Source organism: Ovis aries, chromosome 4, assembly GCF_016772045.2.
Source record: "Ovis aries strain OAR_USU_Benz2616 breed Rambouillet chromosome 4, ARS-UI_Ramb_v3.0, whole genome shotgun sequence".
Taxonomy (NCBI): Eukaryota; Metazoa; Chordata; class Mammalia; order Artiodactyla; family Bovidae; genus Ovis; species Ovis aries.
The window spans coordinates 120,026,431-121,168,194 of NC_056057.1; the positions used below are offsets into that span (position 1 = coordinate 120,026,431).

The window sequence follows — 1,141,764 nt, forward strand, 5'->3', positions numbered from 1 at the left end:
GCTCAGATGTAAAACATTTTCACCGTCTCAGGAAGTTCTGTTGGACAGTGCCTGCTAGCATGGAGCTTTGGGTCAGCAGAGACAAATATTTACATTATCATAACGATGAAAACACTAAACGTCGATGTAATGTGGCTGTGATGCAACTGTCCCAGGGGTCACGTACGGATGTGAGAGCTGGACTGTGAAGAAGGCTGAGCGCCGAAGAACTGATGCTTTTAAGCTGTGGTGTTGGAGAAGACTCTTGAGAGTCCCTTGGACTGCAAGGAGATCCAACCAGTCCATCCTAAAGGAGATCAGCCCTGGGTGTTCATTGGAAGGAATGATGCTGAAGTTGGAACTCCAGTACTCTGGCCACCTAATGTGAAGAGTTGACTCATTGGAAAAGAGTCTGATGCTGGGAGGGATTGGGGGCAGGAGGAGAAGGGGACAACCGAAGATGAGATGGCTGGATGGCATCACGGACTCGATGGACGTGAGTCTGAGTGAACTCCGGGAGTTGGTGATGGACAGGGAGGCCTGGCGTGCTGCGATTCATGGGGTCTCAAAGAGTTGGACACGACTCAGCGACTGAACTGAGCTGAACTGAACTGATGCATCTGTCTGTGGAAGCCGGTGGGGAGGGGTATTAGAGGGTTTAAATCCTCATCTCTGAGGTCGAGTCATCGTGGCATCATGACGTCAGCGTGGTGAAGACCGAATCCAGATTTCGCTGCATATGCTCCTTACACAGAAAGAACCAGAGTGAAAAACTGGAACGTGGCTATCCAGGGAACTGGGGGTAGAGACCTACATTTTTTTTTAAGTTTAGAAATATACCAAAACCTGTGCATATTTAATGCATAATGTCCTCCGATTTCATCTGTGATGTCACACATGACAGGAATTCCTTCTTTCTTTAAAGGCTGAAAAGCATTCCATCATATATGCATATATGTAAAAATACATATATGATAAAAGTGAAAGTCACTCAGGCGCGTCCAACTCTTTGCAACCCCATGGACCATACAATCTGTGGAATTCTCCAGGCCAGAATACTGGAATGGGTAGCCTTTCCCTTCTCTAGGGGATCTTCTCAACCCAGAGATTGAACCTAGCACTCCCACATTGCAGGCGGATTCTTTACCAGCTGAGCCACAAGGGCAGCCCACATATATATGATATTTATAGCTAAAATTTTTAAATGCGTTCACTCACTCTCTTTTCTATAATTATCCCTTGAAATCTTTACAGCTCTATTTGGGTTTTCATCATCTTTGCATGACTGGAAAAGGTCGGTTTTCATTCCAATCCCCAAAAAGGGCAATACCAAAGATTTTCAAACTACCGCACAATTATGCCCATTTCACATGTTAGCAAATCCTTCAAGCTAGGCTTCAACAGTACCTGAGCTGAGAACTTCCAATTGTATAAGCTGGACTTAGAGAAGGCAGAAGAACCAAAGAACAAATTGCCAACATCTGTTGGATCATAGAAAAAGCAAGGGAATTCCAGAAAAACATTTATTTCTGCTTTTTTGACTAGGCTAATGCCTTTGACTGGGTAGATCACAATGAGTGCAACCGTGCGGTAGTTTGAGCATTCTCTGGCATTGCCTTTCTTTGGGATTGGAATGAAAACTAACTTTTCCAGTCCTGTGGCCAATGCTGCCTTTTCCAAATTTGCTGGCATACTGAGTGCATCACTTTAACAGCATCATCTTTTAGGATTTGAAACAGTCAAAGGGAATTCTATCACCTCCACTAGCTTTGTTTGTAATGATGCTTCCTAAGGCCCACTTGACTTCACATTCCAGGATGTCTGGCTCTAGCTGAGTGATCACATCATCACGGTTATCTGGGTCGTGAAGCTCTTTTTCGTACAGTTCTTCTGTGTATTGTTGCCACCTCTTCTTAATATCTTCTGCTTCTGTTAGTCCCTACAATTTCTGTCCTTTATCGAGCCCATCTTTGCATGAAATTTTCCCTTGGTATCTCTAATTTTCTTGAAGAGATCTCTAGTCTTTCCCACTTTATTGTTTTCCTCTATTACTTTGCATTGATCGCTGAGGAAGGCTTTCTTATCTCTCCTTGCTTCTCTCGAGAACTCTGCAAACAGTTGGGTATATCTTTCCCTTTCTCCCTTGCCTTTCACTTCTCTTCTTTTCTCAGCTGTTGGTAAGGCCTCCTCAGACAACCGCTTTGCCTTTCTGCGTTCCTTTTGCTCGGGATGGTTTTGGTCACCGCCTCCTGTAGTGTTACGAACCTCCGTCCATAGTTCTTCAGGCAGTCTGTCAACAAAATCTAGTCCCTTGAATCTATTCGTCACCTCCACTGTATAACCATAAGGGGTTTGATTTAGGTCAGACCTGAATGGACTAATGGTTTTCCCTACTTTCTTCAATTTGAGCCTGAATTGTGCAATAAGGAGCTGATGATCTGAGCCACAGTCAGCTCCACGTTGTATTTTTGCTGACTGTATAGGGCTTCTCCATCTTTGGCTGCAAAGAATTTGATCAGTCTGAGTTTGGTACTGACCATCTTCATGAACAGTATGAAAAAGCTGTTCACCTACTTCCTGGAAAAGTAGTAGCTCTCTGTAGCATCACGAAATTTTGTTGCAGGAAGTGGGACCCCTTCTAGGGCTCAAGAGTGGGCTCTTTTCTAATGCTCGGAAATGAATCGTCCGAGGAAACACACACGTGCTCACAAAGTCAGAGACTTTATTGGGAAGGGGCGCCCAGGCGGAGAGCAGGAGGGGAAGGGAACCCAGGAGAGCTGCTCTGCCACGTGGCTCTCAATCTCGGGTTTCATGATGATGGGAGTATTTCCGGGTTGTCCTTAGCCAATCATTCTGACTCAGGGTCCTTCCTGGTGGTGCACACCCTGTTCAGCCAAGATGGATGCCAGCGAGAAGGATTCTGGGAAGCGGTCGGACACGTGGCATCTCCTTCGACCTTTCCCGAACTCTTCCTGCTGGTGGCGGCTTCTTAGTTCCGTGCTCCTTACCAGGACCTTCTGTCATAAAACAACTCATGGAAATGGTTACCATGGTGCCTGTCCAGGGTGGGTGGTTTCAGGCAGTGTGTTTCTCCTAACAGTTTGAGTGGAACCAAATCTCTGCCATCAAAAACTGGCCTTATATTGAACTATACATTGAGAAATCAACCAGAATAAGTGTTTAATTTCAAAAAAAAAGGGGGGGGGATGTGAATAACGCCTCAGTGAACTTGGGAGTGCAGACAGCTCCTGGAGGTCCTGATTTCATGACCTTCGGAAAGCTATTGATATCCAGAGGTAGAACTGCTGAATTGTCTGGTAGTTCTATTTTTAATTTTCTGAGGAACCTCCTTACTGCTTTCCATGGTGGCTGCACCAACTTACACTCCCACCGACAGTGCATAAGGCTTCCCAATTCTCTACATCCTTACCCACACGGGTTATCATTTTTGCTTTGTTTGTTTTAGTAATAGTGGGTTTAACAGGTATGAGATTAGACCTCACTGTGGTTTTGATTTGCATTTCCCTGGTGATGAAGTGACGTTGAGCACCTGTCCATGCATATGTAAGCCATTTGTATGTCTTCAGAGAAATGACTATCTAGTTCCTTTGCCTATTTTTCAATTGAATTATTTGCTTGTTTGTTATTGAGTTGTTATTGGAGAGACTACTTTTGTTTAGAGCCATGTAGTACTGCTTGATTTTGAAAACGAGGTCTGGGTATCACTTTGATAAAGATTAAATCTACGAACACTCCAAGCTGTACTGTGTGTGGGCGCATAGGACGGGCGGTGGAGCGGAATGGCACGGCTGGGGGAGCGCACAGCTTCCTTAGCAAAGCACCTCGGGGTGGGAGGTGGGCAGGGTAACTGGGAGGCAACATGAGGGCTCCAACAATTGCTGACGTTCTGCTTCTTTAAGGAAAAACAATGTGTGGGCTTTCCTAGCCACCTGGTGGTTAAGACCCTGTGCTTCCACTGCGGGGCTGCGGGTTCAGCCCCTGGTCGGGGAAATTCCATATGGTGCATGGCGCAGCAACCCTCCCACCCCCAACAGGAAAGGAAAAGAGGCGTGAAGCAGAAGTGGGAAACAATTCCTAATCTAGGTGGCGAGGACAGAGGGTGTGTTTGCTATACTCCATGTACTTGTGTTTGAGACATCTCATGAGAAAGATGAGCGAGAACTCCCCCGTGACAGTGGCTCGTCTGCACGTGGCAATGTCATCTGCTCTGTTTCTGCCAGAAGGCATTGCGATGGGCTCCATCACAAATGGGGCCAGAATCCCGTACGTGGGGCCTGCCATAGCTCGTCATCCCACATCAAGGAAGCTGCCAGCGATGGCGAGAGTCGTGCCCGACGGGCTCGGGGGCTGAGTCTACCGGTCTCCCCCAGCCAGAGATGGGGTGGTCCAAGCCCCAGGGAGAACACTGACTACAGTGGGCGAAGACAGACAACCCATGGGGGTTTCTTATTCTTAAAGAAGTTTCCTGGTGGTCCAGTGGCCACGACTGTGAGCTTCCAGCGCAGCGGGCCCGAGTTCAACCCATGTCCAGGGAACTGTATCCTGCGTGCTGCGCCTAAGACCCGGAGTGACCTAATAAATAAGTAAAAATATATTAAAAACAAAAAACCTCTGCAAGCGCTGACAATTCCAGTTTCGTTGTAGCAGAGGATACAGATCAGAACCAGCCGCAGGGAGAGGCAGAGGGTGGGGACGGGCGAGTCCTGGTCTTCAGGGCCGCCTGACCTCCCAGCACCCACGTGTGACGGAGCTCCCGGCTCACCGGTCCTCGCCCCCTGAGGATGTGTGGGCCTTTCCCGGGGCCGGCCCCCCTCATTAGCATAAGTGGGCGGGGTGGTCCGGGTACTTAATGAGGACCCTCCATCACTCAGGAGGGCCTAGAGCTTCCCTCCGAGGGACCGGAAAGACCAGCCAAGGTCCTACTGCCGCAGCTGGCAAAACACGGAGAGTGCCCAGGAGCCAGTGTGAAACCTTCAGAGCTGGTGGAGAAAGGGGAAAAGCGATCGAGCATTCGCCCTCCTTTCCCGTGTTGACTGTAGCGGGTCACCGAGGAGCCTGGCGTGCTGCAGTCCGTGCGGTCGCAAAGAGTTGAAGACAACTGAACAACTCAACAACATCATCACTGCCACCTCTTTCCAGGTCAGTAGCTGAGACTAGGGGTCTAGGAAATCAGGATACAGGACAGATACCCTTGATCGAGAGGACTTACCCTTAGTGTCTGCAGAGAAGCAGAGCCCTGGCCAGGGCAATGCAGTCCGGGGCCCTGGCCGGGCAGCCTGCTCAGCTAGTCCTCAGTCAGTTTTGCTAAACATCCTCCCAGTCCTAAAATGCAAGGAAAAAGGCTCGCTTTGAAACACGACGGAGATAATTTTAGAATAATAAGCAAAGGCGTCGTGATATTAATACGAAGAATGGGAGCTGGAATTTGCATCCATTTGGGTAATTTTCTTGATTTCTCACAGTTCAAATTTTCTAATCTGTAAAATGAGGGGGTTGGACGAGATCCATGACTATCAATCTCTGCTCTATTTAATATCGACCTATTTAATATCTGTGTGTCAGTCTTTGCACCTCAAAAAAACATAAACTATTTTAAAGTAATCACATTTCCTCAGGAGAAATACAATCATAAACCTACTTACCAAATTTAATTTGAAAGACGAGCCACAGGCTCTTGGTTGCTTTCTAGCGCGGTATTTATGCCTCTGCGTTCATTTGTTAGTATCGTCTGTATTTTGTCTAGAAGTGAGCGTAAAACCCAGATACCAGAATATGACTAGCTTGTTATCACAAATTTTCAATTTTAAATCTCTATTGCACATCAATTCTATGTATATTTCTTTTTACAAAGTGTCAGGACTTAGACTCTTCAATAGACTGAATCAGTCACATTTTCAGTCTCAAGAGGAAAATCTCTGTGCCTCTGAGGCCTGGCATCGTGCTTCTCCACTGAATCACAGCCTTGCAGCTACTCTCTGAGAAACTATCCTGGGTGGAAAGGCATCTGAGTCACGCTTTGCTTTCTCATGCCTGCATGCGCTAAGTGACTTCAGGCATGTCAGACTCTGTGCAGTCCTATGGATTGTAGCCTGTGCAGCTCCTCTGTCCGTGGGATTCTCCAGGGAGGAATCCTGGAGTGGGTTGCCGTTCCTTCCTCCAGGGGATCGTCCCAACTCAGGGACTGAACCCGCGTCTCCTGCATTGGCAAGCGGTTTCTTTACCATTAGCGCCACCTAGGAAGCCCCTTTCTCGTGCACACCAGTTTTCATGTTTTCTTTTTGCTGCTCTGATTTTGCCATAAGGGAGAAGTTTGCCTTCACCTTTCAGGTTTTTTCAGCACCTAGCTGTGTCAGTTCAGTTCAGTTCAGTGCAGTCGCTCAGTCGAATCTGACTCTTTGCGACCCCATGGACTACAACACACCAGGCCTCCTTGTCCATCTCCAGCTCCCAGAGCTTACTCAAACTAACATCCATCGAGTCGGTGATGCCATCTAACCAGAGTTGGTGATGCCATCCAACTATCTTATCCTCTGTCGTCCCCATCTCCTCCCGCCTTCAGTCTTTCCCAGCATCAAGATCTTTTCCAATGAGTCAGTTCTTCACATCAGGTGACCAAAGTATTGGAGTTTCAGCTTCAGCATCAGTCCTTCCAATGAATATTCAGGACCGATTTCCTTTAGGATAGACTGGTTGGATCTCCTTGCAGTCCAAGGGACTCTGTCTTCTCCAACACCACAGTTCAAAAGCATCAATTCTTCAGCACACAGCTTTCTTTATATAGTCCAACTCTCACATCCACATGTGACTGCTGGAAAACCATAGCCTTGACTAGGTGGACCTTTGTCAGTAAAGTAATGTCTTTGCTTTTTAATATTCTGTCTAGGTTTGTCATAACTTTTCTTCCAAGGAGCAAGTGTCTTTTAATTTCATGGCTGCAATCACCATCTGCAGTGATTTTGGAGCCCAAGAATATAAAGTCTCTCACTGTTTCCATTGTTTCCCCATCTATTTGCCATGAAGAGATGCGACTGGATGCCATGATTTTTGTTTTTTGAATGTTGGGTTTTAAGCCAACTTTTTCACTCTCCTCTTTCACTTTCATCGACAGGCTCTTTAGTTCCTCTTCACTTTCTGCCATAAGGGTGGTGTCATCTGCATACCTGAGGTTATTAATATTTTTCCTAGCAATCTTGATTCCAACTTGTGCTTCATCCAGTTCGGCATTTCGCAGGATGTACTCTGCATATAAGTTAAATAAGTATAAATAAATGACTCCTTGACCAATTTGGAATCTAGCTGTGTGCTCAAAGGAATTGAAAATAGGGACTCAAACATGCTTGTACACCAACAATCAGAGTATTATTCACACCATCTGGAACATGGAACCAACCCAAGTGTCCACCAACAGATGAGTGAACAAACTCAGTGAAGTCCATCCATACAGAGGAATACCAGCCTTTAAAAGGAAAGAAACCCTGACCCCTGCTACAACATGGATGAACCCTGAGGACATTAGTGAAATGAGCCAGACACGAAGGACAAATATACTCCCGGGAGACTGCACTCAAGATGGGGTCGGGGGAGGGAAGGACTGGGAGTCTGGGATTAGCATGTTAGTTTAGGTGATATACAGGATGGATAAACAACAAGGTCTCACTCTACAGCACAGTGAACTGTATTCGACATCCTGTGATAAACCATTAACGGAAAAGAATATTTTTAAAAAAGGATGAGGGGACATCCCTGGTGGACCAGTGGTTAAGACTCCGCCTTCCAGTGCAGGGATGCAGGCTCAATCCGGGTCAGGAAACTAAGATTCCACATGCTGCAGAGCAACCAAGCCCTCGGGCCGCAGCTGCTGAGCCCGTGTGCTCCGGGACCCGAGGGCCACGACCAGAGAGAAGCCCGGGTGCCGTGATGAGAGAGCCCAGCTGCTGCCACCGAGACCGAGGCAGCCAAAGACGCGTAAAGAGGATGTGTGTGTGTGACTGAGTCACCTCGCTGTACAGCAGCAATTAACACAGCACTGCAAATCAGTCTGCTTCAATCAGAAAATAAAGTTGTGGGGAATGAAAAGGTGAGGCAGCCTCATCCAAGACTCCGCCTTCAAGACGGCGCCTGGCCTGCTTGTCCGCGGGAGGCGTCGGTCCCCTGTAACCTGCGGCTCTGCCACGGGGGGCCTTGGCGACCCTGGAGGAACTGCCTGCCCCAGGGTCAGCCAGTTCCTGGAGAACCTAGACACGTGGCCACCGGTGAGTGCCCTCCACGAACCATCACCACCCTCTCCATCAGGCTCTCCCGGGCTGGGCCACCGCCCACCTGCGCGTACCAGCTTGGGGCCAGTCCCAACAACGAGGGGCCACCCCTCTGCCCTAGACTCACCTGAACTATCCATACCAGCCAGTCCGGTGTCTGCGGAACACCTGTCTCTTCCTGCAGAAACCACAGTAAGTGCTCTAGCCCACGGGTCTCCGACCTCTGGGACCTAACGCCCGACGATCTGACATGGAGCTGATGGAATAAGAATAGAAATAAAATGCACAGTAAATGTACTGCTCCTGAATAGTTCCAGAACCAGGCCCACCCTCGCCCCCGTCTATGGAAAAACTCTTACATGCAACCGTGCCTGGTGCCAAAATGGCTGGGACTGCTGCTCTGGCCACTGCACCCCCACACCTCCTGACCTGCACTGTTCCCTCGGCGCTGCAGCACACCCCCTCCTCCCGGGATTTGTGAGTTCCAGCTGGGCTCTCTGCATCCCTTGCAGACACCCACCTGGTGCCGTTGCAGACCTGCGTGGAGGCATCGTTGGAGGCCGCCCCTCTGGGACCATGTCGGGGGGACAGTGGACTGTGTGGCCAAGCGTCATGGGGAGAGCTCTGAACAAGGTGTCGTTGTCTCTGGGTTTCCTTCCAGGCTCATCACTGCCCAGAAGCTTGGCTCTCAAATAAGCTCTTTGTATCACAAGAGATTTACTACCCTAAGTATATCTGTATCTCAACTTAATGAAAATGTTAAGGATACTTTGATGGTCTTGCGCCAGTGTAATTTTAAATAAAATGTCTTCATTCTTTGGCAGCACACACGGCCCTGATGTTTAACTGTCGGGAGGTACTTAAGTGGAGTGCTCTCTACAATAGTGTCTTTACAACACTAGCTTGTCTTACAGCACTTTTTTTTCCTGCTCAGAGTAAACAAAAAAAAGTTGTATGGAAATCTTTGAGGCAAAGCCTCAATTATGTTGCTAGAAATTGAACCCAGGCTGACTTTAGATTATAAGGTGATATGTTTGAAGGGAAACACCAGATTTTGGAGCATCAGCTGTGCACTGACTGGCTGTCAAATTGCTCAACCCTGAGTATTCACTGGGAGGACTGATGCTGAAGCTCCAATACCTTGGCCACCTGATGCGAAGAGCCAGCTCATTGGAAAGGACCCTGATGCTGGGAAAGATTGAAGGCAGGAGGAGAAGGGTTTGACAGAGGATGAGATGTTTGGATGGCATAGCCAACTTGATGGACATGAGTCTGAGCAAACTCTGGGAGATGGTGAAGGACAGGGAGGCCTCGTGTGCTGCAGTCCACGGGGTCACAGAGAGTTGGACACGACTGAGTAACTGAGCAACAAAGGCTTTGGGGCATCAGCTGTGCGCTGACCGGCCGTCGAATTGCTAACCCCTCCTGTGTCCAGTCTCTGCACTGGTCAAATGGGGAGAATGACTTTTCAGTCACAGGGCTGCTGTGAGAAGTAACTGAGTGAAAGTCTGTGTAGCGTGGAGTATAAGGTCTGATAGAGAGTGAATGCCCAGTAAACAGCAGCTTTTACTTTCCACTGCTGTGTTGATATACTCCTGCACTTGATCACTTTGGGTGACTCTGAACAGAAGTGTAAATCTAGCTAGCTTTCCAAAGCCTGGTTCACTTGGAGATTTGATACCTGAGCTGAGCTTCAGGAAGAGGCCCTCTCCTTGGTGGTGCTGGCAGCTCGTGTCTGTGTAAGGCTGTCTGGAGCTCTCGCAATTTGGCTTCCCACTTCCCCCATGCGGACTGACTGCCAAGCACACTCTTAATTGTCTAACCTTTTTAAACGATTAAAATGATACGATGATAATGCATGAAAATAGTATCAGTAGAATGTCAACAGCATATTAATACTTGCCCTTTCAATGTCGTTTGTTGTGAATTTTTTTTTTTTTGGCCTGTGAACTTAGCAACATACTACCGATGCTTCAGGCTAACGACGATAGTTGGAAACAACTTGGCTTTATCCAGTGTTCTCACGTCACCAAGCACAGGCTTCGAGCCACGGGGACCACACCTTGCTGTCAGCCCAGGGGGCACTTGGTCCCTGTGGCAAATGGAGTCGGTGGGGGTCAACGGCTGACCCAAAGTCATGCAGTCAGAGAGGGCAGAGCTGGAACCTGTGTTGCAGCAGTGCTTGACCATGAAAAAAAAAACCTTAAATCATTTTTTTAATTGAAGTATGTGTGATTTACAAGCTTGTGTTAATTTCTGCTGTATGGCAAACATTCAGCGATCCGTGCACACACACACTAGCTTTTTCGTATTCTTTTCCATTACGGTTTATCACGGGGTATCCAGCGTGGTTCCCCATGGTGTTCACCGGGCGCCTGTTGCTTACCCGCCCCCTATGTGTTAGTCTGCGTCTGCTAATCCCAGCCTCCCAGTCCTTCCCTCCCCTCCCCTGGCAGCCGCAAGTCTGTTCTCTGTGAGTCTATTCACTTATGTCGAATTTTAGACTCCACCCATAAGTGACCTCATGTGATATTTGTCTTCCATGAGCACCTATCTTAAACTTCCTTTGTGCGTTGACAGCAAGCATAGATAGCTATGAACACTGCTTAACCTGTTGTGGACAGTATGAACCTGGTTTTGCTCCAGAATAACAAAGCATCTCTGCAGCGTGCCCGGAAATGATGAGAGCACGGGCCAATTTGTTTTGGACACCGTCTAGTTTTTGGTAAAGAAAAAAATCAGAATTATTCATCTTGTCTGGGAAGATTCCACACGCCGTGGGGCAACTAAGCCTCCGCGCCACAACTAACTACCGGGTCCACGGGCTGCAACTACCAAGCCCGAGTGCCGCAGCTGCTGGCGTCCGTGTGCCTAGAGCCTGTGCTCCACGGCGGGAGAAGCCGCTGCAGTGAGAAGCGCGTGCGCCGCAAGGAAGCGCGGCCGGCCCCCGTTCCCACAGCTAGAGAAAGCCCTTGCGCGGCAACGAAGACCCAGCACAGTGAAATAAATATCAGTTCAGTTCAGGCGCCCAGTGGGGTCCAACTCTTTGCAACCCTATGGACTGCAGCGCGCCACGCCTCCCTGTCCATCACCAGCTCCTGGAGCTTACTCAAACTCATGTCCATTGAGTCGGTGATGCCATCCAGCCATCTCATCCTCTGTCGTCCCCTTCTCCTCCTGCCTTCAATCTTTCCCAGCACCAGGGTCTTTTCCAAGGAGTCAGTTCTTCCCATCAGGTGGCCAAAGTAGTGGTGTTTCAGCTTCAGCATTAGTCCTTCCAATGAATATTCAGGACTGATTTCCTTTAGGATGGACTGGTTGGATCTTCTTACAGTCCAAGGAACTCTCAAGAGTCTTCTCCAACACCACAATTCAAAAGCATCAGGTCTTCAGCACTCAGCTTTCTTTATAGTCCAACTCTTATATCCATACAGGACTACTGGAAAAACCAGAGCTTGGACTAGACGGACCTTTGTTGGCAAAGTAATGTCTCTGCTTTTCAATACGCTATCTAAGTTGGTCATAACTTTTCTTCCAAGGAGCAAGCGTCTTTTAATTTCATGGCTGCAGTCACCATCTGCAGTGATTTTGCAGCCCCCCAAAATAAAGTCTGTCACTGTTTCCCCATCTATTTCCCATGAAGTGATGGGACCAGATGCCATGATCTTCGTTTTCTGAATGTTGAGCTTTAAGCCAACTTTTTACTCTCCTCTTTCACTGTCATCAAGAGGCTCTTTAGTTCTTCTTCACTTTCTGCCAGAAGGGTGGTGTCATCTGCATATCTGAGGTTATTGATGTTTCTCCCAGCACTCTTGATTCCAGCTTGTGCTTCTTCCAGCCCAGCGTTTCTCATGATGTACTCTGCATAGAAGTTAAATAAGCAGGGTGACAATATACAGCCTTGACGTACTCCTTTTCCTATTTGGAACCAGTCTGTTGTTTCATGTCCAGTTCTAACTGTTGCTTCCTGACCTGGATACAGACTACTCAAGAGGCAAGTCAGGTGGTCTGGTATTCCCATCTGTTTCAGAATTTTCCACAGTTTATTGTGATCCATACAGTCAAAGGCTTTGACATAGTCAATAAGCCAGAAGTAGATGTTTTTCTGGAACTCTCTTGCTTTTTCGATGATCTAATGGATCTTGGCAATTTGATCTCTGGTTCCTCTGCCTTTTCTAAATCCAGCTTGAACATCTGGAAGTTCACGTTTCTCGTACTGTTGAAGCCTGGCTTGGAGAATTTTGAGCGTTACTTTACTAGCATGTGAGATGAATGCAATTGTGCAATAGTTTCAGCATTCTTTGGCATTGTCTTTTTTGGGATTGGAATGAAAACTGACTGTTTCCAGTTCTGTGGCTGGAAATACATAGATAAATATATGTATTTTTAAAAGGAGCTTTATGATAAAAAGAAAAAGGGTCACCGTTGACAAATGTCAGTCTGAGAGTGTAGAATCAGCCTTCCTGAGCTCTCTCTACCCAGCACTTGCCTCCCACCCCATGACTCCTGCCGGGCTTGGCTTGACCCGCGCCCTGTCCCTCCACATCCACCACTGGCCTGGACTCCTCTCTCCAGGAGTCCCTGGTCTCTATATCAGGCTGTAATGCATCTCTGAGGCCTGGGAGCATGACTTAGGCCTTGGCTACAGGGCCCCCTGCCTGTGTGGGGCCCTGGCAGGGCATGGGCCTGGGGCCCCTGGGGTTTGGGGCACCGTGCTGAGCCGGGGCCCACCAGGGTGGCATTGCTCACACTGCACATCAGCTGGCTTTTAGCTGCCTGGGGGGAGAGAATGCTCACTGGGGGCCACACAAAGTGTTGGCCCATGCGGGTGGCTGCCGATGATGGTGGGTTTGCCCACAGGTTAATGCCACGTGTCTGGGCCTTTAATATGTGAGACTCTTCACTCGGGCCTGGCTGGAAGGGCATCTTAGCCACCCCACCAGGGCTCTTGGTAGGAGGGCCAGCCAGCGGCTGGCCTGGCTTCAGGTCACGGTGTGGACTGTGTTGAGTGGAGGACAGACAGAGGGAAGAGTTCCTGGGGACCCCACGGCAACTCCCATAGAGGCTTCGGCTCGAGACTGTCAGCTGGATCCAAAGTGGGGGAGCAGGAACCTTCTGCAGCGAGGGGCCACAGGCGGAGGGCCGCCATGCCTCGGAACAGCTTCGGAGCCCCCGTTAGCCAATGTCACAGGCAGAGCTGGGCATCCAGCACCAGGGATACAGGGCTTGGGGAAGCGTGGAAAGATTTGGGGTCTTGGATCCGTGGACTGGGAGAGAAAGGTCCTCCAGCCAGCCTGGTCTTGGCAAAGCGTGACAAGGCAGAACACAGCAGTGTGTGGGTACCACTTTGTGAAAAGCAGCTTTTGCCTAGGTGTTTGAGCAAGCGTCCCACCCCTCCGGGTGGTTGCAGTGCCTTGTAGGAACTGAGAGCTCACGGACGCGGCACATCTGTGAACTTCAAGGATTGTCCACCCGCCTCTTAAACGCCCTTGAGCCCCTGCTGTGGGCCACGCCTCTCGTGATGATTTGCACTCACTTCTGGTTTCCCTTCTGATTTCTTCTTTGATGCTGGGGCTACTTAGAAGCTAATTTCCACATTGGTGAGAGTCCTGTTTTTTTCCTGTCTAGAATCTCTGGTTTCATCCCACTGTGGTCGGAGGACACCGTTTGTAGTTCTGTCCTTTTGCCGAAGGGCCCAGCGTATGCTCCGGGTACCCCTGGGCGGAGCAGGTGCTCTACTGCGGGAAGCGGGCTCGCCCCACAGTCTGGGGGTCAAGTTGCTAAGAGTGGCTTTAGAATCTTCATTCCTTGATCTTTTGTCTAGATGTTCTGGCCAGCGTTCAAAGTGGGTGTCTGAAGCCTACAACTAATATTCTCAAATTGTCAACTTCTCCCTTCATTTCTGTCCGTTTTTTCACATTTTGATTCTTTTGGACTTTTTCACCTCTGGATTTAATCTTGCAAAGAGATTTAATTTTTGTCCTCTAATGTTGCCTGAAATATGATAATGGAAGAGGAGTATGTGTTTAAATTTAGGGCATTTTACTGTTGCCACTGTATTAATCAATGTTACGGACTGCATCCCCCTCACGCTAAATTCATGTGTTGAATCGTAACCTCCAGTGTGATGGTGTTGAGAGGTGATGTTGAGAGGTGTAGCGCCCTCCTGAATGGGGATGAGAGTCCTTGTGAAAGCAACCCCCCCACCCCAGAGCTCCCTGTCCCCTCCCCGACACGAAGACACAGAGGGAAGGCGCCAGTGACCAGCCAGGAGATGAGTCCTCCCGTGACACCAAATCCGCCAGGCCTGATCTGGAACTCCCAGCCTCCAGACTGCGGGAAATAAATTTCCATTTTTTATAAGCCACCCAGTCTGTGGTATTCTATCAAAGCAGCCTGAACAAAGATAATGAAAACTCTTTTTCTGAAAGAAATTCGTCATTAAAATTATTATACACACAGGAAGCATATTAAACATATATCAACACTTTAAAGACAAGCCTGGAAAGACTATGCAGATCGAGAAACAATGTTGCCAGTCACCTCCTTCCACCTCAGGTCTCCTCCCATCGGTAAATATACCATCTCCACTTTGGGACAAAATTTTCTGTATATTTCTTCATTGCTTTATTCATTGGAATTATCTTGGTATTTTATTATCAGAGATTCTGATTGTGACCACTTAACCTCATTGCATGAAGTCTGAGGAATTATACTGGACAGAGCGGGATGGTAAAAGGAGTGAATTTCCAGCCTCGGGTCTACAGCGGCCTTGGTGTTAATTTAACAGATGTTTTCTTGGACCCACTCCAGGGTCACTGGAGCCAGCACATACATAGCTGGAGGAGAGGCTGCGTATCCTCTGGGGACAGCAGGGAACAGACCCCACCAGAGGTAAGCCTGTGGCTCTACAACCCAGCCACATCGCTTTAGGGTGTCTTTCCTGCAGAAAGAACTCATTCCTGTATGCAAGCATGTTCCTGAAGTATAATTTTGACAATGACAAAATGGAGTTAGCCTAAATGCCAACCTACAGGGAAATGGTGAGATAATAAATCACAGCCCGTCCCATCCCCAGGAGGGGCACAACCGTGTAGACCCCTTGATTTTAGCCCAGAAAGACTTTGGACCTCCAGAACCGTAAGACAATATGTTCCTGTTGTTAAAGCCACTAAGTTTATGGTAATTTGTTACAACAATGATAGGAAACTAAGATAGACAATTCAGAAAATTTGAAGAATACCCTTAATTACCAACAAAGCTGAAGTGGAGAACTGAGTTTGATATCCTGGTGAAATGGTCCCCTGCTCTTCATGTGTGGCCTGCACCTTGGAAGAGTTCATTTGGGGCAGAGCCTGCGGCCTCAGAGCAGACTCTCTGAGGACACAGAACGGACATTATCAATATTTTAAATCTTTGTCATCTGACAGGTTCAAAAAAAAGTGACGGTTTATTTATAAAATCTGTACAATTTAAAAATTGATACAATTTGGACATATTTGATGAAGCAAGGATTTCTTGACATATCAGAGTAGCTTAAACATTAACTGGGAAGCCACACTATCATTGACTTTCAAAGTTTTTTGATCCTATTGTGACCTAATTCTCATTTTATATATATATGTTTGTGTGTCTGTCTGTGTACATGGCAGAATTTTTCTAACTAAGATTGAAACCCATTAGAGGGTTGTGAAATGTACTTAATGGTTTGCAGCTAGTATTAAAGAAAGACAACGGAGTAACAGAAAACAGTGCCTCTCGCATGGAAATGGGAGTATCAGATTTCACGATTCTGATTTTACTCGTGTGTATATGAAATGCATATATGTATCTGGCGTGTATGTGATATGTATGTATGTGTGTCTGCGATATCTATTTCTCTGCATATATTATACGTCTGCACGTATGTTTATGCATGTGCACATATGTACCCGTGTACACATTGACGTGCTTGTGACATTTATGTGACAGTGTGTGTGTACATGACGTGCTTTTATGCTGTGCGTGTGCTACGTGCTTGTATCTGTGTGTGTGTGTGATGGTGAAGCGTCTGCCCGCAATGCGGGAGACCCGGGTTCGATCCCTGGGTTGGGAAGATCTCCTGGAGAAGGAAATGGCAACCCACTCCAGTACTCTTGCCTGGAGAATCCCACGGACGGAGGAGCCTGGTAGGCTACAGTCCATGGGGTCGCAAAGAGTCGGACACGACTGAGCGGCTCCACTTTCACTTTCCCATGCGTGTACTAAGTTCGCACATAACTAGGTCATAACGTTTAGTGATGCCCTCTCTAAGGGCGTTAAGTAGTAAAGCTGATCTTTCTCCTCTCCTATCAATCAAGCCTGGTATCTTACGGAAAGCCTGGAGCCGGCTTCCCAGGAAAGTGCACACACGGGATCCGAATCCAGTTTCGGGACGCAGGCGCCCACGAAGCCAGCCCCGGCGCACTGTGCACGCGGGACGCTTCAGCACCCCTCGGACAGCGCCCTCTGCCCGGCGGCACCTGCTGGGGGCGCTCCCTACGCCTGCACCTGCGCCGCGGCGACGCGCCCCGGCCCCGCCCACGGCCGCGCCGCGCCCCGGCCCCGCCCCTCAAGGCCCCGGCCCCGCCCCTCGCCCCTCCCGCCTCAGCGTCCGGCCCCGCGGTTTCTTCCCACGCTCCGCGGCGCCGTCCACACGGGCGCGCGCACGCGAGCCGGGCGCCGGGAGCGGCGCGGAGGCGTCCGTGCCGGGCGCGCGCACGCCGACGGGGCGGTGCACGGCAGCGGCGGCGGCGGCCATCTTTCCTCACAGCGGCTGCTCTGGGTGCGAGTGAGGGGTCCGCGGCCCCCGCTGGCGCTCGGGCTCGGCCGGAGTGGCGGCGAGGCGTGGATGAGGGGAGCGGCGGTGGCCGAGGGCCGCCCCCTGTGTCGCCACCCCCCCCACCCAGGGCAGGCCGAGCGGGCAGCACACCGGCGGGCGCGGGGTCCCTGCCCGGCGCGGCCTCGTCCCCGCCGGGGCGCTCCCCCGGCGCCCGCTCGCCGCCCGCGCTCTCTGGGTCGGGCCCCCAGATGGGATAGGCTTTAAAGATGTTTAGTTTTGAGGGGGACTTCAAAACCAGGCCCAAGGTGTCCCTGGGAGGCGCGAGCCGGAAGGTAAGAGCGGCCTGCGAGCGGCGGCGCCTCGGGGCCGGGCGGGGGCGGGGCGCGTCCGGCCGGGCGGCGGGGTCACCCACCCAGGGTCACACCGGGTCCGGGAGGAAGGCTGATGGGTGCCCGGGCCATGTGCACCGGGATCGCCCTGGAGCTGCGAGGATGCTGAGGGTGGACGGCCCTTCACATTTAGATGGTGTAAAACCCGGGGCCAGGGACACAGTGTTTCTTTCCTTGTTGAGCTTTGGATACTTTTGTCAGCCTTGACATCTGGTGGTGACTGCTTTTATGGAGTTCTCTGTTGTAGGAGGTGAGCAGGATGTACTCGTTCTTGACGACAATCTCTGAAACTGCGGCGTACTCCTCGTCTTTGGCCGTGTGTTTGAATCCAGGAGCATGAAAATTATTCTTTAGCAACCCTCTGGAAACATTTCTGGAGAGACTCTAGAACTTTTTTTCTGTTATGATAGTTGTTTTTGTTGTTAGTCTTGCCCAACCCTTTGTGACCCGATGGACTGCCCCACGCCAGGCTTCCCTGTCCTTCACTATCTCCCCGAGTTTGCTCGGATTCGTGTCCGTTTGAATCGGTGATGCCATCCAACCATCACATCCTCTGTCGTCCCCTTCTCCTCCTGCCTTCAGTCCTTCCCAGCATAAGGGTCTTTTCTAATGAGTCAGCTCTTCGCATCAGTTGGCCAGAGTATTGAGGTTCAGCTTCAGCATCAGTCCTTCCAGTGAACATCCAGGGCTGATTTCTTTGAGGATGGACAGTTATTGTTGAGAGAACAGTTGAGAGTAAGAGTGGACAGACTGGTTACTCTGCTGTCCTCGCTGATGACTGGCATCTGCTGATTGGCTGGAATTGCTGGGAAGCAGCGCAGTGTCAGTGTTGTTTCATTTGCTTGCTTTCCACTACTTCACTGAATCCCTTTTCTGCCTGTTTTAGTTTTATCAGGCTGAAAATAGAGTGTGGTCCTCCCTACTTAGAGTGTTTGGAAAGTTCAACTAAATGTAATTAGTTGTTTACTAAATAGTTTTCTAAAATGGTCTTTAAATGCTTCGTGTATTTTTTTCTTCTATATTAATGTACTGTTTGTTACATTTAGCGACTGGTGACTCTAAAGTGATTGCTCAGTGTAAAGATATCTGTTTTAAATTGTACTGTGAGTGTATGTTGGAGAAGGAAATGGCATCCCACTCCAGTACCCTTGCCTGGGAAATCTCATGGACAGAAGAGTGTGGTAGACTACAGTCCATGGGGTCGCAAAGAGTCGGACACGACTGAGCGACTTTCACTTCACTGTGAGTGTGTGTGGGCTTCCCAGGTGGCATAGTGGTGAAGAATCTGCCTGCTAATGCAGAAGATACAAGAGACTTGGGTTCAGTCTCTGGGTCAGGAAGATCCCCTGGAAAAGGGAATGGCTACACACTCCAGTATTGTTCCCTAGAAAATTCCACAGCCAGAGGAAGCCTGGTGGGCTACAGTCCATGGGGTCATAAAAGAGCCAGGCAAGACAGCGCACACGGGGGCGTGTATGTGATCGTTTCTGAGGGTACAGGATGGGATCCCAGCAGGGAGTTGGGAGAGAAGCGTGTTGATACTTTTCAGGCTTTGGGTTTTGCAAGATGGTGATTGGTTGAATGTAGTTGGCTGCAGAACAGGGTAGAACACGTGTTGAAGTGTGGCAGAGCTGGCATGGGCCGTATTCGGGCTTGGCTGTTCATGACAATTCCAGGTGAAATCAAAGGATTTCTGCCCTTGGAAGGGGCCTTGAAGACCCTGTGGGCCAGAGTTAGTTTTCAGGTGGGATAGAGAGCCACTGGGTGACTGCACAGCCATGTGGCCTGGCTGAAGGTCACCACCTGAAAATCCATGTCCCTTCAGTTCTCTACTACCCTGTGACTTCATTACCGACGAGTGCCCCACAGGTCCTGCTAGGGTGCTGATCCTGTTCTCTCACCAGGTAACACATCTCGTCTCTGAGGAAAATAGTGGTCTGTCAATCAGAATCTCAAGAGGAGATTGTATATCTGGCTTTTCAACTGTGTGAAACAGTTTTTTTTTTTTTCCTTTCCCCTTTTATCCCCCTTTTCATTGAGGTTTAGACTTAACATACAGTCAAGGCACAAGCATTAAGTGTCTGTATCTTAGGCCATGTCTGCCAGAAGCCTGAGGAGGAAATCCTTGTACGAGTGAAGTTGAAGGAAGAGGAGAGGTCAGGGGACCAGGGTTGCAGTCCAGCTTTAGCCAGTCCCGCCGGTAGCTCTGGAGCGCGGCTGGCATCACAGACTTGCCCCTTCTTGTATCACTCAGTCATTGTCTGCAGGCCACCCCTGGCGTGGGTGAGAGTGCAGTTCTGAGAGGTAGCAGTTACTCTCAAGTGGTTGGGGATAGAATCTGGGTGGGGAATTAACTGTAGGTTCTGCTTGAAGGATTTTTACATGTGAACACATCTTGGGTCCCACCATTCCCATCAGATCACTTGCCTAGCGTTCCAGAGGCTGCCTTCTGCACCCTTCCATTCTGAGCCCTCCTATTCAGAGATAGGGAACGTTTCATTCAAGGATGGGCACAACAGTATGGGAACCAAGAAATTCCAGATGTACAAGTTAGATTTAAAAAAGAGGAACCAGAGATCAAATTGCCAACATCTGTTGCATCATATAAAAAGTAAGCGAATTCCAGAAAAACATCTACTGCTTCACTGACTAAGCTAAAGCCTTTGACTGTGTGGATCACAACAAACTGGAAAATTCTTAAAGAGATGGGAATACCAGACCTTCTTACCTGCTTCCTGAGAAACCAGTGCTCAGGTCAGGAAGCAACAGTGAGAACCAGACATGGAACAGTGGACTGCTTCAAAAATTGAGAAAGACGTTTCTCAAGGCTATATATTGTCACCCTTATTTAACTTTTATGCAGAGTACATCATGTGAAATGTCAGACTAAATGAGGTACAAGTTGGAATCGAGATTACCAGGAGAAACATCAACAACCTCAGATATGCAAATAATACCACTCTAATGGCAGAAGGTGAAGAGGAACTAAAGAGCCTCTGTTATCAAGAGGGTAAAAGAGGAGAATGAAAAAGCTGCCTTGAAACTCAGCATTCAAAAAACGAAGATCATGGCATCTGGTCCCATCATTTCATGGCAAATACAAGGGAAAAAATTGGAAACAGTGACAGATTTTATTTTCTAGGCTCCAAAATCACTGTAGATGGTCAGTACAGCCATGAAATTAAAAGATGCTTGCTCCTTAGAGGAAAAGCTAAGACAAACCTAGACAGCGTGTTAAAAAGCAGAAACTTTACTTTGCTGATAAATGTCTATTTGCTAAAGCTATGGTTTTTCCAGTAGTCATGTACAGATGTGAGAATTGGACTGTAAAGAAGGCTGAGCACTGAAGAATTGATGTTTTTGAACTGTGGTGCTGGAGAAGACTCTTGAGAGTCCCTTGGACATCAAGGAGATCAAATGAGTCAACCCGAAAGGAAATCAGCCCTGAACATTCACTGGGAGGACTGATGCTGAAGCTGAAACTCCAGTACTTTGGCCACCTGATGCCAGGAGCCAACTCGCTGATGCTGAGAAAGATTGAGGGCAGGAGGAGAAGGGGATGGCAGAGAATGAGGTGGTTGGATGGCATCACTGACTCGATGGACATGAGTTTGACCAAACTCTGGAAGATAGTGAAAAACAGGAAAGCCTGGCGTGCTGCAGTCCATGGGGTTGGAAAGAGTTAAAATGACTTAGTGACTGAACAACAGCCCAGAGTTATCTCCTGTTTTCACCTTTATTACCACAGAGTAATTCTGCCTGTTGAGCTTCCTGTGCTTGGAACCCCCTCTTTTTGGAGCTGGCTTCTTGTGGCTCAGTGCTCTGAGAGGGGGAGCCCATTGTCTGCTGTTGATGCACTGTCTGAACGCAGCGCAGTTGACCCGTGTTTGCTGTATGAGTCTCCGGGTGGACACCTGCTCTCACGTGCTGGCCACACGTGGCACACGGGCTTAGCTCTGTGCGCTCTGCCCCGTCCCCTCGGACGCAGACCCGCAGCGTCTGAGGGTTTCAGGGGCTCCACTTTTTGCCAGCATTTAGTATTATCGATCCTTTTAATTTGAAAATTCTTCTGTTGTTCTGGTGGGTATGTAGTTTCATTGTTTTGATTTTGTTTCCTAACAACTAAATGAGCACCCACATTTGCTTATTTTCTTTAATTCTCTTTCTCTGCAACTTAAGTCCTTTCTCTTCTTTCTTAAGCTTAGTGGAAACTGAGTAGTTGCCATTTTTTGAGTGAATATAAATTTTCCCTTCAAATTGTATTTATTTGTGAAGGTTCTTTGAAGGATCTGAAACATTGTAAGGAAAAGTTCATGCCCTTCTTGTAATCTTGTTGGGGAGATAAGACTTACCTAGTTAAACCTTAAATAACCATAGAGGGAGTAAATGCCACATTCTGGATTTCCCTTGGAGCTGACTCAGGAAAGGACAGTGTTGGTGGGCTTGGTCTTGAAGGGTGGGTCGAACGAGGGTGGGCGGGAAGCAAGTATTGCAGGTGGGTGGGAGGGTTCGCGTGTGTCAGTGTATGCTGGATTCCTCTGATGCTGAGTCACTCCGGTCTCCACTTAGTATTAACATGACACAGTTTATTGGCAGTTTTTTTCCTTTTCTCAGTAGTGCATAGAAGAATATTTTAGAGGTCATTTGATTATAAGTTTAGAAATCTGCTGTTATTAGCATCTTGCCTTGTTATTCAGTTGCTCAGTCCAGCTCTTTGTGACCCCATGGACTGCAGCATGCCAGGCTTCCTTGTCCTTCATCATCTCCCAGAGTTTGCGCAAACTCATGTCCATCGAGTCGGTGATGCCATCCAACCATCTCATCCTCTATCTATCCCTTCTCCTGCCCTCAAGTCTTTCCCAGCATCAGGGTCTTTTCCAGTGAGTTGGGTCTTGCCATCAGATGGCCAGGGTATTGGAGCTTCAGCTTCAGCATCAGTCCTCCCAGTGAATATTCAGGTTGATCTCCTTTAGGATGGACTGGTTGGATCTCCTTGCAGTCCAAGGGACTGTCGAGTCTTCTCCAACACCACAGTTCAAAAGCATCAATTCTTCGGCGCTCAGCCTTTATGGTCCAATTCTCATATCTGTATAATGGGAGAAATGTGGCTTTGGCTAGATGGACCTTTGCCAGCAAAGTGATGTCTCTGCTTTTTAACATGCTGTCTAGGTTGGTCATAGTTTTTCCTCCAAGGAGCAAGTATGTTTACTTTCATGGCTGCACTGACTGCCTGCAGTGATTTTGGAGCCTAGAAAACAAAGTATGTCACTGTTTCCACTTTTCCCCCTTTTATTTGCCATGAAGTGATGGGACCAGATGCCATGATCTTAGTTTTTTGAATGCTGAGTTTCATGCCAGGTTTTCACGCTCCTGTTTTACCTTTTTGATAAAAGAGGCTCTTTAGTTCCTCTTCACTTTCTGCCATTAGAGTGGTGTCATCTGCATATCTGAGGTTGTTGATGTTTCTCCTGGTGATCTCAGTTCCTGCTTGTGATTCATCCAGCCCAGGATTTCACATGATGTACTCTGCATAGAAGTTAAATAAGCAGGGTGACAATATTGCAGCCTTGACAAAATACTTTCTCAATTTTGGACCAGTTTGTTCCGTTTCTGGTTCTCACTGTTGCTTCTTGACCTGCATACAGACTTCTCAGGAGGCAGGTCAGGTGGTCTGGTATTCCCATCTCTTTAAGAATTTTCCACAGTTTGTTGTGATCCACACAGTCAAAGGCCTTAGTTTAGTCATTGAAGGAGACGTAGATGTTGTTCTGGAATGCCCTTGCCTTGTATATGATCCAGCGGATGTTGGCAATTTGATGTCTGGTTCCTTTACCTTTTCTAAATCCACCTTGTACATCTGAAGGTTCACTACATCTTGCCCGAGTGTGGTTCATTTGCTGCACTGATAAACCAATATCAATACATTAAAGTTGGCTCTTTGTGTTGCCTTAAGTGGGTTCTGACGTGCACAGTGGCGTGCATCCTCCGTTGCAGTGTCGCAGAGCATGGTGTGTTGCCCTGTGCTTCCCCTGTTCATCTCCCTTATCCCGTGCTTTCCCTGCCGCCCCCCCCCCCCCCCAATCTCTGGCCGCCGCTGGTCTTTTTACTGTCACCATCGTTTTGCGCTTCTAGAGTGTTGTGCAGTTGGAATCACACAGTGTGTAGTCTTCAGTTGGCTTCTTTCACTTAGCAGCACGCTTAAATGCATGCAAGCTTCTTCCTTGCCTTTTTGTAAGCTTTGATAGCTTGCTTTTTTTTAAACCTTATTTTCTATTAGCAAACTATTTTATTAGAGCAGTTGTAGGCTTGCAGAAAAAACTGCTGGGAAAGTACAGGGGGTTCTCACACAGTCCCTCTCTGCAACGCCTTTGTTTCCTGTCTCATTTCCGTCTTCTTGTTACATGGTACATTTGCTACAATTGATGGATTAATACTGATACGTTATTTTTAAGTCAGCTTATCAGAGTTCACTCCAGGTGGTGTACATTCTGTGGGTTTTGATCTTTTGAAACTGACTCCTTGAATTTAGGAATTTTCTTCTAAGGTTGTTCCATGTCTTTTGTGGTCTTAATTTTTTTTTTCTGGATGCACTCCACATCATGCAGGACCTTAGTCCCCCAACCAGGGATCGAGCCCTTGCACCTGCATTGGAAGACGGAGGCTTAACCACTGGGCGGCCGGGGAAGTCCCTTTTGTGGCCTGATAGCTTCTTCCCCTCCCCAGTTGTTGAATAATACTCCGTTGTCTGGATGGACCACAGTTCATTTGTCCCTTCACCTTCGGAAGCACATCTTGGTTGCTTCCAAGTTTTAGCATCAGTTGTGAGTAAAGCCGCCATCGACATCCCTGTGCAGGCCCTGCGTGGATATGGTGTTCAGCTCCTTTGGGGGGATATCAAGGAGTGGGATTGCTGGATTGTCTGATAAGATTACATTCAGTTTTGTAATTGACTGAAAAACTGTCTTCCAGAGTGGCTGTGCGTTCGTACCAAGTCACTTCAGGCATGTCCGACTCTTTGCAAAACCATGGACTGTAGCCCGCCAGGCTCCTCTGTCCATGGATTCTCCAGGCAAGAATCCTGGAGTGGGTTGCCATCTTCTTCAGAGTGGCTGTCCCATTTTGCGTTTGCACCAGCAGCGGGGGCTCCTGTTACTCCACGTTCTTACCGACGTTTGGTGTTGGCAGGCTCACATTTGGCCTTTCTGGTGGGTGTGTGGTGGTGCCTCACTACTTTAGTTTGCATTTCCCTGATGACGTGTGACATGGAGCATCTTTTCATAGGTGCTTACTTACCATCTAGCTGCTTTGTTGAGGTCTGTTCAGGTCTTTATTCTATATTTTAATCGGGTTGTTTTCTTACTGTTAAGTTTTAAGAGTTCCTTACATACATTTTTAATGTACTTTTATGTATTTTGTATATGTAAGCTCCTTTTTCAGATATGTCTTTTGCATATATCTTGCCCCGGTTTTTAACTTCTCGTTTTCTTAATACTGTCTTTTGTGGAGCAGGAGTTTTTAATTGCAGTGAAGTCCAGTTTTATCGTTTTTTTTTCTTGCATGCATTGTCTCATGTTGCATCTGAAAAGTCACCCAGGGCTTCCCTGGTGGCTCAGAGGTAAAGAATCTGCCTGTTGATGCAGGAGTCATGGGTTCGATGCCTGTTCTGGGAGGATCCCGCTTGCCTCGGCGCGACTAAGCCCATGAGCCACGACGGTGAGCCTGCGCTCTGTGGCCCGGGACCCACAACTGCTTCCGCGCGGCGCCTGCTGAAGCCTGAGCACCCTAGAGCCCGTGCTCCACGACAGGAGAAGCCGCTGCAGTGGCGGCCCACGCGGGGCAGCTAGAGAGCAGCCCCCGTTTGCCGAAACTAGAGAAAAGCTTGTGAAGCAGCAAAGGGCCAGCGTGGCCAAAAAATAAATAAAATTCTTTTTAAAAAAAAGTCGTGCCAAACAGAATGTCACCGGGCTCTTCTCCTGTGTTAACCTGTAGTAGTTTTATAATTTTGTATTTTACCTTTTTGTCTGTGATCCATTTTGGGTTAATTTTTGTGAACTGTCTTAAGGTCTGTGTCTAGGTTTGTTTTTTTTCTTTTTTCTTTCTTTCTGTTTTGGCATGTGAATATCCAGTTTCAACACGTTTGTTGAAATGCTGTTCTTTCTCCATTGCATTGCCTTTGCTCTCGTCAAAGATCAGTTGGCTCAATTGTGTGTCTGTGTCTGGGCCTGGTATTCTGGTTCATGGATCTGTTTGTCTGTTTGGGGTGTTTTGGTTTATTTTGCTGTTTTTGCCAGTGCCACGTTGTCTTGCTTTCTGGAGCTTTATAGTAAGTCTCAGAGTTGGGTGGTGTCAGTCCTCTGACTTTGTTCACATTTTTCTTCAGCATCGTGTTGGCTTTTTTGAGTCTTTTGCCCTTTCATAGTAACCTTAGAGTCACTTTGTTGATGATCACAAAATAACTTACTGTGCTTTTCTTTCTTCAAAAAAACCATTGTGTCTTAAGTGTATTTGTTGCATCAGGTTTTAAGTTTAAGTATAGTCAGTGAACAACATCACATAAACTGCAGGTGCACAGCAATTCACAGCTGTTAAGGGTCACGCTCCGTTCACGGCGGTTATTGGAGAAGGAATGGCAGCCCACTCCAGTATTCTCGCCTGGAGAATCCCATGGGCCGAGGGGCCTGGCGGCTGCAGTCCAGAGTCAGACACGACTCAGCAACTAAGCTGCAGCCCCCGTGGCCACGTGCAGTATTGGCTGTGTTCTCTGTGTTGTGTGGACTCACTGGGGTTTTGACTGGGATTCTGTTGAATCTGTAAATCAAGAGAGCAGCCCCTGGAGGGGTTGCTTCCCAGGAGATGCTAGTGGGAAAGAATCTGCCTGTCAGTGCAGGAGACACAAAACATGGGTTCAATCCCTGCCTCAGGAAGGCCCCCTGAAGTAGGAAATGGCAACCCACTCCAGTATTCTTGCTTAGGAAACACCATGGACAGAGAGCCTGGCGGGCTGCCGTCCATGGGGTCGCACAGTTGGATATGACTGAGGAGCTGAGCACTGATGTGATTATATGCTTTTTCTTTAGTCTGTTGTTATAATGGATTATACCAAGTGTTTTATTAGGTTGGTGCAAAAGTAATTGCAGTTTTGCATTGTTGAACTTTGCCGTTTGGTATTGGAATGCATTCTTAAGTAAATGTGTCTATGTTATGCATCATTTAAGTCTTACGTTTTTTCACTAACAACTCATTACTTGCAGCCTTATATATATATTAGACTGGGGAAATGATGTTAGGCAAAAAGCAAATTTGAGCGATTTTCTTTTAATTAGAGTTCAAAATACTTCATAAAGCTGCAGAGACAACTCACAACATCAACAATGCGTTTGGCCCAGGAACTGCTAACAGATGCACAGTGCAGCGGTGGGTTTAGTTCTGCAAGAGAACTTGAAGACGCCCAGAGCCCTGAGGGTGCGCGCAGTGGCTGGCCACAGAGGTTGGCAGTGGCCAGCTGAGAGGCTCCTCGGAGCTGGAAGAGCTCGGTAAGTGAGCGCCTCACGGGCTGCATGTGTGCTCAGTCGTGCAGTCGTGTCTGACTCCGCGACCCCGGGGACTGCAGTCCCGCCGGGCTCCTCTGTCCATAGGATTCTCCAGGCAAGAATACTGGAGTGGGTAGCCATGCCCTCCTCCAGGGGATCTTCCCCAGCCAGAGATCAACCCAGGTCTCCTGCATTGCAGGCTGAGTCCTTACTGTCTGAGCCACCAGGGAAGCTCCTCATGAGCTGACTGCACATCAAAAAAATTGTTTTGGAATGTCATCTTCTCTTATTCTGGGCAACAACAAGTAACCATTTCTTGATTGGATTTTGGCTTGCCATGAAAAGGGGATTTTATACGACTAACTAGCGATGACCAGCTCAGTAGTTGGACCAAGAAGAAGCTCCAAAACACTTCCCAAAGCCAGACTTGCACCAGGAGAGGTCATGGTCACTGTTGGGTGGTCTGCTGCCCGACTGATTGACTGCGCCTGTAATGGGTTTGCTGGACTCTGAGTCCTGGCGAAAGCGTCACATCTGAGAAGTCCGCTCAGCAAGTGGATGAGATGCACTGAACGCCGCAGCCGGCTCTGGCCAACAGAAAGGTCCCGACTCTTCTCCCCAGCATGCCTGACCGCCTGCCGCACAAGCAACACTTCAGACGTGGGACGAATTGGGCTGCAGAGTTTTGCCTCATCCACCACACTCACCTGGCCTCTCGCCCACCTGCTCCCACTTCTTCAAACGTCTCAACAACTGTTTGCAGCAAAAATGCTCCCACAACCAGCAGGATGCAGAAAATGCCTTCCAAGAGTTCGTCGAATCCCCAAGCGTGGATTTTTTTGCTACGGAAAATAGTTATTTCTTTTCGGCAAAAATGTGTTGATTGTAATGGTTCCTGTTTTGGTTAATAAAGATGTGTTTGAGCCTAGTTATAACAATTTAAAATGTATGGCCCAAAACTGCAATTACTTTTTCACCAACCTAATAAATGCTGAGCCCGCCCTGCATGCCTAGCGCAAGTCCCGCTTGCTTGTGACAGATACTTCCTCTTACACGTCGTTGCGTTCAGTTTGTAGTGCTTTGTCTGGGGGCTCTTGCGCCTGTGTTCAGGGGAGAACTGTCTGTAGGTTTCACCTCCTGCGATATCTTTTTCTGGTTTGGGTGTTAGGGTGCTGCTGGTTCACAGAGCAGGTTTTACTCTAGAGGTTCCCGAAGCCTGCTACTGGAATTTTAACTTCGCCTTTGCCTAAGTCTGCTGCCGCTGCTAAGTCTCTTCAGTCATATCCGACTCTGTGCGACCCCATAGACGGCAGCCCACCAGACTCCCCCATCCCTGGGATTCTCCAGGCAAGAACACTGGAGTGGGTTGCCATCGTCTTCTCCAATGCAGGAAAGTGAAAAATGAAAGTGAAGTCGCTCAGTCGGACTCTTGGGGACCCCATGGACTGCAGCCCACCAGGCTCCTCCGTCCATGGGATTTTCCAGGCAAGAGTACTGGAGTGGGGTGCCATTGCCCTCTCCGTGCCTAAGTCTAGACTGCTCTTAAGATAGCAAGCTCTCTGACTGGTGAGCTTTATACAGCTGCCCTCTGTTGTATAATTGAAGGTCTTGCCTTAAATATTTTAACTTAAGAGGATGTGCTGTTTTGCTGTGGAACGCTGACACTCGGTGTGTGTGGTGCTCTGCACCCTGTGTGCGTTGCGTTGCGGCATAAGCGGCCTCTTACAGGCCTGACGTCAGGGGAAGCAGGATGGTTTCGGAGATCAGGCTTTAAAATTTGCTGTCAGGACTGGTAATATTACCTCGCCGTTTTTCCCAGTGGCCCCAGTCTGTCCTCTTGAATGTGATTATCTGTAGCCTTCGTGGATGAGACCAGAACTCTGAGTTCCCTGTCGCAGATAAAGTCAGAAGTTCTTGATCTAGTTCTCAGGGAACGTGAGCAGAATGGGAGAGCTGAGACTTTGCTGAACTGTCTTTGGACCTCAGAGGGGGCGGCGAGCAGCAGGCCTGGGGCACAGCGCCCACGGAGGCGCTGACGGAGGGTGCACGGGTGCAGGGCTTAAGGTGGGCTCCGGGGGGCCTTGGTCCTGAGAGCGAGCGCCTCCTGCAGCGTGTCCGGCACCTGCCTCACTTGCCTTCCCTTGTCCTGTCTGACTTTGCACACTTGTGTGCCCTGATTTTCTGGAGTTACAGAGCTAGTTGCCAACTAGGTCTCTTAACTAAGGTAATAAACAAGTCATTTCATAGGACTGTAGAAGAGCCCTCAAAAGAGGTTATTGCAAAAGCAATGAAAAGTTTTCCTCTGTGATTTTCCCTTTTTCTTGTAACTTCATGCGGGCACTTAGGAGTTTGGAAGTTAAGTGTGGTGTTCTTTGCTCACGACTTGTGCTCCGACCACGGCCTCTTCACGCTTTCTGTCTCCTCTGCCATCTGTAAGCACGGAGGCAGGAGCAGGCACTTCTGTCCAGTGTCCCCAGAGTCCATCCTTCACTGCTGGCCAGGCTGAAGACGGGGATACCTGTGCAGGTGTGGGTGGCAGCATGGATTGGCACAGTCTCCCGGGGGCAGTTCAGGGGCAGGCGCCCAGAGCCACAAACAGGCGCCGGCGTAGATGCCTGGGAAAGAAAAGATGACGGCTGTGGCATTGCTTGTGTTATTGAAAAATTCAAAACAGCCTAAATGTCTAACAGAAGAAGAGTTGTTAAACAAATGGTAATGTAACAGGACAGTGGGGTACTATACAGCTGTTTAACGTGATCATGATCTATATTTTTTAATACTTATAACTTATTGATGTCTGTTCATCATCTGCATTAGAATGTCATTTTTAATACAAACTAGCAAAGAGTCAGACACGACTGAGTGACTGAACTGAACTGAGATTGCAGAACATTACTCCGTTTAAATTATGCTCATCTGAACAGTCATGATCTCTTGCTTTACCAGTCTCTTAATTTCCAGTGAATAAAGGTCTAGTTGTCTATTTCTGCATCCTAGTGGCTTCAAGCAGTACAGTTTCACTCTCTGTGGGGCCAGATACCTGAGGGCTGGTGCAGTGGTCTCTCGGAGGCCTAGGTGTTGGAAACCAGGAAACCATTGTTTGGTGTTGGGGGCTCCGTTCCGGGGCTGGCTCATGTCTGCGCCTGGAGGTTGGAGCTGGGTCTTGGTGGCAGATGTCCGTTCCCTGCCCCGTGGACGTCTTCAGGGCTGCTTGAGCGTGCTCCTGACATGGCAGCTGGCTTCCCCAGAGCTAGTGGCACAGGAGAGCAGGGAGAACGTGCGGTGCCTGTTGGGGGGCGTCCTGAGCGTCAGGCATTGTCCCTTCTGTCCTGTTTGATGGTCCAGTCCGAGCTTTAGGTGAAGCCCACCAGTGTGGGGATGTAATAAGGAAGGAAACTGGTGAACTCGGGAACTGACTTAAAAGTCCCTTCCCCTAGGCAAGGCTTCTTGACTGAGCTGTTACCTTATGCTGCTGGAAAACAGGCGTACCTGCAGAGTCTGACCTGAATTGTTAGGAGTTAGCCATCTTTGTCAAAAAAGCCTTAGAAGCAGGAAGGGCTGTCATTTATTTGCACCAGTTTGAATTCACTTAGATCATTTACTTTTTTAACCCAGCCACCCTTGGAGCACAGCGGGGAATACACAGGGGGGTGAGTGACGTGGGAATCTTGACGGTCTCTGGGCGGGCTGGGGGGAGAGGGTGAAGTAGGAGAGGACTGAAGTGTATTTCTGCCTTGGGCAGTCTGGTGCCAGGACGCAAGGCAGAAGCTAGTTCTCCTCCTTTTCGAGTACCTGCCCGCAACCTGCCCTCAAGCCCCGTGCTGGTGCCTTCGGCTCTGTGTGCTGGGCTGGATTCTTGCCCGGTTTCTGATTGAACATTGTTGCCACCAGTGAGAAGCCATGGGCAGAGTTGTCCGACCATGAGAAAGTGTCTGTCACTTACAGACTGTGCGGCTGGCTGGAGACGAGGCTGGGGGGACGGCAGTCGGGCCAGCTCACAAAGGGGGCCCATGAGGAGCTCGTCCCTCAGGGGCGGTGTAGGGCTGAACCCCAGGTGAGAAGCCGCTGTAGTCCGGCAGGGTAGTGGGGGCCTGAGGCAGGTGGCCGGCCCCGAGGGGAGGGCCCCAGTGCTTTGAGCTAGAGTTGATGAGATCTGCAGGGACCAGCGGCAAGCACATCAGGTGTCAGTCTGGGGCGACAGGAGTGGACATGATCCGGGGCGCTGAGGAGCCCCTAGGCCGTGCTCATTGTGAAATGCTTGGGGGTATGCAGTCGGCAGCTTCAGGGAGAGACTGGGAAGTCCGCTCCGTTGGTCCATCAGTAGGTAGTTGAAATTGCATAATGCGCTGGAAAGTGTTCTGCTGAGAAGACGCGTGGGCTCAGGACAAAGCTCCAAGGGACGCCAGCGTTCACAGGAACAGCAGAGAGAGGCTTGCCAGGGCCCCGGGCAGGGCCAGCCGGTATGCGTGTCTGCAAGTGCAGACAGTAGTTCTGACCCAGAGGCGATGGCAGAGCAGAGCTCCTTGGAGAAGTGGGGCTTGTTGGAGGACCTCGGACCTTTGGTACTGGTTTTGTGGTTTTATTTGCTGTAGCTGAGACTCTATCCTGTGCCCTGACCACGAAGCATTCATATTTACTCCCCCAAAACTGAGGGTCCAGTTCAGTCTGTTCTCTGAAATTACATGCTGCAGAGCAACTTAGCCTGTGTGCCCCAGTGCCTGAGCCTCTGCCCTGGGCCTGGGAGCCACAGCTGCTGAAGCCTGTGCAGCGCAACTGGAGAAGAGCCCGTGCGTCAACGAAGGGCCCACACAGCCAAACGCAAATTAAGAGGTTTTTTTAAAATAATTTAAAAAAGATTCGTATTTAAAAAAAATGACCGTGCATGTTCTCTGTATGAGCTGTGTATGAAGTGTTGGTGCTTTACTTTGGGACTTGTAGATTATTTCTCCCCTATTGCGAGCACCATCTTTATAGCCTGTGGTTTATAATTACCTTTGGGATAGATTGCAGGAGGAAGCTGGATTGCTCGGTCCCCGTGTGCATGCCGACTTTGGCGTGTCCCCTGGGCTGCGCAGTCCTGCTGCCTAAGCAGCTGCACGCGCTGGCCACAGAGGGCCGCAGCAGGCAGCCCCAGCCTCCGAGGGCGCTTGCTCTCCGTGGTTTCTGTTTTTTCGCTTGTTCGTGGCTGTAAGCCGGGCTGAATCTCGGGGTCTGTCTCCCTGCTTGCTGTGTGCTCTTGCTTCTTCCTGACTCCCGCTCTGAGGCAGAGACGCTAGCAGCCTGTGGAGGTAGGAATCAGGGCTCAGAGACTCGGGTCATGCAGTGAAAAGCGCGAGGCTCAAGTGCGTGAGCCCTGGTCTGGGTGTTGTGTAGCCTGCGCGTCCAGTGTTGCCTTTGCGTAAGCTTTCCTTTCACTGTTCGGCAAGGTGAAGATCCTGTCTTGCAGGCACCGGAAGGGTGGCTTTAGCAGTCCTGTGTCTTTTTGAGTTGATTTTCTTACGGTAGTTGTAAGAAATGTTCCCTTTAACTTTAGAAGGAACGTTAGTAACCCTAGTGGGTTAGCAGGCAGCACAGCTCATAGCCCGTCTTCACTGTGAAAGGTGAAATTGTAAAAAGGATAATGGGGACTTGACAAGATGCTTATTTCTGTAACCAGCTGTCTGCAACATAGTTCCTCATCTTTTCTGGGCTTCTGTTTCTGAAACTTTGAAATGAGAAAGTCATGATTCTTGATTATGAGATGTTTAGATTATCACTAACCTTCCTTAATTCTGATGATGTTTCCATTTCTAATCTCCAGTCAGTGGCCATCAAAAAAAGTTTCTTTTTTTAAATTAGAAAAAGTTTTAAAAACAGATTATTCCAAAGGGCATATATAATGAAGCTTTCCTCTCGCTAAGATCCCAGACTTGCCCACTATTACCAGCTTCCTCGGTGTTTCCACAGCTAGAGTAAGTGGAGATAAACACGTCCCCCTGACATTTCAGTCACCAGGAGAGCTGCTGTCCTCCTCAGCGCCATGCCTCGGTGGCGCCTCCACAGCAGCACTTGACGGCAGCTTCTCTCCGTGGATGCGTGCGTGATGTCCCACGGCCACTTTTCTGGAGGTTAGATGGACTGTGCAGTCTGTTTCTAGGGCTTTGCTAGTGCAGCTGCCGTAATTACCACAAAGTTCTGGTGTAGGAACAGAAGGTCTTTTGGAATTTACTGTAATGGAATATACACTGTTACATTTTATGAAAGTGGAAGTGAAGTCGCTCGCTCGTGTCCGACTCTTCGACCCATGGACTGTACCCCACCAAGCTCCTCCATCCATGGGATTCTCCAGGCAAGAATACTGGAGTGGGTTGCCATTTCCTTCTCCAGGGGATCTTCCCAACCCAGGGGTCGAACCCAGATCTCCCGCATTGCAGGCAGATGCTTTAACCTCTGAGCTACCAGGGAAGCCCCGTTACATTTTATTGTGGTACTTTAAATGAGCATACATTTAATTTTTAAATCAGCACAAATGCGTTTTTTCTGTGTAGATTTTGAATTGGGACTCATGTTGCATTGTTGGATAAATGTGATTTTCGTAATTTGTCACTCTGTTTTGTTCCAGTTTTAGGAGGTGAAAGTGTTAGCTGCTCAGTCGTGCCCGACTCTTTTCGACCCCATGGACTGTAGCCCGCCAGACTCCTCTGTCCATGGGATTCTCTAGGCAAGAGTACTGGGGTGGGTCGCCATTTCCTTCTCCAGGGGCTCTTCCTGACCCAGGGATCGAACCCAGTCTCCTGCGTTGCAGGCAGATTCTTTACCGTCTGAGCCCCCAGGGAAGCCCTCAGTTTTAAGATATGTGCTGCCAGAGTGAGCTCCTGTGACTGTGTTTTTTGCCCCTTGGACTGTGTTTGCCTGTGTGTGAAGCTGGTTGCCATTGTACTTTTCATAAAGGTTCTTTCTTATAGGTCTATAAAAGAAGGAAAAATCCAGAGATCATAGGTTGTCCATTATTCACAAAACCTCTGCTAATTTTAATTAACTCAAAGTATTTTACTTGAATGTTCTTCAAATTATGTAAAAGTATTAGGATTGTGCATAACTTGAAACAGATGTAAGACTGAGTCTGTTTATATTGGTAAATGGGGTAAATTTCTAGTGGAAAATAGCCCATAGATAAAACAGAAAATCTCACGTTATTTTTTAAAATAAATGTATTAGTAAACATGCTGAAGTTCTTTTTAAGTGGTTAGCAGTCAGTTTGAGTGTTTGTCTTTATGGAAGTTTTCATGTTGTGTAAACTTAGTTTAACCTATAGTCAAATTTTTGAATATGCATTTTTAAAAAATTCTAATGGTTAATGAAACCTACTTTGAACTCTATATGACTTTTTTAAAAAAAGTTCCTTTTGTTACCACTAAATTCATTTGCATGAAGAAAGCGTTTTTTTCCCCTTGAAAAAGCATCTTTATTAATGTATTTGTGAAGTTTGGCCATATTTAATCTTCAGAGAAGATAAGATACTGTGCCTGAAGGTCAAAGGTCAAATAGAGAAGTCTGCTGTGGTTTACTCTTGTTTGCTTATTGATGAATAGGGTTAGTGTCCCTGCTGTGGAGGTGAGAGGGTGGCATTGAAAGCAGCACGTCTTCGTTAGGACAAGAGGGTTAGTCGGTCCCTGTTTCAGTGCCTTTTATAAATCTGGTGTGCAGCTGCTGCTGGGAACCCCTGACTTGTCTAGGCCCGTAGATGCTGAAAGGGAAGAGACACTTTCACGTGCAGTAAGCTGAGACCAGCAACCTGTAAAAGCCAGCCTGCATGTGCTTTTTGGCTGGCACCTCTCTGCTGTCTTCCTCCCAGTCACACATGCCATGAGCTTATTCTTGGCTTTGTTGAGCTGTATTTAAAAGCTTATGTTGTGGAGTAGCTTCGTTAGCGTCTTAGTCTGAAGGAGTGAGAGGTTATTTGTTGTACTTGGATAATAAATCAAACAGGAAAAGATAAGATTCAAATGAAAGAAGCGTCTCCTGGCCTTCCAGCCCTGCTGCTCACCCCTGAGTCTGACTCTTCTAAGGGGCCTTGCAGAGCCGTGTTCTGTACGTGAGTCACAGGGGTGTGCACTCTTTTTGTTTGAACGCATGCTGGAGTGCGCTGAACCCCCTGCTGCACCGCCCACCCCGCCAAGCGCTGTGTCTGGAGGTAGTCAGGTCAGTACAGATGGATCTCCTGCGGTTTAAAGCGGCTCTCCGTAATCCTCCCTGTGTCGAGTGTTCTGAAGTTCTCTAGAGTGTTCTGAAGTTCTCTAGCTGTCATGTAGATAATGGCCATTTAGGTTGTTTTCAACTTTTGCTAATTTAAGCAGTATTGGGTGCCAGTAATGTTTGCAGGCTACATTGCTAGGAGGGTTGATCAAAGTCCGTATACATTGTAAATTTTTATAGTTATTTCTAAACTGCCCTTTAAGGAGAGCACATCAGTGCATGAAAGTAGCTGCTGCCCGTCTTCATCTCAGCTTGTTACCTGAGGGTTAAATTTGCCAGTTAGGTTAAAACCTGCCATTGCATTTTTATTGCTTATTTTCCCTAAAAATGAGTAAAAATGAAGTTCTGTTTAAAATATGTCTTTATTTCCTAATTTTTCTATTTGATTGTTGACATTTTAAAATTATTTTTGAGAGCTTTTACAAATAGCTGGTTTTGCAGTGTTACAAATATTCCCACTGTCACCTTTTTAAACCTTGGATATGATATTTCTCTGTGTATAAAGTTTTAATTTTTATGGGATCGAACATAATTCTTAAATAAGTTAATGACAATCAGTAACAGATTTAATGTGTGGAGTGGTGTTTCTTTCTTGGAGAAAGTCTTCCTTCACACTGAGCGTTTGAAAGCCATCCTCGTTTCACCCGCACGTATTTCACCGCGTGCATGTTTGTAAAGTGCTCTGCATGTGTGCAGGTCTCAGGTCCGTCAGGAGTCTGTCTTGATGTGAAGACGTGGGGATATAATGTCATTTATTCAGGCTTCTCAGCTGTTGCACCACTCTTTACTAATGCGCTTTACTTTCTGGAAGGCTGAATCCCCGTTTTCATTTCTGTCTCTCTGGAGGCCCTGTCCCCGAGCCTTGCCTGCCCCTGCTGGAGCCTGTCGGTGCAGCTCAGTGTTCGTCCCGGGGTGTGGAGTGTTACGTTTCCAGTGGGACATGAGAAAACATTTAAAACCATAATCGTGTTTATTCAACACCCAGTAGAGCAGCTGAGCTAGGAGCTGTGTCTGTTCAGGTGTGGCAGGCAGGCCTGCGCCAGCGTTTGTGCCCGGGGTGGACTGCTCCTTGGGCTAAGGCCCACGGCGCTGGTGTGGGCCCTGAGCCCTGGCTCGCCTGTGCATGGTAGCAGGCTTGCTGGTTTACTCTCTCCGCAGTGTGGTGAAATTTCACTTTCAGAAGCTGATGGTTATTTACTGTTCCAGGCCAGAATACTGGAGTGGGTAGCCATTCCCTTCTCCAGGGGATCTTCCCAACCTAGGGATTGAACCCAGGTCTCCTGCATTGCAGGTGGATTCTTTACCAGCTGAGACAAGGGAAGCCCAAGGATACTGGAGTGGGTAGCCTTTCCCTTCTCCAGGGGATCATCCCAACCCAGGGGTCGAACCAGGGTCTCCTGCATTGCAAGCGGATTCTTTACCAGCTGAGACAAGGGAAGCCCAAGGATACTGGAGTGGGTGGCCTCGGGGTCCTGACTGCAGATTGAGTCGTAGTCTGCGTGCTGAGTAGCATGCCTATGTGCTGGGAGCGCGTCCGTAAGTGTCGTGTGTGCCCGTGGTCTCTCGGGTTGAAGGAGCTCCCTGTTGATGGGTGGAGGGGTAGGGGAGGCGCTGGTCTGCCCTCCTGGGGGAGGTGGCGTTTAAGCCGAGCAGGAGGCGGTGCTGCAGGTGCCAGACACTGAAGCCAGTGGGAGTGAACTGGGGGTAAGAGATTGAAGCCAGTGGGAGTGAACTGGGGGTAAGAGAGGGGCCTAGCCCTTGAACCCTCACCCCCGGGGCATTTAGGTTAACGATGCTGCAACTCACTTGTGAAGTCAACCTGCTGACTGTTTTTCTGACATGTACCTTTTTCTAAAGGTAAAACACGGCTTTAAGTATATTTTCTTGTAGTTTCAACAGCATTTTAAGAAGTCTTGGCTCTTTAGTTGCACCCAAGTCATGAATATACGTTCAATCTGGACAAAGAGAGAAGAAGAAACTACAGCTGCACGCTCACCACTCCTATTCACAAGTAAAGGGGACAGCTAGAGGCGTGGCTGCCTTTTTATCTAGAGCCTTCCCGTAATTCTGAGCGTTTGCTTTAGGTTTTTCCATTCCCCCTCCTCTTCTTAATTGATCAATTAAAAGTAAAATATCTTTCTGACCTTTGCTGTGTGGCAGCTTTAAGGGTTTTTGTCTGAACCCAAGAGGTGACATGCTCTATACTGGGAGATATCTGGAGGGCTCACTTCTTCGGCTGAGAGTTTTGTCAGAGAGACTTGTCTGCACGTTGAGTGTCCCTTCACATATCAGAGTTGGCTCTAATTTGGCTCATTGCTTGCTTACTGACACTATTCTGATGAGCTGTATGTGTTAACAAACTTAAGTTTATTAATTTTTCTAATGATTTATCTGTTAAGACTTTGGACTTTTAATTTTATTTTGGATTAAATTCACAAAATTAAAATACCGTTGCAGTATGGACTGAAACTGTTCTGGGGGGGATTGTCTGTGAGCATCTTTATTTGAAACATGTGACTTTCCCATTTGTTATTTCCATTCCTTCTGCATATCAACTAGCGTTGGTCAGGGTACGGTTTCACTAATATGAAAATAGTCTATTTAAACTCTGGTAACAATGGAAAGTTGAGTTTCCATTGACATTTTTATGGAGATAATCGCACAGTCACATGCTTACGTTCCTGAATGCACGAAAGGGCTGTTGGAAGCCCCGCAGGGAGGTCTTGTGTTGGCTTGGCCTTTTCCCTGGGGGGCTTTTGGTAGAAAACTCCTAGCGTTGTAACGTTAACTTGACGTGTGGCCTGGGGGTGGGGTGGGCTGGGGAAGGGGCCCTCTAACCCCAGACAGTTCGATTGGATGATCTCTAGAACTCTTTTTCGGTCACAGCATTCTGTAATTTTTGCATGAGAGCATTTTAGAATTTGAAATGACACCCTTTGTCTTTTCTCTCTTTTTGTGTTTAGGAAGAAAAGGCTTCTCTTTTACATCGAACTCAGGAAGAAAGAAGAAAGAGGGAGGTAAGCAGTGTGTGCCAGTCCCTGCCGACAAGCCTTTTCCGGAGCATTCAGCTGGGCCCTGCGTTTACTGTTTAATATACGTAGATATGTGTATGTATATGTGCCATAACGCGCTTTTGTATGTATGTTAAACTTCTGAAACCATTCTGGATTTGTTGATTTTATGGCGAGTCATCTAATGTAGATGGGCTAAAAGAATGTAGAAAAGGTGGGCTTAAAAGAGCAGTTTCCAGAGTGGGGGAGGACATAGACTTTCAGTTCAAGCGGTTGCTTGTGGTGTGGCTCTAGAAGGCGCAGGAGGTCTTGGAGCATAATGTTCGCATTTCACCAAGTAGGAGAAGACTCCCTGTGAGGGCAGACTGCTTGTGTGTTTGTGAAGAGGCTGAATACACGAAAGGGGCTCGGGACCTCTTTTGCTCCAGTCTGGTGTACAGTTGATCTTCAGAGACAGCTTCTTAAAATGGCTTTGCCTTGTTGACAGACCATCAGTGTGGTGTCTTATGGCCTGCTTTTCTGGGTGGTTTCTTGGTTTGTTTTTAATAGGTCATGCATCCCTTTAACACATCCATATTGAGAGCTTGTCGTCCGGATAGTGCTCTGCCGGCTGGGTGTGTGGATGGGGTAAGGCAAGACAGTGTTCCTGCGGGGTGTGGACCGCAGGTGTGAGGCAGGGTCCTGCAGCGGGGACCCGGAGGGCCTGCTGTTGGTGTTGAGGGAAGGCGTCTCTGAGCTCGCCAGAGCTGAGTGAATTCCTGGAGGACGGAGCAGGAGCGCTGTGGGCAGCTGGAACTAGAGCCTTCTGGGCCAGGGAGCCGCAGGTGCAAGGACGCTGGGGCAGGCGCTCCCGGCCTCCGGGCTGCTGACGTAGGTCCTGGGCCAGGCGGTGCCTTGTCGGGCGCCTGCCCACACGCTGCAGGGTTAGCCCATCCCTTGGCCTCTACATTGATTCCCGAGTAGATGATGCACCGTAAGATCAACAGACTCAGAATGGTTTCTGGAGTTTAACATACATGCAGATACACGTTATGCCACATGTACATACATAGGGCCTCTCCAGCAGATGCCACGACCCTCCCTCCCCACACTGGGACAACTGCAGCTGTCTCCAGAAATCACCGAATGCTTCCTTGGTGCTGAGGTTGCCCTCCCTTGAGAGTCACTGCCCAAACAAGTAAAGGAGACTGAAAAACAAGGAGATGATACCGTAGCGGGTAGCCGTTCCCTCCTCCAGAGAATCTCCATGACCCAGGGTTCACACCCGAGTCTCCGGCTCCGCAGGGGGCTCTTCACGGGCTGAGCTGCCGGGGTAGCCGGTGCCCTGGCTGCGGCGTCGGCTCTCCTCGGGCGCTCTCAGGCAGCCCTCTCCCCCTGCGGTGCTTCTGCTCCAGCTGCCTCTTCTCCTCCTCCTCGTGGGCTCACCGCACAGATGCAGTGTGGCCTCCACGCTGTGTGAGGACGCGCGCTCCTGTGTGTCCCCCTTTTCTGCATGTTTATCCTTTGAATGTCTGTGCTTTGATTTGGCTAGTCTCTTCTTATCTAACCTCTGATATACAAATGACCTCTGATTATTAAATACGTCCACTGAGTTCTGAATTCTGGTTTTTATTTCAGTTCTAGAATTTTCTTTGATTCTTTTATTTACCAGTTCTCTTGTCTTTTAATTTCTTGAACACAATTTTAAAGATAATGTTTAAACTCCAGTGTTTGGAATTCCTGTGGGTTTGTTTGTGTTGTTTGTCATCTTGATTTTAAATTCTTGTCTTTTGCCTGGTTATTTTGGTTGAATACTGGGCATTGTATGTTCTAACCAGAATGATGCGTTCAGATTCTAGAATGTGACCTCTTCTTCTTTTCGGAGAGCATTGCATTTGTTTCTGGCAGGCAGTAGGAAGCGGGTCAGTAAACCCCCTTTAACCGAGGGAGGGATGAGCTGGTTGCAGGCTGACTTTCAGGCCTTGTGAGGGCTGATCTATTTCCGGGACACCTGCCAGAGAGCTGGAGTGTTACTGAGGCTTCCTCCCTAGTTAACAACTGAATGAACAGAAATGAATGTGTTGAAAATGCCTGGGATGATTTGAGTTTATCATCAAGTATCCTTAGAATCATAGTTGTGAATTGATGCCCAAACGTGGTTCAAGCTCAGGGGTTCCCTCATAACCATCTCAGGCTGAGAAGGCGCACTTGTGTGGCCTGGCTGTGTGGCTGTGTGAGTGTGTGTGCCGCCCACGCTAGTAGGTGGCATTCAGAGAGGCTGGGAGGTGGCGGCGCTGCTCAGACAGAGCGCCGGTTCTCCTGCTGCACCTGCGTTTGCTCTCTGACGCCTATCTTTCGGCCTCCCTAGTCTCTGTGGAGACTTGAGTCTCCGTGTCTTTGGAACAGGAGTGGCGCTCGCCTGGCAGGTTGCTTGGGGGCCCTCAGACAGCGGTAGCTGCAGGGTCGGAGCTGTTGGCGAACCTTGGTTCTGCCCCGTCATTGAGAGCTCTGAAGACAGCCTCAGGTCGATGATGATTGGGGTTTTCTGCTTGGAGATAGAGTGCCCTTTAAAATAAACACTGTGTGTGTCGTCTGTATTTTATTTTAAATACTTAAAAGCTTTTATTTTTATTTTAATTGGAGTCTAATTACTTTACAATATTGTAGTGGTTTTTTGCCATGCATTGACATGAATCAGCCATGGGTGTACATGTGTTCCCCATCCTGAACCCCCCTCGCTCTCCATCCCATCCCTCAGGGTCATCCCAGTTAAAAGCTGCTTTTAAAAAGTCTGATTGTGCTGGCAGAATTGTAAAATAGTTAGCTGTTTTGGAAAACAGTCCAGCAGTTCCTCAAATATTAATTCTGTGCCTGGGTATACACCCAAGAGAAATGAAAACCTGTGTCCCCACAAAAGTTGGTACCTGAGTGTCCGCATGAGCATTACTCATAAGAGCCCGAGAGGAAAGAGCCCAAGTGTCCGCCAGCCGGCGAGTGAGTGAACGGAGAAGACAGCGCAGCGGCCGTCGGAAGGGCGGTCGCCCGGGATGCGCCGTGGCTGAGGCTCGAGCACAGTGCCGACGGCCAGTCAGGCTCAGCCGCTGCTCAGGCTCAGCGGCTGCATGTTGCGCTTCCCTTGTGTGCAGCGTGCAGAGCAGAGTCCCATGGAGACAGAAAGCTGACTAGTGCTTGCCGGGCAGGCTGGCGGGGTGGCCTGGGACAGAGAGTGGGGGGTGGCTGACGGCCAGCGGGTCAGGGGCTCTATGGGGCCGAGCGCTGAAAATGTTCTGAATGCAGACAGTGGGCGTGACTGCACAACTTTGAATACATTAGAAAGTGGTGGATGGCATGTTTCAAAGAGTGGACTTTGTGGTGTGTCGTCTTAACTGGTATGTGTCATTTTCACTGATTCTGACCAGTTGTTCTTCCTCCCTGTGCTATTCAGGAAGAAAGGCGAAGATTGAAAAATGCAATAATTATCCAGTCATTTATTCGAGGCTATAGAGACAGAAAACAGCAAGTAAGTTTGCTTTTAACCTGAGAAGGAATTAGAGAGGCGTGAGAAAGCTTATTTAGCGTTGGATTCTTAGAGGTAGAATTCATTTTATGCGCATTTTTGTGAGAACTTGTTTAATGAAAGTTAATGTTCAGAAAAGAATTCTGTAAAGCAATTATCCTTCAATAAAAAAATGAAAAAAAAAGAGTTAATGTGGATAATAGTATTTTCCCCAACAAGTAGTTTTACTGGTTTAGATGAGTTTTTTGGTGGTTTTCAAATTATAAGATACAAACCTAGGCCAAACCCGGGCTACAGATCACAGTAGAGGAGGTGGTGGTGACCCTGTGGAGGGGGTGTCGCGGTTACTCCCCGGGCTTGACCAGCCGGGGCCTCCACGCGGCGCAGCGCTGGCGGGCGGGCGGTCTGCGCTCCCAGCCGGCCCTGGAGGCCTTGGGCTGCGCGAGCCCTGACGCCGCCTTCTGTCTCGGTCTGTTTCCAGTGTTCCATCCAGAGGAGTGCGTTCGACCGCTGTGCCAGCCTGTCCCAGTCCGGTGGCGCCTTTCCCCTTGCCAGCGGCCCCAACCTTGCCCTCCTGGTGAGGCAGCTTCTGTTTTTTTACAGACAGAGTGAAGACTCGAAGCGCTTGGTGAGTGTGGGCTCTGCTTTCTCCAACCCTCGGGTGCGTGTTTTCCAGCTCTTGATTCACTGTGGGCAGACAACCCCTCCAGCACAGCTCTCCTGTGAACCTCCGCGGTCAGCGGCGCTGGGTTGTCTTTGTGATCCTGTGTTTTCCCTCTTAAAGTTGATACAGATTTTCGGTAGGCTTTTTCATTTTTTTTTAATTAGGGAAACTTCAAGTAGACGGAACTGGGCCGCTCTGCTGTGCACGCGCTGCGTACCGTGGCCCGGAGCCCGCCGCCATCCCTGGGCCACCGCCTTCAGTGTCACAGCCTCAACCCGGGAGCACTTCAGGGCGAGGCTCTGACCTCTAGGGCCTCCCTCTGAAACACCCAGAACATTAACTGAAAACATTTTACAGGTTGTGAGGCTACCAGTGACGAGGAGTGGTGTGTATTAATGGGGGACATCCATGACTGGCTCAGTCTTTTTAAAAAAAGTAGAACTTGTCACTGCATCCAGTTTCCCAGGAAGTAGTAGAGATTCATGTGTAATCATTAGGTTAAATACATACTTATTCTTAGAAACCTTTATTTGTCACAAAAGTTCCAATTTGAAGGGTGAGTCTGCAGTGAAAGGTCAGCCTTCCATGGTCTAGCGACGCGACTGGCAGCACCCTTGTGTGAAACTCAAGTACAGGAGATGGAGGGCGCCTCGCTGCCTGGGTGGGTCTGGTTCTGACACCCATGCTGCTTCCTGTTCTGAGCCGGGAGGGGCCGTGGGAGGAACATTCCGTAGGTCTCAGAGCGGTGAAGGTGGCTGCCTTAGACGCACCTTTTCTTGGCTCTGTCTGAAGCCAATGAGGAGAGGAATGAGAAATGCACCGCAGCAGGGCCTCGGCGCTCTATCGGAGCAGACTGTCCCTCCTTCCCATGCTCGCGGACTGAAGGGCAGCTGTGGGGCTAGAGGGTCAGGAGGGTCGAGTGTCTCTCCAGAGCACCCTTGCCTTTGGAGAGCGGCCCCTGGCTGCCCTGAGGCCCGCTCAGCAGCCCCGCCTGGTTTCTAGGTGTGCAGTGGCCCAGCCCCGTGGCTTACGCAGAGTTAGGGTTAACCAGCTCCTCAGACCGGGCTCATACGGCAAAAACGAGCCAGATGGTTTATTCAGTTTGCAAACACAAATGCAAGAGCAATAAACCAGTCACATCATACGGGGAGGGTAGGTCTCCTGCCCCATCTTCAGCTTCCCTGATTCCTATCTGAAGAGCAGGTGGGACACCACTATTGGGAGTTTATTTAAGGTGCTCCTTACGAAACAGCATATGTGGCTCTCCCTTCCTCACCTGCTCCCTTGACTTAATTTTTATTATTCTGACTAAATATGCTGACTGCTAAAAGGCTGCTTTCTCTTGTGTAGTCTTCCTGAATCACTCTGGAGCTAAGCATCGGGCCACTTTTGTTTCCCCGTCTGTGATCTCCGAGCGTCGGGCGCTCTTCCAGCTGCCGCTTAGCCAGGCGGCGGGCTCGCCCCCCGGGCTCCTCCGCGCCGGGCTCCTCCGCGCCGGGCTCCTCCGCGCCGGGCTCCTCCGCGCCGGGCTCCTCCGCGCCGGGCTCCTCCGCGCCGGGCTCCTCCGCGCCGGGGCGCTCGCTGCGCTGTGGCAGCGGTGCAGGCACCCTGGGACCCCTCACTCTGCTGCTCTTCAGTTTCATACCCTTTCCTGATCGCAGTCCTGTGTGCTTGCTTGGCGTACTCCCTCGTTTTATTAATACACACCTTCAGTTGACTTCCTGAGAAAGGATGCATAGAAGGAAAGTGTATTTAGTAAACTTATTTAGTAAACTTTAGTAAAGTGAATTTAGTAAAAAAAAAAATAAAGGCAGAAAAAAAAGTGAAGCAAAGCAGATATTTAATGTACTTAGAACTTTGGGAATGATGATATTGGTGCATTTCTCGAGAAATTTAAAAACAGTGTCAAAGTCCAGTCCACTCCAGAGATACAGTATACAGCACAGGGCATAAAGCCAGCATTTTACGGTAACTGTGAGTGGAGTATCCCTTTAAGCATTCGAATCCTGTGCTGTGCCCATGAGACATACACAATACCGCGCGCCCCTCACGTGCGCGAGTGTGCTCAGTCACGGCTGACTCTGTGAGGCCCTGTGGGCCGCAGCCCTCCAGGCTCCTCTGTCTGTGGGATGTTCCAGGCAAGGATACTGGAGAGAGTTACCATTTCCTCCTCCAGGAACATCAGTTGTGCCTTAATTAAAAAAAAAAACAAACGCAGTCCAAGAAGTGTTAAAGTGCTTTGAGGGTTTCTTTATGTGGTTGAACCGTAATTACTTGACTGGTGTATTTACAACCTTTTTCTTATAGTTCCTGCAGTTGCCCATTAGATTGTTACAGTGTCTACTACACCTTCTTCAGCTGTTTGTTAATGGGTTAAGAGGTGGGAATACCAGACCACCTGACCTGATAAATCTGTATGCAGGTCAGGAAGCAACAGTCAGAACCAGACATGGAGCTACAGACTGGTTCCAAATTGCAAAAGGAGTTCGTCAGGGCTGCATATTGTCACTCTCCTTATTTAACGTATAATGCTGGGCTGGATGAAGCACAAGGTAGAATCGAGATTGCCGGGAGAAATAGCAGTAACCTCAGATATTGATGCCAGATGACACCACCCTTACAGCAGAAAGCAAAGAACTAAAGATCCTCTTGATGAAAGTGAAAGAGAAGAGTGAAAAAGTTGCCTTAAAACTCAGCATTCAGAAAACGAAGATCATGGCATCTGGTCCCATCACTTCATGGCAAATAGGTGCGGAAACAATGGAAACAGTGAGAGACTTTATTTTGGGGGGCTCTAAAATCACTGCATATGGTGACTGCAGCCATCAAATTAAAAGATGCTTACTACTTGGAAGGAAAATTATGGCCAACCCAGATAGCATATTGAAAAGCAGAGACATTACTCTGCCAACAAAGGTCCATCTAGTTAAGGCTATAGTTTTTCCAGTAGTCATGTATGGATGTAAGAGTTGGACCATAAAGAAAGCTGAGTGCTAAAGAATTGATGCATTTGAATTGTGGTGCTGGAGAAGACTCTTGAGAGTCCCTTGGACTGCAAGGAGGTCCAACCAGTCCATCCTAAAGGAAATCGGTCCTGAATATTCATTGGAAGGACTTCTGCTAAAGCTGAAGCACCAGTCCTTTGGCCCACTGATGCGAAGAACAGACTGATTTGAAAAGACCCTGATACTGGGAAAGATTAAAGGTAGGAGGACAAGCGGGTGACAGAGGATGAGATGGTTGGATGGCATCACCAACTCGGTAGACTTGAGTTTGAGCGAGCTCCGGGAGCTGGTGATGGACAGGGAGGCCTGGTGTGCTGCAGTCCATGGCGTCGCAAGGAGTTGGACACGACTGAGAGACTGAACCAAACTGAACTGAATGGATAGCATGGATGTTAGCATGCTCTACGTGTCAGATAGCGCAGAGAACATCTGTGTCACGCTGATTCCTGAGGAAATAGGGACAGGCAGCTCCAGATGCCTCAAGATGAGCTTCTGTGTAGGCAGATGAGCAGCTGGGCTGGGTCTCAGAGTTCCTTTCCACCAGTTGTGGGCCCACCAGGGAGTTACCGGGCAGAATTCGTGTGCTCAGACTTTGATAGCGTCTCACATTAAGTGAGTTCCGCTGTCAGAGGAGAGACTGAACATGAGAGGCCCGCGTGAAGGGTTCTCTCAATTGTAGCTGTTTCTGTTGATGAACGAGCAGGCAGCAACAAACACATCGCAGAGAAAGTGAGTCCAGGAGGTTCCTTGTTGGGCCTGGTGTTTTCAGTCACTCACGGCAGCGGCGTCCATACTAGAGAGGCTCCTGGGTGGAGCTGGATGGGAGTCTGAGTCTACGCTTGCTGAGCTTGTGGCCCCATCACTGGTCGTGTCCAGGACGGTGGGGGTTCAGGCCATCCCCCCGCAGCTGTGACCTTTTCTCCCCTCAAGCGTACTGCAGTATAATTGACAAGTAAAGCTGTAATATTTTAGTGCACCCTGTGATGGCTTGTATGAACACTGTGGTGGGATTCCTCCCCCTACCTGTGACATACCTCTCACCTGACGTGTTACACACCTGGCCTTTTAGCGGAGGTGGTGGGGCTGTAAGATCGCCTTTTCCACTGGCATTTCACGGGATTGGGGAGGAGAGCATCCACAGAGACAGTGCTGGAAGCTAGAGAAGACGGGTGAGAAGGAACCGCTGTCCTTTGTAATTGAGGATTGAAACTGTGATTCTCGGTGTTTTTATTGTAGGCTGCTAAATTTTGCAAATGAACTTTTCGTTTCGCACTTACGTGAGTTTTCAAGGACTTTCAGTGTTTAGTAATTTAACTACGTGCTGTTGTGCTCTTTTAGGGTGGAAAAGTCAGGGTGTGTGAGTCCTGCTCACTAAAAACTTGACTTAGAAGATTAAGTTCTTAACCACGTTGTGATTACTTTGATTGTGCCCACTAATGGAGGAAATTTGGCATGCTATGCAATTAGAAAACAGTTAACTTTTTACAGACTAACGAGTTGAACGTTTTGCTCTTTCAGATATGGATGTATCAGAACCTGATTAAACACAGTGCTCTGTTTGTCCAGCAGTTGGAAGGATCTGAGAGACTCACATGCTTGTTTCAGATAAAGAGGCTGATGAGCCTCTGTTGCAGGTAAACCCGTTGTCGCCCCAGCGCGGGTGGCGTGGTGGTCTCGTTGTCTAGAAAAACACTGTGTGTGTCAGTGTCTTAGTGGTTTCCCTGTTGTTATTGGATTTTGGGTTTGTTTTTTTTGAGACTGAAATGTTATGTGTATTAGTTTTTACTCCTCTGATCCTCTCTTTAGAAATTAAAATGTAGTTAAGCATACCTTCCAGGGGCTGTTTTCTTCCAGGTGTGGCCTGTAATCGCCCTGTGGGACGTCAGGCATCTGGTTGCTTGGCGAGTGGACAGGCCAGCTGAAAGGCCCGTCTCTGTGCCGATGGTCACTGATCCCAGGCCTCGGGGTCGCTGCCTGTGGGTGAAGGGTCAGGCCTTTCATCAGGCTGTCCTGACCTGCGTCCTGGACTCAGTACAGAGCACACTGAGGCAACATGAGCAGCAGCACTGGAATGAAAAAGCAATTGACATCTTCACCATTTTTCTAAAATTTGATGATGTCTGCACTGTAGCCACCTTTCAAATGATTCTGAGCCTTTAATACACTCTCAGCTACCTTTCTGGAAGCTGCGTGTAGTAAGGTTTATTTAGGGCTCCTATCAGAATGAGGCCTGTTAGCTGACTTTTCCAGATCCTGAGGTGCACTAGAGGCGAAGCGGAAAACCCCCAAAGAGAGAATGTGGACGACTGAGAGTCCCTGGAAATCTTTTTTTTTTTTCCAAACCCCTTTTATTTCTCGAAAAATGTCCTTTGGAAAACACACTGTGTGTGTTGATTCTCTGGAGCAGGGGTCTGTGGACCTTGTCTGTAGATGCCTGCACGGCACAGTGGGGCCTGGGCGCCGTGGCCTCTGTTACACACACGGCTTTTCCCCTGAAGCCCTCAGAGGTGTCAGGCATGCCCTCCCCCAGAGCAGCACAGTCTGGGGCTCTCTTGACCTGGGGATTGTAGTTTGTGGCACTTAATGTGCTTATGAAGGTATTCATCAAGCAAGTAATTTCAGTAGATGATAGATCCAACTGCAGTTTCTGCTCTTTCCCCCAACGTTCTGTCTTGGAAGATTTCTGACGTGAGAAAAGTGTTGGGAAGCCCTTACTCCTGCTCCCGCTCCTGGACTCAGGGTCCATTTGCTGCGTGCGCTCTTCCTCCGTCTGTGCACACACAGTGTGCTGCTTCTCTGACGCGTGTGGAAGGGGGCTGCAGACAGCATGGCGCTTCCCTGCTCCCCTGTACTTGTCCTGGGAAGGCACATTCTGGTAACGGCAATGCTGTTTTCTCCTCTGAGAGAACACATGGTTATTCTCTGGTGTCCTGATCTGCTCCCTATTCAGATTTCCTCAGTTATCTCAAAAGCTTTATCTTCTCTGTTTGTTTTGATGACCCTAGCATCCCTTTGGTTCCTTCTTCTCCTCTGTTTCCTTTCAACAGGGTATCGGGTCTGGAGGAAAGCTTTTCTCCCCTTGTCCGTTTGGGGCTGATGCAGCCTCTGTGGGGGGCGTGGCCCCGTGTGGTGGGGCGTGGTCCTGCGTCGTGCAACGTTTGCCTGCCAGGATCCTGGCCTGCAGTCACTTGACCCTGCAGGTCTCCAGCCACTGCCCAGTGGCGCCCTGTGAAAGTTGCTGGCATGGGGCACACTTGATTCAGTTTAAACGTATATAACCAGACTGCCTCGGAGCAGGGCCTGTGAGGGACCCCGCACCTCACACCACCGCCACGTCCCGAGGCGTGTCTGTGCTCAGAGAGGCCCAGTGCCGCTGAAGACTCCTCTCCACGTTGTGCAGGCCCGCCCTGCCCTCTGTTGTTGGGCGCTGCCTTCCACCTGGGGGTGTTCACGTTTGATGACCTGTGCTGGACCCTGTGTGGTGTCCATGGCTTACTCAGTGCTGGTTTCTCCAGCGGCGGCGTTCCTTCAGTGCTGGCTTGTTGGCTTGCTTGTGGAAAGGACCCTGCCTCCTCCCCGTTTAGGCTCGCCCCGCCTCGTGCTGTCTTTCAGCGCTTGATGGAGGGAGCTCTTCTCAGAAGCCCCCTGCCCCGTCTTCCAAGCCTCCATGTCTCCTAGGACCACGGTACTTTGGGCTCACTTAATACCTCCCCTGCAGGCCCGAGCTTGGGACTGTTTTCTCTGAGGAAGCTGGTTCTCTTAGATGAGGAGTGAAATTTTAACAAAGTAAAATCAAAACAGTAATCTGTTAGAAACGTCAGTTGTTTTATGTTGCCGGCCAGGTGCAGGGCGCTGAATTTCAGGTGTGTAGGCAAGTCACCAGAGAAGGGGCGTGTGCCGCGTTCTCTCAGTCCCCGGGGGGATTCAGGTCCACTGTCTGGAGCAAGAAAAGCGTAGGCCGAGAGCCAGAGGCTGGTCCCTGCTGCGAGAGGAGGGGGAGCCCGGGGTGGAGCAGGAGAGGCCAGGCACGGTGTGGGGCGTGCAGGCGGAATTGGTCGTTGAGTTGGTGATGCTCAGTGTTAAGCAAAGTCAGGACTCGTGTGTGAGCATGTGCCAGTGACTTCACTTAACTGGTTACTCAAGGAGGGAACCAGTAAGATGTTCCAGCTGATTCAGATGAACCTGCCTCAGGGAATTTGTATTCCCCGTCTGACAGAGCCCTCTGCATTGCCAGGAACAGGAGTAATTCGTGTGGCTCTGTGTGGGAAACATTTGCACTGCCGTCAGCTTTCTCCAGGCTCGAGCCTGTCTGCAGAGTTGGGGGCGAGCCTGTGGAAGGCGGGGGTGGAGGGAACCCAGTGACTGAGCTGAGCTGGCCACCAGTCTCCCTCTCCCCTCCTCCCCACTATTTCACAGTCTGGTGACTTTTCCCTGCAGTAAGCCCGTTGGTCCCTGTGATGAGAGCTGTGATGGAGGGTGGGCGCGGGGTCTTGTTGGCTCGGCTGTAAGAGGAATTGAGAAGGGAGAAGAGAGCTGCACACACACAGATGAAGGCCCGGGTGGGAGAGGTGGTGGTGTCTGGAGAGTGACATGCGGAAGCTGACAGCCTGCTTAGTGAGGATCCCGGGGCAGGGAGACGGGCCTGGGGAGCCCGGCCTGAAATGGGCAGAGGCTGTGCGGCTGGAGGGCCTGGGGTCGGGCCTTAGTGCAGCCAGGATGGGTTACTCATTGTCTCAAGAAACAGCCCACGGCAAAGGAGACATGCAGATGTCCAATGAGCACCTGAAACGGCGTTCATGGAAATCGCTTGTCAGACTACAGTAAAGCACGCTGGTCCGGCTGCTAGAACGGCTATACTTTAAAGTGTCAGGACCATGTGAGGTGGGGACGGAGCAGCTGGGGCTCTCAGCCCCGCCTCTCACGTTGATGGTTCCTTGTGATGTCTGGCTGCCATGTGACCTGCAGTTCCTCGCCCGGGATCTTACCAGAAGTGAGGCAGGTCCACAAGGCTGCTTTGAGTGTTCAGACAGCTTTATTTATAACAAGAAAAGACTGGAAATGACGCAGGTCCCCGTCAGCACGTGAACAGATCACTGAACCCGGTGTTTCCGTGCTGTGGAGCAGTCCCGGCAGTAGAGGGGCCGCGTTGTCGGTGTGTGCCGGCTGAGCCCCAGAAGGTCGCTGAGGGGAGGCTCTGGGCGTTGATGTGCACGCTCTGTGTGACTCCTCCTGTGTAGAGCAGGAGAGAGTGCAGACGAGTCTCCAGTGACAGCGCAGCGCGGGGGGATGGGGGGAGGCTTTACTAGGGGCCGAGGGGGAGCGGAGACGCGTCCAGTGTCTGCGAGCGTGTGATGCCAGAACTCACTGTTGTGGTTGCTCAGTCACCCAGTCGTGTCCCAAGCTTTGCAGCCCCACGACTGCAGCATGCCAGGCATCCCTGTCCTTCACCGTCTCCCAGAACTTGCTCACGCTCATGTCCATCGAGTTGGTGATGTCATCCAGCCATCTCATCCTCTCTTCTCCCCCTCTCCTCAATCTTTCCCAGCATCAGAGTCATTTGTAATGAATCAGCTCTTCCCATCAGGTGGCCAAAGTATTGGAGCTTCAGCTTCAGCATCAGTCCTTCCAGTGAATATTCAAGGTTGATTTCACTAAGGATTGACTGGTTTGATCTCTTGGCATTCTGAGGGACTCTCAGGAGTCTTCTCCAGCACCACAGTTTGAAAGCATCAATTCTTCAGTGCTCAGCCTTCTTTATGGTCCAGTTCTCACATCTGTACATGACTGCTGGAGAAACTGTAGCTTTGATTCTGCAGAGCTTTGTTGGGAAAGTAATGTCTCTAGTTTTTAATCTCTAGATTTGTTACAACTTTTCTTCCAAGGAGCAAGTCTCTTAATTTTGTGGCCGCAGTCACTGTCTGTTGTGATTTTTGAGCCCAAGAAAATAAAATTTGCCTCTGTTGCCACTTTTCCCCTATCTGTTTGCCTCAAAGTGATGGGACTGGATGCCATGGTCTTAGTTTTGTTTTGTTTTTTTTTTTTGGTCTTAGTTTTTTTTAATGAACTCACTGTATTGCCTGCTTCAGATGGGTACAAATTATCACACGTAAATTATGTCTCCATAAAGTTGATTTTTAAAGAATACTTTCTCTGAAAATAAAACTTAGTTTTGTAACAGCTAAGTCTTCCTTTCTGCCTGTAATTCTCATAGTGAGATCAGAGTCTTTAGTTAAAATGCTGGGTGACTAAGGACCGGAAGTAGATTAAGCTGTCTTCTTGGGGGATGTTTGGGGCATGAGGAATCTTGAAGGAGGCATGTTGGAAGGAGCTGGTGGGCACTTCTGAGGAGCCCCCCTAGCTGAGCTGGGTTAGATGGAGCACGGGCGGGTCAGGGACGCTCCACGGTCAGAGCCTCCCCACACTGACTTTCCTTGCCTGCTCCCCCTCCCGCCTTGATTGTGCATGCTCCTCTCTCAGCCCGGAGCCAGCGTCCTGTGTGGCTTGTAAGGAGGACTCAAGGTGCGGATGACGCGGTGCTTGGCTGTTTGCTGAGGCCCGTCTGCTTTCGGGGGCGTCGTAGGACTAGGGCAGAGGGGCCCGAGCACTTCCCACGCCTGAGTGAGGAGAGTGTGAGGGCCCCTGGGAGGCACTTGCCGTCTGCGGCCCCTGGGATGCCTTTTCCGCTTTTACAGGTTGCTGCAGAGCTGTAACGATGACAGTCTGAATGTTGCGCTCCCCATGAGGATGCTGGAGGTGTTCTCCTCTGAGGACACTTACTTGCCTGTTTTACAAGATGCCAGCTACGTGGTGTCCATCATTGAACAAATTTTGCACTACATGGTTCAGAATGGTGAGTTGGTGGTGTCAGAACTGAGGGGGGCGCTGTTGTGAGCAGTTGGCAGTGGCTAGGGCACTTTTCAGGGCAGGGACCGCGAGTCTGTGGCTGGGATGGGACCTTTGTGGGTCACAGATTCTAGCATCTCTCCCCTTCTCTACCCACCTCAGAATTTGGAGATGCATCTAATCTCTAACTTTCCCTGGTGCTTGAAAGTGAAGGAAACTAGGTCATCCGAGGTGCAGATACCTGGGCCCGCCGGGCTGGGCTGGGCTGGGCCGGGCCAGGCTGCCATGGCTAAACTTGGTGGCCCGCGTGCTGGGCGCAGTCAGCCTCCAGCACAGCAACATGCCGACCCACCTGGAGAGAGCCTGTCCCGGGAATCAAATGGTTCAGTAGAGAAGAGGAAGATGCTCAGTTTGTTTGAGGTTTCTTATTGACACCCATCTTCAAGCGACTGTGCTGTTGGGTGTCATAACCTCCATCTGAAAGTCCTCTGAGGACGCGTTAGTGACGTTGACAGAAAGATGAGGACGTGCACACGGTTCTTAAGACTTCTCTAACGGTTGAGTACCGTAAAATAAACCTTCTCGAGTTTATTCCAGGGAGTCCCTGGTGGCCTTGTGGTTAGGACTCAGCGCTTTCAGTGCGAGGGGCCCTGGTTCAGCCCCTCGCTGGGGAACTGAGATCCCACGGGCCACACCACGTGGTCAGCAACAGCAGCAAAACTCTGACTTGTTCTCGCAGGTGGGGTATCGCTGCTCCTGGAGTCCAGGAACCCTAACGTTAAAATGGGTGTGTTACTGGTCATAAAAGGAGCTATCAAAAGACATTCCAGGAAGCAGCAGTTACTGATAAAAACATAATTTTGCTTTTGTTTTCTTGATGGACTACTCTAGGTTAAATCTAGCTAATTTAATCCTCAAGATTAAAATTGTAGAAATTAAATTCTTATACATCCAGCCTTACTGCTTGGTTGGTTAAAAAAAAAAAACAACAAGAAACCCTACTTAGTTTGTTGAAAAATTAGGGAAATTACTGAGTTAATTAAAACTAAATTGAAAATTACAGAATTTGATCTTTAAAGAAAAAATTTTAAAGTCCACGGTGTTGATGTATTATTGCATATATAGATATTAAGGCTAAGCATTTCATAAAAAGGTTTTACTTTTGCTTTCTAAAAGTGTGAAGAAGATAGCTAAGGAATATGCATTTTTCTTGAATGTGTGTTGAGCGAGGCAACACTTTGAAGTCTTACACAGAAAGTGCTGCTTCCAGCATCTTCTGTGGCATAGCCGCGTTTCACCTTTTTCGATAAGTTACTTCCTGACACCACTAGTCTATGACATTCTGCCATCCTGTCTCTCCGTCAGTTTGTGTCACCGCGCACCAGGCTGCCTTAACCTGGAGCTTTTCAGGGTCGTGACTCGGCTGCTCCTTGATGCGTGGTTCCTGCTGTCAGTCTGTTCAGTGCGCACATCTGATAGAATAGGGTGACACTCCAGAATTCTTCTTGATATGTTTAACATTTTTTTGATGTATTTCTTTTTTCGGGTTTTTAAAAAATATATATTTAGTATTTTTTGACTGTGGTGGGCTTTCATGGCTGAGCGGCTTTCTCTGGCTGCAGCGAGTGGGGGCTCCTCTCTAGTTACTTGGGTCCTGGGGCCTCTCGTCGCAGTGGCTTCTTTGCTCACGGCTCCCGGGTTCTAGAGCACAGGCTTGGCAGTTGTGGCTCACGGGCTCGGTTGCTCCCTGGCATGTGGGGTCTCTGCAGGCCAGGGATCAAACCTGTGTCTCCTGCATTGGCAGGTGGGTCCTTAACCGCTGGACCACCAGGGAGGGCCCTGTATTCTCAGTCTTACAGCAGAAGAGCTTTCCCTGTCTTGTGAAGTGTTGGCTGGTTAAGCAGTGTCTGTGAGGTTAGGGTTGGGGTGGTCACGGAGCAGGTCTAGTGGTCCCCTGTGGGGATGCCCTGTTCAGCAGCCGAACCTTGGGTGCAGAGTGGGGAGCCCCCGACAAGTGGGGAGTGTGTTTTTGCGTGCTTACAATGGCGAGGTGCTCACAGACTACAGCTGGAGACGTACGTCCTGCCGCAGGAGAGGGCGCAGCCCCGCAGGGCTGGTGGCCCAGGATGTTAGAGGTGGCAGAGGAGCCCTCCCACTGCTTAGGCGGGCCATGCCCGTGTGTCTGCTTCACACAGGTCACCTGTGAAACATGTGAACCCCTCGGTGCCCACACTGTGGTCTCCAGAAGGAGCCGTTCCTTTAAAGGGAACTTGAGTCCCGGGAGGAATGGCTGGGAGATGAGCAGGCGGGGCCCAGACATCTTTTCCCATCAGAAGGCAGACAGGTGCGCCAGAGTCCGGGCCTGGGGTGACAGCCAGGAGCACAGCACTATGGACGGAGTCTGCTCCGGGCCTGCAGTCCTGGGTCAGCGTGATGGTTTCTACAGCCACACAGCGGCGTGGTTACTTGGAGGAGGCCTAGGAGACAGCTTTTGAAAATCCCACTGTGAGCTTTTTACTTGGCTCCTGATTCAGGCAAACTAGTTTAAAAAAAAGTTTAGAGACAGTTGGAGACCTGGTCACTCATCGGTATTTGTGGTAGTAAGAAGTTGTTACAAATTTATTTTAAGATAATAGTGTTCTTTGATGATGTGCTGAAATAGTTGTATCTTGGCCTGGTCCCAGGTGAGAGGTGGTGTAGGTGATTGTGTGTAGTTGATCGTTGTTGGTGCTGAGCAGTGGGTTCCTCGACTTTACACATCACTTCAAGTTACTTGGGAACCAAAAGGTTTACTTGATAAAAACTTGAAGGAAAAACTAACTTGAATTTGGACTTATGGAGATTTATAAAGAGCAGTTAAAAATTGCCAAGTTTGTTTTCCCCTTGTTGTAAAAAAAAAAAAAAGATAGGGGTATTGATATTTTAATACAAATTGATACAACTTATAAATTTTTTTTTTCTTTCAGGGTATTATAGATCTCTCTATTTGTTAATTAACAGCAAGCTTCCATCAAGTATTGAATATTCTGATTTATCTCGAGTTCCTATAGCAAAAATTTTGCTAGAGAATGTTTTAAAACCATTGCACTTTACGTACAACTCCTGTCCAGAAGGTGCAAGGTGAGAATGAAATCAGTTTATTGATTTTGTAATTCCGCAAGATCTGTATCTAACTAACTTTGACACAGGGTGCTGTCTGAAATATGGACTTGAAAGTCAGTTTTGCTTTATTAGTGTGACTCAGTTTAAAGAAAAATATACTTTTTCTATCTGGCCTGCACCCAACATAAATTTATAATTCTGGTGACCTGGTTATTTTCTTGCTTTCTAGTAGCTATCAGAAGATAGAAAAATATAGCAAAGTCTTGTTTTTTTTTTTTTTAATAGGAATAATAGAGCATTAAGTTTAGGGTGCTCTAGTTAATCTGAAAAACTTGACTGACGAAAAGGTTATTTTGTGTGCAGTGATTTTATCAATGATTTTGTGGACAGCGTATTTTGATTTTATTACGAGCTTCCATTTTTCTTCATTAGGCAACAGGTTTTTACAGCCTTCACGAAGGAGGTCCTGACGGCCCCCTTCACGGAGCAGGTCTTCCACTTCGTCATCCCTGCCCTGGCGGACCCACGGGCCGTCTTCCCCTACGAGCCCTTCCTGACCGCACTGCTGTCCCTGGAGGGCAGGCGCCCCGCCACCAGTGGGGGCGCGCCCTGGCTCTTCTACTTCGTCTTAACCGTTGGTGACAATTATTTGGGTATGAAACATAGGGTGTCCCGCTGAGCTCACGTAGAGGCAGCATGCGTAGATGGGAGCAGGGCGGGGCGGGGTGCATGGCCGGGTGTCCCCTTGTCAGCACGGCCTCTGGGGGAGGAGCTCCTCGGAAGAGCAGGTTTGCTTAAGGCCGTGGCCTGGCCAGTGTCCCCGGGCATAGTGTCCGGGCAGGATGAAAAGTCTGATTTAACAGGGCCACACAGGTTAAAACGAGTCTTAGGGTTGGATGGGCCGATCTCTGAGTGCGGGGCTGCTCTCCCCCATCTGTGCTAAGCTGCTGGGCTGCCTGGCATAGCATTTGGGTATCTTATGCTAAAATACTTGAGTGCCCACATCTGCACGCGAAATATTAGAGATGTGATGTGTGTCCTGGTCAGAAATGCCTCTCGGAGTTCAGGAGAAGCGGTCCCCCGCATCTGCCAGTTTCTCACCCCTCCTAACTAACGGTGTGGCTGTCTCACCAAGGCGCGCTCTCCGAGGATGGGCTGCTGGCGCACCTGCGAGTCCTCCAGGCCCTCCTGTCCCAGCTGCCCGTCTCGCCCACCCGCGCCAGCGGCCAGGATGCAGCCAGCGACTCAGACGAAGAGGAGGGGGAGGAGGCCGACAGGCCGGCCAGCGCTCCGGTGAGCCCCCAGCTGTGCGTGTGCACGCCCTGTGCTCCCCAGGCCTCTTCCTTACACCCACGCTCACACGTATGGGCACGCGCAGCTGTGCGTCTGCTTTCTGGTGTAAACCAGGAGTACAGTCTGTCAGTTGAGCTTGCTGTCCAGTTGCTCAGTCGTGGCCGACTCTTCGCAACCCCGTGGACTGCAGCAGGCCAGGGTGCCCTGTCCTTCACCACCTCCCGGAGTGTGCTCAGATTCATGTCCGTTGAGTCGGCGATGACATCTAGCCACTTCATCCTCTGCCACCCCCTTCTCCCTTTGCCTTCAGTCTTGCCCAGAATCAAGGTCTTTTCCAACGCAGAGACGTGCAGTCTTATGTTTGGCCTTTCAGTGCCAAGTAGGGACACCACTCTTCAAGTGAAGCTATTGGTTTAGAAGGTTAAGCTCCTGTTTACAGGAGGAGCACTTACTGTGTGCCAGGCACTATTCCACTCTTTTATTTTTATTTTTAAGAATTTTTAAAAATAACAGCTTGATTGACATACATTTTTCCATAAAATTCACCCTTTTATTTTTTAAAATAAATTCTTACCTGTCTGTTTTTTGTTTGTTTGTTTGTTTGTTTTGCTTCACAGCATGTGGATCTTGTAAGATCTCTTAGTTCCCCACCCAGGAATTGAATCTGTGCCTTCTGCAGTGGAAGTACAGAGTCCTAACCACTGGACCACCAGGAAAGTCCCAGAATGAGCCCACTTAAAGTGACACACTGCTCAGGGACTTTGCAGTGCATGAACATAGCTAGGCATCTGTCCCACTGAGCCTAGACCGTCTTCATCACTCCGCAGAGATGCTCCGGTCAGGCCCTCTCCTGCTTCTCCTCCCCGGCCCCTAAAAGAAAAGCAGGGCAGGTTTCCTCTTAACTGTCTCTTGAACACTGCAGAGCCTCTCTGGTCTTTTTCACAGGTTTTATGGATGGTAACCGTTACGATTCACTTTGAAACTCATTTCATGCACGTTGTCACATTTTATCTCCGCGTTCCCCTTCTCCCTCTTCTTACCTAGCAGTGCTTCCTGTGTGTTTTCAAGGAATAAAAACCTCATGTCACACACGCTGTTTGTCTTACCTGAGTGGTGTAGTCTGCCACTGATGTCTCTTTCTCTTAATTACACAATTGCAGTGCCTTGAGGTGTGGCTGAACTAGGTTTAAGGTTTTTGTTTGTTTGTTTTGTTTAGAATATGTCTCTTTGGTTGGTGCCAAGTCTAGTCCCAGGAAAATGCCCTTGAGAACATGCTGGGGGGAGGGGGAGCAGGGGGTGGAGCAGAAGGGCTCAGAGGCTCCCTTAGCAGAGAGGAAGCCAGCCCAGCAGAGGGATGGGGGCAGCCGGTGTGGCCAGCGCAGGGCTTGTTACAGAGGGCGGATCCGAGGGTTCTGATGGGCGCTGGGGCTCTTGCTACGTCTTGTCACAACTCAGATGCAAAGAAGTGTGAATTGTATGGTCAAAAAAAAGTGAGATCTGATAGATGAAAAGTTGATAAAACTTCTGTTTTCAGAAGACAGTTTGTTCATACTTACCTTCTAGAGACTGTGTGACATTTAAATATTACCTGTGTAGGCACACCTCATTTTATTATATTTCTCAGCTACTCTGCTTTTATACGTTAAAGGTTTTTGTCAGTTCTGTGTTGTCAGATGATAGTGAGCATTTTTAGCAATAAAACATTTTTAAATTAAGGTAGGTGCATTGTTTTATTAGAGATTGCCATCACATTATGCACTTCCTAGGCTACAATAGGGAGAAGGCAATGGCACCCCACTGCAGTGCTCTTGTCTGGAAAATCCCATGGACGGAGGAGACTGGAAGGCTGCAGTCCATGCGGTCGCTGAGGGTCGGACATGACTGAGAGACTTCACTTTCCCTTTCATGCATTGGAGAAGGAAATGGCAACCCACTCCAGTGTTCTTGCCTGGAGAATCCCAGGGACGGGGCAGCCTGGTGGGCTGCCATCTGTGGGGTCGCACAGAGTCAGACATGACTGAAGCGACTCAGCAGCAGCAGCAGGCTACAAGAGAGGGTGAACAGTTTTCACATGCGCTGGTAAGCCAGGAGGTTCATGTGGCTCGCTTTATTCCGGTGCTCGCTTTGCCGTGGTGATCTGGAGCCACGCCTGTGCCATCTCCACCGAGTGCCGCTGCACAGTGTAATTTGTGCCTGAGTGCAAAAGAGGAGAGAGAGAGCTGGCTCAAAACTCAGCATCAGAAAGCGAACATCATGGCACCAGGTCCCATGACTTCATGGGCAAATCGATGGGGAAACAGTGACATTTCATTTTCTTGGGCTCCGACATCACTGCAGACAGTGACTGCAGCCACGAGATTCAGACGCTTGCTCCTTGGAAGAAAAGCCATGGCGAGCATAGCATATCGAAGAGCAGAGACACCAGTCTGTTGATGGGGGTCTGCTAGTCAAAGCTGCTGGTTCTTCAGGGAGTCAGATACAGATGGGAGAGTTAGACCATGAAGAGGGCGGGGTGCTGAAGAGCTGATGCTTTTGAATTGTGATGCTAGAGAAGACTCTTGAGAGTCCCTTGGACTGCAGGGAGATCAAACCAGTTATTCCTAAAGGAAATCAGTCCGGAATCTTCATAGAAAGGACTGATGCTGAAGCTGAAGCCCCAATACTTTGGAAGAGCCGACTCATTTGAGAAGACCCTGATGCTGGGAAAGATTGAGGGCAGGAGGAGAAGGGGACAACAGAGGATGAGAGGGTTGGATGGCATCACTGACTGAATGGACATGAGTTTGCGCAAGCTCTGGGAGATGGTGAAGGACAGGGAGGCCTGACGTGCTGCGGTCCATGTGGTCGCAGAGAGTCGGACACGACTGAGTGACTGAACAGCAGCAGCGACGTGCGGATGCACGCGTGTGAGCTGCGTCTCTCGCAGGGCGTGTCATGTGGCAGAGCGTTACGGATCACACAAGCTGCATCCCTCCAGGCTCCCAAGCAGTGCAGTCAGCAGTGCCCAAACTGCACGTGCAGTCACATTTGTTTCCTCGTGTATGTGTGTGTGCGTGCATACGAGTGTGAGGAGAGTCTGTGTTTCACTAATAGACCAGATAGGTAAGCTCCATTGAGTATTAGCTCAGATTTCAGTCAGTGTATCAGATATTCGAGAGAAGTTGAGATACAAAATGACAGGTTTATGTATGCATTTTGATTTTTTTAACGTTTTTAAATATTTGCTTAAACTGTGGTATCTCAAGTCATCTAAAGTGGACATTTTGCCGGATGATAATCCGTTTTCACACGGGGGCTTCGTCTGGAGCGGTCTGAGCACTGTGGAGTGAGCCCTGCTCTCAGTGTGAGGACCTAGAGCTCGTCAGTCCCCCAGCAGCCGCGCCCACGGCCCTGCTCCGCAGGCACAGAGGGACCCGCAGGGGTGCCCTCGGTCTGCAGGGGACCTGAGGGCCATTCGGTGCACGACTTAGCAGAGACGCTGACGTTGTCCGTCGGGATGCGGGTGGCCTTTAGATAGTGCCTGTCGTGTGTGAGTCGCGCTGAGCTCTGCCGGGACGTGGCTGACCGAACGGTCCCTCTGCCTTTCAGGAGGACGGGCGGCTGTCTGTGCTGTACATCGCCGAGGAGTGTCTGAAGAAGCTGGACACGAAGCAGCAGACCAACACGCTGCTGAGCCTGGTGTGGAGGGACTCGGCCAGCGAGGAGGCCTTCACGCTGATGGCGGCCATCTGCCACACGCTCATGGTGCAGCACCGCGTCCTGGTGCCGCGGGCCAGGCGAGTGCCACACCCCCTGCTGCGTGGGCGCCCCGGGCCTCCCGCCCTGGTGGGGGCTCAGGCCTGCCCGGGGCCCGGTGAGGGAGCCCGCAGAGGCTCGGGCTGTCAGAGTGCCGTGACGGTTTACTTTGGTGCCTGAGGAATCCTTTTGTTCTTCAAAGCAGTGAAGTGAATGTTTGAAGGACAAAGCATGGAAGTTTGAATGTGGCCGGTGGATGTGACGGTAACTTTCAGCTCCCCTGTCCCTGTGCTTTGAGGGACAGCTGAGCAGGTTCCTAGGCTTCGGCAGACATGTGCTCAGGGCAGGACGTGAGAGTGGGCACGGTTGTGGGCGGTCCACCGGGAGCTGAGGTCCTCCCGCTGCAGGCGTGTGGGGGCGTGCGTTCCCGGCGGCCCGGCAGAGCCCCTCTTCTGTGGAGAGCTGTTTCTTTGGCTAGGAGAGCATTCTTTGACACGAACTGCGTGCAGGGAGCACTCGGCCGCAGCGGCCTTGTAAACAGTCGTGCAGCCAGCTAATTAGGTGCGATCTTGGCTCGCTGGTGTTTATTACTGTCTGAGGAAGTGAGGCGGCGTGAGGCAGTGAGCCCTGGGTGAGTTGATTAGCTCACGGTGGGCTGATTGCATCGGAGCAGGATGTGAGATCTGAGGACCTGCAGCCCAAGCAGGCCGCTGGTTTTATTGGAGCTCAGAGTCCATGGCTCTGGGCAGTAATGCCTGGACTTGATGTATCACTGCCCTGGCCTGAGGTTTACTGCAGAACCGCTTCCACGGGGTGTTTAATGGGAGAGGAGCTTTATACGTAGCCTGGGTTTTATGAGTACAGCACCTGTTTCCTCTAAGAAAGTACTCTAGGAATTTTATTTATGGTTTAAATATATTAGGTTCTGAGTATTTAGAGTGTTTTTCATAGCTCGTAAAAGAGCAAAGAGGCTTATTTTCGCTGTTGTAGATGTTAACTGCTTTCAGCTTTTTACGAAGGTATTTAAAAGATGATTAGTCAAGTCTAGGCGAATAACTCTCTCTCAGCTCCTCCCAGGCTCATAGTAGTCCCCCTTATTTTCAGGGGTGGGGTTTGTGGCTTTCGCTTCTGTTTACCATTGATCGTCAGGAACTCTGAAGGAATTTGGAGGCCCTTTCTTCATTGATATGGGAAGGTTTCTAAGATACATGTGTAAGTGAAGAAAAGGTTTCAGAACAGTGAGTAGTAATGTTTTGTGCCTTAAAAGGCGGGAAAGGTAGAATGTGTATCTGCATAAAGAAACCTGGCAGCGCTCACAGGAAATTCACAGACGTGATGAATCACACGTCTGGGCTCCTTGTGGGGGTGGGGGCGAGGGTCGAGGAGGTGGAGAGAGTGGACTTTGAACTGTATACTTTAACAGGGTTTTGGGTTTTGAATTATGTGAATTATTTTAATTTTTAAAGATTAAGTAGTTAACGAATCTCTATCTCCTTTTATGAAAGTCTGTAGATCTTACCATTGAACTTGGAAATCTGAATAAGTTTTTGAATTTAAAAATTGCTCTTCTTTTGGAAAACACATTCACTAACTTTGAATGTGAGCAGGCATTCACTGGTTGTGCTGGGGCTGGGAGAAGGCCGGCTCTCTCCCAGTGTCTCGAGAACTGAGCCTCGTAGGTGGATACTTCGCAGTCATGAGGACAGCGGCTCGCAGGCGCTCAGCTTCGCTCTTGGCCGACTCTCCTCTGGCTTCTTGGGCAGGAGTCTGGTGTTTTACTGGTGGGTTTGTGCTGCTGGGGGCCGTCCACCGTGCAGGAGGGCCCGCTTGCTGCCACCCATCTCCCTGGCAGTCTGCGCGGTGGCGGGACCCTGAGCCCGGCCTCCCCCTCCACCACGTCCCTGTCCTGGGAGCCGGTCTGCGTGCTGCCCAGCAGATGCAGGGCTCGCCTGAGCTCCCTCTCCTCCTGGGCTCCTCCTCCTCGCGGCCTCCTGCAGGCGCGTCGTGGCGTCTGCTTCACTGTCCCTAACCTCGCCCTCTCTTTGCTCCTGGGCTCCTCTCCCTCCCTGCCTTCTGCAGGTGCGTCCTGGCCTCTGCGCCAGTGTTTGTTAGCCTTCGCCCTCTCTTCGTGTTCAGTGTCTTTTTTCCTCTCTGCCTGGTAGATTCTCTGCGGTCTTGTCCACGCAGATGGCTTTCCCAAGCCCCAGACTCGACTTCAGCGCCTCGGCGGGGCCGTCCTCTCCTTTCACAGTGCCTGCGGTGGAGCTCAGCATCTTCCCCAAAACCTGGGGTCACGCTGGGGCCGCGGTGTCCCGAAGGCAGCCACTAATGAATCGTGGCCCCTCCGCTTTCCCCGGCACACCAGCCACGTCGCGGGCGCTCACTGCAGCCCCACGTGGCCGGCTCCTCAGCACAGACGGTCGTGCGGAGCAGTGCTGCCTGGGCGTCTAGGCTGAGACTCGCTCCTGTCTCAGTGATTCCCTGTGTGCCTTCAGTCCCCATGGTGTGTGCGTGCTGTGGGCCTCGTGTCGCGTGTTCCCAGACTGAATTGTCAAAGTACGACCCTCACTATTTCGTTGTCCTGCTTAAACACCTGCCGGTGAATCCTTCTGTTGGGGAAATCTTCCCTTTCCTTTGCTGACTGTGGTGCGGTGTCCTTTCCTAACCCAGCGTTGCTTGCCTCTCCGGCTCCGTTTCTCGCTGTGGAAGGCTGTCCCTGCCCCAGCCTGGCTTTGCTCCTTTCACGTTGTCGCTTTCCTCTGCGCCTCCAGGTGTCCCACGCCCTCCTCTGCCTGCGCTAGCGTCTGTCCAGGGACAGCGGCCGCCCCCCTGCCGCCTCCTGGCTGCCGTGTTGGTCAGAGCCCTGCGGAGGCTGTAGCCTTTCCGGAATCCTCCTGGTTTATATCCTGAGAGCTCACCCGTGACTGCAGCCCCCGGGGGACCTTCCACTTCACTGTAGGGCCTCTTAGAAAGCTGATTTTAAGGGGTTTGGATTTATACTTAAGGTGGGCAGAAGAGCACATTCTTGGGGGCTCTTTTGTTTCATTGACATCTAAAGACTTTGAAATGGCATTTTAAAGATAATGTTTTAAGGATCATGGCCTCCCTGGTAACTCAGATGGTAAAGAATCTGCCTGCAGTTTGGGAGACTTGGGTTCTATCCCTGGGTCGGGAAGATCCCCTGGAGAAGGAGATGGCAACCCACTCCAGTATTCTTGCCTGGAGAATCCCATGAATGGAGGAGCCTGGTGGGCTACAGTCCATGGAGTCGCAGAGAGTCGGACACGACTGAGCGACTGACACTGTAAGGATCAGAAAGGTTGAGGTGACCATTCTCCTTTAGTTTTCTTGTCCATATATCAAATCATAAGCCATTAGAATTCATTATATCCTGTGCTCAGCTCTTCTACCAGAAACTAGAGCAGCCAGCCTGACTCTGTCTCGCGCCCCTAACCACTGGTCCGGGCAGTCGGGCGCAGTGTTGCCCTGTCTGCTCTCTCAACACCACTGATGTGGTCGTGGACACTCCTTAGCTCTTGATTACAGAATCATAGTTTTAATAATTTGAGATAGGATGACTGTGCAGATGACTTCAGAGGAGAATACAAACTCGTGTTTCGTGTACGTCCCAGAAGTAGTCTACACTGTTCATGTTTTTGTAAAGCGATTTTTAGAGGATTTTAGAACCAATACCAACAATGTACCTACAGAGAGAAACAGTTTTTTGGCAGGGACTGTGATTTCATGTGTACATTTATTATCAACGATATTTTCAATATAAATGATAGATTTAAGGAGCTGTTTGATTATTGTTATAATTTGTATTGTTAAAAAGATCACATAAGATTTGTGAGCTTTTTAACATTTCAGTACACAATGATTTTATTGTCTATCTTGAACTCATATTTATAAATGAATTGGCAGCAGTTATTGTTGGAGATATCAAATTAATAAACTAGGCCTGCTTTAGTGAAATTTAGGAATATAATATAGTGAGTTTTGAAACATAATTTTCTAAACATTATTGACACCTCACAGGAAATACAAGTAAACTTGGAAAAGCATACACAAAGCGTATTTAAAAGTTTTTTTAAGTTTTCTTGTAAGAAAAGCAAGGGAAGGGATTATCCAAGAAGTTGTGTAAGGTAACAGTGGTGGTGCTGCAGTTCGAGTCGAGTGGAGGTACACCGCTTCAGTCTGTTCCTCTTGGACGGAAGCTTGAAAGGAGCCTTGCTGTCGGGAAGGGAGCTGCCTGTGTGAGCTGTGCGGCTTTGGTGCTGGGATGCTGACCGAGCGCAGCTGTCTGTCGAAGCCGACCTTCTGCCCTTAGTCCCCGGTTTGTCTGTGAAGGGAAGATGTTTTAGCAGGTTGTCTCGAACTGAAATTCATCTTTAAACTTTTATTACTGTTAAGGAAATTGGAGTTTATTTTTATCTTGCATTATCTCACAGATGAAACTTATATATGTATTTTCGTATTGACTTTGCCAGAAAAGTGCTCCTTTGAGCAGGAAAACACAAAGGCCACGTTTCCACCGGAGGTTGCAGGAGTGGGCTGGCCCTCGGGTGGCTGGCCTGTCGTGTTTCTCTTACCTGTGACGCCTTCACGCACAGAGGAGGTCTCTGAGAACGCCTTGCTGTCGCGACCTTCACTGCCTGTGTGTGAGCAGGAGTCTTCCACTGTGTTCTCTTTTATAACTTAAATTGTCCTTGCAGACAGACTGCTCTGAATTTATGACCTAGGTTGGAAATGTTGCCCTTTACTAATTAACCCATAGCATTGTCTCAGCTAAATAAAGCTTAATGGGTAGTTTTAACTATATCCCAGTGTATGTAAAGCATACGTCACTTCCTCGCCTTTTAGCAGTCAAGCCGAAATAACTTAAAGAAAGAGGTTTAATAATTTGTTTTTATTGCCTATTGAGTGATGAATTTAGAGACTGTTTTCAGAACGTTGACTTGAAGTATAACTTTTGAAATGCATATGTGTATTCCTGTGGAAAGATGTTAATTACAACTTTGGGTGAAAGGCTGTATTAGAGGAGGATGTGTTGAGAGAAGCCACTTTTGTTTACTTCTGTCCAGTGTGTCTGGGTGCTTTACTCCAAGATACTAACTGATCACTTCTGGGGAGATGGGTGAGATGCTGTGGAAGGCCTTGTCTCTCGTGTTGCTGCTGTTAAGAAAAAAGAGGCCGTGCCTCCTTAGAGCAGTCCTTGCTCAGGTCTCTGAGGAGCAAGTGTCAGGACCTATATTAACACCAAGTGAAGACGTCACATCAGTGACGCTACACTACGTAGTCTATTCTTTCACAGAGGCCTCGGTTTCTCGATTAAAGACAAGTAAGGCAAGCAGGACCTTCTTGAACTCTTCTGTTGAAAGTTCATGGTTTTCATAGCTTTGTTCTTATTGTTTTCCGTGGTTTATTTAATTGATCTATTGTCTTCTTACCATTTTTCATTATTCCAGTGATTCTTATTTTTTAATTTCTCAACCGAATGAATTAGTGTGGTGCCGATACCATATGTGAGTGTGTGCTCAGGACAGGTGTAACTCACTTCTGCAGACTCTTCTGTTTTCAAGCTGGAAGAGACCTTAGCCTTGGAGCGGTAGGGTCCCCTCTTCTCTGATGAAAGCGTTGCTCTGGGCCACGTGACACTGGAAGGGTGGTGGGCGGAGTGATCTAACAGAGCCTGTCCAGCCTGAGACCTGCGATTCCAGGTGCACCTCACGGAGCCGTTCGTGCTCTCAGTAGTTTTCAGGTGATCACCTTTTTTTAGCTGGACTTTCTTTCAGCAGCACTGGGTCCTGCTGCTGCGAGAGGGCTCCCTCTGTCTTAGGAGTCTTTGCTGTGGCGCCCGGCTTCTCACTGTGGTGGCTTCTCTTGTGGAGTGCGGGCCCTAGGCCTGCAGGCTCAGGACTGGTAGCCCTCGGGTTTTGTTATGGTATCTTCCCAGACCAGGCAGCAAACCCATGTCCCCTGCGTTGGCGGGTGGATTCTTATCCACTGGACCCCCAGGGAAGCTCAGTGATATGCTTTTAATGTCATTTGGACATCTCAAAATGCACCACGCTAAGACAGGATTGGATTTTAAAAAACCAGTACTCTATAGCCCCTGTTGTATACTTAGAAAATGCTAGTGCTGAGGAATATATCTGATGTCTTTGACTGAATGCAGGAAAATAACCGATTTGAGACTTGAAGAGTGATTTATCTAAACCCTGTTCGTTTCTCTTCCACTACGGGCATTTGAATTAATACACTTTCGGCAAAGTTTGTTCTGCTAAAACACCTTCTCTTATACTCAGAACAATATGCACAGCAACTGGTAACCAGCTCGGTAGAGAATCGTGGATGCACATTGCCTGGTGCTTCTATTTAGATCATCCCATTACTGTGGACGCTGGCCGCGGAGGCCCCAGGGCCGGCGGCCTCACTGCTGAGAGGGCAGCCTCTGCCGGCTCCGTCACAAGCTCGCTTGACAGCTTGGGTCCAACGCCATCTCAGAGGTCTTTTCCACCCTGAGAATACAGTGATTCCGTGTGAAATTCAGCATCACGCAAAAAGTGTGTAAGACGAGATGGATGTACGTTTCCAAAACACGGAATTCTGCTCTCATACTGTTTTCATCCTGAAGTTTGGGTGCCAGGCTCATTCCTCGTGCGTTCTCTAACTCCACCATGAAGGCTTTATCCCTGCAGTTCTGCTCACTGAGCCAGCTTAGTCTTCGCTGTTGGACTTCATGGTTCTTCTGAGATGATTCTAAAGGCAGATCACATCCGTTTCTTAAAACCATGTTTCCCTGCTGTCCTAAACCTTTTGTTAGTGTGATCAGTCTCTTAAGTTTGGAATTTAATTTCTAAGTCCTGCCTGTCTAAAAATGTGACTAGAAATTAAGTCCTATTACAAAAATGCAGTATAGTAAGTAAAACTAATTTAAAATTAGACTTAGGTACCCCCAAAGCGCCTTAGTCTTCTGATTTTGTACAGGAGGGGTGTTTTAAGCCTTTAAAATATATTTTTAGATTTAAATTAATTTTGACGTGTTAGCATTAAAAAACAGATTTACGTGTGTGTGTGTGTGTGTGTGTGTGCGTGTGTGTGTGTGTGTGTGTGTGTGTGTCTTAGAGGCAGGGCCTCACAGTCAGCTGGTAGATGTTGCTGCGTGTTAGTAATATTAGTGACGCAGCCCTGGAGTGCGTTGCTGCACTGTGGTATGTCCTGAGGGGCGGCAGGCGCGGGTGTGCGTGTGAAGGGCACGCCCAGCTCTCTTTGGGGTTGGTCTCGCAGGCGCAGCTCGGGGCCGGCTTAGCGCCACAGCAGTGAGAACAGGCCCCCGGCAGTCAGGGTGCTCGGGCTCCTCTCAGCTGTGGGAGCAGCCCGCCGTGGGGGGGCATTAGGACAGGTATCTTCTCAGTTGCACGTTCTCTTCCGCCTGGCACTTTTCTCTTTTTGAAGAAGTACGTTGAATGACGGTTTGCTAACTCTTCCTTACTTTCCCCATTCCTTTTCAGGCTTCTCTACAGTTTAGCCTTCAATGCCAGGTTTCTGAGACACCTCTGGTTTCTCATATCTTCAATGACAACGCGGATGATAACAGGGTAGGTGTTGCACAGACTGACACATTGAGCTTAAGGACGTGACAAGTGGCCACCAAATAAAGAGCACTGTGAGGAGGAATTTTTAAGCACTGCTTACAGCAAGCTTATTTCACTAGGGAAGAAAGTCTAGATGTCTCAGTTTCACAAAAAGAAAGCATTAATGCCTAATCTGTGTGTATTATTAAGTGTATGGCTTTATCTGAGGGTGAATTTGTTTTACAAATCATAGCTGACCCTCCCTGAGGTCTGGGGATCGAGGCTCAGCGCTGCCGCTGCAGGCAACGCAGATGGGCCCCTGGTCAGGGAGCTGAGGCCCTGATGCTGCTCGGTGTGGCCACACACACAAAATCCCAGTCATTTTTGGGAAACCAGAAACTGGACATTTCTTTGCTCCATATGTCTTTTCTGTGCTTTGGATAGTGAAGATACAGACTTGAAGCAAGTCTACCACCATTACAAACATTAAAACATACAAAATATTGTAAAAATTGGTTTCTAAACCTCTTTGTTGAAATAATTTGATTTTTCATATAAAGTCTTGTGTAACTTGCAGGCTAGAATCTTTAACGTTTGTATTTATTGAATGTGTGTAGTATGTCAGGAATGCATCTGATACTCAGAAATCCTTCATGGTAAGCAGATGGAGGCCCTTGCCATGCTGAATTTCTCTGTGAGGGCTCCGTCCTCTCTGCGGTAGTGTGAGAAGTGTGAACTCAGTTCTCGGAGACTCAGCTTCCCATGCACACTTACCTGCAGTGGTCACTGCCGGAGGTCCCACCTGCAGCCGCCAGCCCGCCTCGCCAGCTGCAGGACAGCCTCTGGCAGGAGGGACCCGAGACGGGAAGCTGCGCTAGAGTCTGGGTGCCTGGCGCTGCGCTCAGTACCACCTGCTGCCCTCCTCCCCTGCTCTGTGGCTGCCGCCCGCGCCGTGCTCTCTGGGTTGGAGCTCATTGGGGTGGAGGGTGGAAGAGTGCCTATGGGTGGGCCCCCGCTGGCCCTGTGCTAGGAAGCCTCAGAGAGGGACTGGCAGGCGCTCGTGGCACAGGCGGAGGTGCTTTCTTGTGATTTTAACGCATCTTTGTGAGTGCGGGTGGTGTGAGTGACGGCGCTGCAGCTGAAGGAGCTCAGGGTGACGAGGTCCTGTACCTCACAGCCCAGCAGTAGAGACGTGGGAGAAGTGGCTTCCCGTCCAGAACATACCTTCTGTATCCTTTCCTTTTTAAATTAAAGTGAGAGGTTTCTGGTTTCTTGATGTGTGCGTATTTCAGCTGCTGGTGGCTGTACCCACCTTGGCGTTGGTGAGCGACAGGTTTGTTTAAGCAAGAGAGCCTGGGGGTCATTGAGGCGCAGGAGGTTATCATCGCCCTGCAGGTGTCTTAGCTTAGCAACAGAACTCCCGTCCTGGCTCTGCCTGCTGACAGCCTGTGTGTTCCTGGCGTTGGTCTCCCGCGGGGGCGGGAGCCATGGTGTGTGCAGATGTTGCCGTCATGCGGTGTTGATTGTATTAAATTATCAGCATTAAAAGTCAGTGAAGTTACACACATTTTTAAAAACTCATTACTTCTTAGACAGCCCATTTGAGAAGGTGTTTCTTTTTGCTCATGTGATTTATTCCAAGTCCCACAAGAAGCTTACAGTGTGTGTTAGTTAACACCTTCCTGGTGTGTGGCTCATCATGTTTGTCATCAGAATAAATGAAGGTGAAGTGCCAGATTCCCCTGAAAACAGCACGAAGGGTGCTTTGAAAGTAGTGTGGCAGCAGGGCTTACACAGCTGGGACTGTGAGCTTTGGCAAGCACGAGGCTCATGGGGAGCCTGTCCGGTGTGGACCCCTGGCCCCCACCTCCCTTGGTCTTGGGGCGCACTGGCTCCTCCCTCATTGGGGCGCAGGTGCAGCTGAGAGGGCCAGAACCCAGCCTGTCACGGGCCTGTGTGGCGAGGCTGGCCTGCTTCATCCTTGTCTTTAGCTCAACGGGGCCTGTTTTGATTACACCCTGCCTGTGTCTTTTCACATTGACTGCAATGGCAGTAGTCCTGCAGTAGTCCTCTTAAAGCTTTTCAAGACAAAAACGCATTCTCTGAAAACTTCTGCAGAAGACGAGAAGCTCCGTCAGTTCAGGGGGCGAGTGCAGTTGCCAAAGAGTTTCCCCTCTGAAGACCCTTGTTCTGAGGGTGCGTGCAGAAGGGAGGGCTGTCTGACTTCTCGTTCATGCTGCTGGTCCAGCCAGCTTTCCCAGTCACAAGTCCGTGTCTTTTCCTTTCATTGTAGTAAATTATGGACTTTTTATTTGCACAAGGAGATCAAACCAGTCAGTCCTAGAAGAAGTCAACCCTGAATATTCATTGGAAAAACTGATACTAAAGTTGAAGCTCTGACTCTTTGGCCACCTGATGCGAAGAGCCAGCTCACTGTGATAGACCCTGACGCTGGGACATTTGAGGGCAGGAGCAGAAGGGGATGACAGAGGATGAGATTGGATGGCATCCCCAGCTCAATGGACATGAGCTTGCCAAGCTCCAGGAGGTAGTGAAGGACAGCGAAGCCTGGTGTGCTGCAGTCCATGAGGTTGGAAAGAGTTGGACACGACTGAGCAACAAGTCTTTGAGATGGGCCTGTTTTCAAAGAAATATTTGAGTCGGTGTTAATGGCAAAAAGAATGGTCAGCAGAGAGTCGAGAGAGAATACTCATGCCCATCCTGGTTGGTTAAGGCCGCAGGCACATAGCTGATCCTTCTTGCCAGTCACCTTTGTCGTTCAGATGAACTGACCTCATGGGAGTTAGAACAAGTGAGCGAATGTTGAACGCTTGCCCCCATCTTGTTTGCGGGAAGCAGTTTAAGAGTTTTCTGCATCCTGGCACGTAGGTGCGTGGCAGGCGGTGAGGATTTCAAGTGCGAGTGTTGTCGACAGGGGCACAGCTAAGCAGCTTAGTCATGCATTCAGACTCAGGACACGCTCTCTCCCCGTGGCAGCTGGTCAGCCCGACTTGCCCCGTGCTCCCCTCGGTGCTGTCTGGCAGCGTCTGCAGTCTCTGTGCTTCTGCAGCTGGTGACGAGGCAGCCGAGAGACAGAAGCCATTAGCCTCGCTCACTCAGCAGAGCAGACGGCGCTACGCCTTGTTTCTTCTGCTGTGCAGACGGCACAGGACTGGGCTTGGTGAGGCTGCTTGGCAGTGAGTGGCGGGGGCCTCCTCTCCCTCAGGGCTTGGGCTTGCTCTGGGCGCGCAGCCTTTTCCTCTCGTCCCCTGTGGGTGGTGAGGGAGGCGACAGGACGGGCGTGCTTGTCCCTCTGCGTGTGTGCTCTCGCTGCACTTCTGCTGTGGGCGGGTGGCTTCCCTCGGCGGGGTGCTCTGCGCTGGGTGCCGCTGCGTGTCTGGGCTGTGTGTGTGCCCAGCCGGGCTCCTGTGCGAGCGCTGGAGCGGGGCTGCTGGACACCTGGCACCAGGTGGCTCCCCCTCGCCCACAGCGAGAGCGGCGCCTCCAGTGGCCTCAACTCCAGCCCCACCGCCCGGGGGATGGTGGCAGCGCCGGCGGGCCCGCCCCTGGAGAACCGCGCCTCGCCTCCTAGATGAGAGTGGCTGCATGGGACTGAGGACGCAGAGGAGGAGGGGTGGGGCAGGTGAGAGCCGGCTGGCCCGCAGGCTGCCGGCCAGGACTGGATGGGTGTGCGCTGGAGACCGGGAAAGCTGTGTGAGCCCGTGTTTGGTGGGGGTGTAGTGTGAGGGCCCCAGCTCTTGGGAGGGAAGGGGGCCGGCCCACCTGGACCTGCCGCAGGCCCGGGGGTCTCCTTCCAGGGAGCGCAGCTGCGGGTCTGGTGAGTGGAGGCGTGGCGCGGGACTGAAGCGGTGCTGGCCTGCAGCGGCGTCTCTGGGTTCGGTAGAGGGCTGCTTCTCGTGTTCCTCTCTACAGCCCTGGACAGACCTTGCCTGAGACCAGAACTGTCTGCCTTTGTAGAGGGGACGGGGGCGGGGTTCAGCGTCAGTAGCAGAGTGTGCGTCCTGAGGAGTGCCGACGCAGAGCCTTACTGCCCTTCAGGGACCCTTGGGGCCTCGGCTCACTCTCAAACAACTAGCTTTATCCGGTGGAAAATCGCAGCAGGGACGTTTCTTTAATTCACGTTATTTATTAACCTGTGTTGTTAGAGTGGCTTTGCCTCCCCTCTGGGTCTTTGAATTGCTAACGTAAATGTTATTTTCCCGGATTGTGTTTGTCTGATGTCATGTCTTAATTTGCTCCCAAACTCAGCCACTGTGTTTTCTTCTCCTTTCTCCCAATTCAAGGTCTGTGGTGCCATTGCTCCAGGTGATATCGAGGGGCTCGCCTATGTCTTTTGAAGATTCGAGTAGAATCATCCCCCTCTTCTACCTATTTAGCTCTTTGTTCAGTCACTCACTGATTTCCATACATGATAACGAATTCTTCGGAGACCCCATAGAAGGTGAGAATTCTGAGCAGTCCATTTGTTGCTGACTTCATGCCGTGTCCATTTTCATAGATGATAGAAAAGTTTTAAGCCTTTTAAGTCTTTGAGTGTGTAAGAAATGGAAGGGGGAGCCCAAATATAATAGAAAATCGGATTGTTTTTCAGTTGTAGGTCAAAGACAATCGTCAATGATGCCTTTTACTTTAGAAGAGCTGGTAGTGTTGTCTCGATGCCTTCGCGATGCGTGCTTAGGGATCATCAAACTGGCATATCCAGAAACAAAGCCAGAAGTTCGAGAAGAGTATATCACCGCCTTTCAAAGTATTGGAGTGACTACCAGTTCTGAAATGCAGCAGTGTATACAGATGGAGCAGAAACGATGGATTCAATTATTTAAGGTAATGAGTGTATGAATATTTTTGTTTACTGAGGTCAAATAACATACAGATTTTATTTTTGGATGACTCATTTTAGAAGACTAGAGATACAGGTTTCTTTCTGGCTTGATTGTTAATTTGAAAAACTTGTAAGAAGAGTCTTTTTCATTTTATATTTGCCTCCTTTTAAAGCCTTGTTTTTACATTGTAAAATATATCTTTTATAACTTGCCCCAAGTACTTTCGATGACAAGGTGATGTATAATTAAAATTTTTTTTTAATTTTTCACTAAAAGATCTCTTACGAGTTTTATTTATTTAATCTTAAGAAATTGATTAACAAAGGTGGAATAAGATCATTAACTTAATGCAAGTTGAATATGAATTATTTTAAAATACCTTCATTTTTAACTGTGCAGAAAGAGAAGTTATGAGTTACTGTGGCTGAAATGTTGGCAAGAAACCACCACCACTGAGAGAATACAACTACTGGGGTAGAAAAAAAGAAAAGGAAAAGGGTGCTTGACTTCCCATGAAATTTCTGCAGCAAACACATCTCGTCAGCTAAATTCGCTCATTATAGGAGTGGGAGCAGAAGAAGCGCATTTTCCAAATTGGTGCTAGATTTACAGTCCGTTCAGTGCCGGCGACCTCTCGCTCCCTAATGTTCAGCTGGAGTCGTCAGCTGTCCCTGCAGGCCTTTTATCACTGCTTTTGTCAAGCGATCTATTTAATTGAAAGAAGTTAATTGAATGAAAATGATCAACTAAGCTTGTATTAATATTGCTAATGGAACTTTCTTCTTGGCCATGTTTGGAGAAAGATGTCAAGCTAGACTTTAGGAAAGGCCCATTAATGCTTGCACTTAACCTGATGGGCTAATTAAGGACTGCTTATTCATCCTGCGAGCCCACGATGGGCTCTGTGTGGCCCGTTCTGCCTGGTTTTACAGCACATTTCACTTCTGAGCACCAGCATTAGGAGCAGTGAGAGTAACTGATAATGTTTTGATTGCACTGAATACAGTACTAATGCATCATTGAATTTATAATATGTGCGGATTGATGTAATACATATTTGCACAATTTATTTTAATTACCTGTCTCTGTATTCCTCAGTAAACTCCTGAGGTCACATGTTGAGCCCTTAATATACCCTTGCTTAAAGACGGAGACTTCCGCATCTTCTGTAAGCTGAGATGAGCTGTGCCACCCGTTTAAGGCTTGTAGCTCTTGTGTGAGCTTCTCCTGGTGTGGCTGCTGATGGTAGCATACGTTTTTCTTTTAAGGGTCTAATTAAACTCTGGGATCTTTGTTAGTGAAACTTTCCTCTGTGCATGTTACCAGGTTTTGTGTGCAGTGTCAGACAGTTCCCTCAGTCTATAGCGCCTGTTCACAGCTCCCTGATTTCATATACCAGGCTTGTCTTTAGCACCCAGAGCCTCCTGAATTTAGTCATGCTGTATCACGACGTTTTTCCCCAGTCCTGCTTTATTTTGCATGAGCATTAAGCGAAAATTTTACAGTGAATTTGTTCTTAGGCCGCAGAATGATTCACTACTAGTTTATTAAGGACTGCAGAGTTTCTGTTTGTTTTAAAAATTAGCGTGAGCATTCACCTTTTCTGAAACAGGATTGTCTTTAGGTTTCAAATTGAGTTATGAAGATCTGAATTTAGAGTAGACTTGTTTGAAGACAAGTTTTTGAATAAGATTCCTCTTCTTTGTAAAGATTTTGTTGCCATTGTTCTGCCTACTGTTGAGCTAAGCCCAGCACCACCCCCCCCAAAAAAAGAAAAAAATCAAGGCATGGTCTTTGAACAGATTCAGCTGATAATTGTTATTTTCTTTTAAGAAAAAATTGTCTTTAATATGAAGTAGAATTTAACTCTGAGTGGTTGCTGTCTCAGACAGTATTCTGAGGACTTAACAGGGACCAGTCCACGCGAGCGGTAGTTCTGTAAGGAAGGCGCTGCAGGTGTGCCCGTTTCACAGATGGGGACGCATGGCCCGGGGCTGGCGGAGCCGGCGTGAGGACCGTGCCGCTCCGCTCCTCTGCCCCTGGGAAGCGTGAAGATGAAGGTTTAGCGCTTCTGTGTGTTTCAGTGTCGCATTCGAGGTGAACAAGTCAAGGAGTCGAATCCACCAAAGAAAGCAGGAGCGTTTTGCAGTAATTGCCTGCCTTCTGCTGACTTTGACAGAGCTGCGTGTGAGGAGACCTGGCTCCTCCAGCCACCAGCCATTTTCATTTTTTAGCTCCTGATGGTCCTCCCAGACCGGTTTCCGAGAGGGACTCTCGGGGCTGGTCACAGAACAGACTTCTAAGTGGATGGAGTCATCCTTCTTTGTCACTGTAGGAACTGAGGTCAGTTCTGAGCCCCGCATTGACACTGCTGAAACAGTTTGTACATTTATCAAATTTATCAGCTTCTCTCCCAGTGTAATTTACAGCGGTAACTGCGTTAGCCCTGGGAGGCAACAGGAAGTCCTGTTTGATGTGCCTTGGTGAGCAGCTGCCAGGCTGCGCTGGCGTTAACCCCAAGGGGGGAAGGTGTGCGGGAACCTGCTTGCTTACTGCACTCATCTGTGCACAGAGGGACTCAGAGAGGAGGGGCTTTCTCCTACCTGGTGGTTGATTTGGATTTTTCAGTGTCAAAAAGACTCATTAAAAAGTGAAAACAGAAAACCACAGCAGTGCCCTAGCTGTGATTGAACCGTGCTACCGTTAACCATCAGTGTTGACCAGTGAGGCAGATCCAGGCTTCCTCTAAAGTGGCCGAGCTGCCTGCTGTGTCTTTCTCTGTCTTTGAAAGTTTTTTCTTGGCTTTGGTTTTGCCTACTCAATAAAGTGGTTACCTTAAGAAGTAATTGTGTAGTGTTTTAAACATGCTAGAGAATACTAATAACTAAAGGCTCTATAAAACTAGGTTAGCCATCGACAACAGGAATCCATATCAGATACTTAATGGCTTTTATAGGCTGGGGTGTCATTAATATCAATTATTTTAAACACCCATGGTGTTTATCCCGGGAACCCTGGCTCTGCCCTGTGCTGGGGAACCATAAATGCAATTGGACAGTCCCTGTTCTTTGAGCATCTCTACATAAGGAAAGAGACTCAGCGGCAAAGCTGAGAGCACACAGGACAGAGACACAACTGCTGGAGTCACTCTGAGCTTAGGGTTACATGGCGAAAAGCATTCTGGCTTCCTATGGGAATGATCTTAGAGCTGGTACTTTACTGGGTTTTCTCATATTTCGTTTTTACATATTCTTCGTTAGGAAATCAAAATCTAAAAAACTCTTTATTATATATTGGCCACATCACACATTTACCCAGTTCAGTTCCGTTCAGTCGCTCAGTCGTGTCTGACTCTTTGCGACCCCGTGAATCACAGCACGCCAGGCCTCCCTGTCCATCACCCACTCCCGGAGTTCACTCAGACTCACGTCCATCGAGTCAGCGATGCCATCCAGCCATCTCATCCTCAGTCGTCCCCTTCTCCTCCTGCCCCCAATCCCTCCCAGCATCAGAGTCTTTTCCAATGAGTCAACTCTTCACATGAGGTGGCCAGAGTACTGGAGTTTCAGCTTTAGCATCAGTCCTTCCAAAGAAATCCCAGGGCTGATCTCCTTTAGAATGAACTGGTTGGATCTCCTTGCAGTCCAAGGGACTCTCAACATCTTCTGCAACACCGCAGTTCAAAAGCATCAATTCTTCGGTGCTCAGCCCTCTTCACAGTCCAGCTCTCACATCATACATGACCACTGGAAAAACCATAGCCTTGACTAGACGGACCTTAGTTGGCAAAGTAATGTCTCTGCTTTTGAATATACTATCTAGGTTGGTCATAACTTTTCTTCCAAGGAGTAAGTGTCTTTTAATTTCATGGCTGCAGTCACCATCTGCAGTGATTTTGGAGCCCAAAAAAATAAAGTCTGACACTGTTTCCTCTGTTTCCCTATCTATTTCCCATGGAGTGATGGGACCGGATGCCATGATCTTCGTTTTCTGAATGTTGAGCTTTAAGCCAGTTAGGTACCCGTAAATGATGTGCCTTGTCCTATGCTTGTTTTAAAGTTTGAAGGTAATCACCTAAGATATCTGATTTTGCCCACTGCGTTTAAGCTCAGAAGATTGATACAGGTGCCTTTCCGGTTGTGGAGCATCGATGCTTTCCTTTGGTTGCGCTAATGAAGCTGAACGTCAGTGATCTCCACTCAGAAATGTCATAGTTGAGCGTTCATAGCTCTAAGTCCTCGTCAGATGTATTCTTTATGTGTGTGAATTTCTTTTATGGTTTAAAATATGTAATGCTTAAGACTATTTCCGTAAGGTCTAGATTTTCTCGCGATCTTGATAGCCAGTCGACTTTCAAATATACAGTAATCTTGTGAAACAGTGCATATTAATTTAAAACCTTGGGCTTGGACAGTTGTCAGGTATGACTTTTATGAGACATCTGTGTGTCTCTAATTGGTTGTCTGCGTGGTCTTTTAACCCCGGGTTTGCGGGTGTCACTGTTTGGCTTCCGGCTATGTGGCTCCTGGACCCCAGCTCCCTAGCTGGGAGTGACCCTGGGGCCCTCAGCAGTGACGCACGGAGTCCTGGCCGCCAGGCCACCAGGGAGTCCCTTTGCTTTCCCTTTAGTGGCATGTCACCAAACGCGCAGCAGTTTAGTGCATTTCTGAATATTTGCTTAGATAATCTCGTTAGTTCTCCAGTATTTATTTAAGGTTCAGCTCCAGCGCAGAAGAGCGCGATGTGGGAGCCAAGTAAACGCGTGGCATAACCACGAAAGGGTGGGTTTACGCTGTGGAAGCCTCCTGAAGCTGTGTGTTGCGCTCACATGTCAGTCATCCTGGTGTTCACTTGTTCGTTGCCTCTGCTCATATTTCTTGACGCACTGGTTCTCGGGTCTCACTGTCTCAGGGTCTCCTCAGGACCAGGTGGCGGCTGTTGCCTGGAGTTAGAGCTGCTGCAGGTGCTGCCTTTTGTGGGTGCTTGTCAGCCGGAGGCTCCAGGCCCGCGTGCAGTTAGTCCCCGTGGGGCAGGCGTTAGTGGCCTCTTACCTCAGTCTGCAGACTTGCACTCCCGTGACTGAAGGCCTGTTTAAATCTAAAATCGTGCCAGTCTTCTGTAGTAGGCATATCTGCACGGGAAATTAGATAAAATTTACTGAGAGGAAAGCTGTCTTTTGAATCTCAACACTGGGTGTCTGTTGGTCCAGTTTAAAATTGTTACGTCAGCTTTCATTGCCTTTGACACTCTTTCGTCACTTCATGTGGTTTTTTAATGGTTACTTCTGTGAGCTTTGGTTTTTCAGTACTAAATACCACTAGCAGCTTGTGGTACTAAAAATGAATGTACAGAAAGGGAGTATGTTTGAAGGTGTTTTGAAATCACAGAATTTGAGTTGTGTCTGACTCTTTGCGACCCCATGGACTGCAGCACGCCAGGCTTCCCTGTCCATCACCATCTCCCGGAGCTTGCTCAAACTCATGTCCATTGAGTTGGTGATGCCATCCAACCATCTCATCCTCTGCCGCCCCCTTCTCCTCCTGCTCTCAATCTTTCCCAGCATCAGGCAGGGTCTTTTCCAGTGAGTTGGCTGTTCGCATCTGGTGGCCAAAGTATTGGAGCTTCAGCTTTAGCATCAGTCCTTCCAATGAATATTCAGGGTTGGTTTCATTTAGGATGGACTGGTTGGGTCTCCTTGCAGTCCAAGGGACTCTCAAGAGTCTCCTCCAACACCACAGTTCAAAAGCATTAGTTCTTCAACCCTCAGCCTTCTTTAGGAGAAGGAAATGGCAACCCACTCCAGTACTCTTGCCTGGCAAATCCCTTGGACAGAGGAGCCTGGTGGGCTGCAGTCCATGAGGTCGCTAGGAGTCAGACACGACTGAGCGACTTCACTTTCACTTTTTACTTTCATGCATTGGAGAAGGAAATGGCAACCCACTCCAGTGTTCTTGCCTGGAGAATCCCAGGGACGGGGGAGCCTGGTGGGCTGCCATCTCTGGGGTTGCACAGAGTCGGACATGACTGAAGCGACTTAGCAGCAGCAGCAGCCTTCTTTATGGTCCAACTTTCACATCCATGCATGACTACTAGAAAAATCATTTCTTTGACTGTATGACTTTGCTGGCAAAGTAATGTCTCTGCTTTTTACTATGCTGTCTAGGTTTGTCATAGCTTTTCTTCCAAGGAGCAAGCGTCTTTTAATTTCATGGCTGCAGTCACTGTCCACAGTGATTTTGGAGCCCAGAAAAATAAAATGTACCACTGTTTCCACTTTTCCCCCCATCTGTTTGCCATGAAGTGATGGGACCAGATGCCATGATCTTCGTTTTTGAATGTTGCGATTTAAGCCAGCTTTTCCGCTCTCCTTTCCTTCTCATCAAGGGGCTCTTTAGTTCCTCGTCACTTTTTGACATTAGAGTGGTATCATCTGCATATCTGAAGTTGTTATTTTTCCCAGCAGTCTTGATTCCAGCTTGTGTTTCATCCAGCCCAGCATTTCACATGATGTACTCTGCATATAAGTTAAATAAGCAGGGTGATAGTATACAGCCTCGATGTACTCCTTTCCCAATTTTGAACAAGTCCATTTTTCCATGTTCAGTTCTAACCATTGCTTCTTGACCTGCATACAGGTTTCTTAGGAGGCAGGCCAGGTGGTCTGGTATTCTCATCTCTTAAGAACATTCTACAGTTGTGATCCACACAGTCAGAGGCTTTAGCGTACTCAGTGAAACAGACATAGATGTTTTTCTGGATTCTCTTTCTCTGATCCAACGGATATTGGCAGTTTGATCTCTGATTCCTCTGCCGTTTTAAAGCGCAGCCTGTCCGTCCGGAAGCTCGCGGCTCGTGCGCTGCTGCGGTCGGCCCTGAAGGGCTCGGAGCGCCACTTTGCTGGCGTATGGGATTCCTCCGTGGCTGAGCAGTAGAGAATCTGCCTGCGATGCAGGGGGCCTGAATTCAGTCCCTGGGTTGAAAGGATCCCCTGGAGAAGGGAATGGTGACCCACTCTAGTATTCTTGCCTGGAGAGTTCCATGGACAGAAGAGCCTAGCAGGCTACAGTCCATGGGGTCACAGAGAGTCAGACAGCACTGAGTGGCTAACACTTTGCTGGCATGTGAGATGAGTGCAATTTTGCGGTAGTTTGACCATTCTTTGGTGCTGCCTTTCTTTGGGATTGGAGTGAAAACTGACCTTTTTCCTGTCCTGTGGCCACTGCGGTGTTTTCCCAGTTTGCTGGCATATTGAGTGCAGCACTTCAGAGCATCATCATCTTCCAGGATTTGAAATAGCTCATCAGGAATTCTATCACCTCCACTAGCTTTGTTCATAGTGATGCTTCTTAGCTAAGGCCCACTTGACTTCACATTCCAGGAAGTCTGGCTCTAGGTAAGTGATCACACCATCGTGGTTATCTGGGTCAATAAGATCTTTTTCGTACAGTTCTTCTGTGTATTCTTGCCACCTCTTCTTAATATCTTCTGCTTCTGTTAGGTCCGTCCTGTTTCTGTCCTTTATTGTATCCATCTTTGAATGAAATGTTCCCTTGGTATCTTTCTATTTTTTTGCATTGTTAAGAAGGCTTGCTGCTTGGAACTCTGCATTCAGATGGGTTCATCTTTTTCTTTCTCCTGTGCCTTTCACTGCTCTTTTCTCAGCTGTTTTTGTGAGGCCTCCTCAGACAACCCGTCTGCCTTGTCGCGTTTGTTTCTCTTGGGGTGATTTTGGTCGCTGCTTCCTGTACAGTGGTGCAGACCTCGTCCGCAGTTCTTCAGGCACTCTGTCTACCAGACCTGGTACCGTGAGTCTGCTTGTCACCTCCCCTGTGTAATCATAGGGGCTGAACTCAGGCCATACCAGAATGACCTAGCGGCTTTCCCTACTTTTTCAGTTTAAGTCTGAATTTTGCCATAAGGAGCTGATGATCTGAGCCACAGTCAACTCCAGGTCTTGTTTTTGCTGACTGTATAGAGCGTCTCCATTTTCATCTCTGAAGACTATAATGAATCTGATTTTGGTAATGATCCTCTGGATCCAGTTAAATTTTCATGATTTCTTAAAATTTGTATTTTTCTCTACAAGTTAGAAAAAATAATTTAAGTAAAGGACAAAAATGTTCTTAGGAGATAGGACATTTCTAAAATATTTTGGGAATTTGTCCACACCTCATATTGCCAAATATAACATAAAAATATGCGTCACCCAGTTAAACTTGAATTTCAGAGAAACAGCAAGCGCATTTTAGATGCAAGTGCATCCTGTGTGATACTTGGGGTACATTTATGCTTCTTAAAACCTGTGTTTGAGACACCCTTTGAATAAAGCTCTGTGTAGAAGACAGCTATGCTAAGAATTGTGTTTGGCATTTGTCTGAGAGTCAGCTCCCCTGGCCGGGCCGCGTCCTCCCTGGCCGGGCCGTGTCCTCTCGCTGGGCCGCGTCCTCCCTGGCCGGGCCGCGTCCTCCTCTTGCCGGGCCGCGTCCTCCCTGGCTAGGCCGTGTCCTCCCGGGCACCTCCGCGTCCCGCTTCCCGTCCGCTTTCGGACGCGCTTTTCCGCAGGGGCTTCTGCCGCCAGCCCTTCCGCTCAGGCCTGGCTCCGCCTGTGCCTTGTCCTTGCTGCCTGCCTTCCATCCCCCACCTCTCTTCCCTCTCGTTCCTAGAAGGCTTTCTGTGTGCACTTTCTCTGGGCTGTGCTAGTCTTCATTGCTGCAGGGCTGTTCTCCAGCCGTGGGGGCGGGGCCTGCTCTCCGGTGGCCGCGCCGCGCCTCTGGTGGCGGTGGCCTCCCCTGTGCGGCGCGGGCTCTCGGGCACGCGGGCTCCAGGCCTGTGACTCCCAGAGCTAGCTTCTCCTAGCATGTGGGATCTTCCTGTTAAGGGATCAAGCCCAGGTCTCCTGCACTGGCCGGCGGAGTCTTGACCACTGAGCCTCCAGGCGAGCCTTCCATCCTCTGTTTTTGAAAGAGGATACAGTGATGCCAGGATAGGACGCTGTGCACTACTCCTGTTTCATCTCTAGAACATGAGAGTATGGGAGGGAGGGAACGCCTGTGCTGAGAGTGCACGCGCTCTCTCACGGTGGTTTAGAGTGAGTCATGGCAGTGGTCCTCTCTGAAGAGCTGGACCACGCTTGCCACCTCCAAAACAGAAACGTCCTCGGCAGGAGAGCTTGGCCGGTCTTGAACACCAGAACGTGGAGGACAGCTTGTCTCCTGGGGTCAGGTAGCCGCGGACGTGAGCACATGACTGCTCTGCGGAGCGCCACCTCCTCGGCTGTGCTGTGCGAAAGTGTCAGGACTCGGAGGGGGTGCAGGGGTGGTGCGTGGGAGCCACAGGTGGACGGGTGCCTTTAAACAAACACATTAACTGTCAGAAGGCACGGCTTTTGTCGACAGCTGTGGGTGGTGGGTGAATTTCAGCACAGTAGCTGTTACAGCTGAGTTTACTTAGAATACTAGTGTGGGTGTGCGAAAGGAGAGAGGCTGTGCCACGCTCATCATGCCTAGGGATCCTGCTTCTGTCCCCACTGTTGGAAGAGCTCCTGCTGGTGTGCTCCGTGTGAACCCCGCTGAGTTTGTCCCGAACCTCAGTGAGCAGAACGTAGCTCACTGAGGTATCCTTTCTCCTCGGAGCAAAACTGAGAGACACCCAGGAGTCAGGTGTGTGAGGTCAGCGGCCGTGCCCTGCTTGTGACCAGCAGTTCGCCAGGTGGAACCGGACACTCAGTCCACTTCGACTGGGCTTAAAATCAGTCTCCCTCAAGCACTGCCTGTGTGTGGCCTAACCCCCGAGCAGGCACCGCAGCCGCTGCTGGAGGACCACAGGCTCTCGCTGCTTACCTGTGCCGCGTTCCTGCTGACTCAGAAAGGACGTTGCCGTAGCATCACAGTAGGCTTTAACATGCTGTGTGGTGGACGTCACAGCAAAATCGGCAGCGTGTGCCCACCAGTGTGAAAGCTGTGTTCTAGAGCTTGAGTGGTTTTTACTGGGGTCGTTTTGTCTGGATGGCTGAGCTGCTCAGGTGTTACTCTTCCTCTTTCCTGGTTATGTGGTCTAGCTGGAGTCTGTGTCATGGAGGCCTGAGATAGCAACCAGGGACCCCTTCTCTCCCACTTTGGTTGGACACAGAATGACATTTCCTAATGCATTGTTCAAATTGTATTTCACTGAATTGGAAGCAGCGTGTACAGAAGCCTGGCGGACTTTCAGAAAACACGGTCAGAGTCACTATGTACACAGTGGTTGCAGGACCCACCCCTGCTCACAAAGGCCGTGGTCTTGTAAAGACCCTTGGGTCTCCCAGTCCGTGTTGGTTCTCCCTTGTTGGCTGCAAACACGTTTCTGCTCCGTGTGCCGCGTCATGTCTTTTGAAGCCCGGCAGGACTGTCAGACGCCTTTGATCGCACATCACAGGATTACCACTGTCGGTCAGTGGGCGCCGGCTGCTTCGCTAGGTAGCCAGTCGTATTCTGTTTCGGGGGGCTCACGGCAGGGTTCTGTTTATGGAGGGGCTGATGTCCCCTGAGGGGACAGCAGTGTGGTCTGGGCTGGGATAGCAGGTGGCGTTGGGCAACCAGAGTGTGCGGGGAGGCTTTCTGGAGGAGGGTCAGCTGGGCTTGTGTAGAATTCGGGGGGAGCCGTAGACGAACTCCAGAGGCTTCCGTCCGGGAGATACTGAAAATGTCTCTGGAAGATGGACAAGGCGCATCTAGGACACTGCCCCCCTCTCCCCACCGGCATCCTCAGATAGAGTGTTTTTCAGAAGAATTAATGTGTTTTAACCTTAGGAGAACTGCTGTACCTGGAGGTGTCTTTTATTATAGCTCAGGTGAGCTTATGCATTTTCACGTTGTGTTTTAAAAATTACTGCCTCCCTTGTAGCTTAAAAAGTCAGCCCTTGCACGTTTGTGTCATTTTCTCTCTTTGTTGGTGGGTCGTTGACCGCTTTGTACATAAGCGCCCTGCTGTGGTCACGGAGCGAGACGCTCTTCCATGAGCGGGCTTGCTGTTGGTCTGGCAGCCCCTCGGGGAGCCGTGCGCGCCTCTGCCTCCGTGGTGTGCGGGCGTCCCCGGGCTGCCTGCGTGACCTGGTCCTGCCCCCTCCCCTGCCCCCAGGTCATCACCAACCTGGTGAAGATGCTGAAGTCCAGGGACACGCGGAGGAGCTTCTGCCCCCCCAATCACTGGCTGTCAGAGCAAGAGGATATCAAAGCAGATAAGGTATTCCTGGAAGATCTTTTACATATTTTTCATTAAACTTATTCTTTCAGCTTGCATCTTTTCTGAGAAGAATAAATCTTTTCAGGTTGTCTATCATGTAATTAATAATTAGGAGTACACTTTTGTTGCCGACTCTTAGATCGCGTAATGGAGCACATAGCAACGTCACTGACTTACACGTGCGTCCTGCGATCGTTGTCAATCCTGATTTGCTTTAAGCCACAAAGTGTATTGGCGTGTAATGGTGTTTTGGGGGGAGCTGAAAAACTTTTGCTTTTATTGTATCAGTATATTTTTAGTATTGATACTTAAAAGAGATGGGACTTACCTATGACTTTCTAAAGGGATAGAAACAATGTGAGTATTATTAAGGTCTAGATGTAAAGTAAATTCAGTAGTGTGGCCTGTTCTGAAATAATGAAAACAGCATTACCCAAGGACTTGGGGTGTTTTCATTTTTGTTTGTCAGGAAAACACATGACTGGATTCATCTCAGAATTTTGGGGCTAGGGGCAGAGAGTGACTGGGTATAGAAGAAGCGTGACTGCAGAAATGGTAAAGAAAAGAAACATCAGGAGTGTTTCAGAAGCGTTGCTTAGTCTGCACGCACGCTGCATCTTTGCATTAAGCTTGTGGCGCCCAGCCCTGCCCATGGCCCAGGCTGAGGAGCTGCGGCCGGTCCTGTAGCGGCGAGGGCCTCGGGCCTGTGGGCCTTTCTGACAGGGGTCAGATGAGGGGACCTGAGAGACAGTGGGTTAGTACTTACCAGCCTTATTTGGCTACGCATTCATACAACTTATTTTAGTCATGAATATTTGGTAATGGTAATAAGCTGCTTGATTTTAAGGGTAATCTGGTTTCTTTGTAAAGCAATCATTGTGTGGTGATTTACTATGTCCAGATATTACATGTTGTTGATTAGAGCAAGTAGAGATTCCCCTGGAGTGTATCTAGGAGAAATAACTGCAGTGTGAAAATGTGAAAGGTGGCCCACGTAGGGGAGAGTATGAGAGCGTCTCCTGGGAAGGAGCAGGCGGGACTGAGCAGTCTGTGGCCCCGCAGGTCACCCAGCTCTACGTCCCAGCGTCCAGGAACGCGTGGCGGTTCCGGCGGATGGGGAGGATTGGGCCCCTGCGGTCCACGCTGGATGGTGAGTGCCCTGCGCCCACGCACCCCATGCCCCGAGCTGGCTGAGCGTGGGCTGTGTGCTGCTGCGCGTGCCCTGCAGGCCACACTGGACGGTGCGTGCCCTGCACCTGCGCGCCCTGTGCCCTGAGCTGGCCGAGCGTGGGCTGTGTGCTGCCACGCACGCCGCAGGTTCCTGGCCTGTGGCCTCTGACCTCAGTCAGCTGAGTCAGGAGTCTCATCTCTGGAAAGCGCCTCGTGACTGGGAGCCAGCCCCCTCCCGCCCCTGGCAGCCCCAGTAGTGCCCCCTGTGCCAGGGTGTCTGGGAGCGCAGCCTGGCAGTGCAGCCCCGCATCTGCAGGGGCGGGCAGGCTCACGGGGCGCCCTCTGGTTGCAGTAGGTCTGGAGTCCCCGCCGCTGTCCGTGTCTGAGGAGAGGCAGCTCGCCATCCTGACCCAGCTGCCCTTTGTGGTTCCGTTTGAGGAGCGGGTGAAGGTACGCTTCCAGTTGGTTCTCTGCAGATTGACTCAGCGGGTTCAGTGTGAAAAAGTAACACCAGTGGGAAGTTTTCTGAAGCCTGTGATTGAATAATGTGTTTTCTCACTAGATTGTAATAGGTGACCATGGTTTATAAAAGCATAACCCAACCAAATACCTCTTGAAAGATGTTTTGTTTCTATTCACCAACTTACTTAGCAAATTTCTGAAAACGGCCTCACTTCTCTACTTACAAAACAGCTTCAAGGGGGTGTTTTTAGGCCTGCCCACTCTTCTCACAGGGTGACCATTTAACACTATTGACACTTCTTCATTAAACCACACACATTAACACAACATTGTGAGTCAAATATATTCCGGTAAAAAGTAAAACAGGAAACCTCACACACGCTTGCACACTCACACGCACAGGGCGTTACATAGCTCCTGAGCGCCCTCTACTGGACTTTCAGCATAAAACCAGCTACTGGGGTTTTCTCACCCTGGGGAGCGCCCTGCCGATAGCAGCATCCGTGTACCCCTTCTCACAGCTGCTCTTCTTCCTGCTCCACCTGGAGTTGTATAGAAGTCTCCAGAAGGAAGTACCGAAAATGCGCCATAGCATGGGATTTTAAAAGTTTGTTGTGAAGTGGGGGAAAAGAGCAATATTACATAAATACTGCACATTTATTGATAAGGCATAACATCAGTATTTGGTATCTTGGCCTTTAAAACCCGTCTCAGAATTTATGCAGATAAAAAACTTTAAGGTTTATGTAACAATTTCTTCTTTTGGTTGCTTGTGTTTATAACAAAATGTTGTTTTCAAGTAACCTTATAATTTCTCCTTTGTTAGATCTTTCAGAGATTGATTTATGCAGATAAGCAAGAAGTTCAAGGAGATGGTCCATTTCTGGATGGAATTAATGTCACAATAAGAAGAAATTATATTTATGAAGATGCTTATGACAAACTTTCCCCTGAAAATGGTACATATCATTCTCTCTGTATGTGTTCATATGACAGGGGGAGGCTGGGGGGGTTATAGGAAAGGGTGATCATTACAAAAATTAGTGTTGATCATCTTATTCTGTGATGACTGTTTAAAACAAATGTACGTCAGATTTGGGGGAATGTATATCTATTATCAAATAATAATTCTAATATTGGCAAATACTTATTGCCACAGAAACCTTTCAGATGTTGTTTTTGTTTTTTTAAGATAAGAAACTCTTCCTGTCCCCAAATATCTATCTTTAAAATTTAGTTGACAAGCTTTAATTATAAAAATGTTGGAGAGCCATATACAGACTGTATTTTGTTTATAACAGTCTATGTAAATATCATAAAATGTAAGCCAAGTTAAATATACTAAAGTAAACACCATTGCAATCCAAATTTCTTGATAGAAAGGTAAGTGTGCTTCAGTGACACTTCTATGAGATGAAAGAATTGCATGATAACGTTGATTTGGACAGCATTCAGGGGTGAACGGCACATTTTTGTCTTATGTTAATCCTTGGTGCTCAGTGTTAACGGGCTTAGTGTTACTAATGTATTTATCAATAGTTCTGTCTTCAGAATTTGGTGTCCATGCTACCACATGAAATCAGTGTTACACCAGTTCAGGTGATGGGGGCTTGTCGGCTGTGGGGTAGCAATTGCCTGTTCTTTTAGGGCAGCAATTTAATTTTCTTCCAGAAAAGCAGAGCCTCTCATTTTGAATACTTTCTCTCTTCCCAGATAAAGAGCTATTTTTGTCATTTTGTAGGAGCAGCAGAGGAAGGCTGGCTTCGCTTGTTCCCTTACTCTGTTCTCGATTTTGTGGGCCGAATTTTTGTTCTACACATAACTTAGTTTTGTTACGTACGCCGTAGCCCTCTAACGTCCAGCACCGCACACTGAGGCGGACTCTGAGCTGCAGTCTGACCGCAGACTGAGTGCCCCACTCTGTGGGTCACTCTCGCCTGGGACGCCATGCTTTCAGAGCTTTCTGTGTGAGCGAGGCAGAGATCAGCTGCTCTGATCCCTAGCGTAGGTGCTTTGGGGAGGAAGCGAGAGCTCACGCTCTGGGCCCTGCGGCTCCTTGGAGACGAGCCCCAGCCGCAGTCGTGCCGTGCCGCGTGTCACTGTGTTGGCAGTCCTCCGTCTGTGTGTCCCGCTTCACTGAGGGCCTCGTGGTCTAAGCCAGGGTCCCCACAGCTAGCGCTCAGTAGGTGTTTGTTGAACTTGTGTTTGAAAACAAGGAAAATGAGCTGTAACAGGGTGTCAAATTGGCCACGGTTGGCAGGGTGTTCAGGGAGGAGCCGAGGTGTGCTTGATGCTTGGAGGCTTCCTGAGACGCAGGACCCGAGGCAGGACTTGGGAACCAGGAGCCCAGTGCCGCGTGAGGGGCCGCAGGGGAGGGCGTGGCTGTCCATGGCAGACCCGCTTCTGTGCTGGTGAACCGGGGCTTCCGTCAGGGGCTCGAATCTCTCTGAGCTCTTCAGCCAAAATGAGAACGTGTGCTTAGCAACAGTTTTCAATTAACTCTAAAACTGTTTCATGGAGAGTACGCTGTTCCTGCTCAATGACACAAGCCCCAGATTCCTAATGACTCCTTAAGCTTGAGAATTACTCAGAAGTTGGCCACACGCCAGCTCTTCAGCTGTGCTTGCTGATAGTCTCACCGAGTCTAAAGAATTTGGAAAAATCATATAATATCTGTATTACAGTGCTTTAAATCTTTAAAGTGTTCTTTAAGTCTGACCCTTATTAGGGAGTTTTAAACCATACATTAAAATTGTTTGACACTTCGCTATGCAGAGTGTGAAATCAAATACCATCTCAGCATGTTTGCTGACGGAAAATGGGCTTGAAGTGCTTTGTTGCCTGGTCATTTACATGTGACCAATTAGTGTGGTTTTTCCATGTGTCATTTAATCACGGGAGCAAATAATGGCCATTCGTTATGGGCTCTCGTATCTCATATCGTCTCAGAACAGTCTTATGAATTGTGGGTTTCGCCTCCTTTGACACGCGAGCTGATGTGGTGGAGCTCAGAGCAGCTGTGTGGTCTCTTTTGCAGTTGGGAGCTCAGCGAGCAGGGTGACGTGTGCATTTCTCTGTGTGGACTGTGGGCGGGAGTGCGCCTGCCCTTGGAGCCCGTGGCTCTGAGAGGGGAGCTGGCGCCCCCCACCACGGCACGCTGCGTGTGGCCCACTGTGCGGGGCGGCGGCTGGAGCCGTGCTGGGCTCCATTCCTGACAGTGCGCCTGCCTGCGGAGCCCGTGGCTCTGAGAGGGGAGCTGGCGCCCCCCACCACGGCACGCTGCGTGTGGCCCACTGTGCGGGGCGGCGGCTGGAGCGGTGCTGGGCTCCGCTCAGGTCCTGAGAGCTCGCTCCCGCCCCTGCATGCTGGTTCGGTTTTGTTTAATGGGCGAGATTTGTTACCTTGTTCTTCTGAAGAGGAAATGATAACGGTGAAATCAAAATCTGGTTGACCCTTGAACAATGCAGGTTTGAACTATGCAGGTCCACTTGGGCAAATTTTTCTTTTCAAGAAATACATTGGCAAACTTTTTGGAAGTGAAGTGAAGTTGCTCAGTCGTGTCCAACTCTTTGCAACCACGTGGGCTGTAGCCTACCAGGCTCCTCTGTCCATGGGATTTTCCAGGCAATAGTCCTGGAGTGGATTGCCATTTCCTTCTCCAGGAACTTTTTGGAGATTTGTGACAATTTCAAAACACTGGCAGGTGAACTACTCAACCTAGAATACTGCAGAAGTTAAGAAAAATTTGTCATGAATGCATGAGACATATGTAGAGGCTAGTCTGTTTTATCACTTGTTGCCAGAAATATGCACAAAATCTATTATAAAAAGTTAAAATGTATCAAAACTTACGGAGACACTCAGAGGACATGTGTGGGGTCCACAGCTGGGAGGGATGGAAACAGGCGCACGGTTGCGGGGGAGCCGGAGCCGTGGGAGCCGCCGGTCTGCAGGGTCAGTCCACCCCCTCGACCAGGGCCGCCTCTGCTTGCTGCTGCCTGAGCCCCGCCTCCGCCTGATCACGCCCTGTGCCAAACAGAGGCCAGTGGAAAGCACCCACTTGCGCATCCCTGTGTCTCCCTCGTGGCTGGCGCAGCCCCGCAAGCCCCACGGAGTGCTGCTCATGGCGCCGGGCGCGCTCCCAGGGCGCAGGAAAGAGGCAGGACGCTCCTGGGAGATGTCCAGCTGTCTGGTCTGTGTCCGCAGCTGTGGGCACCACCCCTGCAAGGCAGAGAACCCAGTGTGAGGACCACTGTCAGGGAAAGGGAGGCGAAGGAAAGGTTTGTGGAGCTGTGGCGGCAGCTACGCAGGCAGGAGAGCCTTGCGCGTCTTGTGGCACCCCGTTTTTGCCTTGGATTGAAGGCGTTGATTCAGGGTTGTCATAAGAAAGGCCTTCCTACAGAATGATCTGAGACAGAGTGAAGTCCACATGCATAATAACGTGTTTTCTTCTACGCCTGCTTTTACTGATTGTTTAATTTCCAGTGACATTGATGTAATTAGAAATTACTAAGCGATTGTGATTTTTATTTTCATAATATTTTAAGTTTACATATTTATATAAAATTCAGATACGTTTTCAGTTAATTTCCTTTTTCTGAAAAATTTTCCAGCTCAAAGTATATCCATATGTTCTGTCAAAGCTTTACATTTACCTGGGTTTAGTCGCTCAGTCGTGCCCAACTCTTGTGACCCTGTGGACTGTCGCCCGCCAGGCTCCTCTGTCCATGGGATTCTCCAGGCAAGAATGCTGGAGTGGGCTGCCAGTTCCTTCTGCACCACTTATCTGACATACCTTAAAATTTATTTTCTCTTATTAGTTGTAAAAAGAAAAAAAAATCACTTAGTAACCATGTTGCTTTAAAAATTGTCAAGCGTTTTTAAGAGAGTCTTAAAATTGTGAAGAGAACCCTAAAATTTGTTTCCAGTTTGTTCAAAATGGCATGTTATGTTGCTATTTCATACCTTATATGACAGCCTGCAGGAAAAGGAAGGTTGACAGAGCCAAAACGGAAAGCAGCGTAGAAAAAGCAGTCTGGCTTTAAAGGTGCCATGAGGACAGGAGAGGCAGTGCCTGGCCCCCACGGGCAGCAGGGCGCTCCCCGCACCATCGGGACGGTCACTGAGGAGAAGGGACAGTTGCCTGAACAGGGCTCCAGCCAGACAGCAATGCGTGTTCTGGGAAAGACTGCCACAAAGGACAGTTACTAAAAGGAGGGTGCGTGAGCAGCAGTGTTGGAGCAGGTCCTGTGCGCGGGCGCTCGCTCACCCCCAGCAGTCCATCCTTTGGTGGGACGGTGCGAGGGCCAGGACCCGAGAGCCCTTTTTCTGGATTGTTCTGTCAACGCCTGGTCCTTACCGTCAGGAAGCACCTGGTGGTTCAGAACGGCCTTCACGGGGGTTCTGACCTCGGGCGGTGCCCGTGGCCGCCAGACCCCGTGAAAGTACAGGAGGGTCTGCTGGCTCACAGAGCATGTCTCTAACGGAACCTCTAGGTCGGGGCCGTGGGGACCTTCCAGACTCTGTACACAACGGTTCTCCAAGGAAAGGCCCGTCAGCAACGTGTCAGAGAACCCGGCAGAGAGAGCATCACGCGAGCTTGGGGGAACCACACCCTTGGAGATGCCACCCTTGCTGGAGAGAGAGCCAAGAACGCACCCGAGCCGGGGCAACCCGTTCCTGCTGGGGAGGCGTCCGGATGCGGCATGTGACTTCACAGGACTTCCGGCTGAGCCGGTCGGGGAAGGCATGGGCGGGGGTGGGGGGCGGGGTGTGGCTGGTGATAGGCACGGGGGCCTCGGAGCAGGCCCCGGGCAGCCAGAGGACTCCACGTGAGGGGAGCTACTGGGCAACGACTGCCTCCGACCCAGGCCTGATGATGAGGAAGAGACGCCAGAGAGGCAGCGGAGCGGGAGACGCACGCAGAGCCCCGGGCAGGGCCTTCTGCTCGTCGAGGACGGCTTCTGACTTGTGTCACGCCCTGGGTCTTCCGGGATACGGGCGCCAAGACTACAGCGAACAGTGGGAGCGGGGTCACCGCTGTAAACACAGGTTCAGAGAAGAGCAGAAACGTTGGGGCAGAAGCTGTGGTGTGTCTCCATCAAGTTAGGCCAAATGGGCCTGCGCCTCCTGTCCCCTCCACCACCTGCCTCTGCCACCCTGTGCAGCAAGACCACCCCTCTCCCTGCTCCCTCCTCCGCCCCACCCAGCCTAATGAGCCTGAAGACGGGAGGGGGCAGGCTTCTCTAGTGACCCACTTCCACTTCATGGTCAAGAATCGTCACGCCGCCCAGTGACACGTTAGCTGCTGTGTGTGTGAGCGCCTTCCTGTTAAAGCCCGCTGTCTGTATGAGAGACTGCAGTGTCTTCATCGTCGTCCTCGTCACCCGAGTGTTGATGCTGCAGACCGTCCTGGTCAGGACTTGCAGGGAAGTGGACAGCCCGTGCTTTCAGAGGCCTAGAGTGAGGGATGCTGACCGTAATAATACCGTGTTAGCTTTCTTCCTGCTTTGACTTGGCCTTCAAAGAGCTATATTACCAAGCACTCTGCCTCTCTCTCTCATGATTGAGGAAACTGCTGATCACCTTGTCGTCACAGGTAAGGGGTTTCTGAAGCAGGGAACCGTGGCGCCAGCCCTGAATGGTGAGCAGAACTGGAGCAGTGTGCGCTGTGAACACTCCTCTGCGCTGTTCCTTAGCGCACCGGCTGGGCGGCTGCAGAGCGTCTTCCCGGAGCTGCTTCATCAGTGCCCGAGTCACCATACCCCTGAACAGATAGGCGTTCCTTTTCCACGTTGTTCAGTCCCTAAGTCGTTTCTGACTGTTTGTGACCCCATGGACTGCAGCACGCCAGGCTTCCCTGTCCCTCACCATCTCCTAGAGTCTGCTCTTCCCTGGTGGCTCAGATGATAAAGAATCTGCCTGCAGTGGCTTTTTTACCCAGGGTTTGATGCCTGGGTCGGGACAATCCCCTGGAGGAGGGCAGCCCACTCCAGTACTTGCCTGGAGAATTCCGTGGACGAGGAGCCTAGAATGCTACAGTCCATAGGGTCGCAAAGAGGTGGACACAACTGAGCAGCTAACGCTTCCTCCCGTTTGCGTGTTGTTTGATGTCGGGTGTTGGTGACACGCACAGCATCTGCGGTGCTGTGTGTCATGTAGACGGTGTCACAGGTGCTGACAGCCGGTGGTGGCTCTTAAAAGCAGATGATGTACACTTGAGCTGGCAGTGAGTGAGCGCAGTGCTGTGAATGTCCTCTCTTGCTTTCGACTTTTGTAATAATGTTTTCCTTTTCTCGCTTACTTCACCGTGAGAGTACATTATGTAGCTTGTATACCATATGAAATGTACTAATTGACCGTTCGTGGTATCAGTGAGAGAGGCACAGTTACACCTGGATTCTCAACTGTGTGGACCCCGACTCCTGCTGAATTGTTCAAGGGTCAGTTTACTTAGGGCCCCCCTCCCAGTCTTACCCCCGTAAGTGGGTGCTTTCAATCAGTCTTTTGAATCCAGTGCCAAGAAGACTAGATTTGATTCTAAAAACACTGTGTTGCTGTGTCTTGTTGTTTACAGAAGTCAGATTTGGGGAGCCACGGGCTCTCAGCTCTCGCCAGAACTGAGAGGCAGCTTCTGTGAAGTCTCTGAGACAGACCCCTCCTCCCCTGCCTGGAGCGTCAGTGCCAGCAGTTAACGGGTGTGCCTTGGTTGGGCGTTTCCCAGTTACACAACGTTTGCTTACACTTAGAACTTGCAGAATATGACGCTGCTAACTGCTGACATTGAGCCTGAGAAGTATTGTATGTGCTAAATGCTCACAGTTCGTCCTTAAGGCTGCGCATGGCAGGTAGATGTGGAGGCTGTGTTGCACCCGCAATCACCTGCTTGGAATTCTCTCTGAGGATGACTGTGTCTGGTAATTGATCAAAACAGATGCAGATAGCATGTCTGTGGAATTGAGTCACCAGTGAACAGCCCCTCATTTAAGTGTAGTTAGGTGTCAAATAGTGTGCGTTAAAGTGCAGCCCTGCCCTGGCCCTGCGTGCTGCGTGTCCTTGGAGGAGTAGTTCACTGTCCCTGTCCTTGGCTTTGTCACAAGGGAATGGGCTGTTCTTAGCCGGAGACGGTTGGGGCATTGGAAGCGGTTCCTGTGTGTGTGTGGTTCCTGGCGTGGGTTCCTGCCCGGGGTAGGAATCAGGTGGCTGTGCGCTCGCCAGGCGCAGCGTTTGTCCTCCCTGGTGGGGTGGGCGGCCCTCCGCGTAGGCGCGGTCAGGGCGCACAGGCTCACACGGCAGGTCCTGGGACCTTAACGCTGGCACTTGCCCATGGCGTGGTGGGGTTCAGTGGAACCTGTGCTGGCGAAGCCCGTCTCCAGGCTGTTTCCTGGAGGCCCCCTGGTGCCTTGAGGTGCTTCGGGCCGGACCTGTGTGAGCGACTGCACACTGCCTTGGCAGTGGCTGCAGAGCAGACCTGCGGCCGGGCCCGCGCCCCCCCCCCCCCTTCCATGCCGGGTGCCTGAAGGGCGCAGCGGGAAGCGAGGCAGGATGCGCCTTTCGGGGTCAGACACCCACCTGCTCCGGGACTGAGCCGGGCAGGGCCTTTGTGACGTGCGGAGCGATCTTTCATGGCCTGTGTCCTGAAGCCCGTAGTGGAAACTGTTGCACTCGCTGCGAGTCTGGGGCCTGGAGTCCTCCTCCTGTGCGCTGCCCTCACGAGGGCCGTGTGCAGGTGTGTCTCGCATGTCAGGCAGGCTTCAGCTTCTCGGGGTTTTTTTAAAATTTAGTCTTGTGGCACATTATATAACCAGAATTTTCCCCGTTCTTCAGCCAAATATTGTTTTAAGTGATGGTGCAGCCTCTGGCGTCCTGACTCTCATGCCATTCACTTCTTTCAGAATGTCTGTGTGACGTTAGCGTCGGGGACTTCTTTGTTGGTGTGTCTCTTTGCATTCCTTGGCGACTTTGTGTGCCCGTATTATCTTTAGGTCCTAACTCTGCCTGCTCCCCTCTATCTAGTGTTTGAGTTTGTTACAATGTTGGGGGGGGGTTCATATTTTCTCCTGAACACCTGCCTCCTGCCCCTGCCCGCTCCATTCTTGATCAGAGTGGAGTCATCCCAGGGAAGCCCTGGTCAGCCTAGCTCATTGTCTCCTCTTAATGTTGCTGGGTGTTTTAAGCCTTGCATTAAAATAGCTTCAGTATTCTTGCTCCCCTCCCCTGACTTCCTGTAATACCAACTTGTTTCATTGCTCTTTAAAAAGATGTTTTCTCCTCACCCCACCCCCTTTTTAACAGAGCCTGACTTGAAAAAGCGGATCCGTGTGCACTTACTGAATGCGCACGGCCTGGACGAAGCCGGCATCGACGGCGGCGGCATTTTCAGAGAGTTTCTAAACGAGCTGCTGAAGTCAGGGTTCAACCCCAACCAGGGGTTCTTTAAGACCACTAACGAAGGGCTTCTGTACCCCAACCCAGCTGCTCAGATGCTTGTGGGCGATGCCTTCGCCAGACATTACTACTTCCTGGGCAGGATGCTCGGAAAGGTAACGTACACTCAGCGTGAATGTGGGTCCCCAGCCGCGGGTGCTGACGTTATGTGCTCCTGTGTGGCTGCTGTCTGACGATCTCTATTCAGAATTACTTATGTAATTTTGATGAACCCCTGAATAGTGTTTTCTTTTATAGCTATATTACATGCATACATAACATTAAAAATTATTGGTGTAGGAGAAGGGGGAGAGGACTGGGGGATGTTGACCCGGGCAGCTACAGTGGCAGCAGCAAAAAATTAAAAAAAAATTTACATGTGTAGGAACTAGAGAACACAGCTGTGAAATTCTGCTTATAAGCCTCACAGTTATTACCTGCGCGCATAGGCAGCGCAGATATTGTGAGTCTTTCCACAGTTGCTCTTGTTGATAACTAGCATTAAAAGTGATTCTTTGAAGGTTCTATGAAGTGTTCAAAGTGCTGTGAGACAGAGGGCCGTAGTTACTCAGCGTGCATTGAATGTTTATGCTGCGTTCCATTTCTTTTGACATGTGGCCCCTTAAGGGTACTGCCATAACGCTGCAGTGGCCAGAATGTAACACCTGATGGTGTGCACCGTCTCGCCAGACATAGCTTACTCTTTGTTGTAGATGAAAGGAAAATTTAATTATATAACCTGTTGGAGACTTCCTATTTAGCGATGCAACTTTGAAAGCACACGTTCCCATTGAAGTCAGGAGCAGGACAGTCACCATCACTAGACTAGACCGGCCCTGGCCTCCATCTGTCCAGGCTGCTGCCCTAGGGTGCCGCAGGCCGGCAGCTTACACCCCGCAGAGGCTGGCTTCTCACAGCCCGGGCCGGCCTCTGGCTCAGGGCACCATGTGTCCTGTTCGGTGCGGCCCCGTACTGGGCCGTGGCCGGGGCCCGGGGAGCTCCGCGGGGCTTCTCTGTAAGGGCGCTGACGCTGTTCATGTGAGCCGCACCCTCATGCCCTAAGCACCAGGGGCTGCGTCTCCCAGCACTGTCACGTCGTGGGGTTGGGGAAATCAGACCATGGCGTGGCCCGCGGATGTGCAGGGCATAGCCCGCAGGTGCTCAGTTTCCGTCTGGTTCTTTTACTTCCCGTTTGAGATGGTGGAGAGGGATGCCTGATGTTTAATTGCCGTCCACCACGTTTTTAGAGACTGCACTGTAACACAGGGACTGGAATCAGTTCATATTCTGAGGTCAAAGGAGTGGCCGGAGGCAGCTCGGAAACTCAGGGCAGCAGACTCCAGCCCCTGACCAGGTCTCCCCCGGTTCCATTGCTTAGGGAACGAGCAAGGCTCCCGCGCTGTGGCGGAGCCGGCTGCTCTCCCCGCGGTGGGAGCGGGTGGGCAGCGCTGGGCTCGGTGCTCTGGGCCCTCTCCCTCGGCGGTCCGTGCGCCGTGCAGTGGGGACACACGGGCCGGGGTCTCCGTGGCAGGAGCTGGCTCCCCGCGCCCTGGCTTGCAGCCTCTGTTCTCAGCAAGTGCTGGGGTGACAGGCGTGCTGGTTTCAGGGAGGCCCTGGGGACGCGCGAGGAGGTGCCCAGGCTCCTGGAGACGCGTGTGAGGGCAGGAAAGTGACGCTGGATTGCTGGGCACGTTTTGGTGTCCTGCGTGTCTGTTTTTTTCTTGTCCTGGTTTTATTGAGATAGAGTTCGCCAGCCATGCAGCTCACCCAGTTGAAAAGCACGGATGAGGGGCTCCAGTGCCAGCGCAGAGTTGCACGGTCACCGCTGTGAGCACAGGGCATTTTCATCACCCGTGTCAACCCTCCCCCTCCAGAAAGAAGCGAGGCAGGCGCCGGCCAGCTTTCGGGAAGCGTGCCGTGTGTCTCCTTTCCGTGCGCTCCTGCGCGTGGCCTCTGAAGTGGCCGCCTCTGCGATTGGCTCGTTTCCCTCAGCCCCTTTTCAAGGGCCGATCTGGTTGTGAGGTGTCAGGACTGTGTTCCTGGTACTGCCAAGTGGTCCTCGGTGCTGTGACAACCGCGTTACGGAATCGTCCCTCAGTCGTGGACCTCAGGGTTGTTCTGGATGATATTTTTAGGGGGCGGCATGATAGAAGTGAGTTCTTTGGGTGCCTCCGGGGGAGGGGGTGGGAGGGTCACAGGTGGGTCGTGTCGGCCTCTCAGCAGGCCTGGCCCCCAAGGGATGAGAGAGGTTCTGGAGAAGGACAGTGGACAGGTGGGCTGGTGTTCCCAGCTGGGGCAGCCGACTTTGGTGAAGTGGCCGTGGATGCAGAACCAGACGGGGGGTGGTGTCGGATCCTGGGAGACCCTGCAGAGCTGACGAGCAAGTGCCACGCCCTCCGGGGACGGACGGCACGCTGCCCTGGCCTGGGCCGGGCTCTGCCCCGTGGGGTCGTTCTGGCAGTGCGGTGGGGCGCACTGGGGCGTCCTGACTGAGCACAGCGGGGAAGGCCACGGAGGAGGGGTCTCTGTCTGGAGGAGAGCGTAGCCTGGAGGAGGCTGAGTGCTGTGTGCGAGGCAGCTGTGGGGTCAGGGAGGTGGGCGCAGGGCAGGCACAGTCCTCCTGGCGGCAGGACACACAGCCTGGGGGACAGACCGGACGGGATGCGTGTCCAGGGTGGGCGGCCCAGGAGCTTTGTCACCCTGAAGTAATTTAGAGACCAGTGTTGCGATGTGCTTTTCTATAAAAGTTAGTCAGAACTATAGTAAATTTCAACTTTATCATTGAATCCCTTTATGCAGCGCATTTGAGGTCTGTTCATGCGGTCCATGCTGTCTCTAGCAGAACTCCGCTCTCCCCCTGGAGCTCCTTGGATGGAGTGGCCCGTTAGAGAAGCACCCTAATTAAACTCGGGGCCTGCAGAGCAGACGATGCTCTTGTGACTTACCAGAAGCCACAGTCCACACTCCGTGAAGCTCTGCCTTTCTGAGGGGCACCGGTCAGTGAGGGAGAGTTTGTTCACTGAGCTGTGCAGCCGTCACCACCAAGATTTCAGAAGAAAGTGGTAAAGAAGGAAACCTCACGTCATTCACAGTTACTCCCCCTTCTGCTCCAGCCCTGCGAGTCCTGGGCCACCCCTCAGCTCCTTTCTGTCTCTGCAGCTTGCCCGCTCTAGACCTCTCCTGTGAGCCGAGTCGCGGGCCCTGTGGCCATTCATGACTGGCTTCCTTGCCTTGGCGTAGTGCTTTCAGGGTTCCTCCACGTGGTGGCGTATTATCCGTGCTTCATTCCTTTCTTTTCTGAACAGGATGTCGTCATGCGAGTAACTGCCACAGTTTATCAGTTTGTTATTTCACGGAGGCTCGGATTTGGCTCTTAGGAGTAATTCTGCTGTGGACATTCATGTGCAAGGCTTTGTGTGGATAGTGTCTGCGTGTGCTGTTGTGTGTGCATGTCTGACCGTCCTGGCGGTCTTGCTGAGTTGGCCACACATGTGCGGGTTTGTTTCGCCCCTGTTCCATTCCTCTCTGTGTCCAGCCTTCTGCCAGGGAGGCCCTGGTGTGATACTGCGTGTGTGTGTGCAGAGGGCGCTGCTCGTGCGCACGCGTGTGTGTGTGTGTCTGCATAGTGGCACTGCTCATGTGCGCGTGTGTGTGTCTGCATAATCGCGCTGCTCACGTGGGAGCCTCCCTAAGGACACATCTGCTGTGAAGCTGCAGATCCAGAGGAGAGCAGACCCTCTTACTCCTCCGTTCCAGAATGTATCAGCTCTGTAAACCAGGTTCCAGGTCCTAAAAGTGAAGTGTGTATAAATGCTGTCTTAATAAAGATCTTGAAATAATAAAGTTTAGACAAAAGCAACAACAAAACTATCGTTGTTTGAGAATGGTACTTAATTTAGTTCCTCATTTTAAAGATTTTACTTGTATACTTTTCTGCAAGGGAATTCCTAAGGGAGCACTAGTTTCTAAAACATTTCTGACTATAAATGGTTAAACTTTGTACCAGCATGTTAAAAATTGTCCATATCTAAGTGAGTGTAGTAGCATAGCACTAATAGTGTGGTATCCGAACATTAAATCTTTAAGAGAAGAAAATTGTCTATTGATTGATTATGATATTTATTGGGTCATAATGTATTTAAATTTTCTTTAATGCATATGTTAGTGATTGTTTACTGTGATGAAGTGCAGTGAGGTCCTCAGGAGCGCTCCTGCATAGGAAGAATTACCTCATGTCACTGGTCACTTCTCGCTAAAAGTTCCATTAGCAGATGATTCCTGCTCTGGTGTGGGTTGTGATTGCATTTTATCGCCTGTAAATCAGACTCTGGACAGGGAATAAATAAACAGTTCAAGGATGTGGTAATGTCATCTTGAACTTTTTTTTTAAACAGATAGAAGCACCTATGTCCATTTAAGCCAATTAAGTTCAGAATATTTATTGAAGGAAATCTTTTATCATATTTGAATTGTACTTGGAAATTTTTTTTTTCCCCTTGCTTTGGAATATTGATTTAATTGGAACAGAATGTCTGTAAATCAGGTTGTTTGATAATATCTTGGTCATATATTTCAAATTTTTAATTAACAGATGTAAAACTTCAGCATACTTTATAATTTTGTACTTGAGTGGAATTCCGTCTACACCTAATGAATCATACGCTGTAGTATTGGCAGTTAACAGTTTATCCTGAGACTTTTGAGAGTTGGGAAAATTATTTTTGTATTTGTTAGAATCCTTTTATAGAATGCTCACTGAATTTGCTGAGGCTTTGAAACTGTCAACTGAGGTGAATACTAGTAATTTAAGTTACTTTGGTCCTTAAATGACAAAGCTTCTGTTGTATAACATCTTGTTTCGAACTCGCCAGCTCATTAAGGGTCAGCATAGTTGAGCTGCTTCATCTGATTGAGCTCTGAAGTTATTGTATCTTTCCTTCAGGCTTTTTTAAACATATCATTCAGCCAATAGTTGATCGTTCTGTGCTAAGCACAAGTCTTCCAATCAAGACTTGCATGTTGAGACTCTCTAATGTTAAGACTCTTTTTATTTAGAGGTCAGCGGATTTCAGAAGCAGGCTTTCTCTGAATCTCCCAGTTAATTAACCGCAGGGATGATTCACCATGCGTTTCCTCTTGTTGACCTTCAACTTTTTTGAGAAACAGAAAAATCAAAGATCATAATTAACAAATATGTAAAACTTATAATTTATTATAAGTGATTACTTATTTGACCCTTATCCCTTCAGAGAATTGTACTGCTTTTATAGCATTCTAATCACAATTTATATTCTTTTCCATTAAAAGCAACGCGTTCCCAAATCTGGAGATTCTTCTTCTTCCTAGTTAAGGTCATAGTTTTCTATATAAGTTTGTTTCTTCAGAATTAAACATGAAGTTAAAATGGTCTTATTGAACAGTAAAAAATGGCAAGTGTATGCCAGAATTCAGTTGATTTCAGTACTTAAAAGTATTATTGAAGTTTTAGCTATTCTGAGATAGTCACCAGAATTCTTTCTGCCCCCGCATAAGCAGATCTTGCTTTCCACTGAGATATCCCTTGTCACATTTTTAAAAATTTTTCTTTATTAAAAAAAAAAAATTTTGGCTGTGCTGGTCTGCAGGGGCTTTCTCCAGTTGCGACATGTGGGGACTGCTCTCGGTTGAGGGGCAGGCCCCTCGCTGCAGCAGCCTCTCTGGCTGTGGACGCGGGCTCCAGGGCTCTGGCAGTGTCCTGGCTGCGGGGCACAGACTCCCTTCTCACATGCTGAAGCCCTCCACACACTAGTTTAGTGCAGGTCAGTGTTACATAGGGCTGTTTTTCTTCTTCTAAGCCATGTTAGATTCTCACCGGGAAAATCAGGAACACAGACTTTGCTGGTGCTGCCTAAAGTGCACAGCGTGTCTTTCCTTGCTCTTTATTTGTGCAGTAAGCACAGTAATTATCTAAAAAATGAATAAAATCCGCCCATTTAAATCCTTCTATGCATTCAAATAGGCACTTTGGGGACTTCCCTGTGGTTCAGTGTGTTAAGACTCCCTGTTCCCAATGCAGGGGGCCTGGGTTCGATCCCTGGTCAGGAATCTAGACCCCACATGCCACAGTGAAGACCCAGCCAAATAAATACATTTTAAAGATGAATGAATAGTCACTGTGAAAAGCGAGCCAGGTGAAGACGTATACTGCTACTCTTGTTCCTCACATCGGGGTAGCTTCTCTGGGAGGCAGCCAGGGGCTGTTGAGCTCCTCCGTGAGGCAGACCAGGCAGGGGCTCCTGGTGCCACCCCGGGGGTCAGAGACAAGGTGAGCAGGCCTCCTGGCCTCTGCTGGTATGGATGGGCACGGGCAGCAGAAACTCAGGCAGGGTATCGTCAGAGGTGCCCAAAGGCTAGGTGGCTCACCCAAAAGTGCGTGTGGCTACGGAAAAGGCCTCCAAGAGTTCTGTGCTGAGGGTGCAGGAGTGAGGGGGGACAGCCCAGGGCTCAAGGCTTCTGCTGTGGAGGGTGACATGTTCAAAACTCAGCTGGAGGGTGATGGCCGCACAGCTCTGTGAATATACCAGTACTGACTTCTCGGCGGGGGAAGGGGACGTGACTTTTCCATCACCTGGTGGGCGGGGGAGCCTGAGCCTGGAGGAGTGGCCAGGAGTGGGCACTTGCTGGGCAGTAGCTGTGTGCCTGGGAGGATTTCCCGATGCCCAGTGAGGAGAGCGGCTTGAAGGCGTGACCTCTCGCCTCCCACCCACCCAGCATCCTCAGAGGTTTTCAGAAGTGAACGGGCTGTTTTCAGAAATAAAGCTGTCAAACCCTTGGTGCAGATTACCTGTTGGAATGATGGAGTAGGTCTCTCCTTGGCTTCCGGGGCTGGTAGGACGCCTCGTCCCCCTAGGTGGTGGGGGGCAGGTCAAACCCGACACACAGCGCCCTCGTCACTGAGGGTCAGGCAGCTGTGTGGACAGAGCTAAAGGAGAGAGCAGTTAGGATTTGAAGCAAATCTCCATGTGTGTAATTTTGACAACCTGAAATGTCTCAGAAAAAATGGTTTTTTGCAAACCAGTTTGTGAATGCAGAATTCCTTCCTGCCGATAGAGGTCCCCGCACACAGCAGGCACTCCCTCGCTGTGTTGCGTGAGTGGGCACCGTCGGTGGGCTAACAGCCAGGAGCACCCCCGCCCTGCAGGAGCCTCAGCCTGAGAGTCCACAGTAGCCCAGTCAGAGAGCACGGCTTTCAGCTCGCCGTCATTTCTTCTGAGATACAACTGCTAAATTAAATAGCATATTAGTATCAGCTTACATCCTTATTTTACATATCTTTAATTTTGTAGACCCCAAGGTTAGCATGATCTGAAATAATTAAAATTATTATCTCCTTGTTCAATTAGAGTGGCCTTAAAACAGGACATCTCTGATATAGTTTTTAGATTAAGTTATAAATGTTCACTTTAGAACTACCTGAAGATTGATAGAGATGCATTTGAAAAGCATTATTTTTTTTATTGATTCTTAATGTAGTAAATTACTGAAGTTATTTGGCAGCAAACAGAACCAGCCTGAGATGCGGCTCACACCGCCCGTCCAGGCAGGGGCACGGTTTGCATTAATTGCATGGCGACTGCACTCACTTATATTAAAAGGCTTCTACCGTAATTAATCCTTTTTATTTCAGATCATTTTGGCACAATTTCTAGCTATAAACACTCATAAAAGACAGACAGTTGAAAAATACGTTACAGGTTTTCTCCATATACCTATTGCTGTGTTTTCCTGACAAGTGGTTATTGATACGCTTCTAGGAACAAGCGTGCAGCGGACTGAGGATTGAGGCCAATATGAAAAATGCTAAGTGGATTATTTTGCATAAAAAATTGGCAGTTTTTGAGGGTGTGTAATTAACCTGTGTTTAGGAAATACCTTGATTTATGCTTACATTTGTATCTCAGTTGCATACATTATGGAAATTTAATTTATAATCCATTTAGCTGATGCAGCCGCAGTTTTTAGTGCTATCATTTATTAGTGCTTGTATATTAAATGCTCTAAAGGCTTAAACCTGCCTCGTGTAAAAAATTATACCTGTGCATTTACATTTTATGAGTCACAGTGGAGTTTCTGTTTAAAATTCAGGTAGCTCTGATGGATTGAGTGGGCTTCCCAAGCTTACTGTTACTAATGCAGGAATGGCAAACAATGACCTTCCATACTCAACACCTGATGATTTACTCTCTTGAGTTTACTCACAGCCTACCGTACAAATGAGGCTTTTCTCGACACCTGGGATCAGTCTTGTCGTCTCTGCAGAATGCTCCTTAGCTTTGACGGCATCATTCATTAGAAGTAATGGGGTTCCTAAGTGGGCCAGGTTAATAGTATTGGCCATCCTTAACTTGAGGCAAAGCCTGGCGTCTCAAAACAGCCCTTCTTCACATCATCAGGAGAGGACCTAAGTGCCGGTTGCCATTTTATTATGCATTCTTTCATTAAGAAAGCCTTTCTTGCCTTTTTTTCAAAACTAATTGAGTAATCATCAGTCTTCAAATCAGAGAAGTGCGGGGACATAGCTGGAGGGGGAGAGGGTGAGCCTAAACTCCAAGTGTGGTGACCACCCTCGGGGAGGTGGAGTCCAGGAGCCCACGCAGTGCCCTCTGGGCGTTCGCCCCTGGGAACGCTCTGTGGGAAGAGCGGCTGTGGTCGCTGAGCTAAGAACGCTGCTTTCTCCCCGTTTGATGGTTGAAAAAACAATCTAAAGAATAACTGTCTTCCTTGATGTCGAAAATTACATGAAACCCAGCTTTGGCGCCTAGTGCCCATGCCCGCGCTCACTGTGCTCCACCCAGAGGAGAGGGCTGGTCACCGGGGTGCTCTGGCCTGCCTGCTACTGCGGGTAGAACTGTGACCCCCAGAAAGACTCACTCAAATTCTGATATCCTGTGCCCGTGAGAGAAAGTGGGAGTGATCGTCGCTCAGTCACTCTGTGACCCCATGGACTGTAGCCCGCCTGGCTTCTGTGTCCATGGAATTGTCCCAGTAAGAATACTGGAGTGGGCAGCTGTTGCCTTCACCCAGGGATCTTCCCAGCCCAGGGACTGAACCCAGGTCTCCTGCATCGCAAGCAGACTCTTCACTGCTGAGCCTCCAGGGAAGCCCTGTCCCTGTGAGTGTGACCTTATTTGGAAAGACGTCTTTGCATATGTGAGCAAGCTCAGCAGAGGTCATCCTGGGTGGAGTGGGTCCCAGGATCCAGTGAGTGGTGTCTGCATCAGAGGCAGGAGGGCAGGGTGGAGGCACAGAGCAGATTGAGGGGGAGCAGCCCTGCAGAGACTGGGGGGCTGGCAGCCCCGCAGCTGGCAGGACCTTCCCAGAGAGCGTGGCCTTCCCAGAGAGCGTGGCCTGCTGACACCTGGGTTCAGACTTTTCCAGACTGTGTTGGGTGAAGCCACTGGTCGGCACACTTACTGCAGCAGCCGCGGGAGGCTGACCCACCTGCAGAGGCTTCACAGGAAAACTTGGCAGGCCCCCGCCACACTCGAGCCCTCAGGCCCCCTGCCGTCTGTTGTAGGGTTCTCTGCATGGGGCGTATGTGTGAACGCCTGCGCTGTGGGCTGGCACGTGGTGGCGCTTGCATCCTCGCCTGCATGGGGAGAGGAGTTGGCTGCCTCAGGCCTGTGGGGGCCGGGCTGGGCTCGGCCGTCTCGGGCCCATGAAGGCCAGGCTGAGCAGCCGGCCTCGCCTGCAGGCAGGGTGAGAGGCGGCCCTGTGAAGTGCTGACCAGTGGCCCCTGCTCTCGCTCGCAGGCCCTCTATGAGAACATGCTGGTGGAGCTGCCCTTCGCTGGCTTCTTCCTGTCCAAGCTGCTGGGGACCAGCGCCGACGTGGACATCCACCACCTGGCGTCCCTAGACCCTGAGGTGTACCGGAACCTGCTCTTCCTCAAGAGCTACGAGGGCGACGTGGAGGAGCTGGGGCTGAACTTCACGGTGGTGAACAACGACCTCGGAGAGGCCCAGGCAAGTGGGGCTGGGGCTCCCGCGCCTGCGCGCACCCTGCAGTGCGCGCTGGCCGGCACACCACCTCGGAGAGGCCCAGGCAGGTGGGGCCGTCACACCTGGGTGTCCCCGTCTGCACACGCGGGCTTCGTGCTGTGGGAGCTTGTGCACATTTCAGCTAGAGACAGGGCAGAGCCAGAGCCCAGGGGACCAGCCGAGTGCCGCCTCAGCTCCCCTCCTGCATGCGGCTGGGAGGCACTGCCGGGGTCCAGCCCCAGTGGGTCCAGGGAATTCGAAGGTGGGGACGGCATCGGCATCCTTAGAAATAACTTATTTAATTACAGACAGAGAGGGATTAGAAAATTAGCAGAGAAAAAGAGGCTGAATAACTTGGTTCACATGGAATACCAATCACCACCTATGTACGCCGCAGGCGTCTTCCTGTCCTCCCGAAGGAGAGGAGGCACTGAGGCCCCCCGGTCCGATCTTAGAAGCCCAGGCAAAATTAATAGGCTTGGTGGGTACCCATGCACCAGATGGGAATTCGGCCAGAAAATAGTAGGAGAGAAAAAGAGGCTGAATAACTTGGTTTACGTGGGATACCAATAAAATTCCAAGACAAGGAATTTGCACCATCCACCTTGGCCCACTGGTGCCACTTGAATATCGGAAGGTGCCCCTCCTTGGGCTCCTTCTCCTATGGAACTTAAAAACCGGGGCAAGTAAGTAGCCTTGGAGGGCACCCACGCTCCAGATGGGAATTCAGCCAGAGAAACGGGGAGCAGAAAAGAACGACATGAGGGAATCAGTCTTTCCGGAAACTGATCCATTTTCTTTATTTTGGGGTTTGCTTATATACGTTTCATTACACATAGGGATGAATACAGAGTCACGTGGGGGTCAGCAGTCCTGACCTTTATCAAAATCAGGTGCTTCACATAAAAAGGTCTTAGGGATTTTACATCACCTTCTGGCTATGAGACCTGCTGACATTTTATGATCCTTTCTTTCTGATAACCAAAAAACTTATTTTTTCCAAGGGTGTTTTTTCTTAAACCAGGCACCACCCTCCAAATAAAGTTGCATTCCTATAGCGTGAGGGTGTAGTGAGTTACAGTCAAGAAAGGAATTTATTTAACCCAAGGTTAACATGATTAATCTTAAAGGTTAATACTTATTTCTCCTATATGCTTAAAGGTTAATACTTATTTCTCCTATATGCTTAAAGGTTAATACTTATATTTCTCCTATATGCTAGTTATATTCATTATAAGGGCAGGGAACATGGAGATTTAGCAGCAAACATCAACCCAACAAATGAAAATCCTTTCACCAATGTTCCCCTTAAGATCTATTTAGTCTTAAGATAGTGATAAAGTTACATTTTTACATAGCAAGGACACAGTGATTTATAACAAAGTACAGTGATCTATTACAAAAGAGAAAATTCATTAACTCAAAAAGTCTAGTATTGCTAACCTTAAAACTACTGTATTTCCTTTTCTCTATTCCAAATACATTGATTAATATATTCCCAGGTGCCTAAGGATATGGAGGCCTGCCGGCAATCATCGACTCAACAATGAGGAAAGCCCTATGCTAATTAAGACTCTCAAAATACTCCAAAACTCTCTGTGCTGTTTATGGTTGAGAGGTAGTAAACAATCATGTGCATAGTGGCAGGAGTGTGGATAATCCTGTCACACAAGCTAGTCTGTCAGCAGAGAGGTTTGACCTAAGACACCCTTGTCCCACCCAGGGCAGGGAATTAGCAGCAATTATTGGCACAACAAATAAAAAACCCTTCACCAATATAATTCCTAACCAACTCACTATACTAATAATTTCCAACTCCCCAAAAGAATTTGCCTTTAGTAAGTCTAAAACATCTCGTGCCTCTCAGATTGGGAGGCTGTCATGCAAAGATGGGCTCAATAAAGGACAGAAATGGTCTGGACCTAACAGAAGCAGAAGATATTAAGAAGAGGTGGCAAGAATACACGGAAGAACTGTACAAAAAAGATCTTCACGACCCAGATAATCACGATGGTGTGATCACTAATCTAGAGCCAGACATCTTGGAATGTGAAGTCAAGTGGGCCTTAGAAAGCATCACTACGAACAAAGCTAGTAGAAGTGATGGAATTCCAGTTGAGCTGTTTCAAATCCTGAAAGATGATGCTATGAAAGTGCTACACTCAATATGCCAGCAAATTTGGAAAACTCAGCAGTGGCCACAGGACTGGAAAAGGTCAGTTTTCATTCCAATTCCAAAGAAAGGCAATGCCAAAGAATGCTCAAACTACCGCACAATTGCACTCATCTCACATGCTAGTAAAGTAATGCTCAAAATTCTCCAAGCCAGGCTTCAGCAATACGTGAACCGTGAACTCCCTGATGTTCAAGCTGGTTTTAGAAAAGGCAGAGGAACCAGAGATCCAATTGCCAACATCTGCTGGATCATGGAAAAAGCAAGAGAGTTCCAGAAAACATCTATTTCTGCTTTATTGACTATGCCAAAGCCTTTGACTGTGTGGATCACAATAAACTGTGGAAAATTCTGAAAGAGACGGGAATACCAGACCACCTGACCTGCCTCTTGAGAAATCTGTATGTAGGTCAGGAAGCAACAGTTAGAACTGGACAGGGAACAACAGACTGGTTCCAAATAGGAAAAGGAGTACGTCAAGGCTGTATATTGTCACCCTGCTTATTTGACTTCTATGCAGAGTACATCATGAGAAATGCTGGGTTGGAAGAAACACAAGCTGGAATCAAGATTGCCGGGAGAAATATCAATCACCTCAAATATGCAAATGACACTACCGTTATGGCAGAAAGTGAAGAGGAGCTAAAAAGCCTCTTGACGAAAGTGAAAGAGGAGAGTGAAAAAGTTGGCTTAAAGCTCAACATTCAGAAAACTAAGATCATGGCTTCTGGTCCCATCACTTCATGGGAAATAGATGGGGAAACAGTAGAAACAGTGTCAGACTTTATTTTGGGGGGCTCCAAAATCACTGCAGATGGTGACTGCAGCCATGAAATTAAAAGACGCTTACTCTTTGAAAGAAAAGTTATGAGCAACCTAGATAGCATATTCAAAAGCAGAGACATTACTTTGCCAACTAAGGTCCGTCTAGTCAAGGCTATGGTTTTTCCAGTGGTCATGTATGGATGTGAGAGTTGGACTGTGAAGAAGGCTGCGCGCCGAAGAATTGATGCTTTTGAAGTGTGGTGTTGGAGAAGACTCTCAAGAGTCCCTTGGACTGCAAGGAGATCCAACCAGTCCGTTCTGAAGGAGATCAACCCAGGGATTTCTTTAGAAGGACTGATGCTAAAGCTGAAGCTCCAGTACTTTGGCCACCTCATGCGAAGAGTTGACTCATTGGAAAAGACTCTGATGCTGGGAGGGATTGGGGGCAGGAGGAGAAGGGGACGACAGAGGATGAGATGGCTGGATGGCGTCACGGACTCGATGGACGTGAGTCTGAGTGAACTCCGGAAGATGGTGATGGACAGGGAGGCCTGGCGTGCTGCGATTCATGGGGTTGCAAAGAGTTGGACACGACTGAGCGACTGAACTGAACCAATCACATGTGGCCGGACGAACCTATACAGGAGGGCTAGATAACCTTCAGAGGAGTCCGTAAGCTAAAACACACTTGTCACGCCCAAAAATTTTTATTGCCTTGGAGCTGCACGTTTACTCCTTCTCCGAGAAAAACGGTTATGGGGGAGAGCCCCCGTAAAGTCAGAGGTGTAGGTGAGAGCATAAAACAGACTCTGGTTTTGGGGTAGATGCTTGGGAACAGGGCGTTTCCTGAGGCTTGATCACAGCTTTGCGTATGCCAAGTCTCCTTCCTCATAACCTTTGCCATGGGCGGCGTTCCTCACGCTGGCTCCCGGCAAGGCACCCTGCCTCTCTGCCTCGTTTCTGGAGCCTCGGGCTCAGGGGTGCTTCTTGGCTCCTCGCCCTGTAAAGTGGCCCTCAGCTGCTGAACCTGTCCATCTGGGTGCTTTTGCTATTTTTACCCGTAAAAAAAAACATACTAGAAATTGAAGCTAAGTTTGGTAATAGCTACTTTACTGAGGTATGATCCATGTACCATAGATTCCACCCTGTACCGTGTGCAGTGAGGGTTAGGGCAGCCAGCCCCACATCCAAATCGTAGGAGACTTTGGCTGCACGGAGGAGACAGTGTGTCCATTGGCAGGCCATGCCTGCCCCGGCCCAGCCGCGCCCTGCTGCTCCCGTCCCCGGGCCCTGTCGTCTGCACAGTCTACACACCTGGGGTCGCGGGGCGTGTGGCCTGTGGCACTTCACTTCCTGGGGGCTACAAGGGCTGGTGCTTCCCCCCCTTTTCCAGTCCAGTGGCGTCCAGAAACGGCATATGGATAGACCACCTTTTCTTCACCAGTTGATCGGCGTCTGAGTTGTTTCCGCTTTTTTGGTTCTTGTGAATAATAACTGCCACGTACGTTCACGTGCTATGCACACACGGAATTATTCTAGTCCATGAGAGCAGGGGCAGTAGTGGAGGCCCAGGGGCCTGGGTTGGCCATGTGGAGCTGCTCGCAGAAGGTGCGGGCAGGACAGAGGGGCTTGGCATGCCGCTCCGTCGTGTTCCCGTGACGCCCAGAACTTCTCAGAGTGCATACGGGCAAACGAGATTGTTTGGTACTATCTCGTTGGATTTCTGAAGTAACCGGTTTGTACGGTAGTCCTCATTGAATCCCTTTATTTCTGGTTGTTTTTAAGTGCCCCTTGCTTCCCTGTGCACTGAGCAGTTAATTCTGGAGAGAATAGGGGACAGCGAGTGACTCTGGAGAAGAAGTGTCACTCACTTCAGATTCAAGACTACGGAGCAGTTAATTCTGGAGAGAATAGGAGACAGCGAGTGACTCTGGAGGAGAAGTGTCACTCACTTCAGATTCAAGACTACGGAGCAGTTACTTCTGGAGAGAATAGGAGACAGCGAGTGACTCTGGAGGAGAAGTGTCACTCACTTCAGATTCAAGACTACGGAGCAGTTAATTCTGGAGAGAATAGGAGACAGCGAGTGACTCTGGAGGAGAAGTGTTACTCACTTCAAATTTAAGACTACAGAGCAAATTCGGCTAACCATAGCATAAAACATAATTTTTTCTCCCTGATTAAAATAATTTCATTTAGCATTTTCTCAGTATCAGTTTCTCTTTTCCTATTTGTTATACTCCATCACCAGTATTCTCATTTTCAGAAATGTTTCCTCCATTTTTCTATTTAATATTAACACTTTATCTGGCAAGAGTTGAAGTGAACTGTGTACATAAAACAGAAGTATATTATAGTGCCAGTTAACATTCTAATGAGAATGGATTGTGATGAATTTCACTATACACAATGTTTAAGAGTAGCTGTGACTTGGTGTCTATTTGGAATTCTAAAATTATCTTAGTGTGTTTATACTTGTAATATGTTTTCAGTCAGATTAAAAGAATTCTAACTCTTCGAAAGTACCCAGCTGTGTGTTTCTCATTCACATTTGGTTCCAGACAAACGCATCTCTTTTGCAGGGAAACTGCATCTTTCCTGTTGCCCTAACGCAGATTGATGAGGCTGATAGTCTTTTTTGCAACTCGTGGTTGGATTTAAACTGTGAAAATAGTGTTAGCTTTAGACTTCATAATTGCTTCTCTAACTTTTTGTTATTACTTGATTTCTAGTCCAGGCTTTCAGAAGTTATCAGCTTTGCCAGCTTAAAAGTAACTGCATATTAAATAGGTCCTAGTGTTCAGTCCAGGCGGCACTGAATGTAAGCTCACCCCCACAGTGCCTGACCCCGGGGTGCAGCACTGACCGTTGATTTTGGCAAAAACGCACACTGAACCCATTTGGATGTTTGTCTCTCTCCTTCCCTGCTTACCTCCACGCTGCTCTTTCTTCCTCTTCTTTGTCACTCAGAAGATACTAGTGAGTGGGTATTGGCCTTGAGCTCGGCAGAGGAGGTGTGTTTTAAATGTGAGAGCACACTCGTTCTCACAAGAGGCAGATACGGTCTGTGTTGTGAGCTCTGTACTGTTTAGCACAGTAGAAGCTCAGCAGGAGTGCTCCTGGAGGGCTGCCTGAAGGAGGCCCGTTATGGGTGATAAGGGGTCACCAGGTCAGTGAGCAGATTTGGACGAGGCTGAAGTTTAGCATCCATGGAGGAGAGTAGGTGATGCTGTAGAGAACCTTTCGAGGCCTCAGGCTTCAGGAACGCTGGACCCACACCTGTTAGGGTAAGAGCCTGACAGGTGTGTTTCAGAGCTGCTAGGATAGGGCTTCCCTGTGGCTCAGATGGTAAAGGATCCATCTGCAGTGCAGGGGACCTGGGTTCAATCCCTAGGTTGGGAAGATCCCCTGGAGAATGAAATGGCAAGCCACTCCAGTATACTTGCCTGGAGAATGCCACAGACAGAAGAGGCTGTGGGGCCCCAAAGAATCGGGCATGACTGCACGGCTGACACTCTCAGGAAAGGGGAAGATGAGAGAGCATCTGGGTGTGCTCTCAGCAGAAGCGGAGGTTCTGGTTCTGTGAGCCTGAGTGTCTGGGCCAGGCAGTTCCAGAACTCAGAGAAACTACGATTTGGTTAAGCAATGAAAGGCCTGATGAGAGGACTTCAACTGTAACGTTCATCTTGCAAGTTAGATTCTGTAGATCAGCATCCGGGACTAAGATTTGATTTGAGTCGGAGAAGAGGTGCACTGGGTGGGATGTTCTGGCACTAGATTGCCCTCCAGCAGCTGCTGGCCCCCGCCTCTCTGCTGTCTGTCTCTAGGGCTGGCGGCCTCAGCCCCTCCTGTGAGTGGAGGCAGGCACGCTTGTCTCTCAGTGACTGGCTCACCTCACTGAGCACAGCGCCTCCAAGGCCGCCGTGATGCACAGCAGGCGTCGGAGCTCCTCGAGCTGACGAGTCTGCCGTTGCTGGGCGCGTTCCTTTTGTTCATCCAGCTGTTGATGGACACGACCTACCGTTGCTGTATAAATACCTGTGGGGGCCCTGTTTTCAGGTATATGGAGTGTGTGCCTAGAAGTGGAATCATTGGGTCATACAAAGGTTCTGACTTTTCCATGTGCTCTTTCTTCTACACTTGTTGTTTTCTGCTTTTTCCCTCTGTTTCTTAAACTGTAGCCCTAGGAGCAGGTGTGAAGTGCTGGGGTGTCACAAACAGTACACAGAGCCCCTCAGGAGAACGGGAGAAGTTTTGTGTCTTTTTCTTTCTTCCTCCCTAGACTTGGAAGTGTTCTGTAGCTAATGTACCATCGTGATGTCTTCTAAAAAGCAAAGCTAAAAGCATGCACAAAGAGTCATACGTCGTCCTGTCTAAACCTTGATATTTCCTAAACGACCGTCTTTGTGGTTTTTGAGTTTTCCATCTCTCTTAGTCTGTAAAGCTCTGTTTCAGAAATAGGTGAGACTGAATCCTAACCAGTGACAAGGAAGTAATGCTTCCCCCTGCCTGCTGAGGTCCAGGCATCTCTGTGAGCTGGCAGGGGTGCTCTGAGACGCGGGGCAGGGGGGGGGCCTCAGAGCCCAGTGTCCCTTGGTTGCTTATCTTCTTCCCTCTCATGGAGCTGAAATCTCAGCCCTGCAAAGTGAAAGGCTTTTGAAGACAGGGTTGATCATGGTCAGAAGAAAATGTCAGCGTGCAGCGTTGCTGCCCCCTGGCCCCACCTAGTGGGTGTCTTGGGCACGAAATGAAAGCTCTGGGCCCTGGGCTGTGTAAGGACCTGTTTGAGGCCTTTGCTGATGGGTGTTCCCCATTTCCCTTCCGAAATAGATGGTCAGGGTGCAGTGTCGCATATGTGAGTGTCCCCTTAAAGTGCCACTGATAATACTGTAATCTGTTAAAAGTGAAAGTGTGAAGATGTTCCAGTTATTCATAGAAATTCCCACTGAGTAAATTATAGATGGTAATGCATAAGAATAATTATACTAAAGAGTCTAATTGGAAAAATTAGAGTCACTGGTAAAGTACTTAATTTGGGGAGAGAGCATATGGATTTCTGTAGAAACATATATAAAAACCTAGTTCTCTGATAGAGGTTTACGTTTATAAAATGTCGTGATTTAAAGATTGGTAGTATGCAAATACTTCATTATGTTAGCAGCTTATGTTAATGAATCTTCCCTTTTAGAATAATGATGTTGCTCTCAAATTTTTTTTCTTTAATCAATATGGCTGCTTGTTAGCCTACTTAAAAAAGAACATGAAATTTCAGATCACTGATTTATACACATATGTCCCTTGAGGACAATGCTCAGGGTTTAAGATAGATCCATAAATAATCATCTGTTCTGTAGAAAAGCATTGAGCTCAAGTCATGAGACCTTGGTTAAAGCCCGGGTTTTGCTGCTTTGCTGTGTGCGCTTGGGCAAGTCGTTGACCCGAGCTCCTCCAGCAGGGGACGGGCGGCCGGGAGGGTGGGGCAAGCGCCAGCGCCGGTGCATTCACGGTGGCCCCTGTCCGTTCGCGGTGGCCCCTGTGCGTTCGCGGTGGCCCCTGTCCGTGCGTGCCTGCGCCTGCATGTGCGTGGCGGCGGCGGTGCGGGCGTGACTGCGCCTGCGCGTCGTGGAGGACGCGGGGTGCAGGCCTCCCAGGCTGCAGGTGCTCCTCAGAGTGGGGCTCCCAAGGGTAGGTGTAACGTGATGCCTTTCAGGTGCAGCAGAGTCACCTCTTCAAAGCTGCAGAAAATGCTGCTGGTAATGGGGCTGGGGGGGCCTCTGTGTTCCAGATCATGGGCACCACCCCCTTTAGTACCTGCCTGCCTGTGATCCAGGCTGTCTTAGCCGTGACCCAGAGTAGCCCGCGCCCACCCGGCGCCTTGTCGGACCTCGCTCTTCTGGTGCTGAGCGCGCAAATCTGGAGCGGTGAAGTGTCGTCAGACCCTGCGGGCGGCCCTGACCACACGTGGCTGTGTAACTTTCCCACAGAGCGTTTAGGTAGAGCTTTGAGCAGGTTCTAAAGTACCTTTTCTGTAAAGCGATACTTTTTTTAAAGGGGCTGGTGGTGGTGAAATGCCCTCTCTCAGAGGGAGTTGGGTTGTTTGCGCTGCTCCTGGAATACAGCGGCTCTGCAGAGGCCCAAGGCGGAGAAGGAAGCCGTGGTGCGGGCAGCGTTGAGCGCTCCTCTGCTCTCCCCCAGGCGCCCCCACTGGCAGCAGCCCCCGGCCCCGTACACCAGGGCTCTGCAGGTCTCCCGCTGTAAGGCAGATGCGTCTCTAGTCGTCTGTGGAGTTTCGTCAGTCAGCTTTACTTGTGTGAGTTCACATAGTCCCAGCCCAAGGTGGATAAGGCACATGTCACCACCTCGTTGATGACAGCGGGCTTTGGGGCAGAGGGACTCCTCGGTGGCATGTACTGAAATGGGGGCAGGGCGCCCGAGTCTGGCTCCTCCCCACTGTACCCCAGGGACGCCCTGTGGGGTCCTGACCCTGCGCTCGACCCGAGAGTGTGTCCCTGTGCAGTGATGCAGAAGCTCTGTCACGTGCCTGCCGGTGCATCAGAGATGGGCTGGCCAGTGTGCCTGATGAAGACCACTGCCCTCTGCATCACATCTGCAGTCCTGTACAGCCACCTGACGGGAAGAGCTGGCTTAGTTGAAAAGACCCTGATGCTGGGAAAGACTGAGGGCAGGAGAAGGGGAGGACAGAGGATGAGATGGCTGGATGGCATCACCGACTCAAAGGCCATGCATGAGTTTGGGTGAACTCCAGAAGCTGGTGATGGACAGGGAGACCTGGCGTGCTGCAGTTCATGGGGTCGCAAAGAGTCGCACACAGCTGAGCGACTGGACTGAGCTGAAGTGAACAGTAGTCATAGAGATCCAGAGGGGCTGTATGCTGCCTGTGCGCCACATCAATTCCTTACGCTGCCTTTTCTCCACAGCGAAGCCCTTCTGACCTTTGCGGATCGTTTGGTTCATATCTTTGCTCTTTGTGATCTCTGATTTTTTTTTGTAACGAAATGCCATGGTTGCATTGTAACCTGGACCCTCAGGACTTTGCAGAAAGCGGGGGTGGTTAGTGAGTGTAGACGCAGAGTAGCATGCCAAGCTCTGGAGGCCCCGTCAGAGGGCTCTTCCTGTCTGTGAGGCCACATGTGCTGGCTACACACTTCTCACTAAAATGCTCATGTGTGGAGCAACACAGTCACATTCCCTTCAAATAAGTGTTTCTTGCTCTTGTTTTGCCCTGTGGCTATACTCGGAGATGTTTCCAACTCTTGTTTTAAATCCACAGGTAGTTGAACTGAAATCTGGTGGGAAGGACATCCCGGTGACCAGCGCCAATCGCATTGCATACATCCACCTGGTGGCCGACTACCGGCTGAACCGGCAGATCCGCCCGCACTGCCTGGCGTTCCGGCAGGGCCTCGCCAACGTGGTGAGCCTGGAGTGGCTGCGGATGTTCGACCAGCAGGAGATCCAGGTCCACTTCTTGTGTTTGGGGACACAGTTGTTTCCTGACATGGAAGTCTTTCTTAAAATCCACCTCAAGTTTTATAATGTGAACTTTTTTTTTAGGTGTTGATTTCTGGTGCACAAGTTCCCATAAGTCTAGAGGACCTAAAATCCTTTACAAACTATTCAGGTATGTTATCACTGCTTGTTTTTTATTCCTGAATATGTTATCCGTGGTCACGTTTCCAAAGTAATTGTAATGTACTTCTTTATATGGGCAGTTTGCTCGCATGGTTTAACACCCGGGCAAGGTGAGGTTACAGTGAAATCCACTTCCTGTTCCTGTTTCCTCCCCTGTCCATTCCTCCCCTGCTTCTGCCCACTGCGAGTACCACTGTGCTTGGCGTCTTTACGTGTTTACACACAAGTGCAGACTCCATGCTTGTTTTCTTTGTGCATGCTATTCTGCATCCTGGTTTTTTTCTCTTCATAGACTATCCTCTTAAGCCGCTGCGTACTGTGCTAAGTCACTTCAGCCTTACCTCTTTGTGACAGTGTGGACCATACTTCACAAGGCTCCTCTGTCCATGGGATTCTCCAGGCAAGAGGAGTGGAGTAGATGGCTGTTTCCTCCTCCAGGAGATCTTCTCCACCCGGGGATCGAGCCTCATTTTCTTAATGTCTTCTGCATTGCCAGGCAGGCTCTTTACCACTAGTGCCACCTGGGAAGCCCTCCTAAGCCTGTGCTTAAGGCCATAGGGTTGTGTCCAGTCTTCTGCTTTGAAAAACAGTGCTAAACCCCCCTCCCCCCTGCAAAAAAAGAGACCACTAACAAAAGTTTGACTTCCCTGGTGGTGAGGTGGAAATAAGAATCTGCCTGCCATTGCAGGGGACATGGGTTCAGTCCCTGAGCTGGGCAGGCCCCACATGCTGTGCAGCAACTTAGCTTGTGCTCCACAACGACCGAGGCCCGTGTGTCACAGCAGGAGAAACCATGGCAGCGGAAACCCCACGCACCAGACCGAGAGCTGCCTCCCTGAGCAGAGGGGCACAGCCCAGCGCCGGCCGCCACGGGGCCACCAGGAAGCCCCCCTGGCTGCATGCTACACGTTTGAGGGCAAGGAAAAGAAAAAGAAAACAGTGCTGCGCTGCTTCAAGCAACTACTCCTATTTTGGTGTCTTTTCCTTAATCATAGTCTGTTGTTCTAGTATTTTCAGGGTTTTTTTGGTAAAAGTCAACAGACTGATTTTTAAATTTATATGAAAGTGTTAAGGACCTAAAGTCTAAATATTTTGTAGGAGCAAAGTTGAAAGACTAACATTGATTTAAAACTTTGTATAGGGGCTTCCAAAGAATGTTCAAACTACCATACAATTGCACTCATCTCACATACTAGCAAAGTAATGCTCAAAATTCTCCAAGCCAGCCTTCAACAGTACGTGAACCGTCAACTTCCAGATGTTCAAGCTGGATTTAGAAAAGACAGAGATCAAATTGCCAACATCTGTTGGATCATAGAAAAAGCAAGAGAGTTCCAGAAAAACATCTGTTTCTGCTTTATTCACTACGCCAAAGCCTTTGACTGTGTGCGTCACAACAAACTGTGGAAAATTCTTAGATGGCAATACCAGACCACCTTGCCTGCCTCCTGAGGAATCTGTGAGCAGGTCAAGAGGCAACAGTTAGAACTGGACGTGAAAAAACAGACGGGTTTCAAATCAGGAAAGAAGTGTGTCAGGGCTGTATATTGTCACTCTGCTTATTTAACTTATATGCAGAGTACATCATGCGAAATGTCGGGCTGGATGAAGCTCAAGCTGGAATCAAGATTGCTGGGAGAAACATCAATAACCTCAGATATACAGATGACACCACCCTTATGGCAGAAAGCAAAGAACTAAAGATCGTCTTAATGAAAGTGAAAGAAGAGAATGAAAAGGTTGGCTTAAAACTCAACAACAGTCAGAAAACTAAAATCACGGCATCCGGTCCCATCACTTCATGGCAAATAGTGGAGAACCAATGGAAACAGTGAGAGATTTTTATCTTTTGGGGCTCCAAAATCACCACAGATGGTGACTGCAGGCATGAAATTAAAAGACGCTTGCTCCTTGAAAGAAAAGCTATGACCAACCTAGACAGCATATTAAAAAGCAGAGACATTACTTTGTGAACACAGGTCCGTCTAGTCAAAGCTATGGGTTCCAGTAGTCACGTATGAATGTGAGAGCTGGCCTATAAAGAAAGTGCCAAAGAATTGATGCTTTTGAGCTGTGGTGTTGGAGAAGACTCTTGAGAGTCCCTTGGACTACAAGGAGGTCCAACCAGTCTATCCTAAAGGAAATCAGTTCTGAATATTCATTGGAAGGACTGATGCTAAAGCTGAAACTCCAGTACTCTGGCCACCTGATGCAAAGAACTGACTCATTGGAAAAGACCCTGATGCTGGGAAAGATTGGAGGCAGGAGGAGAAGGGGACAACAGAGGATGAGATGATTGGATGGCATCACCGACTCAGTGGACATGGGTTTGGGTGAAGTCCGGGAGTTGGTGATGGCCAGGAAGGCCTGGGGAGCTCCAGTCCGTGGGGTCGCAAAGAGTCGGACACGACTGAGCGCCTGAACTGAACTGATGGGGATTCCTTGGTGGCTCAGTAGTAAACAGTCCACCTGCCAGTACAGCGGACAGCCAGTTCAGTCCCTGGTCCAGGAAGATTCCACGTGCTGTGCAGCAACTAACCAACGTGCGCCACAGCTGCCAACGCCTGCACGCCCTGGAGCCCTGCTCTGCAGCGCGAGAGGAGGCCCCACTCTGCGATGAGAGAAAGCCTGTGTGCAGCAGCAAGGACCCAGCACAGACAAAAATGTGGAGCAGTGTTTTTTTAAAGACATCATGGAATTGTCACAGGGATAGGCATACTGGTTGATGGAGAGCAATAGGGAAAGAAACAAATCCTTAGATTTATAGCCAGTGACTTTCAGCAGCTCAGTGGTGCTGGAATGGTGTGCGCTTGGAAAAGAAGCGCTTCGACCTTGACCTCACACAGTGTGCAGAAGTGAGTTCAACAGGATCAGAGGCCTGTAGTTAAAAGCCAGAACTGCAAAACTTCTGGAAGAACATAGGAGGAAGTTCTCGTGCCTTTGGACTAGGCAGAGTTTTTACTTGGACACGAAAAGCATGGTCTAGAAAAAAGAAATGGATAGAAATTTGGACGTCCTCAAAATTAAAGATTTTGTGCTTCAAAAAATACCATCAAAAAAGAGAAAAAACAAACCACAGGTTGAGAGAAAATATTTTCAGATAATGTATCTAATAATGGTTTCTGTTCTTTTGTACACATTATATATCAAGAACTTCTGCAACTTAATAGTAAGATAAATAATTGGTTTTTAAAACATGGGGAAAAAACAAGTGTTTCATTTAAGATGTATACAAATATCTGGTAAGCAAATAAGTGCATGAACACTGTTGGTCATTAAAGAAACGCAGTCAGACTGCAGTGCGGCACTGCCACATACCCACGGAAGCGGCTCCTCAGAAAGGCAGCAGTCCTCAGTGCTGGTATGGGGAGAAATGGGAACTCGTGACTGGCAGCAATGTGAAATGCAGAACTTCTTTGGAAAAGTTGACAGGCTATATAAAAACGTAGAACAACTGGGTTTTTGCATAAGAATGAAGCTGTACCCACAAGTCACACCATATACAAAAGTTAACTAAAAATGGCTCAAGAACCTTAGTGCCTAAAACCATAAAAGTCTTAGGAGAACACAGGGATAGCTCCTCATGGCCTTGGATTTGGCAGTAAGTTCTTAGTACGACATTGGAAGCATGACCAGAGAAAGGAAAGGTGAATAAATGGACCTTCATCAAGACTAGATTTATGCATCAGAGAACATTATTAAGAAGGTGAAAAGACAGCCTTCTGAATGGGAGAGAAACACTTGGAAATCGTGTATCTGGTGAGGGTCTGGTACCCAAAATGCGTAAAGAACCCTTGCAGCTAAATAGGCAGACAGGCTGGTTCAACAACGGGCAAAGGACTTGAGTAGACCTTTGCCAAAGAAGATGCAACCGAAGGCCAGTGTGCTCCAGAAGATGTTCAGCGGACTACCCACTAGGGAAATGAAAACCAGAGCCCAAGGGAGAGGCGCACAGGCCGCAGACGAGTGTTGGTGGGGTGGTGAAGCTGGAGCCCTCATTCGTTGCTGGTGGGAGCGTGAAGTAGCAGCTGTGGAAAACAGTGGTTCCCAGAAAGCTCAGTGTAGAATTACTCTGTAAACCGGCAACTCTGCTCCTAGGTCCTGTACCCAAGGGGATGGAGGCAGGGGCCAAACACCTGTGTTCACGAGACATTGTTCACGAGAGCCAGAAACCGGAAATAACCGCAGTATCTGCTGAGATGATGGATAAGGAAGTGTGCTATAGGCATAGGGTGGGACTGTAACCAAGTCTAAAGGAATTTTGCTCAAGTACACGCTTCAGGGTGGATGAACTCTTGAAAGCATTATGATAGATGAAATGATGACAGGCGCAGAGGATGTATACTGTAGGGCTCACCTTACGTGAAATACCTCAGAGAGGCAAGTTCCTCACTGCTGGACTGGAGTCACCAGGGGCTGGGCAGAGCATGGGCAGTCCTGCCTCGTGGTCGGAGGCGTGTCTGCCTGGGATGATGGGAGTGTTGGGCTGGAGAGGGCATTGGTGGCTGCCCGGCAGTGTGCGTGGGGTCACACAGCTGAAAGTGGCCTAAATGGTAGGTGTTATGGTGTGTCTTTTACCACAACTAATAAAACCTGTCCAGACTCATCTACCCGGAGCCCTCTGTTCTGTTGAGGGCTATCACCCCACCTTTCCTCCAGGGTCACTTTTGAGAAGGCTTTGGAAACGGACCTGTATGTAGACATGTGCTTGCATCTCCCCTTTCGGTAATTACTCATTTGTATTTCTCTAAATTGGAACTCTGATGCTTCTGTCCAGGGAGGTGATGCCTAAGGTCTCGTTGTCCTCCCCACCAGTCCAGCCTTTCCTTGCCCAGAAGTGGTCTTGGCCTGTTTGCATTATCCTGTCTGCACTGATAGCATTTACCTTTAACGGTCTTAACTGTTCCTATTCCAGTAAATAGATTTAAAATATTACCATATTCATTTTGTTGCCAATTAATACACTTAAGATACTTTATCGATGATATTTCTGTAGTATATTAACAGTGAGGGAACAATATATAGCAATTATTTTAGTTTTAGGAAGCACTTAACTAGATTAAAAGTTGTAAGTAGCAGATATTACTCTTCAGAGCATTGGTCTAATTGAGTGCTGGGGTTGGTTGGTATCCATGGTCTGTACCTTGTTGTCAGAAGGATGGGTGATAAATTTACATACCGAGATGTGTTGGTGGAGTGACTTGCTCTATAAAAACCCTGTGAGTCCACCGTTTCTGGGTGCGTGGCTGTTGCGCGAGCCCTGTGTTCCGTGGGGCTTGCTCCCCAGCTGAAGCCGAAGCCCAGCTCCTCGCGGAGCTCTGGAGGCGCCGATCCTGGCAGCACGCTTTCCTGCCAGAGTCCATCTTGCTTGGTCCTCGCTCTGGCTCCAATGCTTTGCCCTTCTGTTCTCTGCATCCTTGCCCATCGCCCCCCAGGACAGGGTCGGCTTTGAGCTGCAAGCCTCTGCCCCTCCCTGGCCCGGCACGACGGAGAGGAGCTGCTCCGGTGCCTTTGGGAGAGCCCCGATTCTGCGCTGACCTTGTTTTTCCTGAAGATGTCTTCCTCTTTGTCCTAGGAGGCTACTCTGCCGAGCACCCCGTGATCAAGGTCTTCTGGAGAGTCGTGGAGGGCTTCACGGACGAGGAGAAGCGCAAACTGCTCAAGTTTGTGACCAGCTGCTCCCGGCCCCCTCTCTTGGGGTTTAAGGTACCCAAGCTCGGGGCCCAGCGGTAGGGAGTGGGGTGGGGGGGCAGTAGGAGCCAAGTGAGCCAGGGCGCACACGTCGTTTTCAGGGAACAGTGGTTACTGCAGCGGTCACAGCACCAGGCTGTTACTTTTCACTGTGTCTATAGCCTCATTAACCCAGTGTTTCAGCTTGGTCACTGAAGGATTAGCTGTTCTCTGTGTACCTGGAGCTGGTCTTATTTGTTTTTTTTCCTGCGTTCACAGTCCTGACGTATTGCTGGGGTGTCGCTGTGACGAGGCTTAAGCGTGAGCAGACGCTGCAGCGGGCAGGCTGACCCTGACGCCCGTCACCCGTCCTGGGGTCTCTGCAGCGCAGGCTGGCCTCCCTTCCCAGCTGAAGAGGACGCGGGCTCCACGTGCTCGTGGGTCTGTTGCCAGGAGTGATAGAGCAGAAGCTGGCCTCCCCTTAGTGCTCTCTGGCACCTCACTTCACGTTCCTCGGTCTTGCTGTGTCGTTGCTGGCAGTTCCCGCTGGTCTCATAAATTGACTGGATACTCTTGTCAGCTGAGACTGGTCATGGGGCAGCGTGGATTTTCCTTACTCATAGTAAGGGAAACGGAGCTAGGGTTGGTGACGAGAAAGACAGTGGTTGTGCATAACGTGACGTAGTGCCGAGTTAGGGGAGCATGCACACTGGCGGTGCTTGTGAGGCTCACAGGTTGACAGTCGTCCTCCAGTAACTCTCCGCCCTCCGGTAACTTTTCATTGATGAGCTCTGTGTTAGTTATTTTACTTTGAAATTACTCACAACGTATAGAAGAGTTGCCACAATTGAACAGAGGACTTCCCAGCCCACGTCGACCGGCTGTTAACGTTGAGTCACATTTGTTTCCTCATTCTGTATTCATTTATTTCTTTTCGGAATCATTTGGGAGTAAGTAGAAAATATCGTGTTTCTGCACATTTTGCTTGCAACACCAGTCTCTCTTAATAACCACAATTAAATTATCAAAGAGTGTGCAGTGATAGATTGAGATTTTCTAACCCTCTGGTTCACAAGTATGAACCTGAGACCAGCAGCTTCAGCATCACCTGAGAACTTGTCACAGGTAAACATTGCCAGGGCTCAGCCAGACCCCCTGAATCAGCTCGAGGAGGGGGCCAGCCGCCTGTTTCCACCTGCCCTCAGGCGTCGAGGGCGCCGGCAGTGCCTCCAGCCCCGCGGCGTCCTCCGTGGACCTCGCGCTTCCTGGTCTGGAGTCAGTCTGAGGCCACACGTTGTGTTTAGCGGCCGGTTGCCTCCAGTCTGTGCTGTCTTCAGCGGTCCAGTCACGTTATCTGAGAATGTCCCTCTGTGCAGTGGAGCAGTCCCACCCTCAGGACACGTGTACTCAAGACAGACGCCCTCACGTGTTCACACAGCATTCACAGAACCGCAGCAGCCCACAGCTGGTCATGGAGAAAGAGAGTGTGGTCTGTCCCGGCAGTGAGCTGTGTTCAGAAATTAAATGGAATGGATTGCTGATAGAGATGCCCCGTGTGTGAACACTGGGAACGCTGTGGTCAGTGAATGGAGTGAGACACAGGAGGTTGTGTGGTTCCTTTTACACAAAACGTCTTTAAAGGGGTGGGAATGGAGAACTTTGGGGGAGAGATGGCAGCATTCTGAAGTTGAATTTAAACTACATTTAAATGAGTAAATATAGTATGTGAATTACACTTTAAAATTTTTTTTAATTGACATTAATAGCTTAATACAGTGTCCCAAAGAGTGTCCCAGAACTAGAGCAGTGGGAACGTCCCTGGTAGTCCAGTGGTTGAGAATCCGCCTTGCAATGCAGGGCCCAAGGGTTCCATCCCAGATTGGGGAGCCAAGGCCCCACGTGCCCGAAGGCAGCTAAGCCCGTGTGCCACAACAAAGGCTCCCGCGTGCTGCTATGACTTAAGGCCTGATGAAGCCAGATGAAATAAAGGACTGGAATGGGGAAATGGAGACATGGGGCGCGAGCTGTGGCAGGGGTGCGGTGATTCTGTCTCCACAGGAGGTGGGGGAGCAGTGGGTAGTAAGGTGAGTGTAAGCGATCATGAGTAATGCTGCTCCGTGGTGCTGGCAGAGCTGAAGTCCCTTCTGTCTTCCAAGTTCTCAGAGGGAGGAAATAAAGCCTGCAAAACAGGACAGCCAGCGCCAACTGCGTTTACCAGGTAGTAGAGCTCGAAGTTAATGTGGACAGCCACAAAGCAGCCAGCGTAGAAATGAGAGCAGGCTGAAGCGCCAGAGCGGTGAGCGCGCAGAGCGGTGAGCACGCAGAGCGGAGACGCAGGTGTTAGACGGCTGAGCGGCCTCACTCTCACTTTTCACTTTGATACACTGGAGAAGGAAATGGCAAGCCATTCCAGTGTTCTTGCCTGGAGCATCCCGGGGACAGAGGAGCCTGGTGGGCTGCCGTCTAAGGGGTCGCACAGAGACACGACTGAAGCAACTTAGCAGCAGCAGCAGCAGCAGGCTTGTAGTGAAGTCTGGAAACCTTGCTGTGTAGGAAGGATGTAAAGAGCGGGAAGAATGCAGATGAAATGTGCCCAGTGGCTCATTTAAATGGAGTTAATAGAAAAGGCTTTCCATCGATCAGAAGTTTTTATTGTCTAGTGATATAAACAGTTACATGAGTTAAATCCTTATAAAGATTTTAGTATGATTAGGTAATTTTTGTCAGCAACATTTATAAGGAGAGACAAAGCATATAGTTTTAGACAAAGCTTATAGTCTTCCAGTTTCAAAAACCACACTAAACCTGGAAGAAAACTGAGTGTGTGGTTTCAAGAAGGGAGATTTAGAGGACCTGCTCCATCAGAGAGCTGAGTGGAAGGCATTTGCTCCGGTAGAAACGGGGAGTCTGGCTTGAAGAGTCTGGATGCTCTGGCCAGTGGAGGAGCCCGTCGGCATGTCAGAGGTGTGGGGTGGGAAAGCTGCGGGAGTTGCATTAGCGTTTCCAGTCCCGAGTAGAATTGCGGTTAAGACTCTCTGGTTGCCTGTTGATGGTCCCGTATGAGCATGATTGAGTTATCATTATACCATGAAAAATAATTTTCTGGAAGCCATGAAATAGTCATCCTATTTCAGGGGTTTTTTCAGTGATCGAAATCATATAAATGTGAGGATAAGCGTTTCCCGGTGCTTTTGACGTCATCCTTAGACTCCAGATTTGGGTAAACCACTGTGATGTGTGTGCTCCCCAGTTTGCTCAGGGTGCCTGCTGGCGGGATGGCAGACTCAGGCTTGCAAGCAGAGAGCGTATCTTGGCTGAAGCACCCTCAGCAGCCAGGGTGGCCACACGTAATCTGGAAGTTAGGCCTCTGCTCATGGCCAGTTTGCTGAGAAGAGCAGCATCTGCTGAAGCTAATTAAAGCTTAATATGCTTAACGAATGTGACTGTTACAGACACAGAAATCACTAAAGTGCCGTAGAAGATTGTTCAGTTGCCATCCGGCCTCGTAATAAATTGATGTTTTCCTCACTCTGAATTAACGCAAATTCCCGTTGTACTCTGCTCACATATGCACAGGGTGGTGCCCTTGACTCAGACTTCAGTGAAGAGCTTCATTTCTTAGGTGCTGAGACTCCTAAGTAGGAAGTTTAATTAGCATTGTGAAGGAAACAGTGAAATGTGGCATCTATCTGCAAAATGCATTTCAGACTTTGCATTGAGCGCCGACTGTGTGTACAGCGATCCTTCTGTCTCACAGATGCGGTGTTTTCAGTATATTCCGGCCTTTGAGGAAATCGTTGCCCTCAACATCTTCAGGGTGCTAAGTAATAAATGTAACAGATATTCTTTCTGTTCCTCTTTTGGTTTTCTACTGAAACATATTTGAAGTGGCAAGTAAAGTATAATTAGAGGAAAGACTGGTTCTAGAGCACATGCTGCCTGCCACAGAGGTCGCTGAGGAGGTGCGGTTTCCATTTGCCAGCGGAGGAGCACAGAGATAGGGCAGAGCCGCGTGTGTGCCGCGCCCACGCTCAGCGCTGGCCGCAGCGTGGCGTGTGTGCCGCGCTCAGCTCGCAGGTGGTGGGGTCCAGCTGAGACGCGCGCTCGGCTGCTCAGGCGCCCGCGGTGTGACCGGTGCCCCGAGGCCGCGGCTGGGCGGGAGCGGCACTCCAGTCTTGCTCTGTCTTCCTCGGCAGTGGTCAGCAGGTGATTTTTTTTACAGTTTGTGTCTTTCCTTGTAGCAGAATTAACGTGTTCATTATAGAAAGTTGAGAGCTGTGGTTGGTTATGACAGAGAACAATGCCTGCAGCTGCCCCGCCTGGCCCCGCTGTGGGCGTCCTGGCGCCAAGGAGCTGGGCCACCCCCTGTGCACGGCCCCTGCCCAGACCATTCTGCACTGGCCTCGAAGCGCCCGTGTTCTGATGTATCCTTTCTTCCTTTCTGAGCTGACTTCTCTGTAAAGAAAGACTATTTTTTCTCATCAGCTCTTAGGTTACCCTGAGGAGTGCTGCTACGGAAAAGATGGAGTAGGTCTGGGCTGGTCCTCATCTACCAGTTATTGAGGGGGACAGCTGGCGTTTTAAGGACAGCTAGTCCATTTTAGTTTTCCTGTCCTTCTGACCCTCTAGCGTTTGCTGTGCTTCCGCCCATGGCACCCCCTCCCTTTGATCTTCCGTGTCCCATCCGCGGCTGGGCGGTGGGCTCTGGGTCTGTAAATAGGTCGCAAGCAGCTGTGGGGGACTTCTTGCTTCCTGATGTGACGGGATGGTGACTCTTGCTTGACATCTGCTGGCCCTTGTCGGGATCACATGTTTTCCAAGAGGCCCTGGTTCCTTTCCTGGAGACCAGGTTGGTAGAGGGCAGGGCTGGGCCCTTGGTGTGCTCGTTGTCACCGGAGGTTACTGTGTCCAGGCCTTCCCAGTGCACAGAGCTAGGACGTGGGCGCTGTCTTCTTGAGAGAAAAATTCATCAACGTTCACACCACTTTTTCCAGCTGACATTCAGGGGTGAGAGGTTTTTATTTCTTTGATTGTATATTTGGATCTCTCTTTACCAGTGATTAATCTTGGCTCCTAATTTTAATAGTTCATCTGCTTGCTCTGGTGAATTAGAGGATCCTACAATAAGTTAAATGTAATTCTCACATAATAGTTACATATAACACTACTGTGATTTCAGAACAACAGTACCGGTAATTTACGGTGACATTTCTGAAAACCATTTAAGATTTCTCCCCCTGCCTTCTTTTTTTGGCCACGCCGCATGGGATCTTGGTTCCCCAATCAGAGTTTGAACCCCCGTCCCCTTCACTGGGAGCTCATGCCTTAACCACTGGCCCACCAGGACGGTCCCTGTGGTTCTAGGGCTCTGGGAACACCGCCCTCTGTAAGTGGGCCCCAGCACCCATCATCCCGTGCTTAGAGGGACCGCCTTTTCTCCTTGACTGACACTGCCGCCGCATCCTGCTCCCGGGTCCCTTTGTGGTTCACTTGGAGAAGGCCCTTCCCATGTTTTCAGCAAAGGGGTTTATTTATGCATTCAGCTCTTTACACTGTACCTTTTAAAATTTTAAACTTATTTTTAAAAGGCAAAAAGATAAACGCTTTAGAGGCCTTTTCACCAGAAGGACTCTGTGCTCCATGTATTCACGCTGCTTCTGTCCTTTTAATGCCTGGAGCCCCGACACGATATTGGGTAGAAATCTGGAGCCAAGTTTGAGGGCAGTGAGAAAGCGGGTGTCCCTGAGGGGACAGACGAGGACAGACGAGAACAGCTGTCGCATCTGTGCGCGTCTGACAGGCTCCCTGCAGGCTGTGCTTGGTGACCGCTCGTGTGCCCGCTGTCTTGCAGGAGCTGTACCCCGCATTCTGCATCCACAACGGGGGCTCCGACCTGGAGCGGCTGCCCACCGCCAGCACCTGCATGAACCTGCTGAAGCTCCCCGAGTTCCAGGATGAGGCACTGCTGCGGAGCAAGCTCCTGTACGCCATCGAGTGCGCCGCGGGCTTCGAGCTGAGCTGACCCGTGGCCGTGGCCCACCCTCTGCGGAGATGGCCTGGCCTCCATGCGCCCCCAGCCAGCAGGGCGCTCGAGCTGGACTCCCAGCTCTCCCAGGTCCCTCTCCGCCACCCCTTCCTGCATTTTTAAGTGATTTATTAAGTTGTGCTCACGTATTTAGATGGACGTTGCTTTTCGAATAACTTAAAATAACAAATGTTACATGCCACGTGGCTAATATAGTAATTTTGCCAAGAAGAGCACAGTTTTAATACTGGTGGCAACTCAGTGAAATTAACCAAAGATGAAGCTTTGGCTGTGCTGCGGATAAGCCCCCCAAGCTGGTGACCTGGCGCCTGGGGAGGGGGCCGCTGCTCCGACCTGGCTCTGGTCTCCAGAGACTCGGGCCTCTGGGAACCGTGGGCCACTGCTTCTCGTGTGGTTGAATTGTTTACAAGCCTCATTGTTAAAACTACAGGCTGGTTTTTTTTTTTCCTGCTGCCTTTTCCCAAAGTGGTTAGGTTGGAAAATAGATAACAATGGTAATATTTTATTTGTGTTTTTTAAGCCATCTCCCCAGATCGGGACTAGCATGCTTGTTTCCAGTCTGCCGCTGACCTGCATTGTGATGGTTTGGACATTCCTGTGTGTGGGTGTGTGTGAGGCGGGTCCTTCACTCTCTTCCTTTCTGTCTCCACCTCGTGCCTGGAGAGCTTTGGGGGTGTGGGGGGAGGGGGGGCTCCGTCCTGCTCCTGGGCGTGTGCGACCCGCGGTGAGCGATGCTTGGGGAGGAGGCCCGCAGCCCCTCCCGAGTCACTTGAACCAAAGTGGCGCTGCGCCTTTGCACTGCGGCCCGGGCCCCGCCCCCTCGGTTCTGGGTTCTGGGTGCTGCGTTGCAGGGGGCGGGCGCCCGGGGCGGGGCGGGGGCGGGGCGGGGCGGTCCTCTGGATTCGGGATTCGGCACTTTATCAGGACCTGGCGAGAGGAGCGTCTGAGAGCGTCGCCGGAGGACGCAGGCGCTGGCCGGTGCTTGCTGTCACTGGAGCTCTGGGCTGACGTGGGGGACGGGCCACAATTAGCAATATCCTTTTAAATGTGGGGGAGCCGAATGACACTTTTAAGACAGTGACCATTATCAAAACAAAATGTATAATTTCTTAATTTGAAGAATAAATTAAGTGTTTAAATGCTATTTGTAGTCTTGATATACAGAAATAAAATAATTAGGGTTTGTCCTTGGTTTTATTTTTTTATTTTAGGTCGTATTATGTTGGATGTTCTATATCTTCTTATTAATTGATTTGTATATTATCATTATTTCAGAAATGGAATATCTGGGACTGAAGAGAAATGGGCAGTTACTCTTACTTGGATTTTCTTCCTCGGCTAATCTGAGCTTATTTATTTATTTGTATGTTCCAATGGCTAAATATTTGCATTAAATTTTTTTCCCAAGTTTGTGTTGGACTCATACCCCAAATCATTGTGATTGGTTCCGTTCTGCCCTAGTAAAACATCAGTTTATCACATTGTTTAAATGTCATCAGTTGAGACAGGGTAATAACAGGCTGTGTTCAGAATCTGGTACACCAGACAGTGACGCCTGGCATCTGAAACGCCCCAAGTGAGGCTTCGAGAAGGCGGACCTGCGGCAGCCCCTCCAGCTCAGGCCCTGGGGAGAGCCAGGCTCGCCAGGGGCCGCTGCCACCTTGCCGGGTCCCGAGGGCTTGGCATCACATTACTGAGAAGCAGCGCTCAAGTCAGGCTCGCCCTTCTCCATCACCCTGTCTGCCGCCTCCGGGCCGTCCTGGCTTCCTGCCTCCTCCTGGTGTGTGTATGCTTGTGCCAGGGAGAACGGGTGCAGGCATGCTGCGACGCAGAAAGATGGAAGCTGAAGGCCTGGAACTGGAGCCTTGCTAGGACTCCGCTGGCGTCTTAGTCACCTGTCCCGAGCTCCTCTGCTCCAGGTCTGAAAGGCTTCCAGTAGCGAAGTGAAGGGTGTCCCGGACCACACAGCCTCATCTGCCACACGGAATAGCAGACGTCCCCGGAGTTTGTCCTGGGAGGAGTTAACATCCACTCCTCAGACAAGGTGAGTCGCTGAGCCCGCTGTGGGCTCCCGAAGGCTCCTTCCCGGCATCGCAGTGGTGGCCAGAGCGGACGGCCGAGGCCGGTGACCAGCAGGCGCAGGTGGGGAGTCAGGAGAGGGCCGAGAGGAAGGAGGCGGGGCTGGCCAGGAGCCCCTGGCGCCCCGGAGAGCTACGGCCCGTCGGAGGCCTCTGCTTCCAGGAAACTCGGCGAGCTCTTAGGTAAGCGGAGGTGCAAAGTACTCAGGCCTTTCTGTAAAACGGGGACAATTAAATACCGGTCTCCCCCGACTAAGACAGACCCTCTTCAGCACCTGTTTTTAGTAACCAAAAGAAATTGAACAAGGATTTGCACTTTTACCAAGAAAAAAGGGAGCAAGGTGAAGATTGGGTTCGCTCAGCCTGCCTTGCAGGGAGCATTTCAGAGGCGGCATCCACCCCGCAGGGAGCGGCCCTGCCCGGCTCCTTCCCCTGGGGCCACACGCAGCATCTCAGGTGGAGCTGCCCTGCTGTGAACCGGGTCCCTGAGCATCTGGGCTTCGTCGGTTTCCCTTGTGCCTCCACGAGCCACACGGCTCCTCCGGCGACTCCTGCTTCCCTTTAGGCCTTTGCAGCTCAGGGAGGGTCTCCGTCGGAGAGCGGGGGACCCTGGGCTTTGTCTTCACAGGAGGGATACACAGCTTTGATGAGGGCTGTAAATAAGCTTGTGATGTCAGCGTTTAGAAACACGATTATAGAACCGTGTTTTAACTTAAGCAGTTTGATGTCACAGGCAGCAGACGTCACCTTTTGCTGTTTGCACCGGCTGTAACGTTGTCACCCTAGGCAACACCATTCCCTTTTCCTCTGCGGCGACAAGCAGAAGAGGCAGCCTTCAGCGCCTCGTTTCTTTGAGTGACCGCACCTCTGGGAGCACGTGGGGCTGCTGTCTGCGTCCCGCCAGCGCCCTCGGGACGGCGGGAGGCTGGGCCCCAGCCCTGGGCGCTGTGTAGGCAGCCAGGAGAAGCGAGGGGCGGGAGACGGGCACACCGGGGCCGGCGCCCGTGAAATGAGTGTGCCGAGACACTGATGCGCTGTTACCTTTCATGGGTCAGATGGAAAGTCGTTTGTCGTGACGTGTCACCTGGAGAAGAGGCTGGCCATGACACATGAGTGTCTGAGGCCCCACGTCCAGACTTCGTGGGCCCGTCCCCCTCCCTCATGCCCGCCCACCACCCAGGGTCCCCCAGGCCTAACCCCCCAAACCCTCGGGGCTGGGCCGTCGTGGGAAGGGTGCAGGTTAGGGCCTGGGGGTGGGGGGCGGCGTGCAGCAGGACGGTCCTTTCAGGGTCCCTGCCAGGAGCTGTGTGGCTTGGGCGTGCCGCCTGGGGCCCAGTGCCCAGGGTTTGGGGGGCATCTCATGGGCTTCCCAGGTGGCACCAGTGGGAAAGAACGCACTTTCCAGTGCAGGACTCAAGAGATGTGTTTGATCCCTGGGTCGGGAAGGTCCCCTGGAGGAGGAGATCGTCGCCCACTCCAGTCTTGTCTGGAGAATCCCGGGGGCTACAGTCCGTGGGGTCGCAGAGTCGGCCGCGGCTGAGCCACCTGGCGTCCATGCACAGACGTTGCACCTGTGTGCCCCGGGAGAGGGGAGCCCACAGCGTGGGCAGGGCCGGGCCACACCTGGGGCTGCTGAGTGCCAGAGTGGGAGCCTCACACGTGCCGCGCTTTGGGGGTGATGCTGGGCACCCGGGACGTGCAGGCAGCACTGCTGCTGTGGTGCCTGGCGGGCACAGGCCTGCCGGGCTGCCTCTCCACCCCTCGGCCCTCCTTTCCTTGGGACCCCACGCCCGCTGAGCTCTCTCCCCATGCGGCCGGCAGGGGGCGCTGAGGCTGCACAGCCAGACGCAGACCTGTGTATGTGCACACTTGTACACACACACACACACACACAGAAGGGGAGGGTTCCTGAGGGGAGGGGGGCCTCCGCCCGGGGGAAGCACGCAGGACTGACGGGACAGACCAGGGCAGCGTCTGGTCTCCCCACACCCACCCCTCTCTGCTCTGTCGACGGGCACCCCCCCCCCCCCCAGCGTGCGCTGGCCCTGCCCTGGCCGCCACTTCACCACATTCGGGACACGATGCCCTCTGGGGCCGCCCAGCCCACCACAGGCAGCCCTGAGCTCGTGGGGTCTTCGTTCCCCATCCAGGGATGGAACCCAAGGCCCCCTGTGGCGGGAGTGCAGAGTGCAGCCACTGGGTCCTCAGGGAAGCCCCGCCCTGGTGCACTTCCGTGTCCTTTCTGCTCTGCCTGCTGGTGGTTTTGGGGTTTAAGTTTTTCCTCAGCCCCTCCCCCTGCTGGGCGTGTTTTCTGGGTCACAGGCCCTCCCTGCTGGCGAGCCCCAGGGCCCAGCGCTCAGGGCGGGCTCCTCAGGGACCCTGCCTTCCCGCCCGACCCCACGTCCCTCCCTCCGTCGTCCGTGGCGATTTTAGCTGCTGCTTTTGTTCAATCAGAGTTGCACGTGCACACAGTACAAAGAGTCCGTTGATTGTTTAATTTGATAAAAATACAAAGAGAATTCCCTGACCCCACCCACGGCTGCCTGAACCCCGCTCTGCACACTGCCTGGCACAGAGGTGGACCCGCAGGACTCGCTTAGGTCTGACGCCAGCTGAGCAGCTAGGACAACTGCCATCGCGACTGCGGGCCACAGCAGCCCGGAAGGCCTTGTCGCCCGTCTCAGCTGGGGGCCTTCCTCCCGAGCCGCTCCTGGATTGCTGGGGCATCTGCATCCCACCCTCATGGTGGTGGGCTGGTCCCCTGAAGGACCGCGGGGTGGGTGTGGAGGGAGGAGGCAACCCTGGGTCCCTCTCAGGTCAAGAAGCTTCCTCGGGGTCAGCTAGGCTAAAGCGTGAAACCTGAGGGCCAGGAGGCAGCCGTGCAGAGACCGCTGGGGGAGGGGGCGTCTGGAGGCAGCTGTTCTGAGCATGCCACACATCTGCAGGGCAGGGGCAAAGCCCAGCACGGAAAGCACCTGCTGGTCGTCCAGGGTCTCCCTGGGGCACGGAGCCGTTTGGTGACGGGCTGGGCAGGGACATCGAGGTCAGCACAGCTGTCGACACTGGTCCGGGGGCAGCTGCCCGGGTCACTCGGGTGACACCCTTGCCAGCCTGGTGGTCGGGCCTCCTCAGCACTGAGGAGCTTGAAGAACATGTTTCCTGCCCGGGTGCCCCCAGGGTGGCGCCTGGAGGCGGCGCTCCTTCAAGGCCCAGCCACAGGGGCCCCCCCAGACCCCCGCGGGCCTCAGGGTCCCTGCCGTCTCGGGCGCTGAGCACCCATGTCACCACCTGCTGCCCCCCTCACCTGTCTCTCCCGCTGCACTCGCGGCTCTGTGTGCCCCCAGGGGACGCCAGCCACCCTCTGGGCACATTCTGGGGCGTCACAGCCGGTGGGGGCAGGAAGACCCTGGCACGAGGTGGGTGGGAGGCCCGATGGCTGTGCCCCGCCCGCTGAGCCCAGACGCCCCCCGGCCCAGGCCCCTTTGAGGAGCGGGCGGCCGAGCAAGTCCGTGGCTCTGGGACACCTGCTCTCGGGCCTCTGCCCTCATCCACCAACCCATACCCTCCCCGGGGGCATCCACGCTCAGTTTCCATGCGCGGGAGGTGCCAGGCTAGGCTGCGGGGTTTGCAGAATACACTTAGTCTCAAGTAACTGAAGACGCAGCTTCAATTATTCACACCATCGGCAGAAGCATTGGTTGCATGAGGTGCTGCCATCTCTGCAAACGCCCAACCCACATGGAGGTGCAGGTGGCCCGCAGGGTGGGGAAGAATGTTGCTTCTCGCACCCTCTGCAGGGGCTTCCAGGCCATGCAGTGCCCGGCGCTGCCTCCCAGGGCTCAGCTACCAGGACACTGACCACAGGCGAGCGGGCAGCATGGAGCACCTGGGTGCCAGGTCCCTGGGCACCAGCCACGTGGGAAGATCACAGCCACCCCCAGAGGTCAAAGCCCCAAGGGAGGTCACGGCACTCCCAGAGGTCACAGCCCCCCAGGGAGGTCACAGCGCCTCCAGAGGTCACGGCCCCCCAGAAAAGTCACAGCCCCCAGAGGTCACAGCCCCCCAGGAAGGTCATGACCTCCCAGAGAGATCACAGCTACCCCCAGAGGTCACAGCCCCCCAGAAAAGTCACAGCCCCCAGAGGTCACAGCTCCCCCAGAGAGGTTATGCCCCCTCCAGAGGTCACAGCCCCACAGGGAGGTCACGACCCTCCAGAGAGGTCACAGCTACCTCCAGAGGTCACGGCCCCCCAGGGAGGTCATGGCTACCACAGGGAGGTCACGGCCCCCTAGGGAGGTCACAGCCGCCCCCAGAGGTCACGGCCCCCCGGGGAGGTCACAGCGGTCCCCAGGCCTGCGAGCTGGCGTCCAGCGGGAAGGGGTCTCGGCTGACAGTGGACAGTGGCCCGCAGCACGGGTGGGATCCCCTCTCCTGGGCCTCCCGGGTGTGCTCTGGCAGCCCGCCCAGGGAGCACAGTGGGGCCACAGGCTGGCGTGGGCAGAGGTGCGGCCAGGGTGACCAGCTCCACCGCCAGCTCCTCCAGGTCACCAGGCATCTTCAGGGCCTCCTCCCGTCACGCTGGGACCTGGGGGAAGGAGGCAGGCCTGCTGGGGCAGAGGACAGACAGCAACTGGATCCAGGTCCAGATGCTGGAACAGGCCGAGCCCAAGGTTGGGGGTCAGGACAGAGGATTCAGGTCAGGTGGACTCTGCCCTCTGCCCAGCCCAGCCCTGGGGGCAAAGGGCCAGAGAGTCTACAAACAAGAAGCGAGGTGGGCACAGCGTGCAAGGACGGGGGTGGTCCCGGGGGAGGGTCGGCCGCTCGTCACCCTTCAGTAGCACGGAGGCCACCAGCTGGGCTGCACCCGGCTGTGGTGCGCCCCATTGTCCTGGGGAGCCAGGTGGGAGCCGAACGCCATCCTCTGAGGTGCCTTGGTGCCCGGGCAGCCTTCTCCCCAGGGCACGATGTGCCCGCTCCAGGGCGCTGTGACGTCTGGGGCCACTCGCCCGGAGCGACCCTCATCCCACCCCCACCGGCGTCCTGATGCCCGGCCTGTGAGCGCTCCTCGAATGTCACCCCAGGCTTCCTAACTCGGTGACGTGAATTCACGCTTGCACACATCCCGTGTGAACACTGGAGACCGCTGTGGGCAGCGTCCGTCGTCCGTCCACGAGCTGTTTTCCTGGCCTTCCCGAGGGGTGTGGGGCCAGTCTGCTCTGGTCCACTGGGAGCAAGCTGCCCTCGCGATCTGCGTGTCCGGGGGATAAACGTGTACTGGGGGCACCAGGCGAAGGGAAGAGCAGGCTCTGGGGTGGTGGGGGGCCGCACTCGGGCCTGCCCCTCAGTGGACCAAGGCCCCCTGCGTGGGTGTCCCCACGGGGGCTGCCCTGGGAGGTCCACTGCCTGAGTGTGCCCTTCGGGCTGCTGACGGCCGCACCCCACGTGAATCAGGGCTGCCCGGCTGGGTGGGGCCCCAGACTCCATGACCTAATGGCGTTGTCTCTAATTGTGGCTGCAGGTCTGCTGGGCACACAGGTGGGCATCGGAGCCCCGCCCAGCCCAGGGGTGGGGGCTGTTGTTCCCAGACTGTTGGCTGCCGCCCCCACCCCCCTCCGGGCCTGGAGTTTGAGCTACCCGTTTGCAGCTGCCCCAGTCTCTCTGATGACGCCTGGTTGGCAGGGCCCTCAGCCAGTCACTCTGCGTCCCAGGGCCTCGCCCTGGGTGTGGTCAGAGTTCTCGAAGCGTGGTCAGATGAACAAGGGCCTGATACAGCTGAGGAGGGCAGGGAGCAATGACCACAGGGAAAGGACCATCCCTGGGTGGGGCGTCCAGCATCCCGAATTCCTGACAGTCTTCATCCCCAAGAGTCCAGGGCGGGAGGTCAGAACACCTGAGAATTTCCATGTGTCTAATGTTGGTTGCTTAAAATGACTGAATCATTTTCCTATGATAGGTTGTGTTGAAAGTTTGAGGGCCTGGGACTTCCCATGGTCCGGTGGTTCGTTAAGGCTCTGGGCTTCAAAGGCAGGGGGCCTGGTGTTCCATCCCTGGTCAGGGGACTAAGATCCCACATGGCACTCAGTGCCCGCTCCCCCTCTCAGGAAAATAAAGTTTGGTGGCTTTTCTGATTCCTTTATGTATTTACTGTTTGGGCTGCCCTAGGTGGCTTGTGGAATCTGAGTTCCCCAACCAGGGACTGAGCCCAGGCCCCCAAGCAGTGAAAGCACCGGGAAGTTCCCTTTGCTATTTTAAAAAGATATGATAATAAATGCACCGTTCTCTATGAGTTAAAACAGCTCTGGCCAACTTGGTAGACTCCCTTTATTGCTCTTAAAATACTTGCAACACTTCTCAGACCCTCTTCATCACTGTGGATGTTTAGAGAGTTCTGTTTAAGGAGGAAAATTAAGTCCGGGACAACGTGATGAAGACCTGGACCCCCACCCCAAGGACGCTGCTCCTCAGCACGTCCCGCAGGGTTTGAACGGAGCGCTGTGCCTGTATGCTGACTGTGCTGGAGTTTGTGGGCAGGAATGACTCACGAGCCTGCAGGCATCTTCCGCCCTGCCAGCGGCTTGCAGGGAGGCTGCATGGACCTCTCCCATGTGATGCAGCCGGTTCCAGAACCTGCCCACACCGCCGTCCCCTTTCCCAGCTGTGACGTGACTCCAGGGGCTTCCCCAGCTGGCAGCGTCTCTGGGTTGATTAGTAAGCTCTAATTCTTCAGGAGAATGATCATCTGTTTTCCCGTCTTACCGATTTCTCCTGGGATTCAAAAATACATGTGAATTTCCTGAGAACTCCTGGAAGGAAGTCCTGCTTCCGGGGAAACAGGACTCAGTCAGGCTTGCCTGGCCACTGGCTGGCTTTCGCAAGTCGGCCAGCAGGTCTCTGAGGCCAGCACCCTGTGGGCAGAGCAGCTTGGGCACAGCCTGGGGGCCGCAGGGGGAGGGGTGGGGGCCGCAAAGGACTCTAGACTGGCCTTTAGGTCCCTCCTGGCTGGGGGCTAACAGTACTTCTCTCGGGAGTAATCAAAAAAGTGGGTGTTGAGACATCTATTTGGCACATGGAAGAAAAGAGACCTTTTTTATAGTTTTTCTGTGTATTCTTGCCATTTCTTAATCTCTTCTGCTTCTGTTAGGTCCTTGCCATTTCTGTCCTTTATTGTACCCAAACTTGCAAAAATTGGTATCTCCAATTTTCCTGAAGCGATCTCTAGTCTTTCTCATTTTATTGTCTTCCTCTATTTCTTTGCACTGATCACTTAGGAAGGCTTTCCTGTCTCTCCTTTTTATTCTCGAACTCTGCATTCAGTTGGGTATATTTTTCCCTTTCTCCCTTGCCTTCCGCTTTTCCTCTTTCCTCAGCCATTTGTAAGGCCTTTCCTTAGCACCTTAAGTCTTTCTTATCTCGTTGAGACACCAGGGCTCCAGAGCCCCACTGCATGTGGGATCTAGTTCCCAGGTCAAGGATCAAACCCAAGTCCCTGTCCTGGAAGGCAGATTCTCAACCACTGGACCAGGGGTGTCCAGCATGTTAGGTCTTAATTTGGGGACAACACTTAACTTTCAAAGTTGACAACAAGGGAGGCCGACCTGTTCCAAGCTTGATGGGGCCTCACGAGGCAGAGGTTTTACAGGGACACATCACTGCGTGCACACACATTTATCCATCGGGGTGTCCAGTTGTAGAAGCCTGAAGACCACCGGCCAGACCAGGAGCAGCAGAGCCTGTCACCCACGGGTCCCTGAGAGTGCCTGGCCCTGGTGTGGGGTCCCCGGCTGCTGTTGTTCAGGTGTTCAGTTATGTCTGACTCGTGGCCACCCCGTGGACTGCAGCCCGCCATGCCTCCCTGTCCATCACCGTCTCCCCGGACGGGGTCACCAACTGAGGCAGGCAGGGGCTCGGGCAGGGCTGACAAAGAGGAAGGAAGCCTGCGATGAGACCCCGCGTCAGAGGGAGTTCACTTCCCTGAGGCAGAGAAAGGGCTTCTTGTTTGCCGCCTCCTCCCCCACACGCCCCGTGGAGGAGGAGAGGGCAGAGCTCACCCAAGTGACCAGGGCAGGCGCTCGGGCTGGCGGAGGGGCCTGAGGTCTCCTCTGAGCTTTGCCCCCAGCGAGTCCCTATCTGTTACCAAGGCGGGGGCTGTCCCAGCACCCGCGTCCCTCCTCAGGAGACGGAAACCCCGGGGGCTAAGCGGTACAAGGACAATTGTAGATTTTTGCTGGGCCACCGCCTGGAGGGGACGTCCGGGAGCCCGGCCCACGGAGCGGTCAGTGCCGGCCGCACGGAGACCCAGAGAGGACGCGGTCCCGGGTCCCAGGACGGCCCCGATGCCACCCGGGGAAGCAGGCCCGTCCCAGCCCCAGGGCGCGGGACAGGCATCCTGAGGGGCCCGCTTGTCCTGCCTGAGGCTCCTCACACGCAGGCCTTTCTCTGGGGATCCGGGGCCTCCTGCCAGGCCCCTCCCGACCCGCTCGCTGGGGGAGAGCCGCTCCTGCGCTCCCGGCCCGGCCCGGCCCTGAAAGGCCGCTCTGTCTCCCTGAGGCAGAGTCGGCGCCTGGACGGCAGCCGGGCGGGAGGGGTGGGAGGTGCTGGGCGGGGTCTGGAGGGGCGGGGTCTGGGGGATGGGCGGGGCGGGAGGGGTCTGGAGGAGGGGCGGGGCGGGCGAGGAGGGGCGGGGCGGGGGCGGGCGAGGAGGGGCGGGGGCGGGCGAGGAGGGGCGGGGGCGGGGCGAGGAGGTGCTGGGCGGGGTCTGGAGGGGCGGGGTCTGGGGGATGGGCGGGGCGGGAGGGGTCTGGAGGAGGGGCGGGGCGGGCGAGGAGGGGCGGGGCGGGGCGAGGAGGGGCGGGGCGGGCGAGGAGGGGCGGGGCGGGCGAGGAGGGGCGGGGCGGGGCGGGCGAGGAGGGGCGGGGCGGGGCGGGGCGGGCGAGGAGGGGCGGGGCGGGGCGGGCGGGGCGGGGCGGGCGAGGAGGGGCGGGGCGGGGCGGGCGAGGAGGGGCGGGGCGGGGCGGGCGAGGAGGGGCGGGGCGGGGCGGGCGAGGAGGGGCGGGGCGGGGCGGGCGAGGAGGGGCGGGGCGGGCGAGGAGGGGCGGGGCGGGCGAGGAGGGGCGGGGGCGGGCGAGGAGGGGCGGGGCGGGGCGTGCCCCCCGCAGAACCGGCCTCGAGTCCACCACGGCCTGACCGGGCTCCCTGCCCACAGTCCTCACCCACCTGAGGCCTCCAAGGCTCCCGGAGGAAATGCAAATATTCCCGGAACCAGGGCGAGCATCCAGGGCAGCCGGTAACCTGGTACACGCCTGTGGCCTGGAGGGCGGCCCGAGGACAGGGTCAGGCGCGCCCTTGGGCGCCCCTGCGTGAGGAGCCGCGCGGGAGGTGCAGGGGAAAGGCCAGGCCCGACCTCCGGCCTCCGGGTGGGCGCGGGCCCCCCGCACCAGGGTCTTAGCCTTGAGGACCGTGCATCCGTCTGTCTGTCCGTCTGTCTGTCCACCCTTCCGTCTGCTCTGGGATGAGGATGCGAGAGGGCCCGCGGGTGCCACTGCCAGGCGCTCAGAGCGGCTGAGTGACAGTCACCTGTCGTACCTGGCGGTCACCTCGCACCTGCTTGGCGCCCACCAGTGTGAGCTCTGCAGCGTCTTGGGGAGGCCTCCTCCCTGGCTGCCCCGCTGGAGGAGAAGGGGAGCCGGCAGGGCCTGTCCTGGGTGGAGAGAGCCCCAGGGGGACAGTCTAAACAGATTCCCGGGGTGTTCAGCCTCAGCGGGGAAGGGAATCCTGACTCTGCCTTGAGGTGAGCCCTGGGACAGACGCTCAGTGAGAGAAGCCAGAGGCGAAGAAAAATATTGTCTGGTTCCACTTGTACGTGGTCCTGGGGTTGTCAGGACCTAGAGACAGACAGAAGGCGGGGCCTGGGGAAGGGGGTAGGGGGGCAGGAGTGTTGTGTTTGATGCAGACGGTTCCGGAAGTCCTGCAGGGATGGTGGCTGCACAGCCGTGTGACCCCGGGACTTCCCTGGGGGTCCTGTGGTAAGACTCCATGCCCCCAGGGTGGGGGGCCCAGGGTTCGATCCCTGATCTGGGAGCTGGGTCCCGCATGACACAGCAAAGACCCAGCACAAAGAAACAACGTGACCCTGAGCTGCGCGCTTAAAGCTGGCGACAGTGGTGAGCTTTATGTTGTGAGCATTTTCACTACAATCCGAAAAAGGAAAGGAATCCAAAAGCGAAGGTAAAAGACACATCAGCAGCCAAGAGATAAGAGCAGAGACAGGTGCAGGGCTGGGGGCAGGGGGCAGGAGGCAGCGCCCGGGGAACCTGCCGGCGCAGGCCTGCCCCTCCCAGCTGGCCTCCCGGGAGGCTCCGTGGGCAGGCGTCTGAGGTTGGCATGGCCCGTAGATAAGGGACAGACAGTGGCTGCCTCGGGGTGGAGGACTCATTCGTGCTGTTTGAATATTTACTGTGGGCCAGTGTTCACATCGTGATTTAAAACATTGGTTTTAAAGGGACGTAAAGCATCCCCAGGTAGTCCAGAGGTCAAGACACCACACTGCCAAAGAGGGCGCAGGTTTGGTCCCTGGTCAGGGAGCTAACAAGTCACATTCCATGTGGCTAAGTAAATAAAAAGGGCTTCCCGGCGGCTCAGCTGGTAAAGAGTCAGCCTGTAATGCAGGAGACCTGGGTTCAATGCCTGGGTGGGGAAGATCCCCTGGAGGAGGACATGGCTACCCACTCCAGTATTCTTGCCTGGAGAATCCCATGGACAGAGGAACCTGGCGGGCTACAGTCTGTGGGGTCGCAGAGAGTCAGACACACCTGAGCGACTAACACTTCCACTTTCACTTTCAAACCAAAGACACACCTAAGGGTAAAGGTTAAGGTGCTGGTTGTTATGCGCAAACCTTTTCTTTGTCCCCAGACCTTCAGTGAAGGGCAACGCGAGCTCCCCATGACCCCGTGTGAGTGTGCAGGGAGCGTGCGTGTACAGGAATGGGAGTGTGCACACGTGTGTGCCAGTGTGTGTGTGTGTGTGTCTGTGGCACCACTGGCTCCAGCAGGCCTGGAGAACCATCCACGGGGCACGGGGCGCTCACACGCCTGTGAGTTGGGCAGCTTCCCCTCACTGTGGCCCCAGAGCCTGGACACACCATGCCGGCTCTGCGGAAGGCTGGGCCTTGGCCGAGGGGCACCGGGCCCCAGGCAGGAAGGGCTGGGAGGCCCGGCCGCAGCTCCGGCCCAGGTGAGCGCTGGGCGAGGCCGGGATCTTCGGGCTTAGCCCTGGGTGTGGACGGCAGGGTGGGGCTGCCCAGTGACCAACCCCAGGGCAGGCCCCAGAAAGCCCCGGGCCTGCATCGGACGGTGGCCAAGGTCCCTGTGGGCGGGAGGGTCAGCCTGTGCCCGCGGCATGGTTGTGCCCGCCGTCAGCAAGTGAACCTGAAAGAAGGCAGGAAGGGGCGCCTGCCTTATCAGGACTGCTGGCCCAGCCTCCCCTGTGCCTGTCTCGGGCCACGTGCCCCCAGGAGCTTCTGGGCACAGTCGGCCGTGACTTCCACTCAAAAGCCCCCCGGAACCTTCTGGAAACGTTCTGATCGTGGTGGAGCTGGGCCAGGTGAGCGCATTGCTCCAAGGGTGCGCTAGCCCTTCCCGGGGCAGGACCTTCATCCCCACCCCCCGGACACAGAAGTGACAGGAGTCCATCTCCTGAGGGGTGTCCGTCCAGCCCCCTCCGTTAGGGTCACCTCTCCAGGTGCAGAAGGCAGAAATGTCGGAGAACCAAAGCTGAGTCACGGATCCCAGCGTAAGCACCCCACCCGAAACTGAAACCTCCCGTCGCTCAGCCGTGTCCGACTCTGCGATCCCGTGGGCTGAGCCCGCCAGGCCCCGCTGTCTGTGGGACTCTCCAGCCCAGAAAACGGGTGGGGTGCCATGCCCTCCTCCAGGGTATCTTCCCAACCCAGCGATCGAACCCGGGTCTCCTGCAAAGCAGGCAGACTGTTTACCATCCGAGCCACCAGGGAAGCCCCATCACCAGACTGAAAACTGTCTCCGCTGCCGTGAGTCCGTCAGCCCTCCCCTCCACCCAGCCCCCATCGTCGCGTCCCAGCCTCATCCGTCAGCTGTCTGTTCGAAGGCCGCCTCTTGGGCATCTGGGTGCAGGTGGGCCACACCGGCTGCAGGACACGGGGCAGACGGAGCCCCTGACCTCACGTGTGGACCCTAAGTCCGCGTTCCACAAGCAGGGTTTAAGTGAGAGCTCTGAAAGATGCCACGAAGGAAGTCTGCGGTCCCAGCCCAGCTGGGCAGAGCCCGAGTCCACTCACCGGACGAGCAGCAGAGCCCACCCCCTGCCCCTGGGTTGCAGTGCAGAAAGCTGCAGTGTTTGCTGCAGCCCACTGAGGAGATGGGGGTTCAAAAGACCCAGACTCCCAGAAGGCCCTTGGGAGGGTTTGAAGGCGATGCCTGGGGTGAGGGTTGTTGCTCGCGCACTCCCTTCCACCTGGCTGGGGGGAGGGGACAGGTTGGTGCTCCAGGAACCTCAGTCATCAACCTTCTGGGGTCCTGTGCTTGTGGTCAGCGGTGGTCACGGTCAGACGCATGCCTCGGGCTGTCACGCAGGTCCCCTGAGGAGTTTCGAGCGCGGCAGAGGAACTCGGTTTCCGGGGATCCTGGCTTCGTAGCAGCCTGCGGAAGTGCTGGCAATCTGGACTCTGGGAAGTGAGGAGCTGGCCGTGGAGTGGCAGGAGGGACGGGGAGGACGGCTGCAGGCCCGGGCAGCCGCTCAGGGGAGGGGCAAGGCCGGGACAGGACGCTGGGTGGCGCTCCCTGGCCTGGCCGGACCTCGACCTCGGGGGAGCCTGGCGGTGAGCAGGGCCCGCTGGCAGAGTGGACTTGGGCATCGGGTGCTGAGCTGCGCTAACCCACCCCAGCCCCGCCCAGGGCCCAGCTGACCTGTCCCCCTCGCTCAGGGCACGGCTGCCGGGCTGGGAGAGTCCACTTCACATGGGGAGTCCCTGGAGGACAGCCGGGCCACCCGCCCCAGGAGCGATCATTAAATCCCCTGTTTAAAGCACTCGCTTTAACTCCCTTGATCCCAGAAGGGCGTGTCCGTGCCCAGAGGCCAGGCGGGAGTGCGAGATGGACGCCTCTCTGCGTCCACGGGCAGCACAGGTGTGCAGAGTCGGTGGACCCCTGCCCCACCCCCCGCCCCCAGCCCTGCCTTTCTCTCGCCCCTTCCGCCCAAGTCTCCTAACAACACCAGAGGACCTGCGATCGCCTTGCGGTTCCCAGGGCCGAGCTGCACAGTCACCCGTGGTGGGGAGCCATCGACGCCCGCCCTGAGGGCGCTGTCTCATCCTAGCTGCGCGTGGCCTCTAAGCTCCCTGACCAGGGTCCCGCCTGTGCCCCCCAGTGCGGAGACTGCGGAGTCTTGACGGCAGGGCCGCCAGGGAAGTCCCTGAGGGCACTATTGCTCTGTCCCCGCCCTGTTGGCGAACTGGGAATCCCCCAGAGATTGCAGAGGGAGTTTCTGTGAGAGCAGAAAGCAAAACTGAAAAGAAGTTCCAGCAGGACTGCTGAGAACGCCCTGGGGCCATTTTCCCTGGGCCGGAGGTCCTTCTCCCAGGCCGGCACCCAGGAAGGGAGAGACTCCCTCGTGACCTGGGTTTGTTTCCGGTTGACCCTTTGAGTCACCTCCTGCTGAGCAAGGGCCACGTGGGGTCTGCCCTTGGTCACATCTCGGCCCCTGGGACCTACAGCAGAACGCTGTCACCCTGCTAAGGCAGTTACAGGGGAGCCTCTGCTCACAGCGAAAGCCAGGCCCCAAGCGGTCACCCGCCCTCAGGCCCAGGGCACCTGACCTCGCCGGAGGCTCGGCCTCCCCAGGGACGTTCCCGCGTCCACCAGCCTGTAATCCCGGTGGCCCAGCGGGGTCATCTGTCCTGAAGCCGCTCCGTCCCCGAGGAAGACAGTCCTGCCTTTCTCTCGCTCAGGGCTCCTTGCTCTGCCTTCCCGCTGCCTAAGACGACGACCCACTCTGTGCGGCCTCCCGCAGAGCCTCCTGCTCACCAGATGGGGTGTGGCCGTCCGCGGAGCGCTTCACAGAGCCCGTTAGGTCTGGAAACTCCCGGGACATCCCCGGGCTCCAGCGGTCACAGCTCCTTGCTTCCACTGCTGGGGCCCAGGCTCCACCCCTGGTCGGGGGACTAGGACCCCCCTCAAAAGAGGACACCCCCCACCTCCGCAAAAAAAAAAAGATCTTCAAATGTATTGGGTCGAACAATAGGTGTTTTAACAATATTTATCTTTGAAGTTGAACACAACAGGTGTCGTCTTCCATTTTCTGACTGTGGGGACCACGTTTGACTCCAAAACCTGACCGGGGCCCCTCCAGCAGCAGCAGCTATGATTTGCTTGCTTATAGACCTTCAGTCTGTCCGTCAGCTGCGCGCGTGTGTCCATCTCGCTTCTCTAGCAGCCATGCTTTCCGCCGACGCCCGGGTCTGGCACGGGTGTGCACCCAGGTCACGCCCGGGTCTGCTGCGTGCGCGATGCCCAGGGTGGCAGCCCACCAGGAGGGGCCCCGCCCTGGGAGGTGCAGCCTCTGCGTTCTGGGGAATTGAACTGTGTCTCCAGAAAGACGTGCTGATGGCCCCGGACTTGTGAATCCTTGCAGACGTGATTACGGTGAGGTTGCACTGGAACAGGGTGTCCTTGTAAGGAGGGGGATTTAGAGCCACAGGGAGAAAGCCCCGAGAGAGGCGGAGACCGCAAGGATCGCTAGACGGACCTTTGTTGGCAAAGTAATGTCTCTGCTTTTTAATATGCTGTCTAGGTTGCTCATAACTTTCCTTCCAAGGAGCAAGCGTCTTTTAATTTCATGGCTGCAGTCACCATCTGCAATGATTTTGGAGCCCCCCTCAAAAAAAGTCAGCCACTGTTTCCCCTGTTTCCCCATCTATTTCCCATGAAGTGATGGGACCAGATGCCATGATCTTCGTTTTCGGAATGTTGAGCTTTCAGCCAACTTTTTCACTCTCCTCTTTCACTTTCATCAAAAGGCTCTTTAGCTCCTCTTCACTTTCTGCCATAAGGGTGGTGTCATCTGCATATCTGAGGTTATTGATATTTCTCCCGGCAATCTTGATTCCAGGTTGTGTTTCTTCAAGTCCAGCGTTTCTCATGATGTACTCTGCATATAAGTTAAATAAGCTGCCACATAACATTGAGCAGAGTTTCCTCTGTGATACACTAGGTCCTTGAAGTGAAGTGAAGTGAATTGAATTGAAGTCGCTCAGTCGTGTCTGACTCTTTGCAACCCTGTGGACTGTAGCCCACCAGGCTCCTTTGTCCATGGGATTCTCCAGGCAAGAATACAGGAGTGGGTTGCCATTTCCTTCTCCAGGGGATCTTCCCAACCCAGGGATCGAACCCGGGTCTCCTGCATTGCAGGCAGACGCTTTATCCTCTGAGCCACCAGGGAAGCCCATAGTAGGTCCTTGTTGGTTATCTATTTTAAATACAGCAGTGTGTATCTGTTCATCCCAAACTCCCTAACCGTCCCATCTCCCCATCCTTCCCCCCAGCAACCGTAACTTAGTTCTCTAAGTGTGTGGGTCTGTTTTTCTTTTATAAGTGAGTTCATCTGTGAGTGTGTGCGCGCATGCTTCAGTCGTGTCTGGCCCTGTTCGACCCCATGGACTGTAGCCCGCCAGGCTCCTCTGTCCATGGAACTCTCCAGGCAGGAACTCTGGAGTGGGGTGCCACGCCCTCTCCAGGGGAGCGTCCTGACCCAGGGATCGAGCCCAGGTCTCTTTTGTCCCCTGCACTGGCAGGCGTGTTCCTCACCCCTGGCACCATCTGGGAGCCCAAGTTCATTTGTACCGCTTTTTTTTTAGATGCCACATCCAAGGGGTGTCATACGATATTTCTCCTTCTCTGTCTGACTTACTTCAGTCAGCGTGACACTCTCTAGGTCTATCCATGTTGCTGCGAATGGCATCACTTCATTCCTTTAACGGCTGAGTAACAGTCCATGGTACAGACGTTCCACGTCTTCCTTATCCAGCCCTCTGCGGATGGTCCTTCTGAGCCCTAGCTATTGTGGACACGGCTGCAGTGAACGCTGGGGTATGCGTGCCTGTCTGAGTCATGGTTTTCTCTGGATATATGCCCGGGAGTGGGATTGCTGGATCATTTTTAGCTCTATTTATTTTTTTTAAGGAACCTCCATGGTGGTTGTCCAACTGGCTGTAAATCAGAGGGCCTCCAAGATGCCCTCCTCGGATTCAATTCGTCTGCTAGGTCAGCTCACAGAGCTGAGGAAGACTCGCTTAACTTCCTGGATTTCCAGCTTACTATATAGGACACAGTCAGGTGAAGACCCCTCGACGGGACGTGGGCACAGGCTTTTCTATCCCTGAGACACACGCTTCCAGCCCCCTTGCTCGCCAACCGGCCTGCCCCTGCCCGGGACTTCTGGGTTTTATGGAGCCTTGCTTCCCAGGATGACTGACTGGCTCCTCAGCCTCTGTGATGGATTCGCACTCACCCACTCTTAGCTCAGGTGGCTGGGACGGGGTGGAAAGTTCCAACCCTGTAACCACTGAGCAGATTCTCCCTGGAACCAGCCCCCACCCCTGGGTGGCATCCAAAAGTTCCCTTGCCCGGTGCATTGTCCAGAAGTGAGGACAAGAGACAGACATTATCCCATCCCTCAGGAAATTCCAAGGGCTTGGGAGCCATGGATGGTGTGGACGGCTGGTCCATAGCCGTCAACTCTCAGCCCACCTCCCCAGAGTCAGCCGGGTGCTGTGGGATTGTGGTTTGTTTCTTTTTACTGCTGGGCGGTGCCCAAGGCTCGTGTGCCAGTGACCTGCTGAAGGGCTGGGCTGCTCCAGTTCACTGCATTTATTTCTGATGAGTCAAGGTGCTGTGAGCCTCTGTGTACAGGTTTCCCGGTGAACAGTTAGCCCTTCTCTCAAACAAACTCCAGGACAGCTTGGTTTTATAATCACTGAGAGCACTGGTGTTTGTTTATTTATTAGAGAAATAGGAAATCACTCAATGACGGGCTGTTATAAATACAGGCGCCATGCCAACTGCCCCTGCCGCGTGTATGGGCCCTGCTGTTCTCTGCTTTCTCTGCTTTACCCTGCTTTGCCGTCATGTGGACGGACCCCTGACCCTGGCAAAGGCTGGGGCTGCTGGGGGTGAATCAGGAGCTGCTTAGAAAAGGATTCGGACAAACTGAGTGGGAAGAGGGAAACCACACAGGCTCTGTCTGGTAGAGTCCTCGGCAGAACAGCTAGAACGTTGCTCATTCATTCTTTACACAGCCCTCCCTGTGCACCCCGACCTCCACGTGCGGAGAACTAGAGCTTGGCTGCCTCCTGTGTGCCTCCCGGCGCTGGGATGGATGTCGGCCGGGGACCCGACTCCTCAGCTGCTCCCTGCCTCCCGGCGCTGGGATGGATGTCGGCCGGGGACCCCGACTCCTCAGCTGCTCCCTGCCGCTCACGCTGCCTCGCCTGGGTGCTCCTCTGACTGTTTGCTCAGCGTCATCCCTGCGGGTCCTTCAACTGAGACCGCACGGCCCTGCCTCCCGCGGGGACAGCGGCTACAGCCCCGGAACCAAATGCAGTCAGACAGATCCCACACGGCCCTGGAGCCAGCGGCGGCTTTCCTACTTTCTTTTCATAAAGGGTTGCAAACTCCGGGAGGTCCTGAAGGCAGGGAAGCCCTGCGGCGCTGCAGTCCGCGGGGTCGCAAAGAGTCGGACACAACTGAGCAACTGAACAGCAACAACGTAAAGGATTGTAAAGAGGCGAAAGGACAGCAGAGACAGCAGAGGCCGCTTGTGGGCCCAGAGGGCTGCAGTGCCGCCCGGCCCTTCCCGGGCACCGGGGTGGCCCCCTTCCCGGGCACCGGGGTGGCCCCCTTCCCGGGCACCGGGGTGGACCCCTTCCCGGCACCGGGGTGGACCCCTTCCCGGACGCCCTGGGGTGGACCCCCTTCCCGGGACACTGGAGTGGCCCCCTTCCGGGCACCAGGGTGGACCCCCTTCCCCGACACTCTGGGTGGACCCCCTTCCCCGACACCCCGGGGTGGACCCCGCCTCCTGCCGGTGGCAGCAGGACTCTCTCACTGCCGTGGAGACACGGGTGGTCCCTTAGGCCGCGGACCAAGGAGCACGGATGCGCCTGAGGAGGTCTGGAATCGCCGAGGTGGGACACGCCCACATCCTAGACAGGGAGGCTGTAACAGAGAGGTGTGTGTCTGAAACAAAGCCAGCTCTAGGACATGTCCTGAGGGGTGAGCAGAACCTCAGCGCAAACAGTGAGACGTCACGCTGCTGAGTGACTCACTGGAAACCCCAGAGCTGGAGCAGCCGAGCAGAGCGCAGGCTGGTGATCGCGGCGGCCGCGCGGGCCGGAAGCCTCTGTCCCCTTTGCTGACGGAACAGGGCTGTGTGGGCGCCTCCCCGCGCCTGGCCGCGAGCACCACAGAGGGCGAGTGTCCCCCGAAGCCCAGGCCTCGGCTCAGCAGGGCTGCTTCCAGCTGGGGCTTGAAGGGCCACTCTGCGCCCTCTCAGCGTGCGTGTGCGGCCCTCTCGGCGTGCGTGTGCGGCTCTCCTCCTTGCAGCCTCCTCACCCTCCCTGGGCCTGTGTCCAAGTTTCCCGTCTGTGAAGGGACACCGCCATGCCGGGTGGGGTCACCCAAGACCCAAGGGGAGCTTCCCTGGGCTCTCAGCAGTAAGGACCCCGCCTGCAGTGCCGGAGACATGGGTTCAATCCCCAGGTTGGGAAGATCCCCTGGAGAAGGGAATGGCAGCCCACTGCAGTGTTCTTGCCTGGAGAGTCCCACGGACAGGGGAGCCTGGCGGGCTACAGAGGTGCAATGGGGTTGCAAAGAGTCAGGCTTGACTTGGCAACTGACAAACCACAGACCCGAGCACCCTAAGGGCTCAGGACCCCGATCACCCCGTGAAGACCTGTCTCCAGATACGGTCCGCTGAAGGCACTGGGGGTCAGGACTCCGGCATGTGACCCTTGGGGACGCAGTTCAGCACCAACACACAGCCTCAGTGGAAATGCTCGGTCTTTGCCTCTGAGGAAAAGTGGGGAGACCTTTGGGGAGATCCCTTTTTGACCACAAAAGAGGAAGTCGGAGAAAGCAGCTTAGTGAGCGCCGATGGGACTGCATCTGAGGAGGCCGGGCTGTCTGGTCCCCTGGTGGGGGACGGGGATGGAGGAGAGAATGAAGGGCAGGGGAGCCCGCTCCTTGTCACCCCAACCCCCCAATTTCTCTGCCCCCACCCCCTAACCCCAACCCCCAACTTCCCTGCCCCACCCCCTAACCCCAACCCCCAACTTCCCTGCCCCCACCCCCTAACCCCAACCCCCAACTTCCCTGCCCCCACCCCCTAACCCCAACCCCCAACTTCCCTGCCCCCACCCCCTAACCCCAACCCCCAACTTCCCTGCCCCCACCCCCTAACCCCAACCCCCAACTTCCCTGCCCCCACCCCCTAACCCCAACCCCCAACTTCCCTGCCCCCCACCCCCTAATCCAAACTCCCAACTTCCCTGCCCCCTGCCCCCAACCCCAACCCCCAACTTCCCTGCCCCCCACCCCCTAACCCCAACCCCCAACTTCCCTGCCCCCACCCCCTAACCCCAACCCCCAACTTCCCTGCCCTCACCCCCTAACCCCCCAGCTTCCCTGCCCCCGCGCCCCTCCTCCCCCTGGTGTTCTAGCCTGGAGAGATAACTGCGGTTCTGGAAACCAAACAGACTCAAGCATAACAACCCAGAGACCACACACTCTGTTTGCTTGGGGTGTGCTCACCCGCGCTGGGGATGACAAGGTTGGGTTCTCAGAAGTCTGGGCCTCTGCTGACCACGTGGGCGCCTGGTGCGCTCGGTGAGCGTCCTGAGCGGTTTCCTGACTCGTCTGCTGGCTGGGTTTTGTCTTCTCCTGTTGACTTGGACTCCTTTTCTTTTTTTTCTGGCCACACTGCACGCACAGCTTGTGGGGTCCCAGTTCCCGGCCACCTCTGGAAGCATGGAGCCCTAACCCCTGGACCCCTGGGGAAGTCCCGACTTCGATCTGTATTTCTGGATTTTAATCTATTTCCCACAATGCAGAAACGCACGTTCACTGTGAAACATGGGCAGCCTGTGCGCCAGGCCGGGACGCGGCTGCATCTCGTGAAAGTGGGGGCTGCGTGCTGGAGCCGTGAGCGTCGGGGCGAATCCCTGATTTCTGCGGCTCCGGCAGCACCAGCATGTGCCTGGCCTGTGCGAAGTGGCCTCTTAGCAGAGCTGGGGGCAGAGGTCGTGCACATCTTTGCTCCTGGCTGGGCAGTGAGCGCACACGGTAGGTTACTGATTCTAACACTTGGTGCTGCTGTGTTGAGTAAAATCCAGATTCAGATCAGATCAGTCCCTCAGTCTTGTCCGACTCTTTGCAACCCCATGAATCCCAGCACGCCAGGCCTCCCTGTCCATCACCAACTTCCGGAGTCCACCCAAACCCATGTCCATCGAGTCGGTGATGCCATCCAGCCATCTCATCCTCTGTCGTCCCCTTCTCCTCCTGCCCCCAATCCCTCCCAGCATCAGGGTCTTTTCCAGTGAGTCAACTCTTCGCATGAGGTGGCCAAAGTACTGGAGTTTCAGCTTCAACATCAGTCCTTCTAATGAACACCCAGGACTGATCTCCTTTAGGGTGGACTGGTTGGATCTCCTTGCAATCCAAGGGACTCTCAAGAGTCTTCTCCAACACCACAGTTCAAAAGCATCAATTCTTCGGCACTCAGCTTTCTTCACAGTCCAACTCTCACATCCATACATGACCACAGGAAAAACCATAGCCTTGAGTAGACAGACCTTTGTTGGCAAAGTAATGTCTCTGCTTTTGAATATGCTATCTAGGTTGGTCATAACTTTCCTTCCAAGGAGTAAGCGTCTTTTAATTTCATGGCTGCAATCACCATCTGCAGTGATTTTGGAGCCCCCCAAAATAAAGTCTGACACTGTTTCCACTGTTTCCCCATCTATTTCCCATGAAGTGATGGGACCAGATGCCATGATCTTCGTTTTCTGAATGTTGAGCTTTAAGCCAACTTTTTCACTCTCCACTTTCACTTTCATCAAGAGGCTTTTTAGTTCCTCTTCACTTTCTGCTAAAAGGGTGGTGTCATCTGCATATCTGAGGTTATTGATATTTCTCCTGGCAATTTTGATTCCAGCTTGTGCTTCCTCCAGCCCAGCGTTTCTCATGATGTACTCTGCATAGAAGTTAAATAAGCAGGGTGACAATATACAGCCATGACGTTCTCCTTTTTCTATTTGGAACCAGTCTGTTGGTCCATGTCCAGTTCTAACTGTTGCGTCCTGACCTGCATACAGGTTTCTTGAGAGGCAGGTGGTCTAGTATTCCCATCTCTTTCAGAATTTTCCACAGTTTGTTGTGATCCACACAGTCAAAGGCTTTGGCGTAGTCAATAAAGCAGAAATAGATGTTTTTCTGGAAACATCTATTAGTTTAAAAGAAAAGGAAGGAAGAGACCCCCTTTACGTGGATCAATCAGAACTGGCAGAGGCAGAGACAGAAAGCAGAGTGTTCTGGGCTGAGAGTGGCGCAGAGGTCCCGGAGTCGGAGTTGCTGCCAGAAAGCCGCACAGCCAGAGGATGTTCAGAGACCGTGAAGAGGGTGAGTTTCATGTATGTGAACTGGGTCTCCATGGAAAATCTAAACCTGAGCCAAACTTGAGAAGGTGATGTGTGTTCGACATCCAGATGCTGTCCCCCCATCAAGGCTGCGGCGGTCCCCAGAGCGCTCGGAGCCCTGGTGCCGCCGAACTCACCGCTGCTGCCCCTCTGCTCAGCGGCGGTGTCTTGCTCCTGGGGGTGGTGGCCCTCCTCTGAGCACTGGGGGAGGTTCGTGCTTGTGTTTATGAGAGGGTCACAGGCTGGAGGGCCGGGGGTCTCCAGACGGAGGGAATAGGCTGCAAGTGTCTCTTCAAGTTCTGTGTTGCTATGACGACACCTGGTTCCACCTGAACTTACCCTTCCTCACACCTTGAGCTAACCAATATGTTTTTCTTATGGAAATGTTTTCCTCAAGCTATGGTAACAAAACGATGTGTTTGCTTTGAAATTTGCCTTTCTTCAAAAGGTTTCCACCAAAGACTAACTTTTGACTGATAATAGCTCAAGAAACCAATGTTCATATCAGTTGTTTTATGGCCGGGGGATGACACAGCTTGTGACATCCTGTCTCAAAAATGCTTTTTGTGGGAGAGGGGCCTGCTGAAACCCTGTCAGCCTTGAGGTGTCTCTCTTAACTGATTAAGAGCTTTCTAACACCTGAAACAGCTTGCTGAAACTAGCATGGGGGCTCACTCCGTCCCCCTTCGGATGTCTATGCCAGAAGCTTTCCCAGTCCCCTTTTATACCTTAATAAAACTTGGCTACACAAAAGCTCTTGAGTGATCAAGCCTGGTCCCTGGTCCTGCAGCTAAATCTTCCTCTTCGGAGGTCGCGAATCCGACACTGTTCCCCGCGAGCTGTCATTTCCAGCCACTTGCATTTCTTCATGACTCACTGGATCCTTGCCCGTGGGGCTCCGGTGCGGAGCCTGGCTTCCACTGCCCGGCACCAGCGTCCTGCTCCAGCTGCCTCGCCGGTGGGCACTCCCCCAGGCTCCTGCCCTTCATCCCGTGGTTGGAACCCACCTTGTTCCCAGGCCCACTTTCCTGAGATGCCCCGGGCCTGGAAGGTGAGGCTGTGACAGCGTTCGTTGGTTTAAGGATTTCCTTGGCCCCCTCACCTTGTTCTGGTGTGTTCCAGAATGCATTTGAGTGTCTTCGAGCCATTCTGTACAAGAAGAGACTTTTCAAACAAGAGCTTCAGACTTTCACAGAATGCTAACAGCTATTCTTTGCAAAGATGTGTAAAAATAGAAATCATTTCAGTTGTGAGACTTCTGGAAAAGATTTAATATTGGTAACATGGAATTTCAAGTGGCCAGTGAAGACTCAGAGCAAGTGGGCGTGGTCACGGGGTGGATGTCTGCAGCCCTCCGGGTCGGTGGGAGTTGGTGGGAGCCGCCTCTGCAGGCTGGGGAGTGAGAGGGCAGGCCGTCCTCGGGCAGAGCGGGGCGCTGCCAGTTCCTTCCGGGAGCCCCTGGTGCCGGCCAGGCTGAAGGTGTCAGAGCAGGTCAGCCGCCCCGGGGTCGCCCCTGCCTTGGGCCAAACAGCGCAGGGCTGCGACCTGGGCCCTCAGCCACCCCCCCAAGGCTGCCTGCCCTCTGGCCTTCTGCAAAACCCTAATATGGAAAAGCTGAATGTGCAAAGGCTGCTGCTGCTGCGAGCCAGGTACCGCCTCTCTGGCTGGAGGGCAGGCTGCTCAAGCTGCGTAATCACTGCAGAGCTGCTCGGTTAAGCCTTCATGAAGCGGGCGAGAGTTTCACCCTGAGGTCCTTCGTCCACGGGCTCAGACTGACTGCGCAGCAGCTCCCCTGAGACAAAGGGAAGAGTCCTTGGTGCTCCAGGTCCACACCCACGTCTCCCGTCCTCCAGCGAACCCTGAAACGCTGGGCCCGGTGTGACCGCGGTCAAGTCTCTACAGGGATTAATATCTAGAAGCCGAAAGGCGGTTTCCCCAGTGGGTGGTCCGGGCGCTAACAGCTCCCTCTAAAGGTGTTGCCAATGCGCTCTTTGGACAGACTTTCCACCGTGAATCGCATTTTACCGAGGTACTAGACGTCAGTTCCATAAGGGCGGGCACTGTGACGCTTCCTGTTGGCATATCAGCTCTTTTCTGGGTATGGTTCACACTGGCATCCGTGAATATGAAAAGGAAGTCCCTGAGTTCAAGTCGATCTTGTAGGGGAGGAAAACCTTTTTTCTCCACCCTCTTATGTTCTGTCCATGAGGCACTGCAAGTCAAACTGACGAAGAGCCAGATTAACAGGAGGGGAAACCCAGAGTTTATTTCCACAGGTGACACACTTGAACACAGCAGAACTCAGTGACGAGTAACTCAGAGGGGCGGTTCAAACTGGGGTTTAAATACCACGTTAATGCGTGAGGCGGAAGGGAAGGCACTTGTGGGAAAACAGACAACTCTGGGGGAAGATAAATGGTTTTCAGGAGAGCAGACAGGAGATCCAGTTGGGGAGGATGTTTCCCTGCACAGGGCGGCGAGCAGTCTTCCCATCTCCTTCGAGGCCACACATCTGCCCTGGGAAAGGAGCTGGATGGGTTTTCTTCTCCCTTCTGCTCAGAAGGAAGTTCCTGGGGGCCTCATTTCCCGGCAGTCACTCCCTCAGTCAGACAGGAAGGTGATGGGCAGGCCTGGAACCTCGTCTGCAGACGCTCCGCTGTCCTGAGTGTCCGACGGGCTCTCTGCTGACTGTGCTGTTCTGCTGTGGCACACCTCCGTCCCCTCCAGTCTCCACCGCGGTGCTAACCGACCCTGGGCCTGGCGGGCCTGCTGACTCACCTCTGCGGAGGCCACCGCGCCTCAGTTAGTCACCCTGCAGAGTGCTTTAAGCAGTGGTTCCCAAAGTGGGGTTCCTGGAAACGTGCCAGAAGCCTACGTTCTCAGGCCTCACCCAGACCTGCCTGAGCAAACTCCGCGGGAGGGGCCAGCAGAGCTGGGCGTCCTCGGCTCTCCAGGTAATCCTAACTGGCTTTAGAGTTTGAGAGCCACCAACAGAATGTGGGAAAATGGCCTGGTACCTGAGGCCAAGAAAATATTCTTAATTTTTAAGAGTAAAATAATCATAACACCAACACCAAAAGTAGTTATTAGTTTTGGAAAGAGTCGGACGCGACGGAGCGACTAATGCTTTTGCTTCACACTTTCACCTCCGTGGACACAGCACCCTTGCATTGTGTCTTCTGCGATTAGAGAGCCGTAAATTATCTCCAGGACAGTGAAAGGTGTGAGTAACTGCTGGGTCAGCTAGTGTGCACAGCCCGCCCTGCGATCACTGCTTCACTGCTGTAGCGAGTGTGCACGGCCAGCCCTGGAATCTCTGCTTCACTCCTGTAGCTGGTGTGCACGGCCCAGCCTGTGATCACCGCTTCACTCCTGTAACTAGTGTGCACGGCCCGGCCTGTGATCACCGCTTCACTCCTGTAACTAGTGTGCACAGCCCGCCCTGTGATCACCGCCTCACTCCTGTAGCTAGTGTGCGCAGCCCGCCCTGTGATCACCGCTTCACTCCTGTAACTAGTGTGCACGGCCCAGCCTGTGATCACCGCCTCACTCCTGTAGCTAGTGTGCGCAGCCCGCCCTGTGATCACCGCTTCACTCCTGTAACTAGTGTGCACGGCCCGGCCTGTGATCACCGCCTCACTCCTGTAGCTGGTGTGCACAGCCCGCCCTGTGATCACCGCCTCACTCCTGTAACTAGTGTGCACAGCCTGGCCTGTGATCACCGCCTCACTCCTGTAGCTGGTGTGCACGGCCCGGCCTGTGATCACCGCCTCACTCCTGTAGCTGGTGTGCACAGCCCGCCCTGTGATCACCGCCTCACTCCTGTAACTAGTGTGCACAGCCTGGCCTGTGATCACCGCCTCACTCCTGTAGCTGGTGTGCACGGCCCGGCCTGTGATCACCGCCTCACTCCTGTAGCTGGTGTGCACAGCCCGCCCTGTGATCACCGCCTCACTCCTGTAACTAGTGTGCACAGCCTGGCCTGTGATCACCGCCTCACTCCTGTAGCTGGTGTGCACGGCCCGGCCTGTGATCACCGCCTCACTCCTGTAGCTGGTGTGCACAGCCCGCCCTGTGATCACCGCCTCACTCCTGTAACTAGTGTGCACGGCCCGGCCTGTGATCACCGCTTCACTCCTGTAACTAGTGTGCACGGCCCGGCCTGTGATCACCGCTTCACTCCTGTAACTAGTGTGCACAGCCTGGCCTGTGATCACCGCCTCACTCCTGTAGCTAGTGTGCGCGGCCCGCCCTGGACTCACCGCCTCACTCCTGTAGAGACCCTTTCCTGTGTTTTCTGACAGCGTGTTGTGATGGTTTAGTTGCTAAGTTGTCTGCTACTCCTTCAAGACCCTGTGGACTGTAGCCTGACAGGCTGCTCTGTCCATGGGATTTCCCAGGCAAGAACACTGGGTGGCTTGTCATCCTTCTCCAGGGGATCTTTCCGACCCAGGGATTGTGCCTGCATCGGCACTGGGTACTTGCTGCTGAGCCTCCAGGGAAGTCCCTTTCTGACAGCTGCTGCTGCTGCTGAGTCGCTTGTCGTGTCCGACTCTGTGCGTCCCCATGGACTGCAGCCCACCAGGCTCCGCCGTCCCCGGTATTCTCCAGACAAGAACACTGGAGTGGGTGGCCATTTCCTTCTCCAGTGCATGAAAGTGAAGTCACTGAGTTGTGTCCAACTCTCAGCGACCACATGGACTGCTAGGATCTCACAAATTTAGAAAGATGGAAACTGAACAGATTATAAGGGGGGAAGCTTAGAAAGAACTGAAATGTCCATCAACAAGAAGACTGAAGGCGGTCCCTTGACCACGGATGACGGGACAGTAACGCCTGTGCTCCTCCCAGGGCGGGCTCCACCACTTAGCCACCCTTTGAGTTCAATCTGCGTGTGTATGTCCATCTCTCCAAGACCCTGTATTCACAATTTGGAAACACAAAAATCTCTACAAAGCACATTTTCCCCCCACAGGTCATTGAGTGTGAAACCTGAAGTAAACTGACCTGAGGCCATTTATAATCGTCAGTGTGAACATTCATCCGTTTTACGGCCAGGAATTCCAGAATGTGGCAACTGAAAAAACACACACAAAAGTTTTGAGTTTGGCTTTGTTGAGGGACCTTACTGAGGACTATAGCCGGGAAACCGTCCTCTCCGATCGCTCTGGGGAACTGCTCCAAAGAGGCCAGGGAGGAGCCAGGAGTTCTGGTGAAAAAAGCTGAACATCCAAACATTGCTGCTAGTCACATAAACCAGCCATTCAGGTCTGTGGCTTCAGTGCTTTGCTGTGTGGGGGGAGATGCAGGAGCCTGGGGCCATTCAAATTAGCCCTGCACGTGTCTCTCAGCTGCACAGGGCCTGCAAGCTGCTTCTCTACGTCCCGAATTCAGCATGCACTGTCCGGGGGTGGAGTGGGGGGCCCGCAGTGGTTGATGGCTGGATGGTGGGTCACATGCTTCTGTCCACAGATACGAGGGACTACGCGGTCCTCGCACTGAATTCCCCCTCCAGGTCAAGGAGAATTCAGAAGTCCAAAGCATGTTTGGCCCCAGGAGTTTTTCAGAAGGGTTTGCGGACCCACCCATGCGCATCGGGGGTAACAGGTGTGGCATTTGAGGCTCTGAGAGGCTGGGAGCGACCTGCCCAGAGCACTCTGTCCGCATGGGTCCGGGTGCATGCTGACTTCACAAGATGCTGCACTGGGCTGGACAGTGTCCCTGGGTTTCATGTCCACCCAGGGCCCCAGGATGGGGCCTTATTCGGAGAAGCGTCTCTGCAGGCATCCTGAGTGAAGGTGAGGTCTTACGGGATGTGGGTGGGGACCCCAAACCCAGTGACTAGTGTTGGGAATGAAAACAGAGAAAAGCGATCAACGGCATTCACATCGCGCCATCGGTCCTTCTCATCACTGGGCTGCAGAACGCTGCTGGTCAGTCAGTCGTGTCCAACTCTGCGCCCACAAGGACTAGCCTCCAGGCTCCTCTGTCTGTGCATTCTCCAGGCACGGACACTGGAGCGGGCTGCCGTGCCCTCCTGCACCAGGCTCCTCTGCCCACGGAGGTCTCCAGGCACGGACACTGGAGTGGGCTGCCGTGCCCTCCTCCACGCACTCGCTGCTGCTCTCCAAATGTGAGGGGGGAGCTGCGCTCACCAAGCTACCCGGGGAGGCCAGCTGGGGTCCTGCAGTTTAGCTCAGCTCTGACGTGATGATCTACCTGGCCCCTCCCAGAAGCCAACCCCAAGTGCAGGCCATCGCCTGGGCCTCTGCCCAGCCCGCTCCACAGCAGAGCCCAAGACCCCTCCTCCAGCCCAGCCGCTGCCAGAGCAGCCTTCGGGAAGCTGGGCAGCAGTTCTTCACTGGATGACCTGCCTCCCTTGAAGAATGCAGGTCAGGGCCAGCCAGCAGGGAGAGAACACAGGCCAGGCTTTGGGGGCACTGAACCCCCTTTCCTCCCGGGGTGCCCCACCCTCCCAGAGCCCCCAGGTGGCCACCGACCCGGAAGCTCTCGGAATCCCTTCAGGTGGCGGTTTTCATGTATGCGTAGCTTCTCTCTGTGGGCCTGCTGGATTAAATGAGTGCCTGCTGGTGATGGAACTGGTGTCCTTGCAGGGGGCTCAGTGGAGCTCCCGTACCACAGTCCTTTATGTCTTGATGTAGAAAATAATTCAACAAGAGAGAAGGTGATTTATTAGAAAAGAACACTAGTGAGGCTCACAAGCCAGCTGGTGAGGGAGTGCGGTGCCCTGAGAACTACTGGGCTCCAGCTTTATAGTCAAAGAACTGGGCAGGGAGAGACTTTGTCTTTCCTGAGTGGATGGCATGCTCCCATCTGCAGTTCCTCCTGCAGGTTGAGCAGGGGAGTTCTCCGGGTCCTGCATGGTCAAGCTAGGTCCACAAATGATTGCTCTCCCCGTGTGCAGAGGACATGTCCTGGGCAGCAGGCGGGCCTCTTGCCCCATTGTTCCATTGTCTGGGGGCAGGTCTGTGTTTATGTTGCCTGGTTTTGTTGCTAAGCTAGGCTGCTTGGTTTTGTGGTTAAGCAAACCTGCTTTCTCGAGTGATCATTAACTCATAGGGTCTGCCGTATTTTCCTGCTACAGTCCCCTAGTGGGATGAGCTGTTTAATCACCTGCTGCTCCCTTTTGCTCTGATCATATCAGAGATGAGCTCCAGCTCCAGCCTGGCCCCCCGCCCAGAGGTCACCAGAGTGGGGCTGAAGTCCAACTCCTAATCACAGAGTTGGTTCCCCTGGCGATGCTCCTCGGGGGGTTCACAAAAGTCACCCCATTCACAGGAGCCCAGGTGTGGTTGAAAGGGGCTTCTTATGAATCTCAAACTATGGCTCAGGAAATCCCCAGGGTCTTAGCGGTCTGTGCCAGACGCAGAGGAAGGCTGCATACATTTGTGTTAAGTCCCAGCACTTGTCACTGGTGCCAGCTGACCGGCAGGGTCGGGGTCCCTCTGCCGTTTCTAAGCTTGGTCCTAACTTTCCTTTCAGCTGCACAGCATGTGGGCCTTCAGCTTCTTGACCGGATCAAACCCTCATTCCAGCATTGAAGGCATGGACTCTTAACCGCTGCACCACCAGGGAGGTTCCCATCCTAACTTTCTTGGGATTCCGGAGTACTTCCTGCTATGTTCATCAGGAGGAGTGGGCAGAAAGGAGAGACCTGGTGCCTGCCCAGGACGCGGCCCGAGGCAGAGGAGAGGGGGGGTCCAGGACGGGGCAGGCCGGGGGCCGGGGCAGGGGGATCTGGGCCCTGCTCCAGGAGGTTGGGGCATCTTAAAGAAAGTGCTGGAAGTCTGCCACCTTACCCTTCACCTCGCCCCACTGGCCAGAGCCGGACTGGGATGCTGTCTCCATTCTCAGTTCAGTTCAGTTCAGTCGCTCAGTCGTGTCCGAGTCTTTGCGACCCCATGAACCGCAGCACGCCAGGCCTCCCTGTCCATCACCAACTCCCGGAGTCCACCCAAACCCATGTCCATCGAGTCGGTGATGCCATCCAACCACCTCACCCTCTGTCGTCCCCTTCTCCTCCTGCCCTCAATCTCTCCCAGCATCAGGGTCTTTTCCAGGGAGTAGTATAATTAAAACAACTTTGGGGGGGAAAAAGAATTAATTCCCATCACTCCAAAATCTTCTCTGATCTTAACAGACGTAAGAAGTTACACTTATTTCACTTTGTTGTAATCAGCATGCAGTTCTAAATGGCCAAGAACCTAGACCCTGAGGCTTAATTCTAGGGAACAAAGTGGGGAAAGTGGAGGCAGGGCAGGGCAGTTTCTACCAGATCTCCCTGGAAACAGTCAGCTGCTGACCCAGCGGGACTGAGGCTTCCACCCCGAGCCCGGGGTCCCTAAGGACCAGGAACCGCCCCCCGGCAGGACAGGGGGCCCACCAGCTGGCGGAGGGCCTCGGCTCTCCCGGGGTGGCTGGAGCGCGCCCGTGCCCCACGGGGACGCTGGCCAACAGCCCCTTCCAGAGGCGGCTGCAGCTCTGGGAGGATTGAAACCCCGGCCAGTTGGATCTGGTTCGTCTGCCTCTATCGTTCTGACCCGCAAATCCTGCTAATACCGGGACTGCTTGCCAAGTGATGAGGGGCTGGAAAGACGAGGGGCGTCCGGCTGCTGTAAGGGCGCCAAGAGCCACGTGGGTGCAGATAGAATGGAAGGAATGTGGGCCGCGGCCAGCGGGCGCCCGGCAACCAGAGACCTGGGCGCGGCCGCGGGCTTGCTCGCCGGTCAGGTCAGGTGAGCGAGACTTCCGGCTCCTGATGCCCGGAGGAAGGGGCCTGGAGCCTGCGGCGAGCCGCCCGCCCCCCGGAAACGGAAACGACCCCAGGAGCAGCGGGACTCCGGCGGGCGGACCACGCAGCCGTCGGGCTTCCCGGCTTCGTGAGCGCCTTCACTCTGGATAAAAAGGTGCAGTTCAGACAGACGAGAGCCCGCCTTACTTTCAGCCCTCGCGGGTGGCTGTCCTGAGCTGACCCCCTCATCTGTTGAGCGGTGTGAGGTTTCCTGGGGTCATCCTGGTGACGGCTGTGGGTCTGAGAGCCGGGCGGTGTCTAAGTGAGGGCGGCTGGCGGGCTCCCAGGCCTGCCTTCTTTCTGGAAAACGCAGGCCCGCGTGGATGGCTAACGCCGCTGATGCTCACTGTGAGACGTCGGCAGGCATGCAGACGCGCCCCTGGTGGGGTCCCTTTGCTGGGCCTTTGGGGCCCAGCTCTCAGAGCCCTGGGGGCTCCTGCAACCCCAGCCTGAGAAGCTTCACCTCTAAGCACCTCTGAGCGGCTGGTGGTCTGCCTGCATCCTCTCCTTCCCACCCCGGAGCACAGTAAGGCCTCTCCTTCCCGGAGGGTGACCGCTGGCCGAGCTGGCTGCTGAGGCAATGTCCCGAGTCCATCAGAGGGTGAACGGGACACAGGACAGGAGCGGGCCGGGGACCCGGGCACTGAGGCACGTCTGTGTGGCCCTCCTCTGCCTGCACAGCACAGGGAACTGCTGGGGGGCAGGGTCACAGAAAGGCAGCCCGCCCCTCAGCGCCAGTATTCCCCAGAGGGCCTCAGTCCCCTGAGCCTGACGCCCCCACCCCCATGGCTGGCAGGACTGTGAGCCTGGAGCCTGCACCCAGGGAGCTCGGAGCCTGCCCTCTGGCTACAGAATTGCCCCTGGCCCCCTAGGTTGCTCTTTGGGCCCCGGGCTGGCCGTCAGCATCCTTCCGGCTGGAGCGAGCCCTCTGGGCCAAGGTTTTCCTGGACCACCATCTCCAGCCTCTGGGTGCAGGAAGGTGTCAGTACGCATTCACCCATCTAGTCCATAAACATTTGCGGAGACCTACTCTGTGCTTCAGACCCTGGAAGGCACTGGGGGTTGGGCATGGGGCTGTGGGTGCTGGCTGGAGGGGTAGCCAGTACTGGGAGGGTTAGGGCTACGGTGATTCTGATGGACGTCCCCAGGGAGGAGAGGCCTGGGAGGGTCTACTTCCAAAGGGCCTGATTTCCAGGGCACGGGGCACAGAAGACACAGGTGCTGGGTGCAGCTGCAGAGAGTGGTCCCCTCGAAGCCGGGGGACTCGGGAACGAGAGGGAGCAGGCCTTCTGTCCAGGCTGGGGAACTGACCCGAGGTGACCCCTGCGTGGGCACCGGCCCCGGGACGTCCCTGCTGCCCCACGTCCACTCCACTCCACGCCAGGCCTCCCTCGGACAGGCTGGGAGTCTTCCTCCTCCTCGACGTCAGAACAAAGTGAGACGCTGTGGATGCAGCTGGGGACTCTGTTGGGGAGGAAACTCTTTCCTTGCTCTTCTAGACTCTGGCCAGTCTAACAGTTAAACTGACATAAGACAGAGTAACAGGAAGAAAGCAACTTCCATCCCTGCGGGGGCCCCATAAAAGCTGAACTGACTCTAGGTACATGCACGCTCATGTCTGACTCTTTGCAACCCATGGACTGTGGCCCTCCAGGCTCCTCTGTCCTGGGGAGTCTCCAGGCAAGAATGCTGTGGTGAGCTGCCACACCCTCCTCCCGGGGACCTTCCCGACCCAGGGATCGAACCTCTGACTCTCATTCTTCTTACTCTTCACCCACAGCATTGACAGGTGGGTTCTTCACCACCAGCGCCGCCTGGGAAGGCCAGGGTGACTCTGGCCCCCTTCAGTTGCACGTTAGATCACGTTCTTGCACGAACGTCTCTTTTCTTACGAGTGATGACGTTCGACACGAGGAAGCTTTCCTTATGAGATCATACGTGCTAAGACAGCTGGAGGCAAAATGTCAGGATGTCTGTAACCCGCGTTCAGATGGCTCAGCAAAAACTGGAAAAGGAAGAAAGACTGAGCTGAGGGGCAGCAGCAGTTGGCGAATGGAGGCGAAGACACCTGTTCATTCGACTGCTTTTTCAATTTTCCCGGAGTTCTGAGAAACTAAGAACTCAGAGTAGGGGGGCAGGGTCTGTGTTGAAGGGACAGTCTGTTAGAGCTGGGGGGTCAGGGGGCTGCCCTGGCTCCATCTTGGGCGGGGGGGGGGGGGGTTCCATTTGCTGGTGGCTATGTGCTGGGGAAGCCCTGTCCTGTGACCATAGTTTCCATTTCAACCCCAGACAGCCCTTTCCAGCTTCATCTGGGCTTCAGAACAGTAGGGTGTGTGAGGGAGGCTCAGGATGGGGGGACGCGGGTCCACCTACGGCTGATTCAACAGAAACCAACCAATCCTGCAAAGCAATTATCCTTCAATTAAAACTAAATAATTTTTTTAAGTCAAATATGTTAAGAGATAAAGTAAAAAAGTAGCGGGGGGAAGTGAGGGGAATATGCCAGCTTACTGGGAACCCGGACACGGTCATCCTGCAGGGATGCTGCTGGAGAGGAGAGGCCGTCCACTAGAGAAGCTTTCAAGGGGTGAGCGAGGACCCATGTGGCTTCAGCTACAGAACCGCGCTCCTTCTCTCTGCTTGTCCTTCTCGGAGTGTAGGAAGTGCCGTGACAGGCGGTGAATCTCCGGGACCGGCAGGTTCCCGCTTCCTCCTCTTCTCAGCTGGGTGCGCTGTGCCCGGGCAGTGGGTCTGAGCTCTAAGAGAGGGCGCCAAGCTGCTCTCACTCCTTTGCAGAGCAAGTGGCGGTCCGCTGGAGGAGGCCTCACTTCCAGGAGTTCTTTCCTGTTCCCAGGCCCCCGAGGCTGCCTCGGGCACCCCTCTGCCTCGTCTCTGAGCCTCAGTTTCGTCCTCTGGAGATCCGAGGGACCTGGTTCTGGGCAGAGTAGTCATGGAGAGGAAAGGCAAAGGGCCGAGCAGGGGCTTTGCATGCTGCGAGCACTGGTGTGAAACCTCCAGCTGCCCAAGCGTGTCTGGTTTGTTGCTTCAGATTTCCTCCAGGGGAGTCTTCCAAAGCGGTGATGCAACCCACCCAGTGGGCAGAACTCGGAGCAGAACTCCAGAGTGGTGGAGGTGGTCCTCAAGCTCAGCCAGGCACTCGGTCCGAACCCTGAGATTCTCCATGAACCAGAGCCAGAGGCCGCTTTCCAGAAGCCATGGTGGGAGTGAACTCTGGGTACGTCCTGGCACCTGGCTGGCCTGCAGGTCATCCGCTCTGCATTTCTTGGCTCACCTGGGAAATAATAAACGTTCTGTATGTGTTGGTTAAATGAAGAGGCCACGTGACAGAGGAAAAGGGACCCGACAGGCTGCACACCCTGGGCCGTGGGACCCCCGCCCCGGTCCTGTCTCCCAGGTGCCCGACCCTCCTCCAGAGAAACCTCATCACGTGCACTCCTCCCAGAAGCCTGATAGTATTGGTTTGCAGCCTGAGTGCCTCCAGGATCACGGTCTGGTTGCCCTGCAGGAGCCCAGTCCTGTGGGGGAAGCTGATGGCTTTGTTTCAGGCTCACCGCCTGCTGCCCAAGTCCAGTCCATGCTGCCCAGGGGCCGGCAGGGATTGGCGAGTGGCTGGCGGTGACTGTTCCGGAGCGAGTGCTGAAGTCTAGCGAGAGGGACGGGGGTGGGGCTGAGCCTTGGACAAAGCCTGTGCTTGCCTACGACCCGCCTGAGAGAGGGCTTCCCTCCCATCTTCTCACTGTGATAAAGCACACTCAGCATGAACTTCACCATGGGGACCCTCTCCAAGGCCACCATCTCCATCACTCACCTTGTAAAGCTGACGCTCTGTCCCCAGTAAACACAGACTCCCCCCACCAGCTCTTGGCCACCCTACCCGCCCCCCCCCCCCCATCTACTTGCTATGAATTTGACAACCTTAGGGACCTCAGGGGCTCTCCCAGTGGGTCAGTGTAAAAAAAAAATCCACCTGCAGTGCAGGAGACTGGAGAGACCTGAGTTCAATCCCTGGGTGGGGAAGACCCCCTGGAGGAGGGCATGGCACCTTCTCCAGTATCCTTGCCTGGAGAATCCCGTGGACAGAGGAGCCTGGCGGGCTGCAGTCCATGGGGTCACAAAGAGTTGGACACGATTGAAGCAACTGAACACACACACACAGGGGCCTCAGTAGGTGGAATCTTAATGGCGTTTATTCTTTGGGGACTGGCTCATCTGCTCAAGGCCTATCCCTGTTGGAGCGAGAGGCAGGCTGTCCTTCCTGTTTAAGGCTGAGTCACACGCCGTTGCGTGGAGGGACCACATTTTGTTTATCCATCATCCATGGAAGGGCACTGGGTTGCTCTACCTCTGGGCCAGTGTGAGTAATGCTAATGAACATGGCATGCAAATGCCTCCTCGAGACCCTGCTCCCATTCTTTTGTGTGTCTACTCAGGAATTAGAACTGCTGGGTCACATGATAGTTCTATTTTTAATTTAAATCATTTTATTTCATCGGCCCCACCGTGCGTGTATGTGGCATCTTGGTTCCCCAACCAGGGACTGAATGTGTGTCTCCTGCAGTGGAACCAGGGAGTCTTAACTACAGGTCTGCCAGGAGAATGTCTCTATTTTTCATTTTTTGAGGAACTAGAATACCGCTTTCCCCAGCAGCTGCTCAGCTGTCCCAGTGGGTGTGAGACCGTGAACAGCGAACAGGGGGCTTCGCCCCAGAGTTGGACTCCTCGGACTCTGGCTTGCCTTTCACTTTCCTAATCGTGCTTTTTTTTTTTTTAATTACTTTTTTTATTGAAGGATAATTGCTTTACAGAATTTTGCTGTTTTCTGTCAAACCTCTACATGAATCAGTCATAGGTATACATACATCCCCTCCCTTTTGAACCTCTCTCCAGTCTCCTGCCCCATCCCACCGCCCTAGGCTGATACAGAGCCCCTGTTTGAGTTTCCTGAGCCACACAGCAAATTCCCGTTGGCGATCCATGTCACATATGGTAATGTAAGTTCCCATGTCACTGTCCCCATGCATCTCGCCCTCTGGCCCCCTCCCCCCAGGTCCGCGAGTCTGTCCTCGGTGTCTGTTTCCCCATTGCTGCCCTGCGGATAAAGTCTTCAGTGCCCTTTTTCTAGATTCTGTATGTGTGCATTAGGATAGGACATGTCTCTCTCTCTTTCTGACTTACTTCACCGTGAATAATAGGTTCTAGAGAAGGCAATGGCACCCCACTCCAGTACTCTTACCTGGCAAATCCCGAGGATGGAGGAGCCTGGCAGGCTTCAGTCCACGGGGCTGCTAAGAGTCCAGCATGACTGAGCGACTTCACTTTCACTTTTCACTTTCATGCATTGGAGAAGGAAATGGCAGCCCACTCCAGTGTTCTTGCCTGGAGAATCCCAGGGACGGGGGAGCCTGGTGGGCTGCCGTCTATGGGGTCGCACAGAGTCGGACACGACTGAAGCGACTTAGCGGCAGCAGCAGCAGGTTCATCCACCTCATCAGAGCTGACTCAAATGTGTTCCTTTTGATGGCCGAGTAATACTCCACTGTGTGTGTGAGCCTCAGCTTTCTTATCCCTTCATCTGTCGATTGGACGTCTAGGTTGCTTCCATGTTCTAGCTGTTGTAAATAGTGCTGCAGTGAACAATGGGATACACGTGTCTCTTTCCATTTTGGTTTCCTCAGGGTATATGCCTAGGAGGGGGATTGCTGGGTCGTATGGTGGTTTTATTCCTAGTTTTTAAGGACTCTCCATACCATCTTCCATAGTGGCTGTATCAGTTTACATTCCCACCAACAGTGCAAGAGTGTTCCCTCTTCTCCACACCCTCTCCAGCATTTATTGTTTGTAGACTTTTTGATGATGGCCATTCTGACCAGTGTGAGGTGATATCTCACTGTAGTTTTGATTTGCATTTCTCTAATAATGAGCAATGTTGAGCATCTTTTCATGTGTTTGTTAGCTGTCTGTGTGTCTTCTAAAAACAGTGGTTCGATGCCACGAAGTAAGTGGTAATGCCTCAGCCATATGCATGCTGTCAGGCCTGAGAGTCCCTTCCATCCTTGTCAAGCGGAATGCTAGCCTTCTCTCCTTTCGTACAACACTGTGCTTTTTGTGAACAAAAGTTTTTGCTTTTAATGAGTCCAGTTTTTCATTTTTTTTCTTTTGTGGTGAATGCTTTTTGTGCCTGTACAAATATTTTCACCCGTGTTTTCTTCTAAAAGTTTTATAGCTTTAGATCGACATTTGGGTCTATGATGTCCTTTTGAAAATTAATTTTTTTTTGGCTGAACTGAGTCTCCGTTGCTGTGCAAGCTTCCTCTAGCTGCAGAGAGCGGACTACTCTCTAGCTTTCTCATCACTTAAATCACGCTAATACGTCATTGTCGCTGGCACGATACTGGCCAGCCAGGTGGGCATCAAGGAAAAGCCACAGTTTTTTATCTTTTTTAAAAGACTGAAGCAACAGGTAACTTACAATGTTTCAGGTGCATAGCAAGTGATTTGGTTACACGTATACATATAGGTGCATAACTCTATTACTTTTGACAGTTATTTTCCATTATAGTTTATTACAAGATATTGAATATGTCTTTCTTCGGGAACAACAGGGAACTAGTGGCAGGGGGCGCTAGTGGTAAGAGCCCGCCTGCCAAAGCAGAGACGCAAGAGACGCAAGAGACGCAAGAGAGACGCAAGAGACGCGGGTTTGATCCCGCGTCGGGAAGATGCCCTGGAGGAGGGCACTGCGACCTACTCCAGTGTTCCTGCCTGGAGAGTCCCATGGACAGAGGCGCCTGGCGGGCTGCAGTCCATGGGCTCACAAAGAGTCGGACATGTTCCTAGGAACTGGATTGCTGGGTCATACGGTGGTTCTAGTGTGTGTGTGTGGTGGGGGGGGGGGGGCTGGGGGGGCATAGGGGGCATATGGAATCTTAGTTCCCTTACCAGGGATCGAACTCCCTGCAGCGGAAGCATGGAGTTCTAACCACTGGACCAGCAGGCAAGTCCCTGTTTCTAGTTTTTTAAGGACCCTCCGCACTGTTCTCCATAGTGGCTGCACCAATTCACACCCCCACTGACAGTGTAGGAGGGCTCCCTTTCCCCACACCCTCTCCAGCCCTTGTTTGTAGACTTTTTGAGCGTTCTGACCTGTGCGGAGACTTTTGGTTGATAACGTTCCTGTCGGCCGTTGAAGGCAGTGTTCTGAGTAGAGAAACATATACGCTAAATATATCTGTGAAGCTGCCCATGTCTCACTCAACACCTGGAGCTTTCACCATACCCTTTATCTGCGACTCTAATCTTCACAGTTCCAGCGCACGCACATGGCACGGCAGTCCCCGTCATTCCTATCTCACCGACAGGGAACCGAGGCGCCTGGCAGAGTCAACGTCACAGCTCGTCAACACTGACGCCTCATTGGGCCTCCTGGGGACGCCAGGCACACAGCTAAGCTCGTGCCTCAAGTGTTGGTGGTCCCAACGGAAGAGCAGCCTTTCTCCTCCTCGGCCCCGGCGCTGGCACTCTGTCCCCTTCCCGCTCAGCCAAGACCACACTGTCCAGAGGTCCGGCAGTGTGGCCGTTTCCAGATACAGACTCCTCCCTGTTCCTTTTCTGTTGAGATGAAGGACCTCTCTATTGCCCGCCCTTTACGATGCTGACTGTATTCTGGAATCCCAAAGCTCCTCACTCACAGCTCTCTGCAATCCATCTGTGTCCTCCTTACCTCCTCCCCTGGGGGGTCCTGTGTCAGATGGGGGGGTTCCACCTCTGACCCCCCTGGTCACTACCCCCTCGACTTCCCATCTGTTTTAAAAGAACGTGGGGTTCCAAGCATCCAGAGTCCTTGAGAATGACTTTAACCTTCGCTTTCCCTCCAGCATCTTCAGTTCCTTTTCTGTCCACGGCCTCTTTAGTTAGAAAGACGCAGGGATGTCTGTCTTTGCAGAAATAAACACAGCAAAGCCAGGTAAACGCCAGGCCTTCCCGTGAGCTTCTCTTTCTTGGTATCTTCTTTCCTTCCTTCTCTCTTGGGGACAAATCCGTCTAACTGCTGCCAGGGTTTCCCACCAAGCACCGGGCTGTAATCCAGTCCCCTAGAATCACTCCAGAAAAGGCCACCGACTTGTGAACCATGACCGGGTCTCAGCTCCTCTCCGTCTTTCCTTATGTGACGATGTTAACTATTTCCTGGGCTCACCCCTACTGCCAGCTTTTAGCTCAGCTGCTCCTTTTCTTCCCATGGCAATGAGGCTCTCAAGCCTTGGTGAGCAGCTCTGACAGGCCTTGGGAGTCCTGGGTCCCGGTGACACCACCTGCTGGGTGTTTCCAGCAGAACTCCAGGGTCCCTTTTCCCCACAGCCGACATCTGCACTGTCTTCACCCACACCAGCTCTTCCTCCTGGTCAGAACCATCACAGCGTGGAACTGAGTTTTCCTTTCCTTCACCCCCACACCTCGTCAGGCACAGGCGCTCGAGACTTCTTTTTCCTCTATAACCCAGAAGCGTTTCCAAGGTTTCACGGTCACCGTTTCCTTTCACTGTCCAGTGAAATAATCTGAGTCTCCTCCTAAAGTGGCTGCAAGGACTGCCCTGGGGGCCCAGTGGATAAGAGCCCACCTGCCGATGCAGGGGACTCGGGTTCGATGCCTGGTCTGGGAAGATCCCACAACAAAGCCCGACTACTGAGCCTGCAGGCCTAGAGCCAGTGCTCCGCCCTCACATCACAACTGCAGAGGAGCCCTGCTCAGAGGAACTAGAGAAAGCCCCTGAGCAGTGACAGAGCCCCGGGCCGGCTACACTCACTCAATCGCTTTAAAAAATGGCTGAAAAAGAGAGTACATCTATTACAATAATAATAACATGGCTGCAAGAAATCCAGATCCTGTCCCCTCCCTGGGCTCCTCTCCCAGGGTCTTCGGGCTGGGATCTGCCCCGTGGTCACCGTCTTTTGAACACAGGCCCGGCCCCTGCTTCTTCCTGAAGATGACTTTTCACACACGAAAAGATAACACCAGGCTGGAAAGGCTGATCCCCATTTCTGCAACCCTGAGATGTCACAGAAGGAGTGAAAACGCTTGGAAACAGCTCATGATTTGGCATCAGTGACCGCAGGTCCCCGGGCTCCCTGATCTGCCATCCCCCCAAGGCGGCCCCTCCCAGCCATCCTCCCAACCGGGCCTCTACTCCCCACCTCCAGCCCTCCCTTCCTGTCCACCTTCTGCAGGTAAAACAGTCACAACTTTTGCAAAGATGCTCTTCTCCACAGTGTCACCACGTCACACAGCCCTCCAATCAGCCTCTCTCTGCTAGACTTCGTTGACACCCGTACATTTGCAGAGCCAAAAAGGAGGTTTCCTTCTGAAATGAGAGGCCTGTTGCCATTCCTACAGTGTGGGACAGCTTTAGTTTTAGAAAGAGTACTAATCAGCCATTCAATCAGCTTCTTGGTGACCCTTGGAAGGATTTCATTTGTCTGGAGTTCTCTCCACCCACACAGGGCTTCAAACATTAACTCCTGTTCTTTCAGAACTCACTTGAGCCGGCCGCTTCTGAATGGAGGCGCAGATGCGGAGAGCTGACCTGTGGACACAGTGGGGGAGGGGGACGGGGGCGAACGGAGCAGGTAGCATCGGCATACGCACACTAGTCTGTGTAGAGTGGATCCTTGATGAGAAGTTGCCCTGTGACCCAGGCAGCCCACTCGGGTGCTCTGTGATGACCTAGAGGGGTGGGGAGGGGTGGGGTGGGGGGAGGCAGCGGGGCTCAAGAGGGAGGGGCTATATGTATAATTGTGGCTGGTTAGAATCTGCCTGCAATGCAGGAGACCTGGGTTCCATCCCCAGGTGGGGAAGCTCCCCTGGAGGAGGGCGTGGCTACTCACTCCAGTGTTCTTGCCTGGAGAATCCCATGGACAGGAGCCTGGCGGGCTACAGTCCTTGGAGTCACAGGGTCGGACATGACTGAACGATGAAGACTTTTTCACTTTCCTTTTGCTTTTTTTGGTTTGTTTTTGATAGGTAAGAAGATTTATTCAGATTCAGAGAGAAGCACTCTCCACAGAGTGTGGGCCATCGCAGAGGGTGAGTGCAGCTTTGCATTTTTGTATGGCAGAAACCAACACAACATTGTAAAAATTAAAAATACAGAGCAAACAAAGACTGGCTTCTTCTGAGGAGTTTTTCTCCATCTGTGCCCAGCCCCACCCCCCACCCCCATCCTGGTTTGAATGTCTCCCCTCTGGGCCCCAGAGCCTGTAAGCTTAGATCCCCGAAGCTCTGGCTTATGGCCCTGTCTTCCTCAACAGATTCAGAGGTCCTCGAGGGGAAGAGTCCTGGTGTACAGCAGGTGTTCAACGTACGCTCACGAGATGGATGAGTGAAAACATACTCACGTTCATCCCACAGCTGTATTCAGTCTCTCACCACTCCACACCACTGTGTGCTATGGAAGACTCGTGATTTCAACTTCATAAAAATGATTTTATTAGTTTTGAAAATAGTAAAATAAAAATATTTTATACCCAACACAAAAGTTAAAACAATGCTTCAAATCAGGAAAAAGAAAGCGAGGGGGCTTCCCTGGTGGTCCAGTGGCCGAGACTCCAAGCTCCCAGAGCACAGGGCCCGGGTTCGATCCCTGATCAAGGAACGAGACCCCACGTGCTGCAACTAAAGATCTGGCGCGTCACAACTAAGGCCCGGCACAGCCAAATAAATATTTTTTTAAAAGGAAAAGAAAAAAGTAATTGGGAATTATGTGAAATACTCTTTGCTGAACATTCTTCCAGTTCTCCGTGTGTTGAACTGGTAGAATATGGCATCCTAGGTATGACTCTTGGGCGTAAAGATTATTTGGCAACTTCCTTTATTTTTGAGAAACTGCAGGAGCAGGAGAAACTGAGAACCGAATCAAACTGTACCCTTTTGCGGGGAAATTTGCATTTATAAGAGAAATCTCCATTTGTGTATGCATCTTCCTCCCTGAGGGGCTTCCCAGGTGGCAGTGGCAGAGTCTGCCTGCAATGCCGGAGACTCCAGTTCCATCTCAGGGTTGGGAAGATCCCTGGAGACGGAAATGGCAACCCACTCCAGTCATTCTTGCCTGAAAGCTCATGGAGAGGAGACTGGCAGGCTACAGTCCATGGGGTCGCAAAGAGAGGGACACGACTGAGAACATACATGTTAATAAAACCTGTATTTATTTTTCTCTTTTGTATTTCATTATAGAGAGTTTCATTATAACCAAGAACTCAAAAGCAAAGACAGAAAATTACATGTGTACGGCCCCCCCCCCCCCACCCACGGCAAATACAATTTTACTAGAAGAGCACTATACCCACTGTCTCAATAATGCAAGTTGGATACATTCGATGTTAGTAAGCATAATTACATTATTATTTTTATGGCTTGCAAAGTATTCCTGATAAGGAACAGATTATCTCCAAAGTCGATATCAGTAACCTTGTATGTTCTTTTTCTTTCATTTTCTGTTCTTGCATTTATTGCCTCAGGGGAAATTATTTACAAATGTTATTCTTCCATCAGAGATGAATTTTTCAGTATAGTAAAAATTGCCAAGCTGTCATTGAGGACCTTCACCTTTGGTTCTTGGACTCGGCAGGCTGCCTGTGTGTGTGTGTGCCGGGTATACAAATTTTCTCCTATCACTTGCACGTTTGGCTGGGGAGAAGTCCATGCCTTTTATCAGTTTCTCAAAGAGACAGAAGTTTCTCGACACAGAAGAGCTATGAATTCCTGAGTTATCACTAAGTGATAACCACAGAGCCCAGGGCAGACAATGAACCTTCCCAGAAAGTCCATATCCCCAATTTACAGATGGGGAGCCAAAGTCACTGTCTCCCTGCTCTTTCTACCAACCTGCAAACTGCAGATTAGTCCTGGCCGCGCTTCCCTTCCCACCAGGTTAACAGCCCGAGGCCCTTCCCCCCACGCGTCTGCAAATGCAAATCCTTGCGGTTCCCTTTTGTAATCTTCCACTGAAGTACCGTCCGGCAGCACCGCCATCTGAGCTAACACTTATTGTACAGTGTCTTTCATCGCTGAAGAGCTTCTCTGTTGTTGTACAGACCGCTTTTCACAGATGGAGTATTGGCTAACGCTCAGGGTGTTTGTCCCCCTGGAATGCCGGGAGGCGCTTTGTTGGTAGCCTTTGGTTTCCTCCTGACACACTTCACTGCATGGACAGATGTTTTAATCCGTATTTTTCCGGAGGAAGACCAAGTTATTCGTGGCTAGCCTACTGGACTCCACGTCTGTTGCTGCTTGTGTGTCCAGGTTAGCTCCCGCTCGCCTCAGGTGGGGGCTCATTAAATGTGAGACGTCGCTCGTCAGCACTGTCACCCCGGAGGGAAAGCAAGCCTGGGGCCTGCAGACAGACAGGGCTGCGTGCGGCGCCGGTACTGAGAGAAATTCCAGCCCCGCCGCGGCTTCTCCGCTTCGTCAGGAGACGCGAACACCCAACACGGCTGAGCCGCCCCGCCCGCGGAGGCTGCTGTAACCTGCCGAAGGAAGGGAGCGAGCATTGACTCAGCGTAAACACATTCTCTGTTGCTAACTGGTCACCTGCTCAGGGCCAGGTAAGTAAGACAGGGAGGACTGAAGAAACACCAGAAATGACTCCAGAGAATCCAGGGCGGGAAGACCAAAACCCACAGCGCCCACGCCTCGGGCCCCAACCGACGCGGATGCGCGCCAGGAACCCGCACGCGGCGCCGCGCGGCTGCGGGCGGCCGGGCCTCGGCTGCGCATGCGCGCTGCGTGCCGCGTCCCGGGCCGCGCAGAATCTTCGGGAAGGCGGGGGGAGGAGGGGGTCGGGGCGGTCGGGGCTTTGCGCACGCGCGGCCTCGGGGCCGGGCGGAAGTGTCGTCGCCGCGCCGCCGCCGCCTGACGCACTTCCTGTTTGTTGTTGGAGAAAGGAGAGAAAGGAAAGCGCGAGGACCGTCGCCGCCTCCGCCACCGCGCCGGAGCCGAGGAGCCCCGGCCGTAGCCCCAGCGCGCCTTCAGCCGCCGGCTCCCGCGTCCTCGGTGAGGGCCGCCAGCGGCCGCGGGGAGGGCCCGGCGGCCCACCTGCCCCGGGCCTCGGCTGCGGCGTGTGGGGCCGGGGGCCGAGGACTCGGGGAAGGGGCCCGAGGGCTGGAGACGGGGTTTGGTGTGGGGCCGGGCCGGCTCGGGCCGCGGGCCCGCGTTGGGGTCGCGTGTCGGGGCGGGCTCCGGCCGTCCCCTCGCCCCCTTCTCCGCTCCTCCCCCTCCCGGCCGCCGCCGCTCCCGGCGGCCCCCTCCTCCCGGCGCCCTGGGGGCCCCGCGCCGGCGGTTGGGGCCGGGCGGGTGCTGGGACCGAGCGGCGGGCTCGGGGTGGAGGAGCCGAGCGGCTGCCGGGGAAGGGGCGAGGGAGCTGCCGCGTGGGAGGCTGAGGGTCTGAGTGTTTGAAGGCCCCGCGGGGACGCCCCTGAGCCCAGGAGGGAGGTGGGTTTGCGGGAGGAGTCGGGGGCCGCGTGTCCGGAACTCCCTGCCTGCTCTTCCGAAGCGTGTGGATGGGATGGTCGAAATGGTTCGGCTTTCAGCTCACCAAAACGGTTCGCTTGGTTTCTGTTCAGGGTGTATGGCAGTTTATATAACTGAAGTTTCTGTCAAGTTTTGCCCAAGTAAGGAAAGAATTGACGCAAGAAGTGGAAATGGCAAGCTTGCGTTGTCTCGCGAAACGTTTTCAGAGTGTTTTGGATCGCCAGTCAAGACGTTTGAATCTCACTGCTAACTCACGAACCACGGAAAGGACACGGCCTTTGTGGAAAGGTCTCCGCACCAACCCGAGGGGGCTGCCTGGCCAGCGTGGGCGCGCCGGCGCCCTCTGTATTCTCAACGTTTTAATTGCAGTTGTGGAATCGTACTAAGACTTTATGGCTAGAATCTTTTAAGGCGACTAATTGATTTAGTGGAAAAGTTAGGCCCACTGCCCAAAAAAGGAAAGAGAAGCTCTTACCATTTGAACTTACTTGTTCGTGTTTTAGTCGCTTTTTTTCTACGAGTTAACCGAATCAGTGTTACCTTGATTTGTGAAAGGCATTTTGTACTTCTTTCCCCAACCTATTTCTAGACTACCGCTCCCCTGATTGTTTCTGGGAAGTTTAGTTCACACTTCTCTTGTTTCCAGTCAGAGACCTCAGCTCCTGTGGGTGTGTTTATGTTAGTCTCTCATTCCTGTCCGGCTCTGCTGCGCTGTGGACTCTAGTCCGCTAGCCTTTTCTGTCAGGGGATTCTCCAGGCAAAAATACTGGAGTGGGTAGCCGTTCCCTTCGCCAGGGGATCTTCCCAGCCCAGGCATCGAACCCAAGTCTTCTGCATCGCAGGCGGATTCTTTACCATCTGAACCATTATGAGTGTCCTTTGTGCGTGCTAAGGAGCTGTGGAATTTGGGGGATTATGCAGAGTGTGAACTTGGGGAGTAAATTGGCTAGGTTAGTCGTTTGTAGGTGTGGATGACTTGAAGTGGGAGGAGAACAAAAGGGGATGAGATGTTGGTTTTACAGATTGGCTTAAGCAGGCTTGGTGTGTAGTGCTGTACAAAACGAGAAAGTTGGGAATTTAAGGGTTTTTCCAAAAATCTGACATGTGTTCAGCACCCTCTTTAAAATATCATTGTTTTAAATTCGTTTTTCTTGACTCGAAAGAGGTAGATTTGAGAATTATTTCTGACTGCAGGAGAGAGACTTACCTGGAGGGCTGGGTGGAGAGTATGGTTTGAGTAATACTCTGGATACTAAGTGGAGGATAGGGAATTGTGGTGTGACTACCTGCAATGAGTGGCAAACAATAGCCTTACTCTTCAGGCAAACCCATTGAAGTTTTAGGTGTTTGATCTCAGGGTAGAACCAGTTTCCCTTGTATTGACTCTATTTTGAACAGCTCCAAACAGAATTGTACTCCTCACCAGCAGTGACGTTTTCCACCTGGACTCAGGTTTGGGGTGGAATGCGTCTGTGCCTTTCATAGTTTTAAAGAAGACACAGTCATTTTCAGTTCGGTTTTTCAGCATCACAGTGTAACCCTCAGCGCGCCAGCTTAGTGATGTAGCGGTCACCTCACGTTCCACCGGGGTGCAGACGCACGTGACTGCCCGTTCAAGGTCAGCTGCTGCTACCTGGGTTAGTGCTTAAGGATGATTAAGTGTCACTCTTGGTGTCTGTTGGTAAGAAGTAAGTGAACGTAGTCAGTCTTTTGATATCTTAACAGAATTTTTAGAAAGCGTGTTTTTGTTTTTGCTTTTTTACTTCCTTGGAAATGATCTAGAATGTAGGCTGGTGTTCTGGGTTATAAACCTGGTTTGCTTAAAATTCGTCCAGGATGCCACCCAGTGGCAAGAGCAGGTTAACTGCGGGCTCATTTGTGATCTAGGGTGGGATCAGTGGCGAGGTTTAAGAAGTGCTTTGGTTTCTCTTGGTGAATAGAATTTAAGAGAACTTCAAACTTAAAAAAAGTGAAATAAACGAAGAAAAGAGAAGGTGGTGAAGGCAAGAATGGTGCACGGAAGGACAGTTTAGAGCCTGATGGAGGGAAGGGGCTTCCTGCATTTGTCAAGAAAAGAAGTTGGTGCTTCTGTCATAGATTATAAGGTGTTTTTCAGACTTTCATTTTTAGGGAGACATACAAAGAACAGTTGACTCCTTTTGTTTCAGTATCCTACTTAATAAGTAAGTGTTGGAGAGTGCTTTAGAGGGCAAGCTTGCGCCTATCCTTTTATTAGAGTAAAATTTTTGCTTTATTTCTGAACTGAAAAAAGGTGAATTTTAAAAATACTTCATTATTAAAGTGAGGGGAGTTTCTGGAAAAAGGACTAAAAGGTTAAATTTTTAAGTGTTGTAGTATATATCAGAGTAGAGAAGGTTCCGTCTAATTTATATTCTAAACCTTACTTCAAAAGCTATACCTCACTTAGGCATAGTTTGGTTTTCTCTGAAAATTGCTAACCTGTTTGTAAGGACGTCTCGATTATTCTAAATAAAAAGCAGCAATCATCGCATTTGGCTGTGAGGCGGTGGCTCTATTTGTGTGTCAGAATACTCCAGGTATTTTAGGGTTCTTAAACTCAGGTGCAAAGATCACATGTCTTTGGAATGGTGATTTCTTACGGCAGCATGTGATTTTGTGTCTCTTGAAATTTTTATCCTACCTTTTTCACCAAGAGGTGGGGAAATGGCAGCCCACAGCGGAGCCTGGCAGGCAACAGTCCGTGGGGTCACAAAGAGTCGGACACGACTGAGTGACTATCACTCACTCTTTCACTGTGTGTGCTGGTGCACTGGGCCCTCCTGTGAGGGCCTTTGGGCAGACCTGGAATTTTCCGTCGTGTGCTTCTGTGACTGTAGAGTTGTCTTGGACCCAGAGTGCTCGGAAAATAGTGGTGGAACTGGATCCTTTTTTCCTGGTTTATCTGTGCCCCTTCTGTGGTTAATAATGGAATCCGGAGGTTAGGGGAGTTTAGAGAACAATATAGCTAGCGTGCAGATTCAGTTCACAAGTACCAGGACTGATGAAATACCAATACGTGCCATGTATTATTTTAATGAAAGGAAGTTAGTCATACCTGTAAGTGTCTAATGGGTGATGATTGCCAGATGAGAGAATGGTCTTGGATCTTGAGTTATAGAGGAAATAAATTTCCTTGTTTGTTTCTGGAATACTTTAAGGCATGTTGAGTAAGAACAAGACACAGAAGATGATGGTTTGTGATAAGGAATGACAGTTGGTCTCTGTCTTCGTCCCCTGCTCTCTGTGCTGCATCCCATTCATCAGATACTGAGATGATGTGGAGGAACTTGTCCACGTCTGCCATCTGCTTCTTTTTAAACTCGCCCCCTTTCCATTAAGCAGTAGTATTGCACAAAATTAGTTCCATGTCACAACATGAATTCAACATTTAAACAACGTGTTTACTTTAAAGTTTCTCCACTTGGAAGTTAGAAGGTAACAAGTATTTTGATTTGCTGCTTTTTTTAAGCTGAACAATAGAGAATGTCTTCAAGAGAAATTGCATAACGTGAAACACTGTGTAATAGGTAGCAGCCTGTGGGGCAAAGCTCTCTGGAAGGAGGAACGTCGATTTTCCCCCTTCAGCTCCATTTCCAACATGGAGTCTCTTGGATTGGAAAGGAGTAAGGAGCATTTTTATTGCAAGCAGTGAGGTTTCTTAGGTGTTAGATGGAGAGATAGCAGAACAGTCTTCTGGGTGGGAAGACGGTTATTTAAAAATTTTTTTGCTGTGCTGTGTGGCATGCGGGATCTTGGTTCCCCAGCCAGGGATCAGACCTGTGCCTCCTGCAGGGGGATTGAGGAGCCCAGGCCACTGGGCTGCCGAGGAATTCTCAAGGTTGTCAGGGTAGCCCAGTTACCCAGTTTTAATTTGCGTGGATGGGCAAGATTTGGGACAGAATAGCCAAAGGACTCAGTGCAGAGATGTCTTTGTCACACCCCGAGCTTGAGGAACGTGGCTCGGGGTCATCGTGTAGAGGCAGGAAGGCCGATGTGTTGGCACAAAAGTTCTTTAGTGTCTATGAGACCATGGGGCCTGTGTAATGACTTGGAAATTCTTCTTTAGAAACTCAGTAGAGACACAGGGTTATAACTTAAAAGGAACTAGTTAAGCAGTTCAAGAAACTTGGCTTTTCAGAGCTGAGTCACAGGGCTTTTCAGAGCTGAGTCACAGGGCACCTCTCCTGGATGGATATTTGTGACTGTCACCTGAGGTGCTTGTTCAGAACCTTGCATATGAATAGTTGAGGAAGACGGAAAGGAAGTGCTTCTCTGAGTGGGCCATTGTAAGTTAAATTCTACACATACATCCTGAGACCGCCACCTGCCCTGCCCGCCCCCCCCCCATGACCGCTGAGATGAGCGACCCAAGCTGAGGAGCGAGAGCCTTTGAAGATTACAGCTCTGTCTCAAGTGTTGGCGACGTTGTGGTGTATGCCCCGTGAGACCTGTACAGTCACTCTCACTGTCAGAAGAAGGGGCGTCCCTGGGAAGCCCTTTCTGAGCTACAAAGGGCTGTAGGGAAGAGTTAGCTGAGGGCCCATCTTGCTCACCGAGGCACAGCATGAATGGAGGAGAAGCCCAGGTGCTCACGGCTGTTGTTGGGCGCGGCAGGGGAGCTGTGTGTGGCCCTGGGAAGGCTCGGCCGCTCGCTGCTGGCATGGGCGCTGCTGTCATCCTTTCCTTTTCTTGTAAAAGGGAAAATCCTCTTCAGATTTCTTGCAATTGTCAAAAACAGGTACTAAATGTGGGTTATTTTTTAAGAATTCTTTTTTTTTTTTTAATTACATACTTGGCTGCACCAGGTCTCAGTTGTGGCATGGGGGATTTAGTGGTGGCGTGCCAACTCCCAGCCGTGACCGTGGGATCCAGTTCCCCAGCCTGGGCCCTGCGTTGGGAGTGTGGAGGCCCAGCCACTGGACCGCCAGGGAAGTTCCATATAGGTCTTTCTTAAAGGTGAAGTGTTGTGGTGAGAGCTCTTGAAAAGCAGGGGACACCTGTGTTACTGAACTGGCCGAGGGGTGAGAGACTGCAACAACTGGACGTTCATTCTGGCGACTCCTCTTTATCAGTTGTGCGCCTCTCCTTCCAGGGTGCCTTGAGACAGTGGCTAATTACCATGTGAACCATGCGTGGTGGTAAGCGCAGACAAGCATCCCTTGTTTCAGCGTTCACTATTCTGGCTTGGATGTGTGCAGCAGTAGTTCAGGCCCAGGCAGACCCTGGTTTATAGTGGCTCCCTGCAGTGCAGGTGCAGCCTTTTTTTCCCTGAGCAAGTCGGTGGTTTGTGACAGCCTCGCGTCCATCAAGTCTATTGGCCCCGTTTTTCTCAAAGCATTTGCTCATTGTGTGACTGTCAGTTTGGTGATTCTCACAGTATTTCAGGGCTTTTCATGATTACGTTAATGATCTGAGATCAGTGATCTCTGATGTCACTGTTGTGATTGTTTCAGGCCCTTCTAAGACCATCGAAGACCCTGTGTTCTGACTGCTTCACCAGCCCCACCCTCTTCCTCCCCCTCCTCAGGCCTCCCTGTTCCCTGAGACACAACAATACTGAAATTAGGCCAGTTAGATCTCTGCAGTGGGCTCTTCAAGTGAAAGGAAGAGTCTCCCTCTCATTTTAAATTAGAAGCCAGGAATGAAGATGTTCACTGACAAAAGGCCTGTGGAAAGCTGGAGCTAGGCCTCTTGTGCCGAATAGCCAGGTTCTGAATGCAAAGAAAAGATTCTTGAAGGAAAGTGCTACTCCAGTGAACACATGAGTGGTGAGAAAGCAAAATCGCCTTACTGCTGTAGTGGAGAAAGTTTTCGTGGTCTGCCAAAGCCCAGGCGTGGCTCTAACTCTTCAGTTGTGTGCAGGCTGACAGAGATGAGGAAGCTGCTGGGAAAGTCTGAAGCTGGCAGAAGCTGGTTCATGAAGTTTGAGGAAAAGCTGTCTGTAACGTCAAGCGCAAGGTGAAGCAGCAGCTGCTGACGTGGAAGCTGCAACGTTATCCAGAAGATCCAGCTCAGATCCCTGGAGAAGGCGGCTGCACGGAGCAGCAGATTTTCAGTGTAGGTGAGTCAGCCTGATGCTGGAAGGAGACACTGTTGGACGCTCACACTAGAGAGAAGTCGGCGCCTGTCTTCAGAGCGTCTGAGGACAGGCGGGCTCTCTGTGAGAGGCTAACGTGGCGCGGGACTTGGAGGTGAAGCCAGTGCTCGGCGGCCATCTGGGAGTCCTGGGGCCCTTGTGAGTTACGCTGAAGCTGCTCTGCCTGCGCTCTGGAACCGAACAGAGCCTGGATGACAGCACAGCTGTCGGCAGCGCGGCTCCCTGGATGTTTCACACCCACTGCTGAGGCCTGCTGCTCGGGTTAAAACATTCTTTCAGAAGTTACTGCTCACTGACCATGACCCAAGAACTCCGGAGATATATAGTGAGATTCATGTTGTTTCGGTCCAGCTAGCACAACCTCCATTCTGCAGCCCATGGGTCAAGGAGTGATTTTAGACTTTCCAGTCTTGTTATTTAAGAAATACACTTTGTAAGGCTATTGGTGCCATAGGCAGTGATTCCTCTGATGAACTGGACAGAGTCAATTGAAAACTCTCAGAGAAGGACTCACCATTCTAGATGCTGTTAAGAATATTTGCACTTCATGGGAAGAGGTTGAAACACCAACTAATTATAATTAATAGGAGTTTGGGATAAGTTGGTTCTGACCTTCATGGATGACTCGGGGGTTCAAGACTCAGTGGAGGAAGTAAGGGCAGATGTGGTGGAGACAGCTGGAGAGCTAGACTTAGAGGTGGACCCTGAAGATGGGACTGGACTGCTGCAGCCCTGCAAGAACCTGTGAGGGGATGAGGGGTTGCTTCTTTAAAAGAATGCGCAAAGAAAGTGGTTTCTTGAGATGGAATCTGCTCCTGTTGAAGATGTTCTGAAGATTGTTGGCTTAACAGCAGATTGAGAATATTACATAAACTTAGTTGAAAAAGCAGTGGCAGTATTTGAGGATTGAGTCCAATTTTGAAAGACATTTGAAAGATGGCATAGGCTGGCTCCAGTCACGGCATGGCCTGGTGGCATAGGCTGGGTCCATAAACTTATTTCTTTACCCACTGTGTCTATAACCTCTCTCCAACACCGTTCATACTTAATTGTGTATGCCTAAGTTTTTTTTTTTAACGTCTGTCTTCTGAACTTGGTAACTTGGTCCCAAAAGTGTCACGATTGTTATTGCGTAGTAAATATACATAAATTTGCTCAGAATTACTTTAGTTTTTACTGAGAATGAATGTGTTGATGGTATAATTGGTACCCAAAAGGTTTTGATCTGTTGAGTCAGTGGGCCAAGATACCCAAGGTGGAGTGTACCAGGCAAGCCGTGGACTTCACTTATCTGGAGAGCCACAGTCGCACAAAGGGAACGGCAGGAGAGAGGACGAGGCTGCAGGCCTGAAAAGGCCGTGGCTTGGCCCAGTTTGTGTTGACCATCAAGTTCCGAGGTTTCCCAGGAGAGCTAACACAGCGCTGACAACTTAGAGAAGGGAAAAACAGTAGTGGGGTCCACTGTGCCTCCTGCAGTGGAAGGGTGGAGAGCTGACCCCTGGACCACCAGGCCATCCCTGGTGTCTGCACTTGAAACGCGTGACAGTCACTCAGGTTACCAGAGACGAATACTAGGGATTGAAGGTGTAGATAAGGAGTACAGTTAACACTGCGGCACGCCATGTGAGCTTCCCCGGTGGCTCTGGTGGCCAAGAGTCAAGCGTGAATCCTGAGTTCTCATCATGAGGAAAAAGTGCTTTTCTGTTTCTTTCATTTTGTGTTTATATGAGATGGTGGTGGTGGTTTAGTTGCTAAGTCACGTCTGACTCTCTTGTGACCCCATGAGCTGTAGCCTGCCAGGCTACAGGCCCCTCTGACCATGGGATTTCCCAGGGAAGAATACTGGAGTGGGTTGCCAGTTCCTTCTCTAGGAGATCTTCCTGACCCAGGGATCAAACCCAAGTCTCCTGCATTGGCGGGCAGGTTCTTTACCGCTGAGCCCCCAGGGAAGCCCCATATGAGATGATAGGTGTTCACTAAACTGATTGTGGTGATCAGCTTGTGATTCTGTACACCTGAAATGTTTATAGTGGTATATGCCAGTTATGTCTCAGTGAAACTGGAAGGAAAAATACACGCCAGATGTTCAGAATCCCTTCTGATCTGTGGGTGTTCCATCAGTTTTGTTCTGGTGTCATTTTGACGTAGTTGTACTTTCTTCTCTTTTTGTCTTATTTTTAACTTTTTATTTTGAAACCACTGTGTATTTATTGGAGAGTTGCGGAGATAATGCAAGAGTTTTCCTGTATGCCTCTTACCGAGCTTTCCTTAGTATAATAACATGTAACCATGGTGTGTTTTTGAAAAATAAAAAATTAGGTTGGTATAGTACTGTTAACTATAGACTTCATTCACATCACACCAGTTTCCTGCCTCACCCCCACCCCCCAACATTCTCTTGCTGCCCCAGATACCAGTCCAGGAGCTCAGACAGTGCTTAGTTATCATTTATTCTTAGTCACTTCCAAGCTGGCACTGCTCCACAGTCTCTCCTTGTTTTTTCCTGACCAGGCCTGCAGTTTTTGCTAGTAGCATCTTTACTCTTGACTGACAACATCTCCTAGGCTCGTCTTGTACCTTTCCTGTTCCAGACCTAGCATTAGCTAGGGCAGCAAAGCGCCATTCCAGGAATCCCCAGTGGAGCCGACCGTGTCCTTTAGAGCTGGTTTTTTCTGGTCTGGACAGCATGTTGTATCTGTTGTGATACTGTTTGCATATTTACAGCTCATCTTGGCTGTGAGAAAAGAGGCTCCCACAGGATTTCAGAAAGGGTGTCTGGTGCCGCCAAAGATGAGAAAAGTGAAGGGGTTTAGGGGTCTACAGTGAACCACACGAAACTGGGTTGGTTTGTTGTGCGTGGGGTGGAGCGGTGTAGAGCGTGGCGAGGGTTTCCAGCCGGGGAGTGGAGTTGTAGGAAGAGGCCAGCTGGGAGTGGGGAGGACAGCGTGAGATGTGGTCATGTTCTATTTGGGGTGTCTTGTCAGACGTCCAAGTGGCTGTGTTGAGAGCCATCTGTCTATTTGTGTCTGAAATGCCAGAGTGAGGCCTATGATTGGGGCTAACAGGAGGGAATCATTGCTCCATAAACGGTAGTTAAATAACAGAGCAGATGAAAGCGCAGGAGTAGGGTGAGAGGGCTCTGAGCCCCCGGCGTTCCCACAGCTGACTGAGGGGAGCAGGCGGGCAGGTGGAATGCAAACTGGGGGCCTGCGAGAAGAAAGCCCACGTGTGCTCGGGCTTGCCAAGTCCGCCAGCCTGAGCCCTGAAAATGTGCCCTGGGGGTTAACGGGGGAAGCGCGTCCTCGTGGCCGTGAAAAAGAGTAAGGTCCAAGTGGTGGACTGGCCGGGTGCTGGCCAGGACTGTGGTGAAGGCGCTTCCTTCCGGGGCAGTCTCCACTGAGAAAGAAAGAGCCCCTGTGGCCGCGTGCCTCTGTCCCCAGGGCTGGTGCTTGTGGAGCTTGTGTGCCCCTCAGCCAGGGCTGGTCCTGAGGGTGGGCGGCTCATCCAGGGGGTGCTGTAGGTGCCAGCAGTGGCCACCTCCGACGGGCATGGAGTCTTCTCCAACACTACAGCTCAGAAGCATCAATTCTTTGGTGCTCAGCTTTCTTTATAGTCCAATTCTCACATCCATACATGACTACCGGAAAAACCATAGCTTTGACTATCCGGACATTTGTTGGCAAAGTAATGTCTCTGCTCTTTAATATGCTGTCTGGGTTGGTCACAGCTTTTCTTCCAAGGAGCAGGTGTCTTTTAATTTTACCATCTGCAGTGATTTTAGAGCCTAAAAAGATAAAGTCTGTCACTGTTTCCATTGTTTCCCCATCTATTTGCCATGAAGTGATGGGACCAGATGCCATGATCTTAGTTTTCTGAATGTTGAGTTTTAAGCCAGGTTTTTCACTTTCCTCACTTTCATCAAGGGCTCTTTAGTTCTTAATTTTCTGCCATAAGGCTGGTATTACCTGTCTATCTGAGGTTATTGATATTTCTCCCAGCGATCTTGATTCCAGCTTGTGCTTCATCCAGCCCAGCATTTCACATGATGTACTACTCTGCATATAAGTTAAATAAACAGGATGACAATATCCAGTCTTGACATAACTCCTTTGCCAGTTTGGAAACAGTCTGTTGTTCCATGTCCAGGTCTAACTGTTGCTTTTTGACTGGCATATAGATTTCTCAGGAGGCAGGTCAGGTGGTCTGGTATTCCCATCTCTTGAAGAATTTTCTACAGTTTGTTGTGATCCACACAGTCAAAGGCTTTCACGTAGTCAGTAAAGCAAAAGGAGATGCTTCTCTGAAATTCTCTTGTTTCTTCAATGATCCAACTGATGTTGGCAATTTCCTCTGCCTTTTCTAAAACCACCTTGAACATCGGGAAGTTCATGGTTCACATTACTGTTGAAGCCCGGCTTGGAGAATTTTGAGCATTACTTTGCTAGTGTGTGAAATGAGCGCGAGAACTAACACCCAAAAAAGACGTGCTTTTCATCATAGGGACTGGAATGCAAAAGTAAGAAGTCAAGAGAACCTGGAGGCACATTTGGCCTTGGAGTACAGAATGAAGCAGGGCAAAGGCTAACAGTTTTGCCAAGAGAAAACACTGGTCATAGCAAACACCCTCTTCCTGCAATACAAGAGAAGACTCTATACATGGACATCACCAGATGGTCAACACTGAAATCAGATAGATCATATTCTTTGCAGCCACAGAATGGAGAAGCTCTATACAGTCAGCAAAAACAAGACCGGGAGCTGACTGTGGCTCAGATCATGAACTCCTTGTTGCCAGATTCAGACTTTAATTGAAGAAAGTAAGGAAAACCACTAGACCATTCAGGTATGACCTAAATCAAATCCTTTACGATTATACACGAAGTGACGAATAAATTCATGGTATTAGATCTGATAGAGTGCCTGAAGAGGTTGGACAGAGGTTCGTGACATTGTACAGGAGGCAGTGAGCAAGACCATCCCCTAGAAAAAGAAATGCAAAACAGGCAAAATGGCTGTCTGAGGAGGCCTTACAAATAGCTGTAGAGAGAAGCTAAAGGCAAAGGAGAAAAGGAAAGATACACCCATTTGAATGTAGCGTTCCAAAGAATAGTGAGGAGAGATAAGAAAGCCTTCCTCAGTGATCAGTGCAAAAGGGGAAAACAACAGAATGGGAAAGACTAGTGATCTTTTCAAGAAAATTAGAGACACCAAGGGAACATTCCATGCAAAGATGGGCTCAATAAAGGACAGAAATGGTATGAACCTAACAGAAGCAGAAGATACTAGGAAGAGGTGGCAAGAATAAACAGAACTATATAATAAAGATCTTTATGGCCCAGTTAATCATGATGATGTGGTCACTCACCTAGAGCCAGACATCCTGGAATGTGAAGTCAAGTGGGCCTTAGGAAGCATCACTATGAACAAAGCTAGTGGAGGTGATGGAATTCCAGCTGAGCTATTTCAAGCCCTAAAAGATGATGTTGGGAAAGTGCTGCACTCAGTATGCCAGCAAATGTGGGAAACGCAGCAGTGGCCACAGGACTGGAAGAGGTCAGTGTTCATTCCAATCCCAAAGGTGGTGCCGAGGAACGCTACAGCCTTTAGAGGGACCTGTATTTTGTGAGTCCTCATCGCAGCCGTTAGTTTCCTGTCCACTAAAACAAGTCCCATCCTGAAAACAGAGCAAAGCTGCCCCCCAATCTCTGGCTCACCATTCTTGGTATAATTAATTCTGTTTCTGGTACTTGAGCTCCTGCTTTCCTGGGCGCTCAGCTGGCTCTTCAGATGTGTGTGCTGGGTTTTTACATAACATTTCTAGGAATTTTGAGTTGGTCAGAGGGGTTTCTGGTTTTGATTCTGCTTTGTCGTCTTATCATTTTCTGCGTGAAGTCCTTGGACTGGTAAGGAGGGCTTTTCCCTGTGTCTTTCTGGCCTTCAGGTAGCAGCCAGCCTCTAAAGTCAAGGAGGGCTGTGCAGGTGGGCGTGCGTGCCTGTGTGCTGAGTCACGGTGCGGCAGGCTTGTGTGTTTCACCGTGAGTTGCTCCCCGGTGTGGAGGAGTGGAAACACAATCCAGCTGTGCACCCTGTGTTGAGAGACTGTGTCCCAGTTGTGGCAGTGTTTATATCTAACCTTAGCAGAACGGGCTCAGGAAGGTTATGGGCTCAGATATTTGTTTACAGTCAGAACATTTCTTCTCAAAATCTGGTCCTAGAATTTGGGGAAAGGCTGCCGAAAGCCTGGCTTCAGTTTAGCGCTCAGTAGCCTGACAGAAGAAGTTGATTTATTGGCTGAAATTGTTCTGTAGGCTTGTGTCGTGTGGGTCTGTTTCGTGTCGGTTGTTGGTCACTGGTTTAGTGAGGTGACTTACCAGTCATGTTGAAGACGGACGCTTGCTGGACTTCACATCTTGAGAGGTGGCAGGTGTGCCGGTCGTGACTGGCATGTGACTCGAGGCCCCATCTTCGTAGAGGAGGTGGAGCGGGGCTCCTGTCCTGTGACTCTCTGCAGGCCCACTCCGAGGCTGCCCTCTCCCTGCGCTGCCAGCAGGGTGGTGCTGTGTGTTCCCACGTCAGATGCTGGAGGCCCAGGAGGCAGTCACAGGGAGAGCCCCGAGTCCGAGCCGGCGGGTGGAATGTGTCTGCGGTTCCTTGTGGCGTCCCCAGGCTGGACACAGGTGTTCGTCAAGTGACTGCAGTCTTACCCAGCACCTGGCATAGGGTGTGAGGAGGGGACAACGCTTTGGTCGGTCTGGACCAGGGACCTGGCAGCTGGTGGGCAGCGGGCCCCAAGGCTGCTGCAGGGTCACCTGTCAGTTTTATTTAGTTGAGGCTATTCTTAGCTTATTTCAAAGCGTTTTTTCCTACATCAGGAAGGGTCTTAGAGTGTAAGACTTGGAAGCGGCTCCCAGATGAGGCTCTGGCCTGACAGGCTGGTGGTTAGTGCCCAGGCGAGGTGACATCTCCTACCTCCTGCTCCGTCTCCCCACCCTGTACCCCCGCTACCAGCCCAGCCTGGGCCGTCTCGTCACTGACCATGGATTTCTGATTGCAGGACTTGTTCCAGCAGCCTGTTAAAACATGGTGGATTACTATGAAGTTCTAGGCGTGCAGAGACACGCCTCGGCCGAGGATATTAAAAAGGCGTAAGTAATCGTGTTCTGAAGGAGTGCATCTGGTCACTGTGGTGTGAGTTTGCACGGCCTGTGGAAACCGAATTGCAGTTTGCGTGCCGTGAGTCTGCTGCGCGCTAGTTGGAATGTTAGGCCCCGGTTGGCAGGTGAGCTTGTGCCCCCTGAGACCTAGGCTCACCTGTCACCCAGGGAGAGGGCCACTTGCTTTCCTCTGGCACTTTATCTTGGGACATGGATTTCATTTTTGCTGGAATTAGATCAAAAGCTCCCCGAAGGTATGAAATCAGCCCAAAGAGCTTTGCTGTTGGACTTGGCAGCGGAGCGGCCCTGGCGCTCACGGGCGCCGCCGCCCCATCCTCAGTGGGCTGCTACCAGCCCCCGTTGTGTGGCCGGCTCGGGCCCGTGGCGGGGTTTGAGCCTGCGCCCCTGTGTCCTCGCTGCAGTCGGTGGCGCGCCTGAGGCGAGTCTCAGGCCGCAGGCAGCCTCAGGGCGCGCTGAGGTCTGTGTAGTTGCCTCGGTGTTAATGTCGAGCAGGACGTGGATGGTGTTTTAGCTATGTCACGGTGGGCCGCGGGAGTTCACACTGTGCCTGGCCACAGCCAGGAGCGGCGCGGTGCAGTGATGGTGCTCTTCTTAAATAAGGTGTGAAAGGCATGAAGACCACCACCAAGAGGGGCGGGCCTGGCTTCTGTGTTCTCCTGCGTTGGTGTGTGTGGGGGGGGGGCGTCACTGGTGCTGCCCCTGGGGGAAGGGCAGGGTGTGCGCCACGCCTGTCTAGTCTCCGCTTAGAGCTTTTGCTTTGGAATGTTTGCTTCATATGATACATTAGGCACCACCCTGGAAGTGGGATGTGATCAGTGCCCTCAACTCCTTTTTAAGATACAGGAAACTGGCACTGAAGTGGCATCCAGATAAAAATCCTGAGAACAAAGAAGAAGCAGAGAGAAAATTCAAGCAAGTAGCTGAGGCGTATGAAGTGTTGTCAGACGGTGAGTGGGGAGCGTGGGGGCTGTGTCCCCGGGTGGGGCCTGCAGAGGAAGGCCTGGCCGAGGGGCTTCGGGGTCGTGAGGGGGGTTTTCTGGGCAGACTGGGTGTCCTGTCCCCGCCAGCCTCCCGATAAGGCCCTGTGAGTGCTGTGTGCCCTGGCCTCTAGGCGTCTCCCGGGCGGCTCTGTAAGTCTGCCTGGCGCCGGAGGCCGCCGGGGCCTCTGGCCCACGTCGCCCTCCTGAGCACCCTGTGCTGAGGTGCTGGCCTCCTGGGAAGGCCCTCCTGAGTTTCGGGAAGTCAGGCGTTGCGCACACTGCTGAGGTGTGGACTCCACAGCTTGTACGCTTCCCTGCCCTGTTAAGAGTTGGGAGCTGAACGGCGCTGGAAGCTCAGGCCTGTTGGTTTAGTTTCATGGGTCGTACAGAGGGTGTTAGCCAGACCTTGGGTTCTTGGTAAGAGAAGCCTTGGGGCAGGGCGAGGACTGTGGAACTTCGTGAGAAAACTGGAAGAGTGCTCACAGCGCCTTGCCGGGAAGCAGCCCTGAGTGACCTGGTGTGACTCTCGGCCGAGGTGCTTGAAAGACTAGACCAGAGGAAGCGGACACCTGCTCTGGTTTAGAAGAAGGCCTCGTCACCTCACTCCATGAGCGTCTGGTGTAGTTGACTATCACTGTCCTGCTTGTGTGCCTGATCAGCACTCCCAGATTTGTGGATCCACAGATCAAGAACATGAGACAATTTGAGAAGTAAATTCAAACGTCAAACGTGATTTTTGGCAGCAGCAGAACCTTTAAAGCTGCCATGAAAATGCTGCCTTTTGTGTGTATTTGTAAGGGGGAGTCTATTCTTCATGCTTCCTTAGGAAGCCTTCAGTTCCAGGAGTTACCGGCACAGACACACAGCTACTGTTCTTAAGGCGCTGATAGCCACCCTGGCTGCGGATAGCTTGCTTCCACACTTGTTTCCCCGTTGCCCCCTTACTTGCCACACACAGTGTGTCTGCAGAGCCTCTGTGTCTGAGCAGGGCTGCACTGTTGCTGCTCTTGTTTGAGAACCATCGCCCGGGCTCAGGCGGGCTGCTGCCTGGCCAGGGACGGCCAGGCTGGGGGCTGGCTCCATGTGGCCCCTCTCTGCCCTCGCCAAGGCCCTGTCCTGCTCCTTGCTGTGCCGTGGGTCTTCTCCCGAGTTGCACTTTGTAGTCAGGTCGATGTCTAGGGGTGGAGTCGCTTTGCAGCTTTGTAGTGGGGTTTTGATGCAGTGCGTGGCACACAGTTAGCAGTAGAGTGAAATAAGGTTTTTTTTTTTTTTTTTTTAAATAAGTCTTTTAAGCTTTACTTAAAAATATTCTGAGGTGTTTTTAAGGGAGTTGTTGCTGTTCAGTCCCTGAGTTGCAGCCGGACTCTTTGGACCCCGGGGGCTGCAGCCGCCAGACTTTGATGCCCTCAAGTGTCACAGTAAGGGGTCCCAGCTCTTCAGAAACAAGTGTGGGCCTTGAGAGCTGTGGGGGGCCTTTCGTTCACAGCTTCAGAAACGCTTTACTGACTTTGAGGGAAGAGAACTTGGTCTTTACTGACTTGTCTTCTTAAATTTATAGCTAAAAAACGGGACATCTATGACAGATACGGCAAAGAAGGATTAAACGGTGGCGGTGGAGGTACGTGTGTGCACACTGGTCTTTCTCCTGGCCTTGTGATGAAAGGAGGTGCCCTGATGATACAGTCTGACTGCGATCCAGTCTGTCAGTCAACAGGAATGCAGTCTGTAGAGCAGGCTGGACTGGGGAGAGGAAGGAGAGACTGATGGCCTGGAAAAGGCCTGTTAAAAATCTTGTACTAGAAAGTACTTACTGGTATACCTTTCGTAGATAGGAAATACCGTAAAACCTTACTATCATACACTGAGTGTACCCTGAGATCAATATTGGAGGTTGTGTCAAAAACATCCTTACTGGATGTTCTATCAAAAAACTAAAGAGCCACCAAAGTGGCTGCCTCTGGTCATGAGGCTTGGACGTGTGTGTTTTGATGGAAAGTGGCGCAGTAACCTGCTGCCCCGCGAGCTCCGTGGTGGGCGTTTGGGCTTGCACACCTCAGACCTCCTGCACATGCCCGAGCAGCTGTTCCACAGCCTGAAATGCTGTGTGTGGCTGGCGCACCCAGAGCGGCGGGAGCCCCCAGTGCGCGGGTGGCTCGAGGGCGGCTCGGGGACCGCTCACGGACATGGACCTGCGCGCGTTTCTTAGCTCCTGGCGCAGGAGACTTTGCTCCTAGCAGGACTTGCGCGAGCTTCGGGTGTATGGAACTCATTCGTTGTTTGGGTCGGGATGCAGGTAGTAATGCGTAGACAGTGTGTGTCAGTGCCTGCCACGCGGGAGGCCCTGACTGAGCTGTGCTTGCTTCTGTAGGTGGAAGTCACTTCGACAGTCCATTTGAGTTTGGCTTCACATTCCGAAACCCAGATGAAGTCTTCAGGGAATTTTTTGGTGGAAGGGACCCATTTTCATTCGACTTCTTCGGTAAGTTCTTCATCTGGGTCGTCATTCACATAACATGTTCATGACTCACGACGACGGATGCACCCTTGCCGTCTCACCACTCTTGTAGCTTGTCCTTGAACTTGCTGTTTGAGCGGTGCACGAGTTTAACTAAACCCTTTTCCCTTCTTCCTGTGGAAGATGCTGTAGAGTTTATACCTTGCACGTTAACATAGTGAGAGTTTGAGTGTGGACTTTACACCTTGCACGGGAACATAATAAAGGTTTGAACGCTTTGTGTCCTTGGCTGTGCGTTTCACCCTAATTAGCTTCCTCTGCAGTGGGAAGGAGGTGGGGCTGCTCCTGGTCGGACAATGAATTCTCTGAATTTCCTGTGTAGGAGTCTGATTGAAAACACTAAGCATCAAGGCAGATGTTGCTCAGAAGACATTTGATTCATAAACTTCTCTTTGTTTTTCTGATTGTGGTGTTAGGACTGTTAAGTTTGCAGTTCTTGGAAAGAAAGGACACCTCTAGAGCAAGGTATCACAAGTGTTTGTCTTTGAGAATAGCTTTGCCGGGAGACCTTGCTGCTCTGGCTGCTCTTCACTGTAGGAGAGCGTTCCCAGCCGCTGGCCTCCGGGTCCTGGTGCCCGATGCGAGGCGGCGTGGCGGGAATGCGTGGCAGGGTCTGGCATTGGCAGTGGGGTGAGCTGGGCCGCCTGCCGTGCGCACCGTGATGCCTGTTGTCTCTGCCCCTGGGTGGGGAGACAGTGCCCTGGGTCTGCTCCTTCACTGCCCGGAGCCTGGTTGAAAAGACAAGACACCTGCTGCAGCCCCTCAGGAGGGCGACAGGAAGAGCAGCTGTGTCTGCAGATAGCACGGGGAGCCGTGGGCCCTGCACATGGCGGGCGTGCCGAGGAGTAAGGCGCTGCTGTGCCCGGTAGGTGTGGCCCTTCCTAGGAGGCAGTCCTTCTGTGACTCCGTGGGGGTTCGAAGAGACTGTGCTCCCTGTTTACTGTGGTGCCGCCTATTTTTTGAGAGAGTGGCTTGTGGAGGAGGGATGTGTATATGCGCTAGTGTACAGAATATAACAATGGAAGCTAAACAGGGGAGTGTGAGGGGTGGGGGAAGAGACTCATCTGTTTTGAAGGCTTTTTTTGCATTAATTACTGCTGCAGGAAACATTGGGAAGGCTCCCTGTAAGTATCATATGAAATTAATTACATTCTTTATTAATTGTCCTTTATAATTGTAGGAAATATTACTGTAAGAAAGACACAGAAGAGTTTTAATGACGTTTCTGCCTTAAGATTACCTTGGTGTCTCATTACAACCTTTAACAAGCTCCCGATGTGTTTTGGGGGAGCGGGGTAGTGTCCGGTGAAACTAGCCAGGAGTCTGGCCACTTGAGCCGGGGATGGAGGGTCCCTCAGGCTGAGGAGGGCAGGGCAGGCCACCGCACCACGCCCGAGGCCGGCCTGCTCACACCAGCTCTGGCACAGGGTGGTTTTTTTAAAAAAAGAGTGTCAGGAAAGAGTCCTCAGTGTGTAATGGTAGCCAGATTGTGTTTTTTCTTGGGGAAAAAGATCTGATGGGTTAAGCTTCCTCACTAAGAATGGTTTTCCCTGAGCAGCTCTTTCCGGAGTGAAGAGGGGCGAGGGTAGTTGGGGCTGGGAGAGTGAATAACGCGGTTTTACCCTTGTGAGCACCGACCTTCACGTCTTCTGAGTTGAGGTTTGTGCACGTGAGGCGGTCTTGATGTGCATGTGACTTGAATCAGAAGAGTTCGGGTTTGCGGGCCGCTGGGTGGAGGTTTCTTCCCCTGGGCTCCGGGTCCGCTGGGGGCCGGGCCCCTCGGCCTCTGCCCGGGGCTGGAGGCGCGAGCTGCACTAGCAGCGCCCTCGTCTCTCGTGGCCCCTGCGGCGGTGACCCTCCTCCAATCCGTTCTTGTAGGTGTTCTAGGCGACTTCCATTTTCAGGCTCTCAGGATTTACACACGGGAACAGAAGCTGCTCCACGGCTACTACATGTATGAAGTGACAGTGCAGCGCGCTGGCGGTACGTTCAGAGCAGGGCCGAGCGGCCGTGGGGCCGAGGTGTGCCGCCTCAGCAGGCGTGGAGGTGATGTTTCCCGGCAGCCACACCAACCCTGTCACGCTGTCCATTTAGAGGAGTGTGTTATTTCTTGTCTTAATTTTCCACACGACCAACTCTTTTCCTCTCTCGTTTTCCAAAAAAAAGTAGCTCAGAGTCTGTTAAAAGACATTCTGAGGTTCACTTTGCATTTATCGGAACATAATACCCCGTGTCTGGTTTCAGATGGCCCAGGTGAAAGGGGAGGGACCTTGAAGCGGAGAGCTGGTGGGAAGGACGGAGTCCTGTACCCGGGGCCACACTCGTTGTGAGGCCCGCCCCCTGTGTGCAGAGGCCGAGGGCCCAGCAGCCAGGGGCCTGGCTTTCAGACAGAGGGGTGCCGGCAGGGCTGTGGGCTGAGCTGACTTCCCCTAGCCCTGGGAGAACCTCCTTTGAAAGCATTCAAGTGTGGGGATCTTGTTACTTTAAATTGGGATGACCCCTTCCTTGGTTTATCATTAAAGGATGGTGCTAGCGAAATGAGGCTCTCAGACGGAAGAGCCGCTGAGCCCTGGAACCCTAGCGGGAGCCACCATGTGGGGAGGCGTCTCTGTGGCCCGGCTCAGGCCGGGAGCTCCCCTGGGCGCACGCACGCTGCCCGGCGGCCCCTCGCGTCCGGCCAGGCAGGCCCGCCCAGCGCCCGGCCCGGCGCTGGAGGGTAGTGAGCCGGTCGTTCTCCCCCCAGGGTTCGAGGAGGCAGCCAGCGAGGAGTTGGAGCCTGAAGAGGAGGCGGTGGCGGAGAGCGCGAGCGAGGAGGACAGTGAGGCGCTGGACGTGGTGTCCAGCGAGGAGCTCGACCTCTTTAGTGACGACGAGCCCAGCGAGGGCGCTAGCCTGGGTGGGGGCGAGCCCCCCAGTGAGGACTTGGAGTTCATCTCCAGTGAGGATGAGGCCAGCCCGGGGGACCCGGAGGAGCTCCTCGAGGAGTGTGAGGAGCTGCTCAGTGAGGACAGCGGGCCCGAGCCCGAGGCCCTGCTGCTGCCCCGCGGCCGGCCCGCTGAGCGGAGCCTCTAGAATAAAGAGTTTCCACCACCCGCGCCTGATGGCTCCCTGCGGCCCCGAGGGAACCGGGGGCTCGGGAGGAGCCTCGGCCCCGAGGCCGGCGGTCTCCCGCTGCTCTGCTCGCCGCAGACGCCTGTGTCTTTGCACGGGGTCTCCTCTGTACGTCTGCGTGTCCCTCCTTACGCGTGTCCCTCCTTATGTGGACAGGGGGCCTGCTTGTCCGCAGTGGCCCTGCCCCCCCCATCGTTGGGGGCCCTGTGCCTCCTGTGGCGTACACAGCCGTCCGCTCGGCTTGGAGGCGGCGTGGTTTGGAAGCAGGCACTGGTGAAGTCGTGCTGCTGAGAGAAGCCGCAAGTGGGAAAGCGTAGCCTGTGGCTGTGGAGGCAGGGCAGGTGTGATGACCCCTCCCAAGGGGGCACTCCCCTGTGGCTCAGTGACTGCGAAGGCCCTGCTGAGCCCCTGTCCCCTCAGGGGAGGGGTGCTGGGCGGGGCTGGCCCGGCCGGCAGTGGCTGGGACCTCCTGCGGGTGGAGCTGGGGGTGGAGCTGCTGTTTCAGGACAGTTCTGTGCGGGTGGGTGCCGGGCGGATGGGCCTCGTGGTCCTACCACCTCCACCCTCGACAGGGGGAGGAAAGGCTTCTGAGAAGGCCACTCTCAGAGTTGTTTTCTGGGTCACGAGAGCAGTGGCTGGGCCCCAGGCTTTGCATGATCTTCCTGGGAATCCAGAGTTGGTTTTGAGACTTTAGTGGCCTTCCCGGCTCCCCCATGGTGGAGCTTCCTGAGCCCATGCAGGAGTCCAGGCTGGACTCCTTCCTCCTGGCGCGGTGGTCCCTGTGGCTGAGGGTGGTGGGCTGTCCTGGCCTTAGGCAGGGGGAGGGCGGCTCCCTCGCAGCTGCTTGGCGAGGGGTAGAGTTGCAGGGGCCCGGCCTCCGTTGCCACTGAAGTAGGGGGTCTGGATCCCTTGCGTGTGCTCGGCACCCTTGGCTTGGATGGCTGTTTGTAACTGCTAGAAGACAGTGTTCCAGCTAGGCCTGTGGCGTAACTAGGAGTCACATTTGTAATGAAGCTGTGTGCACAGCTGGAAGCAGGATGTTCATTTGCCGAGTATTAATCTTGGGCTTGCGGTGCACTGCCAGGTGCCACCCCAATGCCAGGTCAGCCATGGAGAAGCGCCCCAAAGCCCTCCTCCCCGGGGTCCCAGCCGTGTGTCACCCATGGCTGTTTTTGAGTCACTTAGGTTTGTTTATTTCAGATAACTTTTCAAATATGTTGTTTTCTACTTCTGAATGTGCGAGAAGAAAACATTACAAACTTGGAGTTGTTGCGAGGGAGTGCTTTGACCTTAGCTTGTGGCGTTGGGGTCGGTGCAGGTGGGGTGGTCGGCTGGAGTCTGTCTGCTGTCCTGGCTTCTGGGTCACGTGTCCTCTTTCCTCAGGGTTGCTCTGCCTTAGCACCGATACCGTAGTGGATCGTAGTGGAGGGGCCTGTTTTTGTTTGACGTGCTCAGGATGCTTGTTGGAGTTGGTGTGTTTTCCTTTGCTGTGCAGTTGTGTGCGTGTGGCCTGGGGGCTGGGTGGGGAGCTCTGTGAGGACAGGACCTGTGCGCCTTCGCTGGGTGCCTTCCGTCAGGCCCGTGGCTCTGCTCCTGGGGGCACGCATGGCTCTAAACGTCTTCTCGCTTAGCTCTCCCCCTAAGTCTTCTTACGAGAATGTGCTTGTGTGAACATTTGGAACACGTCTGGTGGTGGTTTGTCACAGCGTCCGGTTGGATTGTTTTTTGTCATGAGATTGACATTATTACTTAGGTGTTTGCAAGCGTCACCTTAGTGGACTTGGCTTGGTGTTTCTGAGAAGAGCAGGACTGTGTGAGATTGCAGAGGAGTGCTTCTCCAGGACACCTGGGATAGGGACCCGAAAGAGTTAAGTCTTAGGTAACTTAACAGGCTGGATATGGGCCTGTTTCCGTGTGTCTGTATCCCATGATGCAGTGTTGTTGCGGGAAAGGACCTGGCTGAGCACACGTGCGCTGTGACCAGGGAGGCGGTTCTGACAGGCTTGTAAATTCTGCGTTTAGGGTCTCCCGAGAGACAGACCCAGCAGGGTGTAACTCTCTGTCAGGAGTTCAGTGTGATCATGGGCTTGTTTGATTATGAGGACACACACCTGCCAGATCTGCAGGCCAGTGCCCTGGTCTGACGCTGGAGGCCATCAGGCTGAAGAACCAGCAGTGTTCCAGGTCAGAGACCAGTGGCCGGGAGAAGGCTCTTCTGTTTGTGGGAAGCTTCGGGCTGGTGGTCTGTTCAGCCCTTGCGCGATGGGAAGGGCCCATTCACACGGGGATGCCAGTCTGCTCCACATGGCGGGCTGATCCACAGGTTCCTCTCGTCCGAGAACACCTTCGAGGCGGCCTCTTCACTGGACCCAGAATTTGTCCCCTCGTTGACATCTGCGTGCACCGTCTCCTTCAACCATAACTCATCTCCAGCAGACCGTAGCAAGGTCATAATTGGGCCAGACTTGACGAGGAGCCTGCGTGTCGTGGAGGACACGCTGACCTTTCCCAAGTAGGAGGCGAGGTCGGGCGCCAGCCTCTCCTGGAGGCCCTGCTGAGACTCTGGCAAGGAGCTGCCTTTGCTGTGCTGTGGCAGGGTGTAAGCAGGCAGGAAGACGCAGCTGTGTGAACGGTATGAACACGTGAGCAGCGGGGCCAGAACGCAGCGGCAGGCCGTGGCTCCGGGCAGCTGGGGCCTGCTCTGGACAGGACCTGTGCCCTCTGCCCACAGCAGCAGCTTGGCTGGTGGGGCAGTTCTGGGCGCCATGTGGAGTGACGTTGAACATGGCCTGGGCAGCATGTTCAGTTACGTTACGTCTGATTCAGATTTACTTACAAGATAAACGCAGTTTTTACCCTTTTACCCTCAAAAATAATAACCATACAGACTGAACATAAGAATTTGGAAAACAAGCGAGGTCGAAGGACAGAGCGGGGAACCACCCTTCACCCTTGTCTTGTTGCCGGTTGAAAGCCCACTGTGAATGCTTTTCAGATGTTAGAGTTGTGATGTGTGTTTTTTCTAAAGCTTAAACCTGATGACCCTTCAATAACCTTCATTTAACATGCTCTCCATTTCTATATTGGAAAATTATGTAATTAGGGAATTTTCAGTTTTCACTATAAAAGCTTGGGGGCCCTTTAGTAAGTTATTTCCATGTTTGATGAGTTGATGTCCATGAAGTAGATTGAATTGCTGGATGAGAGGGTCTGTTAATTAACTATTGTATTTAACTTGGAGCCTAAAGGTTGTGAAAGCGTATGGCCTGCTCAGTCACATCCGACTCTTTTCTGACCCCATGAGCTGTAGTCTGCCAGGCTCCTCTGTCCAAAGAAGACTGCAGTGGGTTTCCATTTTCTCCTGCAGAGGATCTTCCCGAGCCAGGGATCAAACCCACGCCTCCTGCATTGGCAGGCAGATTCTTTACACTGAGTCACCTGGGAAGCCCCAAAGCTCACGCCGCCTATTCTCCACACCCGCCGCAGCCTGTGGCGGGAGGTGGGAGTGCTGGTCTCAGCGTGGCTCCTGTTAACACACCATCGTCGTCGTGACTTTCTTAAAAGACCTGTTTTCTAGCGTCACCATGACTTACAGATGAGAGTTTTCATTTTTAGGGTTAACTGTTGTGACTTTAGTATCTGAAATTACACGTTAAAATTCGGTGGCTACTGGAATTGTAAAAATCCATATTTAGGCTGTATAATACAAAAGTGTGCAAGATAAAAGACTTCAAAAATGAAAGAATACAAGAAAACAAAAAAAACGTACCTGAAAAACCCAACTGGCCTTATTCTTATAATGCTACTCAACTGTCTTTTGAAGTAGCTTCTGAACAAGGTGATTTATAATTATGAAAGTTTACTTAGCTTCATGTAAACAAATTAAAACCATTTAATGGTGGTATCAAATGGACCCTGGTTTAAGTTGGCCCCAGTGGTTTTGTGGAGAGTCACGAAGGTTCCAGTTGCTGTATGAGCCTTAAATCATAACTAAACGATTGTCAGCGGTAATGAGAGGAGGCTGCAGGAGGGTGCAGGCTGTGGCTGGCTGTGGCCCCGGGAGCCTGCGGAGACGTGAGGGTCAGGAGTTCTCGCAAGGGCAGTGAGCGTGAGGCTGCTCATGTGGCTCTTCTTGAGAATGCGAACACACCGAGTCCAAGCTGCACTCGCCACAGCTGTGCCTTAACCTGGGCGGTCGTAACATGAGTGTGATTACCTGCCGTCCTCTGACTGGGTGAATGGAAAACGTGTCAGCGTCGCTGTGCAGACCCCGATGAGAATAAGGTGAAAAGTAACTTAATCGAATGCTTGGGTTTTATTTGAACAGAATGAAGTCTCTCTAGAGATCTATAAAGTGTTTTGACTCTGAAGTTTATGATTAGGCTTTGTCTGTGTGCTCCTAACTGGGAATAATCGGGCCGGCAGCCGCGCTTACACAGCTGCTGACAGGAGTGACCTCTTCAGGCTGCGGCTCACGCGGCGGCACGCGCACACGTGCTGTGGAGCGCAGGCCCTGCGGCTCAGGAGCAGCAGCCTCTGGGCTCCGGCCTGTCGACGGCAGCACCTGCCGCCCAGCACTGCCCAGGTCCCGGCTCCCCGTGGAGCTGTGAAGCAGCGTCTGCCTTGGGCCGGTTCCTGTTTGGTCCTCCTCCCTCTCCTGCCTTCTTTCTAGGTCTCTGAAGAAGCCGCCAGGGACCATGCTTTCTAATGCCTGCTTCTTCAGGCCTGCTTTCCTGCACTGTTGACGGCTCTCTTAAGAAAGGCTTGTAGTTTCCCCGCCTGCTTCCCCATCCCCGCTCTGAGCGTTCCTTCAGCTCAGGTCTGCCTCTGGTCACTGCCGGCTACCTGGGGGGTTCCCAGTCATGGTCGCCTGTGCGCGGGGTGTGCTGTGAGCCGCAGTCCCCGCTCGCCTGCATGCTCATGACCGTGTTCTGCTCACTGTTCTCCTGTTCCTTTCGCCACCCAGACGCGTGGACCTCCTGCTTTGGCCACGCCTGCCTGGCTTAGAAATAGGCCGTGCCGGTTCTCTTGCTTCTGTGTCATGGGTTCGTTTCTCTGAACCATCTGTCAGGAGTCCTTGCTTTTATTTCTCAGAGAATTCCCATTTCCTAGAAAAAATACAGCACCGATTGATTTCATAGTGAACTTAATAGGGAACCTCAGTGAGTTTTAAAAGTTTGTCTAATTCATGTTTTCAGTAAGTGCTCATTGATTGGTGACAGCCACCAGAAAGAGCTCCGTGTGGACAGCTTTGCCCCCAGCTCTCTGCTCAGTCTGCGGTGCGTGTTGATGACCCTGAGCTTTATGTTGGGGCACGTTGTGTCCTGGTTTCAGATGAGTCTCGGCAACCGCGGTAAAGCCGCAGGTTAGGGGGATCGCTCTGAAGGCGAGCTGCGCTGGGGAGAAGCTCTGCTCCTGCTGGAACTGTGTCAGGAGGCACCGCCCGCATTCCCTTCGCAGCTCTCCTGTGGAGAAGCACCCTGGGGTCAAGGCTTCACTAAGCACTTCTGTTTCTTTTTAGAAGACCCGTTTGAGGACTTCTTTGGGAATCGAAGGGGCCCCCGTGGAAGCCGGAGCCGAGGCACGGGCTCGTTCTTCTCTGCTTTCAGCGGATTTCCCCCCTTTGGAGGGGGGTTTCCTTCCTTTGATGCAGGTACCACACCCTCAGACTCCCCTGGTGTCTGAGTGGGCGCCCGCGCAGGCTTCTGTCACTCAGGGCACTCTGTAGTGTGCACATGCCTTTTGTGGAGCAGCTTGGGTTTGCCACTGTTTGTGTATATACAGACCTTTGCTTAGTAACCCACATTCCCGCCCACCCCCGCCCTAATGTTCCAAAGAGATGTTATACTTGAGAACCTACTTCAGATCTTCACTGTTAAAGGCCAGTATTTAATGAAATTCTTGGTTAAAAGGAATGAGGTTTTGGGATAAATAACTGGAATAACTCAGATAATCTCATTAAATCCTTTTTAATCTAACCTCCTCAGCAGTTTAAGGAAAAAAAATGTCCTGGGGAGTCCTAGTCGATGGGGTCAGGAGCTAAGGCTGTAGTGGGGCCTGCGTGCGCCATGCCGAGTCTACTGGTGCGGTTTGGCGCGTGGCACTGGAGGCCATCCATCCGCTGGAGTCAGGCACACAGCCTGGCGCAGCCGCATTTCGCGTGGAGAGTTGGAGTCTCAGCTCTTCTCTGGTGCTCGCCCAGCTCCTCTGTCTGTTCTGGGCCTCCCTTGTGTGACTGTCCCACGCTCTGTGGGCAGCACAGGGGACGCGGCTCCCAGACTCTGCTCCTCCGAAGCCAGGGGTCTGTGCCGCCCAGGGCCAGTGCAGCTGTGCCTCCCTCCGGCAGGCCCTCTCCTCAGATGCCACGTGGTGTGCCGGGAGTTAAGGGAGAGTCAGAGAAGAAAGCTGGGCAAGCCTGTCAGAGCATTTCACTTAAGGAGTGTGTGTGGCATGCCGTCCTCCCCTTTAAGGAGCCGTGGGGAGGGCATGTTTCTGCTGTAAGGGGGCATTCAGGATGGGACAGGCAGCGGGCTCCAACAGGCAGAGCAGCCTCAGCCCCAGCCCAGAGTGGACTTGCTTTGTTGTGACTTCTGAGAGTCAGGGTTCATGTCCTAGGTGAACACCTCATAGCTGAGAGTTAGTCCAGGAACTCCAGACCCATACTTCTCCTGATAATTGTGGCATTCTTGCTAAAATTATTTCAGCTTCCTGGCAATTGAGATTTGTATCCCCTGTGGTCACAGTTACAGGGAGCCAGCAGAAGCTTGTTGGGTGTGCCAGTCTGTGGTGGGGTTTGCTCCATCCTGTGAGATGTGTGGGGGCAGGGTGCTGGCCCGTCGGTAGGGGAGGTGGCCGGGCGGCTCCACAGGGGCTTGCGTCTGCTTCCCTGGGCTGGCTGCGCGTGCTGCGCTCATCTCTGACCCCTCTGCTGTCTCTTACAGGGTTCGGTTCCTTCGGCTCACTAGGCCACGGGAGCCTTACGGCGTTCTCCTCCTCCTCGGCCTTCGGCGGCAGTGGGATGGGCAACTACAAGTCCGTATCGACGTCGACGAAAGTGGTGAACGGCAGGAAGATCACCACCAAGAGGTGCGGGCCTGGCGTCTGTGTTCTCAGGCATAGGTGTGGGGGGCATCACCGGTGCCACCCCCGGGAAGGGCAGGGTGTCTGGGCCATCTGGGCCCCCTCCGATCAGAGCTTGTCCTTTGAGATGTCTGCTTCCTGTGGCACATTGGATGTTGCTCCGTCCAGCGTGCAGGGGTGCGTTGGGATGGCAGTGCCTCCGTTGTAGCGCCTTGGCCGCTTCGGCAGCTGCTGCCTGTGCTCAGCCAGAGGCGCCCGCGCTCAGGACGCTGGCTTCCGCCACAGAGTCGCTGGCTTCAGGGGCGCCCGCGGCGGGTCCTCTGAAGGTGCGCGCTCAGGTCCACAGGCAGGCCTGCTCACCTCAGATGACGATCTTAAGGCGTGTGCTATCCCCCTTGCCTCCCCTCCCGCAGGATTGTCGAGAATGGTCAAGAAAGGGTGGAAGTTGAAGAAGACGGCCAGTTGAAGTCCTTGACGATAAATGGTAAGGAGCAGCTGCTGCGCTTGGATAACAAGTAGCTGACGCACGCGCGTAGCAGAACCCTAACTCTGGCACGCGCCATGCGAGGATTAACAGGAACATTTTTTTGAAGATTTCAAACGAACTCGACTTTCAGTATAACTGTACCTAATCTAAAGTATTTATACGCAGCTCGTCGGAGCCCTGTTTGTCATAGACTTTTGAGTTTACTGTTGGGACCACGTAATAGGACCATTTTATTTGTCTTTAAAATTGTTGTAAATCTCTGTATGCACTTTGCTTTTTATTAAACGTAATCCAAGGTGGCCGTGACTCTTTCGTACACTAACACCAGCACGGACTGCTTTTCCATTGTGTTTGAAACGTGAGCCGAGTAGTCTCAGCCTGCTGTGAAGTTAACATTGCCAGGATGACTCTTCCACAAGATAATCTCAGTGTTTTCAGTATTTAGCAGTGACGATGTTAATACGTTGATGGTGATGCATTTCTGGTTTAATGTGCATTGAGGATGTTTTCAGTCGTGCATGAATGCTGGCGACTTAGTAAGTTTTGACAATTGTTTAAATATGTAATGTTAAGCTTAGGTTTAAAAAAGTTAAGCTGGTAAACTGGGTCTTTGTCATTTGCTTTAAAAAAAAAAAAAAAGAAAATAAATGCAAATGTGTTCGGTGCATTCTTTCCCGAGTGGGGCCTGTCCTGTGTGTGTGTGACTCCGCGCCGGGCTCCTGGAGTCCTGCGTTCTGTGTCTGGACCTTATTGACATGTGCTCTTTGATGCATTTGGAGAGTGTCTGAAAACTCCCTTTTGGTGTGGAGTAATGATCAGCAGTTTATTGGACATTTCTTCAGGGAGGGGGAACCAGCTGTCCACATTCCCTTCCTTCCCAGTTCTCTAGGCTGTGTTTGACACCAGCTCGTTGAAAGGTAACGTGCCTAGGACGGTCACGTAATGACGCTGGCGTGGGCGGACATAAAGGGGTTTTCTTTTGTTTTTCCATCAGTGTGATCTGTCATAATTGCCACTGATAACTGGAATTCCAGTCAGAGGGGTATTACACGAGAGCCAGGTGGTCTTCTTACTGCCCTACTCAAGTTTGTTCTGAATCTAAACAGTGTGAGGCCGCTAGAAGAAGCTATTCAAAGAAGCAACGCAGACGTGAATGTGAGCACGAGGAGACCCCTGGGCCCAGGGAGGCGAGGAAAGTGCGGCCGCGCGGCTCCGTCCTAGCATACAGGGCCGGCAAGGTGTGGGCGGTCACGCTGGGAAGCCGCGCTGTGAAGTCCGCCCGGCCGACGGCCTGGCCTGGGGGCAACGGCCTGGCCTGGGGGAACGGCCTGGCCTGGGGGGAATGGCCTGGCCCCGGGGGCGTGCTGCGTCTGTGCTGTCAGCCCAGACGTGGCTGGCCTCAGTCACTCAGGCAGAGGGTCCCGGGACTTGAAATCGGTGTCTGACGGGTGGGATGAACTGCTGAGGAGAACAGGTTCAAGGCCGCCTCGGGACACCAGGTCAGTGAAGAGGAGTCTGGTGCGCCCCTCAGCGGTCCTGGTGCCTGAGAGCGCACCCCTGGGTTGGCCGAGCGCAGGGGGAGAGGGCCGTCTGCCGGCGACAGTCCTCTGGGGGCGCCACCGTCCCCGCTCGGGGAGGCGCTGGTGTTAGCACGACCATGGATAGGCCCATCGGTGACGCGGGCGGAGAGCTCGGCGCGGTGGGGCCTTCTTCCCAGCGCCCTGGGACGCGGGCGGGCGGTTGTCTGCAGCCTTCGGCCCTGTGCTGGGGTGTGGCTGTGTGCGGGCAGGCTGCTGGGTGCGGCGCCGCCAGAGCCCCCGGCCCCGCGGGCAGCGGCTTCTCACTGTCCTCGAGATGCTCCTCCTTGGCTGGTCCCTGCACTCGTGGTTGAAGGTCTTCCTGGAGCTCCGGGGGTCTGCGGGAGGAGACTGGGCCCCGCTCCCTGCTAGGCTGCTGGTGGCCAAGCTCCAGACGGTCTCGTCGCCTGTGCACTCTGCACGTTCGTGGAGCCCTTGGAGCCCAGTCTCAAGGGGACAGCGGTGCTCACGCTGTTTCTCTTTCCTCGTCTTCGCACCCCTTCCCGACGGCGGGTGCCTCTGCCCTGTCATTTCCAGGCTCCAAAGGTTCAGGCTTGCGTTCCGAAGCCCAGCCAGGGTTTCTGTGATCCGGACGATCCCGGTGTTTGCGCCTGCTCCCCTTTCCTCCTCCCGACGGTCCGTGCAGGGCACATTGTGGAGGTCTGCGGAGACAGCTGTAGACCGCCCGTAGCTAGCGCCTGTGCCCCGGGTCTGGTCTGCCGGGGTCTCGGCCACTGTCGTGGGCCGGCGTCGTTCCTCTCGGTTCTCACCCCCTTGTCTGCTGAAGCCTCGCCCTGCCTGCCTGGTCGCCCACCAGCTGTGCTTGGCCTCTGCAGGGGCGGTCTCTCGTCACCAGAATCCAGCAGAGAATCCAGCAGCAACTTTCTGATCAGGTGTTAGTGGTCTTGTTTCTCAGTGGTTAGTCGTCCGGAAGTGGTCAGCCAAGACGGGTGATCACTGCGGTGTCAGGGCGCTTTGGAGCAAGGGTTGCTGAGTGAGTTTGCTCCCTTGTTGCTGTGTGGTCTGAGGTTGGACTGCATGTGTGTGACCCATGGCTTTTTACTTTAAACCCTGGATCCTGCCCCGCCTGAGTGATGCTCGAGGTGGTTGCTGCTTTCAGAGGGGGTGGTTTAGTGGCACAGGTGTAAAGGTGTTGGCCTGAATCATCGGTTCCTTCCTGTCATTCTTGGCTGCGTCCTTTAGTCTGAGGCTTCTGCTTCTAGAACTGCTCATGTGGTGAGTTTCCGTCCTTGTCTCGCACCTTTGAATCTGCTAGTCCTTGCAGTTGTAATGAATTGACTTAGCTAGATGGAGATTTAGTACTGAGCGTAACCAGCAATGAAAATGTGGTAAGACTTTTTTGTTTCCCTGTTTTTGGTGACTAGTCATACTGTCTTGCTACTTATCAGGGTCAGAGAAAGGGAGGTCATGGTAGCTCTTTCTCTGTGAGCAGGAATCTCAGCATCACGGTGATGAGGGGTGTGCAGGACTAGGCCTTGCTGGGACGCGGCAGCGTCGTCCTGCCGGTGAGCGGGGGGACTGGGCCTCGCAAGGCCCGTTGCTTGCTCTCTGCTCACGCTCCGTCCACCCGTCTCACCAGACTGCCCCCCTGGGCCTTGACTGAGGTTTGGACCGGGTGAGGTGTGCGCCTCGTGGAAACCGTGGCTGGACGTCTTCCCCTTTCCCTCTGACGCGGTTCTCAGAGAGCAGAGTCGTGTTCTGCATCCCAGCAGCCGTGGGAGGACAGGGCCCACGAGGGCGGGCTGGCCGTTCCTGCGCTGCCTCCCTGCACCGGCGCTGGGGCGCTGGGCCTGCCCGAGGCGTCTGTCGTGTGGTCAGCAGGGTGCCTGCCCCCCGCAGGGCTCGCCCTGCAGCCCTGGCAGTGGTGCCGTGAGCCGGGCGCCTTGTTCCCCGGGCCTCCCGCCCCCCCGTGACCCCCGCGTCCGGCGTGGGAGGCCTTGATGCCTCCGGGTGTGCCATTCCGGTTCTTTGGACCAGTGCATCGTGGTTGCTGGTGGTTCGGTCTCAGCAGATGCCGCAGCGGATTACGCGTCGGCTGTCTCTCCCCGCAGAGGGCTCATCTGCCCCTGGAGGGGTGCCTGGCCCACGGCCTGCGCCCTCCCTGCCCTCTCCATTGGCCTGGTGTTGCGGGAGGCCCAGGAGCCGGGGGAGCGAGCCCAGGCTGCAGGCCCCCGGTCCCGGGAGTGCTGGAGCGGGTGCGGCGTGGCTTCCCCGCTCCCTGCTCTGCAGGGACCGTGCTGTCTCCTGGGGGTGTGTGCCACCCTGCCCCTGCGGAGCCCCACTCGGGCGGGCGCTCAGCAGTGGGCGGCCTGCCTTGGTGGATGTGCTCAGCCCTCGGCCTTCTGGGGCCTTCCTCGTCCTGCAGCCGCCCCTCCACGCCAGAGCCCCCAGGCTTGAGAGACATCTGCGCATTAGGCTTCTGTTTTTTTTTTTTCAATGATTTGCGGTATGTTGGTGGTTGTGAGGATCAGTACACAGAGCGTTTCAGTTTGCACACAGTTGTTACCAGGTATCGGAACTCTAAAGAGCCATGTGCCTGTGATTCTTTTTTAAGCAGTAATTGCAGGCGACTTCCCAGCTTAAAATGGGGAGTCATAATTCCATTAAAAGGATGTCAAGTACCAGCGCCTTGAGAAGTGGCCAGATTGCTGCGGCCCGAGTCCAGCGGCTGCCCAGAGTACTGCACACGTGCTGTGCCAGTCACGTGTACACGTCGGTGTACCCCGGGTGGACAGCCCAGCACTGTGGAGTGGGGGTCAGCACCGAGGCGCAGGCGGGAGGTGAGGGGTAGAAGTGACTTAGAATAGTCCAGACGCAGGAGCTGTGTGACGTGCCATACGCCATGTACTGGGCTTCCCAGGTGGCTCGGGTTAAGAATCCCCCTGCCGACGCATGGGCCGCAGGAGATGGGAGTTCGATCCCTGGGTGGGGAAGATCCCCTGGAGAAGGAAATGGCCACCCATGCCAGTATTCCTATGTGGAGGGGAGTCCTGTGGACAGTGGAGCCTAGCGGGCTGTGATCCCACCACCTTTGAGATGTTTGCTGACATTCAAAAAGCACTCTTTTCTGCTTGCACCAAAAAATCACCCCACGTGATTTGACCTCTTGAAGAGCATTTACACTTAAAAGTGGAATGAAGTGGACTTGCCTTCTAACTAAAGGTGCTCCTGGAGCTCCTAGAAGGATGGTGCGTTTACCCAGGGGTTGACAGCACACCCCAGCATTGCCTGAGAGGGAGACGGGGCCTCCCGTTGGCATGGCTGCGCCCCTTGCAGGCCAGTGCAGGCAGGCCCTGCCGGCCTTTCCTGCTACTGTCTTCCCACGCTGACGAGCTTTCCCCTCACCGGAGCTGGCAGCCCGAGGCCCTGCCACGTGTGGAGGCGACGCGGAGCCCAGAGCTGGGCGAGAAGAGAGGCGGTCCCTCTGAGTCCTGTGTCTGCGCCCCTTCTCTGGGGGCTGGGTGAGGGGCCCGAGTGCGGCTGACCTGGGCTCGAGTCTGAGGAAGTCGGGGAAGGCTCCTGTGGAGTCCGGGGCCTGGCTACTGGCATCCTGCCACACGGGGTCTGGGTTCCAGTTGATTCTGGAACGGCTGTGGCCCCGCCGGTGCGGCCGGGGCAGCTGTTCCAGCCGTGGTCTGCTGGTGGCCGTGGGCGTCCATTGCGGCCCCCGCCCCAGGATGGTGCTGCCCGGTGAAGCGTGGATGTTCACTTGTTCTTTGACCGTCTGTGTGTCTGTGTGGGGTGGTGTTCCTGTAGGAGAGGTCCCGCTGAACTCGGCGCCTGGACGACGTGGAATAATCGGGCGCAGATGTGTGTGCGTTGAAAGCTGGTAGTCGTTAGGTAACTCCTGCAGGGAGCGGGGGACTCCTCGCGCATGAGATGACGCGGAGCCTCTGCTGGAGGGTGAGCATCGGGCATCCCTGTGTCCCTGTAGCCGTCCTCGGATCTCGGGGCGCCTGTCCCATCGCCGTCTGCTGTCTGCTCACCTTGACGGAGTCCTCCCCCTTGTCAGCTGCCACGCGCTCATCTGACTGGAAACCGTTGTGTCGGGGGGTAGCCTCTGGTTGAGCGGCGTACACACCGCGCGTCTGGACGTTTTGTAGTTTTCTTTCACGTTTTTTCGCTGGTATTTGTCCATGTGTGGCTTTGATTACTTGGAGCGTTGGCATGTGTTGAGATCACGCAGCCTGCTCCCAGATCTCTTGCCAGTGTTGGCACCCCTGAAGCCCTGTGTGGCGCCCCCCACTGGGGGCTCTCGCGTCGTCCTGTCCTCTGGGTCTTCTTGCCACCCAGGTGGCGCTGCCACTGTGGTGCCCGCTGGTGGGGTATTTTGATGAAATGCTTGCGAGTTCCTTGGCACATGTCTGCTAGTCTAGGTAATAGAGGTTTTTAAAAAATATTTAATGGATATCAACACTACACTAGACTCACTCATTCTGAGATTTTTACGTCGCTTAAATGGTGTCTTGAGAAAAGTCAGATTTTGTGGCCGTGGGGCCCTGCAGCAGCCGGCCCTCTGATGGCTTCTGTTGGTCATTGTCTGTGGGGGTGGCCTTCAGTCATCCTGGGGAGGGCCCTGCTTCCTCCTGAGTGCAGACTGAGCTGGGGAGGGCCCAGGCCGCCCCTCAGGTGCTCAGGGGCCCTGGCCATTCACCAGTCCTGCCTGGCCCTGACCCAGCTTCTCTTGGGGCCTCTTCCAGGAGCCAGCCAGCCGTCTCTCTGGGAGGCGGTGTGGGCCTGGGGGCCCTGTGGGGCTTGGGGCTCTGCAGGTGAGGGGAGGGGGCTCTGGGAAAGGGGAGGAGTTCTTCAGGGGACGGGGGCTCTGCAGGGGAGGGGAGGGGGCTCTGCTAGCCGAGTGGGAGGGAAAGGGCCTCAGGCCTGGGGCTCTGCGGGCTGGGGGCTCTGCCAGGGAGGGGGAGGGGGGACTGTGGGGGAGGGGGCTCTGGGCGAGCTGCTGGGCTCTCGCCGGGTGCGCAGGGGCCTGGACGGGGGTCGGGGGCCCTTGGGCGCACCAGCGGGCCCGGCTGGCCTCCACCTTCCTGGTGGCTGTCCCTCGGGGCTCCAGCAGTCCACCCCTGGTGTGTGAGCAGTGGGCCGTGTCTGGAGCAGCCCGAGGCGCATGGACGCCCCTTGTGATGAGCCCTGCAGGCGCTCGGGGGAGGGGGGCGCGCGTGGGGGCTGCCTCAGGGCAGGGTGAGAGCACCGGGCCTCTCCCGAGCGCTGCTGGGGCAGCCGGCCCCCTGGGGCTTCAGCGGCGTGGATGCCCTGCAGCGCTTAGGCTGGGGTGGCAACACGGGAGGCTCTTGCTGTGGCCTTGGCCTCCACACCCAGCCACGTCCCTCCCGTCCTGACTCTTCCCTGCTGCCCCCTGCCTTCTCCGTCTGCCTGTGGTTGAGGCCTGCGCCCCGTGTGCTCTGCCTGTGGTTGAGGACCGCGTTTCGTGTCTCCTGTCCCCAGTCTCCTGGGGTTGGCTCCCTCCTCGCCCCGTGGGTCTGCGTCCCCACCTGGGGCCGGCACTGAGCCCCGTGAGAACGACGCATACCAGGCTCTGCACCCTGGGGTCCCCTCTTGGGCCGCTGGTGCATTTTTGGGTGTTTGAGTAATCGCAGTGTGTGTCAGTGGGATTCCTGATGTGGGGAAGCGTGGGATTAACCCCGCCCACTCCCTCAACAGAGAAGAGCAAAAAGCAGCCGCCATCGAGGCCTGGGGGGATTGTACACATTAGGGAAAAGCGACTGTTTTTACACGAGGAGGTTTGCTTCCGTTTCCAGGTTGTCAGCCGGATCCCTGCCCGTGCTGGGGCTCCATCTGAGGAAAGCCAAGCGTTTGGGGTCCCGGCCGTGTGTGTGGCCGCTGCTGGGACATTCCCCTCATAGCTGCTCGCTGACGCCACCGAGCTTCTGTGCAGGGGCTGCAGGTCGTGGTTTGTGTTGAAGTTTTATCTCGCTTGGAGCCACGGGGCAGGATGGTCTCTGGTGTGTGTGTGTAGTTCCCCAAGTGAAGGGATGCGGAGAGGTAACCCACAGGAGCTCCAATTAGTTCCTGCGCGTTGGCGGTTAGTTCCTGCGCACGGAGAAGGCGAGCAGAAGTGGCACCCAGTCAGCTCTGGGTGGTTGGATTGGATGTGACTGACTGTCCTTCGTGGCGTGCTTTGCGTTTATGTAGTAAGTTGTTGAAACAAGACGCACGGTGAATTCTCATAGGAGAGGAGTGTCTTACAATTAACTGATGGTATTGTATGGAAAGCTCAGAAGCAGCTGTAGGAAGCAGCCCAGAACGTGGCTGGTTTTCAGCAGGTGCTATGTTAGGTGTGGGGGTGGGATGGCGGTGGCCGTCACTGCTGGTTTAAGCTCCTGGAATTTTAGGTCGTGCCGCAGGGGCAGTGCGTGGACTCCGGAGGATTTGGTGCCGTGCCGTGGTGGGTGGGTTGGTGGGGGGCTGTCCCCTGCAGGTGTGGGCTGGCCTGCAGCGGGAGCCTTCAGCAGGGGCACTCTGCGTTCTGTGACCCCTGGCGGACAGCGGGCTTTTTCTAGAGGAGGTTTCTGTTTGGCAAGGAGCAGCCCTGGGCCATTGTTGAATCGTCCACAGCAGGGCTGGGGGTCAGCCTGGGGGTCGCCCCGGGGCCGGGGTTGTGAGTGCAGAGGGGACCCGGGGGAAGGAGAGATGGAGGCTCGCCGTGTGGGGCCCTGGCCCTGAGTGTAGCAGCTGAGCATCGCAGGGCCCAAGGCTGCGACTTAAAGTGCAAGACTCCTGGCTGCAGGCGTTTCCTGGGGTGGGGACACCCTGTCCTTAGGGAAGGCCCTCTGTCGGCCTCCTGGGCAGCGTCTGCCATCGGGGGCTGCAGCCCGGGCACTGTCGCGGTGGCGGGGGCCTCGGGCGGCGTGTCTCTCGCACTGGACTCGCGGCCGGTGCATCTGTCCCGCCCTCCTGCCACCTGAAATCAGGACCCTAAGGGCCTCCAAGGACCGGTGGCCCCATGAGAAACAGGCTCTCCAGCCCAAAACCGAGGGTGGGCTCGGACACCTGCGGCCCGGCAACCTCGAGGCTCCGTGGCGGTCCCGCAGATCCGGCGTCTCAGCAGTGCAGGCACATCCCGGAGTCTGTCTCCAGGCACCAGGCCCCCGTCCAGGCCCTGTGGGCTGAGTGCAGGGGGTGGCCGGTGAACAGTCTTCCCAGGCCTCGCTGAGGCTCGTCCCCTCGCAGCTTGGGGCGCCTCTGCTGCCCTGGGCTTTCCCAGGAAGGAGCCGCATCTGTCCTTGCCCCAGGGGCGCCTTGTTTCCCAGGGGCGCAAGGGCTGGGGGCTGGGCCTGCGGCCACGGCTGTGGGCTGGCTGGCTCCTGACCTGCTCCGCCTTCGAGCAGAGACCTACCCTGGGGCCCTGGCCTCCCACCCTGATGGGGGTGCACGCAGCCCTGGGAGTGGGGACAGGTCTTTCAGGAGGACATGGGTGCCGGGGAGGCTGTGGGCACGAGGCCAGGGCAGCGTGACCCAGAGCCCCAGAGCGGACACGGGCGAGGCCGCCCCAGCTGTCTGAGGCACCTCTGTCTCCAGCGCTGGCCCTGCCTCTGCCAGGAGTGTCCCGTGCCCCCTTGGGGTGGGGCGTCTGGCTCCTGGGCGGGGAGTGGGGGCACTGGCACGTGTGGCCCCGGCGCCCTGAGGGCAGAGCCGTCTCTTCTCTGGACGCTGCTGCCCGGGGAGAGGCTGGAGGCGTCTGGGTCATTGGCTCGGGGCCTGGGCTGGGGGTGCGCATGCCCGTTGCTGGGCGCCTTGCAGGCCCTGCCGTGCACGTTGCGTGGCTGTCGGGGCAGCTCCCGGGCTGGGCCTGGCTGCAGCGCGTGGGGACCCAGCAGAGGCTGGCCATGGCTCTGAGATGCTAACTGGGCCCATGCCCGCTGGTGCTGCTCCTCCTGGGTGCTTGCTTTTGTCTCGAAGCTGTGGGAGGCGCGAGCCCGCCTCACCCGGGCCTGGTCCCAGCTGCGGTCGCAGCCTGGGCCTCGCGGGGCGGGCTTGCCAGTGCTCAGCGTGTGCGTGCGCTCACTCTGGGGAGCGTGTTCTAGCAGCGGTCTGTGTCGCCTGCCGCCGAGCATGGTTTTGAGGATGGTGGTGGTTCCGTCGCTCAGTTCTGTCTGACTCTGCGACCCCGTGGACTGCAGCGCACCAGGCCTCCCTGTGCTTCACTGTCTCAAACTCGTGTCCATCAGATCCATGAGGCCATCCAACCGTCTCATCCTCTTAGCAGGCCCCTTCTCCTGCCCTCAGTCTTCCCCAGCATCAGAGTCCTCAGTGAGTCAGCTCTTCACATCACGTGGCCAGAGTATTGGAGCTTTGACATCAGTCCTTCCAGTGAATATTCAGAACTGACTTCCTTTAGGATGGATTGGTTGGATCTCCGTGTAGTCCAAGGGACTCTCAAGAGTCTTCTCCAACGTCATCAATTCTTGGGCAGTCAGCTTTCTTTATAGTCCAACTTTCACACCTATACATGGACAAACCATAGTTTAATTATTTGGACCTTTGTCAGCAAAGTGATGTCTCTGCTGTCTAATATGCTATCTAGGCTTGTTGTAGCTTTTCTTCCAAGGAACAGCGTCTTTTAATTTCATGGCTGCACTCACTGTCTGTAGTGATTTTGGAGGTCAAGAAAATAGTCTCTCACTGATTCCACTGTTTCCCCATCTGTTTGCCATGAAGTGATGGGATCGGAAGCCATGATCTTAGTTTTCTGAATGTTGAGTTTTAAGCCAGCTTTTTCACTCTCCTCTTTCACTTTTATCAAGAGGCTCTTTAGTTCCTCTGCACTTTCTGTCATCAGGGTGGTGTCATCTGCATATCTGAGGTCATTCCCTGGTATCAACTGGTAAAGAATCGCCTGCAAAGCAGGAGACCTGAGTTCGATCCCTGAGTTGGGAAGATCCCTTGGAGGAGGGCATGGCAACTCTCTCCAGTATTCTGGCCTGGACAGTCCCCATGGACAGAGGATCCTGGTGGGCTACAGTCCATGGGGTCGGAGTGAGTCGGACCCGACTGAGCGACTAAGCACGCAGCCAGCAATCTTGATTTCAGCTAGAGCCTCCTGCAGCCGGGTGTTCCGCGTGATGTCCTCTGCGTCTAAGAGGATGGTGGCCTCATGTTTTATAAACCTGTTAATGCCCATTGTTACTCTGCGTGTAATAGTGGGTTCGTTATGAGCGCTTGCGTGGATACACATGGAAGGATCTCTTTCAGAAAGTACCCAGTGGAACTACTGGGACAAGTTCTCTTTCTCTCAAGCCCCACCCTCCGCCCTGCAGAGGACCCTCTCCTGGTGCCTGACACAGGCGGGATTTTAGGGGAACCTTGTGGGGTCAGCGACGTGATCACGCTGCTCCAGACCCAGGGCCTCGGGGCTCCTGGCGCTGCGGGGGGCCGGCTTGTGCGACGTGAAGAGCCCAGCCGTGCAGGTACCACTGCTTATCAGGGGCTCCCAGAGGCCACGCCCCCTCCGTCATCCCTGGACGATGCCCGGTTCAAAGACCCTGTGGCCTGGTGCTCGTTAGAGAGAGGGCTTCATGGCGGCAGGCAGGAGGCGGGAGGGTGCCAGGAGTCGGCTGTGAGCCAGGGCGGGTGCCGGGTCAGCACAGCACAGCACGGGCCCCTCGCCGAGCTGGGTGTGGCCCGGGGGTGTGGGAGGGGCCACCCCGCGTGAGAGTGCACGAGCTGCCCTTGGTTCCAGCCTCACGGGTGCGTGTGCGCCCTGGTCGGGGGTAGACGGCCGTCTGCATGCCGAGAGGACCCTGGGGCCCAGGAGGGTCCCCCCTTGGCCTACAGTGGGCCCCAGTCTTCGGGGGGATCGCCAGGCCCCGAGCCCCGAGCTCTGTGCTGTGTGCTTTTGTAAAATAAGAGCAGCTGTCGAACTTAAACATGTTTTTCATTTTATTTATATGCCACGGGGCACACGGGATCTTAGTTCCCTAACCAGGGACCGAACCCTCTCCCCCGCAGTGGAGTGGAAGCCTGGCGTCCTGTGTGCCCCACACGGCGGGCCTGGTGTCTCCAGAGAGCTTCGTGCCCAGACAGACGGCAGGTGCAGCCCCGAGGACTGAGGAGGTGCTGGGGCCGGGAGGGGCTCTGCGGCTCCCACGGGGCCCCTGTCTGTGCGCTCGCGCCCCTGGAGCCCTTCCAGAGCAGAGGGGCATCCCGCGCACAGCCTGGTGGGCTGGCCTCACCCTCACACGGACGCGCCGGGGGTTTCCCTGAGCGGGACGGGGCTGGGGGAGCCCCGCCTCTCCTGCACAGCTGATGGGCCCTGGGGTTCTGAGGTGACCCGAGGTGGGTACCGGCAGCAGGCTGACCCCCAGGATGCCCACCCTTCCACATCCAGGCCGTTGTGGGCACGTGGCTGCCCACAGTGAGCCTGTCTAGCACCTGGACACTTGGGCCCCACCTGGCGGCGCGGTGTCCCTGCAAAAGCACGTTGAAGCCCCCGGGAGTGGTCAGCCGGCTGCTTCCTGCCGGGTGGACGGGAGCCCAGTGTGGGCCTGAGGTTGACCCTCGGCGGCAGGGTTGGGCCGCCCACCCTCCCCACTTGCGTCCTGCGGATTGGAGGTCGCGTCACCGTCACGGTCATGTATTAGCTGTGGCTCTGGGGCCCCCTCCCCCGGAGTGTTCCGTGTATTTGGGGGTCATGCCTGTGTCTGTGTGCTGGACCCCACAACCCGTAGGCCCCTGGGAGCTCCCAGCCCTGCTCCGCCTCGCGCCCCTGCACTCACGCACTTTCCTCCCGCAGACGGTCGTGTCCCAGAGGCGCTCTGTTCACGCACACAGCCCGTGTCCCCGTGGTGCTGGTGACCCCTCGGGGGTGGTGAGGCAGCCCTGTGCAGGCGGGGGGCCGGGAGTAAGGGTCACAGCCCGGCTTGCTTCCTCAGCCAGCGCCCCTCGGGGTGGATGTCTGCTGTGAGAGTGGCCAGGGCCCCACGCTGACCACCAGGTACCCCTCCCTGCTGCCAGGCCTGCGTGTGTGTTGCTGGAGGGGACCATGAGGCTGGTGGCGGCCCGCCCCAGGGCGCCTGCCAGGCCTGCAGGGCGGGCAGAGGCTTCGCAGGGCGCGGCGCCCGCTCAGGAGCCCTGGAGGCGCAGGCCCCGGGTCTGGGCTCCCCAGAGTCAGCTGCGCCTGGAGGGTGAGCGCCTGTGCTCCTGGAGGAGGACTCCTTGGCCAGGGCAGGTGTGGGGTTTGGGGAGGAGGCGTGTCTGGAGAGGACAGAGGCGAGGCCCCGCGCCCCAGCACAGCACCGAGCCTGGGGCCTGGGGCCCGGTTACCAGGGCAGAGCAGGGCTTTCATCTCGGGAGCATAGCGGTCATCTTGTCCTCCCCAGGGGGCAGCGGGACTGGAGTGGGGTCTGCGGTGGGCGGGGCAGCTGAGGGGGCACTGGCGTGCATGACCCCATGCCCCCACCACCCGGGGTCCCCATTTCCCACGTTTCTGGGCTGCTGGCAGCGTGCCCTCGCGTAGGGCGCTGTGACTGCAGAGAAGGAAGCCGGAAGTCGCTCGGTGGTGGCTGCCACTTGTTTCTTTCTGGTGTTCCTGGTGTTCGCATCATATGCAGAACTTCCTCCCATTTTCGAAAAGACTGATAGAAACACAACCCCTGAGCGCGGAGGCACGGCCTCGGCCGTTTGTCTGGTGTGACAAGTGACCGAGTGTGCGGGTCCTCGGCTCAGAGCTCCAGCGGCGCTCCGGCCTGCGCGGGGGACGCGGGGAGTCTGCTGCCTCCATCGCGGCAGGGCCCACGGCCGGCCCTGCCCTCTCCCCGGGGCGATGCCCGTGCAGCACGGCCCCGCTGTTGCCCCGGGGCCAACGGGGGGCTTTCGGGATCCTTGAGCCCGGGGCCCGGCGAGGCCCAGCCTGGTCCCCCCTTTCTCTCCGCGAGGCTCAGCTCCGGCCCCGCAGGCGCGAGGACGCGGCCCCGGCCCGGCTCACGCGCGTCTCGCCCTCTGCTTTCAGGTGTGGCCGACGAGGACGCCTTCGCGGAGGAGTGCCTGCGACGAGGCCAGAGCGCGCTGCCCGCCCAGCCCGCCAGCTCCAGCGCCCGCTCGCTGCGGCCGCCGCGGCCCGCGCCCCCGCCCCGGCCGGCAGCGCACGCCGCGGGGGAGGACGAGGACGCGCCGGGCGCCTTCTGCGCAGGTGTGCACCGGGACCCCGCCCCCCGGCCGCCGCGGGGCTCCCGAGGACCGAGACGCCTCCTGTGCTGCTGCGTGCTGGCCTGACGGGTGGGTGGGGGCGGCCGTGCGCGGCCACATTAAACGGGCGCCAGGCTCCCAGCACCGCATGTGTGTGTTGACTTGGCAGAGCCTGCGGGCACAGCCTGCCCCCAGGAGCCCTCCGTCAGCCGCTTGACCCCGCTTCCCGCCCTCGTGCTGATCATGCGCGCGGCCTTGGGGCCCCCTGCCCCTGGGGGCCCTCTCGCTGGGTCCCGGGTGCCGACCTGGCCCCCCCCTCCTCCAGTGGAGGGCTCCTGCCCGGGATCACACGGGCCCTGTCCCGCCCTATTTCAGCTTCTTGACCCGCCGTTATCTTGGGGGGCCCATGGGGGTCTGTGAACTGCGGTCCTCATAGAAGGTTCTGTATCACGTCTGAGGGCACGGCTCTGTGCAGGCTGGACCTGGCTGAGTCTGGAGCCAGGCGTCGGGAATCGATAGTTGGGGTTGTTCCTCAGTTCTCAGCGATCACTTTGGTTCTCAGGGCCGGAAGTCGCCAGGCTGACCACAGCTGGCCACGAGGTGGAGGGACAGGTGGCCCCTCACCCGCCGGGTCGGGATGGCGTCTCAGTGGGGCTGACTGCACCTGGGGCAAGGCAGGGACCTGAAAGGACAGGGCCTGCTGCTTTCTTCTCCTGGAACTTACTGCTGGCAGCTTGGTGCCTGTAGCCCCCCTGGCGCCCCCTCAACGTGGAACAGGTCCAGGGCTGCCCCTGAGGACAGGGCTTGTTGTGTCCGCCCGCTGGACGCTGGGTGTGCTGGGCCCTGAGCCAGGTCCGCAGAGCCCCAGGGATGGCAGATAACCTTCTGGGTGGTCGAGTGAAAGATGGAGGCGGACAGAAGGGCTGGGTGAGTTCGGGACAGGCTTGCTGTGCCTCTTGTGGGCCTGCGGGCATGCTCCCCGGGCTCATTGCCACCTCCTGGCCCTGACGGCACGCAGGCGGGACGTGGTGGGGGACACGGCCATGAGTCCAGCTTCCTGGACACACAGGACTTGATGGGGGTCTCCTGGCTGGAAGGGGTCCCTCTGGTTGGAAGGACCTGCCTCGAGGCGCTTGTTTAGACGTCTGGTCAGGAGGTGGAACCAGGGGCCACAGTGAGGCCCATGCAGCCCGTGGGTAGTGGAGGCCAGGCCCATGCAGGGGAGGACAGTGGCTGCTGCAGGGCGTCTCGGGAGAGGAGGGTTCGGCAGGAAAAGCAAAGTGACTGTGGCCTCGCGCTTGGCCGTGGGTCCCGCCCAGGTGCCTGCAGGTGGGAGGCTGTGGTTGACACCAGCCCTGTTGACACCCGAGTGGGCCCACCCACCTCGGCGTTGATTCTGAGAAGGGGTCCCTGAGCTGGACTGCCCACCGGGTGTTGGGTCTGAGAAGGGGATCCCCGGGTGTTGCCCACCAGGTGTTGGTTCTGAGAAGGGGGTCCCTGAGTGGGCCTGCCCACCAGGTTTTGGTTCTGAGAGAAGGGGTCCCTGAGTGGGCCTGCCCACTGGGTGTTGATTCTGAGAAGGGGTCCCCGAGCAGGCCTGCCCACTGGGTGTTGGTCCTCTGAGAAGGGGTCCCCAGGTGTTGCCCACTGGATGTTGGTTCTGAGAGAAGGGGGGTCCCTGAGCGCCCTGCCCAGCGGGTGTTGGTTGTGAGAAGGGGTCCCTGAGCGCCCTGCCCACTGGGGTGTTGGTTCTGAGAAGGGGTCCCCGAGTGGGTGCAGGGCCTTTGAACAGGCTGGGGCCCCAGTGGTTTCGCTCTGAGATGCACCTGCTGCGTAATATGAAACCCGGGGCCGCTTAGGGGGCCTTCTCAGGCTTGGGGCCATGTGTGCCGGCTCATGGGTCTGCAGTGGCCCTGGTCTGGTTCTGGGCAGGACGTCACAGTCGTCTCTTCTCCCCCATACTCAGCGTCCCTGCCCCCTGCATCCGTGTGGACGCGCCCACAGGCCCTGAGCCGTTTGTGCAGAGCGGCCCTGGGTGCCTGGCTCCAGGTAGAACTCCAGAAGGCGAGTGGTTTGGGCCCTCGTCCTTCTCCCCAGCCTCGGGCAGGCAGGAAGGCGGGACATGGTCACTGCTGGGCTTCTGCCTACAGAGGAACCCCTGGGTGCTTCGGGGTGGGTTGTGGGGCCGGGCGTGGGGCAGTGGGCTCCCGGCGGGCGGGCGGGCGGGCGGGCAGGCACTCGGCCTCTGGGACCCCGGGTGCTGGTGTGAGGGGCTTTCGTTGCCGGGCATTGAGTCAGCTCGTGTTTCTGTTGGGCCTCCGATGCGGAGCAGGTGGCGTTTGCCGAGCGGTGTGTCAGCCGGGGAGGGGATGTTTAGAGCCACGCACTGCCGCCTGCAGCGTCTCACAAGCCTGTCTCCTTAGGATTCAAAGAAGGCGGCAAGAGGAAGAAGCCGAAGCACAGAGAGGAGTCGAAGAAGAAGAAGTCGACCAAGGGCCCCCTCTAGACGGCTGCGGCGGAGCAGCCGAGGGCACTCGCGTGCGGCCCGCCTCCTGCGGGGGGCGCATGGGGCGGGGGGCGCATGGGGCCGGGGGCGGGGGGGGGGGGGGGGGGGGCGGAGCCGCCGGCCGCCCCTGCCCCTCCCGCCGCGCCCGCGCGTCCCCCCTGGCGGCCACGGCCCCCCGCTGCCCGGCACACACGCGGGGTCCCGCCGCCCCGGCCGTGCGTGGCTCGGGCGTGTGTGCATGCTCTGACACGCCCTCTCCTCCTGCCGCTGCGTGTGTGAATCTAGGCTCCGTTTGAGCGCAGGGCGGTGTGAAGGTGATCTCCGACGCCGGGCGACCCCTCCCGGAGCTTCAGGGAGCCAGACCTTCCCCAGGCGACCTGGCCGCTTGAGGGCTGCAGTCACTCTCACGCTGACGGCTTTCATCCCCGTCCTCTGCAAGCAGTCCGCGCTGCACCTCAGCTCGCCCATTTCCTGGACCCGGAGCTGCTCTCCTGGCAGGAAGGCGGGAGTCTACAAGCTTCTGTCCCGCGGGGCCACCTCCGATTCCTAGTGTGGGTCTGGGCTCATCGGGTCCTGAGCACGTGCGCTGAGCTGAGAGCTAGAGCTTCGGCCCCGCTCCTCCAAAGAGCTCCCTGCCTCGGGCGGGGGTCCCCAGCTTTAGGCAGCCGCCCTGGCAGAGCCTTCCTTAACAGCGGCCCCTCGCCCTCCCCCCGGGCGCCGAGGGCTCCGTGAGAAGCTTCCGCGGGGCTCTCACAGGCCAGCGGCTCTTGCCCAGGGGCCCGGGTGTGCGGGGCGGCTCTGTGAGCGTGGGCACCAGGAGCGAGCGTGCCGCGTATGGTTTTCAGGTGACCGTGGAGGGATGTCGTGCGGGGCCCTTGGGGGGTAGAGTGGACGTTGTTTGATGCTTAGTGTGGAAAATGTAACCATGAAAGCGTAACGGATTTTAAGTGCTACCCACGTGAATAAACTAAGCGTTACTGACTGACACTCGACATCGTTTGTGAACCCCAGTTAGGAGTAAACAGAGCAACTCTTCTCCGTCATCTGTCAAGAGGGATCCAGTGAGGTTTTGGGGTCTAGGCCCTGACACGTGTGACCGCAGGGGGAGACGTCCCCACCGAGCATGGGACGGTGAGACAGCGGCCTTGCCGACGCGCGGGAAGCCGGACAGTCCCGTAGGAGTGCGTCCCGGCGGGCCGCGGTTGCGTCCCGGGCGAGGGAGGGGGACACGGCTCGGAGTTGCCCCCGTGAGGACCGGCCCCCTCTCGGCCTCTGACTGGGGTCCAGCTCAGTGGGCCACCCCGCGGAGCGTCCTGCTGCGGGGACCCAGGACGGGGCGGTCATCTGCGAGGCGTCAGCCAGCCGCCGTGCCCGCACGTGCGTCTCCACGCGGCCAGGCCGCGCTTGCGGCTCGGCCCTGCGGTCCCGCCTCCCAGGACTCCGCCCGCGGGCTGCGCCGGGAGGCAGGGGCCCGGGAGGGGGCTGGGCTCACCCCCAGGAGGCCTCCCAGGCACCGCCCCTTCTCCCGTGTTGGGGGCTGAGGACCTCACGGCCGCAGAGGTTTGGAAACGGTCGTTTTGAAAGCGGTGCACTTTCTCAGAAGAGGCTCCGTTGGGCCAGTGTGCCGTCCTCAGTCGGGGCAGCATGGAACCAGGACCCGTCCCCGGAGAAACTTCCAGACTACTGCTGGAGCCTTAAAGACGTGGGCCCCAGTGGCGTTAATAGTCCTGCCTGATGAATGAGGTTTTCTTTTGTAGATCAGCAGAGGGACCTAGGACCCACCCCCACCCCCACCCCCCGCCCCCGCCCCCGCCCCCGCCCCGGACTCAGGGTCCAGGCCACGTCTCTGCTCGCCTAGGGGTCCACACATCCCAGTCCGCAGCGCATCCGGCCTCTGCGGGTGTCGTCCTTGGGGCCTGAAGGTGGCCTGGGACCAGAGTGGGTGAGGACCCCTGGGGGGCTCCCAGCCCAGGCGTGGGGGATGGGCGGGAGCAGGCAGGGGCCTCCGGGCTTGAAAGATGCCCAGTGTGTACCCGCTTCCCATCCTCCCGGACAGGAGCGGATGGCCCCCACCGAGCTGGCAGAGGCGGGGGGTGCTCTGGGGGCCGGGTCCCTCCCTTGCCCCACACCACCCCCCTCCCTAAAGAGGCCCCTCGGAGCTTCCCTGGGCTGGCCCTCCGCTGTGCCTGCCTGGCTGGGGGGACCTGGGGACAGGCCCCTGGGAGTACGGGCTGTCCAGTGAGGCAGCCAGGTGCCCTTGCCACCTTCTCAGCCAGGCCTGAGGTCCCCACCCTTCCGGGACGTGCAGGCCTGTCACCCCGTCGAGAGCAGGGGGCCTACATCTCACCCGGAGGTCGGGGCTGTCATCCCCCACCCACAGGCCCTGCCAAGAGGCCGTGCACCCCCAGACGGCCGATGCCCCACCACGCACGTGGCCCGCTGGCCTGCGACCCTCACCGGGCCGGCAGTGATGGAGCCAGAGGCCTCGGCCAATAACTGGAGACCCTGACAGCCCTGCCTCTACTGCAGAATCAGAGGGGCCTGGCCTGGGACCCTGCCAGGCCACGCCCAGCCCGGGGCTTCACGGGGGGGCTGCTCAACCCGTGTGTCTTGACGAACAGGAGCGAATGGATGAATGGCCGCGTTTGGGAGACCAGGCTGGGGGGCCCGGCTCTGCCTGCAGAGGAGCTGTCAGCGGGCCTTGAGCTGCTTGGAGTTTTGTTCTTTTTAGTCCCGGTGAAATACTGATGTTTGTTCGCTCAGTCGTGTCCGACTCTGCCATCTCATGGACCACAGCACGCCAGGCCTCCCTGTCCGTCACCAACTCCCGGAGCTTGCTCAAACTCATGTCCATCGAGTCGGTGATGCCACCCAACCATCTCGTCCTCTGGCGTTCCCTTCTGCCTTCAGTCTTTCCCAGCATCAGGGTCTTTTCCAAAGAGCAGGCTCTTTCCATCAGGTGGCTGAACTACTAGAGCTTCTCAGCATCAGCCCTTCCGGTGCTGAAGAGCGAATTTACCATATTAGCCAGTTTTCACTGAGTAGCTCAGGACGTTCAGCACCTTTACACGCTGGGCAGACATCGCACCATCCTTCCCAGACGTTCTCGTATTCCTAAAGTGTCCCCAACAGCACGAACCCGCCCCATCCTCCTTCCTGTCTCTGATTCAGGGGCTCCAGGGCCTCCTTTGAGGAGAGGCCCGCAGGGTCTGTGCTCCTGCGACTGGCCTGTGTCCCCGGGCAGGCCCTTCCGGGGGGCTGAGGAACGTCTGTGTCAGGGGACCACGCTTGCCTGTCTATCGGTCCCAGGAGGGCTGGATGCCTGGGTCGCTGTCGCTGAGCTGCAAGCCGCCTGCGTCCTGACGTCTGAGCAGCAGGGCGTCCGTCCTCCGCGGGCGGCTCTGGGCCCACTCTGGGCCCACGTGGCGGCTGGCAGGGGTGTCCTGCCGTCTGGGCGTCGGGGTCCTGACCCGGCCCATCTGGCCGCCCTCCTCCCACGTGCCACCGGCCCTCAGAGTGGGCCCCCCACTTCTGCTGCCCCCACGGCTCGCCCAGACCCCGCTGCCACGCTGGGAGGCCCAGGTTTTCTGTTGGCTTTCCCTGTGCCCAGGGCACCTGGCCGCACCCCTGCCTGCCGCATCCACAGGGGTTGCAGCTGAGTCTGCGGAGTGAGGGTGGGGGTCAGGAGCCGCCCCGTGTTTGGGTGGGGGTCAGGGTCGCATGTGGAAGCGCCATCTCACAGTCGGGGTTTCCGCCCAGCTCAAGGCAACCCTAGGCAGGGGTCACGTGGGCCGGTCAGCAGGTGGGTGCCAGCCCCGGACCTGCTGCTGACGGGCGCCCGGCTCTCAGGTGGACCCCCGCCCTGCTGATGCTCGCCAGAACACGGCTCAGCTGTTCCGTCAACACCACTGGCTTCTTTCCCAGGAGAAGCGGACGGACTCTGTCCACGCCCGGGCCCAGCAGCTCTGACTGCGGCCTGGAGCGGGGGCGGGTTGAGGGTGCGGCTGTGTTCCCTCAGCAGCCAAGGGGAGCGGTGCATCAGGCGACCCTTCGACTTTGTGTCCGGGGCTTCATAGGTTTCGCTTGATCAACAGCATTCCTTTTTAGTGAACAAGCGGAATTCCGTTTTATGGCACAGAAATGACTGTTTTCTCTGGGCGAGTAGCTGTTCACACAGTGACTGGGCAGCCACGGACGACAGTGAGATGGGTCTCTTGTTCCCCGGAAAGGGCACGTGATGTGTGGGTCCGGCCGGGCGGTGGGCTCTGGAGGAAGGGCTAGGGCTGGCCGGAACGCTGGCCGTGCCCCTGGCCCAGAGGCCTGCTTCTGGGTTGGAGGGCTCCTTGCTGTATGATGGGGCCCAGGCGGGAGAGGGCAGGCCCCGGGGTGACCCTGTGTCCACCGGTCAGGCCTCCAAAATGCGGCCTGTCCCTGGGGGTGACCCGCCCGGGCCCTGCCTGTGTCCTGTGCCCCCTGGGACTGAGGGTGGCCGGCCCTTGGGGGCCGTGGAGAAGGACACGGTCTGCCCGCCAGATCCTCTGGCCGAGGCCTGGCGCCGTCTCCTCTCACCTCTGAGTGTTCGCCGCATTCTCTCTGAGCCCTCAGCTGGTTCTGCAGTGGCGGTTTTCCCTGAGGTCCAGCGCGCAGCAAAGGCCTGGCACGCTGTGTGTTTTCCAACGTGTTAATACCAGTACTCAGAATACTGCTCATTCCCTGGCTTCCTCCAAGGACACCCCAGGTGACAGCTAAAAACCAGAGTCCCTTTCTCTGTTTAGTCTCAAATACCCGGACGGCCCAGGGTGCTCTGGGTGACTGAGGGAGGCGTGCATCTAGCGGGGGTCCTCCCAGGACCCGGAGCAGGAGGCTGTGGCCTGTGAGCAGAGGGGCGGCGTGTCTGTGCCGGCCGATGTTGCAGCCCTTCGGGACGCGCTCACGGCTGTTCGAGTGGGACGAGCAGGCCCCGCGGCCTTGCCCGGCTCCCGCCGCGGCCTGGGTGCAAGGGAGTGCAGGCCTTGCTGCCACGCCAGCGGAGTCGGCCCCCGAGGAGGCAGGTGGGTGGAGCCGGGTGGTGAGAACTCGCGGGGAGGAGGGTCTGGGCGAGAGGACGGGGGCCTTGGGGTGGGGGCCAGGGGAGGGCAGCCTCCAGGACAGGCAGAGTCCGCGCGTGGTGCTGCGGCCGGCGGAGCCAGCCTGGCCTGGACATGGCAGGCAGGGGAGAGGGGCTGGGGCCCCTGCCCCCTCCCGCAGCGCCCGCTGTGTGCTGGTGGGCCGGCCCTGGGGGCCGTGTCTGCCCGCGGAGGGCAGGGCGGGCTCACCTGTGAGGGCCCCTCCCCGTGTCACAGGCACCCCTTGAGCTCAGGCCCAAGCTGGACAGAGGGAGCCAGGTCGGGGTGGGGCTGTGGGCGGCGGGGTGGTTCCTCTGCCCACTCACTCTCACCGTGAGCACCCGCTGCTCCAAAGGCGGTGACACCGGTGTCTTCGGTGGCCTTGAGGTCCTCATCGCCTGACACCTTGTGGGTTCTGCCCCCTCCTCCTCGGTGCTCATCCCTGAGGAGCCCGTGAGGGGCTGCTCCCCCACCGTCTCGACCACCCGCGGGCAGCACCACGCAGGCCTGGTGGACGCCTGACGAGAGAGGAGCCTGGAGCGGGGCTTGGGGTGAGGGGCAGCACCAAGAATGCCCGCCGGGCCGAGCAGCCTGGGTGCAGGGCCAGGCCGGGCGCAAGCATTCTGCTGCCTGTGGGCCACAGCTGCCCACCCACCACGCCCCTAGTCCCCCCAGGGCCTGGCGGTGACTGGCATCCTGAGGGAGGCGGGGGCGCTGGGGGGGCCCAGGGGGAGCGGGGGCATGGCTGCCACGGCCTGAGTCACCCCCTGGCCCCATCACCCTGGTCAGTCCGTCACCTGCCAGTCCATTGCCTGCGGCCCCATCTGGGAGATCCTAGCTTAGAATGTGGCTCCCGTGCCATAACACTCCAACATCTCCACTTAAAAAAACCCACATCAAGTATTTCCTGAAAGTTCTCATGAGGCTATGCAGCTTAGAGGGAATTTTTCCTTATCCAAGGTCATCGCAGAGAAAAGTGTGCAAGACGGCTGTGGCGCAATATTTCATATGGCCACAAGAGGGCGCCTCTGTAAAGGAAAACGACTGGGCAGGAGCGCCCCCCCCACCTCTGCCCCAACCAGTGCAGACTGCACATACTTGCACATGCATGCACACACCCCTACACACGCACACACGCACACAGATATCCACACACATGCACGCTTGCGCACACGCACACAGGTGTGAATACATGCACAGGCACGTGCACGCACACACACGCACACCTAGACACGCACACGTGCATACTCGCACACGCATGCACACACACGCACACAGATGTTCGCACATGCACACGCATGCACACATGCATACTTGCACACATATAACTGCACACGTGCACACACCTGCATGCATGCTCACACACCTGCACACACACCTGCGCACACACACCTGCACACACACACCTGCGCACACACACCTGCACACACAGGCATGCACACATATAACTGCACATGTGCACACACACACCTGCACACACACACCTGCACACACACACCTGTGCACACACACACCTGCACACACACCTGCACACACACCTGCGCACACACACACCTGTGCACACACACACCTGCACACACACCTGCACACACACACCTGCACACACACACCTGCACACACACCTGTGCACACACACACCTGCACACACACCTGCACACACACACCTGCACACACACCCGCGCACACACACACCTGCACACACAGGCATGCACACATAAAACTGCACACGTGCACACACACACCTGCACACACACACCTGCACACACACACCTGTGCACACACACACCTGCACACACACCTGCACACACACACCTGCACACACACACCTGTGCACACACACACCTGCACACACACCTGCACACACACACCTGCACACACACACCTGTGCACACACACACCTGCACACACACCTGCACACACACACCTGCACACACACACCTGCGCACACACACACCTGCACACACAGGCATGCACACATAAAACTGCACACGTGCACACACACACGTGCACACACACACACCTGTGCGCACACACACCTGTGCACACACACACCTGCACACAGGTATGCACACATGCAGACACATACCTGCACACACATGCACACACGTGCACACCTAGACACGCACACACGTCCTGCACATACACACATGCACACATATAACACACATGAACACAGGCACACACCATAGAGCAAATCAGTAAATCAGACGCTGTAATAATGTTGAAGTTAATCAAAGCTAAAGTGAGTCCAAGTGGGGGGCCACAGGGTTTCCTGTCCCCTGGTGGAGTATAATTATTTTACTGGAGAGCAGGGAGCTTTCTCATTCAACATTTACCATCTAGTCTCACCGTGTTATAAATAACACATCAAAGGGCTCACAAGAACTCTTCCAAAGGTAAAATTTGGCTCTACCGAAAGTTCTAGATTTTTCCCTACACTCACGCCAAGAACATTTCTACATCTTTTACTCAAATAACATTTGAAAATGGTCATTTCTAGTTTTCTGGGCTAATGGGAAAAAAATAAAATTGGTTGTTAATGTATCTAGCACCTTCTAGCTAAAATAATCCTGTGACCCTCTGCACCCTACACCTGTCCCCTACTAGGGGGCAACAAGGAGAAAACGCCGAGTCTGCCCAAACCTGCACTAGAGCGCGGTCATCGTGGCTGCAGGGGCTGTTCACGTGACCTGGCCCCCAGCATGCCTGCGGGCTGGGAGCACACAGGAGGCGTGTGCCTCTGCGCTTGACCAAAGCTCTCTTGAACTGTTTCTGAAGCCTTTGGTGCAAACACGCAGCTGTTTCATTAATCCGAACTTTTACGACTGATTAGCTGTTTCTCCAGGGTGTGGTATAACATCCTCATACCGAACCCCTCGGTTTTGTGTGTCTCGTCACCTCAGTGCACGGCGTGTCTTGCTCCTGACACTGCGACATCAGAGAGGGTGACACCTGGTGGCCCCGTCCTTGGCTCCCTACCAGGCTGTTCTTGATACCGAGATGGAAAGAAACAAAGCAGAGGGGAAACAGGCAGAGGCCAGGCCCGAGCTGCCCCACTCCTAACCAGGACCCCGCCACCCCCACCCCGCCGCACAGTCCCATGTAAATGCCTGGGAGGACTAGGAAATGCTTGCAGCGCTCGGCAAGCCTGCCATGGCCTCGTCCTCAAAACAACCTCCTGATCCAAACTCGGACGGAGAAGACCCTCCCGGCCACCAGTCAGTCAGGGAAACATCCTTCGGTGAGACTGGCTTCCGGTTTTGTTTTGATGGCTGTGCGGGGTCTTCACTGCGGGGCTCAGCTTTCTCTGGTTGCAGCGCGTGGCTTGATTGCTCTGCGGCACGGAGGAGGTCAGCACCCTGCATTGGAAGGCAGATTCTTGACCCCTGGACCACCAGCGAGGTCCCTAGGCTTCCGTTTTGATGCCAGTCAGCTGATGTATGGCATCAGTTGTTAATAATATCAGACTCCCCTGTGAACTGCAGTCCGATGCGCAGAGGGCTTACTGTCTGCCTTGAAAGCACAGCGTGTGGCAGTGAGGATGGGATTCAGGCATCTTTCTGGATCGTGGTGGCAGCTTTGCTTGATCTGGAGCCTTGAGAGTCTCCTGACTCCACCCTCCCTGCTGAGACTCCAGCCAGACCTTTCTGATCCCGGGGGGTTGGTGGGAGGGGGCCGGGCCGTCACAGCACCCTGTCGTCCAGATTCCAGATGAGGAGGTAGAGGGTGGGCTGGAGACTTCTTCCCTCTGCCCCTGGGCTCTTAAATCTACTTTCTTCTAATCTTCAGCTGCATTGACGGGCCCTTCTCTGTGAGTCCCAGCCGTCTCGAGAGACTATAAAGACAGTCTTATCTGCCAGCTAAACACGTGTCATTAGAGCCAGGCGGCCAGCTCCGTTGCGGGTTCAGAGGCTGTCTGCACATCTCCCAAGCTCTCTTCCTTATATACAGTCTACGTTTGCAGACTTTGATGCGATGTCTGTCGTCCAATCAGAAGCCCAGGCTCCGCCCCCCCCCCAGTGGGTTCCCTGGCAGAACCGAACTCTGTGCACGTGTGTGTCTCCCCTTCATCCTGGCTGTGGACTTGCCAGAACTGACGGCTCTGATCTTGGCACAGGTTATGTTTATCGCAGCCGGCTTAGAAAGAGCTGGAGTTAATTAGGGGATGTCCCAAATGTCAGTCATTCAATGAAAGTGTAAAAAGTAAACTGTGGTCTTTGGCAAGCAAGCATTTCATAAAATAAGATCCCTGGGGTGAAATGGTTCTTGCTCTGAAATATATACTTTTGTTACTACTTTCAGGAACATGGATTAACAATCTATACGTTCTAAATTTGATAGAAATAGTGGTCATTATAGCTGCCCCAGGAAATTCCCCAAGGAATTCATGTCCTAGACATCACCAGAGATGGAGTAGTCATCAAAACGTGGTCATCAGTCAAAATGTGGTGTAGTTAAGGGTGTGTGTGTGTGTGGTTAAGGCTGTGTGTGTGGTTAAGGCTGTGTGTGTGGTTAAGGCTGTGTGTGTGGTTAAGGCTGTGTGTGGTTAAGGGTGTGTGTGGTTAAGGGTGTGTGTGGTTAAGGGTGTGTGTGGTTAAGGCTGTGTGTGTGGTTAAGGCTGTGTGTGTGGTTAAGGGTGTCTGTGGCACCTCCCAGGTGTTCGTCACATTTTAAAAACCATTTATGAAGCGTTGAGAATGATAGATAATGTAGAAACCACTGAAAGCTGAAGTAGATGCAGGGAAAGGGCACCCACTCCAGCACTCTTGCCTGGAGAATCCCATGGACAGAGGAGCCTGGCGGGCTGCAGTCCACGGGGTCGCAGAGAGTCAGACACGACTGAGCGACTAACACGTACACCTTCGCACTTACGTGAGCTGACCCTGGGTGGCCAGTGGCGGGGACGCAGCCTGGGTGCCGGCTGACTCGCCTCTGCCACAGTGGGTGCCAGTGACTCCGGAGATTTCCCAGAATTGAGCATCCTGTCTCCTTCCTAAATGTGGCTCTGATGACACAGAAACACTGTACGTCTTGAGCGTTGATGTTGATCACAGCAAAAAAACTGACAACCGAGTCTGTGGGGAGCACTCACAATTTTCCTTTTCTTTTTTTCCAGTGGTTTTTGCTGAAACCCTTCTTTTTCAGGGTGGAAGGAACTGGTAGGGTGGTCTAAGCAGGGGATGTCTGGAGAAGCCTAGGTGGTCTCGAAGCCTGAAGCCAGGACGCGAGCGTTTGCTGGACGGTGCACGACGTCCAGGGTAGCAGGTGCCTGGAGCCTTTGCAGAGAAACGCGGAGGAGGCTGACGCCCGACGCCCTCCTGGTCGGGGAGTGGGGCTCCGTTCCTGCGGCTCCGTGGAGGCTGTGAAGCCCCGGCTTGCAGCCACCTTTGTGATCAGGCCTGGCTGGTGGGCCCGAGCCGATGGCAGCGGCTGGAATCAGAGCAGAGTCCAGGTTTGTCTGAAGTCCTCGCACTCCTAGGTGGGGACCGGAATCCGGCCAAGTGGTCGCGTGGGGTGAGTGGTCAGGGGAAGCTCTCCGCAGACGATGCGCCGTCGTCACGGGGAAGCGTGGTCCCTGCTGGACGGTCCTGGAGAGCCTCTCGAGACGAAGAGGCAGGATTCGCTGACCCACAGGCCTGGGTTTTCCGCGGCGTCTCTTGTGGCACCATCGCCTGGATGAGAGGTGCTCGCAGCCCCTGCTGGCCCCGAGGTGCCACATGGCGAAACACACGGTCACGGCACGTGACGTGTCCAGCTGCGCGGCTGCGCGGTGGCCACCTGGGAGGACGGCGGGCTGAGGACTCTGTGCTTGGCTGACAGCGCTTGATCCTGGGAACAGCCAGGGGCTCACCAGGGAGCCTGGCGAGTGGAGGGGAGGGCACCACAGGTTGGGCAGCCTCTCGAGGTGGGGCGCGGTGGGGCGTGCTGGGGACTGCTGTGGGGCGTGCTAGGGACATGGTGGTGCATGGTGATGCGCTGCGAGGGTGCGGTGGGGCGTGGTGGGGTGCGGTGGGGGCGTGGTGGGGGCGTGGTGATGCGCTGCGAGGGCGTGGTGGGGCGTGCTGGGGACTGCTGTGGGGCGTGCTAGGGACATGGTGGTGCATGGTGATGCGCTGCGAGGGTGCGGTGGGGCGTGGTGGGGACTGCAGTGGGGGCGTGGTGGGGCGCGGTAGGGGTGCGGTGGGGTGCGGTGGGGCGTGCTGGGGACATGGTGGGGCGTGGTGGGGACTGCGGTGGGGGCGTGGTGGTGCATGGCGATGCGCTGCGAGGGTGCGGTGGGGCGTGGTGGGGCGCGGTGGGGGCGTGGTGGGGCGCGGTGGGGGCGTGGTGGGGGCGTGGTGATGCGCTGCGAGGGTGCGGTGGGGCGTGGTGGGGACTGCAGTGGGGGCGCGGTGGGGCTTGGTGGCGGGGGCCGGTGGGGGTGCGGTGGGGCGCTCAGTGAGAGAGATGGAGAGGTTTAACCCGAGCTGGTCGACGCCGTCACTGGCTCTCCGAGCGGTCCTCGAGGGGGCACCCACAAGGATTGCACCAGCCTCTACACGGGCCACTTGTGCAGGAGGAGTCAGGCGTTAGCCCCACGTGTCCCGGTCGTGGCCCAGACCTTGCGCCACACGTGTGAGCACAGGCAACCAGCCCCCACCCGTCATCCCACCGGGAGACCAGCGCAGCCCTCGCGCTCCAGCCTTCCTAAATCCTAGGATCACGCCCGGCTCCCATGGAACTGCCATCCTGACGAGGGCGGCGTGTGTCCGTCTTGCCAGCTCTCTGTCCTTCCCTCAGTGGCGTCTTGCCCTCGTGAAGTGCTGCCGCCTCGTCCCCATCGCGATGGCCTCTGCCCACGTCCTCCAGCGTGCGAGCGCGTGCTCACACTCACACGTCCGGTGCCCTCACAGGCCTGTGGCTGAGGGAGGCGTTGGGGCGGGGCTGGGCTGTGGGCTCCAGGAGGAGGCCACGGGGCTGTGTGGTCCTGGTCTTGGGGCCGGAGCACAGGAGTCACTTCCTCCCCGACGCGGGCATCTTTTCCCCCAGGCTGCCAGCTCCTCCTGGGGCCCCACAGGGCCCAGCAAGTGGCCCCCACCGCCTGACCTCTCCTCCTGCGTCCGCTCCCCAGGGCCTGTTCCAGGAGCCCCTCAGCCTTCGAGGGGAGCTGCGGTCAGCGGGGTGCAGCCGTAGCCCCTGCCATCTGCTGAGACCCTTTGCCCACTGCCGAGGGTGACCCCGGCTCCGGTGGTCAGTGCTGGACGTCTCTGGGAGTGTTATTCCATCCCCACCACTATTTTCCCGTGTTCAGCCACTGCCAGTGGGCAGCTGCAAATGTCCCCAGGGGTCACTTGGGGGAGATGGGACTCCAGGCATTGCCTGGTGTGGGCACCCAGCCCTGGGGAGGTGAGTGCTGAGCTTTGCGGAGCTGCTGGGAGCCAGGCAGGCTAGGTGCCCCCTGCCCTGGGCCGTCACTCTGTGGGGAAGCGGGGGGCCTGGAGGGGAGGGGGCAGAGGAGGCCGGCCTCTGCCCTGCATGACCACCATTCCAGCCCCTCCAGTTCTCGAGGAACCAAGTGTGGCCGCCATCAGCTGGGTCGGGCGACACTACCGCTGGCCCAGGAGCCCTGGCCTTGCTGTGGTCGTCAGGCTGGGAGCACTCTCCTTCTGCCAGCTTAGAAATCATGATGAGAGAGAGACTGAGAGAGAGAGAGAGACCCTGGTCAGGGGCCTGCCCAGTGGCTCAGGGGCAGAGACCCTCGATGGGCGGACGGTGGGCGGGGCTGGCCCCAACTCCGCGCACATGAGCCGCCCCCACCAAGGGCAGTTGTGGGGTCACCGCGTGACAGGAGGCGCGTCCGACAGAAGTGTGAGTGCCTGGGGGTGCAGCTGAGCCAACAAGTCAGACGGGGGACCCCCAGTGCAACAGGTGACAAAGCTAGTGGCGGTGAGACGCAGAAGAGCCAGACGGGGCGGGAAGAAGCCTCTGCTCCCCGCTTTGCTGATGGGCTGCAGACGTGTCCTCGAGGGCAGCACCTGTGCCCTCCCTGCGTGGACAGGGCGCCCGCACTCAGAGCTCAGGCACGGGTTCCTGGTGTCCCCAGGGCAGAGACGCCTGCTCGGGCAGATTCCTTTCCAGGAGGGCTGTCACCAGCCAGCAGGGACTTCTGGTCCTGGAGGGCCCGTCCCCTTGCCTCCCCTGCCCCCGCCCGCCTGCCACCCCCTTTCCTTGGGTGCTGTCCCCTCACCTGGGCCCCCTGACCCTGCACACAGGGGCAGAGCTAGAAGGAGGCTGTCCTAAGTGTCAGATGCAGGCGCCCTGGGGCCCCAGGGCGGGTCTGTAGCGATAGCTGGACCGGAGCCTCCTGAGGACACGGGCAGGCACGGCCATCCCCTGGGCAGGCTCGAAGACAGGGGCCTGGAGGGCCCCCGGCCCCCTGTGTTGGGGCCCTGACCCGCCACGGGGCCTTCAGGGAGTCACGTGATGAAGGTGAAGAGGAGTCATGAGTGGGATGGGGCCTGGGCCCACAAGATTAGCATCCTCTCAAGGGGAGAGAGATTCCAGGGCGTGCAGGGGCGCGCAACGAGGTGGGGCTGGGAGGGCCGGCTGGCCAGGGCAGAGGCCTGGGCATCTGCGAGCACACGAGCACCCTGGCCCAGGAGCCGCAGGGCCTGTCCTCCCAGCTGTCTGCCCGCAGCGGGCGTGGGCTCCTCGCCAGCTGAGCCGGGAGCGGGGGCTGCGGCTGAGGGCTGGGGAACGTGGTGTGGGGAGCTCCCACTTCAAGCTCTGCTCCATCTGGGTTCTCCTGCTTCTTATGCTGAGGCCTCTGCTCCGGGGAGAGGGGTGGGTTGGAAGGAGAGATCTGAGTATTTTTTAATTACTTAAAATTTTCTTTTTAAAAGCGGATGCCGTTCAATGATTAAATTCCTCTAGATCCTGCTGCTTCCTACACAGAAACTTAGAGACCAAGGGAAGTGTCGGAAAGAAAGCAAGCTCGGCAACAGTGAATTTTCAGTGACTCAGTCCAGTGAGTCCCATCCAGGTGACCCGAGTCAGGCTTCCCCATCGCGTCCCAGCCTCGGGACCCCCTGAACCCGGGAGGGCGGGCACCTGCCCTGGACACACTGTCCTGGCCGCACCATCTGGACCTTTTGCCTTCACACCCAGATCCTGGCTCGAGGAGCTCCCGCTGGGTGGGGGGCCCTTGGGAAAGCAGAAAAAGCACCCCCGGCGGGGGGCGGTACTGGCTGCTCCCAGGTGGGCAGGGCCCTGCTGATGGCTGACCATTCATTTCCGAGTCCGGCCCAGACAGGGGTTCATCGAGTATTTGGCACCAGGGACCTGCCACTGTGTTCACACTGGAGGCGAAAGCAGATGGAATCTTGACGGCCACTCGGTCCAACCTCGGTGCATTCGGGCGGAGGCCCGCCTCTCGGTCGCGGTGCCCAGCCTTTGTGCGGAGCCACCCTCTGTCCCGCTGCGCCTTGTCTGTCCGCGTCTGCCGTCTGCACGCCGCCTTCCTTCTCCACGCCCCTGACCGTGGGCGAGCAGGATGTCAGCGGCGCGGCACGTTGTCCCTGCCTGTAAACCCATCAGTCCCACGGGGCACCACCAAGGCAGCGCGAGTCCCAGAGCCTGAGGCTTCTGGCTGTGTGGCGGGGCCTGGTCCCTGCTGGCTCGGACGGGCCTCTCTCTGGGCACGCGGGGACGCTCGTCTCCAGCGGCATGCGTTCTAGTGGCAGGAGTGGCACTGCCTTGGCTCTTTTTGGGTCCCTTGAAGTTTCATGTGAATGTTAAATCAGTTTCTCATTTTTTAAACTCTATCAATCAGCTGGGATTCTGATCAGAACTGAATCAGATCTGTAGCTGAGTTCGGGGAGAATCGCCATCGTAGTAACACCGTGTCTTCTGACCTGTGATCACGGGATACTTTTATTCAGACCTTTAACTTCCTTCAACAATGTTCTGCAGGCTGCAGGGTGTGGGTTTTGCTTTTTTCGGTTAAACAGATTCCTAATGATCCCCTCCCCCTCTTTTTCGAAGTCCAGGGTGGTCAGAACTCTGTTGGCCCCTCACCTTTTGGAGACTTCTCCCAGACTGGAACTCTGTGTCTTCTAGATGCCTGTGTCCGCACGCTCAGTGCCATCACTAACGCCCCACGGGGACGCAGCCCCAAGGGGACGCAGCGCTTGCTGTCTGTAAGCCTCCCGCACTCGGGGCCTCGTTTGATCGTCACAAAACCCTCTGTGGGGGCACTTTCACCACCGTTGTTTTATAGACGAGGACACTGGAGCCGTTGGGCGGCCTGCTCGACTGTCCACGCTTGACCAGGTCTGGCCTGAAGCTGCCCCTGGTGTCCACCTGCTCTGCTCCAGGCTCCACGCCTGCAGGAGGGAGAGGCGTGGTCACAGCTTAGGCCTCCTCGGCAACTTGTTCTTTACAAAACATCACAACTTGTGACTCTGTCTTGATTCGGTCCCTCTGGCAGGGACCCCCCAACTCTCTGTCTTGTCCCTGATTTTTTATTTAATTTTTTTCCCACTCTTCTTATTTCTGGGTCAGAGACTTTGAGACTCATTCTTGCTTCAAATGGGCTCAGAGCTTCCACCCGGCGTGAGGGATGGGGCGACCAGAGGGGCAGTTGGGGCCCCCACAGTGCGGCAAGGGGCCTGATCACCGTCATCCTTGACCTCTCTTGAACCCTAGCCCCTGCTGCGCCAAGGGCTAAAGGTCACGTTTTCAGCTTCCCTGGCTGGGCTCACCCTGGAGGCTGTCCTGGGCAGCCGTGGGAAGCAGGCCCAGGCTCCGAGCATCGGCTTGTCTCCGGAGGACAGGCTCTGGGGACCCCGACCTTGATGCAGCAGGGCTCCCCCGTGCCCAGGGTGGGCGCTGAGAAAGGGGGAAGAGGGAGGACAAGACCAGGCCCGTCCTGGGCAGCGCGCCCCTCTCTGTGCCTTTGGAGGAGGAAATCAGAGTCTGCATCACCGGGCACACCACGGCCCGTGAGCGGGGTCAGCGAGGGCACGACCCCTCCGAGAGGGGGGACCGTGCCGTCTGACGTCCTCCCCTCCCCTCCTGCGGGAGGAGCTGGGGGGGCCACCACCGACCTCTTGCTCCTCAGAAAGTGGAAGCCAAGGGCATGGAAGGCCGTGTGGGGCGTGAGGGGCCTGTGCTGAGGTTGGAGGTCCTCGCAGGCCTGCGTCCTTCCCACTCCTGCCCTCGGGGCGCGGGACTCCTGCCGCAGCCCCTCTCCCACCCTCGTGGAAGCCCCCCTCTTTGGCCTGTGCTGCTTCCTGGTCCTTCTAAAAGTCCCACCAGCGCCAGAGGCAGCCGTCAACCCTGCCACCAGGCCACAGGCTCTAGAACCTTCGGCTAACGGCATGCCCCGTCACAAAGACCCTGGCTCACGAGGAGCCGGAGAGCAGGGGGGAAGGGGACGAAGGCCACGTTAGCAGTCCATCATGGAGAGCGCTGTTGTGAAAGCGTCAGAACACTCCTTCCTGCTAGGGAGCAGGTTTGTGCACACGTTTCGTCACAAAGTGCGTCCTCATACAGACACAGGTGTGAATCCTGCCTTCCCACTCAACAGTGCGTGTCCTGGACGCTTCTCACGTCATAGCCCTTTCCGGGACGTCACTGAAATAGCCGTGGAGAACCCCCTTCAGAGCTGTTGCAGCGTGCTTGTTCGTGTTTCTTTTTTAATTTTAGTTTTTTAATTGGGAGGCCCAGATTTGATCCCTGGGTTGGGAAGATCCCCTGGAGAAGGGATGGCTACCCACTCCAGTCTTCTTGCCTGGGGAATTCCATGGACAGAGGAGCCTGACGGGCTATGGTCCATGGGGGTGCACAGAGTTGGACACGGCTGACGGACTAACACACACACACACACACACACACACACTTGATTTACAGCGTTGTGTTATACAGCGCCGTGACTCGGGTACTATCACCGTATCTATTTTTTCAGATTCCTTTCCCTCCTAAGTTATTTAAAACTGTGGGGTAGACGTCCCTGCGCGGTACAGCAGCTCCCTGATGGCTGCCTGTTTCATGCACAGCGGTGTGTCTGTGTTAACCCCACACTCCTGGCTTATCCCCACCCCTCTCCCTTTGGTGACCATCAATCTGCTTGTGTCTGAGTCTGTTTTGTGTGTGAGTTCACTCGCGCTTGGTTCTTGTTCAAGCCCAACATGGAAACACTTCGGAATCCGGCTGGCTCTTGTAGAGAGCACTCCCGAGACAGGAGCTGAGCAGTGGACACACGCCCTTCTGCTCGCTCGCCAGCCCAGGGGTTGCCCACCTGAGGCGCGAGAAAGCCAGCAGGGAGAGCAGTGAGCCTGCACGTGAGTGTGTGTGTGCACACAAGTGTGCACGCGCGTGCCTGACATCAGACCCAGGCACACAGCTGGTGACACGGAGGCCTCTGCCTGCTCCTCTCTTGGGGCGGAGGGTCTGGGGACCCCGACATCGCCGTATGTCACAGTCACACAGAGCCCACAGAGGCGGCCCAGTGGGACCCAGAGTCCTCTCGGGTTGGGGCTGCTGGGCGCGGGGGTAGCCAGGCGGGGCCGTGCTGCAGTCGTCGGGCCTGAAGACTGCGGATGAGGGCCGTGCACTGTGCCATGGACGCCCGGTGGGTTTCCATGTGCTGCCACCTGGCGGGAGGAGGCAGTGGTGACGTTGGCCACGAGCCATCCTCAGGGAGAGGCTCGCTCTTCCGGGAGCCAGGCCTTCCCCACCTCTGTCACTACCGAGCGTGTGCAGGCTCTCTGCTCCCCACGGGCCTCTGATGATGAGGGGGGCCACCAGGGAGTTAGGCTGCTGCCCGATCGCCAGGGTCTTTTTTCTTTTTTAGGGAATACATTGTGATAAAGGAGAGTGTGCAAAGGTATTTAAAATAGCAGGCATCTTTTTTGATTCCCATTGCAAGCTTTTATCAGTATGAGAGGAAAAGAAATGTCTTCACTGGAATTCTGTGCTCCCAGCGGCTCTTAAAGCTTGCTTTCCTCAGAAGGTGTCTGCGGGGAATGTGTGCCCCTGAAGGAAGCAGGGGTGGCCAGGAGCATCCTCCCTAGCGGGTGTGCCTTCCAGCCGCACACACCAGGGGATCCTGGGGTGGTCTGAATGAAAGGGCAGATCTGCTACACACGGACTCCCTTCCTGTGCCTAAACGCAGGGCAGAAAAGAGGTGTCCCATTGCTGACACCCCCGCAGTCTCTCGTATTTCCACTGCAGTGACTGCCTCTGGGTGTGTTTGTCTGCTTTTTCTTTTTCAGATTAAAAAGAATTTTTTTTTTTTTGGTCCCATGGCACGTGGGATCTGGGGCTTCCCTGGTGGCGCAGTCTGTAAAGAAACTGCCTGCAATGTGGGAGACCTGGGTTCAGTCCCTGGGTGGGGAAGATCCCCTGGAGAAAGGAAAGGCTACCCACTCCAGTATTCTTGCCTGGGGAATCCCATGGAAAGAGGAGCCTGGTGGGCTGCAGTCCACAGGGTCGCAAAGACACAACTGCGCGACTAGTTCCCTGACCAGAGATTGGACCAGCACACCCTGAATTGGAAGTCCTGAGTCCTAAACCCCTCGACCACAGGGGAGACCCGTGCATTTCTTCCTTAAAGTGCCATGAGCTTTGCAGAGCCCATTTGAGTCTGCAGAGCTCAGTGTGGTTTAAAATCTAAACCATTGGCAAAGGTGACGTTCTCATCTGACTTGATGGAAAACACCCATTTCAACAAGGAAAAAAACCACTGATTTTTCAGAGATGAATATTTTTTTGCAGTAACACTTGAAGAGCCATCAGTATGAACTGAGCCAGGGAATCACCACCTCTCCCGAGCTCTCCTTCCAGAGTGGTTTTGAAGGTGAGCCCCTCTCGCTTTCTGAGGGGCTTCTAGGCTAGACCTGGGCTCGGTGGGGATCCTGCGGGTTCCGCTTTGCTCTTGGCAGCTTGCCCACTCTTGCTAATTTATTCTATTCACCTGAGTTCAGTGCAGGGCAGCGAGTCCCCAGATACGGCTTGGAGCATCCATAAGAAATGTTTCCGTTGCTGCCAGCACCCGAGGCTTCTCTGGTGTCTCCTCGTGGGACGGGCACGCACAGACAACACCGCACGGTAGCACCTCCGAGTGGAAAGAGAGGGTGTCTGAGTGTGCGGAGTGGAAGCTGAGATGCGCAGGACCCGACGCCCAGCGTCCGCGGCAGGGCCCTGAGCGGGCACCGGGCTGGGCCTGTGCTGCCGGCGGGTGCGGGGTTCGCCGGCGGGTGCGGGGTTCGCCGGCGGGTGCGGGGTTCGCCGGCGGTGGGGTGACTTGAGCGGAATCCTTCCCGAGAACCCGCGGGCTACGCGGTGTGAGCTTCGCTGCTCCCCCGCGGGGAGGCGGCTGCGGTGCGGCAGTCGCTGCCGCCGCGAGGGCGTCGTCCTGAGACAAACGCGCCCGCGGCCTGCTCGGCGGCCAGACGCGCACCCGCGCGGTTTGCGGGGCTCCGCAGCCGCCGGGCCCCGGGCGGAGGGGCCCGAGCCGCGGAGGAGCCGCCGCCTCGCGGCCTGCGGCGGGACGAGCGCCCCGGCTTGGGCGTGGCTCCCAGCAGCCGAGGGGCCGAGAGCACGGCTCAGAGGAAGGCGAGCGCGGCCGCGACTGCGGAACGGGGGGCCCCGCGGGGCTGTTCGCACGCGACGACCCCTCGAGCGCCAAGGGGCCCCGCGCAGACCGGCCGTCGGGGGCTGTGTGGCGGGTGAGGGAAGGTGGTGTTTTAAGTCTAGCAACGCGTGCTCTCGCGTCTGCCAGCGGGCACGGCGGCGACCGCGGCTTCGGAAGACCCAGGCCCGGCCCGATGTTAAGCGGCCCTCGTCCTCCCGCCCGAGCCGAGCGCAGCCGAGCCGAGCGGAGCTGAGCGGAGTCAAGCCGAGCCGAGCAGAGTCGAGCCGAGCCGAACCCAGCCGAGCCGAGCCGAGCCGAGCCGAGCCGAGCCGAGCCGAGCCGAGCCGAGCCGAGCCGAGCCGAGCCGAGCCGAGCCGAGCCGAGCCGAGCCGCGCCGCGCCGAGCCGAGCCGCGCCGAGCCGAGCCGAGCCGCTCGCTCCCGAGCAAGAGCCCCTGAATGAAGCGGGTGCAGGCGCGAGGGCGCCACAGGCACGCGTCCCCTCCTCCCGCGGGCAGCGAGCCCGCCCCATTGGCTGCGCCGCGTTGCCAGGACTCTGTTGCTAGGATCTCGCTGCCTCCAGCCCCGGCAGGAAACATGCCATGAATTATGGATGCTTGATTTTCTCGGAGAGGTCTGATCTGTGATGCAGATGAGCTCCGAGTTACCCCTTTTCTTCTGGCTTCTTAAGGGGGAAAAGAAAAAAAAAATCAGAGTTTTAAATCAGAAGCTGCCATTTACGAAGTCCCAGTTGCCACTAGAGGGGCTGGGCCGCCGGCGTTAATTCTTATGCAAAGAGAGGGCCGGGGGTCAGTGTCTGTTATTTGTTCTGGAAAAGCTTGTAGGATTTTTCGCTGAACCTTGTGACCCTTTAGGGGCATGCTTTTTTTGTGTGTGTGATCAGAGACAAAACGGGGTAGAAACACTAGAAGTGGCATTTTCTGAATTTGAGACGCTTTTCCTCCCGGCCCGCGGGGCGGGAGCCAGGCGGGGTTGGGTCCTTGGCTGGCGGATCACCGAGGACCCCTCTCCCACCTCCCGCAGCAGATCCCTCAACCTACACCCCAGAGGCAAAGAAACATTTACCGACAGGCTCCCGGGTCTTTCTTCCTTTCCTGGAGCGTGGACCAGCGTGGCCGCGGTCACGGGACCCTCCCTCCCTGCTGGGGAAGAGTGGCCTAGCCCCCTTTCTGGGGCCCTCCCATCCACAGCAGCTTGTGTTCCTGGGCTGGTCTCAGCACGGTGGTGTCTGCTGCCCCACTGCCTGGCCCGTGGCAGGCAGAGGGGCATGGAGGGCAGAGGGCCAGGCACCCCCCACCTTGTCGCCTCCTCTGGCACTGGGCTCCGAGCAGGCAAATTGGGCAGCGTCTGAGGGCCCAGAGCTTGGTTAACAGCCCAGGAGCTCGGTCCACAGTAAATGCCGGGGGGTTAGAGCTCCTCTTCAGGGCCTGTCCTGCCTGGGGAGGGGAGTCGGCCGTGCGCCCCTGGCTGTGGGCTCCCACGTTCCACCCCCGTTCCCGCGGCTCCCCTAACCCCAGACCCTGCTCTGGAGGCAGGACATGAGGCTCCTGAGGACAGATGGACTCACAGATGTGGCCTCCGCGAGGGAGGAGGTGACCTGTGCCCAGCACTCAACACAAAGAGCCAATTCTCTGAAAAAGCTGTGAAAATACCTGTCATTACCTGCCTGGACCAGCAGGCCGTCTCTCACTACCCGGAGCCCTGCCACTATTACTTGGAAGAAAGAGGAGAGAAAGAACTTTATTTCAGAGGCAGAGGCTTTATTCCAGAGGGACGGGGAAGCGGTTTAGGTGAAAATTGCATTCGTCACTCCCGCATCGCAGCGTTTATTGCGCGAGGCCCGGTTCAGCCCAGGAATTTCTAAGCATTGCAAGACCCCAAAGATGAGAGGAACAGTCGACCGAACTTCCTTCCAGAACGTCGTCTGTTTCTGGAGTCTGAGCCTTTCCATCTTTCTGTTGCGGGGATGGTGGGATTGTGTTGTTTTCAGAATTGCGGCGACGGTTTTCATGAAGAGCCATGAGTCACCCGCTCTTTCCAGGTCACCTGGAGACAGTCACTGGTAACATCGATTGTTTAAGAATTTAAAAGCAGCGAAACAGAAAAGCTTGGAGTCCCTGGCTCTCTCCAGCGTCCACCCGCAGCGGCGGCGGGCAGACAAAGGCGCTCAGTTGGAAGAAGGCGTCAGAGTCTGGGTGCTGGACGCAAGCATCCTTCCTGCCTGAGGCCTCCAGTCTCATCCCTTTGCGGCGCATGTGCGGCCGGCCTGGGCGCCCCACGGGGAGGTGGAGACGGGGCAACGGACAGAGTCGCCAGGGCTCCTGCAGCTGGTGGAACTGCGGGGACGGGCTGATGGCACCCGCGTTGGAGGCCCACGAAGGGCTCCGTTTGGGAGCTTCTGAGGCAGGGTCACAAAGGGTCAGACACGCTGGGGGCGGCTGAGCACGGACGCCCTGCAGACGGGCTCGTAAGAAAACGGTGTCTGAAGAGGGAGGTTTGCTGTTACCCATTTCTTGTCATGAAAACAGTGAGACGAGCCAACACCGAGGAGAATCCACCCAGGATTCAGCCTGCGAGCCAAGAGGTGACACCTCAGCTGAAATGCAGCGAGGCCGGCGCCCCTCCGTTTCTGTGCTAGGCAAAATCTGCACCAGTTCCAGGACCAGTGACTGTTATTAAAACAGCCTGTCCGGTTGACCAGCTCGGAGTGACTGTTGGCGCACGGTTAGTTCTGTGGGCCCTCCAACGTGTCAGGCGCAAGCAGCAGGGTAACTGCTGGGAGGACAGACGGGTCAGGACGAGCATCGCGTCCGCGTCACTGCCCGCGGGAGACGCACAGAGCGCGAGGACAGGCTGGGAACGGCGGGCTCGGGCCTGTGGACCCAACGGCCGAGTGTCGCTTTAGCAGAGCGGATGAGACGCAGGTCAGAAAGGGAGGCGGTGCTGGCCGGCCCCGGGGGAGCCTGCGTCCCGGCCGCTCCTGGTTGAACTGATGAAGCTAAGCCTCCCGGTGACGACCCAGAGCCTTGACAGCTACCCCCCGCCCCGTGGTTCACGGGGACCCCTGCACACCCGGGGACCCGCGGGGCCCAAGCCTGGGCGGGTGTTTCACGTCGAGGAAGGGGGGTCTCTGAGGGTGGAGGGGGTCGGGGTGAGGCCACGGTGCCTAAGCAGCTGGTGGGTCTTGGCCACGGAGACCGGGGTGGGGCGCCTTTGCACCTGGAGAAGATGCTCGCCTGGACGCCTCCGGCCGCATAGCACGGGCTCCAGGCAGGAGGCGAGGCGTGGCCGCCGGTTCCTGCCCCAGCGCCCACAGCGGGCTGACACCTCTGCGCGTGGTTTCAGGAGCCCGCGGCGGACCTGGTGCTCGAAGGTCCCGAGGAGCTGTGGGCGTCCTGCAGGATGTAGGCTGCTGTCTGACCGCGGTGGGCCCAGCCCAGTGCCCTGGGGGCATGGGCCCCGAGATGCGGGTCAGGATCGCAGGAACCGCGGGGGTCCAGTGCTGAAGACAGGCCCCTGCTGATGCCTGGGGGGCACCCCGCGGGGGGCCGGGGCGGCCCTGCTGCTGGAGCAAGCCAGGGCGCCCAGCCTGCGGTCCCGGCGGTGCACCGGCCGACAGACGGGTGCGGTTCGGCCGGAGGGGTGAGAGCACGTGTCTGGGCAGACAGGGTCTCTCCTGTGTCCCTCTGCCCGCTGGCGGAGAGTGGATGAGGTCGGCCTCTCCTGCCTCTTTAAGGCCCGCTCCCCTGTCTCTGGTCTCGGGTGTGTCGATGACTTTCTCTCTCCTGGGAGCTTCCCTGGTCCCCCTCTGCTTCTGCACTTTTGGGGGACTGGACAACACGTGTCCTGAACTCGGGATTTTTATGCCGGTCTTTGCTGCTCAGCACGTGCCTGGTTCAGTCTTTGCATTTCTTTTTTTTTCAAACTGTTTCGTTTTGGACATGTTCCTCTAAACTGCATATATTTTTTAAGCTCCAGCTGGAGAGTCTATTTTAACTGATAATGAAATTCAGTTGCATTTCTGGTGAAAGTGGATGACTTGGGACTTCTCGCTGTAATCCCATTTCGTGTTATTTCTCGGGTTTCTGCCTTTGCTCCTCGCCCCCGTCATGACTTGCTGTTGGGCCGATCAGGTTCTTTATCCCTCCAGGACCCCGTTCTCGTGGAGCCACCTTCACAGAGATAGGACGTCCGATCCCTACACGAGCAGGCATCTTCGGAACATGCAGACCTTGGTCGGCTTCACCTGATGGCTCCGCCCTTCTCCCATACGATTTCCATCTGGCATTTTAATTCCATTTTGTTTACAAGCCTACCCTAAACAGTAGCTGTTTTTTAAAAACTTGTTATTAATTTCTGGCTCTAGCTGCGCGCGGGCTTTCTCTAGCTGTGGTCCGCGGGCTTCTCACTGCGGCGGCTTCTCTTTGCCGTGGGGCACGGGCTTCACCGCCCGAGGCGTGGGGAATCTTCCTGGACCAGGAATCGAACCATGTTCCCTGCCTTTGCAGGCAACTCTCAACCACTGGATGACCAGAGAAGTCCCGCAGACGAGTTACTGAGATCGTCGTTTTTGATAGCCAAGCCTCTCTGAGAGAGCACGCAGGTCTTCACGACGGTTCCCATGGCTTCGGCTTCGGCTTTTCATCGTCTCCTACCAACATGCATCTTTCCTTTGTGTTTCCCCCGTGTTAGATTGTGTTTATTTGCTTGTCTTCTTTCGTTGCGTTTTTGAATCTGGAAACACTGCAAACCCCCGGGACGGTGCTCGTGTGACCTTCCCCTGACCCAATCCTTTGGTTTCACATCCCTCTGTCCTCTCTCTTCCTAGTGTGTGTGTTGACTCAAAGGGACACAGTTTTTTAAACATTGTAAATGAGGCACTTTATTATTTTTATGCTCAACTCTCATTTGTCTTTATTTAAAAATTTTTACTGGACGATAGTTGATTTAAAATGTGTTAGTTTCTGCTGTATAGCGAACTGAACCCGTTGTTAGTCACTCAGTCGTGTCCGACTCTGTGCGACCCCACGGACTGTAGCCCGCCAGGCTCCTCTGTCTATGGGATTCTCCAGGTCAGAATGCTGGAGTGGGTTGCCGTGCCCTCCTCCAGGGGATCTTTCCAACCCAGGGATAGAACCCACACTTCCTGCTTCTCCTGCATTGCAGGCAGGTTCTTTACCCCAGGTACCACCTGGGAAGCAGGGAAGCCCTCACATGCTGGAAAGACACAGCTATTCTTGGTTCCTGCCTGACAGCCATCTGGTTAGGACTGTGAGGGATCTGGCAGTTCACACGCAGTAGGTCCAGAGCTGTACACGTGCAAAGCTGAGCGTGACGTGAATTAATGTCACACGCGCCCTCAGCGGCTGCACACAGCCACTGCATACAACCAGCTCAGGGTTCGTACGTTACGCCCTCTGCAACCACAGACTGGAGCAGAGAGGGCAAGAGCAAGACTCTGGGCCTGCTGGAAGCTTCCTCCGAGCCTAGCACACCCCTGCCGTCTTGAAGGGAGGCTCTGGCAGGAATTCGTCCTGGGTCGTGCTCAGGGTCCCCACCCCTTCCCTCTCCAGGCGGAGCCCGGTGCAGCTGGGGTCAGCCTCGAGGGGGCAGCGTGGGCCCCGCGTGGGCCCAGGGCCTCGGTCCACAGTGGCCTCCCGGGCGCGCTCTCTGCAGCCCTTCCCACCTCATTCCAGGCCCCCTCACGGAGGCTATGCTCTGTGTGCCCCTTTCCCCATGGTTCAGCCTTAGTTTCACTTTTAGGGCCCTTCCCTCAGCTGTTTCTTCCAAACATTCTATTAAAAATTTTATCTCTCCTGTCACAGGAGTTCTTTTGATTCTTTGTTCTGTTCTGTTTAAACAGCATCTTGCTTCCCCCCAGCCCCCGCCCCCCGTGGCTGCAATCTCTTCTCTCACCCCTCTGAACATTCTGATTATATTTTCTATGAGGCTTTCCTCTCCCTGTAGCTTTGTTCCAAAAATAAAGCCCTCAGGAGTGGGCGTGTGCCGGGATCGGAGTCAGGCTCTCGCAGCTGGCTCAGCGGCCTCCGGCCGTCTCCCCACGCGGCCCATCCACCGCTGCCTCCTCGGGAGGCCACGGCCTGCTCAGCGTGTGAGCCTTGCTGCTGGTGTCTGGGTATGCCCACCCACCCACTCTCTGGGTATACCTGTGTACCCAGTGTTAGGATATCCCCGTGTGCCCGCTGTCTGGGTGTCCCCGTGTACCCTGTGTTAGGGTGTCCCCGTGTGCCCGCTGTCTGGGTGTCCCCGTGTGCCTGCTGTCTGGGTGTCCCCGTGTGCCCGCTGTCTGGGTATGCCCATATGTCCACTGTCTGGGTGTCCCCATGTGCCCGCTGTCTGGGTTTCCCCGTGTGCCCGCTGTCTGGGTGTCCCCGTGTGCCCGCTGTCTGGGTGTCTCCGTGTACCCAGTGTTAGGGTGTTCCTGTGTGCCCGCTGTCTGGGTTTCCCCGTGTGCCTGGTGTCTGGGTATGCCCGTGTGCCCGCTGTCTGGGTGTCCCCGTGTGCCTGCTGTCTGGGTGTCCCCGTGTGCCCGCTGTCTGGGTATGCCCGTATGTCCACTGTCTGGGTGTCCCCATGTGCCCGCTGTCTGGGTTTCCCCGTGTGCCCACTGTCTGGGTGTCTCCGTGTACCCAGTGTTAGGGTGTTCCTGTGTGCCCGCTGTCTGGGTTTCCCCGTGTGCCTGGTGTCTGGGTATGCCCGTGTGCCAGCTGTCTGAGTATCCCCATGTACCCAGTGTTAGGGTGTCCTCATGTGCCCGCTGTCTGGGTGTCCACATGTGTAGACTTTGGCAGGTGGCCCCCTTTAGTGAGGCGGGCCCCTGCCCTCAGTTGTTCCTGGGGTCTCAGTCCAGAGACCTCCCCTGTAGCCCTCCCTAGGGTGTGGCTGTCTTGAGCTGGTTGGGGGAGGGTGGCCTCTTAGCTGGGCAGCAGGGGTGGGGGGTGCCGGGGCCCCCCTCCTGAGTGGAGGGCCTGCTGTGAGTGGTTGGAAGGGCTGGCGGGGGTCAGGCCTCTACCAGCCCCTCTGGAATGGTCCCAGCTGAGAGGGGGGCTCCTCAGGGCCACAGCTGTGTGTGTGCATGTCTGCGTGTGCACGTGTGTGTGAGCATGTGCACGTGTGTGAGCGCACGGGTATACGGCCCCACCCTCAGGCTCAGCCTGTCGGTTCTGAAGGGCCCTCCAGCTCTACCGTTCACTGCTGGGCTGGCAGGGGCTCCAGTGAGACCGTGTGTGGCTCCCCCTTGCCCCCAGAGCCACTGCTCCCACAGTCACCCCAACGCATGTCCTGCCGGCTCAGCTCCATCTCAGGGCTGGCTGCCCGGGGGATCCAGTGGGCAGCTCCCCCACACTCCCGCCCCTGCTCTCCAGCCCTTCCCCCAGCCTTCCATCTCAAGGCGTCCAGGGCCTGTGGTTTGAAAACAGCCACACTTGCACCCACCACACGCCTGGACCCACTGTAGACCTTGGCACCCCACACAGACCAGAGCACCCCACACAGACCAGAGCACCCCACACAGACCAGAGCACCCCACACACAGACCAGAGCACCCCACACAGACCAGAGCACCCCACACAGACCAGAGCACCCCACGCAGACCAGAGCACCCCACGCAGACCACAGCACCCCACACAGACCAGAGCACCCCACGCAGACCACAGCACCCCACACAGACCACAGCACCCCACACAGACCAGAGCACCCCACACAGACCAGAGCACCCCACACAGACCAGAGCACCCCACACAGACCAGAGCACCCCACACACAGACCAGAGCACCCCACACAGACCAGAGCACCCCACACAGACCAGAGCACCCCACGCAGACCAGAGCACCCCACGCAGACCACAGCACCCCACGCAGACCAGAGCACCCCACGCAGACCAGAGCACCCCACACACACCACAGCACCCCACTATAGACGACACCCACTATTGACCACAACACCCACTAAAAACCATGACACCCCACTATAGGCCAGACACCCCACTATATAACTGTGGCACTCCCCTAGAAACCACAGCACCCCACTATAGAACCATGGCACCCCACTATAGACCCACAGTTCAGTTCAGTTCAGTTCAGTCGCTCAGTCATGTCCGACTCTTTGCAACCCCATGAATCGCAGCATGCCAGGCTTCCCTGTCCATCACCAACTCCCGGAGTTCACTCAGACTCACGTCCATCGAGTCCGTGATGCCATCCAGCCATCTCATCCTCGGTCGTCCCCTCCTCCTGCTGCCCCCAATCCCTCCCAGCATCAAAGTTTTTTCCAATGAGTCAACCCTTCGCATGAGGTGGCCAAAGTACTGGAGTTTCAGCTTTAGCATCATTCTTTCCAAAGAAATCCCAGGACTGATCTTCAGAATGGACCCACAGCACCCCACTATAGACCATGGCATCCACTATAGGCCACAGCACCCCACTATAGACCACAGCACCCCACTATAGACCACGGCACCCCACTATAGACAAGACACCCCAATATAGACCATGGCACCCCACTATAGACCATGTCACCTCACTATAGATCCACAGAACCCCACTATAAACCCACAGCACCCCACTATAGACCCACGGCACCTCACTATAGACCACAGCACCCCACTATAGACCCACGGCACCTCACTATAGACCATGGCACCCCACTATAGACCATGGCACCCCACTATAGACAGCACCCCACTCTAGACCCACAGCACCTCACTATAGACCATGGCACCCCACTATTGACAGCACCCTACTATAGATCATGGCACCCCACTATAGATCATGGCACCCCACTATAGATCATGGCACCCCACTATAGACCCACGGCACCCCACTATAGACCACGGCACCCCACTATTGACAGCACCCCACTATAGACCATGGCACCCCACTCTAGACCACGGCGCCCGCCATGGCCCTCTGCGCCCACTGCCCCACCGAGGAGTCAGCATCTGCAGTCAGTGCTCCAGTGAGTCAGGCTGGACAAGCAGATCAACTTTGCGGCTTCCAGGAGTTTCTCCTGCCCCTGTGTCCCCTGTTCACCACTCCTCGTGGGTTAGACCCTTAAGAGAGCCCTCGTGGCTGTGCTGCTTGGAGTCCAGGCGCACGTCTCTGCAGAACTCACCCTGGGTGATGTGGAGGGACGTGCGGTTCGGGGCCCAGGGCTGCAGCACCCTGGGACACACTGGGGCGCGGAGCCGAGGGCAGCGCCACGTGGGTGGGGAGGCTCCGCGGCTGGCGTGGCACTTGGTGGTGTGCAGACGGACATGGGGGGTTCCCTGGTGGCTCAGCTGGTAAAGAATCCACCTGCAACGTGGGAGACCCCGGTTTGATTCCTGGGTCGGGAAGACTCCCTGGAGAAGGGATAGGCTACCCACTCCAGTATTCTTGGGCTTCCCTGGTGGCTCAGCTGGTAAAGAATCCACCTGCAACGTGGGAGAGCTGGGTTTGATCCCTGGGTCAGGAAAACCCCCTGGAAGAGGGGATGGCAACCTGGTCCAGTATCCTGGCCTGGAGAATCCCACGGACAGAGGAGCCTGGCCAGATACAGTCCATGGGGTTGCAACTAGCTGCACACGACTGAGCGACTGAGCCCAGCACAGCATGGCTGAGCATGCGTGGGAGGGGAACAGTGGCTTCCGCCCTGGAGACACAGCGCCGCTCTGGGCTTATGCCTGAGGGTGGCGCGGGGAGGGGACCACGTGAGGGGGTCGACGGGAAGGGTTCACATGGGGTCATGGTGGAGTCCCAGGGAGGGGGTCACGGGGAGGGGGTTACACGGGTCACAGGGGGCACAGTGGGGCCTAGAGTCTCTGGGTGGCCCACCCCGAGCTGGAACCTGGGCTCACCTGGATCCTCTGCCGCCCAGCAGTGGAGGCAGGCCTGCCCTTCTGCAGGTTGGCGTGCATGTAGGCGGGGCGCTGCTGCTGCCAGACCACGTCAGCCTGGATCTGAGGTGTTGGGGCCGTGACCCCTTCCTCGGCCGGACCAGACCCGAGCCCTCACGTGTGCACCACCCCACCCTGTCACACGCTCTTGGACTTAGCGGTCAGCTGTTAAGAAGGTATCCATGTTTCCACTAAATTCTGTCCTGTTCTTTAGGGTTTAAACGGCAGTGTTTTCTTTTTCATGAATCTAGAGCCAAGTCCGGAAGGCTGGTGTGCCCCTGCCCCCTTCTCTGGGCAGATTTTCAGACCAGGCGAGTCTGACGACGGATGATTGGCCCACATCCTAGGAGATGCGGGTGGACCCGACTTCACCCCCTTTTAAGCCAAGGTTGCAGGTGTCCCAGGTGGGCGCCCTTCGGGACAGAGTCCCCCGCGTGCCCCGGCGGCGGAGTCACCATCAGGGGCCAGCACAGGGGCCTCCTCTCCTCAGCTTCTCATCTCCCACTTCCCTCCTCAGAGACGGACTGTGGCCACCACTCCACACTGGGTCTGGGAGGAGTCAGGAGGGCAGGCGCCCAACACGGAGCCCAGAGTGCACAGCCCCTCCGATGGGGGTGGGCGTCAGGGTCACGCATGGTGTGGACCCCAGTACTCTCTGCGACATCACGGCTGAGAAAGTCCCACGCGGTTTCAGAGGCTGCAATGTGCAGACACACCATGGAAAAAAATTGGAATTTTTTAGGTGAGAATGTACAACTCAGTTTTGCAGTCAAGACACCTTGGACCTCCCTGGTGGTTCAGATGGCGAAAAATCCACCTGCAGTGTGGGAGGCCTGCGTTCGATCCCCAGTCAGGAAGATCCCCTGGAGGAGGAAATGGCAACCCACTCCAGTATTCTTGCTTGGGGAATTTCATGGACAGAGGAGCCTGCTGGGCTGCAGTCCATGGGGTGGCAGAGAGTCAGCCAGAACGGAAGCGACTGAGCACAGAGCACACACCTTCAAAAGGAGCGCTTAGGCTGAGGCGGGTGTATGGATTCGCGTGCTAATCACAAGTGAAGTTAGTGTTCCCCAAAGCCCTCTCTGTGCAACAGCTGTGGGTGTCGTGCGTGCCCTGGGGTGCGAGCGACCAGCAGGCGGCCGTCCGCGGTCAGGACGGGAGCCTCCCGCAGCCGTGTTCGTGCCTCAGCCTGGCGTGGTCGGAGCGGGTGCAGAGCAGCAGGACAGTGGATCCGATAACGGGGTTAGAACACGGGGGACACCTCTGCCTAGTGAGGTGAATCACAGCCCTGGCCCGAAACCGGGGCGACCGGACGTAAATCAGACTAAGATCACACTTCCCTCTGCGCACAGCCTCGCCCTGGTGGGAGAGCGGCCGCGGCAGAAAAGCCCAGAGTGAGCTCTGCTCCCTCTTCTTTGATGTGACGGTCCCACCCCCGAGGCACTCGGGGCGTTCTGGGTGGGTCTGCGGCAGGTGACGGGAGGCTTTTGTGTTTTGTGCGAGGCTGGCTGTGGTGTGTGTGTGCACGCGTGTGTCCCCAAGTAAGATTTTTTTGAGGCAGGCTGCTGTTTCTCTGAATTCAAATAATAGCCTAATTAATTTTAATATTCGCCTGACTGTGCATCTAAGCCAGTTGCAGGATGTGTCAGAGGAGGAAAATACTAATAGGAATGTGCCAATTTGCAGCTGAAGTAGGGCCGCCTCTAATAGGAGCTGAAGGGCTTTGTATTAACCCCCAACAATGGAGCGAATCAGCCCGCACGCTGATTACTTAGGCAACCCCCAGACACACTCACAGGCCTATTGAAATTCCAATCACTCCCTCCCACTCTTCCCACCTATATAATTGTCAACTGGCCCTTATCATCATTTATTATGCAAAATTGAATTTTTTTGAAGCGTGGAGAATGAAGTAATTTCGTATGCAAACAGTTAAAACTCTCATGTGTATTCCGATTCCGTACATGTTGATAAATTCGCTTATGGTGAGTGACAGTGTGAGATTTTGGGGTCGGGCCGGTCAATCCATGGAAGACACTGATGAAAATGATAAACTAAATGCCAGAAGTGTCCCCGACGCGTCTTGGGATGAACTGTGCAAAATGTCAGTCTCGCCGACGTCTATTAATAACTAAATATGATTGTGCGTGATGAGCAGAGATTTCCATGGTGATTGAAGGAGGGTGTCTTCTGCTCCTTCCAGCTGTCGCTGTTAGAAATTCCTATTGCTTTTTTACTGATAAATGCGTAATGACCTTTAAAGCCCTTTCCCTGTTAAAGCCCCTGTTGTTCGCGACTCTGGAGTGAGCTGGGGTCCGCCTTCCCCTCGCGTTTGGACCGATGTCCTAGCCTTTATCCCTCTTCCCCATATTCGCCACTGCACTCTCCTGGCTGGGCTCCAGGGTGGATGGCCCCGGCGGCGCCTCCTCCTGTCCCCTGGGGCCAGCTGCTCTCAGAGCACGTTGGGACACCATGGAGGGGAGGCCCAACTTGGACTCTCCCGGGGGCAACCTTGAGCCGGCAGCTGCCCAGGCAAGGTGACCACCCAGAGGGCTGGGGCTGGAGAAGCAGGGGTCCTGGGGGAGGGAAGCCGGTGGGAGCTGTCAATCAGAGCATCTCCATGGTTACAGGCCAGGCATTCTGTTATCATCACTCCACGCTTGTGAGCTTTCAGTCTACAGATACCCTGACGGAGCCTCTAAAAATGTTCCCAGTGTGTGCTGGGGACGCAAAGGTGAAGATGAGTCAGGCGGCACCCCCCTGCCCCCTCCAGGACAGCACACGGGGAGCAAGAAAGGCAGCTATGACCCCATGGGCTGCAGCATGCCAGGCCTCCCTGTCCTTCACCATCTCCTGGAGCTGCTCAAATTCATGTCTGTTGAGTCGGTGATGCCATCCAGCCATCTCATCCTCTGTCGTCCCCTTCTCCTCCTGCCCTCAGTCTTTCCCAGCATCAGGGTCTTTTCCAGTGATGCTCTTTTCTCCTGATGCTCTTCGCATCAGGTGGCCAAAGTGTTGGGGCTTCAGCTTCAGCATCAGTCCTTCCAATGAATATTCAGGGTTGACTTCCTTTAGGATTGACCAGTTGGATCTTAGGATGGTGCTTAACTCCTGGAACACCTTTCCTAGGGTGCATCCCAGGCCCAAGTTCTGATGACAGAAAGTAGGGAGTAGATCCTTCAAGACTGTGTGTGATGCTCGATGCTTGTACAGTGAACACTGTTTAACAAAAACAGAAAAACTCACAAAGTCAAACACAACGAAATCCATGAAGGCAAAGTGAATGAGCCAGGACACAGCAGGACCGCAGGCCGGTGGATGGACGGGTGCTTCCTCGTGACGCAGCCTGCTGCCCTCTGGTGTCCCCCAGGCCCAAGGAGGAGAGGTCAGTAAAGCATGGCTAAAGGCAAGTCCCTGTGGCCAGCTGAGGGTAGAATATTGTGCCTCCCCCCCGACTAAGATATATTAAGTCCTGACTCCGTACCTGGAGTTGGGTCTTTGCAGTTATTATTGACAGGAGGGCGCCCTGGAGGAGGTGGCCGGCCCAGCACAGGCATCCACAGTGGAGAGGGAGGCGCAGTCGCGCAGGGAAGGCCCTGACGACAGAGACAGGGGTCGGGCTGATGCTCTGTGAGCCTGGGAGACCTGCGGGCCATAACCACGTGGGCTGAACGGGTGAGAACCTCCCTTTTGGGGGCCGCAGAGGGAACCCAGCCCACCCAACCGGCAGCAGACTTCTGGGCTCCAGAGCTGTGTGGGGTTCAGTGCGCCCCAATACGACCCTTGTTACAGCAGTTTCTCAGCTTCTACGAGGAAGAGGGCTGGTATTCTGAGATGAACTGAGGCGAATCTGCCCTCAGCCTGGGGAATGCTCCGTCTTCCATGAGCATGGGATGCCCTTCCGTTCTTTCAGATCTTCATTTCCCACACTACCACTTTGAAGAGCACACACTTCACATTTCACGTTTCACTTGTTAAGTTTATTCCTAGGCAGTTCATTCTTTTTGATATTATCTTGAATGTAACTGTTTCCATAATTTCATGTTTTAGTTTGTTCACTGAGAGAGGACAGGAATATACTTGCTTTCGTATGCTGACCCGATCACACTATTTCGCTGAACCGCTCTATTAGTCGTGGCAGTTTCTCAGCAGCTCCCTTAGGGCCCACACTCTGCATCGTGTCACCTGTCTGAGGGCAGTTCTGCTTATTCCTTTCCCACTTGGGTGTCTTTTATTTCCTGTTCCTGCCTCGCTGTCCAGGGGAGAGCCCCCAGCAGGTTTACGAGTGGCCGGGTGAGACTGGACATCTGTCTTCATGATCCTACACGGAAATAAGTCATCAGACTTTCACGGTGAAGTGTGACGTTGGCTGTGGGTTTTCCTTCAGATGCCCTTTGTTAGGCTGAGAAATTTCCCTTCTTTTCCTAGCTTGCTGAGTGTTGTTATCACGAAAAGATCATGGGTTTTCAAATGCTTCTTCTGTGTGTGTTGAAACGGTCATGTGTTTCGTTTTGTTTTTTATTCTATCAGTTTGATATATCCCTTTATTGATCTTCTGATTTAAATGACTTGTATTCCTGGGATAAATCCCACCCAGTCCTCATGTATAACTCTCACACGTTGCTGGATTCAGTCTGCGGGGGTTTGTTCAGGGTTTCAGCTCACTTCAGTCTCTCAGTCGTGTCCGACTCTTTGCGACCCCATGGACTGCAGCACACCAGGCCTCCTTGTCCATCACCAACTCCCAGAGCTTGGCTCAAACTCACGGCCATCGAGTCAGTGATGCCATCCAACCCTCTCATCCTCGGTCGTCCCCTTCTCCTCCTGCCTTCAATCTTTCCCAGCATCAGGGTCTTTTCTAATGAGTCGGCTCTTTGCATCAGGTGGCTGAGGTACAAACTGCTTTAGGATTTTGCTAATGGTCGACATGACATTTGCTGGTATCGCCATTGCTGAATCTCGAGTCCTGGGACCGGAGGCAGGAGGTGCACTGGGATGTGCCCTTGAGGTGTGTCATACACCGCTCAGCTGGCGTCTCACTGGCCCGTGGGCCGCTCCTCGCCTCTGCTCTCAGGGGGGCCCCACGGCACTCGTGTCCACAGCTCGCCTGTTTCTGTCCAGTCAGGGCTGGTCCCACGTGGGCTCCCTTCCAGATGCCACCACATCACGGTTCAGAGGGGACAGAGCGGCTGCAGAAACCCTCGGGCTCAGAGCCTCAGGGGTTCTGATGGCAGAGGAGGAGCTACGGGAGTGGGGGCAAAGCTGGCTGGTCCCCCCGGCCTCGGATCCCCCCTGACCTCGGATGGGGGCGGGCAGTCCCGGCTGGTCCCCCCGACCTCGGATGGGGGCGGGCAGGCCCGGCTGGTCCCCCCGACCTCGGATGGGGGCGGGCAGGCCCGGCCGACTGGTCCAGCCTGACCTTGGAGTCCAGTCCGCTGTCCCCTGTGCTCTGCTCACCGGCCGCGGTGGGAGGATGCGGCCACCCAGCGCCACTGTTGCCTGATTTCTTCTCCAGGGTGGGTCCTGCAGAAAGCGGAGAAATGGGGAACATGGGCAGGGCGGTCGGCAGTGGGACAAAGCCCGGGAGGCCCTCCGCCTCTGAGAAGAGCGGCCCCCGGGCTGCTCTGGGCCGGGCCTCGGGCCAGCACGCCTCCCGCCCGCCGGCAGCTCCTCGGCAGCGTGCTCCCGGCTCCGGGTCCCGCGCCGCGCCCTCGGGCGCCGCCCCCGTCGCACCGCCGGTGCGCGCAGGCGCGCGTCCTCGGTGTGCGCGGCTGGCCGTTCCCGGGCGGGCTGGGCCGCAGCCTTCCTCGCCCTCTGCGGCTCCGACCTCCCCGCGGGCTGCGTGCCCCCTCGGCCTCGCCGCAGCCGCGCCGTGTCTGTCCAGCGCCCGCCCTGGGAGGGGCGCAGCGGGACTTTGCTCGCCTTGCTCAGGGCTGCCCAGCCGCGGTGCAGGCGGCGTCTTGCGGGTAAGCGTTCTGATCCGCGCTGAACGAGCGGAGGAGCAAAGTCCGCTGGCGGCCTCCCTCAGCCCCCGCCCCGGAGGCCCCCGCACGGGGATCTCTTTGCAGAGGCCGCGCCCCTCAGCCTTAGTGGGTTTTTCTTTCAGACAGCCCCCCTCCGGTGGAGCAGAGACTCAGAACCTCAGGGTTCCCGACACGGAAGGGCTCTGAGGGCCCCGTCTAGCTCCCCCCTTTACTGGGGTGAATCTGAGCTTGGATGCCCGCTGGGGATGGTTCCCAGGACCCTGCATCCCTCCTGCCCTGCTGGCGTTCCTGACCCCTCTGTGGAAGCCAGCCGCCTGGGTGGACTAGCTCCTCGGAAAACGAGCTCATAGTCGAGGTGGGGGTGCCCAGAACTAGCGTCCTCTGAAGCTTTTTTTCAAAGAATGGATGAGCGACTTCTCACTGCCTTCCCCTGGAATCATGTACAAACCACGGGCGGATTTTGTTTGTATCCAAACCTCCAGAATCAAGAGGAAAGTCTGGCTTCTGAGAACGTCCAGGGTGGACTTGGACCTGGGACTCAATCATTGCCGCACTTTGAGCTGAACACGTTATTTCTTGGTCAAATGAATAGATTTATCATTATGATCCCAGTAAATCGGTCTTTGTGAAGTTTTGATCAAAGCATCCTTCAATCCCTTTGGAATGAGGCGGGACAGAAATAATACCTGTGAAGATGGTGGATGTCGGTGCTGGGGGAGGGAAGGAGCTCGGGGTTTCCATGTCCAGCAGATGTCCACTGGCCGCCTGACCTGTGCAAGGCTCTGAGGGTGCCAGGAAGAACAGAGAGCCCTTCTAGGAGGGCTCGTGGGGTGGGCAGCGAAGGAGACCCCGGGACAGCGCTGCGGTGAGGGAGGCATGAGTGGTCTGCTGGGGAGTGTCACAGCCCATCGGCTGCGATGTCCCCAAACCTGGCCCACCTTTAAGGACCAGCAAGGTTTCATGGAGGGACCAGAGAGGCTGCTGCTGTCATGGGAACGGCCCCGGAAGAAAGTGGGGCCCTGGGCTGCAGGAGTGCAGCGTGGCCAGAGCCCAGTGTGCACTGGGGTGGGGGGGAGGTTGTGAAGGTCCTTGGAAGCATCTTATCCGGGGACGGAGAGCTGCTGCCGTCCGGAGTGACGCTGTCAGATTTGCTGTTGGAAGGATGGAGCCCTGGAGGTGGGCGTGGGTTAGGGGTCAGCCCAGAGGGAGACAGTGGCTGGGGCGGGGGAGGGGCGGGGAAGGTGGGTCTTGTGAACACGGGAAAAGCCACGAGACGGTGGCCCCCAGGGATGGTGCAGACGGAGGGAGGGTCTGGAGGAACAGTGCGGGGGGGAGGGACAGAGAAGAAACTCCAGGAAGACCTTCCCTGGGCTTGGGGTTACTTTGGAGGCACGTGGGGTGGAGGCTTCGAGAGGAGGCGCTCAGTTTTGCCACGCAGATCCGGGGTGTGGTGGTTTCCGGGGGAGAAGCCACGTGTAGAAGCCACATGTAGCTGCAGGTGGGGGCTGGACAGACTCAGACCTCGTGTGTGCAGGGTTTGCAGCTGGTGAGGACTCCTTCCTGGGAAACACGGTCGATGTGGAAACGGGACCGTCATTCCCGGAACCTCCATCCCCGCCCCAGTGCTCCGCCAATGCGGGTGCCCCGTTCAGTGCACAGGCTCCCACACAGGGTTTTATTTGTCCTGGTGACCTAATCAGCAGATGGTAAGTGTCTTTCCCAGAGTGGGACCCGCCCACCTCCCACCAGCCCCTCTGCTGTCACAGGACCGTGCTCAACAAGACTCCTCACGAAAAAGAGGAAGGTGGATCTCCCTACCCCACCCCCAGGAGCTTTCCCGAGACGGGACCCCCGCTTCCGGGAGCCAGGGGTGAACACTCTGCTGTGAGTCTGGGAGCAGCATTTGTCGGTGAAGTAATTTAATCCGTGCTGGCCAGGACAGTACTGCGGCGGAGGGGCTAACTCAGTAGCCATCAAGGTGGTCCCAAGACGGGGTGGGATGTGCAATGGCCTTAGGGCATCAGTGGCTCAGAAGGAGGACAGTGAGGTGGGGATCGCCCTGCCTGGAGGGGGGCTTGCTCTCGGGAGGGACACACCAGCCTTTCTGCTGTGGACACCCGTGTTGCCTCTTCTTTGCAGGATGGCTCAGCCCAGTGAGGCCTCTTTGCTGTGTTGGTGGTCTCTGGTTAGACCCCTTAACAGCTCCCGATACCTCCAGGAGAATTTCTAAGTTGTCGGCCTGATGTGAACCCCGCATGAAGGTTCACGCTCCCATGCGAGCCTGCCGCCTGTTGGAGCTGGCGCCCTGCCCTGCCCTGCGGGTCTGCCCTTGTTCCCGGTCCCCACGTTGGAACAGCAGGGAGCACCCCTGCGGCTGGACTCCCGTGCCTCTGGCAACTTCCTGCCAACCCCCTGCCTTAGTTTTTAGGGCACCTTTGGCCTCTGCCGTCGCCCGCTGAAGGGCAGGTGCTGTGCGCTCCCCCTGCACCCAGGACAACGCGCTGCTCCGAGAAGGTTCTCGCCTACTGTGAGTTGAAAAGACAAGACCGTTTAGTTGCTTGGACGCTTTTCTCTGCTAGAATGAGATGTGTCTTAAGGGGAACCGGCCTGAGGGCGGGCTTGCTTCTACAGATGGTCTCACCAGGAGGAACACGGACAGTGGGCTGCAGTCAGTGGAGTGTAGCCGGTGGGTGCACCTCCCAGAGGGGAGGAAAATGGAGCGAGACCCCGAGACGGAGGCAGATGGGCCGAGCTCGAGGGCGATGCGTGAGGGGCCAGTCCACCCCTTCCTTCAGTTTAGGGAGGTGTGAGTATCTGAGGGGCGGTGGGAGGAGAGGAGGATGGAAGAAGAAAGACCTGGTCTGGGAAGGCAGGCCCGCACCACCCTGGGAGACACAGGCGGAGCTGGGTGCCTCCTCCTCCTGGCGCCGGGGAGGGAGCCCAGGGGGGTGAGCCCCGGGAGGTGAGGGTGGGGGCGGGTATGGGGTGGGAACTCCCAGCTGAAGGCTTATTAGCAGCATCAATCACCGAGGTGTCATTTCCAAGCCCCCTCTCCTCACCTAATATGCTAAACCTGATTTTTGATCACACCCAGAAGCTGGATGAGAGACGCGAGGGCTAATGAGTGCTGGCTGGAGGCTCCCGGCGGGCGGGGGCAGGGCTGGGGAGGGAGTCCTCCAGCTGGGAGAGCCCCCCCGCCACTGTCTGCACCCCTCAGTCCAGCCTGAGCGAGCCACGGGGTTCCTGCCTCTCGGGGTTCCTGCCTCTCCGGCTTCCAGGCGCCTGCTTGGAAAGCACCTTTGCAGCTCAGAAGGGTCCCTGCTCACAGTAAATCCCACCAAGGCTCTCTATACACTCTTGCAGAAATCCAGGGGTGTTCAGCAGGGGGTGGGGGGCGGCGGGAGTGGAAGGGGGCAGCCCTCATCAGTTATCAACTCACAGCCTTGACGTGTGAGCGGTCAGCGCTCGTGTGGCCCTGAGACATCCCGTGAGGCGGGGACGGAGCAGTGAGGCGGGACGGAGCAGCGACCTCTGAACCCCATCCCTTCTGACTCCTGGGAACGCACAGGCCACCCTTGCAGCCGCGCCCACCCCAGCTCGGTGGGGTGTCCTGCCCTGACCAACACCCAATGAAAACTAGCAGGAACACAAGCTGCCCAGAGCATGAGCAATCGCAGGGCTCCTAGACTGAGCTGGAAGGGACCCCCAGCGTCCACGGGCGCCCTCGCAGCGGTGACACGCCGCAGGACAGAGTCCGTGCCGGGCAGAGGGGAGACACGGCCTTGGTGCGCCTGGAAACGGAGGCGCAGCTCGTGGTGCTGGGGTTCCTGGTTTTCTTTTCAGCAGAGGAGCAGTTGTGGTCAGGCTGCTGGTCAGACTTCCGTGTCCCAGGACAGCAGAAGACTCAGGCCCTCGGAAGTTTGATTCTGCACAGGAGCAGATGGGGCCCCGTGAGGAGGACAGGAGCAGGTGTGAGCTCCCCCGCAGGGAGGGCCCCGGGCCCAGTGCCTGGAGCTGGGTGGGTCTGTGCAGCCTCGGCTCTGGCTCTGTCTGCAAGGCCTGGGAGACGGAGTGAGCTGGGTAAGACCGCTTCTGCCACGCCAGCACGCGTACATGGGGCCAGCTGTGAGTGCAGCTGGTGCAGACGTGCTGGGGTGGCCGGCGAGCCAGCAGGTCTCTGCCCTCCTTGGCGCCCAGGCCCCTCCGGCAGCAGGGCACCCAAGGGTAGCTGGCTCAGGCTCTGGCGCAGGCGCGTCTGGGCCAGGCTAGGGGGCTGTGCTTGGTCGCCTCCGTGACGGGGCAGGTGTCCGCCAGCCTCTCTGAGCCCCCACCTCGTGCGGCCTGGGAGAAGCTCAGGGCCCGCTGCGTGGCGGGCCCCGTGTGTGCGGACTGGTGGTCTCCTGGCATCTGGTGGACGGCCTGGCCTCTCCAGAGCACGGCTGGCCCCGGGGCCATCGGGGGACCGCAGACGGGGAAGCCATAGGGTCGGGTCTCCCCCGTCGGCTCGCCCACGTGGCTGCTCTCTCTGCGGGGTCGGCAGCTGACTCTTCTCTGCGGCCGAGTCGTTGACAGGCCAGCCCTCCCCCCGGGGAGCTTCTGCTCTGGGAAAGGGGCCCTAGGACAAGTGGGAAGTCGTCACACGTAGTCCCCTCGTACGGGTTCTGATGTGTTTCTAGAAACTTTCTCCCTCGCTGCCCAGATGCTGCCTGTATTTTAACTCAGGAAGTCAGGCCGTCCCTTCGGGCCCTGCATCCTCGTGTGTGTGTGACGTGTGTGTGCACAGGCATTATGGGGTGTGTGTGTGTGTGCCTGTGTGTGCTCATCGCTCAGTTGCTCAGCCGTGTCCGACTCTTGGCGACCCCATGGACTGTAGCCCCCCAGGCTCCTCTGTCCTGGGATTCTGCAGGCAGGAATACTGGAGTGGGGTGCCAAGCCCTCCTCCAGGGCATCTTCCTGACCCGGGGATCGCACCCCTGTCTCCTGCGTTACAGGCAGATTCTCTATGTCTCAGCCCCCAGGGAAGCCCTAAACCCACTGTGCAACTTAGAAAACCACAGTAGTAATGGTGAGCCATTGTTGCTGCAGAGTCTGCGGGCGAGCTGTGCATCCTAGGCAGGCGGGGAAGCCTTGCCTCTCTCGTGGTGTCTGGCGCTTCGGCAGGAGGACGCTGAGATGCCTTCCCCACATGTCTGGCCAGCAGTGACGGCTGCGGGCCTGGACCCAGCAGGGCGATTGGCAGGTCACGTGCACACGGGCTCCCACGGCCTGCACACGGCGGCCGGGTCTGCGGGTGAGCACGTGGGGCGGAGGAGCGGGTGGAAGTCCCCGGGCTCTGATGACCCCGCCCTAGAGGTCGTGCACTGTGACCCCTGCTGCTTCCTCTTGGTGGAGGACCTGCCGGTCCAGAGGACATGTTCCCTCGCCTTTGTTTCCGTAGCAGCTCAGCTCAGACTGCAAACTGTCCTCCAGTGACGGCTCCTCCCCGTTCAGGTTCATCCCCGGGGGTGGGGCCTCCGCCCCAGTTCAGGCTCATCCTCGGGGGTGGGGCCTCCGCTTGGAGCCCTGGGCTTGCTTCTGCAGGGCTGGCAGGGCTTGGGGCAGAGGTTGAAGGCCCCCGTTCGGATTCCTCCCGCACTGCTCAGAGGCTGTGGTTGCCCTGGATGCCGGGGCCTGCCCTTCGGTAGCGCTGGCTGTCCTGCGGCCCCAGCTCCAGGCCACCCCGAGGGTGACCGCAGGCGCTCCCCCGTGGTGCGCTTCTGCTTGGGGCTGGCCCCTCCAGGGCTCTGCCTGCTGCGCTCCACTCTCACTGCCGCGGGGAGGCTTCATCGCCCAGCATGTGCAGTCACGCCTACAGAAGCACCCACGTGGTGAGGACTCACGTGGCCTCTACAGAAGCAGAGTCCAGTGCCTTCATCTGGAGATGAGGCCCCTGGAGCCCTGGCTCCCCCCCTGGGCCCCCTCGCAGCCGCGCCTCCCTGCCATCCTGAGTCCCGAGGCCTGGTCACACGCGGGCCACCCAGCTTGGGGCGTGTCGCAGCAGCCGGCCGGGGATGGTGCAGTGCGCGACCTGCACCGCTGTCTGGGCGGCCCTGCCCGAGCTGCCGGGCCCCCGAAGCTCCTGCCGGGGTCCAGCCCCCGTGGATCCAGGGTAATTCGAAGGTGGGGACGGAATCGGTGTCCTAGGAAAAAGCTTATTTAATTACAGATAGAGAGAGATTAAAAAATTAGCGGAGAAAAAGAGGCTGAATAACTTGGTTTACGTGGAATACCAATCACCACCTACGTAGGCCACAGGCGTCTTTCTGTTCTCCTGAAGGAGAGGAGGCACTGAGGCCTCCCTGGCCCGATCTTAGAAGCCCAGGCAAAATTAGCAGGCTTGGTGAGTACCCACGTACCAGATGGGAATTCAGCCAGAAAAACGGGGAGCAAGAAAGAACGACATGGGGGAGCCAGTCTTTCCAGAAACTGATCCCATTGCTTTATTTTTCAGGTTTGCTTATATACCTTTTTGTTATACATAGGGATGAATACAAAGTCACGTGGGGGTCAGCAGACCTGACCCTTGTCACAATCAGGTGCTTCATATAAAATTATACAAAGGTCTTAGGGGTTTTACATCATCTTCTGGCCATGAGGCCTGCTGACATTTTATGATCCTTTCTTTCTGATAACCAAAAAACTTATTTTTTCCAAGGGTGTTTTTTCTTAAACCAGGCACCACTCTCTGAAGGTAGCAGATAAAGTTGCAGTCCTATAGGGTGAGGGTGTAGCGAGTTACAACTAAGAAAGTAATTTATTTAACCTAAGGTTAACGTGATTAATCTTAAAGGTTAATACTTATTTCTCCTATATGCTAGTTATATTCATTATAAGGGCAGGGAATATGGAGATTTAGCAGCAAATATTGGCTCAACAAATGAAAAACGCTTCACCAATATAATTTGTAATCAATGTACTATACTAATAATTTTCTAACTTCTCAAAAGAGTCTGTATTTAGAAAGTTTTAAAGCATCTCATGCCTCTCATGGTTGGGAGGCTGTAAACAATCACATGTGGCCGGATAAACTTGTTTAGGCAGGCTAGAGAACCTTCAGAGGAGTTTGTAAGTTGAAACACTTGTCATGCACAGGAATTTTTATTAAATGGAGCTGCAAGTTAACTCCTTCTCTGAGAGAAATGGTGATGGGGGAGAGCCCTCCGTAAAGTCAGAGGTGTAGGTGAGAGCATAAAACAGACTCTGGTTTTGGGGGTAGATGCTCGGGAATGGGGTTTCCTGAGGCTTGATCACGCCTTTGCGTATGCCAAGCCTCCTTCCTCATGACCTTTGCCAAGGGTGTAGTTCCTCACGCTGGCTCCCGGCAAGCTCCCTCCTGCCCCCTTTCCCCCTGAGGCCAACACTGGCTTCTGGCCTGTTGGGGATCTCATCGGTCCCCACTTCTGGGCTGGGGCCTTTCACGCGGCTTTAACCCCCCCACCCCATCCTTACTCCTCTGGAAGTGCTCAGTGTCTGGCCCCCAGGGGCAGAAGCGAGCGTCCTGAGCCGGGCAGCCTGCACACCTGCCCCACCAGCTGGCCATGTGCCCTCAGGCAGGCCCCCCTGTCTGGGGGCTGACCTTCCCTGAGGGCCGGTCACACAGGGACCCCGCACAGCAGCGCCCCACCGCCTGCGCCTGGCGTCCACGGCTCCTGTTCCCGCCTGTCCTCCTCCCCTGAGCACCCCTGGCCGTCACCCTCCCAGGAGCCAGGCCTCCCCCTACACAGCCTCCGTGTATCCAGGGCCTGCGGCTGCCCTGGCTCACCCGAGGACGATGGGAGCTGGGGCCCCGGGCCGCTTGCTGTCCACGCCCTTGAGGGGCCTGGGATTGGGGATGGAGCTGGACCTCCCACTGCTGTCTCAGGGCCCAGCCTGGACACACAGGGGCCCTTCCCACGTGTCCCGTAACCTGTGCACAATCAGGACGGGTGTTTTCTTCCAATAAAGTGGAACACCTACCTCACAGCCCGCGTGGAAGACTGCCGAGTCCAAAAATGTCTGCTGAGCAGGATGTAACTTTAGCCAACAATTCTAAACCACTTATGAAAGGCAACTTGTTCCTAAGCCAAGAGGACACCCTCCCTTTCAGATGAAAAGGGAGATTGCCCTGGACTGATGGTTCCAGAGCCAACCGCCTCCTGGCCGGAGGTTCACCAGTGGCGTCCCCACGCATCCCCAGGCCAGGCGGGCAGCCAGTGCCCTTCACCGTCTGTGCCACCAATGCTTCAGGTTGCTGCCTGCAGGGCCCTGGGGCACACGGGCCACTGGGAGTTCTGGGGAGAAAACCAGAAGTGTGTGTATGTGTGCGTGTGTGTGTGTGTGTGCGTGCGCGTGTGTGTGTGAGACAGAGACACACACAGAGGTCCTGGTCTGTCCCCCCGTGGCAGGTGGCAGAGGCATCATGGGCATCCCAGCACAGCAGTCACCTGACTGCAGCCCCACAAGAGACCCCAGTGATACCTGAGGTTGAGTCTGCTCAGCACCAGAATTGTGAGAGAGAATCAAGTGGCAGTCATCTGAAGCCAGGGAGTGGGATGCTTGTTATGCAGTGAGAGCTGATGGATGCAGAGGTGCTGGTGGGAAGAAGCTCACAGGCAGGTCTGGGAGGTGGGGCTTGGCCCACCTTCTGCTCACAGTCCCTCCCAGGCCTCCCGGCCCAGCCGGGGAGCCCTCTTGCCTCTCTGTCTGGACCCCAGACTCTAGGACCACCCACAGGGCCTCTCTCCCTCCTGGTGAGGCCAGGGCAAGCCTCAGGGTAGGGGCTGCAGACCCGAGCGTCTTCGCACACACGGGCCCTCCCTCCCATCTCCGTCATCCCCACACCCTCCGTGGCCATCTCCAGGCCCAGGGCCCTGCCGCAGGCTGCACACGCTGCGTGCCCAGGACCTGCTGGGACCCGGGTCATCCTGGGGCTGGGAGGTCCGAAGGGAGGAGGGCAGGGTGGAGCTGGCCGCTGTCTTGGTCCAGCAAGGCTCTGACCACAGGCGCCCAGAAACAGCCTCATGGCCAAATGGCTTCTGACCGAACGTTAGAATCAAAGCCAGTCCACGCTGAGGCGGAAGCCAGACGTCTCCACTGCAGGAGGTGCTCCGGACCAGCAACTGCACAGTCATAATTTTATTATTAGGAAGCAAACAGTCAGCATTAAAGTTTAAGGAGTTTGTGTAGCAAAACACGGACTTCTCAGCACACCAGCGACTGGCCCCCGTCCCGCATCGTGTCTGTGATGAGGGGAGGCCTCTGACTCCGTCGGTGGGACGCAGGACTCGTCAGGTCCCTCACACGCTCTTCTTGTCCTCACACAAGCTCTATTTTTCACACTTGAGCCAAAGTTGACATGTCCATGGATGGACTTTTTCCTCTTTGTGAAATTGCAAAGTTAACATTCAGCTTTTCGTTCATTCTCAAAAGCTGGAACGTATTCTCAAGTTAGAATTGTTCTTGATTTTCTGAATGTCGGCAAATCACTGAAGATTCTTGAGCATCATTTGCTTGCGTCTTATGCTTGCACACAGAACAGTTTCATACAAATTGTGAACAGGACACCGTGTGCTCTCAGGTTTTATGCCTCAGGCTGCCGGTCACACTCGTGTGCGTATTTTTTGACCCCCAAAGTGTGACACCTCTGTGAAGCCCCTCTGCCTCTCTGACCGTCCGCAGTGGCCGCAGCGCTGGTCCGTGCTGGCGAGTGCCGCCGCCTCCTGTGGGACGGGCTGTGTGGCGCCGGGTCCCCGCTGGCTCCTCTCCTGTGGTGGCTGAGCTGTGACCCGCATCTCCCTGGGCGGGACGGGCGTGCGGACTGGGAGGCCGGGGTGGCTGGCGGAAAACGGGTGTCTCCCGACCTTGCTAAACGCTTGTGGACTCAGCCTTTACTGTAGATCAAAGAATACACCTCTGATTTCATATTTTTGGTAAAACTGAATTTGAAGCTACTTCTGTCTCCTGCTGAAAATATACTGTTGCTGAAATGGAAGTTTAGTAAGCTGCGCAGAAGGACGCAGTCGTTTCTGGCTTTGGCTGAACACTCGCTAGGCAGGCAAATCTTCTCTTACCGCCAAACCCGATTTCCCTTTGGTTGGCTTCTGAGTCTTTCAGAGCCCCTGATCATGGCTTCCCCATGTTTACGGGAGCCTGGAAACCTTACTTTGGCCACCTGATGTGAAAAACTGACTCATTGGAAAAGATCCTGATGCTTGGAAAGATTGAAGGCGGGAGGACAAGGGGATGACAGATGGTTGGATGGCATCACCGACTCGATGGACATGGGTTTGGGTGAACTCTGGGAGTTGGTGATGGACAGGGAGGCCTGGTATGCTGCAGTCCGTGGGGTCGCAAAGAGTCTGACATGACTGAGTGACCGAACTGAACTGAATTTGAAAAGACCTTTGTCTGTATGACATTTACCCTCCACTTCTCAGCCCCTTCTGGTTTGGGGACAGGACCGGGATGCAGGGTCGACTCTGGGCAAAGAAGTCACTTAAGGACGATCAGCAGACTTGGCGTAGGGCAGGCGGACCAGGTGGTCTCTGGACAGAACCTCTCCGGGTGACGGGTGTTGCCTCTGTTATTTCTGTCTTTTATCTTGTCCCACAATAGAACCAGGAGTGGTTTGCAAAGATGACCGCATGGAGGGGGTGAAGGGGGCAGAGTGCAGCCCAGAGGCGTGCCCCGTCTCTCTTGCCCTCTGCCCCGTGTTCCCCCCAAGCCTGAGGTCAGGCATCTCTCTGGACGTGGATGTTGATGCTCCTGTGATGCTTGTTACAAACCCAGATGCCCAGCTTCTCTCAGTGAGCTGGGCCCTGGATTCTGCCCTCGGCTTCCCCACGGCCCTCATGGCTAGGTGGGACCCCATGGCCTGAGCCTGGGCAGCTGGCGGGACTTGGTGCCACCAGCTTTTGGCCACCTTCCTGTGCCCGTCCAGCTGCTGCTTGGCCTTGTGTGCGGCAGGCCGGGTGCCCTGGCTTTCCACCACCCGAGGGCAGTTGGGTATGTTGTGCACTGCACAAGGGCCCTCGGCTGAGGGGACAAATGGGGGCTGAAACCCAGCCCTGGCCTGTGGGCCAAAGCAGCACACGTGGCTGCAGGGCCAGCAGCTGCTCTGGTGCCCACGAGCCGCCGAGGCCTCAGTGACACCTCCTCCTGGGCGCTAAGCAGCTCGACTGACCACGACGGCCAGTCAGCCCCAGCTGGCGTCCACAGGGGCCCGCCCGCTCTGCCTCACCCCCAGCTCTGTGCCCAGCTTTCTCTGGTGCCTCCCCACCCTCCCCAGCACTGCCCCAGGGCCCCTCCACCGGCCTCTCCTGCTGCTTCTCCACCTCCTCATGCTGATGCACAGGCACACACACAAGCGCATTTGCACACAATCGAGCTCACACGCACACACGAGCTCACGTGCACATGCAAGCACATGTGTGCACACTTGAGCACATGTACACGTATATGAGCACACACAAGTGCACACAATGCACACAGACACGAGCACACGGGCACACACACACATGAGCACACGTGCACACACTCGAGCACACGCACACTCGAGCACACGTGCACATGTATATGAGCACACACACAAGTGCATACAGCACACACAGATAGGAGCACACACATGAGTACATGCAGGCACACACGTGAAAACAAGCACAGGCATGCACATACACACGTGTGCACATGTGCACACACTCAAGCACACATGAGCACACGTGCACACACTCGAGCACATGCACACACTTGAGCACACACGCACATGAGCACACACGCACACGAGCACACGTACACGAGCACACGCACACTCGAGCACATGCGCACATGTATATGAGCACACACAAGTGCACACAATACACACAGATAGGAGCACACACACAAGCACATGCATGCACACGTGAAAACAAGCACAGGCATGCACATACACACGTGTGCACATGTGCACACACTCAAGCACACATGAGCACACATGCACACACTTGAGCACACACACACATGAGCACACATGCACACGAGCACACGCACACTCGAGCACACGCGCACATGTATATGAGCACACACAAGTGCACACAATACACACAGATAGGAGCACACACACAAGCACATGCATGCACACACGTGAAAACAAGCACAGGCATGCACACACACACGTGTGCACATGTGCACACACTCAAGCACACACGAGCACACACATGCTCACCCCCTCTGCTGACCGCATGCCCACCCCCTCCCACCTGCCAACACTGTCTCTCTGTGCCCCTCTGTCCCCAGCAGAACGTCTTCTGTGAGGTCAGCCTCTTAACGGGGGTCTTATAGCTCCTCCAGCAGCCCTTGTTGGGGTGTCCCCACCCCTGCAGAGCCAGCCCTCAGTCCTGGGCCTTCCAGATGCTGAGCCCCCCAAGCCTGGAGGGGCCAGGATCCTTGACCTTCCACTGGGTCCCATTTGCTATGAGACTGCGGGGAGTCTCTGTAACTCTTGACTTTAGGATTTTGGAGTTGACTGAAACAGCCTCGTTTCTCAGTGTTCTGAAAATTTTCATTGTTTTTTAGTGAGAATGTGTTCTGATAATAAATACACATTTGAACTCACAAAATACAATTATCAAATGTGATTAAACAAGGCATTGGCTGCCGACGTGGTGAGAAGGGAGGGGATTCCATGCCCACCACCCACCCTCCTGGCTGTGGCCCCCAGTCGGGGCCTGGCACACAGTGGGCATGGTGGGGGCACCATCTGCCTGCAGGAGGCGGGGGGGGGCAGGGGAGCCCCTGGAAAGGCCCCTGGGGACCCTGCTCAGGGGTGGGCTGTTCCTCCTCTGCAGGGAGTGACCGGTCTGACTGCTTGTGGATCGATTTTTCTGATTTCCATGAAAATGGGAAAGAAAATGAGAGTGTGTGAGGCCCTCAGAGAACCAGAAGGAAGCAGTCTGGCCGCAGATAAGCAGAAAGGGGGCACCCAGTGGCCCCAGAGGAAGCAGCCGGGGCTGATCCCAAGCTCTGTGGCCGAAGCGGGTGAGGGATGGCCTGCCCGGGGCTGGGCAGGAGGCGTGGCTGGGCCCCACCCATGCTGGGGGCGGTGACTATGTCCTTCTTCTAAACCTGGGGACAGACCCAGGGCTCAGGGCTCAGGGCTCAGGGCTCAGGGCTCAGGGCTCAGGGCGGAGGCTGGGTATGAGGGCATCAGAGGCTGTGGCCTCACGAGGGTGCCTCCGCTCCTGGGACAGTTTACAGGAGTGAAGAGAGAGAGCCCCAAACATCCTGCCACCAGGCATATGACAAAGTCGGTCTGCCAGACTCGGGGCCTGATGAAGCAGCGTCTGTGGACGGGAGAAGCTATTTTTAACGACTTGATAAATTATCACTATATTTTAACTATGATTGTGTCAGGTAATGAAGTAGAGACGGGAGGAAATGTTCAAGAAAGATGGGTTTGAATTAGACATTGAGCCAGTCCAAACCCTGAGACGCGTGTGTAAGCTGCTCTTTCAAAGCAGATGCCCCAGGAGGGAGGAGAGAGAGACGCAGACAGGCAGAGGACAGACAAGCAGAGAGAGAGGCCAGCAGAGGGGCTGGACCCAAGGCCGCCCCCAGCCAGGGCGAGGAGAGGAGGGCGAAGAAACCAGGGCGGCTGTTGGAGGCACCCCCCGGCCAGGGTGAGCAGGGGAGGGCGAGCCCAGGGCGGCGCGGAGGCGCCTCTCGCCTCCTTTCGTCCGAGAACTGGCCCCCTCACCGGCGGCCTCTCTGGGGACTCGGCTTTTCTCAGCTGCTGCAGCTGCTGCTAAGTCGCTTCAGTCGTGTCCGACTCTGTGTGACCCCAAAGACGGCAGCGCACCAGGCTCCCCCGTCCCTGGGATTCTCCAGGCAAGAACACTGGAGTGGGTTGCCATTTCCTTCTCAATGCATGAAAGTGAAAAGTGAAAGTGAAGTCGCTCAGTCGTGCCTGATGGACTGCAGCCCACCAGGCTCCTCGGTCTATGGGATTTTCCAGGCAAGGGTACTGGAGTGGGGTGCCATTGCCTTCTCCGCGACTTCTCTCAGAGGTGGAGGCAAACCCACCAGCCCTCAGGGCCCCGACGTGCGCGGGACGGACTCTGGAAACCCAGGTTCCGGACAAGAAGGGGCCGTGCCCGCGAGGGTCCCCACGCGTCCCCACGCCCACCCCGGGCCGAGTCTCCACCGCGCCGGGCTCGGCCTGGGGCCCGGCCATCACGGCCCGGCGGAAGGGCACAGTCCCGGCTCCTGGGAGCACCGTCCGAGCCGACCGCGGCAGCCATCAGCGGCGCTGAGCCGCGGAGACGCGACACGCGCCGTATAGCTCGGCTAAGAAACGGAGCGGCCTAGACGGCGAAGACCAGTCTCCAAGCAAATACCCCAACAAAATGAAAGCCAGCCATTGTTTAGGAACAAAGGTGTAATCAAATTCTAATTTTCTATTCCAATAACCGTCTTTGAATTGATGCCTGTTCTGCTAATTATGAAGGTTTTTTTTTATTAGCGTTCTGCTTGATTAATAAACACACAACACAGACAACACATAATACTGCTGTCACTCCCCCGCGGGGTGACGGTGGGGCTTTCTTGTTCGAATTTGAAAGCAGGAGTGAGAGAGCAGGGAAAAGGTTGGGAGCAGAGGTGAGCAGACCGGCTTCTGAAAGCACGGGTGTCAGTTTTGTAAGAAAAAACTCAAGCTTCCTGAATGTGCCCTCTCCACCTGCACCACCCAATAAATCAGACCAACAGTATCGACTCAACGTGTCTCGTCCTGGCCAGGGGGCCCAGGTGGGCCAGGGTGGGGCAGAGGTTTGTGGGGAGCGTTTTCACCCACGACCCTGCAGAGGGGACGCTGCTCCCAGCCAGAGAGACAGAGCAGCGTGGACAGGGGGTGGACCTGGGTGACCCAGCTGCAGGACCTCAGCGGTGCCAGGCCAAGGTGGCGAATGGACTTGGTGTGGGTGGAGAGGAGGTTGCTGACCCCTGTGACCTGGGTGTCTTAGGGGAGGATGGAGAATTCTCTACAAGCACCAACCCCCAGGGCAGGCTGGGGTGCCTGAAGACACTTGCAGTTAGTTTTTTGGGGGCAGGGCTGGAGAGTGACACCGGGGGAGGGGCAGACTCTTAGAGTCAGGCTGTGGGCTGCTCCAGGGACCCCACGTCATCAAGCAAGGGCTCAGGACTCCTGGGGGAGGCGGCCATTTTTAACAAGGCTGGATTTGCCAGCTGATGCGAGGCTGTCTGCCCCCACCCCGCGCATCTTCTGGGAATTCCAGCGAGCCCGCCCCCACCCCGACACAGACCCTGGGGTTGCTGTCTGGAGAAGCGCTGGGCACGCTGTGGATGGCCTAGTTTATGGCACTTGATAGGTGGGCCCTTCGCTTTCTCTTTGCCAGATCGCATCTAACAGCTTGTGAAAGTCACCGTCATCTCAGGCAGCAGTGACGGTTCAGCCCCGAGGTGTCTCGAAGGTGAGCAGTGAGACGCCCGCCCCTGGCACGCTCCATGCCCAGGGAGACATGGGGGCGTTGGCGAGTGTCAGGACGAATTCGGAGCCTGTGTCGTCCCCAGTGTGCTCTGAGAGCCGCCGAGCCCGTGGAGGGGGGTGGCTTACCCCCAGATCCCCCCTCACAGGCCCCTGCAGAGGACTGGGGGCCAAGGCGGCGTCAGACGCTGCTCTGAGGCCCTCCAGGCGCCCATGTTTCCTGGTGGATCTTGAAGACCAGGGACTGGACCTCCCACTGCACGGCCCACCTCCAGCAGGGTATACACGTGGCGCACACTAATTGGTGGGTATTGTCGGGGAAGAATGCCCTCCTCGTGGTTGGGAGACTCATAGCTTGGGTCCCTGGTGCCAATAGACAAGGAAGGCTCAGTTCAGTTCATTTCAGTCCCTCAGTCACGTCTGACTCTTTGCGACCCCATGGACTGCTGCACGCCAGGCCTCCCTGTCCGTCACCAACTCCCGAAGCCTGCTCAAACTCATGTCTACCAAGTCGGTGATGCCATCCAACCACCTCATCCTTTGTTGTCCCCTTCTCCTCCCTCCTTCAGTCTTTCCCAGCATCAGGGTCTTTTCAAATGAGTCAGTTCTTCCCATCAGGTGGCCAGAGTATTGGAGTTTCAGCTTCAGCATCAGTCCTTCCAATGAGTATTCAGGACTGATTTCCTTTAGGATGGACTGGCTGGATCTCCTTGCAGTCCAAGGGACTCTCAAGAGTCTTCTCCACCTTGATAATAAAACTTCACACACGGCCTGCTGCCGGCTCTGAGTTGGAGCTGGGTGTGGGCAGGGTGCAGAGGGCCCGGCTCTCCCTGCTGAGACGGGACAGAATGTGGACCCTGGATGCAGCCTTGCCACTCCTGCGAGCCTGGGCAACCTCTTCCATCCCTGGTTCAGCGCATGCGTCCTGCCCGCTGCGAGCTGCACGCGTCACGTTGCCGCACGCTCACGGCGTGTCTGCAGCTCCATCCTCCATCCACAGCTCCGCTTCAGCTGCTGCCTCCCTTCTGTCTCATCTGGACTGCCTGTAAAATGAGCCTGGCGTTCACTGGTTTCTGAATGACTGCTCCCCTTGGGTTTCCTTCCAGAGCTTGGTTGGGTCCTTTCTTCTCTCCTTTCAGTCTAATGAGCTATAATTTACACGCACACGGGGTGAGCAAGGTATGTACAGAACGACCGGACACATACATCGTGAAATGATGACTACGATAATTACGGTAAACACCCATCATTTCAAACAGATCCAAAATTAAAGAAATCGAATTGTTTCCTTGTGATGAGAACTCAGGATTTACTCTAAGAACTTTCCTATATAACACAGTGTTAATTATATCTATCATGTTGTAAATCACGTCGCTGGTACTTACTTATCCTGTAACTGGAAGCTTGTGCCTTTGACAGCCCTCATCCAATTCTGCTTCCTCCCACCTCCTGCCTCTGGTAACTACAAATCTCATCTTTTCCCACAACTTTGTTGGTTTTTGAAGTAGTGTTTACCTTCAACACTATGTAAGTTCTTGTTACACAACATGGTTGTTTAATATTTCTGCACGTTTCAGAACCATGGCTGGGATGTCTGGCTACCACGTGTCACTGTGCGAAGATGGTAGGCAGTTCCTGACTTCATCTCATCCCGAGACCCTTCCTTCGTGCCTGGAAGCTCGGCCCCCAGGCTCCCGCACCATCTCTGTCTTCGCCTCGGGCAGCCTGGCCTCTGTTTCTAGGACGCGGCTGCTGCTCTGTCTTGCCTGCTGGTTCTTTTTCAGAGCCCCCTGCTCCCGTTTTGTGCTGTTCTCCTCACTGGCATTTACGGAGTTTAAATCTGCGACTGTCTTCCGGAGTCGCGTCACTGCGCATCATCACAGCGGTGACCTTGGCCTCCTGGGCTCGGTGACGGTTCATCCGGAGCTGAGCCCCACAGGGATGTCTCCTCTGGGGCTTGCATGTGGTCTATCTGAGCCGTTTTGCCTCCGTGAGGTGGAGACCTCAGGGCTTCATCTGCGTCTCATCAGCTTTTCATCCTGTTCACGTTGAGGACGCCCTGTGTCCCCTGCGTGTGGGGAACAAGCCCCGGCCTCTCAGACAGGGTGCCCACCTTCTTCGGGCTGGATGGTGGGGCCGGCCTTTCTGTAGACTTCTCCATGGTCTCGAGGCAGAGGTGTACCACAGCCGGCTCCTGTGGACTTGCAGGAGCAGACTGAAATTTCTGGGAGTGTTACAGGCTGGTTGTTAAATATAGCCACAATTAAAATCAAATTATGTTAACTGACACATTAGATGAAGACATCGGTGATAAACACTCAAAACGCATCCTTCCTGTTTGGACGGCACTTCCCTCCCGCGACTCTAGCAGCTGTCTTCGCAGTTCACCGAGTGAGCTGGCATTAACACCATTCCTGGCGGGTGTGTTTGCAGCCCAGAAATCAGCGAGTCTGGCCAATCGAGACTTTACTGTTGTCTGGGGGATTGCCTAGACCTTAAGCATGGTAGGGGAAGACACTGCGAACGCGGATTAAACTTAAGCACGTGTGGCGTCTGCAGGTGAGAATCTGAAGAGCACGCAGACGTGTGGACACAGTCCTGCAGGCCCCGAGACCGTGACCCAGCTCCACAGAGGAGTCGCTGGCCTGCGGGTGAGCACGTCCCCGCCGCCTCGCCAGGCCGGGTGACAGCGGCCGCTGGCATGTACGGGGGAGCTGCTGACGCGGGACTCCCAGGGCACTGAAGCTGGCTCCTGCAGGCCCGTCAGCTCGGGGGTGCTGACGGCAGGGCGGCTGGCCCCACGTGGACAAGTGGATGTGGTTCCCCAGCCTGAGGGCACACCCTCCGTCTGCATCCCGTCTGTCTTCAGAGCTGGCTCTGCATGACATTTTCAAAGTCCATCCTGCTCAGCACCCGAATACCCTGGATGGAGGGGCCTCTTTAGGCCCCACGCAGACTCACATGCGCGCGTCTCAAGACGTGCCACCCGTTGTCAAGTATGTGTGCATGAATGACAGCGACTCCCATCACATGGACAGCAGAAGTGTGCCAGACCCGGGGCAGGGCCCCGATGAGAAGCGAGCTCAGGGAAGGAAGGGCCCGCAGGGGCGGAGCCTACGGAGCAGAGCTGGGTGCCCTGCAGCTGAGACTGGGGGCTGATTTCCTGAGAAAGGAACACCTGCGTCTGCTCTGGAAGCACAGACGCCCGCGTCTCACCAACGCCCGTGGAGACCGCACAGGCGAGAGCGGGGCGGCGGGTCACAGCGGCAGGGTCGTCCGGCTGGGTCTCACTGCTTCCAGGGGGTCCCGGGCCTGAGAGGCTCCTGGGGCGGCTTGTGTCTCTGTGAGACGGGGAGCCGCCCTCCCCTGGGGGCAGTAAAGATGGGCCACCACTCCTGGACGCTCCCTGGGCAGACACATGCAGTGAAGAGGGGCAGGGACACCAGAGGCGGAGCACGCCCCAACGCTCACCCGAGACTGTTTCATCTCTTTTTAATGACTAGACTCGCAGCCACCCGTGACACTCTGGCCCCCTGTACGCACCCAGCTCCGCAAATAAAGCTAGAACTCAGTATGGAGCTGCATGGGCGCACGGTTTGCTCTGGCATCTGAACGCCCACAGCTTCAGGAAACAGGATGGATGGGACACACAAAAAAAGAACCCAAGAAACTTCTCTCATCCAAATAAAGACCGCTCAGACGTGAAATCAGAAGTTTAATCAGACACAATTAAATATATTTGTATATCTCACACTGAAGAGACATAAAATGTTAGGAGTTACAAGTAGGAATATGCTTCCTATGTTCAGATAAACTAGTTTCCATTAAATGTTTAGATTCCAGGTAGAGAAACAGCTTTGGGAAGGAAATGATCGACATGTTGAAGCAGATACGCACGACAACACCATTTAGAGACACAAACGGTATTTTGGCATCTTTCTCCCCATCCGGTCGGCCACCTCCCCTGTCCCGTGTTGTGAGGCGTGGCATCTGTTTAAGATGCACGGACGGGTGCCACACGGGAAGCAGAGGGCCCAGGGTCACCGGAGCGTCTTACTCCCTAAACCGAGGCAGCGTCACGCAGAGCAGCCGCACAGCCCCCTCCGTGTCCAGCTGTCCTCAGTCTAGTGAAGCGCACTCTTCTGTTTGGGGTGGGGGCGGTAACTTGGGGCCCAAGCGCTGTTTTGGCAAATCTGAAGGGTCGCTAGACGCGTGTCTGTGTGACACGGGGATCTGCCCGAGAGGCCAGGAGCCTGAGCCCCGGAGGGGCCCGTCTGACCCCGCTTCCCAGGTGCCTGGATCCCATTCAGGAAAGAAGCAGGCCACAGCAGGTCTCCCCGCCCTTCCCCCACGGTGTGGGCACTCCTGGTCCTCTCCGGATGCCAGCAGGGCCCAGGCCTTCCTGGGGAGGGCACCACGCAGGCCTGCCCTCCATTTTCATTACCCCTCAGGGAAGCGTTTAGCTGCATCTGAGTGAAATCCAGTATCCCTGCCTGGGCAATCCCGTGGACAGAGGAGCCTGGCGGGCTACAGTCCATGGGGTCGCAAGGAGTCGGACACGACTGAAGTGACAGACACACGTGTAAACCCCTATTTGTAGCTAAAAGCCGTGTCTGGAGGTTGGGGCTCTGCCAGGGCCTTGCCAAGTGTCCCTGTCTGCTGGCTTGGAAGGAGGCACTCTGCGTGGGAACATGTTTGCCCCAGGGTCCCTGGCTGTCCTGGGGGAGTGGAAGTTTGGGAGGGGCTGTCACTGTCCCCCAGCAGTGCTTGGGGGAGGGTGTGCAGCAGCCCAGATCAGATGAGGAGCTGGCACGACTGTGTTTCACGATCCACCCCAAGGCTACAGAATGTCGCCATCACGTCCACCCAGCTGCTGCGGAAGCCGGCGGTTTCTCCCGGTGCACAGTCATAAGGACAAACGCCAAGTATGTCTTCTACCGGGGTGGCCTGGTGGCCCCTCTGGGCCCCGCCCTGCATGGCTGACCCTCCAGAGAGTGACAGGTCACAAACCAGCCCTCTTCTGGGAACCACACTGATGGTGCCGTCCATACGACATGATTGGCAATTAAGAACATGGATGTGTGTTTTAAGGAAAAATAAAGTTTTTTCAAGAAATCGAAAACAGAAGATCTGATTGCCCCCATCATTGCATCTGCCCGTAGACCTCCCTTTATTATTTGGCTGAACAAAAACACACGTTTTAACTGCTAAGCTGCACTGACTGTAGAGTCTTAAGGACTAGATCACTAGGCAGCTGCCGCAGGAGAGGCGGGCACGGCGTCCGTGGGCGCTGACGGGGCCCCGGTCGTGGGCGCCTCCGGCCTCACTGGGGAAAGGCTTTGAGGATGGCGTTCACCTCCTCGGCCACGGCCGTCAGGGCGAACTCGAACTGCTCCTGGAGGGACAGAGGAGGGAGACGTGAGCGGCGCCTTCTGCTGCAGCCGCGGGCTCCGTGTGCCACCCTGCGGAGAGAAGCTGTTTAGGGGGGACGGGAAGAGCTGCAGGCTGCCGCGGGAGGTGGGCAGGGCACGGGTTTGCAGGGGGAGGCCCGGAGCAGACAGCTGCGCCATGTTCATCTCCGCTTGTGTCGCTGGAGAAGCTGCGGTGGACGTGTGACCGGGACAGTGGCTGCCGCAGGCTCCGTGCACCCCCTCCCCCAGCTCCTTCTGACCCCAGCCCCAGCATGGCCCCCAAGGGGTGGGGCTGGACGCAGCCTCCCGTCCCTCTGAGACTCACTGGAAACGGTCACAGTCACGACCCCTTGGGGTTCCCTGGCCTCAGAATGGAAAGGGTGGTACTTGTGCTCTTTGAAAATCCTCCCACCATCCGGCTCAGTCCGACTCACTTCTGTTTGCCAAGAAACCTCGTCTCACCCTCCACTGTGCCAGCTTAGGCATGCGTGTGCCCACGGACACCAGTGTACCTGGGACGGGACACGCTTCTCGTGCAGGCGGAACCTGAAGGCCTGCTGAGCAGAAACTAGGGGCGAGTCCCGGGTGTCGGAACCATCTGCTCCTCCAGAAACGGGGGCTCGGCAGACAGGACAAGCCCACCTGTCCGGCAGGCTTCCCGGGTCCACAACCTGCTCCCGACTCGGCATGCCACACTCGCAGCAGTGTCCCCAGTACTTCCCCGTCACACCAAAGAAGCTATGAAAGAGCAAACCATGCAGACTCCCTCGATAGCAGCTAAGGGGCTCTGATGGAGGAGAGCCCTATCAATGGCTTAGATACTTGATAGCTCCAGTCATCGACAGACTTGAGCCCAATGCCGGGAAGAATGGTAAATTTCCACTTTGCGTGGCTGGTACATAGTAGAAACCTGTGTGCTGTTCTGCGCTCAGTCGCTCAGTCGTGTCCGGCTCTCTGCGACCCCAGGGACTGTAGCCCGCCAAGCTCCTCTGCCCATGGGATTCTCCAGGCAAGCATACTGGAGTGGGTAAACATTCCCTTCTCCAGGGGATCTTCCTGGTCCAGGAATCAAACCCGGGTCTCCTGCACTGCAGGCAGATTCTTTACCATCGCAGCCACCAGGGACGACCTGCCAGGTTCTAGAGCCTCTGCTGGCAGCCACGAGCCTCCCGAAGCACAGTGGGCTCTCCCGGGGACGAGCCTCCAGGCCCACGTGCAGCAGCCGCCTTGGGGCTGGGTCCTGGACAGTGAGCCAACCCTGGATTTCTGGATGAGCAGGCCACCTCCCACGGCACAGGCAGCCCAGCAGGACTGCTCCGCCAGGGCCCCTGGGCCCGAGGGCTGCCTGTCACTGGGATGGCAGGCAGGCGCGGGCAGGGTCCAGCTCTCCCAGGACCCCATCCACTGGAGGAACAGCGAGCACCAGAGGCCCGGCCACTAGGCATGTCCTCTGGTTCCACCCAGAATGGTTTCCTGGCTCTGCACGAAGGAGCTGAGTTGGTTTTGCCTCCATGCTCGGGGCTGACTTTGACCACGTGGAACCAGCCATAGGGGCCCATGAGGCTGTTCTGAGAAACGACCTTCAGGGTCAAAGTGTGCTTGCCGTGCTTACTAGGCACTGGGCTCCTTCTCGCCCGACAGAGCGGGCTGAGTGAAGCCTGTGCTCCCTCCCTCGAGGCTCAGACGCTGCCCTGTCCCGTCTGTGGCATGGAACAGGGCCCAGGAGCTGCTGGCACCCTGTGGGGACAGTAAGACCCCGAGCTGGGATGACAGGGGTCCCAGACCCTCACTACTTGGCACCGGAGCACAGTGCGGCCTGGTCTCCCGGGAGGGCTTTTATGATTTTTAGAACTGAAATCCTCTGCAAGGGCGGCTTTAGTGGAGGCGCTGATGGCACCCGGAGAGTCTGGGCCACGCCAGGAAGGAGAGGACCCCGTGCAGGACGTGCATGTGGGGTGTCTGTGGCTGGACATGGACACTTCTGCAATGCTAAGGGAATGGGCCAGCACGTGGACGTTGGTTCCGGCTCCAAGGAACCCAAGGCTGTCCAGGGATCTTTAGGCTCTGCTCCTTTCGCTGCAAACTTGGCCTTTTCAGTAAGCTACTCAGGGTGCTCAGGGGCCCAACACGGCCCAGGGACACTCTGGTGACCGCCGTCCTAATAACCCCGCAGTGGGGCTGTGGCTGTGGGCTTGGGCGGAACACGCCACACACGTCGCTGGCCTCTGATGGGGAGACCCCACTGTTCCCCCACTACCCCCATCTGGCACACGGAGGGTCCCGGGCCCTGAGGTCCAACCACATCTGCTCAGGCTGGAACGTTGGGGCTGCAGCCGGAGCCGCCCCGACCTCCTGGGATGGGCAGCCCGCATCCAGTCCTGAGTGGAGGTGGTGTGGGAGGCAGCTGGCCAGCCTGCCCCTCGCTCCTTTTGAGAAAACCGCCCCATGCGCCCCGACCCCGAGCCCCAGGCCTGGCCGGTTACCTTAGTCTGGACCATGCCTGGTCGCTGGTCCCGAAGATGCTCCAGGGTGGCGGCAATGTCGATCTCCTTGGCACCTGTAAGACACACGCCGGGCTCAGACGGGCACAGTGCACACGGGGCCGACAGATACACGCCGGGCTCACACGGGCACAGTGCACATGGTGCCCCTTACCCACTGCTGGGGCCTCCAGGCTCAGCGGCCAAATGACGGTGACCGTCACCCTTCAACTGCCTGGCCGGGAGGGGCATTTCGGGGTTCACACAGGAACACAGGGCAAGGCGGCTTTCGTTCGTGTTGGCTCAAGAAAGCTGGGCTGCTGCTGCTAAGTCACTTCAGTTGTGTCCAACTCTGTGTGACCCCATAGACAGCAGCACACCAGGCTCCCCCATCCCTAGGATTCTCCAGGAAAGAACACTGGAGTGGGTTGCCATTTCCTTCTCCAATGCATGAAAGTGAAAAGTGAAACTGAAGTCGCTCAGTTGTGTCTGACTCTCAGCGACCGCATGGACTGCAGCCCACCAGGCTCCTCCGTCCATGGGATCTTCCAGGCAAGAGCACTGGAGTCGGGTGCCATTGCCTTCTAAGAAGAAAGCGGGGATTCAGAAAAAGATGGCGGAGGAATAGGATGGGAAGACCACTTTCTCCCTCACAAATTCCTCAAAAGAACATTTAACGCCGAGCAAACTCCACAAAACAACTTCTGTAGGCTGGCAGAGGACATCAGGCAACCAGAAAAGCAGACCACTGTCTTCAAAAACAGATTTTTAATCTTTGCTCTTAGGTTTTTGTTGTCAATTTTGTACATTTAAAAACCCAAACTTCACTACCCAAGTTCAGCTGAGAGCGAGATTACTGGCTTGACCACTCTCTCCTCCTCTGGACTCTCCTTTTTCTCCACCAGGTGGCCTCTGTCTCTTTTCTCCCCCATCTCTTCTCTATCCAACTCTGTGAATCTCTGTGTGTTCCAGATGGTGGAGAACACCTAAGGAACTGGTTACTGGCAGGATTTGTCTCTCTCCTCATTCCTCTCTCTTATCCTCCTGGCCACCTCTGTCTACTTCCTCCCTCTCCTCTGCCCCGTATAACTCCGTAAATACCTCTGAGCGGTCCAGACTATGGAGTGCACATAAGGAAGTGACTACTGGCTAGCTTGCTCTCTCCTCTTTTGATCTCACCGCATCTTATTCCAGTTACCTCTAACTACCCTCTCCATCTTCTCTTCTCCTTGTAACTCAGTGAACCTCTCTGAGTGTCCCTCAATGTGGAGAACCTTTTCATCTTTAACCTAGATGTTTTATCATCGGTGCTGTATAGATGGAGAAGTCTAGAGGCTACTGTAAAAATAAAACTGAAAACCAGAAGCAGGAGGCTTAAATCCAAAGCCTGAAAACATTAGGGAACTCTTGAATTCAGGGAACATTAAGCAATAGGAGCTCATCAAATGCCTTCATACCTACACTGAAACCAAGCTCCACCCAAGGGCCAACAAGTTCCAGAACAAGACATACCACTCAAATTCTCCAGCAACACAGGAACACTCTCCTGAGCTTCAATATACAGGCAGCTCAAAATTATTCCAAAACCTTTGATGTCTCATAACCCATTACTGGTCACTCCACTGCACTCCAGAGAGAAGAAACCCAGCTCCACCCACCAGAACTCCAACACAAGCCTCCCTAACCAGGAAACCTTGACAAGCCACTGATAGAACCCCACCCACAGTGAGGAAGCTCCATAATAAAGAGAACTCCACAAATTACCAGAATATAAAAAGGCCACCCCAAACGCAGCAATATAACCAAGATGAAGAGACAGAGGAATACTCAGCAGGTAAAGGAACAGGAGAGTTGCCCACCAAACCAAACAAAAGAGGAAGAGGTAGGGAATCTACCGGAGAAGGAATTCCAAATATTGATAGTGAAAATGATCCAAAATCTTGAAATAAAAATGGAATCACAGATAAATAGCCTAGAGACAAGGATTGAGAAGATGCAAGAAAGGTTTAACAAGGACCTAGAAGAAATAAAAAAGAGTCAAAATATAATGAGTAATGCAATAAATGAGATCAGAAACACTCTGGAGGCAACAAATAGTAGAATAACGGAGGCAGAAGATAGGATTAGTGAAATAGAAGATAGAATGGTAGAAATAAATGAATCAGAGAGGAAACAAGAAAAACGAATTAAAAGAAACGAGGACAATCTCAGAGACCTCCAGGACAATATGAAACGCTCCAACATTCGAATTATAGGAGTCCCAGAAGAAGAAGACAGAAAGAAAGATCATGAGAAAATCCTTGAGGAGATAATAGTTGAAAACTTCCCTAAAATGGGGAAGGAAATAATCACCCAAGTCCAAGAAACACAGAGAGTTCCAAATAGGATAAACCCAAGGCGAAACACCCCAAGACACATATTAATCAAATTAACAAAGATCAAACACAAAGGACAAATATTAAAAGCAGCAAGGGAAAAACAACAAATAACACACAAGGGGATTCCCATAAATAACAGCTGACCTTTCAATAGAAACTCTTCAGGCCAGGAGGGAATGGCAAGATATACTTAAAGTGATGAAAGACAATAACCTACAGCCCAGATTACTGTACCCAGCAAGGATCTCATTCAAATACGAAGGAGAAATCAAAAGCTTTACAGACAAGCAAAAGCTGAGAGAATTCAGCACCACCAAACCAGCTCTCCAACAAATACTAAAGGATATTCTCTAGACAGGAAACACGAAAGGGTGTATAAACCCGAACCCAAAACAATAAAGTAAATGGTAACGGGATCATACTTATCAATAATTACCTTAAACGTAAATGGGTTGAATGTCCCAACAAAAGACAAAGACTGGCCGAATGGATGCAAAAACAAGACCCCTCTATATGCTGCTTACAAGAGACCCACCTCAAAACAAGGGACACATACAGACTGAAAGTGAAGGGCTGGAAAAAGATATACCACGCGAATAGAGACCAAAAGAAAGCAGGAGTGGCAATACTCATATCTGATAAAATAGACTTTAAAACAAAGGCTGTGAAAAGAGACAAAGAAGGCCACTACATAATGATCAAAGGATCAATCCAAGAAGAAGATATAACAATTATAAATATATATGCACCCAATATAGGAGCACCACAATATGTAAGACAAATGCTAACAAGTATGAAAGGGGAAATCAACAATAACACAATAATAGTGGGAGACTTTAATACCCCACTCACACCTATGGACAGATCAACTAAACAGAAAATTAACAAAGAAATGCAAACTTTAAATGATACAGTTAGACCTAATTGATATCTATAGGACATTTCACCCCAAAACAATGAACTTCACCTTTTTTTCAAGTGCTCATGGAACCTTCTCCAGGATAGATCACATCCTGGGCCATAAATCTAAACTTGATAAATTCAAAAAAATCGAAATCATTCCAAGCATCTTTTCTGACCATAATGCATTAAGATTAGATCTCAATTACAGGAGAAAAGCTATTAAAAATTCCAACATATGGAGGTTGAACAACACACTTCTGAATAACCAACAAATCACAGAAGAAATCAAAATATGCATAGAAATGAATGAAAATGAAAACACAACAACCCAAAACCTGCAGGACACTATAAAAGCAGTGCTAAGAGGAAAGTTCATAGCAATACAGGCATACCTCAAGAAACAAGAAAAAGCCAAATAAATAACCTAACTCTACAACTAAGGCAACTAGAAAAGGAAGAATTGGAGAACCCCAGAGTTAGTAGAAGGAAAGAAATCTTAAAAATTAGGGCAGAAATAAATGCAAAAGAAACAAAAGAGACCATAGCAAAAATCAACAAAGCCAAAAGCTGGTTCTTTGAAAGGATAAATAAAATTGACAAACCATTAGCCAGACTCATCAAGAAGCAAAGAGAGAAAAATCAAATCAATAAAATTAGAAACGAAAATGGAGAGATCACAACAGACAACACAGAAATACAAAGGACCATAAGAGACTACTATCAGCAGTTGTATGCCAATAAAATGGACAACGTGGAAGAAATGGACAAATTCTTAGAAAAGTACAATTTTCCAAAACTGAACCAGGAAGAAATAGAAAATCTTAACAGACCCATCACAAGCACGGAAATTGAAACTGTAATCAGAAATCTTCCAGCAAACAAAAGCCCAGGTCCAGACGGCTTCACAGCTGAATTCTACCAAAAATTTCGAGAAGAGCTAACACCTATCCTACTCAAGCTCTTCCAGAAAATTGCAGAGGAAGGTAAACTTCCAAACTCATTCTATGAGGCCACCATCACCCTAATACCAAAACCTGAAAAAGATGTCACAAAAAAAGAAAACTACAGGCCAATATCACTGATGAACATAGATGCAAAAATCCTCAACAAAATTCTAGCAATCAGAATCCAACAACACATTAAAAAGATCATACACCATGACCAAGTGGGCTTTATCCCAGGGATGCAAGGATTCTTCAATATCCGCAAATCAATCAATGTAATTCACCACATTAACAAATTGGAAAATAAAAACCATATGATTATCTCAATAGATGCAGAGAAGGCCTTTGACAAAATTCAACATCCATTTATGATAAAAACTCTCCAGAAAGCAGGAATAGAAGGAACATACCTCAACATAATAAAAGCTGTATATGACAAACCCACAGCAAACATTATCCTCAATGGTGAAAAATTGAAAGCATTTCCCCTAAAGTCAGGAACAAGACAAGGGTGTCCACTTTCACCGCTACTATTCAACATAGTTCTGGAAGTTTTGGCCACAGCAATCAGAGCAGAAAAAGAAATAAAAGGAATCCAAATTGGAAAAGAAGAAGTAAAACTCTCACTGTTTGCAGATGACATGATCCTCTACATGGAAAACCCTAAAGACTCCACCAGAAAATTACTAGAGCTCATCAATGAATATAGTAAAGTTGCAGGATATAAAATCAACACACAGAAATCCCTTGCATTCCTATACACTAATAATGAGAAAGTAGAAAAAGAAATTAAGGAAACAATTCCATTCACCATTGCAACGAAAAGAATAAAATACTTAGGAATATATCTACCTAAAGAAACTAAAGACCTATATATAGAAAACTATAAAACACTGATGAAAGAAATCAAAGAGGACACTAATAGATGGAGAAATATACCATGTTCATGGATTGGAAGAATCAATATAGTGAAAATGAGTATACTACCCAAAGCAATTTACAAATTCAATGCAATCCCTATCAAGCTACCAGCCATATTTTTCACAGAACTAGAACAAATAATTTCAAGATTTGTATGGAAATACAAAAAACCTTGAATTGCCAAAGCAATCTTGAGAAATAAGAATGGAACTGGAGGAATCAACTTGCCTGACTTCAGGCTCTACTACAAAGCCACAGTCATCAAAACAGTATGGTACTGGCACAAAGACAGAAATATAGATCAATGGAACAAAATAGAAAGCCCAGAGATAAATCCACACACCTATGGACACCTTATCTTTGACAAAGGAGGCAAGAATATACAATGGGGTAAAGACAATCTCTTTAACAAGTGGTGCTGGGAAAACTGGTCAACCACTTGTAAAAGAATGAAGCTAGATCACTTCCTAACACCGCACACAAAAATAAACTCAAAATGGATTAAAGATCTAAATGTAAGACCAGAAACTATAAAACTCCTAGAGGAGAACATAGGCAAAACACTCTCAGACATAAATCACAGCAGGATCCTCTATGATCCACCTCCCAGAATTCTGGAAATAAAAGCAAAAATAAACAAATGGGATCTATTTAAAATTAAAAGCTTCTGCACAACAAAGGAAAATATAAGCAAGGTGAAAAGACAGCCTTCTGAATAGGAGAAAATAATAGCAAATGAAGCAACTGACAAACAACTAATCTCAAAAATATACAAGCAACTTATGCAGCTCAATTCCAGAAAAATAAACGACCCAATCAAAAAATGGGCCAAAGAACTAAATAGACATTTCTCCAAAGAAGACATACGGATGGCTAACAAACACATGAAAAGATGCTCAACATCACTCACTATCAGAGAAATGCAAATCAAAACCACAATGAGGTACCATTTCACACCAGTCAGAATGGCTGTGATCCAAAAGTCTGCAAGCAATAAATGCTGGAGAGGGTGTGGAGAAAAGGGAACCCTCTTACACTGTTGGTGGGAATGCAAACTAGTACAGCCACTATGGAGAACAGTGTGGAGATTCCTTAAAAAATTGCAAATAGAACTACCTTATGACCCAGCAATCCCACTTCTGGGCATACACACCGAGGAAACCAGAATTGAAAGAGACACATGTACCCCAATGTTCATCGCAGCACTGTTTATAATAGCCAGGACATGGAAACAACCTAGATGTCCATCAGCAGATGAATGGATAAGAAAGCAGTGGTACATATACACAATGGAGTATTACTCAGCCGTTAAAAAGAATTCATTTGAATCAGTTCTGATGAGATGGATGAAACTGGAGCCAATTATACAGAGTGAAGTAAGCCAGAAAGAAAAACACCAATACAGTATACTAACACATATATATGGAATTTAGAAAGATGGCAATGACGACCCTGTATGCAAGACAGGAAAAAAGACACAGATGTGTATAACGGACTTTTGGACTCAGAGGGAGAGGGAGAGGGTGGGATGATTTGGGAGAATGGCATTCTAACATGTATACTATCATGTAAGAATTGAATCGCCAGTCTATGTCTGACGCAGGATACAGCATGCTTGGGGCTGGTGCATGGGGATGACCCACAGAGATGTTATGGGGAGGGAGGTGGGAGGGGGGTTCATGTTTGGGAACACATGTAAGAATTAAAGATTTTAAAATTAAAAAAAATAAAAAACTAAAAACTAAAAACAAAAAAAAAAAAAAAAAGAAAGCTGGGCAGAAGCTTGCATCAGAGGCAGATACACACACCACAGCAAGCCGCGGCCAGGACAGACTAGGTCTTTACTCGGCTTTATTTGGTGGCGTTTCAAGATTTTTATTTTTTCGGCTGTGAGACTTCTAAGATGTCTGTTCCCCGATCAGGGACTGTACCCTGGCCAGGGCAGTGAGGGCACTGTCCCAACCACAAGGCCACCAGGAAGTCCCGGCGGTTTTCAGAGAACAGAGCCTGTGAGCTTTAGCTTCTCCTGCATAGGGGTTTCACTTAGAGAAATGAAAAGGCAGACTAACCTCGTCCACCTTATACCCCTAACGCTGGCTTCTAAAGAGCTGCCTTCTGTTAGAAGCAAGTGTTCCCACCACTAAGGAAGGCTGGGGTGCCTCGTGTGCTCACAGGCGGGTCGGTGCTGTGGCCCAGCGCCCATCAGATGCGTTTCCCCCCTGCCCCGACTCCAGGTGCCCCGGGGGCTGCGGAAACAATACTATTTAAGTTAAAAATGCAATCTCATGAATTATGAATTCCACATATACTCTCGTTTTCCTGTCTTGCCAGGACCTCTGGTAGGTGAACAGTGAACAGGACTGGGTCCCCAGCGCCCAAGCCTCTTACAGGTCAGAGGTGAGAGTCTGCAGTGCGATCTTGCCAGATGTGGGGGCTGGGCGGGTGGCACAGTGGGGTTGGCCGGGACCCACCCACCAGGGTGTCCTGTCAACACTTCCTCTTACGCATCAGGCCGGTTACCACCCCCCGTTCAAAGGAAATCAAGGCTTTGTCTGGGTCTCAGAGCCGGTGATCACTGGACCCAGACGTGGAAGAAACCCTGGGCCGGCCGCCTCCTGGGGCAGCTCTGGCCCCCACGTCCGTCACACCTGCTGCGTGTGGGGTGGATTCATCAGACGGAGACGAGCCCAGTCCTTTACTATGGAAGCCTCAGGGGCCCAGGGCGTCCAGACCTAACCCCTCTCTCTTTTCTCTCAAGTTTGCTCAGGTGCATCTTTGTGCCTCGAAACTGGTTTGGAAGACTTTTCCAGCAGCTGTTTGTGCCCGAAAGGCTGGTCTGACAGGAGGGCCGGCATGCGGTCTCAGACCCCCGTTACTTGGTCGCCCTGAGACGGCTCCCTGCAGGGCTCCATGTGGGGCCACGGGAGGTCCCCTCCCCAGGCTGTGTCAGGGCCACCCTCCAGTCAGCTGCCACGGACAAAATCTCTCCGGCTTTACTGCAGGGATGCTGGGTGAGGAAGCGACAAAGAGGACAGAGAAAGTAGGTCTTTAAAATATGGAATGCCAGGGCACAATGTCTCAGAATCAAGCTTAGCCTGAACCCCAAACTCTGCAGTGGAGGAAATCAAAGGAATGCTTAAAAATGTGTAGCTGGAAACAGACGGAGTGGGTTTATCAGGTGGCTCAGGGCTACCGTCTCCCTGCACGTTAGGGCTGGAGTAGTTAGTCACCTGAGGCGTGCAGGGAGACGTTTTAAGAGCATGCCCATGCAGGACCTCTTCTAGGGGGTGGGGAGGTGTGACCCTGCACCTCGTTCAGTGACCCTGAGCATCCTGGTGGCCTCGTGGTGCAGGAGTGGACAGGCTCGGGGCGGGCGGGGTGGGCAGTGTGTGTCCTTCTAACAGGCTTCACAGAAGGTAAAAGGATTTACTTAAATCCCTCAAGCACGTAGGAAGCTCCCTGGAGCACATTCAGATGGTGTCCTTTCCACAAATCCCATTCTACTGACCACACATTAGAGTCCAGGTGCATAGATGCACGTGGTGCACTGCCCAGGTCGAAAGGCATGTGAAGAGTGACTCTGTGACCCCATGCACTGAAGCAAGCCAGACTCCTCTGTCCTTCACCATCTCCTGGAGCTTGCTCAAACTCATATCCATTGACTCAGTGATGCCGTCCAACCGTCTCATCCTCTGTCGTCGCCTTCTCCTGCCTTCAATCTTTACCAGCATCAGAATCTTTTCCAGTGAGTCAGCTCTTCGCATGAGGTGGCCAAAGTATCGGAGCTTCAGCAACAGTCCTTCCAATGAATATTCAGGTTGATTTCCTTTAGTATTCACTGGTTTGATCTCCTTGCAGTCCAAGGGATTCTCAAGAGTCTTTTCCAGCACCAAAGCTTGAAAGCATCAGTTCTTCAGTGCTCACCCTTCACAGATGCAAATAAAACTCAGACAGAAGACGGGCTAACAACCAATACAGGGGAGGGCACAGTGTGGTTCGGAGGACAGGCTTCCAGTATCTTCTACTGGAGAGAGTCACCACTGTTCAAATGTGAGATGAGTGTATGTAAGTGGTTCCGTGGTCTTTAAGCTGGTGACTCCAAGAATGTGCAGCCGAGGTGGATGCAGCCTGTGGGTGTGGACCCAGCCACATACGAGGTGAGTGTCCAGCCTGACCCATCTCTCCCAGTGCCCACGACCCCACGGGCACGCTGCAGCCTGCAGGCGCAAGGGCTGGCCGGCTGGTCCGGAGAGAGCCTGGCCTGCTGCCATCCCAGGCACCACTCGGTACTCAGGAACAGCTGGGGCTTTGGCTCCCTAAGGCATTCAGGGGCCATCGGCTTGGAGTTCATATATTGGTTAAATGCGTTCTTAAGACAACAGCGGTTTTTTAAGCTTTAGATAGAAGTAGTAACCATTAAATGAAAAACATTTAAAGAGCACTAGTATTAAAGATATTAAAATTGCCTTTTTTTTTTTTTATGATGAGAGAATCAATTCGAAGTGGGAGAAAACCAAGCAAATAGGCCACCGGCGCCTCTTTCCCAGGCCTGCATCGATTTCTCCCAGAGCTGGCCAGCTGGCAGAGGGAGGCGTGGGACTCACGATCTTGGCCACGCTACCTCCTCCCACGTGACCGAGGGGCTGCGGCGCGTGGTCAGGAGCCAGCCTCGTCTCTCCCTTCTGCAGCGCGTCCACGGCGTCCTCGCGGACGTCATGTCAGAAACGGAAATACGTTCTGGTCGGACTTTTACCCAGAAGGCTTTGCGAACCGCACCGCAGGGATGCGATGAATCCTTTTCAGCATGAAAGACACCACGTGTCGAAGGCACAAGACAGAAAGGTCTGAATGTTGCGGGAGGAAGCTGTCTCAACTCCGCCCTCTGGGGGGTACCCAGAAAATGCTCATTGCACCTGAAGGGACCAGGGCCGGGGCGGAGCTGTCCGTGTGCTGAGCTGGGCCCCAAGGTCTGTGCTTGTTGGCTGAGCTCCGTTTTGGAAGGAAGGGCTGGGCAGTGACGGGCAGGGGTCGGCCCCAGCGGCTGTCACCGCAACCAGAGGGCAGCTTTCCTCCCACTCCGGGTGCCTCCAGGTGGGGGTGCCCCCTCCAGACTTCAGCCCCACACTGACGCGTGCGCGCGCGCACACACACACACACACACACACACACACACACACACACAGACGCACGCTCTGTCCCGGGTCTTCTGTGCCAAGCAGTTTCTACCTCATGTTTCTGGATGCTCAGAATCGATGAGAGTTGTCAGAATTACAATTAGGACGATTTTTTGCAGGCTCTCTAGATTAACTGTAATCTCCCTTTCATGAGGTTTCGCTGGGATGGAGACAAACGAGCATCTTGTGCACGGATAACTGGGGACCTCAGAACCCAAATAGCCTAGGTACTTCTCAAGCTTTTAGAAACGAACTCGAAAACATTTTTTTTTTTTTCAGGAGAAACTGGGAGCCTCCACATCGTCATAAAAAACACAAGTAGGACTGTGTGTGTATCGCCCCAGTAAGGTAGCCACCACGTAACACGCCAGGAGGCGCCGGAACTGCGTGACGCGTCCGGCGATGCTCCGTCAAGGCCACCTGTGATGCGGTGCGCACCCCTGGGATCAACGCCCAGACCTGGAGCCTGGCACCTCGGGCCTGCGAGCACTCGGCTGCTGCAGATGCAGGCCATCAGGAAGGAGCGACTGTTACACTCGTAGAGGAAGGGTGGGTGGGAGGGCCAGGAGAAGCTGAGAGTCGCCAGACGCTCGCTCCCTGTTTGGATCATCCCAACCCCGACCCCTGATCACAACTCTAACCCTGCCCCATGATCAGCCCCCCAACCCCGCCCCTGATCACACCAACCAAGTCCCTGACCAACCCAACCCTGGCCCCTGATAAGCCCGCAACCCCAATCCCCCCCATCACCCCTAACCCCGCCCCCTGACCACCCCAACCCCGCCCCAATCACACCCCTAACCCCACCCCCTGACTACCCCAACCCCGCCCCTGACCAACCCAACTCCGCCCCCTGACCAACCCAACCCAGGCCCCTGATAAGCCCCCTAACCTCAACACACTGATCACTCCAACCCAGCCCCGATCACCTCAACCACGACCCCTGATCACAACACTAACCCCACCCCCTGATCACCCCAACCCTGCCCCTGACCAACCCAACCCCGGCCCCTGATAAGCCACCAACCCCAATCCCCTGATCACCCCAACCCTGCCCCCTGACCACCCCAACCCTGCCCCAATAACACCCCTAACCCTGCCCCCTGACCACCCCAACCCCGACCCCTGATCACAACCCTAACCTGTCCCCTGATCAGCCCCCAACCCCGACCCCTGATCACAACCCTAACCTGCCCCCTGATCAGCCCCCCAACTCCACCCCCTGATCACCCCAACCCCAGCCCTGATCACCCCAACCCCACCCCTGATCACCCCAACTCCACCCCTGATCACCCCACCCCACCCCCTGATCACCCCAACCCCGACCCCTGATCGCCCCCAACCCTGCCTGATCATCCCCTAACCCCACCCCTGATCCCCCCCACCACACCCCTACCCTGCAGTCACAGTTGGGCCACACAGGGGCAGAGACCTCTGCCACGGTGACCTCACTACCTCCCAGCACCACGGCCTGAGTGACACAGGAGCTATGCTGGACACACAGGGCCCAGGACACACTCAGCTCCAGAGTGGACGAGTCAGAATTCTGAGGGGACAGCGAGTGGTCATCTGGGCTATGTCTGTGGCTGCAGAGAAGAGGCAGGGGACCCACTGAGTCCCCAATGACACGGAGGCTTCAGGAGCAGGGGTCTCTGAGGGCACCCCCCACCCCACCGGCCCCATCTCCCCCAGGACCTGCATGCGGGGCCCTGGACATGCTCCTGAGTCCCTGCAGGGTCAGAGCATGAGGGCAGAAGTGTGGGGGAGCCAGGCCTCACAGACCCACGGCTGCCCTGACCGGGGAGACCCTTGTTTCCCGTGGACTGTGGGACGAGTGCTCCAGGGGAGCTGGATGCCAAGCGGCCCCCCAACCCCCATCGAAGGCCCTCCTTGTCCCCTGGCCCCCCTCGGCCCCTAGTCTGTTTCCTGTTTAGAAGCTGAGTGTGTGGCCAGCTCGCGGCCTGGCTGGGGGCTGTTCCATTCAGCTTCTCAGCGGACGGCGGCTCCAGACCCCGTTCTAAGGACTCCTCGCGCCTCTTCTCCTGGTGAAAGGAGATGCAGGGGCCCAAGGAGGCCCCAGGGGCGCTGTGAGCTCCTGAGGGCAGCGCGGACATCAGCACTTGTCATAGAACGTTCTACAGGAGTTTTTTTGGGGGTCACTGATGCAAAGTGACCTGGTTCCCGACCCCGCTGCCTGCTCAGAGCACCTTCTTAACACAGTGTTTGGACTGCCACTGTCCAGCGACGGGGTGGCTGTGCTCTGGGACTTCCTGTCACCTGCAAGGGATGAGAGGTCCTTGGCAGGAGCAGAGACAGGCCCTCACTGCCTGGTGAGGAGCTGTGAACTATTGCTGGAAGGGGCCGGGGCATGGCAGTCTTCCTGGGCCCCAGAGGCCTCCAGGGAGATGGTGCGTGGGTCTGGGGAGGCAGCCAGGGTCCGAGTGGCCACAGGGCTCTGCAGGGCACCTGCACAGCAGGGGGACTCTCCTGGCCTCTGAGCTGAAGTGATGCCACTCAACACGGACAGCCAGGCCTGCCAGGGCCAGCAGGACAGGCGGGGACGACGCTCACGAGGACGGGGACAGTCTGGCTTTGGGAGCGAGTGAGAGAACCCAGAGGACAGGCTGGCTGCTGCCTGTCCAGGGAGGAGGCACTCCGGGAGCGACAGCTCTGAACCGGCAGCAGGGCGGGTCCAGCCAGGTTCCTGGCTTCTCACCGGGTGAGCGAGGAGGGAGCAGGAGCCTGGGGGCCGTGTGGGCGGGTCTGACGCCTGAGAGGCACGGGGGAGGGGGTGGGTGGGTGGCCGCACCGGCCAGGAGCCCCCGCTGTAGTCCAAGGGGCTCGGGGCCCCTGCCTGCCCGTCGTCAGGTGGGAGAGAGGGAAGAGCCGTCAGCTGTCCCTGCCCAGGCGTGGTCCTCAGGCTGGAGACCATGTCAGAGGCAAATTGTGGGATACGGTTCACAAAACTATCCAGATCAGATGATGGGCTTGTCAGGAAGTTTCCCAGGAACAGCTGGTTCCATTTTGTCTCATTTCTCTCCGATTAAATTCACTTTGTGTATCATGTCACCCAGGCCTGGGTCACACCCCCAGCCATGCTGCTCCTGGACCCCTACCTGCGGCCCCCCCTCCAACCTGAGTCTCAGCTCCAAATGGAGAGACAGACAAAGAGGTGGGTGCCCATCACCTCACGGGACACAAGTTCTCCATGCAAAAGGAAGACTCTCTTCTCCCTGGTTCTGAATACTTCTCTCAGCCTGAAACTCCAACAAGCTGGAGACAGGGTCTTACCACCGTGAAGCCACGGAGAAGGCAGACCAGTCTGTAGAATCCATCTTCTGCTGGGTCTTCGTGCTTCAGCCAAACATAAAATTGAGACGTTTCTCCCTACGTACCCTGCTCTTTGCAGCCTGCCTCTCCCAATCAGTCCTGCCTGTGGAAGGGTCATCCATGGCTGGGGTCAGCTCAGGCCTCCCTGCAGAGCCCCGTGGGCACAGACCCCTGGGGTCCTGCCCTGCCCCAGCCCTCTTGTCCAGAGGCGCCAAGTCAGTCCTGCCGGGACCAGCTCTATGTGTTTCTTCCCCGTGGCACCAGGCAGACCCGAATCAGCGAGCCAGCGGTTCCAGGGCCCCGTCGTCCGATCTCCGTCTCCCCTCCCTGGTGGAGTTTCTGCCGCAGCTGTAACAGACCAGCTGCCCGCTCCACCCTGTCCCTGGACCACGCAGCCTGGTGGCATCTCTGCTGTGCTGAACCCCCCGCCAGCCACTGGGGCTCAGCCACTTTGCAGCAAGACCAGGGCTCTGCATTGCCCGGCCATCAGGTGCTTCCCAGAAAGTCCCCAAACCTTGGCAATCTGCTTTCTCAGTTTGCAACCAGGTGTCAGAATCGGTGAGCCCTGAGGGCCCTTGGTGCTGTGAGGATGGGCTACAGATGCACAACGGGACTCTGTGACGGGGGCGAGGGGCAAGGTAGACCCCAGCCCTGCACCCCAGGGCCTCAACGGTGCTCAGCACCCCCCTGAGCTGCGGACACCGCCTGTTTCTCTCTGCAGAGTGCAGGCCCCAGGAGGGTGGGCTCGCCTCCCGTTGCTCGCCGTGTAGACCTCCTGCTCAGTTGATAGCAGGGTGGAAAGGCACTTCCGTGCTTCAGCCCCGTTTGCTGAACGGAGGAATAGGACGGCAGCGGTGGCCGAGAGGAGCAGAAGGACCTGAGAGAGGGGAAAGGGGCTGGGGAGCGGCGCCTACCCCACAGTCCGGGCCGGGACCCGGGTCCTGCAGGAAAGAGCTGGCGTGGCCCTGAGCGAGGGTCTCCTGGGGCCACTCTCGCATCCTACCGACCGCCGTGAGCAGAAGAGACCAGTCAAGGGGTCACAGAAGGGGAGATGCAGGGTGAGGGGCCCAGGGAGACAGAGAGACAGCGGTCTGGGCACGCGTGCACGAGCCCCTGGCACGTTCCCTGGAGCAGAGCTATCGCATGGGGCCTCCTGCCTGGAGGCCTCTGCACCGTGCGCGTGGCAGGCCCTGGGCACCTGTGCTATTGGGCGCTCAGCACGTGGCCAGTGTTTCAGTCTCGCCACGTAAGCTGCCGCCTGTGACTGGCGGCTGCTGACTGAGCGGCACAGCTCTGGAGGAGCGCTGGGTTTTAAAGTTCAGGGAGAAATGTCATTTCTCCCAGAATGGGAGGAGGTATTTGCACCACCACGTATCTGATAAGGGGTTGATATCCTCAGTGTATAAAGAACACCCACAGTGCAACAGCCCAGTTAAGAGATGGAAGAAAAGAACCTGAATAGGCATTTCCCCAGAGAACATATCCAAAGGGTCAACACACACAGGAAAAGATGCTCGACATTTCCAGTCTTCAGGAAAATGCAAAGCAAAACCGCAGCGAGACCTCGCGGTGACCAGGACGGCTACTGTCAAAGCCCCAGAGAACGACAGTGTGCAAGCGGGTGTGGGGACGTCGGCCACAGCGCTGCCCTGTGAGCTGCTGCTGGGGGCGGGCACCGGTGCAGCTGCCGCGGAAAACAGCAGTGGGAGCTCCTCGAGAAGTCAGAACAAGACCACATGACCCAGCAATTCCGCTCTGGGTATTTCACCCCAAAGAACTGGGAGCAGAAACCAGGCAGATATTTGCACACCGTGACTGGAATAGTAGTGATCCAATAGCTGAAAGGTGCAGGGAACCTGTGTCCCCAGATGGACGGTGAACAAGGTAAGCATGGTCCGTCCCAGGGGGAACGTTACTCCGGCTCAAACAGGGAGGTGGTCCCGACACCTGATATGGCACGGTGAGCCCCAGGATGTGACGCTCAGAGAGAAGCCAGACACAGAGGGGCACACCCATGTGTTTCCACCCACTCAAGGTCCCTGGAGACGTCGGAGCCACAGAGACAGGGAGCACAGGGGCGGTTATACACCCCCTTGGAAGAGGAGATGTTCACCGATGTCACTGTGTGACGGGGAAGCGGGAAACAGGTGAGCTTGCTGAGGACGGAGCCCGGGGGCTGGACAGACAGCCACGCAGGTGCTGGACATCCACGCACGCTCCGTGCTGAGACCACTTAGAAGTAGCTCCCAGCCGCCGCGAGCTTCCTGGGCGTCTCCGGGTGCACCTGCGGACTTGGGCCCACGCTCTGCGTCATGCGATGAAATCCCAGTCCTGCGGCTCCCACCAAACAGAAGGAACGGCTCCCAGGCTGGCCCGGCCCGCGGACACCCCAGTGGCCGGGGCTCAGGCGGCACAGCCGGCTTCCTAGAGGTGGGGCTCCTGCTGAGCGGCCCTCAGCCAGCGAGGCTGCCACCTCCCGACAACCCAGCCAACGCGATCCTTGGGAAGCCCCCCATCTGTCTGGTGCTCTCCATTCATTTAAAAAATTGTGGCGAAATATGAAAACCCCTGGGCAAAGAGACATCTCGGACAAAAATATAAAAGGCACAGCTTGGAGAGCACCCTGGCTGCGAGGCCAGCGCTGCTGCTCTTTCCTCCGTGAGAGGGGAATGCCACCAAGCCCTGGTTCTACCCGAGACGGTAGCCCTGAGTTAGAAGCGTGTTCGAGGCCACAGGGAAAATACGCAGAAGGATTTTCCGGGGTTTCCTGCTTCCCCAGCAGCTGGCAGAGCAGCAGCACTGGCAGACCCGGCCCTGGGCGGTGGTCCGGCCTGGCCGCTGAGCGCCCCCGCGCCCTCGGGGCCCAGGGCTGGCGCGGGGGCCCGGCTGCAGCAGAGGCCTTCTCCAGCCCTTCTGCGATTCATTTCTTTTAAGCGAAGGAGACGGGAAGAAAGCATTTGTGTCCAGGCCCGCGGCCTTTGATCATTAGACGAGCACAGGCGGCCAGACAAAGGCGCCCCCACTGCCCGGGCGGCACGGCCGGGCCCAGGACAAAACCCTGGTGGCTGCTCGCCGGGGCGGCCCGGGAAAGGGCCCCTCGCCAGCCGAGGAGCCGCCCTGCCCTTTGATCTGCCCCGAGACCGCGGCCAGGCCCCGGGTCAGGGGATGGCTCAGCGTGGGCCCCTTGGGCAGAGGGGAGCAGGTCAGGGGCAGAGTGAGGGCTGACTGATCTCAGAAGGGGCCCAGTGCCCACCCTCCCGGGCCGGTTCCACACGGCTGGGCTCACATTGTTGCCGCCAGCCTGCACTTGCAGTGGAATCCGACAGGACGCGGCAGGCAGACCGGCTGCTGAATGCGGGGGCCCAGCTGGGACGGGGAGTCGCTGCCCCCTGCCCCGGGCTGTGGCTTTGCTCAGCGCCCGGTGCTGTCACACCGGCGAGCTGGACACTGACCCCCTCCAGCACTGCTGGGGCCCGCTCCTCGGGGGGAGCCGGACTCCACGTGGCGGTGTGTGCCCGTGTGGCCACGTGTCACCTGCCCGCACACAAAGATGTCTCCTCAAACGTGTGAGATGACCCACGTTCTCGGAAGGTGTTTGGTTTAGCAGGTGGAGGCACTCTGGGCCTGACAGCGGGGGGGTGGGGGGCAAGGGTGGGAGGAGGCAGGAGTCCCACGGAGACTCTGGGTGTGCAGCAGCCATACGCTTGCAAATGAAGAGCGACCCAGCTGACGAGACAGAGGCACACTAGAGTTAGCTTTGCGGATCTAAGACCAAGCCGCGTCATTGAGAGCCGTGCGCTTGCAGCGGGCTTGCGGGTTCTTTGTCTGCGTGTCTCAGCACTGTGCTGCCTCAGGGCATGAGAAGCAGCCTCTGGTGTATGAGCCGGGCCCACTGTCCCCCGGACCCTGAAGCCGGCAGGGAGCCTGCGGCGGGGGCTGTCTGGGCCCCGGCTGCGCGGAACCCGCCCATGCTCTCTAGTCCCGGGCGTAACACGACGGCCATCATTTCATGTTTATGCAACCATAACCTCTAACCTTGGGCTAGAGGTGCGTTCTGCTTTTCTGCTTTTCTTCTAACCAGGAGAAGATGGAGCAAGAAAGACGCCTGTTTCAGAGTTGCTGGCACTTGTCTGACTATGTATAGAAACCTGTTTCTACAACTGGTGTCTGCTCTTATTGCCAGGCAAAGGGTGAAGGGTGGGTTCCTGGAAGCTAGGCGCCCCAGCTAAGGACACACGTGTACGTGTGTGCCCACGTAGAGGAGATGGTGTTTTCTCAGGCAGGAAGGAGAGTGTGAGACGGCGCCCATCCCAGGGCTTCCTTCCCAAGTCCCCAGAGGCTGAGGACAAGGAGGGGCCCCACAGGTCAGGCTGGGATCTCCCCGCTGACATGTGCCTGGTTCCCCCAGAGGCGGGTCCGAGGGAATCTCCCACTTGGCTCTGGAGCGTGCTGGCCTTGCAGGGGACACCTCACAGGTTTGGCGTGTAGAGCACGCCAGGGAGCCGCTAGCCCCCTCAGTCCCCGCACTCTTGGGGGCTAAACCCCACCCAAGCCCACAAGCTCACCCAGGGTCCGTGCTCAGATCACAGTTCTCTGAGCCCAAGCGCCCAGATGCTGTTACACACAGGGCATCTGAAGGGGGGGTACTTCAGAGACAATCTCCACCAGAGATAAATGGGGGCCCCTGCAGAGGCAGTCTCCACCAGAGAGTCTAGGCTCTGAATTTTGCAAATACAGTTGTAACAACAGGGAGGGTTTAAGGCTCTTCTGAGCCACCGCAGCCCTGGAAGATCAAGATGGCCTTCTCCCCACTTGTGACGTTAACACAGGACGCCGATCGCCCGCTGCGCCCTGAGCCCGGCATGCGACCCTGGGCGGAGGTGGTGACAAGGGAGGGCCCTCAGAAACGAACGTGCCTGCTGCAAACAGCTTCCCTGTGAGTCAGAAGAGGGGCAGCAGGCCAATTTCCCCATGGCTTTCTGCGAGTGCTGCACTGAGGTTGCCATGGCAACACCATCCGGCTGGAGCCTCACAGAGCAGCCCCTACCCGGCTCTTACCTTTGGCCATCTTATTGAGAACCATGTCGATCAGGACGTAGGTGCCACTCCTGCCGGCGCCATCACTGTCAACAGAAGGAGAGAGATGAGGACGCGACAGGCCATGCTGCCCCCACTCCCCAAGTGCCCACGACAGCGTGTGCCCTCGCAGTCCAGGGGGCCCACGGGAGGAGGGGAGGGTGGGCAACTGGAGAGGGAGAGACACAGAGTGGGGCATGGGGGGTCAGGGTGGGAGGGGGAGGGGAGGGAGGGAGGAGGGGGAGGGGAGGAAGAGGAGGGAGGGACGGGAGGAAGGGAAGGGAGGGGGAGGGGAGGAAGGGAAGGGAGGAGGGGGGAGGAAGAGGAGGGAGGGAGGGGAGGAAGGGAAGGGAGGGGGAGGGGAGGAAGGGAAGGGAGGGGGGGGGGGGAAGAGGAGGGAGGGGGGGGGGAAGGGAAGGGAGGGGGAGGGGAGGAGGGAGGAAGGGAACGGAGGGGGAGGGGGGAAGAAGGGAGAGGGGGAAGAGGGGGGGGGGGGGGGGGGGAAGGGGGGGGAGCAGGAGGAGTGGATGCTCTCCCCCGGCCCGCGCTAGCGGCAGTGTGGATTAGCTATTGTGCCTGTGTTGATTTGTTCCTTTCCTCCCTTTTTCTCCCCTCTTTGGTCAAAGATTCAGCAAATTTTGTCAGGGAAAAAGGAAATAAGGAGCTGGCTGGCAGTGTCGGAGCCTGCAGGGGGCTGGCTGCGGGGCAGGAAGGCTGGGTGCAGGCCTCAGGCGGGCCCACCTGACCATCTGCTGCCCTGTGGGGCGCGTCTGCCCCCATCACCTCCTCCAGCCGCCTTGCAGTCTCCCTCAGCCCGGGTGGAAAGTCCTCCTCTGGACGAGGGTTGTGAGAGTTCTGAGACGTGGCTCAGCAGCAGGCAGCAGGAGGAAAGGAAGGCGGCCTTCTGGGGAGCAGCCTGGTGTCCCTCGTGCAGTGCCCTGAGCGGGCTGTCGGCCCAGCAGGCTGTCCCCTGCCCACGGGCACTCCCGGCGGAACCCGCTGACTTGGCAGGGAAGTGTCTCCGCTTCAGGACCTGGGGACCTGCGTGGCCACCGCGTCTGCCGTCTCAGACATGCCGGCCGGCCGGTAGCCCGGGAGCCTGTCGGTTGTCCTTTCACAGCAAAGAGTCACTGGGTTTGGCATCAATGTATTTCTCAAAGGGCAGAAAAAGCCTCAGGTGGAAACAGAACCACCCCGCATAGTGCTGCTGGGTGGGGACACAGCCGTGCTGAGGCCCCCGGCGCCCCAGTGACATGCAGGCTGCTGAAGGCTCCTCCCACACCCGCCTCGGAGCCAGCGCCGACCGGAGCTGCTCCTCGGGCGGGTCAAGGGTGTTCCGGTCCACTTCCTGGGGACCCAAACCACTGTGTACTCCTCCTCCCTCAGACACACACAACACACACTCAGATGCAAGCGTACACACACGCACACACACTCAGACACACGCACACACACTCAGAGCACGCACTCACACGCTCAAAAACACACACTCACTCAGACACACACACACCCCCACAGAGATGCACACTCAATCAGACACACACACAGACAGGTACATGCACTCACACACACACTCAAAAACACTCACATACACACCCACACAGATGTGTGTATGCAGGTACACTCAGACACATTCTCACACACGTGCAGACGCAGGCACACTGAGACACATACTCAGACGCATGCACACACACGCACACACAGCCAGACGGGTGCACACACTCAGAAATGCACACCCAGTCACACGCACAGGCACACACTCAGACGGGAGCATGCACTCTCACACACACTCAGGCAGATGCACACACAGACACACACGGGAGCCTGCACTCACACGCACACTCAGGCAGATGCACACACAGACACACACACGGGTGCCTGCACTCACACGCACACTCAGGCAGATGCACACACAGACACACACACGAGTGCCTGCACTCTCACACGCACTCAGGCAGATGCACACACAGACACACACACGGGAGCCTGCACTCTCACACACACTCAGGCAGATGCACACACAGACACACACACGGGAGCCTGCACACATGCATGCAGACACACACACGCACGCAGGCGCACACATAGACACCCCCCCGACACATGCACACCCAGACACACACGCAGATGGGTGCATGCACTCAGACACACACACCTAGAGCCCACCCAGACGAGTGCACGCACACACACGCACGCGCACACCCTTGACGGAATCGGCGGACTTGGTGCTCGGTCTTTGGAGACCTAGCTCTTCTTCATCCCAGACAGAGGGAACAGTCTGTGAGACATGCTGGAAGCCAGAGCACACTTCTCCACTGGCGCAGGCAGGTGCGGAGCCCACCCTCGGGGGGAGCTCTCTTCCAGGGGCTCTCTCTTCCAGGCTGGGTGTGACCTTCTCAAGGACACGAGCCGCTGAACTTCCACCCAAAGGCCACTCCTTTGATTCCAGGTTCTGTCCCGTCCACCAGTGGCCCCAAGTGCTTGGCACAGGTTCCACATGTCTGTAAAGGGTGCTGGGCTGAGACCCCACCACACAACACACACCATCTCAAGGTGCTTGTGTAGCGGCCCCGGGAGGTTTAACACAAAATAAGCTATTATCCTCTGTTTCCTTAAGAAGCACCAGTTAGATATATTATTAAGCAATTGGGAAGTTGAGCTCCTATATTTAACAGTGTTTACTTTTGAGGCAGTGGACACATGTTAATCCAGGGTGAAGTTGTACTTGCCTGCAGTGGACAATTATTGGACAAGAACGGCCCCTGTAGCACTTGTTTACTTTTCTGAAATAAAGAGAGACACAGAAGTTATGACCATGTGCGAGGCTCCGTGGCAGTCACCAAACAGCCCGAAGCCAAAGCAGACAGACCGTCTTACGGACATTGTTCTGTAATGGCCTGTTTTGACAAAGAAAATCAAAATTACACACACATTTTCCAAGGTTTATTTTTCTTTCCAATATTACATTATTAGACAGAACTTTGGAAACAATTCTTACATTTGTGCAGTTTGCTTTCTCCCTTAATAAGTATGAACTCTGGCCTCGGGTCAGCCGGCCCATTGGCTTGGGCCCCCCTCCCCCGTCCCCTCCCCTCCCCTCCTATTGACTAGTCCACTTGACTTTTGTTGTTGCTGCGTGTCTAGACTCCTCACTGAAATTTTTGAGTTTAGCAATTTACACGCTGGATTTCTTACAGTCCGGACATCATACTAGAATGTGCTATTACCGCGACAGCTCAGAACAGCGACTTAAAGAGCTTTCTTGATCTGTCAGTTTTGCAAAGACATCTAAATTTTGGAGAAACCTCAACTACGTCCAAGACAAGTTTTTCCACTTTTACAAACCTGATTTTATGTAAAACAACTCTTGTGCAGATTTTAGATCAGAGCTTATGCAAATTAACAAGAAGCATGGATTAGGATTTTGCACCCAAGTCCTAAATCAAAACAGCACAGTTTAATATTTACTGTGTAAGCTGAAATTTCTTGTAATTCAAGGAAAGACATACACATGTTTACAAAGTACGTCCAAGTTCTTAGGAAAATCTTCCTAAATGAGGAAAAGCAAACACAGAGCTTCGGTTAACTGGGAGAAGTGTGTGAGCAGGTGTGTGAGACGGGCTCTGAGTGTGAGTTTACACAATTTAAGACGGAAAATAAAATTTTGAAAATTACGACGGTGGAGAAAAACCTCTTACTTCATACCGGAAATGGGAAAATGTCACACTTCTCTGCCAAGGCTTGTCCGCTCAGCAGGGAGATAGCTGAACGTGGACACCAATCAGCGGGTCCTTTTGCCACGCCAGCCTGGGAGGGTGTGGGGCTGGGAGGAAGCCCAGGGTGGCATCTGACGGAGGAGCCGAGGGGTATTCCAGCATCACGCACAATGATGCTGATGCCCAGACATCGGAGCTGGGCTGAGCTCCCACTTATGCTGTGGACTGAACAGAACAGGTGCCTCTAAGGGAGGCTCCACCCTCCTGACCAGCAGGACGGCCGGCAGGCCTGGCCGTGCAGTCCCGGTAAGACGGGCCTGGAGGTGGCCACACCTGGGCCCAGCCCTCCAGCTGCGGGTGAGGACCCGGGCCCACAGGTGGCTCCCCGAGGCCGCGTCATCGCCGCTGTGCAGCGGCTCCCTGCTCGGGCTGGCAGTGGGGCCAAGGCTTGGGCAGAGGGAATGCGGATGGCTCAGAGCTGAGGGCGCACGGGCGTGGGGTCCCCGGAAAGCGCTCTGCCCTCTGAGGATGAACGGGACTGGAAAACAGACCCGCCTGCTCCTCCTTCTAAGCCTCCCTTTCCCGACTCAGGTTGTCAAGGCAACGGGAGCTTTAGCTCCGACAAAACAGATGCCAGACCCCGAGGACGTGCCTCAAGTGTGAGCGGCGGGGAGCCCGCCAGCCCCACGCAGGTCGTGTGTGTGCGTGTGCACAGGCGTGTGTCCAGGCGTGATGCACGCACTGTGTGTGTGTGCAGAGCTGCGAGCTGGGGCGGCTTGCTGCTACAGGCCCGGTGCCTTCAGAGGGCAAGTCATCCTGGACGCCTCTCAGTGTGCACATCTTTAGTGTGTGGACCACCTCGGCTTGGCCCCTCCAGTTATATTTCCTGCCTGAAGGTCCTGCCTGTGTTTCTAAAGGCTAGACCCAACTTTTGGTCAGTCACCCAGTTTTGCTCATTTTTTTTTCTGATGGGACCAAGCACAAATGGGTCCATTAAAAGAGAAATAAACATAACAAGCAGGCAGTCTTCTTTAAACTGTGCTGGTTTGGCCAAGAGCCACAAAAGGAGTCGGCAGGCCAGTGGAGCCTCCTGCACGGCTGGTCAGGCTGCCCTGTGGCAGAAGGCAGTGAGCATCACCTCCCTGGCTAAGAATCGTCGCTGAGACACAGGTTCCTGGCGGCACTGGCTTCCCCGTGCCTGCAGTCCCGGCCTCTCCTGTGGCACCTGTCTAAAGTGTCATTCTTGGACGCGTGTTGTGACCGGCTGGCTTGTGGGGGACCCCAGGGAGGTCTCACTGCAATCTGACATCCACGCCAGCCCTGCCCTGTGCTAACCCTGCTTGTCGACAGCCACGAGCAACTGAGGAGGCGAGCAGTGAGGTCCGGGGTGCTGCTGCGGTGGAGAAGTTTATCACAGAGAACCAGGCACTTGTGTTATTACCACACAGAGCATCACAAAGGGCAAAGCAGAAGCAGCACAGAGTCCACACAGCGTCCATCTGGTCGACCCGAGACAGCGCCGTGGGTTATTCGTGGAGAGGAGCAACACACGGCTGTCTGGCTTACTTTACTGGAACAAATCGTCAGTCAGCAAGAGGTCAAACACCGAGAAAAGTGGCTACCGCGCATACTGGAACAGGAGGAAGTCACCGAGAGAGAACGGTTAGTGATACAAACCGACCCATGGGCCACTGCGCGAGAGGGGACCGCCATGCGACCACCAGCAAGCAAAGGCCAGAGGGCGTGAGAGGCTCAGAAAGGGGGCTTCCCACACTGTCCCTGCAGCACAGTCACAGTTTCCAATGATCACTTTTGTGACTATGCAACTGGGCTCATATTACTAGCTGCAACATCACAAAAATGACACCGGCCACCGCTAATTAGCTGGCAGAGTAAGGGTTGTCCGGTTTACAGAGAGAGAGCAGCATCAGTGAGTGTCAGCGCACACAGCCGCGAGAGAGACAGAGACAGGGAGAGTTCTTCCAGAGCAAGGCCCTCGCCTGTGATGCTAATTATCTCTTAGCGTAGCACTTTCTCTTTAAAGTGTAAATGTGCTCCCTCTGGGCGCCAGAAATATTTAATTACACATCTTGGTCTCTGATGAACGTGCTTGGCCAGAGACGGAATGAGCTGGGCCTATTGCTCAGAGGGGGCCACGCGGCCCGCTGCCCTGCAGTGACCAGCGTCTTCCCAGCCGTCTCCTCTGCCGGACAGAGAGTCACAGAGCAGCGGCCGCGTGGGAGCACCACGTGCCCTGAGCATGTGACGGGACCAAGGCCTGGGGCCGCATGAGCAGCCCCAACCGGCGTTCTCCAGCGAGATGGGCCCGCGGGCCCGTACGCATCTCATTTCCCGAAACCTTCTCGGGCCCTGTCTCCTGGGACTCTGGAGAGGGGGAAGCGGGGGAATCCGATCTGTCTTCCTGACGGACTGCACACACAGAGGGTGGGTTGTGGATTGTCCGACTCCACACACGGATGTGGAGCTGGAAACACGCCCATGTGCACATATGAGCAAGTACCCTGGTCGGAGCGCAGGGGTGGCCGTCTGTGCAGCTGCACCCGTTCTGCCAGTACTGACTGCTTTCTGAAGATTCTATCAGGAAACGGGCTCTAAGCAAGGTTTTTAGAAATAAATTTGTATTAAGAAAATGTAAAAAATGACCAGGCAATTGGGATGGGTGGGGGCGGGGGGCACGTCTGGGTGTGTGCCACGCATCCCCTGCCTCCCTGGGGACGGACTGAGGGTGACGGGTGTGACGCCAAGCAAGTGTCTCTCCGGGAGCTGTTTCACGTGCTATTTGATACAAAGGATTATCTAATAAAAAAAAGAAAACAAGCCCTGATTTGTTTCTCCAAAGTGGACTAAAAGGAAGAGAAGCAGTATCAAAGTAACCTTCAGAATCTGTGCCCCAAATTCAAGAAACCCAGCTTTACACTCGAAACCCCCCGTTGACGACAACAGCAGTCGCCATTCTGACTTCCCAGGAGTGACGTGTCTGTGAACCGTTCAGACACAAGTCAGTTTCTGACCACGTGCAATTCCAGTGCGTTACAGAGTGCTTTGTCTTGACTCTCCAATTTCTCCTTTTGAAGATTTACTGGAAGCCTACTTCCAATCAGAGGCTCCAGGGAGCGTAGAGTACGGTTCTGGGTAGCCCTCAACATCTTCATTTTCTTTCTAGATGTTTAAAACAGTCAGTTTCGAAACTGCACCACAGATACAGGGTTATGTGTGACCCCAAGCCAGGCGTTTTATCCAAGGTCACCCATTAGCTAGTCATCTGGGCCTCATTCTCACCACCATCTCTAAGCAGCCAAGTAGCCAAAACTCTGGGCTGTATTCATCCATACCTTGTGGAATAAGAACCCCAGGAATTCTTCCCTACGTGAAGAATCTTACTGATAACCATGACCACCTTTCCACAATTCTAAGATACCCAGCGTCTCTAGCATCTAACACCTCTAAAGCTACAGACGCCTTACAACCAACATGTGAGTTACCACAGTCTCCCCCCCTTCACTGCAGATAACACGGATGTACCTGTGACATACAAGCATAAGACAGACGGCACGTCCTACAGCAAACAGCCCCTCGGACCCAGACGTCCCCTCTCTCCGCGGGCAACCCGAGTGCGCTACCCCGCTGGCGGGCCGCGGGTCTTACCTGCGGAAATCCAGGAGGGACCTGGTGGAGGAAGGCACCCCCTGGTCATACCAGCTCAGGAAGTGGAACTGAGTCACCGTGCGGGTCTCGTTGGTCTGCAGGTTCTTCAGGTAGAAGCTCCTCACGAGGAAATCCTCGCACCAGATGTGCTCAGAGACCAGATGCACCTGGGTGGGGGGAGCGGACGGGGCGGGGCGGGCAGAGAGCGCGTCGGCTGGGGGCCCGGCTCCCCGAGCATGGAGCCACTTTGTGGGGAGGGGGCTGGGGACCCTGAGGGCAGACTGCATGCGGCAGGCGGGGGGCCTGTCCAGCTTTCCAAGTTCAACACGGTTTATGCAAAAGGTCACTTTGTGCTTCTTTTCCTACATGTCACTCAGGGGCAAAATAGTCAAATTATTGGGAAAAATGCGTTACAATCAGAACGAGGGCACTTTCTGTCTTTTCCAAGCCATATAAATCTCCAAGAAAAATCACCAGGGAAAAATTACACTTTCGGGCGAAAGCTCAAACGGGGCTCTATCCTCACTGGCCTGTCCTAAGAGAGGCCCCACCCAGCTGCAGAAAGCCAAAACCGAAAGGTTCGTATAGACGCTGCCAGGCTCTGAGCGCTGGGAGCCCAGGCGGGGACCCCAAAAGCATGACCAGCTTAGAGGGGAACATCCAGGCAGGCGTCTGAGGTGAACCCTCCTGAGGGACTCTGGTGTTCTGACGAATTTTAATGGGAAGCAAAGTCGAAGGGCACACTCTGTATTGGTTTAACTGCCCAAGGTTATTTACTTCCTTCTTGATGTGGGCAAAAAGCCAGCCAAGGAGACGAGCTGGCCAGCAGGGGACCCGCGAGTCAAAAGGCCGAGTGGGCGCTATGGGCACAGGCCCCGCGAAGGAGCGGGAGCCGGGGCAGGCGGGCGGCGAAGAGCCAGGGTCAGCAGGGGCCGCTTCCCAAAAACAGGCCCCCGTGAGTCCTTTCTTGGGTGCTTTCTGTCCGAATTTGGATTCTTGGAATTTAAAAATGGAAACCACGCCCTTCCTGGCAGAGTTCCTGCAGCACGGCTGTCTGCAGGGTCTGCTGACTGCAGGGCTGGGCAAACCTCCTGGGGCTTCCAGGGACGGCGGCCCGGTGTCTGCCCAGGACGGGCCCGCCCACAGCGTCCACGGCCCCCTGCCCACGGCCCGGCGGGCGCCCTGGGAAGTACCTCGTAGATGTGGTAGAGGCTGGAGCCCTCGTCGGGCCAGTAGTGGCAGCACTGCCGGACGCCGCTCTCCGAGAGGGGGGTCAGCATGACGACGACCACGCAGCCGCTCTCCCACACCATCTGCGGACCGAGAGGCGGTGAGGCGCCGAGCCCTGCCATGCGTGGAGTCAGCGCCCCAGACGCACGGCGCACGCGGCCCCGTCCCTGGGAACCTGGTGAGGCGCCGAGCCCTGCCACGCGCAGAGTCAGTGCCCCAGATGCATGGCGCATGCGGCCCCGTCCCCGGGAAACTGGATCCTTAGGCGGTGAGCTCTGCCTTTGCAGCTGAGTACACGGGCCCAGTCTGCACGTTCCAGGAGACATTGCAAACAGGATGTAGTAAATCTGTTCCACGCCTTAACACCCCTTGGATTCCCTGCTCCGCTCAGCCTCGGGTCCTCCCTGCTGGTCTCTGACGTGCCACAAACAGGCCACCGGGCATCGGGTGCTGGGCCCCAGGCAGGCAGCCTGCTGGCTCGGACACGCCGCTACCCCGAGGGACACGGGGGAAATCACGGGCACGTTTGTATGCTCGTCACCACCGTGGGACCAGAGAAGCAGTCTGCTTTGTGGAGCTGCCATCCCACCCGAAGCCAACTCTGGAAGATTCCTGCCCACGTGCGTTACAGAGAGTATGTGCCCACTTCTATCAAAATACAGCAGCTCTGCCCAAAGGAGAGGGCATCCTGAACTGACGGTCATCCACCACAGCCCCTACACCAGCTCCAGGACGCGCAAGCAAACGGACCCGCATTTGAACACCAGACCCGTGAAGACACACAGGCCCTCGCACTCGACTCCTTTTCAGACACGTGTCAAAGCCAGCGGCCGTGGACTTGGAGCTCAGTCGCTCAACTCACTGACTCTAAGGGATCCCCGAGCAGCCTGAGGACCTGCTGGCACGTTAAGTGCAGGGACAAAGTCTCCGCGTCCCCTGTGCTGGGTTACGCTAACTTCTCAGAAGTCTTTCCAAACAACTGCATCTAGATGTGAAATTGGTATCGGAGCTTCCATTTCTTTAAAGCACAGATTTAACAATCTGATTAAGATATTGTAGTTTATAAAATCCACATAACTCAGATATAAAATGCTTTCTTTTCATGTTCTTGGTACTGAGTTCCCCTTTAAATTATATTCTGAAAATCAGACGTGTGTGCGATGCTGTCTCTTTTAATACTGGTGTCTCTTTTAAATTGGCGGGGGTGGTATCACCCCCACCCCTGTGATAGAAACAGCTAAGATTCTTAAGGCCCCTCATGGTGTATCATCCGCGGTAGAATTTAGTGGGACTTGCTGCAATGTTTACAAAAAAGCCCACACAAACATGAATTACACTCAAGCCCACACGCTCCCCTCTTCTTCAGCGCAAATCCAACAATCAAGGCGGACGCCCTGGTCTAAGCCTTGCCAGCTCCCCGACTGGCCCTAATCGGCCCTTCTTGCTCGCCGCGGTTTAATGTGCCTGGAGAAGGTACAGAAGCTCACTGAAGCCATTAGGAAAATGAGGAGAAACACAGGTTTTATGAGCGTAATAAAAATACAATGATCCGGGCCATAAACTAATCACCGAGGCTCTGCTGTACCCCCGAGTGTGGAATCAGGAAGCCCTCCCCACCGAGGTTCCCTCCGTCCGGGGACGCTCGGGCCTCTCTGAAGGCGTGGTTGAGAGTGAATCCAAAAGAAACAATTTAGACCAACAACTCCAAAAGCACCCCAGGGGATAATACTTCTTTTTAGGTCACTGTGTGGAAGCAGAGAGGGACTGACTAAATCGAAGCTGTCTCACCCGCTCGGGCGCCCACTCCCTGCTCACCTCCCACCGTGGTGCCCTGCTCGCAGGGCTGGACTTCAGGGCACGCCAGGGACTCCACGGTGGGTTTTGGAGGGAACACAGGGTCTGGTGAAAGTCCCGGTCAAGTAGGGTCTGTTTCTGGACAGGAGATCGCACTCTTTCCGGGTCAGTTTCACAGGGTCGTGCCCGGCAAGAGAAAGGCAGGACTTCTGTGCCCAGTCTTTGAGATACCTCCAGCGCTCTCTTCAAGGAAGCAGGCAGCCGCCCGAGTCCTCCCTGACCCTGCTGTGGTCCTCTGAAGCAGCGGCTTTGCTGAGCCAAGGAGCGGATGGTTGATACCAGAAACGGCCCTGTCTATACTTCCCGTTTGGTTAGGGCTCAGACAGCACAGTGTCATCTCCCGGAGCATGCGGCACGTTTACTGGGAACCTAACACAGGTCAGGACATCCCAGGCCACGGCGCGGGGAGCGGGATCGGGCTGTAACAGCTTTCACCAGCAAAAAGTGGGTTCCTTCTCCCAAACAGGAGGCAGGCACTGCCGGTCCTGGGTCAGCGGGAACATGATCTCGGGTGGGGATCCCAAGGACAGGTCCCTCCCGGTGCTGTGCTTGGAGAACCACCAGAAATGCCCCCTTCTCCTGAGTGTCTCCTCAGACGCACGGCACCAGCCGTGGAAGGCCACCCTGAACGCACGCTGTCACCTGGCACGCGGTGGCGGGGAGCGACAGGGCCCCGGCGGCGACAATCACTGCTTCACTAGCGGGCGTGCCACGGGAGTCGGGGCGGCGGCTCAGGGGTCCTGGGCTGCGCTCAGACGCTCAGTCGTGTCTGACTCTGGGTGACTCCATGGACTGGAGCCCACCAGGCCCCTCTGCCCATGGGATTCTCCAGGCAAGAATACCAGAGTGGGCTGCCATTCCCTTCCCCAGGGGACCCTTCCCAACCCAGGGACTGAACCCACACCTACGTCTCCTGCACTGGCAGGCAGGTTCTTAACCAGCAGCCCCACCTCAGGGGTCCTGGGCTGTCATAAAACACACCAGCGACAACCCACACCCCCAGCCCCTCTGTGGCACTCAGAGGCCACCCAGGGAAGGGGCACGTGATGGTAACACAGCTGACACAGCCGAGCACGGGAGCCCGTTCACGGCCATCAGACCTGGGTGCGCGGAGAGGCTAACACGCAGCAGTTCAGACCTCGGGCGCACGTGCTGCGGAACACACACTTTGGCGGCTGTTTCATCCAAACAAGTGAGCTTCCCAGGCGGATCAGCAGTAAAGAGTCTGCCTGCAGTGCGGAGACGCAGGACAGGTGGGTTCAATCCCTGGGTCGGGAAGGTCCCCTGGAGGAGGAAATGGTGACCCACTCCAGTATTCTGGCCTGGAGACGCCCATGATAGAGGGGCCTGGTGAGTCACAGTCCATGGGGTCACAGAGTCAGACACAACTGAGCGACTAGACAGTAACAGCAAGTTTACCAACTGTTGGTTAAAGAAGAGGCGCCGTGCTGCTCTTGGCTATGGGCTGGACTTTGTCCCTGAAATGACACGCTGATGTCGTAACCCCTGCCACCGATGACTGCAGCCTGATTTGCAAAGAGTGTCTCTGAAGATGTCACCAGGATAAGAAGACGAGGTTCCAATGCATCAGGGTGGGGCCTAATTGAGCACAAAGGAGGGAGACGCCAGGTGAACGCAAGGATGACGCTGCAGAGATGCAGCTGGAACACGCGGGCCCTGCGAGCAGGAAGGAGCCTCGTCTCGGTGCTTCAGGGCCAGGAGAACAGCCCTGCCGGCACCAGGGCTGGACTCAGCCTCTGGAATTGAGAGGGAGCATGCTTCTGCAGCTCCTGGCCGCTCCGTTGATGGAAATCTGTCACAGCAGCGCAGGAAATGAACACATTCACCGAGGCCCAGCCTCCATGCCAGCCCCCAGATCGTCCACAGGAGTCGGGAAACGTCCGCTCGAACCTTCTTTTATTCATCGAATTACACCAGATGGAAGGAAACTGTAGATTTTCTTCACCCGAAGTCTTTCTTGAGTACCAAGTGTTTAGCGAAAAAAGAAACTCCTTCGGAGTGCACAAGGCCTGATTAAAGGCAGGCGGTCCGTGTGGACAGGTCAAGCCCGGGGCCACGGGCTCTGTGAGGAGCTCCGGTCCCTCCGGGGCACGCGTCCCCCCTTCCCCGCATGTCCCGTGAAGCCCCTCCACCTTGCTCTGCTCTCGCCTGTGTGGGCACAGCTCTCTTCCACCAGACTGTCAGCTCCTTGAAGACGGCAGCCTGTCCGGCTGCCAGCTCTACTTCCAAGGCGTCTGGCGCCAGGCTTTGTCATAGTTGATGCTTAGCTGAAAACAATAGATACTTTAAAAAGAGACCATTTGACTGCCTCTCTGAAAAGAGAACTCAAAGAAAACGCTATCAAAGGCTGGCCTGGCAGAGTCCTCCCAGGACCTGTTTGGTGCAGACACGTGCCTCTTGAAAGCCCATGTGCTGTTTGCACGCCTGCTGCAGCAGTCGCTACGTGAAGTGGAGACAGCTTTTCTCCAGAGCAGGCCGAATGTGCCCCTCCATCCCTGACGCACGATTCATTTCCGCTGCCAACTTCTTTTCATAGGTGGAGGAGAGATCAGCTTAAGCCTTGCAGTGAGGATGCTGACAAAGAGGTCTGAGAACACATTTTATGTCAATCAGCTGGAACCACGCACTCTGTAATTGACTAAAGAAGAGAACACAGCAGTGTCTGAGCACCTTCTGCAGAGTAGACCCCCAGTCCCTTTCTCGCCCTGTCCAGAGGACGGTCCTGAGAAGTGTGCCCTGAAGTCTTCCCAGCCTCTGGTCTGCTTCAGCCACACAGTCACTGTCCCTGAGTCAAGCTGTGAGTGAGGCAGGTGGCAATCCGGCTAAATGTGAACGAAGGTGATGAAGTCTTCTTATGTCTCCATGCAGGACTCATAACACAAACCCAGGTGGTTTGTTTCTCTGCAAACAAAGCCGTCAGCACGGGCCTCTTTCGCAGATAAAACCCCGAAGTAATGGGAGCAAAGCCAATACTTAATCCTGACCCCCAGGAAGGGCTGAGCAGGGAGGAAGGAGTCTCACAGACATTAAGATTGGACCCAGGGCTTCCCTGTGGTTAACAGTCAGCCTGCCAACCCAGGGGACACGGGATCAATCCCTGGTCCAGAGGACTCCACATGCCACGGGGCCACTAAGCTCGTGCGCCGCAGCTACTGAGCCTGCGCCCTGCAACGAGGGAAGTCGCCACAGTGACGAGCCTGTGCCCCACACTAGAGGGTAGTCCTTGCTCGTCACAACCAGAGAAAGCCTGAGGGAGGCAATGAAGACCCGGAGCATCCAGAAATAAAGAAGCAGATAAATAAATCTTAAAAAGAGTCTGACCTGAGCTCAAGTCAGTCCCGGTGCTGATAAACTGTAGCAGGCCCCTCTGGGTGCTTTCCCACCAGCAGTGTTTGTGCCCAGGCAGGAAGGAGAACCATCTGCATAGAAACACTTGCTCGTTCACTGGAATCTAGCAAGCATCCTTTTGCAAAGACAGAACGGCCTGCTTCTCTTTGAGCAGAGGCGAGGCGGCTCGTGTGTGCTGCTCAAGCATTTCCACAGCGAGGCCACGTGCAAACCAAGCTGCCCATTCACCTGAACCTCACAGCTGCCGCAGAGGTATCTGCCAGGCACTCGACTGTGTGGGAAGTCGCCTGAGCCCGGGCGTGTTGTCACAGAGAAGCGCTTACCGCCCCTGGGCTGTGCTCACGTTTCACACCTAACACACACGTTGGCTTCTTGGGTAAAAGCGCCCTCAAGCTGTCATCGTTTCAAAACCAGGACCTGATGTGGGTGCATCAGATCCGCTTGTGAGAAGGAGGAGGAGAAAGAAGAAAAAGTCAAAGAAAAAAGAATGAAAGGAAGAAGAAGGACGGATGAGGGAACTGATATCACAAATGAACGCAGGGTGTTTTCGGCCGAGGGCCGTAAAAACCAAGGCCCAGGCTGTGCTTTCCACGTGAGCCTGAGCTCCGACCTGCGTGCCTGGTGGCAGGACACACACATAGCCGGGTGCGAGGCGTGCCATGCCCAGCCACACAGGGCACAGCTCCCAAATCCCGCCTTGATGTAAGATGACCTGACAGAAGTTCCCTTTTATCTGCAAACGTTTGTGAACTCATGTGCAGAAAATTCAATCAGAGTGAATGTTTGAAGAAAAACATCCTGGAAAATCTAGGGCCTGTGGTTAAAATGCTTCTGATGTTAAAACACGGAAACAAGAGATCAGGTTTTTCTCAAGAAACTCACTGTCCTCAATTCCTGTAGTCCTTTAATTTAATCAGATAATCCTGCTTATTTAACTTATATGCAGAGTACATCATTCGAAATGCCAGGCTGGATGAAGCACAAGCTGGAATCAAGATTGCCAGGAGAAATATCGATAACCTCAGATACACAGATGACACCACCCTTATGGCAGATAGTGAAGAGGAACTAAGGAGCCTCTGGATGAAAGTGAAAGAGGAGAGTGAAATAGTTGGCTTAAAGCTCAACATTCAGAAAACGAAGATCATGGCATCTGGTCCCATCACTTCATGGGAAATAGATGGGGAAACGATGGAAACAGTGGCAGGCTTTCTTCTCTTGGGCTCCAAAATCACTGCAGATGGTGACTGCAGCCATGAAATTAAAAGATGCTTTCTCCTTGGAAGAAAAGCTATGACCAACCTAGACAGCATATTCAAAAGCAGAGACATTACTTTGCTGACAAAAGTCTGTATAGCTATGGTTTTGTGTATGGATGTGAGACCTGGACCACAAAGAAGGTTGGGACCCAAAGAATGGATGCTTTCAAGTTGTGTTGCTGGAGAAGACTCTTGAGAGTCCCTTGGACTATAAGGAGATCCAACCAGTCAATCCTAAAGGAAATCAGTCCTGAATATTCATCAGACGGACTGAGGTTAAAGCTGAAGCTCCAATACTTTGGCCACCTGATGCAAAGAGCCGACTAACTGGAAAAGACCCTGATGCTGGGGAAAGACTGAAGGCAGGAGAAGGAGACGACAGAGGATGAGATGGTTGGATGGCATCACCGACTCGATGGACATGAGTTTGAACAAACCCTGGGAGATGGTGAAGGACAGGGAAGCCTGGCGTGCTGTAGTCCATGGGGTTGCAAAGAGCGGACATGGCTGAGCAACTGGACAGCCAATTAGATAATGTGCTTTAGAATCAATCAGTCTGTAAGTTAACAGGGCCCCTGAGTCCATTGCTCCACCCACAGCCTCTTAATATTCCAGAACCGGCACCTCTGCAAGCTCCTCTCCCATCGCTCGTTGCCCAGGGCTTGTGTAAGAGGAACAGAGGAAGTGACTGCGTGGGCATCATGGGGGACAGGGACTGGGGACCTCCTCCTACTCTGTGTCCCGCCTCGTAGGACCACCAGAAGCCACAAGCCCCGATGTGTCGTGGTCTCTGAGCCAGTGGGTATGATTTGACCGGGCGTCCTGCAGACTGGGGGGTGCTGGGTGTCTGCAAGGACCACCTCTGGCTGCTCCAGGCTTGGCTCCTGGGGGCTTGGTGGTACTCGCTATAAAGGGGTCACCCTTAGCTGACCTGCCAGAGGTGGGGGCAGGGGCTGCCGCCTTTCGGCTCTCTGTCTGCTGGACCCACCACTGCCCGGGTGCAGCGGTCAGTTGTGGAGCTCCTCACTGCCGTGCTCATCAGAAGCTCCTGAAGGAGAATGCTTAGGTTCTTGGGACCTCCCACAGCCCTCCACTCGGGTCTCTCCTTGTCCATCCTAAGAGCGGCGACTAATGAGAGCTGAGGAGCTTAAGTTCTTCAGTTAAACCAAGCCCCACTGCTTGGAAAAGAAAGTACATTGCCCCAGTGAAGACTTCTAGTAGAATATACTTGCAGAAAGTGGGAAACAGAAAGCAATAGGTGGACTTTTTCTTGGTAAAATGTTAATAAGTGTTCATACTAATTGGGCACCAGCTGAATTCCAGCTGCCTTCAGCACCTGTACCTGGGGGTCGAGGCCCAGCTCCCCAGCCTCTGATTGCATCATCTGAAAGTCACCAAAAAGCCTGTCAAGCAGGGAGGGCAAGGCTGGAAATCCTAGAGTGTCTTCCCTGCCCCTCAGCTCCCGATGAGCAGGGCCGGCCACCAGTCCCAGCCCCGAGAGGCGCCGGGCTGAGCTCAGGCACCGCTCGGCCGGCGGCAGGGTCCACATGCGTGGACAGTGCTCATGCGCCTGAACCAGCTGACCACACTGTGGTCCGAAAATACAGGGGGGACGGCAGACAGGGCTCCTTGGATGGTGGCGAGGGGGCTGGCGGACTGGGGGCCGGAGCAGCTCTAGGACGGGTGGGTGATGCCCGACCGGGCAGCTCAGCGCCGGCAGCCTGTGCCCGGGACTCGTCCTCCCTGCTCACAGCCCCAAGGCGCTGTTCTCTGAGAAAGCTGCCCCCAGGCTCCCAGTTGCCCGGTGCTCATGTGTGAGCCTGGCCCCCGGCAGGTGGCAGGCCTGCCCTTCCCCCCGTGTGGAAACCACAGCCCCCTGAGAAGTCCTCACCCCGATCTAGCCTGGCTCTAGCCTGCACACGTGCACAGCTGGAGGGTGTGGTACACGCCCTCTGTGCCTGGAGAGGACGCACCCTGAGGTCCTCATAGCAGGGGCTGGCCCTGAGCACAGTGTCCCCACCGCCGATGGCCTCTCTCTCCTCTACAGAGACTCACCTGCCCACTCACTGCCCCCTCACTTCACAGCCCGTGGGGCAGGAAGAAGCGCTGTGGACCACAGGGTGGGGTCTGATCATGGGGTCAAGTCTGATCGCAGGGGTCGGGTCTGATTTTGGGGGTGGGGTCTGATCAGGGGGTCGGGACTGACACCTGGGCAGCTGCTGTGGGGGTCGGGCGGGCCGTGCGGGGCCCTGGGCCTCAGTGCTCTGCTGGATCGGGGTCCTGACTCTCTTTTATTCTAGTAAAGTATACGTAACGTAAAAACACCGTCTTGATGGGCTTTGAGTATATAGTTCAAGAGCACTCAGGACATCCACCACCACCGCCCCTAGAGCCCTCCCACCTCCCCAGACTGAGACTCTGTGCCGTCAAACACCAACTCCCTGACCCCCCGACCACTAGCCACCTCCCGTCTTGCAGGAGTGCCTTTGGGGATCACGCACTCGTGATAGCTTCATCCCAGGTCGTCAGGTGAGGTCACATCCCCCTGTGCCTGCCCAGGGTCCAGCATACAGTAAGTGCTCAATTACTGTTGCCTCCCCTTCATGGACTTGGATGCTGGCTGACTTCTCTCAGAGCAGGCACTTCAGGCCCAGGAATACCCGGGCTGTCCTCACATATCAGAACACATTTCTACAGGAAGGTTGTGGGTCTTATGTGCATTTGGTTTTGGAATCAAATTCTTAGAACATGAGGTGTGAATTCAGAGAAAGAATTCTAGTCGCTGGAGGGCGAGTGGCGCTGCGTCCTGGCAGAGCCCGAGGGGGTGCAGGGTCGGGAGGGAAGGGCCTGGCTGGGGCGGGAGACCCCGCCTTGAGGTGACTGCAGTGTGGGCTGCCGCTGAGTCACACCCACGATGTAATGTTCCGGAAGCGCCACACTTGCGTGAAGACAGAGCCTCCTCCAGCCCCTCCTCTGGGTGCCGCCCCTCATCCTGGGCCTGCGGCGCCCACCTTGTGTGCCCCCTGCTGATGGCCCCAGGAGTCTCTGCTTTGCCGGCGTCCTCTGCCCGCCCACCCCCGCTGCCGTCTGGGGCTCCGTGTCCGTTTTCCTCCTTGGCATCCTATTGGGTGGAATAATGTCCCCCAGATCCATGTCCACGGAGCCTGTGAACGCGGCCTCGTTTGGAAGCCAGTGGAGGAACACCCCACTGTGTTCCCCTCCCGGCCTGGGCTCTGCGCTGCCCACACCACCCACACAGCAGGGCCTCTCCTGCAGGACCTCTCACCGCGGACCAGGGCCTCTCACCGCAGACAAACCCCGTGAGATCCTCCGGAGAAGGGCTCAGGGCAGCACCCCAGAGCTCAAGTGAAAGGAAGATGCTTCAATATTTTCTGTTATGGGTGCTGAGTTCCTGTGTCCAACCCTGTCAAAGGCCACGTGTGCTGTGCTTAGTTGCTCAGTCATGTCCAACAATTTGCAACGCATTGGACTGTAGCCCACCTGGCTCCTCTGTCCCTGGGACTCTCCAGGCAAGAATCCTGGAGTGAGTGCTACTTCCTTCTCCAGGGGATCTTTCCGACCACGGATCAAACCACGTCTCCTGTGTCTGGTGCACCGCAGGCAGGTTCTTTACTTGCTGAACTATTGCTGCTGCTGCTGCTGCTGCTGCTGCTGAGTCGCTTCAGTCGTGTCCGACTCTGTGCGACCCCACAGACGGCAGCCCACCAGGCTCCCCCGTCCCTGGGATTCTCCAGGCAAGAACACTGGAGTGGGTTGCCATTTCCTTCTCCAATGCATGAAAGTGAAAAGTGAAAGTGAAGTTGCTCAGTCGTGTCTGACTCCTGGCAACCCCATGGACTGCAGCCTACCAGGCCCCTCTGTCCCTGGGATTCTCCAGGCAGGAGTGCTGGAGTGGGGTGCCAGTGCCTTCTCCGCTGAACTATTGGGGAAGGCATAAATCCAGACATGAACTCTCACTCAGAACATATTGTCTTTCCAACAGAAAACTTCTTATGCTTCAAAGCAGGTTTTATTCTTTAAGGAACTTCCACTTCACCATGGTTTTTGAGAGGCTCTATCTTCTGCAAGAAGTTTAAAGGCAGGCGTTCTTCTCCACGCACTTTCTGTAGAGCCCAAGGCAGTGAAGGGAACCTGGAATTTCGAGCCTGTGGCCTTGGGTGGTTAATCAGGAGCCATGCTTGCTGGATGCCATTTCTAGAATATACACTCTAGAGCCCAATCCAGCCCGTGTGACTGTGCCAAGAAGCAGGTGCTAAGACACCCCCTGTCCGAGGCCAGCACCTCTCCATTGTGTTCTCCCTGCAACCGGACCGGAGGCTTGGTGTGGAGACTGCGCCTCTGGCTCAAGGGCACTGTGGAGACACAGTCAGGGAGGTCCTTTTGCTGCAGGGTGTCTCGGGAGCTGTGATGAGCTGATGGGCCTGTGACGGCCTGGGAGGGCGGCCTAGTGGCCAGTGTCCACTGCCGCCTCGAGGGACCCAGCGCTTCCCGGAGGTTTGGGAGGTGCTGACCGGGGTGCCTCTCACAGTGTCTTGCACTGCATCTCACTCGAATAGTTTTCTCCAGTCGCAGCATTCAGAGATGTTTCCTTTCCATTTCAAGAATGCTCCTTAATATCAGACCTCCATAAAAGCTCTAGGACATCCCACGGTTTACAAATGCTGGCACAATGAATGGCCCCCAACAATGGCAACTGCTCAGAACAAGCAGCAAGAAAAGTATACCATCGGCCCCACGTGCCAACCACGTGAACCGGGGCCGAGTACGAACCGCGAGTCTCGTAGAACGCAAAGTCTAGGGGTCAAAATATACAAACCCCACCACAGGGCCTGCCCCAGGGTAGGTGGTCCACGGATGTAAGCGATGACTGTGTGAGTGTCGACACGGCCTTAGGAACTTGTGCTTCTGTTGGCAAGAGAAGCTTTGCCTACAGGCAGTTGCGACCGGGGCCTGAAGCTGGTAGAAGTGAAACCACCCCTCTGAGGCACTCCTGCACAAACGTGCTGGGATGGCGGGCTGAGGCTGATTGGGAGATGCCGTGACCGTGCAGTTCCGCTGGTCCCTTGTTCTGCCACATGACTCGGGGCTTTCTGTGTTCTTTCTGTCTGAGCACGGAGCCTGGGGGGCAGCAGGAAGGTGACCGAGCACACCCTCCATGGAATTCCAGCAGCGTTCTGCAGGCAGGCTGGGATGGGTGGGCTCATGGCTCAGGGGGACAGCTCTGCGTGGGGTGGGGAGGCCCCTCGGGTCCAGGCCAGAGCCGGCCGCCTGGTCCTCCTGGGGTGCACGACCTCTCAGCAGGTGTGATGAGGAGACTCAGCCCTTGGGGCACAGGAAGTGGGGAACGTGGGCTCTGCCAACTTCAGCGGGTCCCTCTGGGTTAGAGGTGGCACGGCCACCGGACCCCGACAGGCTGGCCCTGTGGCCCTCACGCTGCTCCCGCCCATCACCTGCTGACCTAGAGGCCACACCTCCCTCATCTTGTCCTCAGGGTGCACTCTGCCGGTCCTGGGACGCCCGTGGGCCCGACTCACAGTAGGGCGCTGTTTCAACCGCCAGGCAGTGGCGGGACCCCGTGCGCCCCCAGAGCTCTGCCGCCTGCTGGACGGTGGGCAGGGAGACCAGGATGTGAAGGCGAGGCCCCACTGGCCCCTGGCTCTCCTCTCACTGGCCAGTGTCCCCAGCGCCCGAGCCTGATCCTAGCATGCAGTATTTGCTGGATGAAAAGAGACCAGCCTGGCTTCTCAAATGCATTACTACAAAGAATCCACAAGGAGAGAGACTATAATCTGAGCACCATTTTTTAACCTTCATAAGATTAAAACCATCGATAAGAGACATCTGATGAAAACGCAATAATTTGCGCATGCGTTATTTCATTATATTTCATAAGATAAAGTGACTGGAGCAGCTTAACAAGTAAGAGTCTTTAAGGACTTAATATCTCAAAGGGAAGTTTTCATACTCAAGCTTTGGAAGAGAAGGTTGATCATAAAAACATGAACGAGCTCATATAAATTCTGAAACCAAGGAACGTGTGATGAGCACCTGTAAGCAAATCGGGGTTGGCTTAATTGAATCCACGGCAATGCTGCTGCTGCTGCTGCTGCTAAGTCATGTCAGTCGTGTCTGACTCTGTGCAACCCCATAGACGGCAGCCCACCAGGCTCCCCCGTCCCTGGGATTCTCCAGGCAAGAGTATTGGAGTGGGGTGCCATTGCCTTCTCTGTCCAAGGCATTACTCATGATCAATTTATTAAGCTGTTAGACTCAGAACAAAATTTAATTTAAAAAGAGTCACCTGCCAGAAGTCAGCCACAGTCGAGGGCAGGGGTCCTTGGGTGGCGATGTACGCGGGCTTCCTGGGGTCGTGGTCCATCTGCGGAGACAAGAGCACAGGAGGAAGATGAACTCGGGAAAGGCAGGGCTGGGTAGAGCCGGGACCCTGAGTCCTGCGCTGACAGCCCCCAGGCCCGACACACACCACCTCTGTGGAGGCCAGAAACCCCCGGCCCCTGCCAGGCCTCTCCTGACCTAACATCCCCCAGGATTCTAGAGGGGCCTGGGGGCCAGTGCCTGGAGTTTAGCGGGGCCTGGGGGCTGGTGCCTGGAGTTTAGGGGGGCCTGGGGGCTGGGGCCTGAATTTTAGGGGGGCCTGGGGGCCTGGTGCCTGGAGTTTAGGGGGGCCTAGGGGCTGGGGCCTGAATTTTAGGAGGGCCTAGGGACCTGGTGCCTGGAGTTTAGGTGGGGCCTGGGGACTGGGGCCTGGGGGCTGGTGCTTGGAGTTTAGGGGGGCCTGGTGCCTGGAGTTTACGGGGGCCTGATGTCTGGAGTTTAGGGGGGCCTGGGGACCCTCTGCCTGGAGCCTGGTGATGGGGCTGAACGTGCTTCTGACACGGTAACTGAGCTGCATTAGTAGAGTGGAGGCCAGCCAGAGACCGGACGCCAGGGCATCAGCCAGGTAGGGGCCGCGTGAAGCGGGGCCGAGGGGAGGCAGGGAAGGCACCCAGGTCACCCACGTGGCGACAAGCCCACGATGACTGTGACTGCGGAGGTGTTCCACTGGCGTGCGCGGCCTCGATGGGCACCACTGCCACACACAGGGCTCAAAAGTGATGCGGCTGAGGCTGTCACTGCGGGCACTGGGCTGGGCAGAGGGCGGGCATTGCTTGGACCTGGAGGGGCCCAGCAACAGTGCCTCCTGCCTCTCAGGATGAGGCAAACCCCCTCCCGTGCTGCTGTGCTGCTTTGCACCCCTAAAGGGCCCAGCCGAGCCACTCGGGTCCGAGAGCCAGCCCAGCAGGCACTGGCTGGGGACGGGCCCAGGCTTCCAGCAGCACATTTCATATTCTCTTTCCACCTCGCCAGACAAGGACCGAAAACAAACAAACAAAGGAGAATGCAGCGGTGAGCTTCCTGGCTGTCCGTCTGCCTGCTGGCTCCGAGAGAGGAAGTCTGGCTTAAAAGACCTTCATTAGAACAGTTAATTCCAAGACTAAGCAGGGAAAAAACATGAGAACAAAGCCTGGAGCAGCAAATCGGATTAAATCAGACGGTGTTCTCCCTCTCACGCTGGTGTCCCAAGAGGACAAGGGAGGGGCCGGGAGAGGTGTCAGCAGGACGTCCTCCCTGCCCCGCCTTGGGGACCACAGAGACACCCCCCAGAAGAGAGCAGGCGGGTCTCCGCTGGGTGTCAGGCGACCGCTCACTTATCAGACATACAGCCTCCTTTCTTCTTTCCATCCAGCACTGGTTTTTACTGTTTTGACACCAGGGTTTGAGGAAAGAGTTAAAACACTCCAAATTTAAAGGTACTTGTTAAGAACTCATTTCCCAACATGGCGAAAACAAGAAAGGTGCCACCACGCACGAGTCAACGGTGACACGTGATGATGTCGGCTGGGAGCCCCGGGGCACCTGAAGGCCCCTCCGAGTCTGGGTCTGAGAAGGGCTCGTGTCCCCTTTAACATGCATCCGGTGTCGCCTGCCCGTCAGCACTTTCAGAGCCCACGGCTGTCAGCCTGAAAGGACGCCCCCAGTGCGCCTTATAATTATGTGCACACGAGCGGGAAAGAGCACAGAGAACAGACGCGAGTCACTCCATCAGCACAGCAACGTGACGCTAGCTAAGGGGTGGGGGCAGGAAAGAATGCTTTCTGTGCATCTAATTTAGTGATTCGTAATTAAAACTGGAAATTCACAACAACACACAATATAGGTAAAATTACGTTACTCTTGCTGAAAGCCCCAATTAAAATGTTTCAGTGGGAACGTGCTTGGCAGAAATAAGGAGTTTGGATGTTTAAAATATGCATTTGTTGGGGGTGACAGCTATTTACAGGGACCCTGTCTCTTCCTTGCAAATAGTTCTGCATGAAAAGTATAACACCACCTCCTTTTCAAATGTGCTTTTTTGCCCAAAGCAAGTCAGAGAGCAACGCATTTTAAAATCCTTCTCATGTACAACCCAGCACATTTAGCTGCTTTCCCAGTGAGAAATATGTGATTGAAAGCAAACATCGGATCAGGGTTTCAGGAGGTAAATAAGGCCTCCTGTGGGGAGAGGTCTCCATGTCACTCAGTTGCCATCAACCCGAGCTGGAGATGGGAGGATGTGGGGTTGGGCGCAGGGGGTGCGTGGTGACCCATGTCATTCCCCTCCCCCTTGACTATATCACGTGGCTGCCGCTCGGAAGGCAGTAAATGATCACAGCGCGGCGACCTGTGCCACCAGCTCAGCAGTCGCTCGGAGGACAAGCGCCATCGCCGCATCCCGCGCACGTTCCGTGAGTGTTGCAAAGAGGAGGCCTTGCTCGTACACGGCAGCCTCTGTCCAGTTTTGTGCAGCGGTGACGGAAGGAAAGTAAAGCAAGCATTGAACTGAACGGCAGAAGCCTCAGCACACTGAAGACCTGCAGGGCAGGGTGGGTGCGGTGACTGGAGGGAATCGCCAGCTTCTGGGAACACGACTCCTCGCGCAGGTGCGCTGGCTGCCGCCCCGGCGGCTGGGTGAGGGCGTCTCCACCGGCACTCCTGGGGGGGATGAGCGTCAGCTTCCGCTGACGTCAAGGCTGATCATCCCCCGTCTTCCTCACTTCTCTGTAGCACATTTTCATCTGTATGATCGCTGTGGCCACACAAGGCGCCAGGACCGTGGGCAAAGTCAGGCTCTCTGGCTTCCATCTCAGTGTCTGTAAAATGGGGTGGGAGGGGCTGGAGAGGTGGGATGTGGTCTCTACGGGTCCTTTAGCTCTGAGATTCTGGGATTTTTTTTCAGAAAAAGTAGACCCCCAAAGTTTGGGTTGAGTCTCATGAAGATGCCACCTGGATAACCGACACGGACTTACTGTGTGGCGCAAGGAACTCTGCTCAGTGCTCTGTAATAACCTAAATGGGAAAAGAACTTGAAAAAGAAGAGAGACATCACTTTACCAACAAAGGTCCATCTAGTCAAGGCTGTGGTTTTTCCAGTAGTCATGTATGGATGAGAGAGTTGGACTCTAAAGAAAGCTGAGCACCGAAGAATTCATGCTTTTGACCTGTGGTGTGGAGAAGACTCTAGAGAGTCCCTTGGACTGCAAGGAGGTCCAACCAGTCAATCCTAAGGGAAATCAGTCCTGAATATGCATTGGAAGGACTGATGCTGAAGCTGAAGCTCCAATACTGTGGCCACCTGATTTGAAGAGCTGACTCATTGGAAAAGAGCCTGATGCTGGGAAAGATTGAAGGTGGGAGGAGAAGGGGACGACAAAGGATGAGATGGTTGGATGGCATCACCAATGTAATGGACATGAGTTTGAGTAGGCTCTGGGAGCTGGTGATGGACAAGGAAGCCTGGCATGCTGCAGTCGATGGGGTTGCAAAGAGTCAGACACGACTGAGCGACTGGACTGAACTGAGATACATGTATATCCTTAACTGAATCACTCTGCCGTACACCTTAAACTAAGACAGCATTATTAATCAACTATTCGCCAATATGAAAAAAAGACATAGCCTGAACCAGGGTGCCTGAAGGGTATATCCCTAGAGATTTGGTTCAAGCTGTAGGAGGAGAGTTATAATAGAGCGACTAGCTCTAATCTGCATCAGAAAATGTACCAATATTTCCCTGATGTTCCGAACAAAACTCTTCTTAAAAGTTAAGCCTTCAGTATGTTAAGACCAGGGCGCCCATGTCCTGAAGCCTTGAAGAGTGACCTGGGGCGAGGCTGCGGGCTGGTTTGCAGGTTAGCGCAATGTTGGTTCTGCCCCCGGACCACTTATACTTGCTTTTCATAATATGCAGAGCAAATTTCACACATGGTTTCTAAAAACTAGACCCTATCAGGCAGAGTTTTCAAGCCACTTTTCCAGATACCAAGTCTTACGGTGAGAGTTTGCTGGGAAACTGTAGTAAAATCAGTGGGAGAGAGTGTGGCTTATGAACTTGGATTATTTTAATATTCTTACGAGTTGAGATTTAAGAAAAATAATGGATATAAACTATAAGTGGGCTTCCCAAGTGGCGCCAGTGGTAAAGAACCCCTGCCAGTGCAGGAGGCGTAAGAGATGTGGGTTTGATCCCTGGGTTAGGAAGCTCCCCTGGAGGAGGGCATGGCAACCGGCTCCAGTATTCTTGCCTGGAGAATCCCACAGACAGAGGAGCCTGCTGGGCTATAGTCCAGGGGGCCGCAAAGAGTCAGACACGACTGAAGTAACTTAGCATGTACGCATGCCAACTATAATTATAAATATATGGATGTTCGCTTATAAATCTGAAAACCAAGGAACTGTCCCCCCTATTTGGACAATTTATTGTGATGTTCAGTGCATCTGAGCAGGTATTTTCTGAAGAGTCAATTTGTACTACTTGAATTTGTTAAATGAACTGAGTTTAAAAATTAAACAATGCTCCCCCTTTAATACTAAACAGAGGAGTGAAGAGTAAGTTTGATTTCAAGTGTCACTGAGATGCTCAGACTTGCCCCTGGTGAGGAACGTGCGTGCTCTCACAGCAGTGGCAACAATATCCCTAGTCCACGCCCAAAAGGGACCGAGCTCGCGCGTGGCTGACGGTTTCTCTCCCAGAGCTCCCACGGACTCTGGTGACCGAGCTCGCGCGTGGCTGACGGCTTCTCTCCCAGAGCTCCCACGGACTCTGGTGACCTCTGATTTCAAAGCAGAGATGGCACATTACCTAGCACTGACGGCTTCCCTGAACTTTAGTGAGGACTAAGTACAAATATGACGGGTGTAATGACTGTAGTATTGTTCTGCACGGCTGGGGCTTCTCGGGCTCTAACCGTAAGCTTCTCATTCAGCTCTGCCAGGAAGCTGGTTGTCACGGGACCGTCAGTCATTTCAGGCAGAAGAGGAGTCGAGGAGTTCTTCTAATCCATACTTACACCCCAAATATGAACAGAAAGAATCGTGGCCGCAAAATAAAAGGAAAACATAAAAAGACACTGAGAAATCATGTCTCCCTCCTGGCCTCACCTTCTGACCCATGCCCCTGCCCCATCTTTGGGCCTGGGAGGCTGTTCTAAATCTCCGCAGGAGAGAGACGGGGAGGGTGTAGGAGTGGGGGGCTGGGCAGCTCAGAGAGGAGGGGGCAGTGATGTGGCCTCCAGCCCCTTATCCTCCGCCGGTCCTAACTAGCCTGAAGTGGCCCAGACTTCTGAAAGCCAGACGCCATTCAAGGGGGAGAGTTGGGCACTCCCACACTGAACTCCCGTCTCTCAGACTTGAAGGAATGTCTCTGCCTGTTACGTGTTCATTCCAGGGAAGGAGCCGAACAGGACAAAGGCTGCTCCCCGCTTCTGCAGCCCATCACTGAGACCCGGCAGGCACAAACCCCAGCCTCATCGGAGGAGACATGGGGAAATCAATGGGGCTTTCGCTTGGCTTTTTGAATTAGAATTGATGGAAAAATACCAAACTCACCAAGAGTGTTTCCTGAGAAGACTGACTGAAGGGCCCCAGTGAGGCCTCTGCACACACGGAGCCAACATCTGATGTCTACGTGGCCAGAAGTGAAGGCGCGACTCCTTAAATCTAGTCCCAGAAACTCGGGCCTGGGCTTGGGCGGGTGCAGACCGCCTTCTCACAGTGTGTGGTGCACGGAGCCCCCGCTGTGTGGCTGTGAAGAGTCGGGAAGCGGGCCTGACCCGCGGTGCACCGGCGCCATGAGAACAGTGTATGGAAAAGGGGCACTGAAGGAAGCCGCCACGGTGACGGTGGCCTGCGGTTGGCGGTCCTGCTCGGTGAGCTGTCTCGCCAGGGTCGCCACCTAGGACAGCGGGGACTGCGGCTGGCGGCTCGCACGGGGCTCTCTCAGCGATCAGAGACGGCCCCGCCCCCTCGGCCACCAACACTCCCAGAACCTCCGTCATCAGAGCCCCAGGACGTGCTGCATCCGGCGCGCCTGTCTGTGAAGCCAACTTGAGAACTGAGTGAGGTGGCCTGACCCTCCCTGAGGACCGGCGCCGAGACCAAGGGGACACAGCCCACACCCACTCCCCACGCCCTGCTGCGGGTCCAGGTGGTGCCAGCGCGGCACTCTGAGTGTAGATAGCAGGCTCATCTCACCACCTGCCACCTACACTCACTCCAGCCCTCAGGCCCACCTTCCAGCCTCTCTTCCCCTTGTGCTGGGTAGGGGGGAGGCGCTCCAGAGTTTCCTTCTAAGCCCGCCCCTGCCGCCGGGTGCAGGGCAGGAAGCAGCGGGAATAGCGCTGTGGCTGGGGGTGGGGGGGACTCTCAGGAAGCCAGGAATACCTGCAGGCCACAGGGTGGACAGGACAGAGACCCTCCCCCAGCCCCCCGTCTGATACCAGCTGCTCAGGGAGGCACGGCTGCAGCCCCCCCCCCCCCCCCCCCCCCCCCCCCCCGGAAGTGAAGACCCTGCCCGTGGGAAAAACCAGAGGAAGCCAACCTGGTTTCCACCACCTCTAGACCCTCCATCATTCAACATGCACCAGGTTTGGGTCTGTTTTTTCCCGTTTCCCCCAAGTGGGGAATAAGGACTTCCCCAGAGTCATGGGCTCCAGCAGCAACTTCGCAGGACGCTGTTGCTATGGGGTGACCAGGCCCTGTGCCCTGCACCGTGCCCCCGCTGCCCCGGATGCTGGGGACAAGGGCCATCGAGAGCAGGCCGGGGCGGCGCACCAGCCCTGGCACCTGACAGGGGCCAGTAACCTCGTGGAGGCTCGCTACCAGGTGGAGGCTCGCTGCCAGTGGAGGCTCGCTACCAGCGGAGGCTAGTTACCAGCAGAGGCTAGTTACCAGCGGAGGCTAGTTATCAGGTGGAGACTAGTTACAGGGTAGAGGCTCATTACCAGGTGGAGGCTAGTTACATGGTGGAGGTTCGTTACCAGGTGGAGGCTAGTTACCAGCGGAGGCTAGTTACCAGCGGAGGCTAGTTACAGGGTAGAGGCTCATTACCAGGTGGAGGCTAGTTACAGGGTGGAGGTTCGTTACCAGGTGGAGGCTAGTTACCAGCGGAGGCTAGTTACCAGCGGAGGCTAGTTACAGGGTAGAGGCTCATTACCAGGTGGAGGCTAGTTACAGGGTGGAGGTTCGTTACCAGGTGGAGGCTAGTTATCAGTGGAGGCTAGTTACCAGGTGGAGACTACCTATCAGGTGGAGACTAGTTACCAGGTGGAGGCTAGTTATCAGTGGAGGCTAGTTACCAGGTGGAGACTACCTATCAGGTGGAGACTAGTTACCAGGTAGAGACTAGTTTCAGGGTGGATGCTAGTTACCAGGTGAAGGATAGTTATCTAGTAGAGGCTAGTTACCAGGTAGAGACTAGTTACAGGGTGGATGCTACTTACCACATGGAGGCTAGTTATCAGGTGGAGGCTAGTTACCAGCGGAGGCTAGTTACCAGGTGGAGGCTAGTTATCAGGTAGAGGTTAGCTTCAGGGTGCAGGCTAGTTACCAGGTGGAAGCTAGTTACCTAGTAGAGGATAGTTACCAAGTAGAGACTAGTTACAGGGTGGATGCTAGTTACCAGGTGGAGACTAGTTTCAGGGTGGAGGCTAGTTACCAGGTGGAGGCTAGTTATAGGGTGGATGTTAGTTATCAGGTGGAGATTAGTTACAGTGTGGGGGCTGGTAACCTGGAGGAGGCTGGTTACAAGGTGGATGGTAGTTACTAGGTGGAGACTAGTTACCAGCGGAGGCTAGTTATCAGGTAGAGACTAGTTTCAGGGTGGAGGCTAGTTATAGGGTGGAGGCTCATTACCAGCTGGAGGCTAGTTATCAGGTGGAGACTAGTTACCAGGTGGAGACTAGTTCCAGGATGGATGCTAGTTCCTGGGTGGAGGCTAGTTACAGTGTGGAGACTAGTTACCCGGTGGAGGCTAGTTACAGGGTGGAGGGTAGTTACAGGGTGGATGTTAGTTATCAAGTGGAGACTAGCTATAGTGTGGGGGCTGGTAACCTGGAGGAGGCTAGTTACAAGGTGGATGGTAGTTACTAGGTGGAGACTAGTTACAGAGTGGATGTTAGTTACCAGGTGGAGGCTAGTTATATTGTGGAGGCTAGTAACCTGGAGGAGGTGGCTAGTTACCAGGTGGAAACTAATTACAGACTGGAGGCTACTTACCCGGGGGGAGACTAGTTAATGGGTGGAGGCTAGTTACTGGGTGGAGAGTTACCTGATGGAGACTAATTACCAGATGGAAGTAGTTACCTGGAGGAGACTTGTTACCAGGTGGAGACTATTCACCAGGTGGAGACTAGTTGCCAAGTGGAGGCTAGTTACTGGGTGGAGAGTTACCTGGTGGAGACTAATTACCAGATGGAAGTAGTTACCTGGTGGAGACTAGTTACCAGGTGGAGATCGGCTATCAGCTCTTGACAGGGCTGGACCTGCCTACTCCTCCCCCCAGCCTTGGTGGGCAGCAGGGCTGGTACTCACGATGGGGCTGGCGTTGATGTAGTCGGAGCTGCTGTGGCTGTTCTCTGATTTCAGCCGGACCCGGGAGTGGTCATCTGCAAGCCCAAGGGCAGAGCATTAGCCCACGTGGTGCGTCTTCAAGGGCCACGGCTCGCCCCTCACCCCACTGGTGCCACCGCTCGCCCCTCCCAGCCGCTCCCGGCCCGGCCTCCTCCCTCACCCCACTGGGGCCACGGCTCGCCCCTCACCCCACTGGGGCCACCGCTCACCCCTCCCAGCCGCTCCCGGTCCATGCTCCTCCCTCACCCCACTGGGGCCACGGCTCGCCCCTCCCAACTGCTCCCGGTCCATGCCTCCTCCCATCACTCCACTGGGGCCACTGCTTGCCCCTCACCCCACTGGGGCCACCGCTCACCCCTCCCAACCGCTCCCGGTCCGTCCTCCTCCCCTCACCCCACTGGGGCCACCGCTCACCCCTCCCAACCGCTCCCGGTCCGTCCTCCTCCCTCACCCCACTGGGGCCCTTCAGCCCACCAGCAGAGGGTCAGGGTGTGTGGGCACCCAGTGTTGCTCTCGTGTCAAGCTCAATGCCACAGCTGGCTATCACTCAGTTGTGGCTGACTCTTTGCGACCCCATGGATTGTAGCTCAACAGGATCCTCTATTCATGGAATTTTCCAGGCAAGAAGATGGGAATGGGTTGCCATTTCCTTCTCTACGGAATCTTCCTGGCCCAGGGACTGAACCTGGGTCACCTGCATTGCAGGCAGATTCTTTACTTTCCGAGCTAATCAACTCCACGGCAATAGCTCATGCAGTGTTTGCTTTCAAATGACACGTATTCAGTAACATAGAGAAAATAAATACCAACACAGATATTAAGCTATTAGCCCACCATTCAATACACTCAGTTTTGTGGTCTAGAAATGACAAGATACTTGTGTTTAGAAGAATGGAGATTTAAAAGGGGAATAAGGGCAAAAGAAAATGAGGTTGAAGAGGGAGCCAGGAGCCACATGGGGACTCATCGACATGAAAATGTGCTTTCAATGGGCACAATAACTTGACCGATGCTGAAATCAGACACTTTGGTGGGGAGTAAGGACATGCTCCATCATAGCTTGATGTGTCTGGTCTGTGAATCATCTGTAATTTTGGTTCTGGAACAAGCATTCCCCTGCCTTCAGTGATGACTCTCTCTGCCCATTTGCAGGGACTTCACAGTGAGCAGGGCACCCCGAGGGGCCCCGAGTCTCCCGCCTTCTTCGTCTCCCTCAGCAAGGTGCGACCTTGAACATGGGAAGTGCTGAGCTCCGCTGTCAGCCCATGCTACAGCGGGGCCTGAGGGTCCCACCCCACCTGCTTCTGCAGCCCCAGAGGCCTGCGTTTCCGCACCGGCGAGCACACCACCCCAAGTCCGAGTCCGGATTCCTGGCCCCTCAGCCAGGTCTCCCTACTTCCCGCCCCGCCCCCGGGAGCAGCTCGCGCAGTGCGGGCAGGAGAGCTCGGGGCTTTGCTGTGGTGGCTTCTTTCACTTCTCTGGGAGACTTTCTTCACTTATTTCTTGTTTTAGACGGTTCTGGGAGTCAGGAAACTTGGCGAGGGCTATAGCTTACTGAACCTGGAAGTTACCGTCTACTGGAGACCGGATACCCTCCTATGCATCTTTTTAAGGTATTAACATTGGCCGTTTCCCAGCAGAGGTAAGACAGGTAAGAACCATCCAGATATCAGGAAGGAGGTCACACTTGGCACGCTTACCTGAGCAGAGGTGACATGGAACGTACCCTGCGGAATGTTCTGAAGGTGTTTACGACGGCAGCTGCCAAGCCTCCTGCTAAGATGCCACCTATTCTAAAGTCCCCTGGACCCAATGACTTTGGGTCCTGCACAGATTTATTTTCTTGGGAGACTGAGAAATGACTGCAGCAGGAAGTTACAAAAAACTTACAAGAACAGTCTGTCAGCTCTGACATTCCAACGTGCTTCAAACACGAACCCTTAAATGCACTTCAAGAGCCCAGTTTCTCGGTGTGTTGGGGGGAGGGGGGCGAGCCGCTAGGAAGCTGGGCCCCTCTCTGAACGGAGGCTGCGCTTGCTGCAGCCACACAGGAGTCTGGACGCACAGGGCAGGGCTTCCAGCACCTTCCAGAGGGTTCCTGAGGGCCTCATTGCATGCACTCTCCATGAGCCCACTGTGGGCTCTGCTGACAGAAGCAGTCAGCTGCTCCCAGGGTCTGAGAACCCAGGACCCAGGGCAGGGCTGCTGGAGATCGCAAGGGAGCAGGGCCTGGAGCTTCAGAGTGTCCTGTCCCACCTGGAGCAGGGTGGCCCCTGTGTAGCACTGAACTGGCATAGCCTTGGGGGGCTGTCGTGTCCCCTTCATCTCCACGGAGCCCCACGAGCAACCGGGCCCAGTAAACAAGCACCAGCTGGATTTTCTAGCAGGAGAATCGAGAAAGCAGGTTCTAAGTTTGGGTGTCCCAGTGAGCTCGGCTCTCTGATGGTTGACGGGACAGACTGAGCAGGGCTGGAGTGCGAGCGTGCCCGTGAGGACAGCATGCAGCCTCCTGCACCCTGCGGGCGCTGGCCCAGCCACCTTCGTCCCTGCAAGGCACCGTTTCTGAGATGTTCCTGAGTCTGGGGCAAAGGCTTCCAAAGCTCAGAGTTCTGCTTCCTTCCCATCATGTATCTGACTTGGTGGCAACATGCTCATACTAAAATTGACAGTGAAGTTGATTGTTTTAGCGTGGCACCATCTTGACCTCCCTCGGAGACACTGAGCGCCACCCTGGAAGGGCCAGGGTCCAGTGAAGGGCGGTTGCGGATAGCAGGGACGCTCCACGGGACACTTCACTTGGCTGGGCACGTCTTATATTTTGTGGCTTGCAGTTCCTGTTTTGAGGGCAGCCTCAAGTTTTCTTCATGATTCGAAAGGCAGAGAGAGTGCCTGGCAGGGTCAGCGATTTGCTCGCGGTCAGCAGGTGCAGTGGAGCTGACGCCAGGGCTGGGGTGAGCAAGACCCCGCCCCTCCCCCGAATGATTCCTTCGTCTTCCTTGGACGAACACACACGCCTTTTCCGGGATCAAACTCAACACGGCGACCCCAACCACGGACCAAGACATTTCGCACCTGCAGCGCTGGTGTCTGAATGAGAGGTGGGTGTGTCCTTGAGGTCTTCGTCTGAGACGCCCTTGGAAGCCAGGACACGAAGTTCAGGTCGCATCTCCCCACTGCACCTGGCTCCACCACTGGGCCATTCTCCTCTCACGAGACCCGCAGTGGTAACTTCAGTCAAGGAGGGAAGGAGAACTCCTCTCAAGAAGAAGCTTGATGAACTAGCCCTCTGTGAGTGTCCCTTTTCTGAACCCCTGAAGAATTACTGGTGTTATTCCCATGTTTAAAAATGATGCCTTGAATTCCTCTCATGTTCTTTCCACTACCTGTCCTAGCGTTTCAAACTCATCACCTCCTTCTTCCTGGAACACTGTGCCAGACAGAGCAGGGACCATTTTCCCATTTTAGGCTGAAGAAATTAAGGCTCCAAAAGATCAAGTAACTGGCGTGGCAAAGGCCACAGAGCTAAGGGCTCAACCCAGCCCTGCCTCCTGCTAGCCACGTGATGGCTGAGTAAACGGTTCAGCATCTTACAGTGTCAGAGTTATCATCCGAAGTTGGACGATGAAGTCTGACTCACAGGGCCGTTGTGTGAACAGCTCCTGTCAGGTGCCACGTGAGGCCTGGCAGACAGAAGGGACTTAGAAATGAGGTTGAGAAGACAGACGGACACACGCCTGACTGATGGAGGGTTGGCTGGGCTGGCGACGCTCGCTGCATGGCTGCGATGAGTCGTCAGCAACCTCAGGATGGTTTTCACAAATGCCAGTGAGGAACACATTCTAGAACTCCTTGGCTACGGCGAGGGCAGAGGAGCCTCGAAGCGGCAGACTCTGGAGGTCACTGAGTGTCGCCGTCCATGCTTCCTTCCAGCCTGGGCCACGGCGTAGACCCTCCCCGCACTGCCAGAACCCAGCTCCGGACCGTGCGGAGGCTGCCTCCACTGTGATCTCAAACACGGGCCCTCAGGATGGGGCTTTCCTGGGCTCCCCGGTCACATCACTCACATTGCCGAGTGTGCTGATCCGTGCACGAGTCAACAGGCTTCACCTCCCTGGAGGACATGACTCATTGGTGCTGCTGCCGGCAGTGCGGGCTGGGCATCTGTAGAACCTGCTGGTTGACAGCGGCTCCAGCCGAGGGAGCTTCTGCCCCCGGATGGTCTGCCTCAGGGCCCTTGAGCTTCTCGATTTGCTGCTAAGCCTGAGGTGGGACCATCACGCTGGCTGACAGCAGTTTCTGCACCTGGAAGGCGTGGCAGGGGCGTCTGAGATGGGCCAGCTCTGTCCGGAGGGCTGCGAGTCCTCCAGAGACCCCACGTCGGGCCGTGCTCGGGAATGACCCAGTGGTCGCCAGCTCCCTCCTGGATTTTGTGGGTCTCCCAGTGGGTGAGCAAACCGCAAGCATCGTGGGGCTTCCTGCAGGATGGCCGCCCAGCTCGGCAGGCGAGTGGCCCAGAAGGTGGGTCACAGGGGCTGGAGCACAGCGGGGCCCCCTGTTCTAACCACGCACAGACCTCGCACTCAGCCTCTATGAGGGGGAGGCCTCTCGGGGCTTGGCCTGGGTGCCGGGCAGGAACGGACCCCACAGGCTTCAGGTCGTGGCCCAGGCTGTCCCCGGGCTCCTGGGGTCAAAGGTTGAAGTGTGCCCCCCAGGACCTTGGACTTTGGCCTTGACGCAGAGCTGGGTCTGTGCAGAGGGGTTGGGCACAGCGAGCTCACAGGCACGGGTGGGCCTCACCCGACGTGTTTAGGGCCTGGAGAGAAGTGGGGAGCTTCGGACTCAGACCCAGGTAGACGGAAGGGGGCATGCAGACGTGAAGGCTGAGGAGACGGTCTGGGACGGACGCCCCTCAGAGCCCTGAAGGGCCAGCCTCGTCCTGGGCCTGGCCTCCAGCCCGTGAGGACACAGCTCTGCGGCCCGGGCATGCCTGCCCCGGGGCTGGCCTGTGTCTGAGCCCAGCTCCCTTAGGACGCACCGACCTGTGTGCCCTGCTCCCGCATCTCAGCTCTTCCAGGTCCCATACCTTCAATGACCAAGAGCAGGACTTTCCTACCAGCCTAAAAAAGTGAGTTTTCTATGAGGAAAGCAGGGAACAGGCACGAGGTGGGCCCTCACGAGCCTGGAGGAAAGAGAGGGGAGCTCTGCCCAGAGGCCCCAGAGGCACCGGGACCGCGGGAGGCTCCGGCCCAGCCCTCGGCGGGTGCAGTGCAGACACCAGGGGTCGCAGGGTGGCGGGGAGCACGGTGTGCACGCTTGCTGCAGCAGTCGTGTGGCACACATCCAAGAGCAGCTCTGCAGAAACAGGAGCACAGACACCGAGCGAGCGAAGCCGCGCCGTCGCACCGTCCACCCAGAGACTGGCCGTTGGCACGCCCTGGCCACCCGCTTCTCCGAGCGAGGCACCCCACCCCGGGCGGAGCGGAGGCTGCGGACAGACAGTGAGGGGCGTGGCCTCCGAGGGCCCGGGTCGGGGGCAGCTCAGCCACGCTTACACGAGACGGGGCAACCCAGGCCTGCTGAGCACAGGCTGTCAGCAGGAAGCAAGCGGCCTGCTCTGGGCTGATTGAGGGTCGACGGAGGGTCACACCGGTGTCACCTGTAGCTCACAGTCTCAGCACCAACAGGGACCAGGGCGGATGTGCGGCCTGAGTCTTTGGGACGGGGTCTGAGAACAAGATGAAACCCCCTGCCCCCAGGCCTTGCCAACGAAGACACCTGGGGAAGGAAGGGGAGCAAGTCTGGCAGGAACTCAGTCACCCTAACAGAGACACACCTGCGACGGCAGGTGGGGAGAGGGGCCCGGAGGACACTCAGACCGAGGCTGACGTGGTGGAAGGGGGCCGGGGCAGGGGACCCGCGGGGGTCTGGGGACGGAGTCACAGGGACACGAGGTGGAGCGGGGCGTGTGACCCCACTGCACCTGTGACGGGTTGGGGGCGGCCGTCCGCACCCCCGCCCCGCAAGGAAGCCCGCCTCGGGGTCCCGGGCCTCTGTGTGCAGCGCAGGATGGGACAGCACAGGAGGGTGGAGAGCCCTCGGGAGGGGCGCGGGCCAGGGCCCAGCACAGCTGGGGGAGCACAGGGCCGAGGCTTAGGTCGAGACTTGGAGATCGGGCGTGGGGGGACGTGGCCCAGAAGCCCCTGAGGCCGCCAGCGCTTGGCGCTGCTGCAGCAGATAATCTGTCCTGGTGCGCGAGTCGCTCAGTTGTCTGACTCTGCGACCCCGCGGACTGTAGCCCTCCAGGCTCCTCTGTCCATGGGATTCTCCAGGCAAGAACGCTGGAGTGGGTTGCATTTCCTTCTCAGGGGATCTTCCCGATCCCAGCAGATGCCTAAGCCTAAACAAACAGTCCAGTTACTTGTGGTTTCAGACCAGGGGGTCCACCAACATGGGCGTAAGTAGTGAGACGGCTGCGCTTCTCCGCGTCTTCATTTCCACCAGAAAGGCAGCTGGCCGTACTGACAGTGTGGCTTTTCACGCAGGAACATGTTCACGATGCTCTGGGTAAGCTGCAGCAGAGGCAGGGTGTGGGGCAGAGCCCAGCGAAGTGAGGGGGCAGGACCAGCGTAACCCGTGTCCGCAGACCTAGCGCTTCAACGCCGCCCGTTTATGCTTGACTGTCCTTCCGCCCAGAAGCCTGCGGTGAGTCTGAATCAAGGTAGTTCTCCGGGTTCCAGCCTCCGGCTGCACCCAGGATCCTGGCCAGGACCATTCCTCTTCACCACGTTACCCCAAGGAGCCTGGTTTCTCTTCTCCACGCCAAGGACCCTGGTGATGACCCTGGGCCTGTCTGGAAAACCCAGGCCCCTCTCCCTAAGTCAAGGTCAGCTGATGAGCAAACCTCAGGCTCACCCACAACTCCCCCTTCACTTTGTCATGAAGGTGGCATCCGCATGGGTCCCGGGGGCAGGACGTGGGTCCTGGGGCTGCTCGTCTGCTGCTGCATGGGCAGGGGGACCGAGTGGGACCCGTCAGACTCTGGCTCCCTCTCAAGAGCAAAGTGACTCTGCGACCCAGGGTGTCTGTTGCCTGTCACAGGCCCGGGGCCGTGTGGGTGGTGCGCCCCTCACCCAGGGCAGAGATCAGCGCCGAGGCTGACGGAGACCGCAGTCAACCTGACGGCTCCCGACACCTCAGTCTGCTAAGAAGTCTAACCGAAGTGAGCAGTGAGAAGAGGGGGCAAGAAGGAGGAGGGAGGGGAGGGGACGAGGGTCAGAAATGGGAGTACAGCTGGCAGTCTGACTCTCCTGCTAAACGCTGACCTCCTGGAAGTCTAAGCAGGTAGCCACTCAGTTCAGTTCAGTCGCTCAGTTGTGTCCAACTCTCGGCGACCCCATGGACTGCAGCACGTCAGGCCTCCCTGTCCATCACCAACTCCCAGAGTTCACTCAAACTCACATCCATCGAGTCAGTGATGCCATCCAGCCATCTCATCCTCTGTCATCCCCTTCTCCTGCCTTCAATCTTTCCCAGCATCAGGGTCTTTCTCCAAGGAGTTAGTTCTTTGTATCAGGTGGCCAAAGTATTGGAGTTTCAGCTTCAGCATCAGTCCTTCCAATGAACACCCAGGACTGATCTCCATTAGGATGGACTGGTTGGATCTCCTTGCAGTCCAAGGGACTCTCAAGAGACTTCTCCAACACCACAGTTCAAAAGCATCAATTCTTCGGTGCTCAGCTTTCTTTATAGTACAACTCTCACATCCATACATGACCACTGGGAAAACCATAGCCTTGACTAGACGGACCTTTGTTGGCAAAGTAATGCCTCTGCTTTTCAATATGCCGTCTAGGTTGGTCATCACTTTCCTTCCAAGGAGCAAGCGTCTTTCAATTTCACGGCTGCGTCACCACCTGCAGGTAACCACAGCTGTCAGCTATAACGATGGGGTCATAGTTATGGAGGAGAAGGTCTTTACTCTTAGGAGACACAGGCTAAACCATTTAGACACACAAACCCCCTTTGAAACAGTTCAGCCAACAATGAAGTAAAGCAGACAGATCACACAAGAAAGGCACAATACTGAGCGGCAGCCATGTGGAGTCCGGCCCGTGGGGATGCAGGCGATCACCAAATTATGACTTCAACCTGAGAATCCGAAAACTTCTGCAATAAAAAGTGTGGGGGAAATGATGCCAAGCCGGCTTTCTTTGCAAAGCACCCGCGGGACTAGGTGGCCAGGAGTCCCCCGGGGTCAGGAGGATGGGGGATGACCCTGTCACCCCTGATGCCCTGGCTCACCTCTGGCTCCCGGTTCCTGGGTGGCAGTGTAAAGGGGACGTTGCACGCGTGGCCTTTCTGCTGTGTGGGTGTGTCAGGGCTGCAGGGTGGCGGCAGGCGGGCCAGGGTCAGGCAGGGAGCAGCCATGGGCATGGTCCTTCTGGGTCCGTGCCTTGGGAGGCAGCGCTCTGCATTCATCTCCTTGAATACGATCTCATCAGTGACTCGAAGTCATCTGAAACACGCTTATAAACTGCGCGGACAATGCGGCACGTGATGAGAGGGTGTCAAACTCCCCTAGGCTCTGAACAGGGTGCGTTTATGAAGTGAATGCAGAGTTCAGTGCCGAGTCAGGATGGACGGATGGGGGCTGGGCCCTGTGAGGAGCCCACTGCACGATGAACGGACACTGGGAACGTCTTGGCAGAGGAGACACAGCCCAGTGTGGCCCTCCGAAGGTTGTGATCGGCTGCTCAGGGTGTGGGAACCAGCAGGCGTCCAGGACAGGGCCCAGGCCTGGCCCCCACCCCCGAGGTCCCGGGTCTCTCCGAGCCCCCGAGTCCCCCCAAAGCTGAGACTCCGTGCAGCCTCGGCTGTGAGAGGTGAGACGCACAGACACCAGGCCACAGGAGGTCGGACGTCTCACGTGTCCAGTGGTCCAGCTTCCAGGAAGGGAGTGAACAGGAAGCAGAAGCTGGACCCGGGTGGCTGAACTTGCAGATGGCCGGCACGGCCCCCAGCCCGCCAAGCAGCCCCTCTGCTCTGGGGGGCTCCGGGGTGTTGTGCCCTCAGCCCCAGGCCCCACTCCAGAGGCTCTGGCCCTGCAGGGCTCAGCCCCACGAGGAGGCCTGGGAGCGTCTGGGACGCGGCCTTCGCCTCTTCTCTGCTTCCCTTCGGAGCTGTTCAGTCCCAGGCAACCCAACCTCTGTGAAGGAAGAAGCCTGCACACGCGCTGCCGCGGGATTTCCTTTTCGGCACCAATGTATCCACGGCCTCCCCCGTCTGGAGGCAGTCACTCAGCTCGTTCTGAGGCCATAAAAGGCGGGGTGAAGAAAAGACAGCGGGTCAGCAATTTCTCTGGACGCGCCACTTTCCTGGGCGGCTTCCTCACACAAGAAGAGATCCGGCTCGCTGTCAGATTCAGAATTTCCCACGACTGATCACTACAGGCAAAGCTGGTCACTCAGACGTGACCCCACCAGGATGTTCACTGCAGAGATCCTGCTCAGAGTGGGGAGAAGCGTCAACCCAAGGTTTGCTTGGAAAGAAATTTTCTGTGTGTTTTGAGGGGAGTGGTGCTTTGTCAAGGATGGCGGCTGTGGGTGTATTTTAAACGTTCAGTCCATGGAAGTGTGAAGTCTTTGCTCACTTTCCTGACATGAGAGTCTCAGATGAGTCCACAGAAACACGCAGGGTGTTCGTCATCGCAGGGCACACAGACAGACTCGAATCCCAGCCCCTTCATCTGTCAGGTCGGGGAGGCCGGGCGGGGTGGGTGGCAGGCCCGGGAGGGGTGGGTGGCAGGCCCGGGAGGGGTGGGGGGCAGGCCAGGGAGGGGTGGGGGAGGCTGGGGAGGGGGGGGGGAAGGCCAGGGCAGGGTGGGGGGCAGGCCGGAGAAGGGTGGGGGGCAGGCCCGGGAGGGGTGGGGGGCAGGCCCGGAAGGGAAGGCGGACAGGCCAGGGTGGGGTGGAGGAGGCCCAGAAGGGGTGGGGGGCAGGACAGGGCAGGGTGGGGGGCAGGCCGGAGAAGGGTGGGGGGCAGGCTGGGGAGGGGTGGGGGGCAGGCCCCGAAGGGGAGGGGGGAAGGCCTGGAAGGGGAGGGGGCAGGCCCGGGCGGGGTGGGGGGCAGGCTGGAGAAGGGTGGGGGGCAGGCCCGGGAGCTCGGGGATGGCATGCGACATGCTCAGCCGGCCTCTGTCTTTCGTCACACGTGGCTGAAGCTGAAGCTGGTGCCTCGGGTGATGTGGCTCCCGAAAAGAGCCGGGCGGGAGTCGCTCAGACCCTCCCCCACCCTGTCTGCCAGGTAAGGCCATGGACGCGGCTGTGAGAGTGTCAGCAGCTACACCCTAAAGGCCACACCTCGAGACACGGCTTCAAGGACCTTCTGTCCATCCTGCATGTCTGTGTCCTTGACTTGACCTTCTCTCTGGTTTCATAGCTAAGTACCCCCGTACCTCCGTGTCTCTCTCTTGAATCACAAACTTTAAGATGGCACACCACCACAGCATCATATTCCTGTCCTCAGCTTGTAAAGAACAGGAATAGGAGGGAATATTGCATAATTCTTTTAAAAGTGCAAAAAAAAAAAAAAAGCACTTTAAAGCATTTTAAATTCTTTAAACTTCTGAGCTATATAACAGGACCCAGCACAGCACCAGCCAACATCTTGTAAATCTGCCTTCTTCTTTGAAAGACAATTTGTTTGCAGCTAGAACCTCTGGGCTGTCAGGGATGGGAAAGTTGCTGGTCCAGCCACTTTGAACTTCCCACCAACCTGCTGATGGGGACGCAGCGGGTGAACCAGCCTCAGCTGGACCGAGACGTGCATGGGGTGGAGGGGCGGAGCCCGCACGCTGCCCTGGGGGGGGGTCCAGGTGGGTGCCCCGGCTGTGCCCATCAGGGAGTGTGATGGAAGCCCAGCAGCACTCCTGTCTCTTGGGTGGAGGGCGGGCGTGGTTGCTGGGGGAGCGTGTCTGACACACGACAGTGTGATGAGCACCCTGACACCCACGTGGTGTGAACATCAGCTTCAGGGGTCAGGGTGCACGGAGGCCCACCCTGTCTACACGCTCTGCTTCGCCACGGACATCGCTGCACGTGCGGAAGGAACAGTCGGACAACATGAAGCAGGTCTCAGGAAGCGCCATTCTCCCTGGTCTGGTGAGACCACCAGGAGTTTAATGCATGCCATCGCCCTAGGGTCCTGCTCGGGGAGGGTGCAGGCTGAGACCTGACCACCGGCTCTCCTTCTGAAAGCTGAGAAGGCGGGAGTGTGGAGGACCGAGCTGGGGATGCGTGTGCGGGATGAGACCCAAATGTCCGGGGAGGCTCCATCCGCCCGCCTGTCTCTGAGGCCAGGCTCTGTGATGGCCACATGGTCAGGAACGGCGGCTTCTGGCTCGTGCCTCCGTGCCGGAGTCTGGCCGAGAAAGCACTGCCTTGTGGAGCCCTGGCTCCAGCCCACTAGCGGGCAGCAGGCCCAAGGCTCCGGTCCGAGGGTTCCCAGGGCCCTGGTCCCCTTGGGGCTGGCCCCCCGCCCCCACTGGAGGCTGAAGACAGGCTGTCCTGCATCCCTGAGGCCCCGGCCTGTGGACCCACCAGCTGCAGGGCGTGTGGCCCGGAACGTGTAGCGATCTGGTTGGCGCTGCAGGAGGGCGCTTGAGGAAGAGCCTTTGAACTTGAGTGTTTATCGGGTGGCCCCGGCAACCAAGGAAACCAGAGGCTTCCACACAGGCTGACCGTCTGCCCCCGACGGCTACTCATCTGGGGTGCCGTGGAATCCCCCACCCAGATCCTCCCCGAGGACAAGGGCCGAGCGTGGTTGGCCGGACGTCGCTGTGTCGGCCAGCACAGTTCAGTTCCGTCGCTCAGTCGTGTCTGACTCTTTGTGACCCCACATACTTCAGCACTCCAGGCCTCCCTGTCCATCACCAACTCCTGGAGTAATGTCTCTGCTTTTTAATATGCTGTCTAGGTTGGTCATAACTTTTCTTCCAAGGAGCAAGCATCTTTTAATTTCATGGCTGCAGTCACCATCTGCAGTGATTTTGGAGCCCAAAAAGATAAAGTCTGTCACTGTTTCCACTGTTGCCCCATCTATTTGCCATGAAGTGATGGGACAGGGTGCCATGATCTTAGCTGGATCATGCCAGATGATCCGGCATGATGTTAGCCGGATACCATGAATGTGGAGCTTTAGGCCAACGTTTTCACTCTCCTCTTTCACTTTCATCAAGAGACTCTTTAGTTCTTCTTCGCTTTCTGCCATAAGGGTGGTGTCATCTGCATATCTGAGGTTACTGATATATTGATATTTCTTGGCGCACAGCAGGTACTTAAATATCTGTTTGTTATTTGCTTTCCTTCTAAATATAAACCACAAATTGCAATGGCCCCTATTTTTGGAGCTCTTTCGGGAAAAGCCCTTCAGACATCACAGAACTGGTCTGAACACCAACTAAACTGTTAGGAAAACCTTACACCTAGAAGCGTGTTAAGATTTTCATAGCAGTGTGCCATTCCCGGGCTTGGGTCCACAGCCACACAGGCGCGTGTCTTGGCGCTCCCTGTCCTGTGAGCAGGGAGTGCGTCGCTGCTGTTGCCCACGAGCCGGAGTGTCGGCCACTGCGCCCCCGGGCAGGTGGGCAGCAGGGGTGGGCTCCTGCCCTTGGGTGGCACCGCCTGCACCCTGGCTCCCAGTGCAGGGTGGAGGCTGTGTCCCCGAGAGGGCTCTGGTCTTCCCTGAGACCTGAGTGGCTTTGCTGAGCCCTCAGACACCTCAGCCCACAAAGTACATGCTGTCACGTCTGAAGTTTGCCAGAATCCCTCCTGCCCTCCACCGCAAACTCACTCCACGCACGCAAGTCACTCATCACGTGAAGCTGGCGCTTACGTCAGACACTTTGCTCACAACACACGTCAGACTCCCGCCCCCACAGGGGTGTGTATTAATTGCAGACCGCCCCCCCCAACCCCAGCCTGGAATCTGCTGGAACATGGGAGGCTGGAGCATCTCCAGATAGTGGCGGAAGGCAGGAACAGCTGGGTGGGAGACACGCATTCAGCCCGCACAGCCCTTCACGCCCCCGGGGGCCTCTGCCCCTGCAGTCGCCTGTTGGCTCACACAACGTCAGGGAGACGGAGGGCTGGCATCTCCCCGTGTTCCCTCTCTTGGCAGCGACTCCTGCGAGGCAGCAGGTGCCCAGCGATGCTGGGGACACCCGTCTGCTCCTCGAACAGCCTGCCCGGCCTGCAAGACTACCTCACTGTCCCCACAGCCCTGAGAGTCCAAGGGGGACGGTGTGACCCCCAGGACAGGGCAGGACGAGGCTCCAGGCGCTTGGAACCGAGCCCGAGTCCAGAGCAACAGCAGCAGCAAAGCCTGAGCTTGCTGGCATCTACCTGTGCCCACCCCCACCACCGCACCTCCAGGACTGAGTGGGGATTGCAGGGCGCCAGGCACGGAATCCAAAATACAACACAAACGAACTTACAAAACAGGAAAGGACACAGAGACGCAGAAAACAAACTGATGGTTGGCTACCAAAGGGGAGGCGGGGAAGGGGTGACAGGAGTTTGGGGTCAACACACACTCACTTCTATATATAAGGCAGATACACAACAAGCTCCTACTGTGCAGGTCGGGGAGCTATACTCAATATTCGGTAATAACCTCGGTGAAAAGAATCTGAAAAAGGACATGGGTGTGTGTGTCACTGAGTCACTTTGCTGCACACCTGAAACCAACGCGACATTAAATCAACTCTACGCCAAAAAAAAGCGAGAGGACCGTTTGTCGGCAGAGCCTGTAGGTAGGAGGAGGGAGGGCTCTGCAGCCCGATGAGCCCTGGAGGAGACCTTGGATCCCCGCCGCTCCCTGGAGCTGGAGGCGCGTACAGGTGAGCACCGCCGGGCCTCCCCCCCGCCCCCGCCCCCACCCCCGAGGCGGGCGGTACGTACAGGTGAGCACCGCCTGAGCACCGCCGGGGCCGCCCCCCCCCCGGAGCCGGGCGGTACGTACAGGTGAGCGCCGCCTGAGCACCGCCTGAGCACCGCCCGGCCCGCCCCCCGCCCCCCGCCCCCACCCCCGAGGCGGGCGGTACGTACAGGTGAGCACCGCCTGAGCACCGCCCGGCCCGCCCCCCGGAGCCGGGCGGTACGTACAGGTGAGCACCGCCTGAGCACCGCCGGGCCCCCCCCCCCCCCGGAGCCGGGCGGTACGTACAGGTGAGCACCGCCTGAGCACCGCCTGAGCACCGCCGGGCCGCCCCCGCCCCACCCCACCCCCAGCCGGGCGGTACGTACAGGTGAGCACCGCCTGAGCACCGCCCGGCCCGCCCCCCGGAGCCGGGCGGTACATACAGGTGAGCACCGCCTGAGCACCCCCGGGGCCGCCCCCGCCGCCCCCCCCCCAAGCCCGGCGGTACGTACAGGTGAGCACCGCGGGGCAGCGGTTCTTCGGCAGGTTCTCCTCCCTCTGGGCCACGAGCGAGCTGTTGGGCTCGGCCTGGTAGGCACACAGCGCCTCCCACTCCTTCTCCAGGCGGTTCTTGTTCTTCAGGTGGTCCTCCATGTAGGCCTGGAACAGAGAGCGAGCGTCGGCAGGGCTGCCCGCGGGGGCGTGGGCCCGGGGGCGGCCCCAGGCGGAGCCCACGCTCCACCTGCGCGGAGGGGGCCGGGCGGGCTGGCACCGCGGCGGGGAAGGGGGCCGGGCACGACGCAGACAGCAGGCGTGGCGGGGGCGTGTGTCCCGCGTCGCAGGGCAGGGAGCCTGCGCCAGGCCCTCGCTGGGGCTGCTGACCTCGCTCCCACCTCTGCACAAAAGTCGTTTTCCTTATAACAGGCCGGCTTCTCTGAACCCACCAGGGGGATGCAGTTTGCTCTGATGGGCGCAGTGTTACGTGGCCGTTGGTGTTAAAAAACAAAACCCCAAACACAAACCAAATATCTGACCCTCATCTGCTCTGATCTTAATTTTTCCAGGCACCTGCCTCTGGGCAGGGACACAGGAGAGGTGGACGGGCAAACAGGCCTCCGGAACATTCCCTCCACAGACTCCGGAGCTGGTCTTGTTCACTCGCCTTATTGATCTGTTTAGTCCAGAGATGACCACAGTTTTAAGGAAAAGAATTTCAAAGGACCGACCCAGGTGGTTTGATTGGGCCCAAAGGAAATAGTCTCATCTTCCAACGTCTTGCTTGTGGATTTTCAAATATGTCCACACAGCAAAATGAAACACGCACACGTGTGCACACACATGTGCACACACACACGTGCACACATGCACACGCGGAGCCAGGTCCCTGGTCACGCACTCCAATGTCCGGCCAAGATTTACACCTTGTCCACGCCCACCCTGATCCCTCTGTCGGCCCCTTTGTCTGCTCAGTCCAGCAACCACCACTCCAGTGACCACCACTGTCCTTGGCTGCCCCGCCTCACTGGCACCCACCCCAGGGGACAGACGGGCACGTGAAAAGGAAGGAAGCCCACCAGACGGTCGGGCTGAGATCTCAGTAAAGTGCGGAGTATAGCTGACCTGCACTGCTTTGTATCACTCACTTAACAAACACTTACTCTGCCCATGTTGGTCTGATTGGTGTGTGTATCAGTGAGTGTGCGCTGAGCCAGCGTGTGGAGGCCGGGCGCCCGAGGGCGCTGCTCCAGGGGAGGGCTCACGCTCTGGTTGCCTGGCCCAGCCGAGGTGCCCCTGGGCTGTAGCTCCGGGAGGGCCAGTGACGAGGCCCTGGGCTATTATCACACGTCCCTTGATCCCCTGCTACAGCCGCTTAGGGGACCAGCGGATGGCCTTTCGTGTAGATGACCAAGGACTGTGACCGTGAACCCTCTTCAGGGACAGACCATGAACCTCAGTAGCTCGCCCTCGTGAGGAAAAGAAGCGTCACGGCAGTTCTAAGCCCCCCCCCCCCCAAAACAGCCCTTGGGTTTCAGGAAAAGAATTTCAAAGGACTGGCCCAGGTGGTCTGACTGGGCCCAAAGGAAACAGTCTCATCTTCTGACGTCTTGCTTCTGGGTTTTCACATATGACCACACAGCAAAATGAAACATCTTTAAAGAAGCAACTTTAGGGCACAGTCCAGAAAACGTACACCACACACTGCTTTCTTTGGGGACAATCATCATGGAACATCACATACCTATTTTCTGTACCAAAGTCACTCTAAAAAGGGTGACATTTTTGCACAACACAGTATTAAATCTGTGTAAATACTGACCAGCTTATTACCTTGCCTAAATTATGGTGTGTGCAGAGGTCCCAGGAAGGAGGGGGAGTTCTGGGTAAGTGTATAGTCTCCGTGCTTCTGGGGTTACTTTTCCCAAGACTGGTTAATGTACAGTCTTACTCATGGGTGGAAAACGGTTTCTGGCAAAATGATTCGGGATCCTCACTTTTCTTTGGAAAATTCTGTTCACGAAGCCCATCAAGGAAGAATGAGCTTTTTTCTGAGAACCGTTGTTTTCTAGAAGTAAGCCATGTGGGGAGTTGTTGGTTCTCTCCTGTCACAGTAACTCAAGGTTGTGTCCAACTTTTTGTGACCCCCCGGACTGTATGGAGCCCACCAGGCTCCTCTGTCCATGGGATTCCCCAGGCGACAACAGTGGAGTGGGTTGCCCTTTCCTTCTCCAGGGGATCTTCCTGACCCAGGGGTCCAACCAGGCTCTCCTGCATTGCAGGCAGATTCTTCACTGCTTGAGCGATCGGGGAAGCCCCAAATGAGCTTCTTTCAATACAGCATGATGGACTCTAAAATGACGAGCCTTGGAAGGTTTAATCTGATCTCAAATGTTGTCTGCAAAAGGGGCCTCATGCTCGAGCCTGCGAACTGCAACTACTGCACCGGTGCGCCCCAGAGCCCGCGCTCCGCCACGGAAGCGACCGCGGTGAGGGGCCCGGCTCCCGCAGCGGGAGAGCCCGAGCGCAGCCAGAAGGAAGAACGAGGCAGAGCGTTCCTCCTCTCGGCGTGCACTGCCGCAGTCACCCGTGCTCGCCCTGCTCTGGCCGTCTCAGAGGATCTTTTCTGAGCTCTGTTAGTATCTTTTCAGAGCGTCGCTCACCGGAATAAACGGATGTAATCCCATCCACGCCTGAGGAGCCTTGGCTCCCTACGGTTGTGGATTCGATGCTTTGCTTCCGAGACATGGGAGTGGGTTCCACGTTCTGTGGGGAAGCGAGGCTTTGGTCGTAAAAGAATGGGTTTTACACAAAAACAAAACCTGCCACCATGACTCAATACCATGAGGCCCCTTCTTTTCAAGATGTGAGAACAGGTGGAGGGGTCCTCCCCAGACACAGTCGGCTCCTGGAATAACTAGGTGAGTGAGCGTGAAATTTACACGCTCCGTGTGCTCCTCCCCCAGACTGCAGGTGTTCTAAAGGCTGACACTTAAAATGCTTTCATTTAACGTGTGTGCGTGCGCGTGTACGTGCGCGCGCATACGTGTGTGCGTGCGGGTACACGTGTGTGCGTGCGGGTACACGTGTGTGCGTGCGGGTACACGTGTGTGTGTGGGGGACAGTGGGTATGGCAGGAGGGCTTGGTTTAAGAGAAACGGTACCTTTTTATTCCATAAACAGCACATGCAGGAAAGGGCAGAAAGTGAATGGAAGCAGCGTGAAGGCAGAAGCCGCTGACAGCCCCCCGCCCCGAGCGAAGCTGTGGGCTGTGGTGACTGCCACCGTCCTTGGCACACGCGTGGGCTGCCTTTTGCTGTTGCTATTGTTTTTCCGTCCTGACAGCTGCTGCCTAGGCCTTGGACGACATCAGTACTACGGGGTTTTCTCACTTGAGCTGAAACGATGCTGAGACGGGGGTCTTCCAGCCGCGCCATCCTGCCGCCTCCTCCGCTTCCTCCCTCAGGCCCCGTCCGGTTCCTCCACAGGTGGGACTGTGGTCACAATACCACCTGCTCCAAACGCCGCCCCTGGTGCCCCGACAGCCTGTGCTCTGTCCAGACTTCATGCCACCAGCCTGCCACGCCGGCCCGGCAGGAGCACTTGCCCGCGTGAACTCGTCCCCCGTCGCCGTCACTCTCCACACTTCACGCCGATTCTGCCATGAATCCACCCAGATGTCCAGGTCAGCGCAGACGCCACCTCCTCCTTCAGGCTCGTCCCTGCCCGGACCTTCCTTTCCCACCACCCACTCCCCACATCAGATACTCACTGCTGTAAAACCTGCGTCTCTGCGACGCGAATCCTGTTCTGCTTTGCAGGCGCCAGGCCCTCCATCCTCTCGTGAGAGCACCTGTTCCGGGCTGGGGCCCGTGCTGCGTGCACTTAGCACAGAGTCAGTGCTTGCTGAATGACTGACGCGATCTGGGAACCTGTGTGTTGTTTCCCAGTTGCTAAGTCACGTCCAGCTCTGCAACCCCGTGGACTGCAGCACGCCAGGCTTCCCTGTGCATCACCATCTCCCAGAGTTTGCTCATTCGTGTCCATTGAGTCAGTGACACTATCTAACCGTCTCATCCTCTGTCGTCCCCTTCTCCTGCCCTCAATCTTTCCCAGCATCAGGGTCTTTTCCAGTGAGTTGGCTCTTCGCATCAGGTGGCCAGAGTATTGGAGCTTCAGCTTCAGCATCAGTCCTTCCAATGAATACGCAGGGTTGCTTTCCTTTAGGATGGACTGGTTTGATCTCTCTGCACCAATCCAAGGACTGGTGCAATGGACTCTCAAGAGTCTTCTCCAGCACCACAGATTGAAGTAATTTATATTATTTCAGTTGTATGTTGATAACTGGCAATCCAAAATTTTTGCCATCAAATCTAAAACTTGGAAGAACCGCCCCTCAAAGTACCATAAGGACTTTGGAATGTTTCATTAAATATTTCTGCTGCCTTCTTCCTTTCTGAGTTACCCAAGGAACATCCATACAATTCATGTCGAATGTTCCTGTGACAATCTCAAGGTCTCACAGGTTTGGAGGCATGGCCAGAGTTCAGAAAGGTCTTCTCCCAGTCTCCCCCACCGTTTGATCTTAACCCCCTTCAGCATCAGGGTCTGTGGTGTCCCTGTGGGTCACTTCTGTGGACCTCGTGCCCTGGGTGAGCAGCCTCGTTAGGGAGGTGCTGTGCGCGGTCCCACTGTGAGGAACCTGTCTTCCCCACGGGTGGTGAGCTCCTGGGGTGTAGGGACCTGGTCCTACACCAACACCATCACCCGCACAGAGGAAGCTCTGGGTACACAGAGCAGAGCATGGGTCACCAGCCCTGGCGCGGGGCCGGCCAAGTGAGGGAGACCCCCCACCACTTGGAAGACTCCAGTCAAGTGCAGAGTCAGGGCTCAGCACCCGTTGGCTCAACTTGAAGAGCTTAGATAGTTAAGACAGCTACCGCAGTTCGTAAGGGTCCTTTGGAAGCAAGTCTTTAATCCTGAAGAGTTGCTCAGTACACTCCCCTGGACATGGGTTCTGGCCGGCTCTGGGCTTACGGGAATTGTGTTCCCAAAAGCCTGGGTCCATCAGGGGAACTTCACTTGGGTTGAGTTCAGGTAACTTCTGAGTGCAAAGGTTTCTAAAATCTTCTTGAATTGTGGTACTTTCTAAGAGCCTAGGTTTGAAGCACTTGCACAGAAGATAATCTCCAGATCAAACCATTCATGGAAAAAAGTCTTGAGCTTTCAGAATATAGGTTTTCTACATCTGCAGTCAACCTGGCTGACACTGACCTCTTGAGCCTTGACCACATGACGTTACCATGAGGACGGCTTTCACAGGACCTAGTTCATGAGATACTGACTCAATCTAAGGTGTTCCTCTTTAATCTTCCTCGTATTTCTGACTTTAACCTTCCAGTTCCCGAGCTCACATGCCCTTTTCTGGCCCACATAATTAGACTGTTTGGATAGGAAAACGACCAACAGTTTCTGGGCCACGAGGACCATGTGCCACGAGACAACTCTTCAGGAAATGCTCTCCAGATGTTGGAAAAACCAGCTGGCTTCCACACTTAATAGAATCAATTCACACAGAATCTCGAACCTTTGGGACAAAAGTTACTGCATTATAACGTGGAGACGTACGTCCACAGTTTGTTAATATCACCCCAGTATTTTTTGCATGGTTTTCTGATCAAATTGTCAACACCTTCCGGTCAAGAAAGTGATTCCTAAGAATATGGAGCATCTGGGATACTTTGGAGTATAAAAGAGTTTTGTTAATAATCATAGGCACATATTAAAAAAATAATCACAGGCACACTTTTGTATCTTTGGGAAGTTAATTTTACCATCACTCTCAGAGCCTTTGTGAATGCCTAAGGGAGTTTTCCAATAGGAAGGCAACTTTAATAAAACAGAGAAGGCAGTGAGCTTGATTTCAAAAAACTTCTTAATGATGTAATAAACAAAAAGGTTTGGTCCCCACACAGAGACTTTTTGGGCAAACCATCTAATTTTACTTACCCTTAATATACTGCTACGCAAAAATGGGAATTCTAGTACATATTTCTAAGGTAGTTCTGGGGCTTGGCCGAGTTAATATATGAATTATACTTTGTGACTATAAACTATATACAGATGGAAAAGATGGTGTTTCTCATTAGAGAGTATCTTAACGTCTCTTCCATATTCCGTGACCACAGTGTTCTGGGAACACTATCATTACCTAATGAAATACAGTATGTTAAGCCTCCACGGACAGCAGCTGCCAACTGCCGCCTGAGCACAGGAGGGGGGATCACAGAGGCATTGCTGCTACGAAGCCACCTTGGCTGTGGTCAGCCCTCCTGACACTATTAAGGAGATGAGACGCAGCATCCCCAAGCACACTCGTCATGGTTTCAGTGCCGCTTCCAATTCACCAGGGAGGGTGGTCCTTCTACCAAACCCACTGCCTCCTCACAGCATGGGTCAGGGTGGACCCTCGAGCTCCTCCCCACTGCGTGCTTCTTATCACTGGCTTCAGATGGAGGTGTCATGAGCCAGTCTTGAGGCGCCACTGGAAATGCCAGTTTAGAGACCTGAAGCTGAGCTGCTGATTTCTGGGCGGAAAGAGCTGGTGATGCCATGTGGGACTGTGACCTGGCACCTCAGATCATGTCAGGATCTGGACTGTTTCACCAGCACTGTTTTACCAGCGTTGATATCAAGGGTCAGTCTCCAGGGTCACAAGGAAAGCATCCCAGTTGCTAAAATCATCTACTTCACCACAACACGACCAGCTCAATTTGTCTTCTCAAACAGCAACAAGCCAGCACTTTCCTCATGAAACAGAATATCCATTGGAAGGACTGATGCTGAAGCTGCAATATTTTGGCCACCTGATGCAAAGAGCCAACTCTTGGAAAAGACGCTGATGCTGGGAAAGTTTGAGAGCAGGAGGAGAAGGGACGACGGAGGATGAGATGGTTGGATGGCATCACCGACTCAATGGACATGAGTTTGAGCAAGCTCTGGGAGAGTGAAGGACAGGGAAGCCTGGTGTGGTTGGGCATGACTTAGCAACTGAACAGCAACAGAACAAGCCAGCATCTGTGGCCCCAAGGGCTTTGGACTGTGACTGCTCCAAGGAGAGCCGAGGGCTCTCAGCTCCCTGGCCCCCAGGCGGTCCTCCGTGTTGCAGGAGTGTTGCTGCCCACCTGTGAACGCTGGGAGGACGGGTCTGGAGACCTGTGTGAGTTGGTCTGAATCCAGCTCACAGAGCTGGGATCCTGGCAGATCCCGGCTGCCAAAGTGCTGGACCAAACCGACATGGAGTGGTCACGAGAGCCTGGGTGAACAGTGCGGCTTTAGTTCTGGTAAAAGCCACAGAAATGATGTCCCTTAGGCATTTCTTACCACCACCAGTGGGGCTTCCCACGTGGTCCGGTGGTGAAGAGTCCATTTGCCGATGCAGAGGTTGCAGGAGACACAGGTTCGACCCCTGGGTCAGGAAGATCCCCTGGAGAAGGGAGTGGCACTTCACTCCAGGATTCTTGCCTGGAGAATCCCATGGACAGAGGAGCCTGGCGGGTGACAGTCCATGGGGTCGCAAAGAGTCAGACACGACTGAGCGACGGAGCCCACATGCTTGTACCACCAGCAACGGGAGGGTAACATCCTGAGAGGGGCAAGAGGACTTACTAAAGATAATGATGAAAATAAGCTTTTAACACAAAATTTGGAAGCTTTTAACACAAAAAACTAGAACTCATAAGGAGGGCGGACTATTGCTAAAACCTAGCAAACTCTAAGGTCCCGCTGACTTCATGTCACAATGATCAGCACACACGGAAACCACTCATGTCAGCGCAAAACCATGTCTGCACACATCTCTGGAGACTCCTGTGGCTCTGCGGGTCTTCAGACACAAAACCAGTAGAGGCTGTCCCAGTGAAAGTCCATTTCACAGTGACACAGCTGGAAACAAGCTTCTGCCAGAGGAGGGTGTCATGAGGGAGGCTGGGGTTTTGGGAGATCCAGGCATTGCTTGGAAAGCTTTGTCTCTATTCTCTCCTGCTCTGCATGCATGCGCGCAGTCACGCCCAACTCTGTGACCCCCTGGACCGGAGCCCGCCAGGCTCCTCTGTCCACAGGATTCTCCAGGCAAGGACACTGGAGTGGGTAGCCATGCCCTTCTCCACGGGGTCTTCCCGACCCAGGGATTGAGCCCACATCCCCTGCACTGGCTGGCGGGCTCTTTACCACTGGGCCACCTGGGAAGCTGGTGTGGGTGCCCACAACAGCAATCAGACCGTTAAAGGTTGGAGCTTTAAGATCAGATGGAATCAGATGCAGGCTTTTAACAGCAAGGAGGGAGCTGCTTCTGCCGCCGTTTGGGGAGATGATGACCTTTCTCCCTTAAAAATAAACATGGTCACCTGTCTTTGTTAACACATTAAAGGAAGACGTGTATGCTGAATGTCTAAATTCCAAAAGTAAGACATTTACGTTATGAGCAAAAAGGATGAAAGGAGAGACGAGGTGGGGTCAGCTGTCCGGGCTCAGCCCACACGCACAGATGCGGGCACAGTAACCTGCTGGATCAGGAGGGTGTTCTGTCTGTCATAGGTTGCCACATCCGGCATAATTTAAATGGTATTTGTTGATATTATGCGTCAGGCAGGCTAAGACATTTGAAATTAGAAATTCAAAGTAGTCTGTTCAAACTCAAGGGAGGGCAGATATGGTTAGGTGAGCAGAGGGTAGTTCTGCTGTTTCTCAGCTTAGGAAAGATTTGCTTGAAATGGGAATCACAAACCACACAGTCAAGCGTATTCAAACTGCCATCTGACTCCAGGGACAATAACCACCCTGGGACCTCCGGACACGGCCGGCACCCTTCTCCCAGCAAGTTCTCACCCCTGCCCCACCCGCCCAGTCTCACCTGCCGAGGGACGAAGGGTCTCACCGGACAGTCACACACGCGCTGTTTATCTCCTTTAACCCGGGAACTTAAGAGTGCAGCGCAGCCACACACGCATCACACTAGAGAAAGGGAACACGCAGGGCCCCAGCCCAGGCGGCTCAGCGCGCGGCCCTGGGCCGGCCGCGGGGGCTCACTTGGGAAAAGCCTGCATGACTTGGAATCCAGCCCCTGGGCTGCGTGTGCAAAGCCTGAGGGAGCCCCACCGGGGAGAGGAATTAGGAGGAATGAAAGCCTGTTCCCTTGGCCTTTCCTCTTTCTGTTACACTCTCAGTATCGCCGCCAGGGAAACCTGTTTTTGAGGAGGGAACATTTGCACAGGAGCTTGCAGGGGGCAGTGCGCCTCCCTTATCCTGGTGAGCTGGGAAGAGGACGAAAGCCTCACACTGACCAGCAAAAGCATCGAGCATGCGCAGCAGAGGTGGCCTCTCCAACACGTGTGAATCAAGGCCATTTCCCCCCAGTCCTCCCCTGAAAGCTCTGTTTCTCAGGCCAAGCTGTTTTGAAGATGGAATGGAATCTTGGCAGGCCCAGCGACCCCGAAAGCTGTTCTCAGGCTGTCTCAGTGAGACTTAGAATCGAGCCCCCCGTTCTGATGTGGTGGCCAGCCTGACTGTGCGATGGTAGGGATGTCAAATTGTTAAAACAGTGCTGAGAAGTTCACATGGTTCCAAATGCAAAACCTTTAAGGGGAAGTCCCCAACTGACGCTCATATAGGCGGAGACAGGACAGAGAGGCAGCAAAGGAGAAACGGAAGACGCTGGGCTGGGCTGGGGGCTGTGAGCCCTGGGTTATCGGTTTGGTCTAAAGTTCTTTCTGTACTTGAAAAAATAAACTACATCGAAGAACCAAGAAAACAAAGAAACAAAAGCTTTGAAGAAAACCACGTGCTTTTTCGAAGTACTGCTGGGATAGCCTCCCCAGGATGAGTTCTTTGCCCCTACGTGGCGCCGAGAAGGCTGTGCTTTTGGGAGAGAAGGAAATGGCGACTGCTCGGAAAGCAGGGCGTTGAGAGCTCACGAACTAGTTCAGTCTCGATTTTGTAGAGCTTGACTGATCGGAAGCTTCACTTAATATATTTTCATTATAATTCTGAGTTTTGGTATTCTAACTCTAGAAGAGTCCTTAATTGCAGGGAGGCTTACTGATAACATAGGATTCCCTCATAGCTCAGCTAGTAAAGAATCTGCCTGCAACACAGGACATCCGGTTCGATTCCTGGGTCAGGAAGATCCCCTGGAGAAGGGATAGGCTACCCACTCCAGTATTCTGGTCTGGAGAATTCCATGGACTGTATAATCCATGGGGTTGCAAAGAGTCAGACATGACTGAGCGGCCTTCACTTTTCACTTTCTTTACTGATAATGGGCTTCCCTTGGGGCTTAGCTGGTAAAGAATCCGCCTGTAGTATGGGAGACCTGGGTTAGATCTCTGGGTTCAGAAGATCCCCTGGAGAAGGGATAGGCTATCCACTCCAGTATTCTGCCCTGGAGAATTCCATGGACTTTATAGCTCATGGTGTCGCAAAGAGTCGGACATGACTGAGCGACCTTCACTTTCACTTACTGATAACAGGAATTTCCTGAATTCTGCAGGGTCAGGCTCAGGAAGCCTCCAGCTTCACAGCTGGGTCGTCCCCACGGAGGGCTGAGCGGGTGGGAGATGCCCTCAGAGACCCTTCCACACTAACCGATGTGCCCATCAAACCTGCTGTGACCTGCGCTCACCTTGCTTTACAGATTTATGGAAAAGGAAAATCACAATTTTATGAAGACTTAAACCGAAACTCTGGTGGAAAATGTTACTAAGGGACACACTCTGTTCCAGAAACGTTCTAATCAGTAAACTTTAAAAAATAAATATTTTGTCCTCACCACCTCTTCTTACTAAACAGGAGAAAGTCTCTTTATACAACTGGGTTTGTTTCATGCTGGGCACTTTAGTGCCATGTAATTTTGGGTGTGTGCGTAGGAGAGAGTGACAAAGGTCTTTTGCAGGAGGCTGAGCGAGAACCACGGGTAATGGTAACAGCAGCAGTAACTTCAGCTGCCTTTCAGGGCTGACATGTTCAAGAAGCTCAAAGAAGTTTAAATGAACAATTGTATGAACCTTATTATCTTATTTAACATCTTAACAATTAAGGTTCTATGAACATAGGCAAAATTCAAAGGTGACTTCTTATAAGCAGTGGAAAATAATTAACAGAATTATACCATATTTCCATAAATGTACAGCTATTCAAATCTAAACTGAAGGCAAAGAGCTTTGCCTGGCATTCTGAGTGAAACATGGATTCTCCCTCTAACTGTGGACGAGGAAGCTGAGAACTGCAGCATTATTTCAGAACCTTGTCCACGTGTTGGTAGGTTCAGCCATTTATCTGCTCGTTCAACCCGCTTTATTAAAAGCATCGTAGGAGCTGGGGTGTTGTATGTTCCGGGGACCCAGCAGGTCAAAGACTCTGTCCTCAGGATGCTGGGGTTTTAGCTGGAGAAAGACCACACACAGTCGGTCAGCACTGTTTAGAAGATAGTTTCAGACAATGGCAGCGGGTGAGGGGACTAAAACAGGCGACTGGGGGGTGAGGAGCCCAGGAAGGCAGGCCCCTCCTGAAAGATGGGGAGGTGAGGCTGCAGGGGACGGCGGGGCGTCACTGGGCGGGAATGGGCCCCGCGGTTCCAGAACCAGAGAGGAGGCCGGGGTGGCGGGGCCTAGGAGGGGGCACCAGGGGCCAGGGCTGGGAGCTTGAAAGCTGCGGGTGGGGAGCGGGAGATGAGGCTTGCTCGAGAGCGGCGAGGGCAGAGGCACAGGATGACAAAGATGCCCCGTTCTGTGCCAGCCCCGGGCAGGACCGAGGACACCAGCCAGGCGTCCCGAGAGGGGCTCGGGGCTGGGCTAGGGGCGACAGTGCAGGCAGGGCTGCCAGGGGCCCCGAACAGAAGCGGCAGAGGCTGCGGGCGATCTCATCCTCCTGCCCGCCCCTCCTCACCCTCCCAAGTCTGCAAACCCTGACGCCTCACTCGACCGGGGAGGAGGCAGAGCTGCAGTCTGACCCGACACGACCGGTGAGGACAGGTCTGGTCTCAGAACCGAAGCTTCGTCTGATCCACTCGAAGTAAAGGCCTGGGTAGAAATCTGAACGCCCAACGATGCTGACGCTTGTAACAGCCTCCATGCTTTGCTACCCAGACAAAATCTTCAGATATTTGATGACACTGACTTTTATCTCAGGGCTTCCCTGGTGGCTCAGACGGTAAAGCGTCTGCCTGCAATGCGGGAGACCTGGGCTCAGTCCCTGGGTTGGGAAGATCCTCTGGAGAAGGAAATGGCAGCCCACTCCAGTATTCTTGCCTGGAAAGTCCCATAGACGGAGGAGCCTGGTGGGCTATAGCCCACGGGGTCGCAAAAAGTTGGACACGACTGAGTGACTGCATACAATGTCTCATTGAAGATCAGTTTGCCCAACAGGAAACAGTCAATACTTAACCCAAACTTAAACCAACTTGATACCCTTGGATGTGCTGAGCTGTGTAAGTTGCTTCAGTCAGGTCCAGCTCTGTGCGATCCTAGGAACCGTGGCCTGCCAGGCTCCTCTGTCCACGGGATATGTGGATATACTTAGACAAACAAGGCAACTCCTGAAATACAGACAAGGGTGTGTAAGCATGCGTGCATCTCCAAACACAAGAACAGTCCTGAGGAAGCACGTGGTAACCGGTCAGTCACCATCCCAGGGAGCAAATGCTCCTGGCGGCACAGAAACACTGATCAGCTCTTCAGGTCACGTGGGCCCAGGAGTTCAGCCCCCATGCTGATTGCGGACTGGTTCTCAGACGACACGGACACGTCCTCTAAGAGATTCGCAGCCTGGAGTAGCCAACAGGCCCAGTGCTCTCGAATACACTTGAGTGAAACCAGGATGATCCCAGGCTTTGAGAAAATTAGAACTTCTAAGAAAGGACCAGAGCACACACCTGCAACAGCTGTCCTTGCTGGCTGGCCATTTCCGGGCCCCACAAGGGAAGGGGTCCAGGGCTCCCAGGGAACCACCCAGAGCCCGGGCCCAGCCCGTGGGGCTCCAGGACCATCCCCAGAACACTCATGGGGGTTGCCACAGGCCCTAGAAGCCACGCCCCAGCCCCAGACCAACCTTTGCACGCTTCGGGAAACCCCAGCATGGCTGCCCTCCCGTTCGCAGGACACCAGGCTCCATCCAGGTGATGCCATAAACCGGCTATCGATTCAGCGGGACGAGCCAGCGCAGAGAAGTGAAAGCTGCGTTTCCAGGCCGATCGCTGTACTCCTCACCGCCCCAGTGCCTGGCGTGGAGCCCAGCACAGCCTAGGTGGTTAGTAACACTTGATGAACGAGGCGGGTGCACCCACCCACCGAGCCCCACCTGGAGAAGGGGCCTCCGATGCAGCCTCAGCACCAAGGCCAGACCTCCTGGTGGACGCGGGGGCCACTCCGAGAGACACTGAGCCGTGCCAGCCTCAACAGTGAAAGCCGTTGGGAAGAATGGGTCTCAGCGCTTCATTTTTCAGTTTTCTCCACCATATTTACTATCTTAAATGAGCACTCAGCAGAGGGAAGGACAGACTTCTATGCTGTGAAACAGATTTTAATTTCTTGCAGAATATTCTCATCTATTTCATTTTTTCTGCCTCGTTTTTTTCTCTGCCTAGCTTACCAACGCTCTCACCTTCATTGGGATATTTGGGACTATTGCATAATCTATTCCTGGGATGCATGAGCAGCTCTGCAGCTTATAAAATATTCATTCACTTTCAAAAGTATTTGCACCCTGCTGTCAAACGTGGACAGATTCGTACAGAGTATCGGAAAATGGCTATTTTAATGGCAAATGCTTTCCTCAAACCTCTCTTTCCACTAAAACATTTTCTTCAAAATTATTTTCATAAGATGAACAATTTCAACATTAGCAGCTAATCCCCTTTCATTTAAAACTCTGCTGATAAAATTCTTTGCTTGTCATTCAAATAGTAAGTAATAATTATAGACTGGAGGCTCCCATCTCTGGATTCATTAATGGTAAATTGCATGGAAGTCTGAAGCATAAGGCGGCTTTGATACATCTCAAAATGCAATTTCCATAGCTTCCCTTGGCTATGTACAATTAATTATACAGTTAATAAGGGAAATATGTTAATGAAAGAAACATTATTCATCCGGACCACCTGCTTTCACCAAATATCTTTTGTAAGCTTCTCTTCTTTTTGTACTTTTGGTCTACAGACAGTAAAAAAAAAAAAAAAAAAAAAAAAGACCTCACAATTGACAATGTGGTGATTTTGAACATCGGTCTCTCAGGCTGCAGCTACTTCCATTAACACAAGTCCAAAGAAACATTAATTCAAGTTCATTATATTTCTACTAATTTCTGCCTTTTAAAAGCTTAAGATGTCTACCCATGGCATTTTAAATGCCTGAAACAGCTGTTTATCAAACAAAAAATTACCATTAAGCTGTCTTATTTCCACCAACGACACACTCATCTTCATAGATAAATGGGAAACTAGGAGAAACTGCAAGCAAGACGCAGACGCCCGTCATTCTGAGCAGACTACACTCTCCGGAGCCATTTCTCACCCACTGCAAACCCCTGTGTTTACCAATGATTAAGTCCTCTCATTCCTTGGATAATCAGAGTTGGTCCATAGATGGTTTAGTGCAGAAGCCAATGTTAGCCTTTACAAAGACAGTTAATGTCTGAGGCTTTGATGTGGAAGAGAAAGCAGAATGGTTTAACGAGAAAAGTGAACTGTCTAGCTGTAGCTACCTCTCTGTCCACTTTTTATAAATTACTTGGACAATAGGAAAGAATGCATTTGCAAATATTAGTGTTAAACAATTTTTTTTATTAATATAGATTAACAATGGAGAAGGCAATGGCAACCCACTCCAGTACCCTTGCCTGGAAAATCCCAAAGAATCTTTATTAAATGAGATAATAAGCATTTGATTCCAGCCTCAGTCATGTCTTTTTGATATATGAAAAATACGTTCAACCATGAGTTATTCAGAAATTTCATTAATGTTCAAAATGTAGTTGGAAACCAACCTTGGATTCCAGAGCTGACAGGCAATAAGAAGAGAAAAAGGATCACGACAATGCAGTTTTAAGATAACCAACTCTCAAAGATCTTCTAATGAAGAAACGAATTCTGGGAGACAGCACTCTCCCAAGGACACCCCTGCCACCTCTAGCATGGGGTGGGGGGCCTGACGGGTGACGTCAGACAAGAAGGTGAGCGATGAGGAAATCACTACATTTTCACTGTCATTCGGCGACTCAGGCAGTGCTGCCTCAAGATCATTGTGAAAAGCAGTCGCGAACAACGTTTCTATGTGTGTACCAGCAGGTCCATATGTTTAAAGGGCCATCCGCCCACACCTCCCCAACCAGATGGTCACCTACAAAATTCAAGTGGCCAATCTCAAATCACAATGGTAAGAGCAGATTCTGAGACCCAACACCTTCACCATCACCTAGCTGACACGAAAAAGCTGAGAGGAGGCAATTTTCACTCGAAAGATGACGGCAGCCGCTTAACAGGGAAACCTCTCAGGAAGAGGGAGGAGGGGGGATGGTTGCCTAGCAACACAGAGACAGCATCGCGCGCCTCGCCAAGCAGTAGGGCTTTTCTTAGCAGCGGTCTTTTCTGCTCTGTACCAGTGATGCACTCATTACAATTTTCTGACGGAGTTTTTAGGGAGAAGAAAGAACTCCAGCGGGTGCAGTAAAGGTTAGCTAGGAGAGCAGCATACACAAGAATTTCCTCTCCCATACCCAGATGGGAAAGGCTGGACTCTACAGGATAGTATGAGGGGATATTTGCACACGATCTAAAAGTGCTATTTGGAAGTACAATGTCTGGATTTTAATTTTCTGAAACCAACAGGCCACACGCTCGTTGGCAATAATCTGAGAGCAAGGGAATAGAAGTGACACCAAGGCAGGAGAAGCTAATGTAAGACACAAGCGCTTACCCTCATCTTCTCACCAACCGAACTTGCTGAAAGGGAATGAAGCCTAGACCTGTGTCTCCTGTCCTCCCCAAGACCTTCCAACCGGCAGCGAAACTGCCAAAACACAGCAAAGAAAACGGGAAAAATGCAGCTCTGGTCGTCAGCCACAATAACCAGGATTTGGTTGACAAGTGTTCTTTGTTCAGTTGCTTTCAAATGGGGAGTTCAAGATGGAAGAGAGGAGAGAGTTGATCTATGAAAAATTATTTTCACTTTTTAGGGTGAAAAGTTGGAGATAAGACTACCAAATGCATTTTCCACCTCTCCCAGTTCAGCTGCCAATCACACTGTGCGCTGCCCGAATGACACGCCCACGCACTCTCAAGCTCTGACGGGTGCAGCAGAGGGTTGTCAGATGTCAGTCTTCCTGCCCCTCCAGCACAACCCAACCGGGAACCATCAGGGCCCCTCCCAAAGCTGCCTCGACTGTTACGGCAGCACACACATCACTGGCATTTCCCCGTGGCCACCAGACGTGAGTGTCCAGGGTCCACTCACCCGCCCAGCTGCTGCTGACCAAGGTGCCTGTCCACACACGTCCACAGACGGCCTGTGCTGCACACAGCTGTGCAGGCACTTACTGAAGCAAGGTGACCCCTTTCAGTTCAGTCCCTCAGGCGTGTCCGACTCTTTGTGCCCCATGGACGGCAGCACCCCAGGCCTCCTTGTCCATCACCAACTCCCGGAGCTTGCTCAAACTCACGTCCATCGAGTTGGTGATGCTGTCCAACCACCTCATCCTCTGTTGTCCCCTTCTCTTCCTGCCTTCCATCTTTCCCAACATCAGGGTCTTTTCCAAGGAGTCAGTTCTTCGCATCAGGTGGCCAAAGTATTGGAGCTTCAGCTTCAGCATCAGGCCTTCCAATGAATATTCAGGACTGATTTCATTTAGGATGGACTGGTTTGATCTCCTTGCAGTCCAAGGGACTCTCAAGAGTCTTCTCCAACACCACAGTTCAAAAGCATCAATTCTTTGGTGCTCAGCTTTCTTTGTAGTCCAACTCTCACATCCATACATGACTACTGGAAAAATCATAGCTTTGACTAGACGGACCCTTGTCGGCAAAGAAATATCTCTGCTTTTTAAAATGCTGTCTAGGTTGGTCATAGCTTTTCTTCCAAGGAGCAAGCATCTTTTAACTTCATGGCTGCAGTCACCATCTGCAGTGATTTTGGAGCCCCCAAAATAAAGTTTCTCACTGTTTCCCCGTCTATTTGCCATGAAGTGATGGGACCAGATGCCATGATCTTAGTTTTCTGAATGTTGATTTTTAAGCCAGCTTCTTCACTCTCCTCTTTCATCAAGAGACTCTTCAGTTCCTCTTCACTTTCTGCCATAAGGGTGGTGTCATCTCTGTATCTGAGGTTATTGATATTCCTCCCGGCAATCTTGATTCCAGCTTGTGCGTCATCCAGCCTGGCATTTTATACTGCGTATAAGTTAAATAAGCAGGGTGACAATATACAGCCTTGATGTACTCTTTTCCCAATTTGGAACCAGTCTGTTGTTCCATGTCTGGTTCTAACTGTTGCTTCTTGACCTGCGTACATATTTCTCAGGAAGCAGGTCAGGTGGTCTGGTATTCCCATCTCTTGAAGAATTTTCCACAATTTATTGCAATCTATACAGTCAAAGGCTTTGGCATAATCAATAAAGCAGAAGGAGATGTTTTTCTGGGATTCTGTTGCTTTTTTTTATGATCCAGTGGATGCTGGCAATTTGATCTCTGGTTCCTCTGCCTTTTCTAAATCCAGCTTGAATATCTGGAAGTTCACAGTTCGTGTACTGTTGAAGCCTGGCTTGGAGAATTTTGAGCATTACTTTGCTACTGTGTGAGATGAGTGCAACTGTGTGGCAGTCTGAACATTCTTTGGCATTGCCCTTCTTTGGGACTGGTGACCCCTTTGCCCATGTACAAAAGGGAAGTGTGGGAACTGGCCTGGATGAGGCGGCTGGTCACTCTCAGAATACGGGAGCAACTTGAGGTGTCTCATTCACGAAGTAGAACGTCAAGCTGGGCCTTAGATGTGACTCTGAAGGTGGTGTGAAGGCAACTGGCAGCGGCCAGCCACACTGTGTTTAACCCGCGATGAGTCTCATGTTCCTGAAGACGAGAACAAGTAACCTGAAAGGCCTCCTCTGTGAGAACCCGGAGATGCTGGGTGGACGGCACAGTCAGCCTTTCACAAGTTAAAGGGAAGTCCCGGGTGCTGGGCTTCCACTGTCCACACGAGACCTTGGGCAACCGGACACGTAGGAGGCAGGGCGCTGGGTGTGAGATACCTCCTCCCCAAACCAGGACGCTCAGAGGCCACACTGCCAGTGAAAGCGTTTGCTCAGGCCACAGGGAGCGTACCTATCTCCTACAGACTCAAAATGGGAAACATGTGGACCTGGGGCCTCATCTAGGGTTGAGGGTCAAATCCACAATACATACTTCACCTGGGACTCTCTGGATGGGGAGCTGATGTAAAGATGGTTCTGGTTTCATGAAAGCCAGGAGTGGCTGGAATATCAATCTTAAAACTTCTCCTTTGAGGTCAACACTGTCAGCATGGGCTACAGAAAATTCTGAGAGACAAAGCCCCACTAATGAGCAGCTTATAATCTGAAATTCCAGAATCCAACAGATGGCAAACATACCCAAGTGTGAGTTTCAGCTCATAGGAACCTAGATAATAGAAATATTAATATTACATGGAAACAGTCAAACGCTACATTTAGAACTGTCAAAGGAGGTTCAACAACACAGGACAAGTGCAAGGCAGCAGGCAGACTTGGAACAGGTAACAGGACGACTGCGAATGAAAAGACAGTCCTGGAGACTGCAGACACAGGGGCGAGTCACGTGGTCGACTGGACACTGCTGAGGGGGCGAGGCACGCTGGGGTGCAAGGCAGGGGGACAGAGAGGGAACGCACACGGGGGAGAACAGCAGCCCGCAGTCAGGGGCAAGCTGTAAACGGCGCTTCATCTCCCAGAGCTGGTGGGAGACAGGAATTCTGAATTCAGGAATCGTAGCAAGTCTGGAGCAAAAGAAAAACTTATCATAAAGTAGGTCCACACGAAGACAGGGCACAAGGAAGTTCCTCAGCAACGGAGCTGGAGAGTCAGGAAGAAAGTAAGGTACGTCCTGAAGGTACAGCCTCCGCACCAACAACAAACAGCCTGTCAACAGCATCAAAGGCAAGAAAATAGTGCTTTCACAGCAATGGGAGAAAGGTGACTAGAATCGGACCCTTGTCTAATCTATCCCGCAAGTGTGAGGATTAATTAAAGACATTTTCAGACAAAAATGGGAAGACTTTCCTGCTAAAGGACTGCAAGAAGAATGTGTTTTAGGACAAGAGGAAATTTTACCCAAAACAAAGAATTGAGAAAAGTGATGTTGACGTGGAAAAAATGCGTCAGCCTGAATAAGGGCTGAGTGTGAAAATCAGCAAGTAAGAAAGGGTTAGTTTAAGGGCATAAACATACGGTGAAGCTAAAATAAGGGCGAAACCTGTCTCAGAGGGAGGTACCAGGGTCAGAGTCAGCGACCCGGAGGTCATCTGGGAGGAGGCGGAGATGTGCTTGGTAAAATCACCCAGACAATAATTAAATTGCAACTGCTGAGCCTGTGGGGGGCGGGAGAGGGACTCAGGCGAAGCCAGGCCTCGCAGAGGAGGCGAGGGGACGCCGCGGCACGCGGGGCGCGGTACACGGAGGCCTGGGCGGCCCTGCACAGGCTGAGCGCTCGCGCACCCTCACGGGGCTTCGTGAGCCGCCCTGTTCCGCGGGTGGGGAGACCAAGCCGACGGTCTTGAGCGGCCCAGGGGTCGCCCTGGGAGGCAGCCTTTGGGTTTGGGACCATCTTTCGTCAGCGCCTCTCCCCTCTGACTCCGGAAGAGAAGCCGTCAGAGGACAGAGGTCGTGACCCCTGGGGTCCCGCTTATGGGTCACTCCCTCACCTCTGGCAGACGCGCTCAACTGAGCAAAGGGGGAGCTGGACCCTCCCTGCTCAGGGAGTCGCAGGGGCCACGTGCGGACGGAGAGCAGCCCCTCATGCTGGGCAGGGTCACAGCCGTCCAAGGCTGTGTGAATGCTCCGCTTCTCCTGAACACTCTCACCCTGGGAGCAGGATCAGGATTCCCGGAGGGGCTGCGACCTTTCCTGCCATCTCCTGCCCACCCGGACCAGCGGCCCCTCCCTGCCCAGGCCTCCCAGGACAGCAGGTCTCCCAGCAAAGGACCGTGCCCGGCACTGGGCTGCATCCACCCTTCTCCAGCCGCACCCTCCTGCTCACTGCAAACAGACTGAAACCTTCTCGGGACAGCACACTGACGACTGCTTCACTCGGACTCAGGAGCGCACGCTGAGCCCTGCAGCCGCGCCACGTGGCAGGGACGGAGGATGAGCAAAAGTGGTTCACGGACGAACTACCAGCGAGGTGCGATTTCAGAAGCTACATGTTATACAAGACAGCTACGACAAGCCTAGACAGCATATTAAGAGGCAGAGACACCACTCTCCCCACAAAAGTCTGCACAGTCAGAGCTGTGGTTTTCCCAGCAGTCACATATGGATGTGAGAGTTGGGCTATAAAGAAAGCTGAACGCAGAAGAATCGATGCTTTTGAACTGTGGTGTTGAAGGACTCTTGAGAGTCCCTTGGACTGCAAGGAGATCCAATCAGTCCATCCTAAAGGAGATCAGTCCTGAGTATTCATTGGAAGGACTGATGCTGAAGCTGAAACTCCAGTACTTTGGCCACCTGATGCGAAGAGCCGACTCATCGGAAAAGACCCTGATGCTGAGAAAGATTGAAGGCAGGAGGAGAAGAGGGCAACAGAGGATGAGATGGTTGGATGGCGTCACCAACTCGATGGACATGAGTCTGAGCAAGCTCCAGGAGATAGTGAAGGACAGGAAGCCTGGTGTGCTGTAGTCCATGGGGTCACAAAGAGTCAGACACGACTTGGAGGCTCAACAAGAACAACAACATGTTATATACTACTGATTTTACACGCAGCTCCACCCTGGGCCTGGGCTCATGCTGCGGTCACTCCGCTTCCCGAGTGTTTCTAAATCTGCCAGGCCCCAGAAGAGCCCTTTGGGCTGGAAGACCGTGGCCTCTTTTCTGGGCGACACGCAGGTTTCGCTGAGGGAGGCGGTCAGGCACACGGGGTGCGTTTCGTGTCTGTGCGTGTGAATGGACACTTCTCAAGTGCTACCTGGACGCCAGTTTCCATTTTTTCCCCTCGGAAACGTTAACTCACAAGCTTACAGATTGTGTTTGAGCGTTCAATCTAATTCAGCCAACCCTGACTGAGTGCTGAATCCCACGCTATCTTACATAGCTCACTCTCAACAAGAAGGCATGACAAGCAAGGACGTTGTTCCGGCATCATCCTAGCACTTTAAATGATAAATCAGTGGCTTAATAATCACAAGACAAGTTACACCCCCCACCAAAAATGTAACGATGGTTCTGCGCCCCCAGTGCTGGGCAGGGGAGATGGCAGTCCCTCAGGACCAAGCAGTGAGGAGCCACTTATGCCTCCGGGGCCTCCCTGGCGGCCCAGTGGTTAAGACGCCGTGCTTCCGGCGCAGCGGTGCAGCGTCACTTTCTGCTTGGGGAACTAAGGTTCCACATGCTTTGAGGCGCGGCCAGAAAAAAAGGCATCGACCTCGAAGTGCCAGAGCAGCCCCGTGTGGAGGGCCAGCCGAGCGGGCGGCACGGTCAGCCGAGGCCCCGGGTTGGCTCTGCAGAAGCCCGGGGCCCAGGCCCGTGTGTCTGAGTGTTGCCCCGCCTCCCCGCACCTTCTACTCCCCGCTGAGCAGTGGCCCCCGCCCCAGCTCCTGGTGAGAAGCTGACGGCCGACGTGGTTCCTGCCACGCGCTGTTGCGTCCTGTGCCAACACCCTCCTTCCCTGAGGACCCTCCTGGAGACGTGCCTTCTCCTGGGGTGGTGGGGGGGTGGTGGTCACTGTGCCCAGAGGGGAGGGGTGGGGTCTCCACACCCAGAGGGGTATGGGTGGAGGTCACTGGGCCTAAAGGGGGGGTGGGGTCACCATGCCCAGAGGGGGACGGGTGGGGGTCACTGTACCTGGGGAGGATTGGGGGGGTCACTGCACCCAGAGTGGAGAGAGGTGGGGGGGTCACTGTACCCCGAGGGGGAGGGGTGGGGTCACTGCACCCTGGGGTCACTGCACCAGGGGGGTGGGGTCGCTGCACCCAGAGGGGGAAGAGACAGCCTCTGTCCACCAGCCGCCCCTCCAGCCCACTCGCCGCAGGTGGGGGCTGCAGAGATGACGCCCCCAGAGCCTGAGGAGCCGGCCGCCTCCCGGCAGTGTAAGCCTGTCACCTCCAGCACAGTGCGTGGTGGAGGGCTGCGGCAGAAAGGAGTCTGGCCTCTCCCTACCTTCACATGAGCAGCAAACGTGCACGGTTCAGGCCTCAGGCCCCATCACGTGCTGCGGTCCTCCCCCGCGTCCTCACACGGCCGACCCTCTGCGTGCGTGTCCTCATCTCGTCTTATAAGGACCCCATCAGGGTGGACCACGGCCCACCCACCACTTGATCACCTCTTTCGAGGCTCCACCTCCAGGCAAACTCACACCCGAGGGAAGCGGAGTGACCGCAGCCACATGGCAGAGAGAGGCCCCGGTAAACCTTCCCACACCCCGACCTCGGGCTTCCAGCCGCCAGGACTAGAGACAGTCAGATTCTGTCATCTGAGCTACCCTATCTAGGGTGCCGACCGCCGGGCTAAGACAGGCCACGTGAGGGCCAATGACCCACAGCAGCTGCACGCTCACGCCTCCAGGGGTAGGAACACAGGCGCCGAATTTAAAGACCAGGAAGCTGGGGCTGCCCACCCCCTCCTCCGACAGACCAGGCCTTGGGGAAGAGACGTGGCTTCCGGCTTGGGCCTCTGACTTTTGCCATTGGGGGCACAGAAGTATTAACCTGAGCTGAGGAGCCTGAGGGGGAGGAGACCATGCCAGCACTCTCAGGCCCAGCGGTCAGGGTGCAAAGCAGGCGGCTCCGGGGAGCCCCGCTGCGGCTGGCAGTGAGGGCCGAGTGGCCGCCCTCTGCGTGGACACAGCACGTCCTCCGCCTGTGTAGCCCGTCACCAAACACCCCAGCTCCGTCCGTTAAGTGTCCTCCCTTTGAGAGGTGGCCTCGGTCCCGGTTTGCAGTGTGGTGACCTCCCAGCTTCCAGGGGCTCACTTTACCACCCTCAGTTTTATCGTCTTCATCTGTGAAATGGGCTGAACCAGGTCCTACGTCATGGTTTCTCGGGATAGTGCTGCTTCTCACGCTCGGGGTGCTCGCTCCTGTATTTTCCAGGAGTGAAGGGGTTGCAAAGATCCAGCCCAGGCCCAGACCTTCAACTTGAAGACGCGGCCACTCCGTCTACACAGCCCTGCACATGAGGTCCTCCAACTCCAGGCCCTAGGGATCCCCACCTGCTCTCAGCACCACCCCAAAGCCGCATGCTGACAAGTCAGCCTCTGAAGATGAGCGTGGTCTAGAAACAGGCCTTTTGAAAGGGTAAATTCAAAGGTGACCCTTTAGCTTTCCAAAGGGTGGATGGGGGTCTGAAGAAGCCATGCCCGTCACGAGTGTAAACGACGATGCTGACCGCAGCTCCATGCAGTCCCTGGCCCGATGCCTCTGTCTCCAGAGCACTGTCTTGAGCTGCATCAGACCTGGTCACGTTGCCTTGGAAACGCGTCTTCAGAAGCCAGCTCGGTTCACCGCCGAGGGCGTTTCCTCCCTAGCTCCCCTCATGGTGACTCTGGGGCCCCCACCTCGCCCCAGGCCTGCGTGCTGCATGGTCAGGCCCAGCCTCCAAGCCCCCTTCCTGGGCTCGCAACCCCCCCAGGCACCACCACTTGTACCCAGGGCTGCAGTGTCCTGCATACCGGATGTCTCCCTGCGGAGTAGGCCCTTGTCTCCTCCGCTTCATTGGAGGAAAATTATTCAGATTTTGGCCCTAATCCTTCCCAGTTTACTCGTCACAGCTGCAGGTCCACAGGCCCAGCATCTCCCTGGGTTAAACCTCCTGGTTTAACCTCCCTGGTTTAACCCTCACGGGGAACTCGCAAGGATGCTACCACTGAGCCTGTGTTGAGGATGAGAAAGCAAAGGTCAGAGGGTTCATCAGGGACTCGGGGCCAGGATATGGCCATGCTTCCTAGCTTCTGCCAGTTGTGGGGGCCTGGTGCCCTTGGTGCCAGCAAGACGTCCATCGATCTCCAGGTCTAGCCCCAGGCTTGGCAGCCCCGAGGCTGTGCTGGACCCCGTCGGGGGAGGTGGTTCTGGGGGCAGCGGGCTCCTGATGGCCAGCCTGAGACCTCACCGCCTCTGGGCCTGCACCAACACCTGCCTCCCTGGCCCACTTCTCTGGGTCTTGTCCTTCCCCCCGGGACCCCCAGTGCAGCGGGAAGGCCATCCCTGCCGTTGAGCTGGCTTGGCCTCCTCCGTCTTGGAGACCGCCCTGGTTGGGTGGGCTGCGGTCAGTGGCTCCATCATCGGCACTGCAGCCTGTGACTGCGTGCGCTTCTCCCGCGAAGGCCTCGCGGGGCCGCCTGCCTCCTCTGGGGGTGGGCTGACGGCTCCTCTCAGCCCCAGGAGGACTGGTGTGTCGAGAGCCCTGTATGGCACTCCCAGCGTGGGGCCTTGGAGCAGACCCCGACCACACGCCGCGTGGATGGGGTGGCTGGGGTGTGGGGCGAGGGCGCTCAGGGCCGAGGGCTCCCACCAGGTCGGCCCCCGCCGCCCTCCGGCTACAGCGGCCTGGCTCAGCAGCGGTCTGCTCCAGTCCTTCAGAGGCTCCGGGCTCTGCCGAGGGGCACGTTCTGTCCTCTACCCTGGGGCGAGCGCACCTCCCAGCGGGTTCCTGGTTGGCTCCTGGGGTCTGCCTCGACTTTGGCACAGCCGCCCTCGTGGCCCCCGCAGCATCAGGGAGTGGCCCCGGGGGCTGGCTGGCTGTGCTGGGAGCGGTCCTGACGCCCGTGTCCCGGCGGCCTTCACGGGTCAGCAGGTCGGGGGGTCAGGTCCTGAGGTTCAGGTGCTCCGCAGCCCATGCGGACATGAGGCCAGCGTCCACGCACCACTGACAAGACCGCCCGGCCCGGGGAGGTGGCCCCGTGAGAAAGGGCCGCGGTTCCTGAGCCTAAGAGACGAGCCGTGCCACCTGCCATCGTGGGTGAGATGGCGTAAAAAGGCCACAGGGACTCGCTTCTGCCCGTCTCCACATCTCGGTGCCCTGTGCGGGGGACGATGACCATGAGGGCTGAGAGGCCCCTTTGTGCCCGGGTCAGGGGGCAGAGGCCCAGGTCAGGGGGCAGCGGCCCGGGTCAGGGGGCAGCAGCCCGGGCCCTGTGCAGTGGTGTCCTCGTGGCCCCACTGGCCTCTCTCCACGGGGTTCGCTCCCCACTCCGAGGCAGGAAGAGCAGCTGGTGACCCCCATTCAGACGAAGTCGGTTAATGAGAGGGAGCCTTGAGTCCACGGGCCGGCCCAGGGCACGCAGGCGTCTGTGTTGGATGGTGGTGGACGGGGGTTGCTGCCGTCGTCGGGGCTCGCCCCACGTTAGTGGGGCTGCGGGCGGCCGGGGGATGGTGGGTCAGCTCTGTGGGGTAGGGGCTCACCCAGAGACTACCACCAGGCTCCCTCTCACACCTGCCGTCACACAGGGAACCGGGAGACACAATTTTCTATGGAAAACGATACTCCTGTTTGGAGGTGAGATATATCAAGTTGCAACTTGAAGGTCTGGAAATACGGAGACATCACAGCAGGACAAAGACTCTCAACACGCGCCCCCAGAGGGAACTTGCCAGACAAACACCCCTCGCTGACATGCTGGCCCAGGACTGACTCCCATGAGAAAACTGAACTTTCGGATGAATTTCCTCTTCTAAAAGGGGCATGTTCTCTAAAAAACCAGCTCTAAAGTAATATAACAGCAGTTATTTATCCACAGATGGTGGCTTGGTCTGTTAAGAATCTGACCACCCGGCCTATAATGCAGGTGACCTGGGTTTGACCCCTGGGTGGGGAAAATCCCCTGGAGAAGTGAATGGCAACCCACTCCAGTGTCCTTGCCTGGGGGATCCCCTGGACAGGGAAGCCTGGGGGCTGTAGTCCGCGGGCTTGCAGTCAGAGACGACTGAGCACCTGAGCCACAACCCGCAGGAGAGGCTCTTCCTGGGATGCTGGCTGTGGGCGCAGCAGGGCAGCACGTCTGAGGCCCGAGGGTGAGCTGCCTCCCCAGGAAACTGCAGACCCGGGACTCAGGACGCCACCACGTCCACACGGAGCGCTGGGAGCATCGTGCGGCCTGAGCCCGGGGCCCTCCGCCTGCAGAGGTGGGAGCAGAGCTGAGCTCCCGGACTTCGGCTTCCTCCTGTCCTGTGGTCTCAGCTGCGTCCATCAGTCCGTGAGGCACCTATATCTCCTGCCCTGGGACTCACACATCCAGGAGTGAGGCCTCTGCCCACCGAGGTGACTGTGGGCAACCCCAGGCCTCACCTCCAGCTGCCCACCGAAGCTCTTTAGTGAACACGTGGTCTCCCAGCTGCGCTGGGGCGAATGTCTGTGTCCTCCATGTTCCCTGGAATTCTGGCCCCCAAGGTGACGAGGTCAGAGGTGGGGCCTTCGTGCCAGGATCAGGGCCCTCATGAGACCCCAGAGCTCCCTGCCCCCTCCCCACAGAGGACACGCCGAGAGGCTGCCATCTGAGAGCCAGGATGCACGCTCCCACTGAACCCCATGTCTGCCGGCCTTGTCTCAGCCCCCACCTCCAGACTGAGGGACTCGATTGTCTGCTAAGCCGCCCGTCTATGCTGGTCTCCGTGCCGGGGGGACCAAGACACTGGCTTCCTGTGGGTGCACCCCAGGGTACGTGCTGTTAGCAGATAAACACCTAGGAAAGTCCCCACAAAGAGCAAACGTTTAACACAAGGGCGGTGTGTAGGACCCACCCCACAGCGGGTCTCCAGATGCTAAGTATGGTGGACACTCCTCGCTGATCATGGGGTCCCAGCTGTTCTGAGGGCAGCAGCCGGGGCTCTGCCCAGGGTCATCTGCAGCCTGCTCCCAGCAGGACAGACTGCGGCCAGCGAGACGGTACTGACCAGGGAGAGACCCGGAGGGCGGGGGCCATGCTGTCAGGACCTGTCCACACAGTGAGAGCGGCTGAGCTGTGAATGAGTGCCTCTTATAAAACCTGGACGGTAACTATGCATCAAGGACCACATGCTCCAGGACGGGCGGGGGGCTTCCTGTGGGGAGGCTTCTGTGCTGGGCGGGCAGCTGACCCTTCCCACGAGAAGCAGCACGGGGTGGGGGGGACATTTATTCACTGAGACGCTGCTGCTCAGAAAGCCTGGCACTCAGTCAGCACTCAACTGTGTGCATTCAGTTGGCGCTCACCTGTGTGCATTCCCAGGGCAAACCCCACAGCTGCTCACTGGGGCCAGTGTCCTGTGCAGAGCGGGGACAGCCCTCCCTTGGGGAGGCCTCGGGGGGAGGCTGGATGTCAGGGTGCCCTCCCCTCACTGCCTCGCCAGGGTGCTGGGCAGTTGGGGACCCTCCCCCAGCAACCCCACCTCTCCCAGCCGCTCCCCCAGTGGGCAGGGTGCAGGCTGGGCAGTCGGGGACCCTCCCCCAGCAACCCCGTCTCTCCCAGCCCCTCCCCGCCCCTCCCCCAGTGGGCGGGGCGCAGGCCTGGCAGTTGCCCCACCCCGTCCCTCCCAGCCGCTCCCCTGGTGCGCACGCTGCGGCCGGGCAGTGAGGGACAGCCCCCAGCTTCTCCCGGCCACTCTGCGGGCAGGGCCCAGGGCCTTACCAGGACCATGTGGCCAGTGGAGATGTCCATGTTGGGCTGCACGGGCTCCTCTGACCAGGACGAGGTGCTGCTCCGCGCGGAGGGGCTGGGCATGGGCCCGTCGCTGAACTGGGAGGACACACTGCTGACGCGGGACGTGTGTGTGGCCTCGGGGCGCTCGGTCGTGCGCACCGCCATGCGCTGACGGCACAGCTCCTGCAAGACAGCGGGTGGTCAGAGCCTCCCACCTGAGTGCCGGGGCGGCGGGGACAGGGTTCACCCGAGACCATGCACACCCTACAGATATGCACAGATACGCACAAGGGTGCACGTGCTACAGAGAGACAGGCATACAGACACAGACAACACGCACAGACACACACACAGAGACACACACACAGACACAGGGAGACACAGAGAGATACACACACACAGAGACACACACAGACACACAGAGACACATAGAGACACACACAGAGACACACAGACACACAGAGACACACACACAGACACAGAGAGACACAGAGAGACACAGAGAGACACACAGAGACACATAGAGACACACACAGACACACAGAGACACACAGACACACACAGACACAGACACACACAGACACACACACAGAGACACACACACAGACACAGAGAGACACACACACACACAGACACACAGAGACACAGAGAGACACACACAGAGACACACACAGACACACAGAGACACAGAGAGACACAGAGAGACACACACACAGAGAGACACACACAGAGACACACAGAGACACACAGAGACACACACAGACACACACACAGAGACACACACAGACACACAGAGACACACACACAGACACACAGAGACACAGAGAGACACAGAGAGACACACACACACAGAGACACAGAGAGACACACACACAGAGACACACACAGACACACAGAGACACATAGAGACACACACAGAGACACACAGACACACAGAGACACACACACAGACACAGAGAGACAGAGAGACACAGAGAGACACAGAGACACACACACAGACACACAGACACACAGAGACACACAGAGACACACACAGAGACACACACACAGACACACAGAGACACATACACAGACACAGAGAGACACAGAGAGACACAGAGAGACACACAGAGACACACACAGACACACACAGAGACACACACACAGACACACACAGAGACACACACACAGACACACACAGACACATAGAGACACACACACACAGACACAAACAGACAGAGAGACACACAGACACACAGAGACACACACACACAGACACACACAGACACACAGAGACAGAGAGACACAGACACACAGAGACACACACACACAGACACACACAGAGAGACACACACACAGAGACACAGAGACACACAGACACACACAGAGACACATAGAGACACAGAGAGACACAGAGAGACACACACACAGAGACACACAGACACACACACAGAAACACAAACACATAGACACACAGACACAGACACACACAGACAGGCACACAGACACAGAGACACACACACAGATGAGCACAGGCTCAGGCGGGGCCGCCCCGTGTGCTGTGTGGACAGACTCCAGGCGCCTCCTCGCGCCCCAGAATGTGGGCTCTGGCGGGGGCAGGGGTTAGACTGAAATGCAGACCCTTGCACCTTCGTCACAGCATTAGGAAAAAACCCTCTCTTTGGTTCTTCTTGTTCCCAAAGCCTCGCTTGCAGTGGTGAGGCCACACGGGAGAGACTCAGCAGAAGCGCGCACGGGGAACGCACAGGGTGGACGGGGACAGGCCTGCTGGGCGACATGGACGCGGGGACGGGCCTGCCGGACGGTTTCCCCGGGCCCTATGGAGCTCGGCTGGGTCACCGTGGGGCCTCAGGGCCCCAGCACAGGGGTGTGTGGCCAGTCTGGAGGGGGAGGCCTGGCCGTGCCCGCAGCCACCAGACTCAGGGCTCGGTGGTCACCCGGCCCCCAGGAGACCCAGCTGGACGCTCCCCCACTTCTGACCCACAGAAGTGCCTTTGGGGGATCCCATCAGTCACGCTGCGGGGCCTTCCAGCCCTGCCCAGTGAGCACTGTCAGCAGAGCTGTCCAGCCAAAGGACGTGAAGAGAAAGTCTACAAGAGAATCTGGGCCCACGAGCTGAAGACTGCTCGGGGCAAAGAGGCAGCGTGGAGACCCGAGGGGCCTCCTCTTCCCTGGTGCCCTTGGGGGCTGCACCCCGCACACCAGGCGCTGTCCCGGCCTCAAGGTCCTGCGGGCAAGGAGGTCTCCGCTCCGTGTCCTCTCGCCTGGCCACCTGTCTCTGGGACTAAAGCTCGTCCTGAGGCCCCTGAGGACTCGCTCTCCCCGGGGACGCTGTGCTAACCCTTCTCTGGGTCAGAGGATGGCTCAGGCGCGCTGTGAGGGGGCCCGCCTGGCCGAGAGCCCCCAGCCCCGTCAGAGCATCTGCAGGGGGTGGTGTGGGCACTGCAGAAGCCGGTGGAAGAGACCAAAGGGAAGGAAGGGCGGTGCTGAGGGGGGCCTGCTGCTCTCCCCCAGGGCTCAGGAGTTACCCGTGGCTCCCAGACAGCCAGTCTACTTGAGACCCCCCCTCGGCTTCACGGAACCTTAGAAGCAACGAGGAGCCCAGGCACGGCGGACGTGCTCAGCCGCGTCCACAGGCCACCCAGGGACCGCTGACCAGGGCTCTTCTGTCTGTGGGAGTCTCCAGGCTCGAATACAAGAGTGGGTTGCTGCGCCCTTCTCCAGGGCATCTCCCCGACTCAGGGATCGAACCCGCACCTGCTGCGTCTCATACCCTGCAGGTGGCTCTTTGCCCCTGAGCCACCAGGAAGCCGCCCGGCAGGCGACTGTGCCGATACCGAGGAAGACGACTCCAGGGGCCAAGCCACGTCCCACCGCTTCCTGCTTAGGCACAGCGGATGTTCCCTGACTTCGAGAAAAGCACACCAGGAACTCTCTGCAGTAACTTGTGAGGTTTCACGTTGCTCACGTGAAGAACAGAACATGCCCTGAATGGCTCCTCCGGGGAAGAGGATCTGAGAAGCTGGCGGTTCACCCCCCAACAGCAGAACATCAGAGCAGCTGCTGTCTGCCCCGGAGGCGCCGGGATAAAGGGCGACGCCACTCCCGATTCCATCCCTCCTCGGTCCCCATGGAGAGGGCACAGCCTGGCAGGGCCCCTGCCTGGGCAGACTCCCTGTGTGACCTCTGGCGAGGCATTCAGGGCCCTGGCCCGAGTGCTTTCATCCTGAGACGGAAGGAACCGGAGAGTGCAGAAGACTCCAGGGTTCCAGTGTGCGGAACGCCAGCGAGGCCCCGCCACGAGGTCCATCACCGACCCCGTCGCCGTCCCTGTCGCTGTCAGAGCGGGGTTGGAGGGGCCCCTCACTGTCAGCGCAGGAGTGGGAGTTGGTGCAATAGGGACAGGAACGTTCTCTAAACCAGATCTGCTCTTGGTGGCCTGGTGAGTCAGGGACACTTCTCTGGAAGCAGGAATTTTAGAGGTGGGGGTGCCCCACATCACCCCATGGCCTCCTCACGGGTCACTGGTGATTATGACCGACCTGGAGAGCTGGCCAAGCCCACACAGGTGCCTGCGTTGCCCGGGACTGGCCCTGTGACTCAGGTCCGGCACGCGCCAGGGTGCTACCGAGAGTGGACTCTCCCTGTGGGTCTCTGTGGTTTAAATAAAAGCTCCAGTAACACTCCTCCATCCAAGAGCACCAACACTGACCACAGGGCCCCCAGGCTGCAGACGGAGGCCCCTCGCCTGCCCAGAGCGGGGCTCGGGGCCGCTCAGGCTCACTGCCGGGGGGGCTCACTGCCGGGGGGGCCCACTGCCGGGGGGGGCCCACTGCCGGGGGCTCACTGCCAGGGGGGGCTCTGGGCCGCTCAGGCCCACTGCCGGGGGGGCTCACTGCCGGGGGGGCCCACTGCCGGGGGGGCTCACTGCCGGGGGCTCACTGCTGGGGGGCCCACTGCCGGGGGCTCACTGCCGGGGGGGCCCACTGCCGGGGGCTCACTGCCCGGGGGGCTCCGGGCCGCTCAGGCCCACTGCCGGGGGGGCTCACTGCCGGGGGCCCACTGCCGGGGGGGCTCCGGGCCGCTCAGGCCCACTGCCGGGGGGGCCCACTGCCGGGGGGGCTCACTGCCGGGGGGGCTCACTGCCGGGGGCTCACTGCCGGGGGCTCACTGCCGGGGGGGCCCACTGCTGGGGGGGCTCGCTGCCGGGGGGGCTCACTGCCGGGAGCCCACGTGGGGTCAGGCCTCTCTCACCTGCAGATAAAAGCAGATGCAGCCGCTAAGGGAGGACGCTTGACCTCAAACTGACCACAGTCCAGCTTCTACGTGATAAATGATGAGGCAGGATGACCTGAGAGGTGGTGGAGCCAGGGGAGGGTCAGGCAGAGATGAGACATCTGGGGGCTGGAGCCACTGCTCCTGGGGGCCTGGGAGGGCCCAGCTTGGTGCCAATGGATGAGTCAGGGGGGAGGTGATATGCCCGGGGCCCAGCAGCCACCTCGCCCCAGCTCCCGCAAGTCACCGGCGCAGGCGAGTTCCGAGGGCCCTGAGCAGACACTGGGCAGCCCTGCCTCTGCAAAGCCACCCCTCCAGACAGCACGCCAGGCCACTCTGGCTGAGCACAGGCCCCCTGGAGCCCAGAGCACCTGCTGCTCCAGAGGCTGCGATGGGAACAGCGGCATCCCCCACGCTGATTCTCTCCTGGCTCTGGGAAGTGTCCATCCACTCACATCTGGAGTTGCGATGCTGACGCTGAGTCGTGGGGGCAGCAGTCGCCAGCTCCGTGACCTTGAGCAAACCGGTGAGCCTCTCTGTGCCCCCACCTCCTCCTCTGAAATGGGGACAAGGGCAAAGCTCTCCAGAGGCCCGCGTGGAGACCAGGCTCATGTGGAGCATTTGCGAACAGGCCTGAGCTCCCGGGTGGCCATCAGCATTGTCAGGAACTTTTTCAGCAAGCTGCCCACCTGACACTGGACGCCGGGGGGCCCTGGTGGGGGTGCAGCCAGGCCCCACGTTCTGGCTGGCAGGCCGGTGACAAGGGACCTCGAGGGGTCCGTCCGTTGGGAGCCCTATGGGCGGACGAAGGCGGATGTGGAGGCCAGGAGGTCGGCAGCGAGGGCGAGAGGGCAGGAGGCCCACGTGGCTGGAAGAACCCCCCAGGAGGGGGGCTGCTGGTGGGGGAGGGGGCAGGGGGCCAGGACCGCCGTGTCACCCCTTGGGGAGCAAGCTGGGCTCCTATCATACACCCTCGCTGGGCCCCCATTGAGGGAATTGGGTCCGGAAGCAAGAAGTGGGCAGTGAGGGTCAGGGCCGAGCTCCTCGGTACCCCCAACCTGCAGCTCGGCTCCCCTGGGGGTCTGCCTGCTGCAGGCCTCGAGGCTGGGGTTCCAGCCTTGCCCTCTGGAGCCGAGATGTGGCGATGAGTTGCGTCCGGCTCGGATTAGCAGGCTGTGGCACTGTCAGAAGCTGTGGGGCTCGTCTGTGCTTGCTGCAGGATGACAGAGCTGAGCGCCACACCGCACACACGCCAGGCCTGTAAGCAGGCAAGTCCCACCCCCGCAGCGGCTCCTGACCTAACCAAAGAGAGCCAGGGCAGTCTGTCCACAGCAAAAACAGGGCTCACCCCAAAGTGGTTCAGTCTGACCTGCCCCAGTCTGATGACGACCACACCCCCCTGGAGGGGACATGCGGGTCCCAGTGTCTGAGGAAAGGGCTCAAGTGCACCTTCGGTCCTGGCTCCTTCCACCCGGTACCAGGCAGAGTCCCTCACGTCACTGCGGCCACGTCACCCCCCACACGGTCGCAGCACGCTCTGGGTGAACCCAGAGAGGCAGATGGTCCCAGAAAGATGAGGAAACCCCGAGGGTCACCGTGCAGCCTTTTAAGTTAGTCCTTTATGTTGCTCGTAGCTTGTAAGTAAATATCAGAAATTCTATGTTTGTCCACGCTCTGAGCTACTGCTTGGAAATTAAAAATTTCTAAGGAAAAATGAACCTTTTAGAACATTCCTACCTGCCTTAGTAACGGTCTGGCCGGGGGGCTAACGGTGGATTTTCATCGCCCAGGTGTATGGTTTTGTAGGAAGAGCCCAGTCTGTGCTCTGCGGGTCTTGCAGCGAGGCTGCCTAGTGTGGTGCGGTGTGTGGTGGGTTCACCAGGCTGCCCACCCCTCGACCAGACGGGGACCCTGCAGACGGGGCCTCATTCTTCATTTAAAAGGACCACGTCTCCCTAAAAAGGCGCCCACAGTCCACACGGTGACAGTGAAGGCGTGAACCCGCTGACCCCCGAGGCAACAGCACAGCGCACCAGCTGGGCTTAACCACTCATCTTAAACGCAACGTGCCGTTCACAGCGCGAGTTCCCATCACACGGAGCTGCGACCAGGCCAGCGCCCTTCCTGCGTTCACTGCCTGCGTTTACGACCAGGAAGGGCCATGCGGCATCGTCCAGGACACGCGCACCATTGGGTGATAAACACTGCCGTCTGTGACGGGGGTTAGAGTGCAGAGCTATGAGCTAGGATCGTCCGGGGAAGACGGCCCGCTTGAGTGAAAGGAAACTGGCCGTGCTGAATGAACTCCACAGCCGGCTCTGAAAGAAACCCAGAGACAAGCCTGCTCACGCTCGGGACTTTTCCTCACTCGTCACCCCGGCAGCCAGCAGGCGGGGCAGAGTCCACGCCGAGCACTGATCCCCAGGTGAGGCCACGGAACCCCAGAATGAAAACTGTGGGACACAGCCCGTCAAGGTGTGGTGTGCGTGTGCGTGCGTGCATGTGTGTGCGTGTGTCACTTGGTCGTGCCCAGCTCTTTGTGACCCCGTGGACTGTAGCCCGCCAGGCTCCTCTGCCCATGGGATTTCCCAGGCAGGAATACTGCAGTGGGCTCCATTTTCTTCTCCAGGGGATCTTCCCGACCCACAGAACTTGCATTTCCTGAGCTGGTGTTCTTCACCACTGAGCCACAATGAAGCCCACGGACTACAGCGCAGCCTCCCTGAAATCACAGTCCCCTTCAACTTTGCAGACGTGGCCACATCCCGAGCACAGATGAGAGTCTGGCAAATAGCCTTTGCTTGGCTGGATGGCACCTTCCAGCCCCTCCACTGGACAAGAAATCTTTAAGGAGTTTAAGATCCAAGCTTACTCTCTTTTGATTAAAAACGGACTCTGCTCATGATCGAGGACATGCTGCCCTCAGAAGAATAATCCTGAGCATTTAGCACGATGCCCTTGAGTGGATAAAGGCAATTACCATCCTCAGGTCCCGATTCATGTGACTTAACAACCAAGAGCAATCTTGGTTATGAAGAGAAAGATGGGCAGATTCAGCCACAGGCGCCTTTTGCTCACAGACCTATACGCGGGGTCGACCAGCCGTCCGTGGGTTCCCTTCAAATGGCTCTTGGCTCGGGGTGCCCCTCATCCATCCCTGCAGAGTGGGCACCAGCACAGAGCTGGAGCCCCAGGGCTGCACCCACAGACTTGGGGCTCCCTTCCCCCCGAGCGCTCTCTGCAGCTGTGACCGGAGCCCTGGCCCAGGGATCGCTCTCACTAGGAGTCTGGCCGGATCTGTCTCTCCTCACAGTGCCTGCGCTTTGGCAGGAGAGAAGACGGCGCATGCGAAGGAAAAGACGGGCTTTTCTGACAGCGAAGAGGAAACCGCCTGTTTGGGGCCACGCTGCTGTGGTTTCCAGGACGCCAGTCTCTGGGGAGCTGATATTTCTCTGCGTGGCTGTGTGTCTTCAGCTTCCGGACTCTCTCAGGTCTGGGGACAGTCATGGAGAGGCCAGAGGCAGTGTCCCGAGCTCCTGCCGGGGGGCGGCGCACGCAATCACTCAGAGATGGGGCCCTTTGGCTGGTGAGCCCATGGCAGCATCAGCAGCATCAACGGGGCCTCTCTTGGGAAGCAGGGGTTCCTGAGCCATGAGCATCTCAGGAGCCAGCCCAGGGAGAAGATGGACCCAGCGGGGCAGAGAGCTCGGCCCAAGATAGACCCCGTCCTTGGGTCAAGGGGGTCAGGAGACAGCTCGGCTGGAGACAGACCCTGTCCTTGGGTTAAGGGGGTTGGGGGACAGAGCTCAGCTGGAGACAGACCCTGTCCTTGGGTTAAGGGGGTTGGGGGACAGAGCTCGGTCCGGGACAGACCCTGTCCTTGGGTTAAGGGGGTTGGGGGACAGAGCTCAGTCCGAGACAGACCCTGTCCTTGGGTTAAGGGAGTCGGGGGACAGAGATCGGCTGGAGGCAGACCCTGTCCTTGGGTTAAGGGGGTTGGGGGACAGAGCTCGGTCCGGGACAGACCCTGTCCTTGGGTTAAGGGAGTCGGGGGACAGAGATCGGCTGGAGGCAGACCCTGTCCACGCCAGACATTTTGGGTCGAGGGTGTCCAGGCAACGAGTCCCACCAGAAGCCCTGGGCCTGAGTCCCAGCTTGGCTGCTCAGCAGCTGCAAGGCTTTGGACAAGCCGCCTGTGTCTGGACGTCAGCCTCCTGACCTGTGGAGGTGGGGATGGTGTTAGCAGGGCTGCACAGGGCCGCAGGGGGCATTCCAACAGCAAAAGGGCAAGGAGCTAACACAGGGCTGGGGCGTGAGGCGAGTGTGCAGCCGCCATCCATGCCTTCCGTCTGCCAGACACGGGCTCCCCGACCAGCTTCCTGGATTGTGCGTGGGTGTGCGGAAGCAGCCAGCACACCCCGCTAGGTCCTGCTCCCAGGACACTGCAACTGAAAGGCGGGGTTCCATGCGCACTGTCCCCCTGCTGGGGAGGGCATGGGCCACGCGGAACCCAGTTTGCCAATCGACCATTGTCTGCAGTGGGAAGGATCTCTCCCCTCCCTTCTTGGGGAAACCAGAGTTCAGAAGTCTAAAGAGAAAAGAACAGCATTTTCAGTCCCCCTAAAATCCAGTACTCCATCACAGAATCATCAAACACGGGACACATGTGTCCTGATACTTTACGTCTGAACGCGTCCTCGTTGGTCAAGAGACGTGAGACAGGGCGTGAACTTCCCATCAAGCCAACGCGGGTCCCCCCTCCTGGCACCGTGCAGGGTGCCCCCTCAGTCCATCCAGCCCCGCCAGCCACCCAAGCGGGCAGGTCCAGAGAACAGAGTCAGTGCAGCATCCGCTGAAGCTCTGAAGCCTCCCACTCCAGGGGTCCTCAGGGTGTTGGCGTGTGGGAGTGCGGGCACGCGGGGGTGTGGGGTGCAGGAGGGGGTGCAGGGGTGTGGGCTCCGACGCCAGGCGCGCACAGGGCGTGCGGATCGTTGTCTATGAAGCCACCTGCTTTCCCCCCACCTGCGGCCGCGGCCCTGGGATGCATCTGCAGAGTGTCCAGCATCCCTGCGCCGTAGCACAACCTGCAAAGTGAGCCGAACAGGACTCTGGCGGCAGAAGGCCACCCTCACACGTGGAATCCTATCCGATGGGGAACCTGGACTGAGTGGCGCTTGCTCTGAGAGAAAAGGCTGCCGTCCCCAGACTGCGCCCGAGGAAAGACGGGACTCCGCGGGCTTGAGAACAGCCTCTTTGTACCTTTCACGGAGCAGCGGGAACAAAGCAGCGGACGCCGAGTGTGCACACAAAGGCACCGGGTTTGTGGGGCTGTTTGGGATCGTAATTAGTGTAGCAGGGCAAAGCTGGTGAGGGACACAAAGCCGAGAGAAAGTGAAAGGGTTTCATTAGGTGCCCGGTGAGGCGGGGTGGGGGGCAATTACTCTCCTGGTGGATAAAAACACTGAAAAGGAGCGGCTGCCCTGGGAGGCCTCAGCCCAGCTCGGAAGGCACTGCGGACCCCACAGCACGGTGAGGCAAGGGGCACAAGGGACCCAGAGTGGCGTTCGGGGGTTGCGTGCAGGAGGCCACGGAGACGCGATGACGGAAGGCGCCACGAACACGCTCGGCGGTGGCGTGACCACAAGCGTGGCCCACGGGCAGCAGGGGAGCCCTGGGGCGGGCGCTCAGGGTGAGGCCCGGGCACGTCTGCTCTTCCCGCTGTTTGCTGGTTTGTAGTTGACTGGTCAGGCTTCACTTTCCCAATAAAACCCCACACGAGGTATGTCTGACACACGGCGACTTCTACATTCACAGTGAACAGACGAGCGAAGTGTCTGACCTGGACACTCCGGGCCCAGGAATGTCCCATCAAGAAGAAGCCCAGGAAGAAAAGTGAAGCCTCGCCTGGTGAGCCGGGCTCTCCCCCAGCAGCTGTGACGCGTGACAAGTGTGACTGGGAGGAAGGGCCTCCAGGCTTGTGAGCGCAGAGTCACACTGGGTGAGGGTGTGGTTTCACGGGACCCCTCCACTGAGAGCAGCTCGTCTGCTCAGCGTTGCCCTGGGAAGTGGACACAGGTGTGTGCTCCGTGCACACCAGGACGGCTCTCCCCGGCGACCTCGTAAGGGATTGGGCGCCCTGGCTGTTTCTGGGTAGGAAGCAGAGAACCCTGGCAGGGGGTGGTTAGAGGCGCAGCAGGTGCAGTGGGTGGGGTCCCCAATTCAGGCCTCCTCCTGCTCTCTGGGTGAGAGCTGGTGCTCAGCCTGTCTCTCCAGCTCTGGCGTGTGTCACGGGGTCCCCACCACTCATCCTGGACGCTCTTCACTGCATCCAGCAGCTGCTCAGTGACGCCCAGATCACGTTTACATTCCCTTGGCGGAACAGCATGCTCACACGTGCACAGACCATGTGCATGCATGTGTACACACATGCACACACGCACACAGCACACACACGGCGCACACACATGCACACACACGCATGCACACACTCACAGCACACACTGTGCACACACGCACACAGCACACACACTGTGTACACACTTATGCACACACAAATGCATGTGTGCACACACGAACACACTGTGCACACACGTGCACACACGGATGCATTGTGTACACACCTGCATGCACACGCATGCACATGCACTGTGCACACACGTGCATGTACACAAGGATGCGTTATGTGCACATACATGAATGCACACACATGCACACTCACCGTGCACACACGTGTACACACATGTGCACACACACGGATGCATTGTGTACACACATGACTGCACACACATGCACACACAGCACACACACCGTGCACACACGTGCCCATGCAGGGGAGAAGCACGTCTCCAGAGTGAATCCTGAGCTGGCCTGAGAGTCTCCACAAGGCAGTGCTCATTCTGACCTTTAACCTGTGCCCCACCAGCACCCCAATGCCCTGAGAACAGCTGTGGCTGCAGACCCGGGCTCCTCTGGCCAGAGTGCAGCTGCCTTCAGTGCCGGCTCCCATGGCGTCAGTCAACTGTCCAGGACAGCCCGCGGTCAGCAGTGTTTACGGAGCAACACTGAGTCACGGCTCCCATTTTGTAAACGCTTTCTCTAAACGAGGGGTAAAGACACGGACACGTCTCCGCTGGCAGAGGTAAGGAGGGCATCCCGCTCGCTTCTGCGTCTGGAGCAGCCCACAGTCAGAGACGCGCGGCCCCTGCCTGCTGTCTGGTCACCGCCACGCGGACGGTCCTCGCCTGCCAGACTGAGGGCAGCGGTCACTTTCCCCTTCTCTGTCCCCCTCGGTGTCCAGCACAGATCAGCGAGGCTCTCCTGATGCCCGCTTATCAGTGGGTACTGCCTGCAGCCAGCAGCCCCTAGGGCCCAGGCTGCCTACACTGGGCAGTGGCCGAGACACTGGGGAAGGGCCGCCCCCACGAGAGGCTGCGGGGGGCGGGGCTGCCTGGGAGCTGGACTCGGGTCCTCAGGTGGGGCTGGGACGTCACTGGTGAGCCGCAGGTGACAGCTCGAGTCTGGTCTCATTTTCCATAGCTCTAGTGCAGGGGATGAAACCACCAAATTACGGCTGGCCTGCTGCCTAATGATGGGCCCAGAAGACACGCTACTCAGTTCCTCCCTGGTGTGTCTGGCTCACCCACGGTCTACCAGGTCCCACCCCAAGCCTGAGTGTCCTTTCAGGCCGGGGACATACTCCGGGACATGCTCTGGGACATGCTCTATCTCTGATCACCATCAGGGTGAAATCGGGGAAGAGCCGCGACAAGGAAAACACAGAATGGAAACACGTAACTCCACGAGCATCTTCTCTCCTAACCCAGTTACCATGGTTTCCGCAACGATCTCTGGTGGTTCGACTGAAAGCTGGAATTCATGGAGATGCAGGAGAGAGTGCGCCTGACCCACAACCCCGGCAAGACCCAGAAGCCCTCACAGGAGGGTTCCAGTCCAGCTAGAAGGGCCCCAGCGGGGCCGCCATCGTTAAGACAAATAAAACAGTAAACACAAACCCCGAACTCCCTGGACTCCTGCAGCTGACAGCTCACAGGGTCCTGAATGTCAGAAACCCCTCACAGCTCACATTCAACTCGGCCTCTGCGAGCAAAGGCGGTCTGGAGTGGCTCCATCTGTGTGCATGGCGTTTCAGGCTCATATTTCATATTCAGACGATAAAAAGCAGCCACGTCAAGTGGGAACAAGCTGCGCACCCCTTCAGGGAGCCCTGGTCCTGACGTGGACATGGACGAGCAGCCATCTCCTGCCGAAAGCTTTTGCACTGCCCTAATTTTCTCCTCGCTCAGCAGATGCCGAATCCCCAAGGCCGGCCATCACCGTCGTCACGTCCATCCACACATGGAGCTCAACACGCACCTGGGGCCGTGTGTGGGGCGCTGCTCTGGACACTGGAGGCCAAGGGTGATGTCTTCACGAGAGTTCTAAACACGCCCCCGACCAGCTCCTCTCACGACGATACCTTAGACCCACCTGCTGACCAGGCTTTACCGGGCTCTGAGAGATCCCTGCTGGGGCTGAGCATCCATTCCCCGGATCCTCGCCTTCTTTTCAGAGGACATGCCTGGGAAGGAACAAGCTGAGTTCTGGTCTGGCTCAGCCTGCGGCGAAAGCCCCTCCAGAAGTGAAGGGTGTTTCAAGGTGCCTGGAGAGGTCCCTCAGGAGGGGCCGTGCTGGACAGGCGGGGGGTGTGGGGTCCGGCCGGGGGACAGATGGGACGCTGGTGGAGCGGTAAAGCTGGGGGAGGGCTTTCAGAGTGAGGGCCGCAGCCCGCACAAAGGTTCCAGGACAGAGGAGCGCAAGGGAGGGTCCAAGGCCAGCACGGATCCAGGCAGGGGCACAAAAGGGCTTCACAGCTCCCCCTCCCGCCTGCAGCCTCATTAAGGCAGAGGGCAGGGCCTCGGGGGCGTGGGCGGGCACAGGCAGCTGCCTCCGCCTCAGAGACAAACTCCCAGCACCCATCGGGGACCCAGTCACGCCGCCGAAGCTGCTGTGAAAGGCGATGTGGCCCCCCAACGCTGACGGGCAGGGTGATGGGGGCAAGTCACCATCAGTCTGTTTGATCTCGGTTCTCCCAGCTGTGAGACGAGGGTGCTGACCTCTGAGGCCAGCAAGAACATCTCAGGTTGTCACCACCAGGAAGGCACAGGTACCCAGCTTCCACAGCAGGTCCGAGCTGGCCGTGGCCCTGGAGGAAAGCCCCAGAAGGGGTGTCCCGTGGCTCAGCAGGGGGCTGGGAGAGGACCCGAGAGCAACCAGACTCGTGCGGCACCGCTGGCCAGGGCACGTGGCCGTGAGCCGCAGTTGCTGGAGCCAGCAGGTAAGGTCTGTACACCCAAGACGCGCCCCAGGAATCTGTCTCAGGAAGCGGGGGGCCACAGGAAGGGGATCAGAGTTAAAACGCACCACTTCATGGCCATCCTTTGGGAAACACAGGGTCTGAGGGCAGAAAAGAAAGCTCGAAAGCAAACAGCAGGAGAACTGGGGGTTTTTTTTCCCCTTGGTTTTCCCCTTCGCGTTTCAATGTCAAATTCAGCGGCTGCTGAACTCAGTCCTTCCCTTCTCCTTGGATGTAGGAGAGGAAGGGGAAGCTGGGGTGGGGATGACCGGGGGCAGGTAAACCAGCTGGAACCGCCCTCCCAGCTGACGGCTGCTGCACAGACAACGCTTTCCTCTCACCCAAGCCCGCCGTGGACTCGACTTAGAGAGCACGGTGTCAGGACTGTGAGGGACGTAATCTAGAGAGCATCCCTTTCACTTGCTGGTCTTCTGCTTCGCTGTCTACAAAACATGACAATGATCAAATGCTTACGCATAAAGCAAACCCGAACTTTTAACTTTAGAGGATATCCATCTAGCCCCTTACTGACACTAACACCCTGGGTGGTGGTAAAACCCCAGCATCTATCACACAGAGTCTTCTAGCTCATGTGCGATGAAGCATCACTAACCTGCGCTTCCTGTCCGTAATCCTCACACACCTTACCCAACTGAGCACCTTAAAGCATGTGGCCTTCCTTGCTGATACAATCATTTGCGAGTCTTCCTTTTTTCATTCTCCAGATAGTCACAGACGCATGCAAGCACACACCTAGACACCTAACTTTGCTGGCTGCGTTATTTTTTACACTAAAGAACCTTAAAACAATACTTTTTCATGACTGTCGCCTTCCTAATCGGAAGTCACCTGTATGAATACCTTGCCCTTGCTAATAAATAACCCACCACAATTCCATTCTTAATTATCAGCAAGTCTTTCAAAGCAGGAAGGCGTTGGAGAGCTTCACTCATAGCTCAGTTGGTAAAGAATCTGCCTGCGATGCAGGAGACCCTGGTTTGATTCCTGGGTTGGGAAGATCTGCTAGAGAAGGGATAGGCTGCCCTCTCCAGTCTTCTTGGGCTTCCCTGGTGGCTCAGCTGGTGAAGAATCTGCCTGCAATGCAGGAGGCCTGGGTTCGATCCCTGGGTTGGGAAGATCCCCTGGAGAAGGGAAAGGCTATCCACTCCAGTATTCTGGCCTGGAGAATTCCATTCATGGGGTTGCAAAGAGTCAGATACAACTGAGCAACTTTCATTTCCAAAACAGAAAACCCCAATGGAGATTCAAATATTTTGAGCCACAAAGTTTAAGAGCAGTTGATGGAGAAGAGAAACACTGTTACGGAGCTTCTCCCCCGTCACGGGCATCCCTCTGGTGACGTCTCCCGAAGAAGTGACTCGCGTGCAGCACAGACACGCCTCCCGGCTCCTGGAACTCCCACCTCCGTCTGTCCAAGATGCTCTCGGATCTGGGCTCAGCCGCCTCCAAAGGCCTCTCTCTCCTAAGTGTAAGTGTCAGCTCCAAGGAGATGCCTCTGTCCACTGCCCAGACTCCAGCCTCCTCCTTTCCCAGGCACTCTGCCTCTTGTCTCTCCGTCTGAGCCCCCTTGCTCACCTCCTCTGGGAAGCCCTCCCTGACCACCCCAGGTTCCCAGGGGCCCCTCTCAGAGCTGCTCGTCTCAGGCACGTGCCTAACCCAGTGTGAACCGGTCCTCCCTGTAAACTGCTTTGAAACAGAGTTCTCTTTGGCTCCTGCCGCTTTAGAAACTGTGATGTCATCACTGGGAGGAGTGGATTCTGGAAAAGACTTTCTGGAAGAGGCTTACTTTGCTTGAGGCAGGTGGTCTTCCCGAGGCTCCCCGAGGCGTCCCTCCCCCAGGGTGACCTGCAAGCCAGCAGGGACCCAGAGATGCCGGCCGTGCAGCTGCTGGCCAGGGGTGGGGACAGGGTCCCAGCACCGAGGCACACAGACTCCAAGCCAAAGGGGCCTCAGGAGACAGCGGTGTGGATGTTGAGCTTGCCCGGGTGGGTCAGCGCACCACCCTGCGTCCGGGCTCGCGGGGGGCCGTCCTCCTCGCTGTGTCCCCGTACAGTCCCCTCTGATGTTTGGAAACCGCTGTGCCCTGCCTGGCTCCCCTGGGTTGGGCTGTGCAGCTGCCCTTTCCAAAGCATTCTCCCCTCGTAAGCACACATTTCTGCGGCCCCGCCGGTCGGAGCCGACGGCCCTCGGCTTTCCCCTTTGTGAGCTCTGCCCTCTGTCGTGCCAGGCCCGTGTGGAGTTAAGAGCTGGGCTTGGCCGCCTTTGATGGGCGGGTGGACATCACCACGCGTGGCATGGGGGCTCCCCGGGTCCACAGGTGCTGTCGGGCCAGCAGGGACTCAGGAGCGGGCCAGGCGGCGCTGCGGGGCTCTGCTCACAGCTGCCCACGCCAGGCTGTCCCCGTAGGCCCGGAGGCCTCTGTGGCCTCTGTGGAGCCCCCGGGGCCGGGCCGGCAGGAGCCGCGGAACAGGAGGCAGACCCTGCAAGGGGAGGCGGGTCGTGGGCCTGCCGCTGGGCTTCGCGGGACCGCCTGGCTCACTCGCGAGGACCTCGGTCTCTGATTACCTGCCTTTCAGCATTCCCTCCCGCCCTCCTGTCCTCTGGGTCTAAATCCCCGCTGAATCCATTTTCACACTTCCCTGCGCTCTCGCAGGCTTCTCCTCCCAGCGCCCACCTTTCAGCAGAGCTCGGCATCGCCTGAGAAGCCCACGGGGGTCTCCCGGGACACAGGCTCCGCCTCCCGCCGAGGGGCGCCCGCGGCCGGGCAGGGCGAGCAGGCCCGCTGGACTCAGGAGGCCCTGGGCGCTTGCACACGCGCCCACCTTCTTCCAGACGCTGCAGGACGGCGGGACCGGCCTCTGGTCCCGGACAGACGGGGAGCAGCGCCCCACGGACACCACGGCCACTGTCCCCACAGACCGCCCCGAGCAGCGCCCTCCCCACAACGTCCTGGACTCCCCAGGACAGTCAGGCCTTGGGTTTCTCTCTGGCTTTCTCCAGAAACACACTGCTATCCCTGCAGCACGCATGTGCTGAACTGCAGCCCAGGAAATGCGCTTGTATCTCTGGATCAGGGTCGAAAGCAGAGAGAACAGCCCTCTCAGGGCGAGAAGTCAGAGACGTTCACCTGGGCTGGGGGGCCCCGAGCCGCGCCTCCAGAGGAACCCACACCCACCAACACCAGAGTGCCACAGTCAGCACACACACACGGCACGGTCAGCACACACACATGCCACGGTCAACACACACACACCACGGTCAGCACACACACACACCATGGTCAATTGACACACACACACCACGGTCAGCACACACACACGCCACGGTCAACACACACACGTCACGGTCAGCACACACACACGCCACGGTCAGCACACACACACGGCACGGTCAGCACACACACACACACACGGCACGGTCAGCACACACACACCACGGTCAGCACACACACACACCACGGTCAGCACACACACACGGCACGGTCAGCACACACACACCACGGTCAGCACACACACACACCATGGTTAGCACACACACACGGCACGGTAAATACACACACACACACCACGGTCAACACACACACGCCACGGTCAGCACACACACACACCACGGTCAGCACACACACACCACGGTCAGCACACACACACACCACGGTCAGCACACACACACCTCGGTCAGCACACACGCATGCCACGGTCAGCACACACACACACCACGGTTAGCACACACACACGGCATGGTCAACACACACACACCACGGTCAGCACACACAGCTGCTCCCTGAACAGAACACAGAGGTGAGGTGCCCGGGCGCCTCCGTGACCTTCTCGAACCTTCTAGAGCCCAGGGACCAGCCCGATGCGCTTCTCTTCCTGTCCTGTGGGTGAGGAGCGTGGGGCCCAGGGACACGCCCGCTGCTGTCGCCAGGAAGTAGGGCAGGGCCTTCTGCGAGATCAAGCACGGGGGCGGGGAAGGAACGGAGAGAGACTGGAAAGTGTGGTGGGAAGACAAGAGGGCAAGGAGCCCAGCTGGGCGGGGCGACAAGCCTGGCCCACAGTCGCCCTCATGCAGGGGAAGCCGGCCACCCGCAGGGGCTGCACGGCCCTCTCTCCAAGGTGCGGAGGGTCGCTGGCCCTGGACCCCGTCCCCGCTCCACAGCGCAGGGGCACGGCGCCTCGGCGCGTCCTCCTGCCGGCACGTCCGCCCGAGGGGCTACACTGAGGCTCCAGCACGCCGCCCTGCCCTCCAGTGGGCTCTGTGCCCCCCCTGTGGCCCCGTGCGGGAGGTTCCCATCGGGCCAGCGACCCCTCGGTCATCTCGGCGGAGCGGTGCCCAGGCCTGGGCTGGGTTTACAGCTGACGCCGCGTCAGCAGGGCATGAGGCCCGCCTCTCCGGTGCCCCTCACCTCGAGGAGGAAGGTGGCACAGGGGCCGTCAGGCCTGGTGAGGGGAAGCCTGTTCAGCGAGCGTCCCTGCCGCCTGCCTGTCCCGTGGCCAGTTCAGCTCTGCCGCCTGCCACCTGGGGCCCGGGACCAGTCATGCCCACCCCACGCCTGCTTCCTGCACGCGCATGACAGGCCTGCCGCCCGGAGCGGCCCCGCGGCACAGGCCAGGGCCGGAGCGGGCTCTCCCAGCGTGTCTACGGGCACCGCTCACGGGAGCCGGAGGCTGGGGCCAGAGGCGGGGCTCTCGGAGGGTCCTCCAGGCCCCGGGCTCCTAGGGCGTGCTGCTCGGGCCTCACAGAGGTGGAAGTGGGCGCCCATGCTAAGAGAGGGGTAGGTGGACGCGCGAACATTCCACCCACCCCCGCCAGAATCAGCCAATTCAAGTGACACGCCTTCCCTCCCTGCCTGCCCCGCACCGTGCCGCCTGGACCTCCCTCTCGGGTACACTTTCTGCCCTCGGCTGTCCCGACACGAGGCCCAGGAAAGCGGCCTGACCCCAAGGAGGCAGGTGGGCCCCCTCAGGCCCCCTTGCCCCGGGCCCGCCTGGGGCAAAGCCCAGATCCGCGGACACAGCGGCGAGAGGAGAGCTGACCACAGATGAAGCACGGGACCCTGGGAGAGCTGCAGAGGCCAGGCCCAGCGCCCTCCGTGTTAAGACGTCCCGACTGTTCGCTTCCCGGACACCTCGCTGAGGGGTCTTCGGCGTTTAGTGAGTCTGGCCTGACTGCCACTGTCTGATCGGGGCAGCGGCTGCTACATCGGGAAGGCAGCATGTTTTCCGGGCACGTGTGGATGTCTCTTTGGCCATCTTTCTAGACTCAGCCTCCCCTAGAAGACGTTTCCCGATCTCAGGGGCTATTTCCAAGGGAACGCATTGCACAGGAACCAGGGAACGCGCGTGCAGTCGCTGCTTTTGGAAACGGCACGTTTGAAAATTTAAGATTTATGAGAAAAACATGCTACCAATTCAGGTCTTCCAGAGACGTGTTCAGACCTGGAGTGGAGAGGTATCGGGAAGGTCTGAGCGTGCAGGTCAGAGCCTCTCGACCCTGAGCCGGGGCCCCTGACACGGAAAACACAGGAAAAAGGCAGGTGCCTCAAACGGGCCCCTTTGCTCCCACCACCGGGGAAGTGAGCTTGTTTTCCTGGGGTTCTCACAAGGCTGCAGGCAGGGAAGCTCAACTGACTCACCAAGGGGCCCAGGCCTGTCCGGGGGTCACCGGGCCGTGCCCTCAGCAGCTTGGCTGCTGCCCGGCAGCCCACACCCCTGCCACACGACCAGAATTTGGGACGTTTCAAGGGAATTCTGCCTGCGGTGGTTGGTACTGACGGCCACTTCTGCAGAGGCAAAACCCGAAAGACTCCAGTCCTCAGGCCTGACTAGGTCATCATAGAAAGAAATGTTCTTTAATAGTATTTCAGGGCACCCTTCCAGTTTTGAAGCGGATAGATTTTGCTTATTGGAATTTTGCACATAGAATTATTTCAGCCTGAGGATTTAAACATAAAGCCACGTCAAGCTGCTAAAAGATGTGCAGTGGACTGAAGTGGGAAGGGCTGGTTTAGAGCCCGGATCAGGTAAACCCCAGGAGTTCCCTGCATTCCACCTCGAGGGGGGACGGTGTCTGCGTTGAGAGCAACACCGAGTGAGGAGAGACCCACGAGGAGGAGGCCCCTGAGTCAAAGGTCAGGAGCAGAGCCAGCTTGGGGCCTCTCTCTCCCTGAGCCAGGCTCTCCTCGCCCCAGCGGGGAGGTCGGAGGGCCTCTGGGCTCCTGGGACCACTGTCCATGGGCACCCCCACCCCGCCCCCGCCCTCTCCTCCAGGTCTGGCTCCAAAGGCCCCAAATACCCTGGGGCCTGTGGGCACCGGGAGACAGACCATCAGAGGAGGCCTCCTCGCCGGAGATTCTGCAGAGCTGCGCCCTGGCAAGGGGAAGTGGAGCGGCTGCTGCTCGGAGATGATCAAAGCCTGGAAACAGAGCAGCGTTCAAAGAGACTCAGGGGGGAAGGCGGGGACGCCTCTGATCGGCCAGGGGCTTGTTTCTGCCCAGTCTTGCCCAATCCCCTTCCACGGAAGTGGGACACTGGCGTGACAAAACTCACTGATGGGCTGTGGCTTCATCCCGCAACCCCGGGGCTGCCCTCAGTGAGCGCGTGTGTGTAAATACACGCTCATGTATGCACATGATGCGCGTGTCACGTGACGTGCCAGTTGGGGAGAAAATAGGAATAAAGGCAAAGAAATTGGCCTTTTAGACCAAAAATACAGATTTAATCGAAGTATCTTATGCTTAGCTACTTAGAGAACAAAAATAACATTTACTAAAACAATGGAGAAAGTTTAATTGCAGAATCCCATTAAAACATGACCTTTAAAGATGGATTTCAGTTCTTCTAAAAGCTAATACACCCAATTCTTTCAAGTCCAAGCAAATTAAACTTCAATAGATTACCTGGTGAAATTGATATCTTGCTACGTGTTAGAATATGAATCTATTGAGAAAGATGTGATTTTTCCAACAGGAAAAGCAAATGAAATACCACCCCCTCTCACACATACGTAAGAGCCTTTAAAATGCTGACTCTTGTCTATAAAATAGGTCTATTTTAAGGAACAAGATGAAAAAATGTTTAAACGTATTTGCACTGGAAGCTAACAATGCGAATTACTCACTGTTTGGAAACAAGTTTTTAAAAAAAAAAAAAAACCCGCCGAGAACTCAGGGACACTCCACGAGCCCACAGGAACCCCAAACCCCAAACCATGGGTTACGACAAGCAGGCGGGGGCTGGCCCAGAGCACCAGGGACATACAGGGACGGATTTTAGCAGAGGAAGACCAGGGTGCGTGAAGGGTCGGCCACCCGAGGGCCGCCCCGCTGGAAGAGGCAGATGGCAGTGCCACAGCTCTGCGTGGCCTCTCTGCTTGGGAAGGAGGCAGACGCCCAGGGGCACCAGGCCCGCCTGCAGACCACCAGCCTCGAGCTTCCACTGCCTGCCCCCCAAGGCCTCTCTCCTTTAAAGGCTGACCTCCTCCTGCTCTGAGGTCAGTAAAGCTTACGACACTGCCACCTACCACTCCACCGCTCCCGGGCCACTCCCTCCTCCCCGAACGTGCAGAGTGCTCATCTATCTTCTCCTTCAGAAACTTTATAAAATGAATGGGACATTCCCAGACGCCCCATGAAAGAAAGTTCCGTATTAAGTCATTCCGTCTTCCCTGTAACCCCAGGATGAGGGTTACCTGGACGGTACCCGTAAGCGTGGGAAGAATTGGCAAAGCGCGGAAGTCCAGGGATTTGAAAACGAAGCCAGTAAGGTACTGTCTGAAAATGACTATTTGGGCTTCGAAATACTTTAAAAAACTTTTTCAGGCAGACTTCGGCATTTATAGAGAACCCTAATGAAGTATGGATCCACGAATGGATGAAAGCCTGCCGTTTCCAGTTGCAAACTCCTCTGCATGCAACCGCTTCCCCGCCAGCCCTTAATACATGACTCAGCAAACGCAGAGCTAAGAATCAGGACAGCCTCACCCCATCTGCTGAGTGCGCTCTGCTAAAAACAAGCCCAAACAAGACGACAGCCCAGTGCATGTTCTGAGCAGTGAACAGTCCACTTCAGGGGAGCAAACCTCCACATTTAACCAAAGTAGCTCCCACAAGGGTGTTCTGTAGTAACCTCAAAACCAAGCCCACCAGAAAATCTCTACAATGCTTTCATTTCCAAATTTTCCTAGACCCTATTTTTAAAGTTTTTTTCTGTGTTCTTTCCTTTTTTTTTTTTTTATTAATCTGGATTGAAGGAAAGCATACATTTCATTTATTGCCTGGATTACAGATTCTTATTAAACAAACCAGAGCTCATTATAAAATCAATATCAACTTAACCACCATGCCCCCAGGAGGAACCACATAAAGGTCACTCTAAGAAATTCAAACAATTTTCCTGCTGGAAGGGCATGATTTTAATTACAGATACTATTAATTAGAGCTGTCACTGGGATGCTTTTTTTTCCTGTTAATTATCACAAACTCGGCCCTAAGTGTGCATTTGCAACCCGCACTTTTGTCAGAAAGAGTCACTTCTGCATGCAAGCCCAACCTTTCCATTCTATCAATATTTCATATTCGAATTTCAAAGCATATCAAAGGATGCCATGCTTTCTAAAACCCTCCGCCCGTATGATCTCCCGTCTCTCACACACGGAACAGAACCGGTGTGATAATTTATTTATGTCCTGGCACAGGCCTGGCCCAGCAGATCCAGCTGCCTATACTGGCCTTGCTCAATAGAATTTCTGGATAAAGTCTTACTAGTTGGTGTGACATTTTTCCCCAAGCTTCTCCTTCAAACATGCTTTTTCTTTTGCTTTGAAGCAAAGCTAGCTCTGCTCTTGAAATGCCATCTCCCACACATCTGAAGTTGCTGTTTCTTTAATAAGAAAAGACTGCACCGACCAGGCTTCTGACCCCCTCCAGAAAACCAGAGGTTCTCTTCATTCGACAACAGCACCAAGAGTTTTGAAACGGGGAAGAAGGCTGCCTTCTGGTCTCTTTTAAGCAGAGTGACTTTATAAGCTCATCCCAGTGCCTTATGCGAGATAGGGTCAGGGTGTCTCTCAGACAAGCTCCCGGGGGCGGGTGGTTCTGGAAAGAGCTTGAGCAGCCTCCAACAGCGCAACTGTGACTGCAGAATGGTAATGTTTATAGCTGTGCCTGTAAAGCAGGATGCACTATTTACATGACATACTCCACACCACAGTCGCGCGACCTGAGAAAAACAAAGACTCCCTCCAATCCAATGGGAGAGAGCCCTCACAAAACCGACGACTGAATTCCAAAAAGATGATTGAGCACACTACTTTCCCAGGTGGAAAACATGCTCAGAGTTACATCATATTTTCTGTTAAAAGCAAGCAAATGCCCTGACTGGCACATATTCCAGGCTTGCACGGCTGTTAAAACTGGAGGTGTGTTTTCCTTACACAGCACCGTTAGATCTGGAGTGTGCGCTCCAGAACCCCCAAGCATTCTGTGAATTTGCTTCCTGTCCAGTTCGGTTTGAACTTGCCTCCCCTCACTCTCGTTGGTCCCCATTTGTTTCCAGGTATGTTGGGACTGTTCCTGTAACCCCCTCCCCACAGACATCCCCCCCTCCCACGGCTCTCCTAAAGACGCCTTGGTTTGCTTTCCAGCCATCAGCCTGAGATTTCACGTCATCCAGGACACAGCGAAGGTGGCAACAGACAGGGTCAGAGGGTCTTTTCACCTAAGACCCCGAGGAAGTCAATGATTCAAGGAACATCTTCATACATCTATACAACCAATTTATCTTGCAACTTTTTTTTTTTTATTACTAGTGGCCAAACTAAGAAAGATAACAGATAATACATAATTCATGCATTGTACACTCTCCACATTTTCTAATTAGCAGCCTGCTCTCACAGCTAACGTGAGACCATCCCAGAACAGCGTAAGATTAATTTAGAGCAGGAAAACCGGGGTTGCAAGGTATTTACATGAATGCTAATGAGAAGTTTCAAATCGTCATCACACAAGAACCCAAACTACGAACAACTGCCGGGCGCGGGGGAGGCCTGCTCTAAGGGTGGACGGAAGGGCCGCGGCACCGAGGAAAGCGTCTCTTTACCTGATAGGCGTTGGTGGCGTCTGGGCCCGGGTCGCCCACCGGCCCGGAGAGCTTCTCCTTCAGCCTGTAGTGAGAGCGGTGTCGAAGGCAGTAGATGACACCGGACGCCAGCAAGACCCCCACGATGGCCGCGAGGGAGACCAGGGTGAGCACCACGAACTTGGCGGAGTCCTCCCGTGCGGCCTGGTGAGGCAGAAGCTTGATTCTGCGTCTCTGCAAACAGGAGAGGGGGCAGGTGAGTACCCAGCTCCTGAAGACCGTCCTTTCCAAAGACATCCACAAGTGTAAAGCTCTGGGCTGGCACCAGACCGACTCGTGGGCGTCCAGCAGTGCAGCCCCCAGCCCAGCGGCCAGGGTCCTCTGGACACAGCGCGCCTGGGTCAGCAGGCCTTTCACCAGGAAGGTCAGCAGCAGCATCGCTCAACTCAATGACAGGAAGTATCTGGGACCTAACTCACTGCCTTAAGTAAAACAGAGCCTTTCTCCCTTCTCAACGGGTAAGAGGGGCATTTAGGGCCACCACCGAGGTATCTGGGGTGGAGAGACTGGTGGCAGAGGGGTAGAAGCCTCAGCACAGGTCGGACCAGTGGCTGAGCTTTGAAGGCAGGCGACTACTCCCGCTCCACTGCAGGGGGAGGCCAGTTCAGAAGCCCTTCTGCTCTCCTTCAGAGGCGCACCCCACCCCCCACAGACCTCCGGCGGGGTGGGGGGGGGTGCTTGCACCCACGCAGACCCCCACATCACGCACTTGCGCACTTTCCCTTGAGAGCAGCCGCAAGACAGGGGCTGAAGATGGTCCAGTTCACTTCTCGGTGGGTGAAAGTAAGGAGCCCAGGTCCATCAGCTTTTCAGGCTTGAGGGGGGTGGGGGTGGGGGTGGGGGTCAGAACACCCTTTCGGCGCGTCTCACTGTCTCCGTGCGCCCAAAGCTGCACAGTGCTCGCCCTCATTAGCTTCATTATGAGGAATATTAGCAACAATTAAAAAACGCCAGGGGGACGATGGACCGGCTCCGGCCAGCACGCCGTCCACAATTACCCAGGAAATGAATAGAGACGCGCCCGCCTCAGTGCGGGTCGCTACGGGATGAGCACAATTAGCAAACTCCTTTCCACCACCTAATTTCGCGTGGTAACAAAATGGATTTTTCCCCATGAATGCCTGGCCGGCCTATTCATTATCTCCCTTCTATTAGTGATTTTCTGCGCCGCTCGGCCTCCAGCTCCTCACTTCCTCCAGCTCCCAGCGTACACAGGGCCTCTTATGTCAGGCCGGGCCGTTTTTATCTTGTAATCATAAAGGCCACCAAAGCAATTATCGCCGGTCTTGACTGGAAAAGCTGGTCATTAATTAGCCTTCTTTGCCTTCCGTGCGGCGGATTAGCTGATGCCAGGACTGGGTTAATGGAAAAGCGGGCGAAATGAGAAAAGACGCCGGATTTTCTTGCCTGGATGCTCGGCTCGAGGAGGACGGCAGGTCCGCCCGCGGCGGGAGCGACGGAGGCGCGGGGACGCGGGGGAAGGGGTCGGGGGAGGGACGCGGGCGCCGGGCAGCGCGGGGAGCGGGCGCGGGCCCCCGGCCGGGGCGGCCGGCCAGCCGGGCCCTCCAGGTGGGCCGAGGGCCGGGCGGGAGACCCTCCCCTCGCCCCTCCCCCGGCCCACCCTGCTGCTTTCAAAACAGTCACCCTCGAGGCCGCCGGCTGCCTCCCCGGCTCTCCGCTCTCCCCGCCCCGCGCCCAGAAACAGACGTGGAGGGGGGAAGTCCCATCCGCGGTGCAGGACCCCCGGGCTGGCCTGGAGGGCGTCCGACACCCCTGCGCCTCCCACCCTGCGCGCAGTTCCTCGCCCTCGCGCGGTGCCCGTGGTTGGCGCCCGTCGGGCCGCGCGCGGCCTGTTAACTGGGAGGCGCGCCCCTTTCCACGCGCTCCGGCCTGGGACGCTCCTCCGAGAGGCCGCCGGGGCTCGGCCGCGCGGGTTCCCGCTCCGCCGCAGCGCCCTGCTCCGCAAGTGCCGCCCCCCTGCTCCCGGAGAGACGGGGGTCCTCCACCCCCGCGCCGTCTTCGCAGACCAGCCGGACCACAACAAAGGAGGGGCGCGGCTGGCGGAGGGGGCGTCCCGCTGCCCCCCACCTCGGCCCTCCCGGCCATCGCGACACCCCCACTCCGCCCAGGCAGACGACAGGCGGTCCCCGCGCCCTACCTAGGGGGTCCCGCCCACGTGCCTGACGGCGCCCCGGAACGGAGGCTTCCCGAAGCTTCTCGGCCCGCGACAGGACGCGCACACGCGCGCGGTGACCAGCCTGGCTCCGAGGGGACGCGCGGCGCCTCGGTGGGTGGCCCACAGCTCAGTGCGCACCGACGGGCGGTCGCAGCGCGCTGGGGACAGAGGCCTGCGCGGGACTCCTCCCGGGCGGTGCACTCCTGGTGGCCGGGCATAAGGGGCACAAACGCCGCCCGCTAGCCCCTCGGTTCCAGACGGGAGGCCGTGAGCGCGCAGGAGCCCCCGGGGGAGGCCGGCCGCGGCCTACACGTTACCCTGGCCCAGGCCTGGGGCGGCAGGAGAGGTCCCGGCGGGGCGCGCAGCCCCCGGAGGCTCTTCCCGGGGAGGCCAGGAGACCTCAGCGTCCCTGATGCCAGAACCCGACGGTTGCCGTGACCAGCAGTGCGCTTGGCCTGGGGAGCGGAAAGGAGCCTGCCTGCTCAGCAATTGGCTGAGAGGTCAAAGAAGAGCGTCCGGGAGCGGGACTGCGGGTCCCTCCTCCCGGGCCCGCTGCCCAGTCCCCGCGGGGCCCCAGGTGCCTCCGGAGGGCGTAGGACTGGACCCACGCCCACGGAGTCCCCTCTTCTACGCTCCTGCCCGGCTCCCCGCTTCCCCGGGCCGGAGCTGCCCCCCAGGGAATGGATGGCCGGGGTCAGCAGGCTGGGCGGGCCGGGAGAAGTGTGGTGAGGCTGAGGATGGCGTTCGGGGCGGCCGGAGCAGGTGGGGGAGAGGAAGGATCTGACGCGGCTGCAGGGATGTGGGGCTAGGAGAGGCCGGAGACCCGGTTCCGACCCCTGTGCTGTGAGGCCGCAGTTTAGCGGCCGGCTGGGCAGCCTGCCTCGCGCTGGCGCCGGGGCACCTCAGCCGGAACCTGACAAGTCCCGCTCCTGGCGGGCCCCGCAGTGACTCCACGACTACAGAGTGCCGCCGGAAGGGTGCAGAGGCGGGGACTGTCGAAGCAAGTCCGGTCTTAGGAATCTTGGAAGAAACAAAAATTTATATTCATTTTTTTAAAATTAAAGAGCATAAACTCCCTCCTTGTCACAGTGATTGTGCTGAAATAATTTAGGATTATTTTATCTCCTTTCTTTTTTGTAGAGTTAAAAAAAAATCTCAGGATCCCTGCTAACCAGGAGAGGTGAGAGAAGGACACGTGTGCTTTCGCTTAAAAGCAGTCTGACCCTCCGTCCTTCCGGGAGTAACCGGGGGCCCCAGGTCCCCCTGCGGAGCGCCTGCCACTACAGGTGCTTTCCTGCCATCCCAACCTGGGGCTGAGCCCTGCAGAGAGCCCTCCACTAATTAGAGGCGTCTTGTCAGTCTTGACTTGGAATTGAAAGAAAATAATGTTTAAATATTTATGACTTTGACATTTACAGTCAGGCGTCTTTTAAAAGCGGACCGCCTCCTCCTGTACAGTGGCAGCTCGCTTCCCTCCCGGAAAGTTTGGAGCAGGAAGGAGGGGGGTTGGCGAAAGCAGTCCCCAGCAGCCTGGGCACACAGGGGGCGTGGGGTGTCGTGTACCCTAGGATGTAGGGGACACATATACAACTGGCACCCATTACTGAGTTTCAGAAGTAGGAAAAGTGTGCTTTTTAGAAATAGTTCAGGAAGAGTGAAGTCAGCTTTACATCAGGTTAGATGCATCTTGAGAGTAAACTGAAGCTCATATTTTCCCCACTCAGCCATCTCCACCTGCAGCTCCTGGAATTTATAATATAAAATATTTCAGAAGCTGTGATTTGAAATGCACATGTGACCGCAGAGGCAATCAGTGGAACTGCCCTTAGCACCCACAGACGTTGTCCTGACCTAGTTAGACTATTTTGATCTGTGCTTACAAGTGAAGGTGCATGGGGCTTCCTTTATGTTATCTTCTGAGCCATTTCTGGCAAAATATCTTCAGAACGTTTTTTTTTAGCAGTCCATGTGGTAATCTTAAAATAAGAGCAGAGAAAAAAGAACACTCTATACCCAAACTTGATTGAGAATTGAGGCAGCCACACAAACATAAAACTTTATGGTAAAAATATTTGTTGATAGGTAGAAAATGTTAGTATTTTTCTAAGACTGTGCTATGTAACCAGTTAGCAGGAGTAATTCATTACCTAAGTCATTGACTTCAGTTTTAAAACACAGTTGTACCCAAAAACTTATGGGCACTGGCATGTAGCAATTTCATTGATGCTAAAGTTCTAATACTGTGGATGCTTTCATTTGCATAATTTCTAAAGAATTTGATTCGAAAACCCAGCCTTATCCTATGTTCCTCTGCACTTTTATGTTACTATAATGGTAAAGATATTTTTCTCTGTAAAATTTAGAAATTAATTTTAGGGACTACTAATGAGCTGCTAAAACAAGTCTGTCTTTGGTTTCCCAGATGAATCATCTTAGAATTACTTGGGAATTTCACGCTAAATTTACTAAAATATATTTGCTATACAGTAACTATCACCTTAAAGCTGATAAAAAAATTTTTTTTAACATTTTTCAGGCCATGGGAATGACCAAACTTAAAAATATAGGGGGGGGGAGGTGTCTTAAAATATTTTAAAAGTATTTTTAAAAGCTGTTAACTGAACTATTTTTAATTTGGACCCTGCCACAGAATTCTAATAAATGAGAGAAGTCAGGCGGAAATAATCATGTATTAATTCTCTGCATTACAAAATCTTTTCAGAAGCTATTATCAGAGCAAGAGGCATTGCGGTCTGAATTCAGGGTGGGAGAAATCCTTTGTGCAGCTGAAGGCTATTGTTCGTCTGTGCAGATGAAATTGTACTTGCAAATCTGCCATTCAAGTAGACAAAAAAAAAAAAAAAACCTATAAGGGCAAAAGAAAACAATCTCTAAGAAACAATTATTGTTAAATATAAACTTTAATGAAAATAAAGTGGGGATGCGCTGTTTTAAAATCGGCTATTTGTGAGGAGTTTTTCAGACATAGGCATAAAAATAAACACATAAAAGGCGATAAACTGTCTATTTGCATCTTTAAGCACTCCTGGAAGATCAGTTTTGGGGAGACACTCTGTTTTCGGGTGTCAGGGAAGATTTACGACATTTATGTTTAAAGTGGGAAAACCACTCCCCTGTGAACTAATTTTTAGCAGAGCTTCATAAGCACCAAATTGTCTGGTGCGGCGGCGGGGGGGGGGGCGGAGTGGGGTCCGGGGAGGGGGGCATGGACGGCGGCGCTCCGCGAAGGGGCGGGCGCGCCTCGGCCGGGCCATCTCTCAGACTCCGTGGCAGGTTCACTGCACCCGAACTCGGCTCCGCCAATCGACTCGGAGCGCGGCCGGCGCTCACCGTCTGTCCGCGGCCGGCCTGGACCCGGGCGCGCCCCCAGGGTCAGCGGTCCGCTGGCTCGCCCCTGCTCTCCAAGGAGCTTTCCCTCGGCAAGGACCCAGCCCTTCTTTGCACTGAACTTTCCGCTTCGTCTCCTTCGCGGAGCCTGAGAAGCTGCTGCCTGGAATCGCCTGGAATCGTGCGGGTCAGGCCCCGGCTGCGGCGCAGCTCGGAGCTGGGTTCCCGGGGGCGCACGGCCGTTTTCGGCCCCTCCCCCTTCGGCAGGCCCGGGCTTTCTCCCTCCTCCTTCCCAGTCCCTACCCCCTTCCTATTTACGCGATCCGCACCGAGGTCAGAAAGATCAGACCGCAGCGCTGGACACAAAGGGTTCAGGGTTCCTGGGCGCCGCCGGTATTCACGGCACCGAGGGGTCCCCAGGCGGCCTCAGCTCGTTTCCCGGGGACAATGGGGGGCCTAACCTCCCCCGCCACACAACGCGCGGGCCGCGGAGCTCGGATAGATGCCCACCCCAGGGCCCAGGGAGGGGGGAGCCCGGCAGGCCCCCCGCCTCACTTCGCCACCCTTCTCGAGAAAGCCAAGCATGGGGCTCGTGGGGTGTGAGGGGGTGATACAGAGACAGGGGTTCCGATGCCTCCTGCACACAGACCTCCACCTTCTCACACTTCGGTTCGAGTTAAATTCAGAGAAGGTGGGTTTGCCCTACAGCGCGCTTGACCCCAGGCGAGGAGGCTCCCCGGTGCAGACCTGGGGCCGCTGTCTGCGCACTTCGCTCAGCCACCGGGCCGCAGGGCCGGAGCGCGCAGGGCCAGGGCCGGGGCAGGGCCGGCCCGTGATGCTGGGCAGCCGGCCGGAGCGCGGTGAGCGCTGCGGCCCAAGCGGCGGCGGCTCCCGGCCCCTCAACCCCCGGCTGTGTGTTTGGGGGGATGCCTGGGCAGAAGTGACGGTGAGAGCCACAGCCGCCAACGTGGAGCAACCTCCAAGCACTGATAACGCCAAAGGGCGGGAGTCCATCTCCGGCTCAAAAAGGCCTCTTCGGCTGAGGTTCCCACCCCTAGGTCGGGGTCTGCCCGACTGCCTCGAGCGAGGCTGCTGGAAAACCCGAAGCAAGTCTCAGTTCAGAACCACGCAGGGACTGCTGAAGGAAGGAAATCAAGTCTCATTCAAACAGCTCCGCGTCAGAAGTTTCTCTGGCAAGCGCGCGCCCGCCCCGCCGGGGAGGGGGCCGAGAAGGCGCAGGTTCCTTTCGGGGGAGGGGAGGCGGCCGCGCTGAGGCGTTTCTCCGCTGTGCCGGGAGGTCCAGGGACCCCTGCCCTCTCTCAGGCCGCCCCCCTGGCCCCCGCGCTCTCCTCTCTGGCTCTGGACGGCTCAGGGGCGCGCTCCGGACCCAATGAGGAGGGTGAAGAGCGCCCCCAAAATGGGCTGGGAGGAAAATGCCCCCACTCTGGTTCCTCCCACCCTGGCTGCGCGGCATGGCCTTCACCTTTTCCCACCACCCTGCCTGTCCGCGCCCCGCGCCCCCCGCCCCCCGCTCTGCTTCGGGTCGGAACTGCCCGGAGGGGCTGCCGTTGCGAAGGGGGAGTCCGAGAGGCAGCGGCCACAGCCCGGCCCGGGGGTCTCCGCCAGTGCTGTGCGGCGGGACGGCGGCCACCCCGCCTCAGTCTTCGCGCTCAGGACGAGCTGCCACTAACCGGGTCACCCGGGGATGCCCACCCCTGACCCACTCGGGGGATGACCTCAGACGCAGACCTCCTCAACCAAACAGAGCCTTTGGCAGGCAGCCTGCTGCGAGTCAGCCCCCGGACTGGGCTCTCTTCAAAGCCCGGGGCGCCCGCCCGACCCCCTCCTCCCACGCCGAGTGTAGTCTCCGTCCTTCCCCAGCTCGGGCTCCTCTCCGCGCCACTGACATGCCTGGCAGGCGCCCCCTTCAGTGGGGCTCGCCCGCTCCCTCCCGCCCCCGACCCAGCCCCTGCCCCTTCTCCGATGGCCCCACCAGTGCCCACGCCCCGGCCCGGCGTCCCTGGTTACCTGCAGCCGGGCGGGCGCGGGCGCCCGAGCCGGAGGAGAAGGGGGACGTGTGCCCGGCCAAACGGCCTCGGGGTGCGGCGGCCGCGGGCAGCGGCGGCGCCATCACCACTGCCAGCCTTTTCCCGGCGCCGGAGCCACAGACAAGCGAGGCCATCCTGTTCCTGACCACAAACTTCTTGGGCAGCCGGCGGAGACAAAGGTGCCGCGCGCCGCAGCTCCCCCGGCCGCGGCGGCGGCGGTACCAGCTCGGAGCCCGCGGGAGCCCGCCGCTCCGCTCGGTCGCTCAGCCGGGCTCTGTGGGCTCCGCCAGGGCCCGGGCCCGGGGCAAGGCGCTCGGGTTAGGGTGCGGCGAGGGCGGGTGCCCGGCTGGGCGCGGGACGGGTCCCCCGCGGGGCCCCCGGCCGCGCGCGCAGCTCCATCCAGCGCGGCCGCCGCGCCCCGCTTTATATCCGGCCCGGCGCGCACCCGGCCGGCGGCGGCGCGGCTCGCGGCCCAGCCACCGGTTGCTATAGCGATGTCCCCCCACCCCCCACATGTTGCTGACAGCAATTGGCTAAGGGGCCGCGGCTCTCCGCGCACCCTCTCCCGCCCGAGACGATGAATGGACATCGGCTTTGTCAGTCATTTGTACAGCGCGGCAGCCCGGGCCCTCGCCTTTTCTTTCTTTTCAGCCTTTCTCCCTTTCATCGGCCGAGTCGCACTTCAGACTGGGCAAGTTCAGGGTGGCACCCGGGGGAGAGGGCACTCGGCAAGAAATGTCAACCTGCGCGGCTCTACCGTGACCTCTGCTATGGTGGGGGGGGGGGGGAAGGGAGGGGGCGGGCGTCCAAACTCTTGGCAGGAGAAAATCTCAGGGCAAATCCTTCTTCCGAGGTAGTTGGAACACTTTGGCCCTGGGGGCCTTCCACTCCCTTTCCGAATAGAAGCCGGCTCAGGACCACCTGCCAATCGGCGCGTAAATACCGCCCCGCCCCCACCCCCGACTCCCGCCTTCGCCTGGGCGGACGCAGGAACTGCCGAGAACTTTTGCCATCGTTTGGTCCAGGCCGGCCGCGGGGCCGTCTGCCCTAAAACGTCGGACCGAGACGACGGGGAAACGAAGGCGTCGAGCCGCCCAGGTCGCAGGCTCGGCCTGGCCCGCCGGCCGGCGGGAAGGGCAGAGCGCTCACAGGGCCCAGGGCGCGAGTCAGCCAGGCCGGCGGCGCCCCAGGTCAAACGGAGGGCGGCCAGACCCGCTGCGGCCCGCGAGCGGCCCCTCGCCCACATTCTCCGCCTCCGCACCGCGGACGCCTGGTCACAGCCACAGGTCGGGGCCGCCGGGTGCGCGGCGCCCCGGCCGAGAGCCGGGAGGAGAGAAGAAACCCAACATCTGTGTGTGCCATGCGCTCGCGGGCCCACAGCTGCAGGCACAGGGGAAGAAAGGCAGGGAGGAGGGGGAGGCCCTGTCACAGGCGATGACAGTCTGCGGAGGGCTCTTTCGTGTCTCCTTTTCTGGAGACCCCGGCGCCCTCCTCCCTGGCCCCCTCTCCCGCCGCCGTCCCATTGTTCCCGCGCTCAGGACAGCTGGAGACGGCGGCCCGCGCCAGCAGGGCGGCCCCTCCCCACCGACGCCCCTCCGGCCCGCTCCCGGCGGCCCGGCTGAAGCCCCCAAGCTCCTCGGTGGCCAGCCCCGCCCCCAGCCCACCCCAGGCCCCTGGAGCGCTGCCCCCAGACTTGCCGCGCGCCGAGGCCCCCTCACGGCCACAGAAATGCCTAAACCCTCCACCCGGGGCTCAGGGCACGAGGGCCTGCGAAGGGCTCGTCTCCGGCTAAAGCGTCCCAAGGGCTCCTTCCTCTGACCTAAGCAGAGAACTACTTGTGTTTGGTGCTTCCCTGATGGCTTAGCTGGTAAAAAGTCTGCCCGCAGTGCAGGAGACCCGGGTTCGATCCCTGGGTCGGAAGAGCCCCTGGAGAACCGGAATAGCAACCCGCTCCAGTATTCTCGCCTGGAGAGTTTTGTGGACAGGGGAGCCTGGTGGGCTACAGTCCACGGGGTCGCAAAGCGTCGGACAGGACTGAGCGACTAACACTTGAGGAGCCGAGAGTGGAGCGCTTCAGCGAACCCGGGCTCGCTAGGCCTGGGAGGGCCCGAGCTCGTGGGGGCTGGAGGTCTGCGGGCCGCTTCGCCCGGCTGCCAGAAGCGCCAGCGGAAACTCGGTTCTGGGGCAGGGGGCAAAGGGGAACCAGTGTTCTCTCCAGCTGCGCACCCCATCCCCAGACAGCCGGCAGGACAGGACGGGGCCACCCCAAACCTCGCGTCCCCGCGCGGGGGTACAGGGTGCAGACCCCCTCCCGGCCTCCCTCTGCGGGGCCCAGGTACCTCCTGGAAAGAGGAGGGGAAAGGGAGGAGGCGGGAGGGCCTCAGAGAGCTGGGGAGGCCTGCGGGAGGGGACCTGCGGCCCTCAGCCTGGCTGGGAACCGGCCTCTCCATAGCAACCGCCTGTGCGCGCGCGCCCGCGCGCATGTCTGTGCGCGCGCTCGTTTGTGTGCGGGGGAGTGGGCTCGCGGGCCTCCTCGGCCGGGGTTGGGGGATCTCGAGCCCTGGGCGTGGGGGACAGGGAAGTTCTCTCCGGAACAGGGGTGGGGGGCGGCCTTTTCGGAGGTGCTGGGGACTCGGGGATCTGGGCACGCGGCGGCAGGCGCCGGCCGAGCAGGAGGGATGAGCCCGGGCCCCCGCACTCGGCCGTAGCGGCACCGAGGCGCCCGGCCCCGGCTGTTCGGCCGCCTGCTGCGGTCACGGGGACCTGGGGCTTGGCGGGCTGCGCGCGGGCCGCGGTCTTCACCTAGACCCAGCGCGGTGCGGCGCGGCGTGCGGCGGGGAGGGCGGGGGCCCGGCGGCCGCGGTAGCCGCGCCTGCCTCCCGGCCCGCGCGGGGTCCGCCGGGCGCACCTGCGGTCGGCGCGCGGGGCGGCTGGGCTCGCGCGGCCGGGAAGCGCACGGAGGGGACCCTGCCCGGGCCCCCAGCGACGCGCGAGGGGCTCGGCTGCACCCTCCCCGCCGGCGCCGCGGCGCACCCCTCTGGCTTTCCTCGCGCTCCACTCCATGGCCGGGAGCCACCACCAGGTGTGAGGACCCCTCGGGCGGGCTGGGGCGTGGCCCGGGGGAGGCCCGGTCCTGTGCCTCGGTCACCACGGTGGTGCGGCCCCCACGCGCCTCCCGGCCCTATGGCTGCGCGCGCAGGACTGCGGCCGCGTGGTCCAGAGCCCCTGGGGTGGGGTGGGGGTCAGAGGGTCGGCGACCCCAGAGGGGGCGTGCAGCTCAGAGCCAGGCACTGTGCTGCTTTCCGCAGACACCGCAGGACATGTTAAAGAAGTAAACAGCGCGCCATACATCCATTTTATTCTGCTAGTTCTCCCATCGTCCCAAAGTGTTCCAGTTCCGACATCAAAGCCGCACGTTCCGGGTTCCGCCTTTCTGGTGCTTTCAGAAAGGGAGGGAGGCGCCATGGACGCACAGTTGGTTTGCTTGTGGTCGCTTTAGCGCATAGTTAGAGGGGCCTTAAACTCTGAATGCAGGTTTTCATAAGCAGAAGAGTCTTTTCTCACCCCACACCACAGGGTATGTTCTTTGTGGGGTCCTGACTTGTCAAGTTCCCCTACCCCTTCCTCTCCGACACCCCCCAACCCCACCCCAGGACACCACGCCTGACTCCAACACTCCCTCTCAGAGCTTAAAGATAAACGGATTGCCTAGGGAATTCATTAAAGAAGGTATTTGTATTTTAGGTTCTGATCCTTTTCAGAAACTGATAAATTAATTCACCAGATTTTCATTCTAGTTCCCTTTATTTTAAAATCCTTTCTTATATCCAGGGCAAGGGAAAATGTATCTATCTTTTAATTCTTGAAAATACTTTAGTAGGAAAGTGTTTTGACAATAATGTAAGACTAGGTTCAGCTTATAACTTGGAGAATGTTAGGATTTTGGTTCTTGTCCTGAGAGCTTAGACTTCATTTAATAATAAATTCCAATTTACAATTTCAATGACATTTTCAGAGAAAGGCTTTAAACGTGATGCAGAGTGTTTTTGAGAGGCATGTTGACTGAAATTATTTATATATGATGAGTATATTATTCATATAAAAGGATTGTCTAGCTGATGAATAAACGGAATAGCACATGTGAAATTCTACAAAGTATCTAAACAATATAAATAGTTTAAAATGACATGTTGATTTTGCTAAGACTTCTTTTAAAGTGAAGTTCACATTTGTTATATGTAAAACCTAATGTTCTGTGTTAAAAACCTCATTTTCAATTTAGGGAACACCAAACTGTTATAGATCACATATTTAACTGATTAGAATAAAGTTCCAATGAACTAAACTATCAAAGAAAATGTATTTTAAAACAATGTAGAGAAAGACAATCATGGGAAACATTATTATAAAGCGAAACAGTACCTATTTCAGAAAATTTCAATATTATGATAAGATAGAAAATGGCAAAAACACCCTCTGAAATACTTGCCTGATTTCATAAAATCTGACTCAATTTTGTTAAAAATATAGAATAATGGCACATGAATTATATTTAAAATACTTTTGTAAATCCATACAAATGACTTTAAATTATAAAAATGAAATTTGATCCTTTTGAATATTGTAGCTATGTGTATGTTGTATTTTCATACATATATAATGTTAAATAATGTGACATTTTATATCAGTGAATGAACTTTGGAAAGTAGGGTGCTTTAATTGGTCAGCCTCCTAGGGAAGCTAACTGGTGCAGATAATTTTCTAAAAAGGATGCTTGTGCAGGGCAGTACAGACGACTCAGAATTGGACTGCATTAGTTGTAAATGGCAGTATTTTCAAGGGCAACATTTGGAAGAGCTTTAGACACTAATGACAAGTCCTTCCTCGTGGAGACAGAGGACAGTCCCTTGCGTGTCTGGGCACAGTTCTCACCAGTCTCCCTTGCATGCCAGAGAAGAACTATCCAGTTTACAGACAGGGGCAACTCTTTAGCAACTGTGACACATTGCTGCAAAACCTTTAGAACCGAGAGGAATGGAAAAATAATAAAATTATTGGTTCAGATATTTTACTTTATTTCAAGAAAAATGTAAATTCTTACTCAAAGAAAGTCTTTAGTTTTGGTTTTAAAAAAATTACCAACATAATTCAGCTTCTATTATTAATTCTCATTTGGCTCCTGTTCAGATTGATCTAGAGCTTCCCTGGGGGCTCAGTGGTAAAGAACCTGCCTGCCAATGCAGGAGGCTTGGGCTCGATCCCTGGGTCGGAAAGATCCCCTGGAGGAGAAAATGGAAACCCACTGCAGTGTTCTTGCCTAGAGAATCCCATGGGCAGAGGAGCCTGGCGGGCTACAGTCCACGGGCCGCAAAGAGTCAGACATGACTGCGTGCGCACGCACGCACGCACGCACACACATACGCAGATTGATCTAGGATTTTTGAAATACAAAAATAGGAACTCTGTTATGAAACAGAGTTGCAATTCCCTCCAATGGCTTAACTTGCTGACACAAAAGCATCATATTAAAACCACAAAACGAATTTCAGCGAGGATCTGTGCTTGAAGGATGATTAACAAACATGCAGGAATTTTAGACTTTGTCAAACTTTGGAATTGCAGTTCCTGTAAGGACAGGAAAAGTTTCAAAACCTGACTATTATTATTCTCAGTCTGTCCATTAAAAGTAGCATTCTGAAAAACTTCCTAGGGACAGAGGTTTACAAACAGAGCAGCCTCGCTACAGGTTGATTTGGTTTTTATTCTCTAGATGCTAGCCTAGAAGATACATTATTTTCAATTTACCTCTTTGTAAAGATCTTCATTATTTACAAAACAATGCTGTGAAATACATATTTAGTAACTGACGTCCAGGATAGTAAATATACTATATGTTCATTTTACATTTCATTCTTCACAAAACTGACCTGAAATTCTGGACAGTGTGGCGAATACTGGTAAGAAGACTCATTGCCGTTGAGCGAGCACCTGACTCTTTTGAGAATCTGCGCATCAGGCCGTTAGGCTCAGATGAAGTACAGAAGTGCTTGGAAGACTGTGTGGCTTCTCTCTGCTCTGAGGCTAGAAGGGTCTCCATACGCTTTGTCATACATGTTACACGTATAATGCATAAGCATGTCCATTACAGTTGTTTGGAAATAGTTTTATTTTTTCCCTGAAGTTGCTTTGGAATTAAGAACAATAATCCACACCAATGCTTGTTTCATAATTGTGCATTTCAGCTCCCTACTGTCCACACATACTTGTTTAGGAAAACACGGACGGGTGTATGGAGATGGGTTCCCAGGTGTATGGAGATGATGATTTTGTGTGATCACGTCAACTGTAAAACCATCACAGCCTGACAGCGGGCTTAGCACCTGGCGTCCGCAGAAGAGGGCTCAGCATAAAGTGGTCTTTCTGCTTTTATGTCGCAAACAGCTTGTACAAGTGTTGAGCCCTAACGGGCACAGAGCTCCTGGAAGCAGCCAGTGGCATGCCATTCTGACACCACGCGGAGCAGCCCCAGAGGGCTCAGGGTTAGCTGTCACTCTGAGAAATCTGGTAATGGCCCTTCAGGATTCCGAACGAATTCACCCGTAGCTGCCAAACAGCCGAGTGAATAAAGAACAGTGGGTCTTCTCTGCGGATACAGCACGACGCACGCTTGCACTTAGCGAGTCGGGGACACAGTCAACCAGTGTGCAACGAGCGTGCTCCGCACACAGGGTGCTGGGGTGGGCCGAGACACCCACCCCAGGTATGCATACACGTACGATCCCCCAAGATCTCTCAATTCAAACCCTTTAGGAAATTACATACTTCCTCCGACCTTTCTCTCTCACATTTCAAATTCCCGTTCAGAATTACCTGGGGATGTGCTCAAACAAAACTCGGAATCTGGTTTTATGCTTTCTAAACATTTTGGATTTCTCATTCCCCCAGGACACTATTATTTACCCTGATCGTGGTCCAGTTCACTGTCCTTATTGCCAAATGGCTTCTTGAGTATTTTTAAAAATAAACCTTTAAAGAAAGATTACTTTCGACCATTAAGAATACTTTTTAAAAGGCCATTTACATGGGCAGTGCCCAAATGTGCTGTGCTGGGCCGTGGGGCTTCCCGGGTGAGGCCTCTGTGGGCTCAGTATGGTCAGAGCAGATGCGGTTCCTTCTCTTCCGGTGGGTGTCCTGGTTTCCATGACAACGGCCTCTCTGTCCTCAACATCCTTCTGAGGGTGAGGCTTGAGGCTTTCTCATCCTCCGTCCCCCTGCGGTCAGGCGTGTCCCTTCCTGCAGACCACGGTGGGCTCTGATCTCCTACTGTGGTCCCCCCCACCCCGCCGAGCCAGCACAGGTCGGCCACATCCCGTGTCCGCAGGGCACTGCCCTCAGGGTCCACCCCTCCATCTGACCCCTTCCCTTCTCACTGTGACCTGCGCCAGTTCATCCCCAGGTCGTGGGACCCTCTCCTCCCACCATCCAAGCTACAGGCACACAAACCTCCTCTCCAGGTCACAGCCCACCTACAACATGCATCAGCCCTCTCACACGTGTACAACCCTCTCACATACATGTGCACACGTCACCTCCCATGTGAACACGCATCCTCTCATACACTCTGTAATATCGGTGCTGTCGAGTGGAGCAACCGTTCCCTACTCGGCATCATGACGGGGCCAGGTTCCTCTGAAGTTCTCACCTAGTGTCCAGCTAAATAGCTGCGGTTCCTTTCCAATCAGACTTCCTGCTTGGGGTTAAGGTGCCTGCCGAGAAACTCCTGTTCTGCTCACATTACTGGGGGGCCTAAGGGCCACCCAGACTTCCCAGGCGGTGCTGGGGTAAAGAGTCCACCTGCCAATGCAGGAGACTTCAGGGGCCCAGGTTCAAGCCCTGGGTCGGCAAGACAGCCCTGAAGTCAAACAGACAGACCGTCACGGAGACACCTGGCACCTGGCGGACCCCCCACTTCTGCAGCCCGATCGGCCTTCTTTGGGAAGCCCTGGTGACTCAGTCGGTAAAGAATCTGCCTGCAACGCGCAAGACCCAGGTTTGATCCCTGGGTCAGGAAGATCCTCTGAAGAAGGCAATGGCAACCCACTCCAGTATTCTCGCCTGGAGAACCCTATGGACAGAGGCGCCTGAAGAGTTACGTCCACGGGGGTCGAAGAAAGTCAGACCCAACTGAGGTGACTTAGCACACCCACACAGGGGGAAACCCAGTGAGGTGCTTTAGAGAAAGGACCCCCACCCGACTGCTGCCACTTCCTGACTCTGGCCTGAGTGAGGAGCCCCGGCTCCTGGTGCCTCTGGAAACGGAGATGAGGGCGGATGGCCCAGTGGGTGTATTGGAAGGGTCACAACAGAGGGCTGGCCTCGGAGCAGGGTGGAGGTCCGTGCTGCGGGCTCTTGCTGCCCGTTGTTAGCGTTTTCTCCGCCTGCGGGCGCTGCCATCATTTCCACTGAGGCGCATGGAGGTCCTGCGTGCAGACAAACGCTGACGCTGTGGTTTAAGGTGCCACAGCTCAGCAACAGAAGTGCAAAGAGGAAGTGTCTGCGACAGAGGCAGGAGGCCCCGCCTGTCTGAGAGCAGGACCCCAGTTCTGCCCCCTGCTCCCGGCACCCCCTGGCCTGCAGCTTCTCCCCAGGGCCATCAGAGGGAGGGCGGGGGTCTCAGGTCGGTCCACTTGCTCCTCCTGGGACAGCACGCGGAGGGCAGACCCTGGAGGCTCAGGCCCGGAGACGGGTGCATCTACAGAGCGGTCATTGCCCTCGTCACATTCAGGTCTAAATACCTACCACCTAAGGACAGCCCTCTCCCGCCAAGACTACCAGGACGACGCTTGTGAGTCCCAAGCTGACGTGCTGACGTGCCAGCCTGTGGGAGTCACTCAAGGCACCTTCCCTAAAACCAGGGACGATCCTGTGGTGTTGGAACCGTTACTGCTTCCGTTATCCAGATGAGGACAGGGAAGGGCAGCTCGGCCTCACGGAAGTGTCACGGGCAAGATCCAGGGGAGGGCTCGGGTGCCGGGTGCTTCTCGGGGTCGCCTGTGGGTGGAGGCAGGACCTTGAGCAGGAATTTGGGTCTGCCCAGATCTGGGGCCAGGCTGCAGGCCCAGGGCAGGTTATGGTGGGAGCATGTCTGACCCGCCCCGCTGGGGTCCGTGCGGTGGCAGTGATGATGGTTAACAGCCATGGTTGAACAGAATCCCCAAGGCGCCCAGCCCCTCTGTGTCAGTGAAGGCCGCAGGGATCTTCCTTCCAACATCATCCAACCCAGCACTCCTCACGAGACTTCAGGACCAGAGTGCCCTGAGCGATCTGGTGCCTCTGGTTTTCATCCTCAAAGGAAAATCCCCGTGGTTATCTGATTTCAGCAAACAGCACCGAAACCGCGGGGGTCTGACAGTCCCGAGCACTCTGACGTTCACGCTGTAGACACCGAGGGGAAAGCCGGGTGAGCGGTCCTGGGGCTCTGTGGCCGGGCGGGACCGCAGTCACCCATGGGCGCTCGTCCCCAGGAGCCAGGCCTCCCTCCCCGGGGCCGTGTTCTGCCATTGCCGGGGCCCCCCTGCCACTCACGCCTCCTTTCTGCATCGCGCGGGACTCCCTGCCTTCCTCTTGAGAAGGCCGTGCAGGTGCTGAGCGCCCCGTCCACGCTCGCCGAGTCCCTCCTGCCTGCCCATGAGGGTCAGCAGGACGGCTCATCAGGGCTGGCCCTCGAGCCCCGGGAGGAGCTCCCAGCGGGGCCCGGACAGTCGCTGTCTCTGCCTCAGTCCTCGGGGGGCCTCGCCCGCGAGACCTCGGCAGCATGGCCGGAAGTGAGCGCCCTGCCTGTACAAGCTCTAAAGCCATGTCCGACTTGACGCTTCATGTTGGCCGTGAAGGTGCCTTGTGATGGGGAATTCTCTCTGTGGGACTGAGAGGTTCATAAACCAACGAGGACAGTGTCATCACCCAGAGGTACCTAATATCCTTATCCTTTCTCTCAGACATACTATGGGTCATAGGCACAATTTAATAACCAATCAAGTGGGGCTCAATAAAAATTACCACGAAGAGCTGGACACGTTCTTCCATTAATTTTCTCTGCCGAGTCTGGCTCTTGCACAGGGTCCTGAGCAGAGATTAACCGTCACCAGAGAGTGGGCACCGCTTCCAGGGTGGCGAGAGGCTGCCTGGGGCCGATGCTGAGTGAGCCTGGGAGGGTCCCTGCAGCCCCCCGTCCTCCGACGGAGGAAGGCTACGGGCCTCAGGGAGATGCTGCCCGGGGCAGAGTCCTGCTGCAAACGGAGCCAGGCCTGTTTGTGGGGCTGCCCGACGTGACCCGGGGCTCCGTGTGGAAGTGGGCACACATCTGTACAAAAGCACAGGTTCTGTACAGAAGCTCCTAACCCCTCAGGTCTGGACGGAGCTGCTGAATTTTATTTCCCAGAAGATGACGGCGATGGCTTTGACCTCTGACTATTGTTTTAGCGTCTCCCTTCTTCAAGGAACTGAAAGCCTGTGTGAGGCGTGGAAGGCAAATGTGCTGTGTGTGAAAACCCTCGCACAGACTTGACAGCTGGATTTCCTGGGTCTAGGAGACAGAGGGGCAGGAGGCCCGGACCCTCCAGAGAGGCCATCTCTCTCCCAGCATCCAGCCTCTGCCTCCTCGGAGGTCTCATCCACGGCGGGGCAGCTGCAAGGATACGGTGCTTAGAAGTTCACAACCTGCTCCCGGAGCTAAGCAGCACCTCCTCTGTTCAGATGCCCCCTGACTGCTCGGGCTCCAGAGGTCCCAGGCGGCAGAACAGAGGCGGGCCCCTGATTAGGTGGGTCCTCCCGGGAGTTAAGAGTTCAAGCAGGGGCCATGGAAACCCAGAAGAGAAAACCACACGAAGTGAACAGAAAGACGCCCGGTGGGGCCCACTCATCAGGAGGCGAGGCTACGGGCCAGGGCTCCAGGCGACCTCTCCAGCGGGGGGTCCAGGCTGAACCCCTGGCAAAAGGAGGCTGGGTGAGGGGCCCTCCCCCCGACCTCTCCAGCCATCAGTTCTAGCCGTGCTTTCTGGAATGTTCAGGACAAACGTAACCCCCATCTCTCCCTGTCTGGCCTTTCAAATGTGAAGACATGGTTATGTGTTCATCAAGACTTCAGTTCAGTTCAGTCGTGTCCGACTCTTTGTGACCCCACGAATGCCAGCACGCCAGGCCTCCCTGTCCATCACCAACGCCCGGAGTTCACTCAGACTCACGTCCATCGACTCAGTAACGCCATCCAGCCGTCTCATCCTCGGTCGTCCCCTTCTCCTCCTGCCCCCAGCATCACAGTCTCTTCCAATGAGTCAACTTACTTTTCCCAAAAATTCTGATGCCAGATTATGAGGACCTGAATTAAGGCAGTGGTGGCTCAGAGGTTAAAGCATCTGCCTGCAAGGTGGGAGACCCGGGTTCAATCCCTGGGTCAGGAAGATCCCCTGGAGAAGGAAATGGCAACCCACTCCAGTGTTCTTGCCTGGAGAATCTCATGGATGGAGGAGCCCGGTAGGTTACAGTCCACTGGGTCGCAAAGAGTCGGACACGACTGAGCGACTTCACTTTCACTTTAAGGCAGTGGCAAAAGGGACAGTGAGGAAGAGGAGAAACAGATCTAGGCACCCAATAAACCTGTTATAGAAATGACATGTAAGAGGCGAGACATTTCCGGTTTCCGGTTTGAGAGAGACACTAGCAAAAGGAGACGAGCTGTGCAGCAACGGTGGGCCTCTGCCCTCGCCCGAGAAGACTCGCTTCCTCGCGGCGGTCTCAGGGGCACGCAGGTGGTGGGCGTGTCTCTGCCGGGACAGCCACGCCCCCAGGAGGCTTCCTTTTGTTTCTTGACGCCGCAGCCGCATGGGGCCTCAGCGTCCTCCTCTGCTCCCTTTCTAGCCGCTGGCCAAACCATGAGGAGACCTTCGGGGTCCATCACGGGACAATACGCTCATTTCTTTGGGGCTTCCCTGATGGCTCAGATGGTAAAGAATCTGCCTGCAGTGTGGAAGACCCAAGCTCGATCCCTGGGTGGGGAAGATCCCCTGGAGGAGGGAATGGCCACCCACTGCAGTATTCTGGCCTGGAGAATCCCATGGACAGAGAGGAGCCTGGCAGACTATGGTCCATGGAGTCAAAAAAAGTCGGACACAACTGAGGGACTAATCACCCACACACACACAAACACACACACAACAGCTGGGAAGGTCACTTCCTCCATGAAAGGTGGGTCACGGAGCCTGGGAGGTGTAGGGTCTAGGGGGCCCGAGAGGAGGGGAAGACAGACTGGGCATAAGACACACACACACACACACACACACACACACACACACACGAGGAGGAGGCCTGGCGCTGAGCACAGACTCGAGGCCTGGGAGGAGCCCACGTCAGGCCCAGTCAGGCCCAGAGCCTGAGCCTGCAGCAGACACGCCCAAGTCAGGCCCAGAGCCTGAGCCTGCAGCAGACACGCCCAAGCCGCTGGGAAGTCAGGTTCCCAGCAAAGAGGAGACGGCCGCTGACCCCTCTAGGGGAACCAAGCCCTGGCCTGCGGCTGAACTTAGCCTGGGGGGCAGGGAGGAGGCCCATTTCTGAGCGGGGGGCAGGGAGGGGCTCCCATTTCCAGCAGCATGACGGAGCTGGCAAGACGGATCTCAAGGTGAAGCCTGCTTCAGGAGGAGTGAGGCGGTCCATCCACAGCCCCCAGAAGGCAGACCTGAGGTGCTCGACGCTGCTCTGCCCGCCGTCGAGTCCCAGCTGTGCACTGACGTTTTCTTCAGCGTTTGTCTCGGGTGAGAAAAACGCCCAGGTGTCTTGGGCACACTCAGCAGCGGCAGCGCTGAGTTCTCCTTGTTTGTCTCTGTCCAGTGAAAGGCGGGTGCCCCCGGACGGACACCCCGGTGAGGCCACGTCACGGGCTGGGCCAGGGGTCCCAACACGGCCCAGCTTGACCCCCGGGTCCCTGAGTCCTTCCATCTGGATCCCAGCGCTGGACTTCCCGGGCAGGCTGGGTCCTCTCAGGCCAGCGCAGGAAGAGCTGTGGGTCATGTGTGCACGTGTGTGACCGCGTGTGCGATGCACGCGCCTCCGACCAGGGCCGTGGCATCTGCCGCACGCGGGGCAGTTTTGGCTGCACAGCAGGAGGGGAGGTGCCCCCGGCTCGCTGGAGAGAGGGGGTCTCCACCTCAGGTTCCAGCGTGAGACCGACTCCCACTCACCTTCTTTGTTCCTACTGGCTTCCTGGCCAGGCTCATTCACACCTTTAATAAACCCAACTGGACATCTTTATCAGGCTTCCCAGGTGGCGCAGTGGTAAAGAGCCTGCCTGTCAGGGCAGGAGGCGTAAGAGTCGTGGGTTTGATCCCTGGGTCGGGAAGATCCCCTGGAGGACAGCAGGGCAGCCCACTCCAGTCTTCTTGCCTGGAGAATCCCATGGACAGAGGACTCTGGCGGGCGGGCTACAGTCCACGGGGCTGCAGAGAGTCGGACACGCCTGAGCGACGGAGCGTGCCCGCATGCACAGATGTCCTTCAGCTAGGCTCCTGACAAAGCTGCTGGACGGAGCTCAGGCCACACCCAGCACGGCCCTCCCCAGGGGGCCCCTCTAGTGTGCCCAGCTTTCCTCACTGGTTGTTTACCCCACAGCCTGTGAGAAGAGGTTGGTTTACTCAGTGAGACATTTATCTGAAGGCGCTTTCATTCTGCTTCCCTAGGTTTGCTTTTGAAGATTCTGTTTAAAAGAAATCGCTGGAATCTATATTCTTGGTCAACAGCAGTTCCTTGACTCCCCAGAGAGACACCTTCAAGGAAGAGACCAGCAACGCCTGATGCCCCGAAGTGCCGGGAGCCACCTGTTTGCAGTAGGTCCAGGATTTTACAAGACCAAGGTGGGTACCTTGGCCAGTGTTCCCTGAACCTGCCCTGAGCCCTCAGTGACCACTCACCCGATTCTGCCACCCGCCAGCCCTGCTCCCTGTGGCCCTGTCACGGCCGACTCAGGGCCTGACCCAACTTTCTCTGATTCCCGAGTCAGGATTTGCTCAGCAAGACGCAGACCAGGACGGACAAGGCGAGTCCCCCAGGCCGCGGGGGCTCTGTCCCCATGAAGGAGCTGCCAAGCACCCATCACTGCAAAGACGCATTGTCACCCCTGGCTACCAGTGTGGTGACTATGTCTTAGCGAGAAGATTCCATGAGTGATTATGACCAACCTAGACAGCATATTAAAAAGCAGAGACATTACTTTGCCAGCAAAGGTCCATCTAGTCAAGGCTATGGTTTTCCAGTGGTCATGTATGGATGTGAAGGTTGGACTATAAAGAAAGCTGACCGCCAAGGAACTGATGCTTTTGAACTGTGGTGCTGGAGAAAGACTCTTGAGAGTCCCTTGGACTGCAAGGAGATCCAAACAGTCTATCCTAAAGGAGATCAGTCCTGGGTGTTCATTGGAAGGACTGATGCTGAAGCTGAAACTCCAATACTTTGGCCACCTGATGCAAAAAGCTGACTCATTTGAAAAGACCCTCATGCTGGGAAAGATTGAGGGCAGGAGGAGAAGGGGAAAACAGAGGAGGAGATGGCTGGATGGCATCACTGACTCAGTGGATGTGAGTCTGAGTGAACTCCGGGAGTTGGTGATGGACAAGGAGGCCTGGCATGCTGCGGTTCATGGGGTTGTGGAGAGGCGGACACGACTGAGCGACTGAGCTGAACTGAACTGGAAGCTGTGCAGCCTGCTCTTGGGTGCCCCTCCCATGTTTCATTCTTGGCCAGCAGGTGGTGGCTGGTCTTAGGTGAGCTCGGTTGCCCCTGTCATTTCACGAGGGACACATACCGCTGTGAAAAATTAAGAATTCAGTCCGCAAGGCTGCAAAGAGTTGGACACGACTGAGCTGAACTGACTGAGTGCTACCGCGTACAGTGTTCAACCCAATTTCTTCCTCAGAAAATCAACATGCTGGCGCCTCAGGAAAGCCGGCGTTGGCCGTCATGGGGTCAGGCGGTTGGGGGGGGCACATGGAACCCACGTCCCGTGGGAACACGCCACCCGGCCCGGGAAACACCACAGCTCCTGCTTCCAAACGCGCGTCCGGGGCCTTTTGTGTTGCCTTCGTCCTGATGAGTGAGCCTGCCCACGAGAGTCTCTGCCAAGAGACTGTCTCTCCCACAGGTTGGGAGACACACCTGGAGACGCCAGGGGCGGGGCGGCGGGCCCGCGGGGACGTGGACGCCTGTGGGCGCTGGGGCGGGTCAGGGCCGGGGCCTGGTGACGCCAGGGGCGGGGTGGCGGGCCCGCGGGGACGTGGACGCCTTTGGGTGCTGGGGCAGGTCAGGGCCGGGGCCTGGTGACGCCAGGGGCGGGGCGGCGGGCCCGCGGGGGTGCTGCCTTGGGGATGTGGAAGCCTATGGGCGCTGGGGCGGGTCAGGGCTGGGGCCTAGAAAGGACAGGGGTGCATGGCCCGGCACCCAGATGAGCCTCGAGGCCCTTGGGACACGAGTCCCCCTCCTGCAGTGCCCCGGACGGGTCGAGGAGGGGTCAGGACGGGAGAAGGGATGGGGCGGGGGCCCAGGATTCGGGAATGTGCAGCCTTCTTCTCGTTGGTTCTGGGCTCTGCTGACCCCGGCTGTGGCCTGAACGCTGACCCACCCTTCCTCTTGGCCCTCCTGACTTTCAGCCACTCCAGGAACCATCAGTCCAGGACACTGACAACAGAGACTCCCAGGAAACCCGCCAGGAGCTGGAACCGCGGAGGGGAGCGTGGGCTTGGAGGACGTGCCATCTTGGGCGGGGGGCCCTACCCTCCCAGCGGCTCCTGGACCAAGGGGACCATGAGTAGGGACCCCCGTGGGTGAAGCTGCAAGTGGCACACGGTGACACACAGAGGCTTTGAGGGTTCTGGGGTCAAGTCTCAGATTAGCTAAGGTTTTCTTGTTCAACCCAAACCTATCTGAGACCCCAACTGTCCACAAGACGAGGGACAAAGACCACAACCTCAGGAGCCAGAAGAGGCCGAACAGCCCAGTAGAGGTGGAGCCCACAGGTTGAGGTGACCAGCAGAGACCCCGAGCCGGTGCCCTGGGATCCCTCATGAGGAAGCACCTGATGGAGGAGGCGTGGGCCACCCCGCCCAGCTCTGAGCCCGGCGTCGCAGGAATGATGTCCCATGCGAGGGCACGCGTAGATGTGTGTATCTGTGTGTGCGGGAGCACCGCCCTCAGGGTCCCCGCCCACGTGCAGTGCTGAGCTGCTCCTGGGGAGTCACCTGCTTGGGCACAGCCCCACCCCCGTCCCGGCCTCGGGGGACGTGGAACAGGGGTGGTCTGTCCCGGGTCCTCGGCCATGAGTGTCTGTGGGGACTGGCACCTGGGCCTCTCGGCTCAGCCCTGGAGGACCTGCTCACACGTGCTCAGAGCAGCCCAGCCTTCCCGTGGGTGCCACCCGGGCCCCTCACCCTCACCTGTATCTCTTGTATGATGCCGGCAAGGAGCCCCCTGGAGCCAAAGCGGGCAGAGGAGAACCAGGGGCTCCGACCCCCATGTGGCTTCAAGGAGTTGGTGCGACGCATCCCTTGGCAACCGAGACGCACATGCAGGCCCTTCCATCTCCCCGTCCTCACTCGCCTCCCCACACCCACGCCCACCTCTGGCGAGAGGCCTCCCTGCCCGACACTTGTGGGGTGACTGCTCTTTCTTAACCCCTAATAAATGACCTCTGCAATGGCTCTGAGCCGTCGCACAGAGGGAGCCGGCAGCAAAGAGGAAACAAGCCTGCAATAAACATGGGGTGTGGGACGAACGGTAAAGATCAGAATAGTTTGAATGAACGCATCGAACAACTGTAGGGTTTTCAACTATCAGCTCATTAGAAAAGGAGGCTATTTTTACAAACAACTTGGCGTCTCCGCCTTCACATGTGCTGCAGACAGTGCGGCTGAGAACACGCCTCCTGTGCTGACCTCCCTGAGCAAGGGGACAGGCCGGCCGGAAACCACACGGTCACCCAAGGCGCTGTGCAGGGTGTGAGCTTCCCCGCGCCTTGGGGCCTCCTCGGGGGCTCTGTCGCTCCATCCTGGGCGCCTCCTGGGCAGCACAACGCCTCCGCAGTCCTCAGGGACAGTGAGGCGCAGTCTGTCCTGTCTCGGTGCGGGCAGCGGCCTCTGACGTGCGCTCTCCATGCCCACCCAGCTCTCTGACTTCCTCCTCCAGGCAGGCACCCCTCCTTCTTCTGCTGGCTCTGAGCCCTGGTGGAGCTCCCTGGGCCTCCCGTTGGATGTCCTGACTCTCGGGGTCCTAAGAAGGGATCCCCAGCGTGCTTACGTGGTTCCTTTCTCCTGATGGCTGTCCACCTCTCCACCCACCCGCTTGGTTCTGCAGCCAAGTCCAAGCCCCGGATCCTTTCTGATGGAGGTGCCCTTCAAGCAGGACACCACCAACGAGTGGACCCCTGTAGATCTGGGTCCTGGGTCCCCTGGGGTCGTGGGAGTGCTCTGACCCCTTGCCCACCGGCTCCGGGCGGTCCAGGCCAGTTCTCTGTAGGCCTGTGTCCCCCAGTCTCCCTCCGGGGGACCCCAGAGCCCCATTTAGGTTTGGGGACGGGGAGCCTCACCAGTGGAGTGGAAGGAAAACACTGGCCGCTTCCTTCCCAGGCCCTGGATAGGGGCTTCCCTGTCTCCTGCAGCCCGCACGCCCCGACCGCCCCCTGCAAGCCCCAGGGCACCGACCTGCCCCGGCCCTGGACGTGGGCTCAGGGCTCCCTTCCCATGGGCCTCTCAGTGTTGGGGAGAGTCAGGGAAATGATGCGGAACCCAGAGCACACGGACGGCCTGGGGGCTAAAGGGGTGAGTCTCCCCCAGGACAGCAGGGTGAGACCCCAGGGCAGGCCGCACACAGAGGAAGCCGACCGTCTGTGTGGGACCAGGGCCGGCGGGGCTCCCGGAGGGTTGGTGAGGGCCTCTTCAGAAAGAAAATTCAGGACGATCACCAACTATTCAGGCTTATTCTCTATTTTTGTCCCTCTCTGTCATGCTGGACAGTGGTGGGACCGCCGGCATGAACCTCTCCTCCAGTCTGAGAGGCAAACTCGCCGAGGTGTGAGTGCGTGCCGACACGGGAGGCAGCCTCCTCCCAGCTCCTCTGCTGACGGCCCTTCGCGTGTTGGTGGCGTGGGCAGGGAGCTGGGGAGCCTGCTCCAGAGCCTCCTCTCCTGAGGAATTCTTCAACCTCTTGCCTCCTGGAATCTCCCATCCATCCCCCCACGTCTCAGAGGCCTCGCTAATCTACTGTCTAACTGGACCAAGAGATACGTTAGACCCACTACTAAGGAGGTCGCACGTCAGCCAATTAACCCATAGGTGTCTGTTCAGGTGTTTTTGCGTCCTTGTGAGCCCAACGCGCTCCGTCGAGCCGTGGGGCTGTGAACACGAGGGACGCGGTTCCCTTTCAAGGGAAGCAGGCAGGCAGCCGTCCACACGAACGGCCGCGGCAGGGGACTCGCGGGCACGGCTGTACCAGGTGGACTGGGCTCCTGGGGCCTGGAGGCGAGGACGGTGCCCGGGCTCAGACTCATTCCCAGGACTGCTTCCTCACCAGCCCCTCACTGCCACGGGGGCCCTTCCTGTCACGACCGGCTCCAGACGCCACCATCCAGTGGGCCACGCACGTCACCTTCCTGTGTCCTTGGCTACCTCCCAGCTGGGTCTCCTTGGTCCAGAGTGAGGGCCGGGGTGTGGGGAGGGCAGGGCTGGCGAGCGGCTGGCAGCTCCTCTTCCCGCCCATCTAACAACGCACAGATATCAGCATGCATGAGTGAAGGCCTGTCTCGTGGGGAAGCACATGGCACCCTCGGCAGAGTCAGGGCTCAGCTCTGTTGCCTCCAGAACAAGAAATGCTGGCGCCCAGCCCCCAGGTTATGGACCGAGTCTGTGTCCCCCTGGACGCGTCTGGTGAAATCCCCACCTCTGTGAAGGTGTTTGGAGGTGGTGCCTTTGGGAGGCGATGGGGTCAGTGCTCTGAATGAGGAGACCCCAAAGAGTTCCCTCACTCTTCCCGCCGGAGGACACGGCGAGAAGACGGCCGGCTGTGAACCAGGAAGCCGGCCCCGGTCAGACATCAATCTGCTGGCAACTAGGTCTCAGCCTTCCGGCCTCCAGAACTGTGAGAAATGAGCGTTTGATGTTTAGACCAAGTAGACTGTTCTGTTGTTGCTGTTGCAGCAACCTGGGTGGACCGAGACCTGCCAGCGCCTTAGACTGTGGCCTTTTTGGAAGCGAGATTGTTAGGTCAAAGGGTGGCCCTGATCCAATACGACTGCTGCTCTTACAAGAAGGTGCACTGTTTGAAGACAGACACAGTGTTGACGTGGGCAGAGGACGGAGGGGAGCACCAAGGATGATCAGGGGCACCCAAAACCGGAGGGGTGAGGAAGCAGCCTGCTGAACAGACACGGCTCCAAAGGAGATGCACAGATGGCCCACGGGTGCTCACCACCGCCCATCGTCAGGGAGATGCAGGTCAGACCGCCACGAGGCAGCGCCTCTCCTGCCAGAATGGCTGCTATCCTGATGATATGAAGTAGCAAGTACCAGCGAGGATGTGGAGAAACGGGAGCCTCCTGCACTGCTGTGGGGACGTAAGGAGGCGCAGCCTCTGTGGAGGACAGGATGGAGTCCCTAAGGATCAAGAAATGGGGCCACATATGAGCCAGCAATTCCACTCCTGGGTACACATCCGAGGAAAACAAAAAATCTAATTTGAAAAGTTACACACATCCCTGGGCTCCCCTGAGGGCTCAGCGGAAAAGAAAGTGCCTGCAATACAGGAGAGGCACATTCCAGCTCTGGGTCGGGAAGACCCCCTGAAGGAGGGCGTGAGGACCCACTCCCATTCTTGCTCGGAGCATCCCATGGACAGAGGAACCCGGAGGACTATGGTCCATAAGGTCACAAGTTGGGCACGACCGAAGGGACTGAGTGCTCACATACACACACACACACACACACGCATGCACGCACATGCACACACACACACACACAGGATGCACTCACGCACACACATGCACGCACATGCGCACGCGCACACGCACACACGCACGGACACGCACACACGCACCCGTATGTTCACTGCAGCAGTAGTCACCGTAGCCAGGATATGGAGGCAACCGAAGCGTCCAGCCGCAGAGGCTGGGTCCAGAAGATGCGTATAAACATACATGATGGAATACTGCTCAGCCATGAAAAAGAAGCCATGCCATCTGCAACAGCACAGACGGACTTCGAGGGCATTATTGAAAGTGAAGTGGGCCAAAGACAGCTACCTTAGGGTCGCTTTTATGTGCAGAATCTAAAAAAGATTCAGAGAAACAGAGAACCCTCAGAGAAACAGAGTACGGAGGCTGGTGAGGGTGGGGGTGGGGAGTGGCAGCTGCCTGTCGATAGGGACGAATTTGAGTCAGCAGATGATTACGTTCTGAGAACTAACGTACAGCATGGTAACGTGAATAACACTGTATTAAAAGCCTGAAATTTGCCGAGAGAGCAGGCCTTAAGCGCTCTCACCACGGAAACCAACAGCCCCAGATGGTCGTCTTCTAGAGCTTTCAGAGCGACCTGGCCCGGCTGACACCTGCGCCGCAAAACGCCCCCAGGACCGTGAGAGAAGCAGGTTCTGCTTCTGTTTAAGTCACCCGGTCTGTGCGCTTCATTACAGGATCTCTGGGAGACAGGCAGAGAAAGAAACCTCTGCAGCACGTGGCTGTTTACTGAGTGATTTTGTGATGCACACAACCAGCTGAAAATCCAGTCAGACTCAGCTGGAATTCCTGAAGGGACGTTAGTGCTGGGATTCCTAAATGAAAACGGTTTACTTAGTTATTTAAAATTTAAACCGTCTAATATGAAACTCCCCTCTCACCCCAAGAAGCGTTCTTGGTTTGAAAAGCCCACAGAAGAAAATTAAGTAAGAAAAGATGACCAAAACCAGGAACTATTCTGTTGGACATTTTTCAGAACATCCTCATGGTGCACGAACCCAGGGTGACCCTCAGGGGCAAGGTGCTGGGGTCAGAGAACATGGGTGAAGATGCCAAGACTCAGCTTCACGGGGCGATGTGCCAGAACCCCCCACCTCCCGAGGCCCTCAGGACACAGCCATCCGCTGGGGTCTGGGTCCCACCTGGGCTCCCCCACCAGGGGCTGCGTCCCAGGCGAGGACAAGCTTTCTGGAGCAGATGCCTGGAACCGCAGCCAGCTGCACCGTCCTGAGGCTGGGCTGGCCCCCGCGGCTCTGGTGTCTCTTGAGAGGCTGGCCCGTGCTGGGGGCTTGTGTCACAGGTCCCCCCCACACCTGTCAGGCCCCCCATGGGCCGGTCTCTACTGGCCACAGCCCCAGGGCGAGCATTTCAGGCCCCACGGCCACAGGGAGGCCTCTGGGGGCCCTCACCCCCATCAGGTCCACACACATGTAGAACAGCTGAGCCCCAAGACCAGGGGGAGACCCTGGGCAGGAGGCCCCCCACTGCAGGGTCAGCCCCATCCCCAGCTTCGCTCCCACCGCAGAGGGCGCTGTCCTGCTTGCAAGCTTGTCGGCCCCAGAGGACCCGACTGCGGCCACTCCTCCTGGGTCACACAAGTGCATACCAAGCCTCTTCTTCCCGAAGTCCAGGCAGGTTTGGCTCAGGGAGGCCGTGAAGTGAGGGGCTCTGGGCACCAGGGCCCTGCTCTGCCTGTCCTTGAGGGGCCGCCAGCACGGGGTCCTTGAGGAGGCTGAGACGGGCAGCGGCTATGGCCTCCGAGCTCAGAGTGACCCCTGGCTGGGCCCTCAGCGGAGTCACCAGGGGCATCTGGGGAGCTAGTGTGCAGAGCCCCCCGGCCTCTGGCATCTGGGGGCTCAGGACACGGCCGTGGGAAGAGATGGGTCAGACTGGACGAGATGTGGGGGCAGAGACACGGACGCTGGCTCTGTGGGAGGGGTTGCAGGGGGACCCCTGGAGGCCGAGAGAGGACCCTGGGGGCTGAGAGGGGACCCCGGGGGCTGGGAAGGGACCCTGGGGGCTGAGAGGGGACCCTGGGGGCTGAGAGGGGACATTGGGGGCTGAGAGGGGACCCCGGGGGCTGGGAAGGGACCCTGGGGGCTGAGAGGGGACCCTGGGGGCTGAGAGGGGACCTCGGGGGCTGGGAGGGGATGCCGGGGGCTGAGAGGGGACGCTGGGGGCTGAGAGGAGACCCCGGCGGCTGAGAGGGGACGCTGGGGGCTGAGAGGGGACCTTGGGGGCTGGGAGGGGATGCCGGGGGCTGAGAGGGGACCTGGGGGACTGAGAGGGGACGCCAGGGACAGGTCTGCCCCATCACCGGTTGTGCGGGTTACTGGGTCTGGGCTTTTTGCAGGACGTACGCCTGCAACCCTGTGAGGGGGCCTCTGGGGTCGGCTGCTTCTGCTAGGGGTCCCCCCCCGGGAGTCCATGGGCTTGTCTCACGAGGAGAGGCGGGAACAGGCAGTGGGCGGGGCTGCTCCTGTGCAGGGCCAGCGCTCGGGGAGCAGTCGCAGCCATGCACGCCGCCAACATGCCACCTGTGAGCCGCACTGCCGGACACGGGGAGTCACACAGTCTACAGGGCAGGGAGCGCTGTCTCGAGCTGCTCTGTGAGGCGGACGGTCCCTGCGTCATCGTGGTTAACGGGGGGAGGAGTTCAAGAGGGAGTGGGCAGGGCTCAGGAACCCTCCCCGACGGAGGGCTCACTGGATCCAGCTGGGGAGGGGGTGCCGTGCGGTGCCTAGACTGGGCCCCGTTAGTGCGCAGACCCCGGGCTCCCTCCCTGACCTCCATTGCCTGAGCGGCCGGAGCTCTGCCTCCAGCTCTGGCCTCGGTCTTCCCTGGAGTCCTGGGCTGGGCCCCATGGAGGTCTGGCACCCCCGCCCAGCCCCCCTTGGTCTGCGGCACGAGTCCCAGACGGCACCCTGACTCTGCCCTCTTAACCCGCATCCATCCTGCCACTCACAGGCCCACACCCTCCATCCCTCTGGTGCTGCGGCCCGGCTCCCTGGCTCCGGCCGCGTAGACGCCACCTGGGCATCCTGGCTCAGACAGCCCATCTCAGCCTTGACCGCGGCAGCAGCATGGAAGGTCCACATGGTACGCACTCTAAACCTTCAGCCTGCTACTGAGAGGCCTGCAGGGCTGGCCAAGGGTGGGCCCTGGGGAGTTGCCAGCTGGGGGTGGCCAGCTCCTGAGGGACCCCTCCCATCGTACCCTGCACTCCAGAGTCAAGGTCAGAGTTGAGGCTCCCGGGGAGGGTGTCAAACCTGGAAAGAATTTAGATCACTCACAACTGATATGTGCTTATTTACAAAGGCTTGCTTACCAACAGTGCCCTGAAACTTCATTTTAAAAACTGAAATTATAAAAATAAACCATTTTTAATTGAAAAAGAATGTTCAAATGTCAGGTCATTAAAGCATTTTCTTTTGTCTGTTATCGTCATAACACCTATTTAAATTTTAACTTTTTACATTTATGTATTTGGTTCTCAAACTAAGCCTGATATATTATTGTTAAGTTTATTTTCACAAATTATGCATTTTTACATAATTAATTTAAAGCCAATTTAAAAGTATGCAGCATACTTTTAAAGGGTAGTAAAGCAGGGTAGTAAAAATTTAGCTTTATATATATATTATCAATATTTAAAGGATAATAGTAAATAAATTTTATAATTAAAAGATGCTCACTCCTTGGAAGAAAAGTTCTGACCAACCTAGATAGCATATTCAAAAGCAGAGACATTACTTTGCCGACTAAGGTCCGTCTAGTCAAGGCTATGGTTTTCCTGTGGTCATGTATGGATGTGAGAGCTGGACTGTGAAGAAGGCTGAGCGCCGAAGAATTGATGCTTTTGAACTGTGGTGTTGGGGAAGACTCTTGAGAGTCCCTTGGACTGCAAGGAGATCCAACCAGTCCATTCTGAAGGAGATCAACCCTGGGATTTCTTTGGAAGGGCTGATGCTAAAGCTGAAGCTCCAGTACTTTGGCCACCTCATGAGAAGAGTTGACTCATTGGAAAAGACTCTGATGCTGGGAGGGATTGGGGGCAGGAGGAGAAGGGGACGACCGAGGATGAGGTGGCTGGATGGCATCACGGACTCGATGGACGTGAGTGTGAGTGAACTCCGGGAGATGGTGATGGACAGGGAGGCCTGGCGTGCTGCGATTCATGGGGTCGCAAAGAGTTGGACACGACTGAGCGACTGAACTGAACTGAACTGAGACACCAACCGGAACTGTAACAAATTCTTTTACGTAAAAAGTTGCCTCTTTCCCCATATATTATACAGAAACAAACTGACTTTTAAAAAATCTTTTTTTTTTTTTTTTTCGGATTCCAAAGAAAAGGTTTTATTGCTGTTTAGTCACTAACTGATGCCTGACTCTGCGACCTCATGGGTTGTAGCCTGCCAGTCTCCTCTGTCCATGGGATGTCCCAGGCAATAATACTGGCGTGGGTTGCCATTTCCTTCTCCAGGAGATCTTCCTGCCCTAGGGATTGAACCTGAGTCTCCTGCATTGCGGGCAGATTCTTTACCACTGAGCTACCAGGAAAGCCCTATTACAGAGTCACGATTCCAAAGAAAACAAGGCTTTAATGCTGTTGCTGTTGTTTAGTTGCTCCGTCATGTCCAGCTCTTTGTGACCCCGTGGACTGTAGCCTGCCAGGCTCCTTGGTCCATGGGGTTTTCCCGGCAACAGTACTGGAGTAGGTTGCCATTTCCTTCTCCATTAAAATCCTTTCAGGGGAAAAACAGTCTTCTCTAGAAATTGTGTTGGAAAGCTGGACACCTACGTGCAGAAGAACCAGGCTGGACCCTCATGTTGTACCAGATACAAACGTTAACTAAGGTAAGAGGAAAAACTATAAACAGAGGAAAAGCTGAGGAAGAGTCTTCATGACACTGGATTTCCTGCATACGACACCAAAAGCCGAGGCAACCAAGGATGAACAGATGAATCTGACTTCATCCAACAAAAACTTCAGTGCATCAAACAGCACCCTTACAGAAGTGAAGACACCCAGGGAACGGGCGAACATAACTTCAAGTCACGCATCCACCAGGGGTTAGTGTCCAGAATGAAGAACTACAGCTCACCACAACGTGAAACAAACAAGCCCATCCCAGAGCAGACAGAGCGGGAGAGCCTTTCTCCAGAAAGACACACCGATGGCCATCAGCACAGGCACAGATGCTCGAGGTCAGTGACCCTCAGGAAAACGCAAACCCAAGCCACAAGGAGACACCGTCTCACCTGTCAGGATGGCTACTAGGAAGCAAAGCAAACAAGGGTGAATTGCAGGGAGGGTGTGCAGAAATCAGAACCTCCACGCACGGCTAGCTGAAACGCAGACTGGTGCAACCACGGTGGAACACAGTCTGCTGATTCTCCAGAAAGCCAGGCATGGGATCACCGTGTTTGTGCGTCAGCCGCTCAGTCGTGCCTGACTCGTGCAGCCCCGGGGACCGTGGCCCGCCAGGCTCCTCTGTCCATGGGATTCTCCAGGCAAGAATACTGGAGTGCGTAGCAATTCCCTTCTCCAGGGAACCTTCCCGACCCAGGGATCGAAACCAAGTCTCCTGTATTGCAGGCAAATTCTTTACCATCTGAGCCAGCAGGGAGCCCTGGAATTACCATATGTTCCAGCAATTCCACCCTCATTATATACCACGTGCAACTGAAAACAAGGGCCCAGCAGACCCGAGGACCGGTGTTCACAGCAGCGGGAAGATGGGAGCAGGTCCAGGGGCCATCTACAGCGGAGGGATACATACAGACCATGGGATACGTGTTGTTTCTGCGGTTCAGTCATTAAGTCGTGTCTGACTACATTGGACTCCACGGACGGCAGCACACCAGGCTTCCCTGTCCTTCACCATCTCTTGGTGTTTGCTCAGATTCATGCCCATTGAGTCAGTGATGCCATCCAATCATCTCAAACTCTGCTGCCCTCGTCTCCTTTTGCCTTCAATCTTTCCCAGCATCAGGGTCTTTTCCAATGAGTCAGCTCCACGGAATACTACTGAGTCTTAATGTTGATGTGTGGCAAAACCAATACCATATTGTAAAGTAAAAAAAAAAATAATAATATAAAAAAAACACAAAAAAAACACACAAAAAAGGAAATTCTGTCACCCGCCACACCATGGGTGAACGCTGAAGACATTGTGCTCAGTGAAATGAGCCCGTCACAGAAGGGCAGATACTGAGCGATTCTACTCATAGAGGAGCTTTGGAAGCCCAGCAAAGCCCTGGGTCAGGCCCTGCACCCTTGGGGCTGCGTCCTGGGTCTCTGGGAGCGGCTGTGCCAGCGGGGCCGTCTTCCCACTGGTGCTGGCGCCTCTGCCCAGCTGAGCTCCGGCCCGCCCTGCCCCGTGGGCCTCAGTGTCTACGCCTGAGCCTCACATTGGCTCCTGTGAGGTGCCTGGGACCCCGTGGACGCCCAGGGAGTGAACCGTGGTGAAGTCCTGTGAGGCGCGGGTGGCCGGGGCCCCTGGGGCCCAGGAAAGGATGGGCTGAGCCAACGTCCCCGAGATCGAGGGTGTGTGCAGCGACCTTCTGAGGATGCCAAGGTCGGGACAGGCGTGTCTGAGAGCCGGGCGGCTCTGATGTTGTCAGGGTCCTCAAGCCCCAGGGAGGGAACTCAGCCAAGTCTCTGCTGAAAGGAGACGGGGCTGCGGCTTTCTGGAGCCGTGACACTGGCCCCTGGCCCGTCTTCCCCGCGTCCTGGCGGGGTCAGTGGGGGACGGAGGCTGCATAGTGCTGTCCGTTAAACGTGTCACAGACGTGTCTCTCAGTTCAGCCGACGAAAGGGCTTTAAAGTACGAGGCTAACTCAAATTGGATTTTAGAGACACAGAGTCTTAAACATTTGTACCAAACTAAGGGATTACACCCTTATCTTATCCTCAGAGAAGCCTTTGAAGAAGTGGTGGGGGGAGGGAGCTCAAATTTTAAACTGGGCCTCAAATGTGCTGGTCTGCGGTCCCCCTCCCCCCCAGGCAGGCTGCTGTTACCAAAAGGTAAAAAGTCTGACACTGTTGAAAAGAGGATTTGCATAAATTGCTTTCACCTGCTTCTCATACGCAGTTAATGAAATGCAAACAAAGGGGGTGAATTCCCAAAGCCCAGGACCCCAGCCCAGAGACCTCCTCCCATGGAGCCGGGGCGGCGGTGTCGCTGCTCTGCCCCGGGCCTTCCTCAGGGGGTGAGCTCGGCCTGGCGGGGGCCCCGTTGGTGGGGGCTGGACACCCAGCACGGTCACCACTGGGGTCCGGGCCCTGACGCGGGCGCCACCCCCAGAGGCTGCCCCAGCGCACAGGCGTAGAGTCTGGGTAGTCCCCAGCCTTGGAGAGCCAGGCGTCAACGCTGGGAAATGAAAATAAATGAGGAGGAGGAGACTTCAAAGGTGGGAGGTCAGTAATCACCTGGATTCACGAGTCTTTTGGAGTAGCTGCTGCTAAGTCGCTTCAGTCATGTCCGACTCTGTGCGATCCCATAGACGGCAGCCCACCAGGCTCCTCCATCCCTGGGATTTTCCAGGCAAGAACACCAAAGTGGTAGAAGCTTCACTGAATATAGTATTTGTTGTTGTTCAGCTGCTCAGTCGTGTCCGACTCTCTGCGACCCCATGGACTGCAGCACGCCAGGCTTCCCCATCCTTCACCATCTCCCGGAGCTTGCTCAAATTCATGTCCATGGAGTCAGTGATGCTATCCAGCCATCTCATCCTCTGTCGTCCCCTTCTCCTCCCGCCTTCAATCTTTCCCCAGCATCAGGGTCTTTTCTAATGAGTTTTAAGTAGAATGGGTTCCTAATTTACCTGTACTACCAAAATGACTTAAAAGCAGTATAAAAAGTCACTGTTCCAACTTCAGCTGTCTAACGTAGAGCACTGTATTTTTCGTTTCCCCCTCTGTCCATCTCTGAACTCCCAGGCATTGCAGGAGGAAGCTGAAGGTGCTAGGCTTCTGGTGCAGACCCGTGTGGGTGCCTGCTGGGTCCACGGCTGCAGAGAGCACCCAGCCCAGAGCTCGGTGGCTGGATGCCCGCCTGGACCTGCGCTCCGTCTTGAGCTCTGTCCTGCACTGGAATTCCTAGAAAACGCCTCTCTGAAGAAAGGTTTCCGCTGCTGAAACTTGTGTGAATGCTGCTGTCGGCTTAAAGGACGGACATGGGAGATACGAGAGCAGATGCCACCTTGTCACGTGGCCCCAGGGACCACGATGGGTGTCGGTGGATGTGGCACCCTCGGCCGGTGGGCTGCGATGGCGGGGTGGGACTGCCCCAGGAGGGCGGGCCAGGACCCCTGAGCTCAGCCGGCCCCATGGGGATCCGGGGGCCCTGGGGGACAGGCCAGGAGGGCTGAGGGCTCGGGGGTCCCAGGCTCCCTCCTCTCTGTCTCCACCTCGCCCGCTTTGTCTTTCAGGTTATTTTCACAACAAGCCAGAGAGGCCCCAGCGAGCAATGAGCGCTCAGCACACGGCACCCCTGCCGGGCCGGGGCAGCGCCCCGCAGGCCTGAGTCCTTGTCAACCTCCTCCGGCCCGAGTCCCGCCCTGCACCCCCGCCTGCCAGCCACGATCAGGGGCTGTGGCCCCCGCAGAGGCCTCGCCCCGGGCCCCGGTCCCCCACGTCGGCACTGCGGCAGGGCTGACTGCCTCTCACAGACCCAGCTCAGGACAGCTCCTGTGAAGTGCGGTGACTGGCGCAGATGGTGAGCTGAACTGGCTGCACGCGGCGAGCATGACCTGGCCAGGTTGAGCCTGGCCGAAGCCAAATCGTGTCCTGGGGACAGTGAGGCCACGAGCCGGGAACACTGAAGACACCCCCGCCCTGCCCGCGGTGATCCCCTTCCTGGGGCTTCAGCCCCTCGCCGCCTTCTCTGAGACGCCGAGGTCACTCCAGGGTGAAGGGTGTGCCTCTGTGGGGTGGGAACATAATCAGGGTCTCTGAGTCCAAGTGTGAGTGCTCAACCCCGCCTGGAAGCCAGCGCTGCCCAGGGGGGGATGCCCGCCTGCCACGCCCAGATCGGATCCCCAGGCTTGTCAGCACTGTGAGCCGGCGGCTGCCGGGTGGCACCCGGCATGGAACAGAAGCTCAGGAAGACCCCCTGGGGAGCAGCGAGTCAGCTCCTTGGGCACAGGGGTGCTGCCGCTCACCTCGGCGTCTCAGGCGCTCAGCGCAGAGTGCTGCGGGTATACGGGGAGCGCGCCGTAAACGTCTGTGCCGGGAAAACAAGCCCAGTCCTTAGTGAGGCTCCACAGCCGGTAACTGTGGGCTGCAGGGAGACTGGCTCCCTTCGCAGCGACTCTCAGCTCCTCGGGCTTGCAGCAAAGAGGGAGGTAGAGATGACATTTCAGCATCCTCCAGGCCCAGAGATTCGCAAATATTTTAGCAACATCCGATGACTGAACTGTGACTCAGCCAACACGGCCTGAGTGAACGGCTCTCTGTTCTCATCTGCACCATTCCCTGACCGTCACCGGGCTTACACCTGGGACGTGGCCGCCCTCACGTGGCTTGGCAGTGACACGGCGGAGCATCATGACTGTCAGGAACCAAGAGGGCCACCCCAGCCAGTCACTCAGCCCCACCCACACGTCAGGCATGGAGATGCAGGAGGTGGGGTCGGCCAGGGCGAGGCAAAGCCACGCCGGGCCCCCAGGGCTCTGACCCGGGCTGCCCCCGCGGCGGCCGCGGTGGCCGCTCTCAGGAGACATGCCTGTGAGACCCGGGGTCGGCCGCTGACAGCCGCTGTGGGGGCTGCTGTCCCCCGATCAGCAGTGGTCCCGACACTCTGTGGGCCGGCCTGCTGTGTCTCAGGTGAGTCTCAGGTGAGTCCGCCTCACTGGGCTGGGATGGAGCTGTGTGCACAGCAGTGGCCCAGGGCATGGGGGCCGCTGGTGGCTGCTGAGCTGTGACAGGCACCTGGACTGCAGCACTTTGTAGAGGCCTCAGTGGAACGCGCATTTCCATATTACAGACTTTCTCACCGATCGCGCTCACCCGCACACCTGGATGGGCAGCTTCGACCAAGCAGACGAGCTGGACAAGCCTTGAGTGGGTTTGGCGGAGACCCCCCAGAGCTGCGGCTGCTGGGCAGCCAAGTCGGCGGGTAAGGGCATCCCTTTGGCCGTTCAGTGGGGGACAGGCAGGCTCTTCATGCCGCTGGTCCAGGGCCTTGGGCGTCCGAGAGGTCGGAGTCGGAGTGGACCCACCTCTGCCGGCGACCAGCCTCCTACCTGGGCCCCTTCCACCTGAGCAGGAGTCCCAGGCACGGGCCTGTGGACTGGCTCTGAGAAGAAGTTCAAACCCGCCCCTCGGAAGTGAGCTCAAAGCGCAGGGACAGCAGGTGCTCGAATGCAAAGGAACTCACCCCTGGATCCCAGACATCCAGCTTTAGGACTGCAAGATGGCCCACGCTTGTGGCAGTCGGTACTCGGCAGCCTGGGCTGACGCAGACTGAGGGCGCAAGGCCTTGGGCAGCCCTGGGAAGGCAGGGCCTGTCTCCAGGTGAAACGGGTGTCCAGCATCTCCCTGGAGGCATCAGAGCCTCGCCCTGCAGCACCTCCTGTTTCCCGTTTCACGCAGAGTGTGCCGTTCACCTGGGTTCTGTGCAGCTGCCACCACTTTGAGAGACAAAGATAAAAAAGGACACAGTTCCTCCCGGGCCAGGCTAGATGCATACTGGCCTTGGAGCCGAGGGGCAGCTCTGCCCTCCGCAGACAGCCTGCTCCGTGCTGGCAGGGTGTGTGTGTGTGTGTGTGTGTGTGTGTGTGTGTGTGTGTGTGTGTGTGTGTGTGTGACATTTCTAAAGGGGAGAGTAAATTTGCTCCAGCTTTGGCTGCCCTTTCCAGAGGCCCCGGAGCCCCTGGGGAACGCGTGTCCTCGCTAAGGGGAGCCCAGCGGATGCCACAGGCACGTGGAGCCACACGCGTGGCCGGGGCCCAGGTCCAGACGTGTGCGGGCCGCTCTCGTCGCAGGTAGCTGCACAGGCACTCGAGCAGCCTCGGCACATTCTGCAGCGGCCTGTGGTTTCACCGTGGCCTGTCTGTCCTTGGCCAGATGCCAGGCCAGGCTTCTCCCAACTGCAGCTGGGCCGGGGTCCCCACGGGATCAGCCTGTGGGCCGGCGGCCGCAGCTCCTGCACTCAGCGCGCGTGCCCCAGCACCTGCCCATGGAGGATACTCTGGCCCCCAAGCCCTGTCCCCGAGAGGCTCTGGCTCCAGGGGCCCTGGGCCGTCCGCTCCTGTGAAGCAGGAGCCGCGTGGGGAGGTCCCGGGGCCCCTGGCCCCCACCCAGGGTCGGCGCTCCCATTCTGGCTCCGCGGTCCCGGGTCAGAGCTGGCGGGAAGGAGCCAGTGCTTCCCAGCAAGGCCGGAGTGCTTGTCTTTGGGCGCAGTGTCCTGGCTGAAGGGCTGCCCGCAGTCTGCGGGACAGAGCACACGGGCCCCACGTCGCCTGCTGCAACGTCTGGAGAGACCCGCTCGTGACTCAGATGCCGCGTGTTACAGCACACGCACCCCCACCGACAGGGAGCGGCCGCGTCCAAGGCTAGTGAGGCGGAGGCTCCCGGTGGCCGGGGCTCAGGGCCAGGGCGCAGGTGGACACGCCTGCCAGAGGAGAGGCTCCGCCAGCACCGTCCTCCCTGGGCCACCGGGCCTGCTCACGGGGCCTCTGGGCGGCGGCTGGAGAGGCCCCCTCTGCCTTTCCTCCCCAAGGCCCCAAAGGGCCTCCCTGCCCTGGATCGCCGTTTAGAGCTTGCACTTTGTCCTGAGCACTCTCACTGTTCAACAATATTAAGCCCTCCTGGGGGCTTCCCAGGGGGCGCTAGTGGCAGAGAACCTGCCTAACAATGAAGGAGACCCAGGTTCCATCCCTGTGTGGGGAAGATCCCCTGGAGTAGGGCATGACAACCTGTTCAGTATTCTTGCCTGGAGAATCCCAAGGACCGGGAGCCTGGAGGGCTACAGTCCATGGGTCAAGAGGCAGGTAGAGGATGAGAGGGTTAGACGGCATCACTGACTTGATGGACGTGAGTTTGAGCAAACTCCAGGAGTTGGTGATGGACAGGGAAGCCTGGCTCACTGCAGTCCATGGGGTCACAGAGAGTTAGACACGACTTAGTGACTGAACAGCAACAAGCCCTCTCGGTACTCTATTTCTTTACAGTGTCCATTTATTGATTGTTTACTGGATTGATTAGGATCAGTCTGTCACATGCAGCTAGCCAGGAACCAGCGACCCACAGGTCAGCCACGGACAGCCCCTGCACAGCCCTGGGGGGCAGACGCCGCGCGGTCACCGCCTGCGGCCCCTCAGGCGGGAAGGGACCACCCGGAGCCGCAGGAGGGTGGGGCTGCAGGTTTGCTCGGAGGCAGCGCAGACGCAGGCCTGGGGACCCGGACGGTCCGTGGTCTGGAAGCCTGCGGGGCCACGGCCTCTCCGGAGTCCAGCCCAAGCCGACACATAGAGCGGGGCGGACGGGCTTGTTCCCGCTGCCGCCGTCCCCTCCCCGCAGGCAGCTCCAGCACGTCCAGCGCCCACGGGGTCATTTTAAGTGGAGTCACCTGGTAGCCGACGCTTTAAGAGTCAGGGTCATCATCGCAGGAAGGAGAGCCCTCTCCCGCTCCCAGACCCCGTTTCACGGTTTTGCGCTGCCATTTTAGTGACATGAAGAGTAAGGGGGCCAGACCTTTAGATGTTCCCGAGCCAAAACAGGCCGGTCCAGCCGCCGGCCACCAGACCCAGCCAGGACGGTTGCTAGGAGTTACGAGCAGACGAAAGGGTGCCCTTCAACTGTTTGAACGCAAGAGTAATGCTGTCTCATTGGCGCCTCCAACTAAGACAGAGTCCTCCTTGCAGGGAGCGCCGAGCGCTTTGAATGCCAGTGTTTACCTCTTGTCCCCAGGTCCCTGTGACATGGAGGAATGTCTCCTTTTACAGAGCATGGTGGAGAAGAAGCCGTGAAGCCCAGTGAGGGACGCAACCTGCTGTGGTCACAGGGGACCTGCGATCCTGGGGTCAGCCTGGCCTCCCTCCCCACCCCTGCCAGAATTGCAGTTGCTGGGACGCCGCCCGTGGCCCCAGGGACGTCACAGCGTGGGGCCAGGGGCAGCCCAGGGGCAGTCACAGCCTGCGCAGGCGGTGTCAGGCCTCACCTCCTGGCCTGAGTTCCTGCCTCCCAAGCCCTGGAGGCCTCTGGGGATGGGTCCACGCTGAGTCCTTCACCTGGGGAGGGTGGTCCTCATGTGACCCCAGGGGTCCTGCACCTTGCCCTCCTCTCTCCGTAGAGGGGGAGACACCAGCGGCTGGAAGCTTCGGGGCACATTCAACGCTGTGACGGCCCCTCCGTGTCCCACCGTTGCCGCAGCGGGCTCAGTGCACACCCTGCGTCTCAGCCAGTGCGGGACGAGTCTGACGGCGAACATGGAGGAGGCTCACTCCAGCCTCTCTGCCGGCCCTCCCCCAGAGGCACCACCGGCCTCTGTGCGCTGAGCTCTGTGTCGCTGGAGGGCAGGGGGCAGCTCAGAGGTGTGGACACAGGGTCTGAGCGTGTTCACACACACCGGCCGGCTCTGTACCCGGGTCTGGGGCGGTGCCCACGGGGGAGGGGTGCCCACGGGGGAGGGGTGCCCGCCTGGGGACTCCAGCCAGAGACTGCAGGGCTCCCAGCGATGGCCTCCTCCACTGGAGCGGGCTGGAGCTGGGTCCCTGTGCCCACCTGCACGCACACCTACACCTCGCCCAGCTGGGATTTCCTGCCGACCTCTCACCTCAGTGTCTGTTCAGACGCAGGCGTCACGGGAGCTGCTCTGCTCGCCCGCAGCGCCACCTTCTTCCACAGACACTCTAGCCCCAACCCGTCAGTTTCACCCCGCTCTACACAGACGCGCGCTCCCGTCCATGGTGAGCCGCCCGTGGCCCTCCTGGAGGCAGGTTCACCACAGCGGACACATGCCCTCACTAACGTCTGCACCGAGAGAGCAGGTTCTCTGGGCGCTCGAGACACAGACTCAGCCTCAGGCGGGCCCCGCACGGCCCTCAGGGTCGCTCCTCCAGCCGGGGTGCTGCCCACAACACGGTGGGGATCTCAGCCCAGCAATCTGCCCCGTGGCCACCAAGTGGGGGGTGGTTAGGAATGCCTGGGGAGAATGAAAAGTGCCAGTCAACCCCAATCTCCCCCACATTCTATTCTGCTGAGGAGGTGCTGTCTCCAGAGATGCCGATGGAGCCCCGTGCCTCCCACCGCCAGGGGCATGGGAGGGGACGGCCCACACTGCTCTGCCTCCGTCGCCTGCCCTTCTCACGCTGAGACGAGATGACTGTTAGCTGGATGACTGTTTCCTGGTCGGCCGGGTGAGTTTCTAGCAAGGCCCCGCCAAGGATGCTACGGAGATGCTAACCCGCCTTGCTGCACCCGTGGGACCGTGAGCTCCGGCCACACTGCGTGTCCACGCGCCCCCGGAGGACCATTGATCGGCAAGTCAGGCAGCGGCTCCGCTGGGCCATTTTCTGTGCTGTGACTCGACCGCTGGCAGAGCTGGTATCCAGCACTTTACTTTCTGTCTTCTGTTTTGTGCAGAGTCTTTAATTCAACACGCGTTTGCTGCACAGCTGCCGCATGTCAGTGACTGTGGTGAAGGGACAAGCACCCGTGAGTGCCTGGGAGATGGAGGGTCCAGGCGGAGGGGGCAGACAGAGGGCGAGGTGACGGAGGGTGGGGCGGGGCGTCCCCTGGCGTGGGGGCTCATGAACCCCCCCAGCACGGGGATTCCTAGACACTGAGTTGAATTACAGAGTTTATAATTCAGAGAAATGGAAGGCTTTGGGACATCCACCTAAATGCAGGTGGCCGGGGCCCCCGGTCTGGCGTTTCACTGCACTGACCCCCACTCTTAGCGTCCAGGCCCTGGGGGGGCTATGGCAGCAGTAGGGAATGAACGGCTCTTCTGGAAACACAGCCAGAATCCCATTTAGTATTAAAATGTTACAAGGCACTCTTTATTTAAAACAAGCAGACCTGTGATACTGCAGCCACCTCAGTTAGGATATGAGGCTGGTCTGCTTTTGAACCTCAGGAAATACCGATGTCTGCTCTCTGCACGTTCTGATGCGTGAAGCACCTGAGAGCGTGGTCCAGGAGAGAGGAGACGTGGTGGCCAGTAGGCTGGCCTGGCCTGCAAGGACTCGGGGGGTGGGGTCCTGGGATGAGCCTGGCTGAGCCCCACCCCCCCTCAGGCCACGCCATTCCTGTGGGGACTCCCCATGTCTGGTCCCCAAGGACACACTGTGAGCCACGCCGCCCCCAGCCTCTTGTCCAGACAATCCTGGGCCTGCCGCTGGAGCCCAGCTCCCAGGTGCAGACACCTCACAGCTGCTGACCACTGTCTCTTCGAGCCCTGGGCATTCCCACACACCCCCCGCCAGCAAGGGGAGGGTGAGGGGCCAAGAGGAAGCAGGGGCAGGCCCTGGGCCCTGTCCTCTCTCTGGCAATGATTGGAGTGTGTCTCCAGTTCTTTCAAAAACAGGTTTTGGCAGCCAAACAAACGTCTCTGGCCTCTAGCATGTGCCCCCCCCCCCCCCAGGATCCATGGCTGAGATCCTCCCCACTTGCAAAGAGGGGCCTATGTAACTGCCGGGGTGTAGGGGTGGGCTCCTCAGTCAGCTTAGAAGCAGCCAGGATGCCGGGATCCTGAGATGACCAGACCGATCAGAAGCCGACCTGCAGAGACCCTGCCGGTGGCCCGGGCGTGGGTTCTGGGGGTGCGGGCATCAGCTTGTCCTGCCGGGCAGGAGCGCCCTGGAACTCAGCGTCTGCATGGAAAGGGTTACCGGGCCAGAGCTCCCTGCAGACACGACTCATCCGTGAGCGCCCTCCCCCTCCTGTGTCACTCCGGCTGCAGCCGTCTGATCATGAAGGTGCGAGGGGGATGGCCTTCCAAATGCCCACTAATGGCCCGGGGGTTACACACAGGGGCCATCTGGGGAATTGATTTCTTTCTCAGTTACAAATTGCAAATGGAGACATCCTGCCAGGTGAAGGGAAGCCCGGGGGCGCGGGGCCACGTCCAGAGTAGAGAGACTGCCGAATGCGGTGTGCACGCCTGACACAGTGAGGCCGGGTCAGCGAGGAGAGCGGCGGAGAGAAAGGAATCCATCCCAGGAGCAGCCCGCCTTTGGCAGTGGGCTTTACTTCTGAATGAGAGCTCTGTGCATTTAAATTAAATGTCAGATATAATTTCGCAGGGAGGCATCAGCGGCTGCAGGCGTGCGCGGGCCGACAGCTCTCCTGAGTGGTTAATTGCTGCGCCTCCTCTCGCGCCCTCTCTGAGACCTCGGGTGGGGGTGAGATTTCCGTCTCCTTTCAGGAGAGGGTCTCTGCCAAGGTGCAGAGGGGCTGCAGCCACTGGAACAGGTGAGGCCGGGTCTGGAGGGCCCTGCCCTCCTGTCCCACCGCCCTGGGGGGTGTGGACATCAAGGAGGGTGGAGCTGTCTCACGGTAATGACCCTCTGTTCTCTGTACCCACCCCCCAAAAATGAGGGGGCCCTTTCCTGTGGGGAAGACGCCCCTCTAACAGCTTCCTGCCCCTGAAGGAGGCAGGAGGAGGGGGAGGGAGAGAGAACCAAAAGGAGCAGGGAGGAGGGGCTGGGGGTCCAGGTGAAGGGAGCACCCCCCCCCCCCCAACGCCGCTCCTTTTTGACGTGGACGGCCTTAGCCTGGGCAGCCACGGGGCCTGAACCTGCCTTAGAGAACATGGCCTGGGAGGTTTCCTGACCCTCAAGGGTCAGAGGTGCTGGGACCACATCCAGCTTCCAGGGCCTGAGCCGCAGAGCCTGGGTCCCTGCACAACTTCCATGAAGCACCTGCTCTGCGAGGCCACCTCATTTCTGGGGCAGACACCCCAAAGCGGCGGGTCCAGAGGGACAAGGAGAGGCTGGGTGACCTCAGCAAGGGGGCAGTGCTGGAGGGACCCTGGGCCCTGCTCCAGCACAAGGGGGCTCTGGGGAATCTAACCCTGCAGCCCAGCCATTCCGGCCTGTCCAGGCCTGGCCGGGGAGAGGGCTGGCCATCACTCAGGCGTGATCATCGTGGAGGAAGTCCAGCTGGGGACATGGTCCCAGACGGCTTCCGAGGGGTCGGCAGGGTTGGAAACAGGGGTGGCCTGGGCAGGGTGCTGGCTGCGGTGTGGTTCTCTGGTTCCAGGAGGAGACAGGCTGGTCAGGGCGAGGCTGACCCTAACCCCGCGGAGGCCCAGCCAGGCTGGCGGGGACACGCGGGGCCCTCGGGGCACCAGGCTCCCTGAGGCGCTACCACAGGAGCTGCAGCCACGACCTTCAGGTGAGCTGGTGCTGAGAGGACCCTCGTGAGAGAAGCGCTGCAGACGCGTGTCAGAGGCCCTTTGCTCAGGGATGCTTCCGCAGATGGCCACGAAGCACGGCTCACTGCACAGCTGTTTGTTTCTCTGCCCGTGTCCCCCCCGGGCTATCAGCACACGGCCCCGGAAGACGCCGCTGCAGACGTGGCCAGGGCCCCAGCTCACCCAGCTCCACCAGAAGTCAGGTGGATGCCACCCCTGGGCACGTGGCTCTGCCCTCCCCAGCCGCCCCATCCCTGCCGCAGGGAGCGTCCACCTCTCAGCTGCCCCCTCCTGCTTCACTGCTTTCCACTTGCTGATGTGGACGTTCACCTCTGCTCACCCCCAGTTCACACCATCGGCTCCTTGGAGGCCGGGAATGGCCCCAGCCAGCAGTCAGGCCTTGACTGGGCCCCCTGCACTCACATGTCCACTGGGGCCGAGCACTTGCTCCAGCCAGTTGGGCCTCCACCCGAGGGCTCATCACCAGTTAACCCCAACCCTCATAAAGTCCTGTCCTGCAGGCCCCACGCCTGCCACGTCTGTGAGTAGGTGCTGGGTGGGGGGGTGACGGCCATGCCGTGAGGGGCTGACATCCAGGTGTTGGGCAGACAGGGAGGACCATACAGGCCCACTCAGCCGACACCCTGCAGGCGGGAAGAGCGGAGCCTGGTGGGCAGCCTGTTCCGCAGCCCCCTGAGCTCAGGCCTGTCCCGGACACGCCACTGCTGTCTGCCTGAGGACCCCTGCCCGGGTTGTGGGAGGCGGGAAACAGCTGCACAACACCGATCACTGCAGAGAAACACTGGAGGAAACACTGGGCTTGCGCTGAAATTAAGGTCTGTGAGGGAAAGGCTGTGGCATGGTCTGCTTCAGTGCAAATAAGCTTTAATATGAAGTTTTATTTTAAATTACTCTTTGCGGAAAACACAAACATGGAAACTTTAGATTAAGCAAGCTGGAAAGACACCCAGGAAACGGACACCTTCTAAATGCTGAGAAAACCAGAGACACTGTAATTTAAAGCATGGGCTTCTAATGAGTTTTCATTTTTAAACGGTCACGGGGTACTAGGGTGCCCATGAGGATTACAGAGGATATTTCTTTCAGAAGTTCACCAAACTTGAGAGCTTGGTATTTATGTCTTTGGGTTTGTGGGTGAGTTTTGTACAGTTGAATCATCTCCATTTGGCATAAAAATGGGACAATTTTCTGTTGTCAAATGTTCTTCCCACGGTCGTGTCCTGGACCCCAGGACAGTACAGGCGTGAACATCACGGGCAGAAAGCCGAGCGGCACTTGGTGGCTGACTGTTCTGACAGTTTACGGGCAGGATTTGTGCAACCAAAGAATAGTTTTAAGCAAAGTACACATGTGAAAAATGGAACAAAATGTAGTGACAGGATAGGTCGTAATGATAAAATAGCAGTAGTGTGTGTGTGCATGTATGTGTGCTATGTGTGTGTGCAGATAAGTGTATGTATATACGCCTGTATATATGTATGCACGCGTGTGTTTGTGTCTGTATATGTGTGCGTGTGTATATGTGTCTGTGTGTGCATGTGTGTGCGTGTATGTGGTTTTTGAGCGTGTATATGTGTGTTGTGTTTGTGTGCATGTATACGCATGTGTGTATACGTGCGCATATGTATGTGCGTGTTTATATGTGTGTATGTGTGTGTATATGCAGTTTTTGTGTATGTGTGTCTCTCTGTGCACGTGTGTGCATGTGTTGTGTGTGGGTATATGCATGTGCATGCATGTGTGCATACATGTAAACACACACGTGTGTTTGTATGTGTGTATATGTGTGCATGTGTGTCTCTGTGTATGTGTGTGCATGTGTGTGCGTGTATGTGGTTTTTTGGGTGTGTGTATGTGTTGTATGTTTGTGTGCATGTATATGCATGTGTGCATACGTGAGTACATGCATGCGTGCATTTATATATGTGTGTATGTGTGTGCATATATGAGGGGTTTTGTGTGTGTGTCTCTGTGTGTGCACGTGTGTGCATGTGTTGTGTTTGTGTGTGGGTATATGTGTGTGCAGGCATGTGTGTATATGTATGTGCACGGTGTTTGTATATGTGGTTTCTGGTGTATGTGTGTCTCTCTGTGTGTATGTGTGTGTATATGCATGCGTGTTTATATATGTGTGCATGTGTGTGCATGTACGTGTTTTTTGGGTGTGTGCATCTCTGTGTGCGTGTACGTGTGTTGCATGTTTGTATGCATGTATATGCATGTGCGCATACGTGTGCACATGCAGGTGTGTTTATATATGTGTATGTGTGCGTATATGTGGGATTTTGTGTGTGTCTCTGTGTGTGCACCTGTGTGCATGTGCTGTGTTTGTGTGCGGATATATGTGTGTGCAGGCATCTGTGTATATGTATGTGCACGTGTGTTTGTATATGTGGTTTCTGGCGTATGTGTGTCTCTCTGTGCATATGTGTGTGTATCTGCATGTATGTGTGTGCACATGTGGAGGTGGAATTCCCTGGAAAAGTCGTATTTCCAGAAAGGAGTTTCTGTCGACGGGTACAATGTCGGCCTCGGTGGCTGGCTGGGCTCTGGCTGGGGTCTCGGTTCTGTCCCATTTGTGGGGGAGGCAGGAACAGCGAGAACATCGCTGTCACGTTAGGACTGCAAAGCCCCCTCAGCAATGAGGCCAGAAGAGCCCGGGAAGCAGCGAGCACAGCCGGCCCCGCTCGGTTTACAGCAGGCTTGGAGGGGAGTCAGGAGAAGGGAGGGAGACCAGCCTGCTCCTGACGGATGAGAACCCGCTCAAGAGAAAGGAGAAATAGCTTTTCCACTCCATTATTCTCCTGCCAATGCGGAATGGATTGAGCCGCCAGTCGATAATCCGGAAGGAGGAGGCAGCCTCTGAGAGGCCTGGGAGCCCGCGTGGGCGACGCCACTCCAAGGCCATCAGATGGTCCAGGGCGGGACAGGGAAGGGCCCCTGCAGGCGGGCGGGCCGCGGGTTCCCGGCAGGAAATGGGGAGACGAAAGTGGAGTGCAGGCAAGAGACCCCAAGGGCAGCCAGACGCACGCTTCCCCCCCACGGGGCCGTGTGGGCACCCACGGCAGAAGCAGCCTTGCTACGAGGGACCCCCACTCCCGCCAGGCCCCAGGCAGGAGCGCTCAGCGTCCCCAGTGACCGCTGGCATCAACGAGGGTCAGGCCGGCAGGGGGCAGGCCGAACTCCCCACAAGCTCCAGGCCAGCTGGCAACCGGGAGCAGGCTGGGCAGACATGGAGCTGCGACTTCTGGGTGCCGGCTGGCTGTGGGGCCCGTCCTGGCTCAGGGCAGGTGTCGTCCACGCCTTATTAAGCCAGTTTCATTTGTCCACTAGTTGGTGGTAGAGAAGCCGCCTGCCAATGCGGGAGACGTAAGAGATATGGGTTCCATCCCTGGGACGGGAAGCTCCCCTGGAGGAGGAGATGGCGAGCCACCCCAGCATTCTTGCCTGGGGAACCCCATGAAGGAGCCTGGAGGACTATGGTCCAGGGGGCCACAAAAAGTCGGACACGACTAAGCAACTTAGCCTGCCTTTGTCCACTGAGGAGAGTCCAGACGCCGGCTATTTCACTCACTCATTAGATTGTTTTCTAAATACATGTTTGCTTATGTGTGTGTGTGTGTTTTTAAAGGACCCCCCTCATCCCTATATTATGTTATATACAAAACAATCGGGACATGAGTTTGAGCAAGCTCTGGGACTTGGTGATGGACAGGGAAGCCTGGCATGCTGCAGTCCAAGGGGCGCAGAGAGTTGGACGTGACTGAACGACTGAACTGAACTGAAAAAAAGAACACAAAAACTAAACTTGCAAACCATTTTGAGGAACAGTTGCCCAAAGACCCCTCTGCTCTAAGGACAGACTGCTGCAGAGACCCGCGAAGAGAGGACACAGACAGGCAGCCTTGCCCCGGACACAGAGCAGAGGCCCTCATCAGCCTGCCGAGCCGAGCCTCTCTAGGACGCCCGCCTCACTGTCACTGCCCTCCGGTCAAGCAGGGGGAGGCCAGGGCCACCTCAGCCTCCTGCGCTTCCCGCTGGCCGCCTGCCCTGTGGGCCTGCAGGGGCTCGAGACCCCCGGCTGCAGCAGCTGCCTGCCTCGCCGGGTCCCTGACGGCCGGTCAGCGTTTCTGCTCCAGCCGGCAGCCCTGAGCTTCCCGCTTCCCGCCAGGCTTCCCTGACTCACAGAGGAGAGTGGAGAAAGTGAAGGCGGGAGTTGTTCTGGCATTTCTGCCCTTAGAGTTCATGTCACACGTTCAAAGTCACCCAAGCCACACCTGGCTGATTTTGGCATCCCCCTTGGGTCTGAAAAAACCCGGCACCTGGAAGCCTTTGAGAACCCCTGGATTAGCCAGGGCTCTCGGGCTGGGTGTGGACACTACGTGCTCCCTGCGGCACTTGGGCGCAGCCTGCGCTCTCCTGTCCGCCTCTCAGAGGCCGGGGCAGCGCCTGTTCTGGGTGAATCTGGGTCAGAGGAGACTGCCTTCTGCAGCTGTCTCTTTCATTCGTGGACACATTCAGCTCTTGGTGGAGACCCGATTCCAGCCCTTCAAGAAAGCAGCCCAGACACAACAGACCCCTAAACCTGGCCATGCCTGCCCGACGCAGGGAGCAGACTTGTGATGCTGGCGAGAACCACAGCACAGCCCTGGGCGCTGGGGGCCTCCCTGCACAGGGTGCCCCTGTCTGGCCCACACGGAGCAGGCGGTCAGTGTCTGCATGGAACGGACTCTGCACGGCCAGCTGCGATCCCTGGGCCTCACATCCTACTCCACACACACGACCCCAAGCTTCCCGAACGCTCAGGATGCAGATAGAGTCACCGCAAGGCTGGCTCTGAACTGACCACCGTCTGGCCCCTGGCAGACTCGCAATGCAACTGCGAAGGGGAAGAGCAAGTGACTGGCCCGCCCCGTCCTCCTCAGGCCCCGGCTGGCCTCCTGCCATGGCTGCTCTGGCGGGCAGTCTGGCCACAGGGCGTCCTGGGGTACCAGCGTTTTATCAAGGTGTCTGGAACTGGGGAAAAAACTTAAGAGCCAAAGTGAGGGGTGAGGGCCAGGAAGTGGACAGAAGGGATGGGGCGAAGCCCCTCTGAAGGGGGGACCCCACACTGTCCTGCTATTCTGGGGCCCGCCCTCCTCGGGGCCCATGGGCACGGGGCACAGTGGGTGGGGTGCCCGCCCCTCCTCGGGGCCCAGGGAACAGGACATAGTGGGTGGGGTGCCCGCCCCTCCTCGGGGCCCATGGGCATGGGGCACAGTGGGTGGGGTGTCAGGGGGTGGAGCTGGAGGGGCCCAGCCCTCCTCATCCGTCTCTCCCTCCTGTTTCCCACAAAGGGGCACCCGCCATGGGCACAGGGCCACCGTGACACCAGAGCTGGGCTCTCAAGGCTGGAGAGGAGGTGGCCAGGGGCCAGTCCATGTAGCGCTGACCCTGGAGCACACAGGTCGGCTGGGCTGGCGGCCTGGGTGGCAGCCCTTCCCGCGGCCCCAGGCCTCCCTGCAGGACTGGCAGGCTGTCCTGAGTGCGGGCAGTGGCCCCCACGGCCTGGCCCTCAGCCTAGCGCCCGCCCCTCCACGAAGGCACTGTGCCGCGGATCAAAGTCCACTTCAGGGCTGAGCGCTTCACCGGCTGATTCCTCCCTCATTAGGCATTAATTTCTCACTCGGATGGCGCTGGCTGGTGGCGCGTCCTCTCCTGACACACGGAGCCGCGCAGGGCGGGGAGGTGGGGAGCCTCCGGGGAACAGACAGACTGGCGTCGGGACACACTGCCTGCCGGGGGGCTTGGCCCTGGCAGCCATCCCGTGCGGGTGTTCGCGTCTCCCTGGGGCAGAGGCGCTGGGTAGTGGGGAGCCGTGGGGGCCGGGGCGGGCTGCACCCCCTCCCCCTGCTCTGCGGGGGTCTCTCTCCCCGGCTACTCGCCGACTGCACCTGGCGCAGCCCGGCTCACGCCAGCATCGCGACTCGGATATCCACAACTCCTGCCGTCCCACCTGAGCTGCGGCCCCCGCCCCCGCTCCTTCACACTCAGCGGACCTCCCAGGTGCCCTGAGCCTGGGCCGGCCTGAGTCCACCCCGAGAAGACACAGCGCAGGTCGAGAGGCTGTGTGCTTGCCCACCAGGAAGGTGCAATTAAAAAACAAACCAACCGGGAAATAGGTGTTGGTGGGGAGGTGGAGGAGAAGGGGTCCTTGTGCCTCTGGGTGGGCGTGGAGAGTGGAGCAGCCGGGGAGAATGCTGAGGAGAGCCCTCAGACAGCGCAGATCAGAGCTGTGTGCAGCCCAGCAACGCCCTGCAGGCGTTCATCCAGGAGAACCGAAATCAGGGGCTCGGAGGTCTGTGAGCACTCGCGTCCTTGGCAGCGTTATTCCCAAGAAGGAGGCCGAGACGATCCCAACGTCCCCTGATGGATGGATAAACGGACAAACGAAACGTGGTCCGACCGCGATCCAGCCTTCCAAGGAGGGAAACCCTGACACAGCTACCCTGTGGGTGAACCTGGGGGTGTCATGCTGAGTGGGGGGGCTGGGCACCAAAGGATGAGACCTGTGTCACCCCACGGCTGCGAGCGCCCCCGGAGGAGCCAGCCTCACAGAAGGGAGAGCAGAGCGGGGACCCGGCCGGGGCAGGGGCCGGGGAGGCCGCGCTTCCCGGGGACAGAGTTACACCCTGGGAGGCAGGACGCTGCGGCAGGGGACGGCGGGGACGGACGCGGACGGACGTCCGCCACACGTGGATGGGGGGGCAGGGGGCTGCGAGGTCTGACTCCCGCACGCCCCGGGTGCCCAGTCCTGACCCAGCCGCCTCCCCTCCTGGCATGGAGCCCGCACGTGGAGCCGCCCTGACACCCAGCGGGCCCTGGCCCACTGTTCTCTAACGAGACACGAGAACCCTCCCTCTGGCCCCGCGTTGGAGGGCTTTGGGAAGCATCAGAGGACCAGCCAGACACCGGTCAGAGGAACAGACCCGCTGCACCTGGGATCACGGCTGGGTCAGCCTCACGGGGCCCGGAACAACCAGGAGTGGCACCAGGGCGCCTGGCAGGCCCAGCCCTGGGGTCTCCCGGTGCTGTGCGTGGGGAGGCTGGTTTGGCGGCCCTGGCCCCCTGCCCTCCCCAGGGCTCAGGCTGCCCCTGGGTTTCCCTGCTCTCAGAACAGGATCTGGACAGCCCCCTCCTTGCCAAGGAGTGGACACAGGCCCCCAGGGTTCCCTCAACCACGGGGGAGAAGGTAGGCTGTTCTGAACCAGCGTAGGAGGGGGAGGCCGTCCACATGCTCCCAGGCTCGGAAAGCCCACCCCAGGCTGCGGGTCTGCAGTCCAGGCAGCCGGGCAACGCCCCAGAGGCAGCACCATTTGGCACAGATGGGTTACTTAGCCTCTGTGTACCCTTCCGTCGGTCCATCAGCCCATCCATCCCGTCAGCAAACATCCACCACGCATACAAGGGCAGAACAAAGCCCGTGCTCGGGGGAGCGTCTGCTCTGGGGACTCACGTTCGCTGGGAACTTGAGTGCCAGGCTCTGTCCTGAGGGCACCCTGGGCACCTGGGGCCCCTCGCTGAGACCCTGCTCTGCTCCCACCCCAGTCCACGGGCAGGCGGAGCTGAGCCCTGCGTGCTCGGGGCTCAGTGACACACAGCGTTCTGTCGCTGGGGGCCCACTCCCAGCACCCACGGGCCCCCCAGCCTCCTCTGTCTCTTCAGCAAGGGCCCTCCCCGGCCGCCACAGTGGCGCAGCAGTCGGTCTGGGCCGCCGACTCGCCTCTCAATCTGCTCAGGCTTCGCGGCATGAGAGCCCCTCCCCCGGGTTCTTGGGGCTCCCCCGAGTGGCAGTCCTGACTTGAGTGCAGACCTGTGGTTCTGGGGGACGCAGTGAAGCGCAGGGTGCTGTGGGCGCCAGGGAGACGAGGCACTCCAGGTCCGGGTGCAGCTCCGTTGTTACCCAGACACTCCCACAGCAGACGCCTCCCCCGGGGGCCCCCAGATACTCCTACAGCAGATGCCACCCGCCACCCCTGGGGTCCCCCAGATACCCCCAGAGCAGACGCCTCCCCCAGGGGCCCCCAGACACTCCCACAGCAGACGTTACCCCGCCACCCTCAGGGGGCCCCCAGATACTCCCAGAGTAGATGCCACCCGCCACCCTGGGATATCCCTACACGAGCAGGACTTCTGGTCCCTCCAGGAGATGCTCAGAGCACCGTCCTGCAGGCCCACCTCACAGTGGGTGAATGACCAGCCGCCCCTCTCAGGGGCTCAGCGGCATATGTTTGTGCCCTCTGAGCCTGTCCAGGGGGCCCGGCAGTGCAGGGCAGGAAGCGACCCCCGCCCGGGGCAGAGCATGGCCGGCCGGTTGGTGGCGGTGAGGATGGAGGGTGACGTCGCTGCCCCGGCCTGCAGCAGTCCAGCCCAAAGGCTGACGTCCACAGAAGAGCAGTTTAATAAAAAACAAAAAAACAACGTCACTCCACAGGAAAAGTAATTTGAAAATAATACTGATTTCCTTAAAAATTTTTTCAAACCATTCTAATTTATCTCGGCCTCCTGGGTTCTGCTGAGGGAGCAGTTTTCGCTTTGATCACTCTGGCTTTTCTTTCCTAAACAACGGAGAGTAATTAGAGGCGTTCCGGAGGCCAAGGCCACAACGGGAGGGTCCGAGAAGGCGGGCTCCGGGGCAGAGGGTGCTCAGCGCCTCCCCAGGGTCCGGGGGCCGTGGGTGCAGCGGCCGCTGCTGGCCGGACTGCCCAGCCGCTCCCCCAGGCCCTGCGAGCGGGAGGCAGCCGCTGCTATCGTCATGGCAACGCCTCGCGGGTCCCGCGCGGCGTCCACTCGAGGGGAGCCGCTCAATGTCCTCATTATGCCGCCCCGCCCGTGCGGGGGGACGCGGCGCGCGCCGCTGATTTATTCCCGCGGCCGCTCTTGACAGCCTGGCATGGTGTCTGGGCTCGCGGCCGGGGCTGATTTCACAGTTTAATTACTGCTAATCTGAGGGGGGCGTGCTAATGAGCTGCCGGCGGCCTGCGCCCCCCGCCCCTGTGCCCCTGAGCGCTTGGCCTCCAGGTGGATGACCACGGAGGCTGTGGAGCTGGGCACCCCAGCCATCCCGAGTGAGCAGCACATGCCTGGGGGCTGCGCCCCGCAGGCGACAGGGGGTCCCTGCCAGACCCTGGGCTTCGAGGACTTGGGCTGGCCGCGTCCTGGGGTCCCTGGGGTCCTGGTGCTCACCCCAACACTCCACACGGGCCTCAGATTCCAACCAGCAGAGTGGAGCTGAGAGCGGCCTCCACGTGCGGCCCCCCCAGGATCTCCCAGCGGCCCCAACGCCAGCCCCTTCCGATCCTCCCTGCCCTCCTCCCCGGGGCCTGCCAACCGTGTCCTAAACACAGAGCCCCCCGACAACCCAGCCACCCTGCGGGGACCTCCACGGCCCTCCTTCTGCCCCAGTCTGTTCTTCCCACAACCCACCCCAGATGGCGCTGCCTGTCCCTCCGGCTTAAGCTTTCAGAGGTGGACCGCTGCTTACAGGTGCAGACCCCGAGTCCTCTGCATGCCCAGCAGAGTCCACACTGGGCCTGCGAGGACCCTCGTGGCTCCGCGCCCCACGGTGCCCAGGCTGCGCTCCCGGACCTGCATCAAGGAAGGGATTGTGTCCCTCCACCAGGCCTCTGCCATCTCCCCGCCCCGCGCCCCTTCCCCACCTCTCGCTACGCCCTGCTCTCCATGCGTCTAGGCGGCGGCACCTGGTCCCACAGTGAAGACTGTCCCCTCCACTAGACGCTGAGCTGGGACCAGGCCATAGTCACCCACGTGGCGTCAACACAGTGATCAGCTGTTGAATGGGTAAGCAGAAAGTATGCTCTGCACACACAGTTCATTTCACCTCCGCGTAACAGGATGTTAAAGGGATAACGTATATCTGGGCTTCCCTCGTAGCTCAGCTGGTAAAGAGTCCGCCTGCCATGCAGGAGACCCAGGTTCGAGTCCTGGGTGGGGAAGATCCTCTAGTGAAGGAAGGGATAGGCCACCCACTCCCGTGTTCTTGGGCTTCCCTTGCGGCTTAGCTGGTAAAGAATCCGCCTGCAATGTGGGAAACCTGGGTTCGATCCCTGGGTTGGAAAGATCTGGAGAAGGGAAAGGCTCCCTACTCCAGTATTGTGGCCTGGAGAATTCCGTGGACTGTATAGTCCTCGGAGTCAAAAAGAATCAGACGTGACTGACTGATTTTGACTTCACTAAAATATGTATCTGATTTTATATTTTTTATAAACATTCTATATTTTTATTTATCTATTTGTGCACTAAAATTTATTTACATGTCTCCTTATTCCACAAAAGACAAAAATACATACAATAAAGTGGAAAATACGTGAATAAAACAATTTGGTGGTCCAGCGTTTTAGACTCTGCACTTCCGAAGCAAGGGGACTGGGCTCCCTCCCTGATCAGTGGGGTCCAGTCCCCACCTGCTGCAACCAAGAGTTCACGTGCCTCAAGTAGGGTCCCGTGCAGCCACATAAATGAATCAACATTAAAAAAGAAATCAGGGCCAGGGCAGACACTGACAGAAACAAGAAAACAGCAAATCCCGGTGTGAGGCTGGGTATCAGGCCTGCAGGCGGCACGCCCGCTCTGAGCCACGGACTCGACCCCTGAGTTTCTCAGAGGCCAGAGCGGAACCAGAGTCAGCCCTGTGCTTCGCAGCGTCTGCAAGGACACCCTTGCCCCCCGCCCCACACCAGGCGAGGTGGTTCTACGGCCAAGGCGTCGCTGGTGGCACAGGCAGGCTCTGCAGGTTGATCCTGAAGGTCCCCCCAAAACACCAAGGAGATGAGACGCCAGGACGGCTTGGGGGAGGCTCGCCTGCTGACCCGGGACCCCGACCAGAGCCTGGCTCCCCTCGGAGCTCCCCAGCGAAGACACTGCGGCCAGGACGGTGCCATGCAGCGCATGGCTCCATTGGGGGGGCAGCCCCCCAGGAACGAGGCCTCTCGTTAGCTTCCCCCATGAGGTGCGTCAGACACAAGACCCTGGTGCCCTCACTTGCGCTCTGTAATCCAGTCATTTAATTTCCGCAACGCATCAGAATGGAGCTCAGCTCCAGAACAGGGTGCGTGGAGACAGAGCGTAACTGGTTCAAACGTGTCTGTCACAGAGCCCGTGACGTCATCCTGCTTCATGACCCTGCTTCGTGATGACGCTAATTAAGTATCCCTAACAGGGCCCGGCGGAGAAGGCAATGGCACCCCACTCCAGCATTCTTGCCTGGAGAATCCCGGGGACGGGGAACCTGGTGGGCTGCTGTCTATGGGGTCACACAGAGTTGGACACGACTGAAGCGACTTAGCAGCAGCAGCAACAGGGCCCGGAGAGGAACTGCGTTTTCAATGAGGCACTTTCGAGCGGAGGCCGGAGCGGCCTTCCTGTCTTCACGCCTCATGCGGGTCCTCCCTGGCCACCAGGCTGGTTGCGTTCTCTTCCTTCAGGGGTCTGCGCACATTCCCAGGTGCTCGCTCCCGGGGCGGGGTTGCTCCAGGAACGTTCTGCAGCCGTGGGGGTGGGAGGTGGCGGTGGGGGGGCGGACCCAAGAGAGCCCTCTATGTCCTCCCAGACACTTGTACCCCGAGCTGCTCCTCAGGGCACAGGTGCTGGGCCACCTCAGTCCGGGCACAGCTGCAGGCACTCGCTGGGGGACGAAGGCGGCCCAAACCTTGACACCCGACCCGGCAGAGAGGCCTCTGTGTCCTCCCAGCAGCCCCGCGCCCACGGGGCCAGCAGACACAGCAGCAGTGACACCCCAGCGTCTGGCCTCCCGCCCAGGCTCGAGGCCTGTCCCCCGGGGCCTTCTCCACTGCTCTGGGGGGAAGCCCAGGCCCCCTGGGGAGGATCTGAGACCAGCGGGCGGCGGCCTCATATTGCTCCTGGCTGACCACCAGCCCCCACCTGCCAGCTGTGGGATCACACCGTCTTGGGAGTGACCCCCTCCATCCCTGGTTGAGGGCAAGGAGGAGGGTGGGGTAGGGGGGCACAGAGGGGGCGTCCCCGTAGTGCCCGGTGTCCACAGCAGGGAACACAGGCTGTGGGTCCTGGGCTGGGCCGGGGGGCCTGCTGTCCCTCCTGCAGGTCCCCGGCCGGCACACCGGCCCCCCAGGCTGGACTTCCCTGTGGCACTCCGCTCCCGGGCACGGCCCGAGGTCACTGAGCTGCATGTCCTGGATTGTTTGAGCGGTTCCAGTTTATAACCTGTCATAGCTGCTGCCCTCCATGGTCTGCCCCGTGGAGGCGAGGTGACTGCCCCGATGAACTCCAGAGGCGCAGGGGCCGGGGCACCTGGGGCGGGAGGGCGGCGAGGCTGGGGGCCAAGACTGCGGCCACGGACAGGTGGCTTCCTGGTTCCCTGACCTCGACAGGGTGGCTGAGCCGTGGACTGAAGGGGACCCAACGCCAGGACATGACCCAAGAGGAAGGCTCTCCAGAGGCCAGGCCGGGTGCCCTCTGCTCCACCCAGAGGGTGGCAATGCCTCCTCGTGTTTAAGCAGAATTCTCACGGACCTGACGGCTGGGGAGGCTGAGGCCGGATTCTCTCTGCAGTCCCGAGACCGCAAACCCGCCCCCCCAGGGACAGCCATCAGGACTCGCCCCTGCGTGGCTCTCAGTGGGGGGATGTCTCTTCCACCTGCTGGAACGTGGGCCATGTGAGGCCTGCAGTCCTCCCACAGGGCCCGTCCCCCTTGGCCCCCAGGGCCCGGCTCATCCTCGCCTGCAGAAAGGAGTTGCAGGGGAGAACGTCAATGCCACTTCCCAGGGGTGAAACCAAAGGCCGGGTGGATCCCGGGGACACAGGGCCTGGTGCCCTGAGAGTCTGGCCGGGCCAAGCCTCGGACCTGGGCTCCCAGCTGTCAGGTGGGGCCGCCCCTGCCTGCCTCCCCACCCTCTCCTGCCGCTGTGGTCCTTAACAAAGGTTTGTTCTGCTTCCTTGGCCAAGAGCTAGTTTTTTTTTTTCCGATTCCAGGCCTAGTCTGCAGTGAAGGGCTTCCCTCACAGCTCAGTCGGTAAAGAATCTGCCTGGAATGCAGGAGACCTGGGTTCGATTTCCGGGTTGGGAAGATCCCCTGGAGAAGTAAATGGCTACCCACTCCAGGGTTCTTGCCTGGAGAATCCCATGGACAGAGGAGCCTGGCGGGCCGCAGTCCACGGGGTCGCAGAGTCAGACACGACTGAGCGACTAAAGCACCAGTGCCACGTCTCCAATCCCAGGCCTAGTCCGCAACGAAGCCTGCTCTTCGGACCAAACGGACTTTTCTGCAATGAAGAGAGGCTGCTGTTCTTGGCGGGTGTTTCCTGGGCCCGGCCCCCTCTCTGCAGAGCTGAGGCCCCTCTCGCTCTGGGCTCACCCCTGGGACTCCCATCTCCTATCCCAAGCCAGCCCTTTCCACCCAAGGCCCTGCCGTCTCAGTCAGGACACTGTCCCCGTGGCCTCAGGCGGGAGGTGCTGTGGTCAGCGGAGCCTGCGTGTAGGGCTTCGAGAGGACTGACAGAGAGCGCCTTTCTGTCGGGGTCGGTAGGCCAGGGCATGTGACGCTCACCACGGGAGACCCTCCCCACATTTAAACTGCATGCTCACAAAAACTCCCCACGGAAGAAGGCAGACAGAGTGGGGACAGTGGTTGGGGAGGGTCACCGTTTTGGAGCGCAAGCCTTGCTTTGGCACAGTCTGCCCAGGGCTGAGGCTCACTCTGAAGTGCTCTGGGAAATGGCCCCCTGGTGCTCCGAGACCGGCCTGCTGGCCCTGCACTGCCCGGGAGGGAGCCCCGGAGGCCGGGCTGCCTGGTCTATCTGGCACGGCCCCGTCCCCGGCACACCCTCCACGGGGGTGGGGGCGAGGGGGGAGATGAAATGCCGTGACTCTGAGCCCCCCGGGACCTGGCCCCTGAGCGGAGCCCCTCCACACACAGGGTCCTGAACCAGGGCAGCCTTGTGGCCCAGAATTCTGAGTCTCCCGGCACCAGCTCCCTTTACTGAAATGAGACAGAGGCGGCCTGCCTCCCAGGATCTAAGTGCAGGTCAGCAGGCAGGAGGCTGGCTGCACCCCTAAGTCGCCGCACCCCCAAATCGCCGCCCCCGACGGCTCTGCCCTGGTCTAGGTGTTTCTCCAGCGTCACCGAGTACGGCCGCCAAACCAGCATCCCTGCCCTCTGCACACTGCGGGCTGGAGGGGACTGATTACAAGCAAGGGGGTAGGGGGTTCGTCTTATTACTATTTCTCCAGGCCCACGAGGGAGCCTCCGGGACTGTTGGCAGTGCAGCTCCTGGTGGTGGGGCGCAGCCTGGGCTTGGGGGTCACACAGCGACCTGTCTTCCTGGGCATCCCTCACGTGGGCCAGCCCCCCACGTGGAGCTGGAGACAGACCCGTGTGTAGTGGTGGTGGGCGGAGGTCTCAGAGCTGAGTGGGGGCCAGTGAGGGAGACCCCGCCAGGTCAGGGTTTCAGGTGGGCAGGCCTCCGCGTAGTTTGGCTCGAGCTTTATTTCAGCCAAAGCCCATTTCCTTCACTTCTCACCATGGAGCATCCTTCCCCCTCTAGGTCAGTCGAGCAGCAGTCAGTTTAGCAACCACCCCTGAGCATCTCAGCAGCAGCTCCCGCCCGTCTCTGCCCCCTCAGGACGCGGGATTGACCTGGTCAATGCCCAGAGCAGGTAAGCTTGCACATTTGCTCAGCCCGAGGCTCCAGCACTGTGTGAGCACAGACGCCTCTCCACCAGCCGAGTGCTGACCTCTTGCTGGTGCTTGGAGGGACGGAGGGCCTGGGGACGGTTTTGCTGGAAGAGCCTGAACAAAGGCAGCGCTTTCCCAGGAAGGGGCAACTGCGAGGGGAGGAGGGCTCAGCATGTGGACCTGCGCTCAGCTGCACTCACTGGGACCTTGGGCACTCACTGGGACTTGGGCTCTTGGGCTCCGCAACCCGGGTCTCGGGACTGACAGTCGAGAAGCTTCCCACGCGCGTCCTGGTCCTGCAGTCAGCAGGCGCGCCCCTCGGGGTCTGCGTGCACGCTTGCCGGGCTGAGTGCTGAGCCCGGCCCAACATGGTCCCGGCTGCTGGGATCCGCACACAAGGAAGGGAGAACTGAACCTGGCACTAAAAATCAGCTCTTTCTTTCCGACTGAGAAAGAAAAACTGAAAAATACAGCAAGATGCAGGGGAGATAAACTGGGATCACTGCGGGTATTTCTGGATATTTCTTTCTAGGTTTTTTTTTTTTCTTTTTACACACACATACATCACCCCGAATGGAGGGGGACCACTTCAGGGATGTTTGTGAAGATTGTTAGTGGTCATTTGGAGGCTTCACTCTCCTGTTTCTAGAACTTTCTATGAGCTTCCTGAGCTGGTCCTTCTTGTCCTGTGGAAAGGAAGCTGGAAGGGGCCCAGGACCCCCACCGCACCTCTGCCCCCAGCCCCAGGGCACTTAGGAACGTCTCCACACACTGTCCTGTGAGAACCATCACTAGGGTCTGCCTGTGTTTCCTTATCACCAAAAACGTTCAAGAGAAAGCAGAGAGAGTGGCTATGTGGTGGGACTTGGAGGGCACTCTCAGGCCCAGGGCGGAAGCGGGGGGCGCGCGGCTCCCTGGGGACCCGACAGTCTGCTCCTTGGACGCAAGAGGAAGTGTGAAGGCCACCTCCCTCCAGGCGCCCAGAGGATCCACCGTCTGCCTTCTTCCAAGAGCAAACAGATACACGGGTCCTCTTTGGAGACCATGCGTCACAGACACGCAGGGAGCGTGGGGTTTCCTTCTCAGGGCTCCCAGGGAAGTCACACTGCAAACAGACACTTCGGGGCAGTGAGGCCAGGCGCCCAGCTGGCCCTGTCCCCCAGGAAGCCTGGCAGGTGCCTCCCTCAGTGACCAGGCCACAGCCCACACCTCCGGACTGAAAACAGCATCCTGACCTGCGTTCCCGCCCGGCGAGTGGCGAGTCTGTCTCTTCCCAGGACACAACTGCCTGGGCTTTGCTCCCAGTGTGGACGCAGCCTCACGCACCAGGGATGGCAATCTCTGATAGTCTGGACGCGACCCCCAGAATCGGATCTTGAAACATACGTGGAAATATGCTCATTGTTCTTTACTTTCCCTTTAACCATGGACGTGAAGGAAAAACAGAACAAGACATCTACCTAGAGTTAGTTCTCTTCAACCACCGAGGAAAATGCTTTGATCAATAACATTGATACACGATTGATGACAGTGTTAAAGCGCCTTTAGACGAATCAGCGCGACACAAAATGCCCAAATTCAAAGCAAATTAGAGTAAAAATCAGCTCAGACAAGAACCCCCAAAGGAATTACGTCACAGAACAGAAGCTTAAAGTGAACAGAGCAGACTCTGGTGAAAACTGGAGTGTCCAGGGGTGGCCGTGTCCTGAGGACCCTGCGGAGGATGCGGCTCAAGGATGGCAGTCAGGACTTGGGCTGGAAGGGGCTCAGACGCCCCCCGGAACCGGGGCTCAGACCTGTATCCTTCTACTGCTGCCTGTCTCTAAACCATCATCGCGAAAGCAACCACTGGACCAGCTGCCATTCAGCCTGCTGCACACAACTCCCACCTCTCCAGAAACAGACAGAATCGCTCTCACAAAGCACCGGGTCAAGCGACGCTCAAGGAAAACCTCCATCGGCCTCACCGGGGCCTTGGACGATCCCTCCCTGGGGTCTGGGGCCCCTCAAGCAAATGGCACTTGAGTTGAACACTTTTCCCGGTCACCAGATGCCAGCCTTAAATATAACCATGGCTCCAACTTGAGTAGGACACCTCTTGAGTTTAGGTGGCAACGCTACACCAAAAATGCCAGAATATTGTTCTCGGGGGATTGGTGATGCAGGAAGTTGAGCCCTGGGGCCTGGCACCTGCTGACCAGGACCTGCGGGGCATTCAGCGGGTCCGTGCCCCTCGGGGGCAGCCTTAGTGTCTGCACAGAGCACGGGTCCTCATTGGACCGCCCAGGGGGACCAGCCCTTGGAAGCCTGCCTGAATAACCCTCCTCACGGCTCTGCCACGTGCCCTGGCATATCCCCCTCCCACCAGGCAGGGGGACCACCCCGATGAGGACCGCCTTCACTGCCATAGGCCGGGGTGGGGTGGGCGGGAGACTGTCCGGAAGCCTGCTCCTCCAACAGCCTTCACATGCTCCCAGCTCTGCTCCTAGGTCTCAGGGTCCAAAGATGAGCCCTTGACGCTGAACAGGAGGAGCTGGGGGTCAGGAAGCTAGCCACGTATATGTCCTGACCACAGGGTACCATGAGTGGTCCTGACGCACAGTATTTCCTGGGTTACAGCAGATGACGGCCTCGGCCTCACTGTCCGAGCCACTGGGCTGCCTGAATGCACGTCTGAGATGGACCAGCCTGTGGGTCGTTGACCTGCTGCTCTAACTCTCTGTGGTTGCTGGAGATGAGCAGTGTGTCTCTTAAGCGAGGCTCTTGAAGGTCACTGGTACTCCCCCTGACGTGGTCTCTCTGACCCCCCCAGCGAAGGGCCTGGGGGTGGGAGCAGGAGTATGTGCCCAGGTGATGGGGGGCCCGGCTCTGGTCACTCTGGGCCCCACCCAGCGCGGCAGCCACGGGTGCTGAGTCAGGGGCTGGGCTCTGCGTCTGCTTCCTGAGCTTTGCCGTGAGAGGAGAGGCGTGGGGCAGACGGAGCAGGCCCATCTGGGTTCCCTGGTCCCAGAAACTCTCCTCAGGCAAACGCTATTAATAGTCACCACGCCTCTTGTCCGCTGAGAACAGAGGGAGGCCGGGTGATAAGTGAAGAGCAGCTTTGCTGAAATCATTATTAATTAAAATGATCAATGTCACGCCTAATGGGAGCTTTCAAGGGACAAAGTTGTTCTTCGGCTGCTGTGTGCATCAGAGGCCAGCAGCTCACGATGCCCGCGGGGAGCGGGGTTTGTAGGCTCATTGGTGAGCTGCTGAGCGCAGGACGCACCCCTGGGAGCGCCTGGAGCCTGCACTGGGGAAGACGGCATGAGTCAGGAGGAAGTGAAAACGGCCGCAGCACATGCTCTGCGGGAACGCGGTCATCCACGCGCAGGTCTGCCGGGGCCGCCCCGTCCAGGGCTGTTGTCTGCTGTCTTGACAGATGCAGCCAAGACCAGCTACGCACTCTTGTGTGTGCAAGGCCCCCCTGCTCCAGGGTCCCTCCCGGAGGAAGACCAGTGTGTGCCCTCGAAGATGCTCTGGACAGTGATGACCACACGACTGCCCCTCAGCGTCCAGCACACAAGCGTCCGGTGCAGAGCAAGGAATCAGGAGGGTGGATGACAGGGGCTCGTCTCCTGTCCTTAAAGAGAAGAGGCATCTGGTTGGGGAACCGGCCGACTCCAGCCCTGAGGGTCGGCTCTGCGCCCAGCGCTGTCTGCCTGCAATGGGGCCACAGGAGCGTGTGGTTCCCTGAACAGGTTGCTATGACGAGCTGCGACGGGAGCTCCCAACAAGACCCAGGAAACCCGCCCAGCACCCTCCATGAGAAGGATGGCCACGTGCCTTCAAGCTGGGTGTTTCAACTCTGAATACCTCACTGTGTTCATTTAACAGAGTAGTCTTGTGAGCAGGAACTGCAGTCATTCAGATTTTGGAATCCACCAGGTCCACACTAGAGCCGACTGGCCTGATCCGTGATGAGTCACTGTCCTCAGTGAGATTCCAGGACAAGCAGGACGGATCCACGACTCAACGCTCACACATCGCGTGTGGCCTTGGCTCAGACCGCGGCTCAGTGCTCACACTGCGCCCTGACGCTCACACTGCGCGTGTGGCCTTGGCTCAGACCGCGGCCCAATGCTCACACTGCGCCCCGACGCTCACACTGCGCCCCGACACTCACACTACGCCCCGACACTCACACTACGCCCCGACGCTCACACTGCGCGTGCGGCCGTGGCTCAGACCGCCCTGATGCTCACACTGCGCGTGTGGCCTTGGCTCAGACTTCGGCCCAATGCTCACACTGTGGCCCGACGCTCACACTGCACGTGCGGCCGTGGCTTAGACTTCGGCCCAATGCTCACACTGTGGCCCGACGCTCACACTGCGCCCACTGCGGCTCACACTGCGCGGGGGCGTGGCTCAGAAATGCTCACACTGCGGTCTCACACTGCAGCACTGGCGGCGGCTGGCTCAGACCGTGTTCACCTGGACCAGCTTTCCTGCGGTTCCTGGACGACACTGGGATCCTGACTCCAGGCCCAGAGCTTGCCTGACCGGCACCCCACTCATGACGGCGCCTCCCCCCATGGTTAGTGCCTGCCCTAGTCCCTGGGCCAGAAGGGCCCTGATGCTCATTGTTAAAGGGGAACATCGCCCTGGGGTGATGGCTAACCTGAGGGCTGGAGGGGCCGCTGGTTTCCCTGGGAACGGCTGTCCGCTCCCCCCAGGAGCTGAGGTGGCTGCCACGTCCTGCCTGCCATCTGCTGCCCACTGCATGGGACTAGGGGAGGCGGTGTCACTACCGGACACCCAGCCCCTGACGTGTGGGCTGCCCCATCCAGCAGCCCACCGGGGTCCCTGCTGGTGCCACTGGGTCCTTTCGTGAATTTCGAGGTGATAGCCGGGCGCTCAGGCTTGCAGGGAGCAGCCGTCGGGCTGAGCTGCAGGCGCGTCCGTCCCTCCCTCCCTGCCCCAGGCGCGTCCTCAGCGTGCGGGGGCCCTTCCCGAGCAGACGCAGAGCCTCAGTGCCTCTGTGGGGGGTCCCGCCTCTGGAGATGAAGAGAATCCTCCACACTGTCGTGGATGAGAGAGGCGTCCTGTGGCTGGCTGGGAGCGAGGCCAGCTTCCCGGGAGGTGTGGACGGAGCAGCCCCCGGGATCCGGGGTTGGGGTGGGGCAGGCCCAGACATCTGAGAACCCTCTCCTTCCCTGGAGCCTAAGACATACACGCCCAGGTGCCCGCTGGGTCTCATTTTGTTGTTTGTTTTTTAATAGGACAATATAACTTTAATAAGGAAGCTCTGCTAGGGTGGGAGAGCTCTGGGGACAGCAGTGACCCCACGTGAGGGGCTGCTTCTCCTCCGGGAGCCAAACCCTGTGCCCAGAGGTGGGCGCGGGCCAGGACCCAGCACCCCACCGCCCGAGGAGGGGGAGCGGGAAAGTGAGCGGCTCAGACAGCAGGTCGCGGGGCACGGTCTGGGCTCGGGGCAGGGCCGCGTCCAGCTCCAGACCCTGTGGTCAGTGGGCACGGCCCCCGGTACGCACCTCCCTCCCTCAGGCCCAGCTCCAGCCCACGAGGCCAAGACCAGAGCCCCAGGGGGGCCTGATGGTCGAGGCCGGGTGAGACAGCAGGGCACAACCCATGGCCCAGAGACACCAGCACGCGGGGGCTGGCGTGGGGGGCGCTGATGTGCGGGGACGCTGGGGTGAGAGCCCTGCCGGGCTGATGCTGGCCCCCTCAGAGCACGACCAGGCGCAGGGGAACACCTTGGCACCTGGAACAGCCTGGCGGTGGACACAGGAGGCGCCCAGGTTTCTCTGATGGGCCCGGGGATGGGACTGCCGTGGGCGCCCTGAGCCCCTTCCTCTCTGCCACATCACAGTCTCCAAATGCAAACCAAGTTCAGGCAGGAGCAGAAAGGAGACGCAGAGGCGGGCTGGCGCTGTAACCTCCCAGCACCCGGCCTGGATGAAGGCTCCGTCCACGCCGTCCTCCAGAACCGGCTCTGGTTCAGAAAGGAGCCTAGCGGGCCTGGTCCTGGAGCTGCTGAGGCTCTGAAGGTCCTGCCATGGAAGATACCCCAGCACAGTGTCAACGCAGGAAGCCCGGCCGCTGGGACACAGGCCCCTCCGGATGGAGGGCAAGGTCGAAGGCTCACTGGGCCTGTCGGGTGTCTGCACACAGTCGCACCAGGGCTGCTGCCGCGCCTGCCCTCACTCACGAGAGAAGAACTGCCTCCCTTCTTAGAGATGCACGGCCGATGGCGACCCATGTCAGGTGAGGCCTGCTGCACTCCCGCCTGTTTCCCCAGCTTTCTCACCCAGAGGAGTCACGGCAAGAGCCAGCACATGTGTGGAAATCATGGGATTTGGGGAAATTGCTGAACCTGCCAAGTGTGATAAAAATTCTAGGTCAGATCTTCTAATAATGCCTACATTTGATGAGGGGGAAAACCCCACCATTTTCTAGCTAACTGATCCTCTTTGGTGAGATCATGAAGGCAGATGTCCCGGGACTAATTTTATCACCTCCAAATGGCCCCTTGACGATGGCAGGAGTGGCCGCCGGCCAAGCTGTCCACAGCTCCAGCCACGGCTGCTCTCCTGGGAGAGGAACCAGCAAAGTCCCCCGAGCCCACAGCCCCAGGCTCCACCGGCGGGGGAGGGAGGCTGGCGGACAGCGCCGAGGCAGGAGAGTCTGCTTCTCCGGCCCCTGCCTCAGCCCAGGGAGGCTGGACCCGGCGACTGTGCCATCTGGGTTGCCTTCCGCCGTCAGGACGGCTGGCGCGCTGGCGGCAGCATCCGGGACCCGGACACTCTGGGATGGCAGACTGAAGCGGAGAGCACGGGACCAGCAGGACCTGGCCACTCACGCCTCAGGCCCCTGCTGTGTGGTGACACGAGAACACCGGAGGCTAAGCAGTGACTGGGGAGACTGCGGCCCAGGCAAGAGCACTGGCGCGGGCGGCCGTTTCCTCCTCCAGGGGATGGAACCCGCGTCTCCTGCTTCCAGGGGACTCCCCACCGCGGCGCCACCAGGGCAGCCCCACTGTGCAACCAGGGAGCCCCAAAGACCCCGCCAACCACGCCAGTGCTGATGGGAGCCAGCAGGGCAGGAGCGCAGGGGCACGTGCAGTCCAGAGCCTCTCTGCTCTGCTCTGCGGGAGACCGAGCCGCGGAAAGGCCTCGGAGCAGTGGCAGCCGTGGGCGCACCCGACCGCAGAGGCGGGGTGTCTGCGGAGGAGACACAGCGCCATCCAGACACTTGAAGCAAGTCCTTCAGAAACGGAGAAATTAATTACGCTTCTGGATGGCAAGGCTCTCAGAGGTGAGGAGCCAGTCATCACAAAGCAACGTCTGATCTGCACACATTCGCGATGAGAACCCCGACCAGGTGAGTCTCGCGGGCTGAGTGTGACTTGATGACCTGGCTCTGAAGGTCACTGGGGTTCAGGTCCCAGAAGAGTAAACGTCCAGGAGCGGCCAAGAAACCCGGGCAGAGAAAAAACAGCTGGCTCTGCAGACATTAAGATACATCATCAAACGCCGAGGAGGCATCGTGCGGGCGTGGGAACCAGCATCGGAATGGAACGGATCGTCTGGAAGCAGAGCAGGTGACGCCTGGGAGCCTAGCGATGAAAGCAGCATTTCACACCGGGCAGCGGAGGCGCCATGCAAGCAACACACGCCCGTCTGCAAGAACATCCAGCGAGATTCCTACCACATCCCCCCCGGAAAAAGGGATGGCTTAAATCCACACATTAGAAAGACAACGAACCGCAAAGCAATTAGAGACAAACTGCAAAATACTCCACTGTCACAAAACCTAAGCCACTTTTAAAGATCCGTGCATCTTAAGAGATTAATATTTCCAACGTATAAACGGCTCCTTCCAACCAGTACAGAAACAGGGAGAAAAAAAGGGCATAGACGGTGACCAGGTGAACTGCAGAGGACACTAGTGGGACGCTCACCTCTGTATCGATTATAAAATGAAAACGGAGCCAGAGTTGCCTACTGCACTGGCAAAAGCTAAAAAGCTTGATAATACCTTTCCCCCGTATACTTCTATTATATGTACAAATTGGTAAAGCCCTTTTGGAGGGTAATCTGGCAATAAAAATGCACATACTCTATGAGCAAAAAAATCCCATTTCTTGTAATCTGATTTACAAAAATTATAGCATAAATGCATATACTTGTATAAGAATGGTAACCCCAGCAGCGCCTGCAATAGCAAATAAACAAATAGGAGACGGCCCAGCAGTGAGGATCTTTAACTATTTTGTTCTTAAAAAGAATGTACCTCTAGGTTCTGCCTGGGAAAGATATCCATAGCTTGCTGTTACGTGTTTTAAGCAAATCATGGAACAATAGCCAACATCCAATTTTACTTCCGAAAATAAAACAATAAAAACCTAACAAGAAACAGTGCCCCTAGCCTGCGTGTCTGAGTGCTGTGTGCCTGGGGGAACCCAGGCTCCTCACGGGACTCATTTCTGGGGGCCATGGCAGGCAGGGCGTGAGCTGAGACCCGCTGCGCTCACACCCTCCTCGGACGCGACCCTGAGGCGGGTGGAGGCTGTGTTCGTTTTCCCCTGCTGCTTGTGCTTTTTGGTATTTTTTGGGCGAGGGAAAAGCCTACAAGGACAACTGCCCGCCCAGCCCAGGCAAGTAGGTGGCCGGGACAGTGTTCATGGCGGGTCCTTCTGTGGCAATGTGTGGAGAAACACCGCCCGTCTTCACGGAAGAGGCCAGGTGGCACTGAGCGTCGCTTTGAGGCCAGGCTTCACGTGGACCGACGCGGTGGCCTGCAGGGCTGGCCCCAATCGCGCAGGAGTCCACCTGCGCTCAGGGCCTGAGTCTCCATGGACACCACTTTCTCCTCCCTCCAAACCTGAGTCTCAAATCAGCCCTAGCTCCCGGCCCCCGGGGCCAGCTCCTTGTCCCTGGGGCCAGCTCACAGTCCCCGGGGCCAGCTCACAGCCCCCAGGCCCAGCTCCCGGCCCCCGTGGCCCAGCTCCCAGCCCCCGGGCTTTATTCACTTTCCTACAACAGCCTTTCAGCCAAGACCCTCTGGCTTTTAGGTTAGTTTGGCAACAGAGTCCCAGCTGCATCCCTGCTCAGGGCTTCAAGGATCCCTGCTCTTGCTGAGCACCCGGTTTGTTAGTCTCGGAGCTTTCTGTGGCCAGGCTGTCTTTCCCAGAGACCTGACCTTTGAAATAGGCTGGGCCCCCCAAGAGTCCCGCTACCCCGCCACCCCCCGCCTCACTCCATGTTCTACTGCCAAAGCAGGTAAGTGCGCCCGGCCGCCCCCGCACCAGGTCCCAGCAGGAGGGGCTCCACGGCCCCTCCCACCTGTCTCCACAACAACCAGAAGACCCACATCCGCTGTTGCCCTGAGGTTCACGGCAGAGCACACGCTTGGAGCGAGAGGCTCCAGGGTACTTTGTGGGGGGACTGGGTCGCTGTCCCAGGCCAGCCCCCAGCCAGTCCCCTGACGTCCCTATAGACTGTCCTCTGACCTATAGACTGTCCCTGACCTCTTAGAGTATCCCCTGACCTCCTATAGACTGTCCCCTGACCTCCCTATAGACTGTCCCCTGATATCCCTAGAGAGTGTCCCCTGACCCCTCTATAGTGTCCCTGACCTCCCCTATAGACTGTCCCCTGACCTCCCCTATAGAGTGTCCCCTGACCCCCCTATAGTGTCCCTGACCTCCCTATAGAGTGTCCCCTGACCTACTTTAGAGGTGTCTCCTGATCTCCCCTATAGACTGTCCCCTCTCCTGGGTGTCTGTGGGTGGAGAGGGACAGAGGGCTGCAGGCTGATCAGGAGCAGACCTTGAGCCTGGTGCCCGGAAGGCCTGAACTTCAGCCCAGGATTTCCGGGGTCTGGAGACGGGCCTGGCCGGGGCACGGCGCCCAGCACATGCAGAGGATTTCTGTGGTCACTGAGCTCTTCCGGACCCCCCAGCCCGCTGGGAGGACCCGGGAATGCCAGGTGCTCGCAGAGCCGGGCTTCAGCGAACAGGGAACCCGCTCCTCTGCCCGCCTGACGCCCAGGCGCCCTTGCTGCTCCGGCCCAAGGATGTAAGGCCTCTGATGTGCGGGCCCCGGGGGTGGGGTGCAACATCTCAGGATGTGGGGAGCAGGGGTCACACTCTCACCGGGGGCCGGGCTAGGGCCTGGGGAGCCCGCGCTTCTCGGTGACTGCAGGAGCTCGGGCACTTCTTATCCGTGGGCTTTACATTTGAAAGCGGCGCTGGTGATTTAACACAAGAAATCAATGCGCACTGCGCTTTGACCGCAGAGCTCGCCAGGCGGATCAATTTCTCTGTCATGCTCGCGCGGCCACCGACTCGGGTTTAAAGCCCATTGCTTCTCTCTAAAGCGGAGCCTCGGGACTTCGGTTTGGGATTAATCAACAGTGATGAGCTTAAATAAACGAGATGAATTTTCTGTATATCTTGCAGGGCTTCTTTTGCCCAAACTCATGGAGCCCCTGTGTGCGGCGAGGGTGGGGGTGGGATGTCCAGGAGCGTCCTCCAGGGCCGGGGATGGCGCCCAGCTGCACGCCTGCCGTTACATTTGCACAGCAAAGCGCTGTGTTTACTGAAAGTGAATGTCACACATTAATAAAACGCAAGGCTTGCTGGAGACGTTTAATTGGTACTTTATGTGACATTCCAGACCTCGGCGTCCACTTCAGAGGTGATGGGGTGAAGCTCTAATGTGGGGGCTCCCCGTCACACTGGCCCTACAGACACTTGTGTGTCCAGGGGTAGAATTTCATGCGGGAATCATTCAGACTATCACAAAATCACAAAATGGGTGACTCTCACAAAATCACAGGAACTGGGGCAGGAAGGGCTTGGAGTCCAGTCTGACACCTCAGTGTCGCGTTTTTCGAGGGGGATGAGGGATGCGCGTGGAGTTGGGTCCACCTTGAGCCCCCCTGCCCAGCTGAGAGGAGCAAGGAACTGCTGTCCTGCTCGAAGCCTGAACTGGGGCTCCCGAGGGGCGACACGTGCCGTCAGCCGCCTCAGCCTGGAGGACATGCCCACACCGAGGGGTTGCAAAGCCCTGGTGTCTGAGCCCAGTGGTGTGTCTGATGTTTTGTCCTGGCCGGCAGGTGGGCCTCCTACTGAGGCTTCCTATGGAGGCCAGACACCCACCGCCCCGTGAGGCTGCCTCCGTGGGATGCCTGAGCCCACCCAGGTGTCTGAGGACACAGGACCCCAGGCGCCCTTGCCCACTGTCCTATGCCAGGCGTGCTCAGCCCTGCTGGCTCCTCTGTGCTCTTTGTGAATCTGCATGTTGTTCATTCCAGACCCCTGAAGGGCCCCGGTGGGCCAGGAGCATCATGAGGGGCAGGGACGAGTGTGGTGCCCTGTCTGCTGAGCTGAGCTGTGCAGGGCAGGGCTTTAGGAACGGCTTGGTCCCCGAAGGCCCATGAAGGCCTCGGGTAGAGGGTCTGGCGGTTGACGCTGGGGTCAGACGGAGCTGGTGTCGGCACGTCCCCCCATCTAATCTTTAGAAACCTACGTAATCTCTGGGCCTGGGCGTCCTCACCTGGATCTGAGGTTGACAGGACCTATTTGCAGAGCAGCGTGGAGGGCAGAGGGCACCACCGTGAAGCCCCTGCCGTGGGGGGAAGGGTTCTAGTCCCTGGTCTCCCCTCCCCTCCCTGCTGGGGGAGGAGGCAGGCCCCCCGCCCCCGCTGCAGAGGGGACAGCTGGCCTGCCTCCGTTGGTCCCTCAGCCGTGCCCCTGCTGCACGGAACCAGGGAGGGGGCATAGGTTGCAACAGGCCCACGGGTGCAGCTGTGCCACACTCGGGGCCAGGACTTGGCTGTGGGCAGCTAGGGCAGCGTCTCAGGACCGTCCTGGGTTCTGGATCCTCGGTTCCGTGACCAAAGCAGCTTGAACTGCCCTGCTCTCAGACACCCTTCCCTTCTGGCCTGGCCCTGTCCAGCACCTGTTTCTCAGGCTGCACGCGGGGTCTGGGCCCCAGGGACCCGGTCATGAGGCGTCAGTGGGGTGAGCTGTGTCCTCGTGGACCTGCCCTGCCTCTGGGTGATAGGGAGCACAGGGCCCCCTCGCCATGGCCCCCTCCCGTGAGGGACGGGGCGGGGGGCGGTTACCGCAGGACCCTTGCCCAGCTGTCTCTGCTCCGCCCATGTTCTGGGAGTCCATTTCTCCATTGCTGGTATTCTTGTGAACCCACAGGGAACCCAGAAAAGGAGAGACTGGCCCCGGACGCATTTCTGCATCTTTTATTACCATTTCCTGCAGAGGAGCCCAGGAAACCTGGAACACGCCCACTGTGAGTGTGCGGGCCTCTCGCAGGCAGAGAGCGACTGCTTTCTTCCCAGGAGCCTTCCCACCAAAACCCCTCTGAGACGACGCGCACGGAGCCCGCCTCACCAGGACTTGCAGGTGCTGCCTGTCTGGTCGCTGTCATGCCAAGACCCAGGCCCACCGTCTCCCTGAAGCTCTGCAGGCCGGATACGGCAGCGCGTCCTTGACTGAGGTGCTGAGACTCACTGGGCTGCCCCTGGCTGCCCAGGCCCCTGTCAGGCAGGGCCAGGTTCCCTGCAAACCGTGCGGAGACGGTCCAGGGGCCAGGGCTGGACGTGGCCCCCCTTCTCCTGAGCCGCATGGTGCCCCCCCGGTGCCCAGCTGGCACCTGGGGCTCACCTCCCAGCTCCTCCCACACGGTGCCCAGCTGAGAGGAGTTTCCATAAGAAATGGGTGCTGGGGCATCTCTGCAGGGGCTCTTGGGCAGGTGGAAGAGCTCACCTGGTCCGGGTGAGGCCCACCTGCCCAGCTCCCGAGACTGACGACAGGAAGACGGGACCCAAAGTGGGTCCACCTCCTGGTTCAGGTGGACGGGCCCGACCAACGGCGCTGGACACAGCACGGAGCCAGCGTCGGGGGCAGACACGTGAGTGAGAAGGCCTGGATTTAAACAACACCGCATCCCAACCGCCCGAGCCTGGAGGCCTTGGCTGTGTTCTGGCTGCTGAGACCACGGCCGAGGGGCTGTGCTGACCAGCCTGGCTCAGCAAGCCCTGCCCAGAACTTTCCACCGCCCCCGCGTCTCTCTTCGGGCCCCGCTTGCTCCCTGCTGCACTGACGTCCCGTGCGCTTCCCTGTTCAGGCCACGGCTCTGACGCCAGCCGGACCTTCAGGGCCGCCTCGGCGTCCACACTGGGGGGCCCGAAGTCTGCCCCCCTGCCTTGCTCTCAAGAGCGACCTTGCCTCCTGGGTGGGACAGGGCCTCTGAGAAGACCCGAGGACTGTCACCTCCCAAGCTGCCAGGGTGCCCTCCCGTCAGCCTCCAGGCTGGGCCCCCGCCCCCATGAGGTTCAGGGCAGCCACGGCTTCCATGTGCCTGTGCAGCCCCCGCGGCGTCTCCTGCACACACACGCACACTCACGCAGACACGTGTGCACACACAGACACACACATGCTCATCAGCTCCATCTGAGGGCCTCTGCCCCCTTTCCACCCCTCGAGTAAGTCACTTCCTTCGCCTACGCATCACAAGCCCGTCTCGCGTCTTAATGATGCTGATGAGAGATATTTACACCCTGTAATCAGGGCTTCGTGTTCGTTTTATTAATTACCTCTTCTCTGCCTTTGATCTGAAGAACTCTGAGGCTGTGAGGTATGACAGATGCTTCTCTGCTTGGCTTTGCAGGCCCAGTGAGGGTGCGGCGGGGAGCCCGGGCTCCACATGGCCCCGTGAGCACCTTTCCATTTTGGCGCCGGCCTCTGAGACGGCCACCGCCGCCCCCTCCTGCTGCGCAGTCACCCGGCCCATCCGCCGCGCCGCCCTCCAGGCTGGTCACAGGGCCACAGCCCACGACCCTGCATGTCCTGCATTCTGTCCCCAAGGGGGAATCGCACCAACCTTTCCAAACTGCAAGATTTAAACCACGTCCCTGTGCTAACTGACCACCTCCTGGCTCTCGTCCTGTTGGGACAGAGCCCAGACAGGATGCCTGTTGGTGCTGGGCAAGCCTGGAGACCGTAGTTGCCCATCCCCCCAGGCTGCCTGTCTTCCGGGTCCCTGCTGTGTCTTGCCAGAGGCACGTGGTCTCCACACGTCCCGTCCTCGCTCTCCTTTGGAGCCAGGGGCCGCTTCTTATCACCCCGCTCAGGGTCTCCTCCCCGGTCTGTCTTCGAATCTCTCGTCATCTGAGATAACCCCGTGTACCTGCTGGTTTAGAGCCTGGGCCCCAGGACCCGGCAGCCTCTGCGGTGTGTCCCTGCCGACCTCGAAGGTGCTGGTGCCTGGCAGGCAGCATGGTCCTCACTGAAGCAGAGCCATGTCCCTGCTTCCCCGGGCTCACTTGCAATTGAATCGAGGCCTTGTTAAAGAGAGGACCTGTGAAAACTTTGAAGTGTGAGTACCCGGTTCACAGGCCACCCTGAACCCTGCTGGGCCCACGGTGGGCTTTGTGCTTCGCGCCTGGTGCAGGCAGCGGTGACTCCGAACCAGGAAGTGAAGGGGCATCACGGTTCCGCCAGGCCCCCCTGCCCCCCATAACCCTCCTGGCATCAGCCTCCCGGGTCCTCCATTTGGACCAACAACAGTAAATCAGAATAAATGCCACCACTGAGTCAGCACTGCTTCCCCGGGTCCAGAAAGGGCTGCGGTGACCCACTCATCAGGCTCCTGGGATGAGTGGGTCCAGAGCGCGACTCATGAACCCACCGGAGGGCGAGGCCAGCCTCCCAGGGCAGGGGCGGCGGAGGGAGGGGGGCAGCCGTACCGGGTTTTCATGTCAGACTCCACACGCAAGCAGTCTGCTTGAAAGCGAATATTGTCTTGGAGGAAGGAAGGAGCCAGCGCTCTGAGGGTGCTCTCTGGAGGATGAGTGGGCGTGGTACTATTACTGCCAAACGGTTTTCTGAGGAAGATGCACAGGAGGAGGAATGGCTGGTGATGCCTTGGGGAAGGGGGGCCTCCCTGTCACCTGGACAGGAAGGGCACAGAGGCTGCAGCCTCATCCTCGGCTCCACAGTCTCCCCCAAAGCCCCCAGCCTTCTGGGAAACTCGCATGCTTTCTCACTCTCTGCCCTCACTTGCTTTGGAGGACAGACGTCCCAGACGGCTCCATGGGGTTGGGACCGTGGGCTGGTCTCACTGCCTCAGTTTCTGCGTTCCCTGCCCCTTGGCCTCTTGAAGCCAGCAGCTGCTGCCCTCCGACCCTGCCGCCTTCCGGCGCCTCTCCCAGGCAGAAAGAGAGGGCACGGAGGCTGCCCTCTGCCCGCTTGGCACCTCTCAAGGGCTGCTGGCCACAGGTGCAGGTGGGAGAGCAGGTCTCCACAACGGAGGCCTTCACAGCGCAGGAACCGCAGCTCCAGCCCGGCCAGTCTGCCCTCTGCTCCAGTGAGTCTGGCCCTCTCAGGTTTTTCACGGAGCAGATCAGGAGTGTCTGTCCCACGACTGCCTCTCTCACTCAGCGTCTCGCCCGCCAGGTCCACCCTGGGGTTGCCCATTCCGGGACGGCCTGCTTGCGGAGGCTGAAGCACGGTCACTGCGGGCAAACGAGGCTCTCCTTCCTGCCCGTCTGCGACAGTCACTTGGATTGTTCCCACAGCTGGGCTTTTGTGAACAATGCTGCAATGGGGTGCAGAAGTCTACAAGATCCAGACTTTAGTTCCTGGACAAACAGCCACACGGGGGACTGCTCCATCTTACGGCAGCTCTCTTTCCCAGCTTTCTGAGGAAGCTACGCACTGCGCACCATTTTGCATTCCTACCTACCGTGCGAAAGAGCTCCAGCTCCTCCGAACTCTTGCCGCCACTTGTCATCTCTTGCCATTTTGAAGACAGCCGCCCTCATAGGTGTGAGGGGACACCTCACTGTGATCTTAATTTGCATTTCCTAACGGTGAGTGATGCTGAGCATCTTTTCACATACCTGTTGGCCATTTCTATGTTTTCTTTGGAGAAATACCTATTCAAGTCCTTTGCTCATCTCTGAATCAGATTAATGTTACTATTTTGCTGTTGCATTATAGGAGCTCCTTACATATTTGGATATTAACCGCTGATCAAACAAGTACTGTTTCCTCCCACTCAGTAGGTTGCCTTTAGACTCTGCTGACCATTTCCTTTGCTGTGCAGAAGCTTTAGCGTGATGCGGTCCCATCTGCTTTTGCTTTTGTTACTTGAGCTTTTGGTGTCATGTCCGGGACATCACTGTCAAGCCAAATGTCACGAAGCTCTTCTCCGCTTTCCTCTAGGAGTTTCACAGTTCCATGTCTTATACTGAAACGTAGCCCGTCTTCATCTGATGTTTATGTATGGTATAAAGGTCCAGTTTTATGTGGTTGCCCAGTTTTCCCAACAACATTTATTGAAGAGACTGTCCTTTGCCCATAGTGTATTCTTAGCGATCTTGTAGCAGCTGAGTCACCCATCCACACGTGGGTTGACTGTCAGGCTCTCTACTCTGTTCCACTGACCCACGCTGTTGTTCAGTCGCTCAGTCGTGTCCGACTCTTTGTGACCCATGGACTGCAGCACAGCAGGCCTCCCTGTCCTCCACCATCTCCCAGAATTTGCTTAAGTTCATGTCCATTGAGTCGGTGATGCCATCCAACCACCTCATCCTCTGCTGCCCCCTTCTCCTCCTGCCTTCAGTTTTTCTCAGCATCAGGATCTTTTCTAACCAGTTGGCTCTTTGCATCCCGTGGCCAAAGTACTCGAGCTTCAGCTTCAGCACCAGTCCTTCCAATGAATACTCAGGATTGATTTCCTTTAGGACTGCCTGGTTTGCTCTCCTTGCAGTCCAAGGGACTCTCAAGAGTCTTCTCCAACACCACAGTTCAAAAGCATCAATTCTTTGGCACTCAACTTTCTTTATAATCCAACTCTCACATCCATCCATGACTACTGGAAAAACCATAGCTTTGACTAGACAGACCTCTGTCGGCAAAGTAATGGCTCTGCGTTTTGAATACACTGCCTAGGTTTGTCATTGTTTTCTTTCCAAGGAGCAGGTGTCTTGTAACTTCGTGGCCTGTTGACCCTGGGTCTGTTCTGGTGCCACATTATTCCAGCGGCCAGAGCTCTGTGATGTGTTCTGAGATCAGGAGCTGCTACAGGGTCTTTGATCGCCTTCTGGGCTGGTTTATCATCACAGCACAGCATGCCAACTGCTCCGTTTGGGGTAATTTTTTCATTGCCAGCTCACATTTTCCTTTGACAATGAAATAAACATTTTCTAAGAGCCCCTTCACAGGAGCTACTGAAAACATCTGGAATAAGTAGGTGAACAGTGAGTAATAGTGATAGACCCTTAACTGGCGAAGAGTTGAAATAAAAAACCTCATTCTGTGGAATTTAGAAATCGCACCATCCAGGATTCCCTAAGAAGCAGGCTCAAGCCCTCTGTCTCCAGCAGCACACACATCTCCCTCATGCACGGAATGGCTCCACTAGAAAGTGCTGAGATGTCATAGCTTGGTCGTGCCCAGCTACCCAGGTTGGGAAGATGAATTTCCTAGTTCACAAAACAAGCTGACTTGCCTGGGAGTTGCTCTGAGAGGGAGTTTCTGTTTCCAGCTAAACAGCTCTTGACAAGACCACAGCACGTACAACTGAGAACCCAGGCATGTACACAAGCACGTGTGCGCACGCGCACACACACACACACACACAAACACACGCCCCTCCCTCTGCCTCCCTCTGGCCCTCCTCACCCTGGCAGGTGACCAGCAGGTGATTAAGGAGACCACCAGCCCGTCCTCCAGACAGAACCTGAGACCTGACCCCTTGTGGTGGTGATTTTGTCAAGAGCTCTGAAGTCACTTCCCTCCCAGTCACACGTGCAGCCCCACGTGGGCGCCTCGCCCAGGTGGGGGTCCGTGTCCTCCTGCTCTGATCGTGGTTCGTGCGGTCTGTCCTCATTTTGCGTGGTGCAGGCGGCTCCTGCAGCGCTGTCGACAAAGACCCCTCCCTTCAGCTCTTGAAAACAACCACAAAGCCACAGGCTCCCGCCCCCAGCGCGCCGACACGCTCAGACACCTTCTCCAGAAAACCAGAAATGGCCAATTCCAGCCAGAATTCAGGACCAGCTCTCTCCTCTAACGGTGATTATTAACTCCCTTCCCGCTTGTGGATGATCTTTCGAAGACTAGTTGTTTTCTTGAGAAAGGGAGAGAAAATACATAGAATAGCAGCAATTGAGGGATTGAAGACAAGGAAAAGGACGCCAGCTTATTAAGAAGGAAAGCTGACTTCTGCTCCAACATCCTAGTTAAAAGTTCAAAGCACATTTTTCCTATAAATTAGGCGTGTGTAAAATTCCGGGGGATGGGAAAAGAAGAAATAAGATTTTAACACATGTGAAGAATTTCAATGGGCAGCAGGAAGGAAAACCGGAGGCAGGCAACATGCATCCAACACGCGATTAACATGGTCGATGCATGGCTCCTGGCCTCACTCACAGGGCAGGGGGCAGGGCAGGACATGGCTAATATTTAAGGAAGAGGAAAACCTTAATTAATTGGCTTGACAATGTAACTTTCGTGAAAGAACCATATTTTGCTAAAACATGGAACAGGAGCAATGAAACGAAAAGGGAAACAGCGACGGTTAGAGGCGACCCCAGAGCGTGACTGCACTTGGAGGTGGGTCTTTGAAGAGGTGATCAAGGTGGAATGAGGCAGAGGGTGGGCCACGATCCAGTGTGACCCGTGTCCTTATATGAGGGGGTGATCGGGACACAGGCCCAGGAGGATGCTGTGGGGACAGGATGCCATTACGGCGATGCTGTCGTTACACTGTCCAGCACAGACCCAGAGAACCGCCCTCGTCAGGCACCAGCAAACCTGTCCTGAGGCCTCGCTCCCTGCCCTCAGCCCAGGCTTCAGCACCCTCAGACCCTGGGGCTCGGGTCTCAGAGCCTGCTCTTCCCCACGGGGCTTCGTCTCCTCGTCGACCTGCCCCTGGGCCTCCCGGCTGGCTCTCTGCCTGGACACCAGGTCCCTGTGGATCCTGACCCACGTCTCAGGGTCAGCCTGGCCAAGCCTCTGTTGTTGGCCTCGCCTGTCCCCCGGTCTTGGTCCCCAGATTCTCCCTCCACTCATCCAGGCCCTATCACAGAGCTAGGGAAGCAGGGGCGGTTCCCGGTCACTATGGAGACCCGTGCCCTCCATCCACACTGCTCTGGGACCCTGACAGGTGGGCTGTCCTTCCCCTCAGTTTGCCGGGAACAGAGCTTCTTTGCGGGTGGACGTGCGCGTCTGGCTAAGCTTGGCCCCTGTGCTCAAAAGCGCCCACGCCTGGGGAGGTCAGGGTCTCCAGGGCTGCGGTTCTACAGTCCGAAGTGGCGGGGATTTTCAACAGCAGTTCATCTAGAGGGTCTGCTGGCCGCGGTGCCCTTGGGCATCCAGAGGGGCCTGGTGAGCCAGGTGCCCTGGGCGCAGCACTTGTCAGAGCTGAGCCCGCTCTTTGCTCAAGAGCCCAGGTGGGCGGGGCTGTGGGCTCCCAGATATGGGAGCGGAGCCTGGATGGGGGCCCGGGGAGGCCCAGGCGCGGGAGGCAGACACGTGGGGGTCTGTGCTGAAGGGTGTGAACCGACATTCCCCCCAACACCCCTGCCCCCGCCCCCCGGCAGACGCCAGGTGGCCTCACTGCGCTTTCCTGTGGGGGAGGGAGCCCCGGCACCTGCAGCAGCCGCACGCGCCCCAGGGGTCCTTACACACGGCAGCCGTGTAGGGGGGCAGATGCCAGCAGGATGGGAGCCCTGGCCCAGGGGCCTCGCGCGCCCTGAGCAGCGGGAAGAGCGCCTTCCTTGCGCATATAGCGCTGACCCTCGGCCGGCGGAAATACAGTCCTAGGAGGCGAAACGGCCAGAGCACACGGGGCTGTGTGTTGCCGGGAAGCTGGCCCAAGAAGAGATGAGAGGCGCCTGCAGTCCTCCACAGTCACCTACGGCGACCAGGCAGTCAGCCCATTTCCACTTAATTTATAGCCAGAGAGGCCTGTAATCTCATCCATCTGACCTACAACCCGAGAGAGACGGGTCCGTGGGAACAGAGATTGAGTTCGTGGAGAAGGGACCCTAGGCTTTGCTGTCGCTGTGTCCCTGCGCTGAGACTCCAGTCGGGGACCAATACTGTGCAAAACGGCAGCAGAATGTGGCAGCAGAATGTGGAAGGCTGCCCCCACCCCTATCCAGCAGACCTCTGCCTTTCGCTCAGGCACACTCCTGTTCACCTTCCAGCCTCCTCTGGCTGACCCTGTGAATCAGGCTGGCCTCTAAACAGGCGTCTGGTTTCAGAGAGAACTGGGGCCCGGAGGGGACGTGAGGAATTTCGGCAGCATCTCTGGCACCACCGTGTGCCGGGCACATGCCGAGGTCCTTGTTGACATGGGCGACACGCCACATACATGATCTACACACACACGCATATGTGACACGCACATACAATGTAGATAACATACGGGATAGGAACCCTCCAGCTACGCAACAGCCCTGTAAACATATGCTTTGGTCCCCAGGGGTCTCCCCCAGGGCGGGATGGGCCCTGGTCACTCACTGGCTGGAAAGGAGCAGGACTCCTGCCGGGGAGACCAAGGCGGGGTGTGGCCTGGGCCCAGCAGAGGGGACAATCTGAGGGTCCAAGGGCAGGTCCGTGTAAAAGCTCGGGACGTGGGAATGGTCTGCTTCATCTAAAAGTTCAGTACACAGAACCTGCTGGTCCCACTTCTGCACAAAAGGAAGCTCAATGTTGTAGGAAAAAAGCCCAGCGAAGTGCCCCAGGAAGGAGGCAGGGGACAGGGGCTTTCCTTGTCCTCCGTGGCCCCAGGGCTTTCCGAAAGTCCCATGAGGATCCTGCATTACTTATTGGTCAGACAGGGTTAGATCGCAGCCCCAGGGTGGGGGCGGGGAGGTGGGGGTGCAGGCGGGGGCAGGTGGGGCAGGTGGGGTGCCCAGGAGTGAGGAGGTGGACGAGAGGTCCGCATTCTCCATGTGGCTGCACCCCATCTCGGCACCGGCTTTGGGGCCCCCCGGGAGCGGTCAGCTCAGCACATCCCACCTGGCGCCTCTGCATGGACGTCTGTTTTATTTCCTTCTTTGGGAAGAGCTCAGCCCGGGCAAGCAGCCTCTGCAGGACATTCTCTGTAGGAGCCTGGAGACGGCGGCTTCCCACCAGGGAGCCCACTCAGGGGCCCTGAACACAGGCTGGGACAAAGCGGATGGGGTCCGGACCCGCCACACGGCAGTGTGGGGCTCAGGGGCTCTGCTCTCACCTGAGGACCGCACGGCCTTTCTCTGAGGTGCCCCTCGCGTGCGATGGTGCCCGTGGCTCGGCCCATCCCCCCTGCCCACACCGCACAGACCGCACGCCGTCTGTCCCACCCGGGCACCACCGAGCGAGCTGTAAACAACAGGCAGTGGGAACCCGAGACCACAGGGCCAGAGTAGCAGGCACTTTGGGATGGGCTGGGAACAGCACCTTAGTGAATACTAAGTAGTCTTGTGAAAATTCCAACCAAACGTCTGAACTTCCAGGGGCCCCTCCGTCATGGGAGCGTGGAGAGCAGAGCTTCCGGTAGCAACTCTGGAGCAATTACCACCAACACGTGCAAATCAGCGGCCCGCAAATCAGACTCGGCATTAAAAGGCGCTGATCCTCGCCCCGTGGAACAAGTCCAGCACGTTCGTTTGCAAAGAGAGGAACCTCCACAGCGAGCCCAGCACTGACGGCTCCAAAAGCAAACCACGGTTCACTCCAGTGAAGAAGGGACAGTGCAGCAAGGAGCCACAGCTCAGAATCGTGGTGCGCGGGGCCCCGGGGCCGGGCTCGGGGCCAGGCCGTCCGTGTCTCCTAACACACAGGGCGCGGGGGGTCGGGATGCGTCTCGGGGCTGTGGGTGTGGCGTCACACACTCAGGGTGCAGAGCAGGACGGAGCGTGTGGTCAGCCCGGCTCCCCTCTCGAGGGAGAGAACTGCCCCGCGCAGAGCCAAGGGCATTCCTACCACAGCCACAGTGACAGGGGAGCCACCCCGGGGGGCTGCAGGCTGAGCCAGGACACGCCGCAGAAGAGGCTCCTGGGGGCAGGACAGCTGAGGGGGTCTGGAGGAAGTGCGGGGCACCTGGGCGGGCACAGGAAAGGGGAGATGGCCGGTGGGGGGTGGGGCGGCAGGTGGGAGGGGGCACCAGCTCTGGGGGCAGAACTCAGCTCCCTCGCAGGGGCGCCAGTCCCCAGGGCCACCCAGGGCTCAGCGCCTCACTGTCCCCTCGAGCCCCTCCCGCACTCCCCGCTGGCCACCCCCTGCCCTGGACCTGTCTCCCGGGTGGCTGTCTACATGGCGGCACCCCTTTGTCCAGTGGTTTTCAAACCTGTTCACGAGTCAGAATCACAGGAGACTTGCCCCTCTCCTGCCCTCAGAGGTGCTGAGCCCCTGGGTCTGGCGTGGGCCTGACACTCAGCATTTCCCAGGTTCCTGCTTCTCCGGGGACCCCCTTGGAGATGCACTGCCGTGGACCACAGCGTCCAGAGGCCGCTCCTTTGTCCTGCCTGGCGAGGGGGCTGACCGCCAGCCGCACCTGTGTCCCCAGACAAGGCCCTGCACACAGCCGGCAGGGCCCCAGGGTTGGCTCAGCCCCCGAAGCTATGGCTGGAGAGCTGCCCCGGCGACCTTCTTAGGAACCCCACCCCAGGCATCCCTTGCTTCCAGCCGAACTCTGTTCCTCCCCCGCCCTCTGCTCACTCCCAGAGCAACTCCAGATGCAGCTCAGATTGCATACGTCCAAGGGAAGAACTCGGGGTGCTGATGGCCCTGAATTAATACCAAGCGCACAGGACACACTGTGGTAACCCCCTGAGGTTTGACCGGAGGATGGAGGGGTGACGGTGCAGACAGGACCCCGGCAGAGAGGGGAGGGTCAGGGGCTCGGACCGAGTCCAGGTCTCGCTGCAGCGGCCCTGCCTCCATCAGCATCGTCACCCCAGGACCCCCAGCCCCACACCAGCAGGAATTATCGAAAACCTGGAGAATGAAAAGGGTGCAAACATCTTTCAGTCTTTGAACTGCCTTTGGGCCATAAAACAGCGCAAGAGTCGGCGCTTCATTCCCAGCAGAACTGGCAGAAAGAAAGCTCTCTCCCGAACTTTAAACATCCCTTTCACTCGGCCCGAATGTTCACATGCAAATCAATGACCACACGCAAATCCTCAGGATTAGCATCTACACTTGGCATGCCCTCAGGCCCTGGAGAACTTGGGGGGGGGGCGTGAGCCCCTCTTCCTGATTTGGAAGGTGGAGATGCGACCCCCAGATCTGGCCCCTGCGCGTCTGGCAGCCTGGTTTCACCCCCGGCCCCTCTGCTCTGAGGTCGCCCACAGGCGTGTTCGGGGTGAGGCTGGGCTCTGAGGTCCTGGCTGCAGGGTGGGCCCGGGCCTGGCCCTTTCCACCCTCAGGCTGCGGTTCTCCTGGCCCATTGCCCGCTGTGACCTGGGCAGGGCCGTGAGCTCTGTCTGTGGAAATCGAAGGGCACGGCCCGATGGCACCGTTGCTGTCTTAGTGCTCATGGAACAACTTGGAGAAAAACTGTCAGCAGGGTTCAAAGGCCATCACCAGCAGCTGTCGTGGTCAAACTGTGTCCCTTTGAGAGACGTGGCCGTTGTAACCCACAGTGACTGTGACCTCAGTGACTGTGGGAAGGGGAGCCTCTGCAGACTTGGGGTCACGATGGGCTCGCCTGGGGGGCCCCTATCCAGTGTCACGAGAGTCCTTGTTACAAGGGAGTCTGGAGAGAGACGGCCACGCCAGGGGACACGGTATGACACACGGGGAGGTGGACTCGCCAACGTGCTCATGTATGACACACACGTGTTCTTTCATGACCCTGCTCACCGCGAGGCTCCCCCACCCACCACGCGCTCTAGGGGCCCAGCTGCCCACATGGCAGCCACCTGCGTCTGGGGCTGCGGCTGCCGGGGTCGACTCCAGCCCCTGGCTGGTCAGCCCCTGACGCCCCTCCTCCACTGCATGCCTCGCCCCTTCCCACTTGTCCTGTCCTTTCTTTCTACTAGGGAAACCACACCAGGGACCCTCATCCCCTCTGCTTCATGCAACCACCAACCTAGTTATCCATGGCCCTCTCCACCGCCCATCTGTCCATCTCCACCCAGCATCCGTCCTTCCCTCCACCCAACGTCGTGTGCACGCACACCTCTGAACTACTGTGGACAATGTTGCACAAAAGAGAGCTGATATCTGTATCAGTTCAGTCAGTTCAGTCACTCAGTCGTGTCCGACTCTGCGACTCCATGGACTGCAGCCTTCCCGGTCCATCATCAACTCCTGGAGCTTATTCAGATTCATGTCCATTGAGCTGGTGATGCCATCCAACCATCTCATCCTCTGTGGTCCCCTTCTCCTCCTGCCTTCAATCTTGCCCAGCATCAGGGTCTTTTCAAATGAGTCAGGTGGCCAAAGTATTGGAGCTTCAGCTTCAGCATCAGTCCTTCCAATGAACATTTACAAATAATTTCTTTTAGGATGGACAGGTTGGATCTCCTTGCAGTCCACGGGACTCTCAAGAACCTTCTCTAGCACCACAGTTCAAAAGCATCAATTCTTCTGCTCTGAGCTTTCTTTATAGTCCAACTCTCACATCCATACATGACCACTGGAAAAATCACAGTTTTGACTAGATGGACCTTTGTCGGTAAAGTAACGTCACTGCTTTTTGATATTTATATAAAATACTTAATAAAACCTAAAATATTATGACTACTTAGAATATAAAAGCCTGGAAAAATAAATTATTAGCAGAATGAAATGGAGAACTCTTTAATTAACATTTACAAGGTTATCGTCAGCCTTGAGAGACTCCCCGTCTCAGGCGCAGAGTCCGGGCTCCTGACGTGGAGCACGGGTTCCGGTGCTGGGCCCCCCAGCCCCTGCAACAGGTCAGGCGCTCCCTTGTGCCGGGGGCTGTACCCACCTTCGCTTCTGACAAAAGACCTGTCTGGAGCTGGGCCCCCGGCAGCCTGGTGTCTCCATCCTCCAGGACACCGTTTGGAAGCTGGGTCTCTGAGGCGCCGTCATCCAAGGTCACCGGGTGAGTGGGCAGGCTTCCTTTCACTCACTGGTGGGCTTCCTGTGAACTGTTCAGGGCCCTGCTGGCCAGTCCCCCTTAAACAGCCGGGCTCAGGTCCTGCGGCTTGATTCCCATCATGTCGAGCTCTTCCTTGAGGATGAAGACGCCCCAAGGACTCAGAAACCTGGTGGGCGTGGCTCCCAGTGGGTTTGGGTGCCCGCTGCGCGCCTCAGCTCTCCCAGGGCGGGGCCTGGAGGTGGATGTGGGCGGGGCCTCGGCAGGGCCTGGGCGGGGCCTGGGGCCTGGCCGGGGGTGCTGGGCGGGGCCTGGGGCCTGGAGGAGGCGCTGGGTGGGCAGCTCGTTGGCCCCAGGGAGAAACCAGTGTATTTCCTGTCTCCCCAGGGATGGGAGGGTGGACTGGCTGAGGGTTTCTCCGGAGTGAGCAGATTCCAGGACTCAGAAAAGCAGCAGGTGACTGGCCATGGGTAACACGACCTGGGGCTGCGAGGGGGTCTGGGCAGAGTCACCAGGGCACCACCGAAGCCAGATTGTCATGCTGTGCCTGCTGCTCCCCCTTGATTTCCTGGAGCCCCTGGCCTTTAAAGCTGGACGCACGACTGCCAGATGGAGCTTCTACCTGCCGGCCACTCCCGTGGTGAGGCCAGTGCTTCCTCCAGGTGGTGTCCCCTGGTGCGTGCTTTCCGCAGTCACTGATGTTGGGATGTGGGCTGATGGTAGGAGGTGGGCAGCCACCTTGGGCCGTGAGGAGGGAGTCCTGTGCGGAGGGTGTGGGAGCCATGCAAGGGCAGGGGCCTCTGTCTCCGCAGGTGCCAGGTGGTTCCTGGCCTGCCTGACTCTGGACTTTTTCTTCTCCAAGAAATGAAAATAAATTTCTAGTTGTTTAAGCTGCTATTATTTTGGATTTTCTGTCACAGTCAGTCACACTAATCCTGAATAATGTTTGCCAGTAAACGGATTATCCTCTCAAACGTGTGAGAACACCAAGTCAGCCTCTGAACCACACTTTTGGATGGGGGAGCCTTCACATGCAGCCTGGGAGGCCAAGGGGAGGCTGTGAGGGCAGGCAGACAGGACCCCAGGGGCCCGCTGTGCCCCCACAGCTCAGTGTACAGCTGGGGCCCAGGCCGTGGGGAAGACCCCGGGCAGGGCCTGGGGGAAGGAATGGGGAGGCTAAGCTGTCCCCTGGTCCTTCTGCCCCTCCTGCTCCCTGAGTGCAGAAGGGGCTTCCGGGCAGAGCTCCCAGCCCAGCACTGGGCAGGGGTGGACACCGGGCACTGGGGGCTCGTCTGGGCACTCGGCCCACAGCTTCCTCTGGAAGAGCTCAGCGCCCCTTGTTGTCCATTTTCCACTTCCTCACCTGTGTGTTAGAGGGTGAGTGTGGTCCTGCCTCGGGGGCACAGGGTAGGGGCGAGGACACCCTGGCAGGTGAGTGTGACGAGTCTGGAGCCGGGCACCTTCCACATGGGGAGACCTTGCTTGTCCCCTTTTCCAAGTGAGGACCCCAGGCGGAAGGCCCTGCGGGGAGCCAGGAGCCATGGGGACGGAGCCTGAGCTCAGCCAGGCAGTGATGGGGTATCCAGCCTGGTGGGGGCACCCCTGGACGTGGTGGGACCGCTGAGCAAAGGCCAGTGTCTAGGGAGCCTGGCAGCCCTGACGCCCTGCTGACGGGTCACTGCACCTGGTCTAGAACCCGTGCTACCCCCAGGCAGCTCCGTGTCCGGGACCCGCGAGTGTCTGAGAGAGGTGTGCGTGTCTCAGTGATTCTGCCAACGGGCATCTCCCCGGATGGACGGCATGGTCGGAAAGCGGCGCTGCCCTCGGTCTGAGGGTGCCGTCTGAGCAGGCAGGCTGGCTCTGAGTTTTCATCTGTAAATATCAACCCTGTACCAACGTCTCTAAAATATAAAACCCACCTCCCATCAGCAGTGTTCAGAGAGCCCACGGGTTTCTGGAATCACCTTTCCCAGGAGACTGTCAGGAATGCCCTCTGTGTGCTTGCCTAAACCTGATTCTGCCTTCCAGTGTTGAGAGACTGGGGCTCCCCGCAGATGAAGCAGGAGAAACCGGGCTCACTTTCCACAGGACCAGGAAGGAGCTCAGATCTGGGCCGAGCACAGGGCGGGCCTGGGGCTCCGACGAAGCCTGGGGTCGAGCCCCTCCCCGCAGAGGTCAGAGGTCAGGTGGTCGTTGGGACGCGCAGGCCGGGAATGGTGCTGCCTCCTAGGGCAACTTTGCCAAGGACTCCCCCCTGACATGGGGGCTCCGACGGTACAGAACCTGCCTGCAGTGCGGGAGATGTGGGCTCAATCCCTGGGTCAGGGAGATTGCCCTGGAGGGGGCAAGGCAACCCACTCCAGTGTTCCTGCCTGGAGAATTCCATGCACAGAGGAGCCTGTGGGCTGCAGTCCGTGGGCAGCACACGTTGGACAGGGCTGAATGGCTCGCTCTCGCTTTCACTGGTCTCCCTCCTGACACGTGGGACCCGGGCCACAGCTGCACATCCCGCCACTGTGGTCTGGGTAACTGCTTCCTCAGGACCACTTCAGAAGAACCGCATGTTCAGACGGCCCTGGGGGAGACACCCCATGTTCAGATGGCTCAGGAACCCACTTAGCATGATGCCAACAGCCCCTGGGGTAAGAAGTGTGGGAAGACACTCGGAGGAACCCGGCGGAGACCGTCTGGGTTGAGCTGACAGTCGCTCTTTGGGCCAGGAAGCATCTAGAAGCTGGTTCCGTGCTCCTCGGGGGTTTCCCACCATCTTGCTTCTTCTCCTGCTGAGCCCGTTCCAGGTTAAGACTTGGGACCGTATCGGGACCCTATTCACATTATTCAAAGAGAAAGCGAGAAAAGAAACTGCTAGGAAGGTAAAATCAAATTGGGTGATTCCTCGCAGCTAGGCGCCCCCTCCAAGCATGCGGGGCTGGTGGCCCTCCTTCCCTGGGATAATTTCCCCCAGATTCAGACAAGAGCTGGGATCAGCCTGGTTTTCTGAGTCAGAAAAAAACTTAGCAACTAACCACAGTGTCTCACACAAACCGAGGCAACGGCCGTCCTTCCCGGTGCAGTGCCGTCCAGCACCAGCCCCAGCGAGATGCGGGGAGGAGAGAAGGGGCCTCCTGCCCTGGACGCGGTCCTGCAGCCTCACTCAGAGCTGATGGGAGAGATGGGCCAGGCTCACAGGGGTGTGATCCAGCAGAAGAGAACCAGATCCGGTCTGCTCCTGCCACTAGGAAGCCCTGGGTGAAGGTGGCGGAAGCGTTCCCCTACTGAGGGACCTGGAGTGGCAGCCGGCTTCTCTAAGCCTCGGGCTCCACGTCCGAGAGACGGGCACAGGCTCACGGACTTCACTGTCTACTCCAGCGCTGCCAAGGGTTCCCCCGGGGTGAGCTCCCCAGAGAGCAGCAGCAGCTGGTCGGAGCCAGAGACCTTGGTGTCAGAGGCGGAGGTGGAGGATCAGGGGTCAGTTGCCTCATCCAGAGGATTTCGGCAAGCTTCCTGAACCGTCAGCCAGACGTCCGGATCCTGAGCGGTGCGAATGGCAGGCTCTGAGCGGGAGAGTCGTGGAGAATCCCAGCAGAGGGAGGGCAGGACGAGGACCCAGAAGACGTGCCGCTCCTCACGGCGTTGGGGCTGACGGCGCACCTCTGGACGAGTCGATAACCTGTTTCTGGCTTCCCCACACACAAAGCCGTCGTGAAGAGCCAGCGCACTGCCCTCCTCGCTCTCCTCCTCGGCCGTACTTCAAGCTCTGGTCTCAGGGCCCCCTGTGCAGACCAGGCGGCCGGGCTCTGACCCGGGCAGCTGCCGTCTAGGGGGTGTGCCATGAGCCCTGGACAGACTGTGGGCACCACTGCCGCTTCCCTGGACCCCAGTGCTGACTCTCCCAGGCTAAGGCCTCTTAACAGACCCCTCCCCACACCAGCCTCCCTTCCCGACCTGTCTGGATCCTGGGGGTCTTCTCTCTGCCTTGGACTGCGTCTGTATGTGGACACGATCCGTGTTTCAGTGCTGCACATCAGAGGTCGAGCCGATCAAGGAGCCGGTGTGTGAAGCCAGGGAGCCATCGGGTAGGAGACGTCTATGCCCGCCGCCCCCCACCTGGCAGCCCCAGCGATGCCCAGAGGGTGGAAGGGAGGGAAGTGGGCAGACACGGGCCAGTCGGGGGAGGCTGGACGGGGCCTCTGGTCACTACAGACGTGAAACCTAAGTCAACAGTGTGCCGACGGGAACTCAAACAAAACCAGGCAAACTCCAATAGACGGACGGCCAGTGCTGCTTCCTGCAGAACAGCCAGCAGGGGTGGGGGACACCCCCCCCCCCGCGCCTGGACGCGGCCCCCGCGCCTGGATGCGGCTCCCGCGGCCGCTGTGAACGTCATTTCTGGGGCAGGTGTTCGGACTCGTGAATTCAAACAAGACAGTGTCACCGTTTCTTCAAACCACGTTTCTCTGCATCTCAGTTTCTGTAATTTTCTAAGGAAAACTGATTATGTCCCCACCTTAAAAGTAAACACTATTTTAATTTCACAGGCGTTCGGAGCACTTCCTCTCACGCTCTGCTGGTGCGTGAGGTGCAACCACGCCGGCATCTCAGGGAGCCGCTTAGTTTTGAAATAATGCAATACATTTTTAGAGAGGACGGCTAAATCCGTCCTTACAAGTGGATTTTAAACTGCCGTCTCTAAAGAGAAACTATTTAAAGTCAAAAGCAGACATCCAAAGCCTTGTTCCCAAAGCAACTGTCCGGACAGGTGCCACCCACACACCAAACTTGTCGGCACACTGCAGAGACACCAGATTTCACCGTGGTTTGCAAAGCTGGTCGGTTAGCAGACGTCTGTAAAAGTGACAAGCAGAGCTTCTCCACATCAACCAGGCCATGATCTGGGGGCCCTTCTGGGGTCACCCTGCTCTAAGGCCACACGTGCCCACGAGCGCCTGTGTAGACCTCACGTGAGCTGGGCGCTGTGAGGCTGTGTCCCCCGGGGGCATCCCCACAGCAGGTCTGTCAAACGGCAGGGGAGCACCACTGTCCCGAGGCTCCTGCAGCACTGAGGGGAGCTCGGCTGGGAAGTGTGCAGAGGCCGCATTCAAAACCTCGAGAAGGACCGCAGCTCGGAGCCGCACCGTGTCTAGATGGCCACCACTCCAGGGAGGCTGTGTGGCTGTGCCCAGGCCCCGAGGGACAGTGTGGGGACTGTCCATCTCGAGGGTTTCCCTGGGGGTGTGGTCCTCCCCGAGTGCCTGGCCATAGACACAGACTTGGGGGCCCACACCCAGCCCTGGGCAGACAGCATCCCGTTCAGACAGCAGTCTTCCACAGCAAGACCATCCCCTCTGCCCCTCGGAGCTGCCCCCTCTCCTGAGACACCAGCAGGCTCTCACTCTGGGGGAACAGCCTGTCTCGGGGACACTCTCTGTCCTCTGGCTCCAAACCTCGGGCCTCCCGACCCCTAGAGCCCCGTCTGCATAGGACGCTCCCCACTTCCCTGTCTCCCAAGCTGGTCCCGCACTGTCCTGCTTCCTGGCCCCAGGATAAGCTCCCACAATGATGAGATGGGACGAGGTGCCATATCGCTGTCTGCTTGACTGCGGGGCACCGCTGATAGCCTTGGGGCCGTGCAGGTGGGTAACAGGCTCCTCCGCAGGTAAAGACCCACCCGGCTCCCCCACTGGGCCTGAAACAAGGGGTGCCTGGGGAAGGTAGCTCTTCAGGGGATCAGGGCGTCTCACCATCTCAAAGTATGTCCCAGATTATTGGTTAACTACCCAGGAGAGGTGGATGAAGGTGGAAAAGAAGAATGGAAAAGTTGGCTTAAAACTCAACATTAAAAAACTAAGATCATGGCATCTGGTCCCATCCCTTCATGACAAATAGATGGGGAAACAGTGGAAACAGTGACAGACTTTATTTTCTTGGGCTCCAAAATCATTGCAGAGGGTGACTGCAGCCATGAAATTAAAAGACACTTGCTCCTTGGAAGAAAAGCTATGACCAACCTAGACAGCATATTAAAAAGCAGAGACATTACTTTGCCAACAAAGGTCTGTCTACTCAAAGCTATGGTTTTTCCAGCAGTCATGCATGGATATGAGAGTTAGACTATAAAGAAAGCTGAGCACTGAAGAATTGATGCTTTTGAACTGTGGTGTTGAAGACTGTTGAGAGTCCCTTGGACTGCAAGGAGATCAAACCAGTCCATCTTAAAGGAAATCAGTCCTGAATATTCATTGGAAAGACTGATGCTGAAGCTCCAATATTTTGGCCGCCTGATGCGAAGAGCACACTCGTTGGAAAGACCCTGATGCTGGGAAAGGTTGGGGGCAAGAGAAGAGGGAGACAGAGGACGAGATGGCTGGATGGCATCACCAACTCAAGGGACATGAGTTTGAGCAAACTCTGGGAGATGGTGATGGACAGGGAGGCCTGGCGTGCTGCACTCTATGGGGTCACAAAGAGTCGGACACGACTGAGGGACTGAACAACAGCTAGGAGAGAGGGTCCCTTCCTCGAGGAGTCATGAGCTGGGTCCCGCTCTCAGCAGGGGGCCTCAGCCTCCGCAGGGGGCCGTCCAGCTCCTGACAGGACGCCCGGGAGGCGCACACAGACCCACATGTGCGGCATTCCTCCCCAAACCTTTCGTCTGAACCTGACAAACCCAGACGAAGACGTATCCATGGACAGTCGGCCCAGGGTCTTTAAAAGCTGCAATACTGGGAAAGGCCAATGATGAAACCGAATCAGAAGGCAGGGAGAGTGTTGCGGCATAGAGACAGTTAAGGACGTGCGACCACCAGGGCAGCAGTGCTCCCTGACTGCAGTCTGGATCAAAAGAGAGATAGCAGCTTGAAGAACGCTGCTGGGCCCAGGGAAATCTGAGCGCAAGTCGTGGTGAATGACATCCAAGCTGTGCTCGGGGACAGTGTCAGAGAACGCCCACGTTTAAGAGCACGCTTCGCGTGGAGTTTCACGCCTGCAGCTTACTCTCAACAGCTTCCTCAGGTGGTGGGTGAGTGACGGGGGCCACTGCTGACCACTGCTGAATCCAGATGAAAGGTTGTGGGCGCTGACTTGACTGTTCTTTCAGCTTGCTTGCAAGTTTGAAATGTGCAAAAGAAAATAAGAGGAGAAACATGAAGGAAGTCTCCTTTCTGCCACGAGCTCAGCCATGGGGAGAGGAGGTGCTGGGCACAGACTTGCATCCCATGACCACGGGGACAAGCTTGGGACAGAAGCCACCACGGGGAGGACGGCTGGATTCGCCCGCCTCGGAACCCCTGCCTCCCGATCTGGCGTCCTCTGCAGGCCCAGCCCTCTCTCCCTGGGGCCCAGAGGGTCAGAGCCGTCATCACTGGCCAAACGTGGGAGGACACTTGGCCCTCCGGAAGCCACCGCACAGAGGTGCTCTCCTGAGTTCCTCTGGGCTTCGGGGCTGGGACGGAGGCCTGGGAAGGCTTGTGGGCAGCCCCTGGGCTAGTGTTCCCACACAGGTGTCCCACGAGGCAGCTGCGGCGCTCCTTGAAGGGAGCCCTTTGCAGAGCGGGCATCGAACCTGAAATATAGCGTGGGTCGGAGGTTCGATGCCACGGAGCCCTGAAGGGGTGTGGACGCGCGCCCTCTGGATGGCTGAGCCTGCTGACAAGGGGCAGAAGTTCCCCATCCTGCTCCTGTCTGTGGGGCCTCGTGGGCCGGCAGGACGTCAGTGGTGCGCAGTGTCTGCTGCTGCTGTTAATTCCTGAGCATGGAAACTGCTCCACTGCTACAGGATTAACCCTCCAGCCACCCCAGAAAGGAAACAGCCTAGGCTGCCAGGCGACACGGTGCCTGGCCGGCCCCCAGGCGCCCCGGCTTGGGCGCCACTTGAAAACCGCGTTTCCAGTGTAATTGGCATCAGGCTCAGTGCCCCATCCTATGTTCTGTTTTATAAACAGGAGGATTATTTCAGATTGATCAGAGGCGACTGCCTTTTGCAAATTACCTTGTGCGGTGACTGTCTCACACTTTGCTAAGTGGGCTCCACGGAGGCAGCGGCTCTAATCCATTTGGGCTGTTAAGGATGGCTGCGTTTGTGTAAACTGGAGACGGGAGACTGTTGCTTTTGTTTTAAATATGAATCTGAGGAGCAGGTGGGAGGCAGGACAGCTCAGCGGCTCAGCTGAGGGCACAGACATGCCCCACATCAGTCTGATCCTGAACTGTGCCCAGCGGGTGAATGCACCCGCGCTTCCCCAAGACCCAGAGATCCCTGTGCTTATTTCCCGACGGCACAAGTCATCACTGCAAAGGGAAAAAGGAGCCTCCAAACACGAAGGAGAGGAACAGCGTGGAGGACGGAGTGCGGAGAAGGAAGCACGCGCCGTCTCCAGCAGTTTCCAGAAGCGTGTCCTGAGCAGGAATCCGGGCTGTTTAGGAGGCTCTTCTGTCGCTGGAGGCCCGGCCCAGTATTTCTGCTCCTTCAGCCTCTCCCCTCCTTCTTCTGGTGAAAGCAACCAAGGAGAGCGGACGTCTGGGTTGAATCCAGACGTGGCAGCGAGCAAATTTACCAAAGTGCTCCCAGAGTCCCCAGGAGGAGGAAGGCAGACAAGGACGCTGTCCCGAGGCCTGGACGTGGTGGTGCCCGGAATCCAAGTGCAGGCTCAAGCCTGCCAGCCGCGGGCACTCTTAGCTGATCCACCCAGGCCTCCTTCCAGAAAGAAACCAGCACTTCGCATTTTCCTAGTCAAACTCTTCCTTAAGGAAACGCAGGACTAAGGAGTCACCAGCCCCATCAAGCAGCAGGCCATCATGAGCCAAGTTGGGGCGGTGGCGGGTGGACAGCGGGTCCCCTCATCGCTATCCCTGGGACACCTGGGGCCGTGACGTGGATGCGGCCGCCCCACCCAGAGCCCTGGTGGCGGAGGTCTGCTCCCGCCCAGGGCCTTGGCCTCCCGGTCCTCCACGCGCACGTTGGCCAGGTGCTGGACTGGCGGTGGGCTGGGCCTGCGCTGAGCCCCCTGTGGGCAGGCAGGTGTGGAGGGAAGGGGTTGAGGAGGGAGACGCCCCGGAGGATGTGTGGGGAAGCTGCAGATGAGACCCTCGCTGACGGCGAGGACCTGTCTGGGAGGAAAGAGCCTCTGAGACGGGCCGGCCAGTCCTCCTGGTCCAGGGCGACTTGTAAACACGTCACGAACCTGGCTAACAGCCCAGGAGGGGCGCTGACACTGAGTCCTGTGTAGATATGGCCTCGTGACCTCTCTGGCCGCCCCTCAGCCAAGGGCTGGCTGGCCCCCGGGGATTCAGGGTCGCGTCTCCCCGGGTTGGGGGAGCTGGGGCCTTGGGGTGTTGTGTGGAAGCCGGGCTGGGGGGAGGTTTCTGCATGTTCCTCTGGCCTAGACTTGGAAGCCCAGCCCGGGAGCAGGTCAGTTGGCCCCACGGGGAGAGGCTGCTCTCGGAGGACCTGGGTAGGCGGCCCTGCCCCCTCACCCCTCCTCCCCACTAGGCCCAGGCCTCTGTCACAGGACAGCAGCCAGCACCTGCCCCGTGGAAAACCCCAGAAACAAAGATAGGATCCACACTTTCCCGTCTTTATGAAATTCCAGAACAGGAGGGGCCAGAGTGAAAGAAAGCAAATGGCTGTTGGCCAGAGTCGGGGTGAGGGGGTAGGGCGGGGTGGGCCCAGGGTTATGGGGAGGCTGGGGAGAGCCTAGGGAGTGGGGGGACAGGGTGAGGGGCGAGGGGGGCCTGGGGGTGGGGAGAGAGCCTGGAGGGGCTGGGGGAGGTTCTGCTGTACAGCTGTCAGAACTCATCAGGCGGGTGGGTTTTGTCGTAAGTAAATCACACCCAGCAAAGCTGACCAGACCTGCCTTGGGAGCGGGGACTTCCTCCTGGACGTGACCAGAGGGGCGGCTGGGGTCGCCGGTAGGAACGAGAGCAGACTCGCGCCTGAGGAAGAGCCCCCAGGACTGCGCGGACGCTGGGGTGAGGCTCAGAAGGACTCTCAGGAGGAGTCAACGCAGGTCTGTCCCCGTGCAGCCTCGTCTCAGGCGCAGCTGATGACCCGGCTGGGGGGACACTGCCCATGACACTACCCAACAAACGGGGGTGTCGCCTGGGGCGAGCCCGTGTCTTGCCTCCCCGCACGGCACGAGACGACAGGCGCCCAGAGTGATCCGTGTAAACCGAAAAGAGTAAGTGGGACAACACGGACCAAAGGAAAGCCGAAGGGAAAAGCTGCTGCTGAGCTGGCCACAGAGTGATCGGGGCTCCTCTGAGTGTGAGAGCAGCTGGTGAACTCAGAAGGGAGTGACAACGTGCTTGGCACATCAGATACACCCTGAAGTTCACACCCTTCCAGCAGAGACACTGCGGTCCAGAGACTGCAGAACGGGAGGCGAGAGATGGGAAGAGAGACGGCAAAGGTTCCTGAGCAGGGCGCACCCAGAAGCGGAGCGACTCACGACCACACTCAGGGACTACCTCTGCTTTACGAGACTTCAAACCCATGGAGTGACGCAATGAAAAGACGCCATGATCTGCCTTAAAGAATGCCCCAAACAGGGCTTCCCTAGTGGCTCAGGGGTAAAGAACCTGCCTGCCAAAGAGGGGGCTTGGGTTCAACCCCTGGTCTGGGAAGAGCCCACATGCCAAGGGCGAGTAAGCTCCCGGGTCACAGTTCCTGAGCCGGTGCCCTGGAGCCCAGGAGCCACGACTACGGGGTCTGCGTGCTCTAGGGCCCGTGGTCCACGGTGAGAGAAGCTACCGCAGCCAGAAGCCCGCGCCCCTCAACTGGAGAGTGGCCCCTGCGCCCCACACCCAGAGCAAGCTCGCACAGCAAGGGAGACCCAGCACAGCCATCAGGAAATGAATACAAGTGCATATTTAAAAAGAACGCTGAAACACAAGCCGGGCGGACGTCTCCTTGCTGCCGAGAGCCTGTCAGACTCCTTCCCGAACCTTCTGGGATCTGGGGAGTCAATGGCTCTGCTGGGTAATAAGAACCAAGAGACCAAGAAGAATCTGCACCTTTTGACATAGGAGTTATACTTTTAGGGATGTGTCCTAGAGAAGAAAGTCACAAAGACCAAACCTACATATATGGACATTAATTGCAGCAAGATTTGTAAAAGTGAAGACCTTGGAACAGCCTAAATGTTCAGCATTAGCAGATTGGTTATTTAATAATAGACAAATTATGGTTCCTTAAAGAAACACTGGATGCAAAGAGCCTCGTTGGAAAATACCTTAATTCTGGGAAAGATTGAGGGTGGGAAGAGAAGGGGACAATGGAGGATAAGATGGTTAGATAGCATCCCCAGCTCAATGGACATGAATGTGAGTAAACTCTGGGAGACAGTGAAGGACAGGGAAGCCTGGGGCACTGCAGTCCATGGGGTCACAAAGAGTCGGACACGACTGAGCAGCTGAACAACAAACCACAATACAGTGATATTCTAAAGACCGTCTGGCGAGGCCAATCACACAGAGTGAAAAGCTAGATGAAACCATCTGTGAACTGTGCATTGTATACGTGTGTGCAATACCAACGAATGAGAAAACTTGAGTGGCAGAACTAGCGATTTTATTGTTTTATTGTAATTTTCTGTTTTATTGCATTTTCTCTTTCAAAATTGGGAAAGGAGTACGTCAAGGCTGTATATTGTCACCCTGCTTATTTAACTTATATGCAGAGTACATCATGCAAAATGCTAGCCTGGATGACTCACAAGCTGGAATCAAGACTGCCGGAAGGAATATCAATAACCTCAGATATGCAGATGACACCACCCTTATGGCAGAAAGTGAAGAGAACTAAAAAGCCTCTTGATGAAGGTGAAAGAGGAGAGTGAAAAAGCTGGCTTAAAGCTCAACATTCAGAAAACTAAGATCATGGCATCTGGTCCCATCACTTCGTGGCAAATAGATGGAGAAACAATGGAAACAGTGACTGACTTTATTTTCTTGGGCTCCAAAATCACTGCAGATGGTGACTGCAGCCACAAAATTAAAAGATACTTGCTCCTTGGAAGAAAATCTACGACCAACCTAGACAGCATATTAAAAAGCAGACACACTTCTTTGCCAATAAAGGTCCATCTAGTCAAAGCTATGGTTTTTCCAGTAGTCATGTATGGACATGAGAGTTGGACCATAAAGAAGGCTGAGTGCCAAAGAACTGATGCTTTTGAATTGTGGTGCTGGAAAAGACTCTTGAGAGTCCCTTGGACTGCAAGAAGATCAGAACAGTCAATCCTAAAGGAAATCGGTCCTGACTGTTCATTGGAAGGACCAATGCTGAAGCTGAAGCTTCAATAATTTGGCCATGTGATGCGAAGAGCTGACTCATTGGAAAAGACTCTGGTGCTGGGAAAGATGGAAGGCAGGAGGAGAAGGGGACAACAGAGGATGAGGTGGTTGGATGGCATCACCGACTCAATGGACATGAGTTTGAGCAAACTCTGGGAGATAGTGAAGGACAGTGAAGCTTGTCGTGCTGAAGTCCGTGGGGCCACAAGGAGCTGGACACGACTGAGCGACTGAACAACAAACTGCATTTTTAAAGTTTTCCATCAAGTGGTGGTGGTGGTTTAGTTGCTCAGTCGTGTCTGACTCTTGCCACCCCCTGGACTGTAGCCCGCCAGGCTCCTCTGTCCATGGGCTTCTCAAGCTAAGAATACTGGCGCGTGTTGCCATTTCCTTCTCCAGGGAATCTTCCCAACCCAGGGATTGAACCCAGGTCTCCTGCATTGCAGGCAGATTCTTTACTCACTGAGCTACAAGAGCAGTAGTCATCAAGAAGTGAATAAAATAAGACAAGTGTTTTAACAAGCATATGCATTTCCCGTCTTTTAAAAGGTAGAAAGCTGCCTACGAGCCGCGTCCTGACGCAGTGTACTGGCCTGGACCATTTTTATCTTGCCACATTCAGCCTTCCCCTGCTCCCCATGGCCCAGGGCAGCTGGGCAGACAGCTGCCCACTCAGGACAAAGCCCAGGCAGGTGCCGCCACAGGACGCGGCCCAGCTCATGGCCAGCCAACAGGATGGTCCTCTTTCTGATGGGCTTTCTTTGACTTATAATACTGTATATAACTGTGTAATATAATATTGTATTTGTGTTTCAATGAAACCTGGGGGAAGGCTCCCCCTTCCCATGACACTCCACACGGAGGCTTCTTCAAGCCTTAAAGAAACCCCGAATTAGCCTTAGAGAGAGACTCGGAGATACAGGGGGAGCCCCTGGGAGGGGGCATGGGCCGCGAACCCCGCCCCGAGGGGACCTCTGTGGCTCGGGGCTGACGGAGCCGGCTCGTACATTATTCAGGAGCATGCCTGAAGCTGCCTTCCAAAGAGAGAAAGTCTGGTGTAAAAGGGAAGCGGGAAGTAAATAAATGTTACTCAAGAGATCGCACTATTTCCCCCTACATTTGGGGACAGACTGCAGCCTGGGGGCCCGGGTGCCTCCCTCCCCAGCAGGCGTCTCCCATCCTGCACTCTTCTGGCGGGCTTGAGGCCCTGGGTGGGGGTCCCTCCCTTCCCCCACCGCACTGCAGGGCTTTGTCAGCTAATGCTTCGAGGATCAACATCAAAATTGGAACTTTCTCTCTCTGTAGCCACATCCAATTAAAAGTCCCTGGACCTCCAGCAGCCTCCCTGCCGGGAGGCCTGGCTATCAGAGGCGGGAACCACACAGACATTCTCAACCGAGGCGCCGGCCCCCAGCCCACACACGATATTGTAAAGGGCGTGATTCATCGGCCCTTTGTGCTGGGCTGTGAATCGATGCTGCTCAATCACAGGGCTGGGCTCCCTCCTGCACACCCGCTCACGGAGTCATTTCAGTGCGTCCAATTAGGCGGCTCTTCCCGTGACTGGCTGTTGATTACACATCTATTTGCACTTATTTTCCTGTGGGAAGGGGGAGAGTTTGGAGCAGAATGGACGGTCGAAGGCCGCCTTGCGAGCAGCTGCAGGAGCCTGGCCGGGCTGCTTTCTCCTTGACCTCGTGGGAACACGCTCGTGGGTGCCTCTGCGGGGTCCCTGTCTGGTGTGGCCCCCTGGACCTGCCTGGTGCGAGTTGGGCACCCAGTGCCCGACAGGGGTGGCAGGGGTGGCCCACCATGGGGCTCCAGGGCCTTTGGGAGCAGCAGAGCCAGCCGTGCAGGTGCAGGAGGCGGGGGAACAGTGACCGCAGGCCCGGTCAGGGAAGGGGCGCGGTGGCAGACGTGGGAGCATCGTGCCGGGTCCCCGCACGGCCCTGAATCACGCTCTGTGAACATCGTTGTGACAGTGAAAAACAAGATTTCTCCCCTGAAAAATTAAATGTCACTCCTGATAGCGCGATGCCTGAAACACCATCTTTCCAAGTCCGCACCAACACTTTGTACAGAAAATTAAACTCTCCCTGTTTATTGGGTGGATATTGTAGCCTTCCAACGTGTGAGATCCCCCGCCAGGCGAGAAATTAAAAAAGCTGCACTATAAACCCTAATGGCATGTATGAAATACAAAAAAAGGTGACTTAATTGGTAATCAGAAGAAATCATAAAACTAATCACGCAATTAATGTCTTCAAAGGCAAGCGGGTGAGGTGGGTGTAATTACAAGGGAACAATCCAGGCTGGCTCGGGCGCTAATGAATTAGTCACCCCCAGGGGTCGGTGTGGCGCCCCGGCCCGCACGCCGCCTCCTGGGTCTGCGCCCACCTGCCTCTACCTGGGTCACGTTCCTGCAGCACCTCCTTCCCCGGGCACTGGAGGCTGAGTCCCTGCGGGCGGGAGAGGCCAGGCCAACAGCGAGGTGTCGGAGGCTGGTCGCTGGGTGAGTACTAACACAGCGGGCGCCCTCAGGCTTGTCCCTAAATGCGTCCCAACAGGTTGGCACCCGGCTCCTCACTTCCTGCCTCTGTGCTGCTCACCCACTGCCAGGGCTGCAAGCGGATGGGACGCGGGTTTTCGGATGAGGAGGGGAGCGGTGGGGAGGCGGGCAGTGCAGCACCCACAGACCCGGGGCACAGCGTCTCTGCGTTGGGTCCCTTTGATGCCATGGGCAGGGCTGCCGGCCAAAGGGTGGAGGGATGGGAGTGGGGGGTGAAGGGAGGGCCTTGATCCCCAGCCCCCAGGCTGGGGAGCAGGGCTGGGCCAGGACGGGTTACCCCAAATGCCTGCATGTGGCCACGAACCCCCGTGGAACGTGTTCCTTCTGTTTCCCTACTGTCACTGTGTTCTCCTGGGCTCCGACCGAGGCCCAGCGGGAGGTCTGGCAGCCTGCTTTCCCGTCCAGAGAGCGACACTGGGTGCCCTTCAGGGCTCTGGAGCCCACAGGATCAGGCAGACAAGCGAGAGGCTGGGCCCGGACCCCAGGGCATCTCCATCAAGAAAGACAGAGAAGGACCAAGAGATTCTCTCTCCGCTTTCCCAAGCGGATGCTGCTCCACCTGGAGAGGGTGCTTGTGCAGCAGGGTTAGGAGGCAGACGCGCGGGGCCCGGCCTGCGGCTCCCACGGCACACACCCCACAGATGGCTGCTCTGGTACGGATGCTGCTGAAATCCCTGTTTCTGAGGCTTCTCTCCCCAGACGCGTGCACATGTGCTCTCAGTCACCGGCCACGGACACAGAGACAGCCTGGTGGCTGAGGCGGGGGCCCACCCTACTGCCCGGGGACTCGGCGTCCAGCAACAGGACCCCGCATGGGTGCCGCGAGGAGGGGCAGAGGAGGGGTCTCAGACATGCGAGGATGCCGCGGTGGCACCAGAGCCACTCGGGGAGGAAGGAGGCTCGGCTGGACCCGTGTTCCTCAACATGTGAGAGCCAGCCCTGGGTGGGCGAACACGGAACTGTAAACGCTTCGAAGGAAAATATCGGAACACCACTCTGAATGCAGGGGGCTCAAATCACCAAGGGAAAGACAACAAAACGTGGTCCAAGGAGAGTCTCCTGGGCCTCTCGGGACTTGCCGGACAGCAGGGGCCGGGTGGTCGGAAACCTGAGGTGCCGAGCAGAGTGAGTGGTCCTGTCACCTGTGTCTGGGCGGCGAGCGCCTGTAGAGCAGGGGCTGCTGGTGTTTTCAGAAGGCAAGGCGGAAATCACAGAGCTGGGTCTTCAGAAGCTCCCAGCTGTGGCTCCAGTTTGCAGCCAAGGAAATTAGAAAAGTGGACACTGACCTCGGGACTTCCTGGTTGTCCAGGGGTTAAGAGAGTTGGACTATAAAGAAAGGTGAGCACCGAAGAATTGATGCTTTTGAACTGTGGTGTTGGAAAAGACTCTGGAGAGTCCCTTGGACTGCAAGGAGATCCAACCAGTCCATCCTAAAGGAGATCAGTCCTGAATATTCATTGGAAGGACTGATGTTGAAGCTGAGGCTCCAATACTGTGGCCACCTGATGAGAAGACCTGACTCATTGGAAAAGACCCTGATGCTGGGAAAGATTGAAGGTGGGAGGAGAAGGGGATGACAGGGTGAGATGGTTGGATGGCATCACCGACTTGACGGAGATGAGTTTGAGCAAGTTCTGGGAGACGGTGATGGACAGGGAGGCCTGGCCTGCTGTAGTCCATGGGGTCGCAAAGAGGTGGACATGACTGTGACTGAACTGAGGGGTTAAGGATCGCCTTGCAATGCAGGGGGTGCAGGTTTGATCCCTGGTCGGAGAACTAAGATGAGCTGGCACTCTGGCCCACGCACAACTGGAGCCCACAGGCTGCACAGAAGGATCCCGCGTGCCACAGCGAAGCCCGGGCACAGCCAGAGCAACGGAAGCGCAGACCAGGAAGCGGACCCTGAAGACTGAGCCGCTTCATTTGACCGTGAGGACAGCTGGGTTCTTATGGACCCTAAACACCCATGTCTCCTTCGGAGGGGCACAGAAGGCAGTCTGTGCTGAGGGGCAGAGAGCAGGGGGCTCCCAAGACACAAGGCCCTCGCCTCCCCCTGGTGGCAGGGCGAGCAGGGGGCCCCCAACAGTGGGGAGCCCCACCCTGGGTCAGTGAGCTGCAGGAGCCAGCCTGGGCCCAGCACTGCCGAGATGGTCGCCATGATGCCGCCGCAGACCAGCCCCCTGGATGGACAGGACGCGCACAGGGCCTCCTGTTACGACAGTGACCAGGGCCCCGCCCGGAGAGAGACCCGACCACCCACGTCCAGGTGAGGAGACGGCCCTGGCCCTCCAGGAGCTCCAAACGGCAGGAGGCGGCATTTCTCAGGTCCCCCTGCAGTCCCCCCCTCCCACGGCCACCCCCAGGCCACCAGCTGCTGGCGACGGCAGAGCCCATGCCGGGCCGGAGGCAGGGTGAGCGCCTGCAGCCGTGGTGCTGGGCTGGGATGAGCCCAGGGTCGGTCACAGGGGGAGGGTAGACTGTGCGGTGGGAGGCTCCCCTGCACCTCGGGCTGCCCTCCAGGAACTGACACGCTTAGACTCTCCTGTTTTAGTTTATACTGGCTTCTACTCAGACGCCCCTGCCGTTGCTGCTGTTCCATCACTCAGGCGTGTCCGACTCTTGGCGACCCCATGGACTGCAGCACGCCAGGCCTCCCTGTCCTTCACCAGCTCCCAGAGCCTGCTCAAACGCATGTCCGTGGAGTCGGTGATGCCACCCACCCACCTCCTCCTCTGTCATCCCTGTCTCCTCCTGCTCTCAGTCTGTCCCAGTGTCAGGGTCTTTCCCACGTGCTTCTGTTTCCTAAGGACAAACCTGCATGAACAGGAGCTCCGTGACACCCCCCTCTAGGCATCCTCGGCTCTGATCCTGAGGGCAGCTCTGCTGGTTCCTCTGTCCAGGGGCTTCCCATCCAGAGTCACTCCGGCCGGGCTGGGCCAAGCACACGAGCCCATCCTGAGGCCAGGCTGGCCCGTGGGGTCACGCTGGGCAGCACGCACCTTCCTGCCTGCTGTGGGCAGCAGCAGGAGCCGACACCCCGCAGGCCGGGGTGCCGGCCACCACAGCCACTCTCCACAAGGACCAGACGAGAACTGGGGGGCAGTCAGGCCCTGGGGACGCACGGGACCTCTCGGGAAGCACCCATGTGTCCTCAGATCCTCTGACGCACGGGGTTCTCTTTCATACAAGAAGCACGACACGCGTGTGCAAGCCCCATGGCCTGTGTGTGTGTTTGAGCAAAGTCTCCTCTCCAGGCTCTGGCGCAGCACACACCTGCCCCGACTCGCTTGAGACAACTCACACCTGCCCACGGCCTCAGTCACAGCACACACCCCCCGAGACTGGAAGAGCATGCACAGTCAGAATTCCAGTCTACATGGGACGCCTCCCTGCCTGGCAAAGGCAAACAGGACAACACGGCAAGAACAATCACCTCCGCGTGGAGTTTTTTTCTCCTAAAAACAATACCACAGTGTTGCCAGGCTTTAGGGTCAAGCTTGCTTAAAATGGTGCCCACCTTTGTATCTAGATTTTTTAAATATGCTAAAAACAATCCAGGGTCACAGTGATAGAACTGAGGAAAACTATTTCTATAGAGATTATTTTGTTTTAAAAGTCCAAATGTTAGCACACTCTTTGCCCAATTAAACATGCTTTCAGTAAGAGACACCAATGTCTTTCTTTACAAAGTTAATTTGCATATCTCTGTTGAAAACAATTAGGAAAACAAGTATTAAGCAACTCACTACTTTACAAAGTGCAGGGAGGTCTGCCCACACTGAGACGAATTTCTTCGCAACGTTCAGGTGGCGAGGCCATAACAAGACACGTTAATCTTAAGACTACCACACCAGCTCGCCTTCCCACCAAAACGGTTGTTTTAAAGTTAGCTGCCTAAATAACTTTATCTTAGAAAATGCAGTCTGCCTGTGGGGTGGGTCAGAGCTCACGAAGAATGGGCGGATTTTTCAGATCTCGGGGAGGGATGTGGATGTTGTTAGTGACCCAGCAAACCATCCGAGCTTGAGGCTCAGAGTGGCTCCTGCTAGCCACAGTTCTGGAGGGCACTCACTGTCCAGGCCACGGGAAGGGCACTTACGTTGGAAGGAAGGGGTCCCCCTGGTTGGGGGCCTCCTGGGGGCAGCAGGCTTCCTGCCTAGGGTCCACCCACGGCCTGTCGCCAACATGCCGGGTGCTCCCAGAGGGGCTTGTCTGAAAGATCGAGACAAGGGCTGACCGGGGTGGAGAGCCCGGCTCTCCTGGGGGCAATTAATTCCCCAGAGAGCGGCAGGGAGGGCCCCAGTGCCGAGCACGGGCGGGAAGGAGGCGCGTCTTCTTTAAGACCCGTGAGGAAGGCAGGGGCGCGGGGACCCCTAATCCAGGGCCGGAGCTTTGTCTGTGCCCCTCCACCCGGCACCTCGCTCAGCTCCTTTGTGTCTGACTCTGTGTAAATGTGAAGTGGAAATCCTCGCGGTCAACACCTTAAGCCCTTCCTCCCAGGGGGCAGGCGGCCCTTTGTCAGGGCCGCGTCTCCTTGGTGACGCCTCAGCAGAAAGGCCTGGAAGATCAGACAGAGGAGGCGGAGCCGGACCTCTGCCAGGAAGTTCTTCCCGAGGGGACCAGCGGGCATTTCCATCGACAGGGAGAGGGTTCCATCCTCTGGTGTGTGCGGGAAGTCGGGCTTGGAGAGGAGACACTGCTTCCTGCAGGTTAGGGCTGAGCCGTGCCCCCAACTCACGTGCCGAATGCCAACCCCAGGTCCCCAGGACGCACCTGGGGCAGGTCTGTGGAGGCAAGGGGGCGACCCTAACCCTGGCCCCACAGGGCTGTGTCCTGTAAGCAGGGATCAGGACACAGGCACGCACACAGGGACGACTGCGTGAGGATGTGGGGCGACGACAGCACCCACACCTGAGGAGACGGGCCTCAGGAGAACCCGGCCCTGAGGCGCCTGGACCTGGGGCTCTAGCGTCCGGATGCAAGACACACGTCTGAGCCGGAGAGAACCGGGAACCTGTGCCCCATGCCCGCCTTAGCCACACCACGGCCACAGCCACGTCTCCTGCTTTGTGTCCCGAGCCTCGGGCTGTGGGAGGGTGGGATGGGGGTGGTCTCCCAAGCCTCGGGCCCTGCGGGAGCATAGAGGGTCTCCCGAGCCTCGGGCTGTGGGAGGGCGGGGGTGGGGGGGTCTCCTGAGCCTCGGGCTGTGGGAGCACAGAGGGGGGATCTTCTGAGCCTCGGGCCCTGCGGGAGCACGGAGGGTCTCCCAGGCTGTCGCCAGGACAGCCAGTGCCTGAGGGCAGGCGGGCAGGTCAGGGCCAGGCTCCGGCGTCCAGCCTGGCCGCTTCCGGGTCTGAGCTGTGGGCCTGCGGGGTAGGGCTCTGCTGTGCCCATGTGCTTGACCTGAAGCCCCTCTACCTGGACTGAGGGATACGGTCTGTCCAGGGTCCAAGCATGGCCGCCCCAGGCCGGGGGACAGGAGAGGCGCTGCTGGGGACACAGGACGCCATGCGGATGGCCCCTGGGGCTGCACTGAGGAGAGAGGGAGCCCGGCCTGGGGCGCTTGGCCAGAGGGACCGGCCGGCAGGAGCCCGGCAGGAAGCTGAGCTTTGTCCTCGGGGACCTAGGTCAGAGGTTAGGATCACAAAGGTCAGCGTTTTGGGAGAAACAGCAGAGATACAGACATAAATGAGAAAAAAATGTCAGCGTCCAAACCAGCATCAGCCATCGGGCTCCACTCTAGAATGTCCTCGTTCCGTGGCACTTGAGCGCCTGCCCGTGGTTACTGATCCATGGCAATGCATCTGTCTACCACTGGCCTGATACACAGGGGATTCTGCAGTGCGTGCTGAGTCGCCTCAGTCGTGCCCAACTCTGTGCGATCCTATGGACTGCAGCCCGTCAGGCCCTTCTGTGCGTGGGACTCCAGGCAAGAATACTAGAGAGGGTTGCTATTTCCCTCTCCAGGGGATCTTCCGGACCCAGGGATTGAACCTAGGTCTCTTACGCCTACCTGCATTGGCAGGTGGGTTCTTTACCACTAGCAACACCTGGGAAGCCGTATTCTGTAGAGCATCTATGAAATAACTTTTAAAGCACGGGAAAAAGATGAAGTAAACAGCATTTAAAAGTAACTCCCTATCTTACATGAGCACATAAAGATCATTTTGCTCTCAAATATGCTTCAGTGATAACCAGTTTCAAACATACGGTTGCATCAGTTCAGTTCAGTTCAGTTCAGTTGCTCAGTCACGTCCGACTCTTTGTGACTCTATAGACTAGGCTTCATTATTTTTGCTAAGATTGGATTTATACCTTGTCCTAAAGACATCTGAAGGTCTGATACCAACCGTGTATTATTTTGATCCTTGTTCTAATGGCTCCTGAAGCTGTAAGGTCTCACACTATTCAGCTATTCAGTTCAGTCGCTCAGTCATGTCCAACTCTCTGTGACCCCATGGACTGCAGCACGCCAGGCCTCCCTGTCCATCCCCAACTCCCGGAGTTTACTCAAACTCATGTCCCTTGAGTTGGTGATGGCATCCAACCATTTCACCTCTGTTACCCCCCTCTCCTCCCGCCTTCAATCTTTCCCAGCTTCAGGGTCTTCTCAAATGAGTTAGCTCTTCATATCAGGTAGCCAAAGTATTGGAGCTTCAGCTTCAACATCAGTCCTTCCAAAGAATATTCAGGATTGATTTCCTTTAGGATTGACTAGTTTGCTCTCCTTGCAGTTCAAGGGACTCTCAAGAGTCTTCTCCAACACCACAGGTCAAAAGCATCAATTCTTCAGCACTCAGCCTTCTTTATGGTCCAACTCTCACATCCATCCATGACTACTGGAAAAACCATAGCTTTGACTAGATGGACCTTTGTTGGCAAAGTAATGTTTCTGCTTTTTAATATGCTGTCTGAGTTGGTCATAGCTTTTCTTCCAAGGAGCAAGCATCTTTTAAAATTCATGGCTGCAGTCACCATCTGCAGTGATTTTGGAGCCCAAGAAAATAAAGTCAGTCACTGTTTCCATTGTTTCCCCAACTATTTGCCATGAAGTGATGGGACCGGATGCCATGATCTTTGTTTTTTGAATGTTGAGCTTTAAGCCAGCTTTTTCAGTCTCCTCTTTCACTTTCATCAAGAGGCTCTTTAGTTCTTCACTTTCTGCCATAAGGGTGGTTTCATCTATGTATCTGAGGTTATTGATATTTCTCCCAGCAATCTTCATTCCAGCTTGTGCTTCAGCCAACCTGGCATTTTGCATGATGTACTCTGCATGTAAGTTAAATAAGCAAGGTGACAATATACAGCCTTGATGTACTCCTTTCTCAATTTGGAACCAGTCAGTTGTTCCATGTCTTGTTCTAACTGTTACTTCTTGATCTGCATACAGATTTCTCAGGAGACAGATAAGGTGGTCTAGTATTCCTGTCTCAAAGGCTTTAGCATAGTTAGTGAAGCAGAAGTAGATGTTTTGTGAAATTCTGTTGTTTTTTTTCTATGATCCAATGGATGTTAGCAATTTGATATCTGGTTCTTCCGCCTTTTCTAAGTCCAGCTTGAACATCTGGAAGTTCTTGGTTCACACACTGTTGGAGCTTAGCTTGGAGAATTTTGAGAATTACTTGGCTAGTGTGTGAGATGAGTGCAATTGTGCAGTAGTTTGAATATTCTTTGGCATTGCCTTTCTTTGGGATTGGAATGAAAACTGATCTTTTCTGGTCCTGTGGCCACTGCTGAGTTTTCCAAATTTGCTGGCATATTGAGTGCAGCACTTTCACTGAGCTACTTCAAATCCTAAAAGGTCTCCAACAGAAAGAGAAATATCTCCAAATGTCTCCTTTGCTCTGAAGGTTCATTTTATCTACAAACATTTTCTGGGAAGCCTCCAATCCATCCGTCCATCCATCTATCTGGACGCTGTGAACACGGGTCCACACAGCCCTTCAGTTCTTTTGAAATATTTCACGACATAACCAGCTAACCCCTGTGTGACACACATTTTCTGGTTTGTCCCTATTTTAGTACAAAATTTATGACAAAGGTTGTACGACAGTCTTGAATTAATAAAATAAAAATAAAAGAGCACAAAAATTTAAAACACGGCAGAGCTCAATCTTTTGGATGCAGTCACGAATTTTCGTTTGTTCTCCTGCGTGGATTTTCCAGGACGGGGCTCAGTATCTAACTGCATCTCCAGCAAATTTCTGGTTTGGAATTAGACATCGATGCAAATCTCGTTTCTGTGTTTTAACCATGCCTTTAATATCTGATCTTCTGTTTTAATATCTTGGTCACTAACCGTGTGGAGATGATTAAGTGATCGAGCTAGACAATTACTCAGTGGGCAGAGAGAAGACCGTCCCTTACGTTCGTATAAATGCACCAGCTTTAAATAAAGCCACTGAATGCATCTGGAGACCCGTCTAAAGCGGGCGACTTGAGAACCCGTTTGATCGCACGGTCGATTCAATCAGCAACTGGCTGGCTGGGTTCATTTTTATTTTTATTTTTTCATGGGACTGACCAGGCAATTCAGTCAATAGTTGTCAAAATTGGAGTCCAGAACAGGCACAGCTGGACCAGCCTAAAGTTAATTAAAAATCAAGAGCAGGATAAATGAAACGCAGCTCCTTCGAGGGAGCCTGGAGGCAGAGGGGGGCATCTTTTCTCTCTTAAAGGGGCACGAAAGCAGCCGCCACGGGAAGCAGGCGGTTTTCCTGGTGGACGGTTCGACCCTGTGAGGCCCGAGTGCTGTTCCTGTGTTCTTTAAGTGGGAAATGTGTAAAACTACCCTACGGTCTGGGTGCCATCCGGTGTGGTGGGGGTCCGCAGGCGGCCAGGAGCCCAGCACCCTGCCTGGAGCAGCGCGGGTGCACTGGTGGCCGTCGGAGGCCCAGCCTCTCTACCTGCGTGCATCCAGCCCGGCACCACCCCATCAGAGCAGCCCGACCCTGCCTCCCCCCTGGACCAGCGAGTGGCTCCTGGCTGGCCGAGCCACCAGCCCCCGGGGACCTCGCCCTCTTCAAGCCCCGGCCGCTGCCCACCCCATCTCTGCCCAGACAGCTTGCCTCATATGGATGTCCAGCTGCCCGAGCCCCCTGGGTGGCCAGCACTCGTCACCGCACCCTGAGCGCCCAGAACAGCAGACGTTTAGTCTCCCAGAGTCTGGAGGCCGAGGCCTGAGGTCAGGGTGTGGGGGCCCCCACCCTGGTCTTCGCGGGTGGGCACCTTGCCTTCGGCACCCAGCCCCCCTGCGGCCTCTGCTCTGTCCCATGCTGTCCCCTCCAGGACACGGCTGCATGGGGTTAAGGGCCCACCTGCCCTCATCTCAACTAAAGTAGCGACAGAGAGCCACCCTGGCTCCAAACAAGGGGACGTTCAGGGCCCTGGACGGGACTGGACGTCCACAGCAGCCTAAGCGCCTTCTTGTCCCACGTTCCCCGGGGACTGGAGTCTTCAGCCACCAGAGTCTCTTCTGAATACAAGGAGTTTCTCGTTTATTTCTATATGCTAATTCATCACACACTGCTGACTTGTCTTCACATTTCTCCCACTAGATTTTAAGGCAGTGGAGGGCAGGATATGTGACTTTTCATCTTTAAATTCACCTCTATTTCAGCACAGAAATTGGCACCCTGATGCCTTGGAAAGCCTTGAGAATGAAGGCCCCGGAATGTGTGGTTCCAGAGCCGAGTATGGACCCTGAGGTTAACAAAGTGCTTATGGAATGAAACAAGGAACCTTTAATACACACACACACACACACCCAGGGCCTCTTATCCAACAGAAGATGCTGTGTAAGAAGGACCCACACAGCTGGCATGTGGAATGTGCGCTGCTCAGGCCCAGAGGGATGGCTGGACCGTCCTCGGGGTGGACGGATAAATCGAGACTAGGGTTTAAACCGGAGCCCAACACCAGGGCCAGAAGGCCGGGCGGATTCCCGTCCACGAGCCTTAGTGGACTTCAGAGACAAGCAGAGGAAAGGCTGGCCAGGCCTGTGCACTGCCCGGTGCTTGAGAAGGCGGGCCAGGGGAGCCGGCCCCTCTTCACGCCTGGGCCCCCAGGCTGTGCACGTCTGTGTGAAGCTCAGTGGCCCAGAGCCAAGGGCTGTGAGGGCCGGAGCCAACTGGTGGCCAGTCTCCGCGGGGGCAGAGTCCAAGGCCACCAAGGCTACTGGCTCCTGGGGCCAGCTGGGACAACAGCCGGGAGCCACCGGGACCAGCTGGGACAACAGCCAGGAGCCACCGGGGCCAGCTGGGACAACAGCCGGGAGCCACCGGGGCCAGCTGGGACAGTAGCCGGGAGCCACCGGGGCCAGCTGGGACAGTAGCCGGGAGCCACCGGGGCCAGCTGGGACAGTAGCCGGGAGCCACCGGGGCCAGCTGGGACAGTAGCCGGGAGCCACCGGGGCCAGCTGGGACAGTAGCCGGGAGCCACCGGGGCCAGCTGGGACAGTAGCCGGGAGCCGGGGCCAGCTGGGACAGTAGCCGGGAGCCACCGGGGCCAGCTGGGACAGTAGCCGGGAGCCACCGGGAGGGAGCCGAGGGCTGGTCACCACGGCCTGGGAGACAGACGGGCCACGCCCACGGGCCGAGCACAGAGCTGGTCCACTGGACAGCGGCCTCTCCAGGGCCATCCCCCCACTTCCTGCCCCTGTGGCCGGGGCGGCTGGGGGTCCACAGCTCCCAGGTTCCGGGACATCGAGGGGCGGCCCGGCCACCAAGCTCGCCACCACCTGGCCACTTTCAGGCCAGGCTCTGGGGAGACCGACTCAGGACTCACAGTGGCTCTGAAGTCAAGGTCACAGACTTCCCTGCACCCTTGAAGCCACACCACACGCAGGATGAGGGCTTCAGGACGAGAGTAAAGAGGTCAGCATGGTGATTCCCATCTTGGTGCCAAAACATTCAGATGTTTTACTGAAATAGCGGTTGTTTCTACAAATGTTTCCAGGGCCTCCAGTTTGCCAGGCCTAGAATGAGTGCTTTGTGGGCCTGCTGGGCACTGAGGCAGCCCGTGGACGCCCAGGAGGGCTGCAAAGGTCACGTGATGGGGACAGCTCACCTGGGCTCCACGGTGCCCAGAATACCGCCTACCTGGGCCTTCCCAGCGTAAATGGAGCGGGGCTGGGGGCTCTTACACGCCACCTGCCACAGCACAGCAAAGTCACGTGGCGCCTCGGGGGAAAGCTGGGCTTCCTAGGCCCTGAGGGTCACTGTTGGGGGCCTGATGACCCTCTCGCCTTGCCTGCTGAGACCTGGGCCCCTGGGGAGCGCTGCTCCCCGAACTTCGGCCTTTGGAGGAGCACACTCCCAGGGGCCCGGCCCTGACCCCTGAACCCCAGGCCCGGGGCAGATGTGAGGGTCCAGAGTCAGCGTTCCTGACAGTGAGTACCACCTCTGGGGTCCCTGGGGCACTCGGCCAGGAGGCCGGAATATCTGCTCCAGCCCACGGCCAGCAGCCCCACTTCACCCGCAGGCCCTGCCCACCCCTCACGGCTGCTAAGTCCTCAGCTCCTCTGTTATGTACTGAGGAAGTTTCCTCGGGAGTGAGGATGTCGAAGGGCTAAAGTTCCTGCAAACACACGCCTGCACTCGCGTACACGCATGCACGCACACACACACGAGGACTGCACTGTCCTGCCTGCGATGTGTCCCGGGCTGGACCGGGGTGAGACACGGCCCACCGCCAGGCTGACCATAGGCTTGAGGATGGGACAAGTGCACTCAGCAAACTGCCGCCAGGCCCGAGTCCCGCCGGCTTCCCTGCTGGTGGCCAGGGAGGGGGAGGGCGGCTGGGGGTGGAGGTGGGAGGCGTCGCTGCCCCTTTCCTGTGTCCAGCACCCAGTGAGCCCCCGGAAGGGCCATGTGCTCCAGCCTTGACCTTCTCTGTGATTCTGGTTTGTACAGGAGGCTCAGATAGAGCCAGAAACCCAGCGAGAGGGAGGCCCTTCCGGCCACAGGGCTGCCCGCCCGCCTCTTCTCCCCAGCTCCTAAATTCTTCCCTGCTTCACACCACATCTCCCCTCCTCCTCACCTGGCCGCCCACCACCTCACAATCCGGACTTCCACAGAACCCGAGAGTCCTTGGCAGCCTGGTCCAGCCCTGGGGTGCTGGGGGGAACCCACCACATGCACGTCTGGCCAGGTGGGGTCGGGGCTGCCCTACACCGCACCCCCCAGCCCCTGAGATGGCCCCAGGCTTCCTGTTCCTCCGCTCCTTCCAGGCCCAACTGGACGGGCTGCTGCCCACCCAGCTCTCACCTCCCCTGTTGTTGCCAACACACCAGCCCCTCACCTGGAGCCCAAGGCCCCTGCCTTCCAGCCTGCTTCTGACAACCGTGGACCTTCCATTCTGACGCCAGCACAAGGGCTGAGTCCCACAGCCCCGCCCCCACAGACTGGACCACAGGGAGCCTAGGCCTGGACATTGGGCACTCCCCAAGACCAGAGCGTGGACGGGTCCACCTGCCTGTGCCTGCTGCCCCCCCCTCGACCTCTGCCTACCTGCTCCGAGATGCTACGGGGTCAGCTCAGCACCTGGAGCTGCCCTCCGCTCAGGCCCGTGACTCTGACACACGAGGGGAGGTCAGACGAGGCCAGTCCTGCTCCGCCCAAGGACGGGGCCTTGGCCACGGCTCCAGAGAAGGAAGCTGGTCCTCGTCTGGGGAGATGTCCGTGGGGGCTGCTTCCTGCAAGGTCAGGGTCGAGATCTGACTCCTGCGTGCTCACCCACTAGCCTCCTGCGTGTGCCCCGAGGCCGGACCTGCTTCCTTCACGGGGAGTCTGGACGACCGAACCGGTAAGCGAGTGCCGCGACTTCCCCAGGAAGTCCTTGGTCCCTGCTGTTGCGGGAGACCACTTGCTACCTATTCTGCACCCCCTCCCACCCTGGCTCCGGGACTGACTCTGCTGCAGCACGTCTTCTGGGCCATCGTCCCGTAGATATATCTCAGCGCCGCAGAGGAGGAGCCGAGGAGCAGCAGTCTTGGGCGGACTGGACCACCAGAGTGTGCCCAAATCCTACTACTGTGCGTATAGTGCTTGCTGCGGCAAAGGATCCCTCTCACACACCACACACAGCCACACACATGCACACACATGCACACATGGGCACATGCACACACGCGCACACACCACACTGGTACACACTGTGCGCACACACCACACAGGTACACACATACACATGTGCTTACCCAAACACACGCACACATGTACACATGCACACACGCACACACATGCACACATGTAACACACCACACGTGTATACAATGCTTACACATGCACACACGTCACTGTGCACACACATACTTAACCATGTACACACGTACACACACACACATGTGCATACCCAAGCACACTCACACATGCACACACACACACACATCACACGGCTACACAACGTACACACCACACATGCACATGCACATACACATGTGCACACCCAAGCACACTCACGCATGTACACATGCACACACACATGCACACACATCACACAAGTAACACACCACACATGTACACAATGCTTACACATGCACACATATCACTGTGCACACACATACTTAACCATGTACACACGTACACACATACACGTGCATACCCAAGCCCACTCACACACATGTACACACACACATTCACATGTGCATACCCAAGCACACTCACACATGTACACATGCACACACACATGCACACACATCACACATGCAACACACACGTGTACACAGTGCTTACACATGCACACATGTCACTGTGCACACACACACTGAAACATGTACACATGACACACATCACACACACACATGTACACACACCACACTGGTACACAATGTGCACACACACCACACATGTACATACACACATGCACATGTGCATACCCAAGCACACTCACGCATGCACACATGCACACACATCACACGGGTACACAATGCACACACCACACATGCACACACACGTGCATACCCAAGCACACTCACACATGCACACATGCACACACGCACACACACGTCACACGTAACACACCACACATGTACATAATGCTTACACATGCAACACATCACCGTGCACACACACACTTAAACATGTACACACATTTACACACACCCACACATCACACGTACACGTGACACACATACACATGTACACACGTCACACATGCACACATGGGACACACCTCACACGTACTAGGTAAATGCCCCCCCTTGAAAGAACAGACTCGACACTGGCACCACCACAAACAATCCCAGCTGCGGATGAGCCCCGGCTGGCAGACACAGTCACCGGGGCGTCCCCTTCTCCCCTGGCCCCTCCTGCCGCTGCTCCTCCTGGTCCAGGCCCCCGGGAGGTGCGGATCCGCTCAGCCTACCAGGAGCAGGGACAGGGGCACCTGCCATGGTGAGTCTTCACCTCCAGGGAAGGATGAGCCCGGAAGTCACAGGACACTGTCCCCCCTAATCCATGAGGACGATGCTCCAGGTCACGGCAGCGGAACCCAGCCTGGAGGAAGGTCAGTGTGAGACGCGATACAAACCCTGCCCTCCGAACCCCAAGCCCTGCAGGAGAAGCAAGGGGGCGGAGGAAGGCGACCTTGCTGGCTGCCTGGGTGGAGACCACGTTCTCCCTTCCACAGACACTGGTGCTCCGGGGTCTTGGCTCAGACGTGGGATGGGACTTGTTCTGTGGATCCCCCAGGTCCCAGGCCTTCAGGATCGACCCGGAACTTACAGCACTGGCTGCCCTGGGCCTCCGGCCTGCAGGTGGCAGATGGCAGCCTCAGGATGGACGTCCAGTTGCTCGTCACGAGTCGTCTCTCTTTACCCTGGTGGCTCGCTGCCCTTGGGAGCCCTGGCTGACACAGGGCTGTGACTGCTGGCCCAGCACTTGGGGGCGGTGCTCACGGCTCACCCGCCACGCGCACAGACGCACAGATGCGGCTCTGACCGCAGTGGCGGCGGCAGCTCCCCCAGCAGGTGAGGGGAGGGTGAGGTGCACGGCGCAATGGAGACACATCAGGAGGAGTCGGGTGAAGCTGTGGGGGCCCCGAGGGGATGCCCCCAAGCCTGACTTCTGGGAGGAGGGTCTCCTGAAAACACGGAGTCCGACCGGCTCCATCTGCACAGGAGCGGCACTCGGGGCACCGGGCGGGCGCTGGGGGCGCGGCTCAGCTGAGAGACCTGTGAGACTCCCGTCCGGGGGTCACGCTCTTCTCTTCTCAGCACACAGCGCCCCCAGCCCGTGCTGGGGACTGAGACGTCCCTGGGCAGGAGACATGAGGGCCTGGTGGTGTGTGTGTGGGCAGGACAGGGAAATAGACAGGGTGCCAGAGCCACGTGATCTGAGTGTGGAGACCGCAGCCCCCAGCCTGCCCCTGCGTGAAGAGCTGGGGGGCTCCTTCAGGGTCACATGTCCGCGTGTGCTCCAGATGACCAGACCACCCCGAGGCCGCTCTACTTGAGTCAGGGGTAAAGTGAACGGGAAGGGCACGTCGGGCCATAATTTAACATACACATCCATGGCAGCATCCTGTTAGACCAGCTGAGGGCCACATCTGCTGCTTGGCTGGGGCTGAAGCCACCAGCTCTTGTCTGGCCTGCTTGGGTTTATGAGCACGAACTAGCGAAGGCTCTGCTTCCCCGGAGGCCCAAGTCTAAGGGGGGCCCAAGCACGGGGGTCCGAGGGGCCTGGACGCCCCTACGTGGGAAGGCCAGGCACGTCGAGGGGCCAGCAGCCCCGTGCGGCTCCCCGTGTCGGAGCTCACTGGCCCACGGTCTATACGGTGTTCTCACAGCTGCGATGGGCCAGGGCCGTCACGGGAACACACATGCACAGTGTCCTGAAGTCGCCGTCTTTTCTCTTTAAAATCATACATGTTTCATTAAGCTTCAGGCAGAGTGTCTTCTGATTTATGGTAATTGTCAACAAAAGCAAAGACGCAGTTTTAACCCTACAGACTCTTGGAGTTAACCGGCACGAGATTATGCAGTTTTTCCTTAAAAAAAAAAAGGAGAGAGGGCCCATTGTGCCCCCCCCTCCCACACACACACTGCAGAGGATGCTGGGGGCAGTGAGCTGGCCCGTCGCTAAGGCCCACTGCGCGGGTGGAGCTGGTCTCCAGTGGCCACACCTGACCCGGCGGACACCCCGTCCCTGAGCCCTGAGTGCTCGTGGCCTGGGAGGCTCCAGTGAGAGGAATTTCCATATCAAACCCAATTTAGATGAAAAGTCTTGGTTTAAAAAAGAAAGCCAGTGCGTCAATAGTCCCTTGATTAGATTCTCATCTCCTGAGCAGACAAATATGAATATTTATTACCATGGATAGACTTTCCCCCTTCCATTGCTCTGTTCTTGAATATTATCCACCACTAATTTTTATGAAAATTTGGGCAACATAATGTTTTCACATAAACTGACAGTTCTTGAGATAATCCCGTTATCGTCTGGTTGAAAATGACAGCTTCCGCTTATTCATGTGTTAACGAGGGATTAAATATTGTTTTTAGTCCTATAATCTAAGATGGACTGGAAATTAAAAATTGAACATTATACATTAGCAGGGCTTTGTTTGCATTTACTTAGAGAAGATCCATAAATTAGCAGTTTAACAAGCAGGCCCTTTAATGTTGCTGCCGAAGGCAACACCACAGACATCTCTAAGTAAATCCTAAAATAAATTGTCATCTACCTGCTGTACACCCAGAGGAAAGCAAGACAAAGGAAGACGGCCTTCACCAAAGAAATACAATGGCAACACAACAGAAACTGTTTCAGCGTCAGGGATCACTCAGCCTGCCTCCTCTCCCCGGGAAGGGGGTGTGTGTCTTCACACTCCCTGGTCCTCACATCCTGAGACATGCCTGCACTGCAAAATTGCCGAGGGGGCCCGGTGGGCGGCGAGCACGGCCAGTCGTCCCCGGTGAACAAGTGGGGCACGGGGGGCCCCGTGGGCACCGTGGGCACGGGGACAATCGTGCATCTGAACCAGGTGGTTCAGTTCAGTTCAGTCGCTCAGTCGTGTTCGACTCTTTGCGACCCCGTGAACTGCAGCGCGCCAGGCTTCCCTGTCCCTCACCAACTCCCGGAGCTTGCTCAAACTTATGTGCATCGACTCGGTGATGCCATCCAGCCATCTCATCCTCGGTCGTCCCCTTCTCCTCCTGCCTTCAATCTTTCCCAGCATCAGGGTCTTTTCCAATGAGTCAGCTCTTCACATCAGGTGGCCAAAGTATTGGAGTTTCAGCTCCAGCATCAGTCCTTCCAATGAACATTTAGGACTGATTTAGGATGGACTGGTTGGATCTCCTTGCAGTCCAAGGGACTCTCCAGAGTCTTCTCCAACACCACAGCTCAAAAGCATCCATTCTTCGGTGCTCTGCTTTCTTTATAGTCTAACTCTCATATCTGTATGTGACCACTGGGAAAACCATAGCTCTGACTATATGGACCTTTGTCAGTAAAGTAATGTCTCTGCTTTTTAATATGCTGTCTAGGTTGGTCGTAACTTTTCTTTCAAGGAGCAAGTGTCTTTTAATTTCATGGCTGCAGTCACCATCTGCAGTGATTTTGGAGCCCAAGAAAATAGTCTGTCACTGTTCCCACTGTTTCCCCATCTATTTGCCATGAAGTGATGGGACCGGATGCCATGATCTTCGTTTTCTGAACGTTGAGTTTTAAGCCAGCTTTTTCAGTCTCCTCTTTCACTTTCATCAAGAGGCTCTTTAGTTCTTCTTCACTTTCTGCCATAAGGATGGTATCATCTGCATATCTGAGGTTACTGATATTTCTCCCGGCAAACTTGATTCCAGTTTGTGCTTCATCAAACCCAGCATTTCTCATGATGTACTCTGCATATAAGTTAGATAAGCAGGGTGACAATACACAGCCTTGAGGTACTCCTTTTCCAATTTGGAACCAGTCTGTTGTTCCATGTCGGGTTCTAACTGTTGCTTTTTGACCTGCATACAGGTTTCTCAAGAGGCAGGTCAGGTGGTCTGGTATTCCCATCTCTTTAAGAATCTTCCCCAGTTTGTTGTGATCCACACAGTCGAAGGCTTTGGTGTAGTAAATAAAGCAGAAGACGATGTTTCTCTGGAATTTTCTTGCTTTTTCTATGATCCAACAGATGATGGCAATTTATCTCTGGTTTCTCTGACTTTTCTAAATCCAGCTTGAATATCTGGAAATTTTCGGTTCACATACTGTTGAAGCCTGGCTTGGAGAATTTTGAGCATTACCTTGCTAGCGTGTCAGATGACTACAACTGTGTGGAGTTTGAGCATTCTTTGGCATTGGCTTTCCTTGGGACTGGAATGAAAACTGACCTTTTCCAGTCCTATGCCACTGCTGATTTCAAAATTGGCCGGCATATTGAGTGTAGCACTTTAACAGCATCATCTTTTAGGATTTGAAATAGCTCAGCTGGAATTCCATCACCTCCACTTGCTTTGTTTGTAGTGATGCTTCCTAAGGCCCACTAGATTTTGAACTCCAGGATGTCTGGTTCTAGGTGAGTGATCACACCATCGTGGTTATCCAGGTCATTAATATCTTTTTTATAGAGTTCTTCTGTGTATTCTTGCCACCTCTGCTTAATATCTTCTGCGTCCGTTAGGTCCATACCATTTCTGTCCTTTATTGTACCCATCTTTGCATGAAATGTTCCCTGGGATCTCTAATTTCCTTGAAGAGATCTCTAGTCTTTCCCATTCTATTGTTTCCCTCTATTTCTTTGCATTGATCACTGAGGAAGGCTTTTTTTTTTTTTTTTTTTTAATCTCTCCTTGCTATTCTCTGGAACTCTGCATTCAGATGGATATCTTTTCTTTTCTCCTTTGCCTTTCGCATCTCTTTTCTCAGCTATTTGTAAGGCCTCCTCAGACAACCATTTTGCCTTTTTGCGTTTATTTTTCTTGGGGATGGTTTTGATCACCATCTCCTGTACAATGTTACAAACCTCCTTCCATAGTTCTTCAGGCACTCTGTCTATCAGATCTAGTCCCTTGAATCTATTTCTCACTTCCACTGTATAACTGTAAGGATTTGATTTAGGTCATACCTGAATGGTCTAGTGGTTTTCCCTACTTTCTCAATTTAAGTCTGAATTTTGCAGTATGGAGTTCACGATCTGAGCCACAGTCAGCTCCCGGTCCTATTTTTGCTGACTGTACAGAGCTTCTCCATCTGTGGCTGCAGAGAATATAATTACTCTGATTTTGGTGTTGACCATCTGGTGAAGTCCATGTGTAGAGCCATCTCTTGTGTTTTTGGAAGAGGGTGTTTGCTATGGCCTGTGAGGTCTCTTGGCAAAGCCCTGTTAGTCTTTGCCCCGCTTCATTTTGTACTCCAATAACATAGCTGCTGGGCTTCCCTGGTGGCTCAGAAGGTAAAGAATCTGCCCACAGTGCAGGAGACCCGGGTTCCATCCCTGGGCCAGGAAGATCCCCTGGAGAAGGGAATGGCAACCCACTCCAGCATTCTTGCCTGGAGCATCCCATGGACAGAGGAGCCTGGTGGGCTGCAGTCCATGGGGTCGCAGAGAGTTGTACAGGACTGAGCAAGTAGAGCTTGCAAGGTAGCTTGCTGTCACCTTATTGCTACAACTGGGGCCCCAGATGAAACCATGGGTCCGGTGGGGCTCTGGGCACAACCGTCCCACATGCCTTGTATTTATTTGTGCTTGTCTCCGTGACTGGCACGTAGAGTTCTCCACTGCTTCTTTTATTGTCTGGCACGGTGCAGAGCATAGGACAGGGACATTTCTTAGAAGCCGACTCATCCAGGTGACACTGAGTCTAAAGAGACACCGACAGGGCAGAGGTGACTGCGGGTCAGTGCTGGGGGCTGAGCCGCGACCCCAGGACCTGAGGGTCTGACCGTACTTGGAGATGAGCCTTTGAGGAGAGGATTAAGGCGAAATGAGGTCCTGTGGGTGGGTTATGATCTAGTGTGACTGGGGTCCTTATAAGAGGATGTGATCAGGACACGGCCACGCACGGGGGTGACCACGTGAGGACACAGAGGGGCACAGTGTCCATGGGCCAAGGAGAGAGGCCTTGGGAAGGATGCCCGGGTGTCAGATCCCAGCTCCCAGGATGCCCGAGGGTTAGCAGCCCCAGGAAACCAGAGCATCAGCGAGCAGACGCTCACCCTGGCCGCCCTTCCCCTCCACTGCAGGCAGTGTCGCCCCCAGGAACAGCAAAGACTTAGGCGTCTTTACTGCTGGGTGAAGTCGAGTGCTTGTCAAGGGAAGAAGGAGACCTCTCACGAAACTTCTTTCTGCTTTATGCTCTTGCTCAAAACCAGAGCTGTGGCTCAGAGTTTACACTTGCCGAAGCCTGACTCACTTCTGAAAACATCATCCCTTCCTCCTGAACAAGAGGTGAAGTCTGTGCAGACACGCCGATTGAGAGTCTGGTGCCCCCCCACTCTGAGTGACTGGGCACCATCACCCCAGGGAGGGGCTCTCCCTACAGCTGCTGTCCTGGGCCCCCCCGAAGAGTGACCCCGAGTAAGACACAGCCAGGAAGGGCCGTCCCAGTGTCAGCAGGACAGCCCCTAGGCTCTGGCCCAGGTGCACCCGGGGGCCCTGTGCGTGGGAGGACCACTGCCTCATTCTAGGGACAAGCTCGGTCACCGGCCCACTCCCCCACCCCGCAGCTTATCCAGAAGTTGGGAAGTTCAGGTTTTACACTTGTCTCCCTTGGACAGCGAGGAGATCAAACCCATCAATCCTAAAGGAAATCAACCCTGAGTATTCACTGGAAGGATTGGTGCTGAAGCTGAAGTTCCAATACTTTAGCCCCTGATGCGAAGAGCTGACTCACTGAAAAAGACCCTGATGATGGGAAAGATTGAAGGCAAGAGGGAGAAGGGGACGACAGAGGATGAGATGGTTGGATGGCATCACCGACTCAATGGACATGAATCTGAGCAAATTCTGGGAGATAGTGAAGGACAGGGAAGCCTGGTGTGCTGCAGTCCATGGGGTTGTAGAGTCACACATGACTCAGCGACTAAACAACAACTCCTCATGAACTTTGCAGCCAAGCTTTCGTATGTGCAGCTAACCTGGCTTTAAAATACATCCTATTCATGGAGTCCAGCAGGTGTCGCGTGCCTCAAGAAGCACCTACGGGATTTCAACTTTCAAGAGTCTTGAGGAAAAGAGAGCGTGGCAAGAGATCGAGAATTGACTACTTTAATGACAAGTAACAGATCAGACTCTTTACGTTCCGTGTTGTCTTTGAAGCGTGCGATTGTCAGGAAGGGCTATAAGGGAACATTCCCATGCGTTTCTCAGGACAGGTGAGATCAATCACAGCTCCAACCCTGGGTACAGACAGTGGTTCAGCCCAGCTCTCCAGCCCCGGTTCCTCCACCACAGGTCACACCCGTCAGACAGGGCGGTCGTGGGCGGGGAGCCGGGAGCATGTGTGTGTGTGCGCGTGTGCTTGTGTGACAGTGCACAGGGCCCTGGGGAGCAGGGGACCCAGTGTAGCCCGAGGTCCATCCAATCAAACTTGACCCTTAATCAGCTGGAGAAGTGAACCCCATTTACCAACCAGGTGAGCAAGGCACCTTAACCCTGAAAGGAGAGAAATTTGGCTGTGGGTCAGCGGACAGTCGCTCCCGGTGCTTGGATGATGTCTGTGACTTGTGGGTGTTGAGGGTGAACTGTCTCTCTGAAAGCTATGCACCTCTTCAGCCCCAGCCCTGGGAGGGAGCCTCCCTGGCCGTGGGGTCTTGGTGGGGGATCCAGGGAAGAGAGGTCACTTGGGGGAAGGGTGGCCCTAGTCCTCCTAAGAGGAGATACCTGGGGAGGCCATGAGGCGGTGGAGCAGAGGCTGGAGGAGGCAGCCCAGGATGGGGCAGCCCCAGGCGCGGGACAAGGAGGGACGCACCCTCCCTGGGAGCCCCCAGGGCACGCAGCCCTGCACCATCCAGGCTCTGAGCTCTGGCCTCAGAGCCGGGAGAGGACCCTGTGTTTGTATCCCCGGTCTGCGGTGCTTGGTTACCACTGTCAGCCCTGGGACCCGACGCCGGTCAGAGGTGCCCACGGTCTGGGAGAGAGACTGCAGCCAGCGGGAGGTGCCCGCCAGCTGGGGAGGCCAGTCCTGCAGAGGGGTGACATGGGACTCGGGCACCAGGGCCTGTTAACAGGGTCCCACGTAGTGTCGCAGGGACGTGAGGACCAGCGGCCCCAGTGAGGGCGGAGTTTGTGGACCATCTCAGGGCCTGGGTGGAGCCACGCACAGAGCGGCGCTGCGCCCAGGGGTCTGGGGGTCCAGGAAAAGAGAGGGCGGTTCCGCTGGGCCCACAGGACCTCTGGTCTCCCTGGATGCCTTCGGGACCGAGCCCTGGCCCGGGGCTGCGGCCCCAGCACCAGCTGCCCTTCTGCTCAGAGGCGGGTTTGCTCGTGATGGCCGGCGAAGCACAGCCTGGCTGGGCCCGGACGCACCAAGGAGGGGCCCGGTCCCGGGCAGACGCCTGCGTGGGGCCCGCTCCTCACTGCAGGGGGGCCGTGCGCCATCTCCACAGAGCAGGCCCTCGCTGCGGTCGCCAGCGCGGTGCCAGCTGCGTATCTGTTCTGACGTGAGATTGTTTTAAATTTGGTGTTTGATTATATGTAGTGTTACATTGATTACTAATTACTTCATACGGGTGAACACAGCTTTTACTTTTTTTTTGAACTCACGGATAAAGCAGAGGGGAAGTATTCAAATCAGCAGTTAAGGGCTGCACACCTGTTGCCATGGAGACGTGGCCTGGGATGTTCACAGTTAAAGACTGAATGTGCCCAGGCGGCCGTCCACCTGCTGCCCGGGGCTCGAGGTCACTCTGCCCTGAGCAGGGGTGACTGAACTGCCGCGGAGCATCAGATCACAAGCTGGAGGCACCGGGCAATGAAGACGCAGGCGGCCTCACTCCTGAGCTCGCAGAAGCGGAGGGACCAGCTTCAGCTCACGTTACCCAGCACAGCCTGGGGAGCACCCTGGAGGGGGCGGGTCAGAGGCAGGGGACGGGTTCCCCATGGCAGAGCAGCCATCCACTCAGAGCAGCTCCCCGCCACCCCCAACCCTGGGATCCCCGGGGAGGGAGGGAGGCTGTGAAAGAGCCAATGGGGGGGAGGGGTTGGGCAGCAGGAGGCAAGCACCAGCAGCCTGCCTCGGGTGACCCATGTCCCCCCCAGGATGGACAGAGCGGGATGCTGACTCCCAGGACTTTGGGACACAACCTTTACAGAGGAGTGCAGTCCAGGGAGGTCACCAGGGTCGGCCTGAGCCCAGGCTCCCCACCAAGTGATGCCCCCATGACTCATCTCCCCCACGGCATTTCGGGTGGGGCCTTGGGAGTCAGTGGGGGTGGGGGCCCCCGGAGGACCCAGGTCTGTCGGCAGGAGATGGGGAGCCAGCCCTGGGGCTGACCCTCCAGTGGAGGCACTTCCAAGGGACGGGAGCCTCAGGGGCCCTTCAGCTAAAAGGCGGAGCTCAGGACATCTCTAATTTCAAGGCAAGGCTGGATTCAGGGACCAAGGCTAGGCCTCTGGAGGTGACGCCTGGAGGGGTGCTTCTGACATCAATGCCCCATGCCCGGCTCCCCACCCGGGGGTCACCTGCCTCCGCCTGGCAGGGTGGGCATGTGGGCACCAGGGACACTTGTCTCCCAGGGGCTGAGCCCAGCCACACGGCCACTGCCCTGAACGAGGCTGGGCGCGCCCCCTCCAGCGGTCTCTGCGTTCTCTCGGCAATTCCAAGTCCTGGGGCTGAGGACAGGAAGCAGGCTTCTGGAACACCGTGTTCTGGGGGCTCTTCTGAGCATCTGCAGAGCTCGGCTTGACATCAACACTGCCTTCTGATCCAGGCTGCCCGGCTCCGGGGAGAAGGACCCCGAACCAGCTCACAGACCACTGAGACACGCCCGTTCCCGCATCCCAGGGGGACAGTCACCCAGCCCCAGCTGGACCACAGCGCGGCCCGGCAGGGAGACACGCGCCAGGCACTTTCTATAGCAATGCAGCTGACATGTCAGACCGGGCTGGTGGGGGATGCCACAGGCAGACCACACGCACTCCATCTTACATGACTGTTTACCCTGCATGTGTCTCCATGGCAACTGCCTCATCACACGGCACCTCGCCTGCTTTAGACCACAGGAAGCGCTCACCAGCCCCTGTGGGCCCACGTGGCGGTGACTTTGCACAGCACCTCGGAGGGGGAGGATGCCGTCTCACACTCAACTCGTGTCTGCCGCGGCGCCAAGTGCCGTTAATCATACCCAGCGTATTTTCGTCTGAGTCCCTTCACTTTTGAGAAATAAGAAAATAGTATGAGAAGCCCTGGTTAAGGCTGCTTGGGGGCCGCTGCGCTGAGCTCCGAGGGGCCTGGCCAGCAGAACTGGGGACCCATCATCATGGAAGGGACCACATGGCCACCCCTGAACTCTGACCTCTGCCACCGCGCCCTCAGCCTAGCACTGGAATTCTCAGGGCAGCCTGGACAGACCGCGGCAAATGTTTTAATGCAATTTTATGCAGATTTTCTTTGTCAAACATAAACAGGAATATTTAGAAGGCTAAAGAAGCCTTTCTTGGGATGATGCACATTTTACACTTTGAAAAAAAAATCAACTTTCTCTGTCCGGAAACACAGATTAGAATAAAAATTAAGTGACAGGCACAGGCATATAACCTGAGGAACCAGAGCCCACGAGGATGGGCACAGGGCAGGGCCCCAACAGCCCGAGCCCCAGGTGGCTGCCAGGGTCCACCCTCCAGTGTCTGGTCGCAGCCGGACAGGGAGGGGGAGCCGAAGGGGTGAGAGCGGCCCCGCCAAGCAGCCCTGAAGTCTTCAGGGTCCAGTGGCCACCTGCCAACACCCAGCATCGTCTCAAACTCAGCTCACAGTCTTTACGCAAGACAGCCTGCCGGCTCCGACGTGTCCATCTGATTCGTGTTAGCACTCATCCTCAAATGTGACTGGCTCCTGCTTCACACACTCTGGAGCCTGCAGCTCCTCCTGTCTCACAAGACCCACCCCCAGTGCCACCTGTCACAGCTCCCCACCTGCCCGGGCCCAGCTGCGGTCCCTGCAGGCCGCTCCCACCCTCTGCTGTCCACACACCCCCAGGGTGCTTCCCCTTGGGTTTCCAAACATGGGCCTCGGTCTAAACCCGGAACATTTGTGACCACTTACCACGTCCTGCCTACGTGTCTGTATTAACACACAGCACCACAGATATGAGTGTGTGAGGACCGGAGTTACCTGGAATGTCCTCCACGGCAACTGGGAGCCACACTCAGCACACACGTGGTGGCATTTCCTCTCGCGTCCTCGCTTATTCGAAAGCAAATATGTACTCAGTTACTTCGGTTGCCAGCTTTTTCTTTACTAGAACTATAAGAAATGGTATCAAAGATAGAATGACAAATACCTACACACACATCGAGCGAGTGACAGTCGCTCAGTCATGCCCGACTCTGCAACCCCATGGACTGTAGCCTGCCAGGCTCCTCCGTCCAAGTAATCCTCCAGGCAAGATTACTGGAGCGGGTTGCCATTTCCTTCTCCAGACACACACGCTGAACTGATACCCATCTCCTGGTTTGCCTCTCAACCTGCAATGACGTGGGTGCAGCCGCCGAGGGGTGGGGGCCCGGTGACTGTACACAGCATCGCTGGGCCCTCCCTGCAACTCCCTGTGAACCTACAACAATGTCGAAATAGAGAGCTACAAATGATCCTGACCGAGGTTTTAGAAAAGGAGAGAGCTGGCTGAGACCCCACCATCCTAGGGGTGACCTCACGTCTGCACGTGCTGCCCCAGCCCGAGTCCATGCCAGTTTCCACAGCTGCGCTGAGGTTCAGAGCTGTCACGACAATTTTCATGGAATAATACGACATAATTAGTGATCTTCCTGGGGTTTTATACTTAGGTCACTTTTGGTATTTCCAAAGCTCTGCGTTTCCATTTTCTTAGCAAAAGATGTTCACTCGTGTCCGACTCTTTGTGACCCCATGGCCTATACAGTCCATGAAATTCTCCAGGCCAGAATACTGGAGTGGGTAGCCTTTCCCTTCCCCAGGGGATCTTCCCAACCCAGGAGCTGAACCCAGGCCTCCCGCATTGCAGGCAGATCCTTTACCAGCTGAGCCACAAGGGAAGCCCTTCATTTTCTCACCTGGTGCATTATCCTCATAAGACAAGTTTCTGGGGGTGTGAGGACTCACTGAGACTGAGGACCTTCTTAAAGTGTCAGATTCCCACTGTCCTGCAGCTTCCTGAGTCCAGTGGAACTGGTAGCACTTCTGATCTCTGTTAAAGATCTGAGACTATTACCCACCAGCCACTCTGAAACCACATCCAAGGATGAGGCTTCAGATCAGGCTGGGACGTCCCCAGTGTGTCCGCAGGCTCCACACTCCAGGGTCCTCTGCCATGTCCCCACCCCCACAGCTGCCATGGGGCTTCCTGCATCACCATGAATTTATCCCCCAGAGAGCCGTCCCCAGGCGGCACAGCCACGAGGCATTGCTGTGATGAGCATCTTGCCACTGTGAGTACTGACCATGCACCTGTGGGTACTGACCATGCACCTGTGGGTATTGACTGTGCACCTGTGGGTACTGACTGTGCACCTGTGGGTACTGACTGTGCACATGTGGGTACCGCCTGCACACCTGTGGGTACTGACCATGCACCTGTGGGTACTGACCATGCACCTGTGGGTATTGACTGTGCACCTGTGGGTACTGACTGTGCACATGTGGGTACCGCCTGCACACCTGTGGGTACTGACCATGCACCTGTGGGTACTGCCTGCACACCTGTGGGTAATGACTGCACACCTCCGGGTACTGACCATGCACCTGTGGGTACTGACTGCACACATGTGGGTACCACCTGCACACCTGTGGGCAGTGCCTGTGCACCTGTGGGTACTGACCATGCACCTGTGGGTATTGACTGTGCACCTGTGGGTACTGACTGTGCACATGTGGGTACCGCCTGCACACCTGTGGGTACTGACCATGCACCTGTGGGTACTGACTGCACACCTCCGGGTACTGACTGCACACCTGTGGGTACCGCCTGCACACCTGCGGGTACTGCCTGTGCACCTGTGGGTACTGACCATGCACCTGTGAGTACTGACTGCACACCTGTGGGTACTGCCTGTGCACCTGTGGGTACTGACTGCACACCTCTCGGTACTGACTGCACATCTGTGGGTACCGCCGGCACACCTGCGGGTACTGCCTGCACACCTGTGGGTACTGCCTGTGCACCTGTGGGTACTGACCGTGCACCTGTGGGTACTGACTGCACACCTCCGGGTACTGCCTGCACATCTGTGGGTACTGCCTGTGCACCTGTGAGTACTGATTGCACACCTGTGGGTGTTTACTAAGCGTGATGAAGTGCCATTCCATTCACACGTGAAAAGTGACCCCTGGGGGTGACAGCTTCCTCATGGCCTGGGGCCCACACGGGGCTCTGTCCCCACCATCTTCTCAGGGCAGTGGGTTGGCCCCACGTGCCTTCTTCCCACCTTGACAAGGGCTGTCAACATCAATCCATCCCCAAGTCCAAGTGGACTGGCCGCAGGGTCCCGGGGGACTCGGCTCAACACTACCCCCCCACCCCGAGGGTCTCCATGCCCCGGGCCGGCCGGGCTGCCGTTGTCTGGCTGCTGAGCAATACCCAGTTCCTCTCAGAGACTCCCTGCACCTTGAGCTTTCCCGACAGCCACTGAAACAGCCACGTCCTTCCACAGACGGGCAACGCTGGGGGCGCTTCTGGGGGAAACTACGCCGTTCCTCAAATGACCATGGCGTGTCCCCGCGCCCCCCGCTCGGCCTGCTGCGATGACTGTGGGCAACCGCACACACCCGCCAGCACACACAGCACACAGCTGAGTCACATTAAGTCATCGGGGAAGGAGCACGACCACAGCTTCACAGCCTCTCAGGGTCTGCGGAGACCGACTCGTGCTTGGCCGCAGAATCCTTTCTCTGGACAAAAATCTTACCCAGGAGCCGGAACAGTGAGCAACGGGAAGGAAGTACAGCTGGGCTGAACTGGGGAGTGGACGGCTGCCTGCCCTGCCCCGCAGAGCTCCCAGAGCCCAGGCTCTGAGACACCCCCAAAACCACGTGCACCCTCTCAAGGACGAGTGGGGGACCAGGACACGCCCCCGTGGCCGAGGGCGGCTCCAGCCTCACCCACCCCTTCTCCCTGAGGCAGGCCCAGACCCTCCAGAAGAGATGCCCTCTGCAGAGACCCACCTGGTGTCCGCACCCCCGGCCCCTGACCCAGCAGAAGGCAGCTGGTCCACCCACAAACGTGGGCTTCTCTCCCCACGCACCGCGGGAAACTCAGATCAAGTGAGCGTGCTGCTTTGCTTCTGCGCGCCCTTGTCAGTTTAACTTTCAGGGCGGGGGGCCCGCAGGGGGTGCGGGAGAACCCCTCCTCCTCTTCTCACCACCAGCGAGGAGGCAGCCCTCCCTCCCGCCTGGCTCTGCCCCAAGGCCGCGTGCGGGGCTACACCAGGGCGTCCGCGCCGGGCCCCGCTGAAACGCAGGCAGGCACATTGCTAATCGCACTGCATTTACGACACTCTAGAGAACCAGGAAGCCCCGGGTTACTTCAGACACACCACACGAGCCACTCTCACAGAAACGCTGGCCTGCAGACAGTCATCTAGACGATTTTTCTTCCAAGTGTTTGAGTTTTTTTTCTTGGTAATATCATAATTTTCCCTTGGAAAAAAACCATGACTTTATTCACTTGAAAAAATATGAAGACATTCAAGACAACAGAAACTGGATTTTGAAAAATGTCAAAATACCACCAATCTATCAGGAACGCGTGCATCCCCTCTAATCTGTTCATTGTCTTTAAATTTTGTTTTGAGATATTTCCATTTGGCTTAAAAGGCGTTAATTCCGCTATCTGTCATCGCATGTTGAATCAGCATTTACATCCCGTAAATGTTGGCAGATTTCTAGGAATCAAGACTCCACTTTCCAGAGTCAGGAATGAGCAGAGACATTCATATCAAATACATTTCAAGGAAAATCAGAAGCATCAAAGTCAGGCTCAACACTGCACGAGCCAATTAAAATTAGAAAAAGAAACACTAGCTTCTTATACATATCTCCACTTGCCCCTCCTGCGCCCGTTCCCACGACCCGGGGCCCACCCCACGCACGCACACCCCCTTCCCTCTATCCGGCAGACTACATGGGACCTCGGTTCCAGGCCTGAGGGCCCATCAGAATGACCTCAGACAACCCCAAAGGTGACGGCGGCACTGCCTCTGCAGAGGAAAAAGGACGGGGCCTGGGAGCCGGGCTCAGAGAGCCCCGTGGCCGCGGAAACCCGGGGCCCTGGGAAGACATGGGCGACTAGGGGAGAGTCAGGGGAGGAGGGCCACCCGCAGCCACACTTCAGCCCCTGGATGGAACACACGGTCTGGGATGTGGCCATTTCCTGCCCCTGGGGAGGGTGAGGTCAGGCTTCTGGCCGCTTGAGGAGCAGAGAGGAAGCAAGCAAGGACAAAGACGCAGGAGCAGTGCTGTGGGGCTGCGGTCTGCTCTGCCCTGCACCCCCACCGTCCAGGCGGGACCCCTGCCAGCTAGTGGAAGGGCACCCAGAAATGGGCAGGGGCTCTCCTGTGAGTGTAGGTTGTCATCTCTGCAGACAAGCCACCAGCGACTCGGGCTCACCTTGTGGGGTCCCCCAGGCCCCAGAAAGCACGTCACCAATTTCTGCCATGAGCTGGGGTCTGGGGCAGGGGCAGGTGTGTGTGTGGGGAGAGCTTTAGGGTCCTTGCTTCACCCAGCCTTGGGGACTCCTTGCTGGTCTCCAAGGACAGAAAGTTAGGAGCGTGGAGAACGGGCCAGGTGGGGTCATCGTCACAGGATGACGTAAGGGTTGTGGCCTTAGGGAGACCCCCAGGGACACACAGACCCCACAGGAAGACCCCTCAGTGCAGCTGGCTTCAGGAGGAGGCCAGGCAGGCAGGACAGGAGGACCAGAGGCCACGCTCAGGACAGTGACCGCTGCTGCTGACCACTGAGCTCCCGGGGCCACAGATGTAGACCATCCAGGGGACGCTGGGGGCCGGGCCGGGCCGGGTATAGGAGTGAGCAGGTGCTGACCTGCCAGCGCCAGGCGTCCAGACGCCTTTGCACATTTGGGGGTGGTTTTGGGAAGGAGGAGGCAGCGAGCGGCAGGGAGGCGAGAAGGCCAGCGTGCCGAGAGACTGGCATCCAGGGAGCTTTCACTGTATGAGCTGGACACGTCGGTGCACGCGTTTGTGCCGACAGGAGGAGCCAGGGAGCAGCGGCTGTGTGGGAGAGCGCGAGGGCAGGATGCCGCGTGGGGGCCCGCGGTTCAGAGGCGGCGGGCCAGGGGGCGGGGCGGGTCTCGGATCAGTGACGCGGGCGTCAGATCACAGACAAGCGGCCCTGCGTGCAAGCTGGGTGTGTGCCCAGCCAGACCAGGAGCAGGGGGCGTTGGCCAGTGCCCTCTTCTGAGACCTGTCCCTACGACCTCTAGTCAGAAGAGTCCGCAAGGTCTCGGCTCCCCGCCGCCCGCCCAGAACCACAGCAGCCCCTGGCTCCGCACCCCCGCCTGGGTCCTTCCTCCCCTCCCCCCATCCAGGGCGGTCTGCCACTTCCAAGGAACACGCTCCGCCCACCGCTCAGGAGGGAGGGGCCCAGAACCTGAGCAGCCTGTGACCCCCAACGCTCAGGGCCCTCGCCCAAGTCGGTCCGGGCCTGCTCCACTGCGGGGCACCAGGCACCTCCCGCAGGAAGAACGCCCTGCAGAGACTGGGAGCCGCGGATCAGAACCTCCCATCTGGGCCCGGGTCCTCCGAACCCTCTGCCTTCCAGCCAGTGGTCACTGCACCCCCGAGGGTTACAGATGGTTTTGGGGGCCCACAGACCCCTGGCATCCCCTCCCTGTCACCGATCGCCAAGGTTGGGGACACAAGGACTTCGAGGCAGGCCCGCCGCAAGGTGCCCTGCCCGGCGTCTGTGGAGCACAGAGCCTGCCTCTGTGCTGAAGCAGCTGCTAAATACGTTCCTATTTCAAGAGCCAGGACTCCGGCGGGCCTCGGAGTGGCCACGTGGAGGCATCTCGCCCCGAGCCAGGAGCGGGTAAATAAGCGCCCTTAACGGTTAATTACTGTCGCGGCGGGCGTGAAATCAGGGATTTCGGATGCGCGGGCACAGACTGGCTGCGGGCCCGCTGACTCACGACGGGGACAAGCACCCCAGGGCGGCGCACAGCGCACGCTTCATTAACTGCCCGCGATCGGCTCGGCCTGCGCCAGGGCTCCGGGGCTGAGTGCCTGCGGCTCTAATTGCCGATGGAGGGCTCAGTCGAGTGCCTACTTATGTGGCCGGCGCGGCGATGCTGGGACTCGAGCCCTCCGAGGGTGTTACTTCTGCGCGCAGGCGCCCGGCTCTCTCCGCCCTGCCCCACGGGGTCTGTAACTAGGGAGACTGAAGGGTCCCTCCCACGGGAAGACGAGAACAACCTTCCCGCTGCAGGCCTCACACCCGAGTCACTGGAAGAAGGGAGACTGCACTCCCAGAGGCTCCAGCGTTTTCTCGGGGAGACACCGAGCAGTTTCAAAGGCAACCAAACAGCGTCACACAAGCCGGGCACCAAACGTGAGCACCGCCCCGCCCGACCGGAAGATCAGCCCGGCCTGCCCTCCGGCCTCCGCTCCGACCCCGCACGGCGCGACTGAGGCCCGGCCAGGGCCTGCCAGGCGCCGGCCACGCAGTCACTCACCGAGCCGACTCCGGCCTGAAGAACTCTCAGCCCAGACATGGTCTGCAGTTTCTCCTTGTTGTCGGCTGCGGGAGAGATGGAGAGACAAGAGGTCAGCGAGGAGAGAAGAGTGCTCTCCAGACGCCTGAGCACCCCCTACCACCCAGCCCCACAGTCACTGCCTGCCTGGTTAGCTGTGGACGGCTAGCTGTGGAGGAGCCTGCGGTGGAGACCTGGGCAGAGGGCTCCCCACCCAGGGCAGGACGTGGGTCCCTCCCATAAACCATCCTCGTGAAATTCACAGCATCCTATGGAGCCTGGACAAGAGACGGGAGGCAGGCCTGCCGCCCGGAAGCTTGGTTTGCACGACAGGCGGGTTGCAGGTGTGTAATCACTGGGGGCTTGTGTTCACAGACAGACTCACCAGCCGGGGCCCTGACTGAGCCTTCCTCACCCGCTCCCAGGGCTGTCTGCCCTCTCTGGCTCCTACCCCTGGCAGAACATCCTGTAAGGACCCATCTCCAGCACTACCCTTGTCCTGGTTTGCTCCTGACTTAGAATGAGCAAGACTCTCAGAGAATGAGTTACCCTCCGTATCAGACCAAGTGGAATGGGCCCTGGAAACAATTAGCCGCCGGAGACGAAGCCCAGTTAATCCCGACACCAGCACGGCAGGCGCGCGGTCCCCACCTCCTGGAGAGGGAGTGTGTCACAAGGCAATTGACCTTGGCTTATGATTCTGCGGGAATATTCTTTCGGATAAAGCCCATGTCATTTTGGAAATGAAAACCAGAAGAAATAGAATTTTACTGCAAACCCTAAGAAGGAAGAGTGCATTGCAATTGTGATTAATGCAGAATGAGATAGCAAAACAACAATTACTTTCACTCTTATTGTGAAACACCTCCGTGCATCTTAGGGGATGGAATTATATCTTTCAGAGGGATACACACAGAGCCTGCCATAGCCACCTCCCCAGCCTCCGGGGCCCTCTCCTTGTCTGGCAGAAAGTTTTCCTTTGAACAAATGAATGTTATTTCTTACATTTAGGTAATTATGGGAGCCCTGGGGGAGGCAGACACAAACCCAGGGGTTACTGCACAGCACTTTAAGAGGCTGTAAGCTGGGGAGGGGGTGGCAGGGTGGTGAGGGGGCAGCGGCTCAAAGGTAAGCCTTGAGTGGAGGATATTCTTTAAGAGATAGGGTATAAAGCAATTGATTTTAATGTTCTCCTGCGAACAAAGGAGGCATTTTACTGAATGACAGGCTACTTTGGGGGGATAATAGTGAGTCTTCAATAGGCTGAGGACACAAAGCACTGAAGATGGAATTAGACGTGCTCCACTATCGCTGCCGAGAAGGGACAGGCGTTCCAGGCGCAGGGTGAAAAGCCAGCCGGGCAGGGAGCCTGCATGTACCCAGCCAGGGGTCCGCACACCTGCCAGGAAAGGCCGGGGGGGACTCCTGAGGCTCAGCCGCCAAGGATCCTCGCCATCCTCAAGTGTGCCCGCGGAGAGCTCCCCCAGCTGCCCACCTCTCAGGGGGCCAGCCAGGGAGCCTGGGAACTCAGCCTCGCGCTGACAAAGGGTTGGTTCTGCTCTAAACGATTTTCACTGGGAACGGACACAGCACTCAAGGGGGCCGTCCCGGAAAAACCAAACAGGTGGGACAGACAAAATGCTGGGTCCAGTGTGTCCTGCAGGCAGCCAGAACATCCAGGGTCTGCTGGGAGGGGCTGGATGTAGCCCAGTCCCTCCAGCATCGGCCGGAGGGATCCCCACCTCTCCGGACAGTCCATTACCACCCATAGAAGCCCCAGGAGCGTCCCCTGCTCGGCAGGGGCCCATCCCTGCCTCCTGGGTCAGGACGCGCGTCTGTCCCCGCTCTCTTCTCATTTGCAGAGTCTGCTCCATCCTTCGATCCTGCCGTGGCCCTCACGCGCTGCAAGGTGTTAAAACCCCTCCGTAAGTGGGCCTCGTCTAAATAAGCGCACGTGCACAGGCGCGCGCGCACACACACACACACACACACACACACACACACACGGGCGCGCACGTGCACACGGCATATCCTGAAGCGGCACCCTGCGGGGAGGACCAGCCACCTTCGATCAGCTTCATGCTAACCCACAGACTCTGTTCTGTGGCAGCCGTGGTTCAGCGAGTGGTGAGTCTGCCCCAAACACCCCACACCACCCACTTCTGTCTCGTTGTCCAAGAACAGCATGAGCCACCAGTGCCCCCCTGAGGCTGCCCACCCCCTCCCCGACAGGCTCTTTCGCCTTTGCTGGGATGCTCACAGGGGCCTCCGGAGGCCACAGGCACCTTCTCCGAACGACTCGAGCTAGAGTCCCAAATCATGCTGCCTTGAGTTGGACTCCGGGGCCACCTCCAGCCCACCTCCAGCCTCAGCCAGAGGGCAGCAGTGCCCGAGGCGCCGCCTGGAGTGGGAGTCCTCCGAGAACCGCCCGCGTCTTCCCGCTCTCAGCCGAGAAGCCTCCCAGGCAGTGCGGCTCCCGGCCGCACGCGTGTCCCCTCGGCGGCTGGCGTGTGTGCGTCTAGGGCCCTAAACGCTCTTCTTCAAGTCTCAGGTTCTGGTGTGACCTCAGCCTTGGGCACCAAGTCCTTTTTAGCAAAGCCTGTCTCCCTTTTGAAATTTCTCGCCGGTGGGGTGGCCGCCGCACACACGCTCTGGGATGGTCCCTGTCTTCCAGCCTGTGTCAACGGTGCCGTCTGTATTAGGCTGAGCCCTTTTGTGGTTGTTTATTTACATCCATTTATTGTAGCTCACGTTGATCTAAAAGGACCAGGAGCCTGTGGGTCTTCAGCACGCTCTGTAGGTCTCAGCCATCCTGAGTCCTCCCTGCGTTGCTCTTAGACAGTCAGCACTGTGTCCGTTTGCGCCAAGGCTTCCTGGCCCAGCTGCATGGACTCCGTCTCATGTGTCCCTTCTGTCGAGTGGAGGGGATCTCGCATGTTCACACATCGTGTCCCTCACCCAGACGTGTGCCTTGAGCTCCGTCAGGCATCCAGACCTGGCTCCCGGGAACTGACCCCCATGTGCCCCCTGCCCAGCTCCCCCTGGAGACACAGGGGAGATGAGTTTCACCCTCCACAGGGCGTGGAGCTCATCTCCACTCCCAGGTGGGGCTGGAGCCTTTCAAGGGGACAGAGGAGCCCCGCTGGGCCTGGATGTCCTGCTGGACGTCGGCTCCAGATTATTTTTATGGCCAAACATGGACCCTGCGCTGGTGGGTGTGAGCGCCAGCAGGCCAGGACGCAGAGACTCCGGGAGACGCTGCTTTAATAAAGGCGAGAACAATGCATAAAGCCCATTCTTATCTTCACAGGAGACAAAAAGGGTTTCCAAACACAAAAAGAAGTCCTTTAAAATTAAATTCGCTAGATGAAGGATATGCAAATTACCTGGAGGAGCAGAACCCCACAATGTTCTCAAAACTCCGCAATAGCCTATTTAATTAGTATTTTAATTTATCAGAATAATTCTTCGCACTTGACAATTTATGCAGCATTCCATATAATTAAGCACGTAGCTACAGTGGAATAATTTTGCCTCCTTCTTTATCCTCGTGATTTTAACCTGAAAGGCTGTGCAGAAGTCTCTTCTGTGATCTAAATTGCTACAGGGACAACTTAATGGCCGTGCCCGTTAGAAAGCGGGAGTGGGGGAGCGGGGCTGGGCGGCGGGCGGACGGGGGACCCGCCGCTTCAGGGAGGCGAGCTGGCTTCTGGCAGAGACAGAGGCGCCGCTCCCGGGTGCGGATCCGCACGCCTGTGCTCGTCTGCCCGAGGAGACACGCGTCTCTCTGCCCCAGCTCCCACCAGCGGCCTTTGCAGAAGTGAACAGCCCAGAGCATCTGGGGCACTGACGGGACCCCCCGCCCCGGCCCCAGCCTTGCTGAGATCGGCACGGCCTCTGGTCAACAGCCCGGGGAGGGACTGGACCTTTCCTTAGAGATGCCAGCTGCTCAGAACTTGCTGGGCGAAGCTAGGCCTGGGAAGGGGGCGGATTGGTAGGAAAGTTGATGCCACAGTTCTGGGAGCCTGGCCTCCCCCTCGGCTCTGAGTTGGGGGCCCAGGTGAGCAGCAGTCCCCCCAGGCCCCAGGGGAGCTGCGAGTCGCCTGCCCGAGGACGCACGGAGGCCCAGCCCTGGGAGGGGCCCCTCCTCTGTCTCGGGCCCAGCGAGGCACAGGCAGGGGCCCCAGCAGCGAGTCCACCTGCAGACCCCAGGGCAAGGGTCGGGGCCCCGCAGGGCGCGAGCACAGGTGCGGGCATCAGCAGGGGCCATCTGGCCAAGCTGCAGGCCTGGGGAGGGGCCAAACCCTGCTTGTCCTGTCTGCTCATCCCTACCCCACAAGCCTTTGAGCTGGGGCGGGTCTGCATGTCAAGAAAGAGAGCTGGGGGGAGAAGACACACCTTAGTTGACTTGTCCATCCTGCCCCGCAGCCAGAAAGCAAAGCCTTCCCGCCTGTGGGGCTGAGCCCGCTCTCACTTCCCAGCACCCTGGTTTGCGGTTCTGCAAGCTCTGCAGGCCCCTGTGGACCATCACACAGTCTGCGCGGCCGAGAAGCATTTCGCAACCGGAAGGGCATCTGTCGGTCTCTGTTTGTCTGTCTGGGCAGAATGTCACACATCAGGCCCCCGGCTCATCGCACTGGCAACTAGATGGATGTTGAAGTTGAACTTCCCACACTTTATTTTTATAAAATGACTACAATTCGATTACAGTTTAAAAAACAGGATAAAAATTCAGCTTTATTTAAACACTTTAGATTTAAAGCTTTGTTACTTATTAATTATATTTTATTTTATAACTCTAATAGTTCACTTTAACTTTTTAAAATGTCTTTTTGAAGGGATATAATTTTAATTTGCAATTTCATGTGTATCTTATATTTTGATGAAAATAGTTTCACATTTTATACAGTGTGTGCAATTACAGCTGGATTATTTCTGTCGAAATGCACAGATTTTTTGAAAATGATTTTTGCTGTTTCTCACTTATTTGGCTGCAACAGGTCTTGTGACATGCAAACCCTTGAGTTGTGGCACGTGCGATCTGGTTCCCTGAGCAAGGATTGAACCCAGGGCCCCTGCACTGGGAGGATGGCGTCTTAGCCACTGGACCACTTGGGAAGTGCATAGATTTTGTGAAAATCTTTTTTAAACAATGTTATCAGTGATTTTGCGAAACAAAGGGAAGAAAATACATTTATAAATAAATATGCTATAATTTAGGAAGTGTATGTCTTTAAATCATTACACAAAGGTCTGTATAGTCAAAGCTATGGTTTTTCCAGTAGCCAAGTACAAATGTGAGAGTTGGGTCATAAAGAAGGCTGAGTGCCAAAGAACTGATGTTTTCAAACTGTGGTGTTGGAGAAGACTCTTGAGAGTCCCTTGGACTGTAGGAAGATCAAACCAATCAATCCTAAAGGAAATCAACCCTGAATATTCATTGGAAGGACTGATGCTGAAGCTGAAGCTCCAATACTTTGGCCACCTGATGTGAAGAGCTGACTCACTGGAAGAGACCCTGATGCTGGGAAAGACTGAGGCAGGAGGAGAAGGGGACGGCAGAGGATGAGATAATTAGATGGCATCACAGACTCAATGGAGTTTGAGCAAACTCTAGGAGAGAGTGGAAGGACAGAGGAATCAAGATTGCGGGGAGAAACATCAACCTCAGATATGCAGATGACACCTCCCTAATGGCAGAAATCGAAGAGGAACCAAAGAGCCTCTTGATGAGGGTGAAAGAGGAGAGGGGAAAAGCTGGCTTGTAAGATCATGCATCTGGTCCCATCACTTCATGGCAAATGGAAAGGGAAAAACTGGTGACAGATTTTCTTTTCTTGGTCTCCAAAATTACTGTGGATGGTGACTGCAGTCATGAAATTAAGACTCCTTGGAAGGAAAGCTATGACAAACCTAGACAGCATATTAAAAGGCAGACATCTCATTGCCAACAAAGGTCTGTCTAGTCAAAGCTATGGCTTTTCCAGTAGCCATGTATGTATGTGAGATTTGAACTATAAAGAAGGCTGAGCACCAAAGAATTGATGCTGGTAATTGTGGTGTTGGAGAAGACTCTTGAGAGTCCCTTGGACAGCAAGGAGAACAAACCAGTCCATCCTAAACGAAATCAGCCCTGAATATTTATTGGAGGGACTAATGCTGACGCTGATGCTGAAGCTCCAATACTTTGGCCACCTGATGTGAAGAACTGACTCACTGGAAAAGACCCTGATGCTGGGAAAGGTTGAAGGCAGGAGAAGAAGGGGACGGCAGAAGATGAGATGGTTGGATGGCAACACTGACTGAATGAACATTAATTTGAGCAAACTTTAGGAGATAGTGAAGGACAGAGGAGCCTGGCATGCTGCAGTCCATGGAGTTGCTAAGGGTCAGACATGACTTAGCAACTGAAAAGAACAATCCTATAACCAAAGAAGAAATGAAGTTAGTAGGTAAACATCTTGATTCCAGCTTGTGATTCACGGTGTCCTCTGTATATTGAGTTAAAAAAGCAGGGTGACAATACACAGCCTTTCTATTTCTTTATTTTGGTCATGGTATCTAAGTTTTTGAGCAAAGAGTCACAACACTGTCAACCCTCTTGCTAACCTTTCATACAGTAAAGCATCTGCAGTTACATTCCACTTTTGACTCCCAATATGAAGTTGAAAGTTGAAAGTGAAAGTTGCTCAGTCGTGTCTGACTCTCTGCGACCCCATGGACTAAACAGTCTGTGGGATTCTCCAGGCCAGAATACTGGAGTGGGTAGCCTTTCCCTTCTCCAGGGGATCTTCCCAACCCAGGGATCAAACCCAGGTCTCCTGAATTGCAGGCAGATTCTTTACCCGCTGAGACACAAGGGAAGCTTCTTTTAGTTGTTGCTTCTTTTCTTTTATCTTGACCATTTACAATGGAGATTTTATCAGTTTTTTTCCAAAAAGAAATACTTCTGCTTTTTATAAAACATTTTTTATATTTTATATCTCCATTTTATATTTTTCTCTATTTCAGTCATTTCTGCTTCTATCTTTATTATTTCATTCCTTCCACTTTACTTGGGTTTATTCTGTTCTTTTTTTTCTAACTTCTTAAAGACTCAGTTATTTAATTTTTCTTTCTTTTCTAACACAGTTAAAACAATAAATTTCCCTCAACTTGCAGATTTAAATGCAAACTCCCAGGTATTGAAACATACTTTGGTATTTCTATTATGCATTAAGCATTATAGCTTTACAATTTGTATTTTGATATATACTGTTTCTCTCTCTTTCATGCTGTATTTATTATTTAGTTGCTAAGACGTGTCTGACTCTTTGCAACCCCATGGACTATATAGCCCACCAGGCTCTTCTGTCCATGGAATTTCCCAGGGATGGAACCCAGGTCTCCCGCCTTGCAGGCGGATTCTTTACCGTCTGGGTCACCAGGGAAGTCCAGTACAATTCTCGGTGGGCGCAGTTCCCCTGCAGCGATACAGGCACGGCACTTCTGCCGCCCAGTCTCCTCCCAGCTGCTGAGGGATCAGCCGCAGGCGGGCTCTCTTCCCTCCTGCAGTGCTTGTCTTTCTCAGCTGAGGGATCAGCCGCAGGCGGGCTCTCTTCCCTCCCTGCATTGCTTGTCTCTCTCCTTGGCCACTGATAGACCTTCTCTTTGTCTCGGGTGTCCTGCAGTTTCTCTGGTATGAGTCTGCACGTGGAATTCTTTTTCGCTCCACTAGACTTCTTGAATCTGAGGATTCATGTCTTTCATCAGTGACGTGATTCTTTAGCCATTATATCTTCAAACACTGAAGCTTGATCACTTTCTGCCAAGAATACTTACCTTTTTCTTTTCTTTACATGCTTTCCATTTCTTTCCCTCTCTCTCGGCTGCGTTCTGGATAATTTAGTCCGCTCTATCTTTTAGTTTATGAATCCCCTCTGCAACTAGATTTAATCTGGCGTTAAACTCACCTCCTGTGTTTAAAATTTCTATAATTATATTTTTCATTTTAAAAAGTATCTTTGGTCATTATTAAGACTCTTGATCTTCGGGTTGTGTTAACTTCCTTTTGTATTCCTACAAACAGACTAAGATTCTTGGGTTCACTAAGAATTCTCCTAGTCAGTGTCCGAGGTTTCATTCTGACCGTGCTTGCAGGCAACCTTTCTCATGGTGTCTTATTCTCCAGCATGTTCTGAAATTCCTATTTCTGGAGGTTTTAACTATGGGACTGCTTTGAGGACAGAGAAAAAGCGGCGTTCCTCCAGAGGATTTGCACTTCCTTCTTTCAGGCTTCTGGAAGCCCACTCAGTTGGGGCCCCAGTTTAAAATGAGATGTGTGCTTTGGGTTTGTGGTCAGCAGGTGGCGTGCAGCCGGACAGATGCTCCCTCAGGGCTGGGCATGCTCCCTCGGGGCTGGGTGTGCTCCCTGGGGCTGGGCGTGCTCCCTGGGGCTGGGCGTGCTCCCTCGGGGCTGGGCGTGCTCCCTGGGGCTGGGCGTGCTCCCTGGGGCTGGGCGTGCTCCCTTGGGGCTGGGCGTGCTCCCTTGGGGCTGGGCGTGCGCCCTGGGGCTGGGCGTGCTCCCTCGGGGCTGGGCGTGCTCCCTCGGGGCTGGGCGTGCTCCCTCGGGGCTGGGCCTGCTCCCTGGGGCTGGGCCTGCTCCCTGGGGCTGGGAGTGCTCCCTCGGGGCTGGGCCTGCTCCCTCGGGGCTGGGCCTGCTCCCTGGGGCTGGGCCTGCTCCCTGGGGCTGGGCGTGCTCCCTCGGGGCTGGGCGTGCTCCCTGGGGCTGGGCGTGCTCCCTCGGGGCTGAGCCTGCTCCCTCGGGGCTGGGCCTGCTCCCTGGGGCTGGGCCTGCTCCCTCGGGGCTGGGCCTGCTCCCTGGGGCTGGGCGTGCTCCCTCGGGGCTGGGCGTGCTCCCTGGGGCTGGGCGTGCTCCCTGGGGCTGGGCGTGCTCCCTTGGGGCTGGGCGTGCTCCCTGGGGCTGGGCGTGCTCCCTCGGGGCTGGGCCTGCTCCCTGGGGCTGGGCCTGCTCCCTCGGGGCTGGGCGTGCTCCCTGGGGCTGGGCGTGCTCCCTGGGGCTGGGCGTGCTCCCTGGGGCTGGGCGTGCTCCCTCGGGGCTGGGCGTGCTCCCTCGGGGCTGGGCCTGCTCCCTGGGGCTGGGCCTGCTCCCTGGGGCTGGGCCTGCTCCCTCGGGGCTGGGCCTGCTCCCTCGGGGCTGGGCCTGCTCCCTCGGGGCTGGGCCTGCTCCCTGGGGCTGGGCGTGCTCCCTCGGGGCTGGGCGTGCTCCCTCGGGGCTGGGCGTGCTCCCTCGGGGCTGGGCGTGCTCCCTCGGGGCTGGGCGTGCTCCCTCGGGGCTGGGCGTGCTCCCTGGGGCTGGGCGTGCTCCCTGTGGCTGGGCGTGCTCCCTCGGGGCTGGGCGTGCTCCCTGGGGCTGGGCGTGCTCCCTGGGGCTGGGCGTGCTCCCTTGGGGCTGGGCGTGCTCCTGGGGCTGGGCGTGCTCCTCGGGGCTGGGCCTGCTCCCTGGGGCTGGGCCTGCTCCCTCGGGGCTGGGCCTGCTCCCTGGGGCTGGGCGTGCTCCCTGGGGCTGGGCCTGCTCCCTGGGGCTGGGCCTGCTCCCTCGGGGCTGGGCCTGCTCCCTCGGGCTGGGCGTGCTCCCTCGGGGCTGGGCGTGCTCCCTCGGGGCTGGGCGTGCTCCCTGGGGCTGGGAGTGCTCCCTCGGGGCTGGGCGTGCTCCCTCGGGGCTGGGCGTGCTCCCTCGGGGCTGGGCGTGCTCCCTCGGGGCTGGGCGTGCTCCCTGGGGCTGGGCGTGCTCCCTGGGGCTGGGCGTGCTCCCTCGGGGCTGGGCGTGCTCCCTCGGGGCTGGGCGTGCTCCCTCGGGGCTGGGCGTGCTCCGCACCACCCTCATACCTGGTGACCACATGGGCTTAGACCGAGCGGATGGGGGCCGTGTCGCCCGGTGGCTCTGGGTGGCCCCAGCGGCCTGTGTGGGTCCTCACCACCCTTCTGGGTTAGTCCCACCCTGGGTCTTCCTCCTGCCCTCCACAGTCTCCAGGGTCACGGACGCTGCAGTTCAAGTGCGCCCTGCTTTGAAAAGTCCTCTCAAGGTGAAGGCCAGCCTCCCGCCTCAGCTCCCTGTCTTCACTCAGTCTGCCGGATCGCTAATGTGCTTGCCGTCTTTGCAGATTGACATGTTGGCATTTTTGTTGCTTTCTGAACGAGGGTTAGTCCCAGTACCTGGCTTTCTGGGTGCAACGATGAAGCGGAGAAACTCCAGCCACCCTCTGGGAGGCCGCCACCCCTGCACTGACAGCTTCCGGTTAGCGGGCTTTGAGCAAAGTGGTGGGAATGGCAGATACGAGGCGTGCCACTGCAGGCAACGGGCAATGGGGGGCGGGTGTGCTCACTGAGCTGCGTCTGACTCTGCAACGCCATGGACTCCGGCCCACCAGAATCCTCTGTCCATGGCAGTTTCCAGGTAAGAACACCAGAGCAGGCTGCCTTCTCGTCCTCCAGGGGATCATCCCGAGCCAGGGTATGTTACACTGAACATCACTACAGGTAAACGCGTGTTACATGCTCGGATTCTTCGGTGTCGCGTGTGGCCTGCTGCAGGGGCGCCTGTGTGGGCTGTGGGGCGGGGCGCCAGTAGCTCCTGCCCTCCATGTCATGCAGAGTCTGGACAAGGTCCTTCCACCCAACCTGCACGCTCCTGAGTCTCTCTTCTACAATTAGGGAGCTGCCTGGGCCTGACCAACCCCAGAGCAGCCGGCTCAGAGACAGGTGGAGTCATTCCAGGTTCTCAGTGAGGCCGCGGGCACTCAGCCAGGCCGTCCTGACCCCTGGACCTCACCCCTCCAGGCTCTCAGTGAGGCCGCGGGCACTCAGCCAGGCCGTCCTGACCCCTGGACCTCACCCTTCCAGGCTCTCAGTGAGGCCACGGGCACTCAGCCAGGCTGTCCCGACCCCTGGACTTCACCCCTCCAGGCTCTGAGTGTGGCTGCGGGCACTCAGCCAGGCCGTGCTGACCCCTGGACTTCACCCCTCCAGGCTCTCAGTGAGGCAGTGGGCACTCAGCCAGGCCATCCCGACCCCTGGACTTCACCCCTCCAGGCCCTCAGTGAGGCCGTGGGCACTCAGCCAGGCCGTGCTGACCCCTGGACCTCACCCCTCCTGGCTCTCAGTGAGGCCGTGGGCACTCAGCCAGGGGGTCCTGACCACTGGACTTCACCCCTCCAGGCCCTCAGTGAGGCCGTGGGCACTCAGCCAGGCCTTGCTGATCCCTGGACCTCATCCCTCCAGGCTCTCAGTGAGGCCAAGGGCACTCAGCCAGGCTGTCCTGACCCCTTGACCTCACCCCTCCAGGCTCTCAGTGAGGCCGTGGGCACTCAGCCAGGCCGTCCCGACCCCTGGACCTCACCCCTCCAGGCCCTCAGGGAGGCCGTGGGCACTCAGCCAGGCCGTCCTAACCCCTGGACGTCACCCCTCCTGGCTCTGAGTGTGGCCGTGGGCACTCAGCCAGGCCGTCCCGACCCCTGGACCTCACCCCTCCAGGCCCTCAGGGAGGCCGTGGGCACTCAGCCAGGCCGTCCCGACCCCTGGTCATCTTTGGCCTGAGGACGACTGAGATCAGAAAGAACCACGTGTTCCAGCGCAGCGCTCGGCTCCCGCCCCGTCACCGTTTGTTCACAAGCAGAGGATGCGGACGGTCCCAAGCAGCTGCTGAGAGGCCTGAAGAGCACCAGCACTGCCCCGGCCTCAGGCGGTGAGCGGCCGTGGCACCCCGACCATGGGGCGCTCCCAGCTTCCGGAGCAGAGCGCCGACGCACCCGAGCCTGCTCGCAGGGCCCCTGCGTCTCGGAGCTCAGGCCTCCAGTCCGCAGTCCAGACCCGACCTCCTCTGCCTACCCCCCCGTGTGAAGTGGAGTGCTGAACACATTCAGTCCCAAGTGCCAAGTGGGCCTCCTAGAGCCATCCTCCCTTGGGGACGACAGCCCGACGCCAGCCCATGCCGTGGGGCCCCAAGGAAGGTCCTCCCGGCCTCGCCTTCCAGCCCCGACTGAGTAAAAAGGCTCTTATCTGCCGGGTGTCCCGTGAGGTCTCCCAGGAGAGGCTGGGCTTTGGTGGGGACAGAGCTTCATCGCACGGCGATGACAATGACAAGCTGGTAAAAGCTGTGTCAGCTTCAATTTCCAACTCATTTTTCAAATTATTTTAATTAGATATTGTTTCAATCTCACTTACATTAATTTAATATCTGATATCAACATTTCAGTTTTCAATTTGTTCAAATGATTTTTTCCAGGCTGCCTGGCTGCCTGCAGTAATTTAAAATACAATGTTTATCTTCAACAATTTTCCATGCGTGGGTCCCAGCAAACTGCGAGTCCAATAAAAGTGATGAGGGAGGAGGGACCTGGTGTTCAGGAGAGATGGAGGTTTGCCTTCTTGCCGTTCATCTCTAGACATTAAAGCAGGTAGAGCAAGGGCTAGGAGCTCATAATAATAAGATTTTCCACCAATTTCACTGTGTAATTGGCTTTCCCAAAGCAAATTTCAGTGAAATCTAACAAAGGTGTTTTTATTATAAGGTATCTAAACAGCCACATTCCCTCATCAACACATCTTTCTGATCGATTCTCAGCCATCAGGCCTTTAACCTGCCCCCACAGGCGCCTTCCCCCCAGAGACACTGTTGGAGCTTTCTTATACTTTTCACTGTATTTTTGTTCGCTGGTGCACAGACACTGGTAAAGACACGCTTTTGCTAAGGTGAACGTGAAGTTAAGTCAGGCCTCCACATCACAAAATGGGGGAGTCACAGGGCCTCAAGTGCCTTCCTAAGAGGAGAGAATTAGCTAAATTCCTGAAGTTGATAATTAGAAATATGCAGATCAAAATGGTTTTTGAAAAGTCTAAAAAACATAAAAGAGTAACTGTCATCTCCAACTCACTTGGGAACAATATGAAACCAATACAACCTACATGGCAGAATGAAATAAGAGACGGGAAGGAAGCACAGAAAGGGAAAGCATGAAACAGAATCATATATCTATCTCATCATGACAGTCGGTGTAGAGAGGTTAAGTTACACAAGGACAAATCCTCTCACTCAGGCCTAACTATATGTTATCTACAGAAAGCCCATCTAAAACAGCAGTTCAGAAAGAGTAAGAGAAATGAGGCAAACATAAACAAACGAAGCAGTGGTCAAGGCATCAGCATCAAGGCCATGCATACCTTTCTAAGTGAAATGAGGTAATCGCATATTAATGTTACAAGTCCCCAATGAAGGTATAGTATTCATGAACCAGCGTGCGCCAAGAAATAAAACAAAAGGCTGAAATAATAAAGAAGAGACTCCTGCTCAGACTCAGAGACGGACGCTCTGACTGACGGTTCAGAGGCCCGGGAGCAGAGCCCAGCGCTCTGCCCGCACAGCACTCCCTGGGGGCAGCCCCCGGGGCAGGTGCCATCCGCTGGCCCCGGGCAAAGAGCAGCCGGACTCGAAACTGGTGTCTCCAACCCACGGGGCGCACAGAGAGTCCTAATAACCCAATTAATAAAAATAGCTCAGGAGCAGTTGGGCAGACTCCCTGGAATAAAATCAAAGTCATAACTGGAAAGATATTGGGTCTCAGAGAAGGCCTTCATGGTACCCCCAGAGTAAAAACTTGCATCTCTAGGCATAACCTAATAAAATTAGAAATGAACAGCAACAGGAAATAAACTCTCTAATCAGCTGGGCACGGAAAAGTACGCTCTTCAATAACTCTTAGGTTAGAGAATAAATCAAAGCTGTGGTTACTGGACACACAGGAAACGATGATGGTGAGGTCCCGGCAAGTGTGAACCGTGGGGGTGCCGCGGCGGGTGGACCACCCCCACCTCCACTGTCACGTAGGAAATGAAGGACACAATAGACCAGGCATCCGAATAAGGAGTCAAAAGTGAGATAGCTGAAACTCGAGGGAAGGAGCAGAGACAAGTAATAAAATTATAAATTAATAAATCATACAAGGGAAACAGGACTGGTGAATGAATCCAAGAACTTGGTTTTAGGGAGGAAGACACAAAAACTCTTACTAGAAGTCTAACATGGCAGTGTTAAGATATCCCTAATCCGAGAATTACTAAAAATTGATAATGAAAATAAAACATAAACACAGATACAGTGGAAATTTGAGAGTTGTAAGCTAATGATACCACTTAGTATATAAAAATATCAGAACTCATAAGGAATGGAACTATGAAGAAAGAAAATATAAATCACTAAACTGGTCAAGTATGAAGAGAGAAACTCTGAAGAAATAGAAAAGACTGTCAAAGAAACTTCCTCCAGGATAAGCACGAGGCCCAGACTGAGGAAGCAGAGCGGCTCTGAAACTGAGCAGGTCTTCCCGGGACGGACGACCCACCCCATGTGCTCCATCTGCCTTTGTCTGCAGGAAAATTTTAGTCAAAGAATAAACAAGAGAAGTGAGAAAATGCAGAAAGAAAGGAAAAGAGTCAAACAAGACAAAATAATAGGAGTGTAGCCACTGAGCAACGCCAAGGGCCTCTGGCTCCTCCTCCAGGGCTGCAGGTAATATTCTGAGCCTGTCCTTTGAGCTGTCTGCAGCTACTGACACCGCCACCAGGTGGAAGAAGCCAGCTGCGTGCTGCCCACCAGCACTAGACCTCAGTCGGGCTGGAAGCAGAGGTTTGGGAACGCTGACCCCCGATCCCGTCACCACCAAACAGCCAGGAGGATGTCCACAACCTGCTCACACACCTTGAAGCCCTCTCCTGCACCGGATGTTTAAGAATCTTTCCCCAAAGCCTTCAGGCCTTTTAAGCACGAGCTGCCCATTCTCCTTGCCAGGCCCTGCAATAATGCTGCCCTTTCCTTCACCATCATGCAGGGGCAGTAGGGCGGCTTTACTGGGCTGGGTGAGCAGACCCAAGTTTGGGTCAGTAACAGCTCTGAACACTGTGGAGTGAATGACCCTGCTCGGCTCCTCTCGGGGCTGCGGCTGGCATGGGAGCCTGTGGAGTGAGCGGTTGGGGCTGGAGCCCCTGGCGGCCGAGGGCAGCCTGGGGACTGGCCTCACGGCCCCACGGCCGGCTGACCTCTTCTGGCTTCAGCGTGACACTGCAGACAGGGCCGGTGGGGCCACTCTAGGACTGCCCATCTCATCTCTGCACTTACAGAGCTGCATAGGAGGGGGCCGCTGACCTCAGACACAGGGGCCAGGGCAGCTCATGGTGGAGGGCCGGCCCCTAACTGGGGGTGCATGGGCAACCGTCGACCATGCGCACAGGGTGGGTCCGGGCAGACCAACACCTCTTACGAAAATTAATCCAATGAAAGAAGAAAATGTAAATTGTAAGACTAAATAACCTCTAGACGGTAACAGAGGAGAAGACGTAGGTGACCTGGGCTCAGTGATGACGTTTTAGACACAACATGGACAGCATGATCTATAAATGGGACTTCATTACAGTTAGGAACTTCTTCAAGAGACACTGCAGACAACGGAAAGAAAAGCTAGAAGACATTTCACAAGTCGCATCTGACACAGGATGTGTGTCTATACAAAACATACAAGTACCTTAAAAATGTATGCAGAGCACTCTTAAAACTCAATAGTAAGGAGACAACCTAATTAAAAGTGTGCAAATGACCTGAACAGACCTCAACAAAGCAGCTAGACGGTAAACAAGCACCTATGAAAAGATGCTCCATGTCACACGTCATCAGGGAAATGCAAACTAAAGCAGCAAGGCACCACCACACACCCGCCAGAAAGGCCAAATGTGAGCCTCCCAACACCGAACGCCAACAAGGACGTGGAGTAACAGGAGCCCCCGCTGCTGGTGCAAACGCAAAACGGGACAGCCACTCTGAAGAAGACGGCAGCCCACTCCAGGATTCTTTCCTGGAGAATCCACGGACAGAGGAGCCTGGCGGGCTACAGTCCATGGTTTTGCAAAGAATCGGACATGCCTGAAGTGACTTGGCACAAATGCACAGCCACTATGGAAGACAGTTTTTCAGTCAATTACAAAACTGAACGTAATCTTATCAGACAATCCAGCAATCCCACTCCTTGATATCCCCCCAAAGGAGCTGAACACCATATCCACGCAGGGCTGCTCAGGGATGTCGATGGCGGCTTTATTCACAACTGATGCTAAAACTTGGAAGCAACCAAGATGTGCTTCCGAAGGTGAAGGGACAAATGAACCGTGGTCCATCCAGACAACGGAGTATTATTCAGCGCCAAAATCTAATGAGCTATCAAGCCCTGAAAAGATCTGGAGGAAACGTAAATGCCTATCGTTAGGTGAAAGAAACCAGTCTGAAAAAGCTGCACAGATCCCAACTACATGATGTTCTGGAGAAAGCAAAACTATGGAGCAGAAAGACCAGTGGGTGTCGGGGTGGGGTGGGGGATGGACCGCGGAGCACAGAGGCTCCATAGGGCAGGGAAAGGCTCTACAGGATGCCGGAAAGGGGAGACACGGCCACGGACGCTTCTCAAACCCACAGAACATTCGGCACGACGAGTGACCCCTGCTGCAAGCTGGCTTCAATCAATAATCAGGCGCGACCCGTGCGCCAGCCAGTGCTGCGTGTGCACAGCGGGGATGCTGAGGGAGCGGGGACAACCAGCCTGAAAGCCCAACATGGGGGCAGCTGTTGGTGTGTGAAGTGCAGACAGCCCTGGGCAGACACTCAAACATCTCAAGGACTTCAGGAAAAGGGCGTCCTCTCAGAAAAAGATGATCACCGCAGAGGGAAGTTTGGGGGAAACTTGAGGAGCGATTATTATTTTTCCACCCCAACTGACTGCTGTTCGGTGTCTAACATCGCAAATACAGGATTTTTAATTTTTTAAAAGCAGGTGACGGGGCAGTGGGGGCGCTCCCTGCAGAGGCTGGGTTCCGGCCGACTCCTTGCCCCGTGCCCTGGGGCCCTTGCACACGCTGACCTGCAGCATAGATGAAAACAGGCCTCTAGGCCACGGTCCTGCTGCACGAGAGGCCAGGGCGGGCAGCACCCAGTCACCCCTGGGAAACTGAGGTTGCAGAGGAGATGACCTGCAGAGCCAGAGAAGACTCTCACGCACGGCCAGGTGCTGGCTGCGACGCGACCCTCTGCTCTTGCCAAAGACGGCTGCCCAGGTGCCCGCTCGGGGGGCCCCTCCCTGGGCAGGGAGCAGCATCAGCGTTGGGCTACACCCTTCGTTCCGAGCCTCGGGGGCCGTGCGAGGGGGCTGATGCCCTGTGTGTGCCGTGCTGGCATCAGCCGAGTGGGGAAACATCTTCAATATTTCAGCTGACTGCGTCCCCGAGTCCAAGCAACGCTCATCCTCGGGTCCCTCGCTCACAAACATCTCTCTGCTCTGCTTCATTATGAGTGGTGTCACCAGCACCGGCGCCCTGGGCCCAGCTGACCCAGGGTCTCCCATCACTGGCGGTTAAAACCCCTCTCCACAAAGCGACGCTAATAAAGACCCCAGAGACTGCTGACTCAGACGGACACGCGTATTTGTCACCAGAGCCTCACGTGAAATGCAGCCTAAATGGTGTGTGTTTCAATGCGGGTCTATAAATAAAACATCATTCTGGGTTTTTCATCTTTATTCCAACACGCTGAAGAGCTCAATATTAGAGCAGTTCCACTGGGAAATTCTTTAACCCCAAGCTATAAAAATCAGATAAGCCACCGGGAACCTTCCTATGAGCCGGCGTGGGTGTAGCGGGAGCAGCTGGCGCTTCGTTTCTGCCTGAGATTGAGGCAAGAGCAGCAGGGTGTGTCCGGGCCGGGAGCCGGTGGGGCTGGGGGGTGGGCGAGGCAAGCCGCCGGCTGTACCCTGGGGAGGCCAGCGGTTCTGCGGAGGGCAGGGGTGCGGGACCTGCCCCCCACACAGCTGGAACCGCCGAGAACATCATCACATCGTCCCTGCAGTCCAGCTGGTCCAGACTGAGGCCAGGACCAAGCTCTGAAGCATCTGAGCTCAGTGTCTGGGGCAGAGCCAGACCTCGGAGGGCCTGACTCTCAGCCCCTCAACGACGGACGAAACACAGAAACTTAGAGAAGCGGTCACATCTGCAAAGGGCCCTGACACGTGGAAGTACTGGGCTCCAGCCTCTCGGTTAAGGTGAACCATCTGAATACAGTTTTGGTTCCAGTGGCACCTCTTCAGGCCCTGTGGCCCGAGGGGGGAAACCCTGTCATAAAGGTCATGTTGGAAAGAAGGGGTGAGGGGCTCAGAGCATCCCCAGTCTCGGCAGGGACCCTCCTCACCAGGGGCAGGACCAGAGCACAGAGAGGGTTGGGAAAGCTGGGGGGCTTCCTGGGGGGACACCCTCCCGTTAGTCCTCCTTTTCCCTGACAGGGGAGCTCTCAGACAAGCATTGCAAGGAAGAATCCCAGGTTCGGCGCAGAGGCGTCTTCTTCCATTGAAGCTGCTAGGCGAGCGGCCCGGGGCGGGGCGGTGGGGGGGGGGGGGGGGGGCGGGCAGCGGCTCCTCCATGACTGCGGCTCCGACCCCGGGACCCCCATCCCAGGAGGGCCTCTAGAGGCCCCGCGTGTGGTCCCGAGTCGCAGCCAACAGAGGTGTGCCCCCCCCATGGTGGCCATTTCCGTTCCTGAGCCCCAAGAAGACGAGTGTGGGCTCCCCAGGCCTTCCTGAGCCCCAAGAAGACGAGTGTGGGCTCCCCAGGCCTTCCTGAGCCCAAAGAAGACGAGTGTGGGCTCCCCAGGCCTTCCTGAGCCCAAAGAAGACGAGTGTGGGCTCCCCAGGCCTTCCTGAGCCCCAAGAAGACGAGTGTGGGCTCCCCAGGCCTGGAGAGGTGCCCCAGCTGTACAGGGTGCCACCAGGGTAAGAAGCCCTGCGTCAGGATGCCGAGCTGCACTCCCTACCCTTCAGCTCGTCCAGCTGCAATGAACGAGGATGCGTGGGCCTCACACTCGCTGGGTGATGAGAACAAGGCAGCTGAGGCTCGAAAGGGCATGCGCCGACGTCCATGAGCCATTGGGGGCCGGACCTCACTGCAGGGGTTAGATCTTCTCCAGAACTTTCCAGGTCCAGTAAGTCTAGACAACTGACGTCTGCTCCTGGTGGTCCCTGCACCATCCGGGCCTGCCCGGGCTCTGCTCGGAGCTGCCGCAAGGACCCGTCTCTGTGGCTGCCCCCTGGGGGGCACATGGGGACCGCGGGTCACCCTGGACGGGGCTTCTCGAGCTGTGGGCATGCAGGGGTCACCTGCAATCTTGTCAGAATGCAGACTTTTGACGCAGGAGAGCCTGAATTCCTGGCAGCTCCAGGTCGAGGCCTCGAGAAACAAGTGCCTAATCGCCCCACCCGAACCTAAAACAATCAGGACAAAATGAAGTGATGTTTTTAGAAAGGGGAAGAACACGGGCAGCTATTCGAAGCGTTCTTCGCCAGATTTCCCTTATTCTGAGTAATTATAAGCCCCTTCTCCCAGGGATGAGAGGGTTATTTCCCTACAAAACACACTTTGCCCTTTTGCCATAATTTCCAATACGTGCACAATAATTAAGGCGTATCAAGAGAGGCTTTGCTAAGCTCTCGAGTACGTCTGTGACACACACGAGTCGATTTGATACATGTTTATTTCCTGTAACTGTCTTTGCCCTTGCGTGACCACTGTTACCACCTACGGCCCATTTACCCAGCACCTCTCCCTCCACCAGCCTGCCCGTCCTCACGGCCAGAGGAGGACGCTGTTCCATGTTCTCAGGTCCCCAGAGTGCCCCAGCATGTGAAGCAGGAGGAAGTGGCGCCCCACGGCCACCTAGAGGCCGGAGAACCGAGATAGGATGTGGTGGCTGGCTGAAGATCCCAAGCAAGGAAGAGCCTTCAGCACAGGCCTCCCCCCGCACCCCGACAGCCCACAGCCAGGCGCCCCTATTCCACTCCCCCCTGCCTCTCTGACAGGGACCCCCTCATGGGGGGACCCTGGATGGGCTCAGGAGACCCAAAGGCCAATGCGAGGGGACCCCCAGTCCCTGAGGACAAATGTCCTGACGGCTCTGGGCCTCACCAGCTCCTCTGATGTCGAGGCCCTGGAGGGTTTCCTGAGCTCAAACACAAGGAGCTGCCACGAGACCGGCCACTTTTCCCCTGGAACGCCCCTTCCCTCATCCCCCATCTGTAGTCCCCCCACCTCATTAAACACATTTATTCACAACCCTTGGACCTCTCTTCCCAAGGAGCTGTCCCTGCCCCCCCCCCACAATCTTCCTCAGAGGGCCTGGATGCAGGCGTCCCCTGGACCCATGCCGTAGGGACCCACCATCACCCCCACGTCCACCTGGGCAGGTGAATAGCATGCCCACCCATGTGGCCAGGCCTGAATCCAGGCTCAGAGGCTCAGCCTGGGGGCCGCGGCCCCAAACAAGGGCTAACGTGCGGGGCTCCCACGCCCTGCGCCTCCAGGAGCCTCGGGGAGAATCAGGGACTCACATTGGGGTTGCAGCTGCGGTTTCACCCCAGGTGAACCCAGATGGCCCCGCGGAGGGAGCCTCAGGGGCCCTGTGGGGGAGTTCTGGGGACTGCAGAGGTGTGCACAGCCTGGCCCCTGGCCCACGTGGTGGGGTCTGCACTTCCTTGAAAACACTTCCGTAAGCCCCACTTGACCACAATCCTAAAATATTCATGGCGTGCAGTGTGTCAAATGGCAGCAATTAAAGCGAGTCTGATATATTAATATTTGATCACGAAGGCGGCATACCCAGGGCCGTAGAGGCCCTCAGGACGTCGTTGCTTTCCCGCAGGGGCTCTGCTCGGCCGCACCCTCGCGGCCAGACCTCCCCGGGGCGGGAGCGTCCACAGGGAGGCCAGGGCCACGGAAGTGAGCAAGAGGGAGAAGGCGCGCGTGTCTCCTGGGACTGCACGCCGACTGGGCTCCTGTGGATGAAATGTCTGTGCTTGTGGGAACGTGAAGGCTCTGTTGCCCACATCCCTACTGCTTCCCTGTGTTTAGAGGCTTCTTTGGGCAAAAGGCAGACCAGTTCCCTGCACAGGAGTCGGGATGCTGAACCTGACCTCAGCTTCCTCCCCCTCTCCCCGGGAGGGTGCAGGCACAGCCCTGCCCTCCCTCCTGCTGGACCAGGGCTGGGAGCAGAGGAGCCAGGACTTTGGAGGGCTGAGGGGCCTGCTGCAAGAGGGGGTCTCTAGACCCTGAGGCACAAACGTCAGCGCCCATAGCACCAGGACATGGCCCCAGTGCCTCCAGGCGGTGGGGCCTGGTTCCAGCTCTCCAGGTGGGTCTCTGGGCTGACCGACACCTTTCAGAATGGACTCGGTGGCTCACACCAGGCTCTTCTGCTGATGGCAAGAATTCTGACTGCTACAAGATGCTGGGGCGAGCAAACGACAGGGTCTCTGGAGGGTTGTTGCTGTTCCGTTGCTAAGTCGTGTCCGATCCTTCGTGACCCCATGGACTGCAGCCCGCCCGCCTCCCCTACCCTCCACCATCTCCCGGAGTTCTCCAGCGTGTGACACGCAACAAAAAGGCAGGTCCAGGAGAGAAACCGTGATGCCGAGGAGGGTGTGCAAGCTTGCGGCCTGAGCGGAAGCAGCAGGGGTCAGGGGACTCTTCTCTGCTCCCAGTCTCCCAGATACACGCGGAACAGACACTTAGAGAATCTCGGTTAAACAGTGGCTACACCGCTTGTCTCCCCTGTTCACAGGGGCCTAGGCGTCCGCTTGGGGTGAAAGCACCTATTCTACCAACCGAGGATCAAAAATGCTTGAAAAAAAATTCCAGAAATTTCCAAAAAGCTAACTTGAATTTGCTGTGCATGAGCAACTAGTGACCTACGGCTTACACTGTATTGGGTGTTACAAGTGACCTGGAGGGGATTTCAGGTGTGTGTGAGGACACGCCCAGGCTGTACACAAACATGACCCCACCTATACCGGGCATGTGAGACCTGTGGATTGCGGAATCAGCCAGGGGTGGAATAAGCCCCCTGGGGATGCCGACGGCCATCTGTAGAAATGGTGCCTAAATCAGGAATGCCACCAGTTCCACTGGTGGACACTGGTTAGGGAGGCCCTGGTTTTCTGCTGCTTCTTGTTATCTGATATGTGTCAGATTTACAGAAGAGTTGTAAGAATATCATGCTAGAATGCTGGAAGCCCTTCACCCAGACCCCTCCAATAGTTTATCCCTCTGTATCCCTCTTGCCAACTCTACATTTATATTTTATTATCCTCAACTGAGAGGCAGACATGGTATCCCTTCAGCCTAAAAACTTCGGTGTGTATTTTCCAAAAGCAAAGGCATTCTCCCACATAATCACAGTACAATTATCAAGATCAGGAAAATGATGTTGATATGGTACCAATATCTAATCAACAGAATTTATTTAGATTTGTCCAGCTATCCCAGTAACATTTTTTATGACAAGACAAAGCCTAGATCACGCATCACATTGGGTGGTCCTATCTCTTTTAGTTCAGTCGCTTAGTCATGTCTGACTCTTTGCGACCCCATGACTCACAGCATGCCAGGCCTCCCTGTCCATCACCAACTCCCGGAGTTCACTTGAACTCACGTCCATCGAGTCCGTGATGCCATCCAGCCATCTCATCCTCTGTCGTCCCCTTCTCCTCCTGCCCCCAATCCCTCCCAGCATCAGAGTCTTTTCCAATGAGTCAACTCTTCGCACGAGGTGGCCAAAGTACTGGAGTTTCAGCTTTAGCATCATTCCTTCCAAAGTATACCTCCAATTAAGAACAAGCTCTCAGGGTCCCCTCGTCTCTCATAATGGTAGCATTTTTACTGTGTGCTCGTCAGTTATTTTACTCTGTGTTGGAGAAGGAAATGGCAGCCCACTCCAGTATTCTTGCCTGGAGAATCCCATGGATGGAGGAGCCTGGTAGGCTACAGTCCACGGGGTCTCGAAGAATCAGACACGACTGAGCGACTTCACTTTCACTTTCCTTGATTCAAGTTTGTGTGAGATGCAGGCTTTGCATTTCGGCAAGAGCATTGTGGAAGGGCATGTGTCAAGGGGCAGGGGTGTGGCCTGCCCCCCAGCACTTTGGGTGCCATGCTAGGGTCTTGTTAGCCGGATGTCCCCATGGAAACGTCACCACATTCCTGCTGGAGTTAATTCCTGTGATGAGTCCATCCTGCTATCCCTCAGAATGGTACCCAGTCATCTTCAGAGGCATTGATGATTCCGGTCTGAATCAAATACCATCAAGATGTATTTGACTTTACTGTAAAGAATATCAATTTTTAAGCACTAAAGGAGATTTTAAGCATTAATATTAATGGGTGAATGTAGGATCCTTCCTTCCGTGGAATAACGAGGGAGGAGGGTCTGAGCAGACAAGCTGTCTGCGCCTCAGTCTTCCCTGCCGTCATCTGCATGGGACAGATGGACAGACGTCTGCCTGCCGTCTCCGCAGGCTTCCCTCCCCCTGTCCTCCGCCCCTCCGCACAGCCTCCCTTGGTCCATGGCCTCTTCCTGGGAGGGCAGACGAGCGCGGGAGCCCTCTGGCTCCACTGTAGGGTCATATGGCTCTCCTGCCCCCTCGTCCCGAGCCCTGCTCTGCCCCTGGGTCACTGAGAACCCGCCACTTCCTGCTGCCCATTCCTGCAGAGGTGGGTCTCCACCTGCTGGCTCCTCCCTCAGTGGAAGAGCATCCTTTGGCATTTGGAGAGTCACAGTCCAAGCCTGCAGATTCTCTCGTGCTGAGCTGACGTGAAAATGCCTGCATTTCACCCTATTTGAGAGAATGTTTCTGACGGATGTACAGCTCTGGGCTGACTTTTTATCCCCTCGCAGAACTTTTAGGATGTTAAATGGTCTCCTGGCTTCTATTGTTTCCAGGGCGAAGTAAAGTCACCTGTCAGCCTTGTCGCCCCTCTTCAGAAAGAGAAAGCAATGTGCCTCTGTTCCCGGCGGTTTAAGATTTTCTGGCTTTGACATCTGAGCAGCTGGAGTGTGATCTTCTTAGGTTGGTTCTGTTTTCGCCGATTCTGTGCCGAGTTCACTGAGCTGCTTTTCCACAGATCTGGGGGGCGTGCACGTTGCTCTTCTTCCGTGAGCTGCTCCGGCTCCTCCTCTCCTCCCGGGGTCCCTGAGCTGCTCCGGCTCCTCCTCTCCTCCCCCCTGAGCTGCTCTGGCTCCTCCTCTCCTCCCCTCTCCTCCCGGGGTCCCTGAGCTGCTCCGGCTCCTCCTCTCCTCCCCCCTGAGCTGCTCTGGCTCCTCCTCTCCTCGCCCCTGAGCTGCTCCGGCTCCTCCTCTCCTCCCGGGGTCCCTGAGCTGCTCCGGCTCCTCCTCTCCTCCCGGGGTCCCTGAGCTGCTCCGGCTCCTCCTCTCCTCGCCCTTGAGCTGCTCTGGCTCCTCCTCTCCTCGCCCCTGAGCTGCTCCGGCTCCTCCTCTCCTCCCGGGATCCCTGAGCTGCTCTGGCTCCTCCTCTCCTCCCGGGATTCCTGAGCTGCTCCGGCTCCTCCTCTCCTCGCCCCTGAGCTGCTCCGGCTCCTCCTCTCCTCCCGGGGTCCCTGAGCTGCTCCGGCTCCTCCTCTCCTCCCGGGGTCCCTGAGCTGCTCCGGCTCCTCCTCTCCTCCCGGGGTCCCTGAGCTGCTCCGGCTCCTCCTCTCCTCCCGGGGTCCCTGAGCTGCTCCGGCTCCTCCTCTCCTCCCGGGGTCCCTGAGCTGCTCCGGCTCCTCCTCTCCTCCCGGGGTCCCTGAGCTGCTCTGGCTCCTCCTCTCCTCCCCCCTGAGCTGCTCTGGCTCTTCCTCTTTCCTGGGGTTCCTCCTATGTGCCTGTTAGATGACTTGATGTTGTCCTACACATCACCTTGGCTCTGGGCCTTGTTTTCACTGTGTCTCTCTGTTCTTCAGAGTGGACGCTTCCTATTGGTTTATCTTCATGTTTGCGCATCCTTTATTCTGCAGTCTCAGATCTGCAGTTCAGCCCATCCAGGGGCTGTTTGTAATTTTTCATGTAGTTTTCTGAAATGGCTGTGTGGTGTTCTGCACGGTGCTCACGTTTCTGCTGAGTTTCTCCAGGTCTCCAATCACCATAAGCATATTTTGGCTTTTTCAGTTCTTGTGTGTATTTGTGATGGTTGTTTTAAAGTCCGTGCCTGTCCGCCTCCGGTTTGTGTCCGCTGACTACGTTCTTCTTCCATTGCTGGTCACGTTGTCCTGCTTTGCCGCAGTTTAGTAATCACTGATTGTGTGCTGGACATTGTGGACAGACATCATGGGACTCTAGTCACGCCTCATGAACCACTTCAGAAATAACTGTGAGTTGCTAGCGTCACATCTGTTAGCATATGTTTTCCTCTCTGTAGAGCTGTTCAGTGACCCCTGGAACGTGCGCCAGTGGTATTCTGACATGCACACTTTGCAATCCCGAAGTGCACTGATCATGTATCTATTACTACAGTGAATACAAACATATTCACTTTACTTTAACTTATTACCACAATTTCTTGTACGAGGATGCTTAATACTACTGCTGAATTTTACTACTACCGTGACACTATTACGTGGAAGTCTGAAAAGGTGTTTTGCCTCAAGTTATTTTTCAGAAAAGAGAACCTGCGGTTCACCGGGCTGAGCTCTCCTGTGCTGCTGGGAGATTACACTGGGAGCCTAGGCTCCGTGGCCACGGCTGCGTGTGTGTGTCGACCCAGCTGCAGCCTCTGGAGCTGGCCCCTGGCCCTGGCCTGCACACCCGCTCACCCTACCAGATCCTGCTGAGCTTCTGCTCACCGCTCTCTGGTGGCCCCCCTTCTCCTCCCGCCTTCTGCTTACCGGGAAGGTGACCCTGCCTTCCTGGATCATCGCACACACTCCTTACTGCTCCAACACCAGCAGTTCTCATTCCCAGCACCTCTTCTACTCTGAAGCCAGAGCAGGAGCTCTAAGTTGCAAGTCTGATCACACAAGACCCTGCACAGGGCTCATCAAAGGCCTCTCGCTCTCTTCTGAGAATTCCTGAGTACTCAGGGAGCATCAGAAGCACTTTCCTGATGGACGAGCCTCGCAGGCTCATCCCTGCTGTGATCCTGCCCTCCCATCAGCCCACCATGATCCAGGGCTGCCCCTTCCCAGTGGACCGGGAGGGGGGACCCAGGAGGTCACTCGCCACACACCGTCCCGAGGCACGACCCGGACCCTGTCTGGCCTGCACCACACGTGGGCGTGGCTGGTATGAGGCCTCCCACAGCAGCACATGGGACGGTACATGTCTAGGTTTTGTCAAAGTCAAATATTAAAGTGCTTTTCAATACCAAAGACACATCATCTTCCCGATCCACTGAACATGGTCAACTTTCTCATGAAAACAACCACACCTCGTGGGCCTCAGCACTCATGCAGGACAATCTGACGTCCAATAGTGAGACAGAGAATTTAAAACTCTACTGGTTTGGCCCACAAGGAGCAACATCCCTGTCACAATGGTCCCGTGGGCACTAAAGCAAATGAGCCAGGTCCTCAGGCCCACGAGAGAGCCCCGCACACAACCAGGAGCCGCAGGCTGCACAATAAATCACCTGGGATCAAATGAGACGCAGAGTTCAAGTCCTCAGTCACACCAGCAGCACCCCACGTGCTCAGCCGCCTCGCCGACACCACCTCCCCGACAGCAAATCTGCGTCCCCGTCATCCTGGGACTGCCCTGGGGACCGGCCACTGCACCCTGCAAGTGTGTGTGTCTGGGTGGGGCTCACCAACAGGTAGACGCCTCTCTGCAGGGAGGGCACGCTGGCAGAACCAGCCCCCGGCCCGGCCTCGGTGCCCGTTGTCAGAAGGGGGAGCTCACAGCCTCACGGGTCCCGCTGCCCGGCTCCCTCTGAACCCACAGGACGGCCTGAACAAGGCCTGAGGGGGGCCCCAAACCCCTGGGGCTCCGTCGGTCATCAGCCCCCTGATCTCAGGGAAGTGTGGACTGGCTGCTGTGTCTGTGAGGTCAGGAGACATCCACTGAAATGGCGGCCACAGCAGGTGAGTCCTGCTGCCGGAACTGGACTCTGTAAGCAGAGTTTCCTGTGGCTGACACACGCGCACAAGCCTGCCACTCACACTCACACAGCGGGGGCCACAGACGAAGTCGGCTGTGACCGGGGCAGGCGGGGAGCTTGTGCAGCCGGGGTCAGCCCAGGGTGGGGTGAGTGGGCACGGAGGAGGCGGGCCCTCTGCCCAGCTGTGCAGGCCGGGCGGGAAGGGCAGACGCTGTGAACAGGAAGAAACCCGTGAAACCAGTGGGGGAGCCCTTCCCAGGAGAGTGAATCCAGCCGGCGCGTGCTGGAGACCTCCAGCGCATGTCCGGCCGGGGCGGGGCGGGGGGGGGGTGGCCTCCAGCGAATGCCCTGCGGGGGGGGAGCCAGCGTGTGCTGGAGACCTCCAGCACATGCCCTGCAGGGGGCTTTCTCCCTGAAGGGGCGTCTCCTTTACCCAGGACATCCAGCAAGCGCATGAGCGTCAGTGATCTACGAGGCTTCTCTCGACCCAGACCCAGAAAGCTCAGTGAGAGGCGGTGTCTGCCATGCTGGCTCCCAGGGCCCAGAACTGCAGGGACACTGGGGCTCGCCCCCAGACCAGGCTCAGAACAGACCGAACACCTGCTGACCGAGGGCCCAGGACACAGAAGAGCCTCACTGGTTCTGGAAGGTTCTGCCTTCCTGTTTCAGAGGTCCATCCTGCGCGTAAGTTCCAGTGTGAGCCTGGTTGTTGGTATTCAGTTGCTAAGTTGTGTCTGACTCTATGCGACCCCACAGAATGCAGCACGCCAGGCCTCCCTGTCCTTCACTATCTCCCGGAGTTTGCTCAAGCTCATGTCCATTGAGTCCATGGTGCCATCCAACCATCTCCTCCTCTGTCACCCTCTTCACCTTCTGCCTTCAATCTTTCCCAGCATCAAAGGAGTCAGTTCTTCCCATCGGGTAACCAGAGTATTGGGGTTTCAGCTTCAGCATCAATACTTCCAATGAATATTCAGGACTGATCTCCTTTAGGATGGACTGGTTGGATCTCCTTGCAGCCCAAAGGACTCTTAAGAGTCTTCTCCAACACCACATTTCAAAAGCATCAGTTCTTCAGTGCTCAGCTTTCTTTATAGTCCAACTCTCACATCCATACATGACTCCTGGAAAAACCAGTTATAACTAGATGGACCTTTGTCAGCAAATTTCTGCTTTTTAAAAAAAAAATTTTTTTTTTTATTTTTACTTTATTTTACTTTACAATACTGTATTGGTTTTGCCATACATTGACATGAATCCACCACGGGTGTACATGCGTTCCCAAACATGAACCCCCTCCCACCTCCCTCCCCCAAATTTCTGCTTTTTAATATGCTGTCTAGGTTGGTCAAAACTTTCCTTCCAAGGAGTAAGCGTCTTTTAATTTCAGGGCTGCAGTCACCATCCACAGTAATTTTGGAGCCCAAGAAAATAAAGTCTGACACTGTTTCCCCATCTATTTCCCATGAAGTGATGGGACCGGATGCCATGATCTTCGTTTTCTGAATGTTGAACTTTAAGCCAGCTTTTTCACTCTCCTCTTTCACTTTCATCAAGAGGCTCTTTAGTTCCTCTTCACTTTCTGCCATTAGGGTGGTGTCATCTGCATACCTGAGGTTACTGATATTTCTCCCAGCAATCTTGATTCCAGCTTGTACTTCTTCTAGCCCAGCATTTTGCATGATGTACTCTGCATATAAGTTAAATAAGCAGGGTGACAATATACAGCCTTGACAAACTCCTTTTCCTATTTGGAACCAGTCTGTTGTTCCATCTCTGGTTCTAACTATTGCTTCCTGACCTGCATACAGATTTCTCAGGAGGCAGGTTAGGTGGTCTGGTAGTCTCATCTCTTTAAGAATTTCCCACTGTTTGTTGTTGTGCTCCACACAGTCAAAGGCTTTAGCATAGTCAATGAAGCAGATGTTTTTCTGGAATTCTGTTATATTCTCTGTGATCCAGCAGATGTTGGGAATTTGATCTCTGGTTTCTGTGCCTTTTCTAAATCCAGCTTGCACATCTGAAAGTTCTCGGTCACGCACTGCTGAAGGCTCAGTTGAAGGGTTCTGAGCATTACCTTTCTAGCGCGTGAGAGGAGTGGAACTGTGCAGCAGCTTGAGCATCTTTGGCATGGCCTTTCTCTGGGATCGGAATGAAAATGTGCTGATCTTTTCCAGTCCTGTAGCCACTGCTGAGTTTTCCAAAATTGCTGACATATCGAGCACAGCACTCTGGAGGGCTGCTTTGTTGAGAGTAAGTTCCCTAACCTGCTTCCTGTGAATCCAGCCGCTCCTGATGTCAGCCTGCCCCACCCACCTCACCTGCGGCCTCAGACAGCTGGGCAGGGATGGGAGGAGGACTGGCTGGAGGAGCCCCGGCGCCCTCACCACCCCCTGCCTCCTGCCTGGACCCTGCACGTGGACAGAGCTCTCAGGGGCTGCCCAGCGACCTCCACGCTCTTGGAGGCACCACAGGGATCTCTGAGCGCTTGGGTGCTCCCATCAAGAAGATACATTGCCAAGCCACTGGCCTTTGTCAGATGGTGGCTGAGCTGCCCAGCCCCGAGCTGCTGGGGGAGAGTCAGCCAGAACCTGCCTTCAGAGGGCTCCCCGCAGCCCAGGGCTGTGACCGAGGCCGTGGCGAGTGTGGCGCAGGCCGCCTGTCAGCAGAGCAGAGAGCGAGATGGGGGCTGAGCCCCGGGGCCCGAGTGGGTTAAGGCCCCTGTTCTGCCCCAGCTCAGCCTGGCACGTGAGCAGGCACCATTCCGTCTGGTCCGCGTGTTGTGGTCACTGTGTCTGCAGTTAGGAAGAGCAACCAGAAAAGGCATGACTGCAGACAGGCTATGCCCCGTCCTGGCCTCGGCCCTGACCACGCCCGCCACCCCCCGCTCCCGGGGCGCACGCTAACAGGGCCCAGGGCGGGGCGCAGCCCCCATGGCAAGAAGGACCAGGACTCGCCCCCCGCTGGAGCTGGCCACGGCCTTCCGAGCCGGGGGACGGAGCCGGGGGAGGATGAGAGAAGTCGCTCAGCCGTTTCTCAGAACCAGAGACGGAACGGTTAGCTCCTCCCAACCTCACCTGAGGAAACGTGGAGAAAAAAGCATCAACTTTTTGCTCTTGTAAAATAACCAACCAGCTTTCTGAAGTCTCATCTACCGGCTAATGCCTCATGAGAGCTTTTATAGATCTTTCTGCTAAGAAGACACTAAACAAAAAAAAGGAAGATCCTGCTAGTCCTTAGAGAGAAAGGTTTCCATGCCTGGGAAATTCAGCTGGGACATCCCGCTTGTGCGCTGAGTGAGGTCACAGGGGGCAGAAACGCTGTAAACCATTTTTTCCACACTGCTTCACGCTTTCCTATCCCTGTCCCAAGGCAAGGACGCTGCACATCCCCACGGTGACACGTGTGTACACAAATGAGAAGCCTCTAAGTACTAACGTGTGACCCAGATGCACAGCCAGCAGCGGGGGCATGCCCGTGAGGAGTGGTTCCTGCTGCTGAGCGGGCGCCAAGGCTGAACACAAGCTGCGGGCACGGCCATGGCATTAAACACTTGAAAGGTTGTTGCTTTCACAAAAACAGACCCTGAATAAGGACATGGGAGTGTGTAACTGCCTGGGAGGTGATCCCAGGAAAGAGCTGAGATGGTGAGACCAGGAGGGGAGGAGGGCGGTGAAGGTGAGGGAGTGCCAGGAAGGGGAGCGGCTGGGGGCCGTGGAATGCGCCCCAGCATCTCTGCGGGGCAGAGAAGCAGGTATGGATCCACCAGGTCCACCCTCACCCCCTGAAGGTCTCTGAGGAATAGCCTCCGAGCAGCCCTGACCCAACTTGGACTTGGACCAAACATGCTTGTTCCGCTGGAGGGAGGCAGGGCTTAGGGCCCCACGCTGCCCACAGATAGGGGCTGCCCCGCAGGGCTGCAGGGGGGTCCTGGGGGTGGGGGTGAGCAGGGCTGCAGGGGGGTCCCGGGGGCGGGGGCGGGCAGGGCTGCAGGGGGGCCTGGCTGAAGAACATGCCATGCCCAGAGGTGGGTGGCTGTGAGAGAGGAGAGAGGACCACCAGGCACCACTCAACTGTCCACTTTGAAGGGGCTGGTTTACGTTGTTTGAATTGAATCTCAGGTTTTAAGGCACCATCAGTTTAGCAGTGTCGTCCTCATTTGCTTCCCATTTATTCACAGCTCTGGCTTCCGGCTGTGCTGAGAGCGTGGACGGGGCCGGGTTCTCGTCTATGGTGTCACCAGCTGCAGGGCTTTTGGCAGCACTAGTGAGCATGGTGGGAGAAGGCACTGGCACCCACTCCAGTGCTCCTGCCTGGAGAATCCCATGGACGGAGGAGCCTGGTGGGCTGCAGTCCGTGGGGTCGCCAAGAGTCAGACACGACTGAGCGACTTCCCTTTCACTTTTCCCTTTCATGCACTGGAGAAGGAAATGGCAACCCACTCCAGGGTTCTTGCCTGGAGAATCCCAGGGACGGGGGAGCCTGGTGGGCTGCCGTCTATGGGTTCACACAGAGTCGGACACGACTGACGTGACTTAGCAGCAGCAGCAGTGAGCATGGTGACTTCGCTGAGTGACCTCAGGGTGACCACGAGGAGTGACCTCACAGAGTGACCAGGAGGAGTGACCTCAGAGTAAGTACGAGGAGTGACCTCACAGAGTGACCAGGAGGAGTGACCTCAGAGTAAGTACGAGGAGTGACCTCACAGAGTGACCAGGAGGAGTGACCTCAGGGTGACCACGAGGAGTGACCTCACCGAGTGACCTCACAGAGTGACCTCCCAGAGCAGCCACGCGCAGTGACCTCCCTGCGTGACCATGCAGAGTGCCCACGCTAGTGGCGCAGGCAGGGCCCCGCCCGCCCTCCAGCAGCCCCTCCAGCTGCAGGAGGGGAGGCCCCGCCCGCCCCTCCAGCTCAGAGCAGCGGCCCTCCCCATCTCCGCACCGGCTCATTCACTGTGTGAGGAGGCTCTGGAAGGGCTGCTCTCCTGCCCCCGGCCCCTGGACCAGCTCCGCTGCCTGCATCACCCCAGAATGGGCCAAGCCTCAAGCCCCTGGTGACGCCTGTGGCAGGGCCGAGGGACAGAGGTGCTGGGCAGCCCCATTGACACATCCGTCCCCGAGCAGCAGTCGCTGGGTCTCCCGCCCTCGGGACCAACGCTGCTGGTGAAAGATCAGTGGCTCCGCCACCCCTTCTCAGAAATGCGCACGCATGCCAGGGAGGGCTCGGGAACCCTGGAGGCCAAGTCCTATTCGTCCAGTTCCTGCAAATCGTGTTCCTTTGACGGGTTTTCTTCACTAGGAGTCAACATACTTGGAAGCTATAGAGACGGAGGAAGAGGGTTATATTCAAAACAGTCGGTTTCTCTCCTAAGGATGCTTCCCGACAGCCTGTGAAGCCCTACATGTGAGAACAGGACGATGACCGGCCCGCCTCCTGTGGCTACGAGCGGCGTGTGGCATGTTCAACAGGTTTCTGCCGAGACGGGGGCCCACGTGCACCCTCCCCAAGCCCACTGCCCGAGGCCCACGCCCCAGCACCACCCTCAGCCACCAGCTGCACAGGAGAAAGGGGCAGAAGCTCTGGTCTCATGGAGGCGCCATCCTGGCAGGGGAGGCCGACGACAACATCAACGACAAATTTGCGATGGACGTGAGGGAAGCGGTCAGGGGAGGGGGTGCCACCCGGGGGGGGGGCGCGTCCGGGGAGGCCCGGCTGAGACCGTGAGGCACGGGCCACGTGGGCCCTGGGGTGGGGGGAGCCCGCACACACGTGGCCACCAGAGGAGCCAGCAGGCCAGCGTAAGGGGGGCGCTGGCCTGGCTGTTTCCACGGCAGCTGGGGAGGCGGAGGGGGTCCGAGAGGACTCGCGGAGGCTCTGCGCGGATATGAAGGACATGCGGCAGGCCCCTCCCCTCAGGCGCTGGCCTCGGAGGCGCAGCGCCTGGGGCAGCCCCGCTCTCGCAGTCCAGCCCCGCTGAGCAGCCCCGCATATGGGCGCCTCAGTCCACGCGCCTGGGGCCCCTGCCCCTGCTCGGCGGGCAACTCCGTCCAGCCTTGAGCTCCTCTCGCTGTGGCCCCGGGAGGCCCGCAGCCGCCGGCGTCTGCGGGAGGAGAGGAGCCTGGTGCGCGCTTTTCTGCTCGTCCACGTTGGCCGCTGGATCGCGAGTCTGCTTCAGGGGACCAGCGTCTGGTTCAAATGAGCCTCTGTGAGCCCACAGGCACCAGCCCCTCAAGGGTTTCCTCCTTCCCGGCTGGCCAGCCACTCCCGCGCACGGGCAGGCAGCGTGGGGGCCCTGGGCGCCAGCGTGGGGACCCCGGGCGCCAGCGTGGGGACCCCGGGTGCCAGCGTGGGGCGCACACACCTGCTGCCCAGCTGGAGAGCTGGCCTGGGGGCTCAGGGGCCTGTCCACCTTTGCGCCCCCAGACCCCCGGCACGAGTGTCCCTCCGTGTACCTGGGCTCTGGTGGGGTCTGCCATCACCGTTGCCCACTGACCCTTCAGGGTGCCTCAGGCCCTGCTGTGGGGCCAGGGGTCCGTCCTGGGCCTCCCCCTCGACGGGGCGCAGGCACGAGCAAAAGGGCCGTCCGAGTGTCTGAAGCTGCAGCTCCCCCGTGACACCACCCGGCACAGCCACGTCTTCCTCACGGGGGACATTTGCCCGCGCCCGCCCGAGCTCCAGCTCCCCCCCAGCCCTGATCCATTCCAGGCCCGCAGGAGCGAGTGGCCTGGCCCCTGTCCACACCCGGCCCTCGGGAGGTCTGAGGGCTGTTCCCTGCTGCGCCATGGTCGGGGGCCAGGCGGGACGGGGCTCACGGACGCAGGGCCGCCCCAGGGAGGAGACGCGCAGAGGGGCTGAGGGAGAGGGCGCGCTGTGAGGGGGCGACTGGCAGCGACGCCAGGAATCGCGGGCGTCAGGGCAGGAGAAAGCGCGTGCGGATGTCTCCTCCTCTCTCTGAGCCAAACACGCTCCCCTTTGAAGATGCCTTGCTCGCGGGAGCAGCTTGGCCCAGAGGACAAGCTTAAAAGGCAGTTCAAAGAGCTCGTAGTTTTTCAAAATGTCACATTAGTGGAGGTTCCAGCAACGGCGAACCAGTTTCAGGCTCTGCGCTAAAAAGTGAATGCTCCGCATTTGATCTTAAATTGTTATTTCGCTCCTAATTGCCTGAAGGACCTTTAGATGGTGGGGGGCAGGGGGAGGCCAGTGATGCTAGACTCAGAAGTGAGGAGCCCTGGGGAGGGCAGGGGGCTCTTGGTGTCCCCGGGGGCTGGGAGGTCACCCCACGGGGGTGGGGGTCACTCTCTGAGTTCCTGCGGAGACCTGGCCACTTCCTTCTGAATCTCTGGAACCAAGTCAGCTGATGGAGTTAAGTATCCCACGTGCTTCCACAGTAATTATGTCTATTCCCAATAATCCGTCTTTTAAAATAAATAAGAATAATACATCAAAATAATAGATGTAGAATATAAAAACGGGTGCTTCCGGCATTCTCCTTGAACTTGACAAAGCCCTGCTTCTTTTGTTCATTTCATACTCTGCCCAGGGATGGAGCGGAGTGCCGCTGGGTGGGCGTAAATAAATCTCTTCTTTCTGTGAGAGGAACACCCCTCCAACCTGTATTCCAGGAATATCGATTCTCCGAGGCCACTCCTGGGCCCTGGAACAGCACACCCATACGTGAGTTTCGAGTGAAGCCTGGAATTTTCTGTCTCAGCGTAGGCCTTCTCTGCTGATTAGGCAGCCTTCTTTGGGGGCAATAAATATCTTGAATTTATGCCAGATCATAAGTAGTTTGGGGGAGAAAAGCAATTCTAAGTGCTGTAGCCAAAAGAACCATCATGTCTGTGATAGCTGAAATTCCCTGCTGCTGGAAACCCATCATGGAGGCGAGACAGGCTCACGCCCTCCCAGCAGGGGGCTATTTCTAGATCTAATCAGTGGACAGGGAGGCTCTGCCAGCAATCTTCAAACCACATCAACTCCTCTGAAGGCAAAGCCTGGTCCCTCAGGAAGGCAGCTCCCCCTCCCTGACCGCCCCCGGGTTCTGCACCGGCGTCTGCACCTCGGCACCCTGGTTAGGGAGATAGGGTCCCCGGCTTGCATCCCTGCTTCAGACACTCCCCGTCCTGCTTTTAGGGGTCAGGGTGCAACTCAGAGGAGGGGACAGGAAGGGTAAGGTCGGCCCGGGGGCGCAGAGGCCTGACCGAGGCCGGAGGGAGGCGCCGCCGCCCCTGCACGTCCGGGGCCTCAGCACGCAGCATGTGGCAGGCTCTCGGCTCCCGAGACACAGGCTAGAGGCTCCCAAGCATCACCTCCGAGAAAGCTCCTGAACCAGTGCCGCTGTCGGCGCCGAAAAGTGGCCTCTGCGTATTTCTAAGCAGGGTCCGCTCAGCAGGGACCCGGGAAGACAGGGAGGAAACACGCGAATGGCGCCGAGCGCGTCCTCGGGCTCATCCCGCGGCCGGCCGCCGGCGCGCCGCGCCGACACCACGAAGCCGACCAGCGGCCGCGCGCCCACGGACGGCCGCTCTGTGAGCGTCGCGAGGGAACCGCCGGGGGTCGCGGTGCGGGCAGCGCTGAGTCAGAGCAGCGGATCCGGACCCCCGCCCGCGGACACAGGAGACCAGGAAGGGGCGCGGCGGGGCCGGGGGCGGGGGCAGCGATGGCCCCAACCACAGCCTGGCTCACAGGGGGTCAGCGCGGTGCCCACGAGAGACTGTGTGTGAGCCGCAGGGACACGCGGACCCTCCACGTCGGTCAGCGAGGCTGGCACAGGCGGGCCCTGGCTTGAGACGCACAGGGCAATCCTCGGGCACTGCTGGACTGGGGAGCTGTGAGGCGGGCCCGTGAGAACACTGGGCCCTCGGGCCCTGCCGGTCCTGGCGCCCTGCCGGTCCTGGCGCCAGCCTTCAGCCTTCAGGAAACAGAGGAGTAAGTAGGCGGTGCTGCAGCCCCGAGCCCCGCGGGGAGGGACGCCCACACGGGGCGGAGACTCCACCACGGAGGCCCACAGAGGCGGCCCAGGGCCCCGGTCACTCCTTCAGATCTTCATAAAAATCTTACTTTCCAGAGGATGCGTTTCTTTATACAGAGCCTGCTGTCTTTTGGGTGCTAGGTCTGGCAGGTGGAACTAATCCGAGGGACTTATTCACGAGAAATTCACAAGAAGAGTCTGTCCACTGTCACAAAGGGGGGACTTCAATTTGCATCCTGGCCAGAGCTCCTGATGAGAGCCATGAGCACCTGAGCCGGAGCACCTTCTGGTTTTCACGAAGGCTCCTCGAGAGGAACGGGGCGGACGATGACAGCGGGCACCCGACCCGAGGGGCATGGAGGGCAGCCCCCCAGAACATGCACGTCTGACTCTGAAGGAGGGAGGCAGGGAGACTGGCCGAGGTGGCGATTGGTGAGCGCTTCCGCCTCTCTCTGCTCCCAGCTCATGGCAGCCCCAGGTGCCCACACTCTCGCCTGTCCCCCGCCCGGGCGGCTGTGCCCACACCCACTCCCGTCCCCTCCTGGAGTGGCAGGGGTGGCGGTGCCCACACCCACTCCCCTCCCCCTGCCAGGGCGGCGGTGCCTACACTCACTCCCCTCCCCAGCCAGGGCGGCGGTGCCCACACTCACTCCCCTCCCCCCGCCCAGGGTGGCGGTGCCCACACTCACTCCCGTCCCCTCCTGGAGTGGCAGGGGTGGCGGTGCCCACACTCACTCCCGTCCCCTCCTGGAGTGGCAGGGGTGGCGGTGCCCACACTCACTCCTGTCCCCTCCTGGAGTGGCAGGGGTGGCAGTGCCCACACCCACTCCCGTCCCCTCCTGGAGTGGCAGGGGTGGCGGTGCCCACACCCACTCCCCTCCCCCCGCCAGGGCGGCGGTGCCCACACTCACTCCCCTCCCCCCCCAGGGTGGCGGCGCCCACACCCACTCCCCTCCCCCCGCCAGGGCGGCGGTGCCTACACCCACTCCCCTCCCCCGCCAGGGCGGCGGTGCCCACACTCACTCCCCTCCCCCCGCCCAGGGTGGCGGTGCCCACACCCACTCCTCCCTCCCCGCCAGGCGGCGGTGCCCCACACTCACTCCCCTCCCCCCCCAGGGTGGCGGTGCCCACACTCATTCCCCTCCCCCCGCCCAGGGTGGTGGTGCCCACACTCATTCCCGTCCCCTCCTGGAGTGGCAGGGGTGGCGGTGCCCACACCCACTCCCGTCCCCTCCTGGAGTGGCAGGGGTGGCAGTGCCCACACCCACTCCCGTCCCCTCCTGGAGTGGCAGGGGTGGCGGTGCCCACACTCACTCCTTTCCCCCTGCCCTGGGGTGGCGGTACCCACACGGCAGGGCCGGCTGCCTCCACGCAGCATGACCGCATCACAGCGTGCACACGTGGCATGCCTGTGTCCCACTCTGGGGCTTGAGCATCAGGCCGTATGGAGGATCCCCACACCCTAAAGACTCATCAGGGTAAGAGCCCAGGAAGGAAGTATATTTACGGAACAAAGTAAGAATCAGAGCGTCGAGAAACGACCTCTAGAGGAAAATATTTATAACACAAATGGATAAAAAATGAAAACGCCAAGTCATGCTTTCATACAGTAACATTCGACACTTTCAAAGTATGCTCTGACACATACAGTATTGCAGGAGACGACTGCAAACAAGCGCTTGCCGACAGATTGGATGGTGGAGTGTGCACATGCCTGGGAAACAACCTACCAAGACGAAGTCACGAAGGGACAGAAAATAGGAGCAGATACTCAGCCAGCAAAAACACGGAGCCAGGCGTCAGAAGCCTCCCAACAAAGGAAAGCCCTTGATCAGACAGAAACATCCAAAGAAGAGTTAACGGCAAAGCCTTCCAAACTCTGCCAAAAACTAGGAGGGAAGGAGCACTCTCTAACTCATTCTATGAGAGCAACATTATTCTGATACCAAAGCCAAATACTGACACTGCAAAAAAAAAAAAAAAAATAGACCCTCAAAAATATTGATGTACAAATCCTCAACATGCTAGCAAACATAATTCAGCAGGATATTAAAAGAATTATACACTATGACCAAGAGGGATTTATTCCTGGAATGCAAGGATGATTCTACATACAAAAATTGAGTGTGTTATACACTTTGAGAAAATGAAAAGGGGGGAAAATCCATGATTATCTCAGTTAATGTAAAAAAAAAGCATGTGACAAAATTCAACATCCTTTCATGATTAACAAACACTCAGCAAACTAGGAGTAGAAGTAAGCTACAACAAGAATACAAAAGCTAAACACGAAAACCCACAGCAAACATCATATTCAACGATGAAAGAGTGAAAGCTTCTCCGCAGGACCAGGAAAAAGACACGCACACTTGTTTTCACCGCTTCTATTCAATACAGTATTGCATGTTCTGGGCAGAGCAATCAGGTAAGAAAAAGAAGTCAAAGGCATATAAATCCATAAGCATTAAGATTAGCTGTGTCTGCAGGTGATAGGGTCCTCTATATAGAGAAATCTTAAAACGCCACAAAGGTTGTTAGAAGTAATACATGAACTTGACAAAGTTGAAGGATACAAAAGCAGCATACAAAGTCAGTTGTGTTCCTACACACTTAAAAAAAATCTGAAAAGTTAATTTAAAACATGATTCCAATCATTATACAACAGCAACAAAAAATAAAATACTTAAGAATAAACAATCAAAGAGGTGAAAGATTGTACAGTGAAAACTATAAAACATTGCTGAAAGAAATTTTAAAAGACACACATAAATGGAAAGCCATTCCATGTTCTGGGGCTGTGATACTTAATGGTGTTAAGATGTCAATACTCCCCAAAGTAAGAGTCCACACACGCCCTGTCGGAACCCTAGTCTTTCCAGTGCCCCCACATTTTGCAGTGTTCCATTTAGGAAAAATCCGTCCCAAGGTTTCTATGGACTCTCAAAACTCTCAGATAGCCAAAACTAACCTGGAAAAGAATAACAAAACTGGAGGACTCAGACTTCCTGGCTTCAAAAGCCAGTAATCAAAGCAACGTGACCCTGAAGTAAAGATAGACACAGAACAGTGGAATGAAACAGAGAGCCCGGAATCACTCTCTCGTGTAGGACCAGCTTTTGACAAGTGTGCCAAGACCATTCACTGGAGAAAGCACAGACTTTTCAGCAAATGTGCTGGGACAACTTGATACCCACCATGCAAAAGGATAAAGCTGCACGCGTGTCTCACATAATCTACAAAGCGGGGTCACAGCGGGCCGAAGGCCCAACTACAAGAGGCAAAGCTGCAAAGCTCTGACAAGGAAACGGGAGGAGATCTTGACACGGGACTTTGCAGCGGTTTCTTGGATATGCATCAAAAGCGTAGGTAACAAAAGAATGAAAGAGTAAACTGGACTCCACCAAAATTAAAGTTTCTGGCATCAAAGGACATCATCGAGAAAGTGAAAAGGCAACCCACAGAATGGGAGGAATACTTCCAAATCACCTATTTTGTAAAGGATTAACCCATATGGAATATATAGAGAACTCTCAGCCTCAATACAGAATAATTTAAAAAAGCAAACAAGCTCTATATACCAGCATGAATCGTCCACAGGTACACACATGTTCCCTCCCTCTTGAGCCCCCCTCCCATCTCCCACCCCTTCCCACCCCTCTAGGTTGTCACAAAGCACCCGGTTTGAGCTCCCTGAACCATACAGCAAATTCCCGCTGGCTATCCAGTCGACACGTGGTAACTGTATAAGCTTCAACGCCTCTCCCTCAGTTCGTCCCACCCTCCCCTTCCTCCCCCATGTCCACAAGGCCCTCCTCTATCGTCTGCGTCTCCATGCCCTGCAGACACAGTCATCGGTGCCATCTTTCTAGATTCCATATGTATGTGCTAACATATGAGATTTATGTTTCTTTTTCTGACTGACTTCACCCTGCACAACAGGCCCTACGTTCATCGACCTTATTAGAACGGAGCCCCACGCACTCCTTTTTATAGCTGAGTAATATTCCACTGTGTGTGCGCGTCACCCCTTTATCCCTTCGCCTGTACACGGACATCTGGGTAGCTCCCCTGTCCTGGCTGTTATAAATAGTGTTTCGATGAACACTGGGGTACATGTGTCTTTCCAATTTTGCTTTTCTCAGGGTGTGTGCCCAGTAGTGGGACTGTTTGGTCATACGGTGGTTTTATTCCTAGTTTTTTTGTTTTTTTAATGGAATCGCCATAGTGTTCTCCCTCGTGGCTGTATCAATTTCCATCCCCACCAACACTGCAAGCAGTCTCCCTTTTCTCCACATCCTCTCCAGCAGAAACCAACACAATATGATAAACCAATTATCCTCCAATTAAAAGTAAACCAAATAATTTAAAAATGGAAAAAAGATTTGAATAGATATTTCCCCCAAGAAAATAGAAAAAGTGGTCATCGCGTCCACTGCAAGGGGAGTGGTTTCAAGCCTTGGTCGGGGAAATCAGATCCCGAATGCCTCATGGTGTTTCCAAAAAAAGGGTCATCAAACATGAAGAGAAGCTCAGCATCACCAGCCACTGAAAGTGAAAGTCGCTCAGCTGTGTCCGGCTCTCTGCAACCTCAGGGACTGCAGTCCATGGAATTCTCCAGGCCAGAATACTGGAGTGGGTTGCCGTTCCGTTCTCTAGGCATCTTCCCCACCCAGGTATCAAACCCGGGTCTCCTGCATTGCAGGCAGATTCTTTACCATCTGAGCCACCAGGGAAGCCCGATCACCAACCATTAGGAAAATGCAGCTCAAAACCACAACGAGATATCACCTTGCACCCCCTCACAATGACTATTATCCAAAAGCCCAGAAAATAATAAAAAGTTGGGAAAGTGAAAGTGCTCGTCACTCAGTCGTGCCTGACTTTGTGGCCCCATGAGTTGTAGCCCGCCAGGTTCCTCTGTCCATGGGGTTACTCAGACAAGAATACTGGAGTGGGTTGCCATTCCCTTCTCCAGAGGATCTTCCTAACCCACGGATCGAACCAGGGTCTCCCACATGGCAGGTGGATTCTTTACCACCTGGGAAGCCCAGAGTGGGGAAAGGTGTGGAAAAATTAAAGCCCTTGCTGATGGGAACATAAATTCATGCAGCTACAATGTAAAATAGTTCCTCAAAAAAGTAGTGAAATAGTTGAAATTACTGAATCACCACTTGAACACGGTTAGTGAATCACTGTGAGACCCTGCGTTCGCAGTTTTGAGTATGCACCCAAAGACCTGAAGGCCCTCTGTCATCTGTGCTGTCTGGAGTCCAGCCCAGGGCAGGAGCTCGATGGCCTCCGTGATGGGAAGAGGACCCTCCGGGAGGAGGTGGGAGTCAGCCTCCGGAGGAGCACCGTTTCTGACCTCTGCTCCCGCAACAGTTGCTGTTGTTCAGTCGCTCAGTCGTGTCCGACTCTTCGCGACCCCGTGGACTGCAGCACGCCAGGATTCCCTGTCCATTGCCAACTCCTGGAGCTTGCTCAAACTCATGTCCATTGAGTCGGTGATGCCGTCCAACCATCTCATCCTCTGTCGGCCCCTTCTCCTCCCGCCTTCAATCTTGCCCAGCGTCAGGGGCTTTTCCAGTGAGTCGGCTCTTCCCATCAGGCGGCCAGAGTACTGGAGCGTCATATTCAGCATCGGTCCCTCCAACGAATGCTGCAGAGCCACGGGGAAAGTTCAGCTGTCCCAGCCTCGGCCTCTGGGACTCGTGGAGGTCATCTGAGGCTCCCTGTTTTGGGAGAGTTGTTATTGTCCGGCCTGGGGACCGTCTGCTGCGTGGACCATGGGGCCAGTGAACCACGCGTGGCAGCGACCCAACACCAGCAGCGTGTGCGGTGGACGGGCAGGCAGGTTCCAGCCTCCGTCTGCAAAGTGAGGGTGATGGGCCCTCCTGGGATGACAGACGGGAGCGTGGTCTCCACCGTGGCCGGGGGCTGGGGGCCGTGGGTAAGAGCAGAAGCAGGCAGGTCTACACCCAGAACAGTGCACGCAAGACACAGAACCCACCTCCCTCAGATTCGAGGCTCCGAGCGGCCTGCGCACCTCACTCACTGAAAGCATCCTCCTGTTCTCGGGCTAAAATAATTAAGAATTGATTCAGCTTTATTATTTCTCTTTAAGCACTGTGGCTGTGGTTAAGATTCAGTTCTTAAAAAGAATTACACGGGATGCATGTTAAAGACATCAGTTCAGCTGCTAAATAGCCCATTAGCTGGGATTTAATTACTTCACATTTTCTCTGGGAATGTGCTCCATAAACGTAAAGAATCTCCTGGCAACCTCGCCTGCGAACAGCTCCGTCCTGGGGTGCAAGTGCCGGTGCCTGGCCTTTGGTCGGGTTCTCACGCTCACAACTGAAGCCTTCGACAGTGGAGCTCACTCAGCACCAGCAGAGAAAGCCCACGAAGAGGACAGGGCACCAATCTTAGTCGCTCGGGGCTTCCGTGTACCTTTCCAACTTGATAGCAGGGGCGGCTGCATCGATGCCATGTGATTTCTGTGGAGCCCTGTGTGTGTGCTGTGTGTCCTGGTTGCGCTCAAACAATATATACTTCCTCGAGGACTATTCTCAGAAGATTCTGCTCTGCGTCTGTAAGGTGCAGTTAGGAAACCGCCATCTGTGGGCCATCCACTCTCGCCTGGCCTTCCCTCACCTTGGCCCCCAGCTCTGGGAGGGGGGAGCACCGAGTGCCGTGCTGGGTCCCCCCTCACCCTGGACCCAGAGCCAGTGTCCTCTGCACCCTCGTTCTATGAGGACACGCACCAGCCCGGGCTCTGGCCTGTGTGCACAGGGGATCTCATGGGGGATCCGGGGTGCAGACTTTAGGCCCCACTGCCTGCAGCTGACTCACGAGGTGCTGAGTTTGGGGTCTGGACATCAGCATTTAAACAATCTTCCCCAGCTGGACAGTGCATGTAGGTCCATGAAGTTAGAACACTCCCTGACACCAGACACGAAAACAAACTCAGACTGGCTTAAAGACCTAAATATGACACACGACACCGTAAAAGTCCTCAAAGAGAACACAGGCAAGATGTTCTTTGACATTAACTGTACCAATGTCTTCATAGGTCAGCCTCCCAAAGCGGTCGAAAGAAAAGTGAAAACTAAACAAATGGGACCTAATCACTTGTAAGATTTTGCACAGCAAAGGAAACCATAAACAAAAAGACGACCTATAGACTGGAAGAAAAGATTTGCAAAAGATGCCAAAATATACAAACAGCTCATACAACTAAAAAATCAACAACAACAACAACAAACAACCCAATCCAAAAGAAAGGGGGAGCAGAAGACCTAAAGAGACACTTCTCCAGAGAAAGACACAGATGGCCAACAGGCACACGAAAAGATGCTCATCACTCACTATGAGAGAAGCGCAGTCAAAAACCATGCGGAGGCATCCCTTCGCATCAGGGAGCACGGCCATCGTTTTTTAAAAAGCCAACAGATAATAAATGCTGGAGAGAGTGTGGAGAAGAGGGAACCTCTTGCATTGTTAGTGGGAAGGTAAATTGGTGCAGCCACTATAGAGAACAGTATGGGGGTTCCTTAAAATGCTGAAAACAGAACTACCATACGATCCTGCAATCCCACTCCTCGGCATATACCCAGAGAAAGCTCTATTTGAAGAAATACATGCGCCCCATCTCCACTGCAGCACCAGTCACAGCAGCCAAGACATGGGAGCAATGTGCATGTCTATCAGCGGAGGCATGGGTGGAGCGGCGGCACATGCAGACAGTGGAACATCACTCAGCCGCGAGAGAGAACGGAATAATGCCCCTGGCGGCAACATGAGGGGACCTGGAGACTATCACACTGAGTGGAGGGAGCCAGGCGGACACAGACAGATATCATTATGGTATCTCTCACATGTGAAATCTGGAAAAAAAGAGATACAAATGAACTTATTTACAAAATGAAAACAGGCTCACAGATATAGAAAGGAAACTTACGGTTACCAAAGGGAAAGGGGGTAGGGATCAATCAGGAGTTTGGGGCTAAGATAAACACACTACTGCTGCCGCGGCTAAGTCACTCAGTCGTGTCCGACTCTGTGCGACCCCACAGACGGCAGCCCACCAGGCTCCCCCGTCCCTGGGATTCTCCAGGCAAGAGCACTGGAGTGGGGTGCCATTTCCTTCTCCAGTGCATGAAAGTGAAAAGTGAAAGGGAAGTCGCTCAGTCATGTCCGACTCTTTGCGACCCCATGGACCGCAGCCCACCAGGCTCCTCTGTCCATGGGATTTTCCAGGCAAGAGTACTGGATTGGGGTGCCATCGCCTTCTCTGGATAAACACACTACTATATGGAAAACAGACAACCCACACGTCCTCTTCTATAGCACAAAGAACTATACCTAATATTCTGTAAAAACCTATAGTAGAAAATAACATGAAAAAGAATATATACGCATACAGATGGATCACCTTCTGTACAGCAGAGATTAACATGGCAGTGTAAATCAGCTATACGCCAGTTAAGGAAATAAATAAAAAGAAACAAGTGAAAAAATTATAAATCTTCCCAGATGATTCCTAAGAGCAGCAAGAGGTGGGACTCTGGATTGGACGGTCGTTGAGACATTAAGGTGATTGTTGGTTCTGGCCACTACAATCATGAAAGGGTCACTTGAACCAAGCAGGACAGGAAAGCTTCAGGACAGCTTGGATTTGAGAGGGATTAATTGAGATAATTTGTTGACAAACATCCGTCTAGTCAAAGCTATGGCTTTTCCAGTAGTCATGTATGGATGTGAGAGTTGGACTATAAAGAAAGCTATGGCTTTTCTGGTAGTCATGTATGGATAAGAGAGTTGGACTATAAAGAAAGCTGAGCACGGAAGAATTGATGCTTTTGAGCTGTGGTGTTGGAGAAGACTCTTTAGAGTCCCTTGGACTGCAAGGAGATCCAACCAGTCCATCCTAAAAGAGATCAGTCCTGAATATTCATTAGAAGGACTGATGCTAAAGCTGAAACTCCAATACTTTGGCCACCTGATGCGAAGAGCTGACTCATTTGAAAAGACCCTGATGCTGGGAGGGATTGGGGGCAGGAGGAGAAGGGGACGACAGAGGATGAGATGGCTGGATGGCATCACCGACTCGATGCATATGAGTCTGAGCAAGCTCCGGGAGTTGGTGATGGACAGGGAGGCCTGGCGTGCTGTGATTCATGGGGTTGCAAAGAGTTGAACACAACTGAGCGACTGATCAGGCACTTTGCTGGAGCAGCCATGAAGAGATACCCCACGTCCAGGGTAAGAGAAAACCAAGTAAGACGGGAGGTGTTGCTAGAGGGCATCAGAGGGCAGACACACTGAAACCATAATCACAGAAAACTAGCCAATCTGACCACACGGACCACAGCCTTGTTAACTCCATGAAACTAAGCTATGCTGCCAGGAGCCAGTGTGAGGAACTCCGCCCATGGCAAAGGTCACGAGGAAGGAGGCTCAGCATTACACAAAAGCGGGATCGAGCCTCAGGAGACCCCCTGTTCCCGAGCATCTACCCCCAAAACCAGAGTCTGCCTACTTTACTGTTTTATACTCTCACCTACACCTCTGACTTTACAGGGGGCTGTTCCCCCACCACCTCTCTCGGAGTAGGAGTTAACTTGCAGCTCCAGTTAATAAAAATTCCTGGGCGTGACAAGAGGGTTTCAACTTACAAACTCCCCTTAAGGTTCTCTAGCCTGCCTGACCAGGTTCGTCCGGCCACATGTGATTGTTTACAGCCTCCCAACCGTGAGAGGCACGAGATGCTTTAAACTTTCTATATACAGATTCTTTTGAGAAGTTATAAAATTATTAGTATAGTATTAGTGGGTTGATTAGAAATTATATTGGTGAAGGGTTTTTCATTTGTTGAGCCAATATTTGCTGCTAAATCTCCATATTCCCCGCCCTTATAATGAATATAACTAGCATATAGGAAAAATAAGTATTAACCTTTAAGATTAATCATGTTAAACCTTAGGCTAAGTAAATTCCTTTTCTTGATTGTAACCCACTACACCCTCACCCTATAGAAATGCAACTTTATTTGGAGGGTGGTGCCTGGTTTAAGAAAAAAATCACCCCTGGAAAAACTAAGTTTTCTGGTTGACTGACCGTTATCAGAAAGGGCCATAAAATGTCAGCAGGCCTCATGGCCAGAAGATGATGTAAAACCCCTAAGGCCTTTGTATAATTTTATATGAAGCACCTGATTGCGACAAGGGTCAGGTCTGCTGACCCCGTGTGACTCTATATTCATCCCTATGTATAACAAGAAGGATATAAGCAAACCTGAAAATAAAGAAAACGGATCAGTTTCTGGAAAGACTGATTCCCCCGTGTTGTTCTTTCTTTCCCCTTCTGGCTGAATTCCCATCTGGAACGTGGGTACTCACCAAGCCTGCTCATTTTGCCTGGGCTTCTAAGATCGGACCGGGGAGGCCTCAGTGCCTCCTCTCCTTCAGGAGAACGGAAAGACGCCTGTGGCCTACGTAGGTGGTGCAAATTCCTTGTCTTTGAGTTTTATTGGTGTTCCATGTAAACCAAGTTATTCAGCCTCTTTTTCTCCACTAATTTTCCTACTACACTATTTCTTTTTAATCTCTCTTTATACTTTTAATTAAATAAGTTTTTTCCTAGGACGTCGATTCCGTCTCCCCTTTGAATTACCCTGGATCCACTGGGGCTGAACCCCGGCACTATGCCGTGTGGAGCCACCCAAGACGGGCGGGTCATGGTGGAGAGGTCTGACACAATGTGGGCCACTGGAGAAGGGAATGGCAAGCCACTTAGTATTCTTGCCTTGAGAACCCCATGAACAGTATGAAAAGACAAAATGATAGGATACTGAAAGAGGAACTCCCTGGGTCGGTAGGTGCCCAGTATGCTACTGGAAATCAATGGAGAAATAACTCCAGAAAGAATGAAGGGATGGAGCCAAAGCAAAAACAATACCCAGTTGTGCATGTGACTGGTGATAGAAGCAAGGTCCAATGCTGTAAAGAGCAATATTGCATAGGAACCTGGAATGTCAGGTCCATGAATCAAGGCAGATTGCGAGTGGTCAAACAGGAGATGGCAAGAGTGAACGTCGACATTCTAGGAATCAGTGAACTAAAATAGACTGGAATGGGTGCATTTAACTCAGATGACCATTATATCTACTACTGCGTGCAGGAATCCCTCAGAAGAAATGGAGTAGCCACCATGGTCAACAAAAGAGTCCGGAATGCACTACTTGGATGCAATCTCAAAAACGACAGAATGATCTCTATTCATTTCCAAGGCAAACCATTCAATATCACAGTAATCCAAGCCTATGCCCCAACCAGTAACACTGAAGAAGCTGAAGTTGAACGGTTCTATGAAGACCTATAAGACCTTTTAGAACTAACACCCCAAAAAGATGTCCTTTTCATTATAGGGGACTGGAATGCAAAAGTAGGAAATCAAGAAACACCTGGGGTAACAGGCAAATTTGGCCTTGGAATGTGGAATAAAGCAGGGCAAAGGCTAATAGAGTTTTGCCAAGAGAATGCACTGGTCATAAGAAACACCCTCTTCCAACAACACAAGAGAAGACTCTACGCATGGACATCACTAGATGGTCAATGGAGAAGGAAATGGCAACCCATTCCAGTGTTCTTGCCTGGAGAATCCCAGGGACGGGGGGAGCCTGATGGGCTGCCGTCTATGGGGTCGCACAGAGTCGGACACGACTGAAGAGACTTAGCAGATGGTCAACGCTGAAATCAGATTGATTATATTATTTGCAGCCAAAGATGGAGAAGCTCTATACAGTCAGCAAAAACAAGACTGGGAGCTGACTGTGGCTCAGATCATGACTCCTTATTGCCAAATTCAGACTTAAATTGAAGAAAGTAGGGGAAACCACTAGATCAACCAGGTATGACCTAAATCAAATCCCTTATGATTATACAGTAGAAGTGAGAAATAGATTTAAGGGACTAGATCTGATAGACAGAGTGCCTGATGAACTATGGACGGAGGTTTGTGACATTGTACAGGAGACAGGGATCAAGACCATTCCCATGGAAAAGAAATGCAAAAATGCAAAATGGCTGTCTGGGGAGGCCTTACAACTAGCTGTGAAAAGAAGAGAGGCGAAAAGCAAAGGAGAAAAGAAAGATATAAGCATCTGAATGCAGAGTTCCAAAGAATAGCAAGGAGAGATAAGAAAGCCTTCCTCAGTGATCAGTGCAAAGAAATAGAGAAAAACAACAGAATGGGAAAGACTAGAGATCTCTTCAAGAAAATTAGAGATACCAAGGGAACATTTCATGCAAAGATGGGCTCGATAAAGGACAGAAATGGTATGGACCTAGCAGAAGCAGAAGATATTAAGAAGAGGTGGCAAGAATACACGGAAGAACTGTACAAAAAAGATCTTCATGACTCAGATAATCATGATGGTCTGATCACTCACCTAGAGCCAGACATCCTGGAATGTGAAGTCAAATGGGCCTTAGAAAGCATCACTACGAACAAAGCTAGTGGAAGTGATGGAATTCCCGTACAGCTATTTCAAATCCTGAAAGATGATGCTGTGAAAGTGCTGCATTCAATATGCCAGCAAATTTGGAAAACTCAGCAGGGGCCACAGGACTGGAAAAGGTCAGTTTTCATTCCAATCCCAAAGAAAGGCAATGCCAAAGAATGCTCAAACTACTGCACAATTGCATTCATCTCTCATGTTAGTAAAGTAATGCTCAAAATTCTCCAAGCCAGGCTTCAGCAATACGTGAACCATGAACTTCCTGATGTTCAAGCTGGTTTTAGAAAAGGCAGAAGAATCAGAGATCAAATTGCCAACATCTGCTGGATCATTGAAAAAGCAAGAGAGTTCCAGAACAACATCTATTTCTGCTTTATTGACTATGCCAAAGCCTTTGACTGTGTGGATCACAATAAACTGTAGTAAATTCTGAAAGAGATGGGAATACCAGGCCACCTGACCTGCCTCTTGAGAAATCTATATTCAGGTCAGGAAGCAACAGTTAGAACTGGACATGGAACAACAGACTGGTTCCTTCATCAAGGCTGTATATTGTCACCCTGCTTATTTAACTTATATGCAGAGTACATCATGAGAAACGCTGGGCAAGAAGAAGCACAAGCTGGAATCAAGATTGCCGGGAGAAATATCAATAACCTCAGATATGCAGATGACACCACCCTTCTGGCAAAAAGTGAAGAGGAACTAAAAGCCTCTTGATGAAAGGGAAAGAGGAGAGTGAAAAAGTTGGCTTAAAGCTCAACATTCAGAAAATTAAGATCATGGCATCTGGTCCCATCACTTCATGGGACATAGATGGGGAAACAGTGGAAACAGTGTCAGACTTTATTTTGGGGGGCTCCAAAATCACTGTAGATGGTGATTGCAGCCATGAAATTAAAAGACACTTACTCCTTGGAAGAAAAGTTATGACCAACCTAGATAGCATATTCAAAAGCAGAGACATTACTTTGCCAACAAGGTCTGTCTATTCAAGGCTATGGTTTTTTCAGTGGTCATGTATGGATGTGAGAGTTGGACAGTGAAGAAAGCTGAGCACCGAAGAATTGATGCTTTTGAACTGTGGTGTTGGAGAAGATGCTTGAGAGTCCCTTGGACTGCAAGGAGATCCAACTAGTCCATCCTAAAGGAGATCAGTCCTGGGTGTTCTTTGGAAGGAATGATGCTAAAGCTGAGACTCCAAACTTTGGCCACCTCGTGCGAAGAGTTAACTCATTGGAAAAGACTCTGATGCTGGGAGGGATTGGGGGCAGGAGGAGAAGGAGACGACAGAGGATGAGATGGCTGGATGGCATCACCGACTCAATGGACGTGAGTTTGAGTGAACTCCGGGAGTTGGTGATGGACAGGGAGGCCTGGCGTGCTGCGATTCATGAGGTCGCAAAGAGTCGGACATGACTGAGCGACTGAACTGAGTGACTGATCAGAACAGAATTCAGAGTTAAGCTTACTGCGTTTGAAGTGTTCCACTCTGGAGATCAGCGAGCTGGTCAAATGGTCCAGTCAGTGACTCTGGGCAGGACAGAGTGGTGTTAGGGACATCTCTCACCATCCAAGTCCAGACTGACCGCCCTCCCCATGGGAACTTGCTTCTGTTCCCACCAGCCTGAGACTCATCACCAGGCTGAGTGGACCCCACAGCCCTTTCCTCCTCGGGACCCCTGACCCACCCCACTTCAGCTGCCCAACCCCACCAGCTCCTGGTGGCCTGTCACCATACATGGTGCTTGCTACTGTGTGGACGGCGGCTTCTCCAGGTGTGAGACGGTGTGGGGTTAGGCTCACAGGGCCCCACGGGGGTGACGACCCCCAGGAGCCTGCGCTCTCTCCCCCATGATCACCAGACGTGCCGTGTACCTTCAGGGCCAGGGGGCGCATGACAGCCACCCCAGGACAGGGGGCAGGGGAAATCCTTTTTCGGGACTGACCGCCGTCCCTGTAGTGGGAGCCGCGGTGGTGTCTGAGTCACTCCTGTTGCTTACACCCTTACAGGGCAGAGGAGCGGCTGGAACTGGACGCTGGGCAGGGGTCCGAGGCACCAGAGGTGGATGCAGGGGCAAGGTGCTGGCTGCTCCCAGCTGAGCAGACGGTCCAGGCGGGCACCCGCCACGTAGTGCGTCAGTTACAGCCTCAAAGCTGCTGGGTGCAGAGAGGCAGCAAGCAGAAAGGAAGGGGACAGAAGCGGAGAACGGCACCGGGCGGCCTCCTGCGGGGAAGACAAGTTCACCTCGGGGGGAATCATCAGGAAGATGAGGGTAAACGTGAAAAGGAGCACACTTCCTTCTCCACGGAGGCACTGACCTCCAGACTCGCCTCTTCTTCAAGTTCCCGCAAACAGGAGCCGCCAGGGCACCAGAAGGCTTGGAGCGCGATTGAGGGGGAGGAGGGCGGGCCCAGGAGCCAAGTGGGGGCTCTCGGATGCCCGGGGCCAGGGCCTGAGCTGCCAGCCGGGCCGCTCGGCGCCGTCGAGGGTGGATGGACAGCAGCTGCCCAACCATCCGTGGTCCCCCAAGCACCTCTCCCTTCTCCAGGGGGTCTTCCTGACCCAGGGATCAGACCTCAGTCTCCTGCACTGCCGGCAGACTCTTTACCATCAGAGCCCCTGGGAAGCCCCTCACTCACTATTCATCTCAAATTAGCCATGAGAGGCCAGCACTCCAGGCCCAGCCCTCACCCCGCCGGCCGCTGACACTGTGTGGGACTCAGAGCATCCCAAGAGGCATGGTTCCGCCCATGATCAGGCCGGGCCGGTGGCAGGCGCCGGCCACACCCCAAAGGCTGGCGCCCACTGTCCTGCAGCAGAACGGACCCACCTAGGGGCTGTGGTCAGCACGGAAACTCACAGCAGTTCAGGATGCCTGCTGCCAGGAGGGCCCTGAGAAAACGCGTGGCTCCCCGGAGCTTCTGGGGTCGATGAGGAGGAGGGCAGCTGCACGGGGGGCTAGAGTGGGGGCCAGCTTGTTGCATTTCTGGGGGTGTCCCTGGGCCGTGAGCCAGGGCTTGTCCAAGCTGACCGTGATTTGGGGGTCAGGCAATCAGCGCCCTGGGAGGCATCCCATGCTCAGAAAACGGGGTCAACTTTCTCCACCTCCGTTTCTCCTTTCCTGGAGGATGGAGGCTGGCCCAGGCCCCGCAGCAGGCTCTCAGCTCTGCATACGGAGGACCTGGGCCATGGGGTGTAGCCAGGAATTGCTTTGTTTGTGAAAGGGAATTTCTGGTATGACCGTACTCATTTTGCTTCCACGCCTGTTGTGAAGAAGGAGCATGCGAAGCAGGAGGAGGGCCCCCAGCGCACGCCCGTCACACCCCAGGGCTGCAGGCAGCGGTAGGGGTGCCCCCGCCCCCTCGCCCCCCCACCCCGCGGGGCTGCCCTGTGCAGACGGCTGCCCTCCCGGGCTTGAGGAGGCTGCAGAGAAGAGCAAGAGGCTGCTCGCTCCCACAAGTCACACAGTAATTTCCCCTTTAAATCTGCTCTTGTTTAATCTTTTAATCCAGGCTAAATGACGAGTCTCCCCTCTCCTCCAAGAAGAGGTGCGTGGGGGCTGTAGCCCCCCAAACCCGCCAGGTCCCACTCTGCAGCCTGGGCCTGTCTGGGGCCAAAGTGGAGTCGCAGCAGGAAGGCTTGCCTGAGCAGGGCGGACAGGACCACGGCTTCATCAGAGGGACCCCAGGGACCTGGTGATCACCATGGAAACGAGGGAGCATGAATAGAGGCCTGAAAGGAAGCTTTGAGAATGTGGGCTGAATCCTGGGCACCGATGGGAGGGGTGGGGCGGGTTCGGGAGCAGCCCCCAGGTGGTCTGGGTCCAGGCTGGTGGAGCAGACAGCAAGGAGGCCCCAAGCCCAAAGGCAGTGAGGGGCTGGAGGCCCAGGTCTGGAGGGCAGTGACTGCGGTCCTGGGAGGGGCGGGGGGCCGGAGGGAGCGGGCCGGGGAGGGACACAGGAGAGGCCAAGGAAGGAGGCCGCGGGCGGGAGGCCGGGGTGGCGGGGCCCAGGTGGCGCGGGAACGCAGGACCGTTCAGTGGGGATCCAGTCTCCAAGCGGAAGGCTCCAGAGTGCTCACCCCCTCCGCCCTCCACCTCTGAGGGCTGAACACACTCGGGAACAGCATTTTGGGCACACGCGTCAGGCCAGCTCTGGACCGTCTGGGCAGCGTCCTACCCAACCACCCAGAGGAGAAGAGCACCCGGGCTGGGAGGTCCCGTCTCCAGTCTCGTCCCAGGCCGCGATGTCAGGAGGAGGAGGGCCAAGTGCTGGGAGGGCTGGGCCAGCAAGCGGGTGGAGCCACGTTGGCCTGCGGCCCCCCAGTTCCTGGGCAGCGCCCCGTCACCCAGGCCAGGGCTGGGCTGCCCTGCCTCAGCCCGCCCAGCGGGTTCAGAGGCTGCTCGTGCCCCAGGCCTGCCCGGGACAGCAGCCCTGCGGCCCTGGCACACCCCCTTGGGGCCTGGCTGGGGGTGCCGCATGGTGGGGCACCCCCAGTGCTCCCAGCCCTCACCCTGTGGTTTCCACCCAGATTCACAGGGCCTGCGGCTCGGTGCCCGCGGTGGCTACGCCGCCTCCACACAGCAGGATGCCCTGTCCATCCCGGCTGTTCTGCTCTGCCGGGGCCTTCCCAGGCCTCACCCAGTCCTCCTGCCCGCAGGCACCAGACTGCAGGCCCCTGGGCTCCTCCACCCCGCCACCTGGGGTCCGGAGGAGTTCCTTCTGTCCTGGAGGCCCTGGAGATGGCCCCGGGGGTCACCCTGGTCCCCTCCCCAGGAGTCACCCCGGCCCCCTCCCCGGGATCACCGTGGCCCCCCTCCCCGGGGTCACCCTGGCCCCCCTCCCTGGGGGTCACCCCGGCCCCCTCCCCGGGGGGTCACTGTGGACCCCCTCCCCGGGCGTATCCATCTCGGCTTCTGCACCGCGCATCCTCCCTTATCCGTGTGTGCAGTGTGTCCTCCCTGGTCCCCAAGAAAAGGGGCCACGTCTCGTTCAATTCTGCCTCCCCCTGAATACCTAACGAGGGGCCTCGTGCACAGTAAAGGCTTGTATTGGTACTTAATATGTTTGGAAATGAATAAGTGAATTTTTGAAGCATTAACCCCTCAAAACACGTCAAGTCCTTCTGACCCATCACGACCTCAAACTTGAATACTTCTGGAAGAGAAAGGAACAGCGAACGCCGAACGCCGGCGGGAAGGTCTGGGGGCTGGCTCCACCGGCGCTCAGGGTGCTCAGCGAGGACTCTGAGCTGGTGGATCTTCCGAAAGCTCTTGTGGTGATGAGTAAAGATCTCTGAGTTTCCAGCACCACTTGGAAGTAATGGCCTAATCATTATTAATTCCTTTGATATTTCCTACGATAACATTAATCACAGCAGACTCGCCTGGTGTAAATGGAAGCTCGCAGGCACTCCCGCACGTCCCCCGCCACCCCGCATCAATTAACCGGAGCGGTTTGTCAGTGTCACCATGCCTCCAGAGCGAGCACGCTGCCTGCTCACGCTGATGGAGACGCAGCTCCTGAGCCGGTGGAAAAGGAAATCGGGGAGCAAAGGAGCACAGCCTTCCCCCCACCTTCACCACCGCAGCCACACTGGCTGGACCCAACTCCCAGGGGGCAGGGGCTGCAGACCGGAACATCTCTTCCTGGACCGTAACCTATGACCTGCCTACGGGGCACAGAAGCGGTTTTAAAATGTGCATTAAACACTCCAGTGAAATCCAAGAGACTGATTCGCAAAGAGACACAGTATACGTGCATGACACACGGGAAGGCAGAGATTTACATGCAAACTTAGATCGAGGTTCAGAAAAAACCTTCTTTGCCACTTAAGGTTAAGTTTTCAATTTTCAGGGGATAAAGTGCGGCCGCCGCATGCAGTAACACCGTGTTCTCTGCTGTGATGGGCGTTTGGCCGTCGGGGTGGTGGGAGGGTCGTGAACGGGCCGCGGCCGGGTGCAAAGGTGTGGTTAGAGGAGGGTCGCGCAAACGGACACCTCTGCCCTCACAAGAGCCTTGTCGGAAGTCAGCCCCGTCTCCCACTCTCCCTGCAGGTTCACGTGCCTGTCTTTCTAGGGCCGACAGGTACACTCGGAGGTGCCGGGGACAAGCCAAGCATGCCTCAGCTCTTCGAGGCTGAGCCCAGCGCGTGCCCACGCTCTCCCGCACACCCCTGCCCCCGCCCCGCCCCGGCCGAGGCCTCCAGTCCCTGAGCCCGCCGTCTTCTGCCTCGTCCTGCGTCTGCACACTCAGGCCACCGCACTCTGACCTCCGCAGCGGCTTCCTCCTCCTCTCAAGTCACTGAGAGTCCCGGCTGGGAGTCCGTGTCCAGTGCTGGGGGCGCCCCTCCTGGCAACGCTACAAACCCTGCCCTCTCCTGGCTCTGCCATGCACAGTCGCCTCCTACAGAGCCCGAGGAGCCCTGTCGCCTGGCAGCTTCCTCCTTGCCGCCTCTTCCAGACCATCTGGGAGAGGCCCTGAGCGCGCCTCTTGCCACGGCAGCCGGGTTCTTTACATTAGCGCCACCTGGGAAGCCCAAATGTGACTCAAGCCCCTCATAAATGTGTTGAGCTGAACTAAATACCCTTACGCCAGGTAACTAAGACAGCAGGTTTCAGATGTAATCCATAAGAGCTCTTAACGCTTTGTTGTAGAGGTATCGACACTCACTGTACCTACTTTATACTAAGTTGTGTGGGGGTGGGGAGCGTTTCGCAAAGTCACTAGACAACATAAATGCCTTTGTTGAAGCCCCAGAATCACCAGAAGCAGTTTTCAGGTAAGAGAAGTGAGTTGACCCACATTAGAGGTCATTGACAAAGGTCACTGACATGTCATAAACTGTCACAGATTTACCAAATTTCAAAGGTATATGTGATGACTAACAGTAACAGTTTTAGTCAAAACTATCAGTGGTTATGGAAAATGAAATGGACTCCAGGACGTGAACCAGAGGCAGCAGCCCTGGCGTCTAGTTAACCAGCGAACTAATTAACGCAGCCTCATCGATTAAGCACAGCCCAGCCTCATCGATTAAGCACAGCCCAGGAGGGAGGAGCTGCTCTGGGTGCTGGGTCCCAGCGTGGGCCCTGCAGTGGGTGGCATGGAGCTCCCCACCAGCGGCGTCTCCGGCCGCCAGGGAGCAGACCAATAACGGAACAAGATTATTTCTGACGGTGACATGGTTCTGAGATGAGTAAGTGCTCTGATGAGCAGGTGGTGTTTGAGACGCAGGAACCAGGACAGGCCAGCTGAGGGGCTCTGCGGCTGAGCCATCAGTGACCCGCTTCGGGGCCCTGGGGGGAACAAGAGGGTGGAGGGGAGGGGCAGGCAGGTGTGGGGCACGTGGTGATTCTCGGGGGACACGGTGGCCACGGGGGCAGCAGAAACAGCCATCCACGGAAGCGCTGATGCAGCTGTGGTGAGGAGGGGGCCGGCAGGGTGACTCAGGCAAGGCGAGGCCCACTTGGTCACCCACAGGTTCAATTCCAGACAGATTTTTTTGTGGAGCTAACTAACAGAAAGATAATTTTGGCAACGTGAACCAACCCCTCAAAGTCACAAAGCCAGGAAAATAGAAACCAGAGCTAAACGTCTCGAGGCTGAGGGCTGACCACACCATCCACATTTTCAAGGACTGGCACTTTAGGGGCCAGAGAGGGTTCTTCTGCCTCCCCAGGTCCCCTCCGGAACCAGGCATGGTTTGAGCCTTTTCTCAGATGTGCCCTCCTGTCCCTCCCTCCTGCTTCTCTCGGGGCGTGAGGCAGCGTTTCACCCTCGGGGAGGTCGGCGCTCACCCCACTGGGTGCCGGCGTGCTTCCTTCAGGGCCCTGGTGCCTGGCCACTATGGACAGAGCCCAGCAGGGGCCTGACCCTGCGCCCGGGGCCACGGCCCGATCTTCACGAGTGCCCTGTGAAGCTGGAAGCTGTGGCTCTGTTACAGGCAGGGGGCCTGGTCGTTGGGGAGGCACAGTGGCTTGCTCAAGCTTACTCAGCCAGAACGCTGCTACAACTGGAAAATGGACCACGTGTGCCTGGGGCCACCCCACCCCGACCCCCTAGTGCAGCCCCGCTGCCCACTTTTCGTGTTTATTACCTCCCGGCCCTGGGAGTACCCGGGCAGAAGAAACCATTTCTTTTTCTTTGCACACTCAGAATCTACCAGAGGTGGTTAACGAATGTGTGTTGAATGGATAACAAAGAAAAAGAAAAAAAAATTGAAATACTAGATGAAGGGCTGGATCTTCCCAATCCAGGATCGAACCCGGGTCTCCCGCAGTATAGACAGATGCTTTACCGTCTGAGCCACCAGGGAAGTCCATTATTTAATTTAACAGGGAAAAAATTCCCAATAGAAAGACATGTTAACTGTATAGTATAGTTTAAAAAATACTATCCTTATTCCATGGTTTTCTCTGGAAAAACCGCCACTCTAGAATTTTAAGCATCAGAGAAAACACTCTTTGCGTGACTGTGGCTGAAGCAGTGATAACACAGGATATAGCACTGCTGATGCTGGCGAGAGCGGTGGAGGCGACGGTGGTGATGGTGACGGTGATGTGGCGATATTAATGGTGGTGGTGGTGGTGATGACGGTGATGATGGTGCTGATGGTGGTGGTGCTGCTGATGATAGTGATGGTGGTGCTGATGGTGGTGGTGGTGCTGGGTGACGCTGACGTGATCCTGGTGATGGTGATGGTGGTGATGGTGATGTGATGATATTAATGATGGTGCTGCTGATGGTGGCGGTGCTGGGTGACACTGATGTGATCCTGGTGATGGTGGTGATGACGATGTCAGTAGCAACACTGTCCTGCGGAGTGTTTGCTATGTCATTACCTTGAGTGTTCACGTCCTATTTCACTCATCAGAATCCTGTGAATGAGGTGCTATTATAACTGTTCTGTCGGTGGAGAAACTGAGGAAGCTTGTCCAAGCTGACTTGCTCACCACATAGAAAAGCCAGCATCTTATCCCAGGCAGCTGGCTGCAGAAGAGCCCTACGTTTTTGGCTCCTTGACTTGTTATCAGTATGCGCGGTGTTTCTGTGATGTCCACAGACTGCTCAGTGCTGCGCCCTTCAAGAGGAGGAGCCAGACTCCCCTGTTGTGGAAGGTGACCTGGATCTAAAAATCCACATCCAGCAAATAGAATAAAACGGACAAGACTCGGTCTCCAAGGTGCTGTGGCTTCCTGCTGGCTCTCTATGCCCGGGATCACTGCCATGGACATGCCTCTGAGACGTTTGTGCAGTGAGGAACTGAGGCCTTCAGCTGACAGGTGTGTGAAGGGGTCCCTTCAGAAGTGGCCCCAGTCAAGCCCTCAGGCACGGCTCGACTCCTAAGCAGCTCTGAGCCAGAACCATCTTTGGCCCCACGCAGGGTCGGCGCTGAGCCCGCGGTGGCCCCAGGAGCCAGGGAGGTTTCCTTCCGTGGAGGAGCTGAGAGCAAGGGGATGGCACACCAGCCAGCATCTGCCCTCCTGAAGTCAACAATCAGCTAAGACATTTTAAACATGCCAAGTTCTGACTCCAGTCATGGATAAAATAGCAGGAGTTTTAAAAACAGTCATTTCTACCCTGGGCTTTGGGGTTGAAATGGGAGAGTGAAGGTGTTCTCTTCTCTCTGAGTCTGTACAAATAACACAGATGAAGACGTTCCAACAACTAGAGTTGGCCCAAGAGGCAGGAAAAGATATGCTAACATCCTCGGGGTCATGGAGGGCCACTCAATCCCAGGCCCCCACGCACGCCCCTGACTCCCAGCCTCCCCATGGCACAGTCCTCAGGCAAAATGTATGAATCAGGAACACGCAGAAAACACGCGCCAACATCCACTGGATAAACAGACTTTACCCAAGGAGTGACCTCACGTCCTGCAAGAGCCCCACAGAGATTCCAAGGAGGCCCTGCAGACAGAGGCGTGGCAGGGCGCCTCTGAGCCTGCCCTGTGCTGGCAGAAAGTGGCGGAACTCTTCTCCAGCACAGACAGAACTCAGCTTGCAAACTTTAACACAGAAAGAAATCTGACTCCAATCATGGATAAAGGAGATTTTTAAAAAACAATATTTTTTTCTAAAATAATAATTTTCTCTGTGTTAAAAGGAGTTTTTTCCCTTTGACTTAACCAGGAAGTCCTTCTAGTTCTTTTTTAATAATTCAGTTTTAAAATTAAACAAAATCAGTACACCAAGTGACTTAACGATCCAGGGTTCTAAAGTCCTACTGGCTCGTAACTTCTCAGCACCCATGTCTGTTGCATCAGCAGGGCTTGCTCCAGAACTGCCTTGGGTATTACAAGTGGCCAGAGGCCAAGCTGATTAATGGACACCACTTCCGGAACGGCGCAGTTACGATCTGGAGGCCTCAAGTTAAGGTAACTGTTGCTCCCTGATCAAGTGAAGCAGTTCTTCACAGGTTTCTTAAAGCAGAGGTATTCCGAGTACAGCCTCCAAACAGGCATCACCTGGGAACAGTCAGAAATGCAGACTGCTGCCTCACCCAGACCTGCGAGTCACACTCAGGAGACAGGAGAGCAGGCGGGGTTCTCATGAACCTGACTCAGGACAGACTGACACGTGACTTCAAAGGATGTGCCCGTTCATGCGCGTGCCACCTTCCGCCGAGCAGAGGGCCTCCAGCCACAGCCACACAGTCCCTGGTGGGCCTGCGTCACGCAGGGACAGCAGCCGGTGTGTGCACGTGTGTACACGGTGGGCATACGTGTGTCCGTGCTCCACACGTGTGTGTGCAGGGGCGAGATGCCCATGTTTGTGAGTGTCTGCAGACAGACCTGGCTGACTGCTGCCCTGATCTCCGTATGGCCCTGGCCCCCGACAGGCTATTTACACGGTGAGGATGAGATGTGTCTCGGGTTGTGAGAGCGGTCGGGAGCTCAGCAGGTGCTGCCTGGCCCTCGGGGTTAGAACTCAGGGCCGGCTTACAGGCGCCTGCGTGGCCAAGCACAAACAAAGGGAGCCGTGGGGCCGGCGTCAGCAGCGGAGTCCATGCACCCCTGTGCTCCCTCGTCACACTGCACGCGGCGTCCAGGTGGGGAGGGAGCAGCGGGGTCCTCCTGACACCTTCTCCGTGACTCTGGCCTCCGAGCAGTCCCCCACCCTCGAGTGGTGTCACGCGTCCCACATAGCTGCCACACAATGTGGCAGGCACAATACTCACATCTGCTGGGGCAACGCCTGGCCCCAGGCACACTCCACCCTCCCAGCTCGAGCCCTTGGAACCTGCTGTGGCTCCTCCCGGTGCCCATCCCCCGGCCCTGCGTCCTGCTTGGTCCTGGCCCATAGCACCCTCTGCCCCGCACCCCCCTCCCTCCCCAAGTCCTGCCCCTCTCCCCAGGTCCCCACGGCCTCCTTCTATCCCCACCCCCGACCCCCATCGCGACTACAGTCCTTGCCAGAATTCTGGAAGCATGGCATGTGCTCACTAAAAACTCCCTCTTAAAAAATTAATAAGATGTTCTGGGCCCAATTGACATTTAAACCACTCAGTACATCCTGCATAAGAAGCCTGCATCTAAAGGACACTAAATAACTTAATCACAACCAATCACTCTTTCCTTTCGATGAAAGCAGAAGCTGTCTCATTACAGACCAATTTACACTCTAAACTGGAGAGGCCAAAGCAAGCCATTTGTATCTCGCGAGTTTTACCATATCTGCCTGTCGACACCCACACTCATGTAGAGGAAGTTATTCTGAGCACGTGGGGTGCTTTCACAAATAATTTCTATGGAAAACAGCAGTCAGACAGTAATACAGGCCCAAGGTGACCTCATTACCAGAATTTGTTCTAGTTGTCATTAGACATATCACACTGTGTCACTCAAAATGGGAAAGAAATAAAAGATACTGACACATAGCACTAGTGATTAGAGACAAGAAATGCCGTGATGCTATGGAAGGCCTTGGCCGGAGAGGAATATGTACAGTACTGAAGATTCAATCACCCTCAGATCCATCACCGTGGTCTCGAAGGCTCCATCCTTCTTCTGCTCTTTTTAATCATTCCCTCTGTGTGGGACACAGCAAGTGTGTCTTCTACGCGTTGCAAGCTAGCTTCCCTCCTGAGCAAAGTCCTGGGAGACGTGTAAGCAACAGGCCCTGAGCCCAGATACTGGGAGCAGGAAAGCCAGCTGGCCGTCCCACTGGGTCCCTCAGTGAGGGTGACTCCTGAGCCCCCGTGGACAAAGCCCCTCCCGGAAGGTGACCAGGGACTCCAGCAGCAACAAGAGAGGCGCGCGTACCTGCGTGTGAGAGGAGCTCTGGGACGGCCTCATGCACAGCCAGGAGCCCTCGCGTTGGGGCGGCTGAACCACTTGACTCGTTATCACCAGTTGAGCAGCTTGCAGTTTCTACCACGAGGCCTCGGGCAGAACTGGAACATCGCTAGCTTAGAGTCTTTAAAATCATGGGACCCTGGAGCAGATAAAGGCCCAAGCGGCCAGCGCATCCAACCTCTCCGTTCTACGAATGCAGAGACTGAAGCCCACAGAGGTGCCTGTGGTCACGGCACACTGACCGGGCACGTGGGAGACTCCAGGTGGGTGTTTAGAACAAACAGAATAAACCCGTGGACCCTGCTCCTCAGGTCTCTCACCCACCCCCTGAGCTACTGTGTGCACGGTGTCTTCCAAGTCTCTTTTTAATTGAATAACCTAGTACTACAGGAAAAGGGCGTACCACTATTGTTCATGAAAACCAGCATCACTGCTGCAAGAAAGCAGTTCTAAAGATGAGAACAATGAAAATAAAACACAGTGTTATGTTATATTTTAAAAAAAAAAACAGTGAAGTACTGGGGGAGGACCCTCTTTCAACAGGAAGAGGGCGGGTTGTGCTAAGGAGGAAGCAGGGTCTGGAGCTGATCCTGAGTGCTGGCCCATGGTGGGTGTGAAGGCAGGAATTGCAGGGGCAGTTTGGGTGGGATGCTGAGCTGTCCAGCAGAGGCAGGATCCGGGTCCACCAGGACAACCTCACAGCCCCGTGTCCACTCAGTCCTGGTGAAGTCGTGGTTCACAGTGTGAGGTTCTCCACACACATTAAATAACACAGAGAAGCTAAAATAAAAGCCAGACTCGACTGCCCCTGGAAGATACCTGTGGAGGCAGGCTCAGCTCTCATCCCAGCCGGGCCCAGGCCTGAGGCCAGAGACGGAGGTCAAGCCACATCAGGAGCCTGGGGACCCCGGGGTCACGGCTGATCAGTGTCCTATGGTTTCCAAACAATCGTGCAGGTGTCTCCAGAGTCTAGGCTTGATCACTGCACACACCTAAGTGTTAGGAATGAACGCCAAATAAAACGGCCCCGGGACGTCTCCATTTAGGAAGCACTGGAAAGCCCTGTCTGTATCTGCCACACAGGCTCCTTGAAGGAGATAGACAAGGAGTCGGCAGCTCCCGGCGGAGGAGCCGCAGCGCCCAGGAGGGCAGGGCGCCCTCCCACGGGCCGCGGGGCCGGCTCTCGGCCCCTCCTCCCGCAGCTCTCGGCTCTGACCCCGATCATTGATCGTCACCATGCGCTTCCAACAGGCCGCGTATCACAGGGACCACTTTCCGACGGCCAGCCCACTCATTTTCCCACAATGTATTAGAGGCGGCTCGCAAGATTTTCCATCACACTTAAATAGACTCAGATTTCTCTGAAGAGCAGGTTTCCCATATCAGTGCAGCAGTCCAGGTTAAGTCCAAGGACGTAGAAGAAAATAGATTTTTTTCTAGGTGGTACGACTTGACATTAAAAAATATTAGCATCTGAGCAGCCACCAGACCCACAAGCCCGGCCCGGCGCTCGGGCAGAGCTGACATGCTCACTGCGGGTGTCAATTTTCTTTTCCTTTCAGAAAAGTAATTTCCATGTTGTACCCACCCAGGACTGGGGACTGCGAAAGAGACAGCGCAGCAGGAAATCTCCAGGCTGCAGAAACGCTCAACAAAGAGGGGAAGATGCCATTTCAATCCCCTGCCCATCTAGAAGACCGCAGCTTCCAGCCAAGAAGAGCCATCACTTCCCAACCCAACCCGCACACGAGGGGGCGGGGCCAGGGAGACCCCAGAGAGCCCTGGGGGCGGGGCCTGAGGAGACCCCAGGAAGTCCTAGGAGGAGGGGCCTCAGGAGACCTGAGGGCCTCCTGGGAGGCGGGGCCTGAGGAGACCCCGGGGAGTCCTGGGAGGCGGGGCCTGAGGAGGAGCCAGGGCGTCCTGGGGGCGGGGCCTGAGGAGACCCCGGGAAGTCCTAGGAGGAGGGGCCTCAGGAGACCTGAGGGCCTCCTGGGAGGCGGGGCCTGAGGAGACCCCGGGGAGTCCTGGGAGGCGGGGCCTGAGGAGACCCCGGGGAGTCCTGGGAGGCGGGGCCTGAGGAGACACAGCCGGCAGTGACATCCGCCCCAGGTTTTCATTTCCTTCAGTAAGAATCCTGGAGTTTTCCAAGATCTCTGTCCTTAAAGCTGACGAAACATAAACAAGCCAACAGAAGACAGCATCCACGCCCAGGAGGGGGATCGGGGCACGGGAGCCAGCCCGGCCTCTCTGCACACAGCGGTCACGGACCCCAAAGGTCAGGCTCCCCACTTATTAAACGCCTAGCCATGCTCTGCGGTTTCCGTCCCGTTCTATTCCTGTCCGACTGTCCTGGGGCCTGCCTGTCACTCAGAGACTATTTGGCCAGTCTGGCCGCACCTGGAAGATAAACGCACAAATCTAGAAAGTGATCATTGTTCATCTCAACTCAACTGGCACTTATTAAACACACCCAACCGCCCGGAATCATGACCCCCATAGGGCAAGGAGGCCCAAGTTTCACGAGTCCAGAAGCACTATCTGACGCCGCCCAGCCCCGCACAGGGCTCCACTCCGGACAGCAGGGGGGGTCTGCCTGCTCAACCCTCCGGGCCCAGAGTCAAAGCCTCGCATTTACGGTTAAGATTAGTAACGACCCCATCGGATGGCTTTGGTGAGGGTCCCCTGTTCCTGACGCATATGCTGTTGTGTGTGCACAGATGTGTGACCTCATTGTGCCTGGGTCCTCCCCTCCCCTGGCCACGCTGAACCCCAGACAGAACCACAGGAGAGGCCTGACCCGCCAGCGCCCGCCACGTCCTCGGGCTCCACACTAGGTCCCCAGTGCTTGCGGCAGCCCCGATGCCCCACTCGCCCCCGTGTCCCTGGGAGGGACCTGCCCCTCGACTCACCCACTCCCCGGAGCTCACCCTGCTACCTGCTACCCTGGATGGTCCGGCAGCTCAGGCCCAAGGGCCAGTGGAGGCCCCTGCAGCTCCTCCCGCTCTGAGGAGGTACCTCCGTGGTCCAGACCAGGCTCTTTCCTCACAAAACAGTCTCGCAGCTTGGGGGGCGGGGGTGGTTCCAAACATCCATGCCTTCCAGCCCCTCTTCTGGGCGAGCGGCTCTGCCTGGCTTTCAGCCGCAGTCACTTCCATCAGATTCAAGGGGAAAGGCGTCAGTGGAGCGTCCCGCCCCAGACAGGAAACTCAGCCTCTCCACAGAGACCCTCAGTTTGCGTGAGGGCCCTGGCCGTGGTCTTCTCAGCCCCTGTGTCCCAGGGACCGGCCTCAGCAGTCACGGCTTTTGTCCTCACTATGAGGATCGGCCGGCGGCCCTAGGAAGCGTCCACGTGCCTCAATAATTAGTGACCAGCGGGGGCGGACTTCCCCCTCGCCCCAGGCAGCTACTATTTAGAGGGGAGATGGGTGGTCAGGAGCTGTCTGGAGCTGGGCTCCGCCCTCAAGGAAGGCTGGAAGGAGGGCCAGCCGGTCTGTGGAGCGAGGGTGGTGGTCAGCGGGCATGAGAGGCCCTTGCCTCCCCTGCCAAAGGCGGGGCTGGTAGGCCCGTGGGCTCCCTCCTCCACGTCACAGCTTCCCAGAGCCCAGCTTGGAATCCCCGTGATCCCGGGCCAGCCTGAGTGCTGGCGCGCTGGGGGGCTGGTCACAAACTCTAACCAGCTTCCCAGCCTGAGCAGATGCTCCGATGAAGCGAGGGCGTCAGAGCCTGCATGGCACTCACATGGGTCTGGTCGGTCAGAGCACGCCGTGGGCTGCTTATCCGAGGGAGCCGGGGCTCCAGCTCGCAGGGCTATCGCACGGCTTGGTGCTCTGCCTTGCGTGTATGGAAGCTGGGTGCTCGCTTCCATCCCCAAGCGAGGCAGCCGGCATTTCCACCAGATGCTTCCTCCTTGGTCTCAGGTGAAGCTGAGCGCTGCTGAGGGCAGGGGTCACCTGGGTGCCCAACAGGGACTGACCGGACAGCATTATTAAAGTAGGGGCCACTGGGAGAGAAAAATGATTACATCTTTTCTCTCTTTTGTCGCTGACGTGCTTCTACAATGTGCCCCGACCCCAAGGACCCAGCATCTTTGAGGCTCCACTCCCATGAGTGGATGAGGGGTTCTGATGGGAACGAGCCGAGTCTGTGCTGCTTGGGGTGGTAAATGACCCGCGGGGCTGGGGAGTAGCTGCTTCAGCTTCTGTTTTGATTCATCATTTGTTCATCTGATGGAGAGCCTGGTGACGAATTCGCCAAAAAGGATCCCAGCATTCAGAAAACCCATCTTCTTCTTGGGTGAAACCTCCGGGAAAATGGCCTTTTAGGAGCTGGGATCTGCTTCCAGTTCTGAGATGAGGGTTTTCCCTTTGGACCTCGGAAGACACGCAGGCTTCACCATCAAACGTCCGAACAGAAACAACAATGGGGACAAGGAGGTCCTGGTGAGTCCACGCTGGGCTCTGCGGGCCACTCACTCCCTGGGTGTGGGCCGTGCGTGAAGCGCCTGACCTGATGTCCACACCGCACAGGGCCTGGTGCGGGGCCCCCTCCTCCCCTCACCCCTCCCGCAGGACGGGAAGAGGAGACAGTGAAGTTGACGGGCCCGTGGCTGCAGGGTGGTGGACGGTGAAGCTCTAGCACTTTCTGTCCACGGTCTTGGCTCCAAACACTGCACTCTATCAAACAGCCCATGGGGCCAGAGATGCGGGGCCTGTCCTATTCGGAGCGACAACCCCCACGTGGCTATTTAAATGTAAAGTAAAAATTCAGTCCCTTGACTCGACCGCCCACAGGGCCAGTGCCTCGGACAACCTGTGTCGAGAGGCGTCCACTGGGGTGCCACCCACCAGAAGTTCTCCAGGACAGCGCCCAGGACGCCCAGCAGCCCCCGGTCAGCGGGAAGCTCGGCTTTGCAGGCAGTGGGGCGATGAGACGCAGGTGCGGCTGGACGACTCGGGTGGGAAGAGGGGCAGGTGGGAAGGGAGTGCGTGATGCACGCACTGAGCACAGCAAGCGTGTCTGCTGTGGAGGCCGGGCTCCTCCCGCCCCGTTGCCTCCATTTTTCCTGTTGGGCCAGCAGTCCATTCGTGTTCCTCTTCAGCACGGGAAAGGGCCTTGGGGTTGTCTTAGAACGGCAGCACCGGCTCTGCGGGTTGGATCTCCCAGGCTCCCACCGCTGGCAGAGGTCTCCATCCACCCGAGTCGACATTGCTCCGGCCTTTGGGGTTTAGTCTGCCTGTCCATCTTCGTCCTCTTTCAGATAAACAGCAAACCATCTTCACAGCTTGTCTCCCAAATGGACCTGGGTCCGTGTCAAGTGCTGGTTCCCTGGTTTCTCAACAACTCCAAGGCCACCAAGCGCAGAGGAGCTGCAGTGGAGACTCTGGACCAGCAGGTGACTGGGGCCTCCACCGCCGGGGGGGATGGCAGGGGTGGGCTGGAAGGCCAGTGACGCATGAGGGTCTGAAGCTCAGATACCTACAGGACGTGCCTCAGCTCTCACTACAACCAGAGCCAGAATTTGGATTCCTGGCAGTGAAGTCAGGGCTTTTCCTAGGGGCCAGAAGGTGGCAGGGCTGACCCCCACGCCTACTGGGAGCTGGGCGTTGCAAACAGATGTAGGCAGTGTTGTAACTGGTGGAATATGAGCTGTGAAAGCACGCTGGGAGCCCAGCCACCTCTGTGCTTCAATTCTCAAGCGCTTCTGAAGGTGCACCCCTGCTTCAAACGGGTGAGACTGTTCACGTGTCTAGACAGCTGCTCTGTCGTGCTCACTGTGGCTTCTCACCCAGAACCAGATCTGTCTGAAGGAGACCACTGGGTTATGGCAACACTTCTGAGACAGCCTGGACACAAATGCCCTGGCCCCTCAGAGTCAGAGAACAGAGGAGTACCGTGACCGAGGCAGACCATCCCCACTCCCAGGACGGGGCCTAAAGAAAGCCGTGGGCTGCGAGGCCGGCACCAAGAAGCACCCGGTGCCGCTTCTCTCTGAGTGAGACCAGCAGCCACAGGGTGCACGCAGTGGCCCCGCCAGCACCTCGGGCTGAGGTGGGAACCTCGGCCTTCTCACACTCTCTTGTGAGAAACAGCCTGCCAACTGGCCAGGCTGCCGGCCACCCAAGCAGGAGTGATACAGGCCAGCACTGACCACCGGGAGGCCCCATTCAGGGATGCGGCGCCGGGCTCCTGCAGGCTCCCTGCTGGTGCTGTCGCCGTTCACTCACTCAGTCACTCACTCCCTCAGTCACTCACTCACTCACTCACTCACTCACTCACTCAGTCAGTCACTCAGTCACTCACTCCCTCAGTCCCTCACTCACTCACTCACTCACTCAGTCACTCACTCACTCACTCACTCCCTCAGTCCCTCACTCACTGACTCACTCCCTCAGTCACTCACTCAATCACTCAGTCAGTCAGTCACTCACTCACTCTCAGTCACTCATTACTCACTGACTCACTCACTCAGTCACTCACTCCCTCAGTCCCTCACTCACTCACTCACTCACTCAGTCACTCACTCTCTCACTCAGTCTCTCACTCAGTCACTCACTCAATCACTCAGTCAGTCAGTCACTCACTCACTCTCAGTCACTCATTACTCACTGACTCACTCACTCAGTCACTCACTCCCTCAGTCCCTCACTCACTCACTCACTCACTCAGTCACTCACTCTCTCACTCAGTCTCTCACTCAGTCACTCACTCAATCACTCAGTCAGTCAGTCACTCACTCACTCTCAGTCACTCATTACTCACTCTCTCAGTCACTCACTGACTCACTCACTCAGTCACTCACTCACTCACTCTCTCACCCAGTCATTACTCACTAACTCTCACTTGCTCTCTCACTCTCACTCACTCATTTATTAGTCACTCACTCTCTCACTCTCACTCAGTCATTCCTCACTCACTCTCACTTGCTCACTCGTCACTCACACTTTCATTACTCATTTGTTGACTCATTCATTCATTCGTTACTCGTCCACTTGCTTTCACTTGCTCACTCACTCACTCACTCATTACTGACTCACTCATCACTCATTCACACTCACTCATTACTCATTCATTCACTCACTTTCACTTGCTCACTCACTCATTCATTCATTACTCATTCATTCACTCATTCATGCATTCACTCATTCACTTACTCATCACTCACTCACTCATCACTCACTCATCACTCACTCACTCACTCATTACTCACTCACTAACGTTCATTTGCTCACTCAGTCACCCACTCACTCATGCATGCATTCACCCATTCACTCATTCACTCACTCACTCACTCAGGGGCAGCTGTCCTCAGTGCTAGCTCAGTTGAGGACAGAAAGTGCAGGACTCAGCCCCTGGGGAGGGGGTGGGCACCAGGATCCGTGTGCCTGGTTAAGAGGCTGTGTTAGATGGTGAGGAGGAGAATGCTGGACGCTGCAGTCTCTCGCTGGATGGCCACTCCGGGCCCTGATGCTTCGCACAGCAGGTGGCACCCAGAAAGCTTAAGCTTGCCAAAGGAACGAGGTGGACGAACAGCCCCTGAAATCCCCACACAGCATGTGCGGCCTAGACCAAGCGCACAGCCAAGGAGGATGTAGGAAGGGGATCTCCTCGCCCAGCCCCTCCAGGAGCACACGGCCTCACACAGCCTATTGAGAAGCAGAGGGCCAGGCGCTCAAGGCTCTGTGCTCATTCACAGAAACACCTCTGGGCCGTGGGGTCTGGCCTGCAGGGAGCGAGAGGAAGGGGTGAGGAGGGACAGTGCTGGCTGGGATGGGGCCTGGAAGGCCTCCGACAGATGCTGGGCCGCAGCAATGCTCCACCTAGGTGTGGGGCTGGGCTGGGGCACCCTCCCTTCCCTGGTCATGGGCAGGAGCAGCAGCCTGAAGGTGCCTGGGGACAGTGGGCCGCCCTCGTGGGACTGTGGGCTCTGTCGGGGCAGCTGACCAGCACAGGACAGGCTCCTCGGTCTTTGCGGGTGAGCATGGCTCGGAACCCTCGCAGGAGGCAGCGGCCTCCCCTCGGCCCATTAGCCCTTCCCTCCCCCGGTGTCTGAGGTCACTGACAAAATAGAATAAAGTTTTCCAGGTTATCTCCTGTTTAAAGAATAGCCTGCTTGTCTAATTACTTCAAGTGTATCTGTTAATTTCATCACTGCTGCTGACTTAATCAGAAACTTCATTTACAATTTTATAAACTGCAAAACTCATTTGCTACCTACTGTCACGTATTATAGCCAACTTGTCAGCACCTTGTTCCCCATCTGATGGTTCTCATTTCCCTGAGTTCGGAAAATTTATACTGAACTAAAATAAACTGGTCCAAATAGAAGCTGTGTTTAGGCTCCTCCCTTTGTGCCCCGGAGACATGCAAAAGGCACGCAATCGCTCTGTTAATGCTTCCAGTGTCCAATTTGGGGGAAAAGAATGAATATTATCACCTGAAAGAGACCAATGTGATGTCAGCCTGAGAAAAGCACATGGAGTTTCAGCCATCTCTGCGTGTCTCCTGGACACATCCACTCGCCCCATCCTGCCCCAGAACTCTCATGCCCTTGAGACAAGCTCTGATCGCAACCAAGAGACCTCCATCCCACCCCTCACTGACCCGCCTCAGCCTCCACCACAGGGCCACTGCTCGTACCAGGAAATGTCATGTTAACCGAGGTGCTCCTGAAGGGCCGGGCTTGTTCCTCTGCTGTCATCAACGCCTCATCTTTCACACAGGAAGGGATTAAAAATTGAGCCTTTTTTTTTACTACGGTTTTGCTGCTTGTTTACGTTATATTTCTCTAAGGTAATAGAATCGGACAAATCATATCATCTGCCAACAGTTTAATTTCAGGACTGTGTAACACGACGTGCATGTGTGAGAATGTTTATCCCCTTGCTTTCTGCACTCCCTAAATTTTGTTTCCATTTTTAAAAATTTGTGACAATATATTATTCCTGGAGGTTTTATAAACCATGTCCTTCAAGCAAATAAATGTAAATTTCACTCTGACTCTGCGTTCATTTTCAAAGAATGGCTTGAGAAGTGTTACATCCACTTCACCAGATTTTATGTCTAAAATGCTTATTTCCGTTTTTCACACAATAATAGAGATACCCACGATGATGATTTTAGAGCCTCTAGGAGTATAAGACATGCTGCAGAAATGCTAATAGCCTCGTAAACAAGATGTGAGACAATCAATTTCCCTTCTGCCTGGAAGCTGCAGGATCGCCTGCTCAAGAGGCGAGGAGAGGCGTCCAGCGTCCAGGCCGCCATGAGTGCCAGGCCTCTTCTTAAGGTCACTACAGCTTATGGTAATGAGCATGGAAAGGTTACCATAGTTGTCTCTGTTGACTTCTTCTAGAAAATGCAGAGGAGAGAAAGGTCACCAAGCCTTGTCTGGAATCCACTGACCCACACTGACAGAAACGCGGAGCCGCTAACAGGGCTACTTCAGTGGCATCATGCGCAGGTCCAGTCAGCTACACACACATCTCTTCTGAACTTGAAGAAGCAAGAATCCCCAGATCAGTGGTTACGGTGGGGGATGAAACCAGTTCCACTTCACACTGACTCCATGCATGCAGTTAACAAGCAATGGAAGAGTCTTGCAAATACTGACAACTAGAGAAAAGTTCTAGCTGGTGGCTCAGCTGGTAAAGAATCCGCCAGCAATGTGGGGGACCCTGGTTCGACTCCTGGGTCGGGAAGATCCCCTGGAGAAGGGAAAGGCTACCCACTCCAGTATTCTGGCCTGGACAATTCCATGGACTGTATAGTCATGGGGTTGCAAAGAGTCAGACACGACTAAGCAACTTTCACTTTTAGAGAAAAGTTCAGTTTTAGAGACGGTACAGTAGCATCTCACTCATTTAGCATAAAGTAGGTAAAAGTTATTCCAAAAAAATGTATTTCCAGGGTAACTTAAACATACATACATAAGAGCCCATTTGAGAGGCTTTAAATTAAAGTCTTTTGTAAAAAGATTGCTTATTTCTCTGATGCCTTGAGCTTGGCAGAATGAATAGAGGCCTAATTGCACATATCAGCACAGGGCTTTCGGTCACACTCAAGGCCTGAGATACTGTGGGACGGGAGGTTGCTGCTCCCATTCCAATGGTCCCATTTGGCTGTGGAAGGTAAGGCCCATCCCCCCTTTATAGCATCTTTCTGCTTTGAATAAAACCCACCTCTACACACAGAAGATTTTAGAAGTTCACCAATTTATGAACACAGATGGGCTCAGGGAATGTGACAGTCAAGTCGTCTTTGTAAATGACTGAAGATGTTCATCATGGGATCTCCATGGTGTATTCACCAACACAAGATCCTGTCTGCATGCCATTGCTAAAGAAGACAGAATGGGCCTCTGTGACACTGAAAATGACTCTCACAGTGGCCTCTGCTTCCTTGTGATGCCTACAGATGGCTTTTACAAAAAGAACAGCACCACAGTCTCTATCTCCCAAGAGCTGGTAGAAGCTCTTCTCTGTTATCTTCGTTTTTGAAGCCCTTTATTGGAATGGTTTTTAAAAGTACCATCACCCTCAATCACAGGTGCACATGTGCTTGGTTCCACTCCAGTTCAAAGCATCCATCCAACCAGAAGAGGGAGCACGTGCTTAAAACAGCCCTGAACAATCAGTCATCATCACAACCAGAATAACAGCATCTGGTAATACAGAACTACAGATTAGGCTGAGCACATATTATGTGCTTGGGTTCATAAGAAGATGTGGGCCAAGAGAAATAACATGAGAATACCAAACAAAAGCACACAGAGTCTATAGGATGTAGCCAAAGCAGTTTTTAGGGGTAAGTTCATGGAATACAGGTCTTCTTCAAAAAAATAAGAGAAATCTGAAGTAAACAACCTCACCTAACACCTAAAAGAATTAGCAGAAAAAAAGAACAAACAAAACCTAAAGTCAGTAGAAGAAAGGAAATAATAAAGATCAGAGATGAAATAAATAAAACAGAGATTAAGAAACAAAAGTAAAAATCGATAAAACCAAAGGCTAGTTCATTGAGACGGTAAACAAAATCGACCAACTTCTGGCCAGGCTCCCAAGGAAGCAAAGAGAGAGCATCAGAATAAATAATAACTAAAAGAAGAGACATCACACCTGTACTGCAGAAATAAAAAAAACAAAAACCCATAAGAAAATACTATGGACAATTATATGCCAACAAACTGGACAACCTTGAAGAAATATAAAAGTTTCTAGAAACATATAGCCCATCAAAACTGAATCAAGAAAAAAAATAGATAATTTGAACAGACTGGTCACTAGAAGTGACACACAACCTGTAACTAAAGGAAAAAACAAAAAAAACCACAGCTCCCTGAACACAGAAGTCCAGGAGGAAATGGCTTCACAGATTAATTCCACAAAATACACAAAGAATTCATACAAATCCTTTCCAGACTCTTCCAAGAGACGGAAGAGGAAGGAACACTCCCAAAGTCGTTCAATAAAGCCACCATCTTGCTGATACCAAAATCAGACAAAGACGCTACCAATAAAGAAAATTACGGGCCAATATCTTTGATGCATATAGATGCAAAAATTCTCAACAAAATATTAGCCAACCAAGTCCAACAAATGATCATACACCATGATCAAGCTGGATTCATTCCATAGTCACAAGGATGGTTCAACATATGCAAATCAATCAATGTGATACACCACATGGACAAAAGGAAAAAAAAATCACACCATCATTTCAATAAATGCAGAAGAGAGCATTTGACAAAATTCAACATCCAGTCATGATAAAAACTCTTACCAAAGCGGGTATAAAAGAAACAGAGTTCAACATAATAAAAGCTATTTATGACAAACCCACAGCCAATATAATATGTAATGGTGAAAAGCTGAAAGCTTTGTCACTAAAATCTGAAGCAAGACAAGGATGCCCACTCTTACCATTTCTATTCACCATGCTACTAGAAATCCTAGCCACAGCAATCAGGTAAGAAAAAGAAATCACACTATCCAAATTGGAAGAGAAGGGGTAAAATTGTCATTATATGTAGACAATATGATACTATATATAGAAAACCTTAAAGACTGCACACAAAAACTACTAAAACTAATAAAAGAATTCCGCAAGGCAGCAGGATACAAGATCAACATGCAGAAATCGGTTGCATTTCTTTGCACGAACAAAGAAATATAAAAAAGGGAAAGTAAAAGAACAATCCCTTTTTAAATTGCATCAAAAATATAATAAAATACTTGGGAATAAACCTGACCAAGGAGGTAAAGGACTTATATGCTGAGAAAAAATACACACTGATAAAGGAAATTGAAGATGTCTCAAAGAATGGAAAAATATCCCATGCTCTTGGGTTAGAAGAATTAATACTGTCAAAATGGCCATACTACTCAAAGCGATATACAGATTTAATGCTATCCCTATCATATAGGGCTTCCCTGGCGGCTCAGGAGTAAAGAACCCGCCTGCCAATGCAGCAGATGTGGATTCAATCTCTAAGCTGGGAAGATTCCCTGGAGAAAGAAATGGCAACCCACTCCAGTCTTTTGCCTGTAGAATTCCATGGACAGAGGAGCCTGGGGGGCCACAGTCCATGGGTCACAAAAGAGATATGACTTGGCAACTAAATAACAACAAACAACAACTATCAAATTACCCATGACATTTTCCACCAGTAGAACAAATAACCTAAAACTTATATGCAACCACAAAAGACTCAGAACTGCCAAAGCAATCCTGAAGGAAAAGAACAAAGCTAGAGGCGTAACCATCCCAGACTTCAGACAATATCACAAAGCTACCGTGATCAAAACAGCCTGGTATTGGCACAAAAACAGACACATGGATCAGTGAGACAGAGCAGAGAGCCTAGAAGTAAACCCACACATCGAAGGCCAATTAACCTTCAGCAAAGGAGACAAGCATGCACACCAGAGAAAAAGCAGTCTCTGCAGCAAGTGGTTCTGGGAAAGCTGGACAGCTGCATGTAAACTAGTGAAGTTAGAACACTGTCTCACACTATATGCAAGGACAAGCTCAAAATGGCTTAAGCACTTACATATAAGACAGGACCCTAGGAAACTCTCTCTGACAGGAAATCATTCTCTGACAGGAATCGTACCAATGTTTTCTTAGGTCAGTTTATCACAGCAACAGAAATAAAAGCAAAGATAAACAAGGGTACCCAATCAGACTTTTAAGCTTCTCCACCGTGAAGGAAGCCATAAAGAAAACCAACAGTCCACTTATAGACTAGGAGAAAATATTCCCACAGCCCACGTACAGACTGGGAGAAAATATTCCCACAGTCCACGTACAGACTAGGAGAAAATATTCCCACAGTCCACGTACAGACTAGGAGAAAATATTCCCACAGTCCACATACAGACTAGGAGAAAATATTCCCACAGTCCACGTACAGACTAGGAGAAAATATTCCCACAGTCCACGTACAGACTAGGAGAAAATATTCCAACAGTCCACGTACAGACTAGGAGAAAATATTCCAACAGTCCACGTACAGACTAGGAGAAAATATTCCAACAGTCCACGTACAGACTAGGAGAAAATATTCCCACAGTCCACGTACAGACTAGGAGAAAATATTCCAACAGTCCATGTACAGACTAGGAGAAAATATTCCAACAGTCCATGTACAGACTAGGAGAAAATATTTGCAAATGATGCGGCCAACAAGGGCTTAATTTCCAAAATATACAAACAGGATACGCCCCTCAGTAACAATGAAACAAACAACCCAATTTTAAAAATGGGCAGAAGACCTAAACAGATGTTTCTCCAAAGAAGTCAAACAGATGGCCAACGGACACAGGTAAAGATGCTCAACATCACCAATTACTGTCGTTACCGCTCAGTTGCTAAGACGTATCTGACTCTTTGTGACCCTGGTGGACTGCCAGGCTTCTGTTCTCCATTATCTCCCAGAGCTTGCTCAAACTCACATCCATTGAGCTAGTGAAGCCATCCAACCATCTCATTCTCTGTCATCCCCTTCTCCTGCCTTCATTCTTTCTCAGCATCAGTTGACTTTCCAGTAAGTCAACTTCTCGCATCAGGTGGCCAAAGTGTTGGAGCTTCAGCTTCAGTCCTTCCAACGAATGTGCTGTCCTTAGTTGCTCAGTCGTGTCTCACTCTTTGCGACCCCATAAACTGTAGCCTGCCAGGATCCTCTGTCTGTGGGGATTCTGTTGGCAAGAATACTGGAGGGGGTTGCCATGCCCTCCTCCAGGGCATCTTTCCAACCCAGGGATGGAACCCAGGTTTCCCACATTGCAGGCGGTTTCTTTATCATCTGAGCCACCAGGGAAGCCCAAGAATACTGGAGTGGGTAGCCTATCCCTTCTCCAGGGGATCTTCCCAACTCAGGAATGAAACCAGGGTATTCTGAATTACAGTCAGATTCTTTACCAGCTGAGTTACCATTCAGGGTTGATTTCCTTTAGGACTGAATGGTTTGATCTCCTTGAAGTCCAAGGGGCTCTCAAGAGTCTTCTCCAGCCTCACAGTTTGATAGCATCAATTCTTCAGCACTCAGCCTTCTTTATAGTCCAACTTTCACATCCGTACATGACTAATGAAAAAACCATAGCTTTGACTGTATGGACCTTTGTCGGCAAAGTGATGTACACTGTCTAGGTTGGTCATAGCTTTTCTGCCAAGGAGCAAGCATCTTTTAATATCATGGCTTCAGTCACTATCCTCAGTGATTTTGAAGCCCAAGAAAATAAAGTCTGTCACTGTTTCGTTTCCCCACCTATTTGCCATGAAATGATGGGACCAGATGCCTTGATCTTCTTTTTAATGTTGAGATTTAAGCCAGCTTTTTCACTCTCCTCTTTCACTTTCATCAAAAGGCTCTTTAGTTCCTCTTTACCTTCTGCCATTAGGGTGCTCTGCATATAAGTTAAATAAGCAGGGTGACAATATACAGGCTTGTTGTACTCCTTTCCCAATTTTGAAGCAGTCAGTTGTTCCATATTCAGTTCTGTTGCTTCTTGACCTGCATACAGGTTTCTCAGGAGACAGGTAAGGTGGTCTGGTATTCCCATCTCTTTACGAATTTTCCAGTTGTAATCCACAGAGTCAAAGGCTTTAGCATAGTCAATGAAGCAGAAGCAGATACGTTTCTGGAATTCCTTTGCTTTCTCCACGATCCAATGAATGTTGGCAATTTGACCTCTGGTTCCTCTGGAAATTCTCAGTTCATATACTACTGAAGCTGAGCCTGAAGGATTTTGAGCATTGCCTTGCCAGCATGTGAAATGAGCATGACGATACAGTAGTCTGAACCTTCTTGGGCAGTGCCCCTATTTGGGGCTGGAATGAAAACTGACCTTTTCCAGTCTGTGGCCACTGCTGAGCTTTCCAAATCTGCTGACACACTGAATGCAGCACTTTCACAGCATCATCTTTTAGGATGTGAAATAGCTCAGCTGGGATTCTGTCACCCCCACTAGCATTGTTCATGCTAATGCTTCCTGAGGCCCACTCTGCTTCACACTCCAGGATGTCTGTCTCTAGGTGAGTGACCACACCACCGTAGTTATCTGGGTCATTAAGACCTTTTTTGTATAGTTCTGTGTATCCTTGTCCTCTCTTCCTTTTCTTTTTTTTTTTTTTAAACTCTAAACGTTTTATTTTGCATTGGAGTATAACCGATTAACCATGCTGTGGTAGCTTCAGGTGAACAGTGAAGGGAGCCATACAAGTATCCATTCCCCCTGAACCTCACTCCCATCAAGGCTGGCACACTACACTGAGCAGAGTTCCATGTGCTACACATTAGGTCCTTGTTGGTTATCCAGTTTAAACACAGTAGTATGTACATGACCTTCCCAGACTCCCTCACTATCCCTTCCCCCTGCAACCATACGTTTGTTTTCTAGGTCTGTTGAGTCCTCTCTGTTTTGCAAGGTCAACTGTGTCATTTCTTTGTAGAGTCCACATATTAGGGATGCCAAATATTTTGCCTTCTCTGACTTACTTCACTCTCAGTGTCAGTGTGACACTCTCTAGGCCCATCCATATCTTGCCACCTCTTCTTAATCTCTCCTGCTTCTGCTGGGTCCTTACCATCTCTGTCCTTTATTGTGCCCATTCCTGCATGAAGTGTTCCCTTGGTCTCGCCAATCTTTCTTGAGATCCCTAGTCTTTCCCATTCTGTTGTGTTCCTCTGCTTCTTTGCATTGTTCACTGAAGAAGGCCTTGCTATCTCTCCTTGCTCTGCTTCGGAACTCTGTGTTGTCAGGGTTTTCTCTACGTTTCTCCTTTTGCTTCCTTCTTTTCTCAGCTGTTTGTAAGGCCTCCTCAGGCAGCCATCTCGCCTTCCTGCATTTCTTTCTCTTTGGGATGGTTTTGGTCGGTGCCTCATGCGCAGTGTTACGAATTTCTGTCCATATTTCTTCAGGCACTCTTCCTATCAGATCTAATTCCTTGAATCTATTTGTCACCTCCACTGTATAATCATAAGGGATTTGATTTAGGTCAGACCTGACTGGCTTAGTGGTTTTCCCTACTTCCTTCAATTTAAGCCTGAATTTTCAATAAGGAGCTCATGATCTGAGCCACAGTTAGCTCCAGGTCTTGTTCTTGCAAACTGTATATAACTTCTCCAGCTTTGGCTGCAAAGAACATAACCAATCTGCTTTCAGTATTGACCAGCTGATGATTTCCATGTGTAGAATCATCTCTTATGTTGCTGGAAAAGGGTGTTTGCCATGAGCAGTGCATTCTCTTGACAAAACTCTGTTAGCCTTGCCTTGCTTCCTTTTGTACTCCAAGGCCAAACTTGCCTGTTATTCTGGTTATCTCTTGACTTCCTACTTTTGCATTCAGTCCCCTATGATGAAAAGGACATCTTTTTTTGGGGCGTTAGTTCTAGAAGGTCTTGTGGGTCTTCATAGAACTGAACAACTTCAGCTTGTTTGGCACCAGTGGTTGTGGCACAGACTTGGATTACTGTGATGTTGAGTGGTTTGCCTTGGAAACGAACTGAGATCATTGTCATTTATGAGATTGCACCCAAGTACTGAATTTCAGCAAATTCCAGGAGATAGTGAAGGACAGGGAAGCCTGGCATGCTGCAGTCCACAAACAGTGAGACTGAACTTAGTGACTGACCAACAGCAACTGCATTTCAGGCTCTTTTGTTGACTGTGAGGGCTACTCCATTTCCTCTAAGGGATTCTTGCCCACAGTAGTAGATATAATGGCCATCTGAATTAAATTCACCTATTCCCGTCCATCTGAGTCCACTGATTCCTAAGATGCTGATGTTCAATCTTTCCATCTCCTGCTTAACCACATCCAATTTCCCTTGATTCATGGACCTAATGTTCCAGGTTCCTATGCAGTGCTGTTCTTTAAGCAACAGACTTTACTTTCACCATGAGACATATCCACAACCGAGCGTCACTTCCACTTCGGCCCAGCTGCTGCTTTCTTCCAGGAGCTATTAATAATTGCTCTCTGCTCTTCCCCAGGAGCACGTTGGACACTTCCCGACTTGGGGGCTCATCTTCCGGTGTCATATCTTTTTGCCTTTTCATACTGTTCTTGGGCTTCTCACGGCAATACTGGAGTGGTTTGCTATTCCCTCCTCCAGTGGACAGCATTTTGTCAGAACTCTTCACCATGACCCATCTATCTTGGGTAACCCTGCACGGCATGGTTCATAGCTTCACTGAGTTACACAAGTCCTTTTGCCGTGACAAACCTGTGATCCATGAAGGGGTGCTAATTAGTAGAGAAAGCAAATCAAAACTACAACTTCACATGGGTCAGAATGGTCATTATCAAAAAAATCTGTAAATACCAGATGCTGAAGAGAGTGTGGAGAAAGGAGACCCTTCCAGTACTACTGGTGGGAAAGTAAATCGGTGCAGTCAATGTGAAGAATCATACGGAGTTTCTTAAAAAGCTAAAAATAGAACTCTCATATGACCCAGCAATCCCACTCCCTGGCATAAATCCAGAGAAAACTCTAATCTGAAAAGACACGTGCATTCCTACGTTCATTGCAGCACTGTTCACAACAGCCAGGAACTGGACACAGCCTTCACGGCTGTGGACAGACGAACAGACAGAAGACGTGATGCCTTTATACAGTGGAATACTCCTCAGCCATAAAAAAGAACGAAAAACGCCACGGACAGAAACAGCTGGATCTAGAAATTATCATACTAAGCGAAGTAAGCCAGACAGAGGAAGGCAAATATCATAGGATATTTACATGTGCAATCTGAACTTTGACATCAGTGAACTTATTACATAAAACAGAAACAGACTCACAGACATAGAACACAAACTTATGGCTGCCAAAGGGGGCTGGGGGCGGGGAGGGGGCAGCTGGGACTATACACAGAGGACAACAGGCCCTACCCCAGGGCACAGGGGACGATATTCAGCACCCACAATGGAGGCGGAGATGGTGAAGAATACATACATGCGCCCCTGAATCACTTTACAGCAGAAACTAACACAGCATTGTAAGCCAACTACAGTCAATGAAAATAGAATGCAAAGCAAGATCAACGGAGGAGCCCAGCCTTGCATTCTGTCCGTTCTGCTGTTTGCAGACACCGGGGTACAGACTAGAGCCCATGACACACGCGGGGTCAGGGACCAGCGGTGCGAGCCGACCAGTGCACCGCAGAGATACCACACTAAACAAGCTGAAAAGCGACGTGCGCAAGGCCGGTCTTACTTCTTAACAAGAGAGCAAGAATAATCTTATTTTCTGTTTTCTTGCGAGAAGGGCGTGGAGAGAAAGCAACTGCTGTGCACCAGTGAAAGAAATGTAAGTTGGGGCAGCCCTGGAGAAAGCAGTATGAAGCTTCCTCCAACGACTGAACTGCCAGCAATTCTACTTCCGGGTCAAAGTCCTAAGGAAACAGTCATATCTGTAGGGGACTCCTGCACCTGCTCATCACAGTGTTATTCATAATAGCTAAGACGTGGAGACTGCCTAACAGTGAGTCAGTGGATGAACGGATAAAGAAGTTACGTGTGTACATACAGTGGGATATTATTCAGCCTTTAAAAAGAAAGGAATTCTGCCATTTGTGACAACACAGATGGACTTGGAGGACACGACACTAAGAGAATAATAGTTTTTAAGTCTAGCTGGCTTAGTTGGTCATAGGTAATTAATAACATTTTATAACAAGGCACCTTTTCCAGCTCTTTCTTAGTCCAGTCATGGTGTAGAATTCTTTTTCATTTTCCTCCTTTCTTTCATTCTTTTCAGAAAACTATAACAATAAGATATCAAAATAGCCATTTCATAACTTGGCAAGAATTTCAGACTCAACCTAGGACAAAGAATAGAAGCCTTTTACTGCATGTGGGTGACTTCAAGGTTGTTATGAAAGTCACTCTAATTTCCGCTTTGTAGAAGTTATTTATTGTATAATTATTAGATATCTGTTTCCTTTAGAACCTTTCCTAACGAGTTGTAGGAGCCCAGAGGGCAGGGCCCACAGCTCATCCATTTGTATTTTTCATAGTGCTTGATACACACTGTTTACCAAGAGGACATCTGAAAATATCTGCCTGGTGTGAGTGGATGAGTGACGGGAGAGGAGAGAAAGGCCTGGGCTGAGTGTCATATCCAGAGGATGTAAAGTGAGCCCTGGTGAAGCAGACGTAAGCAAGCCGCAGAGTTTAGGCAGCAGCATTTCGAGGAAGAAACCCTGTGGTGTTTGGTAAACCAGAGTGGAAAAACGCTGAAGTGAAGGATAACGAATCTCCATGGGAGGAAAAGTGGAGTTCACGAGCAGAAGGGGGATTTTTAAAGGTGGGTCGAGCTACCAGCGTGGGGTGGGGTGGCTGGGGATCCACGTGCAGTCAGTGTCTGCTGTTGTTGACTTTGGCGGCGTGTGACAGGGATGGTCTCTCCTGTAAACTGGGAACTTGGCAATTCAGGGCTAAGACGGGGACTTGACTTCATGAATCCTCCTTCCCCTCTCTTGCTCTCAGATGTGCGGCCTCAACTCCCAAGTCACCTCATGGACCACGGTGTGGCAGCAGTTCTGGCCATCACATCTATACTCTGGAAGCGGGACTGAGATAGAGGAAATGAAGAAGGCACAGAGAAGGTGTACAAAACACTCTGGCTGATGCCTACTGGGCAGGACTTAGTCAAGTGGCCCGCCTGCAATTATCTGAAGGAAACGCCCGTTGGGAGGGCACACTGCTCACAACCACCTGCACGTCCAGCCCACAGTGCTCACAATGGAGACCTGGATCTGTCCTCACTCGATGGAGAGCTGCTCTGCTGGACGGGAGGAGATGCATGGGGTTGCCAAAAACATAACCAAAGAGAAAAGTTCACATTCCCACTCATGCTCTGCTCACTAAGGTTCCCATTGCCCTAACGGCATGCTTCTATAAGAAAACATCTTCTCTGAATTCCACTTCAGAGTCATAGCCCAGTGCCCTCTCTCTCAGCCAGGCAGCTCCTGAGCAGATTAGGCAAATTGCCAAGCTACCAATCCATTAGGCACAGTTTCTAGGGGGATTAGCCCCTGTTGAATTCTCTCCTTCCATCTGCCATCTTCCATCCATTCATCTATCCACCTGCCATACATTCACTCATCCTTTCTTCCATCCATCCATCCTTCATCCATCTATCCACCTGTCCACCATCCATCCATCATCCATCACCTACCCACCCGTCCACCATCCATCCATCATCCATCATCTACCCACCGTCCATCCATCCATCACTTATCCATCCACCTACCCATCCATCCATCATCTATCCATCCATCAATGCATCCATCCACCCATCCACCATCCATCCACCACCCATCCCTCCATCACCCATCCACCATCCATCCATCATCCATCCACCCATCCATCATCCATCCACCATCCATCCATCATCCATCCATCATCCATCCATCCACCACCCATCTGTCCATCATCCATCCACCTACCCATCCATTCATTATCCATCCACCCATCTACCATCTATCCATCATCCATCCATCCACCTACCCATCCATCCATCATCTATTCATTCAGCAACCCATCCATCCACCCACTCACCCATCTACCCATCATCCATCATTCATCCATCTACCATCCATCCATCATCCATCCACCCATCCACTATCTATCATCCATCCATTCACCTACCCATCCATCCACCCATCCATCATCCATCCACCATCCATCCACCCATCCATCATCCATCTACCCATACACCATCCATCTATCATCCATCCATTAACCTACCCATCCATCCACCCATCCATCACCCATCCATCCATCATCTATCCACTCATCAACCCATCCACCCACCCACTCATCCATCCACCCATCATCCATCCATCATCCATCATCCATCCATCCATATATACTTCTATGATATTTATCTATCCTTCCCTTTGTTCTGAAACAAATAAACTAAGGCTACTGTTTTTCATGAAAACTCTTTTAAATTAAAAAATTTACTTTCATTTCCTAATATTTAATATACTAAAACTTTTCAGATGTTTCCCCTTCTATTCTTTTTTTCTTCCCTTTTATCTTGCAAATTCCACAGAGAAAAGTAGACAGCTGAAATTAGAGGCTCGGGCAGAGCAAAAGAAAATATGCTAGCTCCAAGCACCCAGGGAGCCTGGTGCGTAGCTGAACCGTCTGTACAGGCAGGGCCTAGCACCAGTCTGGCCCCATCTGTCTTTGTGTTGGATCCAGTGACTGGCCTGTCTACCTTCGAGCTTCTCTAAACCACAACAGCTTCAGTCACCTTTTCTCCATTTGTCCTCATTTGCTCGTTTTGTTTGTACCCTGAAGTACTAAAATGGGTGAATTCCTAGTCTATGAATAAAGAAGCACTCAGTATTTTAGAAAAGTTGTGTCAAACGAGGAAGAGGACCGGCCTGGAGCTTGAGCCGCGTCTCTGGGAGACAGGGTGGGGCACGACCTTCGACCGCTGATGGGGAGCATGGAGGCTGGAGGCCCCGTGCGCTCAGTCTGGACCCTTCCTGGTTCCGCATCCTTGCATTGTGGCCCCACCTCACACTTCCTTCCACTCTCCCCTGCCCACAGCAGGGACAGCATCAGCTTCTGCCGCACCCCTCCCACCTCCCCCCCCACCACTCCCCATCTACATGTCAGAATCCACTTTCAAAGGAAGCTGAATATATGGGGTCTTTCTTCCTTTTTTTCTGCAATGAAGCAAAAAAGCTATTTATATGAATTCAAAGGAGACAACAAATACATCTATTACAATTGTCTGACGGTCCTCATGATAAACTGTCAGGGAAAACATCTATTCCTTAGATCCCGGCAATTAAGACAGAGCAGCACAGAGTCCAGGGTCTACAAGAGGGGAGGGGGAGGAGCCACGGGGAGGGACGGGGCGGGAAGGAGGGCAGGACAGCAGAGAAGAGTCTAACTTTAAGGCCAGCAGATTCTCCCATCACCAGGCACTGCTGAATGCCTCGGGCTGTAGGGAATGACCCTGAGTGGACGTTCGCCACAGCCGCTCAGGCTCTGTGAAGCTCCATGGAAGACACAGCACACATGTCCCACAGGCCGGCCCCTACTCGAGCAGTAAGAACTGCTTTCAAGACCTGGCCCATTCTGGCCAACCATCAGCATTTCTCTGCGAGAAAGAAAACACAAGCATATCTCTACAGCACCAAATGATGCCGTGAAAGCTCACAGGAGAGACGTGGAGAGGAGGGGACAGCGGGCAACAGTGCTGTCCAGGGAGCCGCATCTCTGTGTGGATGGATGAGTCTCCACTGCAGTGCTGTGACCTGGGGTCACTCACAGGCAGATTGGCTGTGCACTCTAGGGCTGAGCTGGGGCAGAGAGGACGCCTCTGAGAGACACACAGGGGTCCAGGGTCCTCCCTCAGCAGCCAAGGGCAGGGGGACCTCGGAGCCCACTTCCTCTCTGAAGGTCACTGGGGACCAATCCCAGTAAACACACACAGCCCCATCAGATTAGCAGACAAAATGGTTTCCATGGCAACAGCTGGACAAGAGTTGCCTGTATTTGGCATTAATTTAAAATACTTTCCCCCAGTCTCCTTGGAGTCGGTTCTGTGAAACACAAGTGCTCGCGAGCTCTCTCATCTGCAGCAGCCTTTGAAATTCCATCCAGTGTGTGTTGAAGCTGAGCCAATTAACGTGAAGAGAATTGGGTGGATTGCAGAGAAGCTGGCAAGACTGTGTTTACCAATTAGTTTTTTTTATGATGCAAATGTTGCACAGCACGCAGCAGAAATAAAAGCTGGCTAAGCTGAATATGAAACTGTTAATTGCATTTTCGGAGACACAGCTACAAGGTGAAACTAATCATACAAATGATAAGTGAGTTTCACCACCTACAGAGCTTTGCTATTGCACTTGGACTAATCTGTGTTAAAACAGCCCCGTACATCCTCGCAGGAAAGGACAACATAGCATTTGGCATAACCTCCCAATTTTAAAGGGAAAAATGTGCATATGTGGGAAGCAATATAAAGGATGATTTTCACTTAAATCAGATTAATAATGTTAATAAACACCAAGGCAAAGAGCGGGCTGGTGTCTCTTGAAATGCATTTTCTGCCTCAGAATTACAGAAAGGTACATTTGCAGAAGAACGCCAGCACCTCCTGACAAGTGTGGCTTAAACTTGTTAGAGAAGAAAGGTCGGGATAATTATCCACTGTTGATTTTCCCAACAAGGAACATCAGACAGAGGCCATCCTCGAGTCAGGGAGAAGGAAGGTCCTGAGAGTTCTGAGTCAGCGCCCAGTAGCCAGGCTGGGGACGGGTGGACCTCTGGTCCCAGACCCAGGACACAGAGAGGTCTCCTGGCCGCACTGGTGCTGCTTCAGGGCTTTTGAACGGTGAGTCCAGCTCTGAGGAGAAGTCGTCCTGGAGGGGTGGCCACATCTGGGTTAGGTTTGGTTTTAAAGTGCCTCAGAAGGATTTATGCGCTTTTTCTCATTTCTCAAATTACCTGCCCTACTTCTGCCTAAGTTCATGTTACAGTGTATTGGCAGTGACTGAGGAACAAGCCAGGAACCAAGAAAGGGCAGGATGCAGGCAGTTACCCTCGCTCCTCATCTGGATGCTAGGTCTTGCGGAAGGCCCTCCCAGTGGTCACAGGGGCCCTGTCCCAAGAGTGAGTGGCTGGGTGTTCTGCAGATGCAGCGCAGACTGGTTAACCACACTGAGTCATGTCCTTGAAATGGGCTAACAACAGAGCAAACTGTAAGCATTCTCACCAAGAAAAGTGTAGGAGGCAATGGTGTGCGGTGACGGAAGTGCTAATTAACCTGGAGAACAGCTTCACAATAGATACATATGTCAAACCGCCCTATATTTTAATGTTGTTTGTCACTGACTTCCTAATAAAGCCAAGAAAAAGCAGGGCATGGAGATGGATGGGAAAGCAAGGTGGGAGGGACACAGACCCATGGTCCCTCCAACTGGAGTGTCAGCAATCTGACCTCACACAGAAGGTCTCTGAGGCCCATATGCACCATGTCCGCCCCATGTACGAACACACCATCTTTTCTAACTGACATGCTAGCAACCAACTGGCCAGGCAGCCTGACACAGACATGGAGACAAACGAGACTCATTTGTGCCAACAAACTGCCTCTCAGGAAGTTGCTTCCCTCTCTTCGTTTCCTCTCACTGCAGAAACATCACTGTGAAGACTGGAGCTGGGTGGTTTTCAGCCCAAGTGATGGTGCATCCTCCCCAGCATCCCTACAACGTGGGCTCCTGGGTGCCCATGACAGGTGTGGCCGTCACTGCCCCAGAGGCCTTGGAGGGTTCCTGCAGAGTTCTGATTATCTGGTCAAGATGGAGAATGCTTTGCAGACTTTCACAGCAGGTGCTGAAGACAAAAGGCCAGAAACATAAACAACCTGCCATGTACACAGAAAAAAGGAGCAAGTGAAGTGGAGACAGGCCTCCTACCTGATACAGAGCTCAGGGTAAAATCATGCAGACGCCCAAGGGACTCAGGAGGAGAACACGTGCACAAAGTGAGAAATCGGAAGTTCTTAGCAAAGAGTCAGAAAACATAAAGAACAGAGATGAAGAAGACAATAACCGAAACGAAAAGTACACCAGGAGGGACTGATAGCAGACTAAGTTTTTAGAAGAAGGGATTAGTGAACTGGAAGACAGAGTAGTGGAAATCACTGCTGCTGAAGAGAAAAAGAATGAAAAGAAATGAGGACAACTTAAGAGACTTTGGGGCAACATCATGCATATTAATATTCACATTATAGAGGTCCCAGAAGGAGAAGACAGAGAGAAAAGGGCTGAGAGCATATTTGAAGACATAATAGCTGGAAAACTTCCCTAACCTGGGAAAGGAAACAGCCACCCAAGTCCAGGAAGCAGACAGAGTCCCAAACAGGATTAGACCAAACAGGAATACACCATGGAACACTGTATTTTAAATGACAAAAAATAAAGATAAAAAGGAGCAAGAGAAAAGCAACAAGTAACAGAAAAGGGAACTGCCCTGTAGTCAACGGTCAGCTGACCGTGAAGCAGGAACTCTGCAGACCAGAAGCGTGCGCCACATATATGTAAAATGATGAAAAGGAAAAATCTACAATCAACAATACTCTGCTCGGCAAGGTTCTCATTCAGATTTGATGCAGAGATTAAAAGTTTTACAGACAAGAAAAAGCTAAAATATTCAGCATCACTAATCCAGCTTTATAATAAATGATAAATGGACTTCTTTAAATGAAAAAGAAAAGGTTACAACTAGAAATACAACAATTATGAAAGGAAAAGTTAATTGATAGGACGAATACACAGTGAAGGTAATAAAAAATCATCCACACAGAAAGCTAGTAGGAAAGTTAAAGACAAAAGCAGTAAAATATTTATATCCACAACAAGTAGTTGAGGGATAAACAAAATAAGTAGATGAAAAATATTTTATAAAAAACAGTCATTATGAGGGGAAGGGAGCACAAATGCAGGATTGTTAAATGCATCTGAAATTAAGAAGTAGCAACTTGTAACAATCACATATGTAAATAGCTGGCTGTGTATAAACCTCATGGTAACTGCATGGTGACCGCATATACACAAAAAGAGAAAGGAACCCAAACACAACACTAAAGTCATCACCAGATCACGAGAGAAGAGAGCTGAAGAAGAAAGGAGCAAAACCGAGCTACAGCAACACCCCAACACTCACCAACACGGCGATGAAAACACAGCACAGCAACAACTACTCGAAATGAGAACGGACTGAAGGCTCCAACCAAAAGCACAGACTGGCTGCATGCCTATAAAAGCAAGACCCACATATAAGCTGTCAACAAGAGACCACTTCAAATTCAAAGTCACACAGAGACTGAAAGTGAGGGGATGGGAAAGGTATTCTGTGCAAACAGAAGCCAAAAGAAAACCAGGTTGACAGTATTTATATCTGACAAAATGGTCTTTAAACCAAAGGCTGTTCCAACAGACAAAGAAGTACACTACAAAATGATCAAATGATCAATCCAAGAAGATATAACAACTGTAAACATTTATGCAACCAACATAGGGGCACCTGAATACGTCAAGGGAAAATTAGCTAACATAAAGGCAAGAACTGACAGTAACACAGGAACAGGAGGGGTGCCATCGTCCACTCACATCTAAGGACAGGCCATCAGACAGAACAGCAACAAGGAAACACAGGCTTTAGATGACACGTAGACCAAAGGAGATTAATCGATATACAAAGAACATTATATCCCAAAGCAGCCAAATCCATATGCTTTTCAACAGCATAAGAAACATTCTCCAGGACAGATAACATGCTAGGCCATAAAACAAATCTCCATAAATTTACAAAGATTAAAATCATATCTGACATCTTTTATGACCACAATGCTACAAGACTAGAAATCAACTGTAAGAAAAAAACTTCAAAAAACTCAAACACACGGGGACTAAATAATGTGCTACAAAACAACCAATGACTCACTGAAGAAATCACAGAGAAAATAAAAGATACCTAGAGACAAATGAAAACAAAACCACGATGATCCAAAATCTACGAGATTTAGTTAAAGTGACTCTAAAAAGGAAGCTCAGAGTGATAGAGCTGGTCTCAGGACACAGTAAAAATCTCAAATAAACAACACAGCATTACACCTAAAGGAGCTAGAAAAAGAAGAATGAATAATAAAATCAGAACTAGAAAAGCAGAAGTTACAAGCTATGCCATAGATACACAGAGGATCGCTAAGAGACTACCGCAAGTACTATATGCCAATGAAAGGAAGAGCCCGGAAGAAATGGAAAAATTCTGGGAAACATACAATCTTCCAAAACGGAACCAGGAAGAACAGAAAGTATGAACAGACCAAATTACCAGAAATGAAACTGAATCAGTTATTTTTAAAAAACTCCCAACAAACAAAGATCCAAGACCAGATAGTTTCATAGGTGAATTCTACCCAATAGATGAGTTAAAGCCTCTCCTTAAACCATTCTACAAAATTACAGAGGGAAGAATGTTTCCGAACTCATTCTGGGATGAGCAACACGCCGATATCAAAACCAGACAAAGATATACAAAAAATAAAATTACAGGCCCATATCAATGATGAATTCAGAGGCAAATATCATCAACAAAATCTTATCAAACCAAATCCAACAACACATTTAAAGAATCATACACCATGGTCAAGTGGGATTTATACTAGAAATATAAGGATTTTTCAGTATCTTCAAATCAATCCATGTTAACAAACTGAAGAATGAAAACCATACGATAATCTCAATAGATGTAGAAAAAGCTTCTGACAAAATTCAATATTTACATCTATTTATGATAAAAAAAACTTTCCCAAATGTGAGCATAAAGGGAATATATCTCACATAATCAAGGCCGTTTAAGATAATCATTAACATAATACTCAAGGATGAAAAACTAAGCATTTCCTCTAAGATCAAGAACAAGACAACGATACCCACTCTCACTACTTTTGTTCAACACAGTTTTGGAAGTCCTAGCCATAGCAATCAGACAACTTTAACAAATTTTAAAAAATCCAAATTGGCAAGGAAGATGTAAAATTGTCAGTGTGTGCAGATAACATGATGCTGCACACAGATAATTCTAAAGATGCCACCAAAAAAAAAAAAAAAAGGAAAAAACTAGGGCTCATCAATGAATTCAGTAAAGCTGCAGGATACAAAATTAATATACAGAAATCAGCTCCATTTCCATACACAAACAATGAACTGTCAGAAAGAGAAATCAAGGAAACATCCCATTTACAACCACATCCGAAAAATAAATTACCTGGGGAAAAACTTACCTAAGGATATAAAAGATCTCACTCAGAAAACTTTTAAGACACTTATGAAAGAAGCTGAACACAATAGAGGCAGATGGAAAGATATGCTGTGCTCATGAGCTGGAAGAATCAATACTGTTAAAATGACCATAATACCCAAGACAATCTACAGATTCAATGCAATCCCTAGCAAAATACCAACAGTATTTCTCACAAAAACTAGAACAAAAAATGCTAAAATTCATATAGAAACACAAAAGACCATGAATAGCCAAAGCAACCTTGACAAGGAAGAACAGAGTTGGTAGTATCATGCTCCCTAACTTCAGACTATACTACAAAGCTGCAGTAATCGAAGCAGCGTGGTACCAGCACAACCTAGACACAGAGATCCGTGGGACAGGGGAGAAAGCCCAGAAATATACTCAGATACTTACGGTCAATTAACCTATGACAAAGGAGGCAAGAATACGCCATGGAGAAATGACAGTCTCTTCAGCAAGTGGTGCTGGGAACACTGGGCAGTGTGAAAGAATGAAATTAGAACATTTTCTAATGCCGCATGCAGAAGAAACTCAAAATGGATTAAATGCTTAGGTGTGAGACCAGAAATCACGAAACCACAGAGGAAGGCAGGCACAACACTCTTTGACAGAAATCATGGCTGTGTTTTTTGGATCTGTCTCCTAAGGCAAAGGAAATAAAAGCGATAATAAACAAATGGGATCTAATTAAACTTAAAAGCTTTTGTACAGCAAAGTAAATCATTAACAAAACAAAAAGACAACTTACTGAATGGGAGAAAACATTTGCAAATGAGATAACCAATAACGGGTTAATATCCCAAATCTATAAACAAATCATATAACTTAGTATCAAAATAGCAAGCAACTCAATTAAATAATGAGCAGAAGATCTGAATAGCCATTTTTCCAAAGAACACACAGATTAACAACAAGCATATGAAAAATGTTCAATATATTCAGAGAAAACCAATTCAAAATGACAATGAGATACATCATCATCCTTGTCAGAATGGCAGTCTGAAAAGAAAAGCCTACAAATACCAAATGTAGGAGAGAGTGTGGAGAAGGAACACTCCTACACTGCTGGTGGGAATGGAAGGTGCTTCAGCCACTGCGGAAAACAGCACAGAGCTTCCTCAAACAAACGAAAACAGAGTTAATATGTGATTCAGCAATTCTACTCTGGGTCTCTGCCTGAAGAGAATGAAAACACTTAGAAAAGACACATGCCACAGCATTCACTGCAACAGTGTTTATAGCTGACAAGACACGAGAGCATCCTAAGTGTCAGACAGATACATGGATGAAGATCTGGGGTGTGTGCAATATAAAGAATGGAATATTACCCAGATATTAAGAGGATAAAGTTTTGCCATTCACAACAACATGGATGGACCTGGAGAACATAATCCTTGGTGAAGCAAATCAGACAGAGAAGACAACCACTGCATGGCATCCCTTACATACGAAATCCAAAAAACAAAGCAAACTTGTGGGAGATGGAGCCAAAGCGAAAACAACGCCCAGTTGTGGACGTGACTGATGATGGAAGTAAAGTCCGGTGCTGTAAAGAACAACATTGTATAGGAACCTGGGATGTTAGGTCCATCAGTTCAGTTCAGTTCAGTTCAGTCGCTCAGTCGTGTCCGACTCTTCGCGACCCCATGAACTGCAGCACACCAGGCTTCCTTGTCCATCACCAACTCCCAGAGCTCACTCAGACTCACGTCCATTAAGTCAGTGATGCCATCCAGCCATCTCATCCTCTGTCATCCCCTTCTCCCCCTACCCCCAATCCCTCCCGGCATCAGAGTCTTTTCCAATGAGTCAACTCTTTGCATGAGGTGGCCAAAGTACTGGAGTTTCAGCTTTAGCATCATTCCTTCCAAAGAAATCCCAGGGCTGGTCTCCTTCAGAATGGACTGGTTGGATCTCCTTGCAGTCCAAGGGACTCTCAAGAGTCTTCTCCAACACCACAGTTGAAAAGCATCAATTCTTTGGCGCTCAGCTTTCTTCACAGTCCAACTCTCACATCCATACGGGTTAGGTCCATGAAACAAGGTAAATTGGAAGTGGTCAAACAGGAGATGAAAAGAGTGAACATTGACATTTAGGAATCAGTGAACTAAAATGGACTGAAATGGGCAAATTTAATTCAGCTGACCATTGTATCAACTACTGTGGGCAAGAATCCCTTAGAAGAAATGGAGTAGCTCTCACAGTCAACAGAAGAGTCGGAAATGCGGTACTTGGGTGCAATCTCAAAAATGACAGAAAGTCCTCTGGTCATTTCCAAGGCAAACCATTTAATATCACAATAATCTAAGTCTATGCCCCAATCACTAATGTCAAAGAAGCTGAAGTTGAATGGTTCTATGACGATCTACAAGACCTTCTAGAACTAACACCAAAAAAAGATGTCCTTTTCATCACAGGGGATTGGAATGCAAAAGTAGAAATTCAAGAGATATCTGGAGTAAAGTTTGGCCTTGAAGTACAAAATGAAGCAGGGCAAAGGCTAACAGAGTTTTGCCAAGACAACACACTGGTTATAGCAAAAATCCTCTTCCAACAACACAAGAGAAGACTCTATACATGGACATCACCAGATTGTCAATACCGAAATCAGACTGATTATATTCTTTGCAGCCAAAGATGGAGAAGCTCTATATAGTCAGCAAAAACAAGACCGGGAGCTGACTATGGCTCAGATCATGAACTCCTTATTGCCAAATTCAGACTTAAGTTGAAGAAAGTAGGGAAAATCATTAGACCATTCGGGTATGACCTAAATCAAATCCCTTACAATTATACTGTGGAAGTAACAAATAGATTCAAGGGATTAGATCTGACCGACAGAGAGCCTGAAGAACTGTGGACAAGAGGTTCGTGACACTGCACAGGAGGCAGTGATCAAGACCATCCCCAAGAAAAAGGAATGAAAAAGGCAAATGGTGTCTCAGGAGGCCTTACAAATAGCTGAGAAAAGAGAAGTGAAAGGCAAAGGAGAAAAGGAAAGATATACCTGTCTGAATGCAGAGTTCCAAAGAACAGCAAGGAGAGATAAGAAAGCCTTCCTCAGTGATCAATGCAAAGAAATAGAGGAAAACAACAGAAAGGGAAAGACTAGAGATCTCTTCAAGGAAATTAGAGATACCAAGGGGAATATTTCATGCAAAGATGGGCACAATAAAGGACAGAAATGGTATGGACCTAACAGAAGCAGAAGATATTAAGAAGAGGTGGCAAGAATACACAGAAGAACTGTACAAAAAAGATCTTCATGACCTGAATAACCATGATGCTGTGATCACTCACCTAGAGCCAGACATCCTGGAGTCCTAAGTCAAGTCCACAGGACTGGAAAAGGTCAGTTTTCATTCTAATCCCAAAGAAAGGCAATGCCAAAGAATGCTCAAACTACCGCACAACTGTACTCATCTCACATGCTAGCAAAGTAATGCTCAAAATTCTCCAAGCCAGGCTTCAACATTGCATGAACTGTGAATTTCCAGATGTTCAAGCTGGTTTTAGAAAAGGCAGAAGAATCAGAGATCAAATTGCCAACATCCACTGGATCATATAAAAAGCAAGAGCATTCAAGAAAAGCAGCTATTTCTGCTTTATTGACTATGCCAAAGCCTTTGACTGTGTGGACCACAACAAACTGTGGAAAATTCTTAAAGAGATGGGAATACCAGACCACCTTACCTGCCTCCTGGGAAATCTGTATGCAAGTCAAGAAGCAACAGTTAGAACCCTACATGGAACAATGGACTGGTTCCAAATTGTGAAAGGGGGTACGTCAAGGCTGTATATTGTCACCCTGTGTATATAACTTATATGCAGAGTATATCATGAGAAATGCCAGGCTGGAGGCGACGCACAAGCTGGAATCAAGATTGCCGGAAGAAATATCAATAACCTCAGATATGCAGATGACACCACCCTTATGGCAGAAAGTGAAGAACTACAGAGCCTCTTGATGAAAGTGAAAGAGGACAGTGAAAAACTTGGCTTAAAACTCAACATTCAAAAACTAAGATCATGGCATCTGGTCCCAGCACTTCATGGCAAACAGATGGGGAAGCAGTAGAAACAGTGAAAGACTTTATTTTCTTGGGCTCCAAAATCACTGCAGATGGTGACTGCAGCCATGAAATTATAAGACACTTGCTCCTTGGAAGAAAAGCTATGACCAACCTAGACAACATATTAAAAAGCAGAGACACTACTTTACCCACCAATGTCCATCTAGTCAAGGCTACGGTTTTTCCAGTAGTTCTGTATGGATGTGAGAGCTGGACTGTAAAGAAAGCTGAGCACTGAAGAATTGATGCTTTTCAACTGTGGTGTTGGAGAAGACTCTTGAGAGTCCCTTAGACGGCAAGGAGATCCAACCAGTCCATTCTAAAGGAAATCAGTCCTGGGTATTCATTGGAAGGACTGATGTTGAAGCTGAAACTCCAATATTCTGGCCACCTGATGTGAAGAGCTGACTCACTGGAAAAGACCCTGATGCTGGGAAAGATTGAAGGCGGAAGGAGAAGGGGGCGACAGAGGACGAGATGGTTGGATGGCATCACCAACTCAATGGACATGAGTTTGAGCAAGCTCTGGGAGCTGGTGATGGACACGGAGGCCTGGCGTGCTGCAGCCCAAGGGCCACAAAGAGACAGACATGACTGAGCCACTGAACTGAGCTGATGGACCATAGCAAGGCAGAAGCAGACTCACGGACATAAGAACAGACTCGTGGGTAGCAGTGCGGGTGGGAGGGGGAGGGACCAGACAGGAGCAGGGAATGGGAGGCACAGACTATGTATAAATAAGCTATGAGGATATATCATATAGGACAGGGAACACAGCCTATATTTGATAATAACTATAAATGGAGCGTAATCTTTAAAGGTTGTGAAACACTGTGTTGTATATCTGAAACACTGTACATCAACTAAACCTCAATTCATGAAGTTATATAAAATTTTTTAAATGTTTTAAAGAATATAAGAAATGCATAAATCCGGTTAAATTACTTCACCAACATTAGGAAGCATAACATGTTACAACCTGAGTGTGATCACCTGTAACAGGGTGATGGAAGTGGTCTAGGTCCTTCTGAGCTGCGGGGAGAAATGCAGAGAGGGCCTCGGGCCAGTGTCCACCCATCCAGTGGTTCCCAGAAAAGACCTCAAGGGCAAAGGTCATCCTGACCTGCACACAAGAGGCCACATGCATTCCAGACGCAGGGGACGCCTTCTTGATTCCAGGAGTGTGTCTGTGGTTGTAACAACGTTTATTTTGTGTCAGTATTTTCCATGTGCAAATAGCTATAAGCTAACGAGCATTGTAAATAAACAGCAAAGGGGCTGGACATACGCAAGGGGGGCGGGGAGACGGTGAGTGTCTGAAGCCCCGGAAGGAAGATAGGTGAAGATACTCCGGGTGGGAGGGTCCCGGTGGACGGGCCCCGGCTGAAGGGCAGGATGCCGGAGAGCAGTGAGCCTGCGGGACCCACCAACAGAGTGATTGTGTTTATGAGGCTTCTTTTCTTCCTTGGTCTCTTTTCTCTAAAGAATACCAAGGATGAGACGGGGAGCTTACACAACGTTAGCGGAGAAACTGCAGTTTCCCGAGAGCAGAAGGCTCGTATTCCGCGGACCACCTGGGGAGTGCGTGACACGTGTTTGATGGGAAGGGGGTCTCATCGGCTCCCCAGAGTCCCATCAAACACCTTCGCCGGCCGCGTGGGCGAGGCTGACCGCGGCCGAGGAGCCCCCGGGAGTCAGGGCGGTTCGGGGCAGGACCTCCTCTGCTCCCACCGTCCCTTTGGCCTCCCCAGGCCATGCTGTGCAGGCCGGGCCCTGACCCTCATGTCCAGGCCGTGGCCCAGGGTCGCTGGGAATTCCAGCGCTGTGCTGACCGGGGACTTCTGTGTCACAGTCCTCCCAGAGGGCTGAGGCTGGGCCCCACGCTTGCTCGGTGCTCTATGGACCGAGTGGTGTCCCTGCCGCCCTCTCCTGCCCGTGACATCGTGCCGCTACTACTACGGGCCAGTGCGACTCCGTTCCCACATCCTGAGTCCCCGCCTTGGGGGCAACGCCGCAGAGCAGGGGCCCACGGCAGCCACCTCCGGCGTGCCCCGGGGTCTGGGGAGGCCTTCCTTCCCTGCCCACACTGAGCTTCCGACACCAGCAGGGGCCCCCTCGGGGAGGGTGGGGTAGGGGGCGGATTCCAGGCAGGAGACCCCCGGGCCGAAGTCTGGCGGAGCGACCTAGCACGTGAGGCTGCTGGGAGCCTGGGACGGGAGCGGCGGGGACCCTGGGGCTCCATCTGCGTCCAGTGGCCCCCGTTGGGCTCTGATCTGCGGAGAGCTGGCCAAGACTGGGGGGGGGGTATGTCTTTCACACGGCATTGGGTCGCCAGCTGAGGGGCTGGCACAGGGTCCCCCTGGAGGGGACGTCAGTGTGGCGGGCCGACGTCCGCGTGGCGTGCCGAGGGCACCAAACCCGCCTTGCCGGAGCCCCCAAGACCACGGCAAAAATCATCCTCACACAGAACGAGGGCAGAGCAGGGAGAAGCCAAGCCCGGGGGGCCCCCCGAGGAGTGTGCTCTGCAGGAGGTGAAGGCAGAGGGCTCCTCTGCCCCGAGGAGCTGGGGCGCCTGGGCACACTCAGTAAGGCCGTCACCCCCGACCCGAGCTCATTTTCCGCCGCGTCCGGGCTCACCCCATGCCCCCTCCCCTCCGCCGCGCCCACCTTCGCAGAAGACCTCCCGCCACACACCTCTCCTCTCTCACAAAACGCCCTCTGCAGCCCCAGCAGCCATCTCTCTCTGCGTCATCACACTCAACACTCCCCGCGGCGTTTCCGCTGCCACGGCTGCGGCTTTGCTACGGCCATTCAGCTCCGCCACAGCTTCCTCACAAGCCGACCTTCCAACCTCTTCATCATTTCTGTGCTTTGCTCTGAATTTCCTCCAACTTGCCGACATCCTTTTTGGCTTCTCAGGTTTTAAATGCTTGTATGTACTTGTTAGGACACAGCAGGCATTAGAAAGAAGTTGGATGAGATTCAAGCCACAGTCATCACAGGAAACCAAGTTCAAAAGCCTTGAATGAAACCAAGGAAAAGGGAGAGAAAAAGAAATCGCAATAACGACCAACAGACAACACCTTTCCTAATTCAGGACAAGATGACGAGAAAATCAGTGATGTGGCCCAAAACAACTACATGTTACAAAAGAGAATATAGGAAGTCTTTATGGAAAACACACAGGAAGATAAATATCGGTAATTGAACAGGGAACACAGATCCTGACCCCAGTGGTACAGTGTTGGGTCTTTGGAGGTTTTAAACCAACATGCTCAACACTGCGTGTCTCAGGGGACAGACTTCTAACTGTGGTGAGCTGCTTCAGCTTCTGTGTTCAAATACCAGTCCCAGGCAGTGATTACAAGTTTCGCATCCTTTTCCCAGGGTGGTGGCTAAGTTTTCATGTGAACTTTAAAAGGAATTGGGGTTGGCTTTAACTAAAGTTTTGGAAGAAAAAAACAGTTTTGAACTGCAAACTTAGGAAGAAGGCCCTGCATTTTTTTTTTTTTTGAAACACTGACCCATGGGCTGTTCTCCCCTCAGACCCGTGCGTCCTGCCCCAGGGTCACCACCTCCGAGGGATAGGTGGGCAGCAGGGATCAGGGACTAAACCAGCACCCTCAGGAAGGAGTCATGATCCACGGAAGGGGAACAGCACACAGCAGCATGGAGGGAGCGAGACCCCCTTCCCGAGCAGGAGAAAGGACCCTGAAGCAGGCGAGGACCACACAAGGCCCACCTGGTCGAAGATCCATCAACCCTGTGAAACCAGCTGTCTTAACACCCGGTCGGAACATCCGGCTGCGGGCTCAGACCAGTCGTCCACTGGGAGCAAAGTGCCCCAGCAACTGGGTGGAAAGGCCAGACTGCTCCAGACTGCGCACAGCCCGCCCTCCGCCTCTAGGAGGGCAAGTCCCTGGCCCCCGTCCTGTCTGCTCCGTGCCTCCCTCAACAGAGAGGCGGTCCTGTGACCTTCCTCCCCCAGCACCACCGCCGACCCTGAGGAAACCAGCCTTACGTGCATCTCAGCACCAGCCCTCCTGAAGCCTGAAGTTGCCCGAGGGAAGGATATTGGTCCATGTCCCCGTTTCCAGACACAAGCTCCTAACACCCCCACATTTCCTGAGGGACAAGGATGACGGCACCTCTGCTCTAACGCGGCGGCTCTCGGGGCCCCTGGGGGCTTCAGAACAGGCTGGTCACCAGAGAGAGCAAACCCTGATCAGAAGCCTGAACTCTCAGCTGCAGCCTCCACGTCTGGGGGTCGGGGGAGAGGGTGGACACTGAGTTCAGCCCCAACAGCAGGGGTCCGGTCGTCACACAGCCAGTCAATCACAGACCCTGCACAGGAGTCCACGACACCCCCAAATGCAGGGCTGGCCGAGCTTCCGAGCTGGTGGGCGGTGGGGATGGGGGCTGGAGCCCCGTCCCTGCTCGTCTCCGCCCCTCCATCTGCATTTCCCTGAGTTGTGTCCTTTAGAACATGGAATATAATGGGGACGAAGCTCAGTCAGCCCGAGAAGAGAAGAGGACCAAGCACACGGCCTGTGAGAGGCACCGGCACCTGCCCCCAGCACAGCCTGGCCAGCCGTGAGCTCTGACCACACACGCGGGGAGCGCTGGGCACCTCGGCCCGCCCGGCACAACCCCCAGATCAGCAGTCAGACGGCTGACAGAACTGGGAGGATGTGACGCACGTAAACCACCCTTCAGGGACCAATTTCAAATATAACCAAAGACACAGAGGCAGAAGGACCAACGCGGCCCATGGCCCCCCCACCCACACCCGGGGCCTCCTCCCGGCCCACAGCTGCTCCCTTCCAGGGTCTCACTTTACTTTCCACCCTGTGGTGGTCACGGATTTCCCCGTGGCTCAGCTGGTAAAGAATGGGCCTGCAATGCAGAAGACCATCTGAAATGCAGGAGATCCAGGTTCAATCCCTGCGTAGACTCAGGAAGATCCCCTGGAGAAGGAAATGGTAACCCACTACAGTGTTCTGGCCTGGAAAATTCCAAGTTGGAAGCAGAATTACATTAAATAATGCCATTGAGTATTTCACAATATACGCCCAAGATCCAAGGTAATGCATTTAATCAGCCAGCCGTGGGTGGAGAATGGAAAACAACGCGGCTTGCTTACTGAACCACTGCTTTCTTTAGTATTTCCCTTGTCTGCCTGGCTTTGCTAAAATTCAGAAGCAAAGACAAACATCTGTTCTGGAAGACTGCGATCTGACGGGAGCCTTGCTCCTGCAATGACAAACACCAATGCCAGCGCAGTAAACCTACACACCTTTCCGAGTTTTCTTGCATTTCTGCCCTCAGAGGTTCCCATGTCTGACACCTGAGGTCTATTAATACTTTGTTTTCAAGGAAGGGTGGGTCTTGCCAAGGGTACAACAGCAGACAGTAAAACCACAGAAATGTCCTTAATTATAATAAGATATTCACGTGTAAGCAGTGTGCTTGCATGTAATGCCATTGCTCTGAGATAAAACGTCCACAAATGAGAGTGTGAAGAAGCTGCTTTATGTTTATTTTTTAGATGAAAAGTTAGACTAGCGATGCACATTCAGGACCTGGTAAATTAATGTTTTTTCTGACTTCAGGTAAAATGGCTGAAGGGGAGGCAGAAGCTGTTTGTAGGAACAGCGTCCTCACACCTTCAAAAGGTGCTCGAGTCCACACAGTAACGGCTGAGTCACATAGTAATGCTTGTTACTATTCATATCTTTTTAAAAAGGGGAAGGAAGCAAGGTCAGGAGTCACTAAATAACACGGCAGGAACTATATAAATTGTGCAGAGAAGGGGGCTGGCATGTGTGGGCGGGCTGTCTTCACGCAGCAGGACACCGACCCTGTTAGGCACCGTCCCGGTGAAATCCCAGATGAGAAGGGCCCCGAGGGCTGGGGGCACTGCCCAGATACCTTTCAGGTGCCTCGGTTTCCTCCACTTCGCGTTCTGGAGCATCTGAGCTGGCGGGTTTCTCCGTTTTCTGTAATCACTGCCTCTCCTGGGGCGTGAGATGCTCTTGGTTCCAGAGGGCAGAGGCCAGTGGTGGGGGCTCTGATATAGGTCTGCAGCCCCTGAGAGCACCCTGGCAGGAGTGTGGAGTGACATCCGAGAGGCCACATCCTCCTCGGCTGAGAGGGACCCGGAGGAAGCCCAGGACATGTGTTCGGCCACCACCCTGCTCTCTGCCAGCTGCACTAGACATGCCCCAAACTCAGGCACGAAGTCCCAGCTTACCTACAATTGAATGACGAGGCCACGGAACAGGCGGCTAGCTCAGCCCCAGGAGGACACAGTGCCAGGCAGATGCTTGAGGTTACCATCCACTTAATGCACACAAAATACAGCTCTACGAATCAATCACCCCAAAGTGCGTTTTCTAAACAAGTCCTCGAGTGTCTGTGGTTTACATATTTACCAGAATAATCACACAGCAAGACACAAGGGTCTCGGACAAGCAGGGCTGGTCCTGCCCTTCACAACGGCGCCGATCTTGCGGCCCTGCTCCCCAGAAGCACCAGAAATGCAGCCAAGCACTGGAGCAGCTTAGAGTCAGCACGAGGGGCTCCAGGCGCCGGACGGTGGGGCTCTGACAGGCAGGGGGTGCAGACGCGGGTCCTGACACCTACACAAAGGTGGGCGATGACCTCGGGGGTGCCAGGCAAGGGCAGAACCACCGCCTCCACCCACAAGTGGGTCAGAAAGGCCTGCCCTTGCCGGGCTGGGGGCCCCTTGTCTTCGGGCTCTGGAAGGAAGCAGGAATCTCTCTGGCGGGAAAGGGCCCCAGTGTGTGCACCACACAAGCTATCTATCATGTCCTCACACAGTAGGACTCTCGTGTACTTAACACTCCAGCTGGAATCACTCTCCTTAAAACCACTTGGAGGAACGTTTCCAACAGTGAGGGGTTTGGGGTCTCCCAAACGATTCTCCCAAGAAGAAGGGAAACATCGAAGGTAAGTTTACAGTGACAGTTATAAGCCACACAGAACATGAACCGTAAAGAGATGTCAGCAAGATTCAAAAGGAAAGGCAAACAGGACAATTGACACCATGAAACTGAGACAGTGTCATCATCTGAAAGAGACTCTAAGTAGAAATTAACGAAAAGGTAAATAATAGAGAACAATGACAGAAACCCAGAGCTGGTCGACTGAATAGTAAACCCAGAAGACATCCAATCAGGATTATCAGGAGAGCAGAGAAGGCAGATATTAGCACCATCAGGAGCAAAGGAAGGACGTGGCAGCAGACACAGCAGAGATTCACAAAATCACGAGAGAACGCTGTAAATAATGCGAAATAAACATGATTGGAAAACGTAAAGGAGATGAATCATTCTCGGGAAAAAATACGAAGTTCCAAAGCTGAACTGAGGAGACTAGAAGCTGACTGCTGTCGCAACACCCAGCAGCTCCCCGGGGGCCAGCACCCCAGCACCATTTGCTCCCTGTCTTACTTAGGTTTTCCCACAGTCGGGAGACCCCTGGATAGTAGAATTGGACATCAAAAACACGAGAAAGAAAAATAAGTGAATCTCACTCCTCAAAAAATAGTAGCAACTGAGTCCAACAAAAGTTCTCAGCCAAAGCATCTAACCCAGAATTGCAAAAATGCTCCTACAGCAGGGAGTCTGTCAACGCCACTTGTTGTACCAAGAGACAAAGAGAGGAAAGGTCCAATAGCATTTCTGAGATCAAGAACGAGCGTTTCATCCATTCAAATTTTTAAAAATTTTAAGAAACTAAGAGTACAACTTCCTTAATTCAGTAAAGGTTTTCGGCTAAAAATCGTTCAGCAAACCTCATTCCTTTGGAAAACGACACACTGAAAAAGTGAAGGGTGAGTAGAGTCCTTTAATTTAACAGAGGATCCAACAAGACTTATAGTAAGAAAAATTACAAGATCAAACCAGTCGATCCTAAAGGAAATCAATCTTGAATACTCACTGGAAGGCCTGATGCTGAAGCTGAAGCTCCAGTACCCTGGCCACCTGATATGAAGAGCCGACTCATTTGAAAAGACCCTGGTGCTGTGAAAGACTGAAGGCGGGAGGAGAAGGGGACGGCAGAGGATGAGATGGTTGGATGGCATCACCGACTCGATGGACATGAGTTTGAATAAATTCCGGGAGTTGGTGATGGACAGGGAGGCCTGGCGTGCTGTGATTCATGGGATCGCAGAGAGTCGGACATGACTGAGCAACTGAACTGAACGGAACTGAATGTTCACTATTTTCCCAGCTTCCTAAGTTTGAGGTGTACAATGTGGTGATGTGATGGTGACCACAGTAGGATTAGTTAACACGTCACCACCTCACACTGTTACTGTGCGTGCGTGCGTGTGCGTGCGTGTGCGTGCGTGTGTGTGCGTGTGCGTGCGTGTGCGTGCGTGTGCGTGCGCGTGCATGTGCGTGCATGCGTGCGTGTGTGTGGTGGAGCACGTGAGGCCTGCTGTCAGCACACTCACGTGTGTAACACGCTGCAGCCGTGCTCACCAGGCTGGCTCGAGGTCTGCAGTACTTCCTCATCTTCCAGCTGGAAACTTCAGCCTCTGACTGTCTCCCTGTTGCCCCCGACCCTGGTAAACGGCAGTCTACTCTCGGTTTCTACAGGTTTGGTTTTCCGGAAACGACGAGGAGGAGCGATCGATCATATAGTCGTTGTATTTTGTATTTTTCTGCCCGACTATTTCACTTCCTGTAATACCCTCAAACTTCATTATACTGTTGCCAGTGGCAGGGTTTCCTTATTTTTATGGCTGAATAATAATCCATGCACACATAAAATAAAACATCATAGAGAAAAATACTGATAGACTTGATGAGATTAATTTTTAAATTCTATCCAGTAAGAAGATACCATATAGATAAAAATTAAGCTGTATCTTTATCTTTGTAACATATATAATGAACTGAAAAGAATTAGTAGTCACATATGAGACTTTGTTATGATTATAACAGAGTATTACCCTATATGCAATAAACAGTATATGTAAAGTATATGACATTTGTATGTAAGTCATTATATTTACGTATTTTAATGAAATACAGCTGACCCTTGAACAGCACAGGCTTGAACTGCAGGGTTTGGGGTTGTGAACCCCAGAGGCCGGTGGCTGGCTCAGCCGTAGAAGTGGATGCGCAGATACTAACTATACACTCACCTGCAGAGCGTCGCCTTGGGAGCACTGGCGCCGTGGTTCCCACGCGGTTCCAGGGTGAGCTCACGTGTCCATGTAAAACGTGTACAGCATTCACACCGCCCACATCGTGTAATACACAGGACGCTGCAAATCCTACGTGTGCGCCACGGATAAGACACCAAGTGTGCCCACAGGCTCCCAACTCCAGCCCCTGCAGCCTTCCTGCCTCACTTCAGGGACAGACACACTGAGCAGCTGAGTGCGGCGCACAGCCCAGGCTCACTGAAGACTGAGGGTCACCCTCGGACCGGGGCCTGGGCTGCCCGCCCGCACATCACAGGGAACTGCAGGTGACTCCTCCGAGAAGAAGGGTCCCCTGGGGAAACCCAAAGGAAACAGGCAAAACAAAGACACTGGAAAGCTATCAGCCTCTGGCGGCTGCGGCTGCATGGACAGTGCACCCCGCCCAACGTGCACCCAGAGGGACACAAGGCCTCACGCTGAAGGCTTGCGCACCCTGGGCCATTTTGCCCCGTCGTGTGGCTTCTAGGGTTTCCCAGGCGGCTCCAGTGCTGAAGAACCCGGCAGCCCATGCAGGAGATGTAAGACACAGGTTCCATCCCCGGGTCGGGAAGATCCCCTGGAGGAGCGCATGGCAACCCACTCTGGTGTTCTTGCCTGGAGAAGCCCATGGACAGAGGAGCCTGGTGGGCTGCAGTCCACGGGGCTCACCGAGTCAGTCACGCCTGAAGGGCCTGAGCACGCACGCACGCACGCACACCTGGCTTCCAACAACAACAAGTAAATTACAAAGCACATTACATGGCAAAAAAAAGCAAAACAGAAACAAAACATCACAGTCTGAAAAGACAAAGTGAGATCAAAACGAGACTCAGGCAGAACAGAGACTGGGACGACCAGGCCAGAGATTTCAAATCTCTAGCGTCAATTTGCTAAGGTCGCTAATGGAAAAAGGGATCGCATGTAACAACCGCTGGGCAGAGTAGAGAAATGCAGATGCTCAAGAAGAACCAGAAGAAATGCTAGAAGCTGGAGCACTGTAGTGGAGACGGCGAACGCCTGGGCGGGACAGGGCTGAGGGGGACGCCTCGAAGCTGCTCTGCAGAGACAGGCAGGCGCGGCAACCCAGGACCCGGGGGCGGCTGCAGAGGCGCACCTCCGACACGGAGAGGGCGCCACCGCAGACAGGATGGCTGGAGAGGCTCAGAGTGCGCGTGCCACGGAACACATCCAGGGAGCTCAGGGAGCGCCCAGCAGGGCACGCGCCCTCAGAGTCGCACGGCAGCTCCCACTGCACAACATGCAAGGCAGAGAAGAGCAGCTCCGGGCGCAAGGAGAGACCTGCCCCACGTGAGCAAGGAGGGAGCGGAGGAAGCCTTCAGTGAGCCAGGCAGAGAGCACCCGCACCACCCACGCCGTTCCGCAGCCTGCGGAAGTAGAGCAGAGACCGAGACTCAGGTGTGAGAAAGGAGCGGGCTTGCCCACAGCTGAGCCGCCTTGAAAGAAACGTTGAAAGAAGCTCCTTAGAGGGAAGGGAAGCGACGTGGGTGAGAAACTTAGAGGAAAGTGAAGTCGCTCAGTCGTGTCCGACTCCTTGCGACCCCGTGGACTGTGGCCCACCAGGCTCCGCTGTTCATAGGATTCTCCAGGCAAGGATACTGGAGTGGGTTGCCATTTCCTTTTCCAGGGGATCTTCCCAACCCAGGGATTGAACCCGGGTCTTTGGCATTGCAGGCAGACGCTTTACCATCTGAGCCACCAGGGAAGCCCATTTCTCTGCAAAGTAGGTGAGAAACTTGAATCTATGTAAAGAAATGCAAGTATCAGGCAGGCGCCTGCAGGGGCCCAGGGATCCTGCCAGGAGCATCCGAGGAGGACCCAGAAGCTGAAATACACCTGCTCGTTATTAAGGGCCAAGGAAAGTAAGGATAAAAGTACATTATCCCCTACAATGTGTTGACTGCTTTTCCCTGAAGTGGTTCATAATACCATTAATATAAAGAAACAATTGGAAGCTACAAATAGTCAATATTTATTCTCTCGGAAAACCTCTGGCCAGACAGAGACCTGAGTACTTAGGTCCAGAAAAAGGAATCAAGTTTCTGTGGATTTGGCTCTTGTAAGGTCAGCTCTCAGCTCTCCCTAAGTCTTTGCCACGAGACTTTTCCCAATGACACCCTTTCCTGCCAATGACTAAGCTCATGTTTGAGAAGGTAGCTCAGACAGTAAAGAATACGCCCGAAGTGCAGGAGACAGGTATTTGATCCCTGGGTTGGGAAGATCCCCTGGAGAAGGAAACGGCAACCCATGCCAGCATTCTCGCCTGGAGAATTCCATGGATGGAGGAGCCCGGTGGCCTACAGTCCACGGGGTCACAGAGAGTCGGACACGACCGAGCGAGTAACAGACCACCACTGGCTCCTTTACTAATGCTTCCATCTTGCAAAGCTCTTCCTCATCACGCGGTGTGGGGGCTTCCTGTATAGATAGCACTTGTTAGAAGCCTCCTGGAAAGTAAAGTCAACAGAAGAAAGTCTAAAGGAAATCAGTCCTGAATAGTCATTGGAAGGACTGATTCTGAAGCTGAAACTCCAATACTTTGGCCACCTGATGGGAAGAGCTGACTCATTGGAAAAGACCCTGATGCTGTGAAAGACTGAAGGCGGGAGGAGAAGGGGACGACAGAGGGTGAGACGGTTCGATGGCATCACCGATGTGATGGACATGGGTTTGAGCAAGCTCCGGGAGTTGCTGATGGACAGGGAGGCCTGGCGTGCTGCAGTCCATGGGGTCGCAGAGAGTTGGACACAACTGACTGAAAGGAAGATGCAATTAAAGACGCCAAGAGATCCTGAAGCTGGACACGCGACCTGAGGACATGTGCCGCCGCCAGGACCCACGGCAGGCCAGCGCAGCCTCCGTGGGGCTTGCGAGGTTAGCTTGCTTCTTTCACTGAAGGGCTCGCCCAGCACCAGAGGGGGAGGGGCCGGGGCAGGGGTCGGGGGAGGGGGAGGACTCCGGGAAGAGGACAGGCCGGCCGCCAGCACCGCGCCTCACACTGCTGCCCTGCACCACCACGCACACAATTTCCATACAGTTAACTAACCCTAGAGCACCCTAGAGGCTCCTTATGATCAGAAAATCTTCAAAGTACTGTATCTGAGTTACAAGGTTTTACAAACCAACAGCCTGTGACATGTCCAAAGCAGTGTTTGGTTAAATGAGAAGTGGTTGAGCGGCACAGGAAACAGGAGGGGAGTGACGAAGCGGACGCGGCTAGGAGCACTTTGCAGGATGAAGCGCGAAGGACAGACAGGGGGGCGGGGCTGGGGGCGCCCGTGACTTTTCATCCGTGTCTGCCCTCGCCCCGCCCCCCTGACTCCGCACCTCTGCGAAACCGGAAAACACAAAGCAAAGAGCGCTCCACCTCTGGGTCTCTCCAGTTCCTGCTAACGAGGGGCCGGGTTTAAATCACGCAGCCCCAAGGGGAGAACAGACATCAGGGGCCGGGAGGAGGGCTCAGCCAGTGCTGAGGATGACCCTGCGTGAGGGCTCGGGGCCCAGTGAGTGAGAGTCGGTCGGTCCTGTGCGACTCTGCGACCCCAGGACTATACAGTCCAGGGAATTCTCCAGCCCAGAATACTGGAGCGGGCAGCCGTTCCCTCCTCCAGGGAATCTTCCCAACCCAGAGATAGAACCCAGGGACTGAACCCAGGTCTCCCACAGTGCAGACGGATTCTTTACCAGCTGAGCCACTAGGGAATCCTCAGAATACTGGAGTGGGTGGCCTATCCCTTCTCCAGGGGATCTTCCCAACCCAGGAATCGAACCGCGGTCTCCTGCATTGCAGGTGGATTCTTTACCAGCTGAGCTATCATTACAAAGATGCCTATTAAGTCAGACTCATCAGTGGAGTGCAAGGCGCAGGGGAGAAGCTGAGATGACCCTAATCCTCACCCCAACCCAGACGACCACAAGGGGGCTGGCCTGGGCGCTGGAGGTGGGGTGTTGGATGCCCAGGAAGGTGTCCTGTGCTGCACACAACCTCCAGACGTTCGGCTTAAGTAGAGGAAGCCCTGAGGAGGTGACCGGGGCTGCCCTTCCCTCTCAGTGGGGGAATGAGCCTTCCCACAGATAAGCCCTGTGGGGCGACTTCCAAGCACACCTCCCACTTTCAGAACCAAAGGGGCCTCCTGTCGAATGCCCTGTGCTGGGCCCACACCCGAGCACCGACCCCAGCTTCCACCAGAGGCTCATGCTGAAACCACCCGAACGCACAGCTCGGCGTGTGGACCTGCCTCGCAAGAGCTGAGGCTTTTCAGAAGCCTGGACTGCAGCACCAGCGTCTATTTGTGGCGAAGACACGGAGAACAAGGGAAGCTGAGCCAGCGTCCGCGTCAGGCGGCTCCAAGTGGCTGCAGAAATAATTGCTTTTATTTTTAAAAAAGAAAACTGGAAAGATGTTTGCATTCTTCGGATTTCCACTTTTCCACCTTCCAGCAGTAAAGACCGTGGCACACAGACAAATGCTGGGGAGGCACCCGGGAGGCACCCAGAATTGCCGGTGGGGCCGGCCCGGGTCAGCCGTGCGGACACTCGCAAGAAAGAGAGAGAGAGAGAGGCCTGAGGCACGCGGGCAGCCAGGGAGGCGAGAGCAGCCGGACACGCCTGGGACGCGAGCCGCCTCCCGTCCCCGCGTCCCGTCGGAAGGGGTTCCAGAGGTTGCCTAGCAGACGCCTCCGGTTCTGTCTTTTGGGGCTGGAGGGACCCGTGGGGCGAGCGGCTCTTAATCACTGCACAACTAGTTGGCCATGCTGACACAGCCAGGTAAGCCCAGACCCGGGCAAAACCTAACCCCATGGTCCTGACGCTGCCTCTCCCCGGGCTCCGCCCTTCCGGTCACTGAGTCCACCTGGAACTTTCCCAGGAGGCGCACTCCCCACACTGTCCCCGTGGTGACGACACCAAGCCTGCGGCACTGTGCACTTGGACGAGGCGGGGAGCGGGCAGCGCCTGCGGGACGGGCCCCTGCGCCTGCGGGATGGGGGCCCCTGCGCCTGCGGGACGGGGGCGGGCTTTCCTGCGAGGACCCCTCGCCCCCCACCGCTGTATCCTGCCCTCCCCGGGCATGGGAGAAGACGGTCTCCACCCAGGGAGGTGCGGTTCTACCTTAACCTCAACCCTCCTGGGTCAGCAGAGGGGCGGGCGACCCGCCTACAGTCAGGCCAGGGAGGGCGGGGGCCCCCGGCCGGGGTAGGACCCCAGACACATAGCTGACCAACACGGAACAAGGGCTCTGCGCCCGCTCCACGCACAGCGAGCGCACCAAGCTCTCTGTGGGGTATCAGGAGGACCCCTGGGAGCCACGCACCCCAGAACCTGCTCGGTGGACGGCGGCAGACAGGCAGCTTCCTTCCCTCCCAGGAGGTCTTCCGTCTGGGAGGAGGGCCAGGGACGCAGGCGATGACCAGACACATCGCCGCAGCCCCAGGGAAGGAGCTGGAGCCTCCCGCCAGCCGGCGCCCAGCACAGGGAGGGCCCGGGGGGTGGAGGCAGAGCCGGAAGGGGAGCCGGGGCGAGGGGCGGAGCTACGGACGGCGGGACTCCGCAGGACGCCGGCCACCTAGACACCCCTGAGCCACAGGGAACAAAGGAGGCTGCGCTGGGGGTCGGGGTGGGTGAAGCAGGCAGAGCAGGTGCCCTCTTTCCAGCGGCCCAGGGCCCCAACGTCCTGCCGGCCCACCAGGGGCCCGGCCGCTCCCTGGACTGGTGCCGCCTGCCCACTTCCTCGCTCTCAGCCAGCTGCCCCCGCCGCCTCCCGGCCACTGTCTCGGGTCCCGGGGCCGTCGGCCTCCCCGGCGGACGCTGCCTCATCTCTGCGCCTGCTCACGGAGACCCTCAAATGGCTGCACCAGCAGGCCTGGTACTCAACCTGTGGCTGAGCCCTGAGCGCCTGGGCTCAGGCTTCCCCGCACAGCCCGGCGGCTCCTCGCTTCCGGGCAGACTCTTGGTGCTCAGCCACCTCCAGGGCCCAGGAGTTAGCGCACCGAGGACACGGACCCCCTGCGAACGCCCCAGCAGGTGCCCAGACCTGGAACAAGCGCGTCCTTGGGAAGACTGGCCACGCAAACCACGGCTTAAATGGCCCGAGAAGAGCCATGGTGAAAACCGCACAGAACAATTCTGAAGAGCAGGCCCACCCAGAACGCAGGTTTTCACAAATCACGCGTGTTCTGCAGCAACCTCGCTTCTACTTCTGTCCTCTTCGAATGGAAGTAAAACCACAAGTCACGTAGCGGAGCCCTGCTCCACACCCCACGGTCACCACCCGGGGCACCATGCCGACACGTGCCCTCTCGCTCAAGCAGAGAAAGGAATCGCGCAGCAACCCTGACCCGCTTGCATGACTCACCCCGCGGGCCCAGAGCCGCCCACTCCGGTCCTCTGGGGACGGTGAACCAGCCCTGAGGCCTTCTCCCCAGGCGTTCGTACCGCCCACAGGCCATGTACCTGCGTCCTGGCCTCCTGCTTCCCGCCCCACCCCCCACCCCCGCACACCCTCCTGGTCTCTGCAGCCAGGCTGGGCTCCTTCCTCCACAGGGTTCAGAGGCATCCTCAGTGGGGAATGGCCGGAACCCCCGCCCACCCTGACCCCCCACCGCCCTGCCTGCCTGCTCCTGGCTGGGTGAGTCTGTTTGGTGAGTCCCTGCCCACCAGAAAGGGAAAGCCTACTCATCACTCACACACCCCTGTTCCTGCAAAAAGACACTCAACACGGCAGAGGTCCTGCCAACCCAGCTCCATCCGGCCACACTGGCCCTCCCTGTGCACCATGGCTTCGCGGGGTAAGTTTCGCCCTGCACACTGCTGCAGCGGACAGCGCGGGAAGCCCTCAACTGCGGGGGGCTGGTGAGGACGGGAGGGTGGGACCCGGAGACACTGCCCCTGCAGGGCCCCCGGGCCCAGGGGCTCTCACGCCTGAGAGCTCCAGCCTCCCTCTGCCTGTGCGAAAGGACATGAGGCAGACGTGATGGTGAGCAGGGTGCCCACGGTGGCACAGGAGGGCGTGCTGGGAGGGGCAAGGGTGGTCACTGATCCCCCCGAGCTGGATGCAGGCAGCCCCTGTGCAGCTCCCCGAGGGGGACCCCAGGCCCCTTTGAACACACTACATGTGTGGAGGGTGGGAGCCCCATCTGAGCCAGGGAGACACTGGGACAGGTAGGCACACCGCCTCCTCTCCACTTCTGCAGGCCTGCACACTGGTGCTTGCACACTTGCACATGCCTGCACTTGGGTTTGCACGCTCACACCCATGCTCTGCACAGTGTCTCAGGCTGTGCTCACACACACACTCCATCGTGGACTCCTGGGTCCCCGGGGTGTCAGGCGCCCCAGGGCTCCTAAACTCAGCACCGTGGACAGCGTCAGCCCCTTCGTGAGGCAGGACACAGACCTGAATGGGCGGCGGAGGCCCCACACGTGCCTGGCGCCTTGGCCTTCTCGCACTTTGATGACGCACAGCACTGGTTACAAAGTGTCTCAGCTGGTGATGCGCTCCCTTCATCTTTCTTCAAATGTGCGTCTCATTCAGTCCACAGATGAATCCAATTAGCATAGCGCTGTGACTGATTAAATATGCCTCGTGTGAATTTACATGTCAGAACTCACACTGAACCTGGACACGGCTTCCAGGCCTCCCTAAACAGCCCCAGGGCACAGCCGGCTCCAAACACAAAGGCTGAAGTTTGCTTCTGCCTTGAGTGCCTGGCGTGAGGGAGCAAGGGCCCGGAGTGGGCATCGCTCGTGCAAAGGGAAGGCGTGAAGACACGCGCAAGCCTCTCTCTGTCTCTGGCAGGAGGGTCCCCACCTGCATCAGCAGCTGCCGCCTTGGACGGGCCCATCGAGGGTGGACGCTCGACCTCTGATCAGAGAGTCCCGGGCAGAGAAGTCGAGGGGCTGGTTCAGAGGCGGGACGTTCTTGCAGACAGCGGCAGGAACTGGGGCGTGCCGCTGGGGAGCAGGCTTCCTTGCTGAGCGGGTGCCAGCGCTTAGCACAGGCAGCGTCTTCTCACATAAGGGACCTCTGACTCCGTAGCCGCGTGTCCTCTGCTTTCTGACTTTCTCTTCAGAAGGGAGCAAAACGGAGTCTGGAGACTGGGCTTTGAAAGTTAAGGAAGAGCAGACAGCCCTCACTAGATTCCTCCAGAATCAGTGACCAAGGGATGTGTGAGTGATGTGGGGGAGATTCTTACACTGATGAAATGGTTCGGCCATTCCTTCATCACCAGACCTGGGGGAGAGCTGGTCCTGCCCACCTGGGAGTGGGTGTCTTCACCCCCGGGGGCTCCGATCTCTGTTGGGGACCTGCTGCAGGGGCAGGGCCGGCCAGTGGCCCAGTCCTCCCTCTAGGTCCAGGGTCCCGGCTGTTCCCAGAGGGGGACAGATGTTGTGGGGGGCTATTTATCCTGCCCTGTTCCTACCCACTCAGGGCCTGACAGAGCAGTGTCTGTGGGCTCAGGGCTCAGGGCCAGCACTGCAGCAGCTCTGAGGGTCCCCACAGGGGAGGGGGCAGCAGGGGGCCTGTGATGCTGGGAGGCTCTGGGGGAGGTTCGATGGCGAGTGGGACAGAGAAGAGAGCATTCGAAGGGGAGAGAGAAGGACGCATCTTCTGCCCAAGTGGGCTTCCCAGAGGGCAAGGAGCCCCGCGCCCCAGTGCAGACATGCTGCCCCGCGAGCTGCGTCACAGACTGGAACAGGGCCTCCCAGGGGCTCAGCGGAAAGAGCCCGCCCACAGTGCAGGGGACCTGGGCCTCATCCCTGGGTTGGGAAGAGTCCCTGGCTGAGGAAATGGCAACGCACTCCAGGATCCTTGCTAGGAGAATCCCATGGACAGAGGAGCCTGCGGACTACAGTCCACGGGATTTCAAGAGTTGAACACAACTTAGCAACTAAACTGCCACCAAAGGGGCTAAACCCGTTTAATGTGGTCAAATAAAAACATTCATGCAGAACAGAGGCGCGCTCTGGAGGCTGCCGTAAGCAAGCTTTTCTGCACGTAAAGGGTGTGTGAGCCCAGCGGAGGATCTGAGGGACCCCCAGCACCAGCCTGTGGCCTTGTGGGGACGGTGTCGGCTGGGAGGGGGCTCGGATGGGGGTCCTTGGGTGGGGAGCACCTGGGGAGGAGCTGGGGAGGAGCTGCCGCCCCCGGGGCCCCCGCCCCACGGGACCCCCACACAGCCCACCGCCCCACGGGACCCCCGCCCCACGGGACCCCCGCCCCACGGGACCCCCGCCCCACGGGACCCCCACCCCACGGGGCCCCACACAGCCCCATGCCCCACATGGCCTGTATGCCCCACAGGGCCCCCCTGCCCCACGGTGCCACCTGCTCCACTCGGGGCCGCTGCAGCCAGTCTGCACCCTGAGAACCAGGAGGGAACCCGCCACCCAAGAAGGGATGACGGGGGTGGGTTCCCCGCTCCAGGGCAGCTCGGGGGAGTGGACCTTCCATGGGGCTGTGCAGGGCTCACGTCCGCTCCGCCCCCTGCATCTAGTCTTACAGACGTGGAATCACTCTGAGATGCAGTCTTGAGCTGACTGACGTTTCTGAACACCTCCCGTGGCTGGTGGGAGAGGCCTCTTGGGCAGCCCAGCTCTCCAGCAGCCAGAGACCATGGGGGCCCCACGGCGGGCGGCACCCTGGCCTGACACCCCCCCCGGATGTACCCGCTGACAAAGCTGGGAGCCTGCAGGCCATTCGCCCTGGCATTTCCGCCCCTCCGTCCAGCCTGGCAGCCCCGCGGGCTCACCAGCGGCCCGCGTCTGAGCTCCGAGTCCTGGGTGCTGGTCCAGGCAGAGGCCTGAGGCCCACACCTGTGTCTGCTCAGTGGCCTCACAGTGGCCGGCGGTCAAGGGGATGCTAGTAGCCGACCCAAGGAGGGCAGCCCCTTCCAGCTCTGCCTCCCCGGCAGCCTCATTTCAGTCACCCACCTCCACGGGCCCCTGCAGCCGGGGCCACCTCTCTGCACGGGCCCACTCCACAGTGCCCACCCTCTGTCTGGCCGCCCTGGGGAGGATGGGCCACAGACATGGTCGAGTGGCTTCGGAGGGGGGTGCTGGGGGGAAGAGCTGGCAGGGGCGGGGAGGGCTGGCGGCATCCCAGTGGACGGTGGGCAGGACAGTGGGCGCCTGGCTGGGCAGAGCCCATGAGCAGGCGCCCCCCCACCCCGGCAGGGGCGCTGGGCCCCGCCCGACCCTCCCTTTCACCCCAGGATGTTCAGGGGAAGGAAACAAGGAGGCCGAGGAACGCTGGCTGTGCGTGTCACGGAGGGCACACAGCCATGCCCTGCTCCAGGCTCTGCAGCCGGGAGAAGGAGCCGGCGCCCTGCGGGAAGGCTCACAGACGGCGCTGCTGCCCACGCCCAGGCACAGGTCCGGGGGTCACCACGCCTGGCGAGCCCTGCAGGATGAGGCTGCCGTCCCGGGCGGGGATGGCTGCGGCTGTGTGGGCTCACCACCACCAGGTCTCCCCCGGCAAGGGGCGGCTTGAGCTGCCTCCCCGAGGATGTGGGGCTGCTTGCGACGCCACGAGACTACCTATACTGCTTCATCCCGTGGGAGGAAGCCCTATCGCTGCTTTCGCTGAAGACTTCATTTTGAATTGGCTTTTTCTGACTGTGCAATTGTAATAATATGAGGTGTTGACCGAGAGCAAACCATCTTTAGAGAAGAAAGGAGTAGCTGTACAAGCACCTGGATCAGCCCCAGGGCTCCGACCCCGCGGGCCTGCTTCCTGGCTCTTCCATGGGCGGCCGGCCGCACCCTGCAGACCATGGGTGACTTGTTTGCTGACTGATCTACGTCTCACACATCCATCGTCACCCCGAGAGTGTGGTCCCATAACACGGCCACCCACGGTGTCTCCTCCATGCCGTGAGGCACACGCTGAGTTATCACAGAGTTGTGTCTCAGGGCCAGGTGGACTGGGGTCCCAACGGCCCATGTGAGTTAGACGGATTTGGGGGTGTCAATGTCCACTGTGAGTTAGATGGACTGGGGCACCAGAATGCCCTGTGAACTACATGGACTTGGGGTGCAGTGTGCCCTGTGAACTGTATGACTATGTTCACAGCATGTCCTGTGAACTTGGGGTACGGCATGCCTTGTGAATTAGAAGTTCACTCTCAGTAACAGCTGTCAGAGCCTCAGGGCTGCTGTGCAGGAGGAAACGAGTGAGTGGTGGGAGCCAGCCCCAGGAGGCAGCCTTGGCTGCAGCAGCCTGACAGTGAGACCCACCTGTGTCCACCGTCCCCGCCAGCTCCTCAGGGCCTCCTGCCGAGTGCCACGGACTCAGGCTGGCCCCCAAGGCCGGGGTCCGGCCCCCTCCCAGCAGGCCTTCAGCAAGCGGTGCTTCTCCTGCCCCTTGTCCCAACATCCACAGGCCCTGCCCCAGGCCAGCCAGATGACCAGGCGGGCAGAGGGCTGCGGGTAAGGCCAGGAGGCAGGGGGTGGACTGCTGATGCCGACAGGCCCGTGGGAAGACTCCGTTAGATGTTATGAGCTGGGCATCACAGGGCTTCTGAAGTTACTGCATTGGAACAATTTGAGAATCAGAGACCTGAGCGTCACCTCGCATCAGGAAGGAAGCCCCGCTCCCACGTGGGCCCAGGCTACCCTGCCCAGCGCCGCCGGGGCCCTGCAGGGGCGGGCTGCGAGCCTCAACGCAGACCCCGCTGGGCGCCGGCTTGCCCACAGCAGCCGCCTCTCTCCAGCCACACAGGCACGTCTCCTCTCAGAGACCCGAGGCCCCAGAGAACACGGCCAGTGTGCATGGGCCTGTCTGCAGAGCACCTCCTGCCTCCCCGACAAGCTCCCCGCCGCTGGGCCCAGCCGGAGCAGGGGCCTTGGCCTGCGCACTTCCCACACGTCAGCACATGCCAGCCGCGTCTCCAGGGCCCACAGCCAGCTCCTCAGCACCGAGCTCATCCACGATGCCACCGTGTCCCATCCGTGACGCAAGGCCCCGTCACCCAAATGCCTCGAGAGTGTTTCCCGACTCCCCGCCGGGCCACCCCACCCACTGGACGTCCCTCACGTGGAAGCCGGGAACTGTCCGAAGTTGACGCTGCAGGTCCCATCCCACCGTCGCCCGTGAAGCCCCAGGGCTCTCTCCTCAGGCTGCCCCCTCCAGAAAGCCCTCCCTGCCTCTTCAGGATGTCTGGGCCCAAACGTCTCTTTCCAGGCCCAGTGAAGACGAGGGCAGTTCTCCCTGGTTCTCTGTGGCCCATGGCACTCTGCACAGAGCGGGAAAGAGAAGGAAGGGGAGGGGCCGATAAAGGAGAAACTACAAAACCTACCTGGACGCCACAGATGACTCCAGGATGGGCTGGGCGCCACGCCGCTGGCTCCCAGGCCAGGCCTGGCCCCCATGCAGATGCCCGGCCGCTCGTCCCCGGAGCCCCAAGCCCAGCACGGCGAGTCCCCGGCCCGCCCGACCGGCCTCCCCGCCGCCTCCTGAGCAGCGCAGCCGCAGACCCCGGCGCCTGGCAGCCCTGGCCTCCACTGGCCGGCATCTGTTCTGGTCCCACTGCGGCCTGGTTTCTTTACAGAAACCCCTCCACTTCCTGACATGACGCGATGAGCGCCGCACGACAGTGCAGGGAACTGCGCTTCACTAGAGCAGCTGCCACTCACCGCGCCACACCCCGCGCCCCGCCCCGCCCCGCCCCGGCCACACCCGCCCCGCCCCGCGCCCCGCCCCGCCACGCCCTGCCCCGTCCCGGCCACGCCCCATGCCACGCCCCACGCCGCACCTTCCACGTGGTATACAGCACTTCAGGCAACACTGCAGTCACGGAACAGTGTTGCTATGTTACGTGACGTTACGTGTGAGGCTCCCTGGCATACCTGATACCTCGCCGATCACACACAGCGCACGTCGCGTCACCAGCCACACCACGTGGCTTTATGCGCAACATTACCCCCTCCTCGCCTCCCCCACAGGGCTGCACCTTCACCAGGGCCGAGTCTCTGTTCGGTCAAACCTCAGCATGCCCCGGCCCGCACAGAGCCTGGCGCGGCTGAACCACACTGGTACCGACCAACGACCCCTAAGCGGGGGGTGGGGGTGCTGGCCTCGACTGAAGGCATCTCCTGGAAACGCCTGGGCCCTCAGAGACAACGGGGCTCAGCATCCTCGGCGTGGACACCCTGAAGCTATGCCAGCCTCTCCCCACACCCTGGTTCCCCACCCACGCTGGCTCACGGGCACGCTGGAGTAACATAGAAATCTGAGTTTAGAGGCTGTGACTTGACACTCAAGCCGCAAGTGCCCTTCCCTCTCCATGCATGACAGGGACACATGAGACAAAAACCAAGATGCCAGGTTTCAAGCAGCCAACCTCACTCCCCGAGAGAGCAGCAAAATAGTGACAGGCCACTGTCACAAGTGCACGGCCTCGAGTCTAAAAAGAGACTTCATTTCATTCCATTCCATTCATATTGTTCTTGAGTTCCAACAAATCCACCCCTGAAAGTATTATTTCCCAGTACTGGGATGAATTGCCACTCATGGAACAATTAGTGCATATCTCGGTAAAACACTGATGCCTGTTTTGGTCTTAAGCATATTCCGTAACCTCTTGGACTGAGGAAGGAGGGGCATGAAGCCAGTCCACGCAGCGAGGGGGCCCGTGGCCGCTCGGGTGCAGAGACCTCAGACTGGAGTCTGCTGCCCGCTGCCGGGGCCCGCTCGGGTGCTCTGCCGGCCGGGGAGACTGCCCGGTGGGCCGGTCCCCCCCACCTGAGCTCCACCCCCACAGCGGAATGGGAGCAGGCTCAGTCTCCACAGGCAGACCTGTCAGATTTACGGGGACTGATACGACTGTGCGAGGAATTCTTCTTTAACAGACAGCTCTTGTCCCCAGAATCATCGTGCTAAGTTGCTTCAGTCTTGTCCGACTCTCTGTAACCCCGTGGGCTGTAGCCTGCCAGGCTCCTCTGTCCATGGGCTTCTCCAGGCAAAAATACTGGAGTGGGCTGCCATGTCCTCCTCCAAGGAGCACCCTAACCCAGGGAGCGAACCCACGTCTCATGTCTCTTGCATTGGCTGGTGGGATGTGCGCCACCGACGCCAACTGGAGGCCCCCAAATCAGTACTGTGAACAAATAAGCGTTACTAAGGGCACCAAGATCCACTGCAAGGAAAAGCCAACAGCAACCGGGATCAAGGCGACCCAGGGTTTGTTCCACTAAAGGCGCATATTTTTATGCCTGTTTACTGTCAGTGGATAGAGAAACTTTAAGTTAACAGACGCAACATGACCTCAACTGCCAGGAACTCTCTCAGTCACCCAGGACACGCACTGCACTGCACCCTGGGAGGAAGCGTCGACCCCATTAAAGGAATTTATATGCTTAGCGATGTACAGGACCAGTGAAGGCTGGCTGAAACAGTCACCCTGTGCTACATCCGGGCATCCTGTGCCCAGCGCAGCGCGTGCAGAAACAGCCTTACCTGCCGCCTTCGCCGCGGCCGCCGCGGTCACGTTCTGGGCGTTGGCGCGCACCCTGAAGGTCACCGCTGGCCCCTCGACCCTGGAAGAGACCGTTTAGGAGGTGTCAGGACTGCTTGGCACACCCCACACACCCCAGGGCCACTGTGGGTCCCAGGGGCTCTTCCCACAGGCTCTGCTACTCTAAAAATACATGTGGCAGGGCTCTTACAGAAAAATTCAAATCAACCCCAGTAAACCAACAGCAACCAGCGGACACTCCTGCATGGAAAGAGAAAATTGTTATGGAAACAGGTTTTAATAGTCAGTTCCCCAGGGAGCCACAGGAGCCAAGAACAGATGGGAAAGATAAGCATTTTTAAAATTCTCTTGAAAACTTATTGAAATCTTTAAGAACTACTCAGTATAAAAATAACTGGCAGGGGACTGCTGGCCAGGAGTTATCAAAACTGTTCAAAGCATTTTAGATACTTTGTTGAACATGACTTTGAAAAGTGCCTCCGTTTTTAAACAACTGATCCGTCTGAGGTGGGCAGGAGGCTGTTTCCATCAGGACGCCCCAAGCCCCGCATCTCCTGGCCCGTCACCCCCTGGACACCCCCCAGGGGCTCATGTCCCAGGAGCGGGAGCCGAGCCGGCGGCCCTTCCCACCAGGAGGGCCCACAGGACAGCTGCTCTTCCTGGTGACCAGTGAGGTGACATTTCTACTCTAACCTACATCTGGAGAGTCCCGGGTAAGTAGGGACCCCCAAACCTACCCTTCCCTTGGGTGCTGAGAGTGTTCTCCGAAGATCTAGTGGATGCTCCTAGTTCCCAAAAGACAGAGCATGCCGTTCATTCACCTGTTCCCACCTGCAGCACCATGGCCCGCCCTCCTTCCTTCCTTCCTTCCAGGGTACCACGTGCACACACGTGGTCCTGGGATGCTGCACACGTGACCTTAGGACACACACACACAGTGACCCTGGGACCGCCCAGCGGAAAGCCCAGCACGCTGTGAAGGGAGGTTCCGCTTCGCTGACCGCCCAGCCCCACGTGGCCAAGCTCTGCCCTGGTGCCAGTGAAGGAAAGATCCCCGGCCGTGCCAGGCAGATCCGACCTCCCGGCTGGCCTCGGCCTGAGTTCAGGGCTCTCTCCCCAGCACCTGCTCTTTCGGCACGTGGAGTCTTTGCACAGAGATCTCTGCATGTCCATGTCCCAGGTCACCACCTGTCACCCCGCTGAGCCTTTTAGGCTCCGAGGCCTTCTGCGGCTCAGGTGTAAAACGGGAGCCAGGTTCAAGTCGCCAGGGAGACAATATGGGGGCAAATAAGCACAGACCCCGCAGCAGGAAACTGAAGCAAGACTTCGAGGACCCTCCCTCCCCCAGGGGTCCTCACGGGGAGGGAGGGGCGGGGTGCGGGGTGGGAGGTGGGACCCCTGCAGGAGGGAGCCTCGGGCCTGTCCGGTGCTGAATTCCCACTCTGTCTTCAGGAACGGCCCTCCCGCCACGCAGGACACCATGCGGACGGCAGACCACACGCTGCTGGCCTGCTGCAGACTCGGGGAACGGTCAGGCTGAGACAGCGCCGGCCGCCTGGGCTGGCCTTGGGCTCAGCTGAAGGCCCCGGGCTGGGGATCCAGCGCGTGCAGACGGCCTCCAATCCGCCTGCCCGGCGAGAGCCTAGAGCAGCGCATCCATCGGCACCACCAACAGCCGGGACTCGATTATAAAACCATAAGCTCGGTGGCCGGGCATCTGCCGGCGTAATTACAGCGGCATGCCGATGCCGTCTTAATGGCCTCTAATGATGTAGTAAGATATAATGGAATTTACTTGACAGCTACAGAGCCATTAACAAAACATATTAAGCATAACTAGTCCTTCCACAGAAACAGACACAGCCCTGGAAGAGCGCTCCGAGCGGCGCCCTCCGCGCCTCTCCAGGAGCCACGATCTGCCGTGCCAGTGACGCGACGCAGAGACCCCCTGCGGCCGTGCAGTCGTCCCCTCCAGGCCCCCGCCCGGGTCACCCCTGCAGGTGCTGTGGACCCGCACGTGCTGTGTCCTGGGGGCGACATACAGGACTCCTTGGGATGCCACACACACCCCACACACGTGCAGCATTAAAGACCCAGAGGTGCCGGCCCCACATCAACTGGGCAGGACCCGGGCTCCCGAGGCACAGACGTGCGGGCTGCCTCGGGGCTCCAGGGCAGGGCGAGGCCTCGGGGTAGGACTCGGTCACAGGAGCTGTGGCCAAGACTGACAGAGGCTGAAAGAGGGCGGTGGCGTCGTTGTGGCCCCCAGGGGCTGCCGGAGGCCCGCGTTCACCGAGCAAGAAAGAGACCCCAGCAAGTGATACTTACGAAAGAGCTGAGCTGATAACCATGGGGGCGGGAAAGCCCCCAGTACCCCCAGACTTGGAGGTGGTAGTCTAGGAAGGGCTGAGCCAAGGAGTGAGGAGCAGAGCGAGGTGAGGGGCCGGAGAGGAGGCACCAGGTCAAAACATGTCTCCTTAAGTCCCAGGCCCGCCGCGCCCCTCCCACCGGAGCCCCCGGGCCCCGCCCCTCCCACCAGAAGCCCTGGGCCCCAGTGCATTTCCGACAGCCCCTCACGCTCCCAGCCTCAGGGTTCCATCAGAAAACAGGGGTGGGCCCCAGACCCACACACCTGTCACGTGCCAGCCCTGGACTCCATGCCACCAGCTCTTTCTAAAACCCAGCCCACTGAGGGCGAGATGGGCTGGGGCACCTGGGGACTTCAGGGCCCACTCTTTGGGTGTGCACACCGCAGGTGCCAGCCCCAGGCCCTGGCTCACCCGCCATGGGGCCGCCCCCACCTTCCAGGGCCCGAGTGGCTCCCCAGGCCCTGGCACACCTGCGGTGGACCCGCCCCGCAGTCCAGAGCCCGCAGGGGTTCCAGGTCAGCGGGGCCCTCTCGGGATCGCTGTCCTGCTGACACTCGGGTTTCAGCTGCGCTTACAGAGCTAACCGGACCCCCTGGATGCCCCCCCCCTGTTCCTCCAGCACCAGCCTCTGTGACACAGTGAACGCTCCCCACGGGGAACTGCTGGAGGGATGCTCAGAAGGAGGAGCCGCCCGAGCCCCACCCGCACTCACTCAACGTCCGTGAAGACACCCGCCGGCACCTCCAGGAGCCGCGCCACGCCCTCCAGCGCCTGCGTGCCCTCGTCCAGGCTCAGGGAGCTGTGGGGAGACGGCAGGGTTACCGGGCAGGGTTCTCACTGAGAGGAACAGGGCCCCACAACCCCCCTGCCCCCTCACTGCAAGGAACGGGGCCCCTGGACCCCACCTCCCACTGTGAGGAATGGGGATCCCGGACCCCACCCCCCACTGGAGGAACGGGGCCCCGCCCCCTGGGACTCCGCACCCCCACCCCGCGCTGATCCAAGAGCTGTCCTGCATGTATTTCCATTATTCGGCCTGGGGTCGGGCAGAGGGCAGCTGGGAGCACGTATCTCCCCAGCCGGGATGAATCACCGCACTTTAAACCAGTGAGAGGAGCGACAGGGTGCGAATGGGGGTGTTGGGGAGCGAGATGGGCCCAGGGAGCATTAGGTTGGTCCCTCTGCGATGGGGGCTTCCCCCCACCCCCGCCATCCTGCTTCCTGAGACAGTGAGTAGCCCTCAGAGCTGGGAACCCATGCATCAAGGATGGATGAGACCCCAAACCAGGCAGACACACTCTCCACAGGCTTTTATGTCCCCAGGTCTTAAAATCAGAGTTTTAAAAGCGGTGCCTCTGCATGTGCGGCCACCCTGCAGTCCTCCCACCCGCTGGCCTGGGGGCAGAACCACAGCTGCATCCAGGCCCTGTGGTGGGGCTGAGCCCAGAAGGCGGCAACTGAGGAGAGCCACAGACACACCAGGTGTACACACACACCCCTGCAGACACAGATATCCCCGGTGTGCACACACACCCCTGCAGACACAGACACCCCCGGGTGTGCACACACACACACCCCTGCGGACACAGACACCCCTGCAGACACAGACACCCCCGGGTGTGCACACACCCCTGCAGACACAGACACTCCCCGGGTGTGCACACACACCTCTGAGGACACAGACACTCCCTGGGTGTGCCACACACCCCTGCAGACACAGACACACCCCTGTGGACACAGACACTCCCCAGGTGTGCACACACACCCTTGCAGAAAGACACTCCCAAGGTGCGAACACACACACCCCTGTAGACAAGGACACTCCCCACGTATGCAAAAACAGACACGACCCTGCAGACACTCCCAAGGTGTGCACACATACCCCTGAGGACATGGCCACTCCCCAGGTGTGCACACACACGCCTGTGGACACAGACACTCCCCAGGAGCTGCAGGGGACACCTCAGCCCTTCCTGCTGCGCTATCAGGGCAGGCAGGGCAAACGGCTCGTGACAACAGCGGCTCCATTCTTGTTCAAGTCAGACAGATGAGAGGCTGTCGACTGTACTTAAACCCAGCACGCAATTATTTCTCTTTTGTTTTTAAACTACGTGGCCATCAGCTGTCACTTCATGGTCTGAACTTCCTTAGAAAGCAGTTGTAGTTAATCTCAAAAATCACTGGATGGACACTTGTAATTTCCTGGGCCCGACTGTGACACCTGGCTCCAGGTCTCCTGGATGCCTGCCGCCTGGAAGAGAGACGGCACCCTTCTAGCAGCCAGAGGTTGGCGGTCAGAGGTCTGAGCGGGAGTGGCGGCGGGTGCTCCGCCTGCCTCGCCGCCATCAGGGCAGGAAGGGTCACCGTCAAGAGCTGGAGGGGCCTCCCCTCTAAGGCACTTCCTTCCTGAGACAGCCTGCTCTTTAAGCGAGGCGTGTGCTGGGGAGCCTTTAAATCAGCAAAACGGGGAAAGGGCCCCGTAATCCCGGACAGGAAGCATGCCAAGAGGCTGCCACACCCCATTCTCATGGCAGCCGCCCCACCCCTGCACAGCCTAGGTCACCACTGGGTCAAAATGAGAAAATCCAAGTCTGTCCCGGGAGCATTGAGGCCATTCTCCAAACAAAAACTAGGGACCATGACCTGAGGGTCAGAAACATTCAGTTCAGTCGCTCGGTAGTGTCCGACTCTGCGACCCCATGGACTGCAGCACGCCAGGCCTCCCTGTCCATCACCAACTCCCAGAGTTTACTCAAACTCATGCCCATGGAGTCGGTGATGCCACCCAACCATCTTATCCTCTGCCGTCCCCTTCTCCTCCTGCCTTCAGTCTTTCCCAGCATCAGAGTCTTTTCAGAAACATTAAGACCAGGCAGAACTTAAAGGCAACTCTCCGCCCTCAACCACAAGAGATTCTATGGAAATTATCTCATTCATTGCTCACAAGAAACCTGGAAGGAAGAGCCTGTACTAACCTCCCTTGAAAGAGGCGGAAACTGACTCCAGAAATTAAAATTCAGTGCCGAAGATCACACTACGAGTAAATCCTCAAAGAAAGACACAAACTGAAAAGGTGAAGTGCAACCTGGGGTGGCAGCTTCGCGACTGTGGGGCAAGCGCGCACCCTGACCGCACACCTCACCCAACCACACCCTTAGCCGACCAAGCCTCGCCGTGACCGCGCCCTCACCCGACCGCGCCCTCACCCTGACCACGTCTCACTCGACCACGCCCTCACCCTGACCACGCCCCCACCCCAAGGCTCCCGCACCCAGACCGCTGCACCCCAAGCGGAGAAAAGGCTTCTGCTCCCGCAGTCCCTCAGGCCTGCTTTTCCTAGCGTCACTGCCTCTTCTGAGACAGAGGAGATCCACCTCCAAACCGGCTGCCACTCCCGCCCACAGACGTCCACCTCGGGGGTGCTTCGTCCCAGAGCGGGCGGGGCTTCGGCTGCTTCACTTCCCAACTGTGAGCATGTCACGGTTTATTAAAAAACTGTCCAAAGGTCGGGAACTAACTGAGTGATGGATCACAAAAAACGGAAACGAGTCGACCTCGATACCAAGGTTTTTGCTGAGATGATACTTGAAATCAGTCAATAAAATGAGACTTTCATGGGATTCACCAATTGTTCTATAAGAATTATGATGTTTATCTTTTAAAATCATCTTCCAAGGTAGCTAACATTTTTGTTAAGCCACAGGAATTCTCTCTAGTGCAGACGAGTGATGCTTCTGACGAGGACAGGGATGCCGGCGGAGGCCACCGTGATAATTCAGAATTCCAGCTCCAGGGTGCACCACCTTCCTTTCCTGAAGAAGTCTAACAAAGACCCCAGCCGTTGCCTTCTCCAACAACCATCAACTCTTCAGAGGTTAAAAAAAAAAAGGAAGAAAAAAACTGCTGTTTTCCAACATCATTTTTTAACACCAAGATGAGACTGTGCTTCTCAACATAAATATATTCAAAATTTTAGTAAATATGTTCTCCATAGGACATTTGAATAAACATATTTTCCACAAATATAGTCTCCATAACAACTGTACTCTCCAGGGGAAAGAAATCTGCCAAATGCTTAATACAAGTCTAAGCACAAAATGTCTCAGAGTCACCTTTATAAAAAGTGCATGGAAATTAAAGACATAAAAGGGAGTAATGTAAAAATGTAAAGCTTTTGTATGCATTCAGAGTTAAGTTGCTATCAACCTAAACAGACCTGTAACTATAAGATGCTTTACGTAAGCCTCATGGTAACCACAGAGCCGACGAAGTCAACAGTAGCGCAGTCTTAGAAAGCTTTCAGCCTTTCCCCACTGAGTGTGGTGCTACCTGTGGGTTTGTGGTATGCAGCCCTTGCTGTGTTGAGGATGCTCCCTCTACGCCTGCTTTGTTAGGAGTTTGTACCACTAACGGAAATTGAACTTTTTCTTCTTGAGAGGGTCACTCACCTGCTTCCACGACACAGTGCGATCAAGACACACCGTGTGTCCCAGACTGTGGAGCGTGTGGGGGGGAACACTGCCCCTCCCCAGCCTTCTCCTGGCTAGAAAGGGTCACATGGGGCCTTTGTACACTTCCGCACCCACCTGGGCCTCCCGACCCCAAGGGCCCGTCCAGCATCGGAAGCTTGAAACCGACCCTGATGTGATCATGGGCCAGCATTTCCAGTGGAACACTTGCCATCTCAGGACACAGCTTTTTCCTTTTCCCTCTGGCTTCATTATTCATTTGCAGACTTACTACTATTTTGACAACAAAGAAAATCTCATCTTTTCATGTTTTCTCTCTTTCCTACTCCTTTGTATGTAGAATTTAAACTTCTTAACTTTGACAGATTTAGTCTCAGCCCGTTTATAACACAGATGACACTTCGCAAAAAATCCATTGCAGGGGTGAGGGCGTGAGGGCCCGTGGAGATTACCGTGGACTCTCAGGGCACCACTGAAGATGAAAAGCTAAACTTCCCCGATGATTATGGAAATCCAACAGCAAAGCCGATGGCTGGGTAGATACAGATGTGGATATGGATGTAGGTGACACAGAGGTAGGCGTGTGTACACGCAAGTGTGGGTGCAGATAGAGATGATGCAGACGTGTGTGCAGACATACAGGTGTGCGTGCAGAACATACAGACGTGTGTGCAGACATACAGGTGTGTGTGCAGACATACAGGTGTGTACAAACATACAGACGTGTGTGTGGACATACAGGTGTGTGTGTAGACATACAGGTGTGTGTGTAGACATACAGGTGTGCGTGCAGAACATACAGGTGTGTACAAACATACAGGTGTGTGTGCAGACATACAGACGTGCGTGCAGACATACAGGTGTGTGTGTAGACATACAGGTGTGCGTGCAGAACATACAGGTGTGTGTGTAGACATACAGGTGTGCGTGCAGAACATACAGGTGTGTACAAACATATAGGTGTGTGTGCAGACATACAGGTGTGTGTGTAGACATACAGGTGTGTGTGTAGACATACAGACGTGCGTGCAGAACATACAGAGATGTGTGTGGACATACAGGTGTGCGTGTGAACATACGTGTGTGCACAAGCAGGTGTGCATGCAGACATACAGGTGGGGTGTAGACGCAGCGTGTCGGCACAGACAGGTCAGTGCTGTAGATACACAGGTTCAGGCGATACAGACTAAGCGGCCGACACAGATGTGGGTGAGCAGACACAGGCGTCAGCGCAGGCGCGCTGGAGACACACAGATTCAGGTGCACATGTCTGCTGCGGCCTCCTTTCTGCCACCATGTCAGCTCAGCGAGAAGAGAACAGGGTTTCCACTTCACCAGAACCTTCTAGGAGCCTGCTTCGCCTCACGCTTCCAGGCTGAGCTGCAGCGTCGCCAGCAGGAGTCAGCCTGGGGACCACGCACAGAGAGAGGGTGAGGCCAGGCTCAGGCCCAGCTGGCGGGCCGGGCCAGGCTTCCTTCCCCTGCCCACCCACCCCAATGACAGACCTTTGCTGCAGCAGAAGGATCCAGTGGGGGCAGGGGGCTCACGGTCAGAGACCACAAGAGCCCCTAATACCACCATTCCTCCTGGCACCTGCTGGCAGCCAGATGCAGCCACGCTGACCTGGAAGGTTGGGGCCCAAGGGACACTGGCGTGGCTGCACTTTGAAGGCGTTCTCTCACTTTCCGGCCTGCCATGGTTAGAGCCCAGGCAACGTGAAATACCCTCCAGTTCTGCCTAGAATTCCAGCCGACAGCAGCCTGCAAGGCCCAGCCCAGCTCTGGAGCCCTCCAAACATGAGCCCGCGGCTCCTGGCCACTGCAGAGCAAAGAGCCACCGACCAGGGGCCACCTCCTCTGCCTCCCAGGCCACCCAGCAGACACACAGGTTCTGGACACAGACATGGGAACTGGCTACGTGCGTGATGATGGTAAGGGATCTGGGCTCCTTCCCAGGTGTGGTGTGGCATCACGTGTGCTGGAAAGAAAGAATCCTGCTATTTTAGAGACACTTCACGGCACGCCTCTAAGACACCGTCGCTGGGATTTGTGCCAGAGCAGCAGGAGAGCGGGAACTGGGTGGGGTGACTGGCCAGGCCTCTGGGCCTGGGTCAGCATCCTGCTTGTGTGCACTTCAACTCTGCGCGAAGAAGAGGAACACAAACCTGCTCCCCCATCCAGCCTGTCGGACAGGGACTCGTGGCTCCGTCCTGTTCCCGGGGCTCCCGAGTCCTTGAGCCCAGGCTGTGGGGACGCCTCCCAGGCCCCCATACTGCAGCCACAGGAGGGCTGCTGGGCTCACAGGGTCCAGCCTCGGTTTCCTCGTCCACAAGCCACTCGAGGTGGGCAGCACCTCTGCACAGGCTTCCAGCTGCGGGTTCACTTCCCCGAACTCAAGCTCCACAGCTGGGGTGGCCCCTGTGCAGGACTGGGGGCCCCGCGGGACTCGCTGGCCGGTGCCCCAGCACCTGCATCGCTGCCGTCCAGGATCGGGGGCCTCAGCGCTTGCGTCACCACTGTGACTGCGGGCTCTTCTCTGTCTTACCACACACTGTCCACCGTGGCCTTCTGCAGTCAGCCTGACTTGAAATAACTCTCAAATCACCCTGGGAGGACCAGGGATGGCTACCTTGCCCCTCACACACCTTGAATCCACCCAGTTTGTGACAAGTGTGAAAATGCAAACAGGGAGGATCAGACTCCTGCCCGCCCACCAGGAAATGTACGAGTGAGGGCAAGGCAGGCAGTGAGGTCAGCTGCGTGGTCCCCGTGAACCTCAGAGAGAATGCCAAGCTGCCCACCACGCTCCTTCTCCTTTTGTGAAAAACCAAACATACAAAGTCCTTTTCTATTAAAAAAAAAAATAGAATGGTGTTGGATTCTTGTCAGTTAATAGCTGATCCATTAAGGCTTAAGCTGAGACCTGGTGAAATCCCGCCCCAGAGAACCTCAAATCCCCACTAATCTGAAAACAGAGGGGAGACTCTGTGTGTCTGTGAGCATCCCACTTGGGGCAGACTGAGTTACGGACACAGCTCTTGTCTGCACCACAGACCTTCCACTTGGCAGAAGAAGCCAAGATAAAACAGTGGTCTTTTACTTTGCCAGCGCTCAGAGCAGGTCAGTGCTCAGGCCCAGAGGTGCGGCCGAGGGGACGGACTTGGGATGCAGAGAAGAGACCCTCTGACAGCGGCCCCCTCTTACACGAAAGTCAGCAAGAGCAACCGGCGAGCCCGACGCGAGGGTCTCCCTGCATCCAGGTGCCGGCCACTCGCGCTGGATGTCCTGTGATGCAGAGGATGCTCAGCCTGGAAGGTCCCCCCCTGAAGCCACCGTCCTCTGTCCTCCATGGCTCACACAGACTCAGAGTCCTCCCGAGGTCAGAATCCTCTCCAGCACTTTCCCGACTCACACTCGTGCCCCAGACAGGAGCAACCCCACACCCGTGCTGGGACCAGTCCTCCAGCATCAGGACACGCTGGCGGGAGGAAAAGCACTCAGAGCCGCAGAGCGGTGGTCCCACCAGCGGCCGCGCACACACACGGCACACGGACACACAGGGACACACACTACACACACGCACCCAAGTACACACACATGCATGTGCCCACGCACACAGACACATGTACACACACACACACACAGATATAGACACAGAAACATGCACACGACACACACACACAGGGACACACACACACACACCCACGTACACACACATGTACTCACACACATACACAGACACATACACAGACACATGTACACACACACACAGATATAGACACAGAAACATGCACACGACACACACACACACAGGGACACACACGTGTGCCCATGCACACACACATGTACTCACACACATACACAAACACAGACACGGAAACATGCACACGACACACACACACAGGGACACACACGCGTACCCATGCACACACACATGTACTCACACACACACACAGACACGGAAACATGCACACGACACACAAGCACAGGGACACACACACAGGGACACACACACACATGCTTCCACATACACACAGAAACACATACGAAATACAGACATGGAAACATGCACACAACATGCAGACACAGGGACACACACAGAGCGCACACACACGCGCGGCAGCAGTGCTTGCCATGAAATGGGAATCCCCCAGCACAGGTCCCCCTGGGCAGCAGGAAGGGTCTGACTCGACAGCTGGAGCTGTGCCCTCGGTAGGACCACTGTCCAGGCCCCGTGCGTCTGTGTCACACGGGATTCTGACACACGCGGCGGGAGCTAACAGTTCTGAGCAAAGAAAGTGGAGGCAGAAAGAGCGCGGTCTCCGTCTGGAGGTGACGAGGCCAGAACGGGCAGGCGGGTCTTCAGAAAAGGCCTGAGAGATGCCAGCCCAACACAGATAAGACCGGCACCTTCTGCTCCGTTTGGCTCTGATGCGGGCTGGGTTTGCAGCGTGCAGTGTAGCGAGAGCAAATATGCATGGAGGCAAGAGCACAGAGGCCACGGCGGGGTCAGGAGAGAGAGAGGGTCCCAGCTCCAACACAGCCCCTTCCACGGGGGTCAGCACGGAAGCAGGCTCGCCCCCTGAGCCAATGTGCACTATGGCGCAAAATCAACGACGAGGTGGGGCCGTGTGCACACCTGCACACACACCTGCACACACACCTGCACACCCCAGCACATGGACACACACCTGCACACGCCTCAACACGCACCTGCACACACCTGCACACACCAGCACACACCAGCACATGGACACACACCTGCACACGCCTCAACACGCACCTGCACACACCTGCACACACCAGCACACGGACACGCACCTGCACACCCCTCAACACACACCTGCACACACCTGCACATGGACACGCACCTGCACACCCCTCAACACGCACCTGCACACACCTGCACACACCTGCACATGGACACACACCTGCACACCCCAGCACATGGACACACACCTGCACACGCCTCAACACGCACCTGTACACACCTGCACACACCTGCACATGGACACGCACCTGCACACCCCTCAACACGCACCTGCACACACCTGCACACACCTGCACATGGACACACACCTGCACACCCCAGCACATGGACACACACCTGCACACGCCTCAACACACACCTGTACACACCTGCACACACCTGCACATGGACACGCACCTGCACACCCCTCAACACACACCTGTACACACCTGCACACACCTGCACATGGACACGCACCTGCACACCCCAGCACATGGACACACACCTGCACACGCCTCAACACGCACCTGTACACACCTGCACACACCTGCACATGGACACGCACCTGCACACCCCTCAACACACACCTGTACACACCTGCACACACCTGCACATGGACACGCACCTGCACACCCCTCAACACACACCTGTACACACCTGCACACACCTGCACATGGACACGCACCTGCACACCCCTCAACACACACCTGTACACACCTGCACACACCTGCACATGGACACGCACCTGCACACCCCTCAACACACACCTGTACACACCTGCACACACCTGCACATGGACACACACCTGCACACCCCAGCACATGGACACACACCTGCACACGCCTCAACACGCACCTGCACACACCTGCACACACCAGCACATGGACACGCACCTGGAAACCCCTCAACACGCACCTGCACACACCTGCACACACCAGCACACACCAGCACATGGACACGCACCTGCACACCCCTCAACACACACCTGCACACACACCTGCACACACACACGCCTGTGCACGCAGACAGACATGCTTCCCCTTGGACACACTGCCTCCGTCCCTTGAAGAAAGCACAGTTACAAACCACGGCGTCCATGTCAGGCTCATCGGTGATGGGGCTGAGGACGGGCCCGACCCCGCTGCTCAGCGGGCATGCAATGCTGCACCGTGTCCCGTGTCAGGCTCCCGTCAGAACTAAGGTGAGGACAGGACATCAGTGCCCTGAGGCGTGTCTTTCCCCTGAAGGGCGACACATACCCTGGGATGCAGTCGGTGTAAAGCTTCTGGAACTTCCTGGGTGTGGAGCCAGCATTCAGCACAGCCCCCATCCTGCCTGCTGCCCTGGGCACCCCAGGCCCACCCAGCCTGCTGGGCTTCCAGCCCCGCAGGCGCCCCTCACTCTGAGCTACAGCGGGGCGTGGGGACAAGGCCAGGGAGCCGCAGGGCTTTGTCCGGGCTGGTTAGTGGAGGACTGACCTCAAGCTCGGGGTCCCCGCCCAGAACACGGGTCCGGGGTACGGGCTGACTGCCGACCGTTCTCCTGCACTGCAGGAGCAGGGCCGCCTCCAGGTGAGCATGGAAAAGCGAGGGCATGTCCCTGGCCTGCAGCGCCAGATCGTGCCCACAAGAGATGGAACCGCCCACTCACTCATTTTCCATCACGATGTAGCCATACTCCTCCTCGGGGGCCTGGACTTGCAGCCGCAGGTCTGGGCCGGGGGGTTCCTGTGCGCCAGCCCCGAGGTGCAGGTCCTCCTGGGGGGCCGTCCCCAGCCCGGGCCTCTCCTGCAGTGGCCTCTGCAGCAGCTCCTTGGAGTAGGTCTGGCTCCGCACGTTCTCCACGCCCGCACGCTCCTCCTCCGAAGACAGCGAAGCCTCTGCGTCATCCCCTTTCTTGCTCTCCGTCTTGAAGGGCTCGGTGAGACGGGGGGCTGCAGGCAGGAATGGAGACCGAGGGCCCTGCAGGAAGTCCCCCAGTTGGACGCCCAGACGGTTCACCTGGCAGAAAGGAAACCAGCATGGGAACGTGCCCTGAGCGGCAGACAGACTGTCCATTTTGGATGCTCAGGGCATGGGGTGCTGGTGTATGTGGGCCTGGGGCCCACAGTGGGCAGAATTAGGGTCTGGCCATGTGCATCTCGTCTGGAGACCCCAAGCTCCGCTGGCCTAGTCCCCTGCGACTGGAATTAGGAACCGTGTCCCCAGGCCCCACACCTCCCTCCACGTTGTGTTTCTGATGGACATTTGGAACAATCGTCAGTGTTTCCTTCCCCACTGGTGCTCAGGCACCGAGCTAGGATCCGCTAACACGACCTGCGGAGAAGCACTCCCAGACGGTCTTCCTTCCCACCCACAGAACAGAGTGTCTACAGCCACAGCGCTGCCCTTGCCTGTGAACAGATTTCCTGCATCCGTGAGACGACGACAGGCCAGCAAAGGCTCTTCAGCAGGAGGACAGGCCCCTCAGTGGGTAGGTGTTGCCCACGTCCAGCCTTTCCCAGACCCTCCTGACCAGCACTGCCGTGAAAACCTGGGCATGATGGAAGCCCCCCACCACCCCCTGTCTACCAGGAGCTGCCCTGCTGGGGACCTGAGTTTTTATTTACTTAATTTTAGTGGATTCGAGTCCACACAGCCCTGTGTGCCTGGTGGCTGCCACGTGGACAGCACAGGTCTGAAGGATCCAGGGGTGCTGATGTCCATTAAAGGGACCCCGGTGATCAGCACACACGGGGCGGCCTGGACGGCACAAGGCGGGCGTGCGGTGCTGTCGCGCGATGTGACCCCCCATCTCCCTGGGTGACGAAGTTCTAAGGGATATTAATGTGCTGCCTGTATTGACCATTTTCCATACTCCTACAATGGACATACATTAGCATCTAATCTGAAAACAGACAACAGTGTATGTTAAAATACATACAATTTTGTGTGTACTCTTCTTGATCTCTCTCGATTTTGAGATTATGAGGGGTTTTCTTTTCCGTGAAAGAGTTTTCCTATTTCCCCTATGTTCCCGAAGTACGGATGAGAAGACAGGCGACACAGCTCGCGCTGCAGGGGCCTGAGCTCGCGGGCGGGCCTCACCTCCTGGTAGAGTCCCCCGTCGCTGTCTTGCAGTCTGCTCTCTGTGGAAGACACAGCACGAGGTCACCACACGCCGGGGCGGACGCCAGGGTCCTTCTGCGGTGTGAGGACCACTGCCCGACGCCCTGACAGGCCAGGGACGGTGTGCCCTCCGTAAGCTCCATGGCACAAGGGTGGCCGCTGAGGGGCTGCAACACCAGGTCCAGGGAACCACGCTGCTCCTTCACGTCCGCTCAGAGCGGGGGGAGCCGCTGGGCCAGGGCAGAGAGCAGTCACAGGAGGGGCGCGGAGTGCGGGCCCAGTCGTGTCGGCTCAAGGCGCCTTCAGCTGCATTACTTCTCTGCCGTGGCCGTTTCTCCAAAGACACAGCAGCAGCTGTGCGTGGCTCCTCGGGCGGCCGGCCCCGAGAACCCCCAGCCCAGCACAGGGACCGTCGCCCGAGACCACCTCCTCCAGACAGCGATGGGCATCCTCTCCTGCACCAGCCAAGCCCATCCCCCGACCAGAGGGGGCCCTGCACCCTCTCCGGCTCCTCCTGGGGCCCACTGTGTGCCCGGCACCGCCCAGGGGTCAAGGTCACTGCCTGACCCTGGGAACAGACCAGAGAGGGAGACGAGCCTGCCGGGTGAGCCCTCCACGCCCAAGGGCCGGGCCGCTGTCTGTGTGTGTGAGTGAGCGTGAGTGTGGGAGTCTGCGTGCGTGTGCGTGAGCTGCCGGGTGTTTGTGTGTGTGTGTGTGTGTGTGTGTGTGCTGGGGGCGAGGGAGGGAGTGTCTGCGCGTGCATGTATGCGAGTGTGAGACTGGGTGAGTGTGTGCGTCTGTGTGAGTGTGCCTGTGTGTGAGTGTGCGATGTGGGTTGTGAGTGTGTGTACGGTGAGTGTGAGTGTGTGACCGTATGTGGGTGAGTGTCTGCGTGTGCATATGGTGGGTGAGTGTCTGAGTGTGTGAGACGGCATGTGGGTTTGTGTGTGTGATGTGGATTGTGTGAGTGTGTGAGAAGGGTGTGTGTGTGTTATGGTATGAAGGTCTCTGCGTTCTCGCTGGAGCCCCTCGGAGGCGGGTGTGAGCCTGGTACAGACCCTCTCACTTGACCACTGGAGTCTCTGACCCTAACTCTCACTCACAAACCCCACACAAAGCGCTTCCACCAGCCCTGCCCCTGCACGGAGGCGCCTCCCCTCCCTCGCCAGAGCGCAGCCCACTCTCCAACATGCCTGCCCTGCAAGCTCAGCCCGTTAGGAGAGCGTCCAGAGGCAGGGTCACATGGACCGAAGTCGTCACGCAGACCCATCTCCCAGCAGCAAGCAGGCAGAACCGTGCGGCGAGCCTGTGGCCTGGGTGCACGCACGTGTGAGCTCACCTGGCACGCGGTCTCTGTGCAGGGCGGCCCCCGCACTGTTCGCCTCCGCTCCGCGTCCACCGCTCCTCCCGGCCGCGCCCGGCACCCCGGCCACGCCCCCACTTGGCATTGCACTCGCAAGGGCACGGGCCACCTCGTCCACGTCCAGGGCACTCAGACCCTCCACACCGGCCGGGCGCTTCCGCAGGTCCTTCAGCAGTGTCTGAACACGAGCTTCTAGACAGACACGCAAAAGGGAGACACATGGAAGCAAGGGCATCATTAGGAGGAGGTGGAGCCGGCCGAGGAGCAGGCCGGGGGACGGCGCACACAGTTCTGGAGCAGGAACCCCCGAGCGGAAGTGCTGCGGGGGCAGAGCAGGGCGTCTGAAGCCTAGAGCTCCCTGGACAGGCCGCCCGCAGACTGATGGGGAACAAGGACCAGTGAGTCTGTGGGCAGACCTCGGGAAGGACCGGGATCGGCAGGACAGAGAGAACCCTGGCACACAGGCACGGCATCGGGTAGCAGAGGTGAGACAGGACCTGAGAGGGAGGGGCAGAGGAAGGGAAACCCCACAGACCCCCAGGACCAGTGACCAGCACCAACCCCACACACCCCCAGGACCAGCACCAACCCCACACACCCCCAGGACCAGCACCAACCCCACACACCCCCAGGACCAGCACCAACCCCACAGACCCCCAGGACCAGCACCAACCTCACACACCCCCAGGACCAGCACCAACCCCACACACCCCCAGGGCCAGCACCAACCCACACACCCCCAGGGCCAGCACCAACCCCACACACCCCCAGGGCCAGCGACCAGCATCAAGTCCGAGGCTCAAGGCCCTCGGTCAGCTCCAGGAAGAGGAACAAAGAGCAGCACACGGCCAGGCTCCCCCGAGAAAACCAGGTGGACAAGACATTACACCGCCCGGGGGCCAGGACACGCCCCTGCCCTGGAAGCAGGACACACGTGACGGGATGCACACGCACCCACGTGTAACTGACACACGTGACGGGATGCACATGCACACATGCGTAACTGACACACGTGATGGGACACACACACGTAACTGTGACACACGTGACAGGATGCACACTTACATATGCATAACTGTGACACATGTGACGGGATGCACACGCACACACGCGTAACTGACACACGTGATGGGACCCCCCCACACACGTAACTGACACACATGATGGGACGCACACATGTAACTGTGACACACATGACAGGATGCACACTTACACATGCATAACTGTGACACATGTGACGGATGCACACGCACACACGCGTAACTGTGACACACGTGATGGGACGGGCACACACGTAACTGACACACGTGACATGATGCACAGTTACACACTGGGCCATTTATACATGAGGGACGCATTTGAACCACTGAGAGGGAACGTGTCTAAATTCAGAAGTCTAGTCACCCAGCGAAAATATTCTTCAAATGCCAGAGTGGAAGAAAGACATTCATTTTCGCATTATTGAAAAAGAGACAGGTCCCAGCCCCCTGGGCCGCCGGCCCTTCTGATTGCCCCAGCCCAGCAGCCGGGGCCACCCTCTGCCCCAGAGTACCTCTCACCTGCCAGACCTGCGCCCCGAACCCTGCCTGCCTCACCTACCTCCTGCAAAACCACCGCAAGGCCCCGCCGCAGCTCCCTGCCTCCACCCCACCAGCATCTGCCTCTAGGGAAGCCATCTTTCCATCAGAACGCTCTCCCGACCTGCTGGTCTCACCAGGCCGGGACAGTAATAAAACCTGCGCTTCGAGACAGCTCCCCCTGGAGGGAAGTGAGCTGGAAGCCTTCCCGGTGCTGCTGCCCCAGAGGCCACGCCCCAGAGCCTGGGGAGGCCCTGCGCCCGCACCCCTCCCCAACAGCCCTACCTGCAGCCCCACAGACGCCCCTCAAACGTTCAGGGACCCAACACTTGCTCAGAAATAACTTCCAGCGGTGAACTCAGGAAAACACTTCCCATTTCCTCACAAACACTGTAAAATACAGAAAAGCGTGCCTGACACAGCGCGCGGGGGCTCCAGGCACGCACTACCCCTCCCAGCGCGCACAGCACGGCCAGGGTTCCCGCTCTCCTGGACTGACGAAGGGCCCGTGCTATTTACAGACGAGGGAAACTAAGGCCCAGTGAAAGGCGAGAACAATGCTCAGTGGTTTCTTAAGCCTCCTACCTCACAAACACGCCACCCTTCACTGTCCGGTCACAGACAGGGTGAAGAGGGGAGGAGACACACGGCCTGGGATCAGAGGACAGGACAGGCCCCTCAGGCGCCATCCCCCCAGGGGCCAGAGCACGCAAGACCCATCACGGCATCCTGGACACTGACCCCGGCGGGAAATGGATCAGTGCACGAATGAGAGGTCTTGACAAGTATGGGATCCAACGTGTGTTTCTGCTGGACGCAAACTTAGCCAGGAAAGGCGGCCCAGGATGACACTCTATTGCTGAGCCCCGGGGCTCACCCGGGATCTGCTCCAGGTCTCCACTGCGCCACCCGAGCCACAGGGTGGCATCCATGCTAGTGAGGGTACAAAAGGCAGACCCCCGCTCCAACTGCGCCCCGCCCCAACTGTACCCCACGAGGACGTCTCATGACCCAGGTAAGCCCCCGAGCTGTGCTGATGGCCGGCCTCGAGGCCAACCCAGGTCTCCCGCACTGCACGTGGACTTCTTTACCGTCTGAGCCACCAGGGAAGGTCCTGGTGCTGACGAGGCTGCGGAAATGATAACCCGGAGTTGGAGGCTGGGGCAGTGGGAAGGGCAGATGCTCGGACAGTTACTGTCAGAGAAAAGCTCACAGAGACCCGGGGAGGGGGTCCTGAGCCAGGGACCACCCGGAGGACACGCTCTGCGGGCACAGGAGATGAGCGCAAAGCCCTGAGCAGTGCGGCTGGAAGGACAGAGGATGGCCAGAGGGCGCCGGAGCAGCGAAGCGGCGGCACAGGGTGGGGGCTCACAGGCTCGCAGACTGCAACAAGCCCCCAGGATTCTGCTGAGTGGGACGAGAAGCCCCTGCTGGGTTTGAGTAGTGAGCCGTCAACTGATTCACGACGTCATGAGGCCTGCAGGCTTGAGATAGGGCAGAGCAAGGCGGCCACACGGGGCTCCCGCAGGAACCCGGCAGGATGGCGTGGGGCAGGCGGAGCCACTGGGTGTCCACACGAGCTTCTACGGCAGGGCTGGGCGCGATGGACATGGGCGCAGGGGTCGGCGCTGAGCCCAGCAGACAGTGACCAATGGCGAGGCTGGAGCTTATGAGGTCAGCTCCCAAAGTCTGGGAACCTTGGGCCCTCAACAGCTTCTCAAAGCATCCCATCGACTGGTGGTATGTTTTATGCAATCCACGCAGGGCAAGTGAGACCACAAATCCTAGAAGACCCACCACAGACGAGGGCCACGATCGTGTGAGGCTACAGAGTGCTCTGCAGAGACCCTTCCAGTCTCGGGCCCTGCCTGTGTAGACGAGGCAGGGATTCCCACTGGAAGGGGTTACAGAGAAAACGAAATCAAGCTGCAGACTGTCGGCCATATCCAACAAGCAGAGCGAAGGGGGGAGCTGTGCCCTCCTCCAACGACCTGTCCTGATGTCTAACAGCTCGGGACACCCTCCCGAGGCCACCGCGCGTCTTCCCTCTGGTGTCCCTCCGCTCTCGTCTCCTTATCTGAGGGAAGCGCAGCACGAGAAAGCTCGTGCTCACTGAGTTAAAGACGAGTGAACAGGACGGGCCTCCCACGGCTTCTGTGACACAGTGAGAAGCACCCGCCTTCAAAGCGGAATGATAACAGACCGCTAACACTGTCTCTTCCCACACAAAAGGGAGACTTTTCAGATCATGAGTGAAAGGCAACCAGGAAGCCTTAGGGGCGCAGTGCGAGATGCTCAGGGGCTGGCCATTTCGGAGGAGAGTGGGCAACGCGAGTTAGGGATCACCCACCACGGGAGCACTGCCACCCACGCTGAGTCAGCACAGAGGTGTCCGCTGTCGGCCTCTGAAGATGAGCGGGGCGAGGAGGCCCTCTTTAAAGAGTGCAGCCGGCCCCGTGGCCCGAGGAGGAACCGCAGCGCGGTCAAACGCCACCCGCGTCAAAGCGGAGCTCTGTCCTGTCAGCTGCGCCGTGTAATTCCGAGCTCCGGCCGGCTTTTAACGACATTTTAAGTAGCTTTCAGCGTGCCAAGTGGGCTCTGGTGGGGCAATTACATGAAATGCCAGGACATGAGATTCGGGGGCCTGGGGCAGGAGGCCGGCTCCCTGCACAGCTGCCACGGGCCCGACCCCCGGGAAGCAGCGTCTCAGCAGGGCCCCCGGCACGCGCCGCAGCTCCAGAGAAGACACAGCGGCGAGCAGCCAGCCTCACCAGAAAGCCACTGCCACAGAGGGTGCGACTTGGGCAGACAGATCCTACTCCCAAGTGCCTCTGTCAGCAAGTGTTCATGAGAGTACACCATTCAGGCAGGTCCACACACACACGGCATCACCACCACCATCACCATGACCATCACCATCAGCGTCATCACCACCACCACCACCACCAATCACTACCATCACCATCACCACCACCATCACTACCATCACCATCACCATGACCACCATCAGCTTCATCACCATCACCACCACCACCACCACCATCACCACCACCATCATTACCATCACCACCACCAGGATAACCATGACCATCACCACCACCATCACCACCACCACCACCACCAATCACCATCACCACCATCACCACCACCATCACCACCATCACCACCACCATGACCACCATCAGCTTCATCACCATCACCACCACCATCACCACCACCATCACCACCACCATCACCACCACCACCACCAATCACCATCACCACCATCACCACCATCACCACCACCATGACCACCATCAGCTTCATCACCATCACCACCACCAGGATAACCATGACCATCACCACCACCATCACCACCACCACCACCACCATCACCACCACCATCATCACCATCACCACCACCAGGATAACCATGACCATCACCACCACCATCACCTTCATCACCACCATCCACATCACCACCACCATTATCACCATAAAGACTATCGCCCTCACAATCACCATCACTACCACCACCATCATCAGGAGGAATTTCCTGGGTTCCTTTTGTTTAGAAAGTAAACAATTCATATAATTGCTAGAGTCCATCTCCGGTATTCTGCAAAGGGTTTAGACAAATTCCGCGAGAGATTATTACTTTCTCCTGACCTCGCCTGGGCCTCCACCCAGGAGATTCGGGCATAACTGTCACACGTTGGCTTCCTGTCTGTTTCCACTGAAAGCAGCACAAGCAGGCTGTGTTTTCCTCCCGACCTGGGGCCTGTGGCGTCCCAGCCAGGCGGCATGCATCACTCAGGCCGCATGGAAAGCCCGCAGCCGGGACAGAGCACCCAGGACCCACGCAGGCCACGGAGTTCATACTCACAGACTGCAGGCACCAATCTCTCTCTATCACACATAAGAGTCACAGCACAAAAAATCAAACCAGCTTCGGCCTTGCTCACGCGATTCACTTGGTAGTGAGGCTGGAAGTCTAAGTGTTGCTAAGGGATGGTTGGTTTAGATTCACGTGAGGCTGAACCCTCAGGGGAGCATCCTAGACACGTGCTGGGGGACAAATGCAGCCTGGAGCAGGAAACGCCTTGGGAAGGGTTGCCCGGGACCAGCCCTGGAAACCTGTCTGTCAGCTCAGTGGGCTGAGCCCACAGGGCGCCTGGATCCCACTCACAGGATCCACTCTGGGTGTGAGAGCTGTGAACCCTCTCCGAGTGAAGGCTGGATGGCAGGCGGCCAGGCGTGCAGCTCCACTCTGCAGTTCCGCAGCTGAGAGCCACATCTGGACCAGAGCTGGCATGCATGCACCTCAGCTTTTACAGACAAAACGTGGACGGGGCAGTTTTCATCACCTAAGGGTGCCCGGGGTTCATGAGCCTCGCCTGAATTTTCACCTAGAGCTGGAGGAAGAGCAAGCCCTGGCAGATGAGCTGGAGGGACCGGGGGGTGGGGGGTGGGGTGGGGGGGTGAGGAACAGTGGGCTGCGCCCCAGGAGGGCTGGGTTGGGGAGCAGCGGGCCAGGCCCTGGGAGGGCTGGGTTGGGGAGCAGCGGGCCATGCCCCGGGAGGGCTGGGTTGGGGAGCAGCGGGCTGCGCCCCGGGGGGGCTGGGTTGGGGAGCAGCGGGCTGCACCCCCGGGGGGCTGGGCAGGGGAGCGGCGGGCCGCTCAGGCACCAGAGGGCACAGCAGCACGCACGGTGCTGACCCAGGGCGGCACGCTCAGAGGCAACCTGCTCTCTGCACATGGAGAACTTGGGGTCCCCCATAACCATTCACCACTTTCACAACTGGTTACAAGCACAGCAAACAGGTTCACAGGCTCTGGTTCCCGTGGAGAGCCGGGGACAGAACCCGAGAGCAGCGCTTGGTGAGCCGCATTCCCGGCTGCCGACCGGGGCTCCGTCCTGAGCAGACGCGGGCCCGGCGGCTGCACCCCACCCCGCGCCCTGGCACGCGCCCTTCCCGGGCTCCTACTGCATGCGGGGCTTTTAATGTTATGTGAATTCAAGCTTTTTCACAGGAACAAGGTGTAAATACTGAATAAACAAAGGAAGAGGGTCTCGTGTCTAAGTTTTTACCAAACACACATTCCCCACACACATGAAGTCTGCGGTCAGACTGACGTACTTGGGAGCAGGGATGGGTTCTCCTGAGCCATGCCGCCACGGATTGGACTCGACCGCCCTGCAGGAGGGGACCCGCCCTGAGTCACCCACACCTCTCATCTGTGCTTCAGCCCTCTGGGTGCCCAGCACAGCCACAGAGGAAGGGCACCCACTCACTGACCTTGAAGCACCTGCTAGAGGGACAAGATCACGTGGGCTGCTTCCCAGGGACTGAGACACTGCAGGCGCCAGCATGGAAATCTGCCACCTAAACCCTTAGCGCTGTGCTGAGGGTAGGGTCACTCTAGCACCTCCGGGGTCTCAGCCAGTCGGGCGATGATGCTGCCCACCAGTGTCCCATCATAACCCTGGCCCCAATGCAACATCCCCTGAGCCCTGGCTCTGGTGGCCAGTAGGGCTGCACCTCTGAGCCCCCAAGACACCTCTGACAAACCTCTGACAAAGCCGCTCCTTCAAGACTGGGGAGGTGGTTGATACATCTAATAACACAGAGAAACAGGCACAGAGAAATTAGGCAAAAAAATGAAGAGACAGAGGAATATGTTCCAATGAAAAGAACAAGACAAAACCTCTGAAAAAGAACTCAGTGAAACAGATAAGCAACTCACCTGGAAGGGTGTGAAATAATAAAGACGCTCACTGAACCCATGAGAAGAATGGATGAACACAACCAGAGATTGACGAAGGGATAGGAATTGTAACAAAGTTCCAAATAGAAGCTATAACTAAACATAAAAACGTGCTGGAAGGGTTCAGCCGCAGACTAGATGAGGCAGAAACGAAATCAGCAGCTGGAAGACAAGCGGTGGAGCTCACCCAGACCGAGCAGCAAAATGAAAGAGAACGTGAAGACACCCTAAAGGGCCTTGGGACAAGATCCAGTGAAACAATGTCTGCTTTATGGGGACTCCAGAAGGATACGAGACAAAGGGCCAGAAAACTAGTGGGAGAAACAGAGATAAAAACTTCCCAAATCTGGGGAAGGAAACAGACATCCAGGCTGCCTGCCAGTGCAGGAGGCTCAGGAGACGTCAATTCAGTCCCTTGATTGGGAACATGCCCTGGAGAAGGAAATGGCAACCCAATCCAGGATTCTTGCCTGGAGAGTTCCATGGTCAGAGGAGCCTGCAGGGGCCCAGTCCACAGGATCGCAAAGAACTGGACTTGATATGCAGGTCCTGATAGCACACAGAATTCTGGAGAAGATGAACCCAAAGAGACACAACAAAACATCAGTTCAGTTGCTAAGTGGTGTCTGACTCTTTGAGACCCCATGGACTACAGCACACCAGGCTTCCCTGTCCATCACCAACTCCCAGAGCTTACTCAAACTCATGTCCATTGAGTCGGTGATGCCATCTCATCCTCTGTTGTCCCCTTCTCTTCCGGCCTTCAGTCTCTCCCAGCGTCAGAGTCTTTTCCAAGAAGTCAGTTCTTTGCATCAGGTGGCCAAAGTATTGGAGCTTCAGCTTCAGCATCAGTCCTTCCAACAAATATTCAGGACTGATTTCCTTTAGGATGTACTGGTTGGATCTCCTTGGAGTCCAGGGGACTCTCAAGAGTCTTCTCCAACACCACAGTTCAAAAGCATCCATTCTTCTGCGCTCAGCTTCCTTTATAGTCCAACTCTCACATCCATACATGACCACTGGAAAACCATAGCCTTGACTAGATGGATCTTTGTTGACAAAATAATGTCGCTGCTTTTTAATATGCTGTCTAGGTTGGTCATAGCTTTTCTTCCAAGGAGCAAGCGTCTTTTTAATTTGATGGCTGCAGTCACCATCTGCAGTGATTTTGGAGCCCAAGAAAATAAAGTCTCTCACTGTTTCCATTGTTTCCCCATCTATTTGCCATGAAGTGATGAGACCAGATGCCACGATCTTAGTTTTTTGAATGTTGAGCTTTAAGCCAGCTTTTTCACTCTCCTCTTTCACTTTCATCAAGAGGCTCTTTAGTTCTTGCTCACTTTCTGACGTAAGGGTGGTGTCATCTGCATATCTGAAGTTACTGAAATTTCTCCCAGCAGTCTTGATTCCATCTTGTGCTTCATCCAGCCGGGCATTTCTCATGATGTACCCTGTGTATAAGTTAAATAAGCAGGGTGACAATATACAGCCTTGACGTACTCCTTTCCCAATTTGGAACCAGTCCATTGTTCCATCATCTCCACTAACACCAAGACGTATTACAACTAAAACAGTAAAAGTTAAGGATAACGAGAGAATCTTAAAAGCAGCAAGAGAAAAACAACTTGTTGTATGTAAGAGAACCCCCATGAGGCTGTCAGCAGGTTTTTTAGCAGAAACTTCGCAGGCCAGAACAGAGAGGCATGACATGTTCAAAGTGCTGAAAGGAAACCACTTTCAACCAAGAATTCTCTAGCAGGCAAGGTTATCATTCCTTGCTCATGGATCAGAAGAATTAATATTGCTAAACTGTTCATACTACCCCAAGGGTTTTCCAAGGTGGCTTAGTGGTTAAAGAAACTGCCTGCCAATGCAGGAGGCTCAGGAGATGTCAATTCAATCCCGGGGACAGGAAGATCCCCTGGAGGAGGAAATGGCAACCCACTCCAGGATTCTTGCCTAGGGAATTCCATGGACAGGGGAGCCTCGGGCCCCAGTCCACAGGGTTGCAAAGAATCAGACATGACTGGCCACACATGCAGGCACAGCTGTAAAACAGCGAGGTATTGGCACAAAAGCAGACGCAGATCAATGGAGCAAAGCTGAGAGCTTGTACGGCCAGTTAATCTACAATAAAGGAGCTAAAAATATATAAGGGAGGAAAGACAGTCTCTTCAGTAAATGGTGTCAGGAAAGCTGAACAGCCACATGTAAAAGAATGACACTATACTGCAACCTTACACCACACACAAATCTTAACTTCAAATGCATTAAAGACTTGAATCTAAGACCCGAAATCCTGAAAGTCCTAGACGAAAACACACACAGCGACTTCATGGCATCCTGGAGATACTTCCCTGGATCTGACACCAAAGGCAAGGGAAAAGCATGCAGGAAACACACGAACAGAACAATGTCAGACTGAAAAGCTTCTACACAGCGAAGAACCAGTCAGTTCAGTCGCTCAGTAGTGTCCGACTCTTTGCGACCCCATGAATCGCAGCACGCCAGGCCTCCCTGTCCATCACCAACTCCTGGACTTCATTCAGACTTGCATCCATCGAGTCAGTGATGCCATCCAGCCATCTCATCCTCTGTCGTCCCCTTCTCCTCCTGCCCCCAATCCCTCCCAGCATCAGGGTCTTTTCCAATGAGTCAACTCTTCGTATGAGGTGGCCAAAGTACTGGAGTTTCAGCTTCAGCGTCATTCCTTCCAAAGAAATCCCAGGACTGATCTCCTTTAGGACAGACTGGTTGGATCTCCTGGCAGTCCAAGGTACTCTCAAGAGTCTTCTCCAACACCACAGTTCAAAAGCATCAATCTCCGGCACTCAGCTTTCTTCACAATCCAACTCTCGCATCCATACATGACCACTGGGAAAACCATAGCCTTGACTAGACAGACCTTAGTCTGCAAAGTAATGTCTCTGCTTTTGAATATGCTATCTAGGTTGGTCATAACTTTTCTTCCATGGAGTAAGCATCTTTTAATTTCATGGCCGCAGTCACCATCTGTAGTGATTTTGGAGCCCCCCAAAATAAAGTCTGACACTGTTTCCACTGTTTCCCCATCTATGTCCCATGAAGTGATGGGACCAGATGCCATGATCTTAGTTTTCTGAATGTTGAGCTTTAAGCCAACTTTTTCACCCTCCTCTTTCCCTTTCATCAAGAGGCTTTTTAGTTCCTCTTCACTTTCTGCCATAAGGGTGGTGTCATCTGCATATCTGAGGTGATTGATATTTCTCCCGGCAATCTTGATTCCAGCTTGTGTTTCTTCCAGTCCAGTGTTTCTCATGATGTGCTCTGCATATAAGTTAAATAAGCAGGGTGACAATATATAGCCTTGATGTACTCATTTTCCTATTTGGACCAGTCTGTTGTTCCATGTCCAGTTATAACTGTTGCTTCCTGACCTGCATACAGATTTCTCAAGAGGCAGGTCAGGTGGTCTGTATTCCCATCTCTCTCAGAATTTTCCACAGTTTATTGTGATCCACACAGTCAAAGGCTTTGGCATAGTCAATAAAGCAGAAATAGATGTTTATTTTTGGAACTCTCTTGCTTTTTCCGTGATCCAGTGGATGTTGGCAATTTGATCTCTGGTTCCTCTGCCTTTTCTAAAACCAGCTTGAACATTAGGAAGTTCACGGTTTTCGTATTGCTGAAGCCTGGCTTGGAGAATTTTGAGCATGACTTTACTAGCATGTGAGATGAGTGCAATTGTGCGGTAGTTTGAGCATTCTTTGGCACTGCCTTTCTTTGGGATTGGAATGAAAACTGACCTTTTCCAGTCCTGTGGCCACTGCTGAGTTTTCCAAATTTGCTGGCATATTGAGTGCAGCACTTTCACAGCACCATCTTTCAGGATTTGAAACAGCTCAACTGGGATTCCATCACCTCCACTAGCTTTGTTCGTAGTGATGCTTTCCAAGGCCCACTTGACTTCACATTCCAGGATGTCTGGCTCTAGATTAGTGATCACATCATCGTGAGTATCCAGGTCGTTAAGATCTTTTTTGTACAGTTCTTCTGTGTATTCCTGCCACCTCTTCTTAATATCTTCTGCTTCTGTTAGGTCCAGACCATTTCTGTCCTTGATCGAGGCCATCTTTGTATGAAATGTTCCCTTGGTATCTCTAATTTTCTTGAAGAGATCTCTAGTCTTTCCCTTTCTGTTGTTTTCCTCTATTTCTTTGCATAGATCGCTGAGGAAGGCTTTCTTATCTCTCCTTGCTATTCTTTTGGAACTCTGCATTCAGGTGCTTATGTCTTTCCTTTTCTCCTTTGCTTTTCACTTCTCTTCTTTTCACAGCTATTTGTAAGGCCTCCCCAGACAGCCATTTCGCTTTTTGCATTTCTTTTCCATGGGATGGTCTTGATCCTTGTCTCCTGTACAACCTCAATCCATAGTTCATCAGGCACTCTATCTGTCAGATCTAGGCCCTTAAATCTATTTCTCACTTTCACTGTATAATCATAAGGGATTTGATTTAGGTCATACCTGAATGGTCTAGTGGTTTTCCCTACTTTCTTCAATTTAAGTCTCAATTTGGTGATAAGGAGTTCATGATCTGAGCCACAGTCAGCTCCCGGTCTTGTTTTTGTTGACTGTATAGAGCTTCTCCATCTTTGGTTGCAAAGAATATAATCAATCTGATTTCGGTGTTGACCATCTGGTGATGTCCATGTGTAGAGTCTTCCCTTGTGTTGTTGGAAGAGGGTGTTTGCTATGACCAGTGTGTTCTCTTGGCAAAATCTATTAGCCTTTGCCCTGCGTCATTCCATATTTCAAGGCCAAATTTACCTGTTACTGCAGGTGTTTCTTAACTTCCGACTTTTGCATTCCAGTCCCCTATAATGAAAAGGACATCTTTTTTGGGTGTTAGTTCTAAAAGGTCTTATAGGTCTTCATAGCACCGTTCAACTTCAGCTTCTTCAGCGTTACTGGTTGGGGTATAGACTTGGATAACTGTGATATTCAATGGTTTGCCTTGGAAACAAACAGAGATCATTCTGTTGTTTTCGAGACTGCATCCAAGTACTGCATTTCGGACTCTTTTGTTGACCATGATGACTACTCCATTTCTTCTAAGGGATTCCTGCCCGCAGTAGTAGTTATAATGGTCATCTGAGTTAAATTCACCCATTCCAGTCCATTTTAGTTCGCTGACTGCTAGAAAAGAAAAGCTTCTACAGAACAAAGAATGTCATTATGAAAATGCGAATGCACCGTCCTGAAAGGGAAAAGAGGTCTTAAAAGCATATAACAATAAGGGGTTAATACCCCAAATATAAAGAGAACGAATACAACTCAACAATGACAAGAAGAAACGCCAAGCAACCTGAATTTTTAACATGGGCTGAGGATCTGAAGAGTCATTTTTCCAAGGAAGATGTGCAGAGGAGCTCGGCATCACTAATCATCAGAGAAATGAAAATCGAAACCACACTGAGCTATCACCTCACGCCTGTTAGAACAGCTGTTATTGAAAAGAAAAGAAACATAAGCGTTGGACAGAATGTGGAGAACAGGAAACACTCGTGGCTACTGGCAGAAACACAGTCAGTGCCGCGACTTTAGTAAAGAGCACGGAGGCTCCTCAAGAAACAAACAAACAAAAAGACGACCACATAATCCAGCAGTTCCACGCTTGGGTACTCATCCCAAAGCAAGCAAAAACACTAATTCAAAACACATATATAACACGCAGCCCATGTTCAGCATTGTCTACAACAGCTGAGATACGGAGGCAACCGACATGTCTATTAGCAGACGCATGGATAAAGATAAGGTGGGGTGTGTGTGCCACACCACGTCTTTACCCCTTCTCTATATAATGGAATATCACGCAGTCACGAAAAAGAGTGGAACTCTGCCATTTGCCGCAACATGGATGGACCTAGAGGGTATTAAGTAGTAAAATAAGCCGGGTGGAAAGAGACAAATACCATAGGATTTCACTCACATGTGGAATCCAAACCAAACGAAATTAAACAGAAACCCATAGATACGCGGAACAGATCAGTGGCTACCAGAGGAGAAGCGGTGGTGGGCACGAGCTGAGTGCAGGGGAGAGCTACATGGGGAAGGGAGGCAACTGGGCCTCTGGTGGTGGTCACTCTGCAGTGCACACAGGTTCCAAACTAAAATGTCGTGCACCTGAAACTTTCAGATATTAACAAAACAATGATGGAAGGGGAGAAAGGAGGGAGGAGGAAGCTTCTGTAGTTTAAAAGGGGCTTAACAGGTACAGCCCCCTGTTCAATGAGCCTTCTTCAGATCTGACTTCAAAGAACCAACTGTAAAGAAAATTTTCAACTGAAAAATTTAAGCATGGATTAGCTGTTTGGTGATATGAAGACATCAGCATCAACTTTAGCACGTGATAAAGCTACTCGTGAGGTCTATTCGAGAGCCATGTCTTTGGGCAATGCAGTGCTGTGCGTGACAGATGAAATCTGACGGGGTTGTGCAGGGGAGGGGGGGGTCACAGAAGCAGCGAGGGGAGCTCGGAGCTGCTTGTCGGAGCCCAGCGAGGCGTGCGCGGGCGTCCGTCCTACAAGGCTCTCTGCTTGTTCCCTGACTGACATCTTACGTGACTCCGTTTAAAGCACACGGTGCAGCTGGGAAGACAACGTATATAAAAAGATAGCCGACACTGCAGCTTAGCGCAGGGAAAACCACAGCCCAGAGATGCCGTTAGTAAGGGCCACGGAGAGAGAAGCATCTCAGGCGGGTGTTCCGGAAGCCACGCACCTCGGAGTGTGCGGAGCGCGAGGGGCCAGTGATGCGGGCGGGGGGAGCTGAACCCGGGACGGGGGCCCTACAGACACAGGGGCCGGCCACCTGCCGCCTGAGACGGTATTTCTCTCTTCCCGGTTCCAACATCCGGGGCAGAGGCAGTCGACAAACCGGGCTTGTGTTAAGCCGGGGGCGATGAGGAAGGAGCCAGAGAAAGGGCGCTCACATCGGCGGGGTGGGCACACGCGGCAGGGGCGGTGTCGTCAGCACCATGGATAGGGGCAGGGGGTCCACACACAGGCCTCTGCCTGCCCATCGCGGGCCAGGCTCGCCGTCGACAGCATGTGGACAGCGGTGGTGGGTTGAGCGGGGCCAGATCAGGGAGCACAGTGGCCCTGGAGACCACTGACCGCGCTGGGGAACGACGGGCAGCGGGAAGCAGCAAGGCCAGCGAGAGGGGCTCCAGGGGAGCCTGTGGTTTAGAGCTCCCCACAGGCCGCCCACCAGGACCAGCTGAGCCCAGTGCACCTTCTCCCCCGGGACGGGAGTGGCCGATGACCACCTAACCCTTGCCCGCAGTCACAGCTCTGCACCCCTCCAGCTGCAGCACCACAGCGGCCGTCTGGACAAAGGGGCTGAGGAGAGAGCCAGCAGCAGAAGGGCACAACGTGGGCAACAGGGGACTCACAGCAGCTTCAGTGGCCTCTGCTGGGGTGGGGGGGGGGGGAGCGCTAACCGAACAGGCTCGCAGTGTTTTCTGTTAATCCGCTACCTGCTTGATGATATGATTTGCATATCTTCAGAGGGGAAGTCAGACTTGATCCCAATCTCACTTCACATTTTACGGTCTCAGGGAAAGGCTGCTAGAAGAGATGAGGGCCCCGGGCGTCCCAGAGACCAGGCCGGGCCAGCGGTCATCGGTCCCCCAGCGATGACTGCTGTGGGGCTGACTCACACCAGGGTGCTGGGGTGTGGCTTGGGGGTCGGTCACTTCACAGGCCCAAGTTCCCTGCAGCAACTGGGACGGCACTCACTTTAGGCTGGGGTCTCCTGGGGACCCGTGATACCCACAGACCAAGCAGCTGAGCATGAGCTGGCCCAGGAGAGGCGTGGAGACAGTGACGTCCTTCATGGCCAACCCTGCAGACACCGTGTGGGCCCGATGGGCCTGTGACCCTCCCCCAGCATCCTTATCAACAAGGCCAGGGAGCAGCGAGGCTGCCAGGGCAGAAGACCCACACACTGAGCCCCGAGTGGGACACTGCTCCCCACAGGACCAGCCTGGCCACCTCCCACACCCCACCCCTCTCTAAGGAGGAGCCCCGGGAAGGGCAAGAGACCCTCGAAGGTCCAGCCTAGGCAGGTGCCAGAGAAAGACTGGAGCCTCCGAAAAGGCGCAGGGTGCTTACCATCGTCTGTGACCGGGGCGTCTCTGGGGTCCGCAGGCGAAGGCCATCTCTGGGGGGCCGCCGGCGCCGCCGACAGGACCCGGGGCGCTCTCCAAGGCGCACGCACAAGGCCGCGGGGCGCGGGGTCGCCGTCCCTGGAGGGCGCAGGGGCCTTCCGGGCCGCGTAGGCGCCCAGTGCAGCCACCAGACGCTGCCTGTCCACCCCGCCGGCCACTTTGGGGCTGAGCTCGTCTGGCTGGAGCCGGCGGAGCGTGCGCAGGGGGCGGCCCCCTGCGAGGTCGGCGCGCGCCGCGGGAGCGTAGGTCAGAGCGGACGTCTGGGCCACGAAGGTTAGCATGCTGTCGGCCAGGGGGTCCTCACCCTGCAGGGGCGGGGGACAAACGGAGTCAGCGCCCATCGCCAGCCACGCCCGGGAGTGGCCCCGGAGCGCGCCCAGGTTCGCCTCCACCGATGGGCGGGCGCGTCCGCGGTCCTCCCGCAGTCTTAACACAGCAGCTTTACCAAAGCGCAGCCCGGGCGCCGGGAGCCTCGGCCCATCCGCGCGCTCCGGCGCGGACACCACCTGTCTGCCGCCCGCACACCTGCACCCCTTCCCGGCTCCCTTCCCGCAGGCAGCGGCTCATCCGCGTGCTTCTCCCGCGCGTTCAGACGCTTCCTGTAGGGCAGCCCCGCGGAGCCTTTGGCGTCTGCTTCTTGCAAGAAGTGGGCTTCGCTGGTGGCTCAGCTGGTAAAGAGTCTGCCTGCAATGCGGGAGACCTGGGCTCCAGGAAGATCCCCTGGAGAAGGCAAAGGCTACCCACTCCAGTATTCTGGCCTGGAGAATTTCACGGGCTGTGTAGTCCGCGAGGTCGCAGAGTCCCACACGACTGAGCGAGTGTCGCTTCCCCTCACTTCTCGCCCGACCATGCCCACCCCAGCTGCGCCAGCAGGCAGCGGTAGGTGCCGCGCTCCCTTGTACCCCTGAAGTCTGCTCTAAGGACAGAGGACGCGCTTGTGTTTTCATTCATCAGTTGGGGAACCTTTGGGTCCCTTTCCGCCTTGGGGCTGATGTGAGGAACGCTGCTGTGAACCGCCCTGTACAAGCCTCTGTGTGGACGTGGGTTCCTCCTCCTGGCTGACGGCTGGGCGGCCCTGCGCTGACTATGCAGGAGCCGCGGACCGCGTTCCCGCCTGCAGGCTTGCTGTCCGCGGTCGCCGTCTTACCGCAGTGACCCCTGTCTGCCTTCGGCCGCCTGCGCGGTGAGGAGGCCGCGGAGCGATGCCGACCTCTTCTCCCGTGCTGTGTGTCGGCGGGAAGGTCTGCCTAGGCCTCTCCCCGCCCCGGGGTTTGCTGTGGCTCCGCAGAGGGGCTCCCCAGGGCTGCACCCTGTGTCTGACGTCTCTGTTTCCCTGCAGCTCCCTTCTTCCCTGGTCACTGAAACCCACTTTGGATCCGATCCGTTTGGCAGTGCTGCCCAGCCGGCGACGCTGCCGGGGCCCCTGGTTTCACACACACAGTGCGGATCCAGGCCTTTCCCTGGCCTCCCCTGCCTTCCCTCCTCACTCAGGACACTCTCCCAGGAGGATGTGGTCTCATCACATTCTGATTTGCCCACAGAACAAGGCCCAGTTTCCTCACCTTGAGGGCGGCTGTAAAAACCTTAGAAGTCTTAGTGTCCTGCCTCTGACACGGCGCCATCAAAAGTTCATGGACAAACAGTAATTTCCCACTAGGGTCTGACAGCGTGGCCTTCACCGTGCACTCCGGGTGGGGTGCGGGGTCTGCAAGCTCTCAGAATCTCGGGCTTCCTGTTCTCCACGTGCCCCTCCATCGGGGCACAGTATTGGGCCAGGGGTGCGTGCCTGGGGACCTAGCTAAGACGTTTAGCCACCACTGAACCTACGACGGTGGTTCAGACTCCCAAGGCTGCTGTCTGTTTCTATCAGTGCCCCTGGGGCTTAGCCCACAGCACGGATCTGGGGGCAGCGAGCCTGGATCCGGAACCCCGGGCTCTGCACGCTGCTCCCCTTTCTCACGTAGGAACCTGGGCCCATCGCTTGACGTTTTGACGCTTGGTCTTCCTCTGTTACAGGAGATTGACCATCACCTGTCTCACTGCGTTTATTTCTAAAACGATGCAACTGCGGTGTGCTTAGTCGCTCAGTCGTGTCCGACTCTGCGAGTCCATGGACGGCAGCCCCCCAGGCTCCTCTGTCCGCGGGGGTTCACCAGGCAAGAATGCTGGAGTGGGTTGCCCTCCTCCAGGGGCTCTTCCCGACTCAGGGATCGAGCCCAGGTCTCCTGCATTGCAGGCAGATTCTTTACCAGCGGAGCCACCAGGGATGTAATGTAGTTGTCATAAAAATGTTTAATTCCATCCAAGTGCTGGCTGAAATCAACTGCTTTTCCTTTAGAGGGAGAAAAGATCCACAAGGGAAAGACGGACGGGAGGAGACAAGACGTCTCCACAGCAAACAGCCCTCGCACTTCTGCACAAACTGGGTACAAGTCTCAATCTCAAGTTCAGCTGAACTCCCGCTGAGCAAGGCTGCCTAGGAAGGCCTGGGGTCCCAGCGCGGGGCTGGACGGCCTCTGAGAGGCTCATCAACCTGCCAGAAGCACCGGCTCTCTATGTGCGAAGGCAGCTTCTGCTCGAAGGGCCTTCCGTTACGGTCAGTGGAGAGGGGGGTGGAGGCCCTGCGGGCCCTCCAGGTGAGTGACCGTCAGGCCAGCAAGCTCTGGGACTGACCGCGATGAACAGCCTGTGGGGTCCTGTGTGCTCTGAGCCAGGTTAAGGTGAAGAGGGAGAGAGGGTTTTAGCAGGCAGACTGTGAAATAATAGAAACGCCAGCTCTCCCAAGTCATGCCGGGTCCTGTGGGGGCCCTGGTGTTGGGGACTGTGCACCCCACCGCCAGGTGCCCAGGCCAGCATGGGTCAGGGGCAGAGAGAGTCCTCACAGTAACCCCCTGTCTGTGGCTTCATGTCCTGACTGAGCGAGCGAGCAGAGGGCGCTGGCCCCTGGCTCGGACCCTACTTCTGCTCTCAGTGACCTTTGCCCTAATGGGTCATCTAACTCCAAGTCCAGTGGGGGTGGCCGTGGCACCCAGCACAGACGTGGAGGGGCTCCCACTTCCTCACGGCTCGCCTCCGGCCCGCTCACACCAGTGATGTTGCTCTCTTCACCATCTCACACCTGCGCCTCCTATAAGACTCAGGGACCCAGGCACAAGCCCTGGGGCAGCGATCTGGTGGACTCTGTCCACTCGCACCTCTGAGTCAGTAAGATTCTGGGACAGTTCTCAAAGCCCTGTTTTGAAGGTGTTTTAAACTTCAATTCAACAGAACTATGACCTTAGGTTCCCTAAGATAACGTTGAGTAATCGTTAAGACAACAGTTGCCCAAATCAGGAGATTAGCAACTGAAAAGCATGAGAACTGGCCAGGCTCCAGCCAGCAGCAGCAGCAGCAGCAGCATCACAGCCATCACAGCATCACCAGCATCACAGCCATCAGCAGCATCACCAGCATCACAGCCATCAGCAGCATCACCAGCATCACAGCCATCAGCAGCATCACCAGCATCACAGCCACCAACGCTGCTCTGTGCTGAGCTCTGGACCATGGTCTACATTTTGGGGAGGGGGACGGGGGGAGAAGGATGTCTCAAACATGGGCCAACTGAAATGGAATCAAGTCACAGACTTGGTAGTGGAAAGAGTGTCAAAGAGGTTTGGTGACAGGCAGCTTGGAAGGCAGTGGTCATCCTGAGCTGGGGAACCACGGCCGCTTCCTGGAGCCGCAGTGCGCGTCACTTCCTTGCCTGGACATCTCCCCTTGCCCCGAGCCGTGCCGGGGCTGGGGTCCTGGAGCCGAAAGTCGGGCTCCTTCCTCCCATGGAAGTCCGCCGGCCCCAGTCCCAGATCACTCAATTACGAGTTCAGCCTGCCAGAGCCTACAGGCTCTCAGGTGCCACAAGCCAGCAGATGCTGAGTGAAGGAGATTTCTGTGTATACACTGGTCACTCACGCTCGTCAGATATTCCCTTGTGCCAAGCATCCAAAACAAACTAGGAAGCCCAAATTGGGCCATCTTTTGACCACATAACAAACATTGCCTCCAGTTTGTCTCACAGCCTGAAGGCAGCATTGACAAGCACGCTGATCAAGACACGCTTGCTGCGGGCATGACGAAGCATGAAGCGGTGGGGCTGTCCACAGGCTGCCCAGCGAGGCGGCCCCACAGTGCACAGGGGCAGCAAGGTCTGGGGGCTGGAGGGAGCCTCAAAGCCCCCGCTTCCAGAGCATTAATGGGGTGCTCGCCCTGCCTTCTTGCACTCAGGCCATAGAGAGCGAAGCTAGCCAGCTGCTCCTGGTCTCTCTCAGCACAGTGGAGGGGCTATCAGTGCGGCACACTTCAGGCTCTACGTGCCCGGCCCGCTTCCCCGTGCTGGTAGCTGGCAGGTGTCCTTCCTGCTGACAGCGCAGTCCCCAGGGCAGCGTTCCTCCGTCCAGAGCCCCATGCTGGCCTCTCTCTGACCACGGTGCCTGTGCTGTCTCTGCTGTGCGTGCTATCAGCTTCTAGAGCTCACAAAATCTGAGGTTGAAGAGGTGTTTAATTCCAAACCACAGGGGCGACGATTTCCCCAAGAGGCTTACAGCAATGCGAACCCTGGGTGTTCAGTTCGGAACGTCTGCCCGTGGTGTCACATTAAGTGGCTTGGAACTGGTCTCAAAGACCACGGACGACAGGAAGCGTGTGTGGTGTCGCCCCCCGCCGCCCTCCCTCACCTCTGCTCCAGCACACCCTCCTCCCGCTCTGTCCTCCTCAGCTGCACCCACAGCCTCACGCCTGGGGTCAGAAGGCTCAGGGGATGCTCCGAGGCAGGCAGCCGCTGCCTCCTGTGCGCCCAGGTCAGCGCGAGGTGGGCACAGGCGTGCCGCCTGCAGAGTCCGCCCGGAGGACTCAGGATGACGGTCGCAGCGTGGGTGGCATTTTCCGAGCGCCAGGGCCAGGCCGGGCTTTGACTTGACGCTCTCAGCCACCCTCGCGTAGAGACATGACTACCCTCATTTCCTGGATTAGGAGACAAGCTCTCCGGGAAGGGGGTCCCAGCTGGGATGCAGCCCCAGGCCTGGCTTCGGGCAGAGCCCCAGGGAAGCAGGCCCAACCGGCAGGCTGCCCGCTGGAAAATGCAGAGCTGCGCTCAGCGGGTCTGGAGGAGGCAACTCGGGGACCCTGTTTCGGCTTAAAAGGAATAAACATGTGGAAGCTGAACAACTCCAGGCCCGAGCTCTGTGCTTCCCGCCTGACTGCAGTTTTCCTCCGAGGCTCTGTGCCCTCGCCGTCACGCACTTTTCTTCCACATGAGCTAAAAACCTCACAGCGCGTGTTAATTATTTTGCCTTAAACATCCAATTGTTTCTGTCCAGAAGTTTACATGTATTATGTGGGTTTCTCATTCCTGGCTGCTCGCCAGTTTACTAGTTCTGGTTGTTTTCTTCCCCTTAGCAGATACTGGTGTCTCTGCGTCAATCTTCTCTGAGCTGAAGAATGTCTGTCAGCGCATCTGAGGCATGAGGCTTCCAGACACAGGCTCTCCCCGCTCGCCCTACGGCTGTGAACGGTGCAGGATTCAAGTCGACAGGGTTTTGTCCCCTTTCTGTTGGTTCCACTGTTTTCTGGTCTGCTAACGAGACGCGAGACATCGCCCTTATAAACAGCCCCCGGATGTAAGGCATCTGTTTACCTGAAGACACCGCTAAGATTTTCTCTTTATCTGCGGCTTTCCCCTGGTTGCTTATGATATGCCTGGATTTTGTTTTCTCTGTATTTATCCCGCTTGAGGCTCAGTATGTTTCCTGCATCTATGTTTTGATTAGCTTTATCAGTTTTGGGAAAAACACCAGCCACTACTTCTTAAACTGTTTCTTCTGCTTCCTCCTCTTCCTCTTTCCCACGTAGGGTCCCAATCACACAGGCTAGCCCGCTTGACACGGCACCCCGTGGCTCGGGGGCTTTGTCCCACTTCGCACGCTTTCTCTGTGCTTTTTCTTTTACTTCTGACCATGTCTACTGACCTGACTTGAAATTCACTGATGCTTCTCTCTGCTGTGGCTAGTCTATGGTTAAGCTCCTCGGACGAGTTCTTCACCTCGGATCTTCCTTTAATTTCTAGCATTTCCATTTGCTTCTTTTCACTGCTTCCATCTCCTGCTGTGATTTTCCATTTGTTCACTTATGTTTTTCACCTTTCCCACTCAATCCTTTAACATATTTACCTTACTTATTAAGATGACCTTTTCTAGTGATCCCAACACCTGAGTCATACCTGGCTCTCCCCCTGCCAACTCTTTACTCTCTCGACCAGAGTGACGTTTGGTTGTTCCTTCACGCATCTCCCGACTTCTGACTGTATGTTGGATCAGTCATACATAATTGGGATTGTACATTTGGCTGTTGCATGAATAAGCAATGGAGACCAAAGCAAATCATATTTAACCCTTCTTCTCTCCATCCGAGTCCATGGAATCTGTCACTGAAATGGGTGAGGACTTTGTTGCCAAGTCGGTCAGATTCGGTCACTCCTCCCCACAGTAACGCTGAGGGCAGGCTCAGGGCTCAAGTGCAAGCTGGAGTCAGCCTTGAGCGCTGCCTCATGCTTTGCAGACAGCCGCCAGCTTTCTGAACCTGGAGCTCTCTCTGAGTCACAGCCCCACACGACATGTGCAAGAAACTTCTTTCCCTGGCTTTCTGCACCCTACACATCAATCTTTCTCCACCATGCTGCCTCATCCAAAGCCTTCAAGGGGGGAGGTGTGCTCAGCAGGGCTTGGCGCCCCTTGGAAGGCCATCTCTCAGCGCCAGTCCCTTCTCCCAGCTCCCGTCTTGGGCACTCGGTGCTCTGTGCAGCCTGACTCTGGGCTCTACCCTCACGCTAGTCTCCACTGAAAACAGCTCCTTAAAAACCTCAGCACATTCTCCCTGCGTGCCCCCATGGTCCCTGCCTCCAGGGAAGTCTCTGGGTCTCTTCTTCCCTAGAAGGATCTCCTCCCTTTCTGAATTTAGTTCATTCAGGGTTCTTTATATTCTCAGCTCCCTGGGCTTTTTCCCTTAAGGCTATGGTTTAGCAGCTCACCTGGCTTGTTCCTATTGTCAGAGTGGACTAGGGTGGCCTCTTGACATTCTGCCCTTTGAGATAATCCAAACATCTTCAACTGCTGACTTCTGGTTGTTCATCCAACGGCCATCCTCTGGGAAGCCCCTGACCCCACGTGCTCATCGGGCTCGAGTTCAGCCAGTCATTAGTACTAAACGACACAGTTCAGCACAATAAATTCACGGCTCTTCTCTGACGATCATGACAGCTGCATGTCTGATGACGCTCGTGGCAGCTGCATGTTTGCTGACGCGTACACAGGAAAGATGATGCATAGAGCAGTCCACTGGACACTGGTTGCATCATCAGTGTAGAAAGCTTACGCTTCCAGCTGAGATATGTCATCAGCTGACGGGGCTGCGGAGATTAGCCAGCACCGCCCAAAGCCCTGGCCGGGTCTGCACCAACGCTCCTCACACCAGAGTCCACGTCAGCTCATCGGAAACATGACCAGGGCTTTCTCCTCAGTTAAACTCTGGACAGAGAAGATATTTCTAGGCTTTTGCACCTTTCTTACATATCAAGAAGCATCTATCTCACACAGACTAAAAACGCCCGAGCCAGAAGCCAGTGTGGAGAAGCCACTGTCAACACAGCATAGCAATACCCGAGCCTAAGCCGCCGAGCGCGCCTTTTCTGAACCATGCTTGTGACCGTCCTGCTCAAACAGCTGCGTGGTGAGATGAGCGCAGAGCCCATCACTCAAACTGGGCGCTTCTGAGAGGGGAGGGCCCGCTGGACTGCAGGGGCATCAGCCCAACCCAGCATCACCCAGGCAGGAGCCTGGGCGCCGCCATTCCTGGCTGGGCGTTCCAAAGACCGCGGAAGCCAGGCCTGCTGGCCGGTGGCGGCTGCTGAAGGCGGCTGGACAGGACCGTGGTGTGTCCGCGGCCGTGTGTCCTGAGACAGAGAGGCCTGGGGCACGGGCGTCCTCTCGCAGGCAGCCCAGGGCGCAGGGCGCAGCCCCCGGAGGAACGACCGGTGCCAGCAGAGAGCGGCGGCTCCCCCTTGATGGGGTGGGTGCTGGACGGCCGGCCGGGGCTGGGCCCTCCGAGCTGGGGCCGGCGCTGAGGCTCTGCGTAAATCCCAGGGTCAGAGCCTGGGCTCCGAGAGGCGGCAGAGCTGAGCGCGCGTTCCTGGGCTTCGCCACGGCCCCTCCCAGAGGACCGAGGCCCCACCTCCCACGCCCCGCTGGGCCGCGGTCACCCCTAACCCCGGTCTCCTGGGCGCCACCAGCCACCCGCGGTCCAGGGGGGCAACGCTGCTCACGTGTGTTTCCAGTTCTGGTGCCAGAGCTCACGCCACAGAGGGCCCAAAACTGAATGAGAAACGGGCCGACGGGGCTCGGGACTGACCTCCACGGGCCGCCGCGCCCGCGGGGACCTGGGCTCAAGGCTTCATTCGGCGCCACCAACACCTCAGCAGGAAGGCCCGTCCAGCTGCTTCGCAGGGAGACTTGACCGGAATGCCTTCCGCGCAGACTTCTCCCGCGCCTGTCGCTGCGCCGCGTCCCCGCCTCCCCATCGCGCGCACTCCACGCGGGTCGCTCATTACCGACGGCTCGCGCCCGCCGCCCAGGCACCCGCCCCGGGGTCCCCACAGCCGAGTCGGGACGCCCACGGCCGGAGCCGAGGCCGGGCTGGTAAAGACTCGCCAGGCCCCTGGAGGGAGCCCCAGACGATTGCTGTTTTACGTTCTCAAATCCCCAGCATCAAGAGGGCGAGGAGCGAGGCTGGCTTCCTGCTGTGAGAGGAGACGGAGTCCATCCCGGCCTGCGGTGTGCCGGGCAGCGGCCTCGCCCCTGGGTGCTGGGCGGGCTGGGGCACAGATCAGATTTTCTTCGTGAGCAGGCCGCGCCCCTGTGAGTCTCTCGTGGAGCCAAGCACGCCTCTGAGCATCCAGCAGATGGCTTTCAGACTTGACCTGGTTTCCGTTTTGTCTCTAAAACAGGGATGACTATTTGTAGAAACTGCAGTGAACTGAGCCCTGGGCTGAGAGCTTCATCCTCCCACTGACGTCCCGACCATCACTGCCCAACGTCACGGCAGGATCCGGGAGGACAGAGAAGGGGCGTGGCCTCCCGAGGCGGCTCAGCGCCGGCGGAGGAGCCGCAGCGTCGGAACCTCGGGCACCTCGGGCGCTGCCTTCCGTCGGCCCCCAGGACAGGGTCTTGGCGTCGATGCAGCCCCACGGTACCCAGCTCGGTGTCTGCTTCACAGAAAGTGCAAGGTGGAAACCCGAGTTTAACATTAAGATACACAGTGTGGTGCTCGCTTCAGCAGCCCTGCATGCATGCTAAGTCGCTTCAGTCGTGTTCGACTCTGTGCGGCCCTATGGACAGCAGCCCTCCAGGCTCCGCTGTGCTCGGGATTCTCCAGGCAAGAATGCTGGAGTGGGCTGCCGCATCCGCTGAAATACAGAGTGTCCATGCGGCCGGGCCAGTAGGGGTGCGGCCTGCGCAGAGGAGCTCGCAGGCGGGAGCTTTCAAGCCGCCCCCCGCCCCTCCCCCCTCAGGCGGCTCCCCGGAGCAGGGGGCCTCGGGCTGGAGTGGGGATGCAGACCCTCCCTCTTTGTGCGATTCCCCTCCCGGCCCTGCGCTCGGCCGCCCCGCGCCCCACACGGCCGCCCTGCATGGCCCCAGAGCCCGAAGCTGGGAGGGGTCGGAGAACCGGGCTGATGAGGGCCGCTCGGGCTGCGGAACCCAGGGAACGGAGTCAGCGCCCCTTCTCCGGGAGCTACGAACAGGGCAGGGCTGCCGACCGTGAGGCTGCGGAAAGGGGCGTGTTTGCAACCAACACGCAGCGCCGAGCTGGCCAGAGGGACACAGCGCTGCGGAGTGGCCCAACCTCGCTCCGGGGCCCTGGGCGCGGCCTGGGGCGGGGCTGGGCAAGTGACCGGACCAAAGCTCGAGGTGTTCATCCGCCTTCCGGGCGGCCTCTGGGTCAGACCCAAGGCCGAGTTCTGCAGGCGGCGCCACCCTCCCGAGCACGCGGACCTGGGTGCTGCCCCCAGAGTCCCTCCTCGGGATGCGTGAGGGCCCCGGACGCCACCTCTAGGCCATGCTGCCCCAGGCAAGTCGAAAGCTGGCAGCGCCACTGTAAGCGCTGTCATGAAAGCACGCCTTCTTTCCCATCCAGAAGGTTACGAGACTGCTCGTTGCATCTGTAAACTGTTCTTTTCCATGGGCTTCAAGTCCCGGAGGGCTCCAGAGCAGACTGGCCCCACTGCAGAAGGAACTCCCACCCGAGGGCCTGACAGCTGGCACACAGAACACCCCGAAGGAGGAGTGCCCACGTCCGTTGGAGTGCACTCAGCCGTTGGGCACCCCCAAAAGGAGGGTGCCGTAGGAGTACGGGGGTGCACACAGGCCCTCCAGGGGGCAGAGAGGTGCCCTGTCCTTCCCCCCTGGCCCCCACTCGCGCCGGACACAGGGGGAGAGCCCAGAGGGGCTGCAGGCACGGGAACGTCCCCTGTGTGCGCCTGGGACAGTGAAACACCCCGACCCCGGGGCTGCAAGGGTCACCGCCCTGACCGCAGGGCCACGAGGGTCACCGCCCCGACCTGAGGGCTGCGAGGCTCACCTGGGCAGGTGGCCTGTCCAGCTCCGGCCCCGGGAGCGCGTCGGCGGTGGCAGCCTGGGACAGGGCCTCCAGGTAGGGCAGGTAGCGCTGCAGGGCCTCAGCCAGCATGCCGCCCTCCAGGCTGAGGCTCCGCTCGTCCGGGACGCTCTGCTTCGAGCTCCTGCGAAGGAGAGGGAGGTGTCAGGCGGTCCGCGGGCACAGCACTGGCTCCACCCGCGGAGCTCACGGCAGGCACAGGGGCGGCCAGGGCTGTGTGGGCACTCAGGCGCCAGGCCAGGCGACGAGGGCCTGACCCGCCGCTCACACCGCCCACGGCGGGGCCCTGTCTGCACCCAAGCCTGGTGCTGGCACACAGGGGGACCTGGTGAGCGACCCGACTTCCTTTCTCAGCAGCCGCCCCGCCACTGGGGGCAGAAGCAAGCCGGAGTGGGGAGTCGGCCAGGACTTACTAAGTGCAGGGAGAACCTCAGCGGCAGAGAGGCTTCCCGGGCGGGGAGGGGAGACTGGTGAGCCCTGGGCCCGCCGCCCCCTGCCCTGGGCCTGTCTCTGTCAGTGGCCTCCCCTCCGCTCCCCACCCGGTGCCGAGGAGCAGGCACACGGAGTGAGAAGGTCGTGCTCACCCACCTCCCGGAAGCGGGGACCACAGGGGTCCGCCAGGCATCGGCATGCTAGTCAGCTGACAGGGAGATGGCCCCGGGCCCTCCTGGCGCCCCAGTGTGACCACAAAAGGCAGGCAGCAATCCCGGGAAGCTGCCTGGAGGAAGGGACCTTGTTCTTGTGGGTTTTCTGCATGGGGCCTCGGCCACAGTCAGCACTGGAAAACAGTGTCCGCTGAACAAATGAGCTTGGAAACACGTGGTAGACTCAGGTGACGTCCAGTTAGTGCAGAACCCATGTCCCCACCACTGACCTCGCAGAGGGCACCTCTCCAGCATCAGGAAGGGCGGCCCTGTGACCAGACTCTGCTGTCACTGGGGGTGAGTTTAGGACAACCAATGGCGGTGAAAGGCAGTGATGCAGGTCATGAACTTACTCGGGGAAAAAAAATGTCCTGTTTCCTTTTTCTTTAATGAAAATGCATTTTAAAATCATGTAAAACACAGTACTCAGCCCCTGTCGGACTCGGACAACTGCAGGCATCGTCTGTGGGCAAAGGAGTGGGCAGGCTCCCGAGGCAGCCGCACACGGCTCACAGAGCGCTCTGCGGGTGCCCAGCAGGCGGGTGGCGACTGAGAGCCGCGGCCTGCGGACGGTGGCCCCGGCGTCCTCGCGGCTGCTACGTGCGCTTGGCGCTCACACAGGTGAACGCTGGGTTTCACCTGTGCTTGTTCTCGCGATAACTGCCGGAAGTGCCCCCAGAGGTTGGAGGAGGCTAGCCCGGCCCCCCAGCAGAGGCCGAGGGCGAGTGTGCATCTGATGACTGCCTGGTCTGTCCCGTCCTTCCCCTGGTGTTTGTGTTTGCAGAGATGTGGCTTTGCAGGAACAGCTGGATTTTCATGTTTCCTTACAAACGCATGTAGTGTGGTAAAAGTCGTGACACCTGCGGGAAAGGGCGGGCAGAAGTGGGCCTGGGGCGCCCCCGGCCAGGCGGGGAGGGCGGGCGGAGGGTGCGGGGAGGGCGGCAGAGTGTGCGGGGAGGCCGTGGACACAGCGAGCAACAGGGAACCGGCTGCCTCTGCGCGCCGGGAGCTGAGAGCAGGGCTGGCCTCGCTCTATGGCCAAAAGGCGGCCTGCAGCCTGTGTGCAGAGAGGAGTGCCCGCCTGCCTGGGTCTCCCGTGGGAGACGCGCGCCAGCCCCGGAGCCCCGAGGGTCAGGGCTCTGGAGCCTGTTATCACCACCACCCTCTTCTCCGAGCTCCCTGGGACCAGAGCCTGCGCAGCTCAGACACGACCGAGGGAGCTCCCTAGGTGCCCGGGCAGGATCTTGCTGGGCTCGAGGGCCCAGCCCCCTGCCCCCCGGCCTGGTGTCTTCTCGGACAGCAACCTGAAGAGGAGGGATCTGACCCATCGTCCAGGTGAGAGGGCGAGGCCTGGCGCATCCCTGGATCTCATGATGATGCCAGCTCTGGTTGTGCCTGGAAACCACAGTCAAAGCCGAGTTTCCTCCTTGTGAGGGTCTCGCATGTATGTGTCTAGGTGTCTGTGTCTGTGTGTGTGTGTGTCTGTGTGTGTGTGTGTCTGTGTGTGTCTATGTGTGCGTGTCTGTGTGTTCCTAAGTGTGTATGTATCTAAGTGTGTGTGCCTGTGTGTCTATTTGTCTGTGTCTCTGTGTGTCTGTGTGTGTGTGTCTGTGTGTTCCTAAGTGTGTATGTATCTAAGTGTGTGTGCCTGTGTGTCTATTTGTCTGTGTGCCTGTGTGTGTGTCTGTGTGTTCCTAAGTGTGTATGTGTATGTAGCCAAGTGTGTGCCTGTGTACCTGTGTATGTCTGTGTGTTGTGCAGGTGGTGGGTGAGGCTGTGCTACTAACAACCATATCCACTTTCAGTGACCAGGGAGCAATGATTTAAGTACTCTGCTCCAAATGTGACCGTTACCTACACATGGTAACAAACACCTGTCACCTCCATGTGGGTCTTTGCTGTGGTTTAGACACACTCTGGGTATGTTCCCTGGTGTCTGAGATGATAGAGAATCTGCCTGAGGTGCAGGAGACCTGGGTTCCATCCCTGGGTCGGGAAGATCCCCTGGAGAAAGGAATGGCTACCCATTGCAGTCTTCTTGCCTTGAAAGTTCCATGGACAGAGGGGCCTGGCGGGCTACAGTCCATGGGGTCGCAAGAGTCACACACGACTGAGCGGCTGGCGCTCCAGCAGTGTATGGGGTGCAGGTGGGTGTGATTTCCCACTTGGGGTCGCGGAGAACAGGCTCCTGGCCACTGTTTCCACAGGGAAAGTCTGGTTCTCAAGAACAGGCCACTGGTGTGAGGGGCTCGATACCCGTGTGTATTTCACACAAACTGGGACCTACAGAAAATCTTCACATTTGAGCTTAATTATCACAATTAACAAAACGGTCCTGTTATTATTTCTGAAGCCTTTTCGAGCTACGGTGGCTCAGACTTAATAGGATGTAAACGATCAGGAGCCACATGGTTCTTTGCATCTCAAATCATGGCTATAGCTTACCTGACCATTTTTTAATGGATGAAATTTCATGTTCTGTGTTGTCAGAGTGATTTAACTGAAGTCAGTTTACGTTTCTGGCACTTTGTCTATTGTTCTCACTAATTGCTAATCAATGCAGATAGAACCACCTCATAAACGCGCCTTTAAATTATCTTACTCATCTTCCCGGGTGTCTGTGCTAGAGGACTGTTCGCGACACTCTAACATAGAACAGCGACAGGCACAGCCGTCACCATACTGTGAGGTGTTGCAGGAATTAGCTGGCAGCCTGACTTCTGCCCTGTCATTCTCCTGAAGCGGATCAAAACTTTGTAAGAGTCCATTTTCTACCTCGGAAGAGCAAGCGTGTCGTCGCCACTGGTCACTTTCCCACTCCGTGCACTGACCTTCAGGCGCCAATAACACGGGCTGCTTTGCGTTGTCCCCCAGTTTGCTAGAGGAAAAACCCCGAATTGTAAGTAGAATTGTTGCAAAGAGCACACCGCAGCCTGGCTCTCACTCCCTTTGTCCACAACCCTAACCCAGCTCACCATCATTCATTTCTGGAAATGGTTATTTCTGACCGTTTTATTTTTCATGGAAGCAGAGCTCACAGCTCAGTCCCGTCCTCTGGGGAACGAAGGGCAAGCAGGATTCTGGGCCCTGGGGTGACCCCTGGAGCACCCAGTGTCATGCGACCTTTCACCCGCTCCTTCTTTAGTCACCAGCTCTGGGCTGGACGCCCCCCTGGACACGGTCCATGCTGGCTGCCAGGGCTGCGCCGGGACAGAGGCGGGGCACCCAAAGGTGGGATTCCTCCTCCAAGAGTAATTCAGACCTGTCACTTCAATAAGTCAAAATGTAAATAAAGAATTTGACTCTGAATAATTTATATTTATACATAGTTATAAATTTTATGTCTAATTTAACCATCTATAAAAATGTGTACTCTTACATAGTGGACACAAGGTTTTTAAGCATCCACTGAAAATTAATAAACGTGGTATAAACTAGGCCACAAAGAAATCCCAAATTTCTAAAAAGAAAAAGCTGAACGTGTCACATTCTCTGATGAAAACGCAGTAAAAGCAGACAGTAATTAAACTCTAAAGGACATACGACTCAGACGAAACGCAAGCCTGCACTCGCTGCTCCCGCAGGGCACGCAGCCGCAGCGGCCCACAGTCGAGAACAAAGGCAAGCGGCCCGTCGGCGCTGCAGGATGAAGCCAGGGCCACGCTCACAGGCGGATGCACGGCCTTACGTGATGAAAGAGTAAGGGCGAACTTTCGGCTCAAGAGTCTCATTTAAAAGAGAAACAGTGCTGAATCCAATGGTAGCAGAAAGAGGAGAGCCCAGGAGATAACTCTTTTTATGAACTGTGTCAAAGGGTAAAGGTAGAAGTCGACGGCGAAGGGTAGTAACCACACATGCAGTGAGCAAGTTAAGTGATGACAGTGCTGTGACCGCACTAAGCCAACACGTTTGGGAGTCCCTGTGAGAAGGGTGAGAGTGCTCTGCAGAAATGTGGACGCTCCAAATTCACACAGTGAGACCTGTGAGCGTATTTCACCAATAACCTGAGAAGAATGGAAGTGGTACGGGATTTAACCACATAGAAAGATCATTTAAAGTATATACTGGGCAGCAGACAATTCGACACCAAAGAAAATTTAGCAGAAGGTTTTTGAAAAGAAGGAACATTATTCCATGCGTATCCACGTGCATTATTGTGTGTGTCTGTTTCCTGACAAACACTGATTCCCGTTCCGGCTGCTGAGTCACCAGCAGACGCCCAACGGGACACGCGGCATCTCCAATAAGGGAGCTCCTTGCAAAGACACAGCAGGACCGGGAGAACCACAAGCTCACGGTGGAGAGTGGCCGGGTCTAGGAAGGGAGGGCTTGAAGAGGCAGAGCGGGGGTCCGAGTGGCCATGGCCCGAGGTGGGTGTGCTGCCAGCCCTGCCTGCCAGCCGGGGGTGAGTCTGCCCAAACCCGCCGAGCCTGAGGCCAACGCCTGCTGGTTGCCAGGAAGCCCATCTCCTGGGGTGGAGTATGGGGGGCGGCTACTGGGGAGCATCCCAGCGTGCCACCCCCGGCACGAGGCTCCGCCTTTAGAGCCAGACGGTTGGTTTATTCGGGTTCAACATCCTTGAGAAAGACATGACCCATCCAGCCCAGGAGGCTATGAGCCCGGTTCCACTGGCGACCACACCTCGTTGACAGGTGGAACAGACCACAAATCTGCTTCTCCAGAGCGGGGCACGTGAGGAGCTACCAGCCTTACACAGAAGACTCCATACGGAGAGAAACAGCCCAGGAAATACAGAAATACTTCTGTACGGACACAGATCGCGCACAGGAAGTTCACGTAGAAAACTCCAACCTCTTCACATGTGTATTTTAAACTTTCAATCTCACGTGTAATCTAAAAAGCCACGTTATTTTTCATAGCAAATGGGCAATTGTTTTAAGTGACAGCATCACCAGTGGTAAGAACGTGGCCACCTGGGTGTTGCCCTCGTCCCTGCCGTGTGTCCCGGTCCCCCCAACCCCCTGTGCCGTGGCCTCCTCGGTGGCGTCCGGGGTCGCCTGTGACAGCGCAGCCCGCTCGGAGCCTCGGTGCTGGCAGGAAGGCGCCTCGGGCTGCGTGAAGCGCCCACGTGTCGCCCAAAGACCAGCACGAAGAGTGTGGACGCGCCCGGATGAACACGGACAGCCTGACTGCTTTTTGAGTGTTATTTTTACAGAACAGACTCCCGAGGCAGGTTCTCGTTGACGAAGCTCAACAGACCGGCGAGGGTGACAAGGCAGAGCTCCTACCCACCCTCAAGACGTGCACAGCCTGGCCGGGGAGGGCTGCCCGGTGAACGTGCTCTCACGTCTGGTGCGTTGCCTCTGCGGGACCCGGCGGCCTGGCTGCCCCTCTGCTGGACGGACTGAGCAGGAAGGAGGAGGCCGATGCTTCTGCACTGGAATTACTGTACAAAGGCTGCGGGCAGACGCTGGGCTTCCCCACTAAACCGAGGGGCGGTCCCTTCCCTGCTGTCTGACCTTGAGGAGTAGCCGCCCGTCAGCTCAGGGATGGCAGCCAGCTCCCGCACGCTGCCCATGGGGCACGCCTCCCCTCCCCGGGTCGGTGTCCTGCACAAGTGGGCAAAGCGTCCACACCCTCTGCACGTGTGTGGAGACGACGAGGTGGAACAAATCCGGCTCTCTCGGCTGCTGTGCTGGGGGCCCGAACACAGATTCCATGGTTTAATTTGCTTTTTGTACTAAACTGAGCATAAATTCCTACTGGGAAATGAGAATTCTTGACCCTCCTGCTTTTAACCAAGGCTCTGGAGATGCAGACTCTCCAAAGGTCCCAGGAAGGGAGACAGACCCTTGGGCATGTCCGTTGTTGAGACCACCCCCTCGTGGGAGGGTCCCTGTCACACCCTCCCCGGGGGCCAGGACCCTGTGGTGGAGGGAGTCCCATCTGCCCCTTCCCCACATCCCAACTTCCCGGAGCATCTACACCAGAAAGACGGGGTTCTTCGCTCCATGAAACAAAGAGAGGGCTGGTGGACACAGGCCAGGGAAGAGACACGAACAGGCCCGCTTTACCTGGCGGGGCTGGACACCTCGGGGCGGCGCGGGTGCGTCTGGGGCAGGCTGGCGAGTTCCCGGGCCATCACGCGCTGGGTGTAGTCATCCTGCCACGTGAGACCTGGAGAGAGAGTGGAGGGCACCGTGTTAGTGTGGAGGCCGAGCCGGAGCCCCGGCTGCAGTCCCCGAGTCACTGCTGCGGGTGCTTTCCCGCAGTCTCACCAATCAGCCAAGGCCCCCTCTGCGGTTTCTTATGAGCTCTTCTCCTTATCAAATCCCAGCCCTTCACCCTAGACCAGAAACGTGGCGGGTGCTTTGCTATATGAACAACACAGGCGGAGCGGGGCCGGGCTGGACAGGAGGTACACGCTATGGTCAGCAGACAGACTCTGTCCACGGGGAAGACGAGACCCTTCCCCCTGGGGAGGCCTGGCCACAGGAGGTGCTCCTCACCCAACAGTGAGCCAGCGGCCAGCACTCAGTGCCGCTCCGCCTGCTCGCGGCTGCCACGTCCTGGCCGTTTGCTCCTTGCAACCCTGACCTGCTTAAGAGCCACACGTTGGAAATGAAATAAGGGTTATTGTTACTATGAAAGCAATTATCATGGGGCTTAATGTACTGTATCTGGGAGCCAATTACGTTATATTTAATACTCAAATGTTATGACAAAGAGCTTTATAACAAGGGCGAAGTAGTTATGAAGGCAAAATCCACGTGTCTATGCATTAATTACATGCACTGCGGATCACATGATAATTATGCTCAGAATTACCAAATAACTCCCAAGAATAATTATTATGCAATTTGTACATTTTAGATCTTATGGTAACACTTTAGCACTTAGAACTACCCCATGCAATTATCCATAATTATCTAATCACTAAATATCATGTAATTACAGAGATATATTTTTATGCCCTGTACAAAAACACATTACCAAAAATCTTCGCATCAGGACGGCTGTGCTTGTTTGCGTGTGTGCGTGCGCGGGGAGCAAGAAGGTCCACAGCTTGCTGAGAACACTTTTTCTGGGCAGAATTAGAAGAGCGTCTCACACATAAGCTGCCTTCATGAACACACTTCAGTAATTTTCAAATGCAAACCTAACATTTTTTAAAATTTATCAACGGCAAGATTCAAACAGCTCGATCACTTCTAAGTCTCAGAAGCCTGCGGCCCTATCCTGAGCAGGAGCTGCAGGACGTGCAGCTGTGGGCAGCTCAGCTTCTGCCCTGCAGGGAGGTGAAGTCGCTCAGTCGTGTCTGACTCTTTGCGACCCCACGGACTGTAACCAACTAGGCTTCTCCATCCATGGGACTCTCCAGGCAAGAATGCTGGAGGGGCTGCCGTTTCCAGCCCCACAGGCACCACCGCCCTTGCTTCTGGATGACATGCGCTCACTGTCAGCAAGCGTGCTCCACGTGACAGGCTCAGCGAGAAAGCACCCCACGCGGAATGTGCCTGTGTGGCTGTCACTGGCCCACTCCCAGAAGACCCACGAGCGAAAGCACATTTGCAACGCGAGCGTAGTGTCTAGCACCTCAGCCCGGAAAACAGGCCTGGTCTTCCTCCCCAAAGTCCGGTCTCCGCGTTGACGTCCACCGGGAACAGGAAGACTCAAGAGCACAGGAGGAACTTTTGGTGGAAGAAAGTTCAAGTTCAAGTTTAAATAACAGAGCTTTGATAACATTTTTATCTCAAGAGTGCAGAAGTCATGCCAACTCTGGGGTCTGTATGGGCCGTAAGAAGGGCGCTGAACCCCTAGCCCAGACTGCTCAGCTGTCCTGGAGTGGGCAGAAAGAGGACGCTTGGGTAGAGAGTCAGAGGAAGGCGCAGCTCTGGGGGCTGGGCATCCCTGGGAGAGACTGTCCCCGTCTGGAAGGCGGTGAGACACACGGGCCGCGCTCGCCCTTGCAGCACAGCCGGGCCCTGGGAAGCACTCGTGGGCAGCTGACAGCACGGAATCAGACGGCTGGGGGCCAAGAAACAGGTGCTGGGCCCCCGGGCCTCCCTGGCTTGTGATCTCAGACTTGGAGCTGAGTCTCCAGCAGCCCGGGTGCCGGCCAGGCCCCAGCGAAGCCGCCTGGCTCCAGGGAGAGGGTCAGGAGAGGGGCCACTGAGCAGCTGCAGGCAGAACAGCTCCACTCCCAGCAAGCACTGCAGAGGCCCACAGGCGGCCTGGGCCCCCCCTCCTGAGGCCAGGGGCCCTGCCAGTGTCGGCACAGCGGCTGACGGGGAGGGGTCTTTCCTCCCCACGGGGGGGTCACACCTCCGCGGGCCCCAGTGGAGACCAAGCAGGGGCTCAGACTCCCCCGACCCCACTGCCCAGCAGTGAGGACAGGAGCCGGCCCTCAGGGTCCGCAGAGCTCTGGGGGGCACCCGGGCTTCTACCTCCACCGGCAGCAACAGGGCCCCCACCCTACCTCGGCAGAGCAGCGCCAGGAAAGGCAGCTCCTGCACAAGCGTCAGTGAAATCTGGAGTCTCAACATAGAACCCAACGCCCAGGCTTCCACAGAAAAGCACTCTTGCCAAAACCAAGGAAACCTCAAACTGAAAAAAAGACACTCCGCAGACACCAACACTGAGATGTTGGTCTAATCTGACAAAGATGTAACCCAGCCACGATACAAATGCCTCAGGGAACAGTCACGAACATTCCGGAAAACAAATGAAAAGTGGGAATTCTCAGTGAAGAAATAAAAAGGACCAAGTGAAAATGTTATAACTAAGAATACAATAACCAAAATATACAGCTCAGTGGATGCACTTCATTGCAGGATGGAGGGGACAGGGAGACGAATCAGGGACCTGGAGGAGAGGACAATAGAAGTCACCCAATGCCAGCAACAGAGAGAAGACAGTCTGACAAAAAAGGACAGAGCCTCTGGCTGTGGGGCTAAAACAAAAGAACTAAGGTAATGTAAGATCCCAGGAGGAGAGGAGAAAGAAGGCGGGCTGAAGAACCACTCAATAATAATCATCATCATGGCTGAAAACTTCTCAGTTTTGGCAAGAGATAAAAGCTCCAATATCTCGGCCACCTGATGCAAAGAGCTAGCTCATTTGTAAAGGCCCTGATGCTGGGAAAGTTTGAAGGCAAAAGGAAAAGGGGACGACAGAGGATGAGATGGTTGGATGGCATCACCAACTCAGTGGACATGAGTTTGAGCAAATTCTGGGAGACACTGAAGGACCAGGAAGCCAGGCGTGCTGCAGTCCACAGGGACACGGAGAGTTGGACACGACTTAGTGACTGAACGATGACATAAACCAGAAGATCCCCGAAGCCGAGCACCCACAGAGGAGAAACCCAGATCTCCTCCCAGACACATGGCAATTAAACTCCTGAGACCTAAATGCAAGAACAGATGTTGACCACAGCCAGAGAAATGATGCCTTAGCTACAGGGGAACATGACTCAAATGACAGAGGATTTCTCATCAGAAACCAGGGGGCCACATCAAATCACAGGACGTTTTCCAAGAGCTAAAAGGAGAAGCTGCCCGTCCCCAATCCTGACAGGTGGCCAACTCAGATCCTGGCAAAAGTGCGGTTCAGGAATGGCAGGGCAAAGGAGGCCTCCTCAGATAAGTGAGAATGAGAGCCTGCTTTACAAGCAGACCTGCTCCAGAGGACTGCTGAAGGAACCTCCCTAAATAAGGTGACGGCAGAAGGAACCTTGGGACATCCGGGGGGGAAAGCATGAAAAGCAAAGACACGATGACTGTGAGGAGCGCCCGTCTCCGGAGCTTCCTAAGGCTTGCTGGGCCGTAAGCAACACCATGATGCGCTCCTCAGTGTATGCAGAGGGAATGTTCAAAGTAATGATAAAAACAGGGGAAGAGTCATAAAGGGAGGCGAGGGTTCTAGACCCCACTCAAAACGGCAAAATCACCACACCAGTAAACTCTGAGAGTTTCGTATATACAGTGCCCCATCTATACCAACCCCTAAAAAGGTGAACAAGAGGCAAATCTGCAGAGACATTAAAATGGATTTGTAAAAACTGTTACGCTAGAGTAACGTAGGAAGCAGAATACGGATGACATAGAACAGGTAGAAAACAAAAAATAAGCGTTTAAGTGAAGTGAAGCCGCTCAGTCGTGTCCGACTCTTTGTGACCCTGTGGACTGTAGCCCACCAGGCTCCTCCGTCCATGGGATTCTCCAGGCAAGAGTACTGGAGTGGGTTGCCATTTCCTTCTCCAGGGGATCTTCCCGACCCAGGGATCGAACCCAGGTCTCCCGCATTGAAGGCAAACGCTTTACTGTCTGAGCCACCAGGGAAGTCAAAAGAAAACAGAAAGTAAGAGTTTAAGTCTTAATAAATCAATAATTACATCAAATATAAATAGGTTAAGTAAACCTATGAAGACAGACACTGACTGAGTGGATTAAAAACACATGACCCAACTATATTCTATTAATAAGAAACTCCAATATTTGAGCGGAAGTAAAAGGATAAAAAAACACATATCATTAATCAAAGAAAAATAGCAGTAGTTACTGTAGTAGCACATGAATTGTCTTCAAAAGAAAGAAACTTACTAGGGACACAGACATAATATAAAGATGAGAGGGTAAATTTGCCAAGAAGATATGTCAGTTCTGAATGTATATGCACTCAACACCAGAGCTGCAAATAGGAGAAGCAGAAACTGACAAAATCCCCACATTCTCATCATCTCAGTCACCTTCTTAAACATGTGCGTCTTCATCCAACTAAGGTGGGCCATGTCCTGGAACACAAATAAAACTCAGCAAAACGAAAAGAACCAAAATCATTCAGAGTATGTTCTCCAGTCACAACGGAGTCAAACTAGAAATCAATAACATAAACACAAGAAAAGTCTCCAAACATGTGCAACTCAAACAACACTCCCAACTAAGCCGCAGGGCGAAGCGAATCCAAGGAGAAAATACACCGAGCTGGGTGAACGTGAGAATACAGCTTACCCACACCTGTGTCTAAAGCTGCATGGCTAAAGGCGCACTGAGTGAAATTTTCAGCACTAAATACTTAGGTTAAAAAGTCTCAAATCAATCATATAAATTCCCACATGAAGAAGCTAGAAAAAGGAGAGCAAAATAAACCCAAATAAGTAAAAAGAACTAAAGAGAATGATTCAGTAAAACTTCAGTGTAAAAATAGAGAAGTCAGTGAAAACAAAAGCTGCTTCCCTGAAAAGATCGGTGAAATTGGCAAACCTCCAGCAAGACTGACAACGGAACAGGGAGAGAAGCCACGATCACCATCAGCAGCGAGAAGGGACGGCAGTGCAGGCCCTGCAGACCTCCAAGGGGACAAGCAAGCCCCCCCGCCCAGCAACTGAGATGGAACGGACCCACCCCGGAAACACAAACCACCACAGCTCACCCAGTATGAAGCAGATCGTTTGAGAGCCCTATAATTGTTAGACAAGTTGAATTCTTAATTTAAGACCTCCCCAAAACAAATCTCCTGACCCAGATTATTTCCCTGGATAATTCTGCCAAACATCTAAGGAAGAATCAGTATGAGTTCTACAGAATCCCTTCTGGAAAACAGAAAAGGAGGGAAAAGTTTCCATTTAACTTTATGTAGCTAATATTAGAAGGCAATGGCACCCCGCTCCAGTACTCTTGCCTGGAAAATCCCATGGATGGAGGAGCCTGGTGGGCTGCAATCCATGGGTCACTAACAGTCGGACACGACTGAGCAACTTCACTTTCACTTTTCACTTTCATGCATTGGAGAAGGAAATGGCAACCCACTCCAGGGTTCTTGCCTGGAGAATCCCAGGGACAGGGGAGCCTGGTCTCTGGGGTCGCACAGAGTTGGACACGACTGACATGACTTAGCAGCAGCAGCAGCAGCAGCAAATATTAACCTGAACCAAAAGCAGACAAACACTGCACCACACACACAAAAGAAACCTGCAGACTCACATCCTTCATGAATATTGACATAAAGATCCATAAGATAAGATCAAGATGCCAGATCCAGCAACATATGAAAACCATTACACAGCATGGGGTTTATTAAAGGGGCGCAAGACTGGTTTAATACAAAGTAAATCAATTACTTCAACACCTTTTTATGATGAATATTCATCCACTTGATACTGAACATCTGTCCACACAGGCCCTACAGCTGCCATTGTACCTAATGGTGAGAAACTAGAACCCTTCCCGCTCGGATCAGGAACGAGGCGAGGACGTCCTCTCTCAGCACTGATCCCAGCAGAGCTGAAAGTTCTCAGCAGGGCAATGGGGCAAGACAAGGAAATACAAGGCACACATATGAAAAAGAAACAAAGATACCTATTTCCAGATAAGATAATTTTCTACGTGGAAAATTCCAATGAATCTACAAAGAACTCCTAGAAGAATTGATGCTTTCAAACTGTGATGCTGGAGAAGACTCTTGAGAGTCCCTTGGACAGCAAGGAGATCCAATCAGTCCATCCTAAAGGAAATCAGTCCTGAATATTCATTGGAAAGAATGACTGATGGTGAAGCTGAAACTCTAATACTTAGGTCACCTGATGTGAAGAGCCAACTCGTTGGAAAAGACCCTGATGCTGGGAAAGATTGAAGGCGGGAGGAGAAGGGGGCGACAGAGGATGAGGGGGTTGGATGGCATCACTGACTCCATGGACAGGAGTTTGAGCAAGCTCTGGGAGCTGGTGATGGACAGGGGAGCCAGGCGTGCTGCAGTCCACGGGGTCGCAGAGAGCTGGACACGACTGAGCCACTGAACAACAATGAACTGGAAACAGCCCAGATGCTGCCCAGTGAGCGAGGGGGAGTCAAGCAGGTCTGTCCAGACTGTGGATTGGTTAGTTCTCAGCAATAACAACCCAGTGAGCAAAAGGGAGGGACCACAGACACAGCCACAACATTCTGCCCCGTGAAAAAAGCCAACCCAAACAGCTACACGCCGCGCGACTTCACTTACACAACATTCGTAACCTACTCTGCTGCACCGCAGGCAGGCACTCCAGAGGCCAGCCAGGACCCCTGACCCCTTACAGTCAGCTAGGGTCCAAGCTGGACTGTGATGACTATGTAATAAAGTGGTCAGCAAACATCTGTGGAAAATAGAGACGCGGAGAGACTCACTGGGATGAGGAACTGGGAGAAACTTCAGAGAGAAAAGTGGTATTCGAGCCAATGTTGGAAGGATACACAGAATTCTAACGGACAGAGAGGGGCTGAGCAGAAATGGAAGGGCGCAGCCAGGGCGGGATGCAGTCGGCAAGGATGTAAGTCCAGCGGGGCACAGGAGGGCCCGGAGGGTCGGTGTGAGGCCACAGCAGGCCTGGACACCACACCAGGAGGGCTGGCAGTCTGCACGCAGTGCAGAGCCAGAACAGTATTCTGAGCAGGAAGGTGCTGTGTGCAGGGGAGGGGGGAGACCAGGAGGGGGAGGGGGGAGACCAGGAGGGGGAGGGGGGGGGGGAGGAGGGGGGAGGGGGGAGGCGAGGGGGGGGAGGGGGAGACCAGGAGGGGGAGGGGGGAGGCGAGGAGGGGGAGGGGGAGGAGGGGGAGGGGGAGGGGGAGGTGAGGAGGGGGAGGGGGGAGACCAGGAGGGGGAGGGGGGAGGCGAGGAGGGGGGGAGGGGGGAGACCAGGAGGGGGGGAGGGGGGAGGCCAGGAGGAGGGGGGAGGGGTGAGATCAGGAGGGGGAGGGGAGGAGAGAAGGGTGAGGCCAGGAGGAGGAGGGGGAGGCGCAGGGGGAGGCCCACGCCTCAGGCAGCAGACTCCAGGCAGGGACATCACCCTGCTGGTGACGAGCTTCCTCAGGTGTAAAAGGACCGTCTCACGTTTGCCACAAGCCAGAGATCAGACCAAATGTGTTTCATTCACTCCGGCCCACGGCCCCCCTATAACTGAGGCACCCATGGAAACAGCGGGTGGACGGGACCCCCGTGGGGGAGTCTGGCCTCTCCAAGGCGGCCGAGGCCCCAGCCCCTGCATCTCGGGCACCCACAGGCAGCTCCCAGCGGGCGCGAGGTTCCAGGCCGTGCTCGGTCACGGGCTGGGCGTGTGGCCCGTGGGGTGCCAGCAACGTCCTCCTCGGGCGTCAGAGCCCCAGCAGAGAAGCCTCATCTGAGGAGCCTGATCCAGCGGGCCCCTCGACACAGATCGGCACCCCCCGAAGGAGCCCCAGGTGGGACCTGCTTGCCGGGTATGCCGAGGGCACAGCGGCAGCACCAGTTCTCCTGAGACCTGGACGCACCCACCAGGCTGTGAGCAGGACCCGAAGGCCGCACAGGAGGGGTGGGCGCAGGACCCGCAGTCCTGACAGAGTGCCCGTTACCACCTGCCTGGCACCGCGAGCGCCGAGTCCCCCAGAGTGCCCGCCTGGGACACGGTCTCAGCCACACCGAGGCCCAGCGACAGAGGCAGGGACACAGAGGTTGGGATGCCGCCTCCCTGAGCCCTAAGTTGGCACGATGCTGCCTCCGTGGTGCACAGACGGTGACAGGTCTGGACACCACACAAGTGGACGATGTGGGCGAGGCTCGACACAGACGGACGGCTCTATCTATTAGACTTGTCTGCCAGGAGCCAGCCCGAGGAATCCCGCCCGTGGCAAAGGTCATGAGGCTACGGGGCCCGACAGGCAAAGGCGAGTCAGGCCTTAAGGGAGCCTCGCTGGACCTGCTCGTGCATCTGCCCCAAAACCAGAGTCTGCCTGCCTTACTGTGTTATGCTTTCCATCTACTCTTCTGACATTGACAGGGAGCTGTCCCCCACCACCTTTTTCTGGAAAAAGTTAATTTAGCGCTTTTAGATAATAAGTCTCCTGGGCATAATAAGAGTGTTTCAATCCAAAAACCCCTCTGATGGCTTTCTAGCCTGCCTGCCAGACTCATACAGCTGCGTATGTGATTGTTTGCGGCCTCCTGACCACGAGAGGCACAGGAAGCTTAAAACATCCGAGGAACGTAGGGGCTTCCGAGGAGTCAAAATCATTAGAATAGGACTGATTAAGAGTTTCATTTGTTGAGCCAATACTTGCTGCCAAGTTTTCATATCTTTTATTTGTTAATATAGTTGGTATGTAGAAAAAACAGGTAGTAAGTAGGGAAAACTGCTAGACCATTCAGGTATGACCTAAATCAAATCCCTTATGATTATACAGTGGAAGTGAGAAATAGATTTAAGGGCCTAGATCTGATAGATAGAGTGCCTGATGAACTATGGAATGAGGTTCGTGACATTGTACAGGAGACAGGGATCAAGGGATCCATCCCCATGGAAAAGAAATGCAAAAAAGCAAAATGGCTATCTTATAAATAGCTGTGAAAAGAAGAGAGGCGAAAAGCAAAGGAGAAAAGGAAAGATACAGGCATCTGAATGCAGAGTTCCAAAGAATAGCAAGGAGAGATAAGAAAGCCTTCTTCAGCGATCAATGCAAAGAAATAGAGGAAAAGAACAGAATGGGAAAGACTAGAGATCTCTTCAAGAAAATTAGAGATACCAAGGGAACATTTCATGGAAAGATGGGCTCAATAAAGGACAGAAATGGTCTGGACCTAACAGAAGCAGAAGATATTAAGAAGAGGTGGCAGGAATACACAGAAGAACTGTACAAAAAAGATCCTCACGACCCGGATAATCACAATGGTGTGATCACTCATCTAGAGCCAGACATCCTGGAATGTGAAGTCAAGTGGGCCTTAGAAAGCATCACTACAAACAAAGCTAGTGGAGGTGATGGAATCCCAGTTGAGCTGTTTCAAATCCTGAAAGATGATGCTGTGAAAGTGCTGCACTCAGTATGCCAGCAAATTTGGAAAACTCAGCAGTGGCCACAGGACTGGAAAAGGTCAGTTTTCATTCCAATCCCAAAGAAAGGCAATGCCAAAGAATGCTCAAACTACCACACAATTGCACTCATCTCACACGCTAGTAAAGTCATGCTCAAAATTCTCCAAGCTGGGCTTCAGCAATACGAAAACCGTGAACTTCCTAATGTTCAAGCTGGTTTTAGAAAAGGCAGAGGAACCAGAGATCAAATTGCCAACATCCGCTGGATCACGGAAAAAGCAAGAGAGTTCCAGAAAAACATCTATTTCTGCTTTATTGATTATGCCAAAGCCTTTGACTGTGTGAATCACAATAAACTGTGGAAAATTCTGAGAGACATGGGAATACCAAACCACCTGACCTGCTTCTTGAGAAACCGGTATGCAGGTCAGGAAGCAACAGTTAGAACTGGATATGGAACAATAACGACTGTATATTGTCACCCTGCTTATTTAACTTATATGCAGAGTACATCATGAGAAACACTGGACTGGAAGAAACACAAGCTGGAATCAAGATTGCCAGGAGAAATATCAATAACCTCAGATATGCAGATGACACCACCCTTGTGGCAGAAAGTGAAGAGGACCTAAAAAGCCTCTTGATGAAAGGGAAAGAGGAGAGTGAAAAAGTTGGCTTAAAGCTCAACATTCAGAAAATGAAGATCATGGCATCCAGTCCCATCACTTCATGGGATATATATGGGGAAACAGTGGAAATAGTGTCAGACTTATTTTTTTGGGCTCCAAAATCACTGCAGATGGTGTTTGCAGCCATTAAATTAAAAGACACTTACTCCTTGGAAGAAAAGTTATGACTAACCTAGATAGCGTATTCAAAAGCAGAGACATTACTTTGCCGACTAAGGTTCATCTAGTCAAGACTATGGTTTTTCCTGTGGTCATGTATGGATATGAGAGTTGGACTATGAAGAAAGCCGAGAGCTGAAGAATTGATGCTTTTGAACTGTGGTGTTGGAGAAGACTCTTGAGAGTCCCTTGGGCTGCAAGGAGATCCAACCAGTCCATTCTGAAGGAGATCAACCCTGGGATTTCTTTGGAAGGAATGAGGCTAAAGCTGAAGCTCCAGTACTTTGGCCACCTCATGCGAAGGGTTGACTCATTGGAAAAGACTCTGATGCTGGGAGGAATTGGGGACAGGAGGAGAAGGGGATGACAGAGGATGAGATGGCTGGATGGCATCACTGACTCGATGGACGTGAGTCTGAGTGAACTCTGGGAATTGGTGATGGACAGAGGGGCCTGGCGTGCTGCAATTCATGGGGTCGCAAAGAGTCAGACACGACTGAGCAACTGAACTGAACTGAACCGAGCCCTGGTATTAGTAACATTAGATCTTTGAGTTGCGTGCTTTCTTTGTTATAACCCACTGTACCTTTGTTCTACAGGAATGTAACTTTATTTAGTACTTTGAGGGTGATGCAGATTAAAGAAAAAATGCTTCAAGAGAAAATGAGTTTTCTGGTTGATAGACATTTATCTAGGAAAAGAGCCATAAAAATGTTAACAGGCCCCCTGGCCAGAAGATGATGTAAAACCACCTAAGACTTTTTGTATACGGGAAGGTATGCAAAAAGAAAGCCTGGTCTCAATGAGAGTCAGGACTGCTGCCCCTGCATAACTCCGCATATTCCATTATTTCTTTATGGACAACTTGGGGTATATAAGCTGCTTTGGAACATGAAGTTGTGGGTCTGGCACAGATGCTTGGCTCCCCCATGTCGTTTTTTCTCCCTTTTCTGGCTGAATTCCCATCTGGAGTGGGGAGGCTCACCGTGTCTACTTATTTGCCCTGGCTTCTAAGACCCACGCGAGAGGGAGCCCAAGGCGGGGCACCCTCTGCTATTCAAGCGGGTGCCGGTGGCCTACGTAGACGGTGCAAACCCCTGTCTCGGAGTTTTATTGGTTCTCTGCATAAACCAAGTTATTCAGCCTCTTTTCTCCACTAATTTTCCTGCTCCACGATTCTTTCCTAATCTCTCTTCATATCCTTGAGTAAATAAGTCTTTCCCCGCCGACTCCATCCCCACTTCGAATTCCCTGGATCCACCGGGGCTGGACCCTGGCACTTGTCTAAGACACACTCTCTCCTGCCTCTGGTACATGAAGTGAGAGAGTGAGCGAAAGTCGCTCAGCCTTGTCCAGCTCTTTGCGACCCCACGGACCACACAATCCAGGCAAGAACACTGGAGTGGGAGGCTGTGCCTTTCTCCAGGGGAAGTTCCCAACCCAGGGATCGAACCCAGGGCTCCCACACTGGCACGTGGAGCACGATACGACGCCCACAGGAGTTGAGGGCCGCACTCAAGGGAAGGGGTCAGGCACCAGCGTGCCAAGACGGGAGTGCGACTGGGCTCTGGCGGCGGCCGTGTTGGAGGCCCAGTGTGGTAGGGGCTCCTGTGACCTGGAGACAGCTTCCTTGGGGTGAGCAATGAAGAGAAACAGGAGGTGTCGTGGGCTGTGGGCTTGTGTCCCCCAAATCCACGTGCTAAACCCCAGCCCGGGGGGGGGGGCGTCCCCGGGGGGCGGGGCCTGGGGCGGGGCTGAGGACCCTGCAGGAGGCCGCCTGGTGGGACCAAAGCCCTTAGCAGAAGAGGACTCCGCCCCCTGCCGGCTTATCAGGAAGGAGGGAAGGCGCCGTCTGCAACGCAAAACGCGTGTCCGCGCCAGCAACAAAGCAGGGCGCCATAACCTTGGACCTCTGGCCCCCAGACTGTGCACAGCTTCTGCCCCATCTGGGGCTCCACTCAGAGAGGAATGAGGCAGAATATGTTCAGTGAGCAAGGTGAGCGTGTAGGTCCCGGGCCTGATCACACACCTGAGGATGGTGTGAGCTGCGGCGCTGGTCCGGGGCAGGTGCCTGAGGGTCACAGGCACACCAGGGCCACGACTCCGTGGTCTGGGCTCTCGGGCACCTCGCAGGACACCCACGCTCCACGTGAGAGGAGGCCTGAGTCCAAGGTCCTGTCACCTGCCTGAGCCTGCCTCTCCGTTGCCATGGCAACCCCCGCATTGTAGCCCCTGGGGCAGGTGGAGGGTGGGGTCTGCAGCCTGGACCCCACACCCACCAGCTCCAGCACGGCTGCCTCACGGCCACTTCCACCATAGAGTCTGGGCTGGGGCAGGGGCGGAGCTGGCCCCCTGGCATCAATGACACCCCCGCCCCCACACCTCTGGGCTGGCCAGGCGATGGGAACAGACAGCTCTGTGCGGGCGGACTGGCGTTTGTTTCTCCTTGGTTACTTGTGCGCAGTTCCTGGCGCCCCGCAGGGCAGAGCTGACCCCATCCTCACCTCCACACTGGTTAAGGCAGCCAACGACACTTGCGTTCCCCAACCATCTCGAGGGACGCAAGCCCAGCGCCCAGCCCCCGCCATGGTCCCTGGGCAGGGTTCAGAGGACAGGAGGGGTCAGGGTGTGGTCACAGCTGAGCACGGAAATCGAGGGATGCTGGGCAGTTGATCCAGGGAAGTGTTGGCCGGGAAACAGCACAAGCTCCCTAAACAAGGTGGGTGATGTGATGTGCAGACCCAAGGCGGGCCTCTGCCTGCCCCGACCCAGCCCTCCCATCGCTGCCCAGAGAGGAGACAGACAAACCCGCTGCCCAGATGGACACCGCCCACTCAGGGCGGCCTGCCTTTCTTCCCGGAACGGAGGCTCACTGCGGAGGGGCCATTCGACCTGGGGTCCCTCGCCTCCTCATCACAACCCAGGAACCAGAGAGGAGGTGAGCGCACGGCTGCCCCGCACCGCATGAACTGTGCGGAAGTGTACTCCCCCGCATGCCAAGCCCTTCAAGTGCGCATCGAGCGCTGATGCCGGGAGAGTTTACCATAAACTTACGATCTCTGCTCCCACTAACTGACCTCCTCAGTCAGGCCGTGTCACATCTGGTCAGCTGAACCTGGGCAAACACAGGCGCCCAGGCTGAGCCAGTAACCAGAGCGGGTCTGGTCACTGGCCACCAGAGAGCTAGCTAGCTGGTCAGTTGTTAGGCTGTCCCTTCAAAGGACTCTTGGTGGGTCCCATGATTCCAGGCACATGTGTTGCTTCTACAAAGAAGCCTGCACAGACCAGGACATCCCAAGACTGCCCCCCAGGCGGGCTGCCCCCCTCACATGGCACCCGGCCCGGTCAGCACAGCACAGCTTGCGGCTGACCCTGCTCCTGCCCACAGCAGCTGACGGGTCCGAGGCTAGGATCTGGGACTTCTCCAGGCCAGTGCTTCGAAAGGAGGCAGACACTGAGAAAACGGCTCAAAGAGGGCTGGGCCAGCTCCAAACAGGCCACTGCGGGGGTTCACACCCCACTCCCCTGCCGGGGAGGACTCGTCCCAACGCCGAGCACCACAGGGGGCTTCACAGGAGTGAAGCGCAGCACCACAGGAGCGCAGCCTTGCCGCTTCCCGAGGGCACGGATGGCCCTGAACCCCGCATTAGGGAAGGAGAGGGCGTGGGTTTAGCTCCCCAAAGGGCAGAGGGGGCGACCTCAGTCACCTTTGCTCCTGGAAAACAAGCACTTCAACTCCATTGAGCCCCAACATTTATTTCACAGACAAACATACTTTGTCTAGCAAAACAGACCCCAGACAAGAAACAGGAATTGTTGAGTGACAGGGAAACCCCTGAGAGGTGTGCTCGGGCCAGGAAAACCTGTGGAGGACGTAAACCAACACTCGGGCTGTTAGCTGCGTGTCCCTCCTCACTGCCCTCCAGCCGCTCCCTCCACGGGGCCCTGTCCATTCCTGACGCCCAGTGTCAGAGCGCCCAGCACCTCACACGGGAGCCCAGGCATGCCTGACGTGACACGCGTGTGCACACACATGTACACACACGCACACGTGAAACCATGTGCGCATGGACCATACATGCACACGTGTGTGCAAAGCATGCAGATGCGTATACACAGCCTGCGGGAACGCGTGACACACGCAACACACACGCGGGTGCAGCATGCACACTCAGCATGCATAAGCACACGGCACGGCCACACACACACACACACACACACACAGAACTCGCTCAAGGCTGCGACCTCCCCTAAGAACACCAAGAACGGGGCTCCAGCGGAGCACGTTTGGGAGAAAAACCGGGGCCTGTCTGACCCTCCCCACCAGCGTCCCGCAGGTCACAGCACAGAATAAACAGACACACGGACCTGCCCTGATCAACGGTGCTCAGCGCCCTGGGGGCCAAGCTCCTGGAGAAAAAGAGGGTCCACACTCAGGGCAGCCTCGACAGGGGCCCCGCCTTTCCAGGAGCCCCGCCTCCGGTCTCCTCCTCGGGCAGTCCTCAGAGTCACCGCCTCACGTCACCCCCTGGACCCAGACGCACTGGACTAGCCGCGGCAGGGCCATCCTGAGCAGCCCAACAGCGGTGTCTCCTCTCACCCGGGGCCCTGGCCCCTGAGCCACTCTGGGGGGCTGGGATGAGGGCAGGGTGATGGGGCAGGGGCTTCTGGGGAGCCCACAGAGGAGGGGGTGGGCTGCACCCCTGGAGCCCCCTGCCTCAGGCCCTGCAACCGGTCTGCAGGACCTTCTACTCACAGACGCTGATGAGCCAGCCCGCGGTCCCGAGCGATGAGCTCTGCAGGTCCTGCAGAGCCTCCCTGCCCCCAGAGGCCACGGCCGCCCGAGGCGCACTCTGCCCCACCCCCACGTCACCAGGCTGCCCCCCACACGTCACCAGGCTGCCCCCCACACGTCACCAGGCTGCCCCCCTCACAGGGCCACCAGGCTGCCCCCCCACACGTCACCAGGCTGCCCCCCCTCACAGGGCCACCAGGCTGCCCCCCCACACGTCACCAGGCTGCCCCCCACACGTCACCAGGCTGCCCCCCCACACGTCACCAGGCTGCCCCCCTCACAGGGCCACCAGGCTGCCCCCCCACACGTCACCAGGCTGCCCCCCTCACAGGGCCACCAGGCTGCCCCCCCACACGTCACCAGGCTGCCCCCCCACACGTCACCAGGCTGCCCCCCACACGTCACCAGGCTGCCCCCCACAGGGCCACCAGGCTGCCCCCCCACACGTCACCAGGCTGCCCCCCCACACGTCACCAGGCTGCCCCCCCACCATACAGTCACCAGGCTGCCCCCCACACGTCACCAGGCTGCCCCCCACACGTCACCAGGCTGCCCCCCACAGGGCCACCAGGCTGCCCCCCACACGTCACCAGGCTGCCCCCCACACGTCACCAGGCTGCCCCCCACCATACAGTCACCAGGCTGCCCCCACACGTCACCAGGCTGCCCCCACACGTCACCAGGCTGCCCCCCACACGTCACCAGGCTGCCCCCCCACAGGGCCACCAGGCTCCCCCCCCCCACACGTCACCAGGCTGCCCCCCCCACGTCACCAGGCTGCCCCCCCACACGTCACCAGGCTGCCCCCCACAGGGCCACCAGGCTCCCCCCCCACACGTCACCAGGCTGCCCCCTCACCATACAGTCACCAGGCTGCCTCACTGGACACATGGCCAAGCTGCCCCCTGGGTGCAGGAGCCTCTGGCTGCAGGGTGTGGTGCTGCTGACCCTTCAGAACAAGCCCCACCGAGCCCTCCTGCTCAGGGTGTGCAGAGAGCCACCTGCTGGGAGAAACGCCAGCCCCATGCCTCCTGCAGGGCCGCCCGGCACAGCCCGTCTGGGATCTGAACCGTCTGTCATGTCTCCACCAGCCCTGAACCCGGGAGTTTGTAGTGGGGGCCAGGGCAGAACAGAGGGAGTGGGCCCTGCTTCCAGCAGAGAGCGGTGCGTGAGCACGCCTGCACATGGCTGCCCCTGCGGCCCGGCCCAGACTCGGGTCAGAAGAAGTGCTTCGGATGAGCTTAAAGGAAACGCGTGGGTTAGGCCGTCAGAGGCAGAGTCTGGGGAGACGGGCCCAGCATGGCTGCCTGCTGCCTGCAGAGGAGGGGTTGGCAGGGGGGCAGGAGGGATGAGAAGCCTGCTGCAGGGTGCAGCGGTCCTCTGAACAGCACCCCGGCAGGAGCGCCAGCTGCCACAAACCCTTGGCTTGTCTCGGCTCCGGCCACAACTGCACCCAGAACCACACGCCCGCGGGCCCACTGCAGGGACAGAGGTCGATCCTCGCGGCAGGGACGCTGGTCCAAAGGCACGTGAGCTTGTAAAGAAGAGACAAGGACAGCCTCTCCTCCCAGAAAGCGTGTGATTTAAATTCCCACCGGCTGTGTGTGAGGGCGCCTCTCCCCACCTCTCCGGCACCAGGCACCAGCAAGAGCCTCACTGAGTGGGGGCTCTGGGCGTCACTTCCTCCATTCCTCTAATCGCGGTGAGGCTGGGGCGCACGCCTGCAGCCGACTCGCACGCCTGCTTCTGCAAGCCTCCTGCTCACGGCCTGGGCCATTCTCCATCAGCTGGCTTGTGCTCTTTGCACCCATGGGTATGAGGTGTGACGGGACACAGGAGTTTAGCTCTTGCCACTCACATGTGTCTTGAGACTTTTCTTAGGATATTTTTTCATCCAATTTTTTTGAAGTTTCATATAGTCAAATTTATTACTGTTTCCATTTATGGCTTCTTAAGATTCGCATCACAGTTTGAAAGGGGCTCCATGATGCAAATCCAGTTCACCATGCTTTCTTCCACAGCAGTTTTTATCACTTTCATTTATTGATGCTTTCCAAATTTGTTTTTATTGAAAGAAATAGGAATTCAAATACTTTTCCCCAAAAAATTAGAACACAGTTTATTGTACAAGTTGTCTTCTTGTTGATTTAAAAATCTATCTTTGTCCAATCTATCTGTTGATTTAAAAACCTATCTTTATCCAATACTTTGGCCACCTGATGTGAAGAACTGACTCATTGGAAAGACCCTGATCCTGGGGAAGACTGAAGGCAGGAGGAGAAGGGGACGACAGAGGATGAGACGGTTGGATGGCATCACCGACTCCATGGACATGAGTTTGAGCAAACTCCGGGAGTTGGCGATGAACAGGGAGGCCTGGCGTGCTGCAGTCCACGGGGTCACAAAGAGTCGGACACAACTGAGAGACTGCACTGAACTGACTGTTGTTTTAAAAACCTATCTTCATCAGAGTCAAACTCCATACATATTTTAGTCTATTTCTGGACTCTGTTTCTCTAAGAAGTTACTCTGGAATAGTTCATGTAGCACCAAAACTGTCCATTTCTTGAAGATCTGAAGTAATTTACCTGTGAAACCAACTAGTCTGGCACTTGGTGGAGGGGCTGGGGCTGGTTGCGTAACTGGTTGGTCTCCCACTACCAGGGACCTGTTTAGGTAGCCCCCATCTTCTGTGATCAGATTTAGCAATGTTTTTATTTTGCTCAGATGTTAAATATACTTGTATGCTTCTACAAAACACTCACTTTTTGTTAATCATCTATCTTTTTGCATCTAATTCTGTATATCTGTGTTCTCTCTCTTTCTCCCTGATTAGCCAGCGTTTATTTTCTTGTTCTTTTTTCCCAAAGAACTGGCTCTTAACGTTATTCGTCAGTTTTTGCTGGCTTTCCGTATTTAACCCACTAACTGCTGCTTGTCGTCTTCATCTCTGTTTACTTCCTATCTTTCCCGAGTGTGTCTCCTTTTCCTAACTTCTTAACAAACGCCTCGCTCGTTTTCCCAGCCTTTCTGCTGCAGGCATCGTGAGGACTCTCGTGCACAGCCGGCCCGGGCCTTCACTACTCCCATCAAGGCTAGAACGGACCACACACCTGGGGGTCAGAGGGGACCAGTTCTGACCACTGGAAAAGACGGGAGTCCCCCCAGAGAGGGTGTGCTGGGCTGGGGTGGAAATGAGTTCCTTGGCTGTGAAAGGAAGGAGCCACTCGAGGAAAACCCCTTCTGTCTCTTTCCTCCCGCTTTCATCGCAGATGTGATGGCTGGACTGCAGGAGGCATTTGGGGCCATGAGGTAACAAGGATGGGGCGAGAAGCGGGGGAGAGGGGAGCTGGCATGCTGAGGGCTCTGGAGGAGTTCTGAATGAGGGGTCTGGGTCAGAACCAATATCGTGGCCCAGTAAACAGACGTTTACTCCCAGCCTCCTTGTGAGGGGAGACCAGAGCTTCCTGCACGGCAGCCCACCACTGGGCTCCTTCCCCTCGCCGGGAAGCGCTCTGCCTGCACAGCAGCGTGGGCGGTGAGGGCGGCGGCTCTCCTCTGAGCGCTGCCCCAGCCACACCCCAGGAGAGCTGAGCGCCGCGCACGTCTGTTCTGGCTGCCTTCCACTTGCTGTTTCCCATCCCGGTCGCTTATGTGGGAGCTCTTACTTTCGAGGTGGAGGACTAACCCTGCTTCAAGAAACCAGCTGCTTGTTGAGCGATCCCACGTGTAACTCGCCTTCAAGTGGGTTTACCAAGGGCTGGCCCTGATTCTCTCTCAACTGATGTTCCTTGTGCGTCTTTTCCAGAAGCCCAATCCAGCGTCTTCTCCACTCTCTCTGCCTTGGCGCCTGGGCCCAAACCCCCAAACCCACCCGAGCCCAGACTTCCAGAAACGCCACCCAGCACCTCCCTGCAGCCCCTCCTCTGCACACAGATGGTGGGGGATCCTCGCTGGGGGGAGCGGGACGCACCCCTGCAACCTCTGCCAGGAACCAGACACAGCTGTGCGGGAGTGTCTGCACGCGTGCGCATTTGTGTGCGTGTGTACGTGTGTGTGTGCCTTCGTGTGTGTGTGTGCACGTGTGAACATGTGTGCTCATTTGGGCTTTGTGTGTGTGCATGAGCACACACGGGCTGGGGATTAGAGTCTGCAGGTGGAAACAGAACACCCATATGCCTGATGGACAAGAGGCCTGTCTGTCCACCCATGAGGCTTGGAGGCGCACATGTGTGCGTCCACCAGACATTCTAAACCCAGCAAAGTCCAGCAAATACCAGTGGGGCCAGGAAGCTGCCTTCCGCTGTCCACCGTAGCACTGCCTGCAAGACTGCCTCCTCAGCACTGCTCAAATTTTATTAAATAATTCCACAGGGAAACGAGATTTCACACACACAAAACTTTGCTTTGTAAACATTCCGTCAGTGATGCATGGTGATGCGGGCGCTCGCGCACTGTGGGAGAGAAACCGTGCACCCAGCCGGGTGTGACTTCTCCTGAGCCAGAGAGACCAGCGTCTGGATGGACAGAGCCCAGAAGGGCTGCAGCTCCAGAGGGTGTGTCCCCACCGGCTGCGGAGCACCGCCCTGCGACTGCTGTCCTGTGGCCCAGAAGCACTCTCAGCCGAGGGCACAAAGCAGCTGCTGCCGTGCTGCTGGTGGGCCTGTCGGCAGCAAGGCCTCCGACCTGCCTGCCTCCGCAGAGGAGGAGCAGTCTGTGAAGTCCATGGGCCAGGACGCTCAGGCAGGGGACAGGGAGCCAGGAACACAGCTCCGCCTGTGTGAGCCATGACCGTAACTCCTCCAGCTCAGCTCGGCGGTCCAGCGCCCTAGGGGTGAACAGGAGGGAGTCCACTGAGCCACTTCTTTCCAGCGGGAACCTGGGCATCTGAGCAGGGAGCCACCAGTCAAGCTAGACAGCTCATGCTTCTGTAAGCTGTGGACGGGGTGGCCGAGAGGGACAGGTGGGCCCTACCCAGAGGACGCAGTGCAAGGAGCCGAGCAGCCCGGAGGACAGGATGTGAGGCCAGGGCTGGTGAGCAAGCTGTGGACGAAGGCTGGCTGCAGGGGTCCCCAGGGAGAGGTCATCCAGCAAAGAGGAGCAGTGTGCAGAACTGAGAGACACCTCCCACCCCACAGTGAGTCCCTGTGGAGGCCCAGGCACACTTGAGGAGCGCTGGGCCAAGCCCAGGGACAAGGGGTGGAGCGCGGAGAGGCTGGGGCCCCACAGCCTGGCTGGGCAGAGCCTGGGGTGGGACAGACAGAGCAGCGGAATGGGCCGGACTCAGGCTGTTCCCCGGGAGACCAGAGCCAGTGCTCCCGCGGACGAGGACACAGGAAACGGTTCAGATCTGGCTTCTAGGCTGTGTCCTCTGCCTTTCGAATATTCTGTGGGTTTTCCAGTATTTCAGAGAAAACCAGTTCCACACACAGCACTCAGGACTTTTGGAGCACACACCACCTCAAACCCAAACCCACCGCAGTTCACGCCCGACCCCGGGAATCCCAGGCTCCCTGCTCCCAGGCATGTGGACTGAGGGCCCACCATCTCAGAGCCCGAGGCCTGCAGGCTGACGGGGCAGGCGCTGCCTCCTCAGGCCCGGCAGCCGAAGCGACCACCCCAGGGCCTCAGGGCTCTCACTCCCACCCTGCTCTCCTGACCTACAGACGCACTCACATGAGTGCACACACCCCTGTGCACGCACAAACATGGGTCACACAGCCCTGTGCACGCACACAGGTGCACACACACAGGTGCACACAGGCACAGCCCACGGGGCTCCCCTTCCCCAGTTGGGAGCCTCTCCTGCACCAGGTACGGCCACACTGACTCCACAAACGCTCAGCAACGTGTGCGTACAGCTGGCCCAATGCCAAGGTTCCCAGCTAGTGGGGACTGGCAACCCACCGACCAGCTTCCCTCCCTGAAATCAGACCAGGTCTGGCCTCCCCGCACTTGCCCTCCGACCCCACGTTTTACATCCTGGGGAGGGCGAAGTGGAAGGAAGCCGGACGCTGCAGAGCTGACTCCGTCCCAACTTCTGACCCCCTGGCATCGCTGCCCCCATCAATAATGTGTCACCAGGCACAGTCACCTTCCCAGAGGGCACCAGCTCCCACGCGGGGAATAAGATCACCCAACTCGGCAGAGAAATGAACATACACATCGCATTTCATGTGCATTTTGATGGAAACGAATAAACGCGGTGCGGAAGCCAGACGTGCTGCAGAGTTCCCGCGCGAGCTGCTGACACGCGTGTGTGAAGCCGCGTTACACTCCAGGCGGGCCTGCCTGTTAGGCTCTTACTGCAACGGTGCAGGCAGAGTCCACGCCTGGCGCTGGACGCTCACGATTCCCGGGACACCAGGGCCTCCCGGGCCCGCTCAGGGCACGAAGGCTGCCCAGCGTGTCCTGCGCAGGCTCCGGCAGGCGAGGGAAGCAGGAGGGGCCTTCAGGGGCGACAGTCCGGACGAGAGGCTGCCTCTGGATGGAGACTTGACACAGTCCCAAATCCCGCAGGGACAGGCGGGGGCTGGCGGGAAAGGCCTCTCCCCAGGGCCCCTGCCCGCACCAGAGCTCCAAACCCTTCTTTGGCTGCAGACAGTCAATTTCTGAAGGTGGCCTGTGCCACATGCCTTCCTGGTAGGAAGCCCTTGAACGGTGCCCAGCACCCTCTGCACAGCCTGACCTCCGCCTGACCAGGGCCCCGTCCACTCTGGGCGCTTCCCTCACAGCGCTGGCTGCTTCCATCCTGCTTCTCCCTGTGTGGACAGCCCCATCTCCCTCTCTCTCACTGCGGGCAGACGAGAGGCTGCCTCTGCTTCAGCCCCCCTGGCAAACCTCGGGCTCTCTGCCCAGCTCGCCCCTGGCCCAAGGCCGCTCCTCCCAGTGGAGCACCCCTGTCCCTCGGGAGCGCGGCCTCTGACAGCAGGGTCGCTTTGTGGCGGCTCCTCAGAGGCTGGCAGGCGGCGGTCTCGGCCGTGACCTAGGGGCCCTGGCTCCAGGCCCCACGGGCTGTTCTGCAGGGGACCCCTGAGCAGCCCCGCGGCCGGCGTGGAGCACTGTCTTCCCGCCTTGGCTGAGGCTTCCCACCCCCTGGGAGGCCTGGGGTCCTGCCAGGTGTGGGAGGGGGGTCACACAGGCACACGTGGCCCTGGACAGGTGGCACAGGCAGCCTCAGGCAGGCGCTCCCACACGGCGGGTGCCAGGAGCTCTGGCACTCAGGGGAACGGACAGCGGGTGGTGGTTCAGACACGTCTCCAGGAGGCACGCAGCTGGCGCATCCCGGGCCTCAGGCACCTTCCTGGCTCAGCAGCGTCCGGCAAGAGGGAACCAGATGTCGGGGGGGACCGTGGACGGCGCCTGACTCTGCACAGTTACGGGCTCTGAGGCGGGCCTCGCAGGTTGGGCCAGGGACGGCGCAGTCGCCGTCAGAGTGGCGGTGAAGCTCTGCTATCTGTGAAGGCCGAACTCCCAGCACAGGTTCACAGCGACGTTCAAAGGTGGAGTCAAAGGTGTCAGATTTTAGACGTTTTCATTCATCGCCCGCACCAAAGAGAAGGAAAATAGGCCCCAGCTGTCACAACGGGCAGTGGCTGCAAGCCCCTGTGAACCAGGAGTGGGCCACCTTGCCTCCGCTGGCCCGCGCCCCGCATCCTCCCGTCTCCCCGGCTGCTGAGGGTGGACGCGCCGCAGCAAAGCTGCCTCGCTCACTCCCACGCCTCCTTCCCGATGGTTCACCTGGGACACACCCCACCTGCCGCAGCCTCCACCCGCCCTCGCCAGGAAACCCTTCACTGATGAGCTTCAGAAAGGCCGGCGCCTCGCCAGGGGCTCTAGCCGCTCCGCCAGCAGGAGCCACGGGGACCCAGGAGGGCAGCTGGACCACAGAGCTGCGGGACCCGCTGAGGCAGAGGCACGGAGGCAGGACGTGGTGCTCCCCCGCGTCTTCAGGCAGGCCGGCGAGTGTGCGCACAGAGGCCACGGCCTCCGGGCCACAGAGCTCCAGGTGTCAGGAGCGCCCCATCCTCTCACGCAGAGACTCTGAGAGGAGGTGGGGACCATCGGGGCCGCTCTAGCTAAACGCGCGAGGCCGGAGCCTGGGAGGCGGCCTGAGAGCAGACGACGGCACACTGGGGGCAGCTCCGGGCAGAGCGTGGCCCTAACTGCCCTCGCTGGACGCAGACACCCGGTCCCACGGTCCGTTCCCCCTTCCCTTGCATCTGTCTGTCCTCCTGCCAAAAGCTAAGGTGGCACGTCACTGCGTGAACGACCTCATCACACGCACATCTCGGTGCTCGGCACCGCACACGACCCGGGGCAGCAAGGGAAGCCCGGCGAGGCTCCCGCCTCCTCCGCAGCAAGCCCTGGGCTCTGGTTCACGGGCCCCTGCTGCCGGAACTACCTCCTGCTCCTGCCTCCTCCGCAGCAAGCCCTGGGCTCTGGTTCACGGGCCCCTGCTGCCGGAACTACCTCCTGCTCCCGCCTCCTCCGCAGCAAGCCCTGGGCTCTGGTTCACGGGCCCCTGCTGCCGGAACTACCTCCTGCTCCCGCCTCCTCCGCAGCAAGCCCTGGGCTCTGGTTCACGCTGCTGGAGGGGCCCCTGCTGCCGGAACTACCTCCTGCTCCTGCCTCCTCCTGGGCCGAAAAGTCACAGGAAGGCTGGAACCAGGGACTCCACCAGCCAGTTCCTTAAACGTCTACAGGGCAGGACACTGGTCCCTGGTCCCGCCGCCTCCTCTGCTGCAAAGTCACACGAAAGCTGGCACAACAGACTCCACCACCCAGACCCTTAAGCACTGAGGGGCAGGACACCAAGTGCAGCCAACCTGACTGACTTTGGAAGTGTCGCTCGGCAGAGGCAGGGAGGGACCCTGAGTCGCAGATCCTGCATACGCGCCTGGTCACCAAGACACTCAACAGGTTTGCTGGAAGACAGAGCCCCGCTCCCCAGGTCAGGCCATCCTTCCCCACCCCCACCCCGCCCCGCGACTCCGGCACATGGTCCCACCTCCATGGTGCAATCCAGGGGACAGGACACCCGGCGCCCAAGGCTTGCGCAGCAGCACCAGGGGTGAAGCCCAGGCTCTGAGTGCCGGGAGCTGGGAATCTGAAGCAGCTGCTGTGGGCCAGGGCGCCCTTTGCGATGAGACCCGCCTTTCTGTGCTGAACGTGATGCTCACGAGTGCCCAGGGAGGCGTCCCGGGCGCCTGTGGGCGTGATGGCAGGTGCCAACTGGAAAGGGGTGGGGCGGAGTCAGGGCGACTGACAGAGGGCCCGAGGCATCACCGCTGGTCACTGCACTGGCCACCCCGCTGCCACCCCTGAGGCCACCCCACTGTCACCCCTGAGGCCACCCCGCTGGTCACTGCTCTGGCCACCCCGCTGCCACCCCTGAGGCCACCCCGCTGCCACCCCTGAGGCCACCCCGCTGGTCACTGCTCTGGCCACCCCGCTGCCACCCCCGAGGGCACCCCACTGTCACCCTCGAGGGCCACCCTGCTGTTACCTGCAGCCCTCCCCTCCCTCTCGTGGCGTCTGCAGGGATCCCACCGCCCTTGCTTCCTTCACGCCAGCCTCTCTGCCTGAGGCGATGCCGGCAGGTGTTCCCTGGGAAGGATCGGCTGATGGGAGCGGAAAAGGCCAGGCCCAGCTCCCCGCCCAGCCACCCAGGGGATGGGTAGCCGCCGGGCCTCCCCGCGTCCTGGAGGCCCTCGTGCTGGTGTAACCATGGCACGCTCACTGGTGAACCCGGCCCCTGCCAGCCTTCGGGGAGCAGCCCACGCTGCCGGGCACTGCATCCCCAGCGTCAGGCCCGAGGGCAGATGGCCAGTGGGAAAAGACCAGGTGTCCAGCCTCCATCGCACAGAGAGCTTGGCCTCCCCGAGGCCCTCCCAGGACACCCCCACCTCAGCTCTCAGGCATCCCTGAGCTGCCGGGAGGGAGGACCTGAGAGGACCCACCCTGCCTGCTCCTTGGGGTCCCGGTCACCTTCTGCAGATTCGGGCAGGACGCAGTGTCGATCTCTGCGCATCGCTTTGGGGCCCTGTCACAACTCAGACTCGGGGCTGCACCCCCAGCCCCCAGAGGAGCACGCTGGCCCAGAGACCTGCACCGGGCGCCCTCTCCCACCCCCAGCCCCGCCGGGCGCAGGTGTGCACAGATCCAGACCCGCGACGCTTCATCGTCACTCGCTTCCCCTGCCTGCCCTCTGTATCACAGTATTTCACTGTTTTAATTTCTTGTGTGATGGGGTGCTATTATTATTTCAGGATAGTAAAGGGGGCTTACAAAATACTTGTTATAAAGAGGGCTGGGATCTGGCTGAAGCTTGAACCCCACCATTTGGGCCACATGAGACCCGCCATGACTTCCTGCAGCAGCTGTGGACTTGGACTTGAGGGGCTCCAGGGAGGGGGGTTGTGGGTTCAGTAGAGGAAGCTGAATGACCAGAGAAAGATGGGGTGGGAGGCCTGGACACGCTGGGATGGTGGGGACGCCGGCATCTGCGTGGGGGGGCAGCGGCCCTGCGCCCAGGGCCAGTGCCGTGAACAGGGTGGCCGTCCAGGAGAGGAGGAGTCACCCTGGCCCTGGGTTTGCTTGGGAGAAAGAAACGCGTGTAACCATGGGTGCCCTTGGTCTCTGGCCTCTGGAGGCTGCTCCCACCCATCTTAACAGAAAATAAACCTGGGCGGGCAGGAACCACACTCACATTTCAGCCTCCACCCAGGACACAGGCATCGTCTCGGTTAGAATGATCAGTTTGCAAGGTTTCCAGAGGAACCCAAGTCATTTCATGTCTGAAGACTTTACTCGGAATGTTTACCTGCCACATGACAAAAGGGGGGCAGAGTTCCCTGGGGACAGGGTCCCCTCTCTGTCGACAGAGGTGGTCTCCTGCCTGCCATCCACATGCAGACCACCTCAAGGAGGCTGACTTAGTGAGACTGGAGCCTGCCCTCACTGGCCCAGCTCTCCCACACCACTGAGCAGGGGGTTCGGTTCCGGAAGTGAAGGCAGAAGACGGCAAGGAGACCTGTTCCCTTGGGCTGCCCGGCTCCAGTCTGCCATCCAGAGGGCCAGCAGCTGCCCTGGCCTGCATCCTGGGACCTGGCGAGCGGGTGCTCCAAGGCCCAGCTTGGCTCTGGGCTCCTCAGTAGACCAAGCTCCATAAGTGACTCTGCACAAACCAAGAGGGGGGCTCCATGGGGGATCCTGTGTTCAGTTCAGTTCAGTTGCTCAGTCGTGTCTCACTCTTTGAGACCCCGTGGACTCCCTGTCCATCACCAACTCCCAGAGTTCACCCAAACTCATGTCCATTGAGTCGGTGATGCGAGCCAACCACCACATCCTCTGTCTCCTTCTCCTCCCACCTTCAATCCCTCCCAGCATCAGAGTCTTTTCAGATGAGTCAGCCTTTGCATGAGGTGGCCAAAATATTGGAGCTTCAGCTTCAACATCAGTCCTTCCAATGAGTATGCAAGACTAATTTCCCTTAGGATGGACTGGTTGGATCTCCTTGCAGTCCAAGGAACTCTCAAGAGTCTTCTCCAACACCACAGTTCAAAAGCATCAATTCTTCAGCGCTCAGCCCTCTTCATAGTCCAACTCTCACATCCATACATGACCACAGGAAAAACCATAGCCTTGCCTAGACGGACCTTTGTTGTCCTATGTTAACCAGGGTCAACCCTTTGTTCTTACTTCCTCTCCCACACCACAGTTACTGGGCTCCCCCAAATACCCAAGCCAGCAAATTTACCGAGCAAAGTGCCTAGAGAAAAGGCCCAGCAATGCAACTCGGAGGCACCCCTGGAAAAAAGCATCACCCAAAAATGCAATAAATTAGGACTTAATTGCTAGAAATGACTTTTAATTACTAAAAATTATCACAAATTACTTGTTGAATAGACACATTCTTTCACCACCATTAATAATTTAAAATAGCTAATTGCGTGTAATTGGGAGTAATTTTTGCTCTTTGGTGAGAGGCAAGGTGCTGTGTTCTGCTGCCTGGCCAGACTGGGCCTCCCTCGAGGCGCCTCTGTGGGCAGTGCCCCCGGGCGGGTCTCCCAGGAGAGAAGGCAGCCGGCAGGGCCAGGTGGCCACCGCCTTCCCCCGATGAGGGTGCTGTCTGTCCAGAGAAACATGTGGGATTCAGAGCTCCTGGGGCAGCCAGCCTCCTTCTCCAGCCTCACCATGGATGCTTCCAGCAGGATGGGGCTCCTTCCCAGATGCAACTGCTCATGGGTGAAGCAGCAGGAACCAGCTGCCTCCCACAGGTTGCCTCCCCCCAGAAGAAAGGGGTTCAAGGTCAAGGGTCATCACTGAATCAGTCGCTGTGATTGAGGAGACCACCAGCTCCTGAACTGACTAAACCCAAGCCAACGGGACCACCCTGTGTATACAAAGCCGGGAGGGGCTGGTGGAATTCCAGCCCAGGGAACATGAGGCTCTGATGTGTCCATGCAGACGTGGCCGCTGGGTTCTTCCACTCCTGATCCACAGCCCTGGGTTCACGGGCCCTGGGTCGATGTGCCCTAGGTCCATGGGCTCTGGATACATGTGCCCTAGGTCCATGGGCCTGGGTCCACAGACCTTGGATACACAGGCCCTCAGTTCACAGTCCTGGGTCCACGGGCCCTGAACCCATGGGCCCTGGTTCGCAGCCTTCCCAGCCGGTGGCCTGAGCAGAAGGTGAAGCTCAGAGAAGCTGTGCTTTCTCCTCAATGTGCCAGCAGGCAGCTGAAGACGCTCTGCCCACCCGGGAAGGCCCTGTGCAGGACAGGACGCTCCCCCGGGCCCGCAGGGCTCTAGCCCTCTGCTGGAGGAGGCAGGGGAGTCGGTGGGGGGCGGGGGGATGCCCCCAGCTTCCATGCTTCACCAGCAAATTCCAGACACTCTTATGACCCCAACGACTCCAGCCTCCACCACAAACCATTTTCATGTATTTAATTGGCTCTCTCTGGGGGATGTTTTTGAAACTAGCTCTTTGAAGACCTTTCATTGTGGTGCTGAGATAAAACTCGAAAGAGCAGGGGTTTATCGCGAGAGGAAAGAGCAGATAAAATGAGAAGCAGGAGATGAAAGGAGGAACGGAGGGCAGAAGCGGGCACGTGAGGACGCAGCGCGGGCCAGACGCAGCCCCGGGCTCCCCAGCCCCGATCCCAGAGCCGCTCCATTACCTCAACCAGAGGACAGTGCAGACCTCTTTCCTTCAAGGACCATATTATCGATTTAAAAATTTTCCCAAACGCAGAACAATGGGAGTGTTTTCTTCAGAGAGAGTTTAAGACATGAAAAGCCAAGCCTAAGAGGAGGGGCATGAAGTGGGGGGCAGCAGCAGAGGAGCCCCTGAGCCGCCGGCTGCGTGGGGCCCTGACGCCGCAGTGGCACTCGGCTCCCACCTGAGGGCCCGTGCTCCGGCTCACTGTCCTCCCCCGGAGAACGGGGTCACCAGCCGGCCCCGAGGCTGGCAGGGGCTGTCACCACAAAGCACCACCCTACCAACCGAGACAGGAGCCCAAGCCCCCGATCAGACACACGCAGGTGGCGTGGGGGGCGGCGGCCCGGAGCCCAGCACTGGTCCCAGAGGACTGGCTCTTCTCCCCACACGCCCCCAAAGGTCACGGGAACCTGCCCGGGAATCCAAGCCCTTCGGGGCCACTGCCCCCCATCCGCGCTCCCGGCAGACAGCCCTCCGTGCAGGCTGGCGAGTCAGTAACAGACAAACCAGGAGAAATCCTGATCGTTCTCCTGAGGTTCGAGGGTCTCAGGTGCCTGACCCCACACAGTGTGCCTCAGCTAACGGGATGCAAGGCCTGGCCGCTGCCTCCCGGCCATGCCTCCCAGGCTCCGTGGCCTGGTGGAAACGCTCAGCCGTCCAGGGTGAGCGGACGCTGCCTTCTGCGAGCGGGCCCCGGCCTCGGCCTAGTGAGGGCCCAGAGCCTGCCCTGAAAGGTTTTCGTGCAGTCATGTCGCGCCTGTTGACGGAGAGTCTGTGGTTCATGACCCGGCTGCCCCCGCACCGCTCCTTCTTGCAGCAGCGAACCAGACCGCAGCAGGCGCCTGCCTGGAAAGCTCCGGGAGCCTTTCCGCTGTTTCTGCACAGCGCAAGCTGCACATAATCCTAAAAACGACACCCGAGCCACCTGCCTTTTCCTGCTGTCTGGGGAAGTGACTGATCAAAAGCGGAGGGGGGAGCACGCTTCGCTTCTGAAGCCTGAGGTGAGGCAGGTGGCCCGGGGACAGAGCGCCTCTTCAGGGTGAGCAGGACGCAGTCATCACCCAGCACCGGGCGGCAGAGCCAGGCTTCGCGGTCCCAGTCCAGCCGGGCGGGGCCTCCACTGCCCCCACAGGTCCACCGCTGCCCCGCGCTCCTCCCACGGCACGCACCCACCCCACCCGTGGGGCTTCTCGGCTCTCTGCTGCAGTCCGGCCGTGTTACTCCGCACTGTTGACCACGTCTGACCGTCCGAACGCTCCTGAGGGCTCTAGACAGAGTCGTGGGGCAGAACTGGACATGCTTGTAGGTCTGGGAGATAATGGAGATTTCGTTCATTCGAGTGTTTAATTTCGTTTTGTTTTCCAGTCCAAGGTCTAGGACCCTCCAACCCTCCCACTTTCAGTTCAGTTCAGTCGCTCAGTTGTGTCTGACTCTTTGTGACCCCATGGGCTGTAGCACGCCAGGCCTCCCCGTCCATCACCAACTCCTGGAGCTTGCTCAAACTCATGTCCATTGAGTCGGTGATGCCATCCAACCGTCTCATCCTCTGTTGTCCCCTTCCCCTGCCTTCAATCTTTCCCAGCATCAGGGTCTTTTCAAATGAGTCAGCTCTTCGCATCAGGTGGCCACAGTACTGGAGTTTCAGCTTCAACATCAGTCTTTCCAATGAACACCCAGGACTGATCCCACTTTGCTTTGGTGAATAAACTAGATTTTGGTTGGTTTCTAGTGTTTTACAAAAGGTGTTTGTCCACCTCTTTTTGTCTTGAAACTTGAGATTTGATGGGGTGAGTGAGAAAAAGTCCTGTGTCAAGAACGCAGCCCGGAACCACCGTGACGGGCACTGCCAGCACCTCTGGGGCTGGGCTTACTGCTTCTGGCCTGTAAGGATCCTTCAGAGGCTGAACCCAATCTTAGAAGAAAGTCTCTGCCTGTACCCACGTTCCTGCGCTTTGTAATTCAGTTCCTGCGCTTTGTAATTCAGTTCCTGCGTTCAAAGAAAAGTGACTTCGTATAGCTTTGCCGTCCACTCAGATGGCCGGCTAGCAGCCCCAGAACCCTACGTGACCACGTAGGGTTTAACTGGAGTTTAACTGGAGAAGAGAGGGAGATGAGAGGGAGAGGAAGAAGGGGAGGAGGGCAAACGAGAGGCCCAGACATCAATTTGCAATTATCCGCCCCGCAAGGCTAAAGGCTTTCGTTTGATAAGGCAAGTAACACGCAAGCCTGCAATGTAAATTATTTCAGAGAATAAAAGCCTGATTGTCTCCATGACCCATACTGCTTTTAGTGAGGCTTAAGACAAAATTACATTCCATACAGCCCATAAATGGGTCACTGCTCCCAGAAATGCGGGGTTTGGGGCACCATCTGGGAAGCGTCCGGGTTTCCGTGGGTCTCCGCTTCAGCCTCTGCTGTGACATCCAGTTCTCCTGAAGGTGAAGACTCTGTTGTGTTGGACAGAAAGACCCCACTCCAGGGCGTTCAAAGGTAGATGGCCGCCTGCCTGCCTCCCTGTTCGCCACTTCCGTTAATGCTCAGCCACACCCTGAACCAAGCCTTCACTCAGCTTGTTAAATTTTAGTGCAGATTAAGTCTACCTGACCTCATATGACAAAATTAAAAGGAAAAATCTCTAACTTGCCTCAGAAGAAAATGCAAGCTTTAAAGTGTTCAAAGTTAAGAAATCTAGCTTTAATTATAAGAACAGTATACAGTTTGTCAATATTTCTTGAACCTATTGGGATACCTAGGCATCTCCTAAGAGATAAAAACTTGCCTCTCAAATACGTATATTAATGAATAAGAATGACTCTGGTTTGCCCCCAGAGTGGTGACACTTCTGGGAGACTTTTGTCTGCATTTCCAGGTCTTTCGTGCAACCTCAAGCTTCGCCCAGGGGTCACCTCGGGTGACAGGGCGCTGTTTCCACCATGATGGTACGTCATGCAATCCTAGCCATCCACCCCAGAGCGACACGCTGCGACCTCAGAAATGTGTCTGCGTCATGTCCGATGGTTGCAGGGACCCCCCCGCCCCGGGCCCGTGGAAGAACAGGACGGGGTGAGCCAGAGCAGAGAGCCTGGTGAGGACAGATGATGAAGATCCTGGGGGAGACCCCAGGGCACACGTCCACGGGCGCCCTCTGGCTGAGACCTGAGGCGGGTGTCCACGACTGGCCTTGTCAACACCTTCCTGCATTTCCACGGTAACCGGCTTGTTCGCAGACAGCTGGTGCCACCTACAAGTCACACCGTCGACTCTCAGATGCAGGCCCAAGGTGGCCGGAGCGTGTGTCTGTGCTGATGACCCCGAGCCCCTCAGTCCCTCCCCCCACGGTCACTGACCATCTTTCTGCAGCATCTGAAGGGCAGAATCTGTGGTCTCTGGCCCCTGTGCCTCTGCCTGGGGGCCCCAACCCGACAGACGTGCTGCTGAGTCCCCCAGAGGCCAGGCTGGAGGCCTGGCGAGGGCCACGCAGACGGCAACACACGGAGTCTTCAAATGCCACAGGGAACTCGCGCTGCCCACCCCACAGACACAGGGCCTCCTGGTTACTCTGCTCCTTCAGGGGAAACGCTGAGAACGCAATGTGCAAACAAACCGACTCTCAGGACCGTGCCCCAGAGGAGCAGGGGCGCGACTGCACCGCTTCTGGAGTCACGGCTCTGGGGGGCGGGGCAGGGAGCCTTAGAAACCCATGGCGTTTTCTGTTCTAACCACAGGGCAGCTCTCTCTTCTTTTCAGGCCGGTAACATTTAGCTGTGAGCTCTCTGGTGTTCACGTCTGCCCTGCGGTCAGGATCTGGAATGTTCCAAGGGTGCTTTGCTCAAAGGGAACCTGCAGAGAATGCTTTGAGAAGCCCCCCTGCAACGTCGGTGAGGTCCCCAAGGTGTTCGGCTGGGCACTGCCTTTCCTTCCGGTTCAGCAACCCTCGGCCCAGGACACAGCGAGCTCCTTCCACTAGTCTTTCTTCTTCAGAGACACAGAGGCATTTGTCTTGGAAGGGTCTTCACTGAATTAAGGCTCTCGTTGCAAAACCCACCAATAAGGAGAGGTTCTTTAGAGCCAGCAAGGAAATGTTACAAGCCGAATATGGACCTCGAGGAATCTAAGGTTCAGGGCTTTCTTGCCAAATAGGAGATAATGGCCACTGCTCAGGCTCACGCAGACTCCTGCAGAGTCCGGCTTCCACGTGCCCCGTGGCTGGGCTGGAACGGCCTGCCGCGGCCGCGCGCCTCCCTCTGGGAGCCAGTCCCAGGCTCGGGGAGTCATTACAAGAGCGCAGTCCGGGGACCGCGTGCGCTTCCCACGGCGCGTGCCGACTGCGCCCATGGACTCCTCAAACAGCTTCCTGAGAATTTAGGGTAGTGACTTTTTAACAGTTATAAGCTTATTCAAATGCGACCTTTTTGAGTCACTCTTATTCCTCCTAGTTTCCTCTCGCGATTCCTACACGCAGCTCACCGAGATGCCCCTCCCCCGATAACCGCGCCTGTGCGCCCTTTAATTACGGCTGGCGGAGCAGAGGCTTGTCTCGGGTGTCTCCCCGAAGAGCCAGGCGTTCTGTCTGTCTGCTTCCGCGATGCTTGCCTCCCATCTACTGCTCCTTTCCTGCTCTTTCCTTCTTCGCGCCCCTCTTTCCAGTGTCTTCCGCTTGGTCTTCGGGCCTTTTCACTCTTTGTTGTGAAATGTTTCGGGGGTCACCGAGGGGTAAAGCAGCCTGCGGAAGAGCCCGAGCGCGTCACTGCCGCGTGGAAGCGCTGAGCCGTCGCTGAGCTGCGCCTCTCTTCTCCTCCCCCGGGGCCGACGCCGTCCGGCTCCCAAACTCCACGTCCCCCACGCCGCGTGGCTGTGCCTGTGTGTGCAAGCTCTCCTAAACAGCGCGCGGAGGGGCTGCTCCTGACCTCATACACTCCCGCCCCGTCCCCCCAGCCCCGAGGCGAGACACGCGGCCCCGGCGCCTCCCGGCGGCTGCGGCGCTGAATTCCTCTCCGGCTGAGGGGTCGAGGGCACTCCCGTTTGACTGCCGTTAGGACGACCGTGGCCCTGACCGTTAGGGACAGGCTTTTCCTAGAGCCCGGAACACAGCCGGGAACGCCTGCGCATGGAGCTTCGGGGAGGACTGGCGCACAGTCGCTGTGCTTTGCTGTTGCCAAAACAGCATTGAAACGGTTTTATCAGCGGCGTCTAAGAATTTCCAATTTGCCCCGGATTCTGGCCCGCACTTGAGGCTGGCAGGCTTTCCCTTTGCCAGTGTGAACAGTTAATGAAATAGAATCTTGTGATTTGAGCCTCACCCTCTGGGATCTCTGGTGAGCCTGAGCGGCCTCCGTTTCCTCCCGGCTGGCGTGCATTCCTTGGGGCCAGGCGCCGAGGCAGACCGGCGCACGTCGCGGGGTCCCTGTCCGCCCACACCCTTCTCCACGCCCCCTCCTGCGGCGCCCCCGAGACGCTCTCTGTCTTGATGCTCCAGTCCCTTCTCGCCCTGCTCCTCGTCGGCTTGCACCTCAGCGTCTTTCCTGGGGCCTGCACGGCTCCTGAGATAAGCGCTTTAGATGCGCCGCCGGCTCGTGAGACGCGCCTCCGGCTTGTTAGGGGGAGTTTGGTTGCCATTTCTCATCTCTCCCTTTGTTCTTCCCAGCTTCAGGGGACACACAATGCCTGGCGACAGTCAGCTCTCAGAGTCTGGAAGGACTCCCTGCTGTTCCCGCCACCCTTGCCGCTGCTGTTTAGGCGCGGCCTGAACGGCACACTTCCCCAGGCCGTTTGTCTCTTATCTTGGGCCTTGGCCTCCTGCTGCCTACCACGATGTATCCCACCTGACTGTCTGGTTTGGAACATCCTGCTGGGAACCCGTGACCTCCAGCGACACACAGCCTGGCACCTCCTTGCCCTTCTGGGGCCTCTGCCGCCATTCCTATCTCCACCCCTTCAGGAACTCACACAGGACGGCACCTGGACTGTCCGTCCTGCCCCAGTCCCGCACGCTTCCACACCTGTTGCTCTGGACGCCGCACGTGGGATCATCTCTCCAGACCCACGATACACCTTGATGACCCCCACTTGATGGGCCCCTGACCAACCGTCTGGTCCATCCACAGAGTCTCTAGCTTCCAGGCCCACATTTTCTGTTTCCATAAGTTCTGGTCATTTTGTTTTAACCTCTCATTTCGCTTTCATTCTGCTGCATTTTTTCTATTATTGCTTGCATTGTCCTTAATTATCTCAAACCCTGGATGGGCAGTCTCCTCACCCTACTCCATGCTTTCTGTTCTAGCTGATTCTTTCATCTGCTGCTGCTTCTGGCTCAACCTACTTGGTTATTTCTTCCTGTGATCTTTACGTTTTGATCATTTAAATCAGGATTTCCAGCTCACCCCAGATCCAAAGTCAGGAGGCATGGCCTCTACTTGCCTCTGAGACCTCGGCAGTTGGAAAACTGTCCAGTATACACAGTCCTCTGAGAAGCAGCGCACAAACACGCACGCAGAAATGCCGACCTCCAGAGTGACTTCAGAGGCTTTCTTCAGGAGCTGCCTTCACGATTATCTGTAAATTATGCATATTCTCTATTGTATAATGCTGTTTCTCACAGAAAGGCTTCCGGATTGTTTCGCTTAACTCCAAGGCACATTTAGAGGTCTTAGAATCACCATATATTTTCCCACATGAGCTGCTCCCCTGCAGTGAACATTTAAGCAGGCAGACTGGTCTCCGGGCACGTTTTCAAGCGCAGCCTCCACAGTGCCATCAGCAGAGGGAGCTCAGCCTCTCAGGAACCGCCCTGGAGTTGACCACTCTCCAGCGTTCAGTGCCTGGATCAGTCTGAGGGCATCACTGGTTTTGAAACCAAAGTGGGAAGGCTCATTAATGGAGGAAACTAATGTTCACCACCATCTCCAGGAGAAGCCAGACTAAAACACGAAGTTGTTCAGCTCTGTCTTGACTCATTTAATAGAAAATTAACTTTTCAAGAGAACTCACATAATCTAGAGTGAACCATGCAACCTAAGGATACCTGATAGACCACTGGCTAATTCTGAAATGCTTCCCCAGTCTGTGTGATTTCAAGCCATGCACACTGGCTCTGGGCCAAGCTCTCAGCCACGCTGGAGTGCATCAGGGTCAGGAACAGAGGTGTCAGGGGCAGGTCGACCACCAACCCATCTGGCAGGGCCCCCATCACCCACAGCTGGGGGCCTTCTCCAATGGCTGCCCACTCCTGCTGGCCACATGTGTAAAAACTCACAAAGCCAGGGGCCTCTTTCCAGCTCAGAGGAGTGGGCCTGTGCCCACGCCCATCCTCTGGCAGTGGCCTTAGCAGGCCACTTAGTCTCCTCCCCACATACCTGACCTTCCTGCTTCAGACCAGGGTGCTCTTACAGGCAAGGGGCAAAGCTGTTAAAAGAAGGCCCTTCTTGGCCCACGGCCACACCCATCCGTGCCCCCCACCACACCATCTCAGCCCTGCGTTCTGCCCCACACACGCTACCTGTGCCCCACGCTGCCCGCGCTCAGCCCCAGTGGTGCACCCCACCCCAACCCTGCCCGCATGGAGCTCATGGTGGGCCCACCAGGGGATGCGCCTCCTCTCCCACCCTCACGGCCTCCCCCGTCTCATGCCCCCTCCTCCAGTTAGAACTGCCGCGAGTCCTGCAGACGCCTTTCACAGAATCAGCCTCCAGGGGCTCGTGGGGTCAGGTGGACAGCACAAGCCCCCATTCCTCTGGGAAGTACATCTTCCCAGAGTCAGAGAGTCAAGGGATCTATGTTCTAAGTGAAACCTGGGACGCTTTCGCAGCAAGCAACTGATATCCCTCTGAGCCACAGACGCTGCCTCTGAAATTAGGAGGTGGGCCCAGGCAGAATCAAGCATTCCTAGCGACGCACGCTCAGTGACTGTTTGTGTGTGGGGGTGCCCCATTTGTGTGCCCACTGCCCTTCTTGGTCCGCTCACACTGTGGACTCGGAGACACCCCCAACTCAGAACCCAGGGGCTCCTAGAGAGCAGCTCTGTAGCACCCATAACCGCTTCCCACGCATAAAGCAAGCAGCGGTGTTCTGAGGAACACAAACCACCCAGGGCTCCATCGCTGATTCCTGCTACTTCCCCGATTCCCGCCCTTGATGCTGAGTGAGGACCTGTAAGGAGGGGCCGGTGGGGCCCACAGTCCTCACGCCCACCAGGAGCCCAGGGTGAGGCTGTAGGCGAATCAGGAAGTGGTGCAGAGCTCTCCACCATCTGGCATCCCCGAGCGCGCACACACATCCGAACTGTAGACTGGAGTGGGATACCTGTGGTGATTTGGGGTGTGAATTACATGCTCTGATGTTTGTACTCAGTTGCTCAATCGTGTCCCACTCTTTGCATCCCCACAGACTGCAGTCCGCCAGGCTCCTCGGCCCATGGGACTCTCCAGGCAAGAATGCTGGAGTGGGTTGCTGTGCCCTCCTCCAGGGGGGTCTTCGGACTCAGGGATCAAACCTGCCTCTCCTGCACTGCAGGCAATTCTTAACCAGTGTGCCACCCACTTGCATTTAAAACCAGAACTGCACAATATGAAGGTGAATGATAGAAGTCTATGCTAATGATTTTTCTTGACTCACAATGACCCTGAACAGCAAGTATTAACATCAGAGCAGGTGGAAGGGACACACGACTCCTCCGTTCTGCGGGGTCTCTCCCCTGCATGACCTGGCGTCGGGTCGTTTGTAGCGCAGGCTGAGCATGCGCAGACCCCCCTGCCCGTCCCCGGCATCGGGCCTCCGAGGCGCAGACCGAGCATGCGCAGACCACCCACCCAGCCCCCCACCCCGTCCCCGACGTGGGGGCCGTGGGAGGCTCAGGCCGAGCATGCGCAGACTCCCCTGCCCTTCCTGAGCGCGGGGCCCTCAGAGGCGCAGGCCGAGCATGCGCAGACATTAGCCCTGCCAGAGCTTGCTCTGGGCTGAGTGTTGAGATGCTCTGTGCTGAGATACTCTGCGCGGAGACACCCTGCACCTCTGCCTTCCTTTAAGGATCTGCTTGTGCTAGTTTGTTGGAAGAGGGTGTTTCCTATTAACAGTGTGTTCTCTCAGCAAAATTCTATTAGCCTTTGTCCTGCTTCATTCCGTATTCCAAGGCCAAATTTTCCTGTTACTCCAGGTGTTTCTTGACTTCCTACTTTTGCAATCCAGTCCCCTGTAATGAAAAGGACATCTTTTTGGGGTGTTAGTTCTAAAAGGTATTGTAGGTCTTCATAGAACCGTTCAACTTCAGCTTCTTCAGCGTTACTGGTTGGGGCATAGACTTGGATTACTATGATATTGAATGGTTTGCCTTGGAAACAAACAAAAATCATTCTGTCATTTTTGAGATTGCATCCAAGTACTGCATTTCGGACTTTTTTGTTGACCATGATGGCTACTCCATTTCTTCTAAGGGATTCCTGCCCGCAGTAGTAGATATAATGGTATCTGAGTTAAATTCACCCATTCCAGTCCATTTTAGTTCGCCGATGCCTAGAATGTCAATGTTCACTCTTGCCATCTCCTGTTTGACCGCTTCCAATTTGCCTTGATTCATGGACCTGACATTCCAGGTTCCTATGCAATATTGCTCTTTACAGCATTGGACCTTGCTTCTATCACCAGTCACATCCACAACTGGGTATTGTTTTTGCTTTGGCTCCATCCCTTCATTCTTTCTGGAGTCATTTCTCCACTGATCTCCAGTAGCATATTGGGCACCAACCGACCTGGGGAGTTCCCCTTTCAGTATCCTATCATTTTGCCTTTTCATACTGTTCATGGCATTCTCAAGGCAAGAATACTGAAGTGGTTTGCCATTCCCTTCTCCAAGTGGGCCTTAGAAAGTATCACTATGAACAAAGCTAGTGGAGGTGATGGAATTCCAGTTGAGCTATTTCAAATCCTGGAATATGATGCTGTGAAAGTGCTGCACTCAGTATGCCAGCAAATTTGGAAAACTCAGCAGTGGCCACAGGACTGGAAAAGGTCAGTTTTCATTCCAATCCCAAAGAAAGGCAATGCCAAAGAATGCTCAAACTACCGCACAATTGCACTCATCTCACACGCTAGTAAAGTCATGCTCAAAATTCTCCAAGCCGGGCTTCAGCAATACGTGAACTGTGAACTTCCAGATGTTCAAGCTGGCTTTAGAAAAGGCAGAGGAACCAGAGATCAAATTGCCAACATCTGCTGGATCATGGAAAAGGCAAGAGAGTTCCAGAAAAACATCTATTTCTGCTTTATTGACTATGCCAAAGCCTTTGACTGTGTGGATCACAATAAACTGTGGAAATTTCTGAAAGAGATGGGAATACCAGAGCACCTGATCTGCCTCTTGAGAAACCAGTATGCAGGTCAGGAAGCAACAGTTAGAACTGGACATGGAACAATAGCCTGGTTCCAAATAGGAAAAGGAGTACATCAAGGCTGTATATTGTCACCCTGCTTATTTAACTTATATGCAGAGTACATCATGAGAAACGCTGGGCTGGAGGAAGCACAAGCTGGAATCAAGATTGCTGGGAGAAATATCAATAACCTCAGATATGCAGATGACACCACCTTTATGGCAGAAAGTGAAGAGGACCTAAAAAGCCTCTTGATGAAAGGGAAAGAGGAGAGTGAAAAAGTTGGCTTAAAGCTCAACATTCAAAAAACGAAGATCATGGCATCTGGTCCCATCACTTCATGGGAAATAGATGGGGAAACAGTAGAAACAGTGTCAGACTTTATTTGGCGGGGCTCCAAAATCACTACAGATGGTGACTGCAGCCATGAAATTAAAAGACGCTTACTCCGTGGAAGGAAAGTTACGACCAACCTAGATAGTATATTCAAAAGCAGAGACATTACTTTGCCAACAAAGGTCCATCTAGTCAAGGCTATGGTTTTTCCAGTGGTCATGTATGGATGTGAGAGTTGGACTGTGAAGAAGGCTGAGCACCGAAGAACTGATGCTTTTGAACCGTGGTGTTGAAGAAGATGCTTGAGAGTTCCTTGGACTGCAAGGAGATCCAACCAGTCCATTCTGAAGGAGATCAGCCCTGAGTGTTCTTTGGAAGGAATGATGCTAAAGCTGAAACTCCAGTATTTTGGCCACCTCACGCGAAGAGTTGACTCATTGGAAAATGCCCTGATGCTGGGAGGGATTGGGGGCAGGAGGAGAAGGGGACGACAGAGGATGAGATGGCTGGATCGCATCACCGACTCGATGGATGTGAGTTTGAGTGAACTCTGGGAGATGGTGATGGACAGGGAGGCCTGGCATGCTGCAATTCATGGGGTCTCAAAGAGTCAGGTACGACTGAGCGACTGAACTGAACTGTAGTGTGCTAGTTTGTGCCCAGTTGTGAAAAGCTGAACAGATGTATTCATTCAGAGTCACAAGCAGCTAACCAGCGTTCCCAATTCTGGTTTCTCGTTTTAGCTCCTGAGACACTTAGCAGAACGCTCTAGATTCATTAACTGGCCCACGGAATGGTCACGCCAGCCAGCAGTCTTAAGCTGAGGATGGTCAGTGTTGCCCCGCTGCCCCGCTCACGCCCGCGTGGAAGGGCGTTTCCTGAGTGTTTAGAGAATAGCACCGCCTGACTTCATCTAAGGAGCACCTCCATGAGATGCTACTACTACATTTCATCCAAGATAAGAAATCCTTGATTCAAGTCTTACTGAGAAAAAGCCAAAATGCTGCAAGGCAAACGACGACGCACTATTCGTGTAGGATGCACGCTGGTTTCAGGGGTGTTAACATGTGAGCACAAAGTGCCTCTGAGAAAGGAGGGGTCACCTTGTGGTGGCTGTGGGGCTCGTGCTGCACAGGAAACCACACCCCCCACACCCGGCTCTGACCCTGGTGGCCCGCAGCTCTCAGCCTCCGCCTCGGGAACTGCCCCTCCCCAAAGCCCCACCCTGCACCTCCTCCTGGGCAGAGCGTGTCCAGTCCAGGTGCCCCTTGGGGCACAGAGGCCCAGCCCCGTGCCCTCACGGGGTCGCCTCCAGACCTGGAGCTCTTGCAGGGCACGCCCTCCTCTGTCCCCTCTGCCCAGTCTGACTCCTGCCACTGGCACAGGTGTGATGCTCCGAGCATGCCCAGTGACCCGCCCTCGGCACACTCCCTCTCAGCCTCGGGTCCAGGGTGCCAGACCAAGGGGAGCAGGGCTGCCCCTGATCCACAGTCAGAGAAACTGGGAGAGCTGCGTGCTGTCAGGACATGTGTGCCGAGCCGACAGGGCCCGCTGGGGGCACAGCTGGAGCGGACGCCAGCTCGACTCCGGACCCACACTCTTTGCTCTGCAGCTGTCCTCAAAGCACAGCCTGAGGGCCTCTGTGCGTCCCTGGGGCTCTAAGTGGGAAACAGGTCAAAATTATTTTCACAAAACACTAAGGCTCTACTTTCCTCTTCATTGTATTTTCTATTACACTGGAGTTTTCCAGGGCTGTGTGGGCAGAGACTGCCTGGCATGAGTGCAGAAACAGACAGGAGGACCCAGCTGTTTCCTCTGAAGACAAACAGTAAGGAAATATGCAAAAATGCGTTAACAAAGCATCACACCACTTTAATACTTCGGAAGACAGAGCCACTGTGGTTATTATGTATCGTTTATTATGACTATTTTAATTTTAAAATGGATTAAAATGTAGCTTTTTAATTTTTTTAAATTTTTAAATTTCTAAGACAGTAAATGCGGATAGCACTAACCCACAAAAACAGAAGCCCTTTAGGGTCTTCAATAATTTTTAGTAGTATGAAGGTGTCCTGAGGTCAGAATTCTGAGAGCTCTTGTTCTATACTCTGCTGTTGGGACTGGGAACATCCTTCAACCACTTTGTGTTTTTTTTTTTTTAAATCTTCTAAATAAAAAGCTATATTCTTCTTACAGCAAAAAGAAAGCTTGTGCTGAATAGTGAAGTTGTGACTATCTAAAAATTATACTGCACTATACCAAGTATTGCTATTCTCCATTATTTTACAAAAATTATAACAAAATATACCATATTAATGTACCTTATAGGAGTAAAATGCCATTAAACATGCAACTTGAAAATCTTACAACATTCAGATAAAAAATGTAAGACATGAATACGGAAAAAGTGATTTGTATGTTTGTATTTAAATAAGTTCTAGGTAATTCAGAGACTGTTAGTCCCATTTTATATGAAAAAAAAAAAGAGAGAGAGATATTAAGACATCAGAATCACCAGGGGAATTTTTAAGAGCTGCTGAAGGCAGGCCTGTTATGAAAGTATTTAGGTTAGGCTCTTTGGGGTAAGGCCCAGACATCCTCTTTCTTGAGGCCTCCTGAGTTATGCTGTGTGAGCCAAGGCTGAGACATGCTCTGGAGACAGAATGGCTCACTTCCTGCATGCAGAGTGATGCAGTGGGTACTCCCACCAAGAAGAAGGCCATGGGTTACACAGGCATTCGTGTCCACGTTGGGCAACAGGGAGGACACATATTGTCTCATATACACGGAGGGCGGATAGAAATCAGTTCAGCGATCAACTGACTCTGGGGAGATGGATGCGGCGGCGGCAGCAACATTTTAGATAATCCCCAACTGCCACATAAAAGTAGAGGTAGGGACTAGGTAGTGGGCAAAATCCAGGAGCACATTTAGATCAAATCTAAGTGCAGCCATCTCCAAGGACAGGGAACCCCAAGACGATGTCCAGGAAAAGGACCGGAGGTGAGAAGCCTCAAGAAGCCAGCTCTGGGCATAGTAAAAATGGCAGTCCTTAGTAAAACACAATGATGAGAAAACCATCAAAGGTGGTCAGAATCAGCCTTTTCAAAACTCTGGAAATCAAAGGCTGGCAGGAATCGGTAGGGGGGCAGCATTTACTCAAGAAATATGGCTGATTCTCAGTACAAGTCATCAACGGACTGGCTTTGTAACCTGCCCTGTTCCCACCAGCCTCTGCAGCTCCGCCATAGCCTGGAGCTGAGCAGGCAGAGCCACAGCAGAAACGGAAGGCTGGCAGCCATGGGACAGGGCAGGCTGGGCTCAAGCCCCTTCTCAGACTCACTACCAGGGCACTGTCACCACGCGACCTGCCTGTGGTTCCCTAGATGACCCAACAGGCCTTTGTCAAATCTGACTCACAGCTCACCGTGTGTGAAAGCCTCGTCCCCAGGGCAGCTGCTGAAAGCACTTAGAGGTGCACAGAGCTGCTCAGCAGCTGAGGGCAGGGGTAGCTGTTGGGGTGGACAGCAGACTGAGCAGAAGGTGTAGAGGAGAGAGTCAGCGACGAGACACCCACAGGGCTCCGTAGAGCTCTCCACAGTCACCAGTGTGCGCAGGACGGGGCATGTGCCCAGGAAAGATGCGAGAAGCTCGCCTCTGTGTGACCTTCAGGCTCTGAGCCGGTAGGAAGCAAGGCCAAGGCAGAGCTCTCCACTGCCTGGCTGAGCAATGAGGGCCTGCCCAGCACACACAGAACTGCAAGGCCTAGAGACTTGGTTTCAGGTGTTCAAGGGAACTGGTCCCATCATTTCTGACCACTGAGCTAGCTGGGCGGAGACTTCAGTGGCCACTCGGGACACAGAGTACAGGCCGTAGAGCACTGGTTTGCCAGAGTCACCACATAAACGGAACGACAGCAGACCTGGAGTGCGGGATAATCTGATCCCAAGGGCTGCCAGGCTGTATCATTTAAAATGTCCAGTTTTTAATGAAAATGTTGGGGACATGCAAAGAAATAAGAAAGTACACTTCACACGTAGAGGGGGAAAACAATAATAAAAACTGTCCCTAAGGAACTGGATGCTGAGCTTACTAGACAGCTTAAAGGAGTTATTTTAAAGATGTTCAAGAACCCAAAAGGTGCCATGTCTAAAGAATTCATGAAAAGAATGAGTCATCAAATAGAAAATATCAATAAAGAGATTAAATAATATTAAAAAACAATAGAAATTCTTCAGTTAAATTTTATTAAAAATGAAATGAAAAGTTCTCCAGAAGAGCTCAACAGTGGATCAGAGCAGGGAAAGTAAGAATCAGTAACCCTGACTATAGTCATTGGAAGGACTGATGTTGAAGCTGAAACTCCAATACTTTGGCCACCTGGTGCAAAGAGCTGACTCATTTGAAAAGACCCTGATGCTGGGAAAGATTAAGGGCAGGAGGAGAAGGGGATGACAGAGGATGAGATAGTTAGATGGCATCACTGACTCAATGGACATGAGTTTGGATAAACCCCAGGAGTTGGTGATGGACAGGGAGGCCTGGCAGGCTGCAGTGCATGGGGTTGCAAAGAGATGGACACGACTGAGTCACTGAACTGAACTGAACTGCAGATAGTCAGTTGAGATTAACCAGCTTGAGGAGCAGAAAGAAAAAGAGAATGATGAAAAATGAACAGAGCTGGTGAGGCTTCATCAAATGTCCCAAATATATACATAACAGAAGCCTCAGATGGAGGAGGAAGAGGGGGCAGAAAGAATATTTAAGCAAATAATGGCCCAAACTCCCCAAATTTGACAAAACTATAAATCCAGACATCCGTAAGCTTGAGAAATTCTAAGTAGGGCAAACTCAAAGAGCGCCTCATCAGTATCAAACTTACAGAAGCCAAATTGAGAATCCTGGAAGCGCAAGAAGGAGCAATCCATCCCATACAATATGGGTCCTCAACAATGGGTGCTCAACAATGGGTCCTCAACAATGCCAGCAGCCAGTTTCCATCAGAGGCTCTGGGGACCACAGGCGGAGAGACGACACTTTCAGAATCCCAAAAGAAAGACGGTCAGTCAAGAATTCTATACCCAGCAAACCTATCTTTCAAAATTAAGACAAACAAAAACAGAGAATCCACTGCTCGTAGATGTTCCCTAAAATAAATATTAAAGAGGTTGCTTCAGACAAAAGCAAAAGGAAACTAGACAATAAATCATCCAGTGAAGGAATCACGAGCACAGCAAAAGGTAACTATGTGAGCAATGGAAATGACAGAACATGTATATTTTGTGTATCCAACTTTTCTTGCTTCCAAATTAAAAGTAACTACACAAGGCAATAATTATGAACCTGTTTTGAAAGATAGATAATGTATAAAAATATAATTTGTGTGACGATCAGTCCTTCCAAAGAATATTTAGGATTGATTTCATTTAGGATTGACTGGTTTGATCTCCTTGCAGTCCAAGGGATGCTCAAGAGTGTTCTCCAACACCACAGTTCAAAAGCATCAATTCTTCAGTGCTCAGGTTTCTTCACAGTCCAACTCTCACATCCATACATGACCATAGGAAAAACCATACCCTTGACTAGACGGACCTTTGTTGGCAAAGTAACGTCACTGCTTTTGAATATGCTATCTAGGTTGGTCATAACTTTTCTTCCAAGGAGTAAGCATCTTTTAATTTCATGGCTGCAGTCACCATCTGCAGTGATTTCGGAGCCCTCAAAAATAAAGTCTGTCACTGTTTCCATTGTTTCCCCATCTATTTGCCATGAAGTGATGGGACTGGGTGCCATGATCTTAGCTTTCTGAATGCTGAGTTTTAAGCCAGCTTTTTCACTCGTATCTTTCACTTTCATCCAGAGGCTCTTTAGTTCTTTGTTTCTGCCATAAGGGTGGTGTTGTCTGTGTATCTGAGATTATTGTTATTTCTCCCGGCAATCTTGGTTCCAGTTTGTGCTTCATCCAGCCCAGCATTTCACGTAAAATGGCAACCCACTCCAGTATTCTTGCCTGGAGAATCCCACGGACAGAGAAGCCTGGTAGGCTACAGCCCACAAGGTCGCAAAGAGTCAGACATGACTGAGTGACTTCACTTTCACTTTCACTCTGCATATAAGTTAAATAAGCAAGGTGACAATATACAGCCTTGATGTAATCCTTTCTCAGTTTGGAACTACTCCATTGATCCATCTCTGGTTCTAACTATTGCTTCTTGACTAGCATACAAATTTCTGAAGAGGCAGGTAAGGTGGTCTAGTATTCCCATCTCTTTAAGAATTTTCCATGGTTTGTTGTGATCCACACAGTCAAAGGCTTTGGCATAGTCAATAAAGCAGAAGCAGACGTTTTTCTGGAACTCTCTTGCTTTTTCTATGATCCAAATTGGCAAATTGATCGTTGGTTCCTCTGCCTTTTCTAAATCCAACTTGTATATCTGGAAGTTCTCAGTTGATGTACTGTTGAAGCCTCATTTGGAGAATTTTGAGCATTACTTTGCTAGCATATGAGATGAGTGCAATTGTGCCGTGGCTTGAACCTTCTTTGGCATTGCCTTTTTTGGGGATCGGAATGAAAATTGACCTTTTCCAGTCCTGCAGCCCACTGCAGAGTTTTCAAGATTTGCTGGCATATTGAGTGCAGCACTTTAACAGCTAATAAATGGATAAACAAAATATAGTATATCCAGGCAACAGAATATTATTCAGCCTTAAAAGTGAGCACAGAGCTGGCACATGCCCCAGAATGGACACAGCTTGAAAGCGTATGCCAAGGGGAAGGAGCCAGACACGAGATGGCCATGTTCGTATGGACTCGTCTGTATGAAATATCCAAAACAGCCCAATCCATTAAGAGAGAAACTAGATCACGGTAGCCAGGAGCACCGGGGCAGGGAGATGGAGTGAGGATTGAGTCGTCGTCGAGGTTTAGTTCCTGATGCTGGACAGCGGCGGTGAACATCTGAACATAAGAAAAGCTACTAAAGTCTACGCCTCCAAAGGCTTCACTTGCGGCCTGCCAATTCTATCACGGTAATGAAGTGAAGTAACCTGCCACGTGTTTTTTGACACTGCACACACACACACACACACACACACACACACAAACCCACAGGAGGGCGAGCTCCAGAGATAGAAAAGCTTTAGGAGCCCAGCCTCTTTCTAAATGTTCAGGGAAACTAAGTTCACATTTTTCAAAAGGGCAAAAAAAAAAAAAAGGCTCTAGGCATCAAATCCCGTAAGAAGCTGCCAGGAGGCAAGAAATAAAGGGAGGAATAGCAGCTTCACCGCCAGCAACGGAAACGCAGGCTGCATGGAGCGGCGGAGGGCAGTGACTCGGCTCCTGTGGGCTCGGGAGTCAGCGCAGGCCCCGGGAAGACTGCAGCTCAGACTCACCAAGACACCAGGCACCCAGGTCAATAGATACAGCCGCACACACGAGTGGGATGCCGAGCGCGGAAGAGCAGAGGCCGAGACAAAGGCAAGGCGGGACTGCTGTCAGCACCAGCAGCTGGGGAGCTGCCAAGCAGGGGTCAAAGTTCAGCCCGCTGACCGTGGGAGCCTCCCACGCAGGCCGGCACCGCAGCCACAGTCGCGCCGGGCCACCTCTGCCGCCCGTGCTGGCTTCCTGCGCTCTGCTCCACTTCATTAGGGGATGCCTTCTCATTCTCTTTTAAGGAAATGTGACATTGTGTTAGATTTTTAATTTTTGCGTTTTTGTTTCTTGCTTTTGACATACAGCTCAATATATCAGGAGACTCTTGCCAGGAAGTAAATCCAAAGTTGTTTTTATGACACCAAATTACGTGCCAACAAGTGACATTTACATGCTGAATTTTAATGAAGTGTCAGAAGTGAAATGCATTTTTAAAAATTTAATACATGAGAGAACAATGTATCCACTCACGAAACAATGTTGCCAGCGGGAGACAAGAGTAGTGAATAAACGTGAACATCTTCTGTTCTTGCGTGTGTGTATTTATGTTACACAATTAAGCCCCGTTTTCCATTCTTCAAAAGGAAGGCTCCTGACAGCCCCGCCAGCCGCTGCCTTCGCTGGGACCGGGCCTGTGTTTCTGGGCGTGGCTGTGAAGAGACGGGGCAGGGGAGACGCACCGCCCACTCTGCCCAACGCGGCCGAGCCCACTGGATGGCAGGGAGGTTGCCTCCTGAGGTCTTCCATGCGAGAGGGTGAAAACAGGATACCAACAACCCCCGACAAAGAGGGGGATGACTTTCCCCGGGAACCAGCATCACTCAGTACAAGAACTGCAGGTCTCACCTGCAGAAGCTGAGCCTCACACCCAAGGGCAATGGGAGTCTGGACAGGAGGCTACCCCTAAGGCCTGGGGTCGCCACCTCCAGCGGGCTGGCCCGGGAGGGCAGAGGCAGGGAGGGCAGACAGCTACAGCGTTAGCGGGCAGAGCAGGCAGATGGGGCCAGAGAGAAACACAAGATCATTTCCAGAAAGTGCTAGGATATGCACTTTAGGAGACCACAAGTATCCCCACGGTGTTGCTTTCAACCAAGCCTATAAAATTTTATTTCTCGTCTACACCGCCTGGCTCACCAGGGAAGTCCCCCAGTGGCAACACAAGGAAATGTAACCTGCCACCAGGCACAGCAGCTGGGCCGATCCAGGCACTCCAACACGCCCTCTGGTGGCCCAGCAGCAGAAGCCGAAATGCTATCCCCGCCAGGAGCCCAAGCCCAGAACTGCTCCAGCTTCTGTGGGAGGCGTCCACGTGGCTCCCAAGACGCTGAGCGCAACCTGCTCGGGACTGGCTGGTGGGAGCTAACTTAAAAACAGGGTGCTCTCTGCTTCATTTAAAATGCATAACCAACTAGGACATACTATAAAGCACAGGGAACTCTGCTCAGTGAAAAGTGTCAGTCTGGATAGAAGGAGGGTTTCACGGAGAACGGATCGTGTATACGTCTGCTGAGTCCCTTCGCCGTTTACCTCAACACAAAATTGTTGTTGTTCCGTTGCTCAGTCGTGTCTGACTCTTTGTGACCCCATTGACTGCAGCACGCCAGGCTTCCCTGTCCTTCATTATCTCCCAGAGTTTGCTCAGACTCATGTCCATTGAGCCGGTGATGCCATCCAACCATCTCATCCTCTGAAGTCCCCTTCTTCTCCCGCCTTCAATCTTTCCCAGGGTCTTTCCCAATGAGTCGGCACTTTGCATCAGATGGCTAAAGTATTGGAGCTTCAGCTTCAACATTAGTCCTTCCAAAGACTATTCAGGACTGATTTCTTTTAGGACTGACTGGTTTGATCACCCTTCAGTCCAAGGGACTCTCAAGAGTCTTCCCCAACACCACAGTTCAAAAGCATCAATTCTTCAGCGCTCAGCTTCCTTTATAGTCCAACTCTCACAACCATACATGACCACTGGAAAAACCATAGCTTTGACTAGATGGACCTTTGTCAGCAAAGTGATGTCTCTACTTTTAATATGCTATCTAGGTTGGTCACAGCTTTTCTTCCAAGGAGCAAGCGTCTTTTAATTTCATGGCTGCAGTCACCATCTGCAGTGACTTTGGAGCCCATGAAAACAGAAAGTTTGAAAGAACAGGGGTTTCTGGGGCGGGGAGGAGTTCCACAGAAGGAACGGGCGTCCGGGGAGGGCTGAGTTGGCTCCGGGAAGGACGCGGGCTCCGTTCCAGGCCCCGAGGGTGCATCCGCCTGTCCCGTCGCTGGTGGCCACGGGGAGCCTCTGGACAGGCTCCCTTGAGGCACAGCCGTCTTCATCGGTCAGTGAGTCGACCTGCGTCGCCATCATCACCACCACTGATGTAAGGAAACACCGAGAGCATACCTGTGTCCTGTGAGAGATGGCTGCTCTTCTGGCATCAGAGTCGAGGCACAGAGCTAACCAACTTAGCAGAAACTTTGCAATAGAGAAAAAAATAGGTGGGTATGAACTGGTTGATTCATGCATGCTAAGTCACTTCAGCCGTGTCCAGCTCTTTGTGACCCCGTGGACTGTAGCCCACCAGGCTCCTCTGTCCAAGAAACTTTCCAGGCAAGAATACCGGAGTGGGTTGCCAAGCCCTCCTCCGAGGGATCTTCCTGACCCAGGGATCGAACCCGCATCTCCTACACTGGCAGGTGGGGACCCCCTGGAGAAAGGATAGGGTACCCACTCCAGTATTCTTGGGCTTCCTGGGTGATGTAAAGAATCTGCCTGCAATGCGGAGACCTAGGTTCCATCCCTAGGTTGGGAAGATCCCCTGGAGAAAGGAACAGACCCACTCCAGTATTCTTGCCTGGAGAATTCCATGGACAGAGGAGCCTGGCGGGTTAGTCCATAGGGTCACAGTCAGACACCGCTGGGCAACTGTCACTCACTCACTCTTTACCACTACCGCCACCTGGGAGGCCTGTGAACTGGATAACAGCTCCATAAATTGGGGACAGAGCATCAGAGGGATAATAGCCAACATTCGGAAGCACATTCATAACAGGTTTAAAGCTCTTTACTTGATGTCATGGTTTGACCTTCACGATGGCCCTGTTTGATGCCCACATTCAAAGAAACTGCACCTCTAAGAGCTTTAGGAAGTCCCCCACCGACCCCGCCCTCACCGGCCACAGCTGCTGCTTGGAGACAGTCAATTACAAAATTGTGCGCTCTTACTGTAAGATCTGGTATTTACCCAAAGGCGTTGAAAACTCCTGTCCACACAAAACCCTGCACACGGACATTCATAGCAGCTCAATTCCCCATTGCCAGTGGTTGGGAGCAATCAAGATGTTTTTCAGTGGGTCAACTGGAAAACTGGTCCATTCAGACAACTGACTGTCATTCAGCGCTAAAAATAAGTGAGCTATCAAGCCATCAGAAGTCATGGAAGGAACTTCAAAGCACACGAAGCCAGTCTGAAAAGGTTACACACTGCTTGATCCCAGCTATGTGGCGTTCTGGAAACAGCGGTGGGAAGGGGAGTGGCTGCCAGGACGCAGGGCATGACCAGGCGCACACGGGGCCCTTAGGGCAGCGAGCTTTCCCCACCCAGACCCGGAATGGCGCTGCGTGACATCATGAGTCTGTCAAACCCACAGAATGTGCAGGACAAAGTTAACCCTAGAGCGAGCCATGGGCATCCTCTGATCCTAACGCGGCAACGCTGACGCTCAGTGCCAATCCAGGCGCCCCCGGAGTCGGGGCACCTTTGGGGGCAGGCATGCACGCCCTACTCGTTCCGCTCAGCCTTTCTGTCATCTAAAACTGCTCTCAGCAGGGACACCTACGCATTTAACAACGCACTCCCTGTCTGTTTTGCCTCCTCCATGACGCACCCTCCGTGTGTCTCAAATTCCCTCTGGAAGGAGCCCAGAGTCTGAGCCCGTGATCAGACTGCGATGGGAAGGGTGCTGGACGCGGGTGTGGACACACCCTGACCCAGCGGAGACATGGAGCCCTGCAGCCTGCTCTGCAGGGAAGGGCACCCGTCCTCTCCTGAGGAACCTTGACCCCCAGCTGGTGGTCCTGCAGCCCGCAGACCCTCCCAGAACACAGCGTCTGGCCGGCATCTGGACGGTTGCGCCGGGCCCAGACGGCGAGGCCTGGCCGTGACAGCAGGGCACACAGAGAGCTGCGCAGCCACTCTGCAGCAGCAGGAACGCCTGTGGTAGTGGGGCCGGGCCGTGAGACAAGGGGGACGAACGGAGCTGGGCCAGGTGGGCCTGCTGACCGTCCACCGCTGGCCCACACAGACAGGGGCACGGGCCTCCATGAAGTGAGGTGGACACGCAGCAGCCTCCTCGTCCCATGACAGGCTCACAGTAGACCTGGCTCTGGAGGGCCCCGGGGTCACGAGGAATAAGTCTGTGAGCCCAGCCTCCTCTGAGAGCTCAGGAGAGGCCCTGCACGTCAGGAAAGCAGTGGGCACTGTGTGCCTCCATCCGGGACCGCTGGGGGCACTGCTTGGGGGAGGCATGGCCCGGGGCGGGGGGGCACTCAGCACTGAGGGGGAGGCCTGTGGCCGCCACGGGGCGCTGACCACGAGGGAGGGACTGCGGAGACCTGGGCTTCGTAGCCGCTGCAGCGTTCCCAGAGTGGACTGGCCGGCCTTCTGCTGGCGCCCAGGGCCTGCCCGGCAGGAGAGCCCTGTGTCCACTGAGGCAGCAGAACCGTCACGGCCCCTCCCGCACTTTCCAGATGGAGGAATTCCACCTCCCAGATCAGGGCCCGGGAATGGGGGTCAGGGGCGGGGGCCCTGGAATGGCAGGGCAGCGGGGGTGACGGGGGCCCTGGAGGAAAGGCCCTGCCACACAAGCAATGCTCATCCTTCCGTCTGCCCCCAGGAGGCCTCTGACCAGGAAAGGACATCAGCAGACTCTCCAGTGACCACTGGACCGGCCCTCAGCTGATACTAGCACCAGAAGACCCCGAACTTCACAGCGTCCACCAGACACCCTGGGGCTTACCGGCCAGTGGTCAGAGCCATTCTGGGCCTGCTCCCTGGCCTGGAACACATGCACTCGGTAGCTGCTAGGATGCCCCTACTCCCTGACCTGTGGGGTGAGGGTCATCGAGGTGCAAGGGCACCCAAACTGCCCCACTCAGCACCACCCGCCACGACTTCCACCGACAAGCTCACAGGCCAAAGGCAGCAGCAATCCATAGGGGGCTGGCAGGGGCTGGGGCTGCCACCACGGAGGGCTGATGGTCCCTCAACACACACGCCGTCTGCAGACAGCGGGCCCTGGGGGTCAGCAGCTGCAGCTCCAGGACGGGACCCGCCTGGGGCCCGGCTGCTGCTGCCGAGAGGGGTGGTGAGCAGAGGCGACCCGCTCTCCCCTCGCCAGACCAGCGACTGCCTCCTGCCAGCACTCCAGCCCCCAGCATCCTCTGGGGCTCAGGGGTCTCATCACCTTTCCTCCCCCGAGACTCATGCAGGGGATGTGGGGACATGGAGGACACGGGGCTGGAGGCCGCCATGGGCCCATGTGCACAGGTCTACACAGGCACACGTGCACAGCCCACAGCCCTGGGCCCAGAGGGTCGGCAGCAGACAGGACGCCGTGGAGCCTGGGTGGCTGCAGCAGCCGAAGCTACAGCGCGGGTCCTTGGGGTCTGGGGGTGAATGCACGCCATCTCTTGGAGGAGACGCCCCTCCTCTGTAGGAGCTGCTCTCGCCCAATCCTGGGCCTCAGCCAGGGCCACAGGCACCTGACTGCAGGCCCCGAGGAGCTGGGCGGCGGGGCTGGGACACTGGGACCAGGGTCTCAGCAGTGCAGTCATCTCCTGGGCACTGACCCTCCACCGCCACTGACCCACAGCATCGGCCACAGCTCCTGGGAGGGACCCAGGCCGCCTCTCCCTGCCCGCCACTGGCTGGCTGACCTGCTCCTTTTCTAACACCTCAGCACCCGGGAGGACGCGGATGGGCTGGGCCCGCCCACCTGTGCGGGAGAGCCTCTGCAGGGTGGCCGTCAGGTGCTGCAGAACCCCCGGTGACACTTCATAGCGGAGCGCGTCCGTGGCCGGAAACTCCTGACACCGTCCGAACACTCCGTCTGCAAGAAGGGAGGCAGAGAAGAGAGACCGTGAGGGGGAGACAGACAGACGGGCGGACAGCCCTGGCCGAGCCCGAGGCACAGCTCCGAGCAACTGCCAGGGTCAGAAGCCCTTGGGAAGGAATGAGCCTGTGGTGTGTTGGCCGCTAAGTCGTGTCCGACTGTTTGTGACCCCACGGGGTGTAGCCTGCTAGGCTCCTCTGTCCATGGGACTTTCCAGGCGAGAATACTGCAGTGGGTTGCCATTCCCTTCTCCAGGGGATCTTCCCGACCCAGGGATCAAACCCGAGTCTCCTGCATTGCAGGCAGATTCTTTACCATCTGAGCCACCAGGGAGGCCTAATGGAAAGGAATGGTTTTAAACAAAAAGCAGCTCATCGTGAAAACCACAAACACAAAGGTGAGTCCAGTGCAGCGTGGCTTCCAGGCTGCCTTCCAGCTCGTCCTCTCACCCCCACCCCTCGCCTTTCTGTCCTTTTCAGCCTGAGACCAACACACTTGTGACGTGAAGCTTTGCTTCTGACCGTCTGGTGACCACAAAGTGGACAGCACTCAGGGCTGGTTTCCAGGGGAGAGACAGGACAGACGCGCTGGTTTGCAGGAGGTGCCGGCGGTGGGGCCACCAGGCCAGTGGGGCTGCCTCCGGGGGCCTCCTGAGAACACGGAAGGGAAGGGGGGCTCCGGGAAGAGTGAGATATTAGTGGGGCCCCATTTATCCCGCTCTGTCCCATTTGTCTGAAATGACAGACTCTGCTCCTCAACCTCTTTTCAAACTGCACCTTCTAATTAATTTAGGCCCTAATTAGCCCTTATTTGGGAATTGTTCACTTTGAGACAAGCTTCCTGTGGGGGTTCAAACATTCAAATCACTGTCTTGGGTACAAAAGGCTAATTCAGGGCCCAGGGCCTAACACAGGCTGCGTCTGCGTGGCTGCAGGCGGAGGCGCCTCCGTTGTTCACAGTCTCGCTGCAGGGGTGCAGCAGAGGAGAGCCCTTCACACGCGGCCCATTTAATTATCAGGAGCGCGTTGCCGGCCGGGCTGGCGGGTAACTGCTGGTCGGGCGCTCCCTGTGCTCACACCGAGATGCCTTGCAGGGGCAGCAGAAAGGCATCTGAAGTATCGCAAGCGGCTCCTGGATTTCTGGGGCCTCTGCGGAGCCTGGAGGACCCAGGCGGCAACCTGCCCAGCTGCCCGACTGGCCGTGGGGCTCAGCCTTCTGCCTCCCTCTCGGACTGGCCACTGCCCCTCCTCTGAGCGCGGCTAAAACCAACCCGCCTGCCACCGGGGGCTGGGGCCCTGCTGTCCCTAAGGGACAGTCTCGCCCCTGCCGTCGCCGGCAGGGTGGACAGTCTGCGTGGCTGGGACTCAGACAGTGTGTGTCCGTGTCCCCTGCCCCTGTTTCCCGCAAAGAGCTCCAGTCAGTGCCTGTGGGTGGCGCTGGGGAGGAGAATCGAGAGCACGTTCTTCAGAGCACACGGGCTTCCCCTCCACACTCTGAACCCAAACACCCCGAAAGCAGGGACCCGAAGCTGCCCTGGGACGCATCGGCCCCAAACCTCACAGACGAGAAAGCCGAGTGTCGGCCTGCAGCGCAGGCAGGGGCCAGCAGGTCAGCGCCAGCAGCTGAGCCCCCGGGCCCCAGGCCTCCAGGACCCACCTGAGACGCACAGGGAGCACCCCACCACTCAGGCTGGCGCGGAGGGAAACGCGCAGAGACATTCCTATGTCTTTTGGAACACACCTTGTAAGTCACTTCCGGTCTGCAGTATAATGGAATAATTCTTTAAATTTGGTTTGTGGTGGACAGTGTTGTAAATATATTCTAAGAAAAACATCAAGTAGATTTTCTTGAAACCTTTCTTTTAAATTGATATTTAGATATATATATAACATGATACATCATGCCGTTTGTGCTTTCAGAATTAGTTTTATCTAAAAACGGAATTGCTTGAAAGCTAACTGTGGATTCTCTTTGCCCCTAGACTGCAGCCATGCTGATGAAGCAGAGACACCGTCCCCCAGCGGATCATTGTAATTAATAAACTCTATTTTTCAGAGCAGTGCTGGGCTCACAGCAGAACTAGGAGGCGGGCACGCGGCTTTCCCATCAGCCTCCTGCCCCACGTGGGCACAGCCTCCCCACTATCAGCCTTCCGGTCAAACGGGACCTTTGCTACACTGATGACCGCCCATGACCCAGCACTGCGGGCAGAGCCACCGGGCACGCGAGGGCTTGGTCTCGGCACTGCCCAGGCCTCGGGCTTGAACGCAGGTGGAGTGGCGTGTGGCCACACAGCTCCACACGGGGCCGCCCTGCTGCCCTGCACGCCCGCTGAGCCCCCCTACCCACCCCTGCGCCTCCCTCGCCCGGCAGCCGGTGACGCTCCACCGTCTCCGTACCTCTGCCTCTTCCAGAGCGTCATCTGGCTGGAATCACACAGTGCTGGGTCTTTTCAGGCTGGCGTCTCTCACTAATATTCATGTGCGTTCCCTCCACGTCTTTTCAAGGGCTGACAGCTCATTTCTCACTCACTGAGTGATCTCCCATCATCTGGGTGGGCCGCCGCTTCTCCCCTCACTCACCCACCCAAGGACCCCGCGGTTGTTCCCGGGTTCGGGCGGTGATGGACAACGCTGCCCGAGGCGTCCGTCTGCAGGTTTGCGCGGGCGCCCGGCAGTCCCTCTGGGTGGATGCCGAGGCGCGCAGCTGCTGGCCACGCGGTGCGGGCGCGCCTGCTTCTGTGATCAGCCACCACCCCCTCGCCCGAAGGGGCGGCGCCACTTCGCACCTCCGCCAGCACGCACCCGCGTCCCCGGGCTCCGCACCCTCGCCGCGCCCACCGTTCTCAGTGTCCGGCTTCCGGCGGTTTCGCCCGGCGCGCGCCGCTGCGGCGCTGTCGTCTTACCAGAGCACTTTCCAGGACGCAGGCCGTCTTTCTCACCTTGCTGAAAGGCATGAGTGCGCGCGCGTGTGCTGCATGTCTACATGTGTGTCTGTGTGTGCGTGTGTACACACGTGTGTAGGTGTATGTATCTGAACGTGTGTCTACCTCCATGTGTATGTGCATATACATGTCTACTGTGTGTGTGTATTTCACGAGTATGTGTATAACGTGTCATCAATATAAGTACCAATTATGTCAAAAACCTCAGATATGCAGATGACACCACCCTTATGGCAGAAAGTGAAGAAGAACTAAAGAGCCTCTGGATGAAAGTGAAAGACGAGAGTGAAAAAGCTGACTTAAAACTCAACATTCAAAAAACTAAGATTATGGCATCTGGCCTCATCACTTCATGGCAAATAGTTGGGGAAACAATGGAAACAGTGATAAACTTTATTTTCTTGGGCTCCAAAATCACTGCAGATGGTGACCACTTACTCCTTGGAAGGAAAGTTATGACCAACCTAGACAGTGTATTAAAACACAGAGACATTACAAAGGTCCGTCTAGTCAAGGCTATGGTTTTTCCCGTGGTCATGTATGGATGTGAGAGTTGGACTGTGAAGAAGGCTGAGTGCAGAAGAATTGATGCTTTTGAGCTGTCGTGTTGGAGAAGACTCTTGAGAGTCCCTTGGACTGCAAGGAGATCCAACCAGCCCATCCTAAAGGAGATCAGCCCTGGATGTTCACTGGAAGGACTGATGGTGAAGCTGAAATGCCAGAACTTTGGCCGCCTCATGCGAAGGGCTGACTCATTGGAAAAGACCCTGATGCAGGAAAAGACTGAAGGCAGGAGGAGACGGGGACGACAGAGGATGAGATGGCTGGATGGCATCACTGACTCAATGGACATGAATTTGAGTAAACTCCGGGGGTTGGTGATGGACAGGGAGGCCTGGTGTGCTGCGGTTCATGGGGCCACAAAGAGGTGGAAACACCTGAAGGAATGAACTGAATGGATAGTGTGCGTCTTTCTGAACAGCTCACGGGGCTCTCACGGCAAGCGTTCTGGAGGGGCTTGCCATTCCCTCCTCCTGCGGATCACATTTTGTCAGAACTCCTCACTGTGACCTGTTCTCCTTGGGTGGCCCTGCATGGCCTGACAAGTCTGTTTATCGTCACCCTGCTTATTTAACTTATATGTAGAGCACATCATGCAAAATGCTGGGCTGGATGAGTTACAGGGTGGAATCAAGATTGCCAGGAGAAATGTCAACAACCTCAGATACACAGACTATAACACTTTAAAGGCAGAAAGTGAAGAGGAACCAAGGAGCCTCTTGATAAGTGTCAAAGAGGACAGTGAGAAAGCCAGCTTAAAAGTCAATATTAAACAACTAACATCATGGCATCCGGTCCCATCACTTCATGGCAAATAGATGGGGAAACAGTGGAAACAGTGACAGACTTCCTCTTCTTGGCTCTGAAATCACTGCGAATGGTGGCTGCAGTCATGACATTAGAGAGGATAGCTCCTTGGAAGGAAAACTATGACAAAACTAGACAGTGCATGAAAAAGCGGAGGCGTTGCTTTTCTGACAAAGGTCCATCTAGTCAGGGCTACGCTTTTTCCAGTGGTCATGCACGGATGTGAGAGTCGGACCATAAAGAAGGCAGAGCGCAGAAGAATGGATGCTTTTGAACTGTGGTGTGGAGAAGACTCTGAGAGTCCCTTGGACTGCAAGGAGGTCAAACCAGTCCATCCTAAAGGAAATCAAAGCTGAATATTCACTGGAAGCGCTGATGATGTAGCTGAAGCTCCAATAATTTGGCCACCTGACGTGAAGGGTTGACTCATTGGAAAAGACCCTGGTGCTGGGAAAGACTGAGGGCAGGAGGAGAAGGGGCAGCAGAGGACGAGACGGATGGCATCACAAAGTCGATGGACACTCCTGGGACAGACTCTGGGAGATGCTGAGGGACAGAGAAGCCTGGCGTGCTGCAGCCCAGGGGTCACAGGGTCAGACTTGACTTGGTGAGTGAACAGTAACATAGTGTGTGTCCATGTGTGTCCATGTGAATGTGTGTGTGTGTGTATACACACACACACACACACACAGCCTCCTACATGTTTTAATCTGCCAAACTCAGCAACAGAACAAGGAAGCTGCTTCTCCAACCTCCACACTCATCCCGGAAACCTGACCCCCGCCCCACCCATTCCCCAACCAAGAGCTTCTTGTCCACCTCCGCGGGCGGGCGGGCTGCACTCTGCTCAGCACACCCGTGCACGTCTGGCCTGTGTCCACGGCGAGTCTGTGAGGCCCCTCCTGCTCTCACAGTGGACTTGTCTCCATTCACGCTGCCCTGCGCTGCCCTGACCCCGGGACACAGCCCTGCCGTTAACGCCCCGCTGGACAAGCAGGCAGAAGAGCCACAGGACAGGCGCTCGGGCAAATGGACGACACAGGCTCTGCTCTCGGGGACTCTGGACTCGGGGGCACCACTCCCACGAGCAGCATCTACCTCTAACTATGATGTGGGCAACGGGGGACGACCCTCGAGGACAGCAGAGGGGCATCAGCTCCTCCACCCAAAGGAGGCGGAGGACCCGGGGGACGGCCGCACAGGGCTGCCGGGGCCATGCAGGCTTGGCAGCGGGATGGATGGTCACTGGGGCCAAGAGGGCAGAGGTCCGATGCCAGAGTGAGCGGCGGGTCCGGCGGACGCAAGGGCTAGGAGTCTGGGCAGGGAGTTGGCCGTCCTCCAGGAGCGCAGGAAGCGCTGAGCTGGGGCCACTCCATGCCAGGAGCCGCGGGGCTGAAGGGAGCTGCCGTGAGGGGTGGGGTCTCGGCAAGGGTGGGGCAGTGCAGACGGAAGAACTGGACAGACCCACCGCCTCTTCAGAGGTGAGCACGCATCTACAGGGCGGGGGGCGTGCAGCCCAGAGAGGCTCTGGGGTGCAGGGCGTGTTCTGGGAGGAGGCATCGCAGAGTGCAGGCATTGCCCACGGGCCTCCAGGGGAGCACAGTCTGGAAGGCCCCAGACCTCCCTGCAGAGTGACCACAGCAGCCACAGGTGCGGGCAAGCCCCCTTATCTGCAGAGCAGAGACTGGGACCGAGAGCGGGTGGATCCAAGGACAGGACCGGGAGGGATGCCAAGGCCCCCAGGACAAGACGGCTGCCTCCTAGGCGACCAAGCACGCTGCCGGCGGTTCTGAGGGGCCAGGGCTCGTGTGGAGTCTGTCTAGCATGTGTCTAGAATGGGAGGCTGATCCCTTTCCCTAGAAAGGGAAAACATCGATAATTTTTGCTGGATTTTTGACTGGAGCTGCGGCTCCCCCTCCCCGGGTGGCATGGCTGTGTCCTGAGCCCCACTAAAGGGCAAGGAGACAGTGGCAGGAGCCAGGGCCCCATCCTGGCATTTCCCCAGCCTGCTGTACAGCCCGGGTGCACGGCCTCCCTTCTCTGCGCCAGTTCCTGAAACACAACTGCCAAATCAGACCTTTCCTAAGGTCTCTTCAGCTGGAGGGCTCTGGGCTCGAGTGGAAACCCCTGGGCACAGGTGAGCCTCCAGCTGTTCTGAGAGCAGGACCTGCCCCGCTTCACCCCTTCTGAGCAGCAGCTCGCTCCCCCAGCACCCCCTCATCCTGCACCAGGCCTTTCGTCCCACAGAGAGTGGAAGGCGGCACAGCGGGGCCCGTGGGGGCCGCCCTCCAGCCGCCAGCAGGCCGCCTGCCTCCCTCCGCTCCTCGGCAAGGATGTCACGTTTCAGCTCAGATGCACCAGGCTCCCACAGCTCCGTGTTGCTCCCGCCACTGCTGTCGTTAGAGGAAAGCAGAACATGACCAAACACTGTCACAGCAAACTCCCGTCTGAAAGGCAACCAGAGATCCAGTTCCGGAAGGCAGGCCTCGGAGGAAGCAGAGTGAGAAGCCAGACTCGGGACCTGCACCAGCCGTGCACAGAAGGAAACGCAGTGATGGAGACGGAGCTCACCTCGTGCCTGAGCAGCCGAGCATCAGAGTGAAGACGCTAAAGCATAGTTTCTAGCGGCCAAGTTGCCTTTGCCTTTCCTACGTGAAATCTGATGGAACGACCAGGACGAACGCTCCCGTGGGCCAGCGGAAACGCGTGGTGGCCACTCAGCCTTGCAGCGCCGGCCGGGGGCCTGGCCTGGAGGAGCCCAGAGCCTGTGCGACTCCACCTCTCCGGCCCTCGGGGGTCTGGGGTTTGGATTGTGTTTGTTCCTGAAAATAATGGAAGAGAACTACATGATCTGAACCTCTCCCAGTCCTAAAATTTCAGGATCTTGTACGAATGACCAGCAGACAAAAGGCAAGATTCAAGGGCAGAGGAGAGTGGAGTGGACACGGGCCTGCGGGCAGGGAGGCAGCTTCCTGACGCTGCGGCCGGCAGGTCTCACCCACATGAACGGCGTTTACTGAAAGAAAGACCATGAAGAAGAGGGAACCAAACCACTGACCGCACCCGATCGTCAAGCCTCGCTGCCAGCTCTCGGGGTCCCAGTGGGGCTGACCCTGCCCCCGGGCCAGCCCGCCCCGCTCCTGCCTCTGCCTGGCCTGGCTGACATGCCGGCCAGGCTGCGGGATTTCAGTGGTGCTTTGCCTGCTGCCTTGGAGAGGGAAATGGCAACCCACTCCAGTGCTCTTGCCTAGAAAATTCCATGGATGGAGGAACCTGGTGGGCTACAGTCCATGGGATCGCAGAGTGGGACATGACTAAGGGACTTCATTTTCTTTCTTTCTTTCTCTTTCTTTCCCCTGCTTCCTTAGAGACCTCCCCTGCAGGTCCCAGGAAGCCAGGCTCCTCCTGGCAGGGGCACCTGCCCAAGGCTGGCACAAGAGCACGCAGTAAGCTTCCTTTGAGAGCTCAGACCCCGCCCAAGTCTCTGGGGCTGCCGAGGCTGTCTGCCATGGTCCGCAGAGAAGCAGCGGGGAAGGAAGGCGGTTTATCGCCGCAGCTGATCTTCCCATCAGCAGCCCTCCGCTCCTACCCGTTGCCAGGTAACCAGGCCGCTCCTCTTATCAGCCTGGACTGGTTCCGTTGACTATTCCAATGAGAATAGAAAGGCCTGGCGCTGTGGGCCGTCAGCAGTGCTGAAGGAGAACGGCGCATCATGCGGAATCCCGGGAGCAGCAGCTGTCAGCCTCATCTTATCGGGATACTGACAGTCACTCAGAAACAGCCGTCCATCACCTGCCCTGCGTCCACCCCTGTTCCACCTCCCAGGGAGCGGGGAGGGGAGGGGAGAGGGGGAGAGGAGAGCGAGGGGAGGAGAGGAGGGAGGGGAGGAGGGAAGGGGACTTGTTCACACCAGCCTTGTGGTCAGGGTCCCTCAGCTGGAGAGGGGGAGGGGAGGGGAGAGGGGGAGAGGAGAGGGGGAGGGGAGGGGGAGGGAAGAATGGGGGAAGGGAGGGGAAGAGGGGGGGAGAGGGGGAGGAAGGGAGGGCGGGGACTTGTCCATACCAGCCTTAGCGTCAGGCCCCAGCCCTCCTCCCTTCTCTCCTTCTCCTTCTCCCCCTCCAGGCCCCTCCCGGCCCCTCCACTCTCACAGGGTGAGCGCAGCTCCGCAGAATGGAGGGTCCCACCCATTGAGTCACCCACAGCTGTGCCTTCGAGCCCAGGCGGACCAGCTGAGCACCGAGCAATAGCCGATGACCGCTCCGATGCCCTCTGCTCTGGCCCCCCCAGTGCTCCACGTGCTCAGCCGTGTGGGAGGCCCCACCCCTACTCACTCGTGTCCACCCAGCAGTCCAGGGCCTCTCCACCCCGAGCCCAGTCTGGGCCCCCGGATCTCTCTCCCGGGACCCCCTCTCCTGCTGCCCCCGGTGCCCAGTGAGTCCTACACTCCAGAACCATCCTTACCTGTCTGCCCCCCTGCAGTAGGGAAGGTGCGTCTCGCTCACCAGAATGCTTGGCCTGTGGAAGTTACTTAGGAATAACACACCAAAGTCTAACGCACGGCCTCAGGGAGATATTTGTACCTCCGCGGGCACAGCAGCCAGGAGGCCACTCAAGGGTCCACTGATGGCTGAACATGTGAACAAAGTGTCCACCACGATCCGGCCCGAGAAAGGAAGGGCACCCCGACCCTTGCCACAGCAGAGAAGAACCCCGAGGTCGTCAGGCTGACTGCCGCGAGCCACACGCAGAGCAAGGAGCACCGTGGGGCCCCTCTTCCACAAGCACCTCGCTGTGGCTCAGTCGCTAAGTGGTGCCTGGCCCTCTGTGACCCCACAGCCTGCAGCACACAGGCTGCCCTGCCCTCCACCACTTCCCGGAGTTTGCGCAGATTCTTCACCGCTGTGCTGTCTGAGAAGCATCCACAGTGATCAAACTCACACAAGCGGAATGTAGATGCGGGTCCCCGCGGCTGGGGTGGGGGTCTCGTGTGATGAGGAGAAAGGCTCTGTTTGGGAAGGCGAAGTGTCCTGGAGACGACGGTGTGAACGTGCTGAGAGCCGCAGAACCGTGCACTCAGGCTAAAATGAATCCAGGTTCCGAGTGCGTGTGTTATTTATGCGCATGGATTGTTGCTGCGTTAATGATATTTTACTGTGCATCTCATTTTTGCCACTAAACATTCTGCTTTCTTTTTTAATCTTTTGGCCGCGCTGCATGGCACGTGGGATCTTAGTTCCCCAACCAGAGAACTGAACACATGCCCCCCCGCACTGTAACCACTGGAAATGCAGTCTTATTAAGAGGGAATCCTGGCAAACTTTATGCCATGTATATTTCACAATGATTCTTAAAGAGTGATAAATACTTGACCAAAGAATGAGGGACGATGGACACAGAAGCTCTCCATGTGGAGATGGGTGATGCGGACAGGCCTGCAGACTCGCCAAGCTGTGAATTCCAGATGGCTGGAGAGCTGCCTGGAGGTGGGGAAGCAGCCTCGCTGACCCAAGGCCAAGGCGCCAGAACCCACGGCCCAGAGCTGTCCACGTGTGGGTTGGAACCTGCCAACTAAACCCAAGGCCTCACAGAGATCAGAGAACAGCGCAGCAGCCCAGGATGCAGCCCAGAGCGGCCGTGGCTTCAGTTTGGACGAAAGCAGCTTCTGGGGGGCGGGGGTGGGGGGCAGGGGGTGCGTGCTTTAAACCGTAGATTTTGAAACACAACTCTTTCCTGTTGGCAAAGAGACGTCCAGCGAGGCTGACTGCCGGTCTGGCCCCTGCCAGCCCCTGGACGGGCCTGATGGAGAGCCAGCCAGACACAGGGGCCTCAGCCCGACAAAGTCACTAACAGCCTGTCCTCACACGGCCGTCACGGTCTCATCAGAAGGACCAGTGTCAGCAGCTCTCTACGATGTTTTCTCAAAGAGTAAAAGGAATAATCCCTGTAAACCAACATGCACGGTCCTTGGTGACTGCACGGCGGCCACGGCCACTGGGAACCGGGCTCACAGAGGAGCTGACAGACACTAACAGGCAGGGATGCGCACGTGCTATGGCAAATGGAAGGATAATGAAAGTAATTTATCTGAAAATTAAAATATGATTAAGAATGGCAGTCCCTGCAAGAGCCCAGGTGCCTGAGGGGAGGGGTGTGCAGCCAGCCTCATTAGCTCAGGCCTGCACGAAGCCACTGTCCCCTCTGACAGCTTTAATACCAAGGCCCTGCGCTCACAGACGGGCGTCCTCTCAGAACCGACAGCTGGGGCACATGCGGAAGCGGGGCCTCACTAACAGTCCCGCAGACGGGGGCCTGGGCCTCAGGGCCCACTGCACCCGGCACGCCCTGGGCACCGCTGACCGAGTCTTCACCAAGTCTGGGCTTAAGTTCCAGCCTCTGGAACTGTGGGGACACACAGCAGGCTCTTGAGATGCTGCCCCATGGAGCTGTGGGATCTGAGCACAGGCTCTGCAGCCAGCGGAGTCGACCAGCCGACCTTCCAGGTGGGGCCCACTGGGGGTGCGGCCGTGAGGACCTGTGTCCTCAGCGGCCCCACAGATGAGCCACGCGGGCCTTGGGAAGGCGGCGCCCAGGCCTGCCCTGCCCACGGCCAGTCACCCGGGGCTTTGGGTGGGCCCGAGCCCCCAGGGAGTCTTGACAGCTGTGCACGGCGTGCCGGGGCGGAGGTGCAGGGCGCTCCCGGCTGGCCTGCGCGGCCTGCGACCACCCCCCTGCAGTCAGCCCCACTTCTCTCTGAATGCCGGCCCCGCTCCCTGCTCCCCTCGCCCACGTCTGGTCTCTCTCCTCGCTCTCTGGTGTCGTCACCCCTCCTGTGCGCCGTCTGACCCTGATCTTTCCTCTGATGCGACCAAGACCCAGCCCCAGAGTGCAGAGCTGAGGACGCCTCCACCCGCTGTCACCAAACATCAGAGCACTGTGCAGCCGGGCAGTGGAGCCAGCCAGCCAGAGGAGGGCTGGCAGAGAGAGCACACACTCACACACACTCACACACACACACTCACATACACACACACTCACACACACTCACACACACTCACATACACTCACACACACACTCACACATACATACACACATGCACACACTCACACATGCACACACTCACACATGCACACACTCACACATACACACACTCACACATACATACACACACATACACACACTGACACATACATGCACACACATACATACACACATGTACACACACATACGCACACATGTACACTCACAGACTCACAGACTCACACACACCCACCCACACCCACACATATACTGACACACACTCACACACACACACACACACTCACACAGACACCCACACACTCACACATACATACACACATGCACACACACACACATACGCACACATGTACACTCATAGACTTACAGACTCACACACACACACCCACACCCACGCATATACTCAGACACCCACACACTCACACACAGACACACACACACACACACTCACACAGATACCCACACAGACACCCACACACTCACACACAGACACTCACACACACACTCACACATACATACACACACATACACTCGCACATACACTCACACACACACACACAGACACCCACACACTCACACGTACACTCACACACACACTCACACATACATACACACATGCACACACACACGTACACTCACAGACTCACACACACCCACCCACACCCACACATATACTCAGACACACACATACACACTCACACATACACTCACACATACACTCACACAGAGACACCCACACACTCACACATACATACACACATGCACACACACACACACATATGCACACATGTACACTCAGACTCACAGACTCACACACACCCACCCACACCCACATATACTCAGACACACACACACATACATACACACATGCACACACACATTCGCACACACAGACACATATACACTCACACACACAGACTCACACATACACTCAAACACATATACACACATACATTCATACATAGAGTCATACACACATACAGATACACTCACGTACACACACACACTCACATACAAACTTACACTCACACTCACACATATACATGCACACATGTACAGCCACACACACACATACACTCATCCATATACACTCACACATATACGCATACACACGCTCACACATATACATACACACACATATACACTCACACAGTTACACATACACACAGATACACTCACACACACACACACACTTGCACACACACACCCAGGAACTTTTTTCTTGACCTGCAATGAAGGAGGCACAAACCACAGCAAAGAGCGGCTTTGCCCAGAGGGCCGGCAAAGGCTTTGGCGGCTGACAGTCTGGCTGCTGGAGTGTGGTGAGTGTGGCAGGTTTGTCCATTTCAAAACTAAATCATCTTGGAAGCGTGTAAGGGGGGCCATACCCTTTTTGAATTACAGTTTTGTCAAAAAGTTATAAACTATTGGCAGCACTCTCTAAGGCACCGGGCATCCCCAGAGAGCTGACCTTGACAAACACCCGCAGGCACCTGCTGTCTCGGGGGCCCCCGCTGACTCTAGGGCAGCGCGGCCGTAACCAGGCTCGGAAGTTAACCTGTGGGTGGGGTCAGCAACACAAGCCCAGCTTCTCCCCTGCTTGTCACCAGGTTGTGGCCAAAGCAACAGGGTAAGGACTGGTACTTCTGATCAATTCTTCTGAACTCCTGTAGTCTCCAAAAATAAGCTATTACATTTAAATTATCACATTATGACTGTATGGGATATTTAGGGGCTCAGTGGGTACAGAACGTTCAGTTAGTTAAGAAAAAATCCTTTTAATTCTACAGAAAAATAATACCCATTTGCAAAATGTGAGATGTTGTTTTTGCATGCCTGCCTTAATTTTCTACAGAAAGTGTTTATATTTTTAAAAAGGTTCACAGAAATGAAAGGAATAAATTTCCATAGCCTGGGTCTACAGAGATTTTTGTGCATGAAAAAGCTGTGGACTGGCTCTTCCTTCCTCCGACCACAAGCGGTGTGGTATTTATTCTCTAGGGTAGGGGTGCAGACTGAAGTGTGCAGCGGCGGGGGGGGCGCCAGAAGCCTGTGCCCATCCAGGGCCCTGGCGTGTGCTCGGGTGTGCACCATTCATGTGCGCAAACACAAGCACGACAGGACGCAGCAGGACACACGTGAACCACCTCGCGCGCACGCTCTCCCGGCAGGTCGGCGGTAATGAGAGGTCGCCATGGCAACCGGAACAGGAGCGGCCCCCTCCGGCGTCCCCCGAGCCGCGCCAGAGCCAGAGCAGCGGCTTGGCGACCCGCACTCAACGCCGTTTGAAGGACGGGAGGCCACACAGTTACGGGCAGCTCTCTCGCCACGTTTGGGGGCCTGGGTCAAGGAATGCTCCTGCTAAATCAATCATCACTCCCAGCTGGGCGGGTGGCTGGCTCCGAGGCTTTTCCCTTTACCTCTGGTCACCAGAGATCCGAACCAGCTGCCGCAAAACTAATTTCTGCCTCCAGGGTTTGCAGATGGAAAAAATCCTTGAAGATAGCTAAGGACGTGCAAGGAGAGGAGGGTGAAGCCATCCCTCTCCCAGCTTCTGGTGGGTGCTCCTGCTGCAGCGGTGCAAACCCACCAAGGCTGCAAAGGCCTGCCCTCTTCCCCGCAGACTTGAACAGGTTCACACAAGGTCGGGGAACTGACTCCACTCGGAAAGGCAAGTTCACTCAGAAGGTGGGGATGAGCCCACGCAGAGGCCGCGGGGAACCTCAGGTCTGGTTTTTCTGTCCCAGGGTCCATGTAAGAAAGATGATCTTAGGACAAAAACGCATGGGACAAAGGTGAAGAAAGAGGAGGTGGGGTGTGAGCACTACTTTACCACCCAGCGTCCAAGGACCAAGCCCTCAACACCTGGCCAGCAGCCAGCAGGCAGGAGCAGGTGCCCCTGCCCGGCGAGGCCATGAAAGAAACAGGCCAGGGAGGGCATTCGTGGCGGGGGGCCCTGCCCATCCACGAGGACACCACTCTCCCCCGAGATCCAAGACACCCACGTGTCCTGCTCTGGGCAGGATCAGCCTGAATAGATGCTTCCTCATCGTGAGGATAAAGAACAGCTACAGTCAACATCAGACACCAAAACAAGAGCGTGAGGGCGAAGCAACGATCCCGTGACATGAACGGTAAACCTGTGTGGGTGGTGCGAGAACCGTGCTTTTACCAGAAACCCACAGACATTCTAAAAAGCATCTGGTTTTTGTTCCCAGTAAAATTTAGGGAAATGGCAACTACAGAAAAGAAGCTAACAGGACAGCAGGCCAGATGTAGAGAGAGCTGAGTGAAAGGCTCAAAGGAAACAGGAGGTTTGAATAGAAAAAGAGGGAAGAAGTGATGATGGAGTCTGGACCCCAGACTCACAGGACAGAGCCATCCCCAGGAGAAGCCAGGCGGCCACAGGAAAGCCAGACTTGGAAACACGAAAACCTCGGTTAACAGGCAGACCGCAGAGCTGGGAGCTGTGGTGGAGGAGATGGCACCAGACAAGACTGAGAATGACAGGCAGTGTCAGGACAAGCATGCAGAAAAGGAAGGGGAGGGGGAAGGAAAAGGGAAGGCAGCAGAGCCAAGGCCGGGGCCAGGGAGGCTTCCAGGACCAAAGCTCTAGTCTGAGGATGGAAGGGTTTCCCACACACCACATTACAGTCCTTACATGTGACTTCTTTGAATTACAGAGAATCAAATGAACTATTAAAATTAAAGAGTCTTGGTAAAGCAGCCCATTGTAAGACAAGAGTTAAAAAATATACACTGTATATAATTATTCTTAAAAAATGAAAATCTGGGCAAATCATTATTTTCCTGGGAAACAAATACCAGATTTGACTCAGAAAGCAGTTGAAAAATTCCTGAATAAACATATAAGCATGGAAGAAATTTTTTTAAGTTAAAAATATACAAGGAATTACCAATTAGGAAATGTCATGGGAAAAAATGTATGGCTGGATTTAGAAAAGGCAGAGGAACCAGAGATCAAATTGCTGACGTCCATTGGATCACACAAAAAAGCAAGGGAATTCCAGAAAAACATCTACTTCTGATTTCTACACCCTGGTGGCTCAGATGGTAAAGAGTCCACCTGCAATGCAAGAGACCTGGGTTTACTCCCTCGGTCGGGAAGATCCCCTGGAGGAGGGCATGGCAGCCCACTCCAGTATTCCTGTCTGGAGAACCCCATGGACAGAGGAGCCTGGTGGGCTACAGTCCACGAGGCTGCAAAAAGTCGGACACGACTGAGCGACTAACACACACAAAAGCCTTTGGCTGTGTGGATCAAAACGACCTGTGGAAAATTCTTCAAGATACGGAAACACTGTACCTGTCTCTGAGAAATCTGTATGCAGGTCAAGAAGCAACATGAGACAACTGTCTGCTTCAAAACTGGGAAAGGATATGTCAAGGCTGCTTGTTTATTTAACTCATACGCAGAGCACATCATGAGAAACGCTGGGCTGGGTGAAGCACAAGCTGGAATCAAGATTGCTGGGAGAAATATCAACAACCTCAGATACGCAGATGACACCACTTTATCGGCAGAAAGTGAAGAGGAGCTAAAGAGCCTCTTGATGAAGGTAAAAGAGGAGAGTGAAAAAGCTGGCTTAAAACAATATTCAAAAAACTAAGATCATGGCATCCGGTCCCATCTCTTCATGGCAAATAGATGGGTAAAAAGTGGAAACACTGACAGATTTCATTTTCTTGGGCTCCAAAATCAACGTGGATGGTGACTGCAGCCATGAAATTAAAAGATGCTTGCTCCTTGGAAGAAAAGCTGTGACACAGCAGCCATGTAAATAACATCACTCCTACCAACAAAACAGAAACCTGAGCACCCTGGGGTTTAAATATGAGCGTCCTGCGAAGCCTGCTCCCAGCCCTCCAGAGCTGCCGGGACGACACAGGGAGTCTGGGCCCAGCGTGCTCCAGTGCTTCCTAATTACACGGACTTACAGACACTGACTATCCTGCGGGAGGTCCAAGAGATGACTTTAAACCTGTCAGAGTGTCAGAAATGCAATCTGAAGTTCAAAGGTCAAGGTAACAGTCTAAACAAGAGTCATCAGGACAGAGGGCAAGAGAGGCGCTTGCGGGGCAGGGGAGCCAGACTCGACGGTCAGGAGCCAGAGCTGGAGCCCGGGGACAGGGCAGGGGAGCCAGACTCGACGGTCAGGAGCCAGAGCTGGAGCCCGGGGACAGGGCAGGGGAGCCAGACTCAACGGTCAGGAGCCAGAGCCGGAGCCCGGGGACGGGGCAGGGGAGCCAGACTCGACGGTCAGGAGCCAGAGCTGGAGCCCGGGGACGGGGCAGCAAGGGGCCCGGGTGGCAGGGCAGGCCGCAGTGGGCACAGGGCTCACCAGCCCAGGTCCCCTCCTCCGGGAGCGTGCAGAGGCACTGACGGGCATGGGCAGAGACGCTTCTGCAGCGCTTTGGTGCGGGAGAGATGCCTCAGTGCAGAAGGCCTGAGCGCGCGGAAGCAGCCGTCCCGGCCAGAAGCCCCCGCCTGCAAAGGCTCCCGACCGTGCGCTGTGCCTTTCCGTCGAGGACCTTCAACACTTGGGACGTTTTAAAATGAGAACATCTGTGCTCTGACAGGGAGAAGGCGATGGCACCCCACTCCAGTCCTCTTGCCTGGCAAATCCCATGGACGGAGGAGCTGGTGGGCTGCATTCCACGGGGTCGCTAAGAGTCGGACACGACTGAGCAACTTCACTTTCACTTTTCACTTTCATGCCTTGGAGAAGGAAATGGCAACCCATTCCAGTGTTCTTGCCTGGAGAATCCCAGGGATGGCGGAGCCTGGTGGGCTGCCATCTATGGGGTCGCACAGAGCTGGACACGACTGACGTGACTCAGCAGCAGCAGCAGCAGCAGCAGCAGCAGCAGCAGCAGCACTCTTACAGATAAGAAAGAGACCAGGGCAGACAGTGCACTCTGAAGACTCCCTCTCAGGACCCTGTGTCCCCAGCACTGACCAGCCTCAAATGTCCTGCACAGTGACCGCGGGAGCCACCTGCCTTGCCTCCTGCCCTCCTCATCCGCCCTCGTTGGACATGCCTCTGTCCACCGACAGCCCCGAGGGCGGAGTGGGAGGCGGAGGAGGAAGGCCACTAGGGTCTGCACCGCCGCACCTCCCACAGCGAGCAGTCCATGGCTTCAGAGGGCCCGAGGCCACCGGGGCCCAGGAAGGGCCTCCGGCCGCACACACTGGAGACGGCATGGGAAGGGACCCAGCTGCAGGGGCCACGGGCAGCAGAGACGGCTAGTGCGGAAGCGGCAGCAGCGCCGCCTCAAGGCCGCGCCCTCGCCACTGTCTGCGGGGTGGCGGGGCTCCGGCATGCAGAGGCTTCTGCCCGAGAGCGAGGAGCACGCCCACAGGCTCTGGGTCTCGGAGACCCCCCTGAGACCCGTCAGCCCCCGAGGGCTCCTGGGCAAGGAGAACAACCTTCACCTCGTCCAAAATCACCGCAAACTCTGTAGGTTTAGGATACATTTCATTTAAGGAAAAATGATGATATTCAACTCTGGAACGCGCCTGCATGCACAAGGCACCAGAAGCACAGCCCTGAAGCAACGGTCATCAGGGGACAAGCCGCGCAGGCCTGAGCAGAGCGCACGGGAAAGCCCCACCAGACGCAGCCGCCTCCTCCGAGGTTTCTGTCCCCAATCCCAGTGCCCTGGGGACGCTGATAACGAGCAGATGACTCATCCCTTCTGGAACCATGGACAAGAACCTGGACTCCCTCTACGGAGGCCTCCACTCTTCGAGTCCCGTGTGACAAAAGCTGCTTTGATATGAGGTCCTGGGAGCAGCTCAGGAGACCAGAACTCCAGCCAATTCTGTTTCATCCATTATAATTAAAGCAACAGGCCCAGGGAAATTTTCTTAATTGCAGTCATGAAAATTTGCTCTGATGGAAGTTCAGCTTTGAAGGGATTTAAAAGTTAACACAAAACTACCAAAGTAGCATTGACTTCTGTTTTTATTTCTTGTGGCATTACAACCAACAAGAGCTGTTCGGCAGTAATCAAATTCAAAGGCCCAAATCACCTGGGCAAACATACAATGTACTGGTTAACTTAAAATCAGATAATTGAGACCATAACATCATTTTTCTCAGTGATTAGAATGCCAATCACCTCCTCTTCAAATTCCAAGTTTCAGAAAACATTCTTTTTAATTCAGGCCACACTGGCCAAACCAAGAGTGGTCCCCGCCATGCTGGGGAGACGCTGAGTTCCCCAGCTCCCCAGGAGGCCTCTCACCTTGTCCCCCCTTGCTTGTCCTTGTGCCCAAGACAGGCAGGCGCAGGGTTATACCTCCTCTGAACTGAAGGAACCTTGAGGCTGTTCTCCTGAAAACCCAAATCAATGGTTCCTGTCACAGCCTGTTCCCAAAGTCAAGTGTGCTTTGAGCGGCCCAGATCATGAACCTCTGTCCCCAGACTGGACAGAGGCTCTGCCTGCACTTGCCGGGCAGGGTGCTGGGCCCTGCTCCATGGGGTCTGGGCCTGCATGGCTCTCTGTTCCCAGGGCAGCCCCTCCTTCCAGCTCATCCTTTCCCATCTGGTGAGACGACCACCCAGGGCCCCTCAGATACCATCAGGGTCTGCTGCCCACAGTCCACTCAGATGTGTCCTTGAGATGCAATCCAGCCTGGGCCCTGGAGCAAACGCTCACTCAGGCTCAGGACTTACCATCACCCTCTGCCCATGGGAGGTGGTGCCCGTCCAGCCCAGGGGCTGAGCCTCATGTGGTGGGAACCACAGGTGCAGCTGCTGGCATGTCTCCACACTAGGATGTCCCTCAGCGGGGGGTGGGGGGTAGGGGGGTGCTTTCAGGGGGATGTGCTCCAGGGGATGTGTTTCAGGGAGATGTGCTCCAGGGGATGTGTTTCGAGGGGATTACCCTCACGCAAATGCTAGAGCCAGAGGCCAGCCTGGAGATCAGACACTCGCAGCTGCTGTTCTGGGCCCCCTCACCCGCAGTTTCTACTTGCCCCCAGCTGGCTAACACTTCATTACGGTTTCATGAGCATGTTTTATTTCCCCCCAACAGTATCTAGTACTAAGCTGGCCACAAAAACCCAAGAATGGGCTCTTCTGGGATGGCCACCTCCACCCTGGCCCTGCCCTCCTCCCGGGTGTTGGTGTCGACCCGCGTACACTGAGAAAGTGGCTCCCCTGTGTTTGTCATACTCTCCCAGACCAAGCAGGTGAGGATCGTGCCCATCGGTGAGCAATCTGCACTTAACGCACACAAGTCCAGGTCTTCATTCGTGGCAGCAAGCACAGCCTGAGGCTCCCCCAATGCCCAGTCCCCCGACACCGACACAGACTAGATGTCCTAGGATTTAACCCATGTCTGACACTCACACTGGAGTTCGGGCAGACCCCCAGGTCACAGCTCTGCCCCATGAGGCTGCCCAGCTTCAGATGCCAGCCCCAGTCCCAGCTACAAACCGGGGTCCCCACAACGCCCTCTGACCCCCACGCCTGCCACCACAGGGCTGGTAACCTGCCCACACGGCCCATGGACACAGTTCGGGAACCACTGGGGGAGGGGGATGCCCGGTGTGGGAGGGGCAGAGCTCCACGCCCTCGGGGCACCAGTTCCCAGCCCTGCTCACACTCACGGCCCAAAGCTCGTTGCAGTCCTTTACACGGTTTATGGAGGTTCCATCACAAAGGCGTGACTGTGGTCAACTCACTGGCCGTTGGCCCTGGTCCCCTGTGCAGCCCCTCCCCCCCTGGAAGTCCCAGCAGCGGTGGCGGGTGCTGAGCCCAGCCCTCAATCCGTGCCTGGTCTTTCTGGGGAGCAGCCCCACCCTGCCCCCATCCCGGGCCCTAGACACCAGACGCCGCATCAGCGCACAAGAGCTCTTACTCGCCCCTTGGAGACTCGTGAGCGGTGGACCAGGGCACAGACAGACACCGTGCAGCCCAGGGTCCACACTGGGTCTCACCCTCTTCTTCGTTCTGGTTCTGACAAACCATGATGCTGAGCGTCCCCACAGACGCGGATGTGGACGCAGGATGGCGGTACCAGCGGGGCTGTGGGCGTGGGGACTCCTGAGGCCCACCCAATGTCATCTGGGCCGACACTGCTCTGGAAAGCAGTCCGCTAACTCAGAAGTGGAGACCTAACACTTGCTTTGGTAAGAGCAGACTGCAGCTCACAAGATCCTGCCAAACTCAGCGTCACTCCAACCCCCGGCGCTGGGCTCGGCCGTGGTGGGTCTCCAGGGGACACAGAACCTGAGGCCAGGGTCTCAACCCAACAGAAGGAGCGGCTGACGGTGACGCCGCCCGCACGTGGGCCAGAAACCGCAGGAACACAAGGTGAACGCGGGCAACGCCGGCGAGGACCCGCTGACACCCAGCCTGGCCCACGCACAGTCAGTGACTCCTCACGAGTCAAACCCAACACACGACTGCTCACGGAGCTGTTTCTGGAATCAGCGTGCACACGAGGAAACTCGTGGATGACACGTGGCTGCGTTCATTGACCACGAGAAGTAAAGCTTGAGCCCTTGGCTACAGAACTCTGTTTCTTGGGCTTGAAGCTCCTCAGCGCAAGTCCATCAGGAGGGAGACCTGGGGGCACCTGCCCCAGCTCTCTGTCACTGAGCGGGGGAGGGCCCATGGCCCCACCAGATACGGGAGCAAACGTGAACAACCGCAGCGCTGCTTCTGAACCGGTGACAGACACTCCGCTCGGTGAGTGAGTTCAAAATAGCAGGCCCTGTGACACGGACACAGGAGAAAACACACTGAAAATGAAGGGGTGCTGTCTTCACAAACCCGACTCCGGTCTGGCTGCAGAGCAGGGCCCTGGCCTCCCCAGGGGCCTGAAGGACGTGGCGGTCTGTCCCTCCGTTAGACGCCTGACAGCCCTCAAGACAGAGGCCGCCAGGTGGAAACCCGTCCTTCCCACTTTTTCCCTGCCTCCCCACCACGTCCTCTTCATTCTCACAAGCAGGGCCACTAGGGAGAGAACAGGTGCGAATCAGCGGTCTTCAGGCAAGGGTCGAAGTTTGCACAGATACAGCCCAGACACAGGAGGGCCTGGGCTGGGCTTCGGTCAAAGCAGCGCAGGCTGGAAATCAGCCTGCCTCCCGCAGGGGTGGAGCCAGCTTGCCGTCCAGGGGCCGGGACATGACACTACGTCTTTACACTCACGGTCCCCTCCCAAGACCAGATGGAGCCAGCCTAAGAGGGTCATAACTCTAGTCATTCAAGTCTCAGCCACTTCCGTCCAGACCCATCGTCATCACGGCCATCGCCCCCATCACCCACCTGCCGGATGCACTGAAAAGTGTGCGAACACAGTCCAGCTGGACACCCGCGCATCGCTTGCCCCAAGCCTCTCCCCATTTCTCTGATGGGCCGCACAGCTCAGCTCAGCTCAGCTCAGCCCACGGAGCGCTCGCAGCTCTGGAGAAGCAGGAGCGTGTCCTCCCTGAGAAGCTATTTGGAGGCAGGGAACAAGGAAAAGTCAAATCAAACTAATCTGCTTTATGGAAAATGGACTTGCCTTCAAAAAAAAGTGCAAAGTGGAGCCAACAGCTGGAAAGGCTGGGGGGTGAGAGCAGGAACCCCTCCCTGTGGAGTGGGGTGGGGACCCGGACTGCTGGGCCTTCCTCCCTGGCCCTGAGAAAGACGACTCAGATGAAGTGAGGCTCAGGGCTCGGAGCTGCGGCCCGGCCGGCCCGTCTGAGGCAGGGCTCCGCCAGGTCGGAGTGTCCTCGGGGCTGGCCCACCCTCCGCCGGGCGCAGCCGGCGGCCTCTGCAGCTGCGGGCGCCTTGCTTCCCTCCATGGGAGGGCCTGTCCCCCCCTCGCCACTCCCCACCTGCTGTGTTCCGGACACCCTCACGGAGCACAGCACCAGGGCCAACAGGGGACCTGCCTGTGCCGCGTCCGAAAGCAAGGAAGGGGAGACTGCGAAACACCAGAGGAAGGCAGCCGGAAAGCCGCGGCGGCGCCTCGCTGCCCACACCACATGCTGCCCCAGCCTCCACGCTCGCGGTGCAGACCGCTCATCACAAACACGAAGTGCGTGGGGCGGAACGTTCCAGCAGCAGACTAGCTGCCACTCCCGCGCTGGAAGGCTTTGAGTGCAGCCGCGGTGCTCTAAAGCTCAGGTAGCGACACCGCCAGTTACAAGCTGAAACAAACGCTTCTTATTCCAAAGGCCCCGATCCGTAGCTGCTGCTCCTCGACAACAGAGGCACCACCCAGGCGGCAATCCTGCTCCTGAAAAGCTCCTGGGCGGGGGTGCCGCCGCAGGAAACCCAGTTCTGCCTCCGTGTCGCAGCTGCCGTGCTGACTTGCTTTTCATAGCCTCCATTACTACAATCACACAGAATGGCCTGCCTCAGAGAATCCTGCCCTCGGCCTGACTGTTAAACTGAAGCACCCCTGTTCAGAACCCTGTCCACTTGCAGGTGACGTGAAAGAAGGAATCAACGCCGCTGCCCACGTGTGCCATTCGAGCAATGCCAGCGAGATTAGTGGTGCCCCCCTTTGTCTCCCCTCCTCCCCCATCTCTGATCTATAAAAGGGCCTGGCATCCAGGCCCCAGTAAGATGGCCATTTTGAGACATCAGTCTGCCGTCTTCTCAGTCGGCCAGCGCGTGCTTGTTGCCTAACCCCTCATCTGTCAGGCTCACTGGCCTGCTGTGTGGGGAGCAGACCGGCTGCGACTCAGCGACACCGGTGCACCAGGGCCTGCAGTCTCTGAAGATGCCCCTCTCCTGGCCATTCCTCAGCCTCTCCTGGAAGCTAGGTCCTGCTCCATCTCTGAGCCAAAGGCCCTCCTCTGAGACGCTGGCTATTGGAGCCCCAACACAGGGTGGCCCAGCTCCGGGAAGGGCCCCCACCTGAGCAGGACACCCCCTGCTCTTCCTGTAACTGAAATCACCAAACCAGGGGATAAACTGGCTCGGCATATGACAGGAAACCCGTAACTCCCACAGGACGTGGGCCTTCCAGTGTGGACGCTTGGTGCCAATGCTCCTGAGGCCCCCACGAAGGCAGAGAGTCGCTGGGGCACCATGGGTAGACGAGAGCGGGGGTGGAGAGGAGGCCTCTCCATGGGAGCACGCTGCCCCGAGCTGGGCCAGGAGCCCCAGCGGTCAGTGAGGGCGAGGAGCTGCAGCCCACGCAAAGCCAGCCTCGTGAACAGGGACACCCTCAGACAGTGCTCTCCTGCCAGCCTGGGCGCACGGACAGACAGCAGCCCCACTTGGGCAGCTACGAGGGTTTAGCAGGTGGACGCTCCCAGGGCCACGTGGGTGTGGGATGGCATCTTGGGGACAATGCCCCACCAGGGGGGTGGTGAGGGGCCAGGGAGGGGACATGCCCCGGGGAAGGGGGTTGGTGTGGAGTGGCTTCTGACCAAGGGCAGCGGCCTGGCTGGTGCACCCACGGTGGGCAGAACTGGAGGACAGACACTGGGGGCTACATGCGGGCACCCTGAGGGCACCACCAAGGGCGCTGGCCCCGGGAGGCTGAGACAAGAAGGACCCACGGCTCCTCCTGGGAAGAGCAGATGAAAATGGGCAAATGAACGAGTCTGTCTGCATATCAGCCCTGCGGGCAGGAGGACGCAGGAAGTGGCCCCCATGTCCAGCCCCCTGGATGCCGCTCCTGACATGAGGAGGGCCTCAGGTCCGTTTGAAGAACCCACACACGTCACCCTGAAATAAGAAAGGAAGCAACTGGACCCTCACTGCTGACCCGGTCAGAGGCCCAGGGCGCAGCCTGTGTGGGCTGGGCTGCCCCAGTGCCCACCCGGCAGCCCAGGTGCACGTGCCCTGCGGGCAAGCCAACTCAAGCACCAGACGCCTCCACGTGGCGATGGCGTGGAAAGGAGGGTTCCTGCAGGACACGAAGCTGAGCCCTGAGCCCCGCCAGGCACCGGACCAACCCCTCCCTGCCCGCCTACCGCCTCCAGCAGGAACCCACACGCTGGCCTCCACAACCTGGCCTCCACACCCGTCTCCCACCAAGTTCCCAGGCCTCGTGTAGGGCCCAGGTCACCCCCATGCAGCCCCTGCGTGCAACTGGGAAGTAACTCCTTTGTTGGGAGGGGGCGGTAATCAAGACACAGCGTGCAGCCTGTCCACGTCTGACCGTCCCTTGTCCCCTGGTGGGGCAGACGCCCCTGCCCTCCAGGAGGGAGGGGTCACCAGACAGCGTCCACGGCACTGCCTCCCTCTCTCCACCCCAGGACCGCCTAAAAAGATGGGCCCCTGTACCCAGAGGAGCCGTGGTCCGACTCTGACTTTTCCCAGAAAGCAGCAAGGGGCAGGCGGGCGCAGGGCCGGGTGCGGCGGAGGCTGCACAAGAGGCGACCGCAGCCACGTCCGCCTCCCTCCCCGGGTCTACTTTCAGCCCGAACACCCGACTTCGAAAACCCTGTAGGCACTCGAGACACCTAACACCTAACAAGCTATAAACTCAGAATGGCACACGGGCCCCAACTCCCACCTGCGAGACCGCGGGGCAGCCCGGCTTCTCGGACACGCCCACGGGGGCGCCCGGGGGACCCAGCCCCGAGCACCGGGCTAGGTCTGCGCTCGGCCCCGCAGGGACTGCGCGGCGGCAAACAGGGCGAAACCCGGGCTGAAGCATTTCTCTAGAGAACACAAGGGCCCCCTTCTGGGGCCTGCTGGGGTAAAATAAACGTCACTCTGGATTTCTTACTTTGGTGAATTGGCCCCTTAGAATTGAAATTCTTCAAATGTAATTTTCATCAGATAAAGTTTCTTGTTTTTCAAAGCAATTTCTCGTGGCTTACTGGGTGAGGCTTCCAAACGGTGTAATTACTCTAATGGTGTTCATTATAACCTAATTACCTAACACTGGAAAAGGTGGAATTACGAAGTGTGATTGCGAAGTGCGGCAACGAAGCTCCTCACGACGGAGTATCATTTACCGGCGTTGCTTCCACCGCCCGCCTGCTCCCCCACCCACCGCCCAACACCTCCAGACACCACTGTGGCGGCTGCCCGGGGCCTGGGTGAGGGGGCAGAGTGAGGGAGTCCCGGGGACACGGGATTCAGAAGAGAAAGGCAGGAGCAGGTAAGACAAGGCCTGGAGCAATCTCCCAGGATTCCAGAATCTTCCAGAATCTTCCCGGTGCAGGGGCAGGAGGGCCCAGCAGGCAGAGGTGCTGGTGTGTGGGGTGATGTGGTGGCTGTTGCCTGCAGGACGGGCTGGGCTGGGAACACGGCTGCTCAGGACTCGTGAGCCCCCTGCGCCCCCACCCAGAGGCACCGCTGAGCACCTCCACGGGGCCCCCCAAGCAAGGGGAGGAGGTAAGACAAGGTGAGCTGAGCGGACAGAGAAACTTCCCTTCTGGCGGAAGAAAAATAAACCTCAGAGCTTCTAAATCTCTGGCTAAGTCGCTTCAGTCGTGTCCAACTCTGTGCGACCCCACAGATGGCAGCCCACCACGCTCCCCTGTCCCTGGCATTCTCCAGGCAAGAACACTGGAGTGGGCTGCCATTTCCTTCTCCAATGCATGAAAATGAAAAGTGAAAGTGAAGTCGCTCAGTCGTGTCTGACTCTTCGAGACCCCATGGGCTGCAGCCCTCCAGGCTCCTCCCTCCATGGGATTTTCCAGGCAAGAGTACTGGAGTGGGGTGGGGCAGCAAAGGCTGTAGTGAGCAGATAGATGGAAGGCGCTGGGGGAGCTTCGGCAGCAAGCTCACCCCAGGGGCAGGTGCACAGACCTGGGGACGCAGCTGGGACCCCGGGGGCAGCCTGACGCCCCTAACGGCACATCAGACGCCTGCCTGCAGCCCCCTGCCACCTTCCCCGGCCACCAGGGCTCCCGCACTGCAGGCAGATCTTTACCATCTGCTCCCCCAGGGAGGCCGCTAGCGGGGAATTAATCCCACCCACCTGTGGGATTCGGGCTTGGTCAGGCGGTGCTAGTGGGAAGAACCCGCCTGCCGGTGCAGGAGACATAGGAGACTCGGGCTCCATCCCGGGGTCGGGAAGATCTCCTGGAGGAGCGCATGGCAACCCACTCCAGTATTCTTGCGTGGAAAACCCCATGGACAGAGGAGCCTGGCGGGCTGCAGTCCACGGGCTCACGGAGTTGGACGCAACTGAGCGGCTTAGCACGGGCGCCCGGCTTGGGAAACAGGGTTGCAATACCAGGAAGTGGCCACAAGATGGCGCCAAGAAGAGGCCTTCCTCGAATCCCAGGCACAGCCGCCTACAGGAGGCGTTGCGGGGCCTCACTGGCCCAGGGGAAGCGGCCCGTCAGCGCCCTCCCTCCCGAAGCAGGAGCTGGCTCCCAGGGCTGCAGCGAGAACGGGATTCAGCTCCTCCCTTCCCGCTTTCACAGGGTGAAGGCTGGGCTCTCAGGACCACCCAGACCCCCTGCAGAAGGGCCCAAGAGAGGGCAATTCAAGCTCCCCGGGCGGGTCCAGCGAGTCCAAGGTGAGCAAGGGGGTGAGCCACCCCCTGAAAAGCGTGTTTCACATTTAGGCTGGCCCCAGCCTCCTTGCACCGTGACCAAGCTGCCCAAGTTCTCAGGCAGAAGAGGAGGCTGGATTCGGATCCCGGACTGCTCTGGGGACAGCCTGGGGATGCTGCTCAGGGCCACGGGTCACAGAACCGAGGGCCCCCCTGCCGGTGGAGACGCTGTTCCCCACCAAGGCCATTTCTCTCACTTTCAGCACCAAATCACTTTTGAACATTTTTACTAAAAAAAAAAAAAAAAGCAGCAGCAGCTATTTGAAACAGAATAAAAACATCGTGAGGGTCATGGTGTGTGCACGTGGGCTAAGCTGCTTCAATGTGTCTACCTCTTTGGGACCCCGGGGACTGTGGCCCGCCAGGCTCCTCTGTCCATGGGCTTCTCCCGGCAAGAACGCGGGAGTGGGTTACTGTGCCCTCCTCCAGGGGATCTTCCCAACCCAGCGATCAAACCCACATCTCTTAGGTCTCCTGCGTTGGCCGGCAGTTTCTTTAGCGCTGTAGTGGGTTTCTATTTCTTCTCCGGGGGATCTTCCTGACCCAGGGATCAAACCGGTTTCTCCTGCGGCTCCTACATTTCAAGCAGATTCGTTACCGCTGAGCCAGCGGGGAAGCTCCGAGGGTAATGGTACTATATATACTTTCACTTTCAAATATGCAAAATGGCCTAAAACCAGAATTCCCCGGGAAACGGGCACAGAAAGGGGCTGCCGCCCCACCCTCGCGCTCCAGCCGCAGACCAGGAGGGGGCGCCCAGGCCCTGAGGCTGGGAGCCATGGTCCTCTCCGACCCAGAAGAGCCTCCCGCTGTAGGCGCCCCCTGCCCCACTCCGCCAACTCGCGTGAGCTCGGACTTCCGCTCGTCCCTCTGCCCTGCATCATTCTCAAACCTAGCAAGATTCTGGGGGACCCGCCGCCTGCATCACGGGCCAGGGGCGTGGGCCCCCCCACGGAGGTGGGCAGCTCAGTCCAGTCTGACCGATGCTGCTGACGGGGGCCTGGACGCCCCCGCGGACCTGCCCTGGGAGCATGGCTGGGGCAGCCGGGCTGGACGCGAGAGCCGGTGCCCAGGTCTCTCGCGTCCCAGGACCATGCCCGCCCTCCCAGAGAAACAGTTCCTGGTGTCATCGCCTCGGATGGGACGGGAGCAGGCCGACCCTGGGGAGCCGGGGGCCGGGGCCACTCCACTCGACCCCTCACATCCTGGCGATTCGCTGGGCCTCCCGGGAGGAGGAAGAGACGGACGGCACTTCTGATGCTGGCCCCGGGCTCCCTGGGGGCCTGGTCCTGCCGCTAGGACCAGTCGCAAACCCTCTGAGGCTCGGCTTGGGCTGCTCCTCGAGGTCTCGTGAGGTGTTTGCAACCAAAAAGAAGAAACAAACAGAAGAAAAGCATAACCGCCCAGTAAAAGCAGCTGCTCGAATATATAGACGCGCGCAAGGCAGACGGAGTAAGCGCCCTCGGAGGCTCACGGCAGCCCGAGCCATCAGAAACCCGGAGGGGCGCGTGCCCGCGAGCGTGAGGCGGGTGCTCGTGGGGCCCACGGGGGCGGGGTCACGGGGCGGCCACTCAGCAAAGCCGAGGGCTGCGGAGGGAAAAGAGGCCTCGCGGTATTGCGTGTGTTTTATCAGATACACAGCCCCTCAGAAACCTGACAGAGAAACCTCTTCATATCACAGCAAAGCAACAGCCACAGAAATCAATGGGGCTGCTCCGCCATCACTCAAGTCTGCGTCTCTGGTACCCGAGCCATCTTGACGTCACAGCGCTGCACAGTCCGCTGCAAACCCCATCGAAAGAGCCTCTGGCTTCCGTTAAGCCCAGAGTGAGGAATGGCCCCCGGGAACCGCGAGCCCGCACCGCGGACAGCACTGAGACCCACCAGCGAGCAGGAGGCTCGGTGGCCGGCCCTCCGGACAGGAGTGCAGGTGGGACACGTAACCCCACGGCCTGACCAGCAGCTCGGAGCTTCTCACCACAGCGCCCGACGCACAGGCAGGGCCTGAGCCGCACCGGCCTGGGTGGGTCTCCAGGCAGTCTGGTTCTGGGGGGCTCCTCAAACACCGGCCAACGACCCCATCCCTCACCTTCCCTCTCCGGACCCCGTGAAAAATACCAAGGATCTGGGGTCATCTCCCTTCGTGGGGAAGAGCTGAGCAAGCAGGAAACCTGGGTTTCCGCCAACCTGGCCTGGGTGCTCCTCCAGCCCCTGCCGACCTGCAGGCTCATCGTTCTGATGGCGCTCTTTGCATCGCTGAGAAACCGGGAATAAAACGGGAGGGACGGGGGTGCAGCTTGCGCCGTGATCCTCAGGAGCCCCAGGGTTGCTGAGACGCCTGAGGCTCTGACGGTTGCTGAGAAACACGGAGCAAGGACGGTGAGGCAGGCCCCTTCCCTGCACAGTGGCGGGGGGCCTGGGACTCGGGACTCGGTTCCTCCTCTGTGGTTTCACTGTGCTTCTCCGCGCTCTTCCAGAAAAGTCTCTCAGAGCCGCCACAGGGCAGCAGACAAGCCAGGAGCCCCTTCCCTGCATTGCACCTGCAGCGGAGGCCGCGGGACCGCAAGGCCGGGAGCTGAGGCAACGACAGGAGGGGCTGCACCCTGGGTGTGAAGCAGGGGTCCCCCCACCTTCGTGGGGTCGCTCCACGAAGGTCGTGAGTAGGGGGAGAAGGGTAGGTTTCATAGCCAGCCGTGTGGCTTCCCTGGTGCCTCAGTGGTAAGGATCCCCCTAAGTGCAGGGGACGCAGGCCTGATCCCTGGTCCAGGAAAACCCCACTTGCTGTGGGGCAACTAAGCCGAGTGCTACGGCTGGAGCTTGCGTGCCCAGAGCCAGCTCCGCAACGAGAGGCCCACGCACCCCCCAGTGGAGAGGAGCCCAGTCACTGCAACTGGAGAAAACCCACGTGCGGCCACGAAGGCTCAGCTCAGCCGTGGAAGAGAAAGAAAAACAGCCAACAGTAGATTCTCATGTGAAAGGTATAGTTAGTCAGACACCTTGATGTATCACAGGATGAAAGGATCCGGGAACATGTTACCCCCACGGCTGAGTCATGTCAATGTATGGCAAAAACCACTACAATACTGTAAAGTAGCCTCCAATCAAAATAAATTAATTTTGAAAAGAAAAGAGAAAGAACAGCGGAAACCCGGGCCTGAGGGGATCCGGGGGCGGGCGAGGGGAGGGCGAGGGGCGGCCGTGGCGGAGCCTGCACACAGCCGGCGCAGGGCGGGCACGGGAGGCCGAGCACGCGGCGGGAGGGCCGTCTGCGCTGTGCGCCGTGGTCCCCGCCTGCAGGGAAGTCGAGACACTTGGAAAGGAGTACCCGGTCGATGACCAGGGGGGCCTGGGAAAGCGCCGCGCTGGGGACAGGGGCGCCGGGAGGGCGGCGCCGCCAGCCTCAGCGCGCACGCGGCCGGAGCACCGCGCGTGCGCAGGCCCCCGAGTCCCGCGGCGAGCGGCCCTGACGGCGGTGCCGCCTCGGGCCGTGACCGCAGGCGCAGGGCCCGGCACGCCGCTCTTCCGTGTGGGGAGGCTCGCGGCTCCGGGCCGCCGCGCACGCCTGTTCAGGTGGGAGGGTGGCTCTCACGTCAGAGGCGCTCCTGGGCGCTCGGGAGCGGGCGGCGGCGCGGTGGTCTAACACAGCCCGGTGCTCCGCGCAGGCGAGCGCACACCAGTGAGAAGCCAGGGGTCGCTGCGGGCACACACGTGACGCCGCAGCACCGCCCGCCCTGAGCTGCGCGCAGGGCCCAGCCCACGGCTGCTGGAGGGACGTGACCCCGCCCCGCTGCAGGCGATCCGTCTGAGCCCCTCCGGAGGCTGACGCCCTGGGCGGCCCTGCAGCTCCCCCCGGGAACGGGGGTCTTGGCGGAGGATCCGCCGTCGCCCACCGCCCTACGTGACCACCCACGCGTGGGTTCAGGGTGCCCCTCACACTGTCGCGCAGCCTCACCACCGTCATCTCCAGAACTTCTTCATCTTCGGAAACGGAAACTATCCCCACTGAACACTAACTGCCCCCCGGCCCCGACCCTGGCCCCCACCTCTCTGCTGTCCACGTCTGAATGGGACTCCTCCAGGGGCCTCTCAGCGCCCGTCCTTTTGCGCCGTTTAGCTCAGTGAGCGCCGCGTCTTCAAGGCTCACCCGTGTTGTATCGCATCATGGAATTTCCTTCCCTTCCAAGGCTGAGTAACAGGCCATCGTGCCACTTCCCCCGCAGTTAGCGATCGTAAGTCAGGGCTGCATGAACGTAGGGATGCAGACACCTTCGGGGTCACTGGCAGCTCTATGCTAGTGTTTTGAGGAAATTCAGCTCTTTTCCACGATGGCGGCACCAGTCACGCTCCCACCACACAGGCACAGGGCTCCAGTCTCCTCACACCCTCTCCAGCACTCGCTGCTGCCTGCTTTCCGCAGCAGCTGTCGGCCTGCGCCTCTTCATTCGCGCATCTCTTGGGTCCTGTGCCTCAAGTGAGTCTCTGGATGACAGCACACAGGGGTGGCGCGCTTTCACCCATTCCGTCCATCTCTGTCCTTCGGAACATTCGCTGCATCTACGCTTAAAGGACAAACGTACTTCCAGCCTTTCGCGCTTTGTTTTCTACACACCCCGTAGCTTTTGTCCCTCGCTTCCTGCATCCTGTCTTCTGTGTCTAACTGATTTTTTGCAGTGAAATGTTTCAGTGCCTTCCAATCCTTTGCTTTTGCGTGCGTTCTGTAGCGATTCTTTTGTGTTTACTATGTGGATCATATTTGGCACCCTACGGTTTTAACACTGCAGTCTGAATGCATGGAAACCCGACTTCAGCAACACACAAAACTGCTCCCGTGCAGCTCCGTCTCCACACCTCCATTTGTTGCCACAAAACTACATCTTCACATACTGTGTGCCCCCAAACACAAACTAACAACTATTTTAAATGCATCTGTCCACTAGATTTTGTAGGAAATGAGATTTACATTTACAATCCAAGTTACAGTAACGCTGGCTTTGGCACTGCCTTTTTTCCTTTAAATGCACTCAGCTCAGTTCAGTGCAGTCGCTCAGTCGTGTCCGACTCTTTGCGACCCCGTGAATCGCAGCACGCCAGGCCTCCCTGTCCATCGCCAACTCCCGGAGTTTAAGTGCACTAGCCTCTTAAATTATGGAAAAATGAAGAGTGCAGCTACAACCCAGGCTACAGAACCCTGCTTCTGCAACAGCCCGCGTCTTTACCTCGAGTGAGACCTTCGTCCCATACACGGTGTGGAGGTGCCGCGTGTGCCCCTTGGCTCCCCTGCAGGGCTGTCTTGAGCATTGTTTGAAGGGCAGGTCTAGTGGTCAAGAGATCCCTCAGCCTTTGTTTACCTGGGAATGTCTTGATTTATCCCTCACTTTTTAAGGAAATTTTTGCGGATACAGGATTCTTGGTTAATACTTTTCTTTCAGCACTTCTAATATGTCAGCCCCCTGCTTTCAGACCGCCAGAATTTCTGATGAGGAATCTGCTGATGATCTTATTCAGACCATTGCACGTGGTGATTCGTGCCTTGCTTGCTGCTTTTAAGGTTTAATGTCTGGCTTCTGAAAGCCTGATTACAGTGAGTCTGGATGTGGGTCTCTTTGAGTTGACCTTGTTGGAGTCCACTGAACTCCTTGGACTCGTGTCTTTCCACAAATCGGGGATGTTTTCAGCCTGTTTCTTCAAGTATCCTCCCCACCCCCCTTCTCCTAGGAACCCCACAAAATGCATCTTCAAGTGACAGCTGACAGCGCCCCCAGGACACGGGCTCTGTTCAGTTCTCTTCCACTTTCTTTTCGTTCCTCACACTCAGTTTCCATTGTCCTTTCTCCAAATCCACTGATCCTCTTTTCTGCCCACTCAAATCTTCGCTTGGATCCTTCTACTTAATTTTTCACTTGAGTTAGTGTACTTTTCAGCTCCAGAATTTATTTTTTAACCGCGGCAGCAGCGGTTTGCAGACTTCCGTAGGCTCCACGTGGACAGGGTTGCATCTCTTTTTCTGCACGCTCACCACCGCACATCCGTCCCCGGACAGCTCGCTCCCTTTACCCGTTCTCCCATTCCGTCCCCGCCCCTTCCCCTCGGCACCCTCTACTCTGTCCTCTGTATCTGCACGTTCATTCCTGTTTGATCTGGTTTGTTCGTTCATTCGTGTGTTTTTACATCCACACGTGACCGAAAGCATGCGGTGCCAGTCTTTCTCCTGACACTGCACTTAGCAGAGCACCCTTAAAGCCCTCCACGCTGGTGCAGACAGCAAAACTCATACTTTCCCTAGAATTTCTTTTTGATCTCTGTTTAGATTTCTGCCTCTTCACCGATACTTCCATCTGTTCGCACACTGTCTTCTTGCCCTTCCCCGCATCACTGCTTAGCTCTGCGAGCGTCTCTCTGACGGCTGTTGCACTCTGTTATTAGGCTGGTTTCCGGGACGGATTCTGCGGGCTTCCCTCGACTAGGCCATGTTCCCTATTTCTTTGCGTGCCCTGCGATTTGCTGCTGCTGTTGTTGTTGAGCTCTAGTAACGTGGTAAGTCTGGAGACCAGATTCTCCCCCTGCGCAGGCCTGCCGTTTCCGTGACTGTCTCTGCACACTTGGCTCTGTGCTGAGGGTCAGTCTGAGGTGTGACCTTAACGTCCTTGGGGGTCTTTTCTGGAACCTTTCTTGGGGTATATATAGTCACTTTCTAATTTTCCGTATATGTGGTTGTTTTTAATGTCCTAATCTTTAACGTCTAGCTCCCAAAAGGGGGAAATGAAAAATGAAGGGTGAATAAAAGGATGCTGGCCCTTTAAATGCCCTGGAAGTGACTTCAGCCAGAGGGTGAGGGCCATGTGACAACAGGGAGGTGCAACCACGCGGGCACCTGTGCGGTCAGAGCAGCGCCCAGGGCCCCCACACTTGGAGGATGCACCCCAGTTTCCCTGCCGCAGTCGGTGCAGGCGGCTCCGGGAATATGCACGGGGCCGCCACGCGGCTGGGGGGAGCAGGCAACTGCTACTGTGCCATTCACCCAGGGCTTCTCCTGGGAGTCATGAGTCTTCACGAGACTGCCGGGTCCCCAGACAGTGCCGTCTGGGAGGTGCTGCCGGCTCCGCGGCGGTCAGGTGGGAGACAGACTGCTGCTTCCTGCTTCACCACTTCCTCAGAACCCTCCTGCTTTTTTTCTTTCTCATTGAAACGTATCCCTCAGTTGAACTTGCAGCTCTCCGCGGATTCTGGGCCTGAGTTACTGCCCTAGACAGTCTGCACTAGATTAAGCAGCCTCTAGCTGGGTCTTCTGTGGAGAGACACCACATGAGCACCTCCCAGTCGGTCCTGTAGCACCTCTCATCCCTCTCCCGTGACTGAACCACGGCTCCCTCGGCACGACCGAGGGGCTCCCGGGGAACAACAACAGGCCTGAGCGTCCCTGTGCTTGTGCCTCTGCATCAACATTCTGCAAACAGGTCCACGAACGTTATCAGAATTCTCACGTCTCGTAATGGCAGACGTAATTAAAGCGCAGGGCATTTCCTGAGATAGCACGCAGTCGCTCCTCCCAAAAGCCTGTTCCCTACAACACGCCTTAGTCCCTGAGGCTAAAGTCAGGTTAGCTGGTAACCTGTGCAAACAGAAGAGAAGCTTCCCTCCTGAAGCCTCTCCTGGGGCACAGCCAGCTGGTGGCCTCCGCCCAACGCCCGGCCAGCGACCCGGAGGCTGTCTGTGCGGACGGGCGCTGAGTCCCCGTCCTCCTCCCTCCACTCCATGCGTGGGAGCGGGTCTACACCTCCACACCCTCCTCCATCAGACAAGCAGGGGCCGGACTCTCCACCACCTGGTCGCCGAGGCGGGGCCTCCACCCCACTGGCCCTCTCGGTTCCCTTCCGTCCACCTCAGCCCCGCAAACGCCTCACACGCGCAGGGCTGGCACAGCCTGCACAGAGAGACCGCTCCAGGGGACGTGGCACTGTCGCAACCGCCACCTGCCCCCAGGCCCCTGGACACGTGCAGCTGGAAGTGCGCTGTCGTGGAATTACAGTGGGCCACCGGCATCGCCTCTTGATGGCGGCAAATCCCGGGCTAATTTCAGGGTTTGCAGCAATTGAGCAGAAGAGAGAGCTGGGAACCTGCACCAAACAGGAAGCAGCCACAGGGACGGAGTGCTTCCCAAGGCCCGGCCTTGCAGGGGTCGTCCCTGGCCCTCTCCGCAGCTACGAGGACGGAGTGCTTCCCAAGGCCCGGCCTTGCAGGGGTCGTCCCTGGCCCTCCCTGGCGCCCACAGTGGGGGCTTCGGTCCTTCACCAGACAGATCGGAGTGTGACTGAGGACGCAGTGGCAGCCGCTCGTCCTGGTGTCTCTTGGGATAGGAGCCAGCCTTCCCCACCCTGTTTTGAGGCCACAAAACCTCATGCCACGGAGACTCCAGGGCCAGTCAGCTGCCTCATCTGCTGCTTGCCCTTCCTCCCAAAGCACGTGACTCTATCTGCATGTGTTTAAAAATACTCTGAGGTTGGACTGAAAACCAGCTCCCATCAAACCAGAATGGATATGGCAACCTTGTCAAGACATTATTTTTACTCCCAAGAAAAGTTCACAGGCTCTCCCTGTTCCTGTCACTCAAGAGAGGCTGAACTGACTTTCAGGAGAAAAAAAGAGGCTACTTTTGGGCAAAGACCAAGTGAGCACTTTTCCCATCTGGCGCACAAATGGGAAGTTGGGATTTTGGTCTCAGGGGCAGGAAGGCTGAGAGCTGAGAGAGAGGGAAAGTGGGCGTGCACCCAGAGTCGGAGGCGAGGAGGCCGCTGGGCTGGCCTATGCGTCCCGGAGAAGCCAGACGGCGCCCCGGACAGGACGGGCCGAGTCCCAGCTAATGCGGCAGCGGGCAGCCGTAGCCAAGTCCACAGACCAGGCGGCTCAGAGAGCAGAGTCGCACGTCCTCGCTCCTGGAAGCCGGCCCTCAGGGCCCTCGCCCCTGGGCAGTCTCCTCCCCTGTCCTCACAGGGCTGGCCCTCCGCTCACACACCCTGTCACACGGGAGGAGGGCCACTCCAATGACTCACCTCCACACATCACACTTGCCACAACCCTGCTTCCAAGTGTCAGTCACGCTCTGCAGGGCCCAGGGTTAGGGCATCAACGGGGAACTCGGGGGCACGGCTCAGCTGGGACAGGACCGGCAGCAGGTGCCTCTTCAGAGTCTCCTGACCCCACGCTTCCCTCCAAGCTTGGGGGACCCTGGAGACCTCCCGCCCTCTGTCCCCACACACCCCCACCTCGGGGATGGACATCCTGCCTCTGGTAAGACGGCTCAGGAGTTCAGGCAAGAGGCCCAGGAAGGCGGCAAGAAGCCCAGGAAGGCGGCACGGTGCATCTCTCAATGTGCCCATGGGAGGCGAAGCATGTTCAGCCCCGTGACGAGACAGACCTGCCCCAGCAAAGGCTCAGAGGGCACAACGGGGGCTCACGGGCTCCACTAACAGAAATCCAGCAAAGGGCCTCTTAGCTAAACAAGCCAACGGCACCAAAGCAGGGATTTCCTTTTGGTGCAATTTTTAAAAATAATCACGGGGTGTGACCTAGAGCAGTCCTCCTCCATCCTGACTGGGCGTGGGAATCCACCAAGAACATTCGTGGGGATGTGCAGGCCGGTTAGACGAGGCCCTGCGTGCCGAACCCAGGCTGCCAGGCGGTCCCCTGGGGCAGCAGGTTTGAGAAGCAGGGGCTAATAGTAAGATCAGGGCACGTGAGGCCCCGACTCCAGAAGGGGGGTCCATGTGGCACCCAGAGCCCACCTGTGGACCAGCTGGGTGGGGGCGCCGCGGCAGGCTGGCGGTCAGACTGGCCACCACTGCTCAGAGGAGACCCACCCACCAGTCCTGAGATCTGACTCCACTGGATTCCGCGGAGTTCTGAAGCTGGTTATAGGGTAACACACTTTGGGAAAATCAACAGCTGTGGAAAGAGAGGAAGTGGATATTTGCCTTACCTCTCAGGTTAATGTAAAAGTTCACCCAATCAAGGTAATAACATTTTCAGTGGTCAGTGCTCAGGAAAAGTCGCTCAGTCGTGTCCGACTCTTTGTGACCCCACAGACTACACAGTCCATGGGATTCTCTAGGCCAGAATACTGCAGTGGGCAGCCTATCCCTTCTCCAGAGGATCTTCCCAACCTCAGGATCGAACCAGGGTCTCCCGCATTGCAGGCGGATTCTTTTCCAGCTGAGCTATGAGGGAAGCCCGTTTTCAGTGCAGGTTAGAAGGCACAAATTACACCATGCCTTCATCTCTAGGATCACTCAGGCACCTCTTATAGGGAAGACAGGACACACAGACACAGGGACAGATCCCTGGAGTGGCCCAGACCTTCCTGTTGATCACTTGTGCCCTCTGAACTTTCTAAGTTAAAAGGCATCACCGTGACAATAAGAAAAATTAATTCTATAAAAATTACTTACTCAGAATGCACTGCCCCCCCCCAAAGTTTTAACGTTGGCTTTAGTGACTGTAAATGTGTGCCCAACGCTTGGCAAGGAGGGCGGTGGGCATCAAGCGTTGGATGCCAGAGCCAAGGCCAGGTGTGGCCGTGGAGGTTTCGTGGGCTTTGACTGAACCCCGGCTTGGTCCTGAGCCTGAAGTCCTAATGAAAACCTCCACAGAGCTGGCCTGTCCAGCACAGGCCTCTGGAGGAAATGCTTGGTCAGCGCTTGTTCAAAGGGACAGAAAAGGAGCTGCAGGCATCCGACCTGTGGGAATGGGCAGGGAGCAAGCCACACACTGCAAGAGCCTCTGATGAACAGTGTTTAGCCTGCACAGCTCTCCCTCCTGCAAACTGCGGCTTGTGCAGCTGTGCAGTGGCCAGGATTTTCCTGAACGTGCAGAATTCACTTTTCTGAACTCCACCTAGTTTGTACTCTGTCCATGCCTGAAAAAGTGAAGCTCCTCTGTGGGGCCTCACCCTGGAGAGCCTGGAAACCTTTCCAACAGCAAAGTGGGGAGGCCGTGTACTCCGGCCAAAGATGCCAAGGCTTGAGACAGTCGACTGAAATGGAGACGGGAGAGTGGCCTCTGACGGGGTGGGGGGAGGGGGGGGGGGGGAGGCTGGTGCCCTGAGGGCTGGATGCCCCCTGCGGCCCCAGGGCGGCCCCCATGGAGGCCGGGCTGGCACCCCTGTCTGTACGCCTCGCTCACCCAATGGCCTACTGCGGAAGCCTGGACTCGCGTCGCCCAGCTCCCGTCCCGCCGTGGCGTCACAAGCCCACTGTCTCACCCTCTGTCCTGCTGAACGAGCAGCTGCCGCCTTCCGCACTCGGCGACTGTGAAAACCTTCTGGACTCAAACGCCCCTGCCCTGGGGTCTGTTTGAGGTTTGTGTTTCAGCTAGCTTTGTTTCTCTCGCCTGACATCAAACAGCCAAATTCCGAACCGGACAGACCAGTGCCTTCAGGCAAATTACTTCACTGCCTTGACTGCAACGCAATGCAGTGGATAAAGCACACGCCAACAGAGGCTCGGCCCCAGCAGTCGCTCAGCCGCTGGCCCCGCGGGACACGCACCCCACAGGCGCTCGCCCTCTGGCTGTGAGCGAGGCCCTGGAGTGAGAACCCCTGGGGGTCCGCCTCTGAGGAGCCGAGTGCAGACACAGACCTCAGACCCGACTGGACCACCTCGGTGTGAGCGGGCCCTCTCGTGGCCTGGGAAGCTGTGCAGCTGAGACAGAGCAGGCCGACCGGACACACTTCAGGGCGACAGCGATGCTTCAGGACTCGAGTCGTCAGTCCTCACAGCTCCCCGGTCAGTGGAGACACCCTGACAGAAGCCGCAGGGCGGCGGTCTCACTCTGTACCCAAAACACGCACGTGAGCCAAGCGCACCTTCCCCCCTTCTCTGTGACGGGAAACTAACACCACCATAGGCAGCAGAAGGTGAAGGTGTTCACAAAACAGGGAAGAAAGTATTAAGAACCCACCTTTATACCATTTTTATTTGAATAAGCCTGTTCCTGGGTCACAGTCTAACAGCCAAACTGGAGTAGCTCTGTGCTCAGTGGAAGTTTTTAAACAGAATTGAACAAGAAGATGCAGAGGAGGAAGCCAGCCCCATGGGCCCAGCCAGCAGGCCTCTTGGGAAGCTGCAAACGCAGACTCGGGGCAGCCAGGAGCACCTCACAGGAAGTGCCTGACAGTCTTCTGTTGCAAAGCTAGGAGAAAGGGAACATTCACCACTTATTTCTGCATAAGTAACCTTGATTACTGTGTGTGTCAAGAGCAAACTAATAAAATGGGTAATGCAAAGGGCCCAGAAAAGTCCAAATCATGGGAAGAGGGACTTTCGTGGTATGTGTGTTTCTCCCGAGTTTGTGGAAATCCATTCACTCATGCACCCTTTCAGTCTGACTGCGGTGGTGACTGTGAGCCCCGGAGAAGATGGGAGGTCAGATCAAAATTCCAACTTTGATCAAAGGCCAAACGTGTCCCCAGTGGTGTTCCTGTTTGTTGGCTTGTCTGCTACTGAAAATGTTACTTTAAAAGATATAAAATTAATCCCCACATTTGCTACCCATTCTAGCAATCACTTAGAAGTGAAGTGAAGTGAAGTCGCTCAGTCATGTCTGACTCTTTGCGATCCCATGGACCCCAGGCTTCTCCATCCATGGGATTTTCCAGGCAAGAATTCTGGACTGGGTTGCTATTTCCTTCTCCAGGGGATCTTCCTGACCCAGGAATCGAACCCGGGTTTCCTGCATTGCAGGCAGCCGTTTTACCCTCTGAGCCACCAGGGAAGCCCAGCAATCCCTTTACCCTCTTTAATTAAAACAAAAATCAAAGGCTGACCATCCATGCCTCCCTCAGCAAGCAGGGTCTCATCTAATGTTCGTTGAGCCCAGGAGTGACATCTTATGCACGACTCCCATCTCACAGATGAACCAGCGGCGGCTCCAGGTGCGGATGGTACCCACCACGGGCTTGCGTTCCAGCCTCGGGACATTCTCAGCTCCCCAGATGCGCAGGGTGGCCCGGGGTCTGGCCCCCGTTTCTCCCGCCCACCCCCCACTGCTCCTCCTCCCAGGCAACACCCACTCCCACCAGGGAGGAGCCCCACAGGGAGGAGCCCCCCCTGGCCGGAGCACAAGCACTCAGCAGCCTTTCTCCCGCCCCCCTCCCCACCCGCCGCCGGCCCCCGGGCTGGGAGGACACCCTGAGGCTGCAGCCAGGCCCTGGACCTTTGAGCTGCCACGGCTTCTGAAGAGCCCAGCAGACCACCCGGCGAGAAGGGAAAGCCTGCGGCCTGGACAGTCGTGAGGTCTGAGGAGGGGCCCGGGCCCGCCCCTCGTGGGTGGTCAGGATAGAGCCTGCCGCAGGTCTGCAGCGGGGGTCCTGCCTGCTCCCCGCCCGTGGGCTCTGCTCCTGCGCGGGCTCGACCAAGGCTCAGCCGCCGGCCGGGCAGCCACGCCCCTCTGAGGAGGAGGGGCCGCCGGGGGGCGGGGCGAGGCCGCTCAGCGCGTCCCCTCGGCCTCCGGGCTGCAGCCGCCGCTGCCGGCACGCCTACCAGACAGGGAGCCCTCCTCCTCGGGACCCAGGCTCGTCCACCAGCGAGAGGACCACCACCACACGCGGGACACGTCGGCCCAGGCCCCGAGGAGGCTCGGGAGCGAACCCCGAGCGGCTGACGAAGGCAAGGGCGTCCCTGGAGGTCCCCAGGGCACGGAGCTGCTGGCTGGCTCCAGCCTCAGCCGCCGAGGCTGGGGAGGGCCGTTCTTGCAAAGTGCGGACATTCACAACACTTCTGCAGGAGCTGAGGAGCCTTCCAAGACCAAGGTGCGGAGGTCAGACACGTGCGCCGGCGTCGCACACGCAGAGACGCAGCCTCAGAGAGCAAGCTGATGCCTCCCGGAGTGGACGCTCCATGCAGCTGCTTAAGAAACAGGCAGCCCAGGTCCACAGCGCCCGCAGCCCGGCACACGCCCACCGCCCGGCACACGCCCACCTCCGGCACACGCCCACTAGGGCCCGTTCTTTCTGCAGCCCCTCCTCTCCCCAGAGCGGCAGCCTCCTCAGGGGCAACGGGACACTGGGGAAGCCGCTTGGGAGGAGAGCCGATGGTCAGGACGGCAGGGTCCACTGTGTCCTGCCAGGCTACACAGCTGACCCCAAACTTCTGCAGGAGGAAGGAGAGGAAGTAGGCACTCTCAGCTGACCTCCAGCCCCAGCCACTGCCCCTTCCTGCTAAAGCCAGTGACTCTGAGGCCCTCTGGGCACCAGGCGGCAGAGGCTCCCAGGGTGCCCCAAATCAGATGAAGCCTTTGAGTGAGACCAGCCTCTGCGAGCGTCCGTCTCCTGGGCCTGGACGAGCTAACGTGTCTGTGGCTCTTCAGCCCTTTGAGGATAGGGCCCTGCAACAGGCTGGAGTCCTCACAAGATTCACGCCCACCTGGGACTCGACCACACTTGGAAAGGGGGTCTCTGCGGGGCTGAGGATCTCGAGATGAGGCCATCCTAGGTTTAGGCTGGGCCCACAACCCACTGACCGGGTCCTTCCGGAAGAAGAAGGCACACGGAGCACGGGGAGGCCAGGACGGGGCATCTCAGGACACCGTCTCCCCTCAGAGGCGGGGTCCTCAAGACGAGATGCTGTCTCCACCTGGGGCTCCGCCTCCCACAGAGCAGGCACCGGGCGGGCGCACAGCAGGCCCCGGGGATAGAGCCCCTGCGTCCGCGAGCGTGCCCGTGGGCCTGGCGCTTCCGACCCCACGGGTGGGTGTGCGCAGCCCGGGGCCTCCACCCAGAGGCACCGAGCACCTCTCACTGGTCTCCTGGCTCCTCCTTCTGCCCGACTCATCCCACCAGGGTCCCCATGCCCTCCCACACAGTGCATGCGGCCACAGGAAGTCCTGCGTCCCAGCAGCTGGTCCTGCCATCAGGGAGTCGGGGCCAGACTTCACGCCACAGTCCTCAGCGTCTGCAGAAACTAGCTCAGTTCACCGAAGGGTCCTTCAGAGCCCCTCCAGACTGGGGTTCAAAGGTCACACGTCCTCGGTCTCCCCAAACGGGGAGGGATGCAGCTCAGCAACAGCCTCGGAGGAACTGGCTCCGGGCCCCTCGGCCGCGGCCTCAGGCTGAGCATCTGTCCGCACACCTGCGCTGGGAGGCGGGACAGTCCTGTCTCTGACCTCTGAGCTGTGCCGAGCCTCAGGGAGGCACCAGCAGGACAGGCGCTGGCCTGAAGCCTGCGCTGCGACCGCCCAGCACCTATGAGATGAGTCCTGCCTTCATGCCGAGAGCTCAGCTCTCACTAGTGTCCACCATATAAGGTCTCCTGTGCAGAGTCGGGGAGCTCGCTGCTTCGTCGATGGCAGCGTCTGTTTCTCTCCCAGCTGGTGGATGGCGGGCGGAGGCAGCCCACACGAGGCAGGGTTCTGCTCGTCTGCCTGCTGGGCGTGGAGCCCCAGCTCACAGTGCCCAGCAGCTTCCCACTGTCCCCGTCGGGCACCAGAAGCCCCCAGCATCACCCTCAGTCTGTCCCAGGAAGGGGCCATCGTGCCTGGCGAAGTGCCTCCATGCACCTCTCTGGTCTCTGAGCGGCAAGTCCGCCGCACAAGGCAGAGGCCGTCAGAGACCTCCAGCGCCAAGACCCCTGCCCATGAGGCGTCTTCCATTCAGCTGGGATGTATGGCCAGCACTGGGCCCACTGGAGTCCAAGGGCAGGGAGCCCACCACCCAGGCTCATGCTGCCCGCATGGGATCTCGGCCAGGAGCTCCCCGTGTAAGTCAGGGCTCCCTGGAGTTGCAGCCCCCAACCCGAGGTGAGCAGACGTCCCCCAAGGTAAGACCTCCCCACCGGAGGGCTGTGGACCCTGGGCAGCAGGGATCCTTGAGCTCTCTCTGTGACCTGGGTGGACCCCGTCCCCATCCTGCAAGCATAGGGAGGCCCAGCCGATGCCCCACACGCCTCCCCTCCATGACCCCCCAATTCCTTCCTCTACAGCGCAGACCTCAGCCTTCCCATTCCAACCTAACAGAGGTGAGCTGGCTAAAGGCCCATGACAACAAAATCTGAACTCAGGTTCAGTTCAGGAGCAAAGTAATCCTCTGTACTGGGTTTGCAACCAGTTGTAGGAAGTTATGAAAGAACCCAGTTTCTAGCGTATGTGTGCATTTCCTGTGTGGCTCACTCGGTGCCGCAGACAGAGGCACAGATAGGACGCGCCAGACGCGCCCTCCAGCAAGCACCACGCGGGCCTGTGTCGGCCGCCCCGCCCCTCCCGCCTGCCTTCCCAACCGGAGGCTGGCAGGCACCGGGGCCCAGGCCCGGCCCTTTCCACCGTCTGTCCAGGGCTCAGCCCGGACACAGCACAGCGGGCGGCTCCCAGCTGTCCCGCAGTGATGGCTGTCTTCTCGGAGAAAGCACCCAGGGAGGCAGACCTCAGGTCAGCGGCGAGCCACAGCCCAGGCATCACCTGCAGTCCCTGAGCCTGAGTCACAGCCCCCACCCCAGAGCGTGGGGGTCTTCCTGTGCAGGCTCTGGGGGGCACTAAGGTTGGGGGTCTTCCTGTGTGGCTGGCAGGCTCTGGGGGGCACTAAGGTTGGGGGTCTTCCTGTGTGGCTGGCAGGCTCTGGGGGGCACCCGTCACACGGAGACATTCACTCCCGACCCGTCAAGCGTGAATGAGGTTGGGCCTTCCAGCGGGTCCAGTCAGACAGGGGGAGCCAGGGACCCACGAGTCCAGCAGACTGGACAGGAGAGCTCCCTGACGCCCGGGCCGGTGTGGTCACCCCTCATCCCACCCCCAAGGGAGGCGGGCTCCCAGCCCACCCGGAGGAGGGGCGCCGCTGAAGCAGGGACTGAGACGGGGCGCTGCCCAGAGCAGCTGCCGGGACGGCTGGGGGCAGGCTCAGGAGCTGGGGCGCTGGGCCCCAAGGGTGGCCCGGGGGGCAGCGGCTGTCAGCCACGGCTGAGAGGCTTCCCTCCGGACGGAAGACGCCCCCCAGACAGAAGCTCACCACATCTTCCTGAGCCGTCTGTGAGAGGGGGCACAGGGGAGAGCAGGTGCCTTGGGCACGGGGCAGGGGGGGGGCGGGTAGCGGGCGCCTTGGGCACGGGGACAAGCAGGCATCTCGAGCTCAGCGGCGAGTGACGTATCAGAGCCACCTACCCAGAGCCCCACCAGAGGCAGCTCCCGGGCAACGAGCCCACGGACGCGGCCGCTTCAGGGTGCACGCCAACACGGCTGACGCTTCACCGTCCCCTCACGTCCGGGGCCGTGGACACAGGCTGTGGGTCCCCACCCTCTGCGAGCCCCTCACACAGCAGCCAGGCTGTGGCGCTGGAAGGAGGCTGTATGAGCCACCCACCCTCCGGGGTGGGGAAGACACCCTCTCTGGACGGGACAGGAACCGGCTGCTCCCGCACACAGCCTCGCAACAGCACCCCAGGCGACAGCCTTCCTGACTGGCCGGCGGGCCACAGGCCGCACCTGCGGCTTCTCGCCCCCAGCTTCACTCTCCTCCCCAGCCTCTGCTCCGAGACCGCTCGTCTGCAAAGCGACCCCTCCACCAGCTGCTCGAGCCAGCCAGAGGCCGGCCCCTCCCGGCCTGCGGCCCCTGGGCCTGCCCACTGCCCCACCACACTCTGCACCCAGGCAGCAGCCCGCAGGCACCTGGGCCCTGGGGATGCAAGGCCTGGGCCCGGCTCTGCTGGGACTGGAGGCAGGGTCGGGCAGCCTCACCGACTCCAGCACTGATGCCCTGGGGCCTCTACGAGCGTTAGAACCCGTGCTGAGCCCACAGCCACAAACAAGACCCCACGGCGCCCCCTTCAGAGGGTGTCTGCCGACTTCCTCCCCGCCCCAGGCCGCCCTCCTGTGGTGACTCATGGCACACACAAAGAGACCCCCTTCCAGGCTCCTTGGCCAAGCTGCGTCTGCCTGGTGCACGATAAACGGAAAATCTCTCAAGGAAGAGTCGATGACCAGGGTGACGTAGTCTAGACTCAGTCCCCAGGACAGACTCCAGAGCACTTCCTGAAGTCATGGCTGCCAGCATCTTCCGTGGGAGCGCGTCGGGGGGCTGGACGTTCCCCTCAGAAGCTGTGCAGCTGTGAGGCGGAGCCCCGGGGCTGCCCCGGGCCTCCCCTGCACCCCATCCCTGCTCCCTGTCCGTGAGGTTCCCCTGGGCACTCCCACAGCGAGCCTGGCCTGCGTCTGGCCACACCTGACCATGGACAGTGGCCCCACCTGTCGGCACCCCACCCAGCCCTGAGTCGGAGCTGCCCTGACAGTGTCTTCGAGCGTTGCAGGACCCGGGGTCCTGGCCCTACTGTCCGTGATGACGGTGGCGGCCCAGCCCCACCCGCCCCAGGCAGGCAGCTAGGTTCCACGGCGCAGCCCCGGGCACGCATTCGCATCTGGTTCCCGTGACGATGATGGTGCCCAAAGGACAGAGTCTGCTGCCAGTCCTCCACCCACGAATCACCGTGTCTGTAGCAGATCTCACGGTGCTGGGCACCACGCACAGCTCCTCTCCAGGGCCCGTCGGAGAAGTGGGGTGTGTGCTGATGCCCAGACACCCAGGACAAGCCACAGAACAGCTCCCAGAAGCGGGTCATCGGAGCAGAGGCTAACCCCGGAGGACGGGAGCGCAGCAGAGAGGAAAGCGGAGCAGGCCGCAGGGAAGCCTGAGTTGTGGAGCACACTGCTGACCAAGGGAGCGTGCACACGGCCGCCCTCGGAGACACGCTAGACATGCAGCCCCAGGAAGGCCGTGAAGACGATTCACCAGGTCAGCAAGGGACGTGGTTTCGAAGGGGGTGAAGCAGAGGAGGTGACGTCAGCAGAAACACTCGCGCTGGGAACTCTGGATGCGGAACGTGCAGAGGATAGAACGGGGGAGGCTGGGCCAGAGGTAGAGAGGTGCAGGACAGCCCACCAAGTCACAGGGAAGGTGCTCCTCCAAGCAGGCTGTGACCCAAGAGGCTGGGCGTCACTGGGGCTGGACTTTAGATGACCGGCCTTCAGGGCGTGTGACGCCTTAAGTTACAGGCGCTAAATCAACATCAGGGTTTCTATTTCCACTTGTACACACATAACCAGCATTAAGAGACTTTTAATTTTTAAAAAACTATTTTAAAGGCCCTGGGATTACCACAATTTCCCCACTGATGGTTGAGGCTCACCGAGTCTCGGGGTGGCCGGGCCAGGCCTCAGCCCAGTCCTGCGCCTGCGCAGGGCGAGGGCCTCAGGCACCGGCCCCGTGAACACCCTCCATGTTCAAATGCCTCGCTCGGCACACAGCTGTGCACCAGGCATTGGGGGAGACATGCAGCCTGCAAGCCGTGGCTGGCCACACGAGCACCTCTGTCTCCCAGAGTACTCTGGGAGGACGGCACGGGCCTGTAAGGCTTTTCTGAACAGGATGTCCTTTTGGCCAAGAAGGTCCCACTTTAGGAAACGGCTGTTTTGCCAGACATTACACGCAGTATGACAGGATCCCTTTGCTGCTTTAACTACTAATCTTAGACTTAGGAAGTCTGTATCAAGTGCATCGGAGAGCCTTTGAGACTCGCAAAAATGCACAGCTTCACAAAAACACTGTTAAAGGGGAAAGTCAGACGAGCGTCAGCTCTTTGCTTCCCAATCATGAGTCTTCCAGTGTTGACACCGATCTGTGCAGACCTTCCTCTTCCGCTTCACACCAGCAGGCCAGTCAGCAGTGCACCGCCAGCCGGAATTAAAATGATGTATGAGGGTAAAGAGCCCGATTAACAAGCCCAGGTTCCCTTCCCACGCCAACGCTCACCACCAGGACATCTCCAAGCTGCTGAGAAGGATGTTTCAACGTCTTCAGATCTCCAAGCTGCTGAGAAGTATGCTTCAACGTCCTCAGATCTCTCAGCTGCTGGGAAGGAATGCTTCGGTGTCTTCAGATCTCCAAGCTGCTGAGAAGTATGCTTCACTGTTTTGGGACGCTCAGCATTCCGTCCTTCCCCGCCTCTAAGGGCAGAGGCAGGTGGAGGTCTCTGGCCCGAAGCTGCGCCTGGGGGAGGCCACCAGTCCTGAGCCAGAAGCCGCCAGGCAGAGCCTGCCCAGCGGGGAGACGCCGCCCACCTCCGTCATCCACTCGGGAAGCGGGGGCTGTCAGTGCCCGCGATTTCACCCTTCCCGGCCAAGCCCAAGTGGGAACAAGCCACAAGGCAGTGGTTTCTGCTCGGTGGGGTCCTGCCCTCGGTAAGACAGCAGAGGACATCGAGAGCCGCCTCTCTCCCAACAAACCGCTGTCCGCCCTCCTTCCCAGAGCAGGCCCGCGGCGCGTGCCACAGCCACGGCCTGGGCTGGGGCTCGGACGCAGACACCAGAGGAGCCAAGGCCGACTGAGGCCTCTGGGGGCGGAGGGGGGGGGGCGGAGGGGGGGGGGCGGGGGGGGCGGGGAGGCTTGGAGCAGGACCACGCCTCCCACGGCGGCCCAGACCTCCCCACCTCCTTTCAGGGCACAGCCCTCGGGCCGCCCTCGCCAGGGTGCAGCCCAGGACCACCCCAGCAGAGGCGCCCGCAAGCCCCTGCAGGGCAAAGGAGAGCAGCGCAGCGGCAAGTCCGGCTTCCACTCCCCATTCAGGAGGCGTTTCCGGGAAGTGGAGGCGCCCTCGGCGTTATACAGCCATCCACATGCGAGGCGTTACTGCCGAGCTCTCCTTCCCCCAAAGACGGGGCTGTCACGGATGTGGATCGGGAAAGCAGTGTCTTCACTCTAAACCAAACGGCTTTCAGAAAAACCTATTCTGTCGCTTGTCCCACTTCCTGCTCTAAAACCTGTAACACCGCCTGGACGCTGTGGCCAGAGTCGCGTCCTCCCTGTCCTTTTCAGTGAGTCACAGAGCGGGAAACAGTGGGGGCTGCAGCCAGGGGAACAAGACACCCCAGGTTCCAGCAGAGCCACGCAGAGAACCCCACCCTTATCCTCCTGTGGTTTCTAAAGCCGATGCACTTTTCAGAAAGCAGCCCTGGGCCCCATTTCCCCACGGTCGTGTAATGGCACAAATGAGTCTCAAGCTCATTTCTGGAGAGGCGACTCTTACACTTCCTGAAGCCCCTGCGGCCCAGATCTTCCTTTCAGGCTTCAGAATAAAAATGCTCCAGTTCTGCCTGTTTACCAGGTACATGACCAATTACAAAGACGCTAGCTTAGACACTACACACTAACTCCCATGTGCTCTCAAGTCTTCAGACAGCAATTTCAACAGAACCACATTTAAAAGGAAGAGCTTAACCTGTTGCACATTATTGAGACCCACCCCATTTAGAATCATAAGTTTTGTTTGTTTTCTGGAGTCTTCAAGTTTATTTCTAAGTTGGGGTAATAGCACTGAGGTTTTGAACCCTAACTAGACTATAGCTGAATTAGTTATGCAAAAACGCATTGATAAAACGATACCCAAAGTTTCTGGCATATTTTCCTTTTTGTAACTTTTCCAAGTGAGATATGCCGAGAAGCAGCTTTCCTGTGATGTGCCTCAAAAATAAATGCAGAGAACGAAGCACACCAGATGGCTTGGATTGAATCTAGCAGCAGCGAGTAATGACTTTTAGGACAGCTGGGTAATGTACTCTTTGCTCAACAACATGTTTGATCTGAAACACAGGAACAGTCTATGGCTTCCATGAAAGTGAGGGAAATGAAGCTGAATGGGGAGCAAGGCGCTGGTTTTCTCTCCGACACGCTCCGTGCTGCTTTGAGAGCCATATGGTCTGTTTGATATAAATGGGCTATAGCTGAAATTTAAACCTTTTACATTTAGAAGTAGTGATCAAACATTTATGTCACAGATTCAGCAGGAGCTGTGAGGGAATAAAGAATTACTATTGGGGATAAAAAATAGAGCTTGTCTTCGCTCTAAGCAGCTAGGTGTCTTTCCCTCACTGTAAGATCTGTGCAGTCTCTCCAGAGGGGCTGAGACCGAGGCCACACTGCTGTCAGAGCGGAGGTTTGTCGTTAGCAGTTGAGCTTCATCACAGAGATACTTCAGTAAAATCCACCGTTCAAAGAATACCTACAAAAACCTGTCATGAAAACGCAAATTTCCTGGAATTCCTATTTCACAAGTTACTGAATCTCGCCTCCGGGATGGAAACTGTGACGGAGCCGGCAGGGCTGAGGTTAGGGTTCCACAGAAACCCAATCACGACATTTAAACATGAAGGGGCCGTGGGCCAGGCGGGCTCTGGGCTGCACAGACACCCCTGGAAGTGGAGATGGGGGTCCCTGGGCTCAGGGAGACTCAGGGCACATGCAGGGGGCACCCCCCGTTTCCTGAGACACAGATATGGACGCGGGTGTGAGCAGGAACACTCCCAATGCCACCAGTTCCCAAGTCACAGACACACATGTACTCTTGCACATCTCAAAGAGGATAAAATAAAGGTAAGATGGAAATAAGAAAAAAGAAGAAAAATGACCGCCCGCTGCACCTAAAGCAGCAGATACCCTGTGAAAGGCCGTGACTGGGGGAGACTTGAGCTCCAGGTGATGCTGATGGCTGGGCACTGGGCTCCAGAAATCGGCCAGCCGACCAGTCCATCCGACTCACTGTGTGGCAGCGACGGAGACGGGACAGGTCAGCGAGGCGGCCCCCCGGGGTGGGGACGATCCTGCCTGAATCTGAGGTCACAGGCTCCAGCTCTGCTCATCGACCCAAAGCAGCAAGGAGCAGAGACCGCAGGCGAGCACCCCTCGTGTGAAAACGTGTCTAAGCCCTCCATTTTTAAGGTAACAAAGGACAGGCTGAGTGGCGTCGGACGGATGAGGCGGGCCTTTGGGAAAACACTCAGGCGAGAGGCCCAGGGCTAAAGTCAAGGGAGCCTGGCCACCCTCCTCGGCCGGGCTTCAGGCTGGCAGGGCCCTGGCTAAGCGCAGGTGGCCAGCATCAGGCAGCCTGGTCCTGGGGGCCTCCCTGCACCCTCAAGGCTGGGCCGTCCAGCTGTGGCCCCCATACAGCCTGTCTTCACTGAGACCAGGACGTCCCGGGGCTCCTCTGACGGGCCTGACCAGTTCCTCCTCTTCCAGATGCAGACAAAGGGAAGCAGAGAGCCGGCAGAGGAGCAGGGCCAACGGGACCTTCAGCAGACGGCGGCAGGGTCGTGGAGCCCGGGCCCTGCATCCGACCAGCCCTGCGCAGCCCTCCCAGCCCGCGGGCCGAGCGCGCGTTCCCGGGGGAGGCGCGCACATGCACGTGGCTGGCGGTCCGAGCGCGTTCGGGAGGGGGGGGGCGGCCGGTGCACACGCACATGGTCCATGGGGCCCACGCCCCACAGGCGTCCCCACACACATGAAGCCTGCAGCAGGGTGAGTGGCCCCGCCCGCCCTCCTCACGCGGGCCATTCTCCGCTCGGCTTGGTGAAGCCGAAGGGAGGCAGGGGTGAACCCTGCCACACTGACCCCACTTGGCTGTAAAGGACGCGGTCTGGGGTAAGCGGGGGCACCCCCTCAGGACCCCCCCCCGCACCCCGGAGCACGTGCTGCCTGAGTCTGTGATGAGAACTTGGCTCCGAGCACCCGGGGGCACACCTTCACAGGAGCAGGGACGTGGTGGCCCTCCCGGCTCTTTTCCCGACAGGCCTCTGGCCAAGCTTAAGCACATGCTGAGCACACGGAGCAGACTGCACACGTCCTCCAGCGCGGCTGACGTCAGGGGGGGCCCTCCAGCAGGAGCCGTCCTCAGAGCAGGGTGGGCACCTGCCTGTCCAGGCCCGGGAAGAGCTGGGCGCTGGGGGGCTCCATGCTGCCCTGCACGTGGTCAGGTGGTCCTCGCTGTTCAAACAAACACGGGTCCCTGTGTGGCTGTGCCAGTGCCCTGTGGCGGGACTGCAAGCTGTCATTGGTGACTGTAGGTAAAAGGCACTGCCCTCCAAGGGCTCGGCCTCAGCCGCTCACCTGAGGCCTGAGGAGCAAAGCATGGGGCTCCCCGGGGAGGAGGGGCTCTGCCCAAGGCCACAGCGTCATCTCCTGCCTGAGCTTGCAGCCTCGGGCCCACCCCACGATCACAGGAGCCAACCCCTGCAGATGAACCCTGTGCGCGCGCGCGCGCGCGCACACACACACACACACACACACACACACACACACACACACACACACACACACACACACACACACACACACACACACACACACACACACACACACACACACACACACACACACACACCCTGTCAGTTTTGCATCTCTGGGAACCCCGACAGTGCAGCAGTCAGGGCAGGGTTGGGGTGAGGAGGGAGAGGAATGTGCAAACACGTCCTTACAAGGTACGTCGTGAGACAGGCATCGACCCACAGGTTTGCACAAGCACGTGGGCTGCAGGGGAGATGCACCAGGCTTGGTCAGTGTGAACCTGGAGTCAGAGAGACGCTCACGGGAGATGGGCTGGACCTTCATCTGAATAGGTGACCCAGCACACACGGGGAGGGGGTAGGTCCACACAGAGCAGGTGCAGGCGGAGATGGTACCCAGGAGGGGGTGGGGGCGTGCTGCGTGCTGCCAGAAGCAGAGGGGAGAGTGCTGTGGAGGGCAGCTCCCACCCGCTGGGACGCGCAGCCAGGAGCCCGGAACGATACACCGGACGCGCAGCCAGGAGCCCCGAATGATACACCGGAAGTGCAGCCAGGAGCCTGGAATGATACACCGGAAGTGCAGCCAGGAGCCCCGAATGATACACCGGACGCGCAGCCAGGAGCCCCGAATGATACACCGGAAGTGCAGCCTGATTCGCCACCAGGAGAGAGGCTGGTGCGCATATCGAATTCTGCCCAGACCTGAAATTTTGCTTAGTCTCCAAATTACAGTGGCTCTCTTAACCTATAACCAAGTGTTAGAAGAAGGTGTCGTGAAACCCAACGAACCCATCTCTAACCTGGGCTGCATATGCAACTGGCTTCTATGAGAGGAATGCAGCACTGGTCGCTCCCCTTCCGGCCGAAAGGGAGGAAAGTCACCTTCCCAACAGGCCGCATAGCTGGTGAGCGCATGCAAGGTTCAGGGTAATTCGCAGAGCGTCCGGCGCCGGCTGCTTCCTGCGGCTCAGAAGGAGGCGGGTGGTGAGGGCCTTCAGGGACGCTTTCCTAAAAGTCCTGTCAAAGGCTGCCCTTTCAGAGAACTTTTGTCCCCACACAGAAACGTCTGAAGGAGAAAACCCAACGCACTCGCAGCCCCGGCAATCTGAGGGACTGCTGCTATATCTGCGCAGCCGCTTCCCTTCCCGTCCAGGCTGTCGGCACACAGTGGGGGTGGCGATATTTGCACAATCGTGGTTTCCTTTTTCACTAACACTGTGCCTCAGGAAGCTTTTTGTCCTAGAAAATGTTCATTTTTTTCCATTTTAATGGCACAAAGCACCTGTCATCTGCTCGTGGCTGCTCTGCCGCGCGTCTCTTCTGCACGTGTGTGTGCTGTGACTGCTCAGCTGTGTCCTACTCTCTGCGACCCCACGGACCGTAGCCCGCCAGGCTCCTCTGTCCATGGGGTTCTCCAGGCAAGGACACTGGATTGGGTGGCCATGCCCTCCTCCAGGGGAGCTTCCTGACCCAGGGATCAAGCCTGCATCTCATGGGTCTCCTGCACTGACAGGCGGTTTCTCACCACTAGTGCACTCTTCTGCATAGGAGGGTCATTTCCGATCAGCAAATGTCCTCTGAGTGGACTATGGCAGATTCTCAGCAGCCAACAAAATACAACGGGGAGGGAGTCACAATTTGATTACAGCTATCACCCCAGATTTTGCTCAGAAAGTTCCACCCATGTATTTATATTTTATTTAGTCACTTCTTCCAGAATTATTTCCAATAAAGATGGCTATTTTTTTTTATAGCAATGGGAATTTACAGCAAAAAATAAAAAGACGCTATTATGGGAAACCATGATCAATTAGGATTGATCAAATGAGTCAATCCCAAAGGAAATCAGTCCTGAATATTCACTGGAAGGATACTGAAGCTGAAGCTCCAATACTTTAGCCCCTGATGTGAAGAGCTGAGTCACTGGAAAAGACCCTGATGCTGGGAAAGACTGAAGGCAGGAGGAGAAGGGGACGACAGAGGACAAGATGGTTGGATGGCATCACTGACTCGATGGACATGAGCTTGAGTAAACTCTGGGAGTTGGTGATGGACAGGGAGGCCTGGCATGCTGCAATCCATGGGGTCGCAAAGAGCCAGACACAACTGAGAGTCTGAACAACAACAATAATTTGTTAGCAGAACAAATTTGGAAGAAATCAGAAGCAATTAAAACTTCTGTCTCGGTATCAATTAAGACACTTTCATTGCAAATCAGAGAAAATATAACTGAAACCAGCTTGAAATCTGGGAATGTGTTGGTTCGCATAACTAAAGCACCCAGAAGACAGCGCCGATCTTGGGGAGCTGCACACCTGGCCGCCCTGTGCTCCTCTCTGATTGCCACCACCCCCCTACCCCCCACCTCGGGGCTCATCTGCAGGCTCCCGCCTCTGGGTGACAATGGCTGCATGCTCACACCTGCGGTTTGTCCACCTGAGCACGCGCAGGAAGTCCTATGGCTCAACCTGATTGGGTGGTGGGGTCACATGACCACTCCTGCCCCATCACTGCGGCCAGGACCATGGAGAGCTCCCCAGACTCCAGCCGAGTGAGGCTCTCTCACAAAACGTGAGGGAGAGGAACGGTGCCTTCAGTAATGAGGAGAGGGCCTGCCACCTGCGGGGTGAGGGTGTGCACACTGGGCTGACGCAGACAGGCATGATGTGACAGGGCTAGGGCAGACAGTAGTCTGGGGAAGCAGCTCCCCCGTCCCCGCCTGGCAGAGACCCTGGGCATGAGGGCCAGGGACGCCATGCAGGGGGCCTGCAGCCAAGCTTCACAGCAGCTCTGCCAGACGCGCTGGGCCTCTCCTGCCCCTTTAACTGGCCATCCCTTCCCTAGAGAGACCCAGGCTGTGGTTGCCCCCCCTCCCTCCGAGCCGGCCCGCTGGAGGTCTGACTGCTGCACGGGACCTCCTCTGAGCCTGACTGTGCAACCACTTGACAGCTGCACGTGCTGGACAAACGTCAGCCCGCCTGCTGACCACTGCCGCCTGCCTCGGACAGAAAGCCGCCCCCAGCTTCCCTGGCCCTGGGGACGGGAGGCCGCCTCGGTCATGAAGCAGGGACGTGCACACAGAGCCGGTGCCCACTGACAGAGGCTGGCAGGGGCACCGCCCATCGAGCAGGACTGAACCGAGGGGTTTCAGGTGGTAGCGGTGAAAGCGCTGAGCACTTAGATGCTTGCTGGGCCCTTCCTGAGGTTGCCCACATCACCGGCTCCCTGGTAAAGGAGACCAGGATGGAGCTGAAAGCTTCTCCTGTGCTCAGCAGCCTGAGGACTGCCGCTGGAGCATCTTAATGGAACTGTTGGCAAGTCATGCTGTTTCCAGCAGCCACATAACTGGTTGTGGCCTTTCACCATCTCTGTAATCAAGTAACCCTTTCTGATTTTCCCAGCAAACAAATATCAATCCTGAACCTCTTTTCATTCCTAAAGTATTTGCTTCTCAAAATCACGTTATAATCGGTATTAAAATGAAGCCAGCAGAGCCAGGTCCAACCTCAAACCTTGCTTTAATAGAGACAGGAAATTGGGCGCAGACACCGAGCTCGCATGCACGCCCGTGCCCTCGCTGATCACACACAGCAGGAAGGATCCGGCCTGACCTCACCTGGGAAAGAGCTCACCTGGCAGCCCTGCTGCTGGTCTGAGGGAGCGGCCAACCCCCAGAACTCCAGTCTCCCCTCCCCATCTCCCCACATCTTGCTACAGGAAAGACACCGTGTGACGAAGTGATGCTGGCTGCCACGTGCCCTGGTCTTAAACACACTCATACATCTAGGTGGAGGCTGGGAGGCGGCAGAAGGCACAGGGTGCCCACCCTGGAAGCCATCCTTGGGGATGGCTGTGCCCCATGGAGAGTCCTGGAGCTGGGCTCTGGGGAGATTGTTCCTGGATACACATCTGTCAGTAGTCAGACTCAGGTGGGGGTGGAGGGGGTGCGTTGTCCACATAATCACCCGAAAAAAGGCAGTTCACGTCTGAGCACGTTTTCTCTAGGGGTTGAAGAGACAGTGGCGCCAGGAAGCCAGCCTCGTGGTTCCACTTGCGATAGACTTCAGGGGCGTGAGAGGAAAACGAGCCGATTCATTCCTGTTGCGCCTGCTTCTGGAGCACCCACCCTTCCTGGCCTTCCGTTGTTCTTGATCTTGCTGTCCAGTCCCTCTGTCCTGTCCAACTCTTTGCAACCCCATGGGCTGCAGCACACCAGGCTTCCCTGTCCTTCACCAACTAACTCCCAGACTTTGCTCAAACTCATGTCCATCGAGTCAGTGATGCCATCCAACCATCTCATCCTCTGTCGCCCCCTTCTCCTCCCGCCTTCAATCTTTCCCAGCATCAGGGTCTTTCTCAATGAGTCTGTTCTTCACATCAGGTGGCTGTAGGATTGCAGTTTCAGCTTCAGCATCAGTCCTTTCAATGAACATTCAGGACTGATTTCCCTTAGGATGGACTGGTTGGATCTCCTTGCAGTCCAAGGGACTGTCAAGCATCTTCTCCAGCAGCACAGTCTGAAAGCATCAGTCCTTCAGGGCCCAGCTTTCTTTACGGCCTTCTGTAGGTGCCAGACCTGCTAACATGACCAGCACGTGGGTCTCTTGCTGTCTGGGACTTGGGCTCTAAAGCATGCAGCGGGAACGGAGGATGCCGTCTGTCTCTTCACCATGCTTTCCAATGCTCGCAGCCACCTCCTGGGGTCACCCAGATGCCCCAAGTCCTGGTGGGGACGTGGGTGCAGATCGGCAGCCAGGCAGGCAGCAAAGAGAGGAACCTGCAGGCCTGGTCCTCACCACCGCACTGGAGCCACAGGGCGGAGTGTGGGTCATGGGGGGACACCCCACGGGGGGACCCCACGTCCATGACATTCTGCACGTCCAGAATTTGTTAGTTTTTAAAAGGCTATCTCATCATTTGTTCCCCAGTCAATTTGGAGGCAGCCAAACATTCACGGTGAGAATGAATCCATCCTTCATTTGTTACCACTTTATAGAATGAAACCGCAAGCATGTCCCTGAACTTAATTTTTTCTTCCTCATGAAGGGAAACAGGTATCAATACAATCTCTTAATTGTAAAAACATTCATTATTGTCTACCGAACGTGTTGAAGGAGTAGGGGTTTTATACATATGGATATCTCTGGCTGTGCCGGGTCTTTGTTGGGGGAAGTGGGATCTCCAATCCTTCGCTGCACGTGTGGAATCTAGTTTCCTTGACCAGGGGTCCAGCCCAGGACCCCTGCATTGGGAGTGAGGAGTCTGAGCCACTGGACAACCAGGGAACTCCCAGGAAGGTTTCTAAATACATGGTTTCATTTGGCTAAAACACAGGAAGACAGACGTCTGATCTCTGCAGGAGTCACAGCTGTAGATGCAGCCGCTCAGGAGAGGCTGAGCGCTGAAATGGGCACAGGAGACGCACGGTGGGTGCGGCCCCCCTTAGGGGCTCCAGGGACTTTGCCCACATCGGGCACACACTTGCCTGCAGGGCAGTGTTATCAGACCTGCGCAGTGCAGCCTTCACACGCTTCCCACATGGCTCAGTGGTACAGGATGCCCCTGATAATGCGGGAGAGCCAGGTTCAATCCCTGGGTTAGGAAGACCCCCTGGAGGAGGAAATGCAACGCACTCCAGGATTCTTGCCTGGAGAATCCCATGGACAGAGGAGCCTGGTGGGCTACAGTCCATGGGGTCTCAAAAGAGTCAGACACGACTGCGTAACTCAACAACAACACTACCTACAGGACACGTGCCCAAACCTTGCCTAATCTTCACGTGCGACCCCAGCAGCTGCGGCCCTGGGGTGTGCACAGGTCCCCGCATCGTCTTCCCTTCCACACACAGAGCACAGGACTCCACCAAACACAGCTGACACAGTCTTGAAAAAGCTGAACGTTGTTTAATTTTTTTAAGTTGAAGGGTTTTCATATGCACTGTATAAGTCTAAAAATGAATTTTTTCATTTAAAAAATTAATAAAAAAGAATTTACAATAGAATATAAATTGTCTTCTAGTCCAGTCTTGCAACCTCCAGCTGCCAGGGGATTCTTGGCATCCTCCATAGAATGTTCTCCCACACAGGAGGACAGAACCACTTTCAGTTCAGTTCAGTCACTCAGTCGTGGCCACCTCTTTGCAACCCCATGGACTATAGCACACCAGGCCTTCCTGTCCATCACTAACTCCTGGAGTCGAGTCGGTGATGCCATCCAACCATCTCATCCTCTGTCACCCCGTTTTGTTCCCAGCATCAAGGTCTTTTTCAGTGAGTCAGTTCTTCGCATCAGGTGACCAAAGTATTGGAGCTTCAACTTCAACATCAGTTCTTCCAATCAATATTCAGAACTGATTTCCTTTAGGATTGACTGGTTAGATCTCTCCTTGCAGTCCAAGGGACTCCCAAGTCTTCTCCAGCAGCAGAGTTCAAAAGCATCAATTCTTTGGTGCTCAGTTTTCTTTATAGTCTAACTCTCACATCTATACATGACTATTGAAAAAGCATAGTATTGAATCAATGGGCCTTTGTCAGTGAAGTCATGTCTCTGCTTTTTAATATGTTGTCTTGGTTGGTCATAGCTTTATTTCCAAGGAGCAAATGTCTTTTAATTTCATGGCTTCAGTCACCATCCGCAGTGATTTTGGAGCCCAGGAAAATAAAGTCTGTTGCTGTTTCCATTGTTTCCCATCTATTCGCCATGAAGTGATGGGACCAGATGCCATGATCTTAGTTTTCTGAATGGTGAGCTTTAAGCCAGCTTTTTCACTCTCCTCTTTCACTTTCATCAAGAGGCTTTTAGCTCCTCTTCACTTTCTGCCATAAGGGTGGTGTCATCTGCATATCTGAGGTTATTGATATTTCTCCTGGCAATCTTGATTCCAGCTTGTGCTTCATCCGGCCCAGCATTTTGCATGATGAACTCTGCATATAAGTAAAATAAGCAGGGTGACAATATACAGCCTTGACATACTCCTTTCCCAATTTGGAAACAGTCCATTGTTCCATGTCCAGTTCTAGCTGTTGCTTCCTGACCTGCATACAGATTTCTCAGGAGGCAGGTCAGGTGGTCTGGTAGTCCCATCTCTAAGAATTTTCCAGTTTGTTCTGATCCACACAGTCAAAGGCTTTGGCATAGTCAATAAAGCAAAAGCAGCTGTTTTTCTGGAACTCTCTTGCTTTCTCTTTCCATGATCCAACAGATGTTGGCACTTTGATCTCTGGCTCCTCTGCCTTTTCTAAATCCAGCTCGAACATCTGAAAGTTCTCATTTCACAGACTGTTGAAGCCTGGCTTGGAGAATTTTGAGCATTACTTTACTAGCATGTGAGATGAGTGCAATTGTACGGTAGTTTGAGCATTCTTTGGCATTGCCTTTCTTTGGGATTGGAATGAAAATGGACCTTTTCCAGTCCTGTGGCCACTGCTGAGTTTTCCAAATTTGCTGGCATATTGAGTGCAGCACTTTCACAGCATCATCTTTCAGGATTTGAAACAGCTCCACTGGAATTCCATCACCTCCACTAGCTTTGTTTGTAGTGATGCTTCCCAAGACCCTCTTGACTTCACACTCCAGGATGTCTAGCTCTAGGTGAGTGATCACACCACTGTGGTTATCCGGGTCAATAAGATCTTTTTTGTACAGTTCTTCTGTGTATTCTTGCCACTTCTTAATTTCTTCTGCTTCTCTAGGTCCAAACTGTTTCTGTCCTTTATCAAGCCCATTTTTGCATGAAATGGTCCCTTGGTATCTCTAATTTTCTCAAGGAGATCTGTAGTCTTTCCCATTCTGTTGTTTTCCTCTGTTTCTTTGCATTGATCACTGAGCAAGGCTTTCTTATCTCTCTTGCTATTCTTTGGAACTCTGCATTCAGATGAGTACATCTTTCCTTTTTTCCTTTGTCTTTCCCTTCTTTTCTCAGCTATTTGTAAGGCCTTCTGAGACAACCATTTTGCCTTTTTGCATTTCATTTTCTTGGGGATGGTCTTGCTCACTGCCTCCTGTACAATGTCACAAATCTCCATCCATAGTTCTTCAGGCACTGTATCAGATCTAATCCCTTAAATTTGTCACTTCCACTGTATAATCGTAAGGGATTTGATTTAGGTCATACCTGAAAGGTCGAGTGGATTTCCCTACTTTCTTCAATTTAATTCTGAATTTGGCAAAAGGAATTCATGATCTGAGCCACAGTCCGCTCCCAGTCTTGTTTTTGCCGACTGTACAGAACCGCATTGCTTAAACTCAATAGGTCTTCATTCTTGCATTCTTTGAGTCTTCTTGTGAAAGTTAATGAACACAGAGAAGTGTGCACAAAGCTTGATAGTATAACACACAGTTATCAAGTATAACACACAACTGTTCGTAGAATCGCTCCCCCGGCCAAGAAATATGACCCAGCTGGAAGCCCCCCGGCCAAGCACAGCTGTGCAGGGCGCCGCCGTGTCCTCTAGTTCTCTAGGCTTCCCCTCGCAGATCTGGACTCACGTGGCCTGGACTCCCGTGTGCCTTCCTGCTTTCACTCGACTTTGTACGTGGTCCGAGTCATCACGGTTTGCTCAGTTTCACTGCCGTGGAAAGTCTCTACTGTGTGAGTGTAAGGAATGCACAGCATATTCCGTTTATACTCATAAGTATGAAGAATATTCATACAACATAGAAAATACATGAATTCCACCATATGAAATATTCATTTTGTGTCTTCTGCCCCTTAAGTGCGTTTGGGGATTTCCTGACTGGCAAGCTTAGGAACAAGGCTACTTGTGAGTGTCGTCTGGGGGTGTCCTGGGCATGCAGGGCACTGCAGCTGCCGTCTGCGGCCGGCTGGGCTCGGGCAGACTTTACTCCAGCACCAGCCCACACGCTCCTGCTCTGCATTCTCAGCAGCACCTGGAACTGGTGGACTTGTTTCCACCCGTCTAGTCGGTGGCCCGCCATGTGTCACGTGGCTTCCGTTTCACTTCTCTGCTTCAGTAACTAGTTGAACACCATCTTATTAGTTCCAGCCATCTGTGCTTCTGCCTCAGAAATTCCTGCGCAAGTGTCTAACCTACCTGTTCTTGGATGTCTGTCTTTCCCTTAAAGGTTTATGGGGCGTCTCTATGTCACTGATCATGAGGCCTTTCCTGGGCGCACATGGTTCACCTTCCCCCACGACTGTCCCTTGTCTTAGTTCCGTCTTTATTAAGAGATGTTCTTGATTTTAAATGACATTCTTGACAGCTGAAATTACCAATCTTTTACTTCATGGACACAACTAAGCGACTGAACAAGAAAAACTTTGTCGTTAGTGCTTTTTAAGTCCTATTTCAAAAACCTCTGTCTACTCTGAGGTCATGAAAATGTATGTTCTCATAGAAAAATCTTCACAGTTTTCACTTACGTATCTAGGAGTTGATCTACATGAAGAAACGAGGTCCCGTTTCATTTTTTCTAGGATGGATCCCAGCTGTTCTACAGCTTCGTTTTTTCATTGAAAATACCTTGAGATCTTTCTGTCTCTGCACATACACAGTTCCATCTTGAGGATAAATCATAATTTGAAGAGTAGTTAGGATATTCATGTGGTTTTCTATTCCAGTGTTTCAAAGACTCATTTTACATTTGATTCTTCACACACATATTTAAGCATATTCATCATGGATTTCATAGGTGTAGGCCTAGGGAGTTAAAAGCAAAGGCGTTTTATATTTTCTTAGCTATTGGGTTTTCTGTCTTGCTTTAAAAATTTAATACTCTGTCAAAATTATTAAAACTTCCCCTAAGTTTTCCTTTAGTGTTTATGAAGTCCCATTATATTCTTAAGTCTTTGAGCCATCTGGATTTTATTTTGGGGTGAGAAGTTTGGGAGGGATCCAGCTATATATTTTCCGAATGTCTGGCCAGTTGTCCCCAAATCATTACTGAATAATGCATCTTTCCCCGCTGACTTAAATGTCGTCATTATCATATGCTAAATGCTCGCAGCATGGAGGCTGTTTCGGGGCTTTCTGTCCCCTCCCTTCAATCTGTCTGTCTGTTCATCATCGCTGCTGCTCGGGTGTAAGGACCCCATCGTCTCGGAGCACCGGGCGTGGGGCAGTCAGTGGCCCCCACACAGCCTCCCTGCTTCACGACCTTCCCGTTATGTCTCAGTGTGAACTTTAAAACTAGCCTGCTTGGTTTCAAAAGAAACTCTGTGAATGTTTTGTTGTGCTCACTGAAACACCAAGGTACTCAGAGAGCACTGATACACTACAGTGTTGGAGCTTCCTACCCAGAAACACTTCCTACCCAGACAGCAGAAACACTATCTGCTGACAACCCGCTCCTTCCCAGTCTGAGAGCAGGTCCCGTCTTGCTGTGTGTGTGCGTGCCTGTGTGCATGTGAGTCCATGTGTATGCATGCACATGTGCACGTGTGTGCACACGCATGTCTGTATGTGTGAATGTGTGTGTGTGTGTCTGTGTCCGTGTGTGTGAGCGTGGATGTGTGCACGTGCATGTCTCTGTGTGCATGTGCACGTGTGTGTCTGTGTCTATGTGTGCACGTGCGCATGTGTCTGTGTGTGTGCACATGCATGTGTCTCTGTGTGTGTCTCTGTGTGTGCACACATGTGTGCGTGCACGTGTATCTGTGTGTGCATGTGTGTGTGCATATGTGCATGCGTGTGCACATCTGTGTGTGTGCACGTGCGTGTCTGTGTGTGTGTGCATATCTGTGTGTGTCTGTGTGTGCACGTGTGTCTGTGTGTGCACACGTGTGTGTCTGTCCATGTGTGCGTGTCTGTGTGCATGCGCACGTGTCTCTGTGTGTGTGTGCATATCTGTGTGACTCTGTGTGCACGTGTCTGTGTGTGCACATGTGTGTGTCTGTCCATGTGTGTGTGTCTGTGTGCACGCGTGCACGCCTTTCCCTTCTCTCCAGGCCCTTCTCCCACAGCTGCCATCTGGGGTCACAGGCTTTCTGCCTGAAGACCTCCTGCTGGTTGTTCCTAGTCAGGGCACTAGCAATAAATTTTGTTTTTTTGATGGCCTGAAAATGTCATAATTTCCCTTTCCGTTTAGAAAGATTCTTTCTCTGGGATAGACATTCAGTTTGGTGGCTGTTTTCTTTCAGTTCTTTGAAGACATCATTCCATTATCTTCTAGCCACCCCCAGCTCTGCGGAAGCTGCTGTCAATGGCATAAGAAACCACCCCCAAAACCCGTGGCTGAAACAACAAGCGGCGCAGTTCTGCATGAGTCTGCGAGGGAGCGGGGGCCAGCTGCGGGGCTGTGCTCCTGCAACTCTCCTCCTGGGGGTCTGGGCATAACAACGTCAGAGCAGCAGCATCAAGACCTCATCCTTCTGACCTCGCCTGATGGTCAAACGAGTCATAGCTGAGGCCAGAATCAGGCAGCGGGGTGGAAGCTCCTCCTGCGATCCAGGCTTGCCTGGTAGAGGGCATGCGTGCAGGAAGAGGGAAGACCTGGGGCTTACTGCCATCTTGCCCGTGGTCTTCTTAGAACCTTTGAGGTTAGACCTGTTTTCTCTGGCTATGATGGCTTTTTTAAATTTGTGTTTTCAACAGCTTCACTATATTGCTCCCAGGTGTGTGTGTGCACGCACACACGCCTATTCTCGGATTCGCGGTGCTTCCTGAGCTTTTGCGTGATGTCTCTCCCTTGTTTTGGAAACCTGCTCGTCTTCATCTCCTCAGACGCTCTGTCCCTCCTTTGTCTCCTCCCCTGTGGACTGTGACTCACAGAAAGCTCCCTCCCTGTTCATGGGTCTCTCCCTCTCTTTATATTTTCCATCCTTTTTTCTCTCTGGATAGTGTCTTCTTTTTAAGATTTTTTTTAATGTGGACCATTTTTCAAAGCCTTTACTGAATTTGTTACACTATCGCTTCTGTTTCATGTTTGGTTTTTTGGCCCTGAGGCATGAGGGATGTGAGCTCCCTGACCAGGGACCGAGGGATGTGAGCTCCCTGACCAGGGACCAAACTTGCAAGCCCTGCCCTGGAAGTCGAAGTCTTCACCACTGGACCCCCAGGGAAGTCCCTGGATACGGTCTACTGACCTATGTCACTCCTCCCACTTACACTGTGTCTCATCTGCTACTAGACCCATCGGCTGCATTTCTAAATTCAACATATGCATTTCACAGGGCTACCATGTCCGCGTGGTTCTTCTCTACAGACTGTAGAAAATCTAAAAGTTCTCTGAAACTCTCCACTTACCAACTACTGTTTCAAACAGTGGAACCATCGGGGTTTCGCCATCAGAGACTGATGACCTCAACACCCGCACCGCTTCACATCTGCCTCTGCCACCCCCCCCCACTCCCTCTTGCCCTGTCGACACGCACAGGGGTCTTGGCCGAACGCTGACGCAGCGTGTGAACGGTGGACCCCCTTGCTGGGCTCTCAGCTGCACACAGGGCCTCTCCTCGGCTCCCAGCAGCCAGAGGCGCAGGGCACCAGCCACGCACCCTTCATCCTGCTGCATTCCCAGCCTTTCACGGGCTGACCAGAGGCCTCGCTGGTCCACCGGGGTCCTCACACCGAGGCAGGCCCTGGCCCAGCATGCACGCCCGCAGCAGCTCTGCGCACCTGCTCTGGGCCTGCTCTCTCTCAGCCTCCCTCCGAGGGCCTCGATGACTGATCGGCCGGGACTGGCCCCTTGTCCTGCAGTCCAGGGACTTCAGTCCTGACTGTTGTCATAGCTCCATGCATCTTCTACCAGAAGTTTTCTGTACTTTATCCAGCTTTTCTATTTGCTTTGAGGTAAAATTTTTCTGTTGCAAACTGGCCATCACACCCAGAAGCAGAAACGTCCTCAGCAAAATTCAAGGGGGCTTCACAAGTGGCCTGTGCAGTCCTCAGGTCACTCCAAGGCGGCTTAAACTCCTGGCGCCCCCACTTTCTTTCACTGCGTCTTCTTTTGGTTGTTGGTATTTAGGAAAACCCTTCATCTCTGCATTAAGCATGCAACTTACGCTGTCAGTAGTTCTTCAGTGGGTTCACTGAGGCTTTCCAAGCAAACAATCATATCATCTGAAAACGATGGTCATGCTGTCTCTTCCCTTTGGTTTTATGCCTCTTGTGTTTTTCACATTTGTTTGATGAGCTGATACAGAGGTCTCGCCCTGGAAATTCTGATTCCATTGGCCTGGGGCAGAATGAACACAGGATGCTCCTGAGTGTCCCCAGGTGGCCCTGACGGAGGGCGAGGCTGTGGACCCCAGGCTGGGGCTCAAAGCTGTGCTCAGTGACGGGGTGCCAGTCGCACGCGGGCAGAATCCACGTGGCACAGCTGGGCATCGGTGCTCAGTCTATCCGCCTGTGTCTCGTCATCTCAAGGACCAGAGCTTGAATTTCCTCTCTCTGGTACTCTACAAGTGAATATATGTATGCCCGCTAACCTGCTGCTATGGTAAGTCATATAGTGCCTCAGTGCTGGGCTACTCTTTACTCTGAGAAGAGTATTATTTCAGCATGCCACTGGATCATGCTGGCAACATGCTATCTAGGTGTGTGTAAGAGTGTGTGAGCGGCACTAGGTGTGTGTAAGAGTGCCTGAGCGGCACTAGGCGTGTGTAAGAGTGCGTGAGCAGCACTAGACTTGTGTAAGAGTGCCTGAGCGGCACTAGGCGTGTGTAAGAGTGCCTGAGCGGCACTAGGCGTGTGTAAGAGTGCGTGAGCGGCACTAGGCGTGTGTAAGAGTGCCTGAGCGGCACTAGGCGTGTGTAAGAGTGCGTGAGCGGCACTAGACTTGTGTAAGAGTGCCTGAGCGGCACTAGGCGTGTGTAAGAGTGCCTGAGCGGCACTAGGCGTGTGTAAGAGTGCGTGAGAGGCACTAGGCATGTGTAAGAGTGCGTGAGCGGCACTAGGCGTGTGTAAGAGTGCGTGAGCGGCACTAGGCGTGTGTAAGAGTGCTCCAGAGCGTCCCGTCTCAGCAGTGTCGGCGCATGGGCTTAGCTGCTCCTCCACGCTCAGGCTCTTCCTGGAGCGGGGGTGGCACCCGTGCCCCCTGCGCTGGCTGCAGACTCTCAGCCCCTGGCCCCAGGGGAGCCCTGTGGGCCGTCTCTCAGTTTCTGGATCAGCGCTGCTTCTGTAACAGAGAATTTGCAGACTCTCTGTGTGTCATGTCACCCCTGGGTTTATCAATTCTTTGGAAGCTGGATAGAAAGATGGCGTTTTAATAAACACTGTTGCTGTAGTAACTTGCTCTGCGCAGTTCATCTCTTCCAAGATGGACTTAAGGCAAAGCGCGCACACAGGACGGGTGGCCACAGCGCCCCACACAGCCCTGCCAGCGCTCAAGTCTATCCAGACAACAGCTGAGTCCACATGAGAGCCACCCGGCTCCCCCCGCTATGTCAGTGAGGGTGACCAGCACAGCCCACGCCCGCAGGTGCCCGTACTGGTCACCGGTCTCGGATGACACAAAACTTCCCTTCCCCGGGGAGGAAAACGGATACAAGCAACCATCACAAAAGGTCAGGGAGCATTCAGAGAAGAAGCCTCATTGAAACCAGCAGTAAACATTTAGTAACTCCTGCCCACAATGCTTCTCTCTGTCCTCCAAGCTCCTCTTCCTGAAGCCCCCGGGCCTTGGCCACCCCCTCCCCGCATGGGGTGGGGTTAGAGGTGCCATCGCTGGGGGGGGCACCGCCCATCACCATGACTCGGCAGCCTAGCTCCCCACACACCTGCATCCTTCCTGGGTGGGGGTGCCAATCCCCAGCTCCAGCCAGCGCCTGCCGCTGACGGGCAACCGTAGGCTCTTCACAAACGAGCCACGGAATGAACACAGGAACAAGTGGATTTTCCAGGCAAGAAAGAGGGACCGTGATTTTGACATTAATTTTATGATCCCGAACTATTATTCTTTTAAAGGTTATATTTAAGAAGAGAGTGAATTAGATAAGAAAATATGTGTTATATAAATTCAAAAGAGAATTATAATAATGATACATTTATAAATGCATAAAACATGTTCAAATGCGAGGACACATAAAAAAGAGATCAAAACGGAGCTGTCTCTGGTGACTGGCCCACAGGCTCACCTCTTCCCTGCTCTCCTGCGCGCGCTAACTTTCCTTTCGTGATGAACTGCTTTGAGAATGGAAAAAAAAAGCCTCCATAAAGCTCTGCACTTTGGGCCACACCAGTCAGCACCTTTTGCTTACAAGAAGCACTGCCTTCAGGCCACTGGGGGCTTCCCATGTGGCACTAGTGGTAAAGAGCCCCCTGCCAGTGCAGGAAGACCCCTGGAGGAGGGCACTGCCGGGGGCCAGCGTGAGGAACGCCGCCCATGGCACAGGTCAGGAGGAAGGAGGCTTGGCATACGCAAAGGCGTGATCAAGCCTCAGGAAACCCCCTGTTCCCGAGCATCTACCCCAAAACCAGAGTCTGTTTTATGCTCTCACCTACACCTCTGACCTTACGGGGGGCTCTCCCCCATAACCGTTTCTCTCGGAGAAGGCGTAAACGTGCAGCTCCAAGGCAATAAAAATTCCTGGGCGTGACAAGAGTGTTTCAGCTTACGGACTCCTCTGAAGGTTATCTAGCCCACCTGTATAGGTTCGTCCGGCCACATGTGATTGTTTACAGCCTCCCAATCTGAGAGGCACGAGATGTTTTAGACTTACTAAAGGCAAATTCTTTTGGGGAGTTGGAAATTATTAGTATAGTGGGTTGGTTAGGAATTATATTGGTGAAGGGTTTTTCATTTGTTGTGCCAATAATTGCTGCTAATTCCCTGCTCTGGGTGGGACAAGGGTGTCTCAGGTCAAACCTCTCTACTCCTGCCACTATGCACATGATTGTTTACTACCTCTCAACCATAAACAGCACAGAGTTTTGGAGTATTTTGAGAGTCTTAATTAGCATAGGGCTTTTCTCATTGTTGAGTCAATGATTGCCGCCAGGCCTCCATATCCTTAGGCACCTGGGAATATATTAATCAATGTATTTGGAATAGAGAAAAGGAAATATAGTAGTTTTTAAGGTTAGCAATACTAGACTTTTTGAGTTAATGAATTTTCTCTTTGTAATAGATCACTGTACTTTGTTATAAATCACTGTGTCCTTGCTATGTAAAAATGTAACTTTATCACTATCTTAAAACTAAATAGATCTTAAGGGGAACATTGGTGAAAGGATTTTCATTTGTTGGGCTGATGTTTGCTGCTAAATCTCCATATTCCCTGCCCTTATAATGAATATAACTAGCATATAGGAGAAATAAGTATTAACCTTTAAGCATATAGGAGAAATAAGTATTAACCTTTAAGATTAATCATGTTAACCTTGGGTTAAATAAATTCCTTTCTTGATTGTAACTCACTACACCCTCACCCTATAGGAATGTATCTTTATTTGGAGGGTGGTGCCTGGTTTAAGAAAAAACACCCTTGGAAAAAATAAGTTTTGGGTTATCAGAAAGAAAGGATCATAAAATGTCAGCAGGTCTCAAGGCCAGAAGATGATGTAATATCCCTAAGACCTTTTTTTTATACATTTATGTGAAGCACCTGATTTTGATAAAGGTCAGGACTGCTGACCCCCACGTGACTCTGTATTCATCCCTATGTGTAACAAAAGGTATATAAGCAAACCCAAAAATAAAGGGATCGGATCAGTTTCCGGAAAGACTGATTCCCCCATGTCGCTTCTTTCTTGCTCCCCGTGTCTCTGGCTGAATTCCAAGTTATTCAGCCTCTTTTTCTCCACTAATTTTCCTACTACACTATCCGTTTCTAATCTCTCTATATATCTGTAATTAAATATGTATTTTTCCAAGGACACCGACGCCGTCCCCAACTTTGAATCACCCTGGATCCACCGGGGCTGGACCCCGGCAGGGCACGGCAACCCCCTCAGTATCCTCGCATGGAGAATCCCATGACAGAGGAGCCTGGTGGGCCACAGTCCACAGGGTTGCCGAGAATCAGACAGGACTGAATGACGGAGCACGCACGCACAGGCCACTGGGACTCAGCACGCCTCCCGCCCAGCCTGCTCATGCCCAGGGAGCAAGGCCTCTTACCCCACAGGACAGACTGACTGCCGCTACCCACGACTGGAGAGGAGCCTGTCTCAGGATAGAGGAAACAAACGAGAAAACCAAAGTAACGTTGTTTAAAACCTCTGATCTTAAGGGAATCAGATAAAATTGGGAACAGATTTGAGTAGGAAAAAAGATCACTCTTGAATGACTTTTAATAATCATTAATCTGCAGGATGCTTTTTTACCTACTTCTGCCCAAAGCAGTGTCTGTGGAGATTTTTAAGTTTGGTTCCCATTTCCACTCAAGCACTCAGGCTTCTTCCATGCCACCCTCTCTGTCGACGACAATGTTTGGGAGACAGTGAGGAGCGATAGGCGCTCAGGCCCCAGATGGCGCTGCGCGCACGCAGGGTCCCCCACGTCCAGACAGTTGCAATAGCACATGGGCGTGAGAGCGCTCAGCTCCGTGTGTCTCCGCGGGACATCGCAGTCCAGAGCGGGGCATCTCACGCCTCCCAGCACAGCAGGCAGGGAGCTTCACCCCGTCATGCTCGGGGCACCCACGAGCGGTGCCCCACAGCAGCTGGCCTTCTCCGTGGGCTGCATGGTGGTCGGTACTTGTCCCCCACCCACCCCCGGAGGAGTAACTCAGACCCAGCCCTGGGACAGGCCATGGGGCTGGGGGACACTCTGCCGTCTGGAACTCGGGAGGTGGGCAAAGTGGGCGTGAGGCCCCTTGCCTGCCTCGGACCCCAAGAAACAGTTCATAGACTGTCAGAACCCCAGCACTTCCCATCCCATGCTGAGTACAAACCAGGAGCAGAGCAAGGAGTCCACGTGGGTCCGCCCTGGCCTGGGCCTCTGGACACGGGGAGCGCTGAGGCAGGAGTCTGCAGTGGACACAGCACCACTGGAGACTCTCCCACGTGCCTGAGCTACACAGCGCTCAGCCTAATGCCGGGAAGCCCCACCCACAGCCCTCTAGGAGCCAGGAAAGAGCTAAAACAGGGGCCTCCCTCCTTCTCAGGGGAGACAGTTCTGCAGCTCAACCCCACCTAAGCGGACCACCTGCAGCCCGTCTGCACCGCATGCTCCCGAGAGCCCTCTTGCCACCCCAACACGTCAGCTGGGAAATAGGCAGCTCTGACAGTTGTCTTGAAATCGGTGGTGGTCTGACCAGCGCCATCTTGTTATAAGCACGGTTAGTCTCCAGTCCCAGGGCGGGTTTCTTCCCATCTCCTGGAGGCCAGTTCTCCAGGCTGCCAGCTCACACCACGACTGCAGTCTGCTTGTCATGCAGTTGACCTCTTCCGCCCGGTGGGGCTTTTGGCATGCACAAACCAGCCCAGAGGACATGGCTCAGAATACTGCCTGCAGTCCTTAAGGAGGACTGAAGCTCCTTGACTCTTTAATAGCTAAACTATTACTATTTCAGCACTCAAAAAATTCAACATTCAAAAAACTAAGATCAGGGCACCTGGTCCCATTACTTCATAGCAAATAGATGCGGAAACAATGGAAACAGTGACAGACGTTATTTTCTTGGGCTCTAAAACCATCGCGAACAGTGATTGCAACCAGGAAATTAAAAGACTCTTGCTCCTTGGAAGAAAAGCTACAACAAACCTAGACAACATATTAAAAACCAGACATCATTTTGCTGACAAAGGTATGTATAGTCAAAGGTATGGTTTTTCCAGTAGTTATGTATGGATGTGAGAGTTGGACCATAAGGTAGGCTGAGCATGGAAAAATGGATGCTTTCGAATTGTGGTGCTAGAAAAAACTCTTGTGAGTCCCTTGGACTACAAGGAGATCAAATAGTCAATCCTAAAGAAAATCAGTCCTGAATAGTCATTGGAAGGACTGATGCTGAAGCTGAAACTCTAATACTCTGACGAACTGACTGGAAGAGCTGACTAATTGGAAAAAACCCTAATGCTGGGCAAGATTGAGGGAAGGAGGAGAAGGGGACGACAGAGGATGAGACGGTTGGATGGCATCACCGACTCGATGGACCTGAGTTTGAGCAGGCTCCTAGAGATAGTGAAGGACAGGGAAGCCTGGCGTGCTACAGTCTATGCGGTTGCAGAGTCAGACACGACTGAGCGACTGAACAACATCATTATTTCATTTTGACTATTTCCCTTTGTTTCGGCATTTTCTGACTTCTCTGATTAAATTTATTCTTCACTGTTTTTCTACAGACAAAATGTAAACAGAGGACTGGGGCAAGGATGCAGAGTCTGTTCTGGGAAGCCCCCACAGGGTCCTGCTCTGTTACAACAGGAGCAAGAGGAGGACCAGGGGACCCCAGCAACCCAGGGCAGAAGCGCAAATATGAATACACAGCGGTCACTAGAGAGACTGGACAGCCAGGCGGCACTCGTGGGTGGGCGGCCTGGGCGGGCCGGCAGAGTGTTCTGACTTTATTAGAACCTCACGTCAACTGACTGTTTAAACCATGCGTACGCATCCCTTTGATAAAGTTAACTGAGGGAAAGTTTAAAGCACAACGTCCCATGAACACAAAATAAACTGACATCTGCTGTGACCAGCTCTGCCACGGACACTGCCGTAGGTGCCCAGAAACATCAATTAGCCAGACAGGCAAGACCCCGCCGTGCGGCTCACACGCTAGGAGCAGACAGCCTGGAAACCACACGCACAGCGAGCCCAGATTGGTGAGAGGTCCCATGCACTGGACATTGCCCTAAGTACCTGGTCTCCAGCGGGTGCCTGCTGAGGGCTGGCCCACAGGGCACCTGCTGCACCTGGGCACTGGGGGAATTGGGCAGAGGGCCTCTGACCTCCCGAGGCTCCCGCATAGAGCTCCCAGGTCACGCTGTAAGGCTGCTCACTTGGGGCCCTACTTTCACACCCTGACCTGGGCGACCTGCCGCCTCCCCTGGGGTCTCTCTGTTGGGCGGTGTTTCAGACCCTGACCTAGGCACTCTGCCCTCCCCTGGGCTCTCTCTGTTGGGTGGTGTTCAGACCCTGACCCGGGCGCCCTGCCCTCCTCAGGGGTCTCTGTTGGATGGTGCTTCGAGCTGCGACAGGAAGGACACATTTGCACTTAGCACCGCGCTCCTTCCCTCGCTTTCCAGGGCACACGTTTGAGCCGCCGGCCTTCAGAACTTCCGTAATTCTACTGCCAAAGACCTGGCAGCCCCACACCAGGTCTGGCCTTGTTGGGGGGTCGGGTTATACTGAGTTGTGCCAACTGTTTACATCCCTGTTCTGCCAGGCACCCTGTCCTGTCTCCACCTGAGCAAAAGGGCCGGACAAGCAGCCAGTCTACGGTGCAACTGGTATTTTGAGGCCCAAATGAAGTAAAGTGTACAAAATCTCCCATAAATTATATAACACTGTGCAGGTGTTAATAATACTTATAGCTGTTTATAGTCTTCTGTGTTTGGGGAAATATCCTAAATAACGAAGTGCAGAATACTGTCAATGCCTTGGACTAGGGTTATTTACCTAAGACAGCCTTGTGTTGGAATCTGCAGTTTCTTAAATGGCACACTCGTCGTGTGCACTGATTTGCACGTCCACAGAGAACTGTCTGCTATGCTAATGATGCTCTTGCTAACAAACCATACGCGTAACACTGAGGAGACTGGACTGCCCTCCGTATGCTTGGCTTTGTTGCACAAAGCACAGCTGGCATTTCAGTGTAGATGTTGAGGAATTTTCAGGGTTGGAAGGTTTCTTAGGAATCATCTGGCCCAGTGTTTCTCAGCTATGGCTGTGAGCTAGAACTGCTTCGGGGAGCTTTAAAACAGGAAAGGAAAGAGCTGAAGCCAATCCCCTCTCCCCCACCCTGGCAATGCCTGGCCATCAGCTGTTTAAAAGCCTCAATGCACAGCCACGGTCGGCAACCCCTGACGGAGCTACGCACTGTGATGTAGTCAAACACCTCATTTTACAGGTAAGAAAACGGGCTCTTTCCGAGGAGGAGAAAGCTCCTTCCATGAAGAATTCACTTAAATAGCAAGGCCAGGAAAGGCTGGCGGCAGAGCCTAGACTGGCCCTGAGTGCCGTGCCTCTCAGTCCATTCTGTCCATGCCTCAGAAATCAGGACAACGGTGTGTGCGCGAGGGCGCTTACACATACACACACCAGACAATCAACGGCATCGGCCTTCAGATTAAGAAGATAAAAACATGATCCACAGTGAACAGACCCCAAACGTGAAGACCGGGGTCTAGCAGCAGCGTGCACGTGTGTCTGTGGCTGAGCCCCCTCGCTGTGCAGCTGACACTGCCACCACGCTGTCAGCCGGGCCGTGAGCTGGGCCATGAGCCGGGCTTCAGGCCGTCAGTTGGGCCATCAGTCGGGCCATGAGCCGGGCTTCAGGCTGTCAGTTGGGCCGTGAGCTGGGCTATCAGTCGGGCCATGAGCCGGGCTTCAGGCCGTCAGCTGGGCCGTGAGCCGGCCTGTGAGTCGGGCTATCATCCGGGCTGTGAGCCGGGCCATGAGCCGGGCTTCAGGCCCTCAGTTGGGCCGTGAGCCAGGTTTCAGGCCGTCAGTCGGGCCGTGGCTGGGCTGTCAGTTGGGCTGTGGCTGGGCCGTCAGTCGGGCTGTGGCTGGGCTGTCAGTCGGCCCGTCAGCTGGGCTGTCAGCCGGTGCGTGTTGCCTGCGCGTGTGCTCAGTCACTGTACCCAATACAAGTAAAGAGTCTGTAAAGTTTGGGTCTCGTTGTTTTGCTTGTGATTCCTTTTAAAGGGTAGAGAAACCAAGTGCAAGTTGCTGACGCACCTCTGTCTGTGGCAGGCGAGAGCGGCCAGCCTGCAGACACTGGCCGTCAGCAGCCCGGGCCCCTGACCCCAGCCACTGGGCAGAAGGAGACACGTGACGTGGAGGCTGATGGCCACAGAGGCCAGCCAGTCAGACCGGAGGGGGGCTGGCGACCTGGGCTCGGGCGTGTGAACTGGCACCGCCCCCGTCCCCAGGACCCTCAGTGGTCTGGGTAACGGTGGAGTGCGTTTCGGTTCCCCGAAGCAGATGAGAACACGTGCGTCCTGCGAGCCATCAGAGCTGCCTTCAGAGCGTCTGTTCAGTCCACTGGGCAAGTGAGGGAGAGGCCCTGGCCAGTGGTAAGCAAAGGCGTGGGGGGTTTCCCTCCCATCGGAACAAGGGCTGACGCTGGAAAACGTAAAGTAGAGCTGGAAGAATTCCATCTGGACACAGGTTATAATCAAATAAGGTCACAGTGTTCTATTCCAGCAGCTGGGAACATACAATTTATTCTGTTTTGCTGAAGAACTAAGACTGTTCAAAACGCAATCCTGTGGTGGGTTTTCCCAACTGCATGATTTTCTAGTGGCCTGTGGGATAATCTGCCTTTTATTTCTTACATTTCTGCATCTTACCAGAATCTCCAGTAACCTGACTCAAGAGAACTTCCCAGGTAGGTACCCCAAGACAAGCCCCGCCTTCTCCTCCACAAGGAGGTCAGCAAGCCCCCAAAGGCCCATGCAGGGTGTTCCCAGGGGCCCTCCTACCACAGCCAAACACTGGAAACCACCGGAAACGGCCCACGCACCGACAGACCAGGGCTCAGCATCAGAGCAGGAGGCGCGGGCCAGGGAGGGCCAGCTGACGGCCGGTGCCGATGACCAGGAGGGAGGGAGCTCAGGACCCCCGTCACTGGGGGAGGGCCACGCACAGACACAGCCCTGAGCGTGAGTCTCCATGGATTTTTATACCACACAGAATTGTAGGAAGGTGTGGGGTGTCTGCTGCTGGGTGAGCAGAGAAGGCGCCAGGGTGGGAAGAGTCTGTTCTGTCCCGGGTGAGCCCACCCGGGCAGCCAGGGACTCCCTGAAGACCGGGCAACACGGTGGGAAGGGGCTGGGACCCGCAGGATGTCCAGACTGCCCACATTCTGGTGGACTGGCTGCTTGAGGACATAAAACCCTGGTCATCAGTCTTGATAAAGCCAGTCCACGTCTGGACCACAGCCTAGGTAATCGCTATTTTAACGCCTCCATTAATCTTGTACTACTTCCAATCTCTTCACCATCACAATGTTTACAAACCTGGACACGTGACCTTGAGCTGGCCTAAATTCCACGGACCCAGAGCAGCAGGGTGGGGGACGTGGATCTGGGGAGCCTGGGGTCTGTGCAGACTGGCCCCACCACCAAGAGGCCTTCAGGCCATCATGCTTTCCCCCTCTTTCTCTCCAAGTATTCCCAGGGGATCAGTTCTACTCTAAGCAAAAATCAGAGCTGTTACTTTTTTCCAAAAAAGAGGAAACAACAGGAAAGTAAACTGGCCCGTCAGACCTCACAGCGGGCAGCTGAGGAAGCGTCTCCTCCCTGGGAGATGACGGAGCTGCTGGGCCACCTCCTTGAGGATGGAGGAGGTCTGCACAGGGCCAGCCCTCCTGACAAAGCCCCAGGCTGGCCACAGGCTGTGTCCACAGGGTCTCTCCCACCCACAGTATCACCTGGCTTCCAGTCTCTGTGATTTCTTCCAATTCTGAGAACAAGTTCAAAACCCATTAACAAAACCGATTTCAAGCCAAATGAATAAAGGGGAGGCCCTTCCACAGGCGGTTTCCTCTGATTAATATTTATGAGAGCAGAAGCAACTGAGACCCTGGGTGACGTGTGCCCCGGCCCAGGATCTCTCCGGGGTTTGGGTGAGCATGGGGCTCCCAGCTCATTCCATCATCGGAATCTGCCTTCAGGGAACAAGATGACACCAGTTGGCAGCTCGCCCAGCTGGTGCTTCCATCCAGGCCCTGGGCCCTTGTGAAGGTGCCTGCAACGCGGTCATTCTCGCCTCAACACCCACCTCACCACAGATGGCCATTTCCTCGCTGTGGCAGCATCTGCAGATTCATAAATGGCAAAACCACAACACTGACCCCAACACCCCCTGTGCCGTCGTGAGAAGCAAACACTGAGCTCAGCTGGAGGACGGTGGGTCAGCCCTGGTTCTAGATTTGATTCTGACCTGTTTACCCAAATTCAACATCGATGAGATCAGGTCTGCCATCCACTAAACAAAATTATCTCAGGAGGAAAGAGTCTCTCAGGGATGTTGCGATAACCCAAGGAGATTTCTGTGTAAAACATCCAGAAAAACACAAAGCCTCCTGCAAGCTCACCATTACCAGGTAATGCTGTTTTAGTTCCAGAAAGACGTGAGGGGTGCGGATCCACTCAGACTCCCTCACAGGCTCTGAGGCAGGGAGCCAGCCAGGGCACATTCCAAAACAGCCCCACCGAGCTCGACTGCGGGGTCTCTCCTGAGTCGGGCGAGGCAGAGACCTCTGCCGTTACCCAGCCGCCAGCTGACCCTCTGCAGACCCGCCCTGTGAAACCTGTGCATCCAGTGTCCCAGGCGGGCAGAGGCTCCCAGGAGTGGCGAAGGCTCCTGACGGTGTCTCCCCAGCTGCCCCAGGGTGGAGCTGCGCTGACTGGAAATCAGCCCAGTGGCCAAGTTTAGGCCACAGAAACTGACCGCAGATCCACACAGCTCGCCCGGAGCTAGCTGCTGGCCACTGAGCAACATAGCACTGGCCGAACCACTGAAACTAGGCCCCACATGGTTACCCAGAGACTATAAAAAAAAAAAAGCTTTTAAAAAATACCACTATATAATCTCTAGGACTCAAGTTTAGTATAAAATTTTGCTTTAACAATACAGACTTTTGTGCTTCTCACAGTGCATGACTACGGGCACACTCCAAGCTCTGGTCACACCGTATGTACTGCTCACCCCATCTCTGGCCGCGGCTAAAAGCATCAAGAGCTCGGGGCCCCCAGTGCCAGACCCCAGTCTCCTCCAACACCTCTGGCAAAACGAACCAAAGCTGAATGAGGATTTAGCACAGTTCTCTCAAGATTGCGGCAATTCTAGACTCAAAGTCCTATGAGCGGAGAAGGAGCAGCCGTGAGAATATGTCAGAACTGTAACACCCTCCCTGCTGCAAAGCCACAGCCCTCCTCAAGAGCAGCAAGCAACTGTCTCCATGAGGAGCCGCTTCAGGGTGTGAGTGTGGGCAGGGGGGTAGGCAGAAGCCCACGCCTGGGACAGCTGCAAGAGGGCAGGCTGATGCTGCACAGGGCAGAGAGGGCGCGTGCCCACATCATCTGTGCTCAACAGGGGAGAAGGTGTGCCTGCAGACGGGGCCACCCCGCAGCCCTGCGCCCAACGGGACGTGCTACAATCACCGTGCAACTGGATGGGCAGGGGCTGGGAGAGGGAGGGCGCCCACTCTGAGCAGTGGACGCCTCCTAAAGCACAGAGATGCAGACACGGGGCTCCCAAGAGAGGCATGGCCATAGCCTCAGAAAATCCAGATTCGTCTGAAATGAGCTAATTAAAACTCCAGTCTTGGCTCTGAGAGACAGCTCAGACCGTCCAACCATCTAACAGTTACCAATGACAAACTGGGGAAAGGAATGCGGTTTTAAACATTAATGCGGGAAAAAAAACAGGTTGCCATAAGTTATCTTTAAAAACAAATTTTTAGGCATTTGAAAGGAAAAGAAAAAAACTGCAAGGCAGGTACCACTTCAATAAACAGCTCAAACAGGGAAGCGTCTTGGCCCTGACTGACAAAGTCTACTTGGCTTAACTTGCTCCACCCAGGCCCCTACACGCCTGCCCAACGGCTCTCTTCTCTATGTCAGTGACATTCCTCAGTAGGCACCAAGAGCTAGTACTTATAAGACCAAAACCGAAACCAGAGCATTGATGAGCAGAGACTCAGGCCAGAAAGGAGCCCTGGTGGGCACGGGGTGGGGGGCGGGTCTCACGCCCGCACCCGCCTGCACGGAGCCCGGCAGTGTGGCCCACTGGACATGACCACGGCAAACCCTGACCCAAGGGAAGGAGCAGCAGAGCCTCAGGAGTCTGCGCAGACTGCTCATCTGCCAAGAAGCCGTCACACGCTGAGATCACGGGCAGACCCAGGGACCAGGGACCTCGTAGGAGACACTGTCCATAACTGGCACGTCAAGGTAACTTTCCCCGCAGAACCCTCCAAACAGCCCTGGTTGGGATACAATGGAAAACATGCAAGAAGGTTTGACCTGCTAGACAATTCATTATCCTCTTCCGTGTTTACAATTAAAAACTTTGAAGAGTTAATTGAGCTAACTGGAAAGTCAATCTAGAAACTGCTACAGAAGGAAGAAATGACGTCTTAAGACCCACACGAACCCCACGCAGGGTGCTCTCCTCAAAGGTGTCGTTCCGCGGGGAGATGGCAACGCTGCCTCCCATCTCCCCCCATTCCTCCGTGGGGAGGGGGACCCCCAGGTGGGAGATACCCCGGGCAGGCGACAGCTGAGGACGGGTAGGCAGGCGGGCAGTGGGCGCTGGGAAAGAATGGGCTGCTTGGCCGGAGGGCGTGTCCCGACAGAGGGCGTGCCCATCAGGGGCGTGTCCTGATAGAGGGCGTGTCCCACGGGAGGAATTCCTTGAGAGGCCTGGGGAGGCGAAGGCCCCAGAGGGACCATCTAACTGCCCCCTGAGACAAGCCCTGACGGAGAGCTGGGAGCGGCTGCTGCAGTCGCCTGTGAGCCCTGGGAGCGGGAGACGCAGCAGGGACCTTGGGCAGCACCCCAAAACCCGAAGCACACGGATGCACTCCGCGGGGCCGACCGAGTCCAGCAGCGGCGGCAGGACAGGCTAGGTGAAGCTGGTCGGCAGTGTGCTGTAGAGTCTGGGATCAGGGAACTCACGCCCACCCTATGCAGGGTGGACCCTCAGGAGCTTGCCTCCTTAGCCCCCGGCCCCCCAGGAAGGCCGCAGACAGCAAGATCTGGAGCTACACTCTTATGCACGGGGTGTGTCCTCTCGTTGTTTACTCAGAACAGTAAAACACCCCCGTCCCCTCCAGGACTGGTCACTCTGGTGACAAAAGCACACCAGATCCAAACATGAGGACCACACCGGCTATGCCGTGAGCCACCCCATGAGATGCAAAGAAGCGAGTCCTCAGCCTCTGACACGGGCATCTCTAGTCCCCCAGAAATGCCCGCCCAGGAGTAGGAAGAGGTGGCCCAGGGGCTCCCTGGGAATTCAGGCCCGGGGCCGCTGCGGGGAGGGGAACGCCAGCCTGCCTCCTGCAAGGTGACCCGACAGCCACCCCAGAGGCGGAGACGCAGGGCGCTCCCGGGGCAGCTTCCTGGCCCCTGAGCTGCGATGCAAGCGTGGCCAGGCAAGGAGGAGTGAGAAGACCGATCCTGCAGGAGCCGAGCCTGAGGGATGGCAGCAAAGGGGCCCTCAGAGCCTAGGGAGCCTGCGGGCACACCAGCTGCGCGTGCGTTCCTGTGCGTGGCAGCCGCTCAAATGGAGCCGAATCAATTGCAATTCATCTCCAGTCATTCATGTGAGGCTCGAAATGGCATTTTTTTTCCTGTTAACATGCCAAATTAAACTCTGCTTCGCACCGTTTAACTCAGTAATTAATCCCCATTCATTCCCCCTGAGTTGTGGTTAACTGGGATCTGGGAAGGGAATGAGTCTCCCAGCCACACACCTCTGGGCTGGAGACAGGTCCTGCCCGCAGAGCCATGGACCCACGCCCTCCCGGTATGAGACAGGTGAGGCCGTTCCGTGTGCTCCCTGCAGTTATGCCCAGTGTCCGAGTTCCCAAAACTGAGAGAATAAGATGTCCACAGCAATGCAAAAGCATAAAGGGGTTTATTGCTAGCTCGAGTTAGGGCCCAAGTCTCATCCAGCACAGTGGAATCTTGACGAGGGCCCCGAGCTCTGAATCACAGCTGCTTATACACAGGCTGTCTTTTGTCTCAGCAATAGTGTAGTTGGCGTGTGGTGATTGACTCAACCTTGGGTCATCGTGGTGATTGATTTAACCTTGGCGTCATCGGGGGGGACCTTGGTGTCATCAGGGACCTTGGTGTCATCGGGGACCTTGGTGTCATCGGGGGGGACCTTGGTGTCATCGGGGACCTTGGTGTTATCGGGGGGGACCTTGGTGTCATTGGGGACCTTGGCATCATCGGGGGGGACCTTGATGTCATCAGGGACCTTGGTGTCATTGGGGGGGACCTTGGTGTCATCGGGGACCTTGGTGTCATCGGGGACCTTGGTGGGGCTTCCCAGAATTGTGACTCATGCTCACAAGAACCTGAGGCTTAGCCCCAGTGTGGCCTGTCAAGCCTGTCATGGCTGAGGTCAGGTCCCAACACCTGCTAGATCTCTCTCGTGAGGAAATGCCTGGCTGCAGTGACAACACTCCCACAGCTCACTGCCCCAGGCCAGCTCAGGCTGTCTGCAGACCAGCGGCGGGGATCAGGCCCTCCCTCTGGGCCCGGGCGGCTGAGGCAAAAGCAGTCACATCACCACTCAGGGCTCATGTCCCCAGGCCGCCAAAGAGGGACGCTTGTCCACCTGATGCTCTCCTTGGCCAGGACACAGCCTCCTCTCTGAGCTTCTCCTCTGCAGAAAGAGCAGGACACCATCAAGGACCCAGGACACAGGGAAGGGAGGAGATGAGACTGAAAGGCCAAGGACACGGCTCGAGAATGTGCTTCCTTAGAGGAATCGCTTCTCTGATGCAGACAAGTGGACTCACGGGACAGTTGAAAACTCCCCAGGTTACAAATGCCACCCCTCCATCTGGGCAAACTGCAGACAGGTGGACACAACTTCTCTCCCATGATTCAGGAACTTTTCAAGGAAAACCCCTCTCAGAGAATGAGAGCAGCATGGCTCAGAGACAGCAGCCGGGCTGCCCCAAACTGATAGACTTCAGAATATTCAAACCCTGCACCTCCTCCTGGTCCTTGGGGGCACATGACTGGTATCATCTGCCATCTCCACCACAGTAAGGTCAGCAAGTGCTTCGCGGGGAGGTGGTGGAGGAGGGGGCTGGCCCCAAGCCATCGTCTCCCAGCACAGGGGTCTCCTCAGATATGCCCCAGTGTCTTGCAAAGGCTGCAGCCTAACCCTGAAGAGCTGCTGCAGGAGCTGGACTCGCCGGAGCGGAGCATGAGGAGGGCCCACTGGTGAGGGCCAGGCCCACCGGCTGGCCCCTGCATCCTGCTGGCAAAACCGTGCTGGAAAGGCCACGTCCCCACATCCCTAACCAAGCGCTGTGAACTCGAGATGCATTTGGACAACTTATCACCAAACCCTGCCTCCTTGGCCTCTAGAAGCCCAGTCAGGATGGTATCATCCAGTGAAGAGCCAGTAAGCCAACCGTTTCTCAGGGCTGCTTTTATTACCCCAACAGCAGAAACCAAAACAGGAGCATGACCTTCCTGAAACAAGGTGGGAACGGTTCTCATAATGCGGACTTTGTGAAGCCATTCCATGGGAACCCCATCAAGCTTCAAAGTCAGCCTTCAGAGCTGGTGGTGGGGAACACCGAGCAGCCCCTCCGCACGCTGCTCCGCCCAGAGCTGGCAGCCGCCAGCGCTGAGTCCCAGAGCCTCCACCCGCGGCCTGGGGTGTCCAGACCACACGGCCTCGCCAGGCTCTCGGGTGGCCCATGATTCAGACCACATCCATTCTGTTGCTCCGACCCAATCTGTTTCCAGACCGGCTGTACTTCTTCATGGTCTCCAAGTTGTCAAATTAAGGCTCCTTACTATTCCATTTTTCCAGTGCAATAGAACGGAACAGCCCTGTTTGTCAAACTAGCTGAGACACGCCAGGTGCACAACTGGCAAACTCCACCTGTGGTCGCCGAACATTTACATGGGAAAAAGTGTTCTGAGAGCTTCCAACAAAGTTACTGATTTGGTCTGCTTCTCTCGAGAAAGCTTCAGAAGGAAACGAAGAACGGGGGAGGGAGGGAGGGGGAACGGTCGTTCACAAGCCTGGGGGTCTGTGCCCTGAGGACTGGGGGCCGCGTATCCGAGACCCCAGAGGGCCAACTCGAGAAGAAGGTGGGGTGCCCTGAGAGCTGACCTAGGCTCCTCCTAGCTCGGAGGCCCTGCCCGCCGGCCCTGTGAGTGGCTGCCATGGGACAGACACTGCTGCATGAGCTGGGCGCTGTCCTAGAGCCCCCTCCCAGCCCTGGCCTCTGCTCCTCCTCTCTGGGGCCCCTGCAGCTCAACACCAGACTTGGGGAGCTGTTCCCTGCCCAGATTCTTGCCCCATTACCACCCTCAGTGCCAGCCCGAACTCCAGACAGTCTGTCCTTCTGCCCACCCACCTCAGACACCCAGCACGTTTCTGCCGAGAAGCTCCCCACTGCGGCCAGAACAGGGTCCGTGACTCCCCAGGGCTGCCCTGAGCGGGAGCTGGGGGCTGGGCCCACTCAGTCAGCGCCCACGGCGGCGGGCCCAAGCCAGACCTGCCTCTCAGAATCAGCTCAGCAGATGCTGCAGTGTCTTTATTAGAAGAGTCTTATTGTAAAAGTAACACAGGACCGCTTTAATAAACGGCGGCATCAAAGGGACTTCGGTGTCCATTGATGCCCCCCACACCTCCGGCCAGGCTGAGCCCCACAGCCTCGCCCGGGGTCACGAGCCGGGCCAGCACCTTCCATCCCTGCTCGCTGCTGTCCCCTCGCTTGGTCAGGCCACAGCGGGCCCTCAGCTGGACTGGAGGAATATCAAACACCGGCTGTCTCCATAAGTCAAGGCCCACGTGTTTCTGTTTACACTTAAATTGCCTTCAGTTTCCACACAACTCAGAGCTACTCTGTTACGTAACATCAGTACCCTCCACGCCAGGGAGGCAAGCGAAGGTTCGGGGGAAGCAGAGCCTGCGGAGCCGTGACAGCTACAGGCCTGCTCCCTGTCAGGGGCGGGGGAGGCTCTGAGCTGCAGCATTCACGCTGCCGGTCCGCCCGAGCCTGCGCTCACATTAAACATACACCTGTTTCTTTTAGAATCCAACTTCACCAAGTCAGGGCAGATGACACGTTTTTTTTAGTAAATTATTTTCTCAAAAGCTGTCTCCAGATAAAAGCTTCATGAGGTGTAAGCACAAGGAACCGTGCTGGGGCCCAGCGAGAGGCCCACCCGTGCGGCCGTGGCGAGGAGGCTCTCAGGCCGGCTGGCGCACGATGGCCCGACCCGGGTGGGCTCCCATCACACAGCTGCTGCAGCCCCCAGCCCAGGTCAGTGCTCGCCACAACCTGCAGAGTTCTCCCCCAAAAGAGTGAACACAAAACAGAGCCGTCCAGCCCATTGGCATGGTCCCCAGGGCACGTGTGCCACGGGGACACACACAGCTGTCCCAGTCCCCCTCCACGGGCTCCGAGCAGGACTTTCTCGCCAGGATGCTGGCCTAGCTGCCCCTGGTCTTGGCCTTCAGGCCCTCGACAGCGCGCCTGGGGACCTGGCAGAGGCAAGCCAGCTCAGAGGCGGCGGGGCAGAGGCTGCACTGGACCAAAGGGTCCCGGGGGCACGTTCCACTTGTGGGCTCCACCTGCAGTCCTCTGGTTGGCACAGAGAGCTGGGTGCAGCTGGAGCACCCACGCCAGGCGGGGAGAACGCGGCTGGACGCAGGCAGGGACAGAGCCTACCCTGCAAACACTCACCGTGGGGGAGAGGGGACCCTGCCTCACATGGGGCCTCACAGCACACTTGGGGCCCTGCGTGCAGAGGGCATGGTGGGCGCTCTGGCCTAACCCCCGTCAGTGCCTGGGGTGCTGAGGCCAACGTCTGCACACACTCGGAAGAATCAAACATGAGCCCACCCAGGACCCCACTGCACGTAGTGAAGCCAGCCTTGGGGTCACCGTGGCTGGCACTTACCGTTCACACAGGTCTCAGCGGGTCTGCAGAGGCCATCCTCAAACAGGCAGCCTGGGAGGGAGAACAGAGGAGAGACAGTCAGAGCCTCAGTGCGCTGAGGGCCACGGCCCTGCTGGCCCCGGAGTCCAGGGGGCCGCACGGAGCTGGGGGCCTGCTTCAGTGAGAGGATGCTGGGCATTGGAAGCCAGGCCACACGCCCCTGGCTCGGGTCGGGGGAGGGCATGAAGCGGGGCTGGCTCCCCCCGGGAGGACGACCAGCCATCCTGTCGCTTCGTCATCAGGAGGGCCAACCCCTCCTGCTGGGAGGTGGCGATGAGCCTGTCAGGGGCACCTCCATAGCAAGCTCGCCTGGGGCCAGGCCCCCCGTGCTCTGTGCACACCACCACTCGGGTAGCACCTCGGGGCCCTCTGTCAAATCCCCTGTGCCTCACGCCCACGGCGCACACTGAGGCGTCACCACGGCACACGGACAGCAGAGGCGGACAAACGGAGGCCCGTGTGCTCCGTAAGGAAACCAGACGGGAGGTGAGGAAAGCGCTCACCCGCAAGCGGGGCAGGGGAAGCGCATGGAGGGGGCCGCGCTGCCTTGCATCCAGGGTCATCTGAAATGCACCCTCAGGGCCTGCTGTGGCCAGCCAGGAGGGTGTGAGCATGGGAGCAGCTCTCAGAGTGATCCTTGGGGTGCCCCAGGTATAGCCATGCCTGCTCCAGCAGGACCCAACTAAAGCCAGATGGTTCCTGAATACACACGTTCGCTTAGAAGCATAAAGCCTGTACTCCTGTGTCTCCAGCTGACACTCCTATTCGGCCACTGAGACCCAAGTCCACAATCGCCCAGGGAAATGCCCTTGACTCGGCCAGTCAGCTGCTTCAGTCCAGGCGTCCACCCCAGGACTCTCCACATTGTGTTGTGACGTCAACCCGAGGGCAAACTTCTCCGAACAGGAGACTCTCGAGGTGAGGAACCACAGAAATGTAGCTTCTTCCCCTCCACTGTTGCCCGAATGGCTGCCTGTGTCTGGCCAACGGCAGATGCTTGAGAGTCAACGGCAGAGCGGCAGAGGAGGACGAGCAGCAGGACGCCACTAGCTACAGGGAGATCCACCCTGGGGCCCTGCAGAGTCTGCGATCATCAGCTTCCTCACAGGGAATCGCTCTGAAATCCCACAGCTGGAGAACTCATCCCCCAGGCAGATGTGGACTGAGGAAGGCCCAGCTCTGCAGAGGAGGCGGAGCACGGTGCCAGGACCAAGGGTGCGGGTCTCACAGAGGGTGAAACCGCCCACACTCGCAAGAATAAAGGAGTCTCACCCACCCTGTGACAGCTTTACACACCCGCTCTTACGCCCCTTTGCCCCAGAGGAGAAGCCCTCAGAGGGAGGCCCCGGGCACAGATGCGCCGTGACCCGGACGCTGCCCGCGGCCCCAGGTCCAAGCAGAGCTCCGTCCTCCTGAAATAACAAGCCTTGTGAGAAAGCATTCCTCCTCAGTCCGGTCTCGGCGCACGCCATCACTGCCTCCCTCATCCGTGCACAGACCCCCGTGCCCCGCCCCGCTTCTCAGAGCTCCGCTCGCTGCTCGCTCCATTCTCCCTGCAGAGCCTGGCCAAGCGGAGGAGAGGGTAACACCCTGGGGGGAAGCCAGCGAACGCCCCCACTCGCCCAGAGACAGCCAGGCATGGGGAAGCCTAGGGAGACTGACTCTGCTTTGCTTTCCCCCAAAGTAGTGACCTTGAGGAGGTCCCCCAGCTCCTCTGGTCTTGGCACCGTGAGCTTTGAAATCAGGCCAGGGTAGCTGACCTCCACCCTATGTCCAAGGACACCGGAGGAGCCCCAAAGAGACAGTAGGAGGGGCACAATCATGTTAAAAGCCAAATCCCATACCCGCCGTGTGGGTGACCCACAAACTGAAGAACAGTAATATCAAAGAAGTTCTCACACTGTTGCGAAGGTTCTACACCCCACAGCAGACCTCTCAAGTGGGGATCCAGCCAAGGGACTGGGAATCCCCAGGGAATCTGACTGGGAGGAATACTGGCATTTGACTACAGAACTTCCACAGGACTGGGGGAAACAGAGACTCTTGGAGGGTACAAACCAAATGCACACCAGGGCCCAGGGTAGAGGAGCACTGACCCCACCGGGGACTGAGCCAGGCCTGCCTCTGAGTGTGCGGGTCCCTGCACAGGCACGGGTCGACGGTGGCCTGCCACAGGTCAGGGGCACTGGCGGCATCAGTCCTGGGAGGTGCATGTTGACATAAGTCCTTTAGGAGGTCGCCCTGAGCCCTACCACAGAGCTGTGGACTCCAGGACTGGGTTGCCTTGAACCAAACAACTAACAGGGATAGCCCCACCACTCAGCAGACACGTGGCGTAAAGATTTACTGAGCACGGCCCTGCCAACCAGAGCAAGATCGAGTTTTCCCCACAGCCAGTCCATCCCATCGGGAAACGTGCATAAGCTATTAATCCTCATCCGTCAGAGGGCAGACAGAAGAAGCAAGAACTACAGTCCCACAGGCTCCAGAATGAAAACCACAATCAGAAAGCTAACCAAAATGATCACATGGATCACAGCCTTGTACAACTCAAGGAAGTTGTGAGCCACGCTGCGCAAGGACACCCAAGAAGCATGGGTCATGGTGGAGAGTTTCTGATAAAGCCTGGTCCTCTGGAGGAGGGGATGGCAAACCACTCCAGTATTCTTGCCTCAAGAACCCCATGAACAGTATGAAAAGGCAAAAAGATAGGACACCAGAAGTGAGCCCCTCAGGTCAGTAGGTGTGCAAACTGCTGGTGGGGAGAGCAGAGAAATAGCTCTAGAAAGAATGAAGAGGCTGGCCCAAAGCAGAAACGATGCTCAGTTGGCTGGTGGTTAAAGTAAAATCCAATGCTATAAAGAACAATATTGTACAGAAACCTGGAATGTTAGGTTCATGAATCATTTAAATTGGACACAGTCCAGCAGGAGAAGACAAGAGTGAACACTGATGTCTCGGGAGTCAGTGAACTAGAATCAATGGGAATGGGCAATTTTAACTCAGCTGACCGTTACATCTACTACTGTGGGCAGGAATCCCTCAGAAGAAATGGAGTAGTCCTCATAGTCAACAGAAGAGTCCAAAATGCAGTATTTGGGTGCAATCTCCAAAACAGCAGCATGATCTCTGTTTGTTTCCAAGGCAAAGCATTCAGCATCATGGTGATCCACGTCTAGCCGCAATCACTGATGTCAAAGAAGCTGAAGTGGACTGGTTTCATGAAGACCTACAACACTTTTTAAAACTAACAAAAAAGATGTCCTTTTCATCATACGGGACTGGAAGGCAAAAGTAGGAAGTCAAGAGATACCTGGAACAACAGACAAGTTCGGCCTTGGAATACAAAATGAAGTGGGGCAAAGGCTTTGCCAAGAGAATGCACTGGTCATAGCAAACACCCTCTTCCAACAACACAAGAGATGACTCTACACATGGACATCACCAGATGGTCAATACTGAAATCAGATTGATCATATTCTTTTCAGCCAAAGATGGAGAAGCTCTATCCGGTCAGTAAAAACAAGACTGGGAACTGACTGTGATTCAGATAATCAGCTCCTTAGTGCAAAATTCAGACTCAAGTTGAATAAAGTAGGGAAGAGCACTAGGCCATTCTGGCATGACGTAAATCAAATCCCCTATGATTATACAGTGGAGGTGACAAATAGACTTAAGGGATTAGATCTGGTAGACAAGGTGCCTAAAGAAGTATGGGCCGAGGTTCATAAAGCACGAAGCAGTGATCAAAACCATTACAAAGGAAAAAAAGATGCAAGAAGGCAAAGCAGTTGTCTGAGGAGGGCTTACAAATAGCTGAGAAAAGAAGAGAAGCAAAAGGCAAAGGAGAAAAGGAAAGATACACTCAACTGAATGCAGAGTTCCAGAGAATATCGAGAGGTAAGAAAGTCTTCTTAAATGAACAATGAAAAGAAATACAAAATAACAGACTGGGAAAGATTAGAGATCTTTTCAAGAAAACTAGAGATACAAAGGGAATATTTCATGCAAAGATGGGCTCAATAAAGGACAGAAATGGCAAGGAATTAACAGAAGTAGAAGTTATTAAGAAGATGTGGCAAAAATACACAGGAGAATGATATAAGAAAGGTCCCAATGACTGAGATAATCATGATTCTGTGATCACGCACCTAGAGCCAGACATCATGGAGTGTGAAGTCAAGTGGGCCTTAGGAAGCATCACTACAAACAAAGCTAGTGGAGGTGATGGAATTCCAGCTGAGCTATTTCAAATCCTAAAAGATGGTGCTGTGAAAGGGCTGCACTCAATATGCCAACAAATTTGAAAAACTCGGCAGTGGCTACAGGACTGGAAAAGGTTAGTTTTCATTTCAATCCCAAAGAAAGGCAATGCCAAAGAACGTTCAAACTGCTGCACAATTGCATTCATCTCACACGCTAGCATAGTTAACGCTGAAAATGCTCCAAGTACAGCTTCAACAGTACGTGAACCAAGAACTTCCAGATGTTCAAGCTGGATTTAGAAAAGGCAGAGGAACCTGCAACCAAATTGCCAACATCCGCCGGATCATATAAAAAGCAAGGGAATTCCAACAAAACATCTACTTCTGCTTCACTGATATGCTAAATCCTTTGACTGTGTGGATCACCACAAACAGTGGAAAATTTTTAGAGATGGGAATACCAGACCACCTCACCTGCCTCCTGAGAAACCTGTATACAGGTCAAGAAGCAACAGCTAGAACCAGACATGGAACAACAGACTGGTTCATAACTGGCAAAGGAATATGATGAGGCTGTGGGCTTCTCCGGTGGCTCAGCAGTAAAGAATCTGAGTACAGTGTGGAAGCCACAGAAGACATGGGTTTGATCAGTGGGTCAGGAAGATCCTCTGGAGGAGGGCACAGCAACACACTCCAGTATTCTTGCCTAGAGAATCCCATGGACAGAGGAGCCTGGTGGGCTACACTCAAAGGGTTGCAAAGAGTGGGACTGAAGTGACTCAGCACAGCAAGACAAGGCTGTATACTGTCACCCTGCTTTATTCAACTTCTATGCAGAGAACATCAGGCAAAGCGCTGGGCTGGATGGAGCACAAGCTGGAATCAAGACTGCCGGGAGAAATACCAACAATCTCAGATATGCAGATGACACCTCACTAAAGGCAGAAAGTGGAGAGGAACTGAAGAGCCCCTGAAGAGTGTGAAAACTTAGAACTCAACATTCAAAAAACTAAGATCATGGCATCCAGTCCCATCATTTCATGGTAAATAGATGGCGGGGGGGGGGGGAGTCAAAACAGTGACGGATTTTTTTTTCCCTTCGGCTCCAAAATCATGGTGGATGGTGACTGCAGCCATGAAATTAAAAGATGCTTGCTCCTTGGAAGGAAGGCTATGACCAACCTAGAGAGCATATTAAAAAGCAGAGGCATTATTTTGCCAACAAAGGTCCATAGAGTCAAAGCTATTGTTTTTCCAGTAGTCATGTATGAATGTGAGAGCTGGACATTAAGAAGACTGAGCGCTGAAGAACTGATGCTTTTGAACTGTTGATGCTGAAGAAGACTCTTGATAGTCCCTTGGACTGCAAGGAGATCCAACCAGTCCATCCTAAAGGAAATCAGTCCTGGATATTCATTGGAAGGACTGATGTTGAGGCTGAAACTCCAATTCTCTGGCCACCTGATGCGAAGAGCTGACTCATTAGAAAAAGACCCTCATCCTGGGCAAGACTGAGGGCAGGAGGAGAAGGGGGCGACAGAGGATGAGATGGTTGGATGGCATCACCAACTGAATGGACATGATTTGAGCAAAATCTGGGAGTTGGTGATGGACAGGGAGGCCTGTCGTGCTGCAGTGCATGGGGTCGTGAGTCGGACACGCCTGAGCAACTGAATGACAGCACAGGCTGCTCAATGACCCAGAGGGAGAAGCCTCGGCCAACCACCAGGAGCCGCTGCTGAGGGCCAGAGGGAGAAGCCTCGGCCGACCACCAGGAGCCGCTGTTCAATGACCCAGAGGGAGAACGCCTCGGCCGACCACCAGGAGCCGCTGCTGAGGGCCTTGGAGGTTCCTGGGGCTCGGGCCCTCGGGGCGGCCCCTCTCCGTTACTGCCTGGGATGATGGCAGTGCATTTCCTGTGCCCACAGAAGACCTCAAGGAATCAGGATGCAGGGGCGAGGGCAGGCGCCCACTGGGGCCAGAGACTCGCTCACAGTGAGAGCTGAGTGTGTCACGTATGAGTGGCAGGTGGCGCTGCCAGAACAGACAGCAGGAGGACGCTGAACTCACTCCCCAGCCTGCCTGCCTCCTGCTGACAGCCAGGTGTGGTCTGAATAGGACGTGCCTCACAATTCACTCGATCGTCAGCCCCCGAACAAAGACCTGCTCAGTGTTCACCCAGCTTGGTCCATGCCAGGGGGCTGGAGAAAACCCGTGGCAGAGACCTCGACATTTCTTGGTTCTCACAGCCAGAGCACATCTCTCCCAGCCAGGATACTCACTGATTTGACCACTAATTTACTTGTGTTGATACTTGTGCTAAAATTAAGAAAGACCATACTTCATTTTAAATATAAGCCATAAATCACCAGGAGAGACAGAGAGCTTTGTCTACCAGAACTTGGTTCAGACACACTCCTGGCCAAGGTCTGCATACCCCCCGACCTCCACTCACCAGGGCCAGAGTTTAATCTGGGAAGAAAGCCCAGGCTGACTCACTGTAAGGATATGGGCCACCCTGTCCCTGAAGCATGGGCCGTGTGAGCACAGTCCCCTGACACCCCCTGTCCATGAAGGTGGTGTGAGCACAGTCCCCTGACACCCCCTGTCCATGAAGGCGGTGTGAGCACAGTCCCCTGGCTCCTGACATCCACAGATTTCCCTTGGCTTCAGAGCTCACATGCATGTGAGCATGCAGGAGACACTCACAACACAACAGACACACACACACGCACACACACAGAGCTTCAGTGTGACATCTTCCTTCGCTCCGTCTGAACACTGAGTGGGGCCTCGTGGCCATCCTGCTGTGCCTTCTCCTGCTCTCATCAGAACTGCAATCGACCTGCTCTCCCAGGCGGGGCCAGCCCTGCCTCTCACACCCACTCACTCCCACGGCATTTGGGAAGGGTTTGGTCCTGTGTGAGCTGGACCCCGTCACACTGCTGGCTGGGGACTCACCCCTACCGGCCCCGACCTGTCCTCTCCCCTGCAGCATCCCCAGCCCAGCGGGCCCCGCAAGGGAGCCCCCAGGCCCGGCCCCCCAACTCCGGCCCCTCTGCCCCAGCCCGTCACCTCCCAGCCCAAATCAAAACAGCCTGCTCCCCTCCCTCAGGGCTTCTAACAGTGCCGAGATGGGCATAAACACTCACTGACACAACACAGAGGCTTTATGACTGAAAAATGTAAGGAAAAAATGAACGCAAAACAAATCATCTCACCAGAAGGAACAGTTTCCCTCTCACACAGAACAAGAATGGGGGCAGCAATAATGGGTCATCTACAAGGCAACAGGAAGAGCCTCAGAAACCAAGACATTCACACCCAGCTTTGTTAAGCTGAGAACTGATCTCGCTTCTCAGCCAAGAACGGTTTCTATCGCAGCCAAAGAAAACCACGGCGACATCGCCTGGCACAGGGCGACGTGGGGCGTGCTGATAACAAGTATGTTGCGTTTCCCAGCCGCAGTTCTCCCCAGAATGTCTCCTCACACGTGGGTCTTCCGTTTCCCCATCGCCTGTCCCTTCCCCTGGGTGAACGACATTGTGCGGCCCTCTCAATACCTCGTACAGTTTGTTTCTAGCTGCAGTCCGATGAGTGCCGCGAGCCGGCCCCGCGTCAGGTGGGCACCGTGACCAGGCCCCGCGTCGGGCGGGCGCAGTGACCTGGTCCTACGACAACACTGCTTCGCTGTTCCCGTTTTACAGATGAAGAAACCAGGACCCAAAAAGAATAATCACCCATGTCCAGAAGCCCAATTTGTTTCTGCCCCAAACATGCCCCTCCCCACAACTCCACGCCTTTCCAGGGAAAAGGGTGTGTGCTCACCACAGCTCCCGGAGCAAGTAAGGCCACGCAACTTTCACTGGTGGAGGCAGGCCCAGACCTCAGCCGACTCCTCAAGCTGCCCCCGCCCTGCGGCCCTTCTCTCCCTTGTGCAGGGGGCAGACCTGGGGGAGGAGAGCAGTCTGCGCATTATTCCACCAGTGACCAGCCCCCTGGGGCGGTGGGCAGAGGGCTGGAGGGAGGGGCACAGAGGGCAGGCACTGACACCCTTGGGGGCCCTCTGCCACACCCCCATGGCGACACCCCCGCAGTGGCTCTGCCCCCGGCCCAGCGCCCCGGGAGCAGCTCCTGATCCGGCAGGGAGGACGGGAGGTCACTCGGAGAGGGCTGCTGGTGTGCCTGGACTTGGGGCCATCAGTGCCCTGCAGACCAGGGAAGGCATGGCAAAGCCCACCCACGCACTGGGTGCCAGGAGGCCAGGCTGAGGCACGTCTGAGAGCGGACACTGGGGAAACGACAGGGAACAAGAGGAGGACAGCCAGGAGCAGGCCCACCCCGGGCACAAGGACACCCGGCCGCTGGGCAGATGGCTGTTTGGGATGCGGGTTTTGTTGGTGTTTTTCCGGTTTTGGTGTTGATGTTGACTGGTAAGTCTTTCACTTTTTCTCCACTCATCTGGGCCATTTTTCTTTTCCAGGAGCTGCTCCTCGGCTGTAAACATTGAAACAGCAGCAGCCTAGAAGCTGTACACACGTGTGGCCTCTGTAAATGACGCTTCATGCCTGAACCAAACTGTGAGCAACTGAACCCCAGGGGGGAGCAGGCAGGAGCCCCCAGCACAGTGCTCGCAGGCTGGGGGACTCTCAGGATGGGTTCCAGGGCCCATCGGAGCAGAGCTGGGCGCAGGTCCCCGGTCCCTCATGATGCCTGCGCAGGTGGCAGGCAGTCTAGGCCCTCCCGGGGCAGGGTAGATGCTGGGTAAACCAGCAGAGCTGGCTGTGAGGAGCACTCCCCCGCTCATGAAGTAGCTGAACAAGAACTCTCCAAAGCCTCCCTCCCTGACCTGAGGCGTCCACACTCGGCCTGAGACTCAGCCCGCTGGTCGCTCCCACTATTCAGAGCCGGGCACCGACACAGCGGCACGAGGCGCTCAGTGCAGCACGTCCCCCTCACCCCATGACCACCCACCCTCCTCCAGAGGCCCGACGCCCCCGCACCGTGTCTGACCAGCCACTGGGCAGCGGGAGGGGCCCTTGCTGAGGGCAGAGGTCCAGGGCAGGGCCTGGTGGGCCGGCGCCAATAGACCCCTCTCTCTCCGTGGCTGCCGGGCTCTCGGTGCGGGGACCACCCTGGAGAGCAAGAGGCAGATTCGCTGGGCCTGTGTGGTGGGCGCGTCCTCCACGGCCGCAGGGGAGGTCCAGCCTCAGTCCCGCCCCGAGAGACGGCCGCAGGGACCACAGACGGCTGTGGACCAGCACTAACCCATCTCGTAGAATGCCTGTCACAAGCCCGGCGGAACGGAGCTCGCGTCTGACACAGGAAGCGGCCCTCAGCTGGGCAGGATCAGCGCTGTCACCTGGACATCGGCCCAGGCCTGTCGTCCTGAGGCCCACGGCAGCTGCCTGCACTCATGCGCCCACCCTCTCCGCTGAGCAGTAACCCCCTGTCCCCAGGTGGAGGGCGGTACCCGGGGCAGTCCAGGTTCTCACACGGGGCGCACAGAGTCCTGTGAGCGCGAACGCCGGCCTCTCGGGACAGGTACTCAACCCCTCTCAGCCACAGCGTCTGAGGAGGTGTTTTCACCACAGCTGTAGCGGCGCTGGCGGAGGAATGCGGCAGACATGACAGCCTACACACTCTAAGACGGCAGGACAGAAACCTGCCTGTCCCTCACTTGCAGACGCCCCCAGCACAGTGACCCTGCTCCAACACAGTCCCAGGCCCCTGCCCACACGGCCACGCCCCCGGCACACGGCCACACCCCTGCCCATAGCCCCGCCCTCAGGGCACGGCCACACCCCGGGTACACGGCCACGCCCCCAGCACAGCCACGGTCCTGCCCACAGCCTCACCCTCAAGACACAGCCATGCCCCACCCACAGCCCCGCCCCCAGGCACACGGCCACACCCCTGCCCATAGCCCCGCCCTCAGGGCATGGCCACGCCCTGGGCACACGGCCGCGCCCCCAGGCACACGACCACGCCCCTGCCCACAGCCCCACCCTCAGGGCACGGCCACACCCCCGAGCACACAGCCACGCCCCTGCCCACAGCCTCGCCCTCAGGGCACGGCCACGCCCCCGGGCACACGGCCACGCCCCTGACACGCTGCCACACCCTGGCAGGGATGCTATGTCTGCCCACTCCCCCTAACCTTCAGGAGTCCACACGCCTTGGGTAGCATCCTCCCCTTATCAGTGTGGCTTCAATGGCAGAGCCTAAATGCCACTTTGTCGCCATGTCTCTCGTGGAAACACTAAGGGCTTGAAGCCCTAAAGTTCTGTGAATTGCCTTGCATCCTTTTGTAGGAACTCCATCGGCAGAGAAGGTGTGAGGATGAAGAGATGCCCTCTCGAAAGCCATCTTCATCCGTAATATTCCAAGCGGAAGCGCAAGGCCGGCTCCGCCCTGTCTTCTCCCCATCTCAACCCCAGGCACAGACCCCACACAGGCGCCCCTGCACCCACTGCGCTGCTTCTGGATGTTTCCATCAGATCAAAAGCAAAAACGTGTTTCAGGGCAGGGTATCCAGGCAGGAGCAGAAAACCACTTCCACGTAAGAACCCCCTTCTCTTGGAACAAGACTCTGGAAAACGAGCAAGAGATTAAAGAGCTGCAGCCCAGAGCGCACAGCCGAAAATGGTGCTCACTTGGGCGGCGAGGGCACCCAGACCTCAGATCAAAGCCAGAGCGGAGGCTTCAGAGATGGGCGGGGGGGAGGGGGGGCGGGAGGGGGAGTGGGAGGGGAAGGGGAGATGGGGGCCCCCACGACGGCTGGGAGGAGCCGCAGAGGCAGGCCTGCTCCCACGGCCGGCACGCCCCCTCCCATACCGTCCACCGGCTCCTTCCCCTCACAGGCGGTCACGCCAGGCTCTGCGAGGGCCGTGAGGGCCTCTCCCTGCGGCAGACCTGGGTGGCCAGCTGCGCTGCGGGCAAAGCACACCTAGGGCAGTGACTTCAGCCCCACACGCCCGCTTCACCAGGACGAGGTGAGTTCTGAGTGTGTCTGTCACTGTGAGTGTCTCCTAGCTTTCTGTCCTCAGACAGGTTTTCTGAAACACAATAGTATCTTCCAAAAAATGGATATTTGCTGACTTATTCTTTTGGATTTAGGAAGCATTTTTAAGCTTGTTTCCATAGACACAAAAGTAAAGCAAAGCTTTGGAAAAAAAATATTTAAGAAAGAGCCTTGAATGTCAGATACTGAGGGTACAAATAGCCGCTGCATTAGGAGGAAGAACGGGAACCCAGAGACCCCCGGCTCGCAGTCATGAGCCAGGCCAAGGGCAGCAGCTCCGCGTGAAGGAGCGGCATGGAGGGGAGAGCAGCTGCCAGAGACAGATGCAGCGGGCGCAGGGCCGGCCCCGCAGGGCTGCTGCCTGCGCTCCGGCTCCGGTGAGAGGGGGAAGACCAGGCCAGCGATTCTGCCACGTACGGGCCCCGCACAGTCGTATAAACTCCAGGACCCTCCTCAGGAAATCTATCTCATTTTGCCGTCCTCACATGATAGAACACACGGTTCTCAAGCCTCGGTGCCTGTGAATCATCCAGGGTCCTGGTAAAACGCCACGCTGACTCCAGAGGCCAGGGGCGGATCCCAAGTTTCTTCATTTCCAACAAGAAGCAATGGCATCGCATGTAGAAATGATTTCACTTTAAAATTCTGAATCAGCCTACTACATTTTTAATTTTTCTATTCTGAATCCAGGATAATGGCTTTCCACTGTTGTGTTGGGCTCTGCCTCACGTCAACATGAGTCAGCCACAGGCATTACATGTCCCCATTCCCCCACGCCCCCCACCCCTCCCCTTCATTGGATGTTTTCAATGAACACTGTGTTACTAAGGATTGTATTATAGAGTAAATGTAACAAACTCTTTATGGTGTATTCTTTGGATCCAAATTCTGTATTTTCCCATACGCCAAGGGACATGCCTTATTCAAATTACCATGTATGAGCTATGAAAGAAAAGTCATACATCATTTATTGTTTATGAGTATCTTAAGTTCAATTTTAAGACAGATGTATATTTAAACATATATTTTAATTTAATCAGGATTAAAAAGGTGAGAACCGATCCCAGGCCTGATGTTTAGAATTCTTACACTATGAACTCAAAAACATCAGATGTCTATTTCAGATAATCTTTTAATTCAGTTTTGAAATGATGAGATAAGAAAGAACATTTGGCATTTCCCTGATGGGTGAGTGGTTAAGAATCTGCCTTCCAATGCAGGGGACACAGGTCTGATCCTGGGTTGGGGAGGTAAGACTCCACATGCCCCAGGGGAACTGAGCCCTCGGGCCTCAACAAAAGGTCCCGCATGCCGCAGTGAGGGTCCTACACGCTGCAACGGAGACCCGACAGTCAAAGAAATGAATGCTAAAAAAAGTTTGCCATGTGTGAGTGCTTGTCCAGGAGGGACACAGGGCGCTGAGTGTGGTCTTCATGCCAGCACGGAAACGCAGATGAGACGACTGTCACCGCAGGCCCCTCCCGCACGGATGCCCGCCACGCTGGGGACCCAGACACACCAGGAGGACGCGCTGGGGGTCGAGGAAGGGTGTCTGGGGGGTGGCTTCCGTACTCCTGACGTTGCGTTCCTGCATCTTTCGCCTCCTGCAGCCTGCTGTCCAGCGCAGGACCAGCTGACACGGCGGAACAAAGAAGAAGAACTGAAGACGGTGCTGCAGTGAGACGAGCGCGCAGCGTCCAGCTCGCTGAGCCCCGTCCAGGCGGGGCCGCGGGCTGAGAGAACTGTCTCCTCCCTCCTCTCTCCCGGTTTAGTTAGGCTCCTGTCCAATCCTCTCCTAGCCTCCGCTGCAGTCAACCGAATGCCACGCTGCCTAGCACCCCTGAGATCTGAGCACTGCGCCCGCTGGAGGGCCAGCAGACGCTCCCTCGGCTCAGGCCCCACACGTGGTGCCCCCAGGCCCGCACGAGATGGCCAGGCTCACTGAGGGTGTGAGCACAGCGCCCTCGGCCGGGAATCCGGCCCCCGGCCACACAAGGCACCTCCTTATCACGAGGGACGTCCGGGAGGCTGGCGCTGGCTCTTCCAAACCCTCCCGCCGATGTCTGGGAGGCAGGAGTCCTGGAGAACAGGCCTGCCGGGCACTGCTGGCTTTCTCGCCCCGACAGCGTAGAGGAGCAGCTCGAGCACACAGCTGCTCTGCGTCTCAGGAGGCAGCAGAACTGAGCCCTGGAAAGAGATGACCCAAGCAATGCCCGCAGAGAGGGTCTCACGCTGGAGGAGCCACAGCCTCCCAAGCAAGCCTCGCCGCCGGACAAGGCCCCCAGCCCAGCAGACATCATCCATGATGAGGGGGAGCTTTGTGTTGGGACAGCTCCAAGTATCTCAAGCATTCTATTCTGCGCAGTGTGATTTTATCTGCTGGGTACTTCCTTTACTGACCTTGTGATTCTGAGCATTGCGCAGAGCAAGGCTTCTCTCTTGAAACAAGACAACTGTCCAACAGGCCGCCATGGGCCCTGGTTCCAACCCGCCCGCCCTGTCACCTGCACCCGTCAGTGCCCAGGCCCGAGAGGGGGCACTGCAGGCTCCCCGGGGTGTGCAGGCCACGGCCACAGGCTGCTGCAGGCCAGATCCTCTTGGGACCAGCCCACCCGCCTGCTCCCACCTCCTGCGGCCATGCCGCCCTACGGCAGCTGAGCACAACACCTGTGACAGATGCTGTGGCCTGAATGTGTGAAAGTCACTCAGTCGTGTCCAACTTTGCAACCCCATGGACTATACAGTCCGTGGAATTCTCCGGGCCAGAATACTGGAGTGGGTATCCTTTGCCTTCTCCAGGGGATCTTCCCAACCCAGGGATCCAACCCAGGTCTCCCGCATTGTGGGCAGATTCTTTTCCAGCTGAGCCACAAGGGAAGCCCAAGAACACTGGAGTGGGTAGCTTATCCCTCTCCAGAGAATCTCCCCAACCCAGGGACTGAACTCAGGTCTCCTGCATTGCAGGTGGATTCTTTACCAGCTGAGCCGCACCATCATTCACAGAAAACTTAGGCGGCCCAGCCCCTAGAAGGGAAGCAGGCTGCCCTAGGGCCAGAAGGAGGCTAGAAATTGGGCTCAAAAGATGGGCAGGAACCGAGACAAGGCAGCCCCGGGACCTATCCAGGGGTGCAGCCAACCCAGGGAGCTCCTGCTCAGGGTGGGAGGGGGCACCAGCTGGCCTCGCCTCAGCCAAGTGGGCTTGCGTCCCCAGCACAGCTCACACGGGGCAACCCCATGCCCCCAAGCCTGGACACCGTCGCCCAGGAACCCGTGGGCCGTTCTGGGGGCCCTGACACCGTGGGCTCTAAGCTCACTTAGAACACAATCTGTTTTTTTTTCACATTAGCAGCTGAGTCACTCAGCTGGCCCATCCTGTACCGTTCCCAGCACTGGCCTCTGGACACCAAGAACCGACTGTCCCCATCCTCGTGAAAATGCAGTCTTGCCGAAGCCGCAGCCTAAGTCTGGAGTTTACCTGTGCAACTCCAGCCTCCCTCCAGCCCTCCCAGATGGGAGTCCTATACAGATTTAATAAGCAGGTCAGTCCTTCCCAGCTGTACTACGTCTCAGAGCGGCAGGGTCGAGCCAAGTCCTGCACTGGATGCGGGACCATGTCCAGAGTGGTCTAACCACCAGCGTCTTCGGTGAAAAAACTGCCCCAAATGCCCACACGAGCCTTCTGCACTTGCCACAGCTCTTTGACCCCACGAGCAGGACCACAGACTCTTCCTCCAGAGGAGGGGGAGACCACAGGCAACGAGCCACAGGCCCCCAAACCCTGCCCCACGGGAGGCGCAGGAACTGCGAGTCAGTGCTGCGAGTCAGGTCAAGGAGCCGGCGTCCTCGCCATTCCCCTTCTGCAGACCAGAGTTAACAGGCCAAGATGGGGCTTCCCCGGCCGTGCAGTGGTTAAGCCTCCACGCTCCCATCACAGGGGACACAGGTTTGATCCCTCACCAGGGCAGAACCCACATGCTGCATGGCACAGCCAAAACAGTCGAGGTGATGGAGAACCAAAGTTGAGCGTCACTGCAGAGAGCAGGACCAGAACTGTGCGCACTCCCCCACGGAGTTAGGAGGAATCCACTCTCGAGACTCCTCACCCCGTTTCAGTCTCCGCGGCCTCGCTGACATCTCTGATATGGGTTCTGCTGACAATACGCTCTAGAAGAGGGCAAGCCGCCAGCCGGCATTCCCCAGGCACGAGCTCACGGGCAGCGCGGCAGAGACAGGGCGCTGAGCCCCGCCTCTGCCCCGCACTGGCAGGCTGGCCAGAGGCCCTGCTGGGCACGGGCGGGAGAGCACCTCTGCCTGTAGGTCTGCACCGGAGAAGCGCGGGGCGTCGGCACGACCGCTTTGCTCCACGCCTCGTGCAGGACCGTGGGCAGCTCAGCCCTCTCAAACTGCAGTTCCACTCAGCAAGCGTTCATTCAAGGTCCTTTACGGGCCTTAAATTTAAAAATACAGACAAACACGAGTGAAATACAGAGGCTCGTCCCCAGAAGCCGCTGCGAGAAGCGTCCTGCGAACCTTGCTTTGGGGATGGTGACCCCACCTGGGAATGTTTCACGGCCTCCGTCCACAAAGTGTCGAGGACAGGCTGGAAAATGTGCCATGTCTTGTGAACGCCTGGGGACATCCCTCTGGGCCTGGTTCTCAGAGAGAACACTTGATGCTCCCAGCTTTATGACCCTGCATCTTGGCCTCTCCTGCTTGGGTCCCTTGTGGCCCCAAGACAGAGAATAACTTTGACGTCCCAGGTGCCCACTCAGCCCACAGCAGAGGTTCAGCAGCGAGAAACTAATCGCACGTGGGAATGAGGGAGCCTTTTCTCAGATTCTCGCCCCGTGAACACCTCACTCCCTCAGCCCCCTTTCTCATTCTCACAAGCGCAGAATAAGCCTATTTTATCTTCTCAAAGATTCCGTCACAAGAAGGAAGCTCTGCCCTCTCACAGCCACGGTCACCCCCTTGTAGCCCCGCTCTCTCTTTCCTATTGTAACAGTAAAGCAGCTCACAGACGTCAGAAATGCTCCCACTTGACGAAAACCTAGAATTCCCTGTGGGAGAAACAGCCACGTTCTTAGGAAACTGAGGAGAGGAGAGGCAGCCACGAGGAGGTCAGAGGTGAGTCAGAAAGGCCATCAGAAAGGGCACGAAGACGGCTCGGAGCAGGCGAGTGCGACCCCAGAGACGCGGAGCTGACGACGGAGGGCCGGGTCCTGCTCGGTGCTGCTCGGGTCCTGCTCAGTCCTGCTCAGTGCTGCTCGGGTCCTGCTCGGTGCTGCCCGGGTCCTGCTCGGTCCTGCTCCGGTCCTGCCCGGGTCCTGCTCAGTCCTGCTCGGTGCTGCCCGGGTCCTGCTCAGTCCTGCTCAGTCCTGCTCGGGTCCTGCTCGGTGCTGCTCGGTCCTGCCCGGTCCTGCCCGGGTCCTGCTCAGTCCTGCTCAGTCCTGCTCGGGTCCTGCTCGGTGCTGCCCGGGTCCTGCTCGGTGCTGCCCGGGTCCTGCTCGGTGCTGCCCGGGTCCTGCTCGGGGCGCAGGGCGGAGCCTTGAGAACTGCGCTCTGCCGTCTGACGGCCCCTCCCACAGCAGCCTCTTCTCAGACGCGCGGCCCTCTGTGGCTCGCGGAGAATCTCAGCAGCGCAACGTCGGCGACTGATGCGCCATTATCAGTTTTGTTTTGTTTTCTGGAATCAAAAGGCTGAGAAGAGTTGGCTGGGACTCGGGGCCAGGAAAAATGCCAGGTTAACTTTCTTCCTGACGGCTACAACTCTCCACCCTCTTCCAAGGGGCAAATTACCATGGAACCCCCTCCCTCCTGCCCCCCTCCACGTCTTCTCCTCCTCCTCCTTCTCCCTCAACAGAGAGGCAGTGGGGAGAACCGATGTCTGGACTGGCAAGACCGTGGCGGGGCCCATCCCCAGGGCTGGTGTTCCCAGCCTCGCCCTGTCCCTAGAGAGCAGCGCGGGTTTTGTGGTTCCACTTAAGCGACTGGACGCAGGCGACCCTCTGAGGTGTGTATGTGGGATTACATCAATGACGCGGCAGCCAGAAGTAGGAGAGACCTGCGGACCACAGAACTGTTTCTCCCTCCAGTTTTTCTAGACTGTGCACCTTGGAGCCCCGTGAAAGACCCTCCGGACAGGCGGGTACCCTTGTCCCCTGGATGTACCCCAGCAGACAGTCCACAGGCCTTGCTGAAGAGAAGGGGAAACTTCCGCAGCCCTGCCCTGTGGGTGACACGTGGATCTCCTGAACGTTTCCGCTCAAGCATCATGTCCCTTTGGCCCCAGAGGGTCAGCACGAGCACGTGGGCAGGAGCCCTGCACTGTGCCCCCGTGCAGACCAGGGTTGTTAGTGCAGCATTTAGGAGAAATCATCCGTAAGTGAAAGAAGCCAGTCTGGGACTTTTGGAAAAGGCACAACTACAGAGACAGGAAAAAAATCAGTGGTTGCCAGGGGCCCAGGGTGAAAGGGCTGACTAGCTGAAGCACGGAGTAATTTTAGAGCACTGAGCCGTCTCTATATATTGTGACATCGTGCACAGCTGACTCTACGTGGCCTGTTAAAGTCCACTGAGGTCTACTGGATAAGAATTCGCCTGCCCTTGCAGGGGACACAGCTTTGCTCCCCGGTCTGAGATGATTCCACGTGGCTCGGGGAAACTTAGCCCACGCACCACAGCTGCTGAGCCCACAGACAGCAGTGACTGGAGCTGTGAGTCCAGAGCCCCTGACCTGCAGCAGGAGAAGCTGCAGCCGAGAGACGCCTGCCCTCCATGAGAGAGCAGCCCACCCACTGCAACCAGGAAAAGCCTGAACACAGTAAGTGACCCACACAGCCAGAAATTGATAAATACATAAATACATTTTTTTTAAAGCCATATAAATGGGAGTATTCAGGGAGAGCCAACTGAAAGAGCTCCCAATGACCAAAAGCTGGAAATTTTTAGCAGAAAAAATTAAGTAGTACAAGATTATTAACCAAAGTATAAAAGGAGTCAGTGAATAAATAAATGATAAAAAGAGACCAAGCTCCTGTGCAGAATTCCGAAGAATGTGCAACATAACCCCAGTCATCAGATGTGAGCCGTACGCAGTGACTCCCTTCCAAAGGGAACAGCGTGGAAACAGAGGAGAGAGGCACTTTACACACGGACACCTTGCAGACACGGCTCAGCCAGGAGAGCAAGGTCAGCGTCAACCGGGAGGGGTCCTCTTGCCCTTGTGCACCCATGATGCGATGTGGCGAGACAGGAGCAGTGTTTGCGTCTGTGGTCCTCCTCCCAGACACCCAGAGCCTAGTGTGATCATGAAGAAACTGTCAACAAAGCCAAACTGACGGACAGTCTGCAAAACACCTGAGCAACACTCCTCAAAACTGTCAAGGTCACTGAAAACCAAGGGGGTCTCAGGAAAGGTCACGGCCAAGGGAGCCTCAGGAGCCACGACGCTACTGTGCCTGGAGCTGGAAGGCCTCCTGGAGCACAAAGAGGACACGAGAAAAACTAAGGAAAGCTACACGAGATGTGGGGTTCAGCTAACAGCAGTGTGTCAACACTGGGCTTCCCAGCCGACATGAGTGGTGAACAACCCGCCTGCCAGTGGAGGAGACGCCAGAGACGTGGGTTTCATCCCTGGGTCGGGAAGACCCCCTGGAGGAGGGCACGGCTATGCACTCCAGTACTCTTGCCTGGAGAATCCCGTGGACAGAGGAGCCTGGAGGGCTACGGTCCACACAGCCCCAGAAAGCCAGACATGACTGAAGCGACCACATTCCCACACACACGTATCAATGTTGGTTCATTAATTACAACAAATATATGTACTAATATAAGATTTCATAAGAAAAGAAACTGGGTGTGCGTTATATGAGAATCCTCTGTGCTATCGTCAGCATTATTTTCAAATCTCATTGTTCCTTTAAAAAGTTGTTTTTCAATAAACAAATATATATGCATTTATACAGGCTTCCCCTGTGGCTCAGTGGTAAAGAATCCACCTACAATGCAGGAGATGGGTTTGATCCCTGGGTTGGGAAGATCCCCTGGAGGAGGAAATGGCAACCCACTCCAGTATTCTTGCTTGGAAAACCCTATGGACAGAGGAGCCTGGTGGGCTGCAGTCCGTGGGGTCGCAGAGAGTCGGGCATGACTGAGCGACCGCACACACATGCACACACACATATGACACTATGCAGAAAACCGGGCGGACTCTGTGACCAACCCAGTGTGTACAGACTCATACACAGTGCAGTCACACGACGGAGTACAGGAAACCAACACTCCACAAGGCAGCGTTTCTATAATATGAGGATAAGCTTCAGTTCAGTCCAGTTAAGCTGCTCAGTCGTGTCCGGCTCTGCGACCCCATGCATCGCAGCAAGCCAGGCCTCCCTGTCCATCACCATCTCCAGGAGTTCACTCAAACCCATGTACATCGAGTCGGTGATGCCATCCAGCCATCTCATCCTCTGTCGTCCCCTTCTCCTCCTGCCCCCAATCCCTCCCAGCATCAGAGTCTTTTCCAATGAGTCAACTCTTTGCATGAGGTGGCCAAAGTATTGGAGTTTCAGCTTCAGCATCAGTCCTTCCAGTGAACACCCAGGACTGATCTCCTTTAGAATGGACTGGTTGGATCTCCTTGCAGTCCAGGGGACGCTCAAGAGTCTTCTCCAACACGACAGCTCAAAAGCGTCAATTCTTCGGTGCTCAGCTTTCTTCACAGTCCAACTCTCACATCCATACATGACCACAGGAAAATCACAGCCTTGACTAGACGGACTTTGTTGGCAAAGTAATGTCTCTGCTTTTGAATATGCTATCTAGGTTGGTCACAACCTTCCTTCCAAGGAGTAAGCATCTTTTAATTTCATGGCTGCAATCACCATCTGCAGTGATTTTGGAGCCCCCCAAAAATAAAGTCTGACACTGTTTCCACTGTTTCCCCATCTATTTCCCATGAAGTGATGGGACCAGATGCCATGATCTTCGTTTTCTGAATGTTGAGCTTTAAGCCAACTTTTTCACTCTCCACTTTCACTTTCATCAAGAGGCTTTTTAGTTCCTCTTCACTTTCTGCCACAAGAGTGGTGTCATCTGCATATCTGAGGTTATTGATATTTCTCCCAGCAATCTTGATTCCAGCTTGTGCTTCTTCCAGCCCAGCGTTTCTCATGATGTACTCTGCACATAAGTTAAATAAGCAGGGTGACAATATACAGCCTTGATGTACTCCTTTTCCTAAATGGAACCAGTCTGTTGTTCCATGTCCAGTTCTAACTGTTGCTTCCTGATCTGCATATAGGTTTCTCAAGAGGCAGGTCAGGTGGTCTGGTATTCCCATCTCTTTCAGAATTTTCCACAGTTTATTGTGATCCACACAGTCAAAGGCTTTGGCATAGTCAATAAAGCAGAAATAGATGTTTTTCTGGAGCTCTCTGGCTTTTTCGATGATCCAGCAGATGTTGGCAATTTGATCTCCGGTTCTTCTGCCTTTTCTAAAACCAGCTTGAACATCTGGAAGTTCACGGTTCACGTATTGCTGAAGCCTGGCTTGGAGAATTTTGAGCATGACTTTACTAGTGTGTGAGAGCATTCTTTGCCATTGCCTTTCTTTGGGATTGGAACAAAAACGGACCTTTTCCAGTCCTGTGGCCACTGCTGAGTTTTCCAAATTTGCTGGCATATTGAGTGTAGCACTTTCACAGCATCATCTTTCAGGATTTGCAATAGCTCAACTGGAAATCCATCACCTCCACTAGCTTTGTTCGTAGTGATGCTTTCTAAGGCCCACTTGACTTCACATTCCAGGATGTCTGGCTCTAGGTGAGTGATCACACCATTGTGATTATCTGGGTTGTGAAGCTCTTTTTTGTACAGTTCTTCTGTGTATTCTTGCCACCTCTTCTTAATATCTTCTGCTTCTGTTAGGTCCAGACCATTTCTGTCCTTGATCGAGCCCATCTTTGCATGAAATGTTCCCTTGGTATCTCTAATTTTCTCAAAGAGGTCTCTAGTCTTTCCCATTCTGTTGTTTTCCTCTATTTCCTTGCATTGATTGCTGAGGAAGGCTTTCTTGTCTCTCCTTGCTATTCTTTGGAACTCTGCATTCAGATGCTTATATCTTTCTTTTTCTCCTTTGCTTTTCACTTCTCTTCTTTTCACAGCTATTTGTAAGGCCCCTCAGACAGCCATTTTGCTTTTTTTGCATTTCTTTTCCATGGGGATGGTCTTGATCCCTGTCTCCTATACAATGTCACGAACCTCATTCCATAGTTCATCAGGCACTCTATCAGATCTAGTCCCTTAAATCTTCCACTGTATGTATAATCATAAGGGATTTGATTTAGGTCATACCTGAATGGGCTAGTGGTTTTCCCTACTTTCTTCAATTTAAGCTTATGCTACATTAAGTTCTGAAAAGCTTGCTAAAAATACCAAGAGTATAAACAGCAGCACTGAAGTCTGTAGTGGCCTTCTATATCGAGCAGTAGGAATATATTGCCATTTTATTTTCCTCTTTTGTGCATCTGTGTTTTAAAACATGCTATTGTCTTTGTAGTATGAAAAATTCTACAGGTTATCAGTTACTGGATTTATAACTCATTGGATAAAAGAAGCTGAGGACAGGGTCTTGATTTCTTCACAGTTTGAAAGTGGTTTTGACTGTTCACTTACTCAGCCCATCACCCCAAGAAAACCAAGAGGTCTGTTTCATGTTTAAAATGCCCAGCATCTTGTATCAACAAATCCTGAATTGAACAAAGCAGATCCCAAACTGAGAAGCTGTAACCACATGACCCTCCTGATGCTCCATCCAAGACTGAGTCCAAGAAGGGTAACTCAACAGGTCTCAACCTTGTCTTTTGTCTTCGAGGGTTTCCTCATCACACCCAGGAATATCAGGGGTCCTGGGCTGAGATCTCTCAACCACACGCCAACAACCTGGGAAGGCACACACAGTTGGTGGGGACGAGCTTGTGATAACAGGCAGGAGCCAATCAGAGGCGATGCTCAGAGCCAGGGAAATAATTTAGCCCATGTGGCCCAAGACGAGACAGTCTCAGCTTTGGGTGTGCTGGAGCTTTGGGTGTCCCCCAGGAACATAACACACCCCACAGTCCAGGACAAGAAGATGGCTCCCACTGGCAGATGAGTCATCGTTTCAGCCGCAAGAGCTCACACATGCGTAAGAGCCACGCTTCCTCTGCACCCAGAGCAGTCAAGGGAACAGGTAAGAACCAGACACACTTCCCAAACATATCACCCACCAACATGCAAACACACCACCAACACACATACACACCAACACGTACACACACACAAACCACCAACACACACACACACCAACATGCAAACACATCACTAACATGCACACCACCAACACACATACACACACACCACCAACACACACCCACCACCAACACATGTACATACCAACACACACACCCCACCAACACACACACACCAACATGCAAACACATCACTAACATGCACACACACCACACACACACACAACACACACACACCACCAACACACCCAACACACACACACCCCACCAACACACACACACCGCCAACACATGTACATACCAACACACACACCCCACCAACACACACACCCCACCAACACACACACACCAACATGCAAACACATCACTAACATGCACACACACCACCACACACACACACAACACACACACACCACCAACATACCCAACACACACACACCCCAACATGTAAACACATCACTAACATGCACACACCCCACCAACACACACACACAACCAACACACACCCCAACATGCACACACACACACCAACACACACACACCAACATGTAAACACACACACCCCAATACACACACACACACACCAACATGCAAACACGTCACTAACATGCAAAACACCACCACCAACACACACCCCAAGATGCACATACACAACACACCAACACACACCACCACCACAAACACACAAACCACCACCACAAACACACACCAACACACACCCACCATCAACATACACCCACCACCAACACACACCCCAAGATGCACACACACCACCAACACACAAACACACCAACATGCAAACACAGCACTAACATGCACACACACCACCAACGCACAACACAGCACCAACAGAGAAACACACCGACATAAAAACACATCACCAACACACACACCCCAACACGCACACACAACCAACAAACACACCAACATGTAAACCCATCACTAACATGCACACACACCAACACACACTACCAACACACAAACATACCACCAACACACATACCCCAACATGCACACACACACACCCCACCAACACACACACACCAACACACAAACACACCACCAACACACGCACACATAACCAACATACAAACACACCAACATGCATACACACCACACACACACACCAACACATAAACACACCACCAACAAACACACCAAGACACACACACACACACCACCAACAAACACACCAACATGCAGACACACCAACGCATACACCACCACACACAGATACCACCAACATGCACACACACCACCAAAAGACAAACATACCAACACGCAAACACGTCACCAACACGCACACATACGAACACACACACACCACCAATACACAAACACAGCACCCACCAACACATAAGCAGCTAGCTTCTTGAGTTTGCTTCTTCCTCACTTAGAGCTAATGAAAGATTTGGAAAATATTTATGAAAAGTAAACATTGAAGGATGAATCTGCCCCAGTCTGTTCTATTAGAAAGAAAACAGATAGTTTCTGCGGAATTTCAAGATCAAAAGATATTTCCCTCTGAAAACTCCCCTTTCAAAGTTGATCCAGTATTCTTTAAAAAAGAAAGAAAAGAAGACAGGGGCTGGAAGTGGCCCTCACAGATATAACCGCGTGGCTGCCTCCTCTCAGGAAACCGAGCGTCTGAGAAACGCCTGCTGGCAGCCAGCCGGACCCCTGCTCTCTCGTCACAAGCACCTCAGAGGAGCCAGTGAAGGAAAAAGGACCCAGCGCAAAGGCATCCACCTGCATCACTGTAATTTACACCTACAGTACTATTTCTGGCCCAAGTAACTTTCAGTGAGCGTTAAAGCGTAGAACACTGAGGACTGTCGGGAACATGTAAGCAGCAGAAGAGCCAACCGCAGGGGTGAGCGTTGGTTGGCAGCAGCACTCGCATGTCGATCTCGCCCCTCCCGGCGTCTTGATGTGAAGAGGACCCCCTCCCTCTCGGTTCAGCTGCCCCAGAGGCGCATGGCCCCTCGCAGGCAGGCGGTCCCCCGCGCCTTCCGGAAGCTCCATCAGGCACCCGACGCGCTGAGCAGACGGGCGCGAGCCACCCTCGCCCGTTTCTCAGCCGCCCCTCACCTCCCTGCCAGTTCCCCTCTTCACACCGCATGTCCACGGGGACCACTTTCAGCGCTGCCTCTCCCATCTTACATTCTACACGCTTTCCCGGGTCTCTGTCCATGTGGATGGCCTTCGACAGTAATGCATCCTGAATACATTTCCAGACTCCCGAGAGCCCCAGTGTGAATCCAGCCTCTCCGGACAGTCACCCTACGGCGCGTGCCCTCTTCCTAAGTGGCCCCAGGCTGGACGCCTCCACTGCCCAGCTGATCACACCAAGGACCCCACCCCGCCCCCCGCCACCTCGGGCCCACGTGGCCGCGCCTCCCAAAGCCTCCGCCTGCCCCCGCGCGCCTTCCCTCCCGCCTTCTCCCGCCTCAGCAGCCCTCTCAGTAGTCCTAGGCTTCAGGCCACCTCCAGTCCAGCCATTCTCTGAACTAGGACTTCGTGCGACACCAGATGAACTGCATCCAACAACAGGAGCCCCCAACGATGGGCCGGTCTCTTCCGTAAAAGCCACAGGGCCCTTCTGTGGGTCTTGGCCCCCGAGCTCTGGGCGTCTTCCGCCTCCCTGCTTGTGCACACGATATTCCCGGGTCTGGAATGCTCCTCTTCCCACTGGACCCCAAGGAAAGTGAGCGCTCTAGACCTCAGCTCACTCACCCTCTCCCAGTGTGCTTGGCCCCTGAGCCCCTAGTGGGTTTGGAAAAGAGACACGCAGGCTGAACCTCCTCCAGGCCAAGCTGTGCTGTTCTGCAGCCCCTGAGCCAGGGGTGGGGGCGCCTCGGCAGAAGCAGCCGGTGGTCACCTCCCGGCACTTCCTAGGCCCAGGCTGAGGTTCTCTTCAAGTGACACTTCCCGCTCCCCTGTCCCTCCTGAGAGGAGCCTCAGCTACAGGTCCCCAGGGACGTGAGTGTAACAGGTGAATCATTTAATTATTATTTGGTGTAATTAAAACATATGACAGGGGAGGTGGGAGGGGGGTTCATGTTTGGGAATGCATGTAAGAATTAAAGATTTTAAAATTTAAAAAATAAAAAACTAAAAAAAAATAAATAAATAAAACATAGGACAGGAATTTCAGCACTCCCCTTGCTCATGAGCACGGATTTGTCTGAGGTGCTCCGGAGGCAGGCTGGCCCTCCTCCCTGCGCTGTCACAGGTGGACCCCTGCTGACCGCTCCCACCAGGCCCGAGGGTCAACTGCTGCCTCCCTGTCTGGAGAGGGAGAGGCCACGGTTCATCGAAGGCCTCCTAGGAGCCTGGCAGAGCCGCGGGGCCCTAAGAGCCCAGCCCAACACCCAGGCTCACGCCAGGGCACAGCCCTCTGGCGCAAAAGCCATGGCCTCAGGGCCTGGAGCAGCAGGAGCCCCACGAGGCTCCCGGTGTGAACTGCAGGCCCCCACCCAGCCCACTCAGGACCCACCGCCCTGCAAACGCACAGGGCCGCCCCTGGCATCCAGCTGCCATGGGATTCTGCGGAAACCAGCATGCCCTTGAGCCTCTGAGGGGGTCACAACTTCCAGAAACTTCTGAAAGGGGCCCCAGACACACGGCGCAGAGACGTGACTTGCCCTGCCAGCCCAGGGGCCCAGGATCTGCTGTGTGTGTGGGGTCAGGGGTCCCAGGCAGCACTCACGGGACCCAGAGGGCTTTCCCATGAGACACCCAGGTGTGAGCCGTGAGACCTGTGCTCCTGAACCCACCTGCGGGGCCCGGACAAGAATCCCCATCCTGCTGCAGACAGGCTGTGAACCCCGGCTCTGGCCTCACCTCTCCCTGCCTCCCAGCTCTCCACCTCCAGAGGGCCCCCCAGGGCTCAGAAAGCTGACTCCATCATCCTGCACTGTGTGTAGGTGTGGCAGGCTGGGCTGGGTCACCCCAAATTCACAGATGGCGGTCCTGACCCAGGACCGTGGGGCGTGACTGCTCTCGGAGACAGGGAGCTGTGAAGAGGCGGTCAAGTTGGAGCCACGAGCCACGAGCAGGTCCTGATCCTGTGTGGCCGGCGTCCTCATGAGACCAGGACACAGACACATGGGGGGCCGTGTGAGGACACGGCCTCAGGGGAGCCCGCCCTGTGCACACCTGACCCGCCCACAGCAGGCCAGCAGAGCAAGCCCGGCCCGGACACGGCCCCAGCGCGGGTACTCCACAGACGGGTCAGACAGAAGACGCTGGGGTGGGCATGGATGTTCCAGGACCGCACTCGGATACAGCTGCAAATTCCCGTCTCCTAAGGGACACCGGTCCTCTGGAACGACCTGAGTCCTCCAGGTCAGGACTGTGTGTAGTTTGGATGAAAGAGAACAGACGGGCGGAATGAGACTGGGAAGCTGCGCAGCGGGCAGTGTGAGGAGATGGGGCCGTGGGGGGCCCCCGACTCACCCCCTCTGCCCACTCGGGGTGCTCAGGGAACAGTGTGAGGAGATGGGAACATGGGGGGCCCCCGACTCACCCCCTCTGCCCACTTGGGGTGCTCAGAGAACAGTGTGAGGAGACGGGAACATGGGGGGGCCCCGACTCACCCCCTCTGCCCACTCGGGGTGTCCATGGGGGGCCAGACCATTTGGCACGAGGGGGCCAAGGGGGCAGGTAAGGAGTTGAGCAGAAACATGGATGAGCTCTGTTCTTCTCCACCCCCTTCCTAGACACGTGCACACGCACCCCAGCTCACACTCCAGCCCTGAGTTTCTGTTGCAACCAACACAGAAGCAGAACACACAGACAGACTGAGAGTCGCTCTCAGAACAGACTCCCAGTCAAGTCAGATATTCGGAACTCGGAATTAGTGGTTTGGCGGCCGGGCTAGCCCACAAAGCCTTTTTAATACAAAATACACTTTAAGTACTACATATCTGCAATAAAAAGTAATGGGAAACATGCTCTATGCAACAATATTTGACCAAAAACAATCGAACTGAAGTCCCAGTAAATTTTTATCCTGAGTGCTGATGCAACGACCTGAGGGGGCCAGCCGGGCAAGCGCGGGCCGCGGGTGGGGAGGGGACTTGGGGTTCCCAGGAGCCTTCCGGGCGAGGGCGGGTCCTCCAGCACGGCCTCGGCTCATCCCCTGCCCTCACCCCTCCTGTCTGACTGCTTCCCCTCAGGAAGGCTCCCGGCCTTGAGGAGCGCTGTGCAGTGTGGGGGGTGTGAGACACAGGTGTGAGCAGGGGGCGCAGAAGCGCCCTGGGCCGCCAGGAGAGAAAGACGGGGACACAGCCACAGGCGCGTGTGCGGTGAGTGTGTACATGGCTGTGAGTGTGAATGTGTGTGTGCACTGTGCAGGGAGGGTGTGTGCAGGGAGGGTGTGTGCGCGGGCTGGGGCTGGAGCCTCCCACGGTGCGGGGGAGGGGAAGTACACGGGAGCGCGACCTCAGCTGCACACACAGGCACCCCTGCATCTCTGGCTTCTCCACCGCTGCTTCCACGAGTGACACAAGCAGAGCCCAGGAGCTGAAGAGCTTTCTATGTTTCAGGATATTTTTTTATTTAAAAAGGAAAAAAATCAAGGAAAAACCTACAAGCAACTTTAGAGTTGCAGACAGAGCTCATTTTTCCTCAGAGAAAAGTCAGCATTACCGCCTGATCAAAGTCCATGGATGGGACTCTCGCGAACACTAGTCAGCACCAAAAGACCAACAACAAGCTAATCGAAACCAAAACCGAGGCTGCTCCAAGCCAGAGACAGGGCAGCAGCGCGGCTGGGGACAGGGCAGCACAGGCCCCTGCGGACCCTCAGGGCCCCTGGTAGAGCAAGCAAGGCGGCAGCCCCGGGCCCTGCCCGCCCAGGCTGCCCGCCACTGGCCCAGGGATGCCAGCCTTCTCCACGTCACCCCATCGAGTCTCACCATGGCTGCGCTTCACCCACGGGCTGTGACCGCTCTGAATGCTCATGGGGGCCAGGAGCAGGCATGAGGCCGTCCAGACGCAGGTCGTGAACCGAGGCCAAAGCTCGGCCCAGGGACAGTGACGGGCCTGCCCGCGGCTCTCTCCGAGGCCCGGGGCACTGCAGTGGGTGAGCGGATACGTACGCTTCACAGACAGCCTCCTGGAAAGGGCAGGTGAAAGTGACCTGTCCTGGCCAAGAGGGGCACGGCCTTCAGAGAGGTCAGCGAAGAATAAAACCAAAGAGCTCTTAAAACTCCATCCGTGGAGAAATAACTTAAGGATGAAAACAATGCTCAGACAGCCACCCCAGGCCCCCTGCTCTGGCGCCCAGCCCCTGGGTAGAGAGGAGAGAGAGACCGTCTGGCCGTACGCCTCCCACCACCCTTCTACAGCACAAGTCCACTCACACTCAGGCCGCCAAGCAACGCCAGCCCCACCCCTGCAGAGCCACCTGGAAGCCTGAGCTCCATGCAAACCCGCTGCGTGTCCTCTCAGCTGGGGGTGAGAGCCCAGGTGCCCGGGCCAGCTGTCCACAGGAACACGGGTGCCAAGAGCCAGTCTGCACGCTCTTCCACCGATAATAAATCATACTTATCTTGCTCTTAAAACGGGGTTTTCTGCATTAAAACTGCAAAGAACAGAAGCAGAGAGAAGGGAACGCGCTCACCCCAACCCAGCTGCTCCCCACCCTGCAGACACACAGGGGCACCGAGGCTCGCATGGCTTTGAGGCATGTGGAGCCAGCCAAAACCCGTGGGTCACAAGCGCTCCCAGGTAGAACAGGGGCCGTTTTCCCCACACAAAGCCCAACCAAGCGCTGCGAGGGGCCCTGGTGGACTCTCCACAGCGTCCCCCACTCGGAGAGACCCCCACGCGGAGAGAGCAGAGCAGAGCTTGAGCACCCACGGCCACGCTCACCCCCTGGCTGTGGCCCAGCCTGCCCTCGCCTGTCCGGATGGCAGACTTGCTGGAGGGACACCTCACCCAGAGAGGCCTGCAGGCTGTGGCCCAGCCCGGCCCAAGTGCCCAGTGCCTAGTGTGGGGTCATAGCTGCCCCAGCCCCGGGTGTGGTCAGGGCCAGCGCTGAGCTACGCTGGGCACCCCAGACCCACCCCTGGACTTCTGAAAGGGGGCTCGGCCTGTCCAGCCTCCCCAGTGCTCCTGGCACCCCGGAGGCCCATGGGGTCGCAGCTAAGGCTGGCCCCCCAGCACCTCCCTGCACAGCCGCCTCTGCCGAGCTGGCCCTCATCGTGCAGGCCGACGCTAAGCGATGTCACTCACTGTCGCCGCCACAGCACAGTGTCTGACCTCGGCTCTGGAGGCAGCGTGGCCTTCCCAGGAAGCTTATCAACCAAGACGCGCTGCTGGACCACAGGGGCAATGCCCAGCTCCCCCTCTCTGCACCACTGAGGCGGACGGGCGTGACTTAGGCACGCCTGCGTGGGAGCCACAGAGGGCGACAGTGCTGGCAAGCGGGGCTCGTCAGCCTGGACCCAGAGCCGCCTCAAAGCCCCACCCCACACACCAGCCCAGGGCCCACGCCTCAGACAGGTCCTGCACGACCACCCCGACGAGTCCCAGGCTGGGAAGGTCAAGTCTCCAGGGGGCTGGGGCTCTTACATAATCTGAGGAAGGGTTTACTCTCCAAGTTACCCTCTAGAAAAGGCAATTTATGTTCCTTCCACAATCTCGTCAAAGAAAACAGCAGCTTTGATCTCTGATACTCTTGGAAACACAGGGCAGTGGGGAGCCAGGGGCTTTGGCCAAATGCACCTGATTTAAATCCCCACCTCATCCCTTCCAGCTGAGAGACCCGGGCAGGCTGTTTCCGCTGCCTGTGCCTCCGTTTTCCTTTCTGTGCAACGGGAACCGGATGGTCCCCACCTCGTGGGCACCAGGGGCGTGGGAGCCTGCAGGCAGTGCCGGCTTCGCTCTCTCTGTACATGGCTGTGTCTGCAGCCCGGCCTTCAGCGCCTTAACTGCTGTCAAACGCACATTTAGAAAAAGAGAGAAAAAGCCAGAGGCGTGGTCAGCTCTTCCCTGGGGGCCAGATCATGGCGTAGGCGACTCCCTCTCACAGCGTTCAGGTGGTTCCTCGTTCAAAACATGGAAACACTGATGAGGCAGCCATTAAAAAGGAGGTAGTGAAGAGGTTCTCGATTACTTGTAACTCGCTCACACAATGCAAAGTGAAAAAACAGGGTACCAACTGTGCATCAAGTATGTCCACAACCACGAATTCTTTTTCAACCACTCATTTAAAAACAGATGGAAAGAAGCTTAGCAAATTTTAATGCAGGGGCTGTACTTAGTGGTATCGGTTTTCTCTTCATTCTTTACAGAATGTCTAAATTTTCTGCCATGAGCCTGTGTTATTTTTATTTCAGGAAAATACTTCAAAAATGAAGCATCTAAAAGGCCAAGTCCTAGATAAGATGCACAGGGAAAATAAGATTTTGTGAAGACTTCCTAAGGCAACTATACACCAGGCCAGTCCCCAGTCAGTCTTTATTGTGGTTGTTGGTGACCCAGTGCCCAGATGTCATTCATCAATCAATTAAAATGATACATCTGACAACACGAGAGTTGAAACAGGAAGGTCTGAAATGCTCTTTCAGGTTGGCTGAGTCCTCACTCCCGTCCGGGGTCCAGATGGGGAGGGACACCTTGCCAAGTTAAACTGAAGATTTCAGGCTTGAGGCTTTATGGGCTGATGACACTTTCGAGAAAAACAAGCAGTAAGCAGTAACTAAGTAAATGAGCCTGCTTGAGCGACGTCTCAATTCTGTACCCGGTCCGTAAGAGACCCGCTGGGCTGGGCTGGTGGGCGTGCAGCTCCACCACGGCTGAGCCAGCACTCGGGAGAGGCCGGAGAGGCCGTCCTCTGAGTCAGGGAGGCGGTGAGGAGGCCGGGCTGTGCACGGTATGGCTGCCTCCCCAAGTTCATGCTGAGACCGTGGGCCCCAAGGTGACGCTGCAGGTGGGTCCCCGGGGCAGGGCCTGGTGGCGGGAGTGGTGCTCTGGTAGGAGGAGACGCGAGTGCACTTCCCGCCTCTCTGTCCACCTCATGACAACACGGCAGGAAGGCAGCCGTCTGCGGGCTTGGGGAGAGAGCTCGGCACACAAGGCTCCGCAGTACTGCACCCTGGCCGTGGACTTCCAGCCTGCAGAACCGCGAGGAACAAATGTCTGCTGTGTGAGCTGCGTAAGATATCTGCGTGGTCTCTTACCACAGAAGTCCAAAGGGACCGGGACAGAGGGCTCAGCCAAGTTACAGTCACAGGGAGAGTGCTTAACATAGGGACCGCTTACAGGGGTGTGTGGAGGGCTCTGCAGGAGCTCCAGGCTGGCACCTGGGGAGGAAGACGCTGTGGGGGCAGTGACCCGAGGCCCAGGACAGGGCCGACTAGGAGGGCTCTGAGGAGGAGACCCCAGACAGCCCTGCTCCTCTCAGCGCCTGCCTGGGTCCTGCTGCCCGGGGACCCAGGGCCACCGGCAACAGAGTCACGAGGACTGCACCCCAGAGGGGCTCGAGTGGACAGGAGGGGAGCACCCCAGAGGGGCTCGAGCGGACAGGAGAGGGGGGCACCCCAGAGGGGCTCGAGTGGACAGGAGGGGAGCACCCCAGAGGGGCTCAAGTGGACAGGAGAGGGGGGCACCCCAGAGGGGCTCGAGTGGACAGGAGGGGAGCACCCCAGAGGGGCTCAAGTGGACAGGAGAGGGGGGCACCCCAGAGGGGCTCGAGCGGACAGGAGGGGAGCACCCCAGAGGGGCTCGAGAGGACAGGAGGGGAGCACCCCAGAGGGGCTCAAGTGGACAGGAGAGGAGCACTCCAGAGGTACTCGAGGGGATAGGAGGGGAGCACCCCAGAGGGGCTCGAGGGGACAGGAGAGGGGGGCACCCCAGAGGTACTCGAGAGGACAGGAGGGGAGCACCCCAGAGGGAAAAGCACACCCCGTCACATCCTGCCAGCACAGGAAACAGCCTGCCCTGGGCTCCTCTGCCAAACTCTATTTCTTGCATAAAAATCTGAACATTGGGCTAAATCACCCTTATACGAACATTTTCGCTCGATAGCACTCTCAGCTTATTTCTTATTTAGCTCTCTAATAAATGACTGTCTCTTCTTCATTTTTATTTATGAATGTTCGTTTCCTTGTTATATTTGCTAGTTTCACCTTGGCCTCATAAATGTAATTTGTTGCTTGAAATTCTGGCAGCAGAATTGCTTTCGGAAGTGCCGGAAAGCCGTCACTCTAGAGCTGAGGACAGAACGCGGGCTTGCTCATAGCTTCTTTCTTCTGGTTCTGGAAGCGAGATGCTGCTTTTCCAAGTGCCGCACTGAGTGACCAGCAGGGAGGTCCACGCTCCCCCGGGGCGGAGGCAGAGCTCTGCTCTGGTCAGTGACTAGACTCCACAGCACAGGCGGCTCTGGGTCGGTGTCAGGCTCTCAGGGAGCCCCGTGGGCTGCTTTATTTTCACGCGTCACAGGGCAAACGGCCAGGGCTGGGGCCCGCCTCTCACTCTGGAGCGGTCTTCAGGGCTCTCCTTCTGTTTGCCCCGCAGTTAATGAGCACATTTACAGGCCTTCGTTTTCCGTGATTTCCCTCTGAGCCACTCATCTGCTGTGGTGCTTAAGGCATCCGTGGAATCCCACTAGTGGACACCTCACATCTGAGTGCCTGCGTGCCCACACCAGCCAGGACACACCTCGAGTTCCCAGAGGACGTGCGTGTCCCAGGCATCCAACGCAGCTGACCCGCCTGCTTCAGGAACAGACGGGATGACCCCTGGGCTCTGCGGTGCCCCTGAGCCCCAGGGGAGGGTCCCTGCGTGGACGGGAGCAGGGCCCTGCCCCGGCAGCATGGGCGGAGCCGGGCCCTCTGCGGCTCTGAGCCTGCTGGTATGCTGTGCTCCAGAAAGGAGCGTGTGTTGCGTGGTCCAAGCAAGAGGGTGCGGGGACACGCTGGCTGGGCCTAGGAGGGACGGCTGCTGCTGTCCGTGGACACAGGCCGCGTGCAGACACCGGACCCAGCGCTCACCCTCTCACCTGGAAATTCAATCACGCAGACTCGGCACCCCACTCTCATCTTAGAGGTGAGGAGACAGAGGGCGGCAGGCTGGCTGCCTTGCACCCTGAGGTCTCACCCCCAAGCCCACGCCCTCACTCTTTCCAAACCCAAGGGGGTGATCGCCCCTTAGCTTCCAAAAGCTCTGGAGGGAATGAAAGCACAGATCCAAGGAAAACCATGCTCCTGGGTGTTAGCTGTAATTCTCCACAGTTAGACGCTGAAAAGATTTACACTGATAACAAACTAGGAAACTGGCACATTTTCCCATGAAATATTTCTCCAAATTGCATCTAAAAATATGACTATGAATTCAAATGAGCCTGAGAATCTTTTGAAATTTATATTCAAATGTACTGAGATGTGGATTTACTATTTAACTTATTCACATTTTCTGTGCTTTAAGCCACAGTTCAGTTCAGTCGCTCACTCGTGTCTGACTCTTTGCGACCCCATGAATCGCAGCACGCCAGGCCTCCCTGTCCATCACCAACTCCCGGAGTTCACTCAGACTTGCGTCCATCAAGTCAGTGATGCCATCCAACCATCTCCTCCCCTGTCGTCCCCTTCTCCTCCTGCCCCCAATCCCTCCCAGCATCAGAGTCTTTTCCAATGAGTCAACTCTTCGCATGAGGTGGCCAAAGTACTGGAGTTTCAGCTTTTGCATCATTCCTTCCAAAGAAATCCCAGGGTTGATCTCCTTCAGAATGGACTGGTTGGATCTCCTTGCTGTCCAAGGGACTCTCAAGAGTCTTCTCCAACACGACAGCTCAAAAGCATCAATTCTTTGGCGCTCAGCCTTCTTCACAGTCCAAATCTCACATCCATACATGACCACAGGAAAAACCATAGCCTTGACTAGACGGACCTTAGTCAGCAAAGTAATGTCTCTGCTTTTGAATATGCTATCTAGGTTGGTCATAACTTTCCTTCCAAGGAGTAAGCGTCTTTTAATTTCATGGCTGCAATCACCATCTGCAGTGATTTTGGAGTCCCCAAAAATAAAGTCTGACACTGTTTCCACTGTTTCCCCATCTATTTCCCATGGAGTGATGGGACCAGATGCCATGATCTTCGTTTTCTGAATGCTGAGCTTTAAGCCAACTTTTTCACTCTCCTCTTTCACTTTCATCAAGAGGCTCTTTAGCTCCTCTTCACTTTCTGCCATAAGGGTAGTGTTATTTGCATATCTGAGGTAATTGATATTTCTCCTGGCCATCTTGATTCCAGCTTGTGTTTCTTCCAGTCCAGAGTTTCTCATGATGTACTCTGCATATAAGTTAAATAAGCAGGGTGACAATATACAGCCTTGACATACTCCTCACAACTAATATTAATATTGGTTGTCTGCATTTAACTTACAGATTTACCCCAAAACTGGCAAGGTGCTTGCCTTTTAAACAGCCTAGGGGCTGCTGCTTTAAAAGAGCTGTTTCATTTCCACTGAGAAGTCACCCTGAGCAGCTCAGCACCTCAGGTGGGAATGCTGAACCTGGCCGATACCGCCCCCACGTGAGTCCACAGAGCAAACCCTGGCGGCCCGGAGGGCGCTGGGCTCCCGCCTTTGGGCAGGGAGAAGGTGTCCGACGGGCCGCCGCTGTGGGGAGGAGGGGCCCAGAGGCCTGCAGAGAACACGCCCGCAGGGCTGCCCAGGGCGGGCCTCCGCCGCCGCCCTCCGCGGGGCCGTCGCCGCACTGTCGGCTCTGGATCTGGGCGCTGGGCCGCGGAACGTCCGCTGGAGGCGCTGCGGCCCTCACCGCGCGGAGCTGTGCCCGCAGCGCCACGCCCGCCGCCGCCAGGCAGGCGCTCAGCCCGCTGTCCCCGCAGGTCGCTCCCGCTGCCCGGGTCTGTGTCTCCTGCCTCCTCCTGCTGCGGGGCCCACTCCAGGGTCACTGCCATCTCCCCACAGAGGGCCTCCGACGCCTAAGTCACTGGCCTCAGCCCGAAACAGAAGACTCCAGCGCTGAGTCACTTTCCTGGGGCTGCACAGGCGGCTGGCTCCCCACCTGAGTCTATAGCACAGGCCACGGTGGCCGGGGGGCCCCGTGGGCGAGGGGGCCAGGCTGTGTGACCCCCATCTCCTGGGAACGGTGAGGGGTGGAGTCTCTGAGGCGGCCTCCCCCATGCTCAGGGATGTCGAGCAGAGCTCCCGCCCTCCTCCAGCACCGGGGACATGGGGCAGGTTGGGGAAGGGGCAGCCCCAGGCCTTTCTGGGCCCTCGGGGGTGCTCACACAGCTCCCCACCGTCAGAGCCTCATCCCCTCTCAAAATCTCACCAGCTTTTCCTTCCACTTGGATCAACCAAACAGTATTCTGCGCCTGCATCCGTCTACAGGGTTATACCTTCAGTTCTGGTCATCTGACGTCTAGTGAGAATATGCCACATTTATCAAGCAGTTCTTGAGTCCCATCCACAGAGTGCTCTCTGTAATGACCTCATTTAATCCTCACGACAACCTGTGAGTCAGAAGTTCCCACTTTGCAGATGAGGACACAGAGGCTCTGAGACGTTGAATGATCTGAGGCTGCTCGTCCAGCAGCAGGGCTGGGGCTGGAATCCAGGCCTGCTTGAGACTGTACGGCCACAAACCCCCAAGCAAACCTGCTCTCAGAGTGCACAGCCCTCCCAGCCTGCATCCACCGGCCCCTCCTCTGGGAGACAGAGGGCAGGGTTTGGTCGCAAGCGTTGGGGAGGCACTCTGGGACTTCCGGAGGACTTTCCGTCGCCACGTGCCACCTGACGTGCCCAGAGTGAGGGCTGCAATGGCAGGGAGCCACCGGCCTGATCTGCCCAGAAGCACAGCGCGTGGAGTAAAAGCCGCTCAGTCGGGTCCGACTCTGTGACCCCATTGACTCACAGTCCATGGGATTCTGCAGGCCAGAATACTGGGGTGGGGAGCCTTTTCCCTTCTCCAGGGGATCTTCCCAACCCAGGAATCAAGCCCAGGTCTCCCGCACTGCACAGATGCTTTCCAGCTAAGCCACAGGGGAGGCCCACGGCCGGCGGAACCCAGTTCACAATTCGGGTCAGAACGCCAGGCGAGCAGCAGTTCTTTACCCCACCCTGCTGTGCCCCAGGGTCAGGTGCCCCTCCTCCCATCGTGCTGAGCGACCCGAGTGCCACTGCCATGGAGACAGGCGATGGGCTGAGCCGGGCGAGCTCGCTCACAGCACGTCGTCGAGCCAGGCAACGCGCTGCCGTCCAGATGAGCCTGACCCTGTGGCCGCCGGGCCGCCGCTCCCTGAGCTCCGCACACTGGCTGTGGCTCTGCCAAGGAGAGCAGGTAGGACAGCGGTAGGGTGGCAGGTAGTGTTTTAAGGCTCAGCAAGTGAGTCAAAGAAGGTGGAAATACTCACTCACGCTCGCCACAGCTGAGAATGGAAACAGCTGTAGCGCTACAAAAGGAGACTGCCGGAAGAGGGCCTCATGGAGAGCCCGAGGCGGAAGGACGCAGAGGAGCCAGGCTCCAGCCCGCATGGCACCTGCACGGAGCAGGGCGGCCACCACACTGCGCTTGGTAAACTGATTCATGCAGCAAACTGGTTTACCTACTTGTGAGCACAGACGCTGCTGTATTACAAGCATCCACCCTCGACTACCCGCTGACGTGCGAACTAACACACATATATACACACACACATCAAATAAGAGCCCTAAGGAAGAACAGACGCAAACATCTGTCTGTCTGGCCTTAGTCCCATTCTTCATAAAAAATAGAACTGGGTATGTTTTCTAGATTTTTCATCAGCTCCCTTACTTTTACTTTCTTACTGACTTCTCAGCCTGGTCTGGAACATCAAAGAAGCACACACTCAATTGAGCGTGGTCCCTGCCCTCTGGTGAGGATGCGCACAGCGTGGAGCAGGAAGGTGCCCATGCCTGCTTTCCGGTGCCCACGAGGAAGGGCAGCGCCAGCCCTGTCTTTCAGCTCGACGCTCAACCCCACGGTCGCCTCCATCACAGTCTCACCAGCGTCCCGCATCCTGCCTGGCCTTTGTCACACTGCAGCGACCCACAAGAGGATTCTTCCAGAAGGTGCCACAGCATGTGGAACCTGCACACCGCTCCAATGCCAGCGCTTCCGGGCTCTTGGCAACACCAAGGCAATGCCAGAGAGCCAACAAAGGTCCAAAAGGGGGCAGGTGGGCGCAGCCTGGCCACGCCAGTGTTCCATCGAACCTTCCCTACCCTCGAGAACAGCTGTCAGGGCACACAAAGCCTGGAGGTCCTCTAGTTCCCACGTAAAGCCTCCAGCCTCCCTCCAGTGACACGCACGGGTCAGTCCCTTCCCTTCCCACCCCCTTCCCAGCACAGAGACAGTCACTTTCAGCCCAGACAGGCCTCGAACTAGCGCCCTCTCAAAACAGCGCCACGGAGCTGCTTCCTGAGCCCCGCACCAGCTACTGGAGGCATGCAGGTGTAGCATGGGGCCCTGGAGAGACCGTGGAGGGGAAGCAAGGGCCCCCAGGCAAGCAGCAGGTGGCCAGGCACTCGGCTCTAAACTGCTGTCCCACAGGATCGCCTCATGCCCCTTCTTCCTTCAAGACCCCAAATGTTACAAGATGTAACCAAGGAGCTGTTACAGTTGGAGACCAGCCAGGGAGACTCCGCACCTGCTGAGCCAGCCAGCTCCGCTAGAAGCAGGAGCAGGACGCGAAGCTGGGCCTGGCCTCGGCACCCTCGCTGTCCCCCCTGTCCAACCGGAAACACACCTCCCACTGGGGGCAACAGTTCTGAACTCTTTCCCGTGGGAAGCTGAAGGTGATTCTGTGCCCAGGTGGGGCCTTTGCTGAAGCAAAGGTGCACAGCCCCTTTGCGATGCTTCCTTTGATCTGTGAATATAAGCTGTGGGGTCTGAGTTTTTGCTTTTGCTTTGGCTGCTGGGAAGCTCAGAGCTCACTTCACTATTAAGACATAACTGTGTCACGTCTGTTAGCAAAGCATTTACATTGTCACTGGAACATCTGCACGCTGGACCTTTACCAAAATGTTTGACCCTGAGCAGCTGGCAACTGATGCCCAGCTGGCCTGTTGCCGAGGGAGAGGTCAGTGATGGCCCAGCCCCCCGAGCGCCTTCATGACTTCGAGGCGCTCCACTGCATCTCAGTCATTCCCCCCAGCCCTTGGGGCAGGGACTGCAGGGCCCACTTTACATTCGAGGAAACTGAGACGCAGAAATGCAGATGTGCAAAGGGCATGTCACCCTCTCACCCTCGGAGGAACTCCTAGGCCTACCCTAATGCCCAGCAGGCTTCAGGAGAGCCAGGCCGGACCCCTCACCATCACCCCGGGAGAGCCCTCAACAAACTGGACAAGCAACACAGCCAGAGGCTCAGTCCGGCCTGCGTCACGTTCCAGGGGACTCTGGGATGCCAACAGGGCATGGTGACAGTAAGTGAGGCGTCTGGGGTCGGGGTGTGTCCTGGGAGCGAGCACGAGAGCAGCAGGAATCACGGCTATGGGCACACCCTCCTGGCTCAGGGGCACAGAGCACTCAGCTTCAGCCCCATGCACGAGAACGCACCAGCATCCTGAGAGTCCCACTCGCCTCGGAGATGGGGGTTCCTGCACCACATCTCTGAGCACAGCTTTGGACCTTTCACAAGTGGCTGCTGGCAACGTGCACACAGCCTGGAGGCACCCACTGGCTGCTCTCCAAGGTCACTCTCTGAAAGAAAGCACGTGCTCGCTGGACAGAAGCAGCCTCTGTCCCCTGAGAAATAATGTCTGAGGTGATCAGAGGGCCAATGCATGACCTTCCATGGAAAGCTGTCACCCCGCCAGGTGCTGCCCAGGACAGCAGCCAGGAGGACGCGGGCTGAGAAGGGCTCCTGTGCCTGCAACCATCAAGCCAAAGGTCACACCTTCCCTCCCCAGGGCACATGCATGACAGGTGGTCACAGCTCACACCTTCCCTCCCCAGGGCATGCACAGCGGTCAGGGATCACACCTTCCCTCCCCAGGGCGTGCACAGGGGTCACAGGTCACACCTTCCCTCCCCAGGGTGTGCACAGGGGTCACAGGTCACACCTTCCCTCCCCAGGGTGTGCACAGGGGTCACAGGTCACACGTCTCCCCAGGGTGCATGCACGTTGAGTGCCTACCTGCTGGGCAGGAGGGCAGCCGCGCATGTCCAGTGCCCCCTCCCCCTGGAGCGAGGCCACAGAGCAGGTGCAACGGGCAGGCTGTCGAGCAGCCGGAGATTCACAGAGCTGCCCTCTGGCCTGCACTCCTCTCTGTGGACCTCTGTCCACCATCCCACTCAAGCAGGGAGAGCTGACTTTTTTCAAGTTGCTTTATTTTTGCTTCCTCTTACGGAATACCCAAACCCCCTGAGAATGGTCTTCAGGTGGGTCAGACAGCCTATTTCCCGTGGAAATGGAGGACCCTTACTGCAGAGTCCTCGAAGCACCGAGTTCATGGCCGCAGCCAGGATTCCCTGAGTGCCTTAGCAGCTGCCAATCCAAGACCACCCGCAGCCCCACCCCGCCCTTGGTGCTTTGAGGACACTTGCCAGGACTGCACTGGGCTCCATGCACCAGCTTATAGAACAAAACCTAAAGGCTCACCGAGCCCCCAGGAACGCGGTGGTCCCCGACTACAAGCCTCATTTTACCCTGTGTGTGCCCTCAGAAGGCAGAGATAACCGCCGCTGTGCTCCTCCCCTGGGCTTTCCTGTGTGGATCCAGTTCCTCCTTGAATAATGCAAGGGCAGTGGATCCACAGAGGCCAGCAGAGCTGGAGTCGAGGGCAGGAACCCAGAGGGCACAAGACGCTGACTGGTGTCAGTTACGACACAGCACTGAGCCAAACGCGAGTCTGGGGCAGGCCGGGCAACTCTGGCCCGCCAGCCTCATAAGCGGCCCTGCTGGACGCCCCCATACAGGCCCAAGGGGGCCTGCCACTGCGCCCCCAAAGCCACAGGGAGCTTGGCTGCGGGGTTCCCATGAGAGCATGGGCCACGGTGGTGAAGGAAGCATCATCCTTACATCCTAGACACGGCCCCCCTCTGCTCCCCTCTGCACCCAGGGACCGCCCAGAGGCCCCTCTGGCAGCCGTGAACCTGAACCCCCCACCCCAGCCCAGCAGGCGTGCCGGCCCTGCCTCTCAGGCCTGCGCGGCCTCTGGCAGGAGCCGGGATGTCCCCGGGGTGGCTCCCAGGATGCGGCTCTTGCCCAGGAAGTGCTCGCCGCAGCAGGCGCCTGCGCTGGCCCGCAGCGGACCTGCCCTCGGGGCGGAGCTGCGCAGCAGCGCTGAGATCCCTGCCGCCAGCGCCTCTGCGCCCACGAGCACCTGATTAGGAAGACACACTGCTTAGAGACCCTCGCCTGGGCATGGGCTTTGGGAAGGGGGCTTGTCCCTGGGCCCCAGTCCTCGCCTGTGAAGAATCAAAGCTACTCCATTTTGTAAGGTTCCGGGAAAAGAGCCTTTGGAAATCCCCTGACCTCACCCCACCACCTGCGAACCAATCAGAACCCTTGGCCAGCCCGGGAAATTTGAGTCAAGCCCGGGAAAGGAGAACCAATCAGAACTCAACACCTAACCCTTCACCAGAAGGTGACCAATCAGACCCGGAGACTCCCGTTTTTGAATTTTTCCCACGATGATACCCTATATAAGCAAAGTAACCCAGCGCTCAGGGCTCCTCCCTATAGCTGCTGCGTCGGTATCGGTGGGAGCCCCAGCTCGAGCTTGGTAGTAAAAACTCTCTTGCTTTTGCATCGGATATCATCTCCCTGGTGGTCATTGGGAGATTTCGCAACTTGGGCATAACAGCCTGCTGTCTGTAAAGTGGAGGTTGAGTGCTTTCAAGGACACGCAGGGCAGAAGCAGAGCTGCTCTGCCTGGCGCTGGCTGGAGTGGGCTAGCACCCGGCGCGCCTGCCCAGGCTGCCCACGGTCTGCCAACCCTCTCGCGGTGGCCCTGCACCCTGACGGCCACCACAGAGCCAGCAGGAACATCCCGGCGTGTGTCTGTACCAGGAGGAAGCCTAGAAGCCTCGGTCTTGTAGGTGAGAACGGAACTTAGGAGGAAGACGCAGAGGACCGGAGAACTCCTGGGAGCCGCGGCAGCGAGGTTGGCGCCTGCTGCACGGACGGCCTGACACCCAGGCGCCCGGGGACACGCTTCAGCCCCCACAGTCACCGCCCGCGAAGGTTCATGAAGACGGCTGTTCTGTCACGCAGAGGAGGAAAACAGCCTCAACACACTGCGCGGGTGACGAGGCGGCCGTGGCCCCAGTGAAGGGGCGAGGACGGCCTCTCGTGGCGACCCGGTCAGAGCAGGCCCCCCGCCTCCCCACGCCGACGGCAGGGAAGGGGCGCGCGCAGCCACTGCACACGGCTGCGGCCCGTGGCGCGGGGCTCAGGGCTCCACACAGCACCACGCGGGGACGCCACTGCAAAACTGAATCCTCTCTGCTCTTCTCTTCCCATTTATCCATTTTAACATTTTCAATGTGAGAAAAAGCACATTTCACAAAATTTACCACCTTAATCATTTTTAAGTGTTAAGTATTTGCACATTTTTTGCAACAGACCTTTCCAACTTTCCCATCTCACAAATCTGAAACTCTGTCCCCATGGAACACAAACTCTCCACCCCAGTCCCTGGCCCCACCTTTCTGATTTCTGTCTGCAGGTCTGGCGGCTCCAGGGGCCTCGTACAGGAGAGTCACAGTGCTTGCCCCCAGGGGACTGGCTCATTTCCCTGTGCATAGTGTCCTCCAAGTTCAGATCAAGGCTGACTAATATCCCAGCGTGTGGAAGGACCACTCATCCCTCGATGGGTACTTGGCTCACTTCCACAGTCTGGCTCTGGTGAATAATGCTGGTGTGAGCATCAAGGATCTCTCGAAGCCCTGCTTTCAGTTATTCTGGATCTAAGAAGGGGGCATTTGTTCACGTTTACATTACATGGTTTCTGATGAGGTGACAGAATGATAAGTGAATGTTCTGACCCAGTAAGGGGAAACATACAGGGCTGCCTTCAGTTTGTCGTCAGGGGAAAGTGGAACTGGTATTTACTGAGTGCCAACTAGGGGCCAAGCTCTCCGAGCTCAGTGAGTGGGAACAGCAGGCCCTGCCCCCTGCACACCCGGGACCAGGCGCCGCATCGAGTCCCGGGAGACCGTGGGTGCAGTCCAGCCGCCTGTCCCACCGTCAGACAAGGAACCCCCCAACACGCCACCAGACAGAGGATGCGGCTCCTCCCGCCTAGGACAGAGCTTACAAGCACAAACTCCTCCTCTCCAGGTGCGGCCCCAGAAATGCGGATTTGCGGCTCCAGACCTGTGGCCACATCCTAAGGCGTCCCCCAGTGACTCAATCACCTCTCAGGTGGAGAATCTCTGTGGAGACAGAGGCTGCTTGCCAGGCGGGCATCCCTGTGGCGAACGTGCCACTCCTGAGATTACACGGGATTCCTCAGCGGGGACTCCACAGTTTGGGTGAGTGTGGGCACTGAGAAAGCAACCTGAAGGCTGTGCACAGATGGAAGTCTCTGGACATCTCAACAGTGAGACCTGCAAGCGTAGGTCTAGGGCCACGGGAGCCAGCACGGAGGCCAATGGACATGAGTCCTCCTGAGACCACCTGACCCCCGTCCCCGTCTTCTGAGACGGAGAGGGGCGTGAGCCAAAAGGGACCAGTGGACCGAGTCCACACGGCCGCCCCCAGAGCCTGTCTGCATGAGGGCCCCTCCACCTTCCACAGATGGAGCCAGCGCTCGAGGGACAGCTCCCGTCACCCTCGGGCATTCAGGGCTGACAGCACGTGCTGGTGCTTGCCCAGGAGGCTGGGGGGACCACGACAGCTGAGCAACACCGTGAGCAGGAGGCGCCGCAATCCCCAGCGGCTCGATAGTTCACAGAGCCTGTCCTCTACTGTGCCACCGCCTCTTCCTCGGGGCTGGAAGGCCTGCAGCAGGAACCCAGGCTGGAGCACGCGAGGGGGGCGCAGGGCCACGCCAGGATGTGACAGGAGCCAGCTCTGTGGACAGAGCAGGTTAGTGCCAACCAGAGATGTAAACGCCTTCCTCACTCTGAGCACCGTCTCCTTCAAAGGCACGGAGCGTCTCCCCGCTCTGTCCTGGCACCAGTGGGCAGCAGAGGCTGTGACACCCAGCAGGACACTGGGAGAGCCTTCCTGGGGACAGAGCCCCTTATGCCCCCACCTCTTGTTTCTAAAAGAAGGTTTAGCCTCCTAGGTCTTCCCCAAGTTGCAAAGAGAAAATTTAATCAGAAAAATGAGAAAATGCAAAAACAAAAACAATCAAGCAAGACAAAACAGTAAAGAGTTTAGACACAGAGCAGAGGCAAGGGCCTCAAGGCCGCAGATAATACTGTGAACCGTAGGAGCTGTTCTGCAGAGATGGCGAGCCCACCAGGAGAGGGAGCTAGTGCTGATGCCAGGACACAGACCCTGGGCCAGCTGGAGCCAGACGCCAGTGATTGAGGTTCCCAAAATATCACCCCGACACCTCACCACCAACAGAGAAGTGTGCACAAGCCGACCACACACCATGGGAATCTCTCCCTCACCACCAACAGTCAGAGAGTGTGCACAGGCTGATCACAACCCTGGGACCCTCTCCCTCACCACCAACAGTCAGAGTGTGTGCACAGGCTGATCACACACCCGGGGACCCTCTCCCTCAGCGCCAACAGTCAGAGAGTGTGCACAGGCTGATCACACACCATGGGACTCTCTCCCTCACCACCAACAGTCAGAGAGTGTGCACAGGCTGATCACAACCCTGGGACCCTCTCCCTCACCACCAACAGTCAGAGTGTGTGCACAGGCTGATCACACACCCTGGGACCCTCTCCCTCACCACCAACAGTCAGAGAGTGTGCCCAGGCTGATCACACACCCTGGGACCCTCTCCCTCACCTTGTCTTTAAAGCCCCTCCCCTGAGAACCGTTCGGAGTTCGGGTCTTTTGAGCCCGAGCTGCCCACTCTCCATGCTTGGCCCTGCAATAAACACTGAACTTCCCCTCACCACAGCCTCGTGTCAGTAGACCGGTTTGCTGTGCATCTGGTGAGTGGATCCAAGTTTGGAAACGCTGGTAGTCCTGTGTGTCCTACAGCAATTGCTCTCTGAGGCAGACAGTGGTCCTCCTGGCTGCAGAGAAACTGCCTGCTGCGGCCAAACCCTCACGCACAGGAGCATCCACTGCCTCATGCAGACAAGGACAGTACCTGGGTTGGAGCGACATGAGAGCCATAACCTCTGCCGACGATGCAGGACCACAGACTCATAGCCTAAGTCTAGGAGCAGGGAGGACCACAGACACAGCTGACGTCTGGGGGGGTGGGCAGGACCATAGACTCACAGCTGAATTCTGGGGGTGGCAGGACCTCAGACTCACAGCTCAAGTCTGGGGTGGGGGTAGGGGCAGGAGCACAGACTCACAGCTGAAGCCTGGGGTGGGGGCGGGGGCAGGAGCACAGACTCACAGCTGAAGCCTGGGGTGGGGGCAGTGTTTCCTGAAGTGGCTTCTTGGAAAAGGCTGAATCACTGATGGATCATCCAGCATTAACGACTCACCAGTGCCCTTTTCTTGAAGTGTGACACCAGAAGGATTCAAATGTAACGGACACAGAGGGCTCAGGAAGAACCGGAAGCATAATGAATACAAGCCACATTCAGGCAGCAGTGTGCAAACTGCCCTGATGTTCCCTAATGTGAAGTCTGGGGGAGGCAGTGCCGACACCCAGCTGGTGCAGGCTGGAGAAACAACGGGGCTGTGAAACCTCAGAAACGCGACTCCCAGACGAGCCAATCACACCGCATTCAGCCGCGCCGACCGCTTGAATAGGAACACCGGACTTGTGCTCTTGCCTCTGGCATCTGGGCATCCTTGTCAGCATGGGCCAGCAGCCTTCAGTGAGCCCCACAGCCTGAAACAGGCCCAGCCTGGCCGGAAAATGGGAAGGGGGCCTGAGACCCCAGGGGGCTCCACAGGCCCACCTCACCTCCCTTCATCCCATTCCCCAGTAAACTGTGAAAAGATTCCTTTTAATGAGCAGTCTTTTCTACTTACAGGCAGCATGTATATACATTTGGAGCCTGGAGTGGGGTGCCTCTTCACACCTGACATGCACTGGCTCAGCTGAGAGCTGAAGCCTGAGAGGGTCTACAGAACACCCGTCAGAGGAGCCCCCCCCCGGCACAGGGCAGTGGCGAGGATTACAGCAGACCGAGGGGACAGAGGGCAGGGTGGCGCAGGCCCACGGCAAGCTCTCCAGGGGCCAACTTTCCTTCGAGGATTGTTTACCGCACCTCCAAAGACTCGTCCACCCCATTCTTTCCAACAGCTGCAGATTCTGCGGGATGAATACAACACGCATTCAACTTCCTTCCAAACAGGAAGTTGTTTCCAGGACAATTTTGTAACAGAAAAATGCAGCTGCGAAGATCTGTGCACATGAAGATATGTGTATGTGAAGATCTGTGCACGTGACGATCTGTGCAGAAGCAGAGGCGACCCCACTCCCACCAGGAGTGAAGAGGCAGGGGCGCCCTCACGCCCTCACCAGTTGCCCTCATGCTCTGCGAGGCGTGGAGACCGAACAAGAATGTGAACGGCCCCCGAGCCCAGGGTGACACGTGAGCAGAGAGCCAGCCTGGGGGTGGCTGCCCCGTCCCAGCGACGGACGCCCTGGGGGCACCTCCCCGGTTCCCCTTACTCCAACTGTGTCCCCACCTCCGTTTAGATCCTTTCTGCTTTGCCTCCACCTGCACGTGTTTACTTACAGGGCAGCTGAGGCCCAGCCCAGCCAGCAGACCAGTCCTTCTCTCCAGAACAGGCTCTGTGACTTCAGTCAGCCAGGAACACCAAGGAGGGCGAGGGAGCGTCTTGCTGAGCAGAGAGCAGCGCGCGCAGGCCTGAGGGACTGTGCCCGGGCCAGCAGGGCCACGCTGTCCTCATGCCAGCTCTTGCCTCTCCCCGGGGTCTGCAGCTGGGAGAAGCCACCGGAGACCAGGTCCAGGCCCTGGGGCAGAGAGCAGCCCCAGGACGTGCCATGTGGAGGCTATCGGACCAAACAGGCAGGAGGCTTCCCCCTTCTAAGCCGTTACGGTCCCATGCGCGAAGGTGCCCCACGCTGCCTGGGGTCTAGGCAATGGGATCTGACTGTACTTGCAGCAAGGGTTACCTTTTAACTGCAAATACACAGTTCATGCATGCAGGATTTGTGATGCCAAGACACAGACAGTCAAAACAGAGCTAAATAAGCGCCTTCCCAGTACTGCCATCTGCAATGGGAGCTTTGCAGTCAGCAGGGTCCCACCTGGAGGAGCAGACGGAGCCACCTCCACCGGCCGGTCACCTCCACCCAGGGGCCACCAGGCTCCGTCCAACCCAGCACTAAGTGGCCGTGCCCACAGAAGTGCAGCTTCCCTGGGAAACCCAGCACGGTGAGGGCCCGTGACTGCATGTGCGACTTACCCAGCCTCAGCCAAGCGTCCAAGTGGAGCCCCCGGAGCAGACTCGCTCTGCTGCGTCACAACTCCACGTGACAAACGTGAACAATCTGACTCCAGCGTCTGTGCAGAGCGCGCCTTCCAGGACCACAGGGGAGGCACGGAGGGGTCTGCCTCCCCTCATCTGAGCCCAAGCCCACTCATCGACCACAGCAGCACCCCAAGAGGTCTTTGTCCGAGCCATTTCCTCCTCCTGGAAACCTCTCCTCAAGATTATAAACTGGTCTGAAGACACTGAAGCCCACCCAGAGGGGCAGAAAGTCCTGTTAGCTTCTGAACACTGCATGCCAAGCCCATCAGACGGAGGCTCAGCACCCACTGCAGAGCTCTCCAGGCCTGCCTGCGACCCCACGGCCTGCCTCCCTACCCACGCCTGTGCTCACCCGCAGGGCAGCCCGCATTTAACCCAGGGTGCTGACGTCTCTGTGCTTGCGACCTCAAAGGTGGGGGGCCCTGGACTGGCACAATCGTGGTCATCTCTGAGCTCCCAGGCTCCCTCCCTTTGAACGTCTCCAGAGGAGAAAAGGATTTTCACCCTCACGGTGCGCGGGGCACAGCTCCCGGGCCCTCGCAGGTGATGACAGCGCTGTCCGTGGCGGGTCTGTGAGCAAGCACTAAAGCCGAAAAGTGACCCAGTGGTAACGGAGGCCGAAAGGCCTTCATCAGCTGAATGAATGAAACGCGCCTTCCACTGCACGTCTCTGGATACGTGTGGGGTTGCTTCCCAGCTTCTGCGGGCTCCCGACAGCCTGTCGTGTCACTGTGGCAACCAGGCTGGCTGAGGCCGTGCTGCCTGCGATTGCACTTCCACCCTCTGAGCAGAAATGATCAGACATTACCCAGGCAGCGTGTATTTTAGGAAGGCTTTTCATTATGGCGATGTAAAATGTCAAGGCTGACTCCGTGGGCTCCCTCCAGACCTCCAGGCTCACTCGTTATCTGACATACACGTTCCTGACCTGTGCTGGGCGGCCTGGCCCACCCCTGAAAGCAGGCAACCCAACGTCCAAGTTAATTAAAGGTTGGAAATGCTGGAGGAAGGCTGCCTCCAAGACAGAGTGGGGAGGCAGGCACCTCCTGTGGCGAGTGCTCGGGGAGGAGAAGCAGAGATGAAGGACTCTCGGCGAGGGGACGTGCCCAGCCCCAAGGTGCAGGCTGGATAGCAAGCTGTCCTGGACACAGAGATGACCAGCACACTGCCAGCTACACCAGCTGAGACAGAACAAAGGGAGGCGATTCCTTTATGTATTGAAAACTGGTGCTTACACATGGACATCACCGAATGGCCAACACCAAAATCAAACTGATTACAATCTTTGTAGCCAAGGATGGAAAAGCTGTATACAGTCAGCAAAAACAAGACCTGGAGCTAACTGTGGCTCAGTACCTGATGCTGGGAAAACTGAGAGCAGAAGAGGGCATTAGAGGCTGAGACAGCTGGATGGCATCACTGACGCCGCGGACACGAGCTCGGGCAAACTCCAGGAGAAGGTAGGGTCTGGGAGGCCTGGCGCGCTGCATTCCCTGGCGTCACAAATGGTCGGACACAACTGGGTGACTGAACAAGTGTTTACAAACTGTATACCTATGAATACATCCAGTTCAACTTCCTTATTAGACAGACAGGGAAGCGGAGGTCCCCAGAAAGTAGAGAATTCAGTCCCTCATATCACGAAACCCCTTCCTTTTTTTCTGTTACTCACAGACATGATAGAGGCATTAAATCATTCCTTCTGGGGTCCTTGGTCTGGGAGGAAAAACAACTTTTAGACTAGATTTCCATACAAGGGAATCTGCAGGGAAAGGAGGTCTTCAAATATTGCTGTCAGTCACATGCCTGATGTACACACCGCACCCACCGTGATTCTTACCACAGATGCCCTGAAAAGTTCCGGGGGCAGACCGTCGGCCGCCACACGCGCAGAGACACTGCATCAGCGGGGCAGGGCCTCTCCATGCAGAGCAGTCGGAAGTCGCCGAGAGAGTAGATCTTAACAGTTCCCATCCCAAGGTAAAAAACGGTTTCTTTTTTTTGTTGTTGTTATCTGTATGGTGGATGTTAGTTAAGCAAACCTACTGTAATCACTTCATGATAAATGGAAGTCACGTCATAACGCTGCACACCTTACACAGGGCTGTGTGTCAGCTGTACACAATAAAGCTGACATCTGAAACATGACTGTTCCTTAAAATATCAGTCTGCATGTTTTTAATCCCACAAACTAGTAACTATTTTTTCAAATTGGGAGAACCAATACAAAGTTGCCAAATCTTTACATTTCCAATTTAAAATGCTTAAAGGAAAAACCCTACCAGCTGCTATCACAATCACGTCCTAGAAAAATCAAAAGCATCAGAAAAAGAGAAAAGAGGACTTCCCTTTCAGCTCAGTGGTAAAGAATCTGCCCGTTAATGCAGAAAACATGGGTTCGAGCCCTGATCCAGCAAGACTCCACAGGCGCGGAGCACCGAGGCCCGCGCGCCCCACGACTGTCGAGGCCTGCAGCCCGCGCTGCACGACGAGAAGCCACCGGCAGCAGAGGCCCCACCCAACACTGCAATGAGCAGCAGCTCGCCGCAGCTAGAAAGAACCCACCAGCAACGGAGGCCCCGCACCGCCAAACGTAAGTTAATTGATCAAATTGTATATTTAAAAAGAGCGAATATAATCTTCTAAGTCTTTCGAGGTGAAGAGATTGCCCCTTTGCCATCGGGATGCGGATGCGAGGTCTGTGCGCCGTCCCCGGGGGGCAGCCCCACCTCTGGGGCGGCCCAGGGGAACGGTCCATGAGTGCCACTGCCTGGGACGCACGCTCCCCACCCTCCCGGTGCTACGCTGACCTGCGGGTTACAGATCGGGCTTTGTGAGGAGTGTGGACTGAGTTCCTGGAATTGAATCATCACTGAGCAGCCTAGCAAGAAATCGAGTCAGGCCTTCCCAAAACAGAGGGCGCGCCCCTGCCCACAGCGCTGACATGCGGTGGCCTGATACAACGCTGACCACTGCAGGCTGGGCAGAAGCCAGAGAGCCGGGTGAGGGCGGTCTGGTGAGCCCGGAGCGCTGGGTGGGGCGGGGGTGAGCACCCACCTCAGCGCTGCCCACAGAAGGCACTCGGGCACCGACAGTAACAGGAGGACCCAGTGTCAGCAGGAGGAGGGCTGGAGGGCCCGCGTTGCAGCTGCACCCCGCTCTCCTGTGGAGGGGCCGCCCTCTCAAGAGGCCAAGAGACCACGGAGGCCGCAGCGGGCCGCCTTTCCTTCCACTGGCCACGACCACGCCACCCCTTCCTTCCAGCAGCAAGCACGCACACCAGTCTGAATTCTCAGGCTGCCGGCACCACCAGGCATTCACCCCATCAGGAAAGGCAGAGCGCCAGGCCCAGGAGGAGGAAGCCCAGGACCAGCGCAGAGGGAAAGCTCACCTCAGTCGGTCAGAGCCCCCTGCTCAGTCTCGTCTCCTTCCTGCCCGGGTGCCAAGCCTAACTCCCAGGCCTCTGCCCGGCGCCAAGCAGGAGGCCTCTTCTTCGACCCCCCCCCCCCCCCCCGACCCCCCGCCTCCGGCCCGCCCTCTCTGGCTTCAGGACCTCCAGGTCTCAGGGCCGGAGCTGCTCTGCCAGGTCTTACTACAGGGGTGCTGCCCTGACCCCTGGAACCCCATTACAGAAACAGGGGAGCCTCTGAGGCGATGAACACGTGAGCTCTGAGCCAAACTGGAGCTGCCAGAGAGAGCAAACTAGCAGCTCGGACCACAGACCGACCGAAGATTCAGGTGCTGTCCACTCACAGCCTGGGCCGTGGGCCTGGAAGACCGTGACTGGCCGAGCATCACACACGGTCTGCACGCTCACGCCCTGCCTGCACCACCAAGTGTGCAAATCTAGGCAAGGGTCCTTCCTCCTCACTCTTGCGCCCTTTCCACAAACACCTCACTTCCTAGTTGTTAACTTAGGACACGGCTTTTAGAGAAGCTGCTGAAGGTCAACTCCAAACTCAAGCCACGCAGAGCCCAGAGCAGAGAAACAGAGAGCACGCTCACAGGCCCTGGAGCAGCCAGCAAGGCGCCTGCAGACTGCGGGCCCCCTCTCAGCCGCTCAGGGCTGACACGTGGAGTGTGCATAAACTGCCAGATCGAGGCCAACAGTGCCTAAGGAAACAATTCACAGCACAGCTGTGACCTTTCTATCTTTTTAGGGACAGCTCCTCGATTAAGGGTTCACAGAAGGGCTTTTTTCTCTCACCCCAGCAGCTACCCCATGCCAAGCCCCAAAGGACCCAAACAACAAATAACCGAGGCTGTGGAGGAGGAGGTGGGGAGCAAGGCTTGCCTTCCCAAATGCCTGCTTCCCCAGGGCCGCCACGCTCACACAGAAGCGTTTTGAAAGGTGTGTTCTCAAGCTGGGCCTGAGGCTTTGCCTGCCGGGTCTCCAGGTTCAAACTAGGGCCATATTTCATTTATTTTATTCTGCCTGTGGCAGGGTTTGGGATTTTTGTTTGTTTTGGCATGCTGTTATTTTTTTAATAAAGCCTATGTTCGTCAGCACAGCTAATGAGAAACATCTATTCCTTCAGGGTCCCAAAAGGTAAAAGTCAACTTCACAAGTGTTACCTGCATTTCCTGGCAAGAATTAGGAAGCACAACAAAATAACTATCCACAGAAGGAAAAACACAGTGCTTACACATGAAGGTCTTCTCACCTGGGAAAATGTCACTGTATGACAAGCACTAGGAATGCACGGGAGAGGGGCCCTGGTGAGCTTCTGGAGGGCAGGGAAGGAAGGTTCTGGAGGCTGGGGAAAGTTCTAGAAAGTTCTCAAAAGCAAGGAAAGTTCTGGAGGTCATGGAAAGTTCTGGAAATCATGAAAAGTTCTAGAGGGCATAAAAAGTTCTCAAAAGAAAGGAGAGTTCTGGAGGTCGCAGAAAGCTCTGGAGGGCAGGGAAAGTTCTGGAGGGCAGGGAAGGTTCTGAAGATCATGAGACATTCTAGAGGGCACGGAAAATTCTGGGAAGTTCTCAAAAGCAAGAAGAGTTCTGGAGGTCATGGAAAGTTCTGGAAGCCATGGAAAGTTCTGGAAAGTTCTCAAAAGCAAGGAGAGTTCTGGAGGTCATGGGAAGTTCTGGAGGGCATGGAAAGTTCTGGAGGGCAGGGAAGGTTCTCAGAGGCAAGGGAGGGTTGGGGGACAAGGACACTGACATGTTTGCTTGTCCAGTGCTGGCACAGGGCCTGGCACTCAGTGAGTGCTCAGCGCATTATATGACTATTGTAGAGCTCAAGGGAAGATTGACACTCTTTGTTCACAATGAGAATAGAGAAACCTGATGAAGGATAAATATCTGGATTTTCCTCAAGACGTACAATTGTCCGTTGGTATACATGGGGTTAGCCCCAGGACCCACCACGGACACCAGATCCACAGATGCTACAGTCCCATATCTGTATCTGTGGTTCTTTATCGATGGACTCACCCAACCTCAGACTGCAGTGTGACGTATTAATGGAAAAACACCAATATGTAAGTGGATTTGTGCAGTGCAAACCCGTGCCATTCACGGGTGGACTGCTGTCTGTGTCCTGGGCACAGACGTGAACTTGGAGCCCCCTGTAATTTCTGGGGATGTCTTCTTCCTCAGAGAAGGCTGACTTCTGCTTCCAGCTGGAGGCAAAGGCAAGGCCCCCGACACCTTATCTGGTGAAGATGGGACAGCTCACGCTGAGCCTCTGACCCTGCAAGGCCTGTCCTCTCTCCCCGAACCACTTCTCATCCACAACCCACTCGGGTCCTGAACAGCACCTCAGACACACTACCAGGACCCCTGCCTGGGAAGTGGGGAGCCCTCCCCAGAACTGGCTGATGCTCTGATCCACCTTCTCCTAGAGTTCCCCCCAACTCTTCACTCCGATTCTTCTTCTATCTCCCATGGAGATATCTTCCATGGAGGTCATGGAAAGTTCTGGAGATCATGGAAAGTTCTGAAGATCATGAGACGTTCTAGAGGGCATGGAAAGTTCTGGGAAGTTCTCAAAAGCAAGAAGAGTTCTGGAGGCCATGGAAAGTTCTGGAGGCCATGGAAAGTTCTAGAGGGCATGGAAAGTTCTGGAGGGCATGGAAAGTTCTAGAAGGCAGGGAAAGGGATGGCAATTTAATCAGACCCAACAAGAAAGTGGTCAGGAAGATTAAAAATCATCCTTCAGACTTTTTCAAATATGGATTTCTATATATTACAATCAATAGTAGACATTGTTCTAACCACATATCATGCCTCGATGCAGTAGATAAGTATACCCTGAAACTACGGAGATTGAAAAAACATTAAAAACTAAGCATCTGAAACAATATTAATATTAATGAGTACAAGAGTATTTTTACTTTCAACAACAATAATTAATCATTGGCAATGTTATCTTAAAGAGAATTACCAGACCACCTTACTTGCCCCCTGAGAAATCTATATGCAGGTCAAGAAGCAGCAGTTAGAACTGAACGTGGAACAATGGGCTGGTTCAAAATTGGGAAAGGAGTGCGTCAAGGCCGTGTATTGTCAGCCTGCTTATTCAGCTGATATGCAGAGCACGTGCTGTGCATGCTTCAGTCACATCCAGCTCTTCGTGACCCCATGGGCTATAGCCTGCCAGCTCCTCTGCCTTGGGATTCTCCAGGCAAGAATATCGGGGCTGGTTGCAATGCCCTCCTCCAGGGGATCATCCCAACCCAGGGACTGAACCCACATTTCTTATGTCTCCTGTGCTGGCAAGAGGGCTCTTTACCACTAGCGCCACCTGGGAAGCCGTGTCCATCATGCAGAATACACCATAAGAGATGCTGGGCTGGATAAGGCACAAGCTGGACGGCACCACCCCACTCAGGACTGACCCAAATCAAACCCCTTACAGTTATACAGTGGAAGTGACAAGTAGATGCAAGGGTTAGATTTGATAGAGTGCCCGAAGAGTTATGGACAGAAGTTCATAGCACTGTGCAGGAGGCAATGGTTAGAATCATCTCCAAGGAAGAGAAATGCAAAAAGGAAAAATGGCTGTCTGAGGAGGCCTTACAGATAGCTGAGGAAAGAAGAGAAGCAAAAGGCAAAGGAGAAAAGGAAAGATATATCCATCTGACTGCAGAGTTCCAGAGAATAGCAAGGAGAGATAAGAAAGCCTTCCTCAGTGATCAACGCAAAGAAAGAGGAAAACAATAGAATGGGAAAGACTAGAGATCTCTTCAAGAAAATTAGAGATACCAAGGGAACATTTCATGCAAAGATGGGCACAATAAAGGATAGAAATGGTATGGACCCAACAGACGCAGAAGATATTAAGAAGAGGTGGCAAGAATACACAGAAGAACTCTATAGAAAAGATCTTAGTGACCCGGATAAGCACAATGGTGTGATCACTCACCTAGAGCCAGACATCCTGGAGTGTGAAGTCAAGTGGGCCTTAGGAAGCATCACTATGAACAAAGTTAGTGGAGGTGATGGAATTTCAGCTAAGCTATTTCAAATCCTAAAAGATGATGCTGTGAAAGTGCTACACTCAATATGCCAGCAAATTTGGAAAACTCAGCAGTGGCCACAGGTCTGGAAAAGGTCAGTTTTCATTCCAATCCCAAAGAAAGGTAACACCAAAGGATGTTCAAACTACTGTACAATTGTACTCATCTCACACTCTAGTAAAGTAACGCTCAAAATTCCCCAAGCCAGGCTTCAACAGTACATGAACCAAGAACTTCCAGATGTTCAAGCTAGATTTAGAAAAGGCAAAGAAGTCAGAGATCAAATTGCCAACATCGTTGGATCATAGAAAAAGCAAGAGAGCTCAAGAAAAACATCTACTTCTGCTTCATTGAGTACACTAAAGCCTCTGATCGTGTGGATCACAATAAACTGGGGAAAATTCTTAAAGGTAAAGGAATACCAGACCACCTTACCTGCCTCCTGAGAAACCTGTATCCAGGTCAAGAAGCAAAAGTTAGAACTAGACATGGAACAATGGACTAGTTCAGACTGGGACAGGAGTGCATCAAGCCTGTATATTGTCACCCCACTTATTTAACTTCTATGCAGAGTACCTCATGAGAAACGTCAGGCTGCATGAAGCACAAGCTGGAATCAAGGTCACCAGGAGAATATCGATAACCTCAGATATGCAGATGACACCACCCGTAAGGCAGAAAATGAAGAGGAACCTCTTGGAGAAGGTTAAAGAGGAGAGCGAAAAAGCTGGCTCAAAATTCAACATTCAAAAAACGAAGATCATAGCATCCAGTCCCATCACTTCATGGCAAATAGATGGGGAAACAATGAGAACAGTGACAGACTTTTTTCCTTGGACTCCAAAATCATTTCAGATGGTGACTGCAGCCATTAAATTAAAAGACGCTTGCTCCTTGGAAGAAAAGTTATGACAAGCCTAGATAGCGTATTAAAAAGCAGAGACGTCACTTTGACAACAAAGGTTAGTATAGTCAAAGCTATGGTTTTTCCGGTAGTCATGTACGGATGTGAGAGTTGGACCATTAAGAAGGCTGAGTGCCAGAAAACTAATGTTTTTGAACTATGGTGTTGGAGAAGACTCTTGAGACTGCAAGGAGAGCAAACCAGTCAATCCTAAAGGAAATCAACCCTGAATATTCATCAGAAGGACTGATGCTGAAGCTAAAGTTCCAATACTTTGGCCAGTTGATGCGAAGAGTTGACTCATTAGAAAAGACCCTGATGCTGAGAAAGATAGAAGGCAGGAGGAGATGACGACGACAGAGGATGAGATGGGTGGATGGCATCACCCAGTCAATGGACATGAGTTTGAGCAGGCTCCAGGAGATGCTGATGGACAGGGAAGCTGGACATGCTGCAGTCCATGGGGTCACAGAGTCGGACGCAACTTAGTGACTGACCAACAACAGCGTTGTCTCCTTCTTTCTAAATTCGTGTTTAGTGTTATAATGAGCACTAGTTCAGTAGAGCACGTGTGATCTGCAAATCCATGGACACACACATGCACACCGATGCGCGCACACAGGCACGTGGCGCAGGCCACGTGATGAGGTGAGGCTTCTCGCAGAGCAGTTACAGAGTCAGATTCGAGGGTGGTTCTCGGTCACCCCACCAGAACTGGAGGGCCGTGGGAGAAGGCAAGCTTCTCTCTGTTACAGCTGTCCTGCTGCCCTCTCAGCCCGCCTCTCCCCCCGGATGTGAGCACATAGCCAGCAGCTCCTCCCAAGCCCCGTCTACAGCAGGGCTCCTCAGGGGGTCTAGCCAGCCCTCCGAGGTGGGGGCACCCGGTGCACTGCAGGCTGTCCCCAGTGCACTGCAGGCTGTCCAACACCCCAACCCCTTCTCTGGAGACCCTAGCAGCACACCTCCCACCTGAGCTGAGACAGCCAGAAACGTCCCCATGGCAGCCCAGACCCCGGTGGAGGACCACTGGGCTAGTAAAGGAGCTCAGCACCTTGCTCTCAAGAGGCCGCTTCAAGCAGCCCTCGCTCTTGTCTGCAGAGGACATCCTCTTCCCCCATTAGCCATTTATTTTACACAGCAAAGCAGCACCTTGTGATATCCTGGAGGAACTATCACAGCACATGAAACACATATACCCATGCCCACACAGACACGGTCAAGCTAAGGCTTTGATTTGGGAGCGAGTACCCACTCAATCTCCTACAATCGTGAAACATCTCCTCTAACAATCTAGATCACTCTTTTTCCCTAGTGTTTGACTTTAAACATACCGTGGATATCTGATGTTCTTTCAGAGTTCCTAAGGAAAACATTTAATCATTAAACAAATGCAACATATTCTTCAACAGTATCAATTCAGATCAAATACATCACTTTTTAACATCACCAACAGACTTCTTAGTTAACATACTGATATGTCAATAATGTAGTCTCCCGGAACACTAAAATTAGTTTGACACTAGTTTCACTCCATCAGAATCTTCAGAAGGATTTCCCTGATGGTCCTGTGGTTAAGAATCCACCTTGCAATGCAGGGGACGTGGGTTCGATCCCTGGTCAGGGAACTGGGATCCCCGTGGCGCGGAGCAACTAACAAGCCCACATGCAGCAACTCTTGGACCTGGGAGGCACAGTGAGCGCCTGCCTGCAGCGCAGTGAGCGTCCGCCTGCGGCAGAGGACCCCGCCTGGTGCAGTGGGGGCCCACAGCTGAGACCTGAGGCAGCCCAATGAATAAACGCATATGTAAACACAGGCAGACAAGAGTAGGCATATGTATATGAATATCCAAGTTTCTGCCTTTAACAGATTGCATATTTTTATCTTCTCAGGATAGAGCTAAATCAAGATATTCTTTGAGAACTGCTTCTCCTCAGATAGAACAGATGTAACTAAGCAGAACCTAGCTCACCGCTGAGCAGTGACGCACTGATGCTCTTTACCCTGTACCCACGTGCAGTATTCTTTACTGACAGAGCTTCCCTTCCCAGGCTGCTCCTTTGATATCGCACGAGTTTGTTCCTCTGGACACGTAGTTGTCCGATGAATTCTGCACAATGGTTTTCAGCACACTGGCAATATCTCTACGTGTCCTGGTTATAGATCTGTATGTATGCACCCATACTCTCTATGATGAGGGTAAATTAAAGTTTTAAGTTCATTATGATATGTTAGGAATACAGAACCATTAGAAATGATCACAGATATCAGGAAGTAAGTGATACTGCTTCTTAGCAGACTGAGAATCCAATCTCTATTCTGAAAAATATTCTTTTCACTTAAAGACGGTTCCTTATTCAAGTTGTCAAGACGCTTCCTTCTGCTTAAACCCCCAGCAGTGACAAACTCACGCAGGAGAGCGATCCCTGGGGCTTCAGCACCTGCCCTTGACGCACCCTTTGGAGTGCTCGCCCCAAACAAGACACAAGCCAACGGGAGACCCCAGCCTGCCACGGCCACTTCCAGGGAGACGGACCGTGCACAGCCAGGCACCTCTGGCGCTGCGAGAAATGGGCACCTCGGCTTCTGACAGGGCCGTCTCTCCCTCCCACCCACACTCTGCCTGAAGCCCTTCTCCACAAGGAAGGCTGCGGGGAAGGAGGGGTGAACGCAGGGTGCACACCACGGGGGAGGGGCACTGACCCGAGCCCAGCGGGGCTCCCAGCAGGAACCCAGCGGCCCAGGGAGGGGGCAGGCCTGCCAACACGGGGCACGAATCGCCCCTCAAACTGTAGGTAAGGGGCAGGCAACCAGCCAGGTTCGCTAGCTCCCTCCTACAGCCACACAGACAGGCACAAGGGACAGACTGCAGTGCCCACTGGACCCAGAGGGGGCCTGGCACCCGGCCCACACACCCTTGGTCGGAAGTCAAGGTCTGAGCCTGGGTCCTGCAGAGAGATGCTGTGGTCCTCAGATCTGGGGGCAGGGAGCCTCCGCACCCCACTCCCACCATCACGGCCATCTTCACCAGCAGGATGCGGGCATCCTCACACCCACCCAGGCGAGTGGTGCGGACGGCAGTGGCCTCGGGAGCCCCGCGTGGGTGCCAAGTGCTGGTGTGACCCCTCCAGTGCTTCCACAAGACACGCGAGGGCTTTGGTCTCTACTGTTTACACTTTGGAGAAAAGACAAAAATACAGACACTCAAAAACAGTGCAGACTAGACATGTCAAATATACCCCCAAAGGTGCTCTGATTTTTGAATTTGTCAAATGTCAGTCAAACAGTTAAATATTATTTAAAAGAAAGTGCTGACCGTTTGAGAAAACAATATACTCTCTCTTTTTAGTACACTTAATGCTCAAATGTGTAAAATCTGTCTGACTATTATCCAAGCCCTCTTTCTTCTATTCAGGGGCCTTATGCTCTCTGAAGGGATGGCACAAGCTACAGACATGTTTTCACCACTACTTGTTCTCATTGTTACAACATAATCGGGCCTGCATTCTACTTAGTTGAACTAGTGACAATTTATTAAATATGTTTATTAGAAAACATAAATAATATTGACCGTTTTTTTTCTTTGCCTGCACCACATGGCTTGTGGGATCTTAGTTTCCCAACCAGGGATCAAACCCAGAAACAAACATGCAGAATCCTAACCACTAGACCACCAGGGAATTTCTGATATTACTATTTTAAATGGTAACTTAAAACAAAAACAAACAAAAAAACCTCAGTAATCAATTCAGCTGAGACTTGGACTCAGCAAAATAACACTGTTTTCAATAATAACAATATTCCACTGTGTCAGGCCACCAAGCTGGAGAAACCTACAGCTTCTAAAAGCAACTAGGGTTACAACTAGGACTGCCATTATCAAGAATTCTCCCACCATCTCATAACATTCTCTCAAAAACACACAAAAAAATTGGCATTTTGCTTGTGGTATAAATTCAGAGAGATTCAGGTGGAGTCCTCCATTTCTCTTGACTCCCACTGTGAGTGCCGACAGAAAGATGAGGCAGCTTCCTAGTCTATCAACATGCCCACCCCACCCCAAAATGATAACCTTTCTCATGTCATCTGTGTCCTGGACCCATATCCACCAGTCCCCACCACGTGTTTGGAAACTGTTAGAATCCTCTCTGGTCTCCACGCTGACCGTGTCATGGATCAAGGACCAGAACGCCCTGGTGAGGCAGCTGCTAGGCGGGAGAGGCTCAGCCACAAGGGTGGGCCCCGGTCGCCCAGAACTGACCCTGGTACTTCCTCATGTGTTGCTCAGACAACACTTAACTCAGATGCAAGTGTGGTGATCTGAACCTCGGCCTATTTTCAGGCAAAACCAGACAAGGAGATTCAAGAAGACCCGCGGTACTGACAAAGCGAACGTGCCTTTCCGGGATGGAAGGCGGTTCGAGGCGGGAAGGCTGGTGGACCGCGGCTCCGGCTGCCTCTTCACCCACGTCCCCGCTCCCACCGCCACGGAGACTGTGCTTCCTCTCACTGGTTTGCTTCAGCCGCTGCCACTAAAATACCAGCTACTTCAGAGAACATACACATCGCTGAACTGGCTTCCAGCCGCACCTCAGGTTAATTACTGCTCTGAGCTGGATTAAAGCCACGGCCCCAGATGGAAAAGGCATCAGCCTCCCAGGGCCAACTTCAGGGGCTGCTCCGTCCATTTACGAGTTGACTACGTTTCGCTGTTGGAGTCAGAATTGACTTGCACCATTAATGTGAAGTCCTTTCCCTTTTGGAAACCAGGTCAGTTTTTCTTCTGAAAATTCTTCCCCCCAAACAAACTTCCAAACACATTCTTTGTACTGTACGTTAGGAGACTGCAAAACGGGCTTTGGGAATCACCTGGGACAAAGACTGCCCACATCACACAAGGGCAGCTTCATTCTTTCACCTCCTCAGGCAAGAAGAAGGACTGGTCAGAAGGCACCCTCCCTCACCTGTCTGCTGCTCTAAATGTCAGCTTAGATGGAACCACTCTTAACTTTTTCTTATGAAAGTAACCCCTCCTTCCTCCCTTACTCTGAATTAGACTATTCGCTATGATGAGTCTTAAGTGAAAGCTAGCTTCTTCAGTGTTTGTATTGCTACATTCAGAAAGCTGATGGAAGCAGAGAGGCGTCTGAGCAGAGGGCATGCACACAGGAGCCCGCGAGTGCTATGGTGGCACTGCGCCCCTGCCATCTTGGGAAGGGCTGGTGTCCAAAAACAAGCCGGCCGCTTCTAAGCATCAAGATTCCCTCAGAAAGGCCAACCAGATAACTGAGCCCTACAGCCCGAACAAGCCCCAGTCTGGAACATCACTGCCCTCCTACAGACGTCCTGTTCTTGGGAACTGGAGGGGCAGGTTCTGAGGGCACACAGATCGTCTGCCGCGACCTGCACGCTCGGGGCTGGCCCTGCCCCATCCTGGGCCAGCTGCTGGAGGAGGCCAGAGCCCAGGGCCCAGTCCCAGCACCGGGCGTCCCACAGCGTGCTTCTCAGCTGCTCTGGGCCTCAGGCTTCCCACCTGTGGAACGCAGAAAGAAACGTGTGCCCACCAGAGCTCTTCTGGGGCCAACACATAAGCACACACACGGCACTCCAGGGGCTGCTGAGGGAAGGCACAGGGCAGAGCTGGGGTTACGGGACTGTCCTGCCACCTGTCACTGAAATCTGTACACAGAACACACACCAAAAGAGAAGCTCGATTTCACGTGTGATAATTTTTAATTGAATAGAGAGAGAAATCACCCCAATCTGTTTTATAACTATTAGCTCATTTCCTCCAGCCCATCACACTCTTGAACTGCCCTCATGGGAACCATTACTGGTCACATGAGGTTAAGAGGGCATGTCCTTGCATTTTCTGAATTACAGCCGATACTCTGGCAAAGTAAGTGAACCAAACGCTCCCTTATCCACCGCCACACAGGAGAATCAACACCAAGTGATCATTGAAAACCCTCAATGCTCTCCTCCTTTCTTCACACCTCACATGAAGGCCATTTTAAAGACAGATGGACCCTGATGTTTCACACGTCAGCACTTCCAAGTCCAAAGTCCAGTTTCTTAGACTAATGTGGGAGTCACTCACTTATCAGCTTGGAAGCTGACTAACAAACAAAAATGTTACTTAATATGTGAACATAAGTGTTTCCAGGAGAACCGCACCTCTTTTAACTTCCTGCCCTAGATACTTAAACAGCAGTTGTGGCCAAGCTGTTAGAGAAGGCAGGAGTTAAAAGAAAAAATTTCCTTGTCCTCCTAACAAGCTCTGTTTCCAGCCAGCAGAAAAGAGCATTGACTGTTTTCTGCTTCTCCGGTTTTCTGGCCTCCTATCAACCAAGATGTGAAAAATAAGTCCAGCTGGGTCTACATTTATGAAGGTCAATTTAGACTAATGTGAAAACAGCTGCCAGGTGCTTTTATATGGCACAGAGGGTTATCTCCCATGAATTCAACTGTTTGCTTTCTCGGGAAATGGAACATCTAGTCAGAAGAGATAAGATAGGTTCTGAGCTAGCTGAGCCTCGCCAGGCCTGCATCTACGGACACACATCTAGATGAAAGCCTCGCCCACTCCTTAAGCTTTTTTCCGCCTCTCCAACCCATAAAACATCCCTAAACTAGAAATATTTGTATATACACAGACATATCTTAAATATCTGTCACCCAAAGCCTGAGGGTTTTTTTTCAGTTTTCCTGTTTAATTACAAACACGTTTTCATTTAAAAATCTTGAAATTCTAAGGTATTGCTCAAAGAGGCTGTGGTAATGGAAACCCTTCTTAGGAAGACCGTGTGTAAGGACAGCTCAGCGGACCCCATCTCTCCATGCTTTACTCCCTCCCTCCATATTCCTAACTTCCAAAAATCCTAAGGAAAGGGGTGAATAACTGCATTTGCAAGTTAGATAGTACTACATGTAAACCACAGAACAAAATAAACTCAGAAGGTAGAGATTATTATCGCGTAAAAGAACCAATGATTGCCACAGAACTCATCTAACCACGTGCCCCGGGACGACGAGCCTGGGGCTGCACCCTGCCTGAGCTGCGGACACCCTGCTGCCCTTCTTCAGGGGAAGCCGGGGCTCCAGCCACGCCTGCACATTTCACAGCATTCAGAAATTGTCAGTGGGGGCCAGCACCACCACCGAGGAAAAGAGAAAGAGGACTATGACAAATTGAGCACACCCCCGCACCTCCCGGCGCACACACAGACGACGAGCTTGGTGACCAGGTGCGAAACCAGATGAGCGTTTAAAAGGAGAGATGAGAGGTGCCGAGGTGCACAGCTGAGCTTCGCACAGAGAAGAAGCCATCTGAGAACCGCGTTCATTCCCTGCACATTTTTCCTGAGCCTGATACATTTAACTGCCATCTCTGGACACGGGAGACAGCCACACCACCATCCCACCCAACGCCCCTGCATCTGTGGGGGTGCCCACTGTCGGCACCTCCCTCTCCCGAAAGCCTGAGGTTCTCCTTGTGCCCCAGTCCTGCCACACAGGGACACCAATCAGTACCTGGGGCTGCAGGGCCAGAGCAGGAGGAGGCGGAAACCACCGGCAGAGAAAAGGCTCACAGCTGGAGAGAAGGCCGCAGGCAGCAGGGCTCTCGCTCGGGGGAGGAGCAGGCTGCTCACCATCATACAAGAGGCAAAGCCAACAGCTCCGGACCCCAAGAAGCAAAGATGGACCTGTGCTCTTGTGGCAGGAAGAACACTTTGATTTAAAAATAAACATGCCATCTCGGCGACAAAGCACACCGACTGCTCCTGGCAGCGCTCTCCCCAGCTCTGCGTGGGCTCACTGGCGAGAGAGAAACACGCGCGGGCAAATCCAGAGGCAAAGACAAAGGAGAAAAAGAAACAGGCGCCCATCTTCAAAGCCAGGCAGGTCTGACTTTGCATTCTCCAAGCTAAATTTGCACAAAAGGTGGATTCTGTCCTTTAGCAAATGAAATTTGCGTTTCTTCAGCAAAAAAGGAAGATCTTTAATATGTATGACTGCCTTTAAATGTGGGGGCTGCCAGAGCAGGTTCACAAACTAGCCTCCCTATAACTGAAGAATGATTCAAAGACAAAAGGCTCAAGTTCACAACAGCATAATGGAAAAAGTACTGAGCACCCGAACAAAAGGATGTCCTAAAACCACAGAGAATGGCAGAGCGAGGAAGAAAGAAAACCCAAAGACAGAAGAGAATCGCTAAGCTGCCCAGGACAGGGCCACCTGAGCAGTGGTCTGGCCGCAAGCAGAGTGGAGTCAGAGCCTTGAGAAGGGGCGCCTTATTCCTGCCCCATGCACCTCTGATCACCGTGTCATAAATAATAGGCCGCCATGTGCCATAAGGGAGCCTTCTGCACCAGAAAGACACGGGCAGAATAGGTGCTGAAGGTCAGCAGGCTAACGTGATTAAGGGGGCGAGGGTGCCCTTGAGGAAAGGGAGCGGTGAGATGTCCATGGTCACTGAGATGCTGCCAACAGTTGCTGTGGCACGTGGCTCAGAGCAACGAACATACACTCAGACGTGGTAGTTTTGTCAATCCAGGGTTTCAACAAGAGCTCCTTCACTGTCTAAATGTGAAAAGGCCCCTAATCCAAGGCAAGGCATCCTCTGCAGAAAGAGCTGGCCTCGGGTCTTGGTGAGTTCTAGACTCTAGGACTCAACTGAGGAGGCAAAATGTGTATCGCCTTGAACCATGTGTTCTATAGACCTTAACCTGAAGCTGAGTGTTAACAGTTAAATAAATAAATAGGCATGAGTGACATGGCTGGGACCAGATCCATGGTCTCCGGGTACATCTCTCCGTGTCCATCATTACTTGGGACACTGCAGTTGCTGTGACCATTATGTGCCAGATCCAGACAGTTGAGAAAAACAAACATGGCAGCATATGCCTTTCACGGGTGACCATGGTCCCCCTTCGCCATCTGGAGACTGTGCCTGTGAACCGTAAGGGCGCAGCAGCGTCCCCTGGGTGAGGACGGTGCAGGGATAGAAGGCTGAGGGCACAGGGCGCTGGGAGTGCATGTGGGTGGGCGTGGCTGCATGCAGCCCCAGGATGGGTCCCCCAGTATCTGGCTACCTGTGCACCCCGCCATGGTAGTGTCCAATCATTCTGGGACCCAGCAGGCTACAGCGATCAGCTGGAGTCCCTGAGACAGTTCAAAAAGGTCTGGGCCCCTAAGGTTGACCCACACCAAGACTGCGTTCAGGAGGCTCCCTAGAAGCACATCAAGAGCAGAGGGGGAATAAGGCTCTCCTTAATGATACAAGTCAATTTTGCTGGTAGCCAGAACACCACTGCTGTGTCGGGCTGCGCTGTCCCAGGCAGCTTAGCGATTCTCTTCTGTTCACTTATGTCTGCCTTTGGGTTTTCCTTTGCTCGCTCCCTGAGCCACCCCCTCCTTCCTCCTTTCTCTACCATTTCTGAAAGTGGTAGAGCTTTTCAGCTTGCGATGAACGGGCAGTTACAATGGAAACAGAATAGCTGAGGACCAGCCTTGCCTTCATCCCATGGAAACTGCCCTCCCTGGAACACCGAGTGGCCAGTGTCAGCTGACCCTGGTTCTCCCTGACCGTGTGTGTGTGGAGGGCGGCGTCGGGAGAGCTGAGCAAACAGCTCTCACAGGAGGTGACATGCCAGTTCCGGCCAGATGAAGGAAGGAGCACAGCCCAGCTAAGGCTGACCAGCACACAGCCAGGCCTCTGTGGCTGCTCTGGGGCAAGGTCCTGGAGGTCAAGGCAGAGTGAGGGGGGGCGGGGGACCCCAGCCTCCCGGGCGGGGCTCAGCGGGGCAGGCTCACCTGGGCCCGGGGTGGCTCGGGGGGGAAGTGGCTGGACGACGGGGACGCCAGGTGCGAGGACTAGACTCGCTGTTCCCCTCAGGGCCTCCCCAGGCAGGCGAGGACCTCCTCCCGAGTGGCGCTGGCCTTCCCCGTGCTCGCTGTCCGCAGGCCGGGGCCGCGTGTGCGCCCAGGAAAGCCAAGGCGGCGCTGAGGGCCCGGGACCTGCGGCGGCCGTGCCCACCTGTGTCGGCAGTCCGCGGTCTCCGGGACGGCGGCGCCCGGGGGGCGGCGGGGCGAGGCCCGGGCCGGCTCTGCCCGCAGCCCCGCGACAGGCGCTCCTCTCACCTCAGGGGCCCAGGGCCGGAGCCCGCGGACCCGCCTCAACCGACCCTCCTCTACCGACCCTCCTCTACCGACCCTCCTCAACAGCAAGGCGGGCGCGCGTCGCAGGCCGCGGGGCGGCGGCCAGGCCCTCCCCGCGCCCCGCCGCCCCCCACTCCCCTCGGGGGCCTCCCGCGCGACCGCGAGGCGCGGGGCAGGCCGCGCGGGGGGGGACGCGCGGCGCGGACACGCGGGGGCCCCCGCAGAGCGCGCGCCCGCCGCCGCGCCCGCGCCCCCGCGCCGCTCGCTGGGCGCTGCCCCGGCCCCGCGCCCGGCCGCCGCGCACCTCTTCCCCTCCGCTCCGCACCCCGGCCCCCACGAGCGCGCCCGCGCCCCGCCAGGCGCCCCTCCCCCAGCGCCACCCCGACCGCGGCCCCACTCACCGAGCAGCCCCGGGAGCGGCCGGGCGCGGGGCGCGGGCGCGGGGGCGACGGGCGGGCCGCGCGGCAGCAGCAGCAGCAGCAGCAGCAGGAGCGCGAGCGGCGGCCCCATGTCGGCGGCGCTCAGTCCATGGCGGCCGCTCCTCCCCGCGCTCCCGGCGCCGCCGCGGCTTCAGCACCGGACAGCGCCGCCGGCCCCGCCCCTCGATGCTCGGTCCCGCCCCCGACACGCCTGGTCCCGCCCCTCCGAGCCCGGCCCCGCCCCCGACACGCCCGGCCCCGCCCCGCCCCGCCCCGGGCCCTCCCGCTGCCCGCGCTCCCCGACCCCGACTCGAGAAGGGGTCCCTGAGACGAGCTCAGAGCTCCGGGCCGCCTGAGCCTCCTCGTTGCGTCTCCTGGTCTGCAGACCCCCCCGCCCCGCTCATACCCCACGATGGGGCCTGGGTCGGAGCGCCTGCAGCGCAGGCAGCGCGGGCCTGCCCGGAAGGGGGCCGGGCTTCCTGAGGAGGGGCGCCGTGTAGGGCTTGTGGGGGTCCTCAGCCTGGGACTGAGAGGCCGTGGGAGCCTAACCTGGGCGTCAGCGGGGACGGGCCCGCGGCCCCGGAAGCCGCGCCGGTCCGCCAGGTCGGGATTCCACAGCAGGAACCCGGCCCGAGGTGGAGTCTCCGGAGGCTCTTCCCTCCTCCCTGCGGTCCGGAGGGGGAGCTGGGGGACCATGTGTTCCTCCCCAGGAGGCTTTCTCTCTAAAGACCTGGGCACCGCGTGTGGGGTTCCTTCAGCAGATGGGGGCTGTGTGTGTGTGTGTGTGTCACAGAGAAGTGAGGTTTGTGCATGAGTGTGTGTGTGTCTGTGTGTCAGAGAGAAGTGTGTGTGTGTGAGGTAGGGTGTGTCTGTGTTTGAGAGAGGTGGGCTGTGTGCATGTGTGTGTGTGTGAGAGAGGTGGGCTGTGTATGTGTGTGTCAGAGAAGTGAGGTATGTACATGCATGTGTGTGTGTGAGGTGGGCTATGTGCATGCGTGTTTGTGTGTGTGTGTGAGAGAGGTGGGCTCTACATGTGTGTCTGTTAGAGGTTGGCTTTGTGCGTGCATGTGTGTGTGTATGAGGGGGGCTGTATGCATGCGTGTGTGTGTGTGTGTGTGAGAGGTGGGCTGTGTGAGTGCATGGTCTGTGTGTGTCAGAGAGAAGTGAGGTGTGTATGTGTATGTGTGTGTATCTGTGTGAGAGAGAGATGGGCTGTGTGCATGTGTGTCTTTTTGTGTCAGAAGTGAGGTGTCTGTGTGTGTCAGGTATGTGTGTACATGAGTGTCTGTATGTCAGAAGTGAGGTGTGTGCATGTCTGTGTGTACTCAGATTTGTGCGTGCATGTGTCTGTGTGTCAGCAGTGAGGTGTGTGCGTGTGTACTCAGTGAGGTGTGTGTGTGTGTGTCTGTCAGCAGTGAGGTGTGTGTGTGCGTGTCTGTGTGTCAGCAGTGAGGTGTGTGTGTGCGTGTCTGTGTGTACTCAGTGAGGTGTGTGTACTGAGTTGTGTGCATGCGTGTCTGCATGTGTCTGCGTGTCTGTGTGTGTCAGCAGTGAGGTGTGTGCATGTGTCTGTGTGTGTCAGCAGTGAGGTGTGCGTGTGTCTGCATGTGTCAGCATGAAGTGTGTGTGTGTGTCTGCGTGTGTACTCAGCGAGGTGTGTGCATGCCTGTCTGCATCTATACTGAGGTGTGTACATGCATGTCTGCATGTATCAGCAGTGAGGTGTGTGTGTGCATGTCTGTGTGTGTACTCAGTGAGGTGTGTGTGTGCATGTCTGCGTGTGTCTGTGTGTGTCAGCAGTGAGGTGTGTGCATGCGTGTCTGTGTGTACTGAGGTGTGTGTGTGCGTGTCTGCCTGTGTACTCAGTGAGGTGTGTGCATGTGTCTGCATGTGTAACAGTGAGGTGTGTGTGTGCGTGTCTGTGTATTGAGGTGTGTGCGTGCGTGTCTGCGTGCGTCAGCAGTGAGGTATGTGTGTGCGTGTCTGTGTGTATTGAGGTGTGTGTGTGTATGTCTGTGTCAGCAGTGAGGTGTGTGTGTGCGTGCCTGTGGGTATACTCAGTGAGTTGTGTGCATGCGTGTCTGCATGTGTGTCTGTCAGCAGTGAGGTGTGTGCGTGCGTGTCTGCGTGTGTCTGCGTGTGTCAGCAGTGAGGTGTGAGGGTGCATGTCTGTGTGTGCTCAGTGAGGTGTGTGCATGCGTGTCTGCGTGTGTCAGCAGTGAGGTGCGTGCGTGCGTGCGTGCGTGTGTTTGGCTGACTGTGCCCTCACACCGTGCCCACTCGGCCTTCGGCGTCCTTGGCTCCCTGGCTTGGCCCCGGGTCAGCTGTGCCCGTGGCCCTCCCCCCAGCCTCCCGGCCCAGATGAGGCGGGGCTGTGCGGGCACCGGGGTGGCAGACAGCTGGACCGGCCCCACAGACGGGGTTGAGTGCTGGGCCCGTCTGCCTCCCCCCGCACCCCACACCTGTGCCCAGAGGCAGCGCACATCTGTCCCCCCTACCTAGCAGGCCGGGCCTAAGTCCTGTCTTTGACCCAGTGGCCTCGGGGCGGCCCCCGAGAGTGCCATCTGCCTGCAGGGGTCTCCTCCCCCGGCAGGACGCATCCACTGTGGTCCCAGCGCCGTTCCCTCCTCCTGTGCATCCGCCAGAGGCTGGAGAGAGCGAGGAGAGTGGGCTTCTCGGGGGCGGCAGTGCACTCGCAATCCTCTGCAGCCGGGCCTGCGTCAGCCCTGTGCACCCTCCGCCGATGGACGCACCCCTGGGGTGAAAGGCTCTAGGGGGTTGTCCCTCAGCCCCGTGGAGCACCCCACGGCCGCCACGGGATCTCTTGGGGCTGAGACCCACCCCCGGGGGCTGAAGGCACACTGTCTTGATGTCTGGAGAGCCAGCTGGGACACACTCGCTGACAGAAGCACGTCAGCGTGACGTGTTCACATAGGCCCGTGAGTCCCAGAGGTGGGTGCAGCAAGAAGGGCCTCCCGCTGGGAGTGACGAAGCCCCAGTGAACGGACCTGCCTTTACTCCATGTGTGAAGACGCGTCGGAGGCCTTCTGTGAGTGGAGGGGCAGGAACGAGCGGGGAGGACTGGCAGGAAGTGTCTTCATCCATCCTGTTCAGCCACATACTGTCGTCACGCGTGAGCGTAGTGTTCAGTGTTCCTATCCTGTTCACCCACATGCTGTCACACGCGTAAGCATAGTATTCAGGGCTCTCGTCCTGCTCACCCACATACTAGCGTCACGCGTGAGCGTGAGTGAACAGTGTTCAGTGTTGTGTGTGCTAAACCCGCTCCTCTCATGAAGCCCCACCCTCCCAGTGCCCCACGCTCCCCATCTGAGACCCGCCCTGTCTTCCATGCACACATATAGGAATTTCTCTAGGGCATAAGCCTGCATCAGGATTTTCTGAACTATTTTGACCCAATAAAAACTGAATTATATTTTTCCACAAACTGCACTACTCCACACATTGTTTCACACAAAGGAAGACCTGACTGCAGGCTTACATGTGGATTAAAAAGCAAATTAGCCTCTTCCCACTAAGGAAACAAACACCAAGGTCCCTTTTAGAGTTCAGTGCTACAAGAATCCCAGGAGCTACTTCTCAGCTTGCACAAACTCTCCCAGGAATAAAGACAGAACACTCCTCAGTTCACTTTATGAGGCTCGACTCCTCTAGAAACTAAATCAAGGGCGAAAAAGAAAAGAAAGGACATTCGCCAATATAAACCATGGCTTAGTTAAGCAGCAAAGGTGTTCAGGGTCTCAGGTTCAGAATTAGCTGCGACAAGCAGCCTGCCTCAGCCTGCAGATGTCCCACGGGGAGGCCTCCCCTCAGCACCGTTGCTGCACAGGCCGTTCTTGGAGGGGCAGAGGCCCTGCGCCATCGGAACTGCCCGCCTTCCTGCTGGTGCTGAGAGCGAATGTGCGTGCGTTCAGCGCAGCGCCCAGGATGCAGGCTGCCGGCCTCGGACTGAGCCAGGGCTATCGGGACCTGAACGCAGAGACCCCAGTAACGGGGGCACTGAGACGAAGTCAGCAGGACGCAGCCAGGGCGGCTCTTGGGAAGAAAAGCTGGCTCAGTGTTGGGCTGGTCTGTGTGCCGTGCACACAGCCTCAGGGCCCCGTCCATGTCCGGGGGCAGGGGGCGGCTGCGGCAGGCCCCCTGAGCGGCCCCCTCCCAACACCTACCTGGCCCCGCCATGGGTCTCACCGCTGCCCCTGGTGGAGAGCCAGGCCTGGCCCAGAACTCAGCCCTTATCCCTGGAGGGGAAAACACACACTAGTATTTATTAATCAAGTGCACAAAAAGTTGCCACCACTTTATTACTCAGAGTTTGCAAGCAATATTATACATAAGTCATTTGTATAACAATCAGGTTTGCTAGAAAATTGTCTTTTTTTCCATGCAATGGGGGTTTCTGCACCAATGACAACCTAGAACCTGTTAAATTAAATGCATCCTTTGTGCAGGCACTCCACAAAAATGTAAAGACCTTTGAGTTTTCTACTCATACCCACCCCAAAAGAAGCCCTGCCTCTTCTCTATTATATGGGTTATTAACGTTAAAAAAACTAGAAAAATACAGTCATCTTACTTTCTGTAAAGTCCTTTTCGTGTATTTTTACATGACCAAGACGCTGGCTTGGTTATGAATTCAAAAGTGCTCCCAAAGTTCTTGATGAGGACTCGTAGAGAAACCTGAAACAGAGAGAGAGAGAGTCAGCGGCAGACACGCGCCCACACGTCCCCAGCGCGGGCGCCACACAGCCTCCACCAGGCAGAGCGCGGGCGGGGCAGCCAGGGCCCGCAGGCAGCGGAGTGAGACCCGCGCCAGACTTGGCGCTGCGCCGCGACAGGCCGCCTGTGGGAGCTGCCCCCCCCCCCGTCCCTCCTACCCTGCCCCGGGCAGACGGAGCACCTCACAGGCCCGCGCTCGCCCCAGACAGACGGACGGATGGACAGAGCACCTCACAGGCCCGCGCTCACCCCAGACAGACGGGCAGACAGAGCACCTCACAGGCCCGCGCTCACCCCAGACAGACGGACGGACGGAGCACCTCACAGGCCCATGCTCACCCCAGACAGACGGGCAGACGGAGCACCTCACAGGCCCGCGCTCGCCCCAGACAGACGGACGGACGGAGCACCTCACAGGCCCATGCTCACCCCAGACAGACAGACAGACAGAGCACCTCACAGGCCCGCGCTCACCCCAGACAGACAGATGGACGGACAGAGCACCTCACAGGCCCATGCTCACCCCAGACAGACAGACAGACAGACAGAGCACCTCACAGGCCCGTGCTCGCCCCAGACAGACAGACGGACGGACGGAGCACCTCACAGGCCCGCGCTCACCCCAGACAGACGGACGGACGGACAGAGCACCTCACAGGCCCGCGCTCACCCCAGACAGACAGACAGACAGACAGAGCACCTCACAGGCCCGCGCTCACCCCAGACAGACGGACGGACGGAGCACCTCACAGGGCCACGCTCACCCCAGACAGACAGACGGACGGAGCACCTCACAGGGCCACGCTCACCCCAGACAGATGGACGGACGGACAGAGCACCTCACAGGCCCGCGCTCACCCCAGACAGACAGACGGACGGACGGACAGAGCACCTCACAGGCCCGCGCTCGCCCCAGACAGACGGACGGACGGACAGAGCACCTCACAGGCCCGCGCTCGCCCCAGACAGACGGACGGATGGACAGAGCACCTCACAGGGCCGCGCTCACCCCAGACAGACGGACGGATGGACAGAGCACCTCACAGGCCCGTGCTCGCCCCAGACAGACGGGCGGACCACCTCACAGGCCCGCGCTCGCGCCAGGGCAGACAGACAGACGGAGCGCCTCACGGGGCCCACACTCGCCCCAGGACAGACAGACGGAGCGCCTCACGGGGCCCACACTCGCCCCAGGACAGACGGACGGACAGAGCGCCTCACAGGCCCGCGCGCGCCGGCGCGCAGTCCGTCCCGCACAAGGCCGCGCCCTGGCCCCAGGAGAGCCCGCTCAAGGTGCTGCCACGCTCGGGCAAGCAGTGCGGCCTGGGCGCGCTCCCACGCCCACGGTCAGCGGCCCGCTGCGCGCCGGGGAACGAGGCCCGCTTCCCCAGCAGCGCACCACGCACACCGCTTCCTCTACCGCCCGCGACCCGCGCACCCTTCCCCTCCCACCCCTGCACCCCCCGTCCCCGGTGACGCTTGTTGGGGGCTCACAGATGCGAGGCAGCTTGTCAGCCCCTCGCCTTGCTTCTCCCTTCCCTGAGCTCCTTCAGAGGGTGTGGGCCAGCCAACCTCTGCGTCCCTGCTGACCCAAGGCACAATCTGGGCCCCAAATGGCCTCTCAGCTCATTCCCTCTTCAGCCTGGAGCTGTCATGGGCACTTGGGCCTGCCTGAGTCCTGCTCCAAACAGTATCAACACAGGCTCAGGGTAACTGGACATTTTCTAGTAGCCACGTTCAGAGAGATCAGGAGAAATCAGGTGAAATTCAAGAAATACAGGTGGCCCTTGAACAACACAGGGGTTTGGGACGCCAACCCTCTGCGAAGTGGAAAATCTGAATATAACTTAGCCCCCTGAGAACGTGGCCCCCCACATCCACAGATTCAGCCAGCCAGGACAGGGCAGTCCCAGAGTATTTACCCCGGAGATACCTGCATACAAGTGGACTCACACAGGGCAGACTTGTGCTGTCCAACAGCCAACAGCGTATCTTACCTAACTCCAGACATCGAAGGAAGGCGACCTGTAACCAACACAGCGTCGCTGACGCAGCTTAGGGCCCCTGCACACCAGCAGTGGAGCCTGTGCGTTTCCACAGCAGGGCTACCTCTCCAGTAAGACTCATGTGTCCCAGCTTTCACAAGGGGCCACGTGGAGGCCAACACAGGACAGTTTTTAAGATGTCTCTTTGTCTCAAAATTCAGGAATCTGGTTCAGACTCCGGTGTGCTGTTGTGGCGGAGCACTGCCCTTGGCACGTGGTCACTGCTGGGTGCCAACACCCACCCCCATCACGAGGCAAGTGAGCACGCGACCACTGGTGGTCCCACTCAGCTGCTGGTCAGCGCTGCGGTGGCTCTGCCCACAGCAATCAACTGTCAATGACCAATGGTGAGTGGCCTTGCTCAGCCACTGGTTGGCACCGCAGCGATTCCCTTAAGGGACCACCTGTCCGTAAGTGACCGTTAGTGCCGATTCAACCAGCTGTCGATGGTGGCTGTTGGGTGGTAAGCGAGGCAAGAGGCAGGCCCCAGCCTTGTCCCTGGTGCCCCGGCTCACCCCACCTTGGGCCAGCAGGTTATCTGGGGCTCCAGAGCCCTCGCCAAGGCTGCCTGCCAGCCGTGGCCCAGACCTCGAGGCAGTGGTGAGCCTCGCCTACGCCTGTGTCTACACCCTCACGGCGGCGGGGGTCTGCATGGAAGCAGCCTGCAGGAACCGCCCCCCCCGCGCCCACAGCCCCCGTTTCGGCCGCCTGAGGAGTCGAGTGTCAGTTGGGTCCCGAGTGCCTGGCTCTCTCGGGGATGAGAGCTGAGCAGGGTCTGGGGATGGCCCGGCCCTGAGGGAGCCGCCAGCTGAGCCCTGCTCCTCAGCCAGGACTGTGACCTCGGAGGGAGACATGAGTGTCCTGAGCCCATGCCCTTTCTTGTCAGAACAGAGAAGAACATTCGTGTGGTGGAGATTTACAGGAACTCTGCTACCTGACCGTGACTCGACCTCAAGGACGAAGGATCTGACGCCGACAAGTCTGCCACAGCCCACCACGCCCCTCAGCTTGCCTCGACAAGGGCGCTGCTGACAGGTTTCGGGGAGTCTGGGGCTTCTGTGGCGTGAGCCAGGCATCTCTGCGTGTGGCCCTGCTGTGACCCTTTCTCTGCCCCGCACGCCGCAGTCTCAGTATTGCTTGGCCGCGCTGTGCGTGGGCCTGTGGGCTTCTGTTGAGGTCATTTTTCTCTCCAGTCTCACCTAAAGTTTACTTACAGAAACAACAACAAAAAAGAACCTTGACAAGTGCGTATGTCTTTAGCCTGCCATGAAAACTCTCTCCCAAAAGGTGGTCGCACGGCTGCCTCCCCTAGGACCCTCCTCCACAGCGGTGTCTGTCCTGCTCTGGGTTGCCCTGCATAGAGGCCGTTTGGACCCCCGAGGAGCTGAGGCTCTGGTTCATCAGCTGTGCTTCCAATGAAGGGCTTTTAGTTTGGGCTGCAGATGATCTTTTCTTTAAAGACTCCTATCGGTGTCTGGCTGGCCCAGCCCTGCTGCCTCGCCGATGGCTGCCTGCCTGTCTCTCTCACTGCTCCACCACCGCACACGTGCCGTCACGTGTGTCTGTGCCCTGGGGATGCTGCGGGGGGTGGAGACAGCAGGCAGTGGGCAGCACGGAGCCCACGGAAACCACCAGCAAAACAGCACGCAGGTGTCTGCTCCCGGGACACAAGGGCGCCTTGGCGCCCCTCCTGCCTGGCTCTCCCGGCAGGCGAGGCTCTGAAGGTGCAACGAGACAGCACCCAACGGACCAGGCGACAAGACACTGACCCCCCTGCAGAGACGGCCGGGGTGTCTACTCAGAAAACACTCACTTCCCAATTAACGCCCCACTGCCTTAAGCTCTAACTAGACCAAAGGGCTCCTAGAGCCTTGAAGGCAAACCTGCCTTAATGTCGCTATGCTAACAAAAATAAATAATATTTAAAAATACAGTCTCAAACCTTAGCTGCATGTCCTCCACTGGACTGCTCTTTATGTTTCGGTTTCTAGGTCCCTCTTTTCCCTCACACACTGGTTTTTCTACAGTGTGCTTCCTGAATATTTAAGAAGGAAGCCAGTATTTCAGCCTCTACCTGTTTGCTCTTTTAGGACATTTCCTCCTTAAAGGGAATAACCTTCCTTGCCATCTGTGTATCAGCTCAGCAGAGGAACCTGCATGCAGCTCTAGAAACGATGAATAAACAAAACATTGCACTTTGTTGTTCAGTCACTGAATCCAACTGACTCATGATTCTGGTCAAGGGCTCAGCCATTAGCCCTCCAAATATTACACACCTGTTTTTAAATTCTATGAATATTCTTTTCTTTTCCATAGAGTAAGTTCTGAGCTTCTAAGGCCTTTTTTCTGTCAATGTTAACTAATAACACAATTCAAGTACTCGCCTTGAACGTCTGTGCAAGTGAAAATGTCCCTCAGAGCAGTTCATACCATACTATTCAAAAAAACTGTCCTTACAGACGGTATTTCTAACAAAGAAATCCTGTAAGAGGCTCACATTTCTGAGGTTATGACTGTGTCCTATGACAATTACTTGTCATTATCTGGTGTGTAATTCTCACAGCCTTACTGAATATCTGCACTGCCCAGTTGTTGAAAGCCATACCACCTGCAACGCGCCCCATCTCGTCTGGTCTCGAAAGCTAAGCAGGATCGGGCCTGGTTGGTACTTGGATAGGGGATCGCCTGGGAACACCGGGTGCCATAGGCTTTTTGCCTCCCTCTCCTGGCTTCCCAGGTGGCTCAGTGGTAAAGAATCTGCCTGCCAATGCAAGAGACAAGGGTTTGAACCCTGGGACAGGAAGATCCCTGGGATAGGAAGATCCCCTGGAGAAGGAAACGGCAACCAACTCCAGTATTCTTGCCCGGGAAATCCCATGGACAGAGGAACCTGGTGGGCTACAGTCCATTGGGGAACAAAGGAGTTAGATACGAGTGAGCGACTAAATGGTGAGAGTGTTTTCAGAAACACACACACACACACACACACACTCGGTTTCCTCCACATCAGAGGCTCATGTTCCTCTTCCCCACAGACGCAGAAATAAAACAGGTTCATAAAACATAGAGTCTGCTGGTTTCTCCCTCAAAGATCCTTCTTAAACTGCACAGGAAACAGTCAGCAGTCTCCAAAATAAAGCATGCAGCTGAACGCATGTGCTTGGCGGATGACCAAGGACACTCCAGCCCCCTCCTCCAGTGACCAGCTGCCTGTCACTGAGGCATGGCGCCAAGCAGGTCGGCAGGGACACTGGAGGGCTCCGCACAAGGCCCCACCTTTGCCGGGAGGCCGGACCGCAGGGGCAGCACTGTGGGCCCCGGCCCTCCAGGCCCTCCAGGCCCTCCACGGTGCCTGCTGGCTGGGGGAGTGCACGGGCGTGGCGAGGCTCGCTTGGCCCAGCAGCTCTCAGCACCGCCGTGTGTGCAGGCCCCCTGAGTTCCCAGGGCCCAGACGGGCAGCGTCCCCCCAGGAGGCCTCGGGGCCTCGCCCTCCCGGGAGTCAGGGTCAGCCTCGGGCTGCAAGTCCTCCCCAGTGGGAGCATGGCTCCTCCACACTTCAGCGTTCACTATAACCCTCACCAGCCCCAACCCATCACACCGGCACCCTGACAGGAACTTGACTTGGAGCTCAGGCTGTCCTGTCACTGTGGGGTTTCTGCCTCCTTGAAACATCACTAACACTCTGAAAATGTTCACCAAATGAGGCTCAGGAGCCGTCTTAATACCTAACAAAATGGATTCTATGGAGAAAAGCACTGCTAGAGAAAAAGATGGACCTCTCATAAAAGTAAAAGGGTCAATTCATCAAGAAGATATAGTAGTTCTAAATTCACATGCTCCTAATATCAGGATAACAAAATATACAAAGTAAAACCCCTCTATCAAAAACAGACAGACAGATCCAGAAAGCAGAGTATCAGTAAAGACAGAGATGAACTCACCACCACCAACAGGATATAACTGCCATTTAGACATGCCTTCACCCAACAACAGCAAAACATGCGTTCTTCTCAAGCTCATATGGAACACTCACCACGACAGATCACATATTAGGCCATAAAACACACCTTAATAAATTTAAAAGAATAGAAATCCATACAGTGTCTTCTCTCAGATAACATGGAATTAAACTAGAGATCAATTATAAAAAATAACTGGAAAATTGAGAGATTAAATAGTACATTTCTAAAGACACATACAGCAAAGAAGAAATTTCAAGAGAAATTTTAAAATATTTTTAACTAAGTGAAAATGTAACATAGAAATTTGTGCCATGCTGCAAAAGCAATGCTTAATCAGTAATAATAATCTATAGCACCAACTGAATATATTAGAAAAGCAAGAACATCCAAAATCAGTAATTAGGCTTCTACCTTAGGAAGCCAGAAAAAAAAAAAAAAAAAAGACTAAATTAAATCCAAAGCAGGCAAAAGAAAAAATAAAAATAAAAATTAGGACAGAAAGCAAAAAAATTAAGAAAAAGAAATCAATAGAGGAAATCAAAGAAACTAAAATCTGGCTCTTCCGAAGATCAATAAAACCAATACGCCTCTTTGCTGTTGTTTAGTGGCTAGGTTGTGTCCAACTCCTTTGTGACCCCGTGGTCTGAAGCCCACCAGGCTCCTCTGTCCATGGGGTTTCTCAGGCAAGAATACTGCAGTGGGTTGCCATGCCCTTTGCCAGGGGATCTTCCCCACCCAGGGATGGAACCCAGGTCTCCTGCTTGGCAGGCAGATTCTTTACCACTGAGGCACCAGGAAAGCCTCTAGTCAGGCTGGAAAAAAAAAAGAGGATACAAATTACTAATATCAGAAATGAAAGAGGGGACATGACTACAGATCCCATGGACATTATAAAAGATAATTAAGGAATACTATGCCCACAAAGTTGACAACCGAGATGAGATCCAAATTCCTGAAAGGCACAGTCTGCCAAAACTATTTCAAGAAGAAACAGACAGCATGAACAGAAAGTGAAAGTCACTCAGTCATGTCCAACTCTTTGCGACCCCATGGACTGTATAGTCCCTGGAATTCTCCAGGCCAGCATACTCGAATGGGTAGATGTTCCCTTTTCCAGGGGATCTTCCCAGCCCAGGGACTGAACCCGGGTCTCCCGCACTGCAGGCAGATTCTTTACAGCTGAGCCATCAGGGAAACCCAAGAAGACTGCAGTGGGTAGCCAATCCCTTCTCCAGGGGATCTTCTTGACCCAGGAATGGGACCAGGATCTCAAAAACTTGAATAGATGATTAATAACCTTCCAAAGCATCAGACCCAGATGGATTCACTGAAGAATTAATTCTGCAAAATGTTTAGGGAAGAAGTTTACCAATTATTTACAGTCTCTTTCAGAAGAAAGGGAAGGAATACTTTCTAACTCATTCTATGAGGCGAGCATCTCCCTAGTAGCAAAGCCAGACAACACATTACATGGAAAGACAACTACAAAATGACCTCTCTCATGAGAGCCGCTCAGCCATGTCCGACTCTTTGCGACCCCACAAACTATACAGTCCGTGGAATTCTCCAGGCCAGAATACTGGAGTGGGTAGCCTTTCCCTTCTCCAAGAGATCATCCCAACTCAGGGATTAAACCCAGGTCTCCCGCACTGCAGGCGGGTCCTTTACCAGCTGAGCCACAAGGAAAGCCCACGAATACTGGAGTGGGTAGCCTATCCCTTCTCCAGTGGATCTTCCTGACCCAGGAATTGAACCGGGGTCTCCTGCACTGCAGGCGGATTCTTTACCAACTGAGCTATCAGGGAAACCCCACAGATGCAAAAACACTCGATAAAACATAAACTCAACAGTATATTAAAAAATTACATACCATGACCAACTGGGATTTATCCCAGATATGCGAAGCTGGTTTGGTATCTGGAAATCAACTACTGTAACCTATCACATCAACAGGCTCAAAAAGAAAAATGGTATGATCCTGTAAGTCGATGCAGAAAAGGCCTCTGACAAGATCCAACACCCACTGCGATGAGAACCATTTGTAAATCAGGGGTGGTCGGGAACATCCTCAACTTGATGAAGAGCGTCTACAGCTAACCTTGTGCTCAACGGGGAGAAACAGGGAGCTTCCCCACTAAACTCTTGTGCGAGACAAGTAGCTCTTTTCACCACTCCCTTTCAATATCGTCCTGGAAGCCCTAGCTAGTGCAGTAAGGTAAGAAAAGTAAAGAAAGGTCTACAGATTGGCAAGAAGACAAGGCTATCTTGTTAAAAGGTAGCAATTTAGGGTTTTGAAAGCCTTTCTTCTAAGGAGAAAGTAGATCTGGAAAGTGGTTTATTTCCTAGGCTTATATAAAACGAATCACCTGGTTCAAAGCTCTGTAACACCTAACCATATGGTGTTCAGAAAATGGAAGGGAAACACTGCTTCTGTGGCTGGTCTGAGAGTCAGACACAATTCAGGAAAGAGTCTACAGGAAATCGCACAGCATGTCAAAGCCAGCACATGGCAACAGAAACCCACGGCGGGAAAGCAGCAATGAGCGCATTCTTGGAGAGGAGTCCCCGAGGCAGCAGCGGGCCACCCGACAGCAGGCAGCAGCGCGCGCTGCTCCAGTCTCCAGGGCGACCTCCCCACTTCCACCATGCACACCCGCAAACAGACGATTGCATCCTATGAAGATCCCCGTTTCGAAAACGCAGCAAACCGCCAAATATAACCTGCTTAGGGTTAAAATCATACAAAGTGAGTTTGTACGCCCTTACTTTTCTAGGGTAGATCTCATAAATAACAGTTTTTTGTTTTTAAAGACAGAATGGGGAAGCAGTTAAAACATGCGCAAGGGGTCTTGCCAACAGAAACATTTCTGTCCCTTCAATGCCCAGTTCTCTGCCTGCCTGCAACTAGCAGAAATGAAAGTGAGACCCAACATATACTAAGGAATGCCTAGTAGAGTTCAGAGAACCATAGCTGGGGTATATTCGGTGCTTTACCTTTCCAAGCTATCCTCCTCCAGAGTGATCTCCATGAATGTCTTTAGTTTTCTCTCAATACTAGCTGCAACATCCTTCACTTTTGGACTCTTATGTTTACCTGTTAAAGACAGAAAAATATTGAACACAACCAATCAAAAAGCACACGCACTTTTTCAATGCAGGGAAAATTTTAGTTAAGACACAGCCTCCTATCCTCACCTACGTTAGTGCATCATTGACCTGTGGAACAGAAATAATCCCTTTAAAAGGATGCTAGAAGATCCAGTGAGGGATTACAAAAACACTTCCTCACATCTGAGGTAGTTCTCAAAGGCATGGTCCCATTCTGCCGTCCGTGCCATCAGACTTCATCATCACCATCCTCAACAGTGATAAAACCAGCACATTTCAGAATCGTCATCTGCTTGGCAAATGCCTAAGCACTCATTAAGCACGAGGTACTCATTCACTCCTCCATCTCCATCCTCACACCCTCCACGTGGGGAACGCCCCTCACCCGCAGACTCTCCTCACTCACTCACACCCTCCACGTGGAGAACATCCCTCACCTTGCTTATTGGCCCCCAGGAGACATGCCCTCAGGCAAGTCTTTCCGGATTCCCGGCTGGGGTCACACTAGCTACAAATTCCTGTCACGAATCTGCAGCCATGCTATGCATTCATGCTCATGGGGATAACTTGTTTTGCGGAGAGCCCCCTATGCATAATACCTTAGAAAATAATTTGAACGTTACTAAAACTAGTCAAAAAATATAGAAACACAACAGTAGTCACTTGCAGAGTTATTACTCTATTTTACACTTTGGTAAGTAACTCAGAGGTATCTCTGTTTTTCCAGTAGTATTTCAACTGGCTATAACACTCAAGAGTACACACAGTTAAGCAAAACACAGATACGTAGAATATTAATACCAAAACACACCATCTTTGGCAAAAATGATTCTGACTCTTAAACATACACGATAAAGCCAATAAATGACAAAGCAACAGACATTTGGTCTGAGGTACAGAGAAGGAGAAATAATGTGTCCTGGGAAGAGTGGACAGGAGATATGTTAGGGAACTATTGTGATTCATGCTGGTACAGGGCAGCTACACAGCAGACGCCCAGGCAGACAGCACATGTGTGGAACATGGAAAGCTGGGGAAAGCGCCTTGAGAGCCTGACTGGCAGGCAACTCGTTCCCAAACATTCTAAAATGGATCAATGTAAGACACACTCAGCAGTATCACAGATAATATAAGAGGAGACTTCACCAACCTTTATTAATAACCAAGATAATGTGCACAACAGCTGTGAGACATACGATGCCTTCAATATCCTCAGAAATGACACAAGCCTTCAATTCATCTAAAAAAGACCTGAAACAAAGAAAACAATGCGATTACTTAATGACACATCTTAATCCATTATAGAAAGACAAAGAATGGCCAAGATTCATCAGTGCCGTTCAGTCCAGTCGCTCAGTCGTGTCCGACTCTCTGCGACCCCAAAAATCGCAGCACGCCAGGCCTCCCTGTCCATCACCATCTCCCGGAGTTCACTCAGACTCACGTCCGTCGAGTCCGTGATGCCATCCAGCCATCTCATCCTCGGTCGTCCCCTTCTCCTCCTGCCCCCAATCCCTCCCAGCATCAGGGTCTTTTCCAATGAGTCCCCTCTTCTCATGAGGTGGCCAAAGTACTGGAGTTCCAGCTTTTGCATCATTCCTTCCAAAGAAATCCCAGGGCTGATCTCCTTCAGAATGGACTGGTTGGATCTCCTTGCAGTCCAAGGGACTCTCAAGAGTCTTCTCCAACACCACAGTTCAAAAGCATCAATTCTTCGGCGCTCAGTCTTCTTCACAGTCCAACTCTCACATCCATACATGACCACAGGAAAAACCACAGCCTTGACTAGATGGACCCTAGTCGGCAAAGTAACGTCTCTGCTTTTGAATATGCTATCTAGGCTGGTCATAACTTTCCTTCCAAGGAGTAAGCATCTTTTAATTTCATGGCTGCAGTCACCATCTGTAGTGATTTTTGAGCCCCCCAAAATAAAGTCTGACACTGTTTCCCCATTATTTCCCATGCAGTGATGGGACCAGATGCCATGATCTCATGCCTGAATGTTGAGCTTTAAGCCAACTTTTTCACTCTCCTCTATCACTTTCATCAAGAGGCTTTTTAGTTCCTCTTCACTTTCTGCCATAAGGGTGGTGTCATCTGCATATCTAAGGTTATTGCTATTTCTCCTGGCAATCTTGATTCCAGCTTGTGTTTCTTCCAGCCCAACATTTCTCATGATGCACTCTGCATATAAGTTAAATAAGCAGGGTGACAATATACAGCCTTGACATACTCCTTTTCCTATTTGGAACCAGTCTGTTGTTCCATGTCCAGTTCTATCTGTTGCTTCCTGACCTGCATATAGGTTTCTGAAGAGTCAGGTCAGGTGGTCTGGTATTCCCATCTCTTTCAGAATTTTCCACAGTTTCTTGTGATCCACACAGTCAAAGGCTTTGGCATAGACAATAAAGCAGAAATAGATGTTTTCTGGAACTCCCTTGCTTTTTCCATGATCCAGTGGATGTTGGCAATTTGATCTCTGGTTCCTCTGCCTTTTCTAAAACCAGCTTGAACATCAGGAAGTTCGCAGTTCACGTATTGCTGAAGCCTGGCTTGGAGAATTTTGAGCATTCCTTTACTAGCATGTGAGATGAGTGCAATTGTGTAGTAGTTTGGGCATTCTTTGCCATTGCCTTTCTTTGGGATTGGAATGAAAACTGACCTTTCCCAGTCCTGTGGCCACTGCTGAGTTTTCCAAATTTGCTGGCATATTGAGTGTAGCACTTTCACAGCATCATCTTTCAGGATTTGAATTAGCTCAACTGGAATTCCATCACCTCCACTAGCTTTGTTCGTAGTGATGCTTTCTAAGGCCCACTTGACTTCACATTCCAGGATGTCTGGCTCTAGCAGAGTGATCACACCATCGTGATTACCTTGGTTGTAAAGCTCTTTTGTACAGTTCTTCTGTGTATTCTTGTCACCTCTTCTTAGTATCTTCTGCTTCTGTTAGGTCCAGACCATTTCTGTCCATTATCGAGCCTATCTTTGCATGAAATGTTCCCTTGGTATCTCTAAATTTTCTTGAAGAGATCTCTAGTCTTTCCCATTCTGTTATTTTCCTCTATTTCCCCACACTGATCACTGAGGAACGCTTTCTTATCTCTTCTTGCTATTCTTTGGAACTCTGCATTCAGATGCTTATATCTTTCCTTTTTTCCTTTGCTTTTCACTTCTCTTCTTTTCACAGCTATTTGTAAGGCCTCCTTGACAGCCATTTTTTGTTTTTTGCATTTCTTTTCCATGGGGATGGTCTTGATCCCTGTCTCCTATACAATGTCATGAATCTCCATCCATAGTTCATCAGGCACTCTATCTATCAGATCTAGTCCCCTAAATCTATTTCTTACTTCCACTGTATAATCATAAGGGATGTGATTTAGGTCATACCTGAATGGCCTAGTGGTTTTCCCTACTTTCTTCAATTTAAGTCTGAATTTGGCAATAAAGAGTTCAGGATCTGAGCCACACTCAGCTCCCTGACTGTATAGAGCTTCTCCATCTTTGGCTGCAAAGAATATAATCAATCTGATTTCGGTGTTGACCATCTGGTGATGTCCATGTGTAGAGTCTTCTCTTGTGTTGTTGGAGGAGGGTGTTTGCTATGACCAGTGTGTCCTCTAGGCAAAACTTTATTAGCCTTTGCCCTGCTTCATTCCATACTCCAAGGCCAAATTTGCCTGTTACTCCAGGTGTTTCTTGACTTTCTACTTTTGCATCCCAGTCCCCTATAATGAAAAGGACATCTTTTTTGGGTGTTAGTTCTAAAAGGTCTTGTAGGTCTTCATAGAACCATTCAACTTCAGCTTCTTCAGCATTACTGGTTGGGGCATAGACTTGGATTACTGTGATATTGAATGGTTTGCCTTGGAAATGAACAGAGATCATTCTGTCATTTTTGAGATTGCATCCAAGTACTGCATTTTGGACTCTTTTGTTGACCATGATGGCTACTCCATTTCTTCTAAGGGATTCCTGCCTACAGTAGTAGATATAATGGTCATCTGAGTTAAATTCACCCATTCCAGTCCATTTTAGTTTGCTGATTCCTAGAATGTCGACGTTCACTCTTGCCATCTTGTTTGACCACTTCCAATTTGCCTTGATTCATGGACCTGATATTCCAGGTTCCTATGCAATATTGCTCTTTACAGCATCAGACTTTGCTTCTATCACCAGTCACATCCACAGCTGGGTATTGTTTTTGGTTTGGCTCCATCCCTTCATTCTTTCTGGAGTTATTTCTCCACTGATCTCCAGTAGCGTGTTGGGCACCTACCAACCCGGGGAGCTTCCCTTTCAGTATCCTATCATTTTGCCTTTTCATACTGTTCATGGGGTTTTCAAGGCAAGAATACTGAAGTGGTTTGCCATTCCCTTCTCCAGTGGACCACATTCTGTCAGATTCATCAACCACCATGAATTCCAGATTTCAGAGAACGGGAAATACCACGTTTCAGTCACATGGGATGATTAAAGTCTTCCCACACTCTTCACCGTAAGCATGACCAGTCATACAGGTGGGACACTAAAATCAGATGCCGCTGCTAGTAAGAGAACAGAGATGTTCTGGTAAGTGAATGAAGCCCTCTGCGTACTTATAATATCACAAGAAAGACATAATGTGCTATTGAAAGATAATCCACAGCTGTTGAAATGATGCTTTTGGAGTCTGCAGCAAACATACCCACCGTGGAAGGTCCGCAGGCATCAGCCCTCCGCAGGGCTCTCCCTCGTGTGGCCCAGCAGTGCTGCCTGTGCACAGACAGCCTGGAGTCAGGCCAGGTGATACCCACGTGGAGAGACGAGCACGCGCCCAGTGAGAGCCACACGGAGCCTCACCAAGCACCCCCCGTCAGAAGCACTGCGGTGCACAGTAACGCTGCACCTGTTTCCCTCTGAATGAACTGGAGTTACGATAAGCAAAACCAGAGACTGTGTGGATGCGTGTTCCTTTCAGAGAGTTATGATGTCTCTTTGTGGAAGTAGGCTAAATCTTGAGAGTAAAAGGAAGAGAGCTAACGTTACTGGGGGCTTACAGCCAGAGGAGCAAGAAGACAGTAACGAGAAAGGATTACCTGACTATATGTGGAGACCTTAGTATTATTCCTATTAAGCACCTTGAAAATGGCGGAAGGGCTGAAAGGCCCTCTGGCGGGGTGAGCTCTTCCGCATCAGACACCTGAAAGAAAGTCCAGTTAGTAATGTGACCAAGACTGAGACTGGGCTGAGCACTCATTTTATGCTTCTCTGAACTTTCTTACAAACTTGAAAAAGGCTTTCCAGAAACTCAAAATGAGTATTTTTGTTAACTTCTGCAATGGCTATCATAATCATGATTCACAGTGGTATCAATCAATTGGACAGAAGAAAAAACATGTCACTTGACAAGCCCTCTGCCAAACACTCTTTGATTATCTACTTTTGTCAACAGTGTGTTTCTACACTAAGCAAATTTAACTGTTTTTCTTATTAGCCTAGATCAGGTTTTCTCAACTCAAACTTTTTCTATAAAGCAGTAAAATAGTAAATAATAGATAGTAAACATTTTAAACTTTGTGGGCAAAATGATCTCAGCCACAACTACTCAATTCTGCTGTTATAGCACAAAGCAGCCATAGGAAAAAAATGTAAATAAATGGGCCACAGTGGCCCACACGCCACTGATGGACTCACAGTTGTCAGCTGTGTGCCTTGCGGGCCTGAGTAACTTCCAGTTATTAGGCTGTGTATAGGCCAGGAATCACGCTCCTAAACCACAATGATCTCCCTTCAAGCTTTCAGGAGGGCCTGAAATTCTGTTAATGTCCTACAATTTTGTCAACTTCTTTTACATTTGTGATTTCATAATACAACATTTGTAGAAATTGTATGTTTGCATTTATATATTTCCATGGTATTTCCTGTCAATCTCTCCCTTCCATACTGAGAGAAACCCCACCGTTTACTGTCTTCAGGCGCTGCTGCACGCCCTCACACACTAGCATCAGGGCTCCAGGCCCTGACAGCGCACGCTTTATTGTGAGCTGAATCATCATCCTGGTTATGTCGGCCTTGAACCAAGCAGGCTAATCATATGAAACAGGCTCCTGCCAGGATCTGGCCAGTCCTTTATGGACTAGGAGCAAACTATCTGTCTAAACTGATATTACAGATTCAAACTTCCTGTGCTTAAAAGAAAAAGTAACGCTTATGTATCGCACAGCAGTCAGAGATGTGAGCTGCTCCAGAAACAGCACCAGGGCAGTCTCACACCCTGCTCACCGCCAAGCACGGCTGTGAACACAAACCAGCCACGGAACCGTGAGGTGCAGCTATGGAAGAAGCGGACCTCCCGCGGTACCTAAGCTCTGAAAAATAGCTAGAGAAAGGCAAGAACATGCTGCCAGCAGAAAACAGCCTCTTCAGTAGCCAAAACGAGACACAGCAGCTTCGGGACAACGCACCTTCCGGAGCCAGTGGCTTATCTCAACCACAGACGCAGCGATCAGGGTGGAGAACACGCCCCGGTGAACAGGCGTGTCCACGTGCCAGGACTGCACAGTGCTGATGAATTCATGCAGGGGAGTCTGAACAGAGCAAAGGAGCTACGAGAAACACATCAGCCACCGTGAGTCCTGAACAGTCTCCATCAGGGACGCAGCCTCCTCCTGTCTCCGCGGGGCCGAGGCCCGTCCCACCTGACGCCCCTGCTGCCCATGCCCTCCTCTCTGGTGCTGGAGACGACACACAACCCCAAGGGCCCGGGCAGTACCTTAAACACACTCTACCCCAGAGCAGAGAAAAACTCTGAGAACAGGAGCATCAGCAACATTAATAAAGTTCTCAAAACGAAAGAGGAAGAAATATCACTGACATTAAGGGAAGACACCCACTATGAGGCCATGTGTTCTGAACAAAGCTGCACAGCCAATAGTGAGAAAAAAAAAATTCTGGCACAAATTACATGAACAGATCACAGACACCTGAAGAAACTCCTCAAAAACAGGACTTTTTCAAATTAACTCAAATATGACCTAGGCTACAGAAAATACGGCCAATGACCTTCAATTGCCTCTACAAGCTAAAGGTGGAATAAAGTGGAAAGTGCCAATAACTCATGCACACCCTCCCACTGAAGCACTTTCTGAGTCTCCACCCCTAGCAGCTGAGTGCGCACAAGCTACTGCAGTGGGCTCTCCGCTTCTGTCCTGCTGAGCGGAAGCGCTCTTGGGCCAACGGCCCGCTGACCCGAACTGCCAACACAGTCCCCAGAGCAGCGCTCAGAGGTGGGCTCCCGGCCTCCCGGCCTCCTCCCCGGAGCATGCTGCCCCAGGGAGAGGGGGCAGCACCAGTGGAAAGGGGCACTGGGCAGCCGTCTCCTGCTGCATGGCACCTCCCCGCAACGCCGACAGCACCCACGGGCTCCAGGGCCTGCAGGCCTGGCTCCACACCCTGGGCCGCCGGCTGGGTGCTGCCCTTCCAGTTCTGGCCCTGCCAGGGGAGGAGCCCACACCTGCAAACCCTCTTCTGGCTGCCTCTTGAAGCTCCGCGCCATGCACTCCAGCATCTGCTGAAACACTTTCTGGACCATGTCAAACACCACGGCGACCTCTTCCTCTGAGTCTGTTTTCCACATCAAGGAACTTCCAGTTATCTCTTTCAGAATGCCGAGAAGCAATGAAACATAAAAGAATCCCTTCACTGGAAACAAAGTTGGGAAAATCTGTTGTTTAATCACACAATTTAGTTGAAATTATTACATTTTTCACTGAACACATATATTATGGTAACTTAGAGGAGTGTTACTGGTGAGCCAGTACCAAGCTGATCCGATCAATATAAAATCCGACATCCACACAACTGGCTCCTTCTATTAGACACAAAGCCACTGTCCTCACAAACAGTGTGGACAGACTCGGCTCGTGCGGACAGCGCAGCTCCTGCAGCCCCAGGTGCCTCCCCACATGACGGAGACACTGATGACGAGTCTGAGAGGAAAGGCCCAAAAGCCTCATGACAAAGACCTATTTCTGTTTGCAACAAAACTCTAAAAGAATGAGCTCATAGCAGATTCTCTCCTGGGAAATGCTGATTATTAAAATATCTAAATACAAAGATCATTTCAGCTTGGTCCAAGGTAAGATTAGAAGCTTAGGGCCTTATACTGGAGGGGAAAAGACAACTCTATGTAATAAATCCGCCTACATTGGAGATATAAAAATTTCCATGGAGCTAATTAGAATTTTAGAAGTGTTAAAAATAGATTCAATCCTAGTGTGCTGCTAAGTCACGTCAGCTGTGTCTGACTCTTTGTGACCCCCTGGACTGCAGCCTGCAGGCTTCTTTGTCCGTGGGATTCTTTAGGCAAGAATACTGGAGTGGGTCGCCATGCCCTCCTCCAGGGGATCTTCCCCACCCAGGGATCGAATCTGTATCTCTTACGACTCCTGCACTCCCACACTCCTCCACACTTACCACTAGTGCCACCTGGGAAGCCCAGATTCAATCCTTAAGGGAAAATAATTGCTAGATGATAAATTGAGTTACCCAAACGCAAATCATTTTTAATGTTTCAATAATTAGCCTTAGGTTTATTTAAAGTATTTGTTTGTTTATTTGGCTGTGCTGATCTTTGCTGTGGCATGTGGTATCTGGCTCCCCGCCCAGGGACTGAACCTGGGCCCCCACATCGGCAGCATGGAGTCAGCCACTGGACCACCAGGGCAGGCCCTAAACTTAAGATGGAAGTGAGACTCATAATGAATTAAACAAAGCAGAAAGTTAGATCTTTGAGCAAAAAGATTTCTCCTATTTAATATTTAGCCTCTGTGGGTATTTTGAAGCTTTAGTTACAGATAAGGAAACGTATAATCAAGACAGCAGCGCAGAGCAACTGCCAGCAGCTCGGGGGCAGGCCAGCCACCACCCTAGGCGCAGCAGCACGGGGAGGGAGCAGCTGTGGGGTCTGAGGACTGCACGCCGGCGCTCAAGACCACACAAGACCCCAGGAGACCAGCGCAAACTCACTGCCGGGCTTGCTCCATGACCATACCACTCTCAGTCTCCCCTATCGAGTGTCTCAGTTAGGGCCACCTAACCCCTCCTTCCCAGCCTCTGCGGCTCTCAGAGGGGCACGCGCAGCCCCAGCTGTGCAGTGCGCCCACGTGGCAGCAGCCGGGAGGCCGCAGGGCGGGGCTCACGGCAGCACGCTCTCAGCCAGAGCCCGGCCCGAGGCCGAGGGGACGGCCTGGGCCCCACACTCCTCCCACCACTGTGCGAGGGGCTGCAAGAACCCGCCCGATCCCGGGGGGCTCCAGACAACCCTCAGCCCAGATGGCCTGAGGGCAGCCAACTTCCCAGGCACTCTCTCAGCACGTACCACCTGGCACCTCCTCCAAGGCAGGTGTGGACACCACGGTGTCAGTCACCAGGGCCACAGTGTCACCCCATCCTCAGGGTGACAGCGACTTCCCAGGGGTCCCAGGGTGGGGGGCCACTAAACAACTCCTGACTCACAGGCAGATGGCGAGCTCTCTCCTGTGAGCTCTGCCCACGACACCCGACGGGAGCCGCAGACAGGTGGGCACACAGCGCAGCCGTCCACAGCCACACAGCCCCCAGGCGAGAAGCCTAAGACCCCGCCAGAAACGGTGCACCTGCCACAGCCAGTGCCAAAAGCACCTGGACGCCCTGGCTGCCTCGGCCTGCTAGTTCTTTTTTTTGACGTAAACCAGTTTGTTACACGTCTGTCACTCAAAAGTGAGAGTCCAGCAAAGGGAGGCACTGCTTCTTATTGGGAGTTGCTCTTAACTAGTCCTTTAACAAACCAGGTACCTGTTTGCATGATTCCAAGGCTCCACTGTAGAAGATGCATCTGAAACTTGCGGTCGCCAAGGCCAACCATGATGACATCCTTACACACAGTCAAGTAGGTCTGGAAGAGAGATAGACATGCTGCTGTGACCTCCTCACAGAGGCGAGAGGGGCCGCACGCAGCTGGCACAGCTCCTAATACCTAAGGGGCTGCCAGGCGAATCACAGGGAAGGTATTCACAGAGTGGTTTCCATAAAGACATATCAATTCTCATTTTTCTTTCCATAGGAAATCTAGAAACACATTTTCTGTAATTCCAAAAACAGCACCTGTTACCTGTACTGTGCAAAATTGCATTAAAATTACACAGTTTGTGCTTCGCAAAAGATAAACTCTGGACACTCAGAGGCTAGCGTAGGTACTCAAGAAAGCAACATTACTGACTGAAGTCATAGTTCAGATTGGAAATGAGACCCAGAAGCCCATCACAATGGAGCAGGGTTTCCATGACCCAAGACTCCTAACCTGGATAATCTGCTGATAAACCACCCTGTGAAGCTTCAGGTATTCTTCGTCTTGATCGCGAATGAAGGATAAAACTTTGCTTTCTAACCAAGACCCGGTGTCTTCCAAAGTGGACAGGTACACTTTGCCTTCTGAGCAGAACTGCCCAAAAACAAGAGCAGAGAGGTCAGTGCAGAGCCCCGGGCCCGCTCAGCCCGCGCCCTGCCCCAAGCTCAGACACACCTTGTATTGAAGATGAATACTCAGCCGACAGTACAGGCTGAAGGCCCGCAGGGCGGCGCCCTCACTCAGGCGTGGAGGGCTGCCACCTGGCGTCTGCAGAATGGACTCCAGATTCCCCTGCGGAACAGGACTCCTCAGGCCGTGCTCTGGCCAAGCAACCCGCATGGGAGGCGAAGACACCGCGGCCCGGAGTGCCGGGCAGGTACAGCGCCGCAGGCCATCCTGTGAATCCCGTGCCTCCTCCCTCCGCCAGGCCTCCCACAAAGTGGCAAGATCACAGCTCTTCCAGGCGCTGACCCCGGGGCCCAGGACCAAGCTCTGCCAGCTCATGCCTCCCACACCCCCGCCTGTCCCGCCCGCTGCTAGTGCATGGGGGCCTCTGGCACAACAGAATTGGGCAGCAGCAACCGGGGCGGGCCTGCAGAGACAGCCGCAGAGAAAGGGAATGAATCCACAGGACTGCACGTCAACAGCCCAGGGCAGCCTGCCCCAAACTCGGGGGGCTGGAGCCCCCACGGCCATGCGAGGAGGAGAGCAAAGCGCCTGGGAGGTGGGGCCTCCTGCCCATGGCCAGTTCCGGCAGGTAGGCTCACCCGCAGAGGCAGACAGGACAGGACGCCGGGCTCTGAAGGGGCCTGGTAGAAGGAGCAGGGCCCAGAAATGTGTGCCTGGCCCCCTCCCGCCCCCAGGTGAAGAGCGACACTATGACACAGAAAACTCGGACCTGACTTCATCAGTCACCTTCCATGCAGCCTGTGTCTGTTCTACAGACCTACCTTGGATGTTTCAAGTGCTTTCAAAAGACAGTTCAGCTTCTTCTGGGGCGCAGAGAGGAGGCACTCGCGGTTCTTGGGGTGGGTCAGCAAATACTCCACGTAGACCAGCGCCAGCCCAGGTTTGACCGGACACGGGTCCTGGACCCGCACTTTCCGCTTGGAGGCCGAGTTACCCTGAGGGGCAGGGAGAGACCGGCGGGAGGAGGGCTGTGAGCCCCGGCACGCCGCCCTCAGCGGAGCGCAGCAGGAAGACCCCTACCTTGCTCTGAGGCGGCTCCTCAGGCAGCCAGTCGCAGACAAGTTCCAGGATGTGCCCCACGTGGCCCCAGGAGCAGAGGCAGTCGAGCAGGATGCAGTAGGTCCTGTCGGCGGCTCCCTCCTCTTGGTTCCTCAGTGTGGAAATCACACCGCAGCTGAAAGGGCCACACATATACAATCACGTCTGTATCTCGATAACAACTATTCACTTTCCTAAAAGGTGGTGAAAACGGAGACGCTAAAAGCTGCGGAACACAAACCCTTCCTATCACGGGAGCATGCGGATATCCTCCACTGCAGGAAAAATCCACCGTTTTCCACAGTCACTGGCAGGGTAAGTTCCAGGACAAAATGGTGACTCTGCAAGCAGCGTAGGGAACCCAAGCCCACGGGCCTCGGGCGTGAGGTGCCAGGCGCCCGCCAGGCACATGAAACCCCCATCTTTTGTTTCTGTGCTGCCTCTGCCAGACTGTAGAGATTCTCCATTTTGGGGAAATAATTTGCTCAGCATCAAAACATTCATTTTTAAATATATGTGAATAAAAATAAGTAATTTTTTCTGAGTTAATAATCAACACTCTAAAGCAACACTGCCCAACATAACTTGAGCCACAAAAAGAGGCCAGTGGGTCATTCTAAAGGTTCTAATGACCATATGTGAAAAGGAAGACTGACCTGTGATGCATCAGCCCAGCCCACCCGCAACACTAGACGCAGTCCGTGTAGAAAACTGCGGTGTGGCACGCCACAGCCCTCTTTCCACACCAGACCCGAGTCAGAGTGCACCCTCACGCATAGCTCATCCCAGCGCAGCGCCGCATCCCAGGCACTCAGGGCCCCGTGCGGCTGCAGCTCCGCGGCGGCTCAGCTCAGACCGCGTGTCCCCACCTGCACTTGGATGAGTCCCGGCGCTCAGTGCCCCGGGCCCTGGAAGCCGCTGCCCTGCCCTCCTGCCTGCAGGCCACGCGGGCATTGCTGGGGAGACCAGAGGGCGGGTAGCAGGCACCTGAAGGTGGGCACAGCCGGGGCGGGCATCAGGGACGCCAGCACGCACAGAGGGGTCCTGCAGCGGTCGTCCTGGGGGCAGGGAAAGACACAGAGGGGAATGTGAGCAGTGCGGCCTACGGGCCCTCCGCCCGAGGAACCCACTGCAGGGCCGCTGGGTGGGGACAGCACACAACAGGACCCGGGCTCTGCGAGGCTCCAGGTGTGCTGGGTCTTCTCAGGCTTCCCCAGGATGCTTCCCTACTTTCCGTGATGTGTCGTTCTTATTAAACACCCACTGTGTACCAGGAGACCCTGGGGACACAGCAGTGCCCAGAACAGACCAAAGTCCTTGCTGTGAAGGCACTGACTTGCATTCTAAAAAGAATACTGATGAAAGAAAAAAATTACAATCCTATGTACCTGGTGTGCCCTCAGTGTAAAACTCAAGAAAACGAAGCTAATCAGAAAAGTTCTTAATCAGAACACCTTCGGAAGGCAGGGCAGTGCAACGGAGCTACCTGGCCAAGCCCAAGTCCCAGTGGAGCCCACAGCCCAGCCAGCAGGGACCAGCAGGGAGAAGGCTGCTCTCTGGGCAGGGCTGGCAGGGACCCGTGAGGAAAGCACGAAGGCCCCCAGAGCCACTTTGCACACGGCAGCCACCTCACCACAGCCATCCCTGTTGCCGTAACAGGGCCGACAGGCCAGACGCCACCCAGATCACTAAGAAGAAATACCCTCAGATGGCAACACAACCAGAGAAGATGGGTCCTAAAAGGAAGAGAAACAACAATTTTCCTGAAAAATAAACAGGAGCAAACTCACAGTTCCATCTGTAAGTAATCTGCATTCAGGCAGAGTGAACACGCCCTCATCCTCAACTTCCAATACACAAAATATTTTCTTAATGTCACAACAGACAGCTGATCGCTACTCCCAGTTCTGCTCTAAGCGTGGCTCACAGACGGTTTACCCACTGACAGGAAGACCACAAGGTTCTCAGATGGACTGAGGGCAGAGAGGCTCTCTGGCCAGAATCGCTCGGGACTGAAGCACTTAATGGACCGCCTGCCTTTTCCCAGACACTCCCAGGGCACACTGCTCTTCTGTCAGCTCATCCAGGACCCGACCTCCTCCGTGTGCTATCTACTGCTCAGCCTAGTGAAGCTGTCTGACCCTTTAAACGTCCTAGTGACGGGGCAGCCTTCGTCCTTCACCTTCACAGACCGGTCACATGGGCGTTTCAGGGGCTGAATGGATCTCGGAGACCTAACAGTCACAGAAATACAGCTCCAAAAGCTAAAAGGTCTAAGGTCACACAAGCAGCTGTATAAGAACCAGAAGTAAACTTTCCCAAGAGAAGAGTGATCCCTAAGACCTGTGACCGCTCTATGTTTAAGCCACGCTTTCTTTGTAATTGGAAATAAACCTGCACTTTTACATAGCAGTTTTATTTCCATTAGTTCTGAAATATGGCCTTTGGGTTTCCTTCACTTAAGCAGAAGATACACACACGGTCCATCTGCCCCAGTAACACAGACACGACTCAGAGGCTTCAGAAACAGGTGCTTACCAGGTGCCGTCAGAGGCCCCCACACCAGGGGGCAGTGCATCCTGGATGTTCACAGACTCCTCTCTCTCAATTCCCAGCACGTCAAACTAGATTCTAAAACCGGGTCGCAGGCCATTAGCAATGGAAGACCAGAGCCACCTGGACACGCGCTGGGACGGAGGCTGGAGGCCGCCCAGCCCCACCACACAGGGAGAGCGCCGTGAGTCCCGGCAGCAGCTGGCTCAGCCATGCGCACGGGGGCTGCTCCGCTCCTCAGGGCGGCCGTCTTACCGTGAACACTCGCATGTACTGCGGCAGCACCGAGGCAAACTTGTCCACAGTGTACATTCGGGCCTCCTTGTTATTCTCCAGGCTCCTGTGAATGCTCCTCCAGAGAATCACCACGATCTCCAGCAGCCCTGCCATAGACGCGGCATCGCTCACCGACAGTGTCTGGTCCAGAGCCTAAGACAAAAATCACCGTGAAAGAATGAATCGCTCGACTATTAAGGGAATGGCACTGTCTTTAATAGCATGTCTCAGAATTCCAGCCCTACAGTAGAAATGCAAACGATGGGCAGGGAGAACCCCCAAGGCTGCGGTATGGTGTCTGAGGGGACCCACCCCCCTCGACCAGGGGCGGTTCCAGCTTGGTCTCAAGCAGCAGGCCTGCATGCGCCTTCCAAGCTTGGCGGCAGGGGACGGCAGCACCGCTACGTCCTGAGGGTTCTATGACTCCTCCGCGTTTGTGCAGGGTGGGAGCCCACACCCATCACCACCGCGAGGTGCAAAGGATGACTCATTCCGAGTCCTGGGATTTCTGTGCTCCTCAAATGGGATGGGAGAAGATACAGGGAGCAAATGACCCGAACTAAAGAGGGTGCCTTTTCACCACTGTTCACGGGTTCTCCAGGCAAGAATATCACCATTCCCTTCTTCAGTGGACCACGCTTTGTCAGCCATGAAATTAAAAGATGCTTGCTCCTTGGAAGAAAGGCTATGACAAACCTTGACAGTATATTAAAAAGCAGAGACATTACTTTGCCAAAAAAGGTCCATCTAGTCAAAGCCACGGTTTTCCCAGTAGTCATATACGGATGCGAGAGTTGGACTGTGAAGAAGGCTGAGCACAGAAGAATTGATACTTTCGAACTGTGGTGTTGGAGAAGACTCTTGAGAGTCCCTTGGACTGCAAGGAGATCAAGTCAGTCAATCCTAAAGGAAACCATTCGTGAATATTCATTGGAAGGACTGATGCCGAAGCTGAAGCTCCAATACTTTGGCCACCTGATGTGAAGAACTGACTCATTGGAAAAGATCCTGACGCTGGGAGAGATTGAAGGCAGGAAGAGAAGGGGGTACAAGACGATGAGATGGCTGGATGGCATCACTGACTCAAATGAGTCTGAGCAAGCTCTGGGAGATGGTGAAGGACAGGGAGGCCTGGCGTGCTGCAGTCCACGCGGTCACAAAGACTCAGACATGACTGAGTGAGCAACAAAAGAGGGTGTACAGAAAACCAAAACCAGCCGTGACGCAAAGGCAGATTTTCAATAGGCTCTTAATACTTGGAACGACTCACGGCTAAATTTAAAACCAGTAACACTGTTAAAGGTTTAGAAAATACTATGTGAATGACAAAAATAACAAATTAACACAACAAACTTTCGATCTGGATTTTGGTTTTCACAGTCTACCATTAGGCATAGCAATCTTATCACCAAGTCCCCGGAGAAAGGCACCACTTTCCCTTTACAAAGATATGCTGAGTTCCAAAGACTTCATCAAACAGAAAGCAGAGATTTTAGTAGAGAGCAATGGGAAGAAGTAGAAGAATAAACTCAGAAACTTTTGCTTTTAGCCATTATATGTCCTTAGAATGACAACATCCAGATGGAAATTTGTATTTCTTTTCTACTACCAGTTATAATCAGTTCAGTTCAGTTCAGTCGCTCAGTCGGGTCCAACTCTTTGCAGCCCCGTTGACTGCAGCACACCAGGCCTCCCTGTCCATCACCAACTCCCAGAGCTTGCTCAAACTCATGGCCATGAAGTCTAACCATCTAACCATCTCATCCTCTGTCGTCCCCGTCTCCTCCTGCCTTCAATCTTTCCCAGCATCAGGGTCTTTTCCAATGAGTCAGTTCTTCACATTAAGTGGCCAGAGGACTGGAGTTTCATCTTCAGCATCAGTCCTTCCAATGAATATTCAGGACTGATTTCCTTTAAGATGGACTGGTTGGATCTCCTTGCTCTCCAAGGGACTCTCAAGAGTCTTCTCCAACACCACAAAAGCATCAGTTTTTCAGCGCTTTATGGTATCTCAGCTTTCTTTATGGTCCAACTCTCACATCCATACATGACGACTGGAAAAACCATAGATAGCTTTGACTTAGATAGACTTTGGTACGCAAAGTAATGTTTCTGCTTTTTAATATGCTGTCTAGGTTGGTCTGACTCATTGGAAAAGGCTCTGATGCTGGGAGGGATTGGGGGCAGGAGGAAAAGGGGATGACAGAGGATGAGATGGCTGGATGGCATCACCGACTCGATGGACGTGAGTTTGAGTGAATTCCAGGAGTTGGTGATGGACAGGGAGGCCTGGCGTGCTGCGATTCATGGGGTGGCAAAGAGTTGGACATGACTGAGTGACTGAACTGAACTGAAGTGAACTAGGTTGGTTATAGCTTTCCTTCCAAGGAGCAAGAACCTTTTAATTTCATAACTGCAGTCACCGTCTGCAGTGATTTTGGAGCCCAAGAAAATAAAGTCTGCCACTGTTTCCATTGTTTCACCATCTATTTGCCATGAAGTGATGGGACTGGATGACATGATCTTAGTTTTCTGAATGTTGAGTTTTAAGCCAGCTTTTCACTCTCCTCTTTCACTTTCATCAAGAGGCTCTTTAATTCTCCTTCGCTTTCTGCCATAGGGTGGTGTCATCTATGTATCTGAGGTTATTGATATTTCTCCCAGCAACCTTGATTCCAGCTTGTGCTTCATCCAGCCCAGCATTTCACATGATATACTCTGCGTATAAGTTAAATAAGCAAGTTGACAATATACAGTCTTGATGTACTCCTTTTCCCAATTTGGAAGCAGTCTGTTGTTCCATGTTTGGTTCTAACTGCTGCTTCTTGACCTGGATACAGATTTCTCAGGAGGCAGGTCAGGTGTTCTGGTATTCCCATCGCTTTAAAAATTTTCCACAGTTTGCTGTGATCCACACAGTCAAAAGCTTCGGTGTAGTCAATAAAGCAGAAGTAGCTGTTTTTCTTGAGCTCTCTTGCTTTTTCTATGACCCAACAATGTTGGCAATTTGATCTCTGGTTCCTTGACTTTTCTAAATCCACCTTGAACGTCTGGAAGATCTCGATTCACGTACTGGTGAAGCCTCGCCTGGAGAATTTTGAGCATTACTTTGCTAACGTATGAGATGAGTACAACTGTATGGCAGTTTGAACATTTTTTGGTATTGCCTTTCTTTGGGATTGGAATGAAAACTGACCTTATCCAGTCCTGTGGCCACTGCTGAGTTTTTCCAATTTGCTGGCATACTGAGTGCAGCACTTTCACAGCATCATCTTTTATGAACTGAAATAGCTCAACTGGAATTCCGTCACCTCCAGTAGTTTTGTTCAGTGATGCTTCCTAAGGCCCACTTCCATTTCCAACATCCTATCTTTATGAAGCAGGGTTTTCCAGTGACAGCAACCAAAATGGGATTACGGAGTAGACTGGACATGTTCAAACTACTGTACAATTGCACCCCTCTCACACGCTAGCAAAGTAATGCTCAAAGTTTTCCAAGTGAGGCTTCCACAGTACATGAACCGAGAAAGATGGCCCTCTTCAGTCTCTTTCAGAATCTCTGCTTGTGTCTGAAACATGTCAAAAGCCCCAGTGTTCACTCACAGCCCTCACAGTTCGTTTGCCTCTGAATACAGCCACTTTGCCTTCTGACTGGAGCACAGTTGCCATTCCTACCTGAAGCAGCAGACTGAGTTCGCTGAGCAGGCTGACTACGTGACACAAGGAAGCAAGTTTTGCGACCCATTCTGTGTCACTAAAACATGCTGCCAGCCATGACTATTTGTCTAAAAGAAATCTCTGGAGCAGCTCTCATAACTCAGAAACTCTGGCCAGCGATCTACCTTTCGAAAGCCATCTCACTCCTGTGTATAAGAGAAGACATGTGTGCTCTGCATCCATTTCCTCACAAAGCTGCGCAGACAGATGTGAGTTAAAGGCGTGGACTTAAATGTGGTTGGTCATCTTAATCACGGCCTGCAGCATGAAGCTCAGCTGCCGTCTCTCAGCTGGCCAGCACTTCTCCACGGATGACACGTGCGTAGACACGGTCAGAAGTGGCCTCTCTGACCCGAGCAGTAAGACCAGAGGCCGCCCAGTCTTGGTGGCTGCTCCATCCATGTACATACCAACACGGTATACGCTGACACAGAACGACCAGTTCAATTTCCCTGGCATGCAGTCACTCAAAGACTTGAGTAGTTCTGCAGCTGAGGTGTTGGTTGGCAACAAAAGTACACACAGCCTCGTGCACACCTTCCTGAAAAATGTTACCAACAACAGGTACTGCTGCCTTCCTAACGCCAGCAGGCTCAACCTAGACTGCATACCACGGTGATTCAATCCTGTCTAACAGCTCTGCCTCACTATCTTGTTCCATCAGTTCATCTAGTTACGGTGCTAGCCGAAAGAGGACCACATGCCACCTTTTGACCTACAGCATCTCCTAAAAGTTCACAACAAACGTCCTTAGCAGCAGGCAAGACCAACTCTTCACCAACAGTGAAAGGCATCTTAGGTTTAGCAACGCAGTTAGCCAGTAAGAATGATACTCTCAGTGCAGACACATTTGATCAAGTGGTGGCCCTTCAGTAACTGCTTCTGTTCTTCATGGTCATGTTTTTTCGTTTTGAAAACCTTCAAAGGCTTGTCTTTTAACACAGGGTGCTTGGTCTCCATGTGGTGAAGCAGTTTTGATGGTTTCCTGGCTTCACTGGATAGCTGGTTGCCACATATTATACCAAGCAGGCTTGGAGAATGTGAACCACCTCTGCTGTGAACTCATCGTTTAAGTAGGACTCGGTGTATTCTATTCAATGCACACTTCTTTTGTTGGCAGTCTTAGAGCCTTCTCCTCTCTCACCATGGCGTCTTTCCCCATTTTCACAGCAGCTCAGTGACATTTGGCTTTGTGATCGTTTTGCTAGGGTAAGCTTATGGGCACAGTGAGAAAGAGGCAGAGACAGAGGTGGTAAATAAAATAAGGAGCAGGCTAGGCATGGACTGAAGCAAGGGTGGGACTTTGACTTGCAGCCTGCTGCCAGATGCAGCTGGCCTGTCACCTGCAGCTCACTTGACAGGGTTTTGATATGAGGCTGCAAGCAGCTGTTCACTATGGCCTTCACGCAGTCAAACCCCTCAACTACTGACACTCTGTATTTGCAGCTGCCCCCCAGCGTTAGCATCCCTGCCTCAGCTCCAGCGCATCAGGCGTTAACAGTCTCACGAGGAGTGAGCAATCTGGAGCCCTGGCACGCACAGCTCACAGTAGGGCTTGCACCCGCTGAGAGTCTAGTGCCGCTGGTGAGCTGCAGGAGGGGCGCTCAGGCGGTAGTGCCAGTGACGGGGAGCATCTGCGCACGCCTGCTGTGCGGCCTGGCGCCTCACACGCCACGGACAGGCCAGTCCGGCCCAGGGACCCTGCTTTAGAGGCACATAAGTGCCGGGGGCCAGCACCGGAGACCCCACCCACGACAAGGTCATGTGGAGAGACCTGACAGGCAAGGCGAGTCAGGTCTCGAGGGGTCCTCTGTCTGAGCATCTCCCCCAAAACCAAAATCTGCCTGTTCACTGTCTGCTATACTATACTCTTCTGACATTACAGGGGGCTTTCTCGACCACCTTTCTCTGGAGAGAGTGAACTCAGAGCTCCAGTTAACAGTCTCCTGCATATAAAAAGAATGTCTCGGCTTAACCCCTTTGATGGCTTTCTAACTTACCTGACCAGTCTGCCCAGACTTTTACAACTTGTAATTGTTTACAGCCCCCCAATAGCGAGAGGCACGCAGCTTAAAGCATCTTAAAGATATAGAGCCTTTCAGAGTTAAGAATTAGTTTGGTGAAGAGTTTGTTGAGTTGATGTTTGCCTCCAGGCCTCCATATCCTTTATCTTTTAGGCACCTGGGAGGATATTAATCAATGAAAACGGGATGCAGAAATAGGAATATAGTAGTTTTGATGTTAGCAACACTAGACTTTTGAGTTAATTACTTTTCTCTTTGTTATAAATCACTGTACTCCTTTTCCTTGTTATAAATTGTTGTGTCCTTGCTATGTAAGAATGTAACTTTATTTAGTGCTTTCTCAGAGTGGCACCAGACTTTGGGAAGAACAACACTATTACCCTTATCAGAAAAGGGCTGTAAAATGCTAATTGGCCTTCTGGCCAGAAGATGATGTAAATCACCTGCTGCTGCTGAGTCGCTTCAGTCGTGTCTGACTCTGTGCGACCCCAGAGATGGCAGCCCACCAGGCTCCCCCATCCCTGGGATTCTCCAGGCAAGAACACTGGAGTGGGTTGCCATTTCCTTCCCCAACACAGGAAAGTGAAAAGTGAAATTGAAGTCGCTTAGTCGTGTCCGACTCTTAGCGACCCCATAGACTGCAGCCTCCCAGGCTCCTCCATCCATGGGATTTTCCAGGCAAGAGCACTGGAGTGGGGTGCCATTGCCTTCTCCAGTAAATCACCTAAGACTTGTGTATACAACTAGGTATGCAGAGAGAAAGCCTGGTCTCGATAAGAGTCAGGGCTGCTGACGCTGCATAATTTTGTATTATCCATTGATCTCTATGTAAAATCAAAAGTATATAAGGCCTTTTTGGACAATAGAGGATGGGCCAGTCACTGGAAAGACTGGTTTCCCCCGTGTCAAATCTCTCTCTCTTTCTCCCTCTCCCTCCCTCTCCTTTTCAGGCTGAATTCCCATCTGGGGCGTGGAGGCGCTCCGAGTCTACTTACTTGCCCTGGCTTCTAAGACCCACGTGAGAGGGAGCCTAAGGCGGGGCACCCTCCGCTACGCAAGTGGGCGCTGGTGGCCTAATGTAGACAGTGCAAGTTCCTTGTGTGGAACTTCACTGGTTTTCCACGGAAACCAAGTTATTCAGCCTCTTTTCTCCACTAATTTTCCTACTACACTACTTCTTCCTAATCTCTCTTTATATTTCTAAATAAATAAGTTTTTCCTTGCCACACCATCCCCGCTTCGAATTACCCTGGATCCACTGGGGCTGGACCCTAGCACATAAGCATGACAGTTCATTTATAAGCTTAAGATACTGTTTGTAAGTAATAAGTATCTAAGTCTTAAATGTTCCTTTTTTAATGATATAATTGATCACTTCAGATTCTGAATAAGTATCAGCTACCTAGTCTCCTCGATAAATTATTTTAAACTATTCTCAATGAAGCTTGTATCCTGAAATTCAACCCAATGATGTTTCTAGTAGAATCTTAGAGCAGAAGCAGTGAACAAATCCTTAGGGCCCCACCACCATCTCGTTGTAACACACGGTGACCAACAGGCCCATCTAGGTGTGCCACCCCCATCTCATTAAAATACACGGACGCTTAAGGCAAAGAAAGCTGGGGAAAGGGTGTCATCAAGAATAAGTCCTTTGTACTGGATCCTCCTCAGACTCCACAGTGAACTACAAAGAATGCACAGGAAGTTGCTCCAAAAAACTACTTATGATTCTCCAAAATAATCAGTTGCTGTATCAGAACTAAAGGAATAAATGAAAAACAAAAGACTGCCAAGGTAACAGCTCGCAGAAGCAGCGCCTCTGCCTTGCCACCCGGCCCTCTCTAAGCACCGGGGAGCCGCCCGCCCAGGCCCCACCCCCAGCGGGCGCCGGACTCACGCTTGCATTCTCCTTCCCCGGCTCCTCTGCGTCCTCCCTGCAGGCGCTCAGGGCCCTCCGGATGCAGGCGTTCAGGCAATGGCGGATCACATGGATCAGCTTTGCTAAAGCGAGTAAGACACACGTTTCTTCAACAGAATTTTCTAACAGTGAAATTATAATCTCAGACAATTAGAGCGTTATTTTAAGGGACCTCATTAAGAACTGCACTGGTGTGTGTATACCGCATGTTCTCAGTCATGGCACAGACTGCGCTGCGCACGAGGCGAGCACGTGGGGCAGGCGGGGAGCGGGACGAGGCGCTGGGGTGAAGGGCCGGGCCTGGGGGTGCGGGGGCCTGGGGGCTGAGGGGCAGGGGGTGCAGGGTGCGGGGGGCACAGCGTGGGGCTGGCCCAGGGCCGCGCATACCTATGTTGGTGCAGGCTGTGTGCTCGTGCGCGTACTGGTAGAACCTGCGCGCAGCCGCGTGGCTCATCTGCAGCAGCGCCACACAGCGCTCGCACCACACGGTCTCGGGCTGGTTCACCGGCAGGAAGGAGTTGAAGATGAGCCCCACCAGGCGCCGGCACACCGGCCGGGAGTCTGACTCCAGACGGGCCAAAATGTGCTCCATGGGGCATATTTTCCAAAACTGTGAACGCAGCACATGTGCAGAAGAAAACCATGAGAACATTTTAAACAAAATTTCAAGATCACAATAAAAAAGGAGCTAATTTTTATACTCAAGAAAACTCATTTCAAATGACTCCACCAGGACGTGGGACTCTTCTGCAGAGTCCCATATTTGAAGGAGGCTGCCACGCATGGCAGCTAAGCAGGAGGCTGCCGGGGTTAGGGTTAGCCCATCAGGGCAGCAGTGGGCTCCCAAATGAGTGTCAGCCTAATAACTCTGAAGTTTCCTGAAACAACACAACTTTCGGGCCATTAACGTGAAAAGTGGATTTAAACACGTGCAACAGGCTTGGCACAGAAAGCTAAAGCGAGCACCTGGTCTCCCGCCTCAGACACAGGCCTCCCTGGCGGGCGCCCCTCCTGCCATCTCCCAAGTGCTGACCGGGCGGCCCCGTGCCTCCTCCACCACCCACAGCTGCCACACACAGAACTGCCTGCTGCCCTCAGCTCAAAAGTGTCCAAGTTGTCCACCACCCATAGAAAAGGGCCAAACTCCTCGACAGGTAGTTTAAAACAACGGGGACCACCACAGAATAGCAGACATTACAACAGACTTCGATGGGAAGGGGTCACGGGGGTCAGAGCCTGTACAGACTTCGATGGGAAGGGGTCACGGGGTCAGAGCCTGTACAGACTTCGATGGGAAGGGGTCACGGGGTCAGAGCCTGTACAGACTTCGATGGGAAGGGGTCACGGGGTCAGAGCCTGTACAGACTTCGATGGGAAGGGGTCACGGGGTCAGAGCCTGTACAGACTTCGATGGGAAGGGGTCACGGGGTCAGAGCCTGTACAGACTTCGATGGGAAGGGGTCACGGGGGTCAGAGCCTGTACAGACTTCGATGGGAAGGGGCCACGGGGGTCAGAGCCTGTACAGACTTCGATGGGAAGGGGCCACGGGGTCGGAGCCTGTCTGTCACTTGTGCAGGCACACTCATCTGTGTGACGGGAGCAGCAAAGTGACACGGACGTTGCTCAAGGACCTTGCTCCCACAACAGTCCCCTCTCCAGGACTTTCGGTGGATCCTTCTCGTCAGCATGTATTTTCAGGTTGTTTCCAAGCCACAAACACAGAGGCCCCTCCCCGGGGACCGGCTTCCCTGAGCTGCCTGCCCAGTGCCTGCCACACCCCCGCCACACCGCAGTGCGCCCTGCAGGTCTGAGGACCCTGCACTTTCAGACGCACGCGCTCCACCTCCCCTGGCGGGAATGTCTGAGCATCAGCCCTACCACCACTCCCCACACGGCCCTGGGACACTTCCATGCACACACTTGGTGTTTCTTAAAGTTACTGCAGGGAAGACAGGAGCCGCGCGACAGCCACACCATCGGCAGACTGTCAACCCAGAGCAGCTGGCAGAGCACCAGATGTGAAGAGGGAAGCCGGGTGCTCGGGAGAGCAGGGCCCTTCAGCCTCAAGACCACAGAGTCCATCCAAAGCTGCTGAAACCAACCAAGACACCCAGGAAACCCTGACCAAGGGAGAGCGCCAAAAAGAGAGGGTCTTCACGCTGAAAGGGTCGGTTCCAAGCACTCCTGGAGACCAGACCTCCTTGAATGGAAACAAGTAACTGGCACAAATGCCGAACGCCAAGGCTCCAGGGGTCGGTGGTTCTCACAGTGAACATTTCCTGCAAGTCTGCCTTTCCAGAAAAGCCCCATATTAACCTATATTTCTTTTATTTACTTTTCCTGAAATAAAACAGAACAATCTGGATTAATTCTTCACTTACCTGAGGTTTTATTTTTATCCAAACATATTACCCACAGGTGACATTAACAGCAGACAAGACCATAAACAAAATTGCTAACCTGTGTTTCATTTCTAAAGTTAAAAATAATTGCATATTAAGAAATCCCAAATTGGTTTCTTAATAAAGATATCTCAATATTAGTATACTGTTGATTTGGCCTAAATCTCAGCTATACAATATAAAAACTGCAGAATTTCAAAACAAACAGTAAACAACTTGAAATCACCAGCACTGAGGATGGAAAGCATAGACAGAAGCCTAATTAACTGAACGTTGACGGCCCCGGGCCTCAGGACCTGACTGTATAATCAGCGTTGATTATCCAGCACCTTTCCGTGTCTGTGCCCAGAGCCTCTGCCTGGCCCTCCGGGGCAGCCCCTCCAGAGCTCACGGGGACGTGAGGGCAGGACGCCTCCCACTGCGCACAGAGGCCAGGGCGGCACGTTGACAGCAGGGCCCTGCCCGTGCCGCCCACGCGCCCGCGCTCCAACCTGGGGGCAAGCAACACCCACCCGCTCCTCCTAGCTGCCTCTCCACCGGCCTGTCCATCTGTGGTCTTGATTACCAGAGAACTGGCTTGTGCGCCCGTAACAAAACCTTCCAGAGATCTTACAGCTAAATCACTCTCTGCCTTGCTTGGGCAAGCTGAGCATTAAGATACAAGAAGTGTGTCACTAAAGCGTTTCTCTTCCTCCTCTGCTCCTCCTCCCTTTCCAGACCCCAGACTCTCCGGTCACAGACGTTGTCCTGGTCTTACCTGGCCCCTCCCCTGCTCTCCTGGGGAGACCCCCAGGTCTCAGGACATCTGGTCTCTCTACCGTCTCACCAGCCGTCCCCTCAGTGGTCCTTTGCAAACGGATGTGCACTTCAAACAAAACAGTCCACAACTCCTGCTTCAGACTTATAACCACACTTTGGACAGGTGTTACAACGATCCAGTCAGCCCTGCAGCCAGCCTTTCGGTTGAACTAACAAGCTGATCCTAGACTCCATACAGAAATACAAAGGCCCAGACCACCAGGAACTCTGAAGGAAGAGCCGGAGGGCACACACACCGGGACATCTGCAGAGCTGCAGGGGGCTCGGGCTGTGGCCCTGGCCAAGGATGGACAGGCACGGTCCGGAAACAGACCACACACCAAGGCAGTGAGACCACGGAAGCCAAGTAAGATACCTCTTTCTCATAAAAAAAAATCCAGTTCAAAATTCGAAAAGCATAAACCAATGTGCATGCTCGGGAGGGGCAAGTTCCCCCCAGCACCCCGTCTCCAGACCCCCAGCGCCGCCCCCACCCGGGCCTCAGAAACTGCTATCCACTTCCTGTTTGCCTCCAGGGATGTGCGAGGCGGCCCTGAGCAAACACACAGCTGTGTTCCTGTTCTCAGAGCTGGCAACACCCCACAACTCATCTGCACTCCCTCTGTCTAACTTAGTGGTCTTTCCATGAAGTATGCCCCTCGCCATGGCCACGCGGCAGCATTTCACGGCATGAACACACCCCAGGGCTGGGCGCTGACTCCACACCAACAAGAGTGTCAGCTTGTTCCCAAACCCTGAGCCTCGACAGAAGACCACTCTAAAGTAAACTTAAGAGGACTCTTGTGTAGGGAAAGAAAACCGTCACCAAATAATAATGCAGTTAGCGACCTCATAAGTGACATTGGTAGCCGAAAGCTGAACAGAATTAGACTACAGGGAAAACACTCTCACCTCAGGGGTTTACACCAGAATGCATACAGGTCAACAAACACCTCCTTGCTTCCTTCTGTAAGATGCTGGAGGATGGGGATCTCATATTCTATATGTTCAAGTAATATTTTCAGTGCTTACTGTGTGCCAAGCATTTAAATATTGCAACGAAAACTTTCAGGTATATGATAAAACTGTAATTTAAGGTGGGGACTGCTTACATTAATGTCTCTCAGAAAGAAAGCACACATTGAGAAAACAAATTGTATTTTATGACACAACTGGTAGAATACACCAGACATCAGTTAGTTTAAAATGCGGCCACTGAAGCTCCTGGAACTAAAACGGCTCTGTCCTTTTGTTGATGAAAATAAATAAACTTATTTATCTCATGTACTAAATAAGAAAGCTCTAGTCACCTTACCTTAGCAGCCCTCACAGCCTTAACTTTCAGCAGCATATCAACAAAAGCCACCCTCACTTTCTCCGAATTGTCATGGAGACAGTATTTCAATGCTGGCAAAAGCTGTTCTAATAACGGGTGGCTTAATTTATTATCCAAAATTATCGGCAGACACTAGGAGAAAGAAGAAAGACAAACAGTTCAAAACTGGAACATAAACAAGGAAAAGTTCAGGTAAGAAAAATTCAGTTCTATCTTTACTAAAACCATCAGTAAAATAGATATTCCCACAGAAAATAATGCTTTTGCCAACACAATTTCATGGAAAGGCATTCACTGAATGAATCGATCTGGGTTCAGTGCTTGGTAGTCCAGTCATCTATTGCTTCATTCAACCAAGACTCAGGCAGTTATGAAAGAATTTTCAGAGCTTTCCAAGCTAAACGTTAAGGGTTTTACGGGAATTGAAAGAAAGAGGAGGCTCTGGTGGGGAGATCCCAAAGCCAGAGTCCGAGTCCTTCCCGTCCTCCTCACAGCCCACTGCGCCCCTGTATGTCCTGACTCAATGCTGCGTGGAAAAGGGGGGGGGGGCACAGCGCCCCCGTCTCAGACCCAGGCGCCCCCACAGCCGCCCTGCACCTGGGTGGGGATCAGAGGGAGCGGCCCCGGCTCAGACCAGACGCGCGAGTCTGGAGAGCTGACACGCTGCGCCACGCTCTCTTTCCAGTCATTAGGAAAAAGATGAGTATCTTTAAGAGACTTTATTTTTCATTTTTTTGGCTGTTGAACAGCATGTGGGATCTTACTTCCCGCCCGGGATGAAGCCCGCGCCCCTTGCAGTGAAAGCACAAAGTCTTCAGCACAGGACCCACCAGAGCGAAAGTGGAGTCGCTCAGGCGCGCCCAGCTCTGTGCGACCCCATGGACTGCAGCCTGCCAGGAGCCTCTGTCCATGGGATTTTCCAGGCAAGAGTACTGGAGTGGGTTGCTGTTTCCTTCTCCAGGAGGACCTACCAAGGACATTGCTAGAAGACTATGTATTTTAAACATCACGATGAAATGATTACAGATGAGCTGATACATGTCCTGCATTTGCTTCAAAGTAACTGTGTGAGAGCCGACAGAAGCAGCTACAATGAGACAAGCGTGGCTGCGTCCTGAGAGCTGCTGCAATGGGCGATGGACAGAAAATGTCCGTGTAGGTTCTTGTGCCAAGTGCGCACAGTATACAAAAAAGTTCATTCTGACATATGACAACATTAAAAAATTTTAAAGACAGGCAGCTCCTGTTCTAAAACACTGTGCCCCCTCTGCTAGCATACAGGACAAACCAGCATCATTTCAAGCAGCCTTCTTCTATTTTGGGTGACACTTTTATTCTGTTTTCTTCACAAGCGACATTGGATATCCAACAAAAATGTGAATGATGCTATACTTATGGAGTAGGGCTGGGGTGATTTTTAAATTTTTCTTTCCCTATGCTGCTGCTGCTAAGTCGCTTCAGTTGTGTCCAACTCTGTGTGACCCCATAGACGGCAGCCCACTAGGTTCCTCTGTCCTTGGGATTCTCCAGGCAAGAATACTGGAGTGGGTTGCCATTTCCTTCTCCAATGCATGAAAGTGAAAAGTGAAAGGGAAGTCGCTCAGTCGTGTCCGACTCTTCACAACCCCGCGGACTGCAGCCTACCAGGCTCCTCTGTCCATGGAATTTTCCAGGCAAGTGTACTGGAGTGGGGTGCCATTGCCTTCTCCTTCTTTCTCTATAATTTAGAACTATCCTATAATAAACAGGTACTCCTTATATAATTTAAAAGCTTACCTTAAAGACTGAACAGCGCACATCAGCGGAGCTCAAATCAAATGCCAGTTCCTCGGTTACCTTCTTGAGCAGGTCAATAAGAATGGTCGGAGGCATCATCTCCCAGTATTTGGAGGTTATTTTACAAACACCAAGGATCCCTGCAGAACGGACCATCGGGTAAGGATCTTCTAAAAGGCTCTACAAGTACAAAAGGGAAAAAGGCCAAATTCTTTTAAATTAGTTCACTTTTTTCCACATTGGCTTTACTCGTGGGCACAACAGCAGTCACAACCCAACAGACATTTCAAGTCCACAAACAAGCAGACCCTGGGACCTCCAGTCACGTGTTGTTCCTATACAGTCACACAAACAGACCCGGGCACACCCGGGGACCTCCAGTCACGTGTCGTTCCCGCACAGTCACACACAGACCCAGGGACCTCCGGTCATGTGTGCTTCCTGTAGTCAAGTGTTTACAGAAAACCATCTAGATAGGAGTATGTCAAGGCTGTATATTGTCACCCTGCTTATTTAACTTATATGCAGAGTACATCATGAGAAACGCTGGACTGGATGAAGCACAAGCTGGAATCAAGATTGGCAGGAGAAATATCAATAAACTCAGATATATAAATGACACAACCATTATGGCAGAAAGTGAAGAGGAACAAAAAAGCCTCTTGATGAAAGTGAAAATGAAACAGGAGAGTGAAAAAGCTGGCTCAAAACTCAACATTCAAAAACCTAAGATCATGGCATCCAGTCCCATCACTTCACAGAGAATAGATGGGGAAACAATGGAAACAGTGAGAGACTTTACTTTCTTGGGCTCCAAAATCATGGGAAATGGTGACTGCAGCCATGAAATTAAAAGATGCTTGCTCCTTGAAAGAAAAGCTATGACAAACCTAGACAGAATATTAAAAAGCAAAGACATTACCTTACCAACAAGGTTCCATCTAGTCAAAGCTATAGTCTTTCAAGCAGTCATGTATGGATGTGAGAGTTAGACCATAAAAAAAGCTAAGCGCCAAAGAATTGATGCTTTTGAACTGTGGTGTTGGATGGGACTCTTGAGAGTCCCTTGGACTGCAAGGAGATCCAACCAGTCCATCCTAAGGAAATCAGTCCTGAATATTCATTGGAAGGACTGATGCTAAAGCTGAAGCTCCAATACTGTGGCCACCTGATACAAAGAACTGATTCACTGGAAAAGACCCTGATGCTGGGAAAGATTGAAGGCAGGAGGAGAAGGGGACGACAGAGGATGAGGTGGTTGGATGGCATCGCCCACTCGATGGATGTGAGTTTGAGCAAGTGCCAGGAGCTGGTGATAGACTGGGAAGCCTGGTGTGCTGCAGTCCATGGGGCAGCAAACAGTCAGACACGACCGAGTGACTGAACCGAACTGATCTAGACACGCGTGGTGCCTTGCCTGTCACCCCTGCCGACGGCCCTGCTGCCTGCAGGGTCTCCAGCACCACACTGCCACAGAGGGACACACAAGGACTTTGGTTGTTCCTGTGAAACACAGGGTCTTAACCACTTTCATGGACTTCCAAAATGCCAGAACACACTAAGCCCAGGACACAGTGAACCTGCTTGAGGTCAGCTGTCCAAGCGGCGGGCAGGGGGGAGGGTGGGGACAGGAGGCTACACAGCCCTGATCCACAAACATGGGTCCCACAGAGCACGTGCAGAGGAGACGTGACCCTAACCCACTGCATATTTAACCAACTTACAGGAGAGTTAAAGGGCAGAGGAACATACGAATGTCAAGCAGGACAGGTTCTGTGGGAAACAAGAAAGTAGCTGTGTTTCCTCAATGACAGAAGCCAGCATCAAAGAAGAAAAACAGAGAGGGAGACGGCGCGACTGCTGGAGCGTGAGCTGGTTGTCCAGTCACAACACAGGTCTCGCCCGGGCACAGATTCAAGCAAAACTGGAAAAAAAACCCACTGAAATGTCACTGAAGAACAATGACTGAATATTTGATCAAATAAGGAATCACCATTCATCTTACTTGAGTTGTGCCAGTGGTGGGATTATGTTTAAACAAGGGGCCCTGTCTTTTAAGGACACCTACTGGAGTAAAGGGGCTTCCCTGGCAGCCCAGACGGTAAAGGATGTGCCTGCAGCGTACAAGACCCGGGTTCGATCCCTGAGTTAGGAAGATCCCCTGGAGAAGGGAATGGCTACCCACTCCAGGATTCTTGCCTGGAGAGTCCCATGGACAGAGGAAGACTCGTGGGCTAGAGTCCGTGGGGTCAAGAGAGCTAATCTTAGATAGGCTGATAAGGAATCCAGGGCCCTCAAGGAGGAAGCGGTCCAGGGACCTTGAGGAAGAGAAAGAGGTCTGGGGCCTTCAAGGAGGAGAAAAGGACGCACTTCTGTCTTTGTGCTTCGTCTCCGTCACGCAAGACTGCTGCTGCTCAGTCGCCTCCGTCGTGCCCGACTCTGTGCGACCCCACAGATGGCAGCCCACCAGGCTCCCCCGTCCCTGGGATTCTCCAGGCAAGAACACTGGAGTGGGCTGCCATTTCCTTCTCCAATGCATGAAAGTGAAAATGTAAGTGAAGTTGCTCAGTCGAGTCCAACTTAGCGACCCCACAGACTGCAGCCCACCAGGCTCCTCTGTCCATGGGATCTGCCAGGCAAGAGCACTGGAGTGGGGTGCCGTTGCCTTCTCCTAAGAGAAGACTACAACTAACACCTCACTTTCTTTAGGACCAGAGCTAATGACCACACAACAAAACAATTCATCTTAAGCTCTGTGCTAAGGATTTAGTCAGTTTAGTTGTTCAGTCGTGTCTGACTCTTTGTGACCCCATGGACTGCAGCACACCAGACTTCCCTGTCCTTCACTGTCTCCCGGAGCTTGCTCAAACTCATGTCCATTGAGTCCGTGATGCCATCCAACCATCTCATCCTCTGTCGTCCCCTTCTCCTCCTGCCTTCAATCTTTCCCAGCATCAGGGCCTTTTCCAATCAGTCAGTTCTTCGCATCAAGTGGCCAAAGTATTGGAGTTTCAGCTTCAGCATCAGTCCTTCCAATGAATATTTAGGACTGATCTCCTTTAGGATGGACTGGTTGGATCTCCTTGCAGTTCAAGGGACTCTCAAGAGCCTTCTCCAACACCACAGCTCAAAAGCACCAATTGTTCGGCGGTCAGCTTTCTTATAGTCCAACTCTCACATCCATACATGACCACTGGAAAAACCATAGTTCTGACTAGACAGACTTTTGTTGGCAAAGCAATGTCTCTGCTTTCGCTGTCAGGGTTGGTCACAGCTTTCCTTCCAAGGAACAAGTGTCTTTCACTTTCGTGGCTGCAGTCACCATTTTCAGTGACTTTGGAGCCCAAGAAAATAAGAGTCTGCCACTGTTTCGATTGTTTCCCTATCTATTTGCCATCAAGTGATGGGACCTTATATACTAAGGATTATATAACAACAATGTATCTTGCTTGAGGACATGCTTCTCCTTTTTAACAAAAACCTTCTGAATCTTGTTATCTTAAGACTTGGGGGAGTGGATCCCACAAGTGGTGGGAGCTTTCTATTGTTAATTCTAATTTTGTTAACTTAAGATGCAGTTATGGGAGTGGGTCTGGCCAGAGTATATGAGGCCTTGCTTAGACTAGCACCGGGTGGGGGGCACTCTCTGTCCCCTTCTGAGGTTTGTGTCGAAGCTTTCTCTGCCCTTTTTGACCCTCAATTCTGCTACACAAACGCTCTTGAGTGATCAAGTCTGCTCCCTGTTCGCAAAGTTAAGTCTTTGGAGATCAAGAATCTGACATCATTTACCAGAAGCTATTAGAGTCGCAAATAGTTGGACATGACCGAGCAACAAACACATTCACTGAAGTAATTAAGTGTTGAAATACTTTGTGGCTCAGATCTGCTTAAAAACAGGGAGGAGGAACCAAGTGGGCCGGATCAACACCCCCAGGACTGTCTGAGGGCGCAGGGATTCCCCCGCACAAGACCCTCTACTGCTAAGTGCGGAACTTTCCAACCCAGAGTTTAAAAGCAAAAATAGTCCTCACTCCATAATTAGGCCGGAAGGAGGCTGGACTTAGCTGAGTAAGCACTTCCTTCCTCCTCTCCTCCCGGGTGACAAGAGCAGGCGGAGCTGCAAACACCGGGGGGCTCTGCTCCCCAAGAGCAGGCCTGTGAGCCGGCGGCACTGTGCCCACAGGGCTCAGAGCAGCCAAGCCGGGCCAGGCCTTAGACGCCACGGGGGGAGGGCTGGGGCGGGGCGGGCGGCGGGGCAGTAAGCAAGCCGCTGGGAAGCGTGGAGACAGGTGCTGAGGGCCAGGCACACCGGGGAGAGGGCAGAAGCCCTGCAGGCTGCCCAGGCGGGACGAGCAGAGCACACGCACAGGGCACCCTGCGTCCCTGCCCCGGGGGCCGGCCTGCCTGCTGCCCAGGCCGAGGCCCCGGGGAGTCCGCTGGCGCCCAACCCACCCACGGACGCAAAACCACGACCAGCGCGGCAGAAGACGGCCACGGAGGACAGCGCCACACCGCCAGCGAGACCCCGAGCCAGCCGCCGCCTCCGGCCAACCCTTTCTTCACAACAGGGAGGGAAAGTGAAGACGATAGGTCACTTGAGAAAAACAAAAAACAAGGAAGAGAGACAAAATAAAAACAGGAAGGAAGAGAGAGAACTCAAGTTTCACAGCTTCTGTTCTGTGTGGGTCACTTACAGTATTCTTCAACAATGATTCCAGATGATCGCCTGAAGGCACACAGCCCACATCAGAGGCTCAGTCAGCCTCCAGGACAACGGCACTCAACGTGTGACGCGGTTTCCACACAGAGAACCACTGCCCTCCAGGGACCACAGACATGCCGGGGGCCTCCTCTGTCATCTTCATCAAGCCCTCCCTCACCTCCTGGATCCCTCCAAGCCCCTACTCAGGCCCTGACCCACAGGGTCATGAGCTCGCTGCCGACCCACAGGCCAGAGAGGCCCATGCCTGCCTCTGTGTGGCCCACAGGACATAATTGTTTTTTGCTTCCAAGTGGTTGGAAAAAATGAATAATATTCCGAAACATGTAAATATCATATGGAACTCACAGATCAGTATCTGTAGGTCAGTTTCATTGGAATAAACCACTCCGCTGCCTTCCTGCCGAGTAGTAGGGGCCGTGGTGGGACCACGCGGCCACAGCCTAAAACCACTGTTGTCTCACCCTCCCCAGAAACAACTCCTGCTCTTCACTAGCTCTGCTACTAACTTAACCATGGCACGGCACTGCTCCCTAAAAGGAGTCAGGGACAAATGGACACTGGAGAGAAGAAAAGAAAACCATTACTAAGAAAATCTCCTGTGTCTAAGAGCAAACCAATACACTGAACTTCATGTTATAGTGGAAGAAAAAAAAATCAAAAGATAAAGAAAATCATCCTTAAAATTTCAGAAGCCCTCAATGCCAGAAAACATACAAAATGTTTTGGCAGTCCTGGAATAAAATGATTTTGAACACAAAATTTCTACCTGGCTGAACTATAAACTGTCACAGAAAAATAAAGGACATTTTAGGGTTCAGTCAGAGGCACCTACCGCCCCAAGGACATCCACAGCAAAGCAAGGATCACGGCAACTCAGCTCTCACAGTGGCTGTTCACAACCACCTCCCCGATGCGCTCACTTCACTCCCAGAAGAGATCCGAGGCCATCACAGCACGCTCTGCTCACACAAAAGCCTCTCCCTATCCATTTTCATCCCAAACAAGATTCCATTATTGGCAGTTTTAATTTTCAAAGGTCTTTAAAATACCTGTTACCACAGTCACATCCCATTTCTATAAGACTGCTGACAAAGCTTTACTACTCGAAAAACATAGACCTGTCTCCACTAGAAAACACCGGAGGACTCCCCTGGTAGCGCAGCTGTAAAGAATCCGCCTGCAATGCAGGGGACCCCAGCTTGGTTCCTGGGCCAGGAAGACCCACTGAAGAAGGGGCACACTGCACACTCCAGCATGTGCGGGCTTCCGTGAGGCCAAACCTGCCTTTGGGTGTTTGAGTGTTCCTTGCAGAGGCATGGGTCTGCAGTGGTCTGCGGAGGGGTCAGCGTCTCTGGCTGCAGCAGACCTGGAAGGCACAGTGTGTGGCATAAATCCACACGCAGGAGGTCACCACTAGCCCCACCACAGAGCCATGGGGCAGACGACCCACAGACTGGAGAACAATGACATCCAAGAAGCCTTTGCACTGCTACAGACGTTCCAGGGCCCACAGCAAATCCCCACCCTGGGGATCGGGCAAAGGCGCTGACAACCCCAGGGAGTTTGACTCTGGAAGCCACGGGGACTTGACTACAGAACTTCCACAGGACTGGGGAACAGACTCTTGGAGGGCACAAACAAAACCTTGTGCACACCAGGACCGAGGAGAAAGGAGCGGTGACCTCACAGGAGACCGAGCCAGACTTGCTATGGGTGTCCAGGAGTCTCCAACGGAGGCGTGGGTCGACAGTGGCCTGCCACAGGGTCAGTTCAGTTCAGTCACTTAGTCATGTCTGACTCTTTGCAACCCCATGGACTGCAGCATGCCAGGCTTCCCTGTCCATCAGCAACTCCCAGAGCTTGCATAAACTCATGTCCATTGAGCCGGTGATGCCATCCATCTCATCCTCTGTTGTCCCTTTTTCCTCCCGCCTTCGATCCTTCCCACGATCAGGGTCTTTTCCAATGAGTCAGTTCTGCCCATCAGGTGGCCAAAGTATTAGAGTTTCAGCTCCAGCAACAGTCCTTCCAACAAATATTCAGGACTGGTTTTCTTTAGGACTGGCTGGTTTGATCTCCCTACAGTTCAAGGACTCTCAACAGTCTTTTCCAATACCACAGGGGCACTGAACACAATAGTCCTGGAAGCCCCAGGACATGCTGGCATAAGTCCTTTTGGGGAGGCCTTACAAATAGCTGTGAAAAGAAGAGAGGCAAAAAACAAAGGAGAAAAGGAAAATATATAAGCATCTGAATGCAGAGTTCCAAAGAATAGCAAGGAGAGATAAGAAAGCCTTCCTCAGCGATCAATGCAAAGAAATAGAGGAAAACAACAGAATGGGAAAGACTAGAGATCTCTTCAAGAAAATTAAAGACACCAAGGGAACATTTCATGCAAAGATGGGCTCGATAAAGGACAGAAATGGTCTGGACCTAACAGAAGCAGAAGAGATTAAGAAGAGACAGCAAGAATGCACAGAAGAACTGTACAAAAAAGGTCTTAATGACCCAGATAACCATGATGGTGTGATCACTCACCTAGAGCCAGATATCCTTTAGTGTGAAATGAAGTGGGCCTTACAAAGCATCACTATGAACAAAGCTAGTGGAGGTGATGGATTTCCAGTTGAGCTATTTCAAATCCTAAAAGATGATGCTGTTAAAGTGCTGTGCTCAATATGCCAGCAGATTTGGAAAACTCAGCAGTGGTCACAGGACTGGAAAAGGCCAGTTTTCATTCCAATCCCAAAGAAAGGCAGTGCCAAAGAATGCTCAAACTACTGCACAACTGCAGTCATCTCACATGCTAGTAAAGTAATGCTCGAAATTCTCCAAGCCAGGCTTCAGCAATACGTGAACTGTGAACTTCCAGATGTTCAAGCTGGTTTTAGAAAAGGCAGAGGAATCAGAGATCAAATTGCCAACATCCACTGGATCATGGAAAAAGCAAGAGAGTTCCAGAAAACATCTATTTCTGCTTTATTGACTATGCCAAAGCCTTTGACTGTGTGGATCACAAGAAACTGTGGAAAATTCTGAAAGAGATGGGAATACCAGACCACCTAAACTGCCTCTTGAGAAACCTGTATGCAGGTCAGGAAGCAACGGTTAGAACTGAACATGGAACAACAGACTGGTTCCAAATAGGAAAAGGAGTATGTCAAGGCTGTATATTGTCACCCTGCTTATTTAACTTATACGCAGAGTACATCATGAGAAACGCTGGACTGGAAGAAACACAAGCTGGAATTAAGATTGCTGGGAGAAGTATCAATAACCTCAGATATGCAGATGACACCACCCCTGTGGCAGAAAGTGAAGAGGAACTAAAACCCTCTTGATGAAAGTGAAAGAGGAGAGTGAAAAGGTTGGCTTAAAGCTCAACATTCAGAAAACGAAGATCATGGCATCTGGTCCCATCACTGCATGGGAAATAATGGGGAAACAGTGGAAACAGTGTCAGACTTCATTTGTGGGGGCTCCAAAATCACTATGGCAGGAAGAGAAGAACTAAAGAGTCTCTTGATGAAAGTGAAAGAAGAGAGTGAAAAAGCTGGCTTAAAACTCAACATTCAAGAAATTAACATCACGGCATTCAATCCCATCACCTAATGGCAAACGGATGGGGAAACAAGGGAAATAGTGATAGACTTTATTTTCTTGGGCTCCAAAATCACTGCAGATGGTGACTGCAGCCATGAAAGTTAAGAAAAAAAAAAGGTGCTTCCTCCTTGGAAGAAAAGCTATGATCAATCTAGACAGCATATTAAAAAACAGAGACATTACTTTTCTGATAAAGGTCCAGGTACTCAAAGCTATGGTTTTTCCAGTAGTCATGTATGGATGTGAGAGTCGGACCATAAAGAAAGCTGAGCACTGAAAAGCTGATGCTTTTGAACTGTGGTGTGGAGAAGACTCCTGAGAGCCCCTTGGACTGCAAGGAGATCCAACCAGTCCATCCTAAAAGAAATCAGTCCTGAATATTCATTGGAAGGACTGATGCTGAAGCTGAAGCTCCAATACTTTGGCCACCTCATGGGAAGAACTGACTCACTGGAAAAGAACCTGATGCTGGGAAAGATTGAAGGCAGGAGGAGAAGGGGACGACAGAGGATGAAATGGTTGATGGCATCACTGACTCAATGGTGTTGACCATCAACCTCAGCCATCCACCCTGAGCAAGCTCTGGGACATGTTGATGGACAGGGTAGCCTGGCGTGCTACAGTCCATGCGGTCGTAAAATTTGGACACAACTGAGTAACTGAACTGAACTGAAAAAAAAAAGGTAAAATCAATGTTCTCTACGATCTAGGGGTCTTTTTTTTTTATTTAACTTAAAGGAGTTATTTAGAATTTAATATTTACAGTTCTGAAAAAAAAATTTAATTGACTTGAAATTCCTTTAGTGTTTTTCCTTCCTTAAATTCAAACAAAATAGGAAGTATTAATTTTTATTTTTTAAATAGTTAATAAAGCACATACAAAACTCACAATGATTAACCTGAATACAGACTGCCTATGATATAGGGGCACTATATTAAGCTCTGGGAGTTGGTGATGGACAGGAAAACCTGGCGTGCTGCAGCCCATGGGGTCAGAAAGAGTCAGATACTGCTGAGCAACTGACCCGAACTGATGCTAGAGCGGACTCTGCGGGACGGTTGCATCACTTTACAGATTGTAATGTCCTTTTGGACAGTTATGACCACTGTTGCCTTAGTGCTAGGGGCTGCACTAAATGCTTTATATACAGTTTTTCATTGGAAACTTATCAGTCTGATACAATATTTTCTCCAGTTTTAAAGAAGAAACAGGACTTGAAAGAGGTTATTTGAGAAAAATCAGACATTAACTGGGAACTGGGATTCAAATTGCCTGACTCCACACTCTAAACCCCCATGCAACCTGCCTCCCCATCTGTGGGCTGGGATGACACCTTCCTCATCAACGGTCAGGCCCATAGCCAGGGCCAAGCACCTGCGGCAGATCCCATGTAAGAGGGGTAGTGCTAGACCTCCAGCACACACTCCATCTCTGCATTCAAGTGCAGAGTCTTCAACGCTTCAGGCAAAACCACAAGTGCTTCACAGATTGGACACCTGAGCTAAAAAGAGCGTAAGTTTTCATGGTCTTATGGCTAAAAGCTTCCAAAATCTAGTTGTGGTTTGTCCAACATTTGTCCACAAAATTCACCATGATCCCCAAAGGGACTTTTAAACAAACACACGTGTGGATGCGGCGCACCTGGAGAAACACTGACGATGGTTCCCTCCAGGGGGGTGCGTGTCCCTGCATGCGCGGGTGTGTGTCCCTGCATGCGCGGGCGGTACCGTGGGTGAGATGTGAGTCACAGGTGAGTAAATGTGAAGAGGTTAAGCAGGACATACCCACTATACTACTATTTCAACTTTTTGCATGTCTGATATTCTTTTATAGTGGGTCAGAAAACAAACAAACCAAAGGAAGTATTTTAGGACAGCTATGGGAAACCATCACTATCATGGCATTTTTGCTATTCCTTCCTAAAATGTTATTCTACTAACTAGGACACTAAGTAGTATCTCTTAGCTTGTGTCAGGAGACCCTGCAAATGGCAGGCGCTGTAGAGGAATCAGCAGAGGCTCACACTGTCCTACCAAGTGAAAGATTGGAGATCATCCCGTGGGAATAAATGTCACAGCCTGATGTCCTAACAACTCACTAGGAAAATCAGTCATCGGAAAAAACCTACTGCAACAGGCATTCAGTCCAGTCCAGTCCAGTTCACTCGTGTCCGACTCTTTGCGACCCCATGAATCGCAGCACGCCAGGCCTCCCTGTTCATCACCATCTCCCGGAGTTCACTCAGACTCACGTCCATCGAATTCGTGATGCCATCCAGCCGTCTCATCCTCTGTCGTCCCCTTCTCCTCCTGCCCCCAATCCCTCCCAGCATCAGAGTCTTTTCCAATGAGTCACCTCTTCACATGAGGTGGCCAAAATACTGGAACTTCAGCTTTAGCATCATTCCTTCCAAAGAAATCCCAGGGTTGATCTCCTTTAGAATGGACTGGTTGGATCTCCCTGCAGTCCAAGGGACTCTCAAGAGTCTTCTCCAACACCACAGGTCAAAAGCATCAATTCTTCGGTGCTCAGCCTTCTTCACAGTCCAACTCTCACATCCATACATGACCACAGGAAAAACCATAGCCTTGATTGACGGACCTTAGTCGGCAAAGTAATGTCTCTGCTTTTGAATATGCTGTCTAGGTTGGTCATAACTTTTCTTCCAAGGAGTAAGCGTCTTTTAATTTCATGGCTGCGATCACCATCTGCAGTGATTTTGGAGCCAAAAAAAAATAAAATCTGACACTGTTTCTACTGTTTCCCCATCTATTTCCCATGAAGTGATGGGACCGGATGCCATGATCTTTGTTTTCTGAATGTTGAGCTTTAAGCCAACTTTTTCACTCTCCTCTTTCACTTTCATCAAGAGGCTTTTAGCTCCTCTTCACTTTCTGCCGTTAAGGGTGGTGTCATCTGCATATCTGAGGTTATTGATATTTCTCCTGGCAATCCTGATTCCAGCCTGTGATTCTTCCAGCCCAGCGTTTCTCATGATGTACTCTGCATATAAGTTAAATAAGCAGGGTGACAATATACAGCCTTGACGTACTCCTTTTCCTATTTGGAACCAGTCTGTTGTTCCATGTCCAGTTCTAACTGTTGCTTCCTGACCTGCATACAGATTTCTCAAGAGGCAGGTCAGGTGGTCTGGTATTCCTGTCTCTTTCAGAATTTTCCAGTTTCTTGTGACCAACACAGTCAAAGCCTTTGGCAAAATCAATAAAGCAGAAATAGATGTTTTTCTGGAACTCTCTTGCTTTTTCCATGATCCAGTGGATGTTGGCAATTTGATCTCTGGTTCCTCTGCCTTTTCTAAAACCAGCTTGAACATCAGGGAGTTCACGGTTCACGTATTGCTGAAGCCTGGCTTGGAGAATTTCGAGCATTACTTTACTAGCATGTGAGATGACTGCAATTATGTGGCAGTTTGAGCATTTTTTGGCATTGCCTTTCTTTGGGATTGGAATGAAAACTGACCTTTTCCAGTCCTGTGGCCACTGCTGAGTTTTCCAAATCTGCTGGCATATTGAGTACAGCACTTTCACAGCATCATCTCTCAGGATTTGAAACAGCTCAACTGGAATTCCATCACCTCCACTAGCTTTGTTCGTAGTGATGCTTTCTAAGGCCCACTTGACTTCACATTCCAAGATGTCTGGCTCTAGATTAGTGATCACACCATCGTGATTATCTGGGTCGTGAAGATCTTTTTTGTACAGTTCTTCCATGTATTCTTGCCACATCTTCTTAATCTCTTCTGTTTCTGTTAGGTCCAGACCATTTCTGTCCTTTATCGAGCTCATCTTTGCGTGAAATGTTCCCTTGGTGTCTCTAATTTTCTTGAAGAGATCTCTAGTCTTTCCCATTCTTTTGTTTTCCTCTATTTCTTTGCATTGATCGCTGAGGAAGGTTTTCTTATCTCTCCTTGCTATTCTTTGGAACTCTGCATTCAGATGCTTATATCTTTCCTTTTCTCCTTTGCTTTTTGCCTCTCTTCTTTTCACAGCTATTTGTAAGGCCTCCCCAGACAGCCATTTTGCTTTTTTGCATTTTTTTTCCATGGGGATGTTCTTGATCCCTGTCTCCTGTACAATGTCACGAACCTCCTTAAAAGCTAACTAGCTGCGTGTGTGTTCACGACACTGCTGCACTTTACACAGGTGCTACCACCACGCCCACCACACAGATGAAGGCAGAAAAGTCAGTGCCCAACTTGCCCCAAGGTGCACAGCTGTCAGACAGAGGCACCAACCCCGGGCTCTGTCCTCACCACTGTGACACAGCCTCTATGCTGGGGGAGCACATAAGACACTTCAAACTACACACAGTGAATGACGAGAGGCTCCAAAACAGACGGAGACGAAGAGGAAACAGACCCTGAGAGTCCTCGCTGCCACAGAAGGCACCGGGAGAGGCCAGGTTCCTGGAAGAACGTCAGGATCTGGAAAGACTGCCCTCTGGAGGCCGCACAGGGGCGTCCCAGGGACATCCAGGCCCAGACTGCTGCAGGCTGGGAGCCCAGCCACATGAATACATACGTAGAGTTCTTCGAACTGTTTCTGAATCTCGCTGTCCATCTCAATGGCGTTAAACCCTGGATGCCGAATAGGAAACGCTTCAACGAACAGCAGTGCAGCATTGGACCGGACTTCCGAGTTTCTGGCCTGGAATGGTGAGAGGAGTTTCAGAATCCAAAGAGCTGACAGTCAAAAAGGCGTCAGTGCAGAATCCCTCAAGCAATGCTTCTAGTGTCTCAACACAGACACATTCCTATTTACATATGAAAGACAACTGTAACATTTAAACTAACCAAGCTTGTGAGACCTCCCTTAAATGAAGCCAAACTCCCAGCTCCACGTCGACAGAGACGTTTCCCTACCTCAAGGTCCAGTATGTCATGAAGAATCAGTCATGTCCTGCCCCCAGACCAGAGTCACCTGCGTTAGAATGACCCACATGCTCGTCCAACCCCTCCTCTCGTGCTATGACCGTGGCCCCAGTCACCGGCAGGAGGCCCTAAGGGCCAGGAAGGCTCTGCCCAGCTCTGCACACACCACCCCTGCCGAGCTTGGCAACCCTCCTTCAGCTGGGCATGCAGCACTAGACCCATTCAGACCCCCAGCTTAAGAAAAGCTTTCAATAGAAGCATCAAGTATTCATTCAGAATCTCACGCGTGCCCAGCCTCAAGTCTTACTTTTAGTGCCTGAATCAGAAGATGCTAAACCCCATAGCATGTTAGCATCCTAAACATGGACAGTTAAGAGGCACACCTTTAATCCTCTCCAAAGGATGGGCTTGTATAACTTGTAAAGCATCTCTTCCACTCCCTGCCGAACTTCCTTTTGATGGTGAAAATAACTCAGCACCTAAGAGCCAAGAAAAGAAGAAAAGAACAGTAATATTGGTGTTTTAAAAAAAGCACTTAAGATCCCACTTTGAGCAAACAGGGAGCACAGGCTGCCCCTGCATTCACAAGTCTTGGATGCACAGTTCTTTCTAACAGGAACCACAACAAGAACACCCGCTGACAGCTCGGAACACGGCCAGCTCACAAAGGCACCTGTGCTGGAAAGGAAGACCTACAGCCTTGGGCTGCACAAAGGCTCGGGTTCCAGCTGCTACTCACCTACCAATAGCCACAAAGCCTCATAAAAAGACACACCTCTGACCTTCAGGGTCAAATGGAAAAGGAGCCAGCCTGACTGTTCCTACAGCCCATTCTGCCTCTAAAGTGCACTGGCTACAACTGTCTTGTTCTGAGAACCTCTCTCGGGCGTTCAGAATGACGCGAAGAGTCAGCCCTTCACACCCACGGGCTCTGCCTCTGCAGACTCACCAAGCGTGGATAGAAAATATTTGAGGGGAAAAAATCCCAGAAAGTTTCAAAGCAAAGTGAAACTGTCACTTGCTGGCAACTGTTTATGTAATAATCACGTCAGATTCACAGCCTCTTACAAGCACTTTCACTGCAACGGGTATAAGTGATCCAGAGAGGATGAAAAGTGCTCAGGAAGGCCCTGGGGCATCCATGGACCTGCTGCCCGATCGCCCGCAGACCTCGAGGGGTGACTGCATCTCAAAGGGGTGTCACTGCCCAGTGATCCTTCCCAGGAGAAACCTGGATGTCAGGTCCCTCCCCAAAGGCACAGACAATCAGAAAACACACTGCTTTAACCAGCCAGGACCTTCCTGCGACTCTTCAGATTCTTGTCCCCAACAACAATCAGTGTTGCCTTTTGTCTTTAATTCACAATTCTTGCAGTCAAAGTTATATTAGTGAAAAATAGAATTTTTTTATAAATTAGGCTATAAAACAATAGACTTTAAGTGAATGTCAACCAACTTTGCCCTAAAGAACTACAAATCACCAACTCAATAGACATGAGTTTGAGCAAACTCCAGGAGATAGTCAAGGACTGGGAAGCCTGGAGAACTGGAGCTCATGGCGTTGCAGAGTCAGACGTGACCTAGTGACTGAACAGCAGCTGAGAGCTGCAATCTAGGGATCTCCTTTTCTGGCTGCAGACACTTCATTTAGGAGATTTCAGCCTGTCGTCTGCTTTCTGTGTGCGACATTAATTTGGTATTAATGGTACTTGCTTCACAGAGAGCTTTTAAACAACCATATGAGGTACAATTCATAAACTGTAAGTCACACTTATCAAGTGTGTAATTCAATGGGTTAGTATAGAGTTGTGCAACCATCACTACTATCTAATTTTAGAAGGTCTTCATCAACAATAAGGGGATTTCTTACCTTCAAGTTACGTCTAAGGTATTTTCTGAAGCGTCTTTCAACATATCAATAAAATGACTTATCAGGTAAATTTGGTATTTATCAAAAAAAGGATTCAAGCAAGAAGCTATGATATGTTATAAGCAGTGAGAACAATGCCTTGGAGTCCAGGAATACATTTCACTTGAGAAGTGAAACCTGATATTCTGCCTTTCATTCTGGCTGTGCATTCTGCCGTAAACCTTACAGACAAGGATACCTGTACTCACCTTCATTTCTTACTACCACAGCAGAAAGTCAGGTACGAGAAAGCCTTCAGTTATTTGGTAGCAGCAGTAAAGTAACCACATCACAGATATGTACAGTTTAATAAAACACCACTCCTTACAATTAAGCAGAGTCTGAACATTGAATCAGACGTGTGAAGTAACTGACCCGAACTATCCACCGCTTACGAAGCGCCAGGGACCATGTGCGCTGGGCGGGCTGGGTGGTGGGGAAGGCACACGGATGCATTTTCATCTCTGGCTCTTTATCTTTGGATAATACAAACTAAATCATCAATAATAAGAAATGTTTTTTATCCATTCAAACTTAATATAGTTCACGCCTACAAATAATGACTCCACTACACAAACAGCAGCAGGCACCTCATCTCTATTCCTCTAGCTTCCTGACACACAGTTGCCCAAACCAGCAGACAGCACAGAGGCCTCGCCCGGGGCAGACACGGCCCCGCACAGCCCACCAGAGCCTCCACGTCCTCCTGCAGGAGCCCCGCTTATCAGACTCCGTCAGAACAACCACCGCCCCAACAGCAGACTTGTTCAGTCAGATCATGTACAACACGAGGATAAAACCCGCACCCAAATTCTGAGACTACCTTTTAAAAACAAAATTCTATCAAGAGAAACTACCAGAACATTCATTTGATCCAGCTTGCAGACTACAAGGCGGAAATGTGGTCTATGAGAGCCAACAGTGAGAATAGCCTCAGACAGCCTCTTCTTAGAGAGCAGCAGAAGCGGCAGTAAAGAGCGACGGTTCTAGACACTTAATGTCCAGGGACGCAGCTGAAGGTTGTCTGAATGCAGTTCTGATGCCTTAACAACAGATGTTTGCTTTTCTAATCAAACCTTTGGCGCCAAGGTAGATCTCCCAGAATTCCAAATGTCAAGATTCTGAAAAATTCCTTTACCTGATGCCTGTGAAAGCTTAACAAAATTTCACAAAAACTCTCTAAAAACAAAAAATATGAGACACAATTTTCAAAAGTGCTGCAAGAGTGTGGCTCACCTTGCGCACTCTGGAGTGCACTGGAGACCTCCGAGGAAGGTGGACACCGTGGTGCATGAAGTCCTGGATGCAGTCGTTCTCGATGGCCTGGAACAGCCGGCAGGAGAGCGAGGGTGAGCGCGCCCCACAGAGAGCGGGGGGGCCACGGCACGAGAGGGCAGGAGAGCATGGGTGAGCGCGCCCCACAGAAAGCGGGGGGGCCACGGCACGAGAGGGCAGGAGAGCATGGGTGAGCGCGCCCCACAGAAAGCGGGGGGGCCACGGCACGAGAGGGCAGGAGAGCATGGGTGAGCGCGCCCCACAGAAAGCAGGGGGGCCACGGCACGAGAGGGCAGGAGAGCATGGGTGAGCGCGCCCCACAGAAAGCGGGGGGGCCACGGCACGAGAGGGCAGGAGAGCATGGGTGAGCGCGCCCCACAGAAAGCGGGGGGGCCACGGCACGAGAGGGCAGGAGAGCATGGGTGAGCGCGCCCCCACATGGCACGCGAGCCTGGATCAAGCCAGAGAGGGCTCAGAGACAAAGGTGGGCCTGGGAGCACCCCTCCTGACTCATCTGATAATCTCAGAAAACTGGATCTGTTCCAAGAGCTTACCTCACCCCCCGCCCAAAACTCACACCGAACTGCCTCTAAGGTGGGGGCCAGGATTCCAAACTGACAGAAACAGACGTCTCGCAGGCAACCCCAGCGAGGGGTGGCACAGGCAGTTCCCAGGACTCCACGGCAGTAGGGAAGGACCCGAGGGAGACGTGTTACTAACATTTACCTCGTCTCCACTAACCGAGAATGGTCCCTGAGGCTACCCCTCGGTCTCAGCATGACTCCTGCGGGAACCACGCTGCCCGACCTGTGATCACACAGGAGGTTCACGGCACCACCAGCCAGGCATCTGGGCCACAGAAGCTGACCCTTGAGAGCTAACCACCAGAACACGGGCATTCTGCAACTGACCAGGTTTGCCAACATGTCAATGGCAGAGATTTCTTCAAAGAGAAGAAGGCTTTAAATGACGTAACAAGCAAATGCCATTGGGAGACTTGTTGGATCCTGACTTGAAAATGAAGACATTCTTAACAAAGCAGAGAAGTTCAAACATTAGTATGGGGCTTCCCTGGCGGCTCAGATGGTAAAGAATCTGCCCACAATGCAGGAGACCTGGCTTCGATCCCTGGGTCGGGAAGATCCCCTGGAGAAGGAAATGGCAACCCACTCCAGCACTCTGGCCTGGAGAATCCCAGGGACAGAGGAGCCTGGTGGACTGTTGGCTCTTAGGGGTCACAAAGTAAGCATGACGATGGCGCTGTACAACCAGGCCTTCTAGAGCGGACACACCCTGAAGCGCACAGGAGTGAGGCGTCACATCTGGAGTTTGCTTTAAAAACTTGAAGGGACAGAGGGAAGGGAGTGACACTGAGAAGCACACATTGCTGGTACTAATTTGGTGCAGACCTAAACAGTTACATTTAAATCACAAACTCCTATTTTCAAATCACTGCTAGAGAAAAGGGGGAACAAATACTCCTTCCTGAGAACAGCTTCATGGTCTATGGAGCAAATGCAAAAGATGCGTGAGAACATCCTGGTTCTGCCAGGTCCCCAAAAACTATGCACTGAGAAACTATTGTGGAATCTGTCTACAGGGGCACGGGAATGGTAAGTGCTTGTTTCCCAGAAGCAGACAGCAGTGCTAACTGACAGCATATTTAACTGAAGTGCAAGCGGGCAAGAGAGGAGAATGTACAGAAATAAACTACAAACACGGGTGGTTAGCCTCCCCTCGGCCCCCGACACCGGTCCAGGGCCTGCTCCCCCAGGAGAAAAGACCCCTTTACTCTCAGAAGGAAAACAACACATCTAAGAACCTAGTATGAGAAAAACATAAGGGATATCAGACATTTTCTTTCGATTTTTTTCCAAAAGAGCCTATGACTGTTTAATTGTGAATTACACAGCCAGTAGGTAGGTATCACAGTCATTAAAGGTTATAAGCCTGATTCAGACAGACACCTTTAAATTCTCAAACTGTGTTGCTGAAGAGATGGCCGGAGTCTCCCAAGGAGCACTGGCCAAAAGAAACACAACATCAGCCACAAATGCAGTTTTAAGCCTCCCAGCGGCCACACTAAAAACAGAAAAAAAAGGCAAACTTACTTTAATAATATATCTTGTTTAGCCCAATTATCCAACACACTATCATTTCAACATGCAATTAATATTCTTTTTAAAATATCCATGAGATACTTTATATTCTTCTTTTTCCAGACTGTCTTGCAAATCTGGTGAGTTTCTTACACTTACAGCCCGTCTCAGCTTGGACTGGCCACGTTTCAAAGGCCCAGCAGATATACGTGGTTGGACACTGCAGGTCCAGAGCTGCCAAAATGCGCAAAAGCCTTGGTTCCACTCAAACTGCAGGTCGTGGGGAAGGAGGGACATCCTGAGGTGGTGCTCGGGGTGGGCGTGACCGAGTAGGTGTGTATGACACCACGCCTGCGCCATGTGGACGCTCACTGTGAGCTTTGGCTTGACAGACAGGCACAAACGGGTTTCAAACAGCCCTAATGTGGCTATTTATTTAGTAACCAGAACACAATGAAAATGTGCTAACCTTTCATAAAACAAAAAGGAAATACCTCCATTATTTTCCCTGAAGCCTTTTTCCAAGCTCTGAAATAAATTTCCGCAATGTGTACCATCAAAGATCTGGGAAAAAAAAAAATTTAATGCAAGTTTGAAGAATTATATTTTTTCACACGTATCATTTCAGGCAGTCTCCTCTCCCAGGGAAGAAGACACTGTTTTACACTAGTGCTTCGCAAAGTAGAGACAGGCTGTCTGCCTGGAGCAGGAAGCAGAAACTAGTCTGGAGAAGGACTGAGATGCCAGCTTCTTCCTCCTCAGTCACTGCTTCCCCAGAACTTCTCTATTTTCTGCGAAACTATGAAACAGACGCCCAGAACCAAATTCTTAAGTAAAAAACTTTAAAGATAAATTTATTTCTAGTAAGAACTATAAATATAAAAAGTTTAAATACAAATACACTTTAATTTGGAGTCATTCTAGACTAATTAGCTCAGGTACAGGGAATCCTAAAATAACCAGGTTTCACATAGACTCATAATGAGGAAAATCTGACTCAACCCAAATATTGTGCAAATGAGCGGAGAGGAGGCAGCAGCATTCCAGTGAACAATCAGAGAACCAGCATTGAGTCCCAGCTGAGTTCTCACATAGCCGCCTGACGGGATAGAGGATCTGAAAATTCCAGAGCAGGTTAAGCACTTGACCTCGAATGCGGCAAACAGCTCCCAACGCTGCCAGGGCCCAGAGGCTGGAGAATCGGTAGAGGGCCCCTCCTCAGGGACTCCTCCACCACCCACACAGCTCGGCCTTAGGGAGATCGAAGGGTGCGCACAGACCCAAAGGACCAGACGTTCTGGCCACATGAACTCCACTACGACTGAGGCGGAGGCGGAGCCGGTGAAGAGTCTGTGTAAAGAATACCACTAAGCAAAGCCTCAATTTCAATGTCCCTGCTGAAAAGGAGCGGTTCCCTATAGCAAGGAAAATAAGTGTTCAGTGAGACAACAGTGCATGACAAATGAGAAGAGAGAGTTTCTAAAGCTTCTGATCATCGTCACCATGCTAGTCACTCAGTCATGTCTGACTGTGACCCCACGGAATACAGCCCAGCAGGCCCCTCTGTCCATGGGGCTCTCCAGGCAAGAACACTGCAGTGGGTAGTCACTCCTTCTCCAGGGGGTCTTCCCGGCCCAGGGATCGAACCCACGTCTCCTGCACTGCAGGCGGATTCTTTACCACCTGAGCCACCAGGGAAGCCCCTAAAAGTTGACCCGACCAAAGTCAGGTCAAATAGAAACTTTCAAAACCAGACTAAGCACAAAATGTTACTTGTTTTTAATACTTACTTTGGTAGTCCCTGTAACTGGTTTTTAATGGCCCCATGAATCATTTTAATGAAATTTATATTCCAATTGAAGAGAGAACTAAGAAATCTTCTTCCCTATAAATTAAAAATAGGATGTGATGTTAAAATTGCAACCAAATAAAAAGTTCCCAGTAACTAAAAACAAACAGTTCTTTGAAAGTGTAGTAACTAGTGCTGAAGCTCACTACTCCCGACAAAGGAAGCACTCGTACTTCTAACCCGGAAGCTGCACGCTGCAGCGGCGGGGCCGCGCGGGGCAGCAGGGCAGGCGGGGCCGTACACTCTGGTGTGAGCAGCAGGGCCATCACGCCTCAACAGGCAGGGTTAACAAGTATTTACTGGAAATAAGTTGCCAGTGGAGTCCAGAAGAGGTTTGTCATTGACCTAGAATGACTGGAGACTGACCTGACCAAATTAGTAACTGATCAGGAAGCTAGCTCAGCTATCCTAAATTTAAAAGAGAACACAAATTTTAAAAAGAGAGAGCTTTAACACACACATATATATCTACGTCTAAGTGCTCATTCGCTATATCATGTCCAAGTCTTTGCAACTCCATAGACCACAGCCCGCCAGGCTGCTCTGTCCGTGGGATTTCCCATGGAAAAATACTGGAATGGCTGCCCCTTCCTCCTCCAAGGGATCTTTCCATCCCAGGGATCGAACCCACATCTCTTGCACTAGCAGGCAGATTCTTTACCACTTGAGCCACCTGGGAAAGACCATTTACATCTCTATTTGCATATGTGTGTGTGCGTGCGTGTGTTAAACAAGTGCACTTTACCCACTGCTATGTGTAAGTCCATGGACAGAGGAGCCCAGCGGGCTACAGTCCATGGGGTTGCAAAGAGTTGGACACAACTGAGCGACTAACACACACACACACGTGTAAGTCAATATAAAGTGTGTCTGAATCCACTCCATACTTTACTCTCCCAAGCTTCACAACTGCCCTGGACGCCCAGGGCAGAGGCCCAGCGTCTCTCCAACAATGACGACGTCAGAGCAGCAGCAGCAGCAGTCAGCGTATCTCTCATCACCTGGGCACTGAGGGCCCCGTGAAAGGCCAAGTGTGCCCCCAAGGGGACCCTGGGAGGTGGTGGCTGCTATTCCTACACCACAGAAGGAAACACTGAGACTGTACGGTGTATGATCAAGGCGACCTACCACCTGCTCAGTGGACACCAGGGGTCAGCCTTTCTGACCCCCAGAGCTGAAGGTTTTGGCCAGTGTGGGCAGCAATCAGGTCCAGCCCTTCGGTGCCACCAGTGAGAGGGTGCATGGGGAGCAGGCACGCTGGGGTCAAAGCCTGCCCTGCCCCACCGTGAGTGTGAGGCCTGAGCAAGTTCCTCAGGGGGCCCTCTTCCTCTGGGAGGTCCTTCCCAACACCTCCTTCGGGGACGGGGGACCGCTGCCTCCTTTTGCCTCAAATCATGTCCGCCAGGCCATAAGCAGTCAGAAACAGGGCTATATTCTATATCAAAAACAACATGCTTTGCATCCCAACATGGAAATACAGTCAATCTAAAAAGACCAGTCAATCTTAAAGGAATAACCCTGAATATCCATTGGAAGGACTGATGCTGAAGCTCCAATACTTTGGCCACTTAATGCGAACAGCCAACTCACTGGAAAAGAGCCTGATGCTGGGAAAGAATGAGGGCAGGAAGAGAAGGGGCTGACAGAGGAGATGGTTAGATGGTATCACTGACTCAATGGACGTAAGTTTGAGCAAACTCTGGGAGACACTGAAGGACACGGAAGCCTGGCGTGCTGCAGTCCATGGGGTCGCAAGGGGTCAGACGTGACCGAGTGACGAAACAATGACCAAAAAGGCTACAGAGGGGCTTCCCTGGGGGCTCAGTGGTAGCGAATCCGGCTACCAGTGCAGGGGCCACCAGCTCGATCCCCGCTCCAGGAAGACCCCATGCCACGGGGCAGCCAAGCCCGCGCACCGCAGCCGCTGAGTCTGTGCTCTGGAGCCCACGCTCTGCAGTAACAGAAGCCACCGCCGCGACGGCCCCGCCACTGCAGCCAGAGAGCCGAGCAGCAGCAGAGCCCCAGGGGAGCCGGGACAAAGAGACAACTTTTCTATTTAATCTAAACCTCTGCCCAAAATTACAACAAATTATTTGAGGCTCATGTTCGCAGCGCTTCTTAAAAAAATAAATAAAGTAAAACAAGTACAGCAAACTCTAAAGATAACAGATGAGCATGTCCAAGAGAGCTAGGCAAGCCACTCTGTAATTTCAATTCTCTAATAGCCACATTAATAAAAGTAAAAAAGATTACATTAACTTTAATAATGTATTTATGTAATCTCATATATCCAAAGTGTCATTAAAATATGTAATAAATACACAAAAATTATTAATGTGACATTTAACATTCTTTTTCCATATCAGGTTTCAAATACCTACGTATTTCACATTTAAGGCCACAGCTGGACTGGCCATACTTCCTGTGCTTGGTAGCCGAGTGTGGCAGTGGCCACTGGTGGACAGTGGGGCACTGGGCCAGGAGCCTCGCTTTGGATTTACTGATGGGTATGAAAAACCAAGAACCTTATTATGATAGCTTTGAGTTATATGCCAATTAACCCGGAATGAGGGCAGAAGGCCAGATCTGATCCATGGGGAAGTGCCTTCCCAACCTTATTTTTAGTCATTTTTAATTTAAAATGCAATCATGGCTCCCCCAGGATTCACACAGCCACCTGTTACCATCTCCTTTAATGATGAAATACACAATGACTTGTAAAATGTTTGCTTAACACTGTCATGCAGTAAATATGAATTGCAACAAATATAATAGCTCCTGACAGTGAAGCTGGCCCTCTTATTAAGACACTGAGCATGGCGCGAACAGCAAACTCACAAACTTGGGAAAAACTTCCATCAAAAAGCAGCTCACAGGGCCTTCCTGGCGCTCCAGTGGGCAAGAATCCACCTACCAACGCAGGGAACATGGGTTCGCTCCCTGGTCCAGGAAAACCGCACGCGCTGTACCCCAACTTAGACCGTGCTCCACAATAAGAGAAGCCCTGAGAACCCCACACATTGCAGCGAAGAACGGCCCCTGCACGCAGCAAAGACGACTCGGCGCAGTCAGAACAGAAATTAATTTTTTTAAGAGCAGTTCACAAACACACCAAGAGGAAAAACCACTTGCCTCTTCTTTTTTGATGTAATTGACATTTATGAAGCACTCAAGCAGCATGTCTTTAATTTCTCTACTTTCTTCCAAATGATAATCAAAGCAATATAAAGCCTGATGGATACGCCACAGCCGACATATGTCTGCACCCTGGGGATGACAGGGAAAGAAAATCAACTAATTTTTTTTTTTTTAAATAACGGATAAGGCCACATTTCAAATTAACTATGAGACTATTTTATGTCATCAAAAAAGAAAAAAATGACAGGAGAAAACATTTTAAAATTTGCAAACAAAGCTCCAGAGAACATTTTCCTAAAACCCAGGCAAAAGCAAGCAGCGATGCTGACAGCCAGCCCTCGCACCGTTTTATGCACCAACGAGGAGGTGAGCCTGGGCTGAGCCACGCCAGGCCTCGGAGCGACTGCCACAGGACTGCGCCGCCAGGAAACAGACCGTGAACGCTCTTAACTGGAAACGTGATCGGCCCGTGTGGCTGGTGGCTACTGTGGTAAACGGCACAAGTGCAGACGTTTAAATAAAGTCTTGATTTTAAAGGCGAGCAAGGATGGCAGGGAAAATGGATTTTAAAAAGAGAAACCAAGGATGGCTTATGGATAAGTTCTGACACAAACAATGAGTTTCCAATCACTCCTGTGGCCAGCAGGGAGTCAGGGTGCGAGCTGAGGATACAGTTTCTGCCGTGAAACTGACTGCTCCTTGGAGGCCGCTGTGGGACAGTCTGTCCCATGGGAGGTGAGAACAGGACCAGCTGCAAGGTGTGCAGAAAGCTGTTGGCAATGTGTACCAAGAGCTCCAAGTTCAAACCCCCTGACCTACAGACTTCACTCGCAGCAATCTGTGACACGTCAGCAAAGATGTCGAGGGAGGGCAAAGAGAAACCCCCAAAGACCCCTCAACTGACGAGGGCTGCCTTGGCAGTGGAGTTACTGACGATTTTTGTTTTCTTCAATTTTCCCTCTTCATTTGCCCAGTTTTCTAAGATGAACAGAAGTATCTGCTGTTGTCTGATTAGGGGAGAAAACTGCTCTTTCTCTGGATCTCTGAGTTGCATGCCAAGGACTGAAGGATGTGTTATATCCTGCATTCGCCATGCTTCCTGCGGGCCCGCCCAAGCGTCTGCAGGCCTGGGCTGCAGTCTACAGCCCCGTCCCAGCTGCCCTCCTGCCCACCCACTCAGGTCGGCAGGCTTTCCCTGACACGCCCCCGCTCAGTCCTCCCTGGAGCAGTTCCCATCAAGGGGACAGCCTTCCGTAAGCCACACACCAAGGAAGACGGGGAGAGAGAGTCTGTGCACAACGCACATACGTGGAGCTCGGCCCACCCTTGACCGCCCACCTCTGAGCATCACCCAGGGAAAACCCCGACTGGGAGCCACGGTGCCAGGCCTCTCGCGATCAGACATGACTCCTAACTGGAATAAGCCTGTGCACTTCTCAGCAAAGCGCAGCGTGTACTGAAGAAAGGGAACGCACTGTCCTCGTCCTGAGACTCCTCCGCAGCAGCATGACGAAGGCGGTCTTGCCCATGTTCTCCTTGGCGGGCAGGCCTCTCTCCCACCACTTCACGCACAGGTCCTGGATGGAGCCCTGCAGCGCTCGCTCACCCTCTGGCAGCGCGTACAAAATTCCTGCAACAGAGCAGCCGCTGCACAGTGAGTGCATGCAGGGAACCGGGGCCAGTCCAGATCCGGCCCAGACGAGCACACGACTCACAGTGCGCCCAGCAGACACTGGTGTGACTCACCACGACTTCTACCCCGTGTTTACAGCATACAAACAATGCCAATTGAAACACTGTCCCACCACTGCTGTAACAGCGGACCCAACAGAACAGGAAATCTTAGAAGACCAAGAGGCCCTCTCGCCCAAACTCCTAGCGATGAGCGCTCCATACCCGAGTGCAGGGACACCCATGGCAACACTCAACGGCTGAGCCAGGGCAGGCCGAGTGACCAGCTACCCCACAACTACGCCTCAGCTTGTTGGCCTCAAGCTCTGGCTCACTGGTGAAAAATAGTAAAAGCAACTATTATAATGAATAGAAAAGCTGTAGTGCTATTAACAAAAGAGCTCAAGAACTAAATTAAAATACTGACAGTGTGCTCGTAACTATAATCCAGACATCTGAAAGCCATTACTCTAAAGCGAAATTCCTGAATTAATGGGGAATTTCATGTCTGGAGACTGAGGATGAACTGGTGGTAACAGCCACAAGCATCTGCGAGCTCCTTTCATACTGACTGGGGTAATCTTAATAGGACACATTAATTCCACACAAGAATTCTGAATAAGAGAGCATACTAAACAGATACATAAGCCAAGTGGCTCTAGTTTCTGTGTGAAATGAAAATGCCAGTGAGAATGTGATGACAAAATCTGATTAGGGAACTAATCAGATTCACACAGTGGGAGGTAAGGGTACCTGTGAGACTTTTCTTAAAAAAACAAACAAACAAAAAAATCACTCAAAGTTATCTTTGCACCTTTTATAGCTATAATTTCACTCAAATATTATATAATCAGATCTTCTCATAAATTCATACTAGTGTTCCTACTAAATTAATAACTATCACTTCACAGTTTACTTAAACTTTAGAGTACCAACTTAGGACCATTTGAGTAGGAGGAGTCAACACCTGTTCCCCAGGTTATACTCATGACGCAATTAGAGAGGAAAGGCAGCGTCACGGGTATTGGGCCTCCTCGAACTGCCGGGCGGTAAATCACCCGCCGAGGAACGTGCAATGACTGCGTCCCTTTATCAGCTCTCATTGGTCCTGAAGGCTCAAATAAGATATTTGCAAAAAACCTCTAAACAGCAATCAGCTGTCCAGTAATGCGCTTTTTCACCATCTGAAACATTTATATGTGGCTCGAAGGAAATAATTACTCAGGACAGCCCCTAAAGGAATGCTCCTTTGCTTGTTGTTTCCAGCTGAAGTACAAGAGCCCTGCTCCTCCACTGCTGGGAGCTTCCCTTTCCTGTGTCACTGAGACACAGCACTCATTCACACCCCACGTTACTGCAAAGTCAACTTACCATTTAATATAACAGCACATTCCAGTAAGGCTTCATAGTTCTCTCTTTCATTTATTACTGACACAGAAGCAAGAATCACAGACGTAATTGCATGGATTATTTCTATGTTTCTATGCTATAAGTAAAAAAAGAAATAAATAAAATTTAATTTTAAATGCAAAACTTACTAAATTTATGAAAATAAAGCTACACTTGACACTTATTCTAAAAAGTTAGTTAAAGCTGAACACAGGTCAGCAGTTTGAAAAGAGCAACCCTGAATACTAGGTAAATAATGGTAGGATCAAAAAAGGTATAATTACATTAAATAGACTTCTGGTACTCTCGTCTTCTAACTTTAATTTTAACAATGTAAAATTCAGTTATACACAATAAACAATTACTTTTTTTAACAAGAAAAAGGAAATTTATCTTTGAAGGACGAGGGTTACCATTTTTGAACCCTGCTCTGCTTTCAGACTGTTTTCACTGGGGGCTTTTGCTGCCTGCCACCCCTCCACTGGGCTCTCCAACAACACGTCTACTAGCAAATTCTTGAGCCTTTGCCATAGTTCTTCTTTCTGCTTCCTTGATAATTCATCTATCAACTCATTTAGGTTGAACGGGTCACAAGTATCATTCTGCAAAATAAACAGCAACTGTTACATTTCAAATACAAAAAAAAAACAGTTCTATCTTCCTTATAATGGCATCAAAAGAAATTTATGTGCTAATAACTAAGTTTGAAATTCGAGAGTCGGGCTGTAGTTTTTGAAATCCAGTCCTAAAAGGGCAAAGTACAGGAATGATTAGACAGAAAGCAGAAGATTCCTCTGCCCCTAGTCAGTCCCCTTCACCCCCTTAGCAAAACTGCCCCCGACACCAATCCACCCAGATGTCCTCCGTCTCCAGGCCTGAAATCTGGTTACAAGTGTATGCCAGAGCTCAAGTAACAGTAAGAGCCACAACAGTAATAATACGGCCAGCTGATTTTCTGGTCTCCAACCAGTCTTGGGCCCTGACTTTGTCCCTGTATCCAACCTGGCACAACCTGAGCACCACTACAGCCACAGTAAGGGACTATAACTCTTTGAATAAAATAAAAGCCAATGAGGCCATACTGATAATAAATAGTAGCCAATAACTGGGCTTCCCCAGTGGCTCAGCAGTGAAGAATCCGCCTACAGTGCAGGAGATGCAGATGACGTAGGTTCGATCCCTCGGTCAGGAAGATTCCCTGGAGGAGGGCATTACAACCCACTCCAGTATTCTTGCCTGGAGAATCTCATGGACAGAGGAGCCTGGCGGGCTGCAGTCCACAGCATCACAAAAAGTCAGACACAAATGAAGCAGCTGAGCATGCACACACAGCCAATAACTTACCAATCATTGACTAATGGCACTGGCAAGCTATTAGTAGCAATAAATAAACAGCAGCAATTTGGGACTGGAAAATCACAATTTTGTAGTGATCACAGTAATAATTGATTCAGGCAAGAAACCCCAACTGTCAATATATTTTAAAGATATTGTGAAATACACATATGGAAAAGTGCACTAAGTGTGACTGTAGGTAAATAAACAAAGCCACGTGTCTCTACCACCCCTCCAGGGCTGCCGCCCTCCCTCCCCGTTTCTTCAGCATTTATGGTAATTACTGCAGTGCTTTTCCTGATAACGTCACTACCGTCCGCATCCCTAAACCATGTCCTGTAAATAGGTCTATTTTCCACTTGGCAGAGAATTGGGTCACAGGGTCTCTGTTCTTTCATATCTTGCTTCTCTTGCCCAACATTATTTGGTGACGCTCATCCATACACTGCATGTCATTATAGTTCATTTAGTTTCATTTCATTTCCATTACAGTGTTGTTTTTACTTTTGTAGAGCTCCATTGCATAAACATAACAAAATATATTTATCCATTCGTCTGTTGATCATCATTTAGTTGTTTAGGGGTTCGGGGTATTTCACAAAAACACTGCAAAGAACATTGTTTTGCATGGCTCTTATTTAAGGACTAAATAAAGAATGGATTGCCAACTGAAGAGTCTGTATACCTTCAACTCTATCAGTTGAATATGCATTTGTTACTCTAAACGGTGTAGCAGTCTCCATATCCCCAGCAGTGATGAAATTCTCAAATATGCCCCGTCTCCCCAACACGTAGTACTTTCAGTCTGGCGGGAGACAGCGGTATTTCATCTTTTTGTTTTCTTCCTAAGGGCAGAAGCTGGATGAGGAGAAAAGAACTGCCCTAGTCTCAGCTTCCTTCCCTGCAGCATGCGTGCATGGTCAGTCGCGTGTCTGGGACGCCATAGGCAGCAGCCCGCCAGGCTCCTCTGTCCATGGGACTTCCCAGGCAAGGATGCTGGAGCGGGCTGCCACTCCCTCTTCCAGGGGACCTTCCGAGCCCGCGCCCCCTGTGTCTCCTGCACTGGCAGGTGGGTTCTTTACCACTGAGCCACCTGGGAAGCCCATTGCCCCACAGACCACTTGTTAACCACAAAAATGGGGCCACTAACGCGCCAGCAATGACACAAATCAGCACCACGTGCCTCACCAAGGAGGCTGTGACGCCACTTACACACCAGCCCCTGCACATGCACAAATGAGCAAACAAGGGCAGGGGAAGGGCAGGCCTCAGAGCAGCTGCCTGCACGATTCCAGACTGTCAGTCACGGAGGTGAGGGCCGTGGCACTCTGGAGTGAAGAGACTCGCAAGGCAGGACAGCGGAGCAAGGCCACCTCTCCATCCCAGCCCCACCAGCCTCCTCCCCGCGGGCCCGTCCGCGTGGCCCAGGGCTCTCTGTCTCCCCACTGCTTTTGTCCAGAGCTCTCCCCCACACCCTCCACGCAGTTCCTTGCTGTCACTGCTCTGCCTTTCACTGCATGATCAGAACGAGTGAGGCAAGTGCCATGCGCCCCGAGGGCACAGACTCTAGAGTCGGGGCCCTAAAGCGAGGGTCCTGCAGAGTCGGTCCTAGGCCTTTCTCCTGTTACACTGCATAGATGATCCCACGCATCCCAGCCGGAGCTGACGCCCCCGAGCCTGCCTCCAGCCCAGAGCTGCTCCTGCCTCCAGGCCTGCCTCTCCACCTCCTCCTGCACACCTCTCACACGTGCGTCCTGGAGCCTCTCAGCACGTCCCATGTGAGCCATCTCCTCCCTCAAGCCTGCCTTCTTCCCACTTAGGACCTCGCTGAACGAACAAGGTCCTTTCCTTCGTGTTCAAAGGAATATTCCCAAAAGGTGAGTCTTCTGTCTTCCTCTCTCTTTCATCCTTTTGCACACAGGTCACTCTCTGCTTAAAAGTCCCTGTTCCTCTCAGGACAGTCTCAACCCCTCAGAATGGTCGAGGCCTCATTCCAAGTGCACCTCTTGCCTTCTTCCTCAGCTGCTGTTTTTACACCATACATCTCTAAGCTCAAGCACAAGGCACTTCTCCAGTCTTCAGAGTTAGCCCTGTTGGTTAGCGCAGCCCTCCTCCATCCCCTCTCTGACTGGTTAACTTATTTCACCTTTTAGATCTTTGGTTCCACAGCCTTTTCATCAGGATGGGAAACATTCCATGTCTAAATCTGGGTCCCTCTACGCCTCTGCCCCAGTTTAGCCCTTCAGTTCAGTTCAGTTGCTCAGTCGTGTCCTACTCTTTGTGACCCCATGAATCGCAGCACGCCAGGCCTCCCTGTCCATCACCATCTCCCGGAGTTCACTCACACTCACATCCATCGAGTCCGTGATGCCATCCAGCCATCTCATCCTCTGTCATCCCCTTTTCCTCCTGCCCCCAATCCCTCCCAGCATCAGAGTCTTTTCCAATGAGTCAACTCTTCGCATGAGTTTAACCCTTACCCTGCTGTATTTACACACCTGGTTTCACCACAGCACGTAAATAACCTAAGGATAAGAAAGGATGTCTTCCTCACAATGCCATGCATACCACCGGAGATCAGTAAACATTTAAGCAAGTAATCAGGAACATCTTGTGTTACACCACTTAGCATCCTCACAACGACCCTCTTAAAGCAAACAGGAAACACTTTTTGTGAGTAGTTGCTCATCGGCAGATCTAATTGTGTATAGTTTTGCTTTACTTTTTTAAATACACCTTGGTCCGTACAGATTCACTGAAATGACTACATTTCACCTGTGGATATAATGATTTTAGCAAAACGTCTTATACTAACAGTCAAGATCACAATTAAGCTAAACATAAAACTTACATCAAGTTGAATGAATTGCAAAAATTTTCCAATCAGCTCCTTAGACACTGCTTGTATGAATGTCTCACGTTTTTCCATAGCAGATCAAACTGTTTTTCATATGGCATTTATTCTGCAACACTAGTAAAAAAAAACACAATCATAGTTAGCATCCAAAACTGCAAGAAAATCCATACACTACCTGTGATAGACAGTTTCTAACAATATTCTGACGTAAACAAGCTATAACATCTAAAAAATAACGTTACCAAGGAGGAAAGGGGTTGACATATACACACTACTGTATATGAAAAGGTAACTAGTAAGAGCCTAATTAGAGCACTGGGGGCTCTACTCAACGCTCTGTAATGACATATACGGGAACGAATCTAAGAGAGTGGATAAGTGCACAATTGATCCTGTACAGCAGAAACTAACAACACTGTAAATCAACTATATCGATAAAAAATAATTAAAAATAACTTCCTTCTTATCTTCACTGAGAACAGCATCAACATAACATCATGTTTTTATTGATTGTTAATGAAGTTACCAACTAAGGAAAGAGAAATCCAACAGCTCTAGGAGGCTCACCGCTCTCCCTTTCTAGGACCTTCACAAGATGCTCCTTCAGGTCTGAGGCAGCTCAGCAAAGCACAGACGGAGCCGAGCTGCTAACGCCTCAAGACTCTCCTTCCTCAAGCACCATTCCTGCATCCAGAAAACCCCTGCCAGTCGCCTTGCTAGGCGGTGTGTGGCCTTGGGGCCGCCTGGGAGCTTGTTAGTGTGCACACCAGGTGCACTCCTCCCCAGTCCCGCGGGACGAGAGCTCAGGGACTGTGTCTCCCCTAAGAAATCCTATGTTCTATTTACACCGCCTAGTGCTTGCAGCACCTGATTTGAAAGACGTCAGGAAGCAACTGCAAAGAACACGCATGTAGCAGGACACTTACCTTAAAAATAAATGAAAACGCCCTGCAGCCACAAGCAGAGCAACAGGGAAAATTACCGGCACCAACGGCAACAACTACCACGACAGAGTCATCGCAAACGCAGAACCCAAGATCTGAGCATTTAAATCAAACAACAAGAACAGAAGATAACTTCTCCACATAAGCAACACTGAAGTATGGCCGCCTCAGCCCTCAACTCAGATGACTGAGAGACAGGCATGACTTCTGACCCACCAAGCAGGCAAGAGGGCCTCTAGCAACAGCCTGATGCATGGTGATGGCTAGTCTGAGTTCGAGTTTAAATGAACAATATTTCAAAAAAGGTGCAGCCAACTACACAGAACCATTTACCTTCAAGTGGGGACCCTGCTTCTTTGTGATTCTAGTAGCTTTTCTGGCTTGCTCTATTTCCACAGTAATCCACTTCCAGTAAAAGACCAGATTCACTGCCATAGCCCCCATTTTCTCCCTGGCACTGTGATTGTAGCTCTTTAAGGGTAATTAATTTTCCAACTCCATTCAGTCTCTCTCAAAGTGACCGCTACTATGTGCACAGGGCCCCGTCCCTCCAACCAGAGCTACCTTCTAGGACAGATCACCTTGCCAGGCAACTCCCACCCCAACGGCAGGGTGCTCTGTACACAGGAGGTCTGGCACTGAACTAAGATAAGCATTTCAGAGAGACTTCCGTCACGTTGTCACCGCAGAAAACCCTGTCAGCTGGAGCCAACCATTCATCTCAGAACCAGGAGAGACACCTGAGGACAGTTCCCCCAGGGCACAAGGGCTCAGAGAAGCGAGCTCTGAGACCAGTCTCTGGTCCAGGGCTCAGGGGACCCTGCCCGGTGTCAGTCCCCGGTCCTGCGCTCAGGGGACCCTGCCTGGGATCAGCCCCCGGTCCGAGGCGCAGGCGATCCTGCCCGGGGTCAGCCCGGCCCAGGCTGCGGGGCCCCTGAACGCAGTCCCGGGCGAACAGGCGCGGAGTGTGGCGCGCTCCCGGCCCGGCGCCCGCCTCCCCGGCCGCCTCAGCGCCCCGGCCGGGCCGCGGGCTCAGATCGCGGCCCACGCGGAGGCTGCGGTGCTAGGGAGCCGACGCGACCGAGCCCCCCGTCTCCCGGCCCCCCGCCCCAGCCCTCCGCCGGCAGACCTCGCGGCGCTCACCTTGTCCCTGGGACCCGCCGTTTCCCGCGTTCTGACCAGATTCAAACCCGCCCGCCTGCTCCCCCGACGCGCCCCGCCCGCCCGCGCGTCACACGAGCCGCTCTCGCGATAACTGGGCGTGGACTGGGCCGCCGGAGGGCGCGCGCCCGCCCCAGGCCCCGCCCGCCCCAGGCCCCGCCTCCGAGGCCGCCCCAGGCCCCGCCCGCCCCAGGCCCCGCCTCCGAGGCCGCCCGAGCCGCTGCGCCGGCCACGCCTCTCCACGCGAGCGCGGATCGTGACGTTTTTTAGCTTGACATCAAAATTTGTCTTGGCTTAAGTGACTGAAACAGATACAACCTCTGACATAATTATAAAGACTGACTCAGAATAAAACTGTGACATCACCGTTTATATGCTCCAGTGACGTGTGAACAATAGCAAGTGAACTCCGGGTCTGGGTGAACTCTACGCTTCCCGCATAATTGTGTCCTGAATGCAGTATCTGTTTCTACCATGCGATTTCTGTGGACCATGTGTCCAGCTAAATATATTTATAAATAAATGCATACACATATACTTACTATCTTGTGATCAAAATCCTCTAGATTTACAAACAGTAATTTGGATACAAATACATCAGAATGAAAGTGAAAGTGTTAGTGGTTCAGTCGAGTCCGACTCTGTGACTCCATGGACTGTAGCCCGCCAGGCTCCTCTGTCCGTGGGATTCTTCAGGCAAGAACACTGCAGTGGGTAGCCAGCCAATCCCTTCTCCAGGGTGTCTTCCCTACCCACGGATGGAACCTGGGTCTCCTGAACTGTATCATCTGAGCCATCAGGGAAGCCTACACATGTATCAAAATCATATATAAATTGATTGTAAATGCGGTAAGTATTGCGTATAAAACTAAACTTGTTGAAACACACTCCTTAATACTACGTGTAAGACTGTTTTCTAATAAGTTGTATATTCTGATTTATGTTTATTGCTGTAAATACTGAGAAACTTTTTAAATATAAATTTATTTATTTTAATTGGAGACTAATTACTTTACAATAGTATTGGTTTTGCCACACATCAACATGAATCCACCATGGGTATACACGTGTTCCCCATCCTGAACCCGCCTTCCACCTCCTTCCCCGTACCATCCCTCTGGGTCATCCCAGTGCGCCAGCCCCTAGCATCCTGTATCATGCATCGAACCTGGACTGGCGATTCGTTTCATATATGATATTATACATGTTTCAATGCCATTCTCCCAAGTCATCCCACCCTCTCTCTCTCCCAAGAAAATTTTTTTACACTAAAAAGAAAAAAAGCAGACAGAAATGAAAAAACAATTGATTGCAACGTACCCTAGTTAAGTAAAATAGCATTTAACTACAATATGTTCATACCCTAGCAATGAACGTATTTTACTTAAATGCCAAAAATCACATACTGATCTATCATCAATTTCTTTAATTTAACTTGTATCAGCTAACAATTTGATTGGACTTTCCTTCAATTTTCGTTGGAAGCAAAGACTTGGAAACCATTTGAATTTCCAAAGAATTTGAACCCACTCACTTGAAATAATTTCTTTCTCAGTTTCTGAGAAACCTTAACCCAGATACATTCAATTACTATTAATTATATCAGCTACTCGATTTGAAGGCACTTTTGCCAATACAGTTTTTTGGATAGAAGCTTCTTTTGCTTGCTTTATGTCTTTCCCACACCTTGGGGATCTTCGGATCTCACTCACGCACTCCTCAGCCAGATCAGATTGAGCCCTGAGAAGGTCTGAGGAACTGTTCACAGACCGCGGAGGAACAAAGACTCCATCTCTAAGATTCTGGCCGTGGGCCCACTGAGACCATCAGGACAAAGGAACAAAGTCCCCCGGGCCCCACCCCAGGCCTGTCCTCCACCTGGAATCGAGACCTGGAGGAGGACCGTGCCCAGGGCTCCAGCATGAGCCCACCCTTTGCGTCCTGAGGCTTTGGGTGTTGCTGTGAGGGCCCATCTGTGGTGCAGGTGCTCTGCGCCTCCTGCGCCCTCTGCCCGGTTCCAGCGGTCACCACACAAAGCGGCACCCCGAACCCCAGCCGCTGTCCCGCGAGGCCCTGGACTAGCCCTTGGCGCACCCACCCCGACGTCTGAAGTCCTTCCACTGCGCCTGTGGGGACGGGCCTGCAGCTGCCACTCCTCAGGCTGAACCGTCCGCAGCGGACCCTGGACTAACAGCCCATCTGGGGAGGTAGCGGGTGGTCCTGCTCTGTCGAGAAGCTTGTGACAGCGAGGCTGGAGGAGCTCCCTGGAGGCTCGGGTGTCCGGGCGGGCCCCAGGGGTCGGCGCGGCCCCGCCCACGTCTCCTCCGGAGCAGCCCCGCCCCTGAAGTCCCCGCACCCCATGCCCCGCCCCGCCACCCTGCTCCTCACCCGCCCGGCGGCCACGCCCACCTCCCGCCTCAGCAACCTGGGCTGCGGGCGCTCCCGCCGCCCCGCGCCCCGGCTGCCCCCACAGCCCCCGCTGCCCCCACAGCCCCCGCTCCACACAAACCCGCACACACACAAGCCACAGACACACCCCCACACAACACCCCCACACACACAACACCCACACACACAACCCACACACACCCCCACACAACACCCCCCCACACAACCCACACACAACACCCGCACACACACAACACCCACACACACAACCCACACACACCCCCACACAACACCCGCACACACACAACACCCCCCCACACACAACCACACACAACACCCGCACACAACACCCACACACACAACACCCGCACACACACAACCCACAGACACACACCCCCACACACAACACCCGCACACAACACCCACACACAACACCCACACACACAACACCCCCCCACACACAACCACACACAACACCCGCACACAACACCCACACACAACACCCGCACACACACAACCCACAGACACACACACCCCCACACAACACCCGCACACACACAACCCACAGACACACCCCCCACACACACACCCCCACACACACAACCCACAGACACACATCCCACACACAACACCCGCACACACACAACCCACACACAACACCCGCACACACAACACCCCCCCACACACAACCCACACACAACACCCGCACACAACACCCACACACACAACACCCGCACACACACAACCCACAGACACACACACCCCCACACAACACACAACCCACACGCACACCCCCACACAACACCCGCACACACACAACACCCGCACACACACAACCCACAGACACACACCCCCCCACACACAACACCCGCACACACACAACCCACAGACACACACCCCACACACAACACCCGCACACACACACCCACACAACACCCGCACACACACAACACCCCCCCACACACAACCCACACACACACCCACACAACACCCGCACACACACAACACCCACACACACAACCCACACACACACCCCCACACAACACCCGCACACACACAACCCCCACACACACCCACACACAACACCCGCACACACACCCGCACACACACAACACCCACACACACAACCCACACACACACCCCCACACAACACCCGCACACACACAACACCCACACACACAACCCACACACACACCCACACACAACACCCGCACACACACAACCCACAGACACACACCCCCCACACACACACCCCCACACAACACCCGCACACACACAACGCACAGACACACACCCCCACACACAACACCCGCACACACACAACCCACAGACACACACCCCCACACACAACACCCGCACACACACAACCCACAGACACACACCCCCACACAACACCCGCACACACACAACCCACACACACACACCCACACAACACCCGCGCACACACACCCCCACACAACACCCGCACACACACAACCCACAGACACACACACCCCCACACAACACCCGCACACACACAACCCACCCACACAGACCCCCACCTCCACACCCCACACTCCCCACACCCCCACACAACACCCGCACACACACAACCCACCCACACACCCTCCACACGTCCACACACCCCCACCTCCACACCCCACACCCCACAACACCCGCACACACACAACCCACACAACACCCGCACACACAACCCACACACACACACCTCCACACCCCACACTCCCCACACCCCCACACAACACCCGACACCCACACACGCCACACACCCCCACAGCCTCCACATGTTCATACCCCACGCACGCCCACATCCCCCACCCCACACAACACCCACACGGACACAACCCACACACACCTGACACCCACACACCACACCCCCCCACACACCTCACACCCCACACCACACACTCCCCCACACGTCCACACAACACCCGCACATACAACCCCCACACCCACACACCACACGCACACACACCTCACACCCCTCACCCCACACACACCCCACCCACACCCATACCCGCACACACAACCCTCCACACCCACACACCCTACACTCCCCCACAACACCTGCACACACACAACCCAGACACACCCGACACCCACACATGCCACACACCCCCACACACCTCACACCCCACACCCCACACTCCCCCACACGTCCACACAACACCCACACATACAACCCCCACACCCACACACCCCACACACACCACACGCACACACACCTCACACCCCTCACCCCACACACACCCCACCCACGTCCATACCCACACACACACCCCCCCACACCCACACACCCTACACTCCCCCACAACACCTGCACACACACAACCCACACACACCCGACACCCACACGTGCCACAAACCCCCACACACTCCACACCCCCCTTGTCCACATCCCCCACCCCCACGCAACACCCACATGCACACAACCTCCACACACCTGACACCCACATATCCCACACTCCCCCACACCTGCACACACGCAACCCCCACACACATCACACCCCACACTGCACACACCCCACACATGTCCACACAACACACACAACCCCCACACCCACACACCCCACACACACCACACGCATACACACACCTCACACCCACATACCCAGCCCCCAAGTCTCCAAACCCCACACATCCCCCCACACACCCACACATCGCACACACACCCCATACACACATACCCCGCACACACCACACCCATCCACACCTCACACCCCTCACCCCACACACACCCCACCCATGCCCACACCCACACACACACAACGCTCACCCACCTGGAACCCACGCACCCAACACCCACACACAGCTCACACCCACACATCCCACACCCCCCACACCTGCACATACACAATCTCACACACCTCACACCCCACACCACACACACCCCAGATTCCCCCACACGTCCACACAACACCCCCACACACATAACCCCATACACCCACACACCCCACACCCACACCTCACACCCCTCATCCCACACACAACACCTGCACACACACAACCCCCACATAGTCGACACCCACACACCCCACACTCCCCCACACACCTCACACCCACACATCCCCACACAACACACACACACACTCCCCCCACACCCACACACTGCACATTCCCACACACCTCACACCCCACACACACACCCATACCCCACCCATCCCCCACATCCTCCACACACCCCTCACACACACCCACATACCCCTCACATCACACATACCTACACACACATACACACACACACCCTACACACCCCTCACATCCCCACACACACCCCCACACAACCCCTACAGCCCACACACACCCACACACCTCACACCCCACACACACACCCACATACCCACCCCACCCCCTAAACTCACACATACACACACACACGCACACACACCCATACACCCCACACCCACATACCCAGCCCCCAAGTCCCCAAACCCCACATATCCCCCCACACACCCACACATCCCACACCCCCCCATACACACACACCACACACACCCCCACACACATGCACACAACCCACACAAACCCACACCTCACACATACACACCCGATATCCCCCAAACCCCACACACCCCACACCCCCACACAGCACATCCCCTCCCACACACTCCACATCCCCACACCCCCAATACCTACACACCCAACCCCACACACATACCCCAAAACACCCATAAGTCCCACACACCCCATACCCCCCTCGCTGCCCCACGCAGAACCTTGCTCGGCTTCCTCCCTCTTTCCATTCCAGTCCACTCTCTGGGTTGGGGGTGCTCAGTCCCTGGGGCAGAAAGTGATCAAAGCAGGTAGTTCTGGAGCCACACAGGGCTGGGAGGAGGCCCTGCAGAAACCTGTCCTTCTTTTTGTGGTTGGACACTCTGCCTTCTCTGAAGTAAAAGTCTGAACTTGGGAAACGTGCATGGGGTGGATTCAACAATGAAAGGCAAAGCAGAAGCAACCGGGAGCTCAAGGCCCACCCTTGCTCTGCCTGGGGACTGCACCCACGACCGGAGGACCTCAGGCAACACCCAGGAGGAGGGGTGTGAAGACAGGGGCCCCTCTGCAGGTGCCACCGCTCCTAGACGTAAGACTCTTGCACATGGTCCCCAAAGGCATCTGCACACACAACTGCCTCTCAAGATGGCAGAGCAGAAGGATGTGGGCTCATCTTCTCCTGTGAGAACTCCAGACTTGAAGCTAACCGCCGAACGACCATTAACAGGAGAATATTGGATCCCACCAAAAAAAATGCCCCTGTCAAGGCAAAAGAGAAGCCCCAATAAGAAGGTAAGAGGGGCAAAATCATGTTTAGAAACAAACCTCACATAAATATTAATAACCTCAGAGAGGCAGATGACACCACCCACATGGCAGAAAGTGAAGAGGAACTGAAGAGCCTCTTGATGAAAGTGATAGAGGAGAGTGAAAAACTTGGCTTAAAACTCAGCATTCAAAAAACTAAGATCATGGCATCTGGTCCCATCACTTCATGGCAAATAAATGGGGAAACAATGGAAACAGTGACAGACTTTTATTTCCTCGGGCTCCAAAATCACTGCAGATGGTGACTGCAGCCATGAAATTAAAAGACGCTTGCTCTTTGGAAGAAAAGCTATGACCCACCTAGACAGCATATTAAAAAGCAGAGACATTACTTTGCGGACAAAGGTCCATCTAGTCAAATATGGTTTTTCCAGTAGTCGTGTATGAGCACCGAAGAATTGATGCTTTTGAAATGTGGTGTTAGAGAAGACTCTTGAGAGTTCCTTGGACTCTAAGGAGATCCAACCAATCCATCCTAAAGGAAATTGGTCCTGAATGTTCACTGGAAGGACTAATACTGAAGCTGAAACTCCAATACTTTGGCCACCTGAAGGTAGAGTTCCAGAGAATAGCAAAGAGAGATAAGGCAGCCTTTCTCAGTGATCAGTGCAAAGAAATAGAGGAAAAGAGTAGAATGGGAAAGATTAGAGATCTTTTCAAGAAAATTAGAGATACCAACGGAACATTCCATATGAAGATGGGCACAATAAAGGACAGAAATGGTATGGACCCAACAGAAGCAGAAGATATTAAGAAGAGGTGGCAAGAATACACAGAGAACTATACAAAAAAGATCTTCATGACCCAGATAATCATGATGGTGTGATCACTCACCTAGAGCCAGACATCCTGGGGTCCAAAGTCAAGAGGGTCTTAGGAAGAATCACTACGAACAAAGCTAGTAGAGGTGATGAAATTCCAGCTAAGCTATTTCAAGTCCTAAAAGATGATGCTGTGAAAGTGCTGCACTCAATATGCCAGCAAATCTGAAAAACTCAGCAGTGGCCACAGGACTGGAAAAGGTCAGTTTTCATTCCAATCCCAAAGAAAGGCAATGCCAAAGAACGCTCAAACTGCTGTACAGTTACACTCATCTCACACACTGTAAAATAATGCTCAAAATTCTCCAAGCTAGGCTTCAACAGTACATGAACTGAGAAATTCCAGATGTTCAAGCCGGATTTAGAAAAGGCAGAGGAATAAGAGACCAAATGGCCAAAATATGCTGGATCATAGGAAAGCAAGCGAATTCCAGGAAAACATCTACTTCTGCCTCATTGATTACACTAAAACCTTTGACTGTGTGGATCACAACAAACTGGAGAATTCTTCAAGAGATGGGAAGAACAGACCACCTGACCTGCCTCCTTGGAAGGAAAGTTACGACCAACATAGACAGCATATTAAAAAGCAGAGACATTACTTTGTCAACTTGAAAAGCAAAGACATTACTTTGTCAACAAAGGTCTGTCTAGTCAAGGCTATGGTTTTCCAGTAGTCATGTATGGATGTGAGAGTTGGACTATAAAGAAAGCTGAGCGCCAAAGAATTGATGCTTTTGAACTGTGGTGTTGGAGAAGACTCCTGAGAGTCCCTTGGACTGCAAGGAGATCCAACCAGTCTATCCTAAAGGAAATCAGTCCTGGGTGTTCATTGGAAGGACTGATGTTGAAGCTGAAACTCCAATATTTTGGCCACCTGATGCAAAGAGCTGACTCATTTGAAAAGAACCTGATGTTGGGAAAGATTGAAGGCAGGAGGAAAAGGGGATGACAGAGGATGAGATGGTTAGATGGTATCACCGACTCAATGGACATAAGTTTGGGTGAACTCCAGGAGTTGGTGATGGACAGGGATGCTTGGCATGCTGCAGTTCATGGGGTCACACACGGCTGAGTGACTGAACTGAACTGACTTGCCTCCTAAGAAATCTGTATGCAGGTCAAGAAGCAATAGTTAGCACCGGACATAGAACAACAGAATTTTTGCAGATTGGGAAAGGAGTATGTCAATAAGCTATATATTGTCACCTTGCTTATTTAACTTATATGCAGAGTACATCATGCAAAATGCTGGGCTGAATGAAGCACAAGCTGGAATCAAGGTGGCTGGGAGAAATATCAATAAACTCAGATATGCAGATGACACCACCCTATGGCAGAAAGCCAAAAGGAACTAAAGAGCCTCTTGATGAAAGTGGAAGAGGAGAGTGAAAAAGCTGGCTTAAAACTCAACATTCAGAAAACTAAGATTATGGCATCCGATCCCATCACTTCAAGGCAAATAGATGGGGAAACAATGGAAACAGTGACAGACTTTATTTTCTTGGGCCCCAAAATCAATGCAGATGGTGACTGCAGCCATGAAATTAAAAGACACTTGCTCCTTAGAAGAAAAGCTATGACCAACCTAGACAGCATATTGAAAAGCAGAGACATTAGTTGCCGACAAATGTCTGTGTAGTCAAAGCTATGGTTTTTCTGGTAGTCATGTATGGATGTTAAGAGTTGGACCATAAAGAAAGCTGAGCACCGAAGAGTTGATACTTTTCAGCTGTGGTGTTGAAGAAAACTCTTGGGAGTCCCTTGGACTGCAAAGAGATCTTTTCTTATTAAAGAAAATCAGTCCTGAATATTTATTGGAATAAATGATACTGAAGCTAAAGGTCCAATACTTTGGCTACTTGATAGGAAGAACTGACACGTTAGAAAAAACCCTGATGCTGGGAAAGATTGAAGGCAGGAGGAGAAGGGGATGACAGAGGATGAGATGGTTGGATGGCATCACCAACTTGATGGACATGAGTTTGAGCAAGGTCCAGGAGGTGGTGGTGGATAGGGTAGCCTGGCATGTTGCAGTCCATGGGGTTGAAAAGAGTCGGACACGACTGAGGAACTGAACTGAACTGAACCTTCTGTGATGACCTTGGAACAAGATGGGAAAGGGGAGCGATCTGCCTTCATCTTCCTCAGGGCTCCTGTGGCCGGGGCAGTGCCTCCCAGGAGAGCCCCACTGAGCTAGGTGGGGGTCTCTTGGGTAGGTAGCTCCGAGGAGTGTGCGATATGTGCCCAGAGCAAGCCACCGCTAGTCATGCTGCCGGTTAGAACCTCCTGAGCTGCTAATGAGAACATGAGCCTACACCTGTGCAGACCAATGAATTCAGACTATGGGAGGGAGGCCAGTGAGCACTTGCGTGTTTAACCAGAGTCAGAATCCCCAGGCGATCCTCATGGGCAGAAGTTGCTGGCAGAAAAGATGGAAAAGTGAAAGTGAAGTCGCTCAGTCGTGTCCAACTTTTTGCCACCCTGTGGACTATGGCCTACCAGGTTCCTCCGTCCATGGGACTATCCAGGAAAGAGTGCTGGAGTACGTTGCCATTTCCTTCTCCAGATCTTCCCAGCTGAGGGATTGAACTTGGGTCTCTCGCATTGCAGGCAGACACTTTACTGTCTGAGCCACCAGCGAAGTCGGAAAAGATGGGGAAAGAGGGAATTTGAGTCGCACAAGCATAGAACCTATAGTGCTGAGCCCACCGCTTGTGAGCATCACCTGCGGGGCGCTGCCCCTGTCTGAACCTTTCCGAGCCAGACTTCCAACCCCTGTCACGATCACCGTCCTCTCAAAGAGCACCAGCACGATGAAACTGGACACACCCCAATGTCCACCAACAGACAAATGGGCGCACAAGCTGGGCCCACCCTTACGGTGGCATACTCTTCAGCCTTAGAGGGAACGGGGCTCTAACTCACACTGTAATGTCGATGAGCCCGAAGACACGATGCCCAGTGAAAGAAGCAGACACAGAAGATGCACCGTGTGTGATGCCACTCGTAGGGAGTGTCCGCAGCAGACAGACCCATAGGCAAAGGTAGCTCAGGAGGTGGCAGAGGCTGACGGTGGCTGCTGATGGGTGCAGGGTGCCTTTCATGCGATGAAAACCATCTGGAGTTGGCTGTAATGTGTTCACAGCCTTGTGAATTGCATACTTTAGAAGGGGAAATTTTATAGTGTAGGAATTATATGTTAATAAAGCTGTGATAAACAAATCTCAGCAGGCTGAGTACCAACACAGACGTACCTAGCTGAGGATTCGAATCAGAGTTAGTGGAGTGGGAAAGCAGGGCTGCTATGGAAACCTCTCCCAGGCCCACACTCCTGGGCAGTGCTCACAGGCAGCAGGATGTGCAGCAAGCTTTCGGAAGGCGGCCGCACTCAGCAACAGGCGCTCTCACCTCGAGACGCACCAGGATCACCTGGGAGTCCTTACGGCCCAGCCTGGGCCTCCTCGGACTGACCTGGCCAAGCTCTCTGGAGGTGCGAGCGGGTCTCTTGGGGGCCCTGTGTGCGCATGGTCCCAGGGGAGCCTGTTAGGAAGACGGGAACGGGAGTTGGCACAGCACCGCTGTGGATCTGTCCGCTCTGAACATTTCAATGCAATGCAGCCTTTCGTGTCTGCTCCTCGCGCGGGGCAGCAGACAGAGCAGGTGGCGGTTCCCGGGACGTAGGAAAGCGGCCCCTGTGCACAGCTGTCCCTGCAGGGACTCCTTCCTGCCGCCATTCACACATGGCCAGCTGCTGCTGCTGCTGCTGCCAAGTCACTTCAGTCGTGTCCGACTCTGTGCGACCCCACAGACGGCAGCCCACCGGGCTCCCCCATCCCTGGGATTCTCCAGGCAAGAGTACTGGAGTGGGTTGCCATTTCCTTCTCCAATGCATGAAAGTGAAAAGTGAAAGTGAAGTCGCTCAGTCGTGTCCGACTCTTAGCGACCCCCTGGACTGCAGCCCACCAGGCTCCTCCATCCATGGGATTTTCCAGGCAAGAGTACTGGAGTGGGGTGCCATTGCCTTCTCCACACATGGCCAGCAGTGTCGACGAAATATGTGGTCTGGACCTCCTAGTGAGGAGCAGAGCCCCCAACACTGTTCTGTACATGGGAAAGTGAGGCTTGCCTTGCACAACCTTTCCCAGGAACATACATCTTGAGCACCTACGGCACACAGCTCAGAGGTTAGCCTTGTCTTGTCCAAATTAACATCAACTGTCTATCGTGTTAAATCACTTTACACCATAAACTTTATCTTACATGTAGTGGGTGTTTTCCTATAAATGCATTCGTGAAAGAGTAAGGAAACTATAATAATTGGCTGTTACTGAATAATTAAATTCAAGAGATGGCCTAAAGGTTTTTGTGATATTGAGATAGTTTAGTAAAATAATAACTGACCACCAACTCATCTAATCTCATAAGAATGACTTCATTGTAAGTATCTTGTATTTAGATTTGGCAGTGTCTCGGCTTTAGAAGGAGATTCCTTGTTAGGCAAGTTTGCCGTCCTGAGACGCCTGTATAGCATGCTGGTGGGATGGACCTGGTTTTGCAGTTAACAAGATCTTGGGCAAATCGTTTTCTTTGAGAGCTTGTCTCCTCACTTGGGAAGTGGAAGGCAGAGCTGTCACAGTTAGTGGCTCCTTCGGCTCTACAACACATGCAGAAATGAATGGAACGGCTCCTTCCTGAACCTTCAAAAGCTGCAAGGTATCGCCCTGACCACAGCGCCACCTGGTGGACCACGGCTCCTGACGGTGAGGAGGTGTCCGTCAGCAGCCCGGCTGTCTCAGGATGACAGAGACGTGAGGACTCTGGGTCAGGGTGGCGTGACTGCTCACTTCGGTGCTCTGCTCACTTCTTCTGCCCCAGCAGCTGCAGGAGTCAGGATATAATGGAGAAAACAGAAAATGCATCGCTGCACCCGTGGAGCAAAATTGGAACAGGAATGCAGAATGAGGTCCTGGGGCCACGGGTGTGCAGGTCACGGACAGGCAGCTACAGCCCGAGTGTGGGTCCTCCTTCTTCATACGCTGTCTAGGTTGGTCATAGCTTACCTTCCAAGGAGCAAGCGTCTTAATTTCATGGCTGCAGTTACTGTCCACAGCCATTTTGGAGTCCAAGAAAATAAAACCATCACTCTTTGCACTTTCTTCCCCTTCTATTTGCCATCAAGTGCGCTGGGGGTGCCCCACGGAGGGCCGATGCCAGGTCTGGGCTCTCTGCCTGCAGCCAAGAGCCGGACAGACCCAGCTGCCCAGCAAAAGAGGCTGAAATGTTCAAAAACTGGTGCTTCTGGTGCAGGAGCCCCGGACCCAGAGCCTGAGCAGCAGCCGCGCCAAGGCCTCTCCCAGTTGGTCACAGGAGCTGCTGTCTCAAGATCCCAGCTCTCAAGGAGTGGGTCTCAGATTCTCCTTTAGGATCTGCTCTGGGCCAGGGGCCAGGAGGCAAAGACGAGGATGGGGTACAAGCTCGACTCCCCCCGAAGAATCAGCATTGTGGAGACATCTATGTTGTTGTTCGGTCACCAAGCCGTGTCCGTTTGTGACCCATGGACTGCAGCACAGCACGTCCTCCACCATCTCCCGGAGTTTGCTCAGATTTATGTCCATCGAGTCCGTGATGCCACCCAACCATCTCATCCTCTGTTGTCCCCTTCTCCTCCTGCCTTCAATCTTTCCCAGCATCAGAGTCTTTTCCAGGGAGTCAGCTCTCTGCATCAGGTGGCCAAACGATTGGAGTTTCAGCTTCAGCATCAGTCCTTCATGAACACCCAGGGCCGATCTCCTTTAGAATGGACTGGTTGGATCTCCTTGCAGTCCAAGGGACTCTCAAGAGTCTTCTCCAACACCACAGTTCAAAAGCATCAATTCTTCAGTGCTCAGCTTTCTTCACAGTCCAACTCTCACATCCATCCATGACCACTGGAAAACCATAGCCTTGACTAGATGGACCTCTGTTGGCAAAGTAATGTCTCTGCTTTTTAATATGCTGTCCAGGTTTGTCATAGCTTTTCTTCCAAGGAGCAAGAATCTTTTAATTTCATGGCTGCAGACACCATTTGCAGGAACTCTGGAGCCCAAGAAATAAAATCTGTCACTGTTTCCACTTTTTTCCCCTCCTATTGGCCTTGAAGTGATGGGACCAGATGCCATGATCTTCGGTTTTTGAATGTTGAGTTTCAAGCCAGCTTTTTCACTCTCCTTTTTCACCCTCATCAAGACCCTCTTCAGGTCCTCTTCACTTTCTGCCATTAGAATGGTAACATCTGCATACCTGAGACTGTTGATATTTCTCCAGGCAATCTTGACTCCAGCTCATGATTCAGCCAGTCTGGCATTTCCCACCATGCTCTCTACATATAAGTTAAGTAAAAAAGGTGACAATATACAGCCTTGTTGTACTTCTTTCCAAATTTTGAACCAATCAGTTGTTTCATGTAAGATTCTAACTGTTGCTTGTCAACCTGCATATAGGTTTCTCGGGAGGCAGGTCAGGTGGTCTGGTATTCCCATCTCTTCAAGAATTTTCCACAGTTTGTTGTGATCCACACAGTCAAAGGCTTTCATGTAGTCAATGAAGCAGAAGTAGATGTATTTCTGAAATTCCTTTGCTTTCTCTAAAATCTAACAAATGTTGGCAATTTGATCCTTGGTTCCCCTGTCTTTTCTAAATCTAGCTAGTACATCTGAAAGTTCTTGGCTCACCTACTGTTGAAATCTGACTTGAAGGATTTGGAGCATTACCTTCCTAGTGTGTGAGATGAGCGCAGTTGTCCAGTAGTCTGAGCATCCTTTGGCATTGCCTTTCTTTGGGACTGGAATGAAAACTGACCTTTTCCACTCCTGTGGCCACTGCTGACTTTTCCAAATTTGCTGGCATATTGAGTGCAGCACTTTCACAGCATCATCTTTTAGGAATTTAAATAGCTCAGCTGGAACTTCATCACCTCCACTAGCTTTGTTCATAGTGATGCTTCCTAAGGGCCACTTGACTTCACACTCCAGGCTGTCTGGCTCTAGGAGTGACCACACCATCGTGGTTATCTGGGTCATTAAGACCTTTTTCGTACAGTTCTTCTGTGTATTCTTGCCATCTTTTCTTAATCTCTTCTACTTCTGTTATGTCCCTACTGTTTCTTTCTTTATTGTGCCCATCCTTGCATGAAATGTTCCCTTGATATCTCCAATTTTCTTGGAGAGATCTCTAGTTTTTCCCATTCTATTGTTTTCTTCTATTTCTTTGCATTGTTCACTTAAGAAGGCCTTCTTATCTCTCCTTGCTATTCTTTGGAACTCTGCATTTAGATGGATATATCTTTCCTTTTCTCCTTTGCCTTTTGCTTCTCTTCCTTCCTCGGCTATTTGTAAGGCCTCCTCAGACAACCACTCTGCCTTCTTGCATTTGTTTTTCTTTGGGATGGCTTTGGTCACTACCCCCTGTACAATGTTACGAACCTCTGTCCATAGTTCTTCAGGCACTCTGTCTACCAGATCTAATCCCTTGAAAATATTTGTTACCTCCACTGTATAATCATAAGGGATTTGCTTTAGGTCATATGTGAATGGTCTAGGGATTTTCCCCACTTTCTTCAATTTAAGCTTGAATTTTGCAATAAGGGGCTGATAATCTGTGTCAGTCAGCTCCAGGCCTTATTTCTGCTGACTATATAGAGTTTCTCCATCATTGACTGCAAAGTATATAATCAATCTGATTTGGGTATTGACCATCTGGTGATGTCCATATGTAGAGTCATCTCTTGTGTCATCGGAAATGGGTGTTCACCATGACTGGTGTGTTCTCTTGACAAAACTGTTAGCCTCTGCCCTGCTGTATTTTGTATTCCGAGGCCAAATGTGTCTGTTGTTTCCGGTATCTCCTGACTTCCTTCTTTTGCATTCCAGTCCCCTGTGATGAAAAGGACATCTTTTTTCGGTGTCAGTTCTAGAAGGTCTTACAGATCTTCATAGAACTGGTCAACTTCAGCTTCTTCAATATTAGTGGTTGGGGCATAGACTTGAATTTCTGTGATGCTGAATGGTTTGCATTGGAAATGAACCAAGATCGTTCTGTCGTTTTGGGGACTGCGGCCAAGTACTGAATTTCAGACTCATCTGTTGACTATGAAGGCTGCTTCATTTCTTCTAAGGATCATTGCCCATAGCAGTAGTTATGAGGGACAGCCCAATTAAAATTGCCCATTCCTGCCTATCTTAGTTCACTGATTCCTAAGATGTCGATGTTCATTCACGCTTGCCATCTTCTGTTTGACTATGTCCTATTTACCTTGATTGATGGACTTACCATTCCAGGTTCCTGTGCGATGTTGTTCTTTACAGCACTGGACTGTGGTTTCAGCACAGACACATCCACAGTTGGGCATCATTTCCGATTTGGCCCAGCCTCTTCGTTCTTTCTGGAGCTGTTAGCAAATGTCTCCCACTCTTCCTCGGTAGCATATTGGACAGCTGCCAGCCTGAGGGGCTTATCTTCCGGTGTGACGTCTTTTTGTCTTTTCACACTGTTCAGGGGGTTCTTGAGGCAAGAACACTGAAGTGGTCTGCCATCCCCTCCTCCAGCGGAGCACGTTTCTGTGAGCACTCTTCGCCACTACCCATCCGTCCTGGGTGGCCCTGCGCGGCCTGGCTCGTAGCTTCACTGAGTCACCCGAGCCCCTTTCCCGCGGCAAGGCAGCGATTCATGACAAGGGTCTTCTCTGACATCAGTGCAATCAAATCCATAGCCAGCACCAGAAGGTGGGGGAGCATGTTTGGAAAGCTAAAAGATCTTCTGTGTAACTCTGGGAATAAAGAGGAACTCTCAATGGAAGCTATCACACATCTAGGTCTGGATGAAAGCACGTGCTTAGCCAAAGCGGAAGGGAAGCAGAGCAGTGTGTAGGGAAAACTTCTAGCATTAGGTGAATTCAACTGTCTTAAAGAAGGACGGAAAATAAGTTTGATGTTCAACTCTGTAAACCAAGGTAGACAGAAGGGAGGCAAGAGCAGAATTTAATATAAAGAAAACAGTTGACATAATAAAATAGTATCTTTACAAAACGAATCTGCTTCCTGGGCGGCTCAGGTGGCAAAGAATCCATCTGTAATGCAGGAGACCCAGGCTCGATCCCTGGGTCAGTAAGACCCCTGGAGAAAGGAACGCTGCCCACTCCAGTATCTTTGCCTGGAGAATCCCAAGAACCGAGGAGCCTGGATAGGCTACAGTCCCTGGGGTTGCAAAGAGTCAGACACAACTGAGCGATTAACACTTTCATTTTCTTTCTTTCTTCTTCACAAAACTAATAAGATAAGTGGATTTCTCACAATTCTAATCAAGAAAAAAGTAGGAGGTACACAGAAACAGTGTTACAAAATTAAAAGGAGCTGCAACTACAAATATAATAGAGATTGATAAGAAATTGTTTTCCAAAAAATTGGAAAGCATGAGGTAGATAGTCTGCAAAACTGATTTGATGAGAAATTGAAAATAAACTAATACCAAATGTTAAAATGGTAATCCAATTCTTCCTGAAAGGCGGCTCAGAAGTTTTTATAGGCAAATTTCACCAAAGTGTTAAGAAACAGGTGATCCCTCTCTCATGCAAACTTATCTTTTCAGAGACCAGAGGAGAAGGGAAGTCTCGCTCTCAGCCCCACGTTACCAAACAACCACACGCACACGGGCCTTGCCTTAGGCTCTGCTCTCAAGGAGATTCAGACTGAAACCCTGGGTTTGAGAACATCTCGGAAGAGCCAAACATGCTCACACATACTTATACACACGCACACAAAGTGCACACACATGCACACCACACCCACATGCAACACAACAAGCACATACCACATACTTGCATGCACACGCGTGTAAGCACGCAAGGCAGGCGTGTGCACAGTCAACAAGCACACAGCACACACGTGTCCACTCGTGCATGCACTGGCAACTCCCGCGTCCTTGTGCATGCATGCCCAGGCACACGTGCACATCTGGCCCCTGAAGACAGGCCGCTCCTCACGGCCCCGCACGCTGTCTTGTGCGCAGTGGGCTGTGAATGCTGCCACGCAATGGGTAGCACCGTAAGCAGCTGGCCTTTTACATTTGGGAGAAGTCATGTTGGTATTTCAGAGGTTTACACTTTCAAAGAAGGGTAACGTGTATACACCCAAATTTCACCAAAGCCATTTTCTGCACTCTTAAAGAACAGATAGACCTGGTTCCTCGTGTTGGGGGCATTCACACACTTGGAAGGGCAGGAGGGACAATCCGGGCAAGGTTTTGGAAAAACTGTTCATAAAAAATGATCTAAGAAGCTCTTGGTGTTATGTTTCATTTAAGTTATGCTAACGTGTTTGACTATGCCAAAGCCTTTGACTGTGAGGATCACAAGAAACTGTGGAAAATTCTGAAAGAGATGGGAATACGAGACCACCTGACCTACCTCTTGAGAAACCTATATGCAGGTCAGGAAGCAACAGTTAGAACTGGTCATGGAACAACAGACCGGTTCCAAAATAGGAAGAGTATGTCAAGGCTGTATATTGTCACCCTGCTTATTTAACTTATTGGCAGAGTACATCATGAGAAATGCTGGGCTGGAAAAGCACAAGCTGGAATCAAGATTGCTGGGAGAAATATCAATAACCTCAGATATGCAGATGACACTACCCTTATGGCAGAAAGTGAAGAGGAACTAAAAACCCTCTTGATGAAAGTGAAAGAGGAGAGTGAAAAAGTTGGCTTAAAGCTCAACATTCAGAAAATGAAGATCATGGCATCTGGTCCCATCACTTCATGGGAAATAGATGGGGAAACAGTGGAAACAGTGTCAGACTTTATTTTTTGGGGCTCCAAAATCACTGCAGATGGTGATCGCAGCCATGAAATTAAAAGACGCTTACTCCTTGGAAGAAAAGTTATGACCAACCCAGATAGCATATTCAAAAGCAGAGACATTACTTTGCTGACTAAGGTCCATCTAGTCAAGGCTATGGTTTTTCCTGTGCTCATGTATGGATGTGAGAGTTGGTCTGTGAAGAAAGCTGAGAACTAAAGAATTGATGCTTTTGAACTGTGGTGTTGGAGAAGACTCTTGAGAGTCCCTTGGACTGCAAGGAGATCCAACCAGTCCATTCTGAAGGAGATCAGCCCTGGGTGTTCATGGGAAGGACTGATTTTGTAGCTGAAGCTCCAGTACTGTGGCCACCTGATGCGAAGAGTTGACTCATTGGAAAAGACTCTGATGCTGGGAGGGATTGGGGGCAGGAGGAGAAGGGGACAACCGAGGATGAGATGGCTGGATGGCATCACTGACTCGACTGACATGAGTTTGAGTGAACTCTGGGAGTTGGTGATGGACAGGGAGGCCTGGCATGCTGCGATTCATGGGATTGCAGAGTCGGATACGACTGAGCGACTGAACTGAACTGAACGTGTTCACCAATAAAGAGCTCAGCCTCCCAAGCTGAAGCAGCTTGCAAACCTGCAGACAAGTGAAAGGGAATCTTAGGTTATTTGATATGAAATATCAGCGTGAAAATGAAAGCAAAGTCGGACAAAAGAAAACCCGTCTCCATCCCATGGGGGTGGGCTTGCACACAGAACAGAGGATTGCCCCTTTACACTTTTACTTATTTAGAAAACTGCCATGAACAGCTTGCCTTTCACCTTGGGGACACATCCAGCCCTGCTGTTGGTAGCAGTGAAATTACCCAGCACCTGAGGACCAGCCTTCCCCACACTGTCGGATTCTAGAGAAGCTTCTAGTAAAGGATGCGTCTTGTGTGCGACTGTCCCGTTTGGGACTGGGGACAGGAACCAGCCTGGAGCCTGAGTGCAGCGATGCGTAGCCCGTGACTGGGCCCTCCTGGCTGGCAGAGGAAACCCTCCTGGGGTTGCCATGGTGCTGCCTAGCCTGGCCCCCGGGCCCTCGTCTGCAGTTACTTCAAGTAGAACCCTCCAGGCCTCAGAAAGCAGGCACCGCCCGGGGTGGGCATACGGCCCGGGGTGGGCATACCGCCCAGGGTGTGCAGGGACCTGGTGGAAGTCTCGTGGGCCAGGCCAGGCATCCTGAAGGGCACCTGGGTTGGGGGGGGGGGGCACTGAAGGGCATCTGGGTCCTGGGGGTGGGGGGGCACCTGGGTGCTCTTGGTCACCACATGTGGGGCACACGGCAGCCAGTTTGGGAAAGTTCAGGGCAGAAAGATTAGGGCTTCTGCACATATCTGTATCTTACGCCGCGATGAATGAAAACAAACTGGCCTGCTTGTGCCGCGAGGAGTGGCCCTCGGAGGCCCCGGCCCACAGGCCTAGGCAGGCCGCGGGCAGCAGATGGCGCCCGTGGGGCCGCTGCGCGGGGGCCCGCAGCCGGCGCAGAGCTGAGGCCGCGGAGGCTGCCCCCGACCCGCGCACGCCAGGCGCCTTCCCACGGACCCCGCGACACGGCCCCTGCGTCCCGCTCGCTCGCCAGGCACGGCTGCAGCCGCTCCGGCCCCCTGGGTCCGCCCAGCCGAGGCCGAGCCGCGTGCGGGGCCGCGCGGGCCGCTCTGACCGGGGCTCCGCTCTCGGCCCGGCCACTCCCGGTAGAAGCAGATGACCGACTCCCACGGGGATGGCCGGAAGCAGACGTCCGTCCTCGGCCGGCCCTTGCAGGGCAGGTGGAGCGGTGAGGAGAGAACGGGGACACGCCGCCCTTCCTGCCGTGGGAGTCCTGCTGGAGATGGGCTCTTCCAGCGCTGGGCACGGGCTCCCGCGTCCTGGCCTCAGGCGTTGCGCGGAAGCCACTGGCGGGACCTCACCGCGCGCTGGTGGAAGCGCCCGAGCCTGCCCGCCCTCCTCACGGCTGAGCCGCGCCTGCGGCGGCGCCTGGCGAGCGCCGTTCGCGCGGGACGCTTCCGGTCACGTGGCCCATTGCGCTTCCGGGTCCCGCTGCCCCCTCCCCTCCGGGGCTTCGCGAGCGGCCTGGTCCGCGCTGCGTCCTGCTCGCTGTGCCCGCGGGAGAGGAGACGTCTGTGACTCGGCCTCCAGCTTCTGGCTCTTCGTCAGCTCCAGCCTATCGCTGAACGTCAGGGACATTTACATCCCATGTACTGTGGTTTACACTCCAGAGTTCTTATTTCATTCTTCTGATCATTTCTCTTTCCCTGAAAATCACTCTACTTTCTGTGAATTCTTTGGATAGTTTTCTTTGAACATACTTGCCTCGACTGAGATATTTTTCACTTAGTAGCTTCTTGGATAAATTGTCTAGAAGGCATGTTCTTGTTCACATGCTGCCTCTGAAGTCTCCACTCAGTCAATTTGGTCAGCTACTGACCAGTCAGAGGTTTCTTTAATACTTTGGGCTCCTCTCCCAGTATTCTTGGGCTTCCCTGAAAGCTCAGCTGGTAAAGAATCCGCCTGCAATGCGGGCAGGGTCTGATCCCTGCCTTGGGAAGATCCCCTGGAGAAGGGAACGGCTGCCCACTGCAGTGTTCTGGCCTGGACAGTTCCATGGACTGTGTAGTCCGTGGGGTCGCAGAGGCACGACTGAGCGACTGTCCCCTTCCTGGTACTTGGGGAGAGCTGGAGGGGGGGGGGGTGTTGTTTTCAGTGCCCCATCACGTGGTCCTGCTCGGCCCTCACCCCCGCCGACAGCCTCAGCACAGCTGCAGGCGACCGGCCCACTCCCACGCGCCTGCGCACGAGCACACCTTCCTAGACGCCCAGGGACACGAGAGGTTTCCCAAGCCCTCTTTGACATCTATTTCCCAGGTTTTCCTTTAAGATTTTTTGGTCAGTCTCCTGTTGGTCCCATCTGGCCTCACCACCCCAGGGAGCTGCAGCGAGAGAGAACCACCGTTTTGGACACGGTGTCCCCAGGACCCAGAGCAGCGCTGCTCCGGGGTGGGTTCCGGGGAGCGGAGCCCAGCCGCGCCGCTCCTGGTCGGCCGCAGGTCTCACTGCCAGTGTGGCGCCAGGCCTGCTGTAGGATGTCTTCCATTTTGTTTTCTAATAGCTATTGGATGAGACACATGAATTTGTTTTTCTAACTGGTCCTTTATGAAATACTTGCTCAAGAGTTTTCATACGATTGCTTACGTTTTTCACATTGACAATCTCGTATTTGAAAATGACCTTCTTTCCCAAGACAAAATTTATAACCTGCTTCTGTCCTTGTTGTATTGCCCAGGGTTTCCAGATTAAGACAGAAACAGACTTCCTGGTTCAATTACTTCTCAGACAATTATACGCTGGCTTTTGTCTCGACAGGATTCTTAACTGTGTTCATCAGTATCTTTCTCTTTAGCCATAACTAAGAACTGCCAATTGATTTTCTTTAAATGGAAACTTGTTAGGACAAATTCATGTTATTGTTATATAAGGTCTGCCAAGTTTAACAAACGTCCATCTAGTCAAGGCTATGGATTTTCCAGTGGTCATGTATGGATGTGAGTTGGACTGTGAAGAAAGCTGAGCGCCAAAGAATTGATGCTTTTGAGCTGTGGTGTTGGAGAAGACTGTTGAGAGTCCTTTGGACTGCAAGGAGATCAGTCCTAGGTGTTCTTGGGAAGGACTGATTTTGAAGCTGAAACTCCAATACTTTGGCCACCTGATGCAGAGAGCTGGCTCATTTGAAAAAACCCTGATGCTGGGAAAAATTGAAGGCAGGAGAAAGGGTCGACAGAGGATGAGATGGCTGGATGGCATCACCGACTCGATGGACATGAGTTTGGGTGGACTCCGGGAGTTGGTGATGGACAGGGAGGCCTGGCGTGCTGCGATTCATGGGGTCACAAAGAGAAACGACTGAGCAACTGAACTGAACTGCAGTTTATACATCCTTTATTCAACAGATACCTTTTCATCAACTGTGTGCCAGGAACAGGGCTAATGTGACTTTGTTTGGCTCACTGGGAGGTAACCTGCCCCCCACCCCCACCTGTGAATGACCCGTGGCATTCTAGAGTTTCTTGCGTGGGGAGTGGTACCTGCTCAAAGTTCACATTTGGGGTCGGAAATGACAGACTGCTAACCCTTGTTAGCTCATCCTTGTTTATTGATACGGCAGAAAATATTCTTTTTCACACCACGTGTGAAATGGCTGTATGAAACTAACACATCCCCTCGCCCGAGGCTTGCCACTCCAGGAGCCATTCGCAAAAATTAAACCGTCGTTTTATTTTGTTTTCTCGCCTCCCACCATGTCTGACACATAAAAGAACCTGGCATCCAGGCCTGATCCAGGTGATTATTTTCAGACATTAGCCTGCCATCCTCTAGGTCCGCCAGCTCTCTGCATCCCTCGCCTCAGCGCGCCGTCTCCCGGGTTTCCCGGCCCCTCCAGGCGAGCAGGCGAGCCTGTACTCAGTGACACTGCCTCCGGGGGTTTCCCTCCTTCTGTTCAGACCAGACTCTCTTAACAACTTCGCAGAGCTCTGGCTTTAAAGACTTGTTGTTTCTACTCATGATTATCTTTCAGAAGAGCTGTTTTCAAAACTCAGAGTCTGAGAGAGGCAGAGGAGTCAAGTTATGATGGAAACTAAGGAGTAATATCAGTGAGCTGATACAGTTTTGAAAACAAAAGAATTCACAAATAACATATACAAGTACTATACGAAACACACTTCAAACTGCCTGGTTCCACACTAAAAATTTTACTTCAAAAGACGAAGAATAAATCACAAGCCAGATAACACAAAAAGTTTTATTGAATAAATACATGCACTGTCATGTAAAATTAGTTGAGCAAAAAGGGCATTTTACAATAAAAAACAAAAACAAAAAAAACCCTCTGCTGTGTTCCATCTGCAGGGGGTGGTCCAGCTAGAATGGCGTTAAAGCAACAACCGCGTACAAACAACCACTATTTGCATTTGGCTTCAGTTCCTGACAAAGGAGGGCTGACCCTTGACGAGGAAGAAACTGTGGTGAACTTGGCTGTGAACTCGGCTGCGAGGCGTGTTTTGTTTTAACCTGAAGCAATGCCTCACGCTTCATACTTTAAGGCACAGGATAAGCAATAAAGTAACAACTCAAATTAACCAACATTAATTTTCCTTCCATTGGTTTGGGTCAAGGTAGAAAAGTTGAAGTTCCCTTTTCCCAGATGAAGCAGTTAGTCAGAACTGGTGACGAAGGTTCTGAGAACTGACTGTCCATCGCCAGGATCACGGAGCCCAGGGTCTGGCCTAAAGCCGAGTCTCAGCTGCCCCACTGGGCACAAGAGGTCTCCTCTGAAGGCCCGTTGGCCACAAAGGCAGAGTCCCGGCCTTGGAGTCATCTCTTCCCTTCACAGAGAATGGCGCTGGCTGCTGGGTCTGTGCAGGCCCCACTGGCTACACAAAGGGTGGGCATCGTGCAGCTAACTGGCTTTGTTTGGGTTTTGCCCCTTTGGTGGCATTTATTTTGCCTAATTGCTTAAGTACAGTGTTCCATGTAGAACATGTACTAGAACATGCTGAGCAGGTGGAGTGCCCGGCTGCAAGACCCAAATACCCGGGCTGTTGGCAGAAACCACGGATGTGCTGAATTTCAGTGAGTGTTTCCCTTCTTTTAGAAATTATGCCAGAAGCCCTTCAAAAACCCTGATTTTGGGGGGGAGCAGCAGGTACCTCATGGCTTGTGGGATCTCAGTTCCTGACCAGGGGTTATATCCAGGTCCCTGGTAGTTGAAACATCCAGCTCTTAGCACTGGACCGCCAGGGAATTCCCACAACAAACCCAATTTTTAAAGTCTCCAATCAATCTAAAACCACGGGCAGGCCTCTGGATTTAGTAATGACCGGCTTTTCTCCTGCTGCTAAAACACCAGAGTTAGGTGTTTCCTGTGCGGTCGTCAGGTCTGCAACGCCTCCTGCGCTGACGGAGGAGGTGGTCTCCGCTGGGGCTTCGGAGAAGCGTTACGGCCCAGGAAGCTGCAAGGGCACCGGGTCTGCACGGCTGCGTGAAACGTGTTGCTAGGCTCCGGGCTCCACCACCCCCCGGGGTCAGAGTGTGACGGGCCAGAGCTGAGCCCCGAGGGCAGGAGAGGCAGAGCAGAGGCAGCGTCCACAGGCACTTGGGCAGTCAGGCCCCGCGAGCGTCCAGGAGTCACGCGGGACGCACGGTGAGGTCGCTAAGCTCAGAGCCACATTTCCCCCGGTATTTACACAGGGCTGGAGGATGTCCTCATGGCTCAGGAAGTCATCTGCATCCCACAGCGTCGAATATTTAAAGCTTTCTGCACACGTGCACCGTGTTTGGGGCACGCACAGCTGCCGCAGGCTATGGAATCTCACTTCCCAAGAGGCTTGGGACCTTTATATACATGGATATAAAACATGCTTTTCCTAATCTAAGAAAAAATACTCCCAAATAAAAGTTGTACAACAACATCCCAATACTGAGGTCAGTCAAGGCATGAGGTGAGGAAACCCAGTAGGAGGTTACTGACAGCCTGCGGCCGCCGTGCCAAGACCCCTGGTCCCCGCGGTGGAAGCGCCGGCTCCGCCCCGTGCGCATCACACGTGCACCAGCCCCGCCCCGTGCGCGTCACACCAACACGCCTGCGCCGGTGGCGGCTTCCCACATCACGTCCTATCTGCTCACCCCGACCTGTCTCACAGCCTTTGCAGAGACAACCTGAGTTAGTCTTTCGTTTACAGCTGAGAAAACACTGAAAATTCCACAACAGACTAGCCGCTAACGCTGAAGTAATGTATTTCAGGGAAAGCATTATGCATCTGTACTGCTTCATGAGTAAGTTGTAACAAGCAACTAAAAATAAACTTAAGACATTCTATTTTATGTGAGAAATTTCAGATTAGTGCACTGTGAACCATGACAATTCTTGTGATATTTTATATTGCTCAGTTATACAACATTTTTCCTTATAAGCGCTACAACTGACTCCTTATAATACATCTTTATATTTATGAAAGTGTAAGTATTTTGCATATATTCTTTTACCATTTATAACGAGCAGAAATATACTAGCATTTACTAATCTTTCAGCTTTTCTTTTTAAAAAGAAACACCACAAAATAGGTCACTGAGAACTTTTTCCTGCAAAGACAAAAATGATTATTTGTAATAAGAATTTAATAAGTTTTAGAAGAAAAAAATATATATATTTCCTTGATCCATTTTCTCTGAATTTCAAACCAGCATGTAGAGATCATAAAAAATAGTCCATTTATATAGCATAGTACACCTCAGTGATATACAAAACAAGGCAATAATAAGCAGGTCCATACATCGGCTTCCTAGGAGAGAAGCCGACATACAGCTTTACACACACAACAGCTGGCCGCTATGCTATGCACACTGTGACAACTGCTGAAATACTCGAGGAAATTTAAACATACAAAACTTAATGCTAATATTGGCCAAATACGCCTAAAATACCGACATTTTGTAAAACCATCACGGGGCCAGTAACCAAGTCCGTGAAATTATGAGAAGAGCATGGGTGTGTCTTCGGGGTGGGGGGAGGGTGTGTCGGGGCGGGGCAGCGTGGGTGTGTCTTTGGGGCTGTGTGTGGGTTGTTGGTACAGGGCAGGCAGGTGCAGCTGGGGCTTCTTGGCAGCGGCCTACGTCACCACGGGGGGCCTCGTCCCGTCTTCTGTGAGGTCGTACCTGAGACATAGGAAGACAGCAGACATGCGGTCACGGGGGCCAGGCTCCCGAGCAGACTCTCGGGCTCCGTGTCTGTCGGGGGGACACTCACCACTGGGTCCAGCCTTTGGCGAGCTCTTCAGATGCCAGACCAACCAGCACCTGTCGGTCAGAAAACGCCTATAGAAGTGGGTTCTGACAACTTGAATTTTGGGTGTCTCGCTTTTCAATTTTTCCACCCTTAAGATCCACCCATGACCTATGGTCGATTATACCCAAGAGGCCCTTCCTGCAGCCAACAAACGGCCTTGCCGGCAGGTTAGCACGCAGTGTCCGTGGAGACGGTCCACATCGACACTGACTCAGAGCCCTCACAGCAGCTTAGCTGGCATGGGTCACCCGTGTGCATACCTCCAGTCTAAAATGCATACTTTGGGTCAAGTGTTTAGTTTTTGCAAAATGCAGAACTTTTTAAACCTACTTTGCCAAGAAGCCCTTTGTCTTTGGACAGGAAGCCGCCGCTGTTCTTCACGGCCACATCCAAGGTTCTCCTCTGCACGTCCGGCAGTGAGACGCTGAAATCAAAGCTGAAGCAGGAAAAGAGGATCACCCTACACTCCTCCATCCTTTTGCTGTGTTTTATTGTAACTAAAAACTGACATTTGTTTATGAGTCCACTCCAAACATGATCTTTGTTTCTTTACTGTAGAAGTGATCTCTTCAGCTAGATGTTTAAACCTGGCCCTTCAGGAAGACTGTTTCCTGAGTCCCCCCCCATTATTTCCCAAACACAGCAGGAGACTGGAACCCTAAACATGCGAAGCTGACCCTGTGGCCCCCGGTGTGGACACAGTGCCTGACTCCTGGGGAAAACCTAGGCTGTGGTGTGAGACACCTGGGCAGGCCAGGCTAGTCCCTCCCCTGCAGACCGAGGGGCGAGAGCTCAGAGCCCCGTGTGAAGAAGACCAGCACCCTCAAAGCAGCCTTGTGGAGGAGGCATCTGCAGGCAGCTCCTGGCGGCTGAGGCCAGAGGCTGCCGGACAAGCCTCCAGCAGCCAGGCTGGCAAAGCAGAGGACGAGGTCGGAGGCCTCGCAGGGACACGTGGCTGTGCTGGTCTTCCCAGAGTGAGCAGCCTGACCCCCGGCTTTGCAGGTGGGTCCCCAAACTTGTAGCGGCTGTGGCTGACCGAGACCGGCGCCTGCTCATTGGTTTCTGGCCTCGGTTCAAGTGCAGTCACAGGTCAGAAGGCACGGTGAGCAACTAGTACTTTCAGTGACGGAATGTAAACCGAATCAGTGGACGTCAACATCATTCAACTTGTCGTCTCCCCAGATGTCGGCGGTGTTTGAGCCACGTGGACTGGGGTCCAGCCACATGTGTGCAGGCCAAGGCTGCTGGGGTGTGGTCTGAGGATCCATGTGGTACTCAAATCTATCAACAAGCCCCCGACTGCTCACAGGGAGGTGTTTCTCGGTCAGCCTCCCCACAGGCACCACCAGGCCTTCCTCGAAGGGTGGTGTGGAGCGTCCGCCCTGCAGCGTGGACCATACCTCTGATCAAACACGGGGTTCAGCGTCTTCTTCGACACGTGTGTTTTCCTCCTTCCCGACCTCCTCTTGTCTGGTAACAAATACAGGCGGACGTAGGGATCAGAGCCATCCTCAGAGAAGGCGATGAGGTTCCTGGTAACACAGACCAGGGAACACTGGGTGTTAGGTCTAGAAACACAGCAGCGAGCGAGTGAGCAAGATCCTGCCCCACGCTCGCACGGATCCCAGCGCTGAGGACTCGGGGGGCGACTGTCCTCTCCCCTGCCCCACGCTCGCACGGATCCCGGCGCTGAGGACTCGGGGGGCGACTGTCCTCTCCCCTGCCCCACGCTCGCACGGATCCCGGCGCTGAGGACTCGGGGGGGGACTGTCCTCTCCCCTGCCCCACGCTCGCACGGATCCCGGCGCTGAGGACTCGGGGGGCGACTGTCCTCTCCCCTGCCCCATGCTCGCACGGATCCCAGCGCTGAGGACTCGGGGGGCGACTGTCCTCTCCCCTGCCCCACGCTCGCACGGATCCCGGCGCTGAGGACTCAGGGGGCGACTTTTCTCTCCCGTGCTCACGGGCTTCCAGCAGCCGCGGAGGTGGCCTCAGCCTGTCTCTTCAGCCCAGAGTCTGGGGGACGCTCTGACTCCCTGCTCTGCTGCCAACAGGGAAACCACAGCATCGCCCTCCACACTGCTTCACTGGCCCTCCCAGAGAGGGACGCGGCCGCCTCCCGGGAGGCCCCGGAGAGGGAGGGACGCGGTCAGCCTCCCGGGAGGCCCCGGAGAGGGAGGGACGCGGTCAGCCTCCCGGGAGGCCCCGGAGGCCGTGCAGCTGCAGTCCTCAGGACCACTCCCTGGCCTCTGCTCAGGCCAAGGATGCCCTCCTCTGCCTTCCGTCCCCCTGAACCCTTCTGTCACAGACACATGCCCACCTCCTCCTTGCTGCTCTTGTCCCAACAACTGGGCCAAACACACCTAGTATTTAATTACAGCTGATCTTGAACTGCACAGAGGTTAAGGACCTATGTGGACCTATGTGGTTCAGAATCGGCTGATCCCGCGGAGTCAGCCAATGGCAAGTGGTGTAGAGTGGTGATATTTAGGACTGAAAAAAAATGTTCGTGTTGGTGTAGCCACACTGCTCAAACCTACGGTGTCCCAGGCTCAACTGTCCCTGCAGCCATTTCCAACTGCTCACTCATCTCGAGGAGCCCGAAAGCCCAGAGGAGGGTCATCTGGCCAGCCTGCTGCTCTGGAAGCTCTCCGAGGAAGCACCTCAGCAGCAGGAACACAGGAGGTGCTCAGTAAATAAGCACGTGTTAAACTGACCTACGTGCTCACATAATCATGTTTCTAAACATTAATAATTTTTCTTCCCTGTTTCCAACACTTTTTTAGAACATCCAAATTTTTATATCACCTATTTACATCAGAGCTACTAGTGAGACCGACAAGTCTCATACAGAGACTCAACAAGTCTCATACAGAGACCGACAAGCCACATGAAGAAAAATAACACCGTCACCACTAACAACACACACAAGCACAGCGGCACTGCCGTCGCGCGCTGTGCTCACCGAGTGCACACCGGGCGGCCTCGGCCTCGGCCTGCTCGTCCTGAAAGGCTATAGCTGCTCCTGCCATGACCCCACAGACCTGCCTGGATCTTCTGAACTGTTAGCTGCTCTGGAAACTGAATCCCCAAAGACACTTCAAAAACAGAAAAATACACCCGTTATTGTGTCTACAGGCTCAGTAACGGGGTATTTAAGGGAGTATTAAAAGCAAACAAAATGGTTGTGAACAGAATATGTCATGAAAACCAGGATCACAGTCCCTACTCAGAGCCCGCCTGCCTGCTCTGCTCTGCGAGGACGCTCACCTGCAGGCGTGCACGACCACCACCAGCTTGTTCCTCTGCGAGCTGTGCCGGATGGTCAGCTGGATCTGCCCCAAGGGGGACTGTCCCAGGGTGGTTCCGCTGGGGAAACACAGCGGAGAGTGAGCTCTACAGATGGCTCAGAGGTTGTGAGCACATTCCTTCCCTCGCATGAGGAGGTGGCAAACCGACGAAGGGGAACCCTGTCTAAACTTCTGGGCCCAAATGGACCAGCAGGATTCACATTCCACTCAAGGGTTCAATATAGCCCAATTCCTAAAAGCTGGGGCCCAAAGTAAATCAAGACAGGGGCTCTCCTTACAGACATCAACTCTCTGTCTTCCTGAGGCTCTGTCTACCCGGGCACTGCCCGAATCTGCGCTCCTTTCTCAGAGCCCCCGGCCCCAGCCTCGAGGGTCATCTGATGAGGTCATAGCCTCGGCCTGTCTCAGGCTGAAGCACAGAGCTCGCGGGCGGAGGGGTGCTCTCTCTGTACCACCTGGCCCACCTCACACTAAGCGTAGCAGGGCAGCAGAGGAAGCTGCTTCAAAAGGCAAGTCTCTCTTCCTGCCAAGAGGAAAAGGCTCACATCTGAGGCTCAGGGTAACCACAGACTCTGTCCTTATCTAAGGGAGCCATGAACACACCTGTGACAAATGGGCGTGAGTAGGAAATCCACACAAACATCCCCAGACAAAGCGCTGGGTGGTGCAGCGGGTGTGAACCCAGCATGAAAGAGCAGGGCTGTCCTCAACAACAAACACGCCCCACCAGGCCTTTCCGTGACCCGGGCTAAGGTCCAACAGGTCCGCTCTAGATGCTGCCTTCCTGACCTGAGGATCACCCCACTGTTCTTAATTTAAGCTTTAAGTGAGCCAAACACTAGGCACCAGAAAACAGCAGGTTTACTCTGAAAGCCAGAGGCTCAGGCAGCAAAAGGGCCACACTGCCTGAAACCGTCTGGTTAAGACTGCATTCCCCCCCCAGAGCCCCGGGGGCCCGCGTCAATTCCACAAGAGCGAGGGCACGTCTAGTTACTTCTCAAGCTGCCGCAGCCTCTGCCGCAGCTCCTGTGTGGCGATGGGCAGCGAGATGTCTGAGGCGATGCTTGGGGTGGGCTCCTTGACAGAGATGTGGCTGGGGGAGCCGGCGGGGCCCGCCTGGAGGCTGGAAGAGCTCCGGCCGAGGTCCCTTGGGCCCTGCAGGCCGGCCTCTGCAGGCAAGCCTTGCTCCTCCATGCCAGGCCTCTCACCGCCCCCGGCGACCGGCGTGGATGGGGCCATGCCGCTGTCACCCGAGCCCGGCGACGCAGACATCTGAGGCCTGGCAGAGACTTTCCTCCCTTCCTTGGACACAGAGGGCCGTTTTACTTGAGCTGAGTGCTGGTGGTCCGGAGGCCTCTCCTGCTTCTCAAGGTGGAGCACCTCGGGGTGAAAACAGACCCAGGATGAAAACCGCTGATGCTGGTCACAGGCTCACGCGTGAACAGCTTTAGGGATCCTCATTTGCAAAGTTTCTTTAAACCCTGGCACAAAACATTCAAAGCATCCGACCTGTTTAGCTATCCTACCACATCACAGAAAGTGTAAAACAGGAGTGTGCCCGTCACTCAACAGTGCAAGCACTCTGGCCTCTGCTGGCAGCCACTCTTGGCACGGTGGTGGCAGCTTTGTGGAGGAAGAGCCCAGGTCGTAACTCCTCCTCCACAGACCCCCATCCCACCATCTTACAAGTGATCACGGAAAAAGAGGCTGCCAGACTCTGAGGGTCGACGTGCAAGCAGCCCCACCCCGCATGCTCCTTCCATACCTGCTGTGTGTGTGCACACATCCCCTGAGCAGCCTACACGTGAACCCCTGGCATCGGGGGTCATCTCGGCAGCCTGAAGCCTCTCCCCAAGTAAAGCTGCAGCCAACAGCCCCAGTGCTATGCTGGCCCCAGGAGCTGGGCTTCCAGACATAGAGCTCTATGATTCGCCACTGGAGACACTGTGGTCCCACCTGGAGGGGCTGTGACCAGGCCCAAGGAGACTGCTTCTACCACACCCTCCACAGACTACTAAATTTTTTAAGAAGTTGGTTCTTCATTTAAATTTGCATTTTAAAAATTGGAGAGTTTTAGCACTTTCCCATATGTTTGCCAGTTTTATTTTCAGCATTTCCTTAGGTACTTACAAATGAATCATTGTCTATTTTGGACAGAATTTGTCTTTCCTGTAATCTCTACCATCTTACAGTTTTATTAAATTCTCCCTTCTGAACGACTTTGAAAATTTAACAATAGCAGAAAACTTTATTGATCCAGACAGCAATACTTTCTGGGCCAAAGGATAAAAAAAAACCAGACTGGCTGGACTCATCTGAAAGTGTGAGGAACTGGCTCCGGCCTGCTCAACAGCCAGGAAACACCGCTGCCATCAGCGTCTGAGCACAAGCCTTGGTCACAGCTCCCCTGAACTACACAGCCCTCAGCAATCGTCTGCACACTCCCCCCCGCCCTGCGTCTGGCACTGTGACCGTGTCCACCCGGGACCCTTCCCCCAACCACTCTGGACACTCAGTACCCTGAGCGCGAGCTTCATCTTCAGAGAGCTGTTGGGACCTGAGTTGCTGAGCTGGAACCGCTGGCTCAGGGTCATGTCCTCGCGGGCGAGCAGCTGGCTGAGCGGGATTCTGAGGTTCCCCAGGGAGCACTGGTGCTGCTCATCGCGCACCTGCCAACACACAGAGCGCTCAGCGTGGAGACAGAGATAGGACACGCAGGGGGCCCAAAACCTGGGTGTCAAAGACACAGCTCAGCCTCCCCTTCTCAGCCATGTGTCCATAAATGGAGCAGGAGGAAAGCTCCTCAGGGAAACCCAACACTGTATCAAGTGGAGCTACAGGGCACCAGTGTCACAGGGCCGCCATCTCCTCCTCACAGGCATACTGAGAATAAGAGATGGAAAGTCTCGTCCAAAGAATCTGCTGCAAGAGCCCTGAGCCGGAGGCAGCAGTCCATGCAGACCCGGAGCTCAGAGAGAAGCGTCGTAAGTCCTGTGGGAATGGTGACAACACATCTTCCTAGTGCTATGCCAAGTCTCTGCTGGGTAAACGTGGACACTTACTTATGGAGAAGACACATTTCTAAGTTTCTTTTACGCTTTCTATTCAGAATCCACAGTACCTGCTTTAAAGGTGTGGCAATATCTGGCTGCTGAATAATAACTTTCAGCTTCACCTCTACAACAGGAGCTATTCCTGTTAGACTGTCACGCTGCAGACCGTTTAAACAGAAAGAGTGAGAACTTTGATGGTTTCATAGGCTACACAAAAACGACCAAATGAGCTACCTACACATGAAAACCTAAAAGCCTCATTGCTTACTTTTTAAACTGTAAACACAAAAGCATTTTAGAATGAAATAACTAAGTTTACAGAACTTGAAAAGTTATTGTTGTAAATTCAAGGTCCAGTTACTATCAATTATTTTGTGAGTGGGCTTCCCAGGTGGCTCAGTAGGTAAAGAACCTGCCTGGAATGCAGGAGACACAGGTTCAATCCCTGGGATGCAGTGCAAAAATTATCTTTTAAAATTATTATCCCGTCTTATTCTTTTTCTTAAATTGAAGTACAGTTTGTAACATTAGTTTTAGGTGTACGAACGTGATTGAATAATTTTACAGACTAGACTCCATTTAAAGTTATCACAAAATAATGGCTCTGTTTCTCTGCGTTGCACCACACACCTTTATTCTTATTTATGATGCAAAAATTCTTAATACAATTTTAGCAAATTAAATTGAGTATGTAAAAAGGATACTACATCACAAGTAAGCGGGGTTATTCCCCCAAAAAGGTTTGCCTGCAAGGCTTTCTAATGTTAAATCTTGAAAATCAATAGAGGTTTATAAAATTTAAGATTTGAAAATCAGTACTGCATTTCACCATGTTTACGAACTTCAAAAGGAAAAACCACATGATCATCTCAAACATCATAGAAAAGTCTTTGACAATATTCAACATCCACTCATGACAAAAACCTATAGCAAACCAGCAGAAGTAGAAAGAAACTTCCTCCAACATCAGACTTAGCCACAGGGAGATATCCAAGCTGTGCCTCAGGACCTGAAGGAGGCAGAGGTGTCCACTCGGGCCGAGGCCGGGCGGGCAGTGAGGCAAGGGAGGAAGGGAGGTGCCTGACTGGGAGCAGGCAGCATGCAGCAGCGCCCGGGGCGCCCGCGCAGCAAGGCTGATAGCGCCGTCAACATGCAAATGCCAGCTGCAGCTCTAGACACCAGGAACAATCAGCCAGAAGGTGAAGACTGAAAACCCCTCCCGCCCTGCTGCTCACACGCGCAGCAGGGACACATCTGGTGGGTCCGTGGTGGCAGTTCTCTGCGTGCTGTGTGACGTGGGGATATAAACACATCTATGTAAACATGCGAATAAATTACCTCCACTTCGAGCTCCTGGCGCTTGGGATTGTGAATGAAGAAGGTGAAATTTTCCTCCCACACAGGTTCGTTGGTTTTGTACCGAATCTGAAATAAATATCCTGAATCAGCTCTAGGATGTCTTCTGTGGACAAGTGCAGCCAGCACCATGTATGGAAGCTGAGATGACACCTGTTTTCTGGGCTGTGCTGTGCTTAGCCATGTCTGACTCTTTGCGACCCCATGGACTGTAGCCCGCCAGGCTCCTCAGTCCTTAGGGATTCTTCAGGCAAGAACACTGGAGTGGGTCGCCTACCCCTTCTCCAGCTGGGCTGTGCTGCTAGGCATCAACTATGCAAGCTGCCGTGTGTCAGGGGGATGACCGCCAGCAGCTCCCAGCCCAGGTCCCGGCCCCGCCACAGCGCGTCATCTGCATGGACAGCCCCCACTCCCCTGGCCTGTGGAGTGCTGCTTGTCAGGAAGTTTCTTAAATTAATGGTTAGCAGCCAAAAAAAGGGAGGAATTCCCAAAATGTTTCCCGAAGGTAGCACATGTTATAGCAACAGCAATGTCTTCTATTCAATTCTCATTTCGTGAATTTTAAGTACACCGTTGTCTTTTAAACAAAATATTAGTAGTGCATTCAAAGGAAACTGAGAAGTTTGTCCCATGTCATCTACCCATGAAATCAAGCAAAAACATAATTAACAAATTCATGTCTTTCTCATGTTATTTTTAAGTGAATATATTTTATTCCAAATTAAGTAACTGATTATCAAATGATTGATTTGAGAATACAAAACAAAGACATGGAAGCCAACAGTCTCAATACCTGCACCCTCCCCTCCTCAACGGAGCCTGTGGCAGGAAGGTCGCAGGGGCAGTCAGAGCGTCACCGCCTTACCTTGCTCTCCTGGGCCGTGTGACCAACGGACATTTGGACGAGAGGGTTTGGGTTGCTGTTTACCTTCTTCCCAGACTATCCGAAAAGAGAAAATAGATAAAATCAATAAGCATGTCTTAAAATAGGGATTACTAAAGATGGAATTACTGCTTATATTAACAGTCATTTCTATTTACTTCTGATACTTCAGCTACAGGGAGTGTCTAGACACGATTTAAGTGGAAAACAATTCATTGCTAAGCACCCCCCAAAGCCATAACTGTATCTACATAAAGCAATGAAACTTGTATTTGCAAACAATTTTAAAACGTTCAGGTATTTTACGTTGAAAGCAAGCAACCCTGGAAAAGTGGAATCTTCCGAAAACCTTTCACGTTAATTCCAGCTCTGAAAACTCAGGTAACGAACTGAACCAAGTGAGACAAATGGAAGGAGAAGCACAGGAAGGACAGGTGTGAGAGCCTGCGGTTCAGAACAGGCTTTTTGGTTGGAATCTTAAAAACACTAACGTGTCAGAGGCATGTTTCTACATTTTTAATTTAGTATCTTCTGCTTGAACATGTAGCAATCTTCAAATCTTGCTTACCAGCTGCTAAGTAATTTTGACTGGAAGAACAGACATCAATCTGAATTGCATTTAAGCGGATACAAATGCAATGAGAAACATTCAGGAATAAGCTAAAATGGTAAGAAGCATACTTTAGTACAGACAGCTGACAGAAGAGAACACGGTAAAATGCAACATATGAGGTTTATTTGTAACTTAGCCCCACAAGACGATGCAGTTAAATATTTGTGTTAGTGGAAATTAGAAGAAAGTCACAAAGTGTTTTTAAGTTAAGTAATTTTAGAGTCAATCCTCAACACTGCAGCAATGACAGATGTGAAATTTATGATTATTAGAATAAAATATTACTAGCCCGAACCTACTGTGATAATCTAGTTTCTGGTTCAGCTTTCTGATGTGAATTAATTCTGCAAAATGAAATAAACACTGTTAAAAAAAAAAACCAAGGCTACAGACTACTTCGGGAGAATACTAATCTCCCCTAAATCCACTCCTCCTTCCCTTAATGTGAGAGCCCTGGGGCCGTAGCTGAGCACACATCCTGTGGGACAGGGATACTGTTTCTGAATCTCCCTGGGGGAGGTGTGGCCCCATAGAGGTCTAGGGGTCTTGCCTTTGCTGTGTGCCCCTTTTGGCTGGAGGCATGGAGCACCACAAGCCACAAGTCAGCAGTCGGTGGCATCCAAGGGAAATACACTCCTGTCTCACTTACGCTACTGCTACTTTTGTGTCTTTGATACTGAAGCTAACTTTACACACTTAATTAGTCTCTGAAAAAGTAGCCATTCGTCCCTATTTACTGTAGCTTATCAATTTAAATACATTCCCCCGGCCTCTTGTCTAAACACTCTAACATTTCTGAAAACAAAATGAAACTTACAATGGATGACTTTAAGTGCCTGCTTTGGGGCAGATCTATAGCAGAGTGGCAGCTATCACTGCCTTCCCCAATTTATTTTGCTTATATCTTCCTTTTATGTGTGTGTGTGTGAATGGCATCCTAAAAAATGTTTATCCTAAGTCTAAAACTTCTTTCAGTAAGTGTAAGATAAATGCTGTCAAACCTTAACTGGCACCTTATTTTCTTTCTTTGTTGTTGTTGTTGTTTAGTTACCAAGTTGTGTCCGACTCATTTGTAACCCCATGGACTGTAGCCTGCCAGGCTCCTCTGCCCAAGGGATTTTCCAGGCACGAATACTGGAATGGGTTGCCATTTCCTTCTCCAGGGGATCTTCCTGACCCAGGGAATCAAACTGCAGTCTCCTGTGTTGGCAAGTTGGCTTTTACCACTGGGCCAGGAAGGAAGCCCCTGGGTTCTTTCTCAGTCACATACAGAATAACGGTGTTGAGTCATCCCTCGGTATCTGCTGGGGCTTGGTTCCAAGACCCCATCAGGATGCCAAATCCAAAGATGCTCAGATTTCACTTATGAAATGACCTAGTATTATCCTCTGTATAATTTACGTCGTCTCCAGATTATATGCAATACCTAATAAAGTGTGTAAATGCTATGTAAACAGCTGTAAACACAATGTAAATGCTGCTATTTGGAGCTTTCTGTAGATTTTTCCAGGGTATTTTCGATCCTAGATTGAACTTGTGGATACAAAATCCGCAGATACCGAGGGCTGACTGTCCTGAAATGGATGATATTCTGGATGCTATGAAAAAAGGTTACATCAGTGACTAAGTCTTATATCAGGACGCAATATTCAAAATGCTTCAGCACCAGACAGACACACAGGGTATAGTGAAAACAGGAGTTTTTAAAGTCAGACTATCTTAAATCTACATCTTAGCTTTTCTCTACTTGATTACTAAGATCTACATGTTATTTCATTTATTTGAACCTCAGTTTTCATGGGCGTAAAACCATTTCCAGAACCGAGTTGTTAGGCTTAAATAAGGTAACACAATAGCAATTAAAAATATACGGGTTCTGCTAGCGACACTGGGCACTTTAAATGCACAATCTCAGTTAACAAACTCGGCACTCCCACAGGGGTGAGAACGTCAGCTCCGCTCCGCTCCAAGGAGCAAAGCAGGGAGGCTTCTGCTGCCTACTGCAGGGCCCACTGACGAGCGGCTGGCTGTGCAGGGGTTCAAGCCCTGCAAGTCTAGTCTACCTGGAGAGCCTTCATTCTAGCCATCACGCTCTGCAGGTCAATAATCTTCCCTTACCAAAGAAGCGGTGAGCCAAGGCTGTGGAGATGTTCCTTCCCAGCGCTCTGGTGAGGAAATGCCCCACTAACCAACTACTACTCCAAAGGAGATCCACCTCCCCTCCTCAGTGGAGTGTGCTAAGGGCTTTCTAAATCCTGTATCAACGCAGAATGCTAGTCTTCCTCTTTTGAAGTTTAACTTATTCTTCTGGATGAAACTGATCAAAACCCACCGTCGATTCCTTTGCATAGAATTAAAAGAACTACACTGAACTCCTCCCGCATTCCCCTAAATATTTAAGCTTAAAATAAGGCCTCAAAGAAATCAGAAAAAAATAGTAAAACATTTTTAATTTAGCAAGAAAATACATGTGCATGTCGTTTTAAGAAGTGGAGCTTAGTTTTCAATAAACCTCATTCAATGAGATTTACAGCTTCTTGAAAGATCTGCCACCCAGCGAGCAGCACCAAAAGCCCGAGGCCACCGACCCAGAGACGGCCCTGGTGTGGCATATTGGAAGAGGCGATTTTTTAATGGGAAGTCACAGTGCACTGGGCACACATTCTAATCATAGTCTAAAATTGGTTACGATTTTAAACAGAACTTCCATCTTACCATTTTCACAAACTCAAATCCAATTAAAGTACAGATGATTTAAAAGCATCTTAGACACTGCTGCCTAAGGCCAACAGGACAAAAGTCTAATTGATCACATTGATATCTTACAAATTTATCATCAAAGTTGATTTAAATTCTTCTAACTACTAAATTCTTTAACAATAAAAGTAGCCTCTCTTCAACCAAACAAGTAATTATTACTCTATTACTTTGTGAAGAATCTGTCAATAAACCTATATGGGTTAAAGCATCATCTCTTTCAATATGTTTTCATCAACTTTCGAAGGGAAAACTATTAGTTTACCTTTAAAGCTTTCTGAATTGCAGCCTTCTTCAAGACATCAGGGTTAAATTCTAATGGGTTACTCTTTCAAGTCAGAAGAAAATGAATATACCAAGGGTTAATAAACGTGCAATGAGGAGTTTATGTTAAGGTTAATGACATGAAAACTTATGAGAACAAAAATTTTTTTAAACAAAACCCACAAAGAATTACACAAAGAAACAGTAAATATTAGCTGTAAAAGTATCTTTATGTCCAAGATTTTCTTAGACTAAACCTTTAATCTGTAAACATTAAAACAGATCAGCCTCTACATCACTGTTCTTTTACTCCCACCCCTCTCGTCTTTGGGATTTGAAAAATCCAAAAATGACACCTGAGGAAAAGGGTTCTGTTTGCTCTCCTTAGCTCGAACAAACCCTAGGATTTGTCCCTTGAAAAAAATCGTAACGTTTCAACCATAATTAAGCTGAAGGTTTCATCTAAAGTACAAATCAATGGGCCAGAGACGCCCCAACTGCTCTCCAGCCAATCATATCCTGGAAGAGCAAATGGTACCTTTCTTCCTTCTGAATTTTATCTTCTCATGAAAAAAACACCACAGCAAAGATGGGACCTGATCTGCCTCGTCCCCTCTACAAGCGAGCAGCACAGAAGCGGATCAGACCATCTCAGAGGCTCCCCTCGCTTTAAAGGTGTGCTGTTCTGTTACTATCATTATCACGGGCTTCACGTCCTGCCTTCATTGGTTTAAACTCATCACTTCATTGCCCTCAAAAAGGCAAGCTGGAGTTGCTCTGCAAGAGCCTTAGAGGATTAACATTTAAGATGAGAGATTTTATCACCTGAGTTGGAATTAACTTCAAATAGAGTGTTATTCTTTATAAAGCACCCTGGAACTGTGGGTCCAGCAGATCCCCTTGGGGTGGGGCTGGGCCGGGCTGGGAACTGCAGCCCTGAGGCTGAGGAGAGCTGAGTGCAGACATCGAGAACCCATCCTGCAGCTAGCTCCCTCTCTACAGACGTGACCTTACTGCATGCGTGTTACTCCAGCGTGCACCAGCTGACGTGATGCAAGGAGAGAGGCTCTGGTGTGGGCTAAGTGAGCAAGAGGAGCCATGTGAGGGCATGGGAGGCTGCCCAGGCCTGGGGCGAGACCGAGCTCGGTGGGGGCCCAGCGTGAAGCCTCTGGACATCACTGCCGGCACTGGGGCGACTCACCGCCAATAGTCACCTGCGCTGTTCCCAAGCGCGAGCTGAAATTACCTTTGACAGAGTGCGTAGGAGCACCTCGCCAAGGGCTCCACGTCACACAGCCAGCATCTCTGCAGGTGGAGTGGGCATAAGTGCAAACAGCACTCCTCCCAGACAGACTCCATAGACAGCACTATGGACTCACAGCCTGAGTGAAGCGGTGACAAGTTCACTTTATACGAGGATGGACTAGACAGGAGGGTGGAGAACTGGGCTCTGGGTTACACGGCTGAGTTCAGAGCATCCTGGCTCTGCGGCTTCCTAGAGGCAACCCTGGTCTCTAATCTCAGCACCTCATCGAAGAAGGGATCCCGCTGGCCTGAGACGCAATGAGCTCTGCACGCAGAGCCCTTGGAAAGTGCTCGGGAGATGCATGTGGTCACGGAGGCCTTTGTGGGTCAGAAAACACCCTCTTGTTCCTCTGGCCAGAGGAGGAGGTCCAAGTGCTGAGGCCACAGGATAAAGAGGCCCTTTCCAGCTTGGGAGCAAGGTCTGTGTGCTGAGGTTTCCAGATGGGACCAGGGGTGAAAGCACACTCATGGGGCTGAACAGGAGGAGTGTTTTGAGCAGCAGAAGGTACCCGAGTGTGGGGCTGGCAGCCACCCAAAACCTCCGCTGGAAATAGCAACAGGCTCAGCCATTGGGGATAGCTGACAAAGGGACAGATCTACAACATACTGAAAACCAGAGGGGGGAAGTGATCAATCTATCCAGATTCATTTTGCAGGACTTTTTGGTGACACCTATATATTTGAATCATCACGCAGAGTATGTGGTTTTCATAACTCAGGAGGAAAGTTAGTTTGGATAAATCAACACCTTAGCTAAATATAACAAAGCAATTAAAAAATTCCGACACAAGGTCAGAAGCATTTCCTATAAAAGGAGCAGCTACAGAAAACAGCAGCTATGCAGCCAGCTCGGCTGGCAGGGCAGCAGCTTCCAGCACAGGCCCCACTGGGACACTCCTGGGAGCGACCGGAAGCAGCAGCTAGAGGCACAACCGCCGCCTCCTGACCCCCCAACAGGAGGGGGCAGCAGCCCACCCGCCCTCGTTTGGCTTGACTGTCTCCATCCATTAAATGGGGCAAAATGCTGCTCCCCGCCCCTTTTTTAAAAAATAAGAATAAATTGAGTATGCATGCTGAAATAAAAATGAAACAAATGAGCTTTAAGAATCTCACTAGCTATTGAGTTAAATCAATAATTAGTTTCTAGACTAAGGACATCGGCTTTCTCTGAGCCCGAAGCAAGGGAGACTAACTCTGCTAAAAGGACCAGAACAGTGCCAGGAGCCTAGGCTCGAGCACAGACTCAGGAGACACAGGGGTGAAACCACTTCCCAGACAAAGGCCAGAATGCTCAGCTACCCACCCCGGGAATTCTGGGAGCTCCTTAAAAGCAGCAAATCGTAAAGGCAACATACGCTCCTTCCCCCAGGAGCTCCGCGCACACGGGGGAGAAGGCGCATCTTCAGGCAGCAGTGAGCGTCTGTCTCACCACTGTTCCCGGGGCCTCGGGGCCTTTATGGAAAGCCAAGGTCTGATACCCCTTGTGTCTGGTCAGGAGGAGAAAGGAGATTTAAGGAAGATTTCTGAAAGCTTGCAAAGAAATATTTACATCTCACATTGAGATGAACCATAAGAAAATCCATTTTAATCATTACAGCTTCACTGTTTCCTCAGATGATTTTAAAAAATAATAATTTTCAGGGCCAGGAGCAGCGTCAGAGCCCAAGGCTCCTCCATGGCTCATCGGGCTGGTCCACCTTGGTATCAGATGCAGTCACCAGTGTTAGTTAAAGCAGAGTTACGTTTCACAAGACAAGCACGAGAGCAGCACTCACAGGAACGGAAAGCATGCAAGACGGAAAGGCATGCGCGTCATTCCGGCACCGAGCAGACGGCACTAATCCCCAGTCCACATTCTAGCAGCCTCCACCAAACACAAGAAGGAAGAACACTGAGAACTCACAAATAGTGCTCTATAGACTGAGGCAGTATTTTCACAAAACACTAGTCCCGACGCTCGCCTCTCTTTTAAGTAGCCACACCCAAAGTTTCCCTCGTAGATACTCTTGGGAAAGTGGAAATGGGAGGAGAAAGCAAAGAATGGTGGGTTGTGGTCAATGGAGGCACAGAAGCACTAAACCCAGGATGCAACAGGCAGAGTCAGAGAGCCGCACGGAGACGCAGGGGCGCCGCACACCCCCGTCCCAGCAGGCCCACGGGTGGGGCTGCTCAAGACCTCTGCCTCTGATGGCCAGAGCACACTTCATGCACAGAGTGGCCTTCCAACAGCAGGCTGATACATTCACGTTCCTTTCTGTCTCTCGCTTACGTGACACCATTCCGTTTTAATTTAATGTGACAAAACACACAGTTCTCAAGAGAAGCCCCTTCGCCACTCCTTCCCTCTATTCTAAAACATACAGCAAACTCAGTCCCATCAGGCACTATAAAAGACTTCAAAACTTAAACTGTGTTTGAAAACAAAAAGTTCTACCGTACAAGTAATTCTGCAGAAAGGTTAAACCTTCACTGAAAGAAAGGGTACAATTATACACATTTATAAACACAGTTAACATCTTTGCAAAATGAAAAAAACAGATGATCAATCAGATTTTAATTGTTAAAAATTTAAATAAAACAGAGATGCACGAAATACATCAAGTCTGCTTTTGAGCAAAGCTAAATAATGTACCATTTAAACCCTGGAGAAGTGCTGAACAGAATTAGGGTGTGCGTTTCATGAGGTAAAGGGACAGGGCGGGGTGACCACGGTCAGGAGGGACGCCTAGGCACGCACCCGCAACAAGGATGCACGCAGGGGGCACACACGGGGCCCTCAGGTGACTGGGCACCGACTACCAGGCCGTCTCAGGAGGAAACGCCCTGCCTCTGGAGACAGCAGTCTTTAACAAAGCTGGCCTCCAGCACGATGGAATGGAGCAGACAGGCCATCTGTTGAACAGGCAGACGGGCTCTAAAACATGCTGTTGCAGCGGTGAACTCTGATGACAAGCCAGTGCCCTCAGCGTGGAGGCAGCGCCACAGCAGGGCTGGCTCGCTCGCCTCCTCCTCTCCAAGCGCTGGCACCATCTGTGAAACTGTCCTCCACGGAGCGTGCTCGGGGCTAGAAGCCGTGCGCAGGGCATCCCTGCCTCCATGTGGCCCCTCACCCCACTGTGCCACAGCCGGGGGGATGCCAAAGGGATTCGATTTTCATCTTCAGGCATGAATTTCAGTAATCAGCACTTTCCCACAGGGTATTTTCTTTCCTAACTACTAACTGCATTCTTTTCCTGTGTGCTAAAACACGTCAGTGACTTCTGACCACCCTGGGTAAGCCAGGAAGGTGGAAAGTAACACTACATTCATGAAGGGAGTGCAGCTGTACCCCTCTCCACCGCTGCTCTCCTGGGCTGCAGGAAAGGGAAAGCACAGCAACGCGCACAGAGCACATGGCTAAACCCAGCAGGAGCCGCTGCCAGAAGCCAGCACCTACCGGAAGGTTCCGGGCCGAGTCCAGGTACAAGATGAGCAGCGAGGAGGACAGCCCGTCATCGGCTTGGTCTTTGTCAGCTCTGATGTCTGTCAGCACCTACAGCGGAAGGGAAAAGCCTCAGCAGCTGGGTTTCCAAGCTTCCTGTTTCTATCTAATTGTGCCTACACTGCTCAAGAAAACAAGGAAGATGGAAAAATAAGCATCCCATATACGCAGCACAGAGAATGAACACGACGAGACTCCGCTCAGATCACCATGCTCAGGCGACCTGAGGCTCCCCAAGCCCCCGAAGGGCACCCGAGCAGGAGACCCAAGGCCTCCCAGAGCCTGTGGACGCCTGCAAACCCCCGCTGGCTCTAATCTGCGCCGACGCCACCACGGCCACGCACAGCACGAGAGTCAGGTTACTGCTCCGAGTTTGTGAGTGAGCAGCAGCAGTTTCCGGCACTAATCTTAGGGCCAGGACTGCGGGCTGCCGGGGGCCCCTCCAGCACCTGCTCAAGGTTCGACGCGTCGGGCATGAGCGTGAGCCACTCCAGCTTCAAGTGCAGCTTGCCTCTGGGCACCTCGTCCAGGGTGAACCACTGCGGAGAAAGTGAGAGTGGTCAGCCAAAGCCCTCCTGGACCAGACACGCGAGATGAGCAGTCTCTACAAACCCAGAAGTCCTGCCACTTTTAGCTCCAGGCCTGAGAACGAGCGGCTGGCCCCAGAAGCTGACAGCAGGGGCCGCTCTGTGTGTTAACGCACTGACTCCCAATGCCATCCCTGTCTGACATGCAAGGACTCAAATGTCCTCTCGTACCACCCAGCACTACCAGGATTCTACATATGGACATCCATAGAATTTAGGGGCCAAGAAAAAATATAACATTGATCCCAAGCACTGAGTTCCAGTATCAGACATGCTAACAAGTGTGCTTTTCCTCATGACTATGTAACAATAATCAGTTCACACTTGTTTCAGCTTAAAAGCCACCAAGCTGTTAACTGAGGACGGTGCTCAAACCCTCGGCGTTAGGCGAGACGCCCGAGTGCAGGGCGTGTCTGGGAGGACCCATGCAGCACACGGCACGCAGCAGGGCCGCTGCAGACGCCTGTCCAGGGTGTGCTGTGTGTGGCTGAGCGCGGCGCTCACAGGGACTTGCTTAACTGTGCCTTACTTATCCAAACCTTACCCATCTTTTAGCAGCCATCACAAACTTGCCTTTTTATCCTTTTTATGCTGATAGCAGCACCTTGCTTGAAGCAGCATCTGCGGCTGGCAGTTCATGATGCGTTTGTGGGGGTCTTTCCTGGGACAATGTCTCATCAACTGCACTGTGCCGCTCTGCTATGCCTCCCAACCACCTTTTAATGCCCGATTCTTGGGAGCTCTTACCAGACTCTGCCCTGACTCTGAAGCAGACCATGCCTGCCTGACACAAAGTGGGCGTGTGTTTGGACCCTTGGGGATTTTGTGTTTCTGGCAGGTGCTGATTTATTTTCACTTCGCTGGTACTGGAAGGCCTAAGTTCTCAACGTCTGTGAGCGGCTGTTAAGTTGTCAGACCCCCGGGGATGGTGGCAGTGGGTACTCGCCATCAACACTCATGAAACAGAACAATACTCAAAGGAAACTTACTTCATCTAAAAGGCGCTCCTTTTCAACTTCAATGAGATCAATCATAAGACTATAGAAATAACAATACAACAACTTTAGAACACAGAAAACCACTTCTGAAAACTGAAATTAACTTAAGCATTACTCTATGAAAAAGTACTCCAGAAAAGCAACAGAATGCTAAAGTTTATCAAGAAACAAGCTCCATCCTGCAAGATTCCACCCGGGTGTGAAGTGAGCAGGGAGCACGCAACGCGGCACGGCTGAGGTCAGGGCTGGGAACACTGGTCCTCCCCACAGGCAGTGATCTGGAGGCGCCCCCGGCATAAGGGCATGTGTACAGGGGAGCCGCGGGGCGGGCGGGCGGGCGTACAGGGGAGCCGCGGGGCGGGCGGGCGGGCGGGCGTACAGGGGAGCCGCGGGGCGGGCGGGCGGGCGTACAGGGGAGCCGCGGGGCGGGCGGGCGGGCGTACAGGGGAGCCCAGATATGCGGGACGGGGGCATTCGACCGGGGTGGGCGGGACGTGCCCTGTCTGAGCGACACCAGCCGCGGACCGGGCTCCGCCGCGGCGCGCTGCATCAGGCGCTGACCGCCTTTCTAGCCTGCTTCCTCAGCTCCGACCGACCGGCGCCACCAGGGCCACGAAGGCCTCTGCCTCGTGCCTGGAACGACCCCAACAGCCCGTCCCACTTCCCTCAATAGTCCTGCTCTGCTGGGAAGCGTGAGGCAGCCTGGAGCCAGAGACGAGCAGGGCGGGACAATCGCACGCCTGTCCTCCGCAGCCCCTCCTCTGTCCCTGCGCACTGCCCCGCACGGCCCGCGTCCCCTGCTCCATTACAGACGCCCGGGGCCCAGCCAGCCCCCGTCTCAGCCGCTGACGCCGGAATCTAACAGAGGCTTTCTGCAAGCCTCATCTGCTCCTTGCCTTGCTTACACCCTTTTGGTTGTTCTTCGATAAAGGGTCTCGCAAATGAATTCTGAGGTCACAGCCTAACACACAGGCCACCCTGGATGAAACCAGACCTGTTCAGTGTCATTTACCCTTCCATCTTTTTTGCCACAAGAAATTCAGTTATATAGCATATATAACTATATAATCTATATAGTTATAGATCAGGCTAAAGTCTATTTTTTGACAGTTCATATTTTTTCAGCTGTACATGTTTAGTTTAAGTAAAGTAAACAACTCAGCATTTTTCCAATGTATAGGCACAATGTAAATCACCATCTATCCCCACCCCCATAGGCCAATAACAAATCAGAAGTTCACAAACCTGTTTCTGGAGCCCGGAGCCCAGCGGCCTGCTGGGTGCAAGGCTGGGGAGCTGGGCTGCGTGCGGGGCCACAGTTGGTGGCTGAGCACTTAAATGGGGCAGCACACCCAAGAAAGTGAATTTCAGGTTCTGTTTAACTTCGCTTTCCTTTTCTCACTTACATGTAAAACTTGTTTCAGGAACTAAGCATGTTTTAAGAGGTCTAAGGTGAAACAAACCTGGCACCAAAGAGCCATTTTCACACCCATGCAACATGCAGTAAACCTGCTCTGATGCCCCAGGCTTAGGAGCGACTGTCAGAGAGGGAGAGTCCACACCCCTGGCCACCGAGGACTTGCCTTCCGAGAAAGTCGTCCTTGTCTGGGTCTTCGTCAAAGAGCTCGATCTCCAGTTCCTGTCCGGGATGTTCATAGACCAGAGCCTGGAAGGTACCGGTGCACAGCTGTCTCACCCTTACAAGCGTAACCGCAGCTGACATCGGCGCCAGCAGCTGCTCCGCACCCAGGCCCCACAGTCGGACCCGAGACACGGTTGATGGCAGGAGCCCCTGGGAGCTCCCCTCGCACATGGCGCTGCGCTTGCTCCCAGTTATCGGGGCTACAGGTGCGGACCTCTCTCCCCTCCTGCAGCAGCCCTGGTCAGGGCTGGGCCCTCACCACCACTCAGAAGCTGGGAGGTCCGGCAACAGACTGGCAGGGAGGACCAGAAGCTGGTGGGGTGAGAGCTGTACCCCCTTCCCGTTCTTTCCAAGCCGCATGCCCTGGGATACAGCAGTTCCCTCTGAGAGGCATTCTCTGGAGGCATCTTGGCCAAGTGCACTAAATACGGCCCCACGACACCCAAAAGGCACTGGTTACAGTGCTGAGCCCAAAGGCCAGATCCCTCGTGCGGAGATATGAGGGCGCTTCTCACGGGAGTGGCTGTACCTGGGACATGGAGAGATGTCCAGATGCGCTACATGAAAACTTACACAACAGTTCACAACTAACCTCATCGTGGAGTACGCGTGTGTGTTAGTGGCCTATTCTTTACTGAGATAGCTTAATGGGATTAAGGTTTAAAATTGTGTGTGAGGTAGGGATACGAGGCGAAGTATGTTTAAAGACGGAAAATCGAAGCAACGAGAACTGCACACTGAGCAAGCACACCACCAGCGCACAGCGGGGCCGGAGCGGACCCCGGGGAAGGGCGGGGGCGGACCCCGGGGAAGGGCGGGAGCGGACCCCGGGGAAGGGCGGGAGCGGACCCCGGGGAAGGGCGGAAGCCGGAGCAGACCCCGGGGAAGGGCAGGAGCGGACCCCGGGGAAGGGCGGGAGCAGGAGCGGACCCCGGGGAAGGGCGGGAGTGGACCCCCGGGGAAGGACGGGGAGCAGACCCCGGGGAAGGGCGGGAGCGGACCCCGGGGAAGGGCAGGAGCAGGAGCGGACCCCGGGGAAGGGCGGGAGCAGGAGCGGACCCCGGGGAAGGGCGGGAGTGGACCCCCGGGGAAGGACGGGGAGCAGACCCCGGGGAAGGGCGGGAGCAGGAGCGGACCCCCGGGGAAGGGCGGGAGCGGACCCCGGGGAAGGGCGGGAGCAGACCCCAGGGGAAGGACGGGGAGCAGACCCTGGGGAAGGGCGGGAGCGGACCCCCCAGGGAAGGGCGGGAGCAGGAGCGGACCCCTGGGGAAGGGCGGGAGCAGACCCCAGGGGAAGGATGGGGAGCACCCCGGGGAAGGGCGGGAGCAGGAGCGGACCCCGGGGAAGGGCGGGAGCAGACCCCAGGGGAAGGATGGGGAGCACCCCGGGGAAGGGCGGGAGCAGGAGCGGACCCCGGGGAAGGGCGGGAGCGGACCCCGGGGACGGGCGGGAGGGACCCCAGGGAAGGACTCTCAGCACCCACCCCTCACCTCACACTAAGCACTCCCTACTCCCTCACCTCATACACCTCGTTCCACTTCGGACTGAGGTTCTCCTTGATGACCTTGCTTTGGAAGATCTGGTTGCCAACTCGAATCACTCCATAGGGGTCTGACTTCCCCTTGACAAGTCCCTTAAGGTAAGTGTCTTTTCCCTGAAGATCCTGAGCTTCAATAAAATGTATCCTCAGGACACCCTGGAAAGAAGAGCGAGCAGACTATTCACCGGTTCACCCGCAGACCTGGAGCAAAGGCTGGCTTGGGGACATGACAGAGCCTCTCCCCTGCGCAAAGAAGGCAAACACGAGTGCCTCAGGGGCAAGACCACGGGGCCCAAGGATCTGACCAGAGGCCAGGGACGGAGGAGCCTGCGTGAACCGCTGACCCTCCTGGGACGGAGGGGCCCCAGCTGGGCAGGGCCGGCGGCAGGAGCCAGGCAGACGACACAGGGCCTCGAGGGCCCGGAGCAGTGCCGTGTCCTGGCAGGAATTCCACCGGCGGTAACTGCAGTGGAGACCAGCACCCAGGGATGTAGGCGACTCTTCCTAAGTCCTTCATACGCACCGATCACTGAGCTGAGTTTTTAGAATAATCCTATGAAATACGGTCATTAAACCTATTTTATGGATAGGAAACTGAAACTCTGAGATACATACATTCACAGACAACATAGTTCTCTTTCCCTAAGATGTTGCTTAATTGATAAAAAACATCCACCCGTATTTCTTTCAAGGTAAACACAAGTGGTAGTTATCTTTTGAGGGGGTAGCATTCTATACCATAAATACTTCAGTTACCAGGTGCTGTTCATGAACCAGTCAGCACAGGATGACACATATTTTTACAGATAAATATATGCAGATGACACCACCCTTATGGCAGAAAGTGAAGAGGAATTAAAAACCCTCTTGATGAAAGTGAAAGAGGAGAGTGAAAAAGTTGGCTTAAAGCTCAACATTCCGAAAACTAAGATCATGGCATCTGGTCCCATCACTTCATGGGAAATAGATGGGGAAACAGTGGAAACGGTGTCAGACTTTATTTTTTTGAGCTCCAAAATCACTGCAGATGGTGATTGCAGCCATGAAATTAAAAGACCCTTACTCCTTGGAAAGAAAGTTGTGACCAACCTAGATAGTATATTCAAAAGCGGAGACATTACTTTGCCGACTAAGGTCCATCTAGTCAAGGCTATGGTTTTTGCAGTGGTCATGTACGGATGTGAGAGTTGGACTGTGAAGAAAGCTGAGCACCGAAGAATTGATGCATTTGAACTGTGGTGTTGGAGAAGACTCTTGAGAGTCCCTTGGACTGCAAGGAGATCCAACCAGTCCATTCTAAAGGAGATCAGTCCTGGGTGTTCATTGGAAGGACTGATGGTGAAGCTGAAACTCCAATACTTTGGCCACCTCATGCGAAGAGTTGACTCATTGGAAAAGACCCTGATGCTGGGAGGGATTGGGGCAGGAGGAGAAGGGGACGACAGAGGATGAGATGGCTGGATGGCATCACTGACTCGCTGGACGTGAGTCTGAGTGAACTCCGGGAGATAGTGATGGACAGGGGAGGCCTGGCGTGCTGCGATTCATGGGGTCACAGAGTCGGACACGAGTGAGCAACTGAACTGAACTGAACGCTTAGACACTGTGGTCGCATGTTTAAGCAGCATGAAGGGTGGGTCCGGGCAGGCTCAGACGGTCCCCAGCGCTCACAGAGCACAGAGCCTGCGGCCCAGGAGCACGAGGATCCCTATGTGCAGAGGCAGGCCTGTGTTCTCCGAGCCGAGGACGCTAAGTGAAGGGAGAAAGACATCCCCACTTCACCCGTGTCCCATCACACCTGCTGAATGCCAGCAATAGACTAACAGGGATGTGAGCACTGGGGTGCTGTTACTTTGAAAAGAGTAGGACTGCTCATGAATGTTGGTCTGTGCACTGTTACTAAGATGGAGCTTACAAGAAGGGTAACAGGCAGGGGGAAAGGCTGGCTACTTCTACTTCATGAAACAAACTCTGAACTGAGACCAGACACCACGTGACAGGCTGCCCACTCCACCTCTGGAGCCCACGGTGGGCGAGACCACACGGGCAGGATGCAGACCAGTAGGAGCAGCCCTCCGAGAACGTGCTCTGGGCCTCGGGCAGGATTCCACACCCGTGGCTGGCAGGCCCTCGTGGTCTTGGGCTGAGGTTGTTTACTTTACTGAAATGAAGGTGCCTCCAAGATGTGTGGTCACCTCTGTGTGTGAGGTGGCACCCCAACCTACAGATGAAGACACTCTGAGGAATGCACTCCCAGACTGTTAAGCCGGGGGCTTAACACCCACGGCACGCCTGCCGCATCCAACCCTGAAGCCCTCCAGACGACCGCTCCTCACGCCTGGCAGGAGCCTGGCACAAGGTTCCCAGCTCAGGCTAAAACGTACATCTTACACACAAGCAGAAAGTGCTTTCTGAGGCAGTAAATAAGTCGTCACAGCTGTCCTTTACAACGTGCAGTGACATCTGCAGAATTAAATTTCTGTGAGTACCTCTGAGGTTTAAGAACTGCCCTTAAGTCTCCGAAAGCTTTAGGCCAAGTGGCCCTTCAGTTCAGTTCAGTTGCTCACTCGTGTCCGACTCTGTGACCCCATGAATCGCAGCACGCCAGGCCTCCCTGTCCATCACCAACTCCCGGAGTTCACTCAGACTCACGTCCATCGACTCACCTCCTAAGGACAGGCAGGACAGAACACTTTTACAGCATCAAGATCCACATGGCAAGGTCATTGTTAGGAGAAATACAACACTCAGCACCCATGTACGTGAAAAGTTCCTTCAGTCTATTTTAAGTGTTAATAAGCATGTGCTTACCTTTGGTACAGGAAATCGCAGCTGAGCTATCTGAACTTCGCTGACAAGAGGGACTGTGATTCGATTGGGAAGCACCAGATAGTTTGATATTATATCCAAAATGATAGTATCTGATAAACCACTGTTAGGTGGGAGGTTAAAAAAAAAAAACAATGATCAGACACTTCATGTTAGTTACCACCCGTAACAGTGAACTTGGCATAAACATGATACAATATTCCACCAACACGTCAGAGCTAGTTCTCCTAACACAGTATTTATGCTGCTATGGTGACAATTATGTGGGATTTATTCTAAGAACATGAGGTAATATTCTGGCTACATTTCTCAACGTCCTAAATCACACTCATACATTTCCACATAACTTTATCATTGATTTAACACTGAATATACATTTAATTAAATTTCTTATTTTAACATAAACTTTCAAACATACATAAAAGTGCAGAGAATATGAAAACAAGCATTTACTCGTTTCACATTTATTACACCAAATTCATCTTTCTTGTTATATATGCAGAGCTCCTAATGAAGTAAAAGAATTTACAGTTCATCCTTCTTTGCACTTTATTAGGTACTGAATTCCGCAGTCAATCTGAGACAGTATACGCCACTGCACATTCAGTAGCAGGAACAGAGCTGTGGGGGCTAAAGAAACTAATGTCCTTTCAACATCCTTTTTGTCTCTTCTTTGTAAATGTGTGTAAATGGAGAGTCAAGGGTCTCTGCAACGCCACTCCTGAGGCACAGAACCTGAGCTGCATGGCTGTGCGAGAGAGCCTTTAGCCAGAACTGCAGTCCTGGGAGAAACTGACTTCTCGCCAGTGCTCCTCAAATGTCAGCATCGCGGACAAGGCAGATGTAAGGGACCACAGCCGGAGCATTCCCTGGGACTCAGTGACAGTCCCACCGCGCCCTGAGAGACGGCTGTGCGAGAGAGCCTTTGGCCAGAGCTGCAGAGTCTTAGGAGAAACTTACTTCTTGCCAGCACTTCTCAGATGTCAACATTACGGACAAGGCAGATGTAAGGGACCACAGCCAGAACATCCCCTGGGACACAGTGAGAGTCCTATCGCGCCCTGAGAGATGGCCGAGCCTTGCTGCAGGCTGGGGTCCAAATGTCAACAAAGGCGTGGAGGCTCAGGGCCAGCCCTCTCAGCTCAACGTGGGAACCACGTTCCCCAGACAGCTCCGCTCTTGTGAAGAGGCCAGTTAACCAATGTCTACACTCCAGAGGGACTCGGAGGGCGTAAGCTGCGGACACTGGATCGGTGCTCCCCAAGCTGACGATGAAGTGGTCCCTCAAAGCTTTAGCACCCAGCACACTTACTTCAGGCAATCTCCCTGCGGAAGCACGAGTTTTGTTTATTTCGAAAAATCTACTGAGACAGAAGGCCCCTCACTGCTGACGCAAGTGCTTCAGGAACCTGCTCGCTGCCCCGGTGGCAGGCTGCGCCTCACCTCCCGCTGATGCCCGTGCCCCAGCAGAAGGCCCAGCTGGCACCTCCACCGACAGCTCCCGAGTGGCGCTGCACACCCCCCGAGCTGCCGTTCCCCCCGTCCTGACTGCGGCAGGGCTCAGCACACAGCACAGCTTCCTCACGCCTTCCGCCCTCCCAGTCTTCCTGACCTGGCCCTGGGCATCACCTACAGCCTTCACCCCTCATACCCAGGTTAGGGCTCCTCACTCAACAGTGGTGGGGAGAGCGAATACGCGTGGTGAGGTGAAGTGACTCAGGCATCCCGCCACCTCCTCACACCTTGGCTTCTGCTCTGCAGTCAATGCAGGGAGCAGGCAGACGTTCATTTAGCAAAGCTTGGGGTAAGATTTCATTATGTTAGGTTCAAAGTTATTGAATATTTACTTTTACAAGATAAAGGCCTGCCACAGCTGTTACTTGATAAAATCTTCACAAAATACTGGCCCAAGTTTTACGTTAAGTACACATGCATATATTTTATCGCATGAAATGTACATAATTATATATAAATTATGTCATATATGCTGCTCAGTCGCTTCAGTCGTGTCTGACTCTGTGCGACCCCAGAGGCGGCAGCCCACCAGGCTCCCCAGTCCCTGGGATTCTCCAGGCAAGAACACTGGAGTGGGTTGCCATTTCCTTCTCCAATGTCATATATAAATATATGTAATTTCAAAGGAATAGTTTACTATATTTCTTTTATATCATGGCCTCATTTTTGCATGGCGTGTCTGTTTCCACCTGTATTTCTAATATATATGCATATATATTCTTAACAATATATGCAATGCTATATAAATCTAATATAGAAGAATGTTTTATGTGTGTATAGAAATCTATATATAAAACAATAGCTTGAAGGTATGCCACACAGAGTCTGTCTTCATATAAATCCACGAAGTGAGCCGAAGCTGCGTCTGCACGTGTGTATCTGTGTGTCCTCGTGTATGCGCGTTTCTCCCTTTCCGCTGGTTTGGGACTGACTCCAGAGCTGCGGGCTGCGCCCACCGGCTCTCTCTGCCACAACGCTACTGCAGAGACGCCTGACAAGCACGGGTCATGGCACTGAAGGCAGGCAAGCAGAACGCACATTCTCCTCTGCACTAAGGAATAGCAGGGACTTGCTGTTCTGGCCACTGACCAGCACCCTTTCCTCCAACTCCTGGAGCCCTTCCTTTGGGGTACTTCCTGTCCTTCAGTGCAACTTTTTCAAGGACTTCTCTGCCTCCTCTCAGGGTGGGCACGAGACCCAGACCTGATCATCAGAACCAGGAAAATTTGTCCAAGGAAAGGTAGACCAACAGAGGTCAACTCTGGAACTTTTGCTGGAACTAGAGGGACATTTGCTGGAATCTTCTACTGAGGTTGCTAAGCATGCCACAGCATAGAATCTAGAAGCTGCTACTTCACAGCAAGAGCCTGCCTGGCAACAGAGCCACACACAGGGAATGTGGGTCAGGAGCCGTCCCGTGGACGCCAGCGCCGGGCCCCCCGGCCACCTGACGGCCGCAGGCCACACAGCGCCCGGAACAGGCGCTCTCCACACGCTTGGCGGATGGAAGAACAAACTGTGTGTCGAAACCTTTACTCGCTTAATGGAGACCAAGTGAGCTGGGTTTGTTCTTTAAAGTAGGAATCCTAATCAACCCTTTTACAAAATTCTTTTAAAGCTGTCCTTTCCAAGAATCTTTTAAAAATAACGGTACTTTTCTATAGCCAAAAAATCATAGCACCTAAAAAAGTCTTATTATTACAACTATTTCTCAGTTTATTAAAGCCTTCATTTTTTCCTGATAATGAAACAAAATAAAATTCTTTCTAAGGGCCACTTCAAGGAGATAATACATACAAAGGAACAGAAAAAAAAGCAGCCTGAACCAAGGCTTTCATAATGCAATTTTCTAAGTGAAACAGGGAAAAGAGCCCCACAAATTAAGAAAGTGTCCACCAGGAACATGCGTAACTGCAGCCAACACTCAGCGCACTGTAACCTGCAAATACAGCGGTGAAATCGGAAGAAGTGTTTCCTGCTTGGTGGTGACTGACGGTCTGCCGCTGTCGCCTTCCGTCTTGGAGGACAGACGGCCTGTAGCCTGACTAGGAAGCCTCACCGCCCTCACAGGAGGGACGTGCCCCGAAGGCTTTGCCGCTCCTGGGGAAGGAGTCCTCACGGTTCAGACAATAGAGCACACGGAACAGCAAAGCCTCCCAGCGTACCCCGCAGCCGCGTGTCAGAGCTGACTCCTCCCCGCCCTGGAGGAACGCGTCAAGGCAGAGAAGGCAGCAAGGGATGGGGCAGCACAGCTTCAACGCAGCCAGAAAGGGCTTGTCTTGAAACATAGAAGCGTGAAAACTTTTTAAACTTTTCTTTATTTTTCTGGGATATTAAAACACCAAAACTGGAAAGACACCTCGTGACAAATGAAATGGCTCCACTGAGCCCCAACAGGGCTCTCGGGCAGCTGCAACCCAGAGCCTGAGGCGCAACTCGGGTTCCGGAGCCTGAGCGCCCTGCCTGAGAGGCAGAGACGCGGCCCGGGAGATGGCGCTCAGCCGCTGGGCTGTCTCACGATGCCGACAACACACATGCCATCAGCAAGCTGGCCACAGGACACGACAGAGTACTTACTTCAATCCAGGAATGTCGAGAAGATTAGTCAGTCCTGTCCAGTTAATTTCTAAAAGCTGTTTTTAAAAAAACGGCAAATATAGTAAGTATGCAAACTACTTCTAATTATCGTTATCAAATTATACAAGTCTGTTTCTTTATAAATGAAATGGGTTGCTCAGTACATAATGCTGCCCTATACCTTGATTTTCACTTTATAAAATATCAAAGCTGTTGTCCCTTATTGGTACTGATAGCTTGCCTGTTCTTATGTTTTTTGATGTCATAATTTTCTCCAGTAAAATCGTAATTATTTATATACCCACCTTCCTATTGATGAGCACTTAGAATATTTGCAGTTTATTTTTTTGTAAGTAATCGTCATAGTAAACACCCTCTTCCCACAACACAAGAGATGACTCTACACATCTACATATCCAGATGGTCAATACCAAAATCAGACTGATTATATTCTTTGCAGCCAAAGATGGAGCAGCTCTAAACAGTCAGCAAAAATAAGACCGGGAGCTGACGGTGGCTCAGAGATCATGAGCTCCTTATTGCAAAATTCAGGCTCAAACTGAAGAAAGTAGGGAAAACCACTAGGCCATTCAGGTATGACCTAAATCAAATCCCTTATCAATACACAGTGGAAGTGAGAAATAGATTCAACGGACTAGACCTGCTAGAGACAGTGCCTGAATTACTATGGACGGAGGTTTATAACACTGTACAGAAGGTGATAACCAAAACCACTCCCAAGAAAAAGAAATGCAGGAAGGAAAGGAGGCCTTACAAATAGCTGAGAAAAGAAGCGAAGCAAAAGGCAAAGGAGAAAGGGAAAGATATACCCTACTGAATGCCTAGCTCCAGAGAATAGCAAAGAAAGAAAGTGAAAGTGAAGTCGCTCAGTCGTGTCCGACTCTTGGTGACCTCGTGAACTGGGGCTCACCAGGCTCCTCCGTCCTTGGGATTCTCCAGGCAAGAATACTGGAGTGGGTTGCCGTTTCCCTCTCCAGGGGAACTTCCCGACCCAGGGTTCGAACGCAGGTCTCCTGCATTGCAGGCAGACGCTTTAACCTCTGAGCCACCAGGGAATAACAAAGAGAGATAAGAAAGTTTTCTTAAGTGAACAATGCAAAGAAATAGAGGAAAACAATAGAAAGGAAAAGACTAGAGATCTCTTTATAAAATTGGAGATACCAAGGGAACATCTCATGCAAAGACAGGCACAACAAAGGACAAAAATGGCAAGGATCTAACAGAAGCAGAAGAGATTAAGAAGAGGTGGTGAGAATACACAGAACAACTATACAAAAAAGCTCTTAATGACTCGGATAACCACGATGGTATGATCACTCACCTAGAGCCAGACATCCTGAGGGGCCCTTAGGAAGCATTACTATGAAAAAAGCTAGTGGAGGTGATGGAATTCCAGCTGAGTTATTTCAAATCCTAAAAGATGATGTTGTTAAAGTGCTACACTCATTATACCAGCAAATTTGGAAAACTCAGCAGTGGCCACAGGACTGGAAAAGGTCAGTCTTCACTCCAATCCCAAAGAAAGGCAATGCCAAAGAATGTTCAAATTACTCTACAATTGCATTCATTTCACATGCCAGCAAGATTACGGTCAAAATCCTTCAAGCCAGGCTTCAGCAGTACATGAACCGGGAACTTCCAGATGTACAAGCTGGATTAAGAAAGGGAGAGGAACCAGAGATCAAACTGCCAACATCCGCTGGACCATGGAAAAAGCAAAGGAATTCTAAAAAACATCTACTTCTGCTTCATTGACTATGCTAAAGCCTTTGGCTGTGTGGATCACAACAAACTGTGGAATATTCTTAGATGAGAGCACCAGACCACCTGGCCTGCCTCTCGAGAAACCTGCACAGGAGTGCGCCAAGGCTGTCTATCGCCACCCTGCTTATCTAACTTATGTGCAGGGTACATCATGGGAAACGCCAGGCTGGACGAATCACAAGCTGGAATCAAGACTGCAAGGAGAGATATCAACAATCTCAGATATGCAGATGACACCACCTTAATGGCAGAACGTGAGGAGGAACTAAGGAGCCTCTTGATGAAGATGAAAGTGGAGAGTGAAAAAGCTGGCTTAAAACTCAACAATCAGAAAACTAAGATCATGGCATCCGGTCCCATCACTTCACGGCAAATAGATGGGGAAAAAGTGGAAACTGTCAGATTTCATTTTCCTGGGCTCCAAAACCAATGCGGATGGTGACTGCAGCCATGAAATTAAAAGACACTTGCTCCTTGGAAGAATAGCTATGACAAAACTAGCCCGTGTATTAAAAAGCAGGGACATCACTTTGCTGACAAAGGTCTGTATATGCAAAGCTATGGTTTTTTCAGTCGTCATGTTTGGATATGAGAGTTGGACGATAAAGAAGGCTGAATGCCAAAGAATTGCTGCTTTTGAACTGTGGTGTGGAGAAGACTCTCGAGAGTCCCTTGGACTACAAGGAGATCCAACCAGTCCAAAAGGAAATCAGCTCTGAATATTCATTGGAAGGACTGATGCTGAAGCAGAAGCTCTGATACTTTGGCCACCTGATGTGAAGAGCTGATTCACTGAAAATGATCCTGATGCTGGAAAAGTTTGAAGGCAAGAGGAGAAGGGAGTGACAGGATGAAATGGCTGGATGGCATCACTGACTCTGTGGACATGAGTTTGAGCAAGCTCAGGGAGATAGGGAAGGACAGGGAAGCCTGCTGTGCATTCATGGGAATGCAAAGAGTCAGACATGACTTAGCAACTGAAGAACAACAACAACAAAATGATTCAGTGAATATCTTTTTACACACATGTTCTCACAGAGACTAGCATTCAAAAAGTGGAAGCTCTGGTCAAAGATATATGTTCATTTTTTATGCTGACATACACTACCTTGTTCAGTTGCTAAGTCGTGTCACTACCTAATTGCTCTAATATTGTACCAATTTACATTTCCATCAAAATTGTATGAAATGTACTTTCTTTACAGCCACACCAAACACAGATGTTAAAAATCAGTCTATTTGGCAGTTAAAGAATGGTTACTCTATCACTATTTCAAACAGCATTTTCCTGATATTTGGAGAAGGGAACAGCTACCCACTCCAGTATTCTGGCTTGGAGCATTCCCTGGACTGGACAGTCCAATGGGGTCACAAAGAGTTGGACATGACTGAGCGACTTTCAGTTTCACTTTTTTCCTGATATTACTCGGATATGTTCCATCCATTTAGTCAACTTTTGTATTTCTTTTGCTCATTTTTCTAGTGGGTATTTCGGAGAAGGCAATCGCACCCCACTCCAGTACTCTTGCCTGGAAAATCCCATGGACGGAGGAGTCTGGTTGGCTGCAGTCCATGGGGTCACTAAGAGTCGGACACGACTGAGCGACTTCACTTTCATTTTTCACTTTCATGCATTGGAGAAGGAAATGGCAACCCACTCAAGTATTCTCGCTTGGAGAATCCCAGGGACGGCAGAGCCTGGTGGGCTGCCATCTATGGGGTCGCACAGAGTCGGACACGACTAAAGTGACTTAGCAGCAGCAGCAGCAGCTAGTGGGTATTTATCTTAGAATAATTTCTATATAGTTGGCTGAGATTCCATTAAACAGATGTGGACAGGTAAAAAGTACTGATTGAAACACTGCTTCTCCTGTCAAGATGGATACTGCACATAACGCAGTCACTTGTGCTTTATGCTGTAGAAGCCGCTAGTGAAACTGCATGACCTCTGTTACTCACATACGCGAGTGGCAGAGCTGGGGAGTGAGCAGTTGTAAGTGTGAACTGAAGGGTCAAGATTCCCTTGGACAAACCCAAACTCAAAAGCAACAACTCTAACAAAGTCCTGAGAAACTAACCTCCATAGGACTCCCTGGTGGTTTAGTTGCTAAGTCGTGTCCAACTCTTGCGACACCATAGACTGTAGCCTGCCAGGCTCCTCTGTCCATGGCATTCTCCAGGCAAGAATACTGGAGTGGGTAGCCATGGCCTCCTCCAGGGCATCTTTCCAACCCAGGAATCAAAGCCAGGTCTCCTGTCTTGCAAGCAGACTCTTTACCAACTGAACGAAGAGGGAAGCCCCATGGACGCCCTAGACCGCGACTGTGATCTCTGGATGTATCTTCCACTAAAGGGAACAGGGGACTTTGAAGAAATGGCTGATTCTGGGTCTGGGGCAAAAACTGGTAACAGGAACTTGGAGCGTGTTGCTGAATCAGAAGGTCAAAGAAACTCTCAATGGCCCTCCCAAAGGGCGATCACATCGAGGGACTACAACTAGATTGTAAACTTGGGGGTACCAGGGCGCCCACTTGCAGGACCCTGGTCAGAATGATGGGAGGTACCCGAATGTTACCCAAGTTCAGAGAAGCAGAATACTAGGGGGACGGAGAAAGAATCCACAGAAGGACAGACTCAGTTGAGTTTGAAGACATGAATGCAAGAAGGCAGGCTCCAGGCACGCCTGTTCAAGGCTCTGAGGGGGGAGCTGGCCTGTCCTTGAGCACAAGGGAGGCCAGAGGACACAAGAGCCAAGCTGGAGGGCTATGGAGGGAGAGGAGTGTGAGTGACTGTTTGAGGACGAGACTGAGGGTGTGTGACTGAACAGGTGTCCAGGTATGTGAGAGAGAAAAGTTCACCCAGCCCTGGGGGCAGACAGAGGAAAAGCGACGAAAATTAGTGCCCTCCCCATGAGCCCGCAGTCTGGATGGATCTCCCTTTGGGAAACTGAAGAGCCAGTGGAAAGTGTTTCCAAAGGACAGGAAATTACCTCTTTCTGAAGGTTGAGAAGTAGCAGTGAGGGATGGGGCGGGGGTGTGGGGCGGGGCCGGGCCGGGTGGGCGTGGTGGGGCAGGTCCGGGGTGGGGCGGAGACGGAGACCCCCTGCACCTGGAGCCTCTGCAGCCTGAGCAGGTACAGGAGCAGGGCACCCTCAGCCTGAGCGCCCTCTGAGGGCCTGTGGGTCCAGCAGAATCCGGACCCACAGACAGTGCTCATTTCAGCGCTGACTGCACACCAGCCTCCTGCACAGGAAGTTTGTTACAGACAGACTGGTGGCTCCGCCCTTCCCCAGAGCTTTTGAATTTGCTGGTCTGGGCTGGTGATAAAGGTCACGAATGTTTTTCTTATGCTTTGACAGCCCCGAGACTTCCAGCTTCCACTTGGGATGCAGCAAGCTGGGAAGAGGGTCACTCCTGAATGCACAGATGGCTGAGGTGGCAGGTGAGCCGGAGCAAGCCCTGAGAGAGCCAAGACAGAAAAACAGGAGAGGCAAACCGGCTGCCCAGAGGCCAGGGCAGAGCTCCCTCTGCACCACACAGCTGCAGGGTGCTGAGAGCACGCCAGGCCCTCCCGGGACACGGGGAGGGGGTGGGGGGGGGTGGGGGGTGCCGCTGAGAGCCCCCTGCATGGGCTCCATGAGACAGCAGGACATGCTCATTCTGCTTTTAAAGCCCCCCTTCCTCCTCCTCCTTTGCTTAATGTACATCAACTGCTTGCTCCTTGGAAGAAAAGCTATGACAAATGTAGACAGCGTACTAAAAAGCAGAGACGTCACTTTGCTGCCAACGGTCCATCCAGTCAAAGCTATGGTTTTTCCAGTGGTCGTGAATGGATGTGAGCTGGACCATAAAGAAGGCAGGGCGCCAAGACTTTTGAACTGTGGGGTTGGAGAAGACTCTTGAGAGTCCCTTGGACTGCAAAAAGATCAAACCAGTCACTCCTAAAGGAAATTAGTCCTAACTATTCATTGGAAGGACTGATGTTGAAGCTGAAGCGCCAATACTTTAGCCCCTGATGCGAAGAGCTGACTCATCTGAAAAGACCCCGATGCTGGGAAGGACTGAAGGCGGGAGGAGAAGGGGCTGGCAGAGGATGAGATGGTTGGATGGCATCACTGGCTCAATGGCCATGAGTGTGAGTAAGCTCTGGGAGTGGGTGATGGACAGGGAGGCCTGGTGTGCTGCAGTCCATGGGGTCGCAGAGTCGGACATAACTGAGCGACTAAACAATGACGTCAATTGCTGGAGTCCTAGCTAGATGGGTTCAATTTCTTTTCACAATCAGTCTTAAAGGAAGACATTAATTCCATTTTATAGATGAAGAAACTCAATCTGTGGATCACAGACTCAGAAGACATGTGCTTTGCTACCGGGGAGGACCCCTGGGATAAACACATTCAGAGTGAACCCAGACCACCTCCTGGAGAAGTTCTAGAAAAGGCCTCCCGATTCAGTCTAGTCTAATCCACACTCCTGAGATGAACCTAAATGTGACCTAAGGATTCTGAAACACCCTCAAGAGTATACCAGAGACAACGCCAATAATGTCAAGTCAGCATGAGTGGGTGGCCACCAATTTCTGGGACATGTCCAAGGGCAGACAGTGGGTCTCCCTGGCTCTTCCCAGAGCCTTCATCCAAGCTTACCAAACCTTGACCTCTGCTGTCAGGACCCCACCAGAACGCTAAACCTACATAGAGGAAAATATTTTATTTGTTAAATACTTGAAGACTTCTGTATGCCGGGCACTATGCTGAGCGTTTTACCCCCGGACATTTGGTTGTCACATCTAATCTTTCACTGGAGGTGTTACTGTACTCTCCATGTTACTGATGGGGAGACTGAGGCTTACAGAGATCAGAAACAGTTGGGCCTCAGTGTCCAAGGGTTCCAGCTCCATCTCCTCAGATTTAACCAATCATGGATCTAAAGTATTCAGAAAGAAAAAATATTCCTGAAAGTTCCAAAAAGCAAAACTTGAATCTGCTGCACTAAAGCAACTATTTACATATCATTTACATTTCAACTATTTACACAGAAGTTACACTGTATTAGGTGTCACTACTGATCTGGAGATGATTTAAAGGATGCAAGAGGCTGTGCAGAGGTTATGAGCAAACACTACGCCATTTACTAAGGAACCTGAGCATCTGTGGACCTTGGCTGTGGGAGTCTTGGGACCGTCCCCTATGGAGACCGGTGGCGGGAGATGGCAGTTTGATCAAAGAACAGGAAGAACCGAGAGTGGGAAGTGAGGCTGGGAGGCCTGCGCCCATCACTGAGCCTGAAACGGGGCAGCGCGTCCATCCATGCGCTCCACGAGGGCAGCACTTCAGAAACTCGCAGTCTTGCTTTTTATAAAGCAAGCAGCACATCATCGGAGCTGATCTAAACAACTCAACAAGCAAAACAACGTGCAAGAGCTTCGAATCCAAAGCCCCCCGTGCGCCTAAAGCGCCCAGCCAGAATCCCAAAACCTTTGTTTTTCATCGGGGTGGGGAAGGACGTGGTAGACGGCAGGGAACTGTGCTCTCATATTTTCCAGATGAAAGTGACCGAAAAAGTCCCTTTTCTCTGAAGATTGTGCTTAGGGGCTGTAATTCACCATATAAGGGTACCAGTGATTCTCAACCTCTCACAGCCACATCCTGCTTTTCTGAGTACTAAAATTTCATTTGGAAATTAATATTATAACTTTATTTTTATTTTTTGGCTATGCGGCATGCAGGATCTAGCTCCCTGAACAGGATAGAACCCTCACCCCCTGCAGTGGAAGTATTGAGTCTCAACCACTGGACCACCAGGGAATTCCCAAACGTATTCGTTTTATGAGGAAAAAGTTGTCTATCAGATGTTAAAGCATAAAGAGGTGAAAACATACAGGATTCATGCCTCAAAGGGAATAAAGTGAGATAAGCTCTTTCTCTTCACTCCGTTCTTTGGTATGTACACATTCTTGTCAGTGAATGGGAAGAAGAGAATGAAATAAACCTTGACTTACTGGCTTCCTAAGGAAGAAGATAGACAAAGCTCCTACTAAGGGCATGTCTCCAATCAATGGTTCCAGGATCACCCGCATTGTACCATGAATCTAAATTTAAATGGGAAAACAAAACATTAATGGAAATAATTTCACAGGCCCTTATTGACTCAAAAGGAGGATGCAAGATCCTGACAGTGACTCCTGAGCATATGACTTCAGCTTTCTCTAACTTCAAAGAAATTCTGAGTTAATAAAAACTTCACAATTTTCTTTCTGAATAGAGCACAGAGCATCTGAAAATAAAATGAAACTTAAAAAAAAACCTTACCTGTATACTCTGCACACCAGCTCTACAAAAATAGCGCTTGATCTCCAGATCGATCTCACAATTCCCTACAAAACTAGCAAAGAAAAAGTTCTGATTACACTCTCTTCACAATCACAGACCCAGGCTCTACAATCTGAACACAGTGCTAGTAAAGCCACCGAAGCTGGGCTGTAGGCGGGCTGGGCTGCAACCCGCAGGCTCAGCACGGCCACACGGAGAGCGAGGCGGGCTGCAACCCGCAGGCTCAGCATGGCCACATGGAGGGCGAGGTGGGCTGCAACCCACAGGCCAGCCAGGCCACATGGAGGGCGAGGCGGGCTGCAACCCGCAGGCCAGCCGGGCCAGGGTTTCAGCACCTGGGCCGCGGCAGCTGCAGCCCCCAGGCTCAGCACGGCCACACGGAGGGCGAGGCGGGCTGCAACCCGCAGGCCAGCCGGGCCAGGATTCTAGCACCTGGGCCGCGGCAGCCACAGCCCCCAGGCTCAGCACGGCCACACGGAGGGCGAGGCAGGCTGCCTGGCCAGAGGCCTTGTTACAAATGTCACTTCTCAAAGGGCAGCTTCTGGAGCAGTGTCTTGATGGAGTATAGTTTTCATTTGTCTCATAAATAACTCTGTTTGCTTAAAACATATACAAAGCTTAGGTCATATTTCATCACAAACAATGTGCCCGGGCTCCCCCACCATGAGAAACCAGCAGTGCTCAGGCCCTCAGAGACGTTACACCTGTTTGAGGTATCAGTTTTACTCAGCGACTGTCCCTTCAATCGTTAATGTGAACACCCGTGAACGCTGTGTGACGCTGCATGTAAGGCTTTGCCTATCTTCTTAAAAACGTGACAGGCCCACGATGGTTTTGTGGATCCTGAATGGTTCGATGCCCGCCCTTGATTCTGGAAGTGGGCCATCCTGCTGCTGCCCTGGCGCGTCGGGAGGAACAGTGTCCCCAACAGACGGGTCCAAGCACATGAGCAGAGCACCAGCAGAAGGCATCTGGGGTGGAGCCTGCCAACAGGCGCTCTGCTGCTGTGACACTCACTGCCTATAGATTCTTCTGGTGAAGGAGCTGCACACAATCAAGGGCACATTTCGGCAGGAGGCTGCTAGTAGTCACAAGAAGCAGACATCTTTGTTAAGGATTGTAGAGTTTTTCCAGCTATGAGAAGATGAAAGAAACTGGGCTCATAAAATCTTCTCTTGAAAATCCCGAACTGCTTGAAAGCCAGGCCTGCCAGTTTTCCGAGAGCACAAATGGCCTCATCCCCGGTCTCTGCTCTGAGCTCCTTCCGGGGGTGTGGAAGGGCAGCGACCACGGTGGCTGCGGACCGCGTCCTTGTAGAGGCAGGTGGCGGACGGCAGGTCTTCTCCACACACCCTAAGATGGGCTCTTGCCATGTCACATTCTCTCTCGGTCACTCCCTCCTCAGCTCTACAGGCAGCACTCTAGTTACGGTTCTTGTCTGGAACGCAGGGAAAGGTAGAAGGCAGACTGCTTCAGAGACGTAAAGACCTGAGCTGCCTAATTTGCATACGCGGCTGTGTCTGCTGAAACCACAAAAGCCAGACTGCAGTCTTCGAAATGACACCAGGTAACAGACTCATTTCAGTGTTTGCTTAACAGACGTGTGTGAAGGGCTCCCTCGGTGATGGAACGAGAGAACAAGGTTCCCACCCCCTGAAGCTCACCCTCAGCCTCGTGGACAGCCTTGCCAGGTACAGCTGACCCCAAGACAAACACGGGGCCACCTCTTTTACTCCACTCATGACAGTAGTATCTGCAGTGGTGCCAAATGTGTTGAAGACGCAGAGTTTTCCCATCATATTACATCATCGTAACACTCTATGTTTCTTTCTAAAATAAAGGCAATTGGTACGGACTCTGTTCATTTACTACATTAATACACTTTAGAAACTCAAAGATGACACGATAAAAAAAAAAAATGACCCTTAATCAAAACAAAACCAACCCTGCTGAGCCGTGTCAGTCAGTAGCTGGCACACAGCTGGGCAGGGGCCTCACAAAGCCATAAGCAGCTTCTTGAAGGACAAAGACAAGAGCCAGAGAAGCCCTTTACCACCAGGGAAGGCATTTGGCAGATCCCTAATCAATTTCTCCCAATTATTTTTTATCGTGGTAAAATATACATAATATTACCATCTCACGCATTCTGAAGTGCAAGGCGGCGGCATTAAGCTCATTCAGGCTGCTGTGCAACCATCACCACCATCATTTCCAGAACTCTCTTCATCTTGCAAAACTGAAAGTCTGTGCCCATCACTCTGACTTCCATCCTCCCCTCCCCAGCAGCCTGCAGCCTGCTCTCTGTCTGTGTGGGTCTGCCCCTCGATAGGGCTCCCACGGGGGGAATCACCACCATCTCTTTGTGATTGTCCTGCTTCATTTAGCATGATGACCCCAAGGTCCGTGCACCCACCGTAGCTGGATGGACACGGCCCACTGTGGGATCTCCTCCTCTGTACAGCCTGAACGATGCTCCCCTGCACGCACACAACACGCCTTCTTACCCGTCCAACAGTCAGTGAGCACGCGGGTCGCCCCCATGTCTTAGCTATCGTGAAGAAAGCGGCCGTGGGCTGAAGTACACAACTGCCCCTCTGGGAGTCTGTCTTCCGTTCCTCGGGGTCTGCACCCAGGAGTGGAAGTGCCGGGTCGTATAGTGACTGCTTCTTGTTTCTAAGGAGCGACTACTCTGTTTCTACAGCAACCGTGCCCTCTGTATTCCCACCATCAGTGTGCCGGGCTTCCGATCTCTGCACGTTCTCACTCACCACTCTGGGTTCACAGCTGCAGTCTGGTGGGTGTGAGGCGCCGCCTCGCAGTGGCTTTAGCAGCGGCGTCTGCACCCCTCATGCACTTGTGAGCACTAGTCTATCTGCCTTGGAGAAACGTCCATTCCAGTCCCTTGCTCATTTCTGAATCACATTGTTTTGTTGTTGTTGAGTTATAGCAGTTCTTTATATATTCTGGATCTCAACCCTTTATCATATATTTGATTATATGCATATATCTGATTGCACTGATTCTTTACATTACTTCTAGTGTTGGCTTTTAACAATATTAAGTCTTCCAAACCACAAGCATGAGCTGTATCTCTGCGTATTTGCGTCTTCTTTAATTCTTCACATCAATGTTTCGTAGTATTCACTGCACAAGCCTTTCACCGCTTCGGTTAATTTCTAAGCATTTTATTCTTCTTGGTTCTACCGTAAATGCCGTTTTCTTAGCTCCCTTTCTGGGTCTGTTTATTGTTACAGAATTTCCGCACGGATTCGGTATCCTTCTACTTCACTACCGCTCCCTCTCCAGCAACGTAAGCGTTTTGTTTTTCTCATACCTAGTTGCTCTGGAAGAGCTTCCAGTGCCGTGCTGGACAGCAGTGGTGACGGGGGCGGGGGGTCCTTGCCGAGCTCCTAAGCTCAGAGGAGGTTTCAGGTTTTCACCACTGAGCGTGCTACTTGCTGGGGACACATGCCAAGCATTCCAAGCCCAATAAACAAGCCCATCATGCTGACGTCTGTGCCCTAAATGCTTTTATCATGAAAGTGCTGGATTTCAACAAACACCTTTTCTGCATCAACCGAGATGATTAGGCGGTTTTCCCCTTCACTCTTATTAATGTGGAGTATTACATCAATCACTTACGATGAATCATTCTTACATTCTGGAAATAAATCTCATTTGGTCATGGTGTATAATCCTTTCACTATGTTGCTGAGTTCAGTTTGCGAGCATTTTCTTGAAGATTATGGCATCAGTGTTCACAAGGGATATGGGCCTGTAGTTTTCTCGTAGTGCCTTTAATTTTTTTTATTTTAACATGTTCTATGAATGGCAATTATCTAAGCTATCAGGAACTAAAACCAGAATTGGCTAAGTTTAGATCCTCAACAAGAAGCTAGTCCAATTCCATCAAACAGCAGTAAGATACGCGCTCATTATACTCTCTACTTTATGGGCATAGCTAAGTGACATCACACATCATTAACGATGACAAACACACAAACTTACCTAATCTGAAGGTCCAAAATAATCTGCCTTTTATCCACATTTTCAGTATACACCTTAACACCATTGATCCTGAGGGGCTGAAACAAAAATTGGCTTCTTTAAAACATAGGAAGGGTGAAGAACACCAACCCCATGACACAGCAGAGCTGAGAAAATGAGCCTGGGTCCCAGGCCTGGGCAGGAACACTCTGCTTCAAGGTGCTGTCGTCTCACGCCCAGTGCGCCGGGGCCTCTGGCCCTGAGCACCCTCATCTGTGAGGCACTCAGGAGGGCCCTGCAGGCTGAGAGTGGCCCACAGGGCACGGGGCCAGCAGGCCACAGAACGCTGCCTAGCTCAGCAGGCGCCGGGGCCGGGGCCCGGTTTCACTCCCGCCCCAGGCCCTCAGTCCTTGTCTCCCCCAGGGGACTCTGACCCGCTCCCTCCCGCACCCTTAATAACCTGTCTAAAACAGAAGTTCTTCTCATTTTATCTTTATGTCATAACTTTCTATTTTTTAATATTTTTATAAAAATGGGACTTTTTGAGTGAATCAAAAATATTAACTATATTTTCAACAGATAATACAGGCAACAAGGTGAAAATCAAATGACTAAAAAAAGAAAAGGCAGACAATAATAAATATATTTCAACATCATTTCAGAATCTTTTCTCAATTTGCTGATGTGAGACCCCTTCTAAGAAAGTTCTCAATATGACAGCTGGGCACGAAAAACTCGAGCTGAAGAACCACCGGGTCCCCACGCCCACACCAAAGGTGTGGGTGTCCTGAAGTCTGACCCCCCAAGTCAGCCCAGGAGCACACTCCGAGCCCACGCTGTCACCACCCCAGGTCGCAGGGTCCCTGCATCAGACGCCTGGGCCCCCTATTCCTAGCAGAAGTCCAAGAGCCCTGTGACACTGAGCTCTCTGACCAGGCCTGCGCTGCTCTCAACATCCCCACCCTTCGTCAGCAGTAGGTTGGGAGCACACACACAAACATAAATGTAATTCTTTCTGGGACAAACTCAGCTGGAGCAAGAATGCCAGATGTGCACGCACGTGAGCGCGCCTGACCAAGAGACACAGCCTGTGGGCGGGAGACTGTTACTTTACAGGAGGAGAAGGGGGCGGGGCGGGGGAGGACACGCCTCCGAAAGCGTCTGCAGCTGTCAAAACACGCTATTCAACACCTGCCCCTCACAGAAAACCTTGCGACCCCCACTGCACATTCACGCGGCATTCCGGTTTCTAACTGTGCATTCCCACTTGTCGTGGTCCCTTTAGGGGACTGAGGGAAAGTGGAAACGAGAGGCAGTGTCCCACAGGAGTCCTGCGCCGGCCCCATGAGCTGAACAGGGACCACATCCAAAATGGCAGCGTGCTGCAGACTCAGCCAAGAGGGCAAACAGCTTGCACGACCCAGCTGGGCAGGACACACACCCCCGTCTGTGCACAAAGAAGATGGACCTCGACAAGGAAAGGCGATGGACACCTGGGAGTGTGGGCTGGGAGGGGGCCTGGGGCAGGGGCACAGCTGGGGTCACGGTCCTCTGCCCCGCTGAACCGCCGCTGGGCGGGAGCACCGGCATCAGGAAGCGGCGCGGGGAAGATGCTCGCAGGGCGGGAAGGTGCTTGTGGGGCTCTGCACCGCGACCCCTTGCTGGCGAGTTAGGATCCTGCAGGGTCGCAGTGTAGCCAAAAAATAAAAAAAAGTACTGTTGGACTCTGAACTCTCATTAGGCATAAAAACAATGTTACCTTGAAATTAATATAAAGTTATGTGTCAATTATGCCTCAATAGAAAAAGTGCTACCTTCAGCAGCTGCTAGTTATTGTGAACACTGACTTAATGAAAAGGAAACTAGCTGTTATGGCAGTCCCGAGGCTTCCAGCAGTGCTGGAGTTAGCGGCCACCCTCTGCACGTAACTCGATTCCAAGAACAAAGTCCACCTTTCCCTTCACGGTGTCGCTAACGCGGGGCTGCGAGCCCAGCACTAGAGCCCCGAGCTGCTGCTCTGGAGCACGGGGGTGGGGGTGGGGGCTCCTTCCCGCTTGTGTTGATCATTAGTGAGCTTCCACGGCAGCCCCCCTCCGGCAGGACAGTACGAAGGTGACTGTGACGGGAGAACGTGCGGCCGAGGGGCCCGCAGATGGACCTGGACTGACAGAGACACCCCAGCGGACAAAGGAGGCAAGGTCCCGATAGAGCAGAGACCCCGAGACAGGAGACCGGGGGGGACCTGCGCCCACAGCCAGCCTTCCAGAAACAGCTCGCTCCAGAGAACAACCTGAGGTGGCTGAGTGTTCTCTCCAGTGGCACGCAGGTAAGAGAGCCTGGGAGGAAACATACCTGCTGCCCCAGGTCCACCCTCGTGAAGCTGAAGGTGCTGAGGTGGGCGTGTGCGCCCCGCACAGCCGGCTCTATGGTTTCTCGAAACAACTTCTCTATAAACTGGCAAATAAAAGGCCACATGTGTTTTACAGTCTGGAAAAGAGAAGGAGCTCAGGTTAAACATGGCTCAGCTGGTAAAGAATCTGCCTGCAATGCAGGAGACCTGGGTTCAATCCCTGGGTTGGGAGGATCCCCTGCAGAAGGGAAAGGCTACCCACTCCAGTATTCTGGCCCGGAGAATTCCATGGACTGTATAGTCTGTGGGGTCACAAAGACTCGGACATGACTGAGCAACTTTCACTCACTCAAATAAATAGTACAGTACCTAAATCATCATGAAAAATCATGCTCGTACAGTTTACCAGAATTTTTGAAAGGCAAAAGTGGGGGGGCGTCCTTTTTTGTTAGGCAAAAACAGCATCTAAAATTTAAAAATGTATTATGACAATAAACTATTGATTAACTGACCAGCATACTGCAGGAATCAGGTACTCTAGCTGAATGTTCTGTTTATTCACATCAGCACATTTAGTCACTACTAACAAGTCAGAAAGGGGCTTCCCCAGTGGCCCATCAGTAAACAGTCTGCCTGCAATGCAGGAGCCACAGGAGACGAGGGTTCAATCCTTGGGTCGGGAAGATCCCTTTAGAAGGGCATGGTGACTCACTCAAATATTCTTGCCTGGAGAATCCCATGGACAGAAGAGCCTGGTGGGTTACAGTCCATGGGGTCAAAGAGTTGGATGTGATTGAAGCAACTTGGTATGCACAGACAGATAATCCTGTAGCTTCAACTCAGCGCTAAAAGCTTCCTAAAACTGTGTTGCTCTTAGCAAACATCGATGAGTTGTCTTTAAGGGTGGACTAACTTCCAGGGATTACATTACGGGTAGTTTACATTAGTTTTTACTATGCAATTCTAAGGATATATAAAATACAGAGATAAGAGAGATCTACTTCAAAGTATGGAGATTTAAAAACATAACCTTTCTAAAAAGGCTAGATTTCTTGGGAGTTATTCCCCTCTTCGTAAGAATGTTCTAAAATTTTCACTTACAACTACCATCAAAGTGAGGAGATACAGGGCCAAATGTCCAACTATGAAAGTATTGTTAGCTTTCTTATGTCAAAGACACAGTCTGCATTGCTTAGAAAGGAAAATAATGTCTCAGTTATTTTGAGAGCAGAAGCCAACGCGCTAAGTCCAAATGCGCTCACATACTGTCAACATCCAAGTCCCCAAATATGGGAAGGTGGCATCTCACCCCCGAATCCCCACTGACATCTGGTGTTTCGTGCACTCTTCCCTTACCTTATTTAGCCATTCTGCTCTCTCAGTGTCCGGAAAATGAACCTAAGAGAAAAACACACACACGACTTAGCAACTCCTGACAACTCTTAAGTAAAATCTCTCCCAGGCCAGTTGGTATTCTTACTGTATATCTACTCTGTGTCTGTGGTTCTTTCACCCCGTGCTGGGAAAGCTTCCACAGAAGCATGTGGCCCAAGCTCTCATGTTGTGAGGACACTCTGAAACCCCTGTGCACCCCTCTGCTGGCCTCAGGGGCACCCGCAGAGCTCGAAACCTCGAGCTCATCCCTTAGCACCCCACCCTCCGGAGGCCTCCAGGCTCAGAGCCTCAGAAGCCCACCTTTCTCTTCCCCTTCTGGCCCAAAGGATCCGGCACGCAATGTTCCTTAATTGGCCCCTCTCCACAGAGTCTCCCAAGCGAGGATTATAATTACAGTTCTCCATGATGGGGCCTGTATACTGGAGAAAATAAGTGGAGGGGTAGAGAAAAAAAAAAACAAACCTACTTAGAAATAGCTGAGAAAGTGCTTTCTTTGTCATTAAAACAACCCCTGAAGAAAAAAGGCTAAAGCAGTTTTGAGCAGGGAGTGGTCTGAGAAATGCTTCCACGCCCCTCCAAGAAAGAACACGCTGGACACGCAAACATTCTGAAAACTGCTCTGGGGCCCTGAGACAGCCTGGAGTAGACTGGAGTGCGGCAGTTTTGTCCTGGGGACTGGGGCGGGGGATGGGGGGCGGGGGATGGGGGGGGGGGGGGGGGGGGGGGGGGGGGGGGGGGGGGGGGGGGGCCTGGCACGGCCACGCCCAACGCGTCTCAGTAACACATGCAGCAGGCAGTAACAGCCAAGCCCCATCCCAGCCTCCGGCTGAGCGCAGCTGCTCTGGGGTATGTGCCCAAGAAGACACTTCCTTGAGGACCAATTCCATCTCTCAGGCTTGGTCCCCGAGCACAAACCAGGGCACAGGGCCATGACCCGCCAGGTCCTGGCTGGTGAGACCACTGTTTCCACGTCTGTCGCGGCTGCACAGTCCCGCCTTCCTCGCGCCCGCACGCCTAAGACCGACCGCTTCACGCGGCAGGATGGGAAGCCTTCCATCTGCCTGAACCCCAAGGGCGGGCGGGAACACCAGCAACAAGTTTTCTAAATTAAGTTTTAGCTTGAACCAATCCTGGAACAAAACCAAAGAGACGGCAACCTTCCAGAATTAAGGAAAAGGCTCAAGAGTTGAGGAAGATGATGCTTAAGAAGCAGAGATTTAGGAAAGGATGCTGGCGACGCTGCTCCTGTCTGGAGGTCACGTCGCTGCAGAGGAGCCATTTCTACCTGAGGGGAACCGGAGCACCAGAAGGACTGCACTTCCCCCAGAGGCAGGAGGCGTGTGGGGCTGGAGAAAGCGGAGGGCTCGCCAGACCAGCCAGACTAGGCTACAAGAGGGGTGGGGGCTGGGGGACGACAAGGGCAAGGTCTCTGCAAGGTCGTTCAGGTGAACGCTTCGGAGGAACAGCCAGTGAGGAAAGGTGGACGCTAAGGGCGGGCCAAGGCACACACCATAAACCTGCCCTTAGGGCGGCCTCTGGAGAGCAAGGCGGACAACAAGACTGAACTATCAGCTATTTTTGTGTGTTGCTCAGTCGCTCAGTCGCGTCCGGCTCTTTGTGGCCCCACAGGCTGCAGCAGAAATCTGGGCTTCCCGTCGCTCACCATCTCCCAGAGTCTGCTCAAACTCATGTCCATTGAGTCAGTGATGCCATGCAACCACTTTTGTGTAAAATGATAAGAGTAACTACCCTTTGGGCTCCCCAGGTGGTGCCGGCGGGGAAGAATCTGGCTGCCAGTGCACGTGATGCAAGAGTTGGGGGTTCGATCCCTGGGTCGGGAAGATCCCCTGGAGGAGGGCATGGCAACCCAGCCCAGTATTCTTGCCTGGAGAACCCCATGGGCAGAGGAGCCTTGCGGGCTACAGTCTACGGGGTCACAAAGAGCGGGACATGACTGAGCTACTGAGCACCAGACTGAACTACCATTTCCTGAGTATAAACTGCTACCTATGCAGCAGGTGCTGCGCTAAGCTAGTCAGACACATTCCCTGAGCTGATTCTTACAACAAGTCTGCAAACTGGGACTATCACTCTCGCACGTGTACAGGACCGCTCCGAGTGACAGATGCGGGTGAAAAGCAGACTGCCTGCCTGTGCTCTTGGCCCCTCTGCTACCAAGGGAAGTGGCAGGTGCATGAAGATCGCCACTCACAGAGCCTGCCGAACCCTCAAGAGAACACACCCCCTTCAAGAGCAGAACCTGAAAGTGATTTCATGCCTTAAAATGTACGAGATCCTGAGTGGTAGCCAGAAGTAGAAAATGTGTGCTTAACGGTGATTATCTAGAGTTGGACCATAAAGGCTGAGCACCGAAGAATTGATGCTTTCAAACCATGGTGCTGGAGAAGACTCTTGAGAGTCCCTTGGACTGCGAGATCCAACCAGTCCATCCTAAAGGAGATCAGTCCTGGGTGTTCATTGGAAGGACTGATGCTGAAGCTGAACCTCTGATATTCTGGCCACCTGATGCAAAGAGCTGACTCATTGGAAAAGACCTTGACACTGGGAAAGACTGAAGGCGGGAGGAGAGGAGGCTGGCAAAAGATGCGACAGCTGGATGGCATCACTGACTCCATGGACATGAGTTCAAACAAGCTCCGGGAGATGGTGAAGGACGGGGAAGCCTGGCGTGCTGCAGTCCACGGGGTCGCAGAGAGTCGGACACAACTGAGCAACTGAGCAGCAGGAACCTACACCCCAAAGGCTGTACAAAGCCTGAAACAGCTGATGGCAAAGCACAGAAACCAGACAGCAGCTCACAGTAAAACACCGCTACCACACCTAGTGTTCCACCCAAGACTCAGAGCAGAGCAGTTCAAGACTGGTATTACTTATTCAAACCTGCCACAGGAAAGCGCTAGTGTCCATGAACACGCAACAATAATGAAGAAGTAACGACAAAATTCCATGTGCATCCATCCACCCTGTGAACCAGCAATCCCATCTCTCAGAATCTGGCCTAGGAAATCGATGCATATGCAGCACGCCGGGAGCGGCCACCACCGCCCTGAGCGGCCGGGGGGGACAGGCGTGCCCACGCGCCAGGGCTGCGCAGCTACTGGAGCACGGAGCGGCCCCAGGCAGGGGCTGCCAGAGCTGCTGGAGCACTTCGGTGAAGTACCTGCCAAGATTTGTTTTCAGTGAAAATACAGAGAAAAGCAGCTACAACTGGCTACCATTCATTCAGGGGGGGTGGGGTGGAGGGAGGAGGTATATATAATAAAGTTTTAAAATAAAAATTAACAAAAACTTACAAACACAGTTCTCAAGGAAGGGGACAAGAGAGGAGAGACGAGAGCAGGGGAAGGGCCCCAGGTGGAAGTGAGCTCCCCGGTCCTGCTCCCGTCTGGGTCTGGGGCAGGCCAGCCGTCCCACAGTCACCGCACAGACAGGCCTTGCGGTTCACCAGCAGGGGCGGGGCACATCCTCAGCTCCCGCCTCCCCGTCCAACTCTTCAAATCCTCAAGACACTTACATGGCTCCTTTCTACTTTCCCAGGGTCGGAGAACTCCTTCACAGACCAAAGGAGGGACTTCATTTACCAACTGGGCCCTTGTCAGCCCCTCTGTCCTCCTGTCAGTTCAGTTCAGTCACTCAGTCGTGTCCGATTCTTTGCGATCCCATGGACTGCAGCACGCCAGGCCTCCCTGTCCATCACCAACTCCCGGAGCCTGCTCAAACTCATGTCCATCAAGCTGGTGATGCCATCCAACCATCTCATCCTCTGTTGTCCCCTTCTCCTCCTGCCTTCAATCTTTCCCAGCATCAGGGTCTTTTCCATTCAGCAGCTCTTCGCATGAGGTGGCCAAAGTACTAGAGTTTTTCAGCTTCAGCATCAGTCCTTCCAATGAACACCCAGGACTGGTTGGATCTCCTTGCAGTCCAAGGGACTCTCAAGAGTCTTCTCCAACACCACAGCTCAAAAGCATCAATTCTTCAGCACTCAGCTTTCTTTATAGTCCAACTCTCACATCCATACATGACTACTGGAAAAAGCGTTAACTTTGATTACACGGACCTTTGTCAGTAAACAATGTCTCTGCTTTTTAATACACTGTCTAGGTTTGTCACAGTTTCTCTTCCAAGGAGCCAGTCAGTACAGTGGGCCAAATTCACCTGTGCAAATATCATTCAATGAACTTCTACTCTCAATGAAAGCAGTTTAAGAAATTACTATGTTTGGTAATAAAGTATTGCCAAACTTTCCAATTAATGAAAATGTACTAGAGGTCACACATTCTTAGAAACACTGGTATGTTTCTCTGTACATATAAACATATACTTTTGTATATGTTACACATGCTTATAAGTGTACAGAAAAACTCTGCAAAAATAACATATCAAACTAGTGGAACAAGAAGCGGAATGAGGCTTTTACATTTTCGTCTATTTCTACACATAAACTACTTTTCCAGTTATTAGTCTAACTTAAGATTAAAACCAAGAATTTTCTAACACAGAAAGTAGTATTTTATATAATAAGTAACTCAAACTGTGTAACAAGAGTTTTCATAAATTGATTTTGAACATATTGATTATATCAGCAAGAATACTTGGAAACAAGACTTTCTTATAATACAAGTAACCTACTCTAAATCTGATTTGAAAAAAAAATTTTTTCTGAATCCTCAAGTTTTAAAGCTAAAGTTTAACTACTTTGAAACAAGCACCTTAATGATCAAATACAATAATTACTCCTGCAAAACTATTCAAAAATATATCTGCCTTCTCTAACATAACATGATTTCTTCAAGTTCACTGATATTCCTCAAGCCATTCCTGCTAACAAACCACCAGCTCCTATGTATCCTGCCACACACCTCAGGCAAAACACACCAGTCCCTTGAGTCACCTACACCTAATAAGAGACTTCTCTACTCACCACCATGCACCAGGAAGAGTACAGTTCACCTGGTGTAAATTCTGATTCTGTTACTGCATTTTCATCACTGTGATATTCCTTAGTCAGCTCAGTCGCTCAGTCGTGTCCGACTCTTTGCGACCCCATGAATCGCAGCACGCCAGGCCTCCCTGTCCATCACCATCTCCCGGAGTTCACTCAGACTCACATCCATCGAGTCCGTGATGCCATCCAGCCATCTCATCCTCAGTCGTCCACTTCTCCACCTGCCCCCAATTCCTCCCAGCATCAGAGTCTTTCCAACGAGTCAACTCTTCGCATCAGGTGGCCAAAGTACTGGAGCTTCAGCTTTAGCATCATTCCTTCCAAAGAAATCCCAGGGTTGATCTCCTTCAGAATGGACTGGTTGGATCTCCTTGCAGTCCAAGGGACTCTCAAGAGTCTTTTCCAACACCACAGTTCAAAAGCATCAATTCTTCGGCGCTCAGCCTTCTTCACAGTCCAACTCTCACATCCATACATGACCACTGGAAAAACCATACCCTTGACTAGACGAACCTAAGTCGGCAAAGTAATGTCTCTGCTTTTGAATACACTATCTAGGTTGGTCATAACTTTTCTTCCAAAGAGTAAGCGTCTTTTAATTTCATGGCTGCAGTCACCATCTACAGTGATTTTGGAGCCCCCCAAAATCAAGTCTGACACTGCTTCCACTGTTTCCCATCTATTTCCCATCAAGTGATGGGACCAGATGCTATTCCTTAATCTACCGGAAATGTACAGATAGTTCTTTTAGAAAAACAGGTTGAAGAAGTCGCTTTTAAGTTAGCTGGGTCTTGCGCTGTGTGCAGGGCCAGGGACATAATGTAGAACTGGGTGTGGGCCTGTCCTTGGGAGGCTCGCACTGGCGAGGACAGGTGTGCCCACCAGCCTAGGAGGGAAGCACAGTGCGGGCTGGGGAGGGTCTAACGCTGCCTCTGAGAGTCCGTGAGAGAGACTCAGGAAGAGAGCGCGTGACATGGCGTGGATGGGTAGCTGGGGTCTGCCATGCGAAGAAAGAGAGCATTCTGAGCAAAAATAATGGAGCATGATTTACTCTGGCTGGACCAAGAGAACGGAAGCACGGTAGGAGCTGAAGCTGGAAAATCAGGTCTGGACCCGCCCGATGTGCCTTCTGCGCCACACAGAGAGGAGTGTGGGTTTTGTTCTACTGGCAGTGGGTCAACCTGGGGCTTTTTAGGAGGAAAATTACATAAGATTAATATTTGAGGAACTCTATTCTGTAACTACCAGAGGAGAGGGCAGAGAAACCATCTGCACAAGTAAGTTTTCAAGGCAAGAGAACAGGCTTACATCACTAAAGTTTATATAAGAAGAATCTGAAAATCAAGCCATCTCTTAGTAGAGAATCCCAAGACATTCAACAATTCTATGGTTTTTGATTTATAAGAGATTGTTTCAAAGTGCCAAAGAAAAAGAGTATTTCAAAATTGAAGAAAGGAAACCTGTTACCACATTTTAATTCTGTTTACTAAGTAAAAAATCTGCTTCTCACTAATACATACTCACAGACATTTGTTTATATTCCACAAAACAATATAAAGTAGCAAAAAACTCAGAGAGATAGGTAAAGATGTACAGGGAAAATAGAAAATGTGTCCCCAAAGCACTGAAGAATAATGAACACATGTCATTTGGTTCTAAATCATTTTTAAAAATCCAAAGAAGAAGAAGAAAATCTACTCAAATCTCTATACGTCTAATTATGAAATATGTTTTCACATTTATTATTCATAGTATCTTTACAAACTAGAAATAACCACTGTAGGAGCACTGAAATTCTGACTTTACTTAAGAGTTGACACTAAGAAATCTCTTTAATCTTTTCTTCAAAAAGAACAAAGGCATATTTTTGATTCTAATGTGATGTTGATAGTATCAAAGCTGCTTGCTTAGGGAAAATAAATCCAAGACACAAGACTGACTGTATGCCAGAACCCTGCAAACAATGCCTTTTTTTAGTCCTCACAACAACCTTGTCAGCAGTCCATGTACCACCTAACAGATGAGGAAACACAGTCTCTCCAGGGATAATCTCTTCAAAGTCCCGAGGAAACAAGTGAGTTAGAGGGAAGAGGCCCAGACCCCAATGACTGTAAAGTCCTCCCTGAAGCATAAAGGATGGAACCAGTTTACACACAGCTGACATCTTCTACTTAAATCCTGTTTCCCCCATTACTGAACATGAGATAATGTTTGGAACTGAAGCTAAACAGAGGACTCTCTTCTGGGAGACGCTGCTGATGGTCAGCACTCATGCAGATATCTCTGTTCAGCCCAACACAACCACACAGCGCGGCCGCAGGGAACCCTACTGAAACCCCAAGAGCACCCTTAGCACTGAAACTGCAGTAGAAAGTAACTCACTCCTTTATGTAAACATCTAAAAGAAGGCAGTCAACGTCTGGCGCCGGGAGCCAGTCGCTGGACTGGTTTCCCCCGTGTCTCTCTCTTTTTCCTCTTTAACTTCAGGCTGAATTTCCACCTGGGGCGCGGAGGCTCACCAAGTCTACTTACTTGCCCTGGCTGTTAAGATTCGAGCGAAAGGGAGCCTAAGGCGAGGCACCCTTAGATATTCAAGTGGGCGCCGGTGGCCCAACGTAGATGGTGCAAATTCCTTGTCTGGAATTTTACTGGTCTTCCGCGGAATCCAAGCTATTCAGCCCTCTTCCTCCACTTAATTTTTTTACTACACTATTTCTTCCTAATCTAATCTTATATTAATAAATAAGCAAGTCTTTCCTCGCCAACGCCGTCCACCCTTCGAATTCCCTGGATCCACCGGGGCCGGACCGCGGCAGTCTGGGAAATCGAAGTAAAGATGGCCTATCCAAGCTACACCAGAGGCATTACTGATTAACATCTTTAAGTAAAATACAAAAGATAATGGATAAAATGATCAATTTAGAAATGAAATGTCATTAAACTTCAAACAGTAAACTGGCCAATCAAGCCAGGACTGCCTGGAGAAACCAGGATCTGGGAGATGTCAATGGTGGGGAAAGACAGACAACAGTCCAAGAGAAGGTCAGAAACCATTCTCCCTCTCTGGACCCCGGGTCAATCAGACACCTACCGGTCTCTATGCCAGTGCTTTCAGAACACCGCCTGTGACTGGCCTGCTGCAATGAACTGGGGGCACTGGGAGCGTCTGTATGAGGCCTGGAGAAAAGTCCCTCAAAACCTCTTTATGCAATGTAATTATGACAGGAAAAGAGCATCAGAGACACTAACAAGCAGACACTGGCGAGAACTTCCAAATAAGAGGGTCTGAACAAGGTTTAAACGGCACCGCATCCTGCAGGCCCCCGCCAGCTCCTTCCAGCACTGCAGAGGGGGACTCTGAGCATCCTCAAGACTGGCTGGGGAGCGTGTCAGGAGAAAATGGCTCAGACGCAAATCGGCATCAGCTACATGTGTGGCCTCTAATTTTTTTATATTAGAACTTCTTTACCCATTTTGCATGGGTTTTTAAACCATCTCTGTCTTTAAAGCCTCACAATTCCCAGTTCCAATCTGCTGCCTCCCATCTTCTCCAGAGATTCAGTGTGCATGGAAATTGGAAAAACAGGGTCAAGAAATCTTAATGATATTTTTTTCTAAATATTGGGACACTTTCTTCTAATGGCTACTTCTATAAAGTATTCAAGGCTAAAAATGTGGGGGAAGAATGTCTCTCAGAACCTCTGTCAAATGGTAGCAGCAGGCCAAAATACTCCTCTGGAGGGTAAGAAAATAATTCGGTTCATCTATGTCTAGTGCACAATCGATCCACAGCCCCACAGTAAATACAGCCTTGATATTTCCAGCACCCACAGCCACTACTCCTTGGCTGGTCTGATCAGCTCTGTGCAGACTTTGACTGCTCACCACTACCTGTCTTTGCAGATCAGGACACAGTGACATGAAACTGGGAAAGCTGGGCGAGGGGAATCTCCCGGGGGTCCAGTGGTTAGGGCTCTGCGCTTCCACTGCAGGGGCCACGGGCTCACTCCCCGGGCAGGGAACTGGAGTCTCATGTGCCACACAGCATGGCCAAAAGGAAAAGAAAGCAAGGTCTATCTCAGCACGATTTCCACAATCAGGAAAGCTGCCCGAGCTATGTGAAAACCAGCCCTTACTTCTGATTCACTAAAGAGAGCGTCACTGTGAGGCCCCTATAATCTCATATATCTGCTGTGTTAGACACACTATTTATCTATCCATTTAATTTTGAAGGGGACTTAAATTTCATTGCATGCATAGAATGATTAAGGGGATTTAAGCCAGGACTCAGAATCAATGGCTGGGTCAAAACAGGGATAGAAGAAAACAAGCAAAACCAAAAAAAACCAACAGGGAGGCATCATAGCTTCCACCCAGGAGAACAATCAGACATCCCCCTTCATCAAAACACTAATGCTGAGAGGGTTAATGCCTTACATACAGATGCATGTTTGTGATATTTTTCAAAGACTTGAAGCATATTTTAATAAAATTCTAAAGTCATGGACATATTCTTTCCGTAAATGCTAAAAAGAAAAAAAAAAAAACTTACACAGGAAATTACTTGACAATCTTGGTTTAAAGTTGAGGTTTTGGCATGAGATATATCTCACAAATTAAAACGAGTCCAACAACAGGAAACATGTCTCCTCATCTCCTTTGCTAAAACACATAAGACAATATGGTTGTTTTCTATTTTAAATTCAAATCGAGAGCTACCATTCAAATTTACAAGCTTACATCTTGACTGGAATGGACAAGAAGATAGAGAGGTAATTACTGCGCTGAATTTACTGGACACATTCTCTACTAAGTGGAATCGACCCAGCTTTGTTCTGTTACAAAAATGAAAAGGAAAGGGAAAGAACGGAGGGAAGGAGGAAGGGAAGAAAGATCCTATGGGACCATGATGTTGTGATGCTGGGGTTAAACTTACAGATGACAGAACGGACAGGTACACCAAACACCCACATGGAATCAGAAGTCACCTTATGTTTGAAATTTTACTATAAATTTTTCATTTTCAAGAAATAGGCTTAGTACCATGCAATATTTATTAAATTTTTAAATACTCTTTAAGGAGAAAAAGCAACTCTGTAATTAAACATTAACATAGAGTGACTTTCAGCAGTATTTCAATTCTGTAGGTATCTACACAATTATCCTGGGGGAAAACTACCATTGTAATAAGTGTAGCAAAATCTTGGAGCTCTGAGAAATTATGCTGGAAAAATGTGTGGGAGTTTTTTTTAGGGGGAGAGGTGTTTGTTTTGCTTTTGTTTTTTCAAATGCAAATTCAGAAAAGCCATGAATGAATCTTTTGATTTACAGTAAAGAAATATATATTTCTAAAACCTTAATTTCATTCTCTCACACTGACACAAATATCTCAAAAGTTATGAGAACAGAGAAATTTATGAACCTAAAATCTTATTGTTTTCTCCTTTTAATCCTTTATTTGTATGGGATGTAGAAACAATAGAGAATCAAGCACCTGAAAACCCTGAGACTTTTTCCTGAATATAATCATTTATCTTTATCGGATGTTTGAGATGAAAGTTCCAGTACATCCCTCAGTGCTTGTCTATAATTAACTGTGATCATGGAATACAGAAATACCTAAAAACAAAAATAAAAAAGAAACCCTTCAGTTTTGGTGTTACAGTGATAACCCAGGGAGAAATACTATAGCTTACCTTATCATTCTTTGTTTTCCATACAAGAATCTCAGGGGGGAAAAAAAAATAAGAAGAAATCTCAGGGGAAAACACTACAAAAATTTTTATATATCTCTTGATCAAATCCCAAACTCTGTGCAATTTTCCCTAGAAAAACCCACTAGTTTCTTCACTATAAATGCATAATTATATAGACGCCAGTAACTGGATCATAAGATCACTCTCAATTTTTTCCTTTTGAAATAATTACAGATATTGCAAAAGAGCAGTATTACAAAAGAAAGTCGCTGTGTGCACGGCGCCCAGGCTTCCCAGTGGCCACATATCATACAACCAGAGTGCACCACAAGGGGGGATGGACGGGTGTCTCTGTTTATCTCCGTTTATCTATCAACCATCAGCACCATATCCATCAGTCATCAACCATCAGCACCGTATCCATCAGTCACCAACCCCTCACCATCGTATCTATCAATCACATCACCTCTCTCATTTTCGACCACCTATCTACCGACCTCTATCATCTATCACATGGGCTGTCCAAGCCACAAGGACCGCACAGTGTCTGATTCCACAGGCATGGACATCCAGAAAAGGGAGGCCTTGAGACAGAAGGGAGACTAGCTATTGCCTGAGGCTGGCATAAGGAATGCAGAGGGAGTGGAGAGTGAGTGCCCGTGCTTAAGGACAAAAACATTCTAAAATTAGATTTTGATGATGGTTACACAATGCAAAGGAGTACGTCAAGGCTGTATATTGTCACCCTGCTTATTTAACTTCCATGCAGAGTACATCACGAGAAACGCTGGACTGGAAGAAACACAGGCTGGAATCAAGATTGCCGGGAGAGATATCAATAACCTCAGATACGCAGATGACACCACCTTTATGGCAGAAAGTGAAGAGGAGCTAAAAACCCTCTTGATGAAAGTGAAAGAGGAGAGTGAAAAAGTTGGCTTAAAGCTCAACATTCAGAAAACGAAGATCATGGCATCCGGTCCCATCACTCCATGGGAAATAGATGGGGAAACAGTAGAAACAGTGTCAGACTTTATTTTTGGGCTCCAAAATCACTGCAGATGGTGACTGCAGCCATGAAATTAAAAGACACTTACTCCTTGGAAGAAAAGTTATGACCAACCCAGATAGCATATTCTAAAGCAGAGACATTACTTTGCCGACTAAGTCCGTCTAGTCAAGGCTATGGTTTTTCCTGTGGTCATGTATGGATGTGAGAGTTGGACTGTGAAGAAAGCTGAGCGCCGAAGAATTGATGCTGTTGAACTGTGGTGTTGGAGAAGACTCTTGAGAGTCCCTTGGACTGCAAGGAGATCCAACCAGTCCATTCTGAAGGAGATCAGCCCTGGGATTTCTTTGGAAGGAATGATGCTAAAGCTGAAGCTCCAGTACTTTGGCCACCTCATGCAAAGAGTTGACTCATTGGAAAAGACTCTGATGCTGGGAGGGAGTGGGGGCAGGAGGAGAAGGGGATGACAGAGGATGAGATGGCTGGATGGCGTCACTGACTAGAGGGACATGAATTTGGGTGAACTCCGGGAGTTAGTGATGGACAGGGAGGCCTGGCGTGCTGCGATTCATGGGGTTGCAAAGAGTCAGACACGACTGAGTGACTGAACTGAACTGAACTGACACAATCTTGTGAATATAACAAAAAACTGAACCATATATAGCTGACTCCTGAACAGCTTAGGGGTTAGAGGAGCTGACCCTCTGCCCAGCCAAAAATCTGCATATAATTTACAGTCAGTGCTCCGAATCCTCAGTTCCAATGGACCGTGGATCACGCAGTATTGTGTACTCATGCGGATCAAATATTTCCCCAAATAACAGCAAAACCAAATAAGTGACTGCAGAGTCCCAAGGCAGACCAGTGGCTTGACTCAGAGCTGTCAGTGGATTAGCCAGTAAATGAGGACATGCTGGTGATGGTCTGGCCTTAAAGGACCCCTGGTCCACTCACTGGTGAAGGAAGAGCAGAGTCACACCACTGGGGCTCCCAGACGATTCCTGAAGTTAAAACCTGCTTATACACCAGAAGCAAAACACTTCCTAAAGCCATAAAACTATGAAAATAAACTGCGTTGTCATACAATCCACTGTGTATATACAACAACCAAGGCTTGCCCTTCCTGACGGCCAGCTGCTCCTCCCCTCAGCACCTCTCGCTTCCTCCTCAGCGCGCTAATGCCTGCTGCCTACCTGAAAGCAGCCTCTCCCCTGTCTGCACTGCCCTGCTCGCCGCTGCCCTCCCTGAAGGCCTGACTCCTGGCCCGTTTGCTGTTTTATCTCTAAGGCCGTGCAGGAACCTGACAGGTGAACCACTGTGCTTCCTCCCCACTCGGCAGGCGAAGAATCTGAGTTCCAGAAAGCGGGCGCTAGCCAGAGGCACGGAGCACAGATGGGCATGCCGAGGCTGGTCTCCGACGCAGCCCCAGCGCCAGGCCGGGTCCTGGGGTCCCCGAGGCAGTGCCAGGCCAAACTGTTCCAGGGGCAGGTTCTCGGCCCCTCCTTACACAGGAGGGGCTCTAGTGAAAAGTTCTAAAATCCATTTTTCAGAACTCTTCTCTCCATTATTTATAATAGTCCCAGTGTTTTCAGGATGTCTGTCCTGAAGCTACAAAGTATACAATGCAAGTAACAGTACTCACCACTCATAAAGATATAAGTCCACTAAATGGTCAAGCTCAACAGGTATTTCCAAGAGTTTACCAGACCTGCTAGGTGGCATTTCACAGGTAAAATAAGTGAAGCCCTGACTGTAAGTTTTCTACAGCTGGTTACGACAAGCCTCACTGCTTAAAATTTACCTCACACCTTGGGCAGTATTTTCCTGAAAACAACAATTACAACAAACCCCCAAAACCATGAAACCCACCTAAATTTAAAATATTTACCCAGAGAAATATTTTGAAACAAATTACACATCTAAAACTCAACCTCCGCCCTCTTTCTTCTAAACCTATCTCCCAACGGAAAGTACCTGTTCTCCCATCTTTCACATGGAATTATACTGGAGTTCAAATCTATTTTTTCCCTAAAAATAACACTGGCTTCCAGATATAATGATCAGAGCACCGTGCAGGAGCCCATCTGCTGAGAACATGAGAAACCCAGCAGAGACCAGAGTACACGGCTGCCTGAGGTCACAGGGCACTCACGGCGCGAAGGACGGGGACACAGGGCAGCAGGCACGCGCGGCAGCGAGGCAGCACTCTGTGGCGCCTGTCCCCCACCGCTGTGGCACCAGGGGCTGAGAAACTCAGAGGAGCGCAGCTGAGAAGCCAGAGGAGCCGACAGAAACCTCACCAGACCAGGGAGAGGGAACTGGAGTTCAGGTCGGCTGAGCGACACTGGGGGCCCAGACCCTGGGTGGGGAGGTGCTGGGGTGGGGAGGAGAGGCCAACTAAGCTTCCCTTCAGGCATCTGCCAAACTCCTGAGCTGCTGAGGGCAAGCAGCTAGCCTAGAAAAAGCAAACTAGAGCTTTTGGCAGGTGTCCTGCACTGAGAAAGCACAGCCTGGACTCTGACAGGGAATGGAGGGGCCCGGTCAACAGGGCAGGTCCTCTGCTGTTACAGCCTCCACTGTGCGGAGCCCGGCGCCCGGCGCAGAGGTGGGTCCAGACCAGAGAGCACTCTCCCCTGTCCCCGCCCTCGGCCACCTCCAGCCTGCTGGGCTACAGCGTCTGCTCCCCCTGCCTTTAGCGACTGAGGTGCAGATCTCCGGAGGAGGGGAGCGAAGATGGCTCGGGGCAGTGGCAGGGCTGGCACACGTCCGCAGCCAGTTCCCAGGACTGCGGCTGCCAGGGCACACTGGCCCAGCACAGCCGCTTCACGCTGCGAGACCACCCCGCTCTGTGAAGCGGGGAGGAAGCGCGTGTGGGAAGGTGCATCAGTCATTGGAGAATGCAGATCTATCCACGGCGACATTCCAGGTCACACTCTAGGAGGACTTCCAATCAAAACACAAAATGATACGTGTTTGCAGGCAGGTGCAGGAATTAGAACCTTCTTGCATTGCTGGTGAGACTATAAAATATTCCCACCATTATGGGACGCAGTTTAGCAGCTCCTCCAAAAGTTAAACCCATCAATTCTACTTCTAGGTGTATACCCTCCAAAACGGAACACAAGTATTCAAACAAAAATGTGAACATCAATGTTCAGGACACAACTCATAATAGCCAAAAGACAGACACCACCCAAAAAGTTCTTCAAAGGATGAAAGGATAAACAAAGTGGGGCATACCTGTACAATGGAACACTATTCAGCCATAAAATAAGAAGCATGCTGTCGGACAAGACCTTAGAAATGTTACACTAAGTGAAAGACACAGAAGTTCAATATTGTATGCTTCCATCTATATGGAACATTAAGAAAAGGTAAGATTATAAAGACAGAAATATATGTGATGGCACGACCACAGGGAGGGTGAAACGTGGCGTGCCTGCTAAGGGCTATAGGCTTTCTTCTGGGGTGATGAAAACTCGGGGAACCAGACAGAGGTGATGGTTGCACGACACTGTGAAGGTACTAAATGACCTTGAATAACTTCACGTTACTTGAAACCGACGGCAGTAAAAATAAAACAAATGAACTATCATGCCAGGAAAAAATAAGAAGAAAGCTTAAACACATGTTGCTAAGAGAGACAGAAGCCAGCGTGAGAACACTACACAGTGGATGCCTCTAACTCCCCGAGGCACTGGAGAAGGTAAAAAGGTAAGTGGCCACCAAGAGTTCAGGGATCGGGAGGAGGGAAGCCTAGCATGGAGCCTCCTAATGTGAGCCAGGGACTTTACTTAATAATGTATCACACTGTTTCAATAATTGCGACAATGTAGCGCGCTAATACAAGATGCTAACTCAAGAAACCGCCTGCAGGGGGGATACGGGAACTGTATCTGCTCGACTTTTCTGTAAGCCAAGTGAGTACAGAAAACCTGTTGCTGTCCAACTTGCATTAAAAGAAGTTTTAATGTGAGCTTTTCAGGTAGAAAGAAAATGATCCCACACAAAAACGTGGAAATGGAAGGAGGTCTTGTCACAATTATAGAGACTAAAAATGCTCCAAGTCTATCCTGCTGCTTAACACAAACCTCAGGAGACTGATGCTGCATACGCAGTGAGCCGGGCCCCAGTGCAATGAGGGTGCTCTCTGGGCCAAGGGTGGGGTGGTGCAGAGGGCGTGGTTGCAGGGACATCCCCTCTCATTCTTGTGAGACTGTGGTGACAGCTGAACCCCCAGGCCTGAGTCTCCTCTTTGAAACATAGACATTATTAACATCAAAATTACCAGATTGTTGTTCAGTTGCAAACCCATGTCTAACTTTTTCAACTCCATTGACTGCAGCACATCAGGCTTCCCTGTCCTTCACTAACTCCTGCAGTTTGCTCAGATTCACATCCATTGAGTCAGTGATGCTATCTAACCATCTCATCCTCTGTCGTCCTCTTCTTTTGCTTTTAATCTTTCCCAGCATCGGGGTCTTTTCCAGTGAGAAGGCTCTTCACATCATGTGGCCAAAGTATCAGAACTTCAGCATCAATCTTTCCAACGAATATTCAGGACTGATTTCCTTTAGGATGGACTGGTTTGATCTCAATGCAGTCCAAGGGATTCTCAAGAGTCTTTTCCAGTATCATAATTTGAAAGCATCAGTTCTTCAGTGCTCAGCCTTCCTCATGGTCCAACTCTCACATCTGTACATGACTACTGGAAAAACCACTGCTTTGACTAGATGGACCTTTGCTGGCAAAGTGATGTCTCTGCTTTTCAATATGCTGTCTAGGTTGGTTATAACTTTCCTTCCAAGGAGCAAGTGTCTTTTAATTTCATGGCTGCAGTAACCGTTCACAGTGACTTTGGAGCCTAAGAAAATAAAATCTGTCACTGCTTCCACGTTTTCCCCAACTATTTGCCATGAAGTTGTGGGACCAGATGCCATGATCTTACCTTTCTGAATGTTGAGTTTTAAGCCAACTTTTCACTCTCCTTTTCACCCTCATCAAGACCCTCTTCAGTTCCTCTTCACTTTCTGCCATTAGAATGGTAACATCTGCATACCTGAGACTGTTGATATTTCTCCAGGCAATCTTAACTCCAGCTTGTGATTCAGCCAGCCTTTCATTTCCCATGATGCACTTTGCATAGAAGTTAAATAAGCAGGGTGACAATATACAGCCTTGACGTACTCATGTCTCAATTTGGAACCAGTCTGTTGTTCCATGTCCAGTTCTAGCTGTTGCTTCTTGACCTGTTGCTACACGATTCTCAGGAGACAGGTAATGTGGTCTGGTATTTCCATCTCTTGAAGAATTTACCACAGTTTATTGTGATCCACACAAAGGCTATAGCCTAGTCAATGAAGATGTTTTTTTCTGGAATTCCCATGCTTTCTCTATGATCTGGGCTTCCCTGAAAGCTCAGTTGGTAAAGAATCTGCCTGCAATTCAGGATTCCTAGGCTCGATTTCTAGGTTGGGAAGATCCACTGGAAAAGGGAAAGGCTACCCACTCCAGTATTCTTGGGCTCTGTGATCCAAAGAATGTTGCCAATTTGATCTCTGGTTCCTTTGCCTTTTCTAAACTTAGCTTGTACATCTGAAAGTTCTTGGTTCATGCACTGCTGAAGTCTAGCTTGAAGGATTTTGAGCATAACTTTACTAGCATGTGAAATGAGCACAACTGTACAGCAGGGTATATCTTCTTTGGCACTGCCCTTCTTTGAGATTAGAATGAAAACTGACATTTTTCAGTCCTGCGGCAACTGGTAAGTTTTCCAAATGTGCTGACATTTTGAGTACACCACTGTAACAGCATCATCTTTTAGGATTTGAAATAGTTCAGCTACAATTCCATCACCTCCACTAGCCTTGTTTGTAGTTAACGCTTTCGAAGGCCCACTTGATCAGACTCAAGGATGTCTGGCTGCAGGTGAGTGACCACACCATTGTGGCTATACAGGTCATTAAGACCTCTTCTTTTATATTCTGTGTATTCTTGCCACCTCTTTTTAACCTCTTCTGTTTCTGTTAGGTCCTTAGAGATCGTGCCCACCCTTGTATGAAATGTTCCCTTGGTATTTCCAATATTCTTGAAGAGATCTCTGGTCTTTCCCATCCTATTTCTTTGCATTGCTTACTTAAAAAGGATTTATCTCTGCTTGCTATTCTTTGGAAGTCTACATTCAGTTATGTGTATCTTTCCCCTTCTCCCTTGCTTTTTGCTTCTTTTCCTTCCTCGGGTATTTGTAAAGCTTCCTCAGACAACCACTTTGCCTTCTTCCATTTATTTTTCTCAGGGACTGTTGCAGAGAAGAAGCCAATTCTGACTCCATGTTGGCACTGTTTCTTTGACTTGCCTTTAGTAGCTTCTGTATAATCACACAGAATGGCCTGCCTCAGAGAACGCTGCCCCTCTGCCTGTTAAACGGAAGCGCCTCTGCTCAGAGCCCTGTCCACCTGCAGGGGGCACAGAAGAAGAAACTAACACATTCTCTTCCTGAGGCGCACCATTCTAGACAGTGTTTGCAAGACTGATGGCCTTATTTGGCTCTCGTCCAAGGTAAGGAGCAGCGGCTGCGCTTTGCTGGAGCAGCTGTGAAGAGATACCCTACGCCCAAGGTAAGAGAAACCCAAGTAAGATGGTAGGTGCTGCAAGAGGGCATCAGAGGGCAGACACACTGAAACCATACTCACAGAAAACTAGCCAATCTGACTACATGGATCACAGCCTTGTCTAACTCAATGAAACCAAGCCATGCCATGTGGGGCCACCCAAGATGGACGGGTCATGGTGGAGAGGTCTGACAGAATGTGGTCCGCTGGAGAAGGGAATGGCAAACCACTTCAGTATTCTTGCCTTGAGACCTCCATGAACAGTATGAAAAGGCAAAATGATACAATACCAAAAGAGGAACTCCCCAGGTCATTAGGTGCCCAATATGCTACTGGAAATCAGTGGAGAAATAAACTCCAGAAAGAATGAAGGGATGGAGCCAAAGCAAAAACAATACCCAGGTGTGGATGTGACTGGTGATAGAAGCAAGGTCCAATCCTGTAAAGAGCAACACTGCACAGGAACCTGGAATGTCAGGTCCATGAATCAAGGCAAATTGGAAGTGGTCAAACAAGAGATGGCAAGGGTGAACGTCGACATTCTAGGAATCAGCGAACTAAAATGGACTGGAATGGGTGAATTTAACTCAGATGACCATTATATCTACTACTGCGGGCAGGAATCCCTTAGAAGAAATGGAGTAGTCATCATGGTCAACAAAAGAGTCCGAAATGCAGTACTTGGATGCAATCTCAAAAACGACAGAATGATTTCTGTTCATTTCCAAGGCAAACCATTTAATATCATGGTAATCCAAGCCTATGCCCCAACCAGTAATGCTGAAGAAGCTGAAGTTGAATGGTTCTATGAAGACCTACAAGACCTTTTAGAACTAACACCCAAAGAAGATGTCCTTTTCATTATAGGGGACTGGGATGCAAAAGTAGGAAGGCAAGAAACACTTGGAGGAACAGGCAAATTTGGCCTTGGAGTATGGAATGAAGCAGGGCAAAGGCTAATAAGAGTTTTACCAAGAGAACACACTGGTCATAGCAAACACCCTCTTCCAACAACACAAGAGAAGACTCTACACATGGACATCACCAGATAGTCAACACTGAAATCAGACTGATTAGATTCTTTGCAGCCAAAGATGGAGAAGCTCTATACAGTCAGCGAAAAAAAGACCGGGAGCTGACTGTGGCTCAGATCATGAACTCTTTATTACCAAATTCAGACTTAAATTGAAGAAAGTGGGGAAAACCACTAGACCATACCTGGGAAAACCATGTATGACCTAAATCAAATCTCTTATGATTATACAGTGGAAGTGAGAAATAGATTTAAGGGACTAGATCTGATAGACAGAGTGCCTTATGAACTATGGACAGAGGTTCATGACATTGTACAGGAGACAGGGATCAAGACCATCCCCATGGAAAAGAAATGCAAAAAAGCAAAATGGCTGTCTAGGAGGCCTTAAAAATAGCTGTGAAAAGAAGAGAAGCGAAAAGCAAAGGAGAAAAGGAAAGATATAAGCATCTGAATGCAGAGTTCCAAAGAACAGCAAGGAGAGATAAAGCCTTCCTCAGCAATCAATGCAAAGAAATAGAGGAAAACAACAAAATGGGAAAGACTAGAGATCTCTTCAAGAAAATTAGAGATACCAAGGGAACATTTCATGCAAAGATGGGCTCGATCAAGGACAGAAATGGTATGGACCTAACAGAAGCAGAAGATATTAAGAAGAGGTGGCAGGAATACACAGAAGAACTGTACAGAAAAGATCTTCATGACCCAGATAATCACGATGGTGTGATCACTCACCTAGAGCCAGACATCCTGGAATGTGAAGTCAAGTGGGCCTTAGAAAGCATCACTATGAACAAAGCTAGTGGAGGTGATGGAATCCCAGTTGAGCTGTTTCAAATCCTGAAAGATGATGCTGTTGAAGTGCTGCACTCAATATGCCAGCAAATTTGGAAAACTCAGCAGTGGCCACAGGACTGGAAAAGGTCAGTTTTCATTCCAATCCCAAAGAAAGGCAATGCCAAAGAATGCTCAAACTACCGCACAATTATACTCATCCCACATGCTAGTAAAGTAATACTCAAAACTCTCCAAGCCAGGCCTCAGCAATACGTGAACCGCAAACTTCCAGATGTTCAAGCTGGTTTTAGAAAAGGCAGAGGAACCAGAGATCAAATTGCCAACATCCACTGGATCATGGTAAAAGCAAGAGAGTTCCAAAAAACATTTATTTCTGCTTTATTGACTATGCCAAAGCCTTTGACTGTGTGGATCACAATAAACTGTGGAAAATTCTGAAAGAGATGGTAATACCAGACCACCTGACCTGCCTCTTGAGAAAACTGCAGGTCAGGAAGCAACAGTTAGAACTGGACATGGAACAACAGACTGGCTCTACAGAGCAAAAGGAGTACATCAAGGCTGTATATTGTCACCCTGCTTATTTGACTTATATGCAGAGTACATCATGAGAAATGCTGGGCTGGCAGAAACACAAGCTGGAATCAAGATTCCTAGGAGAAATATCAATTACCTCAGATATGCAGATGACACCACCCTTGTGGCAGAAAGTGAAGAGGACCTGAAAAGCCTCTTGATGAAAGAGAAAGAGGAGGGTGAAAAAGTTGGCTTAAAGCTCAACATTCAGAAAACGAAGATCATGGCATCTGGTCCCATCACTTCATGGGAAATAGATGGGGAAACAGTGGAAACAGTGTCAGACTTTATTTTTTTGGGCTCCAAAATCACTGCAGATGATGAGTGCAGCCATGAAATTAAAAGATGCTTACTCCTTGGAAGGAAAGTTATGACCAACCTAGATAGCATATTCAAAAGCAGAGATATTACTTTGCTAACAAAGGTCCGTCTAGTCAAGGCTATGGTTTTTCTTGTGGTCATGTATGGATGTGAGAGTTGGACTGTGAAGACAGCTGAGCACTGAAGAATTGATGCTTTTGAACTGTGGTGTTGGAGAAGACTCTTGAGAGTCCCTTGGACTGCAAGGAGATCCAACCAGTCCATCCTAAAGGAGATTAGTCCTGGGTGTTCATTGGAAGGAGTGATGCTGAAGCTGAAACTCCAGCACTCTGGCCACCTGATGCGAAGAGTTGACTCACTGGAAAAGACCCTAATGCTGGGAGGGATTGGGGGCAGGAGAAGGGGATGACTGAGGATGAGATGGCTGGATGGCATCACCGACTCAATGGACATGAATTTGAGTGAACTCCAGGAGTTGGTGAAGGACAGGGAGGCCTGGCGTGCTGCGATTCATAGGGTCGCAAAGAGTCGGACACAACTGAGTGACTGAACTGACTTACTGACCCTCTCCCATCTCTGATCTGTAGCAGAACCTGGCATCCAGACCCGATGGGATGGGTATTCCGAGGCATCTCCTTCATCAGCAGGCTCCCTGAATGAAGCCTCTTTCTTGCCTCGACCCCTTGTCTCTTAGACTCACTGGTCTGCTGTGCTCTGAGCAGAGTGAGCTTGGACTCAGCGGCAGGGCGGTTTTGGTCACTGACTTCTATAGCATGTTGTAAGCCTCTGTCCATGGTTCCTCAGGCCCTCTGTCTACCAGATCCAATCCCTTGAATCTATTTGCCACCTCCACTGTCACCAACCACTCCAAGGGATCTGATTTAGGTCTACTGGCTTTCCCTACTGTCTTCAACTTAAGCCTGAATTTTCCAATAAGGAGTTCATGATCTGAGCCACAGTCAGTTCCAGGTCTTGCTTTTGCTGACTGCATTAGAGCGTCTTCATCTTCGGCTGCAAAGAATACAGTCTGATCTCGGTTTTGACCATCTGGTGATGTCCATGTGTAGAGTCGTATCTTGTGTTGTTGGAAAACAGTGTTTGCTATGACCAGTGTGTTCTCTTGACAAAACTTTGTTAGCCTTTGCCCTGCTTCATTTTGTACTCCAAGGCAAAACTTAACCTGTTATTCCAGGTATCTCTTGACTTCCTACTTTGCATTCCAATCGCATATGATGAAAAGGACATCTTTCTTTGTTGTTAGTTCTAGGAGGCCTTAGAACTGATCAACTTCAGCTTCTCTGGCATCGGTGGTTGGGGCACAGGTTTGGATCACTGTGATGCTGAGTGGTTTGTCTTGGAAATGAACCATGCTCATTCTGTTGTTTTCGAGACTGCACCCAAGTACTGCATTTTGGACTCTTTTGTTGACTATGAAGGCTACTCCGTTTCTTCTAAGGGATTCTTGCCCACATTAGTAAATGACTAGATGAAGTGATGTCTAATCCCCAATTTCTTCCTCACCACCATCAAGAGAGGGCAGAGAACTCACAGACTTCCCAGTTCAAAGTCTGTCGCAGACCCAGAGTAAGTGCTGGCGTGGCCTGTCCCCTCATCCCTAAGAGGCGGTAGCAGGTGCGCTGTGGCCGCACCTGGCTTCCTCTACGCAGAGTGCCTGGAAGAGAAGCTGCGCACGGCGAGCCCTAGCGCATGCACCGTGTCCCTCCTTTTTTCGGCCGTGCTGTGTGGCTGGTGCTATGTTAGTTCCCTGACCAGGGTCCGAGCCTGGGCCACGGCAGTGAAAGCGTGGACTCATAACGACTGGATGGCCAGGGAACTCCCTTTCCTCACTTTCCACCTCCTGATTTCCTCCGGGGAGCAAAGGACTGTCCTGGGGCCTCTGGTCTTTTTACACTGTCTACACTCATTTCCTCCATTTCTCCACTTCAAGCATGATCTCAAGCAGGCATTGCCTGCAAACTGAGGTATCCGGCTATGCTCCTAGGTCTCCCCTACCAGCCACTGGCTGCTGTTGGACAACTCCTCTAAGAACTCCTTTAGGGTTCTTAAGCTCAACATTTAAAAGATAAGATAACCATCTCCCAGCCTTATCCTTAGGCCTCCAAACTCCCACTCCTACTGAATGGTTACTGGCGAAGGCCATCACGCGTGCTCCCCCAGGGGCTCAGCTGGAGTGGAGCCGCCTTCCCTTCGCCAGCCCAGCCCAGTGGCCCTCCCTCCAGGGAGCCGTCAGGGCCAGGCGCTGCTTCCTTCCTCTGGCTCGGAGCCGGTCCCCACTCTGTCCCCTCAGTCTCCTTGGTCATCACTGCCAAATTTATCTTGCTACACGTCCAGTTTTCAAACTGGGACACGCCATTGCTTTAAATGTTTTGGTGTTTTCCTGGCATTGTTCAGATCTGGCCCAAACATCAGCAGCGAGAGGCCCTGCTCCGCTCCTCAGCTCCTGACGCAAACACTGTGGCCCAGCTGGGCCACGCTGCATCCAAGGGCTCAGCTCCTCTCCGCCGCCTGCACCCACAAGGACACACGTAATTCCCAGGCACCAGGAGAACGGCAATGAAGCGGAATAGTCACAGTACTGAACCCAAGACACAACATGAATCTGAGTCCAGAGGTCCAGTGGAGGGAAAGGCCTTTCAGAGCAGATGAGACAAAGCTGAGCCATCGCCACTGCGCTCAGCTACCCTCCTGCTGAGTATCCAAGACGCAGGGGTACGGGTGGCCCTGCAGAAGATGGCCATGTTTCATTCCTTAGGGCTCGTGTTTCCTTACGAGACAAAAAAAACGACTTAGCAGATGTGGTAAGTTAAGGCTCTTGAGTTGAGGAGCTGTCCTGCATCCTGTGTGGGCTGTGATGCAATCCCACACGTCCTCTCAGGTGGGCGCAGAGGCGGAACAGACACAGACAGAAAACAGAGAGTATGTGAGGACTGAGCAGCTGCCGGCGGTGAGGGTGCAGAGCCACGCACCCAGGAACGCAGCTCCAGAAGCTGGGAAGGGCCTGTCGATCCCCTGGTTTCAGCCCTCGGGAACTGCTTCCAGACGTCTGGCCCCCAGAACTGTAAATGATAAATCTGTGCTGTTTTAAGCCACCAGTTTGCAGAGCTTTTCTCCGGTGGCCCCAGTCCCGGGAGCAAGCCAAGGGGGCTGCTCCCTTTCCCTCCTGCCCATCCACGATGAGACAGCCCTCAGGTGAGTCCCGCTAAGACTATCCCTCACACACACAGCAGTGTTCATGCTTTCATTCCCCCAGTGTAAAACCATAATCAGATTCAAGCTATTAAGTAAAACCAACACTTTCTAACAGCTCCAAACACTTTTTAAAATCTATGTATATGAAAAAACATAATTAAAAATTATTTTCATTTCTGTTACAGGTTATATTTGGCTTTTTGGTTTTAAAAATCTGGTACATTAATTTAGCGTTAATAGTCCTTACGTGTTCACTTGCCATGCATGCAAATGTTTATAGCACAAATGAAATAAATGAATGATCTCAGTAGGCAGCTCACTTCAAATACGTATATTGGCAACACAGGCATTACACGACAATTTATAGTTGAGTGTAGAGAGTCCTTGTATTAGTAGCTCACTGTTTCAACCACTCACTAGGTTTTCTGTGCAAACTCCTTGCAAACTGTTAGATGCCGCAGCAGACAGAAAAAGTCCCTGTCTTCAAACTCTTGATCCACAATTACAAGACTAAGCACACTTAACTGAATGAGCGATACGAAACAGTTCTGTGAGAAAACAAGAAGAGCATCGCCCAGATGAGTAACTTTCACCTGATGCTGGTATCTCAGAATATGAGTGGCACACTCAAAACCCAGCATCTCACACGCACTCCAGGGCAGAATCTATGGCACAAAGCAAGCTGGAGGTCGTTGTCTTTCCTCATCACTTTTTCTGCAGATCCACCGCACTCTAAGAAACCTGAAACATAGCCCACCAGATGGAAACAGAAGGAAACAACTCTACATCTAATGTAAGTTAAATTAAACTATTATAGTTGGCCCAAAATTTTACTGTTGTTGTTCAGCTCAGTCGTGTCCGACTCTTGCGACCCCGTGGGCTGCAACACGCCAGGCTTCCCTGTCCTTCAGCATCTCCTGGAGCCTGCTCAGACGCATTCATTGACTCAGTGACGCCATCCAACCGTCTCATCCTCTGTCGTCCCCTTCTCCTTTGGCCCTCAGTCTTTCCCAGCAGCAGGCTCTTTCCCAGTGAGTTGGCTCTTTGCATCAGGTGGTCAAAGTACTGGAGTTTCAGCCTCAGCATCAGTCCCTCCCATGAGCACCCAGGGCTGGTCTCCTGCAGGATGGGCTGGTTGGATCTCCTTGCCGTCCAAGGGACTCTCAAGAGTCTTCTCCAGCGCCACAGTTTGAAAGCATCAATTCTTCAGCACTCAGCCTTCTTTATGGTCAAACTCTCACCTCCAGACAAGACTACTGGAAAAAACATAGCTTTGACTAGATGGACTTTTGTCAGCAAAGGTCTCAAAGACATCTCTTTGCTTTTTAATACACTGTCTAGGTTTGTCATAGCTTTTCTTCCAAGCAGTGTCTTTTAATTTCATGGCTGCAGTCACTGGCCACAGTGATTTTGGAACACAAGAAAATAAAGTCTGTCACTGTTTTCATTTTCCCCCATCTATCTGCCACTAACTGACAGGACCAGACGCCGCGATCTTAGTTTTCTGAATGCTGAGTTTTAAGCCAGTTATACCACTCTCCTCTTTCATTTTCACCAAGTTCCTCCTCACTTTCTGCCATTAGGGTGGTGTCACCTGCGCATCTGAGGTTATTGATATGCAGTTTCAAACCCCTACTTTAGTCCCCAACCAACACTTACTCACAAGGGGAAGGAAATGAGCCCATGAACTTGAAGGTTTTGCGTGACAGTCTGGGAATGGAATGAGCTCCGGCCATCTGCGGTGTCAGGGCAGGAGACGGGGACAGAGGACGAGGCGGCTCCGTGGACCGAGTCTGAGCAAGCTCCAGGAGGCGGTGAAGGACAGGGAAGCCTGGCATTCTGCAGCGTTCATGGGGTCACAGAGAGTTGGACACGACTGAGGGACTGAACAGCAGCAGGACAGAATTTGTTTTAAGGAAGAGGCAGCGAGGATGAGGGGTGATAACACAGGCTCCCTTGGATATTACTTTAGGACGTTCAGAGAAAAAAGAGAAAGAAAATACAAGGAATATTTTCAAGTGCCACTCATAACAAAGCATTATGGTAGATAAACTCTTAGCAAGAACACAAACAACCCCAGTGAAACGGAAACGAAGCGAAGCTCCGTCAGTTGCCTGCTCCAGCTGAAGTGGGGGAGGTGGTGGCAAGGTGAGAGACACGCCTCAGGCAGCAGGAAGCTGGTGGTTAACAGCCAGCCAGTTCAAAGGAGGCATCAGCAGGGACTCCTAACCCCAGGGGACCTGCAGCCACCCTGCCAGCCCGGGGCCTTCCTTATTCCAGCCTCAAGAGCACAACACGCAAGCCGAGGCTCCTGTCAGCGCCCACCTCACGATGTCGGAACTACGGTTCTGAAAGGGGTGCTGACCTGTCAGCGAGCACAGAGCTGGGAGTGGGTGGGCCTCAGACAGGAACCCACACGGGCCAGATCGAGCCTGCTGCTCGAGTGTGTGCCCGAGCGGCAACGCTGTCACGTGTGGCACAGGCCCCTGAGGGTGACCCACAGCACTCAGTGCCCAAGGACTGCCAGGTAACACTGACGACGCCTGTCACACAGCTGGCTATTTTCAGACGAGATCAAGGACAATGCAGTGAGCCCTCTCAGCCATTTCCAAACAACCATCCCTATGCTGCTACCGTGCTACAAAAAGCAATGACTTGGCTTACCCAACTCTCACTTGCCAACACAGCACAGAGGAAGAAAAGCCCTTCGAAGAGTAACTGCGTGGGAGCACTCTCTTCTTCTAAAGGTTATTTACATAAGAGGGGATCTGGGTAAATCTACTGTGCTTATTTTAACATCACACTATTCAAAAACAAACACTGCCCTCTAAAGCTAGACTTCTGCTTATAAAATTACTATGCTACTCTTAGGAGTTCAAAAATAGTTCATATATCCTGGACAGATTACATGAATGGCTCACGCAAACCATCTTTCGTAACTTGAAAAGGTAAAAGATTAAATATCTCAGACTCTAGTTTTATCTTTTCTTAACCTTCAGTAACTAACAATCTTATTTTTGGAATCTGTACATGAGACAATTTAAAGCATGGCACTCCATAAACAAGACACTATTGCAAAAACCAGTCATGTTTCTGAAGAATAATGACATAATGTCCACACCATAATGCTTAATGAAGGCAAATACAACAGACACATACATCCATGGACCTCCAATCATGTCAATACTGAAGATTCAGAAAATCACCAACACACTAATAATGGCTATCACTGGTTAGCAGGACAGCAGGTAGCTTTTTTCCTTTTATTCTTCTCCAAAGCTTGAAATGTTCTACAATGAGTACGTGTTCTCATACCGGAAAAGCATGTTTTTAAAACTTGTCTAGCCCTAAATAAAGGGCTTCCCTGATGGCTTAGTGGTAAAGAATCTGCCTGCCAACGCAAGAGTCGCAAGAGACACAGGTTTATCCCTGGGCCAGGAAGATCCCCTGGAGCAGGAGAGGGCAGCCCACTTCAGTATTCTTTCCTGGGAAACCCATGGACAGAGGAGCCTGGCAGGCTGCAGTCAGTCCACGGGGTTGCCAAGAGTCAGACAGGACTGAGCCCCTGAGCACACAGCCACAATGAAAGGAATACGAGACCGCATATTCATTCAGAGTGGAGAGATGAAGTCCACTAAGCGACTGAACGAAGAAAGAACTGCAAGCTCAACGTCAATGACATTTTTGGAAATAATAAAAAAGAAAGAATAAGAAACACTTTCATATTAGTATTTCCACATCTGCCGTTTGTGGGGTTATCACTAACTCTCAAGTATAGTCACCAGGTACGACGACGACGTTCTTTAAAAGACAAAGTCACTGCTGCTGACAGTGCCGTCACTCTGATGTTTTCCTGTGCACATCCTGCTGTAATCCATTTAATAGACACAGATGTTGAACTACAGGTCTCAGAGGCATCCACTATGAGTAATCACAAGGCTGCCTTTCCCAAAATAGGCAAAGACAGGACAACATGAAATTGAAGTTACATGCACAGCTAGCTACATCTACAAACCCTAGAAGCAAGGGTTTAATCCTTATCAATAAACCCTTTTACAATACACTGCTTTAAAGAGATGCTGCTGCTGCTGCTGCTAAGTCGCATCAGTCGTGTCCGACTCTGTGCAACCCCACGAGGCTCGCCCGTCCCTGGGATTCTCTAGGCAAGAACACTGGAGTGGGTTGCCATTTCCTTCTCCAATGCATGAAAGGGAAAAGTGAAAGTGAAGTTGCTCAGTCGTGTCCAACTCTTCGGGACCCCATGGACTGTAGCCCACCAGGCTCCTCTGTCCACGGGATTTTCCAGGCAAGAGTACTGGAGTGGGTTGCCATCGCCTTCTCCTTTAAAGAGATGAGCTATTACTTAAACAAATGCACAAAATGCTCTAAAAGGCAGACTCTTTTAAAAAAATGAACATATCATTTTACCAGCTGAAAGATCTAAGAAAGGTTTGCCTTTCTTTTTCCATATGAATGTTTTAATACACTTTTTTGATTTAAGAAAAATGAGTATGTATTATTTTTATTTTTTAAAAAAGAAAAAACCGCTAGTGTACACTATAACTAAAATTAGGATTATTCCTAGATTTGTGTTATTATTAGCTATAAATTTCTGAGTTTAAGGCCTTGTCTTACTTATCACCTAGCACAGTACATAGCAAAGGTTTAATAAATACTGGCTCAGTGAACAGATGAATCAATAAAAGCTCATTTTTTATTCCCGCACTTAAGCTAGGCTTGTTACTTAAAATATCATTTACTCTAGGAAAAATTCACCAAAATAGTTTCCTTTAAAAAAAAACTTATAAGACTTTTGTTAAAAAACAGTTAAGCAGGGAAAAAAATGAAGCAAAACCACTGACGGGGAGAAAGACCATGAGAAAACTTATGAATTAAACATGTTAAATGGAAAAGTGCCACGCAAGACAACTACAGACACTATTTATACAAGAACTATGCCCCACCCAGTTCCAAAAGAACACAAGGTGACTCAGTGTTTACAGCACAATGAGATCCTTAGGAGTAAAAGAGCAGAGTGTTTGAGGGAAGGTGGCCGGGCACCTCCAGCAGCGCCCTCCAGGCGCTGAGCAGCGCAGCGCTGAGCGCTCTGCAGCCAGGGCAGGAGATCTCCGGACGACGCAGGGCTCCATGTTCCGGCCTCACAAGCCTGGCTCTGAATACATCGCCCAGCCTCCCAGAGACATGGGAGTGCCTCCCTGACAGGTGGTCCAGGCCCCAGTCTGAGCACCTCCGCTCCTCACCCCTGGGCCCAGCTGACAACTCCCACCTTACTTACAACTCCCCCCCAGCCCACCCCAAGGAAGAGCCCAGGGATCCACTGTGGTGTCCTGCTGGGCCCTGACGCGAGACACCTCCACCCTGAGACACGCCCGAGTCTGCTGTTCCCTCTTATTCTTCAGTGCCCTTTAGGGTGTCCATACACACCCCCCACCAACCACTTTCTGACCACCAGGGCATCTTCACACCACACCCCACTGCGTAGCTGCCTGGAATAAGCACACACAGGGAGGGAAGGTGACCTCTAACGCGACTGGAGATGGTGGGTCCTTAGAGCTTTAAATGAAGACGGAAAACTAATCTGATGGAAACCAAAAAAGAGAATAACAACAACAAAATCCAAGAGTCTACAAATGGTACGTTCATTCCAGAGTCATGCTGAAGAGTTCCCTGGTGGCCCAATGGCCAAGACTGCACACTTCCAGGGCTCCCTGGTGGCTCAGCAGTGCAGAACCCACCTGCCAACGCAGGATACAGGGGTCAGATCCCCGGTCCAGGGAGGCCCCACACGCTGCGGGGCAACCAAGCCCTGTGCCCCGACGAGTGAGCCTGTGCCCTAGAGCCCGCGAACCGCAGCTACTGAGCCCTCTCGCCGCCAACTCCTGAAGCCCAAGTGCCCTAGAACGCACGCTCAGCAGGAGGAGGCAGCACGGCGAGACGGCAGAGCCCTGCAGCCAGAGAGTGGTCCCAGAACAGCCACGCGGCAGCGAAGGCCCCACAGCCACACAATACATCAAATAAACATGGAGAACTGCATCGTATAAAAACCTCTCACGTCCACTGCAGGGAGTACAGGTTCTAGCCCTGGTAGAGAAACCAGGATACTGCATGCCACATGCTGGTGGCCCAAATACACAAATAAAGTAATTAAAATTCTAAAAAAATAGTGGGCCTTAAAAAAATAAAATCATGCTATGATAGCGTAAGGGTTAGCTGCTCAGACATGTCTGACTCTTTGCGATCCCACGGGCTGTACCCCACCAGGCTCCTCCGTCCATGGGACTTCCCAGGCAAGAATACTGGAATGGGTTGCTGTTTCCTTCCCCAGGGAATCTTCCCAACCCAGGGATAGAGCCTGGGTCTCCTGCACTGCAGGCAGATTCTTTACAGTCTGAGCCTCCAGGGAAGCCCTATGATACAATGTATCCTACAAAAACAAACCAATGTATCAACTATATTTCCCAAACATACACCGTAATTACCTACCATTACCCAGAATTAAAGTTAAGCGTTTAGAATAACTCACACGCAGCCTCCTACAGGCACACACGTTTAGGCTATTTATATATTTGAAGCAAAACCTCTATTCGTTCCTTTAGCGGCGATGCTTAAAGTAACATCTGTTGCTGTTTAGTCACTAAGCTGTGTCAGATTCTCTGTCCATGGGTAAGAGTGCTGGAGTGGGTTGCCACTTTCTTCTCCAGGGGATCTTCAAGAACCAGGGATCAAACCCACATCCCTGGATTCTTTACCAGGCGGATTCTTTACCACTGAGCCATAGGGAAGTAGAAAGTAACATTAGGTTTAAGGTAAAAATATTTATGGAGTTACTTTTTTCATTCATAAGCCCTCCTCGTTCATTAAGCATTCTTTATAAATTATTCCAAATTTACATTCAAACAATAATTTTAAAAAGTTATAACAGCTTTAGCTGGAATTCCATAAGCAAGGTGGTTTGTGTGGCTTACTCTGTACTATAATTAATCACCTGTTTCACTTATTTTAAAAAGAAATGTAACATCTATAATATTTTTCAATAGCACTATTGACAAGTAATTCACATACCATAAAACTCACTCATTTAATGTCTACAATTCAGTTGTTTTTAATCTACTTTCAACATCTGTGATATCATTTAAGGTTAAATATCACAACCAATGTAGAAATCGTGAAAACTCACAAAGAACATAGTAAGAGGCTCACCAGGCCTAAGGGGACACTAAGTGCCTAGCTAGTTGTTCATAATTGTCTCTTCACAGGACCAAGGTCTATACTTTACACACATATTTAATACAATTTAACACAACATATGTTAACTAAATATGATTTAATATGATTACATGTATTTAAAAGTCCTGTATCTGTTTAACTATTCACAGTTTAGTCCTAGCTCTACATTCTCCAATCTTGAAATATAAAGTGAGGCTAACAGTCACCTAAAGCAGAAAGACAAGATGCACGCATAGATCCTGAATTCAAATCCACTTTTCAGCTTGAACTAAAAAGGCATTTACTGCTTCATGTCCGGCAACCGTGGAGCCTCTGCTCTAACTTCATGAAGCTCCCAGCGTAACAGCGAGCTGCGGGCGACTACAGCAGTAGCGGGTGCGTAAAAGAAACCCAAGGTGCTGGGAAAACTGGTCAACCACTTGTAAAAGAATGAAACTAGATCACTTTCTAACACCATACACAAAAATAAACTCAAAATGGATTAAAGATCTAAATGTAAGACCAGAAACTATAAAACTCCTAGAGGAAAACATAGGCAAAACACTCTCAGACATAAACCACAGCAGGATCCTCTATGATCCACCTCCCAGAATTCTGGAAATAAAAGCAAAAATAAACAAATGGGATCTAATTAAAATTAAAAGCTTCTGCACAACAAAGGAAAATATAAGCAAGGTGAAAAGACAGCCTTCTGAATGGGAGAAAATAATAGCAAATGAAGCAACTGACAAACAACTAATCTCAAAAATATACAAGCAACTTCTGCAGCTCAACTCCAGAAAATAAACGACCCAATCAAAAAATGGGCCAAAGAACTAAATAGACATTTCTCCAAACAAGACGTACGGATGGCTAACAAACACATGAAAAGATGCTCAACATCACTCATTATTAGAGAAATGCAAATCAAAACCACAATGAGGTACCACTTCACACCAGTCAGAATGGCTGCGATCCAAAAATCTGCAAGCAATAAATGCTGGAGAGGGTGTGGTGAAAAGGGAACCCTACTACACTGTTGGTGGGAATGCAAACTAGTACAGCCACTATGGAGAACAGTGTGGAGATTCCTTAAAAAATTGCAAATAGAACTACCTTATGACCCAGCAATCCCACTGCTGGGCATACACACTGAGGAAACCAGAATTGAAAGAGACACATGTACCCCAATGTTCATCGCAGCACTGTTTATAATAGCCAGGACATGGAAACAACCTAGATGTCCATCAGCAGATGAATGGATAAGAAAGCTGTGGTACATATACACAATGGAGTATTACTCAGCCGTTAAAAAGAATTCATTTGAATCAGTTCTGATGAGATGGATGAAACTGGAGCCGATTATACAGAGTGAAGTAAGCCAGAAAGAAAAACACCAATACAGTATACTAACACATATATATGGAATTTAGAAAGATGGCAATGACGACCCTGTATGCAAGACAGGAAAAAAGACACAGATGTGTATAATGGACTTTTGGACTCAGAGGGAGAGGGAGAGGGTGGGATGATTTGGGAGAATGGCATTCTAACATGTATACTATCATGTAAGAATTGAATCGCCAGTCTATGTCTGACGCAGCATACAGCATGCTTGGGGCTGGTGCATGGGGATGACCCAGAGAGATGTTATGGGGAGGGAGGTGGGAGGGGGGGTTCATGTTTGGGAACGCATGTAAGAATTAAAGATTTTAAAATTAAAAAAATAAAAAACTAAACTGTTAAAAAAAAAAAGAAACCCAAGGAGTCTCCATCTCTCTTTCATGGCTCTGAGGAGGTTTAACAGTTTCCCCAAGCACTGAATTGGTCTAGGACCTAAAGTTGCAACTGCAGTTTAAAACAGCTAAACTCTGGGACCTGATGTAGTTATAAGTCTGTTGACGAGTCTTCACAAAAAATTTTTAATAGTATAAATCAACGATTAACACTGAGAATAAAAGTATTTGCCCTTCCTTTACATAAGACCAAAGTGTATTCTTCTCTTTTGCTCATTTGGTTTTTAGTCTACACATAATAAATTTTGGCTAGACTTAAAATTCTCCTGAGCTTCCCGGAAGAACCACGGGAAGAAAGCTCTCCCTAAAGAAAAGCTAGTGCATAATAGTAAAAACGGCAGAACACATAAGCTGACCATGCTTTAATCTCGCTCATCAAGGTGTAAGAAGAACAGAAGACCAATTGTCATTTATGGCAGGTTTGGGTTTCTATATCTGCAGCCACAGAATCAACACTAATTGGCAGCAGTGAAAACAGGAAAAGGGTAGACTCCACAGCAAGTTCTAATTTTTCAAATAAACAAAAACTGTAGTGGAAAACCATCTTTACACATCTCTATTAAAAACTCTTCAGAATTTTCTTCACCCACAGTCTAATTTTACAGGGCTCAGTTAGCAAAGGATGACCACAGGGACAGCAAAAAGGCCAGTCCTCGGTCTGTCAACTCAGACTTACCAGGTGATTTCCCTGTTGAAGGAAAAAAAGAGTAAAGAAATGAATAGTACTGCGGTTCATTAAAGCTGTAAGATCAAAGTCTTACAGAACTGTCACATGTTAAATGAGAGCTGTTTTTCATATCCTCCTAATAGCCTGATTTGAAATAGTATATATATTTTTCTCAAAGTATTCGTATTTATCATCTCATTTTACAGCCAACATAAATTTTTACTTTACTAAATAAAAAGAAGAAAAATTGTGAGTAAACATATTCAAAAGTGAAGCTAGGAAGTGAGCACCACATTGCTTCACGTCTTCCTCTGCTTCTGCCCTGCTGTGAATCACAGCTGCCAATGGCCCACTACGAAATCTGCACAAACACATCTTGTTCAGAGCAGAATACCAACCTGAAGAACCTAAGTTTGCACAGTAAAAATCAGAGAACTGCTAACACAGAAATCTTAACTCTTTTTGTCCATGAACGATGTCTAGCGCTGATTTAGCCCCTAGCTGTAACAGAGCAGCAGGTCCACTTCTAGGCAGAGTAACTCACTGGTTTTATTGGGAAAATAACACATGGGCATTACAATTAAAAAGGTATTAAAACATCTTCCTCAAACCTCAGACTCCTAGGCTTTTCTTGGATATGATCACAATCAAGTTTTGCATGAATTCTCACAGCAGTTTTCTAGGCAATACAGGCACGTTTAAGTGTATATACGTGTAATGTGAGCGCAAATACAAATTTGATGAACAAGTGAAAAGCTGTGTGAAAAAACAGAAACTTCATACTGTATGAGATGAACACCAAGGTTCATCAGTTTAAGTCACACAGAGGAAAATCCAAGAAAGGAATCTTTGGCTAATCACCCTTTTCTTCAGGTAAAAAAATAATAATGTGTCATGTCCTTCAAAATGGTAACAAACATACCTTTTAAATTATTGTTGAAATAGCATGCATTTCACAACTTTGACAAGCAAATTTGATGTTAGTGAACTGTTCCATAACCAACTATCTATGAATGTCAACACCCCCAATTCCTGTGACTCTCGACCCTGATTATGTCTGCTGTTTGGGTAATGTCCCTACTCACTGTTTTTGGTTACTTTCTGTAATCATTTAATTTGGGGTAACATAAGACACAAGATGCCACTTGAAAGTCCTCTGCCTTTCCAAAAAGCGCACCTCTGTTCCTGGCTTTTCACACCTGGGTTTCTAAGTTCCTGTTTTTACACTTCACTCCTCGTTTCTGCTTCTGGCGAAAAACTACACCACACTACTTATTCCGACTCTTCCAAATACTACTGGGCACACATCCACCATGTATTGATAGAATTTTAAATTCCCAAAGTCCCTGACTGTGAGATTCTTACTACAACTGCTACCTGTCCTCACAGGCAGCAGCCACTAGGTTAGGTTCCTCCTGACCCTGGGCACTCCAGCTTTCCAACCTGTCTGCCTGTGTCATATACTCCATGACAAATGTCTTATGACTGGAAACAGGGATCACATTCCAAGTCCTTTTCTCCGCTAAGAGAAAACGACCCTTTTGAAAGTCACTGGCTGGCCATTTCCCCATGAAGTTTTACATCAAGCCTAACATGAGCATCATTTATCTTAAAATAAGCGCTATTTCCTGTTGCCTGAAACTGCGACACCAACTTATGGTTAAGAAAGCAGGAGGGAGCCAACTCCATTAGTTTCCACATTGCATAAATAAATTTTGAGAATTACTGGGTCTAAAAATAATCAGTACCAGGACTCTTTCCATTAGTGCAACTCTTCCAAAACTTCCTGCCCCCACCCACCTAAAATTCGCCTTGGATTCAAGTCTACCCTACATAAAAGCTACTCAGCTCATAACGTTACTTCCAAAGAAGTGAAACAAACCTCCAATTATCGTAACATCAGAGGACTTTTTGGCGGACCCTTACTGCTCAACTGTGTCAGAAACAACCAAGAAATGGCTGAGGCGTCTCAGGGGAGGAGGAAACCGCCCTTCCCGCTCACCGAGGGCCGCCTTCTCCGCAGCAGAGAAGGGAGCGGCGTTCAGGCCCGCGGAGCGCACCAGGCGCCCCGAGCTCACATTCCAGCGGCGGGAGTCGCGGCCCCGCGCGGGGAGGCCTGGCGACGTGGCCGCGGGAGGAGCGCGCGGGGCGCGCCTCACCTGTGCTCGGGACCGCCCGCGCGGAGAGGGGAAGGCGCCCACCCGCGGGGCCTGCGGGCCGACAGTGGGCCGGGGGCTGGGGGCCCAGCGACAGCGGCGGCGACCCCCGAGGTACACGGCTCGGACGGACGCCGGCGCCCGGGGCGCAGAACGCCCCAGGTGGGAGGGGTCGAGGAGAGGGGACCCCGGACCCGGGAGGGGCGGGGACGAGCCCGGACTTCCGACCGGGCGGGCGCGGTCAGGGCCGGGGGCGCGGCGAGCAGGGACCCCGACTCGGGCGGGGCGAGGACAGGCGGGAACCGCTGACCCGGCGGGCGGGACCCCCGACCCAGGCGGAGTCGTGGCGGGCGGAGACCCCTGACCCAGCGGGCAGGCGGGGACCCGACCCGGGCCGGGCAGTGGTGGGTCGGTACTCCCGACGCTTTCGCGGCCGGGCGGGCAGGCGCGGTCAGGGCCGGGACCGTGGCGGGCGGGCACCCCTGGTCTGGCCTGAGCCAGAGTAAGGGGAGGCGAGGACCCCCCAGACCGAGTGGGAAGGCGGGGTCAGGGCGGGCCCGGGGCCCCCGACCCTGCCCGGCGGAGGCGGGCCGGGGTCCGCGGCGCCCACTCACCCAGGCCGGCAGGTCGCAGGCGCGCACCCCCAGGCGCACGGCGCGCTCCTCGTCCTCCAGCAGCGCCAGCGCGCGGCACAGGCGCGTGGCCTTGAGGCCGCGGCTCCTGCGGCACCACACGAGCAGCCCGAGCGCCAGCAGCACCCAGCTGAAGCTCAGGCCCAGGTAGCCCAGCGCGTACACCGGCAACAGCAGCGCGAAGCTGCGCGCCAGCTGTGCCAGCAGCCCTGCCACGTCCACGCTCAGCGCCGCGCCGGGGGGCTCGGCCCTGGAGGCGCCCGCCGCGGGGCCCGGAGCCCTGGAGCCGCTCATGGCCCCGCCGCGTACCGCTCCCCTCGGCTCCCGGCCGAGGCGCCTCAGCCCGCGCTGCAGCGCCCCTCTGAGGGGACGGCGCAGCCGCCCGCCCGCCCGCGCTTCCGCTCGCGGCGCCGTGTGACGTCAGCACGCAGGGCGCGGCGGCGGCGGCGGCGGCCAGGAGCGGAGGTGTTCCGCTGCGGCAGCCGGGCGTGGCCCCGGGCCTGGGTGCGGCCCAACACGGGGTGGGCCCGGCCCGGGTGGGACGTCATCCCACAAGGCCCGCCCGCGCCGCGGCGGCGGGGGTGGGCAGGGCTGGCTGGCGTGTGGCTTCATCGCGCGGGCGGGCGGGGCGCCGCTGACGCTGGGGGGGCCGGGCCCGGCGTGGGTGTCGCCTCACGGGCTTGAGAGAGCGCCCCTGAGGCGGGGTGGGCGGTGCTTCGTGACGCCATCGCGGGTGGGCGGGGCGCCCCTGGGGCGAGGCGGGCGGGTCTTGCGTGGAGGTTGCGGCGTGGAACGATGCGTCCGCGGACTTCCGTGTTCACCGAGGATGCGCCGCTCGCCCAGTGACCTGGGCCGCGCTTCGTGCCGGGATACTGCGGAAGAAGCCCGCGCTCCTGAGTTTGCGGGTCCTGACCGCTCGCAGCCGACGGACGATTTCCTGACGGACTTCTCTGCGCGGCCCTGGAGTCGAGGAAGCTCGGATAGGCCGCTTTGTGCGCGAGGGCGGGACTTGTTCTCGCCCGCGGGATCGCGGGGACCCGGCACCCGCCGTCAGCAGGATTTCCGACGGGCGCCCGCCGTTCCCGAATCCCTTTTCTAGAAGGACAAACCGCACTTGATCGCTGTGTTTCCCCTTAAACTCAGTCAGGGTAATTATATTTGCACTCTCAGTTCAGTTCAGTTCAGTTCAGTCGCTCAGTCGTGTCCGACTCTTTGCGACCCCATGAATCGCAGCACGCCAGACCTCCCTGTCCATCACCATCTCCCGGAGTTCACTCAGACTCACGTCCATCGAGTCGGTGATGCCATCCAGCCATCTCATCCTCAGTCATCCCCTTCTCCTCCTGCCCCCAATCCCTCCCAGCATCAGAGTCTTTTCCAATGAGTCAACTCTTCGCATGACGTGACCAAAGTACTGGAGTTTCAGCTTCAGCATCAGTCCTTCCAATGAACACCCAGGACTTAGCTCCTTTAGGATGGACTGGTTGGATCTCCTTGCAGTCCAAGGGACTCTCAAGAGTCTTCTCCAACACCACAGTTCAAAAGCATCAATTCTTCAGCGCTCAGCCTTCTTCATAGTCCAACTCTCACATCCATACATGACCACAGGAAAAACCATAGCCTTGACTAGACGGACCTTAGCCAGCAAAGTAATATTTGCACTCTAGTCTCCTTAAAGCCAAACAGTTGCAGAGGACAGCCTAAGTAAGTTTTTAAAGCATATCCCGTGGTTTCGAAGGATAGTTTAATTCAGTTTCTGGCAGCCTTGAATGATCACCTTTAGGAGGGACAGAGCCTATTGGAAATGGAACAACAGACTGGTTCCAAATCAGGAAAGGAGTACATCAAGGCTGTGTATTGTCACCCTGCTTATTTAACTTATGTGCTGAGTACATCATGACTATTGTCACCCTGCTTATTTAATTTGTGTGCAGAGTACATCATGAAAAATGCTGGGCTGGCTGAATTACAAACTGGAATCAAGAATGCCAAGAGAAATACCAATAACCTCAGATATGCAAATGACACCACCCTTATGGTAGAAAGTGAAGAGAAACTAAAAAGCCTCTTGATGAAAGAGGAGAGTGAAAACGCTGGCTTAAAACTCAGCATTCAAAAAGCTAAGATCATAGCATCCGGTCCCAACACTTCATGGCAAATAGATGAGGAAACAATGGAAACAGTGATGGATTTTATTTTCTTGGGCTCCAGAATCACTGCAGATGGTGACTGCAAACCATGAAATTAAAAGATGCTTGCTCCATGAATAAAACGCATGACAAACCTAGACAGCATATTACGAAGCAGAGACGTTACTTTGTAACACAGGTTCGTATGGTCAAAGCTATGGTTTTTCCTGAAGTTATGTATGGATGTGAGAGTTGAACCATAAAGAAGGCTGAGCACCAAGGAATCGATGCTTTTGAACTCTGGTGTTGGAGAAGACTCTTGAGAGTCCCTTGGAGAGCCAGGAGATCCAACCAGTCCACATCCTAAAGGAGTATTAATTGGAAGGACTGATGCTGAAGCTGAAACTCCAATACTTTGACCACCTGATGTGAAGAACTGACTCATTTGAAAAGACCCTGATGCTGGGAAAGATTGAAGGTGGGAGGAGAAACGGAAGACAGAGGATGAGATGGTTGGATAGCATCACTGACTCAATGGACATGAGTTTGAATAAACTCCAGGAGTTGATGATGGACAGGTGCCGGGGGCCAGCTTGAGGAACTCCGCCCATGGCGAAGGTCATGAGGAAGGAGGCTTGGCATACTCAAAGGCGTGATCAAGCCTCAGGAAACCCCCTGTTCCCAAGCATCTACCCCAAAACCAGAGTCTGTTTTATGCTCTCAGCTACACCTCTGACTTTACGGGGGGCTCTCCCCCATTACCATTTCTCTCAGAGAAGAAGTTAACGTGCAGCTCCAAGTCAATAAAAATTCTTGGGCGTGACAAGAGTGTTTCAGCTTACGGACTGCTCTGAAGGTTATCTAGCCTGCCTGTATAGGTTCCTCTGGCCACATGTAATTGTTTACAGCCTCCCAACCTGAGATGTTTTAGACTTACTAAAGGCAAATTCTTTTGGGGAGTTAGAAATTATTAGTACAGTAGGTTGGTTAGGAATTATATTGTTGAAGGGTTTTTCATTTGTTGTGTCAATAATTGCTGCTAATTCCCTATTCTGGGTGGGACAAGGATGTCTCAGGTCAAACCTCTCTGCGGACAGACTAGCTTGTGTGACAGGATTATCCATACTCCTGCCACATGATTGTTTACTACCTCTCAGCCATAAACAGCACAGAGAGTTTTGGAGTATTTTGAGAGTCTTAATTAGCATAGGGCTTTTTCTTTCTGTTGAGTCAATGATTGCCTCCATATCCTTAGGCACCTGGGAATATATTAATCAATGTATTTGGACTATAGAAAAGGAAATATAGTAGTTTTTGATGTTAGCAATACTAGACTTTTTGAGTTAATGGATTTTCTCTTTTGTAATAGATCACTGTGCTTTGTTATAAATCACTGTGTCCTTGTTATGTAAAAATGTAACTTTATCACTATCTTAAGACTAAACAGATCTTAAGGGGAGCATTGGTGAAAGGATTTTCATTTGTTGGGCTGATGTTTGCTGCTAAATCTCCATGTTCCCTACCCTTATAATGAATATAACTAGCATATAGGAAGAAGTAAATATTAACCTTTAAGCATATAGGAGAAATAAGCATTAACCTTTAAGATGAATCATGTTAAGTTTGGGTTAAATAAATTCCCTTCTTGATTGTAACTCACTACACCCTCATCCTATAAGAATGTAACTTTATTTGGAGGGTGGTGCCTGGTTTAAGAAAAAACACCCTTGGAAAAAATAAATTTTTGGTTATCAGAAAGAAAGGATCATAAAATCCCTAAGACCTTTTTATGTGAAGCACCTGATTTTGATAAAGGTCAGGACTGCTGACCCCCGCGTGACTCTGTATTCATCCCTATGTGTAACGAAACGTATATAAGCAAACCCCAAAATAAAGAAATTGGATCAGTTTCCAGAAAGACTGATTCCCTCATGTCGTTCTTTTTTGCTCCCCGTTTTTCTGGCTGAATTCCCATCTGGAGTGTGGGTGCCCTCCAAGTCTACTTATTTGCCCCGGTTTTCAAGCCCATCGAGAAGGAGCCCAAGGAGGGGCACCTTCCGATATTCAAGTGGCACCGGTGGGCCAGCGTAGATGGTGGAAATTCCTTGTCTTGGAATTTTATTGGTATCCCACGTAAACCAAGTTATTCAGCCCCTTTTCTCTCTTACTATTTTCTGGCCGAATTTCCATCTGGTGCATGGGTACCCACCAAGCCTATTAATTTTGCCTGGGCTTCTAAGATCGGACAAGGGGACCTCAGTGCCTCCTCTCCTTCGGGAGAACGGGAAGACGCCTGCGGCCTATGTAGGTGGTGATTGGTATCCCATGTGAACCAAGTTATTCAGCCTCTTTTTCTCTGCTAATCTTCTAATCCCTCTCTATCTGTAATTAAATAAGTTATTTCCAAAGGCGCCGACTCTGTCCCCCCACCTTCGAATCACCCTGGATCCACTGGGGCTGGACCCCGGCAGACAGGGAAGCCTGGTGTGCTGCAGTCCATGGGGTCACAAAAAGTCAGACATGACTGAGTGAACTGAACTGAACTGAGGCTTTAAGTTGGTAAGGGCAGGAACCATATTATGTTGATCATCATATCTTCAGTCTAGCACAGTACACGTCACAGCAGGTCCTGAGTGAATAAAGGCTATCCCCTCCCCTCATCTGTGATCTGTATGTAATAGGTACACATAGGTGTATGTGTGTGTGGCTATGGAGATATATGTAAATATATAATCTCATAACATTGCTCTAGGATCTGAAACATACAACATTAAGCAAGGGCACTAAACCACAAGCAAGGGAAGGAGTGGTTTTTTCTTTCTGTTCCCCAAATTACATTATGTGAGTTATAGATACGTGAAAGGGTGAGTCTCATCCCTTTTGCTAGGCAGCAGCTTAAAGCTGGAAGGCCACCTGTCACTCGAGGCCAGTTTACAACCTCAAAACAGGTAATTGCCTTGTTAACCTAGGAAGAAGCATGAGCCTTTCTGTCTTGTGGTATTTCCTCCAGAAAGCTGTAGAATCATATCCTATAGATAAAAATTTGGATGAACATGATCCACATGAGAAATCCTGCACGTCTGTGATAAAGCCTTTGACCTGGCGGCCTTGTTGTTTAGTCCGTCAGTCGTGTCCGACTCTTTGTGACCCCATGAACTGCAGCACACCAGGCTTCCCTGTCCTTCACCATCTCCTGGAGCTTGCTCAAACTCATGTCTCTTGAGTCGGTGCTGCTATCCAACCATCTCATCCTCTGTCGTCCCCTTCTCCTGCCTTCAGTCTTTCCCAGCATCAGTCTTTTCTGATGAGTTGACTCTTCAAAACAGGCGGCCAAAGTATTGGACTTCAGCATCAGTCCTTCCAGTGAGTATTCAGGACTGATTTCCTTTAGGGTTGACTGGTTGGATCTCCTGGCTCTCCAAGGGACTCTCAAGAGTCTTCTCCAACACCAGAGTTCAAAAGCATCGATTCCTTGGTGCTCAGCCTTCTTTATGGTTCAACTCTCACATCCATACATAACTTCAGGAAAAACCATAGCTTTGACCATACGAACCTGTGTTACAAAGTAACGTCTCTGCTTCGTAATATGCTGTCTAGGTTTGTCATGCGTTTTATTCATGGAGCAAGCATCTTTTAATTTCATGGTTTGCAGTCACCATCTGCAGTGATTCTGGAGCCCAAGAAAATAAAATCCATCACTGTTCCCATTGTTTCCTCATCTATTTGCCATGAAGTGTTGGGACCGGATGCTATGATCTTAGCTTTTTGAATGCTGAGTTTTAAGCCAGCTTTTTCACTCTCCTCTTTCATCAAGAGGCTTTTTAGTTTCTCTTCACTTTCTACCACAAGGGTGGTGTCATTTGCATATCTGAGGTTATTGGTATTTCTCTTGGCATTCTTGATTCCAGTTTGTAATTCAGCCAGCCCAGCATTTTTCATGATGTACTCTGCACACAAATTAAATAAGCAGGGTGACAATAGTCATGATGTACTCAGCACATAAGTTAAATAAGCAGGGTGACAATACACAGCCTTGATGTACTCCTTTCCTGATTTGGAACCAGTCTGTTGTTCCATGTCCAGTTCTAACTGGTGCTTCTTGACCTGTATACAGGTTTCTCAGGAGGCAGGTAAGGTGGTCTGGTATTCCCATGGCTTTAAGAATTTTCCACGGTTTGTTGTGATCCACAGTAAGGTGTACCTACTTTGGCACTGCCTTTCTTTGAGATTAGAATGAAAACTAACCTTTTCCAGGCCTGTGACCACTTCTGAACTTTCCAAATTTGCTGGCGTATTGAGTGCAGCTCTTTCACAGCACCATCTTCTAGGATTTGAGATAGCTCAATGGGAATTCCATCACCTCCACTAGCTTTGTTCGTAGTAATGCTTCCTAAGGCCCACTTGACTTCCCACTCCAGAAAGTCTGGCTCTAGGGTGAGTGATCACACCATGGTGGTTATCTTTGTCATGAAGATCTTTTTTTGTAGAGTTCTGTGTATTCTTGCCACCTCTTCTTAATATCATCTGCTTTTGTTAGGTCCATACTATTTCTGTCATTTATTGTCCCCATTTTTTCATGAAATGTTCCCTTCATGTCTCTAATTTTCTCGAAGAGAAAATTTGTTGTTATCCTTACCATGGATCCCAACAAACTGGAAAATTCTTAACGACATGGGAACACTGGACCACCTCACCTGCCTCCTGAGAAACCTGTATGCAGGTCAAGAAGCACCAGCCAGAACTGGACAAGGGACAATGGACTGGTTCCAAATTGGGGAAGGAGTTCGTCAAAGCTGTCTGTTTCTTGAAGAGATCGCTAGTCTTTCCCGTTCTATTGTTTTCCTCTATTTGTGTTGATCGCTTAGGAAGGGTTTCTCATCTCTCCTTGCTATTCTCTGGAACTCTGCATTCAGATGGGGATATTTTTCCTTTTCTCCTTTGCCTTTTGCCTCTCTTCTCAGCTATTTGTAAGGCCTCCTCAGACAACCATTTTGCCTTTTTGCATTTCTTTTTCTTGATTATGGCCTTGATCACTGCCTCCTGTTACAAACCTCCATCCACAGTTCTTCAGGCACTCTGACTATCAGATCCAGTCCCTTGAATCTGTTTGTCACTTCCACTGTATAATTGTAAGGGATTTGATTTAGGTCATACCTGAATGGTTACGGCTGCTGGTGGTTTTCCCTACTTTCTTCAATTTAAGCCTGAATTTGGCAATAAGGAGTTCATGATCTGAGCCACAGTCAGCTCCTGGTCTTGTTTTTGCTGTCTGTATAGAGCTTCTCCATCTTCAGCTGCAAAGAATATAATCAATCCGATTTCGGTATTTTCCATCTGGTGATGTTCACATGTAGAGTTGTCTCTTGTGTTGCTGGAAGAGGGTGTTTGCTATGACCAGTGTGTTCTCTTGGCCTTTACCCTACTTCATTTTGTACTCCAGGGCCAAACTTGCCCGCTACTCCAGGTATCTCTTGACTTCCACTTTTGCATTCCAGTCCCATATGATGAAAAGAATATCTTTTTTGGGTGTTAGTTCTAGAAGGTCTCGTAGGTCTTCATAGAACTTTTCAACTTCAGCTTCTTCAGCATCGGCAATTGGGGCATAGTCTTGGATTACTGTGATACTGAATGGTTTGCCTTGGAAATGAACAGAGATCATTCTGTCATTGTTGAGACTGCACCCGACTACTGCATTTCAGACAGTTTTCTTGACTGAGAGCTACTCCATTTCTTCTAAGGGATTCTTGCCCACAGTAGTAGATATAATGATCATCTGCATAAATTTGCCCATTCCAGTCCATTTTAGAACCACTGATTTCTAAAATTTCGATGTTCACTCTTGCCATCTCCTGCTTGACCACTTCCAATTTACTCTGATTCATGATCCTACCATTCCAGGTTCCTGTGCAGTACTCTTCTCCAGTGGACCACATTCTGTCAGACCTCTCCACCTTGACCCACAGCACATTAAAAAGCAGAGACATTACTTTGTGAACAAAGGTCCATCTAGTCAAGGCTATGGTTTTTCCAGTAGTCAGGTATGGATGTGAGAGTCGGACTATAAAGAAAGCTGTGCACCAAAGAATTGCTGCTTTTAAACTGTGGTGTTAGAGAGGACTCTTGAAAGTCCCTTGGATTGCAAGGAGATCCAACCAGTCCATCCTAAGGGAGATCAGTCCTGGGTGTTCATTGGAGGGACTGATGTTGAAGCTGAAACTCCAATACTTTGGCCACCTGATGCAGAGAGCTGACTCATTTGAAAAGACCCTGATGCTGGGAAAGATTGAGGGCAGGAGGAGAAGGGGACAACAGAGGATGATATGGTTGGATGGCATCACCAACTCCATGGACATGGGTTTGGGTGGACTCCAGGAGTTGGTGGTGGACAGGGAGGCCTGGCGTGCTGTGGTTCATGGGGTCGCAAAGAGTAGGACATGACTGAACGACTGAACTGAACTGGACTGATGCAATATTCTTCTTTACAGCGTCAGACTTTACTTCCATCACCAGCCACATCCACAACTGGTCATTGTTTCTAATTTGGCTCAGCCTCATCATTCCTTCAGAAGCTATTTCTCCGCTATTCTCCAGTAGCATATTGGGCACCTACCGACCTGGGGAGTTCATCTCTCAGTGTCCTATATTTTTGCCTTTTCATACTATTCATGGAGTTCTCAAGGCAAGAAGGCTGAAGTGGTTTGCCATTCCTTTCTCCAGAGAACTACATTTTGTCAGAACTCTCCACCATGACCTGTCCATCTTGGGTGGCCTTACACGACATGAGTCATAGTTTCATGGAGTTAGACAAGGCTGTGATCCATGTGATCAGTTTGGTTAGTTTTCTGTGATTGTGATTCTCATTCTTTCTGCCCTCTGATAGATGAGGATAAGAGGCTTGTGGAAGCTTCCTGGGGACCTAGGGATGTATTAAGTTGGTGCAAAAGTAATTACAGTTTTGCATTGCTAAACTTTGCTGTTTGATACCGGAGTACATTCTTAAATAAAGGTGGTTATCTTATACATGATTTTAATGTGAATTTCTTGCTTTTATATTTTTTGCTAATGACTTGCTACTTACTGTATATTTTATATTTATTTGAAACTTAGAAAATGATATTAAAAAGCAAATTTAAGCAATTTTATTATTCAAATTCAAAATGGGTTGTGAAGCAGCAGAGACAACTTGCAACATCAACACGTTTGGCTCAGGAACTGCTAATGAATGTTCAGCGCGGTGGTGGCTCAAGAAGGCTTGCAAAGGAGATGAGAGCCTTGATGAGGAGTGTAGTGGCCTGACATCAGAAGTCGACAGTGACCAGCTGAGAGGATCACTGACACTGATCCTCGTACAACTACACAAGAAGTTGCTGTAGAACTCAGAATTCTACAGTTCTTGGACATTTGAAGTAAATTGGAAAGGTGAAAAAGCTCTGTAAGTGGGTGCCTCATGAGCTGACCGAAAATTTAAAAATCGTCATTTTGAAAAATCATCATCTTCTCTTATTCTGTGCAACAACAACGAACCATTTCTCAACTGGACTGTGACATGTGATGAAAAGTAGATTTTATACAACTGACGATGACCAGCTCAATGGTTGGACCGAGAGGAGGCTCCAAAGCACTTCCCAAGGCCAAACTTGCACCAGTAAAGGGGCACGGTCACTGTTTGGTGCTCTGCTGCCCGTCTGATCCACTACGGCTTTGTGAATCCCAGTGAAACCGTGAAATCTGAGAAGAATGCTCAGCAAATGGGTTAGATGCCCTGAAACTGCAGCACTGGCATTGGTCAACAGAAAGGGCGCAATTCTCTGTGACAATGCCCAGCTGCACGTACAACCAACCAAAGGTGGATGGATTGGGCTACGAAGTTCTGCCTCATCTGCCATATTCACCTGACTCTTGCCAACCAACTACCACTTCTTGAAGCGTCTTGACAAATTTTTGCAGGGAAAACGCTTCCACAACCAGAGGAGGCAGGAAATGCTTTCCAAGAGTTCATCGAATCCCAAAGCATGGATTTTTAAGCTAGAAGAATAAGCAGACTTATTTCTCATTGGGAAAGCTGTGTCGATTGTAATGGCTCCTATTTTGATTACTAAAGATGTGTTTGAGCCTAGTTATGCTTTGAAATTCATGGCCTGAAACTGAAATCATGTTTGCACCAACCTAATAAAACACTCTGTGCACCGATCTGTCTCCAGCCTCTCTGCCGCCTTTGTGACCCCACTGAACTTCTGGCCCCTTCCCGGCAGCGTGGAACCACTTCCTTCTGCACTGAGCCTGTCGGCAAACACAGCCCAGCTCTTAGGTCTTTGGCAGCATGTTACTCTACATCCCAGTCTCCTGTAACCTCTTCATGGTGCCTCTTACCTTTGGGGCCGACAGTTTTCAGAGGAAAGACGAGCATGATCATGAGTGTTCCAGTGCAGAGCTGTGGAAGTTCCGCCTCTGCATTCATCCTGTCTAGTTTCAGAGCAAAGTGCTGCCTTCTCTAAGTTCAACCCGTTCTGCTTTGTTTTAGATTCCCCTCTGGTGGAGGGCTGGGCCCTAATGAACCTTTCCCAGCTCTGTGTCCTCGCTCATTCCCTGCACCTCTTCACTGCAGAGGGGAGGGGCACAGTCGGCCTCCCTTTCATGCTGTCGACTGAATAAATACACACAGTGAGACTTGTGAGTGAAGTTGTATTTGGCACAAAATGAGGACCATTGTTCAGAAGACAGCCTGTCAGATAGTTCTGAGGAACTGTTCCAAAGAGCTTGTCGAGGCTGGGGTGGGGGTGTAGTATATGTGTGATTTTGGTGAAGGAGGTGCATGAAATCGGACACGTTTTGGCAGAAGGTTGCTACTAGTCACAAGGGCAGGCTTCTTTGTTAATGATCGTAGTGCTTTTCTAAGCTATGACAGGATGCAAGAAATTGAGCTCATAAAATCTTCTCCTGAACATATCAAACTGCCTAAAAGCCTGTTCTGCCAGTTTTCCCAGAGCACAGAGGGCCTCCCTCATTCCTGGCCTCTGCCCTGAACTCCTGTCAGGGGCGTGGGAGGGCAGCTGCTGCAGTGGCTGGTGAGCTCATCCTTGCAGAGGCGGATAGCGGACGGCGATCGTTAGCTGACTCTACCAACCAGATTTGTTTTACCCCAACTATTCAAGACTGCTATTCCTGTGTCTCTGAGATGCTTCTCTGGTGACACAATCACGAATTCTTCATCTGAGTCACCAAGTGGATCTCTTTGCTGTGCAACTAGAGGAATCAGAGAAAGCTTGGTCCTCGTTGGCTCACTTAGATGATTACAGTTGTGTCTTAACTGATTGATACCCCTTTAATCTTTCTCTCTTTAAAAGCTCTCGAGAGGCCTCTGCTCCCCAGCACAGAAGGGACAGTGGTAGGCCTAGCGCTAGTGGCTAGTCAGCCTGGATACCCTGGCAGAGACACCTACGCTGGATATTGCAAGCCAGGTTTCCTGCTGTTGGAGATCTTCTCACCATGGGAAAGGGGAAGGCTGGAAAGAGCCCTGAGGTGTTGGGCTGGCACTGGAGGGAGTATGATGTAAGTGTACGGATCGTGTGCATAGTTCCCAGATCTTGCTCCTAAATGCCATTCTCCAGTAAAAGGAACTAGGGATCTTTTGAGAAATAGCTGACGTCAGGGCTGAAGAAGTGAAAGCACTTCCGTTGAGCCTGAAATACTTTGTTGTGCCAAAAAGTAAGAAAATTATCAAAGAATCGAGTGATGTCAAAGGACATATGGGAGGTAATGGGAAGGGTGCCCCCTGATTAAATATGGGTAATTTAGCAAACAGATGGGAAAACAGTGGAAATAGTGACAGACTTTATTTTGGGGGGCTTCAAAATCACTGCAGATGGTGACTGCAATCATGAAATTAAAAGTCGCTTACTCCTTGGAAGAGAAGTTATGACCAACATGGACAGCTAATTAAAAAGCAGAGACAACGGCCAACAAAGGCCCGTCTAGTCAAAGCTATGGCTTTTCCAGTGGTCATGTATGGATGTGAGAGTTGGACTATAAAGAAAGCTGACCGCCGAGGAACTGATGCTTTTGAACTGCGGTGTTGGAGAAGATTCTTGAGAGTCTCCATCCTAAAGGAGATCAGTCCTGAATGTTCATGGCAAGCACTGATGCTAAAGCTGAAACTCCAATACGTTGGCCACCTGATATGAGGAACTGACTCATTTGAAAAGACCCTGATGCTGGGAAAGATTGAAGGTGGGAGGAGAAGGGGCTGACAGAGGAGGAGATGATTGGATTGCATCACTGACCCGATGGACATGAGTTTGAATAAACTCTGGGAGTTGGTGATGGACAGGGAGGCCTGGCATGCTGCAGTCCATGGTGTTGCAAAGACTTGGACACAACTGAGTGACTGAACTGAACTGAATTTGAGCAGCAAATTCAAGAATGATGTTGACCGATTACCATCCAGTGAGTAAAACAGGAACCCGTGAGTCCATACCAAGGTACGTAGACAAGTGAGTGTTGAATGTGTAGAAATAAATAATCGGGAGTGATGAAAACTGGAAAATCACCATTGAGCAGTCATCATGGGGCTGCAGTGAGCTGTTGGTGGAGGCTAAGGATGGTAGTGGAGGCCTTAATACCTGTCACAAGGTACTCTTCAATCTCAAAGGGAAAAACTGGCAGATGTGACCTAGTTGGGGTGGGGGGCCAGGGTGGAATTTTGCGTCCTGACTCCGCAAGTGGAGAGGAGCAGAGCAGCGTGCCTGGGGCATTTCTGCCGGAAAGCTTGGCCCACGTGTGGCCTGCGAGCTATTCAGACAGATGGGGTGTTCAGGTGCCCTTTTACCTACTGAGAAACTGTGATTGTCTCAGATCCCAGGAGACTGAAAGGACACAACTCCCTGCAGTGTGTGCTCCGGAGTGGGGTCTGGGCCACAGAGGAAATGCCCTGGGGACAGTCTGTGGGTTAGTTGGTAGAGCGGTATCAGCCTTTACTTCTTGAGCGAGAGGGCTGTGGAGGAGAGGCTGTCCTTACTTTGGGGAATTAGGCATCAGAGTATTTCAGGGCGATGTGTAATCATATCTGAAAGCCTTTGTCAGATGACTCACAAAAAGACTAATAATGATAGGTAAGCTCAGCTGGTAGCTCAGCTGGTAAAGAATCTGCCTGCAATTCAGGAGACCCTGGTTTGATTCCTGGGTCTGGAAGTTCCCCTGGAGATTGGATAGGCTATCCACTCCAGAACTCTTGGGCTTCCCTTGTGGCTCAGATGGTAAAGAATCTGCCCGCAATGCAGGAGACCTGGGTTCGATCCCTGAGTCAAGAAGATCCCCTGGAGGAGGACATGACAACCCACTCCAGTATTCTTGCCTGAAGAATCCCCATGGACAGAGGAGCCTGTTGGGCCACAGTCCATGGGGTCTCAAAGAGTCAGACATGACTAAGTGACTAAGCACAAGCGTGTGTGTGTGTGTGTCCGTGTGTGTGCATGTGTGTGCGCGTATGTGCGTGTGTGTGTGTGCGTGTGTGTGTGTGTAGAGATGCTTGCTAAATGAGAGACGGGGTCAGGCGAGGGGAGCACATGCTGTTGAGGTTCACAGTGGGGATCTGGTGATGGAGACTTTTGTGCTCAAATATTTTCTCCAAATTTGAAATTATTTCAAAAATCCTTTTTGAAAGTCCCTATTTCTATCAAATGGCCAATCTAGAGTGCAGGTTCGATCGCACGTCTCTCCCGCTTATCAACTGCTCCCTCTCCTTCTCCTGTGAAGTTAAAGACCTTCTGCAGAGCAAGCGGAGCTCTTCAGCCTGGCCTGTCTCGCCTCACCCAGGCTCTGCTCCCTGCGCCACCACGCTGCTCCCCACTTGCTCTCGCTCTCCAAGCCTTTGCACCTGCACCGCTCTTCTCTGTGTCTGGACTTTTTCCTCTGTCTTTATGCAAAACTCCCATGCATCTTTCAAAACCCGATTTGTATGTCTCCACCTCTGAGAAGCCTTTTATTGTAGTGAGTTAATGTTGTCTATACTTTATGCTTGTTCTCATTATGAAACTTATCTACTGAATACAGCTCAGCCCTCAGGAGCCCCGAGGAAGCTCTGTGCCTGTGAGGGGAGCCCTGGTGTTCATTGGGATGTCTGAATTAGGCAGTACACTTGAGAACCCCCAACTGAAGCCAGGCATCGAGTCAAGCCGTCTTTCAGTGTTTACCAGTAATGAAGATGGGCGTGCATGACCTCTCTGGGCCCTCTGCTCAGCTCTAGGAAGGCAACTGAAGTGTTAGCTGAGTCCTCTCAGAGGGCCTCACCTGAGATCCTCTCCCAGTTCACTGCGGCTCTAGGACGCAGGTCCTGATTTGTGGGGCTGACAGTCAGGGCTGTCCCTGGGCTGCCTCCATGCTGCCCCTCCCCGTGTGGCAGCTCGCTTCATCTTCTCAGGACGGCAGGAGTGTCTCTCTCAAGAGTCACCTCCTTGCTGTCAGGTCCACTCAGGGCAATCTTCTTTCTGACTTAGCTGATCAGTAAGCTAGTCTTGGGTGTGAAATCCCATCACACTCTCAAGGAGAAGGGACTGTGGTGTTGGGCGACATTTAGGGCTCCGCCACTGTGGGCTCTTTGTGGACTGAGAGAAGAAAGGGGTGCGGATGGGCCATCTGAAATTGCAAAAGGGGCTCCGATTATGGTCTCAAATCGTTGCTGCTGTTCAGTCGTGCCAACTCTCTGTGACCCCACGGATTGCAGCCCGCCAGGCTCCTCTGTCCACGGGCTTTTCCAGGCAAGAATGCTGGAGTGGGTTGCCATTTCCTTCTCCAGGGATCTTCCCAGACCATGCATTGAATCTGGGTCTTCTGGATTGGCAGGCAGATCCTTGACCACTGAGCCAGCATAGTAGCCTGGTTTCCCATGGTAGCAGATGATTTATGAATTTACAAAGGAAGGCTATAATTTTGGTGCTGCACCCATTTTTATTTCTAAATGCTTATAGTTTAGGCACTAGTGTGTAAGAGCCATAATACCCTGCAAAAGGAAATGGCAACCCACTCCAATATTTTTGCCTGGAAAATCCCATGGACAGAGGAGCCTGCTGGGCTACAATCCACTGGGTGGCAGGAGAGTTACAGGACTTAGCAACTAAACAACAGAGCCTCAGTTCATTTCAGTCGCTCAGTCGTGTCCGACTCTTTGTGACCCCATGGACTGCAGCACGCCAGGCTTCCCTGTCCATCACCAACTCCCGGAGCCTGCTCAAACTCATGTCCATCGAGTCGATGATGACAACAGAGCCTCGTGGTGCTCATTCTCCAGGGTATCTGACCTTGCAATTACGAAAGTCCATCACAGTGACAAAGATGGGTGGAAAGGCTACAAGGCTTCTTTCTCGTCCAAGACACAAGTGCTGGCCTCACTAAGTCTCCGGGGCTCAGGGAGGTAGGTAAGAACTAGTAGGTGGAAGGGTGCGGATTGCAGAGCCCAGAGTGCAAAATGTGAATTGGGAGACAGCAGTCAGGGGTGTCCACACTGCTCCGATAATCCTTGCGCAGCCTCAGCCCTGACCCTCAGCCTGTGGGGTTTGACTTTTGCCGCTAGCCACTCTGCTTCCTGGCGTGCTGCAGCCCGCGGGGTTGCCAAGGGTTGGACTTGGCTTAGTGACTGAACGACAACTCTGCTTCCTGCAGTGAGGCTGCCTCTCTCATTAATTTCCAGGTTGGAAAAAAAAAGAAATCAAAATTTCCAGTCAAATAAACTGGATAGAACAACAAAAGAAGAGCAACAATAATAAAAATGTCAATAACTCGCATTTATTGACTGCTCAGCTTCGCAGGGACAGATGCTCAGCACTTTATAGAGTTACTCGCTCAGCCCCCGTAATCCCTGCAGAGTGCGTGCCCTGTGATCCCGCGTCGACGCAGGTGGGAAAACGCCCTGCTAGGGACCTGAGCTCGGACTTCCGACCAGCCCTCAGTTAGCCCCACAGGCAAGCTTCACACCCACACACCTCAGCGACACTGTTGCGTTGTGACTTCTGTAACAAAGTCAGTACTGTGGGGGAAATGTTTTTACTTTCACCACAACCTGCCAGAGTGAACACGCATCCCTATTTTTATGCATGCTTTGGCTGCGCTGAGTGGCAGGAAGGATCTTAGCCCCCAGCCCCCTACAGTTGAAGCTCTGAGCCTTAACCACTGGGGTCCCAGAGGAGTCCAGAACATACATTTTCAAATTACAGGGACAAGGACATGGGGGACTAAGGCGGAAGAATCAGAGAGAGGTGGAGCAGAGGCGGCGCTGGGGGAAGCAGAGGTGGAGCTGCGGACCCAGGCAGAGAAGCGGCCGGCATGCAGGCCACCGAGCTGCCACCTGGTCTCCGGGCGCCAGTTCTCCACGGGCCCCGACTTCAGCTGCAGCTTTCTCTCCCCATCTTAAGACTGATCACTGCCTAATCTAATGCTTTCAATCTTTACATCAAACCTTCCAAGGCCCTGGACAAATGCGCCCCCCCCCCCAGTCTCATCTCCTGCCATCCACCCCTGTCATGTCCCCTGCCCCCCCACACACACCCTGTTCTCCAGACCAGCACTGCCCGGTGTGGAAGCCACTGGCCACCTGGGCTGTGAGCCCAGGAAACAGGGCCAGTCTGAACCGAGATGTGCTGTCAGTATAAAAAACACACTGGATTTCAAAGACACTATAAAAAAGTACAAAACAACTCAATATTTTAAATACATTTTCTATGACAGAATGATAACATTTGGTATAGACTTGGTTAAATACTATATTTAATTTCACCTGTTTTTCACTTTGTAAAATGTGGCTACTAGATAATTTATAATGACCCTGCTATAGGTAAGTTTTTACATTTCCTAAACCCTCCAAACCGTTCCCTCCCTTCCTTTGCACTGGCACCCACATCCGTTTTTGCCTAAGAGGTTCTCTGTGCGTCTCTGCCTGTAGGTTGTTTTTGCTTCAGGGTCCACCTGCAAGGAGGCCCTTCCCAAACTCATTCCTTTTCTCCAGGCAGACTTTGTCACCTCCTCAGTCACTGCATTTTCATGAGTAGCTCTGACAGTTTCATGGTGTTTAATTGTTGTTTGCTGTTATGAGGAACTGGAGGTCCAGGCAGCGTTTTTTAAGAAACGCTTATTTACTTGGTTTGCCAGGTCTTAATTGTGGTGTGCAGGATCTGTGATCTTGCTGTTACATGTAGGATCTAGTTCCCTGATGGAACCCAGGCCCCTGCATTGGGAGTGCAGAGTCTTAGCCTCTGGACCACCAGGGACGTCTCCCAGGCAAGTGTTTTATTTATCTGTCTTCAGCATTGAGTTCCCACGTCATCAAATGAACGAGAGCGACATCTAGTGAACAAAGTGATAGAAGATAAATGTGATTCCACAAGATGAAATGTGACTGGCAAATGAATTGTTTAGAAAAGAATTCTTCTAAGAGGTCCAAGGAGAGAGAAACTGTTCTAACTTCCTCTATGGACATTTATTTGGCACACATGGTGGGAATGGTGAGAGAGGGGAGATAGCACTTGCAAAGACCTCTGAATATGGTGCATCTGGGGAACCCTAAGTCAGTCTGCTTGGTGACAAAGAGTGCAACTGGGTGAGAGCCAGATGGAGTCAGAAGCAGGGAGTTGAAGCGCGTCACCTGTTAGATTGCCGGCTGCAATGGATGATGGATTGGTCAGGGCTGGAGAGGGAAAAGATGAGGAAGAGAGTTAAGACACGATGATCCTGACAGGGGTGTATGCCTACTCTAGGGAGGGGAGAGAGGAGTTCCTGGGCCAGGCCCAGGTCATTCATACGGTGGGTGTGTCCTTGACTTCATCTAACACTGTAGCTGACCGCCTTATCCTCAAGGCTGAAGCCTTTCCAGTATCAGCTGTTTTCTCAGCTGACAAAGACTGACCCAGTGGTTAAGAGAATTAACTGCTGTCAGATCATCCACCAGCCTAGCTTTGAGCTCAGGCAACTAAATTAATCTTTCTGGCCCTCAGGCTCATCCTCTGAAAAACAGTAACATGCCTGTCTCACAGGAACACTAGAATTAAATGAATTACCAAGCGGACATTTTCAGTTTTCTGCCTCCTTTGGAGCAGTCCCTAAGTAAATCAAGGCTATCACTGAAATTACCTTTCCTATTTTTGTTTCCTGTTTGGTTCTTCCTAAATGCTGTAGTGATAATGCAAAAGGTAGCACTGCAAAGTTCAAAACCAGAGAACAATTCAACATAAAAGGCCGACTGGATCTGAAGATACTAACTCCTCTGAGGCAAGCAGCCAAGAAAATGGCTTTTATATCCGGAGAGAAGTAGATCCATAAACCATAACAGTATGTGACTCAAAACACAACGTCTGCAAAATTGCATATCTACAGCAAAACCATGACATCAAAAGTTGTTCAGTTGCTAAGTCACATCCAACTCTTTGTGATCCCATGACCAGCACACCAGGCCTCCCTGTCCTTCACTCTCTCTCAAATTCAAGTCCATGGAGTCAGTGATGCCATCCTACCATCTCATCCTCTGCCACACTCTTCTTTTGCCTTCAATCTTTCCCAGCATCAGGGTCTTTTCCAATGAGCTGGCTCTTCCCATCAGGTGGCCAAAGTACTGGAACTTCAGCATTAGTACTTTCAATGTAGTCAGGGTTAATTTCTTTTAAGATTGACTGGTTTGATCTCCTTGAAGTCCAAGGGACTCAAGAGTCTTCTCCAACACCACAGTTCAAAAACATCAATTATTTGGTGTTCAGCCGTCTTTATGGTCCCTTCATGGATCACAGCCTTGTCCTGGGGAAGGGGCTTAGACAATTCAACGAAATTATAAGCCATGCTGTGCCAGGCCACCCAAGATGGATAGGTCATAGCAAAAGGTTCTGACAACACAGAACACGGTCCACCGGAGGAGGGAATGGCAAACCACTCCAGTATTCTTGTCCTGAGAACCCCATGAACAGTATGAAAATGGAAAAAGACATCAAAAGTACAAGACCCCCTAATAACACGCTCACGGATGCGCTCCTTAGCACAAGATTTGAGTCCTCTCTCTCTCTACCAGTAAGTTAAATCTTTTCTAAGTAACACTTGCAGGCTAAACTGACGCGCACTTCGCAGAATCAGAGCTTAATGTCAGTTATAATGTGCATCACGGGAGTAGGACCCCTCCCTCTAGCCTTGCGTGTTTAAGGTTGGCTTTTATGTTAACCTTAAAATAGCTGTGATAAAATATAAACGTGAGCTGCAGACTAGTGCCTTAATATCTCAGTCCCCTTGTCTCTCGCTTTGTGTAAAAGTTGAATCTTTCAACAATTACTTTTTCAGACACTGTGTGATTCCTACCAATCCCACACGGAACCAAACGGCAACCAGCGGCAGACGAACTCGAGCAGTGCGCGCCTCCGCGGAAGGAGAGCGCCCTCCGCCGCCCGCCCGGACCGAGGCTGGGTTCCGCTCCGCTTCAGAGGCGGTTTGCCCGTTTCCCTGCAGCAGCTCCCGTTCTGCCCGGCTGCGTCCCCGCCCAGAGAGCCGCTGGGCCGAGCTCCGGCCGCGCTCAGCCCCACTCCGCACCCCTTTCCCCTCGGCCCCACGCGAATCCCGGCCCAGCAGTCGCGCAAGGCTTCGCGGGCCAGCCTGTCGGTTGCTAGGAGACAGGAGGGCGCAGGCGCGCTGGGGAGGCCGCGGGGCACGCCGGGCCGGCGGTCGCTCGTTGCTCTACTGCCCAGGCTGTCGGTTGCTAGGAGGAATGGCGGCGCAAGCGCGTTAGGAGAGGCCGCTCCGGGGCGCCGTCTTCCAGTTGCTAGGAGGAGGAGAAGCGCAGGCGCGCTGGGGACGGCCGAGGGGCAGGCCGGGCCGGCTGTTGCTCGGTGCTCGGCTACCCCGCCTGCAGGTTGCTAGGAGGCGGGACGCCGGCTGGGGGCGCGGGAGCCCGAGCGTGTTTCCTGGCCTGACCGGCCGGAGGGCGACGCGGCCTCCGGGGCCTGCGCGCAGCGATGGAGTCGGGGAAGGTGGGTGCAGACGCCACGCGGGCAAGCCCGTGCTTGCCGGGGCCGCTTCCTCCTCGGGGGCGGGAGGCGCCGCGGGCCTGCGCTGTGGGACCTTAGCGGCGTGTCTTACTTCCCAACGGATACATCGGGGCAGTACGAGTAGGGCTGGATGAGGTTCTAAACGTTAAGGTGCTCAGTAACTAACTCAGTAACTGAGCTGTCCCGTAAAAGATGAGGAGTTACTTTGCATGCATTTTCCTCCCTTTTTTTGTCTTCTGTCGTTCACTTTTATCTTAGTAATATCGATTAGAAGTTAGAGCATCAACTTCCCGACTTCCATCGTCTTCTGCACCGGTTCTTCACATTTTCATAAGTTATTCTGTAACTTGTTTTCTGTGATTTGTTTATAGGAAGTTTTAAAAGTTGTGTTAACCAAAATTGTAGAAAAGGAGACTTGGTTGAGGTTAAAAGGTGTTTATGTGGCGTATGTTACGACTGCAGCTTGGGAGACACAGATTCAAGCTCTTGAACTGTGTTCCCCGATTGCAAAGTGGGGGAGGCTTATAAAGGCAAGAATTTACAATGTTACATTTAGCTGCTTGAGTTGTTTGTCAAGAATTATCACTGGAGCTGGGAGGAGATCAGGGCTTGCTTGGGGTCCTTGCCGCTGCTAAGTGCTGTTCTGGTCGCTGGTGGCGATCTTGGGCGTGGTGCTGTTCAGAGACAGTTCATTGCTCGGTGCTGTGGGGGGGTGTCTGAGGACCCTCAGGGGCCACCCCTTTTGTTTGCCTGAACTGGGGTCGCGTCATTGTAATGTCCGCTTGCCACCAGTTGTCATATCGTGATTATATAAGCAGAGTTGACTGCAGAGCTAAGTTGTGTGCTTGGACCAAGGGGGAGAGCGCAGTCTTGCTGCTCAAAGAGCGATGTGGGCATGCGTATACCTAAATATACGTGAGTAGGAGGGTTGGTTTGTATAAGTTACACTTGCATAAGGAGGTTGGAGGTTCTGCTGTTCAGGCATCTCTTCTGGAGTTTTCCTTTGTCTTCAGGCTGCGGTTTATTCCTCTCAAGGGGGAAAACACTGCCTCCCTACTTGGAGCCTCAGTTTTAATTTATTTACCTTTATCTGCCTAACAGGATGGGACCCTGGCGGAGCAGAGGGCAGGAGGAGGCAGGGGCTCCTGGTCTGAATCACAGTGGCTAAGCATATTGTAGGGTGATGCCTGGGGTTTTGATGGGCATGAGGAGCCCTGTGTCATTTTACAGTTTAAAGAATTTAAACGAGAAATTTAAAAAGGAAAGGAAGAAAAGCTTCAGGATGAAGTAAGGCCCGAAGCCAGGTTTTTGTTGGTGAAAATGTAAGAGGCAGCTAGAAAATCCTGGGCTCCCTGTTGATTTGTTGCCTTGTTCTTTTTTTTAAATTTTATTGGCGTAAGAAATATAATTACAACCATTAAGAGCCCTGATCCAGTGGGTTTTCCACACTGGATCAGATCCCTGCAGATGCCTCCCGTGGGTAGAAGTCTCGGACTCCACTGCCTGCTCCACCAGCAGTACACTGTCTCTTGGCTTTGGGCCATTTGTTTGGAAAAGATCATGTATTAAACCTCTCTAAAGAGCAGTTAACTGGAGAGGAAATGTTTAAAGTTCAGCAGCTGCAGGTTGTACTGATGCTAACTGTTGCTCACCATCCTCACCATGTCTTACTGCGCCCTCCTTTTGGTAAATCGACCAGTTTATCAGAAAAGAGTACGTGTTCCACTGAGAGCAGAGAATGAGGCCCTTTCTGTTTGCACTTTGGCGGATTCTTGACCTTGTTGCTTTTTACTTACTTCTCCTTAGTGTTACGAGCTGTTGTGAGTTTTCCCCCTGCTTTCCTCACCCACACATCACCAGGATGGTTTTTGGTGGCTGGTCCATGAATGTGTTTTTGTCTTTTATTTGCACTCCATTTGCTTTAAATTTGAAACACACCAGGTCCTCCTGTATTTATGCTCTTAAGGCAGTTTCTCAAAGGCAAATGACGTAGTTGGGATAGGTTTATCTTGTTCTCTATAGGAAACCACCCTTGACTAGTTTCTATTGTCACCCAAGGCTCACAGCTGGGGCCCTCTGTCGTGGACTTGTTGCTGTCAGCACCTGAAGAGGCATCTGTCTGGCAAACCTCCCACCGAGGGTTCCGCTGTGGGTCTGCCTGGGGAGGTGGGGCTGGGTGTCTGCACTGGGCGTGAGCCTCAGAGCAGCAGGAATACAGGGTAGCCTGTGATCGTTTATGGGTAACTTAAAAAAAATCTGTTTATGATACCTTTTATTCTTATAGACAGACAGTAATTTCTGGCATTACAAGGATTGCGATTGACTAAAATGGTCTAATGAAAAAACAGCTCACTGGAGCATAAAAAATTAGATGTTTTAAACTCTAAAATTAAATTCTAACTCTATACTTTTCTTTTTAGAGAAGAACCAAAGATGATACTTGGAAAGCAGATGACCTCCGGAAACACCTTTGGGTAGTATATTTTAAAGATTTTGGGGAAAAAATTTTGAGTTTGGGTCTGTGTGGACCCTGGATGGTAATCTTGGATAGTGTTACCTGGTTCTCAGCTCTGCACAGCTTTGCTTACATGTGGCTCATTTCAGAGGCGTTTTGACGCAGAGATAAAGCCACATGGTTAGTTGCTTAGGAACCGTCCTGGCTGCGGTTTCCTGGCCTATTTCAGCCCAGCATCCCACCAGTGGGGTTCCTGTTGGGGTTCATAACTGGGGCCTTGTGTGTGTGTGTGTGTGTGTGGTCTGTGTGTGTATATGTGGGGAGCTGAAGGTTGCAATCAAGACCTCCTGAGAAGGGACTTCCCTGGTGGTCCAGCGGTTAAGACTCCAGGCTTCCACTGCAGGGGGCATGTGTTCCGTCGCTGGTCAGGAACTAAGATCCCGCACGCCATGCTGCGAGGTCAGTCAGTCAGTCAGTCGTTCAGCTCAGTCGCTCAGCCGTGTCCAGCTCTTTGCGACCCCATGAATCGCAGCACGCCAGGCCTCCCTGTCCATCACCAACTCCCGGAGTTTCCCCAAACTCACGTCCATTGAGTCGGTGATGCCATCCAGCCATCTCATCCTCTGTCATCCCCTTCTCCTCCTGCCCCCAATCCCTCCCAGCATCAGGGTCTTTTCCAATGAGTCAACTCTTTGCATCAGGTGGCCAAAGTACTGGAGTTTCAGCTTCAGCATCATTCCTTCCAAAGAAATCCCAGGGCTGATCTCCTTTAGAATGGACTGGTTGGATCTCGGAGGTCACACACACACAAAACACCTCCTGAGAGTTTATGGCGATGGTCCTTGTTCTCTGAGGGGGATCCCAGCGGCCAGTGTCCTGAGGCTTTCGGGCACAGCCTCAAGCTCCCTTCCTTTCTTTTGGATTCAAGGGGCCCTTTAGGTTTGACTGGCCGGCAGCCTCCGATGTCCCTGGAGGTGAGCACCTGGCTGGTCCCCGGGCTGCAGAGCTGGCTGCAGGCCCGGCCTGCAGGGAGCGACGGCCGTTCCAGCCAGTGCTGCCCAGGGCCCTTGGGTGAGCTTGGCCCCAGGGTGCAGACCTCGCTCTTCTTCCCTCGTGTAGGCGGCTCAGGCCTCTGGTCCCAAGGAGGAGAAGAAGCACAGAGACCGGAAACCGCTGCGGGAGTCGGAAGCGGACCTAGCAGACGGCAAAGAGCACCGACCCAGGGACCCCGACCGCGAGGCCAAGCACAGAGAGCGGGACGGCCACGCCGCCCGGGAGCACCCCCGCGGGGACAGGGAGCGGGACCGGCGGAAGGAGAGGCACCGGGAGCCGGACGCGGAGAGGCCGCATGGCCGGGGGAAGGAGCGCGAGAGGGACCAGGAGCACCGGGCGCGCCGCGAGGAGCTGAGGCAGGCGGCCGGGCACCACAACCTGCTGGCCCGGGACCGCGACCGGGACCGGGACCGCGATCGGGACCGCGACCACAACCTGCTGGCCCGGGACCGCGACCGGGGCCGGGACCGGGACCGGGACCAGGACAGGCCGGAGCGCCGGCGGGCAGGTCTGTGTCTCCGTGGAGGCGACCCAGCCCCCTGGTCTTCTCCTGCGGTTTTTCTAAAGACTGACGGTGAGGTCAGAGCCCCTGCGATGCGCCTGTGTGCGCACTTTGCACTGTTTTCAGTGAACAGAAAGAGTAGCCACTTAATTATTGGCTGGAGTTTTTCTATTGAAATATACTTTAGGTTTATTCCCGCCATAATCCACAGCCCCTGTTTTAAATTAAAAAATAATGCTCTTTGATAAAAAGAATTTCTCAAAAGTATCAGATTTATTTTAGCCATATTTAAATATTGGTTCAAATTCCTAGAGATTCTAAAGGTAGAGGTTAAGTACTTTTTTCTTCCCAAATGGAATTAAGTATCTTCATTGTTTTTTATTATACAAATGATATCTTCTTCCTATAAAAATTCAAACTGGCCAACATAAACTAAAAAGGAATGTGTTAGAAGAGCATATCGTGGCTCCAGCATCCTCAGGCTGTGACCGAAATGGAAGCAGGACCTCAGTTCGTGATCTGGTGGCAGGCGTTGCTGTGTGTGGGGGCTTGGGCCCCAGGACCCAAGGTTCGGGCAGGGTGAGGTTAAGTAGGCTATTTCTACTCAAGCAGTGACTCCCTTGCCATCCATCGCCTCTTTTCAGGATTATCATTTTCATGTTCTTGGTATGTTTTTAGTAATGAAGTCCTTTTTGTTTTCCGGTTGTTCTGGTCGCTGCCTGGTCTTGTTTTCTCAGTGCAGTGTTGGTCTGGTTGTTCAGGAGTCTGTGCACCCTGCCTCTGATGGGCCTTCCTCCTCCCCCTGGCCATTTTCTCACCCTTTGCTTGCCTCCTCCGTGTCTCCCTTGGGTCCCCAGACCCTCCCTCCCTTCCTTATGTCACAAGCCCTGGGAACCGCCGTGAGCACCACTCTCTCTCGGAGCCTAGCCAGTCTCTGCACTCCTGTCGCCCCCACCAGGGGGCCCACTGTGTGTTTTGATCTCTTATGGGCGCGCTTGGTCGCTCAGTCATGTCTGACTCTTTGTGACCCCTGGACTGTGGCCTGCCAGGCTCCTCTGTCCATAGAGTTCTCCAGGCAAGAATGCTCCAGTGGGTTGCCATGTCCTACTCTAGGGGTTCTTCCCAGCCCAGGAATCAAGCCCAGGTCTCCCACGTTGCAGGCAGATTCTTTCCCATCTGAGCCACCAGGGAAGCCCCTGTTCTCGTTTGTCCAAGACTTTTAGAAAGTGGTCAGGCTTGGTGAATACTTTTGTGGTGAATGAAATTTGTTTTCAGTGATCTCTGTATGTTGAGTTTTGTCCTCACCTTTAAAAATGTGGGTTTTGGTAGTTTTAAGCCTAATAAGTATTGTGCAGATTCAAAAGTGAAAGTCTGGTTTTCGCTCCTGGACGGGGCTGCGGGCATCACCGGTGATTGAGGTGGTTGTATTGGGTCCCCATGGCAGGGAGAGATCACAGGGTGGAGCCTCCACCTGGGGCCACTGGAGTGGGCCATCCTTGCCCCCTGCATCACAGGGCCTCCTGCACTCATGTGTCCTCCAGGGGACCTGGGGGCAGGAGGGAGCAGTCCCCCAGTTTGTCCGAGGCGGCTTTTCCCTGTGGCTGAGCATGGGGAGGGAACGCCTGCCCAGCTGGACTGGACTTTGCTTCCCTGAGTCTCTGCCAGCTCTGACCGGGGCTCTGAAGGCCTGTGTTTGGGCTGGTGCCCGTCCGGGGCTCCTCTGACACACTTTCCAGGTTTCCTCCTTTTTTACTCCATTTTAAGTTTAGATTCTGGAACTTCCCGTTCTTGAGACTGGAGAATGTTTCTTAATTAAAGAAGGTGTTTACATGTGTGACACTGTGTGACATGTGCTGTAGAGACTGCTGCAGGGTGTTAAAGTCTGGGCATGCTAAAAGGTTTTATTTTTGTAGGAAGTAAAGCAAGAATTGAAGAGAGGGAGCAGAGAGATGAAGACTCTGAACGAGATGAGGATCGGGAGAGAAGGTACCGAGAGAGAAAGGTATGCGGGCAGCGGCCCCGGGGCTCACTGCAGGGCCCAGGACACCCAGGCGGGCACTGTGGGAGCTTTTCTGGTGAAGAGTGTAAAACAGAGTCCAAGACCTGAGACTCTTCTCAGGCACTGAGATCCTTTAGGCAAGTGTGTTTCTCCAAGAGTCAACATTGGCTATTCTGGAAAATTTACAAAATACAAATAAATAAGAAGAAGAAAATTAAAGGTAGGTGCCTGCCTAGAAGGAAATGGCAACCCACTCCAGTGTTCTTGCCTAGAGAATCCCAGGGACGGGGGAGCCTGGTGGGCTGCCATCTATGGGGTCGCACAGAGTCGGACACGACTGAAGCGACTCAGCAGCAGCAGCAGTCTCCCTAGAGATAATCACTGATAATGTTTAAGTGTATATGTCCTGTAGGTTTGTGTCCATGTATTCATATATATGCATGTGTTTGGATATGTACACAGAAACTTCGTTTTAAGTTGGATCTTTGCTGTTTTATAACCGCTTAAACTGAATACATTTTGAGCATTTTTCCTAAGCTATCACACCTGTCTGTAGTATTTTAATGGCAGCATAATACATTATTCAGTGATGTCGACACGTCACATCTGCTTCCGTGAACGTTTACTTTGATTCTAAAGGTTTTATTAGGAGGACATCCGAGGTGTAGACTGTTTGCGTTTATGCATAATTATTTCCTAATGATCAGTTTCTGAAAGCGGACTTGCTCCATCACATTGTGTTGGCTCACCTGTCACCTCACACCGAGCGTGGTCATTCCCGTCGGCCGAGTGTGACTCCCCCCGTCCTAAGCAGTGCCTGGGCATTACCCTAGTTTGTAATGTTTGCTCATTCGACTCAGACACAAGAGGCATTCTGGGAAAGGGTCTGTTGCCCTTCTACTTGTTACCACCTGTGCGTGTCTGCCTACTGCTGGTGCGGGGAGTAAGGGTGCTTTGAAGATGAACTGTCTGAGAGTCACATATGTCAGTGCTGTGAGCAGAGTGGGTGGGGGCGGTGGGATTGTCCCCAGAGGGGTGGCGGAGGTGGGCCCACAGGGTGCAGAGATGGAGGAGGCCCTGCGTGAAGGGAAAGGATGGTGCGGTTTGTGTTCTGTTAAGACGTCGTGGTAACGCTCACGATCCGTCATGCCGTGTTAGTTTGCAGCCGCTCACTGCCTTGTGGTGCCTGCCCCCGGGGTCACCAGGCACCCCTGGGTCCGAGGAGCGGTCTCCCTGTGGGTTGGGGCAGACCCGTGCTGGGAGGAGAGGAGCCGTGTGCTGCCCCCAGACGCCTCACACGGACGGCGCTGGCGGGCCTGGCGGGCCGGGTGCTCGGGTTTCGGGCAGCCGGGGAGGGGACAGCAGCTGGGTCAGGAGGGTTCGCCCCGCGGAGGAGCGGGGGCGATGGCCCCCCGAGGGCCAGGCCGTGGTGAGGGTGCGTGCTGGCGGGGCCGTCCTTGCCGCCTCCTGCCTTCGTTGTCACGTGCGTCTGGGAGGGTGGCCGCGCCGGAGGCCTGCGCCTCCACCTCTGCAGGGTGTGAACACGCGACGGCGCGTGCTGCTCACACACGCTTCCGTGTCTGGCCCCGGCGCCTTCACAGCTGCAGTATGGCGACAGCAAGGACAACCCCCTCAAGTACTGGCTGTACAAAGAAGAGGGCGAAAGGCGGCACAGGAAGCAGAAGGAGCCAGACCGGGAAAAGAAGCACCGGGAAAAGAGCAGCACGAGGGAGAAGAACTCAAAAGAAAAAGGCAGCTCTTTCTCCGACAAGGAAGGCGAAGCGCGACATAAGGAGAGGCGCCATAAAGAGGGCTTCCCCGCGGGCGAGGAGAGGCCACGGGGCCACGCGGAGAGGAAAGAGCGGGCTCGCAAGGAGGAGCACAGGAGGAGGGAGCCGAAGGTACCGCCCTCCGCCGCGCCCCGCCCCGCGCCCCGCCCCCGCCCCCCGCGCCCCGCCCCCGCGCCCCCGCGCCCCGCCCCCGCGCCCCGCCCCGCGTCCGCGCCCCGCGCCCGCGCCCCGCGCCCGCGCCCCCCGCGCCCCCCCCCCCCCCGCGCCGCCCTGCCTTCCGGCTGCTGGGACCAGCTCCCACAGGGAGAGGCTGCTTCCCAAAGGTGACCCGGTGTAGACGGGAGTCAGGGCAGCATCACGTGACCACTGTATGCACGTGGCTGAACTCCCAGCGGACGTGAAGTGGAATGAACTTTTACCATATATTCATAAATTTATCATAACATTTTGAAATTTAACATTTAAAAGGAAGCTGGTTTTTAAAAAAATGTATTTTAATTTATTTTAACTGGAGGCTAATTATAATATTGTAGTGGTTTTTGCCATACATTGACATGAATCAGCCATGGGTGTACATGTGTCCCCCATCCTGAACCCCCCTCCCACCTCCCTCCCCACCCCATCCCTCAGGGTCATCCCAGTGCACCGGCCCTGAGTGCCCTGTCTCATGCATTGAACCTGGACTGGCGGTCTGTTTCACATATGGTAATACACGTTTCAATGCTATTCTCTCAAATCATCCCACTCTCACCTTCTCCCACAGAGTCCAACAGTCTGTTCTTTACATCTGTGTCTCTTTTGCTGTCTCGCATATAGGGTCATCGTTACCATCTTTCTAAATTCCATACATATGTGTTAGTATACTGTATTGGTGTTTTTATTTTTGACTTACTTCACTCTGTATAATAGGCTCCAGTTTCATCCACCTCATTAGAACTGATTCAAATGCTTCTTTTTAATGGCTGAGTAATACTCCATTGTGTATATGTACCACAGCTTTCTTATCCATTCGTCTGCTGATGGACATCTAGGCTGCTTCCATGTCCTGGCTATTGTAAACAGTGCTGCGATGAACATTAGGGTACACATGTCTCTTTGAATCCTGGTTTCCTCGGTGTGTATGCCCAGAAGTGGGATTGCTGGGTCATATAGCAGTTCTATTTCCTGTTTTTTGAGGAATCTCCCCACTGTTCTCCATAGTGACTATACTAGTTTGCATTCCCACCAACAGTGTAAGAGGGTTCCCTTTTCTCCACACCCTCTCCAGCATTTATTGCTTGTAGACTTTTGGGTAGCAGCCATTCTGACCAGCGTGAGATGGTACCTCATTGTGGTTTTGATTTGCATTTCTCTGATAATGAGTGATGTTGAGCATCTTTTCATGTGTTTGTGAGCCATTTATATGTCTTCTTTGGAGAAATGTCTGCTTAGTTCTTTGGCCCACTTTTTGATTGGGTTGTTTATTTTTCTGGTATTGAGCTACATGAGCTCCTTGTATATTTTTGAGATTAATTCTTTGTCAGTTGCTTCATTTGCTGTTATTTTCTCCCATTTGGAAGGCTGCCTTTTCACCTTGCTTATAGTTTCCTTTGGTGTGCAACAGTGTTTAAGTTTAATTAGGTCCCATTTGTTTATTTTTGTTTCTATTTCCATTACTCTGGGAAGTGGGTCATAGAGGATTTTGCTGTGATTTATGTCAGAGAGTGTTCTGCCTATGTTTTCTTGTAAGAGTTTTATAGTTTCTGGTCTTACATTTAGATATTTAATCTATTTTGAGTTTATTTTTGTGTATGGTGTTAGAAAGTATTCTAGTTTCATTCTTTAACAAGTGGTTGACCAGTTTTCTCAGCACTACTTGTTAAAGAGATTGTTTTTTCTCCATTGTACATTGTTCCCTGCTTTGTCAAAGATAAGGTGTCCATAGGTGAATGGATTTTATCTCTGGGCTTTCTGTTTTGTTCCACTGATCCATATGTATGTCTTTGTGCCAGTACCATACTGTCTTGATGACTGTACTAGCTTTGTAGTAGAGTCTGAAGCCAGACAGGCTGACTCCTCCAGCTCCATCTTTTTTCTCAAGATTGCTTTGGCTGTTCAAGGTTTTTTGTGTTTCTGTCCGTTCAGTTCAGTTCAGTCGCCCAGTCATGTGTGACTCTTTGCGACGCCATGGACTGCAGCACGCTAGGCCTCTCCATCACCAACTCCCGAAGCTTATCCAAACTCATGTCCATCAAGTCAGTGATGCCATCCAACCATCTCATCCTCGGTCATCCCCTTCTCCTCCTGCCTTCAATCTTTCCCATATCAGGGTCTTTTCCAATGAGTTAGCTCTTTGCATCAGGTGGCCAAAGTATAGGAGTTTCAGCTTTAGCATCAGCTCTTCCAATGAATACTCAGGACTGATTTCCTTGAGAATTCTTTATACCTAGGTAGCTGTTGAATCATAATGCTTTCCTGCCTGGCACTGTTGATTTTGTTCTGTTTCTTCTGTTCCAGTCTATTTTATAGACTGATGCCAGACTGTTCTTCCTGTTAAACATGTTAATTATGTTTTTTCTAATTGATTTTGGAAAGATTTTTAACTTAGGAAGAAGATAAGAATGAAACAACAGTTACCTTGAATCCTAGACTTGGAGCTAATCCATTTTGTAATATATATTCGGAGAAGGAAATGGCAACCCACTCCAGCATTCGTGTCTGGAAAATCCCATGGACCGAGGAGCAGGGTGGGCTATGGTACCTGGAGCCGCAAAGAGTCAGACCCGGCTGAGCGACTCAATAGCAGCGCCAGGATGCAGTCCCTTGCAGTCCTGTTTGTACATAATGCGCCTAAATGAGCTTTCTAAACATGCAGAGCTGGAGTCAGGCTTTGCTGCTGTTCTGGGAATTGCTCTTTTACCGGTGCGACGTTAACTAGCTGCCTGGTATTCTGCCATGGCCATAACCTCATTTGTTTACAAGTGACCTGATACTGGACATGCAGGTCAGTAGAATTTACTGGTCAGAGACAGTGTCTGAATGGTGTTAACTTTTATTAGGCATTTGCTACTTGCTGTGTATTGCCCTGCACGCCAAGCTTCCTTCCGTTCTGTGCTTTTTCTGGCTCTCTCCCCACGCCTCCCCCTCACCTCCGGCCCCCCAGGTCTGGAGCCCCTCTGTCTGGAGGCGTGGCCTCTCTGGCCCAGGCCCTCCTCAGGGAACAGCCTAATGCCCCTCGTTTCCTGCGTGCTTCCGGGCACTGTCCACTCAACAGATAGCTCTCCTTTAAACAGCCTGCCCTCATGTGTTGATTTACATTCTGTTTTTAAAAATTCACTTAATTTAACAGAAGAGCCTTTAAATTTTTTCCATAGGTGTGCAGATTTGTGAAACAGCCATATTCCATGTGTGTGAAAGTTTTATCATTTTAAACAGTATAAGGATCTAGTCAGATTTTCTGAAAATTATGAAGGATTGGTAAGTGTCAGTTTCTTTCACTTAGGTAATATCACTGAGACGACGGATAACTACCTTTAGTGTGCCTTATTCATCTCCCTTATGTCAAGCACCTTATTTACTAAGACAAGTGGTAGAAACAGTCATTTTAAGAGGTGCCTGTAGCATAGAGCGGTTGTTAGGTTCTGAGCCCGTGGCTTCTTTTTCAGAGCCTAGTAATTGTGAGTTCGTTATGCTGTGCTCATTAACGGGTGTGGGACTTCCCGACAGGCTGGGGAGCACAGACATCGAGGAACAAGTCTGAGGAGAGACGGCACGGGCGGCCGGTGAGTGAATGTGTCCCTTGGCCGATTGCTGTGTTTATAGCTCAGTTCTCCCAGAAAGCATCCAAATGGACCTTTCCTCTTGGGCCTGATTATGGCCAGGAGATGAGAGTACACTACAGCTAGACTTCAGGCTCTCCAGACGCGAACCCTCCAAGTTGTGTCTTCGGGGTCCTCCAGGAGCTGGGAACTTGCTGTGGGTTATGAGTCCTGCGTGGCCTTTCACACACTGGCTGGTGTGGCCTCAGGACACCAGCCCTCCCCGGGCACCGGTGTCCGGGAGTCTCCGCTCTGCAGGGGAGGGCACCTGCAGCGGCTCCGGGCTTCCGGTTTGCAACCCCTGGACGCTGAGCACAGACGTGCCCAGCAGACCCGCTGCCCCACTGCAGGTCAGGCACGGCATGGGCACTGCCCACTGCTGCGTCCGCCCTTTCTGGAGGTGGCTGGCCTTTCAGAGCCTGTCTTTACTGGTGAAGCTTGGATGAGGCAAATTTTGTGGGTTTTATGAAGATTAAGGTTAGAGTTTGCCTGTAAATCCTCATTTTGTATGTGAGCTCCAGATTATAATTTATTCTTTACAGCAGCGATATTTGATGATTCTTTTTCACAGATTAGGGAGATTTAGGTTAAACACCTTGCCCTAAATCTTACAAGTTTGCACAAAGTTATACTTAAGCCTGGGGTGCAGATCCCTAGGTTTGGTGCTGCAGATCTGCTAGAAATGCAGTGAAGCTTCTGCTCGGTTCTGTATGATTTTAAACACACGCTGTGTTGGATTAGTGTGAATGTTAGGTTCCAAATATTGAGAATCAGGTTGTAATTTTGAAAACCTTAATTTTAGGTCCAAAGTAAACATGCAAAATATGTTCTATAAGAATAGAACATAGTTCAAGATAAATCTTTTGGAAATATAAATATTATATTAAACCTAAAACATTTGGGATGTATTCGCTAATAAAATTGTAGGAATTTTCTAGAACTCTTAAAGGAAATGGATTTTATAAACACAAGTTTGTTAAAACACACAGTTTTTTCTCTCTACTGAAGATATTTCCTATCCTGTACTACTGCTAAGACAGTAAAAATAGTTTTAAAAAGTTTAAACTATAGGTAACAAAATAGTTTCAAAAGGGCCTTAGTTCTAATAAAGTTCTAATAATAGTTCTAATAAAGCGTGCTTTGCAAATATGCCAACCTACTCGTATCAGATGCTGACAGCAGCCTTCACTGAGATGGAAATGCTTTAATTGTCAAGTCTTTGTTGAAAGTTAATTTGACTTTGATCCTATTTGCTTTCTAGGCATGTGGAGAGCTTAGTGAGGGCCAACGGGAAGGACAGAGACGCGAAGAGGAAGGTGAGGCCTTCCCGGGGGCTCGGTGCTGTGGCCCTGAGACTCGGAGAGCAGAGCCTGGCAGGCCCATTTTCATGTGCTTTACTTGAGTGGTGGTTCCACTCAAGAGGCACGTAAGAGATACATTTTATATTAAAAGACTCAAATGGACTAAAGTGAAAAGATGGACAAGGTGGCCACCAAACAACAGTTATACTGGAGCTTGGGTGGCTGGACCAGAGGCCCAGAAACACATCACAAGAATGAGACAGGTCGCTTGCAAGGAAGACATGACAAGCGTAAATGAACGTGCTGCTCAGAAGAGATCCCCAGAATACAAGAAGTAGAGGCAGATAGAATTAGAGGGAGAAATGGAGAAGCCAGTAGGGACTGGGACTTCAGCTCCCATTTCCACAAACAGAATGACAGCATTTCATGCTAACAGATTAGACGATTCAGATAAAAGGGAGATTCCTGGGAGATCGACGTTAGTGACGTTGCCTCGAGAAGAAATAAAAAGTCTGAGGGTGTATACATATATGCTGCCCCTCAGTTGTGTCCTACTCTTTGCAACCCCACGGACTATAGCCCGCGAGGCTCCCCTGTTCACAGAATTCTCCAGGCAAGAATCCTGGAGTGAGTAGTCATTTCCTTCTCCCGGAGATCTTCCCAACCCAGGGATCGAACTCAGATCTCTTGCATTGCAGGCAGATTCTTTACCGACTGAGTGACCAACTTAGTGAAAAAAGCTGGGTTAGTGTTGGAAATCTTTCCACAAAGCAGCGCAGGCTTGGGTGACTGGCAGGTTCTATCAGGCGCTTGTTATTAACACTGATGCCCTCATGGCTCCTCTCCTTTCACAGTTGCTTCATGTCCTGGATCAAGTGTGTGCGCGTGTGTGTGGATGTGTACATGGGAAGCACATGCAAGTCATAAGGTGTAATAGCTCCTTCACATTCTGGGTTATGCAGGCGTGTGTACACAGGAGAAGCACGTGCCAGTGACATGGTATCATTCAGACACCACAATGCTGGTCTTCATTTTTATGCCATCTTCATAATTATCACCAGAAGAATCTTCATAATGATTATTTAATGTCTTTAGAATTGTGTACTGCGGTGTCTGAATTATCATCACACCATTTCCTGGGTTTTGCTCTGTTGTCGGTAATGTGGCAAGCAGATTTGGCTTCTGTGGTGGTGGTTCAGTCGCTAAGATGCGTCTGACTCTGTGAGACCCCATGCACTGCAGCACCCCAGGCCTCCCTGTCCCATCACCAACTCCCAGAGCTTGCTTAAACTCATGTCAGTGATGCCATCCAGCCATCTCATGCTCTGTCGCCCCCTGCTCCTCCTCCCTTTAATTTTTCCCAGCATCACGGTCTTTTCCAGTGAGTTGGCTCTTTGCATCAGGTGGCCAAAGTATTGGAGCTTCAGTTTCAGCACCAGTCCTTCCAATGAATAATCAGGGTTGATTTCCTTTGGGATGGATTGGTTTGCTATCCAAGGGACTCTCAAGAGTCTTCTCCAACACCACAGTTCAAAAGCATCAATTCTTTGGTGCTCAGCTTTCTTACAGTCCAACTCTCACATCCATACATGACCACTGAAAAAACCATAGCTTTGACTAGATGGACCTTTGTCAGCAAAGTGATACCTGCTTTTTAATACACTGTCTAGGTCTGTCACGGCTGTTCTTCCAGGGAGCAAGCGTCTTATAATCTCGTGGCTGCAGTCATTGTCTGCAGTGATTTCAGAGCCCAAGAAAATGAAATCTCACAGTTCCCACCTTTCCCCCTTCCATTTGCCATGAAGTGATGGAACTGGATGCCATGATCTCCGTTTTTTGAACGTTGAATTTTAAGCCAGCTGTTTCACTCTCCTCTTTCATATTTATCAAGATGTGCTTTAGTTCCTCTTCACTTTCTGCCATTAAAGTGGTATCATCTACATATCTGAGGTTGTTGATATTTCTCCTGGCAATCTTGATTCCAGCTTGTGCTTCATGCAGCTTGTGCTAAATTTCACCTGATGTACTCTGCATGTAAGTTAAATAAGTTGGGTGACAATACACAGCCTTGACGTACTCCTTTCTCAATTTGGAACCAGTTCATGTCCAGTTCTAACTGTTGCCTTTTGTCCTGTGTACAGGTTTCTCAGGAGGCAGGTAATGTGATCTGGTATTGCCATCTCATTAAGAATTTTCCACAGTTTGTTGTGATCCACACAAAGGCTTTAGTGTAGTCAACGAAGCAAAAGTAGACTTTTTTGGAATTGCCTTACTTTTTCTATGATCCAGCATATGTTGGCAATTTTATCTCTGGTTCCTCTGCCTTTCTAAATCCAGCTTGTACATCCGGAAGTTCTTGGTTGACGTACTGCTGAAGCCTGCCTAGCTTGAAGGATTTTGAGCATAATCTTGCTGGCATGTGAGATGAGTGCAGTTGTACAGTAATTTGGACATTCTTTGGTATTGCCTTTCTTTGGGATTGGAATGAAAACTGACCTTTTCCAGTCCTATGGCCACTGCTGAGTTTTCCAAATTTGCTGGCATATTGAGTGCAGCACTTTCACAGCATCATCTTTTAGGATTTGAAATAGCTCAGCTGGAATTCCATCACTTCCACTAGCTTTGTTTGTCGTGATACTTCCTAGGGCCCACTTGACCTTGCATTCCAGGATGTCTGGCTCTAGGTGAGTGATCACACCATCGTGATTATCTGGGTCATGAAGAGCTTTTCTGTATAAATCTTCTGTGTATTCTTGCCGCCTCTTCTTAATATCTTTTGCTTCTGTTAGGTCCACTCCGTTTTTGTCCTTTATTGAACCCATCTTTACATGAAATGTTCCCTGGGTATCTCCAGTTTTCTTAAAGAAATCTCTAGTCTTTCCCGTTCTTTTCTTTTCCTTTGTTTCTTTGCATTGTTCACTTAAGAAGGCTTTCTTATCTCTCCTAGCTGTTCTCTGGAGCTGTGCATTCAGTTGGGAATATCTTTCCCTTTCTCCTTTGCCTTTTGCTTCTCTTCTTTTCTCAGCTATTTGTAAGGCCTCCTCAGACAACCACTTTGCCTTCTTGCATTTCTTTTCCTTTGGGATGGTTTGGGTCACACCTCCTGTTCAGTTCAGTTCAGTTCAATCGCTCAGTCATGTCTGACTCTTTGTGACCCCATGAATCGCAGCACGCCGGGCCTCCCTGTCCATCACCATCTCCCGGAGCTCACTCAGACTCATGTCCATCGAGTCCGTGATGACATCCAGCCATCTCATCCTCTGTCGTCCCCTTCTCCTCCTGCCCCCAATCCCTCCCAGCATCAGAGTCTTTTCCAATGAGTCAGCTCTTCGCATGAGGTGGCCAAAGTACTGGAGTTTCAGCTTCAGCGTCATTCCTTCCAAAGAAATCCCAGGGCTGACCTCCTTCAGAATGGACTGGTTGGATCTCCTTGCAGTCCAAGGGACTCTCAAGAGTCTTCTCCAACACCACGGTTCAAAAGCATCAATTCTTCGGTGCTCAGCCTTCTTCACAGTCCAACTCTCACATCCATACATGACCACAGGAAAAACAATAGCCTTGACTAGATGGACCGTAGTCGGCAAAGTAATGTCTCTGCTTTTTAATATACTGTCTAGGTTGGTATAACTTTTCTTCCAAGGAGTAAGCGTCTTTTAATTTCATGGCTGCAGTCACCATCTGTAGTGATTTTGGAGCCCCCCAAAATAAAGTCTGACACTGTTTCCACTGTTTCCCATCTATTTCCCATGGAGTGATGGGAGCGGATGCCATGATCTTCATTTCCTGAATGTCGAGCTTTAGGCCAACGTTTTCGCTCTCCTCTTTCACTTTTCATCAAGGGGAAAGCTCCTCCTGTACCATGTTATGAGCCTCTGTCCATTGTTCTTCAGGCTTTCTGTTTACCAGATCTGGTCCCTTGAATCTATTTGTCACCTCCTCTGTATAATTATAAAGGATTTGATTTAGGTCATAGCTAAATGGCCTAATGGTTTAACCTACTTTCTTTTGTTTCCTGGGAAGAAGACTCTTTTTCTTTCTCTGATAGTTATCTGAAACACTGGACTATGAGAGACGTGTCTTTAGCATCTGGTGCTGGGTTTTCATGGGTCTTTATTCCACGCACACACACAGAAGCACAGTATTTTCTGATAAGTCAGGTCGTGCGGCTGTGTTGGTTGATGTGAGGATGTTTTGTTCAGTCTGGGCAGTGGTTGGATTCCTCCCTGTCCAGGTATAGCCACACCTTAGTGAAAAGTGAGCCTTATAGGTGATTCTTCCCACGTCGTCTTTTTTCTGTATACTTTTTCACTGTGCTCTTCTGATGTCTGTGTTGGGGGCGGGGGTCGATGCCTTTTTTCTGTCTTGCTCACACCTGCGGCATGTGCTGTTTGCCCTGACTCTGTGGAAACCCCTCTAGCTGTAATGATTCAGATCTCCCTCCTACTTCTCATGAGTACGTTTCTTGAACTGGAATTATTGAATGAAAATATGCAGTTTTTAATATTTTCTTTCTGTCTCTCAGTTTTTTTTGGTAAGGGTTAGCATTGTTCACTAGAATTATAATGTGAGCCACGTTTGTAATGTGAGCCACATTTGTAATTTATATTTTTTGGTGGTCACCTTTAAAAAGAAACATAAAATTAGTTTTAATAACATCCAACATTTCTGAAATAGTCTTTCAACATGTAGCCAATGTACAAAATTAGACATTTTATGTTCTTTTTTCACTAAGGGAGCAAAATAGGAGAGGTGTGTTTTCCCCTGAGAGAGCCCAGAAGTGATCTTGAAGATAGCTGGCAGCCTGCTTGGCTTATAACTGGCCACGTGTTTTATAGCATCAGCCCTGAGTTACCTTGACCTAGTTGCTCAGCACTTACCCGGAGAGCCCACGCTATGCCAGATTAGGTTTCTGGGCGGAAACGTGCTCCCCTCCTCTTGGGGGCGCCATGCTATCCCCACGCCTTTGCATCGGATGGTTGCTGGCGGCGGCATCTGAGAGCCATGCCTTCCTGGGGCCATGGCCCCAGCAGGACAGCCAGGTGCCCCCGCCCCACCGGCCCTTGGAGGAAGGCTCGCAGTCTCCCGTTTCTCGGAGGAGGACCCTGAGGCCCGGAGAGGCCGGTGCCACTGCGCGCCAGCCCCTGGTGCCCGCGGGAGGAGGGTGGGCCTTGCCTCCGCCCTCTGGCTGACGCGCTGTGCTCTGTCCCCCAGCACGGCCGCGAGGAGGGCCCCTCGATGTGGAAGCTGGAGCAGAGGCAGGGGAGCGAAGCGGCCATGGTGAGGAGAGGACGCATCCGTCTGCACTGTGTGTCCGCCTCGGGCCCTCAGGAGGCTGGGCCGCAGGGGCTGCCGTGCGTTTGCCCTGCCCCCCCGGTGTAGGCTCCCCGGAGCTTGAGCTGGACGCGGCCTCAGCATTCTTGCCGTTTCTCTGCCTTGAAAGTCAGTAGCTTTGGGGAGAATGCAAGAAAGTGAACAGAGGCATCACAAAGATACGATCCAGGCGTTGTCAGTGAGGAACGGTCCAGGGAGCAGAAAGTTTGCAGAAATAAACACCAAGCCAGCGGTGGAGGAGCAGCCAGCTCCTGCAGGAGCCGCTGGTGGTGCTGGGGCGTTCTTTCCAAACCGGGGCGGAGCGGCAGTCCGCCTTCCTCCCGTTTGTCCCTGGCAGGCACCTCGGGTGGCTAGGGGGCCCGTAGCGTGTTTGCCGAGCAATGAGTTGTTGGGACGTGGTGAGCCTGCGATGCTGGGTCTCTGGTTTATTTGTTCAGTAACCAGAGACCTGCTTTTTTCTTTGGCCTTCAGAATTTAGAGTTTTCTCAGAAAGAATATGATTGTTAACTGTTTCCTTTTTCTGGTCATACTTACAAGTCAGGGTACTTAAGAGCTGTGATTATGTTATGTTAATTTTATAACTATTTGAATTTCTAAATTAACAACCTGAAGTGAATCTCAGAAAGCATGTATTTTTCAGCCTATTTTCAAGAATGAACCTGAGATTGAATATTTTAACTCTACGTTTGATTTCTGCCCGTAGGAAATTGAAAAGGAAGACCTTGATTTAGAAAATGCTGGAACAGATGAGTACACAGCCATTTTTGAAGATGATTTTGAAGTAGGTATTTGAAATTTTCTCATCTTAAGGGTAGTTTGTTCTCAAATCAGAAACAGCTGTTTTTTTCGTCTCCTCTTATTGCTCTCAGTACTCCGTATCTATCTGATTTAGATCTGGTGCCTATAAAAAGTTTGCCGTATGTCTTATCATTGCTGACCAGTGCGGTGTAATTAAAACTTTCAATTTAGCCTGTCGATGGTGCACTGCAGTCAGACGTGTGTGTGTGCGCACGTGTGTGCACCGTGTGTGTGCATGTGTGTGTCTACATGAAGTCACATAGGTACGCAGGCCTCCGCGCGCTCCTGCTCCCGTTCGCGGCACAGGTGCGTCTGCACTTTATTGTCCACCTGGGGCTCTCGGTGCACAGTTGTGTAGGGTGCGTGCGGACGCGGACGAGCCAGCACAGCGGTTTGCACAGAAACCTGTGAGCTGCAGGGCGCCCGAGCACACGCGGGCCCTGTCTGTGCCTCCTGCTGGCTGCGTGCTCCGCCCGCGAGCCTGTCTGCTCTGCGCGCAGGACTATGAGGACGACTTCGAGGTCTGTGACGGGGCCGACGACGGCGGGGCGGACGAGCCCAGAGAGGGAGAGGCGGCAGAGGAGCTGCCTCCGGCCAGGAGGAGGGAGATCCGGGAGATCCAGAAAGCCATCCTCGCGGAGAACCAGCGGGTCGGCGAGCTGTCCTCGAAGCTGCTCGAGAAGCACGGCTGCCCGGCGCGCGCTGGGGGGCCGGGCCCGGGTACGTGAGCGGACAGCGGCGCTGCGGGCGCTGCCAGCCCCCGTGACGCGCTCGGAGCTCCGGGGGCGCGCGGTGAGGCCCTCCTTGGGGAGGGCGCGGCGGTGGGGCGGGCCAGCCCCGCGCCTTGTGCTCAGTCGGCGTCCGAGGCCCCGGCTGCATTTCTTCTGACAAAGTGACGGCATCGGCAGGAGGCCGGCCGTGGAGGGGGGTGCAGCCTTGGCGACTTTCTCTATGAAACTGGGAATGTGCTTTGCTCCAAAGCTCTTGGCACCTGGGTGTACGAAGGTTACTTGTCAGGGCAGGAGAGTGCTCTCCATGAATGCCCCTGACAGCCCCGAGGGACGATGCTCTGAGGCAGGAGAAACAGGAGGTGCTCACAGCCTCTGAGGCTGCAAGAGGGCAGGACAGGGCGCACTCTTTGCCTGGGTCCAAATACACGTCCAAGGGAACGAGAAGACAGAGTGAGAATAAGTGAGAAATACGCAGGTCTGTGCACGCGAGGCACAGGGCTGCTGAGGCCACGGAGGTGGACCCCGCAGAGGGAGGGGCTGGAGCGGTCTGTCCTGTGGGGGCTTCTGAAGATCGAGGCCCGTCACCAGGCCGACCAGCCTGCACCCTGTTGGCTGCTGAACCCCAGCTCGGGTCCGCCGTCTCCTGTCTTCTGCTGCAGTGAGTGGCTTGTCCAGCGCACACCAGCCTCTGCTTCCCAGCTGCTCTGTGTACTCACACCTCAACTCCCTTACCTGAGAAGACGGGTCTTAGAGCTGGCAGGGGAGCATGGGGGTGGGAGTGGAGGACTGACCGCGCTTACATGTGTTCTTACCTATTTTTGGAAGTAGCGTGGCACAGATGTGGGAAATTTTGCTTTGCTGCAGGTTTTAGATGCAATGAGCAGAAGTGATTCCTAAGTGCACCTAGAAGACATTTGTCGTTAGTTGAGGGAACATGATTGGTTTACATGCATCTAATTGGTTTACTCTTGATTTCTTTTGCTTGAAAGAAATATTTCAGTTTCACAAAAGTAGCTTTTTTTTATGTGCAGATGCAAACAGCTCCCCTTCCAAAACCCCACTGTGTGGAATTTTCGTGGATTTTGCCACAGCCTCACACCGTCAAAAGAATCGGACTCAGGCCCTTAAGCAAAAGTAGGTGTTCCGGGAAAACTGCAGCAGGAGTTAGCAGTTTCTGTGCTTTCCTGCAGCGGACCTGTAAACGTTAGCGTTTATCTTCTTGTCGCTGCTGTTCTCAGGCTGTGGTCGTTTGCGCTGCATTCCCGGGTCCCGGCTTGTGCTCTGGTGCAGGTGTGCAGTAGGCGAGCTCGGCCCGGCATCTGTGTCCGTTCTGGGGGCCCCGGGAGGGAGTCCCGCCTTCACGGCCGGGCAGGGTCACAGGCACTCTGGAGGCTGGAGGCGGGCGGCAGGAGCTAGAGCAGACAGCGGGCCAAGTCCGCCCGCGCCCCGTGCCTCCCGCCGTGTGGGCCCTACTCTCGTAGCCGGCACCCCTCGTCTCAGCGAGGGAGCCCCACTTCGCCCAGCTGTCCTATGTCTCGGGCACTGAGCCCCCATGTCAGCGTCCTCCGTGGGCTGCTGGCTGCCTGTGCAGGCCTGGGTCTGCCCAGCAAGGGTGGAGATAAGGGTGAAGAGCCAGGGCCAGCTGGGTCAGAGTCCAGGCTTGACTGCTGTGAACCCAGAAGCTTGTGAAAGTGAAGGACAGGCTCTCAGCTCACGTCTTCGGTGCCAAGCCCAGTGCAGTCTGGGGATAGATGTCGGAGTCCACCAGGTCGGGCTGGACACAGTGGACTTAGGGAGAGTGTCTGGTCAGCCAGGGAGCTGTGCTGGCAGGAAGCAGCCTTCCCCACCCCGCCTCCCCCAAGAGTGCCTGCCCTCTGCAGCAGAGGGAGCCAGGGTGAGGCTGGCGGGGGCTCGCCCCGCTGGACGCACCCCCAGAGCAGGGAGAGGGGGACCGACAGCAGTGGGAGGTGGGGGTTCGGCCCTGCAGCCTCGCTGTCCACAGGGGGCCCCAGCGTGGTGACTGAGCATCCCTGCCCCCCAGGCTGCGGCCTCCGTCCTGCCCCCGTCTCCTCCCCAACCCCAGTTCCCATCCGTGCTCTTCCCTCCAGGATGCGCAGCACAAAGCTGCTCCGGCTCATCGACATGGACTTCTCCTTCACCTTCTCCCTCCTTGCCCTCCCGCCTGTGAACGAGTACGACATGTACATCCGGAACTTCGGGAAGAAGGACACCAAACAGGTGAGCGCAGCACGCCCGCCAGGGGCCCGGCCAGTGCGGTGGCAGGGCCTGAGGTGTGGCGCGCGCGGCCCCGGCATCCGAGCGGGGCGGCCAGCACACTCTTCACCCGGAGCCTGTGCTCTGGAGGCACCTGGCCATGGACGTGGCTCCCTCGCAGGCTCTGAGGACCGCCTGGGAAGGGAGGCTTTATTGAAAGTCACCGAGTGTCACCTGCTCCCGTCCTCAAGGGGCTGCAGCGTCTTGTGTGTGTGACCCTAGGTGCAGAGGCTCCAAGATTTGGGCTGGAGTGGCCCCCTGCCCACCTCTCCCCGAGCTCCCAAGCTTCTGAACTTGCCTCAGGGTCCCTCCTGCCTGTTCCATTCCACTCGCCCTTACTCAGGAAAATGCAGCCCTGGCCAGGCCCTCTGGTAAATGCCCTTGGGTCCCCCCTACCTGCCCCTGGATCCCCCCACCAGACCAGTCTCCCCCATCACCTGCCCCTGGGCCCCCTCACATGACCAGGCTCCCTCCACCTGCCCCTAGACCCACCCCCACCCCCGACCAGGCTCCCCCATCACCTGCCCCTGGATCCCCCTCACCTTATCAGGCCCCTCCATCACCTGCCCCTGGACCCCCCCACCTGACCAGGCTCCCCCATCACCTGCCCCTGGATCCCCCACCTGACCAGGCTCCCCCCACCTGCCCCTGGATCCCCCTCACCTTATCAGGCCCCTCCATCACCTGCCCCTGGACCCCCCCACCTGACCAGGCTCCCCCATCACCTGCCCCTGGACCCCCCCACCTGACCAGGCTCCCCCATCACCTGCCCCTGGACCCCCTCATGTGACCAGGCTTCCCCCACCTGCCCCTGGATCCCCCTCACCTTATCATGCTCCTCCATCACCTGCCCCTGCACTGCCTCACCTGACCAGCCTCCCCTCACCCGTCCCTGGACGCCCCTCACCTCCCCCTGCACCCCCTTGCAGGCCCCTTGTTCATCTGCCTGGCTTTCTCTGTTACCTGGCCTATGCTGCCTGCACCTCGTCCCTTATCTGCCTCCTTGTCTCTCTGTTCACTGCCTGTCCTCCAGGTGAACTAGGTGATCTATCCCTGCACGCTCTCTGACCCCAGCGCTGCTCAGTCTGCCCCACACCACTCTGCCCTTGCCCGTCTCACCTGCGGCCACTGACTGTGAGCTGGCTGGCCTTCCGGGGTGGTGAGGTCCTGAAGTCAGCAGTCCCTCCATTGTTTCTCTCCTGCCCCATGGAGCCATCCCTCAACATGCTCTTGGGTGTGTCTGTCAATAATCTTTTAACAGGAAGAGGGTCACAGCCGGACATTTAAGAAGCTGACAGATTAACCCTGGCTTTGCAGCTGACCCACTCGGACCTTGAGTAGACTCTTTAACTTTGCTTATTTTCCTCATCTCAAAGCTTTTTGTCGTTATTGTTCAGCCGCTCAGTCGTGTCCTGCTTTTTGTGACCCCGTGGATTGCAGCACGCCCAGGCTTCCGTGTCCTTCAGCATCTCCTGAAGTTTGCTCAAGCTCATGTCCATCGAGTCAGTGATGCTATCCAACCATCTCATCCTCTGTCTTCCGTTTCTCCTCCCACCTTCAATCTTTCCCCGCATCAGGGTCTTTTCCAATGAGTCAGTTCTTCACATCAGGTGGCCAAAGAGATTCAGCTTCAGCATCAGTCCTTCCAGTGAATATTCAGGACTGATTTTCTTTAGGACCTCCTTGCTGTCCAAGGGACTCTCAAGAGTCTTCTCCAACACCACAGTTCAAAAGCATCAATTTTTCAAAGCTGTTAGTTAGTATCAAAACTGAAGCATGTACCTTTTTGAAACAAATTTGTGTCCAGTTTTGCAGAGCTGCTATGTTGTTAGAGACTAGGGTATTGGCAGACTAGGTCCTAAGAGTTTGTAAAGATTTTGTTTATTTGCTTTTGGCTGCACCGGATCCTAGCTGTGGTGTGTGGGCTCCTCTCTAGCTGTGGTTCGTGGGCTCCAGAGCGCCTGGGCTCAGTAGTTGGGCCCAGCAGATGCAATGTGCAGGCTTGGTTGTCTTGAGGCAGCTGGGATCATAGCTCCTTGACCAGGGATGGAACCCACGTCCCTTGCACTGGAAGGCAGATTCCCAACCTCTGGACCATGAGGGAAGTCTCTGGGTCATAGTATTTTCAAACTGGAGCTGAACTGTTTGATGTGACTTTTGAGAATACTTTTGAAATTTAGGCCCATGTTTTTCAAACGTTTAAGACATAAGCAGTCTTTGCATGATTGTTATTCATGCCATGATACTTAATTTTGACGGAAGCAAGAACAGTGTCATCCTTAACTTAAAAAATTTAGTTGTTTTCTTTTCAGTGATGAGACATGGGTCTGAGGCGGAGACCCACGGCTGACTCAGCCTGCCTTCCTTCTCAGGCCTACGTTCAGTGCAATGACGACAGCGTGGACCGGGACGTCCAGACCGAGGAAGTGGAGACTCGGGGAGTGTGGACCCAGCACCCGGGGGAAGGCTCCGCTGTGTCCGGGGGTAACGGCCTCTGCTCTCGGCCTTGGCGGCTGTGCTCGTCCCCTCTCTCGTTCTTTCCTTGCCCTCGTGTGTGCTTGCGTGTGAGCTGACTGTGGAGATGCCAGTGAGTCTGCAGATGCCACCCCGGCCTGGAGGCCTGGTCTGGGCCCTGATCGGGGCTCGTGACACTCGTTCCCGAGCAGAGGAAAGAGCCTGACTCCAAACCAGCACCTGCAGAGGCGCTGTTGAGAGACCCCGTGCTCTTCAGTGGTTCACATTCTTGGAGAATTCTCTTCTCTAAGTGCATTCTCTGGGTGTGTCACGCCGGGACAGGTGGAAGGCCCTGGACGATGCCGAGTCCTGCTCCCGCTGGTTCCTCTCAGTTGCGTCTGTGCTGAATGTTCAGCTACTGGGTGATTGTCTGCTCTGAGGAGCGACCTCTGTCACTCCCATCCCTCAGGGAAGCCTGGTCCTAAGAAGTAACAAACCTAAACGTTGTTGTTCAGTTGCTCAATCATGTCCAACTCTTTGAGACCCTGTGGACTGCAGCACGCCAGGCCTCCCTGTCCTTCATTATCTCCTGGCGTGTGCTCAAACCCATGTGCATTGAGTCGGTGATGCCATCCAACCATCTCGTCCTCTGTTGCCCTCTTCTCCTCCTGCCTTCAATCTTTCTCAGCATCAGGGTCTTTTCAAATGAGTCAGTTCTTCCCATCAGGTGGCCAAAGTATTGGAGTTTCAGCTTCAGCATCAGTCCTTCTAATGAATATTCAGGATTGATTTTCTTTAGGATTGACTGGTTTGATCTCCTTGCAGTCCAAGGGACTCTCAAGAGTCTTCTCCAACACCACAGGTCAAAAGCCCTCAATTCTTTGGTGTTTAGCCTTCTTTATGGTCCAGTTTTCACATCCATACATGACTACTGGAAAAACCATGGCTTTGACTATACAGACCTTTGTCAGCGAGGTGATATCTTTGCTTTTTCATATGCTGTCTAGGTTTGTCATAGCTTTCCTACCAAGGAGCAAGTGTCTTTTATTTTCATGACTGAAGTCACCATCCACAGTGATTTGGGAGCCCAAGAAAATAAAGTCTGTTGCTGTTTCCCCTTCTATGTGCCATGAAGTGATTTGCCTGGATGTCATGATCTTAGTTTTTTGAACATTGAGTTTTAAGCCAGCTTTTTTACTGTCCTTTTTTCACACTTATCAAGAGGCTGTTTTGTTCCTCTTCACTTTCTACCATTAGAGTGGTATCATCTGCATATCTGAGACTTATTTCTTCCAGCAATCTTGATTCCAGCTTGTGATTCATCCAGCCTGGTGTTTCACGTGATGTACTCAGCATGTAAGTTAGATAAGCAGTGTGACAATATACAGCCTTGACGTACCCATTTTCCAGTTTGGAACCAGTCTGTTGTTCCATGTCCAGTTCTAACTGTAGCTTTTTGTCCTGTATACAGGTTTCTCAGGAGATGGGTAAAGTGGTCTGGTATTCCCATCTCTTTAAGAATTTTCCACAGTTTGCTGTGATCCACACAGTCACAGACTTTTGTGTAGTCAGTGAAACATGTTTTTCTGGAATTTCCGTGCTTTCTCTGCTCCAGTGAATGTTTGAAATATGATCTCTGGTTCCTCTGCCTTTTCTAAATCCAGCTTGTACATCTGGAAGTTCTCGGTTCACATACTGCTGAAGCCTAGCTTGAAGGATTCTGAGCATAATCTTGCTAGCAGTTTGAACATTCCTTGCATTGCCTTTCTTAGGGATTGGAATGAAAACTGACCTTTTCTAGTCCTGTGGCCACCGCTGAGTTTTCCAAACTTGCTGGCATATTGAACGTAGCACTGTAGCAGCAGCGTCTTTCACGGTCTTAAACAGCTCAGCTGCAGTTCTGTCACCTCCACTAGCTTTGAGCATAGTGATGCTTCCCAAAGCCCGTGTGACGTCGCACTCCCAGATGTCTGGCTCTAGGTGAGTGATCCCACCGTCATGGCTATTCTGGTCATTAACAGCTTTCTGGATGGCTCTTCTGTGCATTCTTTCCGCCTCTTCTTATTGCTTCTGCTTCTGTTAGGTCCTTCCTGTCTATGTTTTTATCGTGCCCGTCCTTGCGTGAAATCTCCCCTTGAGTATCTCCAGTTTTCTTGAAGCGATCTCTAGTCTTTCCCGTTCTGTTGTTTTCCTCTATTTCTTTTTTTTTTTTTTTATTTAAAACTGTTTATTGGTCAAAAAAGTAGAAAATGACAAAATTATTGCATAGGGAAGATATGCTAGTAATTTAAAAACAGGCTAGATAATAAGGAAAGTTTATATATGTTAATAGATGGAAGGCTGAGAGGAATCTATCTTTTTTTTTTATTCTTACACCATAAGATTTATTGTTTCATTTGAGATGTTTCCAAGATTCTTTTTTTTTAGCATTTTAAAAGTTTTATCATTATTTTTTTATTAAAAATTTCTTTTTAATTGGAGGCTAATTACTTTACAGTATTGTAGTGGTTTTTTCCATATATTGACATGAATCAGCCATGGGGGTACATGTGTCCCCCATCCTGAAACCCCCCTCCCTCCACCCTCCCCACCCCATCCCTCAGGGTCATCCCAGTGCACCGGCCCTGAGCGCCCTGTCTCATGCATTGAACCTGGACTGGCGGTCTGTCTCACATATGGTAATATACATGTTTCAGTGCCATTCTCCCAAATCATCCCACCCTCTCCCTCTCCCACAGAGTCCAAAAGTCTGTTCTTTACATCTGTGTCTCTTTTGCCTTCTTGCATACAGGGTTATCATTACCATCTTCTAAATTCCATATATATGTGTTAGTATACTGTATTGGTATTTTTCTTTCCGGCTTACTTCACTCTGTATAATAGGCTCCAGTTTCATCCACCTCATTAGAACTGATTCAAATGTATTCTTTTTAACGGTTGAGTAATACTCCATTGTGTATAGGTACCACAGCTTTCTTATCCATTCATCTGCTGATGGACATCTAGGTTGCTTCCATGTCCTGGCTATTATAAACAGTGCTGCGATGAACATTGGGGTACACATGTCTCTTTCAATTCTGGTTTCCTCGGTGTGTATGCCCAGCAGTGGGATTGCTGGGTCATAAGGCAGTTCTGTTTCCAGTTTTTTAAGGAATCTCCACACTGTTCTCCATAGTGGCTGTACTAGTTTGCATTCCCACCAACAGTGTAAGAGGGTTCCCTTTTCTCCACACCCTCTCCAGCATTTATTGCTTGTAGACTTTTGGATTGCAGCCATTCTGACTGGTGTGAAGTGGTACCTCATTGTGGTCTTGATTTGCATTTCTCTGATAATGAGTGATGTTGAGCATCTTTTCATGTGTTTGTTAGCCATCCGTATGTCTTCTTTGGAGAAATGTCTGTTTAGTTCTTTGGCTCATTTTTTGATTGGGTCGTTTATTTTGCTGGAATTGAGCTACATGAGCTGCTTGTATATTTTTGAGATTAATTCTTTGTCAGTTGCTTCATTTGCTGTTATTTTCTCCCATTCTGAAAGCTGCCTTTTCACCTTGCTTATAGTTTTCTTCATTGTGCAAAAGCTTTGAAGTTTAATTAGGTCCCATTTGTTTATTTTTGCTTTTATTTCTGGTACTCTGGGAGGTGGGTCATAGAGGATCCTGCTGTGATTTATGTCACAGAGTGTTTTGCCTATGTTCTCCTCTAGGAGTTTTATAGTTTCTGATCTTACATTTAGATCTTTAATCCATTTTGAGTTTATTTTTGTGTATGGTGTTAGAAAGTGATCTAGTTTCATTCGTTTACAAGTGGTTGACCAGTTTTCCCAGCGCCACTTGTTAAAGAGATTGTCTTTTCTCCATTGTATATCCTTGCCTCCTTTGTCAAAGATAAAGTGTCCATAGGTGTGTGGATTTATCTCTGGGCTTTCTATTTTGTTCCATTGATCTATATGTCTGTTTTTATGCCAGTATTTTACTGTCTTAATGACTGTGGTTTTGTAGTAGAGCCTGAAGTCAGGCAGGTTGATGCCTCCAGTTCCATTCTTCTCTCTCAAGATTGCTTTGGCTATTCGAGGTTTTTGTATTTCCATACAAATTGTGACATTATTTGTTCTAGTTCTCTGAAAAATACCATTGGTAGCTTGATAGGGATTGCATTGAATCTATAGATTGCTTTGGGTAGTATACTCATTTTCACTATTTTGATTCTTCCAATCCATGAACATGGTATATCTCTCCATCTATTAGTGTCCTCTTTGATTTCTTTCATCAGTGTTTTATAGTTTTCTATACAGAGGTCTTTTGTTTCTTTCAGTTCAGTTCAGTTCAGTCGCTCAGTTGTGTCCGACTCTTTGCGACCCCATGAATCGCAGCACGCCAGGCCTCTCTGTCTATCACCAACTCCCAGAGTTCACTTAGACTCACATCCATCGAGTCAGTGATGCCATCCAGCCATTTCATCCTCTGTCGTCCCCTTCTCCCCCTGACCCCAATCCCTCCCAGCATCAAAGTATTTTCCAATGAGTCAACTCTTCACATGAGGTGGCCAAAGTACTGGAGTTTCAGCTTTAGCATCATTCCTTCCAAAGAAATCCCAGGGCTGATATCCTTCAGAATGGACTGGTTGGATCTCCTTGCAGTCCAAGGGACTCTCGAGTCTTCTCCAACACCACAGTTCACAAGCATCAATTCTTCGGCACTCAGCCTTCTTCACAGTCCAACTCTCACATCCATACATGACCACAGGAAAAACCATAGCCTTGACTAGACGGACCTTAGTCGGCAAAGTAATGTCTCTGCTTTTGAATATGCTATCTGGGTTGGTCATAACTTTGCTTCCAAGGAGTAAGTGTCTTTTAATTTCATGGCTGCAGTCACCATCTGCAGTGATTTTGGAGCCCAAAAAAATAAAGTTTGATACTGATTCCACTATTTCCTCATCTATTTCCCATGCCATGATCTTCATTTTCTGAATGTTGAGCTTTAAGCCAACTTTTTCCACTCTCCTCTTTCACTTTCATCAAGAGGGTTTTTAGTTCCTCTTCACTTTCTGCCATAAGGGTGGTGTCATCTGCATATCTGAGGTTATTGGTATTTCTCCTGGCAATCTTGATTCCAGCTTGTGCTTCTTCCAGCCCAGTGTTTTGCATGATGTTCTCTGCATATAAGTTAAATAAGCAGGTGACAATAGACAGCCTTGACATACTCCTTTTCCTATGTGGAACCAGTCTGTTGTTCTATGTTCAGTTCTAACTGTTGCTTCCTGACCTGCATACAGATTTCTCAAGAGGCAGGTCAGGTGGTCTGTATTCCCATCTCTCTCAGAATTTTCCACAGTTTCTTGTGATCCACACAGTCAAAGGCTTTGGCATAGTCAATAAAGCAGAAATAGATGTTTTTCTGGAACTCTCTTGCATTTTCCATGATCCAGTGGATGTTGGCAATTTGATCTCTGGTTCCTCTGCCTTTTCAAACCAGCTTGAACATCTGGAAGTTCACGGTTCATGTATTGCTGAAGCCTTGCTTGGAGAATTTTGAGCATTACTTTACTAGCGTGTGAGATGAGTGCAATTGTGCGGTAGTTTGAGCATTCTTTGGCATTGTCTTTCTTTGGGATTGGAATGAAAACTGACCTTTTCCAGTCCTGTGGCCACTGCTGAGTTTTCCAAATTTGCTGGCATATTGAGTGCAGGACTTTCACAGCATCATCTTTCAGATTTGAAATAGCTCCACTGGAATTCCATCACCTCCACTAGCTTTGTTCATAGTGATGCTTTCTAAGGCCCACTTGACTTCACATTCCAGGATGTCTGGCTCTAGATGAGTGATCACACCATCGTGATTATCTGGGTCGTGAAGATCTTTTTTGTACAGTTCTTCTGTGTATCCTTGCCGCCTCTTCTTAATATCTTCTGCTTCTGTTAGGTCCAGACCATTTCTGTCCTTTATCGAGCCCATCTTTGCATGAAACGTTCCCTTGGTGTCTCTAATTTTCTTGAAGAGATCTCTAGTCTTTCCCATTCTGTTCTTTTGTTTCTTTAGGTATATTTATTCCTAAGTATTTTATTCTTTTTGTTGAATGGAATTGTTTCCTTAATTTCTCTTTCTGTTTTCTCATTGTTAGTATGTAGGAATGCAAGGAATTTCTGCATATTAATTTTATATCCTGCCACTTTACTATATTCATTGATTAGCTCTAGTAATTTTCTTGTGGTATCTTTAGGGTTTTCTATGTAGAGGATCATGTCATCTGCAAATAGTGAGAGTTTTACATTTTCTTTTCCAATCGGATTCCTTTTATTTCTTTTTCTTTACTGATTGCTGTGGCTAAAACTCCCAAAACTATGTTGAATAGTAGTGGTGAGGATGGGCACCCTTGTCTTGTTCCTGACTTTAGGGGAAATGCTTTCAGTTTTTCACCATTGGGTTTATCTTATATGGCTTTTATTATGTTGAGGTATGTTCCTTCTATTCCTGCTTTCTGGAGGGTTTTTTACCATAAACAGAGGTTGAATTTTGTCAAAGACTTTCTGTGCATCTATTCAGATAATCATATAGTTTTTATCTTTCAATTTGTTAATGTGGTGTATCACATTGATTGATTTGTGAGTATTGAAGAATCCTTGCATCCCTGGGATAAAGCCCACTTGGTCATGATGTATGATCTTTTTAATATGTTGTAGGATTCTGTTTGCTAAAATTTTGTTAAGAATTTTCGCATCTATGTTCAGTTCAGTTCAGTCACTCAGTCGTGTCCGACTCTTTGCGACCCCATGAATCGCAGCACACCAGGCCTCCCTGTCCATCACCAACTCCCAGAGTTCACTCAGACTCGCATCCATCGAGTCCGTGATGCCATCCAGCCATCTCATCCTCGGTCGTCCCCTTCTCCTCCTGCCCCCAATCCCTCCCAGCATCAGAGTCTTTTCCAATGAGTCAACTCTTCCCATGAGGTGTCCAAAGTACTGGAGCTTCAGCTTTAGCATCATTCCTTCCAAAGAAATCCCAGGGCTGACCTCCTTCAGAATGGATTGGTTGGATCTCCTTGCAGTCCAAGGGACTCTCAAGAGTCTTCTCCAACACCACAGTTCACAAGCATCAATTCTTTGGCGCTAAGCCTTCTTCACAGTCCAACTCTCACATCCATACATGACCATAGGAAAAACCATAGCCTTGACTAGACGGACCTTAGTCGGCAAAGTAGTGTCTCTGCTTTTGAATATACTATCTAGGTTGGTCATAACTTTTCTTCCAAGGAGTAAGCGTCTTTTAATTTCATGGCTGCAGTCACCATCTGCAGTGATTTTGGAGCCCCAAAAAATAAAGTCTGACACTGTTTCCACTGTTTCTCCATCTATTTCCCATGGAGTGATGGGACCGGATGCCATGATCTTCGTTTTCTGAATGTTGAGCTTTAAGCCAACTTTTTCACTCTCCTCTTTTACTTTCATCAAGAGGCTTTTTAGTTCCCCTTCACTTTCTGCCATAAGGGTGGTGTCATCTGCATATCTGAGGTGATTGATATTTCTCCCGGCAATCTTGATTCCAGCTTGTGCTTCTTCCAGCCCAGCGTTTCTCATGATGTACTCTGCATATAAGTTAAATAAGCAGGGTGACAATATACAGCCTTGACGTATTCCTTTTCCTATTTGGAAGCAGTCTGTTGTTCCATGTCCAGTTCTAACTGTTGCTTCCTGACCTGCATACAGATTTCTCACGAGGCATCTATGTTCATCAGTGATATTGGCCTGTAGTTCTTTTTCTGTGGCGTCTTTGTCTGGTTTTGGTATTAGGGTGATGGTGGCCTCATGGAATGCGTATGGAAGTTTGCCTTCCTCTGCAACAATCTGCCAGAGTCTGAGTGGGACAGGTGTTGGCTCCTCTCTAAATTTTTGGTAGAAGTCACCTGTGAAGCCATCTGGTCCTGGGCTTTTGTTTCTTGGAAGATTTTTGATTACAGTCTTGATTTCCATTAAGATTCTCTATTTCCTCCGGGTTCAGTTTTGGAAGGTCACGCTTTTCTGAGAATCTGTCCACTTCTTCCACGTTGTCCGTTTTATTGGCCTGTGGTTGCTGATGGTGGTTTCTTACGACCTTGTACTTCTGTGGTGTCCGTTGTGACCTCTCCATTTTCATTTCTAATTTTGTATTTCTGTGGTGTCCATTGTGATCTCTCCATTTTCATTTCTAATTTTGTTGATTTGATTTTTCTCCCTTTGTTTCTTGATGAGTCTGGCTAATGGTTTGTTTCTTTTATTTATCTTCTCAAAGAACCAGCTTTTAGTTTTGTTGATTTTTGCTATGGTCTCTGTTGTTTCTTTTTCATTTATTTCTGCCCTAATTTTTATGATTTCTTTCCTTCTACTAACCCTGGGGTTCTTCATTTGATTTTGCTCTTGTTTCTTGAGGTAAGCTTGTATTGCTATGAACCTTCTCCTTAGCACTCCCTTTACTGAATCCCATAGGTTTTGGGTTCTTGTGTTTTCATTTTCATTCATTTTTATGCATATTTCGATTTCTTTTTAAATTTCTTCTTGGATTTGTTGTTTATTCAGAAGCGTGTTGTTTAGCCTCCTTATGTTTATATCTTTAGTAGCTTTTTTCCTGTAGTTGACATCTAATCTTGCTGCATTGTGATCAGAAAAGATGCTTGAAATGATTTCAATCTTTTTGAATTTACCAAAGCTAGATTTATGGCCCAAGATGTGATATATCCTGGAGAATGTTCCGTGTGCAGTTGAGAAAAAGGTGAGATTCATTGTTTTGGGGTGAAATGTCCTGTAGATACCAGTTAGGTCTAACTGGCCCATTGTATCATTTAGAGCTTGTGCTTCCTTGCCAATTTCTGTTTAGTTGATCTGTCCATAGGCGTGAGTGGGGCATTACAGTCTCCCATTATTATTGTGTTACTGTTAATTTCCCCTTTCATACTTTTTAGCATTTGCCTTATGTATTGTGGTGCTTCTATGTTGGGTACATATATGTTTATAATTGTTGTATGAAATTAAAAGATGCTTACTCCTTGGAAGAAAAGTTATGACCAACCTAGATAGTATATTCAAAAGCAGAGACATTACTTTGCCGACTAAGGTCTGTCTAGTCAAGGCTATGGTTTTTGCAGTGGTCATGCCAAAGAATGGATGCTTTTGAACTGTGGTGTTGGGGAAGGCTCTTGAGCGTCCCTTGGACTGCAAGGAGACCCAACCAGTCCATTCTGAAGGAGATCAACCCTGGGATTTCTTTGGAAGGAATGATGCTAAAGCTGAAACTCCAGTACTTTGGCCACCTCATGGGAAGAGTTGACTCATTGGAAAAGACTCTGATGCTGGGAGGGATTGAGGGCAGGAGGAGAAGGGGACGACCGAGGATGAGATGGCTGGATGGCATCATGGACTCGATGGGCGTGAGTCTGAGTGAACTCTGGGAGTTGGTGATGGACAGGGAGGCCTGGCGGGCTGCGATTCATGGGGTTACAAAGAGTCGGACACGACTGAGCAACTGAACTGAACTGATACCTTCTTCTTGGATGGATCCTTTGATCATTATGTAGTGGCCTTCTTTGTCTCTTTTTACAGCCTTTATTTTAAAGTCTGTTTTATCTGATATGAATGTTGCTATTTCTGCTTTCTTTTGGTCCCCATTTGTGTGAAATGTCTTTTTACAGCTCTTCACTTTCAGTCTGTATGTATCCCTTGTTTTGATGTGGGTCTCTTGTAGACAGCATATGTAGGGGTCTTGTCTTTGTATCCATTCAGCCAGTCTTTGTCTTTTGATTGGGGCATTCAACCCATTTACATTTAAGGAAATTATTGATAAGTATGATCCCATTGCCATTTACTTTGTTGTTTTGGGTTCAAGTTTATAAACCTTTTCTGTGTTTTCTGTCTAGAGAAGATCCTTTCCCATTTGTTGAATAGCTGGTTTGGTGGTGCTGAATTGTTTTCCTCTATTTCTTTGCATTGTTCACTCAAGAAGGCCTTATCTATTTTTGCTATTCTCTGGAACTCTGCATTCAAATGGGTATATCTTTCCTTTTCTCCTTTGCCTTTTGCTTCTTTTCTTTTCTCAACTATTTGTAAGGCCTCCTCAGACAACCATTTTTCCCTCTTGCATTTCTTTTTCTTTGGGGTGGTTTTGGCCACTGCCTCCTGTGCAGTGTTAAAAACCTCTGTCCACAGTTCTTCAGGCAGTCTGTCTACTGGATCTAAGCCCTTGAATCTATCTGTCACCTCCACTGTATAATTGTATGGGGTTTGATTTAGGTCAGACCTGAATGGCCTAGTCGTTTTCCCTATTTTCTTCAATGTAAGTCTGAATTTTGTAATAAGGAGTTCATTATTTGAGCCACAGTTAGTTCCAGGTCTTGTTTTTGCTGACTGTATAGAGCTTCTCCATCTTTGGCTGCAAAGAGTATAATCTGATTTCGGTATTGATCATCTGGTGATGTCCACGTGTAGAATCTTCTCTTGTGTTGTTGGAAGAGGCTCTTTGCAAAGAGTATAATCTGATTTCAGTAATGATCATCTGGTGATGTCCATGTGTAGAATCTTCTCTTGTGTTGTTGGAAGAGGCTGTTTGTTATCACCAGTGTGTTCTCTTGGCAGAACTAGTTTTTGCCCTGCTTCATTCTGTACTCCAAGGCCAAAGTTGCCTGTTATTCTGGGTATGTCTTGACTTCCTACTTTTGCATTCCAGTTCCCTATGATGAAAAGGACATCCTTTTTTTGGTGTTAGTTCTAGAAGGTGTTGTAGGTCTCATAGAGCTGGTCAACGTGGCATTGGTGGGTGGGGCACTGACTTGGATCACTGTGACGTTGAATGGTTTGCCTTGGGAATGAACCAAGATCCTAAACGTAACACGTCCACAGTAAAATGATGCTTTGCATAGGACTCTGCTTACAGACTTTCTGTGAGCAGTTTCCTGTGAGGAATGAGGAGGAGCTGAGCTCTGGAGAATGAGACATGACCTCCTGGCTTCTCCTTCTAGGGGTCTTGGTTCTCAGGCATGCCCTTCTGGGTGTGCAGCCTTGGCTGGGAGCCCACCCGGTGGGTTTCCCCTCAGCAGGGGTTGATGTGACCTGTTTTTCAGGGAGTGAGCGGAGTGGCCCCAGCGATGCTGCCATCGTCCCGAAGGTCGACACACCCCGTCTGTCCAGCTTCCTGCGGGCGGCCTGCCAGGTGCGCTCCACTGGGGACAGGGAGCCCAGTGCTGCGCATGCTGTTTAGATTCTGAACAGTAATACTGATTGCCTGCATTTTAGAATAAATATAGACAGAAGAACAGACATAACTAAATCGGCAAGGCGAGCACAGGTCTAGGGTTTTTAAAACTAGTAAACTTGTGACTTTGAAGACTGGTTATGGGAATTTTCAAAGTCCATACAAAGGTCAGAGGGCACACGTGGTCCCGTGTACTTCAGGGTCCCAGTGACCACTGCCTTCCCTCCCTATGGTCGTCCTGAGTGTAACCCACCACCCACAAAGGCAGTGGCAGGACTTGGCGTCACGCTGGTCCTCACCGCAGCCCAGCGGGCAGGCTGCGTTGCTGTGGGTAATGTGTCTGGGGTTTACAGAGGGGGCTTTACTTGCTGGTCTCTACTGCTGTGCAGAGGGGACAGTACAGCTTCCTTCTGTTCATTTCCATGAGTCTGGGATTTGGTTAACTTAAGGGATGGGTGAGTTTAGGTGGTGCTTTGCGGGTTTTGCTTTTTCTTTGAAAATGAGCCCATCTGAGTGTTGATGGAGGCCTGCCTGCATGTCTGCTGCAGGTGATAGCAGTTCTGCTTGAAGAGGACCGGGCGGCCGCGGAGCCGGGCTGGGCGTCCCAGGCGCAGGACTGCACCCTGCCTTTCAGCGACAGCTGTGTGCGGCTGGGCACCAGCCTGCCCTTCCTGCAGGGTACGTGGCCCTCAGGGTGGGCGTGGACCCCGAGATGGTGATCCTCACGGATGCATCCTGGGAGGGGTTTGTTGAACAGAGCAGAGGTTCGGCTTCTGCAGCCTCGAGCGTGTGTGTCACGGTCCTCATGGGAGGGATGTTCAGTGATTTAAGGGGACATTTGTTTTCAGTCCTGCGTCTCTTAATTTCTTTTGGTTTCTCGGTAGAGGGGCGGTGGGATCCGCGGGCAGTCCAGGTGGGAGTCGTGTGGTGAGATCTGAGCTGATCCGTGGCCACAGCACAAATGCTACCCCGGTAAAGCCTGTGTCTGCACATACGGCGTGTAGCTGCCTGTGACCATAAGCTGAGCAAACTGTGTGTGTCCAGTTCTTCACTGAGTCTCTGCCTTGCCGGCCGCTGAGGGCCTGGGTGGGGCCAGGGTCCTGGTCTGAGTGCAGGAGGGCGGGCCGTGCTTGGCCCTGCGGTCGGCTTTGCAGGGCGCCTCTGGGCCAGTGGGACCTGGTGTGTGACTGCCACTTGTTCTAGAAGTTTCTATGGAGATTCAGATTCGCGTCCAGCCCTCTGCACTGACCGTTAGCACCAATGGCGTGAAGTTAACAAGCACGTGTTATTTGAGCATGTTTCTGTCTTTAAAAGTTGTGTTATCCTGTCAGAAAAGCAATAGATTGTAGCATTGAAGACACAGAAGCCCACAAACCCACCTCCCTCCGCACCCCAGGAAACAGGAGTTTAAGAAGTGCTTTCCTCAGCTGAGGAGGGATCAAAGAGCCCTGGATTGGGGCAGGGATTGGGGGGGCGTGGTATGGGGAGGTGGGAGGTGGGGAAAGCGGGTGAGGGGGGGGGAAGGCCACACTCGCCCAGAACACGTCCTCAGAGAAGGATGGGGCAGGTGTGTTGTCCGGGACTTGCCCCTTCGTTCCAGCTGTGTGCAGAGTGGAGGTTTTTCTCATGTCTGTTTTAGTAAAGTGAGTTTTGAGGTAAAGAGGGAAGTTGGGATGCAGGTGCCCATGACCTGAGCCTGGGTCCTGTCCTGGACCTGAGCTTGGAGGGAGCGGTGGGCCCTCTCAGTGTCAGCGGGCTGTCCAGCACCGGCCACCCGCTTGTCCTTCTGTGGACCCCACAGACACTCAGGCGCATGGGCAGGTCCCGGGCCTTGGAGCCCCAGTGGATGGACAGAAACCCTGCAACACAGGATGAACAAGGGCACTGGACGGTGCATCCGAGGGCAGGTGTTGGGAGGAGGCCAGCTGGGGCCCCACTGCAGGTGGAGAAGGGGCGCCTGATGGGGCAGACATGATGCCCCCCCATCCCCCACTCCCCCAGGTCCCCTCCGCATCCCCGGCCCGTGGGAGTAGATGGTGGATGGTGGGGTCCTGGGCAGTGCCGTGCCGCCTGTGGAGGAGGGTGGCTTCTTGCAAATGCGGCCACCTGGATGTTTTCGAGTTGAGCTTGGCCACTCATCAAAACTCCGATTTCAGGCAAGGGTATCTTTGAAAGACCGCGTCTTCTTCATTAAGCTGAAACATATTGGAGTGGTCCTGTGTGTTAATGGAATGTGGGTTCTGCAGCATTTTTCTCGTCTTGTCCTCAGACCGGAGAGTGTCCTGCCTGCACGCGTGTCAGGCTCAGAGGCGCATGGTGGTGTCCGTGCACGGGCTGCCGGGGAAGGCCTTGGTGCCCCTGCTGGACCACAGACACGTGCTCTGCGTGTGGGATGTCCGGCAGCCATCGGGGCCGCAGAAGGTCCTGGTGTGTGAGTCGAAGGTACAGCTTGGGGGGGCTGTGGGTGTGACTTTGAGAGGGTGGGCCCCAGGGAGGGGAGTCCAGGGTCAGGGCTTTCCATCCTGGCCGCCATGTGCAGGGTGACAGGCGCAGGAGCTCTTTACAGGAAGGACCACAGTCCCCAGGGCCCAGAGGGTGGGCATCATCCCGGCTGTGGGTTAGTGGAAGCACCAGCCTGGTGTCCTTGGGGTCGCAGAAGCAAGCTTCCCAGCTTGCTTGGTTTGGGTTATGGGTGCCTTAGAGGTTTCTTCCCGTGCCTGGGATTTTCCGAGTCCTTAGCGCGTGTGTTTCTTGGCCCCTGGTGAGCGGGGCTGTGGCGTGGTGACCGCAGGGTGCAGGGGAGAGCTGTTTCTGGTCTTGTGGTTCTTGACTTCAGAACCATTTGATTTCCATTCCACTGCTTGTTGGTGCTGGGGGCTTGAAAATAGTTTACTATGAATGACCGGCCGTTCTGCTGTGCTGGACACCCTGTGGCCACCATCCCTGTGTCCCGAGGAGGGCACCCTCAGAGGCACCAGCCGCTTGCCGCGGTCCCCCCGCCGTGTCCGGATGGAGAGTCCACGGGGATGGTGCTCCCCGTCTCTGCCCCCCACTCGGCCCTGCCCCCACTCGGCCCCGCCCCCACACGGCCCCGCCTCCCACACGGCCCCGCCTCCCACACGGCCCGCCTCCCACACGGCCCCGCCTCCTGGTCCCTGCCCCCTCCCACTCAGCCCCGCCTCCCACATGGCCCCGCCTCCCCCCACCCCCCTGCCCTGGCTCCTCACCGCGTCCCCCCAGCCCTGCTGTCTGTGCGGCTCTCTAGGTCACGTGCTGCTGCTTCAGCCCCGTGAAAGCCTGCCTGCTGTTTGCGGGGACCCTGCACGGCTCAGTGGTCGTGTGGGACCTGAGGGAGGACCCCAGGATCCATCTCCGCCTGACGCTGAGCGGGTGCTCCTGGACGTTCAGGACCCCCACCTTCTCCACGGGTCAGTGACGCTGCCCACCAGCGCGGGTCCCCAGAGCAGCTGTGGGGCCGCTTTGCGTCCTCCATGCAGGTGGCCCCAGAGGACGCCCTGACCTAAGGGCACAGGAAGCCTGCGCCAGCTGGGGGAACAGCATCTTTCTGGGCAGTGGTGGGCTGCTTGTCCTGTCAGCTCGGGGGCTCCAGGTCCTCAGCGAAGGGGCACTGGGCCTGCTCAGCCTAGGGTCGTTGGTCTGTGTGCTCCTACAGCCCAGGCTGGAGGACCGGAGAGGTAGTGCCCCTTGGGGTTGGAAGGACCCAGAGCCAGTGGGCCCATCAGGACCCCGAGTTAGACTCAGATGCATACTTCATGCCAGGCTGCTGCCGCCACAGCCAATCACAACCAACCACGACCACGACCACAGTTACAGCAATAGCCAGTCACAACCACAGCCGGTCACAACCACAACCCCAGTTACAACCACAGCCGATTGCAATCTAAGCCCAACCATGGTTGCAGTCACAACCGAAACCACAACCTCAAACGAGGACAGGCATGACCTCCCCGCCCCCGCCCCTACTAGGCACTGTGTCTGGGTTTTTTCCCCATGTTGTGTGGACGTGTCCCATGCAGGCCCATCTGGGCCCCTCCCAGTGCTCAGGGAGATGGGAGGCTTGTCCGTGGTTACACCGGCCACACAGGGCCAGCACCCAGATCGTCTCCAGTACTTCCACGATCCTGCCCAGAATGGCACTGCCCCCCGCTACCCCGCTGACTTTGCGTCCCTCACCCTCTCTGTCCCCACGAGGTTTTGTCTCTGTCTTCTCCCATGGTGAGGGCGAGACTCTGTGGTGTCCAGACCTGGGAGTCTGCTTTCCTTCTCTCAAAGTGCCTGCAGGTGTGTGGGGTCAGGACGTCACTCCTCCACTGGGCAGGGCCCCCGTGGGCGCCATGTGGCTTTACCCGCCCAGTGGTCGGCTGCTTCTGGTCAGTTCCCTCTGGCGGCAGTCAGGACGGGCATCTGCACCGCGGGCACCACAGCCACAGGTCCTCGCTGCGGGCCGGCAGCCTTTCTGCTCCAGCAGGCATCCCTGAGGACGCAGGGTGCCGAGTGCCTCTCTAACGGGGTGTCTGTGCGGGCCTTCCGCATGCAAGTGGATCGGCGTGCTGCTTCTGATGCTGTGCTTTAAGAGCCCTTGTGTTCTCAGTGCTGTGCCGTGTAGACTTGTCTGTGCTGTCTCCAGCCCCTCACCAGGCCAGCCCTCAACTTTCCATCCCTGGGCCCCTCTGGGGAACTCCGTGCATATACTGCAGCCCTGTTTACGTACTGTGAGTTTGTCTGTGTTTTACGCGTAAAAGGGCAAGGTTTCTTTTGTGCCCCAACAACTTGATCTTTGCCCCTTTGGGGGTCAAATTGCCACTGTTGAGAATGTGTGTGTTTATAGGTACCTTATGGATCAGATAAGGGCTTCCCTGGTGGCTCAGACGGTAAAGCATCTGCCTGCAATGCAGGAGACCTGAGTTCGATCCCTGGCTTGGGAAGATCCCCTGGAGGAGGAAATGGCAACCCACTCCAGTATTCTTGCCTGGAGAATCCCATGGACGGAGAAGCCTGGTTGGCTACAGTCCGCAGGGTCGCAAAAAATCGGACACGACTGAGTGACTTCACTTCACTATAGATCTGATGCTATAGGAAAAGGTATCTTTTAAGAACATGTATTTTTTAACTGCTGGTGCTATTACTAATTAACCTTTGAATTCACCACCATGTTCAAAACACCAAAATGCTTAGGATTTGAAACTTAATATTCCATTAAAATGCTTCCTTCATTTTTTTTTTTTTTTTTTTTGCTATGTAAACATTGTCACTAAAACCTTCAGAGTTCTAGTGACTTTGAGTCGGACAACGCCTCCCCAGGGGCCTCCAGTTCGATGAGTCTGAAGCCTGTCATTCTCCATCCCCAAGAGCACTTTGTCTTTTCTTCCATCCCAACCCTAACTCTTACTTTCTTTCTGATGTGTTTAAATCCGTTTTTGGTCTAGGTTTCTGATTCCGAGGTCTGTCTTTGTTTGTTAAATGGATTTCTGAGTGGTTTTTGGTGGCACGTGATGTCGTTCGGGTGCTGGACTTTGGCCTTCGGTTTCATGCTCCTTTTTGGAGGGAGAACCTTCTCGGGTTGAAACGCTTCCCTTTGCATTTTCTGTCGTTTCTGTGGTAGCGTTGTGTGCGCTTTGTCTTTCTCTGCTAGGGGGCACTTTGTAGGTGGGTTTGCCAGGTCAGAGGGGCTCTTCTGTTGGGCTGTGAAGCTGCTTCTGCTCTGGCCACGAGCCTCCGTCTCCTCCTGAAGCTGGGGGCCGCTGGGGCCCCAGCCTGGGAAGCACTTTCCGCTGGCTCTGGGACCCCCTCCTGCTGTGGAGAGTGCCCCCCCCCCCGCCCCGGTGTCTATCCTCGCACCTGCAGCTGTGCAGACACGGGGCTCGAGGGACTCCGCTCGCCTTCTTGTCCCAGGCAGATGTGGCCTGTGGTCCACGGTGACACGCGTGCCCGGGCGCTGGGGGACTCGCGCGTGCCTGTGCAGGCGGCTGCGCCCCGTGGCTTGCCGTGTGCACACGCTGCCCGTGCTCTGCCCGCAGACGGCGTCCTGGTGTCCGTGAACCACCGCAGCCCCCTCCAGGCAATAGAGCCCATCGCGGGGTCTGTCTGCAAGAGGCAGAGCTGTGTGCTTTCACCCTTTTCTACTCAAGAAGGTACGTGGCCTTTGCTTCTGTAAATCTGAGCTCCAGTGATAAGATGTGGTTTCTGGTTACGAGCCAGGCCTTCCCCACTTGTGCCCTCACCAGAGATGGCAGGCCTGTCCTTCCTCGTCGCTTCCTTGGACGAAAGCGGGCTTCTCAACGTGTGGGTGAGTCGGGCGCGTGGTCGGTGGCGGGGGACAGGAGGTGATGCATGCGGGGGTGGGGAAGGGCAGGGGGCGACGTGTATGTGAGGGTGGCTGAGCTCTCAGCCAGGGAACCAGGACAAAGCAGCTTGCAGGGAACTCGCGAGGGAACGAGGAATGGAAGGGGGCAGCTTCAGGGCCTGTCACGGGCGGAAAGAAGCAGGTCACAGCCGGGGGTTTATAACAGGCAGACGTCAGTCTTCCTCCTGGAGCGACTGTGTCCTCTGCGTGCTGTGTGAAGTGCTGTCCTGATCAGAGCTGTGCTTTCTTGGACTGCGTCCTGGTCGTCCTGTGTGCCGACCTTCCTCTCTGATGCTCTGTTTCAGGTGGTGGTTGAATTACAGAAGGCGGATGCTGCAGGTTCTATAAGTGACTTAGGTAACTGAAAATAAAAACTAACTTCAGTCCGCGTTTGCTAGAATCAGTAAAGATTAGGGATACCCAGAATCACTTTGAAGAATCAGTAACTAGCTGCATGGAAAATGGAGATTAAGTTGTGTATTTTACCACCTGCCGGCTGTTGCCTGGGCCTGACGCCCTTGTCGCAGGAGGACGTGTGTCCTCTCTGTGCCTGTGCGGCATCTGCTTCTCATCCCCCAGGGCATCCCTGTGACTCCAGTGTCTGGGGAGCCCTTGGTGTGACCCCCGAGGTCTCTGAGGCCGCAGCCCCAGCCCTAGGTGGTGGTGAGGGGATTGGCTGGCAGTTCGCTGTCCTGATGCCCAGGGCTCAGGCACTGAGGAGACCCAGCCTGCACTTCTCAGAGCCCCAGTTGGTTGTTTAGTGACCAGGCTGCAGGCGCCTGATCTGGCCACAGATCCGGCCAAAAACTAGGACCAGAGCCGCTCTGACTGCCTCTGACTTCTAGAAATGAAGGAGGGGTGTCTCCTGCAAGCAGGGCCCCTGCTGGGATCCCGGTGCTGCCGCGGGGCCTTGCGGGGGTCCCTCCTGAGGGTAACAGGTAGGGAGGCCAGGGGTCTCCAAACGGTGGAAACAGGCTGCAAGTGGCAGACGTTTTCACCTCTCTCTTAAGCAGCGGGAGGAAACCAGTGTTATATTTCTTCCCCTTTCCTGTACAGATTTTAAAAGAGGTTTCTGTTAAAATTCTGTGTTGCCATAATGACACCTGATTCCACCCGAACTTAACGTTTCTCAAACTGTGAGCCAACCAGTGCGTTTTTCTTATGGAAATGTTTGTCTTAAGCTATGTTAATGTACTGTGTATTTACCCTAGACTCTGTCTTTCTTCAAGCCAGTTCTGCCTGAGACTCAGAACTGACTTGACAAACCAGTAGGTTTTACTCACGCGAGTGTTCTCCTAAGCTATGTGTTAAGGAGAGACTGTGTCTCTGCGCGGAAACCTGCCTTTCTTCAAGATTCATGTCACTGGTCTTACGGCCCGGAACGACTCACCTGGTGCCAATGTTCTCTCAAAGTGCATGTTGTGGGTGAGGGGCCTGGTACCACTCTGAGTTTTGAGACATTGCCTTTCTCTACTTAGCAGCCTGCTGATAGGAATATAAGACACTGCTGAAGGCCAGCGGGGTGTGGGAGACACTCTTTCTGCCCCCTTCTGATGTCTGTGTCAGAAGCTGTCTCTGTCTCTTTTATACTTTAATAAATCTTTATCACACAAAAGCTCTGAGCGATCAAGCCTCATCTCTGGCGGCCAAGTATCCCAGCATCTTTCATGACTCAACAACAACCTTTCACTCCCAAGGGGCCATTTTTTCCACCTCTCATGCAGTCCGCTCTGTTCCCTGGGCCGTGAGCAGGGCTGTGTGAGCAGGGCTGCATGAGGGGACATTGGGGCGGGATGGGGCTTGAGGGACATCCCCGCCAGCGCAAGTAACCCAGACCTGTGGGAGGAGATTTCCAGAGGAGGGTTTCTGTGGGGAACTGGAAGATTGTTGAATATTGACTTTTTGCTTTTAGAAGTATATTGCCCTTTTAAAATCAAATCTAAAAATGGAAAGGCTTTTTAATTCCAGCAGCCCTCTTCCTGCCAGGCCCTCAGCTGCCAGCTCCTAATTCATCTGAGGCACCTGCAGGGCCCTCCCCTGCGTGAGGGGGGAGTAGTCCTCACCGCCCTGCCTTTGATGTTCCTCCAGCACTGACCTTAAACACTGAAAAGGAATTCCAGAATGCTTGGGTTTTGGTGTAACTTGTAGTAAGAGGTGCCTTTATTCCTGATTACTTGGGTTATGGTGTAACTTGTACTAAGAGGTGCCTTACTCTGTCTGTAGGTTTAATACCTGGAGGACGGATAAAACTGGTACACAGCGCTGCGATCCAGCTGAGTGACAGGTAGGTCTGTGCCCATAAAGCCCTGTTTCCCACAGGAGGAAACAGCCTTAGGTAGTAAATCATGGCCAGACTGGCACTGGAGAATGCTGGCATCCCACACTGTAGTTCTGCTGGGTAGTTTATTTGCTAACTCCTCTGCTATTAACGAGTCAGTGTAACAGATGCAATTGCCAGGTGTTACAGCTAACATTTTCTCTTGGATCAAAATATTTTTTGTCTTATGAATTGGTACTATTTGACTGTTTTTCATCCAGTTTTAATATAGCCCTGAAATTAAATAGATGAGGTTGAGAAACTGGAAACATTGACATGAAAGTTTTATTCAGAGATCAGTTTTCTGTTTTTACTCAAATAACTTACTGTGCTGCAAAAACCTTACTGGCTATATGAATGTTGTGTGTATTCATGTATCGTGTTAACTTGTCTCCCAGAGCTGTCTCCTCCCGTCACGCGCTGCAGCTGGGCTGGCTCCCAGCCTGCGATTGGCTGGGCGAGTCCTGATGTTAGCCTCCCTGCTGCCGTCAGTTGGAGCACCCCTGGGTTGTGTTAATGAGTCCATGCGTGCTTTGTGGTTAGACATTACCTGCCATTGCTTTCAGTATAACGAGGAATCTGTTAACGTTTGCAAAAACCCACCTAATAAACTGCAGACTCCAGTCCCAGCCCCTCGTGGAATTACCGTGAGACTGTTCTTGTCTCCGTTAGGGCCTTGTCGCTTTGTGCCTTGCATTGCATTGATCTTCACCTGCTTTAAAGAAAGTGTCACCTGGAGCTGATGTTGGATCTCCCCTGTAGAACGCGCACCCCCTGTCCAGATGCAGCAAACATCCCCTCAGACCTCGTCCACACGCTGGCCACATGGAGGGTGCCCCGTCAGCTGCTCCATGGCCCCTCTCCCCTTAGGGGCCCCTAAGTGCAGACCAGTGACCTGTGGCCACTGCAGCCCACAGGCTGGCGTCTGGCAGGAGGGGGACAGGGAGCTGCCCCGCCCTGGAGCTCATAGCCACATTGCCAGCCTCAGCCCCCTCCGTCAGTCCTTGAACGTGAGCATCCCTGGGGTGGAGGGAACCCTGGGGCTGCAGGGCCTCTGCTGAGGGGTCCTGGTGGCCCGTCCCCTTGTCCCCGTGGCACGGCACACACGGGGCGTGCTGGAGGCGACACGTGGAGTGTGGGCGAGCGAGTGAGTGAGTGACAGGATGGGTGAAGGGACTGCCTGGAGCTTGGAGATGGCAGTGGAGGCGCATCGAGCGGCGGGCGGCAGGCGGCGGTGGTGTCACCTCTGCCCTGATGGTTTCAAGACTGCCCTTCTATTCATCTCTGCCTTTGTGTTCCAGCCTTTCTCGTAAAGGTTACGAATCCTGGGGGTCTGTGCAGACACTGAACGTTAAATTTCTGCCTTCGGACCCTAATCGCTTTGTTGTCGGCACAGACGTGGTGAGTAACCATCTAGACCTCTTTCTGTAACTACAGCGGCTTAATAAGCATCTTCATTGGAGCTTAGCTTCCTGTTTGCTCTAATCAAAATGTTGTTTAAATAGTTCCGAGAATACGAGCCTCACCCTGCCTGGTTCCCACCCTGCCTCACCCCCCACCCAGGGCCTCGTCAGCCACGGCAGCAGACAGGACATCAGAGTGTCTCCCAGGCTGTTCCGGCCCCAGCAGCAGGGCCCGAGGCCCGTGAAAGTGACCGTGATTGACTTCTCACCATTTGAGGAGCCTGTATTCCTGGTAAGGACGCCTGTTTGTAAGCTCTGACGCCTTGGCAGCATCTGCTGTTATCTCCAGCCTTGGGTCTGGATGCGTTGCCTCCTGGCTTCCTGAAGTCCCGTGTGCGTGGTCAGTGCCCATCTGCGTGGTCAGTACGGTTCATTCCACTGCGCTGTTGTGTGGGTCCTCTTCACAGCTTCTATTCTGACCAGTGTAAGTCTGCAGAGAAGTTACAGGGCCGGCGCAGAGCACTCCCCGTGTGGTGGCCTGCGTGTGGCCAGGGCGCTCCCCCCCAGGGTCTGCATGGCCATCTCCTGTGCTCACAGCTCAGTCTGTCGGGCTTGCTCTCTGCAGGTCTGACTGCAGCCCCGTGACTGCCCCACCAGTGTCCTTTGTGAGCGGGATCGTGGCCCCGGTCAGGAGTCCTGTCTGCTTACTGTGTCCCATCCTCACTGCCTTCGCCTGGGAACAGCCTCAGCACCTCATAGAGGGCCTGGGCACCTGACGCCCCGAGGCTGGGGGTGTCTCCTCGTGGTTAGAGGCAGGCCTTGTCCTGACCGTGGGCTCCTCTTTCCCCGTCTGATCAGCCAGGGCTGGGTGGGGGGACGCCTGGACTGAGCTCCTGCTGTTCCTAGGGCAGATCTGTCCCCAGGGAGGTTCTGTCCCCAGAGTGGTTCTGTCCCCAGGGAGGTTCTGTCCCCAGGGAGGTTCTGTCCCCAGGGCGGATCTGTCCCCAGGGCGATTCTATTCACAAGGAGGATCTGTCCCCAGGGAGGTTCTGTCCCCAGGGCGGATCTGTCCCCAGGGAGGTTCTGTCCCCAGGGCGGATCTGTCCCCAGGATGGTTCTGTCCCCAGGGAGGTTCTGTCCCAGGGAGGTTCTGTCCCCAGGGAGGTTCTGTCCCCAGGGAGGTTCTGTCCCAGGGAGGTTCTGTCCCCAGGGCGGATCTGTCCCCAGGGAGGTTCTGTCCCAGGGAGGTTCTGTCCCAGGGAGGTTCTGTCCCCAGGGTGGATCTGTCCCCAGGGAGGGTCTGTCCCCAGGGAGGGTCTGTCCCCAAGGGCTGGTCTGTCCCCAGGGAGGTTCTGTCCCCAAGGAGGTTCTGTTCCCAGGGAGGGTCTGTCCCCAGGGAGGGTCTGTCCCCAGGGTGATTCTGTTCCCAGGGAGGTTCTGTCCCAGGGAGGTTCTGTCCCAGGGAGGTTCTGTCCCCAAGGAGGTTCTGTCCCCAGGGCAGATCTGTCCCCAGGGAGGTTCTGTCCCCAGGGTGGATCTGTCCCCAGGGAGGTTCTATCCCCAGGGAGGTTCTGTCCCCAGGGAGGTTCTGTCCCCAGGGCGGATCTGTCCCCAGGGCGGATCTGTCCCCAGGGAGGTTCTGTCCCCAAGGAGGTTCTGTCCCCAGGGAGGTTCTGTGCCAGGGAGGTTCTGTCCCCAGGGAGGTTCTGTCCCAGGGAGGTTCTGTCCCCAGGGTGGATCTGTCCCCAGGGAGGTTCTGTCCCAGGGAGGTTCTGTCCCAGGGCGGTTCTGTCCCCAGGGTGATTCTGTTCCCAGGGAAGTTCTGTCCCAGGGAGGTTCTGTCCCCAGGGTGGTTCTGTTCCCAGGGAGGTTCTGTCCCAGGGAGGTTCTGTCCCCAGGGCGATTCTGTCCCCAGGGAGGTTCTGTCCCCAGGGCGATTCTGTTCCCAGGGAGGTTCTGTCCCAGGGAGGTTCTGTCCCCAGGGCGATTCTGTTCCCAGGGAGGTTCTGTCCCCAGGGAGGTTCTGTCCCCAGGGCAGATCTGTCCCCAGGGAGGTTCTCTCACCTTGTTGTTTAGTCCATGTGAGCCACCCTGGTCGGAAGACTTCCTTTCCTCCTTGTGTATTTTTCTTTCTTAACATGGACACAGGGCTTGATTTCAGTGTCCTCTGTGGGTTCAGAGTCACTGGCTGTGTTTACTGTGCTCTCAGATAGTCCCCCTGGAGCAAGGGCACTGGATCTGTGAGCGCCTCTTGCTTTCTGGTACAGGAACCCTTGGGGTCAGCCATTCCTCCAAGGAGTCTTGGCTCCTGTTAGGAGGAAGACACCTAGATGCCAGGCCTGGGCAGTCAGAGTGCTCGCTGTACAGGACATTGTCAAGGTGTCCTCTCATCTCACGCCCCAGTCCCAGGCTGGCCTCCGGGCTCCCCGCCCTCCCAGCAGTGCAAACCCGGTTCCTGTTACCTGTACTAAGTCTATTTCCTCCATTTTGGGATTCACAGAACCTTTTGTGATTGCTGTCTCTTGCCTCTGCTTTCTTGGAAAGATTAAATATGTGAAGAGTTAAATATATTGAATAAAAAGGAATTAATTTTAGTAGGCTAAAATTTATTCTTTTGCTAGACCAGCTAAGTTTTGTTTTATGGGGAATTCAATTGAACAGGAATATAAAGCCATATTATTGGTACAAATGTATGTGGGTTTTTTTTTAAAGTCAGTCTTTCCAGTCTTAATGTCCTATGTTTGAGTCAATGATATTCAGCTTTGTTAAAAAGTAAACACCTATTTATATACTCACTGAATTCACTGATGATTAGCCCTCTTTGGAGGGGAGGAGGTACAGAGTGTGTCAGGATCTCCAAATGCCCCACCTGTATAATTTGTGAGAACAAGATAGAATGTTACAATTTTATGTTTGGGGAAACAAAAGAATAAACCAAATGTTTTTGCTGGGTAAGTGTGAAAGCTCATGTTCTGAGAATTTTCCTTGGCTGCTTGGTTTGAGAGAGAGAGAACTGTGATGCGCTTTCCCTGCCTCCCCCAGGCCGGCTGTTCTGACGGCAGCATCAGGCTGCACCGGCTGACGGCAGAGCGCCCGCTCCTGCAGTGGGACCACAGCACCTCCGGCCGCGCCGTCACTGGCCTGCAGTGGTCCCTGACGAGGCCGGCCGTGTTTCTGGTGCAGGACGATACATCCTGCGTGTACGTGTGGGACCTCCTGGAGAGCGATCTGGGGCCTGTGGCC

At 54.2% G+C, this 1,141,764-nt stretch overlaps 6 protein-coding genes, 3 long non-coding RNA genes and 1 other non-coding gene across 43 annotated transcripts in view; 4 read left to right on the plus strand and 6 right to left on the minus strand.

Moving 5' to 3' along the window:
* Positions 1–17,042: 17,042 nt before the first annotated feature.
* Positions 17,043–128,793, plus strand: UBE3C (ubiquitin protein ligase E3C). Of its 4 annotated transcripts, none has more exons than XM_060415236.1 (23): positions 17,043–17,387; positions 38,173–38,226; positions 41,645–41,719; positions 42,198–42,344; positions 46,904–47,019; positions 52,078–52,235; positions 55,195–55,348; positions 55,763–55,983; positions 56,466–56,623; positions 60,212–60,399; positions 67,873–67,959; positions 72,240–72,397; positions 72,548–72,780; positions 83,895–83,999; positions 85,062–85,149; positions 85,522–85,619; positions 86,458–86,590; positions 94,926–95,173; positions 104,849–105,065; positions 115,310–115,494; positions 115,590–115,656; positions 121,243–121,373; positions 127,189–128,793. In XM_060415236.1, the coding sequence occupies exons 1-23, from the start codon at positions 17,322–17,324 to the stop codon at positions 127,357–127,359; spliced, it is 3,258 nt and encodes a 1,085-aa protein (XP_060271219.1). In that variant the 5' UTR covers positions 17,043–17,321; the 3' UTR covers positions 127,360–128,793. The 4 variants fall into 4 exon arrangements, with proteins under 4 accessions (XP_060271219.1, XP_060271220.1, XP_060271221.1 ...); XM_060415237.1 differs by having other exon boundaries at positions 85,525–85,619; XM_060415238.1 differs by lacking the exon at positions 127,189–128,793 and adding an exon at positions 121,617–122,379.
* Positions 128,794–135,748: 6,955 nt separating this feature from the next.
* On the minus strand, positions 135,749–138,008 carry LOC121819480 (uncharacterized). Its single transcript, XR_006059745.1, has 2 exons — positions 137,057–138,008; positions 135,749–136,226 (listed from the first exon to the last, which is right to left on the minus strand). It is a non-coding gene; the product is annotated as an uncharacterized LOC121819480 (long non-coding RNA).
* Positions 138,009–160,012: 22,004 nt separating this feature from the next.
* DNAJB6 (DnaJ heat shock protein family (Hsp40) member B6) lies at positions 160,013–218,247 on the plus strand. Of its 12 annotated transcripts, none has more exons than XM_060415241.1 (12): positions 160,013–160,112; positions 163,047–170,095; positions 170,320–172,611; positions 186,709–186,799; positions 187,667–187,776; positions 189,368–189,427; positions 190,178–190,288; positions 198,957–199,088; positions 200,377–200,521; positions 200,929–200,999; positions 214,581–214,760; positions 217,180–218,247. In XM_060415241.1, the coding sequence occupies exons 4-12, from the start codon at positions 186,735–186,737 to the stop codon at positions 217,260–217,262; spliced, it is 957 nt and encodes a 318-aa protein (XP_060271224.1). In that variant the 5' UTR covers positions 160,013–160,112; positions 163,047–170,095; positions 170,320–172,611; positions 186,709–186,734; the 3' UTR covers positions 217,263–218,247. The 12 variants fall into 12 exon arrangements, with proteins under 12 accessions (XP_060271224.1, XP_060271223.1, XP_042105034.1 ...); XM_060415240.1 differs by having other exon boundaries at positions 170,033–170,095; XM_042249100.2 differs by having other exon boundaries at positions 160,013–170,095.
* On the minus strand, positions 165,988–166,113 carry LOC114114655 (U6atac minor spliceosomal RNA). Its single transcript, XR_003589275.1, has one exon. It is a non-coding gene; the product is annotated as a U6atac minor spliceosomal RNA (small nuclear RNA).
* Positions 218,248–272,077: 53,830 nt separating the features above from the next.
* Positions 272,078–890,153, minus strand: PTPRN2 (protein tyrosine phosphatase receptor type N2). 3 transcript variants are annotated; one of them, XM_042249105.1, is made up of 23 exons: positions 889,980–890,153; positions 823,943–823,993; positions 741,211–741,324; positions 688,489–688,591; positions 681,774–681,933; positions 671,056–671,416; positions 655,553–655,765; positions 654,193–654,233; positions 652,757–653,106; positions 642,601–642,687; positions 639,501–639,580; positions 522,576–522,640; positions 391,067–391,279; positions 367,310–367,504; positions 339,483–339,630; positions 325,015–325,088; positions 316,409–316,486; positions 303,568–303,687; positions 302,375–302,541; positions 297,722–297,775; positions 294,975–295,039; positions 276,270–276,343; positions 272,078–273,770 (listed from the first exon to the last, which is right to left on the minus strand). In XM_042249105.1, the coding sequence occupies exons 1-23, from the start codon at positions 890,086–890,088 to the stop codon at positions 273,699–273,701; spliced, it is 2,994 nt and encodes a 997-aa protein (XP_042105039.1). In that variant the 5' UTR covers positions 890,089–890,153; the 3' UTR covers positions 272,078–273,698. The 3 variants fall into 3 exon arrangements, with proteins under 3 accessions (XP_042105039.1, XP_027824211.2, XP_042105040.1); XM_027968410.2 differs by having other exon boundaries at positions 655,553–655,768; XM_042249106.1 differs by lacking the exon at positions 367,310–367,504 and having other exon boundaries at positions 655,553–655,768.
* On the plus strand, positions 334,422–343,917 carry LOC121819482 (uncharacterized). Of its 3 annotated transcripts, XR_009600585.1 has the most exons (4): positions 334,422–334,586; positions 335,273–338,950; positions 340,035–342,386; positions 342,649–343,917. It is a non-coding gene; the product is annotated as an uncharacterized LOC121819482 (long non-coding RNA). The 3 variants fall into 3 exon arrangements; XR_006059751.1 differs by having other exon boundaries at positions 340,035–343,917; XR_009600584.1 differs by having other exon boundaries at positions 335,356–338,950; positions 340,035–343,917.
* A 4,128-nt stretch (positions 890,154–894,281) lies between the features above and the next one.
* NCAPG2 (non-SMC condensin II complex subunit G2) lies at positions 894,282–965,116 on the minus strand. Its single transcript, XM_027969079.2, has 28 exons — positions 965,074–965,116; positions 962,981–963,100; positions 959,208–959,396; positions 958,777–958,891; positions 957,210–957,364; positions 955,729–955,863; positions 952,538–952,632; positions 951,242–951,311; positions 948,610–948,696; positions 945,848–945,943; positions 945,115–945,240; positions 932,247–932,426; positions 930,450–930,602; positions 926,321–926,543; positions 925,913–926,016; positions 918,254–918,427; positions 916,433–916,503; positions 915,428–915,581; positions 915,169–915,342; positions 914,393–914,509; positions 914,171–914,311; positions 913,666–913,765; positions 911,345–911,532; positions 910,296–910,436; positions 908,928–909,031; positions 905,000–905,100; positions 903,736–903,835; positions 894,282–894,695 (listed from the first exon to the last, which is right to left on the minus strand). Exons 2-28 carry the CDS (start codon positions 963,056–963,058, stop codon positions 894,644–894,646), a joined length of 3,423 nt encoding a protein of 1,140 aa, XP_027824880.1. The 5' UTR covers positions 963,059–963,100; positions 965,074–965,116; the 3' UTR covers positions 894,282–894,643.
* A 23,175-nt stretch (positions 965,117–988,291) lies between these two features.
* ESYT2 (extended synaptotagmin 2) lies at positions 988,292–1,072,968 on the minus strand. Of its 10 annotated transcripts, none has more exons than XM_042249108.2 (24): positions 1,072,588–1,072,658; positions 1,036,208–1,036,326; positions 1,035,869–1,035,910; positions 1,034,515–1,034,649; positions 1,032,184–1,032,260; positions 1,028,155–1,028,227; positions 1,027,845–1,027,934; positions 1,020,060–1,020,115; positions 1,015,950–1,016,070; positions 1,013,118–1,013,294; positions 1,011,539–1,011,621; positions 1,009,947–1,009,995; positions 1,008,820–1,008,909; positions 1,008,326–1,008,421; positions 1,003,586–1,003,648; positions 999,933–1,000,007; positions 999,050–999,136; positions 997,178–997,327; positions 995,653–996,038; positions 994,618–994,716; positions 992,748–992,879; positions 991,678–991,783; positions 991,309–991,358; positions 988,292–991,217 (listed from the first exon to the last, which is right to left on the minus strand). In XM_042249108.2, the coding sequence occupies exons 4-24, from the start codon at positions 1,034,635–1,034,637 to the stop codon at positions 991,172–991,174; spliced, it is 2,229 nt and encodes a 742-aa protein (XP_042105042.1). In that variant the 5' UTR covers positions 1,034,638–1,034,649; positions 1,035,869–1,035,910; positions 1,036,208–1,036,326; positions 1,072,588–1,072,658; the 3' UTR covers positions 988,292–991,171. The 10 variants fall into 10 exon arrangements, with proteins under 10 accessions (XP_042105042.1, XP_060271226.1, XP_060271228.1 ...); XM_060415243.1 differs by lacking the exons at positions 1,036,208–1,036,326; positions 1,072,588–1,072,658 and adding exons at positions 1,039,443–1,040,083; positions 1,040,850–1,062,877; XM_060415245.1 differs by lacking the exon at positions 1,072,588–1,072,658 and adding an exon at positions 1,039,443–1,062,877.
* Positions 1,072,969–1,089,471: 16,503 nt separating this feature from the next.
* Positions 1,089,472–1,092,356, minus strand: LOC121819483 (uncharacterized). Its single transcript, XR_009600587.1, has 2 exons — positions 1,091,228–1,092,356; positions 1,089,472–1,090,404 (listed from the first exon to the last, which is right to left on the minus strand). It is a non-coding gene; the product is annotated as an uncharacterized LOC121819483 (long non-coding RNA).
* Positions 1,092,357–1,092,598: 242 nt separating this feature from the next.
* The window catches only part of DYNC2I1 (dynein 2 intermediate chain 1), a 52,348-nt gene continuing 3,182 nt past the window's right edge, over positions 1,092,599–1,141,764 (plus strand). Inside the window, exons 1-25 of one of the 7 annotated variants that reach the window (XM_042249110.2) lie at positions 1,092,599–1,092,718; positions 1,095,157–1,095,210; positions 1,096,311–1,096,752; positions 1,098,660–1,098,748; positions 1,100,347–1,100,646; positions 1,101,166–1,101,240; positions 1,104,241–1,104,296; positions 1,105,594–1,105,648; positions 1,110,845–1,110,910; positions 1,111,668–1,111,745; positions 1,112,263–1,112,482; positions 1,113,525–1,113,627; positions 1,114,602–1,114,731; positions 1,117,140–1,117,251; positions 1,128,307–1,128,395; positions 1,128,986–1,129,115; positions 1,130,707–1,130,879; positions 1,131,703–1,131,865; positions 1,134,476–1,134,589; positions 1,134,683–1,134,744; positions 1,135,107–1,135,158; positions 1,137,025–1,137,085; positions 1,138,420–1,138,519; positions 1,138,682–1,138,813; positions 1,141,564–1,141,764. The exon at positions 1,141,564–1,141,764 is cut by the window's right edge and continues 23 nt beyond it. In XM_042249110.2, coding sequence (XP_042105044.1) covers positions 1,092,704–1,092,718; positions 1,095,157–1,095,210; positions 1,096,311–1,096,752; positions 1,098,660–1,098,748; positions 1,100,347–1,100,646; positions 1,101,166–1,101,240; positions 1,104,241–1,104,296; positions 1,105,594–1,105,648; positions 1,110,845–1,110,910; positions 1,111,668–1,111,745; positions 1,112,263–1,112,482; positions 1,113,525–1,113,627; positions 1,114,602–1,114,731; positions 1,117,140–1,117,251; positions 1,128,307–1,128,395; positions 1,128,986–1,129,115; positions 1,130,707–1,130,879; positions 1,131,703–1,131,865; positions 1,134,476–1,134,589; positions 1,134,683–1,134,744; positions 1,135,107–1,135,158; positions 1,137,025–1,137,085; positions 1,138,420–1,138,519; positions 1,138,682–1,138,813; positions 1,141,564–1,141,764 — 3,072 coding nt within the window. In that variant the 5' untranslated portion in view covers positions 1,092,599–1,092,703. Of the gene's footprint in view, positions 1,092,719–1,095,156; positions 1,095,211–1,096,310; positions 1,096,753–1,098,428; positions 1,098,483–1,098,659; positions 1,098,749–1,100,346; positions 1,100,647–1,101,165; positions 1,101,241–1,104,240; positions 1,104,297–1,105,593; positions 1,105,649–1,110,844; positions 1,110,911–1,111,667; positions 1,111,746–1,112,262; positions 1,112,483–1,113,524; positions 1,113,628–1,114,601; positions 1,114,732–1,117,139; positions 1,117,252–1,128,306; positions 1,128,396–1,128,985; positions 1,129,116–1,130,706; positions 1,130,880–1,131,702; positions 1,131,866–1,134,475; positions 1,134,590–1,134,682; positions 1,134,745–1,135,106; positions 1,135,159–1,137,024; positions 1,137,086–1,138,419; positions 1,138,520–1,138,623; positions 1,138,814–1,141,563 lie in introns of those variants that run through there. The other 6 variants (XM_042249112.2, XM_042249113.2, XM_042249115.2 and 3 more) reach the window with 6 other exon arrangements.

Coding starts and splice junctions, on each gene's coding strand:
- DNAJB6 (XM_042249100.2), top strand. CDS start 186,735: ATGGTGGATTACTATGAAGTTCTAGGCGTGCAGAGACACGCCTCGGCC. Junction 189,428..190,177: donor ATTAAACGGTGGCGGTGGAG/GTACGTGTGTGC, acceptor TTGCTTCTGTAG/GTGGAAGTCACTTCGACAGT. Junction 199,089..200,376: donor GTTTCCTTCCTTTGATGCAG/GTACCACACCCT, acceptor TGTCTCTTACAG/GGTTCGGTTCCTTCGGCTCA.
- PTPRN2 (XM_027968410.2), bottom strand. CDS start 890,088: ATGGGGCCGCCGCTCGCGCTCCTGCTGCTGCTGCTGCTGCTGCTGCCG. Junction 688,592..741,210: donor GCAGAGGCTCTCCCGCACAG/GTGGGCGGGCCC, acceptor CTCTCTCTCCAG/GTCTCACGTGGCAGGATGAC. Junction 303,688..316,408: donor CTGTGGCTGACTTCTGGCAG/GTGACTCTTTTT, acceptor CTCGGTCCGCAG/ATGGTGTGGGAGAGCGGCTG.
- NCAPG2 (XM_027969079.2), bottom strand. CDS start 963,058: ATGGAAAAACGTGAGACATTCATACAAGCAGTGTCTAAGGAGCTGATT. Junction 913,766..914,170: donor TTTATCAGCAGATTATCCAG/GTTAGGAGTCTT, acceptor TCTCTCTTCCAG/ACCTACTTGACTGTGTGTAA. Junction 894,696..903,735: donor GAGGAGGATAGCTTGGAAAG/GTAAAGCACCGA, acceptor TCTCTGTTTCAG/GTTTCTCTACGAGTCCTCAT.
- ESYT2 (XM_027969082.2), bottom strand. CDS start 1,072,899: ATGAGCGGCTCCAGGGCTCCGGGCCCCGCGGCGGGCGCCTCCAGGGCC. Junction 996,039..997,177: donor AGATGAAGCTCGCGCTCAGG/GTACTGAGTGTC, acceptor TTTCACCCCGAG/GTGCTCCACCTTGAGAAGCA. Junction 994,717..995,652: donor AGGCTGCGGCAGCTTGAGAA/GTAACTAGACGT, acceptor GTGTTTCCCCAG/CGGAACCACCCTGGGACAGT.
- UBE3C (XM_060415236.1), top strand. CDS start 17,322: ATGTTTAGTTTTGAGGGGGACTTCAAAACCAGGCCCAAGGTGTCCCTG. Junction 41,720..42,197: donor ATAGAGACAGAAAACAGCAA/GTAAGTTTGCTT, acceptor GTCTGTTTCCAG/TGTTCCATCCAGAGGAGTGC. Junction 85,150..85,521: donor CCTGCGGTCCACGCTGGATG/GTGAGTGCCCTG, acceptor CTCTGGTTGCAG/TAGGTCTGGAGTCCCCGCCG.